Source organism: Aspergillus tubingensis, assembly GCF_013340325.1.
Source record: "Aspergillus tubingensis WU-2223L DNA, scaffold_8, whole genome shotgun sequence".
Taxonomy (NCBI): Eukaryota; Fungi; Ascomycota; class Eurotiomycetes; order Eurotiales; family Aspergillaceae; genus Aspergillus; species Aspergillus tubingensis.
This window is the reverse complement of record NW_023336282.1, coordinates 1,069,935-2,094,394: the sequence shown is the minus strand read 5'-3', so window position 1 is coordinate 2,094,394 and position 1,024,460 is coordinate 1,069,935. Positions and strand designations below refer to the sequence as shown.

Here is a 1,024,460-nt window from a genome sequence, read left to right as displayed (position 1 = left end):
AAGCTCACGTCCTCAAGCTCGAGACCGCAGAGCCACGCTATCACCGACAAGTACGGTGGGTCTTTGTCAAACTGACTTGCAGCAGACCAACAAATAATGAATTAATTAGAACCAAAAGGGAATCAAGGGGGGCTACGAATGGTGTGTCGTTAGCGTCTTGGATGGAATATTTATCGACTCGATGTTTAAGATCGCGTCACATAATGTTCTGAGACGTTCACCTTTCGAGCATGCTGCGGTGGCTTTTGCTCTTCGGGAAGATGAACAGCTCATTTTTATTTTGAATATGCTAAAATATCCAGTCTACTTAGATTAGATATACTCTCGATCCATGCGGCCCTTACCCAGCAATGCACGAAGGAGCTTGCGATAAGGCAAGTCAGTGCCAGGAAGACGAAATTACCACCATTGTTCTAATTCCAACGACTAAGGCAATCGTCTTGATTTGTTATCTGGACTTAATTCTGCTAACTTGAATATCAGTTACAACGTCCAAGAAGGGCGCGTTGTATTTGAAGAGGTCCTTGATGGAGAGCCTATAAAATGCATTCTCTCATCCATAATGCTGTTAACCAACTATCGCAATCACAGCCACATTTTCGACATCTTCACTTCGAAAATTTGTCATAACAAGTTAATTATTCTCGCTATGCTGACTGCGTACAGCAAGTCGAAAAGGCATTGGACGAACGTCTTTGAAATCTTCGCAGAATTGTTCCAACACTTAGAAAAGTGTGGTAAGAATTCGCCGCCTATTCATCAATGTGATCAGCCTTGCTCTTATTGCCCATGGTAATTGGTCTTGGTCCTACCAGTCGCAGGTACTGGTGGCTGTGCACCTTCTGAAGAACGTGTTCGCCTATCGGACGAATGATGGTCAACATATTCGTCCAAAAGATGTCATGCTTATTTTGCGGAATGCGGGTCTGCGAGCTTTGGTCGGAAGGCTCATTCGTGGGGGTGTGTGGCAATTTTACTAATTGTTGATATATCCTACCTAGAGTTAAGAAGCTCCCATGGTCATCTTCATGCTGACGAAGGTATCGGGAAATTCCAGCAGTGTTGGTTCAATTGCCGACTAGCAACGGCTCAATGTAGAGTTCAGCCGGGAACGTTAGATTCTGGTCTTTGTTGGGAACCTTACCGTTTAGGCCAAAGAAAAAGCACTTCGTACGATATTGGTAGGTCTGGTGATAATCGGGACAGATATTTGGTTTTATATTCTTTATGAAATGAGCCAAAGAAGTCACATCACGATGGGAAAGTCGTTGGCTTAACGGTCCAAGAGGATAAGATTACCTGTTTAGCGGAATGCTTGGGTGGATTGCACAATAAATCGATCCGATGACAACTGCACTCGGCCGCGCCCCCTAAGGGTCTGAAGGGTTTCTCCTAAGCTGATTATCTTCTCGATGATCCTTCTTACAGCGTCGTCCGGAGATCCTGTTAGTATCGTTTCTGACATTGGAACCAATCGGAACCATTGATCTCCACAGACACCACAGGTAAAGTTACCCCATCGTCCAGCTCATCAAATAACTGGCCATAGTGAGAGGATTCGCTCTACTTCCTAAGTCCACAAGCCAATCAAGGGACATCGAGGAAGACGTCAGCATGGTGGACGTTGAGAACTCCGAAGGTCGAAAACTCGTACAGCAAACCGGCTGGCCGCCCTCTCCTGTCCTCCCTCCTTGGCCTGCTCGCCAGCGATCCCGCTCTCCCTTTCATCGCGAAGCGACGTATCGCGAGCGGGCTCGCTTCCCTTCGAGCGCCATCGACAACTGGCTGCTCACACGGGGTGGTCTGCCTCAGCTTGATCTAATTCCTCGTGGCAACCTCGTCTTATTGCCAGTCGAGGAACTGGAGAACCAGTATAGGCTTGCCCGCGCCGCTGAAGAATTGGCTGCTGCAAGCGCCCGGCGTACGTGGGTTGAGGAGGAGCTCCGGCGTGTGCGTCGCGACAGGGATGGTCGCAACAGTGACAACCAACGAGATGGTCAGTAGGAAGGTAATATAATTTGCCTACCTAAAATAATGGGTGGGGGCTTGGGTATAGGGGATACAAGGTTGTATGTATCCTGGGGTTGGCGAGGAATTACGAGACATGGATGACTGTCTGTGAGCAGGAATTCTCGGGTGTGGTACATAGAACAGTTCGGAATCCGGGGGTTATTACTATGAGATTTTGCCGAGGTGCTGGAATACTCTCATAAAAGTGGATTGAAGAATAGTGAGGGCCTATCGGTGAAAAATTACAATGGAGGATAATATGCGGCCTAAAATGGTTATGAAATTAATCTAGGGACATATGAAGTTAGTCTTAATGAATAAGACTAGTGAAGTAGTCTGGTCTATTATATCCTGCTCTTATGATAAATATGCAGATAAGATAAAATCATGCACATAAGCACCGAACCACGCAGTCCCTGCGCTAGTGTCTAGTAGTTTCCAGATGCGTGGCGATTAAGCTTTTCTGGGGTAATAATTCAATATTATATGCTTTAATTCGATAAACTTTGTCCATTAGTATAAAAAGACTTCTAGTAACTTAGAATAATAATCGTAACTTAATGAAGGACATTAATGTGGAACGCGGTTGACATAGTATCCTTCGTAGGCTATAGTAACACCAGAATATATATTTAGTTAGTAGATAGACCACCTGTCTAGTTCATTACACCCAAAACAACACACGAGAATCCAACATGAATGAAAGGCAATATGATAGCTATCCTGGTATTTGATGATGACAGACCAGTTTGAAGTCTGAGACAAATAAATAAAAGACAAAGAAATCATGTCACAGTCACATGCGATGATCCGCAAACCACATGGTTGAGCGACGATTAACTAGCTAACTTGACTATCGATCGGGAGCTTAAATTGAAGCTCCCGTGAAACCGACCCGAGGTGGAGCCAGGAAAACACAAAAACAAAAAAACGTCAGCGACAGGACTCGAACCTGTGCGGGCGAACCCAATAGATTTCTAGTCTATCGCCTTAACCACTCGGCCACACTGACTATTTGATGAAAGATGCAGCATTTAGATGATAAATAATCCACAGCATTACTATCTACCACAGCAGAACTAACAGTTCACCGACTTCCCGCATTTAGACATCTAGATAAGGATAGCCTACATCTACTCATCTGACAGGGTGGTATCTGCTCGAAAGCAACGAAATTGATAGAATGTCCTGGTACTAGATGCTCCCATACTGAGGTAATCAACCAGCCAGACGCCGCGCTGTCAAAGTAACATTCATAAACCCGGCCCATCCCATTCCATCCTTTCGTCACCCGCACCAGGGGCGCCAGGGGAATCAAATCCAAATCGCATCAATCAGAACCCATCCGGCCCTCGCATGCCAATTTTTTCCCGAACCAGGTGTCCGAAGTTCGAAAACAAACAAAAAAGAAATTCCCGCGTTCCCTCAAACATCGCGTCAATCCCAGAAGTGTCGCGTGGTCTCGTCAGTCCGCCGAAGCGCGCATACATATTCATACAATACAGAAGCCGCACATAAGAAATAATGGTACAGACGAAGGATCGCTCAATCATCAGCAAAGAATGGAGGAAAGGAAAAAGAGATAATCAAGGCAAAGCAACAAAAGCAAAATGCAATGGTGGGGAGCATGTATCCACCCCATCAGCGGGCAAACTCGGTCCACACCGTGCTGAGCCACCCGACCGGAACACCGACCTCCGACGGCGTCGTCGCCGGCAGCTGGTCGTATTCACATCCCTCCAAAAATGCCAGCACATCATCTCCGCCCAGGCTGGTCGACCACAACCCGTTGGTGTTGACCGTGTCAAGCCCATCAAGTGTTACCGGTGGTGACGCTCCCGGGTGGCCGACAGAGCCAGGTGGGGGCAGCAATGGCAAGCTATGTGAAGTAGCCGCATTGATGGGCGGCAGCGACTGCGAATAAGGCGGAGGAGGCTGCTGACGATTGTTCAGCCACGAATTGAGAGGCTGCAAACGGTTGTTGGGTGGCGGTGCCCCATACTGTGAGGACCCTGTTGCCGTCGTTGTTGGCGGGGCACCGTACGGGCCAGGGGGTCCCAGAGATGGGAGATTGGGGGAAGAGGAGTTGTATAGTCCTGCGTCAGGATGGTGCTGGAGAGATGGTAGAGAGTACGGAGACTGGGACTGCAAGGAGCGGCCTGGGGGCAAAGGCAGACTAGGCCGTCGCTCCCCATCCGGGCCAGGGAGCGGCATCCCGGGGCTATTGATAGGAACCCAAGACTCACGGCGTCCGCCTGCACCATCCAGTGGAGGCTCGCCCGTGTCTCCAGTTTCGCTGCGAACAGCATTGCTGCCCGCATCGCTGAGGTTGGTAGCCCGATCGCTGACTGCTGCCAGGCCATCATCCTCCGCACTGTTATCAGGCAGTTGGTCTTCGATGATACCGAACTCCAAGAACAACTTCTCCAAGAGCTTGAATTCCTCAAGACCTCCACCAGCGCCACCTTCACGCACCGGACGAACCCCGTTCATATGCACATCAACGCCATCCATGTCCATCTTACGCGAGGAGCGGCGGAAATCGCGCTTGACCTTAGCGAAATAACTATGCAGCCGGTTGAGGGTGCGGAACCACCCCCGCGCCATCTTCAGACGCAGCCGCATATCGCGCAGGATGTCAAGGGCCTTACGGGCTTGAGCCTGGCCTTGAGTGTTACGGTCTCTGGGAGCTAAAGCGGCATCCGGATCCATGTGGGGGAAATGGGCCGCATACACGCCGATGAAAGCGGCGTTATAGACAGCAAACCCGACAAGAGGGTTTTCGACCAGGACGCCGCGGTCTTGGCAGGTGACCGCCAGATCAATCATCTGCCGGGCGGCATTGAAGAGCTCCCGAGCGCTCTCACGCCAGAAAGCCTCTGCCACACCGGGCTTCTCGACGGGGAACAGCGGTTCATCCAAGGGCCCAACCGGCTCCGAGCATCGTACGGGCAGGAATGGGATATACGCACGATGAAGGACAATGACCGACAGGAAATAGACCACATGCATGACCGTATACGGGGAGAGCGTGTTCTTATACATGATATGCGTATCCGTGTTCCGTGGAGAGTACTGCAAGTTGCGCGAGAGGCTATCCTGGAACTCGCCTAGCATCGCTCGAAGCTGGGAGAAACGCGAGTCTGGGTGCCATGGGGGCAACTGTTCGTTTCTGTGGCTGGGGTTAGACTTTCGATGGGGACAATTTTATAAAGCGGCAGCTTACCTTCGTCCCCCAGCGCAAGACCACTTGGCAATACTTCCCCAGATGCGGATGATACGAATCACCCGACTGAGCACGGATTCCTCGGCACCAACCTCCCATCGATCAATTTCATCCTCACTGGAATCCTTACGTCGCGAGACAGGCGACCACGAAGACTTGGGATCGGGAGCACCATTACTCGGTAACCGGTCGTCACCGAGAGCACCCAGACTTTGCCGGATGCTCGGAATCTGGACGCCCTGGGAGCCGAACGATTGCGGGCGGCGGGCAGCCGGCTCACTGAGACGGGACGTGCGGACCCGTTCTCCAAACGCAAAGGCGTTATCGCTGGGAAGTTGGATACCCAGCTCCTTAACACGGATCATACGCGGTCGATATTTGCCGCTGCTTAAGCAACGGTCCAGAATGAAGCATGCCCAGAAGGTGCGACGCTTCGTCTCTAGCGCGATGATATCATCCGAGGTCTGTTCTCTGGGCTCCACCGGCCGACGGGATAGACCGAACATCTCGGCCTCCGTCTTCAGTATGGGCGACCGGGGCCCGTCGCGAGACGCCAGCTCATTCTCCAGCTCGAAGGGAAGACCCATGGCTTGGGAGAGCCGGATGGCCATTCCGACATACAACCAGGCGCTCTTGCCGCGGCACATGCCCCATTCATGCAGCGCCAGCATGAGCAATGCTTGGACCCGGGTGAGGTCCGTGACCGCGAGACTGGCGCCGTCGACGCCGGCCAGCCGGCTACGCAACGCCGTCGCATAGAACTCCGAAGCGACAAGAGGATTGGAAGGATTTCCGGGAGATGGTGGAGAGTGGAAAGCGACCAGTTGGGGGTGGAAACGGGCCGTGAGGGCGAGAACACCGAGGGGAATGAGCGGGTTGAGATCCGGCTTGCTCGCAGGCGGGCTTTGCGCAGGGTCGCGCGAGTGCTCTGGATGGGTGGACGGATTGGTCGAGGGGGTGGAAAGTTGGCGCGTTTGACCGATGAAGGATGCAGGATGCAGGAAGGGGAGCATGGTCGCAAAGTGGGACTGGAAGAGATCGAAGACCGCATCCCAGACCTTGGTGGTCAGGACCGCCGAATCGAGCACGTCGAGTGCGGATCGGGCGCCATCCTTTGCGGCGGACGAGGAGATGCCCGGGGCCTTTCGAGACCGTTGTCGCTTGGGGCTATCCCAATCATTGTTCCGTTCCTCGCCCTCGGCCAGCGCGGCCAGGTCTCGCTTGGCCGCACCACCGCCCACTCCGATGGCGGGGGCGGGATATACACATTCTCGACCGGAGGATTCACAGGCGCGGCAGGTGGTATCGATGCCGGCGTTGACACATTTTATCTTGCTTCGACGGCAACGAGCGCAGGCGATACTGGATCGCATTGTGACGACAGAGGCGGGCGCGAGAGACGGGATGCCCGTCTCTCCGGCAGGGTAGGTGGGAAGGAGGTGAAGATCACAGGCGACGAGGTAAGGGAAGGACAAGGAGAGAAGGTGAGGAAGAGGAGGAAGAGAAGGAGGGACAAGGCCGTCCCCGGGACCACTGTTGACACGAGTGGATTGTCCTCACGTCCGCCGTATTTCTCCGGTAGTTTTTCCCCGGGATTCCGAACCAGACTCCAGACGGTCTGGGTCGCAAGGGGCGACAGCGATGACCGGCCGCGGCTGTCGTATTTTTGCCGTCAGTACTCTGTACCACCCCGACTAACAATGAACAGAGGGAGAGGGATTGTGTGTGTATGTGTGTCTGTATGTGTGCACGGGAGATCTACCCACGGTAGGAACTGACCTTGATTTTGGGAAAAATGCGCTTTGCTGGCGTCGGCTTCTCTTATGCCAAATAGAAAAAAAAGAAAATTGGACGAGGAAGCAAGGAGGGTAGTGCAGTCACAACACCGACTAGATACCGGGGATGATGTCGGGAGGAGGCAGACACAGGGCGCGCGCGCGCGGAGTAGCGGTAGTAGTACAGAAGTACTAACTAGTAGATCAGAGAGGATGGATGGGTAGGCGGCGGCAAACGGAAGGCAGAGGGAAAAACGAAAAGAGTGAGGGAGGGAGGGAGATGAGTGGAGCGAAGGGTGGGATAATGAATAAATCGACAGCCGGGGAACGGGAAAATGAAAGCCAGGGAAGCCGAATCGAAGAATGGAGAGAGAGGAAGGAGGAATAATTATTCAACCCACGATGTCACCAATAATGTGCGACGTGGGTAACGGGCAGAGAGAGAATGGAGTCCAGTCGGGTAAGAGGGTCAGGTTAGAGTGGGGACTGGAGAGATTTGGGGGGAAGAAGCAGAGAGAGAGAGCAGCAAGGTAGGGATAAAAGCCGCCAGCCGATGGTAGTTATCCACCAGACAGACAGGGTTGGTTGGTTCCGGGAAGAAGTACGAGTAGTGGTAGTAGTAGATATGTACTGGGTGTTGGGGGAATAAGTGTGCGTGTGAGTGTGTGTGTGTTCCTCCAGGCTTTGACTAAAACTCCCCTTGAACGGAATACGCGGAGTGTGGGGGAGGCCGAAGTAGCGTGAGGCCCAGGGTCGGGGCACCGGACCGGCAACGTGAAGTTTGGGGGAAGGTCAATCAGCCCAAAAGGATGTGTGTCGGGTGGATTAGGGAAGGGGAGGGATGGGGGATTTTCGGTTGTGGGGAAGAGGAGAGGGGAAAGTCCACAAGTTAATGGACGAGAAGAAAAAAGAAGAAGAAGAAGAAGAGGGGAAGGAGGAGAGAAAAAGTAGAAAAAGGAAGCAGAGGAAGCTCGTGAAGAAGGAAGAAGATGGGGGAAGGGGAAGAGCCAGAGCCAGAGCCAGAGGAGAATGGTGAGAGCCGCCCGTCGCCTCAGGTTTAGAACAGGATGACTCCGGCCGACGGCGAGACAACAGACTGACTTTGGGGGGAAAAAGAAAAAAAAAAAGAAAAAAAAAGGAAAAATCAGAAAAAGAAAAAAACAGCCAGCAGAACGGATCGACCCAAACAGGCAAGGCCCATCCGCATTTGCGGAGGCCCGACCCAAGTTAGTCCGGAGCGGGTTAGTGCGGCCTGAGGATGCAAGGACGCGACCGAGCGGCCGGAGAATGGTGGAGCCAGATTCCGACTGCCGAGAGATGGAGTAGTGGAAAGAGTACAGTAGTAGTTTGGAGAATGTGAGTTGAGAAAGTAGGAGAAAAGAAGAAAAGGTAAGTAAATGGAAGGGTAGTAGTAAATAACACTGCTTGATGGGATGCTGGATGATGAAATTCGATGGGTGGTCAGATGGGAAAATGGGGGAAGAGAACAACAGAGAGAGAGAGAGAGAGGTGAAGAGAGCAACACACAACACCTTCAGTTCCCCCAGGGACATGGAAAAAGTGTAGAAAATCAAATAAAAAATGAAATTAATTATTGTTTTGAGAAGAGGCGGCTTCGGGTAAATTACCTTACACGCCATGCCTGACTCCAATACTGGGGTTCCGTCCGGAGAAGGCCTGTCCCCGTGGCGCTGATGGGGTCACGCCTGCGTATCCAATCTTACCCAACGCGGACTCTCTCGCTCGGCTGCCAGTTGGCGCGGAGGGCCCGACCGAATGCCATTCGGTTCAAGTGGCTTGTGTTTCCATGCCCATTGCTCCATCCCCGTCATTACTCTTCCACATATATGGAGACACGGTTGTAAGCACATTTGAACGATGACGATGATGATGGTAATATCTACGTGGAGAGAGCTTTATCAATAAAGAACTGGGCATTCATCTCTAAAAAAATTGACCACATACGATGGCTCCGGGTTTACCTTTTCGTACCTGTACCGACCGACCGAGATGCCGGTTACCAGCAGCCGTGTTGTGGAACGTCACTTGACCGCCATCTGCCCATTCCATTACCTAACATGACGGCCCTTGAGTTCGCCCGGTGAGTAGTCAGTCAGTAGCTGTGTGTCATGGTCAGACACACTACTTTCCCTAGTATTTTAAAATCAGAATAATAATAAAAAAAAAAAGAAAGGGTCGGTCGAACATAAAGTAATCTTCCACCAAGTGTAGTACCCTCCCCGGATTTATATTAATAGGTCAGATCCCTTATACCTCGCATGGCATGGGAATGGAGTTCGCCCCGTAAACCGTTACAAAATCCGGGGATTGCATGACGCGACGCCCCAAAACGACAATACCCCCGAATCCGAGGAATCCAACCAGATTGCGGGAGGAGAATGAAAGGGAGGGAGAGAGAAGAATAGGGCTCAGCTCACTACTACTTGCTTACTCCTGCTGCCCATTCTTCCTTCTATGGTAAACAAGACACACCAAGTCATCCCACCCACATCTCCTAAACTCTTTTTCCCTTTTCCTTTACTTAATTAACTACTACTACAAAAGCAGACCACCGTACCCCGGAATTTTCAAAAGTCTAACCTCCCAGTCCACAGACCTTGTCCATTCCTTTTGCAGACTAATGAAAGGCCAAGACACCGACTACCTTCCAATTAAATCACAACACCACCCCCCAGTCAGGCCAAACGGAAGGGTTGAAAATGAGGGGAAAGACACGGACGGCAAATGATTCTAGCCCGATCGTGGGTTGACGAACCTCGGGTATCGACGCATCTGAAAGAAGCGAGGGCCAGGGTACAACGGGGAAGGGAAGAGAAAAGAGCTGCTGGTCCTGCCGGTTTTCGTGAGAGCGTCATCCCTCCCTCACTTTTTCTTTTCCCCCTGCATCGGATCTCCCCGCGGGGGAGAAGCGAGATGAGATCACGATCATCCGCCTGGGCTGGGCCATGGACCTTGGTCTTGCAGGACTTTGCTTCAGCAAAAGTGTCTGCGTCCCGTTTGGGCAAGATTGGCTGGGGCAGGGATACGATTCCCGATCGACACGGCAACTGGCTGCTGACCGACCGTGCTCTCTCTCCGACTGTACAGAGAAGTACTTACCTACAGTATGAATCATGCAGTTCTGAACAGACCTCTCCGATTGATGGGTCGATTACTTCTCTGATGATTTTCGATGGTCTCTCCGTCTACGGGTTATCCTGATTGGTATCTTGCTTTACTGGGTTAACCCCCGTTCCCCGTCACCTCACCTCACCTTACCCTACTTCAGTCCCCGTTCGTAGTTCCAACCAAACACCCACAGAACCAAGTAAGCCGACCGATCGGTGACCGCCGGCAAGTCCCCGCGTTGCATTTAACCGGTTGTCCCGTGGCCGCTGAGTCGGGCCAACCGGCGATGCTGATTGGTCTCCACCGCCACCCGAGGCAGAACAAGCGAACCGACCCCGCAATTACCCTCCGGACTCTTGCTTTTCTGGCCAGAGTTCACACCATCTTCCATTCCATTTTCTCTTCTCTCTTCTCGTTCCAGCAAGTCAGCCAAAATACCCATGACTAAACACTTCTTGGCGGTGCAACGGGTGAGTCGGACATCCCCGGAGCATTCTCCGACACTCTCACGGCACGAAAACCATCACCGACTTGTTCATCTCTGATGATGATGATCATCATCATCATCCTGATCAGACCGTGAGAGCTACCCTCATCCCTGCTTTACTATATCGAGTAAATTCACCCGCTGTCATCTCCAACTTTCGCATGCGCCTCGTCGGGGTTTCCCATGGGGTAAGGATGAGCTGAGCCTGTCAGCGTCTGCATCTCCTGCAGTGTTGTTGCGACCCCGAGTGTCGATCCTGTCACATTGGGGAGTCCGTGACAATTGTCACATGGACTATCGGGATGTTGGGTAGTATATATTCACCAAACGGGCCGCCGACCCGAGGAACAACAATGCTACTTCACCTCAGGTCCAGGGTCGTAGTAACTACGGGATTCACCCAGGGTGGAGGGACAAGCAACAAAGTCCTGTTCTCCCCCACGGACTTGTACCGAGCAACGATGTCATCCATGTGACCCCATGACATCTCGAAACCCTCCAGCGTGCCTTAGTTCGGCGACCCTAAGCCTCTGTGCCCAGCCAAACAAGACCCAAAAGCCAAAATGACCACCACGCGAAAGAAGCCGATCCACCGCGCCAAGGACAAGCCAACTCCCGTTGTAGTAATGGCGTCAATCCTACAGGTGGCCCTGTCAGCCCTCCCATTCGCTCATCCGGCGCCACTTATTTCCTTCCCGTCTCAGGATGCCACGCGCTGGCTTGACGCCCGGCTGGGGCTAGTTACGGAGTAGAGAAATAAAATAATCACACTAAAAGAAAAAATTGCCCGAGTCACCTCCGGCCCCGGGGTGGAGTGGGCTGGGCATAAGTCTTTTCCGGGGTTGCTACCAATTGCCTTTTTACCCTTTAGCCATCCCAACCCATCATCTGGCGCGGAGGCGGAGAATTATCCGCCGGACGGCCAGACACTGCTACCGCTGCCAATATTACTTTATTAGTGATAGTAAGTAGTATTAGTACCGGCGAAGTGATAATAATTTCCACCATTCCGATCGTGTTGGTAAGCAGCAGCAGCAGCAGCTACGATAACTAATGGAGATCCCGTTTTCGTCGCTTGCTTGACCTTATCGTCTTAAACTCAAACTTACTTTTTCCCATCGGGAAACTCACCAACGCCAGCCAGCCATGTGGAGTAAAAGAAGAAAAAACCAAAGTACCTTTCTTCTCTTTCCCCGGGGTTCAAGTCCTGGTTCCCAACTTCGCACGTGAACCGATACGAACCCTAATCGGGAGGTGTGTGGAGGAGTGAAAAAAAGGCATCGCCACCCATCCAATTCAAAGCAGGCGATTATCTGGCCTCGTCGGCTGTGAGGCAGTGAACGTCGGCAAAAGATACGTATCGCCATTCAGCCATAGACGACTCACCAAGCCACAACCCAGGTCGTGGAAATGATCTTACTCGGATTTCAGTCAACTGCGTTCATCCCATTTACGAATAAACAAACAAACAAGCACATCATACACATAACATAAACATAAACATAAACATAACTATTGATCCATCGAAATCATCGGAACTCCCGGATGACAGAACACAATCCCAACCCACTCACCCCCAGCTGTCAGAGATCCATACCCTCCCCCCCCGCCAGCCCGAAGTCCTCCAGAGTGATCTCCCGAGGTTATCATGGGCGAGCCCGTTTTCTAGCTCCGTCGGGAAAATAGGAGGGAGCTTACTGCGTAGGCACCAGCTGAGCTGTCGTGTCGTGTCGTCTTCGCCGATGTGAGATTATCGGGCTAGACTTACATCAGCTGGGAGCTTGAGCTTTCGCTCACTTACGGTCGAGGCCCCGGGTTTAGTCTGGTCTGGCCGGGTAGCATCGATCTCATCTCATCGGGTTATCTCCAATATTAGCAGGGAGGTAGACCACGCGGCCCTGTCTCGGGATGTAATGTGTACATGGAAGGAGTGGTTCTACGGTAAAGGACAGATGTTATCGTAGATGGTATTCTGAACTACCGATCAGATCTCGATACTGTGTGAGAGAGAGCATGTCATCTGCATATGTATAGCCGAGATGAGCATCCTCCCCCGCCGGAGATAGAAACCCCGAGGGAAGGATGAAGACACCCCGAAGAATTAGGTATTCGGGAAGTCAACGAGGGAACGGTTGTCACATCTACCTGCTTAGTCTTATAGTGTCGGTAGATATGTAGAAAGTCTAGTCTTCTACTGAAATCTTCCCAGCAGGACACATAGGTAGAGAAATCGGACTCCGTATCTGCCCGGGATATGAGTCCCGGAATCATTGTGTTTTCCGAGGGTAGTCGGCCTTATGGATGGGGAGTTGATCTCTCCACATCTTCCGAAATTGTAGCTTTTCGTATGGTATAATGCAGTCTAGGACTATCGTAGCTAATGAACCATGTAGGTTCACGCTCCTTGATCTGAATATTTGATTCTTTTAGCTACTTTAATAATCTACTTATTCTCCTTGTTCTACTGTTAATGAAGAGGATGTCTGAGGAAGATACATCCGCCGCACGTAAGCAGTTGCCAATATAGATGGTTGTCGATGTGCATACAACCTTCTATATCTTGTGAGAGTTCCTTTCAGAATTGACTTAGTAGAGTATTATCATCCTTCTAATGATGAAAATGGACAATTCTCCGCCTTATTCGAAACAGGATGTTACCATCCCGATGTGCGGATATAGCGGAAATATACCTAATTTGGTAAGCGGGCCGGTTTCTAAAACTGCAGTTGTAGCTTTTCACCTCCATGTCCGGTTTTATCATCGATAATGGAGTCGCTGAGTAGGTCTTACGAGAAATGAATGCTAATTATCGAATACTGATAGCCAGAAGCAATTAGTTTTTCATGTTTCCCTCTTGGAGAATAGAAGTTTGGTACCGTTGAATCTTGTGCTGAAGGACAGTTATAGCAACGTTATTAGTATTTGAGCCACTAACAACTATATAGCTGGAATGATACACCAATAGAAGCTATGAGTTGAAAGCTTAGCTCAATAGTGTATTTAGTCACAATCTATAAATGTCACATACATTTCTATGTATATTGAACGCATGATCCGTCCATAGTTACTACCTATCTTGTAGAACTATCATCCGGGAACGGAACAAACATCGATTTGGTCGCAAGGTACACGCCGTACGCATTTTATTTTGCAAGGCTATGAAATAATTAAATGTTATACGTCGTCATGCTTTCATCTTGTGCCATAATGCACCTAAATCAGCTTCCACTCCCTCGTTCAGCCTCACCGTCCCTCGCCGTCCGTACCATATCAATTCAGATCTAACCACCCCTAAATAGAAGAACTTGCCAAAGAAGCACCCCCCTCATACTCAACCGCCCTCCCCTCCCTAATCCACACCATCTCCCCCTCACTCCCAAACGGCGGCGGCACCAACGCATTAATCTTCCACAGCCGTCTATCCGTCTCATCAACATGATACTCGAAATCGTACCCCTTATCCAGAAGATGGGGTTTCATAACGCTATCCAAACGACTCGTTGTGCGTGCATACGCAGCATCTGAATCCGGCACATGCAGCGCAATATGCGTGATGACTATCCGGACAAAGGGTTTATCGTCGCTGGGGTGTTTGGGTGTGCCTCCGACGTAGACATCGTCGGGTTGTGTCTGGATGAATTTGACGACCACATAAAAGGCGGGGAGACCGAGATCGGTGTAGAATTTGGTGATGTCTTGTGCGAAGGAGTGCTTGGATGATGGGGAGGTGAATGTGGTTGGTGGGTGGTAGATTTGCCAGAGGGGCATTTTGAGATATTATTTTTGGTTGGGATTGGGTGTGATGGTAGACGGCTAGTTATTGTCTACGAAGCTGATGCTGGGGTCTGAGTGTATAGATATATCTTGCTTAATGATGCCAAAGCTGAGCGTTGAGTGATATTATAAGACTCGTATAATGTTGCCCCATGATTACTGATCAGAATATGATTAGTGATCGGGCCGATAACAAGGGTAAAGATATCGGTCAAGTTTAAAATTTCAGATCGTTGGGAATATAGATAAAGTTGCATGGAACGATCTAGATGGATGATAGGTGACAGCGATATAGCAGAAGGTAAGGGTCCCTGGTACAACTCTGATGGATTTGTCACCCGCTCTTCGGAGTGCTGCGCCATGCCGAAGCTTACTTCCGCAAAAGGCATCCGTGACTCGGGCTATACGAACGCCTCAAGATTTATAAGATTAGTGAACCATCCGGTTGCAGTCAGTTATATGTTTACACGTCTGTCGTCATCGCTGCTTATGGAGTTACAAAGCATGTGCTGGAATGCTCTTTGTTTACCGTTACCACTTGCGAGGGATATATTAGGAGCTGGACTCTGATAGTAGAAGATGGCCGCTAATTCAGAGAATCACGATCTACTGCAATACTCGAAATGACTACACCTCTTATATTCGTGACCGGTGCAACCGGCTTCATCGGTTCGCAGGTCGTCGCTACTACACTCAAAGCCGGCTACCGCGTGCGCCTGAGTATCCGTAGAGCAGAGCAGGAAGCCACCTTCAGAGAGCTCCACCCCGGCTATGGTGACAAGATTGAAACATGTATCATACCTGACATATCTCAGCGGGAATCATTCAAGGATGCCTTTCAAGGTGTAGATTATGTTTTCCACCTTGCCTCTCCGATCCCCGGCGGAGGAAACGACTTCAAGCAGGACTACGTCGAGCCGGCCGTCAGAGGCACTGAGGCGATTCTTTATGCTGCTTTGGAGTTTCCTCAGATTAAGAAAGTTATTGTCATGTCTTCTGTGCTTGCGCTGGCTCCTGTGACTGCGTTATTTACCAAGGATATCTCGATAAAGGGTGAGTACCATAAGAAATACCTTACTTGAATGATAACTAACGCATAGCAGACAACACCGGAGAGATTATCCCCGTCGACATGAACATGTCTTTCCCGGAAGATTCTCACGGCCACGCACTCAAATACGCTGCATCGAAGATCCTTGCGCACCAAGCGACACGGTCATTTTTGGAGAACAACAGTCCTCATTATAACCTGATTACACTCCACCCGACATTCGTCCTGGGACCTAGTATGGTTCAAAAGATCCCGGGCGAGCTTAGTGGCATGAACGCGCTCTTCTGGTTGTCGATTATTTCAGGCCAAACTCAAATCGCCAATGCCTGGGTGCATGTTCACGATGTCGCGGATGCACACATCAAAGCGCTGGAGAAAGATGTCCAGAGTGGAACAGAGTTCATCTTATCCAGACCGTCTGTGTCCTGGGAGCATGCGGCGAATTTCATTAAAGAAAAGTATCCAGATGTGGAGTGTAAGCTGGAACCGCCTTTCGAGGGGCATTGGGCGCTGGATACCACTGCTGCTGATCGCATACTGGGTATGAAGTGGAGGTCGGAGGAACAAATCATTAAAGATGTTATTGAGCAGCAGTTGGAGTTGAGGGAGAACGCTCGTAATTAGGCAAATGGCGTGGAAATCTTCTTTTCATGATGTTGTGTGGGTGTTCCTTTGGAAGCTGAGGATGAACATGAGGGTAAGGTAAGTTTCATGGCTGATAGCAATGCTGTAACTAATTCTGTGATTAATATGGATTCTTCTGGACCTGAGAAGTATCATCAGACTATCACAAGTTGCTTGACAAAGACTGTCAAGGTAGATAGAAGAATGCCGGATTCATGCCACGTCAGCACACATGAGGGGCTGCTCCCCCAACGAGCTGAGCACTAGTACAGTTCAAAGCTACCTGAGTTAGAGCTGTAGTACCGCTAGCTTCATATTTGCTTTTTTCCAGCCCACAGTGCACGATCGTCCTAATAATAACCGCCGACCTCAGATTTAACTTCCTCACATCTCTGCCGCCGTGACCATAAGCACTCTCAAGAGCACAAAGAACCTTCCCACTTCTATTACTGGAGTTCTTACAAACTGAGCTTCCAATACCACAAACTGGATCCAAACCAACGACAAATCCGACTGCTCTCTATTCATCCCTCAAGAAACAAAAGGAATCCGATCCAGTGTTCCCTCCATGCCGTGTCACTCAATGATTCTCCCAAGTTCGAAGCCCTTTCATATGTTTGGGGAACGCAAGATGCCACCGAGCAGATAGTTCTCGATGGTAAGGAGTTCTATGTAAAGCCCAACGTCGCCAACGCTCTTTACGAACTTCGACGTACATTCAGGCGTCGGGATATATGGGTCGATGCTATTTGCATCAACCAGTGCGACATTGACGAAAAGAATACCCAAGTACCCTTGATGGCCACGATTTACACCTCAGCGGCTCGCGTAGTCGCCATGCTGGGAGATGCCACCCCGGAGATAGAGCTGGCGGTAGCATGGACAGAAAGATACATAGAGAAGAGATTGACCAAACGGGCCTTACACTGGTGGCGGCTCGATGTAGCGAGAGCCTTTTCTGATAAGGCTAGAGTAAACAGGGTCCATGCGGAATGCGATACCTTACAAGGCATGATCCAGATCATGACTAGGCCTTACTGGTTTCGAATGTGGACATACCAAGAATATCTGCTGCCCATGAATACGCCACTTGCTGTCTGCGGAAGTCTGACGTTCAAAGTGTCGACAATGCTAGCAGATCCTGCCAAAGACTCGATAATGAAGCGCATGGACCCCAGAATATCGTGCGATGATAACATACCGTCAGACGAGGTGACAAGTTTGAAGTGGGTGTGGGATGCGGCCAGCGAAGCATTCAGCGAAATCTGCACCTACGAAGAAGTCTCCTCCCCTAGACAAAATAGGGGGTTCGAAAAGAAGGAAACCCCGGGGCATCATTTCAGGAAAACATATCATCGGAAATGTCAGAATCCAAAGGACAGAATTTACGCCCTTTATGGTGTCATCCCGGACCTCCAGAGGGCTTTCCCTCCAGATTATAATAAAACATATGAGCAAATTGCGCTGGAAACGACGATTTGGATGATCAGTCAGGAGGACTGCCTGCTTTTCACATTAGTTCCTTTTGCTGCACACAATGCATGGAATACTCAACTCCCTTCCTGGGTGCCTGATTATCGCCAAGGCCCCGCACAATTCATAACGTCTTACCGGAAAGTCCCTCTAATAGATGCAGTGCAAGAGCTTCGCGGGTATACAAAACTTGGGACATCTCTTAATGGGTCAGACCATATGGCAGTCAAAGTATCTGACAATGGTTCAATTTTACACCTCCGTGCTCAGCGATTCGGTAAATGCAAGGCCGTGCTGCAATTTTCAACGGATCCACGCACGGTTGCAAGTCAGCTTATTTGGGTCTTTTAAGAATCTAGAGCAGTGGTGGAGCCATCTCTGTGATAGACTTCTCATGCAAGACCACCTTATCAGCACATGGCTCGCTTTTCAAGTTACTTCGCAACACCAAGACGTCGATACGATACGGTCTTTTCTATGGAAAATAGCGAAGTTGGGTCCATCGGTTACCGAGGGGGAGGTGTGGGAGAGGGAAGGTGCCACGAAGTCTTATATTGAACATGTCCAAAATCTTGGAGGTCACAGGCTCTTTTTGGCGTATAATTCCAATCTCTACTTATTTGGAATCACCCCAGGAGCAGTGGAAGATGAGGACATTTTCACTATTCCACTCCAGTTGAACCGCCCACTCATACTTCGCCCTGATGACACTGTGGTCAGCAAGGGCGATGAATTGTACTATAAAGTAGTTGGCCAGGCCCTCGCGGGCCGTTCACTCCGAGAGTCCATCTCTGCTGCGCTTGAACATAAGTCTGTAGAGGAGTTTCTTGTGATTTGAGTAGAGAGTTTAAGTCTTGTATTCCAGTTTTGAACCTTTTCCCTAGCTTGTTGACCCTGCCTTAATTACTGCTGAAGTCTGACTTAATAAGAGTTGCACCTTTCATACTAGACCTCTTCCTATGGGAACGTTTAAGGACCATATAAGGGGGGAAAGGATTGGATCACGAGAAAAGAAAAAGCTTTTGAGTCTCAAGTGAGTTTTCAATTCCTAAGCGATGGCATAGTACTCGTGAGAAGTCTACACCTCCTTTAAACACACGTCCACGCCAATCAAGCGATCCTATTATGCATGGTTCAGGGCATGGCACAAGCTGGTGTATCGGTATAATCTAAATGGCTCCACTGAAATACTAAACAAGGGAGTTGCCAAAGAATAAGCCAACGACCCTGCCATATCTATGAAACGTATTAGCGCATGCAAGGAATAACTGAATTACCTTTGCACAAATCAACCGCATTGCAAACTGCTATCGACTCACCTATTATTATGCATGAGCCAGGCTTTTGTAGGACCCGCTTCGGAGAGTTCGGAAAAGCAAACAAGCCAAAGAAAGCAAAACAAGCCTCGGCTGCCGGCGGATACCCGCACCGCAATGACTTCATGGCCAAGCAGCAATTAATAATGGAGATTCTTCGGGCTAATGTTAAACATACAAAAGTCTCCGACCCATCCTTAAAATATAGGTATACGCGATGAACAACCTGAAAGTCCCCGAACTCTGATATAGTATTTATACCCCCATCTCCCCCAAACCACAACTACCGTAATTCCCGCACATAACCCTCGAATCCCTTGAATAATCGCACCCCGCATCATGGCCGAATTAACCTCACCCATCCGCATCGGTGACCTCGACCTACACCACCGAGTAGTAATGGCCCCATTAACCCGCAATCGCGCCGACGCCCAACACGTCCCGCTCCCCATATCCCGCGACTACTATGCACAGCGCGCCTCCGTCCCGGGCACACTAATCATCTCCGAGGGCACATTCATCTCCGCCCGCGCCGGCGGCATGGGCCACGTCCCCGGGATCTGGAGCGATGATCAAATCGCCCAATGGAAGACTATCACTTCCGCCGTCCACAGCCAGGGCAGCTTCATCTTCTGCCAAATCTGGGCGCTAGGCAGGGCCGCCAAGCCAGACGTCCTCCAGAAAGAAGGCGGATACCATGTAGTCTCAAGCGGAGACATCCCCATGAGCGAATCCAGTCCCACACCAACCCCATTAACAGAGGAAGAAATATCCGACTACATCGCCGACTACGTGCGCGCAGCGCAGAACGCCATTGCCGCTGGGTTCGACGGCGTCGAGATCCACGGTGCGAACGGCTACCTTCCCGACCAGTTCACACAATCCGTGAGCAACAACCGCACCGATCAATGGGGCGGTAGCGTCGAGAACCGCTCCAGGTTCGGTCTGGCTATCGCGAAAGCCGTGGCGGATGCTATTGGGCCCCAGAGAACAGGGTATCGCATTAGTCCTTGGAGTACCTTCCAGAGCATGCGGATGTCTGATCTCCGACCGCAGTTTACGCATCTTGTACGTGGCTTGGCGCAGTTGAACTTGGCTTATTTGCATGTGGTGATGCCACGAATTTCGGGGTCAACGACGGTGGAGCATGAGTCTGAAGAGGAGGATGAGTCGTTCCTGTTTGAGGAATTTGGGGATAGGGGGGCTATTATCCTCGCGGGCGGGTTTACGGCCCAGACGGCTACTGAGGCCCTTCGGGCGCATCCCGGGTATCGTGTCGCCATTGCCTTTGGGAGACATTTCTTGGCGAATCCGGACTTGCCGTTCAGATTGAAAGAGGGATTGCCGCTTAATCAGTATGATCGGCCGACGTTCTATACGCCTATGTCGCCGAAGGGGTATGTTGATTATCCGTTTAGTGAAGGGTTTAGTCCTTCTCAGGGGAAGTTGTAATAGACATATAAATGAAAGAAGATAGAAATTTCGTTCCAATTTCAACATCTCCACCATTGCCACTGCAAGATATACACAATCAAAACTTTCGCCGCAACAGCTTTCGTCAAGCCGGAATCTAGGCCCGAAGGTGGCGAGAAGCAGTCTAACCTCAGAGTTTGCGAGCACTTCTGTCGTTGCTTGCGGGTCTGCATCTATGGCAGATTCTGTTGTATCTAGGGCCTTGCCACCTGACAAGGTCGCGCAAACTTTGGCCAAGTGGGCCGATGAGGCTGATACTTGAAGGAGGCGACACCGTTGTCGCCGTTGTTATCGTAGGATATGGTAATTCCACAGTTGCTTTGTGGTAGTGTGGAAAACGACCCAAGGGGATGTATCTAACACATGTGAACCAAAAGTACATTAGGACAATATGACAGTGGGAATTAGGAACTAGATTACCGTCTATAAACGGCACATGGGGTATCTTCAAAGCCTCCCGCATTGGTGTATAGGGCGTTGGGTACTGCTCTCCTAACCCAAGAATGGTTACCACCCGACAGCGCGAGGCGTAATCTCGACCTGCCTTGCAGGTGTCATAACAAGAAGGTCTTTAGCATATGCAGCAGCGACCGCAGCGGCATAATTCTGCCAGGCCTTGTTTTTGTGTGAGTCTGCGTAGTCACAGATCCCGCGAATGACAAGACATGGGAAATTATCCATTAATCCTGCTGCCTCCATCTCGAAGCAAATGATTCCCGATTCTTGTGCAAGTCGATCTCTGGTAAGTCCATGTTTCATAACTTGGTCTCCAGACGCGATGAGTCCATAATGAACGACCGGTGTGTCGTTGGTTCGAGGTCTGCGAGGGATGCATTTACTGGGATCGCAAGCTTTGCAGGTGAGAGCAGCTTTTGGATGATCATAATCGGCTCCAAAGAGCCGGTCTTCTTCTTGGCTAGGATGCGTAAAGCCCTGCATTCGAGGATATTTCTTCGCCATATCAGCAAGATAACCGCTTAATCGGCATCCATTGACCATATACTCAGCGCTCATTCTGGCGACCATTGTCAAGAGCGCCTGCGGTGGTTTGTTCAGGGCTCCCGTTATGTGGAATTTGCCATCTGCACAGGTCTTGCCATAGTCATACTGGATTACTCCCCCAAGGGTTCCACTGGGCTTGCTGACAACGACATCGCCTAGCCGAATATCGGTGTCGCCTCCGGGTACTCCTCCCCCAATGCCCACCAACAAGCTAAATCGGATGGACTTGAATGTCGCTTGCATTTGAGACGCCACTATGGCTGCTGATATCGTACCATATACCCCACTAGGAAGGCAGGCGATAGCTATGTTATGCGCTCCAATGCTACCAAGTATGTAACTGTTCTGATCGTCCGAATGGGTCGGCAAAAGATCGTGAACGTCGTCGAGCATTGCGCTCGCTGCAGCCATCTCAAGAGGCAATGCGCAAATCCAACCGATCGTATAGTCACCATGGCTTCTCTTGGACTCTGGGCACACTTCATTCAAGCTCCCCGTCTTCCTGGGTCTCTTCCTGGGTTCTTCACGAGCCGGGCGATACGCATCTGATGATACTTTGTGGTGGGGAACTGCCTCTAGGGCACAATTATCGAAGATCATGTTTGTCATTTCATCGTTCAGCCGCTTCGCAATCTCTTCCAAGGATGTTTCCGAATTGGCAGGTGGCGACACGTGGACTGAAACACACCTGGTTGAATCGTCAACCGAGCGCCCAAACCGAAGCATTCCCCCGTAGGTCTCTTCAAGCTGTCCTTCAATGCGCACTGTGATGAAAAACGGCTCTGTATCATGAGAGACTACAAGGCCGACACGAATTTGGTCGCGATGGAGTATCGTCTGGTAGGGCGGTTTGGCCTCATTGATGATCCATTCCACCCGACGGTGCAGCCCACTCTCATCCCCATCTATTGGCCATGTATAAGCACGTAAGGACCATTTGCCATCAGGAGTATTTTTGCTTTCTTCGTCATCGGTTGATTGAAATTCAATAAAATCCTTATTTTTTCTCGATCCTTCCGTATCTCGAGAGCGGACATAGCCGGTGACACCTCTGGGGCCAAGATATTCAGTAAGAACCGGCCCAAGCTTTGATCTGCAAATGGACTGCGGTTTCTGAAAAGACAGTTCGATGTTCGCACTTTTGAGCGTGCAATCTGCAGGCTGGCTGAACTGTAGTTGAAGATAGAGCACCCAGGCGGGCTGACTGGGCTCATAGCCCAGGATCCCCCATTTCGAGTTCGGCATGAAAGAACAGTCTATTTTTATTTTCCCTAATTTTTTGAATCCCAGGCTCTGAGTATGGGTTCCATAGAGATGTCTAGAGCTCTGCTCTCGATACGGCGATGTCCCCTGAGAGAGGTATCTGGAGAAGAGGCTCCACATGGTAGTTGTTGGTCGCAATTATTCGACAAGCGACAAATATAGTTCAAAGATCGAATAGGTTTGCAGCTGTCTCTCTTTGTATGAATTAGAGAATGTACCTGGACGCCACGGATGACATTATTATGAGGGTGCAACTTGGTGGCGCCAAAGAATTCCACGTAGCCGTGAGGCTGACACAAACCCCGCGCTAAAATTCACTCAGCAACCAACCAGCATATGCCCTCAGGTAATCCTATCACATCAACTGCGGCTGACCAGTTGGACCTGATCTCACTCATTTCCTTCTCTTCTGATGTGGGACGGCATTTCAAGACACCATGTCACACCAACCACCTTCCAGAGATGAGCTCCATGAAGGAGGGACGAACTTGTCCTTCGAGTTAGAGCTAGAGGAAGATTTCGAAAGCGAGATACAGCATTTCTCTAAGCTCAGTCGAGAAAGGAACTACGCTAAAGCCCATGAGTTCTTTGACAGTGTTTTGAAAAAACATATTGGCTTTTTCCCAGTGGCTGTTGAATATGCGGATATGCTTTATGAGCAAGGATGCTATAGGCAACTATCAAAATTCCTGGAAGAGCGTATTGACGCTATACGTGACAAATGGCCAAAGGATGAGACGCAGCTTCTTCGACTGATGAACGCCTTGGCCGGTATACACTACCGAGGAAGCCTCGACACGGCTCTCGCTGAAGCGGCCGTAGCATGGAATTTCCTGGAAAGAAAACAGCAATTACGCGGGTTTCTGCAACTGGGCTTGCAAGACCTACAGAAAACTGACAACCTTCCTAGTGATGTCGATGTATGTGACACAGAACGACTTTCTTTTTCTTCTAGTAAGGGCTGACTAGAAGCCAGATATATATATTTGCGACCCACATAAGCATTATTGCATTTGCTATTCAGCGGGGCCGGAAAGTAAATGAATATCTGACAAGCTGTCCATTCTTTCCCCCAGAGCTACGAGACCTATCTGGGAGTTTCGCGTGGTATAGCAAATTGAAAGGTTTGGGCTTATTGTGGCAAGCGTCCAGAGTCTTACGAAGTCTTCTTCCTTTGCTGCCCTTCTGTCCCCAGGAGATCAGTAGGATGAATTTTGATAGTCCGGATGACTCCAAGAGACTTCCTGTGTTGAACTGGACAAGATATTCGGGCCCTGATATGTGGGCTTCAGTTGAAATATATATACTCCAGGCCGAATACTTGCTGAATGTGGCAATCCTTGCGAATGCTGCGGGAGCTGGCGACGACACAACTAAAGAGCTGTATGAAGGCGGCAGAAATCAGCTTAAAACCGCTCGAAAAATCTGGAGAGGAATCCCGCAAGTTGGGGACTCGCTGGCATCAATTCTACGGCTGTCCATGGAACAAATTTGTTACGAAACAGCGAAAGTCCTCTTATTTCCGGAACCCATTCCCAAAAGTGCTGACACGTCTTTGGCCCTCTCCAAAATCCTTTCGGTAGCAGAATCGCTGTGTGATTTCCGTACTCAGATGCGATGCCGGTTTCAGCTTCTCTTGGTCACTTTAAGGTCAACAGGAGACTGGCGTGACCTTTACAGTATGTCGAAACTGCAGGAGGGAGATTGCGGTGATCTTGTTGAATCGCTACATACTTGGAACTTGTTCGCTTCATGGACCCTCAGAGTACCAATCTCACACTTCAACCTATCAAATCTTAATCTTACAGGGGTAATGCTGAATCTGGACAGGGAGATTCTTTTCCTGTCTTTAATAAAGCCTCTGGGATGGCCAGACCAGAATTGGATAAGACTTTTGCGGTCGCACTTTTCAAAGGTGCAGTCGGTTGGCTCACTTTTGGCTTGGGATGCATCCGGTGATGGTACCAAGTTGCTTATTGACATAGCTAACTACGCTTTCTGGTCTCAAGAGAATAAGAATCAGCTTCTGTGGGATGCCAGCACTGAACGAGAAAACCGAGATCTTCTGGGTCTATCGGCTTCTATGAAATCACGAATACTCGTCTTCGTTCAGCATCATCGACGCCCGCCTTCTTTTTCCTTGCCACCCGACCTTTCGGGGCGAGTTTATGGGCCAGAGCTTACTGCTAAAGAGGACGACGAGAAGGAGACGGTGTTCAAGGGGAGTGCAACGGAAGCTCAACAACACGTTGAAGTGGCCAAGAAACAGGAGCACCACCTTCAGCGAGAGAGGATAGAAGATGAGGACGAAGAAAAGAAAGAGACTTTTAAGCACAAAATGCTCGATATCATCAGAGAATTTCCCCAAATAGCTAAAACCGCGAGACGTCCATCCTCCCCCGAAGTGCAAAATGCCTTAGCCTGCGCCAGAGCCTACGCCAGAGAGTTTGAACATGGGCCTGAATACGGGCCTGACGCTCATACGATGGCTGTACTCGAATTTTCCATGAACGGCCTATGGGAACGTATCAAGGCTGAGCCGGAATATGTGCTCAGTCCAAAGGAGTTCTCCTTGTTGAACTACTTTTTCTTACGCTATAAGAACGAGCCTGCATGTAAAAGAGCTGTGAAGCGGTTTTGGAACCACTATGGCGCAGAAAACTCTGCCACTGATGAGAGCAAGTCTTAGTGACTGCGGTGTGCGCGTCAAGTAGACGTATGAGCAAGTATTGATGGCTCCATTGGTTTAACCCACCAGCCGACGGCTACGCTATGTTGATCCCTGGTATAATAAGAGACAGAATTGATTCTGCTACGGTATCAGACGCGATGCTACATTAAGAGAAACCCAATAGCTAGAACGTCTTGTCCGTGTGTGTTCGCGCATAATCAAATAGCCTGGTATGTGAGTCAAAGCTTCCTGCATGTGTAGACATATGCGCAGGGTAGCAATTACTAGTATTGGATGGCTCGTTAGAGTGCAATATATTTTTGAACCAGCGGAACCGTAAATGGATGTATAGTCATCGGAGTTATTTTGGTTGATCGAGCGGAAAAAAGTTCAATACGCCAAAAGAGCATGCCATTTACCTGCTCCGAAGCAGGGGACCCACTATCTGATATACGATAATATATTTCAACCCGTCATTGGCCAACTAGCTCAGCCTTGGGGGTCTAGCGCAGCTCCTGGAGCTGGGTGAGATGACTCGTTTAAGGCTGTCAGACGTCCTTGGCGCCGTTAGTGAGTCATTTTCTAGCCAGTTCATAACTATCGGGGTGTAAATGAGGCTAGCTCGTCTGTTGGAACTGCTCCACAGTAGTTCGAGGCTGTATGCAGGGGCACAACTAAAAAGTTACTTAAGAAGCAATGAAGTGATTACTTTTGGGTTTGTAAAATTGATACTAAGGTCATACATAATTTTATGATTCCTTTTCGTTTTCTTTCTGGTACCTGACCGAATTTAGTATATAATATAATGGCTAGGGATGTTCAAGCGAGACTAACATACCTCCAATGGCAACCCAGTTACACCCATACACGCCCTTATAAAATTGGTGTATTTGCTGGACGAAGAAAGCGCAACATCGATCGCGACAAGACGACTAATCTAGTCTTTCATGTGGCCGATCGTCCCGAGACTATTCGAGATATTAGGGGACTGACTGAAACTCTTCCGTTCGATCTTGATACCAACGGTTTCGTCTACAAGAGATGCCTCGCACCGACTCTTACAAAGTCTTATGAGTACTCCAATCCTCAGAAGGTCAAAGATATCTTCTTGCCAGAATGCGAAGCCATTCTGAAGGAACACGTTAACGGGGCTGATGAAGTTATGATTTTTGACTGGAAAGTACGCTGCAACACAATCATCTTATGTGGCAACCGCTGAAGTCCTACTTTCGACAGATCAGGAAGAGAAAGAGCGCAAAGGAGAAAAGGACACGAAACCCTAATTTGCAGGGGTTTGCGCGACAGGTTCATATAGGTAAGCTACAGTATATCAGGCGGTGAGAGTCACAAAAATGTATGTGCTGACATGACAAGACACACTTCTAACTCGAGATGTGATTGGGACTCCTTTAATGGAGCGCATACGCAATCATCTTCCGGAAGAATCTCAGCACCTTCTTTCTGGGCGAGCCCAACTGATAATGTGAGTTCACGGGCTATCCTCCCCTCTTACAAGACCCACCCAGGCGATTAGACTATTAAGTGCAAATGTACCTGACATATAACTAGACTCTGGCGACCAATAAATGGGCCGATTGAAGATCACCCCATTGCTGTATGTGATGGACGAACTTTGGACGCATCCAAGTTTATTGAGACAGATATGATACGTGGGAACTATACCGGCACTATGCTCTATCCACAATCTGAGACAAATGATGCACGTAAATGGTATTATATGAGTGGCCAGGATGTAGAAGATGTGCTTCTGTTCAAAGGGTTCGACACGAAGGAAGATAGTGTGAAATGTGAGTGGTTAACCACCCTGATTGGCTATCTTTCAACAGTCCAAGTCCCTTTCAAACCGGTGGGTTTGGAAAGGCGTCGGGTGTACATTGGCTAACGCAACTTGCTGCAGATACTCCTCACACTTCATTCAGTCCTCTGAACACAGCGGAAAGCTCGTGTTCTAGGGTTAGCGTCGAGGTGAGGGCATTGGTGTTTTCGCGCTACTAGATAAAATCCCAACATGAGGGACAAAGAAGTGTAGGGTAGAACATAGAAGAACACAGATAAGCGAGCATACTAAACGAGATAAATGAAGTACTCAAAAGTTTAGAACTATACTACATGATCTCGAACATCGCTTGGCATCACACTCGCTTCGTATAACTATTATAGCTCATTTATCAGGATCCTGGGGGTTTAGAACTAGCTTTTTCGGGCTGCGCCCTTCCAAAACGTCGGTACAAGCCTCCTGAATGCTGTTCAACCCACCAGGTCGCTTCTCCAAGGGTGTGGGGGTCACATTTCCGCCCAGAGCCCCGGGAAGATACTCACGATACCACCATTCCGTAAAATCACCATATTTCTCCTTCTGGGTAGTCATGCTGAAGAAGTCGTAAATTAGATCCACATTTTGGGCCAGGTTTATTTCTTTACTTTGCGCACGGACAGATGCAAATCTCCCACCGTTTGGTTGCAGGATGTCGCTTATATCATTTGCACTTTTCGCGTCACCCGAAGCCGTGAAGATATAATCAAAGGGCCCGAGACTTTTTAATTTTGATACGATCTCATCGTCTTTGTAGTCGAGAACAGTGGAGGCTCCAAGGCCACGAACATAATCGAACTTTCGTGGGGAAGCCGTTGCTATGACTTCGCAGCCGACCTATAAAGCCATGTTAGCCCACCACCGAATAATACCATTGAGCTATTTGTGCTCACACTGGCAGCATATTGAACAGCATAGCCCCCCACAGATCCACTACCACTCCATATAAGTGCTTTCCCCTTGCTATTTGTTCCTGGCTTCCCCATACCCAGGTGCAAGTGCAACGCAGAAACAGCTGTTAAAAGCGCAAAAGGTATTGCGGCGGCATCCTCAAAAGTCGTGCTTGCTGGTATCTTAGCGGTGGTGGCTTCTCTAGTCACCACGTATTTCTGCCAGCCCCCGTACTTCGTTTCTTTGAGCTGGTAGGTAGGCGTGTCGGACACGACGCGGTCGCCTTTCTTAAATTTAGTGACTGACGATCCGACTTCATGAACAATGCCGGCAACTCCATTGCCCAAGATGAATGGGTAGGGCACATCGACGTATGCTTGGGCCCGGATATTGGCATCGAGGGGTTGTATGGCAACAGCATGGTTCTGTCACACTTTTTAATTACACGACTTCTCCAGTATGTTTTCAGGCACAGTGTTGGCGTACCTCGATCACAATCTCATCAAAGGATGGAACATTGTAGGCCGCGGTGAATCGCTTTAGATCACTTTTTGGCTTCAAAATCCAGGCGGCTTCGTTCAGTGGCGACATGGTGCCTTGATGATGGCAATTCGCAAGGTATAAGTTAGGGGTGGCGACAGAAACTGTCAATGTTCTCAGTATTTATTTTATCTATTTAGCTTACTACTTATAATGTTGCTCTGAGTAGCAAAGGTGCAAAATGACCTCAGAGGTCTGAGGGGAAAGAAAAGCCCCGCAGGAGCTTAATGGAGCCCAAGCTTGCAGATGACCAATGATGAGAAACATAAGCATTATTAATTTTTACGAGATCGACAATTAACCTTTTCAGTATTCGGGAATAAACTCAAAATTATATTTGTGGGCTTTCTCTTCACCTGGGATTGCGCGAAACTTTGTTCTAGAACAAATGTGCCAGAAGCATACATTTTTGAGTTTGCTTGGAAGGAGTGTTGTGGTCATCTAGACATCATCAACCAATCTTTTGCTCTCGTATTTCGCACCGACACTTCCGAGACCGGAACTGGCCGATATGTGTATATCTTCGGAAATTTTTGACAAAAGGCAATCGAATCGTCAGGCCCTTTATCATATTGTGTTATAGTGTACATGGTGTTCCTGGGCTACAGCACATGCATAAGGCAGGGTTGAAAAATGCGAAGCTCTGGACATTAGATTTAACGACGGGTAAGTTTCGCCACAAGTTACCCGTGGGTCTACTCTACATTGACAACATCCCTTTTTAAAGCTTTAAAAGAAGGAAGTGCCACTGAGCATTCGATGAGGTGGTGCAACTGTTCAGAATTCAGAAGCAACACCTAGCATGGAGCGGACTGCGGCAGACAACAGAGAGTTCGTTCTCTGTTTCGATGGAACTGGATATAAATTCCGCGGAGACGAATCAGACAGTAATGTCCTCAAGATTTACAGAGTGAGTAGTTAAATCATGAGCCACTTTTGTCAGGCTACACTCACATTAAACGAAGATGCTGAACCGCCATGACCCTCGTCAATGGCATTTTTATCAGCCGGGGTTTGGGACGCATACCACCTCGATCTGGCAAGCCAGTAAAGCCAGCACTAATCGCCTGAAGAGATGGTTTACGAATATGAAGGACTCCGCGGCAGGCACGACATTTGAAGAACATGTCATTGACGGTTATAGATTTCTCATGCGCTTTTACAGCCCCGGAGATGCTATATACATATTTGGTTTTAGCCGTGGAGCGTATGTTGCTCGCATGCTTGCGGAAATGATAGACCACGTTGGCCTGCTAGAGCCAGGAAATGAAGGGAAAGTGCGCTACGTCTGGACGACCTTCTCGAAATGGGCAAAATGTACCAACAGCATCGATACTGGCCAGACCGAAAAAGATGAGTTATATAAGTACATGAAAGCCTTACGAGAGACTTTCTGTCGTCCGGTATCGCAGATTCGCTTTCTCGGATTATTTGACACCGTCAACAGCATTCCACGGTTTGAGGTAAATCGCAATAAATTCCTGTTTCCGTTCACGGCCAAAACCTCGGCTAGGGTAATTCGGCATGCAGTTTCTATCGATGAGCATCGTGCCAAGTTTCGACAGGATCTGATTTCGGATTGCAATCCTAACAGGCCGTCGACGCGGCGCAAGAAGCAGGACCTGCCAGAACAACAGGGTCGTTGCACAGGCGAGGCGTTCTATCGACCAGCCCCCGCTAATGCGCCTTCCGAAGCTAAGGATGGTCTCCGTGACGAAAGCCAGAACATGTGTCAGGGTCAGGACATCGAGGAGGTGTGGTTCGCCGGATGCCATTCGGATATTGGTGGCGGATTAAAAATGGATGACGATGAAGTCATAGCACTGAGCCATGTGCCATTAGTGTGGATGGTACAGGAGGCGCAGCGTGCGGGGCTTCAATTCGATCGCGAAAAGATGAAGCTCTTTCATTGCCTCGATGACCCAGCTGGCTATAGAAATCTTCCGGGTCATCCGGAGTCAAGCACCGGGGTTCAAATAAATGGAGATTACGCAGGTGAGAAAGGGAACGAATTCGACTTCAAATCCGCACTCCGAAGGGCAACTACAACCGGACATGTACATGACTTCCTACATTATGGCCAAGGTGTGTCGTGGCCGACCGCTTTAACGTGGAAAGTAGTGGAGTATCTTCCGTTTCGAAGATTGGCATTGCAACCCGATGGATCTTGGAAACCCGTTCGGTGGCCTCTCCCTCTTGGGGAGAAACGTGACCTTCCAAAGGGAGCTAAAGTTCATGGCTCAGTCATTCGCCGCATGAAGGCCAATCAAGACTACAGGCCGGAAAATCTACTCAGAGACGGAAAGGGGAAGAATAAGCGACCTTTGGAGAGTGGAATCGGCGCGTGGGAGGTGCATGCCTATGAGGGCTGTCCAGTGCGAGAGACATACCGCCGAAAGTCGAGCGAAACTGTCTAGACTGGTTTCGCTTTCTATATTGCATAAGTTGCCAAATGACAAATAACACTGAGTCATGAGTTCTGCTATGGCGGCAGTGAGCCGATTGCAGGACAGGACAGACGAGGAAACAGCACAAGAATGGAAGAAGAGGGCCAGGTCCCAACACGCAGAATGTGCTTCAGATCCAGGCAGAGACTGAGTGGCTCGCATTCCAAATTCCACTGGCACAAAAGCGGATGAATGACACATCTTTCAACAAAGACCGGACCTACACTGTCACATTCCTCCTGCCCACGCGAGTAGTTGCATACTCTCACCATATCAAGGGTGCCTTCTTGAACCGGCATCTTCTTCAATGGTTCGCAAGTAGCATATAAGTCCATCAGTCCCTCGATAGTGTCCGGATCTTTTATGACGTGGTGTGTGGTTCCTTGTTATGGTCACTTGGCGCGACTGAATATTCGGAACTGTGTACTTTGAAGGAAACAAATAATGTCAAGACAGGGGCAGATGGATTTGATCTGTCTATATTTCAAGAGTTTGGCTTGGATGGTTGGAAAAGGTGGTGGAAGAAAGGGAAGAAGGAGTAGCCTACCCTGCCTTGCTGCAGTGAATGTCTCAACAGACAATCAAGTTGGACCTTGACCATGATCTGCTCCAATATATTCAGTATGCGACTCTCCTCCAGAGCTGTCATGATCTCTGATTAAAATTGGCAATATTAACTCTTACATGATAGACAATACAAATTATCAAATGTACCCACCCGACCAACTCCGTCTTCGAGGAACATAGCGTACAATTCTCTCGGCAATCTGGTCTGCTTTTGCGTCTACTACAAATCACAAGGAACTTCTTGCCCTGTAAATTGTCTAGTGGATGAAATAATAAACCGAAAAAAAAAATATATATATATATAAAACATACAAGAGCATTAGTATGGCTGTGATCACCCAAGGCCAGACGTGGGCGTCTTGCCACTCCTAGTGGCCATTCACGGCCTCCTTCAGGGACCTCAATATCTTCACCCGAAGGGCCAGAAAGCGCATTTTCGTTTATGCACAAAGGAAGGCTGCCCGTGTAATAAATAATATGAGGTCAATTCTGCTCTTATTATAAACGCTCTCCTAAGTTTTCTTCATCTTACCGGTTTGTGTCTTCAACGCGACAACTTCACAAGCAGTTCATATTATTCTTATCTGACAGGGAGATTCGGTAACCGCCATGAGCCCCCAAGGCTTTACGGCAATTAAACTCAAGAACCACAATAATTTCGAAATAAAAAGATTGATTCTTGATCATACTGAAAGAGAATATGACCAAGCTCTTCAGTACTTTGATATATACAGAGCATGTAGCCTAAATACACAACCGCTGCTAACTATACCAGGTTTATCACAAATCACACAGGTACTGTGTCGCCACCAAATATACATATCTATAAAGTCTTCATGGAATTCTTGGAAAGAAACCTTAAAGAACTGCTTAGTAAAGATAAAAATCCAGTTCTGAATACCCTTGACAGAATAAGAAAAGACCTGGATACTAGCCTTGCCTAACAGCAGAACTATCATGTCCCAGCCTATTCAAGTATAACAATTAGAGAAGTCGTATCCTTATCTTCAGCTCTCCTTTCTCGAATTAAAATTTAGTTATTAAAAGTACCCAATATCCAAATATCAAGACATGGCTTCTCTCAAAATAATCATAAAATTATCCAAAAGCATTTATGGTGCCACGACTCTTATCAATACCACAAAATATATCCAGAAAGATCTAGAGTAGAACTAAATATATTAATACTTCTCTACCGCTTTACATCAATAAGAACAGGTAAGGTATACAAATCTATAACTTATCAAAACTTAGCCCGTCAGCGTAAGATACAAAAGCAGAAAAGGATATGAATACTACTATTATAGCTGCATGCTATTGTTACGGACCCCTGCTAGTTAACCTACTAGTAAAGCGGACTCGCTAGGCAGAAGGTACTGATAAGAACAGTACTCAGGCAAAACTAAAATATTATTTAATAAAATTTCTGATAACTATAATACCTAGAATAATTATATATCATATAATTATAATATTCAAATTAGAGTGGTTATATAATGTGCTGTTAAATTAATAGGCTACTCTAGCGGGAATAAATTATCTGTCCAGCTGGTTTAACGGAAAGCGAGAGTTTGGGCTCGACGAAAAGAACATTTTCTATACGTCAAAATGCTACATTCTCTCTAATCATCTGAGTTTATTATATCCCATGAAAGTTTAAAAGCCAACAACTCAAAATAGGAGCCAAATAAGGGCTCGAAATATTCTTCCCCTTTTTGATAGCGGTGATCTTCTGAGAGTTTTCGATGAAGTTATACTTAATAGCGCCCGCAAAGCCGGGCTTCTAATCTAGTAGACATTCTGGAGATACTAGTACTACCGATATAACTTATTGTGAACAACTTGGACATAGTATTGGATATTCTATCCTTGCCTACAGTTTTCTCCTCAGCTTATACTTCCAATTATTGTTACTGGACTTATAGTTATTGTATTTGTTTCTTTGTTCCTGGCTAAATAATGTATTAATCTATTCCCTAGATGATCTTAAAACGATAGCTCCTATCTGTAATGCCAATGTTCTGACTGACATAGTAACTTATTTTGGTAGTGATCTCCGGTGTTAGATGATGATAAAAGCTCTGAGTCTACATGGCTAATTTCTGGGCTACCATTGTTTAGGCATCCACCTCCATAATGTTATGGTCAAGCTTTCATTCAGTATTGATCATAGCTCGATTGATCAATTATAATAACGATATAGAGAGTCTGAGACAATCCGTATTGTACCCGGTGATGGGAAACCTTGAATTAACCTAACGCTAGCTAGCTGCAGGCTTGAAATTTTACACGCAACCCAGACGCAGGGATCGGTCTAGATGGGGTTATAGATTAAAGGGTTATTTGTCTCTTAAAAGGCGTAGATTTTGCTTACAAGACTTTCGGTCATTTTGTGTCACCCTTAAGATTATACGAGCATATGCTCAGCAACCTATGGAAAGGACAGTGATGCACCAACTGCACAGTACATATATGACCTAAGGAAAGATACTTTCAAAAGAGGAACCTTTGATTTGTTTACTTTAAACTGTATGACCCACGAGTTATTCTATACACGTATTTTAGAATTGCTATTCTTCCCGTCAGATTCCCCATAGCTTTTTTAGATCCGCGGCACGATCGGAAGTCCTCCAACCTGTTTCATTCTCAATTCGAGTTAGTTGCTTCAGCAAGAGTATCTTCTCCGTGGCATATGCCTCTTCCATGTAAGTTCGACCCTGATGGAGGGGCATATTGCGCCTTGATATACTGAATATTGTTGAGGGATGGAAGTGTGCCTGATCACCAGACAGACCATGACAAGCCCATGACGATGATGACGATCCGCCGGCAAATACCACTCCTGCAATTGAAAGTGGTTGAAGTTGATTCACCCAGTTCGCACTATATCTATCAGTCAATGTTCCAATGCTCCCATCCTTCCAGAATAATGAACTATGGTTGTTCTTGGTTGAAACCTACTGAGATGGATTTGACATAGATATACCACAAAGCTCCCTCGCATGCCAAACAACGTCCATCTAAGAGAAGTTTGTTAAAATCTAGTACCCAATCACAATTTTCACATGGGTATAGTTTTTCACATGGGTATAGTTTTTCACATGGGTATAGTTTTTCACATGGGTATAGTAGAGATATTGGCCAATCTCAATAACTAGGGATACTTACTACGTCTTCAACGAGCAGAGACGGGATTTCCGATTCCGGTACGAGGCCAGTTTGTAAGAGGAGCATGCACCCAGTATGATAAAAGGTATTCCCACAAAATAAGAAAGTTCAGAATGAATTTTTCTAGACAGAGAAAGTGAGGTACTCACTAGCAGATGATGAGGTGTATATTATGTCCGGGAAAACCTTGGGAGGAGAGCATGTGGCCCGCAGCAACGGACACACTTCCCGGGGACGGAGCTGATACCATGCTTGGAGCTTTCCCCACAGCTTAGAAACAGAGACGGTATATGTATGCCTAGCTTCTCTTGTACCAAATTCGGGTTCAGCAAACATATTGATAATCTGGGCAAATATGAATATGGCAAGGTTACAGTAATCATCCACATCCTTTTTCATGGCTGACTCGATTGAGGTGTCATCTAACCAGAAATTCGCAGGTATCAGTGTCGTCTTGCCACTGATAAAGGCTGCCCATATATCTGACCCAGTTATTAGTGATTCGCAAGTACTGGGCCAATTAAGTGGTACCTATTCGAGCGAATGCCCAAAAACAAGATTTGACAATTCCCTGGCTAGATCCATTCCAATTCTTTGCTAGAAGAAGGCCAGCGCATCCCTATAAACGTAATCAGCATATATATAAAGGTCTGATACATAAGGGGCGGCACCAGCACACCTTCAAGTGCCGCCTCCAGTCATGGACACTCGAAGCCATCATTTCGTAAACGCACAGCAGAGTGCAGGCTGCGAGAATCGCCACCCCTGCTGTTGCAGGGTCCTGCTGTAGAAGGTGCTTGATTGTATATTGGTACAGTTCTAAAGTGACTGGGCGCTGTACTTTTGCGACGTGGTCCTGCTGACGAGAAGCAAGAGACATTGCAGCGGCTACAAAAGCTTCGGACTCAGCCATAGAATGCAAGGATCTCATTGTGAAATGCATATTTGAGTCGGTTGTCTCACACCATGTTCCCGTCTCCTTGATATACGAAGAAAGCAAACGGGCTTTTTCTGAGGAACTCAAAGGCAAAAATGGCTCAGGCGGCCGCGGTTTGTCCTGAGAAACACCTAGACCGAGCGAGAAAGGTGGAATATACGTCTCAGTTGTATGCGTGACTATACTGTGCGTGCCATGTGGTGGGTAATGGTGAGTATTGGATAATGGGGAGAACGTATACTCACGAACCACGGGCTGGAGTGGCCGCGCGAATTCTGTGCTGGACTGACATAGATCAGTGACACTTAGATATGAAGGCGTCAATTTGACCTCGGTTCCTGTGGCACGAGAGGTAGAAGACTCTTGTAAATGAAGGTAGGAAATATCCGGCGTGCTTGCGCCCCCATCAGAGCGACTGCTATACGTAGTCAACGTTGTCGGCGCGGCAGGACTGTCCATGATGGATTTTTCTTCGTTTAAGACATCCTCGTTGTCATTCTTCTTCTCCGATCCATCCACTGCGTCCGATTGGTCTGAATCAAACTCATAAGTTTCTCGAAGGACATGATATTGACTAGCAATTGACTTCGATTCATCGATTATCTGGATCCACGACGTTAGTAAAAGGTACATAGTACATATAAATCCGAATAGCGTACCGTCATAACACCTTGCGTCGGAACTGGTGAGAAATCCTGTTGCCTTCCGCCAGGGCACAAGGACGCAAATTCGCTATGAGATAAGATGAGGTTACGCGAATGGTGGAATAAAGCCCTGAGCCCCCATTGGCAAGTCGTTCCCCGAACTTGACAATTTCTGCAATGTGGGCGGGCTCCATCACCTGTATTGATATTGGTGAGGAAAGAGGCAATTCTATGGAGGTTTCATGATGCTCTTACACTTCCGGCGACGGCGACGGCACTTCAAGCTAAAAGCAGTTAACTGCAGCCACTTGGTTTATGTAGTTGCGAAAGGCTGTTTACCATCCTGACCTCGTCCTTTTCCACTTCACTTTGACCTGACTTGTTGCGGCTTCACTATCTGGCGCTTCCATTTTCCCTACAAGCTTCGCAGGGTCGATTTGTAATGAAAGGGGGGTTGTGCGGGAAAGAAAGTTGTGTGGGGGTTTGGGTTATCCTTCGGCTCCATTAGTCACATTGGATGGGCTGGGTCCTTCTACCATCCACGAAAGTGAACATAAGAAGCGCAGGCGCCGCTAATGGTGCGTGATTGCCACCATTGAGCGATAGTTTTGTGGAGACTTTCCCGATCAAAAGCTAATCACGTGTTGACTGACCTACAAAAAGAAAAGATGGCAACTGCAAGCACCGCCAAGCCATTAAAACGAAAGTATGCCGCTAGCAAGCTATACAAAGTTCCAAGTATTGGGCAGGTTCGATTCTACGCACTCACGAGTGACTTCAGCCTATTCGAGTAGTGTATCAGGTATTAGATCGTAGAGCACTCTATGCACCTCCGCAGCCGCTGTGGGAGTAGAATCATACAATTGGCATAACCCAGAACGCGAACCGTTGGCCACTTCAACTGGAGATTCTATGCAAACCGGGGACATTGCCTGAGAAAAATTTCTTTTGATGCAACCCCCCGACGGCTATCTCTGCCATTTAACAAGAGTGGATGGCAAAGCATTCGTATTGTGGCTTTCCGGAGTGAACTTTGGTGTGAGACAGACCTCTGTACAACACAAAAAGCGCTTATCGCCTTCATAGCAATCCGCTGCAAATAATCAACAAGTTGATGGAAGTCAACGAAAATTTACGCAGGTGAGGTGTAGCAGGTAGGATATACTCGCTATTTCTTGCATTCACGGGAATTCTCATTTTCGGATTTGGAATCCAGTTGAGAGCTTGTTGAGACCCGAATGTGTTGGGAGAGTAGGACGTTAATGTCATAGTTTCAAGCTAACTAATGTGCGTATTAAGATGTTCTACAGACATATGATATCGTCGGCATGTCTGTGAGACAGCATTGGCAGGAGCATCATATGAAACAGCGATACATCTCATGTTCTTAGACCCTGTACACAATCTTATAGTTGGAGATGGCCCCATCACGGTATTCCTGGAACCCTTTTTGCACAGAGTCGAGTCCCTCGAAGAGTTTCGGAGTATTTGGCGTGATGATTCCCGAGGAGAGCAACTCAGGAAGTTCTTTGAAGAACTTGGCAGAAAGCTCATGATCCTCCTTGTGAGGCTGGAAATCGGATTAATAGCCATTTCATATGTTCAATATCAAGCATGACCTACCGGCCAATAAAAATCCTTATACTTATGCTCCTTCAAGAAGGCTGTCCAGACAAGTACATCTGTCACCTTAGTTTGTTTCGTCACATTTTCAGTAAAAGCTTTGCCCGGACGAACAGTACACAAGCCGCCGCCTTGTTCAGAGATTGCCTGCGATGCAGTGACCGAGGATGAGCCGTTGCCGATAGTGTCGAAGACATACTTCAGGTTGGAGTTCGTAGCGGCCTTGATACTCGCCACCACCTCGGGATCGCGGTAGTCGAAAGCGTGACTAGCACCAAATGACTTGACAAGGTCATGGTGGCGGGGACTGCAGGTCGTCACAATGTCGAGGCCGTAGTGCTTGGCAATCTGGATGGCGTAAAGTCCGACGCTTGCTGCAATGCGTGAGCGCCTATCCTCTTGATACGCCACATCTCATTGGTTCAACTCACAGCTTCCGCCCCAGATGAGAACAGTCTCTCCAGACTTATGAGGGATGTTGAGACAGTCCTTAGAAAAGAGAGCAAGCAGTGCTGTGCACGCGGCGAGAGGTACTGTGGAGGCCTTCTCAGGAGGGACGCCTTTAGGCAAAGGGAAGCAAATTCGCTCATCTGCGACGGTGTACTCGCTATAGCCACCCAGTCCTTTGATCTCACCTGTTCAAAGGGTTTAGACTTTAATTAGGATCTAGATACCCGAGACGGTAACTGACCTCCCCAAATCAGACCAGCAATCACGGTGCCAGTCTTTAACCTGCTCACTTTATCCCCCGTCTTCTCGACAGTACCGACAAAATCACAACCCAGGACAGCGTCATCTCCGAAGGCATTGGTGTCGAGTGACTGGACTAACGGACTCAACTTTAATCATCACAGAGGCGCGCTTGAAAGCAAGACTTACCATCAGTAGGGTTCTGGGCGACATGGGAAATTTTCACCAGCACCTGATCTTCTCTCGGAGTCGGCACCGCAATGGTTTCTTTAGATAACTTGCCGCCTTTGGTGACGAGAGCTGTGGCAGTGGTAGGAACCATTTTTCGAAGTTTTCAAGTACTATTCCTGCTGAATGAGTTCTCAACTTGATGTCAATTGCTTTTCTTTTCCAGCAGCTGCAGGGTCTGTGTTCGATGCAGCGGGGTCCTTGTGCCTCTGTATATGAGTATTGTTCACCCACAGTGACCCAGACGACGAGATTTGTAATCAACCATAATGTCGTCAGTAGAGCGTCATTCAATTCACCGAACATTAAATTTGCCTAAAAATTACTTCAAGAGATGGTGTGTGTTGAGGTACGCATTTGGCTTCCACCATGACATTGGCGCTTGCAGATGCCAGAACAAAAAGTGGCAGCGGCTAGAATTTCCGTTTATGCTTGGGTGAGTCTTCAGTCACTGATACCCCAATAGTTTGGGAGGTCCCACATCTACCGTATGCAGAATTATTTTTATTTCTTGGCACCCTTATGAGCTGCACACACAAAATAAGAACATGTGGACATTTATAACCTAACAAAAGTTTTACTATATTAAATCTAGGTTCAAAAAAAAAATAAATAAATAAATAAATAAATAAATAAATAAAAAAAGAAAAATAAAAGGCAACAGGACCCTCTCAGGTGTCTTATCAGTAGGCTGCTCTTATGCTTTTAGCAATCGAGTTTCACTCTGCTTCCAATGACTGACAGCGCCACACAATTGTCTGTAGATCTCTCCATGGACCTTTAGTGGTAGAATGACAGCTTAAGGCCTCCAGCTGCAGACGATGTCACAGCCTGGCGGACGTAGCACACTTGAATCTGGCATAACTCCTGTGAAGTTACTTGCCTTGGACCATACCTTAATCCACTAAGTTCAATTAGAGTAATTTAAATGCCTCATGATCAAATTAGTTCTGTCATTTCTGACTGCAACGAAAAGCAATCGGTGAGTTCGGGTCGGTTCAGCAGGGTACCTGTACTGATTTGGCTAGACCCTGCTTAAAGAGACGATAGCTAACAAGAGAACACGAACCAGATGGCGAATAATATGAACCAATCGGAAGGCCTTTTGGCAGCTTGAGCTTGGGGAATAGCTTACCATGCTTGCCGCAAAGACGTAAGCGTTAGTCTTGAGCGCACATGGCTAACCTATTCCGCCTAGGAAGCTCAGATGAACTTTGTAACAGGTGGCAGGGTCCACAAAGGAGGCACAGCTTTCATTTTCTCAGCGCCAAGTCCACCACCACCACTACATGCCTACAGCAGGTCCAGGCGCCAGCCCGCTCAGAAAACCGCTACTGCATTTTAGTGATCATTAGGGGCCTGAGCACATTATACGCCGCAGCAAGCTCGGGAAACCCCGTGTAAGGCAGGGCCGTTCGCATGCTGCACCCCAGGTTCAGATGAAAGTTATTGACGATGCTGGATTTAGTATAGTCTTGTGAAGAAATGGCAACTCCAAGCTACGTCATATTTGTGCGAACGAAAGCGGAGCAGTCGTCTTGACAAATACTTTCATCTAGATATGATGGCATGGGAGCTTCATTGGATTAGAGGAGACTTTTAGGCCATGCTACTAAAAGCTGGACTTGTTAAAGACAGCTAGTAGGGTTCGCAACAGCCCTTCGGAGTACATAAAGATGAACTGTTCCGCCGGTCTCATTTTGCTCTCCTCTCCCAGGCAGGGTACCCTCGTTCCATCGAGCAGCTTCCTGACCACACCAGCCTGACCAACACTAGCAACAGCCATTCAAAGGATGAAGCTCTCAAAGACCCTGGCAAATATCTTCTTCGGCTTCGTCGTCCGGGCCGAAGTGCCTTCCAACAGGACTGCCGAGACCAAGTTGGTGCAGATCAAGAAATTGCTCATGCCTCAGCTCTCCGAGAATGCCACGATTATCTTTCCCGACTCCGAAAAATGGTATGATGTTACCCATCGTGCTGCTGCTCCCCGCGTGAACCCAGGCTATCTCGCCGTTGTTGACGTAGCTGCCGAAGACGATGTTGTGAATACAGTACATGACCAATTATTCATTGAATGACGGAACATTATCTAATTATTTACAGATCAAAGTTGCTAACGAGGTTGGAGTCCCATTCCTAGCTGTCACCGGCGCCCACGGCTGGACCGACGATATTAGCAAGATCCAGGACGGAGTTCAGATTCGTATGCGTGGCCTCAACCATGTAGGTCTGAGCCCTGACAATGACACTGCATATGCTGGTGGTGGTGTCCTTCAATACGAAGTCGTACAGGCTCTGTATCCGTATGGAAAGCAAGCTGGTAATCTCTTCTACCCTCTCATGTGGACCGCGCACAAGCCAAGAACCATCGACTGACAGGAATATTCTCCGTAGTCCACGGTCTCTGCGAGTGCGTCTCTATCCTAGGTCCTCTTTTGGGTGGTGGTCACAGCGTGCTTCAAGGTGATTACGGCTTCGCTGCTGACAGCTTGGTCTCAGCAAAGGTCGCTCTCCACAATGGTACTGTTGTCACTGCCTCAGCCACTGAAAACGAAGACCTCTTCTGGGGCCTTCGTGGTGCTGGTCACAACTTGGGTATTGTCCTTGAGTTCGAGGTCAATGCTTATGACATCCATCCAGATCCATGGACCTTTATGACCTTCGTCTATGAGGCCGATAGGATTGAAGAGTACTTCGAAGCTTGGAATGAGCTCGAAGACAGCATTGCCGACCCGGGTTTGGTTGTTTTGAACGGCTATTACCGCAACTTGCCCAAATTCAACGCTGAGAAGGTAATTAACCAGCCTCGTCTTTGTTGCCGCAAGTCACATATAGCAGCTCTTGCTAATAATACTCCAGCCTGTTGTGGTCATGGAGCTCATCTACCAGGGTTACAACACCGCTGCTCCCCAGTACATTGAAGCCTACCGTGCTATTGGTCCCATTCACGAGGAGACAATTACTGATATCTACTGGAACGAACTCTTCGATATCACTAACTTTGGTCGTGATGACCGGGTGTGTGTCCCGAGTCAGAATTGGGCCGGCTACTCCAATTCCATCGTCCGTTGGGATCCTGCGTCCATGCGCGAAAGCTACAACATCTTCGCTGACCTTGTTGCCACTGAAACCTACAACACGTCCACCTTCATATTCGAGTCCTATGGCCGCAAGGGTGTCCGCAACTTCCCCGATGACTTCAACGCTGTCCCACCAGAAGAGCGCAACAGGCATAACATGTTGGCTGCCTTCCTATTCTGGTCTGGTGATGACGAGACGGAGCTCGCTGTGGCTCGCGAGTTCGGAAAAAGGCTCCAAGTTGCCAGCCGCAACGGTGAGACTGCGCACTCTTATGTTAACTATGCCATGGGCGGCGAGGAGCTTCCGCAGGTGTACGGCCGTGAAAATGACCGCCTCGAAAAGCTTCAGACCATCAAGGCCAAATTCGATCCTCACAACAAGTTTGGATTCTATGCCTCCCTCGCAGATGCTTGATTGCAAAGATTAAATGATAGGAGCAGCTTAGGAGGATAGTGAAGAGAGCCGGGATATAGATATATAGGCTCAGCCTCTTATCCGGCCTTGGAGTCTGGTCTTGGTTGGCACTGCAGGCTTTTCGATGTTTCACGCTTCGACGAACGAAGTATCGCTCCTGGTCAGTGATCGACCCCTTAACTGGAGAGCTAGCGTAGACAGTATCCCCTCTGATGCTGTCTAATAGAGTTTATAGAATAGCGTAGGTCAACCTAAAATACATATATATGAGATGCTGGTTCTTGGTGGAGTACACGAAGCTAAGTACAGAGCCTACTAGTTCCGGCCCTAATCTATTGGCCAACTTACGGACTGATAATTGCTTAAGGTCATCCGAGGTTCTCACAAGCTCGGATGACCCGGATGCGCGACTGAGTTGTCATTTGAGCTGATTTGCTGCTACGACTGGTCGCGTTCCTTTATTCACTTGACGTGCTGGCGAGCAATGGGTACGTAAGGCTCGGTCTCGAGAGAGGTTATTTTGGCCTAGGCTGAGCTCGGTTGTGGGCCCACAACCAGGTATATATGCTATAAAGCTGCCAAAATGCACTTCGTAAGTCTCGTGTCTGGTCATGTATATCGGGCTGCGCGACACATTGCGCAGATTCTTAGAGTCCACCAGTGGTAAGGTAGATTTGCCATGAGGCATTCTGGCAGTAGCGATTCCTTATTATCTGAGAGAAAGTATTGCTACTGCACTTCCTGACATGCACGATCATAGTGTAGGTTCTAGAACACTGATAATTCTCTTCCACTCAGTCTGTACCTACCTTGCGAGTGTCATCTAGCCTTCCTTTTTGAGACTCATTTGAAAGGCCATGGGCTAAAATGACTCAGGAATTGTTCATTCACACCTAAGTAATCGCAAAGGACCGGAATGTGTCGAATATTTTGGTTTCTAAGGTCCCATAACGTTCGAAATCCGTCTTTAGCTTGTTCCATTTGTCACGAAGCGCTCTCGAAAAAATGTAAAATCGAATTCATATGTGTTTACTACTATAAACATAGGCCATATAATTAATACCAAACGCGTAATATTTCGGCTCGAATGTGTGTGCCAGAAAAAGACGAAGCTACAGAAACAATATTATAGTAGAGATCGTAAGAAACCGGGAAAGAGGAAAAAAAGATAGAAAGAAAGATGACCAGAAGAAAAAGAAATAAAGAGAAGATGTAATCCAGGACGATTGACGGCCGGAAATCACTGGATGAGAAGATTGCGTCCGAAAGGACGATTCAGACGGGCGGGGTTATAATGGCGTAATGGGTAAAATTTAAATGGCTTCAGGCAGCTTTAGGGGAAGGAGGGTGAGCCGCGTGAAGGTAAAGCGGCGAGGGCACTAAACCCAACAAATCCAAAAAAAAGAGGTGAACACGGACATACAACAGAAGGGATTCGCTGGTGGTCACCCACCCAACTACTAACCTCCCGGCGTGTGGCTTAAGTACGGCTGAGCGGACGGGAAGCCCTGTTTTCCACACCCTGTGGTCGTATGTGCTTCTTTCTTCACAGAATATAAATATGTAGTACTTGTAACGATCACTGATTTGCTTTGGGTGAATAAAGACTTCCGATCTCCTCCAGATGATGGATGTGAAGCGGATACATGTCATGGTATAGAGGCTCGGAAGAGTGACGAATACCATGGACTAGAATAAGACAGAGACCACAATAGAAATACGAGCAGTCTAATCGAGCGCTATGTAGACAAGTGGGTCTGGATTCTCTGTCCAAAACACTGTGCTTGACTTTGCTTAGATTCACATCCCATATATGAACTTTAAGTGTCCTCAGAGAACACAGCATGTGTGGGAGCATCCCCGATCCTCCAGGAGCATATCTAGCTTGGGTCTTCAGGTAACGATTGTACCAAGACTTTCCTGAACGGAATCTTTGCAGTTCGATATGAGTGAAATTCCATGATAATGTGGTCTTTGATGTGTAATCTATGGCATATGGACCCGTCCTGTTCTTAAGGCCATCCAAGGAGCGGCCGATATGCAACGGAAGATTAATAACCTTTCCACACGCTTGGCGGCGTTCGCAGACGAATTAACAATCTCGGCCCGTTCTTGATTGCTGAGGCCACCGTAAAGGAAGCAATGGCTCTCCATCCAAATGACAAAGCGGGCAAAAAGGTAGTGGAGGACGCCCTGCGCGCTGCAAAGCAAACTTAAATACATCTTCGCCTGTCTGCCATCCGACGATACTCACTCGCACGTCTTACTCTCCGTCGACGCTCACTCGCCTGTTTACCATACGTCTTACCACCCGTCGAGGCTAATCTGCATACTTAAAGACCTCCTATTTACGACGACACTATCGTTGAGGACAACGACTACGCGAGAGCGGGATCCCTGCAACGTGCCTTCCATATCGGAGGCAGCAAGCAGCCGTCGGACACCTCCTTTTAGCAAGCATTCTATGTAACTAGCAAGCATTCAACAAGCATCCTACTGAAACAACAAATTGAACCACCATCTGCTTTGACTTCGTTTTCTTCTTCTTCATTTGCTTAGAATTAGATTCGTTCGCTCCAGCACGGAGCACTAGGCTAGTCATAAAATTATGCCGTAACTCGTCTATTAGAATACGCTAAACTTTGATAGCGGAGTAAGTCAGGTACCGTGTTGTCAGAGGAACTCCATGCTCAGTCATTTTCCAGCAGCGACGTATTGTAATTCTCTGTAGATCCCCAACGGTCATTTGCTGCTTGAGGAATATCTGCTGATCGGCAATACAATACCATAGGCGGGTGAATGGCCTCACCTTAAGCCGCAGTAATGTGTTACTCATGCTATGTTGCTCTTTCCTGTTTAGCTTCTGTGAATGAAGCTAGTGAATCTACTTTGATGGGTATAGAAGCATCATAGTGACATGATCATGACCCGAAAATTACCCCCGAGTTTGTGACTCGAATACAACTATCCTCCCTCGCAACTTCCTCACTGGTCTACCATCTGATAGTCAAGCTGCACCCACGGAGAACATACCTCGGTTCAGCAAAGACCGTGAAAGATCAGTCTCTCCTCGGCGAAAGCAGATCGCTGGACTCTTTGACAACCTGTCCATCTCCCCGGCTGCAAGCATGACAACATCCGCCAGTATGCGAAGCGCCATCAGCAGTGCTTTTACGACTTGTGGCTGGCCCCCCTCTATATCAAAGATCTTCCGTGTGGCCGAAAGCCGTCTAATCTACACAATATCCATGGACTCATCTGCACGGGCGTACATTCCCCTCCATGACGATTCCCCGAAGGACTTGTTCAAGAAAGCTACAGATATCTATAAAATTATCCAAGAAAAGCTGGAAGAAAAGGGCAGTGTTGGTACTGCACTCATCAGTGATACTCTGACACGATATTTGGGTACCGTGATCTTCGGCAGCAACTACATCGAACGTGCTGGCCTCAACCTGGAAGAGACCAACAAAATCTGCGAACGTATCTTTCGAGGAGAATTCGTGGATCCAGAAAAAATACCTGAAAAGTAAGGATTTCAAAAGGTAGATACCTGTTGTGACGATAGCTAATCAAGATGTGCGCTTCTTCAGAGAAACACATTACGAGAAGAAACTGATCGAGGCGATCCACTCTAAGACCCCAGCATCTCATATCATCCGAAGCCGGCGAGAGGTAGTCCAACATGCGCTGGCACTGAACTTTTTGATAGATGAAGTGGTTGTCAAGGACAAACCGCTTTCCGAGAACCTGATTCTCCATACCCACCAGATTCTGACGGAGTGTATCGACACGGCTGGGGGCATCCCTTGGACAGAATACTCGGGCAGGTATAGAAAGGTACATGTTCATGCCGGGAATACGAATTTTGTTTCGCCTAGATATGTGCCCGCGAAGATGAAAGAGCTGGTTGCCGAGTTCGAGAGAGATATTCATAAGTTTGAATCTACCCATGTCCTTGATCCATTCACCTTGGCTGCCAAGTACTGCAACGACTTTGTGATGATTCATCCTTTTGCCGACGGTAATGGAAGAATGTGTCGATTGATCATGAACGCAATACTGTTAAAGTACGCCGGGATCGTGGTCTGTCTGGGTGAGCACGATGAAAGCCGCCGGCAATACATCGACATTCAAAAGCGAGCTGGAGAACGTATGGAAGGTTCAGGAGAGCTTGCTGCATTAATTTTGAGAAAGTCAGTTGCTCGATATCGAACCATTAAACAGAAAATCAGCGGAAAGAAGCAGGGTTGATGGTTTTCTTTTATTCTTCGCTTTTTTGCGGACTTTCGCTTTGCTGGGCACATTATGCAGTTTATTATCCGCGGTTAGGAATACTGAGGGATCCTGAGTGGGGATTGATGGCTTGCTTTAGCAGCCAGTAACTGGATTATACTTATGAAGAAACTACCTAATTCAAGCCGGCTGCCTACCACTTTTTTTACCCCATGTGGATTACCGCAAAATTCAAGGTAATATCCGCCAGCATTCATTTTCTGTGACTGACTGTGAGTGCCATGATTCTGAAACTATTCGATATGTGTAAACATTCACTGTAGGCAGACACTTCACCAAATCACTTTCCGTCTACGTGCCATGTCTGCAGCTTTCACTTCAGTAATCTTTCTCCTTTCGAGGGCTTATTCAAGGACCCAGGGCGCCAGCAATCCGACTCCACGTCTGAATATTCTGACAGTGGTATCCATCGCCACTCAATATGGGAGAAACTAACCACGCAAATGCAGTCATGAGAATATGACCATCTTTTACAGGTGAGGAATATGTTCATGTCACGATGTTTCGTCAAAAACAATTTAATCTTTGACCAAAACTAGGTACAGAAGATCGAAGATACTATATAAAGCTGAGTCTGAAATGGAGGCAAATTATCTAAGCCTATCGCGATCAAACTTGTTTCTTTTTCTCTACAGCTTATAATGATACCGTTCAATCTACGCCGAGACCCTAGCACCTCGAATATCGAAGATTCACCTTCCACCGCAGGGCGCACAGGCTTTCCGAATCACAATACACCCTCAAAGGCATATCGTGTACTCGACTCGTTAATTATAGTTTGTGCATCTCATCCATACCACTGCCTATGTTCTGCCTGGGCTGGGGAAGAGGGCTAAATATTCGAACTATATATACACTTTAAACCATTCCACAAGATGCTGTCCCTGGCGTGATGTTACAAGGATTTTCAAAATGGCCGAGGAAAGATGGTCATTCTTTTGTGGATTTCACATCATAACGACGCGGGTCTAGAATTCACAATATATAAGACCAGTGGATGGCTGAGAGCGACATTAACCTGCTGACTTTGTTACTGTCCGTGAGCCTTTCAACGACAAAGGCGAATTTGGTGACTTCAGTCTCGGCGCTACCAATGATGGTGTCCTCGTCATATTATATAAAAGGTCTCAGATCACTTCCCAAATGCTCTCAAGCCTTGTTCACGTACTATGTATGCTTGAAACAAAACATCTTCGGAATCTTATTCTCTAATAGATTTGGAAGCGTACGACAACCCTTCGAAATTTACCATTATTATGCCTGGTAAGCAATCAAGCCCACTACTCGTTTATTGGCAACACTAACACAATCCATTGTCTACAGATGTACCGAAATCTGCAGCTGCGGTAGGAGCACACAGGGATGGGGGAGGGGGGAAGAGAACGTCGAACGACCACCGAGACAAGGAGGAGCACAAAGTCCTGATCACAGGAAAGCCTTCGGCCGAGGAAGCAATTTTTTCGTAGTGAGGTCTCGATCTCTTTTATCGATACCCGCGAAGGCATATGCGAGGTTATCGAAGCCTTAATGGATACTCCAGCTACTCCCCCCTCTATATACATCGACCTAGAAGGTATGAACCTCGGTCGAGAGGGCCGGATCTCTATTATTCAAATATTCTTATACCCACATAATCATATCTACTTAGTAGACATTCGTACTCTCGGGGCCACAGCGTTTAATCATGCAGCAACTACGGGAACCACTCTGCGATCCATCCTGGAATCATTTATGATTCCCAAAGTCTTCCTTCGATGTCCGGAACGACTCTGCAGCCATGTTCCATCAGTATCAGGTGGAATTGGCAGGCGTCCATGACCTGAAGGTCATGGAGGTGGGCACCAGGGCACATCCCGGGAGGTACTTGTCCGGGCCGAAAAAGTGCATCTCTAGGGATGTGTCCATGACCCGAGCCGAGAAGGCTAGCTGTTCAGCTACAAAAGATATAGGGGAAAAGCTTTTCTGACCGCAGCGTGGAGGCTCGTTCGAAGTGTATGTAGTTCGGTCATTGCCAGAGGAGATAGTTCAATGTTGTGTACAGGATGTACTCCTTTTGCCTAATCGGTGGCAGATATACAACCAAGCACTTACCCAGGCCTCGAGAGAAGGTAGAAGCTGAAGTGAATAACAGAATTAGACATAGCCAATCATCGCGGTTTATTGGGAAGGGGAGCCATATGGTCTTAACTCCCCAACTCTGGGAGACTGTACCGGAGTATCCGAGTTCCTGGCTCTGACTGCATCCTCAACACATAATGATTCACGAATCGATGATGGACTTCTACATTATCAGGAGCAATAACTGGAGTTTATGTTGGTCTAACTATACCTGTGGGTTGTATAGTTACGTCATTTAAACATAACTTCAGGCTGCCAGACTCGTTGTTGAAAGCCTCTTGTGACGTGTCAGACCCAGAATACTCCGTAACTAGAGCTGTATGGGAATGTAAGTAATCGTTTGTGGAAAAGACTATATAATTTCCGGTCATACCAGTTCGTTCTTGAGCTGTAATCGATCAGCGGCCTCTCAGATGTCGGCCCTCCACGACTATTTACGCCATCCGCTCCAACTACAATATAGCCTTCGTAGATCTTCTCATTGGCCGTAGTGGCAGTAGCCCAGTCGTCGAAGCTCTAGGCAAGTATTACTTTCGCTGAAAACCGGGATACCCTTCGTAGAGGACTTGCAGGACATTTTGTCGATCGATGAATGCAATAGGATACCCCAACCTGTGTATTTCTTGATAAGCGGCTATATATTGTGTCTTGCAGCAAGTGACTCTAACGTTTTCGCATGACCTTTAAGTACGAGCCTTTCACCTCCAGGGTAGATGACAATCGGCGTTGTCAGGAGCATCGCGTAACTCTTGTTCTTCTCACAAATCCCGAGTTAATATAAAATTCGAGCTCTTTTGGGCATATTCCCATACTTGCGGCGCCGGGTCTGGGTTTTTTACTTGGACGATATGTGGGATGCTTGCAGGGTAAAGACAATGGGCAAGGGTGAGACCTGAGAATGACCCTCCGACAATTATCGAAGTCTGTCTGGTGTATGAAGAGATGATGAAAGAGAATAGCGAAGAGGTACAGATAATAATAACTACCCGGTGACTTCAATGGCTGTGCCCACGATAAACACAGCAGCAGGCCAGTCTGCCACCGTGCGTTACAGAAAGAACCACATATGCTATCAACTGTCCCGATTGTTGTCCAAGTACAATGAAGAGACCCAATGTTGTTTGCTTATGGTAGCCGGGCTGTCATTTCTTCCTGCATGACGTGGCAATCCTTGTATCCCCCGGCGATCCCAAATGTCGACTCAAAGTACTAGTGGATCACCAATCATTGAGACTTAGCAAGGTGTTCTTGTCTCAATGCCTCCTTCTTTTCGACTCTCAGGATGTACCAAGAGCAAAGGCCATATGACAAGTCTAGAAAGAGAAACATCCCCGCCGACCACAAAATCAGAGGATTGTCCAGCCAGGCAAATGCCTCAGGCCAGTACCTCCAACGTAACGCAGCCATACCCACTACGCTAAGAGAACCGATAAACCTCGATATCCTACAAGTAATAGGAAAGTCAGCTTCGCGCTGGGTTTAGACCATGTGAGGTGTTTTACCACAGAAGATTCGACGCCCCGCGACTACTTCCCCGACAGAGCAACTGACACAGACCACCGGTGCCGAGAAGCAATTGGCAAAACGCCGCACTCCATGTATATGAAACTGCAGGACCAATGTATGCCGCAAAAGCTATGTGTCCAGCCAGGAAGCCAAGAGTACACACGGCAAAGATGTACCGAAGGTTCCGTTGGACCAAGGGTGCGTGGGACCATTCATTGGGTGAGTGTCTCATGGCGCTGTACATGATCGCGACGTTGACTATAAGCGCAGTTACCGTAACGATCAGTTCCAATCGATTCTTTGGTGGGTATATTACTCCGTAAGAAAATTCCCAGGCAATGTTGCAACAGAGAGGCATAATGCCCATTGCGTATGTCTTCTCTTTGAAAGAAATATGAATCATGCCAGCGTAGTTGACTAGCCAGCCCAACGTCATGGTTAAAGTGAGAATATTAACAATGGGCTCAACGGCTCTGTAAGCCGCTGGAGCTTGAGTAGCGTCAAAGCCGTCCATAGTATTATTCCGATGATTGTGGCCGCAGTGTCATTAGTTCGCAGCGATACTTGCGACTGAAATATAGCCGTGGACTTGGTTCGTTCTTGAATAACGACAGCGCCCGAAAAGGCGATGCGCAATCTTATTAGCCTGGCAAACCGCGGGTTATGCAGCGTCAGGGGCAAACAAACATGTGCGGACAGCACTTCCGTAGTTCCCGCAAATGAAAAGCAGATTACTCGAGGATTGAGTACCGGACTGAGAATTAGCACATAGTAATGAACGAATCGCGGGCTACAGGGAGCAAACAGTCCACGTGTAGTGTGGTTGTTGTGTTTGTCACATACCCATGGCCTCCGCTTGGTTGGATGCTGCCTGGGCCATTTCTCAGTCCATATTAGGCAGGAGCAGTCTTATCACAGGAATTTGTCAGGGCCATGGATGGATTGAGGCACCTCCTTATCCAAGTCAGGGTAGGTTTGATTTCATGTTAGCCTGTGACAACCTTGAAAGCAGGAAGTTACATCACATCCTTCGCTTATCACGGCATGGAGCTGAGCTACGACCTGCGGCATATATGTGCATATCGAGTCTAAGTCTCTACCCATGGCGCAAAACTGTAAGTCACAATATCTGTGAGCATTCATGTGAAAGAATAATACCACACAATCCCACCACTCCTTGACGGACAGTAACATTGTTATGCTGTGTAGTTCACAATATCCTGGATCCAACATTGCATACTTCCAGAACACATCACATTGGCCCCCGAGATAGTCAGTCGGAGCCACAGATGTCAGTCGCTCTAAATTTGAATATCTTACAAGGCTGGCAATCCACAATAGAGTAGGTGCTACTGTCAAGATTATCAGGCTTTCTACACAGGCGTCTCCTCGCGTTACTATACATTATGCGCAACTTCACTTGCCAGTCTAAACGTTCATGACTAAATCATTCAGTTGTCAATGAATGGGAAGAGGCTTTTCACGCATGTCTGAAGCTGTGGGACGCTTACGTAGTAAGGTGGTCTACCGGTACCTACAGTTCCCTAGATTTCAGTGCAATTGCGTGTTTTTGCAGGTTCTAATGGCCGATGGCATGAAAAGATGCGGTGTGACCGGATCCCGACCAAATTGGCGGTAACTGCCTCCCGAACCTTGTCATCACCCGTCCGTGGCCGCTCCCTGCAAACAGCAAGACAGATGCAATAAAGATATACACCGCTTGTTCAACTCTTTCTTATAATTTGGAAGAGCACTGGCTTAGAGAATAGTCGACAAGGTATCCGATATTTTCCCACTATACCTTCATATAATGTATATCAGATATGAGAAACCTAATGATTAGGTTCGATAGAACAGAACGTGGAAGAGCCACTATAGAAGTGCGCATAACAGCATTCATTGCACCATGCATGGATTATTTCTGCTCCGTAGAATTCTAATATTATTGATATTGTTAGCTTCTTCCTAATACTTCCTCCTTCATTGGTGGTAAGAGACGATAATACCCTACTATTTCGCATGGATATACTCTCGTCCTTCGGGGACGAGTCTTTCTTGACTACGGCTGACATGCATAATAATCTGGGGGTAGAATGGGCTTTTTGATTTGTTTACTGTGTCTTTTTCTATTTCATTCTTTTGTTCTTGGGCAGGAGACAACTCCGCTTAAAGATAAAGTTTGCGCGGCAGGACATTCGAAGCAATTGCTCTGCATTGCAGAAAACGCCAGAGTATGGAGGGTAATGACACTTTGCCAAAAAGGCCAGGTTGGCTAGAGTTTCCTTCTTTCAATGTAAGCTGAACCTTGCAGCGTCGCTGGTGCTGGTAAGCCTATTGTCTGTCCATCGGCCGTGCCTGTTCCCTCCTCTCTTCTTTGGTGCTGGCGTCAGTCACGTCTTACTTTCTGCTCAGGTTGGTAATGGATGAGCTAAAATTAGTGCATGACGGACAAGGAAGCAGCTATTGAGAAATTCAGTGGCATATGCTAATGAAAGTACCACGTCGATATGTAACAAAAGTATTACTACGCACTATGATTAGTACTACCAGAGTATATTGAGCCGAGTTGTTGACCCCATTTTATCTGACCCCATGAGTAATTTGAAAAAAGTACAGGGCTAATTTTAATTCGAAAAAAAACAACTGATTTCAATGCATAAGAAAGAGGGTAGTATAATATACCTGGGCATGATAATCACCTTGGGGTGAATACTCTTGTGATTGCTTAATAGCATGGGTAAATTCAGAAAACCAAAGGGAAAGAACTATCGCCCTTGCCCATTGGCTTGATATATTTAGCAAAAGCTTTTATCAAAAATTCAACAATTGGCCTGCTGGCCCAATGGTAAGGCGCTTGACTACGGATCAAGAGATTGCAGGTTCGAGTCCTGCGTAGGTCATTCTTTTTTTCTTCAAACCGCACCTGCTGGCCTAGCTCGTGTCGCAAAATCGGACAATGCCAGACATTAGAAAAACAGTTACTTTTGTTTAACAATCACAACTTCCCCCCCCCCCCCCTCCCCCCCCAAAAAATCTCGACCATCGATGTTCCTAGACTTGAGTAAATATTTCAGGTTGTGAAAGCATTGTGTCTGTCAGTCACGCGGTCTGGACCGACCTGCAATATACTAGTATTCTGCAGGGACCCACCGAACGCCATTTTTGACATGCTCCCATTTCACCGGTAACTAATGAGCCTATTCAACGAGTCAAGAATTCGCACATTGGGCGCTGTATTAAGTATGTGTGCTTATCCAGCGTTCGTAAGATGCAGAATGTTTCAACCTTGTATTGGCCATATATCTCCGGGGGCTGAAGGTCGCATGAGAAGCTGAATCTCATGTTTCTATATTCCAAAACCACCTGTGCTTATACTATGCATTATAAGGCAAGTGTCAGGGAATAGTTGTTTTGACATGTCATAATTGCCCTCGTTCGTATTAGAGACCATATCTTTACCTAAAAATGATATATGCCATTTGGGACCCGGAAGCTACCCCATGATTCATCATTTTTCCTGTTTTTATCAAGCTCACCACATAACAAAAGGGTCGCTAACTACCATGGCTGTTATGGCGGTCGTGTCTGGTTCTAGCAACTATGTAGTTGTCGGTGTTGCGATTGTTATATACTGTCTATGGTATGCGATAAGACAGTGGAGTAGTCAACACGTTCATCGTCGAGAACCACCATTGATCCCTTACTGGATCCCAGGCAAGTAATTGGATTACAATTACCTTCACAATACCCTTTCCAAGACAAGGCTAAATATATACAGGTGTCGGCCACACGCTCTCATTCCTCAGAAACACCGATAAGACGATAGCAAATGCCATGTAAAGCCCCTCCCAGAGCAAGAACACCAATTCCAATCTTAACAGAGCCACAGCCCATATCTAGAAACCGAGGATGGTACTTTTCGCCTTCAAGTTGGCGGTCAATCACTATATGTGGTCCAAGATGTAAGACTGATTTCCGAGGTTCACAAGCAAAACAAGTCTATGGGCAACAACCATTTTCTTGATACCATGATGGCAGCATCTGGTATCCCAGGCCCAACAAGAGCTCGTTTGTGGTCCTCATTCACTGCCAAAAGAAAAGTGCCAATTCCTCGCTCAATCACCCAGAACGTACGAAGAGCTCTGCGAGCACGGCCACAGAGTAACCCTCTCACCCTAACTATACTTGCACAGATGGATAAGACTCTTACACCTTTGGCTGCCTCTGATCCACTGAGAAGATCTATTGCTGAGCCAGACGAGGTTTCATTATTCGAATGGATTGTGGATGCCTTTATCGTGACCATCAGTGATGGTGCAATGGGAAAAGTGTGTTTAGATATGTTTCCAGAGGTAGTGGACAACATGTTTCGCCTTCAGACGAACATATACGCCATCTTTACGAGGCGTCCTAGGATTCTTGCCCCGAAAGCTTACGCTGCCTGTGACAAGCTAGCTCAGATTCTTGCCAAATACTTTGCCCTCCCCAGAGAAGCGAAGATTGGTTGCGCAGAGTTCGTGACTATGGCTGAAGATGAGATTCGCTCAGCAGCTGTTTCAGAGGAAGAGTTGGCAAAGATGTTTGTTTGGATTTATTGGGGGTGAGTTTATGATTCCCTCATTATCGTTTGGAACAAGCGCTTGGAGGTTGTCACTAAACTAAATACAGCATGCTCGACAATCCATCAACTGTTGCATTTTGGCTCTTGTGCAGACTTCTTCATAATCCTGGTCTGCTATCAGTGATACGGGAAGAATGTGAAGAGTCATTTTTGAGAAACAGCCCCATTACGCCGGCCGACATCCCAGCACGGCTGGAGTGCTGTCCAATCCTCAAGGCCACCTTTGAGGAAACCATGCGCATCCACTCCGGTCCACACGTATTTCGCCATGTTTCCGAAGATACAGAAATTGGTCCCTATCTTCTAAGGAAGGGTTCTACTCTTCTCATCCCTTATAACCGCCTGCAGATGAGTAAATCCCACTGGGGTCTTGATGCGGAGGAGTTCAAATATCAACGCTTTCTTGATAATCCGGGACTAGCAAATTCAAGGTATTACAAACCCTTTAGTGATGGAATTCATCAGTGCGGTGGCGTGGCAATGGCACCTCAGCTTGTGATGTACTTTGTTGCTATTGTTTTGTGCCGCTATGACGTGGACGTGCTTGGCGGGATTGAAAACCATCCATTTCCTAGACTTGATACTTCAAAAGGAAGGGCAACGGTGCCAATGCCGGTGGCTGGTGATATGTTTCGCGTAACTATTACACCGCGCAAAAGCGCAGTTTGATGGTAGGGATTTACCATCCGATCCCAGGCTTCATGAATCGATATATAGAAATTGCACTGATTATGCCTTTGCCTATAACAAATCACAGTCTTACTGCTGTTCATCATATGATCATGCTTTATTTGGAGCGCTCTAGTGAGCCTAATGATAGTAAGCCCCACACTAGAATATGTTCATCGAAAACGCAAAGGCTAACAGGCGCCATAAAAAGAGGCTCTTTCCAAATGTAAGCTGCAGAGATACTGACTGAGTCTTCACTACTGAATCCAGCCCCGTCTGATATTTGACCAATAAGATGCAGTCTCGCACAGTTATGCATAAGTATCAGAGGTTATTAAGCGATTGATTTGTCAGGTTGGCACAGTAAGCACCAGATGCCCTCCACATCTTCTACCTCGATCGCGATTCCGCTGGCTCTTGCTATAAGATATCCTTAACAATACGTGCCTGAAGTTCCATCATATGTGGCGATTGGTGCCGACAGATCCGTCCGGCAGGGCTTGTGGTTACGCGCTGCGCATCGGACCGGCGTGGATCGTGATAGAAGAGAAATGTGACATTGCAGAAAAAGCAAAGAAATCAAGAGGGGTATCCTTGGTCAACGCCCGCGCCACTCCTGTCTTGCTAGTATTCAACACTAGTAATCTCATTACTGACAGGACAACGGCCTCATCTTTACTAACGAAAAGACTTACTCTCTTTCTGTCGGAGCGGCATGTGGTCTGCTTGTCCACCACAGGCTCTCCATCAAGGTTATGGTCATGTAAAAGCACCGAATATTCTGCTTGCTCATGTTTGTGCTTTGGGCTAGATTTATCTTCTTTCATGGATGCTGGTAGAGCCAGCCTAAGGTCCTTCAATCATGTCGTTTCTGATAACGATGCACCCGGTGGCTCTTGTCGGCAGCACCACTACATATCGATTAGTCTTTCAACGACTGAAAGGAGTTCCAGATTCTCTATGGGCACGGATAATCAAGCTCTGAAATGTATGGCAGGCGAGACGATCGAGGAATCATCTGGTATTCGATGAACTCCATGCTCAATATCCGGATTTTGTTCGAACAGGTAATTCCCCTCCACTTGGACTCATCACCGTTAGTCTCTCTTCGCAGGACTAGGCGAGACTACCAACTTCCACTCAGACGCCTTTTTGACTATTGACGGTCCTCCCAATTTTCAAGGTTAGAGCTGGTTTCAAGGCCTCTGGGAATCATAGTTACGAAGAAGATGAATGATTAAGCAACCGCTGTAGAAGAGCATATATTTCTAGAAAACCATTCATGTCACGAACTTTGTAAACGATCTCATCAAGGGTTTGACTTTGTCTTCACCAAGATGGTTCGCGGTCCATCTGCTTTTCTGGGAGCCGTATCGCCCCTGGCCGTTGTGGCTCACCCAACTTGCTCCTCGTGCTCCTCTTCCCCTTGTCGCTGATTTCCCAGTGATGCCTGCGGGTCCTCTAAAGCAAAATGGGACACTTTCAACGCGACCGTACCTTTACCTAGCGTTTGCCATATCAACAACGCCTTACCCTGAACGACGCCCAGGCCTGGTTGATCACTGAATCATTGTTTAAATATGTATATCTCATCGAATATTGAAATGGAAATTCTTAACGCATATACTGTTGATTTACCCTAGGATCAATCCAGTCCAATAAAGTCGGCTGCATCCTCGGGAAACACGGTTGAATGAGCGTCACACCTGTAGGATTAAATTGAACCAGTTCGACTCCGAAACGTAAATCTGACTTTTGTGAACACGTGTCTTTGTAGCTAAATACTTCTAAGTTTTTCGAGCTCAGTGCTACTCCTTCTGGTTAAAGATGTGGGTTAAATTCACACCAGCGTCAAATAGAAAGCATCCGAATACAAGGGCTTTGCTGCAGGTCTACCTTGATTCATTTCTTTAAGCTCGATTGCCACACTGCAAACCTGCTTGAATAGCTATTCTGCATACTTAACTGCACTCTTCAGCACGATCTTCACCGCTTGTCCAATCATTCGCCGCTGCTGGGCGCAGATCATAGCCAACTTATCAGATGATCTGCCTCGCATATGATCTGCGCGATCGATCTCAGGTTCCAACATGCTCATGGTGAGCTTTCATTGGCCGGCAATCAGTGGAGCTCGGCTTTGATAGTCCTATAGCTGTCCGTAGCTGCAGAATTATTGATCGGAGAAGCTGAAGAATACTATCATGTGTAACCACATCATGGCGACTATATCGGCTTTCTCAATAATTGCATATTTGCCTCTTCGGATTACTAAAAGGGTTATTTGAAAGCTAGGGATAAAAATCATGAGTCTTCTGTTCACCGGTTTTCTCGATCACGTATCCTCGCATCTAACATAAATGTCTCGCTCACAACAGAGCTTCAGTATCTGGGGTAGAAAGCCTTATTTTTCTTTCTTTGCAATGGAATCGAAGGAGTCTGGACGTTCCAGTCCCCAGCAAGACCAGCGCCATTCTGCTGCTGCTGCTAATGCTACTGCTCCGCCAAATGGAGGAGTCGCTGGGTGGTCAGCTGTGTTTGCTTCTTTTCTACTCTTCGCCACAACCTATGGTTACTCGTCTGCATATGGCGCCTTCCAGGCGTATTACGAGTCCGACTTATTGCGCTCCAGTTCCCCATCGCGCATCGCTTGGATAGGCACTATCCAAGGTTTTTTCATGGTCTCTACGGGCGTTTTTGCGGGGCCGCTTTTCGATCAGGGATACCTGCACTCCCTGATGACCGTCGGCTGTTTCCTGAACGTAATTGGATTCATGATGCTGAGCTTGTCTACAGAGTATTATCAAGTATTCTTATCGCAGGGCGTTTGTAGTGGCATAGGCTGTGGCCTGATCTACGTGCCCGCCTTGTCACTTGCTTCCACCCTTTTCACAACACGCCGCAGCATTGCCGTCGGTCTGTTGTCATCCGGGGCCACTATTGGTGCGTTGTCCTGATCTACGAATGTTTCGATTCTGATGCAGTCTCGCTCACTTTGCCGATACCCAGGCGGAACCGTCTTCCCGATTCTCTTCATCCGGCTGCAGCCGCGGATCGGCTTCCCCTGGACAGCACGCACCCTGGCTTTTATCCAGGTGGCTTGCTCATGTGTCGCCGTCCCGCTGTTGATAGCCACTACCAATCCAAAACCCAGTCCGCCACGCCGGCTCATCCACTGGCATGCACTGAAGGAGTCGAGTTTCGACGCCTATGCAGTAGTGAACTTCTTATTCTTCGTGTCCTACTTCGTCCCGCTATTCCTCCTGCCTTCCTTTGCCCAGTCCGTGCTGCACACTTCAATGGACCTGAGCGTCTATATAGTGTCGATATTCAACGCGAGCTCCAGTATCAGCCGTGTCGTTTGCCCTCTGCTAGTTTCTCGTTTTGGTCCCAGCAAGGTTCTGTATACCAGCATGGCTGCTTCGGCCGTTATTCTCTTTGGCTGGATGGGCGTTCACACCGTCGCCGGATGTGTTGTCTTTTCTGTCTTCCTCGGCGTTTTCACTGGCAGCTTCCTCGCCGTTACTCCGGTTCTGATGGCTCATCCGGTCATTTCGCCTACTCCATCGGTCATTGGGACCCGTATGGGCATGCAGTGGTTTGCTGTTAGTTTGGGTGCATTGATCGGTGCGCCTATCGGTGGTGCCTTGGAGGGGCATGGCGGAAGCAACGGATTCTTGGGGATGCAATTGTTTAGTGCGTTGGTGATGGCTCTGGCATCGGCAGTCCTGCTAGTACCCATGAGGGCGATTTGGCGATATGATCACGCCCAACGAGAAAGCGGCGTTGTCTAGTTCGTTTTTGATGACTGCAGGGGTCAAATGACAATCAACGGCGGTAGTAAATATTCTCTTCAGGGTTGAATGTATATTGGACTTGTTATTTTTCAGTAGAAATACATATATATTTATATATATATAATAATTTCGAAAAAAAAAAAAAAAAAGGAAAAAGGAAAAAGAAAAAAGAACCTGGTGCGATTCACTGGCAATAGGGGATATCGACTTGATTGCCTCTCGACAAACCCAGTAGTATATATTTTCCGTACCGGAACATTGAAGTGGAAACGGGCAAGAATGACAGGAATGAGTTACCACATTTAATCCACGACTACTATGACACAAGCTGACGACAGCAGGTGTATTCTATATTCGGGCTTCTTGGGACACAGAGCTATCAAAATCTTGGCTTTAACAATACGGACTACTTAGTTGGTATTATTTTTCTGCTTCTGATTGATCGTTTCGACGTAAGGAAGGAAATTTTGCCTCTTGAAGCTAAATACTGTGACAGTATTCAACAAGCATGGCCGGATGGTGTAGTTGGTTATCACGTATCGTTAACACCGATAAGGTCCTGGGATCGAGCCCCAGTCTGGTCATTCTTTTTCTTTCCAAATTTTTTTCCCCTTCCCGTCAAGTAGGACGTGATCGTCCTTGCTGGACCACTCAATCTTTTCGAATTTGAATAAATTCTACGTTCTACCACCACTTTGTGATCGCCACCTCACTTTGTAAAACTAGCCCAGCTATAATCATTTGAAGAGACAAAACATGTGATCCTCATCATCTTCTCTTTACAAACTCCCGGCAGAACCCCCACCATATACCCTTCACCGCCCGCCCACTTACAGAAAAACTGTCATTTTTATTTTTAGTACACCCTTACAAGCCCAGCTGAAATGCCCATCCCCTCATCATTACTCCGCATCTACACCCAAATATTCAAACCTACAAAGACCATAAATATGCCACTCATCTCCAACTTCCAGCTCCCCGCCTCGGCGAATCTCCTCGAGGTCCCCACCAACAAGAAAATATTCCTCGCCTTCGTGTCCTCCGCAGACCCGGCCACCGGACAAGCGTGGTGCCCGGATGTCCGTGCCGCATGGCCTAAAATTGAGGAGGCATTTTCCGGGAACGATGGACCACAGGTTGGTGTTGTTGAGGTTGGACAGAAGCCTGAGTACGTTATGCTCTACTCTATTCTCCACTATTTTCTTGTTTAGACTTCATGTCGGTCCGTTCTTGCTAACTCCACCCGCCTTACTTTCTCGGGGTATTGTAGATGGAAAGACCTACAGAACGCCTACCGGACAAGATGGAATGTGAACAACATTCCTGCGCTGGTGCGATATGAGTCTGTTAATGGAGAGGTTGTGGAGACGGGGAGGCTTGTTGAGGGGGAGATTCTTAACCAGGAGAAGTTGAGCGAGTTTATTGGGTCGAGGTGAGGGAGTTGCATGTGTATTACAGGATGATGATATGAAACGTTTTAGACAGCGACGATCTATTTGAATGTGTAGTGATGCATTTGTGTCTTGGTTGCGGTGAGGGTGTACGATTGTATGTCACGTGCCATGTATCGTCCTGGCTAGGGATACGAGTACCCAGGTACCTGACCGGAATAGCTCAATTGATAAGGTATGATGATAGCATTGGGTATAAGCTGTAGAGTAAAGGATTTTAATCTGGCGACTTCATGGATATTGAGTCTGGCATTGGTTTATGGAGGATAGCCTTGATGCGCCCTGCCGCGAACAACACAAATGGTAACTCACAACTTGATCGATCTGAATAATGCCAATATCAGGACTTAAATACAGAGGAATAAAATGGCTAATGAGAAGAAAATAAACAAACTCCTATTTGCGCCTACCTATGCATTGTGGTAAATGTTGCATGATTACCTCATCTGGGAAGTGTTCCACGGTACCATGAGACACATTGACGTAGGGTAGGTCAAGCCACTCCTATCTGAGGAAAGGACCGCAACCTTAATCCAGTTAAGATATGTGATTAAGGTTACATGCGCACGCGCCAGGAACTACGGGCATGTCCGAATAGTAGGACGTATTTAGGGCTAATTTGGGGGTCAGAAGGGTGGAACAAGGGATGTCAATATGCAGGAAGGGATGTCCTCGATAAGCATGATGCTGAAGACAGCTTAAAACAAGGAACATGGTCTTGACTGGCTTGAAGAGACCATGCATGCTGCGTTGATGACGCTGTGAGTGCACTGAGTGACATTCCAGTCTGGATGTTCTCCACATAAGAACAGGTTCCGGTCGGCAATGTTACATTCACCCTCAGCTTGACGACTTCCCTGCTCGACGCTGGCACTCAAATATGTTGGTTCATTATTCAGGAAAAGGAGAAGACTTCACACGAGAGGCTTAGGATTGGAATCGTGAAAACTGTCCTTATTGATTTGCTATACCTAAGGTCTTTTTACCAAACATGTCGGCCGGTACTCCTGAGCAGCGTGATCGCAATCACCAGATTATCAGCTCTTATTTCATAGGGCCTAAGGCGGGAAATCTCGAATACTTCCAGAAGAATATCGAAACTATACTGGAAGAACTGAAGAATGCTAGATTGGCTTACTTTCCTACTGATAAAGTAAGTAGCTAAGCATAGCCCACACGACTTGTCGAATGAGGAGCTAATCTTTGCTAAAGCCATTCATACCGGAAGATGTAAAGAACAAGGAACTGTACCAGTTGATTGTGAAGAACTTTAGCGAGGTGGTACAGAAGGTTGCGCACCTGATGGGTCAGCAGTCAGTCCCGTTCTGGTCACCTAGATACGAAGGACATATGTGCACCGACATGACCATGCCAGCTCTTCTGGGCTATTTCATGACTATGCTGTACAACCCGAACAATGTTGCTCTAGAAGCAAGTCCATTCACGACCTACGCGGAGATTAAAGCCGGAGAGCAGCTTTGCGAGATGTTTGGGTACGACGTTGCCCCCAATGCTTCGCCCCGGGGATGGGGTCACATTACTGCTGATGGGACAATCGCCAATTTGGAGTCTATCTGGGTGGGTAAGTATAGGCAGCCCGTGCGAATATCTAGATGGGAGCTTACTGAAGGACTTACCAGCCCGCAACCTGAAGTACTACCCACTATCGCTCTACCTTGCTATCAAGAAAGGAAAGCTACAATTCCTGACCGGCAAGTTCGAAATCGAGAACTGTCAGGGCGAGACCAAGATATTTGATGAGATGACCGCATGGGAGCTGCTAAATCTTCGGCCTGACACCGTGCTTGGCATTCCCCAGCATCTATATGATCACCATAATATTTCCAATGATTTCCTAGACAAGGTGATGGTGGATTACAATATCCAAAATATTAGTAAAAGCCAACTGGAAGAGGATTTCCTGGAAACTGATGTTACAAACGACGTGAAGTTCCCATTCAGGTACATGGTGGGAAAGACTCGTCATTACTCTTGGCCCAAGGGTGCCGGTAAGTGATTCCCCATTTCTGATCGCGCTGACGCTCACTGTGAATGGAATAGCAATCGCTGGTCTCGGCTCCGACTTCATGTATGGAATCAAAGTAGACCTAGAGGCGAGGCTCGACATTGAAGAACTACGAAAGGAACTTCAAACCTGTTACGACGAAAAGCGACCCGTGTATGGGGTTGTTGCTATCATGGGATCAACTGAAGAAGGTGCTGTTGACAACCTGAAGGAGATTGTGAAGATCAGGGATGATTTCGAGAAGATGGGAATGTCATTCTTGCTCCACGCCGATGCGGCATGGGGTGGGTATTTCGCCACCATGCTGCCGAGAGGTAAAGAGCTAGAGCAACAAGCTGAAGACCTTAAGAAACAAACGACCTCCAAAGGTTTTGTTCCAAGTTTGACCCTGAAAAGACAAACAGCTGAGGACCTCAAAGCCCTCAAACACGTGGACTCTATTACAGTTGACCCACACAAAGCCGGTTACGTTCCATACCCGGCAGGCAGCTTGGTGTACCGGGATGGCCGAATGAGGTTTTTGGTTACTTGGACCAGCCCTTACCTTTCTCAAGGAAATGTAGACTCCAGTATGGGAATCTTCGGCGTTGAGGGAAGGTGAGTAAAGCTTTGCAGCACCGAGTCGTGTCGGCTTTCCTACGAGACTAATATTCGCGCAGTAAGCCAGGAGCTGCAGCAATGTCGACGTGGCTCTCAAACAAAACCATCGGTCTCGATCAATACGGCTATGGAGCACTCCTTGGAGAGGCGGCATTTACCAGTGCTAGAGTAAGTAATTTAACCTCAAGTAGGGGCCAGGGCCACCGGCTAATAATCAAAATCTAGTTATCAGCGTACTGGGCCGCGATAGGAGATGAGAATGACACCCCTGATAGGATGTTCATCTGCGTTCCCTTAAATCGACCACCCGCAGAGAATGGAAACGGTTACTTCTCCACAGAAGCAAGAAAAGAAAGGGACCTCATTCGAGACAAGATTCTAAGAAAGTCAAATGACGATATTGCTGCAGCAGATGAGGATGGAAAGCTGATGGAATTGCTCCGCGAGTTGGGATCGGACTTGAACATCAACGCCTTTGCTCTAAACTGGTTCGATGAGCACGGAAACCTGAACGAGGATCTGGAAGAAGCAAACAATCTCATGAAGAGGGTTGTTAACAGATTCTCCGTTAACTCTTCAGACAGTAATCCGACAACGCGACCGCTGTACTTGACCTCGACGGAATTCGAGCCTGAGTTGTACGGCGAATGCGCACAAGAGTTCATGCACCGACTAGGCGTGAAGAAGATGCCGCAAAATCTATTTGTATTGAGAAATGTCGTCATGAGCCCATTTCCTACGGATATGAAATTTATCGATGAGTTGATGCGAGAGTTTAAGAAAGTGGTGATGCAGGAGGTGATTGTCAGTCGGGAACGCAACAAACAGGGCCGTCAGCAGGCATCGTTCCTTATGCAGGGTACGGATGAGGTGTTTTTGGTTTACCAGCCCTCCTTCCATGAAGCGACTAAGAAGGAACAAATCATCGTGACCGCCGATATTTGGCACAAAGACGATTACGTGAGCTTGAAAAGAAGTGGGAAATACAAGCAGATAACGTTGGAGTCACATCACAACATCAATCTTGAAAAGAAGTTGAAACTCTTGGCATGGAAGAGTTCAAGGCCACTAATGACAGAAAAGGGGAAGAAAGAAGGTCAGGATAAAGATGAGGATCACAATATAGGCGAAGCAGAACCGGAAGTTCCTGAAGAAGAAACTCTTTCCTATTTTCCACACTTCCACGACTGTCCGGAAAAGCTAGATCGCCGATTGTTCTTCCTAGGACATATTTACGCAGATGGCCACAGGTAGATCACCCCACTTGATTTTGCTGAGGATCGAAGAAGCTAACGGTAGGGTAGGAGGCTGTATACCGGCGTGACACTAAAAAGAATCGTGAAGAGCCGACCTCTCAACCTACAGCATCGAGATCAAGACTATCCCCAGAGCTTCACACCATTCTACCTTTACGGCACAGATAAACAAGCTCACATTAGCCACATGATGCTCCGTGCCCCCAACGCGTCGCTCACGGCGGACAGCGTACACTTTGATCAAGCAACTAAAGAAAAGATCAAAGACAAACTAGATCAGGGGCTTATTCTAGGTTTAATAGATTATCCTGAGGCAGCTATGCAGCCAATTCATGAGCCTCTGCCTGATAAATTCTTCTTCCGCAAAGGGTCGCAAAATCTGCGGGTGAAGGTGTGGGAAGATCCCTTTGATGCTTGGGCAGAGGGTCCAGGCTTACTGAACAACCTTGGCAACGCCATTGCTGAAGGTACGATGAGTCTGGGTAACGAAGTGCAGGTGGATGCAGAATCTGTTAATTATGACCCCAATGGATCGGTGCCGCCTGACCCTAGCGGCTGGCAGCAAGAGTTTGATGCAATCGGAAGTGTGTTGAACACAAATTGGCCGGCTGAGTTGACTGTGCGAGAAAAGGTGTTACCCAATTGATGCGTGACATTCACCTTTTATTCTCAGTGCCACTTAGACCAGATTTTAGCTTCTGTTTTGCGAGCTCCTACGCGCTGATGGTACATTTAGACAGGAGTGTCCATTGGGCCCTTCCTGGCCCAAATTCAGAGCCTACGCGCTAGTGATCAAAATAGACAAAATATCTGATTTACTTAGATTCTGGTATGATAGTCATGTCAAAGAACCTCATAGTCAAGTGTCAGTACTACAAAATCAACATTTTGTAAGGTAATTTGAAAGCGTACCTGTGGGGTAATTTAAGCCGAAGTACCACACTCTCCGCCACGCTCGGTAGTTACCGGCGCTGATAAGCACATGCTTATTCGTAATGTCAATTAACTTTTGAGTCTTCTGGTAGAATGCATGTTGAGTGGTGCATTAGAGTAGCTAGAAAGTACACTAGTCACCCATCGCCAAATCTTACCAGAAGCCCCCAGCCTTTGATGTCTCTTTTTACTTTCCCCTTACTCTGTTTGTGGGGGCCGGTTGGGAGGTCGTTTCTGAGACGCGAGCTAACCTAGAATCATCAGAAAGGGATCTCCAGATAAATGCAAAATTCACTGTGAACCAAATCGTCTTCTTGTTCAATTTTCCAAGTCGTTGCGTGTTAGTCTTTCCTAGTTGCAACACTGCTTTTCACTGGGCGTGATTGCTGCCCGATTACTCCTCCTCTCTAATGTCAAAATGCACTTTTCCATTTGCAGACCCTAGTTGATCTCTTTCATTGGACTTGAGAGTTGGTGGCGTGAACCACTTAGAGCTGAGGCTGACCAATTTGCTTTTTTGCGAACATCCGTTCTCCACTTGTGGTCAGATCATTTCAGTCGACCTTATCTTCGCAAAGCTATTGGCTAGATGCGATGAAGATTCTTTTCTATAGCAGAACATGTACGTTCGTTTCGAAGATTGTATACTAGTGTACCAGAGTCACTGATCATGATATACCAAAAGACAGATAGAGCGGCGAGCGGGGAAAAGTGAACTCATGGCGTTTGGAAAGCAAGGCTGTTAAACATTCATTATCCAACCTAAATGATTACTAAATGACCTTTATCGGAGCTGGGGGTCCGGAGCGATATTAAGTCTCTTAAAGGCAGGGATACAGGCCGTATCCAATAACGGGGCCAAAGGGGCTCTTGAACTGCACAAAGGAGAAGAATCTCCGCATATCTGACAGGCTTTGATCAAATGATACTAGGAAGATATTGGGCACCAAAATGGGGGCGACCGGACGGGTGGTCCAGAAGGAGTTTCGGCTGACGTAGCCAGAATAAGCAATGAGAAACGAGGCTTTCTGGGTTGATATTTTAGTAGGTGGTCACCCGTATCCACCGATGCGTGAAATGCTCCCGGGCGGCTATAGCAAATTATTTCAGAAGCACATTGGCCCTCACAAAGGACAAAGGTAATCTAACAAGGAACCAACCAGTCTCTTTCTCCACAGAAGGGGAAAATGAAAAGCGCGTCAGCCTTCCCCAAGTTAAGCGGGGATACAAAAGCCAAGAAAGATATCTTAGAAGAGAATACTGTCTTATCGGACTACCTCCCTCAGTTTTGGGACTCCGTTATTGCTAAACGATATGTGGGTAAATTCTTTCCCCCCGTTATCCATGCATCGCTCACCAGTATGGTACAGATTTGCGCACAGAAACCTTCGGGTTTCACGTTGTACGAGCCCCAGCCTGGGGAACTAACAGAGCATCATTCTGACAGGGACTGTGAGAAGAAAAACTCTAAGCCTATCCATCTGCCTTTTGGGGATGGAGGTACAACTGTGAGCTTGACATATAGGGGTGAGTGTATGCAGATATCGCGATATCTGGGCTGTGGCCAGTCGTCTATTTTTTCGATTGAGCATGAATCGCTCCCCGTGCCCTTCTTGGCTTACCGTCGCAATAAGTCGTTTACGCATATGCAGCGTATTGGATATGGCTTTGGTCTAGGCTTAGAAGCCCCGACACTAAACCATGACCTGCGAATACAGTGGCTACGCAGTCGTTGGCCTCGCCTGACAAGTGAGGCAGAGGGGTGGAAACTCGAACAGCAATGGGCTGTTAAAGAAGGTGTTGTGATAGCACACTCCCGAATGCATAATAAGAGCAACTGCGACTATATCAGCACATCTCTCGCAAAGGACCTTGGTTTTCGTATCAGAGAACTAGACTTCATTAGTCGAGACTGTCCGTTCAACGATGATGACAATGACGACCAGCGTTACGCAGAAGGTGCTGGACCTGGCGGATACGGTTTTGTCAAAATCCATGAGTTTCCATCGAAAGGTCTAGGAGCATATCGCCACAAAGCAAGACGCACAGAAGCAAATGACGCTGAACAGCCCTGCCAGCCTGACGGGGTGACCGTAGTGGTGGGATTCTTTGTGAACGGAGAGCCGTGGACAATAGACCGGATTGAAACAGAAGACATACAAATCAAACCAAGGGGCTATACAGACTTGGTGGTGGGTTACAGACTGGCTCTCATTTCGAAGCAAGCAGACAATCTCGCTCTTCTTACATTGACGGCTAAGGATTTGGACATCAACGAATACTTCAGCCGAACGATAGGGGAGGGAGTTAGCCTACCAAATGAATTTCCACTCGGAAAACGTCCACTATCTAAATTTTTTGTGGAAAGAAATGTGGAAAATATCCTTTCAGTTTGCATGGTTCCCGTATCTGACGACTACATATGGGACTACGAGGCAGCTAGAAAAGGAAGAGAGAAAGGACTCGCAAAGGATCAAATACTTGCTTTGACTTGCGGTGGTTTGTCGGGGCACCGGATTTGTCACTCGGCTAGCTAGTAAGTCTCGCGCTCGGGCATGAACATACCACAGCTGACAGATCACGAGCTTTGCTTTCAGGTTTCTGGTTGAGGTCGCTGAAAACATCCCGAAAGACCACGGACTCCGAAACCGCATACGAGATGCTTGCTTGGGCCATCTCCGATGGGTACTCTTAAAGGCAGAGGTACGTGAAGGAAAATATGCCCGCAACTACTGGATAAGTGGTAGAATCATGCCCCCATCAATACGTCTATTGAATGATGGGCCCACCGATACACCGTTTCAAATTCTTAAAGCTTATGAGTACCATCGTGTTTTTGATCAAACCAACAATGGTTCAGATGTTATTGACCTTCTGAGTGAAGCTGGTAGTGGCGAGGGTTTTGCCGTGGTGAAATGGCTTCAACAGCTTGAGCAGGAGGATGCGAGGAATGGATGCGTCTGGAGTCACGGGCGCCGAGTTGGAATGGACTATTACCGACTAGACGACCAAGCCTGGATTTGGGGCTCATTGAAAGCTCTGAGTACGATGCTCAAATGGAATGCGGAGACCAGAAAGGAAGGTATATACCGATTGGCAAGAAGGTATAGCCAAAATGGACGAATGGAATACAATCAGGAAGAGATGACAAGATTGCAACAGAAGTATGATCCGGAAAGGGTAAGACAGGAGGTTTTTAATAGATTCCCGGCCACGAACCCGAACATTAATGGTGGAAAAATGTTCGCATTGACAAGATCGCCACAGGAGAGTCGATTTGAATTCCACTCGCGCGACACAGCATTGTTCTACCAGTTGGGAGGACATTTGTTTTTGGACGACATGAACGCGCCTTGGGAAAGGACACTGAATGCCCAGAAGTTATTCCCCTCCAAACGCGACACTGAATCAGACAACTCATTACGCTACGGCCTGAGGCTTCTGATGGCTGTCAAAGGATTCTCAACCAACACTCTGCATCAACCAGCAGAAGCACTGGAGGAGGCGCAAAAGTTCATTAAAGCCGGGGTACTAACCAATGGCTTGTTTTCCAACAACATCAATGACAGCAGTGAAGCAGTCCCCCATGACTACTATCGGGATCGCAACCTACATATTCCATTCGAAATGTTGTACATCATATGGAGCACACGAGACAAGGTAACGCCACAGAAAATGCACGCCACGATGAAGGATATCACGACCCGACAGACAATCGTTATGAGCAGAACGCCATTCAATAACCGGCTTGACGAAAGGAGCCTAGTTCTATTGAAAGGCGAGTGGTTATATAATTATCCTATCTTCCTCTCCTGGCAACCTGACAGAGTCCGCCTTCGTTTTGACCCTTTATGGGAGCGGTATATATTACAGGGTCAACGACTCTCCAAGCAAGAGGACGAAGAAGTAATTGTAAGAGGATACAGGAGCTGGGAACAGCGGGCAGAAGCAAGCACTATTTATGAGCCACTAACACCCCCGGATCCAGAAATTCACCGGCATTGGTTAGTGGATATCAGCAGGAGAAGGCCCACGGAGAAGTCTTGGCATAGGAACCGGACTACTGAGGAGTCTAGCGATATCAAAGATCTTTGGAATCTACTCTGCAGGTTTCGTACTGCTGATAATGCTAAAAAAAGACTCCTTTGGTTTCTTTGTCCGTTGATAGACACCGCATTGATGTGCCATTTGTCGTCCCCTGAAGCCGAACAGTCGAGCATCAGATCATTTCTGGATCGTCACGCCAAGCGGACTTTGTACTTGCACGAAAAAACAAGCATATATTTGAACATGTGGGAGACTGAATTTCATTGCAGCTTTCTACAGTTTTCCAGGTCAGAGAAACAAAACAGAGCAAGATGCCCAATTCTTCATAACTCAATCAGGGGATGGTCGCCAAAGTACAACGATCAGGAACTTCTGCGGGCATCCGCTAGCTTTAGGTTTCTGGGAGACATCTTTGATCATTACTGGACTTGCCAGTTTTTTGAAAGCTATTTTAATGTTCACATCGAGCCGATGACGAAATATTTGTCTCCCTTAAGTCAAGATCTGAAAGCCTTCTTTCTCGACTGCGGGGACTCGATGTGGCAAAAGCGGAGAATCTTGGAGCAGTTGTTGTTCTATCGTGTCCTCACTGAGGTCAACATGAGCACCTCAGAAATCTGCGAAGCTATTCACACAGATCTTCAGCAAGCCATGCAGGATTTGGATAAGCTCACACCGAATGAGTATTTCAAATCACACAGAGTGTGGATATCATGGAACGAAGTACTTGACACTTTGACCGAAGATCTCAACAACATATACGAAATGATTAAAGAATGGAGAGTGCGGGAGGAGAACCGCAGAGGCAATCAGCCCAGGTGGACTAAAAGACATGAGATCAAGTATCGAGAAGCAGTCCAGAGGTCGTTGCTCCTCGGTGAAAGTGCGGTGCGGGACTTCAAAGTCTGTCAAACGCGGGTGGCCTCACTCAAAAAATCAGTCACTTCCCATCGAGAAATCACAACAGCCATTTACAACCAGCAAATGGACGATCGCAACTTCCGACAAAATGACAACATCAAGTACTTCACCTATTCGACCGTTTTCTTTCTTCCGCTGTCCTTCGCTACTAGCTTCTTTAGCATGCAAGCCAAGCCGACGGGAGATCTTATTCGGCAGATGATTGTGTGCACAATTGTCGCCTTCGTGATATTGTTGGTCATTTTGATTACTCTACCATCTGCAGTCAAAGAAATTCGGAATTCATCTCAATCGGCCCGCACTACTTGGAAAGCTCTTCGCAGACAGACCGGATCTAATAACGTACTCCACAGTTTGCACCGAAGTCTTACTAGATACACCGGGGGGTCCGATAATGGTCAGAATCTCTCAGAGGCACGGAGTGGGGTCTCAGATGAAGAATCAGGAGAAATGGTTTCTTCTGGTGAGACTTTCAATAACGACACTAAGTAGCGTTAGAGTAAGAAACTCACTTTTTTTGGGTTCCTATGTGCTTGAGACATCGAAGGGGTTCTGCTTCAATTTGGTTCTGGCGCAATCGATTCTGGAGTGGGTGCCATACGAACTTGGGTTTCTTATTCAGCTATTTGATTCATTCGTCTGTTCGTGGCTTTAATTTCTACTTTAATTGCGCAGAATTTGTTCTCTGCTTCCCTATTTAGTTTTAATGATTATTGTCTTACATCTCTCATGGCTTTACACAGTTCGTATCTCAAAAGAATGGAAGTCGCGAAGCTTTGCCTTCAGATTAATTATCTTGTCCTTATTTTCGTCTGGATAGGCATATGCAATGTTTGTGGACACCCTTTTGGGCTTTAGGAAGAAATTGATATCTAAACCCGAATCGGCATCTTCTACACAATATTCTTCCAAGTATACATTGCCACATAGTGTAGAGAAGCGGATTCATAGGTGTTAAGCAGTCCTCAAGCCCCAAAATATATTAAGGTTCCCCATGTAACCGTGGCCATGTACTAAGAAGTAGGTTGATTGATTGTACATGAAACACCACTCACTGAATCATGTCACAGCACTTGATGTCGCATCTATCATATCTCATCATCCATACTCACGTGAACGATAATGCACTCCTGGCATACATGGTCCACCCTAGCACTTCTTTCCCATGGAATTCCAAAACTACATTCCAGATTTAGATTCTCTCCGATCTTATCAGCTGGATCTCACATTGTTCCAAGCTGCCTCCCAGGAACCACACTCCTCTAGAAATATCATAAACAGTGGCCTGAAAGATATCTACCATGCCACCACCACCCACCAATGACCCCGCCCGGGTCGCCAGCATCATGCTGTCGTGGCACTCCCTCGATCTCGTCTCCTGTATCACCCTCCAGACCCTGTGGGCCGGGTACGGGCACATCTGCGCCCTCACCGCCCGAGCCACCACCGCCGAAGCGGCGGAGCATCTCGGGAAGCTCTGCGGAGTGGATTCGAGAGCTGCGGGGAGCACTTTTCCTCTGATTTTGAAGCTCATCTCACCGCCTCGCAAAGCAGCGGGTAAGGAAGACGAGGGACATCTCCGGAAGATGCTGAGTTATGAGGTGGAGCAATACTTTTACAGCGATGTAGTCCCCCGACTAGGGGACGATATTGCTGTTGCTAAATGTTTGGCGTCAACGCGAGATATGCATGAGAGGCAAGGTGAAGAGGAACTTCGTGGCTTGATGGCGACGATCATGGTTGATTTGCGGCCTGCGTTTCCGGTTGCGGGGGAGAAGAGGAGCGTGTTGAGTCGTGTTCAGGTCTGTGGGGCTCTGGACTGGTTGGCGCGGTTCCATAGTCGGTCGTGGGGGCTGTTGTCTGACGATAGGAGTCTGGATGGGTATGTCCTGTCGCCTCTTGAGGAAGCGAAGAGGAGGCGGGACCAGGGGAAGACGGAGACAGGGAATGCACTGTGGCTTAACGGAGGATACACCTATCTGGCGACTCGCCGGGAGGAGTACGCTTCGCTTTTGGAGGATACGGACTCGGAGTGGTCCGATATCTTGTGTACAGCCTCAGATGGGTCTTCTCAATCCGTGGCTGAGATGGCTGCATTGCTCTTGACACCCTGTGGAAGGCAGATGGAGTCACTTATCCATGGCGATGTCAAGTCGGAGAACCTCTTTACGACAATTAAGGGAGATGAAGTAGCGTTCTTTGACTTTCAATATGTCGGGTTAGGTCTGGGAGTTTGCGACCTGGCTAAACTCTTCACATGCTCAGTTCCACTGAAGATGCTTGTTGACGATGAGGACGACTTGCTACCAGAGCGACTGGAGATGTGTGAAGGTGAGCGAACTTTGCTAGAGCATTACCATAGGATGTTGCTCCAGGATAAAGGAGAGCGCTGGTATGATTGGGAAACCTTTGTACGACACTGGGAGACAGCTCTAGTGGACTGGTGCAGGTTTCAGGCTTCTTGGGGGTTCTGGGGAAATACCGAGTGGCTTGAGGCTCGTGTGAGGTTTATTGTCGAAGAACAGGGGTGGAGGGAATGGCTACTTCGGAGCCTTAGCTCCTGAATTTTGAAAGCGAGGTAGAAATAGACTTCCATAAATCAAGTGAAGATCCGGACCAGCAGGACTGGGGTTGCGATCACAATTATTCCTCGATTTTATTAGAATCATCTATTCTTCTTTCTTCCGTAATATCGACATGGTCCGGGCTCAGTAATCTTAATCATCACAACACGGGCTTACTCCTCTATAATGCCATATCGGTCGACAATATTTGTTGCTAGTTCTGCCTCATCACCACCCAAAACTTCCCTGTGGTGTATAGTTTTTCCCTCTTACTCAATGGGTCTCAAATCTTCCAACCGCCACCTTGCCGCCACAGCATCACCCGCAGAACAACGAAACAGATCGTCCCAGCAGCAACAAACATACCACTGAAGAGCTGAGCCTTCCAGAAAGAACCCTGCTCCAGATCCAACAGAAGGGAAGCAATGGGAGTACCAATGAGGAACCCGCACCCAGCAAACATGAAGATCATGCCCAGGCGCGTGCCCACAACGCCCAGGTTCGGAGACATGCGTGTCAAGATGGACGGTGGCAGGGAGACAATGGCCCCAGAAGCGTATCCATAGAGACAAGTGAAAACGACAGCCCCACCCACGTTGCGGACAGCAATCCACACGAATGCCAGAATAGTCGCAAGGAGACTAATAGGTACTAGTGTGTTCAGGCCACCGATACGGTCGGCCATGAGGCCTGGGGTGATGCGACCCAGCACAGAGGTAGCGTTGAGGACAGCGAAGATGTAGAAAGCCAGGCTGCTGTCATTGTGTAGATATGAGGTGAAGTAGCTTTGCAGGTAGAAGAAGGGAAAGTAGAGTCCCACGAAACAAAAGAAGAGGCCGAAGCTGAATATGAGGAAGGGTGGCTCTTTGAGGGCAGCGAGGTCCAGTAATGATCTGCTCTTTGTTGGCGGTGGTAACCGCCGTCTCAATACGAGCAATGAGATGGATAGTCCGGCTAGCGCTACAAAGCCGATGATGCGTGTTGTCCATCCAAACCCTACCTGGCTGATCAACTTGTGGAACATTATGGGGTAGATCACCGCCCCGATGCTACCTCCTGACGCTGTGATGCCGGTAGCGAGGGCGCGGCGTGAGGTGAAGTAGGTGGCGACGATAGCGATGCTGGGTAGGAAGAGAAATGCGCAGCCGATACCCACTGTGATGCCGTGGGCAAGGAAGAGCTGATAGTACTGGGTTGAGAGCGATGTCATCATCAGGCCGAAAACTACCATGAAGGTTCCGAAGGCGATCAAGCTGTGCAGGAAACCTTTGTCAAAGACAGGACCCACGATCACTCCAACCAGAAACAGGACGAAGCCTTGCACAGTGCCGATCCAGGTGATGGCGGAGGACGAGTATGTGGGGATCAAGTCGGACTGGTAGTAGCTCTGAAATACTCCGTAGGCGTTCAGAATGCCCCTACAACATGATTTGGTTGGCGTTATTGGCTATGCCTGAACACATCTCATCACTTACCAGGAGTTGAAGAATAGTAAAAAGGCTCCCACAACTTGCAACCACGCAGTCAAACCGCCATCAGGAGGCGGAGGGGGAACTGCGTCCACCGGCTTTGTCGTCGTCTGCTTTTCGGCCTCTGGAGAACCAGAATTGCCCATCATGATTCCTGGTGGAGGGCGGCTTTTGACATGCATATTGGTGATTTGGGATAGAGACATGACCTAATTTTGAGAGCCTTAAAACATGCATGAGAAGATGTAACATTATGCTTGCTACTTCAGCGTCAATTATAGAAGCCCATCCAAGCTATCATCAAGTACATTTGTCATCTCTGAGCTGTCTATCGGCCCTTCGGTCTTTGACCCAAGTCTTAACCCTGCTGGTTGGTAATCATCAATTATTGCGTGATAGGGTACCAGGTCTTCCAGGACCTATAGCCCATGCAATGCTATGAGGCCTGATACGAAACACCTACCAATGAGCAACAGGTCGCCCAAGAACTCACATAGTTTTGTGAATCTCGAATAGTCGATCTCACGGCCATCGGGTCAGAAGCGGGCGGCAGGATCACATCGTCGCCGTACTGGTGGAGCTTAGCGTCAAAGATGACCCTAGAGCGGCAGTTTTATTGGCTCTGATATGAGCGGACTGAATAGGCAGGCAGTGCCTTGGACAGTAATTGGTGCGTGTTAGAGATCGCCTTATTGTTCGATAAGCACTACCGCTAATTCTGAATCTTTAATTTCATAGTTAACGAACTGCCCTATCGGATTTCATTACTAGACCCATCGCCGTGTAGGTGGGTCAAAATGGTGCTTTCTGTTGGCTGATCTCGGCAAGGCTTAGATTCGACACCATGGAATCAACTGAAGAAGGCAGGAAAAGTGTAGTCAAGAGAAGTATTAACTGTCATTTGTGATACAGTAAAGCGTCGACGTTCTTGATATGCTTTTCTAGTCATGTTAACATCAGGATTACTACCAAAGTTATCCGCCTGGGTTTAGCAATTGCCACAAGTGAATCAGGCTAAATAACACACCCTATTGCTACACGAAATGCCTAGACTTAGTACATCAGTCTACCTCATCCACATGAACTGTCCGAATCCTACCCTTCATGAACAGTTCCTGTTTCAGCACTGGCGCTTGCACAAGTTTGTCTCCACTGTCCAGTACCCATTCTTGATCAGGAGTTAGGCGTTCAATTACTAGCGAGGGCCAAGATACAGCTCCAGCTATGGTTCCCTTCCCACTCAATACACGGTCCTCGATAGAAGCATGAATCACCTCATTGGTAGGCCGTGGATTTCCATCGCCAGTCTGCTTATACTGGAGAGGAGTCCTCTTTGACTTCCCGCCCAGAATGGTCTCCACCGTCCGAGCCAAGCTTCCCGTGTTTGTTTTGCCGAATGCCGTCGCCCATGGGGCTGTGTCTGCCTCTAACGGTCGTGGAGGACGGTCGAAGAGGTACTCCTCAATATCGAAGCTCAACTGATTATGCTTGGTGCATTGCGCGATCATCCAGGCCAGTGTGATATTCGCCAGTCGAGGGTCCTGCCCTCCTCCGCCCACATCTGTATGTACACCAGAGAACCACACCTGCAGCAGCTCTTGTCCGTCGGCATTCTCTGGCTGATGCCACAGTGTGGGCTGATAGGCGCTTCTCTCCTCGTCCAACGCAAGTGCATGAAACGCATACTTGACCTCTCTAGAGAGCAGCGTATTACGAAACTCGAGTTTCTCCCCTAACCAGTTTCCGAACAACCAGGGCTTATGGAACGCGACCGTATCCCAGACCCCGACAATCTCTACTGTGAACCGTGGGAGGGGGTCGCGGAAACCCAGCTGTCGGCGTTTTCCCTCATCGTACGCTGGTAATTTTCGGTCGTAGAAGTCATCGTATACCGTGGCAAAATTGTCCATGCCTCGGGGAGTCAACAGCCCTAGTTCGCAGACTATACCCGCGATCGCTCTGGCGGTATAGGCACCACGTGAGAATCCAAAAAAGTAGATCTTATCGCCCTCCTCATAGTTATCCACGAGGAAGCCGTAGGCGGCACGAACGTTCGCACTGATCCCGATCCCGGCGACACCTAGTATATCAGTCAGGAATATCCATGGAACACGGTCGGATTCAACGCCTAGACACCGTACCTCCGAAATACTTGTCGGCTAGACCGGTCCCAACGCCTTTCTGGTAGTAGACGATTTGAGGAATTTCTTTGTTCACTTCATTCTCTTCGACGACTGCCACGCGGCTTAAAGTGCGCGTCAACCGCGTAACATTGGACGGAGGTTCCTGAGAATCCGCTGTCGAGTCTTTCCAGGTTCCTGGAAGAACCGACCACGATTAGCACGGATTTAGCTTCCTCCAGTAGTTCAATCGAACATACCATCGCAGCAGACAATGAGACGTTTAGGTGACATTTTGCATGTGGATATTTGGGATTCTGTGGTTCGAGTGCACGTTTCACATGCTATTTCATACGCCCATCATGAAGTCCCTCGTAGAACCCCTATTCCATTTATTTGGAATTGACTAGACCTCAGCTGAGCCCCAGCCACCGTTGGGGCAGTCAGCCTCACATCATCTGCCCTCGAACACGAGGTCTTCCGCAGACTGGGCAAGTTTGGACGAAGCCAAGATTCGTTCGTATCCAGCAGATGCTGGTGTTCCGACGCGGCGTTCCTTGGCTACACCTGGTGCGGAGTGAACTCCATCCCTCATCACGAGGAAAGTCAAATGAAGAACAAGGTATTGGGCTCATAAAAATTATAGGTGGGTGTCTGCACAAACATGAATAGAAACTGAAAGGTTGGTTCGCGGAAGTCATTCCCACAAGGAGGGGGTGGCGTTGAAATACGGATAACTTTAAATAGTAGAGTTAGCGGATCGACGAATACGAGGTTGACAGCCCTTCTCGGGACGCTGCTTCTCAAATGAAACAGAAACGACATGAAGCGTCAGGTTATATATATAGATCATTTTGGTGGTGCTACAACGAGGCCTCTGAGAGCGCATTGAGGTGGACGGATCCCTGCATGCACAGCCATGAGGCTGCTGATGTGCGGAATATATTCTTAATCCAAAAGCTATTACCCCCTTGGGTATCTCCTACTCGTACTTCCATTTAGGTCAAAACACGGATGCTCTCTAAGAAACCGATTAATTGAAATGCATATACCTCTAAGATGGTAGAAGTGGTCTGATACGGTACAAGTGTCCACGTGAAATGCGTTGGCGTGATAATACACTACAACATAAGCTTATATTGGCTCACAGAAACCATGGAACGGGCTGGAGGCCGACCGAACACCAAAGATGCAACACGGTAGACCGTTCCAGACTAGAAGAGATCGAATCGTAGCGGCGATGAGGGCAAAAGCGTGGTTTGTTCCACATTCCCCTCCTCTAAATTCCCCAGAGATATATTAGATCCATTGCACTTGGACTAAGCTTTACCTCGTTTTAGCTTCCTAACGATACTAGCTCAATATATATTCTAACGCTGCTACATAACTCATAAACACCATGCCCGTCAGAGACTACGGAATCTGGAAGGGATTTCCAGCTCACTACGAGCTGGAAGATCGTTTCGAGGACCCAAAATCCCCCCATCTCTCGCTGTACTACCATGACAACAATGCAAAAATGCCACAATTCGACCGTGACTACCGACACAAACACAAGGGCAATCCACCAAACAAGCAGAAACCAAGGGAGATACCTGGATTATTCCGCGCCGCAATCAACATCAAGTCCACAGGCAAGGAGTCCCGGCTTGCCTATTGGGTGAACCATAACATTGTCGAGCATCCCATAGCCGAGAAGCTATCTAATTTGGACTTCGGCTTCCACCCAATTGAGGACCTCACCGATTTTGATGGTAAAGGTCTAGACTTCATTCGAGGGAACCTCTTCACTACACAGAGCGGCCGTGTTCTTCCCCATGACATCCCCGGCACAAATAACGATATAATCGACGTTCTGGAGCCGGAGGTAAAAAAGGCAATTCACCACAAAGCTACCATCTATCTATTTGGCTCTATGTTCAACACCAGAAATGGAATCCACAATGTTCACATGAACCAGGGCAATATTCCGCACTTTGTCAAGGATGATGGCGTATTTCAGGATGGCGGCCTTCTCATTGAGTACGACGATCATTGGACTGGCGTATTCCTTGCATTCGCATCACAAGCCGCTCACACCGATGACCGCAATGGACATGCTTTCGCAAAACACGTAGTTACCTGGGCGGACGTTCTACCCCAGGAGATCATTGAACACTCGGTAAATATCAAGGAAGCCCTCATCAATCCACGAGGCAGAGATGACCGGTCTGCCAAAGAAAAAGAGTTCGTTACGCTTGAGAACCTTACAAATCACAGAGTAGCCCTGGAATCATGGAGGTTTCATAATGCTGCTGGTCAAGTTCAAGCGCTCCCTCATAATGCAGCTTTGGACCCTCGAGCTATGAAGAGGTTTGAGATGTCAAACTGCCCTCTTTCCAACAATGGTGATACTATCACCCTACTCAATGAGGAGGGATTGAGGGTCGATGGGGTAAGCTATGGGGCTCGGCAGGGAGCGACAGAAGGCCGTCCGATTGTTTTTGCCCATTGAGTTTGAGGCGTTCTTCAGCCAAGTTCGGTACTTTTCTCTTGATAATGATGACAATGTCGAAAAATGTTGATTTGGAGAGCGATGGAAAATATTTGTGACGCACAATTACTCTTCCGTCTCGTTTTTGTTTTACAAAGTGCTGATCCAGACTGTCAGAAATGGCTAATCTGTGTGTATTACTTACTAAGCTAGCAATGATAATCGTGGAAGTACATTCAAGGACATGGGTTGAGTAGTAAACTTGGCGGAAGGTCAAACATTTGTAGACTCGGTTACTAGATGTTTGTAGCGAGGCATGGCAGATGCCATTCAGCAGTCACAGTGCGCCCTCCGTGGTATAGCGCTTGGATCGTTTAACAAAAGACTTAGTAATAGAAAGGATTCTTCGCAAAAAAGAGTGAAATATCCAAACTGTCAATGATCCATGGTTTATGTGGGCAAGGTTAGATTTCAATAATTGGCAGTGTGATAATCATTACGATACATGGTGTGTTCGGCAGCCTTATCCACTGGGGAGATAAAGTTTAAAGAAATAGGCCACGGCTAGAATTCAAGATCAAACCACACCATGGTTTCTTGCTTCGGATAAGCATAGAAATCTAAGCACGATTGAGCCATATTAAACCGTGGGTCCCTGTAGTTTGGCTGTGCGCGGGAGTAGATTTCGTATAGCTAGTTTTTCTTTGTTCATCTCCTTCCAATGATGAAATCTCAGTACATATTTCTCCGCACTTGACACAGTATCTACGGTGGAGTTGTATTACAAGAACCAATAATGTCATTGTGACAGCTCTTGGATGGTCATTGGTATGTAGTTAGTAGGCACCCGCTTGCTGTGCTCCTACAAAACTGGGCAATTAGCCGGAGCGATGTTATAAGAAGACGATGCCCTTGGCATCTTAGTGCTTGTACCTCAAAACCCACTGTTCATTTGTTTAGGGACCAGACTTACGACACGTACCATTACAATGCGGGCTTTCCTTCTTTTCACAATCTGTACGCTGTCAGTGCAACCAGCGATCGGTTGGGGAGATGTTGGGCACCGAGCTATCGCCTACTTGGCTGAGAAACACCTTACTACTACCGGCTCTAATCTCGTAAATGAGCTTCTCGCCAACGATAAAGGCTTTGATATCTCTGACGCCGCAACGTGGGCGGACACCATCAAGTGGAAACGACCGCTCACTAGACCCTTGCATTATATCAGTATGTTATACGAATAGTATATGGATCACTCACCATCTAATTTGGCTTCAGACCCAAATGACGAACCTCCAAATTCATGTTCCGTCTCATATCCGGATGATTGCCCTGCCGAAGGCTGTATCATTTCACTGATGGCAAATATGGTAAGTTGCCTGTATCCACAATATCGTTGACACGAAATATTTCTTACTTTTGTCCTTCTGCGTCCTCGGTCTCTAACACTCTCGGACTATAGACTCATCAAATCAATGACAAAAAAGCCAATATGACCCAGAAAAAGGAGGCCTTGATGTTTTTGATTCACCTTTTCGGGGACCTACACCAACCCCTGCACACCACGGGAGTGGCAAGAGGTGGAAATGATATTCGTGTCTGCTTCGATGCCAAGGCTCCGTGCGACGATGACAACAAGAAATGGAACCTACACGCAGTCTGGGATACTGCCATTCCACACAAAATCAATGGCATAAAGCACAGTCTCAAACACAATCCCGAAAGGCTAGCGTCAGCGAAGTGGGCCGATAGACTCCACCGGGAAAACAGGCCGCGACCAGTTGATACCGAGTGTGCAAATACTCGACAACCCTTGAAATGCATCAAGAAGTGGGCGACGGAATCAAATCAGCTAAATTGTGATTTCGTGATGGAAAGGGGGCTTGAGTGGCTTGAGGAGAACGACCTGGGTGGTGAGTATTACGAGGTAGCTGCGCCTATTGTTGATGAACAGATATTCAAGGCGGCTATACGTCTTGCCGGTTGGATCAATGCCCTCGCAGATAGGGCAGCGGCCGATGAATTCAGAGGCGTCCATCTTCAAGGTGATCTCTAATGTCCGGATATGGTCTGTTACATGGCTTCTGGAAAAGTGAATTTTGTTGTCATGCTCCAATGTGTTTAGGCTTGCCCTGTAATAATTTTGTCAATGAAAGGAGAGAAAAAAATATCCTCGGTATTGGTTGATTTGATGGACCAAAAGACGCAAATCTGATTTAGGTCGGGATTAACTGGCTGGATTTTCTGGCTGAGTCTCGCTACTAGCACCTATATTTACCTCCTTGCATACTCATCACATCAACCAGATATATTTGAGCTTCGCTCATAATCCGGCAAAGCCCACTTGACCATCCACTCCGACTGGAGCACATTTTCCGCTGTCGGTCGCGCTTCCGGTCGGAACAGCAACATCCTGCGGATCAGATCCAAAAAGGCGGCTCTCTCATCCTCTTCGACCACACCCCTCCACTTTCTCCTCCACTTCTGTATGTCTACGTCGAACGACTCTTCGAGGGGAGGCCATTTATTCTCCAGATATGCGTCTGTTGGATGCCCATCCTCCGTAAAAAACTTGCTTCTCCCCTCCCAACACAGCCACCACTCTCTTGGCAGTGGTCCCAGTACATCGATATTTTGTGCCACGATTTCATCGTCAGGAACTATCTCAATACTGAAGATAGCTTTCATTCCCATAATCTCCCATATCGCTGTAGCTAGGCTCCATATGTCCGAAGAATATGTGAGCGGTTTTTGCGGCTCGAATCTGGCTTCTGGGGCTCGGAAAGCCGGGGGCGTGTGGCAGTCTTGCCCAAGTCGGACTTCTGAGGTCGGGGCAAAGGCCTCTCCAAAGTCGCTTAGAAGTGGACGTACGTCGGCTAGCGTCATCGTTTCAGCATATTTTCCTAGGAATAGAGGTATCACCGTTTGAGTGTGGATATTAGGTGTAAGGGGCTTTCCATCGCAGCGCGTGATGGGAACAGTCTCGGGCTCTCCATATTTCTGGTACAATTCTTTGATTGAAAGATTGTCAAAGTTAGATGGAAGCTTGATCATGATGTTGTTCAGGTGAATATCTTGATTCGGTAGGTTCGATATTAGCTAAAGGGTCCACGTCGCGAGAGGGCCTTCTTGACAAACCTCCGTGTACATATTCGTGCGAATGCGTGTAAGCAACAGCCTGTGTAAGTCCATAGCACAGCGCTCGAGCCACGTCAAGGGGGAAAAGACGGCTGAATGAGATCTCCCTAAGATTGCATTGTGCGGGAGCTGTAGTATAGCATGCATGAGTTCCATTAGGGCCTTGTATTTCGAATTCGTCGAATACTACCGGTATCAGGCTGCGTCCGTGGGCTGGAGGTGATGAGGATGGCTTAGACAGTGCCCTAAGGACCATTGCTTCACGTGGATGTGCATCCGCTGTGTTGACTTTCAGCGCGACGTATCGCTTGAGGGCAGTATCTCGAGCGAGCCAGACGGTAGAGTAACCACCATGACCTAGTTTATCCACGATGCGGTATCGGTTATGAAGCATGTCACCAATCATAACCGGGTGGTAACCTCCAGGCTGATATTCTTCAAGTGTTTCCACCCCCTTGATCCAATTGTACTCTACGCGAGCCTGAAGCTTTGTGGAGTTAAGCCGTGCAAATAAGCCTGAGTGGGTCTTCTGGGAACAGCGGGGCGACCTGAAACTTGGTGGAGAGAAACATGGTTGGCTAATAGGTGTTGAGGAAAGAATAGAGCGCCCAAGTATTTGGGCATGACACTTCATGGTCAGTTGGTATGATGGATGCCGAATTTTGGTTCCGCAGCTCCCTCTATGCATCTGACTACTGGGAAGGAAGAAGCGTTCCGCAAGCACGAACTGTCTGTTGCCCTAGTGATCATATATCACGTGAAGATGTACAGTCATATCATTAGTAGCTTACTTGATCCTATAACTGAAAGTAACGCTATCAGAGAGTTTACTCGGTTACGGGTTCTTTGCTTGGGTATCAAGCAGACTCCGTATACAGATAACCCAAATTGCCTATTACGTCTATACTTGTTGCGTTGATAGCAGCAGCTTTAAATTTGAGATACCTGCTGAGTTGATTATCAAGTACTGATCCAGGCTTTCAATCTTGCCACATCAAAGCTAGTCACAAAACTACTGGAATAATGTCACCATTATAGAACCTGGAACTACTAAAGCGACTCGCGGCTGATCCTGTGCATTCCACTGAGTTGTAAGATCCCTTGTGTGTCCTTCCTCTTAGAAGAAAAAGGCTGTGGAAAAGCAGGCAACTAATTCAAATTCGAACAAATACAACCTAACAAGAGTGAAATTCCCAAACGAATGAAAGAACTGACTGTTGAAGCCAGTTAGGATTAGCGATGTTGCGACTCGCTCCATGCCTGCGGCATACTAAGCTTGCACTCAAACAGAACAGACTACTTTATTAGCTTGCCTCCTACCAGCCTGCTTGTTAATCAAAGTACGACCTGACGTGTTACAATTCCACTCCATGTACATGTCTCTTTGTAGAGGCAGGAAGTTAAGGGAGGAGAGTAAAGTCCCCAGACTCCGCGTAGATAGTATTGGGATCTGAACAGGAAGCAGCCCGGACGCGATAAGGACTAGAGAACGCAACCTCCATGTCAGCAAATATTGGACACGCACCCCACGAAAAGTACTCTATTAGAGTCTACCACATACGTTGTTCGAAGGGGGGATGGGCAACTTGGCGGAGGTATCGTCACACAGCCGCCACCATCAGTTGTGATGGGCGTCCGGCTGAGGAGATCGACGATCTGGGGAGGGAACTCCCTGAAGTTGGTGAGGTAGAGGCAGAACTGTGGCGGATCAGTGCTGGAAAATGTGGCTAAATTAGCTAGGGCCATTTTTCAGAATTCTGAGTCCTTGGCGATACTTACTCGACCGCGGTCCAGCAAACTTGCCATGGCTGGTTGCAGTGAACAGTGTCACCGGCAGCGGGCTTGATAATTCTGATAGCGCTGGCAGTTGTCAGAAGGGTGGCGATAGCAACAGGAATAAGATGCATGATGAGGACAAAGATTATCTTTTTTTGAAGAGTGTTTTAGGGGGTCTGATGGATGTTGCATTAGCTTGATTGAATCCGTGGAGAGCCACCCTTCTTATACCAGCCATGTCGACTCTGACGATGCTCTACTCGCTCATCCTGTAGGTTTCGCCGATGTTTGATCACGGCAGATCAAGGTATCTATGTCTAGTACTTGGCACGGCCACTCTCATTACGAGATGAGCATCTGTGTGGATGGAGCGGTGCTGGATTTCGAGTTCGTGATCCTGAATCAATGCCCCACGAATCAATGTTGCTAATTAATCAAAATCTAACGTTTCACATGTTGCCTACGATTGAACAAGGAGGTGAAGCCAATCCATGACAATAGGGTAGTTGATGTATCCCATGATACCTCGTGTGATCTTCAAGTGAAAGTATGATTCTACACTTGGCGAGTCTAAATCAGGCCTCCTACTTCAAACCTTCCTCGCAAGCGCATACGGACACGAGAGAATGGACTTTCTATCCGAGTTGCGTTCTTGGCGTTAACGGTTGATTCAAGTGAGCCGTACTGATGTTGCTAATAATCGTATTGTATATTCACGAGGTGTCCGAGAAATAAGCAGATTCATATTTTCCCAGAGCGCTGGGGATGTGTAACACAATGGAAATCTACACCATGGCCTACATTCACCCCTGCAAGCATACGTTATGTTTCACGTCCAGGTAATGATAGGTGTATCGAATCCTCGAACGACTACCCGTGGTCGTACAGACTTCGGCTATGCATTGTCACCTGCCATAACGCACCAATAACATTATATCCCGATGTAAGATTCCATATGACAAGATCGATCCATTTGAGTAATGGAGCTAATGCATCAGGCAGTGTTACAGGAGATCTTTGTGAAACAGTTGGCGTTGATATGCGTTGGTAATCGCCTCCAGAATTTCCACGTGTGTTTGACGAGTACTGGCAAAGGATCAAACAAAACTCAATTATTCTACGGATGATCTTAGCTTAGTTTGGCGCAAGGTGAAGAACTAAGTTTAATGTACAGTCACGGTTGGAATTTCACCTGCCGATCTAGCCCATGGCGCCCAAGATACTCTCGGCGGAATGGATATTACCAGATCAATTGCTGGCTACGGGGTCTTTCACAGTTGCACCGAGCACTGCGTCATCGGGGTCCATACGGGGCGCCGAATGATGAAGGCTGGGTGATATGCGATAAACTATCTGTAAGGCATGCAGCTATGACAGCTACGAACGAGATCATGGACAAGCCGTATGTTGTGGATATCACAAGTCTGAAATCAGTGCCCTTAGGTAGCTATCCTGAAGGTGCTAGAATACTCTACGGTGATGGTGTAGAATAGGATAAAAATGAGGTAATCAGTTAGACCGAATTGAGACAAGGATGATAGGACGACATTGCATTATCTATTCAGGGATTTCGCAGTGTTGTCATGTTCGGGATAAATTAGAGGCCATGGTCGAGGTCTATGATTCATCTTCTGACCGCGGTCTTGGAAATGGCTAATGAGTTTGTCCTTGTCATGTATGCCTAGTAGTACGCCGTATACCTCATGCTGGAGAATAGCTCAGTTTTACGGGTCGAGAGTGCAGTTCATACCTGCCACTCACATTAACCATCATTGACGAATCGATATCCCTCTGTTTCACCATAATGTCTGCATTTCTAGACCCTCGCCTAGCTAAAGATATAATCCCTAAAGAAAAGCACATGCAGAGCCATATCGGAACGGCAAGGTCAATTGTCCGGCATGTCCTTGTTTACTCCGTTCAGCGCCCGAGAAACGCTTGCTTCTTCATCTTCTGGAGGGCTTTGTTCTAAATGTGGCTTTCCCTATTGCCCCCAATCATGACTCCTGATTATACCAGGCCAGTACACACTGTTACTACAAACCAAAGAGTAACCCCAGTGTCCGCCGTACCAGGCGCCAATAGCAGATGGCTTTGGGGTAAAGCACATGGTTTCCTCTACCACTTCTCACGATGCTACTTCTACGTTTTCAGGACATATTTTGACCCGCACATCATCCAGCTGCAGTTTGGACTCGTTCTAGAATGGACCAATCGCACGAGCGTGGAGGAAGTTATTGTAATGCAAATGGCTCGAGCAGCTGGTATTCCAGTCCCAAGAGTCGTCAACTGCCGAGAGCACGTTACTCCTAACTTAAACCGAGAAGTCTCAATACTCATAACGAGACTGCCGGGGTTCATGTTGATGAACTCCGATGAACTCTTGGAGGTTGCTGGCGAGGGTCCGTGGCTCGAAGAAATGAAGACTTGCGCCCACACTATGCGCGAGTGGGAGCCACCAAGTCAGGATATTATCTACCCACCAGCTGGGACGGCCTAGCACAGCTCGCGCGTCCCTGACAATACCATGAACGCTTTCAAAGGCCACAAATTACTCTACCAACATAATTTCTCCAGTCCCTTCGCACGGTTTCAGATTTGTTCGTGAGTACAACGAGGCCCTCACTACCGCGTGGCAGTTATTACAATAATACCCTTACCGAGTCTGAGATTCACCCACGAAGATTTAAGTGCTAATAATCTACCAGTGATGATGGTCACTTGGGCGGACTTTCTCGATTGGGAGTACAAAATTGCAATGAGAATCGGCAGAGACAGCTGGTGATATCAGGTTGCTATGTGGATGGGTGGTGATGTGCATCGAGAAGAGCTAAACTCAGATAGAGCACCGAACATTTTAACGATGGAATCTTGAATCACATTTTGGATTTACTTGCCGTTGACTTGTTCCCTTTTCCCTACACTAATTGAGACGCAAGAAGGTCCATGAAGGATAGGGCGGGTGAGAGGCAAATTTCTATCTCCCACTGTTCTGGAAGGAATTGTGCCGCGGAGATGAAATAATTTTGTTGGCTAATCTCGCTAAGTAAACAGGGAGTCTGTCCGTAGATTTGTCATTGGGGCGCCATCTTATCCGCAATACAGAGTTGCCGAATTGGCCCATGAGAAATTGGAGGTGATGAGTCTGGCTTCGGCACCTCTTCATACAAATTGAAGAAAACAAACAAACCGAGTGCGGCTTTCCTAACAACACTAGGTAACTGAAACATTCCGATCCTCGATCTATTGCCGTAGCAATTCTCCCACAAACACCTGCTGGGAAAACAATGTCGTAAGTCCCTGCGATACTGGATATCTAGAGGCTTCCAAGTTGTTGAGAGATCATGGCGCCCAAGGTAAACCAAGGGGCAGCCCACAGACAACCCAATCCACCATAAGAGCGCACTTTGAAGTATCTCCATCCGGTCAATGTTCCAGCTACCACAGAAGTGCCAATGATTATTTTCTCCTCCCAAGTCCGCACACCGTATTTTGACCACTTGATATTGAGCAATACTAGATTGTGTGTTAATGCGACAGAGTTACTCACAAGATCATACCACAACAGGAACACTAGGAGAAGAAGAGGAACTAAAGCTCACCAGAGGCAGCCAACAGGGCATTCACCATATCCCAGGCAGTAGTTGCAGTTGCCTTCCCGAGGGCATGCTTTCTATCTTCGGGGATCTTAGCAATGGCCGGGTCAACTTCATTGATCCCAAAGCTGATATGGCCTGGAATAGAGATGGCATTGATGACCGCGGCAGCGTAGTATAGGGTTGTAGGAATAAGAGACATTTTGATGATGTTGAGGACAAACAGCTACTGAATAACTCTGCACTGGTGATCAAGGTACTTGCGAATTGTATACCTTTAAATATTGTACTATTCTAGTTTGACTTTTAGGCTAATGGGGTCAATCAAAGCCCCCTTTCATTACTACCAGACCCGTCAAGGCAATGATAAGATTCCCCGGGCGGGGAAATAAATCTCGCTTATCGATAAGCGCGGGTGAGCTCTTCATTGGCTGCTGGTCCGATCCTCTCATGTGACTCCCCGCTACCTAAACCACTCATCCCCGATAAGTAGAGTTATGGCGTCCCCACTCTTAATCACCGTATTCTTGCTTCATGATTCTGGTTTGATCTTATCAGACACCTTCAATCTGGCCTCAGAACTCTTCTTCGCCAATACCTAGACACATGCGCACAACTTCTTCCACCTTTGATTGCCCTACCAGCAGCCATGCCGCGGAGCAACGGTTGTATCACTTGTAAAATACGCCGGAAAAAATGTGATGAGCAGAAGCCTTCATGTGCGGCTTGCATGCGCAATGTTCTGATCTGCGCCTGGGGAGAAATGTCACGCCAGACGGCTAAGCTATCGTCGGCTAATACTATCCTTCCTAGACAGAGACGCCGCAAGAGCAGTTCTACGCAGGCCCTCTCTGCATTCCGATCTAGGCCCGATTCGCCATCGCCACCCAATACCGAGCTCCTGCTACGCTCCTTGCCCCGGTCGCGACATAGCCCAATGTTCCAGGAATTAAGGCAATCTCACCCGCAACTAAGTCGCAGTCAAGCTGCCTTTCTCTACACATTCTTCTTGCACAAGGCGGCGCAGGTCGTATGCATCCGCGACGAGCCCTCGAATCCATTCTTGCACGTATTGATTCCGGTGGCCATGCAGTCGGACATGATCCTTCATGCGCTGCTCGCCTTCAGTGGCGTAATCTATCTTCAAAATAACCGACGGGGACATTTTGCACATGCAGTCTGGGAGCAATATGCTCAGGTATTACGGAGTCTAAAGCATAGCCTGGTCATTTACTCCCAGGGTCAGAATGATCTGGCAGTTTTTCTTATGATTACATGTCTCATATTGTGTGCTATAGAGACCACCAATGCTGACACACACGAACATGCCTTCCTCCACCTTCGTGCTGCTCAAGACCTTTTCAGTGCCGCCGAAGCTCATTGCTCGAATACGCCTCTATTCTCCTTCGCTGCTGAATTTTATTTGTACATTGTTGCTCTTCTGCCAAGCTGTACTTCACCCAAAGATCATAGTGAAACTATGCTCAGATCAGAAGCGGATGTGCAGCTCTGTTCGCGCATCCTGATGCGCAATCAAACGCCATTGGTTGGAATGCTGTGCGGGAACGCATTCACGCTTTATCAGTGGATTCCACAGGTATATGAGATATCCATCGCGATTCATGATAATCTCATCCACGCAGGCGTGGGGGGATTGCCGATGCATATGTGTCTGTCAAGGTTGCGTGCCCATTCAGTCATTCAATCTTGGACACCGGAAATCCAAAATGATGGCGACGGATACCGATGTGGGTTGATTTATCAGCTGGCTCTTCTTTCACTCTTAGATATGTCCCCTCTCAATGAGCGAGGCACTGCTGAGGGCTCTGTCTCCTATAGACGCCAACTGATTCTCAATTTCATGCAACTACTTCGGGCTATCCCGCCAGAGTCGAACCACACAACAGTCCTCTGTTGGCCGCTGGCCGTCTTAGGCGCATACGCAGAGGAACCAGAAGATCGGGCATTCGTTCGGACCTATCTATTCCGCATGGTGAAGAAGTACAACCTAGGGAACATGTACCAGACTATTGCCCTGTTGGAGCTGGTATGGAAAAGCCAGCATCTCTTAGACTCTGGCCCGCGCTGTTTAACAACTGCTATGGAAATACAGGGCTTTCGCATCATGTTTACCTAGTTGTGGTGCTTTGGTTATATTAAGAGAGAGAGCGAAGAAAGAGTAAAGGAAATTGGTGGCTATGGTCTTCATTCAACTCTCACGGGGGGCTCAGCAATCGACATTTTATGTCTCTGCGAGGTCTCCATTATTCCAAATGAATTAACGTTTGCGCTTCTTGTGCGTGTTGCGTAAACTTGTAGAAAGCTTTGGTCGATATAGACGGGAGAGTTCATTTTGTTAAAAATACTGTAAGAGTGAGTATTCACAATAACTCGCCTGGCATCTAAATAGCTCGCAGGTGTTGCGGGACCAATCGAAACCACGACACGCATTTGGCCAAAAACCGCGACTTATTTCAGACTCAAATTTCCGTGGATGAAGTCGTGAAACCTAAAGTAGCATAATAGTTCCACCGGCTTTTTTCAATTACTTCCCCGGGTCGAAGGACGAAGCTACGACCTCAACAGGAACGTTATCATCGTGGTGCGTGCCCGCCATAGTGCAGTCAAAATTATTACCCCCTCCGGCGAACCAAAAGACGGTGGACATCACGACGAGCGCACCGACAACAGCCACAGCATAATCTAAATATGACTTCAGCACGCATTCTTACCCGAGAAATATAGGGAAGAAAAAAAGAAAAAGAAAAAGAAAAACCTACTCATATTCTCACCAGTGACTGGCAAGTTAGGCGGCAGGATAAAGAGGACTGTGGTAAAAGTGATATAAACAATTGCAACCTGGCCAGGAAAACCTCAAACGTCAGATGGCTCTTCACAGAGCGATTTGGAAGCACAAAGTAGACGAATAAAGGGTGTTTCGTACAATGTTTACAGTCCAACCCAGAGCAGGAGATAGGGAAAATGCTCTGTCGGGAAGCTGGTTTCGTCCGCGTAGGCAATGTATAAATATGGGTAAGAGGTAAGATAAATCGAAACAGATTACTGTGGCGGAGCTCAGGGCGTTAAATGCACTAAGGAGAGAAGCGATTAATTGGGAAACCATACCTGCGAAACAGTGGCGGGGCCAGGGGATTTGGAAAGTAAACACAGTGTGGTTCACTCACGTCGTCGATCCTAGGTAGATGCAACCACAGCATACGGCCAGTGTCCAACAAAGGCAGAGGGCATTGAATGGTACACCTAGATTTCGGTGAATCTTAGTCCATCTAGGAGAAAAAGGCAGGCCGTTATCTCTATATATGACTTTCACTGTTAGTCACGTCGGACAAAGCAAGAAAAGGTGGGAAAGAGAGGAAGGAAAACCACTTACCTTCCCAGAGCATAGACCATCCGGCTGGAAGTGGTCATAATGGCGCAAACCCCGAGTATGAGACACCCGATCGGAAATCTGAAGCAATTGTTTCATGAGTTCACCATGAAATACGACCAAGAATGGAAAAAAAAAAGACATCGTACACCAATAGGCAAATCGCCCCTGCTTTACTATGCGTCGCATCGAGAAGTAGTTGAAGTAGTGGCCCGTAAGCGGAGCTGATGACGGTATTGATATCCTGTGCAACGAAAAGAAGGATGATTATGAGCACGAAGCTGGTGAAGCTACCAACCGCTACGCATGCAACCATCACCCGAGGACCTTGAATTGATGGGTCGGGGATTTCTGTGTAAGCACTCTGTAAGTGAAACAGTATATAGGGAAAGCCAAGGACAAATAGCCACCTTCAATCATATGGGCGACGGCATCCTTGATCTTGTTAGGGCAGTGATACGAAAAGGAAGAGATGATGGAAGCACTTACAATTCCTGTCAAGCAGAGGCTTCCCTGCAAAAGCTATCGGTTGTCATCAGCTTCACTTTATACCTACGGATACTCTCCAGAAATGGTGCATACACCCAGAAGCCAAGCAATACCATCGTTCCCTAAGCACCAGTCGCTCAATGTCAGTTCCGCCACAAATGCTAAAGTGTCTGATGTAACTCAACAAGTAGGGCTGCAATGCGTACATCCAGTCTCGTTGATAAAATCGGTAAAGACAAAGCTTGCTTTGTGTTAGGTACCCGAGACGAAGAATATTCATTTGCCAGAATGCTCACCTCGGCGAGGTGTAATTAGGTGAAGAACACGATATTGTCACGATTGATATCACGACGAAGCCACAAATAGACCATAAAACTTGGCTGATTAGCATAACTGAAAGACACCATTTGATAATGTAAACGGGTCTTCGAGTACTCACGTGCGACTTTGTTTAGGAGTGCCAGAAAAGAATTCCAGAAAGCATTGACCAAGAAAGCAACAGTAATGAAGCCACAATAGACACAAAACAACTGCCACCTCTGAAGATCGAACCCCTGTGAAAATGACATTAGTGAAGCGCTTCAGTAGCTTGGTATGTGTTCGATATCTAGAGAGTTGATCCGCCTGAGGGGTAAGAGCCTGCATACCGGGTGCATGAGCGCCACAATGTTCATTACCAAAGAGGCGCCGAAAAGCGAGGCAGTCGCTGTAAGAAATACCTGGTGTCGAAAAGAATAAGCAAGTCATCACACACCGTGAGTCTTTAATTCATGGACAGTACCCAGGCGGCCACGTTGAGCCAGGCCGTTAACCAGGAGAGAAATAACACGTGCCTCTTCCATGAGACTAGACCTAATGAATATGCCAAGTTGCAAAGTAGGTCAATAGTAGTCACATACCGACTGTACGTCGAAGACCAAGAATCACATCAGCTGAGTTTCTAAGTGAGGAAAGTCATTGTAGCACCAAAAAAGGGGGATACGCCGCACCTGCCACCCAGTGGTATTGCCCTGCTGCTCTACAACAGGAAGATTATTAGCATATTGCCATGCCCTTAGCCCCAACCGCGTTCGTTATGAACCATACATCGGATAGGCTGACAGAAATTCTGCCAGGGAAAAGGCGATGCACAGTGTACAGATAGACGCAACGAGAAGCCCTTTCGTTCCTGATAGTCAGTTAAGTTTAAAGCAAGGCAGTTGCATTTCCTTTACCCCAAATGATGCTTAATGGGCCCCCGGATGTCAGACTAAGTGGGAGACTCGACGTAAATGCTGTCCATGACTAGGGAAAAGGTGTTTATGTGTCAGCGAGGGAAATCTTGTCTGGAAGAGACTGACATTAAGTATAGCAAAGGCAAGACCTAGCAGTGATCTAGAGCGTGTCAATCGTATGGATAATGAGCATTGATGATAGAAGCGCGGAGCGGTTTCATAACTAACACGAAAGAGAATTTCCGTGCAAGGGAGGCGGGGGCGCCTTCGACACGAGTCGGCGTGCTGTAAGACTCCATGTTGATACAATGAGGGAAAAAAAAAGAAAATGATCTTCTCTATAAAGCTGAACTGTTGCAAGATCCGAATGAAATGGCCTGTGAGATACCGGGGGATGTAAAGCAAATGAATGCGTCAACTCTCACTAAAAAGCACTTAGAACCCCTCTCTCGAGTACGCAATTGAGTGGGACATCTTGTGGCGATGTCAAGACGCTTATGGGGCGATCCCCTCATTTTGCCCCTAGCCCCCGGGATATTCACCCCAGATGGCGAGCCCTTAGAGTTAGCCAATTCCATCTCAGGCCGCGCTTATCATTCGTACTACTCGACCCACAGCGTAGAGATAACATATGGGCTTTTTCTTGGTCTACGCAAACCAACACTTGCGACTTACAAATCAGTTACATGCCTTTCGGCTGGTCTCTCGGCAATTGATGCTCTTCTGAACTGATGGACCCCTCCAGAATGGACCTAGGCTGCTTTTGTGGGGGTTGTATAATGTTGGGTTGGGTTAGGCAAGCAACCAGGCTATCAGGATTACTAAACCTCGGACTCCAGACCTTGCTACATTGCTTATCACTGCAAACTACCATGTCGTGTCACCCATGACGAAGGGAATCCTGACATCGAGATCAGCCCCATTTGCAAGCTTAGGCAAGCATTCGACTGATAAGTTCATAATGGTTTGCTGATCAATGTCGAAAAGAGGAGAACCGACACCGTAGATTCTGTATCCAATAAAATTCGATTAATAGTCGGGTTACCATAAGCAGAAGAAATTGAACACTAAAGCGAAAATAAATTTCTCGTAATGACCCTAGTGAACTGGTGAAAGGAAATAGAACTAGTACTAGGCACGCCCAGCCCCGCTTGGTGTTGTCTACATGTCAGGAACTACTCCCTTCATAGGTGGCCCGGTCTCAATAATCTCGTAGTCATCCAGTTGAGCCAGGGATTCCTCCATTATTGCAATACCTTTGCGTAAGTCTGACTCGGGTATGTTCAACGCAACACCCAATCTGACACGGTCCCCGTCAGGGTAAGTGAGAATGCCTTTATGCAATGCCAGCATACTTAATCGTCGAGTAGTGAGCCGCGGATTGTCTGAGCGCTTGAGGTAGATACCAATATCTGCACCTCTGTTGGTGACGTAGTCCAGCCAGGGGAAGTTCCAGCCGGCCGTCTCTTTCTTCCAGATGTTACCGATCCAAAGGGCTCTGTCAACCAGCTTTTCCTCATCAATGATCTTGAGGGCAGCCCGGGTCGCAGCAATTGCTGCAGGTGCCATACCAAATGTCGCCACTGACTCGTAACCCCCAACGAGGTTCATAACCTCATTGGGGCCCAGGACGTACGAAGCTGGGTAGGCTCCACCAGTAATAGACTTGCCCATCACTACCATGTCAGGCTTGTTCTCTGGGCCCATCCAATCCGAGCAGAGAAACTTTCCTGTCTTTCCAGAACCCTGCCGGACTTCGTCCGCAATGAATAGTACGTTGTATTTTTTACATAGTTTGCGGACGCCGATTGCGAACTGCAGTTCCTCTTCAAACACGCTGTTACAGTCAGCATCATGAGCCTGACAGCGACTGACAATGCAATGTACCAAAGGACCGGGAAACCTACGCTTTTTTGCCGTGGATGCACTCCATCATCACTGCTGCAAGACGATGATGAGTGGAAGCGATAACTTCCTCAAAGTCTGCAAGCATTCCATAGCGCAGCAACTTCCCCGTTTCAGGGTTTGTGTTTCTGAGGTTTGAATTGGTTACACCGTAGTCTGGAAATGCGTGTTAGCCAAGCTCATCATCTGCAAGACGTATTAAGCATCTACCTGCTGCCTGGCCCATATCATTCATAATGGGCCAGATCCCGGAGCCGACACCGTGGTAGTTGTCCGAGACACCGAGAACCAGAACCTCAGTAGGCTTGATTCCCTTGACCTTTATACCCCATTTACGCGCAAACTTGACAGCAGCATCAGCACCCTCAGTGCCAGATACCATCCCTACCATCTTATCGTATCCGAATCGTTCGCACATGTCCCTAGTAAACTCCGCCCAACCGCCGACCTTTGTTGCAATGTTGGTCAATGTTACTACAAATCGTACTATTAGTATTTGGACGATTCTATTTTTTTTAGGTGTATTTCAGCAAGCGAGGAAAAGAGTAGCATACTGGTATTCATGGAAGCTGTCACTGCCTCCACGAGCTTTGGATGACACTGGCCCAGGTTTGTCGCGCTGAGCATGCAAATAAAGTCAATGATTTCTCTTCCATCGGCATCCTACATCGACCCATATGGTTAGCATTCTGCTGACTGGATTCTGAGGTCTGATACTTCCAGCCAGTTACTCACCTTCAGAATAGATCCTCGGCCACTCTGGATGAATACAGGAAGAGGAAAGATGCCACCTGCGGAATACTTAGAATCGATGGCGAGAAGTTCCTTCGTGCGAGATGTCAGCCTGACGGCCTTGTTCGCCTCCTGTGGTGTCGAGTTCATGATGATAATTTCGTTGTAAAAAGCCTGGTCGTTCAAAAATCCTGTTCGTGGAAAGAAGACGATGAAATTACCAGAAATAATCGCGACTATTCTAGAAAGAATGATGGCATGTGTTTTATATGAGGCAGTGGCAAGTGATAGTGGAAAGGTGGGTACATCAACAGACGATAAGCGCGGATACTAACATCATTCGCTAACCTGTGCCTCAAAAGTAGCTTACGTCCATTAAGTCCAGTACCGGCTAATAGATGATCACAGATTTGCCGTTCCGGGGGCTGTAACGCAATCACCGGCATTTAGCCAGTGTTCACAAGCAAACTTGCCTGCTATGGTATAAAGGCTCCAGGGCTATATCACCCATAGTCACACACTCTGGGGTATGGGGTTAACCGCCGGAGGATCGGGGGTCTACATCCCGACATATGGCATACTACAGGAGCAAGAAGAATTAGTTTAGGAGATATGCCAAGTCTAGCTGCAACAGGACTAGCAAAGGTCGGCAAGGCACCACGGCACTGGGTGTGACCTGACAGACATGGCGAGCTCGACGTATACCAGTTACTCTTTTTTTTACCAATCTCCATATTGGTAATGCTGACTCAAGCGTTCCGACCAAAGATACTAGCGAGATCAACCAGAGAGGTCAAATCTCGGAGGGTACTCTGCCGAGCCAGGCCCACTGCTCCTTGGAAATTCCCGTCGGAGTTAATCATACGTAATTCTCCAAATTAGCGCCATGCTTCAGAGGAACGATAGGCGATCTAACACTGAAACCGCCAGTGCAAAGATTGCATGCCCAGGTTTCTGGCTCACTAGGGGAACATGGACCACAAAGTGGCGTTACTCCTTAGCGCCTCGGTATATTCTCTGGGAATATCTTGCCCTAGACGAAGATTCAATAAGCGGAATGGAGGTATGAATCATGCAGTATAGCCAATCATGTGTCACCCCGCGCTTATCAACGCTGATCTGTACGATAAGGATGGGGCCTCGTTTGGTTCCGCTTGACGGGTGGGGTTCTAAACCCTCCAAATGGACCTACTTCGGGGTGGCTCCGACATGGTCGAGATCAAGGTATGATCGCGGATGGGGCATAAATTGTGTGCATTTAAGCACAGCTGCAGCCGACTCCGGTATTTCCCCGTAGCTGGTGTCACACAGAAGGCATCCTTTAAGTCAACAATTAGATCTAGCACTCTCATGGCAAACCAATATTCACATCATAGGAAGACGGGTGACCACTTCGTAGCGGTAGATCCATTGTAATTCATATATGCCTGTTTTGGGCGTGATATACTAAGATCCGAAACTGGCTAATAGAGTATTGCCGCTTTGGAAGAGGAGTTCAGGTTACAAACTCCAGGCATACAAATTGTTTATATAACCCACGAGAAAAAAAGATGATGGTTAATATTCCTACAGAGGTGTGCGTACGCTCCATGGTAGAGGTGTACTCCAAGTTTCTTTGCGCTGAAACGCCTTAGACAGGGCGCATTGACTATCAGGTACACAATGGTACATCATCCTTTGTGGCCTTGTTTCACTTCATCTAAGGCGGTCATCAACAACCGTTCAAGAATGCAGCCACCCGATCATACAGATGATCTTTTGCCATTTCCTCCAGCGAGCCGCGCATGTATTCCCGGTCAAACCCATGTTCGCATCCAGAAAACCTGACTGTCTCCACATACTTATTTGTCTTGCCGATTCTTTCAGCCAGTTCTTCTGCTGCCGGGCAAAGACGATCTCTGGCCGCAGTAGCAATAAATAGACGATTGGGGAATTTCTCAACTGGGCTGAACGCAGGCGAGACAAAAACATTCCCGGGATCGCAATTCACAGGTAAATAAGCTTCGACGAAAAGCTCCATCATCTCAACGGGAAGTGCATCCGGGCCCGTGGTATCCGGTGCCAACTCCAGCCGGAAGTTACACGCCAAGTTGGTGACCGGATAGATAGCGACTACCTGGCTGACAGTGTGCGCACGAAGAACTTCCGTACTAAGCACCAAGGCCAGATTTGCACCAGCGCTAAAGCCACTAAGTGTAAGGCTGTACAGATCGAAACGCGCTGGTTGTGCCAGCACCCAGCGAACAACGTCTTCAGCATCCTGTAGAGCGGCTGGCCAGGGATGCTCAGGAGCTAGCCGGTAGGAGCAGTCCAATACCATGTAGCCAGTATTGCGCACCACAGACAATGCAAACTCGTCATCGCTGCCATGCAAGGGCATGATGAAACCACTCCCATGGAAGTTGATTAATACTGGCACAGGCCCTTGGACTTCCTTGCGCGTGTTGTAAACGTGGACTCGTATAGTGCGGTCATGCTCCCGCGATGGAACCTGATTAACTTCATCTGGGTGCGCTGTTAGCCAAGCCGGGTTGCTGAGACCAGAAGCTCGTGCTTCACGCACCCTGCTCATCAAATCGAGCTTGGGCATATGGGAGCAATAAAGCGAGTTTGGAAATTATATGTGAGTAGAGGACTGTGGGAAGGAGTATGTGAATATGCAGAAGAAGGGAGAATCAAATCAAACAGATATCCATTTCTGTGGTCTCAGAAAGGTGATGGCTAACATAGCCCGACTTCTATCCGCGCGGACCGAGAATGCTGCTACATGTTTTGTAGAGCTGAAAATGGATTCAATTTGGACTCGGAACCTTACAAACAAATCGAAATCTGAAGTTCATGGTGCCCTCAGGTCCACAAAGATGATTGTAGCCTGATTTACCTTTTAAGGAACATGTATCGGAGGATGAACACCCCGTAAATTAATATGACTAATCAGTGACGCAACGTCATCAGTGGCACTGCCCGAAACGAAGGATAGATTGACGAGATTCGGGTCAAGCATCTTTGCCCGCCACCAAGTGGATATTCTGCTGGCTTGGCGGAAAATATGTCCATAAGCGGAAGGATCCACAAGCTCTCACTGTCAGTGTCATTGACTTTGTAGCTCTACTAGCCACTAACCCCAATGCGCTCGTATCGAGAAAGGGGTATATAAGGCTAAACATACCATTACAGTACCTGAATTTCTTTGACTTTCATATCTCCCTTCAGTCCTAGTACACTTCGAATCGTGGCAGCCTTTCAAGAAACCTTCCTTGTTCCTCTTCCCGTTGACAGGCATAATCAAAATGGCCTCTTTCAAGAGTAGCCTTAGCATCACCCATATCGGTACAGCTACCGCGGTGCTTCATATCGACAACATTAACCTCCTCACCGACCCTTTCTTCTCTCCTGCAGGCGCCAAGTGGCCAATCACTGAGGATTTCGCCCTCGAGGTCACAGAGGACCCTGCCCTTCGCATGGACCAACTTCCCCCGATTGATGCTGTACTACTAAGCCACGAGGATCACCCCGACAACCTCGACCATCTAGGCCGCCAGCTCTTGGATGGTCGCCACGTTTTTACCACTGTGGATGGCGCCAAAAACCTAGCGCCTCGTCCAGCTGTGCGGGGAATGAAACCTTGGGAGACAACAACGGTTCTACTCGGCGGAGCAGAATACACCATCACAGCAACTCCGTGCCAGCATGTGCCTGGTGACGAGTGTGTTGGGTTTATTCTCACAACAGAGCGATTTGGTTGTCATGATGATGGACGACCCAATGCCATTTGGTTCACTGGTGACACAGTCAAGATTGATGATTTTGCGCGGATCCCCGAGCAATTTCATATCGTGGTGGCTATCATGAACCTTGGGTCTGCTTTCGGCCCTAGTCCGGATGGAAAGCCCCTACAGATCACCATGGACGGCAAACAAGCAGCCAGCTTGTTTCACTCGCTCGGCGCTGAGCATTTGGTGCCGATGCATTATGAATCCTGGGGTCACTTTACTCAGATGGGGAATGATTTGAAATCTGCCTTCAAAGAAGGAGGGGTGGAGGAGAAGGTCCGCTGGCTTACTCCGGGAGAGTCTGTTACAATTCTTTGAAGTAGGTATCTTAGAGAGCCACTGTTAGATGGCAGCAAGTTATGTTTTACTTAGGGGTACTTTTGACCAAACAGCAATGCTGTACCCGGCTCTAGCTATGATTTAATCAAATCTACTGGTAGGTTGACAGTCCATCCTTTTGAATAGGGGCGACCAGAACCTTCATTTCCTGAAAAGTTCATGAAGTTTGTGTTCAATACCGGAAGGAAGGCCATGTAGTAGGAAGCTCATATTGTGAGTATATGGAGGTAAATCAGTGGTCATCGGGTACTTTTGGTTATTCAGGTAAGAAAGAAAGAAATACCGCACGTATACTAGCATCCAAACCACTTTCTAGTTCTTACAGACGTACAATTTCAGGTGTTCACCGAAGGAGCAAGTCAATCAAGCAATGAAAGTGATAGAGATCAAATCTATACTCAAGCACCCCCTTGGCTTTCTTAAGACATCAAACGGAACTCAAGGGTAAGGATATTGCAGACCTTCTTTTCTTTGTTCGTTTGGAGGGGGAAGGGGGGAGCGTATATTCGAGCAGCGATTCAAGGCAAGAAGATCAATCAGATCAATCAAAGCAGTTCCCCATCAACAATGCTGCGGGCGATAAATGATTAATTATATTTCTCCTCCATTATAAGTTTAACCCGCGCGTCTCGTTTCATCAGTGCTGATAAGCCGGTTTTCTCGCCAATCGGTGTACCAATAGGCCGAAGGGTGGTTTTTGGCGTTAGCAGATGTGGAGTCATAGTTTCCAAAATTCGGAACACCGGATAGCTTCCGATTATTGGTCTAACAGGCAGAGGCAATGCTCCGAACCGAAACTTTTAAAGTACCCTAGTCGGTCCCGTCATGTGGCTCTTTTTGTGGATTAAACCATAAATGTGGAACGGCTCCGTCTACCGCGAGACAATTGTTTCCCATCTTCACATTTATCGATAACACCATGTCCATTCCGACTGTTACCGCTCCTACTTTCGAACACCATGCCAATGGACTTGGGCTAGATACTCCTACTCCTCGAGTCTCATGGCGTTTCGAATCAACTATGTCGACCGTCGGGGCATGGTTACAGTCTGCATATGAAATAGAAGTCTTCTTTGTGTCAGCACCCATTGCTCAAGTCTATCACGTCCATAGCGACCAGTCTCTTCTAGTACCATGGCCTGCCAAGCCATTAAGGTCTCGAGAATGCGCTCAAGTACGCGTGCGTGTATGGGGTAAAACAGACAGCTCAGATGTTGCGTACGCTCGTGAAATACCGAGCCCATGGTCTCCGTACAGTGAGGTAGAGGCAGCTCTTCTAGAAGACACAGATTTTCAAGCATGCTTCATTGGTCCTGCCAAGAATATCGAGACAGAGGGACCGCTCCGGCCTCTGCGTTTCAAAAAGGCATTCGACCTTCCACCCCACATCCATATCGGTGATCGTGCTCGCCTCTATGTGACCGCTTATGGTGTGTTCGAAGCTTGGATTAATGGTAACCGTGTCGGAGATGAGTGTCTTGCCCCAGGCTGGACAAGCTACAAGCATAGGCTTCCTTACCGAGTTCATGACGTGACCTCTCTCCTTGCTCCATGCCGAACGAATGTCTTGGCCATCGAGGTTGCCGAGGGTTGGTACGCAGGACGACTCGGGTTCGATCCTGGGCATTCTTTCATGTACGGCAACGAGTTGGGAGTCTATGCGCAACTCGAGGTGATGAGTAGCGGCAATGGCTTAGAGCCGTGGACGCTACTTTCAGATGACTCCTGGTCCTGCACTGATAGTGCCATTTTGGCCGCTGGCATCTACAACGGGGAGGTATATGACCACAACGAAGAAGTGGACGACTGGGCTACTATGGGCACCAATTGGCCAGCTTCGCGTGCTGTCGACGTTAAAGTTCTCCCATGGAAGACAGCTAAGCTGGTTGCAGTGGACGCGCCGCCTATCAGGGTTACAGAGACGGTACTCTGTAAGCAAGTTTTTCGAAGTGCATCGGGCAAGATTATACTTGACTTTGGACAAAACCTGGTCGGAAAATTGCAGATACCGTCAGTCAGCCTTGGTAAAGGCGAGAAGTTGCTGCTTCGTCATGCTGAGGTTTTGGAGGAAGGAGAACTGGGTACTCGACCACTGCAGGATGCGAAGGCGCGTGATATCATTATTGGTTCCGGCAAGACCATCTACAATTGGTCTCCAAGATACACATATCATGGCTTCCGGTATGTTGAAGTAACTGGTTGGCCTGGAAAAGGCCCTTCAATGCGAGATATTCAGGCGCTCGTCATTCACACCGACATGCGCCGGCGAGGCCACTTTCATTGCTCTAATTCATCGGTCAATCGGCTGCACGATAACATTGTCTGGTCTATGCGCGGCAATTTCATGTCTCTCCCCACAGACTGTCCACAGCGTGATGAGCGACTGGGATGGACCGGAGACATACAGATATTTGCTCCAACAGCGTGCTTTCTATACGATACAACCGGTATTCTTCTCAATTGGCTTCAGGACGTTGCTGCGGAGCAACTAGAGGACGGCAAAGGTGGCGTCCCTCCGCTCGTGGTTCCGAATGCTCTTGTCGACTGGCCACACTTTGCTCAGGCCATATGGGACGACGTTACAGTGCTTCTCCCAAGCGAACTTTATCAATACAGCTCTGATAAGCTCTTGCTAGAGAGGCAGTTTCATAGCATGCAAACCTGGCTAGATAATGGGGTTGATCGGGCAACGGATGGCCTCTGGCACCCAGACAAGTGGCAATTCGGTGACTGGCTTGATCCGAGTGCACCACCAGAGGACCCAGGGAATGGACGTACAGATAGTGTCCTAGTTGCCAACGCCTATCTCATTCACACTACTGAAGTCTTTTCACGTCTTTGCGAGGTGTTGGGGAAGGCAAACCTCGCGGACAGGTATTCTAAAGATGTCTACCGATTAAAGCTGGGGTTTCAACGACGGTATCTCACGCCTGAAGGCAATCTCATGTCGTCATCACAAACTAGCATTGCACTGGCCATACAATTTGCACTATACCAAGATGACACCGCTCGTCGCACTGCTGCTGAAACCCTGGAGCGACTCATTCGCAAGGCCGGCTTTAACATCAGCACAGGCTTTGTTGGAACCCCTGCAATCTGCCACGCCTTAACAGCTATAGGAAGGCCACAGCTGGCGTATCGGATGTTACTGGAAACTAAGTGCCCTAGCTGGCTCTGGCCTGTTGTGCACATGGATGCGACAACGATTTGGGAGCGTTGGGACAGCATGCTACCGGATAAGCGTATCAATCCAGGGTCCATGACCAGTTTCAATCACTACGCTCTCGGAGCAGTAGCAGATTGGTTACACGCTTCCGTCGGTGGCATTTCACCCATTCAGCCTGGATGGCGTGTTTTTCGAGTCCGTCCTGTCCCTGGGGGTAATTTGACACACGCGAAAGTGTCATTTGATGGACCATACGGTCAAATCGTGTGCGAGTGGACCCTTGACGGCAATGATTTTAAGATGGATCTTATTGTGCCACCCAATACGTCTGCCCTAGTCACTTTACCTTCCGACCTTAGGACAGACTATACTGTCAAAGAAGAGACTATGCATAATGTGAGTTCTGGCAGGCACAGTTTTAAGTGTGTGTTTAATGCAGCTCCATGGCCACCAAAGCCTATTATCCCTCCTTATATGAGCATGCCGCCGGATACTATTGCAGAGTGAAAGGATGAAAAGGGGGTTATAAGAGGCTATCCCAGATCCTGTGGAGTAGAACTTCAGACGACCCGTTGCTCTTTGTCACAGACCTATGCCAAGAAAAAAAGAAAGAAGAATGAAAATAGTTAGAAGAAAAAGAAATAAAAATAAAAATGAAAATAAAAATATCCCCGGACCACAAAACAGTTTAATACTAGGTACAGAGCTAAAAAGCTGTGTTTAGATACCTGTCCTTATGCTTTTGATACACCTTTGCTCCGTGCTGTCCATCACTTGTTGACCTCCCCTATAACGTTATTAATATATATGGATACTTTGACCCAGCGTGATTGAGGGTTTTTCGATATTCGGATTGATATGATATGGCCGAGGACGCGATGGCAAAGTTTGTTGAACGGGAATCCTAACGCCATAATACATTCGTAGCATTGGTCCGGAGGCACAACAAGTCTTCCGAGTTTTGCCCCATTTTGAAGACCGAAATGGTGGGTCCCGAGCAGCCTTGCCATCACAAGATCCAAGATACGGATGATCGGTCTTGGCGGAATTCTGAACCCAAAGGGGAATGATGCCGTACAGCCCTCAAGTGGAGCCCGACCCATGAAGGTATAACTAATGTTTACTCCGTCCGAAAAAAATTTCAATAATCGGGCATCCCACCCAGGCAAAAGGAGGGCTCCCAGAGTGGATGAAGAGCAAATTATGTGGTTGCAAACCGATTTCTCAACACTCCGGACCCGTCGTAGTAGGTCGGCGCAAGTGTGGCATAGTAGTATAAAAACATCTTATCGACCCTTTTCGCTGATTAGTACTTTGCGGTGATTTGGTCAAGTACGGCGCCATACTACTAGCTGTGTCTCCATTTGATAACTCTCCCAATCTTATATATTTACTTTCGTTCTCCGTTTCTGTCACTCTTTTGCATTTATAGCCATGGAAACTGTGTCCAAACGTCAATGCGACATTGAGCACCAGGCTGTCTCAGAAAACTCTAAGCCCAGCACTCTCATCGACGGCAATGAAACCGACACCAATTCGAACGATCACTTAGCCTATGAGGTGGTTTGGTCAAAGGATGACCCTGAAAATCCGAAAAATTGGTCTGCGTTACACAAGTGCCTTGCTATCTTCACCATGGGTTATGGTGCGACTGTTGTCAGTTTATTTAGTACCTCCTATACGGTTGGCATCACGGGACTACAAGAGGAATTCCATATATCCAAAACCGTCGGCCTCCTGGGTTTGACCACTTACCTAATAGGTATGGCAGTGGGAAGCATGATTCTTGCTCCCTTGAGCGAGATGTACGGGCGTCGGCCCATCTATATCTTTTCGATCACTCTGTTTACGATCTTTGTGTTGCCATCTGCATTGGCAACAAATATACAGACGATCCTGATCACACGTTTCTTCACCGCATTCTTTGGCAGTGCTATGATGTCCAACTCTCCTGGCTCTGTGAATGATATCGTCTCCGAGAAGCATCGGGCCTTCGCCTTCGGCTTTTGGTCTCTCGGGCCTACAAATGGACCTGTTATTGGACCCATTATTGGAGGATTCATCTTTGAATACCTTGGCTGGAGATGGCTTGACTGGATTATTATGATTCTCGGTGGTGTTGCCTTTCTACTAGTCCTGACTATCAAGGAGACCTATGCTCCATTTCTTCTGCGCAAACGGGCGCTTAGAATGAGGAAGGAGACAGGAAACCCCAAATGGTGGAGTCGCTATGATAATCAGTTGGACTTTGCAACCTATCTCCAAATTAATATAACTCGGCCGTTGACCATGATGGTAACGGAGCCCATCTGGTAATGAGATCCCTTTCCCCATAATTATCTCTTCTTGCATTCCTTCGTGAATGCTTGGCTAACAAGGTTACTTTGCAGCATTTTTTGGAATGTTTACGTCGCCTTGGTCTATGGTGTGCTATATCTCTGCTTTGTCGCCTACCCTCTCGCCTTTCAAAAGTACCGTGGCTGGACTCCTGGCATCGGAGGTCTGGCTTATCTAGGTATAGGATGCGGATCAGTACTTACCATCGCTTTTGAACCAATCCTGAGAAAGATCATCAACTCCCACAAGAAGGACGCCACTGGCAAGGTGCCCCCTGAAGCAATGGTCAGCGTTATCTGTGTTTCGGCTGTCCTGTTAGCGGCAGGCGAGATTTGGTTTGCTTGGACATCCACACCGAACGTACATTGGATTGTACCAATTCTCGCTGGTGTTCCATTTGGCGCTGGCAATGCGGGTGTCTTCATCTACATGAGCAACTACCTTGTACAGTCGTATAATGATTACGCCGCGTCAGCTTTGGCGGGGAATGCCGTGCTGCGCAGCATATTTGGAGCCTTGCTTCCCCTGGCAGGTCCTTCTATGTATGCTACTTTGGGGTTGCATTGGGCGGGATTTCTCCTCGGAATGGTCGAAGCCGTCTGCGTTGCGATTCCGGTGGTGTTCTACCTCTATGGCTACCGAATCCGTGAGCGTAGCGTCATGATTCGAAAAATGCAGGCGGATAGGGCCCTCTGATGTGTTGGATGCTTGGTGAGCCCTATGTAAGCGTTGTGCTCTCGATTTTGGTTTCATGCAAGGTATAGGTGGTTGTCAGGATACTGAGGAGATGCAGAAAAGTATATGTATGTTTATACAGTCAAAGGCGATAATATATGTCAACACGCTTGCTACTCTACCAGTATCTTTGAGATATAGGTCAAAATACAGTGAATGCGTTTTCCCAATGTTCTAAATCCCATCAGCCTGGCTAACGCATACGTCGCCTGCATAGGCTTTATCCAGACATGTTTATGTCTTTTTGAGGTCTGATCGCAGAACCTCTCCACGATCACGGGTATATCCGTCACTTGCTAGCGACAGGGACTGTTCTTATGGTGTTCGGCATGTCTCGTGACAAGCCTGTGCAAAGATTATTGGCAATTTGTGTTCGCATAAGGTATTACTATGTGATTAGGGTGAGGGAGTGTTTTCTTCCCAGTATTGTGCTATTGCCTACATACTATTCGACACATCTGGCATTGGCTATTGGGGTGTCTAGAAGCGGCAGCGGCATCGGTCTATATTTGGTAAAGTTGACCTGCTCAGATGTCTAACTCCCAATGTGAGCTTCCTAGGAGGTGTCCTTTACTCCATTATCTTTCAGCAGAGCGTTGAATTCGTCAGCTTCGGTGGCCCTACCTGGGTCATGGCACTCTTCATGTTTTGTACGCTTGTCTTGCCACTATCAGTTATGAAAACGAGATTCCAGCCTTCGGCTGCTCGCAAGTTGTTCGATGTCTCGGCGTGGAACGAGCCCTCTTTTTGTTTTTTCACACTCAGAGCCTCATTGGGCTTCCTTGGTATGTATATGCCTCTTTACAATGTGACAACACATATGCTATTAGTTATGCAATCTCCTACACGCTTGCTAGTTACTTTCTACCTATCCTCAACGCTGCATCAGTAGCAGGTCAGATTATACCTATTGTATGCAAGGATAACCCACTCCTTCATCCTTGCCACTGATACTTATCTCCGTGCCTTTTGAACAGTATGAAGCGGATAAGACAGGCCCAATGAGCCATGTTAATACCAAAGTGTTTTGCCTGGCGGTCCTATCCTTTGTGAGGGTTGGGATCCGAAAAGCCGCAGCCTTATAATTTTTACTTTACTATATAGCATATTTGCGGGGAGATTTATGACAGTCCCTTTTAGCATTTTCGTCAGACTCAGTCCCTCCGTTGACGTTGCTGGAGTCAGGATGGGTATCGTTAACGCAGTGAGTAGCCTGGGCATTCTTATTGGCACTCCGTTGGGCGGTGCTATTCTTCGTCATGGTTGTTGGATAGTACTTCAAATGTTTGATGGTGGAACCCTTCTAGTCTCGATATTCAGCGTCTTTGCGAGCCGAATTTCCAAGACTGGGTGGCGCTTTACTTCGGAGCTTTAATTTACATGGAGACGCTTCTTGTATAAATGATACAGTGCTTGGACGTCAATATGTGGATTTATTTCAGCTAATACAGAGGAACCTATGAAGTTCGAAAGTTTACTTCGAAAGCCAAAAGCCACTGTAAACGACCTCACAGGTCAATATCATCCATCCTATCGCTGCATACCGTAAGCATATATTGCTTTAGATTGATTTAATATTGTCTCACAATATTTTTAACACGGCTCCACCGTGGAATATGATCTGCAGATTGCGTTGGAGGATTCGACTCCCTCGATTATTAGACTAATGCAGACAAAAGATAAGACAGATTCTGGGTGGATTTGAAACAGTGATCCATCCTTGGCTATATCCTAACTGAACCTTACTGAAAGGAACAATGATGTTGATACCGAATGGGCGAAACAATGTTAGAGGCTCCAGACCGATCCACAGCCACATGTAAACAGAGCATCGTCGCATTGATACCCTGCTAGGTAGATTTCTGAGATCCACAGCTATCTAAATCTCGGGAATCCGCATCTTACGATCCCCAGCCAACTTTAACGTAAGAAACTTTCGTGAGGGGCTGTAGTAGGGCGGCAATTCCATACCCACCCACGACGGCTTGGATTTGGATATCGATCTTCGTATCTATTCTACATATGCTGTGTTTGACCAGGATTCCTCGGCGGGACTTCCTCAAAAACTTCTCTATTTTCAGAAAATGTCTGCATTTGCTCTATATGATTCCTTCCAATGTGTGTCATAGTACATACGACCACAGGGTGTGGAAAACAGGGCTTCCCGTCCGCTCAGCCGTACTTAAGCCACACGCCGGGAGGTTAGTAGTTGGGTGGGTGACCACCAGCGAATCCCTTCTGTTGTATGTTTTTGTGCTTTTTGCATACTTAAAATTTTGAAATTAGGTAGTAGGAAGTTGTATTTGCTATTCTGTTTGAATGCATATGAGTTGGAAGTGTACATCAGATGTGAGTCTGTGTACGTTGCTGCGCTTGTTATGAATCATGTCAATGACCTGTATTACGCCAGGGCAGCCCCCGTAACACTGACTACATAGTGCGGGCGGCGCTGTTCTTCATCATAGAGTCCAAATTAGGTGCAAATATATCACCAGGATTTACATTAGGTCCAGTAAACCATAGTTAGGGTTGGATTCATGACACCATGCGAAACACTATCGCGGGTAATCTAGAAGTATATACACCCGCACAAGGGTTGCATCTCCGCCTATTATGTAACTTTCCCTTACGATCAGTCCCAATACCAGTTATCGAGGAAAATGAAGCAAGATGGTTCCTGTACTCGACGATTTTGCGATCGCCTCATAGGCTGCTCAGTAGGAAAGCTCTCAATTTCTTGTAAAACATGGCAACGAGGCTCTAAGAACATAAATTGCGTTTATAGTTGTGGATTTGTACAAAATTGAGGTTGAAAGATGTGTGCTGTATTTTCGGTGCCTTCACAGCTGATCAGGACTGCAAAGAATTTTCTTAAATGCTATGTGGACTTTCAAGATGCTTTTAATGACAGCAACAGTTAAAATAAATCTGGATACAATTTGGGGTAGAAGTAACTATCAGCTGAAATATGTAGACAAAATAATGAGTGAATAATATACTATTCATGCACAGCACTGAATCATTTGCAGGTTTTCCATCCTTAAATTCATCCCACGTAATAATCATAGAGTACTCCCAAGATTCAATTGCGGCGAGCGAGATACTGTGTGCACTTGATATTGTAGATTTTGATTTTCTCAGCAATTTGTGAGATATATCAGCTTGCTGTATGCAGTCTCTATGTTCAAACCTGTTGAGAGGTCGTGGGAAATCAATGAGATACCCTTCCTTATAATACATCCGGCGGTCCGAGTCATTCCAGCAAACATCAGATCTAAATAATGGCCAGAGATACTTGTCCGATTGTAACTGAATCAAGGCCGTCGTCATTGGTAATCTTCGCGATATGGCCTACTCGCTATACACCCAGGGGTCATCAATTTGTGCCATGATCACTTTCATTCCTTTTACGTCTTTTGATTTCACCAAAAATAGATGTATAACTAGTTCATTAAACAAGAAAGATGTGAAGAGATATCTTTCTTTGGTTGTAGCCTACTCATTGATGACCCATCGCAATGGGTCAGGCAAAAACGAAGACAATTTTGATAATGAGGCTGAGTCAGACCGCATTGCATCCCGATCGCAGCTTTTCGATGGAAAGAACACACTAGTGCTGATACCAGATCTTAACCAGCTCAGAGAAGAGCCTATCATTACGATGAGATTTTCGCGATGCCTTCTCGATGGGGAAATCCTGACGTCCAGCCAATTATGACCGGCCAGGTCTCATTGCCTCAAACCCTGACAACATCAATTCCCTGCCACGAGGCTGAGCAGTTCATTGCATATAAGGGCCTCGAATTCCGCAAGAAGGGGATTCTTGTCTCAACCCAGACTTACCTCCAACAATGCATTTCTCTCTTTTCTCTCTTCTTTTCGGAGCACCGTGTACATTGGGCCTTGCCCGCCCTTTGTTCTCGAGCACAATCCCTACAGTGCATCTCCCTGATTCCAACGTCTCGTTCAAGGGGACGGCAAGCGATTTGACCGAATCCTTCCTCAACATCCGCTTTGGTGAAGACACGAGCGGGAGCAACCGTTTTGCTCACCCGAAACCTTACAACTATCCCTCCGGCTCTGTGGTGAATGCCACTCATTCCGGTGCAGCTTGTCCCCAGCAAAAGGACCCTATTGCTGACTTTCCGATCTTTGACAATGTCACCTCCATCTCTGAGGACTGTCTGACACTGCGTGTCGACCGGCCACTCAACACGTCTCCCTCAGACCGTCTACCAGTTCTCGTCTGGATCTACGGTGGCGGCGACACCATCGGCCAAATCTACGACTCTGCCTATGATCCAAGCCTCCTGGTCTACGGAGCCGCCCAAAAGGATGTCCCCGTCATCTACGTTGCGATGAACTACCGTCTCGGCATCTTCGGATTCGCCTCATCACCTGCGTTAAACGAATCTGACTCCTTGAACGCTGGTCTGCTGGACCAGCGCTTAGCCCTATGGTGGGTCCAAGACAACATTGCAGCCTTCGGCGGCGACCCAGACCAGGTCACCATCTTCGGCGAAAGTGACGGCGCAACAGGCGTTGGCCTGCAGCTGACAGCCTATGGCGGCAAGGTGCCCAAAGTGCCCTTCCGTCGCGCAATCATGGAATCAGGCGGCGCCAACGCCGACCCCGGAACTACCACCAACACCTCAAGCAAGCACACAGCCACCCTAACCAACCTGGTCAACTGCACCGCGTCCTCCAGCAGAGAGGAGTTGGAATGCCTGCGCCGTCTTCCAATGAAGACCCTCCTCAACACGGCCTACTCCTACGAACTCTCCCTCAACTCAATGGGCGGCATGGGCGTCTTCATCCCCACAGCCCCCTCATCGTTCATCCCTGATGCCCCCTCTAAGCTGCTCCGAACCGGCCAATTCGCCCGCAACATCGACCTCATCTCCGGATGGTGCGAAAACGATGGCGCTTTTTTCACTTCCACAACTCTAAACTCCTCATCCGACATCGCCGCCTCCCTCCAGGACAGCTACCCCAACCTCTCCAATGCTACCATCGCCAGAGCCCTGGACCTCTACCCCGTTTCAGACTTCTCCCCGGACCCATCCGCAAACATTTCCGCGCACTACTTCCGCGCTAGCCAGATGCATCGCGATTTTGACTTCACCTGTCCCAGTCTCCTGACCATCCAGACGAACATTCAGTACGCCACTAACCCCGCCAATGTCTCGAACTACCTCTACGCACTTAACCAAACGGCCTTTGCGGAGGTGTTTGAATTCTTGGGCATGACGTACTACGGTGTTCCGCACTTCAGTGATATAATGTATCTGTTTAACTCAGTTACGGGTGGTTTGTTCAAGGATATCTCTACGGCGTCGGACCGGAAGCTTGCGTCGGAGATGGGTGCTAGCTGGGCTTCATTTGCGTACTATGGCAATCCGAGCCGTGCTAGGGGTAGCGTTAAGGGGTGGGAGCAGGCGAATGCGGCGAATACTAGTTCCACTACGCTGGAGTTGCAGGTCTTGGGTGGTCCGAAGATGAGGTTCACTGGGAGTGGGAAGGGAGCTGCGTATGGTAAGGATTTGGTGAAGAGGTGCGCGTTTTGGAATGACCCTGTTGTGGCGAGTCAGTTGGGGATGTAGATTATGGTGGTGATGAGTATAAGCGTGGGTGCATGCTGCCCTTTCTTATTTATGAGATGGATATGAGTTATGCATTATGGACAAACAATTCGATAGACTCTTATGATAGTTATACAGTATAACATCCGTGGCTCAATGGTCATTTTGTGGGGCTCAGTCGTTTATTGGCCGTCTTATTATATACCATGGCTTGATCTGGATAGCTATATGGAACCATATATGGGCGTTGATGATTGCTTGCTTGGCACTATATGTTAGTGATATGAGAAAGAAGCTTAACAAAACAAACTAATCAAAAAGCAGTATCTTTTTCTGAGCGGTAGTACAGCCACGTAGCACATGTGAGAAAAGATAAGCAAGGAGATTCTATCACGTAATACAGGAATTGTTCATAGTTGAATATAGTAGTCGGGCCCGATACGCTCTTCCTTCGGCCATGGCGTCGTGACGATGAACAAGTCCCATCCACTATCCCACATTATCTCCCATGTATCTGGCTTCTCCAAAGCAATGCTGAAAGCAGACGCAGTATCCTTTTTTTATATAAAGCAGCATAATTGCATGTCAACAGACAACAATCAAAAATCTCGAACTTAATGTGTTGTTGCACTCCATGCCGTCGAAATCCCAAGAATTCAGAACAGAGTTCGCGATGAGGACATCGATATTCCTCCATCCTAAGAAGCAACTACCAAAACGATTAAAGTAAAATATGTCCGATTAGAATTCAAGTATTTCATGTCCAACTCCAATGCTCCAGGTTTTGCGCTGCTTTCCTCTCCGAGCCCATTTCCGGGCGGGTTTCCAGACTTTAAGAACCGGTTATCGGCATGCCGAAAACCAGGATATGCAGGGCACTAACGAAGTTTATTAGCCTCTTCTATTACTTTATGTAGCAAATTATCTAAAATATAATCAATATACATGAGTACATAATATCAACTAGCTAAGCCAGCAGCGAAGTGCTTCCAACGTCGACTGGATTTACAGACATAACTCACCATGACGCTCCACAAAGCCCACACACACCACCCTTCAAGACCAGTTACTGTACTCGGGGCGGGCATTCTAGGTCGTCGGATCGCGGCCGTCTTCCTCGCTGGCTCTTACACCGTGCATCTTTTTGATCCTGATCGAAATGCTCTCTCTGCTGCGGAGTCATTTATCAAATCCTCTGGCGAGGCATTCACTGTACTGACGCCTTTGCCACATCCTGAGCGGGGAAGGCTATCGCTTTTCTCTGATATGAAGAGTGCGGTTGAGAACGCGTGGCTAGTCATCGAGGCAATTCCAGAGCAGCTCCCTCTCAAGATCAAGGTTTTTGAGGAAATGGATAGACATACACCCGGGGATTGTATTCTCGGGTCGAATTCAAGTTCATTAAAGTCAAGGCTTATGGTTCCTGGTTTGAGTGAGGAGAGGAAGAAGAGAGTGATGAATGTGCATTTCATGATGCCGCCGGAGATGCGACCAGTAGAGGTGATGACCTGTGGTTCGACTGAAGAGGAGGTAATGGCTGAAATGATGGAGTTGTTGGAGAGTTGTGGGATGTGTCCGTTTATGGTGCGGAAGGAAAGTACAGGGTATGTTTCATTCTTTTGGCTCTAAGGTGACAATGCTAATCATGATGCAGGTTTGTATTTGGCCGTGTTTGGGCAGCCATCAAGCGAGAGATCCTGAGTGTTCTGGCTGAAGGAGTTAGCAACCCTGATGACATTGACCTACTATGGAAGGAAGTTTTTCAACGCCCAACGAGTGGCCAGCCGTGTCAGCTGATGGATCAGGTTGGCTTGGATACTGTTGCAGCAATCGAGGAGAACTACATCCGGGAAAGGGGGCTGGATGGGGACAAAACGGTTGATTGGTTACGTGAGAACTATATCAACAAAGGGCGATTGGGCGATAAGTGCGAGTCTGGTGGGTTGTATCCCGCCGAGCAGGAGAGCATGTCTGAGAAGCTTTATGTCTTGGATGTTGGTATCGGTGATAATAACGCAGTACGTGATGCGAGGACAGCAGGTCGTGTTCTCGCAGTGTCTCCGAAGAGTGGAAAAAGAACTACCCTTGTCAGTGGATTGTCCTATCCAGATGGAATTGATGTTTCTCCTTCTTGTGGACGGATGTTCTGGACGAGCATGGGGCACGCCCTCTCTGCCTGTGACGGGTCTGTGCAGTCGGCTAAGCTCGATGGGAGTGATGTTCGCACGCTCCTGAGACCTGGAACGGTTTATACACCCAAACAGCTCATTGTCGACGATGTGGATCGTAAATTGTATTTCTGCGATCGCGAGGGATTAAGTGTGCACCGGTGCAATTTTGATGGAACTGATCATCAGATACTGATTCAAACTGGGTCGTTGAAAGTCCCATCAGAAAGGAAAGATATGATGCGGTTTTGCGTGGGTGTGGCCCCTGATCGGGGGAATAGGCGTATTTACTGGACCCAGAAAGGGCCGAGCAAATCCGGAAAGGGAAGAATATTTCGTGCGGGGATCGATATTCCTGCTGGGCAAACAGCCAACAACAGAGCTGATGTTGAGTGTCTGCTTGAGGGACGTCCGGAACCGATTGATTTGGAGTACGATACGCAGACGCAAATGCTCTACTGGACGGATCGCGGTGAGCATCCTATGGGGTGCTCCCTGAATCGGGTTGATCTTAATGGCGATATTGATAAAGAGACAATAGGGGAGAAGGTTGAAATACTCGCGAGACAGTTCCATGAGCCTATTGGATTGAAGCTGACGAAGAATGGGGTTTATGTCACCGACTTGGGTGGATGTGTGTATCTGGTAAGCGGGACGAAGAAGACGGTGGTAACTCAGGGAGAAGGGTGTTTCTCGGGACTTGCTATACTGTAATGATGTCTGGAAATTCAGCGTGCAACCAACTTACTCGAGCTAAGACTGTTTATGTCTTTCTTCAAGAATAGATACTCGATAAACCCTGAAAACGCATCACGTCCTTCGAGTTAAGCAGAATTAACACTGCCAGACCATCAACAAGATCCATGTTTTTCCTAACCTGTTCCCTGTTTCTGATCGAGCCAGCGAACTTTAACATATAGTATCCAGGATTCCTGCCGCATTTATGGACTGCAATTGCCTGATGAACATCTTGTCAAGAATCACTGGCGAGTTCCATCTGCGACATTACCTGAGCATACTCGGTCTTCATAGCAAGCCCCAGTGCCAACTCATCGACATTTTTGCAAGTAGGTCAGCTTACCCCAAGATATGATAAAATTAGTGTTAATCGCGTCGATAGTATGGAAAGAGTACTCTCAATGCACAGTGAAATAACCACGCCTTTGACAGGTAGGGCATGTCCCTTCTCCAATTTGGAGAAATGCATTACTAACGAGGATCACGGATGCCTAGTTAGTCTCTAGTCTGTGGATGAGGTGAACAGTTTCCTGAACCTCGGCTTATTTTGAGGGGACTATTAACCCGGCCCTATATGTTAAATATCTAGACTGTCTTCATTTCTCTTGTTTACTTCTACGTCATATTCAAGATGTTGACCCAGCCAAAGGGCTTCCGATCAATCAGCCGACTTGTCATACTGCATAGTAAGAGATACATGTCCCACTTTCGCGTCGTGGAGCACACAGCTCGGTGTCAAAATGTCCGACAGCGACCGGGTGCCGTGAAAGCTGGCCATGAAAACGAGCTGCGACTTGCTGTTAAGCAGTACATCCCCCTCGATAATCCACACCCGAAAGAAGGGGATGTCACTATTATCGGGGCGCATGCAAATGCGTTTCCAAAGGTGACTCAACTCCTTACATTTTAATTTTCAATATGACTAACTTGTGCATAAGGAACTGTACGAACCCCTTTGGGATGACCTTTACAAGCAGCTCGCAAGTCAAAACAGACGCATCCGATCAATTTGGATTGCAGATGTTGCTCCACAGGGACAGAGTGGTGTTTTAAACGAAGCCATCTTAGGCCATGATCGTAAGCTCTCTCCCCGCACCGCACAAGCCGTTTGAAGATTTTTTGACGCCATTTTAGCTGATTGGCTCGATCACGGGCGTGATCTTCTGTTCATGATAAATCAATTTCAGGACCAGATCCCTCAACCACTTGTTGGCATCGGTCACAGTATGGGTGGAATGCAGCTGTGAGTATCCTCGGTCTGCTCAAAGCGCCCATTTCTCATGGATGATAATCCAGAGCCCACCTGTCTTTGTTGCATCCATCCCTATTCGAGGGTCTTATCCTGCTCGACCCGGTGATACAGCGCGAAAACCCAGGCCGCAAATTCGCCCAGACATCTACTTACAGACGAGACATATGGCCCTCACGCGAGCAAGCAGCAGCTAAATTCAAGTCAAATCCATTCTACCGGACGTGGGATCCCCGCGTTCTCGACAAATGGATCGAGTACGGGCTACGAGACCTTCCCACCCCATTACATCCCGTCACGGACGAAACTGGACCATCCGCCGTTACGTTGACTACAACCAAGGCACAAGAGCTATTCTACTTCGTACGGCCTTCATATGTCGATGAGCGATCCGGACTTCCCCGCGGTAACCCTGAGGAGGAAATGCATCCGGATGACCATGATGCTGATTATCCTTTTTACCGACCTGAGTCGGCATGGATGTTTCGTCGACTGCCCCATTTAAAACCACCTATTCTCTATCTGTTTGGGGAACAATCGGATCTGTCTTCTCCGATTGCTCGTCGGGACAAAGTGGTAACAACTGGTACGGGTCTGGGAGGTAGTGGGGGCGCAGCGCGGGGACTTGTTGAGGAAGTCGTGCTACCCAGTGGCCATATGTTTCCAATGGAGCTGGTAAAGGAGACTGCTGAAGCTAGCGCGGCGTTTATTGATAAGAGGTTATTGGATTGGGAGTCGAGGGTTGCGACGTTTCGCAGGGCGTGGGAGGGAGTACCTCATCATGAACGGCTGAGCATTGATGGGCAGTGGGAGAGGAATATTAATGGCTCTTCAAAGCTCTAATTGGTTGAATGGTTTTGTTTTGATCTATGGGAATCGGACTCTACGCCGGTGAGGTAGCGGTTAGTCGCGGGAAACGCAGGGCGTATACCAATGTCACTCATAAGGCGCGGAACCGTGGAACACTCCCGACAATCCAAGCTGATCAACAATGCCCAATAATCAACAATCAAGCCAGAAGTATAATCGAGTTATGGTCATTGATTCATTCGCCCTGAAATTTTTCCTGATTATTTCTGTAATTACAGTGGGTTGATATACTGCTCTACTATAACTTCATGGGGACAATGTTTTCCCCAGTTATGCCGAAATTCAGAGGGATATCTCTTTTGGCCTAGTTGGTAGCCTAACTGGCCAAGCGAACCAGACTGTCACGGGTTTATTTTACGGGCCTAGTCAACCCAATGACCACTTATGGCCTGCAGGCCTGAAAACAGACCACACACATCCTCCCCATGGCGGAGGCGGCGTTATGCCAATCCATCTTATGGAACAGACATTTACTGGAACGACTACTTTCTTCACTTCATTGTGTAGGATTTTTTACCCCTCTGACCTATCCTCTAGTCAAAGGGGGTATCCCTTTTCTTCTTTTTTTTTTATATGAATTTTCTATTATAAATATATATATATATATATATATATTTGGGTTGTCCCTATATTCTGCCAACTTTAGGAAATTGAATTTCTGACTCCACTCATCTGGAACGCAAGTATCTAGGATCACGGCTATACACATACAATATCTTCAATCTAGACCAAACACGCAGTCTATTCCTTCAAGTGCTAAAAACCAAGTAATCCCTCATGGATATCCCATCCTCCACCACATCCCACCATTCATCCTAATATCAATAAACCTACACCTTCCCAATTACCTTCCCAACAGCACTCATATCCTCCGCACCCAACCCCCCACAAACATCCATCACCGGACACTCCACCCCGACCTCCCTCGCAGCCGCCCTAATCAACTCCGTACTATTAAAACAATCCTTAATCGCCGCCTGAGCCTCCCAATCCCCCCTAAGCATCTTCTCGACCTTCACCCCCGAATACCTCGACGCCATCGGCCCCGCCGCAAGCACCTTTCCCCACGCCTCCAAATCCAACCCCTGCGCCCTCGCCAGATTCATCGACTCCGCCAATCCCACCGTCAACGTAATCAGCAACGTATTAACCGCATACTTCATCTTCAGCCCGGACCCGATCTCCTTCCCACAGTACACCGCGGCACAAGTCAACGGCTTAACAACAGGCTTCACGACCGTTTCCACGATGTCAGGATCCCCCGCTATCATGCCAACGAGCTGTCCTTGCTCTGCGGGGACCTTGCTCCCGCTGACGGGCATTTCGATGTATTTTCCGCCCGCGGAGTGGATGATGGTCGAGAGGTGTTGGCTGTATGAGACGGGGATGGAGCTGGTGTTGATGAGGATTTTGTCTCTGAGGGAGGAGAGGAAGGAGGTGGTGAGGATGGAGTCGATTGCGGGCGCGTTGAAGAGCATCGTGAAGATTATGTCGGAGTTGAGGGCTACGGCTGTTGGGGTGGGTGCGAAGCGGGCGGTTGGGCTGGAGGTCTTGAGAGCGTGGAATTTGCTGGCGCTGCGGTTCCAGGCTGTTAGGGGGTAGTGTTTTGATAGGTTTATTGCCATGGGTGTGCCCATCACGCCGAGGCCGAGGAAGCCGAGGCGCATGTTGGGGGTGGTGTGAGGTAGGTTGTTTCAATGTAGGTTGGCAGAGGTTTGGTCGGATATACAAGTAGGATAGAATGAGTGGTGTAGTGATTATAAGCGAGTCTGGTATCTGAGTACGGTGTGTAGAAGACGAAAGTTTATGAATATACTTGTCGGAGTATAGAGTAACGGACCGATTTCAACCGTGCCAGAACTGATACTGAGTGCTTGTCAAGTATAGGGCGTGGGCGGGGAGCGGAGCTTCAGGAGTAAAGTTTGATTGGTTTGGAGTATCAATGTTTCTTGTAGCAAAACATGCTCCACACCAGATTAGGGTTTTCTGGGAACCGGAGTTTAGACGCATGATATTGCAGGATCGCTATAACTGATTCTGGAGTATAAGAAGCAAAGAAAAGAAATAACACTCGGTCTAGGTGTAAATCCTATAGCTGCGGTTGTGGCGGATATCATATTCAAAGGGGAGGGTGCGGCACAATGAGTGAGAATAGGCCGTGTCTACTGAGTATTCATCATATGTTATGGGAGTTCCTCAATAGGCCACTAGTATATTAGGATAGAATTACCATTGAAACACCATTTCCAGTCTCATCATTCATTCATATACATGATATTACTAAGTAGTCCACCCAATACAGGCCTATTTCAAATAAAACGCCAAATCTGCCCCCTCTGTTCTCTCCCACTCCAGCTCGCCATTCGAAAGATAGGCAAAGGGGTTAGCGTTATTTTGGTAGCGGATATCAAAGTCTTCGCCGCGGATGGTAGAGATGGCCTCTGCAATTATCACACGTGTTAGCACACTTGATGGAATTCCTAGGGTATAGATCAAGGCTGGGTTACCTTTGAAGTGAAGAACACTGCCAGGATACATGGCCGTGACAGCCGAGCCATTGTTGTACCAGGCAGTGCAGCCTGAGCTCCAGACGGTATGTTTCAGGTTTGCCTGGACATGGCGGTTATACAGCTGGTTTGCGGAGTCGGTTACAACAACGGAGCTAGACATTGTTAGTGGTTGAGAACCTCTCATCATAGGTAAGGTCTAATCTCACTGAATATCTTCCCGGGAAATCTTCTTCACCCACTGCAGAATGTAGTCCGCAGTCCAGGCTAGCATCTGAGGGACGCTTCCATGACCAATAGGGCAGTTAGGCCCGGCGAACATGAAATAGTTGGGACTGCCAGGACAGCAGATGGAGAAATATGCCTCGGGTGTCGTCTTCCAGTCGTGAGCGAGCTGACGACCGTTCCGGCCTACCATCTCCCAACCAGGGATGAAGGTGGTGTCGAAACCTGTGGCGCAGACAATGAGGTCAAATTCCTCCTCACCTTGGGCGGTCTGGATGCCAGTCTTGGTGATGCTCTCAATGGGATCAAAGCACCACTCTGCGTTGGGCTCCTGCATGGCTTCTAGATATCCGTCTCCGGGGCTAAGACGACGACATCCGATAGCAGTGTCGGGGATGAGCTTCTTGATTAGGTGTGGATTCTTGCTAAGACGCTGCCTCATCAATTGCTCTGTCGCTGTGTATAGCATCTGATTGTACTCGGATCCCTTGAGCATCAGCTTGTAGACGGTATTGACTCTGCGATGTTGTTATTAGTAGATTACCTCAGTGGGTGGCGTTCAACGTACGAGCGCTCGATAAACTTCCTGTATTCCAGAAAACCCTCAGGGTCATCCCGAAATCGGGCCTTTTCTTCTTCGGTGTATACAAAGTTGGTACCCATTCCATCCCTGGTCGTGTCCGGGCACAAATTGACCGACACCCATGTTGGATGGCGGATGTAGTTGACGATCCGGGCAGCCTTAGGCTGCAGCGCAGGCACGATCTGGATCCCCGAGGAGCCATTACCGATGACAGCGATCTTTTTGTCGGACCAGTCGTAGGCCGGATCCCAACCCGCTGTGTGGAGGAGCTTGCCCTCAAACCGGTTCAGACCTTCAATCGTGGGCATCTTCCACCGATTGAGGATGCCTCCGGCATTGATGAGAATATCTGCTTCATCGTAGACAGTTGTATCGTTCTGGTTGAGCTCGAGGACCCATTTACCCCGTTCCTCGTTCCAAACAGACTTGACAAGTCGGGTGTTGAAGATGATCTTCTCCTTCAGCCCGTACTTCTCAGTTGTCGATCGGATGTATTCCTCGATTTCCGGGCCCTTGGCATAGCTTTGCGACCAGGACGGATTGGGCTCAAAGGGAAATACATAACTGTGAGCAGGCACGTCGCAGCCCACACCAGGGTAGATGTTCTCAAACCAAGTACCCCCTACCTCGGGATTCTTTTCATAGATGGTGAAGTCAACAAAATCAAGAGGCTGCTCGTGCTTGAGCTTGTGTGCAAGGATCAGTCCCGAAAAGCCCGCTCCAATGCAGACGACTCTGAGTTTTCGAGGAGTGAAAGCAAATCGCTTGGGATCTACAGCATATGCTGTGGATTCAGAAGGAACGGACTCTCTGGATGGCATGGTGATGGCAAAGAAATCCTCAAATTTGCGAGAGGAGTTGCAGACACGCAGGTTCGCTCTCACAATAGCCAAGATCTCGAAACAGGGGACATCGTTACTAATTATATGATATCCTCGCAGTCCTTTGTTTTCCGGTTTTCCCCCGGCCGTAGCCTTATAGTATCAGGAACTAAAGGCCGGTCTAAGTTAGTGGTTACCCTAATGGGTAAGTCTACAAGCCCGATTGATTCGCAGGATGATAAATTAGCGCCAAATCCATTTAGCGAGTCTACCAATACAGTGCGACGCAAAAGGTGATTGAAAGAAACTTGCGTTGGCGGTAGGATCCTGGACCTGTCAGACGTTAAATCTCGCAGGAATTTGATGTCAAAACGGCCAGATTGAACCTTCGAGATGGCAAGGGCACCGGGAGTGAAGCCACCCGCTGTCAAAGACACGGACCCGCCGGCCCGCCTGGTTTGGGGGCCGGGGCTGTCAGGAAAGGGGCTGGAAGGATCGCTAGAGCATCCTAGCGGCGTGCCACATCCAAGGACTTGAATGTGATTGACGGGTTCGGCTCACTAGATGCACTGCGGCCTATTACTGAACAGGGTCGTGTGTCAAAACTGGTTTCTATCTTAAGGGCCCGGTGGTACATTTCAGTCCACTCGATATGTCTTCCTCTGCAAGTGGCAACAGGCATGTCCAGCAGCGTCTTCGGGGATCCTCCACCAGGGACGGACTTGACAGCCAGCAGGCGTGGAGTGAACAATGCAGCTGTTAGTGTCACATACGTGCTGGCGGCCATCGCCATTGCCTTTCGATTTCTCGCGAGAACCCGGGTGCAACAAGCTTCCATCGCCGCGGATGATTGGATGATAGTTGCTGCTTTGGTACGTACTTGTGACCATTCCTCAGACACGGCATGGAGATACTGATGATCATAATGGCTACAGCTGTCTGTGACTGCGAATTTCGTCTCCACCATCATCGGTTCGTTCGCCAGACCAAACACCGAGAAAGCGTACTGACCAGCCATCTTCAGGAGGCTATTATGGCCTTGGAAAGCATGTATGGGCTATACCCCTAGACGATGTGATCAAGGTGGTGCAAATTCTGTTCGCATATGTCCTCATATACGTCGTTACCGTACCCTTGATCAAGCTCTCGGTCATCCTCTTCTACCGTCGCATTTTCGGAATGAACAAGGCGATGTGGTTCTGCGTCGCATTGACCATCGGATATTGGTTTTCTTGCACCGTCGCCTTCCTCGTCTGTTGCAGACCTGTCTCATACTATTGGACGCAGTATGCTGATCCCGCTGGCGGCCATTGCGTCTACAATCTTTATCCATTCTATATTGGGAACGCCGCTGCAAACGTGTCCACGGACGTGATCATTCTGCTGGTGCCCATGCCACTTATCTGGAGGCTTCAAATGCGAACCACCCAGAAGGTTTTGGTTTGCAGCATTTTTCTACTTGGCAGCTTGTATGTCGTGCTGAACCCCGCCTTTCCGTTCCCATGTCTCATCCTGTCTGATGACTGATACAAAAACGATGTTTGCAGTGTCTGCGTGGCGAGTCTCATTCGAATCTATTACATGACGTTTCTTAGTAGGTCTGTGGATATCACCTGGATCATGGGTAATGTCTTCATCTGGTCCAGTGTGGAGCCGTGCATCGGGATTGTCTGTGCCTGTCTGCCTACCTTGCAACCCCTACTGCGGTACACCATCCAACGTATATTCGGCTCGCGTGTGGGAAAATACCTGGGTAGCTCGGAGAATAAACTGTCCAGTCAAAATAAGAATGCCCCCGTGAGGAGGCCCAGGGATTGGGACGAAAGCCTGCTTGCAACACAGACTGTTCGAGTCGAGATGGACTCTATGCGCAGAGAAGACGACAGTGAAGAAGGCAGGATCATGGTTGAGACCGACTTCCAAGTGATCGAGGAGAGCAAAAGGGCGTTATAATAGCACTGGCGTAAATGGACGACAATTCCGTGGTGTCTCTCTAAATGTAGCTGGACGAGTGGTAGTTGATCATCGTCAGGGTTTCCAGCTAGACGGCACGCTACAAATAGAACAGGGATCCAAAAGTAGACATGAACATAAGTTACTACAATGACGCATCACATCATTAACGATGATGCGTCTGGATATCAAAATTTTATAATATGTACGACTGGCTCGCTTCACTAGATCTGACACCATAGCCCGTTAGCGATGTGACACACGGTAGGGACAGAAAAATAACAGAGTAAAGCCCATCCATCATTAGTCCTGCTAGTAGCCTTCCTCTTCGCCCTGCTGGTAGACGTGTCGTGAACGTCCAGGGTCTTTGCGCATCTGCTGGCCAGAGCCAGTAAAGCCCACTATTGCAGTCAGTCTCCAGTCGCGTGTGGTCTAACGGAAGAGTCCACTCACCTCGGGCATTTACTCCATCGCCCGTGCGGAACATGCTCTCCTTGCGACCCAATTTACCCTTGCTGGCAAAATCCTTCCACTTCATCTTGCCCGCCTCGAGCTCCCGCGTAGCCTTCACCTTCCGGGGCACCTTGGCCGGGCGCGCCGGCCCATCGCTCACCTTGCTCGGCTCCTTACGTGCCTGGTTGGCCAACGCGGGATTAATATCCGCGGCGGCGGAGATCACGCTCGAGTGGGGCGGCGGCGGCGCCGGAGATTGTGATGAGGAATTGCCTGAGCTTGCATCAGCCTTGCGCTTTCGCGAGTCATTGCCGGAGATGGGCCTGATGTCTTTGGAGGTTAGATTTTCCACCGTCCCATAGGACTTGAACGAGACGAGATACACGGGGTTGCTCGCAGAGCCGGTGATGGAGGTGATACGCGCTGGGTAAAACGAGTTGTCGCCCGACACCCACCGGGCGAGAACGTGCTCGTTGACGGAAAACGAGGTCTGAGTTGACGGTTCATCCGTTTGTTCGACCGTCGGTTTGCGGTATGTTGGTTGAGAAGCGTAAGAGTCCTTGGCCCTGTTGTCCTTGGCCGCGGACGCCGGCGGCTGAGACACGGGAGGCGCGGGAGGTTTGAGTTCGGCAATGGATGTTTCGGTGAGGTTTATAAGTTCTTCCAGCTCAGTTTTGAGACTCTGCAATTCCGTGTTTTCTGGGTCTACCTGCAAACTCGATTGGACGGTTTCAAGCTGGGAGAGTGACGGTTAGTCACGGACGGACGGTGATGGCTATGTAGGCGCGTACCTGGAGCTTGAACTCCTTGACTTCTGCCTCCAGGGCAGCGACGTCCGACATTGCTGTGTTATTAAAAAGCAGTAAAGAGAGAAGGTAATTAAGTCCTGCGGGAAACCAAAGGATGAAAGAATGGCGAGTGCGCAGGATGATGGCAGTCGTTGGGGTGGAGTGGCGGTCGGGCTGGAGCAAATCTGAGGTTTTGCAGATAAGAGAAGTCGCCTTTGGGGATAAGACTGGGCTGTGGCGGGGGCCCCGTTGCGGCTCGTGACTATCACGTGCATTCGCACCGCCACAGATGCATGGGCGCAAGTCACATGTTTAACTTATCCGTTATCTGCGTTCGCTCGCTCCTGCTGCTACAAAGTACCATTCATCACTAACTCACTAGTGGACGTTCTGGGTTGCTAACGTTTATGGCAAAGTAGCAATAAATTCCTGCAACTTCAGGCTTGGGCCGGTCACTATCTTGTCCCGGTTCGACTTCCCCACGGTTACATTAAAGACAGGCCGCCGAAGTCCAGAAAAGCTCCGATCTCAGGCCACGCCCGCATCCACTATCTAAGCTACGGGTCAACGGGTCAACACCTGGTTGGTGTCCGCTTCCACAGTCGATCCTCACGTCATTCGGCTGCGGAACAAAGGCCAACCGATGGGGGTGATAATTGGCCCGAGATCTGCCAGGTGTCCGTCCAACCCGCGTTATCAGGCTACATGCCACATGCTACAAGCTACAGGCTACAGCAACAGTTGATACTGATGGGGCAGCGGCGGCGGCAGTCCAGCAGTCAAAACAGGGCGGGGAGATCAATGGCCATCCAATCTTAGGACTCGTCAGCCGTGGCAGACTACTCGTCGCCATAGGCTAAACCTTAAGCATCGGAGATCCAGATCCCTTAGTGGGTTTCACACCGCTTGCCCCGGTTGTGATCGGTCGGGGTGGCCATGCATTCGACCGAGAGTAGGGGAGCTCTGGCCAAATAATCTAGGTTATCGCCGGCTTACGAGGTGCACTCGAGATAATGCCTAGCTGCTACAGTGCCTACAGTGCTCTCATGGAGAAACCATGCGGTTGACGGGCAACTATTTGGAATACAGTAATCCTTCCGAGGCATCCGAAATCGCAGAGTGATAGGCATCAGCATGAGCACCGAAAGTCGGAGGGTCTGTCTGGTCTTAACACTGAAGCTGGGGGGCGGTGAGGTGACGGCGAAGGAAAGAACCCGTGTCCGCGTCCGAGAAAAGTGGCGCCCCATGAGTCACTTTTCTTGGGTGAGACAGTCGATCGGTTCGTTTAGTACGGAGTAGCATCGTCCAGACAAAGGATGGTCCCGGTTTTGCCAGGGAGGGGGGCAGACATCTACCTATCTAACGATGGCGTAGATAGACTAGCTAGATAGAAGGCAGAGACTAAATACTAGTGCCTCGTACCAGTTTCAGGCTGAAGAGTGCTGCGAGAGTCAAATCCATCGTCAGGTTGATGATTGTAAAGAGGTGACCAACCAAGGAACCAAGCAATGCCGAAGTGGTAGAGAAGCAAATGGGCGAAGAGAGAAAAACCGCAGAGGCTTTTCGGGTTGGATTTCTAAGCAGGAGTCACTGGCTTCCCCACTTGCAGCCTGAGGTTTGCACCGGCAGAACACCTCAGGCTACACTTTTTGCCTTCTGCAGGGTTCTGTAACCAATCATCATCTTCCATTCTACCCACCGCCCCTCGAGGCCATCGCCCCCCTCTTACTAGTTCAGTCGAAGATTCCATTCCATCTGCCTCTCTCTTAGTACTACTCACTACTAGGCTTGTCTTGTTCCATCCACGGCCTCCTCTTCCTTCTCCTCTTCTCACGCTCTCTCCCCCCCCTCTTCCTTTCTTCCAACCCGCATCAAGAACCAATCTTCTCCCCCCTACCCGGTGCCACAATTTCGTTCCATTCGGCTAGACCCTTAACGACGGGTCTCGCATTCTTTCGCCCTACTGCATCCCCCTACCTCTCATCCATCTTGCATCATCCTCCTCTTCCCATCTTCCCTTTCACTTACCAGCCCCTCTCCCCTCCCTCTCGTCCTCTTTCACGACCTGTGATTCGTCTTTAGTCTGCCTCTCCTTAGCCCCGTTTTGGCTCGTCAGACAGACCTCTCTGCGGCTTGTGCGTCTCGCCTGCCTTGCGCCTCTCCTTCACGCATTGTCATCCTCAACTTCATCAGTCTTCCGAATCTCACTTCTCCCGCAACACCCCGTCTCCCCAACACCTTCTAGAGACTTCCAGCCTCAAATTGCTTCCCCCAACAACTCTACTTGCAGTTCACGGTGACGTGACAGCTGTAGGTGGTTCGTTTCAGTCTTCGAAAAAAATATTGTGCCCCTCCTCTGGTCTCTGCCGGTGTCATCGTACCGGAACCCCTCCTCCTCGACCCATCTCTGGGGGCCACCTATCGATACAACGAACGGGCGGGAAGCCCGGCCTGCTTTTCATCGAATCTACTATTACTTGGAGATCACTTTTGTTGAGCAACACTTGACACTTCCCCACAGTTTTAACACCTTCCCGCTCTAATCATCACTATCGACTGCGATATTCTGAATACAATGGCCGACTACAATTCCCTCTATCAGCACGGTCTTTACCTGTCGCCAGATCAGCAAGATCTCCTCCTCGCTGCTCTCTCTTCCAACAATCCGCCCGCAAAACAGCAAAATAATTCCCACCCCCCGGCTTCCAAGTCAGACCCCGAGTCTACCCCTGCAACCACAGGTAGTTACAATATGAGTCCTGCGTTCGACCCCTCTAACCCTCACTCGGGTGGCCTGGGTTATGGCGATGATGAAAGTCCCTTCCTGGACTTCAACCCCGAACTGGATTTTGACTTTCAAGGCTCCGAGAACTTGATTGGTGATCTTCCCGAGAGCCTGCCGCAATCGGAGGAACCCGAGCCGGGAGAGAAGAGGAAGGACATCGATGGCGATGCGGATGAGAATGAAGCTTCTGGCAAGAAGCGAAGAGAAAGCGATGAAAAGGCGGCAAAGAAGCCAGGAAGGAAGCCCTTGACTTCCGAGCCAACCTCGGTACGTATGCTCGGTTATCGCGATGTGGGCGCCGAGAGTCCCGTGACACTAACAAACTCGCAGAAGCGGAAGGCACAGAACCGGGCTGCGCAGCGAGCGTTCCGTGAACGCAAGGAGAAACACTTGAAGGATCTGGAAACGAAGGTAGATGAGCTGCAGAAGGCTTCTGACAACGCGAACCAGGAAAATGGGTTGCTCCGTGCTCAAATCGACCGCCTGCAAGTCGAATTGAAAGAGTATCGCAAGCGTCTCTCCTGGCTGACCACGGGAACTGGTGTCTCTGCCATGAATGCCATCCCCGGAGCCTATCCCAACAAGGGATCGTATGGCCTTCAGAACAATGATTTCATGTTTGACTTCCCCAAATTCGGGGATCTTCCGGGCTCCCACATTTTCAATAACGGCCAATTGTCCAAGGCGCAGCAGAGTGCTAAAGGAGAGCCATCAACAGCAACGTCGCGTAATGACTCCCGTGTGCCCGGTGTTGTGAGCCGTAACTCTCTGAGCAGTGCTCAGTCCAACGGTGCGCCCGCGGGCAGGACTCCCAGCTCCGTGTCCCACCAGGGTTCCACTCCTGCGTCCACGAGGAAGTCCACTCCGAAGGTGTCCTTATACAACGGCACGGCTCAATCCACCTCTACGCATGATTCCTCAACAACTGACTCGCCATCCTCCTCGTCCGATTCCCACCAGAGCCAGAGTCTTTCGTCCAACGGCACATCCCCAGAACCCACTATTAATTCTCCTGCTACTAAGGCTCATCACCACCACGGTGCTCATGATGGCTGCACTTATACCACCATCGATGGTGAGGAATCCTTCTGCGCGCAACTTGGCATGGCATGTGGCAATATCAATAACCCCATTCCAGCCGTCCGGCATAACAGCCAAAGCGCATCAAATACCCCTAATCAGGAGGCTCCCCACGAGGATGTTGCGGGTCTAGATACGCTCGCTCAGCAGAACGGTGGCCAGTTCGATCCCGTTCTCTTCGGAGACTGGCGTGAGCCTCAGGATGCAATCCTGTCTCAGGACTTTGGAACATTCTTTGACGATGCCTTCCCCCTGCCCGATCTGGGAAGCCCTTCACACAACCTCACGGAAGCGGCCACCCAACAACCGCCGAAGAAAGACTTGATCGCAGAGATCGACAGCAAGTTGGATGAAGAGGTTGTGCCTGGAGAAGATAAGTCTCAGATGCTGAGTTGCACGAAGATATGGTATGCTTATCCTGTTGGACCCCCCAATAATTACATTTGTACTAACATTTTCTTTTTCAAGGGATCGTCTGCAATCCATGGAGAGATTCCGCAACGGAGAGCTCGATGTCGATCATCTTTGCTCCGAACTACGCATGAAGGCGCGGTGTTCGGAGGGCGGTGTGGTCGTCAACCAGCAAGATGTTGACGACATCATGGGGCGGGCGAAATAGTCAAGCGAGGGGAAACAATAAGTTAGTTCGCACCTGCGCTGCCCGCCGCATACTGCCCTCGTTGCCATCATTCTGCGATTCAGATACCCATACATGTAATGCAAAGCTGTTGTTGACGCCGTTACGACAAAAGGGAATATTGGATATGGGAGGTTTTTCACACGAACCCAAAGTGAAAATCCACGGAGTACTCCAGGTTATTTACCGCAATCTTCGATTGGACAATTTTTCATGGAAAGACTTTTGGAGCAAGGCAATAACCTCCCCAACACATATTACATTTCTCCATCTACTTTTATGACTGTACTTTCTCTACTATCTTCTTCTTCTTTCTTTCACGAAGACCACTGCAGGCGAACAGGAGGCGTGGTTTGCACAGGAAAATTTTAATGCAATATAGGAAGCTTCGGGTTGGCAGACTGTACACCATCACCGTTGGAGTATTCTCTCGTTCATTTCATCTTACCACTTGGGTTTGCGTGCTTGTTCCTATGTATATGCACCGCTGGTTCCTTGATCTTTCAGCCCACCACACCACATGTACTCAAAAAAGCTGGGTGGCTGAGGGATTTCGAGTGATATATTGCTTTTTCAATCTATCTGTCTACCTACCTACCTACCCTTGGAAATATGCGAAAGGGTTGTTCATGTCTATTTGGGCGTAATCGGCGTATGTCTCTGGGTGAGGTAGTATCTCTGTATAGCCATGAAGTAATAAGACGCCAGTTCTCTCTTCTCCGGTACTCCTACATACGAGTAATTGATGCCCTCATTGATCCTTCAACTATCCATTTGTTGCTATTACAGTCATGGTAGTAAGTACTAGTACTAGTACTGCTTAGAGTTCAATCGGTTGTAGTGTCCCTTTCAAGACCGTCTTTAGTATGTATGTATGTATGTGGTGCCTGACCGCCGCACCCGCCCGGAATATATATCCTGGCAGTACTCACTCACCCCATTCATAAGTTCGTAGTACTACTACTAGCCTACTTTATGACTAGAGTACTATATAGTAATTAGTATCGATAATCTTTACGATATAGTTCACAGTTGCCAGGTTATGGTCACGAAATTGAGAATAACCTCGTACTACCAGGATTATAAGTCATGTTGTCCAGAATACCCTTGGCGATAGCTGTACGGTACTACCTACTACCGAACCAACCTGAGTCTACTATCGCTAGTACTTGTAGGATATTACCAGATGATAGAACGCTACTAAGTCAGTATGTAGTAGACAAACCGCATGAAGTTACAAGGGTATCGATATTGGTCCGTTCCAGGAGAATATAGAATACAAAAGAATCCTCGCCGTTGGCCGTTTTGTGGTTTTGTTTCTTCTTTTTTTCGTTTTTCGCAAAGTAACCTCAGATAAAATATCCCTTCGCTTTTTGTATTCCCGTTTCCCGCGGCCACCCACCCAACAAAATCAAAGACCATAATATCATACCAAGTTCGATAGCACACATACACAACCCACCTCTCCTCCTCCGCTTGCTTCTGCTTGCAACTCCGCTTGTGTCTCTCTGTCTCCGCCTCTGCTTCTGCCTTCGGATCCGCACCAACGACTCCTGGGGTCCTAAAGATCCGAGTGGGAAATGGAATTGAGCAGTTAAAGTAACCGATTCATCCCGTCGCCAGCGCGAAGTGTCTACTAGGAAAGAGGAAGATGAATGGGAAAACAAGTTTGACGCACATCTCGCTGAAAAAGGACAAGAACAAGGTGAAAAGAGGAAAAGACGTCATTTAGCAAGTATCACAACAATAGAAAATTAAAATACCGATCGAAAAGCGTGAGATTAATGAAAACATTGGACAGGAAGAAGAGATGGCTGAGGGTAGAAAATAACACTTTCGGAAAGAAAGATAGAATGGGGGAATTGGAGAAACAAAGGGGGACATGAAATCAGAACGGGGAATCAGGCGCAATCACACATATCAAGCGTCGCCTCCAGTTGCAGCGGGCTTGTCGCCTGGTCCCGAGTCTGAAGTCGGAGCACCTCCCTTGTTGAACCCACCGCGACCGCCACGTCCGCCACGTCCGCCCCGGTCGCCGCGGCCAGCACCACCTCGGCCACGGAATCCACGTCCGCGGTTAGTCTCGCTGTCACTGGCACCTCCGCTCTGGTACCCGCGCTGGGGGGCGTTGGCACCACGGTTGCTGCTCTGCCATGTACCGGCATTGCCGCGGTGGCTGCCCCGGTCTTCGAAGAACTTGATGTTGGGCTTACGGGGCTGACCGGCAGGGGTAGGCTTCTTGTGCTCGGCAGGCTGGCGATCGAGAGCAGCCTTGGCCTCCTCGACAGTCGCGAAGTGGACGACATGGTTGTTGTATTTGCCCCATTTCTCAATCTTTGTGATCTTGGCCTTGTCTTCCTCGGGGAAGAGATCACGCACAGCTTGTTCATTCTCAACGTTCGAGACGAAGAGGCCGTTGCTCTGCTTCTTCTCAATCTTGGGCAGCGGAGATTCGGAGGGCTTCTCAGGCTGAGCGGTACCATTGGCCTCGGCAGTCGTGGTTCTCTCCGGGGACGTCACGGCGGGCTGCGCAGCAGGGGCGGCGGCAGGCTGCGGCGTAGCAGGCTTAGGGATCACGGGAACGGGGGATGTACGAGCGGGAGCGGCGGCGGGAGCCTTGGCCTGAGCCGGGGCCTGCTGTTGGGGAAGGGGACCCGTGCGGGCGGGAACAGGTTGGGCCTGACCGAATTGGGGAGCAGCTCCGGGAACGCGAGGCGAGGCAATTCCAGCGGGGGCGCCAGCGGGGACGGGAGCGGGCTGGGCTGGGCCAGCGGGCTGGGGCTTGCCAGTACGGTGGGCAAAGTTGAATCCTTGAGCGCGCATTTCGGTAGCGATGCGGCCCGACTCGATCTCAAGCACCAAGAAGCCGAATGCTGCGTCCGCCAAGTTGAAGTTCCACATGTTCTTGAAGGCGCTTTCGTCGACCTGGCCAGCTGCGTTGCCGGGAGCAGCAGGTCCACCGAACGGGTTGCCACCGTTGGCAACGGTAGGCATCTTGGTGACCACCTCCAGGGCATTGTCGAGCAAAGTCTTCTGAGCCTCGTTCTGCGAAATGGCGGCCTCAACCTCGCCGCGGACAGTCTCCCACACATCATTGAAGGAAGCCTTGGAAGCGGCGAGCTTGCCCCGGTAGTGGTCGAGGGAGGGGTTGACGGAGAATTCGTTGTAGGACGAGCCGTAACGGAAGTGCAAGCCAGCGGAGACGGAGAAATCAGCCTTGAGCGTGACCGACAGCTGGTTCAGCATGCCCTCACGAGCCGGCGACGCGTGCGTGACGAAGATCCGGGTCTCTGAGGGGTCGTATACACGGTTTGCTGTGTCAATCAGCTCTCCCATTTGCAGCAGGGTTGTCCACATGGTGCCTTGACCACCAGCAATAGTAGTTTTGCCCTCGCCATTGTCGAACAGCTTGTGCATAACCACAGCTCCTCCCAGACCCAGGAGACGGAGCTTCACACCGCCAATGTCGAGTAGCCGCGAGTTGGCTTCATCGATGATGTGCAGCTTGTCAACCTTGTACTCTCCCGAACGGAACTTCTCCAACACGCGAACATCCTCGCAGGCACCCCAGACAGTGTAGACAGGAACATCGAGGGTGAGCCGCTTGTCGAGCAGCATGGGAAGCTCTGAGAGGGGTAGCTGATCGGGGGTGAATCGTTGCTTGATCGACTGCTGGGGAGGAGTCTGGGCGATCGTGCGCTTGACATTCTCGGGGAGCAGGGGAGAGTATTGGGCCACGTGCTTAAGAGTCCTAATCGTCGAGATGCAGATTGGTGTTAGTTCGATCGGGTCACATGTTTATCATGCATGAAAGCTCTCTAGCGGCTGAAAGCAGCTTCACGAATCGGGGGACGGGGAAGGTCACTGACTTGTCTGCAATGCGCTCGAGCGAAGTGTCATCGTAGAAACCGAAGTCACCAGTGTGGATGATATGGTCTGCACGGGCCTGCCTGGCCAACTCATTCAAGGACTTCAGATTACCTGCGCCGAGGAAAAAGCAAAACAGATTTCCCAAATCAGCTCAATCGGGTCTACCAATCCGGGATCGTTACCGGAGCTAGATCCGGAGCACATACCTCGCACGTCCGCAATGCACAGCACTCTGACGGGACCATTCTGAATGATTCGACCATTGTTGGGGAGGAGAGGGGCGGCGCCGGGGACGGGACCAGAAGGAACAGCACCGTTGGGGAGGGGATAGCCTTGAGGACCGAAGTTGTGTGGAGGACGGGGCTAGACAAGGAAAAAAGAGCATGAGGTCAGCACGGGGAAGGGCAAGATCTTATCTGAGCGCGTTGGAGGATCGCCAACGCGCGGATTCAGAGGGGGGCATGACGTTGGACAGCCATCACATCACAGCTTAGCTATACGGGGGCAGAAACCAGAGAGGGAGCACTTACAGAAGCCATGAGTAGGGACTGGAAGTAGAGGTCGGAAAAGCGAGAAAGAAAAGGTCAAGAGTAGTTGATGATGAGGCAGAAGGAGAAGGAAAAGAGACGGGGCGAGAGAAGAGGAAGAAGACGAAGAAAGACGACTGGGGGGGAGAAGGAAGCAAGCACGACGAGGCGGTTTGGAACACGGCGAAAGAGAGACTCAGAGTCGCTGCCAGCCGAAGTGATGCCTCTCCGCTTATGTAAGCCCCAGGGGCAAGCTTTCCAGCAAACGGGCGCAAGGGACAACAACAACAACAACACCCACAACCACTAGGAAAAAAGTAGCAGTAACTAATTGGGACCAGAAGTAACACCGATAGGTGAATGAGTTGAGATCTACGGAGTAACTCGAAAAATCTTTGTCGGGTGTTTCCTTAGCCTTCATTCACCACAGGGATGATCTATCTAGATCTCGCCCAATCTACACAATGCCCAAGTCACACTTCAAGTCGGGCCCAAACAGGAAAGTACCTGACAGCACTGGCACAGCAGGTAAGTCATGAGATGGTCGACATCACCCATTTCCCTGTAATCTACCTCATCATATATACTATATTCACAATTGATCTTGCGCTACACAAAGAGTCTCTGCCTAATCTACAGATTTTCTCCTTGGTTCAAAAGAATCTTCTGGCTGTTACTGCCTTCTTTGTTGCCTCCTTCACCCAACACCTGCCTCGACACAGCAGCCTGAAGAGACTTGGGTCCTTGTAGTGCCATCAAGGCGAAATGACCGCCCACTGTTGGGCGAGCTCGGCACAATACAGGTACCCCAGGGCTCCGTCCCTTGGCGGATGTGGCAACGTACCGATCGGAGAACGGCCAGTTGTGTTTTCCGTTGGTCATGAAACTCCAGAGATCATCCACAAACTCAGACCGAGTGTCGGCATCAAATGTGCCTGCCAACCACATGTTCCAGTCCGACTTGGCCCAGTCTTGCCGGTTATCTAACGGAACTCCATATTCGGCTCGAACAGACTTGAAGAAGGTATTTCCCATTTCGTATGCCGCTTTTGGGAAGGTCTGAAGATCCAACAGTACATCTGGGTAGAGGTTGTATGGAATTTTCCACGAGGCTGGCTTGTCGGGGTATTGCAGCACGAAATGTGTCTTATTCCCGTCTGTTCCACGGCCCTGGGTGAAGAACAGATCCGCGCGCGCTTCGCCGATTTCAGAGTATTCGGAAAGTCCCGTCAGTTCGCCGAATGCCTTGATACCGACGGCCGCCTTGATGGCAAGGTTCGTCTCATTGGCAAGTGCGCCAGCCGCGTCGTTGGAAGACAGCTGCTTGGTGATATCAACACCATTATCGACCAAGTAGTCCGCATAGCCCCTCAGGAGGTCGGTGTACTGGGCAGCCCATTCGGTGTCACCCGTTGCTCGCACGTAGGCCAGGATCAGTACCATTAGATTTCCACATTCCTCGATTGGCATTGGCTCGGCCTTCTGATTGTCATGTCCGATGGCATTGGGATAATGCTTGCCCATGTCGTGAATCACATACGGCTTTTGCCAGCGGCCAGCAGCCAGGTACCTCATCATCGGTTCCAACAGAAGTCGGATGTAGTCCGGGTCCAGAACGTAGTAGATCGGGAAGGCAGGCATGATAACGTCCACTGTGTTGAGGTTGCCATTGCTGGAAAGCTCCTTGATGAATGCCAGAACATCGGTGGTGTCAAGAGTGTCATTAGGAATGGTCACCTCTATCCCTCCGTACGCCTGGCGAGCCGACAGTGTGACAATATCGGCGTACTTCTGGCCAGCCGCTGCTTTGGCTTGCTTGGCCATCTCCGTATCCAGCACCCGGGACTCCTGCAGAGCGTCGTCATAGTCGTCAAGGAAGTAAGAGACCGCGTCGTGGCTATCCGGGTACTGCGATCGGTAATAACCGGTGTATGGCTTGCCCAGGTAATTAATGGACTCTTCGCGCACATGTCCAACGGCAAATGTCACCGATGCTCCATTGTCAACCCTTCCTAAGTCGTGTGAAAGGGCCACAATCCCTCCTGGAGCCCATGACTGGCGGTTGTCGACTAGCCTCCCGGTACTGACAAACTGAGAACGCACATCACCACGTTTACCGGATGAGAAGGAGAGTTTGGACCTGGAAGTAGGACGAGAGGCGAATATCGCCTCGCCCCAAGTGGCCATGTCATCTACTTCAGAGTAAGGGACGCCGTTCTTCAACCCCAAGGAAAAGACGGCCGTGGAACCTGTTTCGCGGAAACCACGTGTGGTTTGTTGTGGCTTGCCCGTCCATCTTCCGTCAATACTAGAGTAGATCTGAACGCTCTTGGAGGACCCCTCCGATACAGAAACAGTCAAGTAGCCTTTCCCACCAAACGGTCAGTTTACTGAGATACGATAAGCCCAGCTGAAGTCACGATATCTTACTGAAAGGAAGGGACTGTCGCAGATAGTTTGAGGGCGATATGGGCGAGAAAAAGTCCAAAGTGAAAACCACCGAACCAGCGGAAAGAGTAAACACTGAATGGGTCGCAGTATACTCGGCGCTTCGAACGATAGCAGGACGAATGTTCTCGCCCGGATTCTTGACGCTCATCAAACTGTACGCCTGGCCATCGACGCGAGCCATAACCGACCAGGTGAGACTCTGTCCCGCCCAGAACTGGGGCTCCGCATACGGCAATTTCTGAACCTGATCGCTGGGCATCCATGTCGAGAGATAGGGACTTCGGACGGCCAGCGGATAGGAAGGAGGCAGCGCTGGCTGATGATCAACGAGCGCACGCTCTCGTGGGGAGAATGCGGAGAGAAGCATGGTAGTGAGCGAGCCAATACCGAGGCTCTTGGTGAAGTCTAGATACATGTTGAACTAACTACGTCCCGGAGATCCAGCCGTGGAGGTAGTCAAATATAATGGGGAGTTTACTGTCCGCCAGCATGGAAGACAGCAATGGGATGATGATGAAGAAGATGATGAAGTGAAACGGAGAGTGGGGTTGGAGCGGAGTTCAGCGCTGAAGTTCAATGGGGAGAAAAGGCACCCCTGGCTGGCTGGATGGAGCTCTCTCGTCGATCGTGGGCGTCGTCAGCCGTGCATTTCGTCATTGGAGCTTGAGCTGGCGTGGCAGCCTGGCCAGACGCGCTCAGGAACCCGCTCGTCCCCTGGGACCTTTTGACGACGCAGTGGAGCCAGTCACACCATCGGTGATAAACATCATGTTGGTCGCGTTGCAGACTAATTACCATGGAAGCGCTGGGACGGACTGGTTGTCATGAGTCGATGATTCGATGATCTCCCTGGTTAAAAGGCCCGGAATGCGGGGATGCCGTTTTTGGAATAGTGCCATTTTCCCCAGCTTAATTGACCTAATCTACGTACAATACAGAGTGAGGAAGCAGTACGAGGTATTCTGAACACCTTAGATATTTTTTAAAATTCGAACAATATAAGTAAAAGTCAAAGCTTGCAGCAGATTGAATATTCAGTCCATCCATCCTACAACTGAGACTTCTCAATCCTTCTACCGATCTCATCGAAGTGGATCTGCTTCCCTGTCACCAACGCCTCCTGAAGGTATGCGCCAATCTCAACAGCCTTGACTGCGTTGGACAACTTAAGAGGTAGTGGCTTGTTATCCAAGCAAGAGGCAGTGAACTCATTCGCCTCGTTCACGAAAGCACCTCCGAAGCGCCCGTGGAAATTCGCGGGGACCTCGCGAGTGATGCCTCCATTGTGGTAGTAGTTGACGAAGTTGCGTTGTGGGTTGATGTTGACAGACAGCTTCCCCTCGGTGCCAATAACCTCCGTCGTATCTTCTTGTCCGTGGGGCATCATTCGAGAGCAGTAGTAGTAGGCGATCTTGCCATTGTGGAACTCAACAATTCCGACGGCGTTGTCGTAGTCCTTGTACTTCTTCAACTCCGGCTGGACAGCCGTGATGCCATGGGCGGAGATACTCTTGGGGACCGAGTCCTCTCCCATAAACCATAATGTCAAGTCAATGTCATGCACAGACATGTCCACAAACACACCACCCGACCACGCAGCGTAAGCCACATAGAACCCCGAGGGGTCGTACTTGTCACAGGTCTGGCTTCTCACGATGGAGGGACGCCCGATCATGCCCTGGCTGATCTTATCGTAGACCTCGCGATAGGAGTCATCGAATCTCCGAGAAAAGCCACACATCACCTTCAAGTGTGGCTTAGTCTTGGCCTTTTGCGCAACTGCTCTGCACTACCAAGGAGTTAGCCACATGCAAGGGTGGGAGGAGAAACTACAGCTGGGGTCCAATTTTATTAGATATTTGAGACATACCACTTCCACATCAATTGACAATGGCTTCTCACAAAGGACATGCAGGTCCCGATCGATAGCTTTCATTGTCTCCTCGGCATGTACCGAGGTTGCCGTCCCGATGACGACTGCTTGCAAGCCGGGGTGCTCCAGCATCTTGTCGTAGTTGTCATATAATGTAACTCCATACGGCTCCAGATGCTGTCTTCCCCATGTGATCTCAGCTGGGTCGGGGGAGAAGGCTGCGACAACTTCGGCCCGTGGGGTTTGGTGAAGGAAGTTATGGACATGGACCTTGCCTATCCGGCCCAGACCAGCCATACCAACTTTTAGCTTTTGAATAGGCATTGTGAGATGAAATTCTGTGTGTAAATAAAGAAGAAGAGTGAGATTGATTTTGATAATTCAATATAAGAATTGTTCACAAGATTTCTCGTTGATTGGAATGAAATGAAACCTGCTGGGCGAGATCCAGAGGCCTTATATGTTCTGGAGGCTTCAGAGTACATTGTACTGGGTCCAGCAAGGCTGATGGGGAAAATTTCCTTCTTCAAACCTCAAGTCCATATTTCCCCCTCTGTAGGTGGGCAGTAATTGGGTTTCTGCGTTGTTTATGCAATGGAGCGGAGAGAGATTCATGCACCGATAGACAGTTGTGTAGAACCAAGACGGGTGGAGTTGCTCACTCCAGACGGAAAGACTTGCCGTCATCCACGAAGCATGGAATTGGCGCGACTGATTGGATGATCCACTGCAGCACACCGCGGGGCGTCTCCACTCAACATTGTTTGGGCAAGGCTTTCCATGGCATCGACGCTCCCCTACAGACAGAAAGTGTGATTATCGGTGTGGTCATTCTCATCATTCCTCGATCCTGATGCTTCTACCCCATATAGGAGTCACTTTCACATTTACTGAGTGCGGGGTATTCTCCAAAGGTACATCAAGGGGTGGGGGGTGGGGGGATGATGGCACGACAAGAAAGAATATGAAAAAATACAATAACTGGAAAGAAAGCCATCACGCTGAGCTGCTCCATTAAATGTCTCTTGACTGGATCGCTCGAAATATCCGAGTTGAACCAAGTGATGTGGCTGTGAGATGGTTTTATGCGCGCCCGAAAGAAAAGTAGGATCCCCATCCTCTTTGCTTCATCCAAGCATTTCTGTGCGGTCGGCTTGGATCAACGCCAGCATTCTTCTCTATATCTGGTTGAATCTCTTCGTGTTTCAGAGTATCGGATCTAGATCCGTCCCTTTCAGTCGGTGTATTGCCACTCAACGATCTTTCCGTGATATCTGTGGCTGCTTCATCTGGTAAGGAGGATGTCTTTGGTGTCTTCGAGCTCCTCTTCTTTACAGTAATGAACACAACGGTGAATAATACTATGACAGCAGAATTGTCAGTGCCTGTTCGACCACTGAACGGACCCTTGAACCTCTTTCAATCCTCAGAGACATACCACCGATAACCAACACCAATGCCACGATGGTGCACAAAATAATCATTCCTTTAGAGGAAACATTTTGCGTCGTTGAAGATGACTCTGATTCGCCATCTCCATCTTGGCTGTCGACACTATTAAGTATACCTTGTGCGACCGCTGGTGAAGATAGCACACTTAACACCAACCACAAAGGCTGTATTGAGTACATGGAGACGCCGATCATTCTTGGGGTACAAAATGTGAGATACGCCGAGAGGTTTTTGGATCGATAAATAACACTTATGAATAAAAAGTTTAGTTGAGAATAGTCAGGCATGGGAAGAGTGCTCATCATATCATATATGGGAGTCGATGGGGTCACCAGGGGTGCGAGATTTGTGAAGAATTTGCTGGTGTACGCAGCACTATGACATCTTATTCCGTGATAGGCTTAACTGTGACAGCCTAAATCCTGAAGATGGGCTGGAGTGTTTGACTGTGTGGGAGGGCCCGGGATCATGCAGTTTCACTGGTTTGAGGGTGAAACGCAATCGTCAAATCGGAGACACGGAACTCGACTTAGTGGCATATCGGCGCCAACTGCAACCACCAACTCTGCATTGACTTTGGATAGTGTCCAATTGTAAAGGTGGCTTGGCCGCCGATGCACGAGGGCTCCATAAGTCTTCAAATGTTCTGCATCTGCTCGGGCGCAAGTGAGGCTGCGTCGGACCATTTGGACGAATGATCACAATTATACACCTGCGCTATAGAAAAAGCAAATGCGACATCACCAAATTTAGCTCTGCAGAATGTCCTATCTCTGGAGAGAAATATTGTGACCTTGATCTTTCAGGAAATGGCAGAGCTATAGGTTGGGTATCATTATATGGCAGTGATAATTGAGGTGTGGAACAGATGACAGTGCCATCTTTTCCAGCCCATAATTGGCCCGGTGAGGCGCCTTGTCTGCCTTGCTAGACAAGAGTCTTTTCTTTGACCTGACCCCGATCCAAATGTCAACGGTTGACATTCTGGATTTCTTAGAGGTCAAGGTAGCAAAAACGGTGATGTTACATGGCTACTAATATAGAAACCACGATGTCTAGTAGTTAACAGTATCAGTGACGGATTGACGAATATCAGTAGTTATGTTGTGCAGTCACAATTTAGCCTCAGTAGAATCAACAAAAAGGCATTATCATGCTCGATTCGGCAGCCAGTGGCTTCCGTTTGTGCATTTTCACTATTCAAGTCACGAGGAGCCATCTGTATTGGTCGCTCAGGATACTCCTTGTCCCGCTCTTCTCACTCCAGACGACTTGCAGATCACTTGAGAGAGACTACGCTGTGAAATAAGTATAACAAGCAATACAGAAGTGACAGTAGCGACTCACATTGTGATCTTCTGTGCTGTCATCCTCTAGGAACTCATATTCTTGCAAGTCGAGTCACTTTCTGTTCCACTTGGTATTCATATGCTTCTGTCTCTCACTATACACTGGAAGCCCAGGAACTGAAAATAAAACTTCTCAGTCGCCTCAAGATGCAGAACGAGCAAGAGCCGATGTCCGAGGCGGATTCTATAGAATGCCCTGATATTACGAATCTCGCCGATGGGACTACCTATGACGAGGTGGAAGAACTGCTACTCTTGCATTTGGCAGACCATAATGATTCCCTCCCACCAGAGCTCGAAGCAACTATGGTCTCAGAGGAGGACAGACCCGTGCCTAACAGACAGATTTCTCCACTACTCATGGAACGCCCTCAGAGTTCTGGTATTGACATGGCAGCTTTTTGCTTCCAGAGGCCTACCCAGGGTCCAAATTTGTTCTCCCTGCAGCCAGCAAGACGCTCCACACTGAATACCATGCCTCCTGGGGCTGATGCTCATCTCGATGGTGGCAAGGATGTGTCCTTAGTCACTCGAAAAGGACTGAGAAGAGAAAGGTAAGTAATATGTCTGACACTTGGTGCTAGGCTAACCTTCGTTTGAATGAGCAGTTCTTCATATCCAGCGAACTCGCATATCAGCACACGTAATGTAAACGTGATTCCAGGAAATGGATCTCTCGAATCACAAGTACCAGAGGACACCTCTCTAGAGACAACACGGGGCAAGGTGCATGCTGGGCATGGCTCGCACGCTTTGCTTTCTGCAGATGTTTCTGTACCACAAGTTGGCCAACGCTCGTCCGCTGATTTAGAGGCAGTCTCAGAACGTGCAGCGCCGGGTATGTGAAGCACGATGATATAGGAGATGCTCACTGACCTGTTAATAAAGACAGACGTACCACTTCCATGGAACACAGAAAGGTAGGCAGTGATTAAATCAAGTCTCTCCCTTTCCTGCTAACGAGAACCTAGAACACCCAAAGAAACGAGGTGACAGAGCATGGAAGCAAGGCACCCAACAGAAGTATCTCTGGTGAACATCAAAGCAAAGCGACCGAGCAAAGTTTGTTGGTTGCTAGAAACCAAACATCAAGAATCACAAAGCGTCGCCGTTCAAGCAAGAAAAGCGCCTTCAGTGCCAGGCTTCTATCGACTGGTGGTTCTGAAGATGAAGAACCCAAACTATCAGAAGAAGATCTATTCCAGTTGCTAATCAACCGTATCAGAGATCGCGAGAAAAGTGCAATGGTCGCCTCTAAGATCAAACAGCAAATGGAGGCCAAGATTACAAAGGTGGCAGAGGAAAACAATGTGCTGAAAGGCCAACTGGAAGAATCTTGCCAGCAGATCCAGAAGCAATCATCTCAGCTACAAGCCTACAAGTCCCGCATGGAAACATGGAGGTCGAAGTTTGCGAAGTTTAGAAGCTTCTTGAATGAACTTGGCTGCGACTTTCAGAATTTACGTGGCGAGGCTATTCAGCTCAAAGGAACAAGGAAAGAGTTGCTGTTAGAGCGAAACGAGATCAGCACCAGCATAAAAGAAGCAAAGGCACAGTTAGCCAATGCTTCAACCAACGCTGAACATAAGCGGGGTGAGCTTTTAAAGGTGGAGAGCCAAAACGACCTGCTCAAGCAAAGTCTGAAAGATGCTGAGGAGAGATCAAATTACCTTTTGACGCAGCTGTCGGATGAGAAGAAACGATCAAGTCTTCTTGAGGTCTACATTCAAAATTGTTCCAGAGCTCAGTCCATTCAATTGGACAAGATTATGTCTCATCAACGTGAGATCAGAGGAGGTTTCGATGCCGTTTTAAAAAGTCTGGGCGATCAACATGTTGCTTCCATAAAGTCTCTCCAAGAGGGTCTGAGCGGTGATTTCAGCGGTTGTCTAGCTTCACTCGGAGAGTTGCGGGAGGGTATCTCGTCAGGAAAGGCTGATGTAGCAGCATGCACAGACATTATCCACGCCTTCTCAGCGCGGTAAGCTTCATATTATAAGCAAAACCCCTTGCAATCAGCTAACAAGGCGCTTTAGCATGGACTCGGCGATGCACCAGCTGAATGCTGGTATCGGAAAGGGGACTGAGGCAACTGTAGGCCTGACCGAGAGCCTGAAAGCACAGACGGAGATTATCGAGAAGCATATTGTCAGCGACAATCAGCTAGTGGCAAATATTTCGAAAGATTCAGACACTAATGAGAGCTTGCGAAACACGCTTCGAGGATTGGCGGCCGCCAATGAGGGCATAAATGTCTCAATGAAGGGGCTAGAGGCGAGAGAAAGCGGTCTTCTGGATCAATTTACAGCTCTGGAAGCCAGTCTATCGGCGATGCAGCTACCAGACCAGAGACAAATTTTAAAAGAAGAGACTCAACGGTTTGAGCAGACACTTGCCGAAATGGAAAGAAAGATCCAAGGTTTGTCGGAACAGTCCAAGTTGGCCGAGGAAGCCTTGAGAAACAAGGATCTTGAAAATCAGACATTGAGAGGATCGCTGGAAATTGCATCAGCAAAGGTGGAAGATGATGATTCTCGCGTCCGGAGGTACGAAGCGGAAGTAGCAACACTGAAGGATGAGGTCAAGTCTGTGGAGGCAAGGGTTCGTAAAGAGCTCAGTAGAGCTAGTGTTATCTCCCGAGAACAGGATCGGGCAAGATACGACCAGCGAATCCATGAGCTCCTACGAGGGAAATCCGAGGTTGAGAGAAATTTCAGCAAGGTGTCCATGCAGTTGGCTGAGACACGACGAGACCGAGTAAGTTCCAATACGATTGAGGGTAGAAACCTATTGATGCAAGAAAGGTAGTGCGCGAAGACATGATGAAGCAGCGAGTGAACGAACTGGAACTCCTGGTAGGCAAGCGTGGAACTCTGTTACTGCCAAGATGCTGACTGGTATAGCTTGGGTTTAAAGAAAAGGAGAATGAGTGTCTCAAAAATGACATATCTGAGAAAACATCCAAGCTAGAAAAGGAGAAACACGAATCAGCAAGACTTACAGAGGCCGTGTCATTGAGCGCGGCGGAGCAGGCATCTCTTCAGCATCAGATTGAAGAAGCTGCTCACCGGATTTCAAGTCTTGAGGGTGAATGCTCCAGAATCAGCCAAGAGGGATCAAAGTCCATCGAGGATATTCAAAGCAAGCATGACATGCTCTGCAAGGTGTTGCAGGAAAAGGAAGACGAGTGTGTTCTCATCCAGTCACAGCTCAAGGCTAAGATGTCCGAAAAGGCGGATCTCGAAAACAGCAAAGGAAAGGCGGCAGAAGAGATAAAGTCACTACTTAGAAGGGTCCAAAATTCCGAGAAGTGGATGAACAAACTGAAAGCAACGCTTGGACAAGCGGGCCTTGTCACGCCTGACCAGCCAGCCTCGGAAGCATGGAGCAGCCTGGAAACTAGTTTGCGCACAGTTATTAGCAGAGATGCCGCCCGCAATTCCTTGAACTCATCTCCTGGTGGCAACCAAGATGTTGGTGGCTCGAAGGCGCGAAGTTCGACTCTAGGACAGGATGTCTACAAGGCTACAGAAGTGATCTACAAAGCAGAAAGCTTTCAAGCAAGCATTATCTCTTCGCCTTTCCCAGCAAAAGCTAACCCGACAGAAAACGACGCCGAAAAACAGCCTTTCTGCTCAGCGCAGAACCCCAATATTGTACCTTTTTCAAGCTTCCGCCAACGGTCACCGATAGATAGTTCTGTCTTCGGTAATGACCAGGATGATCTTGCAGCTATGCTACTTCTTACTTCAGAGCAACAGGTTCCGAATGAGGTCCATTCGGTTAACAAGCCCGTCGAAGCCCAATCGACAGGATCAGCCAGCGTCGCTGCACAAGAAGGAACACTTCCACGAATGAAAACCGCTGGTATGTCAGCCAAGAGCAAAGTGCTTCAGCCAGACCCTCAAGACATGAATGATGAGAAGGCACTCGAAACGAAGTGCAGCAGTAAAGAGAAAGAAACTAGATCAAAAGGCGTCACTTTCGAGGCACAAAGTACGACATCCCCAGCGCAGAAACGCAAATCATCGGCCGCGAGCAACTTCAGCCCCAGTCAGTGGCGGAGCCAGTCCATAGAGGACAGACCAGCCCGTCTAAATCGCCGCACATATGCCAGGGCTCGTCAACCCGTGTCTCGGACACTGGCGACCCTTGAAGAACAGCCGACCTGTCCCCCTAGTAATGAGCTTGCTGATGGAGCTGCGCATGCCACCGCATCTTGCTCCACTGGAAACAAACGAGCAAAGGTTTCTGTGGATCAGAAGCCACAAACAAAGCCCGTCAGCGAGTACTTCGAGCGCAAGCCAACCCCCAAGAAGCTTGCTTCCGGAAGCAGCAGGCCTTCTTCGATTAATGCCAGCCAGGGGACCAATCCAAAGCGAGCAGCTAGAGGCAGGGTAGCAGGGCGAAAGACACGAGGTAAGACGCAGCATAAGATGTATAACAAGCACACTAACCCCAATAGGTGATCATTACAATGCTCGCTTCAGCCGAGGAGCCTGAGGGGTACATAGACGAATACGTCAGACGGCAGTCGGGGGAAGAATGACTCTGTACCTGTTTTTCTTCAATTCGTGCACTTGCTAACTTATCCGGCGTGATAATCGAGAAGTGAGAAAAACATATCCCTATCTCAATTTCCGCAACACAGAATGCCTGAAGCTTTCGAAATAATGTTATATGCATCAACGCAAATAAATTGATAAATGAAGATTGATTCAACCCAGAATGTCTTGCTCTAAACGCCACAATATAACACCGAAAAAGATGCACAGCTCGAACGTCCACGGAAGCCTATCTTTATGATCCAGCCTCCACGACCATCCTCGCCACTGCACCGTCTAATATACATGATCGTCTCATATCGATAAAAAGATCCTGTGATGGCTCATCCCAAATCCAGCCGGAGGATACGGTATCGATATCGGTATCGGTATCTCGCAAGTCGTCTCGTAGCGGTTAACCGTAGAAAAGAAGCCGAAGCGAAGCGCAACTATCGTCAGAAGTTGCCTCTAACCACACACTCTCCCAGCGATCGAGATATATGGACACCGTCCACCCGTGCAGGTATTCGAAACGAACCACCGAATAAACAAAACAAAAAAAGTATCCGGACCGTAAGGTGGCTTATTTATTCCGACCACCCTTCGTAGCCTCCAAAAACAAGACCTTCTTCTTCACGACGGGGTCGTACTTGAGCATACTGAGCGGACGGTGCGTACGGGGACGGATCATCGTGCGATAGAAACCGGTCATGGCCATGGAGATGAGACGCACGGTGATAGTGCGCGACTTGACTGTATGATGCCATCTTTGTCAGCTATCATCCATCATCATAGGAATCTGGATTTGGGTTTCCCGCAGTGCTACTGCCGGTGAAGTCGAGCTTTGTGGGAATTCGGCGCGGGAGTAGAGTCATGGGGAATGGGTTAACGCACCTTTCTTGGCCATTTTGAGGGGCTTTTGGGGGAGATTAAGCTTGAGGGGGTGGATTGCCTGGGCGTCGAGTCGAGGGACTTGCGGAGTTGCGCCGGAGAAGTTTGGAGGATTGGCTTGGGATGCGGGCACGTGATGGGGATGCTTTCCTGATTGGGGATGGTGGGTTAGTGGTGGGTTATAGTTGGGGTGTGGGGTCATGTGACTGCACGTGCTTGGGGATACCTTGTATACTTGGAGAACTGCTGATTTATTTTTGCGCGATCAATGTCGCCTATACTTAGGGTCGACTTAAATTTCTGGTGGAATGTCATCAGACCAGTGAAAGGGATGAGATGGGACGGCAGCTATGATGGTGTGTTAACACCGGCTCTACTGACATTCAAACTAGATCACCTGGACATGTTTGAGAAATGGAAAGCTGGACCCGAGTGTGGACAGCAATGAGTGTATCCCAGGGTCTTATTTCAAAAGAAAGAAGCCTCTTTCACCGAACTAGCCCGGCTAGCTCAATCGGTAGAGCGTGAGACTCTTAATCTCAAGGCTGCGGGTTCGAGCCCCGCGTTGGGCTTTCTTTTTTGTTTTGTTCTTTTACTGTTGGCTTTCTTAGATCCACAGGCCATCCGCTGCCTGTGGGGCCTTCTTTTTGGCTGTCAATTGAGTGGGATTTGTGTGGATACGGATGGCCTCGATGAAAGTGCGACTACACTCCTGTAGAAATGTCGTTTACCCTTCACCCAATAACATTGATATGTAGGCATGATGATGGATCCGATACATAATTATATCATGCTCAACTCAGGCTGTACTCCGGAATTCTACAACATCAATGAGTCCCACAATTTATTTCCTGCAACACACTCCTCGTAATATTCTGCCGCATAAGCGCATTTCCTACTGAGAGACTCTTAGATGCAACAATCGGGAATTTCACTACATAGACCCTGATGCTCCTTGTTAACTGCCTAAGGCATCTATGAAATCCCAGTACCTTTTACCCATGTTACGCTACCACAGTGGTCAGTCACATAGTGCAGCCCTGAGATCATCTCGGAACCTGTCCGTCTGTCTCCAAGGTCACCAGCCACATCGCATATGCTATGTTCAATGCTACCTCAATACCATTGCTGGCTTCTCTCTCCACCCAATACACAGCATAAAGTATAACACAAGCGCCTCTCCAACCATTGACCCACAAGCAAGTGTCCAGACAAGTCTGACAGCATACTCCAAACTCACTTATGATGGTGTGATAATGTACTTGCTGTCCCAAATGCATATATCCTATTCCAACAAAATATACGTACATCCAAGTGGATCCCCATTCTTCAGCAACCTACCTATTCCGTCCATTATCAACTACTATTATGATCATCACCGACCACTCTAGACTAACGCACAGACACATCTCCCCATGAATAACATAGCTAAATCACCCGATAACAGACGTCGATCTCACCACTCCAGAGTCTGGACAGCAGTTACATCTCCACTCTAGCCAACTAGCCAGGTTTCAGGTTTCAGAATCAAACCAGCAATGTTGATGATGATGATGAGCTAGCTAGCCTAACCCCGAGCCGTGCTATAGCTCTTAGTAGGTTTCTTCGGAGAATTACCCCATCTCTATCCTTCCCCGATGGACATATACATTAGTACCTGCCAATGATCAATAGATGATGGGCTTGAAGCTATCCACAATAACCCAAAGGGGTATTAGCACACCCCGGTAATAGCTATCTCAACTGCCGATGGCACTACTATATTTAGTAGTTAGTTGTAGGTAGCTAGCTAGCTACGTACAGCACAGACACAGCAAGCTCTCACTAACTGACTAGTAAGTAGTAAGTAACTAGATAGTAGCAGTACCTGCCCAACAGCCCCATACTACTACCTCCGAAGTACCTAACTAACGACAGGAACAGCATCCCATCCCATCCCATCCGTATCAATGTGATCCACAACAGTTACTATACTAGCACCCGGGCTAGCACCCGCTGATCCGGCCGGAAGCAAAAGTACCACCACCACTATCTTACTCACTACGTATACGTACATAGTACCCACCCTCTACCACCCACTACACAGTACAGTCAAACAGTCACTCGCTGTCACTGTGGCATACACTACCTACCCACTAAGTATAGACACCGTCTCCACTATGTACCCAGAGTACCCAGACTTCGAGTCGAGGCCACAGCCGGTGGAGTACCCGCAGTGGGGACCATGATCCACAGGGTACAGTGACAGAGGAACCACGTAGCGTAGTGGGTTGGATTTAAACGGTGCGATACCTAGTAAATAACTAACTAACTCAATGGGTAATGATTACCAGCCTCCTGGCTTAGTACATATGTTGTGGAAGCATGGTCTTTTGTTTGTGTTGTGTTGTGTTGTGGTGGGAGTTTCATGTGCAGTGCTATTTTCAAGATTCAGAAGAGTAGTGGTAGTATGCATCTGGGGCAAGGATCAGTGCAGAGTCTACTAGTTGGTCGAGCCAATAGGGTATATTGACTGGCATGACTCACTCACTCACTCACTCGCAATGTATGTTCATGTACGGTGTACCGGGGTATAAGTGGTAAGAGGGAAGGAAGGAAATGCACGATGGGAAATAAACTTTGCGCGGGTGGATGTTAGAGGCTGGCTGGGTGGCTGCTAAGAGGGGAGGGGGAACAGGGATAGAGCCGCAGTGCCGAGGGAGGGTATAGTAGTTGGATAGTATAGGAGAGGATAGTACGGAGTAAATTATGTGGCTAACTGGCTAGGCACTAGGCAGACAAATGAGGCTGTCTATGCACATGCAATATGCAGAGTAACTACTAGTAGTAGTACTACTACTGGTGGGTTAAGAGTGGTTGGCTACGTTGCAGAAGAGTGAGACTTGCAGAAAGACCACTTGGCAATAGTCAAATTAATTTCATATTAAAATACAGCATCACTTATTGGACGCGTAAGAACGAATCATGGCAGAGACAAAGGAAATAGTGGGTGTAACTCGTTCGAGTTCCCGATGAAAAAGACCAAATGAGGGGAAGGGGATGATCCGGGTGGATCATCGGTCGGGGGACGGACTGCATGCAGGTGAGCTGCAGCCATCGGATGGTGGGTGTGTCCGTTGACCACTTGGAGTAGGAGTGAGTCAGAGCTGCAGTGTGCAGATTGAAGCCTGGTTGCTCAACAGTGAAGGAAATTCCTCCTTTGCTTTCGTTTCTTTTTTTGGTGGGTGATTTTTGTGTTTTCGCCTGTTTTTGTTCCTTTCGTTCGTTTCCTCGTCTTCACCCCAAACAGGATAGGATAGAATCAGACAGCAGGTCGGTAACAGAACAGTAAGCAAGGAATCCAGTTCCTCCAACAAGGATGTAGCCAATCTCTAGGCGGGGTATAAATATCCCCGAGGACCCATAGATAAGCTGGCTACCATCGGGTATGGGTCTGGCTCGTGCCAGTGTCGCAGGCTGGTCTAGCCTTTGCTGCGACGGGGCCGGGTCGGTGATAATAATGGTGACTTGTCTGCACCGCAGAATATCCACAATTGCGCATGCGTGAAACCTTAATGAATGCATCAGAAGCTCTGCTCATGTCCCTCAGCGGTAGTAGTCGTTCGGCCGGTAGATGCGCGAGGACCGGTTGACACGCGCAATGCGGTCAGCGGCGTCGGCCTCATACAGAGACCCACGGCTGGGAGAGCTCCGCGGAGAGGTGTAGACGATGACCCGGTGACGCCTCAGAGAGCGTGGCTCTCGCTCAATGATTGCAGTGCAGGCCACATCCTCCTGGGTGGTAGTCCGGCGGACAGGGGCTGGCTCATGGCTGATTATCGGCCGCTCGCGAGCGGTGACTTCCTCCTTGGTGTTCACACGCAGACCATTTTCGATTGCTAGGAGCAGCTGGCGAACAGCGACGCACCTCAGGGGTACCCTGACCAGGGTGGATCGGTTGCGCTCAAGGTCAACAACGGAGTAGATCTTTCCGTTCTTGCTGCGGAGGTATTCGGTCACGTCGCGGGCATACTGGGCACCACGCTTGCAGAGCGAGCGCTTCTCTTCGTACGCGGTCATCGGGTCTGCACAGCGAGTACAGTGATCGGCGTGGCCTTCGTAGGCAGAGATCACATAGCTCTCATCGTCCTCGGGGTCGCGCACGAGCACGACGGGCTCGGAGGGCTGCTCGATGGGAGCAGGCATGGTTGCTGTACGACGGAGGGGCGTTCGAGTGCGATAACGAGGTCTTTCAATTCGAAGAGTCTCCTGAATGGAGTAGTAGAAGGGGGGCCAGAAACGGAGAGACTTGAAGGGCGACAGCGTGACTGGCGGATGGATCACGAGGACTATAACAAGGTAGTTTGGGCTTGTTCAAGCGCGATGAAGTTGTGAGTAATAGAGATGTAGAAGTCTCTTGGTGGATTATATGTATGGATATTTAAGTGAAGTGTGTAGTGAATAAGTGAATGGGGGGGGAGGTTAATTGGGGGGGTGGGAGAGGGAAGTTATATAGTTGAGAAGGATGGAAGGCATCCATGATTGGCATACAGTGAATGCTAGAGCAGAGGGACAGTGGTCCCGGGGGCGCTAGAGCAGCCATGACGAATGGGTCACAGGCGGAGAGACTAAAAAAGTTTAGCAACAAGGAGATTTATTCTGAATTTCTTTTTTCGGAATTTAGCAAACAGTAAGAAACTGTAGTGGAGGGAATGGCAGCCTGCGGGTGACTGCTAAGGCTCAACGGGAGCCTGCCTCAGGACGACTTGGGACTAGTACGGGAGTAGTGTGTAGTGGTACTAGTAGTGGCACTAGACATGGGGAGTGTGGCTGGTGCAAAGCAGGCAGTGCTGATCCTCTTAACTTGTAGTTTGTTGTTGGTCCGGCGGCTGTTGCAACCCGTTCGCTCCTCACCCGCTTTCATGATTGGCCCTAACTTGGTCCCAAGCAACCCCCTCCTGTCAGACTAACCAGTCCCTGTGACTCCATTCGGGAACAGGATGGTCATGGCGAGTGGACACACTAGACACAATACAGTTAGTAATGACCGACTCAACCAGTCCAGGAGGGGAGTACTATACCTGTTTTAGGGTCGGGGAAGGGTCGAGTCATCGGGTTAAAGTTCGACGATGAAGTGCTCTTCAAGATGTGGCCAGCCCAACTGTGGCTTGACTCCTCGTGTCTAGAAACTAAGCCGCACGCCAGTAGAAGCCACCTTTCCTCCTCTCTGGTCTCTCAACACGAACTCCCCTAGTTCATGACACCATAATCCGCCCGTCTTTCAGGGACCGTCAGCATCCCCATCTCACCTCCGCCCATTGTTGGTCAGTATCCATCGTTGCGGTAGTCCGTTTCACGCGTTAACTCTCCCATGTCCATGCCAATGCTCATTAGCCATGCAGCCGCTCTCCCCTTTGACCCGCATTATCTGAGACGAGAGATGGCTCGGTTCCATTCTGTTGGTAACCTACGATATTGGCTTTCTCTCGATCGCTTCTATGCTATTTTTGCCTCGATCGCGACCGACTAAGAATAGGTGTTTCGAACCTGTTTCCCCAGCGATCCAATACGAGCAGCCCCATGATCGCCAACTTCGTGATAAGGAGATGTCTGAGCCCCAGACTACCCCTTACGCTAGCAGCCATGAAGTCATCGAGACCATGTGTCTCGATACCCTGCTGCGCCTCAGCCACAGGATGACTGGCCGAGGGCGTTCCTTTCTGCCACTCCGGCGCTACAGCCACAGTTCAACCCACGAGGTATCTGCGTGAGATCATGCATCCTGCAAGTGCTGATGGTTCTATGCCTTCCATCACTGATCGACCGTCCGATCGGTTCTATCTTTTCGTTTCGCTTGACGCGCGCGCAAGGAAATCGTCACCTCGTATCCTATCGCGGTAACGCCAGCTTTCCCAGAGGCTCGTTTCCGTTTCAGCTCTCCGTTTTTGCTGTACTACTGTCCACCAAATCCCTCGCTTTCTCAGGCTACAGCAACCGTACCAGTCCCTTGGGACTGCCTTGTGAGCGTCCGACCGATAATGGCGCAACGAGCATGCGCATGGTGTCCACCCTGCGGCTTTTTTGCATCCCAGACCACGGTCCCTCAGCCTACTAGGCTCCAGCGCGTCTATTCACTGGGTACGATTGTCAGTTGGAAAGGTCCGTGGGAGCCAATGCTTACAGCGGATATATATAACGAGTGTTGGTGAAGCCCGGGATAGCTTGTCCCATGATGGGCGTACCCACCATGCTCAATATGGAAGTCTGCCTTGCGATTGCCACTCATTAGGCGCCAACCCTCCCCATACCTTCTATTGATAACAGCGCAAAGAGGCTCAAAGACACCATCTAATAGTAATCGTAACAGGAATTGTAGCTGTTGTCGCCGTCTTATACCGTGTACAGAATGTTTCCTTCACCGAACTAGCCCGGCTAGCTCAATCGGTAGAGCGTGAGACTCTTAATCTCAAGGCTGCGGGTTCGAGCCCCGCGTTGGGCTTCTCTTTTTGCATTTAGAAGATTCGCATGTGGTGGGCGATGCCACTGGAAAATTTTTGGTTCGGAAGCTTCGGTGGCTCCACCGGATCCACTTACCCAATCATCGCAGCTTCTCAGCCTTACGCTGCAAACAGGGGTCGACTCGGAAATACCTAGATTATTGGGTATCCTTGCACTTTCACAGGTGTGCGACTAAATTGCGTTTTCTCTATCATCGGTATTGATATCAAGTGGTCGGAATTGACGCTGTGTGGCGTAGCAGTCCCTTTCCTCCCCATAAGGCTGCATACCTAGTCCAGCGGCTGAATGCATACCCACATCACCCACAGCTACTCGACAAGCTTCTCAAGGATACACAGCCCCAACAATGACGACATCAGCCAGTGTCACAATGAATTGTCAAAACAATGTCTCTGAAGGATATGATCATTTTTGGAGTTTGGACATACGTCACGCTTTTCGGTGATCAAGCTGTAGTCCGACTCAGTTACCTGCCAGCTCCCCCAAGTTACCGAATTGCGCAATAGCATGGCACCCATTGGTGTAACAAACCAGGATCAACATCTCTTGGATATCGAGGAAGCCTCCCCGACCATCCCGTGGTTGTACAGGATCTTCACCGGCAAGGCTTGTAGTCTCAACGGGGACAATGCTACAGCCGCAATGACCATCCGCGAGTGTCCAAGCTTGGAAAGTCCAGGGATCGAGTTGCCGTGCAAGAGCAACACAGACACAGATCCTCACAGGGCACGCAGATGTGAGTTACACATTCGTATCAGTGGTGCACACATCCCAGCCCCAGACTCAGCATCAGTACCCGCTCAACGTTGACCATCCCAGGGTGGAGGCTCAGACCTGTACCACGACCCAAGGTAGGCCACCGTCTATATCCTGGTCATTCAGACCGTCCCAACTAGTCAGCTACATTCATTGCTGGTCTGTGCCCCGGCTATGCCTTGTGAGTTGGTATCGAGGCATGCGTCACAACTTATCCATGGCGCCATCCGAATTCCTTGTTACTATCCGAATTAGAGACGGCTGGTGAGAGACCAACAACTACATAGATCCTTGAAGTCAGCCTGATGTTACCCGTCCTGCCGGGTGCAGCCTTTTACCGAGACGAGTATGTTGAACAAGTGTCTGCGATCGGTAGCCTGGATGAACGAGGCATATACGGGCTGCCAGCTCAGATATCCCGATCGTGTTGGTGAGCGCTCTTCAGCAAAACAGAGGAAGTGACACATTGAGACACTAAGATACATGCAAGTGCGCTACGTCGATAACCTTCTAGCGACATCTCGCACCGCATCACAACACTTCGACGAACTCGTACTGCTCTATTGACTGGCATTTACCGCGACATCTCAGCGCCCAAAACAGTCGCAAATATGGCACGAGCATTTGGCATTTGACTGACTCACAACCGTCAGGGAGATATAGCCAAGTGAATTGAAAGTACCATCTGTCGAACCAACGTTTCGATGAACGGATATATAATCCGCTCATACACAGCATCCATACCAGTCTAACGAATCAGAGACGAGCGAGAATGGTAGCCTGTTACCGATGGATAATGAAACGAATGTTTATGTTCCTCATAGCTGTTTCGCCTCCTCATCCGGTGGATTCGTTATCCAGCAAATTTTAAAGAGCCTCCTCTCGGACAATCCGATGCCAAACGGGGAAAAGCGGGACGACCCATTGTGCACGGACGTGGTCCCTTTTCAGGGATGTTGCCGTGTTCCTCTGCTCGCGTGCCTCCATGCCAACCCGAATCATAATTGGCTTCATGATCGTTCAAAGTGGGGCTTGGCTAGCCCAAATGAGTCGGCGAGTTGTAAGCTTAGATAACTGTGTCGTTGCAGAAAAAGATTTACTGCTCAACAAAGATCGGTCATTGCTCAATGGCAGCAATCAAAAGTAGACGAATTGCAAATGTCAAATTGCCTGCAGTACAGCAGCAGATGACTCTTCAGTTCCTCGAGTTACACAAACACCAGGGGATAAAATCATACGTTCTGTTTACCTGCTCTGCCGCTCCTCCGCAGCGTGCTGTCCATCAGACTCCTCATACGATGTCTACACTGACTTCCAACCCTCCACCTTCAGCATAATCCAGCAGTCGTCTAGTTTAGCTACCATGAATCATGCCGACCGGAGTTATTCATACACATGCGATTGACAGCAGCAGCCTCCGGTTATCTGATAAAGCAAAACTCTGCAAATTGGCGAAACAACACACACTCCATCCCGCACTGTGGACCCTGATCGGCACAGAAACATCCAAGCCCCGTGCCCGTTCGTGTCTCTACCCAAAATCAGATGATCCCAATCAAACTAGGGCAAGCCAAGAGCCCCCAGGAATCAGGATCGCTTTTTGGAGCTGAATAAGCGAAATGCGTCTGACAAGCAGGTCCGCGCGCATTCGACAAAATAATCAGCCTCGTCCCCTTACTTCCTCGAAGTTCTTCTCTCATCCTTTCGGCCCCGACAATGCGCCTTGCCTCGGCCCTTTACCGTCCCCTACGCAGATCCAGTGCCAGTGCCAGTGCCATTCATTAAACTTACTACCACCATGTCTACCTCAGACATCAAAGGCTACGCCATTCGCCGCAATAATTCATGTCTCAGCGACGAAGTCGGATGCGGACGAACATGGGAAACCTGGCACGCTTGCTGCCCATCCGGGTCCAAATGTCCCGGAAAAGAGTACTCGATTCAGAACAATGTCTGCTGTCCGACTTGGACGGACTGCACTTCCGAGATCAAACCTGCCACCTGCGCCAATAGCTCCTGGAATATGTACGACTACGATGGGTATTTCTGCTGCACCGAGGACGAAAGTGGATTCAGACTCAAGGGGACAGACTGGGTGGGCTGCTTGAGTCCCGACTCGCCGGGCAATGCCAGTTACAGCGCCTTGAGGTTGATCGCAACAAGTGAGTTGATTTACCCTACAAGACAGATAGATAGATACCTTCAGATCCAGTCCTAACATAACAACCTTTCCTTCTAGCCTCCTCATCCGCAACATCAGCCCCCACATCCACAGCCGCATCAACGGCCACAGCATCAGCAGCAACAACCACAGCAGCATCATCCACCGGTTCAGGCTCAAGCACCAACACGGGCGCAATAGCCGGAGGCGTCGTCGGCGGTGTCGCCGGCGTCGCAGCAATAGCCGGCCTTCTTTTCTACTTCCTGCGACGGCGCAATAAGCAACGACCAGAGTCACAGACACAGATGCATCTCCAACCACAGGACCCTAGTCCTCAGTACTCGGCATACGCCTACACTCAGACTCAGCAGCCATATTCCGCCCCAGCGAGCGAATTAGATGGCCAGTCTGCGCCTGTGGAATTACCCTCGAATAATGGCCCGAAAGCTGAGTTGGCGGGGTATCGGTGATGAACATTACGTTTCTAGGGATGGTAATATTGCATATAGCGGGCCTCCTAGAGGTACTGGTTGGTACTTTCTGTTAAGTAATTTTTTTTATGTGTCGGGATAGGGTGCCGCGGGTCGGCTATGAGTGGATGAAATATGCAGATAATTTCATACATTGTTAATCTGCACATATTATGGACTATTGAAGATGAAATTCTTCTTGGTTATATTCATCTTCGAATTGAAGATTTGGTCTGTCTTAATTGAAATTTTCGTGATGATGAAATGATTGATTATATATGTGTGTCTGTCTTCTATTTCTGGACGTCAAGGAAATAACTACCAGATTGATCTTCATTTTCATCACGGTATCTATACCCTTCACCGATAAACGGAGACCAATTCAACAAGATACTAACTAACTGAGGAATATATAATATAATCCCACCTCACCTTTCGATCTCCACAAGACCAAACAAACTTCTTCTTATTTAGGGGAATGCTACTTCCGATCAACTAACCTCAACCACCCATATAACTATATTCATTCATCAACACCCCCTAATGAAATTATGTACTACATACAAAAGACAGAGTAGAGTATGAACATCCACACCTTCCCCCTCCCCTCCATCTCCCCATTGCATCCCATCCCACCCCATCCAACCCCCTCTGGAAGAAGAAGGCATCCTAAGTAACAGGACACCAATCATAATTCCCATTAGAATTATTCCCCCACCAAGAGGGAAAATCATGCGCGACACCCGCAGCCCCAAACACCGCAAAAGACAAAATAAACACGATGGTCAAACTAGCGCCATCAAATGCACCCGTGATCAAATACGAGTAATCCTTGAAAATTTTCGGATGATAATTCCGCAGATAATACTGCACGAAGAGGCCTGAGAGGACCCAGCTGAAGAGCACGCATGTCTGCGATTGGTTGTAGGGGATGTAGCCTGCGTATTGGATGAATTGCGGCATGTTGACTTCGGAGACGTCGAAGTTGCGGATTTTGGGGACGAACTGTATACATTTATCAAATAGATGGGTTAGTTGGGGTGGTGGGATGGGGGTATTAGGGGAGGATGGCATGGGATGGGCATACGTAGTAGAAGAGACGGTGGGCGACGACAGCTGCGGCGCCGATGGCTAGACCGATGGGAACCATGGCGTAGGGAGTGCCGGAGCGGTAGAGGTAGGAGGCCAGGGCCCAGGAGGCGGCGTTGGTGTTGTAGGATTGCATGGTCGCGCCGCTCCAGGAGGAGTTGCCGTTGCCGTTGGAGAGAAGGGCTTTGTTGCCGGTCACGATGGAGATCATGATGGCGTAGTTGATGAAGCCGCCCAGGATGGTGCCGTAGATTTGGGTGAGGAACATGACTCGTGGGGGGATTTTTACTATTGGAATGGGTTAGATTTGATCATGGGGCGTGATAAGCTAGGCTTACGGTATTCGCCCATCTTCAGGTCGTTGGATAGGTTCACTGCGTTGGAGATCACGTTGTGGGACCACGCTGCAAAGTACATGTTTCCGACGGGGCGCCCGGGGAGCATCAGTCCTGCTAACATCTTCGAGAGGTTGTTGGTGGCAATTCCGTTGCCGTAGCGAGAGTAGAGGATGGTACTCTGCGAATACCTTTGTTAGTGGGAGTGGGAGTATTGGTTATGGGTTACTCACGAAAGGCGAGATGATGATTCCGACAATCAATGAGACAATGTACGCCCAGGCGGGAAGGGTAATGTTCTCCTTGAGAACCACCACCAGTCCGAGAACGAAGCTGATGACAAGCACCGCAACGTACCACCACCACGGGGTCTCCTTGTAATGCTTGGCCATGTGCTCGTGGTGACGATCGTCGTAGCGACCTTGTTTGGCGCTCTGGTAGGCCCGCTTGATATCGCCGCCCCAGAAGATGATACAGTGCATGATGAGGGCTCCGATCTAGATGAGGTTAGCTGGACTATCTTGCACAGGTTTCTGTCGTACTTACAGCAGCGTTGGCCATGAACATAGCATATGCAAATGTTCCAGTTAACCTGGGTACACCGTATGTAGCCAAGGCAGATTTGTCGAGCACGCCGTCAGGGAAGACGCTGGAGACTGGATACGAAGTACCATTCGCCATGAGAAGCTCCGTGGACATGAATGGAAGGGATCGGGCGTTCCAGCCGTTTCCATAGTATATGGCTACCATGATGATGAAGCAGAAGGCGATGCCAATGTCCTGATGAAGCTGGAGCTTGAGAGGAAGAGAGGTTTGGAAGGAGGTGATCTGCGACAAGTCAGCCTTGAGAATTGTTGATAGACTAATGATCCGTACATATTGCCAGTCGAAGCTGAGAGAGAATAAACCCAGTCCTTCATTCGTAGTGGATCCACCGAAAACATTGGTGAGTACAGCACCCTTTTTGCCGGTTGCTTTCTGGGAAGCTAGACACTAGAGCTATGTTAGTACCTCCTACACACCCAAGGTGGAATGAACAACGTACCGGAATAGAAACGGAGTTAAGCCACGGGAATATGTATGCAGGAATAATCTCATACAACGACATGCCAGTAAAGGCATACCAGAAGTACCGGAGCGGCTTGGAGTTCTTGACCTGTTGCCAATGCAACCCTTGAAGGGTCTTGACAGTAGGAAGAGTACTCCAGTAGACCGCCTCGACGTGCCAGACGGCAATGGGTCGCATAATTCCACAAAGACCATAACCGAACAGACCGATCGAAATGGTGCTGAAGATGACAGTGACGGCACTAAAGGGCATATTGTAGAAGAGGTTCTGCGCCGCAAACACCTGCGAGGATGCAGAGGCATTGGAAGCAGATGTGGCTGTGATAGCGCAAATAGCGTGCTCCTTCAGAGTCCACGGTCCAGGATTCACAAACTTTATCCACCTAATATGCCATGGAAGCTTTCCCTGACCACCCTTCTCCCTCCAACGAGCCTCAAACTTATCACCCCGGGGGAGGAACCTGGCCCAGGCATTGCCGACAAAGTAAGCGATCAGGACGATGAAAGTGCCTTGAATGGTGACGGCAGTAGGTTTAAACTGTGGACAGGTGTCAGCAGGGTGTCAACACATCTGCACGACGGCTAAGGTGTCTTGTGCTACCATGTAAATTTGGTTCATGACCGCCTGGAAGCACGCCAGACCGGAGGCGAGAATGATACTCCGAAATGTCAAGGCACTGTCGAAGTCATCCCTGAGTGGTAGGAGGTGAGCGGCAGCGTCTGCACCAGTGATAATGATGGCATCTTTGCTTTCGCGGTCCTCTTCGCCGCTCAGCTCATCACCAGTGATCCTGTGGTCTTCTTTGCCAGTGAGCACCGTGACAGCGGACTTCTCATCGACAGCGTCTGGGTGGGGGATTGAGACGCCGTCACCCTCTCGGGCTGCACCGGTCGTGATTGCAGACATGTTGGCAGGGGGCTCACTTTTCCAGAGGCACGGGGAGGAGAAATCATTGCCACAAGGTGGTCCCTAGGGGTCTTTTTATATTCTCACCCCGATAAGGGTGAATTGCCATGGGAGCCATGCCACGAGTGAATTGATGATACCACAAACCACGGCGATTAGCCATCTTGCTGAAAAGGGACTGGGAGGCGGCCCTGCGACAGGGCTAGGGGAATCTAGTGAGAGGGTCGTTGGATGCACAACGCTCCGGCCTCTGCGCCGGTGGATTCGCTTCTTCTCGAACGCCTTCGAGCCCTCCAATTGACGTTTGTTCCCCTCACCTAGCGAAGGACCGGGTTTAGATAACCGACCTGCTAGCCCACCCTCCTTCGGGTCACCATTGGTGCAGGAATGAACCGAAAGCATGTAATTCTACCGGGAAATCACCTGGCTATCCGGGTTACATCCGAATGAACTGTAGCGTGTGTTGTAAAATCTTTGAAGGGCTGCTGGAGATGCCATCGCGTGTGCTGCTGACGCCATTCCGTAGCGGCAATTTCGCCCCAAGCAATATGTGGCACTTTTGATTTTCGAGGGGTGCAGGGGTATCCAATACCTGGTACATCAATTGCTACCCTGAATTCCTTCACTCTAGTAGATTCATGCATATATTGAGGGGTCCGGTAGAACAGTTGATAAGGCTTAGGGCGTAACAGGCGCATCCAGATAGGCAGAGGGGATGTTAGTCCGCCCGTTCAGAGGAAGTTCGATGCTGGGCGCGATAAGAGAAAACAAGAGCCAAGGGGATCCGTTCCAGGCGTCGGAACTCCTACGGAGCTCCTGCAGCACACCTCAGCTCGCCATCCATGCATTCAACGAAGTGGCACGCCCCCGCGCTAGTGGCAACACCAGTGCGACCCAGGTCCCTGTTCTTTTCTCGCGCCGAGGATTGGTGCAACCCTTTGTCCTGTTCAAGGAAAAGGACGAAGGCACCCGAGCCAGGATTCATCGTGTGCTGGCCAATTTCAATCCCTGAAATAATATGGACTTGGTCAGGTGTGCTGTATCAGACCACCATTGACCCATTTGTCCATTGGGATAGGGTCTTGCGCCATTCGATAGTCCCATCTCGAGGAGAACGTCCATCCAGTGAAAAGCGATCCATTGAGCATCACACAGGGTTACTTCCGACCGAAACCTGGCCGTTCAGATGGAGACCCTAATTGCTGTGTCCCACGTGGTCGCTACTTCCTACCGTGCTGCTTTTGTCAAAGATTTTCACTCCCCACCTTTGTTGTCCACCTGGTGTCTGCCTGGCTAGTACTTCGGCTAATCCGACTTTGAGATAGAGCAAGCCAATCATGTTTCCCATACATAGAAATAGGCATAAGATGCCAAGCCAGATAGCAACGAGGGACGATCCTATCGATAGCCAATGCCTGCGGCAATCTGCCTGCCGATAAACACTTCCCCAACCGTTATCGCCAACACGAACAGAGTTCCAACCTGCACTTCTTGGCTGGATAAGAACCGATACCCTAAGCACCCCAGACAGCGGCGACACATTTGCCAAGGTTTGTTATCGGTCCAATAAAAGCTATCACATGAAACAATAACATAACCTAAACCTATGCTCTCTCCCAGGCTCGGTATAGCTGCCGGAAATTGCATTCCCGTCCCAGCAATGCATGCGGCACGTCGCATTCAAGCATCTCCCCATCCTTGAGGAACACTACCCGATCGAACCGATCGATGTAAGCGAAGCGATGAATGACAGCAATCACGGTTTGATGGCGAAAATTCTGCTCGATGATTTCTTGCATAAGGGCTTCTGTCTCTCGGTCGACGCTACTAGTGGCCTCGTCGAGGATGAGAATGGGCCGCGGGACCACAAGCGCCCGGGCGAGCGCAAGCAATTGCCTTTCGCCCAGTGACCAGGTTGAGATGCTGGACATTTCCATATCTAGCCCCCCGTCGGTACTGATTCGATTCCAAAGACCCACCTTCTGGAGCCCAGAAGTGATGCGTTCATCTGTGGCCATTCCGAACGGATCCAGATTGAAGCGAACAGTGCCAGAGAGCAGAAACGGGTCTTGCGGGATAACGTTGATAGCAGAGTGAATAGCTTGTCTCTCGAGCTCCGATATGTCGCAGCCGCCGATCGATATTTTTCCGGATTGGATCTCGCTCATACGAAGAAGCGACATTATTATAGATGACTTCCCACTACCCGATGCTCCGCAGATGGCTATCTTTTCGCCATGGTAAATAGTGAGCGACAGATTCTTCAGAACCGGCGGGCTGACTTGGCTATCCGTATGAGATATTAGCTTTGTGTGAATAGCAGGGGTGACATCGCGATTGGGATACAAGCAGAGACTGAGTGGCTAGAGGAATGGAAAGCTGACCTGTATCCTGCTGTTACGTTATCAAATGCGATCGTAAATTGAGATTGACCCAGTGCTCGAGGGACTACACTTCCCACCAGGTCATTGTTTGCCTCACGGGGAGTGTCTTGCACAAATTGTTGAACTCGCGAAACTGCCCCGATGGTTGTCTCAAGACTAGTCCATGACCGGAGAGTGCTCGAAATCGTGCTGTTGAAGGTGAGAATCAAGCTAAGGGCGACACCGACCGCTGCACCATTATACTGGTCGGCCAAAGAGGTTGTCATCGCAACGATAATGACTGCCAAAGCCGCAACAATCAAGCCCATTACAAGTGTCAGCCATTGTTGTATGCAGTACAGCATATAAAAGGGTCTTTGTGAATTGTTGAGGAGCATATGCATCTTCTCCTGGAACCAGTGTTCCATCCCAAAAGCCCGGAGAGTGGTGACTCCGTGCACTGCTTCCGTGAAATGCGTATAAAGAGGCGCCTTGGCTTCCAGATCCAGTAGTCGCACCTGTCGAGAAGTACGAAGGTAATATCTCTGGAGGATCACTATACTGGCCAGAAGCACAGGGACTGCAACTGCTAGGTATTTGCTGACGATGCAGAGAATGACCAGTTTGACCACGCAGCTTGCCAATCCTACGTTGATTGGCGTTAGCTTCTTAAACTCAGCCGTCCCCAAACCCCGCTTTTTCGATAGTTCAATAGAAGGCAAATATGGAAAAGGGGGAAGAACATTACCCGTCAAGAACATAGATGCCACTAATGGTAGCATCATGTCAATCAATTCCATATCTTGACTGAATCTGTTGGTTAAGGCACCGATTTCTGTGTCCTGGAAGAACTTGAACGGCGCACTGCCATAAATGGTCAGCAAAGACATGAAATTTGACGACATTATTTGAGCATACCTGAGCGTCGTAGACAGAAGATCTGTATGGAGATTTAACGCAGTGTTGTTGATCATATTGATTATCAGAAGCCTGTGACAGTCATGGTGCAAGTCAGTTATCCAGAAATCGACGACATTGACTTGAACAATTAGAATGTACATACCACAATCCACCCACGGTACTTACGAGCTGTATCACGAAGAGCAGAGCATATATCCCCAAATACATACCCACGTCCTTGTTAGGACTCCTTTCATTGGCCTCCACCCACCACTGGATCCATAGAGCTAAGAACGACCAGAGATTAGACTGTGAGATGTAACAGCAGGATCATAGATACTTTGGACGTACTTGTAAAGTCCCCACTCACTGCCTCCATAACAATGAAAGCTAGACAGGTTGCAAACGGAATGAACCCTGCACTCTGATAATAGTATCTGTACACCGACCAAGTCCCTTCGCGTCGCAGAGGGCTCGGAAATTCCGGAACTGAAGGCTTTGCAGCGGTGTCGTTCACCTCATCCTCTCGAGCCGTGGATTCCTCGTGATCAGCAATATCAACAGTGCTCTCTGGGGACCTGTCCGCGCTTGCGGGGTTTTGGATTTGCATCACGTTTTGAAACGACCCGTTTCTCACGATTCTGCCTCCTTCGAGAACGACGATCTCATCTGCATATTGGAGCAGGCGTTCTTTCCAATGTAAGAATACATGATCTTCGCATTCGAAAAGGAAGTCACGAACTTACCTGTATGAGTTGCTAGGAGAACCGTCACTCCGGATTTGGGAAAATATCCGCCTGGGCCAAACAAGCGTGTAGCAATCATGTTGGTATTATTTGGGTCGAGACCACTGAAGATGTCGTCCAGGACCACGAGTCGTTTCCTCGAGTAGATAGCACGGCACAGTGCAATTCGCTGCTTTTGACCGCCACTAAGTGAAAGGCCATCGGTACCTGCACGGTACAGATCTCCATCCGGCATATTCGACAGCTCTTCTTTGAGACCACAAGCCCATATAGCGACCTCATACCATTTGGGATCGAATGGTGACCCGAGGATGATGTTTTGGCGAACTGTATCATTGATGATCCAAGGGACTTGGGAGCAATATGCCAGTCGAGAATCTGCAATCCGCACGTCTCCAGAGTTTACTACCGTTTCCCCCAGTAGGCTAGAGAGCAAGGTGGATATTCCGGAGCCCACTGGCCCGGTCAGCATGGTAACTCCTGGCCCGACACGCAGTGTTATGTCGTGGAGCTTGTTTTCGCCGGATTTGGACCATGCAATGTTAGCTCGCTCGAAGGAGATTGAGGTGGTCCCGGATCTTGACTTCGGTTGGAGCGATTGCAACTCCACTGCAATATCAACATGAGTAGGTGGAGGTGTGGGCGACCCTGTACGCGTGCTGGGTAACTCCGACTGCTTTGCACAGTATTCCTCAATGCGGAGGTAACAAGCCATCGCTTGCCTTACAGCAGGAACAGACTGAATAAATGTAATGAGTGGGTTGGTCACGAGGGATATCAGCGAAAGCGATGTAAAAGCCTGACTGGAGAGCAGTGTCTTATTGTGCGTTGCGACCGCGATTATAGTATAGATGGCGAAGGTGGCAAACGGAGCAAAGTCGGTCGGCACATTAGCTGTGAAAGATCAGTATACCAACGATATCAAGTAGATGATTTTCTCTCCTACATATGACGATTTCCCATATGAGCAATTTCCGAAAGCGCTCAGAAGTCTCCAGCTCGATCTTCCGCAAGTTGGATATAGTTTGGAACATGACCTGAGAAAGACCGAGCATCTTGATGGACTTAATATCGCGTAGCATACTGAATGACTCTGTCACTCTTGTTTGGACGCATTCAACCCATTGCTTCTGAGCCTGACCTGACCTGTTAGAAATGGGCCCAATGGCCAACACCGAGGCTATACAAAGTTAGTTGAAGTTTATTAACGATTGACTCGCATAAAGGGAATTGTAGGTACCTATTGCAATAACCGCTGGAACGACACAGGCGATGAGAAGCTGCCGCTCTAGTAACCAGATTGCGATACCCACTTCAAGGACCGAGGCCAATGTCTCGTGGATTGTCTTCTGACTCTGTACAATCCTTTCTACATCGGTTCCCATGAGAGTGATCGCTGCGGAATCATTGATGTCGCTGGCCTTGAGATGTGATGTCTGATTGAAAAGCATGGCAATCAAACCAGAACGAACTTTTGTGTTGAACCGGTTGGTTTGGCGCCAATACACCGCGGTGGAGATCTTGAAGGGTATGTTATTCTCGGGTATGTCAATTATCATAACCGTAAACTACTCACAGCCCAGCCTAAGTAGACCAGAACATATGCCCCGACAATGGCTTGACCCCGATTCTTGCTATCTGACGTCCTGTAGTTTTGTATATAGTCAATTGTGACGGTAATGAGGAATGGCTGACAGAAGCTGAAGGCCGAGAGACATAGACGAGGCACGATTGCTGACAGGAATGTTCTCCGATAGGCATAGAAAGTAGAAAGAAGCAGCCGATTATTGCTACTCCTAGCTGCCCAAGCCTTCTCTAGCTGTTCCTGAGTAAATTGTGCTCGTTGATCGGCATCCAATTCTGGGATGTCGTCAATTCCCAGCACTTTTGAGTATCCATTTTGAAGAACCGGGAGCACCCAAATGAAGAAGCTTTGACCCCAGAATCCCAAAACACCTTCTTTAGTTGGTTTCTGATACATCGGCCGCAAGAACCGGAATTTATGTATGGACTCGGAAAAGAGTACTCCGACATTGAAAATGAGAATGGTGGTCCATAATGCCCGACAAGCTACACTGGCTGTAGGAATCTGCCACAACGAGCGGAGCTGGGGTAGTGAGAGCAGTACTTCTGCTGAGTAGTAGACTACTAAGAGATCGGATGGCTTTACCGAGCGCTGATCCTCGAAAAACGAGAGCAAAATTGCCGCCCCAGTCGCAATAACATTCACAATTCCCGAGGCAAGTCCTGCGCGGGTATGGAGATCCGGGTCTTCGACGCGCAAAGCCGTGTACAGGACATGTAGAACGAGAAGTACACCCAGCAGTGTCTAAATGCCAACATTCAGTCAAGTATCATTTTCAGTATTACTATAACCTACCAGCTTTACAACCGCCAATCGAAAAGAATTCAACTTGACTTGAGAATTACGAAGGACTTGCAGGCGCTGGGGGACCAGAACAAGGAAGAGTGCAGCTGGAAGCAGTCCAAAGAAACTATCCTCAAAAAGCAGGGTGAAATCGAATGGACGACACTCGGGGCTGACACCGGGACCAAAGAAATTGTCACTATCTGGGGCGCATGCCATGTTAGTTGACAGGTACAATGATAGGAAAGAAGGAGGAACAATGGGGATGTTGGGGTGAAAAAATACGTGCTATGGTTCCTTTTAAGTGCGCAATTAGTACACCATTAGTACACGACGGGAACAGACGCATTTCAGGTGACCCAATGAACCTCAGACGCCTTATCTTTGCAATTTATTTACCACCGTAGGCACAACACGACCCCCAGCTCGTTAGTCGCAGATAGCTGCCACTACCAAACTGTCTCCGACTAGCGAATTATAATTATCTGATTGGTTCCACTGTTACCGGCCTACGACTCTTGTGGTATGGACTAGTCAAAGATGACATGAATCCCTGCCATTAATGGACTTACAATCAATGGGCAAGACACTAAAAGCACAAGCATTGCCAAGCTTGAGCCATCTTATCTTGGGATGGGCACGCTGATGAGGCGGCTATGACCGACTACTCCTGAAATCATGTCCGGCTAACTTACGGACTCCGGCGCACGGAACACTGGTTCATTAAGATTGTATGTTATCTTATCACTTGATACTGGAAGAAGTTTTCAACCCACACTATGCTTGTTCCAAGGGAAAGGTTGGGCATCGGTGTGTTGATGATTTCAGAAAGGTGGAATTAGCTCTAGCTTGCCACCCATCCATCTTTCATACCTACGATCGAGGATAGACATCGTTCTCACCCATAATATGCATCCCAATCATAGTGTTCGAAAGACAAGCTCAGCTTCTAAGCCAGGGGAGCATCCGCCGGTAGTTCCAAACTGAGAATAGGGCTGCCACAAGGACTGTATCGTTCCACTGGCACCCACTCTTTCGCACCCCAGTCATACTCATCACTGAACTGCTCCAATTTATGACCCGCAGGATGCAAGAACTCCCTATAGGCTTGACACTTGAAACAGAGCCAGAAATTATCACATACCTGGCACTCCATAATGATACCAACGACGGGCAGAAAGCAACCGCCACAGAAGAAACTGCCCTTGAATTTAGTGCCAGGTAGCAGCTGATTCACTTCGAGATCATCCGGCACCAGGCGTTCTTTGACGTCCTGGTCAGCGTCGTGATATATCGCGACTTCCACTGGCATCCACTCCGTATCCCTTGCTTTACCTTTAGCGGCGAGATCGTAACCTAGTTCTACCAGGTACTCAATCATAGGAACCATATCTATCCAATGATCCGTCAAGGGAGAGACACATCTTGCCGCCCAATGCAACGGCGTCCATCCATCTTTATCGACCAACCCCAGATATGTGTCCTGGTAATCAGGATGCTGTTTGTGGCCCTCCAGGACCTCCTCCACCAGCTCCACGACCCCACTAATCACGGCATAGTGCAATGCCGTGCGACCCATCGAGTCTCGGGCCACGAGGGCATTCTCACTGGGGCTTAATGCGTGGTAGTGCTCTAGCCCCCGATAACATACGAGATGAGCAGGAGTCCTCTCAACCGAGTCCTTGCAGTCGGCATCAGCTCCTTCAGCCAAGAGAAGTTTTATGACCTCCGGCGCGCTACTCAAACACGCCTTATGCAAGGGCGATCGCAAGTTCCCGCCCCCATCATTGACACGGGCCCCATTATGAATCAAGTACCGGATAACCTCCAGGGTGTCGTTCAACTTGGAGCCATCGACTTCACGGCCGCAGGCCGCCTGCAACGGGGTCTCGCCACCCCCCGGTGCCGCAAAATTGACATCCGCCCCAGCCTCGGCCAGGATACGCACCATGTTCAGGCTCCCGTAACGACATGCAATATGGAAAACTGTGCCTTCCCCCACGACTTTATTCAGTTGTCCGATCAAAACTGACGCCAGATATTTGGTGACGAGCTCATTGTTAGCCCGCACGGCGACCCAGATCGCGCACTCCCCTTTTTTGTTAGCGTCTTTAGGATTGGCGCCACAACGGATTAGATGCTTGACAGTGGCCACTTTGGTTTTCTGGTTGATGAAGTGCAGGACACCTATCCCCGAGCTACATTTCCGGTCTAGCTTCGGCTGGTACTCCAGGATCAATGGTACGGCGCCTTCACAGTTGTGCTTTACGGCCCATTCCAGCGGAGTACAAGAGTCCTGGCACTCGCGGTTGATGTCCACACCGGCCTTCAACAGCAGGTCAACGATCTCGGTGTAGCCGTGATAGATTGCTATTGACAACGGCTGCTCTTGTTCTCCTAGATACAGATCCGGCTTAGGGGTATTGGCCAGGAGGACTCGAACCACCTCAACATGGTTACCTTTGCACGCGAAGTACAGAGGACAATGTATGTCCACGTCAGCCCCTCGTGAGAGAAGGAGTCGGGTGATTTCCAGGTGCCCAAGCCGTGTAGCAACGTGAAGGGGTGCCTCGTCATAAGCATACCTCTCCAGGTTGACATCAGCTTCAGATTCCAGCAAGCAGCGGACGATTTCAGTGTGGCCCAATTCTGTAGCAATAGATAGGGGTGTCATGCGGGTGCACAGGTCTAACTGGTCAACATCAGCTTTGAATTCGAGTAGGAGCTTCACCATCTCTAGGTTGCCCTTGTCCGTCGCGTAGTGAAGGGGTGAGGTCTCCCATGTTTCAACGTCCAATTTGGGGCTTGGATTTGCCCCTTCTTCGAGCGCGAGCCTAGCAATTTCAATCCGATTGTATCGCACGGCATATCCGAGGGCCTTCGTGGCGTCAGATACTGGGAACCTCTCACGATCTGCCAGGATTATCTGCACGCACTCCTTGTGCCCTTCGCGAACGGCAGCCAAAAGTGTTTTGGTCCCTTTTTTGCAACGGCGACAGAGCCCTCTCTTTAACTCGGACATGTTCATGTTGGCTGAGGGTGGTTATTTTGACTGAGGGATCTCTTAGTGCGCAGGGATATTAGTATGTAAGAGAACACTGAAACAAAAGGAAGATTCTGGTAATAATAGTCACAACCGAACAACACAAAGGTATTGTCTCCTTGATATAGGAAATACTAACTTCAGTGGGAGAACTTCCGGTGCTGCATAGGTATGACGAAGACGACTCTGAGCACCGAAACTGAAATACTGGAATCATTCACACAGACCCTTGTCCGACGAAATTCTGAGGTCATATAGGCTACCGTACAGCACAAACCTATGATGATGAATCTCTGACCGCTGCATTTCGCGCAAAGGTGATTTGAGGTCTGCCACGTATATAATAAAGAAAGGTTCAACAGTACACACGCAAAAGACAGAAGAATCTGTGGTCCACTGGACGAATCTTCCACATGTTCTGCTCATGAATACGTGATTAGGGAAGTTGTATGTAGTAGTTCATCTCCCTTACGAAAAGTCCTTGGAAGGGGACGGAGAGAATTTAATCTTGGATCGTTTCTAGTTTTCCCGAAGACCTTAGTTTTCAAGCAAAGCCTGGGTCAACCGTCGGCATTCGAGCATAATTCAAAGGGAATTATCAATTGTAGCGATATCAGATAGAGGCGATTTACCTCTTCCGATGCGATGAGGGATTTGAGCGTGTGTATCAGCTCGGAGATTGGGACGTCATTTCCCAATATTGAACATTAAACACTTGAATATATAAAGTACGGAGGTGAGTGATGCCCCAGGCACAGGTATATAAACCTAATGCCTGGCCTCGAATTTGCCCGCATGCTGGGCGTGCGTACGTTAGCCAAGCCTTCCATCAAGATTCCATCCCCAATTCTGAGTATTTCATTCGGCAAACCCTGAGTGGGTCCGTGAAAGGGTTCCAAATGCTAGCGGTCAGCATTTAGCGCCACCGGGACTCAAAACGTCCAGTGGGCCCGGAGTTATGAAACTCGACATGCTAAAGTCCGATTTAAACCTCAACCCTGTAGCCACCGGCTGGAACTTCAGCACCTAAGATTCTGTTAGCGGTCAGCATTCTACGTGCACTCATCTTTCCGCAATCTAACGTCCTCGATCACCTAGCTATCATTTGATCGTCCAATATGAGGGCCCGCGACGCTTCCCCGCAGTCAGCAAATCCACATGTCATCTATGTCGCTGAGAAACGTCCCGTTGATGACTGGTACGGTGTATCGGATGCGAAGGAACGTAGGAGGCGCCAGAATCGGCTGAATCAGAGAGTCCGCCGTAAGTCATCGTTTAGATACCAGTTTCATGATTGGTTCTGAGGGCACTCGCTGATGTATAACCAGGTTATAAGGCAAGACTCGCGCAAGCTCGTTCTATCCCTTCGAACGGACACTACCATCCAGTCACAACGCTTCAAACGCCCTTGAATATAGAATCAAATGGCCAGCTCCAAAGTTTACAACCTCATCCGCGACAAGATGTAGAACCGGAACTCACAACCCTCACCCGCTTCTATAGAGGCCATAATAGCAGCGAAGATAGCAAAGCAACAACAACCACCCGGAACACACCATCCATCCAATCGAAAATCGATGCACTATGTGCCAAGATGCCTAGCACAGACAAAGTCAACATCCTGCTACAACAAATCGCCAAGTTCCACTCCAGCTACCAGTTGAACTGCCCACAAGCAGACCATCTCCTCTCCCTCACGAGGATGAATGTGCATCGCGCATTCGTTACAAACATGGCTACTCTCGGCATTACATGGGAGTGGATGGAAGACGACTCGATATCTCCCTTCTCACTTGGGAGGCCTGGGCATGATGACCTTGTTGCTACCACTCTACCAGATAGTCTACGGCCCACGGAGCTTCAGCGCCGCAGTCCCCACCACACTTGGATTGATTTGTTTCCGTGTCCGATCATGAGGAATAATCTGATTCGGGTAGGTGATGACTGGGATGATGAGGAACTGTGTACGGATATCATGGGGTTCTGGGATGGGACTTCCACTGGACCCTATGGGTTGATTATCTGGGGAGAGCCTTCTGATCCTAGAAGCTGGGAGATTACAGAAGGGTTTTTGAAGAAATGGGGTTGGTTGGTACATGGGTGTGTGGATTTGATGTGGTCAACGAATCATTGGCGAGCGAAGAGAGGAGAGAGGCCGTTGTTTTCGATGACCAAGGTGTATCGTCAACTGGGTCAGACATAGTGGCAGAATTGGTCTAGGAGACAAATTAAATAAGGATCAAGAATCAAAGAAGACGTATTTATTATTATATCGTCGTTCATGACACCTGCTAGGCACCGTACATGTATAGCGGTCCGTTAAATTCCTGACTGCCACAAACTTATTCCAGGGTAATCATTATATATTGTAGAGAAGAGCTCGTCTTCATAAAAAGCTGGAGACACAAAGAAAACAACATCACACGCTTTACGTAGCCGGAGATCTACAAACACCACACCGTAGCTTTATACGGCCATCACTCACTTAGCACTCGTCCTGACCAAATCTCCGAACCGAGACCCCGGCTGCGCCGCCAATTCCGCAGGGTTCCCAATCTCCACAATCTCTCCCGTGTCCATCACAACCACCCGATCAAAATCCATGATCATATCCAGCCTATGGCTCACCGCAATAACGGTATAGTGTCTGAATTCCGTCCGGATGATATCCTGCATTACTCGCTCCGTCTCATGATCCACACTCGAGCTGACCTCATCCAGCAGCAGTATCCCATTGTCTGAGCCGTTCTGTGCCCGAACACGACGTCTCAGAAGTGCACGGCCAAGTGACAGGAGTTGGCGCTGGCCGGCACTGAATGTGCCTGCACTCATGCCAGCATTCAAGCCACCACGATCCTGAACAAAGTTCCATAGCCCCACAGTGGTAAGAATGGCTTGGCATTCTTCAGGCGTGGAAACGGAGGAGGTGTCTAGGTTTGCTTGTACGGTGGAACCGTCTGGCAGGAATACGGCTTCCTGGGGCACTGCGATGATACGCTGGCGTAGGGTAGGTCGGTTGATTCGGTGGAGCGGGATGTTGTCGATTGTTGCGTTCATGGCCGTTTCTGGGAGGGGGTCGAGAAGTTTGAGCAAGAGGGCAATGAGACTCGATTTTCCGCTGCCGGTCCGTCCGCAGATGGCAACTTTAGAGCCGGCGTTGATAGAAAGTTGGATGTTGCGGAGGGCGAGAGTGGACGTATCGTTGGATCCATTTTCAGCAGCGGGATTACTCCTGACGAGCATTAGCTTTGCGTGGTGGCGTTTGCATGGGAAAATAGCTCCTTTACCCGTAACTTGCGGATACGCCTTTCAGCTCGACTATGCCACTCTGGGGCCACTGTTCAGAAGGAATTATGTCCTCGCTGTCTGTATCCTCTGGCTTCACGGTTTCTTTGAAAGCCCTGAGTCTTGCAATTGCTCCAATGGACGTCTCTAGTTTTGTGTAAAAGATGACAATACCGGATATGCTATCGCCGAAGCTCATTAGAGAGACCAAAGAAGCGCCAGCGAAGGCAGAGTTTGAATGAAGATGAACGGCCAATGTCGTCAGTACCACTGCTATCACCATTACCACAAGGTTGAGAACAAGGTTCAACCACTCTTGGATCATAAGCAGAAGATAAGCAGGCTGCTGACTGCTATTGACCAAGAGAGCATTCTTCTCAACTTCGTTTGTGAGGAAGCCTGTACAGACTCTAGTTAGCAAGGTACTATATCATTGGAGAACCGATTATAGAAGCAGGCATGAGGAGGATACTGGGTTGGCCATAGGTCGGACATATATGCCATAGCTTACTCACCGAAGGCTCTGATAGTTGTAATGCCCTTGAGAGTGTCAAGGAAATGCGTGCTTTACGTCCCTGTCAGAACAATGAAGAACTCCCATGGTTGACAGAAAAAAGTACGAAATAATCAAACTCACTATAAGGGGCTTTTGGCTTCAAGATCCAGGAGCCTCAGTTGCCTAGATGTCCGAAGATAGAACTTCTGAACCACATAGAGCAGGGCAGCAAGGAAAGGATAACTGATGGCCAGGTACAAAGACGAAGTGAGCATGACAGCCGCTTGTCCGATCGCTTCGAAAACCTGTGAGACCCATGTCAGAATAAATGGAGACTTTCTCCCGGGAATTTCACAGTGTCCTGTCAGAAGGCATACTTACACAAGCAATGGTGTTGAGTGTGGCCTCAGGTAGCTCTGTGTCTATCAAATTCAGATCCTGCGAGAACAGATTTGTCACGATTCCAATATCCGTATTGGTAAAAAATTGAAGTGGCGCCTGGATCAATGTTCGCAAGGCTTCTTGATGGAGACCGGCCCCAGCTCGTTTCACTGCGATAATGAGGAGCGCAAAGCCCGTGACAAATAGGGATATCATGCAGCATATTTGGAACGTCGCGTAGATGCTAGCGTAGTATGCGGAAGAATGCGCCGGTCGTTCGGAGCCAATGTCATCGGACCAGTAGGTGAGCCCTGCACCGCGAGAATGAGTCAGAAAACCAATATATATGTCGTTCTGTAACCATAATATGAACTGCACTTACAAACAGTTGCAAAGTTCATGAAGAACCCCCACAGAGCGGCGAAGATCACACTGCATGCGGCTACAAGCAACCCCATCCTCTTGAAGTAATGCCTGTATACGGCTTTGTCGCCTACTTGCCGCGATTGCTGCATATTGGATCCCAATGATGAAGTGATAGATATAGTTCTATTCAAAACGTCGTTCTTAGAGCTCCGTATTTTCCTTGTTGATGGCGCTTTTTCGTGTGTGACATCGCTTTTGCGAGTCTCCGTTAACCCTAGACGTTGAACATATCCTTGCCTTGTTGCCAGCGTGGCATAACTACCTTGCTCAACGACAGAGCCGTTGTCAAGTGCTATTATATGATCCGCCGCAGGGAGATGTCTGATGCTGTGGGTACACAAGAGAACAGTCGAGCGTCGTCGTCGGAGCAGGCCATCCGGTCCAAAGACTTTTTTGAATACTTCCTCCTCTGTGTCTGCATCCAAGCCACTGAAGATATCATCCAGCACCAAAAGCTCGGAATGCAGGTACAGAGCTCGTGCGAGAGAAACACGCTGTTTCTGGCCTCCGGATAAAGCGATCCCGTCAGATCCAATATTAGTTTCGTCACCCTGAGGAAGCGTGGCAATATCATGATTCAGAGCTGTCGCGTCGATGACTTCTTCATACCTTGCTTCATTGAAAGGAGAAAAGCCGACAATATTCTCCTTTATGGTCCCATTTGAGAGGAATGCAGTTTGATCGCAAAACCCAACATGAGTAGCCACAGTGCTTATTATCACATTGCCCTTGCTAAAAGGAATTTCTCCAAGCAATGCTTTGCAAAGTGTAGATTTACCAGAGCCAACAGGTCCCACGACAATAGTAAGTGAGGCTGTAGGCAATCGGGTACTCACATCTCGCAAGACAAACTTGTCTACCTCCCAACCAAACCAACCGTTCTTGATTTCCACATGGTGGAGACCATCTAGACCCCCATCGGATGCCCTTTCATTGTTTCCTCTCACATTCTCCGTCTCACTCGTTATTTTAGCGAAGACTTGGCGAAAATCATGATGAGTCTCACACTCCAAAAAGGCCTGTATGCGGCCTAAACAAGCTATTGCTGAGACAAGACCAGGAATAGATTGGAAAACTTGCGAAAATGGGCTGGTCAAAAGAGTAAGAAAGGACAGGCTCGTAAACACCCTTGTCGCATCCAGAGTTCGTGTTGTGAAGGCAAAGGTCAGTGGCGGACTCATCAATTGTGGAATATAGGCAAGGAGGGCCGCAGTGATGGCTAGCTGGCGGAAGCGGGCACCCGCCGCTAATTCTTCAACGCGAAGCCTCTGCACGAAGTCACCAATGGCCGCAGATAGACCAGATATTTTCAAGTTCTTCATGCTGGAAATGACTGTAGCAGTGAGGCCCACGCGTTTCTGAACTCCTGCCATCCAGGCTCTTTGCGAGTCTCCAGTAAAGTTAGTCAAAATAGCCAAACCGGAGAAGCAAACAATAACAACACCCATAGGTGCGACGAACACGACACCAAGCCTTGTATACAACATCCACCCAGCCAGACCAGCTTGGATAATGCTTGCCCAAATCTCGTGCAACGATCTCAAGCCCATCTTGATCCGCTCCATATCTGTACTCATCAGTGTTAGAACAGCATTGTCATCACCAGCTCCGATACGCGCTGTTGTTGCTTTCTTGTAGATCTCTGTGACAAGCATGGACGTCGCCATAGTACGCATCCGGTGATGGAAATACCTACACCAATGTATGAGTAGTCCATTTTAGTGTCAGCATGTTTTCCGGGTCATCATACCATGTGAATGTCCACGAAATGGCCAGCCCCGAATAAATCAACAGGCTAGCACCGATGAATCCATATCCAGTGTTCGCATCGAGTCGGGGTTGGGACAAATAGTTCGACAGCCTTTCAAGAAAAAGTGGTTGACAAAAGGTGAAAGCGAGATAAGCCAGGCGTGGAATTACGGGCAAAAGAAGGGGGGCTTTCAATGTCCGCACCAGCACCTTTACAAGGCCAAACTTATCGCCCTTGAGCTTTGAATAGTCCAAGTTTCTGGAAAACTCCTCATTGAGCGACGTAGCATCAAAGGAGCTATCCAGGGGATAGAGATCCTCAGTTGCCAGGACTTTCCTGTACCCCCTCAAGAACATCCTGTTCAGCCAGAAAAAGACGCCAAGCGAGAAGATACCGCTTGTTTCTTCTGGGCTGTGCTTGTTTTCGTCCCAATCTATCCATCTGGACTTTTCTTGAGCTTCCAATAGTAAAATGCATACCTTAAGGGCTAGGGCAGCACTGAATATACTACTATAGCTGGTCTCGATTCTGTTGTCTGATGACAGGAACAACGTCCTTGCTTGTGTCGCGTCCAGGAGGAAAGTAAGAAACAAGTAGCTGTTCAGTAGTGTCGAAGGCCTCGGACTTCTGCTATGATCCAAGACACTAAGCATTATCATGAACAGGGCCGATACAAGGTTGAGAATTGAAGAAGCGATGAACATTGTGGTCACCTGGAATGACCCAACCGCGACCAGGACGAGCAGGGACAGTTCAAGACCCACATAGGTCGTGATGGCACCCTGCGATAGTCAATCAGTCAATCTCATGATCATCTGTGCTTTTACCTGTAGCGTATCGGGGAGGACCTACCAATTTTATTAGCTGGAATAAGGGAGCATTCACAACTACAGGCTTTCGAAATTGACATAACGTCCGCCATAATGACGTGACAATGAATAATGCAGACGGTATAATGGAGAAAAATAGCTGCTCAAATTGTAGGTTGAAGTCGAAGCTATTTCGATTTAGCTGGAGTAAGTTTTCTTTTCCGGTGGGGAATGGCATTTTGCGCAAAAAGAAAGCCCCTGCCCAGAGTGGTCTTTGCTAGGGGCTATAGGCACACAGTGTGTCAGTTCTGCGCTGTCAGGGTGCTAGCAACGAGTTCAGCTGAAAGAGTTGATTATGAGGCTTAGCCCTGAAGCTACGGGTGATGACCAGATCAAGGCCTTCCTCCTTGAAATATGGTCCATGTTATATGTTTAGAGTTTAGACAGCAAGATAACGATTTGCGGCTCTGTGATCGAGGGCGCCCGAGTCAAGGCACCAACGTTGAACTTCTCCACACCTAGGCTTAGTCAAAGACCTTCCGGGATAAGCTACCAGGCAGCCAGCTCCTTGTAACTTCCTGGTTGAACACTAGCATGTTAATGCCGCTTTGTCCGGCGTGTTCACCGACAGGACGCCATATTGTGACATGTTGGCGGGATCTTCCGCCATGCATTTAGGCAGACATACTACTCCTATGATAAGGTCGAATGCTTAGGGTTGATAAGCAATCTAGGCCATGGCCTATTAATTTACGTGTGTGGGTCATAGATGCATTGTGCCAATACCACCAAAAGACCCTTATCAGGCATATTCCACTTGCATTGTCCTCATTTTGTCAACCACTAAAAATGGACAAGGGCATAACTGACGGATAACAGCACTTTGATTGGCCTCCACATAACTATTAACTGCGCCCGATTAGCTAAGACAGCACTGTGACTTCCTTGCTCAATTTCTTGCAACCACCATGAGCCAAGAAATAAAGTCAGGAACATCTGGTCGGACATAGCATCTTCCTACTACAGTAGCTACAGGATATATTTCTTTTCGTCTGCGTGGTACCAGCCTTGGTGTCACCTGTTTATATTCTAGATATGATGCCCTACTGAATTAATATGGCCATCCAATCAGCTCCAAAAGTGCAGTGCCCCTTTGTTGGAAAGGGTGATTCCTATACGAAAATGTGAATATCCTCATAGGAAATGCAACAAAGAAAGGAAGAGACTCCCTTCGGAAACATATGTACTTGAAAGGTTCTGACTTCTATTGCGCATTGCAACAAAATATCCGAAAAAACACGAATGACCTCCCTGAATTTGTACAGGAGCGATTCGTGTACAGAAAAGAACGCACTCTCGACTATCTTATGTGGCTAACCCTCTCAGGGTGGTTCGAGGACGCCGTCACAGAATCCGTGCTATACAATTCGCCCAAGTTTCATGAATGGAAAGGCCATCATGGATGGAGAGACCATAATGAGCCCACGACCGACTATTGCACACCTTATGATGAGAGTGAAATCCTTTATGAAGCGCCTATCACTGTTTATCGGAAAACTCCCAGTTATGACAGCAGCGTTAGAAAACTATCTGATTACTTGAAAAAAGATGCCAAGCAGGTCTATCTTGACGGGATGCGTACTGTGCGGATTTGCGATCTGGATTTCAGTATGTTCCGTTCTGTCAACATGAGGAAGAAATACAAGGATGAGATTTTCTGGACCCCTCCTGGACCTTGCGGCATCCGGGAAGGTCTGCGTATGCCGTCAGACACGTTTGAAATAATGGAAGAGATATCATGCAGGCGGACATGCAAAGTCATTGACAGTATTACGTGGCAGCGGGCGTTGAAACACATGCAGCTGTCTCCATGGTCTGATAGCAAAAGAGTAGCACGTCGAGGAACGCGTACCGAGATTGAATTTTACCTTGAGGACGAAGTGGGAGAAGATATGGAAGAAGATTGGTTACAGGATTCAAGCATAGAGAGAAGTTGATCTACGCTTGGCACATTACAGCTTACTTCCACAAGTGATACTCAGCCCGCCAAATGGACGACCACAATACATTCCCACAAGCCGGAAGATGTTTTAGTATCCCGCTTCAAAAACAGAATGGGCTATACGGCCATCCGACATGGACTACTATAAGCTCAGTGATACTCTATGCGAGAATATGGGCTACGAACCTGACAAGGATAGCCTTTTCTAAATTTTTCGTGTTAAAGGGAGTTATCTGGACTGAGAGCTTGAACCAGAGACACATACTGATGTTGGAGATGAGCTTTCTGCCGGTGAGCCCTTGACAGTCACTGATCACGCTTCTTGGTTCGTGGCGATGGAGCAGAACCTGGTTGTCGCCTTCCGACCGCTAAATACCGCGCCACGAATGAATTCTAAGTCAGACGCGCTTCGGCAATTTGAGGGGATAATGGCATGTTAATCGGACACAGTCTATAAGAGTGATATTGTAGATCGAATGTGATATCGTAGATAGAGTGGATTGACAGAGTGACAAAGTAGGGTATTTCCACATTATTATGTTCTGCTCTAAATACTGCCAGCGTACAGGCATGTGAATGATAATGACCTTGAATGACAATCATCTTCCGTTGCAAAATATCCTCCGTCCAGTCGTCTTTGTACGAGATGCCCGATTATATAAAATTAGGCTGTATTCTAGTCACTGAACAAGATGATGACAGCAGCGGTCTTTGGGTTAGACTAATTGGCTAACCAGCTTCGCTACTATTGCCAATGACATATATTCATGCCGATCAAACCCCGGGAAATCAACGGAAAGGCCGGCATTACGATGCAGGCTTCCATGGTTCTTGTATCCCCGATAGCCGAGCTACTAAACTGGGGGGAGATAAGCATGAAGACAGAACCGCTGGGGGCGGGGTTCAATTGGAAACGGAGAACCAGCAGTGGCGCATTTAGCCGACGGGGTCCGAGAGCATCATCCTCCTACTTTGTTCGTTGTAGTCATCCGTCCCACTCCAATCATTCCGGCCACTTTACAATGACAATGGCTCGCTAGGTCACTCCTAACATGCTATCTTCGGCAATTGTGTGTCTCTCAAACTATGGGGCCAAATTCCCCTTGAGGCAAAGCACACTTTACCCCGCTTGCACCCGGTCAATTCCTCGGTGAATGCTCCGAAGGGCCAGCAGTCTTCCATAAGAGACGTCTGAAGGTTACCCAAAACTTCTATTCACAGACAATCAATCAATCTCAATCGAAGCAAATTTCTATTCAACATGCAGCTTCGGCACGCAGGTGAGTATACGCACTCAGTCTCCCAATGCGCGCAATTCCAGTCAATGGAGCTAATGATTGACGTCACAGCCTCCGAAACGGCCTTGAAGGACATACTCGAGGAAGCCCGTCCTGACTTGACGCCATTCGAGGACATCTATCGTGATATTCACAGCAATCCCGAATTATCCTTCTGTGAAGAACGCACTTCTGCCATTGCGGCCCAGCATCTGAAAGAACTCGGCTACGAGGTGTATACACACATTGGCGGCTACGGCGTCGCGGGCGTTTTGAAAAATGGTGCTGGTCCGACAATCCTACTTCGAGCCGACATGGATGCACTACCCGTGCAGGAGAAGACAGGACTTCCATATGCGAGCTCGAAAGTCGCCAAAAACAAGGACGGTGTCGAGGTCCCCGTAATGCACGCCTGCGGTCATGATACTCACGTCGTCAGCCTGATGGCTAGTGCTTCTCTCTTACAATCCGCCAGAACGCATTGGACGGGGACTCTAATTTGCCTATTTCAGCCAGCAGAGGAGCTCCTATCAGGATCCAGGGCTATGATAGATGACGGTCTCTATGACAAAATACCCGCTCCGGATGTGGTATTGGCAGCGCATGTTATGCCACTCAAGGCCGGCACAGTGAGCGTCCGTTCTGGTCGGCTACTAACCGCTGCAGATTCATTCAATGTGCGCATCTTTGGAAAGGGCGGTCATGGTTCGGCGCCCGAGGCATGCATTGACCCCGTTGTTACCGGAGCGGCCATCATCTTGAAGCTGCAGACCATAGTAGGGCGCGAGGTGCCTCCGGGACAACTGGCGGTGGTCACCTGTGGCTACATCCAAGCTGGTATAGCGGCGAACGTCATCCCGGATACCCTAGATTTCAAGCTTGATGTGAGGACATGCGACGACTCAATTCGCGAACGCGTAATACGTGCGATCAAGCGCATCATCCGCGCCGAATGCGAGGCGGCCGGCTGCGAGAAGGAACCGCAAATCGACCATGTCATGTCGACCCCGGCCACTATCAACGACCACGCTACCGTGCGAGCTTTATGCAATACATTCGGCTCTTACTTTGGAAAGCGACTCATCGAGTCTGACCCGGCAGGTGCCAGCGAGGATTTCTCCTTACTCGCTAGAGCTGTGAACGCGCCGTACGTGATGTGGACCTATGGCGGGATCGATCCAGAGACATGGGATAATGCAGTCAAGAATGACACTGTGAAAGATCTCCCGAGTAATCACTCGCCATTCTTCGCCCCAGTGATCCAGCCCACCCTCCAAACCGCCGTGGATGCCATGTCTCTCGGCGCGCTGACATTTTTGAAGCGAAATTGAATCTGTCACATAGCACCCACCCTTCCTAGATGAAATCAAACACGACGCCATGAACTGAATGCCAAACAACCCACACCATCCATCCCCACACTATCCCCACACCCCTCACGACCTCTCCACCACACGGACCACAACCTTCCCCCTTGCCCTTCCCCCGCGGAGTTTCTCAAACGCCTTCGGCGCATCCTCAAACCCAAACACACTATCCAACACCACCTTCACCTTCCCCTCGCCAATCAACTCCCCCACCTTGGTCAAATCCTTGTTATTACTCTTCCAGAAAATCGGCACATACTTCATCCTCCCCCCACCCAAAAACCCGGGTCGAATAAACCTCACCGCAAACGTAGGCATCCAATTCGCCCCAACCTGGGTAAACACACCCCCAGACACCATGAACTTGTCACTCTCGCGATACAACTCCCACGGCTCCCCCACATGATCCACCACCAACTTAAACACCCTCCCCTTCGCCTTCACCACCTCCACCACATTCTCCACCGTATAATCAATCACCTCATCAGCCCCCAACCCCTTCACAAACTCCACATTCTTCCCCGAACACACCGCCGTCACCTCACACCCCAGCGCCTTCGCGATCTGCACCCCGTAGATCCCACACCCACCCGACGCTCCCACAATCAATACCTTATCCCCTGCCCCCGGTGTCACATACGGCGCGATGGCCTGCCACGCCGTCTGCCCCGCTACTCCCACCGTCGCGGCATGATCGACCTCCACACCCTCGGGAACTATCTGTACGTGCTCGGCTTCAGCGAGAACGTATTCAGCCAGCGGACCGAATTGCGTTGGGAGGGGCAGCGTGCCGTAGACGAGTTTGCCCGGGGTGAGGGTGGAGGGGACGTTCGGGCCCGTGGAGACGATTTCGCCGGCGAAGTCGAGGCAGGGGCTAGCGGGTTTTCGGATCAGAAGGGTTGATATCACGGGCATGGCGGGGACTTTGTAGTCGGCTGGGTTCAGGGCGCAGGTGTGGACGCGGATGAGGAGTTGGGTGTTTTTGGGCGCTGGAGGGGTCGGGGCGCTGGGTGTGAGAGTGAGGTTTTGTTCCAGGGTTGGGTGCGTGGTGCTGTAGAGCCAGGCTTGCATTGTTTGGGGATGGGTAGATGGGGATGCCATTTTGGGTGGTTGTTGATGATGATAATGCTGGTTGTTTGTTGTTACTGTGGAGTGGTGATGGAGATGGAGATGGAGACGAAGCTGAAGCTGTCATGTTGCGTTGCATCGGCCGGATTAGGATTAGTGTGGTTGGATGGATGACTGGTTGCGAGCGATAAGATAAGACGTCATTGACTGCGATAGCTTCATCTGTTTATCCATTGCAATACTCGATGGATTTGGTGTATCTGTAGGTGTCAAGTGGTACCAGTCAAACTTGTGCTATGTGGTATTGTCATTAGAAGGGCCAAAATTATCCTGGGCTGACAGGTTACTGTACAAACACAACGAGTAACCGATATTCCACCTGACCGTGCGACAATAAGCCCACAATTCATGCACCACCATGTCAGTGTCCTTTAGACACAAAAGACTTCACTGTCTTCTTTCTCTAGTCTCTACAACCAGAACTGTAAGTTTCACAAAACACAACATATAATACACAGGCAATCCCCTCCGTCCCTATACCAAACTCCCAAACCCCAGCCAAGCCAACCCAAACCACCCCCATCTCACCGCGCGTCCACACCTCACCCCCAGCAAATACGAGCACAGCCCAACGACGCAGGTACCCAAACCCAAAAGCGATCATGATATTCAGGGGCCAGTGGGCCCCCACATACACGGCTGATAAACCGCTACCCGTCAATCATGGCCATTTGGCCCCAGATTTCGGATCCTTCAGAAACGTCTAGACCCCATTGTGTCGCGTGGACGTGCAACCAACAACTTTATGTTTTAACCTTGTTTGGGATGTTCATGTTTGGTCTGTGTGATGATGATACGAGGGGGGTGGGAGATTTGGCCCCTGTGTCAGTGAGGATTTCTGTGGGTGGTGTGACTTATTGTTGTAGGATGTGTAGTTTTGTTGGTTCTTTTGGGAGATTATTAGCCTGTAGGCTACTAAATTGTTTTTTTACAGCTGCTGCTTACTTATGATGTGCGGATGTGTTTCCATTCTAGTAGAGTGTTTTGTTGAATATATCAAACGCTGATAGATGGATTCTCTGAAGTGCTGCAGGTATGCCATTGATATAGAATAAGGCCCAGATCAAGCATGCATGTTTCGCCAATTAATGCCGCAGTTAGGGCAGTCGAAAAGCTCGTAGCCATCGTTTTTTCTGTTAGGGACCAGCTCGAGCTGCAATTCCACTTTGACCTCTTCAAAAGCCTGGCCAATAGACCTTTCATTGTCTCCAATCGACTGTTCCAATATCTCCCGTTCACACGACTTCACGATTTGGAAAGTGATTATTTCCAGGTTTGGCAAACTGCCCCGCGAGATCCAATTGTAGAGTATAATCAAGGTACGCCAATCCGGAAGACTCCTCGGGGTGTATAGGAACAGCACTAAGCGCTTGAGACTGGGAGGAAGCTGACATTTTAGTTCAGAACTTTTCCACAGACATATCTTGCTGTTATTCTTCGGGTCGTATTCTCCGGTGCCTCTCAATGCATCGGATTCAACGGTAAGTTCTTCCAGGCACTTGAGGGCAGTGAAGTCTACCGGAGGGTTATCGACAATCCCTGGATAGAAGTCAATGTCAAGACTCACAAGCGAATCCGCTTGATTCTTAATCATGTCGACGTATATTTGCCTGTCGGGCATAAGATTTGTGGGCCTGTAACACCATGGTGCCCCTTTATACGTCAAATGTTTCAAGGCACGCGGCAGTGACAACAACTCGCCCATCGCGGAGGGTGACACATCGCAGCCAAACATGTTTAGCCTTTCGAGTGGCGTCGATCGTGGTGAAGGCACATGATTCTTCAGGCTCTCAAGTTCGCCCCCGACTATGGTCAGGTCTTGGAGATGCGGATGGATCAGCACGGCGCCCCTCAGACTAAAGTCCCAAGCTGGTTCATTGGGCGCAATGTCATCCATGATCATCACACCTGAGGAACATTAGCATATGAGGTAAGATGATGATAAAGGGTTTGGCAGACATTTTGTAAGCGAAGGAAGGATCTGCGAGCCCGGCACAGCAGATTGCGCGAAGAGAGTGTCCCATTTCTCGGCTTCGGCAATGACTCTCTCATATCCCCCAATAATTTCGTCGTCTTCTTCTCGGTCTGCGTCGAACTCGAGCCCCTTGACGATAAGCGTTCGGAGATTCACGAGACGCCCGATCGTCGGAGCAAGGGTTTCCGCATACAATGGATAGTACTCCTCTTCATCTTCGACATCGACGTAGTGATAGTGAATTAGAAGCTCTCTAACATACTCGGCACGGGCTGGTACACAGTCCAGCGCGTAGGTGAACTTTTCTCCGTCGTGGTTACGCAAGTACACCGACTGGTACAAAATGCGCTCGACGAGCGGTCGGAAACGTTGGCAGACCCGCGCGAGGCTGGCGAGAGAGCCACGCGAGGTCTGTGCCAAGATGGCTTCCAGAAGCTCTTGTGGTAAGTCAAAGATATACATGTGGATCAATTGATTCAGGTTGTCTTGGGAGTCTTGGAGAGATGAAGTTCGGTGGGAAGCCGACAAGGAAGGGGTAATTATTAAGAAGCGGGTTAGGCTGGGGGCGGTGGCTGATCCTACCAATTCGTGCCCTAACCTTTCCTGTTCGGATCCTTGCTGAGCCTCGCGGTTTGGCCCCAACATTGAAACATAATAGCCCCCAAACGTTCGGCATTGTAAGGGTCAAGAGCCATATACGGACAGATGAGGAAGAACGTGATGTCGCCAGCGTAGGATAAATACCTGCTTGGTCCCTGTCTGTATTTGCTGTCACCATCACACAACCAACTCTTTTACAATCATTTAAATTCTTTTGTCACCATGGCTGGTTCAAAAGCTGTCGCTCTTTTGTTTCTGTTGGTTAATCTAACCACAGCCTCTGTTATCCCACGTGGAGAGGCCTCATCGTCGGCGGTTGCTGCTAGCGCGAGCGCGAGCGCTGAGGCTTCCTGCTGGCGATACACACTCCCTACCACTCTCACAGAGGATGATATCGAGCAGAATGAGGATGACACCACCTCATCGACCAGACGGCGGGGTCTGAATTACTTCGATCGCCGCGATCATACCAAGACTGAAAAGCTCGGCACCTGCGACTTGGGGCAGACTATCTACAAGCCCAAATACTTTCGTTCAAAGAATATCCAAACTAGCCAAAACAAAGTTAGCGGTTATAGCTTCCTCGGGTACTTCATTCCCAAGCTAGACACCTGCGATGCAGCCGTTACGTTCACGACGATTGCAAATGCAGCTGACGTTTCGAAAACAACGGCTGGGTACTGGGATGATGTTGAGGCAAGTGCCCAACAAAAGTACCTCGATCTGGGAGCCCAGATCAACAAGAACAACCAGGAGATGCCACACATTAATGTGGATCATGTTTGTGAGTGGTCACTTGTTTTAGAGTCTATGCATTATCTAACTATTTCTAGACGAGCTCCAAATCCTTGATGCCTTCTTGACGGCTATGATTGACGAGTACAAGTTCTGCGACAGTTTCAAAGAATGGTTCCTCACGATCGATTCAACCTTCAAGAACAAGCAAGGAGTGAATAAGCCCCGTCTTCAAAAGCTTTACAGTTATGTAAGTATCTATTCCCTGTTCAGTCACCACCATAATGTGATGCCGGCGGCTAATCAGACTGCTAGTTGCCTGGTGAGACGTATCCGGACTTGGTGGCCATGGACAGTCGCTTGAATTCGTACAAAGCACCTGTGAGTTCAATATACACTTTCCTCTTTATCAGTCCACTCCGCTCGACAAGTAATAGCTGACCATCGGCTCAGATGTTCGGAAGTGAAGAATTGAGCGGTATGGCTTCTGTCGACGGCACCGGAGACGCCCGCCAGGGCAGCGCGCTGAGCATCATGAACACTCTGGCAGTGGTTGTCTCAATGCTCCGCGACAACAGCGTCGCCACCTACTTCAAGAACGCCAACACCCGCATGTATAAAGCTTTCCTTGGGATTGATGACCTCATGAGCCAACAGAAATCCTGCAACCAAGACCTCGACCTCCCGCAACCCAAGAACGGCTGGGCCAGTGCATATGAAAGCTGGATGGATAAGTTTCTGAGCACCCAGGCGGCGGCTGTCTCGACCCGCATCTCATCGGTTTCAGCACAAGTCACTAGCACCGAGGCTGCGGGGGCCAAGAACGTCTATGGCAAGGCGCTGGATGCGTTCAATGAGAAGTACCCTACTGCATCATGGAAATGGGACAACGGCAAGCTGCTGGACTGGAGCGCAACTGACGGCACTGCCTTTGCCAAGCGCGATGCCTCGTCGGCGGCTGTCTGCACGCCTACTGCTACGCCGTCCTCCTCGGCAGTCAAGTCCCACTCTGCTTCTAGCAAGGCCACGCCGAGCCAGACTGGAACTGCAAACACGGCCTCGGAGACAGGTAAGCCCTTCTTATCAAATAGGAAGAGATCTCTCGCTCGATGCTGATATGTTCTAGCTTCGCACACGGTCAAGTCCACCGTGACATCGTCCTCGCAGAAGGCGACGATCACGCCTGCGACAAGCACTTCCACCAAAGCCGAGACCACAACCAAGAGCAAGCACGGCTCTGGGTCTTCCGAGGCAGCACAGACTACCAAGTCTACTAGCAGCAAGCCGAAGGATACCGAGACCGCAACGACCAAGTCTAGCTCGTCGTCGGCCAAGGATACCGCGACTATCACTAGCACCAAGACCACATCGACGGCTACTCCTGACTCGAAGGATACGAGCACCAAGGATACTTCGACTAAGGACACTTCGACTAAGGACACTTCGACCAAGGATACCACGACCACTACTTCCACTTCCACAAAGACCAAGGAAACCACCACCTCCACCAAGACTTCCACCACAACTAAGAGTACGAAGACGGCTACTAAGACTACTACCAAGTCTTCGAAGGAGACTGAGGTTTCCTCCTCTTCTTCTTCGTCTTGCAAGAAGAAGAAGTGCAAGAAGGGGTAAGTAGATAGTATCCAAACAGAAGAAAAGAATTTCGGCTAATCAGCGGTATAGCAAATGCACCTGCGTGTCCTAAATAAGGAGAAGTACTACCTAGGGGTAGGAGATGCTGTGGGATGCTGATGCGGAGACATTCATGTATTTTATTCTTTAGAAGCTGGGGTAATCTGTTCATTATCAAGACCTTGTCTGTTTATATTATCTGAGCATCTATACATCGGTAGGATTTCTAAGGTAGGATTATTTTTGAAGATCAAATGGTCTGCATAACAAGGGAGACGCTACATACCTCATTGGGGAAGCCTGGCTTTGAAGCCAGCACAGCCCCTATTTCTGCCTGGAACCAATATATACTACCTAAAGCAGAATCTTAATGCCTCGGGCATCAGGTACCTCAGAATGGATCTAACGATTCGTTTCTAATCCAGGAGCTTTGATTTATACGGGTAGTAATGCGAATATGTGATAAATTTACAAGCATTCGCTAAAGTAGAATTCAGCGCAATGTCCCCTCAGCGGCTCCCGACCCAATATCCTATCCTCCTCAGGCACACCAATCAGTCATAATTTCTCGGCTAATTGCTATGATGTTAGTCCACACACATAGTTGCTACTTTCTAATAGTGTGCGCGCTGTTGGTAGGACATCATGAAGCAAAGCTAGTTCCGGTCTCAAGGTGGTCTCAGATGCTTACAGCCCAGGGTGAAAGTTGGTGGAAGGTAATTGAAAAGATTGAAAAGATTCATAAGACTTATGTTATGATAAACATTAGTTACTTTTACGACGAACATGTTTTCATTCCCCAAGCTGCGCCCTTCAATGATATGGATCTCTCATCAGCCTTACCTCACGATTTGTACCCCAAGTTTGCGGACAACCAATCCAGAAAGCCACAACGGAGAGCTCAAGGCTAGGAGCATAAGAATAAAAAGTGCATCTGTGCTAACATTAGCTCCAAATGGTTCGCCAAATATCTTTCCGTGTTGGACTTTTAGGTCTCGCTCTTCATCTTTCGTCAGAAGCAGAATGCGATTGATCTTTTCCATTCTCTCCTGCCACCTTTGACGGTATGTTTGCTCCAATATTTGAAGCTTTCGAGCTTTAGCCTCCATGATCTGTGCTTTTTCTTTCTCAATTTTACCAATCCTACGTCTCAAGGACGCCTCGAGAGCTATCAAATGGGCCGCTCGGCTTTCTTCTGTCGCCTTTTTCTTCTGTTTCTTCTTTTTCTGTTTCTTTTCTTCCTGTTTCATCTTTGTCCGTTCCCTTTCTTCCTGTTTCTTCTGTTTCTTCTTTTTGTTCTTTTTCGGCATATCTGACGGCCCTGCTTCAAATGCAAGGATTCTCTGGCGCTGGTATAGTGGTGGCTCACTGCCCAAAGCGATGGCTTCAGTATGACGGTGTGATGGTCCGCTGAACTCAGTATCATCGGGATACCAAGTGACCTGACATTAGTCAGAGTGTAAAACTAAATAAGTTCATCGGATTCGATAGTAAGTATGGTTTCCAATCAAATATACCTGTTGAATGTTATATCTCGATGCAACTTGACTGATAGTAGACTGAAATTCCCGTTCAAGCTCCTCCTTTGTATTTCTCAAGGCCAATAATTTCTCATGAGTCAACGAAAGATGGTGAGCCATCACATTGCGAATTTGCTTCGACCTCAAGAGTAAGTTTCTGAAATGTCTCGAGGTTCGTTCGTCTAATACACATCGAAGCCTGCTGTTGGGCTGGAAACAAGCACACTCAAGGGTATCGACAATTGCCGGGAGGTCCGCTGCCTGGTGACAATAATATCCTCTTTCTTCGAGGCCATCTGGGTCAACTATTTCTGAGAGTATATAGCCTAAGAATTCCAACTCTTTGGTCCACTTAAGGACCTGTTTGTGAGACTCGAGGTATACATCGGGTTGCTGTTGCATGTTGATGCCTGATAAGCTTGAGGGTTTCATTTCTGGTGGGAGGTTCCAATGCATTTAATTCTTGAAGCGAGCAGTTGATGTAAATGCCCTTAATGTCGTCATGTTGAGATCATAAACTAAGGTTCAACCGGATGGATGCGGATGTTGTGGTTGGGGTAGAGAAACACGAGGGTATCACCAGAAAGGATACGAGCAGAGGGGTGGGTGTTGCCGTAAGCTCATAGTAGCTATACCTTTCTTTTTCCTTGGCCAGGTAATAAAACACTTAACCACCTCCTGATGCAGCAGGCTTTGGTCAAGGCTTTGACTGCTATATATTGATTTCTGAAGTCACCATTACTCCCTGAACATATAGGCTAGGCCCTTATCGGCAGCCTTGTCGTACTAGCTTCGTCTACTGTTATACAACCACTGTTTCTCATTCGCTGCACGCAGCGGAGTGTCCATTCTTATTTCCCCGAGTATATAACGAATCTCAGCTCCAGCCAATCATCATCATGTAGTATGAATGAAAAGTTTGAGACCGTCTGCTCAACGATGTAGTGTATCAAGTGGAAGCAATCCCTGATTACACCTTCCTTTTTGCCTTTTTATACTTTCCGGATATCCCTCGATTCCAGCTATCCCACTCCATCAATTCTTTCCTCGCACTATTGAGCTGGGTTACCTGTTCATGAAGATCTAGACTCAACTGATTTATCTGTAATTGAAGATCATCAATTTGTTCCACCAGAGTCTCGGCACCTATCCCACTCATGTTGAGCCGCCTGGCCAACTTGTGCGATAAGTCCACCATGAATTCACCACCCTCTGCCATAATTTGATCGAAGCTCTCACTTTCCAACTTAGTGTAATTCAATGCAACATACTGGGATAACAACTTCCGAGCAGGATTATCTTGTAAATTCGCTCCTGGTGTCGAATCGTAGACAACACGGATAGCATCTGCGAGATACGGAAACACTGCCTCTGTTTCTGCATCGATGATAATAAGAACCTTCGTGAGACGTTGGAGTGCGAAGTCTTCAAGTTCACGGATACAATAACGATGTGCGAAGCAATATACTTTCGCATGGATCAGTATTTCAGCGCCAAGGCGATCGTCAGGATTCGGAGATGCTCGGTAAGTGCAAGCGCCTGCAGCAGTATGGTTATTATCTGCCGGTAGGCCAGCCTTGAGGCACCGGCTCAAGGGTGTTAGTGGTCTGTTAAGTGTTTCATGATCATCGGGTACAGACTCGGGCGTAGACGGCTCGATTCCACTAGGAGCTATGAACAACATTAATAAATCACCGACATTAACTTCAGCAGACAACGCCCTACCTTTGCCGTCATCGTCGTCTTTGCAACTATCATCAGGAGGAACTTCCAACTGCGGAACGTAGTAATCTTGCGTATAAAGGTAGCTTAAGACGCATTCGACTGTCTGCTCATCGAAGTCGGACCAGTCAATTGGACTTTCATCTCCGTGCTGCCTCCATGGCCCTTCGATTTGCGCACTTAGTGCCGAGTTTTTGCACCATGACAAGGCGTCAGGATGGACAAAATAGGAGCTCTTAGCACTCCCTACAATCACCTGGATCGGTGGTTCTCGGAAAATCCTTCGTCTATATCAGTGATGTTCATCATAACGAGGAGAGATGTGTACTTTGCGTAGAGTGAGGTATTAGGTCGTGGCTCCATTTTCGACTAAAAACGAAACGTGGGTTCAGTTGACAGAATATTGAGGTTTTACATGAGTTTAGAGCATGAATTAGCCTGTCCTTTGATAGCACGAGGTGGTTTTATAACACAGACGTTACCCCGCTTCAAAAGAAGCAAGGCTGCATACTTTTGTGCTTGCCGCCGACAAGGGTGAGGAGGGGTAAAACAGTTGGCAAGCCTAATTCTTATTTGAGGGCGTGTGCCATCTCTTTCGCAGCCTCATGTTTATGCCCAACATTTTGTCATTCTGCTGCGACCTAGACTAATTTGGTTATCCATGTAAAATGGTATATCGTTTAGCATAGCCCCTACGAGAGAATTACCGCACGTACCCAACCAATAACAAATTTAGACCAGCCGAAGTTATCGAATTTCACTGTAAGGCTCCCTTGGAGACAAGGCTACCAAGCTGCAAGGCTGATACTCGACCAGAGATAACCCAACTGCGCAACTGAACATATTAATATTGCGAAATTAATCCATTCTCAGCATTTCAGCCTTGCAGCTGGAGCTACGAGGATTTAGCACTCCCTGGTACTGGATGTGGGTTGATTATTGTGTATATATTGTCCTTAGTATCTTCTGGCATTCAATAACCTCTTGTCAAAGTCTTGGGAATATTTCAATTCACTGCTACTCACCCTTTTCGCAGTCAAAATGCAAGATATCACCAAACCTAGTCGAGCTCTGCTTCGATCAACATACAATGATGAAGACATTCCCAGCAACTCAGCATATTATCTCGCCGTCAACGGAGATTTGACTCAGCGGTACCTCCGAATTCTTGATATGTCATGGATGCATGCACGCCTTCCGAGGATCTCACGAGGGCAATCTTTACTTCCGCTTGCCGATACTAGACGTAATCAAGCTCCCCCACCTATAGCAAGCATCTCGGTGCCTAATACTTCCCAAACGTCGGGCCGTAGGATTCGGCGCGTCCGAAGGTATGATCCATACTCGAGAAATCATGAAATCCGGAGAAAGGAATTGGGAGATTTCTTCAAGCCGATGTTTGAGAAAGACTCCCCCGTGATATTTATCTGTTGGGGCAGAAAAGAGCGCTGCCAGATTGTTCCGGTGGTGATCACTGACCCAACTGATGAGGTTACCGCGTGGCAAGCAATTTCCCGGGAGTTTTACGCACAGAGAGGCGTTTGGGCGAAATATTTGCCATGGTTTTGTGTGAATAAGGTGGAAATCGTTGATGTATGTGGCTTCTAAACATCAAAATCGAGGCGATTATTCTGATTGCAATACCAAAGATTTCTATTGCAGGGCCGAAACTAGCCAGTGGTCGTCGATCGACAGGCATTCAATATGTTGGAATATATAATAGTGAAGACATAGTTACCAGACGGAAGCATTTGGAACAAGTCGTCGCGGATTACGAGCCTCAGGATTGGCCTTGTCCGTATAACATTTCTACAGGGATCGTGGTCTGTCTCGATGATTGTGTAACAAGCTATGCGGATTATGCAGAATGCCCTGAGAAAACTAAATTCCGGGCGGAACGTGAGCTCTCGTTACTCCGTCTTCGGCCTATATTTACCCATTGCTTTCTGAAAGCTGATATTGCTGCACACAATCACCTCCTTAGCAGGGAGGGATTAATACATGGTCATCAGTAAGAGACTCCTCCGTCCGTCAATATCTATGATCGAAAGTACTGATCTTCATTCAATAGAGATATCCTGAGAAAACTCAATGTTTGGCATTGTCCGGAGTTGGGTGAAGTTCAATTTCGCGGCTTGATGATCGGCGACAATTGGGAAGGCAATTTGCGGCATATGGTGCTACTCATGGCAGTAGTACTAATATTGCTAAGCGTAGCCATTGCAAGGTTAGTTTTCGATGACTGGGCTATAGCATGGACCGTTGGTGCCTTCTTTGTAGCGTTGTTAAGCTTGTTGCAAAAGGGGAAGAGTTGATAGCTACTATGCAGTGGGAATTAACCACCGGTTACATTATATGATGATAAGATTATAAGCTTGAGTTGGTCTGTCTCCAGGGCTGTAACATATTCTGTTGCGGGAACATATAATTTTGTCAAAATAATGTGGTACTTCTCAAGACTCTTTCATAGTAGCTTCATGGGGGCTGGTTGCTCTACTAGTACTATGCTAGTATAATATAGATTTTTACTCAGCGCCACTGCCAGCGGACTGTGTAGGGGAGAGAATGGCAAGACTGAGGCTGAGAGAGCGAGTCCACCGTGCAGACTTGGCTTGCTGCAGCAACACGTGGCTCTTTACTGCACATCCGTTGGCAAAAGAAACAAATCATCAACAGGAGATTGAGTGGCGGGTGATTGATTGAATTGAATGGGGCTGCCAGGGACGGGGGGTCCCATGACATCCATCTTTATGTGGCCTGGATTTGGTATATTGCTTAGTATAGCCCCTACAAGAGAATCGCTGCACTTACCCAATTAATAACGAATTTAAACCAGCTGAAGCTATCAAATTTCACTGTAAAGCTTTTCTAGAGACAAGACTACAAAGCTGCAAGGCTAATAATTAATCAAGAATAATCTAACTGTGCAACTAAGTATATGATTATTATAAAATTAATTAATAATCAGTATTACAGTCTTGTAGCTGGAGCTGCGAGGCTTTGATACTCCTTTTATTTATATGTGGGTTGACTGTTGATAATGTATTCAAAGTAGGCCACTGGCATAAGTTGCCGGGAGGTATGGCTAGTTACACAACCATTCAAGATATTTACTAAAATGCATAGTAACTAAGCATTCATTTACATTTTATGTAATAGTAATACCAATATATTTAAGCTGTATAGAAGCTACATTTTAGGGCTACAACTAGTTAAGGCTTATATTATGGCTATTCACTACTGTAGAAAGCTCATTACTTTTCTTTCCTAAACTATCAGGTAAGAGCTACTGTGTCTGTTCCTTTATCATTTCAAGTAGGTTCTCCACATTTTGTTCACTATCACTTCAATCTTTCTTTACTATCACAATTTTATCATCTCTCTCCTCTACATATCTCTCTCTTCTACTCTCTCTTCCTTACCTCTCTTCTCACTAATCTATCTTCACCACATCTACCTGCACCCCCTTCATTTACATCCCTTGCGTTTATATCTGTTCTCTCCTCATCGCCTGTCACTAAATATCTGCTGCCTTGATGGATTCCTCTGCGGAAAACTAACCCGTCAATATGGAAGACGACGATATTGATGATATTATCGATTGGTCAGGCGGTGAGTGAAAAGCTTTTGCATATGACACAAGGACACAGTACTAATAGTATGGGCGGAACAGGCGCAGACAAGGGAAAGAGCCCAGACTTACCAATGTGATAATGAGGATGAAGCCTGTGCCAACCTCGGGATCAAGAAGGAGAACCCCCGACTCGGAGGCATGATCCGAGGAACTGCATTGATGTTTTGGCAGCCCGTTTGTATAAACCGTATCATGGAGATAATGACCCTGGGCCTAGTCCTGGTCGCAATAATCGCTGATGTTGTGGGCGTGGGTAAAACATGGGAGGCTGTTGGCTTCCTGCTACATGTGAATACCCTATCAGAACCCTCCGAAAGGCTTTCGCAGCTCATGCAAGAGTATAGAATTTGAACCAATGAAAGGAGAAACTTCACGCCGCCACAGAATATGGCACGGAGCCACCAATAGGCCGTCCGACTCTTATCGTTGTTCCGTCCCATCTCATAGATCAGTGGGTGGACGAGATCAGCTCCATCACAGACTGTTTCAACTCCTGCTGTATTACGAAGACGGCCGCCGACAAGGCGCAGAGTTTATCAAAGACAAGCTTACCCGCAAGCACTCGATATTCACAGGTGGAATTGAGAGTGCCCGGACCATCATCATCACATCGTACCAGACGCTCGACAAGCCGTCAAGGCATGATGCGCCAAGACAAAGCATGAATATGATCCATCGAATCCAAGAATGTCCATCAGCTTACTCCATCACCTGAGTGGCCTCTTTGCGATTGCTGTCTTTGACGAGGCACACATGCTGCGCAATCCCCTGTCAGGTTTGTCCCTGGCATGTGCTTGGCTGAACGCCGGATTCAGACCGCTACTCACCGCGACCCCGTTTTATTATGGTGTAAGAGGCTTTTTAGGATACAAAAACCTCTTGATCCGTTCTCGCACAGGCGTGCATATTTCAATGAGCAATGCACGGGCGACCGCAATTGCTCACGCCTCAGCCGGTTCTGAGGACGAAAAAAATGCTCTGCAGTCAGCAATTTCTGGCCAAGCATATCTTGAAGATCCTGAAAGGTTTCCACTACCTGATCTAGATCTACTTGATCTTCAGTGGACGTTACATCGGCTTGGTGCAATGTGAGCCGCGGCAGGCTGGCAACCAGCTGATCAAGCAGATTATGATGATGATGAGAATGACTTTCTTCATAAGAAACTTGTGGAAATGTGCACACCCATTTCACAACAGACTGGTACATCGCGGAAACAAGAGACCAAGCAGGCCTACTTCAAGGATGTGATCGAAGATGCAGTCAATCCTCGAAACCTCCACTGTGGGCATTAGTGTATTTGACCTTGATTCGCGTATTCATGTTTGTCACCATTTACAATATTCCAGTACCAATTTAAATAACATGTTGTCTTATTGTAGTTGTAAGATGCAACTGTAACTTAATCAGAAACTAGTAATACTAGTAGAGAACCCTGTGAAAGGCTTTTGCAGGACCTTCTTAGAAGCATTAAATAATAATACTAGGACCATCAATACTAAGATGATAAGATCGTATTCTTATTTTGGTCTGTCTCAATGTCTGTAACATAGTATCCGGTGCTAGGAATATGTAATTCAGCCAATATAGTACTAAGTACTAGTGATGATGTAGTACTCAAGACTTTTTTATAGCTTTCATGGGGATGGGCCTCTTTGCCAGTAGTACTATGATATATATATATTCTTAGTCAACGCCACTACCAGCAGGCTGCGCAGTGGAGAGGATGCGCAGACTGAGGCTGAGAGAAAATCCACAGTGCAGACTTGGCTTGCTGCTGCAACGCGTGGCGCTTGGCAGCAGCCAAAAGATGCACATCCGTTGGCAAAAGAAACAAGTCATCGACCGGCAGTTGAGTGGCGGGTGATTGATTGAATTGATTGGGGCTGCCAGGAACGGGGGGTCCCATGACATCACCGCCGACCGGTCGGGATCTTTTGAAGAGAGTTTGGATAACCCTCTCCACTTCTCTTCTTCTACTTACTTTGACTATCAATGCAATGACGATGCAGTGCCCAATGACATGTGGCAATCGCTTCGTGTTCCTGTCCCTTTCCTCTCCTTTATCTTTCTCTTAATCTCGCTCTCTCTCCTCCCTCTTTCGCTGCATGCACGCTCGTTCCACCTCCCACCCCTTTCTTCCCCCCCTTCATTCTTTTTGACCCGCTCGCGTCCTCCACTTTAAATCTTCATCTTTTATCCTTCTTTACTATTGTTGTCCTCTGCAATTTTCTTTCCTTCTCTTATACTTGGCTTTTCGAGCCATGTGTCCTGGTCGACTGTTCCCCCCTCTAGACTAGTACAATGCCACTCAACACCTTTGCCCTGAGTGTGGCCCTCACTCCGGCCGTCCTCCAGACCCTGATCTCGCATGTGGGTCGCCCTGCCGCTGTCACTTCACTGTTCTATCCCCATTTTGTTTGATCTCGGGTCATAGTTCATGGACCTTGACTCTGACATTGACCCTGATCCTCTATCTCCAGTATGTCCATCGCAAATCGCTTCGTCAGAAGCCCAACGTCCACGTCACCTACGATGAAGCCATCCGCATCCTGCGTGAATTCCTTGTCTATGCCTCCAAGCATCCCGTCGAGGATCTTCAGGCCTTTACCTGCCAAAAGGTGCCCGCGCCCCATTGGGTGAAACTACAAACCATAACCGTGTCGGAGGATTACCTCTCGTCAGCGGCTAAGGCCATCAACCAACAGTTGGGTCCCAAGGGCATCGCACGGGTTGGAGGGAGTGAGTGGTGGCAGTGGCGTGGACCAGCCGAGGACCTCAAGGGAGAGTGGATCGAGATGAAGGATGATTACAATGAGCGGAAGCAGACCAGTCGCGATCATCCGAGCCAAAAGCGGATCATGCTGTATATCCACGGTGGGGCGTACTTCTTCGCTAGTCTGGATACCCATCGCTATCAGATGCAGCGGCACGCTAGGAAGCTTAAGGGTCGGGTTTTTGCACGGTAAGCTTATCGCCTATCTCTCATTTGTATGCAATGCTAATTTAATGTAGTGAGTTCCGATCTACTGGGATGCGGCCCGTGGACCGTAAAAGCTAATTCTTAATCTCCAGCCAAATATCGTCTGGCACCGCAGTTTCCTTTCCCATGCAGTCTACAAGACTCGCTGGCCGCATACCTGTATCTCCTGGAGGATCATGATCCGAAAGAGATCATTTTCGCCGGTGACTCGGCCGGTGGAGGAATGGTGTTCTCGTAAGTAAATTGCAGCGGTGGAAGAGCAATGCTGACTCTGGTAGGATGCTTGTCATTTGTCGCGATCAAGGTCTGCCTTTGCCGGCGGGTGCTATCCTAATTTCCCCTTGGGTGGACCTCACGCATTCGTTCCCGAGCATTGTCGCGGACAACCCGGGCGACTACATTCCTCCCTATGGCTTCAGACATAAACCCTCCGCTGCATGGCCCCCGCCAAACGCGGACGAGCTGCGTGAGCTCAAGAAAGGTCTCAAGAAACACCCAGCCAGCCAGAGTGAGGCTCTCAAGGCCATCCCGAATGATAGCGAGGCCGAAGAAACAGCAGCAAAGGGGTATTCGAGCCGTAGGAACAGCACGACCAACGCGGAACGTGCCTTTGACATCGAGCACGAGACTGTCAAGGTGGTACTTGATGGGGAGACAGTGGAGGTCAAGGACCAGATTCACATGTACACTACTAACGAGCTTCTGTCTCATCCTCTCGTCTCCCCTGTCTTCCAGCCATCACTGGGAGGTCTACCTCCACTGCTAATCCAAAGCGGAGGTGGTGAAATGCTACGAGACGAGCAGTTCTACATTGCACATAAAGCCGCCAACCCCACAGCATACCCGCCCAGTGACAAGTTTCTCGACGAGCATGATCCATCACGCGAGATTCTTCACAAATACCCCGGTACCCATGTGCAGCTACAGGTCTGGGACGACCTCTGCCACGTCGCTCCCACTCTCAGCTTTACTCGTCCCGCGAAGTATATGTACCGGGCGATCGCTCAATTTGGGGCCTGGGCTCTGGCATGTGCGCAGAAAGAGGAGGTGGAAATCGAAGATCAGCAGTCTGGGTCGTCCAGCGAATCTGACAAACTAGGAGACGCTGCTAACGGTACCACCAACGGCACTGCAGTCGCATCGATTGGACGGGCGGGCGATCCATTGCCGGCCTTCAAAGACCGCATGATCCGTCAACGAGTCGACAAACGGGGCAATATCTACCCGCTTGATCCTCCGTCTCAGTGTCCCGTCCTCCAAATTCCCAGCTCCCAAGTCGGTACCTTCAACCCCAAACTTGTTCGTGGATGGCTTGCAGCTAAGGAGGAATGGGACGAGAAGTTCGCCAAAGACAAGCTCCGGGTTCAGCGACAGCGAATCAAGGAATTGGCGTATGGCCTTCAGACATTCAAGGACGAGTTGCCTCCCCCCAGTTCGCTCGCTGCGAGACGAAACGCCCCTGGCGTCTTGCCCTCCAAGACCGGACGCAAGAGTTACCCCATGACGATGTGGAGCAGACTGGCGAGCAAGCAAGACGAGAGATCAATCGCTAGAGAACAGCAGAAAGGCTGCGAGGTCAAGCGAAAGAGTGTCGACGCCGGGCGCGCTGGAGCGTCAATGGACGAGGCCAACAGGTCCAAAGCCGAGAGTTTACGGCCGTCCTCTCAACCGGCTACTCTTGCCTCGCAGCCTACGAATATCGTCATTGTTCCAACCCAATCAGAAAAAGACAGTGTAACCTCCCACAAGGCGTCAACTGATGGAGTTGATCAGCTGGGAACCTCTCCCCCGCAAGGTACAGCCCTGAGCAAATCCAGCAGCCGACTTATGTTACTCCCCGAATACGAAGGGAAAACGCTCCTCGACGAAAACGCCAGCACAAGGACGCTCTTCCGTGAAGCCGGCGCCATCCCTACCACATCAGATGGCGTATGGTCACGACTACGCCAGCGGCCACTATCCCATGCTGGGTCCGGCACCATCCGCAGCGAATTCACCTCCGAGCTCCCTGAAGATAGCAGCACGATCGGCGATGAGAAGTCCCTTGCGGTGACCACCACGAATGTGGACGAAGCCAGTACCCGCGCTGTACTGCGCGCCGGTGGTGTGGTGGGTCTGATGAGCGATGATGGCGACTCGGCTTATCGCTCGTTTGATGCGCTGTCGACGACGGATGCCGGTGATGCCGAATCTGTACCTGGTGGCGTGAATAGTGATGCTGGAGGTGTGAATGGCAGTGCTGAGGTTGACAAACACGCGCGTCCGACTATGCCGGATCGCGAGTTCTTCAAGACGGCCGAGGAGTATGTGGCTTACTGAGTTGGTAGCCAGTGGAGGTGTGCTGATGGTATATGCCTTTTGATTTTTGCGTCTTGTCTCGCGACATGACGGGTATATGCCACTGTTCTATCTACAGTTCTGATCTATCGTTTTCTTGTTTTGGAATACCCCGTTGTTGAATACTACAAAGACATACACCATCTAAAATACCTGCATGACTGTACATACCGCAATCACATAACCATTAACCATAACACATTTTGGGTATAATCATACACACATACTATACAAACAATCCTCATCTCCCCCTCCCCAAAAATACAAATCTACCACTCAATCCCCACCTTCTTCGCCACCTGCTCCGCAACATCCAAGAACGCCCTCCTCCTCACCCCCTCCTTCCCCTCCTTCCCTTCCTCAGCAACCACACTCGGCATCCCCCGATCCGCATCCTCACAAACCCTCGCATCCAGCGGCACATCGCCCAAAAACCCAACCCCAAGCCTCCTACACTCCGCCTCCACCCCCCAATCCGCCCCCTCATGTACATGCTTTCCCTGCGAAAAGATCTTCGTCTGCGTCCCGCACTCCGGGCACGCAAAGAACGCCATATTCCTCACCATCCCCAGCACCGGCACATCCATGCGCTGAAACATGCCGATTCCACGCACTGCATCCCGCAGCGCAATATCCTGTGGCGTGGTCACGATCACGGCCCCATCAAGAATGATCTCCTGGTTGATGGTGAGCTGCACGTCGCCGGTTCCCGGGGGAAGGTCAAGGAAGAGCACGTCCAACGGACCCCAGGATACGGAGTGCAGGAGTTGATGCATTGCTTTTGTGACCATTAGACCTCGCCACGAGATGGGGGTTGGGTCCATGGGGGGTCGTTCGGTCGGGTCGGTGGTCGGGGGTGCTTGGGTGCTGGGGAGGAGATAGCCCATTGACATGGATTTGAGGCCGTAGTTGGTTAGGGGGAGGAGGCAGTTTTCTATGATTCCAACCGGGTTATTCATTAGTTGAGGTTCCCGTATAATAGCCGTAGGTGTGATAACGCACTATCATCTAATCTAGGCTCGCCGGATAGGTTCAACAGAGTAGGAATGGATGGGCCGAAGATATCGGTATCGAGGATGCCGGTGCGGATGCCGCGGCGGGCGAAGGCGAGAGCGAGGTTGACTATTGATAGTAAACCCAAAACCCATTAGTATCCGGCTGGTTGTTGTGACTGGCATGAACAGGATGGTATGAAGACATACCCGCTATCGTCGACTTCCCCACCCCACCCTTCGCCGAAGACACAGCAATCACCTTCTTCACATCGCGGATCTTGCGCTTCTCGGGGAGCCCGCGACGACTTCGGAGAGACGGCGGCGTGCCGGAGCGAGGGAGGCCCTGATACCTTATTAGTACAATTTTATTGATGTTTCGGATGAGATGAGAAATACCAGAGGATTCTCATGCTGCAAGCTCCGAAACGTGGAGAAAAACCTCTTCCCCAACATCATGAACGAATGTGATCAATTACTTGTAAGTATGTAAGTTGAAGCTACTATGATTAAATGATGGAAGCTAATACTGCCAGAATAAACCTCACCGCCGGCAAAACCCACCCCATTCCACCTAACTTCTTCCCAATATGGTAAGTAACCCCGACACCGCATCCCGAAATCTCGGGCAGAAAAAAAAAGTTGCAAAGGGAAACTAAACTAGTCTGCGGTCTTGAATTTCTGCGCTCTAAATTATTTGCATCACTCTGCTTTGATTCTCCTTGAACCAAAAGCAATCACAGCCATGGCTCCGAAATCTCTGGCGGAACAGATGGCGGAGTTGGAGGATTTGACTCCGAGAGGTAATTTACTATTTCTAACCCTGTTAATGGTGATGTTGATGTTGTTGGGGGGAAATATGTTCTGACTATGGTGATGTTTCTAGACTACGACCCTGAGGATCTTGATCGCGGAAACCAGGATAGTGATGAGGAGGGTGCTGCTGGTGGTAAGGATGAGAATGCGGGGAGGGAGCATTATCAGGCTGTTGGGTAGGTTTTTCTTCATTTCTCGTTTTGTTTATGGGTTGGTGTCTAGTGTTCGTGGGACGTGTTCTAATTATTGTATCATTGCAGAAAAGCGAAGCTTCGCAAGCAGGATCCCATCACCCTCGGAAAACAGTATGCTGGGTCGAAAGTGAGTCGCGCGGCGTTGGAGGCTGATAGTGATGATGATCCGTTTGCGGCGCGGTCGGGTGATGAGGATGAGGATGAAGATGATGACGAGGACGAGGACGAGGATGAAGATGAGGATCTGGAACTGGGCAGCGACGAGGATGACGAGGACATCTCCGAGAGCGAGGAGGAGGAGCAGCAGCGCCCATCCAAGTCCGCAAAGAAGGGAAAGAAGCAGGTCGACCTGGACGACATGGATACCGACGAGTCGGACGACCTTGAAGGCAGCGAAGGATCTTTCGACGAGGACGAGATGCCCTCCGACGAAGCCGAGGAGGACGAAGACGGCGACGAAGATGACGACGAAGAATCAGAATCAGAATCCGACTCCGACTCCAAACCGCGCAAACCCACCAACGACCGCGACGAACTCCGGCGCCTGATGGCAACCGACCAAAAGACCATCGCGGCGAGCATCTCCCAAGCGGCCAAAGCCGACGCCGCGAAAGGCAAAGCCGTGAAGCAACAACGCGCGACCTTCGACGCCCTCCTCAACACCCGAATCAAGCTCCAAAAGGGCCTAACAGCCATCAACCAGCTCTCCCTCGCCGCCACATCCCCCGACGCCGACTCCGAAGAAGCCATCACCTCCGCCGAATCCGCAGCTCTGGCGCTCTGGTCCACGCTCGAAGACCTGCGCGTTGCGCTCGCCGACGCCCACAACACCAACGGTAGCACAGACGAACCCAAGAAGCGCAAGCGCGTCGACACCGACACCCCCACCGCGACGCTCTGGACACGCATGACCGATCTCGAATCCGCCGCGACCACCCACCGCCGCACCATCCTGGACAAATGGTCCGCCAAAGTCCGCGGTTCGACCGCCACGACCGCCGCCAACACCCGCGGCAAGCTCATCAACCCATCTGGCTCGGGTGCGCAATCCATCACCGCCGTCCTGGACGCCCAGGTCGCGACCGAGACAGGCGACCATTCCCGCGCTGCTAAGCGCGCCCGTCAAGACACCACCACCACTGCTGCCGAAGGCGCAGCAGCCACTACCCCCATCTACGACGACACCGTCTTCTACCAATCCCTACTCCGCGACCTCGTCGAGCAGCGCATGGCCTCCTCCGATGCGATCACCAACGGCCTCGATACCCTGCACATACAACTGCCGACGCGCGGCGGAGCAGCGATCCACCCTGTGACGGGGATGCGGAAGGACAAGGTCAAGCGGGATGTGGATACGCGGGCGTCGAAGGGTCGCAAGATGCGGTTCGATGTTCATGAGAAGTTGCAGAATTTCATGGCGCCGGAGGATCGTGGTAGTTGGACGAAGCATGCGCGCGAGGAGTTCTTTGCGTCGTTGTTGGGTAAGACGGCCAGTGGGCTGTTGAGGGAGGAGAGTGGGGATGAAGAGAGTGGTGCGGAGGAGAGTGAGGAGGATAGAGAGGAGGGTGGCTTGAGGTTGTTCAGGAGCTAAGTAGATCCTGCTTACTTTGGGTGTATAGTATTGGTTGCCTTTTTTTCTTATATCTAAGAGTTGTTCAGGGGGGGAAGAGTGTGGAGTGTATATAGCTTGGATTGATTACTATGTATGGTATGTGGGATTGGTACACAACAACACAACACAACACAACAACAAAAGTCACAGTTTGGTTCGACTTCCCCGACATTTGTCTGCCCTCTGTTCCTCTCCCTCTTGGGAATCGTCGTATCGGTCATAATTCATTAATCGTAATGCTTTGCTGCAGCGCAATAGGTAAGGTAGTGAGTATCCACAGCCTCGGATATATCCTCATCCACGAACTCTCCTATCGAGCGCAAAGCGCAAAGCAGCAGGTCGGCACGTATGCTTCTCGATCCATCAACAGACAGACCAACACCCAGCACAGAGACCAACCTTTAAATAAGCAATAGAATATAAGCGCAGTGGTTCAGTAGGTATAGATATCACCGCTGCGCTCCCCTCTTCGCAGGCGAGTACCTCGGCAACCACCCGGCCGCCGACCCAGCAGACAGGGGTCTTTCCCACTCGAAGCTGGTCTGTCTCGGCAAACCGAGCATCTTCTCCTGTACAGCACGCTGGAGCTTCATTTTCCGTTCCTCTTCTTCCTGGGGGGAAAGAAAATGCGGGAAGCCGTCGTAGTCGACGATGACGGCGCCGCTGACGTCGTTGTAGCCTGGGAGGGAGGAGACAGGGATGGATCTGGTGGTTGTGTCGATCATGGTTGGATCGCTTTCTTTGACTTGTGGTGGCGATTGTTGTTGTTGGTCTTGTTGGGAGTAAGTGTAGGTTGGGGGTGGTGAGGGTGGTGTTGATGTTGATTTGTCGGCGAGGTAGTACTCGGCTGGGGGGTTGATGTCTTCCCAGATGAAAGAGGCGGTTTTGTTTTCGGTGGGTGTTTCTGGTTCGGATAGTGGTGGTGAGTGGAGGAGTGGTTTGGAGATTTCGGATGCGAATAGGTCTGGTTGTTGTTGTTGTTGTGGTTGTGATGGTGAGTATGGTTGGTGGGTAGTAATAGTAGTAGTAGTAGTGGTAGTATTGTTTGTGGTGGTGTTGGGTAGTAGAGGCTCCGAAAGACTAGTCGGAGTAGTACAAGGCTTATCCATTTTACCGGCAGAAGTGAAAAGGGACCGGAAGGATGAGAAGGGGTGGCAGCCTATTACTGGCCAGGAGGAGGTAGTTTTGTTGTCAGGCATTGATTCGATCAATGGCTAAGTAGTAGATAGATAGAGAGATGTTATTGTTGGCAGCAGCAGCGGCAGCAGCAACAGCAGCAGGAGAGAAGGAATGGCATTAGCACTCTGCAAGATGCGGGGGAAGTGACAGTCCATTGGGCCGGGAGCGCGGGAATAGAGTTTCTTTAGTAGTTTTAGCAGTGGCCAAAAAAGATGGGGAAAAGGGAGAAGAGGGAGGGGGTGTGGAAATGGGATGTGCAAATGACCTTCAGGGGTATGGAGGGAACTAACTAGTCGCATTTTGCATCCAACAAGTGAATATGCGGAGCCGTGACTCGGAACCGAGGCGGGCAAATGGATGATCAATGACTTCACGTGCCTCCCCTGGCACCTCTCACTTCTGACTATTGATTTCGCCCCAGCCGATCAGGCGGAACTGGAAGGAGCTAGTGCTGTTGAAGGCGCTCCTGAATGATGAAAACGGAGGGGGATGCGATGCTCTCAATTCCGGCTTCCATGGTTGCATTTCCGCCTGGCTCCACGTCGAATACGCGTTGTTATCCACCCGGATTAGGGCTCTGCTTGGCTTATTACGGTGGAAATGGACGTTTTCGGGCTCCCGATAATACTCCTCCGAACGACCACCATAAGTCTTCTGGAAATCCTGAAATCTACCTCGAAGTTTCGGTCCAGGCTTCATGTTGCTTCTACTTGGACCCTATCGGAGCCGGCAATCTCCGTGGCGCGATAGTCTCTGCAGCATGCATGGAAATGGCGCCGCGTGATAGGCAAACCCATATGCAGGGTGTCCGGCGTGCACGATGTGCCATTTAGGTTCGCGATTTCAAGATCCGTTGCCATTTGTGTCATGTCTACACCGCTACAATGAGGCCCGATTGTGAGGTGCCCGATAGGATTCAGATCAAGTCTCAAGGTTGGAGCTGGATTCGACTGGTCCGCGAAACTGCATCGACTGGTTGTCGCATGTGTTGGTGCAGTAGAATCATGCCCAATGTGACGTCTACAGCCCAGCAGTCGTGAGCGCCAGTTATATCTACGGCCATTATCTGCCAATCGGCATGCATCACAGATCCCGGCGGTCATATCGTCCTTTCAAGCTTTTAGCCACTTGATCAGATGGTGCTAGTCCACCGGTGCATATGCCCGGACGAATAAGAGCTGATAGAGAAAGCGAGAGTCCAGCACAGAGACGCACTGCTAACGTTTCTGCATTGATTACCCTGGCAGGTATCCCAGCGTGGTTAGACTCATCACAGGGGCAATGCGGGCGACTGCTGCCTGGCCGAGATCCACAGTTGATTGGGCTCAGCACAAGGGCAATAGCTGGTGACGTGCTGGGACTGTCGGAGTCAACCTATCCTGAGATAGGTGGCACAGCGCATAGTGCCCAGTTTTGCCGAATGATACACCTGTCACTCTTTGAGTAACAACGCCTGGATCTCGGTATATGTTCGGGTCAGTTCAGCTGTCCGTCTCTTCGTCGGCCCATTGCTCTCGTAAGGACTGGATCGATGCCGTCACATCCCACCCCGTTCTCGTCCACATCTCTCTGAGGAGGATTTCTGCAGCCTGTTGGTCCGTCTTTTGCCGAATGACCCAGCCCCCTAGTTCCATTGTTAGTCGAGTAGAAAAAAGGTTTGCGCTCAGTCCATGCCACATGACTTGACTGCCATGTCACTTACACGCTACGAGGCTATGCCGTGCGGTGAAAAGCGTATTCTCCGCTTTGGGATTTGACTTGGCCAATCCCAGCACCATGAACAGGTGATAGCGTATCGTTTTCTGAGTACAGTCAGGAGAAAGTATCATATTACACACACTAACGTACCTCGATGTTTCGCGAATTTCTGAAACTCTCGTAAGCAAGTGGAGGACTTGGGTAACAAGCAAAGGCAAGAACTATCTTGGCGATATGGTAGTACTGAGTTCCGACCACTAAATTGGAAAGAAATTAGTCTAAATCAGGCAGATGTCGGAATACTCACCATGCACCGGTAGCAACATCCACATCTCTGGGAACCGACGCGAGACATCCTTTCCACGAGGAAGCTCACGCAGGGGTTGGAAGGACGGCGGCTTTCTGGCATTCCAGTCTTCAACTTCCTGCGCAATACTCTGTAGCGCAGTGTATTCTGGCGAAGACATCTGATTGAAAGCACATTTGAGGACTTTGGCTAATAGGAAGACCATCCGAGCTGCCCACGCAAAGTCATCATTTCTTAGGAAGATATCGGAACGATGGAAGCTTTCCAGATTCGTTCGTAGGGGCTTTTGTGAGATCAGCGACACATGAATGTCCTCACGGAGACAGAGCCAGGCTGCCGCTTCACCCAATCCCCCGGAGGATCCAAAAGAGGAGACAGTATTCATGATACGCGTTGCCCCTGTCAGATGGAATTGGTTGTCGTCATCTATATCAAGTCAGCGCCGTGAATGCTTCTGTTGCAGCACGGCATCACATACACTCCATTTCCTCGTGTTGGCGAAGGATAGCAACAGTAGCAAGAACAACATCAGTCAGATCACCACCAGTTCCGGACAATGTAGGTATCAGCAGCTGAAGGCAGTGGTTATGATATTGCAGCGCCTCAGCTTCGTTTCCCTTCCTCTGTCGCTCAACATGACGCGAGGAGAAAGCGAAGATCGCATATCGCAGAACCGGATCTTGCATTGCTCTCACAGGCACCTCTATCTCAAAGTGTCGATGAGGGTCGGTTATATCTGCCTTTGAAGGGTCAGCGGCAGAACAGAAACTTGGAAACGCCAATCATCCGCTCATACCCACAACGCCATATTCTCAACATAGTTCCGCATCAACTTCGCTTCTCTCTCGTTGAACGAGTGTCGCTGTTCCTGCACCAAACCACCAGCCTGTAACTCCCTCCCGTAATATTTGCCAGAAGGCTTAAGAGCGTTTCCCACTAACAATTCTAACTCAGAAGAACGATCATCATGGCACAGAGTCTGTATCGGAGGTGTATCATCCGTCAATGGCGACGTATACTGCTCGAGGCCATAGTACTCGACAACTCCGACTGGAGTTATAGGTGCATCATTGACTCCATGAGACTGCTCTGTCGGGCCATTATGCTCTGGTTCTTCCACCTCATACAATCGTTTGATGATGACCGTTTCGTCAACGAACCTCACTTCAAAAGTTGAGAAGGTCAGCTTGACACCACCAACCGCCAAAGAGACAGATAATCACTAACGTGGACCCATCAAGTATGGCCACAGATCCCTTTCCGGGAAGAGAGTATCATCATCACCGAATATGTCTAGACCGTTCCGGAAGCGCACGTTTACTCCTCTGTCGCAGTCTATACCTGCTCGGAGGCAATGGCTGCAAGCTGGAGAATTGGTGTCGCCTGTAGGATAGACGTGTCAGTTCTGTACAATAAACCTATTTGTGGGGGGGTACTAACACTTCAGATGACGGACTAAACAAATGAATAGTTAGTCCTCAAATGATGAATCTCTTCCATCGCCTTCGGTGAAAGTAAGAGGGCGGTCTAGGAACTTACTCCGACATCGTTGACTGAAGGGATAGGTTAGCGTAGCAATCTAGGAGCGATGATAGGTGGTTGGGTAATTACCAGCCAGCGATCAGACGATGTCGTGGTTTGCGTGATGGGGTCATGGGGCTCTGGTGCCATTGAGAGCGTGAGAAAGTGGATGAGGAAACACGGAAAGAGTTGCCTTGTAGAGGTGAGCGCGGGCTAGTCTGATTTCGGTCGGGGGCCATCCCCGCATCCCATACTAAATCCCCGCATTCGCTAAATGAAGGAATCCAAGCCGCGGTCGGGCCTATCCGTCACGTTTTGGAAGGGCCATTCTTGGCATTCAATACAGATATAAGAGGTCGGTTCAGTACTTAAATGAGCTTATTTAGGAATAATGAATTTATCATCTAGAGAACGAAAACCTATATGCAATGACAAACGCTCATAAAACCATGATACATGACTACCGACGCCAAAGCCCAAGATGAGACAACAAATGAAGTCTCAATAATATTCCGGCAGATTGCCAAAACTAGGGATGGCATCCCCGCACTTAAAGGCCGGGCTATAGGCCTTCTTCGGCATATAGCCGTTCTTCCACGCCGTCCGATAGCTCCACTGTGCTGCAGACTCCGTTGCCCAGGTCCAGTAGAACCACCCCATGGCGGTTTCAAAAGCCGACATCTGTGCTTCGGCGTAGGTTTGGAGGAACGTTTTGTATCCTTCCGAGTAGACGCCGGGGACAGCGTTCGCTTGCGTGCAGCTGCAGGTCCCCTCACTCGCTGTGGGACAGTATTGAGTCGAGTCGGTAAGAGAGAAGGTACCTTCCCAACGAGTACCGCGGCCGACATTGTTAACGTATTGAGCACAGTCGGTGTCGGCTTGGGACCATTCACCGCAAATGGTTGGGCCCCATCTAGATAAGGTCAGTAAGTTGTGTGGGTGGGATAGACCGTAAAGATACATACCCCGTGCTGGTAATGTTGATCTGCTGGATCATGGAGTACCAGCTTTCGCAGATGAGCTCCACTCTTCTGGTGTGGTTGAGGACAATCTCGCCCGTGTTGAAGACGGTATATTGGTGGGTATCAAGCATCATATTGTTCGGTCGAGTTTTGAGCATCTTATCCCATTTCGCTAGGTTGAGGAAGCCGTCATGGGCGGTGACCCAAGCTTTAATACCATTCTTCTGCACCAAGTTGGTGGCTTCTACTGTCCAGTTGAGAACTTTCTCGACAGGCAGGGAAAGCATGAGCGGCTCGTTTACGAGGCCGTAAATCGTCACGACGTTCTTGTATCGGTCCTGTGCGAAGAACTGCGAGAGTTGGTCATGCATCTCGAGAGATCGTTGTCGGTTTAGTTCCCCGTCGGTGCCATTCAACCAGCCGATCGTACCTTGTCGACCGCTGTGGTTCCAGCCGTTTTGACTCCCTGGGATTCCGTGGGGATCGAGGTTGACTCGGAGGCCGTATTTGCGGCAGTATTCAATGGCTCTGAGGAGGTAGCGCCATGCGATTTTTGGGACATACGGATCGCCATCGTATGTCTTGATGGCCCAGTATGAAAACTGGATCCGAACGTGATCGAGACCGGCATCTCTGATGTCAGCAAAGTCTTGCTCGGTGATGAATGTGGCATAGTGCTTTTCGATGACTGAGGCAGCCGAGTCGCCGAGTTTCTTGGATAGCGTCCACTCGTCGAGTATTCCTTCGCTTGAAGTGTAGGTATCGAAAAGCGAAGGGACAATGAAGGGCTCGATCGACAACCAGCCTCCAAGGTTGACACCGCGGATAGGTTGCGACCCGTACGGAAACTTCTCGTCCAGAGGTGGCACATTCTCGTTCGCTTGGGCTGAATCGTTCCACGTCGAGTTCAGACCCATAATAGACAAACCGCCAACGGTGGCATTTGTAAAGGTCACATTGAAATCAGTGGTATCGTACCATGTAAATGGATCGAGGTACGTCCCTCTAGCATAGGCCTGTTATGGTCAGTATCTCTCCAAGCATGGGAAAGTAGAGCAAACATACCGGAATGCTATCACGACTAATCCCTTTCAGATTAGAATTCGAAGTATTGTCGCCTCCATTCGTTCCATGAAGCCTTCTTGCCTCGATGATTCCCACAGGGATCGCTATAGCTGCCATGACGATTAATATTGCAAAGAAGATGAATGTTTTGTGATATCGCTTCCAGAACGACGGCCTCGCAGAGGCAGAAGAACCTTTCGTGCTGCCATCCCAGTCACCCTCTTTCTGGAGCAACGCCTCTGTAGGCGGCCCACCTCCACCACGATGTCGCATCTCGATACCGGGGCCTCCCTGTTCCAACTGCGCCCCAGACACCACCCTACCCTGCGTCTGTCCCGTCGGCGCTACCGCAGGAAACGGCCGAAGCATCATTGGCTCCTCACTCAGAACCGGAAGTTTCCTTTGCCTACCACCCTCCAAATTCTTTTGTGACATTGAGTCCGCACGCTCACTGCCCAGATGACTCAAGCAATCCTCATCGCCATCCTGTGACCCAAGCAGCTTTGCCAGGGCATCCCCACTGACCAATCCCGCCGATGCATCTCCGTTCTTATGTTTGAAGAACGCCGCAAGCCTCTCTTTCCTCCTCTGCCGTCGCGTCTCTCGATCCAATCGCTTCTTTCCCTTTCCCTTACCCAGAGACCCGGATGGCAATGGAGGTCCATCATCACCAAGCGCCCCGCTCATTTGGTACTGATACTCTTTCGCTTGAGTAACATCCTCTTCCTTGGGAATGGCAGTCTCAAATCCCTCTCTCCACTGATCACCTTCGACCTGAGCGCGTAACGGAACCCAAGGCTCCCCAAACTTATCATCGTATTCACGGTCGTGGTCATCCTCATGGACATTGTCATCATCGTCATCATCATCATCGTCATCGTGATATTCATCATGGGTCTCGTAACTATAGACATTTCGTGGTGCACGGGCGTAGTCTTCCTCAGTGGAGTCAAATAACGAATCGTTGTTATTATAATGTTCCCTCTGGTACACCGAGGGAGAGTAAACGGGATCGGCATCGTCCAGCTCGCTGCTGGGACTCAACCGGTCCCGACTGCGGGAGTGGCTCGGCATGCAGTGCAGCCGGGAACTTTATCGGAACGAATAAGAGGCGTAAAGGAATAAAGGAATGTGGGCGTCAGATAAAGTAAATTAATCAAATCCAATCGGCAGATCCGGGTGTGCCGGGGCGAGAACACTGTGTGGAATGTTGGGTTGCCCCGCCGGTCACAGTCTAGAACTGCCACCGTCCCACGCTGACGGAGTGCCCCTGAAGGAGAACAGTGGACGGAATGTACGGGAAATCGGGTGAGATGGGATACGATCTCCGGAGTATGGCAAATTAATTAGCTGAGCAGTCTCGGGGTAACCAAGACGGGATCGCCAGGAACCGGGAGCAATTGAATGAATGAAAGAGAGAAAAAGGACATGTCAGCTGGAGGCGGCGGCGCGTCTGGCGATAAACAGAAATTCGCCCGATTTGAAACCCTTTTTGTATTGGATTTGCTGTTTTGGGTCTAGTGCGGAGAGGGTCGTTTTTGGGGTGTGGCTGGATTGGGACTAGTGCGGGCTATTCAGGGACTGGACCCTGGGGAGTTATCACCTGACTGGCTACATTATAGACCTTCTGTACTTCGGAGGTGTTCTAGAACAGTATTATTCCATTGATATATATTTTGTTGCACATAATATTGTTGCTACAATCCCTCTTTTCACCCAAGCACTTAGTACTTGGTGTAACGCAGGTACGGCTTCAGCTCGCGCACCTCGCCAAACTTCTTCTTGGCATCCTCAGTCGACACCGAAGGAGGAACAATCACATCCTCGCCCACCTGCCAGTCAATGGGAGTGGCAATGCCCTTGCGGTCAGCAGTCTGCAGAGAGTCGATGACACGCAGGACCTCGGCCGAGTTGCGGCCAGTGGAGGCAGGGTACGACATGGTGAGACGGATCTTCTTCTCGGGGTCGATGATGAAGACGGAGCGGATAGTGAATGGGATGCCCTTCTCAGCAATGTTGTCCAAGTCGCGCTGATCAACCATGTCGTAAAGGAAGGCGACTTTGCGGTCGGCATCGGCGATGATAGGGAACTGAACGTTGGTGTTGGCAACCTCGTTGATGTCATCAATCCACTGGTCGTGGGAGCTGAGGTCGTTGGCGCTCTAGAGGTTCATTGACTGTTAGCGGCAGACCCGAAATTCTATTACCAGACCACTCACCAGACCGATCATCTTGACGCCTCTCTTCTCAAACTCATCCTTCATCTTGGCGAAAGCACCCAGCTCGGTGGTGCAGACGGGGGTGAAGTCGGCCGGGTGGGAGAAGAGAATGGCCCAGCTGTTGCCGATGAACTCGTGGAAGTCAATCTCGCCATGGGTGGTAAGGGCCTTGAAGTTGGGGGCTACGACGGTTAGTATGGGTGCGATTTGTGAAGGATAATTGGATAGGTAGACCTACCGGTCGATCCAAGACGCAGACGAGGCTGTTCCTGGGGAATGGTTGCAAGGAACCGGCGAGTGAGGGGCTGAACGCGGGGCTGCACGCGAGGGAGCTGTGTGAAAGACACCCGAGGCAGAGGGGTGGCTCTGGGCAGAGCAGTCAAGGCGCGGAAGCCAACACGGGGGAGAATTGATGCCATTGTGCTTGATCTGGAGCAATTGAGATGGGATGAGGAGAGAAGAAGCGTTCCGAGAGCTTCCACTGCTCCAACAAGCTGTTTGCGTGATTGCATCAGTGGGGGAACACTAACCGGATCCGGCTGCTAGCACGTGCTGATTCCTGAGGCAGACCCGGATATTTGGCATACTTTCTGCCTGAGGAATTCAAGCGCTTAAATGTTTAGCCCTCTCTACATTGTCTGCTCAGAAATCCACTCATCCTCTAGCAGCTCTTTAGCAGAGCTACGCTTGTTTAGATCTCATTGTAACGTCTTTCGCACCAAGCTTAAGGAACTGATCTTATCCATACCGTCAAGAGATGTTTCCCAATCCTCGAGTGGTATCCGACCTCCTAGCAGAAATTGGGCTAAAAGGTCACCTATGAAAGTCATATAGTGAGCGATTATCATAGTACGCAGCTAACATGGACACTAGCTTAGCATCATCCGAAAAAAGAAGTAGATCTGCTCGGATTTGGGTGGACAGCCAAGTCAGAACGCGTGGACAGGAATTGTTTAGATGGGCTTGTTTCCGAATGGTGTTTTGACTCCGAAGCCGAGAGCCGAGACTCAGATATATAACAACAATGATGCAGTCAAGCAGTCCAGATACCACATTGAGCAGCCTCAATCTCTTTCTTGTATTCGAGAATTGATAGTCGGAACAAATCATCATTATCATGGAAAAGCTTGAATCGCCCAAAGCGGCCAACGCGCAGATCAATGGGCAGAATACAGCCTATACTACGCCGCCGAATGGTGGTCTCCAAGCATGGCTGCAGGTGACAGGCTCGTTCTTCCTATTCTTCAACTCATGGTACTATTTTCATGCTACCACGCTATACTTCAAAGTACTCTTCTAATGACCACCTTCGCGAACCACAGGGGAACGGTCAACACATACGGTGCCTTCCAAGCCTACTATGAACTCGGCCTGCTTAAGGACCAGTCCAGCTCAGACATCTCCTGGATTGGTGCCATCCAAGCTTTTCTTCTCCTCCTAATAGGAGTCATTACCGGCCCCCTATACGACTCAGGATACTTTTACGTTCTCATCCTCACCGGCTCCGCCCTCGTCGTAGTCGGATTCATGACACTCAGCGCCTGCACCTCATACTGGCAAGTCCTCCTCGCTCAAGCGTTCTGTATCGGACTCGGGAACGGATGTCTCTATATTCCGTCTGTAGCCATGATTCCACAATACTTCTCCTCGCGGCGTCCAATTGCCACAGCCCTAGCCGCGTCGGGAAGCAGCCTCGGAGGTGTTCTCTATCCTCTAATATTCCGTCAACTCCAGCCTCGCATCGGCTTTGGTTGGGCCACACGAACCATCGGGTTTATAGCTCTCGCAACGACTGCCTTTTCCCTGTCTGTCATGCGCGTGCACCAAACCCCCAAGACCAGACGCGTCTTGACCGAATTCTCTGCCTTCAAAGAGATTCCTTACTCCTTATTCTGTGTGGCTATGTTCTTCGGTTACATTGGCTTCTTCAACCCTATCTTCTACATCGAAGCTTACGCCATTAAAGAGCATGTTATAGGCGAGCCCCTCGCTTTCTATCTTGTCTCAATCCTCAATGCTGCATCCGTTCCGGGGCGAATCGTTCCAGGGTTACTAGCCCTGAGACTCGGCCCATTGAACATACTTCTGGGAAGTGCTATCATCAGTGGCGTGTTGTCGCTATTCTGGATTGCTATCACGGACCCCGGCGGCTTAATTGCATTCGCAGTCCTCTATGGATTTTTCTCCGGGGCTTTTGTTGCACTTCCCGCTGTGGCTTTGACCTCCCTCACTCCGAACCTTGAAACCTTGGGAACGAGACTGGGTATGTGTTCGGTGTTGTGTGGGTTGGGTTCCCTATGTGGTTCACCTGTTGCAGGTGCCATTCTGGATAATACGGGGTCGTATCTGGGTGTCCAGCTATATTCAGGGCTTAGTATTGGAGCTACGGGTGTGCTGCTGCTTTTTGCAAAAATGTCGAAAAAGGACTGAAGGACCTAGTTAATGGGAATTAGTGTACTCCAGTAATGTTGATTCTTTGTCCTCTTTGGAAGGAGTATTCTTTTAGTTCACATTCAATCCATTCCAATGAGAGTTGTAGAGGTAGCACATTGGTCTTCGCGCAATTTATAGTATACTATATAGCTTGCTAAACATGAATATAAAAATATACTAGCCAACAACGATTCAATAGATTAGAACATCAAAAATACTGTAGTCATTGACTTCCCTCTCCCTGAAAATTTCTGGCCTACCCAAACTATATACTCGGGATTACATACCCGTAATCCATGCCACTAACATACAAACTTAAGTTCAGAGCATCTATCTGTTGCTCATCGTAACTACCAAGGGCAGAGTGGTCGTAATCCGACGTGGAAAGATCGATTCCCTTCCGACTTGATAGTATACTCGGACCTCAAGCTCGTAGCTCCGGCCCACCATACATGAATGAAAGGTGGGTACAAAAGGTGTGTCAGGGGAGAGACTGAAAGACATCGGAACAAGGGTGTCATACTTCATCTCAATCTGTGGATCCGTTTCTGTGAGGCATGGCGTAGCCTCCCATGTTGTATTGGACATGTCTTGGGTGGCGATTTGCAGAGTCTTCGTGTAAACGCTGGATTGGTGACTTCGGGTTTGATAAGCGATATCCGGGCTTGGAGACAGACTAAAAACTGTCGATGCACGTATAGAAATAGTCAGACGATGTAACCGAGGACAAATCCCCGAGGCTGAATAGTACCGGAGTCGAAGGGGAATAGTAGCCTCCGTAGGTCTTTGTCGGTGAAGGTGCATGGTAAGCGGTCCCGCATGCAGGATCTTACCGACGAGGCGGCCTTCCTTTCTCCGGAAGATGTTACGCACGATTTGGGCCTTCATTAGGGATTCATGATTTTCCAGAGCCAGTTGAGAAGGCTTATCCGAGTTATTGGTTGCAGGAGTGAAGGCTGGGGGTGGCCTCTCTGACGAAGGTGTGGGAATGATATAGATCTCCCTAATAGTGCTGAGCTCCGGTTCCTGGTATTGCTGACAAGCTTGCAGAGTTGCCTTGATGCAGTAGCGAATCTCTACCGCATTTGGGGTGAGGATGTCGGCTTTCTTGCTTCTTGGGGCACATGGAGTTTTGCCCCCAAGAGAAGGAGGCAGCGCTGTATGCGCATATCGCACGAGTGGATCGGACACGACATGGCTGCATGATTCAGTGGGCAGAGCCGATGGGATGAAGAATGTAAATGGGAAAGTCCCAGGAGAATCGACTCGCGTCTTCTGGCTGAGACGCAGAAAAGTCTGGGTGCTCTGAAGTTTGACTCCTACTTCATGCTGCATGAATACTGTGGTTGTTCCTGTATTAAGCGAAAAATTAGCAGTGTCTCTCCAATAGGCGATGTAAGGACTTTACCTTCAAGCATGATCACCAGATCGGAGTAGTGGTTAGTTTTCTCCACATGAATACTGATCTCGCCTGAGATCATATCCCCATTGGAGAACACGCATAATGCATCACCTGAATTGCCATGCATATGTACCTGGAGTTTGGATCTTGCCATTTTCCTGAATAGACCGTTGGGGATATTGGAATGGCATGTCGGTTTCGAGTCGTATACATGGATATATGCTGTTTAGCCGTAAGGTACGGATATCGGAATCGGCTTTCGGCTGTACGAAATAATTAATAGGAACCCAGAGACGAATGAAGCACCACCCAATGACCAGCTTAATTACCAGGATCTTGAGGCCTTACGGAGAGGCTTATCGGGGCAGAGCCAATCGGGAATGATTATGGTAATCCCGAACGCCGAGTGGCTTTCCGGCACTAACGACTAGCATTATCTACACCGACGCTGTGGAAGTTCTTTGATTTGTGTCGGTGCTATCTGGTAACCTTTGGTGCTATGCCTTCTCTGCGGCGGCGCAACGGTCGCAGGGCTGCCTGTGAGGCCTGTCGCAGACGGAAATTAGCTTGTGACCACAATCAGCCGACATGTCAACGATGCCAGAAGCATTCCCTTGAATGCATATACCTGTCACAGTCAAACAGCACGAGATGCGCGACCTCGGAGGAAACTCCGCAATCACTTGTAGGACCAGGTGTCCCCTTTCTTGAGGTGCATGTAGCATCCGCAGAGAACCACGGGGTTGAGGACCGGAGCACGCCCCTCATCGAAAGCTCGAACGAATACCTGGGGCCAACGAGCTTCACCTCGGTATTTGTGGAACACGGAGATTGCTTTGAGTTAGAGGATGCCAACAAAACTTCAGGAATACGACGAGACTCGGCTCCAGCTCCCCAAGTTGACACACCACTTGTGCAGCTCGGCGCTCGTATTTTGAGCCATATACCGGAAGAGCGCAACTGCTCCATGCTCTTCTCAAGCCACATCAATCCCAATGATGGCTGGGTCCGGCTGGCAGGGCATCACTCGTCAGACAGAATGTGGAATGCTTTTCGGCCGGCGCTACGACGACGGTCGGAAGAAGATATGCTGGGAACTGCTGCGATTCTCACCCGTAATAGCAAAACACCGCTACAAAATAAACAGGATCCGCAGGCTTGGCTGGCCTCCTTTACAGGGGCACAGATGCGATGGGAAACTCTTGGCATTTTGTATACCTACTGGGCTTGCGGAGCAATCTCCTCGTCGTCGGAGAGTCAAGCGGTCGCCGAATATTGTCAGGCACATTCATCTGTTACGAATGCCAAACAACTGATGACGCACTTCAAACGCTGTGCATCGTTATGTATTGATCTGTGCAAACAGCTTGGCTCCATCAATCTTCTTTTTGTGTATCTGTTGTACAAGCATAATATTCTGGAGGGCATTCTGAGCGGTGACAAGAGTAGGTGGCACTATAAATCAGATATGCCTCTTGTCTAACCCTAGTAAGGTTTCTCCCATTGGACACAGCATGGCGAGTTAGTGGCCGTGACTACTTCTCTCGGACTTCATCGCGAGCTTGCAACAGAGGCAGAAACTGTGAGTCTCCCATTCGAACTGAAAAGGAGGCTCTATGCCGCCGTTTTCAACATTGACAAGGTCATCTCAACTTTCACTGGACGACCCCCTCTCTTGAGTCTGGCATATTCATCTACCAGACTGCCACTAGATCTGAGTGATGATGCCCTACTATCTAGCGATCTTCCGTCTGCCGCTGCGCAGTTAGACTCCCGCGGATGGAACCAAGATAAGCAGATCTACTCTACAACAATCTTACGATCGCGCACGAGCTTCGCCCGTATCCGACATGAGGTCTTGGAGGTTTTAGACAGTTCAATGGATAATTTGGCTGAGGGTGCCGTCGATAGGGCTATGTACGTTACTCCAAGCCACGCACATACCTTCTAACATTAGTAATAGAAATTTGAAGCAACGGTCCCATGAAACATACATGCAACTTCCATCGGTGATTCAATTTTTGAAATCTGAGCTCGACAACACCAATGTTCCCGGATATGTCCTCTATGCACAGATCCTCACGCGTTTGGAATTTCTCTTGAACCTGTTTCTCTTGGAACGGCTGTTGAAGCGACACAATATCGTCACCGGGCAAGACCTTGTCGAAGTGAGCCATGAAATGCTGGACTTGACCTTGCTCTTCTGGAGGAAGAAAGAACGATTTGTTGGTCTGTATGCTGACTTTGAGTGGCTGGTACGTAATCGGGTTCCCTGTATCTATGATACAACTCGAAACATTTTTTTTTATCTCTAACACAACTATAAGACAATGTCGTACGCAATCCCAGCAAGTGGCATCCTCTGTCTGGAGCTCCTTCGACAGGCCACACACCCGCAAGGCTATCAAATGCACCTTCCACGATCACCAATCATTCAGAACCTTAGCCTACTGGTGGTATGCCTGGACTGGATCGAGACGGAGGCTTCCTGCAAGAGCATGGTATGTTCCATACGGAGGATCCTGAGTCGGTCTCTAGACCGGATATTGAATCCCGACCCCCCTGGAGCTGAGCAGTTGCAGTCAGTGGCACCGTTCTTGGATGATGAGCTCCCGCAATTTCCGCATTTGGAGCTGCTGAACACCTTTGATTGGGTTGATTGGGATGGAGGTATTGGTGGATAAAACTCAGAAGAAAGGGAGTAAGGTTATTCAGACCCAACTGGATTACTGTCCTAAGGTGAAGGGCTGTAGAACGAGTCTACTTGTCAGGCAAACGACATGATAAGCTCCAGCTTATAGTCAATTTCCTGAGTAAACTCGTAAAAATCAAATTCGAGCGGATGGTTAATGGGCCAGATCTGAAGGTCTAGGTCAGAGGCTGTATGAAGGGGGACGACCGCGAGGTGAGAGGCTTCTTCATATTATCAGGCGACTTTGATATTGTACAAATGAGTCAAATTAAGAACGTTGTATGCTCATGTCTCCTTCAATTTTCCCTTCATTAGCCATAGCTCTAATATCCAAACACTACTAAGGGCCCCGATATATCTGCCGTCGGTAGCTGTCATTGTTTGGAAGGGTACCCTAAAATTTCCTAGCAAACCGATCGCTACAGTCCTTGTCATTCCTAGCCGTATTCCATTCCATTTCTGGAATACCTGCAGGTGCGAGTCCGACCAACCATCCATTCTAAAGATCTGCTACGCAGGCTCTCTTAAGCCCTAAAAATTCTTACCACAGTGACATTATTGATAACTATACTGAGGCACCCCGCAACTGAAGACACTACTCCTACGGTTCATTTTTCATCAATTATTCTTGTTTCTTTTGTTGTGCTGATTTCCTTATCACAAACATTTTCGCCATCATACCATTGTGCTTCGCAAGCTTTAGCCTGGGCTCTACCATAACTGCGAGAGAATTTCTGGGTATTGTATTGCGCTGAGGATACGAGTCACCAGCATCTGCACGCGTCTACGAAAGGAATTTGAGCACATACTAACCTCGACCTCATTCCTACTGAATCAACCAATCGGCCGCATCGCCTCAGTTGGGTTATTCTCAGGCAGCTTAGAGTTGAAGACTAACTTACCGAGAAAGGCTCTCACCTCAAGCTCAGATTCCACAGCCGGGGGACAGACATAGCATCTCGATCAGGGTTCCTGCATATAAGGCAGGACCGAAGGAAAAGCAACTCAGGGTTTAGATATACGTCGACTTGGCAGTAGATTGGATGTGGTCCCCTTGATCGGGTTGAACTATCCTATCTCAATATTTAAACAGCAGACATACCTCACACGAGGCTCACAGCTCATTCCAAACTGATACAGACCCCAGGGCTAACTAAGCTGGACCTCTGTCTCTTTACTCTTCCCTCTTCTCTACCTACATATATCCTTCTGTAGCTTCTGCCCCTCTACTTTCTTAACCTGAAGTACTCTACTCCGCCACCCACCTCTCTCATAGGGTACCCTCTCATCTACAACTACTATCCACCAATCACTACCATCAACCAAGCACTACTTTCTACCAACGAACACACGACTACTCGACACTCTCAAGCTCACTCAAACCCTTACAACCAGCTTAATCACCGCTCAATCTTTACGTCACGTCGACATCGCACCCTGACCGATCAATCTTCACATCCTCCCAGAGCCAGTTTTTGAACATGTGCACCAATCTGCAAATTGCGTTCTCCTGCGGCTGTCAGAAAGAGATGGACTTCATTCAGTGTAAGGAACGCCAGGGAACGAATGTCAGGTGCAGCCCCTCCATAAAGGCGTTGGGAAAAACCTCGCCAAATTATTGCCGGCGCCATCTCGTACCTCCCGGTGCGCCGACGACCTACGTTGAGAACAAGGAAGTGCAGGAAGGCGACGAGATTATGGCTACTGAATAATGAGAAGTGGTATGTATATGGCTTCCTCATTTGTATTGCTTGGCTATCATGATATGTGCTGACTTCAAGTGTGTTCTAGGAATCTCCATCTACTTGGTTTTGGTTGGTCCGTTGAGGTTGGATATATCGGAAGGTTTGGAGAGTCCCAGGGCTATGCATAGTGCAAGGCTTTTAGTCTACTTTGGAAATTAGGAAAGAGTTATTGGAACGTTGATATGCTGCTCATTGTGATCTTTCCTCATCTAAGCATCGTATACGAATGCGCTGGAGGAACTATAGGGGAGGATAGCTTTCAGATTCCCCTCACCACCACCTTCATGATAAGTCAAACATCTTTTACGTGCTATCAATGGAATGGACTCAATTGAGCATTTAACTGAACTGGACCACGTGTCGTAGGACTATCCTCTCCTTCATTCTATCTTCTTCAACTTCCTCCTTCCTTTCCTCCTTCGTTTCCTCAAGAACCCAGACTGTGCCACATCTCAACAGAAAAAATCAACATGAACACCCCAAAAGTACAAACTTCCACTTCTCAACATGATCTCATCCCCGAAGATGAGATCATCGAGCTCACCACCTACCACCGCCGCGACTTCGACCTAGCAGTCATCCACATAAACCGCCGCGCCCACGAACCCGTCCGCAGCACTATAACCCAACCCCTCAAAGCACCCTCCACAAGCCTAGGCCAGCTAGATGTCCTACATCTAGAACTCATCCACGAAATCTGTCTCTACCTCGACATCGAATCCCTCATTCGATTCCGCCAAGTCAGCCGCCGCGCCCAACAAAGCGTCGGCACTAGCCGCTTCTACCGGGAGACAACAACACACGCACTCGACGCACTCTGCACACTTCTAAGAACCAAAGTAGGAAGCCAGTTCACCCTTACCGAGCTGTTCACTGCGCTCTGTACGCGCGACTGTCTCCTCTGCGGCAGCTCATTCGGAGGCTTCCTCTTCCTCCCGACCCTCCTCCGCTGCTGCTTTTCATGTATCCAGAAGGATCGTCTGCCCCGGCTCGTGCCTTACGCTGATGCGAAATGGTATATTTCGTCGAAGTGTAAGACAGCTTCGAAGACATATAGCTTACTCAAGTCTCTTCCGATTCTTCGGACCATCCCGGGGATCTACTCCATGCAGGAGTTATCGAGCAAGGGAAGGAGACAACTAGTGACTATGGACGATCTTATCCGGGTAGTTGGGTCTAAGCCTACTAGTGATGAAGAAGCTACTTGGACTGCGGCTAAATCATATTCCAACTTGCCATTCATGGCGACGACTACCTTACCTTATCTTGATCGGGTTAGTGGGCACATCGAGCACGGTGTTTGCTGCACTGGATGCCAGGTTTCTCTGGAAGAGGGTCTTACGAAGGGAATGCGTTTTGGGGCTGATGGCTTGGTTTTGCGTGATAGGATTTATTCGCATGAAGGGTTTATAGGGCATTTTAGAGAGTGTCTGAAGGCCCAGGAAATGTGGAAGTTGCGGAAGAATGGGACATCTGTTGCGAAGATTTCGGAGTTTGTGCGGCGCAGAGGGTATTTTAAGCAGAGGGACGTCGTTATGTCGTTTGATCAGGCCAAGTGAAGGCATAATTTATGTATTATGAAATATCTTTCGCTGGTCTGTTGGACCACTTAAATTACTATTTAAATACAGAGAAGTACCGAATCAAATGATAATTACAACGACATCACCTCGCTTGCCGTTGCTTCCCCTTCTCTAGGCCGACTGTTCCGAACAAAGAACTTCGATCTACTCCATCCCAGGATGGCATATCAAATTGGGGAACAATCCAATTGGTGCCAGTCTGTCTAGTAAAGAGGCAGGCTGTATGCATTAAAGTCATACTGCCAGGTGTCAATCGAGGCCTGGTCGTACACACATTCCATGACCGTGCCATTGTTCTTCCACAAGGGCCGGAGGGGCCAGGCGCAGATCTGGGCATTGCTACCCTTCTCCTCGCCCGAGAGGTAAGTCGCGTTCAAGGTAACGGGCACCACTCCGTTCTCAACCCAGTCAATCATCACCGCCATGTTATCCTGGGGCCAGGGTCCCGGCTCATAGGCGTTGGTCGCGCAGTGGCTGGCGCCAGGGACCAGGTACAGGCGGTAGAAGCTAGCCATGGCGTCCGTGCTCTGGTTGTAGCTAAGATCCGGATACATGATCTTGCGGACAGACTCGTGGTAATGAACGGAGGATCCGGTCGGGATACTGGGGTCCGACTCGCCGTGGTAGTGGATGATCTTACCACCGGCTTCTTTGAAGGTGCTCAGATCAGGGTAGGTAGTCTGTAGGGAATCACCATAACGGCGCCAGCCCAGCTCCATCCAATCGCGGAGGGTGTCGTATGTGACGTTATCCAGGCTCGAGAGGTTATCGGCTTCGACTAGTTCCAGGAAACGGGCGACCCACTCGCCGCTGAGCGCGTCGATGTCGAGCTCATAGCTGTCGGTATCGCTGTTGTACTGGGTCTCGGCGTCACTGAAGGCAGAGGTGATCTGGAACCAGATGTAGGCCCGCTTGCCATCTAAAGTGTGGAGACCCTTGAGCATCGTGGCGGCGGCCTCGGCGCCCTTAGCACTCACCGTGCCGTTCTGGGCCGGGGTGGTGTTGGAAACAGTCAGGCGCTTGGTGTGGGCGGATCGCTTCTTCAGATTCTCACTGGTGGTCTCGGCGGCGCAGTAGTAGGGCTCCCCGATGGTGGAGTTGAGGTCAAAGTGCAGCTGGCAGAGGTCAGTCCGCGCGACGACGCCGTCCTTTCTACCGTCCAGCTCGTCACAGGCAGCTATCGTCAGGTTCATGATCTTCTCCAGTTCACAGGGCGGGGGATAGTAGCCGAGCGTCTGTTCAACCACGTTGGGGAAGAGGTGGTTGACCTGCTGCTGGCCGTAGCGGATCGCCGGCGCTCCGATGATAGCACCATCCCACTCCTCGGGGAACCGTTGCACCTGGCTCCAGCCCTCGCGGCCGCCCTCGGAGCAGCCCATGTAGTAGGAGTAGAGCTTGCTACTGCTCGCGGTAGTGTTGAAGAAATTCTTGTTGAAGGCCTTGCCGATAACGCTGAGCTCATGGTGTGACTGGTAGCCGAAGTTGTAGATCGCATCCCAGTTGATCGTGCCGTTAGCGCTGGGGAATACAGCGTCAAGGTCGGTCGTGAAGGCTCCAAAACCTCCATCTGTGATACCGGCGGCAGCACCGTAGAGGAGACCGGCAGGCATCAAGTCCCCCTCCAAGTTGATGGCGAAGCCACCACCGCCCGTGGACAGCCACCGGTTCTGGTAGGCGTCTGGAGCGGGCAGCCAGATGCCGAGCAGAATCGAGTCGTCACGGCCGGCGTGCGAGTAGGCAAAGGTTACGTTGCAATAGTCGAAGGTGCCATCCGGGTAGAAGGTCTGGTCGCTCACGGAGACGTTGTAGACGGGGCTGGCGGTCACCGAGCTGGTCTTGATCTCTAGTCCAATGAAAGCATCCAGAGGCAGGGAGGACTGCACGTGCGAGACGGTGCAGACATCCGCAAGCGACATCGTCTGTGCGCCGGCAACAAGCCCGGCAGCAGCGATGCTGCCTGCCAGCTGAGTGGACTTCATGATTGTGAAAACGAGTGGCAGGAAAACGAGAGAAAACGACTGCGAGTGAGTCTGTGTGATCTGTCTGTGTGATAACATAAATCATTGTAGCAAGCCGATGTTTATATACCTGTCTCAAGATGTCCTCAGCATTGCACTGGCGAGTATAGAGGCCGGTCCTCCTAGAGTCTTCCCATTTCGATATCCGTGAGGAAGCATATCGTGCTCCTGTGATCTCGCAGTCCCGCCCAGGACTCCTCGCGGTCCCGCTCAGGACTTCCCACGGTTTGGCAGGTTATATTGGTGCAGGAAGGAAACGATATCTCATGATTGGCCTAAGATCCAGGTACAAGCTCACGCATGTGGTGCCACACGGTACTATCCGATTAGATAGAAGGTAGGGCTGACGCGGCAGCGAAGCTTGTTCGGCGAGCATACTTTTTAGGGTGAACGGAAACGATGATATACCGCTTTCCGAACGCCATTCAAGCATTGATCTGCAGATCAATCATGGTAAATCGGAGAGCTTTCTTCAGGCACGGGTGGTAAGGTGGCGGAGACTAGTCTCTTTGCAGGCAAGATTGACATAATGAGACCCGCAATATATTTTCGGGCGGTGGTTCGATTCACCTTAATATCAGATAAACTTGTTGTCAAATATGTATTAAGCTCTCTAGACCATGTCATGGGACGAACCTAGCGTCATCCGATTAAAGCTTTGCGAAATAGAGACGCTCATCAAGTGGGTCGAGTTGTCATAGGCTGACAGGCTTGCAATTAAGTGCGATAGTGGCAGATGAGATACCGCCTCAACGCGAGTCATTCTGATTGTTCATCAAGGCTCTATCGCCCATTGCATCTTGCATCCTCCTTTCATGAACATCAGCTCGCACGGGTAATTATTGCCGCGCCAAGTGCCTCCGACTTAAGAGCCGAGTTTCCTAATTGGTCGGTATATATATTGCTCTCCTACCTGTCCACTAGATATTGATCTGCTTCCCGCCATGTATAAGTCAGGACGAGAAAAGAAAAATGATAAATAGGAACAAAAATCACCTCACACGTTTGAGCTATTGATTATAATATTCCGGAACGAATCACCCCTCGCGAGTGAATTGCTGATCACTTTCCAGTCATCGAGGACTATGACTATTTCCGTCTAGCCTATCTTGTGCACATGCAAACTACTCCTGAAGTATATGTTCAATATACCCGTGCTGTCTGTCCCAGCCCGGTATCGACCCTTCTAGGTAAATGAAACCAAAGGTGACGCTGTAACAACATGTGCGCTCAACTTCAATATACTCATTGAAGTCAAATCTTCCAACGTAATCGTTGTGTCGAGTTCTCTTTCCAGCCAATTCCGGAACTCCATCTCAATCAATGAGTCGACCCCATTGGTCCGAATATCACGCAATTCGTTAATCTCGTCTTCGGTGACATTAAGAAGGTTCGACAGTTTCTGTCGAATCTCTCTCGACACGACAGCAGCTGCCTGTTCGGTGTTGTTGGTCTTGTTCAGGAGGTCGCCCACACTAGGTCTTCTTGCGGATTCTGTTGGCATGCTTGCCACTCGTGAACGGAAGCTAGGAAGTTGATGGAACAAGGGGGCGGACAAATATCTCATTACTGGCTTTTCTACTTCTTCGCATGATGCTGGGGTTGGGACATTGCAGACCATCTGACAGGAATCCACGGTTGGAGGGTTTCGAATATCCGTCATATAGTCGACTGCCGCTAAGATTTCCTCCTCTTTCATGTCCCGGACGTTGACACTCGCAGCGTGCAAGCCATGTGAGAGTCTATGACGAACCAATGCACCTTGGAATGTACCGGCTGCGCTAAAGTCGCTGTCATTAATACTTCCTGTAAGCTCCGACATCGATGAGATCATGATGAAGAAATCAACAGATGGGATGGCATTGTGCAGATTAAGCAACTCCATGATGACACTATTAGAGCTGCTTGTTGAATGCGTGGCAACAGTTTGATTAGAAGCACCCATGCAATATGTCGACTCAAGAATTCCATGGATAGGGGGAAGCTGACTGCGCCAGTCGGCAATCAGAGACTGTATTTCAGACGCCTCAGACATGTTGCAGTGGTATATATGTGCCTCGCATCCTTGCTCTCGCAAGGTATCAAGAATCTGCTGTTGTGGATCCTCCGTATCCAAGTCCCGTGCACGAGACAAGAGTATCAGGTTCTTAGCACTTCGATCTGCCATCCGAAGAGCGAGCTTGCAATGCAAGGCGTCGAGTGCACCGATGAGGAGGTAGGTTGCATGTTGTTCCAACGGAGATGGTCTCGGAATTTCAGGAACAACCTGAACAACATCCTCAGAAGGACGAAGAACAATTTTTCCAGCATTTGCTTCCTTCCGGAGCATCTCGATACCCTGATGTATTTGGCTATACGTCAGAACTCGTCTAGGAGGTTCAAAACGAATCTTATATTCCTCCATTAGCCGCATCGTCTCTCGGAAAATATTTTGGATAGTTGTCGGGCGGCTCCTGGCGATAGAACTGAGGTTCACTTTTGATATCGTGATGTTATCCATATTGCATGACGCAGAGATGTTGTGGACTGACTGCGGCCCGCCATTGCCGATGGCTATCAGTCTGCCAAAAGGTGCCAGACAATTCACTGAACCTTGAGTAGTCCCGGTGGTTATATCTGATATGATGACATCCATCCCACACGGTATTCGTCGCTTGATCTGGGCCGGGAAGGAAGTAGGACGGCTGGAGAAGATACGATCTCGCTGAACTCCATATTTCCGTGCGACATAATGTTTCTCGTCGACGTTGGAGACTGTCACGAATACATTTGCACCGAGAGACTGGGAATACTGGATTGCCGCCTGCCCAATACTACTCGCAGCAGAGTGAATCAGGATATTCTCGCCAGTGATCAACCTACCGGCGTAGCTGATAGAATAGATCGCTGTAAGCCAAGAGACAGGTAATCCAGCAGCAGCCTCGAAGGTAAGGCTGTCGGGGATACGGGTGACCAGAGAGGAGTTTATCCGTATCGTTGTCCTCAGCGTTCCTTCTCTCCCTGCTTGAGTGTCACTGATACACATGACGCGGTCGCCGGTCTGAAAATCCTTAACGGATGATCCGACCCTGATTATCACCCCAGAAGCTTCTTCTCCCAGGGTCATCTGAGGAAGCTTTCCTGTCGCTGCTCGGACGTCTCGAGAGCCAAGGCCGACGGCTTTAACGTCCACCTCCACGTCATTCTCACCCAGCATATTGTCGGAGAGAAGGTTATCGGTCTCCCAGACAAAACGGCCATGACCTATGAGTTTAATTGGCCGATCTATGTCGCCCCACGTAAGTGGAACTGGCCGTGGTGCCGATAGTCGACCCCCAATGGTGGAATTGGCATCGGCGTTGAGAGCAACACGGTTCGTAAGAATGACCCCCTGTGCAAGGCGATACTCGGCATTTCTGATCGTAGACACGGTACCTGACAGAAATTGGTGCTCGAAAACTCTGACCAAAAGTTCGGAATTTGTATTCCGGGTAACCTCTGTATCGGTCAACGAAACAGTAACAAGGTTCGAGTTGTCAGGGTCCTGCTGCAATCGTCTGTTTCGAATAAGTCCGATTGGAATATCGAATGCTGGGTTATTTGCTGAATCTCCAGTCACGAATAAAATGTTCTTGCTCTTGAAGAGGATGTTTTCTAGCTTGTTGTATGATTTAATGTTCGAATCTGTTGGGATAAGAGGATTGGACACCATGAAAAGCACACATGTCTTATCTAGCACATCCATAGCTTCCATTTCCGCCAGTGTGTGTATGGAGCAATGAGGCCCCAGATATTCTATCTGGCTCTGGAACTCATGGGCCAGAGTAGAGCTTTCATCATCCGCGATGATGATGATAACACTGTTCGCCTCGCTCCAAGAGATATTGGTTCCTTCTCTAGCAGTTGAGATCATAAGGCTAATTTTTGAAAACTCTGGATAATCAGAGCTCGGGAACTCCACGTCCAGCCCGGAAAAGCCAGACTCACGGAGATACCTATCCCATGTACTTGTTGGCACATAGGGACACCATCTTCTCTCAGGCTCGGTGCTCAGCCACCAGCCTGGCAGCGGACTGAACGATATGTTGGTCCACGAAGTATCTTGGCGGACACCTTCATGGAACACCAGCTTTCCACCGGGCTTGAGAAGACTGTGGATATTTTTCAATGTGCTATGTAGATTGGGAGTTGCATGGAGTACATTGCTTGCCACAATCAGATCAAATGTTCCTGGGTCAAACCCCTGGGATATGGGATTGTTCCCAACATCAAACTTCTTGTACGTCATGATATCGTCCCACCCATTCAGTGACTCCTTCGCTTTCGCGAAAAAGCCTGGAGAGAGATCAGTGAACACGTACTCCGACACTGACCTGTCCATACCCGGCGGACAGAGATTAGTGAGTGCATGCGCTGTGAATGATCCCGTTCCACCCCCAACTTCGAGTACGCGAAGATTGGACTTATGCCACCGGAAGAGATCCAAGTAGAGCGCTAGGTTCTCAGAAATAGATCCAATTTCGAAGTCATGTTTGTAGTACTGAGACATGAGATCATCTTGCCCGAACATGACGTAAAGTGGATCAGCTTCTTTGCGGAAGAAAGATGCAAGATTCGATCCAACCCGTATTAACAGTGCGCCATCGCTATCGCGAGCTTCCACTCTACGGTAGAGTTGTTCTCTAAGATCATGATCCTGAGCGTACTTCTGCCATGTTTTGAAAGGCACCCTTGGCATTGAGTCTGTCAGGACATCTGCAGCAATGCATTTGAGAAGGTCGTAGAACCGGAGGTAATGGGGTTCAAGTTGGGTCAGATCCACTCCCTTCAAGCTCACGAGCGCATCAGTCGAAAGAAGCGCCGAGGCCAGCTGGAGGTCGGTGAACCACTGGCATTCTACCTCGTATCTGGCGGATTCAGTCGTAGGCGGCTTGGTGACCTGGCCGAAGAATGAGTTTGTCAGAAGATGAATGTCAGGTTTCCATTCAACAGAGTAGAATTTAGGCAATAGATCTGTCTTTGAGGACTGGATCTTAGATTCATATAGATCAAAATGCGCCCCGCTGAAGGCTATCGTGGGTTCGGCAGACGAGGAGTCGATTGAAGCCTCAATATCGCAGCTATACTTGCCAAGACCCTTTGCTGTAGCTGTACCCACGCAATTGAATTTTGTGTGCAGGTCGTATGAAGTTTCGGTAGACACCCAGACATGCTCAATAAAGGAGGGCAGGAATGTTTTCATCGCCGTATTGTGTGGCTGCAAGTCGTGTATTGCAGCAGTAGCGGCTATTCCGAAATCGTTCAAAGTGACAGGGTGCAGTAGATGAGGATGCATGTAGTTCTTCGGCATGACAGAGGACACATCAGGTACTTGTATAGTTCCGATGCATCTTCCAGCCCTTTTACCGCTCACTCTTATGGACGATAGGTTCTGAAATATGGGCCCAAGTTCTAAGCCAGAGGATGAAAGACTTCTGCACATATCGTCAAACTTGACATGTCTCTCGCAACCATGTCTCTGGCCAGAGAGGTCTCCTTTGAGTTCCTCGGCTTTATTGGTATCTGCAAGGCCTGAATGAACCATGCCCTCATCGTCATAGCCAATACTAAAGTAGCCAGAGCAATGCTCAGTCCAGTCTTCTTGGCTTTCGTTGTATGAGCTGACTTGGAACCGGGTCAAGTCACTACCGTCGCCGTGAGGGTAATGTGATAAACTGATTTCGACTCCCTGGGCTTCATCCGGCAGTGCTAGCAAAGGACCCAGGGTAATTCCCTCCAAATGGAGACCCTTCATGGCCATTTCCCCACTGTTTACCTGCATTACAGATTCGATTGCCATGGCTATGTACCCAACAGGCGGGAACACGTATTGAACATCGAGCTAAATGAGATCAGAATAGAGAACAGATGTCATAAACGGGCTGCAAAGCTTATTCGCACCTTATACTGTCTGAGCCAAGGGTTCTCGCTGAGACGAAGGAAATGCCGCCACTTTGGATAACGCGGATTCCAGTCGGTAACTGGTGCTCCAAAGATATCATGTCGGGGATACTGTCGTAAGCGGAAATTCCTCGCAAATCGGCTTTCGTAAATGTCTTTTTTCTCGTGGTTGAAGGGGTAGGGCGGCAAGTCCACAAGTAAATCTGAGTCTCTATGCAGGTCGTCGGCATTATTCACACTCGGTATATCAACAGGGTATCCCTTAGAGGCAAGGTTTGCAACGGTCTGCAGAATGCCATCAGGGCCAGAAGCATTGCGATCTAAGGTTGAATGGTAGGTTATCCCTTGCGCCATGTCGATCGTTTCTGTGATGGCGCTTCGAAGTGCCCCGTGTGATCCAATCTCAATGAGCTCATCTATTTGCAGAGGGGTTTCGTGCTCCCCATTCGGCGAAGTTTGCTTTTCGGAAGAACTATAGCACAATGCCCGGAGAGCTTGTTCGAATTTGACGGGACTCACCATATTCGCACACCAATAAGAGGAATCCATAGATGGATCTAGAAGTATGTCACCTGTAAAGGTCGAGAACAAAGAGATAGGCTGGTCTCGAGAAACCGTGTTGCCCTGCTCCAATGAGCCCATGAAAGCCTGGTAGCTCTCGGTGAACACTTTCATATGCTCAGAATGGTAAGCCTTTCCCAGGTTTAGCTTTCGTGCAAATATTCGCTTTGCATCCAGCACGCTCTTGAGGGCATCGACCATGGCGCTGTCGCCGGATACTGTTTGGTTCTTCGGGCTATTAAAACATGCAATAGTCAATACCCCGTTCGGATCACTTTGCTGCACCTCTTCAAGATATGGTTGTAGGTCATCTGGGCTCAATCCCACAGCCATCATTGATCCTGGACGTGCTATTGAGCCATAGACAACCTGGCCACGGAAGAAAGCGACTTTCCATGCTGCCTGTCTGGAAATCTTGCCGGCACAGTACGCAGAAGCGATTTCTCCCGAAGAATGCCCCACGACACGAGTGGGGAAAATTCCCCAGCTTGTCAGTAGGTCAAGTAAAGCAATCTGGATTGCTGTTGACGCTGGATGTCCGATGGTGGGCTCATTTATTCTGGTGCTGTTCTTGTCCCGCCCAAGCTCCTCTGCAAACGAACGTAAGTACCCGAATATGGCAGATTCTGTTCGGTGTGCTACTAACCGAGTAAAGACCATTTACCGCCCAGGAACTGGAAATATCTTTCAGCAGCTTCGATTGATCTCCGAAATACCGGGTAAGCAAGGAGCTGTCGGCCCATCCCTGCATACTGAGCCCCTTGCCCAGTGAAGACGAAGCCAAGTCTGGGGGAGGCTCGCGCTTGTTGAGGCGTAAGCGAATCGTTGGCAAGCCGACTTTGTAATTGTGAAATGGAACTGGCTAGTAGGGATACTCTCCAATTGAATCGTGATCTCCGCGACAGCGTAAAGCTCAGATCATGCAGAAACTTCCTCTCATCCTCAGATGATAGTCGACCTTTCACATGTATGTATTCGGTTAAACCGGAAATAACCCGATTGAGCGAGTCTTTGTCAAATCCAGACAATATGAAGAGGGCCGTGGAAGACCGAGAGCCTCCAGCCGGATGAACACTCTCCTGGGATAGAGAAACCGGCATCGGCGATTTGGGGCTAAACGTAACTCTCTCCGGAGGACTGCCATCCCCTGTATGCGTCATATCTTTTATATAATCAAGTTCTTGCTGGAGAAATCGAAGCTCATCATGCGTTGGCACACCAATTCTTGTTCTATGTTTCGCAGATATCTTGTGTTTGCGGAGGAAATTGTATGCATCGTCAAGGATACAATGGAAATTGGTTCCACTCAACCCAAAGCAACTGACCGATGCACGTCGAAGCTTTGAGGTAGGCCATGCCTCACACTGAATGGGCAATCTGATCTTCCAATCATCCACTGGAATTTTGGGGTTTGGCTTCTCGAAGTTGGCGTTGGGCGGGATTATACCTGTCTCCAAGATCATAATGGTCTTGATGAGACCAGCAATCCCAGAGCCACCCTCCAGGTGGCCGATGTTTGTTTTCAGAGCACCAACGTAGAGCGGTAAGCCTCTTGTAGCTGTCTTAAAGCCACTGTTAATGGACGACGCTTCGACATAGTCCCCAGCCTGAGACAATCTCATCATTAGACGGTTATCAATTTCGCAGTCTCAAATTGTAAGTCTCACCTGCGTGCCGGTACCATGTGTCTCTATGTAACATGTGTCCTCCGTTTCTAGTCCTGCATTCTGATAAGTTGTCTCGATAAGTCTTACTTGCGCTCGTAAACTGGGGTATGTGATCCCCGGTGTGCGGCCATCCTGGTTTAAACCAGTACCGCGAATAACCGCTCTTATAGTATCACCATCCTCCAAAGCGCTTGGAAGACGTTTCAAAATCACCGTGCCTACTCCTTCACCGCGGGCATATCCATCGGCTCTGTGGTCAAAAGCGAAACATCTCCCTTCTGATCCCATGAAACCGGAATAGTCCATACCAACCATATGTGGGAGGAAACCAATAACATTCACACCGCTCACTATGGCCTAGAAAGAAGTTTGCATGATTAAAAAAGTTCCACAGAAGCTAACTTTACTACAATCTTGACATCTCCCGGAGGTGACTTACCATATCACTTTCATTTGTCTTCAAGCTTTGACAAGCTAGATGAAGACCAACGAGGCTGCCAGAACATGCTGTTTCGACCGTCAAACTAGGCCCACGAAAATCATAGAACCAACTGAGTCTCCCCGATATCATAGAGTTCTCGGTTCCGGTAGGTTTGTACTTGAGTATCGTCTCTGGGTCGGTGTTTAGGCTGTCCGCATGATCATGGTTGTAGCCATTCACAAATACCGAGGTGTTGGATGAAATGGCAGTCTCCATTGGAATTCCAGCTTCATAGTAATTCGTCAGCTGGGTCTAGCTATAGTTTCTCCATAATATGGCCTGATCTTTACTTACCATTCTCCAATGCGTGGTATACGTTCTCCATGACGAGACGATGTTGGGGGTCTAGGCTCAAGACCTCTGTTTTGCTCATCTTGAAGAACGCCGCATCAAAGCTAGCCGGGTCGTCTTTGAGAAAATGTGCCCTCTTGGCATGAATCTATAACGCCAGGAAACGAAACATTAGCCTCGCAGGCTCAAACAGCGTTTCCATACATACCGTTCCTCCATGGTCAGGATCAGGATGGTAAAATGCTTTCTGGTTGATTCTGTCTTCTGGAAATGCAGTGCTTGCTTCCCGGGCCTTCAACAGAAAATCCCAGAATCTCACAGAGTCACTGGCGTCTTGTGGGTACCGCACGGCATATCCTATAACAGCAAGAGAATCCATGATTTTTTCCTGGTGTTGGAAGCCTCTCAGTTTGATAGATTATTCTGTAAGTAGTGCGATTGAAGTCGATAGCGAGGTTGCATCTTTTTCTTACTTTTTTTTTTCAGAGATATTTGAGGACGTTTCTTTCAACATAGAGCATAGACGAGAGACTACTACGACACCTCCAGCACCCAATAGTTGTGGGTCAGGCGATTGCTGTTTAGGGTAGACAATGCAGAGAGTTAAATGCCTGCTAACCTTTTCAACCTCGCTCGCTGTGGACCCATGACGATAATAATACGATTATCCGGAAATACATCTGTTATACAGTTAATACAGACGATTCTGCCTTCTATGCATGACCTATGTTAACAAGCTTGATAGCATACTTTCAACTCTGGTGGTATACTTTACCCAGTCCTGCCGCGGAGGTACGGTGTGCCGAATTCGATGTGATCAGCTCCCTTGTTGAACCTTATTGGAATCGAGGGCCGATTTGACAGGTACGTAACATGCCGACACTCATATATTGGCATTATGCAGTGAACAGGACTTGATTGATAATCCCCCCGACCGAAGCAATGTTTGATAGATCTCCAAGCCAGGAAGCCATCAAGGCCTGCTTGTTTCAAGCACATTTCGCCACTGTTCGTCATGAAAACTTACCTTCTTCGGCCAGGCCAGCGGGAATAAGTACCTTTATACCTGACCTACCTGCAGGTCTCTACAAAGGGATATAGTGACCCCTTGCGGGAAGAGGATCCCTTAGGAGTGAGGAGATTTCCGTAAGTGGTAGCAGAGAAGCATGGTGTTCTTTTCATGAGTTCTGACATTCTCAACTCCACATGCTGTCAGGTGAAAAAATATGAGGACAAATTTTCAGAGTCAATCAATAGGATTGGCTGTTACTAGCCTCAGGAAACGGTCTTGACAAATATCATAGCTCAGCAATGTAACTATTGCGCCGATATCCGACGTTTCTCGATCAGGTCAATAACCCTAAAGACCTCTTTCACTCCATCGTCGTTCGAAGTCCTCGAATACCATCCCATAATGTGAGGGTAGGTATGACGCATCTCACGGTCGATAATAAACTTGAATCCCCAGTACAAGGTGCATGCCATGGATATATCCGCCAGGGTCAATCCAGAGTAGTTGTAAACCAAGTACGCCCCTTCAAACGGCTCTCCACAGCGTTAATCCCCCTTTCGAGCTTCTCCATGAATGTTACGATCTTCTAGTGAAGGTTCTTTCGGCGAAGTCGCCATAAAACCAACGGCTACATAGGCTCCACGTAATCATTGTTGGCCATGCAGATCGACTGACGTATAAGGGCCCGCTCAGTAGCACCGTGGCTAAGAAGCTGGTCCCGAAAGGGCCCAGATTCGGAAATATACCGAGTCAGTTCATCGGGCCCGAAGATATCAAGGCCGTCAGCTCCTCGAAATGCCGGAATGTTGCCCATGGCATCGTCAGCGAGAAACTTTGGAGCCTCCTTATCCCACGGAGTATAAAGCCTTTGATTTCTTCTTGCTCTATCCGAATGAGTTTTCTGCAGCGATGATCTGGGCGAGAAAGGGTTAGAGGGAGTTCAAAGGCAGTTTAATAGGTGCACACAGCTTAATAGCCCTATAAAAGGGCATGAAGACGAACATGCAGAGGAGATCACATGGTTCCATTTTTGGGTAGGGTTTGACTGTCTAGAGCTTGACGATAGGGCAGTAGCAGTGAGAATAATTACGAGGCGATGTGATGGTAGGTATAACCACTTCCATCCAATCAAGCTTCAGCCAGCTTCAATGCCTGCATACCACTGTAATATATGTGGGCCCTCTTGTGTATTCCCTGGTTTGTCATTGGTAGAGTCTATATTGCTCAGGATCATACCCCGATGCGAGACACTTTTCAGCTTGATTCTCGAAGGCTACTGAAGATTGCTTTATCCGTCTCTCTGCAGAAGTGGAGCTGCCTGGATAGTCAAACGGTGCATTACAGCTGACGCCAAAATATACTTTGTTGAAGGAGGACTGAATCAAATTGCTGGAACCTAAGTTTTCTAGATACAGCATTGTGCATTCCCGGAAACCAGACTTCTGATCACTCAATCTTTTGCCACCTCAGTACTATTCTTTGGGCAATTCCCTGTTTAGTTTTCCCGCGAAAGTCAGCTCCATTCGAATTCATACGTGACAAGAGGGCTTACCTCAACATTCAAAGGAGCTGGCGATGATAGCACGAGCTGATTCTCAAAGAGTTCCACCTTCCGTGACTGATACGAGCCATCTTCTTCAGGCCAGGAACTGAGCTCAAGGTGATGTTTCACCATGATGCTGCCGTCGGGCTGCGTCTCAACCGAGTATCGGCCAGTGTATGCCAAAAGGTCATTTACGGTTTCCTTGACTTTCTTGGTGACTGCGGGTTGCAGTTGGACGGACATGCGGCCGTTCGGGCTGTAGTTTATGATACCACGAGCGTCTTTTCCCATAGGAAAGATTTCGCCGCCATCCTGGAGCTGGGATCGAAAGTCAAGTAGGGACCAAGAACCAAGTAAAGCTTGCTCAATGTTATGTTGCGATCCCATACTGAACGTGAAGGGTCGATTTCCTGTATGGAGAAGGCGGTAGCAACTCCCTGCATTGACGATAAAATAACGTCTGGCAACAACGAGGAAGAAGATACTGAATTCCGGAACGCAAAGGCTCTTTGTATTGGCTCATGGATTCGATAGTGTCTTGTTCCCTAATTGGGTCATCTGCATAAATAGGAACCTTCATTCCTGATGTGCCGCTTTGCAACCAAAAGCACGGTACCCATATCCAGTAATTCATCTACCTCGAAATGCGCCAAGCCCACTTTACTGCAGCTCAACGGCATGGACTAGCCTCCGGAGAAGATCAACGATACGACTGGTTATCCCTTGCTCCCAAGGGATGCTGTGCCCCCCTTTATGCTCCAGCACCTCCCTGTCGGAGGACTGACACATTTCGACTAGGTTTCGGGATTGTGGATAGTACCCATCATTTCTACCATAGACGTGTACTGTTGGTAGTGGTATCTCAATCGAGCCGTCAGACGGGTATGGTCGGATCATAGACTTTCCTTGAGAGGGAAACTTTTTTCGATCCAAGAGATCAGGAATATTCGCTGCTATTTCCGCCGTGACATCTTCACCTGTGACTTCATCTCTGAAGGTTCCGTCATCCATCGATCGGAATGTGGCCGATTCCACGTTGAATGGCGCCGTAGCACAGAAAAAGACGGCGCACTTGAATGGTAGATGCGTGTCCTGATTCCTGAGAAGATAGGAAGCAGCCACAGCGGCTCCTTGTGAAAAGCCAAAGATGCCATCGAAAGGTCCATCATCTTCTAAGGCCTGATCAATGAGCTCAAAGGCGTCGTACATCTGAGACGCAATAGGGAGGTTGAAGAACGAAAAGTACGGCCCTTCGGCGAGTCCATACACGCCTGTGCAAAGATGAGCTTTGTTTGTGCTATACAGGCTTGTGAGCCTACCTGGTCCGGCCTCAGATGGGATATCGCCATCGACAAAGACAAACTCGTGCTGTGACCCTAGAGCCGCCTGGATCGCGGATAGTTGGGTGTTGAACACTTCGGCGTTTGAGCCGATTCCGTGGAGGCAGAGAAAGCGCATGTCTTCTTGAAAGGTCGCTCACTTTAGGGAGTGTGTAATCGGAGAAGGGAAATGCTGTTAAGATGGTATGGTGGACCAGTCTGAATCATCAAATGGAATATGCTGCTACGGTCTCCATACAGAGGAACGGGAATATGCTCCGATTGATATTCATGACGTGATGTCAGCTAGGGACACCTGAGAGTAAATGATGTGGAATGTTGACAAAGTTTCAAGGCAGATCATTAGTATCTCAACAATGCAATCATACCTTTGTGGCAAGGTGCATGAGGTGGGGCGCCAAATAGAGAGATATCGTTGACGATCCATGCAAGATGCCGTGCCCTTTCTTCAGATAGGTACATCAGTGGGCCGACCTAGAAACCTGACTCCTGAGCTAGATTTGCGTTCTGGCCATTCTTTAATACGTCAATCTGCATCGAGCGGAGATGTATGACTAGATCGTAGATTGATCTCTTGCTTATAGTCCAATGACTGCCACTGACGGTGTGGAGATCATACCTTTTTGTATTGTTCAGTAAGTTTCAATGACAAACTGCCCTGGAACAATACCAGGCTGGAACGCGTCTAGATAATTGTTGAAGGGTCAGGCTGCTCCCCGGGAGACTAATGTACATGAAAAGAAAAGAAATCTCAGCACTAAATCTACTTATACTCTATCTACCAACTCTCCAATAACTGTAGTAAGTTGGAATCTTTCAAGCTTATACCTGAAAAACGCAAACATCTGCATCATCCTTCCAGCACAAATCCACCATGCCAGGTACACAAGACAGTCCAGTTATGCCCATTGCCATTGTTGGCATTGGGGGCCGATTCCCAGGGGACGCATCGAATCCAGATCGGCTTTGGGAACTCCTCCTGAACGCGAAAAGCACGCTCTCGGAGACGCCTGAAGATCGATTCAGTGCAGATGCATTCTACCACCCGCAGCCTGATCGCCCAGGAACTTCAAACTCGTGTGGTGGCCACTTCATGAACCAAAATATCGAAGAATTTGATGCGCCGTTCTTCTCTATCACCCCTTCCGAGGCGAGAGCCATGGATCCCCAGCAGCGAATGTGCCTGGAAGTTGCATACGAGGCTATGGAAAATGGTTTGTTTTCTTCAGCCATAAAGCCTTTCCCCAATTCTGACTCTAAGCAGCGGGTATTACTATGGATCGTATCTCCGGATCTCGCACCTCTTGCTACGTCGGGTGCTTCAACCATGATTACCAGCTCCTCCAGAACTTGGATCTCGATAGCCTTCCATTTTATCACGCAACAGGGACCGAGTCATCATGTCTCTCAAATCGTGTCTCGTGGTTCTTCAATTTGGCTGGCCCAAGCATGACAGTTGATACAGCATGTTCTTCGTCTCTCATAGCACTCCATCTTGCCTGCCAGAGTATTCGGCTGGGTGAATCAGAGACGGTACGTAGTTTGGAGTTGAGATCCACAGAGGTTGTCGCTGACTGAACCAGGCGCTTGTGGGTGGTGTTAACATCATCTCGTTCCCAGAGATTTACATGAAGCTTTCCAACCTGCAGATGGTCTCCCCGGATAGCAAGTCGCAGACCTTCGATGAGAAGGCTAATGGCTACGGTCGTGGGGAGGGTACCTGTTTTGTGGTGCTCAAACCACTAGATAAAGCCATCGAAGACAACGATGTCATTCGTGCAGTGATCCGCAATACCGGAAGTAACGAGGATGGGAATACACCCGGCCTGACACTTCCATCAAAGAACATGCAGAAAGCCCTGATCGAAAAGGTGTACGAAGAGGCAGGATTGCAAATGAGAGACACAGGGTATTTTGAAGCACATGTAAGTTGCTACTATTTCTAAGCCTGCTCGAGAACACCGTGTTAATAATCGGCAGGGTACTGGAACAGTCGCAGGGGATTCAATCGAGACCCAAGCCTTGGGAGAGACCATTGGAAAATTGAGACCGCCAGGTCAGCCACTCTGGGTGGGATCGTTAAAGGCAAACATCGGTCATCTCGAAGGCGGCAGCGGTCTCGCATCGCTTATAAAGACTGTCTATGTTCTTGAAAAAGGCGTCATTCCGCCTCAAATCTGGCTGGACAAACTCAATCCCCGTATTCGCGCCGAAGAATGGAACTTAGCCGTGCCTACAGAAGTAATTCCGTGGCCGGACCAAGGCCCACGGAGAGCTAGTGTAAACTCGTTCGGGTTTGCTGGTGCGAATGCACACGTTATCTTGGAAGATGCTTGCTCCTATTTTGAGGCAAATGTTGGCAGGGGCCGTCACAATTCCAAAGTACCCGCGAAACTTGCCGAAAACCCTGACCTGTGTCGTGACAAGCATGATGCAAATAGCCTCACTTTATCGCGAGATACACATGGCCATGTGCAACCGTTTCCGAAGTTGATTTTGTGGTCGGCCCACGAGCAAGGCGGGCTGAAACGGATTTCGGAGTCATGGAAAGAATTTCTCGGTGAAAGGTCGGGCATGCTCACGCAAGTCGAGCGGGCGAAACTGCTGTCGGACTTGGCGTATACAGCAGTAAAGCGGCGCACCCAGTTTCCCTGGAGGTCGTTCACTGTTTGCTCGGATCCAGGAGAGATTGCGAGCGGTGAGGTTGATATAGCCCCTGCTGTCCGGTCATCGCAGCGGCCCAGGCTTGCCCTCGTTTTCACTGGTCAGGGCGCGCAGCACCATGCGATGGGTCGCCGATTAATGCACTACGATGTATATGCCAATAGTATGAGAACTGCCGACCAATATTTGAAGTCTCTGGGCTGCCCGTGGTCACTTGTGGAAGAGCTCTCTCGTGACGCAGAATCTTCCAGGATAAATCCTCCTGAATTCAGTCAACCTCTTTGCATTGCATTGCAAGTGGCGATGGTTGACCTCCTGAAAAGCTGGGACATATGGCCCCCTGAAGCGGTGATTGGTCATTCTGGTGGAGAAACAGCCGCTGCTTATGCAAAGGGTGCCCTAACCCGAGAGGCAGCCTGGACAGTGGCATATTATCGCGGTCAGGTGTGCTCGATGGCACCAGACGTTGACCCAGACCATCCCCTTGATGGTGATATGTTAGCAGCTGCTATTAGTGAGCAGGAGGCTCAGTCTTATATTCAACAGGTGTCCTCTGGAAAGCTTGTCGTTGCCTGTGTCAACAGTCCGAACAGTGTTACCCTGTCTGGTGACGTTCCTGCGATTATCGATGCTGCGAAGCTCATAAAATCCGATGGTCATCTAGCAAAGAAGCTTGGGGTAAATCGAGCTTATCATTCAGCACATATGAAGGTGGTCGAGGACATGTACCGAGACCTTCTGAAAGATGTGCATGGTCTTCCAGAGACACCGGATTCACCGAAGATGTTTTCGTGTGTGACAGGAGCATCAATTGACAACTGTGACTTGGGTGGAAATTACTGGGTGACAAACCTCATAAACCAGGTTAAATTCTCTCAAGCAATGCAAGCACTGATCAACCATTCGGACAGTCGGAGATCGAAGCGCCCGAAGGGGTACTCCTATGTCAACCTCATGCTTGAGATCGGCCCTCACGGTGCCCTCCAAGGCCCGGTGAAACAAAACTTAAAGGCAATGCAGGTAGATTGTACTAGCGTATCTGCCTTGGATCGGAACAAGGATGCAGCACAAAGTCTCCTAGAGGCGATTGGTGTTCTTTTCCAGCATGGGTACGATTCTAATATTATTGCCGCAAATACCCCTGATCCAAACGAAACAACTCAGCTTCTTGTCGACTTGCCACCCTATCCGTGGAATCATTCTAATCGATATTGGCACGAATCAGCTGTAGCCAGTGCATACCGGTTCAAGAAATTCCCTAGGAAGGACCTCCTTGGAATCAGGGACAATGAGGGTAACAACGCCCATGCACGCTGGCGTCATTTCCTCCGCCCTTCCGAAAATCCCTGGATTGAAGATCATCAGGTGCAGGGTAAAGTGATTTATCCCGCCGCCGGAATGCTTGTCATGGCATTGGAAGCCGCGAGAGAAACGGCAGACCCCGACAAGGCGATAAAGGCGTACGAGATACGTGATGTGTCTATCAAAAACGCCATTATTATTCCCAAGGGAGAAGATGAAGCAGAAACGATGGTACATTTTCACCGAAAATCCTCGGTCTGGCAAGAATTTTCGATATATTCCCGTGTTGGCCACAATCCCTGGTCACAAAACTGCACTGGCGTCCTGCGGGTACAGTATAAGGTCAATCAGGACATGGGGTCATTCACGAATGAAGAAGAGAAGATAACCATATTGTATCGGTCAGAATATGAGCAAGTACAAAAGAGATGCTCTCGGTCCATGTCCTCTGAGAACTTTTATGCAGAACAATCTGAACTAGATCTCCGGTTCGGCGAGACGTTTCAGAACGTCAGCAACATCCGATTGAACCAGGGAGAAATGGTTTTCGATGTTCAAACACCAGATGTAAGGAGCAAGATGCCGCAAAACTTCACTCATGACCACTTGGTGCATCCCTGTACTCTCGATCCGGTTATCCATGCTTCACTTGCCATATTAAATCACGGAGAAGGAGAAAAGGGACCAGCAATTCCCACATCCATCGGTAGACTGGTTATATCCGCGGGTATTTCGGCTGGCCCGGGCACGGTCCTCAAGGCACACTCTTCAGCGACACGACATGGCCTCAGAGATGCAGAATTGAACATTCGGGCGTTCTCTGAGGACAGGGAAAAGCCTCTTATAATCCTGGACAGAATCAAAGTCACTCGCCTAGGAGGCGGTGTCAGCTCTGAGGGTCAAGATGGTCTGGACACAGCCCAGAAGAGAATTGCAAGTGAGATACACTGGGAACAAGATGCTTTGCATCTGAAGAGCCAGGGACTTCGCAAACTGGATTTGCCAAACCCTGCAGCGGATGGTCCAGACAAAATGGGACCTTTGGAATCATTTATCAGACTTCTCGGACACAAATTTTCTGATTTGAAAATTCTAGAGATAGGTGCCGGAGATGGCAATGTAACAGAGAGGCTTCTTGATGCGCTTGAGGGGCACGACGGTGAATCAGTTCCGTTGCTGGAGCAGTACACTGCCACCGGATCAAATGATGAAGCAGCATTATTGAAGAAAAGGATGCACTCCCGTGGGCCATATCTTCATGCCACCCCATTAGCCCTGAGCCAAGATTGGCAGGAGCAAGGATTATCGTCCCAAACATACCACTGTATTATCATCAACGCTGGGGATGGACGGACGGCAGCCGGGAATGCAATTGAGCAATCCAAAGGCTTGTTAAAAGCCAACGGGGTTCTCATTGTACTTCTCGCGAAGGACTCGAGTGAGTCTCGAGAAACGTGGATACAAAACCTGGCAGAGAGAGGTCTGACGAACATCGAATACGTGGCTTCGGAAGATCATAACAGTGCCGCCTCTTCCATTCCATTCCTTAGCTCAGGGTTGGCGCTTTATTTGGACAGCGCCCTTCCCAAAGACATTCTGCTTGTCGGCCCTTGTTGCCCTGGTGAGCTGTCGAGGAGTCTGACAGAGCAGCTACAGTCTCATGGTATACGCCTACATCATGCCACTCTATGCGATACGGAGCGGATAGACCTCGGAGACAAATTCTGCCTATTTCTCCCCGAGTTGGAGCACCCGATACTGTTTGATCTTAACGCAAAGGATTTCTTGCTCCTCAAACGTCTACTTCTCGAATCAAAGGGCACACTCTGGGTAACGGCAGGTGCGACCTTTGAATGCAGTGACCCCAAAGCATCATTGGTCACGGGGCTTTTCCGAAGTGTTAGCCATGAGCACCCCGAACTATCACTGACGACACTTGACTTGGATACCGAAGACTCTCACAGCCATGTCGGTGCTAGCATCGTTATGGATGTTCTAAAACGCATTGCGAACGGGGATATCGACCACGAATTTACGGCGCGTGGTGGTCAAATTCTGATTCCGCGTATCAGAATGAATAAGAGGCTCAATGACTTTTATTCAGTTCTGCGCGACGGACCTCAGCCAGTGCTTGGACCATTGAAACAACCGGGAAGATCATTGGCTCTTTGCCTGGGTGCGCCAGGGGTCTTTAATTCAATTCATTTCCGGGATGACCTGAGCCACCAAGAATCCTTGTCCCCTGACACTGTCGAGATAGAAGTCAAGGCAACTGGGCTTAATTCGCATGATCTTCTGTCAGCGCTTGACCAAGTCGCCGACCCTACATTCGGCCATGAGTGCAGCGGTATCATCCGCAATGTGGGCGAAGCTGTCACCAAGTACCGAATAGGAGACCGAGTCATGGCCTGGAGTTCCGGGGCTTTTGCAAATTTCACTCGCGTTCCAGAAACCATGGTGCAGCCGATGCCATTTGGGATGCCTTTCCCAGTGGCAGCGTCATTGCCAATCAGCTACTGTGTTGCCTATCACTCCTTAGTTGAATGTGCGAGACTGCAACGTGGCGAGAGCGTTCTCATCCATATGGGGGCTGGGGGGGTAGGGCAAGCCGCCATCATGATCGCACTAAATTTGGGCGCAAAGGTGTATGTCACAGTAGGGTCAGAAGAGAAGAAGTTTCACCTCATGGATACATACGGCGTTCAGGATGATCATATCTTTTACAGCCGGGATCTCAGCTTCTCTCAAGGAGTGTCCAGGTTGACCAGAGGGAGTGGTGTTGATGTTGTGCTCAATTCGCTGTCAGGTGAACAGCTTCAACATTCACGATCATGCGTGGCTTCGTTTGGACGATTTGTGGACATACGATTGAATAGTACTGGTGAGTATCTTATCCTCGAATCATTGTCTCCTGCACTTGCTAAGACATGACAGCCGAGAATACCGGGCTTGACATGGGTCCTCTTCCCAAAAATGTGGCATCTTTTTCGGTCAATGTTCATGAACTACACGACAAATGTCTGCCGCGCGCATCGAAGCTGTTCGAGAATGCGATGAGATTTTATTTCGAGAATAATTGTTACCCGCCGTCCCCTTTGCATGTCATGGCCTTTCCGGAAATTCCTGATGGTCTCCGACTTCTGCACAGCGGCAAGCAGATGGGCAAGATAGTTTTCCAGGCCAATGATGAGGACCAAGTCTTGGCCATTCCACCCCCCATCAAGGCAACAAAGCTTGATGCAGATGCCACATACATCATAGCTGGAGGCTTCGGCGGGCTCGGCCAACATATTGCGAAGTGGATGGTGCAACGAGGTGCTCGAACTCTGGTATTTTTGTCACGCAGTGGTTCAGACCATCTTGATGCCCCAAGGGTACTCGAGGAAATTGCTACTGCAGGGGCAAACGGTGTAGCATACAAATGTGACATTTGTGATTTGGAGCAAGTCGAAACGGCAATGAAGCAGATGGCGACGGACGGGTTACCGGCTGTTCGAGGAATTGTGCAGGCTGCAATGGCCCTTGCTGTGAGCTTCCAGCGACTCTTGCAGCGGGATTTGACTGACGTCCCTCACAGGATTCAACATTTGAACAAATGACACCCGATCAATGGGAGCTAAGCACCAAAATCAAAGCGCTGGGCTCTTGGAATCTGCACCTCACTGCACCAGCAGAAATAGATTTCTTCGTTATGCTATCCTCGGCTTCTGGTATTGCCGGACTGCGTGGCCAGGGGAATTATGCAGCCGGTTCGTCTTGTATCCTTTGGCTTCATGTCTTCGGGTACTAATCAGGTATACAGGAAACACCTTTATCGATGCGCTTGCACATCATCGCCATGCACGGGGTCTACCTGCAGTGTCGATTGATGTCGGGCCAGTAACTGACATAGGATACATGGCCCAGAGAAGCGATATCACCGAACTTATCAGATCCCTCGGTTTTGTCGGCCTCAATGGTGACGAGCTTCTCGGTATTCTGCAAACAACAATGGGTAGTGACGAAAACACCCGCAAGTCCAGCGATCCGCAGATTATTCTGGGGTTGCCTACTGGTGGACATTTGGCCGCCGAGGGCCTTGATATGCCATATACCCTCTCCAATGCCCGGCTGGCCCGTCTAAGCCGAATCGGAGCGATAAGCCAAGACGACGGTGAATCCGGCCCGGCACTATCGGAGCAGATAAAGAAGGCGCCAAGCCGAATGTCTGCCACTGAGGCAGTGACGGACGCGCTCAGGGCTCGGCTAGCGAATCAGATGATGGTCGAAGTCGAGGACGTTGACGCATCGAAGCCTGTCAGTGGATACGGAGTGGACAGCTTGACTGCTGTTGATATTCGCGTATGGTGTTTGAAGGAGGCCCAAGCCGACGTCTCCATTCTGGACATTGTGAACTATTCTTCGATTATGGAATTGGCGCAGACCATTGTGGCGAACTCGCGGTTGGCTTCGAATGACAAGTGGGAGGATTAGTTTGAGTTGGCTTTGACTGTCTCGATCATTGCAATGAGTGCTTTTTATGGATTGTAAACGCCTCCACATCCCTGAGTCTTCCAACTAAAATTAATCGTTGGGGTATTCGTCAGTGAGTACCTGGGAGTTGGGCGGATAGGCTCTAAAATGTTGCAATACTTTAAAGACGGACGCATTAATATATATATATATGATATTATTGCCATAATACCTTCGTGTTCAGTCAATCGTTGCTTAGTTCGGATGGATAGGAGATCATCTACGAACGAAAACAAGCCTTTAGCCGCCTAAGGAATCTAAAATGTAGATCCTTATCTTACTTAAGCTCACAAACTTTGTATTGAAGATCATGAGATATTCACGTCCTTTCTAGGTATTGATGCCTAATTCAAATGACATGCTTATGACACGAAAAGGAAATCATATAAATGGTTATTTTCCATATCCTGGGATCTTAGAGAAGAATAAAGGAGGGCGTATTCAGGGGAGATTATGTTGAAGAATTATTTTTGCTTCACATTCATATACAGAACGCCGGATATGAACACCTCTGGCTCTGATATGATTGACCCATAGAATGAGCAGTTTCATAATGCGTACTTCGTTATTCACTTGTGCTAAACAAGCTCCTAAAGCATATCTGGATTGAGGTCTACACTGAAGAAGAGGTCAATAAGAAACAACCAGATAGAATCACAATTCACAGCGGTATCTTAAAACCCCCAGGTATCATATTTCGGAAGACACCCGTTGGATCTACCTCACGGCTGATGCGTTGCAATTTCTCAACACTCTCAGGGCCGTAACTAGCAATCGGGTCCTGCCATTGCGCCGCATAATTCAGATAAACAAAAGAGTTACATGCATTCAATGCATACGCATCCGATTCAATGCCTGAAAACAGTGCCTTGGCAGCTTCCTCAACCCGGGCATCATCAGCCGCGTCATCCCAGGTGGCGCTCAGTAAGGTCACCACTAGTGACTGCTCAGGCTGTTCGGAGGATGATAATCCCATAGCGTTATGACCGGGTGGTTCCCGCGCATAGATTGCCGGAGGTAGTGGCTCAAGAGAGATCGACCACACAATGCCTGGCACGTCCTGTACGGCTTCCAGGCTGGAGTTCCACCGGAGGTAGGTTGCATTCAACATAGAAAGGGTCACGCCATGCGTTGCGACTACACTTAGCTGTCTGTGTGATTGTCGTCAGCAATAAAAGATTAGAAGAAGAAAGATAATCTTACCGTTTCCCGCTCTGTGAAAACGACCCTTGCTCAATAGCCACCTCATGCATGGGTGCCACACGCACGGTACTGAACAACTGTGGGATGTCGAAAAGCGCTTTGTACACAGTTGGGGGCGGTGTTACTTCATCATCCTCTAGTTCCTCGAGATCCCCCGTATACACGACACTATTCACTATGGCAGCCCCCTGGCCTCCGGCAAACCCAAAACTGGTGATCAGCGAAGCATACTCATCATAGCTGCTCGCGCCGGCCTTTGGATCAGCCAGCTCGGCGAAGGCACGTAATTGGGCTTCAATAGTCTCAGTGCTGTGGTAGATGGACCCGCCGTAAATAAGACCCTGTGGGAAAGTCCGCAAATTGAAGCCTGTGACAACCCCAAAGTTAGCGCCGCCCCCGCGTAGCGCTGCCAGCCAATCCGGATGTTGGCCCTCATCCAAATATACAATTGTGCCGTTAGCCAAGACCACCTCTGCGCCGACCAAGCTGTCACACGTCCACCCGTAGCGCGGTGAGAAGTAGGAGATGCCGCCCCCGAGGGTCAGCCCGCCAACCCCGACTTGTGCAGCGCGGCCTCCTGCCACCGAGAGACCCAACGGATCGAGCAGGGCATAGACCTCGCCCCATGTAGCGCCTGCTCCGACAAGGACTGTGTGTTGTGGCTCCTTGTCTTGCGCACCTTCATCCTCATCTTTCTGTGATGGAGCATCCTGTATCCGGATAGAGTTGAGAGCGCGCAGATCAATGGTGACGCCATTATCGATGTTGGATGCGCCTCCGAAGGAATTATGGCCGCCAGAACGAATGGCAAACTGGCAGCCCGCTTTCTGATAATCAGGTACACCAGACGATATTGCTAATATGCTGGTGATGATAATGGATACCTCATCGGCTGAGTCTGGAAACACCACGCACGAGGGCTGAAGCTCGCTATTCTGCTGGGCAAAGTACGATCCCTGGGACGCTTCATAAGCAGCAGTGTCGGGAAAAGAAACTTTGTCCTGTCCTAAAACTGTAGCCAGGGCGAGGCACTGTGCACACAGCGGGATTAGTATTCCTTATTCTGCAGAGGGCTATGATCGCACTTACGCAGGCACCCGGGAAATCACAAGCTGTAGTAGAATTGTTGCCAATGAGCGGGACCTGCTCCATAATTGGGGACAAATTCAATCAGACAGATTCTGTGGATCGATCGGTGGTCTAGAATAAAAGATGGAAGGGAATACACTATGGAAGGAGCGCCGCAGGACTTTAATAGGCGGGGTGAGTGTCGTACGCGGTGGTCATGAGGCTAGAGACTTAGCGGCATTCACCCCTGCCACTTGTAGACAAGGATTATTTTTTCCCAAAGGTAACTGGAGATTCCCGCTCTTCCAGCTTTGCCATGGCAATCTTTCTCATTGACCCGCACCAGGTTCTTTCCGGACAGCATAATAAGTGCGGTTGTATTTATTACCACCAGGCTTTCCTAGTTGTTCATACCTGAGTTGGATAGTGCTGATATGTAGAGTGGGTAATACAGAGAGGTCTACCTGGAGATAGTAGAAACTGTAGTGTATACCAGCTCGTTAGTCTATTCATGTTTGCGTTGAATGAATCATCAAATTATATCCTCCCTGTTAGGACGGCGCTAGTTGTCCACAATTCCATTGCCCCGAAATCACCATGTCGCCAAGATTGACTTGGAGAACACATCGTTTGTGTAGTTTTTTATGACACACACACACACACACACACACACACACACTGCTTGGAAATCCAAGGGAGAAATATAGAGTCTCAATGACAGGATTAGGAGGTGAATCTTCGGCCGGAGTTGCCAGTGATCTCTTTAGCCTCATGGTAGACAGGGTCAGCAATCTTGTTAGAATCGCTCGATCTTTATACGTGATTTTCTTGAGTTGACAGAGATGCTACTTTAATTGCAGTTATCCATTTTTGCAATTCCAGTGCTACAGAACTATTCATTGTTCACGTAGCCCAAGTCGTACGGAGCAGACGAGAATTTCATCATTTTCGACTAGCCAACATCACCACGTGGTAATACACCCCAACTCGGGGCCCCGGTCGGAATAGATTAGACGGACGGGACAAATTGCCGCCTTATCAAAGTGAAATCGGTAGTTACATCAGACCGACCATCAAGCAGTAGTAAATGGAAGCGAGCGAGTCATTGTCAAGCCTGGTACCACTGTGAACTGGAAAATGAGTGTCACTCTCATCTCCCGTTTCTGTTTATGGCAGTGGGTCTGCCCCGCCGGTAGTGCCTTCTTTGATTGGTTGAGGAAAGCTTGTCTTTTGTTGGTGCCTGATCTCCCGCCTTGTGCAGCCTTGCTGCCTGGATACTGTTTTCCTTCCTATCAGCTGCGATATCACTTAGTATTAATCAATGCTTCGAGAACAGATATGAGTGGCATATTCGCCGATCTCAAATGATGGTTGATAGCACAAAGCACCTACTTGTACTATAATAATGGTCCTGGTACGAACATCGGGTGCATTTCGAGCATGATCATGACTGGATTGTACTGTTGTTTTCTTCCATGAACCACGAATCTCATATCAGAATGGTACTCCCTACTGAAGGCTACTTCTACAATATATGGGATCTTTTCCCAACAGCCTCTGACACTACCCATTTACACTTCGTTGTCACCTGTCCAAGGCGGTAGTAAACTGCCCGTCGTATGGCAAGGCGGACAGAACCCAGCCGCACCGCCCAACACGGCAAGAGGGGCGTCAGCAAACTGAGAAACAGCCATAATGGCCCCATGGAAGGATTGAAGCTGCTGCTTCGAATTGCATTCTGAAACGGACGAAACATGAAGCCCCCCAAGCATAAGCAGTTTTGACAGCGGCCATATGCCAAGTAGATGCATACCAATCTTCCCCAGTCAGTACCTAGGTGAACTCCCGGCCCCAAACGGCAAACCTATCCACGAATTAATCTCCCTTCGCCGCAAGCGGCCCCCACCAGGCCATCTATCTCAGGGAAATGAAACCCTCGTATTTATTGGCCCCCCACCAGGAATCTCCCGAACCAGACACTCGCCTTTTCTCAGTAACCCGTGCCCTGCGCGGTGGAAACTCTTGCCCGCTGATCACCGGATACAGTGGTTCTTAGCTACCGCTGTGATGGAGACATCATTTGTCTTGGACCAATCAGAGCAGAGTCATGTCAGACTGTCTTAGACTTTGGTTAGATCTACAGGGTCTGGGCTTTGCCTTGTGATGTGTGAATTGTACAAATTGCTTAAGGGGAAGGCAACAGACTCGTCATTGTGCTTGAAGAATTTCCGTCAAAATTCACACTCAGTCTGTAAGTCCTCAATAAAGGCACCGATAAACTACTGCAAGGAAGATTTCAGTAGTAAATGTGTAGTTTCTGTCACCCATCAGGCAACCCAACCCAACTCAAACTTAGCTAAAAATAGACTCCACCCAATCCGGCCGCGACTCTGAAGAGTAAGACAAGACACCGCACCAGACTAACTTATCTGACCTGACGCCCTCCATTTCTCGATACAGACTGGCTGGTTAGATTGGCAGATCAGCAGCTTATCATTCTACCCTCAATGTTGGTTGGATGTCCGGTCAATACTACAACAGGGTACAGCCGCAACGTGACTGCTGCTGTGTTACATGCGGATGTCACCGGCTGCCTGTCCTACCACTTATAACTACTTTGACATACATTAAAAGGGTAGAATTTAGGGAAATAGAAATCCTTTGTTTCTTCACATTCCAATATTGAGCAAATACATCACAACTAGTGAATTCCAAGACTTCCATCCGGACATGGTATTCATCAGCGAAAAAAGTAAAACCACACTATACCCACTAGTCCAAACCTGCTTTCCAGCCCCCAAACACAACCAACCTGAACAACCAAAACGCCCATTATTCATTTACTTGAAAGAGAAAAAGCGTGCAACAGGGTTCTGAGCAACGCGGTGAACTCAGCAATCTCATCAACACTGGACCCTAAGTCAGAGCGGGAAGCCAATCGGCTGGCATCGCCCCATCTCAGCGGAGAGGGTCCGGAGGGTCCATCCGTGGCGTCTGTAGGTCCATCTGACTGGCCATGTTTAGTCGGGGACAGGGCTAATTCTCCTTTCTTAGAATGCAGCTGGACGCCTTTAAGACGGGCGTGGACCCTGCAGATTTCAGGTGTAACTCACCTAGTCATTCATTATTCCTTCATTTTTTCCATCCATACAGTACTCTAGATTTCCGATATTGTTTTGTGCAGATTTCCTATTCGGTTTATTAACTATCCACATTCATTCATACATTCATTGAACGGCTATCCTGCGATGCATCAATAGACATTTACCACGATCACGACCAACCACTACCACAACCACAATTAAAGTAAACAACATTATAATGTCCACCATGTTAACCCGACCTACAGCCATCCTCATATTCTCCCTCGTCTTCCTAAACCTCTACCTCTTCCACCGACTCATCCGCCAACCCGTCGTACCAATCTCACCCACCATCGCACCAACCCCAAGCCCAGCGGCAGCAGAGATACAAATACACCTACCACCACAACAGTCACCCCAAATAACCACCACCACCACCACCGAAGACCCAACAACCCTATTCCCAACCACCACCCTCACAACAATAACCACCCACACCACCACATCCACATCCACAACCACATCCACCCACCCTCACAAAACCCACACGCACACCCACCCCCAACCAACCAGCCACTCCATCCCGCACAAACTATGGCAAAAAACCGGCACAAAAGGCCTCACCTCGCAAGCCGAATCCTGGATCTCAACCTGGACAACCCTAAACCCACACCTACGGCACGAAATCCTCACCGAAACATCCAGCCTCGCCTACGTGGAAACGAACTTCCGCCCCATCTGGCCCGAAATCGCCGACCTATACACCTCCCTCTCCGTGCCCATCCTCCGCGCCGACCTCCTCCGCCTGCTGATCCTCTACATCGACGGCGGGATCTGGTCCGACCTGGACGTATCCTGCGAAGTGCCCATATCGCAATGGCCGATCCCGCCCACAGCGAACGTAGTCGTGGGGATCGAGTTCGACGGGTGGCAGTTCGCGTCGTGGACGGTGATGTCTACACCCGGTAATGCACATATCTATCATGCGATTGAGTATGTGGCGGGACGGTTGGAGGGGCTTGCGAGGGAGAATAATGTCACTGTGGGCGAGGTGACGATGGAGATGATTCCGGATGTGGTGGATGTGACGGGGCCGCAGGCTATTACTGTTGCTTTGTTGGAGACGATTAGTGAGGAGGTGGGACGCGGGGTGGGTAAGGAGGAGATTGAGGGGATTGGGGAGGGCGGGGTGTTGTTGGGGGATGTGCTTGTGTTGCCGCAGGCGAGCTTTGCGGCGTTGCAGGGCGGGATGCCGCAGGGGCAGGGGGAGTATTTTGTTAGTCATCATTATGCGGGGAGTTGGAAGAATGAGGTGGGTGGGGAGGAGGGGGTTAAGGAGGATGATGGGCAGGAGCAGGATGGGGAGGAGGAGGTGGTGATTGTTGTGGAGGACGGAGATGAAGGTGCGGACGGGGAGGGTGATGGGGGGAAGGAGGAAGGGAGTGAGTGATTAGGGTTGTTACTTAGGAGTTGAGATGATGTATATAGTATTGTACGCTTTTTGTATATAGTTAGGGTATGGTATTCTATGCTGTGCATGATGAGTATTATTGTGTTGGACTGTAGATGGGTTTTGTAGTATCAATCGTGATACTGATGCATACTGCTTAGCACAGCTAGTAGGACAATGTTCATGTCTCACACGTGGCACTCCTTACTGTCACTTATGCAAGTCACATTTTTGTCAAATGACTGTGCAGTACATTCTAGCACTATAAGAGGGTCTAATAAATCATACATTGAGAAGGGTATCAACACGGCAGCGCACTTGGCTGCTGTTGCCAACATCACACCCATGGTCATCACAGATAATGTATCGGTCTTTATAGTAATCTGATCTTCGATAATGGGAATCCCATCCTGATACAGCAATTAAGCTGGAGATAAAGTAAGTTCTAGTATAAAATAGTTCAAGGCTAGTCTTAGGTTATTCTCTGAAGATTTACAAATATCTCATACATGTGTCCAGTTGGCATAGAAAGTAAGAACTGCTGAAGTCTATATCTGTATAAAAATGCTCATCTCAGCAAATACAATAACTTCTATTACGACTCCCAGTTAAGAATCCCGGCTAGCCATTCAATATTCCATCGTAGGACAAGACTACTGGGACTATCTACATAGAAAGAAGGCACATCGCCCCTAATATATATATCCAAGACTGATGTATAGTATATAATCATACATACACCAAACGAATCACCATATCCCCCTCCTACGAAATCCTCCCGCAGACTACTAACAATCCATATCCCCTGACCACCAATGTCCGAAGTACATCGTCCGCGCCACGGCCCAGGCCCCATCATCAACGATATACATGGTAAAGATATTCCCGTATATGGACCCTTGTTGTATGCGGTTGAGTAGCCAGCGATGGACACAGTGCTGGTCGTGGCTTTGCTGACAGTTTCGTTGGCTGACATTGCGTCTTGCCTAGCGATTGAGAGTGGAGTGAAACATCTCTAGTAGAGCTTTCATAGCTCCTGTTGTTGATGGGGCTCTTATGTAAAGGGGGGAATTGTCGGGCTAGTTAGCATGATCCTTTGGTCTTGGCTGATGTGATGGTTGGTGGATTGTTGATGTAGGTGTGTGGATGAATAGGAACTGGTTACACCGAGTTGAGATCAATAAATTTCAATGGTTTAAAAGGAGTTAATAAGCGAGAATAGGGTTTGACTTGGTGATAGTGGTGGTGGTGTTGTAGGTATTGGGGTGGACTGAATTGTGCATGTCGCAATGTCACTGCCAATGTTCTGACCGGAGAACAATGCAGAGCATCCGCAATTATAAGAGAAATAACAGTCTGCGAGGCCGAATTGAATATGGCAAAAGGAAATAGGGGCCCTTTCTATACCACATCTCCGACATGTTAAGGATGGTGGATGACTTGCCTGGAAAGTGTATTCTGCCTAAGGCATTAATATCCCAACCAGGCAAGTCAACATCTTCGGCGACGGGATACTCACTCACCAATGGACCTAAGTCATGATTCTGTCTCAGTAATATGTGTGGCAGGCTTAAACAGGGATGTCTGACAGTTTACAGCCTCAATTAGAGAATTATATTACTGAAAACTCCGAATGACATCATCACCAATAGCCAATATATAAATGTCCAATGCATAGTATAATCGCTGCGATCATGACAGGTCGAATCAATAACGTCTGCAGGTGCTCGGAGACTTGCACCCAATATCCGGATGATATAGAACCTAAAACTCAGGTCAGATCATATGTTCCGATGAAGAAGATGCCAGATATACTCCGTAGGCAGTAGGCAGTAGGCAGCCGAGGCAATGAAGGTACTAGATCGATCACACGCAACGAAGATCCAGTCTGCTAAACCCAAAGACAAACCTTCTTGCATATCTGAATGCAGTACGCTTAGCATCAAGATCCTACTGTCAACTCTGCACACTAACATCGAGGCTAATATCCAGGCACATCGCCGATCACAATGCTCCATTCAGGTCTATAGGTATAATGAAAGGAGAAACGTCATTAGTTACAAGGGTAATTCCCGGTCCGGCCCCGTCTCCATGATGCCTGGTACATTCCACGTTGGGGCCGCGACTATTCACCGGGTATGCAAAACGCCACAGAGATATCAAATGGGGTGAAATCAACACAATCAAACAATTAGAGAAGAAAACGGTACATCTCGACCATCGTTGGTATGTCACAAGGATAGATGAATTAGAAATCGTCATATGCCACTCCCATCTGTACAACTCCGGAGCCAACACCATCAAGGAAATAGAAGTGCAAAGAAAGAACCTGATCTGCGCTGGATCCAGGGAAACCAATGACAAAACCAGTCCCATAAAGAAGAATTCGGGACGGGTGAGAAACGACTGAGAATGATGGATATGCTGTCATACCAAGACGCCGTCAGATGTCGGCTTCGGCCTGCAACGCGGCTTCTCACGGTCAAGGCCGGTGCCAGCAGACAAAAACGAATGAACAAATCACTCTGGCATGGTTGGAATTTGCCTGATAATTATGGGTCTTCCCCAAAAGCAAGCTTTTGATCGGGGCTGCGTGTTGTCCGAGTCGAACCTCGGTGGCCCAGTCGTGTGCGATTCTCATGTCAACGCCCTGAATGAAAGGCGGCCAGATAGGCGACATGCTATCTCGTATTAAAAAGCGCGAGCTTCTCAACGGGCAAAGAATAAAAAATCTCTATCGAACTGTCCAACAGTGGTCAAGTCATAGCGATGCGTTCTTCCTCCGGGTATAATGCCAGCCCTTCAGCTGATAATCTGCCGGGCGCCTTCTTTACCTAGCACACCGGGCTCCTGGGGCTTGGGGCTCCTATCGCGCCCCTTCTTCCTGCTGAGGAAGGCGAGCATGCCGCTATTGGAGCCCTTCCCTTTGACTGACCCGGTATCGTAGCCTTCGGCAGGCAGGGTGGAACTATGATCCGCAAGCTCGCTCCAGCTACCCGCTTCTTCCAACACCATCTGTACCCCTCCGCCCTTGCTTTGTTTCCGGGTCGCGCCCCGCGGGCGCACGGCAGTCGGTGGCAAGGGACGGTGGAAGGGCGGGGCCGGCGGCGGGGGTGGAGGAGGTAGCGAGGCTTGCGAGGTGGGGGTTTCGCTGAGAGGGGACGGGGTGTCAGGCTGAGTCAAGTGACTGACAGAGCCATCGTTTCGGAGGGGAGGCGAGTTTCTGGAGAGGTCGGGCTGTGAGACTTGTCGGGAATGCGTTGACGACTGCGTTTGGTGGATCGGCAGGCATTCTTCCGGGTTTCTAGCCAGGGTCAGCTAAAGCCACAAGGCAAGATAGGCAAGGAGAACTTACGTTGATGCTGCAATCGCATCCGCAGCGTTGCTGATGTTGGTTAGCACGGCATCCCCATCTCCGTTTGCTTGGAGACCAACGTACCCTACGTAGTTCACCTTGGTATAATCGAAGGGCTCGAACATCGTCTCAATGAGACGGTGCAGTTCGTCCTCGCGGATTTCCTTGGCCGTCGCATCCTCCCGCAACTCGGCTCTCGGTTTTTGCCGGCGAGCTCTGGCCTCGAGCGGCGCCTCCTCCAAGAGTAGTTCCTCCAAGTCATATGTGGCGTCAAAGTTTGTCTTGTCGCTGGACGGCCGGAACACGGGCGGAATTTCCTTCGCCTCCAGGGCAACAAAGTCGAGGTCGGCGAAAAACATATGCGAGGTGAAGCTCTCAAAGCTGATCGCACCAATTCGCTTCGACCGATCTCTTTCCATAAACGCCGACATTGCTCGGAGGCAGGGAACGGAGACCGCGGGGTTGGTGACGTAGTACTTTGGTTGCGCCTTTTTGATGTTTTCGCTGAGTACGTCCTGGCTCCGACCTTCGAACGGGCGCTACAGGAGTCAGCAATGGACCAAACTGTCAAAAAATGAAGCGACATACCTTGTTGTAGATACACTCGTAGAATGTAACTCCAAGTGACCACCAATCAACTTCGCAATAGTATCCGCCTCCTTCATACACTTCCGGGGCGAGATACGCCAGTGTTCCTGATTTACTTGTGAGAGGTTTGCCGGGTCGAAAGTCAGAGGCGACGTTCTGTCCCGCGGAGGTCAGTTTCGAATCATCAGATCGCATGCGACCGGCAGACTTACAAAATCGGCCAAATGAACATGCCCCTCCGAGTCAAGCAGAATATTGTCCGGCTTGACGTCACGATGGATAATTCCCTGCGAGTGAATGTACCTCAGAGCGCAGCCCAGCTCAGCTATCCAGAACCTCACTGCCTCCTCCGTGAAACATTTCCGCGAGATGTGGAAACGGAGGTCACCGCCATTCATCAAATCCACCACAATGTAACTTCTCAATTATCAGTGACTGCGGACGGATGATGGGGATGTCGTGTTGGGAGAGCTATTGCAGGACGCACATATATTCAATGTCTTGGAAGCTGTATCTCAAGTTGCAAAGGAAGGCATGGTTGAGGTGCTCGAGCATCCGCCGTTCACGGATGATATTTCGTACGCTTTCCGACCGGACAACTACCCAAGAAACGAGCATCTAATGTCAGCGTGCATTGAGGCCCTCGATCGGCAGCCACATACCTTCTTCCTTCCGAATATATTTCAGCGCGAACGTCAACCCGGTGTCTTTCTTCTCCACGATGCGAACCTTGCCGAACGCACCCTTGCCAACCACCCGCAACAAACGAAACTGATTCAAGTTCACTGCGCCACTGTCAGCCCCTCCGCCGCCTATTATTGTCTGCCAACCCGATACGTACACTCATCGGTGGCGGCCACCTGTTTCCCTTGCGAGTTTCCCATTTAGACAGTTGTGTAACCACAGACGTTGGAGATCTTGTTCTCGGTCACCAATAGCAACATCCCACTGAAACCACAATACTCTCGACGTTAGGAGATGGAATGCGGGGGGTGGGAGTCGAGAGAAATATCGCAGAGGCGAATCGAGAGAGGAGAGGAAGTGGTCGAGGGGGAGTAGGGGATGGGGGGCGAATTGATTGAGGGAGGTCGTAGGAGAGAAGGATAGAAACTTTATAGGCGATGAAGATGAGGTATGAACATGCAGACCTAGACAGGATGAGACAGGTGTTAGTTAGGAGGAAATAATTGCGGAAGAGTGCAGAGGTCTATTGAGACGGGGGGAACGTGGGCGGAGGGGCTCATTTTCCCGATTCGCAAAGGAGATAGATAGCAGACTTTTGGAGGAGTGAAACATACCCCAATGAAGAGCGATGATGGCAGGAAGTAAAAGGGAAGAAAGAGGTAGAGAGAGTTTTGGATGGAAGACAAGTACGAAAAGTCCCGACGAGGACAACCAAACGGAGGCCTGGTCGGGGGGAAGCGAGAGAGAGAGCGCGAGAGCGTGAGAGGGAGAAGGGGGGCGGAAAAGAGCAAATAGAATATGGGATGGAATTCCGAGTAGTAAGTAGCAAGCAGCGGCAGCACAGCAGCAGCAGCAGCAGTAGCCAAAAGGTAAGAGAGGAACGGGGGCAGCCCCTAAGACGGAGAAGATGATGAGTTAAGTTAGTTACTTTTCTGACCAGCAAGGCGGGCCGAAAGTAGTCGGTCGCCTGTACACTAAAACTACCGCGCAGAAAGTTCCCTTACTCGCCCAGTTGGCCCTGCTGACGAAACCAACCAGGATGGGGCCCAGGGACTGTGCAAATAAGGATGATGGTGATGGAGATTGAGGTCTGATGTTTTCTTTTCTTTTTTTTTTTTTTTTTTTGCCCTTTAATTCTTGGGTTTTTCTCTACTTTTTTATTTTATTTTTTGTTCTTTTTGAGTTTGGTCTTGTTTTGCTTCTTCACGGTATTAACTTTCGTTCTGGAACCCAGCCAGAAGGAATACGATAATGCAGAAACCTCCAATGCAAACAGAAACAAGAGGAGGGAAAGGGGGAAAGAAAAATGTATGGAAGAGGAGAGGGAAAGCGAGACGAAGCGATAGAGGGAAGATGAGCTGTCCCCAATACGAGGCGTAATGGCCCAGGTGACTGGATTAAACTATGGGGTTCACCAAGAGGGGTTCTTGGGTCGGCACTGGGTAAGCGAAGTCGAAAGTCTGGAGAAATCCAAGATGAAGCGATGGATGGAAAACCTTCGTGGCTTGGAACCGGCTACACGGTAAGACACGGGTGTATATTTACAAGCTCTGACCAGCTTGAAAACTCTACAAAATAGACTTATCTTGAATAGCAAGAAGAGATGTGGAAAGGAATAATATGAAACAAAAAGAGAGAGAAATAGCGGCGGTGAGGAAATGGATTAGGGTATACGGAGTGGAGGATAATAAATACTACCAAATAATAGAAAAAGAAAATAATAGTTTATAAAAAAAAAAAAAAAAAAAGTAAAAATAAGAACTACTCAAAAAAATTTACCCAAGTGAAGATATTTACTACTCCTTCACTTAGTTAATGAGATGGAGTTATTTTGATGGAGACTACAGAAAAGGGGATGGTTTAAACCCAGGAGAAGTGCCGCTTGGGCCCACGAGGGAAAGGCGCGCCGGCAAGTGGAAAGAGAGATACGGAGTAGACTACGGAGTCGCAAGGGTGAAATGCGAATGGGAGACGAGACGGCCTGGATGGAGCAAGTCAAACAGAAAAGACTGGGCCTGCGGTGGAGAGCAGCAGCTTCACTAACTAAGTTAAAAGTGGTGGACGCCGTGGGTGACATTCGCGAGAAGGGATGATGCGCCGAAGAGGTCTGGAAAATCTGCACCTGCAGGCAAGCAGATGGACTGCTGTAAGCCTGTACTATCTATCTCCCCTGATGCAGCAATAGTTTGCGTTTGCCAGCCTTGCCGGTCGTACTTTTTTTTTCTTCTTAATTTTTTTTAAATTTTACCAGCATACCAGAACTCTACTAAACCTGCACCAGGCAAGGAACATCCATCGAAGCACCTTGTTTCCTTCCCCACTGCTGCCGACCGAGAGTTTGCTTTTCCCTTAAATCCCCTGTGCGCCTCTTTGCTTCTTCCTTTGCTTGTTCTTTGTCTCTTCTCCGCCTCTTCCAAACTTTCTTCCCGTCAATACCATCTGTCTGGTATTTGGTCTTTTTTCTCTAATTTCTTTCTCTCCCACCGCCATCCTTTCCGCCTCGTGCTTCAACTCCCCCATCCCAATCTGAATGGCCCCTACATGCCAGCCGAGTGGCCCCAGAACTAGTATTCCTCTGACTACATAGTACATAGTACCTCTGGCCTGGCCCATGTCAGACCTCCTTGAAACCCTTTTCTGAGGTTGTGCGTGGCTATAGCTCGTGGCCGCCACGTTTTTGATTGACCGACCGCGCGACCACTTGGCCAGTCATACCAATGGGAATGCGCTGCCCAGCCTTGGTGCTGATGAAGTGGCGGTTGGGGCCAGAATCACCACACACTTCCTGCACCATCCAAATTGCCCATACGGGTTTCGCCCGGGAGGGGTTCTATCTGGTCTGGACAGGCCTCTCAAGCCTCTCTCTGTCTTATCCTCTCGCCCGCCATAAGTCAGATGTCCCCTATATTTCACACGAACTACGAATAATTCGCAGATCATCTGGGCTGGTTTGACTCTCACGCTAGTTGCATCTTCATCCCGGTCACCAACCTGGTCTGGCGTTTCAGGTCGCCGTGGCCTGGGCGCCTGCATCAATATGATCCCGGTCAACGTAAAAGCAACCAGGGTGCTGCACTCTATCTGCTTGTGCCACGCAGCCCACGCTGGCCAATCTACTCTCCCTTCTTCCCCCCATGTCTGCACCAAGGTTCTGCAGCAACTATAACGACTGCCACCATCACCTCGTATCCTTCGGAAAACAACTTGATGCATCAAAAAGCTTCACTTCCTCCCCAGGAGCAGGAGTCCCAATATACTGGCTTCCCAACCTGCTGATGCTTATTGATTAATCCCACCGCACGATCATCCACTTAGCGGGGCGGGTCCGACCCCCAAATCCTTTTTAGCCCAGAGATTTGGTGGACCCGGCCGCCCATCCCATCCAGCTTCGTCTCGCCAACGGTGCTGATCTTCTGGATCTAGACAATTTTGAGCTTAGACTTGGCTGCGTAGGCTCCCCGACACCAAACTTAGCTTTCCCCCTACTCCGTCTCGGCATGGTGCATCCTCACCCGTAGTCCGCTTTCAGGATGCCACGGTCATATTCGGTATGTTCAAAGCTAGGACAGCTGCCGGATGTCTTCCCCGGTGCTATAGTTAGATTTGCTATGGCCCTAGCCGATGTTTTTCCCTGCACGCGCTCGATACGGAGTACATGTGGATGCAAAAATAGGAGCAAAAAGATATGACAAGAGTGGGACTCGAACCCACGCCTCTTTCGAGACTGCAATTCATCCAGTTGAACTGGACAAGCTATTCACTTGAGTGCAGCGCCTTAGACCACTCGGCCATCTTGCCTTGATGACTAACTGTCCACTTTTGTGGCATATACTGCAGGGAAGTAGAATCAAGACAATTGGACCTGTCATATCTCGGAAGTCAAGATACAGTTTTGTTATCTCGACCTGTCAGTTCCGTGAGGTCTCTCAGTAATGATAATTTTCTCCGCGATCAGCCTCAACGGAAAGCGGCATCATTCTTCAGAGAAAAGCACGAGGTTATTTGTGTACGCGGGACTGGAATGTAACAGTCGCCCTGCTTTTGCCCGTGAAGATGAGTAGTTACCCACCCACATTTCATCTACAACTGCACTGGATACACAACATCACTTTGACCTCTGCCCGCAGTATAGTGAGTGTTATTTGATAGTCAAACTAATAAGACATTCTTTTACCGCATGCGCTAATCATCCACTCAAGCGCTGTGGTGATGGATATGAAAATGTGTCTTTCTACGGTAGCCCACATATAATAAACTACAGGCATGTATATTAGTTTGTTCAAATTCAGCATACTATCCATCTAACTGCACCATCGTATGATCGAGTGGAAATAAAAGAAATAATCGATAAATTGAACGAATACGACTGTTGTTAGATTCCATACTCCCCAAAATATCCTCCAAACCCATAGCATAGACCAACACAGCATATTTCCATCCACAACTAACACCCCTCCACCCCCACCCCCAATAAAATACCAACAGTGCATCCCAAACCACATGAACAGGCAAGATGGCCGAGTGGTCTAAGGCGCTGCACTCAAGTGAAATATCTTGTCCAGCAACAGCTGGATAGCATTGCAGTCTCGAAAGAGGCGTGGGTTCGAGTCCCACTCTTGTCATATCTTTTTTATTGATTTTCATTCACATCGATCACATGTCATTTATCCCCGCAACCAGCCCCACCCCAACCCTCTCTTGATCCGAACTTTCGGAAAAACAAGGTACTGAATAGGCAAGATGGCCGAGTGGTTTAAGGCGTCGCACTTAAGTCGTTGGAACTCTTCCTGGTTTGGTTTATTAGAACTGGACTGGTAATCGTCTGGCGGAAATGCGATCTCGTAAGAGGCGCGGGTTCGAACCCCGTTCTTGCCATTTCTTTTTTAACCTCCTCCCTTCCCCTCTTCCTTGATTGAAAGGGTTGGTTGACTGTTTAATTGTGATTCATTCATTTTTATATGCTCACTTGTTCCTTTTCTTCTTTCCCTTTTATTTTTTTATCATTATCATTGTAACATGCCCGATCTACCACCCCCAAAGCCTCTAACGAGATGTCAATAAGATATTATCTATCGGCCATTCATCTATTAATGAACAACACTACCTCCCAGTCCAGCTGGTACTAGGAAACCATCTAGAAAAGAATAGATGATCAGGCTATATATATCATTCCTAATACCGCCTATTCCTATCCCTTTTCCCCAACTGGAGGTGGACCATCCGGATGGATTTAGTTTAAGGTAGTGGGGGATGTCATGCAGGGATCGATCGGGGTTGAATGGATAGGGGTCATAATATGCAGTATTATTGATCCATTGTCTTATTTTTGATGATCTTTGTCTTTGCGTTTTAGTATTGGTGTTTGTGGTTAGGTCTGTGAGGTGTGCTTAAGTTGGATCATAATAAGGGATGTATGGGTGGGGCGGGTGTCGATAATATATATTCAGTTGCTCCGCGGTTGGGGACTGCATGGCATTTCCACCACTAGGCTGAGAAATGATAGAAAATTATATAACCCCGATGTATTTCAGAGATATAGAGTGAAGCTTTGATATAAGGACTGATATATGTTAATGAGAAATAGAATTGTAGGCCTTGTAGAGACCAAGGTAGGATGTTTGTTTATGACCCCTATATAGCTATAATATAACTAATCATAACTTATCATAACTGTAGATAACTTCGAAATTCTATTAGCTGTCTTTATTATACCCTCCTCACGCAGCATCTGGAGCTTCGATCCAAAGTTGATGTACTCGAATCAATACTACTATTATATTAATAGATGCTCATTGCATGCCCAAGGAGACAATCTCAAACATGTTATCACTACAAACAAAACAATTGCCTATTTACAATCAAAGAATCAGACAACCAACTCCCCACCCATAACCCGCACCGCACTTCCCCTCAACTCCACCGTCTCAATCTTCTTCTCACCACCAGTACTCTTCGTACTAACAGCAACACTAATATCCGATCTCCTTCCCATCTCCACACCCTGCACAATATCGTACTCGACCTTCCCCTCACCAGCATTAATCAGTGCCAAATAACTCGACAATCCACTCGCCGCACTGCCCGTCGCCGGGTCCTCAAAGTTCCTCAACAACATCCTCGACCGGATGACCTTCTTCCCTGTCGCCTCATCATGAACCCCAGGAACATAGAAGTAAACGACAATAAGACCAGCACCTTCCCACCCCTCATCGAGGTATCCGCCTTGGGAGACAGATTTGCAGGGAATGACTTCCCCGCTCACGGGGGCCTCCGTGGCAGCCAGCGCCTCCAAGCTGGGCAATTCAACCAAGACCTGGCTCATGCCTTTGACGATGGAGAAGACGGGGAAGCTAGCATTCTTCTCCTTGGAGAGGAAAGGGGTCAGAGAAGGATGCAATCTTAGCATCTCTGACAGCGGGAACCGCGAGGAGTGAATGTGCACATTGTGTGCGATCTGAGCAGCTACTACACCGCCATCTGATGAAGGCGACACACGGGAAATGGCGAATGGACCGGCTTTCGTGAGAAGAGTCGTGACATCTTTCCTGTCGGACTCTTCTGGAGAATGCTGCAGGAACCAGGAGACTGCGCCGATGGTGGGGTGGCCGGCGAAGGGGAGTTCTTCATCTGTAGTGAAGATGTCGATTTTGCGGACGGAGGGGGTGGCGGGGTCTGTGGGGTGGATGAAGATGGTTTCAGAGAGGTTGAATTCACGAGCGATGGTTTGTTTTTGGGATTGTGTGATGGTGTTGTTGGTAGGGAGGAAGACCACGCCCAGCGGGTTGCCGGAGTAGGGGGTGGTGGTGAAGACGTCGAGGGTGAGGAAGCGGAGGGATTGAGACATTTTGATTGTTGATACTAGTTATTCAATAGCGGTAGATGTGATTATATTTAAGGGTTGAGAAATGGATGGGATCATGGACGTATAGATATAGCTGGGAGGAGAAAAGTGTATGAGTCATGACGTGAAGGGATTGGATCAGGCGATGGTGGGGAATCTCCACGCCCTCCGAATAGCACGCGGATATCCCAGGAACCATATTTCTCCAGCTCGGTTAGAAGTGTATGGCTCCACTAGAGGCTGCAAAATGCCGGCACTTGTGGATGGGGTTTGATTTGACAGTTTGGATGCCAGAAAGTTCTTTCGGTGTGCGGCATGTTCTCCCCGGTGCTTGCACGTGGAATGCTAACCACAACGTCGGTGGTCGGGACTTTTAGTTTACTGGTGCGATGCATGTTATGCTTGGAATGCGGTAGCAGCTGATCGCATCTCAATTGTATCTTCAGTACCGACTTGGATAGATCCGGTGTCAATCAGCAAGTTATATTGCAACCCCTAATTCCATTAGGAATGCTGCAATGTGCCCCACGAAATTGTAGACAGGAATCTCTGATTGTCCAGTAAGCATCTAAACTCATGATCTAGTTTGCCTAAAGACTACCGCAAATTGGAGTCCCTTGCTTTTCGCAGGTCCAGCGAATTGCGTGACCACGTGTCTGTTGAACCATTGTTCGTCCTAAGCAAGGGGAAATCTGTATGGATGGCATACGCTAAAGACCCGGCACCATCGATTGACCCACCAGACGAGCTTATTCCAGTAGTCTGATCTTGCCGGATCAGCTGTAGAAGAGTGAAACCAGGCTAGTAACTGAATTTGGGATTGGATGGCTGCCTACTCCAACATTGAACTTCTTAAGCATTGAGGGAAATGCATCATAGCAAAGGGCCATATAGCGCCGCCTAGCATAATTAGTGCCCAGGAATGCATAATTGCTTCTGTTGCGCCCGAGTAGCACAGGGGAACAACACAGAATTTAGTGCTCACATGGTTCGGGCAAGGGCAAATGTTGGCTAAGAAGGGATGGTGAAGTGATTTGCGGACTACCATGCCTATATTTCAACCAAACAATCGAGACTTTCCACAAAAAACAGTATCATATAGTAAGAGTTACTGATATTTGCTGAGATTCACGGGCTGTTCGGTAAGAAGAATGTGGAAGCGCAGTTAATTTCCTGTCTAAGTAGGCGAGAGGTAGATTGACTATGTAAATGCTCTGACACCACGTAGGCAAACTGGCCTGTCTAGGTGGCTCTTTAGTAAGAAAACTGCCTAGCTAGTTGGTTTCAGAAGCGCAAACCTCATGCTTAGTTGCCTGTTGTGCATGAGTCAGCATCACAGCCCCATGCCTAGATAGCGTTGATGACGGTATATCGTCGAAGAGGCATAAAGGCAGGCTGTGCAATAGTACACTGCTAAGGAAGACGTCAAAAGAAGAAAGGTACACTTGTTTCATGTCTAGGTTTGCCACGAATACACGTAAGGAGGCGAGAGAGGATCCTGCATAACTCTGATAAGCTGAGCCACGGCTGTTGTCGAACCTGAGCGGGACCGACACGTTGTTCGATCGCATTTCTGATGTCATTCGCGACATGATCTACAGAATAACCGGCCACTCTCCACAAAGTATGTTATCTCGAGACTTTCACATCAGATCCCAAACAAGTAGGCACTGGGATGATGTTGGTTGGACAGTCAAGACTCCACTTCATTTGCAGATAACGTAAGGGATGATATAAGTAGGTGCGGCTCGTATTGGTCGTCAAAGGCTCAAAAAGATGTTCACTGAAGCAGAGCCAAGTGTAACCAACAAGGCTTGTCCAATGCTTTGTGGTGACCAAGCAAGCCGTGGGGATCGACGCGGCTCCTGGCCCATCTTATGTACATATACGAGAGGGAGTTTGTGGTCTGACGGCCTGCAGTGGCTCAGTTGTATCAGAATGCCGCAGGGGATAATTCTACTTGCGGGCCAGAGAGGAATGTGTTTCGCGTGGGAGACAGTGCGATCTGTTTGTTGTGAGGGGAGTCTGATCGGCACCGTGATATCTAACTGGCTTTGTCATATTCTGCAGGCTACACTGCTCGCTTAGCTCAGAATACGGGTCAGGGCGTTGATCCCGTCTGGGTTACGACCAGCAAAGTTAGGTTAGAGGGTGGGATGAACGTGAAGAATAGTGAGAGAAAGGGTTAGCCCCAAGAAGGGAGACGGGTGGGTTACCGGGAGAATCCTCCAGTAGCCCTGAACTGCTGGACACGAGGAAAGTATATCGAGATACTGTGATGCTAAACAGAAGTAGAAGGTGGCAAGGTGCTGATCGTTCGATCTGACACGCTCCCCCCACCCAACAGGCTCGGATTTCGTCCCATCGCTGTTGCGGGTAGGGATCATCAAGGCTCCACTTGGTTAGCAGGAGGTGGAAAATAGCCACGGATTCTGGCATTCCTTCGTCGGAGAGTGATAACCTCCGATGCCTCGGGATAGATTCCGCGTAATATAACATCGGCGTTAAATTCCGAAAAACGCCATCGTAGAAGCTTTGAAATGTCTGAAGTGATTCTTTATCTAGCAATTAGTCGAAGTGGATGGAGAAGTGTTATTTACCGTCTCCATAAGAGGGAGTTTCTAGGGATAGCGACCGACCACGCAGTACTATGGTGGTAGGAGAATCGATCGAGATCGTCCGGTCACACGTGGTCGCAGCGCCACGAGCAAACCGATAAGATCGTGGTCTGGTGGAGGAACCTAGTAGGTAACAGTTTCGTCAACCTCTAACCGGGCTGGTAGGGCGACCACTCAGGCCGATCTTGCCTGTGCTTGGTCTGCCCACGCGAACGTTGTAGATGACTACTAAATTAGGGTGGGACTGAACCACACCAGGAATTGCTGACTGAGGGATGGAGAAAGAGGGGAAGAAGGAAGGGGGTGGGGACTTGCAGCCGAGCAATAACCGAATCATATTTGTTGCAAGGGGAGGAAGGTATCTTGAGTTCAAATCTGACCACAATAGCGGGCAAAAAGGTTTAGAGTGTTTCAGCGGGATGCGGGAGCAAGAAGCACCGCGACCAGCACAAGGCCGATGGAAGCAGGATTGCGATGGGGGCCAGAATGGGTGCATATGCCCGGGTGGGCTTAGCATGCACCAGCCATGACCAGCAGGCTTGCTGACGTCCTGTGCGGAGATCCCTCCATCGTCGTTTCGTATTCCTTCTGATTCATCGCAACAGGAATTAGAAGGATCTGGCCTGCCTGGGAGGATTGCGTCGAATGCTGCAGCATGCTAGTACTTACTAACTTACTGTCCACAACCCCTGTCGTTCGTTTCCTTGCGTCTAGCGGATGACCGGATCCAGCTTATTATTATCTCTTGCCGCCGAACAATCAAGAGATACTTCTTCCATCGTCATCGCATTCCTTTAGACGTCGAAGATTCAACATCACCATCTATCTACAAAGGGAAACGAGAAACAATAAAAAGAGTGAAAAAGCGACAAACACATACAGAAAAAGAAAGAAAGAGAGAGAAATACAGAGTCAGCTCTATCATCGTGATGGAACAACACAGTTCCCCGGCCAGATCGCTACCCCCGCGAAAAACCACCACGACTCCCCAACTCAGTTGCGAACTCTGCCGCAAGCGCAAGGTCAAGTGCGACAAGCTCACCCCCTGTACCAATTGTGCTGCCTCGGGCACGGTCTGTGTTCCCATCTATCGCACGCGACTGCCCCGAGGCCGACATGCTACTCGTCCGCGTCGAGTGTCATCGCCTCCGCCCACATCAGCTCCCGGGGACACCGATCGGATGATCCAGCCCACGGTCCCCGTCAATGAGGATCTCCAGGAACGAATACACCGATTAGAAGCTCTCATCCAGGGGATGAGCTCCCACACCCATACTCGAACTCCATCCGCAACTTCGCGGGAACAGGTGCGCTATACACCCCTGCTCTTTCAGCCTCGCGGAATGCTGACCTCGGCAATGACCAGTCCGTCCAATTATCCGACACTTCCACATTCCAAACGGCTCCTAATCCTAATACTTCCCCCATCCTAAATAGTTCTATTGTTTCTAAGCGTCTCATGTTGCAACGGCCCGATCAGTTCTGGGCCGACTTGGTGGATGAAGTAGGTCTGCCAACCTGGACCAGGAAGGAAAGAATGCTGACGCGGACACATGCAGATTCACGGACTCCGCGATGTGGTCGAATCATCGCTGGCCGGAGGACAAGAGGGCCCGATCCCTTCCTCCGACTCAGCCAAGGCCGAGCCACCCAATGATGACGGAATCCAGGTTCTTGGCCTCGGGGCTAGCAATCCTTCTGCAGCCCTACGGTCCATGAGTCCGCTGCATAATCCGGTGGTCGCTCGTCAGCTCTGTGAAGTGTACCTCCAACAAGTCGACCCGGTGATCAAGATCCTCCATCGCCCGTCGCTGAACCGATGGATGGTGCAGGGTGAAACCTACCTGGCGTACGCCGATGGTCACCCCTCGGTAGAAGCACTGGGTTCCGCCGTCTGCTACTCGGCTATTAGCAGCATGACGGAAAACCAGTGTTCAGTAATGTTTCATGCCAGCAAGGCAGATTTGTTGGCTGAGTCTCGTGTGGCCTGTGAGACGGCCATTGGCCGTGCGGGTTTGCTCACCAGCCGCGATATTACCGTTCTGCAAGCGTTTATTTTGTATCTGGTATGAATTGGACTTGACCAAAAAGAAGCGACATCAGACTGACTTTCTCTAGGTAGCTAGGAGATCGGAAGATCGCACCCCAGCTGTCTGGACTCTGATCGCTCTGGCTGTACGAATCGGAAAAGGCCTCGGTCTTTATTTAGATCCTGAGACAGAGACCTTTTTTGATCAGCAGATGCGGAGGCGTCTGTGGTATACCATTTGCCTGATGGATTTGCAGGCCTCATTCGGTCAGGCATCCGAGCCACTTATCAGCGTCGACGAGTCGGCATCCACAGCTCTTCCTCACCACATCAATGACTCGGACTTTGATTCAACCACGGCTGCACCTTGTGACCCCAACCGGGAGGGTCTGACAGACACGACCTTTGCGCTGGTTACCTACCATGCACAGCGGACGGGTCGTCTTCTCAACTTTGCTCAACACGATCGCAAGGTCGACGGGGGCATTTCAACTCCCGCATACTCTACCTCCGGCACTTCAACATCCCGCACTCGCACATGCGACCCCAATTGGCCGCAGCAGCAAGCCCGGCACTTCGAACAAGAAGCACTGCGACTTCTCCATTTCTGCGACCCCGGCACCTCTGCGTACGCGTGGTTCACCTGGCACGGCACGCAGAGTTTAATCGCGACGGTACGACTGGCAGCCGCGCGACCGCTTCAGTGGCACGGACGAGCACCACCGCCTCGCCGCGAGGGAAACACCGAACTGCTGCGTCTCTGCCTTCCCGTGCTGGAGAAAGCGCAGCTCATGCACACGGATCCCCGCGCCGAGGGCTTCCGCTGGTACGTGACAATTCCCTGGTACGCGCTGGCGATGGCTTTAGCGGAGTGCTATGTGAGCAGCGACACTGCCCTGGTGCGGTACGCCTGGCCGCTGCTCGAGTCGTCGTACCTGCAGCATGAGGCGACGCTGGGACGGTCTCTCGGCGGCCCGTTCGGGCAACTCATGCGGCGTATGAGAGAGAAACTGGCGGCACCAGCCGCACTCCCACCGAGCAGTCTCCCTAGCACCAACTGGAGCCCAGCCACTCCGCCAACCTTCCCGGGCGTGCCTCGGCCGCAGAGCAGTAATGATGATCGACATATGTCCGGTTGCTCTTGGCCGGTGCCCACCGGATCCACCCCGCCCGCGGATCTGGGGTTGCCGTCCCTCCTTCCGGTATCCACCTGGGAGGCGCTCTCGCCGCCGTCGTTGGACAACCCTTCTCTCTTCGGGGTACCTCCAACGACGACGGCGGTGGCGGACGGGATGGATCCGGGGGCGGATATGATGTGGGAGGAGCTGTTCTCGGGGATTCCGTTCAATGAGATCGCGGGGCCGGATATGTTCTTTTTCGATATGAACTGGGGGAGTTAATAGTGGCTGGTGGCTTTTGCTAGTAACGATGATATGATCGTAATCGAAGCGAGAATCTGAATCTAGACACACTTGGCGATTCCTTTCGGACAAGACATCAACCTGTTTAGTAGTTCTGGGTGGAGGGGTTAAAACCCGCAAAAGACGATTAAAAGCCGATGCCAGTGCTTAACTACTTATAGTTCTCCCTGGGGTTGATGATAAAGTAAGCAAATCATTCAATTACGAAACAGAACCAAGTACTAGATAATCTTCTAAGCCTAACACAGCAATAGATTCCCATGTATCTACCACCAATGTCCCGAAACACCCACCGCTCCCTCTATACCCCTCTACCACATCCCCACCCTTAGCACTAAACCAGTAGCTACTCCTCAAACCCCCCTAAGCATCAAAAATCGGCCTCTTAGCCCTAAAAACAAAAACACTCCCAACCACCCAAGTCTGGACCTCCCAAAAATTCTCCCTAAGGGCCTTCTCAAACTCAAACGCATTATCCTCGTCATTATGAAACACCCCATGATTCAAACACCCACGACGAATAATCGCCGCAAACCAATTATCCTTCCTGACCCCCTTACCCAGCACATTCGCACCATGGACCACCCCGTCCTCCGTCATGTATTTCTTGATGTGCGTGAAGATCTTGCATTTGCTGGCCATGGGGACGGGCAAGCAGTGCAGGAGGTAGTACATTGAGACGGAGTCGAATTTTTGGTTCTTTTCGTTGGTGGAGTAGGATTCTGGGAAGGGGGAGGGTTGCAGGATGTCGGTGACTATGCCGTGGGTTTTGGTGGAGGGGTGTTTGCACCGCGCGAGGGCGACGTTGAGCGCGTGCGTTTCGTTGTCCACGATTGTGAGCGTCGTGCTGGATGGGATCTGCGCTTGGTTGAGGTAGTAGCCGGTGCCGGCGCCGATGTCGAGGTGGTTTTTGCCCACGTTGGACCGGAATAAGGGGATTAGGTAGGTGCTGATTCGGCAGCCCCAGGCGAGGGTGCTTACGATGCCGAGGACCCAGATGTCGTAGATGAAGAGGCGCCAGGGGGTGTAGATTTGTTCTTGTTCCTGGGGTTGGGGTTTGGGTGGGGTGGAGGAGGTTGTTGTGGTGGTGGTAGTTGAGGACATTTTGGATTGATTGATTGAAGTGATGAGTTATGCTTGTTGCTTTAAGTGTTTGTGTTGTTATGATGGTGAGGTTGTTCGTGGCGGAGAGACATTTTATACTTCACCCTCGGAGAGTATACAGTGTCAGATCGGACAGGACTTCGGAAAATGTCAAAGACGCATTGCATGCCACATGGACATGAAACAGTTGCAGAATCAGGAATAAAGTTAGAATCCGACGCAAAATTGAACGGACTACTTAGGATTCACTCCGACCGGCTTTTGATAATGTCATGATCGGATTCCCATCGTGGGGGCCAAACACATTTAGTCAGACTATACACCGAGCGAATACTAATCCGTCCGGCAGAGGTTAAGAGACATTGATAAAATGGAGCAAGTCATGAAGAAGAGGAGGACCATTATAACTCACCATCTATATTATACTGATCGAAGAAAATGACCCCTCCCATCCTAATCATCGGCGCCGGCCTCTCCGGCCTCACTGTCTCCCGCATTCTCACCAACGCCTCCATCCCCAACATCGTCTTCGAAGCCTCCACCCCCGACCGTACCCAAGGCTACGCCATCAGCCTCCGCGAGTGGGGATACACCTCCCTTCTCACAGCCCTGGGCGACCTGCCCCTCCGCAGTCTCACCCGGGGCGTCGCCCCGGACCGCATCCTCGGCGGAACCGGCTGGATTGACCAAGCCCTCCGGGACAACCATACCGGAAACCTGCTAGTCGCTCCAGACCCCGAAGCGAAGCAATGTATTGTGCGGGCAAACCGCAATGCCCTCCGCACCTGGATCGCCGATAGCGGCGACGAGGAAGTGGACATCCGCTACGGCCACCGTCTCCGCAGCGTGCAGGGCTCAATGGGCAACGTGACGGCCACTTTCGAGAACGGCGCAAAGTATCAGGGCTCACTTGTCATCGCAGCTGATGGCGTGCACTCCACCGTGCGCTCGCAGATCCTACCCCATGTGAGCCCGGATATTGTGCCCGTGGTGGTGTACCATGGGGAATTGGAACTCCCCCGCAAGGAATTCGATAATCTTATCCGTCCGCATTCTGGACCGTCGAATATTCTAGCTGGTGTGGGCGATGGGTTTAATACCCCTATTACTGTGTGTAATATCACCCCGACACATGTCCATCTCGATTGGTCGTATTCGAGACCGAGTATAGCCGATAAGGATACCGAGGATCCCCTCTATCGGCCGCATGTCTCTGCTGCGGAGGCCAAGCAGATTCCTCCGGCTCTGTTGGAGGAAATTGCCTCCCGGGATCTGGCAAGACCGTGGTCCCAGCTACTTAATGCTGAGGCGTTGCCGACTCATCGGGTGTTCAACTGGGTGAGTCGGTGTGTGTCGGTGACAAGGGAGGATGTAAATGCTGCGCAGAAGCAGGGGGTGGTGTTTATTGGGGACTCGTGGCATGCGATGCCGATTTTCGGAGGTGAAGGTGGTAATCATGCCCTGGTTGATGCGGTGGAGCTGGCTGAGGCCTTGACGGGTAAGGAAGGGGAGTTGGATGCTGCTGTGACGGGATACTATGATCGCGCGTGGAGACGCTGTCAGGAGGCTGTCAGACGCTCCAGACAGAGGTTCTTCCAGTTGCATCGGCCTATGAGGGAATGGATGGAGATTGCGGAGAAGAAGAAAATGATGGCTGCTATGAAGGAAGTGGAGGCTCATTGATTAGCAGCTGTAACTGGTGTGCTGGGAGTTATGTCTTAATGTTGAGATAGTCTTATTTAGTTATTCGCTGAATCTGGAGTTGATTGTATGAAGTGAATTCTTAGTTTGTGGGGTAACTCAGTAAATGTTTGCTACGTTTTAATACAAAATAAGGGTCCTCAATACTAAGTTCGGTTCATCAACTGATATAGTAGGAACAACTGTTCTAGCAACGATCATGCGCGTATACACCTAATATAATAGTTAATGTCATTGACAGCGATTAAGAGCATAGCTTGCGACATACCGGTCATGCAATGAGAGTGAGCCACTGGTTCTATTATCACTATTTAATTTGAAGGTCGGTATTCAGCAAAACTGGTATGAACAAGAATAGCAACTAAATACAAAACCAGATTTTGGAAATGAATCTACAGCCTCACTGGAGATGCAGCCGGCGGCCCAACCGCAAACCAGCGTCTCTGACTAGGCTCTCCCTCAAATCCAACCTTCCGATCCTCCGCCAACTTCCATAAAACCTGACTCAAGAATGGAGTCAAAGCCTGTTCAACATCATCCGGAATCCCTCCATACATAGAGTTAATGAGCTCCGGAAACGTTAGAGAGCCGGCACGACGCCCGCCCCCGGACGCTGCCATCCTCGCCCGACTTCTCTCCAACGCGGCCAGTACCTGCCGCATTCTCGACTCTTTATGCTGAATATATTCTTTCATTTTAGCGGGAAGATCCTCGATGCGTGTTCCATGCGCTGGATACCCGAGCGCGCAATTGAGATCCGCCATGCGTGACAGGCTGGTCATGTACGTGCCTAAATCTTCCACGACGGAGTATCCGTGTCCCAACACATTGTCCCCGGTGAAGAGGGCATTCTCTTCCTCCAGCAAAAAGCACATATGATCGAAGGCATGTCCGGGAGTAAAGACAGCGCGGATAGTTGCGCCCTCTACGTGAAACTTCTGGCCATCGTGGATGGCTTGTTGGCCGAGATCGGGGGTGTTTTTGTACACCCGAGAGGACAGTTCGGAGTCGTAGCTGATGAGGTCGGGGACTCCACCGGTGTGATCGCCGTGCCAATGAGTGAGCAGGACGTGGGAGATTTCTAGACCGTTGGATTCCAGTTGTTCCGTGAGAGCTTCAATCCAGCTTGCTTCACCCTGTTCGGCGTTAGAAGTATTCATGGCAGGAAGGTATAGGTGGACTACCTGGCCGGTGTCAATGAGAATTCGGAATTTGCCCGTCCCCACGAGGTATGTGTTGGTTCCTTGCAGCTGCATGCGCCCGGGATTGCCTCCGAGAATGCGCATCACTCTCTCGGTGACTTGCTCGACTTCGGGAAGACGAGGCAGGTTGGCCTCCTGGCCGGACAAATATTCCTGCCAGAAGGACTGAGCAAAGGGGATACAGAACGCCATGTTGAATACTAGTTCGTAGTCACCATTCACTCATTCAGTCAATTCTTGATATGCATGAACTGGGCCAGATTAATGTTCTATACCATTTTCAATGCTTCTATTTTGGTTCTGGAACGGAATTTAATCGGACACACGTGGAGGCCATGCCATCCGAGCAAATCTGACATCAGCCCCATTTGTCCGTCCGATCCTGCCACTTTTTTTCACTATCCAATCCCACGAATCCTATCATTCCTCTCAGAGTACCTGAAACAAAGTTTAAAATCCGACTTTTATCTGCCGAGGGATTCTGCAGGATTCAGAATCAAAACCCGAGCGATGTCATTACGCCGTCCGACAATGGCCCCATTATGCATCGCGATGATGATGAGATGATGATGCTGAATCGACTCAGCTTCATTGTCCGAAACGGACATGGAGGAATTCACGAAATTCGGTCGCAGGTTCAGACTCATTTTGCTGAGATGACGAAGGGTATATAGAGAGCATCAAACCTCGCCGTTGTTGAAAATCTCATCTCAGTCCAACACAGCACAGCACAGCACAGCAGAGCGAAGCAAAGCAAAGCAATTACCTCTCCCCAAAACAACAAACTCTCTCACTCAAACCAATCTAATTCAATCGACCAATAAATCACCATGTCTGCCCCTACGAAGCTGGTCTTCTTCGGAAACGAATTCCCCAATGACGATCTCAAGACCCTCTTCCGCGGTCTGCACCGACACAGCAAGGACCGGCGCTTTCGCCAGCTGGCAACCTTCCTGGAGGAGTCCACTCGCGTGCTCCAGAATGAAGTTGCCCAACTTCCCGAGCCACTGAAGAAGCTGGTTCCTCATTTCGAAAACCTGATGCCTCTAACCGAGGTTGATTTCCGTCAGGGCCCTCTGGGAGCTGCCATGGAAAGCGCCCTGCTGACGATCTTGGAACTGGGAATGTTTATTGGCCACTACGAGGCCGAGGAGCGTGCCTGGGACCTCTCCGCAGACCGAACCACCTTGGCTGGTCTTAGTATTGGCCTGCTCGCCGCCGCTGGTGTTGCATTGTCCACTCACTTGGCTGAGGTGGTCCAGAACGGTGCTGAGTGTGTGCGCGTCTCCTTCCGCTTGGGAGTCTACGTCCACGACATCTCCCGCAAGCTGGAAGCTCCCCAGGCAGACGGCAGCTTGCTCAGCTGGGCTCATGTTGTCACCGGCGAGTCCGCATCAGACCTCCAAGAGGAACTGTCGCGATACAACACGGAAACGGGCACTCCCGAGCTGCTCAAGGTGTTCATCAGTGCAGCCGACAAGACCTCTGTGAGTGTCAGCGGCCCTCCCTCGCGCATCCGTGCCGCCTTTCGGGCCTCTCAGCGCCTGCGCTACTCCAAGTCTCTTGCCCTTCCTGTGTATGATGGTCTCTGCCATGCGGCCCACCTCTATGACGAGGAGACCATCCATCGTGTTCTTCACCCCGATGGATCCGTCATCCCCACCTCTCGGCCAGTGCAGCTGGCACTACTCTCGTCGCGGTCTGGACAGCCCTTCGAGGCCACCACGGCCGCTGAGCTGTTCCGCGCTATCAGCACAGAGCTTCTGACTGGCACCATCTTCCTGGATAACATCACAGCCGGCATTCTCGACCGTACTGAACGCTGTGCCGACACCACAAAGTGTCAGATCGAGACTTACCGCACTTCGCTGGTGTTTAAGGGTCTGTTAAAAGCCCTGGAGGCTTGCTTCCCTGACCGGACCATCAGCACGACCGACCTTATTCCCTGGGTGTTCCAGGACTACGGCGCGCGTCAGCCCAAGTCGTGCGCAGACTCGAAGCTGGCCATTGTTGGCATGGCCTGCCGCATGCCCGGCGGCGCTAATGATCTCGACCTCTTCTGGGAGCTGCTTGCACAGGGTCGCGATACCCACACGACGGTGCCTGCGGATCGCTTTGACCTCGAAACGCACTACGACCCGACTGGCGAGACCGAAAACGCAACGCGCACTCCCTTTGGCAACTTCATCGATCACCCCGGACTCTTCGATGCCGGATTCTTCAACATGTCCCCTCGGGAGGCTGAGCAGACCGACCCCATGCACCGTCTCGCCCTTGTCACCGCTTACGAAGCCCTGGAGATGGCAGGTGTTGTCTCTGGCCGCACGCCCTCGTCCAACCCCAAGCGCATTGCCACCTTCTACGGACAGGCCAGTGATGACTGGCGTGAGCTGAACGCGTCTCAGAACATCGGCACCTACGCCGTGCCTGGTGGTGAGCGTGCCTTTGCCAACGGTCGCATCAACTACTTCTTCAAGTTCGGCGGCCCGTCCTTTAACCTGGACACGGCCTGCTCCAGCGGCTTAGCTGCCGTTCAGGCGGCTTGCTCGGCCCTGTGGGCCGGTGAAGCCGATACTGTTCTGGCCGGCGGACTGAACATCATCACTGACCCCGATAACTACGCTGGTCTGGGCAACGGCCACTTCCTGTCACGCACCGGCCAGTGCAAGGTCTGGGATCAGTCTGCTGACGGCTACTGCCGTGCCGACGGTGTTGGCTCCGTTGTGATCAAGCGCCTTGAGGATGCGGAAGCAGACAATGACAACATCCTGGCTGTCGTGCTATCCGCTGCCACCAACCATTCGGCGGAGGCTATCTCCATTACCCACCCCCATGCTGGCGCCCAGAAGGAGAACTATACCCAGGTGCTGCACCAAGCGGCTGTCAACCCGCTGGATGTGAGCTATGTTGAGCTGCACGGCACCGGTACCCAGGCAGGTGACGCTCAGGAGGCTGAATCGGTGTTGGATGTCTTCGCTCCCCGGACTCATCGTCGTCGGGCCGACCAGCCGCTGTACTTGGGCGCGGTGAAAAGTAATATCGGACATGGTGAGGCGGCCGCTGGTATTGCCTCCCTGCTCAAGGTGCTGCTTATGTACCAGAAGAACGAGATCCCTGCTCACATCGGTATCCCAACTGTCATCAACCCGGCTATTCCCACGGATCTCGAGCAGCGCCAGGTTCATTTGCCTCGAAGCAAGACTGCCTGGCCCCGGGCTGCAGGCCAGATTCGCCGCGCCATTGTGAACTCTTTCGGTGCGCACGGTGGTAACACAACCCTGGTATTGGAAGATGCCCCTGAGAAGCAGGTGACTGTGGCCCGCGAGGAGCGCTCGACGCACCCGGTAGTCATCTCTGCCAAGTCGAAGAAGTCCTTGGCTGCCAACTTGGAGACTCTCCTTGCCTACCTCGACGACAAGCCGGAAACCGATCTTGGTGACCTATCTTACACAACCTGTGCGCGGCGCATGCACCACAGCTGGCGCGTGGCCACTGCTGTCAGCGATATTCCCGCCCTGCAAAAGTTCCTGCGCAACGCCGTGAACAACGACGCCGTGTCTCAAATCCGGCCTATTCCCACCGAAGCTCCCCCTGTGGTGTTCACTTTCACCGGCCAGGGTGCATACTACGCTGGACTGGCACAGGGTCTCTTCCAGGCTCTGCCTTCCTTCCGCGCTGAAGTGCGCCAGCTTGACCACCTGTCCCAGCGACTGGGATTTCCCTCTATTGTGCCGGTCATCCTCGGCGAGGTCGAAGAGGGAACTGCTACGGCCATGGTCACGCAGCTCAGCATTGTGATCGTGGAGATTGCCCTGGCTCGGCTCTGGCTCCTCCTCCTGGGAATTCCTGCTCCTCACGCCGTAATCGGCCACAGTCTGGGCGAATATGCCGCCCTGGCTATCGCCGGCGTGCTCTCCACAGCAGATGCTCTCTACCTGGTTGGCCACCGGGCTCAGCTCATCGAGGAACATTGCACCCCCGGCAGCCACGCCATGCTCTCGGTGCGCGCGACCATGGCTGACATTGAGCGTCTGGTTGGAACCGGCCCTGATGCACCCACTTACGAGCTGTCCTGCCAGAACACGCACCAGGACACCGTCATCGGCGGCTCGATCCCGGACCTCAATGCCATCCGCGAAAAGCTCGAGCCTGAAGGCATCAAGTGTGTCAACGTCGATGTTCCCTTTGCCTTCCACACCGCGCAGATGGACGCCGTTCGGGAACGCCTCGCCAAGGCCGTCGCCTCCGTGCCCTTCAAGACCCCCAGCGTCCCTGTCCTCTCTCCCCTGTTGGGCAGCGTCGTCTTCGACGGCAAGTCCATCAACCCAGAGTACATCGTGCGGGCTACCCGCGAGTCCGTCCAGTTTGCGACTGCCATCGACGCTGCCCAGGAGCTCGGCATCGTCAACAACCAGACCCTCTGGGTTGACATCGGCCCGCACCCCATCTGCGCCAGCTTCGTGCGCAGCCTGGTGCCTGGCGCACGTATCGTCTCCTCCTGCCGCCGAAACGAGGACAACTTTGCCACCATGGCGAAGAGTCTCTGCACTCTGCACCTGGCTGGCCGCACTCCCTCCTGGGCCGAGTACTTCCGTCCCGACGAGCAGGCCTACTCTCTTCTCCGCTTGCCCAAGTACCGCTGGAACGAGGTCAACTACTGGATCCAGTACCTAGGCACCTGGACCCTAGATAAGGCGCATATCAAGAACGGCGGCAGCCAGAAGCGCGCCATCACCGATGTACCATCCGTGTCTTCCCTGCGCACCTCCCTCATTCACCAGGTCACCGAAGAAACAGTCGACAAGACCACCGCGACCCTCAAAGCCATCTCCGACATCCAGCACCCCGACTTCCTCGAAGCCGTGCACGGCCACACCATGAACAACTGCGGCGTCGCCACTTCCTCCATCTGGACTGACATGGCCATGACCGTTGGCGAGCACCTCTACCGTCGCCTGGTTCCAGGTACCGACAACGTCCTCATGGATCTCTGCGACTTCGAAGTCCAGCACGCCCAAGTCGCGAACACCAACTCCAACACCCCACAACCTCTGGCCCTCGAAGCCCATCTCGACCTCCCCACCCGTCACATGTCCCTCGCCTGGTACGACGTCGATGCCACCACCAACCAGCGCGCCGCAGCACCCTTCGCCACCGGCAGCATCAAGTACCCGGCCGACCCAACCGGCGCAGCCTGGTCCACGGAATGGTCTCGCATCACCCACCTCATCCAGGGCCGCATCGACGCCCTACAGCACATGGCCGCGGAGAACAAAGCCAGCACACTCTCCAAGCCGCTCGCTTACGCCCTCTTCAAGAACGTCGTCGACTACGCCCCCCGCTATCGCGGCATGGACCGCGTCGTCATCCACGACTACGAGGCCTTCTCCGACATCACCCTTACCACCGACCGCCACGGCACCTGGCACACCCCGCCCCACTGGATCGACAGCGTCTCGCATCTGGCCGGCCTGGTCATGAACGGCAGCGATGCCTCCAACACTAGGGACTTCTTCTACGTCACCCCTGGATGCGGTAGCTGCCGCATGACTGAACCTTTGATTGCTGGTGGCAAATACCGGAACTATGTCCGCATGTTCCCCATGCCGGACGAGGCCCACATGTACGCGGGGGACTTGTACATCCTCCGCGAGGACAAGATCATCGGTGTCGTGGAACAGCTCAAGTTCCGTAGAGTGCCCCGCTTATTGATGGATCGGTTCTTCTCGCCGAACAAGAACGCCGCTGCGCATGCTGCTCCTGCTCCTGCTCCTGCCGCTGCTCCGGTGGTGAAGAAGCAATCTCCCACCCCTACACCCACGGAGACTGTCCCTTCCCAGCCGGCCAAGACAGAGCAGAAGCAAGTTCAGCTCCAACTTCCTAATCTTACCTCCGCTGCACCCTCGACAGCTAGCAGCTCATCCTCTCCCTCATCCAGCGGCGTCGCAACCCCCACCACTGAACAGGATGCCCCCGTCGCCGATGCATCAACAGTGACTGGTGTGGCCGGCAAGTGTCTGGAATTGATTGCCAATGAGACAGGCCTGGGTGTGGCAGAGCTTACTGCGGACGCGACATTCGTGCAGCTTGGCGTGGATTCGCTGATGTCGCTGGTGCTGTCGGAGAAGTTGAGGAGTGAGATGGGATTGGAGATTAAGAGTTCGTTGTTCTTGGAGTGTCCTACTGTGGGGGATTTGACGGGATGGTTGGAGCAGTATTGCTGATGGGGATGCTTCTGTATCTTTGCTTCTTGTTTTGGGGAAATAGTTGGGCTTGTATTTAGAGGAGTAGAGAGTAATTGCATTGCTGTGATATATCTTTGCTTCTGGAGTAGAGGTCGTAGGGTAAAAAGAAAATGGAAACGAGCGGGTGTTGAGCCTAGGATGTATTTCTGAGAACTGCAACCCGAGGTGAAAAGAGATGTCAGCTAGTCAGGACATCTACGTGACAATGAAGTTGGTCCTAATCTAACACTTCTACTACTGTATTACGAATGAACCATATTTGTCAACACTGCCATGCCCGGCCCACCTGCAAAACGTGGCAATCCAGCTCCCCTCTAATCCTCTCCAAAAACTCAGCAACCTGCTTGTCACTACGATATGCCTCATTGTAACTCAACCGTACAGCCAACCGGCCCTGAAATGTCTGCACGACCAGGTACATCATTGCCGTCATGGGGATAAGCGCAATCCAAGCCTCTTCCACCCGCAATGACCCGTACGACGATTCCCAAAGTGGGGTAATGTCCCCGATAAAGCTGGCAAAGAACGGAGGCTCATCCTGTAGCAGAGACGGAAGAAACTCATTCAGGCAAGAAATAGATTCCGTAATCAACCGGTCCTTATTCTGGGCCAGATTGCGATACTCGCCTTTGAGCGCCGCCGCCGTATCGCAGTAGTCACCGACCCGAACCTGGTAAGGCCATAGACTGACACGCGAGGCAAATGCTTCCTCCCCGACAGAGTCTAGAAGAGAAGGGTCACAGCGATCGCGGAGATTAAAGCCCGTCACGGAAGTGTGGATGTCCTGCGACGGACATTCTCTCATATCCTTGCAGGCCTGAAGCAGCGCGGCATGGACCAGTGCTGTGAGACCGAGACCGGTTTCTCGCCCGCCATGCAGGATCTGCGTGGTTTCGCAGTCGGAGAACTGCAGTACCTGAACTCGGCCGGGCTTGGGGGTCAACGGGTTACCCAGGGTAGGCATCTTCATCTCTTGGCCGGTGAAATGGACCGGAGAGTGACTGACGTCCGTGGCCGTCGGCTGCTGGATTTTTGCAGCATCGACGGCACCCAAGGGGAGATTGCGCACCTCATCACCGAACGATTTTCTTGGCGGCTCCTGGCCCTCGCTGATGCGGGCTAGCTCGGCCAGAAATCCGTTGAGAAGAAAACAAGTGCTCCTTCCATCCGTGTAAACATGAGGGCACCGGAGTACGAACCGATGTTCTTCGCGGAAGCAATACAGGACAGGTATACCTGATACTGGCACGTTGCTGTAGTCGTTGTAGACGCTGTCGGGACTGTGGAAACGGCCTGGGGAGACGAGGAAGCTCCGATTGAGCCATTCGTCAACTTCTTGTCTGTTGACAGGAGACTGGTAGGTGTACTGCTGTCCATCGCACTCTGCGGCGATCATAGGGTGGATATGGCGCATCTGCTCCCATGCGCTCCTGGCATGTTGAAGAAAATCACCAGTGGATGTAGACGCCTTCAGGCGAACACTGGTAATCATATCATGTGTGGGAAATCCAGGATGTTGTGGATTGGAGTATACACTGTTGAGAGTGGTCTCCAGCGCGTCCAGTGGCCGAGAATACCGGTTTTGGCCGATCTGCCGCCAGCTTGTGGTGGGATGGGGGATAGTCATTGCTGATCGATGGCAAGGGATTGTGAAGAGGGAACTAAAGGTAGATAGTAGCACGTAGTTGCAGAGGTTTGTGGGGGGGGGGGGAGGAAGGAGATCTCAAAGGGAGAACAAAGTCAGTCTTCTCATTATCTGGGAAAGGTGCTGAAGCACAGCACATTTAGCCTGCAGAAAATGTGGCGCCCACCCTCTATACGCAGCGTACACAGCGTTCTCTCTTCTTGCGTGCAAGCTCTCATGCATGACAGCGGCATAACGCGGCAGTCAGTGTGCAGAGTGTTGTCAAAGCAAGGGATATGAAGCACGGACTCGACACGTCGACTTCGCTTGCCGTTCCACTCACACCGCCGAAGTATATTTACCTCAATGTATACATCATCACACTATATAAATTCATCTCCTACGGAGTCACCGGTTCCATTTTGCGTCACACAAAACATACGATCTTCGAATGCACGATGCCTATCCCAAGAACGACGTCCCAATGGGTCTACGACCAATCCACCGGCCTAGAGCTGGAAGAACGAGTACCAATTCCAGATTTGAAAGAGGGCGACTGCCTGCTCCAAATCCACGCCGTATCCCTCAACTACGGAGAGATCGCCCGCATGAAAGGCAAATATCCACAGGAGGGCCCCCAGCGCCGAGTAGCAGGTGGTGACGGAGTGGCCACCGTCATTGCTACCGGGTCAGGAGTCACGGAGTTCCAGGCAGGTGACTGCGTGTGCCCGATCTGGCAACAGACCTACCAAACAGGTCCATTGACTCCCGAGATTGAGAACACGGCGCTCGGTTTGACGATTGATGGGACTTTGCGTGAGTATGCTGTTTTGGCGGCATCGGGGCTGGTAAAGGCCCCGACCCATTTGACTCATCGAGAGGCGGCAACTTTGACTTGCGCAGCGGTTACTGCGTGGAACGGCCTGTGTGGGTTGTCAGATCGCAGACTCAAGGCTGGGGACTGGGTGTTGACCCAGGGTACCGGCGCGGTAAGCCTAGCTGCGGTCCAATTTGCAGTGGCGGCTGGAGCTCACGTCGTGGTCACGACATCAACGACGGAGAAGGCGAAGTTCTTGAAGTCACTTGGGGTGGAGCATGTCTTGAACTACAGGGAGAATCCGAGTTGGGGTGAGTCTGCGAAGGCCTTGACGCCTGGTGGCAGAGGGTTTCACCACATCATCGAGCTTGGGGGTCAACGTTCACTACGGGAAAGCCTCCAGGCTATCCGATTCGAAGGTGTTGTGAGTCTCATTGGGCTCATGGAGGAGTTGGAGACCATTCAGAATACCCCGGGCATCACCTTCCCGGAATTGTTCCTCAGATACGCCACTGTTCGAAGTCTTCATGTGGGATCTCGGCAACAGTTCCAGGAGATGGTCGACTTCATGGAGCAGCACGCCATTAGACCCGTTGTCAACGAAGAGGAATTCAAGTTCGAAGACTGTATTCAGGCGTATGAGAAAGTATGGGAAGGTGGTCATACTGGCAAAATTGTGGTTAATGTATCTAGTGCTTAGAACAGACTACATCTTGCGGTCATGGAAAAACAGAGGTAACGGTGGTACAGTATAGGTTACCGTGTCTTTTCCTTGAGTAATGAACGCCTTAGCTGCTTTTTCGTCGGCGAATTCTAGATCAAAGTTCAATGCAATATGCGCCAGAATAATACGCAGCTCGACCATAGCCAGTCGCTTCCCGACACAAGCACGAGGACCTAGGGTGTACTTAGCTTTGGAATTGGCATTTAGTGGTTTTTGCAAGACACTTACCGGAGCCAAATGGGAAGAAGGCGTCCCTGGAAACGTCACCATCAACCCATCGCTGCGGTAGAAATTCCTCACCACGAGGGAAGAAGCGCTCGTCTCGGTGAAGGACGTGCTGGGGGACCACCACATTGACATTTCCTGGGACCCAGACCTCATCGATCTGGATTCCTTCGGGAGGCGTCACGCGTGGTTGGCCACTCGGAGCTGCTGGTCTCAGGCGCAAGGTTTCCTGTATGATTGCATCCAGGTAGCTTATGCTACCCAAGGTGCTCCATTCGGTGGTGCCATTGGCCCTTGTCAGGTGATTATATAGCGCTTGCTGGAGCTTTTTGTATTCATTCGGATAAGCTGTGAGATAGTACAATGCATGGGCGAGGGTACTACTAAGAGTATCGCTACGAGACGAATCAGAACTATGCCCAGATGTCAGTCAGGGAGTAGATCATACCTTCCCGCAATGACTACCAACCGGCCATCCTCGTGCAATGCTTCGATGGTGGGTGGCTTCCCTGGGTCATTATCTTTCATCGCCGATATTAGCCAGGACAATATGTCCTGTGAAGGTTGCCCATCATTGTTTTGCCAGGCCTAAACCTCGGGTAAGCGCGCCAAGAATTATACGTGATCGTGGAACCCACCTTTAATTTCGCTTCAACCAATCTTGAAGTGTGTTTGAGGAATGACGAGTGTTTCTTTGCAGCCCCGGGGAGGGACGCGAGAAGGCCGATAACCCACGGGGTAGGAGTCCAACGTCCCAGAAATTCCATTGACTGATGAAGGTTGGCAATTGCAGGGTGCTCCTGGCCACAGTCAACCTGATGGAAATTGTCGCCAAACCCAACAATGCCCATGACGTCCGAAGCAAACAGGCTAGACCAGTGCGCAGCATCGACTGACCCATCCTTTCGCATGAGACGCCGGATCTGTTGGACCATACTGGCGGCTTTCTGCACGATAGCAGATTCGTAGGCTAGCTTGGCTGTGTCGTCTCCTGCAACCGATGAGCTGGATTGCCAAGGAGAAAAAATTGTCAGTGGCTCACCTTTCATGTTCAGCGCCTTATCCCAGATTTTACGCCGAAGGTGATGTATTTCGGGATCCCGACCCATATGCAAAGATACTTGGCGTGGATTGTCCGACACATGAGCGTACCAGAGGGACTTGCGGCATCGGGAATTTCGGCTGTAAATGGCCGGAATTGCAGATGGTCGGAGAATTGAGACCTCTCGAGGCCCTAGACTTGGGTTAGCAACATGTTGCATGTCAGGGTTGCATAAATAACGACAGGTACCTACCTGTTCGCACGAAATCCCCATATCTCTGATGAAGTCTCTCAAGCTCCACATGTAGTTGAAGCGAACGATATGTTCTTGCAACCAGATATAGTCGACTTAGGCGAGCTTGCAGGGGTCCTGGGAAATTGTGGAGGCGGTGGAAGAATAGACGGTAAACGATGAGACTCGTGGTGAATGCAAGTGTAAAGACGGAGTTTAAGATGCCAGCGTGTAACAGAGCAGACAATATGGATGGGGCGAACTGTTTCAAAATCCAGACAAGGACCCCCCAACCCCCAAAATAAACCAGCAGAAGTGGTAATAGGTGGAAGTCTGGATTAAACGTCTGAAAGATCAAGTGGGCGCCAACTCCAAGTGCCACTGCTGTCAGATACGAACTGGAGTCCATATTCCCCAGTTGTCTAACACCGTCTAATCAATAGAACTGTAATTAGTGGTAGAGTTCCTTGGCTTCTGCCTTGGAAAGCCCTGGGTGTTGGCTCTTAGTGTACAATTATACTTGGATGTTGTCGCCAAGAACACACCTGCGGCAGTAGATGCAAGGGATCAGAAGACTACACCCCTTACATGAGTTTAAAGTTAAACATAGGAGCATGGCGCTAGCTGCAACTGGTAGGACGGGAATATCATGTAATAGGCTCAGGATTCCCGCTTACTTTCTTTCCGGAATATTTTTGATTGTTTTCCCACCATGGCAGGACTGAGACTTGCTTCTATTTGCAAGGCCCCACAAGCCTATAGCCTTCATCTCCCGTGGAGGACATTATGTCCAGTGCATAATAGCCATAGACGCCTGTCTTCAGTCGTCTTGCGTGTCTGGTAGTTCTTGTAGATGAGACCCTGACGGACAAGAGCCAGAAGAAACGGTAAGCTTCCCATCCCGCACGTTGTTCAGACAGGCGAGTAAATGGGGAGTATCAGACTTCAGGTGCGTGCAGGGATGTTTCTTCAAACATTCGACATTGAATAGACATCGAGCTTCTCCATTGGTTTTGACCGGCTGATCTTGGGCACCACTGCACACCGCCAAAGCAATTGATCTCACATTGATCCATACTTGAGGTTCTTCAGTCCCCGCGTTGGAGCACCGACCCACCAGTGCATGTGAAGCTGGTTCTGAAAAGCAGAGAAGGCGCCGAAGCTGAGGATATCGGATCCATCAAATTTGTCGCCAGTAGTTAGCCGTTATCCCCGCAAACGTCAATGTCGCCTACAAAGACATAATCACGGAGGTGAGACTACCACCAGGAATTGACAGATCCCTGTACATCATTAACAGACATGGAGGATCTGTCGTGCAAAAGTCAAATCGACAGCGATCTTCAAGACTTCTGAAGATAAATTGCGTGACGAAGAAGCTAAATGGCAAAACCTAACTATTCCTCAGAGATTATCAAGTAGAAGTTCAGTTCACCACCTGCTACACCCCGAACTTATTCTAGCATATGCCTTGTGTCCTTGATGTTGACATTACTCAAGAGACCCCGAAAAATCGACTCCCCATCATCCTCGTCTCGAATGTAATAGGCCGAGTCCACATCCTCCTTCGCTTCGGTCTGGCTAATTCCATTGCCCAAGTACGCAAAGCGGTTGCCGCCGGCATACGTAATGTGAAAGTCTTCGTAGCGGGGCTGCGCCAACGCTTCCATATAGTGCAGAGAGCTCCCGGGCCACTGAGCAATCACCTTACCAGACTTGTTTTTGTACCATGAGTGGCAGGAAGAACCCCACACGCTCCCTTGCATGAACAAGTCCTTGTGAGCAATGAAGTCATCCACCGCATGCGCGGTAGGATCGTAGGTGCGTATTCCTTCCTTTTGCCAGCGATTGAGGAAGTGCAACATGTAGGAACCTTGCAGTTCAATGGTGAAGAGTGCTGAAGTTAGGCCGAAAGGGGAGTTAGGCCCTAGAAAGGTGAAGTAGTTGGGGAAGTTATTCACTGCCACACCTAGGTATGATCGAGGCTCATGCATCCATTGCTCAGCAAGGAGGGTGCAACTTCGTCCCACAATAGGTAACCGAGGGCAATATGACGTTTCGAAACCGGTCGCACATACGAGTACGTCAGCTTTATACTCGTGCTCTGCCGTGGTGCAGTGATGCTGATCAACCGCCGTAATGTTGCCAATGACAAGGGACACATTGGGTGCATTCAACGCTCTTAGACACTGCGCTCCTGGCTGACGAGCTTGTACATTAGCCAAAGGCTACTGACGGACCTGGAAAAGGAGTTAGGCTCACAGTTATGCGGCGGCACCCGAGAGGGAAGTTAGGGATCAGCTTTGACGCGACTGCCTCGTCTTTGATGCTCCCTTCCATCTGTTCCCTCGCGAGATAACACAGATCTCGCTGTGTCTTCGTTCCCTGAATCAGAGCCGGAAAAAGAGCGTGTAGGCCTCTCTCCGTCGTTTGGCGAAACTCGCGGAGAGCATGTGGACTGTCTCGAAAGGTCTTCCGTTCTTCTTCGCTAAACTCATGGTACTCCATTCCACCACCAGAAGAGAGGAGCCACGTCGGACTACGAGCAAATACAGTGACATGAGCGGCCTTCCTATTACAACTGTCAGTATGCTCTTGAAAATGGACTGGGCGCCGTACTCTTGAAGATATGGCAGAATCTGGACACCCGAGGAGCTAGTAATCTCTGTTAGCATATGACACGCGCGAGACGCTCCAGCACTACGACTAACCCCATCCCAATAAGACCCACTCGCTTTCCAGTCAAATCAACTCTCTCGTCCCACAAGGCCGTATGTATGACGGCCCCGTTGAACAACCGCAGACCGGGAATGTCGGGCCAGCGTGGCGAGTTCAAGATCCCAGACCCATTGATCAAGAAGTCACATCGCCGTATCAAGACACCCCCAGTGTATTGCACCTGAACCACCCATTCTGCACTTTGCTCATCCCAGTGCGCCCCGACAACTGAGTGGTCACAGTGAATGTATCTCCGAAGGTCGTGCCGGTCCACAAAACTCTTGAAGTATTGTTGAATCTCGCCTGCTGCTGCATAGGTGGCAGAGAAGTCAGGTTTCGGCTCGAACGAGTACGTGTAATTGTGACTGTAGACACCAATTAGCATCAACAGATCTGAACGGAGCGTTCTTCATACGCTGGAATATCGCAAGCACCTTAAACAAGGTCAGCAATGGTCTCGACTGTGCGTTTTACAGACTCATACAGCCTGGATAGCGATTCTCAAACCATGTTCCGCCCACCTCAGGGTTCTTTTCGTAGACGTCCAGCGTGAAATCCACCAAACAAGTCTTCAATTTGTAAGCCAAGTAGATTCCAGATGGGCCTGCTCCGATGCAGACTACGCGCAAATGCCGATTTGCATGGATTGGTCGGGTGTTGCCACTGAAGTGCATTTTTCGTACGAAATAGCGGACCTGCTCACAAAAAACTGCACAGAAATTAAATAGGCAATCGTTACGTTGATGGGTTCTTACCTACCTTGCTTTTGTCAGTGGCCATGGCAAGTTCGCAGCGCAGATGGATCAATCAGCTGATAGTATGAGACCTATGCATACATCTGCAAGAGGCTGGCCGTACATGTGATAGCTCAGTTCTTCAGGACATGCAGGCCGTGCAGAAGGCTTTAATAGCCGAACTATTTTCATGGGTCCAGGCATTCGATCAATGTGGCATAAATGGAGCTAACAACCAGGACAGGTCCAAAGCCACTCCAACTCAGATCAAGTAGCATATTCGCTACCGAAGATACCAAGGTCCCACCTCAACAAAAGGGAAGGTTTGTTAGCCATGGCGCCCCTACAACAATGCTGTTTGGTCCAATCCGGCAATGGAGAGGGTCCGATCGAGCTCCAAACTTCGCAGTCTATACCCAAGATCGAACATCCGCATGAGGTACTGATCCGCATTACTGCCGTCGCTCTGAACCCCTCCGACTACAAGTTCCCGAGGTATCTCCCGTGTGTTGGAGCAGTGTTGGGGTGCGACTTCTGCGGTACTATCGCGGAGACCCGTGCGCAAGCTACGGGTCTGAAACAAGGCGATCGGGTCTGTGGGGCCGTCCAAGGTTGCAATCGAGCCCGACAAGACAATGGTGCATTTTCTGAATACGTAGTGGCGGACTCCAGGTTGCTCTTGCGTGTACCACAACACTGGAGTGATCTGCAAGCGGCGGCGCTTGGTGGCGTCGGCTGGTACACCGCCGGCCTCGTCATGTATGACGCTTCGGGGCTGATCGGTCGTCCATCTCGCCCGCTCCCTGCAAGGGAAGATGGATCGCGTGTGCCGGTGTTGGTATACGGCGGAGCAACTGCTACGGGCACAATGCTCTGTCAGTTACTGTCGCTGTACGTATGCGAAGATCAATCAGAGTACTGAGCGGGCAGCTAATTGAACGCGTTAAGATCCGGCTACGCGACTATTGCTACTGCGTCGCCCTCATCCTCTGCCATGGTGCAGTCCTTCGGTGCGCGGTCTACCGTCCCCTATGCTGATTCGAAATGTGCGGAGAGAGTTCGCGCAGTAACCAGAGGAGAGCTGCGTCACGCAGTCGATTGCATCGCCAGCTTCGAGTCTATGAGCGTCTGTGCCGCTTCATTGTGCCGTGCTGGGGGCCGCCTTGCATGTCTCGAGGCATATCAGCCTGGGTGGGTCACGAAAAGATCCGTGGGAGTCTCATTTGTTATGGGGCCCGAGGCACTTGGAATGGGAGTGGATGCCGAAGGTGAATATTATCGGAACCCGGATCCAAAAAAACTTCAGATTACTCTGGACTTGAAGCGGGAAATGCAAAGCATGATAGATGCAGGTCGAATCACAAGCCACCCCCCGCTGGAGTTGCAAGGCGGATGGGACGGCATTCGCAATGGACTCCGAATGCTCCAACGGCACGAAGTCCACGGACAGAAGTTAGTCGTACGACTGAAGGATTAGAGAGCTTTCGGAGCGCGGAAGTATCGAAAGGGTGATACTAGTGATTCTGTGCATACATCTCTCAATGGTCGGCTGCAAGCCTGTCTCAGTCATTGTTCTGCTCAGTAATAACTCTCAAGCTGAAGTAGAAAGTGTGCCCAGACCAGGATACTACATTCAACAGAGAAATATCGAATGGAACCTATTCGAACTTTATACTGCACTAGAAGGTAGAGATATATGAAAGAACCTTTACCTTCCTATGCTACTCCTGGCATAAGGACATATGAAAACAACAGATACCAGCGATTTACGACACTCACGGATAAAACGATGGGTTCCACGCTTGATAGGCTCGAGCCAGTTGCCATAATCGGCAGCGCCTGTCGATTTCCAGGAGGAGTGGCATCGCCAAGCCAGCTGTGGGAGCTCTTAGAGAATCCCATAGAGTTGGTTCGCGAGCTTCCCGACGATCGTTTCTCTGCGGATACCTTTTATCACCCTAAAGCCCAGTCTCCGGGTCATACCAACGTGAAAAAAGCGTATACGTTGACGCAGGATGTTCGCAAGTTTGACGCGTCCTTCTTCAACATCAGCCCGGCAGAGGCCAAGGCGATGGATCCCCAGCAACGCATGCTTCTGGAAGTGACCTACGAGGGCTTGGAAAGAGCCGGTGTTACCATTGAGTCCTTGAAGGGGTCTGATACGGGAGTGTTCGTGGGGATGATGTGGAATGATTACCTTACGATGCAGGCCCAAGATAATTTCAACAGTCCAACGTATATCGGCACAGGAACTGCCAGGAGTATTGTGGCTAATCGCCTATCCTACTTTTTTGACTGGCATGGACCTTCATTTACGCTGGACACCGCTTGCTCGTCGAGCCTTGTCGCAGTGCATCAAGCAGTGCGAGCCATCCGTGAGGGAGACTGCGAGGTGGCAGTTGTGGCCGGTGTGAATCTCATCCTGGGCCCCGAAAATTTCGTTCAGGAGAGCCAGTTGAAAATGCTGTCGTCTGATGGGCGTTGCAAGATGTGGGATCGAGACGCTGACGGCTATGGCCGGGGAGAAGGTGTCGCTGTGCTGGTCCTCAAAAGGCTCGGGGCTGCGACGATGCATAGAGATCCTATTGAGTGTAAAATCAGAAATATCGAGATCAACCATGACGGCAGCAAGGCGGGCCTGACCAAACCAAACAGCGCAGCGCAAGCGGATCTGATCAGGAAAACATATCACAAGGCAGGGCTCGATATACATAATCCTCAGGATAGATGTCAATTCTTCGAGGCACATGGCACAGGCACCGCCGCTGGTGACCCCGCAGAAGCAGAAGCTATATACCAAGCATTTAGCCTAGAGAAACAAGCTTGGTCCGACAATCATATGTATGTGGGCTCGATCAAAACGGTTATAGGTCATACTGAGAGCACTGCCGGAATCGCTGGCATCATGAAAGCGTCTCTTTCTATGCAAAATGGCCGTATTGCTCCTAACCTCCACCTGCACAATATAAATCCAGCCATTTCGCCTATCTCCGGGGCCCTCGAGGTCCCGACCCGCCTGGTTGACTGGCCACAACAGTCTCGGAGAGCTAGTGTCAACTCCTTTGGTTTCGGCGGTGCCAATGCTCATGTCATTTTGGAAGGTGTCGAAGTTTGGAGGGACCCGGTGGTGAAGAAAGCAGCAGCTCAGACCTTTACACCATTGGTCTTCTCCGCCCAATCTAAAGCCTCACTCGTTGCAACACTGAGAGTGTTTTCAGAATACCTTGATCGAGAACCAAATGTAAATCTCGTTGACCTTTCCTGGACGTTGCGAAACCGTCGATCAAAGTTCCGCTGGCGAGTGGCGTACACAGCGACCAACGTCAGCTCGCTGCAGGAACAGATCAATGAGACCATCGCAAAATCCCACCATCATCCTGGAGCACTCATGGAAATTTCGAGTACTCAAAGGAGAGTGTTGGGTGTATTCACCGGCCAGGGCGCTCAGTATGCCCGCATGGGGGCAGCTTTGCTGGAAAAGTCGGGGTATTGTGCTGAGATCGTCGGAGAGTTGGAGCGGGAAATGGCCTCTTTACCACCGGATGATCGCCCATCGTGGTCAATCCGCGAGGAATTACTCAAAGATGGCTCGAATACTCGCATTAATGACCCTGAAATCTCTCAGACCCTCTGTGCAGTAGTGCAGATCGTGCTCGTTCGTCTTCTTGCTCGGCTTGGAATTGAGTTCTCCGCCGTCGTCGGCCACTCGTCCGGAGAGATAGGTGCTGCCTTTGCCGCTGGATGCCTTTCCATGCGAGACTCTTTGCTATTAGCATACTTCCGAGGACGGTACGCCAAACATGCGTGCGGTCTCTCTGGCGGTCCAGGGGCGATGCTGGCCGTTGGAACATCCCAACAGGACGCCGCAGAGCTGTGCGATATGGAGGAATTCCGTGGGAGAGTCGTCGTTGCAGCTTCAAACTCAACATCAAGTGTGACATTGGCCGGTGATGAAGAGCAGATTGAGCAAATCCGAATCATTTTCGAAGACGAGGGCAAATTCTGCCGGAGGTTAAAGGTGGACGTGGCATACCATTCCCACCACATGCTCCCTTGCTCCAAGATATATAGAGAGGCCATTGAACGCCATGGAATAGCGGGCAAAGGGAGTAGAATGGGCCCCCGGTGGTACTCAAGTGTGCTACCAACGTCAGGCATCCCGCACCTATGTTCAGACTACTGGATACAGAACATGCTGCAGCCAGTACTATTCCACCAGGCAGTTTCTCGGGCGGTGTCTGAGATGGGGTGCGACATGGTTGTTGAGATTGGGCCTCATCCCTCACTAGAGAGTCCAACTATGAAAACCATTCAATTCATAAAGTCTCCACGGGATTTCCAGGATGTCGTGCATTTAGGAACGCTTCAACGAGAGAAATGCGCAACAGATGCCATATCTGAGACCCTTGCCTCTCTGTGGGTACACAACACACAGTGCAATATTGACTTGGATTGGTATGAGAAGCAAATGACCGAGGACCATGAATTTGCTGTTGTTGTGGATCTTCCCTCCTATCAGTGGAACCACGAGCATCCTCTTCCGGACGAAAAGAGTCGCTATTTGCGCGCACTTTATCACCGAATGGGCAAATATCATCCGCTTCTCGGTCGCCTGTGTCCAACAAGCTCTGACACCCACCTCCTTTGGCGTAACATCGTTCGGCTGTCTCAAATCCCATGGTTGAAAGGTCATCAGCTCCAAGGCCAGGTGATATTTCCGGCTACGGGATATCTGGTGACTGCCATCGAAGCTGTTGCATGTATACTGAGCGAAAACGAGCAAGCGCGGCTAATCGAACTTCATGATGTCCAGTTCCATCAGGCAATGGTATTCTCTGAAACAGATGAGGGGGTGGAGGTGCTTTTCCAGCTCGACAAGCTATCCAGAGAAAGCGGCTCAATCGTCAGCGCTCGATTTATTTATTCCGCCGCTATAGGGGCACAGGGCAACATGAAGGCCACCGCCAGTGGCTTGGCGACGGTCGAGGTGGGCCGGGCAGAGAGTGAGATACTTCCTCCTCGACAAACCCCCTCCACTAGTATGTCCATGGTCGATCTAGACATGTTCTATCGCTATCTGCAGAACCTTGGATATGATTATTCGGACCAATTTCGCTCACTCGATGACCTCGAACGGTGTTCTGGGTTTGCAGCAGGAAAGGTCTACCCTCCAGACAGCGAAGAAGCCATGGAAGCACCATATCGAGTTCATCCCGCTGTACTAGATGCGGGAATTCAGGTTCTACTATTAGCCTACAGCTACCCGTGGGATGGCAGACTGCGCTCGATTCATGTTCCCACCACCGTTGACATTGTGCGGATTAATCCTGCGGCGTGCGATGCGATAACACAACCTGAGGTACCCTTTTCTATTGACTCTCGACTCGCACCACCTGATCATGGGCTAGCTGCTCATATCACGGGCGACGTAGAGATTTACCGGGGCAGCAGTAAATGTGCGGCAATCCAGCTAGGGGGAGTAACCGCTAAACCTCTGACGGCGGCCACTGCAGCTGATGATCGGCAGTTGGTCTTCTCAGAGACCTGGTGGCCGCAAGAGCCGGATGCAACAGGCGTCGATACTGACGAACCTAGTGAAAGGGTAGACGATATGGCGCGATGTCTGGAACGAGCGTCGATTTTCTACCTACGCCGGTTGCGTGACGAAATTACCTACCGACCTTTGGAGGCTCCCAGCAGTCTTGCAACATCATATCTGAACTATGCAGACTATATAGTCTCCTTGGTGGGCGCTGGGCTTCATCCGTGGGTTACAATCGACGATAAAATTGACAGACTCGAAGACATCCTTGCGGCTACTGCACCGTAAGTTTATATATACTGTACAGATGTGCTGAATGCCTCATGCCGCTAACGCATGACAGATACTCCGAGTACCCCGAAGTAAAGCTGGTGCACGCCATCGGAGATAACATCGACAGGGTATTGCGAGGGGAAGTACACAGCCTCGAGATCTTAGCAGCAGATGGCATGCTTGATAAGTACTACGAGCACGGAGAGCCAATGCGAACAACGAACCAATGGCTCAGCCGCGTCGTTGAACAGGTCAGTCGCAAGTATCCGCATATGAATGTCTTAGAAGTTGGTGCGTATCGATTCACCCCTCAGAAACATAGATGTTAACGGTCACAAACAGGAGCTGGTACCGGAAGCGCAACAAAGGCCGTTCTGAGCCGGATTGAAGAACGATTTGCATCGTATACCTTCACGGATGTATCCTCAGGCTACTTTGGTGGAGCCGAAGGCCTCTTCAGCACCTGCCAGAAGAAGGCGAGCATGAAGGTGCTTGATATTTCACGAGATATTGAAGCACAAGGGTTCGCTCCCCATTCCTACGACCTCGTCATTGCTTGCCACGTTTTGCATGTAACTCCATGCCTGGAAGACACCCTACGGAACATACGTTCTCTGATCAAGCCAGGCGGGTATCTGATCTTGTCCGAGTTGACTTCGAACGACATAAGTCGGGTGGCCTTCATATTCGGTGCGTTGTCTAGCTGGTGGGCAGGGCGTGATGAGGGTCGCGTACTGGGACCTAATGTGTCTGCTGTTCAATGGGATAGTTTACTTCGAAAAACTGGATTCTCAGGAGTGGATTCGATAGCTGGGGAGAGACACAACAGTGCCTATGCATGCACTGTGATGGTGGCGCAGGCGATTGACGAGCAAGTGGAATTCCTGCGTCATCCACTCTGGGCGCCCAGCCGACCTATATCCGGACTCCCTATACCACAGTTGATTCTACTTGGAGGTGCATCGTTGACAACAGCGAGCCTCGTCGGCAATCTGTGCCAGATAGTATCGCCATTAAGCCAGAGCGTACTAACCTTCCAGACTCTACAGGACGTACAGTATGATGCCCTCCATCCCGAGGCCGTAATCCTGTGCATGATCGAGCTTGATGCTCCGCTTTTTGCGAACGTCAAGGACGGGTGTTTTCAGAGCCTTAAGAATATGTTATTAGAGCCGAGGAGGCTTCTCTGGGTGGTAGAGGGTAGTGGGAAGGCCGACAAGTATAGCGCCATGACTTTAGCGTTTATTCGGTCTGCCTGTTGGGAAATACCTGACATGCGCTTCCAATTCCTTCGATGGGACCACGCTCGCCTGGCGAATTCAAGCAACATCGCCGAGTATTTACTGAAGTTCGCTTGCTTGACATCTCGAACTCAGAAAGCAAAAAATAAGTTACTTTGGTCCTGCGAGACCGAAGTGAGGATCAATGTGCGGCTCCAAGCGCATATCCCTCGACTGGAGCCGGCAAAGCCGGCAAATGAACGGTATAATTCTTCGGTGCGGAAAATTACTCGCCATGTCTCCTCCAGCCCAGTCCAGCGGGTCGGTCTGCATCTTCAGCATGGCAGGCATGTCTTCGCAGTTTGCGGCGATCAGTCCTTGATTCACCGAGATAGTGAGAAGGTGGAACTGGTCGTCGAGCTCAGCACTATGTGGCCGCTCAGATATGCCGACGGCCAACTCTTCCTGGTCCTAGGCTGTTTAACAGGGAAAGCCACCACGTATCTGGCGCTGACGCCGTCTGTTGCATCTCACCTAGTCATTCCTCAACATCAGCTGGTCGAGTACAAAATCCCAGAAGGACACACTAAAGTCAGCGCACTGGGATGTATTGTTGCTCATCTGCTCGCTGCGGCAATTTTGGATGGCATTGAATGTGGCAAATCAGTGCTGGTTCACAACTCGCCTAGACCTTTGGGAGAAATTCTCCAGAGGATTGCGGCTGAGCGGAAGGTTACTTTGACTCTTACCACCTCAGAAGCTGAAAAAGATATACCAGAGTCCTGGATACACATACCGCCCTACTCACGCCCACTGCAAATCAAAACAACCCTGCCTCCAAACGTCGACAGAATTGTGGACCTGACAGTGGACAAGGAGGTGGCGCAGAAGGGTATCCTGGGGTGCATTCACAAGCAATGCACCGTTTGGGATCTCGGCACCCTATTAGGTGACGATACTAGCAATTGGATAAAAACCAAGGCGTACGCAAATCCGGATGTTCTGAGGCTGGCTACACATCAGGCATGCTCCTCTGACTCTCCATTCGACATATCTCTGATTAGTTCCGCTGTTATCACCCCCAAACAGCTTGTGGATAAGCCACAGCCTCTCGCGCCCTTTACTTTACTTGACTGGATTGCGGACAAAATCATCCCTGTGGGCGTCACCACTGCAGGTTCGCAAGTCACATTTCGAGGAGACAGGACCTATTGGTTGGCCGGTATTTCAGGAAGCCTTTCCGCGTCACTATGTGAGTGGATGATCAGCCGTGGAGCACGGTACATCGTGATCAGTAGTCGTCAACCGCGAATCAATCCGTTGTGGTTGGATCGGATGAAGCGGCTGGGAGCGACTGTCCTTCCATTCGCCAAGTACGTATTGCACGACCCGATGACACCATAAGGTAGCAATAATACTGATAAATTACAGTGACATCACCGATTATGATCGAGTCCAGGAGTTATACCAAACCATATGTAAGGAGCTCCCTCCGGTGGCTGGAGTCGCCCATGGCGCCATGGTTCTCCGGGACAGACCATTGCGGGACATGACCCACGATGACCTCTATACTGTTCTGGCACCAAAGGTTACAGGAAGTCAAAATTTGGATAGTCTATTCTGGGATAAGCCATTGGAGTTTTTCATACTTCTATCTTCTGTGGTCAGCGTCGTTGGACATGCAAGCCAGGCCAATTACGCTGCTGCAAACGGCTTTTTGGACGCATTGGCTAGCTATCGCAGACAAAGGGGCCTATGTGCATCAACAATCAACCTTGGAGTTATTGCCGGCTCTGATGTGGTATCTGGGCGCTCTGGGGCCTCTTTATTGACCGCGCTTCTCAGTCGGCGTTTTATGGGCCTCTCTGAGTCAGACTTCCATGAGGCCTTTGCAGAGGCTATTGCCCTTGGGAAGGCGGATAGTTCTTCGGGGTCTTCCGTTATCACCGGAATTTCACTTGTCAAAGAAGGAGACAAGAACAATACATTCGTGCCTGTGTGGACTAAAGAGCCAAAGTTCAGTTCACTCGTCATTAACGGAGGCTCTTCTCATGCAGGGACCGCCAAGAGGCGAGATGGGAACTCCATCGAGTCTCAACTACGTAAGGCAAAGACGGACGAGGATGTTCGTGCGGTTATGATGGGTAGGCATCCCTTTCACGCAATGAGAAAAATGATTGATATTGACGTACACAAGGTACTATATGCAGCAGACTTCGGCAGATTCTTCAGGTTTCATCGGACATGGATATTACGTCTTCAACGCGCACTGATCAACTAGGACTGGACTCTCTAATTGCGGTTGATCTGAAATCATGGTTGTCGAAGACATACCGGGTTGACATTCCGACGCTTAAGATCATGGCTGGAATGGAGATCGGGGAGCTTGTGCGATTGACAATGGATAGCATCGAACATAGAAGTGAGGAATCATTGGAAGGAGATACCATTTCTTCTAGTGCCGAAGACCTAGTAGAAGAAACACCCCCGGGGTCGTCGTTGCTAGGCAACTCAGATGATCGAACAAGCATGACTCCTGACCTATTTCCAGAGACTATGTGTACTACGGAGGGGGTGTCAAAAGCGTCTTCAGGCGAGCAGTTCATTCAGTCTCGCATGAATAACAACGGATCAGCATTGGCAAGCATCACTCATGTATCGACTGCTCATGCACAACGGGAAGAAGGTCTAACGGGAGTCTGCTCCATCTCTACTGATGATCAATATGAAGTAGTACGGTCTGGGGGCCTCTCTTCATCACAGTCAATGTTCTGGTTTATAGATTCATTGATGGAGGAGAAGACCACACTCAATCACACCCTCCTATACCGCATTCAAGGACCACTTGACGCGGCAAATCTGGAGCGGGCACTTAACGTTGTCGCGATGCGCCACGAAGTTCTGCACTCACGGATACGGTATGACGAAAAAACGCAAGAGATGATTCAGGAGGTACTTCGAAAACAACTTGTGTTTTTGGAGAAAAGACAGGTTCAGGATACATGTGAAGTGGACACCATGTACAACGAGCTTCACAGATATGTATACGATCCCGAATCGGGTCACGCGTTCCGCATGATATATATCTCTTCCTGCTCGGAGGACAGCTTCCTACTGATCGGTTATCATCATCTCATTGTAGACGGCTCAAGTCATGCCATCATCATGCGCGACCTCCAGGACGCATATCGAGGACGACCACTTACAACGAAGCCTGTACAATTCCTGGATTACGTACAGGAAGAGCAGGAGAAGCGTGCTTCGCGTGTATGGAGTGAAGATATCATATACTGGAAAGGCGTACTCGATCCCGTGCCTGAACCTCTTCCCGTTTTTCGCAGTCGAGTCTCCACACGTCCACTCCTAAAGCAATACGATATGCACCGAGTTGAGTACACTTTGCCCGGCGATTTGCACAGCGAACTTAGCCGCCTGGCGGTAGCAAATCGAGCCACGCCCTTTCATGTCTACCTTGCCGCATTTGAAGTTCTTCTCTTTCGCTTTCTCGGTGTACATGACCTTTGCATCGGGACAGGGGATGCGAATCGTTGGGATGCTGGGAAAACTGACTGCGTTGGTCCATATATTAACCTTGTACCTCTTCGTTTTCAGGTCGATAAGGACATGACATTCGCCTCTGTCTTGAAAGCAACACGAAACACGACCTATGACTGCCTCCAACATGCCCAGGTGCCATTTCAAGTGTTACTTAATGAACTGCGAATTTCACGGTCAGCAGCTCACAGTCCCGTGTTCCAGGCGTTCTTGGATTACCGACTTGCTCCCGAGACCGACGGCTTGTTTGGAGACCGCCACATCGACCTGGAGAGATGGGATATTGCACAGCTGGGCTACGACTTCATGATTGATGTCGTCCCTCATCCGACTCGTGGAATGTCCATTGCGATCCATGTGCAGAAGTCAGTCTATGGGGAGGTAGAGGCCAGAATGCTCGCGAAGGGTTACGAGGATATCATCAAAGAAATCGTTGCGGCGCCTGGCCGCTCAATAGAACGCCAATGGAAGTTCCGAGCAGATGACATAAATGAAGCTTGCGAGCTTGGACGGGGTGAGTGTAATACAGAGCGTTAAATTCATGACGTCGTCGCTAACTCAACGCTGAAGGACCCTCTGCTGCTTCAAGCTGGCCAACAACCATCCCGCATCGCATTGACACCATTGCCAAGTACCATGGCTCTCGAACGGCTGTAAGAGAAGCCAGCGGTGGGACGGTCACGTACAGTGAGCTGCTTGCCCGAGTAGACAGCATCGCATTGGCCATGGTAAACAGTGGCTTGATGCGAGGAGCGCCGGTTGCGGTGTATCAGGAACCATCAATCGAGTCTATCGCTTCCACACTGGCCATTCTCAAAGTTGGTGGAGTATATCTACCGCTAGATCTATCGGTTCCACCGGGGAGATTAGCCACAATGGTGCAGTCCGTTAATCCTAGGATTGTATTGGTACACGATGCAACCTTAGGCCGCGAGAGAAATCTTTTCCTAGCACAGAGTGTCCCCACGATAAACGTGTCTAACGTGCGTCAACTTGGTCAAACGTGTGGTAGTCGCGCTTTTAGCAATGGCCCTGCGGTAATTCTCCACACCAGTGGAACAACAGGAGTGCCCAAGGGAGTGCTTCTCACGCACGCCAACCTGCGAAATCACATGGAATTCTCCATGCCACTTGCAGATATCAGGCCAGAGCATGTCTTTCTCAACCAGAGTGCTTGCTCATTTGATCTGTCCCTGGCACAAATCCTCGGGCCTCTGTGCTATGGGGCTACTGTGTGCGTTGCACAGCGCGAGGTGCGATATGACCCTGCAGAAATGACGCATTTAATACGTCGTGAGAGAATTACGCATACTTTGGCTACACCTAGCGAATATAGAAGCTGGCTGAAATGCGCGGGACTTGAGGACCTTCAAGAAAGCACCTGGGTTACGGCTTTAGTCGCGGGTGAGCCAGTGACGCAAGATTTGCTAGAGAACTTCCGACTGCTCGCAAAGGACAACCTACGGCTCTACAATTTGTACGGCCCGTGCGAGACCACTATTTGGTCTACCGCTACTGAGCTAGAATACTCCATACCCGGCCAATATGCACAGGGAGTCCCAGTTGGACGGCCTGGCTATAATGAGTGGATATACATTGTAGATGAGTTGCTTCAACTCCAGCCTGTCGGACTTCCCGGTGAGGTCATCATTAGCGGCGCCGGTGTTGCGGAGGGATATGTCATTTTGGATGATGAGAACAAGGCCAAGTTTGTGGAGGACACTTTTCACTCTTCAAAGGTGGAGAACCAGATGATGTACCGAACTGGTGACCGAGGAAGACTACTAGAAAATGGTCAGCTCGTCCTCGAGGGTCGCGTGGCGGGTGATACTATGGTGAAGCTTCATGGCGTACGGATCGACCTCCAGGATGTTGAGAAGAGCGTACTGCGTGTCGGCGGGGGGTCTTTGGTGGACGTCGCGGCCTCGATAAGACAAGGCTCTGGGCCTGGCTCTGCACACCTCGTTGCTCACGTTGTCTTCTGCAAAAGTGACCCGATGTCACAAGGACCGCATCAATTTCTACGACAGCTTAGGCATCGCCTTGACCTACCATCTACGATGTGCCCCACGATGATCCCTATTGAGCAATTGCCACGAACGGTGTCAGGGAAGCTTGACCGGGCTGCTGTGAAAAACCTTCTCGTGCAATCCTCGAGTCCCTCTGAGAATGATGTCGGGGATCTGTCGAAGTTGCAAGCAAGAATGAAACAACTTTGGCTGTCTGTTATACCCGCCGAGCTTGTCAGAGCTGAGGACATCGATCAAGAGACGGACTTTTTCCACGTTGGAGGAGATTCAATGTTGCTCATTGACCTGCATCGATCGGTCACAAATGAGTTTCATTCTTCTATCTCTCTTTTACAACTCTTCCAGCATAGCACTCTGGAGGGAATGTCGTCGCTTTTGTCACCCAACGGAATTGGATCATCGACTTCCGACACCATTGAACGAGGACCTGATACCATCGATTGGAACAAAGAAACTGCTCCGTTAGTTCGTGATGTGCCCTGGAGGGAGATGGCTGTTAACCCGCCAAGCCCGTTGCCACGAACCATTGTTCTCACTGGTGCGACGGGGTTGCTCGGTGAGCGCTTGTTAGAAGTTCTTGATCGGCACCCGCAGGTTGGCACAATCATCTGCGTTGCTGTCCGCACACTGAAGGCTCGACAGGAGCAGCTAAAGAGGTTTCGAAAGGTGGAATATATTGAAGGAGATCTGGCCCTGCCTTTACTAGGGCTCGATGAACCCACAGCGTGCCGCGTTTTTAGGGACGCCGATGCCGTCATCCACAACGGCGCAGACACCTCTCAGGCCAAATCATACACTACTATACGGCCAGTCAACCTTCAGTCAACCAAAGAACTGGCAAGTCTTTGTGCCAGGCGTCGGATTCCTCTTCATTACGTCTCCACGGCGAGTGTATTACTTCTAGGTGGCCAAGACGGGCAAGATAAGCATGTAACGCACTTCACCCCGCCCACTTCCGGTGCATTCGGATACGTTTCGTCAAAGTGGGCTAGTGAATGTTATCTGCACAAAGTCAATCAAGAGTTTGATCTACCAGTCTTTATCTACCGGCCCACCCAACTGGTCCCAAGCAATGAGAGTAACCGGGGGCAAACCAGCTTCGGGCAGATGCTGCTTGACTATGTGCAGCGTTTGCAGAAAGTCCCTGATATACCTAGCATTTTGGAAACATTAAGTTTTGTTCCGACTGACCGGGTGGCTAGGGCAGTTGTGAGGTCTGTCCTAGGCAATAATCGGGGTAAGAGCCTTGTTTTCCCTCTGGAAAGTGATGATAAGCCGATCAAGATTCTATCAAATAAGGAGAAAAACCTACCGACCATTGCCTTATCGGAGTGGATTCAGCACGCAGAGAATATTGGGATGCCGTCTGCAGTTGTTGCGATGTTTCGACAAATAGAGGAGCATATGGATCTGCTGGGTGCGTGAAGGGAGATTGCCTGCATTGCGCGGACGCTTAACATAGGGTTTCGGGAGGAAACAGTCCTCAGGATGAGACAATATCTGCAAACAACTATATACATCCCCCCCCCCTATTGTCCAGTAGATCGTGTTTAGCTACAAATAGTTGTCAACGTATTGAAATATATGACTGCGAGATTATAGCAGCTTTAACATCTATCATATCAGTAACCATACACTTTTCATCCAACCATGACATATGAGAGTAAAAGAGAGAGGAGATCTAACATAAAAGTCCAGTCAAACAATAACAAACAAAACCCAACGCAGTCTAACCAACCATTAACAAAGCAACAATTTATACCCAAACAAATCAACCCAAGTCAACCAGCAGACAAAAATGAAAGAAAAAGCTCAACCAGAAGCATACCTCGACATGCCCCTCAACTTCGCACCCCAAAACCAAAACACCCAAGGCGCCGGCACCCCAATCCCAATACTCAAAAAGCCCAGCAAACTATTCCCCCACCCATACTGCAACTTGTTATACATATACGGTGCAAACAGCGGAAAACTAAACCCCGCCAGACTCCTCAACACCACCGCAGCAGCCAACCCACTCGCCGCAAACCTCGTATAACTATCAATCACATACGTCTGCATACACTGCAGACACACAATGCTCCCAATACTAAACAGCACGATACCAATATTAGGCATAATCCAATGGATATGTGCTTGCACACTCCACCCATACCAGAACAACCCGACAGGGATGAACAACGAGCCCACAAACATAGCAGGTATCCGGAACTCAGGGAGGCCGGTGTTATTCCGCTTCGCCTTAAGCTGTTTATAGATGCGGTCGCTAGCGCGCGCGTTGACCTGAGCACCAAGCACGAATCCAATACCCAGGGAAATATAGTTTAGGCCGCCGATGCCAACGCTCTCGCCGTAGACGTTCTCCCACACTTGGGGGAAGGTTGAGAGGAGGAGGTAGAATAGGCCGAAGAGGTACGCCATGTACAGCGCAATGACCTGCACGATGGGCTGCGTGGTAAGGAGGATGAATGGTCGAACGAGGGCGCGTTGCAGCGTCGACATCAGACTTGTGTTCTGGGTGTCTGCCTCGGTGTGGTATGCTTCGTCACCGGTCTTTTGGCGTAGGGTTCGGGCGCGTCGCTTTAGCAGTGTCGGCGCGTAGGTCTCGGGCAGGAAGGCCAGCCCGATTAGTTGGATCACGGCGCCCGCGATACTCGTGGCCCAGAAGACCCACCGCCAGGTGGTTGTTTCAGCGATGAAGCCGCCCGCGATGGGACCCACGACGGGGCCGAGGAGGGGGGCGAGGCTGTAGATGCCAACGGCTTTGCCACGTTGGTCGGCGTTCCAACAGTCACTTTCACAATGTTAGTTGTTTGCTTAAAGAAGGGGATGGGTAGAGAGAGAGAAGGGAAGTGGAAGGCCATACCTGAGAACACCACCGCCAATTGCCAGCGGGGCACTGCCCGCAATACCACTCATGAAGCGAAACGCGATCAACTGCCCCGATGTCTGCGCGAACCCGCACCCCAGGTTCCACGCCACATAGCACAAGTTACTACATTGCAGGACGTAGGCGCGGCCGAAGAGTTCGGATAGCGGGCCGAAGCATAGCGGGCCGACAGCGTAGGCGAGAACAAAGACGGAGAGACTTAGTTCGGATTCCACTTCTGAGGTGATGTTGAGTTCTTTCGCGATTTTGGTCAAGGCCGGGGAGATCATGGAGGATGAGACAGGAGAGATGAAGGTAAAGAGCGAGACGGTGATGGTCACCGCCCATTTCTTGCTCATGCTCCAGTTTTTGGGGTTTTCGCGGTCGTCCATTGCCCATGTTACCTATAGTAGTATTTCACTGTTAGTATGTTGATGATCTTGGTACGGGGAGCAGACTGACTAGGTGGGCATCTTGGTCTGGGACGAGTCGTCTTGTGTCGTTGAGGGATAATTGGGATGGAGCGGCCTCCGATGGGACTGATTCTGTGGATGGTTGAGTGATGGTTAGTTAGGGTCTTGGCTGGTGTTGATGTTCCATAGGGCTGGCGTGGAGATGGATGGATCCGCATCACGGAAGGGAGCATACCTCCTTCTTTGGCTGCCATCTTGCAGCAATTAATTCCAGAGCACAAAACAAACGGTTGAAGAATGTCTGATCCTAGTAGAATGGAATCGATATTATAGTAAATGAAAAGAAAGAAGGGAATCCTGCTCAAGTGCAGACTCTCTTATACCTGATTCCTGTCGGCTTTTAAGACGGCTTAAAACCCGAGTAGCCATAATCCTCAGGCAGCGAATTGCCGTTAGCGGCCACAAGCTTAGGCCTTGCCTCATTCTGGCTAGTGGCCAGCACGTGTTGGGTGCAACGTGAACTAGTCCCATTCCAGACAGACGCGTGTTTGATTGCGGCTCATTGCTTAACCGTATCCCTTCATATTAACTAAGCCTTCTCAATATGACTCGCGTCCATCTTGACATCATCCCCATCCACCTCCCCCATATCCATTCCCATCATCTCCCTCGAATATACAGTAACCTTCCACCAATGTTCCGGATTCTCAAATAACCGATCCATCTCCTCCAGCGAGCGACCCTTTGTTTCCGGAAAGACGAAATACACCATGAGAGCAACACCGAACCCAATCACTGCATACACAATATAGTACCTCCACCTAATCGTGGCAAACGCAACGGGCGTAATCTCCGCAATGACAAAATTGAACAACCAGTGGGTTGCCGTTCCAATCGCCGCCAAATGAATCCTCAGCTCTTGTGGTGCGATCTCCGCGGCATACAAGAAATTAGCAGCCAAGAACCCAAGCGGGAAGAAAGACATGTAGAAGAAGAGAAAAAACGTCGCTGCGATACTAGCACCGTACGTGTGCCGGTTATCAATAGCCCAGACTGTTCCAGTGAGACCAGCCATGGATGTACCCATTCCCAATGCGGAGACGATGAAGAGTGGTTTGCGGCCGAAGCGGTCGACAGAGAAGTAGGCTGAGAGAGCAGCGAAAATCTTCCATGTTAGTACGCCGGCACTGAGGATAGCTGCTTTCTCTGCTTCGAGGCCGAGGGATTCTTGGAAGATGGTTTTTCCGTAGTAGGTTATCACGTTGGCACCGGTCATTTGAGCGCTGAAGTTGACGGCAACGGCGAGGAAGAGACGGTAGAAGAGGCGTTGAGGCCCCCGTTTGAAGAAGTTGACGAAGCCGTATTCTGATGTAGAGGACTCTCGGAGGGCGAGAGCGATGGTTTCGATTTCGGCGTCAATTGCTTCGTAGCTGACTGTGTCCTTGTTGGCTAGTGCGTGCATGGCGGCGCGGGCTTCTGCCTTGAGGCCTTTGCTGATGAGCCAGCGGGGGGATTCAGGAAACCACATAGTAAATATCATGAGTAGCAGGGTGAAGACGATTGGTAGCGCCAGAGGGAGGCGCCAGGATACCTGACTCCCTTCTACAAACGAGAGACCCACGTTCACCCAACTGGCTATGGCAACTCCTGAGGCGATAAATACTCCGATAACCACAACATTCTTCCCTCGACTCTTGGGCTTTGTGCACTCGCTCTGCCAAACTGGGATGACGGCGTTCACACCACCAATTCCTATCCCGGAAACTATACGTCCAACGACAAGTTGAGCTATATGGTAGGACGTAGCCTGTATGACTAGACCGACGGTAGCTACTGCAGCAACGGTCAGGAGGGATTTGCGTCGTCCGATGCGGTTCCCGAGCTGGGTGATCGAGAGGGCGCCGATGAGGCATCCGATGGTGTATATGGCGACGACAGTTCCTATGAAATCCATGGTTAGGAACATTGTTGGGGAGTATGGATGTGTGAACATGCCCTGGATGGTTGCATTGTGGTTCTTGATGGAACCAGTGGTGTTACTCGTATCTATCGGTGGAAAATACTTGATGAATGATGGGTAATCGAGCACTCCGCCTATATTGGATTGGTTGTAGCCGTATAGGAGGAATGCAGGGGCAACTATAAGACAAATACGGGCTCTAGCTAACGATGGGCCAGTGAGACTTGCGAGAATCATATTGGCGAGGAAGTGGTGGTAGACACGATGGGTGCAATATATATTTTGATAAAACTGTGCACATAAACAAGTAGCCTCTCAGGATCAGAAACAGCGAGTCTCCTGGAAGAAGAGAACGTTAAGATAAAACGATCTAAACGGAGTTCTTAAATAACATAGCGTATAGTACCTCATATACTCCTATGACAGTCAACAAAGACACGCACTATCAAGCATTATGCGGAAGCAGACGCTACGAAGCTCAAAAACTTGGCTATACCCCGCAAAATTACCCCAGATTGCCCCATAAACATGCAGTCAGAATTCACAAAGTAATACATAGCATATACTATCAGCATCGGATGTTGTGAGGATGAGCCTAAACGTTTTGCCATGGCACCGAAATCTGAACCATGGGTGGAGGAGGTTTAGCCGTAACCTACTCCGACGGCAAATGCCCTGCTCGGGACAGACAACCGTCATGGTTAATCTTTTCTTGAAAGACCAAACTTTAGATAAACGTAATACGTTGGTTGCCAACAAAGCCATAAAACATGAGGCTCGGACAGAAAGCAGCGTGGACTCTCTTCCCTCGCAGCACCATCAGAACCATGTCGTCGGCTAAACCCCGCATTCTCTTCTTCAATCCCGTGAGGCACGCAGTGCCGTTCTACGAGAAGCTCCAGGAGCATGCTCACACAGAGGTCGTGACAAGTAAAAGTCGGGAGGAGTTCTTTAAAGATGTGACAGAAAAATATAAAGATATCTTTGCCATTTATCGGACATCCGCTAGTGGTGCAGTAAGTAATACCCTCACCCATTGTACAGACTTCTGGTCTCAGTAAACTAATATGGTACTAAAGGTAGCCGGCAAGTTCGATGCCGAACTAATCAACCACCTCCCATCGAGCTGCAAATATATCTTCCACAACGGTGCAGGTACGGAGCCGTGTACAACCCTATAAGTACCCCACTGACAAACAAGTACAGGCTACGACCCCATCGACACCGAAGCCTGCGCCAAACGAGGCATCATCGTCACCAACGCCCCGGACCCAGTCACAGATGCAACCGCTGACCTAGCTATCCTCCTACTCCTGGGCGCTCTGCGAAACGTTAACCCAGCACTTCGCTCCCTCCACGCCGGGACCTTCAAACAAGGTGTAGGTTTCGGCCACGACCCCCAAGGAAAGACGCTAGGTATCCTTGGTATGGGCCGAATCGGCCGTGCTATCAAACAGCGCTGTGAACCTTTCGGCATCAAGACTGTCTATCATAACCGTCGTCCTTTGTCTGCTGATCTGTCTGCCGGGGCCAAGTACGTCTCGTTTGAGAAGCTGCTCACTGAGAGTGATATCATCAGTATTAACGTGCCCTTGAATGCGAATACGAAGCATCTGATTGGCGCAGCGGAGATCGCGAAGATGAAGCGCGGAGTTGTTATTATCAATACTGCTCGTGGTGCTATTGTTGATGAGGCTGCTATGGCTGATGCCCTGGAGAGTGGGCATATTGGTGCTGTTGGCCTGGATGTGTATGAGAGGGAGCCGGAGATCAATGAAAGGCTCGTGAAGAATGAACGTGCGCTTTTGGTGCCGCATATTGGGACGCATACGTTCGAAACGTTGGCGAAGATGGAGGAGTGGGCGATGGAGAATGCGAGACGTGCGATCGTGGGTGAGGTGTTGCTGTCCCCGGTTCTGGAGCATTGGGGGTTGGTGAATGGGAATGCTTAGAGCAGTGAATAACTTGATTTGTCTGTCAAACGAAACTTTGTGTTTGTGTTTACATTTTAAACAATACAATTGTGCATTGGGCTGTTTGCATTAGCGGCTGTCTCAAGATGATCTAATCATCTACCAGAATATATAGAGTGATTCTTCTAAAAATGCTTGCACTATGCATTCACATATAAATCATGATTCAGACATACATCACTCGATCATTGCATCACGACCAACTCTGCTGGCCGAATCGCACATTGTCAATTGTGCCAGCGTTATGTCCCATCTGGATTCCAAAGTTTTCCCCTGTGAAGATAACACAGTTATTCTAGGTAATTGTAAGCTTAGTGGCCTTGACAACGATTTCACTCGAAAAGCCATCCTGGCTAGCATAAGTCTCTTTAAGGAGTGACAGACCAATCTTGACCTTGTCCATCCTTGAAGCTTCATTCTTATAGATCCCGCAGTGCTTATTTTCCGCTGGGAACAATTCAGTCAAATCGTCGACCAGACCACCTATGTCTTGGATCAACCGCGAGAAATCCTTCATCTCGTAAATGGCCAGGGCCCTATCCTGATTGACAATAAATTTACCCTCCTGCCCCTTGATGATATCATTGACTGACTGATGAGACGATTCAGAGGTTCTGGCCAGCTCCTTACTGGGTTCCATGTTCGGAGATGCGGGATTTTTTATTCCTGAAGCAGCCCGAAAGCTTATCAGCTTCCCTGATCAGCTCCAGTATTTCACCGAGGAGATCTTGCATTTCTGGAATGCCTTCACGAGCGAGATTTATTTCGTGAGCAGACCCCACATCGTTTAGATCAGTCAAACCCACAGACCTCCCCAACCTAGTTAGGCGCAACTTAACCACGTCAGGTTTCAATAGACTCGTCCGGGCTTCCTTGCCAAAGCTATTTCCGATCTAAAGTGACTCCAAAAATCTTAGCGCTTGGCTGAATAAGTTGGACTGCTCGGACAATTAGTCCATGATTACTCGCTGCATACCCAGCATCTCAGGAGAGCTGTGCTGCCCACAGCAGCCGGTTGCCAACTACCACTAATACATGACCATCAGGATATAGTCAATCGTACCGACAACGAAATTAGGCTTCCACGTATTACGTATGCCCAGTATGTCAGCCCAAAATTAACAGCCAGGTAGCAAAGGAAGGCCATTACTGAGGAGCTTTGTGAAAGGCTTCGGAAAACCATGAAGAACCCAGGATAATGTGAGTTTTTCAAATCTGACGTAGTTTCTCAATACCGGTAGAACATTGGAATCCGCCCGCATCTCAAGCCAAGCTCAGGAACTATGACCTAATTTTATGGGGTTGAAATTGAAGAACAATCAGCCAGACATGCTGTGTCGAATTCCCCTTGCCAGCCGGCTATACTTGGACCGTGCGGGTGAACGTTCACCCCCCAAGCTCGCAGCATGTCTCAGGAAGTGTACTACCGGGAGAATCACCAGTAATAAGAACAGAATATCGTCTACTCCGTTGCTAATGCAGAAACTCGGACATTATTATCAACTCAATACATCTGCAAATTCGATCGTAATACAACGACCATACAAATCATCAATATGGTGAAGATCGCACTTCTTGGCGCCGCGGGCCAGATAGGCACGCCCCTCAGTCTTTTATGCAAAACAGTATGACCAACAAAGAGCTTACATGAATGAAAATGTGACAGAATATGCTAGCTGACACAGTTCAGAGTGATTTATTTGATGAGATTGCCTTGTACGATATTGTTCATGTACCGGGCATTGCTACGGACTTGATGCACATCGACACCAAAGCCAAGGTTACTGGTTACCTTCCCGCTGATGATGGACTGAAAAAAGCCCTTACCGGCGCTGATGTCATCGTTGTTACTGCTGGCATTGCGCGGAAACCGGGGATGACTAGAGATGGTGAGTGACGACTACTATCTACACTTATAGGTATATATCGCCAGTCACTGACTGGTGCCCGCGTCTAGATTTATTCAAGGTGAGACAACAACTACCCAACATAACAAGAATATATAATAGCTATGTTCTCGCCAGAATAACTATCATCTGACTAAAAGTAGACAAATGCTCACATCATCCGCTCAATCTTCACCGAAGTCGCAGCAACATGCCCCAAGGCATTCTGCTGCGTCGTCACCAACCCCGTCAACTCCACCGTCCCCGTCGCCGCCGAGACCCTCAAAAGAGCAGGTGTCTTCGATCCGACTCGTCTCTTTGGCGTCACTACCCTAGACGTCGTACGGGCATCTACTTTCGCCGCACATGCCACAAACACCAACCCCAAAGCCTACAAAGTCCCTGTCATCGGCGGCCACAGCGGAGCTACCATATTGCCGCTTTACAGTCAGGCCCAACCACCAGTCACTCTTGATGAGGAAACCTTGGCGGCTGTTATTAACCGTATGTTTCCCACTATACAAGTATTCATTCCCTTCAGGAAGTAGATGCTAATGTATTGGAATTGAAGGGGTGCAATTCGGCGGTGACGAGATCGTGAAGAGTAAGCAGGGCGCGGGAAGTGCTACTACATGCATGGCGTATGCGGGATTCCGCTTCGTCAAGGCTATTTTGGCAGCCATGGTTGGAGAAACCGTTACCGAGGAAGCTTATGTATATCTTCCAGGCGTTCCTGGTGGTGAGCAGATTGCGGCTAAGCTTGGGGTGGATTATTTTGCTGTTAAGATTGAGATTGGAAAGACGGGCGCTTCGAAGGCGTTGTCATTTGGTGAGATTTCCGAGAATGAGAGGAAGCTTCTCGGAGTTGCTATCGAGGGGTTGAAGAAGGGTATTGCTGCAGGGTTGGCTTTGGAGTAGGAGTAGCTTTCCTTCTTGGGAGTCTACTAGATATGAACTTATGGGGTGTATGTATTTTAGGTTGCTTTGTAGAGCTGGATACAGTTCCTTAAAACTATGGATTACGCTCCATCTCATCAACTGCTCCCCAGCGTAAATAAATGGCATTGTTGGAAGACGTGATGACGCATAAATAGGTTTACTTCGCTATATACAAACAACAGATCATGGTAAGAACATGTAGAGAATTTGCCAAGAGAATTTGCCAAAATACGCACAAATCTTGAGATCGAACCGGTGGTGAAGTAGAGCCATCCAGGTAATTCTTTGCTCATGACTGAATTCTACTGGAAGACCTTCAAGGAGGTGGCCACATGCCATCGACATGTTCCGGCTTTCTGGGTATCGGGTATTCCTCAACGACCTTACTGCCTTCCCACCTGGCACTAACATCGAGCTTCTGGTTCAACGCAAAGAACGTGTCCCAATTCTTGCAGGTATGGTATGTATTGAAATTCGGGAACGGGATGTCCAAGCCTTGCACCCAGTTGTAGGTCACCAAGGAGAGGTCATCGTTGCACATTAGGGTCTGACGAAGTATATCAACGCAGTGGTCTGGGAAAGCTGTTAGCTGTGTGCTGTACTCCGCAGCTCGAAAACGAAAGAGATTGATTGTAAGACCCACCTAAGTGAAAGAAGATACGCTCATCTGTTTGATTCACGAAATGCTCATCTTTGTCTTTGTAGTAATCCATGTGGATACCTTTCCGCAGGAGGTCCTAAGAACAAAAAGCGACATGATCAGCTATATAGCTCAACGCGCACATGGTCACAATACTCACAACACAGTGTAATTGGTGAAGAACGTCAAAGGTCGCCATATACTCTTGGTCAGGGCCAGCGTTTTCGATTCGTACTGCAACATCGGGATGATTGTTCAGTGCTGTCAGCTGCTGGCGACTGATGCCCATTGCACCTCCTACCAATGGCTGTTAGAAAATTGACAATGAAAGATTGTCTGGATTCTAACTTGTCAAGTCATGCCATTTGGCATCTACCTCCGGTCCCACACCCGCGTAATCCGAATGAGCGCTATAGAATTGTCGTTTCTCGTAAACGATTCCACTTTCAAAGCCTGGCACTGTACAGGACCTGTCAAATTCTGCGTAGAGAAGTCAAAGCAGAGGATGTACCTACACCAGTAATCTGTAGGCTTCTGAATGAAGCCTTCTTTGCGGGAATGGGGCGTGGTTGTCCAGAGGTTGAAAACAAGCATCACAGTGTTCAACATCAGTAGGACCACACAGAACAATCCGAATAGCAAATGCTTTCGGCTCATAGGTGGGCTGGAATGGACCCCATGGTCCTCAAACGGCTTGCTAAGAAGCACTCGTCTGGCTTCGTCTTTGTCAAGACTGCTGCTCCCGCGGCAGTCACTGCCATCGTCAACTGGACAATATGCGGCATCCTTCATTTCTGGATTTTTTATTGTTTACAGAACGGCCTCGGAATGCCTCTGAGGAAGAATGGCTCGAGTGTCTCGCAATACTCCCTGACTCGGGTTATGTTTTCGGTCATATAAACCCTCCTGTTATCTCAAATCGCGAGGGGCTATGTCTTCATTCGTTGAAGTGGTATTTGTCAGTTTTCATTAGGTCACTAGAAACATGCGTGTCGTCATATCGATAATCTTTTCCCGATTCTCTGAAGTGTAAGCGACATGAACACATAATATCGATTTATAGTCGCAGATCACAAGGCTAATCGTGGAAGGAGGGTTCACGAGCGCCACGGCGTACATAATAGATGTTGATACTAGCATCGTATCCAATTCGGTTTCGAACTTAGTACGCGAGGCTACCTCTTTTACAATTTCTAGAGATTGATCATCAGTTGCCCTTCTGGCTTACCTGTACTCTATTTGAGATTCAAGATTACTACTACGTCTAATCACTGTTTCGTGGCACTTGTTCATGCTGATCATTGAGCTGTCACACACTGTATCTGCAGCCAGGACAAAGCAATATCGGGAATTATAAGAACTGTTTCCTTCACCGGCAGATGTTAGGAACCGCATGAAAAAGTAATATACAAACTTACCATAACTCTCTCTTCACCCGCATGTCTTGGAAATAACAGGAAAAAGCAATATAGGAGCCTACAATGTCTGTTGCCTTCACCGATGGGCCTTGCAATTTGTAAAAAGACTTTACAGACGTAGTACAGCAGAGGCCGAGGCCAAGTTTCCATATGGTAATAACTACTCTATTCTCATTGTCGTTCAATGTGTGCTTTTCCATACAGAGCAAACATGTAGTACCTCACCCCAGAAAAAGCATAAAAGGCACCCAATCTTAGTCAGATATGGTACTATGCATGATAATTAGTTAACTAGCGCAACATTTATGTATCTCGCCACAGCCCAATTTGCTTATTGAGATCAATATTGCATGGATCTTCCCCCGCTGCCTCACAATATACATGATGTCGGAACATATTTCTCCATCTATCTGATCATATCGATACAATATATCATTATTAGTGCAACAGTCAGTGCGTTGACACATGACAGTAAATCCAGTCCACGCACGGACATGATAGAGACAAGCATTGTTGTCAGATAATTCAAACGAAAAAGCACATTTCAAGTGGTGAGGGGCGTAAATGCCTCATAGGAATGGTCTACGGTGGGGAAAAGCCTACAATATATAATGTAGACCAAAGCCAGGAATCCAGGATGCAATCTGAATATCTCAAGAACAACAACAAGCCTCACAAGCACAATAGCAATCATCAAGCACACTACCACCACCAATAAGAAAAAGTTGAACAAAATGCGTTCGTTTATCTGGCTGAGTGCACTTATCGGGCTTGCCATCGCGGCACCCGGGGCTTCTATTCCGGAGGAGAACGACAAGCGGGAATGGCTTGATGGCTACGGCCGTGGCGGTGGAGACGGCTACGGCGGCGGTGATGGTTACGGACTGGTAAGTAGCAATTCAGCTCATGAAAGCAAGCAATTAATTCAATATTACCAGGCTAAGCGAGAGTGGATGGACGGCTATGGTCGTGGTGGTGGTGATGGATATGGCGGTGGTGATGGTTACGGTCTAGTAAGTGGCAATCCAGCTCGTGGAAAGGAAGAAATACTGAAGTTATACCAGGCTAAGCGGGAATGGCTCGACGGTTACGGCCGTGGCGGTGGTGATGGATATGGTGGAGGCGATGGCTACGGCAGAGTGAGTGACTGCCACATTGTGAACGGGGAAAGGGTACTGACATTATACCAGGCTAAGCGGGAATGGCTCGACGGCTATGGTCGTGGCGGTGGAGACGGCTACGGCGGCGGTGATGGTTACGGTCTAGTAGGTGGCTATCCAGCCCATGAAAAGAAGCGAGTACTTACAATTTACCAGGCTAAGCGAGAGTGGCTTGACGGCTACGGTCGTGGCGGCGGCGGCGATGGATATGGTCGTGGTGGTGACGGATATGGTCGTGGAGGTGGCTTTTGGAAGGTAACACCCCTGCCCTCTGGAGCAGTGAACATGCTAATAAAACTATATAGGCGTAGGTATAGCGCGTTAGCTGGTGACAAAGTCTGTAGGAAGCTGTACTTGATGTACGCTTCACTGTGCGGTTCATTTACCAAAGCCGGACTCTTTCACCATTTACGCTTTTGACGGATGTATCCTGTTGCCTGGTGCAGCATTCAACATGCAAGGTACTGTATCCGTGCGACTTCCGACAAGGCTTTGCCTTTATTTGTCACTTATTCTTGAGGCTCAGTGCTTAAAAGGACACAAGTCATAACGTTTTTGATTCATAGCGAGGAGGTACCTGTAAAAAGTCTCCTCAATGTTCCATTGTAGCGTGCATCGTTAGTAAGGTATTTTTCGAGTACGTAATCACCATTTAGCTCACTATGAACAGGTAAGATCCAGTGACAACTTTCGGAACTATGGTTTAGTAGATGGACGCTAGTATAAAATGATATGGTTAACTTTGTTCAAAAGAAGATGATAAAAAGGATAAGTCCAAAAGTATTCTTTTGAAGAGTAATTATATCAACCCGGTGAGGAAAACTTTATCTTTAGTGAATGATACTTCCCTGTTTAATGACTTTATATATCGATATTGGACCAGCTTCCCAAGACAGGAAAAAATCATCACACACATTACCAACTGTTCATCTCGGCAAAGATGTCCCCCCCTCCATGCAACTGCCTCCCAGGTCCTGCTAAAGCCATGCGAGAAACATCTATTCGCTCATCCACCATCATGGCCGGCAACAGGGTATGACTGTTTCCATCAGTCGTAAAGCATACCTTGGAAAGCCGCAACCTCTCCTGCTCACGCAGTATGGCCACAAAGTCGTCCAGAATGTTAATAGTACCGCAGCTCTCTGCCATATGAAGTCCATCAATGACCCAGATAATTGATGGTGGTGCATCCACCAGGAGGCCTTCGATTATCCTCAACGCAGTAGAGGTAGATCCTATCGTTCCATCAAGATTTTCAAAATGTGCCAGGAGCTCTGGGGCACCGTGGAAGTCTGCGGGGAGCAGACGCGCAAGTTGTGCGATTATGGAGTACATAAGCGCGACGGCACAGGCTTCTTGGCTCGAGACATCCGTGTCCCAATTGTACCTTGGCTTACAGAAGAATGAGATACAGGGAATTTGTGCCCTTGTGCTCAGAGCGCACAGCTGCATGGCTGCCAGGGAGAGATTGGACCTATGATTAAATGACGGGACCCCCTCGAGCCAGATCATTTTCGACCGTGGGCTCCTGATCCAGTCCTGGATCTCACTCAATACTTCCTGTGGAAGTAGAGAAGATGGAATTCCTCGGAGTGCATGGGAAAGCTCTTCTCTCCCATCGTCAGTGTACTTCATGAGGGCTGTCGTGGCTTTCTGAATGTCGTAGCGCGTGCATGTCTCATCTGCGTCTTGGATGGTTTGTTAGGAAGGTAGAATAAAACAGATAAATGCAACAATATTTACCAGAGTCCGACTCAGTCTTCCATGTCTCGACCTCAGTAGCTTGAACATCTGTCGGCTTAACATCTGCCAGGCTCTCCCTCTTCTCACGTATCTTTAGCGACTGTGGATCTAGCTCACAGATTAGATTACCATTCTTAAGTTGGCTTAAGTTATGGTCAGCTAGTTGTCCTACCGTGTTTAGCATTCCTCTCAACCTCTTGCAGCGTTTCAAGTGAGCATGCTCCCACGAGCTGACCCAAGTGGTGAAACTTCGCCTGCGTTGCATTTCGGTCGTCGTCTCGACTCTCACTTCCCACAACGTGAAGATATAAGAATTTTCCAGAGACGTCAATTGGCCGTGGGCTGACAATATCGAGCACTTGGCCAAGCTTGCTGCTGATTCCCAGGACCTGCTTCTCTGCCAGATGTGCCGCTTCGTCACGGATCCGTGCAATCGCCGATTTCATGCGATCAACCAAGTCCTTAACTTCATGGTCATAAGAACTCCTATCAATGATCGTCCGATATCGATGGCGCGGTCGACTAAACCATGACATTGCGTTGCAGAGGAACTCAAAGACCATCACGTAGTAGTCCACGACGAGCGTCCTCATGTCTGCGCTGTCCCAGATATCCGTCTTTTTTTGGACGAGCCTCAAATCACTGCTAAGATCGACCAAGGCGGAAAAGAACCCCTCAGCAATTCGCTTATAATTGGCACATATCTAAGTACGCGCAGATATTTTGAGCTCATGGCCAACTCGTGCTCTCCAGATGTGATCGCATACCTTGACGACTGACGAGATAACACCCGTAATCAGACTGATGTACTTGTCACCGGTCGGGATGAACTTGAACAGAAAAGAATGGTCGTCCATCATCTCCAGAAAGTCGACAACATAACTTTTGACCTTTCCCAGTCCTTTATTTCTCTTAGCCTGCCAGTCCATCTGGGCGTCCTGGACGATATTTCTCAACGTGGCAATATTCGGTATCTCCGGGACTAGTTGATCAGAGCCCACTCTAGAATCTTCATGATGATGCTCCCGAAATCGCTGCCAAATTTCTACAATGCTCTTGCGCCCGTCTTCTAGCCGCCTCAAATCTGCATCACTGGTGAATTAGTCAGTCTCAGCATAATGCTACTACTTGAAAAGGCATGCCTGGTTGCATGATGGGCCTTACTCTGTGGTATCCCCGAATTTGAGCCATTTGCTCCATTGTTCCGCCTGCACCCGAGACTGTTTCTCGATCTCGTCCCGCTGTTTTATCGTGGTACTCAGGGCCTGGGTGAGCGGATTGTTGGGCGTCTCCTGCTCTGCCTTCATACTATATCGCCTAATCAGAAAGGATATCGGTGGTTGTTGCATTGCTTACTCGTCTACCTGGAGCCACAAAATCCAAGTGTTGTCGAGTTTTAGTTGTATGTGGCGGGTTATATATTGGAGACGGAATAGTGATGGAGTCGTCTAGTGGGGCGGAGAGGGCTTGGGTATTGGGCACTGAGAGATATCCCATGTCTTTACGCCCCCACCCAGCCTCTTCCGTGGCCGTTTGAGAGCCAGCAGACCAGTCGCCAAGGCCAAAAAATCAGGGAAGCTTCGTATTGGCGTGAGTGGTATGGCCGCCGGACACGGGGTCTATAAGCGCTGAGCCTGAGAATGGAGCGCTAAGTGGAGTGCTAAGCCTCTCAGCCTCCACAAAATGGTGGAATCAGAAGATAAGCCATGCAGTAATCTTAAGCCAAATTTTATACGCTTAGTGGTATAAAGACTGATCGACATCGCGTCCTGAAGGCCCCAGAGTTGACACTTCCAGGATCAATTATTAGAACTTGAATCTAGGGCCCTGTTTCAGGATTTGGCAAACAGAACCATGAACCACGGCGACGCAGGAGAGATGAGTGCCATCACCTTGGGCACTACTTTGGTTTCAACTCCCCCTAACAACATAAGCATAAGTGTGAGTACAGAATCAGACCCTGCCTCGTCAAATGTCGAGACACATAAACATGCAGGAGCAGACCACTCCCCGAGTTCCGATTTGGAGGAGGATGCTGCAAAGGAAAAAGTGACCGAAACTGGTGGAGAGGGAGGTGTTTCCAGTGACCAAGCCAAGGACCAGTATGAGGATAATCAGGTGTCATGGGCAACCTTATATTGTCCGGAGAATGGGCGATCCCATGCGACCCTGCTAGATTTTGGATTTGGCGAATGCCCCAAGTGCGGCCAGAATTTGACGGTCATGTGGACGCAGCCCACATGGGTTCAGCAAGAGTTCAATAATCCACAAGAACACAGCAAAGAACAGGATGACAACCAACCAGGACCACATTTGCCTATGAAGAGCGATGCAGAACAATTGGCTCCAGCGCCTGAGGTCCACGAGGACTCCACCACTGATCCTTCTTCCATTGTGACCTATTGCCTGGAATATCTAGACGCCGGGAGCAACATTATCACCACAGTGCCGTGGTCAGGTCCTTTCAACAGCTCAGTCATTCAAAAAAGCGTCGAGGTCAAGCAGCGCGTTATCTTCAATGTCACTACGGTTTTGGAGACGTCTGTGCCCCCGGACCCGCACAGATACTCACATGAAGTCGAAGGCCTTCTACGAGATGGCATCATAACGAACCCGACCATCGAGGTTGGGGTCCGTTCGACCCGCATGACCATCTTTTCCAAGACGCTTCTCAATGCCCTCGCCCATGTGGTATCCTATTACCCGGCTGAAAGACTGGGAGGGGAATATCTCGAACTCAATGAGCCATTTTCGTTGATTGGCCATCATCTTGGGGAGCTCGAAGCTTACCGAGCGACATATCGAGAAGATGATGTTGGCTCCCCACAGCCAGATGCCGCAGACCATGATCCTGCCGTTCCGATGTGCGAGAAGGAGACATTTGATCAGCTAGGCCTGCTACTTGATTTTGTAAAAGACTCATTCTATAAAGATCGTCTCCCTGATGAACTAGCCCGACACACTCAGAACCGTTGCACATTCCGAATGCTGTGGTTACTCTTCAAGCCCGGAGAAACTGTGTATATGGAGTCTGGGGGTCAACTGTCAGCCTACGTGGTCCAATATCTGCAAGTTGATAAGACGTTGCTTTCATCCACTGGTCGCAAGTTTACTCATCCCTATATTGTCCAGCTGTGGAATCTTGACTTTAATGGAACATATGTCGGGAGGCGTTCCAAAACCGTGACTATCGCACACTTCGATGGCGAGCGACAAGTCACCTCGCTCAAGATATTTCCGTGCCACTTCATCGATAGACAGGACAATGGAAAGACTCGGAGGCACTTGGAGGATCTTGGGCGGAAATGGTATGAGCTTCTCCAGGGAAAGCAGGTGTTCTACTCGGGCGAGTTCCTGGGTCCATCTAAGCGACAGGTAAGCATGCGTTTATTACCCGTATGAGCTATACTGACATCTCGTGACAGTACCAAGGTCGCGTCTATGTCGACTCGGCTTCTTATTTTGCACAGCACGAATACACAGCCCCAGTCATTTGTGAAGTCGAGGACATGGGTGACGGACTAGCTAAATGCCTCTGCGAAGAGTGTCGTGGCTGGAAACCTCACCCGTTGCCTGGCTTCCGGTGGGCCACTTATGATCTTTTGGACCCAAGAGTGGATATCGATCTTGAGCTTCCCGAGTCCCCCGAAGGTGCTCGTCATCGTTACTTACTCTGCAGCCGAGTACTTTATGGACTTGTGTTGAAATCCAGGACATGGGGTGGGTGCTACCATGTCGAATCTACTTTCTCAATGACTCGCTAACGGGCGCAGAGGAATTGAACGTCTCGTACTGTAGGGAGCCGAAAGTGAACAAAAGGGCTATTGATAGCTTGGTTATGCCGGAAGCGAGGAAAGAGATGATCCGCGCGCTTGTGCAGAAATACACAGATTCTAGAAGCGACGAACACAATAGATCTTGGGGAGCCGATTTCATTGAGAACAAAGGTGAAGGGCAGATATTCCTCCTTCATGGCAGTCCGGGCGTGGGGAAAACCTTTGTAAGTTGTATCCTCTCCAGATATAACCTGAACCCTACTGACTGCCACAGACTGCTGGTAAGTCGTACACACGATCAAATGACAGCACGTCGCTATCATCACTGACCCAACCCAGAATGTATAGCCGAATACACCGGACGGGCACTACTATCGCTGACCGTTGGAGACATCGGTACGGACGAAGTAGTAATGGAGAGACAATTGTCCAAATGGTTCAGGCTAGCCGAACAATGGGGCGCAGTCATGCTCATCGATGAGGCGGATGTCTATCTCGAGAGGCGACAGATCACAGATCTTAAGCGCAATAGTCTGGTATCCGGTAAGTTTGATACAGTAATACCCAGATAACTCCAACTCATACTTGACTCCACAAAAGTGTTTCTCCGATGCATCGAGTACTATCGAGGAATCCTATTCCTGACGACTAACCGAGTCGGCCACTTCGACGATGCCTTCATCTCTCGAATCCACGTCGTCATTCGGTATGACAATCTGAGTGAAGAAAACCGGAGAACGATATGGGAACAATTCTTCGACAAGTTGACCGACGAGCGGCATGACTTTGTTGTGACTCGACGTGCAAAGTCCTATGTTTTGGAGGATGAAGTGATTAGCAAAATGCAATGGAATGGACGGGAAATTCGTAATGGTATGGTCTTTACCCATCCCGGCTCTTCGTACAAATAAAGAAACTGACATAGTTTTTCTTTCTAGCGTTTCAAACAGCCGTTGCCCTCGCCGAGTACCGTTTCTCTCAAAAGCAAGACAAGTCCAAAGACGACGGCCCGACATTGGATCAGCGAGACTTTGAGCAAGTGTGCAACATGACGAGGGACTTCAAGCAGTACTTGACCACTGTGCATGGTATTGATGAAGAGGATCGCGCGTTTCATGCTAAGGCTAGAGCCGGTAATATTCGCCGGGCTTGATGCTGTCGAAATCGTCTGCCCATAAAGGGAACCTGGAGTCTCGTACGAAGCCAAAACAATACAAACATGCCACATAGACTCATACCAACTAGGTCATTCACTCATTACCTCCCTTCCCATGACTCACCCCTTACCATATCATTCACCAATACTTAGGTCATCATTCTGCAACTTATTAGTCTACAATAGGGTACCCAATCAGCTCCCCCTATTCTCCGAGAAGTCGAAACAATCGCGAAAATCCACTTTACCTGACAGCCCAATCATTCGACGCGCTGGTGACGCGTGAACGTAATTATAGAATTAGATCATATCAGATTAGATTGTCTTCCACCCTGGGGTATGGGGCATATGGTTGTCTACCGTAATGAATGATTATCTTATACTGATAGCCATATACGCTCTATCCAATAAATGAGGTCAAAGTTTCAACGTTTATTTCATCTCGTGTTGTGCTTTTAGCTTGTTTCAGGTCTTCGAATATACTCCCAGCATCACTAATAGATTTGGGGTAGCGACCCCCCGAGGTAAGAAGCCATCATCATAAACTATTGTTAATCTGCCAGACTATGGCACTGCATTATCTGCAATTTTACTTTATATCTCGCTAATATGCTCCAGTATCAAGAGAACCATTTCCAACTACCAGCGATAATGGAATGCGTCTCACGAAGTAACACTCGAGAATCATATTAAGGAAATAGTGGCCAGGGTTCTTAAAACTCTATATGAGTGTTTATTCTACTAGTGCGGCCGAGTTCCCCGCCCCAAGCCCCAGATCTTGAACACTTTTTCCTCCCTGTATGATCAAAATTAAAGTTCCCCATTGTCCACGGTTAGTATTAGCGACCCTTCAGAGCCGATTGTGGGCCTTACAAAAACGAAATGGTCTCTATAATAATGGGGGTGGGTTGATGATTTTAAAGCCCATATAATCGAGAAGATGCTTATGGTGAGTCAAATGATGGGAAAGTATGTGCTGAGTCAGAGGAGTAAAGGTCACTGGAAAACAGAAACGGGCGGTATGAGTAACTACTTGCGGAAGTAGAAGAAGCGCCCGCGCCGCCACATGCTTCTCTAACACCATGACCTTGTTCTCAGTATAGCCGGAGGATCCGCCGCTATACCTAGATTCTCCATAAAAGCTCAGCAAAGGAAAGCCAGATGCATTGGATGTCAATTTTATCCATATATTTTAGGATAGACCCAAGGTGGGTGGGTCCCGGCTTGGCCCGACCAATTGTTCGAAGGCCCGGATAAGGCCCTTCGGGTCGTTGTCGCTCAGTCATTCAATTTGTGAGGGGCCAATACATCCGGCTGGGGTATAACAAACACAGTCTACTCTGCGAGCAAGGACTTTGGTATGTAACGTTTAAAAAAAGTTGTGATTTGCGGGGAATTGTCATCAGGTGGGTTTTCCGCAGGAAATCTTGGGATAGAAGGAAGTCAGTATCTATATACTTTACTGAGTAATGGACAATGCCCTATATTGCCAGTGTTGTCATCGCTCCTTCTAGTGCCCGCAAGCCGTTGAGACTGTATGATTAAAGTCCACAATCAGATTCCCTTCATTCTACTTCATATCTCGTGAACGACTTTTCCCACACAAAGTTAATAATACAGATACAGAGGACAGAATACATCCGCGCCAGACTCTCTCCGTCATCCATCTCACTTGCTGCCCTGTGCTTTCTGATAGCTGTGGCCATCATAAGTATAAGCATACTCACCAACATCAAATCCCCACTTGCCCTTGCCATTGGAACCCGGTTTGCAGATGGCATCATTTTTGTTAGGCTTAGAGTTGTTGTTGTTGAGTGCCTTGCAGTAGGGACTGATTGATATATGAAATCAGCAGTTGCCAGAAGAATAGTAAAGAAAGCTTAGGTGTTCCCTTACCCTAGCTCTCCTGTCCATCCTGTAATTTCGAACCAGCTATTCTTACCCTGGTGTGCGGATTTGATATCATACCTATTGTAGAAGCTGTTGATAGAACCGCCTTGCGAGCGCTGAGATTCTGTGGTTACTGGGAACAAGATTGCCCTGCTTGGTGATCAGTACGCTAAATATCTGTTACCGCCAATTTACCTACTGGTAACCACCCTGAGTAGTTGATGCGTATGGAAACTCCTCTGGAGACACGTATTCACTGCCAGGTATCTTGACCTTGGCCGCTGTCGGGTTTCGGAAGGGACCGGCCCCCTTGCCTCCTGGAAAATACTTCTTCACGCCGGCGTCCTTTCGGTTCTCATTGCTCTCTGTTCCATCTCTCTGGCTGAGCGATGAAACCGAAACTGTTTGTTAGATGGATGCCGAATCTGGGTTGGTGCAATGAGTTGCCGTCAGAGGCTCACAATATTGGTTCTTTCCCCAGACACAGAATAGCATAACAGTCGCCATCAAAAGGCAAAGCGTTATCTCGCTTAACCTCCATTACCCCCGAAATAGGGTTGCTTTTGCTTGAACCGGCAACAGGGGGAGCACGGCTCGCCAAGTTGTTAGTAGCAACATCTTCGGTGGCATAAATCGGCGCTGCGTAGGTTATATTTATGATCGTCGTATAGAAGACAAGTACAATGAGAAGACTGTAACCCCACATGGTGAAAGAGTATATAGATTGTGTAAATTAAAGAAAGCCCTGGATAGAAACTTGGTTGTCTTTCTCGTCTATTTCTTGATGCTTGACATGCTCTCGACAGCTACGTACACGAGCTAGCTGGCTCTTATATGTCTGATTTGATCTCTCAAGGTGCCACATTATGGCTGTATTCAGGGGCAAGCCTGAAGCACCTCACTGGGGCTAAACTGGATGGCTTTGCCTTGCATATGTGAAGGCGAGCGGTATAGCAGTGAGGAAACTGCGGTTCAAAATGGGAAACTAGGGACCAGGAAAGATCAAACATGATTGATGAAACATGGTGTCACTGTGATTGGGACATTTGTTACGATTGAAGGGGAATAAGCTGATCAAACCCTTTGCAGGCGATACTCATCATGGAAGAGCATTGTTTGAAACTAGCTCATGGAATAGAAACGTACGGGGAAAGTAGTAGGATGAGAGAACAGGAAAATAGAAGGCAACCATTGTCAGGGGTTTGAGTCTGGATATTTTAACGGCCCGTCGCTGTCAGGTCGGCTGCATTGGGGCCTTGATTGCTAGGTATGAGTAAGTTGTTGGCAAACCCTGGGAGATTATTGGTTCCACAAGTACCTGAAGCCTCAGAATACCGACTTTGCGAGAACCTAATGTTGCATCGGCCATCAATGGCAAGCATTGCCAATTTAGGGGCTGATATCCCCCAGATAATCATAGAAGTTATTTATTGTGATTGTGCTGAAGTATGACTATTCTCGGGGTGACTGTCATCCAATGCTGGTCGCACAGTATGTTTTGGAAGATGCCTCTACACTTGATCTCTGCCTGCTCAGCATCATAGCAAATAGGGTAGATATACCAATGCCTTGGTATGTGCCTGTTGGGTGCCCAGAGACAAAACCGCACTCGACCGGCTTAGGCTTCCAGTTGCAATGGTTTCAGAATCAGTACAACAATGTCAGACCGGAGCTCTCCTCTGAGCCTCAGCGAGATGTATTTCAAGTTCCGGCTTCACACTGTTGGACAAAGAAATTTGTGAACCCATCGCGTCTGAGAATGGTAGCCGGATCTTCCCCTCCTTGGCGCGTTGGCTTATGTGAGACTCACACATAAGACTCCCTGATAATCCCTGCATTCCCTGTTCACATTGGCTGACTGTGTTACTACTGGGCGGTTAACTTACATGACAGCTTTTAGCCCCAGAACTGCAGCACCTCACAGGTAGTAAGCCGAATAGTCAAAGGCGGTGAGTCTTACGTGTAGCTTATCTTCGGATATTCACCATGTACGCGCCTTACCCAACCTGGCCATCTGGCAGATGCAGGAATTATAAAGCCTCTATTGCGGCCGCGTCTTCCATATTCGAAACTCATTCCACTGATGAGAAGCTGTTCACTGATTCCTTCTGAGATTGAAACTACAACACCTGTTACTCCAATCACAATGTCCGACATCATGACATTTTTCACGGCGAATATGCTCGCAAGTGTATGATTATATAAGAGTCCATGTCCATGGCCACGGCCGGGGCAACCTAGCTAACCCTTCGTCCCAGGTATTCAATCAACTCTTTGAAGAGAGCCAGACGGCTGAGAACGCGTGTCCTTTTCTTACACTTATCCGTTATCCAGAGCAGGAAGAGGTGGATGACTGGGGAACGAAAGCACCCATCCAGGATTTTGAGACGGGATTCCTGGGCAAAAGCGACGATGAGCTTCGTCAATACTTCCGCCGCTTCTTGTCCGAAAGACCAGGATACAAACAGGGGAATATTGGTGGACACTGGATGGCAGAGCTCGACGAGCATTCTGCCATTGAGTCAACAATCGTGCTACACTACGGGATGAAGAAATCGACGTGGGATTATATGCATGAATATGAGCCCGAGGCAGAGATCTTTGCGGATGGGAAGCTTTGTGATGACGGGTATATCTGGTGGAAGTGGAGAGTCCCGTTCAAATACTCCTATAGCTTCTACATATCCATCGAATGCTGCGACTTTGAGGTCATGCAATTGTTCTGCCGTCCAGAGTATCGGGACTCGCGGGGACTCATCGATTATGAGACCTGCGACAAGATCATTCGCAGGGAGATTCCAGACCCTTTGCAGACTGTGGGAGGAGAAAGGGATGAGTCGCCTGACCCGTGATGTTGAGGGCCACTATTGTCGATCACGGAACTGCATGGTTAGCGGTGGTTAGGGGACGCCTGGTAGCCTGAATAAAACCTGGTCATGCGAGAACTCGATCTGACTCAGTCTTCATTTGTAGCCATATTCCTTAGCTGGATTTACTCTGTTAGAGAATCACAACGGGAGGATCGACTTGAAAAGAATATGGTTTAGTCACACTGTGAACAATGTACTACCTGTTAAGCATGGTCAGCTCTATTCAGCAGGCGGTCTGAGTACAAGTACGTGTTGAAAGGCTGTTAACCTACAATCTGTGATAATATTGGCTTCGCTAGGTTATTCACGAGGTATAATGATACAGATCATAATTATTAACACTGTCATGTAATCAAGTGCTCTAACAGGTTTACCTCTCCGATAGCTATCCCGGCGGGAATATTCTTAGAGACTCACCTCAGTAACTTGGGTGCGTAGTGGATAGCAACCCTCCCCATTAGTGCTTCGACAAAAGACGAGACCAGCAGAATGAAGGGCAGCATCGCCTAGGGCACCGCAGCATATCGGAAATTCCAGACAGACTTGTAACCCAACTGATCCATGGAACCGTGATCCATAATCTCCGGTACATCCGGAGATAGCATTCGGCATTCGGCTTCCCCCCCCCCTCCAGGAGTTCCCCAAAATTGCTGCTGCAATGGCCGAAGAGGCAAAGCGGAGCTTCCCTGTAGTGAGCACAATTGCCAATTAACTTCGAGGTCGGTATTCGGGGTATACGGTTTATACGCCACATCCCGATTCTATCCTTCCCAATGCAGGCAACACAAACTACTACTAACCCTGTCGGAAAGCCTGTGCGGGGTAAGTATGATGACAATGTATACTATGAAAAGCTCATGGACTGCCGTAATGATATATTAACCTACCAACGCACCCTGTTTCCATGTTTACTGACAATATCATCCCCAGCTCGTACTTTAGATAGATTCTTATTTCTATCATTTCAATTAGTCATAAAGCCTCATCATGTTTCCACACCCCAGAAGAATCGTTACCGGACATAATCCCGACGGCGCAGCCATTGTAGTGGACGATCGTGAGATTCCTTGCGTGCCAACAGCAATAAATGCCAATTTTGCAGTCCTTTACGAGACGCACCAATTCCCCGAATCCAACGATAAATGGATTGATCCAATCGAAACCCGCACCGCGGATTTGTCGAACAACAAGGGCATAGTGCTCCGCGTTGTAGACATTCCACCCAACACCCGAACGGTAAGTGTGGCTACATACAGGATGCCTCAAGTGGGGCTAAGGATCGATCGCAAATTAATTTATTGTTAGATGTTCCATCGAACGGAGTCCTTGGATTTTGGTATCCTGCATAGCGGTGAAATCACCTGGTGTATTAGCATATGCATTCCCGTAGCGTTATAAATGTGATTTCTGGAGGCTAAATCCGCGTTCCAGTTACCTTGATGACGGAGTTTATGTGGGCATGAAAGCTGGTGACGTTTGTGTTCAGCGAGGTACAATCCATAGCTGGACCAATCATTCCGGTCAGCTTGCAAGAATATATTTCATACTCTCTGGTATGTCGGTCTTCATCATATGGTGGAAATAATCTTAAACTGACTCTGTGTGCTGCAGCCGCTCATCCTGTCACTGTCGGAGGGAAGGTTCTCGGGGCGACAGGTTACTCCAAGCATGAGGTCGCTACTGGTGGAGGGTCAGACAAGGAATGAAGAACAGAATTCGATTCAAGTATTGACATCATTTCTTGTTCGTTTGGTGACCTGCTGTATCTGATATTAATTGTATCGGAGTTCCACCTTGTCTTCTGATGTAACTCTCTTTAGTAGTGTAGAGTTCGATTAGCGAGCTATTGCAACAGGTAGAGTCTCAGCGGTAATGTAGCTTTTATTTTTGAGGCTTCGATTATCCAAGTGCGACTGGGATGAAAGCTACATTTCAATGAACGTCATTGGTTACTTTTATATAATGATTGTATTCGAGATTATCAGACGGTTGAACGCTATATTACGCATTCACCTTGTTGCAGGTGTGAATAAGAGAGGCAAATTCATCTCATTCACTTGAATATACATACCAACATGCCTCGTGCTGTTGTCACTAAAAGGTAGGGGTAATTCCTGTACATATCCCATACCGACTTAACTCCCGTCCGAGAAGATATAGCCAACATGTCGGACTAGACCATATAATTCAATCATAAACCCCCAAGTCCGAGATTACCTCTTTTCTATTTTCCGACGTGGGTACAGTCGAAACAACTATAACTTCTCATGCACATGATCATACACGTGTTATACTCCCTGCTGCAACAGTTCTCCTTGGCGCAGCAAATCCATAATATAGTCGTCAATATGCCCAATCTGTCCCATGCCTAGTCCCAGCATAGACCCGTCAAGACTGCTGTTCACCACACCACCGTTTATAGTTTCTGCGGTTATGAACGGATTGATCGTAATGGGCAACTGGCTAGTCGCAGCACCGACACCACGCGATATCTGGGAGATACACCCAGCAATACTCTCTTCTGCCGACACGGGTCCCCGAGAATCTGCATCTTCCAGACCAAGGTCTTCAATATCATCTGCGGCCTGCACAGTGGAACCGTGCTCGTTGATAAGGATGGAATTGTGAGTCAGGATAGAAAGTCGCGCTCTGGAATTAGCTGGTTTAAATTCTCGTAGGGTCTCCGGAGGCATATTTTTCAGCTCGTCTGTCAGCGGGAATGGGGCGCTCGCATGCACCTTGTAAAGACCACAAGCAAACTTGCCCTGTAGACAATGCGTCAGTATGCGTCACAGGCAGAGAAGTATATAATAAGGCTTGAGGTCCAAAAGAGCAAATTATCGTACCAAAACATCTGAAAAGGCCCAGTGCTTTCCCAGTATTTGTAGCGTCTTCAGGTTGGCCAAAACATTGCGCACGGCGCACTGCTTCACAATTGGCTGTGAGCACCACAAGAAGGGAGCCTGGATCGCGCGAGCCGAATAGGCAGCATATCCAATAAAGCTCGGCATCCTTCGAGCATCCCAGTCCAGCTCCAAGGCTGCATGTAGCAGTTTAGATACAGAATTTGCGTGCTCAAAAGCTGTCTGTGCAGACAATTGCTGCGCATACGCAAAGACACCTTCACAACGACTCTAGGAGAACAGTGGCATGATGGACGAGTGCAAGGAACACAGGCATTGATTATAGATCACGTGCAACAAGAGTAACTTCGGCAGATCTTGCACGGGTACTGCAGCCATCTTTGAGGAATCCAATTGAAACGAAGAGTTCAGCTTTGACCAAGCCACTTAATGCGACTGTCTAGTGTTTGTATCTCGATCAGACGGCTTGCGAGGTTTAGTCCTGTCTGCTTGATGAAGAAGACAACCGACGAACATAGGGACATAGCCCTGACCAGCTCAGCATAGATGCTCTGCGTGCTTTCTGTATCATTCAAAGTGATACTAGATCGAGGACTCTCTAATTAGAATTCGGACTCCCCGCATGGCAGTATAGTGTGCAACATGCCCTTGGTGGGTACTTTTGGGAAGGGACTATCAGCCTGAAATGTACTTTGTAAGTAAGAGGCCCAGAATCGGCGTCGCTGCATCTGAGAGTCCACATGGCTCTTATTCCGCCCATCTCCACCAGAAGCTTCTAGAACCCAAGTGGTACTCGACGCACAGCCTGATTGCAAAATTAAATTAGTAGGCGAATACAATTGATGTAGAGGCGGACAGAATCGACATTGATGTGTCAGTGAAGTTACTCCGTAAGTAACAACGATGCCACGGTATTGATGATGGGGAGTCTGATAAACGCGATCTTCTCGAACAGGAGATGGTAAGTCATACAAACTTTGTGAGAGCAATCTCAATACACTTTACTTGACGCCGATCCAGCAGTTGACCACACTTGGCTTCTGCCGGAGGGGAATTGTCAGTGTAGTCAGGGCGACCAATCGTATCATCTATGAACACCGACGAATATTCTATTTCCAAGAGATGTTCATATTGCACAGGGCAGCTGAGTGCACATAGCCTTTGTCATCTCTCATTTATTCTCTCGTCCCCACTAAAACAGATTTCACCTCCCCTACACTGTCAAAATTCACCTCGCCAACCAAATTTCGAACTTGCCTTATCATCCTCGCCAATGCCGCGTTGGATGCGTCCGTGACCATCTGCACCGTGGCCCACGAGCACTGCACCGCCTCTTTATCTCTAGTCTGGGCGGACGGCGGCGGCGACTGAGCACGTAGCTCTTCATTCCACAAAGGAGAAAAGTCGACTGCGGTCGGTGCTTGGTAGTACGGTGGCAACGGGGTGCCATGTTTGATGGAGGCGGAGAGGAACAACAGGGCAGATGTCATTTGGCGCGAATGAGTCGATACGGATGCAAGGACCGTCGTTGATGTGGAGGAGTGCGAAAGCGACGGCCACGAACGGGTAAAGTAAATGAGGAGGTTGATATAGTTCATGATACTTTGGGGCGGGGGATTAGATGGGGTTAGCTCCAGTTTCTATTACTACAAGGGACTAGCAGAGCTAAACGCAAACAGACAGGAAGTGAAGAAACGCGAACAAAGGGGAAGGGCTTTCAACTCACCTCATTGCTTCTTGCATGATAGACATATAACTTCCCACGGGGAAGCGTCCCCCAACCGGCACATCAAATCTCTGGAATAATGCATGCATCCTCGACGGGGGAATCAAGGTCATGATCCGCTGGAACAGTCGCTCTTGGGTCCTGGCGAGTCTTCCAACGATTCCTCCACCGGTATTAGTACGAGAATCCAGTGTCATCATTCTCTCACCTTGCACAAGCCCCCTTAGCTTAAGGCTCGAGATTGAATGCCCACAATCATGGAATTGCGCGAGCAGAACTAGGATATCCCCGAGTTTGTCACCCAGGAGCCCGCGGTCCGTAATGGGGTAGGGGAACAGCGTCCACACGTACGCAATGAAAGCGCCCGCAAGGACGCTGAGAAGCCGGTACGGGGCGCTCAGGTAGACTGGATAGTCTTCCTGTCCTGTCGCTACTATGGTGTCATGGCCCAACTTCTTTGACTGCAGGGCGATGCCAATGATGGCAACAATCGGGACCAGGATGCAGAGCCAGACGGCGAATAATTTGGGAATCTTGATGAATCCATATGAAAGGAAAAAGAATGCGAGCCAAGTCAAGACTAGGACTCCTCTGTCATGGGAGGTTAGCTTTTATTTGGTGCAGTGAAGAACGGCTGTTGTCGACTTACGTGGGCTTGCCGTCAACAATGTACCAGCAGAGATAGCAGGTCCCCATTGCTGCAGTCGCGCCCATAATTTGGGCTGCAAGCTTGAAGGTGCTTTCTCCGGAGGCAACATTCATAGCGACCAGGATTACGATCAGGGGCCAAATGAGCCTCTGCTGATAGTAGAAGGTCCAGGTCTTCTCCAGATATGCCAGGATCCCCACGGTAGACGCCGCCAGGGCCATTCGAAGCCCAAAGGCAGATTCCTTCGATCTGAGCAGCCTGGATACCGCTCGTAGATGGTCCGTGTAGCGCTCCCATGTGTTCTGAGGAGGGAGATGATGATGGTCATGTAGTTTGATCCGAGTGGTCTTCTTTCCTTGACACCCAGTCTCGGTGAGGTCTGCAGCCTGACTAGCATGAATATCTGGTTGTTCGCTTGTGAGGTGTTGCAAATGGGAGGTGAAATGATGGGTGTGGGGAAACACCAGTCGCTCTCTCTGCATTGTGCCATCTTCCCTTTTCGAATCCGCAAAAAGAACCAGTTCATAAACCGCCGCGGCGACAGTGGACATGAGATTCTTGGCCTGGAGAAAGACGTATGCATACTTGAGATTCGATGCGCTGGTCACCCCCTCATTTTCTTCAATACAGGTACTAAGAAGCTCACTTTGTCGACCGCGGAACGCCCGACTTTTACGGCCCATATAGTCTGCAAAGGTGGGAGAACCGGGCCTCTGGCACTCGACGTCGGGCTTTTTGTTCTGGTTTGGCAAGTATTCGAGGACGGTCGCCGCGTGCTGCAATCCTTCATCGATGACCTGTTCGATTTCTCTGAAAGGCTCGCCCATTTCCGACATGACATGGCTCCAAAAGTGTCGCAATTCACGCTGGCGAGCTACTCTTGGGTCACTTCTTACTCCTTTCTCTCGCTGAACAGTTGGCTTCTCGGGATCAACTCCATCAAACAGATGAATGATGGTTTTAATACCAGCCATTGGAGTGAGAATGGTTCGAAAGGCCCGAAATAGTTGATGTAGGTCGTCCGCATTCAGCTTGCCATGGGCAACCTCTCGCTTAGCGCTGATTGTATCTGTATATAATTCCATATGAAGAGCGATCAGTTGGTTGAGACTCTCGAGTAGAGCTTCTCGCTCGGGGAACGGCCGTTCTTCGACAACATCCCCCTCTCCCGCTCTCTGCCCACTTACTGGAGGCTCTAATGTCCCCAAAGCTTGATAGTAGGCAGATTGCCTCGCAACAAAGTCCCGTAGCGCTGCAAAGTAGGCAGTCTGCTTCCTAAACAAGACCATTCTTGTCGTCATTGGAAATATGAGCAAGGAGACACCGGTCGCAATACCAAACGCGATGAAGAAAATCTCCAGTAACTCCACCACCAAGGAGATAGCTTGACCCATGGTATGAAAACGAGGGGCGTAGGTCATAGTGATCATCGTCATGACGCTGAACATGTAGACGCAATTCTGAAGGATTGGAACCTTGGCCCGCAGGGTTCCTGCAGCCCACTGCGTGCAGAAGAACCAGATCGCACAGACTGCCGCTTGTGGGCCATTGTAGGAGGCCGTCAAATCCGGCGTGGTTGTGTGCTGGCGAGCTTGAATTCCCCAATACATGGTAAGGAGAGATAGGGCCGAGCCAAGGCAAGTGGCGAGGATGTTCAAGACAAGCCCTTCGAGATATTTGGCGCGCGGGAGCATAGCCATACTGAAGAATGCAATCATAGCCATAATATATCCGACCGTGGTAAAGCGTTGGGCAATGTGGTCGGATTGGTAGATGGCGAGCGAGATGGTCATCGGCAGCGAGCCCCTTCACGGTAAAGGGTTCTGCATTAGCCTACTAAATATCCACCATCCGAATTGGAACTTACTTGACCATCATGATGACCAACGGGATGTTGGGCATAATTCTTTTCCATAGGCTGGGCTTTGCAGCCTTGCGCGCCTCCAACCCCCCGTCTGTATTATCATTGGTAACTTCACTCGCAGACTGTAGAGGTATTGAGTCGCTCATCGCGGCGTGGCTAAGGAGCCTTTGAGGTTGTCTGAGGAGGGAAGGAGGATGAATAATATACAGCTATATTGGTGTCATAGAAGCACTACTGCTGGAGGGGCAGGTATAAGAGAGGATTTACTAGTAGCGGGACTGCAACATACATGCAAAGGGGTTCAGGGTTCGGATGGGGAACAACAAGAACGCAATTCAGACTCATTCGCTTACAGTTTACTGGATAGCTCCTGAATAGTCTCGGGTTTTGCAACGGACTTTGAGTTCAATTTTTATCGTTCTAGTCCTACGTCTTGGCTCCGCCTGCCCGCACATAGAAATATCCACTCTCCCTGGAAATGATCATGTTCTATATATTCACAAACGGGGTGGTTTTGTAGGACTTCCTCATGGCAAAGGTTTGCTCACTACACAGTAGATGGAACCACATCACCAGGATTCTGAGGAAGTCTTCCTCAAGCACTCCAGGTCCCAATATTTAGGCATAATATCTCCTATCAGCTTGTTTCGCACATGTTGAGATTGACCACATCTATTCGAAAATGAATGATTCTCCTGTGGGTCCTCGACATACGACGGAGATCCGAACCACCGAACGCCCGATTCCGATGCGCCCCATAGGAGATCTGCCTGCAGGCCTAACTTCAGGCCTTGGGACTGTGGGTACACTGGATTGTCAAAGCCAGGGGGGGTTACCATGCGTACAATCCCAGAGTGTCTTATCAAGAGCCTTTCGCGGGTCTTCAACCACTTTTTTTGGGTCTCATAGGTAGATGTAGATACCCACGCACTCACCTTTAAGTGCTTGGCCAGCTCGTTGTAGATAGTCCACGATATTCAGAATGGGTTGATTTAGAAAGTCGCGCGCTAATATCACTCGAGATCTAATTAACAACACCTGCAGGAAACGAATACCCCACTCTCAATGGGACACCTACGGTGGCTGGATTCGTCCTTTTTCTATACGTCTAACAGATTGCATTCGGATTTGCCTCTTAAAACTCAATGGCCAAGTAAGGCCAGGTTCTAGATTACGATATCATAAAAGGTGGGTTTCAGAATTAACAATGCCATCACTGCTGTGATGATATCCAAGAGTTCTCGTCCATCCTGCGTGCCTCGCTAGCCCTCCTCAGATATGCACGCTGTTCCAATCCGCCCCAACATGCAGCAGGGAGATCTTGAATTACTGTAGAAGGCACAACCATAAAAGCCCACGCCACGAGAAGACTCCCATCCTATCTTCATGTCGAGAGAAAAGCCGCCGTAATGGCCACCACCCCGCCAACGAGCGGCAGGAGACTTCGAATACCGTTTAAAACCATCCATCGGCCAAGAAGGCCATTGCTCTGAAGTACATCAGCGGCAGTCAGGTCGGCTTGGGATTTCGCCAGTTTGATAAGAGCATTGTTCGTCGGACGCATCGTGACGATAGTGTACGGCACGATGCTCACTGTCAGAATAGCAGCTGCGGTATATAGCCCAGCCGGGTTGTACGTCGTGCGAATGCCAGGGCGGGCCGACCAGGCAAGGTAAAGAAATGCGGCCGCCGTAGTGGCCGCAACCGGTGGATTTTGAGACTTTCCGGCATCGTAGATTTTTTTCCACAACTTGACGGCCGTGCCTGGTGACACTTCCTTCTCCTCCTGGGCATTGGTCAATGCAGGCACCGCGATTAAACTGAGAGCAGCAATATTGCCTGTACGAGGTTTTAGAAGTCGGTTGAAACAGTATGGAAGGTGGAGGGGTTGGGCGCTATCTACCAGACAGCCATGCTGCGCCACTAAGGCCGACAGCCTGCGCAATTCGGTATCCAGATGGATATGTACTCATTGTCTAAGAAGAAGACTAGTCACTGGGAGGATAGTGGATTCAATGTCAAAGAAACAAGAAAATCATATCAGCAACAGGTAAGTTCGAATTACTAGAATACTTGAGCCATAGAAAAGGGAGCTATGACGAAACGATGAGTGAGGCCACATTCCAACCTAATAGTAAATGACATGGCCAAAGTGGGCCCCCAATCAACGAATAGCAAAGCTTTCCAAAGGCCGTCCAAAGTCCGAGCCAGTTGAAGTCGTTCCACCGGTTAGTGCTCTTGGCGGATCCCAAATTATATGTTCCCGGGGCCCACAGAATCCATGTAACACCTTCGTCCGAAGTGGGCTTTGCGTTGATATAATGGATATTAAAATCAGGAGGTGGGCGTATGAATAAAGCCTTAGTTTTGGAGCATATTGTCTAATACAGCTTGAAATTATAGCTTCTTACGGCTAATAGAGTACATATGCAACAAACCAACGCAGTTAGACCTCCTATTCCATGGAGTGCACCATTCTTCGAAATAGGTATCGTGTAGAGCAAGTTATTGAATACTAGACACACCAAGTCAGCGTTTAGCACGAGGAGTGTTCTGCGCCTTCCACAGCATCAACCCCCTTGCTTTCTATATCGCCAAGCTATAGCAAAACTGCTTCACAGTCTCAGAGATACATGCCCACAGCCAACAATCCTCCCATCAGTGGAAAACCCGTTCGAACCATATTCCAAACTCCCCAGCTGGTCATTGCCGCTTCAACCTGATCGCTTTCACTATTGGACTCAGCTGCTGCCGCATACAATATTATCTCCGATCTTTTCAGTACTATAATTGTGAAGGGGACGATGCTCAGGCATGCAGTGGCTGCAGCGAGAAAGCGGTTCCCCTGGGTTTTCACTCCCAACCACCCGAAGCAAGCCGCCGAGAACAATACCAATGGCGTACAAAGCTTGTGGCAACGACGATGCACTTGGACCCACCGCTGTGCAGCCAGGGCGGGGGATTCTCGAACGTCAATAAGGGCAGTGCTAACACCAGCAAATGAGGAGGTAAAGATTGCACCTATCCAAGGGGGGTGGTTGTGAGTAAGTCTCAGATTAATTAAATATTATGTAGTTGGAGTTCAAAGCTCAGTCAACTTACCGGCCACAAACGACGAGGAGATTACTCCTGTTGCGTGGATGAGGGACGAATTACTCGTCATCTTTGGGTACGCATTCAAGTTCAAGTGAACTAGATCGGCGACCGAGTGAAAATTCAGCAAGGTTGGTCAGTTCTTATACTGTCACTTTGAAATCGGCATAGTACACCGGGTACAGGGTAGTGCCTACGCAGGTCAACTGCAAAACCCGAGGGGCGGACTTAGGGCTAATTGAATGCCCGCTTACAAACCATTAAGACAAAATATCGTCGGTCGAATGACGTGGTTATCTCCTGAGTATATAGACAGATCAAGATCCTGTAAACAAAGCTGCGATGAGCGCTATCAGATCCAATTTTGCCACTTCAACTGCTGCCTCATCATGCTGAAGTATAACAACATCATCATCTTTGGTGCTACGGGGGATGTGGGCTCCGCAGCCGCTCTGCAAGCCCACCATGAGGGAGCCACGGTTTCGCTGGCGACGCGCAACCTGTCCAAATCCATCCCCCAACTCGCTCATATACCGTTCAAGAGATACCAGGCCGACCTGACCCGGCCCAGTACCCTAGCTGCGGCCGTTTGCGACGCTGGTGCCAAGGCGGCTTTTATCTATGGTGTGTTCGACGACCAGGACTTTATGAGAGGCGCTCTCCGTACTCTCAAAGCAGCCGGAGTTGAGTTTGTGGTCTTTCTAAGCAGCTTTCTCATCCTCACCGATATTCACAACGTGGACCCCTCTGATATCGTTCCCTGGGAGCACGCCCAGGTGGAAATTGCACTTGAAGAAGTCTATGGACGTGATTCGTACGTGACTGTGCGACCGGCCTTTTACGCCAGCAATCTATTCCACCAAAAGCAGGCCATCCAGCAAGGCGAGGTGAGGCTTCCCAACCCGGAGGCGAAGTTTGACTTCATCTCCTCGAAGGATATTGGTCAGGTTGCTGGGACGATTCTAGCCCACGGTGCCCAGGAACATATTGTGCGACTGTTGGGACCCGAGAGGATGACTTTGAGGGAGGCTGTGGGAATCATTGGGGAGGCTCTAAGTCAAATAGTCCGGGTGACCGCAGTCTCCCGCGAGGAAGGTGCTGCGCAATTGGAAGCCGCCGGTGTCCCGCCCCCAATGGTTCAATGGCACCTTCATAACGTTATCGACCGTGCTTCCTTGTATCTTGAAAGCTCCGAGGCTCTCATAACTGGCGACAATATTTCAAAATATGCCCATCACCCTCCACAACGCTTTCGCGACTGGGTGGAGGAACACAAGGCACGGTTTCTGGGCTGATTTAGACTTGTACTGGAGACAAAGAATCCGAATCGGGAGCTATTAACTTAATCGGTCAGTCGTGGGTCAGTTAAAAACGAGGGCTTTTCATATTTACCAGCAATTATGAATCTTGTATAGATGAGATGAGACCTGGTGGTACCTATATTGGTACTACTTAAGAAGCATTTAACCCTTGTTTCAACACGTCCAGTGGCTGACAACGGAGTCATGTGATTTTCCATTTCCGGCTTTATTAACATATCCAACACTCCCTTTCTGCCATACTTGGAGACCCTTAATGTCTCACTATTCGCAGTGCTCATTACTACTTCCCCATTTATAATCTTGTTAGATCATCTCTACTCATCACCACGCCCTTCCCATTCCAAGCTTCCAGCCCTATCGACATGCAAGTAATTCTCCCCCACCTTATGCATCGCGATGTTCTCGCCGCCACTCATCAGCAATTGGGTTCATTGTAGGGCGAGACTCCAGCGCAAACCGTCAGCTCACTAGGTCAAGCGCTGCGAACCGTCGGTGGCCTGACCAAGCCAAGTGGCAGAGGGCTGTTTATGTTCCAATGCCTGCTGGCGGGGAGCTCGTCCGCTGCGATTATCGGCATGCTTGGGGCCACGGTCATGGTCTATGCCTTTACGGCGGGCGCTGTGGGATTCCTTGGCGGTTCCTGTGTTGGCTTTGTTTTGGGAAGCATCGGCTACTACCGTACTTGTGCGCGGCAAAGCTTGATTGCCTTCCTCAGGTACCCCGATTTACTCCGGCATCATATCGCCATTGACTTCGGCATGCATGGAGTGGACAAAGCCTCGCAGTTTTGGGGCACCGACGTGCAAGGGACTATGTCAGAAATTCAGAGTGACTTTTCCCTGCAAGGGATGTTGGTTGCTGCTTGGCATTCGGCGGTGCCGGCCATCGAGGTTGGTTTCGTCCCGGATTTCGGTGTAAGGATGTTGATAGTGAGCGAAGAAGAGCTGACCAGAATAATCGAACCAGGAGATTCAGAATATGGAAGAGGCCCGTCTGGTGGCTAATAGTGCCTAGGCTTTGGTATACCAGGAGGCAGCATGATGCAGAGCCATTCAGACTATCGGTGCGACTAAAGAATGGATTTAGATTGTTGTAGATACCTACTACTTAGGTTTAGCAACAATAATCTACTAACGCAGTCTATGGGGTACATATACAGTGGATCATTGACTTGAAGGATTTTGATTGCTGATTTCAATTGTGCGGCCTAGATATAGTTGTTCTTTTATAATGGTATTTCTACTGAGATCCCGCATATTCCCGTCATACCTCCATGAAAAGTTTGGCGTTCTTGTTGCTTTTCCGGACTCGGGCGAAATCCCGGAGGTGTACCATTGATCGGAATATCGTTAATCGCATCATCAAAAGACGGGGCGGCCATGGTGATGACCCAATGGTATTTAGTCCCTGTGAACAGGAAACAACTTATTTTTTATAGGCAAACTTTATTTACCTCGACTTCTGATTTTTTTTTCTTTTTCTTTTTTTTTTTTTTTTTTTCTATCTTTAATAACCACTTGACTGATATTTTAGATCTCACCGTATGGCTCTTGAAACTCACCAACTCAAACAGGTATTTCAGCGGACTATCATGCGGGGAATACCCGTCGCACCAAGCAAGGGCGGGCAAAATGCCGGAGAAGGAGCCGAGCTTTCATGCTTTATCTGCCACCAAAATGCTCCAATGCTGATTGTGGACAAAATCTTGAGCGGTAATCAATAGATATGAAGTGGTCGCACTTGTTACCCTTGACCCTGCATCTGAGCTCCACGGCGGCAGTAATTAGCGATTCTGTTGAAAGTAAGTAAAGATAACCAATGCATGTATATCCTGACTGATACATAGTAACAACCTAATTAAGGTATGAGAAAGGTGCTCGAACCGTTCAAGTATAACTCATTTCCCTTGGGTACTATCACCGCGACGGGCTGGTTACAGGATCAGCTGGAGCTCGAAGCAAATGGGCTGGCTGGCCATCTAAACGACTTCTATCGCTTTGTGGCTGGATCGACATGGGTCGGGGGTGATTGGGAGTACAGCACGCTAGATGAAGCAGCGCCCTACTGGTTCAACTACGTTGTTCCTCTCGCCTGGACCATTGACGACACGCGCCTGAAAGCTCAGGCGAAGCAATTTCTCGATTACGTGCTTGACAATCAAGCTGAAGATGGATGGCTGGGGCCCGAGAAAACACACCAAACTCGAGGAATATGGGCACGTAGTCTGCTCTTCTTTGGCTTAGTGGTGAGTGCAGACGCCTGGGATGTGTACATGTGGTGCTTGTTCTGATCCAGCGGTCCAGCAATATGCACAAGCAGATCCATCGGAGACAGAGAGGATTGTAACAGCGATGCATAAGTTCACCATTCTGGCCCATTCCATGCTCAAGGACAATTTCACCGGCCTGATCCAGAACACAACGCTTGGAGACGAGTTTGATCCCTACGGCTTTGGACTAGCCCGGACGCATGAGTTGCCCATGTCGTTACAGTGGTTGTATGAGAACTATCCACGAAATAACTCAGAAGTGATCTGGGAGACTATAGAGCTTATGTTTGCCGGTGGTGTCGCGGGTGGGAAGGACTGGACAACCTTCTTCGTGGAGGGTGTTTTCCCTACCTTGGGAACGCCGTATATCACGACCAGCTCATTCACCCATGGTGTCAATTTAGCGGAAGGTATGAAAATAAGCCCTAGGGCAGTGGAAGGCAGTGCTGACCGAAACAGGCTTACGGTATCCGACGGTGCTCTACCGAATGAATGGAAATTCTTCCCTGCTGGACCAGACCGCGTTAGCGGTAAAGTTGCTCACCACCTACCAGTCCACACTTGCTGGGAGCATCACGGCCGATGAGCATCTGGGCGGACTCAGTCCCGAGCGAGGGTATGCGTGTCTTCGCCCCTCTTTTAAATTCACCATTTCTGGCACTGACATGGAACAGCTCGGAGACTTGCATATCGGTTGAAATGATGTTTTCCATGGCCTATCTGTATCGGTTCTATGGCACCAACGCATACGCAGACCGAGCCGAGCGCGTCGCATTCAACTCCTTGCCTGCAGCGCTATCGCCGAATTGTAAGTCTATGAGCATTTAGTACGAATACCCCGGCTAAGACTCTTTTAGGGTGGTCACATCAATATGTCCAGCAGGTTAATCAGCCTTGGTCCCGCAACTTGAGTGCCGTCCCTTTCGGGAACGTGAACTCCTACGCCAACAGCTATGGCCTCGAGCCCAACTTTCCTTGCTGCACCGTCAACCACGGCCAGGGTTATCCCAAGTATGTGGCCGCTTCTTATGTGCTTGAGGGAGACAGCCATGTGATTCACGCACTACTGGGGCCCGAAACATTGAGCACGAAGCTGGCTACAGGCAGCGTGACCATAGCATGCACAACCAACTACCCCTTCTCCGGCCGACTGGAGTATGCAATCACAGCCACCACCGACCTATCATTCTCCGTCCGTATCCCTGACTGGGTGAACAAGACGAGCTCTCAGTACTCACTCGCGGGTGGATCCTCCAAACCCCTCTCCTCGGACTCCAATAACCTGCAAACCTTCAACCTCACCAAAGGAACTACCCAGATAGCTGTGGAGCTAGAAATGGGCATCCAGGTCACAAATTCACCAGCCAACGGCACCGCAGCCATCTACTACGGCCCATTATTATACGCGCTAGACATAGACTACAACTCCACCTACCACAGCCCCCTCAACTACTCATCCTTGGAGCCACTGCCAGCAGACCAGATCGTGGCGCAGACACATGACTATGTGCTCGACCCAACCTCTGCTTGGAGGTATGCTATCGACCCGACCTCGGTGACTGTTCAGCAGGTCTACGATCGCGATGGACAACTTCAAAATCCCATCTGGGCGAAAAATGCCACCCCCGTTGCCTTGTTCGCGGATGCATGGCTGGTCCCCTGGGAGGAGGACTCGGGGACCGCTGCGGTGCCCCCTAAGTATCCAAATGTCACTGGGACGCCGAGTAAGATCCGCTTGGTCCCTTACGGCTCGGCAAAGGTGCATATTGCCGATTTTCCTATTGCGGTTCAGTCGTCGTAGGGGGTTGTCGATGATGTTATGGAATATATAACTGAAAAAATCGGGACTTGGTGATCTGATGTTTAATTCATGACCACGACCTCAGAGGCCTTCGCTATGTGGCTCTTAGAAGCTGTCTACAAGGTAGCATGTGTGGTAGGACTATCAAAAACCATTGAAGTTACAACAGAACGTCACGTATGGGTAGGTTCTCGATTGTAAACCAAAAACATGAGGAAGAGCATAGATACAGATTTCCTATCTTCATTGTTTTTCCACAATCCCAGCCATTAATAAATAATACTTGAAGATATATAATTAGATCATATATGATAATTCAATTTATTTTATCAATTTATTTTATTTACTTACTTTTATTATTCATATGATATATATACTTCTTTATATATTCTTTTTTTCCTTTCTTATGTTCAATATTCTAGTCTAGTATGCTGAATGAAACATGGCTCTCAAACGGACAGTCCTCCCAAGACACGCAGCTTCCATCGGCCTGACTCGAATTAGTTTCAACCGTTAAATTGATTATCGAAATCCTTCCCCTGATTATTGATCGATGTTACTCACCGTATTCCTATAAGTGTTCCCCTTGCAGTAACAACCTCCCTCCTCTGTTACTACCTCGCAGAGAGTGCCCTTGAGAAAGTCAGAATCTATCCCCTTCGACCTGTAAATAGCCACGCCATGACAAGTAAGATCGCAGTCATATCCATGTCTTTGGATTTCCTGTAAATGTTCCCGAATTCTCATCGTAAGCCTTTTCGCATATACTGATCAGGGGAGCTTGAGAAAGGCTATCTCACGTCGTCGCGACAGCCATTTGCGCTGTTTCGGCCAGCTTGTGGAGTTGCAGCCAAGGTGCTGCCAATAAAGGAGGCAACCAGAGCGACGCGAAGCTTCATTTTCTGAAATATACCTGCTATGAACTTCGATCTCTGGTTCTGCGAATCCAGTATGCTGGTATGATTCGTGACTTAAATCTTATATGAGGAGAAGTATAAGGATCCGAAATATCTCAATAACTTTCAAATAGATACACAGGGATCTTCATCGAGGTGCTGACAACGCTATTTATACTGCGATCGCATATAGCACGAGGCCCTGCACGGTGACCAGGAACTAGTTATGTTGACTAGGGAGATCTTCACTAAACCTCACCAATGATATGCTCAGTGACGTCATTTGTAAGCAGATAATTGGATTATTTCAAATAGTTTGTGTTACAATGGCTGCAGAAATTAGTGAGACTAATCCAGAGGAGAATGTAATCTCTTGTTACCTGAGTGACCTGGTAGGTAGCCTTGACACCAAATCAGCTTATCTTGGCTTAAACCTGCTTCCACGGACCTTGATCAGTTAGTCTTGTCTTTAGCATGATGTCCCAAGTTTTACAACTTCTAAGCGTTCTTATGGGTAGTTTACTTTGAAATATTAGAGGTTCAAATCTCTAGGAGGACGCTACTGCCAACCGGTCTCCGCTCATGCTACACCCTGCCGCCTGCCTGAGAAGGTAAAGCACGCTCCTAAAAAGGTACGGCCCTACTTAGTGCAGGTAGAACCATTACCGCCTGCCACTCTGAGCTTTCTCCGCCTGAGGCAGCAGTTCATTACCTTAGCCAATAAATACCCACAGCAAGGTGGTAAGGGTTCTGCCTGTACTAGAAGCAAGCCTTACTCTTTAGGGATCAGACTTTGCCTTCTGATGGCAGTAACGTCCCTCAATCCTTATTCGTTCAATTCTTTTCCTGATCTTTCGCCATGTGAGTGAGAAATACATCTGAACGCACATACCAACATGCCATCCTCAAATGAGTTGTTCATCGACAATGAGCAATTTCCTACCTGCATCATATGAAGAAGTGTATGATAATCTTATTTTTTACTCGACTAACCATTGAATTCATATTAACAACAATCCATGCTTGTCGATGTCAGAATATCCAACCCCGTAAAAGATGCACGAACTCATTTTCAACATGACGATAACTTCAAGGTTGTGTATAGGTTTCTGACCCTCTAATCAGTAGACTACAAATATTATATCGCATCTCCCTGCGGATTTAGACGATGATTTATTTCCCAACGTCACTGTTAAGGCACAGACCGGGATCTGCATCTACCCGCATTCCACCGCTCCCGCCAAGAGTATTCACACCGGGGGTGAATCATCTTGAGTAGTGCGACAGTAGGATCTTCCCGTGAACATCATGATCATGAGAGGATTGTCGTTAACATCAATTCGATCAATGCGGCCGCTGACCCTGTGTTCTCATGTCATTTCTCCTATCCACATAACGCGCATGCCAACCCGTCGCGTCTTTGCTAGCACCGCGTCCAGATCAACACCCACAGGTGACGATCCCAATCCCAACTTCTTATATGAACCCCTCGAAGGTGTGGAGAGAATTGAATACTATTGTCCAGGAGGCTATCACCCAATACAACTTGGTGATCACTTTCATGGCCGATACCGGATAATACATAAGCTAGGACACGGCTCCTACTCCACCATATGGCTAGCCCGTGATGAGCAGAATAATGAGTATGTTGCAGTGAAAGTCTGCACAGCCGACTCAAATCCCAAAGAGGCGGGTATTTTAGCCAGTCTCACGCATCCGCATCATCTTGCGACCAATCATCTGGGCAAAACAATGCTTCCGTCGATTCTAGATACATTCACCATCCATGGTCCAAACGGAGAGCACACTTGCTATGTTACCTCTCCGGCAAGGGCTAGCCTCTCCGACTTGAAAGATGGATCATGGGTCCGCTTATTTCAGATTAATGTAGCCCGGGCTTTGACTGCACAACTAGTTCTGGCGGTGGACTATGTGCATGCCCGAGGGTTCATCCATGGAGACCTTCACATGGGCAATGTCCTGCTCAAAACGCCACCCAGCTTTGATCAGCTCTCACCCGAAAAACTATATGAAAAGTATGGAGCGCCCGAGCTCGATCCGGTGATTCATCTGGATGGCAAACCGCTTCCTCCTGGTGTTCCATACCACGGCATTGCACCCATCTGGCTTGGAGAACCAAGCGAGAAAATCACACTTCCAGAGGCAAGAATCCTACTTACAGACTTTGGCGAGGCCTTTTCCTCCAAAGAAGCAAAGTATGAATCTCACACTCCGCTCGTCAGTCGTCCTCCTGAAGCTCGCTTTGAACCAAATAAACCACTGTCATTTTCATCAGACATATGGTCTCTTGCCTGCACCATTTGGACTATTATTGCTCAGAGGCCACTTTTCGAAGGATTTCTCTCAACGGAAGACTACATGACCCGTGAGCATGTAGACACTCTAGGTATCTTGCCTCCCGAATGGTGGAACAGATGGGACGCGCGACCAGACAATTTTACCGAGGATGGGAGGCCAACTAAGCGGAATCCATATCGCTCTTGGGGCGATCGATTTGAGGATAGTGTGCAGCTGCCTAGACAGGAAGTAGGAATGCCTTTGTTTGATGCAGAAGAGAGGGATGCTATCTTTGCGATGCTGCGGCCAATGTTTGCTTTTAGACCGGAACATCGAAGCACGACGAAGCAAATTCTTGAATCGGAGTGGATGGTGAAGTGGGCTTTGCCGGAGTATGAGAAGATTCGGAAAGGGGAGTAGAAGTCAGCATGGGTAGTTAGTTAAAACTGTAAGATCATTGTGTCAATTAAAGTGGCTCTGGAGCTTGAATGGACTCCGTGTTGTGTTCAATATATATTATATGACCAATGTGCTCCGCCGTGATTGACTTGGCTAGAAGATTGTATGATGTTACTATATGGACACAGCACGGTCGATACACCCTCCACTAACCAGTAGTTCTCGACATCTTGCTAAGACGATTCACCGAGATATATATATTTTGTCATTCTTCACGAGCTAGGACCTTATTAGGAGTAAGCCTCCATTGTGTGGTTCTGCCAAGACTTGGTGCACACGAATGCATAGGTCCTTGTGCAATGCATGTCAGAACCCACATACCATTGGTCCGACTAGAGCAGATGCTATCCTAACTTGGGAACATAATTACGCGGTACTAGACAAGTTACTACCTTCAATTGTTCTACTTATGCATAAGCACTAGTGTGTGACGGCGTACAGCTACCAATATAAAGCAGGGAGCAATCCTCGCTGTCCCAAGTTGCCTTTGCATCTCTTCGATCTCTTCTTTCTCCAACAACAGAAGCCTACCGGCCTTAAATCACTTTGTACTACTCTCTTCACTATGCCTTCCACTGTGGAGTCCGAAGACCGGACATACGTCCTCTCCCACCGTTCCAAGCAAACAGAAGAACACGAGCGTCTGAACCGACAGCACAATCTCATCCAGCAGACCTTTCTCAACAATCAGCTCATTCACCCTTCTATCCGTTTGTCATCACTAAAGGGTGGGGTTGCAGATATTGGCTGCGGAACAGGTATCTGGCTGCGGGAAGTAGCTCAGACTCTACCATCTCCAGCTGTTGAAAACACCCCAACCACAAACCCCCTCCCGTCTCTTGTTGGCTTTGACTTGAACGCAGCCGCATTCCCCGAAAACCCCACCCCCGGAATCCAACTTGTACAGCACGACTGCACTAAACCTTTTGACCCCCGCTATCATGGACAATTCGACTTGGTCAATATTCGTGGCCTTGCTTACGCTATCACGGAGGAGAAGCTGTCTCGAGCGCTCGAGAATGCATTGCTACTCCTGAGTAAGTTATGCCTCTCCTTATAGTGACCACCTTTGTATACCCTGTACGGCTGGATATTAATCTCGACCTTCTACAGAGCCAGGAGGCTATCTCCAGTGGACGGAAAGCGAAGCCCGACTCTTCAAACTGTTCCCAGAAACACCCGACATGCTCAAAGCACTGGAGATCATTGATCTGGAGAGACGGGCTCGTGATCTAGTACCTTAGTGAGTGTTTACCCACTCAGTGTCTTTCTAACACTCCTGCCGTCGCCTAACCACATTGACTGACTTGTGTCCTTCTTGGTTTTTCTTCAGTCTGCCGCATTTCATGCTGCAAAGAATTCTCTCACTCAAAAGTGCCAATCAAGAAGATGCTCTAAGTATTCTTCATTTCAATCTACGTCCCGGAGGCTTCTGTCAGGGAGATGCCGATCCAGAGATCTGCCTCCAATTTTCAGACCTTCTCACAGACTCTGTCAACCTTTTTCTGCACTCTGCGCTCATGAGAATGGAGCAGCAACAGTCTCAGAACGGAACTGCAGTTGAAAACGGCAATGTCGGGAAAATAGATCTGGATCAACTTCGTAAACTAAAGACATCTGTTAGTGAGACTATCGAGGGTAAACATGTCAGAATGGGTGGGATCTTTCCTCATCTTGTGGCGCAGAAGAGATAATCTGGCGGTGTTAGAGTTGAATCTAAACTTGTAATTACATATTGCACCAAATATCCTCTGAAACATGCTCGTTTGATAGATGTAGCGAAAATTCAGTATGTAGAAGGTATATTGACAAAGCCTGCATTCGAAATAATACGCGCCGTGGCTTTGCCCTTTATCTGTGGAAATAAAAGTCCGAAATTATATTCGTAGCAGATAGTAGTCTGTGAAACTTTCAAGTATCTACGGTGGGCTAGGCATCTCCTTTGCTCCAGGAAGGCGCTCAATGCCATGTTCGGGTGTTGTATAGAGCTGATGCTGCCCGACCCATTGTTTCACTGCGCGGAAATCGCGACATTTATGGTGCCTGCGAATGCCATTGAATGTTAGCCTTGTGTCTGCATATTTCCGCTCTTTCGGGAACGCTATATGTATCGGAGGATTGATTCGAAAACGCTATATGTATCGGAGGGTTGATGGGCGAAAAGAGGGGCGGGAAGGGGTGACGTTTCTTACACATTGAAGTCTGGAAATGGGTCCTTATGCCCCTTCACCCACACATATGTCAAAATACCAACGTCCGCATCACACATCAACTATTTGGCAAGTAACAACAATTAGCCATTTCTGCCTTTGAGTGATAATGATGGATATGCTACACAGGACACCCTTCTGGCTTACCTTTTGTCGTAAAATATCAATGCAATGATCTATTTCGGGTATTTGTCAACATTTGTTCAATCATCCATTGTGTTCGAACGTCTTCCAAGTCATGACTTACCAAGATGATGCCGTAGAATCTGCGGGCTATCCTCCCACGGGCCCGGCTTGTCCCTATAATAATCCTCGTAACTAGCTTGACGGAGCATATTCAAACAGTGTAGCTGATGCAGAACCTCCACCGAGCCCATGTAGCCGCCGCCGAGCTCCTCAGCCAAACCGACCGAATACTCGGACGCATTGATATGTTGAAGTGTTTGCTCATCAACATTGATGACCCCACCTATTTTGGACAGATTGTAAGCCTCGTGTTCTTGTAACTGGGTTCATTCGGGATATATTACCAGAAGCATAAGTTATGTCATCCCAGGCAGCATCAATAGCAGGGCTTGGTGGTCCTTTGAAAGCATTGGGCTTTGCAAAGCTGCCGTCGAACTTTTCAATATGACCTGTGTTCTCGAGGGCCTCTAAGGCTGGAGAATCGATAGGTAGGTAGTCATCGCATTGACATGCGGCAGCTGTCTTTCGATGACGAGCTATTGTTGACCAAAGGTAGATAGAAGCTATAAACAGAAACAAAGTCCACGAAGATAAAATCAAAGTCCCATTTGGGTGATACCGGCACCTTCGTGGTCTTCTCGTGGAAGGACTTCGACTGTCTTTGAGGAAGTTTTCCTCGTCAAAACTTGATATGAGGCGTTCTTCGCTCTGTCTGTCTTCGATCCTGGCTCCGGCCATGATGATATCAAGGGTTGATGAATGGCCGTGTGGGGTGGAGGTAGGAAGGAGTAGGAAGATGCAAAACGCAGAGATTGTTGATAGAGGGAGAAGGCAGAGCACCGGAGGGGATAACTCGGCACAAAATGTTCCGTAGATTACACACGAAATCGTGGGGAATTGCCTTGGAGAGAAGGCAATGCAGAGGAACAGGGAGGTGGAGGGGGAGTGTCCACAAACTAGCCAAGACTGTGATTCTCCTCGGAGCGAGCTCGACCTTCATCCGCCCTACCATTCCATACTCACATCAATGTACCTCATCATTGATCTTAATATCACCATTGGGGGCCAAATGGTGCCGAATTTCCGCGCGTTGCAACAACAGAGTGCCTGGAAGTACTTGGCGAGAGTTAATCATGCATGATTAAATTGACTACTCGACATTTGGCGTGATCATTAGCCTTTGACCAACCGCTCCTGCCGCATCAGCAACGAAGTGGAAGGCCCTGTACATCTTCATTTGCGAGATCCTTGAACAGTGAGATTTTAAGTAGATACTACGCCAACCCGCTTTGGAGTGAATGCCCGAACACGTCTACGATGGGCTGATGTGAGGATGGAGGGATTCGATGCAGCCGCTCACTATTCCCTTGGCCCGGCGCCAACACAGAGGATTTCAGATCCGACGAGGTTAGTATGGAACTGTCTTGGCAAGCAGTCGTACACCAAGAACCCTAGAATACAGCAGAGTGTACGAAATACATATAAGGCTCGAGGTCAGGTTCGTGGTGTCGTTATGTGCTGGCGGATGCAATCAACTGCTCTACTCATCTCTTGCTCTTTCCCCCAAGCTCGTTGAAGTTCAAATCACCATCCTTCTTACTCCTTGACTTCCCACTTTATTTCAATATGCGTACTGCGTTGAGCGCACTCGCGGCCCTTCTCACCCTTGCCAGCTCTGTCAGAGCGGTACCTGTCGCAGCTCCATCCGAAGTTGAGGAGCGTGATGCATCTGCCGTGCTAAACACGCGGTTCATTACTTACGAGGATGGGATCAATAAGAGAGATGGGGTTGAGGAACGCGATCCCTCGGCAGTGCTTAACTCACGATTCATCACCTATGAGGACACCATCAACAAGAGAGATGACGTCGAGGAACGTGACGCTTCCGCTGTGCTGAACACCCGTTTCATCACCTACGAAGACGCCATCAGCAAAAGAGATGAAGTGGAAGAGCGTGATCCCTCTGCTGTGCTGAACAGTCGGTTCATTACGTACGAGGACTCCGTCAGCAAGAGAGACGAAGTCGAGGAACGTGATCCTTCGGCTGTCCTGAACAGTCGCTTCATCACTTACGAGGATACGTAAGTCCCTCTATCCCCTTCTTGGCACGGCCAATAGGTGTACTGACATGGAAACAGTGCTTAAGCGAGGTAGTAAGCAGGCTTCGCCCTCCGGGCTGCAGACACGCAAGCTAAAGCCACTGGTTTGCGCCATAAAGAGGGGTTGTTGTGGAAACTGGCTAGTGTGCGGGGGAAGCTGAATCGGTCGATAGTACTTTTAGTTCAGGGTCTATAAACAGATCGATTTGAAGAATTCCCACTACTTAATCTGACACGGTGTTCTAGTGCGTAGTCAGACTATCGAATAAGGTGAAATCGCCGCTGTACTAGACCCATCCTTTCCCCGGAGTAATGAGAAACTAAGAAGCGTGGACTTCCCTCGGGCCGCCTGACAAATGCTGTTCGAGAAAACGCTTCAATTAGTAGCTTTCTTGGCACTTTCTATTGGAGACCCAGAGACACCATGACCCTTCGTATTTCTCTTCGAGTACCCTAAGCCGTACGGGCAGTGCAATACACTAGCTTCGCTGCCTTGAAGGAGCTGTAACCCTGCAGCGCAGCCCTCCCTCCCTCCCTCCACATTCCTTCTTCCTAGCCTGACAAGGTCATTGTGATTTCTGCAGCCTTTCTCACAGGCCATTGTCAAGTATTTGCAGGCGAATCCTTCGGTCCCCACCATTAGTATGATTTACCTGACGATGTCGACAGCCCTGTTGCAGACGTGGTGTGCCTCTGATCCTGGCGCATGGGGGCTATACAGTCGCTACAGTCAGACTGACGGTGGCAGACGAATGATGGGCTAACTTTACATTCATTCAGCCCGGCTGTCTCCTGCCCCCTCACGTCTCAGCCAAAAAACATGCATCATTCTCTTCCAGGTATTATAAGGGAATGACTTTTGGCAGTCGCGCCTCTGCCATCATCATTGCTTGTTCCCCTCTTTCTCCCTACCGCTCGTCTGCAAGTTGATCCGTCAAGATGTTGTACTATGAAGGTCATGGTATTACCAGTACGGCCAAGGCGATCATCATTGTGACCACAATTCTAGGCGTTCTAGCCATTCTGGCGGTTGCACTCCGTGTCTACGCCCGGATATATTCCAAGCTCTACTTGGGTGCCGATGACTGGACAATTATCCTCGCCCTGGTAAGTCCTATCACCATCCCATCCCATCATTCATGATGTTAACATTCAATGTTCGCCACTAGATTCTTTCTTGTGGGATTAGCATTATCATCGACTACACCGATGCTGTTACCGGCATCGGAGACCCTGAGTATCAGCCAACCATGGAGGCGATCATCTTCGCATTGAAGGTAAACTTCGCTTGCGAAAATGCTCAGATCGCCACAATGGGAGTCATCAAAGTTTCTTTGCTCTTCTTCTACCGGCGGATCTTCGGCATCTCCCGTCCGTTTGTCATGGCGAGCAATGTGCTCATTGCTTTGATCTCCAGCTTCACCTTGGCTATTGTACTGGCGGTTATCTTCTCAAAATGGCCGGTCTACCTGCAATGGGACCCGACCGCCCCCTACGATATCAACGCGTCGGCGATCCTTATTTGTTATGTTGCAGGCAATAGCTTATTCGATCTTCTGACGCTGGCTCTTCCAATCGCTGCCGTACAGAAATTGCAGATGGATCAATCAAAGAAGCTGTTTATGTCTGTGATCTTTGTCTTGGGAAGCACGTAAGTCATCCTAATCTCTCCCATCGATCCCTGTGATAATTTATTAATTGTCGGGTGTGGAATAGCTGCATGGCGGCATCACTTGTTCGACTGTACTATGCCGTTCAGTGGACTAAGGAGCCTGCGACTATCAGTAGCATGTTTGAGGGTAGGTTTTCCCGGGTTTCATCCCATTCTCAGTTCTTGGAGTACGCGTTTGCTAACGTGATGTATGGTATTTCTGTAGTGCCCTTCATTTATAATATTCTTTGGGCGCTTCTCGAGCCACCCATCTTCATTGTCGTGGGCTCCATGCTTACCCTGGGTCCTCTGCTCCGTAACTGGCGAGGGCCTAAGCAATGGATTCGGCTTCTCAGCAGCAAGAAGGAGGGATCAACCAAGTTCCACGACTCGCGTTACCTTCCCCAGTCACATATGCAGTCGGCAAACTCTCATCAGCGTGGGCACGAGAAGAAATTGACACCAAGTACCTCAAGCGAAGTGGAACTATTGGAAGTGTGAAGAGTACTGCCGGGTTGCAAAGGCCGTGTCAATCATTATCATCCTCCTCAATATATGTAGTGTTAGTGTATGTTATCAAATCTTCTGGATTGAATTGTAGTCACATCGCCTCAGGGCAAGGTGTTCAGTATTACTGGAGCAACAATGGTCTCGTTTCGAAGACGTGCTTAGTTGCAATAAATCCCCGCTGAAAAGCAGTAGTCTCAATCAAGAAGAGGAGTGACTGTGCCAGCCATCCCTTCTTCTAGCCATTTGAGGGAACATACAGGGGTGGTTGCGGACAGTGGGTCATTCGCGTCAGACTACTCGACTGGCTTCGAGCTACCCATTCCCGTTCTAGCAATAGACAGACTCACCCTGGCTGACTTCATTCAACAAACGAGTTTTTATTCCACCCACTGAGCCGATGAACAAAGAACATCTTACAACACTAAAGTAGACTGTAAGCGTCGGCCTTCGGAAGACAAGTAGGGCTCCCCTCCTCTACAGACATAAATACTTCTCCCAATCCCCCTCTTCCCAGCACCCGAACTAATCTCCCCTACTACTACTTACTCACCTCAATAACCCCCTTTCCAATACCTCATATATTTACTTCACTCAACATCATGACCATCCCCACCGACAAGAAGAAGCCCGCCCTCGTCGTCGTGCCCGGCGCCTCCCAAAACCCAGCCCACTACGCCCACCTCCTACACCTCCTCCAATCCGCCGGCTACGGAGCCTTCACTGGCCTCCTCCCCAGCATTGGCGCCCAAGGACAGGTCACGGCGGCTGACGACACCGACTACGTGCGCAACCGACTGATCCTCCCTCTCCTGGACGTCGGCAACCAAGATGTGATCCTGATCAGCCACTCGTACAGTGGAATGCCTGCTAGCGCGGCGGCGCGCGGACTCGGACCCGCCGACCGTGCCGCTCAGGGCAAGTCCACTTCTGTGCTTGGCCAGATCTTCATCGCGACCATTCTGCCTCGTGGTGGTGATGGTTTGAGTGTTATTGATTCTTTTGGAGGAAATCTGCCCCCGCATATGTATATGGATGTATGTGCTCCTTCCTTTCCTACTTACTATTTCCAGTTTTAACGAGAAGCAATGAATGAATAGAAAGAACAAAACCTCCTCAAATGCGACGAGCCCAAGCCCCCTCTCTTCTACGACGTTGAGCCCACCCTTGCCGACGCGGCTTGCCAGACTTCCCTTAGTCAGGGTTTGACTTCTTTCTCGAGTCCCTGTCCCGAGGCGAGCTGGGGCTCTGAGGCCTTCAAGGATAGAATTGCTTATATCCACACCACTGAGGATCGCGCGGTGCCGTACCCGGCCCAGACGGCCATGGTTCAGGCTACGGGTGCTAAGTGGATTACTAGGGAATTGGCTACGGGTCACAGTGCGCAATTGTCTGCTCCGGAGGAGCTGACGAAGACTATTTTGGAGTTGGTGAAGCAGTGGGAGTAGATAGATGTATTTTGATGAATTGGGTGTGTATTTAGCTGCTTGCAATGTTGTTTCAGAATGTAAGAAAAGTCGCCAAGCTTACTTAGTAGAATATGTGGCTTTGATATGGGGTGATGTTCAATCACATTGGCAAATAGAATTATTTGTTCTTGTTGTCCTCTTGCTTATCCATCCTCCCGCTTCCTACAGGCACAACTTGAAGGCATGTGCCCCAAATGAGGGGCAGTGGGTCGATGAAAGGAAGAGGAGGGTAGTGGAGGACGCCGCGACAAGCACAAGGCACATAAGAGAGGGAAGGGGGTGGATACTCCTGCTTGGTGCGCTGGCCAGTCGAGAAAGAGAGGGGCATGGGAAGGAGACAAGGCTGAGGCTCGTTAGGGCCAACTGGAACGGACACTCCCAAGCAACCTAGACTCCGCGGATAAACACTTCAGGAAGCTAGCTTAGCTCCGAGTGCTCCGTACTTTTCCCTTCTGTTCGGTTATCTGTCCATCGCTAAGGATGAACTAAGGATGTCCCCGAGCGTCCAATCTAAGTGGGCCTGACAGATTTAGGGCAGGCGGGGGAGGCTGTGGGCGGAGAGGGCCGACGGGGCGAGATGACATCCAGGCAGCCAGCATAGTATACCAAAATATTACAGACATGCCAATGTCTCCGTTATCCTGTGATCAAATTAATGCAGTCATCATTAGTATTGGGTGTGTTACATTGACTTACCATTGACTGGTAGATTCACAATGGAGGGGAATTGAAGTGGCCGTCAAGCGCTAAATTAGGTCAATGTACCATGCCGCAGGACACACACTAACTGGCCAATGAGCCACTGGCTAGTCAGACTAGCTAGTTAGCACCCAATCTATGATAAACGAGGAGAGGCTTACATGGTTACATCTTTCTCCCCTCTTCCGATCTACCCGGTTTTAGCGACACATGCATCAGTTTCAAGTAGCGTTGTTGAGGTAAGCATCGGTGACGGTTCTCTCTGTTGTCGATGGGAGATCATCACAGCCAGGGGCATACTGAACGGAACGTGCTAAGACCTAATCTCCACGCCTCTCCCTCGTTGATCGTATGGCCTGCCAGTTGTCTAGCTAACCCCTCATATTCTGCGAGGTGTCAGAATTTAGTGCGATTGGTCTACCACAATGAGGAGTGGGGAGAAATACGCTAACGTCCGGCATAAGCGCTAATTTATATCGTTGCAGTCATATTAGTTTCTATTACTATCAGTAAAGCTAGATTTATGCTTCGCTAAAGTAGATGCACATCAACGAGGAGTTTAGAGTAAGACGGCGATAAGCACCGTGACTATGGGGCCAGATCTATTCCTCTTCAGACGCGGAACCTGCATGCGTCTTCTTACTGCATATCTCATCTTATTACTATCCAGTTAGATCAATGTCTATGTCATGGAATCAGCCCAACCCTCGCCCCATTCCTCGAACAGAGCGTCAACCCCAATCCCTCCACCCATGGTCCAGGGTCCCGACTCTCCAGGCCGCGGAACTCCTGCACCATCCGCACAAGAACATAGCTGACCTCCGTCAAGGCATAGCGCTGACCAATACAGATCCGTGGTCCGCCATTGAACGGCAAATAGCCCCAGCGCGGCTGCAGCTTCCCATCCTCCCAGCGTTCAGGGCGAAATACCTCTGCATCTGGACCGTAGATGTCCGGTCGACGATGCATGGCGTAGACGTTGTAGGCGACGATCGTTCCTTTGGAGACGAAGACAGGGGAAAGGCCGTCTTTGCCTCCGCCCACAGGGAGGACTGTATCTTTCTCTGCTTCGCGTTCGTTGCGTGGGACGACGGGGTGAAGGCGCAGAGCTATTAGTTCAAGTCAGTGACATCCAGCATAATAGAGAGGTAATGGGTATACATACATTCATTAACGCAGCACTGAACATACTTCAGACCGCGCAGCTCCTCATACGTCGGTGGCCGGTTCTGCAGCGTTTCAACTTCCGCGCGCAATTTCGCCCAAATAGCTGGGTTCTTCGCCAGCACGAAGAACATATTCCCAAGAAGACTGGCCGTCGTGTCTCGCCCCGCTAGAAGCACATTCATCAACTCGTCCAGAATGCGCTGCTTATCAGAAGTCCGTGACGCCAGCTCATGCGAGAAAATATACCTCCGCTTCGTCTCCGGCGATTCATCTTCTTTCCTCGTCGCAGCCGTATAGACCGCCTCATCAACAAACCTTTGCACAAAGTCTCGACAAATGCGATTACACTCCTCAGCCTTCCGATCACAAAAGATGACACCAAGCGGACCCAGCATTCCCCGCATCGGGATCGCCATCTGAGCATAATGAAACGCCTCCGCGAACCCAGCCTCCGAGTGACCCTCTTTCAACGCGCCCACCGACTGTCCGAACAGGAACTCTGTCGCGGAGTCAATCGTATACCGGAAGAATAGTTCCTGCAGGTCCACCGTGCTCCCATCTCTTGGAAGCGACGCGAATAGATCCTGGATCAACTCTTCTAGCAAACGCAGATCAGTCACCTGCTCGCGGGCGAAGCTCGGCCTGATAAGCGCGCGAGAGGTGGCCCAATGGTGACCATCCGTATTGAAAATGCCTTCGCCGAGAAGAGGCTTCATTGCCTCGTAGCGGTGCTTGAGACTATAGTCGTTGAAGTTGAGGGACAGGACTGTCTTAATGTTTTCGGGCTCGATGGTGACGATGGCACTACGGCCTAGTTCTTTGACGGTGAATGTGTTGCCGAGTGTGCGGAATAGATTGCAGCCTCGCTCGAGGATACGGTGCTCTTTCCTTGTGCGCATTGTGCCCAGGATGGTGTCGAGGCCTAGGAAGGGGTCTTTGCTGAAGGATCGTGCGACTGGTTGGCATCCATGCTGGCGGGCGAATTGGCGGCGCTTGAGATAGCGTCGGAAGAATTCGCTGGCAAATACTAGGGCGGCGAGCAGGAGGATGATGAGTTTGGGTTGAAAATCCATGATGGTTATTATAGATTAAGGCATTGAAGCTGGAAAGTGAACGATGATCGCTTTCTGGGTTTTTTATGTATGCTGTTCAGGCAGCAGTAGTGAGGTTGAATCACGTGGGCGTATATAGAAGGATTGGAGGTGAGAATTTAGCGTGACGATGAGGAAGAATCAGGCAGCCGGTAATATGTGAGGTCAATGTTGAATGAAGTTTGATCTGCGAGAGTGAATATGGAAAAATGACATCAAACTCATACTTCAACTGACAGTGACAATGTAATGAGGGGAAACCAAGCGTAATGGCGAATTCCGATACTTGGTTGTGGCGTTGATCCTTTAGCGTCCCCATATTTTTGAGCTTATCATCTCTAACATTCTGTCAAGCTCCAGGGCAGTCAGCTAGCCTCGAATGTATAATGAGTTCCGAGCCATCGAGATAACATTTCCCTTTAATCATCATGTTCTTTGGCATCCAGACCAATAACTACTCTTGTGTCTGTAGTGATATCGGACTCCGGCGGAGCTAACCCTATATCCCTGGCATTTCTATATGCGAAAGACTGGCGCAAAGATAAGCAGACAATGCCAATATCCCCCATTGCTCTTAGAGCATCCATAAAACTACGTCTATAGATAACCCAGTTAGAATATCACTATCCCAACCAGCACAGCACATCCCATCCCAACCAACCATCACCAAAATCACCAACCCCCACAATGTCCGACATCAACCACCAAACCTACCACACGCGCCTCGAGCAGATCAAGCGCATCGCGCACCACCACTCCCTCCAAATCACCACGATCACCCCGGTAGCATACCAAGAACTCGGCCCCTGTCCCTACAACAACTTCATCTACAAGCTCGAACTATCCCAACCCCCTTCAAGCACCTCACTCCACACCCCAAATGACGCCCCAAACCCCCACACCACCTCCCCTCCAGACGGAACAACAACCACCTACATCCTCCGAATGAGCAACCCCCTAGCAATGGGCATCAACCCACACGTCTCCCGCATCGAGAACGAACTCGCCGCCATGTCTCTCGCCCGTCAAGGACTCGAATCACATCGTCCCGGATTAGGCTCTCTCATCCCCAGAATATATACCTTCTGCTCGAAACCTACTCATCCAGATGACCTACCCTGGACACTAATGGAATACAAGTCCGGTGTACCACTGGACGAGTTCTTCCCTTCTCAGTCCACGACAATCAAGGAATCAATCATCGAGCAGGTCGCAGATATACTCGCCGGACTCCGGAAATGTCCTCTCCCGGAGGGAATCACCTACGGTGGACTCGCTCTATCAACCGACGGCGGAATCATCAGTGCGGAGATGACCACCACGAATGGAGGACCGTGGTCTACATATGAAGAGCTCCTCAGGGCACGCCTACGGCACGAGCTGCACGATGCTGATTCCAGCCCTATCATTAACGGATGGCGAAGCAATGGAAATGGAATCCGAGACCGCCTCGACTCCCTCATCGACAAATTCTCCCTCTCTGGCCTTCTTTCGGACCCTGATACCAGAGTTCTCATCCACGGTGACCTCAGTATTCCTCCCACTCCACAGACCACCCCATCTACCCATTAAGATACTAACTAACATGATATCCAACAAGCAATGAACAACATCCTCATCGACCCCACCACCTGCAAACTCACCGCCCTCATCGACTTCGACTTCGCCTGCATTGCCCATCCCGCTCACGAGTTCCTCGTCTCGCTTCAGGATCTAGGCGGTAATGTAATGGGTCCTTACGGGGAGGATCCGACGGAGGGGAAGCTATCGCAGGCTCTTCTTTCTGGGGACTTTAGTGGTGAGAATGTTCCTGGTGAGCTATGGTGGATCGGGAAGACGTTTAATGCTTGTTTGGCGGAGCGGGGGGTGGCGCGGCCTAGTGATATCGGTGGAATTGGGGTGCTGTGTCAGTGGCGTGGGCTGGAGCAGTGCGTGTGTCCGTTTCATTTGGCTGCGGAGTTTATTGTGGGGAGGATGAGTGAGGGGGCACGGGCAGGGGCGAGGGAGGGGGCGGAGGGGGAGGTTGTGGAGAGGATTGGGGGGTTAGAAGGGCTTTTATAGTGGGGTTTAGTGGATTAGGGAGTGTATGGGTGGTGTTGTGGATTCTTTGGAAGTATGCTGTGTTTCGTTGAAGTGTTGGCAGACACAAGGCACTGTGGTGTAGATATCTACAATCTAGGTCAAGCTTACTGCATATCGTTTTCATATCTCAATGCGGTAGACAACCCGGCAGCTAACACTTAACGTGATAGAGATCATATGAATTCTAGACGCCCGAAAGCCCTATACATCTGTGAAGTAGTAAACCCCGAAATTAGAACAATGTCCCTGATAGCTTGTCCTCCCAGCCTAACGCCCAATTGTACTCATTCCGAATCATGCTACACCGATAATCCATGCTACCACCGTCTACCATACACCGAGTCTTCACCGCGAGAATTACGTTTCGCCTGTTGACGGCTTCGATCACGAGAGCCAGAGGTCTGCGTCTCACTGGCGTATGTTGAGCCCGAGACGCTGTCAGCGCCAGAATTCAACAGTTTCGTTGTCTGGTTCAGGTCGAGATCGGGGTCGCCGTTGTAACGCGCTTCGGCGTCCTTGCCAAATAGAGCCATCATATCCTTCATCGTCAGCTTGGCCGCTGCGGTCTTGCCTTCTATGGTCACGTTGGCCAGCTCGCGCTTGCGATCTTGCAGATCGATAATTCGTTCCTCCACGGTACCCTTGATGATCATCTTGTAGATCTTGACGTCTACTGTCTGATTCAGACGATGGACTCGGTCAATGGCCTGCTCTTCAACGAACTAGAAGGGATTAGCATGTGTATTTTCGAGGGACAGTGGTAAACTTACAGGATTCCAGAAGGGCTCTAGAATAACCACACGACTTGCGGCAGTCAGGTTCAGTCCCAATGCACCAGCGCGTAAACTGCAGAGGAGAACCCTAGTGCCACTATTATTCCGCAGCTTGTTGAGACTGGCTTCTCTATGGTCGTTCCGCATGCCTCCGTCATATCGTGCGTATCCAATTCCGGTGCGCTTCAGGAATGGCTCGATCTTATCAAGCATGGAGGTGAAGACCGAGAAGACGATGAACTTGTGGTCTGACGACTCGCGCCTGAGAATCTTCATAAGGCGTCGGATTTTCGTCGAAGGCAAGATCTTGTTATCATCGTCTCCGGCATAAATGTCGTCATCGTCAGACTCCACCTCGGGGCTACGGCGACTGATGCCCGTTGGCTTGCGAGAGGGAGACTCAGGCCCATCGTCGTCACTGTCAGAATCGTCCGAGTTCAGCCATTCACCACCGCCTTCTGCGTCTTCATCATCGGTGCCTCCAGCTGTTCCAAGGCTCGACTTTCCGCGCTGATCTTCTGGAACAAGCCACTCGCCATCGTCCTCATCTTCATCATCGCTGTCTAGTACTACTCGTCTGTTTCTCCGCCGGATGACCTGCGGCTCTCCGCGGTGGGCCGATGGTGATTCTGTTAGATCAATAATCGACCTCCGACCGCTCTTCTTCTTCTTGCCGGTATTAGTCAGGTCGGCATTCAACGCGACCTCGCACTCTTTACACCTGCTATTACCGCCAGATGCCTCCTCTTTCTTCAAATCCATTTGGCATATATCACACTTCTTGGACACAACACTCAGTGCCCCAAAAAGGTCTGCCATGCTGTCCAGCTCATCATTTTTGGCGGGTTTCTGGCTGCCGGACTGTCCGTTTTGCAGGAGAACGTCCTTATCCTGAGCAAGGTCGCTCTTAACAAGGTCGGGGTGATTGCAAGATTGCCGAAGACGCAACAGCAACACCAAAGCGCCAGCATAGTCAACCTTCTCACCGCCCATCATCTTCTCGAGACTGTTTTCTGTTCTCTGCTCTAGGCGCTGGTAGAAGTTCATCTCACCAGGCATAAAGTCCGCTTCGACCTTGATAACCTCTCGCTTGACGATGTGGAAGCCAGATGACTTCTTCTCCCCATCCTTGCCAGGCTTGAGGTTGTCATTCTGCTTCAGAATATCCTTCGTGCGCCGCTTCATGAAGATCTTGAGATAGATCTGCAAACGCTCAATGGCTAGACCTCCACGGCCGTTCGCTATTGGCTTCATAATTTGCTCTTTCCATGCCGCCAGGTCATTGAACGGCTTGATACGTAGGAATTTGATCAAGCTCTGCAGTTCGTCAAGGTTGTTCTGCATTGGCGTTCCCGAAAGGCACCAGCGGTACTCTGCATCCAAAGAGTAGGCAGCTTGTGTTGCTTTCGCGTTGCGGTTCTTGATTGTGTGGGCTTCGTCCAGAATGATCCGGTACCAGTAGACAGAGAAGATGGGAGATTTCTTGTTGTTCTTATCCTTAGCACCATGCTCCGAGGTCAAGGTACCATACGTGGTAATAACCACATCATAATCCTCAAGCTTATCCGTGCCCTTAGTCCGTGCGTTTCCGTGGTATACCAGAACCCGCATTCTGTGCGAGTGTTCAACCTTATCGCTGATCTCAGACTCCCACTGCTTGATCAGGGCTAGGGGAGCGACGACCAGAGTCGTCTTGCTCAGTCCAGCCGGTAGTTTGCGGTTTTCTTTCTCTTCTTCATCGTCACTGCTCGCATCATCGTCCTCGTCATCAGCCAAGGGCCGCCTGAGACCATCGGCGGGCTTTCTGTTGGATAGCATCAGAGCAATAGCTTGAACAGTTTTACCGAGACCCATGTCGTCTGCCAATATTCCACCCTTGGGAAGCACTCCCTTGGTCTTCTTCCGGCCAGTCTCTTTGTCGCACATCCAATTGACTCCTTCCCGCTGATGAGGCAGTAACTTGACCTTCAAGCCTTCCACTGTCCCATCATCTTCCTCTTCCTCCTCTTCTTCTTCCTCTTCATCGTCATCTTCCTCATTCTCCGATTCAACTTCACTAACATCTTTCCCTGCCACCTCCTTGACTTCCACGACTTCCTTGACCTTCTGCTTTACAGGGGACTTGTTGGACTCGGTTTCCGATTCATCAGTGCTCTCATCCGCAGTATTGGATTCCTGTACAGTTACAGTTCCCAACTGGGCAGCAAGATCATCAATGTCGGCGTCCGACTCCTTCTCCTGGGACTTCTTCTCGGACTTCTCTTGCTTCTTTTCCTTGTTCTTCTTCTTCTTATTCTTCTTGTCCTTCTTCTTCTTGCTCTTCGACTTGGGTTCCTTCTCCTCTTCATCCTCAAAAGCACCCTCCAACAGAGCCTTGATATTCTCATTCGCCTTGGCCGTATCCACATAACCGTTGACATCCATAGAGCCAAATCCCGGGCCTCGAGATCGCGCACTTGGCGTAAAACCACCCTCACCAGTCAAGTCGACAAAGTTCCTCAGGTTCTTCGATGCGTTCGTCATCTTAACGGCAGAGGGCTTCGAGGCGAAGAATGTCTTAGGGGCACGGGGTGTATTGAACGTGAAGTTCTCTGGGCGTCGAATCTCAACAGCTCCACTGTCGACCGGGCGGGAGAAGCGGTTGTTGTTGTACGCGGACGGTCTAACGGGCTTGAATGGGTCAAACCCTTCCCTTCTGGGGGTTGAGAAGTTATTAGGTCCCGGAGTAGTGGGGGGACGGTATTGCGGGGCACCATTGTGGGCAGGATTTTGAGGCCGAGGCTGTTGTCTGTGGTGCTCCGGACGTTGGTGGTTCGGTTTGGGGATGTTGAAGGGGTTGCTAGAGTGGTGACTCTGATGATGCACTGGGCGAATAGGAGATGGCTTTCCGAACTCAGGATGGTGTGACATAGGACGATGGGGTTGTTCTTGCGGCCTTCTAGGCGTGAAGGGGTCCGCAGGGGCGTCACTTTCTTTGGCCATGGCGTATTATTCTGGTGAACTTCCTGCTGAAGCTAGATGGTGGCGGCTAATCGTCGTGTGCCGAGGGACACAGTGGGGGGGTATCAGAGGCTGTATTATCGAGATCTAGGTTGCATAGATATAGTGAGTCTATCGTAAATATGGCGAGTAAGATCTTTTCTGTTCTTGTGGGGGAGGCAGAATGTCAGCACATCACGTAACGCGGGGTTGCAACGAGACTCTCGCTATCGATATTTATCTCCGTATGGAAGGATAGAGGGGATGTGAGATGCCTACCTACTTGAATCAGGTCATGACATTGCAAAAGAGGCTAGGAAGGGCGAAATCCGGAGTAGTGGGAGGGGCTTTGGACGTGTTGACGGAGATCGGCTCTGTTTAGCGCTGGCATGCCACATTTTATCGATAGCGCTATCGCTCGGTTTGGCCGCATTGCCCCAGCAACCACCGCCCACCCAGCGGGGTGACAGGTCACACAACAGCTTCAGGTACACACAGCAAGTACGAATCCACCTCCACGAATTACATTGGATTCATCCTGAAGCTTATGTGCGGGAATTATTGATCTAGGTCCGCAGTCCGATTTAGTTAGCTCAGGCAGGAAGTCTGAGTCACAGTAGCGATTAACTAACTGAGGTTGCCTGTTTGTATTCCTTCCCGCTGCCATGAATACACATTCTTCGTCAAACATAACACTACTAATGCTGAGCTATTTGTAACATTACTCCTTATATGTTACTAGCCCTTCCAGATCTGCGCAGTAACAGGTATCTGAAGCTATTATAAGATATTTCGGATTTCTCTATACTCTGTTCACCTATAGAAGAAATAGTAGCAAAGATGATTATATATCGCCAATCACCCCCTTCAAAATCTCCGGGACAATAATACCTGCATCGCCCTCAAAAAACCAATCTCCAGGCTTCAACCCGGAAGAGCCAACATCGTTGCGGTCCATATTTACCACTGCCACTCGAGCTCCTCTACTGCGAGCCTTATCCACATATCCTGCCGCAGGGTATACCCTCGAACTCGTACCTACCACCAGTATCAAGTCAACATTTCCTTTGTTCAACCAGTCGTCCACATAATCAATTGTATGTAATGGTAGACTCTCTCCGAACCACACCACCCCAGGGCGTAGAAGCCCGTCTTTGCACTCCGGGCAGTGGGGGAGCTCTTCGTAAGGCACTGCGGAAAGAGGAACACGCTCGTCCGACACATCCGGCTCCACATCCTCATTGTTCCCTAGTGCACTAGAAACGGATCGAGAAGCCTCTTCGCCCGTTTTATCTGTTGCGGATGGTTCTAGCTTCTTTGGCAAAGCGAGAGCGGGGACAATTGGGTCGGTGAAGTCTTCGCGGGAGTAGCTGCAATAGAAAGACGTGCATTTCACTGTGAAGAGGGAGCCATGAAGAAGGTGAAGTTGATGCGGCGGGTGCCTAGCTCGTTGCGAAAGACCTGAGTATATCAAGCAACTGATTAGTGAAGTGCCACTTCAGGGCAAGGACACGAGTACAACTCACCATCCACGTTCTGGCTCAATGTGATGAAGTCCTTGTTCTTTCGGGCAAGCTCAGCCAGAGCATGATGCGCACGATTGGGCTGTGCCTTTAGGGCCATGTGCCTCCGATAACTGTAAAACTGCCATACTAAGTCTGGGTTGGCATCGAACGCCTCGGGCGTTGCGAGGTCTGTCGCGTCGTAGGATCGCCATAGACCACCGGCTCCTCGAAAAGTGGGAAGACCTGATGATGCAGAAATACCGGCTCCTAGTAACGCAATTACTCGCCTGCAGCCTTTCAGGTAGGTGGTGAATGAGCTGAGGTCTGCTGCGGGGATAGCCGGAGGAGCCATGGCGGGCTAGATATCGAAGAGAGACTCTAGACTGGGCACGGCACTCGATATAGGATAATCATGTGTTATCGCAGTGTTAATCTGGTGTGTATTTGTGGGAAAGAATGTCTGTTTCCCTCTGAAGGGAGCGGCTGTGTGTCGAGTCAGTCATTTGGAGAAGTTGTAGCTAAGTTGAAGTTCTGCGGAGTCGGCCTTACGCTAATGGTACCGATGACGTGGGGTCGCCTTGAAACTATGCAATCGTGCCTTATACTTTGTATAATTATTTCGTCAAGTGAACCAAAACAATAAGTTTAACTAATCAATATATCTTCTTGTGTTTACTAAGAACCCAGATACTGGACAAACGGATTATATATATTAGTACCATCCCTGCGTTGTGCAGATCAAAGGTGGCAATGGCACAGCAGCAAGGCTACAATACCCCGCAGGGTCCAAAGCTGGGCGATTTATACTTTCTCCCCACAATAGAGTAGCAGAAGTTAACTATATGAAGCAGAAAATGCCAGAGAATTATAAGTATACCACCCGCACATTATTCCTTTCAACAATCAATGTTGCTCTTCTTGTGGCAGCTCAATCCCCACAGCCTTCTCCGCATAAGCACGATTTCCCTCGTTCTTCGCAGCAACAAATGACTTCACATAGCTTGGTACTTCAGGAACCTTGTTCCCCGTACTAGGAATAGGCTCGCCAAACGTCTCCCAAACAGGGACAACACCAGTCCAAACTCGATTCGTGATCTCTTCACTGCCTGTATCTTTCTTCTCATCCGAGACGCTACCATCTCGAATCTTACCACTGCCGCTCATGATTTTGACCTTAAGGATAACCGTCGAGGACATCTCAGCGCGGTCTGGTGGAACACGCGTATGCGCCCAGCGATCCGAGAGTACCGAGTTGGTGATTAGCTCCATGGCGTAGAGCTTCTCGGCTTCGTCAGTGACTAACTTAGCATAGCCTTGAAGGATCGCAGATCGATAGTTGTAGCTATGGGAGTTCGGTGTCAGAGACAAGATCAACCCGTCGACCTTGCTAGCAGCCACGCAGATGGGTAGTCCTTCTCCTTCGGCATCTCGAGCCAGGTTCATGATGCGGGAGCTGACATAGCCATGAAGATAACAGTCAAGAGGTTCGTCGATGCTTGCTGAAGGGTAGTCGAATGATCCCATTTGTCCGATCATAGGCAGGATTGCAGGGAAGGGCTCCGATGGTCCGGGGCTGAAGGATACATGGAGAACTTGGGTGGAGTTGATGATTTCATGAATGGCGCCCAGGTCATAAGTTGCTGTGGTACTCTTAGTAAATTCCTTCGACGCAAAGTTAGGGAGTGAAGTGAAGTATACCTCGATGCTTGTAGCGGTTGACCGTGTTCGAGGGCCGCTTGGGGTATTTTAAGGTCCTTCCCATTTTTGAATTTGACGAATCGAACAATATATACAATGAATAACTGACTACTAAATTCCGTCTAGCATAAAAGTAATGGAGCACTCGAGTGAGTAACGAATTGTGCTTAGATCTTTAATGAAGTTTGCTTCTACTATATATATTTTGTACTCCACCTTGGCATCTCATTGACGTGACTCAAAGACCAACTTGAGTCATCGAGTAATCCCATCGAAAAACAACCCAACCCTTGGGATCGTACTGTACTGGCCCAAACTCCTCCGACATCTCGTGGTTGTGGTACGCTGTACAAGACCGAGATAAGAAAGAAGGTGGGAAGGAATCGCAGTTTCCAGCCTATCCAGACAAGCGGAGTATGCGAGTCTATCGCAAACCCCTCAGCGTTGATTGGTCACTGCCGCCGACCGGGGCTGCCAGCCTGAGGCATCCAGCGAACGGGCTAAACCAAGGGACGCTCGGAGGTCTCGCAATCACCGCCGACCTTCCGAACCAAACGCGGGCCAGATAGCCAGTCTTTATTTCGACAAAGCTTGCCAACACCTTCAATGGTGCTGCTATAACGATGTCGACATGCAAAGCAGCCATTCGCCAATGGCCTCGTTACCTTCGTCGCCAGGCACCTCGAATCCCCCTCTCGCATCTTAGTCGGCCGGTGCTCCAACAGCCTGCTCTTCGCCGTACTTACGCTTCGATCTCCGCCGCGGAGCTCAAATTCGGCCAGCCGCTACACGAGACACACCCCCATATATTGGAGCCGGGAGAGCGTGCGTAACATCACTTCAGTCCCCGCGGATTCCAATGACGCATATTATATACGGTATTAACGCATCTTAAAGTGACACCCGGAATAACGGCTCTCGAGTACGCCCAGCGCCGATCTCGTCTCGCGAACAAACTACCCAAGTATGCCGTCGCGGTGCTGGCTGCTGCTGAGGTTACGTACCGGGCTTCGGGCATCTTCAATGAATATCGACAGGACTCGAATTTCTTCTACTTGACCGGTAGGTGGTACCTGGTGTCCTTGTTTACAGGCAACATATCGCTGACATAGCTCTGTATGGATAGGGTTTAACGAACCTAATGCGCTGGCTGTCATCGGTGAGCTCTAACTACGACATTCGGCTTGGGAATTGGCGCTCATAAAAAGCAGCGAACGACGGATCCGGGAACAACCACCTCTTCCACCTTTATTGCAGGGAGAAGGATGCGAAAGCCGAACTTTGGGACGGTGCCCGCTCAGGTACCCGCGCGGCGATTGATGTCTTCAATGCGGATGAAGTGAGATATTACTTTGTGACTCTTCATTGATCGCAACTGACACTGCGCTGGTAGTCCGGTGACATCGAACGCATTGGGGACCTTCTTCCTAAGATCCTTGCGGATGCGACAGAAATCTACACCGACATTCCCGCTTTCAACCCCGGAAGGTCATCTCTGCATCGGTACCTCTACGGTCCTACGGGAGCTTCCGAAAAGCTCAAGAAGATTGTCGACCACCGCAAGGTCAAGCCTTTGCGCTCCATCCTTAATGAAATGAGAGTCTTCAAGAGTGAGGACGAGGTCGTGCAATTGCGTCGTGTTGGACAGGCATCTGGAAGAGCGTTCACAGAGTCTATGAGGCAGACCTTCTCCATGGAAAAGGACCTGACTGCTTTCTTGGAGTATAACTTTAAGCGCAATGGCTGCGATAACAGTGCTTTTGTTCCAGTCGTCGCAGGTGGTTCCGTAAGTAATTATTCGGAAGGTATTGAATGCCCGTGACTAACGTGTGTAGAACGCCCTGAGCATCCACTACACGAGAAACGATGACGTTTTGAGGTATGCGCCACAAGAGCCATTGTCATTGCAGTACTCACACATTACAGGGACGGGGATATGGTTCTAGTTGACGGAGGTGGTGTACGTGTATTTTATTCGTTCACCAATTACCGAGACTAACTGAAGCACAGGAGGCAGGCACTTACATCTCCGACATCACGAGAACCTGGCCAGTGAACGGCAAATTCTCTGACCCTCAGCGCGACTTGTACAATGCCGTGCTGAATGTGCATCGCAGCTGTGTCTCGCTGTGTCGCGAAGATGCTGGACTCAGCCTGGACCGGCTGCATAGCGTTGCGGAGACCGGCCTGCGAGACCAGCTGATACAACTTGGATTCGATGTTTCCGGAGGCGTAGGTTTTCCAGTTTCTCACAAGGTCTTTTCAATACTAACCAGAAATAGGCCATGGGTATTCTCTTCCCTCACCACCTGGGCCATTATATTGGTCTGGACGTGCACGACTGCTCCGGGTATTCCCGGGGATATAATCTCAAGGCAGGCCAATGTATCACTGTGGAGCCGTATGTATCGACGCCCTTCTGTGAGGTTGAGCATGCTAACAATCAGCGCAGTGGCATCTACGTTCCAGATGATGAGCGGTGGCCGGCACGGTTCCGGGGCATTGGCATCCGGATTGAAGACAGTGTTTGTGTTGGAGATGACAGTCCCATTGTATTGACCACGGAGGCAGTTAAAGAGGTAAGCGAGCTTTCCCAGTAGTGAAAGACGTGTTACCGTGGTTGTGGTGACGAACTATTGGGCTGACTGACGAATCTGCTATCTAGGTCGATGATATCGAGGCTCTTCGTGATTAAGATGGACGAGGGCCGAATTTGTGTAAAGCTAGATACCCTTGCATAAGATTGTAACATATATAACATAGTGAACCGAAAATTGAGGTATAGCAAACAAACTGGCCGAGTTGAGCAAGAAGTAAACAGAAACAAGCCGGTTTTGGTGGTTCGTGTGGCTCGTGTAGACGTCACCAGTCAGCAGTCAGCACTTAAGCGTGGACGCGTGGGGCGTGGATAGAGGTACTACTACTACAGTATAGAGGAAGCAGAGGAGGTTGGAATAGACGTGCCAATTATTACAAAGGCACAATCAGTAAACTCAATCATTTAGAGAACAGAACTCCCTCACTTAAGAAAAGGGATATCTGTGCAGATTGTTTCTGAAGGGTAACCCCAGCAAGCCCCAGAGAGGAATGAATGAAAGGAAAAGAAAGAATGGTTCATGCTGCGCGCCGGGCGGTGGTTGTCCGGCGCACATCCCGGAGCCAAAACAAACCCGCCGGGGCTCCACCGACCTTCCCTGACACGCTTAGTCGTTTCTCTACTAGTCTAGTCGGGCTTGGTCTCTCTTCTCTTTCCATCATCACCACCACCCATTCAATCTGTGTCTCCCTTAGACCCTTCTCTGTTGTCTTCCCTCCCCCACACACTCTCGCGGGTTTTGCTGCATTGCTTCCCCTTCTCCTAGGGCATGGCTTTCTGCTTCTCTCACTAACTCCCACTGCCGCTCTTTATTTGCTCATCTATCGCGTCGACAATGGCCTTTTTCTAACCGAGTAATCACCCCCCGTCGAGACGTGTAACGCATCGCGTGCTCGCCTCCAACTGCCCCTCCTTTTTCTCTTGCTGGTGTCCAACTCACAGCAACTCACGCTCATATAGTGCCTTGTATTCTGTTACCACATGGCAGCTGTATTCGTACCACCTTCGCCTCGGTCTTCGCTTAATATGTCGACTCGCCGACCACTTGCCAACGTGCCGAATGCTACCAATTCCCCTCACAGGTCAGGCCTCGTGCCTGCCAAACGTCTACGTCCAACGAGTAACCAGATCGACATCCCTTACGGCCAGCCTCCCCCGAAGAAGCAGGTAGTGGACGGTCAGGAGGCGGACGCTCGTTCCCCATCCCGGACCAGGGCGTCCGCATACCAAAATACCGACTCCAAGTTGTTCTTGCGGCGCACGAATAATGCTCAGCCGAGTGCATTCGAAAGGAAACTGGTCGCTGTGAGAGATAAAGAACGACAGGCACAAATGAAAGGCACGAGGCACGAGAGGCCGTCCGCGGAGACTCTCGATTCCATCCGGCAGTGGCAGAGGCATTACCGCAAGGCGTTTCCTCAATTTGTTTTCTACTTTGATAGCATCCCGGAAGATGTTCGCAGCAAGAGCTCTAGACAGGTGCTTGCATTGGGAGCGGTAAGTTTGCGTCTGGCTGACATCTCCAGCGCTTCATGATCCCCTAAAGGAGCTGCGTGCGGAGGGTCAACGGTGCCCCACCGGTCCATGGTGGCGGCAGTTCCTATACGACTGCGTGACGTTACTGACTTCATCCCTCACAGCGTGAAGAAAAATTCTTCTCGCGTCTAGTGACCCACGTCGTCACGTCTCGTCCTATCCCTCCGGAGAACGGTCCCACGAATGCACCTGAATACAATGCGGAGTCGGCGGAGCAAGCGGCGGCGGACGGTTCGCTGCAGACAGTAAACCCATCCCTGCTCGAGAAGTGCGCCGATACACACCTTCATATGACCTTGAAAAACGACGCACGGCGGGAGCAGAAGGGCATGGACGTTTTACACAGAGCCCGCCAAATGGGAATGAAGATCTGGGCGATTGAGAAACTGCAGCGCATGATCACGGCGATCAATGATGGCGATGTCGGAGGACATGATGGCCACGCGACGCGAAACAGCAATGTTGCTGGTGGTCATGCTAGGGCTCGGGGTGAAAACGATCTTTCGCAAGTGCTTCAGAATGAGCTGAATGGCCCGTCGGATCGCAATCCCCTCTCGGTCCTGAAGGAGCTGGTTATGTTCAAGGGTCCTTTCATATATGTCCACGACATGGACGAAAAGACGCGCCCTGTGATGGTGCGAGAATACCCCAAAGTTGCAAGGCGGCAGGATGGTATATGGCCGCAATTCCGAAGTGCACGCCTAGGAAAGTGCCCGTTCATTGAGGATCCCCCTACACAGAAAGACATCGACCGCCAACGGGCCCGTATAAAAGAGAGGACGGAGAGACAGGAAAGGGACGAAAGAGCTGTTGCTAATGCTGCTCCTGTACAAGACATTCCAGACGCGAAACTAAATGCACCAGAAACTCATAGGAAGGGTACAAAGCCCGAGGATAAGACTCTCGAATTGGGCCAAACAGAAGAGGCGCCCCTTGAGCCCCAGCTTGAACTCCAGGATACTCAGTCCACGAAGCAACTATCGCCCAGGAAAAGCTCCGAGAGCTTCGTGCCTCCGCCTCCGCAACGGAAGGGGCCATTTTTCCATGGCCGTGAACCTGCCGCATCAGGTGTACAGCCCTCGAATATTACGTCCGCCATTCGTTCGCAAATGGTTTCATCGACTGCTGCGGCACCCGGTGCCAAGGCTGGCCTGAGCAAGGAAGTTCATGAACTCAAGAGAAAGGTGCTCGAAAAAGGAAACGGAGGGCTTGCAACGGGCACTATGCCTCCATCACACCACGCCGTAGATGGATCCGCACCGCTGAAGACGAAACCATTGGAGAACAGCCTCGGCAATATGCAACCGCCTAAAAAGCTTGTAAACGTCCCGGAAGAGGAATCAACGCAATTGGAGAACAGTGGCGCTCCTAAGCGGCGGATCGGTGATCGAAAAACCATAATAATACCGAAAAAGAAGGAGAGACGGAGAGACCCTAAGCCAGGCTACTGTGAGAACTGCAGGGACAAGTTCGACGACTTTGAAGAGGTTAGTCTGGAAGCTCTAGATTTAGAAACGACAATGCTAACCTTTGGCAGCACATTGTGACCCGAAAACACCGCCGCTTTGCGACCAACCGAGCGAACTGGGCCGAGCTCGATGCCTTACTTTATCAGCTGGAGAGGCCTGTGAAATCTGGTGCGGAAGGAGTCCCAGGGTTATAAGCAGGCCGTACGTTCGAGAATGAAAGGAAAGGATATGAAAATCGTTGCGGCTCGTCTATTTCCCTGGACTGAACTGGCTGCAGCGTTGCCTGCGGAGATGATCTGCTAGCCGCTCAGCCGTGTTAATATGTGAAGATATTCAGCTCGTCTTTTCATAACACTGGCATATACACCCGTCATCCAATCATTGTCCAAGCCTACGTACAACTGTCGACAGACGATGCGATTAATACTGCATCTCTATTGCTTCATCCTCCCCTTTCCTTATTTGCTATCACCACTTCCATTTACAACTCGGTCCCCCCTGTAATTGGTGCACAACCGGCGTCCTTGGATTCTGCATGCCATATCTCTGCATACTGTTGACTGATGAATGAAAAGCATCTAACGGCCTCGCCAGCGACGAATTTTTGAGAAGATTTTGAAAACCCCACATCAGTACAGAAAAAAGAAAAAGAAAGAAACAGAATCAGATTGGAAATGAGAAACGGGAACTGGAAAAAACAAAAACAAAAAACAAAACGAACCAATGAACGAAAGCAGGTGACATATGGGACTCATCAACAGCCAGGACATACATACATTCATGCATGCATCCATACACACACACCGCGCGCATTGGGAAGACAAGCTTATACTTCAATGGTGTCGAGGATTGCATACATTTTTCTTCTCTCCCTTACTTTCTTTTCTCTCTTTTTCCTATATAGTATTTCTTTTTTGCATTTTGCTCCTTGTTCCTACTATACCTTCATGGGCAGACGGATGGATGGATGGATGTACTCGAATAAACCGAGGGGTGGTTGGTTGCATACAAAAGACATGGCGGTACATGTCTGGACTGGTGTTGATGTTGAGAATTTTTATGTTTGCTGGCTGCTTACGAGCTTGGTGGTTATTTTCTTTTCTTCTCTACCTTTTTGTTTCTTTCTGATGTCGTGTGTCACTATACTACTACTAGCCTTGTAGCTATTACTGTAGCTACAACACAGGCTGTAGGCATAGAAATGGAACCTCCTACTACTACACACACCCACACATCATCCAATTTAATTCTATTCTATCAGCAAGAAAAAAAAATCCACCTAAAATCTCCCAGTTCTTCAATCTACACAGTAACTTGTATCACTACTAAATCACACCAACCTCGGCCCACTCCCCAAGTCCTCGGTCCGGGAAAACAGAAAAGAATGGAAGAAACCTAGCAGTGGAATCACCTGCATGTAAGTATCCGCCCTAAGACGGGCATAAGTCATCCCTATCGGGTAAAGCGTGAAATAATGCCGACGAAATGTTGGGGGATTGGCACTAAATTATTAACTAAGCTAAGGTTTTTTGGAACTTTGATGGTTTTCTGGGTGGATGATCCGGACTACGCGGCATCATCTATACCAGCATGGGTTATATAAGGAAGACGGGTCGTGGGGGTGGCGGGTAGGTAGGAAGGAAACTTTTATTGTGATGTTATTGTACTGAACTCCTCTTGTGAACCTTTTTGTTGTTATTCTTCTGGTGTCAACCATTGTGCCTGTGTCAGGGTTTATGTGGGGTATTGAATAAGTTTCTTTTTTGATAACGATCCAGAACCTGAAGGAACTTCTTTTCCCCTTCCCTTTTATTTTTTTTAGTTTGCTGCCCACGGGTAGTGACGACATTAGCCCTTTTTTTCTTTGGCCCGTCGCTCCGTTTTCCGACTCGGTCTTTCCACGCCCATCGGTGCTTGTGCGTACCTGCGTGTTTGCTGCTTTCGGCTTCTTGCGGTTTGCCTCCAGCTTTCCCTAGATTTGCCTCTTCAGGGGCGACTAGTGTTGTCGCTCTTCCTACTTCTTTTTTGAAGACGAATTTTGCTTCGTTTCATATCTATACTTCGCTTTTTGCTATCATCATGGCTTCGAGAATCTCGACGCAATTGCTAGTGCCTTTGGCGAGGTCGTCCGTTCGTTGTCGGGCTGCATCCGCTCCCGTCTTCTCGGTTCTCGCCGGCCGACATGCCATCGCCACTCCTGCTCCAACGGAGCTTCAGAAACGGTATAGCTCTCATTCTCCGCTGGGGGCCACCTCGGCCAGTTCCCGGAAGAAGGTGACCATGCAGACGTTACGGAACCTCTACAAGAAGGGTGAACCAATTACGGTGCTTACGGCGCATGACTTCCCCAGTGGTCATGTCGCGGAGATGGCGGGCATGGACGTGGTCCTGGTCGGTGACAGCTTGGCTATGGTCGCCCTCGGCATGGAGGATACAAGTGAGATCCTCATGGACGAGATGTTGTTGCACTGTCGGAGTGTCGCACGTGCTGTCAAGAGTGCATTCACGGTTCGTATCCATACCATTCTGCTTGAGAGAAGGTTCATACTAACGTGCGGTTTCGGTGCAGATCGCCGATCTCCCCATGGGATCTTATGAAGTTTCCCCCGAGCAGGCTGTTCAGTCTGCCATCCGCATCGTGAAGGAGGGTCGCGTCCAGGCTATAAAGCTCGAGGGTGGTGCTGAGATGGCTCCGTCCATCAAACGTATCACGCAAGCTGGTATCCCTGTGTGCGGTCACATCGGGCTTACGCCTCAACGTCAACATGCTCTTGGAGGATTCCGGGTTCAGGGCAAAACGACGGCCAGCGCAGTGAGGCTTCTGAAGGATGCTCTAGCTGTCCAAGAGGCTGGCGCATTCATGATGGTTCTGGAGGCGGTGCCCGCTGAGATTGCCGCCCTCATCACGAAGAAGTTGCGTGTCCCCACGATTGGCATCGGTGCTGGAAACGGATGTTCCGGACAAGTTCTGGTCCAGATCGATATGACCGGAAACTATCCCCCGGGCCGGTTCCTTCCCAAATTTGTCAAGAAGTATGGCGACGTCTGGGGAGAGGCTATTAAGGGTATCCAACAATACCGTGACGAAGTCAAGAGCCGGGCGTATCCTTCCGAAGAATACACCTACCCCATTGCGAAGGAGGAATTGGCCGAATTTGAAAAGGCCATTGAGCATTTTCACAAAGAATAAATGCTCAGGAACCCACCCTGAGTCGTAGTGTCTCATGCTGCGAGCGTTGTTTGATTCAAATTCTGAAGCTGCATATCATGCATATCATGTCCAGCAAGTCGTTTCAGTGATACCTTGGTATTTCATGTTCATGTTCATAATTCTCATACAGTGTCAAATTACCTTTGACAGTTTTGCGCACACTTGCCTTCCTAATCACATTCGTTGTTAGCTTGTTGAGATGTATCTGGTTCAGCCAAACTACCTTTAAATAGTCAAGACAGCTGTTGCAATAACACACATCAACCTTTGCTCATCATTAGCCGAAAGCGGGCGTCATAGAGTAAGCAACAATAAGTTGCTCATCAGTCTTGAAACACTGAATGTTGTAAGTAAACGAGTGGCTTAGATCCACGTATCAAGACGACCTACCCTCCATAAACCACCCACACCTTCGTCTAAGCCAGGAGCAAACACACTGTTGACATAACAGAAAACCGAGTCGGATTCTTTACAGTCCAGCTTCTTCCTGAGAAACTTCACGACTGTTTCGAACTTTTGTGAGGCACTGATTTTGAACACACGGTTCTTCAGGATGGGAGCTGAAGGCAGTGGCTGAAAGCGAACGGTAACTGGTGCACCGTTAGTCTTCTGTCAACATATGGCTTATCCTGATAAGCCGCATGACGTTAATAGATATGGGCGCTAGCAGTGAGGGGCCAGTCTGGAGCCCGAAACAAGCTCATTATTGTAATCGAGGGAACATTTGAAACATTTTGAGGCAATAAAGATGTGGTAGTGCGGGTAGCAGGTTCACTTGCCTTTCCCCGTATCGACAGCCTCAGCGTCCGCCAATGCTTGATGGGCATCGCGGGGTAAGCTGGTTAGCACCACCGAGGCGGACATGGTCATTGGCAAATCGGCACCGTGTTTGTCATCTGGTATAGGTGCATTTTGGGTATTCGAGGAAGAATCAGAAGATTGTTTACGATTGGCTGGTCTGTGAGCGAGTTTGGCCTGGTCGGGTTTGGGTGAGTTTTGGGCCGAGGGGCCCTGGGGAGATGGGGAATCCATGTTTGGCGATAGGGGTTAACGCTGGGTAGCGCAAGTTGTGCTCGAGGTTAGATGAGTTAATAAAGCAGCAGACAGTATAGTATGAGTAGAAACAGCGAGAGATGATAAGGAATGTGAAGAAAGAAAGTGCAGAAGATGTTGGTGTTGATGGTAAGGTTGATGCGAGTTGTTGATGTTCCATTCCCTGGGCTAGGCGCCGATGGACACCTGAGGCAGGGGAGTGGTCCAATCAAAGTGGCAGGCACCATCATCCTTCCATCAACGCTTTCTCTACCATGGTCAGTTCGAATATGAAGAACAAAGCGATCTTCAGGGCTGCCAAGATCCAGATACCACCGGTACATTCTAAGCAGGGGTGGACTGTCAGCCAATCCAGATACTTCATCGCTTAAGAGGTATGCTCCCATTCAACCAAGCAACACCTATACTATCTTTACTATCTGTTTAGCACTACAATAGCTCAATATCAGTACCCCGAAATGCGAGTTTAAGACTTTTTCGGGCAGAGTTACATCTGTCAAGCGCCAACCGAGAAAGACCCACTGCGAATTTCGACTTTAGTGCCATGAGGTAGCGATGATGCATGCATATCATCGGGCCCTTGTCACTATTTGGAACACTCGCGTTATCTTGACTCTTGGTCAATCTGCACCGAACAAGGCTTATCCGACTTTCATACGAATACAGTAGATGCAGAAATGGGTGTAAATCTGGAGAAACGAAGCAATACTGTTCCTGAATCAGATAACTAGCAGGTTCACTATTGAGATCAGGATTGTTCCCCGGCGTTCCGCTAGGGGACCCATTAGCGACGATCATCCATTCCCGGCTGGCTAGATTGAATTTTGGGCATCGGGTAGCCCTGTCAATGCGTAGACAAGAGGACTATTGGTAGTCGGAGAGTGCCTTGACTGTTCATACGAGCAGAGAGATGAATGTCGGGATCTCTAGTAACATGACAACAGAATATTTCACGTACAGAAACTATAAATACATCGCGAACGTGACTCCGGGGCCAGCTGACTGGAACATTGATTGATACGCGCCGAATGACTGGGTGGAAGCGCTGCCAGTGACCACTTGTTACCGGTCATTACCAGCGCCCGTCACCTCATCCCCCCCGTCCCCGCTATCAGTCATACTACGTACTACCACCACCACAACCCATTCTTAAGTTCCCTCTCTTCCCTTTCTCTTCCAATTCTCCCGCCTCAACAACTCGCCCACTTCCTTCTGATCAAGCGACTCCGTCTCTCGTCCCAGCCTTGCTCACTTCTTCTCTCTTTCCCCCGTCTTATTATACCCTCCTTACTGCGATCCCTCTCGCCCGCACTTTTACCGCTTCCTTTGATCTGCCCTATCTCTACCCAGAGTCGCCCCGCTCATTGCTTCCCCGCTTCGACCTTGGGGATAGTTTCGATTCCACCCACTTGCGCAATTCGCCTTTGAATCCAGATATCTCGGTGTCGACGGACTCGAGGACTACTTATACCTTCATACCTGCTTTATCTGCAAATCATTCAAAATGAGTAGCCCTAAGCGGAGAATTGAGACAGATGTGAGTACCCCTCGGTACCCCTCATGCCCTTGCGGCGAAAGTGGTGGCAGAAGGAGACTAACGCTTGAGATTCTTCCACTTATAGGTCATGAAGTATGCACTCGCACCGCTATTGCGCTCATATCTTATCGATGACTGACTGACGTTCTGGCAGGATGTACGCACCCTTCCCCGTATCCGGCACCTACCATATTCCCTTCGACTGGGGTTGGAATGAGAACGCGATTACGGATATGGGACAAATCAACAGATATCAGGGGGGCTTGTGCTGATGTTTCGCATAGGTTGATGAGTGATTATGAGGTGACTCTGGTCAATGATAACAGTGAGTGCCCACGGCCTTTTGCCACCGACTTTTGGATACTGACTCTGAATTGTAGTGTATGCAGACCCGGCTTGCCCTGCCATCGTTGAATGCACGAGTGATATTGACTGTTCTCCTTGTTAGGCAAGAGTTCTACGTGCGTTTCAAGGGACCGGAAGAGAGTAAGATCCATACAAGGTCTAACTATTGCAAACCGGACACCTGCTGACATAGCCAGCACCCTTCGCCGGTGGCCACTGGAAGATCCACGTCGAACTACCCGATCAATACCCATACAAGAGCCCGAGTATCGGGTTTGTGAACCGGATTTTCCACCCGAACATCGATGAGCTGTAAGACCGTTTCGACAACTCTCATGTCCTCCGACTGACGCCAGCTGCCTAGGTCGGGTTCCGTTTGTTTGGATGTAATAAACCAAACATGGTCGCCCATGTACGATATGATCAACATCTTCGAAGTCTTCCTTCCTCAGCTCCTGCGCTACCCCAACCCTTCGGACCCTCTGAACGGTGAAGCAGCTGCTATGCTCATGCGGGAGCCGAAAAGCTACGAGGCAAAGGTCAAGGGTACGTCATCACACCACTTGCAACATGCTCTCAACCAAGCTGACCTGTAATTAGAATACGTAGCCAAGTACGCCAGCAAAGAGGCCGTCGACGAAGCCGGAGAAGACACAGAGTCGGAAGACGAACTGAGCTCGGCAGGCAGTTACGAGTCCGGCGGCGAAGAGCCGGCCGGTACAATGGACGACGTCTAGTCCTACCGCAGTTCAGTCAGTCTTAGACCATTTGCGTCTTGGTTTGGACATTTCACACCAGTATATTGCATAGGCATCGTTGTCTATTATCTGTTTTCGGTGTTATTTACTATTGCTGCTTTATCTCTTGGGTGTCAGGCGGGAAGGCGTTTCTGGCGGAGTTCTGTCGTTTCAAGGTGCAGCAATCGTCTACGACGGTCGCAAGAGAAGGTAGCTAATGGGCGATCGGATCATGTAACGTGGGGGGTGTACAAGTGTAGGAAGTCGACCGGCTGATCAGTATATCCTCGACAGCAGCGTGACTTCTGCAGTGTCTGTTGTACTTTCCACCTCTCGCAGATGTTCCAACATAAAGACTGTATATCGCTAATGGAGCATTATTGTTATATTCTCATCCTACTATGGTAGTAGCATAGAATAGAATAGCATATGGTCTTCTCTATATCGTATTGTATGCTTTCATATCATACAGCAAGCGTTTATTTTTCAGCTGTTTAGTACTAGCGTTGAGCACGATCTGCGATCTAACTCAACCCAACTAGACAACACAGGAACGAACAAAGGAGATGAATGCACAATGAAAGATCTGGAGAAAAGTAGTAAGTAAAGCCTCAGCAGCAGCCTAGGCACAGAACAAGGGTATAGAATAGAAGAAGAAAAAGCTGAGAAGAGGAATGTAATGAAAAGCGCCGATGGCAAAAGGGAGAGAAAAACAACAACATAGTTGACCCCCGTCGTCGCCGGCGACCCATCGCGATGCGCGAAGAAAAGAAAAGGGGTATTAAGGGGAGAGATGTGTAAAAAAGGAGCAGGCAAGAAAGAGGAAACGAGTAAAAAGCAGGAATGAAAAAAAAAGAGAAGGGGGTAACAAAAACATTAATCAAACACGTCAAGTCAAGTCAAGTGCGATAAGTGCTGTCACGTCCGTTCCGTCACGTTCGTCCATCTATCCATCCATCCATCCACAGCCGTGTTTCATCTAGTAGCCAGCCCCCTCGATAACACACAACACCTCATGGCACCTATCACATTTGACCTGCCGTCATCTGTCACTTTTCCCCTCATTTTAAATAGTTACAGTTAATCATGTAACCTTCAACACTCCGAATACATCCCTTTTAGCAGCACCGTCTTCATCCGTACTCGACCCCGGCCGCGACCGATTCTTGCGCGTATTTATCACCACTTCCCCCCAGTGTTTCGGGACCGTGCCGCCTGCCTTTGCAGCCGGCGAGGAGGGTTTCTTTGAGCGAGCCGGTGGCGAGTCAGTTGTTATTACTTTGACGGGTGGCGCATCGCCATCGGAGGATGAAGGAGGGGGAACGGTGCTGGGGAGGGTGGCGCGAGGTTGGAGGTGCGGTTGAGGTTGGAGGGACCAGATGTCGATGACGGAGCTGTTGCACATTATCAGTCTTGAGTTCGATATCTGCCATACTGGTGAAGAGAGGCTCACTCTGATGTTCGTTGACAGATTGCTTCGAGGGCTTCTCGTTCGCGCTTCAGGTAGCTAGGGTCTGGGTGGTTGCCTTGGGCACTTTGGTTGAGAGCGCCGTAGCCGTAGCCGGGTTGGTAGATGTCTTCATCGAGGAGGCGAGAGGATTCGGGGTGGTTGGGCTGTAGGGAAGGAGATTGGTTAGTTTTGGGGTTCTAGATGATGGATGCGAAGAGGGTTGGTGGAGTCGGGCGCAAAGGGAGGGAGGAGTGTTGGCTGCGTGCGCTTGTCTTTATTTCGGCAAAGGGATATAGTATTGGACTTACATCGTGGGGTTCCCGACGATTACGTCCTAGACATGAGGCGCAGATACCCATTTGTGCTGATCAGATCGGCGGATTAGAGGTGGAGGCGCAGGAGAGATGTTCAATGACGGTAGTGGTGGTAGTGGTGGTTGGAACGGCTTGATTATAAACGCAGATGTTGGGGTATGGTGAAGAAAGAGCAAGGCGAATGAATGACTGGAATGAGCGTCTGGATGTTGAATTGGATAGTAGAAACGCGCCGGGCGGTGGTGCTCAAGCGAAGATGATTTGCGAAGGTGGAATGCGTGGTTGGTTGGTTAGGTGATTGAGATCTTGGGTGACTTGAAGGGAGTGACGGTTTGGATAATTCGGTGGGTTGGGAGTGGCCCGTGCGAGCCGATGTCATCGGAATCGGGTGGATGTAGTATGAGTGCCTTGAATGGCATCCATTGAAGTCACTGGAGGTTCTTTATCAGCCAACTTGAACTTCTAAATAGTTACAATGGTCTCAAGTGTTGGATTTATGCTCCGTTGAATGTCACGCCAGGAGGTGCTGTGGTTACTAGAGGGTTATACTGTCACATGCCTGGTGGAACAATCATGCCGTCGTATGATCTTTGACATTCAAAGTCTACAGCTTATACTAGGTATCCTGGCTTAATCGTCATTTCTTCCATAGTTTAACCTAGACATATACCAATGGCTACTGGTCGCATGCATTCATTTGCGCCTTTAACCCGGAACTGTTTCACAATAGAACAGAAAACCCAATGGCATGATTCGCAAGCAGGTCCTACAGAACAACAAAGATACTCTTACTGGTATGATAACTCGAATCTCTCTTTTGCATATTACATATACTAAATGTTGAACACAAAAGCAATAAAGTGTCAAGTCTAATATCAATCCACTCTATACCATACTTCATACTCCATAGGGCACAGAGACACCATCAATCCTCCGAACGCGTGGCCGCACCACACCCGCCCGTGGAAATAACCACTCACCAACATCCGCCGACATTTTTCACTCCACACCATCAACCCTCAACTGTCATCACCACTCTCCTCTACCAACACCAAACCTCACACAAAATCACTGCAGACAGACATGTTCGACCTTCCCAGCGCAAAGCGGTACGCCACTACACCACCCACCCACCTACCAACCCCAATCCCAATCCCAACTTCAAGCCCACTAACCAACCCCCAACAACAGCGTCCGTCGCGAAGAACTCCTATCCCGAACATCCACCTCACCCTCACCCTCCCCACCCCCGGAATCCTCCCTCACAGACGTACACCAACGTCTCGGCGCCCTCCTAAACATCGACTCCCTCCTCGCGCCTCAATCCGACGACCCAACACCACAACCCACCACCAACGCGGACGAAGAAGAAGAAGAACAAGAATTCGAATTCCGACTGTTCAGCGCCCCCGCCAAATCCTCATCCAAAAACGAAGAGCCAGCAGCTGTTGTCGAGTCATCTAGCACAACCCAAGCCCAGAAATTACGTATTCGGGTACGTTCGCCGACGCCTGGCGCAGTGGGCGTGGAAGATGGACGCTTTGTGAATCCGTTTCGGGGATGGGGGTATTATTTCTCTGCGCCGGGGATGATGGCCGGGGAGAAGGAGAAGGTGCAGGAGGAGGAAGAGAGGTTGAGGGAGAAGAGGAGACAGTTTGAGGATGTGGCTGTTTCGGGGGTGCAGGTTGTGGGGTTTTCGGGGGTTTCGTGGGTAGGTTATTCTATTCTTTATAATTGTTCTTGGGTTGTTTTTCATGGGGGTGGGTTTTGCTGACTCGGTTTACTTTATCTAGCCTGGGTGCCATTTGCCCTGGAGGGTTGTTACGTTGAAGAGTGAGAAGAAGAGTAAAGGTGCGGCGGTGACGTGCGCGAAGGATCCCGCGGAACGGGCGCCGACGTCGTTGAAGAAGCCTGGCAAGAAGCGCCGGATTCAGTTGCGGAAGCGGGTTTCGGCTGCGGAGGAGAGGAAGAAGAAAGAGGAGGAGAAGAAGTTGTTGGAGGCGGAGAAGCGGAATCGGAAGAATCGTGAGAAGAAGATTAAGCGCAGGCAGAAGGCGAGAGAGGAGAAGGCGGCTAAGGCTGCTGCTGCTGGTGCTGCTGGTGAGGCTCCGGCTGGTCAGATGGATGTGGATGTGTCTTCGGATGAGGGTAGTGATTGAGGGAGTTGGTTATCTTATTGAGTGTATGTATGTTCTTCTAGCTCAGTTTCGGCTTATGATACCCAGGTTGATATCGAATCATTGATTTGATTAATCAGATTTTTCTAGTTTTTGCTACACAATACACTACGAGTGAACTGAGATACTTGCTTGACGCGGACAGACTGAATTATTAGACTATGCGAATACGCATGGCTATTGAAAGCAGTACAGGGTATATGAAAAAAAAAGGTGGATATCAACAAGAGAAGAACAACAACAACAACAACAACAAAATGAAATCAGCGCAGTCTATGCTGGGGTATGAGAAGATGATGCAAAGGGTAGGAAAATGATGCCACGGGCGAAGGAGTGGATGATGCACGCAGTGAGAGCTGCATCAGCTTGAAGCCTAAGGGCAATTATTTGGTTTCTTTGTCTGCGCATGGTCAGTCAGTCAGTCATTCTTCGTTACATTTGACGACGGTGGGCTATTTGACTTACCAGCTGCGTCTCCAGCAGTCTCGGCGGGCTTAGCAGCGGCATCAGATGCACCGGCAGCGGCTTCCGCATGAGCTTCCGTCTCAGGCTTTGCCTCGCCAGCCGGGGACTCCGTCACCTCAAGGGTCGGGGGAGCGGCGGAAACACCACCTTCGGTCTGAGCCTGCTCAGCGGGCTTGTCGGCGGCTGCATTATGACATGGTCAGTAAGTGGTCGCGGCGAATGTTATGAGAGTGGAGAACGTACCAGGAGTGTTCTCAGCAGGAGCAGCAGCACCTTCGGGGTTCTCCTCGGCAGTCTTCTTCTTCTTGAAGATAGCCTTGAGCTTGTTCTTGATGTTCTTGAGGAAGGCTGGGATGGGAGGTCAGTTGAGAAGTCCATACGCGCGTACGCAAGACGATCTGCGGGGTTTTACTCACCAGGCATGTTGGCTGTTGGAGGGGTAGTAAGAGTAGTAGATAAGGAGGGGAAGTTCGGTATACTCGAGAGATGATGAAAGGATCAACAACCACAACGGTGAGATGTAGCAGGAAAGTGTAGTATAGAGAACAAAGAAAAGTTCAAAACACAGAAGACAAGGACAAGAAAGAAATAAAAAAAAATAGAAGGCTTCGTATGGCCGTAGTTATGTGTCCTCCACGTGACGGGGGGCACGGTCCTGATGTTGATCGCCAGCGCCCTTAATCTGTTTCTGCTCTTCGATGCCTCCTATTCTTTTCGCTTCAGGGACCCTTTTTTCTACTAGCTACCGAGTAACATCCTGCCTCATCTCCCACCCCCCCTCTTTCATGTCCCCGCCGACCACTGCTGCTGATCCACTGGCGCCGTCATCTAAAGGTTTACCTATTAGTCATGACAACTTAGCTAGTTCTCTAGCTTGCTAACCCCTGGGTCTATCCAAACAACTACTCTATCTAGGGAGTTAATATACGAGGGATGGGCAAGTGCATCGGCACCCCGCCGCGTTAGTAACCCTCGGTTCGCGCATCTATTGCCAACGGAGCAGTTGATCCCGGCTCGACTATCCTGTTCTTGCAGTGGTGGCTGCTGCTGCTCAAGAATAGCAACTTAGCAACTCGAATTATGGAGACCATCGTACTTTCTGTCCAAGCGCCAGGGGGTGGTGCATGAAGAAGTGCGAGTCAGGAGTAGACTGTGACTGACTGGCTGTATCTTCTGCTTCCCTTCCTCCTGGAAGCGACTTTTTTTTTTCTTTTTCCCCCTCATGGCCCTTCTTTTCAGGGGCAACCCTTATCGTGAGATTGACCAAGCGCTGTCAATAAAACCCCGACAGAGAAAATGTACGAGGATCTAGTAGTCCATCACGGGCCCCACTTTTACTTTCGCGAACAATCCTTATTCTGCGCTTATTTGGGACTATTAGATGAATTAGGTTGCCGTGAGTGGAGACCTTGATATAGGGCACGGAAATTGCCCTACTTCAGGTCAATGGACTCACATCGCCGTGGTGGTTTTTTTTGTTTTGAGAGTTGGAAATTGCTGGAGCACTCTATCTTAGAAGGTCCGGTTGACTCCGTCAAATCTTTGTATATTGTTAGTTTGTTTCATCTCTGCATGCACGATGCGCCCGTTAGCCAGTGACAATCTTGGCGGCGCGCCGTTTGCCAGTCCATAGGTACTAGGCTTTTGTTCAACAGTCGGCCGACATGGTGTGTGCAGCACTCGTTAAGGCTATGGTCCTGACTTTCAGCTGTATCTAATATTCCAGGTCACGTCCATTGGTGCTTCATTCATGCTTGCAGTCGATGTCCAGTGACGAATAGGTGGTTGTCTACTCCGTACTGGGTGACATGACTTACGAGGCCAGAATTAGAATGATAGGTCGAGTGCAAAAATAGGACTTGCCTGTTTGCCTTAAGTGATTGTGAGATTCAGACCTGTTCATCGGATCAGGGGGGAGGAAAGGAACTAGACCAAGCGTCTGTTCATGTCTGTTCAAGTCTGATCCATCGTAAATACGACCGGGTCTGAAGAGCCATGGTTAGAAACCCGCGAAAGTCGAAGATAGCTCACATCAAGGTTCAGCAATAACCGTGGAAGGGCAAGTGTCCGACCGCCCCATTCTCAGTGCCCTGGGATTCGTCGAGAGCTTCAGTCTGCCGAAAGTTACGAAGGGGAGACGAGCCGTCATGGTGGATTTGGATAAGCTTGGAAGCGGCAAATGATCGGTCGCGTTATCGCCCGCTCTTTATCGGAGCGCCGCCCGAATTACCGCCGCTCCGCCAAGTTGCGTTGCACACCAACCTAAACCCAACCCACCGGTCCACCGCTGTATATCCGACCAGAATATTGGTGGTACAGGTATGCGTGTTGATCAATCCAGAACAGCGGCTTCGAATGGACCTCAAGGAGAGCCGGTGTCCGAACAGACGCCCCTCCTTGGGGATCACTCGCCGAATGAACAAGCAGTGCCTTCGGGAGACTCCGAGGTCCCCTTGGCCGATGAACCCAGCTCGAAAGAGCTCATCCTCGTCCTGGGAAGTATCTGGGTAGGAGTCTTCCTGGCTGCCTTGGGTATGACCTGTCCTACTACAGGTGCCTCTTCCGCTGGAGCTGACCGTGTTAGACACTACAATTGTCGCTACTCTCACTGCTCCCATCTCGTCTTCCTTCCAGTCCTTCACTTTACTGTCCTGGCTCGCAACCTCCTACCTGATATCTAATGCTGCCTTTCAGCCGCTGAGTGGACGTCTTACTGATATCTTCTCTCGGCGCACTGGGCTGGTCTTTTCGAATATCTTCTTTGCAGCGGGAAACTTGATCTGTGGCCTGGCAAAAACCGAGGGGACTATTGTACTGGGGCGCGTCATCGCCGGTATCGGTGGCGGCGGGTTGACTGCAATTTCGACCTTCGTCACCTCCGACTTGGTGCCCTTACGGAAACGAGGAGTTTGGCAAGGCATTGGTAACATTTGCTATGGAGCCGGAAGTGGACTGGGTGGTGTATTTGGAGGATGGATCAATGACACTTTGGGTTGGCGATGGGCCTTCTTAATCCAGGTACCTTTCGTCGTGGTGTCCGGCATCCTCGTAGCGGCCACAGTACGAGTGCCGGTCAAGGCCACTGACAACGCCAAATTGAAACGGGTTGATTTCCTCGGAGCTCTCACTCTTGTTGCCAGTCTCGTTCTGCTCCTGCTGGGGTTGAACACTGGAGGCAACCAGGTGCCGTGGACTCACCCTCTCATTCTTGTCTCGTTGCCGCTTTCCGCGGTCTTCTTTGGCCTCTTCATCTACGTCGAGGCCAACATCGCGTCCGAACCGGTCATTCCTGTCCGGTTGCTTCTGGACCGCACGGTGTTCTCAGCCTGCCTGACCAACTGGTTCAGCACGATGGCGGTCTTTGGGCTTTTGTTCTACCTGCCGTTGTTCTTCCAGGTCCAAGGCTTGTCCGCCACAAGTGCGGGTGTGAGACTGATTCCCCAAGCCATTGGCACCTCTCTCGGCTCACTGGGATCGGGCATCCTGATGCGGTCAACCGGACGATATAAGCTTTTCAGCTATGTGTCCATGTCTCTGATGGTTCTCTCCAATGTGCTGATCTGCACACTGTCACTCACGACCCCGTCGTGGCTACCCTTCATCTACTTCTTCCTGATGGGCACTGCCTATGGGAGTATGCTGACCATTACGTTGGTGGCACTTATTTCTGCTGTGGACCATGAGCACCATGCAGTCATCACATCTGCATCATACGCATTTCGCAGCACGGGAAGCACCATTGGCATCACCGTTGCCTCTGCCGTGTTCCAAAATATCCTCAAAACCGGACTATGGTCTCGGTTTGGAGATCGCGAGCATGCTGGCGAGCTGATTGGACGGATCCGCGATAGCCTCGAGGAGATCAAGAAGCTCCCTGCAGACTGGATCCCGGGGGTATTGGATTCATACATGGACTCATTGCGCGCCGTGTTTCTGACATTGCTGGGACTCAGCGTACTGGGGGCGATAGTCAGTATGGGAATGCGCGAGCACAAGCTGCACTCGAACTTGGCGCGGAGAGAAGAGTAGCGGGGAGTATAGAAGAAGAGATTGACGATTGATTGTGGGCGATATGTAAAATTGGAGACAGCGTAAGAAATAGAGAACATACTACTACTTGTACCGACCATTCCTACCGAACAGAACAGTAATAGCGACATCATCATCGGGTCAAGGCTGCAGGGTCCACCGCCCACCCGCCAATAAGCGCCGGTCTCTTCCGCAGACGAACCAGGAGTTCCTCTCCAGCGCAGCCTCTGGATCTTCCATTAGTTGAAAGACGAAACATATTCCTCTCCACTGAGGTAGCAGTGGCACGACTCTCCTCCTCCTTCCTCTTCGCTTCTTTTTTCCCTCTCCTCCAATTTTTCCCCCGTCTCTCCTTAATCTCCTCCATTCCGATCATCCCCGAAATCCCCTCAAATCGATACTTGGACGATAACCTGGGTGGCGTTGAAAGTTGCGCTGCAGACGTGGCGACGGCAGACATCTTGGACATTTGACGCCCAAGCTCCGTTGCTAACTGGATTTCATTAACAACTAATTAATTCGCCCTGCAAGTCCCGCTGTTGCTTCAAACCCGGCACACCGCTTCCTCCCTAGCCTGTCCGATCAGCCCACCCGTCACTCAACACGTACTGCTTCCAGATCCGCAGTGCGGTCCGGTTCCTGCCCTCGTCTTGCTGTGCATGGCTTGGGCTTCCTAATTACTGGTCTGGCCTGGAGGGAGAAAGAGACAGAGAGAGCTTTACATTGGGTTGCAATTGATCGACCGCTAGCCCCGGCTGGCCGACTTATATTCATACAATCGTCACCAGCTTGTATTTACTTTTTCTGTTGCAGGGCATTTCCTTCGCCGTTCTTGCGCACTGGCTGCGATTTCTTCCTTTCGACGGTACACCAAAAGACTAATCCGGGGTTTGCTGGCTGCACAATCCCTGCAGGCGACAGGTTCTGGGCGCTCTCCCTTTCCTCTCCAACGAATCGAATCGTGACGTGACTGGACTATATTACCGCGGGATCTGCGTCTTAGATCGTTCTCTTACGACATATTTCTTTTTCCGTTCTTTCCTCACTGTGATGGCTGTCGGTTTTGGCGCAAGTTTCCCCTCGACCTCGACTGGTGTCGCAACGGTGGTTTCAAAGGGTGTCTGGTCGTCGGAAATGGAGGTCACTACAGAAATGGGAGGAAAGTTGACGGAAAATACCACTACGACCCCCATGCAAATAGATAATCAAATACAAGAAGCCCCGGGCTCTTCTCCTCCTCGTCGGAAACGCTTACTCCTCTCCACCGAGAGTGCTTTTGTCGACAACATACTTCCTTCGCTGGTTCAGAATCCCGAAATTGAAATACGGTTGATCACAGACGAACCCTCCGCCCTTCTGTCGGGCGCAAGCAAGGTTCCTCATTATATGGACACGGTGGATAGTCAAACATTCGAAAAGAAGACTGGGGCTCGGAAATGGCTCAAGGCCAAGGCGGCGGAATTGTGCGAGTGGGCTGACATGCTGCTGGTTGCGCCGATAGATGCTGGAGCGTTGGGGTCGATGCTATATGGGCTGACCAACACGTTGACGTTGGCGCTCCTGCGGGGTTGGATCTCGTCGAAGCCGGTGGTGCTGATCCCTGGAATGACGGTTTCAGAATGGCACCATCCACTGAGTAAAAGGCAACTTCGTGAGGTGGCAGAGTTCTGGCCATGGATCAGTGTGGTGTCACCGGTGCTGTGGGAATCGGTCAGTCCGGAGGAGCTGGTTCAGTTACCATGGGAAGGCTTAAAAGAACTACATGAAGTTCTCGAACGAACTTTGGGTCTATCGTTCTCTCAGGTCTCCACTAAGCCTGGCCAGCTTACAGATTCTACATACCCGACCGGCATTTCGGAGCAGATGCCTGGTGATGCGGCGTCCACGATATCGCGACACCTCCTGCATCGAAGCAATAAAACGGAAAGTGGCCCGCGCTCACTACCCATGGAGCTATGGCTCAATATCTTCGAAGACCAATTACACGACTGGGAAATCGCAAAGGCAGTTGGCATCCCAACCAATCTGCCCGTGCCGAAGGAATGGCAAAATCACCTGCTAAAGATGTCGACCCCAGCTTCCTTGGAATACACCATTCTCAGAGGATCCTTCGCCGCAATCAAAAAGCGTATTGATAGCCTGCCGCGATGGAAGCCCCTCTCCGACCTTGTATGCCACCTCATCTTCAAGTTCTCTCGAACCGATATCCTCTCCTACCTCACCGAAAACCATCTCGATTTACTCTGGACCACCTCCCGACTCACCAACCTGCCATACCGCGCATCCGCCATCTACGGAAACCCCAACATCCTTACCTGGTGGCGCGATGCCCCCGCCCTCCCCAACAAAGAATACATCGCCGACGCAATGGACGGAGCCTCCCGCGCCGGCTTTGTCAACGTCCTAGAATGGTGGCGAACCTCCGGCCTCGAACTTCGGTATACCGAGCGCGCCCTTGAAGCCGCCAGTGCCGAAGGCCGAGTAGCCGTCCTCGCCTGGTGGAAAGCCGCCTCGGCCAACGCACCCCCTTCCAACCCCATCCCCCTCAAAGTCGGCAAATCCGTCCTCCTTGCTGCCCAATCCGGCCGCACCGCTTCCCTAGCCTGGTGGGACGCCTCTGGCATTCCCTACACCCATGGTGAATCCGTTGCCCGCATCGCCAGCACACACGGCCACGTCCACGTCCTCGACTTCTGGTACCGTCTGAAAGGCGCTAAGATGATTTTCGACAGCCAAGTTCTCGTCGGGCCCACCAAGAATGGTCACGACAACGTCCTAGAATGGTGGCGTCGCAGCGGACTCCGCGTCGAGTTCAAAACCTGCGACATTGAAGAAGCTCTCGAGGACGCGGACCCGGTCTCGGGTGCTGAAGAGCGTGTCCGCAAATGGTGGGCCCGGAACGGGCTTAACCTGGGTGTTGGAACGAGTGAGTGGATGAAGACGAAAGTGTTGTGATTGATAAGGTTTAATTGCTCTTATTACTTGTTAAGATACCTCTTTCTTTGTTTCCCTTTCCGCCTTATTCCTTCTTGTCTATTCACACCAACATGATCGAAAGTTACTTCTAATACCCCGTTATTATCTTCGTTTCTTCTCCGCTGGCGTCTTTTCTACCATTCCATCGTCCTTCTGTTCATACTTATTTTTCTTCTATTACTTTGCATGGAGGGCCTGGGCTGGTATATATTATCGCATTGCATGCATGCTATCGTGCATGGGGAAGAATATGAACTCGGTATTTAGCGTTGCTTTTATTGTTGTACCTTTTTGTAGGTTAGGGTAAAAGGCAAACTTTTTATCACATTCATCCTTCATTTGAAAACTCTTGGAATTAAACTTGAGTTCATTACATACCTCGGAATAATGTGACCAAGTGTCTGTATTGAGGTATACTACCTAAGTATTAGTACTTTGTATGTGAGAAGTATAGTATCATTGATTTGTAATATATGTATATATACTACCCAGAGGGAACCGAACGTATAATACTCAATCGAAGTTGATAACATAGAATCATAGTACGATGAAATGAACCAGTCAAAATATCCATGACGGGTATTAATCTATGTATAACCTTTAATAGTAACCATACAAGACTGTAAATAAATCGTAGCAACAATAAACTAGTAACTATCTATCTAACCCTCTTCGCGTAAACCCCCCTGGGGCCCCGAGTCATAGTAGTGTCACAATAGTATCGTAATTGCATTAATTCTACCCAGGCAATTCTTGTTATATAATTTGCTTCGACTTCGATGACATATGAATGTAGAGATGAGAATACTACTGTGTAAGTGCAGCCGGGTACACGTTTAGTACTGATTTACTGGAGGTTCTCCTGGCCCCTTCTTAACTGATTCCTTTCGGTGACATTGGTATAGCAGAATAAATCATAGGGTGCTACTTCATACAGAAAACTCATCTAACAACTACCCCGTGCGCCTCATGCCATGCGGACACCAGCCGGACAAAGGTCAATGAAGAAAAGGGAAATGGAGTGACGTCAAACGTTTAGGCCGTCCTTGCGGAGTTCATACTTCTTTCTCTTGTCGTAAATGAAATGTGCAGGCCGTTTCAGAATGGATTGTGTGCTTGAGTTGGGTTGATGTGATATCAAGTGATGCGATAAAAGGCGGGGTAGGGAAGTGTTCGTCTAAACTTCTCTCCTGCTGGGGTATTAGGCGTAGATCTAGTTAATTTAGTAGGAGACAAACCTACCAGGTAGGTTCATGCTTCTCAATGCCCGGAGTGCGAATGGCGTTGCGGTCGCCAAATGGATTGTCCTCATCGTCATCGTCTTCCGTCTCTGACTCGCTGTCATTATAGACTTTCCTTGATGAGGATGGTACAGATATGCTCAAGGGGCGAGGGGGACGAGGTGGCTTCGGGGGGTTGACAACCAGCCCTGCGAATGAGTCGGGCAGGTCGTCGCGGTCAGGGGTCCATCCCGTCTCCAGGACATCCTGGTCGCTGTCACTGTCGTAGTCTACACTCTTGTCTAAGACTTCGAATGCCATAAGTGAGGTGACTAGCTCTTCGTTTGCGTGAATCAAACTACCCAGAAACTCCTCGCTTTCCACGTGCTGGATGTATCGCAGAATTTGGCGCCGTAATGTTTTGCAAGTCTCAAACCGGTTGAGGACTTCGGCATCTTCGCTAACCCGGTGCGTTTCGCGGTTGACTAGCTTGAGGGCATTGAGGAGGTTTGTGCTGGCGACGGAGGCTGATGCGAGGGTCTGTAGTATTTCCGGCTTCTCTTTCTCGAGGTTGAAAGACCTGCTTAGTGTCTTCTTTTCCTTCTTCTCCTTCCTGAAAGATGAGAGGGACGATTTGCTGGATGTGTGCTTGTGCTTGGGGCCACTGAGAACTGTAGCAGGTCCATTTCCGGCTGACACAGACACCGTATGGCCCATCGTAGGTTCGTCGGATTGCCCCGCATCTCGCAAAACTTTGGCTTTTGCCTGAGTAGCCGGCTGCTTACGCTTTGGTAGTTGTCTGTAAAGACCTGTAACCCGCTCCATGCCGGGAGTGTTCTTGTATGAGGCAGCCCATTGCCCGAAAAGCTGTTTGCATTTCTCTTTCACCAAGGGATCGGAAACCGGGTCGGTCGCAGCGATTCGTAGTCGTTCCAGTAAGGGCTCATCTGCAAATTCCCGCAGAAAGCGGTCGCCGGTGTTCTGGATTAGGAAGTCGAGAATTGTAAGGGCTCGCAATTGGCGGTGAAGATTGCCATACTTGCTGGGAGGGCGTTAGAGCGCTGTCGAGCAGAGGGAGTGAAGACACTGACAGCTTCTTACGCAAAGCGCGACTCGCTTCAGTAGGACCACTGGCCTGGATGCGAATGGCCTCGATAAGGTCCACGATACCACTGGAATCTTCCACCTCATATTGTTCGCTGGTGAGGACCTCGATCTGGACCGTCACAGCCGAATACGGCTTCTATAAATGAGCACATATATTAGTCCGTGAACAAGGGAGTGATGGAACCACATTTATATCTGTGAGTTTGCAGATAGATGTGAGTGTTGTGTAATTGACACTGTCCTCAATGCCAATTGGGCTAGGCCGCGGGAAGTTGCCAAATCGACTTACCGACGAGTGAAACATGGTGAAAGCACCGGACGAGGTGTATAGAGTCAATATTCAATGACAACGAACGAAAGAGACAGCTCCGCAAGTATTCAAATATGTGAAAACGATATTTGGAACTCTCACATGCGTATCGAATTATCTCCAATACATACAGGAGGATCGACCCGGTTAAGGAGAGGTGGGTCGCGAGACGAGACGCAGTGGATTGAACCCCCTTTGTCCTCTTTGTGCTCACAATTATATCCCGCCGACAAGCAAGAGAGTGAGCCCACAATGGTCTTACCCAACAGGGACCCTTCCCGGTGCCTAGAGAGATAGATATCTATCCAGCGCGCAGCGGGGATGAAGCAGAACGGTGACGTGTTAGGCCAACTGGATAGCCGCTGTGCTGCCTTGGCGGGGGGTACAGAAGGACCTGGTACACTAACAGGAGTAGCTTTGCATTGGCAGACTACTCGGCAGTGAATTGATCTCGCAGACCAGCAGCGTTGGAGCCGTTTGAGCTGCAGCAACTGCAAGAGACGAAGGATTGGACCGGCGCCTCCAACGTCATGCGGTGTTGATTCCATCCCGATCTCGTGACTGCCCCTCTTGCCTGTCCCAATTGGGACAAGTGCGGGGGAACTTTCCGACTCAGTGCCTGATTTGCCTGATGTGCGCCTGGGGCACACTCCAATGGCCCACGCCGATCCCGGGCTTCTTCATTCCTGCGAATTTGAACGGACAAGCATAATCCCACGAGCATTTCTGACCCCCAGTAATTGGACCTCGTTTGACGCAGGAACTGCTCGAATAATTAACACGAACAGTTCGTATCCTGTTGCTCAACTATTCGCCACCGTTAGCATCCCAATTCCATGGGTCTCTGGTCAACGAATGCGGCAGATCCTTGCTCCATTCGCAGGCCGCGTACTATCTCCATCTTCTCCCGTCTGGTCCTCTGCTCCACTCTGCTACTGGGTGTCAGCTTCATCTTAAAAACCCGCCCTCATCTGCTTCCATCCCTCCCCCACCTATCCCCCTCCTACTCCTCCTATACCCAACCCACCATCATGTCCTACCAACAAGAACGCTACATTGCCGAGCTGGCCGTCCAGCGTGCCACCCTCCTCACCCAGAAGGTCTTCAACGAAAAGGCCAAGGGCACCGTCTCCAAAGATGACAAGTCACCCGTTACCATTGGCGACTTCGGCGCCCAGGCTCTGATCATCCAAGCCATCCGCAAGAACTTCCCCAATGACGAGATCGTCGCCGAAGAGGAGGCCAGCAGCCTCCGCGAGGACAAGGCGCTGAGCGCCGAGATCTGGAGACTCGTTCAGGATATCAAGTTGGTGGACACCGAGAGTGACAACCTTCTGGGAGGCCCTCTGCCTAGCGAAGAAGCGATGCTGGACATCATCGACCAGGGCAAGAGTGCTGGTGGTGCCAAGGGACGTATCTGGGCTCTGGACCCCATTGACGGCACCAAGGGTTTCCTGCGCGGTGGTCAGTACGCCGTCTGTCTCGGTCTGATCGAAGACGGTGATGTCAAGGTGGGCGCCATTGGCTGCCCTAACCTGCCTATCAATGATGCCGAGACCATGTCCGCGGGCATCGGCGCCGAGCAGTCCAGCGGCACCGGCAAGGGTGTCCTCTTCTCCGCCATCCAGGGTGTTGGTTCCATCAGCCGGCCCCTCACCAACGGTGCTCTCGCGGAGAGCAAGTCCATCTCCATGCGCCCCGTCCCCGATATCGCTCAGGCCGTGTTCTGTGAGGGTGTCGAGGCTGGTCACTCCGCTCAGGACGACAACGCCGCCGTTGCTAAGCTTCTCGGTATCACCTCCCCCAGTGTGCGTCTGGACTCGCAGGCCAAGTACTGCTCGATTGCCCGCGGTGCTGGTGACATCTACTTGCGTCTGCCGGTGCGGAAGGACTACCAGGAGAAGATCTGGGACCACGCTGCGGGTGACCTGATCGTGCGCGAGGCTGGTGGTCAAGTGACGGATATCTACGGCCAGAGACTGGATTTCAGCAAGGGCAGGACCCTGGCGGCCAACAAGGGAGTTGTCGCGGCCCCCAAGGCCCTTCAGGACCAGGTCATCGGTGCGGTGAAGACTGTCCTGAAGTTGTAAGGGCTAGGTGACGATGATAAAGGGATTTTTTATCATGAATGTAATAGATTCTCGATCAGTTCTGTCAGACCGTGCACGCTAGATGCGTCTCTAAAAGTACATAAAAAGAAAGGATACCAATTGCGAACCAAAAGAACCGTGCTCGGATATACATGTACAGAAATAATAAACACAGTTTCGTTCCCCCAAAATATAGACGCCAATTTCAACGAATCTTCTTGTCCTTGAGCTTGATCGTCTCGCCATTGACGAAAATACCCTTGCCCTTGTAAGGTTCCGGCTTGCGCCATTCACGGATCTCCGCCGCGAACTTGGTCACAAGCTGCTTGTCCACACTCTCCAGCAGGATACGAGTCGGCTGAGGTGTGCTGGCCTTGACGCCCTTGGGAATACCCAGCTCAATGGGGTGCGAGTATCCGACCTTCAGGGACACGAACTGCTGACCGGGGTATTGGGGCTCCACGGTGGTCGCCGTGGGTTCAATGGTAGCTCTGTAACCGACACCAACGAAACTCAGAATGCAAATGTGACCTTCCGACACTCCGAGGATGTGGTTCTGTAGATGGGCGCGCATGGTTCCTAGAAAAACAATCCCTCGTCAATTATGATCCAGCAATGAATTCATTTCCAACGGAGTAACGCACCCCACATAGCACGCTGGTGAGTGATCTCTGAGTCTTGAACGGCAAGAGTAGCTTTGCGAAGGGCTTCATCGTAGTCGATTTTAACGTAGGAAGGGACGTTCAGCGACAATTCACCTAGCGCTCAAATGTCAGTTTCGCTCCGCTTTTCAGACGCCACTGTTATGAAGTGTAGCCATTGTTCCTTACCCAGGGGTCCTTTGACCTCAACGGCCATGTTAGGGAAGTCAACAGACTTGGCCTTGGTCTTGGGCTGAGGGAGGTCGATGAACTTCAGGGACACCTCCGGGGGCACCGTGATCGCGGCGCCGCCAACTCGCGATTGTACCGGGGACGTGGTCGAGAAAGGTTGTGTCCGGAGAGGGTGAGAGAAGGCAGGGACGAGGAAGTTGGGCAGAGGTCCTTGTCTCAAAGGACTCCGCGCAAGCTGCCTAAAGCAGCTCTGAGACAAGTAACATGACATGGCGACGGTAATTGTGGATTTGAGGTCTGTATGAGTGCTTGGGAACTCCGATGCCGACTGATTTTGTCCGGAGATCTTGCACTCCCGATGTGGTTAGTGTGGGGTCACGTGATGGGCTGTATAGATGGCACGCTCTCACTTCCCTTTTACTTCCTCCACATCGCAGAATGTTGTTTGAATAGCTGTGGATTTGTTTTCTTTGAACCCTAGTTTGAGTTGATTTGTTATTCTGCTGATTGTTCTGATGTGATTACCGGGTGTCTCATCACTGTACTACAGCTTCGGATGTGCTGTTGCTTTGACTGTTGCTAAGATCTTGCTGCTTCGTACTTTTAGCTCGCAGCTTGTATACCATCCAATTGCTATTCTTTTCTCTTCTCTGCTTGATAATATCTGCTATTTTAATTAACATAATCTCTGCGCTTTTCTACCGCTAACATCCCCAGGGTTGTGACATATCACCACAGCCGAAATGCCGGGAAGCTCAGGCATTAGAATGTCCTTCACTTTGTTACGCTACCTAATACTAATACTAAACATCTGCAATGCCACAATTTCTGCTAGTTCAATGGATGGTACGTCTGCTTACACCCTTGGTTTGGCTTACGCTAACCTACTAGCAAGTGCTTTCGGCCGAAGACCGAAATTCGAACATGGACGCCGATCTAGCCTCTTTATTGACTTCCAAAAGCCACCAGCGTGAAGTGCTATTTTCAGATGCACTCGGACTTCTGCAGTCAATACAGACTCTTCCATCTTGTCATCAAATGGCAGTTTCAAAACTCGTTACTTCCTGCCAGTCGATCGGGGGCAGATCTGAAAAGCCGGACCCACACACATTTACGACGCTGGAGCACATCCGCTCAATTTACGCGGCAAGACTTGCCATATGCGAGCTCAATGAAGCGGGTGCTGCAGTTCCCACTTCATGTCATCCTATAACTATGCGGCTGCCGCAGAAGAAAGGGCTCTTCGGGCTGTCCACCGGTTATAAGACCCACTTTAATGCTGCAGAAACCGTTACCAAAGGACAATTGGAGTCCTGTCTCCGTTCTCTAGAGTCACGGCCGCAGTGGTGGACATCATATAGTAACAGTAGGCAAAATGCCGTGGTCATATGCCAAGCAGCCAGATTTGAGAATGAACGGGAGGAAATCATTGAACTCCACCGGTCTATTATTGAAGGCACGATAAAGCTTGATCATGGGCTTCAGAAAGCATTGAAAGTGGCCGCAACTGGGCTCTCTCAATATAAGGACTTCCTGCAATCAGTGGAAGACATGAGAAGCAAGCTGGTCGTCAGCATGGAGGAGACGGAGATACACTTCAAAACTAGGTTCGAGAATTTGATCCTCGACATGGGTGTCCACGTTGGCTCGATCCTAGAGCCTGTGGTTTCCACTATAAGGAATCTACATAGCAGCACGGCGTCTCTTGACAAAGTCAGTAAATCACAGCTTGCTAGAGCTATGACTGACGTATAGCAGGATATAGCGAACGCAGCGGAAGGTGTCAACAGCTTACGGGACATCTTGAAGCTCGTTGAGGATGAAGGCATAGCATGGGGTCAGCAGCAAGCAGTAACTCGACAGCAGGATGCTCTCACAATGAGTGACCTAGTTTCAGACATTCAAAGCGACATAGAAAAGCTGTCTGGCACAGTAGCAAACTTCGACTCTGCCCTAGTAAGCCCTGCCCTCCCATATAACTTCTAGAGATTGACTATGTCAGGAATGGCTTGCTGGCAGGTTTGTCCAGATACTTCAGCAAGAGCAAGACATATCTAAGGTTAGCAGTAACCTGTGAGCATGAGTATTCAGCTAACCTCTTTAGCGCCTAAGTAATCTTGAAAATGCCCTAAGTGGATCTCAAATGATCGCTGAGGACCTGCGCAGCGCTCAACTAGGGCAGAATGAACTCCAAGAGCATATCCTCACAAATATGCGGATCTCTCAAGCGCTTTTCGATAAAACAACGGCCGCAGCTGCGAACCTGCAGACAGTTGTCGACGACACTGTGAAACGACTTGAAGATGTGCCTGCTTCAAGCCGTCTCTTAGGCTCATACCCTACACCCGTGTATAGCCTTTTAATCGGCTTTGTTGGTGCACAAAGCCCCAGGGCAGCCATAGTTCTACTCGTTGTTTCCATATGTACGTATTTTATAGTCTATGCATGACCTAGGCTTGTTTCTGACAGTGTTGATCATAGATCATTTCCTCCTTGATTCATGACATCATGGTCACCAGCATAATGTGATGTTTTATATTATTGCTGTCTTATATCGATAACATGGTACTCAGTGATCAAAATGATACACTATACGATGGTCTGGCTTTCAGTATATTTGCAATGAGCGATAGCACCTTAATGTAGCACGAAGGGACTGTCAGGACCGCCCCCTAAACCGGTGTAAGAGAACAGTAAAGCTCTGAGTAAAGAGATAATTATAGCAGATCCTGTAGAAATAAATGTCATTGACCCAGATGTCAGCTACCTAAGATTAGAGATATTGACTAGCTAGAGTACAGGCTCTAGGCATAGTATGAACAAGGGATGAGAAGTTAGTCCAGATGGACTGCCTGAGCCTTTAGGGTTAAACTGGGCAGAAAACAGCGGTATGATGCGGCAGAAAAGCGCCCGCCGATCAGCAGTCAGTCTCCCTCCACCCTTCGCCGTTCCCTCCCAGCCTCGCTGATCTCGATCTCGACCTCAATTGTCTGAAGAAACTCTGTGACCAGGCGAATAAATATTCATACTGTACGTGCTTCATTCCTACACTGTCATTTATATCCATTCTTCCCGGAGACATCAATCGCAACCCCCGCAGCAAACGTCTCCGATCCACACGCAGACCGCCTTCGCAGCTGGAGCGGGCATCTGGGGTTGCGGTGTTCTCCCCCAGAGCGCCACCTTCGAAGCAAGGTTAGCTGGCTTGATCTCCCCGAGACATTGCTGTGGATGGCGCAGGGGGTGGTTGCACGCTCTGAAGGTGGTGTGAGCTCCTGCCCGGTGGAAGATCGAACACGATGCGTTTCCTTTCTGCCTGGCGATAAGCTGACTTGCTCCCCGCGACTAGCGTTGAGCCTTGATCGCTGGTTCACCACTCGAGCTACCACGGATCGTTTTTATTGGTCGTATCGTCCGGCATCGTGAGCGCGTACAGTCGCATTAAACCCGCGATCGGAGCGCACCCAGCTTTTTCACTACAACGTCACACAAGATAATGACCGATCCCACCTCCGACGCACCTGCTATGGACGAGTTCGCGCAGACTCGAGGTGGCGACGACCTCTTCGACGATGAGATCGTCCCCGTTCCCGCCGTTGAACAGCAACCTGAACCCGAAGTCCATACGGAACCTGCCCCCGCTCCTGTTGTTGAAAGCGATGCGCCGCCACCTGCTCGAACTGACACCCCATCATCACGGTCGCGTGGAGGCGAAAGGCGAGGACGGGGTCGAGGCAGAGGACGTGGTGGGCGGGGATCGCATAACGGAGGCCGTCGTGGGGATGGGGCTGTGAAGAACAAGCCCGTTGAAAGTGCTCCTGAGCCTGAGAATAAGAACGGGGAGGGTTCGACTCCGGAGTCGCCGGCTGAGGGAGATCAGAATGGCAAGGAGGAGACAACGGCGTCGGATCCTAAGCAGGCTGCGGCCGCAGAGGGACCGCGCGTGCCTGCGGTTCGCGGAGACAGAAGTGCTACGGGTGGTTTAAAGAAGGTAGGAGCATCTGCGATATCTATATGTATGCTTGCTAACTCGCTCCTAGCCGAAACTTACGGAAGAAGAACTGTCCCGTCGTATTGCTGCCGCCAAAGAAAACGCTGCCAAAGTTGCCGCTGCACATGCTCGGGCTGAGGCAGACCAAGCGTCGTTCCTGGAGCGCGAGAAGGTTGCCGAGGAGAAGCGACGCCAGGAACGCCAGCATCGCAAGGCCATGGACAATGAGCGGGAGCGTAACCGACTGCGCAAACTGGGTGCCTTGAACGGAAGGGAGTGGGACGCCGAGAAGAAGGAGGAACATTACAATCCCCGTGGTGGCAGGGGTGGCTTCCGGCGAGGTATGCACGGTGGTGTCTCTGGATATGTCCGGCGAGACTTTGATTCCCAGCCCAGTGAAGAAGCCAGTGAAGACGCCCGTCCTCCTCATCATCGGGGTCGCGGACGTGGTGGTCGAGGTGGACGTGGCCGCGGTGGACATCGCGGGCCTCGAGGAGATATTGCAGCGTCCGACGGTGCTGCTGATCAGCCTGCTTCGGGTGAAACCAAACCTAAAGCATCTGCTCCAGTCATCAATAACGAGTCTGAGTTCCCATCTCTACCTGGAAGTGAGAAGAAAGAGAAGGAGAAGGCTGGTGAGGAAGCGCCCCCTACCCCTGATCTGCTCAAGTCGGACTCCTTGTCACCAGTGGCGGGAGCTTCCTGGGCCGATCAAGTCGAGTCTCAGTAATCATACATTTACGAATCTGCCCGGTTTCCTGATCATTGTGATATGATTTCAGCTCTAATCTGCGCCAAAGACACATGAATTCTTGCACTCATATTCCCCTAAACAGTACTTGTTGCTTGCTTTGATACGATATCATTCGAATGGCCTACGAAAGCCTTGCCCATCACTATGCGTTTTTTCCAATATCCTTATCCTCCAGAGATGAAAGCTTTGCTTATACCTGCTTGGTTAGCTATGACGTTATGTACATACCTATACCGCACCGCAATAGAGGCGAGTCTCATCCCACTGTCTTAAGGTATGCGAATTAGCCGTACTAGATAAGGACATCACCTGCATGAACTATGCGATCATCATTCATCCAATGCCCATCAATACAGTCAGTCCAGAACGCCTTAAGTCGTGGCATTCTTCTGCGTAGCTTCCATGGATATAACATCCTGACTAAGCCGAGTGGCAATAACCGGCCAATCAAGCAGACCCCTATGACGTTTGTTCATGATGAGATCACTCCCCTTCATGAGAGATTCTCGACTATAAATTGCCTAGAATCTATCATAGACAGAGATTGATTTATCACTGTTATCTCTATAACTCAGGCCAAACATCTAGGTAAGTTAATGGCGATTTGCTTATACGAAAATCAAAATATATCATCACCCCAACTATCTACCCGAACTATATATATATATACAACGTCACCAACATCGCCCCTAAAAACCAAGTTTAACCAAACTAACAAATCTGGCGCCTCTAGAGCAATACAACAACTCTATTTTTTTCCCCCAATAACACACATCACAATATACATACAAAATGTCCCAAAACCGTCTCCCAGGCTCCACCCGCGGCGGCGCCAGCGCTCAACCCACACCAGCCAACAACTCCGGCGGAGGCAGTGGCTGGGGCGACGAGGGCTATCCCAAGGGAGGAGGTCTAGGAACAGCGAACCAGACGTCGTCGGACGATGGGGTTCCTGTACGTACTACCCATCACTACCCTCTTCTTGGAAAGCAATGCTAATAAATCTATGTGATTAGTCCGACATCCTCACCACGCCCGCCCTGCAAGGCATCTCGCAGCAAAAGCAGGCCGCAGAGCAAAAGTTCATGAGTCGGTGGGATGAAGGACATGATCAGCGAGAGGGAACTTGTGCTACGGAGGATCATAGCTTCATGGGCACGAAGCCTGGTGGGTCGGATGCGTTGCCCGGTTGGAATGTGCTGAAGGATAAGTTGGGATTGTAAGCTTGCCTGCCTGCCGCTCCTTCCTTCCTTCCTGATGCTCTGGCTGTTCCGTTTTTGGGATGCGGGCTGATGGGGTGGGGTTGGGTTTTTAGTCTTTATCCGGAGTAATTGGGATTTTTCTTCTGGGGTTGGTAGGGTTAATGAATGATATGAATGGATGGTATCAAATGAAATATGGTTTTGGGAATTGAGAATATGTTATGTATTTATTGGGGAGGGATGTTAAGAGGGGTTGAACAGGCGTTGATAGTAAGGTTGATGTGATGTGGTTGGTTTATTGTATTAGTATAGCATGTATGTAACATTGAAGATGGATGCATGGTTTATGATAGCTTTTCCGTCTCGTCTATTCTTTCTTGGCTGTCTTGCCCTTGATTCGGTCCCGTAGGGCAACTATCTTGCCACCCAGGCGTCCCTTGAGAGTTTGCGCGGTCAACGCGGAGGCTTCTTCGGCCGTAACGAAGCGACGGACAAGAAGGTTAAAGATGCTGCCGAAGGCGAGCGCAACTACGGTGCTGGTCAGGATGATCACGTTGTATGGCATGCTGAAGTCGGGGGTGGGAAGCGGGAGGAGAAGGCTGGTGGTGCGGATATAGATCGGGTGGTTTTGGCCGTTCGCTGCGTCGAGCTTAATTACGGCGGGAGCGACGTTGAAGCCGCGGTTCGCGTCCGGGGGATATTCTGTGTACCGCAGGATCGCTTTCTCAAAGTCGTATGTGAGAGTCACAGTCGACGCAGGCGGTATCGTCATTGCCAGCTCCAGCTGTGTTCCTCGCTCTCGGTCGATGGCCGGTCGGTAGAAGGATTCACGGATAAATTGGGAGGCGGGTACTTGTTGGCGTAGTCCATCGCGGCCTGTGATAGAAGCCTGCAGTGTGTGGACATATGGTCGGAGAAACCATGGTAGTGTCTCAAAGTAAATGAAGTCGACAGAGTTGGAGTCAGACGGGTTGTCGAAGATGATCCGCATGCCACCGCGCTCTTGGCCGTGACCAACAATCGTTCTCTCCGCGCTCAAGACAGGCTCATCAAGTGGCACATGAGTGGTAACTTCTTGTTCAGGGATGGTGATGTCGAACGGAGTAGAAGGCTCCAAAGTGAAACAGCGAGTGAAGCCATCCGGCCTCTTGGTCTCCACTGCACCTGGAGTAACAATTACCTCGCGCTCAGGCGGCACCCGTAGGCAGACCGGCTCTTGAGAAGCATTATCCGTGAGAGGACAAGCGCCACTGAGGGTGCGTCCGAAGATTTCCGTCAAGCTCCAGCCCTTTTCCGATGTGCTTTCCAAAGGATAGCAGGTATCATCGGAATGGTAGGGCTTGAATGTATCGCATGCAAGCTGATCAGAAGGTACAGGTCGCGGAATGGGATTGCCTGCATAGTAATTAGTATATGAATCAGACTTCAAGTGCCAATAAACGAACCGCGGGGTCGCTTCGACCGGTCAATATCAAGGACAATGTCCACGGTCTGATCGACATGCACGTAACACTCTCCTGGCTGAGGACAGACAGGACTGACATCCACAGACATGCTCTGCCAAGACGCATCAAACAGCTTATGTCCATCTAGAAGGCTAGAAACGCCTGCCTTGCCCTTGCACGGAAGTAACTTCAGGAATGGCGTAAGATTTTCAGTGCAGACCACCTCGCCAGGAAGTGTCCCGTGCAGCAGATGCAGATTGCTGGAAGCTGGATGGTCTCCCATCAGTTCAAATGAAGCAACAGGGCGAGTGGTTCGGGTTGAGTCGATGAAATTCAGCGAGGCGCAAAACAATCCCGACAGAGACTGAGTCAGGGTAATCCATTTCGCAGAGGCCCTAATGCCCATCAGTATCGTTGCACATGCTACGTCGTCCTCTCCTTCCCGGTCACACATACGCTTCATCATCAGGTGCATCTATCCATGCCCATAGCTCAACACCAGTACCACCCTCTTTGCTCCCATTCCAAGGACGGGGACCCCAGCTCTCAGCATCCCATCGTCCAGTAGTGAACCGTAGATGAAGCTCCTTCGTGTTGGCGTGCTGTAGGATCTGACCTAGCGCTCTCGGAAGATAGCGGAAATGGCGCTCATCGAAGGACTCTTGGGACTCATTGCCACGAAAGTTGAAAGATGCTAACAGAGATGACTGCGGGAGTGGTTGGAGGTATAGGCTCTCGTGGTAGTCGGAAGTCGCTGATGTGAACGAAGAGAGCGCGACAACGAAAAGTAAAGTAAGGAGAGAGAGGACCGTCATCACGTCATGCTTGCCGATGCAGAAAGTTCTAGATACTGTGTAGTGATTCTATCGCGTACCTCACTACCACTAGCAAGCCATACACGGAGTGTAAGTTCAGTCCTCCGAGCGGCGGAGAAGAACGGTCGATTGCGCTTTTTCAAGCAAAGCTGAATAACAGGCTGACCGGGCCGCGCGACAGTATCAAGCCTGCATAAGATGTATCAAGCGTCAAAGTGTCCAGATCATGGCACCGATGTCGCCAACTAGTAAGGTGGAAAGGCCGAGCTGCACTCCGCAAATCAGCGGGAATCGACAGGGGGACTCCGGTTCAACTTATATAAGCGCCAACCGCGGTTAGCGCCACGCCCGCAGAATCTCGACTCTCCATCGCAATCTCCATTCAATCTCTCAGTTACGCTCTGACCATTCGTGCTCTCCCCACCCTTCATTCTCCCTCTGGCATCATCCCATCATGGCGGCGGAACAGAGAAAGCTGCTTGAGCAGCTTATGGGAGGTAAGTTGCTCATCTTCAGCTTCTACCAAGCTCTAAACAACAGCTAATCCAATTCTTTTTTTCCAGCGGACCAGCTCATAGGTACCGGCGCTCCCTCTCGCAATGCGCAGCTCCAAATCACCGATCCGAAAGTCTGTCGCTCATATCTTGTCGGCACTTGTCCACATGACCTCTTCACCAATACCAAGCAAGATCTGGGCCCATGCCAGAAAGTTCACAGCGAAGGATTGAAGACGGAGTATGAGACCGCCTCGGCGGCCGAGAAGGCCAAATGGGGATTCGATTACGACTATATGCGCGACATGCAGAAATACATCGATGATTGTGACCGACGTATTGATACCGCTCAGCGACGATTGGAAAAGACTCCGGATGAGATCAGACAGACCAACAACTTGGTAAGGCATACACTCACTCCCATCTACAGGATACTTCAAGCAGCCAAGAGAAGACATGGAGCTAACTACATCTCTAACGATATAGCTGAAACAAATCTCCGACCTAACGAAAACCATCAACACGGGCCTCCTCGAGATCTCGGTGTTGGGCGAAACCGGCTCCGTCGCACAGGCCCTGAACGAACTGCACAAGATCCGCACCGCGAAGCACCAAAAGGAAACATGTGAACGCGAATTGAAGAACCTCCAAGATACCTCCGGTCCGTCAGGTCATCAGAAGCTGCAAGTGTGCGATGTCTGCGGCGCGTACCTGAGTCGTCTCGATAACGACCGTCGGTTGGCGGACCATTTCTTCGGAAAGATGCACATGGGATACTCGGACATGCGCAAGGGGTTTAAGAAGCTCAGTGAGGAGCTTAAGGGACGGCCCCCGCCGGTTCGTCACCACGATGACGATGATGGTGGCTGGGGTGGACGCTCCGGTGGTGGACGTGGTCCTCGGTATGGCGGTGGTGGTTACAAGAAGCGCGGTCCTCGCTGGTAAAATATTGATGAAGCGTCTTGTTTTCTGTTCCTTTTCTTGGAGTTTATTCTGCAATGCTGTTGTAATTTGTCTGGATTTGCATAGCGCAGGCGTTTTTGTTACTACTACGTCTGGGATGTTACGGATTAAATAAAAATATAATAAACATGTACAGGCCGACTGCATTGCTTTCAACTTTCATCTCCGGATCCCCTGTGTGGACGTGTGGCAATGAGGACTGAGTAGTAGTAATAGTATTACGATAATATCATATTCGAGTTGTTTACTGAGTATATGAAGTCATCATAGAGAAAAATGGTATAAAATAGTAGAATAGTGTTCATTTTGACATACAAATTCAACGCATGTAAAACAGCATGCGGATAAGAACAAGATGAGATGAGGGGAAATTCCATAGTAAAGGAAGAAGGAAAAAAAAAGGAGAAGGGATAAAAATAACAAACCCAGTGTTGAAACAAACCTCGCTGGGGGTACATAAAGTCCATTGTTCATGGCAAGCACAAAAAAAAAAAAAGCAAAGAGAACAGATCAAATAGATAAGCAGCCCGTAAAGTCGCCCAAATACCCGTTTTGGAAAGAAAAACCCTACCCCAGCACATGGGAATAGCAGTGCGGAAAAAAAGAAATTACACCAAGCCCCCGGAGATAACCCTGCAAAGAAAATTTGGAAAGCGAAGATATGGGAGAAGAAAGACGTTACTGTACAATAGGCAGTGTTGAAACACCCTTTCCCCCCCTTTCTCTCTTTTTATTTTTTTTGTATTTGTCTCTCTACCGTGCATTCTGCTGTGGACCGTGTCCGTTGGTCCTGGTCGCCGTTGCTAACTCTTCTATCAACATCGTGTAGTTTGAGCTGACTTCTGGTCGACGTAGGAGGATATCCCGGACCACGCTTAGCTGGGAGGCATCTGCGTTCGGGGCATGAGATAGAAGTTGCTGGATAGCGGGTGTATTGGCTTGCGCACCGAGTACCTGTATTGCGGCGGCGAGCCCGGTGAGGGGTGGTTGGTTGGGCTGTGGAGGCTGGTAGGGGGTGAATTGTGGAGCTGCAGGTGGTGGCTGTTGTTGGTGTTGTGACTGAGCTTGATGCCCGTAGGGTATTTGCGTTTGAGGCGTTCCGTCGTAAGATGATACAGGAGTGGGTGTGAACTGGGACGCAAGCGGCGGTCCAGGAGTCAGGAAATGCGCTTGCTGAGGCGTCCCCGCTGCCACGGTCAATGGGCTGGCAGAAGCACCGGGCTCCTGGCTAGGGAAGTGCGAAGGAGGCTGCACAGATGGCGGATTGGAATCGCCAGTCTTGACGGCAAAGACCACGAGCATGACGCGCTCCGGTGTCGGATCTTCAAGAGCGTTGTTCTCCAGAAGCTCGATGAACTCCGGCTTCTTGGTGGAGCCTGCTTCAATAGGGATAAGGTAGGTATCCTTGACAGCTGGCAAGGGATGTTTGCCAACAACACCATATCTCGAACGATCTTGGAAGTAGCTGAATAGCTTGTCAAACCCTGCACGGTCCTTAGGGGAGTCGGGGCGGCTGATCGAGATAACAGTCACATCAGTCGAGGAGCTGAAACGTAGACCGCAGAGGTATTCGCTGGCGAGAGCAATCTCAATCCTTCCATCAATGGACAATGTCGGTGGAGCAAGCTGACTCCATGGTATGCGTCCGCTCAAGTCAGCTCCTCCGACATGCTTCGCGGAGGAAGTAAACTCGGTAATCGGATTCATGACGACCTTGCCATGCCAGATGGACCCTTCGTCATGAAAGTCCTTTGGTGAGTAGGGGGGTGAGTCGGGCTCATCGTCTCCCAATAGTTGATCGATCTCAGCATCAGCCTGAGCCTTGGCTGCTGGCAGCTGCTCACGAATATGAGCAGACACTTCGGGGAAGACCTGCTCATGGCTGGTGCCACCGGGAGAATGAGCCCGCGCGGGGAAGTGGTCCTGGTGAGTGGTGACACCATCAGTCATCTTGGTGTCAACATCCTGTGATTTCGATGCCTTCCGGGTGTCATCAGTTTGAGCCTGGGGGCCAGGGGTCGTTGGGCTCTGGCCAGCGGAGCTGCCATCAGGATCAGCCAAACTGCGTCGAGCGGCAGCAGTAGAGAACACAGGCTCGCTGGCGACATTGTGGTTATCATCTTCAATAAACTCTTCACCCTTATGGGTCCGTCTAATGCGAGGCCCTTGTTCTTGCACGATGATGTGCTGCCGTTCAGCTTCCCGCTTGATTTCGGCATCCTTCTGCTGCAGTTCCTCACTTGCCATGTCTTGGGTGCTCATCTTAGAGAGGGCATCGGGAGATAAACTACCTACGAGCAGACGGTCCCGTAGAGAAGGGTTCTTCTTTACGTTGAACATGATCGTCCGCAATTGTGACCTATACGGCTCTGTGGGCTCCCCAGTTCCTCCGCATATATTCTCATACATAGCGCTCTCGAGTGAGAGAGAAAGCTGCCGGGCAAATTCCTCCACCGATTTCACCCCGGACCCTTCGGGGATTTGGAACGATCCTCGTTCCTGGGCCTGAGTAATCTGCTCTACAAATAACTTGACCAGAGCTTTGGCAACACTCTTGCGAGATGGATGCGTCAGCTGGTCCGCGGATTTCGAGCTATCAGTCACTGCTGTCCCTGCAGCAGAGCTTTTCCGGGAAGAAGGCGCACTGGGCTCCTCCTTCACTTGAGCCGGTTTGGCAGCGGGAGCTGGCACAGGCGTGGCAGGTGCTGGCGGTGACATCTTCTGCTGCTTCGGTTTCGGTCCCTGGTGTGTCAGTGTTAGCAGAACCGTCCTCTCCCTATGATACTATATTAACGAGAACTTACCGGTTCAGGCACTTGCGCCTCTTGGTGTTCATCGAATTTGCGCTTCTGGGCGCTTGTCGACTGGGTTTCAGGAACATGTCCATTCTTCTCAGGAGCTGGCGTCTCGGCTTCAGGAACTGGTGCAGCCGGCGCAGGAGGCGCATCAGGCGCATCAGGGGCAGCAGTAGAGGCTGGAGCGGGAGTTGAAGAGGTTGCAGCGCGCGCAGGTGTGCTGGTCTCTGTCTTGGGCTCGCTAGCCTTGCGCTCGCTGGTCTGACGCTCACTGGCCTGAGACTCACTCGTTTTGCGCTCGGCCGTCGGAGGTTCGCTGGCCTTGGGCTCGACTGATTTAGATTCGCTTGTCTTAGGCTCAGACGCCTTGGGTTCACTTGGTCTGCCTCTTCGGCCGCCCTTCTTGCCCTTTCTGCGTCGAGATGCCTTCTTCTCCTCAGCTTCCTTGCGCCTCTTTTCGGCAGCTTCCTCCCAAGGCTTTTCACCACGCGCGATCTTTTCGAGAAGAACTTTGTGATTCTCTGGCTTGCATTGCTCACAGAAGTATTCGTCCGGCTCTTCCCCCTTCGCGTATGTCAAGCCCATACAGTCATTGTGTTGCCAGGCCGAGCATCGATCGCAGCAGATCATATCGCGTTCAACATCTTCCTCCTCTTCATATTCGCCACAAATGCATCGAATGATTTCTTCTTCTTCGCTGGGAGCAGGTGTCGGTTCGGCGGAGGGTTTGGGAGGTTTGTCTTTCGGCTGGGCTTTCGCCTTGGACTTCTTCGCGGGCGTTTCGGTGATCATGTCGAGGTTCTTGTGCTGGCCCTTGGTCGAGCGACCGGAGCGTCGTGGTTCATCTGGCTTAGTAGTTAGCTTTCTGTCCCGACGAGAAGTGGAGTGTGCTGCCAGTCGCCACCCATCGGGAAGGCCGACAATGGTCGCACGACTTTCGGTATACAATAGCTTACCGGCCATGATAGAAGTATATAAAGTATTCAAATTTCTACGGCGCGAAGCTTTGCGGGTTGTAAAAGGTCTGAGATAGAGTGAAGAAAAAAAGGATTGCGCACGCCACCCAAATCTCGTTCTACGGCATCAGAAGGGCTAAAGTAATACACAGAGGAAGGCTCTGGAAAGTGGCACTTTTTGTTTGTTTGCCCGGTCCACGCAGGTATTACTTTGTCCTTGCACTTCCAGCAGCGATTTTTAGTCTAGAGACAACGCGTGGGCGCCGGTGGGTGGTGTCACACCAAGCGGTTGGGTGGTGCTGAGTCTCGTTTGAATGCTGTCGCGCGCAGCGTGAATGCTTGGCGTGAGCGGGGTCGCGTGTAGACTGCGCAGCGCCTGAGGCGGCTTATCCCCGAGTGAATCGAGAGATGACGATGGAAGTTTCGCAGAATAGCCTCGCAGGAGTGTCTGGTGATGAAATGAACGTCCAGCGACGAGCAGCGGGGGATGCTGGGAGATGGAAGAAGACAGATGGTGGGAAGAGAGGAGATGCTGTCGCGGTTGGATCGGGATGCTGAGTCATGCACACGTGACTGAGGCTCCGCGGAGAATGGCTTGGCAGGCGCCAGTCCGGCTCCTTCTCGTCGCGTCTATTTTTCGGCGCCCTCGAAAGCTTCTCCAGATCCCCACATAGACTGTCTTTTACTTTTCACGATCTTCTTGCCCGTGCTACTTTCCCCCTCTCCGAAGTTGACGTGTTGTTTAGAGCTCATCTTAAATCAAATCAATACCTATAATCTTTTACTATCCCACCTTTACTCAGTACAGATCATGGCAGATGTTCGATCATTACTTCGGAATGAGCTCGCCGCCCGCAAGGGCTCATCCCAGGCAGGGAGCAGCGCAACGAACCGTGTGACCAAAAAGCGCAAGGTAGACCCAGCAGATGATTTGAGGCGCAAGAGGATGAGGGCAAGTGTGCCATCTGGTCCGTCGACCGCGCATACCGTACAACCGCCCAGTGCACGAGCTATCGAGGAGGAAGAGATGGAGGGATCAGAGCAAGACATCGCCGGACCGCAGCCGCCATCTGACATCGCACTTGAGCAGCCAACTGCTCAACCCGATGTACAGCCATCAGATACGTCTCTTGTAGCCGCCGAACCGCCTGCACCGACCACTCAAACCATCGATGAGGATGAATGGGCCGCTTTCGAGCGCGAAGTTGTCGCCCCCACCCGCATGCCGCATAGGCCGGCTGCGCTCGCCGCAGAGGCGACCATATCAGCAGCGCCAGTATCTGCAGACGAGCTCGCCGCCCAGCAGCAGAAGGAGACCGAAGCGATCAAGAAAAGCCGTGAGGCCGAGGTTGAAGGAGAAAGGGAGGATGCAGCGCGGTTTATGGAAGACGAATTTGATGAAATGGAGCAACTAGAAGAGCGTGTCAGACGTCTGAAGCACAAGCGTGAAGAGCTGAGGAAATTAAGGACCATGGAAGATGCAGAAATGCAGAGAATGGACGAACCTCCTTCCGCTGCTAGCCCGTCAGGGGACCAACAAAATCCACCTGCAGGCGACGCAAATGAAGATGAAGACGATGAAGACGACGATGATGATTATGACGATGACTGGGACAATTGGAGATTCAAATGAATTTAACGCGGCTAAGGGTCGGGTGTGGGAAATACAGGCGTCATTTCATACGAGGGAGGTCCCGGACTTTTCTTACTTACAGTGATACCCAATAAGCTATGTGAAATCACAGGCCATTGCTCTTAATTTTCTTAATGGGCCACAGTACACTTTTTATCGGTGTGGGCGGTATCCCGTGTTTCATGATGGGGCAGCGACATATTGTACTCTTAACATATTATCTACGATGAAACTCCTATATGCGAGAGAATGTATACTGGATCAGCCAGAAAGGATGGAAATGTATTTTTACAGTCATTTGCAATCATAAGTATGCTTTATATATCACATAGGTTACCACTCTAACTCTTTAGGGGTGTTGACTGGCGTTCTCGCCTTGGTCCTTTGAAGACTGATCTTCGGCTTCTATGTAGCTTCGAAGTCCACCCCTGTTGATCCTCATAGCTTCCTCGATCTCCGCTTCCCCTTCTCTCAGAAGATGTTTACCGCGAACAAGCTCGCCCTTTTGCTTTCTTTTCTCCTCTTGTACCTGCTTCTCTCGTTCAGCCAGCGCTTTCTCGCGTCTGTCACGTTCAACCTTCTTCCGTTCTAGCTCTTCTCTTTCCTCGGCGGTCATGTCGCTTTCTGGAGCAGCCGGCAAGGTAGAGATGTAAGCCTCAATAAGCGGATTCCGCGCTTTAGGCGTGAGGGCGATGTATCTGAGATCGGTGATGATGGACGGAGGGAGAGCCTCCAGATTAGATGACCGATTTAGTTCGTGTAGTGGCACAGATTTTAGTAGCGCTGAAAGATCAGACTTGCGCGTGCTTTCTGACTGTTTCAGTCGAGAAACCAAATCGCGATAGTACTTCTCTCGATCTTTGTCTGACATTTGCGTATCCTTCATCTCTGGTTCCTTTTTGTATTTGCGCTTGAACTCGGGCCAATACAACTTTGGTGTGGCGTGTTCCTGGAGGAAAGCCAGGTACTTGATGCGCGGGTCCTTCTTTTCTTCCTTCTCTTTGCGTTCTTTAAGTTCTTGAATCCGGTCACGACTCCAGTTGGACCAGACCTCACGGCGCGTTTTCATGTTTGGTAGCACAGTGTAGCGGGTATCATCAATGATCCGGCCTTCTTCGATGATCTTCTCCCACGTGGAGAATGGGTTAATGCGATAGTCGTCAAGAAGATCACGGAATAAAGCTGTGGCATCCTCCTCCGTGAGCGGAAGCCCCTCTGCGCCTTCTTCCCATACTTCTTCTCCGGGTTCGCCGTATTCGCCAGGGTCAAGGCCATATTCTTCTCCCATTGCCGCCAGTTGGTATTCCATATCCTCTTCTGTGAACTCCAACGGCTGTTGGTCGTCCCCTTCTTCGGTTCTCGGTCGCTTGAAAGGTTGCTCTTCCTCACCCTCGCTGTCAGTAACTTCGACCTCCTCATATTCATCGCTCTCTTCCCCGGCCGCTGGAGCAGCACCAGCTTTTGCTTCTTCCAACTGTGGTTGCTCGGAGACCTTAGCTTCCGGTTCTTCTTTGGCGACAACTTCCATCTCCTCGCCCCGCTCCTTCCTCTCTTTTGCCTCTCTCTCCAAGCGATCGTATTCGAGGACCCCTATCAGGACCTCCGGGGGGATCTTCCAAAAACTTTCGTTTGTTTCGGGGTTGTGTACAAATCTCCTTCCCAGCTTCGTCTTCACGAGCACCCATGGCGCGCAGCCAGGAATGTCATGTTTGGTTTTCGGCCTATCCTGTGGCCCACGGGGCTTGCGGTCATGGTAGCCTCTACCACCACGAAAGCCTCCGCGTGACTGACTATCGAACGGTGCTCCGTGTGGTGCAGCGCCATGCCCGAAGCCATGAGGAGCATAAGGAGTCGAAGAGAAAGGAGGAAGTGTATCCGGAGTTAGGAATGGCGCTTTATTTGAGGGTTCTGGTGCTGCGGCGGGCGGAGGCTGTACGGGAGCGGCCTGAGGTCTCGTATATGTGGATTGCTTTGTCTGCGAGTTGTAGTAATACAGATGACCTAGGTTTGATTAGAGCGACTGTAAGAGGAATCCGGGTAACTGGTAATCAAACCTGAAGGAGCTTTATGTTCGGTCCATCCTGGAGGTAACGGAGGGGGCGGGGTATACGTAGATTTAAGCATTGCGACCACAGAAGATCCAAGAGAGTGCGCGAAAAGGTATCAATTAAGTGACAATAGTATAACAAGACATTCGGTTGCAGTTTAAGGCGCGAAGGAAAGATTTCCGGAGCGGGATCGCGCAGGCCGAGAGCTTTCGCAATGAGAGTTCGGGTGGTCCGAGCTTGGCGGACTGATGGTCAGCCCGGACGCTCAGAGGTGGACGCGCCAGGGCGAAGTTGCCTGGTCACCACTCTGCGGGAGCTCATCCGACCTTCCTGCACAGCTCGCCCGTCACTCATTCCTCATCTCCAATCCTCCCTTTTCTCTGTCTGTTTTCTTCCACAAACAATATTCTCCCATAATCTACTCAAGTTGACGTCCATTTCAAGATGTCACGGAGATACGATTCCAGAGTATGCCTGATTCCCAATTCCGTCGTTCCTTGGGAGCTTTAGCTGACCCGATGACGTCCGTCTACAGACTACCATCTTCTCCCCCGAAGGTCGACTCTACCAGGTTGAATATGCGTTAGAAGCCATCTCGCATGCCGGTACCGCCCTAGGAATTTTGGCCAAAGATGGAATCGTCCTCGCAGCGGAGAAGAAGGTCACCAGCAAGCTACTGGAGCAGGACACATCTGCGGAGAAGCTATACACGCTGAACGAGTATGCATCGCAGCCCCATCGAATTGCAGGTCTTTTTGTGAGATGGAAATCTAATGTTTGGGCAGCAACATGATCTGTGCTGTTGCTGGTATGACGGCAGACGCAAACATCCTTATCAACTATGCCCGACAAGCTGCCCAGCGGTATCTTCTCACCTACAACGAAGAAATTCCTTGCGAGCAACTTGTCCGTCGTCTGTGCGACTTGAAGCAAGGATACACCCAGCACGGTGGTCTCCGTCCCTTCGGTGTTTCGTTCATCTATGCCGGCTACGACCCTCTCCGGGAGTTCCAACTGTACCAGAGCAACCCCAGCGGTAACTACGGTGGCTGGAAAGCAACTAGCGTGGGAGCAAACAATGCTAGTGCTCAGAGTCTGCTGAAGCAAGATTACAAGGAGGACTGCGACCTGAAGGAAGCTTGCGCTATGGCCGTTAAGGTTCTTAGCAAGACGATGGACTCGACCAAGCTGAGCAGTGAGAAGAGTAAGTCATGACCGATCCTTGTCCGTGATTACCCGTACATGGGTACCACGCTATCACGGTACCGTGACCTATGCTAATGCGTTGGCCCCTACAGTTGAATTTGCTACGGTGGGAAGGACGCCGGAAGGCAAGATCTACCACCACCTGTGGAATGCTGATGAGATCAATGCCCTTCTGAAAGAACACGGGCTGGCCAAGGTTGATGACGAGCCCGAGGCTGGCGAGATTAAATAAATGAGAAGACGACCCGATTTTGCTACTTGACCAGATAATCCCACATGTTTCCTGTGCAATAATCGCGCACTTTTCTGCCCAACGTTTACGATGTAGATTCTCTACAGTCTCGTATATGTAGACTCGTATGACAGGTCGCTCCAAATCACTCACGGCACGGGTGAGGCCTATAGCTGCATCTGAAGCGCAACTGACGTCGGCCACGGGTGACGTGGCAAGCCTTGATGTCGAATTAAGCATCGGGCAATTCATTGCAGGTCTACACTCGCGTCTGTCGACCGGAAATGCCCAAAGCCATCACTGATCTTGGGACATGAATGGTCCACGTAGTCTTCAAGCCCTCGAGCACCCTGGGCGCTTGAACAATGCTGAATGTTTCGGAACTTTAATGAGATGTGAGGCCCCATATATATAAGAATCCCCGGGATCCAAGCTGGTATCTTGTTTGCATCACGACCACATCAACACCAAGCGAATTCACCGGCTGTGAATGTGTTTCGATGTCAACCTGTCCGGTCTTCTTGCGAATTTGACGGCCGTGTCATGGAAGCATCGTAGGCGCGGGGTTATTGAGAGAGTCTCTATGCATACCCCCAGGATCACTCAAAGATGAGTCAAGCCCACCGAATTTGCCATAATGAGATATCAGTGTTAGCTTTCTTTCCGGATTCTAATGAGAAGATTGAAGACCGCAGAAGGCAATCACTAACTCAGTAGCGTGGATGGGGAGAGGAGGCCATCACGTGCTATATACCGCCCAAACGCGGGGTACACAACTCCATGTTCAGCTCCGTATCTCCCTTCCCAATCTCGCCAGCCTCTGCTATCAACAATCATGATACAACCATGGTAAAAAGTAAGCAGTTCGTACAGTTGGACTACTTGATTTGGTCTTTGGGTTGACGGCTTTCCGACTCTAACCCGACTTCTCACAATGGCCCCTACTTCTGTTCCAATTGTCATGGGAGTCTGGTTACCTTGGTCTGGCGAGCCGCTCGTTAAGGACATGGGCGCTTATGATGTGGAACACCTCCTCGTGAACGCTGCACGAAGGTACCAGATTTGCACAAATGAAACCTTTTCATTGGATGTTATGAATTCTCGACAGCAGATTGCTTGATTCACACTTTTCCCGCCAACCATTGCATGGGCCTGGCGTGAAGAACCAACCTCCATTCGATCATCAGAAACAAAAAGGAAAAAAGAAATATTAGGAAAAGAAGATGTCAAGTGACACAGCCCCTGTGAGGCACAGAATTTACAAACAGGAATATGGTCTGAAACCGAAAGACAGTACCAAAGAGGGAATCCTAAGCACAAACGAAAGCAACAGCAAGTGGCCCAACGCATGGCCCCTGAAAAGTTTCCATCCTTCTTTCATGAAAGTGCCTTTCTTCTCTCGTCACGCTCCCGCTGCAGTTGGCGAATTTCTTTTTCGAGCTCCATGACGAGTTTCTGTGACCTGTCCATGGACGCTACGAGATTGCTTCCCTCCCGTTTCCATCGATTCAAGCGTTCCACCTCGGCGCTTCGCCGCCGGTACTTGGTTTCGATCTTCTCGCACAAGCGGCATAGTGTTGTTTCAAACTCAGTCATATTGACGAGCCTCATGCCGCAGGTCTCCCCAGTGCGGTACTCATAGTTGCAGCGGTGAGCGAAACTTGTCCAGCTCCAGTCTCCGCATGCAAATCTCTTCTGGTTGTAGAAACACATCCCTATCATTCAATCGTCAGCTAAAATACTAATCAAGCCGTGGTCAAACTCACTTGTTGCTGATACAGTTTGTTGTTTCACGTCGCTACTTTGAGTTCTATTGGCTCTGCCAAATGCTCCTGCCGCGCTGCAGAGGTTTGATAGGCTAAGCTTGCACGAGGCCTATGGAAGGTTGCCGGTTGTTTTAAAACGAAACACCTTATTCTGAATAACAACGATTTAGATCTCACGATAGCTCTTGAAGAAGCTGAGTCTGAAACGGATAATGATCCAGATTCAGTCGACTGGTAGGCCCCGGGTCCTATTTATGTTTCGCAGGAAGCTTCTATGTTACGGCCCAGCCAGTTCTCGTACTCTACCAGTCAACCGTCGATCAACCCCTCAACATACGATGGCTTATCGACTACGGCATTCTGCTATCACTTTCACATCACATCCAGTGCTTTTCCGGTTGGCTATGCTGGGGTCTTCCAGCTGTGGAGACACAAGTTATCCACAACCTTCCTAATCAGGTCAGTTGTAGTCAGTGGATGCTTCACGGATGCATGCGTGTTGCTGTCGTGGCGGTATCATTTCTCCTGAATCAGGTTGACCCCTCGAAAATCCCTCATTTGATATGGACGGTTTTCGTCCTCCTGGCTGGGATTGCCATTGCAGCCTTGGTTGTTCCAACGATCATCCCCGCTTCCTTTCTGCGTCTCCGTTGCGTATGGAGTCGTCCTTCGAGAAGAAGACATGCCTCACCCTTACTGAATCAAAGCTCCTGCATGAAAAAAATAAACCGTTTCTTTATTTTGTGCCAGCTGTCAGGCCGTCCGTCTCACCGTCCAAACCTTTTTTGCCCCTTCTGCATCCAAGAAAATAAACCTAGTGTTCCGTCTTGAGTGGATGGAAAAAGCACAGTTTCGCTTTGCAGGACCAGTGTGGTTACGGCTATGATCATTTAGTCTGGTTTGTTAGATGCCTTACCACCATAACCTTGTGGCTAGTCACTCACAACCAATTAGTCCGCTCGCGAACTGGCCTAGTGTCATAACCTCTGATACGGACTTTGGGCCGAGGGCAGGGTGACTCCGAGACATCTGCCCAGTTGGACTTTACTTTTTTTACTTTTTCCCCTCTCAACTCTTTACCTGACACCTAGTATGCCCAAAGGGTCAGGGTTCTGTCACCTGGTTGCAACCCTACCAAGTTCCTTCTACCATGTATCCCGAACACTGGTCCACACAGGAATCTGGCCCCCGTGCCAATGGTCATCTCGTGTACTCCGCATGTTTCCGTCTGGCTGATATCAACCAGATGTTTCTGCATCTAGTGGCGAAAGACGCGTCACTAGAAGCCCTTCATTGGCGTCCATTGCTTCCTTGGATTTTACCTCGGGAGTCAACATGACATGCAGTTGCATGATGAGCTCAATATTCCATTAGGGACTGATTCTCTTCAGCTGATCTCCCACATCTGCAGACGAATAATCCCGCATTTGTCCCCGCTCGGGTGCAGGGTTTATCTTCATTTGCCTGCCTTCCTCGGCCAATATGATAGGATGTCGGCTCTGTACATCAGCCATGGCAGATACTGACTGTGGTACGGTGCACCTACTGTCGAACCCGTGCAGCTGCACTAAAGCTCGGAGACTCACTGACGTGGCACGCTTCGTCTGGTCGAGGTGCTCGAAATTTCGGCCTTTCGTGGTGAAGAGGGGGGTTTTCGACGAGAAGATGGTGTACAGAATCCATAGCAACTCGAGCAAGGCAGCCTTCAGTTCCTCAGCATTGGCCTATAGGGGGTCAATGTACCCGAATTTCCGCTTGTCCGGACATCCTTCGAGATGATTGCATGAAACTCTCTCATGCGTCTGTACATCCATCACAGCATTGGATCGTCGGTCAACCCGCCTAGATTCCCTGTGTGCTGAGAATCCGAGCATGGAATGATGTCGGTTGCCAACTCAGCGACTATCGGTTCTGGCTTACAGCCGCAACCTGGAGGCAACACCGGTTACCAACTGTTCTGCCACTCACGAGCTGCTCAATCTCAGTACTCGCGATGCGATTTGCCACCCCTCTGCCTTCTCTTGCGAGCTGTCTTACTTCGGATGTTTCTAGTCCAGCCTTGCCTGTGGCAATTGTACTTCCGTAACCAGGATTTGGCTCGATAGTTCCGGTAAATCGTCCTTGCCCAACCTGCCAGGATTTTCGATTTACGCCTGATGGTTATAAGTTTCTTTTGGGCTGCAACTGTCCGGAAACTCTACGTTTTTTCTACTCTGAAGCCGAGTGATCTATCCACGACGTTGAAATTGGATTTTGTGACCCACATAATTGCACCGAAATACTGGGATTTTTCAATCCCGTGACTGTAACGTGACCGCAGCCCTCTGCGCATCTACGCATACATGTTTTTCTTGCAGTCAACAAATGGAATATGTCAAACGACCTTTCGAAAATTTAAGGTAAGGAAGCGTTTCCCTCTGTTTCCGGCTTACGAGTTTGGATTGGCCAGCGGATGAAAGCATATTCGACGGCGTCAGCACGCCGTAGCCAATGAAGTGGTTCAGCTGGACGGGAGATATATGCAGCTAAAAGGACCCCTGTCATTGCTTTCTAGCCCGCAAACGCCTAGACTAGACAAGTCCGATTGACTTGAGCAGGGAAGAATCATAGCGGGTCCTCGCATCTGCACGTTGGCACCTGCAATTATTTCTCTGCGGCCTCAAGTTTGAGGCATTCAGCCTTGCATGTTGCACAAGTCGGTTTGTGGCTTTGACCCAGTGCTCTTCATCCTGTCCATCGATCCGCCTCGACCGGCGTAAGCTCCCTGCGTTTCCCAATCGGGTATGATCTTTATGCGTGAGGCCATGACCCAGCCCATAAACATCCCCGCCTTAGGGACTATCAACGTCCAGCACAGAAGCCTGAACCATGAGGCAACCTCAATTAGCCCGGGATCTTTGCATGATCATGGTGATTACATACTTGAGTCTTGCGTCAGGCGGTCTCTACCGAATGCACGGAGACTGTGCCATCGCATTTCCATAGTCTGGGCTTAATTGAGGCGGCATCCGCGTGTAGCATGATTGACGTGTCAAGTCTATCACTCCGATGGACAGACTTTATTCATTTTGCTTTTCCCGGTTGTGGCGACCTGATGAGTACAGCACCGTACTTCTTCCCGGCACGATGAGAAGCACAAGACATCCACTTTGACCAGGAAGGCTGCCTACGATCGGAGGGGGGGGAACATGAATTCTGCCTTGCTCTATGTCTTTGAGGCGAGGCGATCACGCCGCTACTCTAGAAACGTTCCCCAGGTGGTAGGTGATGGGATGATGCCACTTTCCCCCTGTAGTTCACGTAATCCAGACATTGAGACGCGTTTCTCTTTCACCAGACTATCGGGAAGGACCTTATCACTTATCGTCTTTGCTGCCCTCGTAGATCAGAAGCCCGTTCTTTGTGAACAGTAGGTATACAACCGGATATACACCGGTGATCACGTGGCCGCATGCACCCTGGCAAAGTAGATGACGTCAAGATGATAGTAGTCCAGCCAAGTTCCCTCTAGAGTCCTAACACAACCCCCAAGTATTTCTCTTCAATAACACTTCTCCTAGAATTTATTTTCAGAATACTACTACTCTTAAAAATGTACGCGAAGACACTTAACGCAATTCCCCAAAGCCCAATTAATCACCGGCTAACCATTGCTCCCAGAACTAAATACATCCGCCACTACTACTACACCACCACTATTAGAGCCAACATTTGAAACACATTCCATCCCAATCCCCCCAAACCAAACCAATTCCACCAACCTACACACCACCATGCTCAACCGCATCACCCCAATCGGCCGCCTGGCCCAACGCACCACTCAAACTCAAACCCGAACCCGAACCCTCCAACCCGCCACCCGCACCTTCCGCACCATCGCACCGCTGCGCACAACTCACCAGCAAAAGAACGAAACAAAATCCGGAGACCGCAACGTCCTCGACCCTCAGCGATCGGAGAGCTCCTACACCGGCACGGACAGCGAAGTCGCGGGCCACGACGCAGCCTTTGACCCTAGCAACACATCACCCGAAGGCCAGGTCGAGCAGGCGCAGAAGGAGTCCGAGCAGCAGGGTAAAGTGAGTAACCCTCTGGATATGAGCCCTGGAAACTCGGAAGTCAGTCATGCGAGGCCGCCCCAGGAGGGAGGTCCTGATCATAATGCTGAGAAGGAGGGGCCGAGCTCGAGGGGGTGGACGAAGAAGAATCGTGAGGTGAGGGGTGGGAATAGGAAGTATTGAAGGATTGAGGTTGTTGTATAGACTTTGCATTTGGTTTTTTAAATTGTGTCGTGTTTGAAAGTGCTTGTTTGTTGGGTTGGGTTGTGTATGGTATTGGATATAATAAGAAGCAGGCTGTTTGATCTTCAATGGGATATATATATTTTGTAGGATTGAGAGAGTAGTAATTGTTTTCTACATCGACTTCAAGTCGTAGTCAACTTCAATAGAGTGAAATCAAAAAATAAATATCATTAAAGCGGATAGCATATACTATAAACACTACTGCATAGTACAATAACCCTTCTCAAACAAGCCCCGGCCCTTTAGTATTATTACTCCTTCCCATACTGTATAATATCCTTCCCATACATAACCCACACCTTCTCACTCCCAGCCGGAACCTCGCCATTCAAAGCCTTAACTCCCGCATTAACCGCCGCCTTCGCAATAACATCCGCATCCTGCGCCCATCCATCCTTCAATCCGGAATGAATCTTGCCAACAAGACCCGCAAAGCCCCGCATCACCGCCTCAGCAGGCCTACTCTCCTGCCTCTCTCCGGAAATAAGCCCAGGGCGCAAGATAACAGTCCTCTCAAATCCCATCGCCTTCACCTCTTCCTCAATCTCACCCTTCATCCGGGGATATCCAAAGGATGAGTTCTTGTCAGCGCCGGTCGACGAGATCAGCACGTAGACCTTGGTGCCGGCGTCGCGCGCCGCACGGGCCAGCTCAACATTCAAACCATGTTCGATCTTGTATTGGTTCTCGAAGCCGCCAGCTGCGCCGCGGGTGGTTCCGAATGCGGAGATGAAGATGTCTGGCGTTGGGCTCAGGGAGGAGAGCTGCGAAGCCCACTTGGAGGAGTCGTCGGACACGAAGGTGGTGAGCTTTTCTTGGGGCGCGGCAGTGGCGGGTTGAGGGGTACGACGGGAGATAGTGTCAATGCGTGCCACGGAAGAGTTGCCCAGGAGGTGGGTGAGGATGTGGCTCCCCTGTTGATAAGTATATTAGATGGTTTTGCTTTTTGGTTGGGGACTGCATGGCGGATTTGAAGGGATGACTTGTGCTGGAGGGGACTAGGTTTGACTAGGGTAGATATAAGATGGATTACTTACCACCATGCCGGTGCAGCCGATCAGTGCGACGTTGGCCATGTTAAACTAGCAGCTGTTATATACAAAATAGGATTGGTGCAGGAAGGGATAACTACATGTAAGGATGATGAGATGACGTTTTCTACCGACTTATCGTGGATGAGTAATCAGCACTTATCGGCGGGTCCAGATTGCTGATGCCTCAGGATACCTTAACTGACTAATGCGGGGAAGGCCGAAAGCGGAGATATTCTGCCACCGGATCCCGCCTCCAGGATCTATCGATAAGAAATTGCGTGATTGCCACTAGCCGGATGGGGTAAGATCCCCTGGGATTTTCTATAGAGCGGCGGCGGCGACGGGCTTTTTATCCCCCCATCGCCCCTCCCAATCCGGCGCTGCTGATTCCTCTCCTCTTGTCTTTCTTGTCTTCATCCTGGTGGTATCGGCTGGCTGATTCCCCCATCTTCAGACAAGAATCCCCCGCCATGGGCTCTCCTTCTCCAGCCTTGTCGACCCTCGGCGGTCCGACTTATGTCACTGCCCAGACCCTCATCCAGCAAGTCGCTTATGTTTTGAGCGACAAGATCTTCTCCTACTCTCCGGAGTCCTTCGACTTGGATGCTGCTCTCCGGGAATGGTCCTCGAAGCAGGAGATCAACGCCAATGGCGAGTCTCCTGAGATCAAGGCCATGGAGACTCGCCAGGGTGCTGGTAACATCGCCCTCGGTTACATCTTCTCCCAGGACTTCGACCTGAAGAAGCGCCACATCCCTCAGGGTATTGTTGCTTCCTCGGCCACTCTCCCTTATATGCGTGCCGCCCTGGAGCAGCTGTCTCTCCTGTACTCCGTTGCCAGCCCCGTTGCTGCTCATGTCGCCGCTGTCGACTATGCCGGTGAGGACGGCCTTGTCTCCGACTATGCCTCCGCCCTCTCCCTCGCCGAAGAGCTTGGCCTGGGTCTGGTGTCGAGTGCCTCTGTCCATGAGTCTCAGCACATGGCTCTGCTCACCACCCTTCTGTCCTCCGTTCTGCCCTCCGTCCACATCTATGACGGTGTCCGCGTCGGCCGGGAAGAGACTCGCGTCATTGACGTCCTCGACCAGGCTGGTCTGTCTCGCACCTACGAGGCCGTCCGCAAGACCCTTGAAGACTCCCGCAGTCGTCATCTCGACACTCAGGGCAAGCTCCTCGAGCTCCTCCAGTCCCTGAACGGTGAGCTCGGAACCGACTATGGCCTCTTCGAGTACCACGGCCACGCTGAGCCCGTCTCTGTTCTGGTTGCTTTCGGTACCGTCGAGGCATCCCTCACTGCTCAGATTGCCCGTTCTTTGGCTAAGGACGGTGTTCGCGTTGGTGTCATCAACGTCCGTGTCTACCGTCCTTTTGTGGAGGAGGAATTCCTGCGCGTTCTGCCCAAGTCTGTCAAGACCGTTGGTGTCCTTGGCCAGGTCTCTGACGAACAGGCTGTGCAGGAGCAGGGTGTTCGCTCTGCTCTGTACGAGGATGTCCTTGCTGCTTTGACTTTCGCCACCGATCGGGAGCAGACCCCGGCTTGCATTGATATCAAGTACGCCCGCTCTCAGCGCTGGGATCTGATCAACACCGCTGCCGCTTTCCAGCTGGTTCACGAGAAGCCTATTGTCCAGGCTGGTGCCGAGTCCGAGCCTCTGCAGTTGCTCGACCCTGCCACCGTCCAGGAGTACACTTTCTGGGATGTTGACACCTCCGTTGGTGGCGACGTCGCCACGACTCTTTCCCAGGCCTTGGCTGCCGATTCAGCAAGCAATGTCACCACCAACAAGGTCCACGATAACCTCGTCCAGGGAGGTGTCGTTCGTGTTGACATCCGCAAGAGCTCCAAGATTGTCGATGCCCCCTACTCTATCACTGCTGCCGACACTGCCTATGTTGGAGACGTTAAGCTGCTTGGCGACGTCGACATTGCCGCATCTGTCAAGGACAACGGCAAGGTCATCGTGAACGCCCCTGGCGTGAAGGACGATGAGCTCGAGAAGAAGCTGCCTGTCGCTTTCCGCCAGGCTGTCGCTGAGCGGGGCATCTCCCTTTACTTCGTCGACCCATCTGTTGCCGGTGAGACCGCCTCTGAGTCCTCGGTCCTCCAGGTTGCTTTCTTGCGTGTGGCTCTGCCTTCTCAGGAGAGCGTGGGCATCAAGAAGCTGGCTTCTATTGGCGGTAATGCCGAGGCCCTGGAGAATGTTAGCAAGGAACTTGAGAAGGTTCTCCGCCAGATCGAGGTTCCCGAGGCCTGGAAGACTCCTGAGGAGGGAGCCCAGGTTGCTCAGCTCCCCAAGGACATCTCCCAAAACAGCTTCGTGTCCTTCGACAAGGAAGAGACCGAGCCTGCCTCCTACCTTAAGGACTGGCAGACCGCTGCCAAGGGTCTCGCTTTCAAGGAGGCCTACGGCACCAAGAATGCTCTGCGTCCTGAGACGGCTACCAAGACCTTCACTGTCCACGTCAAGGAGAACAGACGCCTTACTCCTGTCACCTACGATCGTAACATCTTCCACATCGAGTTCGACTTGGGTGACTCTGGCCTCAAGTATGACATCGGTGAAGCCCTGGGCGTGCACGCTGAGAACGACCCGAAGGATGTCATGGACTTCATCGCCTTCTATGGCCTGAACGCCGACGATGTCGTCGAGGTGCCCAGCCGCGAGGACCCAGCCGTGCTGGAGAACCGTACCGTCTACCAGGCCCTTGTCCAGAACGTCGACATCTTCGGTCGCCCGCCCAAGCGCTTCTACGAAGCTCTGGCCGAATTCGCCGACGACGAGAAGGAGAAGACCGATCTTCTTACCCTCGGTGGCCCCGACGGAGCTGTGGAATTCAAGCGCCGTTCCGAGGTGGACACCGTTACCTTCGCGGATATTCTGCTCCAGTACCCCTCGGCCAAGCCTGACTTCCACGACCTGATCCGTATCGTCGGTCCCCTGAAGCGTCGTGAGTACTCCATCGCTTCTTGCCAGAAGGTGACCCCCACCACCGTTGCTCTTATGATCGTTGCGGTTACCTGGACGGACCCCACTGGCCGTGACCGTTTCGGTCAGGCTACCCGCTACCTCAGCCGCCTCCAGCCCGGTACCCCCGTCACCGTCAGCGTCAAGTCCAGTGTGATGAAGCTGCCCCCCAAGTCCACCCAGCCCCTCATCATGGCTGGTCTCGGTACTGGTCTGGCTCCCTTCCGTGCCTTCGTCCAGCACCGTGCTCTTGAGAAGGCTCAGGGCAAGGAGATTGGTGCCGTCTTGCTGTACATGGGCTCCCGCCACCAGCGCGAGGAGTACTGCTACGGTGAGGAGTGGGAGGCCTACCAGGAGGCCGGTGTCATCACTGTCCTGGGTCGTGCCTTCTCTCGTGACCAGCCTGAGAAGATTTACATCCAGGATCGCATGCGCCAGACTCTGCCTGAAATCATCCAGGCCTACATCCGCGAGGAGGGTGCTTTCTACCTCTGCGGTCCCACATGGCCCGTGCCCGATGTCACTGCCGTGCTGGAGGAGGCCATCGCCACTGAGGCCAAGAACCTCGGCAAGAAGGTCGACTCTCGCAAGGAGATCGAGAAGTTGAAGGATGAGGAGAGATACGTCCTTGAGGTGTACTAAGCGGAGGTTGAAAAAAGGTTATGACCATAGAAGGGTGGGGATATCTAGCGCCGCGCGTTGTACATGATGTGATGTGATGATCTGTCCGTCCTGTTTGAGTTTAGCGCATACCAGCATAGAGACACCTGATCTACCAATTCAAAATAGACTTTTGCATTTTCTCTATGAATCTATTCCTCTTCTCATAATCATCATCTATCGTAAATTTTAGATCTATGGGTATCTGCTATATCCATCCGCCCTTGTCCATCTAGCAGCCAAGTAGTTGTTAGTCTAAGCACATCCAACTTTTTTTTTTCACCCCGCCAAAACGGAAAAGGAAAAATTCGTAACCATAACTATAAACAAGAAGATAGCGTTAAAAGCGGCCGCATTAATATCCACTTCTAATTTCAAGCCCGTCCCAGACTACCCAACTTCGTCTTTCCATACGCACCACCCTTCTCCTTCCTCAACTCCAAGGCCCGCCGATAAGGCGGGGCCGTAGGCGGCTGCACCGGATCCAAACTGACATGATCCGGCGGCAGCGTGTACGAGGCATCCGAATCCCAAGCCGAGAGATCACCGCATGCAATGAACCTAGGAATCCACCTGTTCTCGACAGCGAACTTCTCACCGGCAGACTTATACGCCAACGGCGTAGGCGTCACCGACGCCAACGAGTCATCGTGAAGCAGTCGCGCCTCCGTCTGGCTAGACTCCGCTGAAGCAGCGCCTAGGGTCGCCTCGGCCGGAGCATAGCGGGCCAGCTTGACGGGGCGTGCCTCGTCCTCGCTCTCGACCACCTCCACTCCGACGTTTCCGTCCGTTGAGACAGGAGGCGGGACAGCCACACCCCCGAAGATAGGGTTCTTCAGCGCCTCTGTTCCGGCGTGGATGGAAGGCGGGATGAATCCCTCGCACACGACGAACGCCTCCAGACTACTAGCGCGACTACTCCGCGGCTTCGCAACGCTGACTTTCTCGAACACAGTGCGGAGTTGCGCGTAGAGGAGATCGACGTCGCGGCCGCGGAAGATCTTGGCGACGAATTTGCCGCCGGGGCGGAGGACGCCCAGGGCGAGGTTGAGTGCCGAGTAAAGTAGTTGCGATTGGATGTAGATGTCGAGGTCGTGCAGGCCTGTTACGTCCGGAGCGCCGTCAGAGATGACCAGGTCGACGGGGTGAGGGGGACGAATGGCGGAGGGGGTGGTAGAGGTGGAGGTGGAGTCGTAGGCTTCAGGGTCCAAGGCGCGCAGGAGGAGGGGGATGGTGGAGGGGTGGGTGATGTCTGCTTTGAGGGTGGTGATGCCTTCGAGAGGCGCCATGGGTTGGAGATCGATGGAGACGATTTTGACGTTCTTGCGGGGTTTCAGTTCGGTCATGTCGGTATCTTCTGATGAGGTGGTTGTGGTGTTTGAGCCATTGCGGACTCGTTCGAGGGCTTCCTTTTCCTTGCGCTTCTTCTCGACCCAGGCGCGACGACCAAAACTCTCGCCCTTGATCAGAACGCGACTCAGCACTTGACTCCAGCTGCCCGGGGCGGCGCACAGATCGACGACTCGGGTGACTTTGTCTGGGTTCTCGTGCTCGAATAGATCGAATTGCTCGTCGATTTGGATCAGTTTGAAGGCGGATCGGGCGCGCCAGTTTTGTTCCTTGGCGAGACGGTAGTAGGCATCGCGCTTGTCTTTGGAGGATTTACCCATTGTGGCGGTGGGGGTGGGTGTTTTGTGGTGGAGGGAATTGAGGTTTTGGATGGCCCGGAGGAGGGATTTGAGGGGGATTTTCTCGTGGGGCGGCGATAAGATTAACTGGCGCTGGGCGGTATGGCGGCTTTCTGCCGCTTTTTTTTCTTCCCTTCGGCGGCTGCAACTTACGCTGCGGACGTTTGTTTCTCCTCGCATCTTACATTTTGTGTATTCGGTCGGGGTTAATTCTTGCAATTATGGGCCAGAAGAGACAGCGCGGCTCGAAAGGAGCTGATTTGCAGGCGAAAAAGAGGAAGAAGGATGTCACCGCGGCTGAGGAGAGTGAGGATCCGCTTGTCACCGTCAATGATCTTAACTGGAAAGAGGTCGCGCTGCCTGATCGGCTTGGGGATGCAGGTGGTTTCTTTGGATTGGAAGAAATTGACGGAGTAGAGGTTATCAAGGGTGGAAGTGAAGGACTTAGGTTCAAGGTATGTGGTGTTAGCTGGCGGTGTTCGGAGAGTGCTAATGGATCTTCCAGGCCGCACATGGCAAACCGAAGAAATCGATCCTGAAGAAGAAGGCGCCAGAGGAGGAAGAACCGAAGTTCGACGACGACGAGTGGTCCGGTTTCAGCGACAACGAAGCGACCGAGAAGAAGGACGCTGCACCGAAGGAAGACCAGAAAGACGAGCAGGAAGCCGGCAAACCCACGGCTGAGGAGAAGAAGAAGGCCAAGAAGGAAAGGCAGGCGGAGCAGAAGAAAGCCAAGAAAGAAGCAAAGCAGAAGACTACACCAAACCAGGAAGACAAGAGCATCAAGGCTGGACTCTCGTTTGCTGCACTCCAAGATGAAGAGGACGACGATGGCGTGGATGTTTCTGCTTGGGAGTCACTTGGGTTGTCTCCTGAGATCCTCACCGGTCTGTCGAAGATGAAGTTCACCACACCGACTCTTGTTCAAAAGTCCTGCATTCCCCAGATCTTAGATGGCCACGATGTGATCGGCAAGGCGTCGACAGGTTCCGGAAAGACATTGGCGTTCGGCATCCCCATCCTCGAGCACTATCTTGAGAAGAAACGGGAGGACTTGCGCGCTGGCAAGGAAGAGAAGAAGAAGGACTCCGCCCCTATTGCTCTTATTATGTCTCCCACCCGTGAATTGGCACATCAATTGGCTAAGCATATTGGCGAGCTTGCTCTCCACGCCCCCGGCTCCAGTGCCCGCATTGCACTCCTTACGGGTGGTCTGTCCGTGCAGAAGCAGCAGCGAGTGCTAGCTGGTGCTGACATCGTCATTGGTACCCCTGGTCGAGTATGGGAGGTGCTTAGCAGTGGTCAGGGTTTGATCCGCAAGATGAGTGACATCAAGTTCCTTGTCATTGATGAGGCGGACAGACTTCTGAGCGAGGGTCACTTTAAGGAAGCTGAGGAGATCCTCGGTGCTCTCGATCGCGTTGAGGATGGCGATTTTGGTGGCGACGATAGCGAAGACGAAGAGAAGGAGGATGCTCGCGCCCAGAGGCAGACGTTGGTCTTCTCCGCTACATTCCACCGCGACTTGCAGCAGAAGCTAGCCGGCAAAGCGCGTTGGACGGGAGGCGACATCATGAGCAACAAGGAGTCCATGGAATATCTCCTCCAGAAACTGAAGTTCCGCGAAGAAAAGCCCAAGTTCATTGACGTCAACCCGGTCTCGCAGATGGCTGAAGGCCTAAAGGAAGGCATTGTCGAATGTGGAGCTATGGAGAAGGTATGTGCAGTCGCTGCAGAAAGTTATTCATATGCTAATCGAACCTAGGATCTTTATCTCTACACTCTTTTGCTCTACAACCCCAAGCACCGGACACTTGTGTTCACCAACTCGATCTCCGCCGTCCGCCGTCTCACCCAATTGCTCCAGAACCTCGGCCTTCCCGCTCTCGCACTCCACTCCTCTATGGCCCAGAAAGCGCGTCTACGTTCAGTAGAGCGATTCTCCTCGCCCACATCCAATCCTAGCAGCATCCTCGTCGCCACAGACGTTGCTGCACGTGGTCTCGATATCAAGGGCATTGACTTCGTCATCCACTACCACGCTCCCCGCGCAGCCGACACCTACGTCCACCGTTCCGGACGTACCGCCCGTGCGGGTGCATCCGGAAAGAGTGTGATCATCTGCGCTCCGGAGGAAATGGTCGGAGTGGTTCGTCTGGCCGCCAAAGTCCACGCCAACATGGCCAATGGCAAGAAATTGCCGCTTGAGTCGCTGGAGCTCGACCGTCGGGTCGTCCTCCGGGTCCGTGACCGCGTGAACTTGGCCGCCAAGATCACCGATTTTAACATCGCCAAGGAGAAGATCTCCGCGGAAGATAACTGGCTCCAAAAGGCAGCAGAGGACCTTGGGGTTGAGTATGATAGCGAGGAGTTTGAGAGCGCCCAGGGCCGTGGTCGCGGCCGCGGACGTGGGCGCCAGGAACGGCAGCGCAAGGCTGGTGAGGTTACGAAGAATGAGTTGGCGGCCATGCGGGCAGAGTTGAAGCATCTGCTGTCTCAGCGAGTGAACGTAGGTGTGAGTGAGCGGTACCTCACGTCCGGACGGGTGGACATTGAGGCGTTGCTGCGTGGAGAGGGCAACAATTCATTCCTGGGCCAGGTGGATCCATTGGATTTCTAATGCTTGTATCTATTACGTTGTACAGAGTTGTTCATATACCACATGCAGAGAGAATCAGTCAATCGATTAGTAGATTGCTCATACACTTAAGCTCGACAAAAGTAAGATTATGTTGTCGCTTCTTGAACTTTCTAGAGCCCACCATGTGGATAAACATGTGGTAAAGTTGTAAAAGTATTACTACTACTAGTAGTAATTATGGGCTTGAAATGCACGGAGTCAGTTGAGTATGACTTCATCAAAGCGGTATATCACCAATAGCCTAATAAACTCCGTTCGACCGAGCAAAGAAGTGGAGATAGAACAGTAGGTATAAATCCACCTACTATTATCCCCTATTCACCGCTATGATGCTATCGACTCCATCACGGCATACAATTAACATTATAATGTAGTAACAAACCTAAAAATACCTCACCCCTAATAACCATACCCACCAGACACCTCCCCAACCAGGAAACCACCTAGAACCGGCAACACCTTCTATGCTCGTCTCAGCAACAGGTGTTCCTCAAATAAAACACACCGGCGCGTCAAAACTCTACCAATCCCAACACACCGGGTCTGCCCCACCCGCCCGATCCCTGCAAGTTGGGCGCCTCATCCCTGCAAGCCATCCCAACTAGCGCCATACCATAGCCTCCTATTGGCCAGACTAGTCCACGTTGATGAAATTCCACGTGGGCGGGGGCCCACTTTCCCGGATAGGCCAGGGTTTTTTTCATCTTTTTTTCCCTGTTCTGCCCGAAGGCAATTAGGCCTTTGCCTGTTGCATATTGCAGAAGCTGAGTTTCTGTCATTCGAGCAATAGCAGGTATCCTCAGGTTATTATATATATGTGAGTTGAACTAAGGAAAAGGTATGCAACAACCACAGACATCATCCCGTCTATGAAACCTACACATACATACAAACTACTACTAGTCTGAATCAATGATCAACACTAACCACCACCAAGACACACTAAGATCAAGACCACCATACCAACAGCATTGACTACTACATCAATCAATCAAAAAATGTCCCTCCCACGCACCACCACCACCATCACCCGCCTCCTCACCAAACGCCCACCCACCCACCTCATCATCCCTCACACCCAAATCCGCACCATCAAAGCTGGCGCCGCCTCCTCAGCCATCGAATCCCCCTCCACGCTCCCCTCCTACCATGACCGACTCGACCAGCCCCCAACCCCAACCCCAACCCCCCAATCGACGCTCTCAGCAGCCGAACACCTCATAACCACGCACCCACTCGTGCAATCCCTGCGCTCAAACCCCTCATACAAAGAATCCCGTCCCCATCTGCACATGAAATCCTCGCACCGGCCGAACCACTTCGTCGCGGGGACGCTCTCCGGCGCGAACAAGGTGACCGTGCCGCCGTATATGTTCACTTCTATTGTCAACCGCAAACCTTCCTCCTCCCAGGAGGGTACAACACCAAAAGAAGGAAAGGAATCTCCGCGCGCGCGCCTCATCTCAGTCTTTCATATCGGGCCGCAACTCTGCGGACATCCTGGGTATGTGCACGGAGGCTTGCTGAGCGTGATGTTCGATGAGGCGTTTGCGAGATGCGTCTCGGATTCGTTTAAGAGTGGGTTGGGCATGACGGCGAATTTGAATGTCGATTTTAGGAAGCCGGCGTTGCCGGAGCGGGTGTATGTGCTGAAGGCGGAGACGGTTAAGGTGGAGGGGAGGAAGGCGTGGGTGGAGGGTGAGATGAGGAGTATGCCTGCTCCTGGTAGTGGGGAGGGTGAGGAAGGGGAGACGGTCGTGGCGGAGGCCAGGGCGTTGTTTGTGGAGCCGAAGTTTGCGGAGGTAAGTTCTTTCATCCTTTTTTCCCCCCCTTTGGAGTTGAGTTTGATGGAGGGATGGGATGATGGCTGACTGATTGGTGTTGTGTAGTCCATGGTGCCGCTGTATCGGAATTGAAGTGTGAAAAATGCGGAGACAGGAGATAACAATACCCTTTCATTTTTTTGTGCGATAGACTATAGACCTATGTAATCAACAGATAGATACATCAGCAGACTAATAGACTCACTGGCCTCGGATACGAGTGGCATTTCTATCTAAATGGAATCATGAAGCAACACCCCCGGACGCCCTTCCCACAAAGGCACAGAAAGCAGACAAATGTGGCCCGAACGCAGATTCCCCCCCAAAAAGACAAGTGCCCTAGGCATTGCATGAATACCCCCTTTTGCAACCATCAGGGTATGTAGTTAGCTATCGTTCCGACGCACCATCAGTGCTCATTCGTGTTCTTTTTGCGTCATTCGAGATCCTCCATAGCATACTTTGAGTAGATCAACAGATCTTATGTGCAACAATCAGGACAAGTGGAAGGCTCCCTGGCCTTCTTTAATGGCAACTGACAGCCGCTCGCGGAGTACATCCAGGCTGCTGTAGTCTGGAAGCTTCAAGTAGTTGACACAGGTCATGACACTCGGCAGGTAATCATCTGGCGTGTAAGGCGGCTCGCTGGGACGGCACACCACCGTGAAGATGGGGGTGAGACTCTTGAAACCTGTATATTCATTAGTATATAATTCCCATACAATCACAACACAAAGTACGTACCGCCAATTGGGAGTTTGGGACTGCCAGTAACAAATTGTAAAAAGTCTCGCCGTTGTTGAGGGTTCAATTCACTCATCGTCTGAAGCAGATTCCGCACGCTTCGGCTGTCCATGTTGAAACCGTGATCGGCCTTGATCGAGTCCATCAGAGCTGCAGCAAAGCCGTTAGCTATCTCCAGAAATACATGTACAAGCGGATCCTTACTTTCAATAGTCCAGTCCTCCTCAGCCCGGCCAAACAGCATGACAAGCTCCTGTGGCGTGAACGTCCGAAGCGCGGAGTAGGGGAACACCTGAGAGAATCCGGCCCGGAAGGCCTCTACCTGTCGCTGGACACCGCTACCCAGAGTCATGTCTATCACCCTTTCGACATACTGATCAACGTTCTCGTTTGTTACGGGGATGTTGTAACCGTTCTTGATCAATTCGATGGCCGGGTAGCCGGGCAGGGTGAAATCCAAGCTCAGGTCTTCGACCTTGACTCCACCCACCTCGATCTGCTGCAGCGCTTGAGCCTTCTGGGCTTTCGACAGTGTCCGGTTGTCGTCCACGGCCTTCTTAGCGTCGGCAAACGACTTCAACAGAAGCAATGATTTTGCCAGATCATGGTCAACTGCCTTGACCGTGCCAAGAGAGGGGGCAACAGAAGATGAGCTGGCAGCGATTCGGAAGAAGGCCGGGTTGAAAGAAATGTCAATGATTCTCGAATCAAGCATGGACCGAGCAACAAACTTGCCCAGACACTTGAATAGCTGAAGCTGTTTTTTGCCAGATTCCGAAGCGGCTTGCTCCTCACTCATGGGTGCCGGGAAAAGGCCACGCTTGCCAAAGGCATACTCATCGCCGTGGACGGACTCATTCTCACGCCAAAGCTTGAGCTTCTTCTTTGAGAACTCCTTCGATACGGTAGAGTAGAACTCTAGTGTGGGACCAAGACCGGTACCGACTTCTTCGAAGTACTCAACTTCCAACACGCTGGGCGACGAACCGTACAACTCCATTACCTTCATAGCAGAGTCGAGAATACGGCTTCTCGAGATCCGTACTTTTTGTCGCTGTAGCCGCCCCAGAATAGGCCGATCATCGCGCCGGTGATCGTTGCGGTTGTCGTCGTTCTGAGAGTTGTGCCATCTCATCATCGCGCGAGAGTAGCCAAACGCCGTCGACTGAAGGAACAGATGCCGTGTCTCGAACGGGAAGAGGAACGGAAAGAGGCGGGCGAGATCTTCACTCCAGCTGGGAAGGCAGCTGCTTGCTACGATGAGTGGCTCTTCCAGTTGTCGATTGAGCTTGGCTGTAAGTTTCGTATTGATGAACTGTGCCAATGGCTCTGGCGTGAGAGCGACCAAGTCTTTGGTCTCTGCAAGTATATCATCAAGGGTGGTGTTCATCTCATGCAAGACACGAAGCAACTGGAGGATGGATGCCGTCGTTTGGTCTTGACTGAGCGACGCAGGCATATCACTGCTATCGTCCTTCGGTGTAGAACCGGATGCACCTTGAGTGAGCGTGGAAGGTTCCGGTGGGGGCGGACCTGGTGCCCGTCTGAACTTGACCGTATGAACGGCAGACCAAACATTCCGGGCATTGGGCTCAGCGTGCTGGCGGTTGTGATGAACAGCACGATAGATGGTGGTCTCGTTCGAGACCGGTTCACCGTCCACGCTGAACTCAATATGCCAGTCAGTCGGAATCGATGCCATAGCAGCCGCATATGAGGCGAAAGGCCGCCCGGCCATTGCCAGCGAACTGCCACCTGGAGGATTCTGCGCAGAACTGGAAGCAGACGCGGATGATTTGGATGCTGGCGTCGTTTGCGAGGGAGTAGCCACGCGAGTGCCGTCTTCCTTCCGAGCAGTGACCTTACCCGAAGATGCTAACTCCATGTTGACGGCAGTGGGGTCATGGACGTTATCATCCGAGAGATCGTCCTCTAAGTCATCAACGATGGCGTTCAGTTCTTCGTCCTCGCCGTCATCTTCTGGATCTTCATCATCACTCATTTGACGTTCATCGGCACACTCCAGGGGTTCATTCTCGTGCTCATTTTCACCTGAAGCTTGATGCCGACCGGACCGCCGAGACCGGGAGCTGTGGTCACGTCCCTCAGCTGGCGAATCGTTGGAACCTGAGCGTGTCTCTCCTGGGCGCTGTGGTCGCCCAGTGTTTGATGATGCTCGAGGCGTGGCGGCGGCATCGCTAGTAGGGAACTCTCCACCGGCCAGCTGATCTCGGAGGCGCGCCGCATTAGCGATTTGGTTGAGGATTGTTTCACGCGTGCGTGATGGTCTGGGCCGATCTGTAAGACTGATTCTAGGGTGAAGGAAATCATCCAGAGCCTTAAAGGTCGCTATCGCGTGGATGGAAACCATGATGTTTCGATACGTGCGAGGGATATCCGAATCTTCGTCCGCCACAAGCTTGAGTCTGAGTTGCTTGCCAAGCATGTAGGCGGCATTGCTACGCGTATTCTCCAATGAATTATGGCTGACGGTGGAGACCTCGAAATGCTCAGTCCGGCTGAGTAGATCCTGTAGCTTGTGAATGAGAACACTGAAGGGCGTGGTTGCTGTGCTTTGACTCTGGGCCTTTTCTGAAATGGTAGATCCCATGAAAGCTTGTAGGAAAGCCGCCCGAGCCTCACGCATGGAAGTGGCTAATAGACTGGTTAGCAAGGAGCCTCTAATGAGGTTGGCACAAAACTTACCTTGAAAATCTCCGAATACATCGAGCAGCACCTTGATGATACCGGAGTTGAGTAGTTCCGAGCTCGTGATGCTTTCCAGTGCATCGCCATCAAAATAGGTTGCAAGCTTTTTGAAAAGCGCAAGGCCGTCTTCATCACCTTCGCCAGCATAGAACGCCTCAATCTGCGCTGCAAGGGTCTTAAGTTCGTTCAAAGTCTCCAAAGCCTTGTCCCGCATATCTCTTCCTTGGCTGGCTTCGTAGATATCAACGAAGGCACGAGCATCGCGGATAACAATATCTCGCATAGCGTTCTCGATTCTGGCAGAAAGGGCATGACTGGAGAAGGATGAGGAGCTTGCAGACTCAGACATATCGTCGTTGTCTTCGTCGTCCTGCTCATCATAATCATCTCCTCCCTCGGCATCGTCGCCACCATTGTCTTCCGCGCTGCCAACCGCATCGTTTCCACCGTGGGATGGCTTAGCGTCCACAGCAGCATCCTGGGCAGGCGATGAATCGCTCGCTGGCTTCCCCTGCTTTTCTGTGGATAGTGGTCCCTCGGCAAGCTTGAATATCTCGGAAATGACACCTTCACGGTGGAATTGGTGTCGATAAACATGCTCCAAGCGCTGAAACAAGATCTCTGCACAGCGCAGCGCAGAGGACACCAGACTCGGGTGGTCCTTCTGTGAGAGGATGGCCGCTAAGAACGACGCATACGGGACCGTCCGCAATGCCTCTTCAATCAGGCTGGCATCTAGGTTATGCAGCATCTTGTGCTGAGCGGTCAGGACCTTTTGGCGCACCTCTAGGTTAACAGTACTAGAGTAAGCATCGGTCAAGGTTGGCAGCAAGATCATAGCGAAGCGCTTCAATTCCGTCTTGCAGTCCACAAGCAAGGAGCGCCGTTTCTCCTCAGATTCCTTGGCCTTGGGTGATTTTGGTTGGCGAGCAGCATCGCCCTCAGCAGGCAAGCCAGCCAAACCATCCGCCGAGAGAAAGAACCGGTTCGGGGCACCCGGTAAGAGCTCACAAATAACATTGAGAGTTTCGAACACCTGTTCGCGGGGCCGATGAATAAGCGCTTGCATAACAAGAACACTGTCCATCTTGACAGCAGTGCCCTCTAGGTTTGCCGGCGGCGATACTCCCGTCAGAATCTGATAAAGAGTGTCGACCACATCCATCTTGAGCAATTCAACGGACAGTCTCGGACTCGCTTTTGACGTGATGGCCAACACGCGGAGGAACTGTGTATGAATGTGCGGCCCGATGAGATTGGTAGTGCCGGGCAACAGCAGCCGAAGCACAGCCTTGAGCATGGCAGGTTCGATGAGCTCTTCCAGCTTCTCTGGCTTATGCTTAAAGCTCTCAACAATGCGAGAGACACATAGACAGCCCTGCTCGACAACCTTGGGATCGTTGCTTGCGAGAACATTGAGCAGAGTGGGCATGACGTCTCTAACCACGGGGAACGAATCGTGAGGAAGGTTACGGCAGCAATTAGCGGCTGTTGTGACTGCCGTACGCTGTGTGCTAGTTGGGAAGAAATCAAGATACGTCAAGCAAGCCGTTAAGCCCCCTTCGCGAACGATAGACGCGGGAAAATCCACGGATATCTTCGCCAGAGTCTGCAGCAACTAGTTAGCCTGCCAACCCAAACAGGGGCATACGGATAACAAAGATCCAGGAATGACTTACGCTGAGAGCTTGCTCAGCCAAATCGATGAATTGAATGTCCAGCAACTTCTGACAAAGGACGGGGACAGCTCCTCCGTAAACAACATTGGCCACGGAGCCACGTAAGGCCTCCATCAAATTGGCCAGGCAGCGACATGCGAGAAGCATGATCTCCGGGTTTTCCTCACCGAAGTCGTTTGGCTGCATCAAGGCGACCAATTCCTTTACATACGGATCTGGGGAAAACTGGCCGGAAAGATTATCCTCATTTGATACAAGTAGTAGATCAGAGAGCTCCTGCAGAGCGATCAGCTGAATGGACGGGTCATCCTTCATCCTCAGGTTGCATAGAATATCTCGCAAACGCGAAGACATGCCCGACATCATGCCGCTCAAAGCACGGAGGGTGCTTTGCAGACCCAAGGGGCTCCGCGACCCAAACAGACTGTTGTGGAAAAGGTCCCCATCATCCTCGTCGTCATCGTCATCCAGACCAGAGGGGATGGTTCCCTCGTGGCTATCACTTGGGGGAGAAGAATCCCGTTCTTCGCTTAGTTCTTGATCCTCCATCTCCTCTTCCGCCTCCTTCATAATAGTGTCGGGACTGGCTCTGGAAGGGCGCTTCTTTTGTCGACGAGGCGATGACTGAGCTGCTGAGGCATTATCTATCACAAGAGTCAGGTCGTTCTATCCACAGAGGCGCAGACATGTGCCTCCCAGGGTTGGAGAACTTCTCCACCGGGCCGTTCCATTCTCACCTTGTGACACCTTCCCGCTCCTGCTTGACTTCCGTCTAGACGCCGGAGGGGAGGTCTGATTCCTTGATGAATCCTCGGCGGGATGTGATGAAGGACTGAAAACATGGTACAGTCAGCCCGCATACTCTCAAGATCCCCATCGTAACTTACCCAGATTGGGACATCGCTGGACGATTGCGAGTACCGCGGCGGGTGGTTGCAGGAGACTGCGCCGCTCGAGGGGGAGTTGCGCGTCGCTGTCGCTTGGCTTTTCGGGGAGGGGAGGAGGGATTTGATTGTTCCGGGGCGTCTACCGATCGATCACGTCGCGCAGGGGCCTTTCGCTTCCGGTTTGAAGCCGAACCAGCGGCCGCGTTCGCAGGAGAGGGACCGGAGCCGGTAGACGGAAGAGAGTCTGCAGCTACTCTCGCGGCGGAGCGAGTGATTCTGGAGGACATGAGAAAACGTTCACTTCCAGGATGTGGGTGGGACAGAGGTGGAGAGTGTCGTGTGTGCGATCAGGATGAAGATGAAAACAGCTTGTAGTGTGATGAGGGGAATTCCCACCCGACCCAGATAGCAAACGATTATGACGGTGATGGTTCCCGTCAAGTACGCAGCTGGTGGGTAGAGCTCTCCATCCACCCAAACAGTTGGACAGGCCTGTAGGGAACGGGCTCTTGCGGGGGTACCACGAAAGAGGGGAAAGAATCCAAGATCAGGTCACAGGGCACAGGGCCAAAGAGTGAAGGGCAAAGAGATCAGGTATGTACCTAGCGGCAGTGGCGGAAGGTCCAGCAGAGGTTGGCTGAGTGGAAGAGTCCTCAAGAGGGTCCTGGCGGTGAGCACTGGGCCTTTGTCTGGCCATATGTCGATTGCTAACGAGAGCTAGATAAGGAGGGCTCGCTCGTCACTTGTCACCGTTAACCCGCCATCCGTTACCCTAGGGAAGTTGACCAAGCGTGGGTAGAATGGCGAATTGGGTTCCGTCGACGATCCGGGGGAGGGTTGTAGCTGAGGGACGGCCGATCGGGGGAGGACGTGAAGGGGGCGATACTTGAGAGAACAAAGGTGTTCACTGGTAACAAAGGAGTGATCAATTAATAATATATACCAGAAAGTGCAGATGATCGTTAAGGGTCGTTGTTGAGAACAGAGGAACGTGAATCGGGGTGAAATGGAAGTGGTGGTGGATGAGGTGATGGTGAAGGACGGAGTTTGGGGGGGAAGATGATTGACGTGGTTGGCGGTGGTGAGTGACGCCGGCCTGAGGAAGCCAGTCCGGAAGGCGTCAGACAGCCAAAGTGCAGCCTCAACCACTATCTACCACCACTAGAGAGGTTACGGCATTTTCCTATATAAAGCCCCAAACTGTTGGGGTTTTCGGTGCGGAATAAACCACAATTTTGGGCTGGATAATTTATCTAACTAGTTCACCTGGACCAACGCGGTCAACAGGGTTTGACCTCTTCATGTACTCTTGTGTGTCCAGTAGTTAGTTATCTGCCGTAGAAGCTGATTAATAACATGACCCATCCCAGTAGCCAAGGACCAAAGGGCTAGAATGGCTGTATATATCATTAATCCTCATATTAATCTGCTGCAGCCCCGCTAAATGTATATGGTTTCTTCAGTAGCCATCAACCATGTCCGTTCCTGATGTAGCCTGTGGTCGGACTTGAACGCGCAAATGCATATCCCGCTTTGGGCTATTTCCTAGCACTAGTAATAGTAATGTTGCAATCCACAGACATCGGGAGGTTACCACTAAGGTGCCATCACCAAATCTTCAGTAATACCTACTATCACTACATTCACATGAAATCCATACTGTAAATGGGTAGCGTGACAGGCCCCTTGCTGATACTCCTTGACACTATTTATAAGTTATAATTGGCTACCTGGGGGGCAGTGATAATCATAATAAACATACCCATATGGTACTTTATGTATTATATGAGAAAACTGCACATAGGCGAACAGACCACTTGGCTTGCCTCCTCCTGATCGATGCAGAGAGCTGGCAAATTTTCTCGGTAAGTACCTTGGTGTTGCGCCATACTGCCATGATCTGCATTTTTTTCCCTATCAGAGCATCACATCTGTGACATTCCACCCAGTGCAGAACTGCAGATGACTGCATTGCATCTGCGCGGGGGGTTCATTGAATCTTATCGCGTGCGTGCCTCGGATTCATTACCCGGTCGGATGTGTGAACAGCTTTGATTCTGTTAATCCACGGTTAATTCACGATGCATGCAAGAGTTGAGGAGGATGATAGTTATGCCTAATGGAGCCATAGACAGCACCGTAACGGCTATAGCGTCGGGCTGGTCTCCACCTTGATGACCTAGATTCTTTTGGGAAAATCTTGCGGCAAGACAGGGTAATTCTGCCCGTGTATGGAGTAGATAGGCGAAGCAGTTCTTCCCGAACCATGCGGAGTGAGTGGACTGTCGCCAGGGGGATGGTGACTCACTCCAATCTAATCAATTGGGGGATGTCTGCCAACAACTGTTATAGGAAGTGTGGATTGGAGATGACTGGCTTGGGAGAGAAGAATCCTGTAGGGAGATTAATTCAAGGGATGCCTTCCAGACCGGCCCTTGAGGGGTTAAACATGAAATAGGATGGATGACAGACATCAAGTACCCCCTCACAGGGCTGTTGTGCTGGGCCCGATCGATGGAGAGATAGATAGCCGGTTACCGGGTATGTGGGTATGTGACGGACATATACCACTTTGGGGTGCCATTCTCGTTATTATGTCGAGTCAAACACTCCAGGTGAGCTAGGTGGGAGAATGACAGCCTGCTAGGCACACCATGATTGCCTGCGCGTCCAGGATGCGGGACAATACTATAAGAGTAAGTAAGATGGGGCTCGGTGGTAAATGCTCAATACGGTGAAATTGATGATGTGATCGCGCCCCGAGGCACACCGAACGTCCGTCTTGGTCGTTTTTTCTTCCCCGCCCGCCTCTTGCATTTCCCCCACGCTGACTAACCCCCCTGCGCCCGCATCCCATCCTTTTACCGGCGAACTCAAATCTCATCCATCGTCCATATCATCTCTCTTCGCCATTCCATCCCTCCTGATCTCTCTTCCGTCTGTCTCCGACTCATTCTCCCAACCAATTTCCATCGATTTTGGGCCAGATTTGGTCCCTCCCAGCCTCTCCCACCACTCTGGGACACCATTCTGCCTCTCATCTGCAACCATGACCGACGCAATCAGTGACGATGTCCACCGGCGATCCTCGCCTTTGCCTCCGGCTCCGATGGACGACTACACCTTCCCGGAGCTTCGTCTGAAGCGCACAATGGACGACCCCGAAAAGACCCCGCTTCTCTTGGTGGCCTGTGGCTCCTTCTCACCCATCACCTACCTGCACCTGCGCATGTTCGAAATGGCCGCCGATTACGTCAAATTCAGCACGGACTTTGAGCTGGTCGGGGGTTACCTATCCCCCGTGTCTGACGCCTATCGTAAGGCCGGTCTGGCTAGCGCTGAACATCGGTAAGACACTCATGTCCCACCCTACCATCCTACCAAACGTACTTTCCGCACCATCCGCCTTCGTTCATGCGCTAACTGCAATGAATTCAACAGTGTCGCTATGTGCCAACTCGCCGTGGATCAGACCTCTGACTGGCTGATGGTTGATACGTGGGAACCGATGCAGAAGGAGTACCAACCGACAGCCGTGGTGTTGGACCATTTCGATCATGAGATCAACACTGTACGACAGGGCATCGAGGCCGGCAATGGTACTCGCAAGCCCATCCAGATTGCTCTGCTGGCAGGTGCAGATCTGGTCCATACCATGTCAACTCCTGGAGTCTGGAGCGAAAAGGATCTTGACCACATTCTCGGAAAATACGGCGTATGTTTCTTGCCCCTTTGCATCCTTTTTTCGGGATCTCCGCTAATACTCTTCCCAGACTTTCATCGTGGAACGCACCGGAACCGACATTGACGAAGCGCTCGCTGCCCTGCAAACGTGGAAGAAAAACATCCATGTCATTCAACAACTCATCCAAAATGACGTCAGCAGCACCAAGATCCGTCTGTTCCTGAGACGTGACATGAGCGTCCGGTACCTGATTCCCGTCCCTGTAATCCATTATATCGAACAACACAACCTCTACAAGGACGACAGCACAGCATCAACCGACAAGGGCAAAGGCCGACAAGAACCCGGATCGTCGGGGTGAATCGCCTTCCGGTGATTTCCACTCCCCGCTTTGAAACGAACTATCCGAGTCGTTCCGCTTTCACCACCACAGGAAGACTCGAGCACAGGCGGAAGAGAGAGAAAGAGAACAAATGGGCATCCATTGTAACAGAGTCAGCCCCGGTCGTCTCATGAACTCATTGAGATACCTAGTCCAAAGACCGCGCGGGATATCTCGGCCTGGTGCCGGAGACATCATCACATCTCCCGCTGTATCATAGACCTCTTCTCTCTCTCTTCGTTCATCATTTTGTTACCCTGCCTCTTTCAAAATGTGCTTGATAAACCACTCCAGTGACATCCGCGCCCCTTTGATTCCGACCGGGCACGGATACCACGGTGAAACGGGACATGAACCACCCCCTTCCATATTCCCCACCTATAATGGTGGACGTCGGTTTCCAAAAGAAAAGAACTCAGGTCATGTTTTGATGCTATGTCCTTTTGATTATATCAGGCGTTCCGCACTGTTACGAGTAATGCGTTGAAGATACCATAGATTAATATTCTGCCTCCCTCCTTTTTTTATCGGCCTGCTTTTTGTGTGCTGCTATCATGTCCCAACGATGATGTTTATACCCTGTTTATCTTGCTTCTGGCTCTTTTGAGATATGTGTACCGATACGTTAGATGATTACCTACAAAGATGATGGTAGAATTAGACTTGAGATCGGACAAACAAACAAAACAAGTACCATTTTCCTTTCCTGCTGTCATGATCGTGAGAGATCGGGTATCTAGTGCTAAATAGTAAGAATGATAAGTCTTCTATACTGAATCCACAAAGAACGCGGAGTGATTGAAGTTGTATGTATGAAGGTGGGTATGGACAGCAACAGGGATCCCACAAGAATAGTAGTAATATGTAAGTGAGAAATATAGACAACCCGAAAAGTCGAAGATTGAAACCTGCTGAGGTTGCAACATAATGACATACCCCACCAGCAGACAAACCTATTCCAGGTATGGGATACATGTCCCCAAAGCTATCTATTGCGGTTGAAACGGAAAATTTATAAGACAAAAGGCAAAAGGACACAACAAAAATCAGGCATGAGTTCATATTCATATACATCATCAGGAGGTTCAGAGTGGGGAGGGGATATAAATATTTTTTAGTCATCACAATCATTCCATAGATCCTCAGCTTCTATGACCCCGAGACAGTGGTCGGGGTTGGTATCGTCCATGACGGCTACCACGGTCACGGGGGTGCCTGAGGATGCACCGGCCTCGGAGACCAGCCGGCGCGCGTCATCGATGGTGCTCGAGCTCGTAAGGCGGAACCAGTCTTTGCGGGAGACCCCAAAAGGTAGACCCAGTTCAGTGAAGGCAGCAACGTGCATATCTACATAGTTGCTCTGGGAGACGAAGCGGAGATGCCGTGGGGGCACGATTTCGGACGGTGAGAGATGAACCCATGACTTGGCGTTGGGGTGCTGGATTGCAGTGAGGAGAATGTCCAGAAGACGGACTTTACCCGAGACAGACACCCTGGGAATTTGATCGAGTGACACGAGCATGTCACGGACGAGTGGACGCTGATTGGGTTTGCCCTCTGACTGCGGGAATGAGTTCGTGGTCTGTTGGGCTGGAATATAGTCTGATGGGGCGGCAGAACTTGATGCGGACGACATGCTCATAGGCGTCAAAGCCATGGATGCAGCGCCGATAGCACCGCCAGGGTGGAAGCCCTTGAAGATCTCCGCCGGTCCTCTGCCAGGAGCTGTATGTAGCCGCCGAGCCGTAGCGATAGCCAGTGCATCTCCCAGCGATAAGGCTACCGTGGTGGACGAGGTCGGGGCACATACGCCGATCGAGGTCTCTTCATCCTCATGGATCGGTGCCGGCAAGAGGATCCCCATGTTTGACGGGTGGAAAGAAAGGAGAGGACAAGTCGACGAGACCATATGGGAAGTGATAGCAATAACCGTAACGGTTGAAGGAATATGAGGAAGCATGAGCAAAAGCTCCGGAGTGCGGCCCGAGAAAGATATTAACAATAGTGTATCATGCTGGTGCATTCAATTCCAGTCAGTGTGTGGTTCTCCCTCAAACATAGGCCAGGCCAGGACATCCTTACCGGTCGTATCATGCCCAGGTCGCCGTGCAAGGCTTCCGTGGGGTGCAGAAAGGCACTGTAGATTCCCATACTATTCATGGTGGCTTCCAGTTTCTGAGCGATCTTGCCACTCTTGCCGACACCGCAGCAGACCAATTTCCCGCCATGCTTGATGGTGCGTACGATCTGAGCCACCGCGCGCGCGAGGTTATCTTGAGCCAACGGATCGGTCTGGTAGATGTGCTCCAGATGCGCCAGAGCGGCGCGCTCCGCCGCGATAACCTGCAGGGCTGAAGCCACGGGCGCAGTGTCCTTGGCTCCCATTAGCGGGACTTCGGAGGGATCTGGAGGAGTCATCGGAAGGAGGAAATCATCGTGGATGGAGGGGTTGGACTCCGGGAGGGGCATGGCGGGCGACAGCGGGATCGCGAATGGCTGCTTCAGGTGCCCCATGGTCATGAAACCATTCTGTGGTGGGGAAGAGAAAGAGAGGGAAAGAGAGTGAGACGGCGCCTTTCTCCCAGGAGGTAAGCCTGGGAAGAAAGATCCCGGACGCGAACCTGGAGACGCAGTTGAAGAGGGGAAAGGAGGAGAAATCCGATGGTGGGGGGCAAAACAGAAACAAAAAAAGTGGAGGGGGGAAAAGAAGAGAGGAGGGAAGGGAAAGCCCGGGTGGCTGATTTTGGTGATGGGATTATCTAGACTACTACTACGGATATTAGAGATAAAGAAAAGTTGCCTCGGATCGGATGTCCTTCTCCAATCCGCTTGCTAGAGCTGACCACCTCCCCGAACGATTAGAAATGAAATCTGGTCTTCCTTTTGCACCACCTTCTAGATCCCGACGCATGCATCCTTCTACGCTCTTCTAAGTTCTAAACCCCTACTTAGTCGGTCTCCGCCCGGCCATTCGGAATCCGCCATCACACCATCCGCAACGCTGCTGATGTCTTGCAGATCCATTCCCCGCTGCCGTTCCGGACACGCTCAATTGTCTTCCATGTCAATATTTGACTATCAATATTATTACAGTGGCGAAAAGATAATGCTAGTGTACACTGTCTGAAACAATTCATCCATCCATCCATCCTTTCAGTTGCCCCTCTTAAGCCCGGTTAAGCGGCTTGATACCCTTGTGGATAGCGGCAATTCCCCCAGTCAGATTCTCGAAGCCACGTCCCGGGATCATGAAGCCAGCCTTCTGGATCATGCCGCGGAACTCCTCCTGGCTAGGGAACTGCTCAATACTCTCCACCAAGTACTGGTAGCTGTCCCGATCACCGGCCACCAGCTGACCAATCATGGGAATGGCGCTGAAACTCCACTGCTTGTAGACCGCATTGAACAGGGCATTGTCGACCTTGCTGAACTCCATGCAGGCAAACACACCACCGGGCTTCAGCACACGGAACGCTTCGTTCAGGGCTGCCTGCTTATCCGTGAAGTTGCGGATACCGAAAACAACAGTGTAGAGGTCCACCGAGTTATCCGGAATGGAAGGCATAGACTGCGCATTGCCCTGCATGAACGACAGTCTGTTTGTGTTGTAGTAAGGCGTCTGCACGCTGCGCTTCTGACCCTCCGCCAGCATGTCCGGGTTGATATCGGCGATCGTTACGCGGGTCTCGTGGTCATTGTTGATGTTCGTCGCGTGGTCCAGCATGCGAAACGCGATGTCGCCCGTCCCGCCGGCGATATCGAGAATGTTCCAACCACGGCCGGCCGTATCGTGTTCGCGAGAGGGAAGTGCGGATCCGGGGTTGAGAGAGCGGACAAAGTGATCTTTCCACAGACGGTGGATGCCCAGCGACATCATGTCGTTCATCACATCGTAGGACGAGGCAACGGAGCTGAAGACGGCTCCCACTAAACATTGAGACAAACGTTAGTAAAATCTTTCTTTATCCAATTCTATAGATGCAAATGTTCCTAGATAAACCTACCCAAAGACTCCTTCTGCGCTTCAGGAACATTTTGGAAGCCGAAATGGGTCATGCGATCATCCTGGTTGACCTTGGGCGGATCCTGGGCATGTCGTGTGCAGGAGAAACAGCGGTATGATGTCTCCGGGACGATAAATCGTCTCCGGGCTTGCAATTGGAGGCTCCTCCAGACGGTGCGGGACGACATGATGGCTGGACTGATGTGAGGTTGGATGAACGGTTGGTCGGCGGAAAGAAGAACGAGAATCCCAAATGCGGAAGCCGTTCTGGATTCCGAATCCTCAGGCACCAGCCCGGTCTTTTTTTCCCCAACTCTTCCGCCGGCTCCACTTTCACTTAAGCACCTACTACCTAAATGCCCAACTACGCCTTCAAGGCTACAAATAGGAAGAGTTCCTCTGGTGCGCTATAAGAGGTATGATTCGCCAATTTCGACACTTTACAATTAAACTAGCAAAATAAATCGCATCACAACTTTTTAGGTGTCCTTCGACAGATGAGCAGGGAGCTGCAATCCCTTCATAAGCCACTCATCAAATATCAGTTCTCCGGCAGCTGGCCTGTCCTTCGGGTCCCATGTTAATGCCCTTCGCATAAGTTTTAAGAATGCTTCCTTGTCAGGTCCTTGGATATCAGCCGCCCGTTCCTCAAGTGTCATCTTCGGCACCGGTGCAAGGTCCTTCCATTTGCCTGAATGTAAGATTTTAGCCGAGCTTCATGTCAAACAGCTGGTTCAGTTGGCAACATACCATTCTCATCCCAAAATACCGAGCCTACTTTGCTTCGCTTAATGAAGTCAGTGGGAGGTGGTCCCATAATCGCAACCATTTCCGCAAGATGGACTCGATCATCAAAAATACCATCACTGTTTCTACCATCAAATAGTGTTCGGGCACAAACCATGTCCCAGGCCTGGATGAAAGTAAGTATAAGCTACATGAAGGGTGCACTCGATAAGCATAATCTCTCACCATCAAGGCAATGCTCCACACATCAACCTTGCTATCCCAGTTCATCTTTAGCACCACTTCGGGAGCCCTGTAAATATTTGGCATGATATCCTCGTCATGCTCTTCATCACTGAATCGAGCTTCTCCAAAGTCACTGAGCAATGGTAACCCATTGCCGGGGATCACGATATGGCTGGTGTAGATTGTGCGCTCAGGGCCGACTATTTTCCTAGGCGAAGGCGCCTCAATCTCCGAGTCTTCGAGACCCGAGAAATTCTTAGGATCTCCGGGAAGTAGGAGATTCTTCAATTGTAGATCTGCATAATGGTCAGAAATAGAAGAAAAAGGTTCTGCATGTTTAATAGTGTAGCACTTTACCGGTGTGTATGACCCTAGCCTCAGTGTGCAGAAAATCAACTATACCCAATACCTGCCGCAGGCAAGGCTTCAAAGCGTCGAGGTTCATCACCCTTCCCGGAAAGAAGTACAAGAATTGGTCGACACTAAGTCCGAGCGGTTGATGCACGAGACACATGTGACGGCCATGGGGACCTTCTAGGAAGAAGTAATCCCATAGTTGACGGATGAGATTCTTTCCGGCATGGTCTGTTTCAACTGCGTTTATGCGTTCGTATACGGCGAGTTCGTTGCTATTTTTCATAGTACCAGAAACATAGATCTTCAAAGCGACATGCTTGGAGTCACTGAGGTCACACTTTCAGCAAAGGACCCCGAAGCTGGAAATATCCACTAGACTGAATGTACCTTAGATCGCGACCGAGCCAGACTGTAGATGTGACACCATAGCCCAATTTGGCAACGACTTGATATCGGCCATCCAGAACTTCCCCGAGGCGGACTGGGTAGTATTTCTCGACATCGTAAGTCGGTAGAGTCTCTTCCTCAACCTCTTCTGTTGGATCAATGGCCTCAAATTCCGATGTAAGAAATACGCGTTGGATAGCTGGATTGGTAGACGCGATCGTGGATGTTGATTTGCATGCGACTCGATGAGACGTACTAGGTAAGACTCTATGGCGCAAGAGTAGATTACGTGAGGATATGAAAAGATTTGCACGTATACTGGATCGTAGACAAGTACGTGACTGAAGCCGAAACATTTCTGGTTGTTGTTGATAAAGGCAGAGATAAATGATGCCAAGGGCTCAGGGATGAGGCGGCCAGTCATGCAGCCAGGACGTCCATATGCTTGGCGTCTGCCAATCATCTTCTCTATCGGCCAATCTTCCATCTCACTGCCACAGATGCCGATAATGGCTTATCATCTGATACTATCAACTGAGATGGACTTGCTTGTTATTGAGATGGTTCTGGGCACCGCTGCAGTTATTGGAGGCATCCCTAGTTTATTAGTCTCTTAGGAGGATTTCAGATTGCTCCCATAGTTTTGCCCTTATTAAGCCTCATGGCGACCACGACTGAGACCAGTCATTGAAATATGCTATATCTCGAGCAGACAGAATGAAGCAGTCAATACCCTGCCTGTAACTAGATACAAACAATTACGCTGGCACATTAAATCAGCCACCAACGTTGCTATTAGCTTCAAGGAGGGACATCATGTCAAGGACAAGATAAACAACACCAGTCTCAAACTCCTGTAGCCAGTTAAGATGACTTAGTCCCAAACAGTTGGAGGAAATCAGATGGGTACATCATTCTCTGAAAGAAAATAGAACTTGTAAGTAGACGACAAGCGGGCAGATGAGCTAGAGATGTTCAATGAAAGACCGGACTCACTTCAAAGATAGGTCTTTGGAGATAATTGCCTTTGAGGTGCCTCATCGTGACACCACCTTCAGAACATTAGGTGGCATATTATTGGCATGCAGAGAAGAAGTGTTGACCTACCTTCCCACTCCGAGAATACGGATACCATAGGAAAGAGATCAGGATCATCCTTAAGGCGTCGTACAAATTGCGAAGTCATTTCGCTTGTTCCGACTTGATAGATCATAAACATCACAGCTGCAGGTTCATCAATTAGGAATATGGGAAAGAGAGGGTGTGCAGAACATTACGTACTGCGGCGGGGGTATCCAGCGAATTCTAGCTTCCTGCCGCATTCGTTGATAGCGTTCACAAATTCAGATTCAGCTCTAAACCCCGGATAACGACCAATAGTAATGATTATGAGCAGCGGCCTATCAAGTCTCTGGGAACTGAATTTGCTGTAGACTAGCGGCTGGAGAATTCTAGATCTTAGGTTTGTGCCAATTGCAGTGTTGCCACCGGGACTCAATGGCGTGGAATCCAATATCTTCTTCACCTGGTCAACTGCGAGGTTAGGGAATATATCAACCTCACGATTAACAAAACGTAGCCCAACGCCTTTGCCCGCAGGGAGCAGTTGGGTGGTGACATTGGCCAACTCCTTGACGAGTTCTCTCTGGACATTCCAACGATATTCATGTATCATCTCTGAGCTATCATCTATAAATGGCCCCCAGAGTTAAGCCAGCTATATAAGCGATCGAATTTGGCAAAACTTACCGCAGTAGAACACTTGCTGGTATATGGACGTCGCGACTGCCAGGGCCATACGCTTTTCGCAGTGGGCCTTCAACCCGTCGCCAGAATACATATCCTCGGCCTTCTTCCATATATATATCAGGAAACCCTTTTTCCGTTTGTCAGAGAAAAATCGTCGAAGAAATGCATCACACTCTAAAAGATTATCAATGTGTTTCACCAAAGCAATATTAGTTTCCACCAATTCCTCAAATTCGGCCTCAGCTTCTGCCGCCCTGTCTCCAGTCTGATACAGAAGTAAACCATATCCAGTCTCCAACACTGTTTGATGCCTACCGTCCATTTCCCTTTCAAGTGACCGTCTCCGTTCTGACAACATGGCTCTCCGTTGCCTGATTTCCTCCGCCCGGGTACTGGCATTCGCTGTATTTTCTGACGCTCTGCTGATCGTGTCGAGTAGTCGGGTTTTCAGCGCATTGAGCTTCTCTATTTGTCTTTCTACGTCAATCAAGTCTGCCTTGGCAGTTTTTGAGGAGAAATTTATCTCCCATTCATACTGGTCGAGAATGTCTGTTTCATGGCGCAAATCATCTTCCTCCTTCATGACGTCCTCCACTTCAAGCTTGAAAGTCAGTACTTCTAACTCGAACGTGACATTAATGGTGACACTGGGCGGACTCGCTGTGGCGGCTAATGTCACCACAAATAATTTCTGCATGCTGTCTCGTTCCACACTTCCCTGGATATTGAGCGTGCCGTCACTGGCACTTTGTTTACCGAATGCTTCATTTCTTATAGAGCCGGATCTCTGAGCCAGATCTTGGAGGGATGTGGCCCTGGAAGATATCATCATGTGATATCGAGCCTGCGCTTGGGGGCCCTGCGTATCATACTCGAGCAACACCAAGAAGTCGCTGGAGTCTTCCCCTCCGGAGCGGAACCGGATCCAGAGCTTTTGGACAGCATGATCAGCCGGCTCACTCGATGTCGTAATAATAGACCGATCTTGCAACCAGCGATCTGACGGTTCGACTTCAATAAGTTCCAATCCTGCTTCGATAGGGTCCTCGACAAAGAAATCATTGTTATAGCTAACTGCTCTCTGTGTTTTCATATGCCGTTTGATCAGAATATGGACCGGCTGAGCCGGTGTCTTGGTCGCAATTGAGTCGTAAATAACTGCACAATGATCTTGTGGCCTAAGGTAGTATTCACCGGACTGGATTTTCAAAAGCGGGATTGCTACCAAAGTTTCCGGATTTAACAGACCGCAGTTGAGCAAGCCGAAAAGCCCATTTTTGTCTTCGTGTAGAGACAGATTGACTCGAACCAAGCCCCCTTCAATCTGGAACGTGCATGGAGACCTGGTCCCGTTCGTACGTGGAACAATATCCTCACAACCTCGAAAGTCAGCGGGGGACGCGGCAAGTACACCGGCTGACAAGGTCTTATTATCATTTGGATTATATAGATAATGCTCCGGGCTGGAAAGACCCCACGCCAGAATCGACTCATCTCTCGAATTTTTCATGATCTCTTGCTGGAGACGAGTGAACGCTCGATCGGCCCCTTCACCATAGATCATAGGCATAGTCACATCAAAAATTCCAAGAAGGCAATAGGCAATGTCTTCCTCCCGTTTTGTGACTCTGTTGGAGGCCCAGGACATACGTTGAGCGATGCTTGCCTCACTTAATGGAGTTCCTTGCAAGAACCGACGCGGTATTCCAAATTTGCGGTCAATAATACCTGATCTAATTGCCTTCGTTCCGAGGTAGTGCCACCCTGAATCGAAGAAGCGAAGATTATCAGGAGCCAAAAGCTCCTGTAAAGTCCAGCCTCGTTGGAACCAGCGGCATGAACTGAACTGAGTCAGTGGGAAATGGTTATTATCCTCAATGGTGACATCGGCTAGGTAGGCATAGCAAACGGCAGCTTCATTATACCATCGGAACATGGAGTTAATGGCTTCGCCGAGTTCGACCGAGTTGGTCTTGTCAATGCAGCAGGTGTCAACCCATGCATACTGGATGCCGTCTTTTTTGGCCTGTTCGCAGCATTTCGCGACCTTGAATGGTAAACTCTTTCTTTTGATACTGTTCTCGGTGATGTCGCGGAATGACAGTTCCTCATGATCGGCCCCCCATGTATGTGATAATATAGCATAAGAGGGCGCTGATCCATAGAATTCCTCGAGATTGAGTGTATCAACATTGATCAGGCGCATAATGGTACCTGAGCTGTTGACTAGCCGGCAGAAGGCGTTCCTACAGGCATATGGAAGTCAACATGAATTAACTGCAATCGACGATTGATGAGAGGTAACTCGAATCTGACTATACAGCTAAGCTTTCGTGAGGATATGTTGTGCCGGCCGTAGTCAGCAACTAGATTGGAGGGTATTGTTAGAAAGTGGGTTTAGGAATAAGCTGAGATCTTCGTCTTCGTTGGGCTGGATTAGCGGCCGAGCCACGTGAGGTTGAACAACTGGCGTACAGCTGTCATATGCAAGTGCCCCGACACAGAAACCGAAAGAATCTTTTCTGATGTATCAAGTAAGTTACATGTTTCCCCGGTCGCTAGTCAAGCCATACTGTCATGCTCATTCACTGCAGCATTACTTCAGATCGTCGTGGATTCGAATTCTTTTGAATCATGCGCTGGGGTATAGACTACGAGGTAAGCTGCCTTGTCTTCAGGCTCATGTTTCTGGAATGTACAGTATGATAGCATTTTGCAACATCAAGGTAGTACCGTCATAAGCTGGCTTCCCACAAGGCTTCAGGGACTTCATTTGGAGGTTGGCGAGGAGAAAGAAGAAGCAAGTTGCGAAGGTGGGATCGAAGGGATTGAATACCGAATTGGGAGGGGAGAATTTTATAGACTGCAAATGAATAGTGCAGTGTAGAAGGTTGGAGATTCATCTCCAATATTTTCTTCCACAGGTAAGGCTCGCCCTTCTCTCGCACCTCGCCGAATTCTTCATGGTATGGCCACATTCCTGTAAGTGTATTCTCAGCATTCCGGGAAGCCAAGCACGCCGAAACTAAATGATTAGTCGCCAAAAAGGGATACACTATATTGCCCCTGGATAGAATTCAATTATTTATATTGCGGCAGCAAGAGGCTTAGTGCTTATTCTGCGTCCTTGCTTTTCCAATCAAGAAGTGCTTTGGTCCGACCTTGACCATTGCGCTGAACACGCCAGCCCGCTGTTGGGACTTGGGAGGCATTCAGGGTTGCCCGGGTGGAGACCTGAGCAAAGGCCGATGCGGAGATAGTCCGACCCGGCCAAACCCTGCGGGTTGTGCCATCGGCCTCTTGAGCCGACAATGTAAGATCTGGTAAATAGAAAACGCGAAGATTCATCACACTGAGGGGTTTTTTTTTTTTTCTCCCCAAAAATACAGAATGTAAGCAAGTGTCACTGATGCAGCGCTCGCTGGGTAATTACTTTCCTCATCGTTCCTCTTCCACGGCTGTCCGCGGCATCCCGTTCGTTCCTGAGCCAGAACCCTAGCTTGAGCCAAGATGTAACAATCTATGCCACTCCGGTTTAGCTAGTAATTGTCTACCCCTCCTTTGCTGCAGATCAGTACTCCCGTCGACCACTCGCCATCCTCAGGCCTTTAGCTTAATTAATCTTGCCTTGAAATTAGCCGATTAATTCCCTCTCTCCCCGCATAGCGTGAGACATAATTTGCTCTGCGCCTGTTGCCTGAACCCGGTTACCGTGGTGCCATAAGATCGTCTTCTTTCCTCTTTCATCACGGACTTATCCCCGTCTATGCGTCCCACACTCCTGCTCCACTGACTAAGTATTTGCTTCGGTGTGTCACTGCAAAGATTGCGCACGTAGGACTGAACTCGCGTTCAGCTCCTGCTGTCGCATTTATATGCTTCAATGATCCCTCGCTGAGTAGGTATTCAGGCCTTGCTTTTCCATAGCAAATCCCATCTCTTCCAGCTGCACGCCATGCGCCAAGGCATCGGATTAGCAGCGGCCCTACTAGCGCCAACCCTACCTGTTGCGCTGGGTCAATATATTCAAGATTTGAGCAGTGTGCAATGGACTCTCAGCAGTCGAGCCTTGAATCGAACAGTTCCTGCTGAATTCCCATCGCAGGTTCACTTGGATCTACTAAGGGCCGGAGTAATTGGTAAGTACTGTTGGTAGTCAAGTCCCTCTATTATACAACTGCTGACTACCCAATAGATGAACCGTAAATGATTTGATCTGCCATGAACCCGGATGAGACACTAAATACTGTTGCAGATACCATGGATTAAACGATTTCAATCTTCGCTGGATCGCCGCCGCCAACTGGACTTATACCAGTCAACCCATCAAAGGCCTGTGAGTAGCAATTAATTCTATGCATTAAAGGCGTCAACACTAATACTCAGTAGCCTGGATGATTACGACTCAACTTGGCTGGTTTTCGACGGACTCGACACTTTTGCAACCATCTCGTTTTGTGGACAGCAGATTGCGTCCACCGACAATCAATTTCGCCAGTATGCGTTCGATGTTTCCACAGCTCTAGGGTCATGCAAAGGAGATCCTGTTCTAAGCATCAACTTTGGGAGCGCGCCGAACATTGTCGATGCTATCGCCCAAGATCCCAATTCGCAAAGTAAGTTAAAATTGGGAGACTAGCAAAGCCAGGCCATGCTAATTGTTCGTAGAATGGCCTGATGATGTCCAGCTCACTTATGAATATCCAAACCGGTGGTTTATGCGCAAAGAGCAGTCCGACTTTGGATGGGACTGGGGTCCAGCATTTGCGCCCGCAGGCCCGTGGAAACCTGCATATATCGTTCAGCTAGACAAGGAGCAAAGCACCTATGTCCTGAACACAGACCTAGATATATACAGAAAGGGACAAATTAACTACCTCCCGCCAGACCAAAGCCAACCTTGGGTTGTCAACGCTAGCATCGACATTTTGGGTCCACTTCCTGCAAAACCGACCATGTCGATTGAAGTTCGCGATGCTCGCTCTGGCACGATCCTTACGTCACGTACTTTAAACAATGTCACTGTGGCTGGCAACTCTATAACCGGTGTCACCGTTCTCGATGGGCTCACTCCAAAGTTGTGGTGGCCGCAAGGTCTCGGCGATCAGAACCTCTACAACGTGTCCATTACCGTCAATAGTAGCGGAAACCAGACTCTGGCCAATGTAACCAAACGGACGGGCTTCCGCACCATTTTCCTCAACCAGCGCAATATTACCGAGACACAGCGCGCACAAGGAATTGCTCCTGGAGCAAACTGGCACTTCGAAGTTAACGGTCACGAGTTCTACGCAAAGGGATCGAATCTCATCCCACCAGACAGTTTCTGGACTCGTGTCACAGAGGAGAAGATGTCACGGCTGTTTGATGCCGTCGTGATAGGAAACCAGAATATGCTCCGTGTGTGGTCCTCCGGCGCATATCTTCATGACTACATCTATGACCTGGCCGATGAAAAGGGCATCCTCTTGTGGAGTGAGTTCGAGTTTAGTGACGCCTTATATCCCTCCGACGACGCCTTTCTCGAGAACGTTGCTGCTGAGATAGTGTACAATGTTCGACGAGTGAACCACCATCCCTCCCTGGCTCTATGGGCTGGCGGGAATGAAATCGAATCTTTAATGCTCCCACGTGTCAAGGATGCAGCCCCATCTTCATATTCCTACTATGTGGGAGAGTACGAGAAGATGTACATCAGTCTCTTCTTACCTCTCGTCTATGAGAATACCCGCTCCATCTCGTACTCCCCTAGCAGCACAACTGAAGGGTACCTCTACATTGATCTTTCTGCCCCTGTCCCTATGGCTGAACGTTACGACAACACTACCTCTGGCTCATACTACGGCGACACCGACCACTACGACTACGACACTAGTGTGGCTTTCGACTATGGTTCTTATCCGGTAGGCCGCTTTGCGAACGAATTCGGCTTCCACAGCATGCCCAGCCTCCAGACATGGCAGCAAGCTATTGACACTGAGGATCTTTACTTCAACAGCAGTGTAGTAATGCTCCGCAACCACCACGACCCCGCGGGCGGCCTCATGACAGACAACTACGCGAACTCGGCCACTGGCATGGGCGAAATGACCATGGGCGTGGTAAGCTACTACCCGATCCCGAGTAAATCCGACCATATCTCCAACTTTAGCGCCTGGTGCCACGCCACCCAGCTCTTCCAGGCAGATATGTACAAGAGCCAGATTCAGTTCTACCGTCGAGGAAGTGGCTTGCCTGAGCGCCAGCTTGGCTCCCTGTATTGGCAGCTCGAAGACATCTGGCAAGCGCCCTCATGGGCAGGCATTGAGTACGGGGGCAGATGGAAGGTTCTGCACCACGTTATGAGAGATATCTATCAGCCTGTTATTGTCTCGCCTTTTTGGAACTATACTACAGGATCACTGGATGTCTATGTTACTTCCGACCTGTGGAGCCCTGCAGCAGGTACTGTGGACTTGACCTGGTTGGACCTGTCAGGCCGCCCTATTGAGAATAACGCAGGCACGCCTAAATCGGTTCCATTTACCGTAGGAGGACTGAATACCACTCGTGTCTATGGCACAAACGTTTCTTCTTTGGGCTTGCCGGATACCAAGGATGCCGTTCTTCTGCTCTCGCTCTCGGCTCACGGACGTCTTCCGAACTCAGACCAGGCCACCAACTTCACTCATGAGAATTACGCTACACTTTCCTGGCCAAAGGATTTGAGGATTGTTGACCCTGGACTGAAGCTGGGTTATAATTCGAACAAGACAACTGTCACGGTGGAAGCTACATCTGGCGTCTCACTATACACGTGGCTCGACTACCCGGAGGGTGTGGTGGGATACTTCGAGGAGAACGCGTTCGTCTTAGTACCAGGGGAGAAGAAAGAGATTGAGTTCAACATTCTGGAAGACACGACCAACGGGGCATGGGCTCGTAACATCACTGTACAGAGTCTTTGGGATCAAAAGGTTCACAGTTGATTATCAACAACATCCACATAGTCTCAATACCAAGCTTGTTTATGTCATCTCACTACTTGTTCTCTTTTCTCAAATATCTTCCGACCCGCATGATTGACTGTTTTACTCCCAGGAAAAAGATACTCCCTCGACTCACCAAGCCTGATCACCTTCGTCAACATAGAGTAAGCCAAGTCAGCAACAAGTCTAAGTCAATCATCTGCATATCTATGAATTAATCAAGCTACGCATCCACCTAGTACACAATGGGCCCCCTCCCCCTTTTCCACGGAGATCCTTTCGCTTGCGGGTCTGGATTTCCTATGGAACCCTGCGGTATACGTGTTCTATCGCAAGAGTTGTAGTCAATTGCTTGAGCCCATCGGGACTTCGTTGTCGACTGAAAATCCGATTCCTTGAAAGAAGTGAGAGCATATCATCTACATTGGGGTGTGTTTAAGCATGCCAATGGCAGGATGTCTGTTTGAGTACATGCAATGGGGATCCTAGAGCCCCACAGCGCATGGACACTGCCAGATAGTCCGTAAAAATATTCGCTCGGAGGTAATATCTCATTGAAGAGTAGTTTATGTGTTGTATTAGACGACCCTTTATGCTGCTTATCAGTTCTTCCAGCCTGTCTAATCTGTATTTACCATTCGTTCTTCACAAATGTGCAGAAAGTTAATCAGTGCTGAGTTGTCCTAGGGAGGATAAGTATATCGAAAGACTTTCCTCGTTCTTTTTTGGGGGTCCATTCTGCTAGGTTAGACGCAAAACGACGAAAGTAGTAAGACACGGCGCCAATCATATACAGCTACATGGCCACCTGACCCGAACCTTGCATAAGCCGTCCAAGGCAGCAACACATGGCTTATACATAGCGGTACTGCGGTTTTCAGTAAATTTTGAGAAATCAGCCCTTTTTCTATATAACTATTTAGTAGCGTTGACATGGGAGAATGTCGATGTAAAAGTTAAAAATAAAACGCTTCTCAGACGGTCTAACCCTATATATTGAAAACATAGCTTAACAGTACATCCCAAAGGTCCACAGAAAGACAAGCGTAATTTCACATAACGAACACACCGCATGAATCCTTAAGATAGGTATACGCTCCCACAATTAGACAGACAACAAAGGTGGGTAGTACGGTGCGCAGACACAGAGCAAATGCCGAGTTCTGGGACATCTTTTTTGTCTGGGGAAACTATGCATGCGCATTGTGTTAAACACCCATATGCTTAACTCTGATAAGATCAGCACACTCACCTCATAGACCCACCCGTCTAGACCTGCAACATGCGTCGTCCACCACATGTAGAAGGAGCTCCAGGGGTATATCATCCAGTTATATCCGGTTTTAGGATCGATAAACCACTACATAGATCATGATTAGCTAATGCTCGGAAACGCAATGGGAGAGTGGCGGAATCAACAGCGATGGACAACCAGTTGGGGTAGGAGTTCCTTACACTGCGGCATGTGTTGTTAAACACTGTGTTTTTCAACGCGGCCTGCAACCGCTCGTTGTATGCCTTTTCGCTCGACATATCGGGTTCTACAGACACAGCTGATCCGGTTATTATCGGTTTAATGATACGGATGATGAGGTCGGTGTAGCTGTTTCACGGTTAGCAAGCTTTGCTCTCCATTTCCCATTTCTGGTAGGCCAGAGCTTTGGTCCGGAGGAACGACTTACTTCTCTATTGAGAAAATTGCAGATGTATGTCCGCGACCTGAATTGGGACCCAAAATGTAGAAGAAGTTAGGGAACTCAGACATGCCGATACTTTCGTAAGCCTTGATGTGCCCGGATTCCTTCCAATATTCTTGTCGACTGCGACCATGGCGACCGCACAGCTCGGTGTCATATTGGGTTAGAGAGAATCCGTTGGCTAACATGATAACATCTGCAGGGTATGTTGCTCCTGCCTTGGTTGATACTGAGCGTTCGTTAAGAGCGATGACCTCATCGTCGGTAAGGCGGACATTATCTCGGTTTAATGTTGAGATGTAGCCGTCGTGGTCGAATACCCTTCGCTGTATAGGAGTATCATCAGTCTGGATGCCATGTAGTACGTAGTTACTCGAGGTACGTACCTTGCAACCGACTTGATAGTCGGCCAGTAGGAGTGGCCAGTACTTTTCTTCAAGTTTGGGTCAGGATAGCTCAGACAGCTTTCAGGACTCGGCTCACCTGGTGCGTTTTCTTTGATGTAACGCTCGCTTAATTCGGCAGTTTCTCTTCGCATCTTCGCCCCAGTTTTGGTTAGGTTGAACTGGGGTGTCGATGTTTCGAGGTATAGAAAGATTAGAAATCTGACAGCGAGAAGCACACCGGGTACGTAGCGGAATATAGTCTGCCAGAAAGGGCTAATGGTGGTGTTACACCCTCCTGGGAGGAAATATTGTTTTGACTAAATTTGCATCATATATTAGCGAAGTCACCCTACAAGGGTATAGAAATAGGGAACTAACCCTCATAAATTGAGTGATTGACCGAACATCTTCTGCTACGGCTGGTACTAGCTGTGTTGCTGAGGCTGGACAGGGTCAGTTGAGCAATCTACAATCACAAATAGAAAGGAAGCTTACCGCCATTCCCAAGCACGATTACATTCTTATCCCGCAGAGACACGTTTTGATCCCACCTGGCTGTGTGAATAATATCTCCCTGGAAGCGATCGATGCCGGGAATATTCAGCGAATTCGGATTTATCAGTGCCCCAACTGCTGATATCAACACGTTACACCGTTGTGCATATTCCTGTCCAGTAGTAGTACTCCTCAACCTGACCATCCAGGTCTTGTCGTCTTCCTGCCAGGATGCCCCTACCCATTCTGTACTTCCCACCAGGTGACGGGACAGCTCGTACTCTAATACAACATTGTTGATGTATTGCAGAACCTCATCGCGCTTCGGAACGAAGTTCGAGAAATTTGGGTTGGGCGCAAAGGAGAGGCTGTAGAACGCGGCTGGGATATCAACTCCACACCCTGGGTCTGAGAAGCTCATGTCAGCGACCGCGTTTTCGGCTGGTAAAAAACGAGCGTATATTTGATAGTACATTTGTTTGCTAGCCACGTCCCACCAAATCCAGCTTCTCGGTCATAAATAACAAAGTCATCGCACTTTAACTCTCGTTTAAGTTGGCATGCCATCGCCATACCGGAAAAGCCAGCCCCGATAATGATGGCCTTGGGGGAAGAACGAAAGGCACTGGAAGCCATGGTAAGGAGAATCTTCCTCTGCTGAAGGGGTAAGAAAGGACCAGTTGAGCGGGTTTAGGGCTTGGGACCTTTCTAGAAGAAGATTACGGGAGGTATGGTACATCAAAGCCTTTGGGGATTTGGCTCTATGGAATCATGGTGGTACTGGCAGTCAAACATTGATCTATATAGGAGAATTATAAGATTATCTCAGCAACTGCACAACACCGCTCATCACTGTTCGCAATACGCCTTCTTCTTTGGGAATAACTCGAAGTTTCTTGGAGCCGTATCTACTATCTTATTGCTTACAGCTGGCCCATCAAGTTGGGCTGGCTGGGACCACTGCTTAGCGCGCCACGACATCACACCGCAGTTGGCCCCCAAAACGTGATAGTTGAAGTTAATTCGTTTGTCCACTCAGGTACCATTTACGAAACTGATACCTTATGATAAATTGATTAGAATAATGTCTTATCTGTAAGATGTCGACAAGGGCACGAACAGTGGATGGTGTGTAAGACGGTGTCCAAGCACTATTGATCTACACCCACTCTTACCCCATTCAGTTACTTCCACATATCGATCGTGAATCAGAAATGCTTTACTTTTGATCGAAGATTTTTAGCATGGCGGGGCAGCTGAAGCGACAAGACCATATCTCCGATGCAGCCTCCATCCTAACCCACGATCGGGCTCTGCTGCGGGCATCAAGTAGATCGGCACAGACGCTCCCTCGCTCCACTACACATCATCCCGATGACACTATTCCGTAAGGAGACAACAATATATTGACTATGGGTCCATCCCCACGTCATCTGCCAATTATAAACTCATGTATCAGAGTTGCGGTTGTGATTGAGGGGGAAGATATTCCGGTGACACAGATTGGGTGCGTGCTGTTGATAGGACCAATGCCAAGCAAGGGACACCATCAGGACGGAGTGTCCGGTCGAAATCTTGTGCACATTATCAACCAAGTTGTTATTGTAATGGCTTGGACAGCTGTCAACCCGAGTGTAAATTTTGATTTGTGACTTCTTGGTTAATGATCTACCAGTGGAGATCAAAGTCGTTGTTGCCACCAGAATAAGCTCAGTGGGGTGAGACCAATCCACTCTGTTGACTCCATCCACAAATCATACTCTACTCTTTTCGACTCAGCACGCACCAAGGGTTTACGTCTTCGGCAAATACCGAAGTACATACTCGGATACTATGCCGTCGCGTCGGGGCTTTCATCCTCCGCGGAGCCCAGATGCTGACTGCATAGGGCCGATTCGCAAGGACTTTCCTTTTATGAATCCGCGTGTTTTGACAGGGCTTTGTTTCAGTCTATATCACCACGCCTGTCAATAATGTGTCATGAATCAGTGGGCTGCGTGATGCACTCTGTTTACGCTGTGTGCATTGCCCCGACACCCTACATATTTCATATTTCCCATCATATGCCAGCTACTTTGGACATTCGAGATCGATGTCCGTAGCACGTGCTTTTCGTCATCCGTAATGTTCAGTCGCTTTCATGGATCTCTTGTGAAATAACCGTAAAGTAATATTGCATCAGCACGCAAGGTTCTGCGTAAGGCACTGTGGTTGATATGAGCTAGTCGAGATTCGCAAACAGCCAAAATAGGTACGAGGTAGGATATCTCCCTCACCATTTTGGACTTCTCTACTGACCTTAGTTTTTGATATTAGTACAATGACTCCAGCTGCTCACAGTTACTGATCGCTCATTTCGTATTGACAATGAGATGTTTTGCAGCCCCCTTCATCGGAGAGGAATGGCATTTCTGGCCATACTGAACTATCCAACCTCCTCGGAGATACATCTTTGCAGCCATGAATGTGGAAATTGCTTACCCATCCACACGTTCGGAGTTGCCGTCGTGCGTACATTCCTTGTTAGGTGGATGCAGCTGTCATACCCCAGTAGCAAATGGGATGAGACGAATCATTGCCGACTGCCCAGTAGCGGTACTACTTCACCCTTCTGCCAGCCGAATGACATGAATATGCCAGCTGCGAGGCAGTGACATTCTCGACTGCAAAACTTCCGACTTTCTTTTTGGACATTGTATGCATATTGATGTTTCTGGAAGTCAGGAGGCGGGCTAAGGCTGGTAAAATGATTCAGTTTCGTGATCTATAGGTGGCTTTGAGGGGAGGGGTTTAAGTACATCCGGCGTTTATACCAAGTTATCATCAGGACCCTTGTGACTATCACAATCTTTTCAATCAAGATCTCATCGGTAGCTTTTCTGGCATCATGCTTTTCAAGAATTTTGTGTACTTGGTGTTCGTTGCAGCGCATCTGATGTTGAAGATGACAGACGCTGGATTGCGAGGAATCTTAGGCCTGTTAATCTTCCTCGCGGTGTCTAGCATTCTATTCATATTGGTTAGACTGGTTATTGCCGCCTTATGGACACAGCGCTTGATTGTGCACAACCTTCATGTGAGACCAGATTTCCTAGGCAGGCCTCTTCTGTTTCCAGCCAAGCTGTCTCATGCACGCAGATTTCCTGCAACTGAACGATACAACTACTGGTATGACTACTTCATGATAGGTATTCCAGTGGGGTTTCGCGGTCGGATTGGAAATCTCATCTCTATTGACAATCAGCCTACGTCGGAGAGCATTCTGGAGAAATGCTGGTTTACAATCGACCCGGCTTACTATCTTGAACCTGGGAGTGGTGACCGAACACTTGAAGAGAAGTTACATATCTTCCTGCATAATCTAGTACCATTTTAGTCCTTCCAGCACCTTTTTTGGATCTCAAAACTAACTTTCTCAGGGCGAGAACCCTCAGGAATTTCCATACGCTTACATGGTCAGCGTCCCGCGATTTTTATGGTGGCAGAAAAGTGCAATCAGTTACTGGTACCTCTATACACCAACGAGAGTGTTGACTGCAATGATTATGGAGATCAACAACTCTTTTTACGAGAAGAGGAACATTTTTTTCCGCTTGACTGAAGATGGCATGTCTGTTGATGAGACGCCACATCCTCCATTGACGATTATAGCCTCGGCCAAGGAGACCGGCGAACCGGTATCTCTCTGCTCTCTCTCCCCTGCTTCGAAGAGAAAGTACTACAAAGGGTATTGGGATAAGGTAATTTTTGGTTCTCCTTTCGAAAAGGTTGGAGGATATATGCTTGCAAAGACTGTGGACATTCTCCGAGGGCCATCTCTCCAGTCCACCTTGAGCTCCAACAACCCAGATGGGCAGGTGAAAGTCACAAGTCGTCTCGCCTCTTGGGGTGATCCCGTCGACCCATTGACGACTAGTGGTTGGGATATTGCTCGCTTCATTACTCGTTGGACGCATGTTGGAGCATTGTCTGCGCCTCGGATTGTCAAGGAAGCTTTGCGGGTCCGCTTTCGTGGCAATCTGAGATATTTACAGAGACCTGAGGTCCACCCTGGGACAAATCCACGAAAGGAAACTAATGTTGAGAGGTCAGCCAGAATCTCCCTCTATTCTGCGTATATGTTTCTAAAGCCTTCCACATGTGGCAGATCATTGGAATTATTCTTTCGAGAATACCTGTCTCAACTCGCGGCTCATTGCACATTTCCATTGTGCATTGAGTACATACCCCCAAGATCGATAAACTTCGATCGCCATACGTTCTACTCTCCTAATCCTCCCACATCCCACCCTAGACCCATCCTGAAAATTGAGACCTTGACTCCACGGTTCTATACCTCATTAACAGATCACCCAGACGCCAAAACCGCCTTCGATAGAGAAACAGCAGTGCGTCCCACAAACTCGGACCCAGACTCCCGCTACCTTTACGTATCCGATCGCTCCCTCCTGGATAAACTTCTTGCTTCTTCAGGCTCCTCCATAGAGGCGAGCTTTAATAAAGCCAGCAAGCCCGTATCAAACCACCATGCAGACCAATATGGGATAGCAACAGCGCTTCTCAGATTCATTATCTCGAAACTGCGCAGATCTCCTCAAGAAACACTCATCGATCGATTCGTCTTTCACGACCATGGTCGTTTTTCACCATCCCAACAATTGACTTACCTGGTTAGTGTTTTGCATTATCAATTGTCGCTTCGCCTTCCCATCGAGTCCCAAGCCATTGTAATGCTGGGCTTCATCACTGCCCGTGCAATAATAGTTGACGGTCTATTGAACGCTTTCTACCCTCTCTGGGCACGGGAAGGTCTCGCAAACTGGGTTCGTGATGAGGCGCGCATAACTCCTGTTACGGGCGCCTTGGCGTTTGCGGGTTGGGACATGATTAACAACTATATTGGGCATTATTATACCAATCCATTCGCATGGGGGGAGGGTCTGTAAGATGCCAATGCCGGTAGGCAGGATGAACTCGGATGGGTGTGGTTCGATGTTTTACTTGTGGCGTCATTTGACAAAGTAATGTTATAAGACCATGGTAGGCTATTAAAGGGTCTGGAGTATATAATGGTTCAGCTAGGTCTCAGTCAAAGTTGGTAGTAACACAGAATGTACGAGCTCATGCAAATATCCTAAATACTAGTAACACAACTCGCAATGATGTACCGGCCATAGAATCTAGATGACATGCACAATATGATGAATATACTACAGGTAAAATGACAGTTTTGGGACGAGGGATACTAGGGCAGAAGCAATCCAAAAGTCTCATGGCCACCATATCCGACCTGCTTGAAAGCACCAGATCCAAAAATACCCGCTTACAGGAGTCTTAGGGATACCCTACTAACTGTCAACCAAAGAGGCATTGTGATTCCCAAAGGTTACCTTGGGCTACACAGCATCAGAGTCGTTCTAGGTGAAACAGTCATGATTCTTTAATTCCCCTGTTCCAAGTGAAGTAAATGCGGTCGGGCAGTTGGACACTGTTACCCTTCAAGGGCTGGTCTCGGTCCTTCCGCTTCTGGAATCCCGGCCACGCCAGTTCTTTCTTGGTCTCTAAATTTTGCAGATTCTTGGTTCTGCAACTTACTTTAAGCGGCGGTACCAGTTGGAACGCTCTCTTGATTTCTGCTGATACCACTTTACTTGGTCTGGAACATGCACTAGTTCTTTGTCGGCAAGTAATCCTTGAGATCTGAACGCTCACCTGAACAAGGACAGGCAAGGATGCCGAGCGAGGCTTATTGTGTGAGTAAGGATTGAGAGAAGTATTCGGATAGGACCGCCTTAATAAGGTTGAGACTTGGAGAACACCGAGGAATATCATTTCCTCTGCTGGAAGAACGGAACATCCCGCAAGTGCATTTGGCACTAAGCTTTAGGGGATTTTTGTAGGGCGGGACTCCACGGCCGCCAGGCACGGAGGTATAAATTGACTGGGCGATGTCATACATAGATTCAGCGTTGACGGGTCTCTACCTCCAAGTTGGTCGCCGTGAGAAAGGGACTGTTCCCAGAATGTCCTACACATCCATGCTTAATTCATCACTCTTGTCTTCTCCCGTTCGTTCCGTCAACATGCTTCATTTGCTGGTTCTCTTGGTCCTCGTTGCTACAACTACCGGGTACCGTCTAACTGAGTACACAGGCAATCGCTGTACAAAAGCTGAAGCTGGATTCCATCGGCTTGCAGGAGCTACTGCGTGCAGCAAACTCAATGCTACTGATGCAAAGTCAATACTAGTGAAGGTTGACAATGTCTACGATGACCGACATTCAGTTATAGTGTACGAGAATGACGACTGCACTGGATCCATCCTCGGAGTCATCGAGAACATGAACGGCTGCTTGAACCTCCATGGTCTTAACAATGTCGTCGGCAGATCCGTAAAGGCTATACCCGGTACCGTGGAATCTACAGTATTTGCAAATGAAGGGTTTGAGACCAATTACCTATACAATCTCCCTGCGCAGGATAGAAGCCATGTTATGGTCCCTATTGCCCATGCTTTCTTCCGCACGGTTGACATAACCAATCACGCGGACGACGGTACCTACGACGACGAAGCCTTTGACATATTCATCACCACTGAGCTTGATCATGTCCTCCGCTTGGAGAGTAACGTAGTAATGCCTCTCGCAGAATCCGAGATCGCAGAATCCGACAGCTCAAAATCTACCCATCTCGAAAGGGCCGATCTACTCGAGCGGATATCAGGAGGGATGGAAGGGCTCGAGGCCATAGCAAATTCATTCGCGATGCAAGTGTCAGAGACAATGAGGGTCATCTATAACTCGTCAGCCCACCTTGCACAGGAAGTGGAGAATACATTCAAACGTGCCGCCGAGCGAGCATCGAGCAGGGGAGATTTTGACTTCTTGCACTCCCAAAAGAATCAGGGACGTCTGGTCAGGAAATTGATTGACTCGGATCAGTCGCAGGGCCTTACCAACGCGCAATGGAATTTGAAAGATAAGTGTGGCAGAACGTGGGAGGTAACACTCAAGATGAGAGAGCATAATGAGAATGAGGGCGGGTCATTATGGGGCTGGTAGTACCATTCGTCTCATTTGGATGTTCTATTCTGTGTATTTACTCCCCAGACATGGTGTCTCTCAAGAATCTGCATTTCAGCATCATCACAATCCACCAGTTATGCCTCTACTCAGCATTGGCAAACCAAACTTACTACATACAAACAGACTTCTTTGCCAACAGTCAGAAGAACAAGCGACACATTTAAATAGAAAACAAAAGCGACATCTATCAGTTGTCTTCCCTCCCCCAAGCGAACTTGTTTACATCAATTAGTAATCTTAGAGTATAATGCTACTAAACCGCTTGACCCACATAACAAGTCCGATGTGGTGTAACGGCTAACATCGCCGTCTTTCACACGGCAGCTCGGGGTTCGATTCCCCGCATCGGAGTTTCTTCTTTTATTTTTCTTTTTCCGCGGTAAACAATAACACTAATTTCCACGATGGAAATTCCTTTTCGAGATAATTTCCTTTTCTCTCAGCTACAATGACATTCTGATTTTGTCTTTTTTTTGCGCTCACTGATATACTCCACAGTTTCCGGCTACACTACAAACTAGTACTCACGCTACGTTGGGTCAGAATTGATCTCGCCTTGGTACTTGAGCGGTAACAATCATCAGGGCGCCGTTATATATAACGAAAGCTACCCATAACAAGCACTCAAACCAGGCAACCATAGGGGAACCAATATTACTGCCAAAAAATAATGACTTAGACTATTCAACTGAAATCGTGGCTCCTGCAAAGAGTATCAATAATCAACCAGAAAAAAACCTAGAAAAATATGGGGGAAATTAACATGCTATCTACAAGGCAAACCCCTAATAACCACTCAATCCACCTCCCAGTAACGGCAAAAAGAACAAGTCCCTAGAGCCACCATTATCTCCCTTTAAACCCTCCAAATAAGCAGCAACCCCATCATCAATCCCATACTCAGCTGCCATATCCAACCACTCTTTCCATCCCAGCTGTTGGAATTCTACCCCTTCCTCTTTCTCCAAGAACATCCTCAAATCACTCGCTTTGAACCGCTTCTCCCCACAAACATGCGAATATTGTACTTCAACCCCACTAGTATCATCACCACCAACAACCTTCCTCACCACCATCTCAGCCGCTTTCTTCACCCCGATCAAATCAATATATCCCCTCCAGGACCCAGTCTCAGGGATAGCTCTCATCCGTTTACTCAGATCTAACACAGATTCAATAACACCGCCACTCGTCGCTGCGATGGCCATGTCTTTGTCTCCAGTTATCGCCGTAGGACGATGGATACACACCGGTACATTAGTGTACCTCGTACTAGCCTTCTCAAGAAATACCTCGCTGGCCCATTTACTAGCCGTGTAGCCCACCGTATGTCCACTAGGTGATCCGTCCATGGGTGGGGAATAACTGGCTACCGAGGACTCAAGGAACTCGTCTTTCCCAGATAAGGATGTGACACTGGCGGTGGAAATATAGTGGAAGGGGATGCCGCGGGATGTGCATAGGCTGAAGAGAAATTTCGTGGACTCGACGTTCGCGGCACGCAGCGCAGAGTACGGCTTCAGGAATGATACGTCGGCACCGTTGTGGATGATGCAGTCGACAGTGGAGGAGAGGTGAGTGATTTCGGCTTCTTTGAGGCCGAGAGTCGGATGGGAGAGGTCGCCGCTGTAGAGATGGACTTTGGGGGATGTAAGGTGCTCAAGCCGTCGGGGGGATCCGTCTGCGTTGGGGCGGATTGCTAGGCAGTGGATGCGGGTTATGGAGGGTAATGAGAGGAGGTGAGTAAGAAGAGCAGTGCCGTAGAAGCCCGTTGCACCGGTGAGTATGACCTCTCGGGGTGGATTGGATGGTTGGTGAATGTGAGGATCTAGGATGGTGATGAGGTTGTCAAAGGAGCTGGGAATGGCGGTTTCGGCCTCCCAGTCAATGGTGATGGAAAGTGCTGGGGCTGGTGGAGTCGGGGCTGATGCTCGGTGCGCGCTTGTGGCCGCTCCAATCAACTGGGCCATCTCATTCAGGGTTGAGCATTGGAAGAGATGCACCACGGGTACGCTGACCTTCGTGATTGCTCGAATACGTCCCTGTAGCCTTAGGATCTGCAGCGAGTTGCCTCCCAGGTCGAAGAAGTTCGACTGCGGTGTGATGGGAAGCCCCGTCGCTGGGAGAAGTTCCTGCCATAATTCTTTCAATTTCATTTCAATAATGTTTAGCGCTCCGGAAGTAGGCGATACGCTTTGCTGTTGATGGATCTCGAGTCTAGCCAGGGCTGTACGATCAACCTTGCCGCTGGTGGTCAGCGGGATGCGGTCGATAGCCGTGATAACTGTAGGTTTGGCGTATGCGGGAAGTGGAAGGCCACTACGCAGCGTATTGAGGAAAGAGCCAACACTGGCTGGAGACTCAGAGGTGGAGAAGACCACAAATGCTACGAGGTATGGCTCAGGATGGCCCTTGACGATAACCGCAGCCTCGCGTAGAACACCCTGGGACGCCTGGACAAGCACACTGGAAATTTCCTCAAGTTCCAGACGCATTCCTCGCAACTTAATTTGGGAGTCCCCTTTCAGTCGCCCGCGGTACTCTAGGTCACCGTTCGGTAGGATGCGGCCGTAATCTCCAGTCCGATAGATTCGGATGCCGTTGAAGACGCGGAAACGGGCAGAAGTCTCGTCTTCACGATTCCAATAACCAGATGATGACACGGCGCCCCCGCTGATACAAATCTCGCCTGGCCATCCAGCGGCTACCGGCTGCATCTGATTGTCCAAGATGTGGATCGCATAAGTTGGCAGCGTTTGCCCAACTGGGATTGGATCGTGACTGCCATAAAGATCATTTCTCTTGTAGTCAATTTCTCCCATCGTGCAGGCGACAGATGTCTCGCAAGGTCCATACGCGTTGATGAGTCTCAACCCAGCGATATCGAGTCCCGAGAAGCCTTGAAGTGTGCCAGAACTCATTTTCTCCCCACCACATAAGGCATACTGCCAAGATGTGCACTTTCTGAGCACGGAGGCAGCTTCACCAAGCCACAGGGCATACTCGGACGTGACGCCAAGAGTAAGACTGACCTTCTCACGTACCATCAACTCGGCAAGCTCTATCGGATCCTGACGATTGCTGGTCATGACAAGGGTGCCTCCGTGTAGCAGACTAACGCAGACCTGGAACAAGGATGCATCGAAGTTGTGCGAGCTCTGCTGCAAGACGACCGGCTGATCAACGGGGAATACTTGTTGCACTGCTGCAAAATGGCACAATAAATTATCGTGGCTGAGCAAGACTCCCTTGGGCACCCCGGTTGTTCCGCTAGTATAGATCAAGATGGCCGGGTCCTGCCCGGTAGATCGATCGTAGTCCAGCGTGGTAGGAGATGGAGGCGGCAAATGCATCTTGAGTTCCACAACTTGGGGCCCGTGATCGGCCATGAAATGCTCCAGCCCCGCTTTCGAGCGGCACAGTAGAGCTGCGGGACTACAGTCTTTCAGGATGAGGGACAGCCGCTCGACACCATGCTCGAGGTCTGCAGGAACATAGACTGCCCCAAGCCGCCAGATAGCCAACAGGGCGCAGACGGTGTCGACGGACGGCCCGCAGGCTACCACCACGAATGCTCGAGGTTGAACTCCGACTGCGAGGAAAATGTCCATAATGGAGCGCACTCTGCTCTCCATTCCAGCGTAGGTGAGTTCTCTCCCGTTAGTATCCTTCAGTGCGACTGTGTCCGGATAAGTTGCTGCGATTCTGGCAATCCACTGGGTAAGCCGATCAGGCTCTTTCTGGATGGCGCTCAACTCCGCCTGGCTCGTGGGCGGCTGACTCGGGGCCTTCAGACACAACGGCTCCAGGCATCGGTACTGCTCTAATTTGAGGTCCGAGTTCAGGGACACGGAACCTAGTAGTCGCACATAGAGGTCCAACAGGAGCCGAACATCATGCGCGTGGTACAGGTACTCAAGAGCCCCGAAGGTAATGACCGTCGTGCCGTCAGGGTTGTCTCGGACGGTGATGACCAAGTCATGCGGCTGACGAGCATCCTCAGATGTCGCGTACTTCAACACGGCCTCATCAAACATGATGTCGTGCGTGACACCAGCGATGTAGTTGACGACAATATCACAGGGACGGGATGATTTTCCACTACCGTGAGCCTGGCTCAATGCTCCCAGCACGCGAGACCGGGTATCCTTGACTAGGTCTTTGAACCCTTGCGCCTGTTGTGGTTCGAACATCAGCGGCACGACCTCCACCATTAACCCAACGACCCGTTCAAAGCGCGGATCATTGCGATTAGCGTGGGCAATTCCGAGATAGAATCGGTCTACCTCGAGGGTCTGTTGAAGGAGGAGCTGAATGGCAGCTAGGTGGATGTGGAAGGAAGTAGCACCGGTGCGGGAACTGATGGAGCGCACTCGACTAGCGTCGTCTTTGCCTAGGTACGAGCTGACGCGGATGGTCTCATAGCTCGTGCGCGTTCGGGTACGGAATCCTGTTCGAGCAAATGGGAATAAGGGTAGATCGTCGGGCAATTGACCATCTGTGTCTGTTGAAGATGGCCCTTTATTCCATGCAGGTGTAGTAGCTTCGCTGGTCGAATCCTCCTGGTTGCAGAACGCGCTGTATTGAGCGACCACTGGCGACAGACTCTGACGATCCTGGTAGGCGGCAGCAAACTCGCGGAGCACCATTTGCCAGCTCACGCCGTCCATTATAAGATGGTGATAGCCAAAGATGATGGCATGGCGTGCAGATCCGTGGCTGAGGATAGTGATTGCCATGGTCTGGCCCTTAGCGAGGTCGAACGCTCGGGTTTGCAGGGCTTTGAACTCTGTTGCAATCAGGTCCTTATCATCACTCTTCATATCGACCTCCCTCCATGTAATCTGGGGCTGGCCCAAAATCAGGCGCCGGGGAACTTGATCGTGGAGATCAGTGACATAGGCGGTTCGCAGCGACTCGTGCCTCTGCGCGACCTCGGTGACTGCTACTTGGAAGCGGACCCGGTCCAGTTGGCCATGAAGCTCATACTGGATTGTACAGTTGTACATGGCGGGATCATCCACGGATTGCAACATGAACCAGATCTTTTCCTGCTCAGTGGACATTGCCACCATAGTCGGAATGGACAGGCCAGCGGCTGGCAAAATTTGGGAAGAAGTAGGGGTCTCAACGGCGTGGCTTGTCTGCGATGATGTGTCACTGAAAGGGGTTTCCTGCGTGCGAGCGACCGTTGAGACCGTTTCAGTCGCTTCATCCTCTTGCAGCCGAGGAGTTGGAGCCTCTAGTGTTTTCAGAACCTTCACACTTTCGACGGTTGAAGCCCCTTCATCGCTCTCTGCTGCTCTAGCCCTGAAGACGTGCTCGGCTGCCTCACGACATACACCACGGACAGAGATGCCATTGAGGATCTTCATCACAGAAACCTGGAATCCCAGCTCTTGGAAGAACCAAGTCTTAATTTCGATAGCGAGCAGTGAGTCGATTCCAAGCTCTGAAAGGGCACGCGTCACATCATCGATCGGTCCGGTAAGCTGGAGTAAACTTTGTAGTCTCACAACGAAAGCCTCTTGAATCAGGCCCTCTGCAGCTGTTAATTCAGAGGTACACCGGAGCTGTTCCTCGAGGGTCACCGCAGCGTCTTTTCCGGCGCCTGCACTCCGGTTGATATCCTCTTCGGGAACTTGGAAGTGTGAAAACCGGGGATCGTGGTACCATGCCGGCCGCATTGTGCCCGGGGGAACATGGAGCCCGGTGGAAAAGCAAGGGGAAGAATCGGCAGACATGCCGGGGCGACCCAACCACATGGCTTCGGTAAACATGCAATGGAAATCGGGCTCAGCGATGGGCATTAATCCTGCTTTGCGCAGTGGCTCCTCGTAAACCCGCTCCCGCGAGACTACACCGACGCCAAGGATCATGCCGATGTCGAAGCAAGATCCCGCAAGGCCGCGCTGGCGGCGCTGTTCGGCGAGTGCTTTCATATACTGTAGTGTGTTAGATAAAGTGAAAACAAGTGGAAGTCCTGCAAAGAAATATTCACTCACCATATTAGCAGCAGAATAATTACTCTGCCCGGCATTCCCAATAAGGGATGCCGTGGAAGATAGCATGATGAAGAAATCGAGCTCATTCCCGGAGAATAATTCGTCCAAGTTTTTGCTTCCCCTAACTTTGGGTTCCAGTACGCGAGTGAAGTCTTCATACGCCATGTTGACAAATATTGCATCAGCCAGGACCATGGCCCCGTTCACAACGCCGGCAATCGGCGGCATGGATTGCAAAATGTTCTGATGTGCAAGGCGCAGAGCCTGCATATCGCAAACATCTAAAGGTAAAGTCATCAACTGGCAGCCAGATGATTGTTGTAGTTCTTCATGCCACGGCACGGGCTTCACAGACCGGCTCGCGATGACTAGATGTTTTGCACCGTTGGCTACCAGCCACCGACAGAGAGATTGGCCTAATTCTCCGGTCATTCCGACTAGGAGATATGTTGCGTCGCGGCGGAGGATTGTGCTGGGATCTAGTCGATGGACGGTCACATGGGGGTTCTCTTGGGGGTTGTAAGACTTGACAGCGCAGGCTGAGAGACCATGAGGAACGACAGTGTCGGGCTGCATAATACTCTGCAGGGCTGCTGAAGATATCAGCCACTGGGTCCAGAGCATGTCCAACGCATCTCTAGATGACTGGGATGGTGAGAGAACATGGCCAGTTGACGCTCGCTCCAAGAGATAATCCTTGGCGGATTGGCTAGCACTTGTCCTCGGGATCACGGCTAGCAGACGGTCATGCAAAGGTTGGAACTCGGTGTCTAGGTTGATGAATTTGCTCACGCCTTGTGGCACCAAAGACAGGAGATCCCGTGTTGGTGTATGCGGATGCACATATATGATCGATTTGTCCCAATCCATGGCCCCCTCATCGGACGTGGCCAGTATGAGTGCTCGTTGGTCGGATTCCCTGGACATGGCGAGGACTCTTAGTAGCCATGGATCATTCGTGAAGACAAGTGTAGTGGAATAGCAAAGAAATGCCTGAACGCGCTCAGATATGTGCAATGCAACCAGAATGCTTAATATTTTAGGGGCACTGATTGTGTGGGTTTGCCGGGGACCAATGTCAAGGATGTCGTCTCGTTTGCATACCACAACTGTCTCTTCAGCTGACGAGGAGACAACCAATCCCAGACGATCGCTCCCTGTACTGTTGACATTCACGATACAGAGATACGCGTTAACTTCATTGGTGAGCTTAAGAGCATAGGCGGAACGCGCAAGAACACTGGCCACAACCTCCAGCTCTGAAGCAGTATCGGACTGCTTTGACAATGATGCATCAAGCCCCAAAGGTTGTTCGATCACTCGGAAGGCTGAATTAAACCGAGCATTCATGTCTTGGGCATGCTTCACGCGGGGGATATAGGGCAGGCCATTTTCAAGGGAGACCTCCCGCTCTTGGCACCACAGGCTAGTTTCAGCGCTGACAGCATGACTGTGTTGGCCATGACTAACAAACTGGGCAAACCGAGTTGCAATCTGGGTGATTCCATTCTCATCCACCACGTCAATGTCAAGAAAGCCCAGATTCAGACCCTGCAATTCTGTTTGCACGACTCGCCCCAGACCAACGGTCATGGCACTATAAGGATCACCTTGTTTGAATCCTCGCGTCACCCAGTACACATTGTGAGCCTCCTGAAAGAGCCTCTGGAGCGCCGCAAATTGTTCGGCACTGAGGTTCCGGAACAGGGGAGCGTCGACATCGGTCAGGCATAGAACGTGGCTCGGAATATTCTGCGATTTGTAACTGCCAAGATCCTCAAGAGAGGCGACGTTGGTCAATCCCCGCTTCCACTTGGACAAATGGCTTCGAAGTGCTTGCAATCCTTGGCTCCCAATGCCAGTGTGGCCTCCAATGATGAGGACGTGGTCCTTATCTGCGGCCTCGTTTGTTTGGTCCGGATAAGCAAGCGGGTGCTGGAGAGACTGTAAGGAGGCATCCATGGCCCGAGACAGAATTAGGGAGTGGCAGTGTAACTGGGGGTTTCCGGTGTCATAGGCAACACTTTCTAAGCCGGAAAATCCGGACTGCTGAAGCAGCGCTTCCCAAATACGTTCTGGTTCAGAATTGATTCTGTGTTCGTCCACGAGGCGCCCTTGGAGACAACCAGCGAAGTTGCCACGCCCTGTGATAGAACCGAATAGCAGGAAGCCACCGGTCTTCAAGACGCGACGGCAATATTCTAGGGGAATCGAAGCAGACCCCTCACCCAACACGCCAATTTGAACAATGACCATATCGTATAACATCTCAGGTGGTGACGTACCCAAGTCCAGAGTTTCCACTTGCACGGAATCACCGTAAGGCTTCAGGCGCTCCTTTGCAGTCTTCAATGTTTCTAAAGACGAGCCGGTGAGTATGAGAGACGTGTAGTTACCATTGATAGCGTGCAGTATGCGTCGTGAAACGGATACATCATCATTTCCACCGAGGAGTAAGAGGATTCGCATGCGAGGATACTTGTGCGTCACCTGCTTCACAGTGCGCACGACATACTCTTGCATTCGTTGGGCCCCGGCGCTCGTCTTCCAGTACTGGCTCTGCGCCGCTTTGAATGTCGCTTGGGCCTCGGGTACCTCACTAGGAGGTGCAAAATGAAGAGATATGGCATTTTGAATCAACTGCAGTTCCGGAGAGACTATGTCGCCAATTGCCGGGGGTGTGCCATCAATAGCCTGACGGGCGACCGCCTCAAATTGCTCCAGGATCGTTGAGTACTCCGTGTTTGGCTTATCGAAGGAGACGACCATCCCTGCATCGATGTCAATCTCCCAGTGAGTGCGGTGAAACATAGCACGGTCGTCCTTCTCAGTAGTGACTGCTAGCGCAACACACCGCAGCGACTCAATTTGCAATACACAATCACCAGCTGCAGTATAGACATCGATGTCACCCACCATGTCTGACGGGATTTTCCGAGTGGGAGGCGTAGCCTTTGTGACATAAGATTCGACCTGGAACGGAGAGCCCCTAGGATGATCCGGGTGGGCTATGGCTGCTGGGTTGAATCGTATAGATCGGATCTCCCTTGGCAGATGAGGTGTCCGAAGGCTCCTACAAGATGTATAAGTAAGTGCAATAGGAGGGTAACGTAGGTTTGGTAGTACATACTCATCATCCGGAGATGCAAAGGCTACAAAAAGGGTTTGAAAACATGTATCCAAGACACCCGGGTGCATGAAGGAGGAAGAAGATGGCACATGGGCCACGGTTGCCGACGCTTGGAACAGCCGCCGCTTGCTGGCTAGCAGAGAATGAAATGGCCCAGTATAATTCAAGCCCAGCTGGGACATGGACCCATAAAACCGTTCGATGTCTACAGGGGAGTTACCCGAAGACTGTTGCTGCTTTCTGGGCAGAACAGTGAGGTCAGGACTTCCCATTTCTAGTCGGACGCGGGTGCTAAATCTGGTTGTTAATGCATCGGAGCCATCGACGTGACCAGCGGTACAGGTAAAGATGAGATTGACAACTTTCAAGGCTGACGACTTCTCTGACTCTCGTGTAGAATTCGGGCCGAGGTGGCAATGGAGTTCTATGCCGTCGGCGCTTCCATCGATGCTGATACCGCGACGGATATCCAGATCATGCAGCTCCAGGAGACGTACGGGCTGTGGGTAGGAGAAGCGCAAAGCTGCTTCCATGGCCATTATGCAATATCCTGCAGCTGGGAATAGCATCTCACCTTGGAATTCGTGGCCTTGCAGCCATGGGATTTCCCGGGGATGCAGGATATTTCGCCACCGCCAGAATTGCTCGGATTGCTCCACGCAGACGCCGAGCAGCTCATGAGAAGGTGCCCGGGTGCGATATTCTTTCGAAGAGCGCGACTCCCGCCAGTACGGTCGCTCGTGGTCCCACGGATAGCTTGGAAGGATCTTGGGGAGCATCGCTGGCAGGGTGCCGGCTTCTCCATTGATGAGGCTTTGGAATACCCGGAGATTGACAGAGGATGGACCGCAGAGCTTCCATACCTCACCAAGACACCTACTCAGACGAAGAACATCATTTTCTCCACGAGTCAGCGCACCTAGGTAGGTAGGTACGTTCTGCTGGAGTGCCTTGAAGGTCTGTCCGGCTGGACCAGCCAACGCTGGATGAGGACCAACCTCAATCACGCAATTAAAGGGACCATGGTCCCGGATGGCCTGTGATAAAGCATCCGAAAACAGGACCGGTTGAAGAAGATTCTTCAGCCAGTAGCTGTCGTTCACGCAATCCGAGCTGCAATCCATTTCAAAGCCATGGACAGAGGATATCCAGGTACAAGACGGGCCAGAGGTGCGGTATGCAAAGTTGCGCGCCTGGAGAGCTTGCATGTAAGGCTCTGCACACGGCTCCATGAAAGGCGAATGGTAGGCCTTATCGACCCGAAGTATGCGAGCGAACTTCTGTTGGCGGGTTAGCTCGTCTCTGGCAAATTCCAAAGTGAACAAGTCTCCCGCCAGCGTGGTCGAGGAGGGCGCGTTGCTCGCAGCCGGAAAGATCTTCCCAGCATACTCGGGTTGGGTGCAGAAGCGGGTGGCTTCATTAAATCCCATCCCCACGGCCATCATTGACCGCTTAGGCCCGCCCTCCCCGGGGTCTGCACGCGGTGAGTAGAGGCCGCGATAGTAGGCAATTGTAATAGCAGCTTCCGCCGTGATGCAGCCTGCTGCGTAGGCCTACAAGGCGGTTAAGTTAGTTTAGATCTAGGATTTTCACGATGGCAGTGGACCAACTTACGGCACCTATTTCACCACTGCTATGTCCAACTACCACAGAGAAACGAATGCCAACACTGTAGAGCAGGTCGACCAGGGCTACTTGAACAGCGGTAGTTAGTGGCTGGGCATACGTTGACTGCTGACACCTAGATGTGTCCGGATCGGCGAGGATCTCTTCCCGTAGAGACCATGTAGGAGGCTCTGGCAGCTGCCTGAGTATATCATCGAGGCGATCAATGGTCGCCGTGAACGGACCGGGCCGAAGCAGCAGCTCACGACCCATGGTGGGCCATTGCGCCCCCTGACCCGTAAAGACTCCGAGGATCGCGGAATTGTGGGCCTCAGCACCTCCACCGGAAGGCCCGAGCTTCCACTGAGGGTCTTGTAACTGCTGTAAAATTGAGTTGTGGGAAAGACCAGTCACATAGTGCTTGAAAGGGAGATTCGAGCGTTTCTGTAGAGCCAAGGATACTGCTTGCATGTCGACCGATGGGTGGGTGGCGATGAAGCCAGCATATTGCTGTATTAAGCGGGCCAAGGACGATTGGGATGAGGCGGAGAATGGCAAGCTAATCAGCGGGCTTTCAACCGCCGGCTCATTCACTGGTTTCTCAGAGCCTTCTTTTGCCCCCCCATGAACGGAAGGTGCGTAATGTTCGAGAATCTGTTACTGGAATTAGCGACCAGATCATAGGAAGAGACATGGTAGCTTACACAGTGTGCATTAGTCCCCCCAAAACCGAAGCTGTTGACTGAAGCACGGCGAACCTGCGCCGGTGGCCATGGAATCGGTTTGATGGGGACATGAAGACCGTCGTAGAAGGGTACAATGTTGGGGTTCAGCCGCTTGAAATGTAGGTTCGGTGGGATGATCTCATGCTGCAGGGCCAAGGATGCCTTGAGCAAGCCTGCAATTCCAGCTGCCCCCTCTGTGTGGCCGACAATTGTCTTAATGGACCCCACATACAGCTGGCTCTCTTGCACCTGACAGCCATCATGGGATTCGGGGAAGAACGCTGAATGGATGGCCTCGGCTTCAAGGGGGTCGCCGACGGGCGTCCCCGTTCCGTGAGCCTCAAAGTACTGGCATCTGGACAGGATAAATCAGCAAGTGGGAGACAAGTGATGAGTGTGTAACATACCGATCAGATGCCTGGGTAGGGTCAAGTCCAGCACGTCGGTAGGTCTGACGAATCAAATCAGCCTGACTGGCCGAGGATGGCATGGTAAGTCCGTTCGTGCGTCCATCTGAATTCACTGCCGTTTCCCGGATCACAGACTCGATGGGATCCCCGTCGCGGAGGGCATCACCGAGCCTCTTGAGGATCACTACCCCGACACCTTCACCACGAGCATACCCATCGGCACTGGCATCCCACATGCGGGACTTGCCTGTTGGCGACAGCATGCGCAGATTCGACTCGGCAATGTACATCTCAGGACCAAAAATAAGATTAACACCCGCTGCCATAGCCGTGGAGCACTCTCCTTGGCGCAGGGCTTGCACTGCTTGGTGGACAGCCACGAGACTAGAAGAACACGCGGTGTCGACAGTTACCGAGGGCCCTTTCCAGTCGTAGAAGTAAGACACCCGATTGGACAGAATGCTGCGTGCTGTACCTGTGGCATGATACTGCGCGAGGGCCTCCGGATCCCTTAACTGGACGTCGAGATAATCGGCACACATAAGGCCCACGTACACCCCTGTGGGAGTCCCTCGGAGAATGTCAATCGAGAGACCTGCACTCTCTAGAGCCTCATAGGTGACTTCGAGCAGTAGGCGATGCTGAGGATCGATGGCCGCCGCTTCTCTGGGATTGATATTAAAGAAGTTTGCATCAAAATGACGGGTATCGTCTTCGATGAAGTAGGATTGTGTGACATTGGACGTGCCATGATGAGACCCGTCTGCGTTCCAGAACCCATCCACAGAGAATCGGTCCCCAGGAATTACCTTTCCCACGTTTCTGGGATGTATGAGAAGATCCCAGAGCTTCTGTGGGCTGGTAGCGTTGCCGGGAAAGCGTGATGCGCTCCCAATGATGGCAATAGGCTCTCTTTCTGGTGCCATGATGTCCCCGGTTGCAAAGTCAATCAATCACTTGGAACCAGCGAGAAAGATAATGTACAAAACGCGCAGGCTACACAACTCCAAGCCCCTCACACCTCTAAACACTGTAAGCGGGGGTATGTGGAGGAACCCATTCTACCCTTGTAGTGTCGACGGACTCCGGAGCCAATGTAGCTCGCCTGTGATAATCCGTGGAGCCTCCCCCAACAAGGCATGTTCCGACTTGTCCGCCGATATTGGTAGGCAGTGCAATTTGATATTATCTACCAGGCTAACCTCGCTAATAGCCTGATTCGGGGAGATAGCTCCAAGCACTCCGTACAGGCGGCTAGCACAGGGCGATTGAGGCAGTATACTGAGCGAAATAATGACCCACTGAGACGAACATTTAGTTCAGACCAATCATACTATCACCTTACAGCCCCAATTCTGTCATGTTTCGTACCTGTTATGACCATGTCCATCTTTCCTTGCCCCGGACCGTTACGCCTCGTCGGATACACATAGAAGCAGAGAGGAGCGTAGTATTGGCATTCAGCCCCACCCTGTCACTCGACCATCTAGGCAGTGAGACCGATGAGACTACTGTAGATAAGATTTTAGCACTGGCATAGGTAAGACTTTAGTTGTGACGATGATCAACACGAGGGATATCGGGAATTTCTCTGATGTTCCTCACCAGGTCCCCGACGTTACTATGAACGCGGTGGTTAGGCAACACGGAGCTCATGTCTGGAATTGGCCCCAAAATCTCCAAATGGGTACATTGGCATGTCAGACCATGATTGCTTCGAGCCAAGTGGTGGCTTCACGGAAGATAACCCCTCAGGTGGGATGATACTGCCCTATCCTTTGTTTTGGGGGCTGTAAACCAGAGGACAGAAATATATATATAGTTGCGAAGGCGCCCTCACAACAATTTCATTTACACAACAACAACACTTCTATCTGTTCCATTACATTCTTCTTAATTGAACCACTTCATTACTCCACTTCTTCCCTCGTCATCATGGCTCCCAAGAAGCAAATGGTCCTCAAGTTGACCTCCTTCCGCTACAAGAAGGAGGGGATCTCTGAGAAAGAATTCCACGAATACGCCAGCAAGTCGCATGCTCCTAAGGCAGCCATCGTACAGGCTCGCCATGGCGCTATCAAAGTGTGCCAGGTTTGTTATACTGCCCATTGCCAAGCCCCCGCCGGGGTCCTATTTCCAAAGATGTTTATTGAAGCAGATAAGCTGACCAAGGAAATTCCGAGCAGTACCACACTCCTAGCGCCAGCAAGAGGCTTATCACTGAGAAGATCCCTTGGGCCGTACGTCCAGGCTGGGAGATCGAAGATCACGACATCATGGTGTGTGTGTACGTGCCGAATGCGGAGACAGCACAGGCGATTGTGACAGACCCAGACTTCCAGAGCCTCGTGGCTGGCGAGGACGAGATCTGTGACCAGACCCGCGCCAAGTTGACTGCGGGGTGGGAGGAGGTGTTCGTGGAGGATGGCAAGGTGGTCGAGGCCGATTATGGTACATTTGAGGAGCTCACTAGCCTTGGCCATGATAGCAAGCCCACTTCGGCTCCCGAGGGCATCCGCATCTAAAAGGGAAATAGAGAAGATAGCATCAAATACCTAGTTAGCTCCACCAATAAGATACGTATGTGATTTGTACTATTTGTGGGACTAGCTGGTCCATAGACTGCGTGAAGTGAGGACCTGGGGTTGCAGCTTATCCTGCTCGGAAAATACATCAGTGTGGAGTAAGTGGTCCCTGTCTATAACTCAATGGAATTAATATGCATTTTATCCCTTTTCTATCGCCTTCTGCTGTACTAATTAACCGAATCATCGTTGGTGATAAGAATGCACTCATTGGGCTCCTCTTTTGGGTTTAGCGCTGACACGATGCATCATGCTAATTTAGAGAGTTTTAGACACCTTTCAACCACGCGGAGTTGGGCCCTTATTAATGCCGAACTGTCAGTCAGCATCCAAATGGAGACTTCATGGGATGATGATTGAATGTAATTGGAAGAAGAAGACCGAGTGGATCCATCACTGCGCGTTGAAGACATGTCTCTGTGATTAACAGAAGCCTAGACTTACGAAGCCACCAGAACTTGCAGCCCTAGCTCGATAATGCCGCCAAAGAGGTAAGCACTAGCACTTAGCTCGGGGCATGATTCGCTATTCTCGCTCTGCGGAATCCTTGTGAAAATCTAACTAACCAGTCATAAACCAAGTAAACAGTTACCATAAGTGATAATGTTAGAGGAACAGATTAAGGCACAAATCAAACCGCCCTGATCAGTCACGCGTGTCGTCCAACAGCAAACCACAATGCCTCTTTCACGCCTTCTTTGCCAGCCAAGACAGAAACGTGCTCAACAAACATTACTGGACATTGGTGACCACTCGTATTCTTCGGTCGAACTTCCACTCCTGCCCTGGTGTGCTTCGACGGAGTATTTACCGCCGTATTGCCTAAGCGCTTCCCACAGGATAGACCAATTTGCGGCCCGAAATCTGCTTACTCCGGAGCAGAGGCAAATCGCCAACAATTCGGGGCAAACCCCCTTTCTGCACTTGCAGTGGATGGGTCTGCAATTCCCCCCGTGCCAAAATGTGGGTGCAATGACGTGCCCACTCAATAGCAAATTGGCGATCTTCAGGCCGTGCAGTGCGATGATAAGACCCTGCTAGCTGGACATCCTCCCCAAAAATAGTGGCGCTGTGAATCCACTCTGGTTGGATATCCTGCCGGCGACCCTCCAGCCGAGGGGGATATCGGTCTAATGCGCAATATCGGCCCCCATCCCCACCAATAGCGCCGTAGCACACCGTTGTGGCATGAGAGTCGGCAATACAGTCCATAGCAAACGCCAGTGTACCCTTCGTGTAAGCACGGATGTCTTCCTTGCAAGTGCGTGAGGCGTAGTCAAAGGCTGCCGTGGCCCCCCGCTGCTTTACGAGCGGGAAATGCCGCGGTGAGCACGTCGTGATCGGCTGGTAGCCATGGAGTCGAAGCATCTGAATGGCCAGCGTGCCGGTCGCTGTTGAGCCTCCGTATACGAGGACAAATGGCTTGTTTGTGTTCGTTGAATCAGGGTTGAGGCTTATCTCTGTTTGCAAGCCAAGCGAACGAAAGAGTAGTCCTACAGTCATGAGACCCATACCCACAGATGCAGCCTCTTCAAAAGTCATGGTCGGAGGCACTCGAAAGCAGAGACTCGGGTGAGCGACGATATAATCTGCAAAGGCACCATTGTTCGGGCTTGTAGGACTGGCCCCAAAGACAAAGCCGCAGACACGTTCGCCGATTGACATGTTCTGCACTTCTTCTCCACATGCAACGATGACTCCAGCAAAGTCGCTGCCACTAATTGCGCCCGGGGTGGCCGCTGCTGCATCGAGCATCTTCCAATCAGACGGGTTGAGTGCAACGGCCCTAGTCTGCACCAGGATCTGGTCCCCTGCGAGGGACGGCACAGGGGTGTCGGTCACACATCGGAGGGAGTTGGGCCCCTGCACCACCAATGCACTCTGCGTTGTAGGTATGGCGGGCATTATGGTGAATGTTTGGCACCTAATGATGCAGCAATAGTGTCGGAACTTGGCTGGGTTATATACACTCCAATTTTACTGCGTATTCCTGCAATCCTGACGGGTCCTCGTCACGCCTCCTAATTCCCCCAGAGAACTGTCAAATGCATCTGGTCGTCTTCCATTAGTGGAGAATGGAACATTACTTTGCAACATTGCAGCTATCTAGCACTGAGCCCCTCCGGGCCTGCCCCGACGTCATCAAGCAATGAAGTCGCTGACAACCCCTCACATTCCTCAAGCGGCGCATTCAGCCCCCACGGGTATATTGCATGTTATGGGCGAAAACCTACCGGCTCTTGGGGCAGAAGGCCAGCCACATACAACACGACTCTGCCGCCTGCTGCTCTCTTAGAGGTACATACCTGTTCCGAGCCGGTGGCCCCCATGCAGTAGCATGCATGTAAGACGCAGTCTTACTCAAGCGGGATGAGGGGAAGGAAAGAAGGCTGATAGGTAATCTATCAAGGACCTCGAAAGAGGTCGTTTTATTTCCCAAAGTTTCTCACAACCACGTTTCTTTCTCCAAAGGATTCTTTGGCGTGTACTTTGTACAGGAGCCTTGCTTTCCACCAGTATGGCGAACAATACCAGCGCCATGGATGCGCTCCTGAGCAATCATTCCCGTGAGAATCGGGGACCCGAGGTTCTGGCAGCATGCATCATTAGCATGTTCTTCTGTGTGCTTGCTACTGTGGTCCGCCTCGTGGCCCAGGCCACCATCCGCCGCCTCTTCACACCAGATAGTATCCTTATCATATTTGCATCCATACTAGCCCTGGCAGTGTCCAGTTGCACTATTGCTGCTGTGAAGAATGGACTAGGTCGTCATGAGGTTAGCAATACCCGAGAACCAAATGGACTTACGCAGGAGAGTAGGGCTGACGAGTCCATGCAGTACTGGGTTATGAAGGAGGATCCCCATCCCCCCGAGAGAACGGCGTTCATCTTCGAGGTGAGTTTCAAAAACATACTCTCCCTCTCTAGGGTCCTAGGTGGGATGTCCAATCATGTAACTAAATGTTCTCTTCATACATAGATGGGTTATGTGGTGACCGTGTTGCAAGCCGCAGCCCTCATGTTCAACAAGCTTTCCATCCTCTTCTTCTACCAGCGCGCCTTCAACTCCATCATAAGATCTCTACGCTACACCATCTGGGCCCTCTTTGTCTTCTGCACGGGGCTAGGTGTCGGATCTACGGTAGCCTTTATTTGCGCCTGCGTACCACCACAAATGTTCTGGTTGCGCGTATATCCGATCTTCGGCTTTGAACCCCCGGAGCCCTTGCACGGACACTGCGAGCCCCAACGCTTGCATTTGGGCGTTCCCCTACTTCTCGATCTGTTCTCCGAAGTAGTTATGCTCTTGGTCCCGGTATTTGTTCTTTGGAATCTCCAGATGCCGTGCCGCAAGAAGGCTGCGGTGATCTTCACGTTTTCGTTGGGTGCGTTCGTGACAGCCATCTCGGCGGTGCGTTTCTATTATTCATGGAAGCTAGAGAATGGGGGAGATTTGTCTTGGGATGACACGGACAGTTATATGTGGAATAGTGTGCAGCTCTGCTGGGGTGTGGTGACAGCGTGTATCCCTGCATCAGCGCCGTTGCTGCGCGTGGTCCAGAAATCAACCACGGTATCTAAATCCCGCCGTCCGTTCAAACCACATGGGTATATGATGTCGACGAACGGTCGGGTCGCTCAAGGCAAAGGGCAAAGACATGCGCAGCGCCTCGATAGTGTGACTGAGCTGACTAACAGTTCTTGGGATGAGGGGGAATCGGGTCCATGGACGAACTCTGCTGATCCATCGCTGGAGCTTGAGGAGGGCAGGAGGGATAAGCATCAGCCATGATTATCGTGCAATTTCGCTTGAGAGAGCTCTTCGTTTTCATGAACTCCGTGTACTAAATGTAAATAAATTAGCCTTATCGATAGCCTGTCTCTGATCTTTCTCAGTGCACTCCCATTGGTCTATCATAACACTACCAACTGCTACTAACTACTAGACCGGAAGAGCAATGCCGATGCTACTGGGGTCCGAAGTAGGAAGGTGAGATGTTCCAACAGTTCAACAAAGCGAAGGAATGTGAACCATGATTATTCTTTGAAATTGTCCAGGGATTCTCTTTGTTCACTGCATATTCCACGCTAGTAAATGGCCCGAGTAACGGACAATTGGCCCATTGGGCAGTTGTCATCCTTCGCATCCCCTGCGCATCCCCACCTATCAGCCGGGGTCTGTAGGGTTAGCGTCCTGCGAGTGTCGCTGGCACCATTTTCCAGACCAACACATTAATATCGACTGATAGCCTTTCTCCTTCTGATAAAACCTGTATGGTACCAGTGCATACCAGACGGTATAATACACACGTCGCATCGAGGCAGAATCTGGACCGAGTAACCGGAGCCCAGAGCCCCTTTCCCGTTCAACCTTTCAGCTGAAACCTCAACTCCCATCTCTACTCATCCTGGTTCAGCCTTCTTCTTCCTGCGCGCTTTAAAGGTTCACGGTTTGCCTGCGCCTCCCAATCCTTCCCTCATCCTCCCGCAGCCATGGAAGCACAACCCTCATCCTCCTCCTCGAGGGGCTGGCGCTTCTGGCTGATTATTGCGGGTTGCGCCGTTACCTCGCTCCTGACGGCCGTTGAGTCCACTGTCACCTCGACGGCCCTTCCCACCATTTCTCGGGACCTGAACGCCGGAGAGTCGTATATCTGGTTTGTCAATGCTTTCTTCCTCTCCAGCACGGCCTTCCAGCCTCTCTATGGCCAACTCGCCGATGTCTGGGGCCGACGATGGCCGCTGATTTCCGCCGTCGCCTTTTTTGCCCTTGGGAGTGGAATCAGCGGGGGCGCTTCATCCTCCGGCATGCTTATTGCCGGACGCACTGTGCAAGGAGTGGGCCTGGGAGGAGTCAACATGCTGGTGGATATTGTACGATTCCTGAAGCTTGAATTCCCCTTATTTGCTTGTTTGCTCTTGTTCTGATTCGCTGCAGGTTGTCTGTGACCTCGTACCGCTGCGCGAGCGGGGTCAGATCATGGCGCTCATCTTCGTCGTCTTCGCGGTGGGCTCCTCTCTAGGCCCGTTTATTGGAGGCGCTTTCACTGAGAATGTCACTTGGCGCTGGTCTTTCTATATCAGTCTGCCGATCGCAGGGGCAGCCATCGGCCTCATGCTTCTCTTCCTTCAGGTGAAGTATCAGAAGAACACTACACTGGTCCAGAAGCTGAAGCGCATTGACTGGCTTGGCAACGGACTGCTCATCGCTTCGGTCGTGGCCATCCTGATCGCCCTCAGCTTTGGCGGTACCACCTACTCCTGGTCAAGCTGGCATGTAGTTGTACCATTAGTCCTCGGCCTCCTCGGCCTTCTGGTCGCTTTCCCGGCTATTCAAGCAACCCCTAAGCTATGCCCCGAACCCACTATGCCACTCCGCCTTTTCGCCAATAGGACCTCTCTGGCGGCCTTCACTCTCACCTTTCTCCATGGCATGCTCCTTTACTGGACGATCTACTTCCTGCCTGTCTACTTCCAAGGCGTAAAGAGCAGCTCTCCCATCCGCTCTGGCGTGCAACTCCTCCCCACCGTCATCGTCACAGTACCCGCGGCCATTGTCGCAGGCGTAGTCCTCACGAAGACCGGACGCTACAAGCCCATCCAAATCGCCGGCTTTGTTTTTATGGCCCTTGGCATGGGCCTGTTTAGTCTCCTTGACAAAAACTCCAGCACCGGTGCCTGGACTGGCTTCCAACTCCTTGCAGGCATCGGATCCGGCTTTGTTATCACTTCCACTCTCCCTGCCGCTCAGGCTGAACTAGCTGAGACAGATGTCGCCGCCTCCACTGCCACTTGGGCCTTTCTGCGCTCTTTGGGGTCCGTGTGGGGAGTCGCTATCCCCGCTGCGATCTTCAATAATCAGTTCGCCTCGCGTGTAGCGGCTGCCGGACTGGATAAGGATTCGCGTATTGCGGCTATACTGAACTCTAGTGGGGCGTACGAGCAGGCATCCGGGGACTTCGTGTCCACATTCCCTATGGATGTGCAGCCTGCTATTATCGAGGCGTATACCGGAGCGATGCAGCGCGTGTGGCAGATCTCGGTCGTATTTGCGGGGTTGGGGTTCATTATTGCTTGGTTGGAGAAAGAGGTCGAGTTGCGCACGACGCTGGAGTCGGAATTTGGCTTGAAGGAGAAGGACCAGTTGGAGGAGAAGGATGATTTACGGGTCGTGGAGGAGGGGCCGAATAAGTAGTTACGTCGTAGCTATAGTATTCTACGATGGCCATAATGTATGAGAGCAACACTGATAGATGACATGCGAATAATACTATATATAATATCCTCTATCCCGGAAGGCAAAATCGTTCTAAATACGGAAGATGACATGATGGAACCACATCGTTTCAGGGGTGGACACCTGAAGCACAAGACAGATACCCCAAAGCGATGCGAGAGTACAATAATTATTTGCTTGCCCTGTGGCCCAACCTGCTTATCTTCCATATCCATCCATTGCTTCTTACTCTTTAATGACATGGAAGCTTTCTCCATACCCAACAAGACCAATGAAACCCGGCCATCCTGTGCTTTCCTAATTACTTGAGATATTTCCATGCGTTCTATATCATCCGAATGCAATATTTTGCTAGTACATACGACCACAGGGTGTGGAAAACAGGGCTTCCCGTCCGCTCAGCCGTACTTAAGCCACACGCCGGGAGGTTAGTAGTTGGGTGGGTGACCACCAGCGAATCCCTTCTGTTGTATGTTTTTTTTTGTGTATGTTATTTTTTATTTTTGGTACTCTTTTCAATCAGCATTGTTGATTAGAATAATCACATGTAAGTGAACTAGTGGTCAAGGTTTTTTTTTTTTTTGGGTGGGGGGGGGGGGAATTGTCATAGCCCTGGATCGAAGTCGCCTAGTAACGAGAATTATTAAATGATTGATCGACCAGGAAGGATCACGTAGTTTGTTGTCTTCGACACTGTTATATATCTTTTCCACAATTTCAAAGTATAGCATTTCGACAGCTCACAAAAGAGCTCTGTACGGTACCCATGCTACTAAGAACCGCATTGGCTTGACCACACTACACTAGTACAATATGTATCACAGATGCCCACACTTCTTCCCGGATTAGGAGGCAAGGGATGTGGGGAAGGAAGGAGACAGAACTTTCATGATTACGCACACTGAAAGAGAAGCATAACACATATGACCAACCAGCTTATCGAAGGTATTTATCCATCCGTTCATGGCCAGTACAGTCGCCTGAAGCCGTAAAGGTTCCCGGGTAAAAACCCGGGTGGAGTGACGCAAACGGGGTTGAGTCAGAAGGAGAGTAAATCAGCAAAGGGACATAGAGCTACAACTTAGTCGCATAATGTATTTGGGAGCGGTAATGACGCATATTTCGTGAATGATAAACGGGATACAACCATTTTGTATCCATATCTTAAAGTAAATGTGTTGGGTCATGTGTCTTCCGGTGGAGATTGCATGACCACTCACAGATAGTTCATCTTCTCATTCATAGATAGACAGCCCACTGATAACCAGCGCATCCGCATTCACTAAGACATGCGAGCTGATCGTGTATCTCAAATTCCCTTATAGATGCATCGTGTCCGGCTGTACGGTCATACCTCCGCGCTGGAGTGCCAGAGTCACCCCAACATTTAGAACCAGCTTAATGTTTCCCTCCACATTGACACCGTAGTCTACTGTGTATGAGCAATCACATACCTCCAGTATATACTAGTGCAAGGCCAATGATGTTGGACGACTATGGCGGAAAGTTCAGAATAGCTCCTCTCCTGATGATTGTGATTGCAGTAACCAACTAATCATAGTCGTAAGTACTAGAGCCAATGCTTGCGATAACTATACATATTGCATTGCATCTAATTACCTTAGACAGCAGAAGAATATCGTCAGTACTCTATAAGTGTAATGCATCACGTTCCCCACGTTGGCGGACATTGAGACTGCCATGGAACACAGCCCGGGGTCGAGATGAGGAAACAAGGGGCCGTCTCTGTTTCTAAACCTGAGTGGAGTACCACGAGGGGCATAGGCCTATCCACAGAAGCTCATGGTGGACTTGATGAATTAGTATGCTGCGGAAGAACCGGTCGAGGGGCTGGTCGGATTGTGGGTGAAGAAAACTATGGTGATCGTGGAGCACACCTCTGGAACGAGCTGGGACACAACCGGGATTATCTGTGAGTATTGATATTAAATCGCAAGGGTCGGTCGGATAAGAGATAGGAGAATCGGGCCTTTTGTCTTTTATTTTCATTGCCTTTTCTTTTAGAAAAGAAAATTATATATATATTGAACCGCGGTAGTATCAGCCAGAAGATAAAAAAGGCAGATCTTGTCTTCCTCATCCGAATGGCATAATTCGGAAGTGATGCATTCCTGTTCTAATTCGTCCCTCTAAGCACAAAGGCCCCCTGGATACTCCGAGATGGTAGTTAGTTAAACTCAATTCTGGGCTTGAGCAAATGTGGCTCATACACATACATGACAGGAAACAATGCTTTGATGTCGCGTGGCTAGGGGTGAGCAGGCGTTGAGTGTGGCATAATCCCTTCCTCTCCGCGCCCCAAAAGTGCAGCTTTCGGTCTCAGTAAAGTTATCATATACCACCTTTCTAAGGCCATCGTGTAGAGATCGAAAAATATCAGCCGTTATGAATTTTACGTAAATCACAACATGCGCTTTAGTGGCAACCCATCTCAGTCTCGACGTAGGCCACTGAGATATCATCACATGCGAGGGCCATTGATGACTTGCACCGTGTTGACAGCCACCAAGTACTGGGCTTTGGATGTTGCTCTGCTCAGAACACGAAAAATGGTTCTTGGTGCGGGCGGGGAGTATGTGATCTGTGTAACTAGTCCTTGCCTAAGTCACCGTGGTACAAACATTCTTTAGCTTAGGTGTCGGTGTCCCATGTCACGGTATTCATACTCCGTGCCAATCATGCTTGGTTCGCATCAGAATTTACCTCCAAGGTGCCTTAGATCCTTGCATATATGTTTCGGTCTTCACGAGTACAATAGCGCTGGATGATACCTACCATTTCCATCAGCTAGCGTCAACGACAACAACCACTACACACTTCACCCTTAACCTTCAGCATATTTCGACCAACCATCATGCCCTTCACCGGCAAACTAATTGCCGTAACGGGCGCAGCCTCTGGGATCGGCCTAGCCACCGCTCGATTACTCGCCCAGCGTGGTGCAGCCCTATCAATAGCAGATATCAACGCCGAAGGACTTGGAAAAGCAAGGACACTTATTGAATCAGAGAACAGCCCTAAGTCACACATTCTAACAACAGCGTTGGATGTCCGCGATTCCGCACAGGTCGACTCGTGGATCAAAAGGAGCACAGACAAACTGGGCCCTATATACGGAGCAGCTAATGTTGCAAGAGTCACTGAAAAGCAATTATCGGGCAATCCTCTCGATGCTGCAGAGTGGGACCATATAATCGGGACTAATTTGACGGGGGTAATGCATTGTGTCCGGGCGCAGGCCAGGAACGCATCTTCTGAGGGCGCATCTATTGTGAATGTCTCGAGTATAGTAGGGTTAACAGCCGTTCCAGGGGTCGGGCTGGCATAGACTGTCAGTAAACATGGGGCTGTGGGATTGACGCAGAGAATTGCTCAGCATTTGGCACCGAAGGGTATCAGGGTGAACTGCGTGGCACCGTAAGTTGTCCTCTTTTGCCAATTGTGGTGTCTCACTGACCTCCCCAGTGCGGTGGTCTCTACACCACTTACCGAGAAGGCATTCAAAGACTTCAAATCCCCATGATTTTGATGTCGGATATGCAGAGGCTTGCGAAACCAGAAGAAGTAGCGAACGTTATCGCCTTTCTTCTCAGCCAGGAAGCTTCCTTTGTGACGGGGTCCACATACCCTGTGGATGGGGGCTACTTGTACTGAACTGCAGTAATTGGTGCGGTAATTATTGACTGTATCATATTTGTGGCTTGTATGGGCATGTGAGATCGTTGAGAGTCTGCTGCACAATTTTATTTGTTTATCTAAAGCCTGCCTAGACCGAACTCGCCAGTCTCGAAATGCAATTGCAGCAGCCTTATGTCTCGAACCGGTATGGAATTTTTGTACGATATGAACCGGGACATTTTAAAATCGCAACTTCGTCAAGTACTAATAACGAAGGATTTTGTTTTCACGATGGGTTTTTACACACTTCTTCAGAAGAACCCTCGCTTTCCAGCCAAATTTGCCCGATTAATTTTCAAAGCAGCAAGCACATGCGCATCATGCACATACGATATGCCATGCATGACCTTCCCCGTCCAGATCCTGTCCGGCTTCTGGCCCATGGTCCAGGTCTCTAACAGAAATTGCTTTCCCCTAGCAATAGCCAGGTCGGCTTTACTGTAGTCACTAGCAATTGCAGCATGCGACGCTAGTTGGGCAAGAGCAATGATTGCGTATGCTGTCTCCTCGGCCCCGTGCATGTTGCCCCAGGAGCCATCGTCGTTCTGTCCGCATATCACACGGTTCAATACCTCTTGCAGACATTGAAGAATACGATCTTGAATGATATCTTCTGTGAGACCCGGTAGGCATCCCTGATCCCAAAGGACCCTGACCGGGACCAATGATTGGGCCATAATCATGATCCCGTAGTACTCGGAGAAGTTCTAAAGTACGACTGATCAGTGCTATGCCAGACAAAATTGATATCCAGATCAGTGCACATACCCAGTGATCATTAAGCATCTTCTCCTTGCTCCATTTGGTGCACATAAACTTGGCAATCTTCTCTATCTGTGGGGTGTAGGCACTGGGATCGGGTGACGAAAGCAGACAGTTTAGAACGTTGCCGTTGACGCTCACGCTCGTCACACGTTGGGGCATTCGGTCATCAAAAGTCTCGAAGCAGTCATTCCCCTCGAAGTTCTTGATTAGGTTTGCGCAGCTAACTTCATAGCCGTTGTTATTGAGGACCATCAAAGCACGTGCTGTGTCGTCCGCGTCGGGAAGGAAGGTATTCGCTGAAGGATTACGAGTTAATCACCGCAATGGATATACTGTCTGAGTTATACCTACTAGCACCAGCCAGACCATTGGGCATAGACCTATGAGTCAAGTCAATCAGATCGCCCACATATTCTGTTCCTATATTGTCGACCGTAAAGCCGCTTTCTAGCAACGTTGATAAAACCTATAGCAACATGTGTTAGCAGCACTTCCGATGGTTCGTTTGACTCGCCTCGGTAAATGTAACTTACCCAGCAGGGCTCGAATACCTCTAGGGGATATACTCCCCCGACTCCACCATTTCCCTTCCCGTGGCCGTGCGCCACAATGTGACGAAGATATGCCTCACACTCATCACTCCACGTAGGAGAGAATATCAAATACGCAGCGGCAGAAGCCGGGGAGGCGGTAATACCTGCAGAAGTAACGAGACATCCCAGCTTGCTCCAATCAAGCTGCCTCGCGAACCCTTCCAGCGAAAACAACGGGATACTGCAAGGTCCCTGATATAGCCAGCCAATGTCAATGCTAGAGGCTGCAGCATACTTGCTCAGCAAGTCATTCTTCGCAGGAAATTTAAAATCTACACCCTCTTCACTCAGAAGATGGAGTAGAACCGGAACAATCAGTTCAACCGTGAAATGGATGGTTTCGTCTGGTTGCCATTTCTGCAATTTGGCATCGAGAAACGACTTTGCGCGGAACAGTCTGAACAGAATATCATCGGGCAGCGGTTCTTTGTAATGAGATGAAGAACGCCGGACATGTCTACATAGGGCGAGTAGGGCAGCCAACGAATGGACGACACAATCTTGGATCCAGATATTCTCGGGGTATTCATTGTGTCGTCTGGTAACACCTTCGAGGGGATCCCAGCCACCATCATCCGTTTGTTCGCGGAGGAGATACTCGAAGCTGGTTGAGAAGACCCATTCGTACCCTTGGTGTTTCTTCTTCTCGACCATAGCTAGCCATGCAGTATCATAGATAGATGGAACCATAGAGGAAAATCCATATTGTGACTTTGACTCAGAGGCGACCTTGGCAACGAGGTCTTTGGCACATTGAACTAGTATAGAGGTGCTCATATTGGGCTTCAGTCAGAAGCTTGTTAGAAAGGCTAACAGTAAGGGATACACCGAAATCGGCAAAGATAAGGGTTAAAAGACTAGTATTTTTTGTCAATGAACTTTCACGGAATGTTGTATTTTTGGATGATATGATATGGCTTCACTCAGATCTTGAATCTTGCACCCATTTATTGTCCTTCTACGGCAGTCACGCTCGAAGCAACCCCTATCAATGCGTTGTGGACTCCTGACCTCTCTAATTTTATCTGCAAGGTATGAAGCCTCACGGTCACACGACTCCGAATTGAACTGCGGGCTATTATGAAAGATGACGTATATAAGTTCTCTGGCTTACGATACGAGCGTTCTGCATAGCTAGATTGGCTGGGCGCCGAACTCACGGAAACAAGGGGTAGATGCATCTACGCTGTGTAACCGCGTTGTGGAACGTGTGGACAGTCATGATAATATCTTTCATCTGAGATTGTTAAGTGGTATCTCAGAGCGCAGATCTGAAAGCTTAAGTTCAAGGGACATGTGTTAAATTAATACACATAGCAAAATAAGTGCTTTCAAAAGCGCGAAATGCTGTTGGCTGATGCATCAATCCCGCCAGAGCCGCGACTTTCGCGGTATGTAGGTGGGTGCGCGGTCCCTTGATACCACGAATACATAACATCGGCAGTTAAGCATAATATTCGAAATTATAAGTACTACACTTATCTCGTATAAATAATCATTATATTGTTAGTCAAATAGGATAAGCAGTCCACCATGGAGCGACGCCAAGAGCTTTGTCAATCACTCAAAGGACAACGTGCTGTTCTACCAAATCTTTACTCCTTATTCCCGGACTGGACTCCTCAGTTGCACCCTGAATATGCGAGATCTCGAGATGAATCTACTAATCCGTGGATTAAACGGTACGTCAGTGCTTCATTGATTCTGAGAACAAGCAAATTCCAAGCTTACACCAATAAAAAAAAGCGTTGTTGAGAACCCAGATATTCGTCGGAAGCTCCAGGAAGCAGATTGCACAACATTTGCGGCGATTATGTGCGCAAAGTCATCCTTCGAAAGACTCTGTACGGTGGCGAAGTGGTTTACTTGGGTAAGTGTGCCTTCCAAACGTTTCGATACTGGACTGACTATAATTCAAGTACTTTATATGGGATGATTGTATGGGTTCCCGTCTGCTATGCCCCCAGCACTATACTGAGCTGAAACACCTATAAAGTATTTGACTGTGGTACTCTTACCCACGACCCAGAGACTATCACGAGGTACAAGCATACTAGTATCGAGTATTTCAAGCATGTCCTCTGCCATGAGGCAGAGTATCCAGACCTATCTGAATACTCTGAAGAACTCCAACATGCGCTTAACTGCTGGGACGAGATAGCAGAACATGTCCGCCAAGTCTGCTCAAAAAGAACGTCTTGATCCCCTCCCCAATTCGTTTCGTCGTATACTGACTGTCACTAAATCAGTGACGCGCAAAGTTCTGTTAGCAGCGATGATAGACTATGTGTCGAGTGTTGATTACGTGGATTCGATCTATTCGGATAATAAAATCCCCTCGTTACAACAGTACTGGTGTCGACGAGATTGCACGGCTGGTGTTCATCCTGTCATTGCTACTATTCCGTGGGTCTACCTAAATATCGCGTCGAGTAGGGGCTGACATTTGCGTGGTTTTATCTATGGCTTTGATATCTCGGAGCGAGATCTAGACGACACGAACATGAGATTACTCCGAAAACATACTTCGTACCTTGTCCACACGTGAGTTCAGGCAAATATCACACAAGTCCTTTGCTAAGTTTCAACAGTCAAAATGATATGTTTTCAATGAGAAAGGAAGCGGTACACGAGGGTACCTGTCAACACGTGGTGTTATAAACAGCTAATATTGTGTAACAGAAAGATGGACAGGTCGAGAACCTCGTTCCAGTACTCATGCTGAACGAAAACCTGACAGCCAGCCAGGCAATGAAAATGGCCTTCATGCTGGCTCAGGAATCAGCAAGGGGCTTCTATGAAGTGGCTGATGATATGCGGCAGACTGCTAAGGGAAGACACCGCGCTGTCGCGGATATTTTTATTGAAGGATGCAGAAACATTGTCATGGGGCTCACTCATTGGAGGTAATTCATCTATCTTTGCTGATAAATCTTGCATCCTACTGATTACCGCTAGCTACACCGGAGAGCGGTACTTCAGAGCCGGTGAGGCGAGTGAGGATAATACCATACATTTTGAACTATAGGAGGGAAACACCTTTCTTGTTTGTAAATGAATTTCCTTAGTATTCAAAAATTGGGCCTCTTCTTTATTTGGTATTTCGCGAACTCAAATAAGGCGTCAGGCTCTTGTCAAACATTGCCTGAGTCAATATGCATGTCATTCTTTAGGGCATATTTTTGAATTAGAAATCTACATAGAGTTTATCTGCAGTAAGATGACAACATCCTTTTCGGACACACCGAAGCATGGGAAAAGTCAGTTCTGTCTAAGCTACAGTTCATGATCTGGAGTGTCCTTTTCATAGTGATTGATTAGATCATCTTCATATAATTTCCACGCACACTGCCCAACTTCCAACGCGCAAGGGATGACAATTTCCGCGGAGGTGTGTGGGTATTGTGGCGCAGTCTGATCAACATCAATCCGACGAATGACCGTTTTGGGACGCACATGCATTATGCAGCACTGTCACGCATCACTCATCACACATGCATACATTGCCGTCACACAAGAAAAGTTCAGCCGGAGGACAGTTCCACAATCCCAACAACACTTGCGGCTACATGAAGGGTCAATCGGGCATAACCTTGAATTGACAGCAGACTGCGAGCGATGGCATTATACTAAATGTGCTCCCTACATTAAGATGTGTAACAGGCGCGATTGTTAGTTTTCAAAAGGCTGACAGTCCAGTGGTCTAGTGGTGCAGATCTATCTGTCGGATGTAGCATCCCTTGCAAGCTGATTCGTGGATCTGAGTCATGTCATGGTTAAGGCCTCCAGCCGGAATGAACGAATTCGAAGGGACTCCGGTGAAATAATGCCCTATATTTAATTTACGTATGATACAATTTTGCTTATGTTAATGAAACGAAGTAGACTTTTACGGTGGAGAAGTACGAGCTGATACTATAGGTATTTGATAAGGAGGGTGTACAATGCGGCAGTGTACACGAGGAAGAGCTAAGAATAAATATGCTAAGATTGTCCTTCGACTTGACTTGAACAACGGTATAACAAAGAAAACAAGAGCTAATACAATAGCTGCCTTTAATCGTGATGCATAAAAGTTCGTGACTCTTGAGAAAAGTTCCTATGATTTGGACAAAAGAGAGGTGCGTGAGGTTGTATGCCTGTGTGGTTCGTTGAGTTCTAGAGCTTGATTAGTCGACTCAACTTGCCGGGCTGTATGTAGTACACGGATGATACAACTAAGGGAAGCAAATTACGTACCAGTTAAGAAACTTGAGTAGCCACCTAAACCCCTCATGAAGCCCAGCTAGTGTGATTGGCGTGTCCGTAGCGAATACGTCGCCTGCTCATTATGGCATCGTTGGGAATGTTTTCGACTTTTTCCAATCTGAGAACAAAACGAAGAAAGAGCGGCATCAGAATTATGATCAAAAGACCGGTTAAGCAAAGGATTGGTGTAGGCGCCAGAAAGCAGAACGCCGAGGAGCATACGTATGCTGAAAACATGATTGCAAGTAGGATGAGTGTATCGTAAAGACCACCAAAGTTGTGAGCTAGACTGATTTGTATCTCGCCCGGACACAGAGACCGGGCGTACTTAGTCTGCGGTTAGGGCGGTTACAAACCCGTCCACTTGGCTACATGAGGAGTATTCACTATATATGGTGGGGATTGCATATCAGCTGAGGTTTTGGCACGATTATATGCCTCAACGTTTTCAAGGGTGGGCTGTATGGGGACAGGTCCAAGAAAAGTCCGAAAGGGGGGAGGGGGTAAGAAATGCCATATGTCCAAGCGTTGCAAGGCTTGCGTACACTAAATCGTAGTTCTTTTCAGCTGGTGGATCTTCTTCGGCTTCGGTTTTGAGCGGGGTGACCGAGACACCTGTGACAGGCTATCTAGACGGCCAGATAATCTCCTACGATGCTCAGCAGAGGTTTCATTTGCAGAAGGGCCTGGACCATGCTGTGTAGAAGGGGGGCACTTTAGAGACAACTGCAAATACTGCCGATCTACTCAAGGAGGGTGGAATTGGGAACCTGCCCTGCAGAGCGATGAGAAGGGAAGGAGCCTGTGCCAAATGGCCGATACAAACAAAATAGCTGCGTGACTAGGCGAGATTATGGACGAAGTCCAATCAAGATCCAAGTCTCTTAGTGGTTTGATGAGCGGAGCACAAGGACTTGCTCATACCCACTATAGGCGGCTTCGTTCTAGGAATTAGGGACTGTGGGGGCGATCAGGGATAAAATCATGACAGCCTGCAGAAGAGGGGCAAAGACTGTAGAGTGGCGTTGCGGTTTCAAGTGTTGGAACGCTATGCTCAGTCTGTCAAAGCGGGTGGGGATTGCAACATGCCAGCACATTACGGATGGAGTTATGCACTTGTCAGTCTTTTGGATGCAGCTCCCCGAATCGAGGAAGAAGTTCCCGAGGTATTTTGTTCGATCGGAAACACCGAGAAGGGTTACACGCGGTGCCCCATACATTTCTTGTAGGGAGATAATGTTGACAGGAATTTTGTATATCTTCCTTTTTTTATTTTGGTTTATCTATTTATTTATTTCTTTTTTTTTTTTTTTTTTTTTTTATCTGTAGAGGTAGAGTGGCCAGTCAATAGCACAATGTTTAGTATATGGAACCCCACCAGAACGACCGATGGAGTCTGTCATTAATTAAAGTTCACACTTATGCTTGACCTGCTTGTCTTAGGGTACTGGTGGCTGGCTGAAGCGGTTCTTGAATCACGGCTCACGGGCTGGCCCGTGTCTGGGCTGAACGGCTGGCTGGACGGAAGGATGGGCTGAACGGTTGAATCGGCTGTGGCCTGTGTTTGGCGAGCCTCCTTCGATCTATAAATGAGTCCAACCATCGGTGTAGCCATGAAAGTAATCAACCCAGACATCTCAGGGATATCTAGCTTCAAGAAAAGTCATTATCTTGAAAATCTTTGAGGGGACAATATCTCCGTCTTCTTTTTTTCTGTGATCTCTTTTTCCATCTTTCCTTGCCCTACCCTTGCTGCCAAGGTACCATTTCATCTCTCAAGCATTCCTTTCCCAAGATGGGATACATTGCGCGAACAAATGACCTCCCCGACATTGCTCGTAAGGGTGGTCTCGTCGACCCTCGAGCTGAGGACCAACCTCTCTTCTTCGAGCGCATGTCCTGTCGGGATGTCAACGAGTTCGTCTCCAACCTTGCCAATACCTCTCCCTTGAGACCAGGAACCCAAAGCGTTGCCATTAAGCCCACTAGCTTGGGCATGCGGTTGCGCGAGCCTGCCATCCAGAGCCAGGCCAATATCGACGAGTTCCGCGCACGGTCTGAGGAGATCAAGCAGCGTATGCCAGTCAGGAACCCCAAGCAGCCCATTTCTGACCTGGTACCGGACCTGGTTGTCACCGGTGGTCTCAGTCGCTCGCCTGCTTTTGATTGTCTTCCTGTCTTCTCCCACTGGGCTGACCGCACGGGCGAGCTCTCAGCTACTGACCCTGATGCTACCGTCCGGCTTACCTCTACCTGGGGTACAGCCCAGGTCGCGGCCGAGGGAGTAAACATGGACTCCCCTCGGGGAGCTCACGCCTGGTCACTCAAATCTCACGGCGTTGGCCCTGCCGAGCCCGGAGCAAGCAAGTTCTCTCAGCAGTACGACGCTGAAACCGACACCCTCACGACAACCGTTAACGTGGCACGCCGCCAGGATACGCCTCGACTCTTTTGGAGGCCCGCGACAGAATGATCGCGACTGGCGCCCCTGAGCGCGTCAAGTTTGCCGAGGTGCGTCCAGTCGACATGCCCAGTTGGTGCTCTGCCCGCAAGCCTCTCGCACCCAAGCTGAGTGGCGTAGCTGTCGCATCTGATCCAACCGCAGTCAACCTGTTCACCGGGGAGGACTGCCAGGGCCCCATCCTCAACACCAGTGTGTTTGCCATGACAAGTGGTTACAACCGTGGTGTCTACGGCGGTTCCATCTCTGGTTTGTGGTCAACCATGGACGCATCTTTTGTCATGGATTACTCCATTGGTGTCCACAGCGCTGCCATGGCAGACAAACTCACTATTGCTTTTGCCGATGCAGCAGCTGCTGCTGAAAAGTCCGCCTATGCCGGCCCGCACATTACCGATATCAGCCTCGTCAAGGGCTGCAATTACTCCTGTCTGCGCCAGAAGACCGTCATTGAGGACTCCCATCCAATTCCTTCCCGTCCTACCATGGTTGTGTGGAATGATCTTGCCCGTCTCGCCCGGTACAAGTTGGCTGACGCAGTGTTCTGTCACGTCTACTACGATGGAGGTGGTAGCGAGCACATGGCCGCCATCGCCGGTCTGGGTTGCGTTGCACACGACTGGATCGATCTCGGAGCCGATGTAGCATGCGGTGAAGTCAGCAACATTATCCCGTCGCTGACACGAGGATCCCTGGAGGAAGCCCCCTTGGCCGAGGTTTACGCTCGCATAATAGGCGCTATGATCTGGTACCGGGAGAACGACCCCTACAACCCAGCAGCCAATTGCCTTCTCTTCACCCACTGGTGGCAGCTCTCCAACTGCCGCCACCGCCCTGTCACTCTCCTCGGTCGCACTGATCTCCCTGTCGATGCAGGCATCGTCCCGATCGTCCCTGACGAGCGACCTCCCTTGGAGCACTTCCGAGCAAATGGCACCAAGGTCGAGCGCGGTGAGCGTGCCCTTGCCAGCGCTGAAGCCCGTCTTGAGGCCCTCATCGCCTCTGACCCCTTGCCGGAGACTCGTGCTGTCATTGACCTTCTCGTCAAGCCTGTTCTCGCCTACGTCAGGGGAGGTGATACGTTACCCTCCGAGAATGAATATGTCGGAGCTACCCTCGCTGCCCAGGTAGCTTACCCCCAGGATCAGAAGATCCTCGAGATGTGGGATCTGGCTATCGTTATGTGGGAGTGTGGTGCGCTGTGGGCTTCGGGAGTGGCTGGTCTCTGCTATACTCATGCTGGACTGTCCAACTGCGATAGGGCTCGCAAGGACTTGTCAGACAGTACTTGGAGTTAAACTTGTTGCAACAGGGCGATACACTAGGACAGGACGTTCCCATACACCATTAGTTATAGGAATGATTACTTCAGATTCCCTTAATAATCCTTACGAGATTCACGCGCTTACCTTGTATCTACATTTTCTCGAAATATGGTCGTAAAATTGGGTTCTCTCTAGATTTACACGAAATGTGCGACCTGTACACTTGAAATACAAACCCCCCTAACCGCAGTATTCCACATGTAGTACCTATTTTTCAAGTGCTCACTTTGTCATCCCCTACCTTCTTAATATTACATTGTACGTCTATCTATCACACCAAGAAACACTTCCTTTTCGCTACTATAGCCTGAATCGGCATGTCCGCACTGCAGCTAGCCTCAAGGAATACTTAGGGCCTATATTCCAAATCGGGTTAAGCGGTAAGCATATGACACGTTGTACTGTAAATTTCCTCAAATTCTGCTTGTTACCTACTACCTAAGCTTCCATGTCAAGCCACACCTGCAAGAGAGGAATCGGCCGAGAAAGCTTGTCGAAGATCGATTTGTATTCCATATCATAAGTACTATTTCGATCCTATTGACACCTTTTTCTACAGAAACCGCTAATAAGGTTTTCCTACTATTACAATCTTTTTAGAGTTAGACTACAGACTATTTTGCAAAGGTACCGGCTGAATGCTAAGTAGACATCATGCGATGCCGGTAGAACTATATATTTCAATGCTGCTGGTAATACTGACCAACGTGCAATGAGGGATCGTCTAACTTCAGAATCTACTACAGCCACACTCTCAAGCAGATTGAACATAAAATTTCACCTATTGAACTCGATTAGTATCAGTTACTAAGAACCTGAGAAATATGATGACATTATGCTACTGTTACATTGACCATGTTGAGCTGCATCATATATATGCGAAGTCTAAAACGGAAGGGGAAAGACGCTATCTTGACTGCAGATGCGTGCCGTAGATCCCGACGCAAGACTAGAACACCCCGGCACAGGCGTCACTCACCACTTAGCAAGAGATCCGTACATGATGGAAAGTACTAGAAATGTATTGCTAGAATGGCTGTCAGAATGATTGCATGCATTGAACGCTCATTCCAACGTGTTAGTTACTCTACGGCTCAAAATTGTTGCAATTCAGCAGTCATGACACTGAGTTCTACAAAATGTACACGACACATTTGCATTTTGTGGCATGCAGATATGCTCATGCGCCCTACAGCCTCCTCTTGGCCACCAGCTCAATGACACTACACTTCTATCCATAACATCCACTGCATAACAATGCGCACCCAGATACAACAATTTGCAGTGGAGTCGATGACTAATGTCCATGACCTCATTACAAATCAGACATTGGATCCTTATATAACATCATCATCTAGTAAATAAAGTACCCCTAACCCTACCCCTCACGACCTATAATCTGACCTTCATATCACTGACGCCCGTCAGCACTCTATTTCCCATCCCACCAACCACAACAATTCCACCACCACCATCAACAACAACAGCAACCAACGAACTACACCACCACCACAATCACAACCAATATGTCCCTCCCCTCCACCTACCTCGCGGCCACCGTGCCCACCCCCCAATCACCCACGACCCTAACCACCAAACCCCTCCCAACCCCCTCGACCAACCAAGTCCTAATCAAAATCACCGCCACGGCCGTGAACCCCGTCGACTGGAAAATGCGCGACTACAACTTCTTCCTAACCGAATACCCGGCGATCCTCGGCTCCGACGCCTCGGGCACCATCGCGGCCGTAGGTCCCAACGTCTCGACCTTCACACCCGGCGACCGGGTCTTCTTCCAAGGCATAATCGGCAACTACGCCGCGTCGACCTTCCAACAATACTGCGTGATGCCAGCCGAACTCGTCTCCAAGACCCCCTCCAACATCTCCGACGAGCAAGCCGCGGGAATCAGTCTAGCCAGTGTGGCCGTTGTGACGGGTATGTATGACACCACGGGGCATGGGATTACGCCTGCGCCTTGGGCTGAGGGCGGATCCGAGGCAGGCAAGGGCAAGGCGATTGCTATTCTGGGCGGAGCGTCGAGTGTGGGACAGTACGCGATTCAGTTTGCGAGGTTGAGCGGGTTCACAAAGATTATTACGAATGCGAGTGTGGTGCATAAGGAGCATTTGGAGGGGTTGGGGGCGCATGTCGTGCTGGATCGGAAGGTGGCTAAGGCGCAGGACTTTGTGGATGCTGCTGGGGAGGAGCCCATTTGTTATGTGTATGATGCGATTTCGATGAAGGAGACGCAGGTGTTGGGTGTGGAGATTGCGAAGAAGAGTAAGGGGAATGCGAAGGCGGTGGTTACGGTGTTGGGTGCGGAGAAGGAGGCGGAGGAGTTGGGTAAGGAGGGGGAGCATCAGGTGGAGATTCGGCCGATTTTGGGTATTGGGGCTTCGCCTAAGCTGAGGCATATTAGTGAGCCTATGGTCAAGGCGCTCGGGGGTGAGGATGGGTGGATTGCGAAGGGCTTGTTTGTGCCGAATCGTGTGCGGGTGGTGCCGGGTGGGTTGGAGGCTGTTGAGGAGGCGTTGAAGACGAATAAGGAGGGTGTTTCCGGAGAGAAGGTGGTCTTCCGGCCTAACGAGGGTGCTTAGAGAGGACTACTAGTACATAATATTGTAGATATGTATAGTCTAATGTATTATCATTGATTCGTGAGTATTCCCCTGTAAAGTCTAATAACGAAGAAAAGCATCATACAGCAGGAACAGAAGCCAGGTTCAGAATACAGGGGTAGTAGTAAGCCAGCATAAGAAGAAAGCAGGAAACATGCTGAAAATGAGATCTACTAAAATACAGTTGTCATAGGGACAGAACGGGGGTTCACGCGTCAACGGTAGTCGCAAGAGCCTGCTGTGCAAGCTTGCGGTTCCGCTTCACTAGGGCGTTGAGCTTCTTGTCGATCGTGTCTAGCTCCTTGCGAGACGATTCGAGATCCTTCTGCGACTTGACGGCAAACGAACGCAGCTCCTCATTGGTCATTCCAACCACATCGTCCAAGTCTGGGATGTTGCCCATGACCACCCCCGCGGCACCGAGCATGTGCTTGGCAGTAGCGGCAGCGAAGGATCGCACAGAGGTGGCAGTGGCATTGACCAGCTCGGCGGTGTTGGCAATGGCCCAGTTATGGCTGCGAGTGCTGTCCGCCTCCATGGCCGACAGAACGTTGGGAGGCGCGGGAATAGTGGAGCCACTCGCGTCAGAGAGGGACATCCCGGCAGTAGGAGAGCCAGAGGTGAGGCCAGCCGAGGTCTCGTCGACCCAGCAGATGTTGAAGTTCTCAGGGGTAGCAAACAGTGCGTCCAAGCCACCAGCGCGGTTGGTCACATCTGGTTCCGTGATTGGCACGTTCGAGTACTCCTGGAAGGTATCAATTGCCCAGGCAATGTTCTTCTCAAGCGCGAGGTACCGCTCTTCTTCCTCTGGCGACAGATGGTGTAGGACGCACCCACGTGGACTGATCAAGCATCGGTCTTTCAGCATGTTCGAGTCCGAGTTAACACGGATGGCTTCTCCGCGCATCAATGCTTTGCGATGCTCGTCGGTCAACTCGATGGGCTGCTTGAGAATGTCGTAATCATCCGCATTGCACTTCATGTCGAAGCGCTGGTTTAGGTTGGCTGGGTTGAAAAGGGGATGATTGTTCAGATCCAATTCAGCAGACTTGTGAAGCTGAGCAAGAAGCACCTGCAACGGAGACGTGCGTTCCGCGAAGAGCTCCTTGACTGGGACCCCGCTGGATTCGGCGTCCTTCATCAGCTGCTCAACTGTGTTCTTAGAACGCCATGCTTCAGCAGGTGCCTTCTGTTCAACAGTGGCCTTTTCCTCGGTAACAGTTGCCTTGGAGTCCTTCGTAGCCTTCTCATTCGATTTGTTCTTCTTGGCCGCTTCTGTCCGCTGGCCAGCCTTCTCATTGCTATCGGAGCCTGCGGAGTTGGCAGACTTCCCAGTCTCAGTATTATCCGGAGCTGCAGCTGGCGAGTCGTTCGAGCTAACAGGAGTCTTCTTAGTCTTGCGCTTTCGACCGATGATCGGGGCCTGCACTGGTTCCTCAACCACAGCAGTGGCCTCTTGTTTCTTGGCTTCCAGTTCCTTGGCCTTCTGTCGCCGTTCCTTCTTAGCCTGGCTCTTGGTCATCGCCCGGACAGGTGCAGAGCCAATTCTGGACGAAGCGGGAGGAGAGTTAGCACGGGACACGGACGCTGAAGTGTAAAGATCGGCTTCCGAACCCAGGTCGCCGGGCGTATCGGGCCTGCTGAGCGACGAGATACTTGGCCGTCTGGAACGCGCTTTTGTTGCTGCAGGTATGGACGCGACAGACTGGGTGGCAGATGGGGGCGGCGGAGTTTCAGTCTTCGGCGTGTCAACCACACGGAGAACTCGAGGTTGGCGGGGAGCGGACGAGTCGGAAACACGGGAGACCCCAGTCAAAGGTGTATTCGGACGGGAACCAATCGTCGAAGTGGGCACCGGGCCATGAGCATGGGATTGGCTTGGTGTATCGGGCTTTGGAGCATCATGAGACTGAGAAGTACCCAAGGGAAGCTCCAGCTTTATGGGCTTGACTTTGCCCGTAGGCGCCGAGGTTTTCTCATTGTTGTCTCCAGCCTTCGAAGGGCCAGCTTTCCTATCAGCAGCGACCGTCAAATCTCCTTTCTGCTGAGCGCGAGCCTTGTTGGCTGACTTTGGCACAGGAGAACCGAGTGATATTTCGGACGCATTCTTGACGCGACTTGAGGTAGGGGCATTGTCAGGAGTGTCCTTCAAGTCCGGAGAGGCCTGGCGAGAGCCTTCCTGTAGTCCTTGGCCCGGCGTGCCTAGCCTATGGAAAGGCGGATTAAGACCTGGCGGCACAGATGGCGACGAGACCGGACTGGATGGATTGAGCGGACTTTGAAACAAGGCAGATGCGGGATGAGCGTGTGGTAGAGGAAGTCCCGGAGGCAGGGTAGGGGTTCCAGCACGGGCCGAGCTTTGCGAGTCACTGGAGAAATGCGAGCGCACGAGATAGCCAAAGCTGTCAACCGGACGCTTGTCCTTTGGCTGAGCTCCAAGAGGAGGAAATTCTTCGTCCACTAGAAGCGCTGTTAGCTTCTTAACGTCTGCAAGACGATGTGTGAGTGAGGCGGATGACAAGAATAACGCAAAGGAACCCCTCCCAAGACACAAGCAGAAACGGATAGAAAAAGGGCGTGCCACTAGACTCCTAGAAACAAAACGAGACGACAAAGGTACGGAAGGGCAGGCATATTAATTACACAAATGTCCCGGCCGATGCAACCAGACGGACACACAAGGCATATTGTCTATAGAACAATAATTGTGAGAAATTGGTTTCGCATAGAGGGCCCTGCTCGTGTTTATCGAAAGCCAGGGCAGGGAGGTTAACGTACATAAAGCCATGACCAGACCGAATGGGCCACCAAGATGCTGATAGATCAACCCAGCTTGGATGCAAAAGAACAAAGTATACGACAGCCACCAAAGCGCAGTGGACCTAGAAGACACGATGTGCCCATAAAGTGCAAGGACGCCTCCCATCCACACGGAAGCCGGAGACAACACGCAAAAAAGAAACATGACGTGGCACAACAAAGAAACATGAAATCAAAAAAGAACAATCATGAAGATAACGCCAAAGGCACGCCTAGCCCGAATTCTTGTTGTTTTCAAGAGCCGTTTGCTTAATGCTTTCGTTGCAGAGCGGAAATATGTCGCAAAGTTTTCAACATCGAATCAATGAGTCCGGAAAACTGAAACATAAGAATCATATCCCACGCCCATCTAGAGAAATATGATATCATGTCATCAAATAAAGAGGGAGACAGAAAAAGAAGCATGGGCAAAAAGAAACAAAATGCAGAAAGGGTAGTCATCATAAACAACAGGGATAGAAGTGAAGGGCGAGGGAGGGTTATTAATGAATTATGAGAAAGGGGGGCAAACAATCACCAGCGGTTGAAGCCGCTACCATACATCATGGCCTGATTGTACCCACCTTGACCCTGACTCCCGTACAACGCCTGCCCAGCAGCAGCGGCGGCGGCAGCATTCGCACCAACCTGGTGCATCCTCGCCTGTAGGATGCTCGGGTCCGCAAGATCTACTACACCGCCTCCACCGGAGGAAGTGTTAGCGTGTCTGTGCTTCTTCCCCTTCTTCTTCTGCTTCTGTGGACCAGACTCGGAATAATTTCCCGCCTGAGCACCATAGAAAGAGCTGAGAAGGCCATTGCCGGGAGTCAGGGGAGGGGGAGTTTGGTGCTGTTGGAGGAAAGGAAACATGAACTCACGCTTAGCGGCCTCTTGACCCTGCAAACCACCGGCATTTGCGCTACTGCGGCCTCTCAGCAGCTCACGCATCAACTCTGGATTGGCTTCTTGCTTTCCGAGGTTGGATCCCAAACCGACATTGGCATTCGTTGTGAAACCGTGACCCTGTGCAAACATGCCGCCGCCGCTGATAGGCGGAGTACCCGCCGTCTTCAACCCGGGGGGTGGACCCTGCACGCCACTAGTGAAGTAGTTGCCAGCAAGACCATGTTGAGGACTAGGGGCTGCGAGCGGGTTAGGAGTACCAGCCTGCATTTGGCTCAACATGCGCACATTAGGAATGTTCTTGGCATTGGCCTCATTGGCGAAGGTGAAACGAGAGTTCTGGCGACTTTGAGCCTGTAGAGCATTGAACTGTGCCATCTGGCTCTGGAGTAGACCCTGACGGACCTGAGCTGCTTGGTCAAGAGCAGCGGAGTTGAGTCCACCCTGCAGCTGATCAACCAGGCCAGCCTGTTGGTTGCCGGCAGACTTCAAGAGAAGCAACTGCTGTTGCTGCAGAGGGGTCAAGCTACGGCCTGCCAGGTTAAGTTGCTGGAACTGGTGACTGGTTGCCGAGACGGGGGAGCCAACCGCGGAGTTTGTCGTCGTGCCCTGCTGAGAGGGAGGTTGAATAGCACCATGAGATTCGCGACCACTACGGCCTCTCGGAGGCACTGCGTCATCCGGCTCGCCACCGAGCTGCAGGCTTCCGCTCTCACGGCTCTCTTCTTCCGCAGCAGCTGACTGCAGTAGCTCCTGCTCCCGCCGGACACGCTCCTGCTCCGCCTTCTCACGCATAGCTCGGCGTTTCACACCACCATAAGGATCGATGAATGAAGGGTGGTTCTCAATAAGGGCAACCTCCTCCGCAGGCAGACCAGCCGCCGAGAAAATGAACTTGAAGTCTGGAGAGTTGACAGCCTTGACCAAGTTATCCAACAGAGGCGTCTCCGGCTTGGGTGGCGTCTGAACAGTCGGCGGGGAACTGGACGGCGAGGATCGTGCTTCAGGAGAGGGGGACGGTTGTGCTTGCACCTGCGCCTGTGCCTGAGCTTGAGCTTGAGCTTGAGCTTGGGCCTGGGCCTGGGCCTGGGCTTGGGCTTGGGCTTGGGCTTGGGCCTGTACCTGAGCCTGTGCCTGAGCACGCTCTTGCGCATTCGTAGACTGCTTCTCCACGCGTTTCGCCTCCTCCACCGCGGGCGACACCGTGGCGATGGCGGGTCGGGGACTTTGCGAGGCCTGGCTGCCGGTCAAACTTGCTCGTCTCGTCCTGCTGAGCACGGCGTCCTTGTTCGCCCAACTTGCCGACGATGGCAGGGCAGACCCATCAGGTGGCCGGCTACCAGCAGCGTCATCCCTACTAGGCTGACGGCGCATTGGTTGCGAAATCGGTTGAGCGGAAGACCGGGCAACGTGCGGAGGAATCGAGTGGGTGGGACCGCTGGGGACACCGTTGATACGCTGACTCGACAAGGTGTTCATCGAAGAAAGATCCTGCCGGCTGTAACTGTCGCTGTCCTCACCAGTCTCATGCAGGAAGGTGCAGTTTCGATTATGACATTGCTCGTTACGCAGGAAGGAAGAACAATACTTAGTCGTACCATATTGGGCACTAGAACGGTCAGTACGTTGCTTTGTGAACAGAACATCAGAAGGTAGACGATTCGACCTACCGTAGCACCCTGTCACCGTTGGCTGACCCATCCACAGCTGCTATGCAAGTGGCTGCGTCGGCCTTCCTTGCGTAAGTGACGTAGACACCAATGCCCTGGTTCGGGTTGCCACCAGGCTTTGCCTTGCTCACGACGATCTTTTCGATATCACCGTATTGGCCGAAGTAGTCTCGACCGCGCAAAGTCAGGAGGAGTTGATTCTCGTCACGTATTGTGGGGTTGAGACCGATCACGTAAACCAGGTTCTTCTGCACGACGCGGACACCGGCAAGATTCTTGCGACTGGAAGCCTCGATCTCACGTTTCTCGGCCTCCTTCTTCTTCGCGGCGGCAGCCTTGCGGTGTTTCAAGGCCAGGTCGGCTTTGAATCTAAAATTGCGGGTTGCGATGTTAGCGCCAAGACGCGGGAAGGGACAGTGGGAACAGGAGCGAGGAGTGACTACATACTCGTCGGCATCGGGAACCTTGTATTGTATGGTGCTCTCATCGTAGACCCGTCGGCAGTTGGGGCACCGGCCTTCTTCGCTGTGGGTTTTGATGTTGTTGTAGCAGAATTGACAAATCTGGAGGGGTCTGTTAGCGACGGTCCGGATCGCATACGACGCGAGCGATCTCCTGATCGGGCCGTTGATTCGCGAGGGAGTACAAGGCGAGAAGGATGCGTACCTGATACCCACAGGGGCAAGGCTTGAAGTTCTTATCCGAAAGATCGAATTCTTCGATGCAAAGGGGGCTAAAGAAGACGAAGATGTCAGCCCAACGGACCAGTCATAGGACAACCCGACGGGTAGGAAAAGTGGGAAGCGGACGCACCAGAACTCGTCGTCATCATCGATGACGGAGTCAATCTGTTGGCGACTTGACATTGTGAGTGACGAAGCTGTGCAACGGTACGACGACTGGACAAGACGGCGATCACAGTCCAAGACTAACACCCATCAACCAAACCCGGGCGGAAGGGGGGGAGCAGGTAGAGGGCGAGGAAAAGCGGGTAGAAAAAAAAGAACGTCAAACGAGACAGGAGAGGAAGATAGGAAAAGGGACGTAAAGAAGAGTCCGAGGGAGGTAGAAGATGGTAGATCGACGAAACGTGGGGTAAAGGTGAGGAGGACGAGAAGAAGGAGCACGGAGGGACACAGACGCAAAGGAAGAGGGAGAGTTGGAGGCGAAGAGCGAGAAAGAGAAGTGAAGCTTTGATTGATGGGGTTTGCGCGGGTTTGCACTGTTTGACTGCCCTTGCAGCCTGAGGCGTACATGTGTTGCTGTCCGCGCCGCTTATGTCATCTCCGGCAGCCAAACTTGCAGTTCTCACGTGACCGAGACAACTTCGCCTGGACCGGCAAAAGCTCCTTGGATGAGGAACCTCCGCTGCTCTCCCCTCCCTCCACCTTCCCCGTCGTCTCACACCCGCAATTGTCCGTCATCATGGCCTCTGCTCGCTCCTTGATGCGGCTGGGATCTGGCCGCTCCCTGGCCACCGCCGTCCGGTCGACCCGTACCTTCACTACGACCGCTCTGAAGGCCACTCAGGCCTCGACCGCGCCTATCTCAGAGGATGTTCCCAACATGCGCCAGGCCCAGCGTCCCCGTATGTCCAATGGCACCCGGATTCGACCACTGATACCGCAGGATGTGCACCACTAACACAATTCTTTAGCCTCTGGTCCTCTCCGCGCCCCCGTCATCAACCCGGCCGACAAGTACCAGGATAAGGCGGACAGCCTGCACAAGTACGGCCAGTACATCATGTCGTGCCTGCCCAAGCACGTCCAGCAGTTTTCCGTCTGGAAGGATGAGCTCTGCATCTACGTCCCTCCCTCCGGCCTGATCCCCACCATGACCTTCCTGAAATACCACACCGCGGCCGAATACACTCAGATCTCGGACATCACCGGTGTCGATTTCCCCACCCGCGACCAGCGCTTCGAGGTCGTCTACAACATGCTCAGCGTTCGCTACAACTCGCGTATCCGTGTCAAGACCTACGCCGACGAGGCCAGCCCCGTGCCCAGTGTTACCGGTCTATTCGAGGGTGCTCTGTGGTACGAGCGTGAGGTGTACGACATGTTCGGTGTCTTCTTCACCGGCCACCCCGATTTGCGCCGTATCATGACCGACTACGGTTTCGATGGTCACCCGCTGCGCAAGGACTTCCCCTTGACTGGATACACGGAGCTGCGCTACTGCGAGGAGAAGAAGCGCATTGTCATTGAGCCTCTGGAGCTTACGCAGGCGTTCCGGAACTTCGAGGGTGGTACTGCTGCCTGGGAGCCTGTCAGTGCGGGTACTGACAGAACTCCTGAGTCGGTATGTTGATATCAAGTTGTGCGATAACGAGGATGATACTAATTGATGAAATAGTTCAAGCTGCCCACCCCCAAGCCGGAGCCGAAGGAGGAGGAAAAGAAATAGAGGAGATGTAATCGTATTATCTTTCCTTACTGGTTCTGTATGTACATACCGTGTGTTGAATTTGACGTTGGTTTCGCGCAAACTTCTAACGTGGGTCGCCATTTCTCAAAGTAGGTTGACTCGCGCTATGATATCGTAGATTATGAAATTATATCCTTACATTGCACACAATTCGAAAACTTTCTCATCAAAAATTTGTAGAGTACTATATCCACACCCAATTGACCCAATTACACCCAATATCAAAAGATAAAATCAACAAACCCCCCATGAAATCATCCACCATGAAACGGACCAATAACCATCCCCCAAAAATAAGACGCCCAAAACGGCAAAACGCCCCGTCCACGTCCCAAAACTAAGCCAAAAGGCGGCGAGCAATCCCATTCCATCGCTTGGCACCGCCCTCCCTCCGACCGGCAGAAAAAGTTCCCTGACCAGACAGAAAAACTACTCTAATCTTCGAATCAACATTGGAAGCCATAAACCGGAATTTATCCCCGCACCTTGCCCTCATCACAAATCCAAACAAATTACACCATTCAAAGGCACATACGCACCCCATCAACCCGAAAGCGAAATAGTATCAGAGGAAAATGGGGAAGCGCAACTTCGCAGACTTCTCCGAATCGCCATACACACCGCACGACCGGAGCCAGTCTTTGCAAGTAACCCGACTATTCCAGAAATTCGAATATGGTGTGATGACGCTATCCAAGTCGCTCAAGGTAGCGCGGGGGTTCGAGCGACAGAAGCTCGGACGAAGGGAGAAGACGGCGCAGAAGGAAGAGGGAGAGAAGAAGGAGGGGACGTTGAGTCGGATTGCGGAGGAGATTCAGGTCGTTAAGGTACATCCATCACGTCTCTCCCTTCTCAGGGCCTTTACTTTACTAAACATCTGAATTAAAAATGATAACAGACACTGGACCCCCACGCCACCGCCGAAAAATACCTCTTCAAGCAACTCCTCAAGACGAAACGCATCGCTGAGTCGCCGCTCTTCATCCAATTCAAAGACAAGAAGAAGTTATCCGCGGAGGGACCGAAAAGTACGGCTGAAGCGAACGTCACGGCACGGTTGTACAAGTCCACGCCGGTGAAGAATGTCTTTCCGGGGATTATGGAGGGGATACGGAAGCTACTGGGCATTGAGGATAAGCCAGCGGATGGGAAGAAGAAGAAGGATGCAAAGAAATCCTCCAAGGAGGAGAAGAGCAGCAGCAACAAGAAGAAGGCCGATGCCGAGACCGCGCGGACAAGCGCATCCGCTGACCCCTCCCCAAGCGGCGACGAAGACATCAACATGTCCGACGCCGCCGGCTCCGACGCAGAGAGCATCGACTACGCACAATTCGACGCGCGACTGGCGCCCGATTCCGGCGACGAGAACGAAGACGGATCCGAAGGCGGCGAAGATCTCGATCCCAATGAGATCAGCGACGTAGAAGAAGAAGAGGAGGAGGAGGAGGAGGAGGAGGAGGAGGAGGAGGAGGAGGAGGAAGAGTCAGACGACGATCAACACATCTCCATCTCGCGCTCCCCGTCCCCCTCCTCCCCACCGACCAAAAAGCCCAAAGCAACCAGCAAAGCCTCCTCGACGCCCGCGACCAGCACGACATTCCTCCCATCACTCACAATGGGCGGATACTGGTCCGGATCCGAAGATGAGGCAGAAGACGGCGCGGCGGCGAACGAGCCCCCGCGACGCAAGAACCGCATGGGCCAGCAGGCGCGTCGGGCGCTGTGGGAGAAGAAGTACGGATCTGGAGCGAATCATGTTAAGCAGGAGAAGAATAAGCGGAAGGGAGGGGGACGCGATAGTGGGTGGGATGTGAGACGGGGAGCGACGGATGGGGGTGAGCGGTGGGGACGCGGTGGACAGTATGGAAGTAGGGGTAGACCGCAGCAGCAAAACCAGCAGTTTGGACGGCCGCAGCGTGGTGGACCGCCAGCGAAGAAGCCCGAGGATGATAAGCCGTTGCATCCGTCGTGGGAGGCGGCGAGGAAGGCGAAGGAGCAGAAGGCTACTGCTGCTTTCCAGGGTAAGAAGGTTACGTTTGATTAGTAGTAGGGAGAGGAGATATCCTATTTCTGTATGTAGAGCATTTGTAGATATTATATCATCATGATGTTTGAAAATTATTTTGGGATATTTATTGTCCTGCTATTTCCACTAATAGTTGTGAAACAATATATACATACTGTCTAGGTATCTTGAAACTGAAATCCGGTTCTTACAGACGGATCAACATATAAACAACGCAACACATCACAACAGCCTTGAAAAGCCAAACCGAAACGCTGAAATCAATCACAACGAAAGTCGACTTGCCTTAAGGCAATTAATCATTCATGAAGTTCATCCACCGCGTATCCGCCGATTTCATCTCCCCAGAAAGGCTCGGCTGGCCGTCAGGTTCAAAACAAGGGATGGCAGTAAACTCTCCCAACTCCTGGGGCAGATTAGAAACAAAGTGATCGAGGCCAAAGTGCGGCATCTGCGATAAAGGATGTGAAACAGAAAACTCCGATGAGTCGGGAAGACTCGCGCTGCCCACATCGGCTTCCACGGGCTCGTTCGCAGTGGATGCACCACCCGTCATAGGGGTCATAACCGGGGCGAGTCCGTTGCTAGTATGATGATATTGCTGCTCTTGGAATGGGACGATTTCCGGGGAGATGGGCCCGGTCTTCCACAGCATTTCCCAGTTCTTGAACCGGTCGTATGCTGATTCGATGACACCGGTACTGCCTTGGGGTTGGGTCTGGCTGTATTCTTCGAGACGACGGATCGCTCGCTCTAGCGTTTCGATGACGCTCACTGCAGCGCGGGCAGAGCCGACTCCCATGGACATGATCTTGATCAGTGCCATGCCCTTGTCTAATGCTTCGCGTAGGCGCTCGGTGCGTTTGGTCAAGCTTTGAGCTAGAATGACGAGTAAAGCAGCGCGACACGAGCTAAACTCGGTAAATGATGCACGGGCAAGACCGCGCTCGTCACGAAGGAGCCGACATAGGTCGATGATCTCGAGAGCGGCTTCTACACAATCCGTAATCAATGTGGAACGGTTCTTCGCGGGACCTGATGGTGTCTTGACCGGAGCACCCGGTAATGTGGCTGAGCTGACTGCCCGGTTGGTGCTGAAGAGGAACGGCCGGCCCAGGAAGATACGCGTCAGACAATAGTCGAGCTTCAAGTGCACGTTGGAGCGGAATAGTGGCCCTGCTGGGTTGAGATCCCTGCAGTTGGTTTCCTCGGGCAGCGTTCCCCACCAGTCGACTAGGTTCTTCCGCAGATTCAGGAGCCTCTCCAAGCAATCTTGTTGCTGGTTCTTTCGGGACTTGCGAAGGACGGATCTACTGGCGTTAGCAATATTCAAGTACCCTCTGGAGTTAGAACATACATTTCATTCGCGACTTCTCCGAGTTTGAGGGTTAGCTTGATGAGTGTCACCATGTTCGTATCGTTCGAAACATGTCCCGATGGCGTCAAGCCCTGAAAGTCAGTGGGAAAAGGGGCATCGACGTCTGCGTCTAACAAGGACACTGGTCTTCCGTGAAGAATGCTGACACGCCTAAAAATCGTAAGCACGGATGAAATCAAGGGGGCTGCCATATAACCTACTTCTCTATCGTGTACGCAGTCCAAAACACACGGTTTCGAATCTCAATCATACGCGGCGATAGTCCTTCCCCCGTATACTTCCGGTGCATACCATTCTGGATCGCCATCTTCAGCGCCAGACCAAAGTAGGTATAGCATAGTCCAGATGTATCGAGTGGCAACAAATAAGTTCCAATCAGTAGGCAGGCCTGCACGCTTCGGACATTTGCCGTGGCGATAATATCTGGCAACAGCTTCGATGCGAACTGGTAGAAAGTAAGACCGACATCGTCCTCGGAGAAGTGATGGTCATCATCGAATGCCGAGTTGGAAGAGAGACGATTAACGGGAATGGACGATTCCATATGCGCAAATTGTGTTCCGACAGCCAAGACCATCAGGATGGCGCAAACCGAGCCGGCATCCTTCGACGACAAACAAGACGGATCTGTATAACAGGTGTTGAGCTTATCTCGCAGCCAATCTTCTTCGACGTAGAAATTGTTGGTCTGTGCATATTTGAAGAATATTTGGACAAGGAAGTCGGCGACAAAACGGGGTGGAAGACAGGTGACTGATGTCGATACCAAAGTTGAACCCGACTGTAGCTGAGTCGCTCGCCATCGCTCTTCAAACGGTTCTGTTTCGGTCGATGCCTATCACCCATCAGCGAAATAGAATAAGAGTGCTGAGAAGGATTGTGATTACCTCCGGAGCTGCCGTCTTCATCCACTCGTCAATCTTCTGTCTAATCTTCATGGAGAAGTTCAGATACGAGAACTCTCCCGAGTATTCTGCAGACCAGTCAGATAGCCCGAACCACTAAAACGAAATTCAAAACAAGTCGAAGAATCATACGGGTAGTATTATCCGGCAAAGCCTTGATGGTAAAGTCCTCATCATCGATGGCCAAATCCTCGAGCTCCTCGCCATCCAACTGCATGGAAGGCGGCCCACCCTCCATTCCAGCGGGACGATGCTTATGTTTCAGCTCCTCCGCCATCTTCCGAAGAGAATGTATATCGAACGAGATGTTTGGGACATAGTGTTGAAGAATGCGTTCCATGTAGCGGACACGTTCCGACTCGAGCATTTCATGTTGGTTGAAAGCAACGGTGCGGTCCAGGAGACTAATCCCATCGCATATTGTCTATCAGCCTCCACAGCTCACGGTACAGTTTCATAACCCTTGAAAAGTAGGTATCAGGCGACTTACGAGACGGACGATGAGCGAGCGAGCTTCTCGGCCTGATCGGGGTGAGTGAAGATGCATTGCCGACGATACCGGAGACATCGGCGACAGGGGACGCCTCCTTCGCATTTCTCCTTTACGCGACGACATCCATCGCAGCTATACTGGTCAGTAATACATTCCAAGAGATCTCAACAATCCCCAGGTATCCCGACGGGGCATTTTGCAGATAAAATCAAGGATTGGAGGAAGCTTACGCTCGCACCGCTCTTTTGCGGTTTTCCTCGGAAACGCGGGGTCGTTTCTGCTGGCCCAGACCAGCAGGGGTAGCAGGGCCCACATCCATGGCAGTTTCGAGTTCAGGGAGGCCGATGGAGAGGCAGGCGCATTGTAGAATTATAGGAAAAGCATAAGGCAAGAGGGGAGAGGGTCAAGTTGGGGTTGCGTGGGTTGCGGAGGACAAGAAAATTTCCCCGGGGTTCGAAGGAGGAGGAGAAGGGGATTCTCTGGCCCTTCCCAATCTTTCTTCTTACTGATAAGATCAGAAAGGGCGGCACACTCTCACTCAGCCATGCCTTCGCCGATCTACCGCCGAGACCTCCGGGGAATGCTTTCCATCTGCGATTATTCTTTTTTTGATTTTACAATTTTCGGATTTATGAAGCTAGTGCATTCCGGATAGTTGCTTGTGATTGGATGATGGGTTAAGCTATCATTCATACCTAAATAGGGTGCTCGCGTGACTCAAACTGGCCGCTGCAGGGCTGCCCGGCCAGCCATCACAGCTGGGGGGCGCGGATATAGATGGATCATCACTATAGTAACCATGATCGAACCCATTAGGCGGAGCTATTTTTCCCTAGTAGCAGAGCTAGTATGATTCTTAAAACCCATCCACTTCCATACCAATGTTTCTGGCCCGTCCAACTTCCAACAACTTATTCCCGATCACCAAATCCATGATTCCCATCCCTACGCACTTGAACACCACATTACATCCCTCCGGCACATCAATAGACTCATCCTTGCCCATCTTACCATACAGCTCTCCAATCTCAATCAGTTGATCCTCTTTCGCCTCCGCCAGAATCAACTCGCCCGACTCTTCCAAACACGCCTCCTTCGAGTCCACGTAGACCTTCCCTCCGCCCGACAGCAGCGTCTCGGTGTCAATCTCCCGCATATGCGGCTTGTACGAGCCGATAAGAGAGATAAACCGCCCCTTGGACGGCTGGAGATAGGTGTAGGGGAAGTTGGGCTCGGTCGCCGGCGTACAACTGAAGATCACATCGGAAGCACCCAACTCAGCCCGTAGCTGTTCCTCGTAATCTGGAGTATCTTCTTTGACCAGCGTAGCAAAGGTCTTGTCGGGATGAGCAGCCCGTAGATCAGCAATCGCATCTCGCTCCAGCTCCTCCAGTCGCCGGCGACCGCGGTTAATAAATGTAATTCTTTTAATCTGGTCCGGAACCAGAAGCAGGGCTAGTCGAGCGTGCCACTCCGCTTGGCGTCCGGAGCCAAAGATCAAGATGTGCTCTCTCTCGATGGTTGTGCAGCGAATGAACAGCGACATCACCGCCAAGGCGGTGCGGAAGGCTGTGATCTCCGCAGCACTGAGGAGACCTTGCAGTTTACCTTCCGGGGAGAAGATGTTGATGACGCCAATGATGCCGTTGGCTTGGGAGGCGGTTACAACTTTGAAGCCGGTGTGGACAGTGTTGGACACGGGCATGAAGAGAGAGAGGTTCTGGTCTTTGGTGACGATGGTGCTGCGCAGCGGTTGGTGGACGAGTCGCTCATGGCTGGGTGTGGAGGACTCTGAAGATACAGTCGTAAGACCCTCACAGATGGCATCAAGAAGGTCATGGCATTGTGTAGGGGTTAACTGTCGCAGGATCTGGGCGACCGCTGGCTCAGGAAGAAGACGCATTGTAGATGAAAATGTTGGCGATGTAACAACCCTATACAGTAGAGTTCAAAAGAGTTGAGAGATATAGAGTATAGTAAATGGGAGGCCAATAGTTATATTGGTTGTGAGTAGTGTGCCTGATGGATGGTCAGCAGCCTTTATAGACAGATAGCCCCTCGGCATCCGGGGGAGCGATGTCGGAGATAGACCAACTTAAGTGCCTGGGCGTCTAAGGGACACGGATATCATCGGACATCAGTACCGAGAAGAAAGGTCTAGTTCGCAGGAACTAACGTCGGGTGGCCTTCCGTTGCGATCGAGAGTTGCAATCGAGAATACGTTGTAGATGCGAGGAACGCGGGGTCGGGAATGGATCGACTGTCCGTCCCTCTTGACATCACCGCCGCGCGCTACGTGGATTAGCGGCTATCTATGCCGCACTATGATAGCACCAAGTAACTAGTTCAAGTTAAGCTTCGTTATCATGAAAAAGTAAATCAAATTTCTAACGCCATCTACATGCATGCTCACGCTTAGGGAATCAGCCAACAAAACCACACAATGCGCCAAACAGGCTAAAAGCCAAAACAAATATGCGAGTCAAGAGGTATCATAGAACAACATCAGTTACCCAAGCCAAACACGCGACGAGCGCGGCGCTTGAGCTCTCCAAGCATAGCCTCCTGCGACTGCTTGGTACGGCCAACCGCCTCGGTGTTCTCCACAGCACGTCTCATCAGGAAGCCCATGCATTCCTTGACAGTACCCCAGGTCAGAAGCTTGTACACGTTCGGGGTCTCCTGGGAAGCGGGGCCATCGGCGCTGGAGAAGCCTTGCAAGAGCTCGCAGCTGACCTCGTCGGCCATACCCTGAAGTTGGGCATAGCTGAGATCAACTCCCTGCTTCTCGGCACGAGCAGCCTGCTGGAGACGGATAGCGTGGGCCTTGCGAACGGAGTCCCGGTTGTGAGTGGCGATGATAACGTTGACAGGGGGCAGCTCGGTCTTGTGCTCCTCGGAGGCGGGCTGCAGCATCGAGTTGTAGCGGCGAGTCAGGAGAGCCTCGACGACACCGTCGTAACAGGCGTCAGTCTCCTCCTTCTCAGCCCAGATCAGGTGGCGAGGCTCGGTCTTCAGGTAAGCACCACGGACCAGCTTCACACCAGCAGTGTAACCCTCCTGGCGAGCAACCTCAAGGTGTTTGGCAATGGTGGCCGGGGTCGAGCGGAGGTAGGCCTGGTAAGTGTTGTAGAAAATGGCGTGGCCGGGGGTCTTCGCATTGCAGTACTTCTGGTACTTCAGAGCCCACTTCTCGATACCCAGCTGCACAGCCTGCTCCTCGGCATCGACGAGTAGGCGCACGTTGCGCGAGATGGCCAGGTCGCAGACCTTTGTGATAGCGTAATCCATGAATTCGGAGGGAGCAGCCTGCTTCTGCAGGAACTCAAGCACTTGAGTACCCATACCGGTGAACCTGTAAAGATTAGTACATGATCCAATTCGAGTAAGATGTGGGGAAAACCTACTTCAGGGCCACAAAGTCGCCTTCCTGGGCCATGTCGACGGTTTGCAGGGTACCATCCAGCCAGGTCTGGATCTCCGCGCGCGCGGCCTTCTCATCACGAGGGTCGACATTGCCCTCACCCACCAGGACCTCGCGAGCGTAACCCAGCAAAACACCCCGGTAGCCCAACTGCTTGATGGCCTGGATCGACTGCTGCACCTCGAGCTTGTTCTCACCGGCGTTGAACTGCTTGTACAAGGTGTGCTTGACGAGCGCGTTCAACAGAGGGTTCTTGGCGACGTCCAGAACGGGGGTCTTGGGGTGCGCGAGGGTCGAGAGCGCAAAGATGCACGGCTTCAACAGGAGGGTGGAAGAGGAGACGGAGAGGATCACCAGCGACCGCAGGACGGAGGAGATGGGGAGCTTAGCCAGGGGAGATCCCGAGGCATCGTTGGAGGGAACGGCAGCCTGCTGCTGCAACAGGTTGTTGGTGGGGGTAGACGCAGCGGCGGAAGATTTGGGGTTGCTGGTGCGGCTAACGTATCTGGCGGACGAGTATGTAGAGGGGACGCTCGAGAGCACCCGCATAGGACGGCGGGCAGCCTTCATGATGATGGTAGATTAAGTGGCGAGTATAGAAGAAGGTGGCAAGGGGGGGAGGGGAGGATGAGTGTGGAAGACAGAAGAGTCACGCAGCGGTGATAGAAATAAGTAGTTCTTCGGTCTGGAGACAAAGGAGGGGAATTTGTAGTGGTATGAAATGCATCGCAAGGGAATGGAAGTATGGCAAGTGGAGGATCTTTCTTTAGTGTAACTAGTAGATGGGGGATGGAAAGAAGCGGTTCCCGTACCGGTGGAAACCGGGCAGGAAGTGGACTGAAAGCCGGTCAGCATTGGCTTTCTTTCTCCTGGTCAGATACAACCCGGACAGCCATTACTATCATTTTCCTTTTTCTTTTTTTTCGGGGCTGCTCATCCCCGTGACGTTAGATAATGCAAACTGGCTAGCCGTGACTGGGAGATGATGCGGGTGGCGTTGCAGTGAAAGGGTGGCCAACTATAACATTGTTGCACCTGACCCGGCCAGTTGTGTCTAGATCTACGCCTGATCGCCCGCTACTGTAGGCTTCGCTCGAGCTTACCGATGAACTGGAGTTGGGGTGGTGTGTGTCACTACTCGATAGGAGGGTTTTGACTGGATCTTGACTACGCCTTATGCTTCCTAGCAAATGAGAAAGTATCTCGAACTATAGACAAAAGCACCAAGGGTCCCGTGCCCAAAACCCTAACCATCCTTGTTTCCCGTACTTTTTGGAGGGGTCAAAAAAAGTCCAGGTTATCGATCTGGCGATAACCCTGATAAGTGGTCGATAAGAGATTGGCGATGACCGGCAGGCGGGCCGGTGGGTTCATCCCCACCGGAGCTGTCGCCGCTTGACCGGCCCGGTCGTGCTGCTGGGCTACAGATTCACTAGAGACGATTACTATGCCAGCATGGAAAAGAATAATGTGTACCCCTGGCAGGACGTACAAGCAGGCCGATCTCGCTGATAGAAAAATACTATATTTTTCGATCATATCTGTAGTCAGGTCAAGGTATCACCCTCTCCTAGCTCTTGAACAACATCGCTGTTGCTGGCTATACTGTGTACTCGGTACAAAGTAGAAACAGCCACGGAATCTGCCTTTAAAGGTCGCCACCAGGCACCATATCTCCTGATGCCTGTATAATCAGGCATTAAAATATTACAAGCCGTATTTGGCTTAGTGCTGGAAGGTTCCATTCAAGCTCCACCGGGAGGCATCCGACTCACCAATAATGGCAACGGATGGCCAGCATGGATGGGTCAAGCTTTCCAAAGGAGCAAAGATGAACCATGCCATTAGGTAACAGAATGACTCCATCAACAGGTTTGGCAATGTTGGAGTTTCTCTTAGTCACAGCAACCTCGCGGTGGATTCAGCTCTCTTCACGCTCTAGAATACGCCCACAGTGGTGCGGAGAACAACCCCGGATTTGCAGCAGTCTAATACTACTCTAATGCCACGAGGAACGCCGCCGGTTTCTAACAGCTTTACAGAAGCTTAAATCGTCAATGAAAACCCGATCCATATCAAACAATGAGCAAGCCAGATAACCTGATATCGCATCCATGTCCCTGCCGCGTCGGACGATCCCCGCCCGCCAGCCAGGCAGATAAGGGAACCTGTGGCAGCCACCAAACCTTCCCATCTTCTAACGAGAAACACTGCTCGTATGTAAACCCAAACTAGAGATAAGATGCTAAACCCCCGCATATCGCCTCCCCAGAGCCCTTGGGAGCCAATGATGGCGTCCTTCTGGAAGACTTTGCGCCATCGGCCCGTAGCTCAAAGTCATCTCGTGTTGGTCCTGATAAGCATGTTTGCTGAGACAGGCCAGCTGGTCGCCTCTGCGACACCCATATAAGACGTCCGTAGCCAATTCCCATCTTCGACTGTTCTAGTCATTCGCATCAGTACATTATTCGTTCTTGTACACACCAGAATGGGTGCACCGACGTTCAAGGACTCTGAGAAGTCCGCAAATGAAGTGACATCTCCTCCCGTATATGTTGATGAAGACCCCGAGGCACTCAAGGGCGAGATCCACCATGGGCCAAACACAGACACCCAGCGTGGACTTTCCTCTCGACAGCTGCAGCTGCTTGCTCTCGGTGGTTGTATTGGCACCGGTCTCTTCGTAGGTTCGGGATCCACGCTGTCGACGGTGGGCCCAGCACCACTGTTCATGGGCTATTTTGCCATGTCCACGGTGGTGTGGTTTGTGATGAACGTGCTGGGCGAGATGACCACCTATCTGCCCATCAAGGGCATTTCGGTCCCTTATGTAATTGGCCGCTACACGGAGCCTAGTATCGGATTCGCTGCTGGTATGTTTTACATTGTACCTGACATGTTTATTTTAATTTTGCATTGCAGTAATAAGCTAATTCTGATTTAGGATACAACTATTGGTGGGCTGACATTATTCTCCGTTCACCAACACAATCTAATCTTTATGCCTCTTAGGTACTCGTTTGCCATGTTACTGGCAAGTGAAGTGACGGCTGCCGGGATTATCATCCAGTACTGGACCACCTCCATAAATGTTGGGGTGTGGATCACCATCATCCTCCTCGGTATGTTCCTCCTTCTATTTAGCAGTTCTTGATTAATTCTGACAATCACAGTGATTCTGCTCCTCAATATCGTCGCGGTGTCATGGTATGGAGAAGCTGAGTTCTGGTTCGCAACGTTAAAGATCCTTGCCATCATTGGTCTGATTATCCTGGGCGTGGTGCTTTTCTTTGGTGGTGGCCCTAACCATGATCGACTCGGCTTTCGCTACTGGGACAACCCGGGCGCGTTCAATCCCTACTTGGTGGGCGGTAACACCGGTCGCTTCCTCGACTTCTGGACCGCCTTTATCAAGTCTGGCTTCTCCTTTATCTTCTCCCCCGAGCTTATCACCACTGCCGCTGGTGAAGTTGAAGCGCCCCGTCGCAACATCCCGAAAGCCACCAACCGGTTCATCTACCGAGTCTTCGCCTTCTACATCCTGGGAACTCTGGTAATTGGTGTGACTGTGGCTTACAATGATCCTAAACTCATGTCCGCCGTTGCTAGTGGTAGCTCTAGTGCCAGTGCCAGTCCTTTTGTCATTGCCATTCAGAATGCTGGTATCTCAGGGCTAAACCATGTCGTCAACGCTGCTATTCTAATCTCAGCCTGGTCCTCGGGTAATGCATGGCTGTTTGCTGGTTCCCGAACACTGTATTCGCTCGCCTGTGGCGGCCAGGCCCCCAAGATCTTCACCCGATGCAACCGCAACGGCGTGCCCTACGTGGCCGTTCTCATCACCTGGGTAGTCGGCTTGCTGTCCTACCTGAACCTGTCGGATTCGGGAGAGAACGTCTTCTACTGGTTCACGAACATCACCACGGTGGGAGGATTTATCAACTGGGTGCTGATTGGTATTACCTATTTGGTAAGTTGTTTCCTTCGATCTCTTTGACAGACCCGGCTGACCAAATTTAGCGTTTCCGCAAAGCATTGACCTACCACGGCCTGATGGACACGCTCACTTTCAAGACCCCTCTGCAGCCCTACGGCACATACTACGTAATTTTGATCGTATCTCTCCTGACCATCACCAACGGATACGCGGTTTTCTTTCCCGGTAACTTCACTGCGGCCGACTTTCTGGTGTCGTATATCGTGGTAGCTATTTTCCTGGCACTCTATGTGGGCCACAAAGTGTGGTATCGGACCCCATGGATGACCAAGGTGTCGGAGATTGACGTGTTCACGGGCAAGGAGGAGATTGACCGGCTCTGCGAGAACGACTTTGAGCGGAAGCCGCGTAATTGGCTGGAGAGGGTGTGGTGGTGGATTGCTTGAGCAGGATTCACCACTTGAGTCAGAAGTATATATTTGCAACTTCTCTGGGCACGACACATGTACATAGATTGAATGTTATAGCCAAGAATGGAAGCCCAATGGCTTGGATATTTGTCATTGCCCACAATAACCGAGAAGAGTAGCAGCTGCATTGATCATTACTAGTAGTTTTGCAGAGAGGTCAGGTGGTCAAGTCACGCGTCGGTTTGCTGCGGTGTTCATCTCCGCCTCTTTTTGCCGCTCCACGTATTTTGTCATTTAGTCGGTATGCAGCCATCATGCATGGATCAAACTCGGCATTCGTCATCAATTCTAGAGCTGCTTTGAGCTCTCAATTGACTCCATGTAAGGTCATTGGTGTCTCATATCTGGGTATACCAACTTCCAGCTTAATGAAGACGAGTCAGACAGCGGAGGATCCAAAGCGATCGCTCGTAATGCGGGGGATCAATGCGGAGGCGGAGAGACTATCACTGGCATCACAAAACACAACACCATTCAATTCTGATTCACATAATCTACTTAGCATTAAATGATGCTAGAAATCCAACAAAGACGTGTTCCTGTTAGTCATGATTTTCGTGCGTGTCCAGCACTATCTGCCTCCTAATAAAAAGCAGCGGAAGACCAGCAGCCGGTGGAGGTGTCCGGGCCGGTAGGCAGCTCCACCCGGAATCCAGCCGGCGGTACTGATTAGCGCGACAGCAGAGTACTATCAGATCTGCCTGCATTTCCTGCCCGGCCCATTGGTTGCCGGTTCGCTGCAAGGACAATCACTTGTTGGTTCGCTGGATAGGACTTTGTCTCTCTTCCTGAACTGCAGTGTACTTTGTGCCACCCAGGGATCCTGCGCGCTGACTAACCACGGCCGGCAGTAACCGGGCCTCTTATATCACCGGAGCTTCCCCGCGTCTGCTTCACTTTCTCCTCATCTCTCCTACTTTTCATCCCCTCGGATTCAGTCCTCGTCCAGTTGCTACAACTCGGAAGAGCACAATCCATCATGCAGTCCTCTTTGCTCCTGCGTTCTCGGGGCCTTTCCCTCGCCAAATGCCCCTCCCTCTCCCTTGCCCGCACGAGCGCTCGTGCTATGGGCTCTTACGCCACCTTCAAGGTTCCTCGCATTGACAACGAGCCTAACGTGAGTAACCATGAAATCGCGCTCATCGTCAAGTTTACTGACTCAATTGCAGAAACACTACGCCCCCGGATCTCCTGACCGCCGTGGTCTCGAGGAGGCCCTCGCCAGAACCAAGCAGAGCGGTCCCCTCAACGTGCCTTTGGTGATTGCCGGCAAGGAGGTTAGTAGCATATATGCGAATAGGAGCAGCGATTGGGATAATCTAACTCCCCGCAGATCAAGAGCTCCCAGGTCGAGACCCAGAGCAACCCCGCCTCCCATGCGCCCGTGGCTACCTACTCCAATGCCTCCGTCGCCGAGGTCCAGGCTGCTATTGACGCTGCCCTCGAGGCTCGCAAGTCGTGGGCTGCTACCTCTTTCGCCGATCGTGCCAGCATCTTCCTCAAGGCCGCTGACCTGATCTCGACCAAATACCGCTATGACATCATGGCTCTGACCATGCACGGCCAGGGCAAGAATGCCTGGCAGGCCGAGATCGACTCTGCTGCTGAGCTGTGCGATTTCTTCCGCTTCGGTGTCAAGTACGCTGAGGACCTGTACGCTCAGCAGCCCGTTCACCACGCCCCTGGCGTGTGGAAGTAAGTCATGCACGAAACCAAGTAGCAGTTAATGGATCAAACTAACTTGACTAGCCGTGTGGAATACCGTCCCCTGGAGGGATTCGTCTACGCCATCAGTCCCTTCAACTTCACTGCCATTGGCGGTAACCTGGCTGGTGCTCCCGCCCTGATGGGTAACGTCGTCGTTTGGAAGCCTTCTCCTTCCGCCATCGCCTCCAACTGGCTCGTCCACCAGATCCTTCTCGAGGCCGGTCTGCCCAAGAACGTCATCCAGTTCGTTCCCGGTGATGCCGCCGAGGTCACCAACACCGTCCTCAACCACCCCGACTTTGCTGCCCTCCACTTCACCGGTAGCACCGCTGTGTTCCGTAGCCTCTACGGCCAGATCGCCAACGGCGTTGCCGAGGGCAAGTACCGCAGCTACCCCCGCATTGTTGGTGAGACCGGTGGCAAAAACTTCCACCTGGTCCACAAGTCGGCCGATGTCCGCAACGCTGCCGTCCAGACTGTCCGTGGAGCTTTCGAGTTCCAGGGCCAGAAGTGCAGTGCCACCTCCCGCGCCTACGTGGCCGCCTCCATTGCCGACGAGTTCATCAAGAACGTTGTGGCCGAGACCAAGAACATCAAGGTCGGCGAGCCTTCTGACTTCACCAACTTCTGCGGTCCCGTCATCCACGAGGCCTCCTTCAACAAGCTGGCCAATGTGATCGACGAGGCCAAGAACGACCCCGAGCTCGAGCTGCTGGCCGGCGGTAGCTACGACTCCTCCAAGGGATGGTACATCCAGCCCACCGTCTACCACACCACCAACCCCGACCACCCCCTCCTCTCCCGCGAGCTCTTCGGTCCCGTCCTGGTCATCCACACCTACGCTGATGCCACCGAGGCCGACTTTGCCAAGATCTGCGAGAAGGTTGACCAGACCGGCGACTACGGTCTGACCGGTTCCATCTTCGCCCAGGACCGCGAGGTTCTCCGCACCGCCGACGATGCCCTCCGCAACACCGCCGGTAACTTCTACATCAACTGCAAGAGCACTGGTGCTGTTGTCGGCCAGCAGCCTTTCGGCGGTGCCCGTGCCAGTGGTACCAACGACAAGGCCGGCAGTGGCAACCTGCTGTCCCGCTTCGTCAGTCTGCGGTCGATCAAGGAGGAGTTTGTCCCTACCTACAAGGTCCCCTACCCCAGCAACGATGCTTAAGGGGTGAGTAGGATGGTGATGAGAGATGGTTATTTGGCATATTCCATATTCCCCACGAGTTTTGCATATGTGGCGTTCGGTAAAATTGTTGTATGAATATTTTAGTTATTAAATATATCCAGTCCACCGGAACATCCTTATACTTGTAAACCTACACTAGACCCTAGATACCATCCGCACACCTCTCCAAAAACCTCCTCATACTCCCCATCGCCTCCCTCGCAAACCCCTCCACATCCCCAATCTCCTCCTCTCCCGTCTTCCCCCCATCAAAAATCTCCATACTAAACCACCCCCTAAACCCCGTCCTCAACACCGCCCTCCCCACCTCCTCAATAGGCAAATACCCCCCATGATACGGCATCGGCCTGAAATCATGACTCCACCGCGCCCTAGGCCTCGCCCCATCCACCACCTCATCCTCAAACGGAGATAGTGGCTTATACGCATCCGACACCTGCAACAGGAAGATCTTCTCCGCAGGAACCGTCCTCGCCAACTCCTCCAAACTATCTTCATACCTCTTCCTCACATCCTCACCACCACCACTAACCACCCCCCCAGGGGCCGTCGGATCCCCCCACTCCCCCCCAGCCGTCTGAAACGTATCCAAACACAACCCAACATTCTCCCTCCCCACATCCCTAACTATCTCCCATACATCCTTCCAATTCGGTGCATGCGTACTCCAGCACCAGTTCTCGTACGCGATGCGCTGGCCCTTGCTCGCTAATATATCTGCTAGTTCACGTAGATCCTCCACCACTGCATCCCTGTCCACCTCCCCATTCTTTATACATAATTTCTCCTCCGGGGTATCCGTCGATCCGATCTGTAATAGATCCGTTCCCAACGCCTCCATAATCTCACTCCACCCTTTTGCACGGGAGAACGCGTCCTCTCGTTCTGCGGAACCGCGAGGCCATCCCTCGAAGTTGGCGAAGGGCTGGAGCATCATAATCCGCAGATTGTGGGATTCGCATATTGAGCGGATTTCGGTTGCGGAGCGGATGAGCGCGGGGTAGTCGGTTGGTAGGATCTGGGTGGTGCCGGGGTTGTGGGTGTTGGCGTAGGCGAGGAGGTCCGGGAAGACGAGCTCGATGCCCGTGAAGGAGGCGGAGTGGAGGGTGGTGAGTTTGGTTTCTAGGGGGGTTGTGCTGGGGGGGCCTAGGGAGCAGGTTGCGTAGCTGAGGGGGATATTGTTGATTTCTGTTGTGGGGGACATTGTTGTTGTTGTAGATGCTGTGATAATATTTTTATATGTAGGGGTGATGATGATTGTGTGGTTGGGGGTTTCGTGGTGAGTTGAATTGATGTGTCAAAGGTGATTGAGTTCCAATTATAGTCAGTAGAATGTTGAATTGAAGGGAATGGTGGTTGGGTGTAGAGGTATTGCAATTGAGTTGGTTTTGGGTTCGTTCAGGATGATGTAACCGGCCGTTGTTAGGGCTTCCGGTGCTTCCAGACAGATACTTTGTATATTGTAGTTGATTCTGCAGCAGGTTTTGATCGGATCAGTGGAATCTATTATTTATCCAATCAATCATGCCATGCTTATAAAGTATTAGGATGGGTTGTATAGCATGATAATAATGAGTGAGTGGTATCTTCCATGACGTCTGCACATGATGTAACGGGTGCGTAGTAGTAGTAGTGCCTGGCCTATCCGCGCCACGGCAGCTCTTAAAAATGCTTCATTTCACAACCCCTCAACAATGTTCCACTGTAAACCCAATTAATATACTATCAATAAAATCAGTAATATGCCGCCTCACTCCTTCAAAAGAATCGGCATCGTCGGAGCCGGCAACATGGGCTCGATGATGAGCTTCGCCTTCACCGAGCTCGGGCTGGACGTCTCCATCTGGGACGTGAAGCGCGAAAATGTCGACGGGATCAAGAAATGGTACGACGAAGGGAAATTCAGCGGCAAGGGGAAAGTGGAAGGATTCTACGAGATCGATAAATTCACCAAGAGTCTGGAAGGTCAAGGGGAACGGAAACTATTTATCTTCTCTATCACCCATGGCGATCCTGCAGACTCCGTCTTGGATATGATTCAGAATGATCTGAAAAAGGGAGATATTATCCTCGACGGTGGAAATGAGAACTATCGACGAACTGAGCAGCGACAGCAACGATGCAAGGAACTCGGCGTCAGTTGGATCGGCATGGGTGTCTCGGGCGGGTATCAATCGGCCCGCCATGGCCCGAGTTTATCGCCTGGGGGTGATCCGGAAGCGATTGAGCTTGTCTTGCCGTTGTTGGAGCAGTATGCTGCCAAGGATGAAAAGACCGGCAAGCCTTGTGTGACGAATGTGGGACCTGCTGGTTCGGGTCATTTCGTCAAGATGGTCCATAATGGTATCGAAGGGGGGATGTTGTCTACCACGGCGGAGGCGTGGGCTTTGCTTCATTGGGGATTGGGGTTGGAGTATCAGGAGATCTCTGATATATTTGAAGACTGGAATACGAAAGGAGAGTTGCGGAAGAACTTTCTGCTCGACATCGGTGTGCAAATCCTGCGCACGAAGAAGACTCCCCAGGGCGACTACCAAGGCGAAGGCGCCAGTCAAAACGGCGGTTACGTGCTGGATGACGTGCTCGACAAAGTGGTACAGGACGACGATGACACCGAAGGAACGCCCTACTGGTCGGTTATGGAGACTGCCAACCGACATGTGGCCGGTCCTACGCTTGCTACGGCGCACTATATGCGCATCGCGAGTGGAAACCGTGCCGAAAGACTGGAGGTTGCGAAGAAGCTCAACATCCCTGGTCCCAAGGCCATCGACACCAAAGACCGCAAAGACTTCATCGAGAAACTGCGTCGCGCCGTCTACTGCTCCTTCTTGGCTTCATTCTGCCAGGGACTGGAGTTGATCGCGCGCGCATCCAAGGATGAGGGATGGAACGTCGATCTCGGCAAGTGTATCCAGATCTGGCGTGGGGGATGCATCATTCAATCCGAAGCTATCGCAGATCTTCTGCAACCGCTCATGCGTCCGGACCTGACTAACATGAAGTTCCTGGATGAGGTCGCCCGGGAGCTGCACAAGCATTTTGATGCGCTGAAGGAGGTGGTGTTGGCGGCCACAGTGGCAGATCAGTACATTCCCGCGTTGTCTGCGACGTTAGAGTACCTGAAGTATGAAGGAGGGACGATGCTCCCCACGAAGTTCATGGAGGCGCAGATGGATTTGTTTGGCGCCCATGCCTACTACAAACCGGGCGTGCCTGGAGAGGATCCGGGGCCGGTGAAGAAGGGACCTCACCACTACGAGTGGCGTCCAGCCTAATGCAGAGATGTAATCGTTGTATAGGGAAGAAGATAATGTTGTAATGAGACACATTCAATGACATGTCATGATACTTCCACAATATATAGACCCGCGGGTTTCTGAGTCCTCTTTTTGTATCCGTAACATCGGTCAGATGCAGACTGTAGATGGTTTGTGATAAGTCCTATATCCTAGAGTTATGTAACAGAAAGTACTGTAGCACGTGAAGAATAGAAGTTTTGGAGCGACAGGAGTAAAGCCAGTCAAGTAAAAGAGATAGTCGACGAATGGTGCCTGAGGAAGCGGCACGTGGGGCGCCATAAAAGATTGCCGCCTCAGGCGGAAACGGATTACCCGATTGGGTGATGACCCCGCCATGGAAGATTTGCGATTGTCTCCAACTTCAAATCACTCCGTCTCCTCCCCTCCTTCTCTCCTCTTATTGTATGCCCTTGCTTGCCCTGCGCCGTCTCTTGTCCACTCTTCCATCCCGCCCCCTCAGGAGAATCGAGTCCGCAAAGCAACTCGCCCAAAGAATGGCCGCCCTTCCCTCCACCTACGACGGTAAGTCCGATCCCCGCCCGGCGCATCGTGCTCCTCACAAATCCATACTGATCGCTCTTACTCTACATAGAGCCCGTCCGTATCGCCGTTATTGGCGGTACTGGTCTGCGTGAGCTCCCCGGCTTCACCCAGGTTGCGTCGTTGAACATCTCGACTCCTTGGGGCACCCCCTCTTCCCCCATCACCATCCTGCACCACAAGTGCTCCCACAACAACCAGACGGTCGCCATCGCCTTCCTGAGCCGTCACGGTCTGCACCACCAGATCGCTCCCCACGAGGTTCCCGCCCGCGCTAACATCGCCGCTCTGCGCTCCATCGGTGTCCGCACCATCATCGCCTTCTCCGCCGTCGGTAGCTTGCAGGAGGAGATCAAGCCCCGCGATTTCGTTGTTCCCGACCAGGTCATCGACCGCACCAAGGGTATCCGTCCGTTCACCTTCTTCGAGGGCGGCGTTGTCGCTCACGTTCCTTTCGGTGACCCCTTCGATGAGGGTGTCGCCAAGGTCGTCCGGGCCTGTGGACACAGCTTGGAGGGTGAGGGTGTTGTCCTGCACGACCGCGGTACCCTGATCTGCATGGGTATGTGATAATTGTCTAATGGAATAAGGGTCGCATTTACTGATTACCAAATAGAGGGACCTCAGTTCTCCACCCGCGCTGAGAGCAAGCTGTACCGCTCCTGGGGTGGCAGCGTCATCAACATGTCCTGCCTGCCCGAGGCCAAGCTGGCCCGCGAGGCCGAGATCGCCTACCAGATGATTTGCATGTCCACTGACTACGACTGCTGGCACGAGTCGACCGCCGATGTGACCGTGGAGATGGTCATGGGCAACATGAAGGCCAACGCCGTCAACGCCAAGCGCTTCGTGACTGCTGTGCTCGACGAGCTGGCCGCTGAACAGAACTCTCAGCTGGTGCAGGCCAAGCACATCGAGGGATCCGTCAAGTTCGGCATGAGCACTGCCCAGCCCAACTGGAGCCCCGAGGCTCGCGAGCGGATGAACTGGCTGTTCCCTGGCTACTTCAACTAGGGCCACCGATGACCGGCGGGCTGGCATACGAGTGGATATCTATGAATAGATAGATTATGGTCATCATGACTTACGAAATGCATGATGCGAGGCATATAGAAGATACAAAGAATACAATACCATGTCACGAAGAAGTATAGATTTCGTATTGTGTAATGATGGTCGACTGCGTAATGACTGAAGTGTGCTCTTATTCACTGGCAAGTCATTCACTAGATCACCGACAACTCGCTAAGTCCGGCGCCTCTCCTGCATTTTAGTTCAGTGTTCTGCTCGCCCCGGCGATCTTGATGTTTACCTGCATCTTCATCATCCCATACTCACACGGTGGCACCAGAGTCCGGATCACCATGGATCTGAACTATACGACCATCGACGCCCGCGGGGACATGCTCCTTGTGGTCGAAACGGATGGTGAGCAGATGTATACGCGCCTGACACGATTCAGTGAGTGCACATCATTCAGCCGTCACTACCGGTGCTCTTAATCTCTACACGTGCATGTCCATGCTAACATCCACATTTCACTGTTTAGATCCCACCCACCGCACAACCCGGTCCGTTCCAACCTACTTTCAGGGAATTGTCGACACCATCAGCAAATTCCCACGCCGGAGCAGTGCTCCAGCTCCACCAGAACATGAACTAATTGGCTCCAACCCTGGACAGCAAGCCACCAACAGTGTCTCTCAGAACCGCACCGTGCAGGCCAGAATCAGAGTATCTTCGGATCAACTCGCCCATACCTGCCCTTACTTCCAAGTGAAGATCAACAGTGAGGACAAGATCAAGGAAGCCGATGCTCTGCCTTCTCGATTCAATAATCTCGGTGCTTTGCTCGTCTTGCTTAATGCCGTTCACGGTCGCGCCCCAAATGTCCCACGCCACGTTACCCCAGACACCCTGTGCATGATTGCTCTCCTGACTGAGCACTTCGGATGTTACAATAACATGATGGCTTACAGTGAAATTTGGGTCATAAATATGTCTGATTCGATTCCTAAGGCATATGACAATGATGTGGTCAAGTGGATTTATATCGCCTGGGTGTTCCGTCATCGTAGTCTCTTTTGGCACATCACTCGCGTCGCTATTCGAGGAAGTACCGGCGAGATCTTGAAACAAGGACTGCCGATTCCTGATCTGTTGCTGGGTGCGTATCATTCTATCTTTCTTTACTTCAATGATTGCAATTGTGAGACACTGACCTATGACACGGACAGAGCACATTGATAGTCTTCGCCAGAAGCACGTCGACGCCCTCGTCATCTCGCTCTACCAGCGCATGGAATCTATCCTCGAGGAAGGCGGCTGCTGTGCGGCCTGCGACGCGATGGTCGTTGGACAGCTGATGACAGAGATGAAGCCCAAGGATCTTTTCCCGCCACCCGAGGCCCCGTATGAGGGATGGAGCATCGATTATCTACTGCGAATTCTTTCGGATGTGGCCGAGCCTCAATGCACCCGCCTGTTTCATAAAGACTTGGGTTGTCGGCGGGGCCCCTGTGCATTGTTCCCGGAGACTAGTGATCTCATGAAGCAGGTTGATGTGGAAGCGACCGGCCTGGACTACGACTGGGTGGTTAGCGGCCTTTGACGAGCGCTGCTTTGGTTTAGGCTCATGATTGGGCATTAACATGGAGTTTTCATTTTTCTTTTATGGCATATTGCTGCTGGTTGGTTTCACGACGGAGTTGGGTGCATGGATAGGCCAGGCGTTGATAGAAACGGCGAATAGTTCTTGCTGGTTGGTAGTTAATTGAATATCAGTGGCTCCTTTTTCCTTTTGAATCGAAACATGGATGGCTGTCTGCCACTGCCCCTGAAGATCCCAACGGACCGTAACTCTCCATTCACAATGCTCTCATGAAGATAGTGGACGATGATCATCTCCCAAACGGCGCAAGCGAAGTCATGCATATGTCTAACAATAGCCTCGGCTGATCGTCACACGCCAGCTGCAACCTGCAACATCCCCCGTGCAACCAACTTGCAGCAATCCTGCAGATTCCCCGCGCTGTCATAGCCCTGTTTCTCCTTCGGCTAATGTGTATCCAGGATGATCCTTTCCCTGGCTCGGCTGAATGAAGGCAATAATGAACCGTTCCTCATCATCTGCTCCGCCCCCAAACACGGATCTTCCCTCCGACATTCCATCCCCGGGTTGGCCCTCCTCGCCATCCCCGCTGATCACTTGCTCTTTTTACCCCAGTCCCTGCGTTTTCCCGTCCCAATGCCTCTATCTTGTTTGCGACCGAGCAGTACTATGCTTCCTTGGCACGCGCACATGGCGTCGCTATTACACCCCTTGGCCTTGCTGTCATTGGGCCTGACCCAATCGTGCTGTGGCATGACCACGATTTTGTATTTATCCAGCTGGGACCCCATGATCCACGGCAGGTAGACCCGGTCTAGTCTGGAACCTTGTAGGCAGAAAGGAACTGAGCTCGTCGGCGTATATCTCCTGCCTGGTATCCGCACTGACGTCTCCGGGTACGTCCCAGCCCTTGAACGTCTCCGTCGTCGCATGCATAGTCAACCATGGGCGCGAATTCACCTCTATATCTAGCCTTGTTGGCAGGTATTATACCCTGGTCGACTGCCTCCTCTGCTCCCCTACAATCTCGAGACGATGGCGCCTTCTCACCCCCCTACTACCCAGCCCCCAACGGCGGTTGGCTTTCCGACTGGGCCAGTGCGTACGAAAAGGCGCAAAAGGTCGTGAGCAACATGACTCTGGCAGAGAAGGTGAATCTGACTACCGGAACCGGCATGTTCATGGGCCCTTGTGCGGGCCAAACAGGAAGCGCGCTTCGATTCGGTATCCCGAATCTCTGTCTTCATGACTCCCCGCTGGGAATCCGCAACTCGGACCATAACACGGCTTTTCCTCCTGGCGTTACGGTGGGCGCGACATTCGATAAAGAGCTTATGTACCAGCGCGGCGTCGAGCTCGGAGAAGAGGCTCGTGGCAAGGGTGTTAATGTACTCTTGGGCCCTGTTGTCGGTCCGACATTTCGCAAGCCGAGAGGCGGCCGTAACTGGGAGGGATTTGGCGCGGATCCAAGTCTTCAGGCTATCGGCGGTGCCCTGACCATTCAGGGCATGCAGAGTACGGGAGCGATCGCGAGTCTTAAACATTTCATTGGAAATGAGCAGGAGATGCATCGCATGAGTAGTGTTATCACGCAGGGGTATTCTTCGAATATTGATGATCGGACACTCCATGAACTGTATCTGTGGCCGTTTGCGGAGGGTGTTCGTGCTGGGACGGGCTCGGTGATGATGGCGTATAATGATGTAGGTGTACTGTTTTCCGAGTCGATGGTCGCCTCGCTAATCTGTCTTTTAGGTCAACCGTTCCGCTTGTAGTCAAAATAGTATGCTCATCAATGGCATCCTCAAAGATGAGCTCGGCTTCCAGGGCTTCGTCGTGACGGACTGGCTCGCTCAGCTCGGCGGTGTATCGTCCGCATTGGCTGGTTTGGATATGAGTATGCCGGGAGACGGTAGCATTCCACTGCTTGGTGATAGTTATTGGGGTTCGGAGCTCTCTCGGTCTATTCTCAACGGTACCGTTCCAGTCGAACGTCTCAATGACATGGTGAGTACCATCACTTCTCCTACAGAGACATTTCTCACACTTCCAGGTCACGCGCATCGTTGCGACCTGGTATAAAATGGGCCAGGACGAGGACTATCCTCTCCCCAACTTCTCCAGTAACACCCTCGACGAGACTGGCCCACTTTATCCCGGTGCCCTCTTCTCCCCCAGCGGCGTAGTCAACCAATATGTAAACGTTCAAGGAAACCACAACATCACCGCTCATGCCATCGCTCGCGACGCCATCACCCTTCTCAAGAACGAGAATAACACGCTGCCTCTCTCAACCACCGATTCCCTCAAGATCTTCGGCACCGACGCCGGCCCCAACTCCAACGGGCTCAACTCCTGCACCGACCAGGGCTGCGACAACGGGGTCCTGACCATGGGCTGGGGCAGCGGCACATCTCGTCTCCCATACCTCGTAACCCCCCAACAAGCCATCGCCAACCTGTCTTCCTCCGCAGAATTCTACATCACAGACTCCTTCCCCTCCAACCTCAAACCCAACGCCTCCGAAATCGCCCTCGTCTTCATCAACGCCGATTCCGGCGAAAACTACATCACCGTCGAAAACAACCCGGGCGACCGCACCAGTGCCGACCTCTACGCCTGGCACAACGGCGACGACCTCGTCAAAGCCGCCGCGGACGTCTTCTCCACCGTCATCGTAATTGTCCACACCGTCGGCCCCATCCTGCTCGAGAATTGGATTGACCTCGACCCCGTCAAAGCCGTGCTCATCGCCCACCTCCCCGGCCAAGAAGCCGGCTACTCCCTAACCGACATCCTCTTCGGCTCATCCTCTCCCAGCGGCCATCTCCCCTACACCATCCCCTACAAGGAATCCGACTACCCCTCCAGCGTCGGCCTCCTCGACCAAGCCTTCGGACAAATCCAAGACGACTTCACCGAAGGTCTCTATATCGACTACCGCCACTTCCTCAAAGCCAACATCACCCCCCGCTACCCTTTCGGCCACGGCCTCTCCTACACCACCTTCACCTACTCCACTCCCTCCCTCACAACCGTCACTGAGCTAGATACAGCCTACCCCCCAGCCCGCCCATCCAAAGGCCCAACTCCATCTTACTCCACCGCCATCCCCAACCCCTCCGAAGTCGCCTGGCCCTCCTCCTTCTCTCGCATCTGGCGCTACCTGTACCCCTACCTCGACAACCCACAATCCGTCTCGAACTCCTCCTCATCCTCATACCCCTACCCATCCGGCTACTCCACCACTCCGAAACCCGCACCCCGAGCTGGAGGCGGTGCCGGCGGCAATCCCGCTCTTTGGGACGTTGCCTTCGCGGTGGAAGTCACTATCACGAACAGTGGGAACTATAGTGGTCGTGCTGTAGCGCAGTTATATGTAGAGTTACCGACAGATATATTGGGGGTCGATGCGCCGTCAAGGCAGCTGAGACAGTTCGAGAAGACGGGTATTTTGAAGCCCGGGGAGAGTGAGACGGTGGTGATGAATGTTACCAGGAAGGATGTGAGTATTTGGGATGTTGGGGTGCAGGATTGGAGGGTTCCGGTTGGTGGAGAGGGGGTGAGGTTCCGGGTTGGAGAGAGTTTGGGGGATTTGAGGGGGAGTTGTTTGGTGGGGGGTGGGTGTGAGGGGGTGTAAGCGGGTGCAGTGTTTAATTTGTGTCATTGAAGTAGGATCTTTGGTGTGATGTTCTTAAATCGCATTCGCAAAATAGTCCATGAGCTTAAAAGTGTTCAACTTCATGGCGATTGGATACGGTTGCGTATGTCCGCTATTTATTAGTATTATAGTAGCCACTAGGGTTGATTGGTCCGGAGACAACTTACTGGAAGCCAACACGAGGGACGCCCCATCCATGGCACTGATTCGTATGTTTAACCTTAATCAAGATTACCATATGCCGAAAATTCGTGTTCAAGGTCAGAATTAAATCTACGAAATTGCGGGGTAATAATGAAAGTCGATCTAACGACGCTCATTAGCTCGTGTTCAGGGTTGAGCACCATGGTAGGGATGAAGCATGCCCCTCTTAACAGCTTGCATGCGGCTGTAGTCTCCGCTAAGCCAGATACACCCTTTGAGAAAATCGATAAACAAGACTTTATAGTTAAAGCTTTACAAGATAAGCTTTGTGACCTCGCAGTCTAGCAGGGCAATATCCGTTAACGTCGAAGCCTTGCCAGGGAACCCGAAAGTATATAACGCGGCTACTCCGGATAAATATACTATTTGAATAACCGCAACACTACTAGCATAACACTGAGATCACTCAGGTGACTAGAGAGCCTGCAAGTATTGATTTCTCAATCTCCCTCAAACCTTCACTTTAAACCTTCCTCCATCCAACCTCACTTGCTCTGCCTTGGAATAACTAAACCCTTAAGCACCTTTACCCCCCTCTTCCCCCCCCTCATCCCTCATTCCCATTCCTCGTAACAGAAAGTAAAGACGAGTCAAATATCCTCAGCATCAAAGGTCACCCGCAAATGGGCAGTAGTCCAACCATGCCAACCATGTCTGCCGGTATCAGAACCATCGGGACCAAAGGTGAGTTCCTCGTGCGACGGATTCTCGTAAAGCTTGCCATGCTCTTTGACTTTTCGGATTCTGCCTTCGTAGTTGATGTAGGCCGTGCGAGGGTCTTCAGCGACTTCATTAGCAAGTTTGTCTTTGACTTGCACGGTAAGGCGGTTCTTGAGATCGCCATGGACGGATGACGGCCGCTGTGGTCGCCGTAGAGGTCTGTGGAGAAGGTTTTGGACATAGTGTTGGTTCTTTTGTTGTAACAGTAGTATGAGTCGAGGGTGGGGACGTTTGAAGATGGATCGTTGAGGGGGAGGGGACTGGGGTAGTAGATGGCATTTATATATCAAGAAGGCTTCTTTCATATGGATTACCCTGTATGACGTGAGGAGGGTTGGAAACTCAAACAAGTCTACCCCGGGTTTATGAAGTAGCAAGAATTAGCATGGAGAATAACATCGATCAGAGGAATAGTGGAAGCATTATACGGTTATTTCATACATTGATGGCGACCGCCTCTCTGCTGCATATGAAGCAAGCTAGGTCAGTGATTCCTGCAGTTTAGACGCCCATAATGTCAGTGCGTTGATACGCGTTTGCGATATTATAGGGTTTCAAGTATCCAATCATCCCCACACGATAATATATTTGACAAGTAGATCAAGATATAAGGGTAGTATTGTGTTTTGTTTACATTTGGCAAGCACAAGCCATCGTTTATTTAGGACATGTCTCTGACCTGTTGTATGAACTACTTCACTACTCAGGTGTCTAGGCCGTCATAAGCTACGCCTCCAAAGATGAGACTATTCCGTGTTAGGGTGTGGTAAGATGGAATCGCAGGATTAGGCCACCCACATTGGATCCGAGCGGCATCGGACACCATCGGGCGAGGCTCTCCTTCCAAATGTGACTGTCAGCCTGCATGCACTGCCTCACCCCTCCTCACATTTATTATGTGCCACGCTCATTCCTCCCCGCCTGTCTCTCAACAAATGTGACACAACGTTTCTACTTGCTGTGGTTGTGACACAGTGAGCTTAATTTTGATGGTGAGCGCTCGAGAGTACGAGTTTCGCAATGACCATCTCTGCAAACCCAACGCCCTCACTCTGGGCCATCGCATTATCCTCTCTCTCAGAAAAGGACCGGCGGATTCTAAAGACCCCAAGTCCATCATCGCCGCATACTAAACAGATCTTGACCGAAATACTGGCAGCTCTCGAGACCCAACGCGACCGGTGTAAAAGAGACAAATGGACCACTATCAGCATCGGGGGCAAAGAGCTCGTCATTCGAGATGTATGCGCCAAAATTGCTGCCCACGTCAAGAAATTTATGCAGGTGGTGGACGCGGCTGTCCAATATGATCCTGTCCATGCCGCACTGCCATGGGCGGGTGTGCGCTTACTGCTGCAGTTAACTTTCACTGCATTCGAGACCTTTGGTGCCATCGTCGAGGGCCTCGAAAAAGCAACCCGACTGATAGCCCGATGTGGGATTATTGAAGCCCTGGTCATCCGGCATAGTAGTGGAACGACTGGTGCGACAGTGGGGTTAGAAGAGGAACTGGTGAAGCTGTATTCGGCGGTCCTGGGATTCCTTTGCAAGGCTAAGAAACACTATGATGGGTCTCGCATGAGTAGGTGGATTCATTCCGTGAGGTAGATCCCAGGTCTCGTCTGTTGACAATACAATTATAGAACGTGTGTTGAACCTGACTTCCCGGCAGTCTCTCCAAGAGTCGGTCAAAGAAATGGAGGCTGCGGAGCAGAAGGTACTAGTTATGAAGGGTCTAGTTGACAGCGAAAGTGAGTCCTTACAAGATGACCTCGCATCAACCTGCTAACTCTTCTTCAGGGATCCAAAACATCGATCATAGCATTTCGACAATGCTCTTTACTGTGCCCTCTGTCGCGAACGGGGTCGACAATATGCAGACGCGACTGGATGAAGCACTGGCTGACCTCGATAAACCTATGATTAGGATTGCGGATGAGATGTCTGATTTGCATATTGCGCTCAAAGGTACCATGGCTACGAAACCATATGATTTACCGGAATTGACGCCAAGCAGAGAACGAGAGGAGCGAGCTCCTACAGTGGCTTTCTACTATCTCCGTACAACAGCACTACAGGGAAACATTGGCATCTGTTCTCCCGGGTTCCGGGGAGTGGCTTTTAAAGCAGCCATGCTTCTTGAATTGGAAGGATTCGAGTAGTTCTGAATCTTTCTGGCTTCATGGAATCCGTAAGTCCCACCCAAGCATACATTGTATATTTACAGTTATAAGCTGACAGAGAGTAAAGCGGGTTGTGGGAAAACCAAGTTGGCGTAAGCTTCCAATGCAGTGAGAATAATCATGCCTACTGATGTCTTATGATCTCAGCGCGATTGTAGTCAAATATCTACACCGGCAGAGCAGTGGTATATCCAAACCAGCACCGATTGCTCATTTCTTCTGTTCGCGAAGCCCCGCAGAGCCGGAACGCAGCGACGCACGTGAAATACTTCGATCTTTGCTCAAGCAGGTCTCGCTGATCGAAGGCGAAAGGACAATAAGGCTCCCATCAGTCGAAGCCTATCAAGTACGGCGAGCAGAAGCAAGCCACACTGGAGAAAAGCCGGCACCACTAACAGTCGAAGAATGCGTTGAGCTGATATGCGAGATTGGCCGAGGAACGCCGCTTACTATTGTCATAGATGCACTGGATGAGTGCAGCTCTCAGCAACGTGGCATTATTATTGAAGCTCTCAAAGAAATTCGACGACAGTGTCGAGATATTGTTAAGATATTTGTGTCTAGTCGCCATGAAACGGACATAGCAGCTCACTTTGAGGGAGGAGAGATCTTTGAGATCACACCTACCGTTACTGAAGAAGATATAAGCCAATTTATTCGGGCCGAAGTCCATTCCTTTATAAACAAATGGTCGAAATTGCACGAAGAGCCTATACCGTTGTTGCAGCGGCTCGAGGAAGAGATTATAGACAAGCTCGTGGCAGGTGCACAAGGAATGTGAGAAGAGCTAGATTGCCATCGTCATAACAGCGCTTTGATGCTAATTATGACAGGTTTCTCTGGGTGAGGCTCCAGCTCGAAAGTATCAGTGACACTGATCGAATCAAAGATGTTGAGAGTATCCGTCGAGCAATAACATCTTTCCCCCCAACCTTGAATAAATCCTACGAAGTCATCTACGAACGGATCCAAGGCTTAGGTAAAGGTCCGAGGACGGTCGCACTGCAAAGCCTTCGGTGGCTGTTATGCGCAAAACGAAAACTTTCCGTCTCTGAATTTATTGCGGCTGTCAGCAAGTCCCCTATGGGCTCTACATCAGTGTCAGCGGGATCCATCATAGATTACTGCTGCAATCTGATTGTCATCGACCATGTGGCAGACACATTCCGCTTTGCCCATATCACGGTCCGAGAGTAAGATTCTGGACTAGACGAGTGGAACAGATATTGTGCTGACAGCTTATACACAGGTTCCTCGAATCATTGTTCGATAACTCTATCGTTGAAGCTGACTCAATAATAGCCCAGAGGTGCTTAGGCACTTACCTTTGGGGCGACTTCAGCGAGGACGGCCTTTTAGAATATGCAACCCAGTACTGGCCCGCCCACGTGGAGAAGCTCAGCGGATCATCCCAAAGACTTGGGATTCAGAATCTCATCATCGAATTTCTCACTGAAGAAGAGCACTTCGAAGACTGGATTGAATGTCTTGATGAACGTCCAGTCGAGCAGGATTATAAATGGAGTGGCGCGCTCGGGAGGAAGCTTGAAGCGTGCCTGGCTTCGCCACCGTCAACTCTGTTCACAGTTTGCTGTTTTGGCCTTTCCGAAGTTCTAGAGTGTCCAGAGGTCATCGAGATGATTGATGTGAACCAGACCAATATACATGGAACTTCAGGCGTGTATCTGGCTGCTCGCTGGGGCTACACTGAAGTAGTCCGGAAACTACTTCAACTGGGCGCTGATGCCAACGGACCCGGTTATCAATATGGAAGTCCACTCCAAGCAGCGTCATTTGGTGGCCATAAAGACATTGTCAAAATTCTGCTTGACCGCGGTGTCACTGCCCCTCCGACTGAGCAAGGCGAGTACTCAAGTCCACTCCAAGCAGCTCTAGCAAGTGGCCATGATGATATTGCCGAGATCCTGATTGACAGTGGTCTCCATCTTGCCACACAAAACCAGTTCACTGATGCGCTAGAAACCGCCAGCTTCAAAGGATCTACTGAGATAGTAAAGCAACTTTTAGCCGGCAAGGCTGGCAGCTTCACCCCTGATATTCGCCCTGACCCTCTCCAGGTTGCCCTCTTCGGTGGCAAAGCAAGGCAAGCAAAGCGGTTGCTACAGAGCTGCACTGATGTCAATGAAGAAAAAGGCTACTTCGTGAATGCCCTCGCTGCCGCCATCGCTGGTCGTAAACTTGCCCTCGTGCAGTTGGTTGTTGACGCCGGAGCAGATCTTAACGCTCGCGGACGTTTTGGCTTCCCGTTGCGGGCGGCCACGATAGCTAATCAGCCTGATATTGCGAGATACTTCCTGGATAGAGGAATTGACCCCAATCTCAGAGATGAAGAGTTAGGTGACCCACTTCAAGCTGCCGCCTCTTGTGGGAACCTAGACATGATGCTTTTGCTTCTGTCCCACAATGCATCTGTAGATGGTTGTGGAGGGCACTTCAGCAATGCACTGCAAGCTGCCTGCTTCAATGGTCATGAGCAGGCCGTTCGACTTCTAATCGATCATCGTGCTTCATTGAATCACAAGGGCCGGTATCGAGACGCATTGCAAGCTGCCGTGTACGGTGGCCATGAAAGGATTGTCGAGATCCTTCTCGTAGCTGGTGCTAGGCTCAACCCAGGACGACGTGGTAGGGTATATCCATGCGCCCTCCAGGACTGGACGGAGAGAATTGCGTTACCAGGCACAAGAAGAGGGTGTGGGGAGCTGGACATTCCTAAGGATCTAGGTCCACTAGAGGTCGCTGCTAGACGAGGCGACGTCAAACTAGTCGAACTGCTCCTAGCTAAAGGGGCAACTATCGACGCTCGTGACGCGAATCGTCGAGACAATGAGTATAACAAAGGGTGTGCGTACACCGCGCTACAGATTGCGGCTTTTTGGGGACATCTCGCAGTGGTGGAGTGTCTTTTGGATCGTGGAGCCGATATTGATGCGGTACGACAGACACTTGGAACTCCATTGCAGGCGGCTTTGGAAGGGGGTCACTTCGATATTGCAGATGTGCTCTTGTCCAGGGGTGCAAGAATAGATAGTCATTGGGCCATGTTTGGATCCTGCTTACAGGTCTTTTCCGAGCGAGGGCATATTGAGACAGTCAGGTTTTTACTGGGGCGCGGAGCGAATATTGAAGATCGTGGAGGCGAGAACGGAAATGCACTCCAGGTAGCTTGCAACGCAGGACACATTGACATTGTGAAGTTGTTACTTGACAGCGGAGCCGATGTAAGGTCGCCTGGACGGAAAATAGGCAACGCTCTGCAAGCTGCATCAATGGCCGGACATCTTGACATAGTCAAGCTGCTAGTTCACAATGGTATAGGAGTGGACGAAGCAGATGGCATTCCTCAAACGGCGCTTTGCCTGGCTGCAGAGAAAGGGGACGAGGACATGATGAACTTTCTGCTCCAACAAGGAGCTAAAGTTGATGGCAATTCCGTTTTGTCGTCCGGTGAAAGACTCGGAGATCGAGACTCGGAATCAGGCGGCAAGGATGAGCTTGACGACGACGTTATTGCAATACCATTGCATCTTGCCTCCTTTCGTGGACAAGAGTCTGCCGTCGCAATTCTTCTCCGCAATGGAGCAACTGTTCATGCTAAAGGAAAGCTGCGGAAGAAGAGATCGGGCCCATCTGATGAATGCAAATTCAGCAGACTACATTGCACCCCTTTGTTCGCGGCATGCTTTTGGGGCCATGAGTCGATTGCGAGGCGACTATTTCTATGCGACCCGTGGGGATATGTTTCTCGTGACACATTCACGGTTGCCGTAGAGACGAGTCTTGCCCGTAAGAAGGAGTCCATTTCAACAATGTTGGTTCAAGAAGCATTTCATGCAGGATTCAAAGCGGAACAACTTGACGGTGTGTTCAAGTATGCTTGTGCAGGAGGATACGCTGCGGTTGTGACACAGATACTGGAGCATTGTAGTCTGGAACATTGGCCAGATGCAATGTTGGTAGCTACGAAGCATGGCAGGTCTGCCGTTGTCGAAGTTTTACTTCAACATGGGGCTAACATGAACTCCTGTGACGAACATGGCAATCTCTGTCTTGACATTGCAATCGAGATGGTCAGAAACCCTCGTTATACCTGGCTCAGTTTCGACCGTCACATCTTGCGGAGTTTCAACCCACCACATTGGATAGATGTAGTCCGGATCTTGCTTTGTGCAGGGGCAGACTCAAATGATTTGCCCAACAAGATCAGAGAAATCGTCCCCGACGTTGTACAAAGAGGGAGCCTTGATGCTTGGAAGGCATTGGACCAACATCAATATGAGGTGCTGAACGACCTTGAACTGTATCCGCAGTTCCTGAGTTGGGCATCGGAAACTGGCGACCTCAATAAGATCAATTATGTGGCTGACAAGTATGACCCTTCAACCGAGGATATTAAGTCTGCCATTTTTGCTGCGATCAAAAAAGTACGGAACAACGTATCCACTGTCGAGGCACTGATGAGACTCAAGACGCCACTATTCTTCGGCAAAGACGTCGATGGAGATGACGATAATGAGCCCTTAGTCATCGCGTCGAGAGAAGAATATACTGAGATTGTCTTTGTCTTGCTCCAGTACGCGACACACGGTTCTTCAACCGTTGAAGCAGCGTTAAAAGCCGCCATCGGACGCAAAAATGTCGCCTGCGCTCGACTAATACTTGACTCGCAATTCAACAATCCATCCGACCGAATAGATATATGCTCTCGCCTTATCAAATACTGTTTCCCCTTCAGCTCGAAACCTATTATCGAGTATTTGCTACAGCAAGGTGTATCCCCAAACACTAGGGACCCCGAAACGGGAGAAACGCTATTGTACATTGCCGCCATGAAGGAGGACAGCAAAGGAGCCGACGTTCTTATCTCACATGGTGCTGATGTTCATCCCATCGGAGGAGAGCATGGAACAGCGTTACATGCAGCAGCCGTCTCTGGGTCCTGGATAACAGTGCAGCTGTTGCTTTCTGCAGGTGCAGACATCAATGCTCAGGGTGGGAGTTATGGTACGCCACTTATAGCGGTGATGGCACAGAAGTGGAATGGAACTTGCTGGCTGGCTAGGTTCAAAAATCCCTGCAGATGGAAATGTCATCGCTGCGTTGCGAGAGTGCTCTTAGAGTGGGATGCGGATGTTGATGCCGAGGGCGGAGAGTTTGGGACGGCCTTACAGGCTGCGGAGAGGATTGGTAATGAGGAGGGCATAAAGATGCTCATGGGGGATAGTGAGGTGATTTTGGGAGATTATCTTGAGGCATTCATGTAGGCTAGTCACGTGCTGCGCTCAGGCCGCCTATATAAAGTGTCTCTTCGCGTTGCTTTGTTTTGCTTTCTTAGATAATTTAATTTACTTTTTTGCTTCGTGTTTGTTCTGTTTATTTGTTTATTTTGCTGCTTTTGTTGCTGTAGAGCGCTCCTCAAGAGATTATAATGCCCAGGCTGCTTACACGGACGATAGTGATTCGCAGGGTTCAGTTTGAGAATTTTTTTCAGAGTTATAGTTATTTTACCTCATATCTTTAGAACATGTCTATTTAGGTAGTTCGCCTGTGCTATACACCAGGTACTTGTTGGTAGCCACGGTAATGGTACTGGAGTTTATGATGGTCTTGTTATCAGTATGGGTATGTTAAGACCAAGAGACGTTGATTCGCAGCCAAAGGAACAACGAGGCGTGCTCTGCCATCAGGTGAAGGCACGCATCCATCCTGAATTATCAGACGACATCGGGGTTCATTTATAATACTTGCAATCACTGCACCATGAACTCTGACGATGTGCCTTTCCAGAGGAATTCCTGCGAGTGCGATTCCTAGTTACCCAGCCAAGTAATGGTAACGGACCTAGATAACAGGCAATATTGCCAGTTCCATTCCTTTCTGAGACCTCTACAAGCTACCTCCACTCTGATAATTACACCCGCCAAGAACCTATAAACTATGTGATTACCAACCCATGCTGTACAACGCTGCGTCGAATCGGCCGAAAGAAGCAGACATGCAGTTCCCTGTCCAAGTGAGGGGCCATGCGGGGAATCTGAATACATAAGGTCCCCTGCACACCCTATGTAAATCACAACTACAATAATCACACCTCCACAGCCAGCACTATCACAGACTACCAAATTTCTCTACTAGACGCCTCCGAGCAGCAGTCCCAGCAAAATGCCATTATATGAAATCGAGCACAGCATCCCCCTGGACAAGTCACAGCGCGATGAGCTTGCCCAGGCCATCACCCACATTCACACTCGCAAGTTTGCCACTCCTAGCTTGTTTGTGAACATTCGCTTCATAGATGCCAACAGCCAGCATAATTATGTGGCGGGCAAGGAGGTGAGTAATTAGCAGTTCTTCTTTACTAGAGAAGTAGGGTCACTTAACATCTCTACTTCAATGCAGCGTGCCATCAACCGCATCATGGCATATGTTCGGGCAGGCGGAACACGAACAACGGCCGATTTCGATGACCTTTCCCAGCGTGTCTCGGATGCTTGGGGTAAAGTCGTCAATAAGAACGGGGAGGATTCCAAGGAGAGACAACTGAATGCTGTGTTTGTCTTGGGCGCAATTACTACAGGCACAGAGAATGGGTTTCTGTTACCGCGGGTAAGAGAAACAATTGTTTGATCATGCACACTTTGGTTTTCGTGTGGAAAGCTGTGTGTGCTGGGGTTAGGCTAATCGGATGTTGATTACAGGCTGGGGAAGATGCTAGTTGGCTCAAGGCTAATGCTCCGAAGTTCGAGGAGTTAGCGAAGCAAGGGGATGGTGATTTTTCTGAATTGGTTGAGGATCTGCGGAGTAGAGATGATCTAGCTGTTTGAGTGCAAAGGAACACGCATGCTGAGTAGCTTTACGTGAATGGTAAGTAGTTAGAAAACTAAGCCATACCTCCTCTGTTGGAGATGTCTAGTATTACATATGACTGCTGATATATAAGAGGATTTGGGCATGAATCAACACTCGGCCTATCTAGAACAAGGAGGTCTCCAAATTAATGGCCAGTAGTAAAGAGGTAAGACTGCCATATGTGTCTGATTTGTAATGCAGACTTGGGTGGGCTGTTCGCTTTCAATCGGCCATGTGGGACGTACGCCCTGCAGTTGACACTCGCATGACGCCGCGGGATAGAACAATCTACAAGTCACACACAAGGGCGTATTGTCATTAGGATTTCAGTGGGCTTGGTGTAGACGCCTAAAGCGGCCGCCAAGTAAAACCTCAGTATCACGCACTAGCATACACTGTTCAGCGTCCCAACCCGAGCTTCGCATATTGGTCGGTGAACTCCCTATAAAGCTTGTCCAGCGACCGGAGATTCAACGGATCTTTGTCATTGTCCTGATCCATGAAGCAGAGCATATTGTGGATTTCGAATGTGATAGCCAGCATATACCCGAGCTCGGCCTCCGCGAGTATCTGCTCTGCTGTATCCGAGTCACCTGTTTTCTCGTTCCACTGCGCCGCATATTGGTCGCAAAAATGCCGCTTTTCCTCGTCTGAATAAGGTCGACAGTTGGCGATTTGGCTCTCCTCGTTGAACCACTGGAACATCTTTTGCAGAAAGTGTGCACCGATATCAAACGCCCGGTAGTTGCGAAAGACGAATTCGAAGTCGATAAGAACAACTCTGCCTTCTCCCACTTCTGGACTATTCCTCACCAAGACGTTCATGAATTGGAAATCATGGATGCACCATCCCTCTTTCGCTCCGATGGATTCCAGTTTATCTATAACCCGTCGAAGTCTAGACACAAAGTCATAATCCACGAGATGATCCAAGCAGACGCCCCCTTCATGAGCCAGTCTCCTCAGCTTGTCCTTTCCATGATACTTGTCAAGCTCCTTAGTGACAGTATCATAGTATGTCTGGACTGAATTCTTCCTCAATAAGGTCGTATCCATAGCATGGAACGTAGCAAGAGCTCTCGCAACATCGGCTCGGATCTCGGGATTTTCAACGTCCTGTGGTACCAAGGTACGTGCATCCAAGTACTCATCGACCCTGCCGAAGATTCCATTCTCACTTTGGAAAAAGCCAAGCACTTTTGCGCCATGGCCAGATTGGCCGTACTCGTAGGTCAACTGCGCTTCTTCGGACTTGCTAGGAACTAGATGCTCGAATACTTCGATCTCCCCGTCAAGTTCACCGTGGATCTTGAGAAATACCTTCAATGGCTCCAAGTGGGATGTTTCGCCCGTTGTGTTCGGTCGCTCCACTATACAGTTGGTATTTGCGTATCCGGTAGTGCGTGTCACTGTGAGGGTGTCTGAGTCCACATGCGGCCATTCACGGGGTAGAAATGTGCTGATGATGGTTTTTGCTGTCGCCTTTGGTAATAGGCTATCATGGCTATTTTTTGGGATTGTCACAGGGATGGTTGTGCAGGATGCCATTCTGTTGGGGGGAGAAAAGCAGTGTAGTTATGAAATTATGGTAGCAAGGTCTGAAAGATATATCTATTCTCTAAAGAGGCTTAATCTTAGATAAGACGATCTGCTACTATCTTTGATCATCCAGTCATGGTGACATTGTGTCATGCCATTATTGGCTGAGAACGTGGCAGTGAGGATAAGGCTGTGCACATGGTGAGTCATCAGCGCGAGCCTAGGCAACAACCGTTTTTGCTTCTTATTGTCGCCCTGCTTATGCTTGAAAATAATCATATGATTCTCGATTTCACATATGCATCACATATATATATCATTAGAACTATCATAAGTGCTACTGTGATAGTAATAAATGCTGGGTCTCCCTAACACGTGTAAGGGCGGCTTATTGAGGGCGTGACATTGCAGGGAAAACTGTACTCCATATGAAGATTGTTGCTGTTCTTAGATGGTAGGTTGAGTAATTTTGGCTAATCATCGGCGCGGGCGCGGGAAGGTGCCTCGAGTGAGAATGGGGCTGGGTGACCATTCTTGTGTGTAAGATATTAATATATAGGTCGCTCCGCTCAAACCGTTTAGTACTTATGAGGTCGGTTTGGCCGGGGAAACAGTCAGCCTCTGGGTGAGAGGATAAGAAAATATAAGGATAGCCAGTGTCCAGGCTCATTGGAAGATGAAGTATAGTACATGCTCGCAAAGCATCAACTGAGCCTTCCAAAGTAAGAATGGCAGGAGTTGCCAATATCTAAGAGGTAAATACCAGCCCCTGCATGTAAGTGATTCCCATATGTAGGAGACACTGCCTCTAACGCATTCACTTCGTCATTGCATAATCAACATAACCTCGTCTTGGTAGTATTTTACTGCCGTAGGCACCCCCTCACCCACCAACAAGATCTCCAAATAGGCGATTTACACCCAAATAGCTATCTTTTCCGGTTAATGCAAGATAGGGGTTGAGGGACTCAAGGCCTATCGCAACTTTTATTTTCACACACAACGAGGGATAAATGGGATATCAGATCCTAAGAGCCTGGGCTCAAGATAGTATTAAATTTTCTTCGAGACAAGCGATTCACTACATTTACGGCCATACTATGTTAATGCAGACCGACAATAGGCTATTGTCCGCTGAAATAGTATATAATCAGAGATATAGTCCAGCGGCCTGGGTATGGCGATGGACCGTCACCTTAGACAGACACAGAGAGAAGCTAAAGTTTTTTTGCGACCGTAGGCGGGGGGGTTCGATTCTCGGTTTTTTTCTTCATGCTTTTCTTTCCTGTAGGAATGGCTCACCTGCGTCATATGTGTGAATCATGATTTGTACTGCCATACGTTGCGGTTACCGCCTGCATGTTCCCGTATCTTAAGTCTGGTCATTCAAACTATGATGCTGGAATGACAGACTACGCTTGCAAAGCTGATAGTAAATACCAAATTGTCTTCTACTATATTTCTCGCAATATCTCCTAGGCGATAAACAAATGCACACAAAATCACATAGCCCCCGGGTTGCGCCTACCTTATAAGGAACAATCCCAGCTGTCGGAGTATGTGGTATGCCATTAACACCTATGCCAAGCAAGGTTTAGCCAACACTAGAACATCATGACGTGGTGCAAGCTCCGGCTATCGTGATAAGAAAATTAAGAAATTGTATAAAGAAATATCAAGGCATGTCCTGGCAACGGGCTGAACCCGCCATGGTCTCGGAATCAGCATGAAAGGCGACATTCGACATTCATTTGTTATACCCACTTTCCACCAACATACCTTGGCAGCTCTCTGTACATCCAAATATGTTAGCTGCATTTGAGATACACATACGTCTGAGCTGGAGAAAGGGATCTAAGAACCCGCCTACACGAAATCATAGTGAGTGCACCATGACCGAAATGGATGGTTTCAAGATTAACTGCTCGCTGCCCAGTCCATCCTGGGGTAAGCTTTACGATCGTTCCCTTTATGACGTAACTGCCTGGAATATGACTGTCTTCATTTTAAGATGAGCTGCTCTGACAGCACTTTCCGTTAGAAGTAGACAGGGTTGGAGTCTGCGGCCTAGAATTGGAGGTTGGAGACCCCGACTTGGCATGAGGATGATACCTACGTGAACCTGTGTAGCAATCCACAACCTTCAACTTCCCACATTGTTCACTGACTAGAAGCAGAAGATTAGATGTCTACACAAAATACCATGTCACCTGTATCACAAAGCCAATTCCCAACATCCACCAGCGGCTGGACCCTCGTTGGCACTGCTCCCGACGACGGCTCTGGGGCTCTAGTGTGGAAAGATGAGCTCGAGCTTCCCGAGCTTGGCCCAACTGATGTCCTGGTAATGGATATCCGAGTATTGCTTGATGCAAGGTAGATTGGGAATATTATTCTCCTATCCCGTGTCTGCATATGCCAAGATACATGAGATTCATGCCTTTTGGAAGGTGCCTCCTCCGCTACCCGCGCGATATCTGAGCCCTGGAGAAGGCGCTGCACCTGAATGCAACCGGGCAATTTCCGAACTGCCCGTTCCGGATTGTTCCTGTCGTGCGTGCTATAAAAGATCAGCATATCGTGTATTTAGTCGTGGTGGGGCTCGTGAGAGTAATCAGGAGCAGCTATCGGAGCCGGTCCAAGTCTTGAGATTTGATCTTGGAGAGTATTTGGAGACCAGTTCACTTGGGGTTGGGGCGACCTGGTGATGAGCACACTCTCTTCTCCCCTTTTACAATAAACAAAACGGACCAGAGGAAACAACATCTTGTTGTTTGATTCAATAAACCAAGAGTAGAAGTATATATAAACCACTTCCACTATTCACGAAATCCAAAAGAAATCGAGAAGTCCACACCTCATTACTGTGATCCGCCATGTCTTGAACAAAATACTGGCTCCCTTAAGCAGATACATGACTCAAAGAGCAAAGTTGATAACAGGCCGATACCTTATCGTCCTCTCATTCATGTCCTCGAACGCCCTTTCAATATCTCCCAGTGCGTACTGCTTCGTTAGGCACTTGACGTCCTGGATATGCGCGAAGTCAATCGCTTCACTCGTCTCAGCAGCAAAGCCAGATGACCAGGTACGGACTTGCTTTCCATAGACGATGAGTGGGGTGAAGTCAATTGTCACGCCGTTGACAGCTAGACGAACCCTCGGTTAGTAGGAACTAAGAGAAGGCCGTGGGGTACAGGGATGTAGCGTACGAGCAATGAGGAGGATAGATCCACCAGGCGCCAACGCTCTGGTCATATTCTTTACCCTGCCGACATCAATAAGTTAGCCATTTGGAACAGGAAAAATGAAGGGAAAAAACAAAAAGAAAAAAAAAAAAAAAAAAAGAGTACTCACAACTCAGGGCTGGGACAAAGAACAACCACCAAGCTCGCCCGTCCCTCCCTCTGCAGCACCTCCACCGCATCCTCCCTCTTCGAATTTACGAATAAATGCGCCCCCAGATTTATCGCATCGTCCCTTTTCTCCTCACTCTCGGATACCGCCACAGTTCGGTACCCCATCTTCCGCGCATACTGAATGGCAAGGTGTCCCAGCCCGCCGATGCCGCAGATGGCAACTGTGTCCCCTTGCGGCACGTTGCTTTTGCGAATCGCATTGAATGCCGTGATACCGGCGCACAGAAGCGGCGCTGTTGACACGGGGTCCCAGCTTGAGGAGATGCGGATTGCGGCTGAGGCGACCAAGGTGCAGTATTCCGAGACTTGACACATGTTAGCAACACGTGCTACATTTTGAGTCGGTTGAAGTCACGCACATCCGCCATTCCTCGTCACTCCATTGACTTCGAGATTCGCGCACACCTGTGGCATACCCCGCGCGCAGGCCTTGCATGTGCCATCATTGCCCCCGTGCCAACCGCCGCCGGCGCGGTCGCCGAGCGCCCAGTCCTTGATATCTGTACCAAGGGCGACGACTTCACCAACGACTTCATGGCCGGCTACGAGGGGGTACTCTGTGCTGGGACATGGTAAGCAATGGGTTGGCCAAGCTCAAAGCATAGGGTGGAACGGGCTGCGGACTTACATGAAGTCGAACTCTCCATTTTGGGTTGCGACGTCCTGCACGGTTGGAAGTAGCAAGTTAGTAGTGCAACCCCCAGGCTGCCTCATTGTTCGTTCAAGATAGTGTTCAAGGAAAGGACGCATACACTGTGGCACACACCGCACGCCAAGGAGCGAATGAGAAGCTCGTTCGGTTTTGGCTTCGGCACGTCGACTTCTCGCAGTGCCCAGGAAGCTCCAGGGCCGTCGAGAACAACTGCTCTGCATCTAGCGGGGATGGGTTGAGGAATGGACATGGTGGTTGTTCCCCTTCGACGGTGTAAATATAATTGGACTGTTGAATACAATGCGTCTGAACACTGATGGGCTCACAGAACAATTGATGCTCTCTCGACTCTAGGCCTTGCTCATGACATTTCTTGTCTTTATGTAGCTGTTTACTATACCTCATCTGGCTCTATGACATCAGGGTTGGACATGCGGTGCATGCGGCCCGCATGGGCCGTAGGGACAAGGATGCCAGGGAAGGCTTTATATCCTGCCTTGGCTAGAGGATTCATAGCTGCATATGAAATCATCCGATGATTGCGCGTGACGTGTTTTTTGTGGGATTATCGTTCACATTATTGGCTCTACTACAATATCAATGTTGTCTGCCGATGTAGGGAAGGTGACTAGCTTATCATTGCAATTGGATAAATTGGTTTCTACCGTTCTGGAAAAGCCTATCCGGCCAGTAGCGCGCCCAGCGGTCAGAAAGCGCTTATCTGTAATGTTGGAGACCACAATTCTATCCAGCCTTCCATCCGGGTAAACTCTCAACAAGAACTACGATGTCCATAACAGCACCGACTGTTCACATGACTCCTTGGCCACCTACATGATGTAGCGACCGATAAAGGTGCCTTTGGCTATAGCCAGATACTCTTTTGTCTCTGAGAACAACCCTTACCACAGTTGCAGCGGTTGTCTCCATCATACCGCTAGAACAATATCGGCATACACCTCTCCATTGTTCCCCATTTGGTGACATGGTCGCTAAAAGTCTGAAGCAATGGATGTTAATCGGCATTACTGGACAGTAATAACTTTCCGTCTAGTTTTAAAATGGCAATCTGAAAGGGGATAGGACACATGCCTCCTTTCAGATCGTAAACCTCTGTGTCAATTACCCATATGTGTCGGGGCCTACTCTCATTATGCTACTTCAAAGCTTTCAGCTCGCCCGCGGCATCGGATACAAACTTCGGTATGCATTATGAGAGTACAATATTTGTAAGGTTCGATTCTAGAACGAGGTGATCTATAGATTCAGAGTTGTAGATGCAATATCTCGAGCCAGGTTTGTCTCTTAAAGGACATACGGGAATACCGCACTTTCTGACGCCAACTACTAAGTCGAATTCTCAGTATGTAGCTTTCAGGAGGCTCGTTTGCTGCTTGAGCAATTCTTGCTTTGGATTAATTATCCAATTCTTGCACTGTACGGGCGGCTTCTCTTAGCACCGAGTCAGCGCTTATAATACCCTTGCTGGAGTTTCGATTGCACTCGTCTATATCGGATTCTCCACATTATTGGCCAGTGCTTTTGTAAGATAACAACTCTTACAATTCAATAAGAATTGGACCAATTGGCCTAGTGGTTATGGCGTCTGTCTTACATAAGCAACATAATTGTTACATAAATGTGAACACAGAAGGTCGCAGGTTCGATCCCTGCATTGGTCAATCCTTTTTTCCCTTCCAGAAACTTTTTTTGTCCTCGACCTTCTTACAAGGACTATTAGAGGACGGCAAGGCGTGGTAATAATGGCTCTGTCACAACAGCCGCTCGCTCTTTATATATTCTGTATGGTATCATCAAGCTTTTGAGAGCATAAATCAGAAGACGTTGCCCTCATCATTGGATACCTTCCCAGCGGTCCAAAGATACATTGAGTACGACAGCCTGAAGAATATGCTGCCTAAACAGGCCAAATAACTAAAAGTCCGTGTCTTTCACATATAATAACAGGTTTAGAGAAAGAAAGGAAAACTATCTACTCCCCTGGGTTTGAGCCACTTTATATATCTTTGGGACTCAATACCTGTTCGGCAGGTTCCTCCTAATTCTGTTACTTGCCTCGCTAACTTTCTTTCTAGTAATCCGGTTCTTCCCGTGGGGCTCTCGGCCTGTCCCGTCTTACCTCCTGCTAAGTTCTGTTTCTTGATTTATCTCTCAGGAAGTTGCCATCAGCAATGCTTGGAGATTGGTGGGTCACGTGATATGGCATGGGATGACCCGGGTCTCACATTAAGTAGATTGTGGCCAGATGTGCTTCATGGTTCAGAAAAAACATATATTCTAAGCCAAGGGCCGACTCAAGTGACTACTGTCTACTTTGCTGGCTATGATGACGTAGGCAAAAATCAGGAAGCGAGATTTATTAATGGAGACTACCAAGATAAGCCACCTCAACAAACTACACAAACCGGCCTTATATATATGTAATTGACACTGAATCTTTTCAACTCTGAATGGGTGACTAACTTAGCTCCTCTTAACTATTAGAGCTTCGTAACAGCTAACTCAAAGTATAGATATTACAAAGATAATAAATGAACCAATAATCAGCTTTTTGGTATCTTGAAGCAAGTTGAACATATTGAGAATAATATACAAGTTAACTCAATAACAGACTATAATCCTACTGTGATCAAAGATTCTATAAAAATGCTGTTAAGTATTTTATAATTTTCTACATCCAGGTATGAGCCTCTAGAGTAATACTATCACACTGGTTAGTATATAGTGATTTGGAAATGATCTCTCCTTGTATAGAACTTGGGCCGGTCGCTGGCGCGGTAGGGAACTATTTTATTGGTAGTAATGCGACAAAGAGCCCACTGTAGAGAATAACAGATGGACTCTCAGGCTACAAATAATATAGTACTACATCACAGATTCATACAAGAGCATGTAGCCTAAGTATGGCTAAACAGACAGGAGGTCCCGTTTTTCACACCCCGTAATCATATGTGCTCGACATCGTCCGATGGATAGATGTCCCGTACTTCCGTGAAAATGATAGGCTGGACAATGTGCGGCTTATCGCTTAAGACTTGGAGACCCCAACATATTTTTGTTTTTCCCCAATCAATGTGACTTCTTTAAGGATTAAAATATGTAGATTAGATCGTATGGGGGATTGATAAGAAATGATCGCAAAGATACGGACTCTGTTGTCTGCTTGATTACTCACATCGTTAAAGCATTCTTTTTCTGCAAGATACTATTTGATACCAATTGCCGCTGTGCCATAATTCTGCATAAGCTGTGTTTATACCTCGCCGGTAAGATATTTTGTCGGCTTAAATGATGTTACTCAATTCTACTCATTTGCAACTTTGTGGCTAAGAACCTGTACACCTTGACCTGGACAGTCAATGGGTGGGAAGTTTATTGAACGACGTAAAACCAACAAGTTCATATACAATACAATCACTAGGCCTTTGTACAATTATCCATTGACAAATTGATATCAACGAGCTTGACAGCCTAATGCTATCATGATTTGTACTATCATTGATACCGCAGAGAAGGGTTTTTATCCCGTCTCAGGTCTCAGGAAACCAAGGGGTGAGAGATAACCAGCATGAGCCATGATTGACGAAAAACTCTTCACGTTATTGAATGACCAGCCTATCAATGCTCCGATTGGCAGATAGGTGAAGTTAGAAAACTTGGGTACCTGGAGGACGGAATTGGAGATCTCCAACCTCCACCCCACTATCTCTCCAAGTTCAGGCGGCCACACAATAGTGTGTGGGCACCGGGCCGTCGTCAGGTCTTCTTCAACGCTTCACTACGGCACAGAGAGCATGAATATGATGTACTATAATCCTTTTATCTATCTATCCCGCTACCTAGCCGGTATCGGGTGCCATGTGGCCTCCACCACTGAAGCGTGAACGGAAATTTTAGCGGAAAGTTTAACGGGATCAGCAAAAGAAGTAACTATGCGACGAATTGTATTCCAGTGCCTTATCACTTTTACTGGAGTATACCTGCACGTTGCGGTTTTGTATTTATGCGGGCGGTATATATTATGGTTTGGAAACGGTATAAAAAGCGCCCTGCTACACCCATTCCTCTCTGCTATACACACCTTTCCGCCTGACAATCATGCTCCTGGTATCCGTTGCTACTCTCCTGGCCACCGTTGCAGTCACGGCTCAGGCCGCGGCTGTCGCGCCAATTGCCTCGAACTCTCGTATAAAGCGTGACTAATGCGACTGGCTTTGAATGGGATCCCGAGAACTTCAAGGTTGCTGCCGTCCGGAAACCCCCGGTTGGATTTGTTTACCATGCCCTCTCCGACGAATCGACTTGGTGGAACTACGACCTCAACGCAACCATCGCTCAGTCGGTTGAAATGATACACCAGGCCGCGGCCGAGGGCACCAAATTTATCGCCTTCCCGGAACTCTACTTCCCTGGGTATGTCCCATCCCGCATTCATGCAGACATGCATAGGGCCCACAGCTGAACCCTGATGCACTCTAGCTACCCTGCCTTCCGCACTCCCAACGGCCCCAAGGACTTCGAGCAATATGTGTCGCAGACCATGGAACCCGACAGCCCGGAATGGAACACGCTCATGCAGGCCTTTGCCGACACCAAAATGTACGGCGTTGTTGGCTGGGCCCAGAGGGCCAATGACTCGCTTTTCATGACCCAGAGTCTGGTTGGCCCCTTGGCCAAAGGTTCCGCCGGAACAATTTGGAAACATGAGAAGTTCCGTCCCTCTGGCACAGAGCGCTCCCTCTATTCCGATGGCCTCCTCGACACAATCCGCGCGCAAAAGCTCCCCTTCGGCACCGTCTCCATGCTTCAATGCTGGGAGGTGTGTTGGCCCACCCACAGTGGATAGTTTAATGAAGAGACTGACAATCGCTTTGCAGCACGTATATCCCGAATCCCACTTTGTCGGTTCTGCCCAGCCTGCCAACCTTCACGTTGCCTCCTTCCCGTACGTACCCATGCCTTATGCTGTTAGACATCGACTAATACCCACAGATTCGGCAATGACGTCCCCGAAGCAGACGGTGCAGCTACTCCCTATGCTTACTGGCGTGCCGCGGCGATCGGATACAAAGCCGGCGCTGCTGGGTCGCCCGTCATGATTCTTCCCACCGCCGGTGCCGCGACGATCTTTGCCGCCCAGGGCTCCCCGATCAATGAGTCGCTTTCTAATTCCAAAGAATCGACCGATTCAATGCCGTACATTACCGCTGTCTATAACACGACTGCGTTGTGGCAAGATACCTCGTACAGCGTCAACGCGTGGTACAGTTATGGCGCTCTGAAGCACATCATCGAGGGTCTGCCTGATGGAATGCCGCGTCGTAGCGGCCCCTTCTTTGGACGCATTCTCTTTACCATCCAGCAGTTTACCAGTGGCTATATCTGGCCCCCAACCCTGTCCTGCACTCCCACCTCGAGGTGGCCGTGCATCCAGATCTGGCCGGAGCGCGTGGAGAAGGACTTTATGGCTTGAGTTAGTTCAAGTTCGTCACATAACTTTGAAGTGTTCAGAACTATTATTGACGGTTGTAGTTGCCTAAAAATAATAACATGACAATACGTAGGCATGATAACACGCTGTGAAAATCTGGCAGTGGGTCGGGCTTTAGTTAGACGATCCTTCAATCAACATACTATGTTTTTGCCAGATGTGCGATGCTGTGTTTTAGCTTAGGAGTATGTACCATCCTCTTAGTCCGATCCGGAATTCGTTCTCAAATGATCGGAAAATTAGTTATAAAGTTATGATATCTATCAAGGTAAACATAGTTCGCGTCGACTTGAATAGTCTTTGTCAAATAACGAAGGAGTGGGTATAGTACACAAGAGGAATATAACTTAAAAGACAAATCTGCTGAGTATGGGGGTTGTAATTGTCAAATGACCACTTGAATGTATATACAATATCCTTGATTCTGATTTAGATTGAGTTTCTATCGCATCAGAATATCCACATCCCAAGCCCAATGCTTTCATCCATAAAGGATGAATCATAAAGTGATAAAGTGTTCGACAAATTAGCTCGTAGGTGTAATCCAAATCTACTGACATCTCCCTTCCGGAACCAACGGCTTCGATAGGTGACGATAAAAGGGACCATGCTTGGCTTCATGACTCCGACCGAAGTTGACACTATATCATTCCACTACTTGTTCATTCACGTAATGATCAATAATGTTACAATTGACTTCGAGGTACCCGGTCATGCGAGGCACCCATAAGCTCAATGCTTTCGCCCAATCAAAATATCCCGCCTATAGTCAGAACAGGATGGTTAGCACGACAAGCCCACAACCTTACTGATAGAGTGAAACACTACCCCAAAGATAATAGGCAAGTATAGAGACCGCATTACTACACTTGCCCATGCAGTTACATGGATGGGATGAAGTGTTCTGTCTAGTGTAATCATGAATGTATGATTGTGGATGCTGTAAGTGAAGCCAGCCTGTATTAGCATTGCTGGTATATCCCGAATGACCAGCTCAACACAGTTCCTATCTTACTACCAAATATGTGTTTCCGCAGGCCAAAGAGCAATGCACTATGACTACTGATCATGTTTCTGATTCGAATTTTCCACTTCTCCCTTTTCACTATTGCTCACAAACTACAATACAGGCTGGGCAGTAAATATATATGCTCAGATGTACGAGCCGGTCGATAACTTCTGATTCAAAAGAAGGGGATAGAAAAGGAAAAAAAAAAAAAAAAAAAAAATCCTAAAGAATTCAAGACCTTCTGGCGGAGTGGAATCGTTGGAGATAATGCCAAGAACCTTGGAAATTGGTCGGGGTTGAGCGGAAATGACGTTCGCTTGGCAAACTGTATTACCAAGTGGGTCAGACCAAGAATAAGCTTGAGGGGAAAACAATCCCCACATAGCATGAGCATTGACGGATTAACGCCTAATTTAGCTCCATTCAGGAGCATATTCCTCCTAACGCTTGTTATTAGCCCTAACGGGAAAGGCATGCTGCGATTTTCAACCATGGATCCGCAAAGCATCCACCATTTATTAATGACCTTAATTAAACCGGCCGAAGAACCAAGCTTGTAAATTAATATTAATGATAACCCTAATGTTTCCTGCTGGTCCTTACATATAGCTTTCTAAGCAAAAGGGATAGGTCTATCAAGAATGGACACTTATGATGGCCACAGTTATGAAAGATCACAGGACGATAGCAAGGACTAGCGTGTCTGCTAAAACAAAGTTGGACCATAATGGTACACGAAAGTCCCAACCATCCGCCATGTTCGCATTCTCATAAAACACCAGCCTAATATTTTCATTATGCCTCCTATTAGAACTTTTAACATGCTGCAGGACGTCGAAGGGCTTGAAGTGTGCAGTGCGGCGACAGTTACCCAGGTGCTTGGCTGGACTAGTGAGAAAGTGAAGCGATTTCTGGAAGAGGTGCGCCGGGATGCGATGAAGAACGGGGTGCATTTGATGCATAACTTGTATTTCTTTCCTGTCTATTCTTCTTTGTCTTCTTTTACTTTTGGGCAGGCTGGAACTGGTCGGCGTCTATGTGTTGACTAAGATGCTGCAGCCAGGTCGTGTATGCGCAAGGCTATAGCATGCTTCGCTCTGGGGATTTTGGGAAGAAGTGGAACACAATTCCTTATTCTGAAGTGACCCAAACGATAATCTAGGGATGAGTAGGTGTTATGTCTGTTCTATGATTAGTCCGTTTATGCCAAGCACAGTTATTGTTAGAAACTTTAGCACCGACAAGGAATGGTCGTAAAGAAAATAATTTGATAGACCGCAGTGCTGCAATCGCGTGATCTTACTAGTGTATAGATTTTTAGTGACTGTAGGGATTTGGTGGGATCCATGTGGCATTTACTACTACATGATCGAATATATATATAATCTTGCTGCGCGCGTCAAATGTTTTGTAGCAACTTAAACAGGCTGAATTTGTTCTGATACTTTTCAAGCCACATGATGCTAGAGGATCCTATATATTTAGGGAGTATTCGAAACACTTGCACTTAATTGAATACCCCGTGGCTTGTAGTAGGCAGGGGAGTAGGAGAAGGTCTCAGAGAAGCAGAAGTTTCCACATCCTCATCCGGACCATCGTTTACAGCAGGCTGGAAGATGCCATCGGTATTTTGGCAATGGCTCACATAATTCACTGTCACCTTGCAGCCATTAGATAGCAGAGCGTGACCACATATCTTGCAACCACCACCGGAGGATTGCATGATATGGTCGTAGTGCCTAAAGTCAAAGTAAGTTCCAGTTTATTATCCGGGATTAACATTGAAGAGGAAGTGACTCACGCTGCCAGCTCAGCCCCTGTCATTTCGCAGTTATCTCCCTCGACAAACACACCGCATCCAAATCCTGCGTTCATGCCGTCGGTATAACATGTTCCAGAGTTTGTGTCTTTCTTAGTGGTGCTGAAAATAAATTAGAGGGACATGAATTATTCTGGTGTGGATCATGATCTTACCCGTAGGTCACCGTGCCTAATAGGTCATCCTTTGCCTTGTCGCAGAAACTCCGTAGGTTCGAAAAGGTACCGCAGCGCGAAGATCCCTTACAGTTATAGCCTGTTTCCGACGCGAAGGCAGTAGTGGAGGTCGTCGTTGAGGTCGTCGAATGAGTCGTAGATGTACTCATGGTGCTGAACGTGCTGCTGGTGCTTGTCGACGAGTTAGTGTCATAAGCCATGGAATAGTAACTGCTAAGGTCGTCCAGTATCATTGTCCAGAGGGCGGGGTCTTCAGACACGGTTGAGTCCACTGCAGTAATCGTGCCCTCCGTCAGGCCATCTCCGGTTATTGTGCTGGTGATTGTGGAAGGATTCGCTGAGCATGCAGTGATAGTGGAGCATTGGCTGGTAACGGTAGTTATGGAGTATGTAGAGGCTGGAGTAACGAGAGTGCTGGAGATATACTCGGTACATCTGTCTGCCTCCCTTGAATCACAGTCAGTGTCCTCTGAATTGCACTTGTCTCCGTTGCATATGCCGTTCGTGCAGCCCGGACCACTGCAGCTAACTACACGGCAATTCGGACCTGTGCAGGTATGCGTTGAGGAAGAACAATCGACGCCGATACAACCCCAAGAGAGGCATTCAAAGCCAAAGCATGCCCCCTCAGCGTCACTTCCACTATCATCATCCCCACTATCGTCTCCATCATCTCCGCTGTCGTCACCACTATCATCTCCATCATCACCACTGTCATCCCCATCATCTCCGCTGTCGTCTCCGTCATCCCCATCATCTCCGCTGTCGTCTCCGTCATCCCCATCATCTCCGCTGTCGTCTCCGTCATCCCCATCATCTCCGCTGTCGTCTCCGTCATCCCCACTATCATCTCCGCTATCATGTCCGCTATCATTCTCATCGTCATAACCATTGCAATCAGTGCCAATACAGCCATGATCCTTGCACTTGCTTCCAGTGCAGTGCCCATCCTTGCAGTCTCGCCCACTACATGCAGTAGGAGTGCAGTTCTCTCCCACGCACACCCGATGTTGACAATCAGAGCCAGTACAACCACGCTCAATACAGAGCCCCTGTCCTGTGCATTTTCCATTGACACATCCTGGGCCCGAGCACTTGTTTACCGATGGTGGGTCAGTATCCAAGGGATCGATAAATCCCGAAGAGCTATTTTTACCGCAATCCGTTAGGCAGGGTCCATCGCAAAAGTTGCTGCACTTGTGACCACAGTTGGCAGTACATGTTGGACCAGGAGGGCTGCCTTGATTGAAAGTGACATTCGGATATACTGTGCCCCCAGTCGACCACGGCCAAGGAGGGATGTGGATCACCCGCGTACCCAGTGGGGAGTGAGAAATGCCTGTTTCATTTAGTGGATTCGGGTCATCGATGACTGTCACGGGGGGTAGGTCGATGCTGGGGATTAAGGTTCCATGTGCAGAGGTTATGTGTGGATTGGTGATGTTCCAATTATAATAGCTGATGGTTCCGATCGTCACTGGGGGCACGGCGATGTTGGTGGGCATGATATAGCGGGTTGTTCCCGTGCTGACGCCAGTGGATGTACCCGAGGTGACGGTCGTCGTGGTATTCCAGACAACCTCCAAGCTTGTTGGGTACGACTCGGGCGAAATCACTGTCGGGCTGCCAAGGATATCCTGAGGAAATATAATGTCGACAGGGGCTATTGCAGTTACAGTTGGCGAGGTAAACACCTCCGGCCCCACATAGACGATACCAGTGCCATCACTTCCTCCTTCAGTATTGGCACCACCCATGCCGGTGTCGCTAGAAGACATTTCGTTCGGATTCTTGAGAGACCCAGGCCCACCCATATCGAGAGCCCAGCTGAATAAACCTCCTAGACATTTGCTATTGGCAAAGTCTGCCTTTTGCTTCAAAGTGCGAGCATTGTCAAATGAGACCCTGTTGCAATGTTACGGTCAGACCAAGCCACGCGGGTGAGTGATGCAGACAGAAATTACTCACCATTGATTTCCGCTCCATGTCATCCAGTTCACTCCAGATGTCTCATCATACTTAATATTGACTGAATAGTCTTGAATGATGCGATTGATCTCGTAGTCTGATAGGATTCCACTAGTCTGGGTGCATTCTCCAGCAACTCCCCCACCAGTGCTGTTGTTTGCAGTATTGAAGGGACACCCCGGAGTATTGCATGAAGGATCAGCCAACGTGAATGACCGTCCATAGAACCCCAGGCCGAGCAGAACTTTGCCAGGGTCAATTCCATTGCGCCACAAGAGATCAAGTCCAGAAGAGATCTCTGTGAATGAAGTTAGCTTGTTCAAGATCAGTATTACATTACTACATTCGTATAGGATACCCTACCGGTAAGGTTGGTGTGGGGGTTCACGTCAGAACTCGTCCACTTGCTTTTGCCGTCCCAAGTACCATGAATATCATATGACATGAAGTTGAAATAGTCAACGTAGGGCTCCATCCCCGTAACATTGAAGCCTTTCAGATACCCTTGTTGACTGTTAGCTGAAAGTACGTATATATCGCGATGACACGATAGATTATCTGTACTCACAGTAGGAAGATGGTATAGTGCAAGTAAGACCGTACTCTGTTCCCAAAGCGGCTCTCATTTCGGAGAGAAAAGTCACGAAGTTATCGGTATCGGTCGATGCGCCACCACGATCCTCGGCAGCGGGATATTCCCAGTCGATGTCAATTCCGTCAAACCCATACTCGGACATCATCGAGAGCGCTGAACTAATGAAAGCCTTGCGTGCCCCTGGAAATTGTACCATGTGGGAAAATACCTCTCCTCCCAGGTCCCATCCCCCGACAGAAATGTACGTTTTTAACGACGGCTTCTTCTTCTTGAGGGCAGTGAACCTTGGCCAGTATTCCTTATCCTTGTCATGGGTCGTGGTGATGGTAAAGTCAGACGTACTGATGCCGGCGAAAGAATAGTAGAGGTGCTATGTGTGGGTGATGCTTAGGTAAATGTCAAGACAGGAGGGGCTGAATGAATGCGTACGGTCCACGGATCAACATTGATATTTTCAGGCAAGACAACATCACAAGGGTGGGTTGGGTTCCAGCCTTCATAGTAGCCAATGTAGACGGCCTCGCTAGATGATGCAGAACATGTACTAACATGCGGTGTAATCAGTAGATGCCATGGTAATAGATTTGGCCAATACCTACGGTTCTTTGATGGCGTCGCAGCCATTCTGGCATCCGCTGCCGCAGAAGTCATCAGTGGTACCGCAAAAGCTATAGTGAGTCAGCAGAAGGCAAAACTTCTAGCAAGCGAGTGAGAATACCCATATTTGGAACAGCAGACATTAAGAGGACAACTTGCTCCAGGCGTTGCAGCATATTCTGGGATACATGTTAATGGACCCCAGGGGCACATTCCAAACAGCGCGACATACCTCCGCATTCAGCTACTGCATGGCAGTTGGAGATACAAACATCAACTCCACAAAAATTTTTTCCAAAGCCACAGGATCCATATTTTGAACAACACCCAGTGTCGCATGGACTAGTTGCTGAGCAGGAGCCTACGGCTGCTTGCACCGAAGGAAGCACACTCAAGGCGCTCAGGAACAGCCACCACGCGTTTGTTAGTCGTTGCATTGCAAAAGTCCGCACAGAGATTTAATCTGCTCTCTGGTCGGAGAAAGCTGACTATGGCTTGATCCCTATTATTTCGAGCGGCTTTTATACTAAGCTAAGACGACAATTTCTATTCATGGGTGTCCACTTTCATTGTCGCCGTTCATCTTTACGGGTGCAGTAAAGACACCAACTGAAAGCCGTGACCTAACCCATTAATTCAAGTATTTACTTATTTGATTAATGTTCTCGATTTTGCGATATCGGACTGTCTCCATTCGATGTCCGATCACTTCGGCTAACGGTAACCGTCGGCCACCGATGGAAATTGGCTGCTTGGCATAAGCACTAAGCCCTAATGTATTGAGGGTCCGGGTCCTTCCGATTCTATTGAGGACCCTGAGCGAGCTAAGCTTCTAGTGTCAACTTCTGAGAGCGGGTGTACGCCAAATCATCACCAGGTGGGGCCACTAATTGAACGGTTCTTGTTTTCATCTCCACAAGGAGCTGTTAGCAATGCAACATAAGACTTTCAAGATAAGAGCACTATGCAGGGGCACAGCCATTTAATCAATATGGCCAGAAAATGGCGCACCGGACCTTTATCCGTACCTGACTCTTTTTTCAGCTTTAATTTATACCCTGTCTCCTCCTGACCCTGCGTCGGCATAGTCCACATTGATTCAATGGTTGGTTACCCCACCCCCAGTACTGCTCTTGCATTAGGAGTGAAACCTTCCCAATGAGATATGGTGGTACCTGTACAATAATCCCTTCCTTCCATATTAGCGGATGTCCGTCTTCCGCGAGACATCAGGAGCAATATGCATGTTCTGGCCCTAGTGAGGGAGATGTGGAGACATATCGGAAATTTGATGCACTTGGGAGCCGTAACAAACCGAGCACCTACCAGGAAGGCCGGAAGGCGAAAGGCGTACCCGGAAAAAGCGTACTTGAGATTCTCAGTAGTGTATCGCACTATGGGAATAGCAAGACCATGCCCCTCATACCATAGAAAGGGGGGCATCATCCGGTTCGTTTATCAAGCCAGCCTCCTTCCCTATCTGAGTGTAGATGTGACTTTTTTTAACAATTTTGTCGGTCATTAATCCAGTAGCTCATTCGGAAAGAAGACTATCCGCTCACTCAGACAAGCTTTCATTCTACTACGTTCGTTCGTCCATTTATTCATTCATTATATCAAAGTAATTTTAGGGTTCACTACTACTATGTTTAAACGCGCTGCCACTGCAATGGGCCTTTTCTGGGCGCTATTGTTTTGCCATTCCCTAGCCTTCCCATTTGAGCCGTTTCCTACAGATACTGATGTTGTCCCATCCGCCAATGTATCCGACCTCCTCCCGAAGCATCTGGTCAAAAGAGCATCACGGTATCCCAGAGTCAAGTATGGCCCCACCTGCAGTGCTGAGGAGCAGGCCTATATAGATACTGAGTTAGATGAGCTCCAGCCAGTGGTACGGATATTATATGTCTTTCCCACTCGGTGCAATGATAGACTACTCACCGCTGGCAGATGATCCGTGTCATGCGTCAACTCCGAGATATCCGAGCAGTTATTAGAGAAAAAGAACAGCCAGCCAACTGGGGAACTCGATTCGCTGATAATGACCGGATCTTAACCTCCTGGGCTTCAATGATGGGAAGAACTAGATTTAATTATGAGGTTGAATTGAAAGAAAATCAAGATAACCTGGCTTCATGGACGATGACTTCACGGAATATGCAATTCATGATAAGTCAGTTGATCTCACGACCCTCCAAACATCGCGCCCTGAAGGAGAAAGTCTGACCATTGGAGGTTCCATGATAGGTGTCTACAGCCGTATCTACAACGCCTTACGGGATAGAACGCTGGCACTTACCATCCACTGTGGTGATGAATTCTATGTCTTTGATAAAGACGTCAGTACCAAGAACACCCGTTAGCGTTCCCCCTTCAGTGCCACATTTCCCTTTCCCTGCCTGACGTACAAATCCAAACCAGGTGTATATCGAGATACCAGATCGACAGAGTTCCAGCCTTATATGATATTGCCGGAGCCCGGAAGACTATGCCACGAGAATGGGGGTGGCAACGGATGGCAGATGTGGAACAAGCTCACTGTAGAAGACGAAATTTGCATCTGCCCGAGGGTTTTCGACAATGCAAAGACGTCGCAGACTCTGAGCAGTTTAGACAATACTGTTGACAGCCTTAAAGGGCGACATGTCGATTATATCAAGAAATTCACCGCAGCAGGCAGTTTACTACACGAGCTATCCCATTGCCGTGGCATCCTTGGGGACGACCAGACCAGTAAGCTGTCCCGGTTCTCACGAGAAAAAGGTTTTTTTTTCCCGGACGAACTAACCGGGAGGATAAAATCTCAGAGGACCTAAGGCTTCGACCTTTCCCACTAGGTCCGTTCATCGATGGGTATCAACGAAACGGCGTCTGGGCCGTGTCAAAAATTGATCCAGCTGGGGCTCATCGCAACGCAGGTAATACAGTCTCCGCCCAACCACCGTTATCTATGTAAGGATTCCCGGACTTTGCTGACAGCTGGGCCAGACAGTATCACGTATTTCGCCCTAGCCATGTATTACTCCGCCTGTAACTGGTCGCGGGGAATTTGCGGGGAAAAACCCTTTTGGGACTTTTGGAGTCAAGATAAACAAGAGTATATGGATATAGATTATTCTACGTGAAGTAGTCGGGTTAATCGTATCGTTAACTAGGTAGTTAGCTGGTCAGGGCCACATGGCCCGGCTGGGTAAATATATTCTGTGCTAGTTAGTTCATTAGGGAGCTATCTACGTACTAATTAGTTAGTTAGTGGATTAGTGGGCAGCAACTAGTCCATCGGTCGGGCGCTTCTTTAAATGACTGTTGGCCCTTCCTCACCATCCGCCACCCCAGTTTCTTGCAAAACAACTTGTTACTACGATGGCGTCCCTTAGCAACCTCCCTTTAGAACTTTTACGCTGGGTGGCTGAATACCTAACCACCCAACGCGATATCAGTCATCTGATGCAGACGAATACGCGCCTGTATCACGCGATGCACCCTATTCTCTGCGAATACAATGTTCAACATGATGAGAGCTCCGCCTTACCTTGGGCTGCCCAAAAGGGAGAGACTCGCTTGGTGACCAAGCTCCTAACTGCCGGGGCCAACATTTCTGCCTATTCTCCCTCTCCCCGGTATGTGGAAAGGAAGGTTCACAACAGTAGGGACATCGATCCGTGGGCCAAGAATAATTCTTTGTTATACGCAGCCCAGGGGGGCCACACCGCAATCCTCAAAACACTTCTTGGGGAGACCCGGTCGGGCCAAACGGCATCGCCGGCACAGTTGCGGTCGGTCCTGCATTGGGCGCTGCGCCAGCACGATGAACAGCTAGTCGAGCTGATGTTTGCTCACAAGGCCCCCTTGGATCCTGCAACAGAATCAAGCGGCGCCCCATCTGCCCTCGGAGTCGCCGTGGCCGCCAGCTACAACGCCATCCTCCCCCGACTTCTGGCTCTTGGCGCACGTCCGGGGCCTCATGAGTGCCCGTGCCCAACCGAGCGGGCCATTTTCACCAAGCAGCCGGAAGTTATACGGCTGCTGCTAGATCATGGCCTTGGCCTATACGGTGATAATGCGGTTTGTCACCTTGCCCATGAAGACGATCGCGATACGCTTCGGCTCTTGCTCGCATACGGCATGGATCTGGTGAATTACGGTTCGGCAGCCCTATTCACAGCTATTCGAGACGGCCACTACGAAATGACTGAATTGCTGATCGATAATGGGGCCATCAAGGATGTATGTTGTGAGCTGTATCCGCCGTCTGGTCTCTTTCTCGGTACTGCGTATAGCGCGGTTGCTATGGCTATATTGTATGAGCGGCTTGACATCCTGAGGCTCCTCCTCGACAAAGGCTTCCTTCCCGGCCCACGAGACTTGGAACTTGCCACTGAAAGGAGTTTTACTGAGGCTGTGTCGCTTTTGACACCTTTCGCAGAACGCGACCTACATGACGGAAACGTTATCAACATGTGGCACGCCTTTGGATGGGACCCTAATAATCCCAGGCCCCGGGATGGATCCATGTGGGATATTAAATCTCGCAGTCAGGGAATTATTGATACTTCTGGAACTAGAGAGCCAGAGCCGGAGAGCTTGTGGGCTACGGCTGTATCTAATGATGATTACAACGACTCTGACGGTGACTACGATTCGGAACTCGAACGAGAGTATTGGAGAAACAGCGAGTATGGTAGAATCAACGTGTCCTATTAACCGCAAGACAACTCAGCAGCAAAGGCAAGGAGGGTTCAATTCTATATTTACAGAACTTTGCTAGATTCTCATAATGGTTGATGAGAAGTAGAGAAATTTTGTAGAAAGGCCACATAATGGGAAAAGATCTAGTGATTACCTGATTAATTTTTAAGGAATAAAGGTAGATAATTTCTTGGTGCTAAGCCCCCTATTCAAGTGCTTACTTCGGAAAACTTATAGTATCGTATGATTATTGAGCCCTATCCGTAGATGAAGGACACGGTGGCCACGGGGTAGATTCGGCTCTGCGGGAGCTGCCGGAAAGCCGAGCAAGGCAGCGAGGTAGTAGCACTAAGCGAACTAATGCAGGTAATGCAGGTGGGCAATATGTAGCAATTAAACACTTTTCCAGGTTATCTTGATAATTGTCAGCCACGGAAAGCCGGCATCGGAGTAAGACTGAGATATATATGTAACACCGCTAGCCATGGCCCCTAGGTCTATAATTCGGTTCCCATTCCTACTCTTACAAACGAAAGACAAGTAATCGAGTAGCTTCAATTGTTTGGACAGAATGATTTCCACTCCTTTTTTCACCCTCGCCATATTCGCATCCGTCCATGGTTTTGCCATCAACAAGAGATTTGACAATGGTGACTTCCCAACTGGTAATACTGACCCCAATGTGGCCAGTGCATGTACATACTGGGCGAATTCTATTGGCTCAACAGATACTTGTGCGGACCTTGAGAGCTACTATGGAATCACGGCTACACAGCTAACTTTCTGGGTAAGATGAGCTCCTTCCTATCATGAAGATGGCCAAGGCTAATGGATTACAGAACCCTTCTCTCTCAATCACTAACTGTGCCCTCAAAGAAGGCTGGAGCTACTGTGTTAGTGCACCAGCTATATCAACCACACCCCCGTTCACCAGCACTATGTCTACAACATCTTCCACGCTCCTGCCTACTACCACGGCGACATCTGCGTCAAACATAACCAGCAGTGCGAGTAGCCCTTCCCCGGCTCAAAGCGGCCTGAGCTCGAGCTGTGATGCATTCTATTACGTCAAAACGGGCGATTCTTGCTGGGCAATTGTCAACTCGTACGGCAATTTTACGCTCAACCAGTTTTACTCCTGGAACCCGTAAGAGCGTACCACTTGATTGAGACTTTTTCAATAGCTAAAACTATACACAGGGCCGTCAAGTCCGACTGCTCCGGCCTACAGCCAGACTATTACGTCTGTATCGGTGTCACTGGGTCCACCACTGTGGCGTCGCAGACTACACTTCCTGCTACCAATACTGCTTCAGCGGTTACTACTACTGGGTCATACCTACCCGAGCAGACGGGAATCGCATCAAACTGTATAATCCCCTTCCATCATCATCGCCGCCCGACTTCAACTAATTCACGGCAGGCAATAAACACTACTATGTTAAACACGGCGATACTTGCTCTGACATTGCTATCAATTACGACATCAGCCTAAGCGATTTCTACTCCTGGAATCCAGCTGTAGGAACAACGTGTAGTAACCTGGAAGCTGATTACTGGGTATGCGTCGGTATATCTGGTGAGTATACTCCCCGCCCCGGTAGCCTGCTCTCTGCAAGGCAAACTAATTAACTCCAGGTGGTACCTCCGCAACCACCACAACATCTACCTCCACATCCACATCAACAGCTAGCAGTACCACACCCACCAGCAGCGCTCCATATCCCACCCAGTCGGGCCTAGTAGATGACTGTTCCACCTACTACCAAGCCAAATCCGGAGACAGCTGCTGGTCTATCGTCAACAACGAATACACCTACCTGACGACCTCCCTCTTCGAAGAATGGAATCCCGCCGTCGGATCAGACTGTAGCAACCTGCAACCTAGTTACTATTACTGTGTTGCCACGCAGAAGCAGGCGCCGATGCCCGACACGATCGATACCTGTGAGAAGTGGCATTTGGTAGCTGAAGGGGACAATTGTTGGTCGATTGAGCAGGACGCAGGTATTACTGCGGATCAGTTTAATACGTGGAATCCGTACGTGGGTTCATCCTGTGCGAACCTGTGGTTGGAGTATTGGGTTTGTGTTGGTGTTTAATTGAGCTATACGTGCACGGGGGAATGGCGGAACCCTAGCAGATAGACGGCCAAGAGCAGCGTAAACTGCAGCCAATTTCGGCGGCCCATGTGCCGACTCCTGGTTTGACGTAGTTATCTTTACCACCCGTGAATATGATATAATTGAGCTGTTGTACTTAGTGACGATGGTGAGTACTGTGGTGTCTACTGTTTGGTATTGCTCTCAAAGAACCCCAATTTACGAAAGAATCACCCGGTATCTTAGTGGAAGCAATATCTTCCTATCACCGTAATTTAATATAAGATAAGAGAGTTTGTAAATAGTGTAGGTAGCAGAAGCTTCAGGAGCTCACAAGTCCAATATTGTGATTCAATTCTACTTTGTTATTACTTCTCTTCACGGATTCCCGGGCGTGTTTGGTATGCATCCGGAGGCTTCGCCTAATCCCGTCACCCTCTTATAGCCTGTGTATGCTTTGCGCATTCTTCCCTGAGTTGCCAGGTCTTTTCCGGAGAATCAGTCTTTGGTTGTAGATGCATATAATAATCCAATCGATCATAGTGGAGAGATAATATATTGTGAATGGCTTCGGTCAGTCATAATCATGCAAGCTAGAACCCATTAGAAAATACTGTCCCCTGTTCTGTAGAGGCTGCCTATTGACCAATTCATGCTCGTCATCGAAACAAGCCGCTCCCCACTTTTTGCATTCCACACAGAGATCGAAATCTCCATCATTGCAAATTGTACAGTTTAGGGCAGCTTCGCGCGGAGTGCGTGCTCCACAAACATCGCAACACACGCCGCGGTCAGAATTATCCACCATCATGATAAACGCATCCCTGATTCCTGAGCACCATGGGTCCTCAAATCTTAGCTCCGTGTGGATATCTACTGTCCCAGGAGGTGTGTCGTAGAGACTATTTCCCTCTCTTTGTTGATAAATCACCAGTTTTCCATCACTGGGGATCTCTTTTCCATTGACCCTCACCATAGACCTATACCGCTGAGGATCCAAGAGCAGTAGAAACCACGGTTTTTCCCTCGAAATAGCCTCTTTTATGGCCGTGCGACCGAAGCTATCGGTTGCCTCGCGATCAAGACTCGGATCTTCAAACAACGCACTCGCAAACTCGAGCATATCTCGCACGACAGCCCCCATCAATGGAGTCCTACCATAGCGATCTTTCACGTTAGGATTGCAACCCGCTCCAAGCAGCGACTCCACTATGTTCCTCGAATTGACGTCACGATCTATCAATAATGATATAAGTGGGCGCCCTTTCTCATCCACGATGTTGGGATCTGCACCGCGCTGAAGCAATACTTCTACCACCGCTGACATGTCTCCGACCCCAAAATTGGGCCATGATCCCGAGCCTCTGCCCCTGCTGATCTTCTGCGAAAGAGATTCTTCGTGAAGTTTCAAAGCCCAAAAAATAGGGGATTGAGAAGGGTTATCCGGCTGATTGGGATTTGCGCCCTTGTCAAGTAGTATTTTCACAATAGCCTCGTATCCTTTCCCAGCTGCCCAGCAGATTGGCTTTTCACCAAACTGGTCTTGTGGATCCACCTGAGCTTTGTAATCAAGTAGTAACTCTACCATGCTATCGTTCCCGTCACCGGCGGCATAGAATAGGGGCGTTGTATCTCCAAAGCAGTTTGCAGTGTTCCGAGCCTCCAGATCTTTCAGCGGCACTGAGACGACTTTGTCCCTGTACCGTAATGGCTCAAGATATCCTGCCTCGGTGGTGTTAGGATTAGCACCTGCTTCAAGTAAAGTGCGTGCAATATTGAGCTCTCGTCGCTGGACCGCATAAAACAACGGCGTGCGACCATGTTTGTCTTTGACATCAATCTTCATCCCTTCTTTTGTCAGTAGATTAACCAAACCCAGGTCTCCACAAAACACAGCAAGGTGAAGGGCAGATTGAGCCTTGCCAGTGAGCAGAGTTGCCTTTACTCCGTGGTGTAAGAGGAAGCGTGCAGTCTCAACTTCTTTGTTAGACATTGCAAATAGTATCGTCGTGCTTTTTGTTTCTGGAGAGACTGAATGCTCCACCATCAGGTATTCCAATATATCCTTCTTTCCTGATTTTGCTGCCACAATCACGAGTGCTGGGATATCTGCACGTTCCCTTAATGTGATGGGTCCCTCTTTTATCATCATCTCTAGCATATTGCGGTGTCCCAAGCAAATGGCCTGTTCAAGGATTATCTGCACCTGCCTTGGAGAAAGGTAGACCTGTGTCCCCTTCTTCAAGAAGGCCTTAATCAAGTCAGAGTATCCTCCTTTGACTGCATAAAACAACGGCGCCAGAACCTGATTTTCTGAGGTAGAACTTATACTGTCCAAAGAACGCTGAGGGTTAGCATCGGCATCGGCATCAAGAAGAAGTGATACAGCCCTGCTATTTTCTGCAACGTCCCAGTCTTCACGTCGTGGGGAATAAGGGCATAGACCCTTTGCAGCGCATAGCAGTGGTATCTCCATATCGATATTTTTTGGGTCTGGATCAACGTTGTTTTCCAACATGAGCTTGACAATTGAAATCCGCCCGAATCGAGCTGCAGAGAAGAAAGCTGTCTATTTCGACGCTGAATATCTGCTCCTTTTGCCAAGAGGGCTTGTACTGCATATTCCTTACCACTCTCAGGAGCGTAAAAGAGCGGCGTGTTGCCCTTATCATCTGTTTTATCGACATCCAGGCCCATGTCGATCAATTCGTCGATGACTGAACAGTTTCCATTTCTTGCCGCAGGGAACAAAGGGCTTTGCATGTGCTTGTTCTCGATTCTCGGGTCTGCCTTGAAGCGTCGAAGGCACTTCAGAATTTCCGTGTCAGTTCGGCCTGCTGCGAGAAAGAGAGGAGACTGGTGTTCTTTATTCAAAGGATTCGGGTCCGCCCCATGCTCCAATAATGCAACGACCATCTGTACATTGCATTTCCTGGTGGCATGGAAGAGAGCGACCTCTGCATTTCTATCTTTAAGATTCGGATCTGCACCACATCTGAGTAGATGCAGTGCAGCTTCGTTGAAGTCATGCATGATCGCATACGCCAGCGGGCTATTTAGACCGCTATCTTGAGCATTCAAATACGCACCAGCATTTATGAGCGCCCTGACTATATTGACAGAACCTCCCTTGGCAGCATAGTGGAGAGGCGTAAAACCTGAACTACCCGTGATATTGACTCGAACGCCTCTTCGAAGTAACTCATTGACTATGTCTTCGTCGCCAGATACCGCTGCGTCGCAAAGAAGTGTGTCTCCCATTTCATCTTGCACGTCGGGATCAGCGCCTTGCGATAATAGAAATTGTACTGCCTCAATCTTTCCAGACCTGAATGCATGCGCGAGAGAAGTCTGGCTATCGTTATCGCATGAGCAGAGATTGTCAATCCTTACTCCCAGGTCAATCGAAAATTGCATTAACTCGATGTCTCCAGTCTCCGCTGCACCACAAAGTGCCGAACACCCCGAGTCATCTTTGGCATGTGGGTTGGCACCATGCTGAATCAGAAGCCGAGCTATTTCCCCGTGGCCTCGAAAGGCTGCGATCAATAGTGGTGTTTCGCCATACTGGTCTGCAGGACCTGGAAAGCTTGAACGGGAATCCAAAAGAAGTTTCACGACTTCAAGGTGACCATATTTAGCAGCGTATGCAAGTGGTGTCATGCCATCAGAGTCTCTGGCATTTATATCGTTGCCTGATCTGATATACTTAGCTATCATTGGAGCTAGGCCACCGTACGCAACAAGATGAATCTTGGTCAGCCGGCGTGGAATGAAATCCAACCAGTTTGCAAACTGCGGCTCCTCGTCACCATGAACGGAATGCGCCAGCATTGCCTGACCAGCTGCATACACATTGTATTCCTTCTCTAAGAACTGAGAAAAGAATTTTAATGTGTCTTCAGAGCTAGAGCTATCCAAGGCGGCTGATGCGTGAGTTGCCCAATTTTGAGCAGAATAATGATGAAGGGGGTATTGTTTTTGTCGAAGCGTGTATTGCTCTGGTCCAGAAGAGCGTCCAGAGGAGAAACAACCGAAAGGAAGATATGTTATACATGCCTTCGCAATTTTCATTTCTGCTTCCTGAAGTATGGGATGTCCAACCAGGTACTGCTTTGTGGTGTAATGAACCAAGCGAATGATACCGGTATATACATCATACTCTACCAATCCAGCACACAATGACCCAAGTGTTTTGAGATGCGGTAGAAAGTCTTCATCCAAGTTAAAGTGCTCTGGTCTCGAGGCGAGTGCATGTTGAAGTTCTTTAGCATATAGTGCTCTTTTACTGTAGGTTAACCATGAGAGGATTTCTATGACCAACTCGTATCGGTCCCCGACCCCCCGATCAGCTTCAATCTTGGCAATAGTCCGATCATAGGTCACCGTCAATTTATTGGCACCCTGTGGCAAATTATTTAAAGCCCTCCTGAGGCTTGCTTTGGTAATTAGAGGCATCAGATCATCCATGTGCAGTCTAGCAAGTAAGAACCTAAGAATTCCAATCCCATTTAGCTGACCCATCCGCGAGTTGTCTCCCGAAATCATAGACAACGACACCTCCACTTTCCTTACTGGAGCTGACCACGACATCACCCAAATGAATATCAGGACTGTCGCCGACGCCTGGAATGCCGGCTCCAATGCCAACAAGAAGTCCACGGATCTTTGGGAAAGTGAAAAGCATTTCTTTTGCACAGATAGCATCAGAGGCGGCACCCAGTTGGTCAAGGGGCAGCCAAGCAACAACAACTTTGAATTTACCGATAGACCCCAGCAAGTACGAGTTACAGTCAGCTTTGGATGGTGGCATTTGCGGATTGCCGTGCTCCTCGTCAAGCATTTCTTTCGCCGCGGCGAACTCCACTGGCAGCGCACATATCCATCCCACAGTATACTCTTCGTTCGAATAAGGGGACTGATCTTCATTGGCCATGATCTGTGAGGGAGCAGTAATAAGGATAGAACCAGATTGTTGCATTAAGGTATAGCAAGCAGGGCGCATAGGCGTGTTCAAAGACTTTGGGGGTAGAAACGAAGTTTGCGGGCTTATGTAGCAAGCCCCAGGAAAACTTCTTCACTAAAAGAACAAGGCTTCAGCCGCAAACCCCAATTTCTTGCGGTGTGGTTCACTATCAAGTATATTGGGTTTTTTGGGGCAAAGCGACGCTAGTGCTGCTACCTACTAAGATCGCAGCCTTGCAAAAAGCGGGATAATTTGGAAACATGGACTGGGTTAGCATTCAAGGCTAGCTTCCAAGTCATCGATAATTTCACTTGCTAAAGTCTTACATGTACTTCAACATGTCTAAGCCGGATGAAGTAAAGAAGGGCTCTGCTGTGAACCGCCACCAAATAACATCTTGCATTGCTTTGGGGGGCCTCGAAACAAAGATAAGCCTCGTTGCAGCTCATGTAATATGAAGAAAAAGTAACACCAAAAGGGTAGACAAGGCTACGCGTGAGATATGTGTTATCCCTGTAGTATTATTGGTTGATTCGGTTGTGATTTCCTGAGAAACTGCAGGCGGTCACCTGGCCGTTGACGTACACTGGCAGGGATCTAGGGAGTAATTCTTAGCCATAGTTGCCCGTAATGAGGGATATTTCTCCCACTGCAAGTTCTGTGCCTATAGATGGAAGCTCCGGGAACAATCAGTTGAGCAGCGATTATCGAATCCTGACCGAAATGTGAACATCGGAGCAAAGTAGCCGCGGATAAAAGACCAATCCTCCCAAAAAAGCGAGCTTTATAACTAACAGTATGGAGACACAACAACAACTAGCATACTGCATACACTGCATGCTCGCAGTCTTCAGCTACTTATTTATCAGTCTATCTTTATAATTTAGTTCAAAAGATAGTAAATCTTATGCATAGATTGATGTTAGTAAATATTCGAATAAGTAACCATGTTAGATAGATAGTATCAGTCTACCGTGTAAGACTACCCAATTCACACAGTCTTATTTAAGACTAGTAAGATTACTTTTATATTACTTCTTGTTCTGTTAACCTATGTTTTCTTACTATTCATCGTTATTATATTATTGACCAAATGTTATTTCAATCTTATTTCCTATTTCATATTATTCCAGTACCTATTATAACTCATTTTGCCATTTTTCTAATGAATATTCTTTAGAAAAAAGAAGCTCTAACTTCTCAGGCCCAACCTTGTATAACAAGATATATATTCCCAGATCTTTCCAGAGTGATTACATGTCTATCTATAATACATCTGGAAAGCCTGCCGCTTGTTGTCGAAACAGCTTAGGCAAACACTGTACATGAAAAACCTTTCGTTCTAGACAGTAATGATGACCGGGTGTGGAAGAACCTCTCCAACCGAGACGAAACCTCGACAATATCTTCCCAGCCTTGTCCTCTATAATCCCCAGTCAAAGAGATTTCGAAAACGTACCGGTATCTTCTTAACCCCTCCACTAGGCCCAGGGTCGCGATAATCTTCAAGCGTGGAGTGGAAAATATACACGCCCAGGGGTCTTCGCGTGTTGTGAACGGGATTCTAGAAGCCATCGAGAGCTATGGCAGTTTTCGACCACCAACCACAACCGATCTTACCCCCTGCTCCCCCCGCTCTACTAATAACAACCCACCCCATCCGCATCCCAGGCCACTGCAATCTATCCCAAGGCACCCACCCACCCCGTCTAGGTCACCGATTGAGGATTGAATAACCCCGAATCCGTAATCTTATATTTCTGGGTACAAGATCCAGCACGAACTAAACCAGTTCTTCCGTCGAGAAGACGATCACTTCGGATTCTACACCTTCTTCCAGCTCGATCGGACGAGCGCAACTCCATCCAACCGTATATTCATCGTCGGCATAGGGAGACATTTGGTGAGCTTCCATAATTTTGGAAAATGAGCAAACAAAGTATAAATGTAGCTTTTTATGCATTCAGCAAGGAGCTTGGGGAAAGGATATTAGTGGATGACATTTGTAGTCATTAAGGAATATATACATAATATACTATATACACATATATTAGTTGGGCGAGACCCTCATTCTATGGTAAGTGGTCCGCGTCACTACCTTCAGGCATCAATACACAATGTAGACTCTTTAGTAAATAAACTGTCGGAACGCTAACCGCTAGACCAAAAACGATATATCGCGCCTAGTCAGACTAGCGACGGAAAGATTACTGTCCCAACATAAACTACCTGCGTTCAGACCACATTGGAATGTTTGCGGCGACAGCAAAGATGCTTGTAAATCAAGGCCTCAGTGGTGGTCGGCCGTCGGACACTAGGATGATTGGCGTAGAGCACGCTTATGCATGCTGCCAAGGCAGACTCACATCCGGGCGGACAAGGCTGTATGTAAGACAATTTGCCAGGCTTCCACCACTAAAGCCCTGCTGCCTAAATTCGCGGGGTAGGTGAAGGGGTTTGGGACAGCGCACGATCAATGTCGACATTCCGAAGGCGCAATGAGGCTCTCTTGTTGCTTGTGATTGCAGTCCAAACAAACCCCGAAGACTGGCGCATGTCACATCAGTCCATCCTGTCGGGCTCCAAAGGGACAAAATGGGTAGCAAAAAGAATGAGGCTCAAAATACTTTTCATTAGAGCACTTCATAATATACTGCATATAAGTCACCTCCGGCAGATACACCAATATTGCATGGCATCCTCCTCATTTGTCATTCCTTGAATCAAACCTTCCTATGAACTTCAAAATGCCGAGTAGCTCAACGAGTAAGTCAGGTTTTATTGAAGTTTATGCAAAATGAGGCTCACTGAGTATATTCTCTTCAGTCCAAAACGTCTCTCCAGGCTCTCTTTGCGATATATTTAACCTCTATCAAACAAAGCCGGATAATAGGGGTCGCGCATCGTGGACTAAAGAACTCCCTGAAAATCTGGTCGAACCTGCCGAGGGCGCTGAATCAAGCTCTTACGCGATCATTGTGAGAAACATCAAATGTTACGATGGTCGCAAGAGTCTTACAATTCATTCAATTGTACTGCAAAGTGAACCGCTCAAGAAGTTGCTCACTCCTGTAATGGCGGGATATCCAGGACTTACGATGAGCCTGGACCGAATCGAGTTCAGCAAGCCATTCAAACCTTTCGTTCATCGCTGGGAAAAATTCACAGCCGCTCGAGAGAGTGAACAAGATTCGACGACCAAGGCACATGTCGACCTGCTGTATGGGCTTCTAGAAAGCGAACTACATGATACTATCTCCAGGAAGTCCGATCTTATCTCAAACGGTGTCGTGACTCACGCCTTGCTTTGGACCCTTTTCCAGCCAGGTGACATCGTTTTTAGTGTCTTGGATAATCGACCCCGTGCTTTCATTTGTGGAACAGGTGATATAAATTCTCAAAGCGGTACGTTTGAACTGAACGGAAAGTACATCGACTTTGATGGTGACAAATTTGGGTTTTCAACATATGAGTTCCAACTGGAGGCATTCGAAGGAACATGCCCTATCACGGATTTGTCTGTAGCACCCCTGGCATATCACGAAAACAGGGATGCGATTGAGAAAGAATTATTATTGCGTGGAAGCCTCTGGGAGAGCCTGAGAGGATACCATTACAAGCAATATGATGGAGTCGGCAAGGGATACCTTTTCGGTCGTGAGGTAAAACTCAACATCACAAGTCGCATCGTAATTGACACGGCGGCATATATCACGTTTAATCCCCACGAAGAATTTCATTTGTCAAATACCATCGCGGCAGAGCTTTCCGAGGTTCAAAGGATGATAGCCACACCAATGTTGCGTGGTTATGCTCTCAAAGACAAGAAATGGCTCGAGTTCTTTGTCGACAATGTCACAGACATTACCTGGAACGCGCAAGCGTTTCAATCCTTAGTCCTGCCAGACAATCAGCAACATTTGAAGAAACTCATCCTTGCCGTTGCCAAGTCGAAGTCGAATGGCCTTGAAGTTTTTGATGATGTCGTCCAGGGCAAAGGACGTGGCGTTATTATGCTTCTCCGTGGTCCGCCCGGAGTGGGCAAAACTTTGACGGCTGAGGGTGTTGCAGAGGTCATGAAAGTACCTTTATACGTTTTGAGTGCGGCAGACCTTGGTACAAGTCCTTCAAGAGTTGAAGAAAGATTGAAGGACGTTCTCTCTATTGTTCCCAAATGGGGAGCTGTCCTTCTTCTTGACGAGGCAGATGTTTTTATGGAGGCCCGCAATTCAACTGATCTCGCGAGAAATGAGTTAGTTTCCATATTCCTGAGGGTTTTGGAATACTATGAGGTAAGATATGAAAGTCCCCTCGCTCTCCTGCTCGCACAGTATCTCACAGTCTCCAGGGGATTCTATTTCTTACCAGTAACCGTGCCGAAAACATGGACCCGGCATTTGAATCCCGAATTCACGTGTCGATTTGCTACCCGGAACTTACTGAGAAAACGAGACGTCAGATTTGGATGCAGTTCCTGGCTGCTCCAAACGTGGAAAAATTCTCCAACGAACAGCTTGACGAAATTGCGAAGTTGGAGTTGAATGGCCGACAGATCAAGAATGTGCTCCGAACCGCCCATCTGCTTGCCCAAGAGGAAAACACCAGCGTCGGCTATGAAGATGTTCAAACGATCCTGAGTTTGAGATCCGTTTAGCACCACCATGGTCAATTGAGTATCTGCTTTCTTTCGTTGTGATATTTCGAACTTGCAGCTCTAAGTCTCTCACATACTGTAGTGCGACAATTTTGAAATTCTATTCTTCTTTGTTTTTTTTCGTTTTCACTTATTTTCCTTTGGTTTTCTTCGGGAGACAGTGCAACTGATGGCACGCAGCTTGCGCATGTATTTCCTCAAGAGCTCACTTTACGAAAGCTTGCTACGTACTTCGCAATAATATATGTTTAGGTGATGAACTAAATAACAATCCCCAAGCTTGCACACCTAAATCTTCCGTTGAATTTTAGTTAAATCACCAGACTAGACATCTAATCCTGCATTTTCATACTAATTGCTCGGAGACTTAAATATATAGGACTATCTAAAGCTTCTTAGATATTATAGAATTTATGGAAATATTCCTGAAATTATCTGTGTCGTTCTTGAGATAAATTCACTTCTTAGTTTAAGTAATATATGGAGATATCAGAGGAGTTTATGTATAAGTACTAGCTGTGAATTCTATAATCATATTTTACTAGAAGAGGAATAATAAAGAATTACACTATAGGATTAGATAAATGTGATGCTCTGGCTGGAGAAATCCAGGTGTCGTCGGATCGGAAACAGAAATATGCAACAGTGACTGCAGGACGCAGTTCCTTAAGCAGTGCTGGTGGCTTGTTAGTCAGTCTTCTTCGACAGTCGCTCATGCCATGGTACCATTAATAGGAATGTAGGAAAATCCTGGTTCACTTCCTGTTGCAAACGACATAGGTGTGCTTCCAAGTATCATTGAAAGTATTCCGGATGATGTGCATATGTAGTTATATGTGGGGATTATGAGTATCTAAAGCTCTGTTTTCCTATAACCATTCATTAATTCCCACTTCAACAGAATGCGGTACAGAGACAATCTTCTACAGTAGACCGGCAGTAGTAGATCTACATATATCGACAAATTACAATAAACACACCAAGGCATTACCCTGGGAACCACTACCTATCCACGTCCCTAACACCCAATGCCACCGTTCAACTTACCAGGCTATGCCTAATGTAATACTCCATATTATCTATCTTTGACCTATATGAGAAGGAATAGAAGCAAGTCCAGCTTCTTCTATGTTACTTAGCAGCAGTGACTCACTCCGCCGGCTGTCTTTGGGGGTTTCAGTTGCTGTCTCCTGCCGGCTAGCTCAAGTACTGATGTTATTTGGCTCCATGAAAATAAAATTTCAACAGCGTAGGAAATATATAAACTTAATAGCTGATGTGTCAGGGTACTAGACCAATCAGAAGATTAGAAGGGTATTCATGGTCTCTCTTTGTGCATGATTGGAGAAGAAATATCCAGCAATCATGAAGACCCCGTCCGCCTGCGGAAGAAAGAGGTAGGCTCATGTGATAGGATCTACTTGTCATGGTAAAAGCCCTGTTGACTAGGTAAGGAATCAACTATGAAATACTCTAGATTTAAGGTATTTAAGATATATGTCCATAGTAAGGTCCAGTGCATGTGTTACCTGCCGGAGGCTATGAGCTTTATTATTACTGCTGCTATTTTAATATAGTTTATCACTGTCTGGACGAGCCTGGTATATATTAGATAACTAATTTAAACAAGAAAGTACTGATTTATACTGGTACTAATAGTACTAATTCGTGAGTTCGCCGCTAAGTAAACGAAAGGGGTGGCAACTGTACAACGATCGCAACCGCCAACGGGACCTCCACCTCCGATCTCGTAGACTGGAACCCATCTTTGGGATCAAATTGCACGGGACTCGCGGTGAATACGTATATCTGCGTGGGAGTGTCCAGTAATGACACAACCACTATCTCCTCTTCTACGAGCATCAACAGCATGACCAGTACAAGTACAGGTGCAACCACGACCACAACCGCTGGAGCAACACCCTCGCCTATCCAGGTATGTCCCATCACCCAGACATCCATCTTTCTAGAGAAAATCAACACTAACAAACCAGACCGGCATGACAACCTGCTGCATCCGCTTCTACGAAGTCCAAGCAAACAATGACTGCTAAGACATTGCCCTAGACGCCGGTGTCGCCCTCTCCGAATTGTACGTCTGGAACCCGGCCACCGGGTCTGATTGTTCGGGGCTGCAGGTCATCGTCTTTGTGTGTGTTGGGACCTCGGGATACGCGACGACGATCACCTCGGGGGATCCGGTTCCTGTGACGCCTACGCCTACGCAAGTATGATTTCCCGGCTCATAGTTTTGCAATGTACTAACGTGATGGGATGTGACCTCTAGACAGGGATGGTATCCGGGTGTCTCCGAATTTATGATGTGCAGAGCATCGATGATTGCTATGATCTTGCACGTGAGGCGGGGGTTCAGCTTAGGTATGTTACCTGATCTTTTTGGTTGGGATTGTATGGTGGGTTTTCACAGAGCTAATGACTTTTGTCTCTTGTTTTGGTAGCGACTTCTACTCATGGAATCCCGCATTGGGGACAGACTGCGCTGGCCTTGAGGCTTCGACGTACGTGTGCATTGGAACCACTGGGCCCATCACCACAATCAACAGTGGAACGCCTGTGTCTGCGACGGGGACGGCGACGGCGACAGCTTAAAAAAGGGAGGGGGGAAGCAAACAGGTAGACCTTCTACACAGTCTACCATTTGAATTGATCTAAATTTCTCTCACTCATTCATCTATTATCTGTACATCAATAAACGAGCAAAACAATACACTCCCACCTAAAACCTAGAAACAACTTCCCACCACCAGCGGCCTAACGCTCGTCCTCTTCAACGCCCACCTCCTCTCAGTCTGCCTCTCCAGCTGCGTCTCAAACCTCCCCCTCAGAAGCTCAAACCAATCCCCCGGCACAAAAAAACATAACTCTGTCCACTCACGACTTGCCTCAAGTTCTTTCCATGGCGCTAAGAACCCCTCTAGCGACTCCTCAGTAACAGGCTTCTTGCTCTTTTCCCATGGGTTAAGGTAAATAGTCAAATGCAGGCGACGCAAACCGGAAAACGAATGCTGCAGCAGATCGAAGAACGCGGGATAAACCGTCGTCCAGTTTCTAGGAAGATCCGGAGGCGCAGTGTAGGGCATGGCCATTGTGATTGCGATGTCCATGCCGGTGATGAGGGCTGTGTAGGGGGGCGCAAGAAGGCGCCGGATGATGAAGGGGGTGTCCATGCTGGGGCCTGTGACGAAGGTATTTGTGGTGTAGAGGATGGGCAGGGATTCAGTGTATCTTTTTTGTCTATGGTTAGAGAGGGCCTCATACAGGATTACCAAAGGGAATAGGAAATAATGGGTAAAAAAAAAGGAAGAAAAAAAGCCACACACACCCCATCCGACAAACCGTCAGCATCGCCGCCACGCCTTGCAACTTGGTTCCCGGGGGTGCTGCTTTCTCCCAGCCCCAAGCCAGCGTCTCGTCCCGCTCATCGAGCGCATCCACACATCGCTCCTCGAATCGATCATCCACCCACTCATCGCTGACCGCGCAGACCCGATGCCACCATTGCCAATGAGCATCGGTCTTCTCCCCCTTGTCTTTTCCCGTCGGCGGCCGCGCGACAACAGCAGACGGTCTCTTCCAGAGATAATCAATGTGCACTCTCCTCCCACCAAATAGCTCCCTGTAAATAATATTACGGACCTCAAGTGGTAGCTTGGAAAAAAATGCGCTTTGAGACTGTGGGTTATGAGGTCTGGCAGATGATGTGGCAAGGGTTTGGAGTTGGCGCTGGCGGTGCTCGGGGTCCGGGATAGGAAGTTTATACCGTCTTTGCTTTTGGTTTTGGGTAATAATGGTGCAGCTGGTGTCAAGGATTCCGGGGGCTTCCGGGGAGGTGCGGCGGGGTGGATGGTTGGGAGCTGGGTCTGCGTCCTTTTTGCGGGGACGGAGAAGCTTGGAGAATATATTGGGGGGCATCCTCCTTCTTTCTTCTTGTGGTATTGGGGTGAAACGGGGACAGATGGAGTTATATGTTAGATATACAAAGTGTTGAGGGAAAAGGATGGTTTGAGATAGGGAGGGGGACGGGGGGCTAAGGCTAGTAAGGCTTGTTTGGTTGGTTAGCTCATAACTTCAAAATTATATAAATACAGGTGCGGGGAACTTTCCGTACTGTGATAAGCAGCCCTAGATGTTCGATCTACGGAACGGCGAAAACAGTTTCATTATAAAAATATGATTTTCTGGAAAAGATAATTTCTTTTGTTCCTTCTCCTTGGTCAAAGTATCTTTGGCTGCTATGGCAATTGCTAGCGACCATGTTTGACTGCACTCTTATCTGTTCCCTAGATCCACAAGCCACTGATCCAGTACTTCTTAGTATGGCGGACCCGCCCCAACGGTGCTCCAAATCTAGAGCCTTTTCAATAACTGTAGCGGAAGAGCCGATCTTCAATATCTGTTACGTCCTCAGTATGCAAGACGACCTCTCCAGAAGTGCTGGTTTCCCGGTCCCGCCTCAGATTTTCAGCCCTGCACAAGTACAAATAAAGAACCATAACTAGTACCAGCACACACCAGGTTACAATTGCAGTAACGACCCCTTCAAAGAATCTGGGCGCCGATTTCGTCTGCCACAGCTGGGGACCGGCAATGCAGCCAACACAATAGCCAATGAAATACATCGTGTTGGCCATCGCCCGCTTCGTATTTCCTTTCACGTTCGATGCGCTCAGACTAAGAAGAATAACCATCACATCGGAGATGCAGGACGCCTAGCATCACGGGTGAGCGCACGCTCCATATTAGACACAGGGGACAAACGTACTAGCCAGGAGGACACTATCAATCCCCATCCTGTCGTAAGTGGAAGCTTTAGGAGAAGTATGTTGCCAATCAAGGGAGGGATGGAGAGTAGAATGACCACCAGGCTACGGTTGTTGGGAAGGAGTTGGCAGCCGAGTACACCGATCCAGATCGCTACAATCTGAACTGCTCCTGATGGGGAGGTATACAACATCGTTTCATATTTGTCGTAGTTGAGGTTCTTGATAATCAAGGAAGCAAACTGGCATGCGTGAGCTTTATTCATCGAAGAAACGGTTAGATAGTAAATAAAGGCATACCGTTAGAACCGGCGACTGCATCGTGACGAGGATGCCGAAAGCGAAGATAAACCAAGCTCGGACATCCAATAAAGCCTCCTTCACCTGTGACTTTGAGAAATTGGTCTTATCACCTCCTTCTCTGTCTTGCGCCATTCTCGCCAGTAGGACCTCTCGCTCCCTGTCCGATAAGAACCATGCTTTCTGAGGACCAGTAGGCACTAGAAAGTAGAAGACGACACCAAAGGCGGCTGTAAGTGCACCGCAGACGAGGAAGAGAACCCTCCATGGTTCCAGCCGCGGGTAGTGTTGTTTCCCTATTCCGTACATAAGCAGGCTTCCAAGGACTTGGGCAAGGCCATTCATCGTCACCCAGATTCTACATTTGGTTTGTGAAGTAAGTCAACTGTATCGGTCAACAGAGCTTTTTGAGATTTGATTTCTTACCCTACTCGTGAAGCATGTTCCTGTTTTCTGTACCACATGCTAGTGAGGGTCACAAATGCTGGAGAGACAGCCCCTTCCGTAACTCCGAGGAGGAACCTTACAGCCCCGAACCCTGCAAAGTTTGTTGGCGCCGCAAGGCACATGCACACGGCACCCCAGAAAACGCTGTCGGTGAACCTGAATAAGAATTCAACGAATCTGTCAATTCTAGCCGCGGACTTACATTGTTGCACCGACGAACTTTGTAAGAGGAAGCCGGCTCATCAAGTATATGAACGGATACTCTGCAACTAGCTGACCTGGAGAGAGCATCACGCATCAGTTTCTTGCTTCTAAAACAGAATACCCGTATATCTTACCAAGATAAAATAATGATGAGCACCAAGAATACTCAGACCCCTCCAGAGACAGATCATCAATAAGCCCGAATACCGACGCGTAGCTAAGACTCTGCTTGTCGAGGTCTGGGATGTCAGCCAGGGCAGACCTCAAATCTTCAGCCGGCTACGTACATTGAAAGAAAAACACCAAGCACATCTTAGAAGTCGCAGTTAGCATCGAATCGAGATTACAGGAAAGGATCACGAACCAATGGTAGAATGAAACAATCGATCTTCCTCACTACGCGTTTTTCTTCCTCCGCTGTAAAATGTAACTGGATTGTCCCGACATCGATGTTAACATCTTTCGTTGCATCCGGGTCTGCCGTCTTAAGTTCGAATTCCATCATTAGTGTCGAAGGTAACTCTTGTAGTAATGTAGTGAGCGTGGTATGACCGTTGAAGTGGAAATTACCTTCCCGGTTATGCAGGGCCAGTGCAGTTTTGTTGTCACCCAGTGCGTTGTACATTCCTTGTTCGTGGCATGCGGGGTAAATCTCCGAGCACTGAGATATGATAACTTCTCGGCAAATGAGAGTTCGTGTCGAGTTTCTGCAACTGCATGACAGAGTTGGCGCTCGGATATTCTCCGCGGTACCTTAATGGGGTATCTGCAGTTGATAAAGATATTGCTAGCTTGCAGGTCTGGTGAAGACCGAGAGCACAGCTTTTGTGATGAAGATTCTGACTCAGAACCCGCCTAAGCAAATGCTGCTCCAAAGGTTACACCGTCATGATAGTAGCTGACACTATGCAAGAGCTACTAGTTGAGAAGATCACAGCGTGAAAGGCTATATCATGCCAAAGCCCAGATATCAATGTGTGACTGTACAAGTCTAGAGCATTTCATTTCTTTCTTAGAAACTGAGCAATATATTATTCTTATCATGCACATCTGATCAATTCTTTTCCGGCTATGTAAAACCACAGCCTATCATGTTTTGGGGTGAATGGCAATCGGAGTAAGGTAGTATTGAATTCCACTTGCATTGCTTTTTAACACGGCGTATATGCCTCTACAACACCATTCGGGATTCCGCCGTGTCATACTGAGGATACTAATTGGCATTACTATCGATATTCACGAGTTATGGCTTGACATATTCGTGCATATAGGAAGTAAAATTAAGGGCCACTAAAATGATATGACTTGGCTCGACATGAGGAGGGACACCCCATCTACAGTTGCCAGACTTATGCGTTATCAAAACGCCAAGAATGTCAGTAGCTACGCCGTCTCATATCGCTTACTGTTGTTATCCTCGGCCGACTATAAGTCGAGCTAGCCTCGGTTGGCAGTATCAATTCCGCTATCAGTGTTTCCCCGCACACAGATGAGGGGTATGATTCAACATTCCCGTCGTCGTAACCGAGAGATTAAGTGATTCAATACACAGTCGGGATAGAAATCCGCGATTCAGTAACGAGGAAGTAAAAGGCTGAATCAAGCCGTCCAGAATTCCATGAACCAGGTTGCAATTTATCCGTTGCGTCTCATTCCTGAATTCAAACATATCTCAGCATGCAGTTACCCACCGACTCAATGAGTAAGAACAACAATCCGAGCAAGCCATGGTTGCCTCGAGCCGCAGCCCCTGAAATTATCTTCTACAACGCCAATGTTGTGGATGTGGAAGCCGGCGACATTATTCCTGATGCCGTCGTTCATATCCAAAATGGGCGTATCGTGGAGGTATCGACTGGCAATGTAGCGACTCCTCCCGATGCGGTGGATCTAAACGGACAGTATATTTGCCCCGGCTTAATCGACTGTCATGTGCACATTACGGCAACTCCGGGCTCTTCATCTCTTAAGGATATGTTTTCTGCAAGTCCAAATACCATCGCCTATCGATCCACGTTTGTTGCACGCGAGATGCTTCTCCGAGGATTCACCACGGTCCGCGATACCGGTGGTGCCGACTACTCCCTCCGCGAAGCCATCGAAGAAGGCTTGGTTGCAGGTCCACGGCTATTCATTGCTGGCAAAGCACTCTCGCAAACAGGTGGACACGGCGATTTGCGAGCCAATTATCAGGGGTCCGAGTATAAGTGCTGTGGCGGGCACAGCCCGGCACTGGCACGGGTATGCAATGGTGTCCCTGAGTGCTTGGAGGCTGCCCGCGACGAGCTCAGACAAGGAGCCAACTTCTTGAAGATCATGTGTGGTGGTGGTGTAGCAACACCGTCGGATGCGCTTGATATGCTGCAGTTTACTGCGGAAGAGATTCGCGCGATCACAACAACAGCGAGGCAGTCCAAGACCTATGTCACGGCACATGCCTACACTGTGGATGCTATTCGTCATGCTGTTGATAATGGTGTTCGAGGTATCGAGCATGGTAATTTCATCGACGAGGAAACCGCGGCGTATTGTGCAAAGTTGGGCGTTGTTTTCACCCCAACGCTGGTTACCTATTATGGCATGTCCAAGCCACCCTTTGACAAGTTCCTGGATGATTTCAGCCAGGCGAAGAATCGACAGGTTCTGGATAGTGGTCTAGAAGCTTTGTCAATCTTGCACAAGGCAGGGGCAATGATATGCTATGGTTCCGACCTCTTGGCTGGCCTGCATCCTCTACAAAACCAGGAGTTCTCAATTAGGTCCAGTGTTCTAAGCGCGAAGGAGATTTTAAAATCTGCGACTGTGAATGCAGCGCGGTATCTGGGAATGGAAGGCAAACTCGGGTGCATTAAAGACGGGAGCATTGCCGACATGCTAATCCTGACGTCTAATCCTTTGGAAGACATTACTATCCTTGATCGCATACAGCATCATCTAGTGGCTATTCTTAAGGATGGGCGTATTGTTTCCAAGAACGCAGACTGGCTGTCAGTTGATCCTCTGTACAATACCTGCCATAGTTATAATCGGTGAACCAACCTTGCTTCACATCGAGTGGCTATTTATGATTGCTCAAAACCATATACAATGGCGCCCCGTATCATATTTCCATTTCTCTTCCCGGCTAATACTGTGCATGTGACATGAGACCTAGGCGCAAAGGGGAGCTGGTATACAACAAAGCATTTCTCTGGGGTGCCCAAAAAGGCTGCTTAATATTATCTCATATATTCATCAAATTGTATTTTCCCGGGGATAATGCTTGTTTTACTTGCGCTTTTACCGTTTCAGAGCTCTGTGGATATAGTCTGCGTAGATGCCCCGTCCGATGATTGACCTGGCTGTTGAAGTAGTTCTGAATATCGCGAGGCGCTTGGGGTCCTCTTGTAACTCTTAGTCACGGCAGTCATATTTGGACAGAGATAAGTTATAATGGTTTCAGATTGACTATAGTTAAATTACGACTCTCTTTTCACCCTCCTTCACTCCTCTGTAACCCTCAAGACATACTTCACAGCACTAGCCTTCCCAGCCTTCAGGTTATTAAGAGCGGTTTCTACACCCTCCAGGCCACCCGGGGTTACTTCATGGGGATGAGGCTTGAGCCAACCCTCACTAAGGCCCCTGCCCACCATGCGCGACCACACATAAGCAAAATCCTTGTCATCCACGTGGCTACTTCCAACGTTGCTGAACTCAACCCGTATCGTGCTGAATAAATGTTCAGGTGCCTCCGGCGTAACGAGTGACACTGCGCCCGATGTCTGGTCCAGAACCTTCTCAACCACCTGGAAGCTCGATGCTTCGCTGACCGCGTCTAGTGCATATTGAAGACTTTCACCAGCGGGGATAGCATCTCGGATTCCCCGTACGATCGCAGATTCACCGTCCCGGTAGTCAATGACGACATCACCCTTTTCACTGTTCATCAAACTCCTAGCATAACCCATGCCCCTTCCAGCGACGCCGATGATAGGATGGATGTCTGCTTTCTGTAACAGTTTGATCGCGAATGATCCGACAGCTGTCGCAGCACCGTAGACAAGAACTCCTCCTGCAGGCTTGGTGGCCCAAGATTTGTTTCCGAGCCATGGTTCAGGTAGGCCCAAGCGTGCAAACAGTGCGATCGAGGCGGTCAATGCAGCCAAGGGCACTGTAGCTGCTTCCTCGAATGAAATATGTGGTGGGATGTGGAATGTGGCGTGCACTTTCCCAATGGCGTATTCTGCGAAGCTCCCATGCGGTGTCATATAATCGTGGAAGGCAGCCACACGGTCTCCGACTCTGAACTCGGAGACGTTTTGGCCAACCTCGTGTACATAGCCAGCGATATCGTCGCCCGTGTTTTTCCCGTCAAATGCGTCCATCCAGTCAGGGAATTTCCAGTCCTTGGGGTTTGTGCCGCTAACGACGACTTTGATCAGAACCTCGTCCGGTCCGGGTTTGGGAATAGGCACGGAGTGAATCTTAACCTCCATGGGCCCATTCTTGCGAAATACAAGTGCTTCCTTCATTTTGATAGTTGCTAGTAGCAGAAATGAACAGTGGGATGGATGAACGAGGTGATAGAGAAAATAGTAATTGGAAAAGTTAGGGATTGATGAGGGGTTTTCAGTGGGACATCGCGCAATTTATATATCTTTGGTCTACAACTAAACCGGAACTGCCGCTGTGATATCTGCGAGCAAAATGGCTCCTGATGTATGCTTGGTCATCATTTCCATCATCTCAATTCAAAATTATCTTCTTTCGAATTCTTTTGAGCGGAAATGGGCCATGTTGTCGAATGATAATGGAGAGAAGGGCAGGCGATTCTTCGACCGAGCTGCCGAGATCCACAGACCCACACTACACGCTAACCATAAGAAGAAGCATTCGGTGCCAAGACTTGCTAATCCTGGGGATTCGCCGAATCTCAACTCACAACCACATGACCCGCGGCTCGGCTTCTCTGCCTGGTTCTGTCACTCCCGCCATGCTGGCTCCTCCGCCTTTCCCCCGTACTGCAGTAGATGCAAAATGAAAGTAAAGAGCCGCTCAGTGTGTCAGAACTGTCGGCAAAGGAAATATTCGGTGAGTCGCCGACGCCGACCCAGTCAAAGCTCTTCTGCTACTTAAATCAGAAATTATGCGACAAGGATTCGCTAATGTGTAATCCTTAGTGCGACGGAAAACGTCCTTCCTGTTCTCAATGCATAGCAACCAAGAGAGACTGCCCGGGCTATGAAGCGGTGACTTTCCTTCCACCCAAGACTTCTGGGCAACAGATCATCTCTTCTGGGCCACTGGAAAGCCCCATATCACGTGAGGCGTCGCTATCACTTTCCGGATCGTCCACCGGGTGTCTCATACTAAATCTTTCGGCTTTTCGATGGTCGACAGATGAAGAATTCTTCGCTTTAGTGACGGAGTATTTTACTCCCTACTTTAATGGTCAGGAGCAATATGGCCGCCCCAAAAAGCACTTCTCAACCCTGTGTAGCCCCTGGTTGGAGACTGTCCCTCTGCTTCTGGACACAAGCAGAAGTACAACCCTTCTGTCAGTGTCGCTCCGCACTTTAGGCTACTCAATTATAGCCAAAGGAAATAGAGACCGTAGACGCAGTCAATGGGACCTCTGTCGTGCCGAGTCATACACGAAAGCTGTGCATTCTTTGAGCAATAAAATCGCTGAAGATGACGGTGGCTGCAATGAATCCGCTGCTGCTATTATGTGCTTATGTCTAGCCGAGGTAGGAAAAACTTTCGTTTTGTTCAACCAGAGTAAGATTGGCCTCTGACATCTGCAAGTGGTTAGTACCTACATCCCGTGAGGGCTGGATCGCTCATATCAGAGGGATTGGCCGGATGATGGAAATGTGTGGACCAGAGTCATTTACTGGACCGATCGCGCACCAGCTCTTTATCGGGTTCCGGCCCCTAGTTGTACGCATGCTACATCCTTCCCAAACTCGTATTCTATCCATCAAGACTAATATACAAGTAGATACTGGAGGCGTGCATCTCCCGCCAAGACACTTTCCTTTCTTCGGTCGAGTGGCAGACAATACCTTTCGCATTTCATGAACCATCGCCATTGCAAACGCTATTGAGTCACGGTTCTATCCTACCATCTGTCTTACGAAGAGTCCAGACTACAGATTCCCTCCCCCTCAACGAGAGGGGACCCCTGTGTGAAGGAGTCATTGCGGAGTTGATAAATACTCTGCAGGAGCTTGACAAGTGGGAACGGTCTCTGCAAGCTACGATAAATGGCCCTCTGTGTTGGCCAATAACGTCATGCCCATCCTCGCCAAGGTCTAGTAGCGCGGTAGCGGGGTCTTTGTGGTTCTACAGCCTCCCAGTCGCCACAGCAATGACACATTTGTGGGCCTTTCGTGCAGTGTCCTTCAGTCAGATAGCACACCTGTTGTCATCAAATCCGGCGCTTTTTACGGACACAATACGTATCTGCCTTAACGTATCTGGAATTGAGAATTGTCACCAGCAAACAGTTGCCTTCCATAGAATGGTTTGCCAAAGCATGCTCTATTTCAAGCAGGGCACGTTGAGATATTACGGTGCAGCTTCTGTCACGCTGCCGCTTAGAGTGACACAGATGGCCATATGCCTGCTTCATGTGGGAGTGTGATATTCGACTATCATGCTGGGATCATGGAATCCGTTTGTGTCTGGAAACGAATATTCCGGCTCAAAACGGTTCGAGTACCACATTCGCGGAGGTGACAACGATGGCCTCGCTCCTATGGCGTGCCTGCAAATTAACTGCCATGCTTATGTGTGCACGAAACAGCAGCAAGATAGGTCACAAAGTCAGAGAGCTTCACACCAGTCTCATTCGAAAGCTGATGCCCTCCAAAACCATGTTGGAGCGGTGCTCCGACTTCGGTCATAATGTCTAGAAAGGCCGACATCGGCGAGAGATTCGTCAATGACAGGAAAAGCTCACATCAGTGTGAGTCGTTAAAAGCGAAAACGTCAACCATTATGATGGCGGCAATGCCTGCAGTCGAGCGGCGGAGACGAGGAAGAGGGCCGCCAGCCATAAGGAAGGTGGTAGCTCAGCCTCGCGATTTACCCGATTCGGGAGACCGGAGGTAAGCGGAATTACTGTCTTGTGTCTCAAAAGTTCGTAATGATTAACATGAACGGCCCATTAGTCTTGGTCCGTTGGAATTGACCTATTATTGGTCACTAGACTAATGTCAGTACAATCACGTGGATTACCCAATGAGCTGTTGGCTCGAGGACGATCAAGATAGATGTGGAGTACTGTGCAAAGCTGATAGGTGGCCCGTGTCAGGGGTGAAGGAACTACTAAGGCTTTGGGAGCGGGGTTAAGAGCAGTCGGTCGATTCATGGCGGTAGAATGGTTGGTAGTTCGTGTCAAGGTACATAAGTGCCCTCTAGTCCCAGATCTGGGAATTAACCCCCCTCCCCCAGTACCGAGCCGTGTATCAGACCCTCAACCGAAATCGTGTCCATTTGAGGGCAATCGCTGAATGCAGAGCTTAACTGTTCGAACATAATCCATCGTACCAGACTTTGTGAACAATGGAATCCCGCGAAAGCGCCCGTGAGCTCGTTAGGAGCATTGCTAGAGGCCGTGGTTATCTGAGTGAGGAAATACTGGGACGGATGGACCAGGATACCCGTCGAGAGGTCGAGGAAGCAATGCTGAAGAAAGACGAGATAATAGGGTCTTCTGTGTTGACGTATGAATTTTGATTCCTGACCCCCGAGACTCTCATAATGGAAAAACCGCTCATATGACTTGCATCCAAGATTAGCCAAAGACGTCTATAATAGTAGCGCTCGGTTTGTGTTCGAGCTGTTACAGAATGCCGATGATAACAGTTACTCTAAGGCCAAATCCCGTTCGGAAGCACCCTACGTTTCATTTCGCGTCTACCCGCGACAGATTGTTCTCGAATGTAATGAGGATGGCTTCACGCCAGAGGATCTGATCGCGATCTGCAATATCGGAAACAGCTCAAAAACTAGCGTCCAAGGATATATTGGAGACAAAGACATTGGCTTTAAGTCGGTATTCATGGTCGCGTGGAAAGTTCTCATCCAGTCGGGAAAACTTTCATTCTATTTACAGCACAGGATTGGCGACTCGGGAATGGGGATGATTTCACCCATCTGGCAGGAAAGGGAAGAGGAGGTACCAAATGACATAACTCGATTTACGTTGTTCTTGCACGAGACGGGCCCAGAAGAAATCCTTGCCAAACAACGCGAGACGACCCGCCAGCAGTTCCAAGAGCTTCAGGCGACCTTTCTTCTGTTTTTGAAAAACATTGAAAGAATCAACGTTGCCTTTTATGATGACGAAAGCAAGGAAGTGTGTACTACGCTCTATTCACTGGAATACCTGTCCAAGTCTCGGGGTAAACTCGTGGATGAAAAAAGGGAGAACGGTCATATCCATGTGGATACTCGACACTACCATGTTACCAAAATCACGTTCGACAATCTTCCCGTAAGCGAGTACAGAAAGTGCCCAGAGGCTTCTACAAAGTCCGACGTCATTCTCGCATTCCCATTGACTGGAACCTCTATTCCCATCATTGAAGAACAGCTACTTTATGCTTTTCTCCCGATACGAAAAATGGGGCTTCCAGTGAGACACTCCGGCTAAACATCCAAGGGCATCACTAATTTGCTCCAGTTTTTGATCCATGCAGATTTTTATACCGACGCCAGCAGACAGGAAATACCTCTGTCCTCAACCCGGAATACCACTTTACTCAGTTATGTAGGCCTGGTGCTTGCTACAGCAGTGCAGGAATTTTGCCAACACCCAACCTTACAGTATCAATGGATGAAATACCTCCCAAGACGCGATGAGCTCTCCAGTGGTTCATTTTCGCAAGAACTGAGTGCCCATATCCATGCTCACCTAAATATGTCTGATGTTCTTTGGACAAGAACTCATAGCGCACTGCACCCTATCATACGTACGCGAAGACTACCTTCTAGTATGCTCGATAGTAATGGAGATCCTCTGTTGCCAGACTTGAAGCCCGAACAGTGTCTCTCCGCTAAGTATCGTCCAAGAGACTTGAAATTGTTGATGGGGTACGGCCTTGTTTATTTGAGCAATTATGGGTTCCTGGAAAGGGTTCGCCAGGATCTTAGCCGCGACGACTCACTGATAAGATCATTCAGTGTTGATGATGATTGGCATTCGCGTGTGGCTAAGCTCCTGATGTCAGCCTACCAGGAGAGGCCCAAATCGGTGTCTGCGCTTGCTATTATCCCCCTGACTAACGGCGAATGGAGATCTTCAACCTCCATAAAGACCCATCGCATCTACCATTCTCACTGTAACGGTTACCTCATCCCCGAAGTGAACATGCCTTTGGTAGACCCGCGAGCTGAGAAGAACCCCGACCGAGAAAGACTGTTCAGTCAACTTGGTGTTAAGAATCCGAAGGTATCTCGGGTTCGAGACGCTGTTATCCGTACCAGTTACAACAAAACGGTTGACCTCGACGAGTCTCGAGCACAGCTGGAATTTCTCTACCTTACGGCCCATCTTGACCGCCGAATTGATTCTGCGCATTTCTACAGCGACATGGATCTCATAGACCAGCAGAACAGATACCGGGAGCCGGATTCACATACCTTTTACTTTCCTGGAAAGGACCTGTACAGTGCCGAGCAACTACTCACGCCGACGAAACCTTACGGGTCCGGGAAGAGTTCAAGGCCGGGCGTTTACATCCTACATAGCCGCTATATGGAACCCCTCCCTATAAAGCCAATTGGGGAACGCCGGACATGGATGACGTGGTTGTCAGAGTCACTGCAAGTCCGCAACACCATTCCAATTACAGATTCCAACCGGTTGAGCCCAGAGTGTACCTTCATAGCCGAGCATCATCCTGAGAAATTTGTAGGGTTCTTGGTCAAGAACTGGAAATTCGATTCTGCTCTCCTGGGAAAACGCAAACTGATTGATGAGTTGTTGAAACTTAAGGTTGTCTGTGAGAGTGGATCAAGCTATTCTTTGGGCGAGACATATATCCCGATTCCTGAGATTTCATACCTCAGAAAATTTCTTCGGGATGAAGATGATTTCCCATGGCTTAAAACTGATAGTTCCTGGCTTCCTGAACTGAACGATATGGCTAAAGCATTGGGTTTCGGCTATCCAAAATCTGAGTTGGAAGCCTACCTGCGAGCTCTACAGTCTATCAAGGAATCTAGTGATGGTAACCATACAACACCCGATGAGATCGAGCGTGTCTACGATCTGTATGCACGCATCCAGGCTCAGTACAGTGAGTCCTCAACACCAGACTCTTATCGTTCAATTCTTCGGTATAGTATAAGTGCATTCGAGGGGTTTTCGATATGTTGATTGTCTACTTAGGACTGCTTTCGCTTCTAAAAACCTCATTCACGTACCAAACATGGATGATGAAGGAGGGCCGTATTGGGAGTCCTCAGACAATTGCTTGTGGGAAGCGCCCCAATCCATGGAATGCAAAATCCCTCTAAGACGGAAGTACAACGACGTGAAGCATGGAAATTGTCTTGCCAAGCTCTTTCAAAACACGCTAGGTATACCAAACGTTGGGTTGAAGGACTTACTGAACGAGCTGCAATCCTTATCTGTAGAGGGCTGCGACAATATCGACAGAATCCTAATCATGTACAGAGAAATAGATAAGTGCCGCCCGAAGATGAACAAGGAGACTACAGAAAAAGTCCGGTAAGTCATCTATATCGCGGCCCGATGGCAGTGAAACTTACAGCTTCTAGGCGGCGCTTCGAACTAAGGAAACTTATTTATAGTAACGGGAAAGCCACGGGTGGTTGGCATAGTCCATCGCAATGTTTGTGCTCGACTGTCACCAATACCAGAGGGATCGTAACGCTCAAAGACCTCTACAAAGACCTACAAGACTTCTTTGTCGAGCTACTAGGTGTTCAGACATTGACAGCGGAAATGGTGTACAGCAAGCTTCTTGAGCAGGGACGCGCGATGACACCTATCAACGAGGTCAAAGATACTATCTGGCTTCTGAACTCGTACCTACAGAGTGAGGAAGATCCTCCTAGCTCAACAAGCCTACTCGAAAGTAGAGTGTTCCCAGTGAGGTATCCCAACGGTGTCGTAGAGCTGCGCAGCTCTACAGTTGACTTCACCATATCTGACCGAAAACATCTGTCACAATATTTCTTCGACAAAGCCCTGTTTCTTGACTTTAGTACTGAAGAGGTATTGCAGCTAGAGTCTTTCATCGAATGGGCTAAAATTGAGACACGCTATATCTCGTCTTGTGTGAAGGAGATTTCCTCTTATACGGGCGACTCTTACAGGTCGCTGACGTCTCCAGATCGAAAGATATCTCAGAAGGCTTACGGGCTACTGCGGTGAGCTCCATCGATGGGATTGCAAGGATGTGTAAACTCATTAAGATCGATACCAGAATTGCCGTACATTATAAGAGCCCACGACTGGTGGACGGAGAACGAGCGTTTTACGACTTACTGAAGAACGTCGATGTTCGCGAAACCGATGGAATCACCTCTGAACTACATCTACAGCAGGATGGGAAGGACCTCAAAGTCAAGGTCGCGGACGGCGAGATAAATATCGAAGAAATAACGGATGGGCTTCACATCTATGTGCCACGGGATCGGAAAGCCCAGTACATCTGCTTCCTGGACAGAATACACAAAGATCTCTTGGAGTGGATTCTGACGGAGCCATCTACGGCATTATTTGAACCGTACAGCGAGAAGGCACTAACTCTAATGAAAACTATTCTACAGGCGCCGGTGGAGTTCGTTTCTGTTATCCTAGATAGGGCTGGTATGGTCTCCATTGAGACACCAGAGGACTTGTCCGGTGTCGACGTTGACGCTTCCAATCCTACCGACCAGACCTCTGTTGAGAACAGCCATGCTATACGAGGGTCAAGTTGCCGCAGCGACAGCATATCAGCCTGCGATGCAAATGATACAATTGCGAATGAGCTATCTGATGATGGACATGAGGCCCAAGACCTGGGTGAGCAATAATTCACAGAATCACGCACCTACCCGCTTCAGATGGACCCTGATCTCAAGGAATCCTTCGCTGCCGACTTCGACCTCCAGAAACGGAGTAGGTCCGGCACATTGCATGCAGACACCGCATACTTCGATTTCCTTGACTCGTCGTGAACGCCGCCAGGGGAAATACATTCCCAATTCAGGGTCCATTTAACAGGGAATCCCTCAGTCGGGCACTGACTGTTCGGCTGGTTGACGACGATAACCCCGTCTGTTTTCGCACCTTCCACATTGCGAACGAGACATTGAAATCGCCGCGACAGGAGAGCTATCTGTAAATGGCTATATATAGACTTCGAAAAATCGTCTCGCCTAGATTTAGACCTTGCCGCTTTCACTAATGAAGCTCCATATGATAAATATCAGCAGCGGCCAAACGTTTGCGAAGATAAACTCTTTCGTAGTAAAGAAATTCTCATTGTATTCTCTGCTTCTATTGCATGAGAATCCTATCGTTTTGCTTACGCCTTTGTTTCAAATATCATCCACACCGTCGCCTCCACGAATCCATTTGTCGGCTATGCTACCTTTGAGATGGACAACCCAGGCTTAAGACCCCAATACCTCACGACTAGGTATACACCGTTGACTCCCTGTCTGAGAATTGATTATATTACCATTCCCAACCCTCTGTGTTCCCATTGAAACCTGAATATGAGTACCGAAAGTCTTGAGTACCAGTATCAGGAAGTTTAGCAAGTCCAGAACCAGCATAACGGAGGTCAGTCCAGGCCTGGGGTGTGATTAATTTAACTGCCTGGAACCAATTGACGAAGAAGCTAAGATAGAACTTGTTAGCTTGAATAAACGTAGCATGAGTTAGGAACTGATTTAACTTACACAGTCGAGGAGTTTTCGTCCCAGACAAGATTACTACAGCGATCATATAAGGGAATCCACCCCCATTCATGCAATTACCTTGAGAGATCTGTTAGTGGTTGTCTTGGAATAGATGTAGTAGTTGATAGAATATTAAAATATTAAGAGAAGAGCTTACAAATAGGCCTCTTTGAAAGAAAGACGGATTTCATCACGCACACACGGTTTCATAACCCAGAAGGTCTCATTGCCGATACTATTTCCCAAACGAATGCCTGGGACCTCTTCCGTAACAATCCATACCACATAACCCCCCAGCACAAAGCTATAAATGCCTTGCTTCTGTTCCATCGAATCTAACAGCCGTGGTGTAAAGGTTGAGTCCTTGTCCATTAGCTGGCGGTAAGCTCGAAGTTCAGGTGGAACAACAATTTTAGCTTGCTGTGCCCGGATTTCGGGCCGGTCAGCTACTGTCTCCTCCGTAGGAATTTGCTTGTAGATTCTCATGTATCCATTTACTGGCGGAGTGATCCTAGAGCCCACTTGTTTTACCTTGAGCTGAATGCAAGCGTACGATGGCCCACTCCACCGAGGATCGTCTTGTTCGCTGCCCTGAAACTGATGCTCCTCCTTCTGGCTAAGAACGCGCCATCGCTTTTCGAGTTCAATGACGATGCCTGGGCTGACTTCTTCCTGTCCGAACCAGCGAGGTGACATGATGGGCTTCACATTAAGGAACTTATCTTAAGAATAATAAAAGGGATGATAGAGGTATATTCACCGTTGTGATAATAACAGGCGGGGCTTTAGAGTTTATAGTCGTCATTATTACATTACACGGTGCCGCTTGAATGCCGATTTAGAACAATGCTTCTTTGAGGATAGGTCAAGCTTCACTACCATGAATTAACAAGTATTGATTGACTGTCTGGTTATGCTGGCAGGTGAATGGTCCTTCCTTGTATGTGCTGCGAAAACCAGCCTGCAATTCCGGGTCCGTCATGTATGCCGCGAGATGACCTATACTCCTGTTAAGCTGCACTACCTGTATTGACATATGAATAGTAACCACTCACCTCAATCATGTAACGCCATATCGCTTTTTAACGGAGATTACAATATAGTTGTCGGTTGATGTTGAGGCAGTACCGCCACAACAAGCACCTCATCGCGTTCGTGATCTTTACCTTCTAAGGTCGGTAGTAGGATGTGGCATGAGCAGGGGCCGGTGCGGACGAGGCCTGGTTAGTGTGGCGGTAGCGCCTCCCTTATTATCAGGCCTGTCCTAAAAATGGATGCCCTGGAGTAGATTTCTGCGCCCATAAAAGAAGTTGCATTCGTAACCTTCATACTGCGATGCTGGTCCCTAATATTCTAATTCTGTACAGCGTTGCCTGATGACTTTCCACCACTGAACTACCTGCAGGTTTTGTCAGGGACATGGCATGGGGAATCACGGACCATGGTCAACACCATGGTTTGCCATATTTTAACGTTTTGTACATAGACTGATCTCGAGCGGCCTAGAGAATAAATAACCTGCAGATCGAGGCCACTAGTCGAGCCCCGTTATGCTACTACTACTTATCCTATCATCTTTCTCATTGGAAAGCATTTGGAACAATTATCTACACGTGTATCGCAAAGCACCTTGACTTTCACTCTACGAAGGCATCCGCGTAGAATGGGTCGAATTTGGCTGTCATCATGTATCAACCAGGCCTTCAATATTGAATTGAGAAGATAGGTGTGCTGTAATGAAGATGATGGAAAGAGGAATATTCAATGAAAATACATGGAGATGAAGTGAATACTTTTCCAGTGAAGCTATCGTTTAGAATGAATAGTTACATATGAATAGCACTGTCTATATAAAAGCACGGGCAAATGATCCTTCTTCTTGCAGTCCTTTGATCATTTCTTTTGTTCCAATAGCTACTGCGCCTCGTGCTTCCGTAAGCTAAGTCTCTCGAACTCAGAACCGAAACGGAGATTTCCTCAGTCGAGGAAGAACGACACGATGACCAATAACATGCTGCCATGCGGCCATCTTGAGCGAATTTGGGCGTCTGTACCTCACCTACGCAACGGAGAGAAGTACCGCATGTTGAAACCCGGCGGCTCACAATTTAGACTCCACAGAGACCAACTCCTGGATTGGGAGAACTTCACCCAAGAGGTAAAGGTTCTGTCTAATCCCTATTGTGGGAACCATTATCCCCTTTATGCCCGTTGTACCAAACGAGACCTTTGGTGTGGCAAATGAGATAGGGGTGTTGTGCGAGGTGAAGACGCACTGAGCGTTCGAGCCAGGCAAGGAAGAAACTTGGAAGAGTTTCACAGCTCGAAAGTTTGGTGAGTCTCCATTATTTTTAACTGGGTAGTTTAAGTCAGTATTCTGACCCAGGTTCTTGAATGAATAGGCCAGCTCTCTCGATACATGGATGATCATCACTGCAGGTATGGCATCTACACGATCTATGAGCATACTTGGTTCTTGAAAAGGGTCGATGACACCCACTTTGCCGTGTCTCAGCCAATAAGTGCCAGTTCTGTCTCAACATCTAGTGCCCTATCGCTCCGGGAATGCCTACTGGCTCTTGTCATCGCGGTCGCTGATGAAGAAAGAAGCTACTACCCTGCCAGATATGGCAAACGTTTAGTGGGTAATAGTTTGTTTGTGCCTCGAAATTGTTCTAACGGCATAACCAGACTACTCGAAGGCAGACCATGATCCGAGGATCGAGAAGCCCACCTAATCTGAGAGGGAGGTCCTCTTAACTTCAATGTCATAGAACCTCGGAATGACAGAAATCAGCAAGAGCTGATCCCTCGAAATACCTTTCCTGAATTTGAGGTTTTGCATTGTGAGCTAATCTTTGGGTTGCCTGCGTTGAATTCAGAAGTTCATTGATTTAGTTGATCATTTCTGCTTTCAGAAGATAATCTAGTACGAGGAAGGGGGAGTACTTGGAGTTAGATAGGCATGCACCTTAGCCAGAAACGATTTTCAGATTTCTCAGAGTTTACGTACCCCAACTTTTGATAGTAACCATCAAATTTACCAACCAGTTGCATAGCAACGACAAGATCAGTAAGAGGCCGACCTTCATCCAATTGTTTGACCCTAGGCAGACTGGGGATGATAAGCGATACACTCTAATCCGTATTATCTAGCTATAGTCTGATTAACTGATTGAGACAATACCATGCTCATCAAAAGGACAGGCCATATATCACGTTTTCGGAGGTAGCAGTAACAGGTCGTTTTGCGTCCCCTAAGGAGTAATGACCGAAGATGCACCATGTAATGTCAATGAGGCCTGTTTGAAGGAGATCATGCTCCGAGAAACGATTCTGTGGCAGAGCCTTGGTGGTGGTAACTCTCGATTTCACATATGTTCAGGCAAGTTTGGTTGTTCTCCATGCAAAGAGCCGTACCTGAATTATAACTGGGACGACTGGCTCGTGCGTAACGACCGACAGTGCTCCCCATATCTGGTTCAAGACCTCAATCTCCTGGACACTGGATATTTCATTGACTGTGTCTAGTGCCAAGAAAGGGCTTCTGTCGGGAGGAATGGCATTCAGGATGCCTTGCAGAACCGCACTTTTTCCGCGTGGGTAGTCAATGACAAAATCGGCCATTTCACTGTTCATTAAATCCATAGCATAATCCATGCCTCTTCTAGCGATTGCAATGGGTGGATGAATATGGCTTTTATTTATTTTTTTTTTTTTTTGATTTCTTTTTTTTTATTTCCTGGAAACATAGTTAGTATCATGGCTTGTCGGGAAGTATATATGCGTTGCATGAAGGCCGGCAGAGCGCGAAATGAGTCAAGTTGGACAACAATGGCCAGCCTGATTGGGCGTAAAGGTTACAGTCACGTAATGAAAGAATTCTCAAAATGTCAGCTGACATCATACGAATCGAAATAAGTAATGGTAAATATGAAGCAACCTATGGTTAGTGACGTACCTATAATGACCTTGGTAGAGTGTCATAGTGAATGAAGGCGGGTGGTGACACACATACGAACACCGAAGAGTTTCCACCCCGTCGCTCCCCCGTCTCCAACTTCCATACTTCAATCCCACACCCCCGTCCCACACCTCCATGTGCCTAGGGCATAAATGCTTACCTTTCTCTTGAAACAAGTACCGTATCATACAGTGGTTCAATCATGTGGAGTTTCAGTTTCAGTGACCGAATTTTCGATATCGAGGGGGAAGATTTCAAAGTGGTGAGGCAGCTGACCGAGGATGACAATGCGGAAGTTGGTGAGCGCAAGGTTCTAGCAATAGCCACGCGACAGGACAAAAGGTACCTGCTCAAAATACGCTATCAACTTGACCCGGAAGACTGTGACATAGAAGATCTGGACAAGACCTTGAAGGTTGCTGAACAGCACTACTGCCATGAAGTGGAGGCTATAGACCTTCTGTCTACACACGGATATGGGCCGAAGTATCATAAACACGAGACCCACGAACAACCTCATTGGATGCCTTTTCCTGGAGGGTACCTTGAGTTCATCGTTATGGAGTTTCCTCCTGGGAAGAACGTTGATGATATCCTAGAGGAGCTTACCGACACCCAGCGCAGGAGTATCAGAAAGCAACTAGCGCATTTATTGGAGTAAGTTGGTTTCGCATCCTGCCACAGAAAAGAAAGGGCGTTCTCCATTCTGAGCTAACGTATACTGACTATCTGGCAGGCTCATGCGCCAGAATGACTACAAACTGACTGAGCAACACCCAAGCTACCTTCATTACGATGCTCGGGCAGACAGGCTCTATTTAGTGGATCTTGCGGGCCTTGGATATACCAACTCAGCCACATCCTATCCGATCGATGAGGAGAGTCCGTATGTGACAGCATTCAACATCTGCCGGAAGGAGTACTCGAAGCCTAAGCGAACCCCGAAGTCCGGCGACATTCCATTGTCCCATCAGCCTATTAAGAAGGAGAACCAGCCCCCAAGGAAGACTTGATTTAGCAATGCTGCATCGAAAACGACTGGAGTCTACAGACCTCAGTCTGACTAGTTAGAACATTGCCTTCTTTTTGCACGGGATGCCTGTCGTAAATATTAGGCGAAGGAATCCCTCAGCGTCGCTATATTAGCAGGTGATACTAGCCAGGTCTATCAAGTTTACGCAGGATGCAATGGCTCTATGTACAAGTTATTCGTATCTAAATCTCAAGTTTGGATGGCATTTTATATTGGTATCACTAAGATCAATTACTGTTATCCAGAAATAAATTGCCATTAGATACCTCGATACTGGGTCTCATCTGCGACAGAGAATTTATGCATTTAGCCAGACAGATATTGTCATTGTGCTCAAGGCAGGATATATTTTCATTCGTACACATTCCCCTTTTATTCCCAACAGCTTTCAGGAGACTGCGAAGAGCCTTTCCACGCCACCGTTCTCCGTCCGATAACAAGCCTCACTGGACATTGGTGCCACGCCGAAATGGACAAAGTGGTTGGTGTTGGCTTCCTCAGTCATCCTGTGAAGCTGGCACTTTATTTGATATTAGCTCAAAAGACTCCAGAGAGTTGAAGCCTCATGGCAATTCAGAGAAAATATAAGACCTCGCATCAGCGGAATATATATCAATCTGTCCATACTCTCCTTGAACATCGATATTCGAAAAGTGGATACTACAATACCAGATTATAAATAACGCCTCATTCAATCTACACAACCTAGAAGAGCGACCTAAAGTATTTAGCTAACTGAAACTACTATTACACACCTGGAATAATCACAATTCGAGCGTCGGACATGAGCGAAAACCGACAAAATTGTCAAAGGCCACTCGGTATCTATCTAGAGAATGCGCTGCCCAGTTCTCTATTCCGAACTCTTTACGATTTTGTTGGCTTAAGGCCCCTCAAGGCGTGGAGGAATATGAACATAAATACGACGTGGAATAGTATTAAGCCAAATTTGGAAGGACCCTGATTTTCCACGTTCAGCCACGGCTTGGATTCAAGGAAGCGGCTCGGCCCGTGGCGGGTCTACAGATGGGGCGGCCCTGGGATCTGCGACTGTGTTTCCGGTTTTGTTTTCATAGTGCGGAGGAAGCAGTCAATCATTTGGTTAATTCATGTAAATCCTATACTATACTAAGAGCAGTCAAACTTATGGGTAGACAAACCCTTTTTCAAATGTGGACGCCAGGGCGTAATCAAACACCAACGCAGACATAGTATCCCAACCACAAATTATCGCATGCTGCATTAAGCTCCGTGTTCCACTCGCGCAGTTGCGCAAGTGTGATTCCCGCTTCATTAGAGATGGACCAACAGTTCTCTCCATCCTTGATCAGATGAAAGGATCTGCAGTTCTCGACTATGTCCGGCAGCTGAGGCGTCGGGCTTGAGGGGTCGTTCGTGGGGTCTGGGGCTGCCGTCGTTGTGGTGGTTGTACCGGGGATGTGTACGCAGACGTAGTAGTCAAGCCAAAGGTTCGAGCAGTCTGGGGTTTAAGATATAATTTGTTAGATTACTGCAATGTGAGCGTAGAACGAATGTGAGAGGCATGAATACCATCGTTGACCTTGGTATTCCAGCTCTTGAACTGGGCCATGGAAATGCCATAGGATTTAGAGATAGTTTCGCAATTGTCGCCAGATGCTACCTTATAATACTCGTCGCAGTTGTTGACAATGCCGGGCATTTGGGGAGTCGGACTGAAACCCGGGTCTTCGGTCGGCTCGGGCGTTTCAGGAGTGGTTGTGGTAGATCCCGGGACGTGTATACAGATATAGTAGTCTAACCAGAGGTTTGAACAGCCTAATTAGATGAGTTGCATGTCAGTAACAAAATATCACAGTCCCTCCCGTCGTCAATGAAAAAAATGGGCGGGTAGGGCTTTCTTACTATCATTAATCTCACTGTTCCAACTCAACAACTGAGCCGTGGTAATACCATATGTCTCGGCGATAGTGTCACAATGATCGCCAGAAGCGACCTTGTAGAACCCATCGCAGTTATCGACAATGCCTGGCATAGTAGGCGAATTGGTAGGCACAGCTGCGGTGGTGGTTGTGATGGTGCTGGGAGTTGGGACTGAAAACTTAGACGTCGTAGTTGAAGATATCGTTGTCGTAGACATGGTGCTTGGTGCATCGTCACTGACGGTTCCGATGACACAGTACGACTTGGTCGTATCAAGATCTGGGCAGGTAATACCAGGGTTTAGCTGCTGAAGGCCCTCAACAGATAGCCCCCAAACATCAGCAAAGCTATCGCAGGTATCACCTTTGCTAGCATCCGTAGTAAAGGAGCACTCAATTGTACGTTTGGAGAGCGCACAGGCTACGCCTTGAGCAAGTCCGGCGACAGTGAGGTACTTGAGTTGCATTTCTCTTCGTATGAATACGGCGTCTTTGGGCTAGTTTTAGGGCGATATGAGCCTCCTATACAGGGTTGTTGAAGAGAATGAGGTAATGATCAGCGACATCTGAAGGGTATACACTGGCTTATATACTCATCTGGACACAACTAACCATTCCACTACCATTGGCTTGACTCCAGTCGACCTGTTCCACCACGTCGAATGTGTCATTTTTCATTGTCAATCAGCGAGCCGAAGACCGGGATTGTTAGACTGGGTCTTTATCATCTGTACCCTGTACTTGCGCTGTAGACCGCAGACTATATGACTAAATGGACGGCTATCTGTCATGGTGGAGCGTCGGTGATGGTTCCTGCGCTAAATGGACTGGTGGGGGCAACGTCTACGAAACCAGCCATTCAATCAAGACATTCAATTTATAACGGCTCAGTCAATGGTTGAGACCATAGTGCGCATGATCAGAATTTGATACGGGGATGACCTTGATCAAGAGCATGTAGGGTACATGTGATGTGTATGCTACATTAGCGTAGTAACCACTCCTTGGCTAGGGATCAGTTGTCCAATCGATATTATCGTGAGGCAGGAGGCGAAAATTCATAATGAACTAACCAAGCACCATTGTAAGCGAGATTAGCAATAGCGACCTTCCCAATGTGGTAAGGAAGGAGCGGAAGCAGCCGGCAAGGCTGGGATCATGGCTTTCCTTTAGCGCCTTGTCCACATTGGCTACGACTACCTTATAAGGCTAGACCAGTGCAAAAGACTAGCCAGGGACCATTTGGCGCACTTTATGGAAAACGAATGTAACGTTGCCCGCAGCGCCAAGGCTTGGCCCAGAAAACAGAGGCTTGAATGGTTCCTCGCTCCGCTCCGATGTTTCTTTAGATCGTCTTGGCGCGCCATGTCACCTTGACGGAGGCGATGACCTGACCCAAATCCAAGAACGGACCTGCGCTATCTCCTGTTAGTTCGGGCGGAGGAATCGCTCGTGCTCTTTCAAGACCTACAGTTAGTCTCGGGCGACAGGGGTCGGGAGATTACCTGCCAAGGACCCCTATTCCACTCCCTCCCCCGACACACATATTTTACAAATATTCTCAATATTCCCTGCCTCATTGCTAGTAGTCACCGGAAGTCCGTAAGAGCTGGACGGTACTATTGAGCAAGGTCAACGTGTTTCTCCCGGTTCTAGCTTCGCTATTCCAGTCTCTCAACGTCCGCTTTTGGCTCGGCCCGTCAAATCCCTCAGCCATGCCTTTTCTCCAACCAAAATGGCTCATAGTACTCGGAGCCTTGATCACTTCCTCGCCTGCGGTCGAGTTTGACTTGGTGTTTCCTCGAAGCGATGCCTCATACTCACCAGCCGAGTCGTTCCCATTCGTCTTTGCTGTGCAGAACACGGAAAGGGCAGAGCTTCTCAACCTCCAATTATCCTACTACATTTACAAAAGCAATGACGGGCTGAATTTTGATAACCAATTATCTATGGTCCATGATTTCTCGTGGACAAATTGGTCGGGCAGCGCAGACCCTTACTTCGTCTACGACTACTTCGACAACAGCTTTAACACATCCGGTCGTTGGTTGGTTCAATGGAAGCTGAGCTGGGAAAGCTGCAATGTGGAAGCGCTGACCCACCGCCATGATAGTGATGGAGTCTCTGAACACTACTACCATTGGACGGCGGGCTTCTATATCAACAATTCCAGTCTCAAGGAGGTGGACCTTGTCGCAGCTACCGCAAATAAAAGCTGCCCCGGAAGCCCCAACGGAATCGTCATCAATGTGACCGATACAGTCATGAGTTCTCCTTCGTGGCTCAACTGGGCACACCGGGACACATGTGTCGTTACTGAAAACACAACTGCCAGTCCTACAACCTCTACCCCGGACCCATGTCGTATTGCGATAGACGAGGATACGGCCGAGAGCATGGCTGCCGCTCAGCAACAGCGCTTCTGCTACCTTCCGGTTCCCCCTGATAACTGTCCTAAAGAGGAGAATGGGGCTACACAATCGGCTATACTCGGTGTATGTGGAATGCTAACTGTAATTGGAGCTTTGGGCCTTGCCATCTTGTAAATAGATATTTTGCTGATGTGTAGCTCGGGCCAACATGGATAAACTTTCTTCGTGCTTACGCCTATCGTCTTTCAAAAGCACCAAGGAATCGATAGTCAGCAGCATATCTTTGGTGAAAATTACATGATTCTCTTGAAACTCACCGCAACTATTCAATAACGATAGTACATAAAGGGTATCTTCTTAACACAATGTGCGATATCCAACCTACGTAAATCACAAGTGATCTCTCTAAGGCTACTTTCACTAAACGGTTTAACACTAGCTTATACTACTGTCTTGGCCTCCACCACACACCCACTACCTGCAAATCACATTCATTTTGAGTCCTACCTCCGCTACCTGGCCTTAGTGTGGGCTGATATCACGGAGGCCGGTGCGCACCGATCATTCCCATCTTTTCCAAGCCGGACCGTGCCTACAAATTTAATGCAACCTTTAGAGTTTACGGTCAAGATAAGTACCCACAGCTTACAGAACATAGGAGATTTGACGGTAGAGGGGGAAATATCAGACCCTTTCATGCCTGCCAAGTCCTCTCAAGTGGGTTGGAACACTACTGGACCTCCTTTCATCGATAAACGTCAATCTTGGGAGTTTCACTATAGCGAGACACAGAACAGATCCTTCATCAACTTTGATCCATACACATCTATTCTCCTCTCTCTCACAAGGGTAGTCTCCTTCGCGATTCTGACTGCTTTCCAGCTCGATATATTCTACCCGCCCTTTTCCCTCTCTCCGGTCTATCTAGGGATCGCCCTACCCTGCGCTAATATCGGATTAGGAAGTTCGCCCCCCACAGTTGTGGGGAATTTCCCGCGCTACTGCCACCCGTCATACCGCCGCTCTACCCCCAACAATTTCGACTTACGAGCTGACAGAGAAATTGCGCCAAGGATAACTAAGGTGTCGGTTCGCGAGAAGCCACCACTCATATACAGTTGCAAGATAGATACTTACCCAATCAGCAATCATGGTATGTCTTAGATTGCTATGTGTCCCTGCCGCAAGATGAACACCGTGGGGGGTCGCGTGCAACGCCCGGTCGAGAATGATCGTGAAATCCGCTTTCGGAGCTTTGGAAACAAGAGACTTGCATGTGCTCGATGTTGGAATCCTGGTTATTGTTTCTTATATAAATGGTAATACTTTTCCTTGTCAATATCCTTTCTCCTTCTCATGATTCAACTCCTACCTCAGTCACGCTCTTTCCTTCCGGCACAGCCCACACAGTCTTTCCTTAAATTCTCTTTTCATTCACACACGGTCTTTGCCTTGAGACATCTCCTTTTCTTTCCTATCTATTCCTCTTTTTCCTTCCTATTTCCCTTTTTTTTTTTTTTTTTTTTTTTTTCCTTTCATCAAGGTTCTCTCTATCTTTTATTCCTTTTCCATGGTGGCCCTCGCTTGGCTCGGTGTGGCAGCAGCCTTCGTGCTGACCGCATGGCCACCTTCAGCTATCGCAAGCCCTGGCTTCCGTAGCTTTTCCAGCCAGAGCTACAATAGCGGTGCTTCCGCTTGTCCTGAGCGCTGCCGTGATGCTGGGCCCAATACGGGGAACTGGTCGGTGTACTCGGGCTTCAAGCAGATCCGGAAGTGCAAGGAAACGATCTTCTATGACTTCTCCCTGTTTGACGATGTTGATGATTGGGAGAGAACCCACCGCATTCAGGCCTGCTCTTCATACGGGCCGGACTTTGCCACTTTTCCAGCGACTACAACTCATGTTACTTCTAGCAAGCCCGTTGATGTTCAGTTTGAACTTGGGTGGTGGCAGGAGGGTTTCGGTCTGGCGGGTGCTGGGCTGCGGTCAATTGTTAGGCAGATGCGCCACTATGCCGATGGAGAGCATGGCAAGTCCGATAGGCCATTTATCATATACGGTCAGTCTGGTCAAGCTACAATCGGGTTGTATATTGGCCAGGGTCTGCTGAAACAAGGGCTCGGCGAGTCTGCGCTCAAGCTCTTCCAGGACAATCTTGGCAATCTTGCCATCTCCACCCCTAGCTTAGCTATGCAGCTCTGTGAGGAAGGCTATGATAGCACACATGTATTCGGTATTATGGCGACGAGCAATGGAACCTTTGCTCCCATACAAAGTGCAATCAAGTCTTGGGCTAATGCGACGTGCTTATCGTTCCCCGGATCTGTCAAGCTTGCGGGCTCGGTGAAATTCACTACGCCGCTCCTGAATGACAACCACACTACCGCGGCCAATTCCACTTACTTAGGGCGCAATCTGGTTCAGAAAAGGGGGAGTGGCGAGTGTACAACTGTACAGGTTGACGCTGGGAACGGCTGTGCAGACCTGGCAGTGAAATGCGGCATCTCGGGCGCTGACTTCACGAAGTACAACCCCGGCAATGATTTCTGCTCCACGTTGAAGCCTAAGCAGCATGTTTGCTGCTCTGATGGAATTCTTCCTGATTTTCGTCCCCAGCCCAACGAAGACGGCTCATGTAGGGCATACCAGGTCCAGGCCGATGACAATTGCGACAGCCTCGCTGCGGAATACAGTTTGAGCAGCGATGATCTTGAGAATTTTAACAAGGACACCTGGGGTTGGAATGGCTGCGAGCTTCTGTTCAAAGATACAGTTATGTGTTTGAGTGAAGGAACTCCGCCCTTCCCCGCAGAGATCTCCAACGCTCAGTGTGGTCCCCAAAAGCCAGGCACAATCCCGCCATCGAATGGCTCGAATATTGCCGATCTCAACCCTTGTCCGCTCAACGCATGCTGTAATATATGGGGCCAATGCGGCATAACTGCGGACTTCTGTGTTGATACAAACACTGGGGCCCCGGGAACGGCTGAGCCAGGAACCTACGGCTGTATATCGAATTGTGGGATGAATGTTGTGAAAGGATCTGGGTCTGGGGATGTCAAAATCGCCTACTATGAAGGCTACTGCCTCAGCAGGAAGTGCCTCTTTCAGGATGCTTCGCAGATTGATACCTCGCAATACACGCACCTTCATTTCGGCTTCGGAACACTGACCGACTCTTGGGAGGTTGAGACAGGGAATACACTGTCCACCTACAATTTTTGGCGAGTTCAAGAGACTCTCAGGAGCTAAGAGAATTCTTTCGATTGGTGGGTGGGACTTCTCAACCATGCCTGAAACATACAAGATTTTCCGTAATGGTGTCAAACCGGCGAACAGGCTAACGATGGCGACGAATATTGCCAACTTTATCAAGGACAATGACCTTGATGGTGTCGATATCGACTGGGAATATCCAGGGGCGCCTGACCTCCCTGAAAATGACCCTGGGACGGAGGAAGACGGTCCCAACTACCTGGCATTTCTTGTCGTTCTCAAAAATCTCTTGCCGGGAAAGTCTGTCTCCATTGCCGCACCGGCATCCTACTGGTACCTGAAGCAGTTCCCCATAAAGGAGATGGCTAGGATCGTCGACTACATTGTCTATATGACCTATGACCTTCACGGCCAGTGGGATGCGCATAACAGCAACTCACAGGAAGGCTGTGATACGGGTAATTGTCTGCGCAGCCAGGTGAATTTGACAGAAACTAAACAGTCTTTGGCAATGATTACCAAGGCAGGTGTCCCTGGCGCAAAGGTTATTGTTGGTGTGACAAGCTACGGTCGTTCTTTTAAGATGGCAGACCCAAATTGCTGGGGGCCGGACTGCCTTTACACTGGCGACCGCTTGAATTCTGACGCGAAGAAGGGCGAATGTACTAATACAGCAGGTTACCTTGCTGGCGCGGAAATTGATAATATCATAAAAGATTCCTCTCGGGTCGTCAAAAGCTATGTCGACACGACCAGCAATAGCGACATTCTCATTTACGATAAGGATGAATGGGTCGGTTACATGAGCACCGCCACAAAAAGGGCCCGCACCACCCTGTATAGCGCTTGGGGCTTGGGTGGAACCTCTGACTGGGCCAGCGACCTGCAAACCTATCATGATGTTCCCAAGCCGGCGACAAGCTGGGCCAACTTCATCCAGCTTGCCAAAGCAGGGGAGGACCCTAAGACTGACCAAACGCGTACCGGAAACTGGACCTCGTATAACTGCAGTAACGATAATGTTGCAAATCTATTCGACTTCACACCCTCAGAGCGGTGGAAGAACATGGACACAGATACAGCGTGGCGTGACATTATCCGAATCTGGAAGGACACCGATCGCCCGCGCCATATGACTTTCATGGAATCTGTTGAGAGTACCACCTATTTCAAGGCTCAGGCCTGCGATAATATAAAGTCCTCGAGCTGCAATTCCATTGGTTGCGAAGACGCTGCAAATGGAGACCACTCTGGCCCCGCAGCCTTTCTCATCCTGTACTCAATGGCCCAAATTCACGAGATGTACAAGGAATACTATACTGGCTTATTCCACTCTCTTACCCTTGTCGGTACAGCACTGGATGATATGGAAAACAAATTTGCGCCTATCCCACCAGAAGAAGATACCACCTGGCTCAATATCCTTATTGACATGATCACTCTTGGTGCCCTGGGCACTGCAGGGCCGCTGTTCAACACAATGCTTAAGGACAACGCTTGGTTTTCTGGCAGCGCCCTGGACAATACAAAGGACACAACCATGACCCTCCTTGGACAAGGTACAACTACCGCCAAGGATGTACTACCTCCGGCTAGTAAGCCCAAATGGTCGCCGGAGGGACAAGATGAATTTTCTGCCTACCTAGGGCAAGTGGTGTGGGGCTGGTCTAATGTCACATCGCTAGCGTTGGATGACCTCTTCGGTGGAAACGACACGAGCATCGATACCCTCTGGGAACTCATATCAGATGGCAAGCTCATCGAGGGTAAGAGGGATACTGACCCCCCTGATACTGGAAATACCCAAAATGAGCTGCTTGCCAATATTAATAAATGCGTCGTCGGCTTTGCATTGCCCGCATTGTGGCGCCAAGCTGGATCTTATACTTTTATCATTGATTCAGGCCAGTCTTGCGACGATGACCCGGACATCAGCGAGTACTTGGACGACGACACCATTGATGCCACGGCTGTCTGCGTTGACAATCGGCAATACTACCTCGCATATCCGGATGGCGATGCGACTGACTGTACTTGCAAAATCATCAACGATTCCGGCCCCTGTCAAACGGTCTGCAAAGACAACAAATTCTCTGCTCCCAATGGAATCGAATACATCTCCGGCGACAATAGCTACTACGGCATCACGACCAACGAGCTAGTCAAGGGCTCTGTCCGGACCTGGATAGCTAACGGGAGGGAGAACGGCGCTAACATAGCAGATCCAACGAACCACGGCACCATGTCCGATCTGATAGACGTGGATGTTACAACTCCCGGCTTCATGCGGATTCCTGTTTGTAGCCCCGCCCGCGCCTTTCAATCCTGGGACACGGCCGACAAGGACTCAAGCCCGAACTGGCCCTGCGACATCCCGCCTGGTAAAGATGAGTGCGGTGAGTCAACCTTTGTGGACCAAACTAGCGATGCATCACCAAAGGTAGAAGACTGCCGCCAGATCATCAAGAACATTGAGGGCGATGCATCCACTAGCTGGACGACCCAGGTTGTCGGCCATAACCAGCGCGAGATTGCCAGTCACGCATCCTGTCATTTCGGCATTGAGGCTACTAAAACCAACGGGAATGTCAATTTCAAGGTTGGCGGGCAGGATGTCATTGATATTATCAACGATGCTATCGACAAATTTGCTAGGGATGGGCTGATCGGCGCAAAGGGAAACATGGATTGCAATGGTAATGTCAAGAGTGAGCCGGTGCTGTGGGGGATATACTAGGAATGTGTAAGCGCTATATTGCTGGCCGAAGATGACAGGTCGGTTTATCTTGCGAAGGAGATGGACGTGTTTGTTTGACTAGAATGTGATGTTATATACTATCTGTGGAGGCATTCATGTAGGCTTGGTCACGTGCTTGGCGCGCGGGCCGCCCACGCAAAGCATCGTTTCGCGTTGTTTCGCTGCGCGCACCGAGATAGCCAATAGAAGCACTCTTTTGCCGCATCTTTGCGTTCGTTTTGTCTGCATTTTTGCTGTTTCATTGCTTCACACGTAAAATCGCGCCTCAACACTATCTGTAGTAGACGGTACTGCACACGGAGTTTAATGCCCAGAACCTTCAGTAACGCAATCACGCTTCAAGTACTGCCACCCCCTTGAGCCCAGAAGGGAGCTTTACATACTTCAGACACACTGGCACTAGCAGCTCTCTATTACGTCTCGCACTCTGCATGGAACAGCGATTCCACTCAAATGTCACTGCGTCTTTGCCGGAAACGCAAGGGAGTAGACACTTTTCTACTTGGTAGCAGCACGAATCCAAGCTGTTGGGGTTGTGCGCGATTGTAGTGTTTTTAGAGAACATATGGTTTGTTCGTCATCCGTCGCATATATCAGATACATCAACTTCTGCAGTTCACTGTCTTTATTTACAAAATGTTGTTACTTTAAGCTAGAGGTTGCGTGGGGGCCCCATTCGTATACGCTAGTGTTACAATACGCCCCACGGGCGTTCGACTTTCAGTGTGGGGCCGGCCAGAAGTCAATCCTGTTGTCATGCATATCCCGCTAAGATAAGATGGTGGGGGCTGTCTGAGACCCACTGATCTGCAGGGTCTGCTGTGCATACTAATGCCGGGGATTTTATACGCATGACTAAGAGACGGGTTATGCTAGTTAGTGCTTATGCTTAACTCTCAGGGTCCCGATATCGCAATGAAAGGTATACCCATACTGTGGTCTCAGGACAGTGACTAACTATATTACTACTGATTCTGACAACCCTGATTAAAGACTTACTGCAGACTAAAAAAACCACGACTTGCCATTAGCTTCTGTTGCTCAAGCGAATCATGGGTCTTTTTTTTTTGTTTTCCTTTACTCGTTTTCTCCATTCCCTTCCCCTTTTGTCGTCATATGTGTCCAATAACATACTGGACTAATGAATTATGTATGAGAGTGAGTAACTGCCCCCTTAAATTTGCCTAGCGGGTCATATCTTCTTCTCAAATCCTGCAACTGGGAGAAATGTGGACCCCAAATCTAGTTCACGAATGAGCAGCAGGTCAGATGATAATTGAGTCTTCAGACTTACCTTTTTCTCATCATAGAACTTTTCGAAACCATTAGGAAGGTAATGCAGATCTGCGTTTTCTCCCAAGACTCTGGAGCCTGCCTTGATAGCAAGATCTCGTACCAGATCTTCGTGGTCACGTCCTGCATCAGCCGGACATCCGGGACCCATAAGCAAGATGTGCTTGGCCCCTTGAGGTCGTGGCCAGGCGCAGCTGGTTACTCCTCCCTCAGGGTCGCGCTGCAGCATTCAGTATGTAAGAATGAAGTACTTTTCTGCGGGTTTATCGGTTCCTGCGACTTACCGAACACAGCAGCTCAAAGATCAAATAGGTGCAGTCACTGAGCGATTCGTCCAGTTTTCCGATATCTTCAGACCACTGAACAGCATTGATGATGATGTCCTTTGAAAGTTCTCGTAGAAGCAACGGTGACCAGAACTGCTTCATGGTGCCTTTGGCAATATGCACCTTATCTTGTCTAATGATGAGCATACATTTACCAGCACTTGCAAGCTTGTGGCCTTACCCTGTAAATCTGCAACACCAGCAAACGTAGTGACCTTAGTTTGGTCAATAGCTCCGGGGATGCTTAGTGCCCACTGGAAGTTGACCCGACCGTGCGCTTCTCCGCAGGCGTCAAAAGCATGCAGTACCAACATATCTGAGTCCGCCCCAATTGACTTTAGCAGCCGCTTCTTCACGACGTATAGAAACATGGAGACCTTTGGATCAAGAGGTCGAGAAACAAATTTTGCAATTTCGTCTGCTGTCACCTCGAGCTTCTCCCGCGGTATCAGAATCGGGCCAGCCCAAATATTCTGCGGATAAGGGAACACTCGCAGCACAACCTCAACGACGACTAAAGTTTGCGCGTTAGTAACTATTCATTCCAAATTTAGAACGTTTCATATTGCCTACCGCCAAAGCCACCTCCGCCGCCACGTAATGCCCACAGAAGATCTGGCTCCGAGGATGCCCAAACAACCGAGCCATCATACTTCACGACTCTCGCATCTAGCATATTCGCTGGGTCTGAGATACACCCGTACTCTCTGGAAAGCCATGAAAAGCCACCGCTGATGATAGTGCCTGCAACGCCCACACAAGGGGTGCGGGCTCCCACGACTGCATTAGTTTTGTGTCAGTATCCGCCCACAGAATACGTGATCTGGAAGATTGAAGATAGAATCCTTACTTCCATATTCCGGTGCGACTTCACTCAGCTTCTGATAGACATCTGACCATGTCTGTCCAGCTCCGATCGTGGCGAGTTCCGAATCTCTATCGAGGTGAAAGCCATCGAACGCCGACATATTCACCAACACATCGCTTGCGGATGCGGACATGAACCCATGGCCGTAAATAGTGAAGTCCAGTTCTGTGGAGTAGAGGTAGGCAATTGTCTTGCTCAAAGAGTCAACAGATGTGGGTCGAAGAACAATATGAGGGTTCAGTTGTTTTTGGGCAGCCCAGGTCTCAATTCTCGATTGGTAATCTGGAGAAGTAGTACGAATTATTTCACCCGGACGCAGGAATGATTCCAGCATCTTGAGATGATCCTCCACGGTGCAGGATTCGGCCATATTGAGGGTGTGTTAGGTTTCAATAAGTTAGTGAATCGTTGAACTTCTGTGAAACGGAACCCTGTAGTAAGCAGTTCAAACCCCGCTGTGGCGGTTATATATCTATGGGAGGTTCGCGGCCGAAAGAACATTGTTCCTTGAATCTGCGTCATACTAGAGCGCTGAAGATCTGCATTCACCTTCTGGACCGGCCTGTTCTTTTCGTCTGATTCTACATTTCAGGTCTTGCAATAACAGGCTTGTTCGGCCAAACCGCGGTGGTTCGACGTTGTTGTCGCATATGGCACATCTGTGAGGGGAAGACCGACTACATCGGGAAAGTGGGCCCGCGGATCAATTACCAATTACCCTTCCAGTTCGGAAGGCCGGACCGTTGGCGACGGAGAAAATCTCCCAAGGCGAGGGGGCAAAACACTTCGCTGTACAAACATACTTAGTTCCTTGAAATCTGCGATATTATTTGATGCCTTGCACTTCTTAGAATACGTTTCACCGATCAAACGTCTTACAGAGTCTACCTCCCAAGATGTCGAACTTTCTCGTTACTGGCAGTTCCCGCGGCTTAGGCTTAGATTTAGTGAGGCAGCTAGCTGCCCGAGCCTGCCTCGAAGGAGGGTTGGTTATTGCAACGGCGCGGAAATGCAGCCCGAAGCTTACGGAACTTATCGCCCAGTCCAATGGATGCATTGTCTTCGTCGCTTTGGATATTTCCGAGGAGTCAAGAATCGCTGAATCAGCCGAGCAAGTCAGATCAGCATTAAACGAAAACAGTCTGGACATGTTGATCAATTGCGCTGGAGTTCATAGTGAGACACATGGAAAACTAGCGTCAATGTAAGTAGCCTAGCGGATCCATTCTTTTTTTTGGAGCATCACCGAGACTGACCTCAAACTAATAGGTCCGACCTCGACTACCAGTTGTCAGTGAATGTAACTGGAACACATAACGTTCTTCGCCACTATCTTCCCTTGATGCAGAATAGCAAGGTCAAGAAGATCATCAATATGTAAGCATCAAATGCAATAAGATAGGTAGATCCTCGATCAGGGACTTACAGCTTTCAATCACAGTTCGAGTGCATATGGCTCGATGACCAATGCACGCGAAGTATCGTACGCTCCTTGCCCGGCATACAAGATCAGCAAAGCAGCACTAAACGCCTTAACGGTCCAGTATGCGCTTTCCTACCAAGAGGAAGGATTTATTTTCCTCGCAGTCAGCCCTGGAGTAAGTTCTCACTTCCCGATCTACTGGTTAGTTAATATCAGAGCATCTAACGAAACTTATCAGTGGCTCCAAAGTGACATGGGTGGGAAGTATGCCGACCTGACCGTGCCTCAAGGTGCAGAGGCGGTATTGAACATTGCTATGTCTGCAGACCGTGCGGACAATGGCCGGTTTAAGAATATCCATGTCCCAGGGTGGGAAGCCTATAAAGGCCAGGACGTCCCCTGGTAGTCCGGGAGCGCAGATCATATTTCCCTATGTACTATTAGCACTATATGTCCAGATAGAATAGACCAGAGATCAGATTATTGCGCAACTACACAGTATGGAATAAAACATGGCATTGAAACATCTTGTTACCATGTTGGAAGAAGTAACAGCACAAAACTGCTTTTAAATTTGCTTATCATTACGTACTTGTTAGTAGTTGGATTGAAAAAAGGTGAACTCTTATGATATAGGCATGTGGCCAGGAGTTGCCTTTTTGGTGGTTGCGATTGGAATGCTCAGTCAGCAAGCCAGCCGGGTGGTTGATTTTCCCTTCCCTTCCCGCTCCGCACGCTTGACACTCAGCGTACCTTGCAACTATAGCTTCCTGTCAGAGATATTTGCAGTCGGTCGTGAAAACATCAGAACTTCCGATAAAGTTTGCTGCCAATGCCGGAAGATCTCACAGACACTGGGGATATTCTGCCCGCGGTATGTTCTGCTCATCCCCATAGGCCGGAATTATCAGGGAAAGCTGTGGACGCTAATCAGAGCAAACAGTGTGACCTATGTCATGCGAAGAAGGTTGCAATACCATAAATACCAGGCTTAAACCACATTTTGAATCTGACAACAATACAATGTAATAGATAAAGTGTGATCGTCGAGCGCACTGTGCCAATTGCGCAGATGCCGGTGTGGAATGCGAACGCCGGCGGCGCGGACGGCCAGCTAAGAAGAGAAACCAAAGGTTTGCTGTCATTCATGTCATACTGAAGAGTAATCTATACATATGAAGTAACTGATAATGAACGGCAGCACCCTAAGGCCCCAAGAAAATATAGTAACGTTTGAAAAACAGCCGTCACAGACACAAAGGTAAAGTGTGAGAGCTTGTCGGAGTCGTCTTTCTAGGCTCGGTGCGCTGAACAACTACAGAAGCAACCGGCAATCAGGCCGTAGGGCAGCGGAAAGAAACGTGAATAGAAGTACCGCTATAGAGCACAGCCAGCCTAACGACCAAGTTCTGGACTCAAGGGAGAGATCCTTAACCACGCCTACGCACTCGACACCTAGCGTCGAGGGCCCCAATTATCATGCAATACAGGCAAAAAACATAATCCAACTGGAATTGAATGACTCAAGGCATGTCAACCGCGGGAGACAATCCATACTTCGCTCTGCTCTCCAACTCGTGAACCAAATTGCAGAGAGTGAGCCTCAGCATTCGGACGAAATCATGGAAGAGTTTCAGCCTAACGATCCCGCCCTTTCGATTCCGGATGCACCCCCTCGAGAGCTGTTGTTTATGCTCCTACAAGGTATGAGATTTTTACATTGTTATGTCTTGGTCATGGTTGATGAAATTAGGGCCGCCCGAATCGATGTGCATTCAGTGGCCGGATCACATCTCGCGCAAAACATATGAAGAAATGGCTACAGCCTTGTTACGAAGTGAACCTCGGCTACAAGGTCAACTCCTCCATCAGTATAGCATTTGCATATATGTGAAAGCAATATTTCATATATATCAGGTGTCACGAACCGTGCGCAGCCCGCTCCTGAAAACACAGCTGTCCCAATCTAGGTCGACTTACATCGCAGCAACGATTCGGAGCATTGAGAACCTGAGCATACTCAAACAGCCAGACATCTCATCCATACAAGCTCTACTCTCAAGTGTAAGTCCCTGAGTCGCAGACATCTTTGGTGACGACTGCCTTATTCACATCGTGTCCGTAGGCATTGCTTATGCAGCACCTGGGGAGGCTGAACCAATGTTGGGTCCTTACCTCTTATGCTGCTCGACAGATTGCATCTCTTAATTACCACAAGATCCGCAGGGTACCAGCGCGCTCAGACTCGGAGTTAGAGGTATATAGTGCGGTATACTGGTGCTACTATCTTGATCGGACGTTAAGTTCCCTCCTCAGTCGCCCTCCGTCATTGCCTGATCTCGAGGTATCCCCGACGGATCTCATTGTCCTAGACCCATGTTCGCCATATGATACGCTTTTGCGTGTCCTTCTTGACCTCGCACAGGTTCAGGGGAAATTACATGCAGTATCCTCCGACCCGAAGAATGCTTCGAATAGCCAGGCTTTGGAGACTTGTCAGCTCCTTGAGTCCAGGATGCAGAGCATTCTTCGACAAATGCCGTCGGTACGTGTACCAGGACCACATATAGTTGCTTCTACCCCTAACAACGCTTCATTTAGAATCGCGCATCCCTCCCGAAAATGGTACAATATGATTGGGTTGCGGTCGACTTCTGCTACTACGCGATTTTCGTCGAGATCGACCGAACACGCTTGAAAAGCTCATTTAGTCCAGTAATACACAGGGAATGTCTCGTACATGCCCGACAGTCACTTGGAGCATTTCACTTTATCCAGCAGCATGCGGAGGAAATGCCGGGGTTTGAAGAGCCATATCCATCATTTCTTACATGGTTCGCTGATATTCCTGGACATATTTGATTTCATTTATTGACATTGACTATCGAACAGGACTTTGTTTTTCTACCCACTAAGCGCCTTCTTCGTGGTCATCTGCAACATCATCGGAACTTTGGATCATGGCGATTTTAAACTGCTTCAACAAATAACGCAGAGTTTGTCACAGTTCAAGCAAGATCCACATCTTGGAAAACTTTTAAACCTTCTCCAGTCGCTGGAAGATCTCTGCGAGCCGCTGTTCCAAGAGGCGGGTTCTGGTCCAGAAAATATATCATCAAACCTCCGTGCATCCGCCCCGAATCAAGCAATGGCACCTGTCACTACGGATGGCATTCCTCCGAGCGCCTCCTTCGATAGCAATTTCGGGCTAAGTGATGAACCGATACCGAACTCGGAGTTGGATGCCTCGGCCGACTGGCTGATGTGGCAGCTTTTCAATAGCCAGATTCCAGCGGGTTGGCTCAGCAGTGGTATGGACCCTTTTGAAATATGAACGAATGTTATCATTTCTTCTTTTTTGCGGGGGTAGGGGGGCGGGGCGGAATCAGTCAGCCGGGATCACAGCGGACGGTCTCGACGGGCGCTCGGAGTCTTTCTTCTTTCGTTCGGGATTCCGGTGGCTCGGGTAGTCGGCTATTCTATATTAAGTTTAGCTCCACTTTACCTTGTCCATCGTCCCAAATCTATATCTCACATTCAAGATAATCAACGAAAATTTGTAAAAGAATACCTGGACACAATACTCCCATTCAAAACCTTCATGTACGCATCCAATACTCCCCAATCCTCACATACAAGCAGCTAAACAATCCCAAAGCCGAAGCAAGCCAACATCACCACCCTACAAACGTGAACAGCCGATCATCGCCAAACATGCACTCAGAGCACGACGCAGGGTTCACAGTCCACTGCGACAGCTTGGAATGGCTTCCTCTTGCCCCGGGTGTATTTATCAAGATAGTCAAGCTAGTCCCAGAGACCGGAGAATACACAATCATGGTCCGCGCCGAACCCGGCGGTCTGCTTCCTCGCCATCGGCATGTTGAAAGTGCGGAGATTTACGTTCTCAAAGGAAGCGGTGCACACCCTCAAACTGGCGCATTTGTTCAGGGAGATTACGTTTCAGAAAGTAAGGGAGCCGTGCATGATCCTCTTCCGTTTGAGCATGAAACGGAGCTTTTGATGGTTAGCAGAGGACCTTCGGTGTTTTTGGCTGATGATGGGTCGGATTTGTATACGATGGATGTGGCGATGTTGCAGGGTATGGTGGAGAGAGCGAGATAAGTTGAGGTATTGGGGTTGGTCTTTATCCTCAGAAGAATATCAGGTTTAGACGTGAAAGATATGAATGTATCTTTGGCCATCCTAATGTGGAAGGTTCGGTTCATCGGCAGTATTAATATCCGTACATTGCTATGTATTATTGATTCACTTGTCTCTTACAACACTCTCACTACAATCTCACTATGCTTTCATTTCTCCCGCTTCATTCCATTGCTTTGTAATCGCGGTTCAGATAAACTTAAATACCATACTTGGTAGATGGTACTGAGAACCTTCGATTCTTGGAAAGAAGAGTGTTATACACACCTGAAGGATCCAGGAAAACTGTCCGAGATATGATTTACAACCGTATCAGTGTCGGCTCGTAGTATCAATGTGGTAAACGGGGTTTGAGTCAGGCAGCTCCATTGCGGTCCAATGCAGTAAGAAAAAGCTCAATGAGCTGTTCACAGTTAGTACTGACACATAGAAGGCTTGAAATGGTGCAGATGTACTCACCTTGCCTGTATACTTGTTTTCATTGCCAATCTTCTGACAGTCTGCCAACCACTTATCCAAACTATCCGGAGAACAGTGTAGCATATCATTGATTGAACTGTCCTTTTCCAGTTGACTGACAAATTCCTTCCCTCGTTTGTTATTGCCCACTCGAGAGAGGACAAAGAGCGCTGCTTTGTCACCGTACTTCTCCAAGTCAGGTGCATTCTTACAGGAGCGGATGCCTGATTTGAGTGTTTCCCGACCTTGGGGAGGTATCTAATTTTATTCAGTCCGGATTTTGTCAGCTTCAAATTCCATAAACTCTTCGAATAATTTCAGTGTTCGGGATTACTAACGTCCGCGTCAGTCAGCATAATAGTAATCACGGGCCGTTTAAGCTCCCCTGCACGGGCCTTTCTGAAGATCATAGGGTGGATAATATCTTGATTGACAATATCCCCCAGCTCTGGACCGTTCCAGAGCCGTTTAATACCAAGGAATCTGGCATCCTGGAATATCTTGTCCACTTCATAGCCCTCAGTGATATTCTCGTACAGATCCTTTCCGTCGTTGTTGGTGTTGAGAAATCGGATTGTGATACCCTTTGGTAAAAGAAGGGAAGAGACTGTCACAAGATGCCGTAACGTCTTCTTCATGGCATCCGAGTATATCCACATGGAGTTACTGTTATCTAGAATATGCAAAATGAATGTTAGTTTAACGGAGGACATATATCAATCTCCATCTGCAACAACGCACCACAGACAATGACCATATCGAATAATGCCAGTTCTACCATGGCTTTTTCATTGCCAGCAGGCACATGGTATCGTTGCGTGATGTTCGGCATTTCAGCTGCAGCCGTTTGCACCAGCGTCTTGATGGTTTCCTTATCCAGTGAAAACCCGGAGTAGTTGTTTGTGATGACAGTATGGTATTTGCGAGCCATCTGGGCGCGACGTCAACACTAGTAACTTTGATAAATGGTGATTGCCAGTTGACAGTATACGTACCATGCGCTGCACACGGATATTGTGCGAGGTACGATTGTTCGTCGTGGTGTTTCCACAATTTTTGTTCACAGTATTGCCGTAATTCGTGTTTGTTGTGTTCCCGCTGTTCTCTGTAATGGTCGAGTTGAAAACAGGGTTGATGTTACTCCCTGGTACAGACTTTGGTTCCGAGAAGTCGGTTGTGGGGGTTGAGTCAGGCTTCCCTGGGGGGTATGATACTTTGGCGGCATCATCTCGATCCTCAGAGTGTCCGCCAGATTCCACGTTGCCGTTAGCTTCCTCGGTTATTAAGTCTTGCCCTTGGGATATGTCCCCAAGCGAGGTATCCGATGGTCCGGAGGTCAACTCTGGTGTGCCCCGTACTGGCGCGTCATCTTGAGATGACTTTTCGATGGGAATGACCGCAACGGCATCGCCAGAAATATCCATTCCATCCGGTGCTCTATTATGCACCATTATGAGAGAGCTTCCAGTGCCCAACCCATTGGCAGACTGTTGCAGTCTGTCAGTTACCAAGCGTGGTGGGAGATGTCCATCACTTTTCAGCAAAAGGTGTTTGTGATGTTGGCAATAGGAACCGGAGCTCGTGGCGAGCTTCTTGCACCTGCCACCATGTTTTGCTCGTGCTTTACATTTCCTGAAGCGATGCTTTCCAAACTTCTTTTTCATACGGTAGTTCATAATTTAAGAGTTCAGACAAGCAGTGGAAGGAGTGGAAGCGTAACGATAAGTCCGTGTCGTGGTATGTGAACTGGTGAAAAACGGGGAAGGCCATAATGGAGAGAAGGTCAGCCCTGACACATGTTGGGAGAGTTGCCAACTTTAATATTCCATTTTTTTTAACACTGAACCACACATTTCTTAATTTAGTTTCGAGCGGGGAGGCCTATGCTTATGCGCGATTCAGCTTTTGCCCAGGGGAATTTGGGAGGGGACATGACGGAAGCGAGTAAATCCTGTCTGAAAAGTGAAGGAGGACCAGGAGGTGTCAGCTTAGCCACACGTACAGTAACGATCACCCGTCAAAGTAACACTTCAATTTACTCGGGGACATTGCAATCACCCTCGGGGTTAGCAGCTCCCCGATGTTGATGACGACATCTGATAGGAGGTCACATATTGCGAATGGGAAGACGCTGTCTGTTCTGCCGCAGACGCAGGAGTTGAGAATCAGCTGAGTCCCGGCTAGCACCTGTCACATCATATGTCACCGAATTTTTCAGCTAATCCTGCACGAATATGCTATATTTGTAGTTATTGCATCCTCTTATTAGTTTTGGTTCGCATTAAATGCAAGTCTGTGGATTTACCGCTGTACATAAGTCAGGCAGCCATGAGGGGTCTGCTCATTGCAAATTTTGCAACTGTCTCGCTGTAGACCAGCCGAGCCTGGTTCGCCTCAGCGTTCTATACTGCTGATTTCTGCGTCCCGAAACGAAAATCTATACATAACCATAGGTACTTACCACTACGCTAACATTGTAGCCTACAATACAAAGCACTAGTCTCTAGCTTTTGTCGCACTCTCACGAATTTACTTCACAATATTGATATGTGATTTTGTCATAACCACCAGAACCTGGATCAGAGATAGATGCAGCTATACGAATCCCGTGTTTTTCACGCTTCGCCACACGGTTCCTTGACTGGTGAGGGTACTCAGAGTTCAAACGTGCCACCACCTCCACCTTTGACATTGTCCGAAGTCTGCACATGATGGAAACGTCTGACGAAATACCCGGTCTGATTGGCATTCTAATTGCTTAAGCGAAAGAGGCAAAGTAGGTGAGAGTGAAGAGCGAGTTAATATAGAGAGCGGGTGGATAATAAGACCCTGTGGCTCGACTCGATATGGCTCAAGGGCTACTAGATAATTTGAAGAATTTGAAGCTCGACCGAAATGAAGAGGCAATCGCCCAACTAGTCTAAGTTATTTTTTATTCTTCTATTTTGTCATCTTTCTCCGCGGGGTTTCAATCCAATTCAATTCAATTCAATTCGTATTTTTATACCCTTCTCCGCGGGGTATACCTGGCCAGATCGAAGAGCTTGTCCTAATTTAGTGAGAGATTGCGGGCATTGTTGGACAGCTTTCGAGCAGCAATGTTTAGTGCATACATGTTTAGAATGTGTCTACGGGGTGGCCGTGGAATAGGAGTTGTCCAATCGTCCCAGCGATCGGCGTGTCGGACAGACATATCCGATCCACTTCCACCGCCATATTGGTGTTATGACATGCAACACTACCCAAGCCTTCAAATCTGTCGTAGCCCACATATAGACGCATATTAGCTAAATGGTCCTTTTGCCCATTCGGTAGGGATCAACAGGGCATGACTCGAAATATGCGGCTAGCCAGCACAGCCTTGTCAATGGGGACCAGTTCGCCTTTGCTACGATGTGCCTTGGCTTCATCAGACTTGCTGTAGACGGAAAGTGTGTAATCAAAAGAGAGCAACGAAGGAATAGGTTTCTTTCAGTCATAGATACACGGCCATTGTTCTAATTCGTCAATTGCACTATACTTGAGAGGTTCGTGTGCTTTGCGGCACTGCCATAAGACTTAATAAGTTTAGGGCCAAATCAAGCTCAAAGTGCAGGGCAGTGCAGTTCATTTCCGAACTGCTATTGCATCATTTGGTACGATTTCTGTTCTCCCAGGATACATTCGTTGTGGCTGTGCATACAGCACGCCGAATTCCCTGCGGCATCTGCGCCCCTACTTCGGAGTTACCTGAACGCCTCGTACCCAACTCCTCAGCTCCTTGCCACCAAAGTAGCCACTCAGGTACCTGTGCAGCCAGGCCTTTGCAATGATGTAATGAGATATATGGTTGTAAATCAAGCCAAAACACACGGATGGCAGGCATTGATCATTCTTCAAATAAAGCTCACCCTCTCTCTCACTTACTACTTCTTGCTTACTTGAACACTAAATTGATTTATCCCAATCCCAATACTCAGATCCCTCAGCACATCATGTGTCACAGAAGCTGGAAGCGAGGCAAATATGACACTCCAAACCCATGGGCCTGGAGCGGCGGCTTCCCCTACGGTGGAAGCCACAACAGCTTCTCTTGGAACAACAACACCGGAAATACCACCTCGACAAACTGTGGCAACACGACGTCGGAGAACTGCGGTAATACGACCACCAACTACAACAGCAGTAGGAATGTGACAACATGGACCGATACTGCGACCGCCTACCACTACAATAACAATGGGAACAAGACTACCCGGACCGGTGATATCTCGGCGAATGGAGGAAATGCGAGTAAGGGTGGCGCCACGGGTGGCAGGTCCGGTTTGGATTCATTTTTCGGTTACTCGCCGGAAAATGTTGTGGTTGGTAGTGGTGAGCGTAATTATTTTGGTTGATAAACTTACTTTTCCAAAGGGTGAGTGCGATTAGGCTATATTGTATTGCGACCGCATGCTGACATGGTTGATAGGGCTGAGAGGTTTTGGCTGCTCCGCACATCGATCTGCATTCTATGATATCGAGTCATGAATTGGTCGAGCGATCGGTTGAATAAGTGGTGTCTGGTTCCGGGAGCCAGCGAATTAAGTTCGTCACTCTGGTATTCTTTTCGACAATTCATTGGCTTTTGGTGTTGTTATTTGTATTACTTGGGCTATTATACGCATCTTTTTCAGCATCGTTTGTATGGTGTTTGCTGGTTTGCCGTTCTTGATGTTTGACACAGGACTGTCCGAAGTTCTCCACACTTGTCTATAAGCAGAGTCTGATTGATATGTTTCATTACCATGTTGAGTTGCTTGTGCTCATTCGATAATGCACTTCCATTGACCAGTGTCGCACATCTCCTGTAAATGTACTACATATTGGTTAATATGACTTATTCATTTGGCCATTGTTCGATAATAGCAAATAACACGAGGCCGTTAGGGTCTACGACTACCCTTGATAACTAGCGGTCATGCCGGAAAGGTGTTGAGCTCATTCCATTGAACTCCAAAATTGATAGCAAGATCGCAGAGTACTGATTCATACTTAGCACACGACAAGTTGCTTTCCTCCGTCGGTACCTATCTGTCCAACAATACAGGTCCAGCAAATGTCTCTATCTAGAGGTAAACAGAAGCATTTGTATCCCTTGGAAGATGCCATGCTTATTGCAGCTAATCGAACCATCCATTGCCAATTTCTAGAATCATTAGACGTTACCGGTGTCGAACGGAGCACGAGAACACCTTCAGGGGGATCTAGAATCTCCTCCCAACAATCGATAGATACCATTCCAGCCGATTTTAATAGGGCTGTCTGGAAGCTAGAATCGTGATTGCATAATCCTCTTGAGAAAGAAGGATACGCTGGGAACTGAACATCAGTCAGTCCTTTGAGAATATCCACATCTCCCACCCACTCCCCGCCATCATTGACGGAGATGGTTGTTTGAAGATAGTAGGCTTCCATGGTTCTGTAGCTGGTAGAATCCAAGCTCACAGGCCCATCCCATCCAGTAAATGACAAATGCAACGATGTACCGTCAAACCTTCCACCCACTGGGTTTCCATCAAATGGATGATGGTTGACAAGGCGCCACCGCTCAAGCGTGTGTTCTCGTATCTCCAGTTCGGGCGGGGAAACAAGAAGAGCAATGCCCGGCTTCCCCACGTTTCCGATGGCATGAGAAACGGCATAGGGCGCGAATCTATCTGCTGGAGTAGGATCGTATAGTAGTTGCTTGGCAATGAAAAGGGAGTTGCCACTGGAAATTGCAAACACCGCTTCAAGGTCTGGGGTATCCAGACTGATTGTACCGGACTCAAACTGGAGGATAGCTGCAAATGCATGTTCTCGAGATAGTAGACTTAAATAAACGGAGCTAGGAATAGATCCTTCGCGAGCTTGCTGCGTGGCGAGAGAGGCTGATAGATCAAGCGGGTGCAACAATGATGGGACCCATTTCCACGAGGTCATAGGGCTCTTTATGACGCTCATAGATACCGTAGCCTGAGGCAAGTAGTGTTTGTAGTAGTCTATTACCCGTCCAAGAGCGAGAAGTGAGTTCTCATGAAGAGCTTGTGTCGACCCGAACCGGTCCAATATATATTCGGCCACTTTCTCGGGCATCAAAGCATTTCTATCAAGCAGATCTTGGACCATTGACAGTGGAACTGTGTTCGGAAGTGGCTTATTACTGGGTGGTGACTGGATGGTTCGCCTTCTGTAAACGGCTGCGAGGTTATGATCCCCAAACACAAAGTCAAATAGAACAGATTCTCTGGTCTGCGGACTATCTTCCATAAGCTCTGCAAATATGTCTTCGAAGGCACCAGGTGCGCTGGTTGGAACAGCATGTTCCCTCGATGTCGCTGGCGTAGCAATGCAAATCCAGTCCTCTCCTGGTGGGACTTCGACGCACTCAATAATGTCTGCATCTGATGTCTCATATTCATCTCGCTTCCTTTTCATGCCACCATGAACACCTACTGGATGGTTGTGTAATATAGGCGAGAATGCCCACGAGTTGTGCCGAGTTCGGAAGCGAATCACATATTCAGACGGTTTGAGCTGATACTTGGAGCATAGCGTGCGAAGAATATTGATTCGTCCACCAGAGTATCGAATCATTCCGAGCAGGGCTTGCAGATTGGTTAGACAAAGGAACACCGACAATGAGCTTGCATCGTTTCCAAGCCAGGATCTTCCATAGTTGGTGCCGTATCGCAAGAGTTGCATTGCGATCTGTCTCTCTCCAGAATCATCCGAGAGCAGCAATTCAATGCCATCTCTGAGGGGGAACATCAGTTGTAGCAGTTTCATGATTGACTCAAGCGACTCCCGATCGTCGATAAGGTCAACCACACTATACCGTGATAAGTCCTCGGGAAGCTCCAGTGGTTTCTCGGCAATCTGATGCAATTTGAGTTGGTATATATAATGAAAGAGCCTCCAGAGTGACCCTATGAATTTTGCAGCAGAAACTGCATTGTCATAGGAGCCCAAAGAAGCACCAAGTGCTAAGGCCTGTAGTTGCTCCACTGAGATTCTGGAGTCATGCATAGTCGATCGTTCTCGTCTAACAGTGCCGTAGTAACGAAGACTCGCCAGTGGCAAAGACCAATATACTCCATCTGCACGCGGGCCAGTTTCAGGGGCGATTGCAATAGTGACGATTCCGCCTTCCTTCACCAGTCGATCTTTCTGGGATATCTCCTTTGTACTTGATGTAAGTACTACCAAATCCGGATAGAGATGCCACGAGGTTAAGCCGAGCATGATTCCCGCGTCTGTTATTCTTTGTGGCTCCCCCTTGATCAAGCTTTCCATCGCAGTCAAGGCGCGGTTAAAGTTAGACATAACACTGTCATAGCTGTTTGGCTTTGGAGATGGCTGGTCATCGGAATTTTCTTGGTCCTTTACTGCCACTGAACGGTTGTTGACAATTAACTGCACCTGGATCTGCTCTTTCTTCTTCGCTTGGTCTGCGATTTGTAACCAGGCTCGAGCACTGGAATCCCAGCTTGCTAATAGCGCTTCATCGATTTCATGGGCGGCAGCTAGTTGCGCCAAGTAGTTATCCATAATTTCAGATGATTGAGCTTGTCTTCTAATCATTGCCTGGCGATGTTCTACAATATCCTTCCAAACCCCCGTTGCTTCCTGATGAGTCCAGATGCGGGCCAAAAAACATGCGAGAAGATGAATGCGAAGCACCGACCTGCCACTAGTTGCACTAGCCCATATTGTCGTGCTATCAATGCCCCTAGATGGGTTCCAAAGAATCCATCCACGATGTTTCTCGGTTGGTGTAATTTCTGGGAAGTCTCTTGGGCTATTTCACTAGCACGTGTCCCATACGCCTCCAATAATAGTGGTACCTCCGGCAGAACATCATCAAATAGCACACCTAGGCGCCGAGCCAGAATGTGAAATGAACCGTCTTCCGCAGACTGTCGCCGGGCTTGAGAAAGCTGTCTTCCCACGGGTTGAAGTTCGGCAGGCGCCTCGACTTTGACCAGTGAGAAATCAAAGTTCACATGGGCAAGAGCAATGTTCGACTCGGCAACAGCATGTAGCGGAGTTGCCACTATGTTCTGGATGGAACCTGCCATTCTAGCAGTGTATTTGAATCAAAGAAGTGGAGTGGGAGGCGGGCCTTCATATTCTCTCGTGAAGCGCCTGTCAGCCTTGTCGTTTACTCTTTCGGGCTGGAGAGAGGGCGGAGGCGGGGCTTAGCGCGCCGATCCCTCATTGCGCTGCTCATGAAGCCACAAGTTGAGCCACGAGGCACATTATTAACAGGATCAACCTATACAGAAGACTTGAATATCACTCGTGGTCCACACAGCTTCAAGTGGCGACATACAATGTAATGTTGAGACAAGTCGTTTAAGCTTGGTCACATGGTTGGCGCTCAGCCCGCCACAACAAAGCACCTCATCGCGCTCGTTTCGCTGCGTGCTATATATAGTCAATACAACAACTCTATTGCTCCATTCGTTTTCTTCGTATTGCTTGCATTTTGCTGTTTCGCTTGTTCTTCCCTGTAGTTCGCGCCTGGGCATGTAATGATGACGACTACAAACCATAAAACCCAGCCTGTTATTCTCACAGCTACCAGTATACCTTTACTATCCCTTTTAGTGCGGAAACATGATCATCCATAGTGACAATCATGTCTCCTCGCTGGTTTGGTCGGGAGGAGTTCAGCCCAAGCGTCGTCGTTGAGATGGCAAAGCGATGGCGCATTCTGAGTCACGAAGAGGAGGTAGTTATGCAGGGCAGCGAGCAAAGAACTGCCAAGCAATGTCGTCCATATGCCTGCATCTTGCTGAAGGTACGACAAGTGGGCTCTAAGCCGCCAGTTTACGGAAACATGAGGATCTACAAGCAGATCCCTACAGAGGAGACAGTCGGCGACCGCCCCGAAGTACGAGCCAAGCAAGCGAAAGTTTGGGTTCCCCGTGAGCTCAGAGCATACCGCCAGCTCATGCTTAAGGTTTCGACCTTTACCCCTAAACTCCTGGACAGCTTGGAGGGAAAACAAGATGCCGATAGCCTAGTGCCTGGGGGTTTCATAGTCTGGGTGGTCTCAGAGGTGATCTCAGGTATTCGCTTGGGAGACGAAGAGAGTGATGATATCTTCTGGTCGATGGAGTACTGTGTCCGTGACCAAATTCGCAATTCCTTCAAGGAGAACTACCTGTAAGCTGACCTCCATATGCCTGACTACCATCCGATTAGTTGTTAGATAACCCAAAGACAATCACTAACTGCTCTCTCAAGAAAGATGGCTAGCTGGGGATGGCTTCCTTTTCCTCGTACCTGTGAAGATCTGGTCTGGGTTCCCGAATCATCTACCCTGTAAGTTATACCAGTGTACTCCTAAACAATTCCCTCAAGTTGACCAAGTCCGCCTAGGTTTTTCGTGAACTGGTTTATGCCCACCGAAGTAGTCGCGCCGCGCAATTGGGAGGAGGGAATCTTGTACGGCGCTGGCCTCCTCAAGCCTCCCGCATCCCCGACTTTCTCTATTCAGCTTTGGAATCATAGTGTTGAAGGTTGGCAGGGTTGAGGAATTTGATCTCTGTATAAGAGAAGATGTCCGGTGGGTCTGGAGACGTTTCTCAGGTGGCGATATCAAGTCGGCGTTGAGCGTGGGTTACTTTTCTGTCTTAATACTAGCTACATTCAAAAAATTATATGATTTGATTGATCGTTTGCGAGTCATGGGTACTATCTTGAGTACTAATAACATAAATTCCAAAGCCTGCAAGATAGCAAGGGTGTACTGATGAATTTGGACACAGATACTGTACTATTAGTATTAGTGTAGTCTGGACAAACCAGTTTTAATCAAGCTGTAGTTCCAGCTTATTACTCAATATCTCTCACTCTGACTATTCTTGTGAGCCATCATTCTTCGGTGCTCAAACCCGAGAAATGACGTTGAGACGGAGCAAGTTATGCTCACATAATATGCAGCTGACTCATCAGCACAACACCACCTCGGAAGAAGGCAGCGGCATCGCATGCGCATCGCATCGCATCAACCTTATCGTCACGTCCAACGCCCCAAACCACCGCCGCCGCGCTGGCTCGCCGAGCACTATCTCTATACCTATACCCTCCCTACCACCACATACTACATCCTACACACCCACCCGCCCACCATGCAAGGCTTCAGTACGTCCTATACACCCCCTCCCCTTACCATCCACATCACCCACTAACAAACCCCAGATATGGGACGCTACGTCCCCCCAGACCTAGAAGGCCTCACGACAGGCAACAAGCTGCACAACAAACACCCCCTCGGCTCACGCGCCCGCAACTTACAATCCACCGGCGCCCTAACCGTGCGCTTCGAGATGCCGTTCGCGATCTGGTGCACGACATGCCAACCGCACGAGACCATCATCGGACAAGGAGTCCGCTTCAACGCCGAGAAAAAGAAAATCGGGAATTACTACAGCACACCGGTATACAGTTTCCGAATGAAGCACGGGGCTTGTGGCGGGTGGATCGAGATACACACGGACCCGAAGAACACGGAGTATGTGGTCATTTCCGGTGCGAGGAGGAGGGATTATGGGGTTGATGAGGAGGGGAGGAAGGTGGGGGAGATAGTTACTGGGGTGGATAGTAAGGGGAAGATGGATGCGTTGGAGAGGTTAGAGGGGAAGGTGGTGGATAAGAAGCGCGGGGATGAGGAACGGGATCGGATCTTGGAGTTGCAGGAGAGACAGAAAAGGGATTGGGAGGATCCGTATGAGAAGAGTCGCAGGATTAGGAAGGTTTTTCGGGCGGAGAGGAAGGGGTTGGAGAGGAAGGAGGAGGAGAGGGAGAAGTTGAAGGATAAGTTGAGTTTGGGGATTGAGGTTGTTGATGAGATTGAGAGTGATCGGGTTAGGGCCGGGTTGGTGGATTTTGGGGAGGGTGCGGCGGATGGACGGAGGGCGAGGATGAAGCCGTTGTTTGGGGTGGAAGAGGTGCGGGCTGGTGGGGGGAAGAAGGAGGGGAAGAGGATGAAGGCTAAGGAGGTGCTCGAGGATCGGAAGGCTGCGTTTCGGAGTGAGTTGAGGGGGAATACGAGGGCTGCGGTGGATCCGTTTTTGAGTGGTGATTCCGATGCGTGGAGGCCTGAGGTTAAGAGGAGGAAGGTTGTCTCTGGGAGTAAGGCTGATGGGAAGGAGAGTGCTGAGAATGGCTCGGAGATGGAGAAGAGTGCTGGGGAGGTGGGAGAGACACCCCGCCCGAACCTTGCGTTGGTGAACTATGCGTCGGATTCGGAGTGAATGTGTGTCTGATGGTTCTTGCATCTCTACGAGGCGTTGCGTTGGTTTCAAAAACGATGATACCCCGGGTTTGGAGTTATGGTATAAACGGCATGTCAACTTTTTACGATTCACTTATGTATGCAAATGATATCATGCAAGGGTATAAGTACAGGAAATGCTCGATCAAGCAGAAGTAGCGGTTACTTAGCCCAGGGTGCCTTGGTCGTTACGTCCCCTTGAGGGTCGGCAGCACCAGGAGCCGGCCCTGGGGCTGCATTTGCCCATGGGGCCCTCGTCGGGGCCATCGGGCCGGGCGGTAGCCGGGACGTGTCGGGCAGAGTTGGTCCTCTAGCCGGACCTCGTGCTGTTGCCCAGGGTGCGGCAGTTCCGCTGGCTGGAGGGACAGCTTGAGATGTAGCCCATGGGGCTTTAGTTCCTGGACCAGATGCCTGGGGAGCTTCGGTTTGTCGAGGTTGTGGCGCGGAAGACGTGTGGACGGTAGAGGGCTGAGGTATGGCGTTTGGATCGCGGTCCCAGCTGAACAGAGAGCCGAACGGGAAGTGCTGTACCACGGGAAACTTGGACAGCACTTCGGCGTTGTACATCTTAATCATCCCCTGTCGCGAGTTAGTGTATGAATGTACAGCTCCACCTGCACGCAAATACCTTGTTAATCTTGGCCCAGCCGGTCTTGATGCCAGAAATATCGTAGAGCATTGGACTATGCTCCCAGAACGGGCCCTTCTTGACGTCGTAGATAAAGCCGATGGCAGAAAAGTAGAGGTTTCCACGACGTTCCCGTTCCACCACGTTCACCTTGGCAACACCGGTCGGGTCAGGTGCATCGGGCAAAGAACCTTCTTCTGGGACTCGATCCGTCTCCGATATAGCTGGAGCAAACTGCGCTGAGCCGAAGATATAGGGAATGAAAGAGTGATCATCGAGTCCCCACACGCCGTGGGAACCGGCGGGTTCCAAGGTATAGGTTTTGATAATTGATCGCACTAGCTCAAGGTATCTAGCAATAATCAGTGTCGTTCAATCAGAGACTAGCGATATACCCACGGCTGAATGACACCCAAAACAATGGCTCTCTCTTCGACACCAGGAGTGCTCTGTGGAAATCCATGCAACTTCCAGAGCCCAGCCAGGAAGGCCAGGAAGCTCAGTTCATGGCCAGTACCATAGTCTAGACGTTGAGGGCTTCCCCAGCTTCCCAGAAAGTATGCCTTGAGCTCTACTGCCGCCGTAGGCCCCTCGGGGTCCGCTGACTTGCGATTGAGGATCTCCGGAGAGAGACACTCCTCGAGGAGGCTGGAAACACGGCTTTCAACAATCTCGTACCACCTCCGAAAGCTGATGTTTCCGAATCTACGGGGGCCCTTATCGGGGGGAGCTTCCTCGAGAATAGCTTCTAGCTTGGAGAGCAGCTGCTGGAGTTGGCGAACCGGCGCGGAGTACTCCACAGCATCAGAATTCAAGGGCCAAGTCTGAACGCGTCCATCCTCAAGCTTAGCTGGAAACATTGACCGGTTAAGCTGGAGGAGGAATGTCATGATGTCCACATAAGCTTTAGAACACAAGAATTCGGAGACATCGCTGTGCTCGTGGATGCGTTTGGTGGGCTGGGCGAATGTGTGCCCCACCGCGGGGTCGAGGGTGGGCAACACACGGACTGAAGGGAGGTCCGCGGCCATGATGTAGCTAAGCGCGGGGGAAATGAATTGGATAGATGGTATCCAAACGAGTGTGGAAGTAGGTGGAGAGAAAAGGGGAATGAAGGATGGTGGGGGGGGAGGATGGAGGAAGGTTGGCTCGCAATCTGGCAGGGGGGCGGGGCCTTATCGATAAGGCGGCCAAGTGATGACGCCCGCCGATCACGGGAAGCACCTCGCGATCCAAGCTTCCCACCAACCAGCTCCTTCGCCGCCGTCCCTGATCCCCGACGGGCTTGACAGGTCCACTTAGGTCCAGTTATTGATTTCCAGGGGGGCTGGTATGCTTTGCTTTGCTTTGCTGTTGTCTCTGCATTTCATGGATGTTCAATATGTCGGACTCGCCGCGTCCTGTGCAGCGGAGGAAGAAGCGCGATTCCACCCTTCAGGCGGTCGACCTTTTGAATGGCCTCATGGATACTAACACGCAGAGGACTGCGTCCCGGGCGAATCGACCCGGTCCCGCCACCCCGCATCCCTCGCGTCGGCTCACGTACTCTGTCAGGAGAGATGCTACAGATATGATTGATGGATTTGGTCCGGTTTCTCAAACTGTCCCCCAAAGGCCAAGACATGCCCACCCCATCGAAGTCACTCCCCGTCGGTCATTAAGGTTCTCGGAACCCGTGCCTGATGAATCCACTCGGGATGGGAGCGATCAAATATTGCAGCCTCCCAAAAGCCCAGAATCCGAGCACGAGTCTGGCGATCAGTCAGATGAGCCAAGTGAGGTGCAGTCTTTAGAAAAGGCAGAAGAGGGTTTCGGGGATGACACTCATATAATTTCCCCACGCCCAAGTGCTGAGACTCCAGCCGAAGATTACTCGTTAAGCGACGCTGAACGTGATAATGAAGGCGGTCATATATCGTCCAAGAGTGACGAAGAGATGCTTGATGGCGAAGATCTGGCATCAGAAGTGGAACTTTTCTCAAATAATGATGGAGACGCCCAGCAGTCTACCGGCCAGCCTACCCCATCACCATCTTCCAGCCAGGAGACTCCTGGTCGTAAACCCAAGACACTGTCTGGCAGCGACATAGCTTCAGAACCAACATTGGTAGAAACAAATGAAGATACGAGCAACAATCCGTGGAGAGATGCACCCGAACAGCCGGCCGATAGGCGAGACTCCAGCCGCAGTGATGCTTCATCGACACAGCGATTTTCCACAATTGCGGTTGAGATAAGTACAACAACGCCTTTATCATCTAATATCTCAAAAACGGTGGACCACCAAGCGGGTGGACCATCGAGGGATAATGAAACGCGAACACCAAACCAAGAAGCCAATATTGTCAGCACCACACAGGACGAAGACCCACCATACCAACCATCAGAGGCATCCTCATCATCGGTGCCTTCGCCTGAACCTAGCTCATCCGAGGATGACCTTCAGCATCATTCTGCGGAAGCAAGTCCGCGGTCCTCAGACCCACCACGGCAATCCACGAAACGGAGACACTCGACTACGAGCTCACAGGGTACGGCCGGAGAAAATAACATACAGCCCGAACACCCAACCTCCACTGCTCGTCAGCAGACCAGCTCCTTTGTTCCCAGAGAGAGTCCCGCCGATAATCCCCAGCCCTCCCGTGACGCTAACCACCGTGGGGAACAACATGCTACGGAATTTGCTTCCCAGGGAGCCATAGCCAGGTCTGCCACCCAGGATGGACCTACCCAAGAGAACCCGGATCAGCAGAGTCATGGGGCTGAACGCCCGGAAGATAGCGCGTGGTTCAAGGAAGCCTATGAACTTGATGGCCAGGGCTCCAATTGGAAAAAGCTTGTCCAGAGCATGTGCCCTCGGAACATAGCTTCCAATGACGAAAAAGTTGATTTTGATTTTGAGCCTCTAAAGCATAAAATATCTTCCCTAATTCAGGTCTACAAAGGTATTATCGAGTACCTGGTATCTGATATTGGACCTCCAGAGTATGACGTGCGCAACTGCAGCGCGACGCTTGACGCGGTTGACAAACAAGGACGCCGTCACCTGGAGAAGGCTTACACGCTTTCGACTCAAGGGGATGAGGTCGGAGGTAGGACATTGGTGGAAGAATTCGAGATCCAAATCTTCCCGCTGTTAGTGAGGCTTGTTCTCGTCTGTTTTGAAGCTTACTACGTGGATCATCGACTCTTCCCGGAAGCATACGGCCATTTTCAGCATGCCATGAGAGTACTGCTAGGGCGATGCAATCAGATTGGTGGTCTTGTTCGGGGAAAATATGTGGCGTACCGGGCCGTCAGCCCGGGCTTGCGTCTGCCCCTGAAGCGACTCCTTGAATCGCTTGAAAACGGGCGCCTGCAAAAGGGCCACCGACGGAAAGATGTGGAGGTTGATAGGCATGCGAAGGTGCCGACAAAAACTGCTAAGCAGGGCCAGTCTAAGCCGACGAAGCCGACCACTCCGGCACAGGCTTGGACAGATGAAGAGGGCTACGCTCTTGTGGAGGGTTTGCAACGATTCCAGGGTAAGTTTCAAGCTCGTCTGCTTGGCAGGAAGGAAGGTGCATCGCGACATGCTCACAAGATGCATCTAGGTCCGGACCGCTACCATCGAATCTGTGAGTTCTACCACGATGGCATCGGTCAACGCGGGGAGAGAGAAGTGCGTAAACAAAGCGAAAGACTGTATCACCAAATTCTCCCGCAAATCCGGGAAATGGCGCGGAGGGGAGAAGACCACTGGGATTGGGGGTGGTTGTTGAAGGTGGTGGAGTGAGGATGAAAAGATATTTATTTTGGCTGCGGTAATGATAGTTTTGAGCGCAGTCGTGTCATATACCCCGGGTGTTTTGTTTGTTTTCTCCCGTTTTAGTATTAGTTGTTACTGTCTTAGCGATTCCTTGCCAGGGTACTCTCATTGTGAGAATGAAATTGGGATGTGATTGTCAGTCTACGTGGACGGAACCATGGAACCAACAACGGGCATTGTTTATTTTACGGCCGGTTTAGGGGGGACAACATGCGGAGCCCCCAGCAATGGCAACCATGGGATCCAACCAGCTGGGAGACGCCAACCGTGGCCAGCAGCAGAAGTAGCAGCAATAATTGGTAGTGAAAAGGAGCGCAGTGGTCTGAACGCGAGACGAACAATCGATGGTAGATCGCTAGACAAGCGATAGTGAGGATAGTGAGTGGGAATCATATTGAGGTGACAGGCAATAGATCAGTTGACCTCCTGACTGACCGCCCATTCCATGCCTGAGGCCAAAGCGGTGGGTTCTTCTCCATTCTTCCCTTCCGTCTTTCCGCCTTTCCCCCCTCTCTCTCCCTCCTCCGGTTCGACTATTCCTACCCTTTTCCCTCCCCAAAATTTACTAGAGACACTAAACTTACTCCCCTTTCTCCTCTTCCTCTCTCCTCTTCTTTTTCTCCCTCTCCTCCCCATCTTCTTGTGTCTTTCTTACTCTCTTACCTCTCTGTATTTGTTTCCCCTCCTGCTTCTTTTTCTTGTTTACTTAACTTTTTGTAATTCTTTAATCCCCCCTCTCTCCCCGCTACCCCCTTTTCTAATCCCGCCCGTTGTTGGTTTTCTGGTTCCCTCCCGGCAGTTCCTGGTGAGTTAACTACTACTACTGCTACTACTACTACTACTACGGACCCCAACTGTTTTGATCTGCACGCCTTCCGGGGTCCTGCAAGAACCATGCCACCGTGCCTCTTTGCTCCCCCTCAAACCCTCTACTCTTGTCGTCCACCCCCCAAGCTGCCTGCAATTATCCTCTGCACTTTCCTCTGCCATTGAGACTCCCCAAAAGTCCTGTGTTGCGTGATCCTCTCCGTTGCGCTGTGGTCTGCGGAGTTGCCAGAAAAAAAGGAGACCCGCCTCGGCTATTCCGTCGCAGCTTCCCTCCACGAGGCCAACTTTCTGAAAAGTGCTTTTTTTTGCCTCCCCAGGAGACCTTCTTCACATAGTCTTGCCCCCTTTACCTGTTGCTCTTTCTTTTGGTTGCATCATTCCAATATCTATTGATCTCGCACCAACGCTTCCCCGCCCCCTCCATCTTGGGGATCTTGCATACGTCTTTGCTTCTGCTCGTCGGATCAGCTAACGTGGACGCTCCCAATTCGTTAGACTGCCTCGTTAAAGTTAAACCACGTCGAACGCTGCGAACCTTCCTCCCCCCTGCACACCAATCTCAGACGAACTCCTTCTCCACAACATGGCGTCCACAGAGGAACCTGTCACCCCAGTTGCTCCTGCGGAGGTGGAGCCGGAAATCGCGCCCCCTGCGACTCCGGTCGATTCGACCATCCTCTCGGGCAGCGAGGAGCCCGTCACGAGCCCGGATGTCTCCAAGGACAAGGAGAACGTCAAGGCCTCTCCGGTCAAGAAGAGTCCCTCCTCCACGACCAGCACTAGGCGTCCCTTGTCCGGAACGACAACCACCAAGCGTCCTACTTCCATGTCCGGTCCCTCCAGAACTACAACTTCGACCACACGCCCCGCCGCGACCAACGGCAGCACCCTGAACAGGCCTCCGACCCGGCCCGCGACCACCACCACCACGGTCCGCAAGCCCTTGAGCTCTACCACCACCACCACAGCCGGCCATCGGTCCCGCGCCTCCGTCAGCAGTTCTGCAGACGAAAAGTCCCACCGGTCGGTGGCCAGCTCCGGAGATGAGAAGCGTGGCATCTCCAGCACAGCCGCCAAGCGCATGTCGCTGGTTGGTACATCGGCCACGAGAGCACCCGTCAAGTCCACTACTTCCACTCTGGACCGGCGTTCCAGCATTGCGGGCTCGACTACGGCGGAGAAGAGAACATCTACCACTCGCCCTAGCACGGCCTCCACGGTGCGGCCCCTGACCAAGCCGGCTACCACCACCTCGACTTCTCGTCCGACTACTTCCTCCTCCGCTACTACTCGTACCACCACCAGACCCACGTCTACGGTGACGAGGCCAGCGACGACCGCCTCCAAGAGGTTGAGCACCGCCCCCAAGGGTGCCGAGGAAGACTCGGAGAAGTTGCAGTCACTTCAGACCAAGCTGGCCGAGAGCGAAGCCACGGTGACTAGCCTGAAGGCGGATTTGGATGCAGTCAACCTCAAACTGACCGAGCTGTCTCTGGCCCCGAACGATTCCTCCGAGAATGCCGATGAGGCCACCAAGGCGCTCCGTGAGCAGCATACTGCCGAAATCGAACAGCTGACCGCTGTCCATCAGGAGCAGCTGCAGGCGTTGCGTGCCCAGTTGGAAGATGTCGAGGCGAAGCACAAGGAGCTGGAGGAGAAGTCGGTCAAGGAGTTGGATGACGCCGCCAAGTCCGCCGCGGCTCAGGGTGATGACCAGACTGCTGCGGCCCTGGAGGAACTGAAGCAGTCGCACCAAGCCCAACTGGAAGCGCTGGAGAAGGATCTTGCCGAGCAGAAGGCAGCAGCTGCCGGATATGCCGAGCAAGTCGACTCTTTGAAGGCCGAGCTTGACCTGCAGAAAGGCCAGCTGACCGAGGCGAGTGCCAACCTGGACAAGACCCTTGCGAAACTGGAAGATCTCCAGCGCGAGCTCAATGGACGTGACCAGGTGGTCGAAAACCTGCACATGGAAATGGACCGGCTGGACCAAGCCAAGCAGCAGGAGATTCGGGCCGCCGAGGAGGCTGCCAAACATGCCATTCTAGCCCTGGAGGACAAGGTGACATCGCTCGAAAGCCAGCTTGCCGCTGCGGGTTCTGCGACCAGCGAAGGCAACGAGGAGACGGCCGCCCGCATGGCCGAGAAAGACCAGGAGATTGCCGACCTCAAGGACGCGTTGGAGAAGGCGCACGTAGAACTGGAGCAGGGCCGCCAGGATGCGGAAGCCCAGATCGCAGAAAAGACCAAGGAGCTGGAGGTCGCTCATGAGGCCGCCGTTGCTCAGCTCAAGGCCGAACATGAGGAGGCCCTGGCTGCCGCTGTTGAGAGCAAGGTTGGCGACAAGGTCAAGGAGCTTGAAGCTGCCCATGAGGCTGCAATTGCGGAACTGAAAGCCACTCATGAGCAAGCCCTCTCCGCGGCCGCTGAAAGTGGACTGGGCGACAAGGTCAAGGAGTTGGAAGGCACCCACGAGGCCGCCATTTCCCAACTCAAGGCTGAACATGAACAGGCCTTGACTGCGGCGATCGAGAGCAAGGTTGGCGAGAAGCAGAAGGAGCTCGAAGCCGCTCACGAGGCCACGATTGCGGATCTCAAGGCTAGTCACGAACAGGCACTTTCTGCGGCTGCTGAGAACGGGCTTGGCGACAAGGTCAAGGAGCTGGAAGCATCCCACGAGGCCGCCGTTGCCCAGTTGAAGGCTGCCCATGAGGAGGCGTTGGCTGCTGCCGCTGCAGCTCACGCGCAGGAACTTGCCGCTGCGAAGGAGGCCGCTGAGTCCGCTGGAACCTCTCACGCCCAGCAACTCGAGGAACTCCGTGCGAAGCTCGAAGAGGCCGAGTCTGCTGCTGCCGAGGACAAGGAGGAGCTGATTGCCGAGCTTGATGCTGCCCACCAAGCCGAGATGCATGCTCTGAACCAGAGACTGGAGGCTACCGAGCAAAACCTTGCCGAGGCCCGCCAAGCTCTCGAGAACGGCAACAGCTCTGCCCAGGACGTAGCCATCCAGGAGATCGAGTCCCTCAAGGAGAAGGTCGGTGCTCTGGAGTCCCAGCTCTCCACCGGACAGGGCGAGATCAAGTCTCTTCAGGACGAAATCCAGAGCAAGCAAGGGCAGGCGGAGGCGCTGCAGCAGAGCCTGGATGCCTTCGAGGACAAGACCAAGGCCAAGGATGCTGAGCAGGAAAGCCAACTCAAATCTTTGGAAGAGAAGGCCGCCGTTGCGGGCCGGGAGCTGGAGGAGAAGGTCAAGGAAGCCGCTGTTGTTGCCGAGCAGCACGCACAGGCGCTCGAGTCTCTGAAGGCCGAGCACGCCGTCGCACTCGAGAATGTCAAGACCAATGCTAGCGGTTCCCACGAGCAGGCGCTTAGCGAGCTGCAGGCCAAATACGAGGTGTCCATGTCCACCCTCCGTGACATGGAGTCCAAGCACGCTGAGCATATCGAGTCTCTTGAGGCCGAGCTCCGGTCCGCTCTTCAGCGCCATGCCCAGGAGATCGCGGAGCATACCGAGACCCGTGCTAAGGAGGTTGCCGAGCTTCAGCAGCAGCATGAAGAGGCCAAGGCCCAGTTCCAGGCTGAACTGCAATCCCTCCAGACGTCTCGGTCCGCTGAAACTGATGCTGAGCACAGCAAAGCGATCGAACAGCTCCTAACCATTCAGGATGAGAAGCTTTCCGGCCTTCGGGCTGATCTAGAGGCTACCAACCAGGCCAAGATCGAGGAGCTTCAGAAGACTCACGACGCCGCCCTTGCGGAGGTCCACGCCCAGCTGGCCGAAGCTCACGCCGCCGCTCAGGATGTTTCGGTCCTTGAGAGTTTGAAGCTGACCATTGCTGATCTGGAGAAGAAGCTGAACGAAGCCGAGCAGTCTGCTGCCGAATCCAAGGAGCTCGCGGGCAAGCACAACGCCGATCTCTCTTCCATCCTTACCGAGAAGAACGAGTTGGAGCAGCAACACCAGGCCGTGAGCAGCCGGGTGGCGGAGCTCGAGCAGTCCCTTGCTGCTTCGGAGAGCGCCAAGTCGGAGCTGGAAGCTGTCCTGCAACAACTTGCCGCATCCAAGGACGAATTGTCCAACCTGAAGAGCCAGCACGAGACCCTGTCGAGTGAACTCCAGGCGTGCAAGACGGAGAACCGGGCCATGGAGGAGAAGTTGGAGCAAGGCGAGCGCGATCTGAACAGCCAGATTGACAAGAACATGTCCCTCCTCAACCAGCTGGGCGAGGTGGACTCGTCGATTGCGGCCAACCGCAAGCGGGTGCGCGAATTGGAGGCCGAGGTGGCGGCATTGAAGGCCGAGAAGGATACGCAGGGCGGATCGGTCGGGCTGGAGGGTAGCCGCTGGGCGGGCGAGAAGGAGGAGGCCGCGGAAGGTGAGGATCTTGGCTCATCCATCCAGGGAACGGTGGGACTGCCCCGTTTAACTTCGTCCTCTACCACAGGACTTCCCCACTTTCATCCCTTTACCTGACAACGGCCCGTTCCCTGACCCGGCATGGTTACTGACTGGCATGGTTTTGGTAGATGGCAAGCATTCAGGAACAGCTTAAGCACATCCGGACGTCCAACGATGACTGGTATGACGAACATCGACGGTAAGACCCCTCCTTCTGACATCTCTGGAGGGCTTCGATTACTGACTATGTCTTAGAATCCTAGGCGAACTGGCGGAAATGTCGCGCCGGGCCACGCCTAACCCACCCAGCCAGTCTACGACGCCGCAGCCGGAGAAGGCAGGCAGTGCGTCGGAGCAGGGTGCGGACGAGGGATCCTCGTGAAGGAATGTTGCATGACCAGTGGGGAGGCTATGAATAGAGGGGACGAAGATTTCCTTTGTCGCGGCATTTTTCCTTTGTTGTATCGGCATAGGCTGTATGTAATAAGATGCTCGGGATACCCCTGTGTGCGCGTTTCTTGTGATTGCAACCGACGGGTGCATCGACATCCCTTGCGGCCATTTCTGGGGATCCCATTGGGCTAGCGACGTTGCACGAATTTATTGATTGATTCTTGTCTTATGCAGTGCAGCGTGGAATTAGTCTAATTGTAGTCGGGGTTGGCAGCCTTGCTGGTTCGGCGGCGCATGCGCGTCCACCCCACCCGGAGTGCAGTCCACCACGCATGTCGCTGATCCTCGTGGTGCTCCTGCTGCTTCCCATGCTGAGGTTGTCTCGCTGCCCGACGCGATTGTTCATATCGAGCAGGCGTGAGGATCCTCGCGGGGGGAGACACCCGCAGCGGTACATCTTCAGCATTGCTGCCACTATCCTGCTCCTCCTCATCCGACTCCCGCATCCAATGTAGAATCTCCCTCTGATCATCACTGCTCGGAATAGCCCTGTCACCATCCCCATTTCCCTTTCCCTTTCCTTCTTCCTCCCTTGTATCCTCCACACATTGTCCCCCACCACCACCTCCTCCTCCTCCCTCTTTCCCCAAACACCTCTCCTCCAAACACCCCTTCTCCTCCTTAATCACAATCTCCTTCACCGGCCGAACACCCTTATTTCCATCTTCCTCCTTCTCTTCCTCCTGATACAGAAAACTCTCCTCCGTCCTTCCCTCCGTAAACGCCTCACAATACTCCGCATACGAACTCGTCAGCTGCTCATGCGAGACAGTCGGCGGGGGGATATGTATCTCCGATACCGAGGATGAATATGTCGATGACGATGATTCCTCGATGGTTTTCGACCGTGGGGATAGGTTGAATAGTGTGCTGAAGTTGAGACTTAGGGGTGAGAGGGGGGAGAGGGGAGAGCGGGAGCGGATTTTGTTGTTGGTGCTTGAGGGGGAGGTAGGGCTGGTGGGTGGGGGTGTGATTGGATTCGTAGTATCTCTTGTTATTGTTGTTGTGGGGGCTGTGGGTGTGCCTGTGTTGGTAGTGGTGTTTATGGATGTAAGTAGCGATGTAGGTGTATGTGTATGTGTGTCATCAGGATGGATTGTTCTCGTCTTGGTTTTGGATTTGGAGGAGCGGCGCGGGAGGGTTACTCTTCTGTAGAGACGGGTTGTTGTGCTGTTGCTTGTGGTATTGGTGTTGGTGTTGATGTTAATGGTGGGTTTTGGGGTAGGTCTGCGGGTTGGTTTTGGGCGTGGGGAGGAGGAGCGGCGATGGGATGATGAAGTTGAGGTCGAGAAGGTGAGCCAGCGGCGGAGGGTGGTTGTTTTGTTCTTTGGAGTTGTGGTGGTGGTGGTGGTGTTGGGGAGGTCGTCTTTGAAGGTGACGGTTGCCATTGTGATTGATAGTATGAATGTATCAATAGGATTGAGTAGTGTAGAGAATAGCTATGTGTTATGGTGAGCGAACGAAGGTAGGTAAAGAAAGAAAGAAGAAAGAAGTTATCAAGGGATAAAGAAAGAAAGAAAATATAGTGGTAGTTGAGATTCCATCCAAGGAGTCAGAAGCCAGTCAGCCACCAAGCAAACAAAGCAATCATGTATCCTAGCCAAGCATCAAGGGTGTTAATTCACCTCGTGATAGTCGCCAATATTAGCATAGCAGCACTACAGTATTCTCAGTGGCTAGGGTTAGGAGGGAGTTGGTGCGAGTCTAGACTGGTTGATCTCCCGACAGGGATAAGAACAGATGCCTAAATCAAGGGCAAAAACCGGGTTATCATATACCTTAATAGAAAGTCAGCAGCACCACCTTGCTTTCTATCCCGCCAATCGCAGGGGCTGGCATGCTGCAGTTTGTCTTGGTAGGTTTCATCCCGCCTCCCCTCTTTCATTAATGGGGGTGCAGTATGCATCTCACATGCAGAAAGCATTAACGGTGCGATCAAGGTCGTACTGGCGCTGCGTTTGTGCCACGGCGGCATAGTTACCGGCATATTGTAGATTAGGCTCGCGTGGCATACTATTGTATGTATGGTGTAGTGCGGTGAGATAAACTAGGTTTGTAAACTGGAATGTTAAAGTAGGATGGAATATCATTACAGGGATATCTATTGCCTATGTCACTTGTATCTGAATAATATACATACACATGACCAATGAAATTACTCAGAGACACCATCGCGTCCCAGTCCCCAGCGACCCACCTCACGCATGGCTTCGTCGCCGCCTTCGACGAGTCGGCCATCCGCGTTGGCGGGATGGGCGCTGCCCAGCACGCCCGCCACGCAGTTCCAGCCGTTGCGGCCACCGCCCCAGCGCAGCACTTCATTCTTGTACCGCTCTCCGGCCCGACGATCCACCGCCGCCTTGCCCTGCTGGAACACATCCTCCCACAGCTTGTTGGCGATCGCCCGGTCGAAGATGTAGCTGTAGTAGGTGGCGCCGTAGCCGTGCAGGTGGCCGAAGAAGCCCTGCCACGAGGTCGGGGGCTTAGTATCGGCCGGATCGGGGAGGGTGCAGTGTTCCGCAGAGACCTGGTGGAAGACTGCCGTGCTGTCGATGGAGGCGGCTTGGCCGGCAGGGAGGGAGTGGTATGCCTGGTCGACCAGCGCCATCAGGATCTGCGACTCGTTCTCCATCGCGCCGTAGATCGACCCGTGCGCAGTGCGGTCCTTCTCCATGTGCTGCATCATGCTCTCCGACAGAGGGGCATCTGTCTCCCAGTGACGGGCGTACAATGCCAGCACTTCGGGAGCGGTTGCGAACCGTTCCATCAGCACCGACGGAAGCTCGGCAAAGTCGGTCGCGCATCTCGTTCCCGAGATGGACTGCAGGCGCGTTTGTCCCAGAATCGAGTGCAGCGCGTGTCCCATTTCGTGGAACAGTGTACGCACGCTGTGCTCGCTGAGCAGGGACGGGCGACCCGTTCCTGTCGCAGGCGGCTCCGGGAAGTCACACACCAGCGCGATCGTCGGCAGCTGGCGGAGCGTCTTGGCGTCGCGGTCAACGGCTGTGGCCATGCCATCGTTGGGGTGGGCGGAAGCATCCATCGTCGTGGCGCACTCGGCCACCTCCTCCGCGGAGATCTCACGTGCACACCGCAGCGTGTAGTGGGCCGGGTTGGGGTGCTTGTTGGGGCGGGAGAACAGGTCACAGTAGATGACAGCAATGTGGCGGTCCGCCTCATCGACCACGTCCAATCGGCGCACATCCGAGTTCCAGGTCTCCCCGGCAGCCGTTTCCTGGGGCACCAGCCGAACGCCGTAGAGTCGATCGAACAGCCGAGAGAGACCCTGCATGACCGTGCCCAGGGAGAAGAACTCGGGCACCGCACTGAGCTCCCGCGACCGGCGCGACTGCGAGTACTGCAGTACCCGTTGATGGACATAGTAGGCGTGATCCCATGGTTGCAACCGACCAGCGGATCCCTTCATGCTCTGCAGCTGCGCCAGCTCCTCCTGCACGTAGGGTCGGTTACTGCCCACCAGCGAGGTCAAAAAGTTAGACACAGCCTCAGGGGACTTGGCCATCTTGTCGCTCAGCGTCATGTGGGCGAAGCTGTCGTAGCCCGAGAGCTGAGCCAGCTCGGCGCGCTTGGCCAGCAGCTGCTCGAGCCGCTGGATCTGGCGGGCGCTCGACGTGCGTGTAGCCAAGTAGACCTCCCGCCGCACGCCCTCGTCGTGGACGGACCGCAGCGCCAGGCGCGGAATCAGGCCCATGCTGGGCACGGAGGCCGTCCGGTTCCACCGCTTGATCTGCTGCACGAGGATGGGGTCGAGGCCGCGCAGGCTGTTGGCGCTCACGGTCACGTGCGACTTGGCCGGCTCGGCGGCGTTGACAAAAGTATTTCCCAGTTGGCTGATATCATTGGACAAGTTGACGAAACGCTGTCGCGCATGCGGGGGCATGTGGATGGCCGAGTTGGAAAAGTCCTTGATGAGGATCTGGGCGACGATCTTCTCCTCGTCGGACCAACGGGCCGTAACCTCGGGATTGGCGGCGGCCTTCTTCAGCTGGTCGTTGAGGCCGGTAGTCGTATTCAAGACGTTCATGTACTCGAACATGAGGGCGTACGCCTGCGTCGCGGCCTCCTGCACGCGCGGATCGGGATGGATGACTCGGATAAAGTCCGATAGGTCGATGACTCGACACAGCAAGTCACTGAGGCGGTCGAGATCGCGGGCCATACTCCGGTAATCCTCCAGCGTTGTACCGGCCAGCACCTTGGCCACGATGGCCTGGCACTTCTGCAGGGTGGTGGTCGCAAAGACGCGGAAACCATCGGGACTGGTCAGGTACTGATTTTGGACCAGACCGGTAGGTTTGAGGTGGGCAGCACTGCGCTGGCTGAATTCGCGCCAGAACGGCTGCGAGTCGAAGACGCGGCGCAGAGTGTCGTCATCGGACTTCTTTTGGGCATCGTTCTTACTCGGAAGGTAATCGAAGGCTGTGCGATGAGTCGCCGGCGAGGCGGCCGTCTCGAGCGAGCGACGGGCCTGCAGCAGACAGGTCCTGCAAGTCCACGGCCGACGCCGGAGTGGGAGCAGCAGAGGAGCTCCCATGATGGCGTTCAGGGGGAGACAACGGGAAAGGAATTCGACATGGAGATTATACCATGGGTAGAATAATAAGGGTAGAAGTTAAACCACACGAAACGGTGGTGGAATAATAAAAGGAGAGTGAGGGGGAAGTCAAGAGAAAGAGGGAGGAGAGAAAGAGAAGCGGACGATGACGGAGGCTCGAGCCGCAAAGCCGCCAAACTCACGAAAAAAAAGGCTTGGCGGCCGACCTCAGGCCGTCATTCCATCTTGAACCTCCAACTTAGCCTCTCTCTCTTCCACCTCCCTCCCTCACTTCTTCCCTCCATTGGCCTCCCCCATCATGTCTTTCCGGCCAATGCTGAAGCAGGTAAATCCCTCAGCTCCTGTTTCTTCCGTCTGCAACTTGAAGTTTCCGCTAACTCCTTCCAGCGGGCTGTGGCCCCCATCGCGGCCACCCTTCTGGCTGGCGGTATCGCCCTCTACCCCCGGCAGACGGCTTTTGCAGAGGAGCCTCGCGATGCTGTGCGTGCTCGGAATATCCCTGCTTGCTTTCGCTCGAATTCGCTTCTGACTTGATATCACGTCCAGAAAAAACCCATCTACGATGACTTCCCGACCGAGATCCCGGCCGTCTCCAAGCCCGTCGTCTCTCCGGCCCCGACCACCACCACCCCGGCAGCTCCGGTGTCCACTCCCTTCTCCTCTCCCTCTTCCCCTACTCCCACCGACATCCTGACCGCTCAGGTCCGTCAGGCCCGTCTCTTCCTGTACGAGAACTCCCTGGCCGTCGAGACCAAGTTCAACAACTTCCTGTCGCGTGCTCTGCACATCGAGAACGCCTTCACCAACACTGTCGCCTCCCTGGCCCCGTCGCCCGAGTCCGGCGAGCGCCTGCTCCCCGGCGGAGTTTACGTCGTTGTGGCCGCCATGGCCGGTTCCATCGTGTCGCGGAACCGCGGTATCCTCCTGCGCACGGCGTCCCCGCTGGCCTTCGGTACCGTTGCTGCCTGGACCCTGCTGCCCGTGACCATGCGCAACGTGTCGGATCTGGTCTGGGAGTACGAGAAGCAGGTGCCGGCTGTGGCGGACACGCATCTGCAGGTGCGCGAGAAGGCTGAGCACTTGTGGTACACGGGGATTGCACACAGCGGTATGGCGCGGGCCATGATGGAGGAGAAGATCGGAGATGTGCGGAAGAAGCTGGAGGAGGTGGTGAGCAAGGGTCATTAAGTTGGCCTCTGTGTCAGTGTTTTAGAATGGGTTGATTTGATCTAGTTCTTGCATATGTACTTTAAGTAGACGAATGAGCGTTTACTATGCAGTTTTAGGAGACAGAGTAAGGTAAAGCACTGTTTACGCTGCACTACATTCATTGTTCCTTATTTCATATCAAAGTCAGTATTATGAGTGATATTTACCGAGTGCAGCGTTAGATATGTTCGATTTAGTACTAGTATTAGTAGTAGTACTCCAACCGAACAATATGCCAAGAAACAGCTAAGTATACTAGTAGTGCTATATTGATCGACATAATATATTTTGATACCATCATACTAGACATAGAACATCACTCATAACCCATCACCTCATTACAGTATCATACCACACCCACACAAAACCATCCTCCAAACCCTTAACATCCACCAAACACACACTTACACACTCTCCGCCCTACTACTCTCCTCCACCTCCCCCTTCTCCACCCACATCCCATCTCCCTTCTTCTCTTCCTTCCCTCCAACAAACATCATTCCACACCTAAAGTAACAAAATTAGCCAATCCCCAACCACCCACCCACATCTCAGAATTGCAAACTTACAAAACCACTACACCAAACCAACCCACCCACCCGACCACCAACCCGGCAACCCCCCTCCCATCATCCCTATAAAGCAAACTCTCCTCGCCCAAACTCTCATCTAAATAGACAGTAACACGCGGGCCCACGTCCCCAAAGGACATCTTTCTGGTAGCCAGGATGACCGTGAAGGCGAGGAGACTTGTCGTGAGAAGGAGGGTTGCGAGGGATGTCAGTGCTTTTTGGATCCATGAGGGGTTGCTGTTTCCACTTGACTTTGTGATGAATCTAGGGAAGAGAAAGTAGAACGTGATGAGTGTGAGGCAGGTCAGGATCGTCGTGAAGATATGGTAGGATGTTGTGGCGATGATGGCGGTGTCGTGGGTGATGACCTTCGGCACGAGGGATGTTGCGGTGTGCGCGAGGTGGAGGTAGGTCGTTAGGGTGTAGGTTGTTAGGGAGAAGGAGGTGAGGAGGAGGAGGGTGGTGAGGAGGGCTGTGAGTGTGGTTAGGAGGTGGGGAGGGGACATTGTGGTTATGTGTGTATGTGTGTGTGGGTTGATGCTGTGGATGGGTGGTTGGGTGTAGTTGAGGGGGATGATGGGCTGATATTTATCCTATGGTGTTGTTTCTACTGGGAAGGGGGGATGGTTTAAGCTACAAACATCGGGAATTTTATCAGTGGTTGATCAGGGTCTTGTTAGGACCGGTGCACCAGATTGAGCTTACGGTGGTGATGGTGGATGAAGATGGGAGAGGAGAGAGGAGAGAGTCAAAGAGACTAGTATGTTTTGAGGGGGAGTTTGCGAGTATTCGGGATGCTCGGGTGTGTGATTGGTCCATGCTCGTCTAGAGACATAAGGCCGAACCCATGAACGGGATGAAATGGTGGGTGATTGCTATCTTATCGATCTTATTCGTTTAGGGTATGATCAATTGTTTGTGGTGGATTGGCTTAATGGTAGATATCGACATATTCATTTGTCAAGATATTCAAGCTGGCACCCACCGCAACTGCACCTCCCGGAGCTCCCTCACCTGCAGCGTCAACTTTGATATCGAGTCCTCCATCTGCTGCTGCAGTTTTCCTTCCTGCATTGGCTCGCACCGCGCGTGTCGGAACAGCGTCGCCATCGTCCCCACAAATTCCACCTCCGACATTTTCATGCCCGGACATATTCTGGGCCCTCCCGACCACGGAATGAAGGTGCCCTTCGCTGGGGTCACCACTTGACCGGCGTCGTTGATCCACCGCGTGGGCCGGAACTCATCCACGTCCGCTCCCCAGACATTCGGGTCCCGGTGGATGCTCTGCTGCGAGACAAACACGTCCATCGGGGGCGTCAGCACGTGTGTGCCGTCAGCATCGGCGATCTGCTGCGTCGTGACCACGCAGCGTGTGGAGTGGAGGACAGGTGTGAAGAGACGGAGGGTTTCATACTGTCAGGGTTAGCAGTCATTCCTTACTGCTTTATATTGAATCACATACCATGACAGCCAGCATTCGTGGGCATTGAGCAAACACATCGTATCCCCAAGACGAAACATCGGCGTCCAACTCAAACAACTCCTCCCGCACCCAGTCCTGCCACTGGGGATACTGTGCGAGGAACATCACAGCGTATCCCATTGTGTTGGCTGTCGTGTCGAAGCCAGCGGCGGTAAAGAGAAAGAGATTGCCGCTGATTTCTGCCTCTGACAGAAACAGCTTCGCAGAGCTCTCCGTTCCATGTTGCGCATATCGCACAAGCATATCTAGCAGATTGTGGCGCTTCTTAGACACCTCACTTGATTTAGTGTTTCGCTCCTCGCCCAAAATCTCTCTGACATATTCCGGCACCTTTAACATCTGGCGACCCAGTCGACGAATCGACTCGGGCATAAATGGCATCACCTTCAGCGAGTTTGGGATTAAGACCGCCTCCACGAACCGGTCCGTGACCATAGCAATCGTCTTAAAGTACGAGACTCTGGCGTCTTGCCAGTCCTGCCCCAGAGTCTCGACAAAGTCAGGTGACCATGGCTGGTTCTGTCCGTACCCAGCTTGGCCGAGAACGTTGATGGCGATACTGCGAAGGCCGGTCAAGGTCTCGCCGCCAGGATTCTGCAGGAGATACTCAAGCATAGCACGGGCCTGGAGACAGGCCTCTTCCCACACCTCACCCATGATGGCTTCGTTAAGCTGGGGAGCGATGATGCGTCTCTGGCGGGTCCAGTCTTCACCATTGGATTGAATTAAGGTTGGTCCGAAAAAGCCCATGAATTTGGCTACAACGTCGGGCTGGTCAAAGTCTTTGCGTCGCTGCAAGACGGTTGCGCCGACGGTCGGGTCGGCGATCCTTTAAGGGGTCAGAACGATATCAGATTGAATGGACGAGGGTCGATGGACTACCATAAAGAGCACTCATCAGGCGAGACAATGGCAAAAATCTTGCCATAACGACGATGCATAGCATTCTTGTGGCGAAACTCCCACCCGTGGATGTGGATATCCAGATGTTCGTAGAGCCATGTGGGAAGATAGCGCTTCAGCTGTACCTGAAAGGTCGGACCCACGATCTGCCAGAGTGTATGGCGCGTGAACAGAGGGGTCACGACTAGGGGATAGCCGCTGCGACGACCGATGATGTAGAAGCGGATAAAGCAGAGGAGTTTGTAGAGGAGATAGATTCCGGCCAAGATGGCCAGGGCGGTGCGTAAGCTGATTTCAGCCATTGCCGACCGGGCTGACGGCGTTGGGAGCTGCAGGGGGGAAGGAGAATGCAATAGTGAGACACAAAACGGTGGTTCTGAAAAGTGTCAAGCGACAATGACAGCTAAGCTACTTATATGTGCATGAATCAGAGGCGGTAAAATTAACTCCAAGGAAAGCGTGTCAGCACTAAGCTTGACTGGTGGGAATCCTGGTGTGGTTCCTGCTTTGGGATGGGTCAGATCTTAGTACCTGATGGGTGTTTTCTTTGTCCAGATCACTATCTTTCCAGGAGAGCCCAATTACTGGCTTATACCTACAGGATCAGGGTTGCGATAGTTGGAGCAGCGGTGGGTTGGCCAATCGAAGGATGCGCATTATTATCAGGGCTCAGGCTGGTTCCGCGATCGGGTTACTTTACCATCTTTCGATCCACATACTACTTTAAGTAGTACTCTTCTTCTATTCTCCATTCATCGAGGGGATTACTTATCATCAATTGATCGTACCCAACATCTTCTCGATTAGTACTTACTTACTTACTACTACTTAACCCTAGTAGTACTTGCTATTCCCATGATGAACAGCCGGGATGTGTTGTGATTGGCCATTGTTAGTGGCGGCACAAAGCACTGCCTTCCTTCTTCATCTCCCCCACACACACCACAGCCTTGTCACTGTGTTGTTGTTTCCTCCCTTTTCTGATTCTGCATCCTTTTCATCTCCCCTGAAGTGGTCGATGTATTGCTACTTGTTCCGCAGCTCGGGTCCACGATGACCACCGCTCTTACCAAAGCTGCGAGACTGAAACCCGAAGTCCGTCTGGGGCAGGCTATTTCCGAATTTCAAGCCGATTGCTCATCGCGGGAGAAGGCGACGCTGCGGTCATACCAAGCCGCTGGCATCCCTCCAAGTGTCCGGGATGTGATGCAATTGACTGCAGAAATCAACCGATCGGCTGGCCTTCGAGGACAATGTTTCGGCTCACGGCTCACGAGCATTCTTCAGGCGGTGCAGGAGTTCGCTGCACTCGGGGACATCGTTCTGGGCGCATCGCAGAGCCTCCTAGCCTGTGGCATCTGGGCTGTGGTACGAATGTCGCTTCTGGTAAGTATTCTGCAGCATGTATGTCGGTCGGTGGAAAGCCTCTCTGATAGGGTCTTCAGTCCATTGTCAAATACTCGACCTACTTTGAACAACTATCGTCCATGCTCATGGCCGTGGGCCGCTCTGCACCTCGCTATCAACTAATGGGCGCCGTCTATCCTACATCGCAACGTCTCAGAACATCAATGCTGGAATATTTCATTGTTGTCGTGCAATTGTGCCATCACGCTATGAAACTGAGTCGGAAGACGGCTATAGGCCAGTGGGTTTCTACGTTCACGTCTGCTCTGAAAGGCTACCAATCTGACCTGGAGATCTGGGCTACTGCCATCAAAGAAGAAGTGAACCTACAGATGGTTCAGCAACTATCCCTGGTGGCCGAAGACAATTCATGGTTTAGATCTCGGGTCGCGAGACGCTTTGAATCTCAATCCCACGCAAGGAGGCTTAGAGCGCGCCAGCGCGTACTGGATGCGTGCTCCACCTACGACTACGAACAGGACTGGAAGCGGATCCGCAAGCTCGGTGCTACCACTCTCTTGGAGACCTCAATGGTCTACAAGCAGTGGAAGGCCCCACGAGGTTCTGAAGGGCTGCAGTCGCGTACACTCGTATGTACAGGCAAGCTGGGATCGGGAAAATCCGTGATTCTCGCCAATATGGTGGATGACTTGAACTTGGATTTGGAAAGGAAAGCAGTGGTGGCGTATTTCTTCTGCCAACACGATTCGACGCAGAGCTTAACGCCGAAAACAGTTATAGGCTCTCTAGCGCGACAGCTGCTGCAATCAGAAAGCGATCTCGACTCCGCACGGGATGTCCTGGGAGACAAACAATCACTCGAGGTTGACGGAATTCTTACTTTACTAAGACATCTGCTACCGCCGCACTTCGAGGCCCTTTTCGTACTTGATGGTCTTATGCATTGCGACGGAAAAGTGCGACAGGTTATTCTGGAGTCTTTACAGGAGATCCAAAAATTGATCAAGCTTGCATTGTGCGTGTCTGTCAGGCCGGAGCCTGCCGATTCTCTGCAAGAACTCAAACAACTTCAAAATCAGCGATGTTGGTCCGTGACAGCCAACAAATCTGACATTGATGCCTTCATCAACGCCGAACTAGAGAGATGTCTTGAATGTGGGAAGCTCGTAATAAACGACCCTGCCCTTGTCCTCGACGTTCGAGATAGCCTCTCCCAAGGAGCGGAGGGCATGTTCCTGTGGGTGGCTCTGCAGATAGAAGCTCTGTGTCTTGAGAGGACAGACGCAGATATACGAGAGGCCATTGCCAATCTGCCTAGAGATCTTTCAGCGTTATACACGATGATACTGGAAAGGTCTAGCCTTTCCGGGAGCACGTATCAATCCAAGATTTTGGATCTGGTTGTGACCGCGTGCAGGCCACTGACCACAGAGGAAATGAGAGAAGCCCTCAGTGTCATCCCCTGGAAGACCTTCTGGGACCCTGCAAGGATACTCAATGACATACATTCCACGTTGGCTTGTTGTGGGGGTCTACTTACTGTAGATGAAGAAAACTCGAGTATTCGCATGGTACATCATAGTGTGAGAACATTTCTTTGTGACCACCGTGAAAACCATCACGACTTGATGCCTGCAAATCAAACCATGGCAGAGACTATTGCGACATACCTGAGCTACGAAAATTTCTACAAGCAATTGTCAGCGGTTAAGACACCTAAAATCAGCTCTATCTCGGTGACAACGGCAGTGATCCATTCAGCAGTTTCCTCTCGTGGCCAATCACAAGGAATTGCGTTGAAGCTGCTGAAAATGAAGAGGAGTAAGGATTCGGATGTCGGTTATAGTCTATTGCAACGCCTGCAAGCCTCCAGGGCAAGTGACGCCGTGCCCTGGGCCTTTTACCAATATGCAGTGGCCTGGTGGCAGGAGCATATCTGGTATCTAGACCTCAACACGCCACACCTGAATAAACTCCTGATGACCATATTAGACACCCATGGCTATGACAAACCCGACTCCTCTGGACGGACACCGTTGTCACATGCCTGTCAGCGCGGGAGTCTGGCGCTTGTTGACTGGCTCCTCGCCCGTGGTGCTCGGCATACCGACGACCTTTTCGGACAGTCACCACTATCTTGGGCCATCAATGGGAGACACATCGCTGTAATTGAGTCCTTGTTGAAGAGTGAAGTTGTGATGCCGAATGCAGTAGGCCCGTCAGGAAAAACACATCTGACGTCTGCAATAATCCGAAAAGATGTCGAGCTGACCAAATGCTTTCTTGCTTGCGACCGGGTGAATCTGAACCAAGCAGATTCTGACGGCTATACTCCCCTTATGACAGCTACGCTTCACAACTTTGTGGAAGCAATACCTTTGTTTCTGTCAGGCCAGCACACAGACATCTTGGCTGTGACGCCATCCGGAGACTCGGCCCTTCATCTTGCCGCCAGCGTCAAGGGCCCTCCAATTATTTTCAATCTTCTTCTCGAACACGCGCGGCTAAAGGAGAAGGGCTCCCAAGCGGCATCGATGGCTAACAAAAAGGGGGAGACGCCGTTGTGGTTAGCAACCGCAAATGGGCACTTGGAGGTCGTCCAGTCAATATGCCAACATCAGGACTATGACCTGGACGTACCTGACGCTCGTGGGGAAACGCCATTCTGTGTTGCTGCTTCGAAAGGCTATACAGACATTGTCAAATACCTGGGGAGCTCGGGCCGAGTGAATATCAATCATCTCAACAAAGCTGGCCTTTCGGCACTGTGGGAAGCGGTATTGAACGGTCACGAAGACGCCATCCAAGCTATGATAACAATGGAGGATCTAGACCCGAACCACAGCGGAGTTGGAGCAGGCACCCCGTTGGAAGCAGCCATCCATCTCGGCAACGATAGTATTGTCAGGTTACTGGTTGCCATCGCAAGAACTGACGTCGACCGGCAAAGCCACGATGGCACGACTCCTCTGCAGCGAGCTGTCGAGGAAGGATATGACGAGATAGTGGCAATACTCGTCTCTACCGGTCGGGTCCTTCTTAATCGGAGGGATCATCAAGGCGTAACACCACTCTGGGCGGCTGCGGACTGTGGCAACAGTGGTATTGTCAAGGTTTTAGCTAATACGAAAGGGGTCGATCTGAACTTCCTAGGCAGTCACGGCAGGACAGCGCTCTGGGTAGCGGCATCCAAGGGGCACGTGGAAATAGTCCAGATCCTGGTCTCCGCTGATCAGGTGAATCTCAATAGCAAGGGCCATAACGGCACAACGCCGCTGTGGGCCGCTGTGAACAATGGCCATACTGAGGTTGTCAGTATCCTGGCAAGCACTCATGGGGTTGATGTGGAGTGCCCCGATTATACGGGATATACGCCGCTCTTAAAGGCTGCAGCGAATGGTCACAGCGATATCGTTCAAGCTCTACTGGCTACTGGACGAGTGACTGTCAACATGGGACATCCTAATGCTGCAACACCGCTGTGGACAGCCGCTGAGCACGGACATGACGCCGTTGTCAGGATCCTGATCGACAGCGGCGCGGCTGCGAATCATACCGAGATTGCATCCTATTCCCGCGGAACTCCTCTTTGGATTGCCTCCTGCAATGGCCATGCAGGAGTTGTGAAGGTGTTGGTCGCATGTCCTGGCATCGAGCTCAACCGGCGCGATATATTGGGGCATACCCCGCTAGGGATAGCGGCGAAGAGGGGCCACGCGAGTGTTGTTGCCATTCTGGCCGGCACCCCGGGCGTGGAGCTGTGTCAACTGGATAAAAATGGCCAAAGCGCCTTGGAGATTGCACGGCAGTACGGCCATGAAGACGTGATCAATGTGCTCGAGGCAATAGACCCTTTCTATATGGCCAATCTGCAAGACTACCGGTGGATCACCATGACTGAATATCAAGATGAACGCCGTCAATTATAATTAGTTCAACAAGTGGTCATAGTAGTAGCTGTTCGTTACTATGATGGGCGTTGGGTTAGATATATAGTATTCAGTGCTGGGGTCCGATTCACGACAGCTGGCTGCTATTACTACTACTACTACTACTACTACTACTACTACTACTACTACTACTACTACTACTAGGCATGTAATCAAGAAACCAATGACCGGCTTTATGTTTCCCCTCCAAAAGATGCTTAGCAACTGCCATTGCAAATCCCGTCCTCTTACCTTCCTTTACTCATTGCCCTTGGCCTCCCAGTAAGCCTAAAGCGGCGCCAAGTCACGCCTTAATCGGAATGTAAAATTTAATTAGATATCGCTTCCGTGATGCAGCAGTGCAATAGTGGCCTAGTTACTGGGAAAGAATGCATGACAAGACCTATTAGGCCATCATAATAACCGATCTTCATGACTACTGTACACAATTGATCTCTTAGCCCTAGTCTATTGGGCAGCCGCTGGCGCCGGACTGACCGAGCTAGGCGGTGACCGCACCCCAGCCTTGGGCGGAGGCGGTAGCGGCGTTCCCCTGCGGGACGGCGCAAAGTCCTGCTCCTTGCTCTTCTGCTCGCCCTCCGCAAAGTAGTCATCAAACGATACTGCCGCAGCTGACCCGGTATGACGCGTCTTATGCCGACGACCCGCAGACGAGTGACTAGCGGGCGACGCCGCCATATTCCTCGGAGGTCCCGACAACGGCGGAGGGGAGGTCATATTAGCCGGGACGAGGAAATGCCCAGACGGCGGGGGTCCCTGACCCAGAGCTTCCACTACTGGCGCGGACGAGCCGTCATCCCGTGTCTCGAAGACCACCTCGCCGGGTCCCTCGACTTCCTCGCCCAACCCTACCGGCAACCGATGTAGTGCACCGAATCCCAGTTCCGCACCTAGCGCTCCTTCTCCTCCCCAGCCCCGTGTCGGCACCAGCTCAACCTCGCGCACCACGTCAAACTCGCTGTTGTATACCCATAGGACTAGTGTGCGGTTCAAGTGGTCTTCGACGAGTTCCCCGAGTGCTGATTCCCCGCGTAATGTCCCGCTCGGAGTGCCGATGATGTAGTCGGAGTGTGGAAGGAGACCTGCGCGGTAGGCGGGGCTGAGTGGAGATGGAATCGAGAGGACGTGCCAGATGTTTTGGGTGGAGGAGAGGGGGGCTAGTTGGAGGGCCAGGCCCAGGTCGGGGTTGGATGCGGGGACGGGGATGGAGACGGTGTGTGTTTTTTGACCCTATATGATGGGATTAGTCGAGTACAGAGGAGGTTATTGGGTTTGTTTGTACCTTGGCACTCCAGACTTCAAAGGTCACGCTGGATCCGGCGCAGTTGCGCACTTCCGTAGCGAAGAGGTTGGGGTCGGGGTCCTCCTGATAGGTAGTTAGTCCAGCCCGCGCATAGAGACAGCTTTGTCTGAGGAGTCGTGTCTACTCACTATTAACCGCCCATTAATCCCGACAATGAAATCGAACCACGGCTCCAGAGGGAGCTCCGCATCCTTGTTGCGGAGGACCTGGAACCCAAAGGAGTTGTCGCTGGTGCTTTGAGCCCGCGCCTGTCGGGTAGGCTCAGCATCCAAGCCAATAAATCGATTAAGAGCCCCGAACATGTCTGCTTCGAGGAAGGGGGGTATATGTTTGTGGGGAGAAAGGATGGGAGCATTGGGCAGTGCGGAGGAAAGCCAGATGCGCAACGTGGAGAGCTGCCCGGCGCTGCAAACATTGCAAACACCGGTTATCGCTTATCGCAATGGCCGATAATCGTCGCGATGCGATTGCGCTCCGCCTTTAGCTTCAGTCCTTGATCAACTCTCATTTATACTGCGATCATGGCTCGAGACCCTACCGTGGAGGTTCCCCCGGAGGAAGTACATCATTATAATGATCTTGGCGAGGTGCCGTGGGATATTCAAAAGTAAGACCATCATCCCTCGTCCTTACGTTGCGGAACCGAAATCGACTAACACTGCGGAACAGTTATTGGGCGCAGCGCTACAAGATCTTCTCCAAGTACGATGAGGGTGTTTGGCTGACAGATGATGCCTGGTTTGGTGTCACGCCCGAGCCCGTGGCAAAGTATGTGTTCTCTTGTCCACTATCAGGAGCCAAGCAACTAATTCATTAATTCAGCAAAATAGCAGAACACATGGCTCAGTCCGCCCCCGCAGGACGCAGCATCCTGGTAGATGCATTCGCGGGTGCGGGTGGCAACTCCATCGCTTTCGCACTGTCCGGTAGATGGAAGCGCGTCTACGCTATCGAGAAAAATCCCGCTGTCCTGCAGTGCGCTAAACACAACGCCAAGATCTACGGCGTGGCGGACAAGATCACCTGGTTTGAGGGTGATTGTTTCGAAATTATCAAGAATCAGCTGAAGGATCTGGCACCGTATAGTGTCTTGTTTGCTAGTCCGCCGTGGGGTGGTATGTGCCCATTTTTTCCCCTTACACCCTTTAGGTTTTTGAGAAGCCAGCTGATCCGTTATAGGCCCCGGGTATCGCTCCGACGCGGTGTTCAACCTGAGTACTATGGAGCCGTACTCCCTCGCAAAGCTTTACAAGGAGTATTCTATGTTTACGGAACACATGGTACTCTATCTTCCTCGGACATCGGACGTCAAGCAGATGGCCAAGGTTGTCAAGGAGGGTCAAAAGTCAGTGGTGATGCATTACTGCATGGAAGGTGCTAGCAAGGCGTTGTGTGTTTATTATGGTGGATTTAACCTTGAATGACGCTTTTCAAATAATCTTCTTTTCTTTCGACTTTTTTTTCCTTATATTCCTGTCTCGTTACATTCTTCTACTGGACAACCTTTCGAACATTGCCTGGAGTCCTCGGATGCCGTTTAGTGTACTACTACCATTCCCAGTATCACTGTCATAACCAATCTTTTCTGATTTTGCCACCTTGGCTATGCTAATGCAGTACCATCTGTATGCTACATGCGTCTCGGATCTCATGGCTCCAGGCTATGGGATAATGTATTCGCCCCCTGCACAAGCAGTCCCTCTTCCATTGCCCCACTTTCATCACCACCAGAGCTGACACGTATGTTCCATTGCGCTTGGACTGCCATAAGCCGAAGTTCATGGAGTAGAAATTCTGCGTGTTGTGCGTATCGTCTCCGATGCTTCTCGCTGATATCGTTATCATTCAAAACCTCACTCAGCCGCTCTGCTGCCTTGTGCGTGTAAAGTTCCAGGTGGTCCTGACTCCTCTTCCAATGCCGAGCTGCTAGATGCACCAGACGATGCAGAGTTATGCACCTATCACTTGGTCGGATAGTAATGAATGAATAGGCTTTTAGAAGCCCAAGGGCTTCAACCATCTTTCTTTTCGACACTGGTCGTGGAAGAAACGATTCCGGTATACTTTGCTGGCCGAGACAGGCCAAAAGTGAGAGGTACTCGGTAGCCAGCGAATCAAGCTTCTCGATTTGACGAAACGAGGCGAACAATGTCAGGACTACTGGGTTGTTGGAGCCCTCGTAGCGCCCATCAGCTTCGAAATGCTCACTGAGAAGCTCCACGACATCTTCCTCCTGCTCGTGGAGAAGCATCAGATAATCATACACTCCTATCCCATTTTCGTTCATATATGCGGCAGCTTGTGTAATAACCTTTGGATGGAAGGCTAACTGCTTCACAAGATTTGCCACAGCATCCCTATCTTGAGCCAGATCTTGTTGAATCAAGGATTTCTCCAGTAGTTCCACTCCGACCACTTCATCAAGATCTCCCACACGTATCACATCACGCGATGCAAGCTTCACAGCTAATTTCCGGTTGCGAGTAGTGTAGATAATGCGGCCGTGGCTACTAGAAGGAAGGAACTCCTTGAGAGGCGCAGTCGTACCGCTGCCGTTCATCCACATATCCATGTCATCGGCGCCATCGAAGATCAATACCCACTCCTCGCTCGCCTGGCATAGGTATTCTTTGAGTCGTTCCTTCACCTCATCTGGCTTGGTATACTGGAACCCCAGCTGTTGCGCAATGGCTATACAAGCTTGCTCGATAGCTTCGTCACTGGTGCTTGGTATCCAGAATACTGAGCATTCAGCATCATGTTCCCGCATAAGATAGGCCAGTTCCAGCGCTATTTGCGTCTTACCAATACCTCCTAATCCAGTAATAGCGAGTCTTCTTGGTCCTTCCGGTGCCGAAAGTAAGCTCCATAAATGTTTGATTTCGTCTTTGCGACCCAGAAAGCGTGGATTTCTCGAAAACGGGACCATGAAGTGATAAGTATTACTGGTGTCCAAGAGGGCTATGGAACGAGACAGTCAGTAAGTACGAAGCACAACCAGGAGATTCTCAGTGTACTCACTTTCCTGTGCCTGAGGTGTCCAGTGTTCTAAGAAAGCCTTTGCGGTGGAGGCGGCAGTCGCTGCAGCGTAGGCTTGCCATAACTTGTTTTTATGGCTATCCGCATAATCACACACACCTTTAATTATAAGTGATGGCAGACATTCCCACACCCCTGCTCCCTCCATCTCGAAGCCAATGACCTTGTATCGTTTGATGATGTTATCACGGTGCTTGCCAGACTTCATGACTGTATTGCCAGAGGCGACTGGCCCGACATGAATAGAAACTTTGTTCGCTGTAGAAGGATTGCGAAAACGCATTACAGTGCTCTTGCCACAGCCGAGAGAATCACAATCACTCTCCAGTGCATTTTCGCAGATCTCATCTGGCGAGCTGCCTTTCAAGCAGCAGCAATCTAGATCAGGGTAATGCTCGCGATGTTTATGAAGATGAGAACTCTCAAAAAGGACATCTTCAATGCCTGGGTGGTCCCACCTTTTCTCATTCTGGTTGAGAACCTCAAGATAGTGTAACAAATGAGACTGAAGACCGGTCTGGGCAGAGGGTGTTCCCAATCGACCAAGCAGGGTTCGAATCTCGCGACTGGGCCTTCCGGGCCTGTCATGAACAGACTGCTCTCCACCAAACTCGTATGTAACGACACTGTCACTGACGACAACGTCACCAAGAAAGATATCCTGGCTTTTCGAAGAGTTCGGAGCGCCTCCGCATATACCAACAAGCAAAGCAAGTTGAACGCTCGTGTAGCTTATTTTCAGGCTCGAGGCGACACTCGCCGCGCTAATTTTGCCCATTCCGGGCATATAGCAGAGTACGACATTGTGCTTGCCGACTCGTCCGTTAACGTACCAATTTGCATCTCCCTGCTGCTTTCCGTAATACTTGCAGAGACGATCATACGTTTCGTCAAAAAGCGCTTCGACGGCGTCTGCCTCTAAGGGAAGAGCGCAAATGATCGCGATTGTAAAATCGTCACGGCTTTTGGGGCGCATTTGTCCTCAGGGCTAAAGTCCAAGCAAGCCCGCTCTATATCGAATACTCAAAGCATGATATACTATTCGTGTGCGGCCGACAGTCATCCATTTTGATTGTGGGGGTTATGAGACTGTGATCTGAGCCTCGTCGTTCCATCCGCCAACCACATGGCTGCAATACGCGCCGCAGCAGAGGGGTCCTCATGCATGATAGTGGCATCGCAATAGCCTCCCGTAAGCTAGTGGCTCCTCATTTAATAGGCAATTTTGAACCTCTATAGGAGTTGAACAATTGTGGGATGCCGCGCCTTCATCTCCCCCTTCCCCTCTTACTCACCAGTATCGTAAAGGTCACAGGGCAGATAACAGATGTCGCAGTACCTACACAACATACTCATCAGCCTACCTAAGTACAGACGCAGCAGACAAGAAAGATGAAGCACCAGCGGTGATAGTATGGGTTATAGGGGAAAGACAGGAATACGTGTCCTGACTTCCAGTCTTCCATGGGTTGATTCCCACGTAATTCAGAGGCTGTTATGTGCCAAAGAATATCCCTGTGAGGCATACGCTGGTTCAGATGTGTGCAAAGCTTATAGCCTCTTTTAGGCCCATTTCTTAGGAGTCGAGCTTTCGCTTTGATAGTCTGCATATGAAATTCAACTGACCTCCAGATTATTTTACGTACGTCGACAATTGTAACACCGAATTTACGAATCCCGGACAGGCCTTGAGGCCATATTCGTTTACTTACACGGTTGCTTGGGGAAGGGTAATGATTCGTACGAAAGGCCAGGACGGGGAATGAATAGTTGATCTCATATAGCTAGCCTCGCGGGAAGCTGCAGTTGGCCGGATGATCGACGGCGTTCGTTCCTAGCTGGCATGGCGTACGCTCTGCTGTTGGGATAAGCCTTTTCGATAATTGGGGGTAACGCTTATTAGGTCTCATCTTGTGACAAGAAAAAGCACCTGTAAGTCTTGGCCAATCCGAAGTAACATGGCTTTTTGACTGCCCTGTGTTAATGCATGCTAGTGCAAAAGCCCGGTCTCCATAAGCGGTGATAGGGTATAGCATTCAGGGTTCAATAAGTGCTACTGCAGGCTAATGCGCCTTGCTTAGAGCTGGTGGGATCGCGTTTCTTTGTCTATTCCTTGTAAATTGTTTGTTGACTGCCAACTAAGAGGGGCTTACCGCAGTACGAAAACCAATCAATTCTCTGGGTCTATTTTGGGATTTTACTGCCATCAAGAATGGACGGAATCTCCTCTTACGACCTTCCGTAGCTGTCTTGGCTTGGCTGGTCTGGTCAGCCTTGAGTGAGATGAACAGTTAAATACCCCCAGTAGCCCTACCCCCTCCTCTCGATTGTCAACAGCTTCACCACTTTGACATAGTCCTACTCTCTCTTTTGCAAATCCACATCTTCTTCAATTTCCGGTTACTACTCATAAAAGTCAAGTCATACTAGCCATGCCTGACTCTTACGATTATATCATTGTCGGTGGAGGCCTGACGGGCTGTGCACTGGCTGGTCGGCTGGCTGAGAAAGACGAGTCACTGAGGATCTTGATCATTGAAGCCGGACCTAGCGTGGTCGATCATCCTCTCACTAGCACTCCATTGGCATGCTTCGGTGCTCATCACTCGCCTCTGGACTGGGACTACACTACGGTGCCACAGAAGCATCTCAACAATCGCGAATGCTACAACGCGGCAGGAAAGGCACTGGGTGGAGGCACAGCAACAAACTACGGGACCTGGACCCGCGGAAACGCTGCCGACTACAACCTCTGGGCAAAGCTTGTCGGGGACTCTAGCTGGAGCTACGAAGGTCTACTTCCTTACTTCAGGCGCGTCGAGACACACTACGATCCCAATGTTGACCAGGCTGTTCACGGCACCAGCGGCCCCATCACCAATACTATTGTCGAGCTCACCAGCCCGGACCGAAAATATCCCCTTAAGGAGCCTGTTCGCTCTGCATGGGAACGACTTGGCGTGAAGTTCAACCCTGATGCCAACGCTGGAAGCCCGCTGGGCCTAGCTCACTTTGGAGAGAACTGGCGTGAAGGACAGCGTCAGCTTGCTAGTGAGGCGTACGGATTGTCCGGGCGTCAAGGCATTACCATTGTTACCGATACTCTGGTCGCAAAGGTGGTTCTCAAAGACCTAAACGGTGAGCAGGTCGCGACAGGAGTTCAAGTCGTCGATGGACAAGAATACCATGCCACAAGAGAAGTGGTTATCTCTGCTGGAGCGTACCGTACCCCACAGGTTCTAATGCTCTCTGGAATTGGACCTGCAGAAGAGTTGGCAAAACACAACATCCTACAGCTTGTGAATGCCCCAGAAGTGGGTCGTAACTTCCATGATCACATGTGCTTCCCCCAATGGTGGAAATTGCGTCACCCTGAACAGGGTCTCTCTATGGGAACGCCCCTTTGGCATAGTCCAGCGTATGGCATGGGGGTACCTTATGATTGGAACGTGACGCTACAGACTCCTGCGAAGGAGTTGATCAAGGCGTTCAAAGCAGACGACGGGCACAACCCACCCAAAGATCACCCATACTTTGAGGCGGGCTTTGCGCACACTGAGGTTCTGGTCATTTACGCACCGATGAGTCGCGCCGTAACTGGCTTTGAGACCGCAATGGATGGCACCCACATCAGCACGGCTGTCCTCTTGATGGCCCCTACAGCAAGAGGCCAGATCACTCTGGCTAATGCAAATCCGGAAAGTGCACCCGTCATTGATCCCAACTATTGTTCTAAGGAAGTGGACCGAGCGATTTTCCGCGACGGAATCCGGAGAGTGGCCAGGCTCATCCTAGACACGCCGGAGGGTCAAGATATGGTGGAGCACGAAGTACCCAGACCGGGCAGTGAACCCATTACACTCGAGTCCACCGATGAGGAAATTGACAGCAACATCAACAATGGTGCGATCACATTCTTTCACCCAGGTGGCTCGGCGTCTATGGGCAAGGTCGTGGATACTCAACTGCGGGTGAAGGGCGTGAAAGGACTGCGAGTTGCGGATGCTAGTGTGCTGCCTATGCCTCTCGCGGCGCATTATCAGGCTATCCTTTATGCAGTAGCAGAAAAGGCGGCGGATCTACTATTGAACTAGCCTGTAGGACGTTTATGGTCTTAGTCGAAAAATTGACGAGGATAAAGCTGTTGTCTTTCTCTCTCTATCCAATACGATCCCCAATTCATTGTAGAAGTAGTCATGGCTGACAAAGAGGCTATAATGATAGCAATTACCGGCGTTGCTTCAGCCACCGGAGTACGAAAGGCACGCTTACATTGAACTAATTTAACTTTGAACTTCCTCCTTTCATGGACCGTTGTAAGAACGGATAAATCCCTAAAGTATTCCTTGGCGGAGAATATAGCGGAAGCAAACCGCAAGACATTTCATGGTGCACGAAGTGGACCGACAGGTGCTCTCTGATCGGAATTGCCGCCTACGCTGCCGCAATATGTAATCGGGATGCCGCTTCGGAATGCCGGATATAGATTCGGTCTCACTCCGGCACTAGCGCTATGAAATCGGTTTGCCGTACATGCAAACAAACGCCCCATTTCGGTCTGCGACATGTCTGAGGAGCGGAATTAAGAGAACCAGGATTATAATTCTAGGTTAAGGATTAATCAGTCTATTACAAATCCGTATTCCAGGACCCCGTCCTTCGGGGTTGGCTGGTTATAACCAAAGTATCCACTTTGATATGGAGCTTCCCGCGTGGCGAGACTCAAAGACCCTTGAATCCCGCTGTTTGATAATCATGACCGATCACTGACATTTGCTGAAGCGAAGAAACTTTGGCTTTGACTAGCACTTCAAGAGTTTAACGGCATTACAGTGGGTGGGTCAATGTTTTAGCATTAGGATTCTTTGAGGGCTTTTTCTAGAAGCCTCTCTATGGGTGGTAGACATGTTGCCCTCTTCAATGCCTGTATAAAGAGACAGGGTCTGTCTCTGATCGTAATGTTGCTCATCATTGGGATACATTCAATAACTTCCAAACCCTCCTGCATCTATCACCAAGATGCTTCTTTCCTCACTTGCTCTCGCGGCCTTCTCGTTAGGCGCAGCAGCCCAAAGTCACACCGACTTACCCCCTCACTATGATTTCGTCATCGTCGGCGGAGGCACCAGTGGTTTGGTTGTTGCAAACAGACTCTCAGAATTGAAGAATGTCACTGTAGCCGTCATTGAGGCTGGTGAATCCGCATTGAATAACTTCAATGTGTCTAATGTCATGGGCTACAGCACGGCATTCGGAACGGAGGTCGACTGGGCCTACCAAACCGAGAACCAGACATATGCGGGAGGCCTACGGCAGACGATTCGTGCTGGAAAGGCACTTGGTGGTACGAGCACGATCAATGGTAAGTCATTCTTTCTTTTCCTTACAAGCATATGATAGATACTATGATACTGACTAAATCTTTTACAACAGGAATGTCCTATACTCGGGCCGAAGACGTACAAATTGACAATTGGGAAGTGCTCGGAAACAAGGGTTGGAACTGGAAGAACCTGTTTCAATATTATAAGAAGTCGGAAGGCTTCCAGGTGCCGACCAAGGACCAGATCGCTCATGGTGCCAACTACAACGCTAGCTATCATGGTTTGAACGGCCCTCTGAAGGTCGGTTGGCCTACTTCCATGACCAACAGCAGCGTCTTCCCTGTTCTTGAACAAACCTTTGAGAAACTGGGCGTTCAGTATAACCCCGATTCTGAAGGCGGCAAGATGGTCGGGTTCACTGTTCACCCTGACACGCTGGACCGGGAGATGAATGTCCGCGAAGATGCTGCCAGGGCTTACTACTGGCCTTATGAAGCCCGCTCAAACCTGAAGATCATTTCCAATACTCGTGCGAACAAGGTCATCTGGGCCAACTCCACCCAAGGAGAGGCTGTTGCCGTCGGCATTGAAGTTACTAACGCTTACGGCACGGAAACCATCTACGCTGACAAGGAGATCATCCTGTCGGCCGGCGCGCTTAGATCCCCTGCCCTGCTTGAGTTGTCTGGTATTGGAAACCCTGACATCCTCAATAAGCACAATATCCCCGTCAAGGTCAACATCACCACCGTCGGGGAGAACCTACAGGATCAGACCAACAACGCTCTTTCCTGGGAAGGCGTCGACACCCTCACTGGTTTGGCAACCTTCTCCGTCCTGCCATCTGTGAACCAGCTCTACGGCGATAACGTCACTGCCTTGGCTTCCTACGTCAAGTCCCAACTTGCTAGCTATGCTAAGACCGTTGCTGATGCCTCCAATGGCGCTGTGAAGGAGGCCAATCTCATTGAGGCTTTCGAGCGCCAGTACGACCTGATCTTCAACTCCCAGGTCCCCTATGCAGAAGTCGTTTTCGCTCCGAGCGGACAATCGTTCGCGGTCGAATACTGGCCTCTTCTTCCCTTCTCCCGCGGCAGCGTTCATATCCAGTCTGCGAATGCTTCAGATTACCCTGCCATCAATCCCAACTACTTCATGTTCAGACAGGATGCCGATGCTCAAATCACGGTGGCACAGTACATTCGGAAGGCTTTGGGAACTGCACCTCTGAACAGTCTTGTGGGCGAGGAAGTCTCACCCAGTCTTGAAGTGCTCCCTGCGAATGCGTCCAGCTCCACTTGGACTAAGTGGGTTCAAGAAAACTGTAAGTTTTTTTCACCTTTCTAAACGACTCATTCTCAACATGATTGCTCATTTTTCTCATCACAGACCGAACCAACTACCACCCTGTTGGCACCAACAGCATGCTTCCCCGCGAAAAGGGTGGTGTTGTCAGCCCCGAGCTCAGGGTTTACGGTACCAAGAATCTTCGCGTCGTCGATGCATCAGTCCTGCCATTCCAGCTCTGCGGCCATCTGACCAGCACTCTGTATGCTGTCGCTGAAAGGGCTTCCGATCTGATTAAGGAAAGTTACTAGCTTACAGATGATAAGCAGTGTGCCAGTTAGACATTTCGGTCACAACAACAAATATATATAGACAAGATATAGGCACCAGTTCACAGCTGCGATCGGAAACTATTTCCATTCTTGAGCGAGTTTCAGTCCCGGGGATACGGTCTGGGATGGGAAGATGATCCGACTCAGGCGGCTAAGTTAAATGAATGTAGTGAACTAGCAACTGCAGCTGAAGGGCGTCAAAGGATGAAATGTCAATGCCTCCCGCGGCACATTCATAGAGAAATACAACAAGTCCGGTCTTCTAATAGTGGTGTGCATTAATAACGTAACCGGAAGCGGCAATAAGGCCCGTAAAAATGCATATCATTAGATGCCTTCGGTGGCTAAGAACTAGGACCAAGAGTACAGATGTTTCGTTGCGTGTTTTCTCCTCAGTAGATGGAAAAGCATTAAAATTTGATTATTTCGAAATATGGCTTCAGATAGATCGCAGGGAACTGTAGAAGCTATTCAGATACGAAATACCAGCATCAGTTCCCTGATGGTAGGCCCAATGTGCTGCATCTCAGCCAGCCAAATTTTCTGAGAAATGTGTATATGATCATCATCCTATCCACGAGAGTATTCAATGACTCAACCCTGCATTCTCATCTACATAGAATCATGTCTCGGCTATCCTTATAGTACAGAGTAATGGTGTAAACTTGTATTTGAATGTTAGGGCACTCAACCTTTGCTATTTTCGTAGTCGGCTCGCTCTTTTCCAACTTCTACCTAATTATTGTCTTTGGATTCCTTCATTCATTTGAGCTTCGATAAATGCATAATGTGAGTTACAACCTAATTGGCAGAGTATACTACTTCTACACACAGTAGTAATGGCTCGAAGTTAAGTATCATGCTTTCATTTTATTACAGCTTCCTCCGAGTCTCCTACTAGAAGAACAATTCCTAGTACCATTAGCACATGAATCGAAAGGTTATCGGGCACTACAGCGAGAAAGATAATGACATTGAAATTACTAGCTCAAAGCTATGTATATTTGTAACGTGCAAAATATATTCAAACCCTTCAATGGGTTTAGTTTGGTGAATCAATAGATGATAGGCCAATTTTTGTCAAACTTGAAGTGTAAAGAGACTTTGATCCAAGTTCTGCTTACTGACAGAATTGTGCGTAGTAGCAGAACTCCAGATTGAGGGAAGTAGAGGGCGAGAATCATTGATGTTGAGGAGCTGTCTCGAACCGCTGATCGCACTAACCGAATCCAGCTAGTGCCCCTCGTGACACGAACCGTTCTCAAAACAGCCGGAGTGTTGCGTGACTGGTCTTAGCAGCCAGCCGGAATCTCCGACGGGAGCGAAGGAGAGACGGTATTATTGCTTGTCCGGGTCTCGGCCAGTCGAGGTTGGGCTCATCGAGCTATCCTTTTCATCGCCTTTAACCCGTCCAGGTCTCTGGTAGACAGGGTCGTCTCGATGCCATCTCGCAAGCGCGCCCTTTCTATCTCACCTCACATTCACCACTCGATGCCCCGCGTCTTCACCACCTTGTCTCCCGGGCGCTGATATCTACTCTCTTTCCCAGCTATCTCTCACCTCACCATCTTCCATCTCAGATTTCAACATAATGCCTCACGCAACAGAGCCCCCCGCGCCCGACGCGGAGGATACCGCCTTCGAGAATGTGATGCGACAGATGAACGGTCCCTTCGGGGAAGGCGACATGTCGTTTGATTTCCTCTCCCGCGACTTGGAACCCGGCGAAAAGGCAGACGACGCGGTGGACTACGAAGATTTCGATGACGACGAGCTACCCGAAGAAGAAGAGCGAACCGGACCGCCCGCCGAAAATGGACTCGGGGAACAAGAAGACGACGCAGATAAAGGCTTGTTTGAAGCGGAGGAGGATGATCTCTTCGGTGGCCAGGAGGACGAAAATCAACAACCACCGCGCGATGAACTGGACGACCTATTCGGAGATGGCCCTTCTTCTCCCCCAGCAGAACATGCCGACGCAACACGAGATTTGTTCTTCGAGGAGGAAGGAGAGAGTGAGAAGCCAGCAGAGGCTCCGGAGCCTGTCGAATCCGCGCCCGCGCAGCCCGAACCCGTGCCGATGGACGAAGACGAGGACGAACCTATGCAGGAAGATGAGGCGTTGAGTCCAACAGCGGAGGATATGGACCCGGCTTCTCTTCGCGCCTGGAAGCTCCAACAGGCTCTGTTTGCTATGTCGTCTTATGGCCCGGAAAACGTGCCTGCGCCGCCAGAGAATGTCGAGGAGCTGTTGCAGTCGCTGTTCCCAATGTTCGATAAGAATGCTCTTCCGCGTTTCCTTGAGCTGATTCCCCACAAGAAGGCCTTCTTTGTTGGAAAGCAGCCTCTGAAGCCCCCGAAGCCGGTCATCCCTAACAAGGTGAATATCGAATTGGCCCATGACCAAGAGCGATCGTTCAAGTCTGGAGGCCAGTCGCTCAAACGTTCGCTGGAGTCGGAGCATTCCGGCGTGGTCCCCGTCTTGGAGGCGGCCCAGGAGGAGGAACAGGAGATCAAGGAAGAGTTTGATCAGGACACAGATACGGAGGAAGTGCTCCCTGGGGGTATAACTCATCATGACCTTCGTGTTGTCTGCGCGGACTGGGATGTGAGGGATGACTTCTCCATCATGGACGTTGAGGAGGCGGAGGTTAAAGAGGCCGATGTTGATATGGAAGACGACTGGCTTCTAGAAACCACCCGCCCCGCGAAGAAACGGAAAATTGGAAGAGATCCGCTTGAAATCGTCGCCTTGTCCCATATTGATGTACCGGTGATTGACGACCCGCAACAAGCCACTTCCCGCATTGCTCAAAAGGTCACAGTCGACATGAACGATCCTCATATTCTCCTTGACGAGCGAGGAGCGGAGGCTGCTGCGCAGAAGCCAAAGGCGCTGGGTGCTCTCAAGCGGGACGAGCTGGATGCCAGTGTCACCAAACGTCTGACCTCACGTTACAACATTTCGAACGACCAGGCATACGATATGCTGAAACAAAACCATCAGAACAAGGTTCGCAGTACCCTGGGTAACGTTACCTTGGAGCACAGTATGCCTGCTCTGCGTCTGCAATGGCCTTACTACAAGACCGAGCTGTCCAAGGCCGAAGCGCGTTCTTACCATCGCCCTGCTCTCTCTTTCCGGCCTGGACAGACCTGTTGGTTCAAAAACCCGGCTCATATTAAACGAAAGCACCAAAAGGGCAAGGACGTCAAGCAACTTTACGATTCTACAAAGTCGCTCTCTTTGGCTGACAACTCCAACGTTCTACTGGTGGAATACTCCGAAGAGGTTCCACTCGTGCTGTCGAATTTCGGTATGTCAAATCGGATTATCAATTACTATCGGAGAAAGAGCATGGAAGACCCCACTCGCCCCAAGGCCGAAATTGGCGAAACCGCAGTTCTCCTCCCCCAGGATAAAAGCCCCTTCTCCATCTTCGGACACGTGGATCCTGGCGAGGTGACGCCGGCCATCTCGAATTCTATGTATCGTGCCCCATTGTTCGTGCACGAAGCGAAGAAGACCGACTTCTTGATCGTGCGTAGCAGTACTGGCTCTGGTGGCAGCGATTATTACATCCGTAACATCGAGAACCTCTATGTTGCCGGTCAACAGTTCCCGTCGGTAGACATTCCTGGACCCCATTCACGAAAGGTCACAACGGTGGCCAAGAACCGGATGAAGATGCTGGTATACCGCCTGTTGAAAAAGAGCCCAGACCTTCGGCTCTCTATCAGCGATGTCACCGCGCACATCCCAGGAACTAGCGATATGCAAAATCGACAAAAAGTCAAGGATTTCCTCCAGCACGACAAAGACTCCAAGTACTGGGTGCCGATGGAACCTGTGCCAGAGCAGGACGTGATTCGGTCATGGGTCCAGCCCGAGGACGTTTGTCTGCTTGAATCCATGCAGGTCGGTCAGCAACATCTGCACGATACTGGTTTTGGCAATGATGCTGAGAAAACCGGCAATGAAGGCGAGAAGAAGGAACGGGAAGACGAAGACAGAGATGGCGACGAGGAAGGGGAGAGCTTCGAGCAACAGATGGCACCTTGGAAGGCAACCCGCAATTTCCTCCTAGCATCGCAGGGCAAAGCAATGCTCAAGCTACACGGTGAAGGTGATCCTACGGGGCGCGGCGAAGGCTTCAGTTTCATCAAGACTTCAATGAAGGGCGGCTTCAAGGCGGTTGGCGAGAGTGTGGAAGATAAACTCGATGCCCAGCGGCTCAAGGAGCTCGGAGGCCACAGCTACAATGTTGCCCGGCAGCAGAAGTCATATGAAACGTCCATCCGACGCATCTGGGATTCCCAAAAGGCCAGTCTGTCTTCAACAGTCGAACATTCGGACGAGGAAAGCGACATTGACCGCGAGGAAGAGGAGGAGTTCGGCAAGCCGACCCCAAGATCAGAGGCTCCCACTCCTGCTCCTTTCCGCCGTGACGACGAGACGATGAGTCAGTTCAGCAGGATGAGTATGCCCGCCGACCAAAAGGGCAAGGTTTTGCGCATTATGCGGACGCTCAGAGACGAAAAGGGCCAGCTCTATCAGAAAGAACAAACGATCTGGGATCCCCGGGTTATTCGCCACTACATCCAGCATCGGCATCGGGTGGAGGCACTGACCACCAAGTAAGCACACCCCATCGACCTCTAACATCTATCAGACTAACCGACCTTCTTAGACTTGAGTCCCTTCAGCCAACGGGCGACAAGGAGATCGACGCTCGTAACAAGAAGCTGTACGTTCAGAGAACACCAAACACTAACAACCTCCCCCACCCCCTATCCCCTCCAAAGACCAACTCACAATCTAATCCCCCACAGTCTGGAAGCCGAACTCAGCCGTCTCAACCGCAACAAAGAACGACGCTTCGCTCGCGAGAAGCAAAAGGGCGCAGCCCGCGCATCCGCAGGCGACTCACCGGCCGATGGCGGCAAATCCGCCGGTACACAACGGAAGTGTGCTAACTGCGGCCAAGTCGGCCACATCAAGACAAATAAAAAGTGCGTATGCCATAAATCAGGCCCCTCCTTTGGATTTCCAAACAACCCCTCAGATTTCGACCTCCCCTTCTTTACCAAGAACCCGTAATCCTTTCCAGGGATCCCGTACTGTCAGGTTCGGCTTCATAATTTCCTGGTGCTAGCCCTTCTCAGCCCAGGTCGAGGTCCCGCCGACTACTATGGCCCAAGAGACAGAGGACTATCCCCTTTACCCTACCCTACACTTCCCCCATCTAGCATGCCCCCTTCTGCCAACTTACCAGCAGTTCCTCCCACCCCACACTGCAAGGATTGATCTTTTCTTGCAACACATGCATTTGACACAAAAGCGCAAACAAAATCACAAACCATGCACAACAGCAACAGAAACAAAAGGGAAAATACACAAACAAGCAGCGCGCTAACCAATATCCACCTATTTCTTCTCGCCTACAGACTTTGCCCTCTTCTCAACGGTACCATGAAACCCGAAGACCGCGTCACCGATTCCGCCTTCGCGATGGGTGCTCCACCCGCGTTGTGATTCTTTCACAACATACACCATTCCGCCTCCTTCCTCCACGATATACCTATTTCAATCTTCTCTCTCCCTCCCCTTCTTCTCCCTCTCCGGCCGTCGCCGTACACGTACGCAGAAAGACAACCTCTCGTGCCGCTAATTCATATCTTACTCTCCCTCCCTGCCTCTCTCGTGATACCCTACCTTTTTCTCGACTCCAACATGCCTACATACCGACTCGAACCTGCGTCTGTTTTCGCTAGTATACCTAATTCTTGCCATTCAAGGTAAAGCGACACTTCGATACATGTGGGTGCTAGAATACAGCTTTTTTCAAGTTCATACTTTGCTTACTTTATTCGCCTTGCAATATTGCATTGGGTGGGTTATTGAGGGTCGCTTTTGTCAGACTGACACTTACACCTGGAGTTTCAAGGCGACGGGGATGGTTGGTTGGATGTGTTCTATGATGTCTGAGTTATGAAAAATGGAAGATACCTTTCCTTTTCCTTGATAAAAATTTTCGTTGGCACTGGACATTGCAGTGAAAGATAACATGTGCAGCTGTCATGCAAGATAGTCAATAGTACGTCATAGCCAGACAAGTGTGTTCCGTATGGATAGGACATTTAGGCCAAAGTAACAAATGAGAGGCAAGAATACGTTTCGAAGAATACTTCGTGGTTTATGACAAGGTGGTGAATGAATATCAGAGCAAGACAGCAGCTCTCTAACCGTACAACTCCGACAGATGGCCTCGTGCCAGTAGTCCTCGCCCGCGGTCTGGGGCCAATGCCATCGCAACGGCATGGGGTCGGCGATAGGTATATCCCAAGAATGCTCCCCTCTTGCGCATCTCCAAGACCGTCATGCGTAGTTTGCGGTCTCGCAGCAACTTGTCCCGAGGTCGCTTCTTGTCCCTTCCCTTGCGGCGGTTTTTCTGAGGCGGCTTGCTTGCGACGGGACTCAGCAGGCTGTCAATATCCTGATATTGGGGTGGGTCTCCCCTATTTTGGTGGCGCTCGTCTCGCTCGTCTGCCTCGCTGGAGGGCTCGGCATGCTCTGCGTCTGAGGCTGCAGAGGCCTCATCGTGACCATGCTCATATCCTGCGTCATCGAAGTACCGGGTATCTTCCCAACCTTTGACCTTGGGGATGAACGGAGGCATTGACTGGTGGATTTCATTCCAGTTGATACAGCAAAAAAATGGATGGCTCTTGATGTCTGTTGCGTCATTGGGGTATACATAGAACCCGCGATAGTTTTTATTGCGAGGGTCCATACTGTAAAGGGGATGCTTGGCTGCCAGGCGAAAGGTGACGGAGTCATTCACGCGATACTTGTTGGAGGACAAGCGATGTTCTTTCTCCTGCAGGAGATTGTTTATCAAGTCGATTGCTTCAGCAGAGACGAGCTTATCGGATGGTCGATTTGGGAAATGTAGGGTTTGGAGATGATGCTTCGAGCACTCAGTCATCCCTCACCTGCACACCAGCGAAGGGGTGCTTACATGGATTTTTAACTTCGTCTTCTGGCGATCATCCGAAGCAAAGGGAGTAAAGCCATACAGGCACTGGTGCCGATGTCAACGTCTGCAGCCTCCTTAGCGACAGGGTATGTCTTACCTCGTATAGGATGATGCCAATACTCCACCAGTCACATCGCCCGTCGTACAGCTCTCCACGAACCACCTCGGGGGCCATGTACTGGTTGGTCCCTACGATGCTTCCAGCTAACCGCCGTTTCTGTGTGCGATCGCGCCATCCTAGGAGACCAGCAGTAGGGGGGGTCCATCCGGAGTCATCAACCGGTCCCGGATCCAGCCCACTGGAGGACTCCGCCATCTTTTTCGCCTCGGTCTGGTCAAGGTCATCACCGTCTACCCGGATCCCGAGCCGCTTGAGGAGGGTGTGGCGGTGGTCATTGTAGTAGACCTGATCGTGTGCCCAATGCCCGTCAAAGGCCAGACCAAAGTCCGATATCTTCAAGTGGCCCGAGGCCGAGATCAGAAAGTTGTCTGGCTTGACATCGCGGTGGATCCAGCACAGTCGATGAGCCTCTTCAATGCAGAGAATCATCTCCGCAATGTACCATCGGGCAACTGTTTCGGGCAACATGTTTCGACGCATCAGCAAGCCGAGGAAATCCCCACCCACCATGTAGTCCATGATGAGGTAAAGGTGGTTCTGATCCTGGAAGCTAGCTATCAAGGGTACAATCCAGCGAGATTTGGCCGACGCCACCAGGAAGTCTCTTTCGGCTCGCAAGTGACCTTCCTGGCTGTTACGGATCATCGCCGACTTACGAATAACCTTCATCGCGAAGACATCCTTCTTCACGGCAGTCATGATTCTGCGTCGGCTGCTCTTGGTTCCATCATTTGCAGACCGAAGGGAATCAAGCCCATATGCTCGAGACTTTGTACCTTCATTTCTCCAGCGCAAGAGCTTGTCTTCCGAGTCGCCGTCATGGTTTGTGTCCTCTGTTTTCTCTTCCTTCACGAGGCGCACGACCCCAAAGCTACCCCGTCCAAGCACTTTGATAACCTCAAACCCAGCGAGAGACACAGTCGTATCATGGCTACCGCCGCCATGCGACCGACTCTTGAGGACGCGGCATTGGCGGAGGTAGTGGCGCTCCTGGGTAATCCAGTTGTCCCAGATGCGTGCTCGTTCTTCGGGGCTCAGTGGCAGTCCATACATGTATTGTTCCAGCTCCTGGCGACGCTGTGAACGAGGGTCTGTCCCGCAGAAGACATTGTTAAAGTAGGTCTCGAAGAAAACCTTGGCATTGGCAGCAGCTTCGACTGTAACAATCGACGGCGACGTCCCTGAAACTTCGGTCGAGCTCAAAGCTTCTTCCACCGAATGGGCTGAAGGAGAAGAATGTGGTAAAGCTTTGGCTGGACCGCCAAGGGCCTGTTTCGAACCCCGTGATGGGTCCTCAGAAGTGGGAGGAGTGGACTGTGTACCCAACGGAGACACACTGCTTATGGGAGATGTCGACGGACTCGAGCTGTCATTGGGGCTCTCCTCCAGTCTGCTTGGACCTGGTGAGGAAGCTGGATAATGCACTGGCATTATGTTAAGCGGCGAACGAAGATGCGAGCGACGAATGACAGTGGGATTACCGAATGTCGTGGACAGTTTTGTAGACACCATACTAGTCAGAACAGCGGGCGTTGACTTGCTTCGTTTGACCGCGGCTACTGAACCGCTCTGTAGCTCAGGCATCTCCGACTTCCGTGCTCTTGCTGTATCGCCTGATTGTTCTGGATAGACTGCCTCCCTCGGAGTGGCAGATGTCATAAATGTCTCAGGCAATGGAGTCGTGCAGCTGTGGGTGATGCAAGTCAGCAGGCCCTCACGGCCTTCCTCTTCCTCCATGGCGGTGCTGCTAGATGGGGCTCGGATGTCAGCTGGAAGAGAATGAAAAGACTGTGATGGGTTGCTCTCGCTCGAAGGTTTCTGCGGGGCAGTAGTTTCACGCGTGGTCACTGTTTTCAATACTATGTCCCACGTCAGCCTTCAGATGTTTGTTTCACCAAAATCCACAGCCCTACCACCGCTGGGGCCTCGAAGCCCCAATAAAGAGAGGATTCTAGAGCTCCGTTGCTTGATGCGATCCCGGATTCCGTTGCTTTTGTGTTGGGCTACCTGATACTCCGCATCGGCTGAGATGGTTGAGGCGCTGCCGGAGAGTTCCACAGTGGCCTCCATGGTGAGGTCTGGGTGTGCTGGGCTGCCACGGGGAGTGGAAGGGATGGTGTCGGGCGTGAGATGGACGATCATCACGATGTACGATCCATGGACTGAGTGTGTCAGGCCAGTGAATAAATCATGCGCTTCCTGAAGAGGGTTGATATAGTATCTTAGCGAAAGAGAGTGGTATGAATGGAAAAGATTGGGGATATTTGCGGTAATGGTAATTCCCCAGAGAGCAATGTTGGAGTCAGATGCTGCATGTGTCAGTCTAACATCTTTATGGACAGATGAGAGTGATAGTGAAAGGTATTACAAGGCAGGGTGTGGTACAGAGGGCTTCATCCACGGCAGGCACAACGGGACGAAGACAACGCACATTTAGGGCAGGAACAGAGTAACGTCTACATGAACATCTACAGATCCACTACGATAGCAAGAACGGCACCAAATGAATCAAACCAAACACTTTTTATTAGACAAAGATAGTTGGATGGCTTGCAATATCCTCATCCCTGCCAATATGCATCGGAAGGCTGTGCAAGAGAAAAACAAGTCGGATATCACAGGACTGATGTCAGATTGAACAAACCCCCAAACACCGGTGAAGCAAACCCAAATGGAGTAACAGACAGAGACAGCTAGATGTTAGTAGGGGAACTCAGATCTATTTGATCTCGAGAAGCTTGACGTCGAAGATCAGCTTGGAGTTGGCGGGGATGCCGGGAAGAGCACGCTTGCCGTAGGCGAGGTGAGGGGGGATGCTGATGCGGCGCTCACCACCGACAGCCATGCCGGCGACACCGATGTCCCAACCCTTGATGACCTCGCCCTTGCCGAGCTTGAAGGTGAAAGGCTTGCCCTTCTTGTTGGCTACACAAACAGTTAGCACCAGAACTTTCTGCTCTTATTATAGGACTTGTGACTTACCATCGAAGACCTTGCCGTCCTCGAGCTTGCCGATGTAGCGCATGGCAACGGTGTTACCAGCCTTGGCGGCGACACCCTGACCCAGCTTCTTGTCGTCGATCTTGACGCCCTTGACCTCCTTGACACCCAGGGTGCCGGTGGACTTCTCGGCAGGCTTCTGCTGGGTGGAGCCAGTCGGGCCCTGCTCAAGGTTCTTGGCGAACTGGACCTTCTTGGCCTCCTTGCCCTCCTTGGCTTCCTTCTTCTCCTCAACGGGGGCGGCCTCGCCGTTGTTCTTCTTCAGCTTCTTCTGCTGCTTCTTGCTGAGGGCGGGCTCAGGCTTGGCCTCTTCGGGCTCAGCAGCGCGCTTGCCCTTACCCTTGGTCTGCTTGGACTCAACGAGCTTGGGGGCTTCCTCCTCCTCGCTGTCGACCTCGGTGATACGGGGGTTCTCCAGGTCATCGAGGTCATCGCTCTCGTCATCCTCGCCGATCAGGTCCTCCATGTCGAGCTCATCCTCATCGGGAGAAAGGTCGTAGTCCTCCTCATCGGACTCCTCGTCATCATGGTCATGGTGGTGGTCGTCGGTGGGCATGACATAGTTACCGGTCAGGTAGATGGTGTGGGTACCGGTAACCTTGAAGAAGACGGGCTCCTCCTCGTTGACAACGATGTCGAGAGGCTGCTGGCAGTTCTACATGGGGGGTTAGCGCGCATACTCGCATTAGAAGATTCTGAAGTTTCGCATACCTTCTCGGGGTCCAGGGTACAGATGACAGTCTCGTCAAGCTCAAGACCCTCATCGGACTCGGCATCAGACTCCTCGTCATCGTTGGCGGGGGCCTTGCCCTTGATCAGCTTGGAGATGGCGGCCTTGAGGTCGAACTCGCCCTCCTCGTCGTCCTCATCCTCGTCATCATCCTCATCCATGGCATCCTCGAGCTCCTTGCGAGCGGCAGCCAGCTTGAGCTTGCGAGCCTTCTCCTTGTCGCTGGGACCACCGTTGACCTCCTCGTCGTCCTCGGAATCCTCATCCTCGTCATCCTCCCAGTCCTCGTCATCATCGTCCTCGCCCTCGAGGTCGAGACCAGGGGGAGCGCGCACGAGCTTCAGGGTAGCACGGGGGCGCTTGTTGGAGTCGAAACCGTCCTCGTACTCGGGAGCCTCATCGGGGTCAATGGCAGCCATGCTGACACGGAACTGTCGCAAACGGTTAGAAACGGGGATACAATGGGCTCAATGGCTGCAAATTTGGCTACTGACCATGGCAGAGAACTCCGGAACGGCGGGGATCAGAGCGCCATTGGCGGGGACGCGCAGGGCGTAGACAGCAACGGGCGTAACACCGGACATCTTGACAAGAGATTATACAGATGCGAACAAGATAATAATAGTAAAGAAAAAAGAAGAGGAAGAAAAATCAGACCAAAGAATGGATGGTCAAGAAATGATGCAAGGGAAAGAAAGAAAGATCGTCTACCCGGAAAAGCGTGTTAAGGACGAGGAAAAGCAAGTGAAGGGGAGAGGAAGAAGAGGAAGAAGGGAAAAGTTTTGATGCTGGCAGACCTCCCGCCGCTTCGATGGCAACCGTTTCCCGCTGCTCTTATTTTTTTTCTGCTACTGACTTTTTCCCGCAGCCAATCAGAGACATCAAGAAGGCGGATCTGCCGCGGCTCACCGCTGTGGATCCTGCCACGTCACGTGGTAGAGGCTCACCGCTTTCTACATCACATGATGAGCTGATTTCCTGTTTGGGATAAGAACATTCCAGTCACTTGAAATAATCGATCGATCACCACAAGAACGTGTGCCAGACCCCATTGGTTCATGCACACTGCTGATCCACTCAATCCAATGCCTCTTTTACTCGCAGTCAAATATTGCCAGTGGTGACCGCTCCATGCCGGGGTTGCGGTCATATGGCACTCCTAGTTATTCCTATCACGCGTACATGCATACTGTGTATGAGAACATGGCTCTCTATCTCTTCTCGAAATAAGATGAGATCATTCAGTGTCTATCAAATTGGTATATTGTGGGAACATCTTGTACTGGACGTATAGTGATCGAACCTTGAGTTCAAAGACTAGTCGACTATATATAACCTACTAGGTCCACCCCTAGTCTTTATATATATCTACGCCAGCACCAGCCCGTGGCGGATCATGGGATTACTACCGTGATAATATTTTGACTAATATTATTGGCATAGTCTACTCCACGCAGTATCTGAGCAGCAAGGAACTGTAGCAATGAAAGCATACGATAATCCGAAGTGACTGTGCAAATAAAATTCAACCCTAACCAGCATACTGTGCATTCACTGATGTCCGATCCTACTACCAAGTAAATAGTCTAGATCTTGCATCTACTTCGCACTTGAGTCACATATCCATAACATGATCATCACAAAACAGGCAATTCCAGCAAATCCAACTGAAAAGCACATTTACCACTGACTGATACCATATATCATACTACTACCTCAAACCCACGCAACCTCCCTAAACCACTCCACCATCCTGCCCACCAACCCCTCCTCCAACCCATCCACACTCAACCCCCTCAACCCCTCCGCCCTCTCCCTCGCCTTGTCCGTCACAAACTCCAACCCCCTAAACGGCTTCTGACTCCCATACTTCCCCTCCCAGAACCCGACCAACTTGACCGGCGGATTCCTCTCCGGATCCGCCACATCCCTGACCCGCCGAATCCACTCCCCGAACTCCACATCCTCAAACTTCAACCCGGCAGCCCTCAAAGCAGGAAGTAGATCCTCTGTCCAATGGAAGCTGTACGGGTTCAGAATATTATACACCTCCACATCATCCACCCCCTTCTTCCTCCCCTCTCTTTCCCCTTGGTGAAGCGTAATATCCATCACTGCCCCAGCAACAACATCAACCGGCACCCACCGCATCCTCTCATCCAATTTCGGCAACGCCCCCACCGTAACTGCAGCCCTCAGCATCAGCGGAATCGCCTCCGTGGCATTCCACACCCCGTGCTTAGTGTCACCGATGATCTGCCCGATACGAAGCACACGGGCATCGAGGTAGGGCGTGGCGTTGGCGCAGATGTGTTCTGCGATGAGCTTGGACTGCGCATAGCCCATGGACTGCGCGGCGGTGAGGGAGTCCGGGAGGGATTCCGGGATGGGGGAGACGGTGCTGTTGACGACGCTGCTGACGGAGGAGCAGAAGTTGAAGGTGGCGGGTTCGGGGCGCTGGGCTTTTAGGGCTAGAGTGAGGAGGTTGTGTAAGGTGGGGAGAGTGTCGTGTGCTAGACTGCTGAGTTGGAGGTTGAAGTTGACGGGCCAGGCACAGTGGATGATGTCAGTGGTTTCGGTGAGGAGAGTGTTGTAAGTTTCTTCCGGGAGGGAGAGAGTTGGGTTCGATAGTGCTGGGGCGGGGAGGGCGATGAGCTTGGCTTTGGAGGAAGATGAGAGGGGGTTGTAGAGGTGGCGTGCGTGAAGAGCGTCGTGGAGGCGCTTGTAGGCTTCGATGGGAGAGGAGGCGCGGATAAGGCAGTAGACTTTGTTCACAGAGGGGTTCTGCGCGAGTTGATGTGCAACGTGGCTGCCGAGGGAGCCGGTGGCGCCGGTGAGGACCTGTGGTTGTTAGGAGGGTGGGCGGGTTAGGATGGTGAAGGTGACTTACGACATAACGACCGGAAAGGTCATTGGGATGTGGAACGTGGGGTTCAAAGTGGCTGAATTGCGAGATGAGTGCACGCATCTGTTCAGGGATCGGCTGAGAATCTGGAAGGGCTTCTCCGGACTGTACAGCGGCCAGGAAACGGGCGAGCACGGCAATAGTGGGCTGCTCGAAGGCAATGTTGAGCCCAAGTTTTTGGCCCTTGGTGTCCAAGTTCTGGACCAGCACAGTGCGTAGTTGGCTGGCTTGTAGGGAGTCCATGCCCAGTGAGAAGAAATCGGCGTCATCTGTCAACAGGCTGGTGTCCTTGAGGGGCAGAATTTGCAGAATTTGCTTCTTAAGGAAGTCCCTCAGTTCAGACTCAGACAGAACTAGCGTGCCAGTCATGGCGTCCACAGCGGCATAAACCTCTTCAATCAGAGGCTGGAAGTTCTTGTAGAAGGCTTGACGGATGATGGTGCCCTTGTCAGTCCGAGGGTAGGGAGTGTCTGCAGGCAACACTCGGACCATGTTCTTCGAGAGCTGTCCGAACGCAGGTAGCGCCTCATGAGCCTTCTCAACAGCTGGCCAAATACTGTCAATGACCGCCTCATCAGAAAGTGACTCGGTGCCAGGTGCACGGACGACAGCCAGTCCAATCTGAGCTTTGCCTGCTCCGAACGCAATGGCTTCGGCAACAGTGCTGCGCTGCCGGACTCGTCCTTCCAGGTCAAGTGGGTTGACCTTTTCTCCATTATATAGGATGATTGTATCGTCCAGACGAGCATAGTACTTGTATGCCTCCATGGTGGGATGCTTGACAAACAGGTCCTTGGTGGCGTACGAGCCATCAGGTCGGTTGGTCATGACCTTAGAGGGCCAGCCATCTAGACATACTAGCTCGAATACTCCCGGAAAGCGCTCTTCAAATCTCAAGAATTTCTTGACATAGTCAGAGGGGCGGAGCCAGTCCCATCCCTTGTCTTCGCGAGGCCTGGTGGACATCATGAGCTGACCGGTCTCAGTTCTGCATGTGTGTTAGTCAAATATTCCAATGCGTTTGAGAAGCACTCACGATCCATAGTGACTGATGAGATGAACACCATTTTCGACCAGCAAGTTGCCCAGAGAGTCTGGGCATGCCGACCCTCCGAACATGACGGCCTTAAGCTTAGCCAAAGCGGAGATTCCCTCCTGTGTCTCAGCCAACAACTTCAGCGCATAAGGGACACCGTAGAATATTTCAAATTCATTCGATCCCATAATCTCGAGCAGATACTGCCTGGTCAATGGAAGATTGGCATTATAGAGATGCAGCTGTTTCTTAGCGTGAATTGTCCGGAAGAGACAGCTAATTCCATGGTTGTGGTACAGCGGCAAAGTAACGAACCCGGACATGTTCATATGTCCCGAGTAATTCTTCAGTGCAGCAGATTGGGTGTGGAAAATAGGCTTCGGAAGTCCAGTCGAGCCACTGGAATGAATAATCCATGCGATATGCTTGGACTCGATTTTCGGGTCAAGGTGCGGGACCAGGTTCGTGTCAACATCCTCTGTAATGGGATAATGATAGTTTTCCTCAGTCGGAATCTCATCAATGACAAGCTCAGGTACCCGCTTCTTGATATCTGCAGCGGTGTCTCGGAATGAGCTGTGAATGAAAATATGTCTCGACCCGGTCTTCTCCAGTAGCGAGACGTATGCGTCCACGGATATTCTGGTTGATAGGAGCAGTCCACTGTGACTCAGCTTAGCCAGGGAAAGCAGCATCACCAGGTAGTTGAGGTCAGATGGTCCCAGTAGAGCGATGACTTTGGGAGTTTCAGCTGATGATTTCCGAGGCGGAATTCGATCTGATAGCACCTTGGAGACACGAAATGCGAAGACATCCAGTTGCTGCAGTGGATAGTCCACATATTCGATGCCGGTGCTCGGATAGGAGATGATGGGTTGTGCGGCTCCGAGTGATGCACGCTGGCGAACAAGTTCGTCAATTGTCGAAGGCTCTTGGGATTCCAAAGGCAAAGTGACATCGCCTTTAGACAGAGGCTCCTGTAGTGTGGGTGGTTGTGGTGCGATTGTAGAGAGCATCTTGAGTTTTGGGTTTTTGTTGTTACATAGACAAGATATTTAGTAAGCAGATTCAACCTTGAGCAACTTAGATCGATCATTGAAGAAATGTCAGTAATTAAATAAGTCCCAGATACTCTATTGTTCAATGAAGACGATGTCCGATGCCGTGATGGAGGGCTCGGAAATGCTAGCGCTGTTCGGATATTTATCCGACCACTGCTTCCGCGCGAACATTGCCGGAGACAGTACACTCACTCATCGAACGCAGCAGTATATAGAGATTTGAATGTTATTTATACTAATACACGGGGTAGTTAGAGTGTGATAAGATGGCATATTGCTGTTCTCAACTTTCAGGACCATGGTCACAACTCGAGTGACTTCAGTTTGTTTTCCCGGTAGGGTTTGCACGATTGCATACTTGAGCTACAAAACAACTTTTCCGAGCAATGAATACCGAGTAGTCCTGAAACTGTGAGAGACATATGGAATATCAAGATGGGGACAGATGAGGCAAAAAAGGAGAAGTTTCCGAGTGGACAAAATTGCATAGAAGTAAGAACGTTTCCAAGGCGAATGCGGGGTGTGAGCCGATCATGAAGATCCACTGCGGATTCCTCTCCGGGGGTCATTTGCCACTATCCCACTGGTTACGGATGCATGTCCTGCCCTGGCAGGATATGTGGAGGTGATATCCGCTATATACTAACCACGTGCAAGAAAATTTCACGGAAAAGTTCTGTCAGGCTCGGAATGGCGCAGGCACTCTCATGTTATCTTTTTCTGACGTTAGCATATCTCATCGGGGCTGGAATCAATTTCTCAATTCTGTGCTATTGTTGCGAAAGGCTTCTGGCATCTTTTCAGTGACAATAGCAGTTCAGAAGACCGCATTCTCTACCAGCTCTCTTGGTGAGTGTTAGTAAATATGAAAGCAAGTGGAATCGGCCATATTCTTGCGAGAAGATGCTAGGTAAGAAAGGCAACTGAGAGCTTTTAACCGCATGGGAAGACCACACTGGTGGTCATCAATGACGACTTCAAATTTAGCATGGTGTTAACTGCTATGGTGCGCAGAAAGTAACATGAAGTCTTTGGCATGTTAGCAATACAGATACAGGCCATTGATTGACACAGAAGGCTTTATAGGAATTGGGTAGAAGGAAAACATGAAAGATGGTGGAAGGCCTAGAACAGGAATTTCTTAACGTATAGAAAAGCGTATGGTATGGAAGATGTCGCGAAGTGAATCAAAGCCCTTGTTTAGCCTCGAGGTATCACCCCTCCAATGAATTTTCTCTCACTCCCAGACTATCGGAGCTGTTAACATGTCTGGGGTTCTATCTCTGGTCGGAGTTCTCGAAGGTTTGGTAGCGACCGGCTGCAAAATAAGCGGATTCCTCGAACTACGAGCCGCGAGGACTCAGATCTTCACGTACTATGATTCTATAGTGGCGAGTGTGGGAGTCTCGGGCATACTGAGAGATGTGCAGGTTATTCGCCGATGTACTGTGACACAGAAATTATTCATGTGTTGCGTTCACACATTCCGAAACTGGAGGAGAGCTCATCAGATTGACAAGGAACCCTTTGCATCCATTGTTACACAGTGGGGTAATCAGATCCATATTAAGCATATAGATCCTTGCTGGAACGAGCTCTGGGAAGCAAAAGGTTTTATATCTGAAGCTTAGATAGCCGAACGCTTTATCCTCCAGCAAATTGTGTAAGCGGCGATGAGCTTCTGGATGGACCTAATATGCATCTTGCAGACGCCCTCCCATAGAACGTACGTCCTGGTTCGACATCTCATCTATTCATGTACTGGAAGGAGAGCGCCATGGGCATTGCTTGGGCCTCTGTAACGCAAGTTGCAACCATAGGATGCCGTGAAATGCTCGTATCGGCATCTCTCAGGCAGCATCTACACCTTGTTGCGCATCTCCGCTCGCCTAGGCAGCCTCTGATGGACATCTACATCATGTTTTACCTCACTGTTTAACAGACCAACAGTTGAATAACTATACTGACTGCAATTGTAGTCATATATCGTCGTCACCTTCGGTCAAAGCACTTCTGGATCCCTGCCTCTGTCGAAGGCATTGTGCACACCCGCGGGTATATAATTGAGCAATTCCTCTTGGCCATTTCTACTCTCAATACCATGCCATCGTTCTGACCTGTGTCCGAACTCAACATATTTCACATTTTTCGTTTATCATTCTCAATCTATCAACATGCTTTGGGAAAAGCCAGGTGGCGGTGAACCAGCCCAGACTACTTGGGACCTCAAGGAGCCCTTGACGGTCAAATGGTCCCACGTCTCGTGAGCTTTTGCCCTCAGAACTATTTCCTTACAATTGCTGACTGAAGCAGTGGAGAGGAGAACAAGACCTTCTGCATCTACCTCACCAACCGCGTTGACTATCCTCCAGTGACCGAGCTGGTCCTGCGCTACGCCGTCATGGGCCGAGATGAGGTTACTATTCCTCCACCCGGCCCGATGGATGTCCCTCTTAAGTATGTTATGCCTGATATACTAAAAAGTAGACATAGTGTTAATTATCATTTCCAGTTGCAACTACCGCCTTTGGGCTAGTGCTTGTGGAGACCCTGAGACTATCTATGCTGAGACGGAGCTGTTCTGCATTGACGTTAGAGACAATGCTGATCTCTAGTTGATGCCCGGCTATTAAACTTGCTGCAGTGCACAGGGTATCTTCGATTGTGATTTAGCTTGAATTGTTGAGAAAGTTGATGTCTACGATACGCCAATCACCGTTGCATGTCCAGTAGTGTTGACCTTTAAGCAGAAAACTGCTACTATGTAGTGATTTTATCTCCGATATTCGACCGAATCTTCCTTGTAGATGCTTTATTAATCATCAAATGAAGTAAATTTGTCTTACAAAGGATGGCAGTGATTCGAGACTCGTTCTTTGATGGTGCCATAACTTCGGCCGAACTCTCGGTCCAAGCCAGTATATAGACCAGCTGTCTTCGGCAGTGTTCACTCCAGAACTACAACTTCAGTTCACACGAACCATAAGAGTATTTTACTTTTACACTTTAGCGTTTCTTCCTCATCCCAACTACGAAAATGGTCAAGGTTGCAATTGCTGGAGGCTCTGGAGGTACACTCTTCCATCGTTCCTGGTCTCACCAGTTATATCACTGACACTCGAACAGGTGTTGGCCGAGAGGTTATCGACGCTCTTATTGCTGCGAAGAAGCATACAATCATTGTTCTGACCAGAAAGGTTCGTCATGTCCGATAACCGTAGTCAATGGAAGTGTTGTAACATTAACCAGTCTATGCAGGATACTGAAGCCCAAGAACCTACACAAGGCATCACTTGGGCCAAAGTCGACTACAACGACACCACTCAACTAACCAAGGTTCTTCAAGGAGTGCACACCATTCTCTCCTTCATCACCACGCAGGATGATCCCAAAAGCACCGCTCAGAAGAACCTCATCGATGCGGCTGCTCAGGCCGGAGTGAAACGGTTTGCGCCGAGCGAATGGGCTTCGTGAGAACTTTATCCCACTTCTACTATCATCCAAACACTAACTTAGTATAGCTCCCGCTTGGACTACCTGGACTGGTATGCCTACAAAGGCGAAACGCGCCGGTATCTCCAAGAGCTGAACAAGGATAAGAAGGTACGATCGTACAACGTTCTACCAGGCGGAACATCTAACACAACCCAATCAGGTCCTCGAGTATACCCTCTTCCAACCCGGCGTGTTCGTCAACTATCTGACCCATCCACATCAATCGGCCCGCCACCTGCCCTCAATCGCAACCCCCTTCGACTTTGCTAACCGCCGAATGATCCTGGTGGACGGGGACGATGGAACCCGTATCACCTTGACGGCTGTTCAGGATATTGCTAGAGTTGTGGCCAGAGCCGTTGACTATGAAGGCGAGTGGCCAGTTGTTGGGGGTATCCAGGGTTCCAACATCTCCATCGGTGAATTTATTGCTCTAGGGGAGAGAGCTCGCGGTAAGTTTGTTCTCTACAACATCACATAGATACAATCATGTCCTGATTCATTATCTCCAGGTGGGCTCCCATTTACCATTGAGCGAGTGAAGGCAGAAGATTTGGAAGCTGGGAAGTGGGAGACGTCGTGGACACCAACAGTGGATCATCCTTCTATTCCGCCCGAGCAGGCGGCAGTGGCCTCGAAATATATGAGCAGTCGGATTCTTTTGGCGGTTAATGCTGGATCCTATGCCGTTTCGGATGAATGGAATAGTCTGCTGCCCGACTTCGAGTTTACTCCCGTCGAGAAGTTCTTGACTGAGGCGTGGAAAGGAAAGGCTTGAGTATGCGGTTGAGAAGGTTGTTACGGATAAGCAGGTAGAAGATTTTATCTAGCTTAGTAAATATAACACGTCTTTCGAGACGTTATCCAGCCATAGCGTATTGTACTAGGGCTGATGTGAGCATGGCGTTATTCCGCCGAGCTCGGGCGAATCCAACACCTTAGCCCGAGATCCTTCCGCAGAGCATCTCATTATTCCCTGCCCCCTCACATTTTGACCGAGAGACACTGAAGCCTGGCTGATAGTGACTGGAACGAATATGGATAAACACTCCCAAGAGAAACGGAGAAAGGTCCGCAAGGGCACAAGGAGCTGCTGGGAATGCAAGCGGCGCAAGGTTCGCTGTATCTTCAGCTCCTCCTCCAATACCATCTGCAATAACTGCAGGCGACGGGGATCTACATGCATCAGTCAGGAGCTCCCAGACAGCCCTATACCTACAAGCAAAGACTTGGTCGATGCTCGACTCGACCGAGTAGAGAGGATACTCGAACAGCTGGTTAACCCGGGAAGCCGAGCGCTATCTTCTGAGAATTATACCGAAACCCCTCCCAGTTTGGGGACATTGGACAGTTATGTGGACTCTAGTCGAGAAGAACAAGTGAGTCCAGTCCTCATGTGCTTATTTCAATTTTCCCATGCTGATACTTCCAGGAATCGTCCCCAGAGAACAACATCCCCACAGGCCCATATGAGAGCATAAAGCGCGACCTTCTCGCGGCCTGGCCCAGCCAGAGGGAGCTCAACCATATCTACAATCTCCCTGTTGGCATAACAGTATATATGAACTATGAAATCTGTGTCCCTAATTCCACCTTCACAGATGACAGCCTACCATCTCCCCAGGATATGCTCCAATTACCAGAACCACACTCCCACCCCGTCCTAATCGCACGCAAACTCCTTATCCTGGCCATTTTCCTCCAAGGCATCTCTCCACCGTCCATCAAAAGCTTATCTGACCTATCCATCTCCCACCACGACATCATGACCCGCGCCGTCACCCGCGCCACCAGACTAGTAACCACAAACGACGAGCTCACTACCTCCATCGAAGGCCTGCAATGCATCATGCTGGAAGCCCAATACCAAAATTACGCCGGAAACCTCCATCAAGCATGGCTAGCCACCCGCCGAGCCACAGCCATCGCACAAATGCTGTCGCTCCACCGAGGGCTTCCCCCATCATCCCTAAAGGTTTTCGATCCAGCAACCCGCAACACTCTGAATCCAGATTACCTGTGTTTCCGCCTCGTCGAAATGGACCACTACCTCTCCCTGATGCTCGGCCTACCACCTACCAATCTCGAAGCACGGTGCCTCTGTCCTAAAGCCCTAGAAACATGCACACCTCAAGACCGCATGCACCGCATGCACAGCATTATAGCAGGCCGTATCCTCCACCGTACCGAAGCGGACATCAACAATATCTCCCTTACGAACGACATCGACCAGATGCTCCAAAATGCAGCTGCCCAAATGCCTCCCCAGTGGTGGCTCACCCCAGACCTAACACCCAACCAGACCCAAACCACCATCATTCAGAAAACCCTCCGTCTGAACGCCCATTTCACGCACTACCAACTCCTCCTCCGTCTGCATCTTCCTTACATGCTCCGCTCATCCCGAGATACTGCAGTGTACGACCGAAGCAAACTCACCATCATAACCGTAAGCCGGGAGATCCTGGCGCGGTATACCGCTTTCCGTGCCTCGAATCCGGCGCATTACTACTGCCGCGGGGTGGATTTCATTGCTTTTGTGGCGATGACGGTGTTGTGTATTGCGCATATCGACTCTTCAAATCATCTCCAACGCGAAAAGCAGGGAGGAATAGGAACAGTTGTCAGTTTCCTCGCGCATAGTCGACCTAGTGATCGCGGGATTATGGAGCGGACACTCTCTATTATTGAGGATATGGTGGAGTCAGGGTCAGGGACGGATGAGATTGCGGGGAAATTGGCGGGTATAATGAGGCATTTGTTGGGGGTGGAGGAGAGTGCTGCTGGGGGTGTTGGATATGTGGCTAGGGAGAAAATGGGTGGGGATGGGAAGGGAGAAGGGGAGTATGATGGGAGGCTTGGGGATGGGGGGAGGAGTTTACATGTATATATCCCGTATCATGGGACGATTGGGTTTGAGAGGAATGAAGGTGTGGATATTGGGGTGGGAGGGAGTAGTGGTGAGGAGTGGGATTTGCAGGGGGTGGATGTGGCTCTCTTTAATAGTTTGTTTGGGGATATGGTGGTTCCCGATCTTGGGGAAGAGAGGTGGGAAGAGTGGGTGGGCGTATAGAGACGAAGAACAAATAGGTAGATACTGAATTATTTAGATATTCGAATATCACACGTGTTCCTGATCTATATCTACCAAGACCTTAAGATCTCTATAGCCTCCATAATCTTCTCCGAAGGTTTAAACAGCATTCCACATATCCCATCCCGAAACAAAGGTACTAACCACCATCCCAACCCCGACCCCCAACTGACCCATTTCAATCAACCCCAAAAAGGTACCGGGAATGAGCAGATCACAAGCATCAACGCAGAGCATCTTCTTCAGTAGCGAGAAGCGGTTAATAGAAGGAGCTTGTTTCTTGTTGTCCTTCTCATCCTTCGTCTTAGATGCAGAAGACGCGGAAGAAAAAAGTATATCAAAAGCAGCACCCAAAATAGAAAACCCCAGCGCATAGAACCAGAATTTGTTCGCTTCTGTTAATATGGCTTTGTTGTAGGGGTTTGGGTAGATGGATGTTGCGTGTAACTTGCATGTTACTTTAGTATTATATCATGGGTTGGATGGTAAGGGAAGGGAGTACACACCAGGGTTAAGTCTTCCAAGAGAAAGTAGCATCCAAAGCACGACCATTTACTTATCTCAATGACTGTCTTGATGACATTGTTCTGAGCGGAAGAAGGGTTGCCTAGCAAGGCAAATGCCCGGTTGAAGCAGTCGATAAAGTTGAAGAAGCGGAGGAAGCGTCGTGCTGTTTAATTCTCAATACTGGTTTATTCTCATGGTGGATGTGGACATTTAGTAGGATTATTGGAGAAAACTAACTCAAAGCAAACTGTGTCTTGGCGACGTTGAACCGCGAAATGGACTCATTTTCCAGAGTGGGTATTTGCAGGGCGAGCACGCAGAGGGATTGGACCAGACGAAGGGTCTTTTCGAGGCCTGGCGTCGTGCGTGTAAAGCGGTATAAGTGGTCTAACATTCTGCTTTCTTTCTATTGCTCTGGGGGTATATGTGCGGGGGTATGCAGTCTATTGTAGATGTGTTATTTGGCGGCGGTGGGTAACGACGCGCTTTAAGTACTAGAGATTAATTAGGCTATTTGCCAAGGGGCTGGTATGGCGGGTACGCGATATCGGCTCGGTATCCGCTTATCTATCATATTCACCCCATCAGGATCATAACGAGGATGATGTACGTGATATGTCACTTTCAATTACACACAATTGTTCAACGCTAATCTATACATCTACAGCAATCACCGACCTCCAGCAATATCCTGTCCCAGCCGGTATCCTCCGACCTTCTCCCACTCAACCTTCTGCCGTGTGATCGGCAACTGTCTCCGCAGCCCCTTGAATACTCCCTCTGCCGTACTAACAAACGCCCGGTTCAACTCCTCCTGGTAATCCCGCTCCGCAGCCGCGATCCGCGAAATGATGGCACTGGCATCCACGGATTGCACCGACAGGTTCACCGGCTTGTTAGTGTTGAGGGCCACGTTGCCGTCTTCATAGTAGTGCACGTCGACCTTGATTTGGCCGGAGATGGTGGTCGAAGAGGAGTTCACGGGGAGGGTGTAGATGGCGCGGAAGCGACCGTTCCTGTCAACAATTAGTATTTCCATCATCCTGAACCTGAAATGGGAGTGTACCAGAAGTTATTAGGCGAGTAGCGGTTCGCAACGAGAACAATGGCCACGGCGGTGTCGTCCTCGATCGGGTACACGCCGTAGCTGCAGGTGCGGTAGTGTTCGGTGGCGTGCGCGGAGAGGGACTTGAGGAGGGATTTGCTGCAATCCTGTTAGATCCACATCGGGTGATTGACTCAGATACAAGGGAGAAGAGCGTACATCAAATCCGCATTCTGCGACTCCAGAACGTATGACTGTGCTGCCGATGCTTCCTATTCCCTGTCAATTCCTTATCTTCCCAATGGCTTGTGTCTACCCACCTGCGTGACATGGTCCACCTCAAACGACGTCTGACTTTCCACATCGAAGTACCGGTTTCCCTCGAGCTTGTTGTATTCGCTGATCAGGACCTAGAGGTTGTCAGGACGGTCGGTCGACCCCACTATCAGGAATGTAGCTGCGTACCTCCTGGCTCGCTCCAGGAAGCTTCACAGTCGCCAGTTGTGTCTCATTGTAGCGCTCAAAGGCCGGTGCGAGGGAGGGGATGATGTCGGGACCGTCGGAGGTGAGAGCCTTAACATCTGTGAACCTGCTTAGTATGGGCTCGAGGCGGGGTACGATGCGGGTGGCACCGATCGAAATGAAGGGTCTGGGTTGCATTGCATACCTGCGACAACGTCCGCGAGCTAATAGATGCTGTCAGCTATGTTCGGGTTCATGCAGGTATAGGAGCATGAGGGGGTAGCTGCCTACCTCGCCGGGCGGGGCACCCTCGATAAAGGAGGATGCGAGTTCGGTAGTGGATGCCATGGATGATTATGGAACGTACTCAGCTGCCAGAGTTGAGTATGTTAAAGGGTAAAGGTAAGCTAGTAAGGGATTAAGCACGAAGGATAGAGGGGCAGTGGATGCTGGGTGAGCAGATGGAGCTCCGATGTCAACACGGAGTTAGCGCGAGTCCCGCCGAGCCCGCACGTGGCCCCTGACCTGCCGCTATCCGTATAGCATTTCTACAACACTACTTACTATATCACTAAGGTCTAACAAGCAACTCTGATGCATTCACTTCAGTATGCACTATAATGTTTATTATAATTAGATATGATGCAGTTAAGCTATGTCCCAAGTATAGCACCAATAAATGCAAAGATAACGCCAAACTCAACCGATCCCGCTAACAGCATTGAATCCTTAGTCGATACCGAAGAATGTTGTAATAGTTATAATGATGTAGACAGGCTCAGCCAACCTACTCAATGCTCATGTTCATGAAGCCATCGCTGGTTTCATTCATCCCATGCAGTCCTACTCGTTTCAGGGTTCCGGTATGGTTGTTACCATTGCGAGGTCCATTTTCGGTGACAGGCCGGTCGGGGAACAGCGAGCCAAGGTTCGATCTTGGTGGGCCCCAGATGCTGGGACTCGTGTCTTTGACCACCGGTGAATTAGGCATGACCGGGCTACTCTGTGCGCTCATGCTTGGCGATACCGCTCGCCGCTTGAAGAGGTTTGGATCGAAATCATCATCCCGACGGCGTTTCCTCCTGAACTCGCCGACAAACCCAGCCGGGGCGCCTTGAGATGCTTCACTGCGCGAGCCGGGTCGTTCGCTCGGTTTAGCAAATTCTGTAGTCGATCCTACAGTGGTAGATGGTGTGATGTCCATAGCGAGGTCATCTTCAGAGACCGATGAAGCTCCATGTCGGCGTTGGGGTGGGGGCGGCGTGCGGTAGCGCTCGTCGAACGAATTCCAGAACTCGACTCCTCCCGAATTTCGGTTTGCCTGATCGATGAATTTTGGTTCGTCCGGTGTCGTCAATCCGGCTTTTGGAGGGATTTCCTCTGGGGTTTGCCCGTGAGCAACAGGAGTGGACGTGTCAAGAGCCGACAAATCACCCAGCGGCGATTTCGCTTCAACGTCAGGTTCGTTCTCTTTGACTTGTCGAATAACTTCCGCTTCTCGCTTGGCCTCGCTATCAATTGGAGCAGACTCCTCCATCAATGCCGCCCGAATACGCGCAAAGGTTTTCGTTTTTGGCTAACAGAGTTAGATGCATCCTATGTTGTGATCGGAATATTGTACTTACGAGTAAGCTCCCACGACGGGTAACGGCCCGTCGAATTACCCCCAAAGGCCCGCCCTCGGAGTTCGACGTGCTTGGGCTCTGCCCACGCGCACCGCGGTTCTCACCCTCGTCGCTGACATCTGAAAGGCGCAAATCCCTCGTGCCCATGCTGAGACTAGCCCGTCGGGCACCTGCGCCAAAATAGCCCCCATTCTGACCTTCGATACTCTTCATCACGGGTGGTGAGAGAGGACCCGGACTCTGCTTGGAACTGCCACTAGCACTGCTGGAGCTGTGCCTGCTTCGTCCCTTACGAAAACGAGCCCGCTGGAAGCTCATGAGACTCGCGGCTGCCTGCGAATAGCCGCCCATCCACTCATTTCCCGGGCTGGACACGTTCCCCACAGCAAATGGACTCATTCCACCTCCCAACCGCTTCGCCTGAGGTGTATTGGTAATCATCATGTCGTCACGGTCGCCAATCATGGGTTCATCATCCTCCTCACTACTGCTTGTATCGGATTCCATCATGTTGACGCTGGATACGGAGCTCGAAATTGTGGCCTTGTCGGCGGGGTTCGAGGTGGAGAACTGGAGGCCAGAGACTGAAGCTGGCGAGCCGCGCCGTTGCGGGATATTTACACCGCGCCCGCCAACCGTCGGGGAGGAGTCCGGGGACGCTTCTGCAAGGGTCGAGTGATGGAGATTGGTGCAAGCTCGCGAAAAGTCCAGGCCTCGGGAACGACGGGGCAGCACGGAGCCCGGCGAGCCGTAGATGGCCGAGGAATCGAGCTTCGGGGAAAGCGGGGCGCGATTGGATAAGGATAAAGGTCCGGAGGATCTGGCAGAGAGGTTCAACGAGAGACTCTGCATGGACGGCCGCTGGGGCGTTTCGGGGGTCGAGGAGAGGGAGGAGTCATCTTTGCTGGGCGGGCGGGAATCATCGTGATTGATCGGCATGGCGGAAACTGGTTTTCCCGCATCGCTCAGCGAGCGAGTATTCGGTGAAGGACGCAATGGAGGCCCAAGTGTAGGTGTGTTTCTGTCGCCGGCATGGTCGGGATCGGTGCCTGAACTGGTTTGCCCGGTCCGCTGCGACAGTTGTTCGCTGAGCCGACTCGCGAATGGGATAGCCCGGCTATGGGATAGAGTTGAAGGGTTGCTGGACGACGTCATGTTTGCAACTGAGACCACTTTTTACACGTGTCACGGTGGCAGTTGTGCGTATCAGACCGCATGGGACATGGTGAGGTTCTCACGAATTTCTCCCGGGGCGGTTAGTTCAGGTGGTAGGCTTCACGATAAGGAGAGGGTTCGAATGGTTGAGACAGTGTGGCGTGGATAAGACGTGGGATGGCAGTTATTGTTATGGTCCGGATGGATGAGAGACAAAGATAAACATCAGCACATGATGGAGAGGTCAAGCAAAGCGCCAGACGCGGTTGAGGCCATCCGCACGCCCATGCCTGCCTCAGGTTGGCCAATCCTCCGCCAGTCCGGTGACGCCCTTGACGTCCTGCCCGCCATTTCCGGCCAATCAGACGTCATCTGCCCCGCCTCTAGGCTCGCCCTATGATTGGCGCGCGGACCCTGATCGTCTTGGTGCCTTAGGCATTAAATATAATCGTCATACTTAGTAGTGGTAGTAGTCTGTCTACCTTCGGTCTAAGTAGTTTAGTGTAGAGCTAGCATCGGCACTTGATCTCATATTCATGATTGGATCCTCCGGTATCTTCGCCATAGTGAAGATCCTATGGCCGCAATGGCTCACATGCACATGGCATCATATTCTGCCGCGGCCTGGAGCGGTCAAACAGGGCGGTCACAATTTATACAGAATGCAGCTCGCCTCTTCCGGAACTGTTCAAACATATATCCGCTCATATCCGCTTATATCCGTACTTTTTCCTGCGAGGTCGACTAGGTTCTGCCGCTTTCGGCGGTCAGAGAAGCGGTCATGATTGGCATTATGGTCTACCAGCCAGCCATCTTACATGCTAGTTCCTAGGACTCTATCCTTACAATTAACGAGGAGTCTAGATCCCAAGGCTTTAATCTGTGATACACTTTAGACCTCTTGTCTGATTGGAGGATTTTCATAAGAAGATCTCATTGTGTGTTTACATCAGGTGGTAACTTTGATCTTATACTACGAGTCTCGGTATTTGCAAACCACCTTCTGCAGGCATCAACCAATGTAGGCTAGCGCCAACAGATCTCTCTGTGGGCGTAATATCCATCCATGATGAAAAGTACAATACTGCTGTTCTAGACCTGTAAATTGCATTCTCATCTGACACCCGGACGCCGTGGATGTTTCTTTTCAACTACTTGCAGTAGCTAACCTCGGCTCTGATAAGGCATGTTTGCTTACCTTCCAACCCCGCTATTTAGTACAACTTGGTATTTTCAATTGGAATTTCCATTTCCCACCCCCGCCTTCTCTGACGCAGAATACCTTATGAGAGGTCCTTCTTTGAGATGATTAGCTACATTGCTACTCTCTCTTATTCGTACATTTGGCTCCCAGTTATATCATACTTATAACGCCTTTCTCAATCAATTCGCTCATACAAATCACTCCCATCATGAACCCCCGAGTAGGCGTAGGTGTTTTCGTCACCAATCACAAGGGACAAATAGTTCTCGGTCAGCGCAAAAGCAGTCACGGTGCTGGTAGGTAATACCCCAACTAGAGTTGATTGATCTGTTTTGATCATATAACGGTACTATTAAGCTCAATTCTGTTTCTAATGCCTCTACACAGGTACCTGGGCCCTACCCGGCGGCCATCTCGAGTTTAACGAATCGTTCGAAGACTGCGCAGCACGTGAAGTACTAGAAGAGACAGGCCTCAAAGTCCGCGACACACAGTTCCTTACAGCGACCAACGATATTATGAAAGAAGAGGGGAAGCACTATGTCACTGTTTTTGTGGGATGCACGGTTGTTGGAGATGATGCGCAGCCGGAGGTTAGTGATATTGCCTCCTAGCCCACGTGTGACCTGGTTCTCCAGAAAGACCTCCGGCTAAACATTCCTTCTAGTTATTGGAACCCCACAAATGTGAGCAGTGGAAGTGGGTGACCTGGGAAGAAGTCACCTCGTATCATGGCGATCCAAACTCCAGCCACAGGCTGTTCATACCTTTGATCAATCTTCTCGAGCAGAGACCGGGGTTTCATCCGGTTAGACGGTGATGAAATCGTTTCTCTAGATGACTTAGGAAGACTTACTGTTGTTTCTATATTACCTAGAGGCTATCAAATACAAGAATTTAATAAATCGCGGCCAGCAAGTTGGTTTTCTCTGTGACTGACTGGTCTTGGCTTCTGGTTGACCTTTCCGGCAATCAAAGCCATGATGAAGCCCAACTCCCATTTCAAGATCCCCATGAAAGCTCTGAAATAAGGTCATGCATTTGGGCTTTCCAAGTTTAACAAGGTTCAAGCATATGCGACTGGTCTCATCATCTATCTGTCACGTATACGGTGTCATTGGTGCATATGCATGACTGGCAGTTTGGGTTACTGTGTATCCCACTTATCTGCCTCAAAACAGCCCAATTTATGGTTTTCTTATATCTGAAACACAGAGAAAGAGAAGCAAGCAGGAGCAATGATACGAACGAACATATAGCTAAATGACAAGCTCATGGGGCTTCCAAAAGGATCTTGCATATTGAATCCATAAAAGACCTAATCTGTGACGGATCATGGTAAGCGTTGTTATAAGAAATCCTTATTTCCAGCTGACCAAGCCGAGACTCTATGGCGAAGACGATCGAAGGATTTGCCGGAAGAGTGATCGCCCAGTAATCCTCTAGTTCGATCTCACCATACGAAGACTGGATGTAGGGCGATGCGTCGCCCATATTGCTGATGATCAGTGTGGACAACACATCATTCGAGACATCGGCGCCCATATCGGCCAAGACATGGGTCATGATCGGTATGTAGGACGACATATTACTTTTGAATGAAGAATAGCATTCCTTCAAAGCTTTGAATGTTTTCGGAAAATCGTGGACGCCGACTTGAATGGGCCACAGTCCAAAGCGCGGTGCCATTGCACGACTACCCAGTTCAGGTGGCCCTTTGCACTGCCCTCGAAGGCTTGAAATCAGAAATGTATTATGCTGGACACCGTCCGGCAGATTGGCTTGGTCCTTGGCAGCCAAGGCAATGGCAGTGTGAGCAAGCGGAGTAAGTGTGAGGCCTAGATTCCGCGCTTTGGCAAAGATAATTTCTGTCTCGTTAACCGAAAATCGGCGTCTTTCAAACCTAAAGGCTAGCTGCCGCTGCGATGCGTCGGGCTCAATTTCTAGGCCTAAGGTTTTTGACGCTTTGGGCTGATTCTTTGGGAAGAACCCTCGGTGATCCTCAACCCATGGTTGTGTGAGCCGGGGGATCGCAGCAGCATCCCGCGTCTCCAGAGGCAGGTTTTTGACCTCATCTCCTGGTGCCCATCGAAGAGTGTCCGTCTTAGGACACGATAGCTCAGTCAGAAAATCGTGGAACCATATAGCGATCCCCTGGCCATCTGCATGATAATGTGAAATATTCAACAGGAACTCGTTGCGGTCCTTGAGATGGAACATATTGGGGAGCTCTACTGGACCCAAGCGATTAAGCACATCTTCAATCCGTTTGGGGGTTTTATTCACGGAGAGGAAAGTTTTCTGGGTCCAGGATTCCAATCCTTTGCTACATGGCACATTGTATATCCAGTTACCGTCGACCACAGAGCTTGCCATCAGAGGATGCTTGTATCGAAGATTCTGCCAGGCCAGTCGCCCCTTCTTGGTCAGCTCCTCCGCTGTGAGAGTAGTCCGGACTTTGGCAACGGCAGCAATGTCGTATGTTCGACGACCAGGCGGGTTGCTGATGACCATTTGTCTCATTACAGCCTCGATGCCGTCCACGGGCCTGGTGTATTGTTTTTCGGATACTCTTCCCCAAGTTTTAGGCATTGATGTAGTGCAGACAGATCGATGAATTTTTGACGGTGTCAATAATCCTCTGCAATTCCATATATCCATTAGCTAATCATGGTCCTAATCCCAAGACAGAGAGCCGCGCTGGCCAGGACAATATCGGGATAGATTGAGAATTACTAGGACAGTAGATTGTACCTCGAATTTATACATGATGAGAGCATCTTTGGGTAGCGGATGTTCCCGTACCAAGAGGGAGGCAACATTTTGCAGGCTCGGTAACAACGCAGTGCAAGGCCTGAAGTGTAGAGTGTTGCTAAGCCAATTCAGCTTTCTTGGGAGTGAGAAATGAACGCAAGATCTGGGTTCGCACTAGGAATCTAATATAGCAATAGGTTTTTTTCCAATATCGATATACGAACCATAGACTAGAATGAACTTGAAGATAGATAGATAGGTCAGCGATGGCGGACCGCACTTAAGAATGGAGCACATTATGATGCCTAGAGCCGATGATGTATCTGTAGGCAATGAGACTACGTATAGTGTACTGGAAGTCAGGCTTAAAGACACATGACCAATCTGCATGCATCTACACCAGGTAAGAAGTCAGCCATTGGAGCCAATAAGATCAACATCGGTCATCATCGACTTTCTCTATTCATCTCACATTCCGAAGATGGTGACACAGCATTGCAGGATTTTGCTTCCCCCTTCCTAAAACACTCAAAAGTCTAATTCAGAACCAACCAATCATACATTAAATCGTGCAGGTCTGCAGCACAATTCAGAGAAGCGAATCCTTTGATGCGAGGTGGAATTTTCTTCAACATTCCTGGAGGCAAAGATAGACTTCTTCAGACATGGAGAGATTTGTGGCCATATAAGGCAAGGCATTACGTAATTTGACTAAACCCAGTATATTGAGTATAGTGAACTCGCCTCCTTACTCTATGATGTCATGCGATGCCAGCCTGGACAACGATACCCTTGCATGAAGCTCACCTACAGTGTCTACCGTGGTACCGATGAGGAAGCTGTATGATAATGTGTTAGATTGATAGGGCAACAAGGCTTTGTTCGGCAAACTGCTGTCCCGCAATCCGCATGCGAGGATATTATTTCCCTCTCAATAAGATCGAATGGTTCTAACAGCTCGTCCGGAACCTTTCTCTGCAATGGTTCTCGCCTGCTACCTCAAACCTATGAGTTGTGCGCAGCCCAGGCATCGTTTCACTGAGAGAATCAAGTATCACTTGGCTGGAGATAGCACTCCCTGACCCTTGGCCAGGCATCCCACAGCAATATCCGGCTCGTGCGAAGACTCTCCGCCTCATTCAAAACATGTACAGGTCTCTACCGTGCGGCCAATAATGCAACAGAAAGGCTTTAGCTATTGTCAAAGTCCAGGCTCTGACATATGTTGTACGCAAACTTTCAGCATCAAGGCAGAAGCTCTGTTTTCCTGGCCACGTCTAGAACCCCCTAATAAACCCACCCTTGCTGTTTCATCCGCGACTACCCGCAAAAGCAACAAGATAAAAGTCTCGAGACTTACTCTCTGTTCAATATCCTGTTGAGCACCCCAAACGGGCATGCTACAGATAGAAAATTCGACTAATGATGTCATGATCATTTTTCTGCAGGATCTGTGAGTCAAAGAGCGCTCAAGCATTGATGTATTCGTCTGGTCAGCCTGGGTACTTTTCGGTGATGGAGAAGATGGTGCTATTGGCTCTTTCATAGATCACATATATTTTACTTTTGAGCTCAAGTTGTACGAGTTTGCCTGAGTCACTGCATGTGAGGCTGACAGCATGTCGCCCGAACATATTTAACCCGACGCTTGTTGGGGCGATCTTCCGCAGTCAAGGCAGCAAGCACCAAAGCTTCATTGTTTTGGTTTCTTTTCAGCCTGTTTTCCGGTCTTCCTCCAAATATTTTCATTGCTTTTTCTCGCAATTCTCTATACTAGAACTGTGGACATGAATTTTCCGGTGATAGATGAGTTTCGGATTAATGAGGATGTTGCTAGCTCAACCGTAGTGGGTAGCAAGGACGAACCATTTGTCAATTCAAAATGTAAGATAACAAAGAATAAAATTATAGGAAGTTGGACATAAGAAACTAAGGAAGCTGCATCTTTGGTCAAACTCGACATAATCAAGCTGATGACGGGAACAGAGCCACCCTGCAGGTCGCTGACTCCAGTCGTACGGCAATCTAGGGCTAAACAAGCAAATAGCCACACGCTTCCACAGCCCGGAATCCGTTCATGGCTTCAGGTTGCGGCGGGCGGAGCCGGTACGCGCTCATCCGCAGATGAACCAGTTCTGTACATCTTGTTGATCATACTACTGCTGATGGTCGCGGTGTGTGTTTCTCCAATCCGTCTGTCTATCTCGACCCACTTATCCAGAGCGGCTTTTCTTGTTGGGTCCCATGTATCAGTGGAGATGACTTTATCTCGAAGTTAAGCCGCGTGTTCGAATTCCAATCTCGCGCTATAAGGGTATCCCAGGACTTCATGCGATAGACCAAGAAGAAGAAAGGTGGTAGCAGCATCATGGTTAAGTTGCTTGTTTTGAGTATAATCAAACTCTGTCCCAAGCTGATTGATGCGTTTGGATAAATGTGCGCAAATGTAGCTCATTTCTGTGTATCTTCTCCTACTCCAGAGGTACTCGATTGCGGTGTGCCATAGCAGCATGTTCTCATGGCTGTATGGCTCTAACTCGGCGTCCACCTGAGCTAGAGAGTTTTGAATACTCCCGAGCGCCATTCCCTCGTACAGGCTGTAGAATCCACCCTCGTCTGTTCTTGGAAATCGGGCTTGGTTGTACGAGATATATGCTTTGATAATGCTGCCAGATGCTCGTTCCATCCATAATGAACGGCAATAAGCATCGAATGCTAAGTAAAGAGGGCGTATTTGGTCCAAGTCCAGCCTTCCGAGGCTTTCAAGCATCAATCTGCGCGGATCATTCTGCGGGAGGCTCTGTGCTGCCAAAGCAACCAGATCATCCCTAATTTTATGTTGTAGCTTCTTGTTTCCCGATCTCCAGACCATAACAAGAATTCCAAGAATGTCTGGAATTTGTCGGTGATGAGAGCACCTCACAACTGATCTGTGTAGAGGGAAGGCCTCTTGTAATAATTCCTGAGCTTGGTCATTTTGTCCCTCTCTAAAGTGTTTCAACGCATGGAATATCCGATTATGTAGCTTACTGAGCTCCATCACCTGAGCTTGGAAATCCGGGCTCCTAGCATAAAGACCCTGATGGTTTGGCGCCCATTTACCAGTGTCAAAAGAGGACTCAAAATGAATTCGAGTAGCGAAAAGAAGGTACTGGAAGTCTCTGAAAGTGGACGGGTTGCTGAGAGCGGTGATATTGAAAGGTAGACTGATTCTTGTAGTCTTTGAAGAAGTAGCCTTCTTCTTTTTCTTCGGCTCTTTCTGTTTTCTGCGACTATGCTGGGTAATGTCATGATTATCTTGAAGCACACCATTCTCAAAAATCAGACAGTGTCCATCATCAGGCGTTTGACTGAGGATAGTTTGAGCGTCAGCGGCGCTCTCGCTGCGGATGTTTTTATAGATTCTCAAATTACGTAGCAAGGTTTTCCATTGGTTCATCCTGGCAGGATGAATTGATAAGTATAAGCGTATAGTTAACATCTGTCCACTTACGTCAACCGGGGTTCCAGTTCCAATTTCTCAAACTCGAGCTTGGCCTGTTCGTGCGTCAAGCCTTCGGTGACAAAGAGTCGAAAGATGAGCGAGCGGTGTTTTTCGTAGGCCTTTGCGCGTTCCATACTCGACACCGAGAACACAATTTGTTCCACCTGTGCTCGTGGGTAATTAGATTGTGTTATATGCTCTGGTAATACACGGAATGTTGCTGGAAGCGGTAGAGAAAGGAATTATTGACTATATTGTTGGATCAAGATGTAGGAGGGACATCATTTGAGTCATCTGATTCAGATAGCTCCTTGTTCAACTGATTATGAGGCTTCAACTTTCTGGCTTCTTGCGAGCTAACACCAAATGAGCGCCAGCCTCATAGGATGACTGAGGAAGCCAACACCAAACACTTTGTCCATTTTGACGTGGCACCAATGTCCAGTGAGGCTTGCTATCGGACGGAGAACGGTGGCGTGGCAAGGCTCGATTGGCCGACTGGAGAATAGCATGGCGCTAATGCACGACACTTTTGTTCGCTTGTTTCGCAAGCTAGTCCGTATGAAGCAGTGGCCTGTCTGATCAGCTCAACTTATTTCTTGGCGGCATCAGTTGCTCGAGTATACAGCAAAGAGGGGTTACATTCACCTTGGGTATTGAAGGTTATAAAATGTCTAGAAGGCTGTATCTTCCTGACGTGTTCCTCTTCTCAATCATCTTCCTTTCTGCTCTCAAAATCACAAAGCAAGCCGACATTTCTATCATCTTAAATCTTATCCTTACCTTGACCTTCCTATTATATCTATCCAAGACCATATCACCATACAATTCCGCCGACAATATGTCTACCAGTACCTCTGAAAGTGCTTCAAACCTGCCTGTGCCTCCGCGTCAGAATGTAGACGCACACCACCAGGCATGGACCGACTGGGCGAGAAGAGCCCCAGGACAAAAGCTCACCTCGGAGAAAGAGAGACACGCCTTAGCATGCGCGACCGAGATACAGCAAGCTGTGAGAGCTGGCCATATCAAACCCGAACACGCCCGCAAGGCCTACGAAATAGTGATACTGACCGCACATCGCGAGTCGGATTTCAACCCGGGAGCTAAAAACCCCAAAAGCTCGGCCACCGGCATTCTGCAACAAACCAAGCAATTTCATCAGCGGAGTCCGCTGAATCCCGCGAGTGTCCGAAATGTGCCACTCACAACGGAACAGCGCATGAATGTAAAGACGTCTGTTGGGTTCTTCCTCAGGCAGCTCGCACACACCCCCAACTGGCATGAGATGAAGATACAGGATGCGGCGCATCAGGTGCAGAAGTTCCCTCTCAAGGACATGCACCGCTATGCCGACCCCGAGATCACTAGGGAGGCTGTCTGCTTGGGTGGTGCTTTATTTCCCGGACAACCTTCGATGATCAATAACGCGGCTTACTCGGATCAGGAGAAGGCTAAACTCAGTTGTCCCGATCCCAGTCGCTTCGGTTGTCCTGTCGGCACCCCCGATGAGGGCACCCCCGAGCCATCGGAGCAAACAACTGGCGACGGGATCCGGTTCCCCGAGGTTCATTTGCCCTCGGATGTTCCACCTATCGACTTGGGACCAAAAGATCCCATGCCAAAGGAGGCACGCCAAAAATGGGATCACGCGGTAAAGACGGGCAGTATAGATCCCGGGACTGCGATACTCGGAATGGGGGGAGGGGCGGCCCTGGGAGCAGCCACGGCAGGAGGTGTTACTGTCGTCCCAAGTGGTGCAGGACTAGCTCTTTCATTCAACCTCCTTCATCCTGCAGGTCAAATCGGTGCCTTGGTAGGGCTCGGCGTTGCTGGGACGTGGTGGGCATATGATTATTTCACTCGTGACGACGTTGAAACCCAGGGGCCCTCTGAACACCAGAAGAAATGATAGTTTCACTTATCAGTCGTTCATCATCTTTGTGATGTCGTGATGTCAAGGCTGGATTGTTAGGGAGTATGACAGGCAAACGTGGACTAGAAGTGGAGGAACGGGACAGGGAAACATCACTAGTTAGTTAGGGTGCAATTTATTCAGGTTTTTCGCTCAGAGCATTTATTTTCCGCTCACTCCATGCTTAGCGATCCCTTCAGGCCGTTCAAGGTGTGCTCAGGTGTACTCATTTAGCAAAAAGTGGCGAGAGACGAGCACTAAAACAGAAAGCGAAAGTCATCGTCATGGCTTGAAGATCAGTGCATATGCAGCAGCAAATATAGGCTGAAGACCTGAACAAGGTGAGAATAGAGTATGAGGTAGAAAACAGAGTACAGCTAGACTATAATAGTTGAAACATTCAATAAAGATTTCTAGCTGAATACTAGACAGCATGGCCTTGACTATCTGGTTAACAAGGCCTAATAGTGAAATAATATATTGACGTAGTCAACATACCGGTGTAGACTCAGAGTTTGAGAATTATCAGTACCATTCTGGACAATTAGGAAAAAGGTGATAGTCTAAATCCTTGTAGTAAAGATTATGAGGAGAGTTGGGACTTTTCCCGGTGTCTAATGTGAGGGCCTCATGTACTTGCTGATTAGGAGCACGTCTTTAGATGGGTAACTACTCGAGAAAGCTATAATCGAATCTTTCTACAAAACATAGCGCGAGGGAAACAAAAGTTTGCACATCTAACTGGCTTGTCTTCCAGTCAGCTTACGCGTCTAAGGCCCACTATCTCTGTAGATAAGGACCGGTGGGGTGGAAACCACCAGGTTGCCATTTTACGCGCCTGAATATCCGTCACTCATACATACAATTGCTACAAACAAAAATCGGTCTCACCATCATTAACACTGTCTTGCCTGATATGTTTGATCTAGTCACCGCATTCGCAATCTTCGCCCTTGTGCTAGGGGGCCGAGCAGCCTTGGCTTCGCAACGGTCCTTTGGTTTCAGTAGAGGACAGAAGATTGCTTCTTTCTTTTCTCTTATCCTCTATCTCTGCGGTGTCAGTCTTTTTGTGTGGGCACTTCTATGGCGAGGTGTGATGATCTAATATGGTCTCTCCGTATCTGGCTCAACGACTCATCTTGTGGCAGGTCCCATATGCTTGAAGCAAGAACATTTGGGGCACATCTTGGCGCAGATCAAGAAGCTCTATGCTAGCCTTGGTAGAGCTTCTAGTATTCTTTTGTTGGTTTCTGCAGGCCTTTTTGTTCTCGGACTTTGCTTGAAAGTGGCAGTCTTCATTAAGCGATGTACAGTGACTGCCTTCCACCATGACAAGAATTACCATTGACTTTTGGCCACAGATAGCATGGCCCGGAAGGTGTCAGACAGCCGCAAACCGGTCAGGAACTCTAGTGACAAGCAATGAATGAATTCGATGTCCATGCAAAGATGAAGATAAGATATGGAGATAAGGACACTGGGCTTTGGCGGAACTGGGGTTTTCTCAATTGTAGGCAAAGAAATGTGGAAACACACTCAATCGAAGTGGAATAGAAGTAAAGTTCCAATATCCTGGATATTGTAAAATTATAGAAGCACTGATGTCCAACGCAGCTGTCTCGGTCGATAGGGATAGACTGTCAGCTCGGCAGCCAACTGCTAGGATAGTAAGACTAATTAACCCCTAGCAAGAAGACAAAAGCCCGCCAAAATTCTGGTGCCCTCTGGCCATTGCCATGGTTCTTTTGGGAAAGATTTCCAACAATATCGGGTTAACAAAGTCTGACAATGCTTGGTGCTGTTCTCATGACCCCTACCAGCCTTTCCATGTTCTGGCAATCCTCCATGCTGCGTAGGTCTTCGGCATTTGGGTAAAGAGCCGGTATCCAGACCGGCGGAACAAGTATGATTTTGTTCTTGGGGCTTCTTTGACTACCGGTGTTGCAATGGCCAGACTTGTACAGTTCTTTGCCATCACAAACGTGAATTTCATGGTAAGCAAACACGATTCTAATATCTTTCATAATACTATCTCTTTCCATCCTCACCGTGTTTCCCGTGACGAGAGGAAATGCCGGAAAAAGAAAAACAGTCCAAAATCATGAGCCATGATCATGAGCCATGATCAACTGCACTTTAGTACTAAATATCTAGTACAGTTGTTTGTTCCATCTATAGTTATATAATCCCATACTAGAAGCCTCTTGTCGCAGTTCTACCAATATAGTATGTTATACAACGTAGTTCTCTACACTTTTCAGATCACATAACCATCGAAGAATTCAATCATTCGCATTCATCCACTAAAGGAGTATCCACTAAATTAAGGCTCTGATGGTGAGCCATAAAGAGGTCACAAGATATAGCATAGGGTCAGGTGATTAGAAAATTCTTCAGACTGGAGTGAATATCCAGTGTTAATTCACTTCTCACAATCCGCTGTGATAGAAATTTTCCCCAAACTTGATCAGTCTTATACGTCTCAAGAAATCTCATAATATTTCGGCTACGCGTTCTCACCTTGTGTTTCGAAACCTGCGCAGCCTTAGAGACTCAGATACTGCACCTCAATTATTAGTTACCAACCCCTCTTGTCCTGACTTCACCCAATCTGACAAGAACAAGTTCACGCTAAGAAGAGCGCTATTTATCATCAATGTCAATATGCTCGACAGACTACCCCCCGAGGTTCTTCTCATAGCACTGGAAGTAAGTGAATATCTGCGTCTAATGGCCTTAATAGGTCTTTTTTCGAAGCAGGCTGACTTGTCACAGTACATAACACGCCACGATCTCAACAACATATGCCGTGTTTCCAAGCACCTCTACGCTATTGCAGTTCCACTTCTATACAAGTCTGTAACTTTAAGTTCCAATAGACCTGGAATCAGCGAGACATGGCACCATGTTGACTCCCTACTCCGAGCACCTGCTTTCCCAGTTGATTCGCTAGTGCACATGAGAGATATCAAGATTCAGGAAAACCGCTTCTGGCCTTGGTGGGGGTGTCACCACAGCTATACGATATTGGACCAAGACGATCCGGACGATTACAAAGAAGCTAGAATAAGAAGGGATGAAATACGCTATCTGTCTTCCAAGCTACTGCATATGTTTTCAAGATGTGCGGCGGATAGGCTCCAGAAATTCAGGTAAGCTTGTGGTATAGCGCTTGCGCAAAGCAAGACCAGCTAAGAAAGGAAAATTATATTGCAGCTGGGATGTAGGAACATGCTTGCCTAGCGACATTCTTGGTAACTCTGGATATCTTATTCAGAAACAGTGCAAACTTAAAGCTATCCATCTACGAACAGGTAGCTATTGTGCCGCTGGCGGCAGTGATATCTTGCTATCAAAGTTTGCGTGTTTAAGAAGCATCTCATGGCCTGACCTATCTTATAAACATCATGCTCGTGAACTGTGTCTAGCACTGAAGCTGAATGCGTTCCACCTTACTCAAATTGACTTGGGAGTCACGGATGTATCTGGTGATGAAGTAACGCAATCCATACAATCAATGCTTGCCAAAGAGATCTTGGACATGCACGACGGGAGAACAACCTTTCAGTTTCCCGTTCTTCAATAAATTTCATTGTATTACATGGATTTGACACCGATTTCCCATGCACTTTCATCTATCCTCAACATCACCTCACTTCTATCCTTGAGTCTGCGTCTATGCAAATCCTGGGAGTATGCCTTACTCAATTTCCTCAACTCTGGAACCAGAATCGCCTTGAAGTCTTTGCCGCTGGAGACGCATATGAGCCGAGCTGAAGAAGAAAGTGTTCTTGCACTACCAGCTTTTCTTAAGTCATTCGAGGGACTAGAAGAGTTATACATCTCGGTCTGTTGTTTCATAAGCCCAGTCCCTGTGTGGCGTTCTGTCCTTACTCACAAGAAAACATTAAGAAAACTCGTATGCCAGCAATTACACATTGACGGATGCTTTTACGAAGAATATGGTCTGTACTTGGGTGCAACCGGTTTTCTTGAGCAATTGACGGGTGCTGACCAAACTCCATTCGTCGGTCCCAAGCTTGAGTTTTTAGGCATCTCCAGCAATGTTTTCAATACCCTGGTACGCGTCAACTTTATTCGAATTCTTAACTGCTTTTGCAATAATAACTAATACATTGATCATGTTTTAGAAGTCTATTCTGACCTCGCCAGGTCTCAAAGCTAATATTCGTGTTCTCCATCTGAGGCGGTGCGAAGGATATTACGATCAGTCATACTTGATAAACTTAGACTGTTGGGATGATATCAGCGATAAGAAGCTGCCATTGTTTCATCAGTTCCTGACATGGGCCTTTGGACCCGAAGGCCCCCCTGAACTTCAAGCGGTGGGGCATTACGCCTTCGAATTCATGCAGTCTATGAGCGATGTGTTCTACTTTAGAGATGCACAGAACGAGTATGGATTTCGTTGCGTCATTCGGCGCCGCAGGCAACGATTCGATTATAATCGGCAGTATGGTGATGCTTTAGATGCATGTCGGCACGAGGATAGCTTATGGATTGACGGACCGACGGACTGACGGGCTGACGGGCTGATTCGGTAATTTACTTGATGCCTACGGTGTAAAGCCTTTGAGAGGCAGACTCAGATCTGACAATAGTCCTTCTTTTTCTTATCTGGCACAGAAGCTTAGTTGCAGCATCAATACCATTGAGGGTTGAATAAAGCAGAGGGTGTGCAACACAAAACAAATTTCAAATAGTGATCAATATCAGAAACTTTGCTCAGATGCGTTTAGTGGCTATCTATATCTTCTTATTGAGGAACCCTCGGTGGTATCCCACCTGGCGTATTATTTATATTGATGTATACTACAGTTACTACCTCATTTCCCTCTACAAAGGGGTCAATAATTCTATTGTCCGCACATATTCCTGTATTGGATGGAAATTGATCAAGCTTGGGAATAGTGTATGTATCTCATAGCTCTGCTCTATATTGAGTCAAAATGCAACCAATGAAGAGCCAATTATTACCAGTTAGACTTCCATAACTCACAAGGCTATGCGTACGCCTTGCGGGATTTATCCTCCATCCACACAATGGTAAGTGGTGTCTCAGTACAGTACGTGGGGCGTCCAATAAGGTGGCCGCTATTTGAGGATCCCTGTCAGTACCAGGTTGATTCCTGAGAAGACTAGGCTGAGAGGAACGCTTATGGACATCCAGCCGACAGGCAAATCCCCCCTTTCCCCAGGGCTCTTTTCTTCCTCTCCCAAAAGCTCACCAACCTACTACTCAGCGCCAGCTCCAACCTTTGACCTGTGCCTTGTACGATCAATCAAACCGTCGGGTCTCCATCAACCATGACATCTCCTCCTGAGAGCTATAGAAATTTCCATCCACACGGCAGCCGATCAGAGATTCTACTCCTACCCCCGCGCAATGAATTCATGACTTCTCACCCCTGGACAGCAATGTACCTCATCTCGCCACCCCTTCCACGCGGAGTCTCCGCAGTCCAATTCAACATCACGAGCCACGACCAAGGATGGTGCAGCGATAGAAGCCAGGGCATCTGGTCATGGTTCGATGTATCCATCTTGGGCTGCTCTGAGCGAGGTGGTGGTGAAGACTATCCTTCTTCCTTTTTTTCTGACTTGTCGAATCCTTCATATCTCAAGTCTAGACCCGAAGATTTCCGCCAAGTTCTGCAGGACCGGGGGTTGCGTTTCAAGCATATCCCCAAACAAGACCCAGATGCAGATCCAGCCAAGCCGAGGAGTATTGTGAAGCGGGTAGCTTCGAATAAGATCCAGAGGTCCTGGCAACAGCATGTTATATTTTGGAGATTGGAAGATGGTGGTGAGGAAGCTGGGTTCCTGTCTCGTCTTGAAGAAGGGGATCGGTTGGTCGTTTGGGCTCGCACACAGGTATATATATCTATAGTAGTCTTTTGATTGATAGACGATTACGGGTGGTGCTGATTATCATGCTCTGATAGTTTTCTGGATGGATTAACTGTGTGAAAAGTGTGGAGATAAAGGTCTCGGTTGATGAGGTGAGTTGTTTTCAGATCAGATGTGTGGGCATAGTTACGCTATCTGCTGACACTGGTTAATGTATGTAGACGACTCTTAATACCCTTCCTGCAAGCGGTGGTGATTCTGAAACGCGTCAAGGGGACACATTCAATGGTGGTTTGTGAGGGTTAGCTTTGGGCTTCGGGTTCGTATATACCTATGTGCTTATGTTTGTACATCTTGATGATCGCTATATCTACTGGTAAGAATACAATCTACGCGAGATTTGGAATGTTATTTTATGGGGCGCTTTTTTCCGATATTGAAAGTCAGCTGGGCATCATTATGCCGTTACGGATAAGGCGGTAAAGTAGTTAATATGTCCAATTTATCAGTCTGAGTCATTCACTATACATTGAAGCCAAACACAATCCCAAAACCAGTATCCCTAATTCTACAAAAGCCTTCCAAGTCATATAGTCATTCAATGGATCAAAACAAAGCGCTATGTCCTCCTTTTTCTGTCCACCGCAGCTGCATAGCATATGTCAGGGGTGTTCCGTACATCCGACACTTCCTCGATTCTCCAGCAAGGCGTCTCAAGCCAAACTCATCGCCGTACTAATCGGTGCAACATACCACTCCCAATCATTACAACCCGAACCACCATCCTCCGCCGCATCCACCGGCGAGCCCTTCAGCATATCACTATCCCTGGCCTGCCATATCTTCACGATGACAGCTCTCGTCCTTGCCACGTTCGAAACACTCGACTCAGCCATAGCCGCCAACGCACGCAACACCAACGGCCGGCCATATACCACGCTCTCGCCAGTGTCATCGCGCCAGACCTCATCATGAAGCGGGTCCAGCTCAACGGCCGCTACGAAGACAGGCCAGGTCATGCTGACGAGGGAGCCAGAGTCAAGCAGGTGAGATACGAGGCGCAGGATGCGTCGGACGTAGCCGATTACCAGTGGTGTGGAGGGTGATGCGCCGTATAGTGCGCAGTGAAGGTATAGCACGGCTGCTAGGCGTTTCAGTTCAGCGGCGGAGCGGAGGCTTCCGTCGTCGCTATTTTCGTCATCGTCGGTTGTTTCCTGGACGAGTTTCTCGAGTCTGCGGCCTAGGGAGGCGGCGCGGTGGGAGAATGCTTTGCGTGCGGCGTCAGATGTCAGTTGGCGTCTTGTTCGGCTCAATTCTGTGATTGAGGAGAGGATGGAGACTAGCTCCGGGCTACAGCCCATCCAGAGGTCAATGTGGCGGTTGTTTTCTTGCCAGTAATCTGTTCCGAAGAGGACTTCTTCGCCGCAGGCAGTGCGGCCCATGACGTCTTGGAAGGCGAAGAATAGCTCGGCAAAGGCGGAGACGGGGTCGAGGGATTGGCGAGGTCGAGAGGGGATTAGTTGCTGTTGTTGTCGGCGGATGCGAATCAGTTCTTTGGCGCCTTTTAGGTGGATTGTCCAGCGTTGGTCGCAGTTGTCCACAATCTCATAGAGACATAGCATCATCATGATTGCTAGGACCTCAGGGTCTGCGGAGCAGAGGAGTGAGCCTTCGGTTGAGAGGCGATAGCGGAGGCCCCGTAGGGCTTCGGACTTGAGGCGGAGCCCAATCACGCTGTAGGTTGAGTCGAAGCGGGACCAGTGACATGCCCCGAGAGCTTGAATGGCTTTGAAAAGAATGGGAGATGCGGACATGCAGAAGGGAAGGATGATCGAGGCGAAAGGGGAAGATAGCTTCGAGCTAGCGGTGGTCCGGGGACACACTTGTTGGAGATAGTAATCAAAGAGGCGACCCTGATTGGAGTCCGATAGACTGGGGAACATCGACAAAGGCGGGGCCAGGTGCGGGGAGACAAGTGGGACAGGCGAGCAGTAGTCGGAGAGCTCACGTATCGAGGATGGAGACGACAACGACGATGGTGATAAAGACCAGTCTGCATTCTCATCCAACAGGTCATCCAGCGCCGGGCTCTTCCCCTTGTCCCGGACAACAAGGGCATTCAACTCATCACAAGCAACATTAACCTCATAAGGCTGTTCAAAAGTCGACACCCCACTATTGACAAACCCCCACGACTCGATAAGCGGAATAGGACACCATTCCTGATCGCGAAGGAGGAACGCAGCCGAAGACTTTCCAGGAGGAGGAGGAAGTCCGCCGGCAGCCCGAGCCTTACTCCAAACGCCGGCTCTACCAAAAGCCAAGCCGCGGCTAACGAACTCGGACTCCCACTTGAGAACGAGTTGGGTCGAGCATACTAAGCCCTTCTCAAGACATCTGGTGCAGATCGGCTTCTTCAGATCGCAGCGGACTCGACTGGCGCGGCATTCTTTACAGCCACTGCGGCTTCGGGTCTTGACCGGACCCACGCGGTCTGCAGCCTTCTTGCGCGGCATCCGACTAAGGGGAGGGGCGTCTTTACATGGCCGGGCAAAGGTCCAGAGTAATAGAAGGAGGGGGAAACCTTCTGGCTCCGGGTTGCAGGAGCGAAAGAGCAACGACACTCTTCGCTCGGAGGGAGAGGTGCACTCTCGGCGTCGAGGCCACCACCAGCCGTGGCGAGATCACAGCGGACAGCCCCGAACGGTGAACCCAAGAGGGGCAACGGTGGGCTTGAGATGATCCCTGTAATGAGCACTCGGATTGGCCTGGCAAGCTGACCGGATAAGAGCTGCCGTGGCTTAATCTGAAGAAGCTGCGAGGCTTATCGAGACTATGACTAGTGACTTAGTTGGTTATCACAATCCCCGAGGGGATCATGGCGCTGATAGTTAGTTATGACTAATGCCTGACTACACATGGGGTATTTCCGATAACAGGAATTATGCATTATTCCGCTCCGAAGGAGCCTTGATCTATAGGGCAGACCAGCTTTCTGCTAGCTCTTAATGCCGTAAAGTGCGCCCATTTTCCATCAAATGGCCTGCTGGCCCAATGGTAAGGCGCTTGACTACGGATCAAGAGATTGCAGGTTCGAGTCCTGCGTAGGTCATTGGTTATTCTTTCCATCAAGCCCGGGTGGTCTAGTGGTATGATTCTCGCTTAGGGATTTAACCCAAGCATATCTGCGAGAGGTCCCGCGTTCGATCCGCGGCTCGGGCCTTGAAAAAGATAACCTTCATTTTTTTGCTTTATTTCTTTTGTTTTGCTCTTTTTTGTGGAGGGTGAAGGAGGGAGGGGTGGTGTAGGAATGGTTGATTAAGTGGTATTAGCCACTCTGACTAGAATTGCAGAGACATCTAATGACGTAAAAACACATTTCAAATGTTTAGTACAGGATAATAGGTGGGAGTCAGCGGCTACCATAACCAATATCGAAGAATGAATGAGAGCTGGATAAATATATATATATTCTGTACTACCAAGGAGTGGGACAAACTAGCTCAGAACCCAAAGGTGAAAAAATGCTAGCGAGTGCTAGGAGACAGTCTTTGATAATATCTCTGGCCGTCAGTGACTCAGTAAAAGTGCCAATAGACGCGCTATAATTAATAATAATAATAATAATAATAATATATCCTGTACCAGATGGGAGCTTAGGAAGTTTCTGTACAGGACATAGATAGTTCTTCGTGATCGCAAGATTTTCTAAAGTTATGGGACAGACATATCTTGCAGACTATATTTCCTTATACTATGCACGCTTAATCATGATTTTCCATAAGTATCTGCGTCAAGGGTATATATTACCTATATCTTGCTCAATAAATATCTGCATTGCCTCTGGCAGTCTTTCTAGAGGCTCAAACAAAGTTTAACAGAATCAATAAATCAACCCAACGCTTGAAAAAAACCATGTATCGCTTCATAAGTACGGTATACATCCCACACGAGCTTAGCTAACCTTTTCCATCCACCGAATAACCTCTTGTCGTGGCATGATTTGCTTTTATACTCCTCACGACCATGTCGCCGGCCCAAAAGTCTCATTCCCCTTCAACTCCAGCCATGGAGTGCCCTTGCTATCCACCGTCCCATTATTGACTGTGTTACCCCACCAGTTGAAGGTAATCCCCGGGAATGTCAGCGCGAAGAAGATCACAATTGCTCCAACGGCAACTCCTGAATCCAATGCTGCAGACAACACGTAGTTGTACTTGGCCCACCAGTGAGGCTTACGGCCTTTAATGATCTATAGGCGGTCAGAATGTCGCACTTCATCATAACGTGAAGATAGATGATTCACCTTGTTGAAAATCAGACTGACTACAAACGCCGTGGAGTAGTTGATACCCGTCTACCGTCGCAGTTAGCATAGAGAAGCACTCTTGACAAGGGGGTTTTCCATACAGCAGGAGGCAAGTTACCCGTGCCGGCAAAGAAAATCGGCCAGTGGATGGCATCCAGGAATCGGGACTTGGGGTACTTCTTGCGCAAGGCATAGGTGATGATAGGAAGCAGTGCTCCGATCCAGAAAAAGTGCAGAAGACCGGAATAAATCTTTCCGATATTGTATAGCCTGGTAGGTCCAATAGCTGTAGCATTGTCAGTGAACTCCTGCGCAAGCCGATGAGAGCGACAGAGTGGCCATACCTCCCCATAGAACGGCACTGTTGTAGTTGACCCGACCCTGCGGACAGGTAAAGTTGTCCGCTTGGTCCTCCGAGCACACGTCTTGCACATTTCCAAGCATCCAGAGCAGGACTCCGTCTTTTCGAGTCAGCGGTCTGCAGTCAGAAAGTGGATGTATAGAATTCACTCACTCTGCGTCAAAGTTCCCAGAATGCAAGCAACCAGCTGGGCAACGAAAAGAGTTCGCCGCGGGATCTTCATGTACATTCCAAGCTACAGATATTCATCAACAGGAGACACTTATCAAATAGATCCGGAGGCCCAACCAACCTTCATGTCTGCGCCGTAATACATGGCTTGGCTCAGCCCAGTGTACGCATAAAACTATCATTTGTCAGTCATAACTTCGCAGATGAGATGTCCTGACCTGAGATCTCACCTTGAATATCAAAAGAACGAGCGGTTTCCCTTTCAGCAGATAGCCGGATACGATCTCTCCCAGAACGGTCAGACAATTGCTGTTAAGGTTTGCCACGGCATATACTGTTCCGACTGGTATCACATAAATCGCTGCCAGAGCCAACGTGATAAACAAGCCCCAGAAGGGAAGCCCCGTATGCCAGACATACTGCGTCATGATCGCAAGGGCAACGATAACAACCTTTACTGTTAGCTTGTTCAAATCAGAGGGAAGTAAGACTTACAGTCAAGGCACCGTACCACCACCATGGTACATCGGGGTACTGGGAAAGTAGCCTGGCGTGGATGTCCTTTTTATTCTCTCCCCGGAAAGTCTGAATTATATCTTTCGTATGATAGAGAAGTACGTGCGTGATCAAACACGTCAGGACTGCAAAACCGACTCCGTAACTCAAGGAGAAGGTCACTGGTAAGAAAAGGGGGCTATACGCTTTGTACTTGTCTTCATCAAAGACTCCTTCGCTGTTCAGGATACGACTCGAGTCGTAAATACCTCCCGTATTGTCATATGCATCAGAGCTCGTGAGAGGGAGGTACGCTGTATACCACGTGTTGGCGTAGTAAAGGATTGGGGCCGCCACGGCGTATATCAGAAACCATCCCGCAAAGACATTGGCCTGCGCCCAGTACGGAATGGTCAAGGGAGATGTGTTATACGCAATTTGGCTCCAATCAAATGTTGTTGGCATATATCCCAGACCCGTGGTCATACCGAAGAGATTGTTGACGACCTTATTGTCTAGATATCATGTTAGCTGTGAATAATCTTTTGTGGGCCAGGAATTATCCCAACATACTAGGAGCTGCCCAGCAAATAAACGCAAAGGTACTCAGTCCAGTAAAAATATATCCAGGGAACCAATACCAGCAGAAACTTCCAATGCAGACAATAAGGAAGAACCGGTATCGCGAGATTTTCCAGCCGTCGGCGATTGGGTTTGCTCCACTGTGCAGTGTTTGAAAGAGGGCTGCGTTTGCCAGTGTCGAAGGCCAAATCTGAGCGGATCTGGTTAGTGTAGATCTTCCCAAAGTTTGTCCTCCCCACACTTACCATTTGAGGCGGCTCAATGATGTATCTGTATGACAGCCCAGCAAGCCCAAGACCAAATAACTGCATCGACAGCGATAGCAAGATCTGATATCCTACGGGCGTTGACATCTTGAGATACACCTTTTGTGCTTGGATAATCGCGCTCGCCTATCACATGTGTCAGTGTCTCTAATCTATTCTGGCCACTCTGTGACTTGATACAACTCACCCAAGATTGGTTGAAACTGAGGTTAGACATGATCGTAATCACTGCGTGCTCCTTGATATTGAAGTGGTGGTCCGGATTGATGTCCAAGTCCCAGCGCCCAAACAAGCGCACCTTCATGATAGGCAGGGCTTTGGCAAAGAAACATCCCACGGGGTAACTAAGCAGCTGCGCTACCAATGAAGTAATTGTCACACTAGGATATCGCATAGAGAAGAATTGATTGACGCCTGTACCAAGCTTTGAATAGAGTCAGTGTGCTAGATACAATTATATGTCTCTTGGGTACCTACGAGGGTGAAGACAACCCCCAAAAACCACATCCGAAATGTGTTAACTGGTAACGTAGGGTCATCGGTGTTTGGAACATTGGCTCGCACTTCCAGGTATGGAGAGTTGTCCGAGTCGATAGTATATTCGACATTGCTGCTGTCGCCAAGGGCAATATCTAGGGCATCTGCACTGGCCACGGGCTTCTTGGAAATGCCGTCGTCGCGCAATGTAGGGTCCCCCGCATATTCCTCAACGTCTGCATCGTGCGAGGTCTCTGACATATAGCGAGCCATGACACTGCTATCAGGCACTCAGAGGTTGCCTGGTCCCTTGAAGAATGAGATTTGAAAGGGTTCAAGAGACTGTTCCCGATGCCACGGGGAAGCATGGCAAGAAAACCATAGTGGCCATTCCTCCCTTTTTATAACGGGATACTGCCGGCTTGGCTTCTTCCGGCATATCATATCAACGGACTTTCATGTCGCTGTGTTGATAGGGCCCGAGGGCAGCGACGAGATAGAGTATACAATGTACGGTAGGTTATCCCAATAGAACATTCTGTCTGGTTGCAAAGGCTGGAGACCAAGAACACGGCGAATGAAGAAGTAGATATGCGGCAACGACTGCTATTGGACCCATGACAAGCTCAAGGCAAGCCACAAGACGATTGTACGGGTGGGGGAATAATAAGGTAAGGTCCAAGCGAACGAATAGCCGGTATGCACCTAGTGGCTAAGACTATGTTGCGACCAGCCCAAAGTCTGGTCATTCTGGTGCTATCTCGCATTTAGGCTAATGCAGCCCTCTGTTCCATCCGCCAGTATCTAGCATAATTTCGTGGCGATGATTCGACATGCCAACTACCGGCAGGGAGGGGGCTCTCGGTCTTGCTCCGCAGACACTTCGGATTGGTTGGCCGACGTCGGCGGAGTGGCGGGCCATTCAAGCACGCAAAGATAAAGCTAGGATTGAGCTTTGGTGGGCCAGGATAAGACGCGTTGGACAGTGCACGCGGGGGGAGATTTTGTATTTGTCGGTCCCATAGGGTAACCGGGCGGTCGCTACCGCTCGATAACCACCGCGTGGACCTTCCTGCCTATCGGTGGGTAAGACAAGCCCGACATCTGATGATTCATTGCCCTGGTCGTCGCCATTGTAGTACTGTAGTATAAAGGCCACGTCTCATATATCCTTCATAGGATCCTCTTATCCCGTCAACGAGTTGCTTCACTTGGAAAGCTGTGCAGGTCAAAAGTCATCCAATTGGTGCGGCATAGCGATCTCTTTTTCAACACCCTATCCAACATCGTTGACCGCGCCCAAAATACATCGCAATGGCAATCACCAAATCTTCCTCCATTTTGATTGTTGGTGCGGGCACCTGGGGCTGCTCTACTGCCCTACACCTGGCTCGCAGGGGCTACACCAATGTGACTGTCCTGGATCCTTACCCTGTCCCCTCCGCTATTTCTGCAGGAAACGACGTCAACAAAGTCATTTCTTCCGGCCAATACAGCAACAGAAAAGATGAGATTGAGGTGAACGAACTCCTGGGAGAACAAGCGTTCCAAGGATGGAAGAACGACCCTCTCTTCCAGCCCTACTACCACGATGTCGGCCTCCTCATGTCGGCGTGCACATCAGCTGGCCTGGACCGCCTTGGTGTCCGAGTAAGGCCCGAAGCCGACCCGAACTTGGTGGAGATGTCGCGGCCAGAACAATTTCGTGATCTTGCTCCTGCTGTGCTCAAGGGAGATTTCCCTGGGTGGAAGGGTTACTTTCTTCGCTCCGGTGCCGGCTGGGCTCATGCCCGGAATGCTCTCGTCGCTGCCGCCAGGGAAGCACAGAGACTTGGTGTCAAGTTCGTTGCTGGTTCACCGGCAGGCAGAGTCATCACCCTTATTTTCGAGAACAATGATGTGAAAGGTGCCGTTACTGCCGATGGCAAAATCTGGCGTGCGGAGCAGACGATCCTGTGTGCTGGTGCAAGTGCCGGGCAGTTCTTGGACTTCAAGGACCAGCTGCGCCCAACTGCTTGGACGCTTGTACATATCGCTCTGAAGCCTGAGGAGCGCGCACAATACAAGAACATGCCCGTCATCTTCAATATTGAAAAGGGCTTCTTCTTTGAGCCGGATGAGGAGCGCGGGGAGATCAAGATCTGCGATGAGCATCCCGGATATACAAACATGGTCCGATCACAAGATGGGAAGCTGCAAAGTCTTCCCTTCGAGAAGACACAAGTGCCCCTGGAGTCCGAGAAGAGAGTTCGCGCTCTTCTCAGAGAAACTGTGCCTCAATTGGCAGACCGTCCGTTCAGCTTCGCGAGAATCTGCTGGTGTGCAGACACCGCGAACCGCGAATTCATCATTGACCGTCACCCACAGCACAAATCACTGATTCTGGGATGTGGTGCTTCTGGCAGAGGTAAGACGCCACGCCATGGCCCCAAACAAGATGCGTTCTCATTACTAACGCGCACCTTTAATAGGCTACAAATACCTACCGTCCATCGGGAGTCTGATTGTCGATGCCATGGAGGGTAAAGTTCCTCAGAAGGTCCACGATCTCATCAAATGGAGCCCAGAGATTGCTTCGGATAGAAACTGGAGCGACACTCTGGGACGATTTGGAGGCCCCAACAAGGTGATGGACTTCCACGATGTCAAGGAATGGACCAGTGTACAGCATAGGGACATTTCCAAATTGTAAGAATAGGTATGAGTAATGAATATCCAAAATTGACAACATTGAGCGCACAATACAATAAAATCTCTACTATAAGGGCGAGCGTCCAAAGTAACGGTACATCAACAACACAAAAATCTAGGGTATCACAGAAAGAAACAGGATGGTGAAAATGTGGCAAATGACATCTACCTCTAGGAGGATGTAGATTCTGCAAGTTGATATGACTCTCGAGCATCCCACTGACGCGCAACAGATGCTGAGCCCGGAAGCTGCTGTTCCTCATCACCAGGCAGTTTGGAGAATCCATCTGGTCCGATGATATCGTCTCTCCCATATGGGCAGTCGCAGGTTACTGACCGAAGCGCTGGATAATAGCGTCGGTACGAGAAATAGGCTACCATCATCCCAAGTAGCGATCCACAAGTAACATCATATACATCGTGGCGGTAGTCGTCCAGGCGAGAGATAGCAACTAACAAAGCGCAGAGAAGGGGAGCAAATGCCACGAGGCAGCGACAGAGGTCGGTCCTCGGTCTGAACACGTGCATTTGACCGGAAAGGAACCTGGGTAAGCGATTAGCGTTGTTCTATGTGTTGTCGCGACATACAAGCTTACAGTGACATATAACCGAGCCCACCAAATGAGAAGCTACTGTGGCCACTGGGGAAACTCCTCCATCCTTCTTGGAGGATGTGCTCGTTGGTTTGAGTGCACACCGTCCATGAGACCAGCAAGTCCTTGGGGGTCCCTTTTCTTGGTAGACAGCGAGAAATTAGATCAGGGCGAGGTCGGCCAGCGGCATTCTTGATAATGTCGGTAATAAGGCTCGTTAGCATAAGCGCGATGAGGAAGCCCAGCAAGGTCACTTGGACCTTGTGAGGATAGGGACGGAACACGGCTGCCCAGGCGAGGAGGACGAGGAACGGAATGACGCCAGCATAAATGATAGACCAAACTGTAAATCGATAGTAAGCATCGAGGTAAATTCGGCGTTGCTGGGGCAGGGTGCAGTATCTCACCGACTGGAACTCTCTCCACAACAGCGAAGGGATACTGGATACTTTTATTATCGAGGGAGAACATGCGATGAAATGGGGTCGCAAATATCTGAATCTGCAAGGAACGTTCTTATTAGTGCATTAACCACACGAGAGGCAGGTCTGAAGGCGTACCAGTATCCAAGCAGCTACAATGCACGCCAGCGCGACAGCGTCGACGACCGGGTACGAGCGCTGATACAAGCGGGACATTGTGCTAGTTGCTTCTCTCACAGGAGAGCGGGGGCTTGCTGAGCCAGCAGCAAGTCCACTGCGAGGCATTTTGTGGCGCTCAGTTCGAATCTACAGCACTCATGAGAAACCAGCGAAGAGTCAGCGCCTGGCTGGATAGAGAGGTGGGAAGTTGCGCAACGGAGGCCGTAGTTGGTGGATGGTGAACAAGAGCAAGTGGCCGCCTGGCATGAGCACGGGCCAACAACACCGGACTTCTCCGCATTGCGCCGACTCGACTGTCCACATTCTTTCCTGCATTCACCTCTTGATCTCGTGTCCGTCGCGTGCTACCAACTACCAACTACCCCGACTTAATTATCGCACCATAGCTGTCAATTCCACGAGAATATCATGGCCGACGCCGCACAACAACGGACGCTCGCGACTGCCTTTGCCCCGCCGCCTCCGCTATGGAAACACTTCACGCCCGATAATCTGAAGAGGCTCGAGGAGGTCAAGAAAGAGGCATCCAAAGGCGAGGACGGAAAACCGCAGAAAAAGAAGTGGTCACCTGCCCAATTGCGCGCTCTCGATCTGCCACCAGAGCTTCGGCTTCTCGTCCCACCAGCGATCCCTGACTCCGGTCATTACAGCGTGTTCGGAGAGCTTCAGAACGTAAGTTTTTGATCATTGCCTCGCTGTAACTTTGCTAATTACACATCACCACAGCTTTCAACTGCTTTACCGTCCCTGAAAGATCAAGGCATCACCCAGCTGTACCCGTCCTCGTCTCCGGCAGATACCGACCGTCAATCGCCCTCGGAGCCATCCCGGCCGCTCAACCACGCATACTACCTCCTCAAAATAAGCAAATCTCTCCTTCTAAACTTTCTCGAATTTGTCGGCGTTCTATCCGTATCTCCGGAGCAGTTTGAATCCAAAGTGGAGGACCTGCGCAACCTCTTCATCAACGCACACCATCTCCTGAACTTGTACAGACCACACCAAGCTAGGGAATCCCTAATCATGATGATGGAAGAGCAATTGAGTCGAACCAAGGAAGAAATTCAGCAGATGGACAAACTGAAAGCCGAGATCACGGGTGTTCTAGAACGGTTGGAAGCAGATGGCAACGCTGCGCAGTCACATCCCCAGCAGACCGATGAGGACGGTGAAAAGGATTCGGAAACAAGTCAAAAGACCATCGAAGACGCACGGTTAATATGGGATCTCCTGGACGGGAAGATTGAGGGTTGAAGGTCGCGAGTGCCGATAACCTCATGCTCATCCGGAAACCACCAACAAGAGAGCCATTAGCTTCTGCTACATCACCTGCCAATCTACAGCCAAGTTGCAGATCAGGACCATGTCAGTACTCGTGGAAATATGACCGAATTGCGAAATTTACGAGCTATACGTCTATACTGTCGCGACCAAGTCTGGACTGAGTCCGCTCAACAAAGATCGGCAATCAAGCCAAATACAGGCAAACACAGTCCACAGTGACCAATGCCCAAGCATCCAAACATTACATACGCGCTTCACGGGCACCACAGACCGGAAAGCATCCACTTTTCGATACCCATAAATTCCACAATGCGGTCGGGAACAACATGGTTCCGTGAAGATCACGTGTGGCGCTAACGGCACGCGTTTAAATTCTCACCAAATTTTCTCCCGCAACTTTTCTTCACGCATTCAACAACGAAGATTCGACAATGGCCAAGCAAGTTCTTTGAGGACTGAGCGGTATTGGAAAGCTTAATGATGCTTCACATGCTACTCAACCTTTAGGTCCAGCTTATGGCTCAATTGACATTCACAAGAGTATTGGTAAGTCGAGCAATATGTCTCCTGCTTTGGCTTATATGATGATTTGCGTATTATCTTTGTTTCAACCCCATCTGAAAGTACAAATTTGTACTCTTTGATTATAACTGCGCATATAATATCTGAAATAAGCTTTACTGCTTTTTGTTGCTTTGCTTGCAATCACAAAAGAATGTTTGAACTGTCTTGCTGACTTTGTTCAAGATCTAGGTTTCTACTCTGTTACTATTATGATAGTTTACATCAATATATTATTTCTTGAAACCAAAATCCTTCTCGTAAACAAGTGTAAAAATCCTCTATGTTTTAGCCAATCGCATCCGTTTACCGATAATCCATAGCACCCCCAATGTTGAATCCCTCGTTGGGCGCTCTGAAAATTCATCCCTTCCAAAACAATATAACCAAACGCCAATTCTTCTAGTACCTGTATATACCCTGTAACCCAATAAATAAACCCCCAATGTAGATCCATGCTTAACCAGAACGCTCATGCCACGCTTTCTCAATCGCACAACTAGCCAGTCTATACAACTCAGCCACAAAATCCGCAATCATCTTGATATGCACGATTTCATTGACCGAGGACGGTTGGCGCAGGAATATCCTTTCCAACATACTCATCGCTGTTTTGAGTAGGCCGAGATCTTTGGTGGCCTGGGGGTCGGAGGGGTTTTGGAGGATGTTGCAAAAGATGGCTAGCAGGGCGGACATGGGGTAGAAGATGAGGGTCCTGAATACATCGTTGTTAGTAAAGGGTATTGGTGAAGAGGTTTGGTGGGGGGAAGAGGAACGTACCAGAATATACCATCAATCAGAACATGTTCTGATGCTTGCAGGTAGAGTAGTGTTGAACGACTGGCTTCAACGGACAGAGCTAAGCTGGAGTTGACGCCGTGCATGATTCCACCTTCTTCCTTAGACCAGTCCCTGCATCGGCCACTGGCTTGGTGGATGATTGTCATGCAAAGATGGTAGTTTAGTCGCAGTATGACGGAATGCATGTTGGCGTTTGGGTCGGGGGTTTCTTTAACAAAGGATAATGTAGGTCGCCATGCTAGAGGTATCGACAGTCTCCATTTTTCGAGCTCGTCGTCCAGTTCGCGGATTTCCTTCAGGATCTCGGCGTCCGTTTTCTTCAGACCTTTGAAGGAGTACAGGGCGTTGTAGGCTCGAGCCTTGATTATACTCAGGCGGATGTCCACTGGGAAGACTGGATCTTCGGGCATGTCTTCTGGAGGTATTTGCCGGCAGTCGAGCGGAAATTTGAACAGATTCTCACTGTAACTGGCGGGTATTGTTAAGTCACAGTTATCTTCCGTAAATAGCTGGGGCTGTCCAGTCCGAAGGGACACATCTTTTTCAATGGTGTAACCAAGCCAGAAGAGATATCGGATTTGTCTCTGTGACCTCATGGCGATCTCGTTTTGCGGCGTCTCCGGATCTTCTGGCATTGAACTAGTAGTGTGTCCACCCAATATGAAAACCATGCGTGCTGCAATTGAACCGTAGTAGCTGGCTGACTGTAAGTTGCCGGTTACAAGCTCGAAGAGTGCCTATCAATGAAGTCAGCGAATGAGAAAGTATGTTTAGAGACTTGGGATATGTGGTCTTTGTATAAGAATAGCGCAACCGACATCGATGGGCACAGAGGCCAAGCGGGATTAAAGGATTAGGACTCACCATCATTGATATCACCTGTAGCCCCTCCACCGAAGCAGACTCTTGCAAAACCTGAGGCACTAAGCATTGTGCTCTCGTGAAGTAGGTCTCACTGTTAAGAGGGGCAAGCTTTCGGAACTCATGCTCGAATTCAAGAGGTGGTACTAGAGAGGTAAAGGCAGCAAAGGCAAGCACACATGCCTTGGTGCTCACTTTTCCATACGGAAGCCTGGTTCGTGGTTGCTGATAAGCATTCTCAATAGTCTCCTTGAAAAGGACAGGATCCACAACTGGAAATATACGCCTTACGAAGGACATACAAAACAGCCTGAAGTAAGTGTCTATAACGTTTCGATCAGGCAGCTCGAATGCGCTTTCGGGATGGGGATTCATCGCCAGCGCATTGGATGTTAATGCCCGTTGTCTTTCCCACGGCGGCTTGTTGGAACTGACTAACTTGCTGAGCGCAATATTCTGTCCAGTCCGTGATTGAACCCATTGTTTGCCCTCTGGGAGCAGTAACGGAATGCCTGTGAACAGGTTGATGCATCCCAACTCGCGACCTGCGAAATGTAGAGGTACCGAAGAAGAACCCGACTTCTCATTGAAAGTCGAAGATTCTCTCGAAAAGTCGTGGGTGTATTCAGAAGAACGCGACCCTATAGGAGACTCATGAAAATCGATACTAGGTGGTGTTGCAGAAGGAGCTGTGTATGTTAGTAGATGGAGATTAGACGTTGACTCGGCATACTGACTAGGCTCCTTGAGAAGGTTCTCCGTAAGGAACTTTTCTATGCGCTCAATACGCTCGGCCAGCCCGGGCGTTTCTTTCTCTCTAGATCAAAATACACTGTCAGATGAGGCTCCAGCTACTATATTCTTTAGTAGGAGACAAGAGTTATACCCTTTTGCATCACTCTTGGCTTTCCGCTTCCGAGTAATGACCCGGTTAAAGGTACATGGAATGTCATGATGACTGCACCAATTACACTGAGGCACAGCTGCATCACATTTGATCTACAGATGGTCAAAAAGTTACTCTGAAGCACGCTCAGAGAGCAAAACCGACCTTTCTTTTGTAGCATGAATCGCAGGCCCTCGATATACGCTTCCTATGCTTCTGGGAGTCATCTTCCGACCTTTCAGCAGGTGCCGGAGAGTGATACATGTTATGTGACGTCCGCAAGGAACATATATGCCGTAGTAGATCAGTAGTCTTCAAAGGAGAAGGCAATAGCAAGGAGATAGGAAGCTGACGGATGTGCCGAAGGCGAAAAGCTTCCGACCCGCTGACAAACACGCAACTGTGGGCCGGAATTATCTGGTTAGTAAGCGGACGTAAGGATGGTCTAGACCCAAATCTTCCGACAAGAATAGCAACCAGTAATCTACTCAACGTTGCAAATTTCATTTCACGTCACTCATAAATTCGTAAGTCCTAACTAAATAGTCATGTTATACACAAAGAATAGAACTGCACTGGATCTACCAGTAGATCAGTGCAACCGTCTTCACAGGCAACATTAGGCCTCTATCACCGCCTGCTCCTCCTCACGCAACAGGTCTGCCTCGATAGCACGTCTACGAGCCTGTTCTGCTTCGCTCGAGTTATCCTTGAAGACCTGATCCATCTCTTCCAGAGACCTGCCCTTAGTCTCAGGGACGAAGAAGAGTGTCCATACGAAGGCCAGCGAACAGAAGACTGCAAAGAATACGTAGGCGCCGTATCCGGTATCTTCAACAAGCGGCGGTGTGATCAAGCCCTATTAGACATTCTTATTAGTGCTGCGCTGTATATTGCTGTTAATTCAGGGTTAACTCACAATAATAAAGTTGTTCAGCCAGTTAGAGCAGGTCGAAAGGGCCACACCCTTGGCACGGAGAGAAGAAGGAAACACCTCTGCGATGAGTTAGACAAGAGTGGCATTCCAACATTCAATGGGGGCAGATACTTACCAGCTGGCAGCGCCCATCCTACTGGACCCCATGAGCCACCAAAAGCAACCATATACAAAAGTAGAAGAGCGACACTGGCCCAACCCGGTGCGCGGTGTGCGGGCCAGTTGTCGGAGTAGAGGCTAACCAAGACGGCCACGATGATATGGCAGATTGCCATGATAGCTACACCCCAAAGTAGAAGAGCCCGGCGACCGAATTTATCCATGGTGGAAATACTGGTGATCACACCCACCAGCTGTCCCACGTTCACGATACCCGCCATCAGAAGTTGCATGCTGTAGTCCAACCCCATAGTCTCGAACAGTGTGGGTGCGTAGTATATGAGGGCATTGATTCCAACGAACTATCACCAGACTGTTAGTTGCTTTCTGGGATGATTTTCTGAGACATCTTGTTGCTCACCTGTTGGAAGAACATCATCATGACACCAATGTGCGTCCTCCGCCAGCAACCCTTTTTGAAGCAATCGGCCCAGCATGCCAGATCGAGCAAGATTGCGTTCTTGATTCCACCACCCTGCAGATTTGGGTGCTTTTCTGCGTTGAGTTCCTGATGAAAGCGAACCTCGGCTTTGATGTCCAGAAGCTCCTGTCTGACGCGCTTATCGGATGGAGGCAACTGACGCAGCTTCGACAGACTCTGCAGAGCCTCCTGGACCCTTCCTTTGGCAACAAGCCATCTTGGAGAGAAAGGCAGTACAATAACACCCGCCGATAAGATGAAACCCGGGATCAACTGCAGCAGGAAGGGAAGGCGCCATGCCCACTCTCCAGACATGTATCTAGTGCCATAGGTAATCCAGTATGCAATGACGATTCCAAGAACGATGAACAGCTCTTCCATAACCAGAAGCGTACCACGGCACTCGGGAGGACCTATTGAAAATACAGGTCAGCTGACGCTCATTGTACAAGTCATGTAACCAGCCCGGTATAGAACAGTCATAATACTCACTAATTTCGGAGATATACAGGGGAGCCACCATTGACAGCATACCAATCCCCACACCACCAATCAGTCGTGCGACAGTCAACATGGCATAGTCGACCGCTGCTGTCTGCAATACTGATCCAACCGTGAAAATGCAAACTGCGACGATGATCGAATAACGGCGAGAGATTTTGTCCGCGATCCAACCCTGGTTCATGGCACCAAGGAATGCTCCTAGCTCGATCATCGCTGTCATCAAACCTTTCCAAAAGCCGGAGTTCACCTCGGGGAAACGCTCCAAGAATTGGTCCATGACCAGGATGACCGAGACTACACCTTGATCATACCCAAATGTGAGACCTCCCAGCGTCGAGCAAGCGGCACACATAAGGACGAACGGGTTTGCTATGAGTCCCCTAATACCTGGGGGGCCATAAGGTTCCCTTTCGGGGAGAGGGTCCTCTGCATGGTGAGCAATGCCCCCTTGGATGGAAGAACGACCATCCGGGGACAGCTCCTTTGCGGGATCTATAGGCTTCTTATCCATCATGCAATGGGAAAGAGGGATAGAAAAAAGGAGGAGAGATAATTGATTCAAGGAGAAGGGATGGGTGTAGGCCCAGCTTGATCGCAAAAGCGACGCCTGTTGTCGCTATTGAGATAGCACGTGAGTTGATTTACAATTGATTTACCAAGAAAGCAAAGAGGAGACGCGAGTTACACCGCAGCTTATATAGATACATCAATTGACTACAGTTAATCCAGCCAGCCAACCAGAAGGAACCAGATGCCCAAGGAAATCCAGAGGCCGGGAAGCGACATGATTCGCAGCAGACAGCACGGTAGGATTCGGACGATTCCATAGCCATGAAGCAGAAGGGGGGAGAAGAAAAGAACCCTAAGCTGCGATCTGCAGGCCAATGTCGAATCGTAGTGTCTGGGTGAAAGTGGGCCGGCGGGCGGAGACCGTCAGGGAAGTGTGAGAAGTGGAGGTGGTGAGGCCAAACTGTGGTCCGCTTTAGCGTATCGCAGTCACCCTGGTTCGAATCCACTAGAAAAGCGCAGGCATGGGATGGAACTACATGGAAAACCGGTTTGGTCTTTAGAGAGCGAACAGCTTCTAATTCAGAGGATATATAGCCAATTTGACAAGCCCACCAAGAATATAACCTTGCTTGTCATTCCTGATACTCTGTGTCTCTAGATATTCGTTTGGTTTCCCAATTGAGGAAAGCAGGACATCCCGTGACGGCAACACGTGCGGACATCACCATCTCGCATTCCGGCCAGATGAGCGAATTGACGAAAGTCTCACTCTGTCTCACCCAGTTTTAGTGTCGGAGTAAAGCCGTCCTGTCTGGGACGCGGTTGTCTCCCAGCTACTACTTACTACTGTGGTACGGAGTACAAACCCCAGGATTACCTTTAGGATGGCTCCGCATCCGCATGGCTACAGGCCCGCTATTAAACGCATGGTCGAATGAGCTGAACGCATGAGACTGCCCCAATATATGCTCGATAAGACACCCCATGTCCTCGTCATCATACTTCAACAGCCGTGGATCATATACTGACATCTTCATGGATGATGCCTCTTCAGTCTGCCAATCACAAGGTTTTCTGGGATGTCCGAAAGCGGGTGCAGGAGGTGCCGCAGGAGCTACTTACTACTTTACTCAGTACTACATCATCTTGAACGGCGGAATGCGGCAATCGAAGCGGAAGCCATCAGGTCGAAAGCCGATCAGCGGTATTTGATAGATGGGCCAAACCAAGGGAAGTTTAACCAAAGTAGCCGTGTAGGTTACCGGAAGAAGATACATCCAGTTGTAGCTTGACTTGGCTTGGGGATGTTCGGGCCTAAAAACCCAAAATGCGCGCTTTCTTAGTTAGCAGGATAGGTATAATGGAGTAACATTATCACTGCATATCCGTCGTGAGTTGGGGATCGGTCATTCCGACCATCCAGCGGTCATGATCATGAGAGATCGATGCCTGAAGGGAGAGTCCCGTGATGATAAACCGGGTATTTCACACCCATCGCTGCCTTAAGTAGTAACTTAAGTAACTTAGTAGTAACGTTACGGCGAAAAGAAAGGGCAGCTGCCCCTCCGTCGGGCGGGCGTGACGTGACGCTCTCTAAACTCACCCCCAGAAGAGTCACTCCCCTTCAATATCTTCATTCCTTCTTTTCCTCCTCTCGATAGCCCACCAGCTTCTCATTTTTACCTCCCGTGTCTTTCTCTCGATAATCAGCAGCTGTATCTCTCCCCACGGGGATTTAAACTTCACCATTAGCTCCTGGCAAATCGGCCTAGGATCCAGTTCCCGTTCTCCTCTTTTTTCCCCACCTTGAACCTCGACTCAAACGCCGACCGTCTGCTTCGGTCGACTACCGGTCGTCTCGTCCTATCTTCCCATCTGCATCCTCTCTTCTCCCCTCCGAACGGCATTTTGTTTTGGCCACCGGTCCGCAGTTGCGACTGAGATCCCGGTTTGCTGCATAGTTTGTCATCCTCGATCCCCGACATCCCGGCGTTGCTAACAGGTTGTTGCACTATCCGTCCACAGGGAAAGAAGAAAAACTCAACAACAACAACGGATTCCAGTTTCCGACATCAACGTCATTCCACAGTTCCCCTACCCCAGAGCCGCTTTCTGTGACCCCAAGTCTCCAGCCGTTCCCCGCAACTAGCCGCAATCGCGCGTAATCCGAAATTATGGGCTCGTTTATGGAGGACCTCTGGTCTAGCATCTTTACCCCGGGTCCCACCCCCTCCCTCCTCATCGCGACCAACGTCACCTTCGCTGCCCTCCAGGCTCTCCTGTTCGCCCTCCTCCTCGCCACGTATAGCATCCACTTTTTCGTCCTGTCTGTCTTGTCTGGCGCCCTATGGTGGTCCATCAACTGGTTCGCTCAGGAGCTTAGGCAGGTGCAAGCTGAGGAGGCGGAGAAAAAGCAACAATCGGAAGAGCCTGCAGAGAGCCAAGCCAAGTCAGACGGCAGTCGGAAAACCCCGGCGACTCTCGACAGTGCCGGGAGCGATACGGAAACAGAACTTTTAACGGAGCACAAGGGTGCTGCTGCCACCGCTTCCGCTCCTCGGTCTCTTGCTGCTTCGGCAACACTTCGGCCACCGGAGGAACAAGGCGAAGTTCGGAAGCGCCTGAGCGTCAGCGGTGAGAGCTCCGGTTACCAAAGCACCGATAGCGAGTGGGAGAAGGTAGATGACGGTAAGGCGGCCTAGGCGTGCACGGGATTGGATCATTGTCAGGGATTGTTAGTACATCAACCTAGGGGCCCGTGTGGTGTCCCGACTTATTTCTTGACCATCCTGCGTCGGACATGGGCCGATACGGCCTCGTTGCCATCCACCATTTCCGTCTGTGTCCCATATAGATACCAGAGAGGCATTCTGTTTGCTGCACCGGCAAGATACCCTATAGATGACTGATACATGCCGGGCAATGGAATGAAATGTAGACCTGTTACTTGATACTTTGATGGTCCAGCAATACAGGATAGTATGACCAGGTTGGTGGCCGCGATACTTTCTTGCTTCCACTATAGCTTCTAGCAACTAAGTCCCGCGGCAAAGCTATATGCCCGGTCTTGCATGTAGTCCGGTTATCCCTTTGCCCGCTCACATGAAGAGGGTAGGTGTTGTTGATATCTCATGCAGAGTTTTGACCCCCGCTTTCAAGCTGCATGGAAACCCCGCCAGAGCACGATGGGATTGACCAATCTAGACATGCCTGTAGATATGAGAGAGAGTTGAGTAAGCTGTGCTACTGAGCAAAGGTCTCGACTCATAAATTGTGTCTCATCTGACTAGGAGGATGTACGCCATGGCCTTCTCTCCACCCACACTTAGAACGAGGTTATGGACATGCAGAAGGTGCTGTATTTGCCTGGTTGGTGTTTTGGGCATTCTCAGTTCTTTGCTTCCTTAGTTCCCAACTTGGACAGGAGAGCATTATTGACTCAGTTCAGTAAAATGCTTGATGCTGAATTCATAGTAGCACCTCGTTATATATATTTCAACTACAGATGTTTGATTGAGTTTGAAAACTGGTGGTGTCAACAATTTTTACAAAATGCGAGACACCGACAAATTTAAAACTATGTAATACTAGAATTGATAGAAGCAGCAGCTATGCTTACAGAAATCAAGGCTAAAGCTAGCTAGCTCTACATACTGAAGCTCTTTGATTGCACATTTCCTCTTTCGGAACTCTTATCGATAAGAATGTTGATCATATGACTAAGCGCATCATCCATGATGGTGCCAAACACCGGCATCAACAAACACCCCTCAAGCCATGGCATCCTGGTGAAGGAGTGCTCTCAGACGCGACTCATCCAGATCAATGATGGAGTGAGCCATTGCTGAACCGCCAAAATGCCATCGACAACCACAACCATCCACACCAGTCGCCGACGCGTTTTCAACTCCGTCCTCCCCTCCGCGTCCCTAGAAGATTTCCCATCCGCGGGCCTCGCAATCGGACCTACAACCTCTACTCTCTTTCCGAATTTCTCCTCCAGCACGAAAACCCGCGATAGCAGCTCCCAGTTTCGATCGTCAATAACATCAGATAAAACCGATATCGACGAACCATGGATGGACCAAGCGACATTGGACCGCGCCTGGCAGGTTGCGACAAAGTTCCTTGCCATCCCGGATTGCGGGTTCGATATAATCTACCGATATGAGGATATAGGAGAGGCGAAGTTTCTGCGCTTGACGAATCGCGATAAGAAACCTACACGGGAGGTTATGGACGCCCTCGAGTACTTGATGAAGCCTTTTACAATGGGATTGGATGTGACGGAGGATATGGCGCAAAGGAATATTCTGGATTGGTATGCGTATGAGATGCGGAGGCACTTTTTGAAGAATTTCAGGGGTGGACTGTACAAGGTAGGACTCACATTGATGGTGTCTCCAGCTATATGTGGTACTGATCGTGGGGCGTACAGCTTCTGAATTATCCCCAGAAAGAAAGGTTGCTACATAAGATCGTGGACTGCTTGCAGCTGGCAAGGAGGATATACTTTTCGCACTTGATGGAATACTTGCTGCCGCTTCTCGATACTTCCGATCAAGAGCCTATGTTCGTCAAGCTCCGGACGTCGTTCCACATGATGGTCGCTTATGCGTTGCCGTGGTCGTTGAGGTCTACCTTGCTGACTCATGTTATTACTACGGAGGCCTTGGTTATCCTGGGGATCGATACTTTGGGTGAGGAGAGAGATGATGAGTCAGGGAGCGTTGATGACATGGAAGTCGATCGGCAATTCTCGGTCTCGTATCAGGACTGGCGAAATGAGCCCTCTGTCGAGGCCAGGATGAGCCTGATGGCGGGAGAGGATGCGCGTGTTAGTGCGTCTCGAGAGGTCCTTCTGGTGCTCTTCGATGGGCTACAGATGGTTGGCATGGGTGGCGACAAGGCGCAGAAGGTCTTTGCTAGCGTCATGGATACCATGCTGAGCGAGTTCATTCGAGCGGCATACACCGGGCAGTGGGAAGGGCCTTCACTGGTCGTCCAGCATTTACGGCACTGGATTGAGAACGTTTTCGCGCGGCTGGTCGTGCAAGTCCTAGCAATAATCAACACTCCCGAGTCTGGGATCAGGGAACCGGATAGTCTCGATGTGAATCTGAGTGATGTGGAGAAGTGGCAGGAAATTGGTATTTCTCGCCTTGGGGCTCTCCGTGCAGGCGAACTCTTTGATATCATTGTTGAGTGGCCTGCGAGCAGTGGAGCTATCGAAGATTTACGGCACTTTACTACGTATCCGGCAGCACGATCCCATCTAACGCACTCTTTCATTGCCGTTCTCAACCAGCGATTGCTGCACCCAGGTGCATCTACTGTCGAGATTCTGCAGGTGTATATCTCCATTATACGGGCATTCAACCTGCTAGATCCCAAAGGAGTGCTTCTGGACCGGATTGCTAGGCCCATTCGCAGATACCTTCGCGACCGCGATGACACCGTCAAGGTCATCGTTGGCGGGCTCTTGTCTGACCCGGCCGATGCTGATGGACAAACTGCTTCTCACACGGACACACTAGTGGAATTGTCAGCCGAACTGACCAAAGCACACCAGAACTCGCTGCGAGCTGATAGCGGAGAACTCGACTGGGATGATATGAACTGGGTTCCCGACCCGGTCGACGCGGCACCAGACTATCGGAAGTCGAAGACGTCCGACGTAATTGGAAGCCTTATCAGTCTCTTCGAGTCCAAGGAGATGTTCGTCAAGGAGATGCAGAACATGCTGGGCGAGCGGCTACTACAGAAGCGCGCCGACTTTGACCAGGAGATGTCCGTTCTGGAGCTTCTCAAGGTACGCTTTGGTGATAATGCTTTGCAGGCCTGCGAAGTCATGCTGCGGGATATCTTCGACTCCCGCCGTGTTGACGCCGTTATACGCAATGACCAAGGATTGAGCGGAAAGCGCAAGGCTCAACTGCCAGTTACTCCTGACGGCAGACGAGCAACTGAGGATGACGAAGACATGCCAGAGCTTCACGCCAAGATCCTCTCGCACTTCTTCTGGCCTGAGATTCAAGGGTTGGAGTTTAATGTTCCAGAGGAGATTTCCTCGCTCCAGCAGCGGTACGCGCAAGGGTTCGGATCGCTCAAGCAGTCGCGCAAGCTCACCTGGTTGAATGGACTCGGACAGGTCACTGTGGAGCTGGATCTCGAGGACCGCGTGTTCATGGACGAGGTTACTACCTGGCAAGCCACAGTGATCTACGCCTTCAATTCTCCGTCGGATGAGGCCGTGACCAAGACAACGGATGGACTCGCCAGCGAACTCGGTATGTCGACTGCACTCGCGCGCAGCGCATGTCTCTTCTGGGTAAGCAAGCGTATTCTCGTGGAAACACAGCGGGATACATTCCGAGTCCTGGAGGTCCTTCCGAGCGAAGAGGGCGATGCATCAGGCGGAGAGCCTGGGCTACCTGGTGCAGGCGATGCGGAGGACCAGTCAGCAGAATCAGCACAAGCAGCAGCCGAGGCAGATGCAGCGGCGGCAGCGGCAGCGAAGGAAACGGCCGAAGCGGCGGCAATGGAGAAGATGAATCTGTATTGGCAGTTTATTGTGGGCATGTTGACCAACCAGGGCGCAATGCCACTGCAACGGATTGTGATGATGCTGAAAATAGCCGTTCCGGGAGGATTCCCATACAGCAACGAGGAGCTACGAGAGTTCCTAGCCGGGATGGTGTCGAAAGGAAAGCTGGAGATCATCAGCGGAGGCAGCTACAAGATTGTGCAGTGATTGCATATTATATCCATCCCATAGAAGAGGCAAGCTTGTATGAATTACGAATAATGAGGTACATGAGGTATAGCAAAACTCTCATAACTAATTTAACATGGTATTGAAGCTAAACGTACACATTACAGACATGAATATCATCGAGTCATTTTGACCCGTTACTCAGCATCCAAAGGAGCCACCGGGGCCTGGTCATCGACCTGGATACCACCTCTCTTCTTCTCATTGCTATCCCAGAACGGCAGCTTCCATCCGCCCTCGCTCTCCGGCGTGGCCAACCACAATCGCATGAGATGGCGTCTGGGCGTAGGCGGGGCGTGATCAACATAGGCCGTGCGTGCATGCAGCACATGGGAGTTGGCCAGGAACTGAATATCGCCGACTTCGAGGATCATGTGTAGTTTGACGCGGTTGCAAGTCGCCTCAAGGACCTCCAGAGCTTCAACCTGAGCAGCCGAAAGCGGAGGGATGATTCCAGCGTCCGAGAAGCGAGTGAGAGAGCGCACATAGTAGGGGTCCCACCTACAAAAGTATCAGCACAGTCCTTCACTCATCAAACCGTCGAAGGCAATGAATACATACTTGGTATAAACCCGAGGGTTCTCGCCACGCTCCAGATAAACAACACTCGTCTTGATATACTCCTCCTGTCCTGTGCTCGTCTCGCCCTTCCGATCGAAATACCAGATGGGCTCTGTGAGAGTCTTGAGCACATCCGGGCGCTCCTTTGCCAGGACATTATAGACGTTGTGCGAGGAGCACAGGTCAGATTCACCTCCCTCCCTGGCACGGTGGATGCAAAGCAAGCCAACGATATCGGAGTCGTCTGCGTGGAAGAATTGTCTACACAATTAGCTACCCTCTCCATAGATGGCACAGAAGCATCAGCTGGAATGGATGATACACACCTAGCATTCGTGCGATAAATCCGCACAGAATCAATCTGCGTCGGATCCTCGCCCAGATCCTTCACATGACCGAGCACATGGCCCCGACTGTTCTGGCTAACAAAGTACCCGAGGTACGTGCCGAGACCCATGTACGCGACAGCAGACTTGTGGTTTCCCCACTTCTCAACAGGGAAGCCCTTGAAGAGGATGAATCCCTTGCCGTCGAGGAGGTCGGCGCGAAGTTCGTGCAGGCGGGCAGCTAGATTAGGGAGGGGGAAGTTGCTCTACCATCGTCGTCAACACATTCCCTTGATACCACAGAAGAACCAACAAGGGTAGTAAACAGGTGGCTTACCTTGCTAATACCAGTCATGGGAATCTTCGCGTCCAAAAACCCATCCGCAGCAGCCGACAACTCCTCGATCTCCTCCTCCGTGAACCGATGCGTCCATTTCTCCGGGCTATTGCTGTAATCCTCAGGCTTCCAGACCGTGGGGCCAGTAATCTCCTTGGGGAATTTATCGAAGGGGTGAATATGTTCGTAGAGGGGAGGGTGTTGACCAGTGGTTTTGAGTCCGTCAGGGAAGACGTCTAGGGGGATATTGGCGGGTTGTTGTTGGGTTAGGGCCATGATGGAGTCGGAATTCAATAGAGTAGAATAAATAAATAAATAAATGAGATCTTATCAATCAGATGAGATTGATATCAACGCCAGTAGTAGTGGTAGTAGTAGTGCAGTAATTAATAAAAGAAAGTAGCTGCAAGGAAAGGATACACCAGTAGTATTTATATACCCCTCATTCCAGAAACCTTTCCCCCCCTCCTCACATCCTCATCATCCCACTTTACAATGCAGACTAACCAACCAACCCCTGGCCTTTGAACTCGCCGAGCATATTCGGAACGATAAGCGATGTAACCATCAGTGGAGGGGAATTGCGTGCGCCGTGACTATACGTTGAAACCATCTGCGACTTCTCATAGGAGGAGTGCGCCGCGGGTGTTGAGTCGGCGATCACGAATGTTGATTTGCCGATGGCGCAATCTCGGCTGTGGTTGTTGTGATGTCCGCGGGAAAGGCTTGTGATTGATTATTGTTATGCTGCGGATTGTCTGATTAGTTTGTGAGATGGATGTGAATAGTGTTAGTTCTTATATTGTAGTATATAGTTTGTTTAGTTAGTTGGTGGATGAAGATGTATTAATCTTAGTATCTACTTACTATTAGAAAGACGATGGCTGGTGGATGGATGGATGGTGGATGGATGGCTAGACCATGGAGGGTCGGGTATATGAGGGGGATGATCAGCGGAGAATGTGCCGGTTGATCGGTAGTAAGTAGTAATTACTATTAAAGATGAATTTCTCGGGCGAGAGATGGGATAAGTATGATGCTTATGTTTCTCATTTATTGGTGGTGTTTTGAGATGATGGGGTCGTTATGAAAGTGGATGGGATGAGGGCATGTGTTTCCTGATCGGGTAGTAGGTTCTTTGGTTGGTTGCGGAGGGATGGTACCTGATTATGATTAATTGCATATAAGTTGCATAAATTCGACTAATCTGTGATTTAAATACATCTGAGATAATAATGAGAAATGGTGCTTTCAATAAATTTAGTCCATTCCCATGCAGATTGAAGAAGGTGATTGATTTATTTTTGTCTACTACAGTGCCGGTTGCTCCGCAGTAGTATCAGGCAAGACAACAGGATTTTTTGTATCATTATAAAACAGGGGCTAGTCAAATACAGGTTTAGTGTGATTTGAAAAGAAATATAGGACAAAAAGTATATACAGTTAGTCGCAATCCTGATATGGAAACTATGCTAAAGCAAAGGCAGACAAGCTGTTTCCATACAATTATTTTATCTATCCTATTACAGTGACATCTATCACAACAACAGGTTGTGTAGTGTAATGGTTATCACTCTGGATTCTGATTCCAGCAATCCCGGTTCGATCCCGGGCACGACCTTTTTGACTTCCTTCAAGTCGAGATGTCCCGACAGTCTCTTCTTTTTGCTCTTCACCTTCTACTACTTTCCTCTACCGAATCTACTGTATCATTCATAATAGTCAACAAGGAACAAACCAAGCAATTGAACCACAGTCTACCACCTAACCTACTGTATACCTACTGTATCCGCGAAGTATATGGCGGGGCGGCCGCTGACAACAGATTCTGCCACCCTTTGAAGGCGGTCAAAAAGTATACAGAATCGCAGCTCACTTTTTCGGAGCTGTTAAAAAATTTAACCGTCTATATCCGCTTATTTCCGCACTGTTCTCTGCGAGGTCGACGAGGTTCTGCCGCTTTTGGCGGTAAAACGAGCGGTCAGATCAGGCAGTACATTGCTCCGCATGACGTTGAGGGGCCATCCATGCCACTGTGTACCACTCCGTACATCAAAGCAATCCAGGAAATAATCCTGTCTAAATGAAATGCCTTTGATGTCCTTTGTATATATCGTGCACACTCCGTGTCTACATCCCAAATAACCAGATACCTACCCTCTAAATGAACCATCTACCTCTCCTCGAATGAGCAACTCAACCACAACTACCTAGTAGCTATACTACCCGATGGCTGACGTCCTGCGACGAAGAGGAATATACAAAACTACTCATTGGATACATCCGCTCTCGCAGGGTTAGTATCACCCATTGATTCTTTGACTTCCATCTCGTAAAACAGGCACTCTAAACCGCAATAGCCCTAGGAATAGCATACAGACAAACCTCCCTGGAGACGCTGTCCGCAAAGGCCGGAGTAGCGTATAGTTATACAGTAGATTTTGCGGGTACGTCTATTAAGAGAAGGGTGAGTTTATTCCTCTCCCCTTCCTTGCTATCAAAGGTAATGCTGAGGAACGATGTTATTTGGCTATTAGTATCCCCGTGTCGTTGAGGGGAGGATTCAGTGAGTATACCTAAGTACTACCATGATTATCCAGACCACTCTAATTGGTATATATTACCTTGTACTAATGTACATATAGAGGAACAACACCCCACCTCTCAAGCAAAGACAAAGCCGACGGCCAGAAAGTCGTTACGGTTGGATTCCATGCCCGGAATGGAACAAGATATCTCTCCATCCATGCTCATGGCGACGGTACTTGGAAGGAGTTTCTTTCAAGGGCGGGAAAGGCTGTTTTGCGTAAGGAGAGGGATGGATCTCAAAGGAGGGCGATGCAGGGGAGATTGAGTAGGTCTTCCTGCTAGTGGTTGTGTTTGTGTGGGGTTATTGATTTAGCGGTTGTATTTGGCGTTGGCATAGCTTCTTGTTTGTTTCACTTGTCTTCTTTCTGACACACGTCCGTTTATGTTGTGTGGGTATTTAGACTTGCTTATGTGTGTAGGAAGGTGAATGAACCCATGAGAATCATTTTACTGTGTATGATACTTTCTTATCACAATGGATCTAACATAGCGCACGTCAATAGATGTCATCCGCAGTAGTAGTGACTACTACACAGCAGCGCGTCCCATGTATAACAGTACGATCCAAGCAACATCCATTGCAACTCACCGTGCAACATCTCTAAAAGTAGACTTTGCCAGAATCTCCATTCACTAAGCTCCGGGCTATAGCCTCGGACCAGAGAGAACGCCAGTAGTATTGGTTTGCGTAGCGTACTATATCCGCAGCAGGAGATAATCCGACTAGGAACAAGTTCGAAAACCTGGTCAAGGTTATAATTTTGACTTTCTATATCTTGGACGGTGGCTGGGATGAGGCGTTAAGGTTATCGATGCGTGGGTTACTTTGATCAGGATGATGCTTATGACATGCTTATCGCTTAATGCTGATGGAAGAATGACTTGTGTTGCCTCTTTATCCATATCGATCATTCTTTGGTTCAGAAAAGTAGTTCCTAGTCTGGTCCGCTGAGTACATGGATGTCTATAGTGAACACCTCCAACTCGGATACAAACCTGGTAGCTCCCAATGTATATTTCACCCATGGAGTCATGGACCCTTTGAATAAATCCTATGGGCATGATATAATGACAAGCAGTAATTAAATGTCATCCCAACCCAAATCGCAATAACCTCCCCGAACCAGCGAGCTTCAACCCTAAAGCGGCGCGCCCGCATCTCGATCACCTACCGAAAGAGGCAACTCGATCCCCAGGGGTCCGCGGTTCCACACTTTCTTTCTCGCCTTATCAAAGTACCAACTGTTTAGATAATGGTTTTGTATCAGACGCATCTACCCCTCACCACTCTCCGAAACCCCTCAATAATCCCATAACGCACGCACGCACGCACGCAGAACACTATGAGAACCCAGAAACATCTCCACATCGCCGTCCTGGACGTCGACGTCCCGGTTCCGAACGTCTACTACGCTCGCGGTCTTTATAGTACCCAATTTCGCAAGCTGCTTCGGGCTGCTGCGGGGCGAATTGCAGAAGGTGAAGGAAGAGATGAAGATATTGAGATCCACACCACTGCGTTCGATACTCTTGGTGGTAACTTGCCGTCGCTAGCTAGTTTGAGCACGCAGCCTACTGCCACGGTCACCAAGGCTGGGGAGGTTATTAACCCTCTGGCTTTGCCTATCACCGGTATCTTGATTACGGGATCAGTGGCGTCCACGTATGGTGCTGAGTACCAGTCATGGGTTGCACCGTTGCTGGAGTTCATTACCACTGTGTATGAGCAGTATCCGCATGTGCGGATCTTTGGAAGTTGTTTTGGCCATCAGGCGCTTGCAGAGGCTTTGCTTGCTGGATCTGCTTCGGCCAATGAGGTTAAGGTGGGATGTTGTCCCGATGGAAAAGAAGCTGGACTGGCGCAGGTTGAACTCACAAAGGGGTTTGTGGACGCATTTCCCTGCTTGAGGGGAAAGCGCGCGTTGAGACTGCAGATGATTCATGGGGATTGGGTGACGGTTGAGTCGTCACCTGAGAAAGCGCTTCCCTCGCCTTGGATGAACATTGGGGGATCAAAGCCTTGTCCTATTCAAGGCTTGTATTGTCCAGGACGTGTTCTGTCCTATCAAGGTCATTTTGAGTTCGACTCATTCGTTAACCGTGAGACATGTGTCGACTTTGGAGGGAGATTGGGGTGGGCGAAAGAGCTCGTCGAGCAGTATGTGACGGCAATTGGAGACGTGGACGGAAACGGTGATGACTCCAAACTAGCCGCGGAGGTGCTGGTAAGATTCTTTGCGGGTGAAGATGGTGCGCATGACAAGCAACGCATGATCAAGGCACAGGATGAGAAGAGCATGGGCGTAACCAGATTAATTGGAAGTCTGGTGGGCCAGTTGATGGGTGGGAGCTGGTGGTCCAGCAAGAGAGTGGAATAGAAACTCTGGAAGTATTGGAAAAGGATGACGACACCATCTATTCAAATCAAACTACATCAATGTTCAATATATTCGTAAATGCGACCCATGTAAATCATCCAAACATAAACCAAAATTGTCATGATCAAAACACCAATGCCACCATGTAGTATATATACCCGCCCAGCGTTGTTGTATACCTACCAAACACCCAAAATCCCGGATTTTCAAAAGATTTCCTTATCATGGCATGTGAGAATCATGGTCGGGCCAGCCCTTCAATAACTCGTTCCGAGATATAAACAGTCAAGGGCGACATCATATACTCATCGACCACTGGGTGATTCACGTGCCTGGCTCATGTCATTGCTCCATAATTTTGAGTAACCGTGCACCCTCAAAGCCATTAATCGTAACATCCGTAAAACATAAAATTCGATCAGAAGCTCACCAGAGTGCGCTTCACTCTGGAGACATCAAGAATAAGGGTGTATTCACCTGAAGTCGAGCTGGAAAGCTTTCCATTTTCCACCCACAGTGCGGCAGCGAGGGCAGCCTCGGGGACTGGGATAGCTTGTTGGTCCATGCGACATTGCGCTGCCTGGACTCGACGTCACATTCCTAAAGGAGGCAGGCGGACTGCTGATGAACAATCCGACACACTCTCGACACACGCCACAGATGCACTCCGTACAGGCGTAGCATTCATTCAAAGCCCACGGGCGTTTGCAACTGGCACAATAGATTTGGATCTCTCTGTTGCGGTATGACGCCGGTGTGGGGTTTGAGAACCGATGATGCTGGCGCTGAGATGCAGAAGAAGGATACATGTTCAATACCGGGCTAGACTCGTTGTTGGAGGTGCTCATGTGACTTGAGAAAGCGTAGGTTTTCCCTGACGCCGTCGATGCCGAATCTAGCGAGGATTCAATGGAGGGAAATGGTTCCAAATCACTATCACGACTGCGTGCGGTGTCAAACGGCGGCGGCGTTAAAGACTTGTGTAGCGGTGACGCCGCATAGGCGTGAGGAGGGAAAGGCCGATGAGAGGTCGGTGGCGGCAGTCCAGGTGAGGGTTGAAAAGCCGGTGGTAGCGATGACCGGTGATTGCCGACCGAAGGCGCCGAAGTGATATTGGAGATCAACGGGGGCATTGTAGGCGACCGACCAACCTGTGGCTGAGATTAGCACATGTCTGAGCTTGTTCTGCGGAAAAAGCAGGCACATACATCCGAGTTGTGATCGTCATCCGCTTCCGTGGCCGAGGTAGCTGCCTCAATCAAATCTTCCCAGCGCTTGCCTTGAGCCCATGCGGCAGTCTGTGGTTCCGCAGAAAGCGCCTTGCGATCGCCCAGACTAGGGCGTCGGCCGTATTCCTTGGATCTAGTCCGCTCATGCTTCGGTTTTCTAGCTCTAGAAATGGACGACTTGCGAGGACGAGGAAGCTTGTCTCGATGCTGGATGGGAGGCAGAGTGGAAGAGCGACCGGGCGGGGAGTGCGTCAGAATGGACGGGAGAAGCTCGCGAGGACGAGGGGATGAGAATGGAGGCAGCGAAGCCTCCTGCTTGAAGTGCTCCCTCAGGGAAGGCAGTTCAACGGATCGCAAGCGGTCTCGGTCATTGTCCGAGTGAGTCTCCTAGCGCACCAGTTAGGCAAACTTGCTTTTCTACTGCTCACAAAGTAGTCTAGCATACCATGTCCGTATCCCAGTCGGAAGCTAGACGGTTGTGGTGCAATTGCGCCAATGCGACGGCGGCGGTCGCTGCCGCGGGGTGAGTCTCGTCAATGCCCCGCGGGGTTGCCGGAGAGCTAGCGTCAGCAACGTAGATATCCCGATCAGCGATTTCTATAGCCAGTCAGTTGACGTTCTTTGAGCCACACATTCCAGCATGATGACCGACCATTGCGTCGCCGAGATGGAGCTTGAGTCGAGGGAGATAGATGAGCCCGTTGGTCTGGAGGGGTGGTCACCATCAAGATGAAGCTCTCCTCGGTCGCCGGGAGCTTCGGAATGTAGTGGTTCGGGTGGGCTCTCCGGATATGCTCCTGCATGGAGCGATAGCGCTTCTCCTGAAGGGCAGAACAACATGTTAACCACAAGCTTCAGGCTTGGATAGTAATGCGACAGATCATATTATTTTTTTTTTTCTCTCTTGCGCCGCACTGGTCCTCGCAGAGGCGCAGGCTGCTTGCTGACCATTGCATGAAAGTGGGGCTCGGATCGATAGCGGGCGGGAAGAAGGAGCAGGAGGGAAAGCTGAGAGGGGGGAAAAGGCGAGCTGAAGGAGTACTACTCACACCCAGACATCTCTTCCGGCAATTGGAGCCATCGTTATTCTTCAACGGACACACCACTTCATTATTGACGTCGGTGACCGAGAAGGAGCTCGTTAGCGATGCTCGCGGCGGCATGGTCTGCATGGATCCGTCCTGGCGGGGTGGGTTGGAGGGTCAAGCCAGCGAGCCAGCACAAGCACACAAGCAAGCTTGAATGGAAGCACTGAACTAGATAGTAATAGATCAAGATCAATTCGTTAGGGCACCGTCAACCCTCCCAACGCATGCTCCAATGTACAGCGCAAGAAGGAGAAGGTAAAGAAACGATGAGTATGTCAAGCAAGTAATTTGGAGAGGCGAAAAGATGAAGGAGAAAAAGGATCGGGGAAGAGGTGGAATCCGTGGTCGAGAAAGCTAGACGGCAAAGTAATAGAGTGTATGAGTAATATGGAGATAAATTCGCCCTAGTTGTTGCTGTCCAGGCTGAGCTATTCTTTTTCGGAGCCAGTTGCGGTAGTTACTATCAATGTAGTAAGATTGTAATGTACTCCGAAGCAGCAGCAGCAGCAGCAGTACTAGTAGTAAGTAGTAGTCAAAAGCACGTCCGGCGTAGTGGCAGGAAACTAAAGCATCACAATCGAGGAATCGGTCAGGTCCAGGAAGGGGGAGGGGGGGGGGAAGGTCAAGGTCAAGGAGCTAGGCCGAGTACAGGTCTTGTCCAGCCAAGCTAGTCTACGAATAGGCTAGTGACCTCGAAAAAAAGAAAATTGACAGCCAAAGGATTGGGGGATGGCAAAGACCCACTAGGCAAAAAACAGAAATCTGACCTAAAAAATAAAAAAAGGAAGGAAAAACGAGAGAAAAAGTGAAAAAAGGCGACCAGCAGGCGACTTGTCTGGAGGGGAAAAACGAAAAAAGGAGGGTGGGAATGGTAATCCACTTACAAATTACATGATTTTACATACAATACCAAGGAAAAAGTCAAAGAATGATTGAAAAGAAAGACAAGAAAAAAAAAGAAAAAAAAATTGGAAGATTTAGTCCGAAGCACTCCGACCGCGTGGCTTGTCCCATGTAGCTTGGACTGGCTAGGATGATCGGAGGATCCAGGATTAGTGAACAATCCAGAAAACGTCCTCGTGCATCAGTAACTGGACTTGTAGGTCTCGAGGCGCTGGGATAAGGTATCACGGAGCACTGGATCGGGTGACACGATAAGCATACCTACTACAGCCCGTACCGCGGATGAGAGGCGAAAGAAAGAGGGAAGCTCACGGGCAAGATAACGGACATCCGAAGGGAGCTCTTGAGGGAGATTGTAGATATTGGTTGGCTTGTTAGCTACGCAGGTATCCAGAAGTTATTACTAGACTGCTTGCTACATGGAGCTACGACGATAGCTTGTTAGCCAAGCAGCAGGAGAAAAGTCTTTCAAGCCATTCTCATCCGATCAATCCCTATGAGGCATTATCATCCTGGTGGTGATACAGCATGTGCTCGTTCTTGGTATTACGATTTCGTACCGCAGCGGTATCTGATGCCGATTGCGCCTATCGATAAAGTGTGGGACAGCGCGATATCCGCACACATGAATTTCGATCCTCGCTTCGTCGCGAACATTACTCTTTTTGTAGAGTATATTTTTGCTGAAAAGATACTAATTAGTATTTCAGACTTTACTGCTTTTATAGCAGTATAAATATGTATCACTAGACAGTCCATTTTGTACAGTGAGGCACTGTAGAAGGCTTCGGATCCGGATCTACTCTGCTGATAAGTCTCTGACACTTACACTCCACTGGAGCTTAGAGCCGGGTCAAGCTTACATTACATTACCGGAGCCAAAGGAGGGGTGACATGGGGAAGGGGGCACTGCCTTCCTAGTTGGGATGGCGGACACCTCCGTAGCTCAGTCAAGGGTATAAGTTAAGGACATGGCTACTCGGCAAGGACTTCCAGCAGCAATCATCCTATATGATCCGTGCGATTCATGTCCGCGTTTGAAAAGGGCAAACAGCTGAACTTTGACTGACGGGGTCTTTGGTCGACCGAGACTTCCGTCCCTCAGACAGATGCAGGTTGGCTGGCTAAGCTGGTCAAATACCATACCATACATGCATACATACGGTATGGTAACGATGACCAGCACTTCGGGAATGCCGGTGGAACCCCTCCATTCTTGAGGGGGTTGCGACAGCTGCAGCATCAGCATAATTAGTATTGACTACGGATGAATGGGGGTTGGCCTTGATGGATGATGACCGATACAACACAATGGTCACATTGCTCGCAGGTAGTCAGTTTAGGCAATTCTAATGGGTTATTGTAGAATCACGTGGTGAGTGAACAAGCTGGGCATCCGGCCATGTGCGACCTACCCCTCATTGTTCTGGTTCATTTTCCACCACCACCACAACCACCAGCTCTCCCCAGCTCTAGGTTGAGCTTCCATGCAACCCAAGCACAAGAGCTCCCAGCTGGAGCTTTCCAGTGGAAAGGGCCTAAGACCAAAGCAGTTAGGCCACTAGTGGCGAGTCCAATTTAGTTTAGCGCGACGCCACTCCAGTTCCTTATTCCCGTCTGAGTGGGGCTCTCGAAACGGGTGTACCTTAGCAGGCGATGGGCGAGAGGAAATTTTTCCATCTTCTCGAAACAAGTGGCCACCGCTGATTCCATGGGAGGCTGGGGCAAATCGCTGGCTAACTGTGTCTGGACTCTGGAAAATCCCCCCGATGCTGATGGCTATGCGGAATTCCGCTTTCCGGGAGAGGAAAGAAAAAAAAAGGGGTAAAATAGTTACTACTACCCTGAGACCTGGGAAAGACAACACCCATGACCCGGTGATTTCAAGGGACCAGTCCAACGGCCGAGAAGAGTGGTGCCTCGGAATCACACTATCGCAGGTCACCGGTGTGGAGGGGTTGATGCCCAAGTTGCCCTTAAGCGAAACTGGTTGCCGTGAATTCCCGCGCTTAGCTGGAGTGCACACAAGGGAGGGGAAAGCTCCGTCCTTGTTTAAATCCTGATCCGTTGGCCGTGCTGTCTTTGACCCTCTCTGCCACTATGGATACTAAGTCAATGGTCAAAGTAGTGGTACTTTGTCGGGGCAAAGAAAGTCTATGCACCTGCACACGCGGCTAAGAGGTTCTAGCTCGGCGACATGAGGGGACGGCCCTGCTGTAGCCTGCTTAGCTTCGGTTCGACACCTACGGACTTCAGCCGATATGGTTGATTGTTCCCCCCAGCCGCTAGTCTTGCAGAGGAATGTTCACGACAATCCACGGCTCTAATTCGATATGCAAGGAATAATGCCTGTTCTCTGACCTGGTCTATAATCCACATGGTTGCCATTGGTCTTTCAGTTGCTTTACCAAAATCCTCACCGACACAGAGTTGGCCTGGAAAAGGTTTCGCATTCCGTGCGGAGAAAATTCTATTCTTGGAAAAATGAACCTCCAATTGCCCGCCAGTCAGAGCGTGCGGTTGACCCTTGGGTTTTACCATAGCACGAGTCAAGGCTTACTGCGATGTACGGCCGTACTTGGTAATTAGTGTGTCGCTGACCATGACCGTGGCTTATGGCCGAGCGGGACTTATACTAACACTGGATACTACATAACTGACTACTGTAGGACAGGTAGAGCTGACAATAACATTGACAGTGCTATTGTTTCTCTGATCCCTTGCATTCATTCAGCCAATACCACAGCCGATGCTCATGCAGGACGATAGGTACATCGTACTCCTCGCAGGGGACCATGCATCGTGCCAACAGGAAGAGGTTCCCAAGCCGCGGTCTCTGGGGGAGCCGCCTGCATTGGTGGCGCCAAAAATTGCACATCGAAGCAGCAGCAGTTCTGCCGGCAGCTGGTCACTTTCCTTAATGGGCATATTGCAGTGCGCAAAGCATCATGATTGGATGGTTTGCCAGCAGGGGATGATGCACGGTACCCAATTAGAAGCCGGCTGATGGGCAATGGATCGTCCAATCAGACCTTGATACCCTTCTGCTTACTCACCCCCCACTTCGGCACGTTTTTGTTTCCATTCCCGTTACAATTATTACCATACCGTAACTAAGCATTGCCCCCCACGGATGTTTGCCTGGTCTGGTTCGCTTTGCTAGCCACAATCCAGCCTCCCATACTTCCTCTCGTGGGATGCCCCCTTTTCATCAAAATTTTCAAAAAGATGCATATCGATCCATGGAAATCGAAGTGCCACCATCGAGATTCAACTCGGGGAGTATCTGGGGAATTTACGGAGTAGGAACCCGTATGTCTGGTCATTAAACCGATGAAGGTCAACAACGGCTATCGGCAAACCGTGATATGTGCTATCCCACAGACGATATCTTCATCGTGGATATTATCAATCATAGTCGCACTGCATCACGGCCAACTGCAGCGTATACATTGGCAGTTGCAAGACTGCCGATCGCACTTCTAGAAACACTGGCGTATCTGCCGAATGGCAGTGCCTTATACTTTCCATATCCGACCATACTATACCAAGACAATGACAGCATCACATCGCACAATCGCACGTATACCGGGCTGACCTGCCTCATTCCTCCATCCGAGACAGACAAAGAAGAAGAAAAGTGTGCCAGCCTTGCCGCAAAGCTTGTATAGCGGTGGCCGTTGAATTGCGGGAGCGCACCTACCATCGGATATGGCACGTCACACAACCACCGACTGTAGTCCGCAAATGAGGTGTAGCACCCTTACAACATTCCTATAATCCTCCATATAAGCTACCAACTAGCTCCGATCACTTGCAAGCTTGTTTGCCGTTGCCGCTTATAACATCACCCATCAGCACCACTCGACAGCATCATGGAATAGTCCATCGGCTACGGCGCCAGCAGTGCCGTATATCCGTGTCCGATGCCCCACGGGGATCAGCCAGACAGCATCCGATGGACTCTGAGGTCACTGTCTCCCTGGTACCGACGTGCCTCATCAGCATCCGACTCTCCGCGCCACGCATCTCAGCAATGACATCGTTCAAAACAAGCTATCTGTAGCCTCTAGCCTTAGTAGATAAAAGACCTAAAGAGCCCTGGCCGCTGCTAACTCCCCATCACTTCACCTCCCACCTCAAACCAACACCCTTTCCAATTCATCTACACCACACCACACCATGTCCCCCACAAAGAAAGACTTCCACGTCGCCATCATCGGCGGCGGCATAGCAGGCATCACACTAGCTATCGCACTCCACCACCGCAACATCCCCGTAACCATCTACGAGCAAGCGCACGAATTCGGCGAAGTAGGCGCCGGCGTCTCCTTCAGCCCCAACGCCGTCCAAGCCATGAAATACTGCCACGATGGCATCTACAACGCCTTCGAGAAAGTCTGCACGCGGAACCTCTGGCCCACCAAGCAAAATGTGTGGTTCGACTATCTGGACGGATACAACAGCAAGAACACTAGTCAAGAAGAAAACGGCCACCAAAAAATCGAATTCACCATCTCCAACAGCCTCGGCCAGAACGGCGTTCACCGCGCGCATTTCCTTGACGAGATGATCAAGCTCGTCCCCAAGGAAATCTCTCGCTTTAACAAGCACCTGGATGATATTCACGAGCGCATTAGCGATGGCAAGCTGATTATGAAGTTTGCCGATGGATCCGAGGATGAAGCTGATTTGGTCATCGGATGTGATGGAATCAAGTCCCAGGTGCGCCAGATTATCGTCGGTGCGGACCATCCTTCTGCGAAGCCGTCGTATACTCACAAGTATGCGTACCGTGGTCTCGTGCCGATGGATAAGGCGGTTGAGGCGATTGGGGAGGAATTGGCTTCGAATTCTTGCATGCATGTGAGTAACCCATTCCTTTGAGTTCTAATTGACTGGAAAGGTCATACTGACGGTGACAATAGATGGGCCCCGGTGGCCACATGCTCACCTTCCCCGTGAACGCCGGCAACACACTCAACATCGTCGCCTTCCACACCACTACCGACGAATGGGCCGAGTACCCCAGACTCACCCGCCAGGGTACCCGCGATGAAGTGCTCCGCGACTTTGCCGGCTACGGACCTAACGTAACCAACTTGCTCAAGTTGACCGATCCTCAGCTCAGCGTGGTATGCATTACCCCCTTCCCCCATTTACCTTAGACAATCAAATCTGATGAGTATACAGTGGGCCATCTTCGACCTAGGCGACCACCCGGTCCCAACCTTCTACAAAGGCCGCGTCGGCATCTCCGGCGACGCCGCGCACGCTACCTCACCGCACCACGGCGCCGGCGCGGGCTTCTGTATCGAGGATACAGCCGTGCTGGCGACACTACTGGAAGACGAGCGCGTGCAGACGCACAAGGATCTTCAGGCGGTGTTGGCGGCGTTTGATGAGAACCGGCGCGAGCGGTCTCAGTGGTTGGTGCAGAGCAGTCGGTTCATTGGCGATTGCTATGAGTGGAGGGCTGATGGGGTAGGAAGCGATTTCAAGAAGATCGAGGAGGCGATTAACTATCGGAATGGGATTATTGCCAATGTGGATGTTGGCAAGATGTGTGAGGAGGCTAGGGGGGCGTTGGGGAGGAGGATTGAGAAGGCTTCGTTGTGAGTATGAATACTACTAGACTTTTGGAAGGAGGGGTTTGTACGATGATAGAGGGTCTGTTTGTGTTCTTTGTGGTTTCTAGCGAGATATATCGTTTGTTTAGCATGTGCTTGTTGGATAGATTAATTCATTCTTAGCATGTTATTCTGAGGTCTTCGTTTGCTCAGCGGTATTACACTGAATTAGCATTGATAATGAATGGTCCTAGGAGATTATGATGATAGATAGCTATGTAGCACTAAGCCTGTATTTGTTCCACAGCATACATGCCTTATGCGGCATTGTTCAGTATTAACATATGTGATAAATCGTAGTAGTAGGCTCACTTAAAAAAGAAGCCACTAGGACAGCTCAAGCAACAAGTATGGTCCATCCACAGACTTCAATCTCTCACCATGAAATATTAACCAGCACCGAATTCACTAATGACATCATCCTCTGTTTCGTACACAATCGATCGGGGTATCATAGAATAAATATAGATTGTTGGAGTCGTCTGGGTGGTATCTGAGAAATGAACTGTGTGAAGTTAGCATGATTCTGTCCATGAGTATAAAGTCCAGGACCTTCCCTCTGGGGACATACCTGCGTTCAGTTATACACCCTGCAACGTTCCATAAATCAGTTACATCATGTTTCTTTGCAGAGAACATCATTCTCCGTTCTCAAATTCTCCCCCACTTGCTCACTCTGAGACCTCAACGAGACCAACCACTCCCAAACAAACGACAGGGGATTCATGAGGCTCTCAATGGGACTGTAGGGCGATAATGCGGGGTCGTAGAAATGCGTCGCCATGATTATTCCTTGATTCAACAATCATTCACACGCGTCACTTTCAAGAAACTAATCCTCTCAGAAGAAAGAAATATTGAAAATAGAACCAGAACAGATCCCTATCCCTGAAGATGGAATGAGATGAAGGGAATGCCCTCAGCAACAAACAATGCAAATGATTCGCATAATGGCGTGCCGTGCCTCCACCGCTCATTCATTCATTGGTTCCCCGCATTTCTCATCGCTGGGCGGTGGGAAACTGGCATGTTTGTTCTCCAATTATATTTTGATTGCAAACAGTGCAATTAATTATTACTAATGTTTGGTGTGTTTGGACTGTTTGGATTGTTGGTATGTGTTCTTCGGTTCGGGCTTACGGCCGAGAGACCCCCGAACTTGGGGGGAACTCGAATTTGGGATTTCGGATGTGATCACTGACCGCCTTGAGAGCTTCCGATGGAGGGTTCTTGGGTTGTGGGTGGGTGTTGGTTCCGATGGTTGGCTGGGGCTGGGGGGAGGGGTAGGAAGGAATCGGGGGTTGATTGGGGATGTAGTGAGTACATTTTCGTCTCATTTATTTCTTGGTTGATGTGTCTAGTGGCGTAATGTTCTTATGATGAGATAGAGCGATGCTCTGCATTGTTGGGGGCTATCGGATATTGGTCTAGGGGACGGTATCCGGATGGGAGACAGCTACGCCGCTTGACAATTACAGTATTATAGTTAGAGCCATATCCCATTTTCTGGATATTTTCAGTGGAAAGGTCATTTTCATCTTTCACTCAGTAAAGCAGATTTAACATGCTTTCATGGGTGATATCACCCTCATCTCACTGGCAGTTTCGTGATGAGCATAGCCGACATACAGAATGTGGAGACGGCCGATATAGTGGGTCTATGGCTATCATCTACTTACCCCAGGTCTTGGCTCCGTGGGTTATCTTGACTAGATAACTGTCAGCTTAGGATGACTTTGGATCTATAAGATTACAGTTGAGCTGAGTGAGTGGAAAGAGTTGAGAATCTACAGAATTGCGGAAGTTATTTACTGGTGATGTTGTACGGGAGGGTTAAATTAGAGCAGGTTGATTTGATGTTGCTTACACTGCTGTCATGCCCATCACAAGTGACACTTCAGAGTGAAGATGAAGTGAAGGGAAAGAATTGAAGGAAAAGTAATACCTGAGGTAATTACTAGAGCTTCAACGAGATGCGCAGCCTGGGAGTTGGGGAGGCTACGGGGATGGGGAATCTAGTCCACGAGATGATGAGAACTATAGTGAATTACAGGTGCTATAGATGATCGGATGGCCTCACTTCTCAATTGATCTTACACTCTTTCACAAATGAGAAATGAGCAAGTCAACTAAGTCGCAGTGATTCTCTCCTGAGAGGTGCAGGCCATTGCAGCCACTACTCGCTGTTCATCTACTTACCATCTGGACCATCTATCTACTTACAAAAGCTACGATCAGCATTGATGTGAATCGTGGCTTGGGACTGACACCTCACCTCATGAGACTGTATGGTCTCATAAACGTTGGCTGCGATAGAATTCCTCTGTTTTACCATACCTAATTTCTCATTGCCATTTGGGCCATATCTTTACTTACTTCTTGAGTATGAGGGCGGATCTCAGTTCCTTTACGTCCAGTGACTGAGGCACCTACAAACGCTGAAACTTTGTTTGTTTTTCCTACTTCCCACGGAAACTCCCCATTTCCATTTCCTCCAACACATTCGCCTCCTAACAAACGCCATCTGGAAATGAAGACTATCACCTACTCATCCAAGAAATCTTATCACTATCTCTGAGCTTTCCTCATCAGTCACTTTGACAGTAAGGTATCCCTCATCATGTGTAAAAGGCATGGCCAGCCATCCATGTCATTTCTGACGGTTGTCTTGCTGCTACAGTCTCTCAAAGTTGCCTTACACAATGGAACTCCACTACCAATCAAGCAGTCAGATGGACGACGAAATCTACGTTGTCACCCAGCAACTTCAGGAGTTACAAGAGTATCTTGACTCTCAAAAAGGGAAGGGTCGGGCCGATGACAGTGAAGACTATCTACAAGCATATCGCCAAGAGTTGGGAGCACATCTAAGGTCACTGCAGGACAACAAGCTCGCCTGGAGCATTGCTGTGGCAGTACGTTCCGACAGTCGTGTTATTGCTGCTATTACACGGGAAGAAGCTCAGGCAAGCGATGATCGACGTCTGGCAATCAGAATAAATGAAAGAAACGATGACTCGGACTCTTCAACCACTGATGATGATGTGGAACAGCCTCAAGCAGCCACAGAGCCCCAGTCCAGTGACGATGAGTGCGTCGCGGGTCCCTCGATGACATACACAGAAAGACAGGCCTTGGAATTGGAGAAGCCCGCCGCCACGGAAACTCGGTGCTGCGTGTGCTACGAGAGTTACTTCGCTCACAAGGTGAAGCAGTTGGACTGCAACCACATTTACTGTGACGATTGTCTCAAAGATCTTTTTCTAAGAGCGACGAAGGACTCAACTCTATTCCCCCCACGATGCTGCCGTATGCCGATTCATCTAGAAGCTGTCCAGGAGCATATGTCAGAGTCTGAATTATCTGATTTCAAGAGCGCGGAGATTGAGTTCTCCACCGCTGACCGCACTTATTGCAGCAATACCAGCTGCGGCAAGTTCATACTACCTCAAAACGTCACAGCCGGCCGTGCTGAGTGTCCTCACTGCAACCTGAATACCTGTGCCATGTGCAAAAAGGCTTTTCACATCGATGACTGTGTGGAGGATACTGATCTGCAAGCTACACTGGCGCTAGCTAGTACCCAAGGATGGCAACGGTGCTTTCGTTGCAGGGCTCTCGTCGACCTGGGGTTCGGCTGTTACCACATAACGTATGCATATACTTCTTCCGCATTCCCCACTTCCACTTACTTACCTGTTCACAAACAGGTGCAAATGTCGCGCTGAGTTTTGCTACCTCTGCGGTCTTCAATGGAAGACATGCGAATGCGTGATTTGGGACGAGAGAAGACTCGTCGCCAGAGCGGCAGAAGTTGTAGACCGTCAGGCACTAGCGCCCTTGGAACCTCAGATCCGCCATATGCTAGTTCAGAGAATGCGGGCAAATCTGGTTGAGAATCACGAGTGCGAACACCAAGGCAGATTCCGGCGTGTTGAAGGTTCAAGAAGGCGAGCATTTGATTGCGAGATCTGTGGAGAACGCCACCGGAAGTACATCCTGGACTGTCGCCAATGCCAGATTGTAGTTTGTGAGAGCTGCCGACGGAATCGAATTTGATGCAGTGTAGGAAGGGTACGCAATTTGTTGACTGATAGGAAGAATCGATTGATGGAGAACTGCAGTGTTTGATGAGCAGATGATTGTCCATGTTTACCAGAAATGCTTTTTCACGAGTGGTTGGGCAGATCAGTGTGAAGTGTGGTACTTACTTGACGAGCTTCATAGGTAGCAGAGTACTTATGTTTACCTGAATGTTGTTTCGTTCCATGTTCAGATCAAGTAATAGTTATGTCCTAGGATTTGTGCATGTCTGCTTTGTCGGGATATCATTATTCTTGTGTCATTACGCTACGGCATAGAGAACAACATATACAAAGGCCTCCTTTGAACCTCACTAGCTCACTCCCATAAGAATTAAGAGCTTGTATACTACCGTTTGACCATGCTGGCAATTCTTCAATCCAGATAACGATACGGCGACGATGTATCTACCTAATCCCATTCCCAACTCAATACTGCCTAGAAACATAGGTTTTGTTTGTAGAACACGTTTTCTCATTCCATGATTATAGTATACCTTGATTTAAATTCATGCAACCTGCTCGAAATACTTCAAAAACTCCGCATCCCTCACCAAAGCCTCATACTCCTTCTCCGGCGCTTGCACGAAAACCTCAAACACCCTCGTATCACTCCTGGAGATATCCGGCAATATTATCGCGCACGCCCCCGGCACCCCCGCCTGCACCCGAAACGCCACGGGCCTTGTCGCCGCTCCCAAATCATACTTGGCTGCGCTCCCTGCATGCCAGGTGTTCATGAAAAAATCCATGCCTGCAAAGTCCGCGTTCGGAATAAGCATCTCGGTGTCCGCGAGTGAGGTCTGCAGTGCTGTGAGATGTCCAATCTTCGATATGTCAACGGCGTGGATGGATTGGCGGATCTTGGTGGCTGTTGCGGCAAGGCCGCGGTCCCCTTCGGAGATGAGGGTGGTGGCAGACACTGGTCCAGCCAGGGTACCTATTACGGCGTTGCCGAAATACTGGAGAGATGATTTGTGCTCTGGGTCGCGGGATCGGACGTCGATGGGGTGGACGAAGCGGGATGGGGCGTTGGCTTGGTCGGGGTGAATGTGTAGGCGGGCCCGGGTGAGTGCCCTCCATAGGAGGGCGGAAATGCAGTCGTAGGATGTTATGTACTCGACCTGGTCCAGATATGGGGCGCATCGAGCTTTGAGCTGCTGAATGGTGGGTTCTGTGATGCGGTAGATGCCGGCGCGGGTTGGGGGTGGTGGCTTGAATTGGAACTTGGTTTTCTCGATGATGTGGAACAGGGGGAGTTGAGCGAGTCGATCTTGTAGCGAGATCGTGGAGTCCAGGGCGGGAGCATTATAAGGATCTCTTTTGAGGTCTGGAGTGTAGGTGGGCATGTCCAGGCCTTCCTGATGTGCCTTGCTGCTTTGACAGACGAGCGAGATGAAAGTGCTGAGAGATACCCAGTCCCCGGCTGCGTGGTCCACTCGAAACCCTACGGTCAGGCCCCCTTCAATGAGATTGATTTGCATTAGGCATACCGGGTGCTTCGCGATTGGATCTTTCGGTAGAAATTGAGTCAGATCGAGCTTTCTGGGAGAAAACGAGTCCTGGGCCAAGACATGGAAGGGCTTGCACTCGGTGCCTGTGTATCGGCGTACGCTGACTTCCACCGCGCTGTCAGGGGAGGTCACGATGCAAAGCCTTCCGGATTTGTTGAATTCAAGAAGACCTGCCATGAATGGTAGCTGGCGAGTTGTGTGCTTTACTCCCTCCAATAAGGAGGAAACCACACTCTCTGTGTCAACAGTGGCATGGAGATCATAGAAGAGGACGGCTTTCACAGTCTTGGTGAAGCCTCCTTTGTCAAGATCTGACAATTCATACATCTTTGTGCCCTGCATGGTCTCATTCGTGGATCGTAATGGTCGTGTTTAGTCTGATTGAAAGCTTGTTGCTCTGAACACAATCCAAGGTTGTTAAGTATGGATGTCGTCGCCGTCGGGAACCCGAAGTGGTCAAGCCCCGGGACGCCTAAACAGGCCCGATTGGGAGCCCGACCGGGCGGTTACTCGCTCAGTGTTTCACCTTTGCCTCTACACGATTCCTTCGATACTCCATTACTTATATCAACTCTGACACTGCTCACAGAAATTGAACCAGCCACAGTCAGTGTAATAGCCACGACCATGACGATAAAATGGGATATGATCAGATGAGAACAACAGGCTGCCGGGTTGATCCAAACAATGTATCAGGATCAAAGTCACCCCAGAGCTTTAACAACGGGATATCAAACCTGCCCACCCGGCGGAAGCACTGGCTTTCATGATCCCCTTGACATGGCACAACTATTAAGCCGTGGATAACATGGTATGTCTTCCTGGAAGACCGCAGCGGAATAGCATAAGCCTGCTGCATTCCTTCCGACTCAATTTCTTGCAAACTATCTGGATAGCATTTACCCAGTAATGTGCCCGGGCGCAGTTCCTCCGACTTGTCTGTTTCTTCCTGGCTGGTAGCATAAAACTTCCCCTGTGAGGGGTGCCAAAATATACTCTTCATCGAGACGTTCAGTTGCAACCGCCCGTCCGTAACTTCACCGTACGGCATCTTCTCGTTCGCTAGAGTCACTTGGCAATCAACAATCTCACATTCCGGCACATCTTCTCTCCAGAAGTGCATTGTATTCGCTCGCAGCACCTTGCCGTTTACTGCAGCCCAGGACCAAGACGGGGCGCGGTAGCTCTCGGGTCGAGCATGTAGTGGTGGATCAGCTTCCCAAAGGAGGTCTTCGAGGAGGTTATGCTTCCATAATCCAGCGAGGTACTGGCTATGAGTCCAAGTGCGATAGAAAGTTTCTGCGATGCCGTAGAATGCGATGAGACGATCGCGAAACTGTGTGATATCGCGCGCCGTGTATTCTGCGAGGACCGAGGCCCACGTATTTTCAATCGTAAGGGCAGAACTCTCTTCGTACGTGAGGGGAGCCCAGTCCCCCTCTTCTGGCTCCATCATTGTGCTCGGTAGGCGCGTGTCTGCATTCCATGCTGCAATGTTGGAGTTTCCGATGTTAAGGTAGTGCGACTGACATTGAAACCGCACGGTTCGAGTTGTGAAGATCAAAGCTCGCTGGGTAAGAAGCTTCTCCTCGTAGCACCAAGCTCTAGTATCTATTGGCTCGCGGGGATCAATTGTGCCCTCCCTGATCCACATAGTGCCGATGCGGTTGTCGTCGCAGCGGAACGGTAGCGAAACTGCTGGGGGTGGGGGATCGCGGTCTTGCAAGAAGCCTTGACCGACTTGAGATGCGCTGGCTGCAACAATGGTGACAAATGCGTTTTGGAAGGTTTTGCGGATTTGTGGGATCTCGCGACTTTTATCCTCCTTGGAGTCTTGGATGATGCACAGGCTGTCGACCCATAGAAAGCGGATCCCGAGTTGATGAGTGCAGTGGATCGCATCTTTGATTGTCTGAGGGAGTGAATGAAATGGGATCTCTTCACAGTATGACTTGAGATTGTGAGTTTGCATCCGATGTGGCTGGGCCTCTCCCCAGCGATAACTCAGAGCTGTGTATCTTCCCGATGCTCCCCCTTGGGTGATATGAAGTTTTGGATGCTCCGGATCCAAACAATCGACCACTCGAGTCGGCAGGTAAAGGGCCTTTCGATGATGGCACTGGTCATGTCCCCCAGTTGTGCACTCACTAATAAGCTTAGCTGCATGAGAATATGTAGCAGGAGAGTTGACCTGCCAGATGATTTCGCGTGTGGGGATATACTCCGCAGCATTATCACCTGCCAGAATTAGCTACACTACTCCGGTATAAATACTGATAATCAAACAAACCATCCACTGTATGTACCTCGAAGGTTTGACTCCAGATGTCATTCAGCGAGAGGGCCAGAAGGGTACGTTGTTCTTGCCCCGACCTCATGCGGAATCTCACAGCTATTGTATACTCTGCCTCGGCATGAAGAGGGCCATCCGTCCCAACCTGAGCTGAAATCTGCTCGTTGAGGAATTGACACCATTTACAGCCTTGTTTGGCAGAGATGGCGATTTCTCCCAGGCTCACCTTGTAGGAGAAGCCTGAATCGTGGGGTCGAAATTGAGCCTGCCAGGCAGTCTGAAATCCATTCCGGGAGAATAGGCTATCCCAGCAACGCTGGCAGACAGAAGGATGCGACGTCATGCCACGAAAGGAGTTGAAGAAACGGGCTATTGACGGGGGTATGAGTCCACACATTGATTGTAACTGGATATGCTTGTTGCGGAAAAAGGATGTCACAGCCAAGATGTAATCTAGAATTGGTGATATTAAAGTGCACACGGTTCAAAAATAATGTTTCCTGGGTATCATCTATATTGATGGCAAGTAAGCCACAGCAAGGTTACAAAGATGTGGTTGTAATTGCCCAACTCTTGACCTAGAGGCCTGAATGTCACGTGAAATCGGTCTCCTTTCGTGTCCAGGCAGGAAGAATACGACCATAATGCAGAGCAAGGGTTATTTTCAGCCTTGTATGGGATGACCAAAAAGAATATGTCCAGATCCCTGGGTTGTTACAGTCGGGACAATGTCATTTGGCTAAGTGCTTAGCAGTGGGAAATGCAGAACCTTGTGCTGGGAAGCATACATCGGACACAGAAAAGTGGGCCTCCGCCTCGTTTACCCGATGTTGACATGAACTCTACATTTTATTGGAGAGAATGACTGTACTATCTGCCGTCCGATGCATGAAAACGGGTCACCTCAAAAAGCTGTGACGTGTTGAGAGTGGAGCAACTCAACAAGCCTTCTGCTCGAATGCCTCAAAGGAAATCTAAGATCACTGGGGAAAAATGTCAAATAAAATAATCTATTATCACAGGAACAAGTACTTTATCATTCAAACGCCAAGATTCAACACATGGGAGAAAACCAATACACATCATCGTTGCAAACCTCTTTTCTTCTCATCCAATATCACTCGCCTCTCTTCATTGTCCGTAAGCGCCCACCATTTCTCCTCCCAATCCCTCAGCTTGCCAGGAAAGAACTCCGCCAGGAGTGCTCTTCCGAATCCCTTATACCCCAATTCCAGCTCCATAAGCGAGTACATCACTTTGTACTCGGCGAAGACTGAAGGCGTACCCTGCGAGCTTTCGCTCAACTCGATTGGAATGCCCAGCATCTCAGGGAAGCGCGGTGCCCCTGCAACTATAAGATTCTGAATCATGCCCAGCCCCCCAACGCCGACCAGATACCAGGTGTGACTCTCGATGGCTTGGCTGGTAATTAAGAGAACGAGCCAGAGGATGGCAAGAAGTGTAATGAGAAACCGTGTCGTGTTACATGACTCGATCATCCGGGATATAGATCGACGATTCGAGTTCGCTGCTCCTGAATGTCGAACCTGAGCCCCCGCCAGATCCTCCAAATCCAGTCCATCGGGATGGCCTCCATGCACAATCACCACATGGGTGGATCCGTTCCCCAACGTCAATGCCACGTCTTTCCCTGACCCTCTCCGGCACGCCCATTTCTCTTTTCGCCAGCCCGGCAATGCCCCCGCGGCATACGCCAGGACGGTCCCGCTAACCGTCACCAGAAAGACTCGCCAGTCCCCGTAAATCCCGAACGGGACAGCACTGATGGCAATCTGAATGAGTGAGACCAGCAGTCCTGTCCACCAAACCCAGTCATGGCCAGGACGCGCTAAAGAGTTCCCCTTAGTAGACCAGTGATAGACAGCCACACATAGAGCCACCTCTGGCTGCCGACCTCCCGGAAGCAAGCCCGGAACCTTCTTCTCTTCGTCACTGTTCTGACTCGGATGCTCTTCCAACCGCTCACGCACCGCACTCGGCATCCAATGCTCATAGTCCTGAAACACCCGACCGAGCACCCATGATCGATTCCAGCGACAGTAGCCAGACTTGAGATTAATCACCCGTAAATTAGTGATAGGAGTCTCAGGCATGAGCCGGCCATCGCCAGTGGCAGAGAGAAGGGCCGACACGGCGTATGCAACCCATCCGTAGGAGAATGCGACCGGGGTAAGAAATCCTCCCGATACGGCCCCCAAGGCTTGCTGAACAATGTCTCCACCGATAATTAGAAGGACTGTGAAAATGTCGGATGGCTCCTTCCACTGGTCCCGAAGGCTTTGAGCGGGGGACACCATGGTCGTTTGTTGTGGATGTAAGATGTATAATAAACTTTGAGACAAATTTCCGGGGCCATGGAGGCTATGGCCCGAGAGTTATGATAAACGGAACTAGAGCGCGCGCCGGTTCATGTTGGGCTTCGGGCCATCATGCAGGGCATCGGACTAGCTGGCGGTGGCTAATGGCTATGTACTTAGGTACGGGTTGGGAGCGGGACTATCACACACCGCAGATCGACACAGCGGTGATACTGCTTCCTTGTTGAAGGCGTTTTCGCTTTTGAGCGGGTGATCTCTTTTAAGGCAAAGAAGGTGAAAAATTATTGTGATCCACGGATACGCAGACCTCACGATAGTGGAAAAAGCAAGCATGATGGCCGAAGCTAAAGGATGTTAAGCGAGGCTGAATTGGGCGGGGAGGACAACGCGCCGACAACAGCACGTCTAATTCACAGCCCGATCATGCAGTAAACACCAGGCTGTCAATGATATCATATTGTATCTTAGAGCTTTTAGATCTCAGCTGAACTAAAACTGACTTAAATATCGACCTCTGCATCCCAGTAACGCACCTACCAGGGATTAGGATGCGGGGCATCGGTCGGATATGCGCTTGGACCGGGTTGTGGATATCGATGAAGAATGGGGGATAAGCTTTGACGGCTTAGTGTGACTGAATGTCAAGAACGATGAAAGCCAAGGGTGCGCAAGAAGGAATGAAGGGTAGGATGATGTAGATCTTGTTGATTCTCGGTATGGCCCTTCGTATTCCCTCAACAGGCCAAGACATTTAATTTCCTATGAGTTAATCCCATTAGCATTGATCGTGCTACTAACCTCATTGTCATTCTTCTCCTTCACCAACCATCCTCCACAACCATCAACCAAGTCCTCGACCCACTGGGTTCTTTGTGTCCCCTGCTATTTTCATCTCATACTATTGGAGCCTACATGCCTTTTCGTCAAAATTAGTGAATTCTTGTACATCACCATGCTAGACAAACTCCCCACGGAAATATTGAGTATAATGCTGAGCTATGTGAGGATTAGAACTGTTCTTTGGAAACCCTTTGACTTCACATGCTAATAGTTGAAGGTAACTAGTCATAAAGACCTAAAGCAAGTATGTGAGGTGTGCACCCGCCTGCGGGACTGTGCTATACCCCGCCTTTATCAGTGCCTGGTCTTCAATGATCCGGAAGCGACATTGAAAGAGTTGGCTGCGGCTGTAAACTCAATTCCAAGAAGATATGCGTCGCATATACGAGACCTTGAATTGAGGGTTCTGATCCATCATCGAACATGCTATCACGAAATACATGATGACGCATTCGACCCCGAGGACTCGCTATCTGACTACTCTGAATATATGGAACATGAACTAGAACGTGATATCAGAGATGGAATAGAATTAACTATGCAGATGGTGGGGTAAGCAAAATAATGCCATGATCCACTCTTTCAGTGGTCTGAACGCATACTAAATTCTATAGACACCCCATGATAGTGAATCACTTGTTGATTTGATACATGCGTTGAACGATTTGCAGTTCCTCGATGATCAATTAGAAAGTTTTCGGTGGAATCTTGGAATGTGCATTCCAAATATGATACTATCTTCTAATGAGTTCTCCCTTCTCAGAAAGCAGAAGAAGGTCAAATCTCTCATACTCCACACGGATGTTTATTGCAATAAAGGTGTAGGCTCTGTTAATCTTGCGCAGTTCCAAGACCTGAAAAGCCTTTGCTGGAAGGGCCTGAACAAGTATAGAGACTTCGAGTGCCTCAAAGACTGTATCAAAGCTCATGGTCATCAACTACTTTCGCTCACCCTAGATCTTGACAATTGAGATCGTGCAAAAGATCTTTGGACTGACGAGTTTCGCCGACAGTGCGACGAAGAAATGCCAGACAACTTTTTTGTTCACAGGATTATGAACGCTAAAGTCGGAAATGAACGAACAATCATGCAGTCGCTCGAATACCTTGACTTGTCGGCTATCTCGTTTGAGTATGCCGACGTCGAGATGCCGTTTTTTTTCGGTACTGAGAACCTGAAAACCTTGAAACTGCGGAAATGTAAAGGATCACTTAAGTGGCTAGAACTGGTATCAAGCTCTGGGAAGTTGACGGAGCTTAAATACTTCGAGCTTGTTCTTACCAACAGCGGGCCTATAACTACAACCAAGGCAATCTGCAACTTTATTCATAGAGCTCCGAAATTACAGACTCTCTGTCTCATGGTCTGCAAACCTATCAGTTGGGAAACTCTTATAAGCACAGTTCGCCGTTGTAGCTCTTTGACACGTCTCGTCATGCATAGTTTAGCGGACGAACGTGTCCCAATACTCGGTGGCGAAGGCATGCCTTGGCCTTCGGGTCTGGAACAATTATTACAGGACAAACAGTTGGCCTGTTTTGGATCCTCTACACCACCTACTGAACTAGTATGTGCATACTGTGATCGAATGTCCTGTAGCTACCACTAACCAGAGCACAAGGCCAATCAGTTACAAGGCTTGCAGACTCGACCTTCATGCAAGCTTCTACACATCAGAGCTACGGGAACGGCTATGGTGAATATGCATTTTTTGACTTACTGTAGTAAGTGCACTTCAAAAACCCATGTCAATGGTTGCAAAGGGACAAAGACTTACACCGAGACAGACCCATTGTACCACCCCTTTGACATACACAAGTTTGCGGAGTGGGCATTCAGTGCTGACGGTCTGCCCGACCTTACCGTACTTGCTTGGGGGGATTTCTCTCACGAAGGCCACTTTTCACAGTACAATCGCCTCTACTGTAGATCCAAGACTGGCTATCGACGGTTGAACGCATCTGACATATCGCTTTCGGATCTCGTCAATGATAACATGGACATGCTAGCCGCCTGCCCATATACGGATACCAATGATCTGACAAGCTACGACTTCATGTAGCTATTTTTCGTTTCAGGTGCTCGTCAAATAACATATGACTTGACCTCGTTCTATTGCATGACCTACAGTTCAACTAAAGCTCCTTCAACCCTAGCTACAGAATGGAACTTGTCCCCCTTTTCTTACATCATCAGCCCAATACAATTATTTGACCTACACTAGTACAACAAACCGACAATCACTATTGATACAACATTCATAAAACAGATCTTCTCAACCTAAACAGCAAATAATACGGCAGCGAAGTCCCATCGGCTGACTGCTCCCTGCGGATATATCCGAGCCCAATAACCAGGTGTGCTACAAAGCAAATAAGATATATCCGTAGACAATGCTGGTAAGATGGCCGAGTGGTTAAGGCGAGCGGCTTAAGAGAGTTGTTTCCGAATTTTACTTATTCGGTTACGATTTAAAACTCCGCTTGACGAAAGTCAGCCTGGGTTCGAACCCCAGTCTTACCATTTATTTTTTCTGATTTATCTTTTTTCCTGGCCTAGGGTTTATTCCTTTCTTCTACAGATTTACATCCATGAATTATTTTGGAGGTTATTTATGTATTGTATGAAAGGACTTTACGTTATTAATACTTTGTTATCTTTACCACCCAGCTGGCTGTTGGGTGACTGCTTGCTACTTACTTACTAACCGCCTTCTGTTCTGACGCAATGAAAGAGAGCGACTAAGTGATACAGAAGGAAGGCAATGTGGTGGTGTTTTTGTCCCTTAGTCCAGAGACCTGCTCGATGCTAACAGGACTCGCTTGAGCCAAGATTGAGTAGATCTATACGGTACTATATATGCTACTAGTATGTGTAAAGAGACTGTGCATGGAGCAAGTGCCAGTGGCTGAAGATTATAACAAGTGTCCGGACTTGTCTAGTCCAGCTATCTATTATTATATAGTGGATTACTGCCAGCAGTATATGGGGCTTCTAAGCCGAAGGGGTATCATTAACTCAGGATTCTTGACCAGGTATATCTTCTCTCTTTTCCTCATTTGCCTGTCGGGAGCAGTACTTGATAATCCAAGGATGTTGTCGGACCTGTTCGAGAGTGATTCTTTTATCCGCATCAGTCACAAGAAGCTTAGAATTTGTTAGCATACTGCTGAACCATAGAAGAGAGGACGGTTGCTTTACCTTCCTGATAAGGTCCTTCGCTTCACGACTCACAAAAGAGGGGATTATCATGTCCGCTTTCATGATTCTTCTCTGCGTCATGACTGGCGTATCTTCGAACGGCGCGCTCCCAACCAAGAACTCATACAGTAGAACCCCGAGGGACCATAAGTCCACCTTCTGATCATACGGCTTATCGCACTTCTTCGGGTCAACCATTTCAGGAGGCAAGTAATCAAGCGTCCCGCATTTCGTAAGCCTGCGACCACTTGGCGCGTGCACACTCCAGCCAAAATCTGACATCTTGAGCTCTCCATGAATCCCCACAAGAATATTCTCAGGCTTGATGTCCCGATGAATCACAAGCTTCCGATGTAAGTACTGCAAAGCATTCGTCATCTGCGCAATGTACTGCGCAGCCTTCCACTCCGGAAATTGATTCTCCTTCTGCAAATGCTTGTATAGCTCGCCCTTGCCAGCAAACTCCAATATCAGGATTATCCGTTTGCTGTCGTGGAAGTGTCCGAAAAGCCGAAGAATATTCGGATGTCGCAGATTACTCTGAATCTCGATCTCACGAGCCACCTGTTTCTCCACCCTCCCTTGTTGGATCTCATTCTTGTGAAGTACCTTCAAAGCACAAACGAATCCGCTGTCTCGCTCCCGAGCGAGATAGACTCGTCCGAACTTTCCCTTTCCCAGCGCTTTGCCGATTTCGAACATGCCTAGATGTACTAATCTGGGCATTGGTTGTTTTGTGAGCTTGGTGGAGTGTTGTTCACGCTTTACTGCGGCGTTTGGTGCTTGGGATAGAACGGAGAGGGGATGGCGAGCTTGTGATGTAGATGATTGTCTTTCTTTTTGTCGGGGAGGTTGTGAGGGTGCGGAGCTTTGACGCGCGGGTTGGGTTTTGGAGTCGGTAGTGGCATGTTGGTCATCTTGATTTGCAGCATCGTCTGTGTCTTGCGATACAACCGAGGCGAGAGGATGTCTGGTCTTCGAGGGAGTTCGTTGGATGTTTGTTGACGCGGTCTCGGTAGAATTCGTGGTTGTAGTATTATGAGGAACAGCGTCGGACTTTTTGGGTCGTAGAACTCGGTTTACCGGCCGTGTATTCGCAGTTGCGCTCTGCTTTCTGTCGTCAATTGTGGACTCATATTTGGCTAATGGTTGATTAGATGGAACGTACTTTGGCTTTCTGTTGAAGCTTCGCATTATCGTGAGCATTCTCATCGACAATGGCCATATGCTTGAACCGAGTCTCAAGCGCGACGGTCACCATGGTTAGATCCTTTGTGGTGACTGTGCTTCTTTGTTGGACAAAACCGACAAGAATTGATAGATTTGAGGCTCTTTGTTCTGTGTGAGAGCTATGCTGAGGAACTGGTAGAGAGCCGATGTGTAAGCATGTCATGCGAGCTGCATCACGTTGCCGCGGTAACTAGTGAATCCATGTACCAGCAGCTTCTTTGTCAAGTACGCAGTTAATGCAGACATTAAAAGTTTGTATCATGAATAACTTAGAATTTTACGAGGTATAGACAGCTCTTCTAGGTCTTGATCTGCTATATAGAGTGTGGGACGGACTAATTATTTAGTAGCGCCGTGCCCAAACCTGTTCTGATCTGCTACCCCACAGCTCCACTCAGCCCGTCCAAATGAAAATGCATGACCCCAAACATTGCAAAATGCAGTGTAGAGGGGCATAAAATTACCATAACAACATAACAGACGTCCTTCATCAACGAGCTATATGTCTCATCCTGAGTATCTCTTCACATACTGCAACGCCGCTCTATTGACCACAACAACCAAAGCGTCAACCTCGCCACTCTCTATCCCAACAGAGATGCGCAAGAAGGGATCCGAGTCCTCTGCCATGGTCGAACTGGCCGATATTCGAGAAGCAGAGTACCCAAATCCAGCACCTTCCATGATAGGAAAGCCTTCCCTCCTTGATAATTATAAAACAAACTCATTGCATGCGTCCAGCCCTTCCTTGTTGTTCAACATCCCGTCGATGAAATCAGTTGTCACCAAAGCTCCACCATGGCCCCAGCCGTAATGTCTATTGGGTGGGATAAGCAACATCAGCAACATGAGATAGTGCGGATCTAAGATCATCCCTAGCATCTTAGTGGCTCAACAGATACCTAATGCGTGGTTCCCTGCGGATGCTGTTACCACAGACTGTGCCTTCGTCACCTCTGTAGCATTCAAAGCGCCCCGAAATTTGAAGGAGCCAGTATTTTGATGACACTCTAGTTTGGCATAGACACGCCTTGATGGATTGCTCATCCAGTGCAGAGAGACCTTTGTAGTGTTCTCTTACGCATCAATCGGGATTGGTGCAGGGCCGTAACCCTGTTTTTATGTTGTCAGTCCCCGTGACACATAATCACATATACTTGAGCTCCATGTGATGTACTAGTATGTAATCTCAGCTGCGATCCAGAGTGTGATTCGGCGTTCTTGCAGGCGCATAGAAATAAAACGCGAGTAAGCAGCCAAGAGTGAGTGATTAAGCTTGAGGCTACGGCGGTGTGTTGAGATTGAGAAAGCAATAGAAATATTGTGGCCGTTAGCTGCGGAGTAGTTTGTAGGAAGCAGGGAAGCTGGTTTCAATTCTTATGGGATGGACAAGGCTAACGGTTGCACAATGGATGGGAAGAGCATGAGCCGTCAGCCCTTGCTTCGGGTAGTGACTGAATGCAATAATCATCGATGGCCTCGATAAGATGGACATTTTTCAGGTATGTATATTCTAGGATTGGGTGATCCAGTAATGTTCAACACAGGTGCGATGCGGCCAGGACAGTTCGATTAACAGCCTACTAGTATGGACATGGACACAGGCCGATAGGGCGCAGTCGCCTAGGCCGTTCTAGTTGATCTGCTGTTTCAGGTAGTAGTGCTTTAAGCGAACCTTATCGGAGCTTCGGGACGGTGATGACATGTCACAGTCATTATGTTAATAGTAGCCATTGCCAAATGGACGGTCCTCCCTTGCTGAGAGGGCAGCAGAGAAGACAACTTGGTCAACCTGGCCACGTATCATCATCCGAGTTATTTAGTAGTGTGACCATCTTTCGGTCAGGTGAGTGTCGCATGACGAGTACTTAGTAGTTGATGGTTTAGTGAGTCTTAAGTCCGATCAAGTCGGCAATATATACTATAGTACACATAAGCACACAACTCCGTGTCAGGGATCATGCAAATTACTCGGATTAATTGTAGAATAAGTAAATTAGCTCAGCCGATCAAACCTACTCGTATAAGGCCCGCATTATGCCCTGGTAAACTCTGGTCCGTTTGATAGTCCCTGACAGAGTTCCTGGATGATCGCGGGGAGTGCCTGACGTTAGCGCCCGACAGGTGAGGCCAACCACCGCCGCTTACGTACATCGCCGCTTATCGTCATCCCGGAAGCTCCCTGCCGACCTGCGCCTCCTCTATTTACTTCCTTTCCTCTCCAACTCCGACTCATTCATTCCCATCCCTCAACTCTTTCACGCCTTATCTCATCATTGTTGAATGTAATCGATCGTCCTGTTTGCTTCTTTGACCGGCTACGCCCCCAATCATGCGGGGACTCCGCTTAATCCCCTTCATCGCAAGTCTTGGCGTTCTCCCTCAGTCGTGGGCCCGGGACGAACCGAGCTTAGGCTTCACCAACATCCATGAACCTGGTCGCTGTGCGATCCGAGGCCATTGCGGAAAGAAGTCATTCTTCGGTGGAGAGCTTCCTTGTCCGGACAATGGCCTGGCACAGGAGCCCGAAGCAGCGGTGAGAAAGAAGCTGGTAGACCTCTGTGGCAGCAAGTGGGAAGAAGGTCCTGTTTGCTGTCTGGATGAGCAAGTAAGCTCCATGGACGCCCCACATCCTCGGATCATTGGACGCTGCTGACTTGTCGTGCTACAGATCGATGCTCTTTCCAAAAATCTAAAACTCGCCGAAGGTATCATCGCGTCCTGTCCTGCGTGCAAGGATAATTTCTTCAACATCTTCTGCACGTTCACCTGCTCCCCAGACCAGTCCTTGTTCGTCAACGTCACCGATATCGACGAGGCCCGGGGCGGAAAACAACTTGTCACCGAAATTGATAACATTTGGTCGGAAGAGTATCAAAGCGGATTCTATAACAGCTGCAAGAATGTCAAGAATGGCGCTTCAGGTGGTAAAGCCATCGACTTCATCGGTGGCGGTGCCAAGAACTACACTCAGTTTTTGAAGTTCTTGGGTGACAAAAAGCTCCTAGGGAGCCCATTTCAGATTAACTTCAAGACCGAGCCTGCTGGCCCTGATCCTGAAGGAATGAAGCCACTGCCGATCAAGCCGAAGGCGTGCAACGACGCGGATGAGGCATTCCGTTGTTCTTGCGTTGACTGCCCCGATGTATGCCCGGAGCTACCTGCCTTGGAAACGGACAAGTACTGCCATGTTGGCCTATTGCCTTGTCTGTCGTTTGCTGTCATCCTCATTTACTCGGTCTTCTTACTGGTTATCGTCGCTTTCTCCAGCTACTTCACCTACCGAGAACGCCGCTACCGGAAACCCGAACGCGTCAGACTGTTGCAGGATCCCGCCCCCAGTGACGATGAGGACGAAGGTGATATTGTTCGCGCAGGTGGTTATATTGAGCAGCCCAATGGTGTGTATAAGTTGAACTCTGTGCTGGACAGGATATTCAACAGCATTGGTGGTGCCTGTGCTCGACTTCCCGGCATTACAATTGCGTGCAGTATTCTCATGGTCGGTTTGTTGAGTCTTGGTTGGTTCCGATTCGCCGTGGAGACCGACCCAGTTCGTCTCTGGGTCAGTCCAACATCAGCAGCGGCACAAGAAAAGGCCTACTTCGATGCCAATTTTGGACCGTTCTACAGGGCAGAACAAGCGTTTCTCGTTAATGACACATCGTCAGGGGATGGGAGCGTTTTGAGCTATGACACTTTGAGTTGGTGGTTTGATGTGGAGTCTCGTGTGCACCGCATGATCTCTCTTGACAGAGGGTTAATTCTCGATGACATTTGCACTAAGCCAACCGGTGAAGCCTGTGTCATCCAGTCTCTGACGGGCTACTTTGGAGGATCGGTGGCAAACCTAGACCCAGACACGTGGGAAGCTCGACTTAAGCATTGCGCGGATTCACCAGGTGACGTGAGCTGTCTCCCAGACTTCGGACAACCACTAAGGCCAGAAATGATCCTGGGTGGCTATGGAGAATCAAGAGATGTCTTAGACGCCCAAGCCCTGATCACAACATGGGTTGTGGACAACCACGCGCAGGGGACAGAAGGTGAAGCTAATGCCATTGACTGGGAAAATAGCCTCAGGCGCATCCTGGAAGTGGTACAAGAAGAAGCTAAGGAGCGTGGACTACGTGTCTCGTTCAATACCGAGATCAGCGTTGAGCAAGAGTTGAACAAGTCCACGAACACCGACGCAAAAATCGTGGTCATCAGCTATATCATCATGTTCTTATACGCATCCATGGCTTTAGGTTCGGTCACAGTTACGTGGAAATCCTTGTTTACTAATCCTGCAAACGCATTGGTCCAGTCCAAGTTCACCCTGGGCATCGTCGGTATCCTTATCGTTCTCATGTCGGTTTCAGCGTCAGTTGGGCTGTTTTCTGCAGCTGGCATAAAGGTCACCCTAATCATTGCCGAGGTCATTCCATTCCTCGTTCTGGCAGTGGGTGTAGACAATATTTTCTTGATTGTTCACGAGTTTGAAAGGATCAACGTGAGTCATCCGGATGAAGAGATTGATGAGAGGATCGCCCGTGCTGTGGGCCGAATTGGTCCCAGTATCTTCCTATCTTCACTTACAGAGACTGTCGCTTTCGTCATGGGAGCCTTTGTAGGAATGCCTGCTGTGAGGAATTTTGCCGTTTATGCCGCTGGTGCAGTCTTCATCAACGCAGTCTTGCAAATCACCATGTTCATTTCGGTTCTGGCATTGAACCAGAGACGCGTTGAAAGCCTCCGTGCCGATTGCATCCCGTGCCTGACCGTTCGCAAAGCGCATTCCGGCATGTCTGAAGACCAGCTTCTCGATCACCAGGAGGGCGAAAGCGCTTTGCAGGTCTTTATACGCAAGGTGTATGCATCTTCACTCCTTGCACGTAGGGTCAAAGTCATCGTCGTGATTACCTTTCTTGGCCTCCTGACTGCGGGACTTGCTTTGATCCCAAAGGTGGCTCTTGGACTGGATCAACGCATCGCTCTTCCAAGCGACTCTTATCTCATCCAATACTTCGACGACTTGAACGCTTACTTTGGAAGTGGCCCCCCGGTTTACTTCGTGACACGCAACGTAAATGTCACTCAACGTCACCACCAGCAACAGCTATGCGGACGTTTTACAACATGCGAGGAATTCTCTTTGCCCTTTGTGCTCGAACAGGAGTCGAAGCGGTCCAATGTTTCGTATATCTCAGGATCAACGGCTAGCTGGATAGATGATTTCTTCTACTGGCTTAACCCACAACAAGATTGCTGCAAAGAGGATGGCGAGATCTGTTTCGAAGACAGGACACCTGCCTGGAATATCTCGCTCTACGGCATGCCTGAAGGACATGAATTTATTCACTACGTGGAGAAGTGGATCGAATCTCCTACCGATGCGTCCTGTCCTCTGGGAGGCAAGGCTCCGTACAGCAATGCCCTTGTTATCGATCAGAAACGCGTCATGACCAACGCCAGCCATTTCCGGACCACACACACCCCCCTGAGGACGCAAGATGACTTCATTAAGTCGTACATTTCGGCTCGTCGTATAGCTGATGGCATCTCTAAGGAGCATGGAATCGATGTATTCCCATATTCCAAAACCTACATTTTCTTCGACCAATATGTCTCCATCATACGGCTCACGGGTACACTACTGGGCTTCGCTGTTGCAATTATCTTCGCATTAACTTCCACGATCCTTGGATCCGTGGCAACTGGCGCTGTAGTCACTACAACCGTTGTCATGATCCTGGTTGACATTATGGGTGCCATGGCCGTAGCTGGCGTGTCGCTTAACGCAGTTTCACTGGTGAATCTGATTATCTGCGTGGGTATCGCAGTAGAGTTTTGCGCACACATTGCTCGCGCGTTCATGTTCCCTTCCCGTGCTATTATGGAGAGGGTGCCGACTAAATTCCGGGGCAAAGACGCGCGGGCGTGGACAGCTTTGGTCAATGTAGGCGGCAGCGTCTTTAGTGGCATCACTGTGACCAAACTCCTGGGAGTATGCGTGTTGGCCTTCACTCGCAGCAAGATTTTTGAGATCTATTACTTCCGAGTGTGGCTGGCTTTGATTTTATTTGCTGCCACCCATGCTCTCATCTTCTTGCCAGTAGCACTCAGCTATTTTGGTGGCGAAGGTATGTTTACATTTAACACTTTCTTCTAGTTTGAGACCGCTTACTGACTATCTCCACGCAGGATATGCCGACCCAGGGGCTGATGGCGGCCTTGAAGAGAATCTTGCGTCCAGGGGCTACCGTTCCCTGCTGGGCGACGACGATTACGACTCTGACGAATATTAGACGCTCGTAGCGCCGGAACGCACCGTCTTATACAGCAGTACACGAAATCACGTCTTACGGAACCGTTGATAATTCTACCATCATCAACGGATGCGACCTGAAACTGGATTCGTCAAATGAAGCTGTACACCACATCAATATATTGTTGAAAGTTATACCAAGATGATCGGGAGTTAGCACGGTTAAATCGGAGTTTGGTCAATGCAACTTGGTTACTCGGTGTACACTGGATAGTAGTAGTAGTATCCACACGCGTAGGACATACTCGGATAAACAATCATAGGGGGCTTCGTGCTGGGACGCGTGATCTATCGTGAAGGTTGTACCGAATATCCCGGACTTACTATTGTTCCGCCTGTGTAACAGAGAAAAGCAGGCGCGGCAGTCCCGCCCTTTTGGTAATTATGAGGTCGGCGTTGCATACGCAGACGCGAACTCTTGTTGTGGTTTACATATGCACGCGGTGAATGATTCCTGAACCGTTGCAGGCCACAAATAAAAAAAATTCAATAATACAATAATAAAGTCAAAAAAGGACCGAGTGGATACAAACGGTGGCCGATCTCAGTTGGGCACCGAGTCAGAGCAGTATGGTATGTTACCAGTCGTGTGAATCGGCCCCTGATTGGCATCCCGAGCAAACCAGAATTACCGCTAAACCACAGTAGGCAAAATGAGTATCTCCGTAAAACAGCCCACCCGAACATAATTTTTTTTTCGGTTCCCTTTTTCTTCCCCTCCATTCGCTTTTTTTCTTCTCCTTCTTCTCTCTCCTTTTCTCACTCCTCCCCCTCTTCCTCTTCTCACACCTTTCTTTTCCTTTGTGTTTATCTCTTTCTTGTTCTATATTTGTGTTTTTTTGATACCCTGTGGGCTGTCTGTTTGTGTGCAGTCAGCTCATTCACTCCTAGGACCTTCTGAAACGAAGGTGCTGGTCTTGTCTTGCACAAGGCTATTTTTCTCAAAACATTGCAAAGAAAAAGTAGAGTTGCTCAGTCCGTCATGGATCAACAACGCTTTTTGCAGCAGCTTCAGATCGTCCTGAACCGTGAGTATTGCACCCTGCCTTTTGATTATCTTACGGAGAAGGCATTGCTGACTCTTTATTTCAGCTTCCCAGGGCAATGTCAAGGAAGCGACGGGCGTTCTCCAGCGCGAGTTCTACAAGAGCCCCGAATCTCTCGTTTTCCTCATCCAAATCGCCACCGGCCATGAGGATCCGAACCTGCGGCAGCTGGCGGCCGTCGAAAGTCGGACGCTGGTTGTCAAGCACTGGGTTTCCGTTCAGGCAAGCCAGAAGCCCCAGATTCGTGAACAGCTTCTGCGTGCTGCAGTTGGCGAGAGCTCTTCTCTCGTCCGCCACTCGGTTGCTCGTGTCATCTCTGCCATTGCTAAGATCGACCTGAACGATGGCGAGTGGGCTGATCTGCCCAACTTCTTGCTCCAGGCCGCTAGCACCGGTAACAAGGAAGAGCGTGCCGTGAGCATCTACATCCTGCTCACCATCCTGGAGACTCTGGGCGATGCCTTTGAGGAGAAGTTTGATGAGCTCTTCCAGCTTTTCAGCAAGACCATCAGTGATCCCGAGAGCGAGGAGGTGCGCATGAACACCCTCATGGCCTTGAGCAAGCTCGCCATGTACCTCGACTCGGAGGAGAGCGTCGAGCCTGTGAAGGCTTTCCAGAACCTGATCCCCTCTATGGTTGCCGTCCTTAAGGATGTTATCACTCGTGAGCAGGACGATGGCATCATGCAGGGTTTCGAGGTCTTCCAGACTCTTCTGGGCTGTGACCCCGCTTTGTTGACCGTCCACCTCAAGGACCTCGTTATCTTCATGAATGAGCTGGCCGGAAACGTGGAGCAGGAGGAGGATGTCCGTACCCAGGCCATCAGCTTCCTCATGCAGTGCGTTCAGTACCGCAAGCTCAAGATCCAGGGTATGCGCATCGGTGAGCAGTTGACCCGCACGGCGCTGCAGGTCGTCACCGAGCTCGGAGATGCTTCCCCTGCCGATGATGACATTACTCCTGCTCGTTCTGCTCTTGGTCTCCTTGACATCCTCGCACAGAGCCTGCCTCCCAGCCAGGTTGTTGTGCCTCTGCTTCAGACCCTGGGACAGTACTTCAACAACGGTAACCCCGACTACCGCCGCGCTGGTATCATGGCTCTGGGCATGTGTGTCGAGGGTGCTCCCGACTTCATCAGCACTCAGATGCAGGAGATCTTCCCCATGGTCCTGCAGCTGCTGGCTGACCCCGAGCCCAAGGTTCGCCAGGCCTCTCTGCACGCCGTCGCTCGTTTGGCCGACGACTTGGCCGAGGACCTCAGCCAGGAGCACGAGAGACTCATGCCCCTCCTCTTCAAGAACTTGGCCAGCGCCATGCAGGAGTACAAGGGTGAGGAGGATGGTCCTACCGTTGACATCATGAAGGCCGGTATCAGTGCGATTGACGCTGTTGTCGATGGTCTTGATGAGAAGGACGTTGCCCCTTACCAGGGTGAATTGGTCCCGATCCTTCACAACCTGTTCAAGCACCCCGACTTCCGTATCAAGGGCTTGGCTGCTGGAGCTCTGGGATCTCTCGCCTCCTCCGCTGGTGACTCTTTCCTCCCCTTCTTCGACGACTCCATGCACCTCCTCCAGGAATTCGCTACCGTCAAGGACAGCGAGGAAGAGCTCGACCTTCGTGCCAGCGTCACTGACGCCATGGGTGAGATGGCCGCTGCTGCCGGTCCTGAGCGCTACCAACCTTATGTTGAGCCCCTCATGCGCGCCACTGAGGAAGCTCTTCACCTCGGTCACTCCCGCCTCAAGGAGAGCACCTACATCTTCTGGGGTGCCATGTCCAAGGTTTACGTTGAGCACTTCTCTCCCTTCCTTGATGGAGTTGTCAAGGGTCTTTTTGCTTGCATTGAGCAGGATGAGACTGATCTGGATGTCTCGCTTGGTGCCGCTGCCAAGGATCTCATCGGTCAGGAAGTGACCATTGGTGGCCGCAAGGTCCGTGTTGCCGATGCCGATGATGATGATGACGAGCCCACCGGAGAGGATGGTGATATCGAGGATGTTGATGTTGACGATGAGGACGCTTGGGATGACATCACTGCCACCACCCCTCTGTCCTTGGAGAAGGAAATCGCCGTCGAGGTGATCGGTGATCTTGTCACTCACACCAAGTCTGCTTACCTTCCCTACTTTGAGAAGACCATTGAGATGGTTCTTCCCTTGGCTGAGCACCCCTACGAGGGTGTCCGCAAGAGCACCATCAGCACTCTGCACCGCTCCTACGCCATGCTGTACTGCATTGCTGAGGAGAGCGGCCAGATGGCCAAGTGGCAGCCTGGTCTGCCCCTTCAGGTCCAGCCTGCCAAGGAGGTCCAGAAGTTTGGTGAGATTCTCATGACCGCCACTGTCAAGATGTGGACTGAGGAAGACGATCGGTATGTATTCCAAAATTTTCTTTCTTCAATGCCTATTCATGCCCGCCCTCGGGCTATCTTAAATGATGATCACCACGTTTACCCAGCTCACTCCGACACGCAAAAGTCGTGCATGATGTGAAACACGTTTACTCACAACCTTCTGATATTTATCTACACATTCGTTCTGCTGTATGATTTCATCATGGTTACAAAAGCTAACCAGAAGACAACTAGTGCTACTGTCGCCGACATCAACCGCAACATGGCTGAGAACCTGCGTTACTGCGGTCCTTCCTTGATCTCGAACGAGACCACCCTCCACAACGTGATCACCATGATCACTGACATCATCACCAAGAAGCACCCTTGCCAGCTCGAGTTCGGCCCTGAAGAGGAGACCCTCGAAGCCGGTGAGGAGACTTCTGAATTCGACTGGGTTGTTGTTGACACTGGTCTTGATGTTGTCTCTGGTATGGCTGCCGCTCTTGGCGCCAGCTTTGCCGAGCTGTGGAAGGTCTTCGAGAAGACTGTCATGCGCTATGCTGGCAGCACCGAGGCTCTTGAGCGCGCCACTGCTGTCGGTGTCATTGCCGAGTGCATCAACGGCATGGGTTCTGCTGTCACCCCCTACACCGCTAGCTTCCTGAAGCTCCTTGTCCACCGCCTTGGTGATGAGGATACTCAGACTCGCTCCAACGCTGCCTACGCCGTTGGCCGTCTCGTCGAGCACTCCGAGGCCAAGGACCAGATCGTTAAGGAGTTCCCCACCATCCTGTCTCGTCTGGAGCAGTGCCTTCACATGAACGTCTCCCGTCTTCAGGACAATGCCACTGGCTGCCTGAGCCGCATGATCCTCCGCCATCGCGAGAACGTTCCCATCAAGGATGTCCTTCCTGTCCTTCTCACCATCCTTCCCCTCAAGAACGACTATGAGGAGAATGATCCCCTGTACCACATGATCTGCCAGCTTTACAAGTGGGAGGACCCCACTGTCCGTGAGCTCACCCCTCAGCTCGTCCCCATCTTCCAGGCTGTTCTCAGCGACGAGGACCAGCTGGAGGAGGAGCGTCGGGCCGAGCTCGTTGAGCTTGTCAAGTGGCTGAACCAGATGCAGCCTGGTGCTGCCCCTTGGGCTGACCAGCTGTAAAGGCAATGAAAAAACAAAGGATGGATGACGACAGTTTGATGACCAAATACTACTTAATGGATAGATCGGGTCTCTCTACGAGGACTCTTATGGACGACGTTAGAAGATACCCCTGGGGAGCCAATGAGCGATGAACCCACAACTTATAGAATATGGCTGGACATGCTATGAATTATGAACAAAAGTGGTGTATATATTTTATGAGTTAAATCGAATTCCGATTCGTATGTTCAATTTGCCTTCTGTAATATCGCCTTCGTAGTTTCTAAATGATAAAAGACTGCCTCACTTTCGGTGGCGTATTCGAGTCTATTCCCCTGATACGCTATGTGCTATGTCTTATGCTCCACGATGCTGGTTGGTGTTCTCTTTTTCAAATTGTTCTAAATTTCTCAGAAGAGCCAAACATCGAACTCCTTTTCATGGCCTTACTGCTTTTCTTCCCATTTGAAGTCAAGTACTGACACCTCTCTGTGCGATGAAAGTGATCTTTAAAATAGTAGGTCATACAACTCCTTGTTTCTCTTTGTGAGAGTTTCGATATATCTTGGTGGTAATGGGGAGTTGGCCACACGCATCTTCGCACTTTATTTTCCGCATTGTCGATGCGCCCCATGTTCATGGCAAAGCCCTATCACTGCCTACAATAAAGAACGATGCATTTATTTTCCATGAATGTCTAGGTATTCATGACGCCTCTCGCATGACCTACCCGATCCTGTCGACGTCATGTACACATATCGCTCACACTTGAAGCCATATCATTACGTAGAGATGTTATATAGCTACTCCAGCTATGGATGATAGTGTAAGTCAACCGATCAAATACTTCCCTTTCCAACGCAACTATTCCCACCATTAGTTAACACTTCCTACTAGTTATGCCCCTAGAAGGCAAGAAAAATGTCCACTACTTTTATATCATTCCCACCCATACCCGAAGCCATTCAAGGGCCCCCAAAACCCACAAGAATGAAACATCTAACAATGGACCTCCTAGCCAAGCTCGAGATACTAGCTGTTACAGCCAACAACGAAGACAACGGCATCATCCTCGAAACTGCCTCGAACGACCAGTTCTACAACTACACAACCCAACCCCCCACCACCCCCACCCCCAGGGACAAGAACTCAACCTTCCTCGTCAAGCTCGAAGGACCTTTAAGCACCCCATCTCAAGTCCAAGAGCTGTCCAAGTCCCTCACAATCCTCATACTTAAAGAAGGAGTAGGCGAAACCTCCACTGCCAACTTCTGCCTCATCACCGGCGCCATGAAGCTCAATATTGTCTCCGCTCTCGCAGAGAGTACATTCTCCGCAACATTTGTTCGAATCAACCTCTCCCCGAAAGATCTCTATGCACATAGCATCGCCCCAACCCTGGGTAGTGATATCGACCCTACCCTTCCGCAGAACCGGGCTACTGATGCGGGTGAGGTGTTTCTTCCGAAGCAGGGCGAGTACCCCGTGTGGTAATTCTTTTATGGGAATCTGGCTGTGCCGGAGATTCTAGCTGAAAGGCTGGGGTTGGATGAGAGCCCGATGTATCGGAAGGCAGTGATTAAGGGAGGGATTTTGAGGACTTGGGGAAGAGGGAAGTTTAAGGCTTTGGTTGATGGAGATGCGTCGGCGAGAGTAGAGGGGTGAGCGTATGAAGTGGGATCTGAGGAGAATGAGGAGATATTGAGGTATTATGAGACGGACTGCTATGAGGTGGTGAGGTGTGAGATTTGTATGGTGGATGTTGGAGAGGTGGTTAAGGGGTTGGTGTTTAGGTTTGTTGGGGAAGTTAATTAGGATTTGCTTGGGTTTTTGGTTACTTGTATTTTTTCTCTCTCGAAGTAAATATTACCACCACTACTACTCTCCTTCTACTCGACTGATTGAAAATCTTGTTACTTGTATTCTTGGGGTATGATTTCTCCACGTGTTTGTGACGGATTTGACCCTGCCTACTTGCCCGTCTAGGTATGCGGTGTTGGAAGGTTTGATATAACCAAGCAGGGAAGGAATCCCTTAGTGTTAACAAGAACGATAAATAGCGCCCATGTGTCTAGCCCGTCCTACATATCACGCTGAGGTCACGACGTCACTATTAGAGGCTCATTACTTGTCCTATCAGGTACAATTTACACATAATCACATCATTGTGACTGTCGACTGCCCAGAGAATACTTCCCTCTGGCGCACAATCGTTCGCTTCCATCCGACTTCTCATTCCGCAGTTATCTCCTATCAGCTTTGTGAGAAGATTCGGAGCCAAGTACTTCGTCATAGTCTCCACCATCTCTGCTGTCCGTGGCACTGTCTACATTCTTTCTCCGTCCCTTGATTCTCTTCTTCGGATATTGAAGATTCAGATTGTCTTGTCACCCTGGAAGGACATCTTACCTTTGACCAAGCCGAGGCGGCTACAATGGCCTCTGCAGACAATTCCAGTCAACGTAAAGCAGCTATTCCAAGCCCTGCGCGCGAGCTTTTTGAACCAAAGCGGCATGGCCTGATCGCACAGCTGGTATGTGCTGCAAAGCTTACCAAGCTTGATTCAATCACCTGGGCTTGTTTGTGGTTTGCCGACCTCTCGAAATTAGAAAGTTTCGTGCCATCCTGTGAATGGAATCACCGTACGGTTATATAGTGCACCACGATCTCTCGAAGAGTGAGGATAAAACACAAGTAATTGATGCCTGTCAGTGGGTTGTGATATAATGCAAACAGACTCAGGCTAATACACTATCAGGGGCGGTTTCACGGCCCAAAGAAGAATTGGAAAAGGCCTATGAAGACGAAGAATCAGATACCGAGGGGCCTCCGATCAAGAAGCGTCGGTTGATTCTGAACACAGAAGAGAGTCCCAGTTCTGCAGACGAAGCAGCCACTCATTTAGCCAATAAACTAGTAAGGAAACTTCACATGTGATTTGACTCGCTCGATTTCCAACTAATTTTTCCCATCAAGTGCACCGAGCGAGATAATGCCACTTGTGTGGTCACCGGCTGCCGTGATCCGGTCGAAATCGCACATATCCTCCCCAACGGTCTTGCAAGAAAGGAGACTCAAGCTATCCGGGAATTTTGGGTTCCTCTGCACCGATTCTGGAGCCAAGAGAGGGTCATGGCATGGATGAATCAGGCTGCAGGCCCAGAAGGGACAGAGACCTGCTCGAACTTTCTGTGCATGACGGATATGGCCCATAAACTATGGAAAAAAGCACGCTTTGCCTTGAAACCGCTGTCCTTGAGTGAGGATCGGAGGTCGCTTCAGGTGCAATTCTACTGGCTCCCGGTTTATAACTACCGTTCGAGGATTCCAGCAACCGAAGTCCCCCGTCGTATGTCTCGCAAGCTCTCCGGAACAGCTGTTGATGGAAAAGAAACCATGCTGTTTAATATTGCCACAAATAAGAAACTATGCTCCGGAGAGATTCTTACCTTCAAAACAAACGACCCTAACAGTCACCCCCTTCCATCCATGGAGTTGCTAGACATGCAGTGGGTCCTAAATCGAGTTCTTGCCCTCAGTGGTGCCACTTACGCCACAGACGAAGAGCTTTATCCTGATTTCTCGTCGAATGAGGGCTCATTTTGGGATAACGAGGAAGGTTTCTGATGTGCACAAGTGGAAGACTCAGGGGAAACTCTGCGGGAGAGAATAGGAAGCCATTTCAGATAACCCAACACATTGTTGTTGCTGACCACTTGAAGCAGACGCAGAAAATATTTGCATCAACAGCATAACCAGAAGCACCAATATTCCTAGCTCCAATAGTAGTTTGCACATATTGACTTCCCTACGAATTCTAGCCAGGTGGGTGTCTGCCCCGTCTACATTCCCTCATAAGTAGATTTTACCATTCAGACGACATGCCGGAGAGTGTATAGGGTGATCTTCACTCTCTGGAAGAGGCTCTGATGACAATATCTTCCGGCAGATACCGCATCGGCCACGTAGACCAGGAGGTATCCGTCACGTAAACGGACTTTGCCGTCCACATTATGAGAGACGTAGCGGCAAAAACCCTATAAAGACCTTCCAGTCTGCTACAGCTAAGGTAACTTTTCAGACAAGCAAATGCTTGACAAACAAATCTTCTCCTTTGTATCCACCACATTAATTACGAGAGATAAATAATAAGATTGGCATAGCCTGCTGCTAATTTCCTCCAGATGTCGGCAACCTAAGCACTTGTTACAATGAATATCCCAAACCTTCACTGCAGATTTCACTTATCGCCTCTATCACTCTACAAGCGTTGAATATTGCCCCCTTCAATCTGTGCCTCTTCCCTGGGCATGATATACCTTCACAGGGAACCCAAAGTTGAATACCTGATTCACCGACCTATTAACAGCTGTTCTTATAAATTGCCCCAACTTTCCCCTTCAGAGCAACCAATTCCTTTCCTACAATCTGCCAGACAGCCACAGGCCTGCCTTCTTACTATTTCTTCTAGACAACCATCAACGGATTCATTATATTATCTTGGATTTCCACATATACCATGGGAATATTAATCTACCCAGAAAGAAGTAGAAATACTTTATGAAGATGAATGCTACAGCCAACATATACAGAGGGGGAAATGGAACGTTCTTTCTCCAAAACAAACGATCCGGGGGCATTCAATACCACAGAACTAGGTAAAAGAAGAAGGGAAAAAGAAGAATATTTGCTCATCTTGAATCTAGCCAGGTACATAGCCGTCTCTGTTACCCTCTATCGCGCGTGCCAAATTGACTAGATCAAGCAGATTTTCACTGGCACAGCGCAGGCCTTAATCAATGCGATGCTGGAGATCAGCGGTGGCCCCCATACGAACGTCAAGTTCAAGACTGTGTCCTCGCTTCCGATGATCCCGACGTCCCAGTTGCTGTCGGACAGCCAATCCCGGTCCATTAGATCCCATATAGCTTATTCGGGATCGTTCTCCGCGAGAATTGTGGCCATGAACCAAATCCAGAGAATGACTTTTATGGAATGGGATGGTCCTCCTACTAGAGTAATCACTACCATTCAATGACATCAGCTGGCCGTCCTTGAGTGCAAGACAAGGCTCAATTTTACAGTCAGACTGCATCCACTATAGTCCCCACGACGCTGCTGCTGCTGCTGAAATAAACACCCAACTGTTGTACTTTACCACAGGGCCAAATACATTAAACAATTAGAAAATAAAGAAATTATAATGCCTGCAGCTTGCCTGTCCCTTTATGGTGGAGGATACAACCCTCGAACTAAGCTTGTGAGTGACCCGATTTGGCCAGATGATCTAAATCCAAGCTAATATGCATTAGGGGCTGTGCGCGCTAGAAATTCTACACGACCTGATAAAGACTCGACGGGGTCGTGTAATAGGTCATGAAGGCCCAGCACCCTCATCGATATATAAATAAAAACTTTTCTCTGATACTTGGTGGCCCGGTGAAGGTTCCACCAAGTTCTAAGCGCCTTGGAAAGACCAAGTGGGGTGTTGTACCACACTTTTCAGGTAAAAAAAACGCCTTGCTCAGTATAAGCATTGCATTGTGAGATTTAGTGTCGCAGTTTGCCCTGTCTCAGAATCAAAGGGCCTATGTCTGAGCCAAATATGGAGCTTACACAGAGAAAGGCCTATGAAACAATTCTATCATCTTCCTAAACATTACTCTGCCGCTGTATAGCACTATATACAGTATAGCAAAACAAATGGTTCCTCGGTCTTTTCTTCCAGATGGACAGGTGACGGCTAGACAGCTTCGAAAATCAGCGATGCAGTTACCGATGCATTCGAGTGCGCGGTTACGGCTTTGATAAAGTCCTCATGGAATATATCAACCATTGAGATTAGCCGGGTACAGTTTTTCTGCCAAAATCGAACCTGAAGCTGAGGGCTTACAGCTTCAGCACTAGAGTATGTTGGTCCTGAACTCATCAGATAGTACACCTGAGAATACTGTGCTCCCTGGGATTAGGGGAAAAAGTAAATACTAGTTATACTAGTAATTACCAATATGTTCCAATTTTACTCGGTCCAGGATCTGAATTGGAACACTATTCCAAGCATACCTTCTTTATCTCTAGAAGCTTGAGGGTTTATTTGAGATACCCATAATGGCCAGTGGAGTGTACGACTTGAAAGATACGGACTTACTGTCAATACTCATGCATATGATGCAAGAAGCGGCGGAGATGTCTATAATGAGTCGGAGGAGGTATAGGTGTCTATGTACAGGAGGATGATGATTTCGAATCCAGATGTCTACGGTTGCAGACGTGATTCTCCTCGGGATATGCTCATAAAATACCATCAGCTTTGATGATTCGGGAGGCACTGCAACGCGGTTCGCTCGACACTAAGCATCTATCACCTTCAAGAGCCCACCGTGAGTTTCAACCGCATCCTGGTGAAGACGATCGATTCATTCCAGGGCGGCAAGGCCGCGGTTGTAATTTTTGACACAACTACCACTGACAGACCCGGCTTTCTCAAGCAGCGTGGTCGTCTGAACATGAAGCTCAGCCAGGCACGAGCGGCAATATATGTCATCATAAATATGAAGCGGAACAAAGCGAAGCAGGAGCAGTGCAGTGTTTATACCTCTGCGAGGATAGGCCATGTCACCGTAGAAGAGGCCGACGCATGCACAACTGACCCTGCGATCTTCTTGGGTGTGAGCAATGCTATGGCCTCGTCACTCGCCGCCGATACCCGCCGCGCCATTCAAATGCAGCCTAAACACTCCAGAAAGTCAAATCGGTCATCCTGCGAGAGTTCAGGTCCCGAGTGAGAGACAAAATGCCAGCCCTTTGAAAGTGGTGTACCGATGGAAGACAATTATAGACATCTGCCAGCAGGAGCGAGTCCACAACGAAGACCATAGAGGTGATATGATACTGATACATTCAGTTCAGCACTATAACGAGGACTCCTATGGCTGTTGAACAACTTTGATGTCAAAGCCCTCCCGGTTCAAGCCCTCTCAGCAAGCTAGCGATGCTACAGTTGGCTGGAAAGATCTCTGAGGGTTGAGGGGAACACAAGCTTGACAAGATATGTCAGAAGTCCAAGACCAATTGTGGTGGAGAGGCGAATCTTCCGTTCACTTGAATGCTTCATACATCGCCTACGCAGGGCAGTTGAAGCCCTCGATCCCTTGACCCCTTCCGTGCGTGTGACCTTGCTCTCGAATTGTGTGTCCTGCTTGGCTCGAGCTATTCCTGGTCTCTCAAACTCGCGAAAATAATCTTGCAATGTATAGTGAGATTAGGGTTCCAGCCATGCAACAGCAAGAAGTCATTCTACGTAACTCATCTCGCCAAGACCTCCCAGGCACCAGATGGTCGCTCAATCCATTCCATGGTACTCCTTGAATAGGTCAAGACCATGTGGCTATGATACATTCGCATTGATAACGAGTACTATCATCAGCGGTTCCATTTCCCTTGGTTAATTCATACAGGAATCCCAATGGAGATGCCTTGCGTCAACACCCGCGAGTCTCAATACACTCAATGCATACTGTTATCTGAAATATGCGACAGGCACCGCTTTTTGTGTGTTGATCAGCGTCAATACAACAATTACAGTCTCAAGCACCACTTGGTTGCTTGCCGACACACTCTTGAAAGCCTTGGATAAACGAGGCTTTTAGTGAGACTAAGAGTGTTGCTCTCAGTGAAAGAGCAGTACTTCCAATTTTGCTGAGCCGATTTGGAGATTTGTCAAGATCACCGCAGCACTAATAGCATCCAAACCGGGCACAGGCAAACCGAAGAATTAGTTTTGGCAAAGCCAATGCTCATTCCGCAAATTCTGCGTCGTAAGAAGAGAAAGACATTTCTACTTCCACTTCTTCTAAGCTAAAGAAAGCCAACCCTACCTGTGCTAGTACCAACTCACGCAGCAGGTTTTGCTGTAATGAAGCTTTAGACTGGAACTTTCAGTTCAAGTTCTTCAAGACTGGAAACGAAGAGCTTACGTCCCTACGAAGTGTAGCCGTTCTATTGCACGCCCGTTTGACGACTACGTTCCGATGCTACATCCGGCTATTCGACCAGTCCAACCCCGACTGTGTCTGTGGACAATGAAAATGAAGAACCATAGTTATCTTTTTTCTGAATATATGGAATATGAACTGGAACATGATATCAGAGATAGAATAGAAGTTAAATATGCAGATAGCGGGGTAAGCAAAATAATACCATGACCTACTCTTTCAGTGGTCTGAAAGCATACTAAATTCTATAGACGCCCGATGATAGTGACTCACTTGTTAATTTAATATATGCCTTGAACGATTTGCAGTTCCTCAATGATCAATTACAAAGTTTCAGTGGAATCTTGGAATGTGCATTCGCATTCGACCCCGCGGACTCGCTATCTGACTACTCTCAGAATCAATGTACATGGGACTCATGCATCATACATATCCGCTGTTATATACTACTGTGACGCTCACTGATATAACCCGTGTATCTGTGCCTATTGTTGCAGATGACAATACTACTATTAATAATATCTGGCTAATCATACCGGATATTCAGATATTTGCTGTTAGACATGTTTTGAATGCACTGAATTATTTGTTTATTCTCTGGTCTTTGTACTGTCAATATAGAGAATCTCCAGATGATAATAACTAAGTAGTCTCAGACAAGTTAATGTTACTTAATTTAGGCTATAATATCAGCGAGTTGCATACTGAGTGGACTGAAAAGGAGGATGATAATAATTACAGAATTGAGTATTATCATATTGTTTTCCACTGCCTGAAAACCTGGAATCTACCAGCTCTGAATTATCAATATATAACACTACATGGTGTCTACTTGTCTAGCTTACTGTCGTCGGTACTTAATCTTTGGTATATTTAGCTAGAACTGCTAATAGATACTACAATAATGAACAGAAGTCTGAAGTTATAGGTATAATTCAGCTCTAGCGTTGCTTATGTGCCTTCTTCGCCTCATTGATGAGGCGCTTGATGAGGGTGTTGCCGACACGTAAGTATGTCAAGACGAAGGGGCAAATTCTATCTAGTTCTCTAGAAGATGGTTTGTGGTTGGGTTGGTTGGAAGAGGTGGTAGTCAGAGGCCACGCAGGAAGAAGAGGCGAAGGATCAGCTGACAGCTGCCTGGCTGCAGTGAATGTCTCAACAAATAATCATAAAAGACAGCACCCTAGGTCAGCTGTGGTAGGCCTAACTTGGGCTCAGACTAATGTGGATATCAGAGTTTGGACGGACGAAAATCCGGTGTCAGAGCTTAAGCAGCTCGGAAGCTCGGCCTAATTTCTTGTTGTATACGCGGAGGCCCAGCGGTAGAAACTCTAAGCCAAGTTGCTGTCCGATCTGCACTTGGTTTGCACAAGCCGCTGGTTTTTACATTGCATGGGTCTGAGGGAGTGCCAATTTAACTGAACGCTTGGAACGATAAAAGTATGCCAGTTCAGCTTGCAGTGCGACATATTCGATACTTAAAGCCGACTGGCACGTCGTGTTGAGGCACAAAGCTCATGGAGTTATATTTAATTCTTTGCTGTCAAAGTCGGATCCGCAACTCTCTGATCATATTGTCCAGTCATGCAATCATCTACAGTTGACCTGCTGTCTACAGACCTGTTCAAGCATCATTATGAGGATGGCCCTCGGGATGCTCATCTGGAACGCTCGTATCTCCGGGCCAAGGCCTTTGCTCGATTCTGGCGTAGGTCTTTAGTTTGCATTTCGCTTATCCATGCAATCTGACGATCAATCTCTCAGGATTGGCCCCGGACGATGTTCTCCAATTCACACCAAAATTTCGACAGGCACACACTGACGGCATTATACTTCGGGATATAGCCGCTCAGTCTGCATTCAGTGTTCACTACAATCCGGTGGGAGGAACCATTGCCTCACTGGCCCCGAAGCGCCCGGACCTTCAGCCGTTGTTGAAACAAATCTTCGACTTTGATGTTGTGTATGTGACCTCTCAGTAGGCTACAAAGACATTGCTGATATGATTTTGAGCAGTGCTAGTTATATGATGACGGAGGCTGGGCACGGTTGCGATGCGAGAAATCTCGAAACAGTTGCCATATGGCAGTCCGATGGTAGCTTTATTCTTGACACACCAACACCTGCCGCAAGAAAGTATGGTATCATGTTCCATGTTTGAGCATAAGAATGCTAAGATGAAGAGGCTCATGCCGCCCTCTGCACCTTTTGCAGGGATACCACGTATAGCGCTTGTGCTTGCGCGCTTGATAGTCGAAGGAGAGGACCGAGGCACCCGACAGTTCATTGTTCCGCTCAACGATGGGCGACAGATGTATCGGGGAATTAAAGCATGGTTGGTACTCGTTGCGTGCACCAAAAACGATTAGTATAACAATGTTAGGGGTCTTCCAGCTCCTGGGGCCGGAAGGCTACTAGATTTCGTCCTTACCTCCTTCGATCATGTCCATCTCCCGTCGACCGCCATATTGGGAGACCTTGCAAGGCCTTCCAACATGCGTGATCAGTACCTCACTGCTGTCGATCGGCTGAGCACAGGAACACTAACTGTCAGTCTATGGACTATTCCCTTTCTAAAGGGTGCCGCTTTCACCGTGGGCAAGTACAGCCAGCGTCGCACAGTTCAGGAAGGACTTCATGGCAAAAGAGTCCCAATCATCTCTTATACAACTCAGCAGCTACCTATTGCACATGCTTTGGCTGAGGTTGCTGTACTAGACCCATTTGCGGATTGGGTCATCGAGCAACGTAGAAGCCCTTCCATTAGCCCTGGACTCAAACATGCGCTTAGTATCATCTTGAAGGTCGTCTTCGTTCAGCATGGAAGTGAAAGTCTCAAGCAGTTGAACGAAAGAAGTGGTTCCAGGGGAATGTTTCCTACCAACGGTCTCATGGAAATGGAGGTATGGTCAGGTCTTCGTATGTCTCGTACTTTGACAGGCGGCTGACACGGTCCTTCTAGACTTATGTCCGAGCTAGCGCTTCAGCAGAAGGGGAAATACTGGTCAATTCCATTCGTGTGTGATTATCCAGCTTTCATATTTTACAGTTATACTGAATGCCTTATAGGCTCTGCTACTGAGTTGCTTCTTGGCCGGTTCAGGATACCCGATGCCAAGACGCCAGACTCCCTTTTGGGACGACACGAGGCAGGGTTCATTGCGGAGATGGAAGAGTCCTTGAAGAGAGCCAAAGGTCACAGGACTCCTGAATATAACAGTCTAGTACTACCCCGTTGTCGCCCCATGCTTCTGGCTATAGGCCAACGGATGGCGTATGAGGCAGCCGTTGATGCGGGTGTTGATCCCAATTTTCTGGCGCTATATGAAGCCGGAGCGGTGAGGAATGACTCAAGTTGGTATGTGGAGCAGCTGAGGCTCAGTAGGGCATCTCAATATGATATGGAGTGCCAAGCGTGCGATAGTGTGATGTCGCAGCTAGATAGGCATTTGGACGAATTGGGTATCGAGCCATACTGCACCGCCCCGATGCTGTCACCGGCTAGATGGGAGACTTTCATCAATACCTGCCCTATATATACGGGAGACGCAGTCCCTAGCCTGGATTATGGAGGTAGCCGAGAGCACAGACTTTGAGAGTATATAGCATCCCACAATCTGACTGATTACTGCGGGTGAAGCTGAGAGAACAGTGGACGGAAGTAGACGGATGAAGGAGTCAAAGTGGAAGTGGAGAAGAAATGGGCGGTGGATCTTTGCTGCCTGAGCTGATCGGCTCGGCTAACCCCAGAAGGGTCTAGTGGGTCCTGAGCTGGTCAGTGACGTTGATGGCGTCTCTCTCTTCTGCCTCGACTTTTGGCTCATCTCTGGTTCTTGGTCGGGCTTCGTTCCTGATCCTTTCTTCTTCTCAAGTGAAATACAAGAGTCGACTCTCATCCTAATATTCTACAACTACAAATCCTCAAAACTCAAACGCACTTCACGATGGCTGCCTCGTCCGTTTCCTCCGCTGTCAACTTCACCCTTCCTTCCTCCAGTTCTGGCTCTTCCATTAAGCGACCTATCAAGACAGTCTCTAAGCCTTGTTTTGGCTGCGACTGCGGAGATGAGGAATGCGATTGTTGCGTTTGCACTGTGATGTGGTATGTCAATCAAAAACCCGAGTTTACAACAAGCATCATTAGTAACTCCCATTTTTGCAGAACCAACGCTCGCTATTTTTCTGGCCATGTCTATAGCGTCCAAATGGCCCGTGGGCTATTTGCCCAATTTGATGATACATACGACTTTCATTGGGCGCACTCGGGAGTTTGTCATGGGCTGTCGGAGGCAGGACGTACATCCATCACTGATGCCACCCCCTGCCATCCACGTTGATACATTTTGATTTGGCTATAGCAAAAGTCTTAGCACAGAATAATTGATCTGCTTCGAAATTCCATCTTCCAAGCCGGGCTATCCAGAACTTGCTCTCATCCCCTTATTAGTGGTTGTAAGGTTTACGGCGAGCCTCACGGTCAAGGCCCTGGATACTTTGATGCATATCTTACAATATTTTTGAATACAGGCTGAATATGAATGGAATTTTCATATATTTTCCTGCCGTATGATTCCTTGAGATGTGATACCAACTAGACAACAGCAGGGGACCCTAGACTAGCGCCGTCCGGATGGTCTAAGGCTAAGCAACGATGGGTTTAGCATGCCTGTCCAGCCACAATAGGCTGCATACGCGAGTCAGTATTAGACATCTTGTGAGGGGAAACAGTTTGACCCCAGTTCTGACAACCATAACACCCTTGGGGCAGCATCCGCCTCAGTTGCTTGCGCTCCACGTATCCGGAGCTACATCTTCCACGCAAGGATGCTACCTTCACGCATCGGATTTTCGCATAGTCAGATAGCAAATCAGCCATAGAGTACTTGAGCTTCTCAAGCATACATGTGATCAGGTTTAAGCGGGAAATACTTCCGCCCCGTTGTCTCGAGATAAGCCACATTCCCAAGCGCCGACGGATCTAAATTTGGGTGGTCCGAACGAACTAAGCAATGCGCTAACACTACCGCCGTCTCAACTACTGCATGATATAACGAAGCAATGCACTTTTTGGGTAAAGCACGTTACACTGGTGCAAGGCTATAGGAGGGGAGGTGGCTATTCTGACTGGTTTGGGTGAGGGGAAAAATATGGACAGAGCACAGCCGCAGAATAACAGTTTCTTGATTTGCATAATCATACTCAGTGGCCTACCTCTGAATCTGCCTTGCTTATCCCTGCCATGGCTGGTCTATATGAATCACCCACAGTCCCTCTTTGTCGATCTGCCCATTCGCGAAGATTCAACGCTATTTTCCGACACAGAGACAACTATGACATCTCCCTTCTCCACTCCTTCGTTCCCTCGAAACATTCCATTATTTTCACACCTGACATCAGACGACAATGACGAGACTTCCGACTCCCCTTCACCTAACGATGTGGCTACTATCTCGAGTGACCCTGCTCGACCTACAAGCCCCGGGGATCGAAGCCCTTCAATTCAGTTTGCAGCGAGGCGGGAATTCAGACGAAGAGTGGCCTCTGTAACTTCAGCTGATCATATAGAACGCTCAGGAAACTCTACGTCACCGAAGTCTAAGACAGTACAGCAATACATGTTAGATACCGATCCAGCTGACCCGAATTTAAATGCTCTGCGGCAACTAATGGCCGGCTCTCCCTCTTCACCACCACGATCACGTGAGACACCAAGAATCAGCAGTAGCATTGTGAGTGCTGCCGTATCACCAGGAATGAATGATGTATTTCAGGATGCTGTAGAGGAGCAGATTCCGGGTCCTGCAGAGGGTGACAAACCAAAGGTTACGACAGAGGCTATTCTTTCTCACATGCACAACATCATTCGGGGTCATTACAACGAAAATAACAAGGGATATGCTTACGTCTACCGAGACAGTAAGGATGAATGTCAGCGCTTCAAGATTGGATCGACGGATCGGCCAGAAGACCGCAAAAAAGAGCTCGACAAGCAATGCAAACTCAAGAACTGGGAGTTGGTACAGGATCCTAAAATGCCTATTTGGGAGTATAAACGACTCGAAAGGCTCGCCCACAGTGAGCTGAAGAACTTCAGATGTGATGATATATGCCCCGGTGATGGTATGAAACATCGGGAGTACTTCTATGGCTCAAACGCTACTGCCTCTGAGGTCTTAGGGCGCTGGTCGCGGTGGCTAGTAGATCACGAGCCATATGACAAGAAAAGCGAGCTGAAGCCTTTCTGGTCCGATCGCCTTGAATGTTTCATGGCTAACAAAATGGCCTCGTTCTATTTCAACTGCAGGAAGGCTACATGCTCACAGCGAGTTTCCAGTCCCGTTGCTTGCCAGGAATGTCTTCAGATAGGGTGGAAAGTGTGGACAGAACCAACGACGTTAGACAAGGCTAGGTACTACTGTCCTTATTATGCCAAGGCCGTATGGGAGCGCACACCCACACTGTCAACCTGTTTTCTCCTTATCTTGTGGGGCAGATTGATTGCGCCGATGATCCTTGCTCTTTTGCATAGTTCCGAACGTCGTGGAGGGTTAATCGTGACTGACATTATTATATGCATATGCGCCCTATTCTGTCACCTTTCCCAAAACAAGGCACCACAGGGCGAATTTAAGAGGAAGTACGCCGGTAGGAGAGCTACGTCAGCTTCGGGACAATCCATTATAACGCCAGGGGTGTCCTCAACCAGACATGACCAAGAAGATAGTCCTGCTAAAAAGAGAAAGCGATTATAGCAATTTCGAACGATTCGGGAACCTCGGTCTGTCGCTGCACCAAAAGAAACAAAGTCATTCTGTCGCATATGGAATGCTCTTGGTCAGCGCATCCTGTCGGAATATTCTATGCCATGGGAAACAAGCAACTTGAGATGCGCTCGGGTCAATAACAGGGCAAGTCGGAAAACAAGGTCCGTTCGTCTTCGTAATAGGCACGATGTTGTATATGGTGATCTACGCGACACACCACTATCATCCATCCACCGTTGCAGCGACTGTTCTATGCGAAACTAGGTTGTCAAACGAACATTGGGCGACAATCATTGCGGGCTGGTGTGTAGCTCCGAGGTTATGCTGGGATACCCACCCGCGATGATGTCAATAGGGATATCCGGCCCACCCGGATGCTTGCAAGGCACGGCTGAGGAGGCTCGACCTCGCACTGTATCTGCAGATCGGGATTTGTGATATCGGATCTCACTCAGGAGCCAGGAACAGCGAGTCCCAAAAGAAACTTCCAGTTATTGTGGAGAGACCCAAGACCCTGGGTGTTGACGTAGGCGGTCCGTCACCTGACAGCCAACCCAATTGCAGCTATCTCAACTTGGGTTCCACCGGAAGGTTCGTCACAATCCTCGTCTTCTTATTCTTTTCGACTTATGAGGCGGTGGTAGCTTGTCTTTCGTCGTGGTAGGCACTCAGAATTGCGTTGTGCCGAGCAATACCACTACCTCTTTCCACGTCACCCAAAAGCGACTGGCCGAGCGACTCAAGTTGACCTTGGTTTTACTAGAAATGCAGCAACTGCGCCATAGTAGCAAACTAGCATACTTCACAATTATCAGTCAATGAGCGACGAGCATCCAAATGGCTTTGGACGGCCATTCTTCATTGTAACATGGGTCGAATTTGGTTTGGCGATCATCTTCATGATCGCTCGATGCGTTGCTGCGTCCAAACTAATTCATAATGTGGCAAAAGACCTTTATTTGGCAATAGCTACATTTGTGAGTCCTCTTCCTGAACTCACTATATTGCTGCTAACATCAGTCAATGCAACAGATTCTGGGAGCTGCAAGCATGGCGATGATCACTGTCGGGGCTACATACGGGCTTGGCCTTCCGCAGGACATGCTAAGTTTCAACGAGAGCAAGATGGCACTACTCTATGGCTGGGTTAACCAATTAATTGCCCTCGTTGCGATTGGGTTGGGGAAGCTTACCATTGTCGCGTTTCTCGAACAAGTCCAAGGCTATCAAACCAAAGCCAGAAGCATATTTCTCTGGTCTTTGGCAGGCAGCAACCTCGTCGTGAACTGTGTCGCTGCCATCCTCATGATGCTTCAATGCTCGCCGAGGAGGATGCTGTGGGAGGCATATACCAAGGAGTACTGTCCTTATCGCAGCCGTATACAGATATTCGGTTATATTCAAGGGCGTGAGTGTATTTCTCGCTTCTGTGGTTCCATGTCTAACATTGACAGCTTGGTCTGCTGTTTGCGACTTTGTGCTCGCGTTATACCCAATTTCGTTCCTTGCACGGGTCCACGCTTTCTCGATAGCGACCCGGATTGGCCTCTGCGTACTAATGGGATTTGGCGTCGTGTACTGCACCTCCCCTCTTATCAAATGAGTCAACGCTGACGCAGAATAGGGCAGGGGCATGTACAATAGTAAAAACCGTTCAATTGACTGTTCTGACGAAAATCGAAGATCCGAGCCGTGAGTGGATACTGATCGCTCACGGCGACATGAGAGCTAACAGACATAATAGAACAGATCGGAACAGTCATTGTTTGGAATCAGTGAGTAGCACTCATCTTCTCTATCTCGCCATAGATATAGCTCTAACGACAAAATACAGAACCGAAATGTGGGTCGTATTCATTGTCAGCTGTATACCACCTACGAAAGTGTTCTTCAAGCATGTATATCGCCGAAGTTCTATCCGGCTAGGCTCATTTGTGGACCATATGCGGCCCCGGGAACATGAGACGAAGCAGAATGAGTCGTTGCAATCTAGCTGTTAAGGCACGGTAAATACGAGATTTGGGACTTGGCAATCAGTCGATAGGGAGGACGCTTATTGTACTATATGTATTTGTTATATGAGTATATGATACCATGGCGTTATGGATACATTTAAGAGACCAATTCAACCGAACTATAGTAGCGTGCAGTATAGTTTGGAGTAAAAGTATGTATAAGATTCAAGACTACCTATCAAAAGCATGTTACTCCATGCCTATTGTGTCAGAGATAATCATATGATAGTTCATCAGCACCACACCTCATGCGCAAGCCCATACATATATTTATACTAAATCCACCCTCCTCAGAATAATAAGTCACACCATCCAATCAGTACATACTACAGAAGCGAGCGTCAAATATTTCCCAATCAGTAACTACCACTCCCTCCATCAACACCCGTGACTCAATCCCTACCTATCCAGGTAACATTCACAACATTGAGAATCCGCCCCCAAAATCAAACATCCAGCATACCCAATCAGTCCTAAATCCCCCCAGACCAAACAACTAACTAGTGAAGATCGGAGCCACTCGTGTCTTACTCAGCTCACCTCAGCCATCACACCAAACTAACCAGTTACCTACCTAGCGAACCAGCTAGCTAGCTAGCTAGCTAGCTAACTACGTAGTCAACCCATCTCCCTCTCCCCGTTTCACACTAATTATTGCATTATCCACAAGAACACGATCATAATCCACATTCCACAGAAAGTAAAAGACAAAAATCTATTCGACGGCTCGGCAATTACGTCTAGTAGTACCTACTTTCCATTTTCTCTCATGATTGACATGGCTAGTTAGTTAGTAGTCTACTTACCCGCCTGGCACATGGTTTCTATTTTCGGGGTTATTTCGGCGAAACAAAACAAAACAAAACAAAACATCTTCTAGATTGGGTACCTAACCTACGTATGTATCTTAATTCCATATGAGTTTAAAAACTTACTTATTATAGTCGATCCAGGGGTAAATAGAAGCGGAACGTACGGAATTTGGCTGGGGCTTGGTTGGATCTGCAAAGCATCTTCTTGGCGCGGCGAGGGTCGATAGGGTCGTTATTCGTTGATCGTTTATTATTATTATTTGATTTGATTTTATTTTTTTGGTTGTGATTTTTAATTAGTATTTGGATTGTTTGTTATTGGTACTATTTACTAGTAAATGTAGGGATTTGATATGTTTGATTGAGTACTAGTGGGTTGAACTAGAACTAGGGAGTTTTATTAGTTAGTTGGTTGACCCCTGGTTTAGTTATCGGTATGGAAGTGCGATCATAGTGGTTGTCACTTTAGTAAGTCGTACATAGTAAGTAGTAACTGATAGATCAAGTTCGGTTTAGGATTGTGATGTGGCTAATAAGTAGTAATCCCTACTAGTAACACTCCTTAGAGTAAAGTTGAAGTGCCAGATCGAAATGACATGCGTTGCGTTGTGGCACAGTAGGAATGTGACCAGCATTAGCAGTAGCTCAAAATATATATCCCGCGCACGCATAACTACTACTTAATGGGTGCGAGATGACTAACTTACTCCATAGTATTATTACTCAGGTACACTTACACTGACACCGGAGAATTAAATTCGTATCTTTTTATTCATCACTAAAATCTATGTACGAAATACACACACGAAAAAACTACAACTAATCAATCAAACTTTGTACTAAAGTATCAGATCAGCCAAGGCAGTCGGTCCAATGTCTCACTCCAAACCGTTCGCAGTGGAACTTTGGAAATGCAGTCCCGGCCGGAGAAACACACAAGTCGGAAAAAGAGCGAAAGATCGAATGGAATGAATTGGCTGTGCGGCATATCTAGTCTAGTCTACTAAACTTACCCCACCACGCAATCGTCCAGAAACCCAACCACACATCCCCACAATAGTAGAGAGGGGACCAAAGGGCAGGAAAGAAGAAAAATGAAAACATTATGATGATGATGAAATCGTGCGTATGTTAGATTGGATCACTAATTGGTTAGTTAGTTTTAGTTTAGTTGGTTATCTACGTACGTAGTAGTCTCTACCAAGTAACTAGGCGTTTAAAGTAATCAAGCCGAGGTGGAGGGAGAAACAGACAGACAGACAGAGAGGGGTTATTTTGCATCTTGTCCAGTTAAACTAATCGATTGGAAAACGCGCGACGCTTGGACATTTTACATTTTGCATTTGACATTTCATGGTCCGGTGAGTTTTTTCATTTCATTACACACATCAATGATCTCTTTGGTTGGAGCCTGGCGCATCTCTCGCATCTTTCCTCTTTCCAGTCATATCGGTGCATGCTGTGTGGTGGTGGGCTTTGACCATGTTCCAGACACGTCAAAAGTCTAGACTTACGTATCTTTGCTGGCTGGCTAACTAGCTACTATCTACTAGTATGGGTTCTATACATCACATCAACCGAGCGCTTGGTCGCTCCAGTTGGGTGGTCCGTGATGCAGGGTAGATTGGATGGGTTGGTCGGTCATGCATGTTGGTACCTACAGGCTGGTTCATACGTGCGTCGCTGATCTTGGAGGGCACGGTTTGCCGCCGTTGTCTGCTTGGCATTAGTGCTTTGCTCTGGTTGGGTTGGCTGGGATTGCCTTTCTGGTCGTGGTGGAAAACAGCCTTTTATTTTTATTAGTTTTGATCGAGTCTAGTCTCTGCCTGCAGGTGGTAGGACCCAAACGAGGCAAGGCTGGCTGCGATAAGGCGCACGATGTGGTGGTGGCGGGTCAGGACTGTCTGCTGATAGGGAAACCGAGCAATTTGGAATGGGATTGGCGATGTCATGATCGTACGGCGCTTCTTGCTGGAGGCTCATTAGCACCCCGAAAGTGGATGGCGTAACTCTCTCAGCCGCTCATTCCTGGCGCTTAAAGCTCGCGTACGTCCAAGACATGTGGGTTGGCGTGGAGAGCAGCTTTAGTCCAGGAGACAAAGAGGGGTCGAATGGGTAGGTCAGTTGGAGCTGAACGGCGGCCGGCAAAAGGTGGTCATTCGATTGGAGGGGGTTTGGTATGAGTCGAGAGGAAAAGGCTTCTTACTCTAATAAAAAAAAAAGGAAACTAGTGAAGCCCGGTCAGGGAGCCAGCAGATCATGCGATCGTGGAAGTGTGTTTCTCACCCCCCTCCCATCCCTTCCTTCCTTCGCTTCCCTTCTTATCCCGGTAGACTATGACCACCCCTGCAAGCCTTAGTAGTTAGTTAATGGTGAGAAATCCCGATCAGATTGGTAGTAATTTGGGAGGCAAGGTAGCAGTGCTAACTTGGTTTAAGGTGTTACCTCAACCATGTGGCCGGCTACCCACCTCGAACGGCTCCCATCTCGGCCACATGCGGAATCCTAGCAGGATCAATAAAAGTGCCACAGCACGTGGAGTTTATGACCCGATCGCCGGATCCTGGCTAGCCTGGCAGTCAAAAAGAGCGTTTAAAAGCAGTAATTGTAATTGAGAGCCTCCCTGATGCTGGTGATGGGATGCAGGCGTATCGCCGGGTGCTCCCCAACGGGGAGCGCTGCGTGGTCCCCGGCCAGGAGGGAGCAAATTCCCCAACGACAGCTGGCTGCGGCGGTACGTCGAAGCGCTGGACTGTGCACAGTTCCCTCCCTGTCTCCGCACGACATCCACGAGGGGATCAGGCACCGTGAAGAGCGGAAAAGATCCCAGGCGCTTCGGATGGCGGTCGCCGAGAACGGGCCCCATAATTCAATGACGCTGTTGCCGGCCTGCCAACCAACCAGTCCAAGTGTCAACCGCCAGTGCCCATGGCTTTCCTCCGGTGGAGCAAGGCAGCGAAGCTAAACGGACGGAGGAAATTGGTCAATAGGATTCATGTCCTTGGTCGTAAACGGAGATTCCTCGTGACAACTAGGGGATTTTATTGGACTTTTTTTCTTTTTCTATTTATTTTAATTTTTTTTGTCTTAATTTTTCTGTCTCCTCCCTTCTGGTTCTCCATCAGCGCGATATTTGGAGGGGCGAGTTAATTTATTTGACCTTGGGTTTAGACTCATTTCAGCAAATATTGCTCATTTGCTCAGCCCTTCTCCCCATAAGGAGGACGGGAATTTGGCAAGGTGGATCAATGGCAGTGCCTTCGAGGAGGATTTGTTCGGTTACTCGAGCGTCTGGCGAGCGGGCGGTTAATCCAATTTACATCCACTGCCTCCCGTGAGAGAGCGAGGTTCTTGATCCTGGCCGATCATTTCCGTGGCGGTCAAGGCAATCACAGGATCGGACAATCGGGCGCTCGCCATGCTCCGGACTCTGAGGGGCGCAAATAAACGTGTCACGTAACTGGTAATTGGTAGCCTGCTTAGGGCCGGTCCACGGGTCTGAGTCTGACCGTGTCGGCCAAAGCGCCTCCCTTAGCAGTTAGCAGCAACCTTGACCTCATTGTGAGCGGCCTAGCACCTTCGGACCACCGTTTCACCGTTGGCTGCTTTCAGGACAGGCAATATTTGCGATCCTCCGGATCTTACAGCCCCGGCCACATTCGAAGAATAAATGGTGAGCTTTCTGGTCCTTCTGTGTCCCTGCATCTGCTCGCACCCAATCTGCTGGTCCCTCTCGCTCCTCGATCATTCCAACCCACATCAGGGAAGAATGATGGGGAAAAAGAAACAGGCCCGTAGTAAGAAAGGCTGATACCTGGGGTCTAGAATACCGCATGGATGTGATAATAGCCAGAGAGTATTTATGGGGATTACAGCGATCCTCTGGAGTTGACAGGAGGATCCGTGAGCTTGCAGCGATGCGCCAAGCTGTCGTCACAGAAAGTAACCTTTCGAAACGAAACCTGTCGATCTCCCCAGCGCATTGCGTTTGAGCATTGTCAGAATATAGTACGAAGGATGTATCCAATCATCCCTTCCACGGCGTATGGGAAAAACGGTAAGTGGGCATATGCTCTGCTGGGGGGGCGGCGCATCACTGTGTCTAAGGGGGGGCCATCTGGCGGAATAATCCAGAAAGACCCTTTTTCTTTTCTTCCGCCTGATTCTAGTTAGGTCTGCAAAGCCGGGCCATGAAAGGGGAGACGAAGCCAGAAACACGCGATGGCCCATTGTAAGCCCGAAGCGGTAAGAATCGGGATCCATAGCGTGGCTGGCGGCCGCTAAGGCAGTGGGGGCCAAAAAAGAACAGGACAAAAGTTCTGAGCCTGATGCATTCGCCAGAGGCTAGGCACGCTAGACAAAACAATGATCGGGTCTTATTGCTCAGCGTGGTGCGCGCGGGAAAGCCTCCCAGTGATCGTGGGAGGGAAGGGAATCCTCAAGGGGACGGTTGGTGGTATGGGTCCCGGCTCCCCCTGCTCCCCTACATTGCAATCCCTGGTAGGAGGATGAGGGAAGGAAGCATGCATCGCCCCGGGGAAGGAATTAATTGAACCGCCCATTGCTTATCGCCATGTGGTTCCGGATCTAAAAGGCCATGCCTCGCTATCATGACGATCTCGCACGACTCCACGTATGTCAGACGGCGTCGTTCGCAACTAGCTACCCAGCCAGGACTGCCTTTAGCCCCGGCGGCCACTTTTCAGACCCGCCTGGATATACGAATCAGGGAATTGAAGGTCCTTCGCATCCTGAAATTGGCCCCCAAACCATGCGGATTCGACAAATCCATCGACGCCGCCTCTGAAGGAAGATGAGCCGAAACAAACCAGAGCATCATCGGGCGGGGGGCTTGTTAATCATTCACTCGGTTCCTGTTACTGGCGGTGACGCTCAACGCCCACAAGCCTTTTGGGGCTGGAGTTGTGTTCCCCCCCTAAAACTTTCCACAACCGATGGTGACTGGGGAAGAGAGAGAGGGGAGGCGAGAGGGGGTTAGGGTCGAGTAAACTAGTTTCAGCCGGTCCTTCCACTATGATAGGAGCTTGTTTCTGCTTTCCCAGGCGGCTCTCAGCCCAAACCCGCCATCTCCGAGTCTATTCCTCTCGTGGCTCGCGAAAAGAAGTTGTTGGTATCGATCGACGGGCCGGTTAGGGCGATACGATTGCTGATGTCAATTGCTAAGGTCTCCTTTAACCCCGTCATTATTCCCAGAGTGGAGTAGCGAGGGGACAGGGGGGGCGCTTGCATCCCAAACTAATTCGAGGCTACTGAAGCTGACCAGGCCGGGTGCGATTGAGCTGTTGGGACCTTCACGTGGCGATGGTGCAGGACTATCCCCTATTGAGTACCCTGACTCAGAGCCGGAGGGAAGCATAATCCGACTGGCGTGGCCCATCTTGTCCGGAATAAATAAACTCAGAAAATGAACCGGGTTCGATCCTACTAGTAAGTATTCAGTAGTCGTAGTGGTGACGGTGTGGTGGGTGGTAGAGGCCGACGGCGTTGGGTCACCGTTTAAACGACTAATATTAGCTCAACAACAGGAACGTTCTTCAATGACGGACCCGCTTAACACGATGATGGAGATGGATGGTTCTCCATGCTCTACAATCATCAGACCACAAATGGGGGAAACCTGTGGCTACCAACAATGCGACCGATGGACATGATCAGATGAAGGGAAGTTTCGTAGATGGGATCGTCCCCACGTCCAAGAACTATCCAAGGAGGTAACGCGCAGGTCAGTGGTGATTGTTGGGTTGGAGATCACAGGGAAAGGTAAAACAATAAAATAAAACAAAATAAAAATAAAAAGAGGGCCCTCTAGTTAGATGGAAGCGTCCGATGTGTGGCAGTGAAAAAGAGCACACACAGACACACACATACGCCTTTCATCGAGTGCGCGGGAGAGGATTTGAAATAATAATAATAAAAATAATACTAACCACAATAATATCCCGACCTGTCAGGAAAACCCCATAATCAAAACGGGGGGAACCATTTTTTCAATTTTCAGCAATTTTCAGCTACAAATTAAAAATAGCGAGAGAAAAATCCACGGTAATTCGTATACGAAAAAATCCAGGATAAGCGTAATTACTATTCCGATCTAGTGGCATAAGCCCAGGTAAAATACATACACACAGCACCCACCCTCGTTCTCACTCACGCATTGCCCACCCGCCATAAGCTGCCAGTCTCCAAAAGACGAACCACCAGGTAATCTTCGGCCCCCGTTCGTTGCGCTTATTCGGTCTCTCGCTCGTCTGGCTATCACTAGGCCACCAGGCGTTAAATACTCTCTTCTAGCCGGGCTTCTGGAACACAAAAAACGGGTTATCGAATTGATTTACTACTACCTACTACCTACTATCCATCTACCCGTCCACCGTCCTGGCCAACCTACTACTACTTACCACACTACTTACTTTCGCTGTCTCCCGTGGTGGATATAGTTGCTGTCAATCCGGAAGGATTCTCTGCCTAAGCCTACTACCTAACTAACTGTATGTTCCGTACCCTGATTTGTTTTCCTTCGATCTACTTAGCACCTGTTGGTTTTTGTACTTCTTTCCTCATTTCCCTTTTCTTCCTTCATCTCTCCAACGTCTTAATAAAACCCACCCCCCCATCTTTGATCTTCTGCAATTTTTATTTCTTCTTGATATCACCTCCCTAAAATATTCATGTTCTTGATCCTCGTTATTCTCTCAGTTGTTGATCGCCTCTCTTGTTCTTGTGGTTTTGGCGTACCTCAATCGAGCACCCATGTTTTCCAGTGAATTCTATCACTCACCAGGCGACTCGTTCGTTCGTCACAGACAGCTGGGCGATTCTATCCCGCGAAGTTGGAGAGTACCATCACCAGCCTCGGCACCTTTCGTCGTTGATCTTACTCACTCTGATGGTGGTTCGGTTCCGCTAAAGTCTGAGACAACCCCATCGGATACCGCTCTTGCGTCTACTCTTCCAGGCTGGCTTCCTGGTTTACCGAGTCCTGCTTCGGTCTACAGCTCTCCTCGGAGCGAAATATCCAGCATTAGTTCAGGAGAAGGACGGAGTCATCTATCGCCTCTTCCTCCGAATCAGTACCTAGGCAGGGCGCCTTTTCCATCCGAGTTCATCTCTCGGGATCTTGAACCAGCAGACTCACCTTCAAGACTGGCCCAAAGGAGTCCCTCGCAAGCCTTTTCACAAATATCACAGTATGTATTGAAAGAAACAACCTCCTCTTCTGAGTGTTACTTACTGAAGACGTTTCCCTCCAGGGCATCAGATTCTTCATTATTATCTCAGTCGATGCATCCCGGATCAGTGGCATTTCTGACGACCAACATGGCACACAACTCTCAGAGTATGTTTGCAAGCGTGGCTTCCAAGCTCTTTGAATTATTGGCGCTGACGAGGAGCAGATTACGGCTGGCAAAACAGGCCACCCCAGCCTCTTCATCCGACTTCAATGCCTATGGATCAACAATCATATCCCCAGGCACACACACTTCCACCCCAATCTGGTTACCCAGCAGCATATCCACCTCAGCATGCGACCTCACAGAGTTACTATCAGCCAGGACTTCCGTCTACACATTACCTCACCTCACAGCCGGGTGTGCCCCAGAGCCGACACCAGCCTCGAAGGTACCAATATCCGTACTACCTGAGTTAACTGGGATGAAAATTGATCGATTTCATAGTTCTTCCATTCCATATCCTTATCCCAGCGCTTCCGTATCTGGCAGCCCACCCACCATGCCAGATCCCTCTTTTACATCAACGTGAGGACACCGACTGCATCAGGAGACGAATCTTATGGCTAACTTGTTCCTAGGCCTCCTTCATACCTAGTCAACCAGCCAGACTACTACCTAACGCCGAACTCTTCACTCTCGTGAGTGGCCACGTTAGCCATCAAGTCTTCGTTCCACCTACTAACCATATTGCATTACCAGGCAAACCCCCAACTCTATTCCCCAACCACATAACCTGATGCCATCAGGGACAGTGTATTCCTCTCCCGAGTCCGCTCCCAGTTCCTCAGATCCAGACCAAGTTCGCGTTCTCAGTTTCCGGCCAAAACCTCAATGTTGGGACCACGGATGCAACGGGCGTGAATTTTCTACCTTCAGCAACCTGCTCCGCCACCAACGAGAGAAGTCGGGAGTGGTTGCCAAAGCAGAGTGTCCCATTTGTGGTGCTGTGTTCACACGCACCACGGCCAGAAACATCCATGTTGCTCAGGGGAAGTGCAAGGGGGTAGCAAGGGAGCCGTCTGCCGAATAAACCCCCACACAGAAGCTAGCGTCAGGGGCCATGGACATGGCATGAGCGTCTGGTACATGGGCTAGGACATCGCCGAACCTCGTGAATGCGGGCTTACTGTCGGGCTTCGGGCAGCAGCGTATTCTAACATTACACCGTCTAGGCGACGGACCCAGAACAGAGCACAGATCTGTACAGTGTACAGATGATGGGTGGATCAGAAGAGGGAAAGCCCCACACCACGGACTTGGGCCGATGGACACTTCGAGGAGTGTCCACTTTTTGCATATCAACTTCTCGGAACGAATATTCTTGCATGTGTCGTATTATTTAGTTGCATTTGTTTAATACCCTGTGAGATATCTTACACTGGATAGCCATTTGATCACTTTGGATGGGAGTTTCAATTCATCTACATCGGACTGTCCGTTTGCCGAAAGCATACTGCCGTAAGGACGGTCGCCATTTACATTTCCGGCTGTCTCTTAGCACAGTGGAGAACGAAGAAACCGAGTTAATGACACATATTGGCGAAAGACAGATAGCGCACAAGCGGGCTTCAAACACGGACCCCAAATACATTCCATTAATCACCGTGCAGTAGTGGACGCATCATTGCCGTGTTAGGCTGGGTCAAAGACCATAAGCACTAAAAGAGACCAGGCTTCCTAGTTCCCCTCGACAACTATTGTTCTGCTCGTTTTATCTGAAACCAAAGCCCCTGCAGCCGAAATACGATGCGGCTTAGCCACACTGTGGGCCTCAGGCAGTAACCCCTCACGTCTAGCACGTGTGGATGACTGGGCCCGTGACCTGACCCAGTCATGTCGTAAGGCGGGTACTCGATCGGGGCACCGTGTATTTACTCCGATGGATAGTCGCATCCCAAGGACAGGTGACTCACCATCAGCCTCCCCTCCAAGATGTCGCGTCATTGCTAACCGCCAGCTGCTGCAATTCGCCTCAAAACTGTCTAACTGTTTTTCTGGTTCCTTCTTTGGAGAATACATCCACTTTCCGACGGCTTTATCCGCGCCCTTCATCAATCTTTGACATGATACAATTCAAACTCAAAATGACTCTAACAGCATCAACCAACTACACACGAGGAAAAGTACATTTATTGAGCACAAAACAATTACGAGCACACCGAATATACCGAGGGGTCTTAATGATAGCCCACTGTTAGATATCAGCCATTCTTTGTCTATAAACCTACATTTGCCGGCCTTTGATTGCCGTCGAGCTTGTATTTACCATCATGGCATCTGTGTTCACATACGATCCTGACCCTCCGCGGGTCTCTTCTCCGTGGTCCACATCAGGGTCCTCGACCCCTCAATTCTCAGCAACTGGCAATCGCACGGTGCCTCGAGCACGTTCAAGTACGAACTTGGACCGCGCGGATCCTGATTCACTCTCCGATTATGGGATCACCAAACTGGACCCTGAACCCCAAGAGGGCCCCACAGAGTACAAGCTTCATTTGCTCCTACGCCCTCGACGACCCTATGTTTCCATGTCTACTAGCCACCTCGTGGGAGGCTCATATCACTCCCGAGCAAGCTTGTCAGCCGATAGTCCCACGCCTTCCAGCTACGAGTCAAACCCGAAACCGCAGCAGACTCGCTCGACTGAAAGCCGTCAGCAAAGGCTGCAGCATCTCACAACGCAGCTTCTGTGGCGATTACAGCAGTCTTCGCCCTTTCATTCATCTACGGCTGCAAATCTTGTACTACCAGTACTTCCAGAAGCAACAACCCAGCTAGGGGAGGCACAGAAACCTGCTCGTTTACTTCCCGGGCTAGAGGAGAGCCAGGGAGCTCTGTATGAGGTCGGCGTTGCTGATGATGGAACGTTTGTTGGACTCACTCAAGATGAGTTGGAGGAGAGCTTGTCCACTTTGCAGGTTATGGCCGCCAGCTTAGGCTGCAAGATAGATGTCTTACGCAGAGTAAATGTTGGCAGTTGCGAATGGGCTGAGGATCCCTACTCCGAGAACGTGGATACCGGTAAGGTCCATGCAGAACGCCTTTGGGTTGCAGAAGCGTTGGTAAGCCCTGACTGGGACTTTTATCGCGTCAAGTCTCCCAATAAAGGCCAGACGCAGGATGATTCATCTCCTGACAATGCGAAGGGAGAAGACTCGCTAGGCAGTTCCTCCAGTACTGAGCAGATCCGTATCTCCATTGCTGGCCCCAGCGCGGCCGGCAAGTCTTCTCTATTAGGTACTTTGACCTCATCTGTGCTAGACAATGGAAGAGGAACAAGCAGATTAGGTCTGTTGAAACATCGGCACGAAATCTCGTCAGGGATCACCAGCTCTGTTGCTCATGAATTGATCGGATATGCCGCAGATGAACCACAGGCACAAACTGTGGAGGTAATCAACTATGCCTGTGGCAACGTTGCAGCTTGGGATGATATCCACGCCGCCTCGGAGGGTGGGCGTCTAGCGTTTGTCTCTGATCTACCAGGTTCAGTACGCTATATGAAGTCCACGTTACGAGGACTGGTCGGTTGGGCCCCTCATTATGTCCTTCTTTGCATCCCAGCAACTTGCGATGATGAGGCTACTGCGGAATCTGGCCAATCTGCTGAGCAATCTGCAGACATGACACTTGCGTTATCACACCTGGAGCTCTGTGCTAAGATGGAGATTCCTACTGTTGTTGTTATTACCAAGATGGACATGGCATCCCGCTCAGGCCTGCGGAACAATCTTGCGAAAGTACTATCGGCTCTCAAGTCATCTGGCAAAAAGCCAGCGATGATGTCCGTTCCAACCGCCCAGGCAGTGGACCTACAGCGTACAGAGCCGAAGGATGCGGCAGAGGTGCGGAAGCTGATTTCCAATACAGAAAGCTGGGAATCGACTGTCCCGATCGTTCTTACAAGTGCGGTGGATGGCTCAGGCATAGGAAAACTTCATGCACTTCTTCGATACCTCCCCATTCCCGCGAAGCCGCCATCACGGGACATCTCATTGTCGAAGACACAAGCTGCTTACACCCTCCCTGAAGATATCTTTGATATTGACGAAGTATTCGCTATTCCGCCCTCCAAGGTATACTCAGTAGCTGCGGAGCAAGAAAGGAAGGAAGCTCATGGCGTGGTTCTTTGTGGTCTGGTGCGCTACGGATCTATTTCAGCAGGAGACGAGCTACTCGTCGGACCTTTGATGCCTAGCACATCTGACTCGGGAAATTGCTTACAGAGGCAGAGGAGTCGATCAGAGAAACGGCTGGACAGCATTCAGCATTCTAGCGCGAATCGCAGACCCGTTTCTGGGGATTTTTCAACCTCTTTTGTTCATGGCTCACTACCTGGGAAGTCATCTTTCCCACCGCAGGCATACTGGCAACGTGTCCGCGCAGTTAGTGTGCGGAATCTGCGACTTCCAGTTCAAAAACTGACACAAGACCAAGTGGGAACGATCGGAATAGAACCGTTGCCCTTGACTGCGAATGGGGAGGCGCCACGACTGGGAAGAATACGAAAGGGTTCCATCTTGCTCAAACTGGCAGCACCATCTGCTTCTATACCAAGAACCGTTCCGTTTCACACTGGCTTCGTAGCCAGCTTCCCGTCTAGCGAGTTCGCGTCTCCGCTGTCCCCGCCGGTGCTGCTGGGAGGTAATGCCACAGTATATGTGGCCAATGTTCGCACGACAGTGAAGTTGTCGAGCATGTCTCTTGCAGAGGATGAGGTCTTCTCCCGGCCATCGTCACCAACCGAACCGGAGTTCTTCAGTTTTGACGGCGACACTTCAGGCCACGAACGTGGTCACGAACCAGGGGTACAAGAGATGGTACAGTCGTCTATCAACCCAGGACAAGGCGATATCAAGATCACATTCGAATTTGTATCGTCAGTTGAGTGGATCGAGATTGGATCGAAGGTCCTTCTGATGCCCGGAACATCAGCAGCGCTGGCATCTGCGCAGGGGTCTAGCCAGTCTTCGGGACTAGAAGGCTTTCATGGTCGGGTGTGCGATGTTCTTTGTCTTGAAAATACTACTAGCATATGAGCCGTTTGGGGTGCTTGTTTTGTTTCGCTTTCTGTGAATGGCTTTTTAATTTTCTTTGTTGTCAGCAATTGTTATTGGAAAATATGCTTGTTTCATAGGGTATTATTTCTATCTCATAATGGATCGGATATATGCAGTACTTGTGGTAGAGTAAGCAACTTTAGTTGTGAGCGAGTCAGTATTGTAGATCATAGATATGACGACTATAGCAACCGTAAGCGTAAATCTAGCAAATGTCTAGTCACCGGTCCGGGGCCGCTGTCACGGGGAGGGGCGCTAGGCCCGGAAGGGAGGCCCCAACCACCGTCTCGCCGCCACCAAGTGGACAGCGTCCCACCGAGGATACGGATCTCCCAAGCTCTACTCTGTACTCCGTGCTCCTCTGTTTCCTTGCTCGGGCTCTCTTCAGACTTCAGACGGTACGAGAGTGGATTCCTTGCCGTGCTGATGTGTGGCATGCAGATCTGAGGCAAGTAGCATGCATCTGACCGCCGGTCCATGATTGGCGGTTTCTTCGTTGCGGTGCCATCTGGTCGATCTGCCCGTGTTCCCACCGGCGCCCCGTCCTCGACTGCTTCGTTTACCCCGGATCCGATCCCGTCACTTCCGCTCCTAGCATCCTTATTATCACTCCGGACCCTCAGACCTATTCAATACCGTCACTCCGAACGAGAGCTCTTGATTCGCAATTGCGCCACCACTCAGCGCCAGTGGCTGGTTTCCGTCTGGTGCTCGGAGCCCCTCCTCAGTCGGCATGGATAGCTACCATACATTATCCGCCAGCAGTAACATGGCTGGTCCCAGCAGCTTGTTTTTAGGATCGAGAGTCAGCTCCGATGTGGAAAATTTAACAGATGATGAAGAAGAGTTCATGTCCAGCGCCAGCACCACTTCTCATGGGTCCGAGGAATGGACAGAAAATCGATCTGAGCACGACATGAAGACAGAGGATACTTCGGTCGATATTCCGGTGACTCCACCCCGCAATAGCATTCAAAAGGATGTAGACTCGGGACCATGTCAAGGCAGTCATTCGGAGAGGGATGCGACACCTCTCTCAACAGCGAAGCGGCCTCTTCGGTTACTCGATATGCCCATCGATATATTACAGGTGATTATCAAAGAGGTACGGGCTATACTTGATCAACTGGCTGCGACAAGTCATAACTACCAACTAACACTTGGATGACTGCAGGTAACGCATACGAATGACCTCACATCTCTCGCTCTGACTTGCTCTGCCCTCCATTCATTAGCGATCCCCCAGATGTATTCTCGCTTTGATATCGTATGGCCGGAAACACTGTCATCCTCCGACCACCCGGCTGGCGTGGACGCTCTCTCTTACGGTCTTGCAACACTAGTGATGGGACAAGATATATTCCGCGAGCTACCCCCAAGGCGAGCGCAAACTTGTCCCCATTGCGGTTGCAATAGCCCTGCGCCGAGTCAAGATGACCCTACAGACACACTCTTGAAGATCCGTCGAGGCAACTACTATGCACAATATACTCGCAAATTCTCAGTCGGTAACGGTCCCCTTGTCTGGGTCCAAGAGTACTCTGTAACGAAGGAGACTGGCAAAATGTTGGGGACGCTAGTTGCTCTGGCTGTGGCTCGGATGGTCAACCTGGAGACGTTCGTTTGGGACATGCCAACCGGCGTTTTGAGAGATGTGTGGATAGCGCTTTCATCGCTAGCAAATCGACCCGGCCATGATTGTCGTCTGCAGCGCGTTTGGGTCCGTTGGCACGACAACTCTGAGAATACCATGCGTCCGTTGGCCGGGCCCTCTACTGCATCTTCCGTGACGCTTCCAGACACACAAGCATTAGCAGGGTCAGCTAGTAATTCCTCGCTACTACAGAGATATGGGCATGTAGAATACCCTTCTCTGTCGATACTCCCGCCGCTAAAGAGCTTGAGTGTCCTTGATATAGATGAACCGTCGTATCTCGAAGAAATGGCTGTACTTGTTGAGCGATCCAGAGACCGTCTGAAAGAATTACGTATTGGCATTTCTAGCAAGGTCTACCAAGCGTCTTGGTTGAAGCCGGCAGGAAGCTGGCAGGCTGAGCAGCCAACACCATCCCGCGGCCATTCCGGATGGCCGAAGTCTGGCGGCGTACTTGGGGTTGTTCTTGGAAGATCTGAGGAGCCCACACACCCCAGTCGGATTCAGGCAGATTCAGTGCCAAAGCAGGAGGCAGCTGAAAGTCATGCGGAGACTAATCAGCCGGAAAATCAGGCACTTTCTTTATTATATAGCACTCCAGGGTCTCCGTTGCCCGCGGACGACGTCGCTTCCATTGCCTTGAATATGCAGAATACGCACATAGCACAACAACAGCCGCCTATCGCGTCGGAGACTAAGTTGTCACGAGAGATTCCGAACTCATGCTCGGAAAAGCCTTTGGCTGTGCCGGGGTCCCGTCACCAGATATTGAAGCTCGATACCCTAGAACTCGAGCGCGTTCCTCTGTCGATTCCAGTTGCGTTGCACGCGCTGGACTGGGCACAACTGACAACCTTGACAATCTTTCGTTGTGAGAGCCACGAAAAGCTTTGGAGAGCGCTGCGCCGGCAATTTTCCCCGTCTGTGTCGTCACGCTCGAAACATAGTAGACGCGAAGGTGATCAGAGTGCCTCTGAGTATCGCTTGAACCTCAGGCATATCCACACGGATGCTGTGTCGCCATATCTGCTGCTGTTTATCAAGGATACACTCGCGCCCAACACGCTGCAAACCCTATTCCTACATGAGGCACCGATGTATGACTCGATCGTCCATATCGATGCCATCTACAAGAACGCTATTAAGACCCATCATCTCAGCCTGCAAAAGATATTGGTCGATAGCACCCAGCGGGCACCGGGGGGAAGCGAAATGCCCAGTGTGCGGTGGTACAAGTGGATGTTCACTCGCCAGATGCTCACATTTCTCAGCAGCGGACGTATGCCACGGCTGCGGGAGCTCTCTATAGCTCTGCACTCAAAGGACTGGGTAAGTACCAAGCGACCTCGTTATTTCTTGTACTAACGTCAGCAGCACTATTTCCTTCAAAGGCTACCGTATATGCCTCAGCTTCGCGCGCTCCATATCCCACATATCGCTCGGCAGGCTCACCGAGACCCGAAAGAACTGGCGATGATGATCCTGGATATTGTGACCATCCGTCCGGAGGTGGGCATCACCTATGTAGGCATACAAAACAAATGTTACGAGATCTTGGAGGCAAAAGAAGGCGACGCGGGAGAGTTCTATGACACAGACGACAGCCATAGCGAGGGGTTCGTGCCTGGGGGCGAGGAGTGGGCAGGATCAGACACAAACGAGGATGAATCTGACGACGACGGCGGGGTCAGCGCGATGGACTCGCACTCGGACCTGTCGTCAGACGACAGGATATCGTCAGACGGGGAGGGTTCTGAAATGGATTACAACAAGTCTCGAGTATCGTATCGGCTGCGAGAGATCTTGTTCTACGATGACAAGATCGCCATCTTCAAGGCGCGACATGGCGTTTTGTAACTTCCGGTTCCTTGGCAGGCGTTGGTGACATGTTCGGACTTTCTACAAGATACCATGAAGCGATTTCGGTTGGAACATTGTTAGCTAATCTAGGCATGTTAGCGATATTGGCTAGTCTTGTGCAATTAAGCATACTGGGACGACATAACCATCCTGCCTTGTATTTCGTAGACGGTCACGTGCCCGGGCGGTCAACCAAGCTCAGCCTCTGAGAGCCGCGATGTCGACAAGCGACCTCAACTCGACCCTGACGAAGCCGGCTAGTATTCGACTCGCCCAACCTATTTTCCCCATCTCTATACCCTGATTGAGTGCCTTTGCGCGTAAATCCACAATCATGAAGCTCGTCCGGTAAGCCAGCAGCTCCAGAGCGCCCGACGCAGCTCGTGCCCGCGAAGATTGCACAGCGACTAATTCCAATCCTCTGCACAGGTTTCTGATGAAGTGCGCCAACGAGACGGTGACGATTGAGCTGAAGAATGGTGAGTTTGACCCTCTAATTCTTCAGCGCTTGAAGATCCATCCACTCCAATACATGTGAACCATCAATTCTGACCGAAATAGGCACCATCCTCCACGGCACCATCACCTCCGTCTCCCCCCAGATGAACACCTCCCTCCGCACGGTCAAAATGACCCCCAAAGGCCGCGACCCTATTTCTCTCGATACCATCAACATCCGTGGCTCCACAATCCGCTACTACATCCTGCCCGATAGTCTGCCCCTCGACACGCTGCTGATCGACGACACGCCCAAGCCCAAGAACAAGGCGCGCAAGGAAGCCGACCGCGGCGGCCGTGGTGGTCGTGGTGGTCCTCGTGGAAGAGGGCGCGGTCGTGGCCGTGGTCGTGGCCGTGGATTCTAAGCCGGATGGGATTGGTATTAGACATTGCGATTTCATTTTTACTACTACAACTACTTGAGGATCGGAGTTTTTTTTTGTTTCTTTATGTGACTCTTTTTATCTCTTGTCTATCCTATGGCTGGGTGATTGATTTGCGCTGAATGGGTTCGACATGATACTGGTCTGGTCTGGTTCTGGGTGTGAGGGGATAAGCTGGACCAGGAAAATGGGTGAGAAAAGCGGCGGTGATTTACGAGGTCTCCTGGGTTGGGTTGGGTTGCGCGGTGGATTGTCGGGTCTAATTTATTTCATTAGACTCGAGACGAAACTGCAAGGCAGGTCGGTCGTGTCGGTGAATGACCGAGTCGAGTCGAATCGAATCTACTCGAGATCAAGAAGAGAAGAGTAGTAGTTTACTCTGCTGTATATCTATCTAATCAGTGGCCGCGACACAAACACACACGAAGAAGAACAGAAATATACACACTTCTTATGAAGTGTTGTCAGAAATCAATCATACCCTCGTCTATCATCTCGTCATCACTCATTAGTCTATCATCTATTTTCCCAGTAGTATATAACCCCCACCTATACACAACCTAAACCCCTAAGAAGAAGAAGAAGAAGAGGAAGAAGTGAACTCCCTCCAAACCCTCACAATAACCAACTTCTCCCACCCCGCCTGCACCCCACTACTCCCAACCAACTCAGCACACCACCTCGCACCCTCCAAATCCCCATCCCAACCCACAATCCTCTCCACCACCTCCCTCGGCCGATTCTGCGCACAAAGCAACACATACGCCACGCCCCTCTGACTCAACACCCTCGGAATATCCGCCAACAACCTCTCCGTGATCTCCATCCCATCTTTACCCCCCGCATACGTCAACGAGAGAAAATACGACTCTCTCTCGAACTTTTCACTCCTCGACATGCCCCCTTCCTTATCTCCTTCATCATTATCCTCCTTACTAGGTAACCGCGGCAAGTCCGGCGTCGGCACATACGGCGGATTAAACAGCAGGATATCGATCGAGTGAGGACGAATCGGGGAGGCGAGGTCGGAGGTAAGTGTTGAGGAGATGAGGGATTTGATTTGAGAGGTTTTAGAATCATCTGTAGAGGCTGATTGGGTATTCTGGGATTGTTGTTGCTGCTCCTCAATCGCCTTCAAAACCGTCTGTCTCGTCGCAAGACATGCATTGCGGTTAACGTCCGTGCCGAGGGCAAGGACATCAGTGCGGCCGAGAATGTGGTGGGAATTTGCGGTGAGGAAGGCGAGGACGACGCCGGAGCCGGTACCGACTTCGAGGAGGAGTGGGGAGGGCGAGGATGTTGATGGGGAGAAGTGGTTCGTGAGCCAGGCGGATTCGCTGGATGAGGAGAGGGTGTCCAGGAAGAGGTAGGAGTCTTCGGAGGGTTCGTAGATGGTGTCGAAGGAGACGTGGGAGGTGCAGGGGGTGGGGAGCATTTTTGTCCCTTTTCTCACTTTTTCTTATTGCTGTTTCTTTATTGGTGGATTGGAAGGAATCAGGGAATTGGTATATAGTGGGATGATAATGGACAGTTGAAAAGAATATTGTAAGTATCGATTGAAACTCCGATGAACGAACCAATCATGGCCTCCCAAAAACGGAGTGCTGGTTGCTTTGGTTTCTCCGCCTTGGAGGGATCCGCGGCAGTAATCGCATTTCATCATTCATTCATTCCCCGACTTCGTCTACTTACAATTGTCACTTTACCTCCCACCTAACAGACCAGGAAAAAAAGAAAGAAAGAAGATCAACATGTCCCAATTCCTCCGCTTCACCCCCACGGCCGCCCGCCGTCTCGCCACGCCGTCCACCTTCGGCTCCAAATCCAGCCTCTCGGAGACCTTGGCCCTGCTCCCGCCGCTGCAGCTCTACCGTCGCATTCTCCGCGTGCACCGCAAGAAACTTGACCCCGAGATGCGGATTCTAGGTGATGGCTATGTGAAGAGTGAATTCCGGGCTCATCGGAATGTGGATAATCCGTTGCATATTGTACATCCCATCCCCTCTTACTTTGATGCATATTGAGTGTGTGGATTGCTAATGATATGGTGATGTGGTGGTAGATTGGTTTCCTCACGGAATGGCAATTATATGCGCAGAAATTGGAGGGTGATGCGTGGATTGGGGAGAAGTTGGATAAGGGTAAATTGGATAAGATGAGTGGTGAGTTACTACTTCCTTTTAGCTGGAGTTACTGCCTATCAGGTGGTGTGGTCTGGGATAGTGGTATATGCTAATTTGGAGATAGATCAGCAGATTGGGCAGTTGTATGAGCTTATGCAGGCGATTCAGAATAAGGATGGGGAGGGAGAGGGGGAGGGGGAGAAGCAATGATTGATGAGGTTATTGCAGGGGAGGTAGGTCTAGAAAGTATGGGGAGAGGTAGAGTTGGGATACCCGGATTGTATGATATGGTATAAGTTGATGGATTGTGTAGATTATGTATATAGAGGTTAATCAGATGGTTGTAGAGTACAACTGCCAGATGACTATCAGGTCTTTATATAGTAGAAATCGATATGAATTAGATAGAATGATAACTGCAACTATGGAATTCACAGAAAAAACCAGCTCTAGAATGTCAAATATACTCAAGTTACTACATAACCCATATCAAATGTCATCAACCTACCAAAAAAGGTGCAATAAAAAAGCTGCTATAAGAGACCATACAATCTACCGAACAACCGGAAACCACCCGAAATATCCGATATCCGAGATCGGGACTGATAAGCCCAAACTGACATGCAGGAAGCAGATATGCATGTCCATCCCTCATAAGTCATAACATGCTTGATCATAACACCAGAATATAGTAAAGTAGACATCAGTTGATAGCCATTCCCAATGACAATCAACAATCTATTCTACACTACATAGTACTACCACTCGCCACACCCACTCACTCTCCAACCAAAGAAATCCCATGGCAATATATGGTACAAACCCCCCATCCCACTGCCCCACCGTACCTGAAAAGAAAGAATAAAACCAGTCAATCCTATTCCAATGCCATACTAAAAATCTTACTTATGCACGCCCTACCGTCGACATCTATCTCCATTCCCCACATCAAACCCATACATATAACCCCAACTGATCCCCTCACCATCCCACTCCCTCTCCAACTCCAACTCCCTTCTTCCCTTCCACCTCATCTCACCACACACACCCTTATACAATACACCACCACCACCTCTCCCATATCCCAACAAAGAAAAAGAACCAACAAAATGCCCTCCCTCCTCGAAGACCCCACCACCCACATCCCCCCACCAACCCCCAACCCATCATCCCTCCCCCCCATCTCCCGCACCCTCCGCGACAACACCCGCATCACACTCTACCCCATAACCACAGGGCCCGACTCCCTCCCCTCCTCTCTCCTCCACTACCTACACAAGGAATTCTCCGAAGAGATTCTCAAAGGATGTACCTATCCCATGGAATCGCCCCTCGAGTATGACCTGTACCGGACGTATTGGTTTGGGACGTTTGCAGTGGTTGCTGTTGTCGATGACGGCGAAGGGGATGGGTTGAGGGAGGGTAGGGATTGGGAGAGGGTTTGTCTGGGGACGTTTTATGTGAAGCCGAATTATCCGGGTATTTCTCTCTCTCTCACTCTCTCACATTTTTTTGATTTGATTGATATGATATATGTGGATTTGGGGATAGGATAATATGTATGTATGTATGTATGCTAACTGGTATTGGGTTTGGATAGGACGCTGCTCGCATGTTTGTAATGCCGGGTTCTTTACGACTCCCGCGGCGAGAAATCGTGGTGTTGGGAGGGTTATGGGTGAGGTTTATTTGGAGGTGGCGCCGAAGTTGGTATGTTTTTTCTTTATTTTTCTACATTTGAGGTGGTTGGGGGATGGATGGTTGGGTGGTGCTAACTCTGGGTAGGGATATAAATACTCCGTGTTTAACCTCGTCTTTGAGAATAATGTTGCTTCCGTCAAAATCTGGGAGAATCTGGGATTCCAGGTCATCGGTCGTGTGCCGGGTGCTGCGCGTCTGGCGAATAGTCCTGATCTCGTTGATGCGCTTATCATTGGGAAATCCTTGGTATAATCGAAACGAAAATAAAATAATATACATATATAATATAAAGTGTATTGCAATTAAAACATACCCCAATACATGAAGTCGCTCCCTTCAATCAATGAAATACTCCTAAATCAATGCGAGTGGGGAATCAATCTAACAACCGGCTTCAAGCAATCTGGTATCTGACACCACTGGCTCCCGAACCGCAATGCCAATATGCATAGTACATGAGTGTGTGTGAAGTTAATGCGAGATCGAACAACGGAAATGCTAGAAATCAAAGACCCCCGGAAATGCTATGTCACATAGTATGGTATCTTCCCGATCACCGCCATGGCGGCCGCTCTCCGAGCTTGCTGCGAGGCGTCGGGTTGTTCTTCGGCAATGGGATCAAGCTGATCCGCCGGTTCGCGGAATGCCCCAGCGCGGTGCCTGGCCGCGGCGTCTTCGTCGGACTGGCAATGTTTCGTTCGTGGTCATGCGACACACTGCGGCTGAACGACAGCCCCGCAAAGCTCTGTCGGCTGCGCGGCGCGTTCGACATGCCGTCGGGCCGCCGGAGCTTGCTGTAAGGAGGAGGGTCGAGGATAGATCGATTAGGTGTAGGAGAGCCCATGCGCTCCGGGCTGCGATTCGTCAGGCGGCTGGAAACACGACTCATAGAGCGCGCCGTCATCGGTGCCGGAGAGACGGACATGTCGCGCCGGAACGGTCCCATGGGTATAGTCGACGAGGGCCGCGATGTGCGGCCAGAAGCAGAGGGCTTGCGGGGAGTAGGATTGGGTTTGTACACGTGGCCGACATATAGGTCGTTCGTGTTGGTGCTGTTGGTCCAGCGCGGACGATTGGGAATGGGGGACGGCGCCGGCTTGACAGGCTTACGCGCAGCAGGGGTGGGTGTGGCGGCGCCCATCCGACTTGGTGACGGCGCAGTGAGCGAAGGCTTGGGGAGAGACGACTTCTTGCTGGTCAGCGCGGCCGTCGCCTGCGGGATGCCCGAGTACCGTCGCATCTTGGACATTGTCGTCCGCGCTGCTGAGCTGACCGAGCTGCCACGTCGACTAGACGTTCCCATAGGCGTGGCAGAGCCCTTGAGGGGGTTGGCGGGCGTCATCACCACTGACGATGCCGGAGAACTTCCTGGAGTATCGGCGACACTGCCGGTCAGAGGACTGTCCATCGTCATGATACTGGAGATCGAGTCCCGGAGATGCTGTGATCGGACAAAGTTAATGTCCTCTAGCCACTCATCCATCACCCGGACACTCGCCTTCAGGGCGTCGATCCTCGAAGTCATGTCCGACAGCAGTCGCAGGATCTCTCCGTTCACCGTCAGTCGGTCATCGACACCCTTGCGAATAATCGACACTACCCGCTCAATTGCTGCCACATAGTGCTGCTTCTTGGCCTCGTAGCTCTCAATACGTTTCGTAAACAACGTTGCATCATGCAGATGGGCGCATGTCTCGATGGCCTCCTGCAGTTTTGCGATGCTTCGTTCCACCGAGTCGAACATTTTCTGCGCTTGTCCACCCGCGTTACGGAACACAAGGATCCACCGGTCCTCGTTAAGCTCCTTCTGCAGCGCATCTGCATCCTGCTCCAGCTTTTGAAAGCTCTGTTCAAGATGGCCCCGCCGCTCCTCGAGCTCCTCACAAGCGCTGGGAAAGATCCTCTCAGCCCGCGCTTGGAACATGGACATTCTCATCGGCAAGAAATCAAGCGACGCTCGCAACGGTTGTATTCGTGCAAACAGCGCGATGAGGTTCGAGTGATTCGTGTCGTCATGTGGCGTCTGAATAACCGGCATGTCCATCGTCGGTGGCCCGGTAAGGATGGGATCTATACTGAGTCGTTTGCTGGACAGCAGTTGCGCCTGGGATGGGGTCTCTTCCACGATGGTCTCCAGCTCATTGATGTCGAGCCCAGAGGCGCTAGAGTCCTGCTCGCCTGCCAGCGTCCAGTGCCGTTTTTCTTCCATCTCGAAGATTAGCCCGGTGAGACTCTCTACCTCCACTGTCACATCGCCCAAGACGTTTCCCCACAGCTCTTCCCACTCCATTGCCAGCTCAACCTGTCCTTTGACTCCCCGGAGGCGATTCTTGATGTTGGCCCAGCTTTGTATGATCGTGTCCATCTGCACGACGATCGTCTGGAGGCTATCGGTACTCACGTCGCCAATATCCTCGCGCAGCTGCACTTCCTCGATCGCTCTGACGTAGACGTTGATCAGGCTCTCGAATCGGATGATCGCCTTGTCCACCCCCTCCAGACCTTCTCGTCCGGCCGCAGCTGCCCACTCCACGTCATCCTCTGCATCCAACCCCCCTAGCACATCCGAGGCCTTCTTGACCCATATTTGAATTTGCTCTGCCGCTCCGGTGAGCGCCCGAACCGCCGCAGGGGCGGTTGCAATGGATGAGATACTAGCCTCGAGGGACGACGGTTGCGGAAGGGGAATGGACGTGAGCTGGGAGAGTTGGTTGCTAAACGAGGCGCGAGAAAATGAGTAGATGGACTCTGTGCGCTGCAACCCCTGGGGGTTGAAGTAGGATTGTGAGCTTAGTGAAGTGGTCGATCGTGGGCGCGGAGAGTCTTTTGGCGGTGGCGGGGGTGGATTCGAATCGTCTTCATTGGTGCTCTGTATGTACTTCTCAAAGTCTGTCTGCTCGGGGACGTCAGGTAAGGGCGCTGGCCTATGCTCTAATGGCGCTGGAGCATGCTGAACGACAGACATGTCGGTTCGGGGCTCTTCCAGAGTAGCCTCTACCTCAACGGCCTCGTCAGCAACGTCTTCTGCACTTTCTTCCACAAGTTCTTCTGCAACGCCTTGCTCCGCAACAGCGTCTTCTTCGATAGGGTCTTCTTCGATAGGGTCTTCCTCGATAACGTCTTCCCCAGCAGCCTCAACCTTCACAGCCTCTTCAGGCTCTTCGGCCTCTTCCGACAGCGGGACCTCTTCTTCCAGCCCTTGATCCAGAGGCAGATCCAGGGGACGATCCGAGTCGGGCGTGGGTAACTCCTCCAACTCCTCTGGGGTTTCTTCCGGTAGCTGCGGTTCGGGGACCTCTAAGTGGTTGGAATCACTTCCGTGAGATTTCTTATCCTTGTGTAGCCGAGGTAGAGCATTCCATGAGCGACCCTTCCTTTCGATCTTAATGGATTTGGATAAATCCTGATGCGACTTGTCGAGTTCTTTGATTTGTTCCTCGGGGATCCGACCGACGGCACCGGGGTTGCGAGAGGGACTGTTGTGTTTGTTACTACCGTCTAGTAACTTGACGCGGGCAGCCAGGCCGGGGGACAAGCGACGGAGAATTGACGGGCGGACAAGAGTCTTGTCGAAACCGAGGTCGTGTTGTTGGTGGTGTTGTTGGTTATCGTCGGGTTCACTGCTACTGCCCAAGCTGCGGAGGCTTCGTAGGGACGACTTGGACTTGATTCGTCGCGGTAATGACTGGTCGACATGGGAGATAGACAGGGCGGGTGGAGGAGGAGGAGGAGGGGAGGAGAAGAACTGCGACGTGGACAGGTTGGCCCCGGCATCCGGGGGGTGGGTGGTCGCAGTGGTAGCCGTTGACGCGGTGGACATGGCACGCATGGATGCGATCCACGAGGGGGATGGGCGCTGGCCTGTAGGATGCCAGGAACTAGTGTGTTTAGTGAAGAACGACGGTGGGTAGAGGAATGTGGTTGATGGGCTGAGGATGCGCCAACGCTGCGGCCGGGCTATGTCAGCTAGTATGTGCTTGGGTAGTAGTAAGTAGAAAGTAGTGTAGTTTGCCTTCCGTTCCCTGTCCGTCTGCTGCTGCCCCTATCCGGTTTCAGCCTGTCAGATAATAAGAATGGAGTAATCGGGCTGTGAATGTGTAGGCGGTCGGGCTACACCGTCTGTGCTCTTTGCTTGTCTTTCTTGCTTTGCTTTGCTTCTTTGTCTTTTTTTTTTCTCCAACACCAAGGTAAGAAGAACTGCTTTTTGACAAGAATGACTGACTACATGATAGACGATTGGGCAGCAGAGGGGCGGACATAGCAAGGGAAAGAAGAGGGAGGGAGAGAGAGAGAGAAGAAGGAGGTCAAGCCAGTTGGAATGAAGGATAAGCGGCAACCTGTCCCTTTCGGGCTCTCAGGCGGGCAGCCGATCACCCGTTTGGGGGGAGGAAATAGTAAGGAATAACCGGGGGATAATCCCCTCAAGTCTCCCTTTCAGTCGTCAGTAAACTCTATCCTCGAGGGAATGGTAAATAACCAAATTGACTTTGGCCTGACCGTTACACCAGTCCGGTTTCTTGGGTATTTTTCCCTGTCTTCCATCTCCTTGGATCTTTCTTCCTCCCGTCTGAGTGGCGTTCGGTTGGTTGGTTTACTTTGTTTGTATGGTTCTCGTCTCGAAACATGGCATTCTCGCTACCAGCCAGCCATTCCTATGTACACTTCCATCCATGGATCCCTCCCGCGACCCCGTGCAGGATAGATTAAGTAAAATGATCGGACAAGATAAGAAAGAAAAAAAGGAAAAAAGAAACAGAAAGGTGTGCTCTGCACCGAACACAACAGTCCCATGGACTGTAGATGACCAAAAGTTGAATTTATACGCTTCTCCCAGCTTGACGTGGCTGGGAGGACAGCAGAAGAAATGAGGAGTGACACCAAAAAATATTCAAATCCGACTGCACTCCGACAAGTAAGGGGTATCAATGGGCGTCGGAGTAGACAGCAAACAAACGCAATAACCAGTCGCCATACGTGGTCCCAATCAGTTCCAACCAGTCCCAATCATTACAACTCTCCTTTCCTCCCTCTCCAGCGAAGTTGTTAGTTACTCATGTAGACCCTTTCTTTTCCCAAGTTCCCCCTCACATAGGCCGTACCACCAGATCGTCGGGTGGAAGGCTCGCTGCTGAAGCTCGCCTCTCGCGCCAGTCTCGAACGAGCTCCTCGCGCACCACTTTACACCAGGCCAGAAGAGCCTGATCGAACTGTTTCCAGGCCTCTTCACTGTTGCCATGCACAATCCCCATCACATCCATCTCCAACTTCGTCTCCCACCGGAGCTCGGCCGCCTTCACCCAGAAGCGAAGGTTTTCGGCCCGTCGGTAGGGCTTGGCCACATCCTGATGGTAGGTTTTGATATCGAGGAACGGCCGCTTCGAGTTCTTGACGGCAAAATTATGGGCGCGCACCAGGTCGCGTCCATCCCGCAGCCGTTCCAGCATGGCGGGTGGCGGTGAGCCATCCTCCGGCGCAGTCCATGTCGGCAGCTGCGCGTCGGAGCCGATCAGACTACGCAGGAACAAAGTCTCGCGCTCGCGCTCCTTACCGATCCATTCACCCTCGGTCCAGATCCAGGCGGCTCGCTCTTTGGCTTCAAATGATTCCAGTTGAGCTTCCCGGGCCAACATATCACGCACGTTGGCCATCCATCCGACAATGCCAGAGCGTTCATCCTCGCGAAGGCCGTCTGCAAAGTTTCGGGAGGCCCACCGCTTCAGGACCTCCAGCACATTGAACAGCTCTTGTCGTATTTCGCGCTCGCTTTTGATCTTCGCCAGTCGATCGGGCCGCTCATGCGCAGTGTAGTAGATCTTAGCGGCTCGGATCGCAAAAGTGACAGTGTCTAGGACCCGCATGCCCTGGATCTCTTGCCAGGTCTGCGGGGTTGCTTCTGCAGGCGCCTGACGCGAGGGGTCTTCCGCAGCGTCGGGCATATCGTCACTCGAAAGACTAATTCGCGGGGGGATCATCTCCGCCGGTGGTTCCTTTTGAGCATCGATCGACTCGATACTGTGTTCTGCTTTCTCCAATGCGTCCCGCAGATCCTTCCGCAGAGCCTTGAGTTTAGGTGGGGGCGGGATGTGATGCGTTTTGATGCTGTAGGTACTGACCGTGGGAGGAAGCATGACTTCAACATCCTCGTCATACACCTCCTCCCTAGGATCTATGCTTTCACTTTCGTCATCGGTGGGACTGGCACTGGTCGGACTGAGGGTCAAGTCATCGATAAACCGAGCGTTGGGGGTCAAGAGCAGTCGTGGCATATCCTCCGGCTTCTTTTTCTTTTTGAATTCCCTAGCCTGGGCACCTTTGCCGTCCAGTAGACCGGTTCGTGCAAAGTAGTATTGCAGATGAGCGATGCTACCCAGACTCATGACACTCTCCCGGTTTTTGGCGGACTCCGCAAACTCGACCCCCTGAGGGCGAATGTATCCTCGTCGCTTGGAGGAGATGGAGACGGAAGACCTGGCATCGGCGGAAGTGGCGGAAGAAGTCGACAGAGAGGAGATGGTCGAAAAGGTACGATCTGGTGAGGGACAGGACGAGATAGCCGGCGTCGCTGGGATGGAGGGGGAGGGCGACGAGGCTCGGACAGGGGCCATGAATTCGGGCTCGACAGATTCATCCATATTGGGTGTATGCTAAGCTTTGGACGATGCGTTTGATGGGAAGGGTTGGCACTTTCGCAGACGATAGATCTCAACGGTACGGCGTTGGAGGGCACAGATCCGGTTTGGGCGAGAGATGGGATATGCCTCACACTAAAGCAGGAAAGGACAGGTGGTCGTCGGGGGGGAACAGGAACCGTTTTGACGTGATTAAAAATAGGGATAGGGCCTCGGATGAGTGACTGGTGATGGTGATCGATCGGCCGACGAATTTAATTTGGGCGTGACTCGAAAGGGGGATTTTTACCACTAAAAGGGGAAGCGGGTCGATGGCCGCGGTGCCAACTCGTCGGCCACCGGGAGTTGTCGTGGTACTTTCTAGATAAGTAGTCCTGCACTGTTATTTATAGTAGTACCGATTGCTTTCTTTTCTTTTTTTGTTCTTTGCGCTCTGCTTCATTCAGCTCTCCCCCTGAGGTAGGGCTGTTCGCCTCATCACTCGAGTCAGGTTCATAAATCCGAACATCCAGATATCCACCTCCTTTTGGGAAGTGCTAAGAGGGAATCATGCAAAGCAGTCCCAAGAAAGTCATCCGGCCGGGCGGCCCTTGTCCTGCCTGGGCTTAGCGTCCCCCCGGTGCCTGGAAGCCCCGCATCCAAACTTCGGCACGGTTTTCCATCCATCTTTGCGCTCAGGAACACCCGCTCCCATCACTACTGGTGGGATATATCACTCCTGATCATCTCGGAGCGGAAACTTGAAACATTATCCATGTTCATAACATCCATTGTCGTCATCATTGAGAGGAGATCTATTCGCTGAATTGAATGTGCTAATCTAAAATTTTTGAAACATCAACACCAGGTCGATAAGCCAGATGTTGCACTGACAATAATATGCTGACGCTCAAGCCGCATTGTAGACCCGGTCCAGCCGGTTGTCTATGAAAGAAACCAAATATCTGGCATGTGAACTCAGATCACTTCCTCCCGCTCCCATCCAGTGGGTTTCAGGTCTGCAATCCCCTTGTTCGGATGCGCCTTTGTCGGATCTTTGTACTTGGCGGCATATGGGTTGGGGTCGATCGCCTGGTTTAGGTTTCCCAGTGTATGGTTCACCTCCCGGTGTTTGGCTTCATCTGCCCGAACATACAGCAGAAGATCCTTCATGCTGCGCTGACCCTCTGGCATCTTCCAATACTGCACAGCGATCTCGGGGGCCTCCGTCTTCTCCCATGCGGGAAGACTTCCCGCTTCAATCTCCTTGATTGCGCGTGTATACGTGATCACCGCTTCCTCCTCGAGGTATCCGACGAACCGATGGCAGATGCGTGGCGACATGAGGTAAGACAGGAAGAATCCGTTGAAGAAAACTCCCTGTGCTCCAAGGACCATCAGGCGCATGAACCATCCGGGCTCTGCGAGCTTAAGGAAGGTCAGCAAATGCATACGCTCGTTGTATGCTTCCTCCAGCAGTGTTTCAATCCTAGACGTGGTCAGTGTCTGTCATCTTTGACAATCACGAGATGTAGCATACCATCCATTATCTCTCTTCATGCGCCGCAAACTTCTCAGATGTCTCAGCATGCCTCCCACCATGCCTGGTACGCCAGCCACGCTTTCCAGGAAGATAAAGCGCGTAAGCCACTTCTGCTCTGTCATTTTGAACCTGGCCTCGTGTTCCCTGCCTGGTGGAGGGTGCCGATATCCAGTCACAAGATCCATGCCCCATCTCAGCATCCGCACCGTTCCCAACGCAACCCAGTCGGCCCAATTCTTTGCGTCTCGGTGCGCGATTGCGACTTGTTTCATCTGCTCTTCCGTATAGCTGGTATTGTCAGCTCCACTCACCATCATGCACGCGCGAAATGAACTTACACAGGATGGACCCAAGCTGTCTCCACCTCTTTCACATGAGGAGCAGTCGGGGGAGGAAAGAACTCCTTGATCTGCGACTTCGGCGTGGTTGATATGAATCGCTTCCCAGCTGTCTGATGTCTATTTGCCACCAACGACCCGCTACAGCGCAGACCGCTCATAGCAATGACACCGGAGTAATTTCGAGTAGCGATATGCATATATGACTTTGGAATGGCAGCCCGAATGGGCGCCGTGGCTGTTAACGAGTTCATTGGGTATGAAAGCAGTCGGTATGCTCGTAGTAGAAGGTAATATGAAAAGCTCAGTAGTAAAGTATTCACTTATTGCTTGATCGATATCCTATGTATCAGACTGATTACATGTACCACCCCCTCTAACCCCCCATCCCTATTTATACTCTTCAGCCCCAGCAAAAATTTTCAACATCTATCCATTCATTGTCTCGTATCCAGGGTATGACTCTACAGGGCAGAAAGGGTCGGCAAAAGCCGGGAGTGGCACTGGCGCCCGGAACCATACATACAAAACGGCAGGAGTGAGAAAAAGTCACGCGGATCGAGAAAACCCGGATCCATCTACTATACCAAGACATCAGGACCCAGTGGAGGCTTTTGACCCTGAGATTTTTTATCTTAGCATTAACAACTCAAATTTGCTCAGCCACGTCTGCTGTAGAGATTTCCAAGCAATTTTCGTATCCATGGATAATGGGTGTTGATTTTGACAAGGGGGTATGTTTTCTTTACAAGGTCTGGATTAGTTGCAGGATTGCCGCTGTTGTCGCCACGTCAGGGACGGTATTTGAGGTTTGACCTTAATGACATTCTATGTTTATCGCTATCGCTGTTGAGTTGATCGTAGGCCTGATATCTTCTCTTTTGAGAATAATCAGGTTTGCACGGTAGTAGCTAAATTACGTCGTAAAATACAAAGTGTCAGATATGCTGTAAGAATGGAATGCAGGAATTCGAAGATACTACTAGTTACCAGTGGTCAGGCCTACTTCGAAACTTCCTTTCCGATCTTACAGTGCAATCGTCCTGCATAGTCTGCCTGCCTGCCTGCCTGCCTGCCTGCCTTGATCACCACCACAGGGATACACAAGACGTAAACTAGCGTTAACAATAGCCCAAATACTACAGGCTCGGCATCGAACTCCCCCAATCCAAGTATGTTCACCGCAGATCCTCTATCGAGAACCATTGAATTTCCAGGTCCCAATAGCCTACCTCAGCAACTATTACTAGCGGTTACAATCACTAGGTAGACCGACTCCCTCGCATTGATTTGACATTTGTAACCAAGTTAAGCTTCCAAGCGCCTGCATATCCCGGTGGGTCATCCAGCGCAGCCTAGAACTTACATAGAAGGTACGGGATGTATGGATTGCCTTATCTTAGAGCTGCTCGATGACCACACCTGAAAGTTGTATCTTAATTATGAGTATATGGGTAGTTGGTGTGCTCTGTCTACTCTCGAAGTGGAAGCAAATTTGAAATCCTTCCCATTATCTCTCTACCTGAAGATGAAGGGGAAGATATTTCGGCGTAAGTTCGCTGCTGTTATCTGATTACGGGCGACTCCTTGTAATCTTGGAGATCTGGGCTGGTCCCCGTGACCCGGGGTCCCCTTGTTTTACGTAGTTCTTTCGGCATTATGTATGCTCGGCGTCTGTTGAACGCGAATTCCGTGACTTACTTCTTAGTTAGTATCTTGCTCGGGGTGGGTAATTTTTAATCGGCGACTCGGGGGTGGTGTATGGGGGTATGGGTTGTGGTTGATTGGTGGTATCTGAATGGGGATACTAGATCGACTGTTATGAAAGGTTGCTTGAAAACCTCTCTTTTTGCTGTACTGCTTTGGATAACTGTATACACATTGTGATAGAGCTTGGTAGTCAGGACGTAAGTTGAATATGATCTTTACAATAAATAGTAATTTACATTCAAGATACCCAAGTAAGTTGTGACCCCCTGTGTTCTATGGCAGGTCGCCTTACCGGGAGAACCCGGAACGCCGTTTGAGTCAAGGCATGCCGAAGATAGTTCGGGATTGCGCCGGGGTCTGCTCGCTCCATTCATTCCTGGCCTTCGACGTCAGACAGGGGCCGGTGAACATATTAGAAATAGACTATTTGTTGTTGCTCCTGCATTTTCCGTTTCATGTTGTCATCGAATATGAAGATGTTGGCTTGGCTTTCAGATGACTTTTCAATACGAGGGTTGTCGGAAGGGCTAGGATCAATAATACATCATCGTCTACTATAAGTAGTTCGTGTCAGAAGGACAAACAAGAATTTGTTTCAAAGCGGTACACTATAAACAGAAAGAGATGTATTTGGAAAGAAATTATATCACTGCATAGCCTCATACCCCGACTCGGAAGTCTTCATGAAGCCGAATTCTACCTCGCCATCCTTTGGTGCGATTTCCTTCTTCTCTAGCTTGACGACATGTGCATGGCGGGGACCGTTGTTGATGTCTTTCAGGAACTTCTGTAGAGAGTCTTCGGTTCCTTGGGCTTCTCCTTCTACCTGCATGGTATTAGTATAAGTATCTCACCTGATATTAACATGACAGGAGGCTCAAAGAAAGAAAAGAGAAAAGTATCAGATACGAAGTAAAAAGGGACAGCACACACCCTTCCACAATGTGTGTTCTTCACCCAGCCTTTTACATCATATGCAGTGGCTCTCTTTTGAGTAAAGTCCCTATAGATCGCAGCGTGCTTAGCGAGAAGTGCATCTATAGCGTGCAGAAGGCAGGGTATAGTCACCGGAATCCCACTCCTGCCAGTTTATGTGTTAGATTTTTCTGCTACGGAAAAAATGGTCTCACTGATATTGCTTAGGAGTATTGACGTGAACTTGCCTTGGACCGTGCCAGATACTTTGAATGCGATCTGGGGTAGTTGTGTTAGTCCATCTGTTATAGATGACGTAGCGACCCCGGGGAAGGGTGTATTGTGTGTTGGGCTAGGGTCTTGGGGGAAAGCCTTACACGTTGCGATGCCATCTTGATAGATGTATATGACCTTTTCCAAAGCATAAAGAAGATATCACCGACTTTTGATGTCTATGGACTGGTTATTGTTCTCTTGAACCTGGTGAGGCAGGCTATGGCTTAGTCATCTGATATCATGAGGGGGTGCGACTGTGTACGCTAGTCTCGATTTGGTCAGATATTGTTCGTGGCCAATCAATGCCTGTTTATCTGGATTAGTCACTTGTCGAGCCAGTTCAAGTGCACGATAACTACTAGTAATAAGTTGTAATTAGACCCAATCTATGGCTATTAGATGAATTCTGAAGAAGATGTTACTTTATGTAATGAATGTTATTTCAAGTGGTATCAGTGCTTCCTGTTTTGGTATGCAGTGCTGACAGCGGCATAACCAGCAGCCCGTGACCCCAGCGGAGATCCGCCCCTGAGCCAAAAATGGAATCCGCGATGATCTCCCCAACATCCGTCCCTGTTGCTCTCCGCACTCAGTCCTTACGGTGTCTCCCCTCTTCCTTTGTCTTTGAGGGGTTGCACTACGCAATGCTAGTGCTAAGATGCCTCTTTCAGTACTCTCGTGGCTTCGGAGATTATACTCCCTTGATACTCTAGATACCCGCCTTACTACCTCTTCTACTACTCCGCCCAAAGCTGCCGCGGGTCACACGCGAGCTCCCTCCGCCAGAGATGCCCGTGCCATTGCGATTGCGCGCAATGCTCCTCCTCCGAAGTGGCGAACTTTTGAGTTCTACATCTACTATGTGATCTTCTTGATCGCTGTGCCGTTGATGTTTATTACGGCCATTGGGGTATCGCAGAGTAAGCCCGAACCACTTTCTGCTGCAAGAGGAGCAGCTATGCTGACTTGATTATGTAGAGAGCCACCCTTCATATCCAACTTACGCTCATCTGCTGTCGCCTGGCTGGATACCCGGACGTCAAGTTGTAAGTAACTCGTGTAATTATTCAATGTCAGACGCTGACTTCTTGGTTCTGCTAGGACAACTCCGATGACCAGTATTCCTCGTTCCGCGATAACATACCCTACCTGTTGCTGCTATTAGTCGGTCACCCATTGCTTCGACGTCTATACAACAGCTATGTACGCCCAGTCGCCGGAGACACCGGGTCCTCTAAGGCTTCTCCGGCAGTCCTTGCTGCGGATGCTCGTCTCACCCAGCGGATAAGCTTCGACTTCTGTTTCGCGCTCGTCTTCATCACAGCCCTTCACGGTGTTTCCGCGCTGAAGGTCCTCGCAATTCTTTATGTGAATTACAAGATCTCCAAGAATCTCCCCAGGAAGTACATCCCTGCGGCAACTTGGATGTTCAATATCGGAACGCTGCTTGCGAATGAACTCTGTTCCGGCTACCATTTGGAATGGGTGGCCTCTTTGTTCGTGTCTCCGAGTAGTGCAGACAAGGAAGCGCCCTTGATACTCTGGGGTCGCTACCTTGATGGTTTTGGTGGTATTATGCCCCGATGGGAGATTCTCTTCAACATTACGATCCTTCGATTGATTAGTTTCAATATGGATTACTATTGGAGCCTCGACTACCCAGCTGCCAGTCCCATTGAAGTAAGTCCATTTCCCCTGCGGTACGGGACCCAAGCTGACAGAGATAAGAAGAAACAAGTCGATCCTGCAGCACTGTCAGAGCGTGACCGTGTCAGTATCCCCGCGGAGCCAGCTGCGTTCAATGGGCGCTATTACCTTGCCTATGTTCTCTACGCTCCGCTGTACTTGACAGGCCCTATTTTGACCTTCAACGACTACATCTCCCAGCAAAGATACGCACCTCCATCTCTTACGCGGACCCGGACAGTACTCTACGGTGTCCGTTTCTTCCTGACACTACTCGCCATGGAGCTCATACTTCATTTCATCTACGCCGTGGCTATCTCGAAGGCGTCTCCCGACTGGTCCCTGTACACAGCTGGCGAACTCAGCATGTTGGCATACTTCAATCTGCACATCATCTGGCTCAAACTTCTAATTCCATGGCGGTTCTTCCGTTTCTGGGCATTGGTCGACGGAATTGACCCGACCGAAAACATGATACGCTGCGTGTCGAACAACTACTCTCCCTCCTCCTTCTGGCGCGCATGGCACCGCTCCTTCAATCGTTGGATCGTGCGCTATCTCTACGTGCCCCTAGGTGGAGGCAGCAGAGGAAGTGCCGACCGCGGCAAATCTTCCGGAATCTACGCCAAGGCCCGCCAGATCTTCAACACGCTTATTGTCTTCACCTTTGTTGCTCTCTGGCATGACATCAACCCTCGTCTCCTCATGTGGGGCTGGCTTATAACCCTCTTCGTACTGCCCGAAGTCATCGGCAGACTACTGTTCCCAGCCAGCAAATGGCGTTCGCGCCCGACAACGTACCGTGTCCTTTGTGGAGTTGGAGCAGTCGGCAACGTTCTCATGATGATGATCGCGAACTTGGTCGGATTCGCGTTAGGGTTGGATGGATTGGAGGGCCTTTTGGCTGGTATATTGGGATCCTGGGCCGGCATCATCTACCTCATCTCAGCGTGCTGTGCTCTATTCGTCGGAGTGCAGGTTATGTTTGAGATTCGTGAAGAGGAAGCACGGGCTGGTATTGACTTGAAATATTGATTCTATCTGTGAATATTATACAGCAGTTGCTTAGACGCATTGCTAGATTTGGAATAGCATAATTAGTTGCATCTAATAGGGTATCAAAATGTTCATAGAGCCCGCATCAACGCGGGCTTCCACTAGTAGGGATATGCACCATGCCCTGGGGAGCGGCTCGAAAGCTTCAGCCAGAAGATCCAGTAGTGGTGTCCTGAGTATAGACTCAAAGGCTGATAGTGCAGTACTGTCTGAACACTACCACCTTCCTAACTCCCTAGTCATCTTATCTCTCCACCCCCCTCCCCAAACCAACTCATCCCGACTAGAAAAATGCCCCGCACCTCGAATCCTCATGCACCTTATAACACCCCAACCCACAAGTCCTCAAATGACAATTCTTGCACCGAATCTTCCCCCAATACCCACACATACAGCAGAAATACCGCGGCGACTTCCTCGCGATCGGCGGGCCAGCGCGCGATGCATGATACGTCAACGGCGGTTCAGCGAGCAAAGCCTGCATGATACGTTCCGACGGCGCGGACGGAATATATGATTTCAGAAGGGGGTCGTTGTCGTGTTCGGATTTGATCAGTTCGTGGGGGTTTTGCTCCTCCTTCTCCGCTTCCTTCTCCTCCTTCGATTCGGCGTGGTCTTTGTCTTGGGGTTGGTCTTTGTCGGGTGCTGGTGTTTCTGTTTCTGTTTCGGCGGCGGTGGTTACTGTTGAGGCGCGGGAGGAGGTCGGGGCGGTGGAGGGGCGTTGTTGTGCTTTGCGATTACTGCGCGAGGAGGTATCGGGCTTTGGTGTTGGTGCTGCTGTTAGGGGTGTTGAGCTGCGCCGAGAGGAAGAGCCCGGTTTGGTGATTTTGTTGATGGAGGGGCGGTGCGAGGAGGCGGTGGAGGAGGTTTGTTGTTGGGTTTGTTGGGTGGATGCTTGCTGCGCTAGAGCGGCTTCTTCGTCGTCGAGGTAGTTGCGGAAGGTCTTTTGGGATTGGAGGATTCGGCGGACGTTGGAGGTCACTTTGCCTCTTGTGCCTGGGGTTGTAGGTTAGCATGTCGTTCCGTGAACCGGGTGTGTATATGGCATACCTCGACCAGACGCATCCTTCTGTTTTACTGGAATTGAGATCTGCACGTCCCGGTGATTCTCGCGATCCAGCTCCGCGAGATGTCGAACGATAGCATTGTTCTGTCGTGAGGAGAGGTCCGCTCGGCCTGGATCGCGGATTCCGCGTTTGCGGCCGATGGCGGGCGTGATGGCGGCTTTGGCTGGGTCGAAACCGCGATCGGGAACGTAGGTCCACCCCGGAGTGGCGTGGGTGGTTGTGCTGTTGGGGATGAGTTCGACGTGATACATGTTTAGGAGAAGATGGAGGGCATGGTTCGGTTCAGGGTGTTTAAAGGCGATGATGGACTTGGATGGGATGGATTTGAATCTCCGCGAAAATGGATGGATGGTTCGAGAGACCGGAGATGGTCCCGTGCCAGAGTTTGTCTTGTTTGCAGGGAGCTTTGGCTCGATGACGCCAGCGACTCGCCGCCAACTGGTTGATATACTACTAGATGATTGAAGAAGACATACATGGCTGGTAATAGTGTACATATAGGTAGATACTGTTCGTATACAGGGCTGTTGGTTCATTACGCGATCCTCCATCGCTGTTTTACTCCTGGCGCTCAGCTGTGCCAGACCCTGCAATTGCAACTAAACAACATGATTGATGCTGGGAACCGAAGATGAAATTGCGCGGTAGAACAGTAAAAGGGAATATGAATGTCGCAGAGCAAAAACAAATGGAAGAATTGAATGAACGGGGTAATAAGTTCAGCATTAATGAGAATGTTCAAGCTTATTTCTTCTTCTGCAACTGGTCCACCTTCCTTTCTAATTCACCAATGTACGTCTGCAGCTTTTGTGTAGCTCCTTGAAGAGCCTGATTACCTTATTAGTAGCTCTTATAGAACTATCTTGGGGGATAATAGTATACGTACGATAATATCTTCTGTCAGCATCTCGTTCGCGATCCTGTACTCGCCCAGGACATAGAAGTAGACTCCGGCGCTGGCAGCAATCGCGCCAGTAAGGAATCCGAACAGACTAGTTCATGATCAGTTAGCGACTAAATCTTTTGAATAAAGCGCAGTTCAGGATAAACCAACCCTCCGCGAAACGCGCCCACGGGCTTCTTCGTAGGCAGAGTGTGCGCCGCTTCCTTCATGAAGGGAGAGACCGAAAAGCTCCGCGCCGGGACAAATGCCGACTTGGTTGCGACGGAGCGCAGGCCGGGCAACATTCTCTTGCACGCGTTCATGGTCATAAATTATTTGATGATCTGCAGTTGCAATCAGCACAGAGCATCGCTAGGCAAAATGATCAGGTTTCTTCTCACGTTGAAAGGAGATGAAGTTGGGGGCGCCGGGGAGAGCTTGGGATGAGTGACGTTGGCGGTGCTGTTTTGGGCGGAGACTGCGGCTGCTGCCGGCCCAATTATCCACGGCGCGTTTTCCGATCTCCTTCACCCCAACTATGCTGCTGGTTATTGTATTTGCCGCCTACGATTGATCACAAGTACTATTGGTGGCTGAGCTACGTGCGGAGATGCTACTGGATTGTTCCATGGATACGACCTGCTTGATACATACCATTATGCGTCCAATGGCAAATACTGGAAAAGACAGTTCTATCTACTATAGTAAGGCAGAGATCGTAGACCTCGGTTGTTACGGACAGCGCGGGGTCTGGCATACAGGCATTGGGTATAATACAAGAGAGGCTCGCTAGGTAACAGGAACTGGAAATAAATGAATGACGCTGTTAGTTGGCCATCGTACTTTCGTTGAACAAATCCGCTAACAGGTCGTCTCGGCAGACGTCCAACCGCGGATGGCCCATGCTATACGTGCTCTCGAATGCATGAATGCTGAGCTGATCAAAGAACGGCCGAAGGACTCGCTCAACAATCTCATCCTTTGCCGTTTCGCGAATCCAGTCAGCAGTTAGGCTTGGCTGTTTCACCCCCTGGCTGAGATCGCCCGTCTCCCCGAGTCCATCCGACGAGGCCGATCCGCGCGCTCCCAAACTCTGCGAGATTTCGTCCGCGAGTGCCATGGGTTCAAAGCGCTCCGGAGGGTAGACCGCATCTATGGTGTCGGTCACGTAAAGCCATTCGAGAAGTTGAAAGTCATCAGGCGCGAGGATGAGCAAAGTATCCAGTAGCTTGCACGCCTGTAGTAGCGCATATGGGTTGTACACCTCCTGCTGCTGGCCTACTGAAACCGCCGAGATGGCCTCCTGGAGCTCAGAATTCATCAACGGCCAAAAGGGGGCCAGAGTAGTGGCTGTGCACTTAAGGGCAAGGGCGCGCAAAACCATGAAAACCTCGGACCTGGTCGTAGAAGATGGGGACGAGGAACTAGTCGCGCCCAAGAGATCTTCCAACTTCTGAAGGAGTGCAGGTAGCTCTGCAACGAAGTAGTCAGTGTTGGCTGACAGGATGAGGAGGCTTATCCTGCGGAGATTCAATTGTGCCTTTCGATCCGCTTCTAGACGGGCAGCAGAAGCTCCAACGCCAAACATGATGCCTGCAGTACTTGGCGGAGTGAGTCGGGACATCAACTCAGACATTCGATCTTTGTCGGCGAGCACCCATTGCCGTAAAAGGTTTACCCAGCCGTCTTTCACCAAATCAAGCTGCATTCCGAAGAATTTCGGGTCGTTGAAGGCATCAGAGATATCCTTCTTCCAAATCTTGGAAGCAGCGGGGATTTTTGCTATGTGCTGGAGGAGCGCCATAAAATTCCGACTAACGTTATTCGGAAAGAGGCGTGCGCGAAAGAGTGGCCCGATTATATGAGTAGATATCCCAGACACCGCGGTAGTAATACGATCCGAATCGCCCAAGGTTGTTGTAAACGCCGGCATAGAGGCAGCAAGAATGCTAAGCAGGTCATCGGGCCCAACATGTGGCAGCGATCCACTGTCATAGTCAATAGACGCCCGGCCGAGAAGTGCTGACTCTTGGGAGAGACCCATAGGCTTGCTGGTGAATATTGCCGTCAGGAGACGAAGGAGTACATCCTAAAGTTGTCAGCATAGCCACGTCAAAGTCAAAATTAGATGAAACATACTCCTAACTCCTTCCTCATCCGTCGATCTTCTCCGAAGTTCGTATTCTCCAACTTCGCCCCAAGGATCGCTGCGAATTCCACTAATCGCGGAAGGATCTGCCTATGCGGAAAAGGATTGCTCAAAACATCTCGTAAGAAGGTGGTGCAATCTGCCCAAATCTCATCCAAAACATCATCGTCAAGTGACCTGGCGTAGGTTACTAGGAAACCTGCTAGCTCAGACTCCGTAAGGCTTGCGGTCAAGGTGGACTTGCGGTTGGGTTCCAATGCGGCAGGGTTAGTTCGCGTGTAGATAGAGTTGAATACAGCTGGTATTGTGATCTTTGGACGAGATCCATCCAGCGTGTGGAGCAAACTGATGATCAAAGACGAAGTGTCGCTGTCTGACTTCGTCCATACCTCTACCGCAGTTTCAAGACATTCAAGTGCCTCGGCCGTAAACAAGTGTTCCAATATCCGACGCGATCTATTCCTCATGCGCAAGGATGTATATTGGAAAGATGCCAACGACTCTGGGTCTTGAGGGAGTGTGCTTCGTTCTACTGCGCCCCACGACCATATCGAAAAACAAAGTCGCACAGCGTCCTGGAAGCAAAGCAAAACGGTGAGGCGGTTATTGGCCGCGCTGGACCGAGCATGACTCTGTTCAGACGCGAAGACTCCTGAGACCATGTTTCCAAAGAACCCATGATTCTGGTCCGGGCTCTTGGCAGCCGGTACATTTGCTTCTTCCGACAGCAGACGCTCGTGGGCAGTTGCGATGCAAGTCTCGAGACCGGTGAGTAGAGCGATCGTAGCGTGTTCAGAGCGATCTTCGGGCCAACCCTCGGTGCGCTTGAAAGATAGCTGAAGACTTGCATATGCCAATTGAATTTCCTTACAAAAGCATTCCACTAACATCAGGATTATCTGGAAGATGGATCCTGCATAAAGCGGAAGTACTTCGCAAAGCAGTATTGTCCACCTCTCCACTATTTCCCTGGAGTTTGGAGAGCTTATGCCTTTTAGAAGGCACTCCAATAGTTGCTGAGGGGGCTGGGGTAGAGGTGGCAATGCAAGAGACTTATCAGGTTTGTCGCTTGTGAAGGATAAGATAGAAGGACTTGTTAGACGTTCTCGAGAGGCAGTCCTTTGATGCTTTGGGCGTGGTGGGGGTGGTGGCAGGTACGCTTGAGCAAATCGAACCTTCAGCGCTGCGAGAAGAGTGTCGATAAGTGCTGCTTGAATACCGACACTACCACCGTTATCGAGCACGCTGGACAGCCTATCGACAAGGAAGGAGTCAATTCCAGATTCGGCCACCTCCTCGGCCCCGGGGCCAAGAAGAAGTTGACGCATCACAAGCAGCGCAGTTTGTTGCAGTTTGATCTCATCCACGCCCTGATGAGCAGCCGTCGTATGTCCGCTTACCACTCTGAGAGAGGCCTGGAAAATGACCGCATGTAGGCTCTGGGCTCCAGAGTTATCTGCAACTATCATCAGAAATTTGGTCACAGGAATGCTTGTTAGAACCGACCTTCAGATGTTGGAGTATCCTTGTGCTTCTCTGTTTGTACCAACGTCTGGGTGAGCAAGCTGATCCACCCATTATGTGAAAGCGTTGATATGAGATTGGATATTGTCTGTAGTAGATAGCTGCACTCTCTGTAGTCGTCTGGAGATACAGTGGGATTCGCAGTGTCTGGCTCTGCGTTCTCTGACTGCTGGAATAGACGATCAAGCCTCGAAACTACCATGCGGAAAACTCTATAGGACATAAACACTTGTTCAAAGCAGACTTTTCAATCCAATATCAAACAGTAAAGTAATATGGGAGAGACTGGGAGTGGGGTGCAAACGTACTTATGTATGGAAGACAGGTCTTCAAGCCAGCGGTGTACGACCTGAGAGGCTTCATTTACGCCCTGATTGAGCAAGTCCAAGACGATAAAGAGAGGGCGCTCGAGCATCGATGACTGGTAAGAGATTCCCAGCTGTGACACATTATGCAACTGCTTCGGAGGGAGCTCGTATGTACCGTGGTGACTGTGAGACCAGAGAACAAAGTACCTCCCTGCTTGTTCTGCCGACGATGATTGACGATGCCCGTTCGACTTGTCCACCATCAGAGAAGTGATCGCAGCCTCGACCAGATGATCGGTCCATGAAACAGAATGCAAATGCCACAATGAGCGAACTGCCTCGACATGAAACTTAGGGTTCAGCGGCGAAAGATATTGCCATAGCCGGTTGACAAGGGTGGGAATCAAGTCAGATACATCCTCGTATCTGATGTAGTACCCGGGGCTATGGATAAAATACATGCTCGTAATGGCGGATGCAATCGAGGAGATGGCTGCGAAGGAGGCGGTGGATGTCTCCACTTGATCAGCGCGAACACGATCACATAGTGCCAAGTAAAGGCGTCTATCGCGCAGAATCTTTGTTTTTGGAAGCTTCTTCAACATGACAATAAGAAGGCTTATACGTTCATGCATCTGTGTCGCATCGCCGCGGCCATCGAGAGCCTCAATAGCTTGTTCGTAGGCATTCCTGATGATGAGTTCCCCAAGGAGCTTGGGGGCGAATGGAAGCGGCTGAGGATCAAGACTCTGTTTGCTCTGTTCATAAAAGGCATGTATCCTACTCAAAATTTGTGAGCCAGGTACATCGGACTTGGAGCCATCTGCCTTATGGGTATCAGACTTCTTCGCGAACGCCCTCTCAGTGAGTAAGCCCGATAAGGAAGTCATAACACGGGACAGCCCAGTTGCTACGGCACGCAGCCGCTCTTGGTCCAAGTTAGGACTCTTTTCCGGAGAGAGTTCGCTCGTTTTGATGATTGTGGCGAGAGTCAGCAAGGGTACATGTGCAAGTACCATGTCCTCTTCGCGCACATTGAAGTTCTCGAGAATGAAATGCGCAAGATCCAGATTTTTCAGCACCTTATCATGCCCAGAGGTCAGGTCCTTGGACTTCCAGTCAATCAGATACAAAAGTTCGGAGAAAATGACGCCACTTTCTACGCCATCGAAGAAAGAACTGGCACTGCGAAAAACTTCCTCGAAATGAGTTTTTGACGCTTTCGATTCGAAAGCCTGGACACTTCGCATGATCGGCAGGAATACTTCCGGTACAATATAGCCGCCAACCTCCCATCGATCCATCAGCGACAGCGAGATGCGAAAAGGCCTCGTTTTCTCTGCGGGTACTTCGGTATCTTTCTCGATCATGCCAAGAAGACCGTTCACCAGCGGAGTCAATCCGAATCGACTAAAGTATTCGGAATGTGAAATTTCTTGGGCATCAGGGACCGGTTGAGAAGCGTTATCCGATATAGAATTGCGCGCCTCGAAGGATGGCCGATCGTTTGCAGGCTCAGGACCAAGGAGCCAGGCCCATAACCTTCTGTTCAGACTCATGTCTCGTCGAGACACAACCCCCACAGCTGCGAGAATCAGTTTCTGAAGATCATCCTTGGTGATTCTAGCTTGCAAAATAGGTGAGCTCAGGGGTATATGTGTCACTAGCAAATCAAGGAAATTCCGCTGGACAAGGACTTGTTCGTCTGCTAGTCCAGTTGCGAAACACCGTATCAACAAACCGGGTTCCGGCAGGATTACTGAGTCCGCTGCCACAGAGATCTCATGAGGTAGATCCTTGGCTTCGCTCACTTCACTTTTGCTAGGCCTGCGATCTGTGATGCCCAGCTTAGGTAGGTAACGGTTCAAGTAGGCAAGTACACCCGAACGTCGGCTAGGGCTAGTTATGGACGCCAGGAACAAGCACTGCCAAAAGTAGTGACCGCTTGGACTAGACTCTGCTTCCTGTTTATATGTATCCATCTTACTCGCAATGTCGCGGAATTTGTTGACGAGTCGCATGGTAGGGTCAAAGTCATCGCTTGTTTCTTCTTCTAACCCTGGCAGGAGGGCCAAAAGGATGGCCTTGAGGGCCGGCCGGATTGCCCATGGTTCGAGATTGCAAATATATGTTTCCACAAGAGACAGAAAGAGGGGCCGGACAGTGAGCGAGGCGAACGTCAAAGTGGGCGCGATACCAGGGAGGTATAAGGGCAGGTCGTGCGACAATCCTTCCGGCTGAGGCACCAAAGACATACGTTAGCAAGAAGCAAGTAATCAAATTATGTAGAAATCTGAGTAATAAATGCGAACCTTGATCAGATTGAAAATGTACGTATAGACTTCAAGAGCCTTCTGGTGGACACCGGACGGCAAGGAAGGGTTAAGGCATTGGGAAAGTCGTTTCGCAACCAGTAGTTTGTGAGGCACAATGGGCATGTCCGCGGGATGGGATTGAAGTGCCTATGAAGATAGCCATCAGTAAAGTGCATTACCGCCCCTGATATATTATGCATCGTACCTTGAGCAACCGGCTCAGGAAGGAGATGTAATCCGCCCATTCCTGCAAAGCAGTATCGAATAGTGACAGTGCACGTTCAACGGTAGACGCATAACGGCGATAATTCTTATCCTTCTTCAGCGGCTCTAACAATATCACATATATCAGTATGCAGTACAATAAAATTTGTACGACCAAGAGTGGCCAACCTTCTTTCCCCCGTAGTCGGGAGCGCGTGAGAGAGCTTTCGGAGCTTGCGGGGGAATTCGACCTCGGAAACGAGCTCGGATCAAGGCTCATGGTGCGATTGTCGGATGGTTGATTCAGTCGTGCAAATGTGACTGCAGATCGCGCCTCATCATATCTTGTGCATCGGGCCAAAATGGGGTGGGAGGGCTAGTTTGGTCTGGCTGGTTGGAGCTGATGTTGCGAAAGGGCCAGGCGGCCATGTTTCCGTCTATCTGGCGTTGACCCGCCCGCCTTTGGGGAGCTCCGCCGGGAGGCTCCATCTTCTTCCTTCCCTTCGGTCGCTCAATCTAAACTATGCTTGTTTCCTCCTCCCGCCCGCCGCTGTCGCAATCGCGGCCTTGCAATCCCCACCATGCGACATATTCATCTTCATTTCTATGGCGTCTGTGGACTTATTCTCCAGAGCTAGGATATTCGTCTTTGCTACGAACTCGATTTCTAAATGATCCCAGCTAGAACGCGGCTGAGGCAACTCCCGGTGCGCGCGAGCTGAGAGTACTATGGATTCGACGGACCCCGGTCCGTCGCAGGACACCCCCGATCATGGCATTACGCAAGCGCCGACTCCCCGAGACGACGACAACACCCCATTGTCCGAACAAGCGACTACGGGATCTACATCTTCTACTGGCGGTGACCACAGCACCGTTCTCGATGAACGGCCACCGCCTCTTCCCCCGCGCCCAGGCACATTGAATCTGTTGGACGAAGGAGGGGCATCTCTTCGGGTACCACGGCAGCCTGCACAACCAGCTCTCCAGTCCAGGGCTACAACGGCGGTATCTCTCCCAGATGTTGCTTCGCAAGATACAGGAAAGGATACTTTGGCTGTGCGCAATTTACAAGGCGCACTGAAGGCTAAGGCCAGCCTCAGCCACTTAGCCAGCCCAAGAGGAAGCGAAGCTGGCGATACTGCTAGTATCAGGAGCACAATACCTCAAGGAGATCTAGGCGATGTCGATAATGTCTTCGGTGACTTTCTGGCAACGGAGCCTGGGCTTATCCGCCAGCCTAACACGGGACTCTTGCAATTCCCGGAGTTTCAAGCTGACGACGTAGAAGACGATTTTGCCTCGGAGTTTGAGCCAGTTGGAGACGTTGGCGAAGAAGGGGAGAACGAAGGTATGCATAGCTGGCAGATAACGGTCCTTACGTTCGCTAACCAACAAAACCGTGCAGAACTGGTTCTGGAAAATTGGAAGTCGAAACGCAAACACTACATTATCCTCTCAGCTGCTGGCAAACCGATATGGACGCGACATGGTGACGGTGGTCTGATATCGACCTATGTTGGCGTCATCCAGACTATCATCTCGTTCTATGAAGATTCCAAAGACCGCCTAAGCAGTTTCTCTGCCGGTGATACCAAGTTCGTGGTGGTCAACAAGGGGCCTTTGTACCTGGCTGCGATCAGTCGCATGCTGGAGAGTGAAACGCAGCTCAAACTTCAGTTGGAAGCCCTGTACATGCAAATCTTGTCTACTTTAACCCTTCCATCCTTAACCCACCTCTTCTCTATCCGCCCTTCTACCGACCTCAAGCGGCCCCTTCAAGGCTCTGAGACGCTTCTTTCTACGTTAGCCGACAGCTTTACGAAAGGCTCCCCATCCACACTACTTTCCGCATTAGAATGTCTCAAGATCCGCAAATCTCATAGGCAAGCGATCAATAACACTCTCCTAAAGACCAAGGTCAACGGCCTTCTCTATGGCTTGGTCGTCGCAGGTGGTCGGCTTGTCAGTGTTGTCCGGCCTAAGAAGCATTCTCTGCATCCGGGCGATCTGCAGCTGCTTTTCAACATGATCTTCGAAGCCGAAGCTGTTAAAGCTGGTGGTGGCGAGAGCTGGATTCCCGTGTGCCTGCCAGGCTTCAACAGCAGTGGGTACCTCTACATGTATGTCAGCTTCCTCGATCTCCGAGAGGACTCTGGCAATACTGCCGACGACACAACCACGAAAGAGGAGTCTGTTGCTATCATCCTGATAAGCGCCAATAAGGAAAGCTTCTTCGAGTTGCAAGGCATGCGCGATGCATTCGTCGAGGTTTGTGACCATGCCTCTTATGAAAACATGCCAGCAAGCTAACCAACTACCTTAACTCACAGCAACTAGAGAAGAATGGCAGTCTCAAAATCATCAGAGAAGCCGTTGACAAGGGCCGCCCCAGCACAACAGACATAGTTCCAGGGACCGTCCTGCACCACTTCCTTTACAAGTCACGGGCCAACGTACAATTCACAATGTCCGCGTATGACCCCGAATTTGCCTCCGTATCCCGACGTCGCAGGTACGCACAACCCTTTATTCTCGCTTCCACCGACTATGTCATTATATCTCATATACTGATGATGGCAATGTCTCCAGGCTGATGTCCACCTATAATAACCTACATGCAAGCATCCATGCCAAGCACACCCATGTCAAGATCCACCACTGTGTCTCGCAATCCTCGAGCTCATTTGCATGGGTAACACCCATATTCGAATTCTATTGCGTGGCAAATGCAAATGCAAACCGCAATGCATTAGCACAGAGCGCAAGCAAGATAATAGAATGGGTGCATCAAGAAGAGGAGAGACTCTTCATTATAGGCGGTGCGGTGAGTTATGCAACGGCTCCTTATACCAGTTGAGGACAGTGACTAACAGTCGGTTACCAGGTATTCTAATCATTTCTGGCCCTGCATTGATAGAGGTATATACAGCTTTCCTTGAAATATGTTCTGGTCAAAGACCCCTAGTACAAACAAGCCAAAGTACATCAGATATCATCTCAAGCTAAGGCTACACAATACTTTCTACTATGACCAAGGTACACCTAATGCATTTATACACAATACCATGCATATCATGATCCAGAAACCAAGATCCATCCCTCTAATCGATGGTATCCTCCCTCAGAGCAAACAGCTGCTGAATAAGCTCATCCGACTTGCTGCGAATGGCATTATGATACATAACATTCGTGATGAACTGCTTGGCACCCTTGATCTTGGCCGCGGTATTCTGCGCATGATCAAAGTGGACATACATATCATCTATGTATGTGGCTGCGTAGACAGGAACCTCGTTCCGTGCTAGCTGGGCTTCATCATAAAGCGCCGGCCAGTCATCCGTCGAGGCGAGGATGTCGGCCGCATCTCGAACCTGGCTGAGTTCCGTGTAGGAGTCGAACATGTCTTTGTAGACCTGTAATCATGAGAGTTAGTATTGTTGATTTGGTTGACGTTCAGAAGAAGAAGGTTGGGGTACATGCCATTTCACCAGTGAAGAGGATCTCAGACTTGTTGGCGTCGATTTGGAAGTCCGGGTTAGAGGCGCGTAGTCTATCTGCGGACCAGTTGGAAGGTTTACTGTCATGGCGATGTTGTTAGCTCGTGAGAATATAAGTGGGGTAATGTTGGTAGTGACTTACCCCTGGCAGTAGATAGCCTCATGCAGAATAGCGTAGATGATGTTGTTGTCCATGCCGCCGAAACTATCAATAGAAGTGAGAGTGGGATGGGTGAGAAAGCCGAAGACGTCTAGGTCGTTCCAGGCACGTAGCACGAGATCTATGTCGTGTTAATGAGGGTTAAAGATATCGGTTCCGGGACCCATTACCATGGATGCTATCAAGACCACCTGTGGGATGTTAGTAAGAAGGATCGGAGAACAATCGCTTCAGAAGTCCTTACCGTGCATGCCAAACAGGATACCCATTTGCTGGAATCGCTCCGGGGTCAATGTTCCTGTTGGCAGAGCGACCTCGTTGTCTTTCAGGTATTGGATAATTTGCTTGACTCTTTCGACGTCTTCGGGGAACTTGGCGTAGTATGCCTTGTTCCTTTCGATGACCTTTTCTGTACGGGTTTAGCTCACCATGCACTAAATGTGTCAAAGTAGATTGCTTACCGTATGTACGTGCATACACAGGGTCGGGGTTATCAACGAGAGGAGGAAGTCCACCGCAGATGAAAGCCTCAGCGAGACCTTCCGGGCTTGTGGTAGAATAGCTAGATTAGTATACGGCTGAGACCATCTTAAGACGAGGCTAGACATACAACATGGAAAGATAGGTCACGGCGCAGAAACCACCAAAGCTTTGGCCAATGATGCTCCATTTCCGCTTGTCCTCGGGGTAATCGGTCATCAGACAACGGCGAACAGCCTCGCAGTCACGCACAATGTTGTCTGCGCGGAAGTTCTTCATGTACTCTGCTTGTTTGATGGCATTGCCTTGCCGAGCAAGGGTGCCCGCTGTGACGGTGGAACTAAGACCGGTGCCACGTTGATCGAGGAACAAGACCTATTTGGTGAGAAAGGAACCCTTAAAATATACTACTGTTCAGTGGGTTTATTTACCTGATAACCCTTTTCGAGGACTGTTCCAATCCAGCCATACTCTTGCGGGGGGCGGCATCCCATTCCAGGGCCACCCTGCAAGTACACCAGGAACGGCAACTGCTTGTCGTCCTTGGGGGTCTCGCTTGGCTCAGCAGGCGTTACCAGACGACGTACACTGCGGGCAAACAGTCTCAGAGTGCCATCATTGGGCTTGTTGTAATTGAGAGGCACATCGAAGAACAATTCAGCCACCCGGAGCCTGCCTGGATAACCCCACCTGTCATTAGCGTGACATTTTTCCCTAACCCGGGAAGCCATACGCACCGGGAACATTATGGAAGCGCCGATCGATCAACTTGGCAGCCATTGTCGTGGCACTCTTAGCTATGGGGTCTATGGGATTGCGGATGTCTTGAATTCCCTACGAAGCGAATTGAGGTGGTGTGACGGGCAGATGGGCAGATGGGTCCAACTGCCGCCGGCGGAGGTCTGCCAGCCATTTACTAGCCTCCGCTTTGGGAGAAGCTGTAAACTGTAACGGTATCTTCTCCTCACAATACGGTATGCTGAGCCGCGATTAAGCTTCCCGTCAAAATCACTCCTTTTAGTACTAGGATTTGTTTGTTCTCCACCATTTCTTATGCAGTTTCGCGCTTCGGAGATAACCGCACCTATCATTCGCTCCCTGCATAATTGAAGTCAGAAACTACTAGCGCTGAGCCGACGCACTGCAATAGTGCTGCCTGTTTTACTGCCTTAGCTGCCCCATAACGCTGTTTTAGTGACTAGCACTGTCATACCCAGTCTTGGAGATCCTTGCAGCATATTTGACGACTCTGCTCCATACAGCAAGTCCAGCCGGTACTGTATTCTGAGTCACGTACACCAATCCGGGTACTACTTGCAACCACAAGACGATTTTCTTACAAGTATAAGACTGGAGCTGGATATATCTCATTCAATCACTGTATCAGCCAAGTCCATCGCTTTTATCTTTGATTGTATACCCAATTCGTTCATTGACTGATTTTAAGACACAACTCACGCAATGGACCTAAGAGATATCAAAGGGACCTCCCAGGAGCAGGGCCAATTACATCAGAAGCTATGGGAACTTAACCAAACATATACACCAGGGAACGTATTGCCTAGTGCTAGTGACTTATCGCGAGCCAGAGCATCCCTACCAGAATTTCTCCCTGCTGAAGGAACGGGATTCGAAAGTGCCACCCAGCATATCCTTAATGACTTGGTCCCAGCCTTCAATCGCAGCAGCATAAGTCCTAATTATTACGGATTTGTCACCGGAGGCGTTACCCCGGCAGCCCTATTTGCAGACAACCTGGTCACAGCTTACGATCAGAATGTTCAAGTGCACCTTGCAGAGCATTCTATATCTACAGACGTTGAAGCCACTGCTCTCGGTCTGCTTTCCGATCTCCTGAAACTGGATCGGCGCAGCTGGAATAACGGGACGTTTACCACTGGGGCCACAGCCAGCAATGTTCATGGATTGGCTTGCGGGAGAGAGTTTGTCCTCCGCGCTGCTGCCAAGAAGAGTGGAATCGATATTGAAAGCGTTGGTGAATATGGCTTGTTCGAAGTCATCCAAGCTACTGGACTCTCTGGTATCCAAATTCTCTCGACTATGCCTCACTCTTCGTTGGCAAAGGCCGCTGGAATCCTTGGCATAGGCCGTGCCAACGTTAAGAGCATTTGTCGGGATAATCATTACCTTCAGATCGACTTTGGACGACTTGAAGCGGAACTGAAAGCCAATAAGGCGAGTATCGTCGCTGTCTCCTGTGGAGAGGTCAATACTGGACATTTTGCGACGTCAAGCTTGGCTGAAATGAAAAGCCTGCGTAGCCTCTGTGACAAGTACGGGGCCTGGCTTCATGTCGATGGTGCTTTTGGAATCTTTGGCCGGATTTTGAACGGTGCCGAATTCTCTGCTATATCAAAGGGGTGCGAAGGTATGGAGCTAGCAGATTCGATCGCAGGTGACGCTCACAAATTTCTGAACGTGCCATATGACTGTGGCTTTGTCCTTTGTCGCCATCCTGGTGAGGCTGAGAAGGTTTTCCAAAATGCAAATGCGGCCTACCTGTCTGGGGGCCAGTCTGGAGCGCTCTCAATACCTTCTCCACTAAACATCGGTATGGAGAATTCGAGACGATTCAGAGCGCTGCCGGTGTATGCCTCACTATTGGCATATGGCCAGGTTGGGTATCAGGAGATGCTACAGAAGCAAGTCCGGCTTAGTCGAATGATTGCAGGCTGGATATTCGATCATCCCAAGTACAATGCTTTGCCAGAGTTGGCAAGCAAGGATGAGTTGCTAGACCAGACCTACATCATAGTGCTGTTCAGCGCAAAGGACGACGAGTTGAACGGCAACTTAACCAAGGAGATAAATGCGACTTCTAAGCTTTTTGTGTCTGGAACCTCCTGGCAAGGAAGACCGGCTTGTCGCATCGCAATCTCAAACTGGAGGGTGGAAGAAGAAAGGGACTTTGCACTTGTGACAGATGTCTTGGACAACGTGGCTGGAAAAGTATAGAGATATGACACGGTTGGACTTATGCTTGATGTCTGCTTTCATTGTACAATTTAATCTTAATATATACTAGCTATGCTTGTAATTGGAGGTTGAGGTTGTTCCACTTCATCGCTTTTGCAGACTTAGTGACATTTACCAGATATCACTAAACACCCCAGTTGTGCAATGAGTACTTTGTTTACCATTACCCGATGGAAGACCAATTAGAATTTCGCCACATAGTAGTTCGTACGTACTATTCGTCTTTGCTCTCCAATGTCTTTTTGCCCATTGTTAGATTCCATGGATGGCGATGCGATGACTAATCTGACATGATCATCTGCGAGACAAATGCTCCGGCTCTTCTCTCCTTCATAAGCCTGCTGGTAACCCGGCAGCCTGGTGCCGTAATGATAAGGTTTTCTTTGCATCAGTCATAATGGTATATCGCGGGAGGCCTTCCAAATCGTGCCGGGAGTGCCGCAAACGAGATATCAAAGTATGATGATTCCTACTCTTCGACTTCATGACTGAGCCAGGCTCACACCTCTCACTAGTGCGATAAAAAAGAAGATGGCTGCTCCCAGTGTTCCCGCGCTGGCCTAACATGCTCTGGTTACCAGAAGTCAACAGATTTCTTGATACTTGATGAGACCTCTGCTACGGCTGGGAGAGTACTGAGGAAGCGCTCTTTAGATCATCCAGTTTCTTCAGGGCCTCTATCAACGAACCTTCTCCCGACAGTATTACAACGCCCAAAACACCTTTATATCTCGCAATATGTGCAAGGCACACCTGCAACGGGCATATACTCATATATGCAGGTCTTTTACCCATCCAAGTCAGACGACTATCCTCTTCTCGAAACCATGATCAATGCGCTTTTCATGGCCACGTTCTCGTCGCTGCAGGGATATCCCCCAGCTCTCTATCATGCTCGAAACAGCTATGGATCAGCTTTGTCTCTGACTCGAAAGGCGATCCAGTCACGAAAAGAGGCTTTGTTGGATAGGACTCTGTTTTCGGTGTTGCTCATGAGTATATTTGAACGCCTCGCCGAAGTAGAACAACGAGGGTTATACATTCGCAACGGACATCTAAAAGGTGCCATTGAGCTGATGGCCTTGAGGGGGAATGGCCAATTTACAGACGATGGGGGCGCTAAGATGTTTTTGCATCTAACCGAGCTTGTTGTTCTTGATTGCCTTGCCAATGAAGCTGATATTCCACTTCAATTCTTGGCATTGCGACAGCAAGCTCTTGAAGCCGGTGCAGACACATCGTCACCAAGGTGGACATTCTTGGAAATCATGATGCGTTATGCACAGTTGGAGCGTTCCGCAATATCTTCCATCTCTGCGGAAGACGTCATTCATCAAGCTAAAGCACTTGACGAAGATCTTGATCGATTGTCCAACTGTCTGCCTTCTTTCTTCTCGAGGAGGCAGAGCCCTGAACCCCCAAGCATTCCGTCAGCCAAGCCGGACATATATCCTGACTATAATACACAGAGGTGCTGGAACAACATCCGGGTTCTCCGTATTCAGCTACTGAAACTTATACGCGAGCAATATGCTCGGGTGTTGGGAAATTCGGCCAATGACGCCTGGGCCATGGCCGGACTTCATGAGTCTAACCGCCGAGTGCATTCCCTTGCTACAGACATATGTCTCTCCATACCTGGTACAGGGGCTAACAGCAGGCTTCCTTATGAGGTCTCCAATATCCAATCGGTAACACTCTTATTTCATCTATATGTGGCCAAAGAGGTTTTAGTAAAGCCAGCTCAATCAAGGCTGTATATTCATGAGCGATTACAATTCGTGAAAGAGAAGCAAGCTCCTTCACAGCATAAGACACTGGATTATTTGCTACATGATGGTTATCAAATGCCGCGAAACACTTGGAAGATGTGGCTTTCAATAGGAAGAGAGGATTTTTCTATCTGATTCCGGGGTCGTTCCACCTGCATTTGCCCGGCCTAGTACTCGTTCAGCTTCATTGCCGCAGGTGGAAACCTCTCCCCTGCGACTGGATACTTCTCCTGAAGGACTGCAATCTGTGCAAGGTCATCATCAGTCAAGTCGACATCCTCCACGTTCTCAATAACCCTGGATTCAGATCTCGCACCCGCAACCGGGACAAAAAGCGGCATGCCAGGCTTTCTGCTCTGCGCTTTAACCCACGACAAAGCCAACTGAGCCGGAGTGCACCCCTTCGCAACCGCAATCTTCTCCAGCTCATCAACAAGCAGACGGTTCTTCGCAAGATTTTCGGACTGGAATCGAGGAAAGAACCGATGATGATCGTGCGCCGGCAAGTCATCAGGGCTTTTAATCGTGCCAGTCAACATCCCCGCTCCCAGTGGTGTGTGCGCTATGATGGGGATACCAAGCTCTGCGCACGTCTCTGCGACCCCATTACGGAAAACATCCATAGCCCATAGGCTCACCTCCGCCTCCAGCATATCAATCTTCGCAACGCTCGCCGCACGGCGAATAGTCTCGGCTCTCACCTCCGACAGTTGAATACCCCCAATCTTACCCTCCTCCTTTAACTCAGCTAGTGCCTTGATGCTCTCTTCAACTGGAACATTGGGATCAACTCTTGCACAGCCGAAAATGTCGATTTTCTTCTTGCCGTCCAGGACCTTGAGAGCGTTGTCCACGAAGCCGCGAAGTCCGGCAGGAGAGCAGTCCATAGCGAAGGTCTTCATGCTCGCAACGCCGGACTTGATCGAAAGGACTACCTTGTCTGCGTCTTCAGGATAAGCTGTGAAGTAGCGATTCATGAGGTGCAATGAGTTGTTTTCGGGTGTCCCGTAGAAGTCTGCTCCATTCCATACATTGACGCCGGCTGCCAGTGCTGCCTTGAGAACCTTGAATGCTTGTTTATCTGGTGTCACGTCGTCTGACAAGGTGAAACCTGCGATATGCTTTCATCAACATATAACCTTCTATAATGATATTTCAAGTACCAGACAAGCCCCTGGACCAAAACAAACACACAAAGCAAAGAGAAGGGAACGAGGGAGAACTCACGCATAAGCCCCAACCCATTCTGGGTGATTTCCTTTCCAGCGAGGAACGGCATCGCTAGTAACTAGTAATGAAGAATAAAATTCGGCCAGATGTATCAACAAGAAGCCGAATAGTATGTCTGACGCTTGAAAGCAAAGCAAAGCAGGCTGGCAGGTGTATAGTATAGTATAGTATCCAGAAAAGGAAAACCTCGCAGCTAAACTACTCAGTATTCTCCCTGGTGCTATCGTAACAACCAAACCCCTCATTATTAAAGATTCACCACCCTTTATATACTCCTGATCCTCAGCCATCATATTCTACGACTTCCGGAGATAATTTGCGTGTAAGTCCCTCCATCCCCGGCGTTTACGAGTAAAGTCCGGGAGTATGCCGTCATGACCAGTTGGTTACCTGATTAGGTTTAGTGGATTGGAGAGCCGTCCTTGATGAGGGTTGGGCATGTATTTTCTTATTGAGATGCAGATGCGGAGAGAGGTTTGTCTAAGTTGGATTAGATATATAATCTAGGTGCTTCATTATGGTGTCAAGAGTCTGGCGTTGATTTTGGACTGGGTGCTTGGGTTAGGCCCAGGTTCAGGAAATAAGTTGTTGCCGTACCTCGGATGTATATTTCTGTCCATCTAGATACTTACTACTCAAACTGTGTTAGATAACTTCGCATTGCTAACACTGAAAGGGCTAGACCCAAGCACATGTCCAGTAAAAGTCAACTCAGATGAAGGGTACTAGATCGTGAGAATTCGTGAAAGCGATACGAAAAAGCCAAAAACGTTTTAATCTAACTATCCAAGGTATATGTTTATCACCTGCGTCTTCCAGCCCCGCCAACATTGTCACCCCGATCAGCAATGCTAACAACCTCTCCAATACCAGCTTCTTCCTGCTCATCCTCCAAAGCCATGACCTCTTCTCTGCTATCCCACCACTTCTCTTCCGCCATGTTAAACGCATCCTTTCGCAGCTCCTTGATGTTCTTCTCCGTGGCGATGCCCTTCTCTTTCAATGTATCCAACAGGATACGCTGCCAGTCCTCGCCTGTACGGCTGAAGTAGTCACGCAAACTTTCAAACGGACGAGGCAGAGGTCTACTGTCCTGCACAGATGGCTCTCCCTCTTGCTCCTCCACTTCCAGGTTCTCCATCTCCTGGGTGACAGAAGGCACGGTTACTTCCGTGGGGGCGGGGGAACCAGTGTCCAGCGACATCGCGTCCTCCTCTTCCTCCTCGTCTTCGAGATCCTCCTCTTCATCGTCATCCATCTCTTCGTCGCTGTCTGCTTCGTTGAGAAGGTGCCAGTTAGCGGGCTCGTTGTAGAAGATCTCCTTGACGCCATCGAGCTTGACGAGATCAATCGAGTACATGTCGTTGAAAGTGAATTCCCGATCTCCCTTCTCGAAAGTGCCGCCGAAAATGTACAGGGTATCATCCTGAACGGCCAATTGCGCGTTGAATCGCTGGTGAGGCATCTCGAAGCGCACGATCGTAGGCTTCGCTGGCTCCTCAGGCTCTTCTTCCTTGGGTGTCTCAGGCTGCAAGTCATCGTCCTCCTCGCTGCGAATGCCCTTCTTAGCCTCGAGAGCCTTCAGGTTCTGCAGGAGTTCCTCCTCGTCAGCCTTGCTGCGGTCCTTAGACTTCATCTGGTTAGCGAGCTGCTTCTTGCCTGGCGCTCTGGGCCGGCGGAGCGTCAAGGGGAAGAAACGGTTCCGGTCGGTGTTCCAGGCGAACATGGTGTCGAAGAATTCACTGTCAATGCCTTCCTCACTCAATTCAACATCATGGACACCACCGAACATGATGCCACGTCCCTTGTGGTATGCCATCGTGGCACCGGCACGGGGAGGGTTGGGAGAGTTGGCGGGCTTCTTCCGGCGCTCCCAGCGGACGGTGGGCGCAGCATTGGCAGGAGCTTCAGGGCCCGGGGGAGTAACCCGGAGGAACCAGGTGTCCTGATGCACCATGGGCTTCATGGTCATGCGTTGAGGACCACCCTTGACGGGCTTGCCGTTGATTCCCGTGGCCGCTTTCACACGGGAATATCCACCGTAGAGAACGGCACCGCTTTCGTGCGGCAGGAAGGAGAAAGAAGACCGGGGATCGGGCTTCTGGGATGCGGTTGGAAGCGTGGGGTTGAACCAAGTGTACTTGGAGCAGTCGTAGATCCACAGGTCTTGGAGATACTTGGTTTGTTGCGAGGTGTCCTGGAATCCACCGAAGAGGATAATGTAGTTCTGCCTTTTGGTCAGTTTCAATTTAGATTTCCTGGACAGGATAAAGTACAGACCTTGTAGTAAGTCATTCTGTGACCACTTCTGGCCGGGGGACCCTTGCCCTTAGAGTCCAGACGGGTCCATTCCCTTGTCGAGGGATCAAGGTGCCAGAAGTCGTTGTAGTGGTAGAACGTGCCCTGCTTGGGCGAAGAAAACTCTCCTATTGCGAACATCAGTACTCTGGAAATTCTGATAGGCTTGGTCTGAGCTATATACTTACCACCGAACAGATAGACACCTCCTGTATTGCCACCACGGCACCAAGCATGTCCACTGCGAGGGAGCGGACTATTAGGACTGGTGACTTCTCTCCACTCCGCGCGGTCGATATTGTAGACGAAGAGGTTGTTGAAGAAAGTGGCAAGATTTCCATCAAAGTACTCTCCACCAAAGACCAGCAATTCATTGCGATTAGAAGGAGAAGCCAGAACAGTTGCAGACGATCGAGGTGTCGGCGGTCCTCCCACAACCTCAGTGACCTTCATGAACTTGGCTTGTTCCTCAGCATATTGTGCAAGGATGGCGTCCAAGTCGGCATCTTCGACATCACTGTCGGCATCCTTGTTCTTGCCCTTGCCCTTCTTCTCCTTCTGAGCAGCCTTCTTGTTCTGCTTTGCCGCTACACGCTCCTTGTGCTCGGCGGACTTCTTGTTCTTCTTGCCCATGGTGGACGAGCTTGAGAGATACGGTGTGGACTTTTGGCCTTTTTGGTGGTTTCTATGAGACCGAGGGGATGATGTGGAGCTTGGATGCTCTTTTCAATTATCACCCTCTTATCGGTGGAGTTATGGAGTTGATATTCTATTTACTACAGATTCTCTCCATTCAGCGCGGGGTTTTTCTGGGCCCAGAAAAAAAATGTCGGCATGAAGCCCCTCTTATTTTACCGTGTAAAACGGATACCATAGTCTATGAGTGACCAGGCTCTCATGTATAATTGGGAGTACAGGAGGCCAAATAAGGCACATACACACATAGCATATATGTCATAAGTGCCTATTGAACCAATTTATTGACTCCAGCGTCGCCTGTGTGTGTGAGATGCCCATATGCTATGGTGTTATGCGAAGTTGATGTTTCCATGGTCTGGTATTGAAACATATTATCAAAGAAGATCACAGAGCATCATAATTCACACTGACAACAGCCAATGCTGTATAGTATCCTCTGAGACTATGCGACTATTGCAAATATTGCAGCAATTCTGTAAAGCGTCTCGTCGCATGCCACTGCCTGGACACCAACGATGCTACTCAACTTCGAAGAGGGTAAGTAATACCGAGTATCATAATTGGGAGTGGCATGGATTATCTATGTCCTCACCGCCCACGTGATGACGCGCCGAAACGCGTCCAGACAAGGCCGTGGATTAACCGGACTGAAAGCAATTGAATAGAACTAGTAGTTGCTCGGCAGCTAGTCTAGACGCCCTTTGTGATTGTTATGTTGCGACTCGTCAATGAAAATCATGCTCACAAGCATACGGCCTTATGACTAAAAACAATCTAGCAGCCCACCTCAAATGGCTGTTGCAGCAGGGCCCTGCGCTATACCCCTCCTTATCTCCGTCCGCGCACGAGTATCACAATAACACTGCCGACCGAAATCAACCTACTGCGCCGGTGCCACCAGCGGGGGCCTTAGCGCACCAGCCAGAGGATATCACCATCGCGATCGATGATTTACAACCAGAAGCCAAACCAGCAGAGACGGGCCATGTGGACGGAAAAGCGGAGGTAGATTCGGACGAAGAAATGGCGCGATTGCTTCTTACTCCGGCCTCCGCACGCAAGCCGCGGATGCTGAGTCTATCAAAGGACGCTGGCGCACCCACTCCGAAGCCTCTCAAAAGTAGTCAGTCTGTCAATTCGCCTTCGAAGGGAAGAGAGAATGGCCTGGGCAGAGTTACCAAAGGTACAGTGAAACGGCGCGCCTGTCGTTTTTGAAATCTTCTAACGACTTACTCCAATAGACAAGCAAAGTCCCCGGTCTCCATTGCGCAGCCCTAAGGCGTCCTTCTTGACACCATTTGGATTGAAGCGGCCATTGAACGCAAAGTCACCACTCTTCGATTCCGACATTGATACGATTGACTTGACTGGCGACTTGAATCAGACCACGCTTTCGTCTGATACTTTCGATGGGTTCGAGGAACCGCAACGATTGTGGACCGAAGACGCTGCATCCCGGAGAGAGCCTCTCGAAAAGCGTGGAAAGAAGCGAAAGAGCGACGAATATGTGTCAGACCTTGTTTCGCCCCGAAAGAACGGCTTGAAATCGCGCTCGCCATTGAAGGCTGCTGAGCCTACGAAGACTCCCCGTTCTACCTCGACGCGTCTTCAGCCCGAAAAATCACCTCGCACGACCAGAAAGGACACTATACCCCGAGCTGATGATCCATCGGGCCTTCCTTCGTTTTCACAGAGTTCTCGCTTGGGTCATGTTATCGCTGACTCCGATGACGACGACGGAGATGAGAATCTGTTCGATGACTGGGTTCCTGATAGAGACGGCCCAACATTGAACTCCAATGAATCACTCTACCCGATCCTACCTAATCAAGATAGCTCGGATGAGCACGCAGCTCCTAGCCCTGCGAGAAAGAAGAGTCGTGCTTCCCCACGGGCGTCGGATGCTATGGATATCGTCCCCTCCAGTGTTCGTCCATCTAGGAAGGACACCCGCATCAGTCCTAGTCCAGTCACTCATGTGCCTTCTACTACCGATTCTCCCAGCTCTCAGCCTCAGAACGAAGATGTGGCCAAGTTCTTGAGTCTTTCAGCAGACTCTCTTGAAGGAGCCATTGCAACCCTGAAGAGCACTCTTACGAAGAATTCTGAAATAGTGTATGAGCGAGCAATGAAGGGAGAACTTGCACCTGACTTGATCGCTGAAAACAAGACCCTTACGGATAGGATCGAAGCGATTGGTTTCCTCAAGCAGCAAAGGACTACCTATCAGACATATGATACGAAGAGGAACATGCTCAAGAAAAGACTCATGCAGGTTATAACACAGGGCGGCGATCCGTCCGATATGCCAGAACTTGTGGAAAGTCGAGAAGCAACAACTCAGCTGCAAAGGGCTGAATCAGATATACAACATCTGCTAGCACGATCTAGGTTGCTGTCTATTCCATCACTGGATGTCCGCCCACTTCGTTACAAGCCAGACCATCCGACCCCTTTGTCGCGCCCATCGTCTTTGTCAATCAGTGCAATGGATGACACAGTAATTTCAGGCGCCTCCTCGCGATCGAATGCACGGTCAACAGTAGACTACAACCACTCTCGTTCCGACATATCCACTCGGGTATCAGATCTGTCTTTCAAAAACACGAATGGGACCTCGAGTCTTAGGGCTTTTAACTACGATGACCCGACGACACTGGATGACGATGATGCTTTTACTCGAACTATGGGCTCCCCCACGCTACCTGCAGAAGAAGCGGATGAATTCGACTTAGATGACGAAGACATGCTGGAAGCTGCCGGGTTCCTTGATGAAGATCATGCATTCGCAACCGACAACCACGGGCTTCAGAACCGCAAGGTGTTTGCTGAAACTTCCGGAAATGTTTCGCGCACTCCCCTATCGCAACCAAAGTCCCAGGGCCATAACGCCCTCTGGAACCAGCATCCATGGTCCAAGGACGTCAGAAATGCGCTGAAAGATCGGTTTCATCTTCGTGGTTTCCGCCTCAATCAACTGGAGGCCATTGATGCGACGCTGAGCGGAAAAGACACATTCGTTCTGATGCCTACTGGAGGAGGCAAGTCTCTATGCTATCAACTACCCTCTGTTGTCACTTCAGGCTCCACAAGAGGAGTAACAATCGTGATATCCCCCTTGCTCAGTCTGATGCAGGATCAAGTCTCGCATCTGAACAAATTGAATATCAAGGCTTACTTGTTAAACGGGGAGACTCCGAAGGAGCAACGGCAATGGATTCTCAGTACGCTATCAGGCTTCTCGGCGGAGGAAGATATCGAATTGTTATACATCACCCCGGAAATGGTCAACAAAAGCCAGGCGATTACGAAAAGCTTGGATAAGCTCAATCGCAGTCGGAAGCTTGCTCGCATAGTGATCGATGAGGCGCATTGTGTCAGTCAGTGGGGACATGATTTTCGCCCTGATTATAAAGAACTGGGAGAACTCAGGAATCAGTTACCCGGAGTACCAATGATGGCGCTAACTGCGACAGCCACCGAGAACGTCAAAGTGGATGTTATCCACAACTTAAAGATGGAAGGTTGTGAAGTGTTCTCTCAGAGTTTCAACAGGCCAAACTTGACGTACGAAGTACGGATCAAAAAGAAGGGAACGGAGGTCCTGGCCAGCATAGCCGATACTATAAAGACCTCCTACGCAAACAAATCCGGCATAGTCTATTGCTTGTCGCGCAAGACATGCGAAAAGGTCGCGAGCGGTCTCCGGGATGACTATCGCATTAAAGCAGAACACTACCACGCCGGCATGGATTCAGGAGAACGTGCGAAAATTCAACAGGCTTGGCAAGCTGGAAGGACTCACGTTATAGTGGCGACGATCGCGTTCGGAATGGGCATCGACAAACCTGATGTGCGTTTTGTGATCCATCACAGCATCCCCAAGAGTCTGGAGGGATATTATCAGGAGACAGGACGGGCTGGCCGAGATGGCAAGCGGTCTGGCTGCTACCTCTATTACTGCTACAAGGACTCGAGTACTATATCTAGCATGATCGACAAGGGCGAGGGCAGCAAGCAACAGAAGAATCGGCAGCGGCAGATGCTCCACAACGTCGTACAATACTGTGAAAACAGAAGCGACTGTAGGCGAGTACAAATTCTTGCCTACTTCAACGAATATTTCCGCCGGCAAGACTGCAATGCCTCATGTGATAATTGCAAGTCCGACTCTGTCTTCGAGCTCCATGACTTTTCACAGTACGCTGCCTCTGCAATCAAGGTTGTTCGGCACTTCCAAAGCATCGAAGACAAGGTTACCTTGTCGTACTGTGTGAACATCTTCCGGGGAAGTGTGAAGAGATTCAGGTCTCCACAACACCGGCAGGCCCCTGGCTATGGCGACGGTTCGGACCTAGAGCTGGGTGAAGCAGAACGGTTGTTCCATAGACTTTTGGGCGAGGGAGCTCTTGTTGAAGAGAATGTTGTCAACGGTAGTAAATTTGCCATTCAATATATCAAGGTGGGACGGCGTGCCGCTGACTTCGAGAGTGGGCGGTGCAAACTGAAGCTTGACGTGCGAGTCTCGCCGAATGGAAAGGCCAAGAAGTCCAATTCGGGATCACGAGCTGATGGCGGCAACAAAGAGTATCAACCGCAATCTACAAACGTCTCGTCCCCTGTACAAGCGGCAAACCAACGCCGCCTATCTCGGTTCCGTTACCAAGGTGGTGCAGGCGACACCACGGATGATGACGCAGACAGTGATGGGTTCGAAAGAATCCGAATCGCCGGCAAGCCAGCACAAGAGAAGAGGCGTACTCCTGGACCGCCAATCACCCAAGATCGCCGATTTGAGCAGTTGGACCCTCTACACAAAGCGGTTGCGGAGGATTTCATGGTCTATGCCAAGAACTATTGCCAGGATGTAAGTGAACGTTCATATCGATGGTTCCATATAAGTCTCTAATAGCCAAACAGCTGGTCATGCAGAAAGGCCTCCGCAACCAACCGTTTACTGACAGCGTCCTGCGCGAGATGGTCATCGTTTTCCCCAAAGGTGAGAACCCTTTCATGATAAGTGTGAGCAGAACTAACTCATGTTCAGATATGGCGGAACTTGCCACAATTCCTGGTATCGATCGGGATAAGGTGAACCGATACGGAGGCCAGATCCTGAAGCTCGTGCGCGACACGCAGCGCCGTTATGCAGAGTTGAAGAAAGAGCAAGATGACGCTGATGGGGTGGTTCCGGATCCCAACCACCACAACGTTATTAACCTTACCAGCACCGAGGACGAGTTCAGCGATGGCGGAATCTTTACTGATCATCCTTCTACCTTCAATGTGGACGAGACTTTGTCTAGTCGCTATTTCTCTACCCAGCACACCGCTGACCTCGACTCTGACGAGGAGGATGAGGGCCCTGGAAAGTCTAGTAGACCCCGGGCTCGGAAGCGTCAAACAACCAAACGCCCTCGCCGTCAAAATGCCGCCCCTAGGTCCAGGGCAAAATCGACGGGAGCCCGCAGAAAATCCGGTGATCGTGCTGACAACCGCTCTTCTGCCCCTCGGAAAGCGACCAAAGCGAAACCCTCAACTAGTCGAATAGGGATGATGCCCATCTAATGGCTATCGGAGTGCCGAAAATTTCGGCTTTGTGATGAATTTTATGGTATATGCAGTGGCACTTACGGGCGTTGATTCCTTAATGCATGTATAGGCGTTATGCTAATGGGGATATCAAATGCTGGCATGATGACTCCATTAGGCGCTTGGCTTTTTTTTGACAGAATATATACAGCCTTCTTTCTTTTCATTATACTCTAATAAGCTATGTAACATACGGTGAATCATCATGCAATCATTCAATCGTCTAATGAGCGTCCAAAATCAATCAGTCTCAACCGTCGCGCATCACGAGGATGAAACTGGGCGACTTTAGCTCTGACCAAAAACCGCGAGGCGGCCGATTCTCGGGGCAGATCGATATAGGAGGATCCTGCCTCCAACAAAGCATTAAGTAGATTGCGCATTTCCAGAGCTGCAGCCTCTCTGCGATTAGCTGGTTGATTGTCCCCTTGCCCAGACTGGCGCGGGAGAATCTCGTCGATTCGGCGCTGTCCAGCATCTGGATTTGCTGCCTCTGGATTTTTAGGCTTCTTCGGTTTTCCATGGCTCGTATAGCCTAGTTGCAAGGTCGCATCCGAGACCTGGGCGGTGTCACCCACCGTGGGGCCGCCGAGGGCTTCAGCAGCAAGCATGGACGCGAGGGTTTCGTCCACAAAATTATACAGGGCGGTCTTCATCTCCTCTGTTGCTTGGTCAAGCTCTTTCTGCTTTTCTTCTTCTTGCGCCGCTAGTTCACGCGCTAGCTGGGAAGCGGTCTTCTTCTCCTTGGTCGTCTTCTCGCTGCTTATGGTCTGGATCCGCTTTCGCAGACCATCCCGGATCACTTGAGCGTCTCGGAGATTCGCCTCCTCTGCTTTCAAACGCTGGCGGCTGGATGAGATATTCTCTGCTGTCATGGAGACAGAAACCTTGGTTTCTTTGACTAGACGCGATGTCTCTTCGAGTGCTAGCAAAGAAGGTAGGGGTGAGCCTGAGGCTGGGAACTCGGTCTCTGATTTCAGAAGCGAGTCGTAGGCTCTCTTGGCTCTCTGTACTTGGGCTACGCGCGACCAAGTATCTGTGCCTATTTTGGAGAGATCGAAGGAGTTGACCTCGCGCAGCTGGGCGATGTGTTAGGAGTTGGGTTACATGTTTGGGATGTATACGGGGGAGAGTTCTCCAGGGGTGGGTACATACCCTACGCAGGTCATCTTCTTGGCGTTTGACTTGATCCTGAAGTTCTTTTAGAGTCTCGTCCAATTTTCTATTGTACGCCTGTAGAACTGCTGGATTGATTTCTTGGTTCTCGTAGAAGTCCTCGGCGCGTTGACGCTTCTCTGCGAAACGCTGGACTTTTTCGACGGTTTCCTGTGACACGTCCATTGCAAATGGGTTTGAGTAAATTAAATAAATGTGCCTCTAATTTTAGTCCTCGCTATGCATCCAGTTGTCTCACAAGCCAACTAAACGAGGGGATTTGTATAGACGAATGAGGGATTGGCAGGTGTTTTGCAGGCCGGGAACACGTGAGGGATGTTCCGGAAAGGGGATAGCGCGGGAAGAGCGAGGATGCGCGACTGAACCTCAACTCAACCTTAACGTCGCTTCTCCCTCTTCGTCCTTCACCGCGACAAGCTCGACTTCCTTCACCCATCCACTTCCCCTCTTATCCCCCTTTTGATCATCGCGCGTTTACTCGCCACCTCTATTTTTAACCTGTCGCTGTCGTCTCATCGACCTCTCGTCTCTCCCACGTCTGCTATTTCAGCGTACCTGGGGTGATCGTGTAGAAGACCCGCCCGTCCTCAACGTCTCTCGACCCACGTCGCGTCTTCCAAAGGCAAGAAAAAGGATAGTTTGGGCGTCGGATACTGCTAAAAAGGCCTCGTTTTTACTTCTCGTTTTCTTTTTACTCCTCTCCCTTCCACGCTTCCCTCCGCCTTCCAACCCATTCGGACCCTGAGCACATCTTCGTCCACCGTCCAGCACCCAATCTCTCCTGCCCTCGTGCCCGACCCGATTGGTTTCCATTTTTCCTTCTTCCCTCTACCTTGCACTGCTTCACTCTGAAGCTTTCTCGCTCCAAGTCCAACCTTCAAGGCCTCGTGGCAACCCCAGACCTTTTCACACTTTCCTCGTCGGCTCTCCTTTCACAGCATCACTTCCCGCACTGTGCACGAGTTCACCAATCTTCCCACATCCTTCCAAGCACCAGAATTCCCTCTCCATCCGATCGCCAGCACCAGCAAGTTTTATTGGGAACTCCTGGTGTACATAGTCGATCAAATAAAGCTGCAGTGAAAAGAAAAGAAGAGCTGTTCTGAAAAAGAAGTGAAATCTCACTTGGACACGTCCTGCGTAAGTGAAGCAAGCACAGAAATACACGCACAGTTTAGGCAAGCAAATCATCATGTCTGCCTCTCCGTCTGCGTTGCAATCGACCAAGCGTCCCTTGGAGGACCCTTCCTCTCCCTCCGGTCCTAATGACCAGCCGGAAGCCAAGCGTCCTGCGTTGGACAAAGTAGTAAAGGGCGATGAGTCCGAGGCGTATGCCGATGTGAAGACGGATGCGCCGGCTGCGACTGCTGATGGCCAGGGCGACACCGTGGTCCCCGATGCTCCTAACTCCAAGGGCGCTCAGGAGACACAACCCATCCAGTCGACGGCCTCTCACGCCGAGTCGACCGGTGCCCAATCTGAGCAACACCGTCCCCAGGATGAGTCTAGCTGGATTCACATCCGGGCTGTAATCTCCAGCCAGGAGGCTGCCACCGTCATCGGTAAGGGTGGGGAGAACGTATCCCAGATCCGTCGTCTGTCCGGCGCCAAGTGCACCGTCAGCGACTACTCCCGTGGTGCCGTTGAGCGTATCTTGACCGTTAGCGGCCCCCAGGATGCTGCTGCGAAGGTGAGTTTGAACACGATACAGTTCGATTTCTTTTTATGTCTGCTAACCCGGATGCTAGGCCTTCGGTCTTATCATTCGTACCTTGAACAACGAGCCCCTTGATGCCCCTTCTACTGCCCAATCCAAGACATACCCCTTGCGTTTGTTGATTCCCCATATTCTCATTGGCTCGATCATTGGCAAGGGTGGGAGCCGTATTCGAGAGATCCAGGACGCCTCTGGTGCACGTCTCAACGCTTCTGATGCCTGCCTTCCCCTGTCCACTGAACGGTCCCTTGTTATCCTCGGTGTTGCTGACGCAGTGCACATCGCTACTTACTACGTTGCCGTGACCCTCGTCGAGCAGCTGACAGAACGCTTCGGCGGCCCCGCCGCCTCGGCCTATGCCACTCGCAGCGGCGGTCCGGCTGGCGCTGTGCCCGGCGGCATGCAGGTTGTGCCGTACGTGCCTCAGCCCGCTGGTGGGCAGTACGGCCATCCCGACACCTTCAAGCGTCACCACCCTCACCCCAACCGTGGCGCAGCTGGCGGCTATGGTGTTCCCTACCTCCAGGGCCCCGCCGCGCAAACTCCTGTAGCTCAGCCCTCGATGCCCTACGGTGCTACTCCCCACACCCCGTATGCCGGCGCTGGTCCCCACCAGCCCGCGCCCTACGGTGCGCCTCAGGCGGCCGCCGCACAGGCTCGTGGTGGGCCGACACCTGCCGCTCCCGTCGGCGGTGTCATGCCCGGCCAGCCACTGACTCAGCAGATCTACATCCCCAACGACATGGTTGGCGCCATCATTGGAAAGGGAGGAGCCAAGATCAACGAGATCCGGCACCTGAGTGGCAGTGTTATTAAGATCAACGAGCCCCAGGAGAACAGCAACGAGCGTCTGGTCACGATCACCGGTACCCAGGAGTGCAACCAGATGGCGCTCTACATGCTCTACTCGAGACTTGGTTAGTATCCCTCCATTGCATCTCACCCCATATATGACAAGTGACCCATTCTAACGATCCCATAGAAAGCGAGAAGCATCGGATCTAGGCTAAGTGAATTCATTCTGTTTCTGTTCCCACCGACGAATCGGTTTGCTTGCTGTCTTTTTGCTTTGCGACAACTCCCAAAAGTCGTCGTCCGTTCTTATCCCGGTGGCTCTGATGGTTTGGTTTGGGTCTTTCGTCACTATATTCTTTTGTTTCTTTCGGGGGTCTGCGCGTTTTGCTTTTTATTTCCCTCAATTTCTTTTGTGTGTACTGTATTTATTTGGAAAAGCGCTGTCCAACTAATAATACCTTTCCCCATAACCCGTCCCCAACCTCCACACTACATTACACATACACAACCTATACACCCTATATATGACCCATTAAAATCACTCCACCTTCTGAAACCTCACATGCCTCATAATCCCAAACCCTCCCTCCCCCTTCTCCACATCCCCTCCATCCCCCTTCAACATCCACTCCCTAATCGGCCCAATCCCCCTCCCAAACGCCTCCGTCCCCTTAATCTCCATATGCGCCTCCACGCTCTCCCACCCCGCCAACACCACCATCCCAAACGCCTCCCCGCTCGGACTATCCCCATGCTTCCGCGTCCCAGGCCGTTCCACCTGCCCCATGACCAACCCTCGAGGCCGTTTCCCTTCCTCGAGATTCTCCACCAGCTCGGTCCGGAACGCCACGAGGCTCTCGTGCAGTTTCTTCTTCTCGTCCGCGGACATGGAGGTCGGGAACCACGGCGTGAAGATCTCGGTTACGGGCGAGGCGGATAGATCGTGGGTTTTGTGCGCTGGAGGGGGAGGGGAGAGGGTTGCGTAGAAGGTGGTTAATGGGGTGGATGGGGAAAGGTAGGGTGTTAGGGAGGGAGTGAGGGTTGGGGAGGTTTGGGCGTCTTTCCAGTCTGTTTTATTATTTCATTTCCGTGTTAGTTGGGTTGGGTTGGGTTGGGGTATGTGGTCATGTATGGATGTCGTTATAGATAGAGATATATAGAGGAGTAGAAAGGGAAAGGTATAGAGCTTGTGTCTTTGGGGGACCAGGGAGGGAAACGCACAAATAACCCAAACAACCACATTCTCATCTTCAATTGAGCGACCCCAAGAGGACCCTAGGTATCCGTTCTGGTGTTTGGTGTTTTTGAAGAGCTCTAGGAGCGAAGCGCCGGCTTCATTGTTGGTGGGGTCTTCGGGTTTGATGGCGGGGTTGAGGTGGAAAAAGATGAATTCGGTGACGCCGGACATTTTTCTCTTTCTCTTTCCTCGTTTGTTTAGCCTTGCTATTACTGGTTTGTGTTGGATTTTTTAGAGGGTAAGCTAGAAGGAGGGATTTGTAGCTGGTGGTGCTGGAGAAGAGAGGGGGTTTATAGTAAGCAGTAGTAGGCAAGCTTGAGCTCGGGGAAAGAAAGTTTAAAATGATAAGAAACAAAGAAAGAAAGAGGAGTTGGGTTGATGTCACTGCCGCATGATGTCAGTGGTTGGTTGGTTTATTTGATGCCTTAGGCATGATATACGAACTATACAGTAACATGTGCTAGTATGCAGTGGCAGTGAACATCACTCATTAGTTTAAGGATGAATCGGATCTATGTACATAATAACGCTACCAACATCCAATGGCCGGACCCGCTGTTTTTTCATGGTTCAAGAACTCATAGTCAAGGGAAAAACAGAATAGTAATAGAAAAGCAGCTAATCCTACAGATCATCCACTCCGCGCACCTTGGACTTCTTCTCTCCAATTGCCTTCTTCAGACTGCCCACAATATGCTGCCGGCGTTGCCGCTTCGTCTTCCACTGCGCACTCTCCTCCCGCGTGACGAGCTCTCCGACTCCTTCCACTTCGCGAAGCCGACTAGCCCGCGCTGAGCCGTTGATGCTGGATCGGAAGCCTCGTGTAGCAGAGTCCGGTGTATGGTATGCGCTGTTGGGTCCGTCGGATCCGGGGGTGGTTGGGAATCGCCCCATGCCCTTTCGCGGGGTTGTGAAGGGTGAGCCTTCCCGGCTGGCTGCTGCCGGGGCTGAGGCGTCGATGCCTAGTTTCTTCAGCTGCATCTCTAGGACATCAATGTCGCTGCGTTTGCTTTCGGCCATGTTGGTCATCGTAGCAATCGTAGACGTGACGGCTTCCACGGTCGGCCGCCTCATAGCTTGCCGGGAGCCAGTGCCATCGGGACGAGGAGCGTCAGCTATCTTGGCGCGAAGGAGGGACACTGCCGACTCGAGATCCGCCAGCTTGGCCTGAATGTCAGTCGAGGCAGTGCGGAGATCTTGCTGCAGGTTCGCCTGCTCTGCTGAAAGAGGCGCAGAGATGATAGCTGCTGCATCGGTGTGGGCATCAAGAGTCTTCCGGATGCTCGCGCACTGGCCCCGAAGCGTCAGAATATCCTTGCTCAGGAGCTCTTGGCAGGCCTTCAGCTTGTCCTCGACCCCTTGCACCCGCTGCTGTTCGAGAGAGCCGGCAAGCATGACAACAGCATCGTCCAGTTTCTCGATATCGCAGAGCAGTAGCTTCTCGTCAAGGATAGCAGCTGGGTGTTCCTTGTTCAATAGCTCGACCCAATCACCACTTTGCGATTGCTTCTGGTACAAAACAAACGAGGCCAGTGACCGAGCATTGATGCCCAGTGTGTCAACCATGGAGTTGATGTCCCGGTATAGTCGCTCGATCTGGCCAGGAATACCAGGCTTGCTGGTCTCTCCGGCATAATCCTGGTGAGGCAGGAAAGGATCCAGCGTCGGAACAGGCTCCAGAGGTCGGGCGAGATCTGCACGCAGCCTCTCGTCCTCATCGTCGTCCGAAAGAGCCTGAGCTTCCTCTTCCATTTGCTTGGCCTTGAGGTCCACGGGAGACTTCTCCTTCTGAACAACCTGCGGTTTCAGGAGATTCTCACGCTTGACGGCCTCGGTGAGGGAAGCCTTGCGTGCAGCAAGAGTGCTTCCTGGAGCCTGTGCAGCATTGGGCTTCTGCCCCCCTATCTTGAATCGGTTCTTCTGAAGACCACTCCGTACGGGACTGGGCGACCTTGGAGGCTCCCGAGTTTGGAATGTCGGGAACTTTCCAATCTCCCCAAACAAGGACCGCTGTGCCGGGGGTTGAGAGGGTGCAGGTTTAGCAGCTTGCGAGAACAAGCCACCCTTAGTCCCGAACTTGAAGGCACCGTCGGGAGTGGCCTCTGGACTCGCCTCTGCCGACTCTGGTTCGCTGATATCTCGGGAGACTTCTTCACCGCTATCTCCAAAATCAGACTCGTCGCCCTCCTCTTCTTCCTCTTCCGCTTCTTCCTCGCCTTCCTCACTCTCCTCTCTTCCAGACTCATCGGCATCGGATTCGTCAGGTACTGGACCAGGCTCTTCCTGCGATGCTGGTGGCTTCCACGTAGCTGGATCTGGAGGCAACGGCGCCTCTTCAGCTTCAGCCTCGTCCACTTCTTCTTCTTCGTCTACCTCTTCAGGAAGCTTCTTCGCGAAATCCGGGGGTAAAGGTGGCTCTCCTCCGACATCTGCCGCGGCAGGTTTCGCCTTGACAGTGAAGTCGGGAGGAAGAGGAGCGTCATCAACGGAACTCTTAGACACATTGGACGATGCCGAAGTATCGCCCGGCCCGTACGAAGCCTTGCTGGTGGGGTCAGGGGGGAGAGGGGTTTGGATACTGGAGGCAAGGGGGGTGCGATGGGCGTCTTCAGAAGGCGTCTTAGCTGAGGGTGGTGTAGCAGCTGTGGTCTTTTCAGAGGGGGTAGCTAGCGGGCTTGATGTGGGCTTAGCAGGTGAAGCATTGCCGAACAACGAGAATGGAGACTTGGTAGTAGCCTGGGGCTGGCCGAAAGGATTGGCCGGCTGCTGACCAAAGGGATTAGGAGGCTGCGGCTTGGAGCCGAAAAGGGAGGTCGGTGCAGCGATTTCGGTCTTGGAGGGCGCTCCGAAAATAGATGGCGCCGGTCCCTTGGATTCAGGCTCTTTGGACTCAGGCTTCTGCGGAGGCGCAGGTTCGTCGTCCATATCATCCATTGACTCGGTTGGTGGGCTAGTCTTGTTGCTGCTAGATACCATGTCGTCCATGGATTCGCCAAATGAGAATAGTCCTGAAGGCTTATCTGGCTTAGGCCCATCGTTGACCGCAGTACCGTCGCCCTTGAACGTAGATCCTAACACGAAGCCACTAGAGCTTTGTCCAAAAGCGCTCTTTGTCTCGCCCGAGGTTGGGGGAGGAAACGCAGTGTCAGTTTCGGTCTTAGCACCAAACGGCGACGGCACAGACGATTTCGCAAACGCGCTCTCTCCAGACATTTTAGCGAAGGGTGATTCGGTGGTGGTTTTTGACGCCGCAAAGCCAGCAAACCCTCCTCCAGAAGAGTTTGCGAAGGAGCCAAATCCTCCTCCTGTACTAGTAGTCGAGGCTCCAAACAGACTCTTACCCGGTGTTGACGGTTGTCCAAAACCTGACCCGCCGCCCAGTGCGCCGAAGCCGGACTTACCGAATTGGGGTGATGCAGTTCCCAAGGCACTAGGAGCGCCAAAGGAGGCCCCCGGCTGTGATGGGGTGCCGAAAGAAGGTGCGCCAAACGATGTCTTTCCGAAGGCCGGCGGCTGCTGGCTGGCACCCAAAGTGGAAGTACTACCAAATGCCGGTGCAGCTGACGGTTTGCCAAAAGGGGATGCTCCTAGCGGAGATGGGCTACCGAAAGCTGATTGTCCGAACGCAGGCTGCGCAGGGGGCTGAGATTGTACTGACTGTGCTGGCGGTGCCGGCTGCTGCTGTTGAGCCTCTGATGCCAGACCGTGGTAAGGAATTTTTTGACGGACTGATTCGTTGTAGACGAACCACCAAGAGGACAGGATACCCTCGTTATTGAGGAGTAGCAGGTTCGGCAGCGGCGTTGAACTCTCAGCAATATCCTCGCCAGCGATCGGAGCCACGACATTCTCAGTGCTCGATAGGTCAAAGCCTAAACCGATCACAGAGGTTTCTTCCGTGGAGTCTTTTAGCGGGAGGGAAGCTCTCTTGGTGTCATCGTTCACTTCGGTCGTAACAAAGAGCCCGGTAGTAGCCTTGGCGGCATCATCACTGGCCAGCGGTTGATCCGCTCTCGTGATCAAGCATACGTCGGTCGAAGCGGTGGAGGATACAACAAGGACATCCTTCAAATGCGGTTTGTAGTCTCGGAGACGCGCGAGGAACTGGTAGGCAGGGGCGCGCTTGAAGCCAAATGGCATGCACAATTCCGGCAATTTCTGGATCAAGAAAGGCGCATTCTTCCTCCTGGTGATAATATAGTAAGGCGAAGATGGTGTCTGGCCCATATCATCCTCCACAGCATTCGATGTGTAGACCATCAAGAAGACGTCATTCTCAAGCCAGGCGATAGAGGACACTGCACAGGTTAGAATTTGGGGAAACTTTGAAAACGCGAACGCGGTACGCACCGTGATGGTTATCCTCCAGATCAGGAGGACGCGGAATGATATCCTTCTGGGCACCATCTGGAGCCATTTGGAATCCAGTGCCATCCGCCAGTCCTGCCACGAGCTGCTTGCCCTTGTTACTCCAGCAAACTGTGCTGACCCCCGATTTCAACACCTGGCCATTGGGACCCGAGAGCAGGTTTCCGGCTTTCAGATCGGCTATGAGGAGGTCGCCCCCGGTTGTGACAAGCGCAACAAGGGATGAGTGCGAGTCGTCCGACTGTGCGGGATTGGGGGCAAGGAAGCGAAAGGTGGCTCCGTTCGTCGGGATAGACAAAGCCGGTTGCGCATTCCCTTGCAAGAGACTTGCCGTCTCAAACACCGAGAGCTGTGTACCATTCTCTGTCGCCAGTACTAGGGCGCTATCGCCTGAGGCAAAAGTGATATGGGTGGGCCGAGCGGGAAGAGGTATCGTTGCGCGCGGCTGGAAGGGCTTGGTCTTGACCTTCTCATCTCCTGTGGGCGCGGAGATAGCGGTTCTTATGTCGTTAGAGGAGGCAATATAAAGGGCGTCTGGCCCAGCACCGACAACAACGCCTTTTGTTGCTGCGACAGCGAGAAGGGAGCTCGTAGGGCTAGGAAGGGAATCTTCGGGCCAGGGAGTATTCAGTAATCGAACGTTGCTATCGCTGGACACGCCTTTGAACCCGACTTCCTACAATGATTGTCCATCATGTCAGCTCAAAATCGATTCAAACCCTTAGCGCCATTGCGACATACATCTGCAAAAACATCGGGAAGCTCGGGGCCCAATTCAGCGGCACCCCCAGCGGGGTTGGAAGCTCCAAAGCTGAAAGCCATTCTGAGTCTGTCGAGATCGGCCGAGATTGAACGAGGACGGTCGCCTAGAGATAACCGAGTCTTTGGAGCATGGGGAGAAGGTGGACTTTGCGGCGAAGATGAAAAGGAGCGACGCTGGAGTGCTTGAGGACTCCGATTGAAGAGCTTCCAGGTGCGCGCAAAAATCTTGACCACCTCCCCTCGAGGGAAGGAAGTGGGATGAAAGGGACGGGGTTCACAACGACCCTAAGGAAAAGAGAAATAACAGCACAGTCAATGACTGCCGATAATGCAGGAGCAACGCAACAAGAATGGAGATGGAGTTCGGCGCCAGATTCCCAGCCGGACAAAAACAGCGGAATTGCTCGCTCATTAGCTAATCCGTGACGTGCCTGAGGCCGCCGCGATCAGGCGCCCGGAGCTTCGTCACTCCATCAACTCGCAGCTCCTCCTCCGCCATCTCTCTCCGTCCTGCTATAGCTTCCTGCTCTTCCCCCGTCATCTGTGCCGATATCTCATCTTTCTTCGTCAATCCTCAGCTTCTCTTCATCTCAACTGAGCTTCAATTCTCCCAGCTCCTGCTGTTCCTCGCCCCTCTCACAGTACATCACCTCTCCACGCCGTCACCATGACAGGCTTCGATTTCTCCAACTACAACCGTAACGCGGCGCTCCACGCGAAGGGAGTTCCTCTCCCCAAGGCCACCAGTACCGGTACCACCATTGTGGGATGTATATACGACAATGGCGTTGTGGTATGTACCTCCGGAGCAGCCCAACAAGCTCCCTAGTACCCACGACGACGATCACGAACTCACCACATCTGGCATAACCACAGATTGCAGCAGATACCAGAGCCACCAGCGGCCCGATAGTAGCAGACAAGGTAAACACCCGTTCCCCCTCCTCCCCGGGCACTCACAACCACCCCAACTCAACAAACAACTAACACACATATCCCCACACCTCCAGAACTGCGAGAAACTACACTACATCGCGCCCAAGATCTGGTGCGCGGGAGCCGGAACGGCCGCGGACACCGAGTTCACGACGGCGTTGATCAGCTCGAACATCGAACTGCACTCACTTTCGACGGGCCGGCCCCCACGCGTAATCACCTGCATGACGATGCTGAAGCAGCACCTATTCCGATACCAAGGCCACATCGGCGCCTACCTAGTCGTGGCAGGTGTCGACCCCACCGGCATTGGTCTTTTCACCGTCCACGCCCACGGTTCCACCGACAAGCTTCCCTACGTGACCATGGGATCTGGTTCCCTGGCCGCGATGTCCGTGTTCGAGTCGACATGGAAGCCGAACCTGGACCGTGAGGGTGCGATCGCCCTGTGCGCGGAGGCCATCAAGGCTGGTATCTTTAACGATCTGGGATCTGGTAGCAATGTCGATGTTTGTGTCATTGAGAAGGACAAGCCTACGCAGTTGCTGCGCAACTACATCAAGCCTAATGAGCGTGGCGAGAAGGAGCGCAATTACCGCTTCCCTAAGGGTACCACGGCTTATTTGAACCAGAAGATCATCAGCAAGGAGGATATGCGGAAGTATATCTCTGTTGAGGAGGCGTCGGGTGATCCTAACTTGATGGAGGTGGATGTCTAAGTGATGTGTTGTTATTTGTTGTTGTAACGACTAGAGCAAAGAAAGGTTCTTATTTACTACTACTGGTTTTGTCGGGCTCGCTTTATCTTATCCTAAATATGGGCCCACGCATGAATAATTGCCATTATGATTGTTGGAATTGAGAACGATTCGAAAAGTTATACTCACGTAGAGCTGTAGTAGATACGCCAGAGGCAATGATATTTCCTCTTCAGTCGCTATAATTTATACTAGTAGTATACAATCCTGGTGTATCAGACCAGGCTAGGTATCTAAAATACACCTCATCGCACTTCTTCGTACTCAGAACAACCCTCCCCTTCTTCTTCCCCAGAAAACCGATGTCCAATCCTCGGCGGCTCCATAAGCGCCTCAACGACATCCGCACCCTCGACCTCCTCCACAACATCATAGATATATGCATACTGCGTAAGCGAAACACGTAACCCCTCGCGCCGAAAGCGTTCAACACCCGCATGATACAAAGCACGTGCAATCGCCGGCTTGACAGGCGCATTATGCTTCACCAGGAAGACATACAGCCAATGCACGAGACTGTAGGACCGGCGCGGACTCAAGCGCTTCGAGCACGCGAGTGACACCGCCAGAAGGTGGATCATCTCTAGAGCAGCGTGCGGGTCTGGACAGTCGCTGGTCCTGGGGTCGGGGTAGTAGCGCACGAGGGCTTTTTCGGAGGGATCGGGTATAGGGATCCAGGATTTGGAAAGGGCGATTTTGAGAGGGGTGTGGGAGCGGAGGAGGCGGATGAGTGTCCATACGCTGCGGGAGTCGCCGGTTCGGGCGAGGTCGAGGCCATGGGAGATGAAGTCCGGTGAGGTGATGTCGATTTGACGGGTCATTTGTTCGAATTTGGAGAAGAAGTGGGGAGTGGTTGCGTTGTAGGCGTCGAGGCTGGCGAAGATGTTGGCGAAGGAGGCGTTGGATGCGGATGTTTCCATGTTGGTTAGGGTGCGTCGGGTAGATTTGGTGAGGGCGTTGCGGGCTTTCAGGTCGACGACTAGTATGAGGAGGCCGTTGGCTGGTAGCCCAAGGTCATGGATGCCTTGCATTAGGCTGCTTAGCAAGTCTTCGCTGGACTCAGTCTTGTTGATGGACTCGTAGAGGCCGAAGAGGCGCCTTATGGGCACATCTGTGGCTCGTACATTCTTCCTCCATAGAGGCCCGTCGGAAAGGCCTTTGCTGAGAGTGCGTAAAGCCCATATGCGTAAGATGATCTGATGTTGCAGCGGGATATTTGGCTCTGTTACATCGCGCTGCGATCGAACATCAAGCCATGCTTTCGATGAAACAAGTTGCGGGATCTCTTGAGCCTGCAACAAGCGATCATGCCACCGGCTAAGCAGGTCTTTCTTGTTCAACGCCAGAAATTCGGTTGTCGATATGACAGCAGCTGTTGCAAGATCCGGCTTGAAACTGCTCAGTATGTCACTCGCGTAGACTTCACCAGCGCCAGCTCGCAGCTTTCTGGGAAGTTCCAGCCAGCGCGTGATAAACAACGTAGCCCACGAGCAACATGCCGACTCCAGTTCCTGAGCAGCAACGAGCATGCTCTTCGCCAAGGGCAAGTCCTCGCAGACATCCCTCTCCCATAAAGCGCCAAGCCACGCATCAATGATCCCCTCATCGAGATCACCGTGCCCATAGATATCACACCGTCCAATTGCATCCCACATCGCCCGGTACATTGCCGTGACCGTATCCGGGGACTGTCTCTTCTTCTCACCCTTCGCCGGTACTGCTTTCGCAACAGCCTCTATAACAGCGCACAGCTCCTCAGGCGGAACAAGCCCAAGCTCCAGAGCCTGGACGAAATTGTCGAAAAGCGGGTGCCGCTTACCCTGCCTTATTCCACGCGAAGCGATATGCTCGACCGCGGTCAAATAATTCCTCGCTCCGCGGATATTAAGCTGCGGATCATCCAGAAACGACACCAGCTCATCAACAGCCACCTCCCCCCTCCTCGAGCACGACAACAAGTGGTCGAATATAAACCGACTATACCCCGGCTCTCGCAAAAGATCAACATCCAGTTGCCGAATAACCCTCTTAACAGACTCAACGGTATGACACTCCCTCAACCGTCTCCTGACATATTGATCGCGCGACACCTCATCAGACCCCTCCGGCGGCATATCCGGCCTCCCAAACTCAAACTCATCACCGGCAACGTTACCACCCTCATTATACACCGGCGCAGACTGTGTCGGAATCGGAGGCGGCGGCGGCGGTGACGGCGACGGGGTACTCAATTGATAAAAGTGCGAACCTACAAACACAATCACCACCGTTAGAATCCTCCACCAACATAAAGCCAACAGCTTCGATCACTCACCCTTCGCCTTCCTCCCCTCCGTCGTGGTCGTCCATTTCATATGCTCCCTCCCATTGCGCCCAAACAAACACGCAATATCATCCAAAGGCCCTGTCCCCGCAATCCCAGCGAGTGCAGTATTCCTCCTCTTAGCGAGTCGTCGTCGAGCCTCCAATGGACCCGGGACGCGGCTCTCGTAGCGTCGTTGGCCGTTAGCGAAACGTCGGAACGCGGAGGCTAGGAAGTCCTCGCTGATCCAGACGTGATCGAGGAGGTTATTCGATGATGGTGCATGCCTGTAGGCATGTCTGCCGAGAGACATGAGGTAGCGGGGCGCATGCGACGGCGGTGGAGGGAATTGAAGCAATTCGCGATGTCTGGGCCTGTCGGATGTGGTCGATTAGCAAAGGCGGGATTGGTTGCATCGAGCTTGGAAAGTTTGGAGAGGGTTGGATGGATGATGAGTAAGCGGGTCGCCCCGAATTGGGGAACCGTGCTTTGGGCTTAATAGTTACTAGGCTAGTTGCTAGTGGTGATTTGGGAGGTTCGTGCAGTGGTTTGGTTTGCAGGTAGTAGAGATTTTCTGAATTTTATTTTCTTTTATTTATGTTTGTTTGGGTAAGATACTGGATGAGAGGAATATTGTCGTGAGGCTGATTGCTCGTGTTCCTGGTCTATTCTGGTATACTAAATGTCTAAATCACCGGCCTGTTCTATTCTTTGTAGGCCAAACCAAGTAAAATCATGCATGATTTGACAGCACATGTCGGTTAATTCATATACTATGTGCAAGAAGAGAAAGCGAAATAGAATGTAGGAAATGAAAAGGGGGCCCCTGCACGCCTTCCATGCATATATGATGTTACTCTGTAGTCGATGGTATCTTATGCCAATGCTCGCCAACACACAAGGAAAACGCGAAGTATGAAATTGAGGACAGGCCCGATGATGATGAAAAAGAAGATATAAAGTGAAGGCCAAAAGGCAGGTATGGACGCTAAGGAACGATAATCCAACAGGAACATTATCTGTTGTGTGATGCTTTTCTTTCGAAGCCGTAAACTTCGTGGTGAAACCCTTCAAGGGCTCCCTCACTAAACAGAACGTGGTTTTCTTCCTGTTACCACATAATAGTCCAAATAAGCATGGACATCACGGTTTTGGATGGATTTTCGAACATCGACCAGGAAGACTTCGATCTCGGGCTTCGACCAGCCAAGAATCGTGAGTGGCTTGTAAGACCAACCAGCTGCGGCTTCCAGCAGGTTTGTCTCGTTCCACGAACCAATCGTTCTCAGATGAGAGTCGGTAGACCAAGGATTCACGGGTACTTTTTGAACCCGTTCCTGAACGTCCTCGAATCCCACTTCTCTCATCCAGCGTGCCAATCGATGGGCCACTCGAAACTGCCGGGGCGGGTCTGAGGCCTGGCCGGCACGATGGTGTAGATCCATAAGGTCTTGAAGGGCATATTCACTGAACTTGTCGGGATCCTCTTCTGGCATGGTTCCGTCATCGCATTTCGGCTTCGGGTCAAACTCGTCGCACTGAACACTGCCACCAGGCTGGAGATGCTTGAAGACTTTCCGTAACAAGTCTTTATATGATGGCAAGGCACCTGAAAGGTGTCCGGCATGAATGACGTCGAAGTGGTTGGGCCCCCATAGCCATTCGTCCTCTGTAACGTCATCGACAAGAAAATGGACGTTCTCGGGGACTTCGTTCGGTTGTACAGGCGAGAGGTCGGTTCCTATAATCTCGGCTGCTGGAAATTCAGACGCTACATGTGATGGAGACACGATGAGAAACTGTCCGGTAGGATGAGTTGGAGAGGTTGGGGGGGGTGGTTTTCTTTTCTTTCGCTTACCTAGTTCTATAGGCCATATACCAGAGCCTGTGCCAACATCTAGGATTTTCTTTGGGCTTTGGGGAGAAGCGAAGAGCAGCCGCCCGCGGTTGACCAATTTGAGCATGTGGTGTTGCATGTCCATCCGGTCTAGCTCTTGCTCGTCGTTGGGATATAAATATGCTAGATAAAATAAAAGAAATTCAGTCAGAGACGAGGCTGGCTCCGAGAGCGTCAAAGAGGCCTGCACATACAGCCCTCATGATATTTGTGGTATCGTCTTCCATATTCCATGGGGTAATCCGTTACACTGGCAGTCAAAGACTGCGTGTCACTATTGTCACATTTAGCACCCACCAACACCACCAATAGAAGCGAAGATGCGAGTAACCAAGCAGTTCTTGCACCTCTAGCTCAATTTTCGGGGTGTAGTTGAGAGAGTCAGTACTTACTCTTCACGACTAGATCCCTGCGACATGGTGTGTTAGTTATTACTAGAGGGAACGGATCGAAAGAAACAATGTAGACGGCGACCAAGAGCAAAAGCAAAGAGTTGGAGGAAGAGCACTACCACCACAACCAACAAAAAAGAGTGGTCCTTGTCAGGGTCTCAAGTAGGAGGGAAGAGCTCACAGTTGATCTACCAGTAGGCATTATGCGTACCAGAGGACTTGGGAAACTGGGGCTTAAGAGGCCAGCGTCTGAGTGGGGGTGGGAATGGTAGTACGTAGGTAGTATCCAGGCCCAGGGCTCGGTAAGGCGACTTAGTCAGTGGATGCTCGACGAGGGTGTAAGTTAGATTGGTTTAAAAATAAAAACGATATCTCATAAGGAAATAGTATGAGAAATTCAATCCCAGCACGGACTTGATGGCCTGGAACTGATAAAAAGAAGGGTTTGTATTTACGGGGAAGTATGCAGAGATGGTAGTAGTAGTAGGTGGTGGCAGAGTATTGTAGAGACAGTCGTGGCGAAGAAGGGTTACAAATTCTCCGTTACTGTACAGGGTGGAGGGAAAGGGCATAGGATTTGAAAAATCTCGGAGATGTCATTCCAAAGTTGGAGAGCATCTGGGCCAGCCATATAGTATTTAAGATTGACAGGTTCTCCTCAGCACTACGGAGTCTATAATTGTTGCTGGACAGGGGGGGTGGTTGACATTTGTGGGTAGGTAGCATTAGAAGTGGGTGGCAGAGGAGGGCCGTCGGCTGTCTTCTCCCAATCTCCTTCCCTGAACCCGACAGGTTGGATTAAGTTTGACTTTAGCAGGATGGGGGAGGGGAGGGAAGATACCTAATCCTCCTCAAAGCTAAATAGAAGTAAGAAAATTAGAAAGATACCAGAAACTCTTGGCCCTGACTGGGCCAGACAATTACCATAATTAAGGGGCTTTTTTATTTGCGAGACAGCCATTGTACACCATTGGACAGGGAGAAAAAAGATATTATTTCAGAATAAGAATGATAAAAAAAATGATAAAAATGGAGAGAAGAAAAGACAGAAAAATAAAAAAATTTAAAAACTAAATGCAAAATCAAAAATAAAGATTGGTAGGCCACAGTAGCTGGCCAACCCAGTTAGGGTAGTACACTATCCCTATCTACTTGCAGTAAGACTTTTCGGTCCTTAGGCGGCGGTTTCTACTGTAAAGTAATAGATACTCGCTATAAGGTACTGGGTACTAGGGGATCGGGGGGTACCCACGGGCGCGAAGGGGGGAAAACAATCAAAATTCATAGACTAAGAGAGGTGGAATACTCCAACTTTGCACCCAAACTACTACTCGTGTGAACCGAGTGGGTGGTTCTGTTCGGGTGGTGGGAATCCCAAGCCCATCCAATGTCTGATCCTAATCTTTTTTGACTTACTTGGGAACACTTGGACACTATACCTACCTCGTCCACACCTACCTACTGGCTGGCCCAATGTCCGCAGAGCTGGGCTTCCCGCATGTTGCTTGCTGCATGTAGTCCATGTATGTAGGTGCTTAATTTCCCGTTTGTCTCTGAATTGTTGCCTTCCGATACGAAGTACGGTGGACGCAGGAAGACGCAAGTAGGTCATGCTAGTGGTGGCCATTCTTCCTGCCGAGCGTCACCGAGAAAAACCCCCCCCTCAATTAACTTTTCTTGTCTCCAACACAAAGCTAATCAAATTCATCTTGACCCCCTTCGGAAAGTTCTCTCTTCTTCTACAGCTTCCGCTCGGAAACAACGGGTACTACCGCAGACGAATGGCCCTCCGATCCTTTGGGTTCCCGGCAGGGGTTCCATGATCACCTGAACCTGAAGCGACTTGAGGATCGTCTCCCATTCCTTCAGGTCGGAGTTGACCGTGGTTTCAAATCAGGTAGCCTTTTTTTTTCCTCAGTATGAGGGGAAGACATACACTAGCGTTCAATTATTGCGGCCAGGCCGGGGGAGATTGACAACGCATTCATCAGTAGGTCATTAAGATCTGCCTATTTTTTTTTTCCTTCCGGCCCGTCTTGTTTCTTCCTTTTTCTGCTTTTCTTTTTATAATGGCCCCTCCCGCTGGGTATTGGTGCCAGATTACTGGGTAGCTGCCGGACTAATCAGAATCCATAGCGACAGGAATAAAGGGAGAAAAAAGGAAAAGGGTAAGGAAAAAAAGCACGGGCGTCCCAGGCTGCCGGGAGCAGCCAGCGACGGGGGGCGAAACACTATTACTAAATTGATAGTCCTGTGCATATCGGACTAAAAGACGCTCGCTAATCAGGGGCCCAGATGGTCGAGATGGTAAAGGTCGGTTAATAACTTAATGTTGGTCGGCATACCCAGGGTGGCGGCCCGAATGGTCCGGACATTTTCTTCGAGAAAAGCATTTGGAATCCTGACATGTCTCACAGATTGCTGTAGCTGCTGCCTTTCTTCCCCTGTAAAGAAGACGAAGATGAAGGGGAATTGCATGATTTCCGTGCAACAAGGTGCAAGAGTAAGACTTCCACGGTACCTCCGGGATGGCACAGTGATACATCATCCAAGAGGGGAAGCAGATTGGGTGATCTTCAACCGAAATTGGGATCCAATGGTTGTTGGTGCCGCACCGCCGGAAAGTCGCATCCATGGACTACGACCCCCAATATCCGACTGGGCTGAATTTAGACGGGTGTTGCGGCGCATGCATTTGCATGATCCTAGTACACAGTAAGATAAGCCTGCGTAATTTATCTTTGACTCTAGGAAAGTTAAATAGACTAACTGGAAGACAGCCAGTTAAGGATGCATGTCTCAGCATTTTCCCGGCCTTTTTCGGCCATGGATTTCAGTTCATCCACCAGCTTTGTGGCTCTGGGATGAGAAATAACGAAAAGAGAAAAAATAGAAAAAGGAAAAAAAAGGGAAGAAAAAGAGAAGCGATAATCAATCAAGAGCAGACGGAGGTACCGCAGTATCCAGTCTGTCGGGATACTTTTGACCCACCTTTTCGTCGGCGGAATTCCCCTCCACTTTTGTCCCACTCGACCTCGACAGCTTCTGGTTGCTCCCCTTGGTTTGATTCCAAATTCATGAGGCCCACACTCCACTTCCAGCGATGCCGGGAAGCTCCCGTCTCTGAAGGGTGAAAGTTTCTTGTTGAGTCAAATGTCCTTTTTTTTTGGGGGAATATTGGCAGGTGTGTGTAAGTACTGTATATTGTAGATGTTTGGTGTAGTTACAGCAAGCAAAATATCCAGTTAGTTAGTAGTAGCTCCAGGCCTGACTACATAGTAGCATAATCAAGCAACTCACCCGAACAATTGTAGTCACATGGTCACTCCGCATAGGGAAACCGGTTCTTCAACCACCGACAAGTATGAATGATGATGCAGACTACTAAGCTTGGACTGGCAGTCACCACTTTCCATCCCAACTCATTCCCGGCTTTCGTACCCAAAGGAGGGATGAATACCCCTCCCCAACATCGTACGACAGTCGCAGATGTCTCATTGTTAATTTGAATTTGGTCGCTTGCACGGGTTTGACTCTGACTGGATCGTCGCCCCGCAGAAGCATTGTTGGTCGCGAGGTTCCTGCTTAGCTACTAGCCTGACGAAGGTAATAATCAAAATATATTGGGCAAATGCCAAATGGTCCTAACAATCCCGAGAACATACTAGCCTATCGGTAGCTTAGCATAGTAGTCCCTTCCAAGAGAGTGCATTGTCTGCAGTTGGACTGATTCCGCCCACTTCGGTGTCGGAAAGGATTCCCATCATCCAAGTTTACTGCATGCCATACCTGAAGGTACTAGTCGATCAAGACTCGGCGCAGTTGAAAGTTTTCATCATTCCTGCGATAACTTCAGGTACCTCAGCTCAAGCTGGGATATGTATGATGAAAGTTGAAATTTGATCCTCTCCGTCATCCGAGATTGGCATAGACTTGGTGTTGTAGGAAGTGAGATACCAACTTCGTGCCTGGCATTCGATGAATTGTAAAGTCTCTGTTCAGCGCTCACACTCATCTGGGCAATCTTACGGATACGGAAGGACTACTTAGATGAGTTGCCTCCCGAGTAATTTGGGTAGGAAATGATACGTGTATGGTATCAAGAGCTGTCCTTCCGTCGGGATCTTAGAAATGACCATAAACAATGCTCTTCTCATCAATTGCCGGCTAAATTTTAGAAGTCCAAGCCATCACACACCTCTCCACCCAGTCGCTATTGTAAGAGAAGTGCCTGACTGGTACCTTGATGGATTTTTTTGCCGGGTCATACATGAGATGATCGCCCTGTTCTTACAATACCGCTGGTGTCAGGGTAATACTTCGCTTTCCTCCCCGTCGAATAATCAGTTCACGTCAAACGAAGCCAGCATAGGAATGTCCCTCCATCGCCAATATCAGTTTTTCGGTCGTGTATACATGGAGCAGGGTTTACAGTGCCGAGCTTATCGTGCGATGCCATGTTTAATCTATTTAGGTTTTCCTTGAATGATGTCGTTGAGGCCCATCATACCATCACACCCACGATGGCCTCTCGCTTTCCCTGGTCTGAGAAGCGTAATGCTGGGAAAATCTTGAGCTCAGCAGTGATGTGTCCTTTTCCATTTTCTTGCACATAGGGATCTGTCTTCTTCAGATCCCGCGCTGCATGATGCATATTCCCATTGATACGAGCAAACAGGAGACAAGTGTCCCCAGTCATCATTCGCTAGTCTGGGTTTGCATGTCCCACCCGCAGGAAAGGATAGCGAGTCATCTTGAGTCCCTGCTGCTCGGAGATTGGGTGATTTGTCCCAGTTTTTCGGAATAGCGCTATTCAATGTTATACCTCGTATATTATACATTAGGTAAAGAACCCTGTTGACCCATTACAGGGATTTCAGTGGAATGGATGATGGAGCCGAGCGAAACGGAAGACTATCGGAGAGGCCGATGGAGGCCGTCCAAAAGAGATACGTACCTAGAGGTTTAGCCTAGCGGGGTGGAAAGGGAGGCAAGAGGGGGGCCACCATCGAAGAAAAGGAAGGACTCCAAGTGAGACTAAGCCTGCTCCGATCATTTGGGGGTCGAGCTTTTTAGCGGAGGCGCGGACTTTGCTAAGAGAAAAAAGAAAAAGAAAAAGAAAAAAGCCCCATCTCCTGGAGTGGCAGGACCAGACCGTCTCACTTCCATACACTAGAGGACGTAAGAGCCTAGCAAGTGCCACTCACTAATTCTCAGAGAGAATAGTGACGGCTAGGCTACTGCATGCTGAGATTGTCCGTCAATCACCATGGTGGACTATCAGACTGATCACTCCAACGGCTTTTTCGATCCCTGTCACTGGAGTGGCTCCCTTCTCTTACCAAGCCAAGTCAGATCTGCTAACTACCTAAGTAAGTAATTGCTATCACCGTGATGCTCTGGCTCAAGACCCGGCGTTGTCCGGCTCTTCTTGAGTATTACTGCCAGCTAGTAGCTCTGTCTCCGTGGTCGCTGGCCTTGTTTGGCCCTTGCAGCCGACCCTCCTTCCAATGGCCTTGACAACCGAGCCGGTGCCGAAAATAAATTCAAGATAGCAGCTAGGCTGGAACGACCTTCCCCAATTCCTCCCAACTAGTAGCTAGCATGCGTCCTACTACTAGATTCCACTGGGTGAGATCTCGGCTTACTTGTGGTCTTTCACATCATGGACCGGTGCAAATGTCTGAAGGTCTTCGGCACCTCTAACTTTCAGACTATGGAATTACTGCTGGAACAGCGTGTACACAAAAAAAAATTTAGTGGACTATCACGTATCCATCCTACATTACTGCTACTGTCTTTGTAGCGGTGTATGGACGGCGGTGGGGGCCCCAAAATGGTGGTGATGATACTTCAGTCAAGGAATTTTTCAAATGGCATGACGACGACAAATCCAAAATGTTATTGTGGGTTGTTACCCAGAACAAAGCTTAGCAACAGCAACAGTCTATGTAGGTACAACAGGTACAACAGGATCACAGAGTGCGACAGTGTCAGGATCGCGGTGTGCTTTGCAATGAGCTCCCAAGTAGTGACGCGAGACAAAAGGGATCCCAAACGGGGCTGCGGCGCGCATGCCCCGTAGCTCGGGTGGGCATGGTTTACGCATTCTTGGCTCTGATAGGGGAAGACTCGTCTGCGCCAGGTAAGAACGAGGAAGAGAACGACATGCCAAGTCCTGCGAGCTTCCTAGACTAGATCCCATAATTACTGGTTTCTGATGTCCTCGACACCCTCAAGGACGCTCTCACCCGCCACAAGGCGTCGACAGGGCGGACTTCCGCATGCGGATACTTTCCCTTCATGTATACCCAATTATACTCCCCTGTTCCCACCAGATCCTCCGTTTCACTCAGCTACAGTCGGGTCATTGTTCATTCAACGCCTTCGTAACTGTCTCGCTCTTTAACCAACAGGTATTCTGCTGCTTTCTTTCAGGCTATACCATGTTTCCGAGGAGGCGACATTCCCGCGCTAAGCTGGGAATTACTTGCATGCCTGGAAATAAGTGGGTGTAACCATGTCACGGCGCTCCCAGCGTACTGGATCTGGGACTCACCAAGGCGACCATGCAGAAGAAAACGCCTTGGTCTCTTGTTTTAGTCTCCGGATCTCAAAGCAGGCCGGACATTTTTCTGTCCCGTACCCAGTCACAAATTGAGCCTGAGACGCAGCATCCCTCCCCTCTGAATTGATGAGCACCGCAGATACCGTTTCGTGCTGGGTGCATTGATGAACTAACCAACCAGGTTCCATGGAATGGCCCTCCTTTCCTATCACTGCAGCGTTAAAGAGATTTCTGCCGTCCTCAAATCAGGTCTCTGCACGCATGAGCAGAGATCTTCAATACGTTTTACAGTCCCCAATCCTCCGTAGTACTGCGGTCCAAGACCGGCAAGGCATGTCCTAGGTACAAGCTGCATATTGGTGCTAACACATCGTTGTGGAGATTTGGTTCCAGTTGACTACATGTGCCTTTGCCTAAAGCAAGAAGCAATGATGTTACATTGCAGACAGCTTGCATGATTAATTCTGGCACGTATAGGCCGGGATAGTAAGAGCCAGCTTAGCGGAATTTCTTCATCTCGAGTCCGTGTGGATGGTAAGAGGGGATGGGATGGTGTGCTGGCCTGGCGGACGATCTGTTTCGGGCCAGCTCAGCTCGTGCCATGCTCCCTGGATAGTACTACTCAATTACTAGCACTATGGGCCGTCAATACCAAACGATAAACGAATCATCGGCTTGCTTTCTAGTGTCTAGAGTCCAGATTGCTTTTCTTGGGACATGATCGGGTGCATTAGCCAGCTGTCTCGCGCATGACAGACAGAACCCAAGGCCGTGGTCGTGTCATCGTTGCAGAGGCCAAAGGTAAGACTTTGGGGGGAAGGAGAGAGACCTTTTTGGACCGGAGAGTTTGGTTTCGGGCGTCCGGGATTACTATCCCCAGCAGCCATTCATGCCCGGACATCTCTAAGAAATTGAACGCTTACGCTGCAGATCTTGCCTCCCCCAGGAATATGAAGACCAGTGTAAGAGAAGTCTCTATCTGGATGGTAAAATCCTTCCTTCTTGACAGCGTTCTGTCATCATGGTAAATTCTTCCTGCTCCGTACTTTTGATTTGGTCCCCTACAATCGAAAGGGCTAGCTCAAAACTCTCACCATGCTTCATTTTTATAATGCAATACTATTTTTTTTTTTCAGGCTTGGGTCTTCAAGCCCTTGGACTTAATACCATCAACCTTTCTCTATTCTGCATATATACAAAGTATTTATCCTCCTGGGGATAGTAGCATCAGGGCAATGGGTGGCTCCATTATTCTGGGTGGACTGGTTGGAGGACGAGAGACGGCACTAAGTAAGCAACAGATTGAACTCCAGCGTCGCCCAGGCGTCGAATCGCAGCGAGTCCCGAACAGGCAAGAGGCATGACTGGCCAGCAAGTCAATAATTTGTCCCCATTTTCCCAATTTCCAATTCCCAATTCCCAATTTCCACCTCTTTTCCAGCCATGGAAGGATCCGCCAGATGAACTTCTCCACCCCCAAACTCATCCTTCATTCGATGCGCTCGTCCAGGCTAAGCCCCGTCCTGGCAACCGTGCCTTATCCCTGGCTTTCTTCGTCCATGGCCCTGGGACGGCTATCTATTCATCTCTCTCTGCCAACGAGATCTGTTGGTCCCTTCCCCAAGATCTATCGTGGCTGGGCCCTCTTTCATCCTCTCTGTTCTCAACGCCTCCCAGAGAGTTGTGGCTGACCAACAACACCAATCTTGTGAAGTCGATATGCGTGGCTGCATGCCTCCCACTTTGCCAGGCAACAAATTCCCCTCCTTCCGTATCCACCGGGATGCAGGAGCTCCCAGCTAGTTGCATTTGGTTTTCTTGCCAATTACCGCAGGAATCTTGCTTTGATGTTCGGGAAACCTCGGGTTAGATGATACTAACGCAAGAAAAAGGCTCACTTCGACCATGTGAATGAATCCAGACTCAATTTACCCCGCCATCATCGCGATGATAGGACACCTGCCTGTGGCCGGTACGCTCTAAAATAGATCTAGCGAATGCCGCTAATACGCGGTCTGCATCTAGATACGCACGCCCGAACTTGATCGTTCTCACCGGAGCACGACGATGAGATGCACCTCTCACTGTAGTGCAGTGGGCCAAAACGGTGATGGGCAAGGATACAGCAGGAGACGCTGTCACAGGTTAATTAGCCTCCTCCCCTCTTGCGTCTCGTTCACTTTCCTCCTCCGTCGATCCCACAGGAGCGGCATCCTGGTCTATGATCAGTTGGGCTCTCGGACCATAACAGGGATCCTAGGATACATACAAGGTTTCTGGGACAGAGTCGTCCAGTTCATTACATACCTTTACGTATCTCCTCGCTAGAACAAATTGGGGGAGAGGGGGTGGCTACATATCAACAATTGAGTATGGTGCTAGTTAGGTGTGGATTTGAGGAGTTTCTGTAAACAACGTTCATCATTCACTTGGCATCCTAGATTACTGACTTGTACCGAAACTTAGGCTTTCAAAACACAACAAGACGCACATCTTCCTATAAGCGCCCAAACGGTTGGCTCACGGCCATCTCAAGTCGCGAGAGCCCTCTGCACAGAGGCTATATTGGCCTCCATAGGCTGCACCTTGTCGGTCCTATACACTAGTGTGAGATAACAGCCAGGGAAGTGGGTAAAACTCCAAGGACCAAAACCCACCTAGTCGTGATGCGAATATCCGTCTGAATCCTAGCGATCCCTTCCTGGTGGATCAGCGTATGGGCGTACCCGATGATTTGGGATACCTAATCCCACGATCCCTCTTTAAGCCAAATATATTAGCTTTGCAGTAGCAAACGTGGGATGGCATATGATCCCCGAATCATAACGCTACATGGAAGGTCGTACACCGTGCTCCATGCAGAGTTTGGGCCCATATACGAGAATTTCTATCCAATATCAAGGGGATTTGAATGAGCGGAAACATACCAACAATAGTTCCAGTGGCGTGCATCTGAAACTTGAGACCAGAGTTCTGCATCAGACGCTGGATATCCGCGACCTGCTTCGAGAAGGATGCGCTTTGAGAGCCGATCTGAGCCACGGGTGTTAGAGCTTGGTATCGACCGAGCCAATTTCTGCCCTCGTCAAGCTAACTGGAACGAAAGGTGACATACTGGAATGAGAGAGAAGTCTGCGGTGCAGTTCTCTGGAGTCTTCAAGGTAGCCATTTGGACGATGCTGTTATGATACCTGTCTGCAGCAAATACGTGTCGTTGTCTGGTTAGGGTCTACTAGCTATAAACTCCCTAAGTGCCGCATGCCCTTTATTTACTATGTGAGACGTTGCTAATCATGATGACGTTCAATTAGACTAGAACTATACCGAAGTATGTTATGCGAGGCACATGCCTATGAGCTCACTACTATGAAAGCGCAACACCCCCCTCGAGATTAGAGTTTCGGTGGCTTCACCTTATCAGCCCAGGTAGTATGTCTCATCAACGGTTCTCCCGCGCCGCTGGGCTGGCTCGCTTCCACGAACATAAACATCCTCGAACAATACGTCCGAAGTTAAGGGTGGTTCCGCCATCTTCTCCGCTTCCTGAGCTTCATGATCAACTTTGCGTCGGATCTCCTTATCCATCGTCTTCGCCTCATCGTCGCTGAACACGCCCCATTTAATCAACTTTTCTCGATAAGTCGTGATGGGATCATGCGCCCGCTCGGCCTGCACCTCGTCTTTGGTCCGGTACGCCGTCCCCGGATCAGATACCGAGTGTCCCGCATACCGGTATGTTTGGAATTCATACAGCAAAGGTCCATTCCCACCCAACACGTAGTCTTTGCCGTACTTCATTGCAGCTATCACCGCCAGAACATCCATTCCGTTGATGCGGAGACCTGGAATGTAGTATCCTCGTTTGTAGTATTCGGTCATGGCGGAAGCGCGCTCCACGGATGTGCCCATTCCGTATTTATTGTCTGCAACAAGGCACGAAATTAGAAACTGAGATCCAGGGTGATCCAACACAACACAAGAACAACCATGAAAACCAATAAGGATAAAGAATATCATGCGAACTCACTCTCACAACCAAAAATAACCGGCAACTCCCACAACTTAGCCATGTTATACGCCTCATGTACCTGACCCTGATTCGCAGCCCCATCCCCATACAGATTCACCGTCACCTTCTTAGTATCATCATACTGCTGCGCGAACGCAATCCCCGTCCCAAGGGGCACATTCGACCCCACAATGCCATTCCCACCAAAGAAATTCTTAGTGAACATGTGCACCGAACCGCCCTTCCCATGACAAATACCGTCTCGACGACCAAGCAACTCTCCAATGATAGATTTGACACTCCCACCCCGCATCAACGTGAATCCGTGGGCGCGGTACGCAGTAATAACCTTATCTTCGGGGCTGATGCCGTGTTCCACCCCCACCGCGACGGCCTCCTGGCCTGTGGAGAGGTGGCAAAAGCCACGGACCTTTTGTTCCTTGTATAACTTGTCGGCTGCGAGTTCCAGGCGTCTGGGAAAGTTAATTTGGGGGTCCAGAACGATTGTGATTGGAAGGGAGGGGAAGGGGAATGAGAGAGAGACCTTATTAGCGACATGTCATGGTAGAGTTGTTTAAGTTGGCCTTTGGTGGTTTCTAGGCTGTAGGGAGGTGGATCAAGGTTGTATGTTTCGAAGCTGTCGTCTGCTATGGGGACACTGAAGGGTTTGGTATCCTCCTATAGGGGAGGGGTTAGTTCTGTTGTATCCTGGCATAGGGGTGAACTGGGCATGGGGCTGAGCAACGCACTGTAGGGAGATCTGAGATGTTCGAGACATGGGCCATGCACCGCCGGTATGGCAGGCCTGGACGTGTCCAGCGGAGAGGTCCCTTGGGTTTCAAGGATCTCGTGAGCATGGTTCCTGTGATCTGGGGCTCGTGGTGGCGGAGTGTGTGAGGCGTGCGCTTTTCGGCGGGCTTTCTGGGAGGAGGGAATGGGGTTGAATTCAACTGGAGATTCTTGATGAGTAGAGGTTAGTAGAGGTGATCCTGCCACCGCTGATAGTGCTTGTAAGGATGGAAGAGTTCATCATTCTAGATAGGTGGATGGGTTGGTGCACCCCCAAGTCCTTGTAGTGACGCAATACTGAACTCAATCGGCAGCATGGGTAAGTTGAACAAGCATGGATGGCTGGTCTGCCAATGAGAGTCGGCCATTATGTGTCAAATGGCCAAGCTGCATTCACGGTTCCTTTTCCTGCTCTTCCGCTGGTTCGTTCCCCTGTTGCTCTGGCTCTCTGTTTAGCTGAGATTTGGTTGCTATGCAGTCTCTGCTAGTAGCGCAGCAAGATCATGGGCTTTAGGGCTGGTACAGGCCGGGTAGGCCATGGTAGCTGGTTGGTATCTTTTCGGTATTAATAGAGGGCTTCTCGGGTCCTGTTGAACGACAACAGAAGGAAATTCCAAATCCGTCAGAAACCGCGTGCGAAGTATAAACCAGAAAGTAATATGGCGGAGTATGAGCAACAGCCATGTGGTTGCCTTGTTGCCTAAACGCACGGACCAGGCGATGGCGGGCTCGACGCGTGACGCGAATTGGCTGACTGAGGAATCAATCCATTAACGCGGTCCGCATTGATCTAATCGGCCACGAGCTTGCGTCCGAGGCCATCGACTCGTGCAACGCCTATGGCTCTCCGCAGACTCACCTACGACACTGACCATTCTGAGTTGCGATGAGACAAGGTGAGAGTACGGGTATAACCGGCACCACGACTAGTCAGGGACAATTTCAGACACCAGACAAGCCTCCTAGAGTACGTCCGGCAACAGAGACCAACGCGGCCAAGGCAGCATTAGCCAGGACAGAGCTCCCTGCGTCTTCTGCATCGACGTCGAGATCCTGGAAGAGAAACTCTTTTCCCGGTCTGCCGGATCAGCCCACACTTACGCAGATTGGCTTCGTCACGCCAAAGTCCCAGTACACGGGGTCTGATGGCGATGACGATGATCTCGACTACATCGACAGCAAATCACGCAGCAGGCGACGGGCAGATCCTGAGGTGATCCAGATTGATGATGATTCCGACAATGACGCCGATTACCAACCGCCATCGCATTTGAAGCCGAAGCCGGCTGACATTCGTGGAGTCAAGTTCGAACGAGGTGCAAAGAATGCCGCTCCCAAGCCGAAAAAGAGGAGCTCCCAGGGTGGCGGCGACTTGAAACAAAAGCGCAGAAAAAGCGGCGAGGGCAGCAATATCAGCAAGAAAGACAAGGAAAAGGCGAAAGGACATAAGACTCTAACTCAAATGGACTACGTGCGACGTTATCTGAAGATCGAACCGGACGATGACGTGAAGTTGGACTATACTTACATTACTTCTAAAAAGAGCGATGGCCAGGATAGCCAGCAAATGCGCTCTCGGGATCCCGAGAGTTTCCAACAACAGGATGACCGTCAATCCAACTCAAATGGACGCGAGGCACGGAAAATCAAGGATGAAGAAGGTGCGACGCTGACTGCGGAAGCTACGGATGATCGGGGAGCGACCGAAGCTCCAGTGACACCAAAGAAACGCTTCAAACAGGAGATACCCTCGTCCCAGTCTCCCGAGAGCCCTGGTATTGCAATAATTACATCTTCTCAGTTCCGCGGCGCCACTCGTTCTCCTCAAAAGCATGTACCTGTCAGCATTCCCGATCGGCGTATCAAGGAAGAATCACCTACGATGATGCATCGCATCAAAGAAGAACCTCACCAAGATTCAGAGCCGATGTTGCTGTTTCCTAACGATATATTGCCGGAATCTGGCAATCTAAACTCGCCAATTTCCTGTCGAGAAGGTACACCTCATCAAACATCGGCCGATCAAGCAGAGACGCCCACGAAACCAGCTCGTCTACATCGCAGTCCTGGGCTTCTAGACTCCAAAGAAGGAGCGATGCCTTCACAGAGGACGGTAATATACGAGACAGATGCGGAGAGCGACTACGGCGACCTTGAAGACGATTTACCCGACGCTCCTGCTTCTCCCAAAAGCCCAGAGCCCGTCGAAGGAGACCCTGATGCAACTGATGACCTTGACTTTGATCCCTCGAAAGACGATTCGCAAGACCAAGACCTTCCGCCCATGGATTCATCCGGACTGGACGTTGAAACAGAACTCCCGCTTCCGGAACCAAACCCCACCTCCGAAGCATCGATATATTACCAGAGGCTGCAGCCAGCTACCCAATTTCCCCTTGGTACAATCCCGACGTTAAGCTCCCAGAAGTTGGCTGAGCTGTTTCCAGAAGATTCAAATGACCAGCAAACCCTCCGGACCATGTCACCCCTGCCGTCATCTCCTAGAACGGACAGTCGTGCAATGTCCAAACCTGGCATACCAGCAGTTAGCCAGACCCAGGCACAAAATGCCGCCAAGGCTCCAATGGAGATGGTCCCGGAATCCTCACCTATCGCGCGGCAAGGAAACGGCATCCGAGCAAAGGAGTTCATTCCCCCTGAGCCCCTTGCGCGAAGGGACGTGGTACAAGTGGAGTCTTCACAGCCAGCAGACCGACTCCACAAGAAGAATCAGGAGGAAAGTTCCGGTCCTCGTGGAATTCTGACTGGCAGCCAGATCCTCACATCAAGTGTGATGGAAAGCGTGCCACTTCCGGCCTTCTTAATGGATAGCCAAGATAGCGTTGGAGAACCCTACAGCTTACCAGACTCGTAGACTCTACATGATGGGACAGCCCGATATATCACGACACTAATGAGACACGGCATCGAAATACCCCATGAGACTAGATCATATATAGCAAACAATCATATATTATATCCCTCGCTCACAAGTGTTTCAAGTCCCTAGTTGTAGTAGTTCTTCACCACGTGGGAGGTGTCAGTGAGTAGGCGGTCGGGCCGTCGTAGCCCCGGGAACGAAACCGCCCAGTTGACTGACCAGAACATCCTCCGCATCCCTCATTCCAATCCACGATATGCCCTTCAACTTCATCTGATATCCCTCTCTGATTCTGTCCAACTCTCCCGCAGTCATGGATGTAGCCTACGACCACATCCAGGAGGAGATCTTCTCCTCCAACGACCCCACCAAGAAAGAAAACAACAGCAAGAACAATAACAACCCCTCCGATGCACCCGCCACCAACTCAGACCGCCCCAACGTCGACCTGAACGCCGAACTGCAGGAAACCTTCCGCGCTTTCTCCGCAAGTCCCTGGGGTGCACGCATCGGTGGACTCTGGGACAATGTTCGCAAACAAGGCGAAAGCTACTACGAAGGAGCTCGCCAGGAATACGCCGCCGCCAGCGAAGAAGCCGCCAAGGGGTTCTCGGATCTGAAGAGTAGTATCGTCGGGCGCACGCGGGGGTTGTCCCTGAGCACGGCTTTCAACAATAATATCATCGGCGCTGGTACCAGTACTACGACTGAACAGGAGACGGAAACATCGTCATCTACGCCTAAGAATGAGACCGGAGAGAAGGAGAAGGCTGGACCTTCTGCCAGCTCGGATAACAATAATGAGGGGTTCCTCTCGCGGTTCAAGGCCGAGGCCGCCCGCCGACTCAAAGAGATCGAGAAGGCTGAGGAAGCAGCCGACGAAGCTATCCTGCGCTTTGGGATGAATATCGGACAGAAGTTGAAGGATGCGGTCAGCATTGTGCCGCCGTCTACGGACTCGTCGTCGGACAAGCTTCTATTTGAGAGTAAGGATGCAGACGGGAAGCGGGTTATTCATGCTACGCGGTTCGAGGCGCAGCTTCATGTCATTCATTCGAACTTGGAGAGTTTCTCGAAAGACCCCGTGAGTGAGGAGTGGCCTACTTTCAAGCAGTCTTTCAACGTGGACAATAAGACGGATGCTATTGCCGCCGACTTGGAGAAGTATCCGGAGCTGCGCTCCGCTATGGAGAAGCTTGTCCCGGAGAAGGTGGAATACGCGGTCTTCTGGTGTCGTTACTACTTCTTGCGTTTGGTTATTGAAACCGAGGAGCAGAAGCGGAAGGAGCTTCTCAAGGGTATGTTTTTCTCTTTTTCTTCATCTCCCCTCTACCATATATATACCATGGCTCTTATCTCTAACTTGCCTTATAGATGTCAACGTCGACGAGGAAGAAGTCAAGTGGGACGATGATTCCGATGACGACACCGACTCTCCCTCTACGCCTCAAGTCCAGCAGTCTACGGCGACCACCAAGGCTACCACTGCCACCCCTACTGCCACTTCTACCGAGAAGGATACCCTGAAGCCCACGGAACCCCGCCGGTCCAACGACCAACAGTCCCAGCCCGACAGCGAATCCAGCTACGACCTCGTCAGCGGTGCGACCAGCCGCACTCCTGCCAGCCCCAAGGAGAAGGCCAAGGATGAGGAAAGCGATGACGACTGGGAGTAAATGGTGGGATGATTGCTTGGAGTAAAGCACAAGTTTTGACTGCGTCGTATAGTTGCTAGAGTTTCTCCAAATTATTGACTGACCACTGGCTGGTCCGAAAGAGAGAAAGGATTCCCTGTTTCCCTTACATATGAGTTGATCGCGGTGCGAGGAGTTGCGGTGTCGTTTGTTTGATATCTTCAGGCGTTAGGATTGCCACTCTGTTCCTTTCTTCTTTTCTAGTATCGTCGTTCGTTCCACCTTTTCCATCCCCCCTACGCGATATGTTCTTGGTATTAGCAGTTGCGTGTTGCCTTGGCTTTCTTGTTTTATTTTCTCCCCTGACAGTGCCAAATACACCTACCTCCCACCCTCACCCCCTTTTCTCTATTGGTATATGGTACAAGCGTTTCTGAAAGATATTCCTGTTTTGGGACTGGATTGCAGAACGTGTAATCTATTGATATGCAAGTCTATTCACAGAGTCTTCATAATGTTCCCATGTATAACCCCTTTTTATCGCATCGGTGTCGTAGTCGTAACGTTCGTCACTTGATATTGATATTCATATTGATAATGTGGTCAACCCACCTATCCTTCCGACGGACCATCAGCATCAGCATCCACGCCTTCCACAACAGGACCCGGCGTGGACTTCCTAGAAAGAGGAGACCCTCCCCTCGACCTCTCACTAGCAAGAACAGCCGACGATGGTCCTCCGCGCCGAGCACCACGGGATTTCAGATCCGACGACTGTACAGAGGCGGAGCGTCCGTACCGTAGCGGTGTCTCGGGGGTGTTTTCTCGGGACCGTAGATGGAATCCTTTGGTTCTGCTATCGCCAGGCGAGTAGGGCATTTCGCTTGTCTCGCGCGAGAATCTGAGCGGAGTGCCCTCCGAGGTCCATGCGTACTGATAGTCCTCGCCTCTTCGTTTGACGGGGCTCTCGTCATACGGATCCCAGCCGACTCTGCGTCTTGCGTCAGCGCGGAGCCGTTGGCGGTGTTGTTCGTCGCCTCCGGCGCCGGTGGTTGAGGATTCCTCAAGGAAGAAGTTGAGAAGTTCGTCGCTGATGGATAGGTGGGATTGTTGCTGAAATTGTTGAAGGGAGGTGAGGCGGAGAAGGGTCTCTAAGAGGGATAGGGATGTCCGGATGTTGTTGAAGTGGGGGTTTGAGACGGTGGCTGTGGATATGCGCTGCGTTGAAGAAGGGGTGCTGCGGCGAGATGGCGTAGCTGTGTTGTCGTGGAGAGAAAGCTTCGCCATCCTTTCGGGGTCGATGGATCCTGCTCTGGACGGCGAGGTATGGTCTTCTTCTGCTTCGGATTCGGAATCTGATGATTCTTCTTCGTTGTAGACTTCGAATGCAATCCATTCGGGGTCGAGGTCTTTGGGGAGTCGCCATTCCTCGGGGATGGAGCTTTTATGGAAACTAGGTAGTCCGGGGTTGGTGTTTGCCTCGTTGAGTTGGGCGTCTAGCTGGGCTTGAATCTCGTCGAACTCCTCCTCGTCGTCCTCTTGGGGATCCTCGGGGGTAAGGCCGGACAAGCTTTCGTCCCGTTCGACCATCCGTCGGGGTGGGATGGCATTGATGTCTCTCTTCAGAAGGAGAACAGGGTTGTTGGTCTCTCCCTCAGTGTTTATATTTAAAATCTTGCCGGTGTCTGCATAGAAGATCTTGGAAATCTCGTGGATTGGGAGAATTTCGCGTAGTCCTGCGGTGCTGACACCTTCGTAGCTGTGAGGTTGCGGTTCACTTTCGTCAAACGAATGGACTCTGCCATCATCCAAATCTTCGATAATCAACACCTGGTAGGCAAATTCGTCCATCCTTGCTTCGGCAGGAAGTTTGAAATGTGGTGTTTCGGACTGAGGAATTGCAGCTAGGTCCATAGGCACCCTGCGGAGCTTCAAACGCGCCTTGTGCATAACTTCCTTCCAGGTTGCTTCGCGGATACCTTCTTCATCATGCGGCCGAAGGTGGCTGGAAAAGAGCATGTACATAGACAGAGTAAATGTGGGGCCGATCTGGACCGCTTGAGACGGGTACATAGAGTATTGCGTATCGCCAGCAGTCAGGAAGGTGCTTGCCTGCAGCAGTCGGGATGGAGACACACTCGATGGCAGGTTTGTCGATAGCTTAGCACCCGACGTCGTGATAGCCAAGTTCATCAGCGGTACTGCATCCTCGATACGAACAAGAAGTCTTTTGATATCTTTGATGATAAGCCTGATCTCCGCCTTGTGTTGGGAACGGTCTCTTTTGGGGTTTGCCCCTCTAAGATACAGTTCTTCAGATGCAGCAGTCTTTGCTAGTCGCTGCCCAAGGGATTGTATATCCCAGCGAAGAGATTTTGTGAGAAACACGGCTGACTCTAGTGACGTATTGCCTCTTGCAGCACTAGAAGCTGTTAGATTTCAGACATCGTGGGGTCCCTCCATAACCGACTTCACTTACATGAGTTCAATCATATCAATGGCAGGTGAAATGACCTGTATCTTGCTTTCCAGTCGGTGCTGAAGCGTGAGTAGCTCTTCCCTCTCTTCACCATCGTCAACGTTCTGAAGGATTGAAGCGCAAATGGTCAGCTATGATCTTTCGCGAAATTCCGTAGAAGCAGACCAATCTTGACTTACTTTGAGTAAGCGAGACGATTGACTGATGGCATATTTTGCAGTGATAGCTATGCCTGAGCTGATTACAGAGTTAGAAAATGCTGTAACAGATAAAGTAGGTAAGATAGAGGAGCTGATCCTTACCGAATGGCATAGTTCATCGCCTGCTGCGTGAGCTAATGCACGATTAGACTCAGGACATTAAGAATGGGGCTATAAGCACGAACACACCCTCGTAAGAAAAGCATCCATTGTGCCTAGAATTCAGGCCTCCCTCAGTCTTTTCCTCTGGGTGATTCTGCTGAGGGGAGTGTACCCAGCAAGATGGAGCTTGGTGACTGCTGATGTGATCTAGTAATAGTAGTGATCTGTAGCGCCCCTGAGGCGGTTTGCAGAGCTTATCGATAACGGACCACCCACTGTGGCTGCCACCAGCAACGGGGATCCCAACATATAGATAAAAAAGGGCGTAATTCAGCAGACCTTCCACACTTTTCTCTCTCACACACGACCCGTTTCAGACCCGCGAGGTCATTGTTGGAGTCATTCTTCGCAGCGGAGAAACAGTACGAGACAAACAATGCAAAACACAACACGTGCTGGTTCCTTGACGCGCCAGACGCCACAGCCGCGGGGGCGGGGAGGCGCAGCTGAGTCAGCGGGGTGCAAAATCAACTCAAAGGCGGACAAGAGAAAATGAGAGCCTCCGCAAAGAAAAACGCCCCTCACTTGCCGCTGCGTTGCTCTCTGCCTTTCATTGTTCGCTCTCCTCCTCTTCTTCTTCCTCCCCCCCACCCTCTTATTCTTCTTCTTTTAGACCAGTCCCTTTTTTATATACCGGGGACTTTGCTTGGTGTTTGTCTTGTTGTCGTTCTCTTAGCGTCTTCCCCACATACACCATGGCCGACCAGACCCCCGATTCCTGGGAGGATGAGCTCTCCAGACAGACTGAGGGCGTTCGTTTGAACCCCAACGCACAAGGTCGCCCTCAGCCCCAGGCTCCTTCTTTCCACCCTGGTGCTGCCACTTTCACCCCCGGTGCTGCTTCCTTCGTTCCTGGACAGACCTACCAGCCCTACGGTGGCGGTTACCCGCAGTATGGCCAGTACGGCCAGCAGGCCTACGGTGGATACCCTTATGACCAGCAACAGCAGGCCTACGCTCAATACGGCGCCTACGCTCAACAGCCTGGTGGCTTTAACAACAACCAGGTCTACAACCAGCAGTACGGTGGCTACCAGCAGCAGCAGCAGCAGCCCCGTCAAGCTGCCGCCGCCCCCGCTGCCGCCCAGCCCGCTCAGCCCGCCCCGAAGCCCGCCGCATCCAACGCTGCTCCCCCCAAGGCTAAGGTCCTGTCTATTGGCGGTGCCAGCAACTCCCCCGCCGCTCCCAAGACCAAGGTTCTTTCCATCGGCACCCCCTCCCCCGCCCCCACCTCGAGCACGCCTTCTTCGACCTCCGGTGCCGCTACACCTGGAGATACCAAGGGTGCTGCCGCTGTTGAGGCGGCCGCTAAGGTGACGGCTTCCAAGGCTATCGAGAAGACTGAGAAGAAGGCCGATGCGAAGGCTGCCGCCAGCGGCAAGTCGTCCCCTACCCCCTCGGGTCGCTCTAGCCCTGGAAGATCCAGCCCTGCTCGCGGCGAGGCTGCCAAGGCTGCTCGTAACGCCGACGCTGTCGCCATGGAGCAACAAGCCGATGTCGATGAGGCTACTCTGAAGGAAATCTATGGTGAGAAGAAGGAGCACGTCAACATTGTCTTCATCGGCCACGTCGATGCCGGAAAGTCTACCCTGGGTGGATCCATCCTTTACGTGACCGGTATGGTGGACGAGCGTACCTTGGAGAAGTACAAGAGGGACGCCAAGGAGGCTGGTCGTGAGACCTGGTACCTCTCTTGGGCCCTGGATTTGACCAACGAGGAACGTGCCAAGGGTAAGACTGTTGAGGTTGGCCGTGCTCACTTCCAGCTTCCCGTCAAGGCCGCCGACGGCAGCACCATCACGAGACACTTCTCCATTTTGGATGCTCCCGGTCACAAGTCTTACGTCCACCACATGATTGGTGGTGCTTCCCAGGCCGATGTCGGTGTCCTCGTTATTTCCGCGCGTAAGGGTGAATACGAAACCGGTTTCGAAAAGGGTGGTCAGACTCGTGAGCACGCGCTGCTTGCACGAAACACCGGTGTGAAGACCCTTATCGTCGCTGTTAACAAGATGGACGACCCTACCGTTGAGTGGAGCAAGGCTCGTTTCGACGAATGTACCGTCAAGGTGGGCAAGTTCTTGGAGAACCTCGGCTACAAGAAGAGCGATCTCTTCTTCATGCCCATCTCTGCCCAGAGGACCACGGGTATCAAGGACCGCGTCCCCACGGACCTTGCTCCCTGGTATGGCGGCCCGTCCCTTTTGGAGTTCCTGTCGGACATGAAGGTGCCCGAGCGCAAGATCAACGCACCTTTCATGATGCCCATCAGTGCCAAGTACCGTGACATGGGTACCATGGTCGAGGGTCGCATTGAGTCCGGTGTGCTTAAGAAGAACGGCAGCTGTATCATGATGCCCAACCGCACCAAGGTCGAAATTGCCGCGCTCTATGGTGAGACTGAGGACGAAATCCCCACCGGTACCTGCGGTGACCAGGTCCGTCTTCGTCTCCGTGGTGTGGAAGAGGAAGATATCCTGCCCGGATTCGTGCTCTGCTCTCCCAAGCGTCTGGTGAACTGTGTCAAGACTTTCGAGGCCAAGATCAGAATTCTTGACCTGAAGAGCATTCTCACGGCTGGTTACAACTGCGTGATGCACGTGCACTCTGCTGTCGAAGAAGTTACTGTTGCGGCACTGCTGCACAAGTGCGAGCCCGGCACTGGACGTCGCAGCAAGCGTCCCCCTCCTTTCGCTGCCAAGGGTCAGACCATCATTGCTCGTATCGAGGTGACGAGCACTGCTGGTGCCGTTTGTGTCGAGCGCTTCGAGGACTACAACCAGATGGGTCGGTTCACTCTGCGTGATCAGGTAAGCAGTCATTATCAAAATACCATTCATATAACAATGCTAACATACAAAATCAGGGTCAAACCGTTGCCATTGGTATGATTACCAAGCTCATCTCTGCCGAAGAGGCGGCGGCGACGCAGGCGTAAAGTGTGAATGTCTTTTCATTATAAATAGCAGTCCCTACGGTGGTCAACGGCGATGTTTAACGAGCTACGACTGTCGGCCGGGAGGAATGGGTGGGAAAAGGCTCGGTGATGATATCCCAATAGCAGCCTGGTTTGGTTGTTGCTGATGATGATGAATTTTGATGTTCCGTTTTATTCTTTTTTGCTCCTTTGCTCCTTTCCTATAGATTTTGCATTCCCTTGCTTGTTGGTTTTGCAATAAAATTCTCATTGCTATCATTTCACGCATTCTACTGCTTTTCATGATTTGGATAGTCAAAAAGATTCACTGCGCGCATGAATCACACAGCTGTAGCATAGACAAACAGCCAGAATACATGAAATAAGGCGTCTATTCTATGGGGAATCAACCAGCACCAGCACCAACAAACAACTTCTAACAATACCAATGAAGAACAAACATTCCCATCATTAAAAGAAGAAAAGAAGATAAAAAACAGAGATTTACCTCCTCTTCTTCGAAACAACAGTCATAAACCCATCCTCATCCACCTCAGGCTCAACCTTCTCCCTCGGCGCCCTCACCAACGCCGGCGCCGGCGCATCATCCATCTCCATATCCTCATCCTCATCCTCCTCACTATCATCATCATCCTCCTGATCCTCCCCTCTCTTGAATCCCTCAATTCCCGAAGCAGCACCCTTCTTACTCTGCCACTTCTCCCACATCTCCTGAATAGCCCCGAACTCGCCCTTCTCCGTCTGCCCCTTCATCTCCATAATCTGCACAGCAACCATGCCCGCACTCTCATCATCCACCACTACATCGAACTCATCGTTCATCACCTGAATAAGCACGTCCTCGAGATCCTCGGCGTCCGTTTCGGGTCGCTCCTGGATCATCTCCGAGATAGCGCCGCAGAGCCAGTCGCGCTTGTCGGAGGAGGTCGGGCCGCCCCAGTTGGATTGCACGGCCAATGTGAGGGCGGGCCAGGCGTTGATCGCGAGGGTTATCCCCAGGTCGAGGTATTGGGTTGCTGTTTGGGGGGGTTGTTGGGTGGTGGCCATTTTGGTTGTGATATGGTGGGGCGGGGTCGGAGGTGGGTGTGGTGGTGGTTGTGTGGTTGGTGGGGAGGAATTGGAGGGATTTGTTATTGAGGGGTTTGTTGGAAGTTGTTTCTCGTTATACGTATGTGTAGATTGAGGTGATATTTATGTTGGAGGGAAGGAAGATTGCTGCTGGTGCTGGTCTGCGCCTGAAATTTTTTTGGATTTGGATGATGGTGGTTATCGGGGTGTTGATTAGATAGATAAGAGGTCATGTGATTGTGTGTTTCTATGGTGGGGAATTGGATTGATTGATTCATGGATTGCAAGGTACTTGGGGATTGGGGACCTTGTAGGTTTGGTCTACGTGGATTGGGGATACATAGCTGTGGATCAATGACAGGCATGGGATAGGAATAATGATACTTGTTGAGTGATGCATGTAGCTGGTTGATCTGAAGCGGAAGATGATGTGGTAGGTGGAGGGGGGCAAAAAACAAAAAGAAATGTTTAAGCTCCGATAGGGGGAATCGAACCCCCGGCTGCCGTGTGAGAGACGGCGATGTTAGCCACTACACCATATCGGATTCTTGTTGAAGAAAGCGTGTTTATTTTCCGTTATATCCCTTGGGCAATAAGCCAGGAGCCTTGTGCGACAGCAGCGAATGTTTGAAGGCACAATTGATGGATACATTATATGTTGATGTTGAATATTGTTGAAGTTATTGCATAGCACTCTACCAGTTTATGCATTATCTTCATACACAGCAGTATGTTTCGTGGGGTTTGGTTCTGTAAGGCTATACTATACCCGCATGATGGGGCTTGTGTTCACGATAAATAGGAACTCGAGATGCATAGTGTCGGACATATGGGTTATTGGCCTATTAAGATGTGTATGTAGATGCTATCGGGGATCTTGTCGATATGGACGCATGTACTCGCCCTACTGGTCATAGCTCAGGACGTGCAATTATCATGATCCTACTACCACCCGAGCTGAAATATATATCGGCACCGGGGAGCAGTTCGAAATGGAACGATTCCAGAGGGTGAACTAAGATCATACAGTTGAATTGACCCAATATATCAATAATATAGCACATTGCCATATGGTATTACATTGCTAGATATCGCCATAAATATGTAAAGATGTATGCCCCGGCCTCTATTCCAAACCCATACTCAACATTCCCGCCCGGTCCGAATCCAAAACAAACCTGCGTAGTGGTATAACCTATTCTGCCTGAGAAAAAAAACAAACTATGTACATAAGTGAAGAGAAATAGGGTAGAACACATGAAGCAAGAAGCCAGCCGTGTTCCCCTAAACGCCACATGATCGCTCGACCCGCAGACATGGTATAATGCCAACAACATGAAAAAAAAGATCACAATGCATAGCTGAGAAGAGTCTGGGCTTTGATTGCCGTAGCCACATGCCACGGTAATGTGCCTTGCTGCACAGTGCGCGTACCCCTGGCTCTGGCCAGGGTTGCGAGGTCGCGATACATACCCAGAATCTCCCGTAGGAGAGTATCATATGAAGATGGGGAACGCCGTGCAAAGAGTATATTGACACTCATAGTATATAGGCCATCTCCATCAGTAGAGCCCTTCCTGCGAAGAAGGTACCCGCTTGCCAATGCGGGACGATACTCCGTCTGATGCAGAGAGCTGTTGAGACGATGTGATAACACTACCCCCCATGTCTCATCGTAGATATCCGTAAGGAGGGACTCGGATTCAACTTCCGGGAGGGCATCCGTTGGGGTGGAGGCATTCGCGGGTGCACCCCAGCCACCCGGGGGTGTGGGCGCGGTACCGAACTGGTCCGGCGAAGAGACACCGGCGCCGAGGTTCGGTGTAGCAACAGGTGTGGATGAAGGCTGCTGATTGAACATGCTCAAGGGAATGGGGAGATAAGGCGGCTCGAGATGTAGGTCAGGAGGAGTGGTCGCGCCCAAGATCACCAGATCCAGCGTCATGGATCTAGCCTTGCCGTACTGATCTGCAAAATTTGTCCACGCTTTTTATCTGTTAGCTCTGAACCGGCAAAATATGGGGCGTGCGCTTACTGTCAACCTCCTCCTGGTCCACAGGGTCAGTGCTGACAATGATGACCTTCCAGCGCGTCTGTATCGTATCCATGATATCCCTTGTTGCCTTCCATACTTCACCCCGTACCTCCGGGAGAGGCCGAGCTGCAACAGAGTTACGATAGCGAAGGCAATATGACATGTTCCGTTGAAGTGCCCCAAAGTTATCAGACCAAGCCACACTCATCCAACGTTGATCCAGACTTCGGGAACAAGCAATATGGAGATGCTTGCCTTCCTGCAGCGGCGACGAACCCTCCGATGACAGTTTAAAGCCAATAGATCTAGGAATAGGCTCTGCAAGCAACACCGGCGGTGCGCAATTCACCGGGCCCACATCGGACGATTTAGGCGGACATCGACTGTACACTTCGAGGGCCAGGTTCAAATATTCGGCCTGGGGAGGAACAACGAGAGATTCGGCCGAAGTGACAAAATCCATGGGGATTATCTGAAGAACCAGCTCGTTCAGCTGACGTGTCTGTTGCTTGTCAGCTTCCGCGATGTATTGCTGGAAAAGAGACCAGAATGCAGCGCAGATATCCACCAATGATGCGGCGTGAGTAAAAGGATTCACTATGTAAACTACAATGTTGCTATCCTTGCTTGGCGGAGTACTCAAAAACGCAGACCCTGTCTCAGTCAGAATAAGCAAATTCAACATTGTCGGATATGGCTTACCGAGCACTCCACAAATAGTCTTTAGTGACTGTATGACCTCGGAGTAACGTGGGTCTGCTGACGGACTGATGTTCCAGGAGCCCAGTCCACGGTCGAAGACATTGGAACTTTCGCCTCGACGATGCTCGCCAAGGTTGCAGCCCGAGTAGACCAGTCCAAGCCGCTCTAAGAATGTGTCGGCTGCTCGAGCAGCAAAATGAGGATGTATGCAATATGCGAGAACGTCCTTTTGCCCATGCGCAGGTTCCAGCCCGAAAGTCTCCCAAAAGGATATCGCCGGAGGTAGTGTCTCCAGGAAATCCTTCCCCCGACGCACGCGCAAGTGCGGTGGGGGTAATTTCACTATGGTGCCCTTTCCAGTCTCTCTACGTTGAGAGGACTGACGCGGGTTGGCACCGTTGGATGACGAAGGCGAAAGCGCATTGGAATCTTGCAACGAAACAAAACTGTTCAAGTCCAGTCGCTCCATCCCACTCACCAAAGCTGCATCACCCTGAAGAGTCTCGAGAGGGCACACCTCATCAGCATAATCAAGCAGACTAAGGGTTCCATCTATCTTATGGTCCAGAGATGATTGCGTCACTTGGTCAACCAATAACTGAGCAATTTGAACCTGTATGTCCTTGCGAATAAGCACCGGCGAGACCTGGTTCTGTGCCAGGGAGAAATAGCCCGCCATTGACCAGTCAGAAAAGGTAGACAGGAAATTTCCCAGGAATACCGAGTCTTCCGGTCTCTGGGCTGTAGTTTCCTGACCAGTTCGGATAGTTGACTTGTCCTGGGATAAAGCTAACGAGGTTCCCGAATTGGAGCGAGTACGTTTCCTTTTTCTGGTTGAAAACGTGGCAGGCGAGAGGCCACTTTCAGAGGCACTCTCATCACTGTCGGCACTTACACTGCTGCTCATGTCCGAATCCGATGAAGATTCTTGCATCTCCTCACTATAAGGAGATCCGTAATTGTCGGGATCCTTTGACGTGCCGCTTTTCATCTTTCCGCTGTGACGTGGAAGGCCAACAGTTGGGATATCGCTTGTGACGGTGTCTGGCCCCTTGTTCCTTTCAATCCCACGAAGATTGAATCCAAACTTTCCATCAGCGCCGTATTTCTGGTCCCAGAGGGACATGTTTTGTTTGAAAGCAACTGCATTGTAGTAACCTGGCCCCTGCCCTTTCTTGGCAGGCCGTTGACTTTCAGGTTGCGACTCCGCGAACAGGATCTTCTTGACCTCCACCGGACTCAAGGGAGGACTTATTGTTCGGGGTTTGTCCTCCTGAGGCGTTAATACAGGTGCCTTGGCCTCCTGGGGCGTTTTCTCGGGCTGCAGGTCTGCTGTAGCGGCCACGGGACTCAACTGAGCACTTGCAATATTCATGGCTGGTGTCTGTTCAGGTGAAGCCTGGCCGTCCACAGTTGGTTGGATCTCGGGCTCATCGGTATCCATGAACCCAGACAATTCTTGAATTGCTTCAGCCTGTTCGCCAACACCTCCACGGTCGAAGTCTGGGTCGTCAAAGAAGCTGAAATCAGCATCGGTGATTCCTTTGGTGCCAAAGTCTTTCTCATTGATATCTCCGAATAAATCATCGTCGTCGTTCGTATCGTATAGGCCCGAACCAACCACAAGTCCTGCCGACGGGCCAAAGCTTATCACATCCGTTCCAGTTCTCTCTTTACTGAGTTGACGATGATGATTTTGCCTGTCCTGTTGCATAAAGGTCGAGCTTTGCTCAATGTCGTCCGCGAAGGCATCGGAAGTAACCATGGGATTTAGGCCTGTTGCGGCGGCCCCATCAGGCGGTGTTGGGTATACAAGACTAGCAGTTTGAAGGTCAGGATACTGCGACGCTCGAGAAAGGCTTTCGATCCCCTCGGGCAGGTTAAGTAGATCGGGAGATGATGCGTCCTGATCCCTAGTCGGCGCTTCTTGATGGACGGACGGAGGCTTAGGGCTCGCCTCGGCAAAGCTAAGTTTCTCTGTTACACGCCATTTCTCTGCGAAATCTAGAGGGTCACCAGCAATGGATGAGACACCTTCCATTTCACCATAGAACACTGAAGATGCTGATTTCGTTCTCCTGAAGCAGTAAATAGCTGGCCAAAGAATCCGCTTTAGGGGAAGCATGGAAGCGCCTTCCTCGCTGGGCCGCCAAACTTCCCCGGCGAGTCTAGAGTAAAATGGTTCCCAAACTTCAACTTCAACCCAAGCTTCATCATCGATGCCATCCACAGGAAGACCAAAATTGGAAAGCCACCAGAGCACATTGACCTTCCACTGTTTGCGAGTTGCCGGGCTGGACTTCTCATTCCCTGAGCCCCCAACATTAGACGGATACGGGGATCCTGCGTTCAGCTGGGGCGGATTAGCGGCGACAAGTCTGGCAATCGACCCACTTGGAGATAGCCAGAGGTCAGTGCCCGGTGGAGTGTCGTGTATGCTCGCAGGGACTTCTTCCGGTGTGAGCAACCGCGTTAAGCCAGCCTGCGATACAGTCTGTAGAGCTACTGTTAGCTTTCCGGGAGATGTCAGCTGGATCTGAAGCGTAGTTAAAGACGGTGCCAAAGCAAGGTCGTTCTTGGAAACGTGAGAGTTGTCGCAGCCATCTTTTTCAACAACGGTAAAGAGAGTACGTGAGCCGAGGGGAATTGCGTTGCGTTGCCGGACTAGTTGGAGGCTAACTGCTCCACTGACGGCCGAAATGAATGATGCGTAAATAGTAGCGAAAGGTGTCATGGCGTTCGGCCTCTGTGATCCCGCGGTCCCCGACGCATTTTGTGTTTCTGTCGAGAGATTCTTGACTAGATCCAACGCAGAAACGTTGCCAGAAGAGGAGACTGTGGTATATTGTTAAAAACCAACATCAATGTGTAGAGTTGAGGAGTATATTGATAAAGCGCAAACACACCTTTCAGAGTAGCCGAGCCAATGGCGAGGCGACCTGAATCGTCTCTGCCATCATTCGGAGATAGCGGTAATAGGCTTTCAAAGCCAGGAGTAGCAGAAAAGACCCATAAACATAATCGTCTGGGGTAGCTTGAAACCAAGCAATTTCGGTCCCTTAGCTGGAGCTCCAGGTCCTTGAGACGGCTGAGATGCTTAAGGATGGCGTAGCCATTACTTGGCGACTCGCCAGGATCGTCGGTGTAAATTCTCCAGTAAATATGGGAGAATCCATCCTAAGATACCAAGTTAGGGGCTTTACCGGTATCTTTCTGGGGAGGGAAAAGGAACCTACAATGGCGCGTATGTTGGTGATGGACCCTCCGGGAAAGTCCATGATTTAGTTATAGTCCCCAAGGAGACACCGGCTGTTTTGTATTTCTAGCCAGGAAAGATAGTACAACTGAAAGAGGATTCATTTCCAGCAAGATGCGCGAAAAGGATCATGTCTCAACAAGCCGCCCATAGTACTATTTGTAGACTTTGGGGATAATGCAACAGGTGTCAGTAGATAGATAGGCTCGGAGATGCCATCGCTGTTTTGGGGTGGGAGAAGGGGGGAAAGCTCGCGGGTTTCAAGGAATACCGGGAGGAAAGAGGCGCATTTAAGTATCAGACTAGAGGCGCCATAGACCCAGCGATATGCTCCGAGCTCTGATAAACGACCGAATGGCAGCCGGGCGAGGCGAGGCAGATGCAGAACAGCAGAAGATGCGATGCCATCGAGACCCAACGGAGGTTGCTTCGGCCCGCGAGAGCCAATCATGCGTGATCGACACCCGCAGCGTCACGTGGACCCAGCTATCGCTATCGGCGAACTTTTTTTCGTATCGCCTTTTTTTCCCTTTGGTTCAGCTTCTGCGCTTCAAGCTGGTCTTTTCTCTCTCAGCCCTTCGCCATGAAGCTCTCCAATCAGTCGGAGGTCCCCGTCTATACCATCTCCGGCTCCAACACCGCGCGCCCTCTGCCGGAGTGGCTTGCGCGTCGGAGAAAGCGCAGCTTGAAAAATGACCCGGAGTATGCGAACCGCATCGAACTACTCCAGGACTTTGAGTTCGAAGAAGCAAGTCAATGCGTCCGTGTCAGTGAAGATGGCGAATGGGTCATGAGCACAGGTAGGAACATCTTCCAGACTACCATTTCATTTTTGTAATATTGACATTTTTTTCGTGCAGGAACATACAAGCCCCAGATTCATACCCACTATCTGCCGCAACTTTCCCTCTCATGGGCTCGCCATACAGTAGCCCTGAACACTACTTTCATTCTGTTGTCCTCTGATTACTCCAAATCTCTTCACCTACAGTCCGACCGATCGCTCGAATTTCACACCCCGCAAGGCTGCCACTACACCACGAGACTCCCCAGATACGGCCGTGACTTGGTGTACGATCGGCAATCAACTGAAGCCTTGGTTCCCTCGGTCGGTGTTAAATCGGATGGCATGGGAGAGGTTTTCCGCCTGAACCTGGAACTTGGTCGGTACATGCGCAGTTTCGAAGTCGATGTTGGTGGAGACGATTTCACTTCCAGCGGTGGTGGTACCTTGCAGGGTGGTATCAACACCGGCGCGGTCAACACCGGTGCGATTGCCGAGGAAAGTCACAACCTTCTTGCGTTCGGTACTACATTGGGTACGGTAGAGCTTTGGGATCCCAGAGCAAAGGGCAGAGCCGGAATCTTGCTGCCACCCACTCAGTCTGGCCCTGATGAGCCCCGGCACGAGATCACGGCCTTGGAATTCCACCGTTCTGGCCTGACCCTCGGAACCGGTTCTTCGAACGGTCTCATTCACCTCTACGATCTTCGGTCCCCCGTACCACTACTCAAGAAGGACCAGGGATACGGCTTCCCTATCCACACCTTGAAGTTCCTACAGCCATCAACACACACCCGCGAACAGACTCTGGACCCGAAGATCATGTCCGCAGATAAGAAAATCATCAAGATCTGGGACCCCCGTGATGGAAAGCCCTGGACATCCGTTGAACCGGCCGTCGACATCAACTCGGTCGCATGGTGCAAGGATAGCGGTATGCTCTTGACTGCTAACGAAGGTCGCCAACAGCACTCGTTCTTCATCCCGCAACTGGGTCCCGCTCCCAGATGGTGTTCGTTCCTGGACAACCTCGTTGAGGAGATGGCTGAAGACCCCAACGATCCTAACGCTTTCAGCAGCGGCCAGACCGGCGCTGTTTACGACAACTTCAAGTTCTTGACGGTTCCTCAGCTGAAGACCCTGAATCTGGACCACCTGATCGGCCGAACCAGCCTCCTCCGCCCCTACATGCACGGTTACTTTGTGGCGCAGCAGCTATACGAAGAAGCCCGCCTCATCACCAACCCCTACATCTGGGAAGAAGAGCGTGCCAAGCGTGTTAAGGAGAAGATCGACAAGGAGCGTGAGAGCCGTATCCGCGGCAAGAAGAAGGCCGCCGTCAAGGTCAACAAGAAACTGGCCGAGAAGCTCCTCACCATGGAAGAGAAGAACGAGCGTCGCAGAGCCCAGCGTGTCCTACAAAAGGGTGGAGATGACGACATGGTCGACGCCCCTGCACCAGCCGCAGCAGAAGCAGCACCCACCGAAGAGCCCGGCAAGAACCTCCTGGGCGACAGCCGTTTCGCCAAACTGTTCGAAGACGAAGACTTCGCCATCGACGAGAACTCCCACGAGTTCAGACTCCTCAACCCCAGCACATCCGTTGACCAGCCCCCGAGAAAAGAGCGCGGTCTCACCGCCGCCGAGCAGGAAGCGATTGACGACGTCCCCGGCTCCAGCTCCGACGACTCCGAGTCCGAAAGCGAGCCCGAAAGATTCACCAAGCCAGCAACCTCCGGCAAGATCTCCACGGCCTCCTACAAGCGCACTAACGGCCGCCAACCCCGTATGGAAGTCACTTCTTCGTCCGGCGTCGGCGCTACTCGCGATCGTTCGTTCGCTGCGCGCGCCCAGAACATGCAGTCTCGTCAGAAACCCACCCGTCGCAGAGGTGTCGTCGGTGAGAGAGAAGTCACCTTCCAGCCTGCAGGCAAGTCCCGGCAGCAGCAGAACAGGGCTCCGGCTCCCACTGCTCCCGCCAACAACACCAGCTTCAAGGCTAAGGAGCGCCGAAGCGCCTCGGGTAACACTTTCCGGAAGATGTGATTTGGCAACAAGTCGAGAATCCCCTTCTGAGCACTGGCAGTTCATATATACCATACATATATACTCCCCAGAGCTCTCCTACAGCCGGCAGAGACAGGCACAATCTGTCTTGCTCCCCCCATCCATCATCTCCTTATTACCTACCTACATGGCCGGTTCCCGAAAATATGCACGCCCACCACCCACTTCACTTCTCTCCTCCTGCTGGGCGATACTAGACTCATCTCATGTCTATTTTTATCAACAATCAGAGATATGACATGACATGCAGAAGACGGTGTAACAGGCCACGTGGACCCTGCTACCATCCATCATCATCATCTGCATGTCCACCCGCCTCTCCTTAGGAGGCCTCCGACGAAAAATCATCGGGATAAGTCGGGAAAGAAAAACGAATCACACTATTCAAGGAAATCCTGGCAACGAGATTCCTTGGATCAGCATGTGATAAGCAGATACCCACCCTCAACTTCAAAATAATTGTTGTCCCTTGTACTGTACATAGATCTAAAATTTGAAGGAAATGAGAGAGATACAAAAGCATTGTGTGCATGATTGGAGTAAATTAAAGGCGTTAGTCAGGTTTTGAGAATTGTAATGAAGCTTGAGGTATTATGTGGTTTTGGTAGCATGCCATAAATTCGTCATTTGTTAAATCATGATAGATTGCGTTCCGATTCATTGATAGCTATCCACAATGAGCACAACAAAGCAAGCAACTTCAGGCCTTCCTCTGGGCCTGTATACCTCTGATTACAGATCACTCAATGACGCTAACCAAAGACAAAGAAAAGTCGAGTCATCAGGAAGAAGTGTAAACCCAGACGGCGCGAGTGTAAGAAGAATAGTAAAATGAGAAAAAGAACGAGGGATAGATCAATATCCCCATCTTCAAAAAGGCAGACAAAAACAATTGGATACAACGGAACCCAAAAACACTATTCACTCCAGAATGCAGACGGCCGTTTAAGCAAATTTTGACACCAGAAATTAAAAAACAATAGAACCTTGAGAAAAAGCCCCTTATATCATCCTCTATTCGCCTTTCCGGGTCGCACATGGCCGTATCGCTTGCAGATCAGTCTATAAAAGTAGATCACTGTGAGTAGGGGAAAAGAAAAAAAAAGTAAGGCATGGCCTCATAAAAAGACAGCATCAGAAGAGTGAAGTTTAAGAAAAAGCAGAAATATAGAGTTTGAGAAAAAAGCCCTCAAAATGGCAGCTTCCAACAGAGCCTTCAAATGCACGCACGCATATTAAAGGAGTCCGACAACATGATAGGGGAATAAGCGAATGAGGACTAAATTTGGCGTCTCCATTAGAGTCGCCTACCTTGGTTGCCATGTCTGCCTTCTTCGAAGCTTCGCCGGGAGGCCCCGAAATCGCTCATAGCAAACAATAGCGGCTCGTCCTCTTCAGCTTGTGATGGTGGCGGAGGAATGTTTCGGCCCGAACTTGGTCGTCGCCCAGCTCCCCTACGATCTTCAACAGCCGAGGTGCCGCTGTTACTGCCACTTGCATTGCCATCACGATCGTGATCGCGCTCAGCGAGATCAGAAGGAGCGCCGCGCGCAAGACTACTCGATCCGGAGCTGAGGGAGTGCGGCCCACCAGACAGCCCTCGCCCCCGAGAAAGGCCGAAGCGTGGTTGGTAGATATGATTGTTCGACGGCGACGGTGTCGCTGTTGGCCCTGACAGTGATGTCCGCTTGTGGGGGCTTGTTCGGTGCCCCGTTGAACTCGACCTTCGGCTCGGATCTTCGCTGACCGAAGGGGGACGCTGTTCCCTGCGCGTTGGCTGGGTGGTTGATGTAGCCCCTTCCAGGTCATGCTGTCTCTGTAGGGCGCTTAAGCTATTGTGTGATCTCTCCTCAGCCCCGAGGCTTACACTGCGCAGATTGAAGGGGAATATCTCATCATCATCGGCCGCAACTGGTGGAGGGGGTGGAGCAGCAGAGCTGGGCCGACGATAAGGTGGGAATGGCAACCCTGGTGACGTAGGAATGTCAATGGCATTCACCGTTGCGACGGACGGGCGATGGGGTATGGTCGGGCCCTCGGGAGTGTAATCTCCGACCGAGGAGGGTTGCTCGCGACCTCTATCGTTGCCATAATCAACGATGCTGTTAGAACTGAGGCGAGACGGAATGGCCGGAGTATGTGGGGTATGGGGTGAAATGGGTTTTCCCGGAGAAGAGGCCGTCGAAATCGAAGTACCTGCCACCATGGGAGGCACTCCCGAGAGCTGCTTGCTCGAAGAGGTGGACGAGCGCTGCAAGAGCATAGACGATGACATTGACTCCGACAGTTGTGCGTTCGAATCTCTCATTCGCTGGAACCGGGTCAACGCAGCCGAAGTAGCCGTTGTCCGGCGTGCAGTCACATCAGCAGAAGCCGAGTTTGATGTTTTCAAGAGATCTTTCCTCAAATCCAGCATCTTCAGGAACTCCGTGATGTTCTCATCGTCTGCATGAATGGAATCTGCACTTGTCCCCGTGGCTTCAGCAAGTAAGCCTGACCCAGGTTGAGGGTTGGAAGACGTTGCACTGGTCTTGCCACTCGAATTTTCGTCGTCTATTTTGTTGATGTTGCCCGAAGAAGGCCTACCCCGTCGATGAGTGAAGGCGCTACTGTACCTTGCGGTTGGCGTAGGCCGAGGTGATGCCGAATTGGAAGAAGTAGCTGTAGTCTCAGAAGCCCCGGGCAATGGTAAGGATTTGCGAGCGGAAGCTGCCATGGACGGCGGTGGCATGTTCTTTGGTTCTGGGAACGAAGGGCGAGCCATTGTCCCTGACCGGGGCGACATACCCAGTGGAGGATCAACAAGAGATGGCGACGCAGACAATGGTGGTGCTTTGAACGGAGGGAAAGAGATAGACGATCGTCTAGCAACGCCCGGGCTACTTTCATTTGCCAAAACAGCAGCACGGCCCAGAGGACTTGCTTTCACAACTTCTACAGGCTTCCGGGAAGAGGAACTTGGAGGGGATGGCGAGGCAGCTCCTGATTCGCGGGCGGCACGAAGAGCTGAAATTGGACTCGCACTGGTCGTAGGGCCGACGTGGTGGAACGTCGAAAGACTCCCATAAGCTCGACTTGGGTCAGGGTCTTCGACAGTTCGTTTCTCGACAGGAGCCGATCCGACCCCGGAATTGGCGGCCTTGAGGTTGGAATCCCTGCTAGGAAGTGAAGGGCGGAAGACTTCATCGTCGGCTCCCATGAATCGGGAACTCAAAAGAGCTTCCGAGTCGTCCACTCGAAACTCACAGCTTGTTCGATAGGTCACTTGGATGGAAAGGTGTCCAACCGGCGACTCCGTGGTCCCAAAGGTGTACGTATCGACCACCCTATTAGGGCTGTCGAATAGCGGCGTAGTCAATCGATCCGGCTTGGAGTCATCCGGATTGGGCTTCCCAACCAAGATACGATACCTGATTTTAAGCGCCGGGTGCGTATGAAGCCTCCCGTTGCGCTTTGCGAGTTTCCATGCGGGTAACAACTTGGAGTAGGTGAATAACGTTCTGAACGTCACAATACTCTGCTTATATATTTTTGGCAGATTTGAGCCAAGATCTGCCGGTAGCGCCTTGTTAGGCGTATTCCCCAGTTCCACCCTCCATCGCTCTAGAATAACATCCTCGGACCTAGACGATAACGGCCCCTTGGCATGTGCCTCTGAAGACCTAGAAAGAGATTCCAGAACATCAAATCGTTTCCCTTGCTCATCCAAGGCAACGAGACTTTGGTTATTCGTCAGATCCTTTGTATCCAGATACGTCTCGATGATCAACGGTGGAGGCGATTGTTCGCTAACGTCGTTCGTTCGCCAAAATCGGAGCTCCTCTCGGAGGGCATCGATGTCTTCTAAATCGATGGCGAACTGGAAGATGGAGCAGATTAATTAGCAAAGTACATGGATACTAGGTATAATTGATGGGAAGCAGAGGCTCAGCATGTTTGGGGACGTAGCATACCCATCGATTGACTTTGGGATTTAATTTCGGTGTATCTTCTGAGCGAGAGAAGTCGATCCGAGAGGCCAGTATTACTAGAGCAGCTTTTGTGTGGTAATTCTAGACGCAATATACAATTAACCAATGGGCCCTTTGTTACATAGATAAGGGGACTAGAAGCCGGGTTCAATCCATACCGATACGAGCTGATTGAGCTTCGTTATTGCTTCTTTCGCTGGGCGTGAACTGGACGTCTGTCCAGATGACCTAGCCTCCGTCTCTATTCCCAATCCCCGTGTAAGTTGTACCCTGGGGTCGAAAGCTGGAGAGTTCGGACGGAGATCTTGATCTCTGCGGTCATCGGAGCGGTTTGCGCCCGGCCTGGATGCGGAGGGAGGCGCCGCAGGCGCCGGAGATCGGGGGTGTTGATGCATAATGTGAACTGCGGATAATTTAGGGAAATGGATATGAATCGTAACTGAGTCGTCCTCGAGTGGAGACAGCGTCCAGAACGACCGCTGCGTGTATGTCTGTAGATCAAGGAAACGGGGAGGTGACGGTCCCACTGCGGAAGGCCATGCTAACAAGCCCAACAGCCCGAGTTAAGGTCGACAAAGGGAGAAAGATGGAAGAAGGAGAGAAAGGCTGAGCGCTAAGTAACAGGCACTGATTGAGATAAAACGAGGGACGCCGATATCATCGTTTGCTGTGCTCAGGCAACAATAAGATGTTGGAGTATTTGGAGCATGCGGTCTAGACAACCTTGGGAGCTTCTCCGCACTGACGACTTTGGGCGGATCCAGGCGTCCGGGGGTGCACGGCGTTCTCACCGTAATGGGGAGAACCAAGGGGTTTTAGGAACGCATGGTTGAGAACTACAGATGAGGGAAGTAGGAGTGGATCGCCAAAGGGGAGGGGAGGAGGTTGTAGTAGGAGAGTAAGATCCACAGAGAAAGGACGATATGTAGGAAGTGGAAGAATGGAGAGGAAAAGGAAAAGAGAGAGAGAGAGGGAGAGGGAAGAGAGAGAGACAGGCGTTATGGTAATGAAAGTCAGTCAGTTCAGTCAAGCGTACGGGCGCAGAAGGTCTGTGACGCACACCCGGTGACTCGGTGGTTTGAAAGGAAGCAGGTCAAGTGCGAGCGGTCAGTCAGTCAGGCTGACGGGTGCCACAGCAGGTTCCCCCAAATGAAATAACCCATGCGATCTGGGACAATACAATCAATGGCTACGAGAAGATCAGACTAATCAGTAAGGGAGGGAGTCTTCCACTTGATCGAGGGAATGCTCTTGTGCTCTGTCTGTATTTTTGGGCGGACCAAGATTATGGTGCAGGAGGTTAGCAGTTGCAGCTGGAAAGATTAAAACGGGCGATTCGAAGGCGGTCAAGCCGCGAAGCTGCGGCTGCAGTTCTGTATGAACCAGTATCAACCAGGTACGGCCCAGTCTAGTGTCTGCGTCACAGAACGGTATTGGCCGAGAGATAAGGAAAGGCTGATCAAGCGGTGATAACATGAAGTCATAGCCTGATAGGCGTGGCTGGCTGCCAACTGGCACGGGGGCCTGCCAGGCAGTCCGTAATTACCCCGTTAGATGCGTGGTATCTTACCCGAATTCGAAAAGAAAAGGGGGGCTCTTGTCATCTGGAACGGTACTACTAAATTCAGACTATCCCCGAATGGGTTAGCCCTCCTAAAGTTACCGCTTGCGCCTGGGCGATCAATCAACTTGCATGATAATCCCTATCCATGACAACATTCCATGCTTTCTAACTTTAGCCATCTCAGTCTTTCCTGTGGTGCCCGCGAAACCTTCGACACAGCAATGTCGTGCTTTTGGCCCGCCGTCGTCGGTAGACGGCAATTTCTTTGAAGCCAAACAGACTTCAGAGCCAGCTCAACTGACAGTCAACTTGGGATGTCTGCGACGCAGACCGACGAAATGGGGGAGGATTGCAGAGCGCCGACAGCCTCCGAGCACCGAGAGCATGGACCACACACCACCAACTGTCCTGGGACTGGCTGCCTCACCTGCAACGGCCTGCAGGTTAGGTGGAGAGCAGACGCCAGTTGCCCGGTCTACAAGGCACTGTACCTTAGTCTGTAGCTATACCTTTCAGCTCGAGCCAATGCAATCTAGTCTACTGTACAACACACTGCCGGCATGATGCACCGGAACTGCGAGGTTTGCAGCCTAGGCGGCTGGCTAAGACCCCTTCAAACAACCTAGACTCCTAACTCATCGCAGACCCCGAATCGGGGGGAAATGATAGGTGATGCATCATCCCCAGGAAAAGCGTGGGACTCTATCGGGGAAAAAAAATAGTATGTTTAAATTTGGAAGTAAAGCAAGCAAGCAAGCCAATGGGAATCGGCTCTGGCGCATCTCTCAAAAGACTTGGATGTGGTTGTTTGGAGCCAGTTGGTGGTACAGCTGTATGCGCTAATCTAGATCAAAATAATAGGGCCTCGACACTTCATCTTTCGTACCTTTGTTTGGGCTGTTTCTTTTTGGTGGCTTTGTAGCCTTGTGGCCGATTGTTGCCTACATGATGATAGATAGAATCCAGTAGTATGTGAAGACCCGTGATTCCTGAGATTACTACAGGCAGCCACAAGCATAGCTTACACACCGCCTTCAATCTCAAGGCACATCTAGCAGTAGCTTTCGTCATGCCTGGGGCATGAAGGTCTACTCTTAGATAGGGCTTGTTGATATTCATTATCGTATCCTATTAAAATACTGCTAGAAATATTTATGTTACCTGATAATAGGTTTCACAAATACTGAGTGCGTTCTCTAATGTAGCTAATCTAGAACTACGGAACAGCTGTGAATATTCTAAATACGACGTAGAAGAAACATCATTGGCAAAAGAGACAGCGAAGCCAAAATATTTAGGAGTCCAGACCCACTGCTCATCGAGAAGTCAGCAAAGCCCTGAAAATTAATTTCCAGTAATTTGAATACGCCTTCAAGCATTATCCATTAGAACATCCGCCCGGGGGCCCTGCAACAATGTGGAGACACTGACATTTCCAGCAAAGGCCTACGCAAGATGTGAGGGACAACGAATGCTTGCTAGTAATTAAAGCAGAGCATGAGAACATGATGTATCCGATCATTGTATGCATCCCTGTAAACTTATCTTGATAAGATGGATGGATATAGGGTCCACCTGACAGCAGGCACAGGGACAAGGAAGTAGGGTCATGTCAGGGTGTTCTTAGTCAGTTGGGATAGACAAAGTAATGCGTCGAGGGATAAAGGAGGATAGAAAGGGGTAATTTTAGCACAACCACTGACTGATATGGATGATGTGACAAAGAAGGATGGTACGGATGGCTATCAATGGTGCAAGGGTTTGAGTCTTGAGTAAAGACAACGAGGATGGCGACAGCATAGAATACATTTCGAGAGAGGTAGTAGTCATGGGCGCATGTACAACAAAAAGGAAGCAGGCAAGCGCCTAACCATACACGCTGAAGAGTAGCGAGTCTGATAAGACTGTGTGCAACAGCTTGATTGTATGTCCACCATCACAAATGATGGGCGATACTAGACAAGATTTTGAGATGGTGGTTGATTGGTGTTGGCTGTAGAGGGAGGATATTGCCTCTTCAAAATGAGCAGGGCAGGGACGAAAAATAAAAAAGATCGCCCGATGCGAGGGTCGAACTCGCAGCCTTCGGATTACGAATCATCATAAAAGTCCGACGCTCTGACCAATTGAGCTAACCGGGCAACTTTTGATAACGTGACAGCCTATCTATCTGATTTGAATGCATTGGAACGGTAGTGGGCTACGTTGGCCAATGTTCGACGGGTGGAGAAGTGTGCAGATCCACCTGTCAACCGCTTTTACATAGAAAGCGACAGAAGATGGCAAAAATATTATATAATTCGAGTTATCATGTTCTCCACCTTTTTAAATGGTAGCCCAACCGTGGCTGTTATCATAATGTCGGCAAAAATGGGAGACAACCATGGTCAAGGTGCGAAAAAGAAATCGCCCGATGCGAGGGTCGAACTCGCAGCCTTCGGATCACATGTGATCGTAAAAGTCCGACGCTCTGACCAATTGAGCTAACCGGGCAATTGTTGGCGGATCTCCGGATGATTTGATACCTAAACCAGCAGACTAACTTAGGGCATAGCAATGGATAGATATGTAGCCAATTTTCTTATGCGATACGCCAGGCTTATGGTAATAGTGTCCAGATGAGGTCTTGTGGGATCGCCCCAATCAGAGTTAACACTGTCGGGGAGGATGAGATTAAAGATGAGTTACTACTAAATATGTAGTATGCCTATCAAGCTGCAGGCGATAGTCCTGGTGCTGTTGAGCATTAAGTGTAACCGACCGAACGACGGGGATCTACAACAGATATACTTACGGTAGTAGCACGGGGCTGTAGGGCATGAGATATGCTAGTACCCCTGTTCAGTACCTGGATGTAATACCAATGATCTCACATACCAGTATCAATAACAGAGATATTAAATCATGTACCAGATGATGGTTACACATTTACCTCACGGCTGTAGTACTTCTTAAAAAGTTTCATTAATGAAATGCTCCTCGCCGTACCGTCGGGGAACATGGAGGGGAGCGCTGCTGCGATTGGCCACCGCCCGGAGAGTATTATCCACGGATCAGAAGGAAAGGCATAATCAGTCTGTGCTTCCCTGCGAACACCCTCCAGTCCATCTTACTTCCTGTCCGGCTAATGGCCTCCATCCCTCCTTGAACCCGGTCATCCGACTTGATTTCGCGGTCGCGTACCTTCCCTCCAGCTTACCCGACGCGCTGAGCCCTTCCCTCCCCCGCTGTTCACCAAGACTCCGAGTCCAATATTCGTCCCCCGGTATAGCTACTTATCATCGCCACCGCATTTCCGCGTTCGATTGGCTTCAACTATTCTCATCGGCAAAGAGCCATCACCTACAGCGTCCCAAACTTCCATCTACGGCCCTGACGTATCCCTCTCGAAAAACCTCCGATAAATTGCACCCCCGCGTTGACCATCGTCAACCCCTCCTTTTCTGTCCGGTCAGAATACTCTTGTCACCCACACTCTTGCTGGTGCGCCGCCAACCCTCTGCGGTTACAGCGACGCTCTGGTTCTGGGTTGATAAGAGTTTCTGACATACTACAACTTTGAGCACATGAGTAGCAAGCTCTGGGGTTTCTTCTTTTACGATGACGTTGAGAGCTTTCGGCGGTTCCTGGCAACGGCCACCTATACAACGGGTGGCAGCCAGCGGACGGGAACCGGAGGGGCTTCTCCCTTCAAGCCGGGAAGCCCCGGGTCCGTGATAGCCTCCTCGCCAGGTACGTCGACGAAGAGCAGGAAATTGACGGGGACCTCCCCAGGTACTCCCATACCGGATCGAGGTGGTAGCCTGCGCCCTGGCAAGACGCTATCTCGGGAGGAGCTGAATGCCCGAGATCATCATGGTCGAACCCTCCTTCATCATGTGGCGTCTTCGCCAAAAGATACTGCAATCGAATTTGCCATAGCCCTGCTCGAGATTCCCGCTCTTGATATCTATGCGCAAGACTGGGAAAGTGGTTGGACGGCTTTGCATCGAGCTCTATACGCAGGAAACGCAACGATCGCTCAGGCGTTGATGGCTCGAGACATGCGCGACGCTACAGATTTCAGCAAAGCAAGCAACCCCGGGCACCCAAGTGGAGGGTTGATCAGGATCAAGGACCGAGAAGGTTATAGTCCATTCGATGTGTATGGGGCGACGATTGCGACTCGCGATATCAAACGTATCAGCCCCCGGACGACAGCTCACGCCACTCTTCTTGCAGATATGGACAACAGCGATGCTGCTTCTGATGTGTCATCCCATGGAGAAGGCTTTGACGAGGACTCACGTAGTATGAGGAGTATTGTGAAGCCCAGAACCAACTTGTCTGGTGACGAAGTGTTCACCTTTGGGAGTAACAAGAACTTGAACCTTGGAGTTGGCGATCAAGATGATCGTCAATATCCTGAAAGAATCACTCTCAAACGACCCGAGCACCTCCTACAACGCTTTTACCGTGAATTTCTGGAGCAACGGTCGAATGACGACACATTTGACCCCGATCAAGAACCCGGCTACTCAACGGACTTACCAGCGTTGGTAAAGAATAAGCCCATAAAAATCCAGAACATTGTCATGTCGAAGCTTCACACAGCTATTCTCACTACTGACCCCGAGTCTAACCTCTTCCTCTGTGGTTTCGGGCCCGGCGGGCGCCTTGGTACAGGGGATGAGTCAACTCGATTTAGTTTTGTCTGCATAGACACGGGTGGACTCGCAAATAGGAGGGTGGTTTCTGTTGCCCTAGGCCAAGACCATACGTTAGCGATCACTGACCGCGGCGAAATTTTCAGCTGGGGCAGCAACAAGTTTGGCCAACTTGGCTACAGTCTCCCAAGGAGCAACAATCGGGACGACGTGCCTATACAAAATTCGCCTCGACAAATTTTCAATCCCTTCAAGAAAGAGGTTATTCTTGGAGCAGCAGCATCGGCAATTCATTCGGTCGTCTTTAGCACTTCTGGTCTGTACACATTCGGTAAAAACGAAGGACAATTGGGGTTGGTGGACTCTGATGCTCGTTCACTCGAAATCCAAACGACGCCCCGACGGGTAGGAGCATCTCTTTTCAGCGCCCCGATACAAAGTGTATCTGCTATCGATCAGGCGACAGCAGTTCTCCTCCAGAATCATGAAGTCTGGGTATTTTCGCAATACGGCTATTCGAAGCTCTTGTTTCCTTTGGATGTCAGTTCGAGGTTCATAAAGGACAGTTTTATGGCTACACGATATGGTTCATCTGTCAATGAGATCGTTCAGGTCAAGTCGGGTGGAAATACCATCTGTGCGCTGTCCAGCTTTGGTGAAGTATATACAGTTCAGGTCAACAAGACAGAACATCCGCCAGTATCAACTTCAACGACCAACCCATCCAAAACCCGCAATTCTCTGTCCCAGCCGACTCGCGTTTGGTCCATCAAGAAAGCCCATATGGCCGCTGCAGATGTAGACGTGGGGCAGGATGGTTCGATCGTCATTTGTACCGTTTCCGGTTCGGCCTGGAGGAAGGAGAAGCGAGGGAAGACGAAGGATGGCGCATCGAAGGATTACAAGTTTGCTCGCGTACCCGGTTTATCTCGGGTTATTGGCGTATCCAGCAATGCCTTTGGGGCGTATGCAGCCGTGCAACGCGACTCAGAGGTCACGAAAGAGCAAATCAGCGTCGACCAATCTACCTTGTGGAAAGACCTCCTTCCCCTGTCTCCATTCAACTCGCTACAGGAAACTATAGACCCGCGGAGTCAGACTGATGAGAAGGATGTTCATACGGACATGGAGCCTGCCATGGCTATCAGAAGAGCCGTCATGTCGTCTTCAGAGATCGAGCCATTGTTTCAAACCTCACAGTCCCAGCTGGTGCCCGGGACTGTGTGGCTCAGAACGAGCCAATCTGACATACAAGTACCGGTGCATGAATTCATCCTAACAGGACGCAGCTTGGTGCTGCGAAAAGCATTCCAGGACTTCCGCGGTACGGACCACGCCTCTGTTCCTGACACTGTGACAATTCAGCGTGATGATCGGGGCCAGACGCACGTCATTATGCATGGCGTCGATGTACTTACTGTCCTAAACATTGCTTTCTTTGTATACACAGACAGCATCTTGGACGTCTGGCAGCAGGTGCGGTACTCGCCGGAGAGTGCCTCCAGATATCGCCAAGTCCGGAGCGAGGTGATGCGTATTGCTAGCCATTTGGGACTCTCAACCTTGGAGAGAGCTGCTAGGCTTATGATTGAGCCTACCAAATCTCTCAAAGTTGACATGGAGCGAGCTATCAGGGACCCGGCGTTCTTTGACAGTGCCGATGTGGTCATCGAGCTGAATGGGAGCGAAGTGAAGGCTCACAGCCAAATCATTTGTCAGAGATGTCCCTTCTTCAATGCCCTCTTCTTTGGCCGCTCAGAGGGCATGTGGCTATTGTCACGTCGTGCAGACCCGGAATACATGGTTCACATTGACCTCAGGCACTTCGAGCCGAATGTTTTCAACTTTGTTCTTCGCTACATGTATGCCGACACGGAAGCTGAGCTCTTCGATGATGTCCGATCGAGGGATCTGGAAGATTTTATCGACTTGGTTCTCGATGTTGCATTCGTGGCCAATGAATTGATGATCGACAGATTGGCCCAGATATGTCAGAAGATGCTTGGGATGTTTGGTAAGTTAATCCTCTCTATCTCTTGATTCTTGTCACTCATTAACGTACTCTAGTGAACACACGCAGTGTGTGCCATCTACTCAATGCCATTGCTCCGTGTTTTGTGACAGAGTTCAAGGATGCTGCTTTGGAGTACATATGCTTGAATCTAGAGGACTTGCTGGCGAACAGGTAAGAGGACCCCCATTGCACAACAATGTTTGTGATTCTTACATCTTGTGCAGGCTACTGGAAGACCTCGACGACATATTACTCGGTGCTCTTGACACTGTCTGCCGCGACAACCAGATGGCTAGCTTCCCAGTTTCGCGGGGACGAAACACAGAAGAATACGTTCTCGAGAAATACCCCGAAGTAGTGTCTTTAATAGAGGAAGACAGGAAGCGGAGGATTGACTCCATGAGAATCAGGTCTCGCCTCAATCGCATTGACGCCTCCGAGGGCAAGCCACGTATGATGAGCAATGAAAAGGCAGCTGTCTCGCCATTAGCGCAGAGAGTGAAGGCTACCCCAGCGAAGGATAGCTCGACTCCAGCTAGTAGCAGCCCCTTGCTCAAATCGAGGCAGTCTGTGGGCGACTTGATGTTCCAGATGGATGATGAATATCTACTTTCTCCTGGAGAGTCTGGGAAAGGGAAGGGTGTTGTGCGAGAGGATAAATCACCCGCTGCAAATAAGCACAAACCGTCTTTCGACTCGCCCGCTCTTGGGTCTAGCTTAGTCGACGGTGATTCGTTCGGGGGTCGAAGTTACCTGGATGATCAGATGGCCTCCTCGCGAGATCTTGCAGTTCCGGAGTCACCGAGCGAAACTCGCGCTGCCTCGCTTTACAAGAAGAGGAACGGGTCCCTGACCCCGCCAGATGCTCAACCTCCCTGGAGCTCCTCAGCTTTATCCTCGTCCAAGAAGAGTCTCAAAGATATCATGAGCGAAGCTTCGGAAAACCGAGTATCGAACCTCAGCTTGGGAATGGGGGCTCGCCGTGAGAACAACAATGCTACTTCCAAGCTATCCCAGAAGGAACGGAAGAAGATCCAGCAGCAGCAGATGCAAGACATGCTTGCTGCTCAACAAAAGGCGAAGGAAGGACCCCAGAACCCCTGGAAGCTTCCGAGCACGAGCAGTCCCGCCCCCGTCAACGAGCAGCAAGCAAGTCCGTCCGAAGGATCCGCCAGGTCTACTCCAAAGCCCTCGATGACTCTCCGTCAAACGGTTGCTGGCACCCCGCCACCTGGTGCAAAACCAAAGACCACACCTATTCAAGGCCAAGGTCGCAGTACCCCCAACAAGGTCCAAACACCGTCTAAGCCCTCACTTCCAGTGCCATCAACCGCTGCACCATCTACTTCCAACCCCTCAGCAAATCCTCAACCCCCCATCCAATCCATCCGTCACATACCACGACCAGAACCCTACCAAACGAGCTTCCATACTCCATCAGCCAACTCACTTTCACTAGCCACCATCCTCATGCAACAACAAACCGAGAAAGAAGAACTGCACGAAGCTGCCACAGCGAAGCACAATCTCGAAGATATTCAACTGGAGCAACAGTTCCAAGAATGGTGGGACAAAGAAAGCAGACGTGTCCAAGGACTCCCAGAGCCAGGCTCTGCCCCAGACACTACTGCCCAAGAAGCCAGAGACGGCCGAGGTAACCGTGGCCGCGGCAAAGGCCAGGGTCACCAGCAGCGTAAGAGGCGCGGAAAAGGCGACGGCCCCAACGGTACTATTGACACTTCTACTCCACAATCATCACAATCACAACAACCACCACCTTCACAACCTCCGCGGAAGGACCAGCGGCAACAGCAGCAGCAGCAGAAGAAGACACCTTCCGCTCCTCGGCGCGAGCAACAACAACAGCGGCCACAAGCTAATGGCAACCACCCAGACCCAACTAGTGGCAGCTCCCGTCGCGGCGGTAGAGGCGCTGCTCGCGGCCGAGGCAACCGAGAACGCGGGAAAGTTGCTTGAGCATACACACGCTCCTACTTGAATCTTTCTACGACTCTATTTGCCATTTGAAGTAGGGATATGTTTGCATACCCCCTGCTAATATACTTTTATGTGGATCAATGATATATTAGGGTTTTCTTATAGACAGGAAGAGCGATGAGAAGAACGAACGAAAGAGATTTAACGAGCGGGATAGACTTGGACTTTTTTATTTTCTTATGATTTTGGGTAACTGTATGTATGTGTGTGTATTGTATGGTCTATCTGAGAGACGAATAATATTACCCTTACCTCTATTTTCTCTACTCAAGATTAACTGGTTATTCTCTGTAAGTCAGTTGCTGGTTGAGAAATCATGAAACATAGCCGACGTAAGGCGATATAAGCACAGAAGAGGTGGTTGTCACTAAATTGATTACACTATTACGTAAAGAGTATCTATAATCGTAGCACACAAGATAGACAGAGAATGAGGCTGGTAGAGGGAGGCTGAAGGGTAGGAGCGAGAAGAAAAAGCAATTAGAAGAAAAAAGGCATAAGCAACAGCATAAAACATCCCAGGGTGATATCTCATCATGACGCCGTTTACGCAAAAGAAACAATTGACTCCCAAACGACCTTTAGCGCTACATCGAGTAGAACCGAACGCCATGGTTGCTAATAAAGAATAACCGGGAACATGAATAAATGACAGCGGTAAATAGTGAACAGAGGGTGGTGGAGGGGAGTTGTTGTACAACTAGCCGGCGGTGGCCACTTCGCGACTATCCCACATGCGACGGATCATCATCTCCGCTTCATTGGCACGAAGGGTGTCTTCGGTGATGTCCTCCGGGGCTGAACTGCCATGGATGGCTTCGTCAGATGTGGAGAGTATGCGATGGGACGGGTGTTGAGACTTGTGTCCCTGAGCCGCGTCAGATTCGTTCACAAGATCATCTGGTTCTTGGAGATAGGCCTGGGAGACTGAGGTGTGCATGTCGTGATCCCTCTTGCCGATGAGCTGCCTGGGCTCTGGGCTAGCGCTATGGCGACCTGTGCCTTCTTGTAGGAGGGTCAGTGCTGGTGCTGACTTGATCGGCTTGCCAAGTGATGCGCGTTGTGTCACGCTGGAGCTGGCAGCACCACCTTTGAGATCAGTAAGGATCATGTTCAACCGGTTGAAGCTGTCACCCGTGGGAGACTGGAACCTTCGAACGACTGTGAGTTCCAACGTTGTCTTCTCGTACGCTTTGCGGATATGCTTGACTTCATTGTCGTGCACGGCCCCACCTGTGCGGGAAAGCCCGTTGACAAGGGCCCTGCCGGGTTCAAATGGGCCAGCGCCCGGCCGAGCGTGGGTCACAGCAATGAATGCGGGATCTATGGCTGATGGGGAGACCGTTGCAGTTACGCCATGACCGTCAGGCGGCGACGTGTTGAGTGCCGCCGTGCGTTGCAACCAAAGTTTTTGCTGCGTACGGGAATGCGGCTCAGCACCGAGAGGCCTTGAAGGTGGAGAGGCTCGTGGCTTTCTGGAGCTGGTACCGCGAGGGGATGGTGGTGTCTGTGGGTGATAATGTGGTAGAAAGGACGATGGAGTATTCGGGTCGGAGTCGGTACGAGAAAAGGCATGCGGTCCAGTCTTGTTATTAATGATGAACTTCGACACGCCGCCTTCAATTGAAGACGAGGTCGCCTGGGCCTGAGTACCCGGAGTATGCGCCAATGTATTGTGGGACGAAGACAGGGGACGTCGTGCACCATCAGGCCCGGAGGCCAAGTTGGTCAGAGATGCATTGCGCGAGAGCGATTCCACGGCGGTCGGCTTCACCGTGGCGGAGATGGAAGACATGGCGGGCGGTGCTTTGGCGGAATGGGACGGGCTGAGCAGGCGAGCGGCAATATCGGGATGGTCGAGAGCGCGGCCCGCTTCTTCGTGTCTTTCCTCAGAATCAGAACGCTGTTGTGGAGTGTTGTTGTCGTCGTCGTCTTGATCGTCGTCGTCGGATAGGTGGTCTTCGCCGAAACTCTTGCTGGTTGACTCTGGAAGACTGGTTGCTCGAGGGAATTGTGGGTAGGAGCGTTTGACGAAAGTAAGGGGGTCCACCAGCACGGCAGGATTCTCCACACTCTCCTTCGACTGTGCGACCGAGCTGCGCCGGGTACTTTCAGGTGACTGAGTGGTATCTTCCCAGTCAGCGTCGTCGTCGTTGTCGGAATCTGCCAGCTCAAAGCCCACGGTCTTCTTCTTTCCAGAGCTCGAGTGAGGACGGTCGGTGACCAAAGCTTTCTTCCCCAAAACACCCGAAGTATTGCGTCGGAGAGCCGGGCTCGAGTAATTCTTTTTCATCGAACCGGTGCTGCGGTGTGGTTCGTCCAACACCCCATCCCAGCGGACGTGATGCCCCCGGGGGCTTGCAGCGGGTGTTGCGGGTGCGGACTTCTTGCGCTGATGCACGCGAGCGGGACCTTCCGTCGTCGTTGTAGTAGTACCGATCTGGTGGGAGGACTGGTGTCTTTGTAGCTTATTCAGGTTCTTTCCGAAGGAAGGATTGCGGTGATGATTGCGATGACCACCGCCGACCAAATGGGGGCGATGAGGGCGATGAGGAAGCTTCTGAGGGTTCGAGGAGTGAGAGTGAGAGAGCTCGCCTTGGGAGATGGTGGTAGTTGAAGAGGAAGAGCGCGTGACGACCGCATGAGAGGAAACAGCGCGGCGGCCCAGCCCCGGGCGCTTAACTGGGGAGGAAGTGTTGGAGGTCGGCATGGCGGGAATAAGAAATCACAGGCAAGGCGAGTAATACCAAAAAAGCAAGGGCGTCCCGACGACTGAGAGGGGAAAGGGCACACCGGCGAGAGAGGAGAGAGAGGGGGGGTAATCAGCGCCGGATCGGGCGAGGAGCAGCACGTCGGAGGAATAGCGATCAAAGCGATTGGTAGGACTTTCTGCAGTATTAGAGGACCAGCCCAGGAAAGGCAGTATAAGTAAGTAACTTAGAGTCACTGGGTCTCACAACAGCAGAATCCAGAAAGAGAGCTGCAGATAATTAAGTAGGGAAAAGCAAAGAGCGATTGTCTTTCCAGCAGAGATGTGAGGATGCTGGGAAAGCGTGGGGGAAGAAGCAATTGGTGGCTGACGCGAGATGCGTTACACCAGTAAAAGTAACGTAGTAGTTCCGGGAACAAGGAAGCTGAAAAAAAGACGGAGATGTGGAGGGGAGGGAGTTTCGGGTAAAATCAGAGAGAGGGAGAGAAAGTGTTAAGTTAGGGGAGATCGTGAGGGAGAAAGGAGAGAGAAGAGAGAGGTAGTGGATGTAGACTATGTATATAAAGTATGGATGGAAACGAGCAAAGGAAAGACACAACTGGCAAGTAGTAGTAGTCTATGACATTGAGGAGTAGTGGCAGGAGACAATCAAATTTCCCCCCAGATCGAGGAGAAGGAAGAGGGAAAGATGATGGAAGATTGAAGATTGAAGATCGAAGATGGAATCCGGAATGGAAAACGAATGAATGACTGAATAATACCTTTCCCCGTTCCCGTTTCCATACCGAGTCCAGACCGAGTATCCATTATTGCTGTATTTTTCCATTTCCATTTGCCACTGAGACCGGCGATCGCCAGCAACTTACTCCACGAGGCATTTCCCCATCCCCATCTAGCTCTTTTGGGTTCTTATCTTCCTTCCATTGAATCTTCCGGATAATCCCCCCCTACGCGATATACGTACTTTTACCACCTCTACAACTAACATTACACTAATGGTCTCCGAAAGTAGTCTTCCATCCACAGGATTTGTGACATCTGTACATACAATTTCGTGGCTTGCAAACAACCAATGTTTTGGTATCACGGTGACAAAAGACTAGAGAGTATAAGCAACAAAAACAAGCATCGGAATGCGCCCCTCTCCCCCTCATCTCCACAACCCCCGCTGCATACCCCCTTGCTTCTACAGCTCAATCAGACTTTCTTCGACCGGCGGCCGAGACGGCGTGGGCTGTTGATACGGTGCATGAGCCGGCGTTACACCCACAGGAGAGACATCCCCCACAGCCTGGCCAGGATGTACCGGCGCGCCTTGAGGGTATGCCGGGTAGGGGTTCCCCTGAGGAGGCTGCGGCGCATAAAATAATGCAGCAGACGGGTCCGTTGGCTGCCGCTGAAGCCCGTAGCCTGATGCCGGTCCTTGGTCGGTCGGGAGATCTGGGGCTGACGGTGCCGACGGTGCCGACGGTTGATACAGTGTCTCCCGCTGCATCACCGGTGAGCCCTGATAAGGCATGTCTGGCTCCATTGGTCGGGCATGCTGTGCCGGTTTGACATCGGGTTCCACGTGTGGTGGAGAGGTGTAGAACTGCGTCGCACCGGCCGGCCCCGCATAAGCCGAAGGGTTGCTGGGGTAAGCCATACTGGCGCTCGACGGTTGTGGAGAGGCAACAGCATGAGCACTGCCGTTCCAGGGCACGCTGGGTGAGATGGGCTGTGATGGATGCGCGTAGACACTAGGGCTCATGGTACCACTACGTGTCCCAACTCTCTCATGCAGCTCCCTTTCGGGTTGAGGCTGCGGGTAAGGCGCTGCCGGAGCCTGGTGGCTCTCGGCGATCGGATTTCCATAGTAGAAGCTTTCGGTTCCAGTCTTCCCATCAGGCGCCTGGGCGGGCATGGGCGGGTAGATGTTGGGGTATGGCGATCCGCCGGGGACCGGGCTGTACCCTAGAGAATGTTGTGCGTAAGCGCTGGATAGACGTTCCTCAAGCATGCGATCATAGTATCGGACCACCGTCGAGAGTTTGGCGTGTAGGTCAAGGAGAGTGTCTGTATCTCATATGTTAGCCATCAAGACTTTTTCACCCAGTAACGAATGAAAACCATGGTAATGGCTTACCATGTTTGCTCATGGTCTCCCCATAGCTCCGTGCCAATTTGGGGCGGAGCGCGCCAATACTTTCGTAGAGTTCCTGGATCTGAGGTTCGCGGAGTATGGTGCCCGGAGGCTGGTGTTGTAGTCGGTCGACCAGAGCGGCGAAAAGATGAATGTTCTCTACCTCGACTGGGCTGAGTTCGTAGGAGTTCTTTGGCAACGGGGTTGCACTTGGTGTCTGGCGGGACTGTGTGTCTGCAGACGATGTGTTCTTCAAAGCGGCCGCATGCTTCTGCTTGTGCTCCTCCATGTCACGCAGAGACGCTTCGATGGCAGCCTTCAGATCCGCATCCTCCTCCTCTTCTATGGCAGGTTGAGCAGGTGCTCTGGGTGGCTGTTGGATCGTACTTTGTGGAACATAACCACCTGAGCCTTTGTTCTGCGCCTCCTCTAAACTCATCTGTAGCGCCCGGCGCAGATCATCATCGAACCCCCCTTCAGCTCTACCTCCACGAGGCTCCATCACACTGGATTTGGTTATAGAGTTGTTCTTGAATGATGCTCGGTCTGAAAGACCGCTGGGCGCAAGGGCTTTGGAAGTCAACTTGGCATAACAGCCGTCGTCCACTCGAACAGGCTGCAGGATTCCGAGATGAGGTAGGGGGAGGGTTTTGCTGGAACATTGCGCATCGAAGACACTTCCGCAGTTGCGACAGTGGTGTTTGCGGTTCATGAAGCTGAAGGGAGTACGGCAGCGCATGCAGACATCGGAGTCGATCCACTCAGGAGGCTTGCGCAATTCGAATGTTAGCATCCAGGAAGGGAAAGGTACTGCAGCATAAGCAACTCACCGCACTGCTTTCCAACATGCTTCCGCTAATCTGGGTCTTGGGAGGGAATCGGAAGCCTTCGTCTTGCAGCCTGCGGTATGTTTCGCCGACGTAGCTCAGGTCCATACGGCCCTGGGCTGCCATCGCCCAGTCCTGAATCAATTCTAGCATCTTGGCCTTCACGTCGGAATTTAGCGGAGCACCCTCGGTCTTGAGAAGCGAAACAAGATTATCCATGAACTCGCGCGACGCAATCTCCGCCAAGAAGTGAGTACCGCCATTCTTCACGCATGTGTCTGTTAACTGCATGGTGAACCACCCGTCAGCATGGAATTATCGTTGCAACGAAGTCGGGTAGTCAACCTTCAATGTCGCCAGCTGTATGTTCGGGTTTTTGTTTTCTAACCGGCGTTTCAAGCATCTCATAGCATCTTTGGGCTGGACACCCTTCGATCGGATAAGGTCGGAGATCTCTAAGTTGAGCGCAATGTCCTCTCTGCGCCAGTTGTTAGAAGTCAGTTGGTGGTTGACTGGATGGGGGCCGTCCACAGGCCGATCACCGTCGAAATAAGACATGGGAAGAGAAGGAGACATACAGGGAAGATGCGGTGGCCTTCTCCACCTGATCCTCGATCGGTGATGTTGAAGAGAACCACCCCGCCATGTTGACAGTGCGCAATGGATGATAATCTGACGATGGCGGAGCCCAGGATCGCTATGACGTTGGGTAGCAGCGACAAGGGGAAGGGAGGGGCTGCTGGGTACAGTCCTAGTCGGTAGAGTAGAGGGAGAGGTGAAACTGAAGAGATGACCAGAACACGACCCGGGTTGCTTCAGGAACAGACCAGAGTTGGAAAGTCAAGGGCGAAAGAAGGGGAGTCGACAGCAAGCTCCAGGCAGATCGAAGCGATAACAGTAACGAGCAATGATGGCGGGAGGTACCATCTTACCTAATGCAGTAGGCAACAATGTGGCCCCGCCATTGGTCGGGCGCCATGAGTCAGCGGGCGGCCCCAGGCAGCCAGGGTCAAGCAGTGGCGTCATAGGCCCGGGCGGTGAGTAACACCACCATGACGATACCGGCGCATTACATACCGACTTACCCCAGAAACATTCATCCCAATTCATCCAGTTCCATCCCGCAACGTTGGCTGCCTACTTGGCCTGGCAGTTGTTCGATTCTCTACTCGTTGAGGTCCTGCGCTCTCTCTTTCTTGCATGTTTCTTCCAAATCTCTCTGCTCGGGCCTGTCTGTCATTGCGGTCGCCATCGGTCTTTTTCTCTCCGACTTCCCCGTTATCCTTTCAGCCAGTCCCCTTCGATTTCCGATCCCCGAGTTTGACCAGATTGCCCCTCGCCGCGTGTCCTACGAAGCCGTCCTCCAGGTCATGTGCTGGAATTCGGCTTTCCTCGCTGTGATATAATGTCCCCAGATGCAGCGGCCCTACCCTCTCCTCCAGACTTTGCACCGTGGGATAACGCTCCCCGCCGCCCTCAGTCCCTCGGTGGTATGCAGCCGGGCGGGAAGTCAATCGCCGCCGGACTAGGATCGTATCAGGCCAACAACAGTTATGCGTCCCCCGCCGGGTCTCAACCAGCTCGATTCCCCAATATCAAGGATCTCCAAGATGAAGCAGCAGCGCTTGATCTGAACGACAATACATCGGTTGGTTCCCGTTCCCTATGCGCTTAACGGGTGACGTTGCGGATGACTGACCCGCTTTCCGTACAGCTAAGCGTTCTGCTGGAGCGAGCGCAAGTGGCCATAGATCGAGCCCGTGAGCTTGCCGACACCGATCAACTGGATCGGGCTTATGTGCATTACCTGCGAGCGTCGGAGATTACAATAAATCTAATACCTAATCACCCTGACTACCGAGCCACTGCCAGCCAACGTCCAGGATGGTACAAACGATTCGGGGAGTTGATGATGGTATGCCGTGGCTTCCCAAAGCACATCGAGTGCTGTGACAAGTCGTGATGTCTAAAATTCGTACAATGTGGCTAATCTGATGGTGACAGGCTGTGCGGATGAAGCAAGGGACAATGGATGATATCAAACAACAAATACTGGAGAACAATTTGCTGAGCAACGTGCAGCCTGGTGGGGTGTCTCGGTCGAACCCTCCACGACCAAGATCACAAGTGGTGTCTCCTGAACTTGGGCAGAGTCCGGACCCAAGAGGTCGCCCTGTTGACGCTGGCAACAACTCTTTGCGGATGCCTAGCCCCACGCAATTCCAACGATCAGCCCAAGCAAATGCAAAGATGAATCGTTTTTCGAGTCCTGCTGGGGATGCACTTGCTGAGAGATTCGCAAAACTAAAAATGTCGCCGCCTACTCCATCTGATGTAGGTTCTATGTCCAATGGCCAAAACGGTACTACCTCAACACCCCCGATTCAGGATCTCCCTACTCGACCATCGTCCCAAATGTCCCAAGGGGTACCTCCGCGGCGGCCTCTAGGGCCCCGTAGTATGGGCTCCTCCCATAGCGTACCTACTATACCTCCGAAAGTGCCCCTTAATACATCTCTTCCTCGCGCCCCCGATCCAACTTACAGCCCGATCTGGACAGTGCCTTCACAAGGACCCTCAAACCCACCCAGGACCTCAGTTGAAAGCTCTCGTCCCGTCAACCCACGGTATTCTCAAATTACGTCATCTTCTCGCAGCAGTCTTAGCCATGATGGCTTCGACGACAATCCTTACAGGTCGCAAACCCCGAACGGTGTGCATCAAGCGAAGGAGGTTAAAAGCAGTAGTGCAGATCTCCCCCACAGCACCACAATTGAGCCCCAGAAGCTGCTGGAGTATATGCGCAAATACAATATTCTATTGATTGACGTGCGTTTCCGGGACCAGTACGATAGTGGCCACATCTATGCCTCCTCGATCCTTTGCATTGAGCCGGTGGCATTAAAGGAGAATGTGTCAGCGGAGGAGCTCGAAGAGCGCCTGGTGGTGTCGCCGGAACATGAGCAGTCATTATTCGAGCGGCGCAACGAGTATGACATGGTCGTTTATTATGACCAGGGAACGGCATCAGTCAGTTATCTAGCCGGATCTCCTGTAGGCACTACGGCTCCTCATCTTCGAGCCCTGTATGACACGCTTTACGAGTTCAACGCATATAAGCCATTGAAAGATGGACGACCTCCTGCACTACTGCTTGGCGGCCTTGACGCATGGATCGATCTAGTTGGCCAGCAATCTCTTGCTACATCCTCCACTGCTGCTGTTATGGGATCTTTGCAAGCAAAGAGGCCTGTCAGAAGGCCAGGGCGACCGCTAGGAAGAGTGCCTACTATCGTCAGTGCCAATTCTAGCTTGGAAGTGAGGAAGAGAAGATTGCGCGAATATAAGCCACTGAATCCTCAAGAGCTCACAGAGTGGATGGAAAAGTCTAAGACGGAAGAAATTGACCCCGGGACCTATGTCGAGGAGGAAGCACTCACGGAAGAACCGGAAGGTGCTGAAGAGCCACCTGTCTCTCCCTTTGTGCACACATATGAGGATTTCCTGCGGCGCTTCCCGGAACCACATGCAATCCAGCAGTCAATGGTGACGCCGCATGTTCGGCCAGCGGGGACACCCGCACCCAACTATGCTGCGCCTGTTCCTGTTGCCCCATCAAGGCCTCCGCCTGCAGTCCCACGGCCCAGTTATAGTGGCGTTTCAGACGGCCGGCAAATACAACCTACGTTGGAGAGACAGAACTCTGCCACCAAAACAGCTCTCTACACACCAAGCTCGATGCTTAACCGCCTGAAGCTCCCACGGACTGGCTTGACTAATTTTGGCGTGACCTGTTACATGAACTCTACCCTTCAGTGTTTGAACGCTACAGTGGTGTTGAGTAAGTTCTTCATCGACAATCGGTTTCGGTACTATGTACAAAAGAACTGGAAGGGCTCCCAAGGCGTTATGCCGGGGCTTTTCGCGAATCTGATCCGATCGCTCTGGAAGAACGACGTGGAAGTGATCATGCCGACCTCCTTTCGGAATTTTTGCGGACGACTGAATCAAGAATGGGCTATCGATCGCCAGCAGGATGCCAAGGAATTCTTCGACTTTGTCGTCGACTGTTTGCACGAGGACCTAAACATTAATTGGCAGCGGACGCCTCTCAGACCCTTGACATTCGAGGAAGAGATGCAGCGCGAGAGAATGCCCGTTCCCAAGGTTTCCAAGATTGAGTGGGATCGCTATTGTCATCGCGAAGAGTCGTTCATTTCATCGCTCTTTGCAGGCCAGCACGCGAGCCGGCTACGCTGCACCACCTGTAAGCGGACATCAACCACGTATGAGGCATTCTACAGCATCAGTGTCGAAATTCCACCGTCGGGCACGGGCGACATTTACCAATGCCTTCGCAGTTATTGCCAAGAGGAGATGCTGAGTGGGGATGAGGTGTGGAAATGTCCGTACTGCAAGTGCGAACGAGTGGCCACCAAACAGATCATTATCACGCGAGCGCCGCAGATCTTGGTCGTCCACTTCAAGCGGTTCTCGGCGTCGAAGACCCAGACTGCACGGAAGATCCATACGCCTATCGACTTCCCTTTGCACGGACTCCGGATGGATGACTTTGTCTTCTCGGCATATAATCAGGGGCAGACCAACGGTTTACCCCACGACCCGATCGCGGCCACGGTGCCTCCGTTCACGTACGATGCGTACGGAGTCTTGCGGCATATCGGGTCCTCGATGGGCAGCGGACATTACATCTCTCTGGTGCGAGATGCGCAGCGACAATGCTGGCGACGGTTCGATGACGAGCGGGTGACCGATTTCAACCCGCGGGATCTGCGATCGAAAGACCGGCTGCAGAACGAACAAGCCTATATTGTCTTCTACGAGCGGGTGCCCGCCAAGTAAAGGGGCCGAGAGACGGGGTGGACGTCTTCCTTATATAACAGTCTCATTTTCTTTTCCTTTTTCTTTGTTCATCCCCTCACGGCCCGCCTCTGTCTGGTGGTCAGGGAACGGACTATGATGTAGCGTTGATTCCGCTTTGGCATGGGTAAGAGTTGCACTGGGACAGGTGACGTCTTCTCATATACCCGGGGTTTCTTTTCTTTCTGATCATATTTTGCGATTGCAATGGGAGACGATGACACGGACTTTGCATGAGGGATGAATTTGATTTCCAGCATGGAACGAACTTACTTATATATACTTTGCTATTTTGTTTCTTTATTTGCATCATCAACCATACCTATTTGAGCAAGACATGTTGACATGGAATGGGCTGGCTGGCTGGGCCATTGATTTATTTCCCTCATTGATTACCTGTTTCACTTAGGTTTCCTAAAGCGATATGGGATGTATAGATATTTAGTTTTCAACTACTTGCAGAAGATAGACAGCATTGGATACTTCTTGGCCACTAAGTGATGATGAACATTCTAGAACCCCACAATATAGCCGAATCATATAGATAGAAGTTCCCTATTTAGTAGATATCCACTACGGAGGACACGGAAGATAACTCTAGTATGAATATTCTCCCAAGGAGGAGTAACATTCCGCGCGGGAAGGAAAGGCGGGGAAAGAATGAGTGACCAACTGGGGCAGTTAATCCCGACGGCGCTACCCGACCAGATCCCCTCCCCGAGGTTACGGCTATCGAGGGATCGCAGGGTCGGGATTTACGTAGATACATAGTAGATGGGCGGAATTACGGAATTCGGTTTCAGAGTACGATATTATTGAATTTTATGATCATTACATAGCAGATTAGTTACTATCATGTATTTACTACACCATGTAGAGCTTGATTGTATATACTATGGATGATATTATTCTGGAAATATGTATGAAGTAATAAATAGCGGATTATCAAAATATCGCGGAATTGTAAAATACCATCTAGAAATGTGAATATTACTGGGAATGGCTGTCACACCACAATAAGGTGGTGGAGGGTGGTGGAGCAAACGGTAGGCAAAGTCAGTCACCGAAAAAGGTCAACCAAATTACACTGGTTGTGTAACTTCTTTCCCCCCGCGGAGGTTATTCCGAGGTTTTGATTTTCAGTGGAGCGAGATAGGCTAATCTTCTTTTTTTCTAGAATGATTGGAAAAGAATCATGACAACCATCTGATAACGGAGGAGGGGGGGAAAGACAACTACTGTAGTAGTATAGGCAGTTACAACACATACCCCAAATCAGGTAAAAAGATCCTGAAGACCAAGACAACATCTAAAACCCATATGCAACATCTAGACAACATCGTCAATTCACTAATCCACCAGCATAATTTTTTGATTATTGATCGACGGCCCGTTCTAGTCACTCTTCCCCATCAGGACTAGTGCATAAGATACACTGACTAAGCTGGGAATAAGCCTGCTGTGATTGGCGGAGAAGAGGCCATCCCTATCAGGCCACTTTTCAGGATTGCCTGATTGGGAACAGGTTGAGAATTGAGTGCAGTGAGTCCGATCGGAGTACGTAGTGTAGAAGATAGTATTGACAGTAGGCAGTAGTAGTGATAAATCGGTGAAATGTGAATACTAGTAGGGAGCAGGCTGCCGGCAACCCGGTAAATCCCCAGGTGGCCGGATGGCAGCCACGGCTCCTGTGTTTGGGATTGGAATAATGTTCCTGGAGGTCCATCCAGTTGGAAGGCGGAGTCACTGTCGAATCACAGGCGCCAGGGGGGCTGCCTAAGGAACCGACAGTCTTTCCCATCTGCTCGGCTTCCTTCTCGCTCCTCCTCCTCTTCCTTCTCCTCTTCTCTCTTTCTCTTTCTCTCCCTCTTTCTTTCCTTCCTCGGGTTCATCTCTAGTCTCTCTATTCTTCTCTCGTCTAGATCGTCTTCTGTGATCTGCCTCTTTTGAGCCTTTGTACCTCCGTACCTTTAATCTCATTCTTGTTGAATCTTCGGTGAGTCTCCGCCCTATCGCATTTCTTCTCCCTTGCGATCTGGTGTTTTCTACATTCCGAGGTACAAACCCTCCAGTCAGGCTGGACTCGGGGGTGGCTTACGCTGCTGGCATTGTTACTCGCGCATTGTCACTTCGCTCTATACCATATCGCATGAAGTCAAGATCCATAGACAGTATTCCGATCATGGAACTGTCCTGGGACTGTCCCGAATTCCCCTGCTTATCACCTAAGCCCTTCCTCTGCTCTCACCGATCAATCTCCTTGGCTTTGTCAGTCGCTGACATTCACATTCTTTATTCACACAGCTACAACACTTTACAACCATGGCCGACGCAAAGGAATTCACCTTCCAGGAGGTTAGCGCTCACAACACCAAGAAGGACCTTTACATGGTCATCCACGACAAGGTCTACGACTGCACCTCCTTCGTCGATGAGCACCCGTACGTTCATCACCGTCCATTTTCCACATGCATATCCCTTCCCAATTGAGCCTCTCACCCCCCCCTCGCCTCCAGAGGTCATGCTCTCTACCCCTCAAAAAAGCAATGAGACAAATCGCGCAAGGAAACACTCTGTCGGATCAAAGGAACAAAACAAACTAACATAATCTGCCCTCAACAACAGTGGTGGTGAGGAAGTCCTCCTCGACGTCGGTGGCCAGGACGGCACCGAGGCCTTCGAAGATGTCGGACACAGTGACGAGGCCCGTGAGATCCTGGACGGTCTCCTGGTCGGCAAGCTGAAGCGCATGGTACGTCAGACGACGAAAAAGCAACTCGCAAGACAAGTCGTTCACTCACACTAACACAATTCCATCAGCCCGGCGACCCTGCTCCTCGCTCTCAACCCCAGTCTTCCTCCGGTCCCTCGGGCTCCGGCGACAGCGCCGGCATGGGTGTCGGTCTCTACGGCATCGTCTTGGTCGGTGGTCTGATCGCCTACTTCGCCTACCAATACCTCCAGAATGCTTCCGCCGCTGAGACGCAGTAAACGATATCCCTTTTTATTTTTTTTTTTTTCTCTTATTATAATTAATAAACTTAAACAAAAAAGAGATGAATCCCATATGAACTGAAAGCCTGTCCCATTTCCCCCTCTTCTTTTGATCCGTGATCCACATTTTGGCCCCCTGTTCTGGAAAACAGTCATTTTTTCTTGGACCGGTTGATTTCGGCTAGTTACCTGTTGCTACTTTTTTCGTCAGCATTAGGGGGCTGTTGGGTGACTCCCAATGCAGATACCCTTTCTTATTGATTTGTCCCCCTGTTCTCGTTCCAAATAGAGTGCAATGTCACGGATGCTTATGCTGTGTACTTTTTCGTGATTCGGTAGCCGAGAAAGAGCTGTCATAGAGAAGCATGTTTAAATCAAACCCCCAAACATAAATATGCTAGCTGTTTGGCTTCTGGTCAATTCATTATTGACTTCTGCATATACAATTGTTTCTACAATGACAATAAATCTAGTAGTATACCCAGTGATATTCTAAGCTTCTTATATTCGGACAATTATGTAATGCATATAATAATATTTATAAGAGGAGTGAGGCCTAATCACAGGATATTCCAGGCAGGTTATGCAATTCGTCAACCGCCCAGCAAATGCATGTAGTAAATGTATAACACAATCTTCTTTTGGTGAGAGAGAGCACATAAGACAAAGATAGAAGGAAAGGAAATTATAAAAAAAAGAAAAGATATCATGGTCGCTTGACGATTCTCAAATATCACTCTGGAGATATGTGGAATCACCTAACGGCCTCCCCCCCTTATGACCGAGAGTTGCCGCTCAAACCAGCGCGGACAGCCTCCAGGATCATATCCTTGGCCTCTTCCAGGCCCTCCTTGCTTCCCTTGATCTCGATCGCCTCACCCTTGGCCTGGTCCTTGGGCACATTGATCCGGCAGCCAGTCTGCTTGCGGATCGCGTTGATCTGGCTACCACCCTGACCGACGACGAAGCGGTAAGTCTTCGGGTCAGGCAGGATGAGGTAGCCAGTAGCGGACTGCTGGGAAGCATTGGCGATAGCCTTCTCCAGGGCCGACTTGGCCTTGGCGACGTTGTCGCTGGTTCCCGACAGCACCCACGGGATGGTCGCCGGTTCGGAGGGATCGGCAGCGGCCGGGCTGTTGTCCACGATCTTCCATGAGTGAGCCTCCACGGCTTCGCTAGGCTCATCTGTGATCAAGGGAAGAGAAGAGGAACCGTTGACTGCACCGCGGGAGTCCTCGGAGGCAGGCTTGGGAGGCACCTGCTGTCCGGCATGGTCCACGGTAACGCGGTAGTCGTTGCGCAGGCGACGGAAGAAAGAGCCATTCTCAGAAATAGCATGGTGCAGGTTCCGGGGAACTTCCACCGTCTCACCCTGCTGATCCTTGAGCATGGACTCAATGTGCTCCTTCGCCTCCGCGACTGCGTTGCTGGGGCCCTTCAGCTTGATGTCCGAGCGTCCGGACCCCTGCTTGGGAATGTCGAGCGTGATGTTGAACTTGGACTCAATGCCGCGCCGGGTCTCACCTCCACGGCCAATGAGCAGACGATGCTGAGACGGGGGAACCTCAACAGTCGTGGTCACCTGATCCTCACGCTCCTTGACAAAGTCCTGGATCGCAGCAATGATCTTTTCAACCACCTGGCCATTTCCTTCAAGTTTGATGGCCGAGTCACTGCTCTCTGGACGAGGGAACTTGACCATGCGGGAAGCACTGCCATCGGTGGGGCCACCAGCCTCGGCGACGATCTTGCGGATGTTGGCACCTGCACAACTGTTAGTTACTCATGCTACCTTGTAACAATGGGCACAGATTACTCACCACCACCGCCAATGAGCGACTTGTGGTACTTCTTGTCCACGTCAATCGTCTTCGTAACGATGGAGTCGAATTCCTTAGACCGCTGCTCCAGGATCTTCTTTGCCTCCTCAACCTGCTTCTTGGTGCCTCTGATCTTGATCTGCACACGGCCCGACTCATCCGGCGCATCGTTGACTCCCGGAACATCAATCTGGGCCTCGGTGTCGGCGCGGAGCTTGTCCATCTCACGACCGCGCTGGCCAATCAAGGAGGGGATTTGCGCTTGAGCGACAGACACTGTGGCCGTGTAGGAGTGGTCAATCACCCACTGGAGCAAGCTAAGGATTTCATCGCGTGCAGCATCAGCACCCTTGCTGGGACCCTTGACGATAACCTCATCCAGCGCCTGCTGAGGGCGGTTGGGGCGAGAGCCACCTGCGTCGCTAGAAGTCTCGGCGACGGACTGGTCATCGCTGGTCGTAGCAGCCACGGCAGCACGTGGGAACTGCACACGGACAGAGTAGCGGTCCTGCAGTTTGTTGACCTGATTTCCCTTCTGGCCAATCAATTCCCGATGATACTGGGCAGGGACCTTCAGAACATGAGTGGTCTCATCCTCCAATTTCTTGCCCAGGTTGATGATTCTAGCCTTGGCGGCATCGGCCTTGGCCTTGGGTCCTTTGACCTCAACCTTACCCCCCTCGACCTTAATGTCGACATCAAACTCGTCACGGAGCTTGTTGATGTTCTCACCGCGCTTGCCAATCAGGAAGTTGGCATACTTCTGGGGGAAGTCGAAAGATGTGGTGTATCCTCTTTCGAGGTCATCCTTCTCCTGCTCCACAACAAACGCCTGAATCTTCGAAGCAAGATCCTCCACCAGACGGGAGGGTCCACGAAGTGCAACCTCGGACTCGTTGCGGTTACGTCCATCTCCGACAATGGCGCGAACAGGGATCTCGTCCTCACTCTTCGCTTCCTGTTGACGGGAGATGAACTTGCGAACCTTGTCCTGGTACTTGCTGGGCACGCTCACAGACGTCGCCACGACATCGTTCTGGTCACCGAGGGTGCTCAGAAGATACTCTTGAGCTTCCTGGAGGGTCTTTTCGAAGGTAGCAAGTTCAGCGGCAGAAGGTCTCTGACGAGGAATCTCGACCTGAGCAGCAGAAGCGGAAGGACCTTCATACACCAAGACCACGTCGGAGCTATCAAGCTCATCAGGCACAAGAAGGTGAACGCCATAGTCACTCCGCAACTTGGGAATGCTCCGAGAGCGCAGGTAAGGGTGGAAGTAGGGGTCGACCGCGAGGCTACGAAGTCTCGTAGGAGGGTGAGCCTGGACCAAGTTCATGATATCGGATCTTGCGCGAATGGTGTTCTTGCCATCTCTAGAGTAGACCTCCCAGGTCACAGGGCCGTCCGAGCTGGGCGGAAGGGCGATCCGTGCGTCATACATTCTCTCCAGCTCCTTGATGATTTGACGCTGTCTCAGGTACTGGGTCAGGGCACGAGCATGGGCGTGGGGTCCCATGGGAGCACCGGGGTGCTGACGAGAGAGGTCAATGCTTGCCATCTGCATGCTGGTGGCAAGATCCATGGCCCGATTGATACCATTCTCGATGCAGTCAAGCGGACCCGTGATGGTGAGGAATTCGCTCTCGTCGGATGCAGGAGGCAGGACAATGGCACAGCCAGTGTCAGCAAGGAATTCGTGCAGAGCATCGGCATTGTCGCCAAGGATGAACTGATGCTGGCCACGGTTGATGGCGAGCTGGCGAAGCGTGAGCTGGCGTTGCAGGTCGGCGGCAAGTCTCTCAATTTCTGCGCGAGCTTCTTGAGCGGCCGCACGCTCACCAGAGATGTGGATGTGCTTCTCGGGGACCGGCACGAACTGGACGTGACCCGGATCAGCCTCCTGAGGCGGAGGCTGACTCTGCCAGGTGTCGTATCTGGGGATATGCACTTGCGCCTTGGTACGCTCCTCGATTTCCTTGAGGTTGGCATTGTGAGCACCGGCGATGAAGGGGAAGAACTCCGGCGGGACGGATTTGAGACGCAGGCTCATGTTGGAGGCGCGCTCCTTGACGATCGCTTCAATCTCCCGACGAGCCATCTCGGCCGCAACAGCATCACCCTCAATCAGGACATCGATAGTGTCACTGTCGTCATCGTCCGCTCCAGGAGCAGATTCCTCGGCGCGAGGTACCTGCACACGAGCGCCTGTCCGTTGCTGAATGTCTTGAACGACGGCACCCTGGCGTCCGATGATGTGAGGCCGAGCGGATGTAGGAATCGGAACGCGAACCGATTGCTATGGGAGAGACGTTAGTCGACAGCTCACCCCAAACCTCGACAACGGAAATACATGCCTTGGATCCGACCTGCTGGGCGACTTCCTTCAGGGCCTGCCTGACCGCATCAACGGAGCCCTTACCCTCGAAGATGATGGAGCCACCGGGTCCGCCGCGCATGTCGACATTGGCCTTGGATCGCTTAGAGATATCGCGCAGGATATCGCGCAGAGGCTTCTTGAGCTGGCCTCGAGGGAGCATCTGCGAGGGCGCCAACCGGAGCTGTTCCATGTGCTTTCCGGGCAGACTCATGATCCTGGGAACCTCAGAACCGAAACCACCGGGGGCTGGTTCAGGTATAAATCAGCATAACGATGCGATTTTCAAACAACGGAGCGGGTAAAACATACCAGCCTGTGCGCCGCTGGCAGCGCCGTTGGCGACGGCAGCAGCGGCGGAACCGCGGGCACCCCAAGCAGAGGCGGCGGGGACCTTGGGCTTCGGGCCACTTCCAAGGGCCGGGAAGAGTTCCTCGGACTGGACATCAAGAGCAGGTGACTTCTTGGGAGCTGGTTTGGGGACTGGAGAGGCGGTTGGGGCCGGGGTCTGCGCCGGAGTGGAGGACTCGGCCTCGGTCACCGAAGTAGACGGAGGGGGGTGCTTCACATCCTCTTCATCGACAACATCTTCCACGGTAACCTTGTGCGCCTCGTCACGGGCATGCTGCTCTTCCAGCATGGCAGCCCGAGACTTGGCACCGCCGTTGACATTGACACTCGACACTTCGGAAGCCATGGTAGCGGGACGATCGGTGGATTCGGAAAGATCTCGAACGGAGAGGGACGGCGGGGGAGACTAATGCTGAGTGCCGGTGACGTTAGAAGAGACCAATTGATAGTCTGGAAGGTGCTCCGACATACCGACAAGTAATGCGAGTTGATGGAGATTATAGCTGGCTGTTAACAGACGTCCAACAGTACCCAATGTTTTGTTGAGCTAGTGATCCAAAAAGAATAAATGGCCTGGGGCCGCAAAAGTGTAGTCAAGAAGGGAAAAGCTCAATTGCTACCAGCAGAGGCTAAATGCGAAGAAAGTATTTATGGTGAAGGTGTGTCCCAAGATTAAGCCGAGAAAATGAGGGGGGAAAGTGGGAGAGAGAGAAGAGGAAACAAAAGACTAAAAGTGGAAAGGCGGAGAAGGAGGATGGAAAAGGATGAGCGGAGGGGGAGAGAGAGAAGAGGCGAATGGAGAGGAAGAAGGAGGAGGAGGAGGGGGTCAATGTAATTGACACAATCCAGAGGGGGGAACGATAGCCACGGAGGAGATCTGGAGATGGGGAAGGGAAAGAGAAAGAGAGAAGAGAGAGGGAAGAAGAGGAAGAGGAAGAAGAGGACAGACAACAAGCCCGAGTGGTCGGAGAGGAAAGTTGGAAAGGCCGGGGGAGGAAGTCATTCCCTTTCGGGCTGATGGGCGGAGCCGCCGTCTCTCTTTCTCTCTCTGTCAACCTTATGGACTTTCTGGAAAATCCACTCCCACCGTCAACTTGCTTTGCTTTTATTTCCCTTCACGGGTGCCTGTTGGTGCTTTTTTTATTTATGGATTACAACTGCAAGACATCAATCTGACCCGCCATGACTTGACCGATCATTACCCAAAACAACACAAGATTGCCAGCAACGTTTTGGTCGCCGTTGCGGAGAGTGCGTCAATTCCGTCACCTAGTATGGCCATGCCATCATGAGCTCTACCACCAACGAGCACCATTTACCTGACAATCCCGATTCCCCAATGGGCATGGCTCGACTTGAGGTGATTGGTGTGTTGGGATAGTGCGCCCGGCTTGCAGGTTGAGGCTGAGTTCTGCCTGTCCGATCCACCAGCGGAGACGCCTCCAATGCACGCATGGGTAGTGAATCCATGTCCTTTGGTCGATTCTCCCACAATAGTCTAGGTTGATCATCTGCAATTTTGGTAGCTGGTCCGTATACTGGAAGAGTCACCGCATGCTTGGAAGTCGACGGACCACTGAATTTGCATCATTATGGACGCACTCTATTGAGCTGACATTATTATGGACGATGGTGACTAAACTTCAAGGAGGTAGCTAGCTTATAATGAGAGACAATATGGGGTTCAATGTCTCTTTGAATGAGTACAATGCACCCGTTTGGTTCCGCACCTAAAACCCCTGTGTACGGCGCTTGCTTCTAGAACAACCCAAGAACAACCCCAATGTATGAATATACTGGGTTTACTGGACAAGGGCACCAGCATGAGATCTTTACCTGGGCCTGGCTGAGCACTAACAGAGCCATTCCTGTCGGAGAAAGTGCCGTTTACCCAGTCAGATAGACATCGAAGTAGCCTAAGCCAAATATCTTAAGGCTTGATCGATACAATCCTTTTCGTAGAAGAGCCTAGAGCAGCACAAGGATTGGTCCAGGCTTGTCTTGGCCCTCAAGCAGTGACAGCTGGCGGGTGGCAAAACAAGCACCTAGGAAGTTAGGGCGGTTACACATTTCACTTCATGTTCTCCAGCAAGGATGTTGAAGTTCGAGTAGTATTTTGTTGTTGCCTTGGCATATACTTGTGGTCTCCATCTGTAGGCTTGGCCACCATACGGTGTGGGCTGATACCAATTTCGCCCACACAATTCCAGAAATCATAGTATATCAAAAATCAAGATGATAACACCATCTACCACTGCGAGAAATTCCTAATATATCGAGTAGGGAGTAAACATATCACAGTAGTAGTGGTTGACTGCTGCTCTCACCCGAATCCCCTGACCCACTCACTGCAATACAAGCACGCGCGACTAAAGGCTGGGCCGAAGTGGACCAGAAACCTTAACGGAGATATGCTGCTTCGATGGCAACTGTTCGCATGGAGAGAGAATCCCGAGGCTTTTCTATGCTTCTCTGGTATGGAAATATAACCCTGAAATCTAGTGGTAACCCTGTTATCAAACCCGAATAGCACTGGAGCAATATAATCACTTCGGACTTGGCCGAACTCGCCCAGCAATAATCGTCGAGCACCGCGACTTGCGGGAAAAGGTTTTCAAGTGTTATCTGACCATGTCTCGCCCGGTTGGCACTAAAAAGACACGGACTGGGGCAATCTGTGATAAGAAAACCCTGTTCCACAAATAATAGGCCGACCTTCTGTGAGGGCCAAAGATAAAAAACGACTAATCTGGCACGACTAGCGAGGCCTGCGATACCCCATTCGTCGCCGACTTCAAGCGCAATGGCAATTTTTGCCTACAAATATATTGCAGCCTCGAACACCTGTTTTCTGGGGAAGACGTTGAGCAGAAGAGGTGTCTCGTGAGCCCTTATTTTCTCTCCTTCTTCTCCCTTGCTCTTCTGCCGCGCTTCTTTCTCCCTCCCCGCAATTTCTCCCCCTCCCCCCTTCCCCCCCATTGCCCCTCCTCCTCTTCAGGATGGATTTCAAAACCGTTGAGGATGGCAACCCCATCGAACCGAAGCAGGCCACGGCTTCGGTGGAGGAACATGCCCTGGTCAAACCTAGCGGTTTCTTCGCCCGCATCCGCTACTATGAAGAGCTGTTGGATCGGAAAATGGGCGTCGAGTCCCACAGTCTCGACCGAGTCTTGCCCGAAGATCGCAAACCGCCCAACACTCTGGCCATGGCCTTCATCTGGGCCTCAGCCACTATGAACCTCAGTTGTTTCAGTACGGGCTTTATGGGGAAGGAGTTTGGCTTGACCTTAGGGCAGACGATCGCCATTATGATATGCGCGACGTTTCTGGGCGCTGCTCTCACGGTTCGCATACCACTTTCTCTACTCTATCTCTTTTTCCGCTGCGACGCAATGCTGCGCATTCAGCTTCTGGTCTGTCTTAAGGCTTACATGTCGGTTCACTAGGGTTGGTGTGCCACAATGGGCCCCGGCACTGGCCTTCGTCAGGTCGCCATCTCTAGATACTCCTTTGGCTTCTACCCTTCGTCCATCATCGCGGCGCTGAATGTCGTCGAACAGCTGGGTTGGGCCTCTGTCAGTTGCATCACCGGTGGTCAAGCTCTTCGCGCTGTTTCGGACAATCACATCTCCATGGTCGTGGGTGTTGTCATCGTTGCATGCGTCAGTCTGTGTTTCAGCTTTTTCGGTCTAAAGGCTGTCATGACGATTGAGCAATACATCTGGATGGTTTCCTTTGTCGTCTTCATCATTGTCTATGGTGAAGCAGCGCACCATGCCAGCCTTTCAGATCCCGGGACCGTGTCCGGGTTGACCAAGTCTGGAAACGTTCTGAGCCTGATCAGCGTTATCTACGGCTCCAGTGCATCGTGGTGCTCGATCGTGTCCGACTTTTATGTGCACTACCCGGTCAACACTTCAAAGGTCAAGGTTTTCATCTACACCACCTTGGGTATCTCACTCCCCACTTGTGTCGGAATGTTGCTCGGTGCGTGCATTGCATCTGCTCTGGATGGGAACCCAGAATGGGCTGCTGCCTATGACGAAGGAACCGGAGAGATTTTGCAGACCATCATCTATCCCCGCAAATTTGCTAAATTCCTCTTGGTGCTTTTGGTACTGTGTGGTAGTAAGTACACCCACTTATCTCATGCCGTAACCGCCGCTAATCAAACTATAGTCGGTATGAACTGCATTGCCATCTACGCCGGATCTCTCTCTGCGCAACTATTCGCCAAGCCGTTCCAGAAGATCCCTCGAATCATCTGGACGCTCCTCGTTTTCGCCTGCATTCTTGTCATTGGTATCGCAGGCCGGGACCACCTGCTGACTGTCCTGGATAACTTCCTCTCCCTTTTGGGTTACTGGAACACCTCCTTCTTTGTCATTCTGTTCTGCGAGCATTACTTCTTCCGCAACGGCAACCTGGCCAACTACGACCTCGACGCCTGGAACACGCCGTCGAAACTGCCCGTCGGGTACGCCGGTCTCACGGCGTTCCTGTGCGGTGCGGCCGGATGGATCGTCGGCATGGACGAAACATATTATGTTGGAGCGCTGGCGCGCAAGATCGGTACCGATGGTGGAGACATTGCCAATGAGCTGGCGTTTGTCTTTACCAGCCTATCGTATATCCCCTTGCGGAAGTTGGAGTTGAAGTATGTTGGACGGTAGATTGGCATCACCCACAGAGTACAGAGTACAAACTATGTATACTATAATCGTATTTATCATGACGATGAACGGCAGGCACGATATATATGCAGTGAAATGCTTAACGCATCATAATAAAATTCTATGATCCCTGTTACATTACCAGTAACCACAAGACCATAAAGAAAGCGAAGTTAACAAGCACCAGAACATCTGCATTTTCTCAACACTCCACTAGCAACTTCCTTTTCCATGGAACCAATTAGATGAACAGCTATTTGCACCTTGTCTTGGGTACAAGCAAGCATGTAGTAACATCCACAGCAGCAAAGCAGATCAGTAGTACGCCCTGCCAGTATGCACACACCTCCAACAACACATCCATCCCCTCCCACCCCACCTTCTCACCTCGAGTCCTACAAAGTATATCATGATGCAACACGAACAACAACAACAACAACCGTAGAATAAATGACAAATCCGTCCGTAACTACACTATGATTCCAATTGAAGACTTACCGAGAAGCGAAGCAAGTATCATATTTATACAGCCAATGCCACAAAACCTCCTCACTCTAGTAAAAACAGCGACTATCCAGTACTACTCAATCACCGTTCATGACGCAATGAAAGTCATCTTTATATCCCATCCAAGCACATACTAATAATTTAACTTCAACCCTGAAACAATCCCCCTCAGCCTCCCCCCTTTGCTGGGCAGTTCTCATGCCCCCACGTGTTTGTTGTAACGTTTTGTCTTCCTTCTCGTTTCTGGGAAGTTTCAGAGCTTAACCTAACTACTAACTACTAACCACAAACAACTAACTACTTTGTAGTGCTAAGCTACTGTATCCAGTAACTTCGCCCCGGCTAGTAGTCAGAAAAGTAAGTGGGGGGATGAAGTAGGGTAGGGTAGCTACGTAGGGTAGGGTAAGTTTGATCGTCAGTCTGGTTTTTGAGACTGACGATGAAACAACAACAACAACCACCATCACCGCCCACTAAACTATCTGGCTTACCTTGGTTTCATTCATAGCTACGGTTTATACTTTGGTATTCTTTTTTGGGGATGGTTTAGAATGATGATTTTTAGGCACTGGTTAAAATTTAGACATTGGGGAGGGGTAGGGGTAAGGTTCAGGATATCGCTCTTCTTTGGGGAGTGTGGATTACTTTGTAGCTATTCCATAAGCAGTAGTACAGTATGGGCTTCAGGTTTCAATCGCAGACTGGATGGATCCCGTGACGTCAGCGATGGTCAAAGGGTGGATTGTTGATTTTGGATTGTTGATTTGGCAGGGCGAACGAAGTTTGGCTTCTAGCTTGCTTGAATCATGTTTGAGTGTCCCCACGCTAATGAGTTCCTACGAGTCATTGGATGGATCTGATGGTGTCAATGGCTGAACATGAGGTCTTGAGCAGACTGCCTAGTAGACACTGTACTCCGTAGGAGATCTGGCTATGCCACTGACTTAAGTAAGTGAACCAGTGAACCTCAAGAATGTTACTATTGATTGATGAATGGAGCAGTCATACTGATTATCATACCAACCACCACACAATGATCGAAAATGGCAGGATAGTAAGCTAAATAGTATGGTATACTGGTGGCGCAGGAAATGGATGTGATGCATCTGGATGGGGGAATAAATTTCTAGAACATAATCAACTATCATCTGATTCGATCGATTTCCGCACACAAAGGGCCGCCATGACATCAGACCACTCACACTCACACACACAAACCTGCAACCTCAAGTAACCACTGCACCTTTTTGTCATTTTGAACGGGCGATTCATTATTCCAAGCCAAGGTAAAGGAAAAAGACTCAAGGTTCTAGAACTAGGCCTCGACTCATCCCGAGGAACGGAAAATGACGGGCTTTTGTGCCGATCCCGCGCGCGCGCGCCATGGGGGGCAGTTTTGAGTAGACTGGTCAATCAATCAATCAATCAATCAATCAATTACCATCTATCTTATTTATCTGGGTGTTTTATTCAATTGGGATGTGCAGAATATATATTGTATATTTCTTCATTCAAAATAAAAAGGCCAGGTTTCATATATAAATAAGTGATATGTCGAAGTGATATATATCTACTATCTTAGTAGAGTTGTTCGGGCAGATACATCTTTCTTTTTTTATCGTATTCATATTGTGGAAGTACTACTATGCAAAGTGCGGAGTCACTCCGTCTTGACTTCCTTCCTCCCCGCTGCAATGGATGAATGATGAATGGAAGGAATGGAATCCGTTCCGTCAGTTAATTAATTAATTATGTCACTTTTTTTCTTGTCCTGTAGGTGATTAGTTATTGCATTGCTTACGGTGCAAATTACTTGGTAGGTGAAAGAAGAGCTCTTCTAGAACTTAATTCCATCCGGGTTCTCTGCCCCTGGTGACGATTACCAGTCATATAGTAAGTAGTACTGCTGTGATGATATGAGATCAGATTCGGATCCTACCATTCCATCAGAAGTCTGTCCGAATTCTCAAATTAAGGGGGCGATATAGGATAGAAGAGTTAGGCAACACATGTGTGACTACCATTCTCCCAATTCATCTGCAGGTGCAGGTGCAGGGGTATGTGTGTGTGCGAGTGTCATGTCATGTCATGTCATGATTGAGGAGAGGAGAGGAGAGAATAATAATAGTTAATGCCTGTCAGTAATAACTTAAGTAAGTCCTTGGCTAATTCCCGTACTTCTCCGTACCCGGTTCCGGGTCTGAGGGGGGATACACAATAAGCCCTTTCCGCGGTAAGAAGGAGCTGATGTATAGAACGAAATTGAACTAAACTACACCGTACCTGCAGAGATTTCAACGGGATCATCAGAGGCTAAAAATGAAAAAGGGAAAGCAACACTTGATCCATGATGATCAGTTGGAAAGTTACTCCATAATTCATATCCAAAGGTATACTTGTTAAGTAAGTACTTACTACTTGTAGATAGGTCCGAGTGTAGATTTAGCTTTTGTTTTTTTTTTGTTTTGTTTTGATTTCTTTTAGACCCTTTTTTTTATTTATTTATTTATTATCGTTAATTGTTGCTGATGCTTTTTGACCCGGGAATTCATTTACAAGCGCAGCTCTGGATTACGACTACTAAATCCCACTCAGACGGAGAGAGAGATAAGTCGATACTCGATAGATAGACTAGCTCCGGGAAGCGAAAAGAAGACAGATACGAGGAGATAATACGTAGGAGGCAACTGTAGCGGAATTCGAATCTCTAAAAGAGAAAGCAAGCGATGACGCTACACGGACTCCAGATCAATAATGAAGCTAAATATTGGTGGCTTGCCCTGGACCATGGAAACGTATCCACCGTGTTATGGAATAATTAAAATTGAGGGAGGATTAATTCCTATTAATTCCATTATGGAAGAAGGAAAAGAAAAAAAGAAGGAAGAAAGAAAAAAGAAGAGGGTTGGGTGCGGCACAAGTCGGTTGGAACCTAGTCTTTTCTTCGCCCGCCCCGCTCGGCCTAGCGTGGCACTAAGGCCGCCCTCCCAGGTGTCTAACCAAAGTTGCTGTTCTGCTGGGTGCTGATGCTTTTTGGCTTGCTCAGAGAAAAACACCCGGCTGTCTCCATCAGTGAAAAAGCGAGTAAGTGAAGTAAGTACTAAGGTAAATGAAGTACTGTGTTCACAGCAGTTCGTGAGTTGATTGACCACGTCACCCCCTAATAGGATATTTCCCTACTATTTTTGTCTCTTCTCCTAATTCACAGTTTGGGGAATGTGGAATTTCCCTCCTTAAATTTTTTTTTTTTTTTTTTTTTTCCCTGCTTCCTACTTCCTGTACACCCATCCTTTCTTTTTCATATCTCTGAACTCGGTCATCTCCTTGGAATCTGTCTCAAATCCGAGGTGTCGAAAGAGAATTGAAGAAGGAAAGCGGAAGACCGGTGGAACCCATCCTCCCGAGAAAGGAAAGGTATCTGTTCGCGATCCACCCGCCAACGGGACGCAAACTGGGGTCAAGGACGTGTCTAGAATTTTTCTCTTTGCCTAATCGGACCTACGGTATCTGAGACAGATGATGGACGCGCGCTGAGCTGCCAGAAAAGTATTTCCATCTTCGGGTTGGAGGAGGGGGGAACACAAACAAAAAAGTACGGGAACAATCTCCTCCAATGAGCCCCATCCCCGGAAGAATAATACAATGTACGTACAGTAAATCGAATCCATCAGGGAATGTTTGGAAGATTCTTGTGATTATCCATCTATCATCTATCTATCTACACAGCTATTAACTTGGGGGGTTTTCGTCTTTAATTATTGTTGGACAATTGGGGGAAAACGGAAAGGCAGAAAATAGGCACCCGAAACATTTCTCTTCTAGGATTTTTGCTTGCTTTGGTAATTGGACTGGGATGGTGTTGACCGCCCGATTGACAACCTCCCAATTCTAGTAGTTATCTCTCTTTCCTCTTGTCACCTCGAGTGTATCTAATCTGTATCTAGATGCTTACTGTAAGTTAATACTTTTTTAGGGAGTATACTTACGTATTAGACCAGTAGTAGCAGTAAGTACTCAATGACTGCAGCTCAAGGCCTGGCTTTACCATACCCAAACCAATTTAACAGTAAATTACTCACTGCTAAGCCCAAACGATATTAAATGGTCCCCATCACACACACTCTCTGTGAGGCCAAGTAAGTCAGTTCAGTGGCTGGGCCCCGTTATTCTAATGGTAGTACCCAGTGTAATAATTGTCGGACTGACTCTCAAAGACGGGCCGTTGTCGAACTGCTGCCACTGGTTCGACCCTCCCAAGTTCCCAGTCCCAATTCTCCAAAACTAAAAAGCACCTGGCTGGGTCCTTCCCTTCTCCCACCTCCTCTTTACTAACTACTAACTAGTTACTACTTACTTACTGTACACCGTACTAGTAACAACCTCTCTTCCACACCCCCATGGCAATTCTCCGTGCCTTTTCCCACTTCTTTCTCCATCATCGTTGGTTTCCCAGTGACTGTTGCATTATTGCTTTTTTGGCGCCGCAGATCTGTGTGCTGAGCTGTCGGTTATCTGCAGTTTTTCCTGCATCTCAGTGAATCATCATCCTCTCATCTGCTGTCTTGCTTTTTTTTCCCTATTATTTTCCCTCTCAAGTATTATTCCCCCCCCCCCTTCTCCCCTCTTTTTTTTTATTTTATTTTATTTTTCCTTTTTTATTCTGTCACTCCCCCCAAAATTATCCTTCAGAAGAGCCAGTCACCGCCTCTGTTGGTTGAACTCCGTCTCTCAGTTCTGATCCATCCAGTGGCTCTCCACGTGCTAACCACTGGTTGACGGTAGTCCGCGGCTGCTACTTTCGCGCCCTCCCTTGCGTCGCTCAGGCATTCTGGGTCCCTCTCTCACATCTCCGATTCCTCCGTTCATCCATCAATACTCACCCGGTTGGGGCTATCGATCTGACCGTGCAGCATCACCACCACACCATCAATCCCTCCCCCCCCCTCCTCCCTCCCTCCCCATCCCCGCCTAGTGGCCTTGTTCGTCCACCCTATCGTCGAAACGGACGGTAGGGACTACTGCTGCATTGCGCACCGCCTCACCCGGTGGCTTTCTTTCCCCCCTCCCTCCAATCAAACCATTCATCCGCCAGTCGCTCAACCCTGCTGGTGCTGCTGCGCTGCTGCTGCTGCTGCTGCCAGTCGGCCGACCTGTCCCTCCACGCACCCCCCAAAACCCACTCTCCCCCTAAATCTTGCACGTCATGAATCACGATAGTTTCTCTTCCCTAAAATTTCGACGGTCGTCTAGCAAGCTTCACAAGGATCCTCCGAGTTTCAGCTCCCGCATCCTCAAGAGCCAGCAGAGCAACACGTCACTAAAGCGGCACCCTTCAGCGCCCGTCTACCCCCGTTCCTCCACCGGTGGGAGTCGTGAGCACTCGAGGACAAGATCCAACGCCTACGGATCTTCTTCATCCTCCCTCGAGCAGAATAGCGGCGGCCCGTCTCCGGTGATCGCTGGCAACCAACCTGGATACTTCTCGAACACCAACAACCCCTCCAAATCCCGCCCTCCCCACTCGGGTCGTTTCTCTCTCACCGAGCAAAGCTCAGATGAATTGATCGGACCCCCGTTTGACAGCCGGGGCATGCTCAGTTCATTGCAAGAAAATACCACCGAGACCGTCCCCCAAAAACCCCCCAACCTCCGATCGGCCACCAGCCCGGACTCCCGAGGATTGAGACAGTCTGCCAGCTTCACGGCTCTACAGAACCGGATGGAGACATTCGTGCACAGGAATACTGACAATGATCGCCCGGCGAATCCCAAACGTTTATCCGATGACGGGGGAGGTGGTGTTGGCTCGCGCCCATTTGGCGGAGGCAGGAGCAAGAAGAGCAGTTTCTCCAGCTTCGTCAATAGCATGCTAGGCTCCCCCCGAGGCATCAAGATCTCCGCCCCAGAGAATCCGGTGCACGTTACGCACGTTGGCTATGACAACCAGACCGGTCAGTTCACTGGCCTCCCGAAGGAATGGCAACGGCTGCTGCAGGAAAACGGTATCTCGAAACAGGAGCAGGAGGAACATCCGCAGACGATGGTCGATATCATGAGGTTCTACGAGAAGAATGCTCAAGGCGATGACGAAGTGTGGCACAAGTTTGACCACGCTTATCCTCAGCCGCAGTCGATGTCCAGCCCCATCTCCGGAGGACAGACTCCTGCTGTCGGTGCCGGGTCCTATGGCCCTACTTCAGCTCGGACGTCCCCTCCGACGAGTCCTCGCTTTCCACAGAACCATGAGGGTAGCTTCGAAAACCCACGTGCGCCACCTCCTATTCCTCGTGGGCCGTCGGCGGCAACCCCAGCGGTGGGTGGCTTTGTCCCCAATCGAGCACCGCCAAAACCTCCGACCCCTGCCAATATTACACCGGCTCGGCCTGCACCTCAGCCACCAACCGCGGGATCATACAGTGCTGCGCCCGCACGTCCACCTCAGGAGGCCTATTCTCCTCCGCAGTTCGACACGCCTCCCATTCCGGAAACGGAGCCCTTGCAGTCCGAACCTAAGCCTCAGTTGAGCAGGTCGAACTCCAGAGCCAATGGTACGCCCGTACCATGGCCGACACACAATGTGCCCACGCCGGCTCAATACCAGCAGAAGCAGGAGCAAGCCATGGCCGCGGCCCAGCAGGCGATTGCTACTATCCAACTCGACCGTAGCCGCAGTCAGCGTCAACAACCGCCTACTCGTCAGGAACAGAAGCAAGCTCCGGTCCAGAGCCCACCCCAGCATGTCTCCCCGGTGGACGAGGCTGCACGTGCCGCACCCGCAGCTCGTCCCCGACAGCGACCTCGCCAGAGTAATGCGATGGATATCAGGTCACGACTCCTTGCCATCTGTACGCCCGGGGACCCTACTAGACTGTACCACCATCTCAATAAAATCGGCCAGGGTGCGTCGGGTGGTGTTTTTACTGCCTACGAGAACAACACCAACAAGTGTGTTGCTATCAAGCAAATGAACCTGGACTTGCAACCCAAGAAGGATCTGATCATCAATGAGATTCTGGTTATGAAGGACAGCAAGCACAAGAATATTGTCAACTTTTTGGACAGTTACCTCCATGGTCTGGACCTCTGGGTGGTGATGGAATACATGGAGGGTGGCAGTTTGACTGATGTGGTTACTTTCAACATTATGAGCGAGGGGCAAATTGCGGCTGTCTGCAGAGAGGTAAGCTTTCTTGCTTCGTCGCATCTATATCGCATTCACTAACCTTTACTAGACTTTGAGTGGTTTACAGCACCTTCACTCGAAGGGTGTCATTCACCGTGATATCAAGTCGGACAACATTCTTCTCTCAATGGAGGGAAATATCAAACTAAGTAAGCTGCCTTCGCGATGCCCCGAGTGTTCATTTTCTGACGTGAAATAGCCGATTTCGGTTTCTGTGCCCAAATCAATGACTCGCACAATAAGCGAAACACCATGGTCGGTACACCGTATTGGATGGCCCCTGAAGTCGTTACTCGAAAGGAGTATGGCCGTAAGGTTGATATCTGGAGTCTGGGTATCATGGCCATCGAGATGATCGAGGGTGAGCCTCCTTATCTTACGGAATCGCCCCTAAGGGCCCTGTATTTGATTGCCACCAACGGCACGCCTACCATCAAAGACGAGCACAACTTGTCGCCCGTCTTCCGTGATTTCCTGCACCTTGCTCTGAAGGTGGATCCTGAGAAGCGAGCTTCGGCGCATGACTTGCTCAAGGTATGTCACATCGACGAATTCCATCATAAATCATTACTGACTGCTCGATCAGCATCCTTTTATGTCTCTTTGCGCGCCCTTGAACCATCTCTCGCCCCTCGTCAAGGCTGCGCGGGCCAGCAGAGCCCAGGAAAAAGCTCAAAAGGGAGGCGCCTAAGTGCCGTCACTTTGAACTGTTACTATATACTTCGATGTCTTCTGTCTTCTCTCTCTCAGATACCCATTACCCCTGATATTTCATATTTGCTGGACAAAGACGCTGGCATTGCATATGGCAGACCCTTGTTCGCAATTTCTCGTGTTGGCGGTTTCGCATCTCCTGTGAATGTCTAGAAGGCGATGACCTCATCCGGATAATGATTTGTCTATCCGTTTTCCATTTCTTCGCTTGGCTTGATCTTGAGTCGCTGGCCACTTATCACCTGCGGAAAATATCCTTCCTTTTTGACGAGTTTTCTCTGCAAGATTCTTTCTTTCGACGTTGGCTTTTGAGCGAGTGAAGAAGCCTGTACAATCTCCTGGGGCCCTCCGTCCAGCTATTGTCAATATTGTCGTTTGTGAGTGCTTATTGTTGCCATGGAGCTGAAGCTCAAGAGGAAGCTTGAAGCTTCATATAATGAACGGGCGCCGGTGACCGGCGTGGTGACCGGCCCCCCATCTTATTGTTACATGTCTTGCAGCTGTTGGGTTGTTTCCCATCTCCATCTCTTCCAGCGACCGATATTCTTGATGATTTATGAGGCATTTTCCCGACTGTTTTGACGACAAAAAAAGAACAAAAGTGTGGAGCTTTTGTCTGTCTTGTTCTTGAGTTGACGATTATTATTTGAGCGGTTACATTGATATAGAGGGATCTTTTAAGTGCCATGGGGCTATTGCTTATGTGTGAGGGATGGTCATGATTCATATTCTTTGTTATTTTTATCGTGAAGACCACGATGTGACTTTTTATTTTATTACCTTTCGATCAATCATCAGGAATCACCCGGGGTATATTTTTATCAATCACAGTAGAAACTACAAAGTAGAATATCAAGAATATCGTCATTGCCTGCCAACTTCAATAAAGGCAGTGCCCCACTAGTCCAGAAAGGGGCGGGTCTCGCTTAATCGGGCGTAGCGCGGCCAGTCAGCGTCAGAGGCGCTGCTCTCCGTCGCCGCGATCACCTGCTGAGCATCAGGTGGCAGCCTGTCTTTCCCTTTCCCCTTGACTATCCAGTTGCTATCTCTTCCTCCCTGTCCTTCGTTGTGGTTCGATACCTAGTCCTGGTGGAATACCCCGTCTTCAAGGGATCTTGACCCGCAAGCGCCTCAATTGATCCCGACCTCGTTTACTTCGGCTCCCGCTGACCGCAGTGTCCCCCCGCATCGGGTGTCATCTCGCGGCCTGGAAACAGTGTACCATCGATCCTACAACAAGGACAACCGGACTTGCATTACTCGAGCAGTTTCCTTGAACATACCATATCTTGTGCTGTCTGCCATACAGCAGTATCTGAATCAACTCGTTCGCGTGAAATAATAGTCCGAGTTGCAACGCAGTGATTGTCCCGGGCGCTCGGAGACATAACCCCGTGATGTTTCGCGCACAGCAAAACGCCTTTGACGATGCAGTCGGTATGAGATGGCCCCCTCTCTATTGCACATTGTGCAGCTCTACCATCCTCTACGTGCTGCTAATCTGAGTGTTCTGGTATAGCCAAGGCGACCGACGAGAACCTGACCTCCGAGAATTGGGAATACATCCTGGTACGCAAACCCACGATCGATTAACCTACCGTTCACTGGCCGAAGGATATATATCTGACTGGTGTGCTTGGTATTTAGGACGTCTGTGATAAAGTTGGTGCCGAGGAGTCAGGGTATGCTTCGCCGTTGGTTGTCCTTTCCGGTGCACGTCATTCTGACAATGGATTTGTTTCTAGAGCGAAAGATGCCGTCGCCGCTATGATAAAGAGACTTGCGCACAGAAACGCCAATGTGCAACTTTATACTTTGGAGGTTCGTGCTGGATACTGTGGCATCTCCGGGCTTGGGGGCTTACGTGTACTGATACGGCTATAGTTGGCGAACGCCCTCGCTCAGAATTGCGGTCCCAAGATTCATCGCGAGCTTGCATCTAGGAGCTTCACTGATGCTCTGCTGCGTCTAGCGAATGATAGAGTGAGTTGGGCTTCTACCGACGAAGAGCATCGCACTTATACCGAGCAGAACACCCATCAACAGGTCAAGTCGAAGATCCTAGAACGCATGCAGGAATGGACGGAGATGTTCGCCAGTAACCCGGATTTCGGAATCATGGAACAAGCATACATGAAGCTTAAGACCCAGAGTAAGATCTTTAGCAGTTATGGATAGTGGAGAGAAGCTCACTATTTCAGACCCGAACCTGCAGCCTCCGTCGAAGCCCGGAAAGCGGGAAATCACCGATTCAGATCGCCAAAAGGAAGAGGAGGAGCTGCAAATGGCCCTTGCACTGTCGATAAGAGAAAAGGCCACGATTGCCCCTGCTCCACAGCCCGAAGCCAGCTCCAGTGCTGCTCCAGTCAACCAGAACCAGACACCTGCTGCCACGTCCCAGGCCGTCCCCTCGGGTACTTCTGCCGCCACAGTTTCGCGCGTTAGAGCCTTGTTCGACTTTCAGCCCTCAGAACCCGGTGAACTGCAGTTCCGCAAGGGAGATGTCATTGCTGTCCTCGAGTCTGTCTACAAGGATTGGTGGAAGGGTTCCTTGAGAGGCCAGACCGGCATCTTTCCTCTCAACTACGTCGAGAAACTCCCTGACCCGACGGTGGAGGAGTTGCAGCGGGAAGCTCAGATGGAAGCCGATGTGTTTGGTCAGATCAAGAACGTTGAGAAGTTGTTGACCCTTTTGAGCACTCGCAGCTCCGAGCTGAATGTGCAGGACAATGAGGAGATCACGGCATTGTACCACTCCACATTGGCCATTCGCCCCAAGCTGATTGAGCTCATTGGGAAGTACTCGCAGAAGAAGGGTAAGATTCCGACACTCTAACTCTTTTTCTATCCTTCCTCTCCGCTAATACTATGCAGACGAGTTCACACAGCTCAATGAAAAGTTTATTAAGGCGCGGAGGGATTACGAGTCTCTGCTGGAGGCGTCCATGGCGCACCCCGCACAACCCCAATATGGCCGACCGGCTCAACCTCCTTACGGCTATCCTGGTGCCGCCCCTGTGGGATATCCTCAAGGTCCGCCACAAGCTGATCCTCAACGCTACTTCAGTCCCCGTCCTCAAGGTGAGTACCGCATGGACACCCTCACAGCTTGTCTAACATCTAGCAGAATCACAAGCGCCTCCGGCCAACGCGTCAGCATTCTACGGCGCAGACCAAGCACACGCATATCCTCCCCCTTCACAATCGCCCGATCCCCGTCAGACACCACCCGCTGGCGCCCCGTATCAGCAGCCACAGCAGCCGCCGCCGCAGCAGCGCCAGCCCTCCTCGGAGTCCTACCAGCCCGTGTACCACCGTCCGGAGTCCACATACGAGAACCCCCAAGAACTTGGCACATCCGTCTACGATTCCCCGGTTGAGCATCCCGCCAGCCAGAGACCACCATACCCCGGCGCCGTGCAGGTCCCCGCCGCAGTGCAGCAGCACTTCCAACAGCAACAGCAGCCGCAGCCGCAGCAACAACAACAACCGCACCCGGAATACCCTGCTTCAGGCTACGCTCCTGAAGACGCCTCCAGACCCCCTCCTGCCCACCAAGCACAGCCTCCTTACCCTTCACACCAACCTCCGCCTATGCACCAGCCCCCGCCTGTCCCAGGTACATCCACAACGCCAACACCCTATCCTGCTCTGAACGCCGGAGGAGGATACCAGGCGTATAACCCGTCTCAAACGGACGTATCTAACCCCGCGTCATTCTACCGGTGATTTTGTACCATTTTTTAGGCGTGATGTAGTAGTTAGTGGTCTTAGGCAGATGTTGTTGAATTGATATCCTTTACGCATTTCATTGATTGAGGTGTGTGGATTGATGTATGCTTCTTTTTTCTCTCTATTTTACCCTGGCCTGATAGTATTACGTTTGTTGTAGGTGTACTTAGCGAGCTAGCTATTGTCCGCGAGTTGCTGCTGCCTTCATTGAATCGAACTGAATCCGAAACAACTAGCAAATAGTTCCAATATGAAATGCAGATGAAGATGAAAATGAAGACAGAGTCCCGGAACCTCGTACATCCGGACTGGCAGGTTATGCAAACGCACCAATTTCTCAATTCAATGAATTGCATTAACTGTCACTAAGTAAGTAAAGTCGGTGACCACTATCTGAGATACCTATCATACATTTCGATTTTCTTCCCTCCCCATCGATTTATCGCATCTCATCTTATCCCGTTAGTTTGAAAAGAAATCAGCCATCTCACCCACCTTCCTCTTAGTCAACACCGAGGCTTTTCATCATGGCTCGTACATTCGTTAAAAAGAAAAAGAAAAAAAAGAAGTAACTCCATCCCGGGGTATACTCGCACATGAAAAATGAAAAGAAAGAAACAAGACCCAAACACCGCCGACGCCATCCATCAGCTCACTTTTTTTTTATCTTTTCCGCGACTTTTTATAATAAAAGCAGAACAGACACACAAACATTAAAAGGAACAGGGAAAAAACACTTGAATACACAATGAAAGAACAAACAAACGGGGAAATACAGGAAAAAAGCGAAAACAGATTAAACGCACAAAATCAGAAAACAAGGTAAGAGAGATCTCACATCATCACAATCACCGTGAGAGAAAGAAAGAGGCAGCTAAAGCTCATACCCCTTGGTCATAGTCATAGCTCTCTCACAAACTCTGAAACGAGCCTCAAATCCACCCCAGAAGTTGAACGCATTCCAAGGGGCCGCCACTCTCACGGTTTCGCCAGTCCACTTGAAGACCTCGATGGGGAGCATCTCACCCTTCTCGCTCCTGCGCGAAGTCATATAATTCGGTCCGACGATATAACCGCGTCCGTAGGCAAGACCATACCCCACGGCTTTCTCATCGTCGTCGCTTCGCTCAGGGTCGACGTTGAAGTCAATGTATCCGACCTGCTCGTTGTGTTCGTCGACCTGGTTCAGGCCGTTGCAGGTACCGGCGTACTGGAGGTAGACGCGCCACTTGACATTGTCGTTTCTGAATCGGTGGACGGTCAGGCGTGGAACCTTCTCCCAATTATCGTCATCATCGGACTCGGGAGTGTCATGCTGAGTAAGACCTTTCTTGTCCAGCATTTTGCGCATCTGGTCGACTTTGTCGCAGTCCAGAGCGAGGATCATAGCTCCCTGCAGTTTTCCGAGAGAGAAGGTGGCGCGCGCGGCGGGATCGTTGCGACGGGGTGCGTTGATGTCGAGGGAGAAGTCCTCGTAGCCCCAGGGGTCGATGACGTTGCAGCGGATGACATATTGGCCTTGGAGGTTGCCCAATCTCAATGGTGTGATGTTATTGGGGTTCACGAGCTGCTTGAACAGGTTGTGGCGACTGAGCTTGGTCTGCCACACCTGAGCGATGATAGTATCGTCGTACAACTTCTCGTTCATACCGGCGGCGTGGATCTTGGCGACTACTCCGGTGAGTTTCTCGGCGTGCTCGCTCCAGGTCAGAAGTGTCCAGGTACCGCCGCGGCCCGGGGTAGTGGCGATCAAGAGACCGTTGATATTGGCCACGGCTTTTCTGAGTTTCTCACGCACGTCGAAATACAGCTGTGGCATGAGCTGCACGGGCTCCAGGGTTCTGTCGTGAGCGGGGACACCCATCTCAAAGGGGTAGTCAAGTGAGAGGAAGTACTTCTTCAGGAAGCGGCGGTGGTCAAAGTTCGCTTCGAAGGTCGGCACATATTCCTTGATGTGGTTGTCTGCCAGACTGGCGAAACCTGCATCCAAGCCTTCTTCGAAGGAGTCAGCCCATCCGATGACGGTGGCTGGGTGACTGATCTGGAAGCTCAGACCGGAAATGGAAAGAGCAATGCTCACAAACTGCTGGTTGTACACGTTGTGCAGGACAATGGCCTTTGACTGCTTGCTCTTGTCGGGCACACCGTCTTCCTTGTCGAGGAAGTACTTGGCCATGAAGAGAGAAGGGTCGAACAGAGCTTCGTCGGAGGGGGTGACCTGACGAGCGAACTTCTTCACCCGCCAGTCAGCCTTTTGCTGCTGATAGTCCTCCTGCACGGCTTGGTACATGTCGTACAGGGTTTTCTCGAGGAGGAGGACCGAAGGCGAGTCATATTTGCACTGATTCGTCTTTGGTCAGCTTTTGATTTCTAAGATTGAGGATGAAGATGAAGTGGAGTGTTTACGTGTCCGTCTCTGTATTCTTTCTCAAGCAGAGCCAACAGCTGAGCAACAGTATTAGAAGGCTCATAGGGGATGCCGAAATGCTGAAGCTGGGCAGCTATCCAACGCTTCACAGGCCGTCTGCTGGGTGCAGTGACCGGTTTCACGGGGAACAGCGTGTCCAAGATCAACGATGAGGCTCTGGGAATGCTGGCTACGGTGACTCCATAGTCATCGTAGGTGTATGGGCCGTATTTCACGAAGGAGGGACGTTGAGGGAATGCACTATCCATGATGATTGACTATCTGTATGCCAATGATGGGTAGGGAGATAGATTATGATGGAAGTGTATGCGAGAAGCGAGATGAGAAACGAGATGAAAGATGAGATGATTCGGGATTTCACCTTGTAGAAGAAGATGATGATGAAGAGGTAGAAGGTGCTGTGTTTGTGCGAGAAAGATAAGGCCCTCACTACCTGTTGTATACAACGCGTTGACAAGCGAGACGCGTTGCCTCTTCTGGGACATCAGTGGATATTTTATTCACGCAGCTGGCACTACGCCACGTGATGGCTACTGTTTCTTAGAAGGGGGGTTTGGCTACTGGGTTAATGTGCTGTGTTAGTAGTTGTGTGAGATTGACCATTCTATAAAGACTCTAGTGAAGCAGAGGACTTTAGTAGTGTAGAGTGTGCTGGGATGAACATCCTATAACTGAGTCTCGGCGTAGGGCTACTTGAAGTATAACTGCAGTTCTGTATACAAATTAATGGTGTTGACAGTAGCAGTGATCACATCTTGCGCACAACATGCGCAAACTAGAATAATAGTATAAATCCGTAGAGTCCTATATCTCCGTCATCAGTCAAATTAATACTCGATCTCCGACCACTCCAGATGAGGCTATCCAGAAATCCGACGAAGTCCGTCCATCCCGGCTTTAAGTCCGGAACCCGACAGCCACACATACACTCTAATCTGAATCCCCGGAGATCAAGCTTCGGCCCACCAACTCCGCTGTCCGGTTCTACTAATCACTACTACTCGATCTACTGAAGTATATAAGTTATGATGATGCAGTTCAGAATCTACTACTCAATCCAAGCACTAGTGATCTCAGTTCAAGATCTCCGATACAAACCCAACTCAACTCGATTCAATCCACTCCAAAGCACAATGTCCTTCCCATACAAGCACATCCTCATCATCGGCGCCACCGCCGGCATCGGACGAGCTCTGGCATCACGCCTCGTGCAATCCGGAGCCAAAGTCACAGTCGTCGGAAGACGCAAAGAGCGCCTTGATGAGTTCGTGCAAGAGCACGGCGAAGACAAGGCCAATGCGGTGCAGTTTGATATCGGTGATTTGGATAAGATTCCTGGATTTGCTGCTGAGTATGTACCTTCTATATATAAACCACGTTTATATATAAGAATGACTACTAATCAACCCATCTTCAACAGAATAATGACCAAATCCCCCACAATCGACAGCATCTTCCTCAACGCCGGCATCATGCTCCCCACCGACATGACCGACCCCGAGAAATTCGACCTATCCAGCTTCTACAAGCAAATGCACGTAAACTTTACCAGCTATGTTGCGCTGACGCATGCGTTTTTGCCGTATCTTACCAGGAAAAGGGGAGAAACAAGCTTGATATAGTGCGTGCCCTTCCACAATCTACAAACATATACTATCAGAGAGGACAGTATATACTGATCAATAATCATCATGTATAGCACCACATCCAACATCGCCATCGTCCCTGCAACCTGGATGCCCGCATACTCTTCCTCCAAGGCCGCCCTGGGCGCCTTCATTATCTGTCTGCGGGATCAACTGCGCAAGACTGAAGTGAAGGTTATTGAGGTGTCGCCGCCGGCGGTGCAATGTGAGTTTGTCCATATCCATTTCATAGTAGTACTTCTACTGTCTTCTTCATCTATTCGTCCAAAGATATATGTTTGTTTGACTAAATATCTCTGCAGCCGAACTCCACGATTTCATGGGTGAAGAAGGGCGTAAAGTCGGTATGCCCCTGGAGAAATTCACGGATGAGGCATTCCAGGACCTAGTGGAAGGCAAGGACGAGATCATCGTGGGAGGTATCGGGCCTAGGGATGTGTTCTTGGATATTGCAAATAAGCGCAGGGCCGCGGCTACGCAGTTTGCGAGGATGTTGTTGGGGGATAATTAGATGATGTACCGTTTGAATGGATTTGCTTCGATAGACTTGGACATATATATAGTAGTGGCAATCAGCATTTGGGTTTATTGTGGTGTTTTATAGCAATCATTTGTTGACATTCTATCCTATCTAGCCTTCTGCAACTTCAATATCGAACAAAAAGCCATTCTACATAACCTACGTAACAGTAACAAACGAACTCAACGTGGCAATCTTCTCCGCCAACACCCTCACCGGCTGTGCCCCAATAAATTCAAACGAGGACAACTCCGCGCCCATTTCACGACTAACCCAGTTCTGCACCTCCGCGGCCTTAAGCGAGTCAACTAAAACCCCTACCGTCAGTAAAAGCCTATAACGAAATATATCATCAAGGTATGATACTCACCACCCAATGCCGAAAAAGGCAACTCCAAATCGATAGCCTCCGCCGACGACGCCATCGCCCTGGCCAAATACTCCTGCAGTGCCTGATTCACGACGCGCACCGCCTCATCCATCGACTCCGCCTTCTTCAACAACATGCTGGTCTTGACCACACCAGTTCCTGCCTCCTCATCAGCAACAACTTGAATGCGGTGATCGAATTTGCGATCGAATTGCCACGAAGCTGCCCCGTCGGTGCGCGGTAGCGTGTCTGTTAGCCCGGCGATGACCTGTGCCGGGACTGGGGTGATTTTCTGGACGATCACGCGAAGCAGAGTTTGCACCTCATGTTGCAGAATCTCGGTACCCTCTAGGTGTCGGTATCGCTGGCGTCGCTGCTCGGGTGTTTCGGCTACGTCGCCCAGTCCGCTGGCGTCTGGGACTAAGCCGATGTTGATGCTGTGTCCTGGTAGATGGTGCTTGCGTCGCCAGGTCATCAGCGCGTCCATGTACCCGTTTCCGGCTGCGTAGTTGGCCTGGCCCATGTTTCCGGTTATACTGGCTATGGATGACAGTGTCACGAAGAAGTCTAGCGGGGTGGAGGAGAACGCCTCGTGGAGGTTCCATGTCCCCTGGATCTTGGGCTCGGTGGAATGCTTCCACGCGTCGAAATCCATGTGCTCAAACATACCGTCCTGGTAAGAGATGAAATTTAGCTTTGAGGAAATATTGTTTGTCGTGATCTGACTCACCTTGAGAACAGTTGCACATTGTACGATACCACGGATGCGCCAGTGACATTCTTCAGCTCGGGTCAACAAACCTTGCACCTCATCCCTGCTGGCAGCGTTGCATTGCACGATATCGGTTTGCACACCTCGGTCTTGAAGCTCTTTCAGTGTAATCTGCTGTGTCTCCCGAACAGCCCCAGAGCGGCTCAAGAAGACAAGATGACGGGCGCCGCAGTTGACAAGCGTATTGGCTATTGCAATCCCGAGAGTGCCCAGTCCACCGACTAGAATGTAGGTATTTTCCGCAGGCAGAGGGGCAGGATCTGGGAGAGCTGGCACAATTGGCACCTTGCCTGGAGCCTGAAGATCGATAACCACACGGGTACCGCTGTCACGCGCATGCGCAACAGCATCTGCGATCTGGGAAACCGGGAAGAAAGGATAAGATTGGACCCTGGCGAGGGCGTCTGATCCAAGAAGATCAACTGCACGATGGAAGTTGGCCTGCAGCTGGCGGGGAGCTTCGCGGAGCATCCTCGATAACCTTACAGAGCTGACAGTGCATCCACGGTCAACGAATGTCTGAGGCAGAGCAGCTAGGTTCAGCTCCTCGCTAAGATCCACCAGCCTGCCGCTGTAAGACAAGCAACGCGCCGCAAGTCGACTGACAGAACCTCCCAGGCAACAAACGCTGAGCTCTACCCCCTTGCCCCCAGTCAGACGTTTGACGGTTGTATCAAGCTCCCTATGAATGGGAATAATTCTTTCATGCAAACCAGAAAACTTGGAGCGCATCTCATTGAGACTATTCTCGCCATTGACCGCCACGTACACCTGCATACCAGCAGCCAGAGCACAGTCAACTGTGGCGCGCAAGGTCTGGCTAATTGAACCAACTATGAGAACCGACGAAGCAGAAGCCCCGAAGCTGCCAAACAGGCTGGTATAGGCAGCTGCAAACGCCACTGGCATGGAAACCGACTTTGCCTGATCCTGACGTGATGGCGAATGCCAGATGGCACTTGCTGGAAGGCGAACATGGGTGGCTAAAGCACTGGACCACGCATCACTGGGGATGGCACACAAGACTTCATCTCCCACTTGGAATGCTGAGCCGATAGATGCCCCAACCTGGCGGACCACTCCGACTGCTTCGATGGCCGCTGTACGTGCCTCTGGGGAGATGCCACCTTTGCCGGTGGGCTCACAGATGGAGACCTTGTGTAGTTGAACCTCAACTAGATCATCGGCTAAAGCTGTATTCAACCGGTCGTCCAGCTCCCACTGGAAATCACTGATATCCTGCGACTTATTACAGAATTGCAGCGGTCTCGAGTCCTGTGCGAGCTCTGCCATGATAGGACGCGGTCCATGTAAGAGCGTATCCATGCATTCATCCACTGGAGCAGTCGCGACGGCTCGCGGAACAAGCAGACGATTGTCTTGCACATAGAATTCCCAGTCATGCGGCCGTGATTGGGGCTGCAATGTTAGCTGCAACACGTGTGCGATACTGCGCGCCAGGCTGTGAAGATCCTTGTTCTTCTCAGAGACAAGTAATTGAGGCAGCACGATACGGGGGTTTTCATTGCGTACGGTGCGCAAAAGTCCCGTCGTAGCCCCGAAGCCTGCATAGCCAGACGCCTCGTGCTCCGGGCACTGTGACACCCAGAGGAGACACTTCGCTTCCAACAAGGACCGAAAGCGTGAAATCTCATTTGACGTCCAGTTCATTGTCCACGGACGCTGCAGCTCGAGCAGTGAGATGATGGTTTTATCTTTCAGCTCTGAAGCCTTATCGATATCTACCAGCTCAATCTTAGAGCCGAGGTTGCTCATGACGCCATCCAGTTCATGCAAAAGAGAGCCAACCGACTCATCTTCTGCGCTGCTCAAGATGTAGACTGTAGGATCCAGCCTCACCGAAGCATGTTGACGCCGAAGGAGAAGATAGTCAGTATCATCAATCAAGCTTTGCACTTCCCAGTCTGCATGGCCCGCATTGCCTATTACTGCATCGTGCTTTTCATCAGTTGCTCGAGCGGCAATCCAAGATTCCGGCCCGGTAACAGGAAGGAGAGAGTCGAGCAGGGATTTAGCAGTATCACCCTTCCAGACATTAGGATGATCAACAATGACCGCATCATAGGCACTTTCTCCCAGCAATTCCGTGTCTAGATCTTGCAGGGATGCAACTGGCAGAACCTGACATCCTTCCAGAGACTCCTGAATGGCCTTGACCTGGTCAGTTGATCCCTCAATGTCAGGGTCAGATAGAACGATGGTGAGCTGCTGTAGTCGAGGTCGATGACTGCATTTTGGCGCATATGGCTCGAGAGCTTCTAAGACCTGATCCGTGCTTTTGGTAGTCACCGCCAGGACGCGAGCATCTCCATGAGTGTGGCAGACCCGGCCAATCCAGCTCTTCAGTCCACCGGATAGACGGACTTCTGAACCGCGGAAAGAATCTACGTGCTCAGCCCATTGAAGCGTCGAGAACCGGCTTTGCTGGATTTCCTCTTTGGTCGAGTTACCGGACCGCTTAGGCACGCGACCTAATCGCACCCCTTGCAGAACCACTCCCGGCTGCTGCCAGGATGGGTTGGATGCGATCGATTCCGAAAGTGACACACCATTCTCGTATCGTGTCTCGACATGCACATCATATCGGTCACCAGCCTGCAAGGAGAAGTCTGTCGAGAGATAAAGACGCTCTACTCCCACGGGAATATTGGCGTTGTGGTTGGTCAGGGCATCTGAGCAGGACAACACGGCAGCCTGAAAGAGGGCATCCAGCGCGGTGGGATGGATAAGGCATGGAGATTCACGCTCATATGGCATCATCTGCTTGGTATTTGGTGCGACTCCAGTGACGTACAGACGAGACCCTGAGTCAAAGGCTACGCCAGCTATAGACCGGAAGGTCGATCCCAGACTGACGCCCCCGGTTTCTGAGAGCCATTCATAGACGGCCTCGATCTCAGCCTTCTTTGCCACAGCTTGCGTCTGTCGCACTCGTTGTACGGTGCTCTGCCAGTCTGCAGCACACCCCACCCCATCTTCATCAGCATACTGTGGAGCAAAGGTACCTTTCGCATGTTGGACCCAGGATGAATTCTCAGGCAAGGAGAAAATGCCGAATTCATACCATCCATTCATGCCGCGATGCGGTGCCACATGAAGAACCACTTCCAGGCCCCGTTCGTCTGGGGGAATTACAACTCCCCGGAAAAAGTCAAGATCATAAAATTCAATCCCCTCTAACCACTTCGTAGTGTCTGCAAGCTGACGGGCTGCCTCTGCAACCATGGACACTATGCCAGCTGCTGGATATACTATAGAGCCAGCCACCACATGATCTGCAAGCCAAGGCAATTCCGAAACCCGCAGGAAATTACGCCACCGCGGCTCCAGATCATTCTGGTAGTCCCAAGGCATACCGAGGAGGTCGTGACGGGGTTCTGTGCGCTGTCGCAGCCGGGCTGACTCCAATGGCTCATGCCAGAAGCTGGATCGATGGTTCCAGGCGTAAGATGGAAGGTCTCGGCTCACTTGTGGCCTTATGCCGTCCAGAAAGCTTTGGTTTGCTGTATCTAGGTCGATCGCATAGCCCAAGCACCACAAGAGACCGGCAGCTTGAAGGGCGGTTTGCCGAGAGTTCTGCTTGCGCAGCACTAGACTTCTGTAAGGAATGGAAGCCAAATCAGCATTGGCTTCCTGCAGTGTCTGATTGAAAGGCCCTTTTAGTGCTTCATGTGGTCCGATTTCCAAGAAGCCTGCCCACTTGACTGGAACTACTCGCCGTCTCCCTCGTCCTTTACCGGCCTCGGCCATGGTAACAACTTTGGTGACTGCCGCAGCAAACTCAACTGGGCTGACCAGGTTGCGCACCCAGTATGCCGCGTCTAGATCTGCTGGCTGCAAGAGCTCTTTTGTGACAGACGAGAACATAGCTATGGAACCATTGTACCTATCGACTGGCTGAATAGATTCAATGGCCGCTTTATAGTCATCAGCCAACGCTCTCATATGCGGTGAGTGGTATGCAGTGTCTACGCGCAGCTTGCGCGCAAAACGACCATCTGCTTGCAGGCGCCCCTCAAGCAGGTCTATTTCGTCTATGTTGCCGGAAAGAGTGACACTCGATGGGCTGTTTACACAAGCCACTACCACGGACTCTGAGGGTAGGGTCTGCAAATATCTCTGCGCATCAGCGGCAGAGATACCGGCAGCGAGCATACCACCGCGGCTTCCACTTTCAGCAATCCGTTGTGATAGCACACCGCGGAAATACGTCACTCGAATGGCATCCTCATGAGTCAAGTAGCCGGCCGCATAGGCAGCACCTAAAGCACAGGTCAGTTATTTCGTGGAGAGTAATCGGACAAAGTGAGAGACATACCAACTTCACCACTGGAATGGCCTACCACTGCCTTAGGAGCTACTCCCCAGCTGCGAAGCATATCTACCAAGGCGATCTGTAAAGCACAACAAGAGGGCTGACTGCGATCAGGTCGGTTAATGAGGCTAGTAGTTGCATCTGCACGGATCTCCGCGAGCAAATCCCACGGGCAGTCAAAACTCCGCAGCACCTGCTGACTGCGTTTTATACTGGCCGCAAACACAGGGTTTGTCAATAGCTGGACGCCCATGCGTGGCCATTGGGCACCTTGGCCCGTGAAAACGAACGCGAGGTGCGTCTGGTTCTTACGGCTTGCCCGAGGAAAAGTAGGCAAGCCCGCGGCCATCACATCTTGTAGCTCTGCTAGCGAATCAACTACGGCGAAGCTGCGAAACGGGAGCTGGGATCGCCGTGTAGCCATAGTGTGTGCTACATCTGGCAATGAAATGCCTTTTCTTTTGCCATATGCGGTTGAATCAAGGAATTTCTTCCACTTGTCCGCCGTACGGTCTAACCCAGATTGATCATGCGTAGAGACCACAACGACTTGGGTTATCCCTTCTGTGGTGTCGGACGAAGTTTGCGTCTTACCAAGATACTGCGCTGTGCTCTCAAGAATAGCATGAGCGTTCGCACCCCCGAAGCCAAAAGAGTTGATGCTTGCACGCTGCGGCAGATGAGGTGGCCACGGTGTGGTGGTGTTGCTTAAGCGCAAGCCCCATTCCTCCAGTCGGATCTTAGGGTTCAAGTTCGAGAAGCCTGCGTTAGGAACGAGCATCCCTTTTTCTAAGCAAAGAACCACCTTGATAATGCTGGCTACGCCGGCAGCACCCTCGGTATGTCCTAGGTTGCTTTTGACAGATCCGATGTAAACAGGCTCATCGCCTGGCTTTCGTTCGGCACCAAAGCTTGCTCCGATGGCAGATAATTCAGTAGGATCCTAATGACGCTTTTAGTACCTTGATTCACAACATTGAACTTCATACTAACACCAATTGCTATCCCAGTTCCATGGGCTTCAAAATAAGACGTATCTCCCATCGATAATCGAGCTTGAGAATAGGTTGATCTGATCAAATCAGCCTGGGCGGTTGCATTCGGCATGGTGATTCCTGGAGTACGTCCATCCTGATTAGAGCCAGTAGCACGAACGATTGCTCTTATCGCGTCACCGTCTGCCATGGCCTTGGACAAGGGTTTCAGCAAGATTGCACCGAACCCCTCACCCCTACCATACCCATTAGCTTTACTATCAAAAGAGTGACTGATACCATCGGCGCTGAGCATATGCATGTACGACAGCCGCTGGGTAAAATTCGGATGCAATATCAGGCTTGCTCCGGTCACCAGTGCCTTCGATCATCAGTTCCTATCTTCAATTTGATATAGCAGCTCGCTTACCTGGCTACATTCGCCTGCCCGTAGTGCCTGGGTAGCCAGATGCAGCGCCGTCAAGCTGGACGAACAGGCCGTGTCCAGCATGATGCTGGGCCCACGAAGGTCAAAGAACCATGAAAGACGGTTAGCCAACATAGTTCTCCCATTACCCGTGGCCGAGTTATGTGGCATGTCCATGATATCTCGTGTTGACAGCAGCTCGTAGTCATTGGTCATGCATCCGCTATAGACACCGGTAGCACTACCGGGTAGTGATTCCATTGGCACGCCTCCTAGGATCATATCTCAGTTAATCACTTCTTGAGGCTTTTTTAAGGATCTAAATACCATTTTCAAAAGCTTCATACGCCACTTCGAGCAGGATGCGCTGAACAGGATCCATGCCTGCAGCTTCCTTGGACGTGATGGAAAAGAAGGGTGCATCGAAGTGGGATGGATCCTCGGCTAGAAAGAAGCCACTGTCGTGATTGATCTAATGACAGATCATAAGTCCGTGGTTAGTTTCAGCAGTAATTGATTGCCATGAATGGTGAACATACAGCCCCTTTGCGCTCGTGACTGGGATGTTCCCAGGCTGAGGCTTGATAACGACTAGACGGAACACGCCCATGCTCCTTTCGACCTAGGCGAAGCATGTCCCAAAATCCTTCAACAGAAGACGCTTCGCCGGCAAAGCGACATCCCATACCAATGATTGCAATTGGCTCTGGGCCAGATGTGTCTTTGGCTTGCTCTTCCATTGTGGCTGATGTTACAAGATAGTTTCTTCAATCTGATCTCAAGTGAGTCAATATGGTCTCCCGGCCTTCCTTTTAACAGCTTAGCCTTCCACTACCAGCTTGATTTGTTCATTGATCTGATTCGTGATATACTTCATCCTGAAATTTGGCTTTGAAATGTGACGTTATGGCTAGCTGCTGTTAGGATGGCCGCGGAATCTAGAAACATTCAGGCATGTAATGCAAGATCCCAAGAAAGGTAACCGAACGACAAATGACGCAAGGACTGCTAGTTATAGCCCTGTATCCATCCTTTAGGTCATAAACTATGTTTGATCTTCGTTACTCCATCAAGGCAGGGCACAGTCATCGTTATTGTGTGGATTTCTTGGTAGGGGACTTCCTTATCGGGCCAAGAAGATCCATGGAATCGGTTGCTATATAGAAGGGATAAGACTGTAGGCTGATATGCTCACTTGATAGTTCTCGAATCTAGATCAGGGTCTCGAATCCATTCCAAGCCGCTCTTACGTTAATATTTGAGTTTGCCATTGCTAGTGGACGCCTACCAGGATCGATTACCATGGCTGTTCAGCGCGCTGTCATTGTCCGAGAGCGCGGTCAAGTTACTTTGGCCGATGATGTGCCGATACCCGCTCTGCCTGATGATTATATCCTGGTGAAGACACAAGCAGGTAAGTGTGGCTTTGATCTCATGTACCCGGGCGCAAGTTGTTAACGAAGTGAATATAGTGGCTTTGAACCCAACGGACTGGAAGCACGTTGACTTCGACACCTGCACAGGAACCATCGTCGGCTGTGACTACGCTGGTGTCGTGGAGGCTATCGGGCCACGAGTCAGGAAGCCTTGGAAGAAAGGGGACCGTGTTGCCGGCTTTGTCCACGGGTGTAACGTGAAGCAGCCTCATGGAGGTGCATTTGCGCAGTATGTCATCGCGAAAGGGGACATACAATTCAGGGTGCCGGAATGGATGAGCATTGACGGAGCCGCTTGCTTGGGTGTTGGCATGATGACTATCGGCCAGAATCTGTATCAGTCCATGCAGCTCCCTGGCCCTGGAATGGCATGTGATGATGAGATCACGGATATGCAGAGAGACGAGAAGGGAAATGACGAGGATATCCCTAGCATCCTGATCTACGGTGGTGCAACGTCAACAGGTTCTCTCGCGATCCAATTCGCAAAGCTATCGGGGCTGCGCGTCGTCACAACGTGCTCAGAACCTAATCGTGCCTGGATGCATGAACTGGGTGCGGATGCCGTCTTTGACTATCACGATCCTCACGTAGGTGACCGCATCCGTGAGTTTACCGATGATACCGTCGAGCTAGCTTTCGATACAATCTCCACTAATCAAACGGCTGCTATCTGTGCAGCTGCCATTTCATCTTCTGGGGGCTGTTACAATGCACTGCTAGACGTACGCTGCCCCCGAGGCGATGTCGATACGCATGTTTCCATGGCATACGATATTATTGGAGAGCCATATGTGATGGGAGGCAAAGAAGTCCAGGCCCAGCCAGAAAATCTCTCATTTGGAGCGCAATGGGCGAATACCGTCGAAGTCCTTTTGCAGAGCCGTCAGGTCACCTCCCAACGGTTCCAGGTCAAGCCAGGAGGCCTAGCCGGGATTGCTTCGGGGTTGGATTGGCTGCGGCAAGGCAAGGTGCGGGCCTCAAAGCTGGTGTATAAGGTCGATGAAACTGCTTGAAACTACGAGGCTGGAAATATTTGTTAAGCCATGAGGTCAACCACCTGCCATTTTAGTGATTGATGTTGTACAAGGGGGGTTGAGGAATGGATTAAGCCGTGCGGAACGACAACAGCGGGTCCGTCCATCAGACAGGAATAGTATTTCCCGATGTTCACCTGCATCCATATCTTTCACGATCGTCATGTAGATGGACATACCGCAATTTCATTGGATAAATAGCGATGCTCAGTAGACTATACGGACAATGGACCAATAAGAGCCACCGGAGCTTTTCATCAGAATTCCAACTAGTGGAGACCACACGCAAGGGTCAAGTACCCGTGAGCGCCATGTCAGGAAGATGATTGAACTTATATGGATCAATGCATTGGCTTCCTGTACCGGCAACATCCTAGATTATCGCGCAGAACAGCGAGATAAAGTTCGTCTCGTGATAACATACCGGATCACTTGCCTCGGCCTTTACCATCATCAGTAGGTCGTGTGGAATGCCACTAATTCAGTCGATATTTTACGTGGTGGGTTCAAGTCATACCGCTGGGATCGACAACGTTCGTGTCACCTTATGGCGTCGTGAAACGATAACCAGCGTCGCTGTTAACTTCCTCCAAGTATGGTTTGCCTGTTACTTGTGAACAGTATGGGAATCCTGCATACCTCCAATGAAAGTGGATCACGCATCTCCCTGCCGACCCCGCTACCCACATCATAGATAACGTCAGCCTCTGCATGGACATCTTTGATAGGTAAGATAGCTTACTATGGATGCTAGTTTCTGCCATTGTACTGGTTGCTTGGAGCCATTTAAAGTCCATTGGTAGGGCGAACGGCATGATGCGACTCGAAACAGCCTTCCTGAGCTTTGTCCAACCGTATCCAACCGCAACCTATACTGTGAGAATACCAAACCAAAAGCAGTAAACAGAATGAAAATCCTTTGCCTTCATGGCTACGGCACGGGGCCGGATATTCTGCGATTTCAACTTTCGGGGTTGATGCGAGATGCTGACCCGAGCTGGGAGTTTCATTTTCTCTCAGGTGAAGTTGAATGCCCGCCTGCGCCAGGTATGGTTGTCGGCCATTTAACGCACGCCACTATTTGCTAACAATGAGCTTCACCAACTGAAATTAGGCATTGGGAGCACCTTCCCACCTCCGTACTACTGCTGGGCGCGATCGTTTGATGCAGGGGAAATCGATGCAGCCCATGCCTTGATCGAAGAGGCCATTGACGAGCATGGTCCTTTTGACGGGGTCTTGGGATTCAGTCAAGGCGCTGCAATCTCGATTTCGTTCCTGCTCGAGCATATAACGGCGTATCCAGACGAGCCCCTGCCTTTTCGCTTCGCAATATTCTATTCGCCCACGATTCCATGCGCTGCGGATGAAGCTTATTGTCAGTCTGTTATCGGTTCTCTTTCAACAGCCGATCAGCAACGTCTCCGCTCTGGGCAGGACGAGCAGATTGCGCAGCTTCCGGAACCAGTCCGTTCTGTGACGGAGAGTTTTGTGAAGGTGATTAAGGGAACCCAATCTATAACACGCGAGCCGGTGTCATTCTTCCTCGATCGCCCGCTTGATCTCGTCCCATGTGTTCTGCATCCAGACGTAGTACCAACACATATATCACTTCCGTCTGTGCATTTGCGTGGAAAGGAAGATCTGCCGGGGTTGGACGATTGTGGCTTTCTTGTCGAGTCTCTCTGCGACTCCAAAACTCGGAAGTCAATCAAACATTCGGCTGGTCATGACATCCCGCGATCAGGACCAGAGATAAGGCAAATGCTGTCTGCCGTGGAATGGGTTGTGGCGCAGAGCCAGTTGTCAACACACTAATGCATCGCTCGCCCATCTATCTGCCGCCTTGTAGTCGCATAAAGGTAAACAAGAATGCGACTACGCTGCTCTTCTGGTGACGTAGTCCTATGAATTCTAGTTCTAGTTAGTCACGTTTTCACCATTGGGCTCTTCAAAGTTGCCATAGTGACACCAACTTGCGTGCATGTATGCTACGCCAGCGTTGCCTGTTATAGAAGCCTGGAGCAAGTCGCAAGAATTCGAGAAAGGAAAGTCTTGACGTCAGTCATACCTCTCATATGCAGGTCTGAAGGATCATCATTGTGACTAAAGGATAGGGACGATTGGCAGATCGTAGAAAGAACGTTTCTCGTACAGCAAGGGATGTAGGCTGCCGCCATCTGGACTTTGTGATCGTCAAGCCTATACCACGGGCGATTAACTTACGTATTTATGGTCTCCTTCTCCGGAATGATGGAGTGGGGTGTTCAAATGTATAAAGAAGCCTAAGATTCTCTCTCACAACGACCGCACTACCAGCAATATAGGATCGAGTGTTGAGTGCAATATGGGGTCCGCTGATGTTTCAGGACGGCTTTTAACTCAGCTGCTAGACCAGCAAGCGAAGGATCAGCCTGATCGCTTGTACTGTCTGCACCCCAGCTCCCAGGAGGCGGATTGTGAATGGCGTTGTATAACGTTCCAGCAGGTGTCTGCTGCTGTGAACCGTGTAGCGTGGTGGATTGACAGCAGGCTCCCTGGAAAAAAGCAGCAGATTCTTGCCTATATTGGAACCAATGACTTGCGATACTTGGTTTTTGAGCTAGCTTGCATGAAGACAGGCCATGCGGTATGACCATCTCACATTCCTGGCTGGAGGTTCCTGTCCCACAATATCGATGCTTATTTCTGACTGATTGGCTTAGGCGCTACTTCTATCCACTCGCAACTCACAGGCAGCCTTTCATCATTTGCTGTCGAAGACGGATTGCTCGGTGCTTGTGGACGGTAGCGAGCGACCCCAGCTAAAGAAAGTTGTCGACCAGGTTGAAGTCGCTTGCTCTGATCTCGGGTTAGAACGATGGCGTATGGATCCCGTCTGGGATGTCTTCGCAGCATCTCCTGTCGAGCCGTATCCCCACCAAGAGAATTTTGCAGACATAGAAGACCGCCCAGCTAGCATCATCCACAGCTCGGGGACTACGGGTCTTCCCAAACCGGTAACTCTGACCCATGGATATCTGGCAACGATGGATCAGATGCAAACGCTTCCCGTGCCTCAGGGTCGTGAAACCGCCCAGTTGTTTCTGCGACACAAGGGTGAGATGCGATTCTGCCACGGACCATTATTCCACTTTATTGGAATAGTATGCGTTTTTGAGTGCATATTCTACGAGACACCTTTTCTACTATCCCCAGATCGACCTCTGACCCCAGATCTCTTCTCGCGGATTATGGCAACTCCCGATCCGCCTCGTTGGTGTCTAATCGCTCCGTTTGCGTTGCAGGATCTTTGGTCGTCTGAGAAGGGACGACGGGCGATACAGGGCTTTTCCGCAGTGAACTTTGGCGGCGCACCACTGTCAAGTGCCACGGGAAATGCAATTTCTTCCCACTTTCGCCTGCAAACATTGATGGGTAGCAGTGAGACCGGTTACACACCGACACTTTTGTGTGAAGACCCCGCGGACTGGGATTGCTTCGAATGGAATCCCGCCTTCGAACATCGCATGGAGGAAGTCGGTGATGGACTGTGGGAGTTAGTTATCCCTCGACCTTCCTCCCGTCGGTATCATGCCATTTTTCACGCCTTTCCAAATCTTAGCGAATATCGTACGGGTGATCTTTTTGAACCTCATCCAACAAAACCGCACCTGTGGCGATCAAAGGGGAGGGCAGATGACATCATAGTTCTAAACAACGGCGAAAAGCTGAACCCTATTGATGCCGAGCACCTCCTTGAATCCCATTCCTTCATTCATCGTGCTGCTATTTTCGGCCAGAATCGATTCCAAGTGGCCTTGCTAGTTCAACCTCTATGGGATGAGCTCCCGGAGACATGGACCCCACAATGGCTGAAGCAGGCTCTGGAGCCCCTCGTGAGAAATGCCAACGGCTTGTTGCCTGCCCATGGACAAATCCATCACAACCGTATCGCTGTTGCTTCTCGCGATCGGCTATTTGCGCTGGCCCCCAAGGGGTCACTTCGCCGGCGAGAAACGGCTCAGCTCTATGAGGATGTTATCAATAAATTATACAGTGATGCAACAGGTAACGAAGGCTCTATTAATGACGTGGAAAAACTGCAAGAGACGACTATGGAAGGCATCGAGCTGTGGCTACAAGAGGCTGTTTCTCGGATCTTGGGTGGGATCTCTGTGGATCTAGATGCCGATATTGTCACTCTAGGGATGGATTCTCTTCAGGTAGTTCGACTCGCGCAGGCACTGCAAGATGCGGCCGATCGCATGCGTCAATCTAAGCAAATAGCTGCCTTGTGGACCAGTGCCGTCATCTATGAGCAAGCCACGGTCCGGCGTCTCGCAAGTACGCTTTTCCAACAACTACATGGTCATCTTGAAGCGGAAGGCGAGAAGCACACATCGAGCTTCTGGCCACGAGAGCATCAATTGACGCATGCAATCTGGCAGCAGGCACAGAACCTCCAGCTTAGCGGAAAGACGGTCCTTCTGACTGGTTCGACTGGCGAGCTTGGCAGCTTTCTTCTAGAGGAGCTGCTGCAGGATCCGACTATTGCACAGGTATATTGCCTCAATCGTTCGGGAAATGCGGAAAGCCGACAGCTCGCTAGATTTCGTGAGAAGCGGTTAGCTGATGGCTGGCTTGTGGATACTTCTCGAGTCAAATTCTGGCAGGCTGACTTGAGCCAAGAGAGACTCGGGCTAACTGCGGATGAATACAGTTACTTGCGAGAGCGAGTGGATATTGTATTCCATAATGCTTGGATGGTGAATTTCAATCTGCCACTGTCCAGTTTTCGTTCTCAGCTGGAAGGGACGGGACGGCTTCTCAACCTAATCAAGGGCTCACCTCGCCAGGCCGCATTCCATTTCATTTCTTCCATCGCGGCCGTTAGTGGTCGCCCTACCATTGTGCCTGAAATTGATCACATTGCAGAAACACTGCATGGGCCGTCAACAGTACTTAGTCAAGGCTATGCAGAATCGAAGTACGCGGCAGAAGTTCTCTGTGACCTCGTCGCGAGGGAAACCAAACAGAGAATTGTCGTTCACCGTGTTGGTCAACTGGGAGGACCTACAGATGCTGAGGCAGGTATGTGGACGACACGAGACTGGTTTCCGGCACTGGTACGAACGTCTCAGACGATGAAAGAGTTGCCTGACAGCATTGGGTCAATTCCAGTGGATTGGGTGCCCATTGTAAGTGAACCACTTGCTTATATGTCTTTTTTTGATAAAGCCCTAGTGTACTAACCTCGTAGGATGTCGCTGCTCGGAGTATTGTTCAGATCGCCTGCGGGAGACATAATGATCGGTTAGCTTCCACCGGGTCGAACAACGCCGAGGTCTATCATATCACAAACCCACATCTTGGTAACTGGGGGCCATTAGCACAGATTATAAGCCAAGCCTGTTCCTCCAGAATAATTCCGCTAAAGGAATGGGTGCAAAACCTGACGGACCGTGTATCTGACCTGAAACTCAACGAAGAGATCTTGCAGGATATCCCTGCGGCGTCACTCCTAGATTTTTTCAGGTCACTGGCTGATTCTGACGGTTGGATTCGTCCTCCTGCGGACACCACTAACTCTCAGAAGCATAGTGAGGCTTTGCGTGCGTTGGGTCCGGTGGATGCATCGCTGATGAAAGTGTGGTTGCGACAGTGGAGCGACTGGATTCCGGAGCTGCGAGTTTAGCATTATTTCGTGGCTAAGTTTCTCTCATTTGGGCCGGGTACCCAGAGCAGCATGTCACGAAGACGATTTTGGTAATTGTTTTGATGCAGCCAGCGTGACAAGTCTACTAGAAACAATAGAGTGAGGGGGTGAAGCGTAGAACGAGACTACAAAGGCTGGATGTCAGGTGATAGTATGCTTACTTAGCGAGACTTCTCAACATAACGTAATCATAGATCAGGCTTTGTTTCCAGGAGTTAGGATCAGTAAGAACAAGTTTAGTAAAAACGATAGCGATGCCCGATCAGATTTTCTCCGATGATTAGCCGCCGGGCTTACCAAGTGGTACAGCAGGAACGAATCAAAGCGCGTATAGTGGTCTACTGAAGGGGGATTTTGGTCCGGGTTAGTAGTTCCATGGCACTAATGTGTTCCCTCTTTGCATTAGAGTCAGAAATGTTTTATTGATAAAGTAATAATCCTTTCATGTTTGGCTCCTATAAGTCTACCTTTCTCTAGCGGTTTATAAATGCAGGCAGCCCAAGATTCCATCCATTATCCAGTGTAAGTATCTCCCTATTCTACAACAGATTCTCGAGATTTAGTATGATTTTCTATGGTATAATATTGCTCCTTAGCAGATGTACTCCACCCACAGAAGGAGTAGGAACTACGAAGATCAATAGGGGCTGTGGCGCTGAGCTTAGCAGTGGGGCCCAGGAGCCCGGGCATAGCCGGACCCTTGAACTAATACGCAATAGTTACTTATCTCCGATGTTGCCTAGATTAACTTCGAACTTCATATACAGGGAACTACCGACCGGAAGATGAGCAGTGAGAAGATAAGGAAATGAAGGAAGACCCAGCAACCACCTGACCCCCACAACATCTGTCTCAGCTAGGAAGGTCCAACACTGCAAGTTTTTTCAGCTGCCCGTTCGACGCAAAGTCATTTCACAGTACTCTTTGACTCCATTGAGCCAATTTTCATAGCACGCTAGCTACTATATATACTCCGCCTTCGGAAGCAGGAGTATGGCTGTAAAGGAAGTAGTACGATCATCTGTGACTTGTTGGTACAAATGAAAAGAAATGATACAAAGCCGAAAATATATAGCATAGTTACCAAAGACTAACACTGAGTCCTGTCTACAAGTGTGCTCAAGAATATATGTAGATCATCTTTGGGTTGGTGACTACTTAGCAAGTATCGCAGCCACTTTAACCTGGACTACATGTGCATGCGGCATCTTATCTCCAACGAAGCCGTATGAAGCCGGAGCACTCGAGCAGTAGAAATATCTGCCATACCACTTTATCGCTCTAAACTATTTCCTATGTCACACTCCGACCGTATCACTTGAGCAGACACAGTCGATAACTCACTCAAACTACTAGGTACTCAATCATCCCTGGCATATCTATCAATACAAATTAAACACAATCCTCCCATTCTGGAAAGATTATCCTCCAGCTGCTGTCCATGCTCAAGCCCCTTTTTAGCAGCGACGAAGCTGCCAGAGGCATAGCTATCATCTAGAAAAGTCCTATCATTACTGTCAATGCAATGATAGTGGCAGAAACCGCTCTTCCCTCTGAAAAACTGTTTGCTGTACTAGTGTACCCAACGTTCAAGGAATTATTTTGAAACCCCACAGTGCGTAGCCAAGTGGGCGTAGCGGTGTTATTGGCCAGGACATCTGAATGATAGGCATCCAAGACGCCCAAGAACCTTAGTTTAATCTCGCCCACTGCAAGCATCGAACTGCTAATAGTTTTTGTACCTTCCTTAAATACCTCATAGCCGATGAAATAGCTATTCAAGGAGAGGTTGGCGGTTTTGCCGTCGAAATGAAGATCAAGGGCCGCGCCTGGCAGGTAACCTCCGGCAGCATTGATATCCCAAGGGGCGAGGAAAAAGTCCCACGCGACGGTGTCACTGTCATTACAACTGGTGAAGTTGGAGATAAATTCCCCTTGTCCTTCATAACCGGCGAGGTTACTGGATAGACTATATGGTGGGCCATTGGTTGCGTTGAGTGTCCAGTTGAAGTTGTTGTCTACTTTGCCGTCCACTTGGTACGTAGGCCTAAGGAGTGTCAGCCGAGATTTCCCTGGTTCTGGTATGATCACTCACTCAGATGAGAACAGGCCAAACTCTAGCTCCGCATCAAGTTGTAATGTCCCACCCGAGTACGTTGGTAATGTCGAAAAATTGAAGTTGTTGGGCCACAAGGTGAGGAAAGCATTCACTGGATCATAACCAACATTGTAAGTACTGGGCTCTGTAAGAGCCAGCACGGTATCATACTGTTTGGTGACCGTTGTGTTAGCGAGATTGGGGCATAACGAGCTGTAAGTGGAAGCTAATCCGGCATATGGCAATATTTCCACGTCGGTAGTGCCGTTATAGTACCTGTATAATCAGCATAATATTCAACTTCCAATTTACCATAGGCTGATAACATACGACCCAACCCAGTAATAAAGGTTGCTGAGAGTAACATTGTCGGGTCGAAAATTGAGAGATGGGTTATAGTCAGGGTCGTCCTTCGCCGCAATTCCGACCGCGAAGGTCAAGCTGCAGAGAATGGCTTGGATCATTGCAGGACCTCGCATATTGCTTTTAGGACGTTGGCTAAAATCTGAGATTTGCGATGCCAGGTTCTGAATAGCCATTATATTACCCCTAGAGGTCCTTAAATTGGTCTGTCCTCCGACAAACAACCGTCGGGCCACCGGCTGACAATTCACCCGCCAGAAACGGAATGCAGTGCCCTATAGTGGTCTAAGTTATTTTTCTTATCCATTCGGGGCGCAAGAGCTTTGCTTTTTGCGACCTAGTTTTATGGACGGATTCTTGAACCAAGCTTTCTAGGGCCAAAGCTTAGCGCCATGAGGCCCCGGCCAGCTTGGTTGACTTCGGGGGTAAGAAAGTACCAAGTCTTGGGGTGTTCCTGGCCAGGAGTGGGCATTGAAGATTGCCTACTTTTGCTTTATTTTCTACCATTCTCACACGCTCTCTCCCTTTATACATTTGTTTATTGATTTATCTTCATTCTTATATCTACCTTTGGGCTTCATCTTTTCGAATAGAATTACTGACTTACTATTATAATCCTTTCAAAAAAAAAAAGTTTTACCGGAGTTAAAGCTTGAGAGACCTTCTTCCACCTGGAATTGTTCTAAGCGCGGAGCTATCCTATACCCTACGGGAGTGGGCCCTGAGATCGCGGTCGTAGCCGGTCGCCTGGCTTGTATTGAGATTAGGATCCGTTTTCCGAGACTTATTTCCGATGTTGCCCATACGGGCGTGAGGTCAATGCCAGCGTTACGGATGTCACTGCAGGCATATCATATGTACCACCTAACCTCTACGAGATCTTCAACCAGGAGTATTGCACATGCGGCTATGCCACCGTCTGCAAGCGGACGCATGGGTGCTAATCCTGATGATTGCTCGGGTACCAGGTGGTCCTTCAGACTCCCGTTCATTCTTTTGTTTCCTATTTTCCCTTTTTCCTTTTCCTTCTTTCCTTCGTTCAGAAACACTCCTTTTCCTATGTAGTAACAGCCTAACACATCGGTTGTGATATTGGACGAGGATCCTGTCTTTCTTATGGAGTTAACATGTACTATATCTTTGCGCCTGTATGAGGGTCGTATCATTTTACAATACCATCTGTGTTCCTGTGGATGCCTCATCCCCAAAACAAACTCTTGTTAGGATTTTGTGGCAGGTTTTCCTATCATCCTAGCGTTGATCTTCGCCTATAATCTGATTCGCGCCCTGTCCCCGAATCATCTTACAGATGCAACGACAGCGTAGGTGGGGAGGGTCATATATGAGTACTTTAGAGCTTGAAGACTCAGTACTTGATTTTGGGATCCTTCAATTTCACCTGTATTGCATTCAAGCAAGCCAAATGGCCTTTCTCAGCTCAACGGCACCCATCCTCATTGTGGGAACGTTGATGTGCGCGCTTGCCTACAGATTCATTACCCTGCAACGAGAACTGCGAGTATGAGTCGCTCTCCAGCAACGCTGTCAGCATTGGATTCTCTTCCCTCTAACCCGTATTTCAGGCTAACAACCGAATCGCCGCCGCAAATGGATGTCTGTCACTCAGACAATGGAACTCGACGTGGCCGCTGGGCCTGGATCTGCTTGTTCAAGTATTTCGCCATGACCGTAGGCAGCAGATTCTCAAGTTCTTCCTTGAGGTCGTTTCTGAGTCTGGTACAACGTTCGAACAAAATCTCCTTTTCTCCCGAGGAGTTGACACTATCGACCCTCAGAACATACAGGCTCTTTTGTCGAACCAATTTGCTGGTCAGTGCTATACCTCTGACACCGAACCTCCTTGCTACTACTGACCAATTGCACTTCAGATTTTGGTCTCGGATTGCGACCCCCAACTTTCTGCCCCTTGTTGGGGAGTGGAATATTCACTCAGGATGGCGCACAGTGGCGGCACTCACGCGAGCTGCTACGCCCACAAATTATGAAGAACAGGTTCACCAACTTTGAGCAAATATGCAGTGCCGTAGACAATCTCATCTCCAGCATTCCTGATGACAACACCGTCGATCTACAACCGCTGTTCTTTCGCCTCACTTTTGAGACTACCCTCTTTCTCTTGTTTGGACAACACCTGTCATCTCTCCAATCAGAGGGCATCACAGACCAGGAATCGGACTTTGCGAACGCTTTCAATCTTGGACAGGAGTACTTGGCCAAACGCGGGCGATTGGGTAACTTCTACTGGCTTCTGGGCGGGAGGAAGTTTCGTAAAGCTTGTAAGATTTGCCATGGATTTATGGACCGTGCTGTGCAGAAGGCCTTGATCTCAACCACAAACAAGGCTCCGGGCAACAAGGCAGAGCCATACATCTTCATTGATGCCTTGATTGAAGAAACATGGAACCCGCAAGTGCTTCGGGATCAGTGCCTGAATGTCCTGTTAGCTGGGAGGGACACTACAGCTTGTTGTCTCACTTGGACTCTGTAAGGGCCAATGCATCAATATGTGTTTTCCGGGAAAGCTGACTTATAAAACAAATCAAGACGTCTACTTGTCCAGCATCCTCACGTCCTCTTCAAGTTGCGGGCCGAGATCAGTGATACAGTTGGGGTTGGACTTAGGTCGCCGACACCTACTATAACCCAGGTCAAGTCACTTGCGTATCTCTCCCTCGTCATCAAGGAAGGTACTTCAACCTCAGATTACCCAAACCAATCGCATTACTCCAATACTCATTAGCGTCCCAGTCCTTCGCCTTTACCCCTCCGTCCCTGTAAACTCGCGCGCCGCCACCAAAACCACAACCCTCCCCACAGGGGGCGGACCAACAGGCACCGCACCAATCCTCGTCAGAAAAGGCGAGGCCGTAGGATACTGTGTCTATGCGATGCACCGACGTAGGGATATCTACGGCGCCGACGCAGACGAATTTCGACCCGAGCGGTGGGAGAATGATGCGCTGAAGGATGTAGGCTGGGGGTATTTGCCGTTTAACGGTGGACCAAGAGTTTGCTTGGGACAGGAATTTGAGTTGCTGGAGGTTGGTTACACCATCGTGCGATTGCTGCAGACTTTTGAAGCTATCGAGCAGGCGGAGGGGTATAGGATGGAGAAGAGAGTCGGCGAGGAGATGCAGGTTCTTACATTGGTTGTTTCATGCGGAGAAGGGTGTGTAGTCAAGATGAGGAGGTATGGGGATGAGGTGTAGACAGCCGTTTGGTTATAGGCTGGGCAAGTAGTTATAGTGGACTTTTTGTTATCATGGCGATCCCAGTACTTACCCTACTGAACACTTGCGGTAGGTAAAGTAACGAGCAGAGTCATGATGTATCCTGAGGGTAGAGTTCGGTCACCTGATTAGTAGTATGACGAGTGTTATATAGTTCTTCTTCTGCATTCGATTTATAAGTGTCCATACTACTTAGCACTTTCACTTCAAATCGGCGATCTGTATCATTTGATATCATCAGTCGAGCCAACATATATCAAATGTTAGCTATACAGGTACTTCGCTTTTTGAAGGAAGAGCATAATCCCCACTACTGTCACATCCCTAGAAACTAATGGATTTATATGATAAGCAGCGGCATCTGTAAAAAAAAAAAAAAAAAAAAATAGAAGACTAAAGAAAGAAAGAACTACATGTGTATGAGAATCATAGTACGTAGTTATGCAGTAGGCGGTGACGAAGAACGGCGTGATGTGCTGGATGTTTGTCCCGCTCGGGCTGAAGTCACGTGAAATTATGCGTCGGTACCTCATCAGCCATTGCCGGCAGCTCTGACTGGAAGGTACCCCTTCCCAGGAGACCATTTGTCTCGTCTGCTGTTGCTCCCAGAAACGAGAGCCAAGAGCCTGGGACTGTTCTTGTGGGTGCCAGCTTGTGAATCTTGCCCCTGTGCTTGGTGGTCCGCAGTTCGAAGACCACGCCTTTTCCAGCCAGACCTTCTCCCCGCACTCGCGCTTTCGCCGAACGATGCCCGCTTTCGCCCTGACCCCCAATGGACAAACCCAACGCTTTGCCTGAAACTTCTTGACACCGCGATAATCCGAAGACCGTACCTATCTTGAGCTCGACACCCTTGCCGGGTGCGATGTCAAGGCCATGGAGGCCGATTGGGATGAACTGTCGCGCATTCCGGTGCCTGCACCGAGCGTGCATGCCCTGCCGACAATCGCAACCGCAATAGCTTTTGATGATGTGATGGAGTTGTTGTGGGTGGGAAATGAATTTGTCGGTTTTTCCGTTGTTTGCAGCTATCACCAAAGGCTGTGCTGACCAGCGTTCGTGTACTCCATTAGGGACGAATCACCTCCTTCTTCGGCCCTGAGCTCCAGCGATATACCTCTGTCCGGGCACATCCTGCGACGGAGCCGGTACGGCAGATTATTTTTCACGATAGAGGCGTCATCTCGCTCTCCCCGAAAAGTGTGCACATGATAACACGGCGCGGCTTGACACAATGGCATATCGCTCATGAAGAGATGACCGATCTCCGCTGCATGAGCTTCACAGCCCAAACCAACCGAATTATAGTGGCAGGATGTCAGAAATCGATGTTTACGATTGATATTGATAAGGGAATCATAATAGACAAGCTACACACAGACTATAACTACACAATCATGAAGAAGAGCCGATATCTTTGCGGAGCGACAGATACGGGCTCCGTCAACGCGCTGAGCCTGAATGACTTCAGTGTGGTGAAGACGTGGAAAGCACACGGAACTGCAGTTAATGATATGGATGCTCGGAACGATCTTTTGGTTACCTGCGGCTTCTCTGTCAGGCATCTGGGTTCTCCGATCGTCGATCCGTTGGCCAATGTATACGACCTAAAGACCCTCTCGCCGTTACCCCCTATACCATTCCACGCCGGAGCTGCGTATGTACGAATGCACCCAAAGCTGCATACAACAAGTTTTATTGCATCTCAGACAGGCCAGCTTCAAGTTGTGGATCTGATGAACCCGAATGCCATCAATCTTCGCCAGGCGAACGTTTCCTTCATGCTTGGTATCGACTTGTCACCATCCGGAGAAGCACTGGCTATAAATGACGCTGAATGTGCAATTCATCTATGGGGATCACCAGCAAAGGTTCATTTCAATGAGATGAGCAAAGAGGCGGAATTCGGGGATGTAGCCCCTCGTCCCCCTACCTTGGATTGGTCTCCAGAAACGCCCCTGAATATGATCGGCATGCCATATTATCACGACCGTCTTTTCTCTGCGTGGCCGAGCCATCTGATCTTCGAAGTCGGCAGCCCCCCTCCTCAAGTAGATCAGGCTCTGATTCCTTATCTCCGCCCGGCAGAGCTCGGGCACCATGCGCCGAATCCGAAGAAGACACGGCGGTATCAAGTCGAGAACACACGCGCTTTGTCGTCTGCAGAGCCTGCCCTTATTGCTCCCAAGTTCCTGAGTGAGAAAGCACGAGAGCAGAGTAAGGCGCAATCAGAAGGGGCTATCAGTGATGCTGCCGAGGCTCTGGCGGGTGCCAAAATCAATGGAGAAACGGACGATGATCCTCTCCTTAAATACAGCAATGTTGAGATCAAGTACAGTAGGTTTGGTGTCGATGATTTCGACTTCAGGTAAGTGTCCCTGTATGCTGAGGAGTGATATGCAGCATCTAATATTCTGGATAGATTCTACAACCAAACGACGTTCTCTGGATTGGAAACACATATTGCCAATTCCTTTACCAACGCTCTCCTTCAGCTTTTCAAATTCATCCCTTATATCCGCAACGTGGCTCTCCATCACGCAGCAAGTTCTTGTATTTTCGAGACATGTCTGCTCTGCGAGATGGGCTACCTATTCGATATGCTCGAGAAAGCGAGCGGCCAGAACTGCCAAGCAACGAACCTTTTGAAAACCTTCAGTAGTTACCGTGAAGCATCCAACTTGGGTCTGTTTGAAGAAAACCTGACAAACAAGTCACTTTCGGCTGCGATCCAGGCTGTCAACAGATTCTTCCTGGGTCAAATTTCGCACGACTTCCGAATGATCTCACCGAGCTCGGACGACCTAGACCACAGATTAGCGACAGTCGCGTCCGAGTCCATTCGCTGTATGTTCTGCCAGAACGAGATTGTGAGACCGGGCAACTCCCTTGTCAACGAGCTGAACTATCCTGCCATCGATATCAAGCAAGCTCGCAGGAATCCTGCCTTCCGGTTCTCGAATATCTTACGGGCCAGCATTGAGCGAGAAACCCAAAATAGAGGATGGTGCAACTACTGCCGTCGATACCAGCAAGTTGCTATCCGGAAATCAGTTCACCGCATGCCTCAGGTCTTGATGCTTAATGCGGCTCTCACCAACCCCATCTGCCGGCGGCTGTGGGCGATTCCTGGGTGGTTGCCGGAAGAAGTTGGAATCGTTATCGACGGTGGTCAAATTCTATGCTTCGAAGGTGAAGACCTAAAAGTACGAGTCCAAGCCAAGATGCCAGGTCTCGTGGTATATGACCTGGTGGGTTTGGTTTGTGAGATTGATATTCCGGAGCACCAAAAGGCACATCTAGTCTCTTTTATCAACGTTTCCATCTCATCTCGTGAACCGGAAGCCAAAAACAAGTGGCATCTTTTCAACGACTTTCTTGTCACAGAAGTCGACAAAGACGAAGCCCTCCGCTTCAATCAACCATGGAAAATACCGTGCGTGCTAGCCTACCAGGTGCAAGATGGTCGACATGCTATGGATGATACTTGGAAAGACACGCTCGACACCACTCTTCTCTTCCGTGACTGGTCGCTAAAGTAAGTTGACTCCCTTCCAGTAGCACGTGGTTTGCGCTAATCTTCCCTCTTCCAGTGGTGGCCGTCCGGTAGAATCTCGCGTCACGCTCTCCGAAGAGGAGAAGCCAACCCCTGGTACGCCTGTTGCTCTCGATACCGAGTTTGTCGATCTCGAGAAAGCAGAAATCGATGTGAAAGCGGATGGCTCTCAGGAAATTGTACGCCCCAACAAGAGCGGACTTGCTAGGGTATCTGTTCTCCGAGGCTCAGGAATTCGAGAAGGTGTGCCCTTCATCGACGACTATATTACCATCAAAGAGAATATTGTCGACTATGTCACTCAGTACTCAGGCATCAAGCCCGGGGATCTGGACCCTAGGGTCAGTCAGCACAACCTTGTCCCGCTGAAGGTGGCATACAAGAAACTCTGGCTGCTCCTCAACTTAGGCTGCGTGTTTGTCGGACATGGCTTAGCCTCTGATTTCCGCAAAGTCAACATTCAAGTTCCCAAGAGTCAGACGGTAGATACCCAATACTTGTTCTTCCACCCCGGAAAGAACCGCCGTCTCAGTCTTCGGTATCTGGCCTGGGCCGTATTCAAAGAATACATCCAAGAGGAACCGGCCGATGACAACCAAGGACACGACTCCATCGAGGACGCACGCATGGCCCTACGTCTATGGAAGAAATTCAAAGAATACGAAGATGCAGGTATTGTGTCTCAAATATTGGAAGAGATTTTCCGCGAAGGTTCCAAGCTTGGATTCCGACCCCCTCCCAGAAACGGTGTCCCAACAGTGCTCTCCCGTCCTGGAACGGCGGTTACGATGCAGAACAACAGCGGTCGCAACACTCCTAGCACGTCTGATGTTGTCGGCGCCGCTGCTAGTGCTCCAGCCACACCCAGACAGGCTTTCCGACGCTCCATCGCTCTGACGCCCAGCAACGGCAGCTTTGCTGGCCCTGGAGCGGGTGACTTCTTCAGTGGAAGTCCCCTGAAGTGAACATCTCCGCCCGAATCCGGGTATAGATCTTTGACGACGTTTCCTCATGATATTATCGATTTGCTATATCGACCAGTTCTGGAGGTCTTAGGAAGATAGAGGCGACATTTGGATGTCCGGTCATAGTTGGCTATACATGAAGTAAATTTGGGAGTGACATCAGAGTCGCTCGATAGATAGAAAATACCACAATTTATCTGTTCAAAAGGTGATCTCAAAATGCTGTGCATTGAATGTAGCTTGGAAATAAGGCGCTGTAGATTGCTTTGAGGGATATTCGTGATGGAAGAACCATCCGCAGTAGTTGAGCGGCCTGAGGCCACCGAGCGGGGAATGACGTGGTGGGATTCGATCAGCTCCTCCACAACGACAGCCTCCGACTCGGCTCTCTGTTTTGCCAACTTCTTGACTCTACCCTCTTGGCCCATTCACATTCGGGCATTCACCAAAGCACGTAGCGTGCTGTTTACTTATATCTTTCTTTCTCGTATTTGTTTCTTTGGGAATTCCTCAATCCCTCGTTAAACCTACCGTCTCCCGGAAAACCCCTCCCTAGCAACCTGCCCCGCTCCCAACAACAACACACCACCACCACCACCACCACCACCATGTCGCGCCATCGCGTTAAGGCTGTGAGCTACGACGAAGATGACTTTGACGATGACTATGATTCCCCGGATCCCGAGGAGGAGGAATTCCTTGAGCAGTGCACTGCAGAAGTGTTGAACCAGCTCCGTGCAGGGGACCCTCCTGTCACCGCGACTCGCGATGAGGTGCAAGAGGCGCTATGGCACTATTACAATGATGTTGAGAAGTCTGTGAATTACCTGAGAGGTGCGTCATAACTATTTTCTGGAAGAGGAGATTTGGACTGCGTTCCAGCAGAATTGCGACCTGCTTCTATGGATGCTAATAAGAACCATCGGATGCAGGTAAAAAGACGAAGGAGGTCAAGAAGAAACAGGCTCCGGCTCCGGTTCCGGCTGTCAAAACAAAAACAAGCACAGGTAAGCGCATCTGCTCGTCTATACTATGGTGGTTGGGCTTGGATTGTCTGCAAGTCGGCGTATACGTACTGTCGGTCAGGATTTCATAAACCGTGAGCATTACCCTTACCCCTCGTGATTGATTGCTTTGAACTGACGCCGTTACGGAAGTTGAAGTATGTTCTAACAGACTTCCTAGTGCCTGTATATCCTGTTCCATTGTCTCCTCCGGCCTCTTCGACTGCACATTTCTCGGCAGCCGACTTCTTTCGTGATGCACCATGGCTCAACATACCTGCACACCGTAAGGCGGACATACTCGTTGAGCCTCTATATCCACGGTTGGGTCTGCTAGGAGGAGCTCCTGAGAATTCCGGAAAGGTATCCAAGTTGGCTGCTCTGGCTGCTGCGCGCAAGAAGAAAGAGGGAGAGAAGTCTGCTGCACCGACCCCTACACCTCCGTCTGAAGTTGAAAGTTCCCGGCCATCTTCCACTGAGCGAAAGAGCCCCGCCCTTTCTCTCCGTGAGAGACTCGCTAGCAATGGCAAGCCGCAGAAATCGTCTGAGGGCCTGCAATCGCTTCGGTCACTCAATAAAGGATCGCGGCTGGGAAGCCCTTCGCCCCAGAAAATGCCGTCCCCAGAGCCGAGAAAACAAAGCAGTCCGGAGGTCACTGGGCAGGCAGATATCGAACCACCCGTTTCAACCGACAAGAAGCAGGAAGAACAAGCCGCTCTCAACATCCGTGCACCACCGTCTACATTTGCCAGCACGATCGTTGGAGAAGCGATACGCCCAAAGATGGCCGAGCCCAGCCACCTATCTGCCAGCACATTAGATCTGATCAAGATATATGGTCAAGAACTTGCTGAACCCTTTGATTTTGCAGGCCCAAGCCCCGACGACGTTGTCTTGAATGCTCAGAGCTCTGCAAAAGGTTTGGCTATTCGGCGCAAGATATAGATCCTCCCTAATGGACATGCAGGCTTCAAATCGAAACAACCTGCTTCTAAGTCAGCAGGTGACAAGAAATCCCAGGCTGGTTTGGCTGAAGGCATGAACAGCCTGAGTGTGGAGGAGAAGGTGAATGTGAAGAGCAAGAACCTAGATGTGCTGTCTGAGTACCAGAAAACGCAACGGAAGAAAGCAATGAATTTCGCCGTTATCGGTTCGTACTACCCGTTTCTCTGGACGGACGCCACTGACAAGCGATTAGGTCATGTCGACGCAGGAAAGAGTACGTTGATGGGACGCCTGCTGGCCGACCTCAAAGCTGTCGATCAGCGCACATTAGAAAAATATCGTAAAGAGGCAGAGAAGATTGGGAAGGGATCCTTTGCCCTTGCCTGGGTATTGGATCAAGGCTCCGAGGAGAGAGCTCGGGGTGTTACTATTGATATTGCAACAAACAAGTTTGAGACGGAGAGTACGGTGTTTACGATTGTGGATGCTCCGGGTCATCGGGACTTTGTACCCAATATGATTGCGGGCGCCAGTCAAGCCGATTTTGCCGTTCTCGTCATCGACTCTAGCATAGGCAATTTCGAGTCTGGACTTAAGGGTCAAACGAAGGAGCATGCTCTCCTCGTGCGGAGTATGGGTGTGCAGAGGATCATCATTGCTGTGAACAAGATGGACTCTGTCCAATGGGACCAAGGTCGCTTTGAAGAGATCGAACAGCAGGTTTCTTCTTTCCTGACAACTGCTGGATTCCAGGCCAAAAACATCGCTTTCGTGCCCTGCTCGGGTATTAGCGGCGATAACGTAACTAGACGCAGTGAAGACCCGAATGTCTCATGGTACAAGGGTCATACGTTGATCGAGGAGCTTGAGGCTACGGAACCTTACGCTCATGCTATTGAGAAGCCATTGAGAATGACCATTGGGGACGTCTTCCGGGGCAGCGTTCAGAATCCTCTATCCATTTCTGGCCGCATCGACGCCGGTAGTCTCCAAGTTGGCGATCAGATCCTCACGATGCCAAGTGGCGAAAAGGCCACGATACGCAGCTTGGAAGTGGACGGGGAGCCCAACGACTGGGCGGTGGCGGGTCAGAACGTCACGCTCAACCTGGTCAATATTGATCCCATCCATCTCCGATCTGGCGATGTAATCTGCCGTGCCTCGGCACCCATCGCCAATGTCACGTCGTTTACATGCAAGGTGTTGGCCTTCGACCATCTGTTGCCCAGCATGGTGGACATCCACCGGGGCCGCCTGCACGTACCCGGCCGGATCAGCCAGCTGGTCGCAACCTTGGACAAGGTGACTGGCGCAAGCATCAAGAAAAAGCCCAAGATTGTTGCACCCGGCACTGTGGCACGGATAGTGGTTGAGATGGACCAGGCTGTACCTCTCGAGGCACCTACACGTATTGTACTACGAGCTGGAGGTGAAACAGTGGCTGCTGGGTTGCTAGAGTAGATTATGACTTGATTGCATTGTCAGGACAATATATATTTCTGATGTAGATAGTATGTCCCAGTATTTACATGGTCGCCTTCAAACATATATATATATTTCTTTCCGCACCACTTCAGTGCACCAACTTGGACTACTACTTAGTAGTACTACTGATACTAATAGTACTTGATCGTGATCAGCAAATATCAACCAATTTCAATATAGTTACTCTACTACTACAAGTGAAATATTTTCATCACTGTAACACTATTGGAACAGGCTACTCCTACTTGTACCATATGAGTATGTTTGTCTCATACACTACTACGAGTGCTGCTAGAAAGGGTCCCTTCAGCCCACATCCACTGAAACAGAGATCAAACGATCTGGCCAGGCTGGCAGAAACCTCATGCCTTGGCTGGATCAATAATTCAGGAATCAGGCCAAGCTGGGATGCGCCTCCTGAGTGGGGAGGGATGTATCCACTTTCACAGCGGAAGACCCTTGGGTGATCTTTTGGTGACTCAAAAAGGAGTAATGACTTGACTCAATGATGGTCAATAGTGGAATCTGGCCATGTGGTGATTGACGAGTTGTTGACAAGCTGGCCCCTTTTCTCATCTTTTCTTCAATCTTCAGCGTCAACCCCCGGACTTCAGTAAGAGTAGGGTCAATCTCCCGGGAAATGGCGCCGAAGGAACGGAACGGCCAGTTGTTCAAGTGCCGAAAGAGGCAAAGTGCCCCTGGAGGAGTGAAGAACGCCTAGCCGAAGCGAGCGAATCACGCGACGATTCTAGCAAGTTCGGTGGACCGCCTTTCCCCATTTGGACGAACGCCTTCCATTTTTCCGCCGGCAGAACCACCGGGCGGTGGCCGTGCACGCTGACTCAGCCCTGCCCTGGACGCGTCGCGGACCAATGACAGCCCGAGGAGTAACCTTAAAGTCAGATACCCGCGAAAAGGCCAGCATGGCCGCTGCGCTTTCTTTGCCGCTGGCAAGCCATACAAGAAGCTGGCCGGAGCTTCTCGAGACACTCTTTCTTCTCTCCGTCGTCGCCTTCTTTCACCCAACTCTCTTCTCCCCCCCTTCCCCCCTTCGCTCTTTCTTTCCTTCCCGTTCTCATCTGGGTTGGACTGTATCTATTTTTTCCTTCTTTCTTCGTGCCGGGAAATAAAAACCGTGTACGAGCAATAGGAGGATTCTTTCACATTCATTCGCTGCTGTCTCCAATTGAGCAGCTCGTCGATTAAAAAGAAGTCTACTACGTGTCCTGTGGTGAAAGGACATTTCACATAATGGCGCGCATCTCGCATCAGGGTGCGGCCAAGCCCTTCACGGCTTGGACCACCATCTTCTACTTGTTGCTTGTTTTCATTGCCCCCCTCGCCTTCTTCGGCACTGCACACGCTCAGGATGAGACTTCGCCTCAAGATAGCTACGGAACTGGTAAGCAGAGTGTCTCCCAGGGAGAGTGAAAGAATTATGCTAACGCTATCTGTTCTCAACAGTCATTGGTATCGATCTGGGAACCACCTACTCCTGTGTCGGTGTTATGCAGAATGGAAAGGTTGAAATTCTCGTCAACGACCAAGGAAACCGTATCACCCCTTCATACGTCGCTTTCACCGATGAGGAACGCCTGGTCGGTGACGCCGCTAAGAACCAATACGCCGCCAACCCCAGACGGACCATCTTTGACATTAAGTGAGTTTTTCTGCTCCTCGCGAGTTTCGTGGCAATCTGTTGCTAACGCTCTCTAGGCGCCTGATCGGTCGCAAGTTCGATGACAAGGATGTCCAGAAGGACGCCAAGCACTTCCCCTACAAGGTCGTCAACAAGGACGGCAAGCCCCACGTCAAGGTCGATGTCAACCAGAGCCCCAAGACCCTGACCCCCGAGGAGGTCTCCGCCATGGTTCTTGGTAAGATGAAGGAGATCGCCGAGGGCTACCTTGGAAAGAAGGTCACCCACGCCGTCGTCACCGTTCCCGCCTACTTCAACGACGCCCAGAGACAGGCCACCAAGGACGCTGGTACCATTGCCGGCCTGAACGTTCTCCGTGTCGTCAACGAGCCCACCGCCGCCGCTATCGCCTACGGATTGGACAAGACTGGTGATGAGCGCCAGGTCATCGTCTACGATCTTGGTGGTGGTACTTTCGATGTCTCCCTCCTGTCCATCGACAACGGTGTCTTCGAGGTCTTGGCTACCGCTGGTGACACTCACTTGGGTGGTGAGGACTTTGACCAGCGTGTCATGGACCACTTCGTCAAGCTCTACAACAAGAAGAACAACGTTGATGTCACCAAGGATCTCAAGGCCATGGGTAAGCTGAAGCGCGAGGTTGAGAAGGCCAAGCGTACTCTGTCTTCCCAGATGTCCACCCGTATTGAGATTGAGGCCTTCCACAACGGCGAGGACTTCTCCGAGACCCTCACCCGCGCCAAGTTCGAGGAGCTGAACATGGATTTGTTCAAGAAGACCCTGAAGCCTGTCGAGCAGGTTCTCAAGGACGCCAAGGTTAAGAAGTCCGAGGTTGACGACATTGTCCTCGTCGGTGGTTCTACCCGTATCCCCAAGGTCCAGGCTCTTCTCGAGGAGTTCTTCGGTGGCAAGAAGGCCAGCAAGGGTATCAATCCTGATGAGGCTGTTGCTTTCGGTGCTGCCGTCCAGGGTGGTGTCCTTTCCGGTGAGGAGGGTACCGGCGACGTTGTTCTGATGGATGTCAACCCCCTGACCCTGGGTATTGAGACCACTGGTGGTGTCATGACCAAGCTCATCCCCCGCAACACTGTCATCCCCACCCGCAAGTCCCAGATCTTCTCTACCGCCGCTGATAACCAGCCCACCGTCCTCATCCAAGTTTGTAAGTATCTCATGCTTTGATTGAATATCCCGGAATGTCTGCTAACTGACTGTCACAGACGAGGGTGAGCGTTCCCTGACTAAGGACAACAACCTGCTCGGCAAGTTCGAGCTTACCGGCATTCCTCCGGCTCCCCGTGGTGTTCCTCAGATCGAGGTCTCCTTCGACCTGGATGCCAACGGTATCCTGAAGGTTCACGCCAGCGACAAGGGCACCGGCAAGGCCGAGTCCATCACCATCACCAACGACAAGGGTCGTCTGTCCCAGGAGGAGATTGACCGCATGGTCGCCGAGGCTGAGGAGTTCGCCGAGGAGGACAAGGCCATCAAGGCCAAGATCGAGGCCCGCAACACCCTGGAGAACTACGCGTTCAGCCTGAAGAACCAGGTTAACGACGAGAACGGCCTGGGTGGCCAGATCGACGAGGACGACAAGCAGACCATCCTGGACGCCGTCAAGGAGGTGACTGAGTGGCTCGAGGACAACGCTGCCACCGCCACCACCGAGGACTTCGAGGAGCAGAAGGAGCAGCTCTCGAACGTGGCGTACCCGATCACCAGCAAGCTGTATGGCTCTGCGCCGGCGGACGAGGATGACGAGCCCAGCGGGCATGATGAATTGTAAAATTACCATACCATTAGAGGGATCTTTATGGAGTTAGCATTTTGATTGTTGTGTGTTTTTGTTGAGACCATTGTTTTGGCCCGGTTTTTGCTGACCAGTCGTCCAACCGAGTATGATACCTGACCTGACCTTGACATTATTAGAGGCAGCAATTGCATGATACCTTTTATCCAACCTTGACTCTCTAATTTTGTAGACTATACGTAACACAACTACCATATAACACAACATAAACAATCCACTCTAATACAATTTCTCTATAGAATATAATACATTGATGAATCCATTTACATCTTCGCAATAACCTCCCTCACCGTCTCCACCACAACCTGATGATCATCCTCCTGCTTCAACCCACTCACCACCACAACACCCACAATGCCATCCACGCCCCTCACACGGATCGGAAACGCACCCCCATGGATCGCAAACTCATCCGCCGCGCCTCCCCCGCCAGTACTCGTCAACGCAAACTTCCTCACAAACGCCGCCTCCACCTCGCTCGCTTCCGCCCCCGACGAACTCAACATCTTCTGTCTCATCAACCAACTCGACACGCCCCATCGCAACACCGTGTTGCGCTTCCGTCGCACCCACACCTCGTTGTCTGCTACCGTGCCGGGCTCGGTCGCGCATTGGAAGATGACGTGTGGTTCGGAGCCGCCCGTCAAGGTGATGGAGATTAAGGCTGGTTTGCGTTGTGTGGGTGGGAGGGATAGGATGCGCTCGCGGAGAGCGAGGCCGAGGGTCCACGCGGTGCTGGAGGTGAAGGTGGGGAAGAGGACGGAGGGGTTGGATTCGAGGGCTGCGAGGTCGCGGGGCTGTTTGGGAGGGAAAAGTAGTGGTTAGTTGGGGGTTTGGAGAGGAGGGATGGGGATTGTGGGGTAGACGTACGTCGGTGCTTGCGGGGGGGAGGGGAGTGTCTTCCATGTTTGGTGGTTGGTGGGAGGGTTAAGATGGGTTCTTTGTAGATGATGGGGGTGTTTGTTGGCTTTGTGAAGAGATTCAACCAAGTAAGGAGGAGGAATAGTAGGTAGTAGAGAAGAAAGGAAAGAAGTAGGTAGAAGATCTGGAGTAAATGACAGGAGGGGTCCTGATTGCTAAGCTCGGTTGGGGGTGTGGGGGTAGTCTGTTACATAAATGATTACATGATCATCTACTTACTACTCCCTCTATACTTGGGATGCTGTTGTCATGCCACATCATAACATGTCCATGTAACTATGGTTCACATCATAATACTGACTTTGTTAAGTTATTGAACAATTGGAATGGAATTATGGCTGTGGAGAAAATGGTGGAATCTGCATGCAATCGGGATTCTGATGAATGGCCGGTCTTCTGACTCCGCAATTGCTTTGCTTCCCCTCATCTGCAGCTAATCATTCATCTCATCCCTCTCTTCGGATACTCCCTTCATTTTTCACTCTTCCTATCTACCCATCCATCCTTCCATCCATCTCCTTCGTTAGCTATCTGATTGGGACTCAGTGATTATCATCCCCTACCCATGCGCCATCGACTCACAAAGCGTGCATGCGATGAGTGTATCTCCCGCAAGGTCAAGTGCAGCGGCGCCTGGCCCTGCGATACCTGCCAGAGTGCTCCTAAGCAAGTCAACTGCACTTACCTGAAGCCTGCACAGAGAAGGGGACCGAAGGTAAGGAGGTATACTGGTGAGCAGGGAGAAGATCGCTTGACAACCGGTCCTCTGATTGCTCCGCATGTCGACCCTCGTGACGAGGGGATATCCCGTGGGGAAGCAGAGAGACATGCATCGAGTTATATCCCAACAGAAGAACTAGTCTCAGTTGTGCGTTCGTATCAGCAGGCCTCTTATAGTGTTTGGCCGGTTGTCGACGCTGAAGTGCTATTGGAGAAGCTTGAACATGGCACACCAGATGTCGGGACCTTGTGTCTGGCTATGGCTCTCTGTGCAGCCACCATGGCGCAGCTGCAGCTTGCTCCGACAAGTATTGATAGCAAGATGATGGCAGCGGAGTGTATGAGGATGCGTGAAGCTCACCTCGATTTGAGAAGCGTCTTGGTTTCCTTCTTCCTGCATGTTTATCATGCCAAGATCAATAAGAGAGACTCGGCCATGTTGTTCATACGAGAGGCTGTGTATGGAGCTAGGCTGTTGAAGCTGGATGAGGGTGTGGGTGGACACGACACTGAGTTGGATGCGGATGTTGTTGCTAATAAGGAGATCGTGTTTCTATTGCTGTGGGTTTCTGAAAGGTAGGAACTGCCTCCACACTTAGATTGTAGCTCACTTTAGCTGACACGGTTTAGGGGCTATTCTTTGCATCTTGGTCTCGAACCCTCGTATACCACTCCGATTCGCCTACCAGATGAGGTTGATGTCGGCAATAATGCGGATGTGAAAGGCTTGCTGGAGCTTGGCAGACTCTTTGCCACGTTTGACAGATTTTCGGCTACGAGAAGCAACAACGCTAGAGATAAACCGGTAATGACTGCAGATAGTCTGGCAGAGACGGAGACAGTCTTGTCGATGCTTTCGTTCGGCAAAGGTGACAGACCTTCTACCCGTATTGCTGATTACTGCATCACGAAAGAATGGATGAGGACGATCATCTGGCAAGAAGCTCTGTCTCGGCATCTGCTCTCGTCGAAATCGGGTGCCCGACTTATGACGTTCAGGTTCCCGGCCGTGGTCAGCCGTGACCTCCTGATGTCGTTGCAAAGCTTTACTGAGTCTGACCTTTTACCATTAGGACGCGACCAGGTTTGTCTTCTGCATTGATTGAAATTGTGCATACTAATGGAATCTGGCATTAGCTGTTGAAGTGTTTCGAAATTGCCAACTCACTCGCGGATACTGTCCTGCTCACGCCATGTGTCCCGACATGCTCTGACTTTCAATTGCGGCCGCATGATTTCCTGCACGCGTTGTACCAGAAGCTGCTGCCTTTCCTGGAGCAAGATTTCATGCTCAAGTCGATACTGCATAGTAAAACGGCCGAGGCTTTGGTTAAAGCCCCTGCGCGCTTGCTGAGATTGAACTATGACCCTTGGTCATTCGATAACGATAAGGATGACGCTTACAACACCGGAGAAGAGGTGGACTCTCCCGAGGAGGACGCTGATTCGCACTGGAATCTTTATGGATAGAAAGTGGGTGAACTGCAGAACTGCTATTCTCTGAACTATACAGCAAGTGTAAGCTACTGCGAAACTTGAAGGACAATTCTACCTGCAATATCACCCTTCTCCATCTCCTCGTACACCTCAGGCAACTCCTTGAACGTGCGAACTTTGATTTCCGGTTTGACAACCCCACGCCGGACCAACTCTACTGCCTCCATGCACTCTTTCAGTGAGCCGATAAGGTTTCCGGTAACCCGGAGGCCTTTGATTACGATCGTGCAAATAGGAGTTTCCAGTACTGGACGGCCCGGCGGGATTCCAACGCAGCTTAGAGTGCCTCCAACCCGCAGCATGTCACAGGCATGGGCGAACGCTTTGGCGCTTCCCGGAGTCACAACAACAGCATGCGCACCAAGGCCGGTAATCTCATGGACTCGCTGCACCGGATCCGTTGAAGTGAAGTCAATGAACTCTGTAGCTCCCAATCCAAGGACAAAATCTCGCTTGTCAGCAGCGTCAACGCCGATCACCAGTGCTCCCTGTGCCTTCGCATATTGTACTGTCTGGTCAGTATGTGGTAGCCTCGCGATAATGCGCCACACTTACCAGCCAGATGTCCGAGGCCACCTCCGGCACCTACAACGACGAGCCAGTTGCCTGCCCGGATGTTTGTATTGAGAACAGCCTACGGATAGTCAACAATTAGATCTCTTTCCGTGCTTAGAACTGATTATTACCTTGTACGCTGTGACACCAGCACACAGCACCGGCCCGATAACCTTTGGATCTATATCGTCAGGAAGGATAGTGAGATTGTCGGCATCCAAAGCGATATACTGCTGGAAGCTGCCGTCTTCATGGTGGAGGTGGTTCGTGCCCTTGACACAGTACTGTTCCGTGCCGGCTAAGCAGAATTCGCATCTTCTACAAATCCGACTAGCGAAGCGAATGCCGACCAGTCCGCCGACCTTCAGGTCCGGGTCACAGTTGGGGCCCAGAGCCACAATTTGCCCGACGCCTTCATGGCCTCCAACATGCGGCAGTTTAATCTTGGTGATTGGGTTGCCATCAGCACCAGCGGCGGTGCCGTTTTTCGTATGTAGATCTTCCCGAACGTGTTAGCCATCTAGATGACTTGTATGATCGATGTTCTAAGACTGACCACTTTGACAGACACCTGTGTAGAGCACCTTCGCTAATACCTCATTCGACCCTGGGGTAGGAACGGGATAGCCTTCACGAAATTCCACACTGCCACCCAGTTCTCGAACGAGAGCCACCGTCTGAGTCTGGGGGATCTCGTCTGAAGGAAGGGACATAGCACCCATGTTGAATTCTCTGAAACTCCGAGTACTAATTTTCTTCTCTCTGGGACAAGTGCTCCAACAGAAAGTGATGCCTGGGGAGTAAAGCCATATAAATAGTCTAGCATCTAGCTTCTAGTATCCAACACATCTATCAATCAAACCTCCAAATTAACGCCCCCAATTGCAATAGTGTAGATACCTATCCCTCAATAGACGAAATTCACACCCCCCTAACCAGGCTAATTCTCCAATTGGTCCAGACGCCCTGCAGCCGCGGGACCGAACCACAGCAGCAAGACTCGCCCTAATCTTATTTCTCCGAGCCAAACAACGTCGAACAAAGAACCCCCTCGCACGGACCATAGGTGAATGATAGCCACTTACTTCTACTCATACCTACATGATCGTCCTACATTCACCATCGTCTAGACCCCTCGTGTCGCTGCTGAGGTGGTGTCTTGATGTTTAACACCCCCTCACTTCGTGATAGTAGAGGTGTGGCAGATTTGCATTGCATGGCTCCGCAATTTCTCCGCGCGATAGGATGAGTGTGTATTGGATGGGATGGGTGGTAGCTCGTATCGCTTTTTCTCCGAGGGGTGGAGGTGTCATGCGCTGCGTATTTGGGGATGGATGGAGAGATAGAGGGGTGAGGGAGGAGGAATGTAAGAGATAAGGAAGAGTTGGGGAAAGCATCTTCCCGAAAGGTGGAGGTAAGGAAAATGTCAAGGAGGGTTAGTATCGCTGTTCGATAGTGTAAGCGGATGATCGTCCGAACCTTCCAGTTGCGATGCGCCATTCTTGATAATGATGATACGGTCAAGCATTAATTATTGAGGATGCGAGATGTATGTCAATCTAAATAGGGGGAAGTGGTTAGATTTTTTGATCTTGCAGCCAGATTGGTAGCTTGACTTATCTTGGGTGAGTCAATAGCAGTTCTGTTATAGTTAGAAAACCATCATCGCTTGTCCAGTCTCTGTCTAATGTAGTTCCCGTCGCAGTCAGTTTGTATGTCTGCAGTAATCATGGCTGTACTAAGAGAGATCTACAGTCATCATCCATATAAGGCAAGTGATGAGCTCTTCCCTCAGATATCGCGGGCCTAATCCTTAATCTCATGAACCCTAGCTGAAAATTCACTATCGGGTGGCAAGTATGGTACTAGTCAACAAACATTTATCTAAAAGTGGTCTACTTCATGCTAACTTAGAAGAAAATCCTTTATACAGATCGGATCTCCCAGACCTGGATAACATAAAGCTGCTATTGGTCTGCATGTACGGGGTTCTCTGAAGCAGAGATGCCGAGGCGGATCAATGAAATGTCAAGGGTGGACAGAGTCGGACGAGTTACTACTAGTCATGTAGTTAGTTTAGTTCCATCTGTGTATCTCCAGTGATGTATTTATCTGCTGATGCTTTTACTGGTACTAATACTTGACAGGCCGACCTATTCTCATTCTGTATCAGGCTTACGTCTACATCTCTATACTAAGCAGATACAAACACACTCCATATATCGCGTTCTAATTTCTTGGAGAGTCGGCATCATATCAACTTAGTGAAGTGGAATGAGAAAAAATCCTATGCATAGCCATGGCTTGAAACTGACAGGTTACTACTGTACTCGAAAACCTATTTGTAAGGAAATTAAGCAGATGTTCCAAGTAGGTATATACCTATCCCGCTTGAATACAGGCGCTCCGGGGCAATTCCTCAAACAACCAGGCGGCCAAGGCGGCCAGTAATAAGACATCCAAGAGCAAGTTATCCAACAAGATCACCTACATGGACCACTATTGGTTGCAATCTAGGTACCGAGACCCTGAGCAGTTGCTGCGGCCTCGGACGATGGATTGAGAACCAGAGTACTAGATACTATATAAGTAGCCCATGGTCAGAGATATCTCCCGAATATTTTGCAAAGACATTCATTCTATCACAAACACAAAAGGCATTGTATCTCACATAAAACCCAAGACACTTCCTACACTCGAGACCTTACTCTATCACTCATTAATATGGTCGCATACAGTTCGAAAGCTCTGGCCACAGCTGCTTTGATTCTAGGCTGTTCACCTTCCGCCTTTGGGTGACTGGTCATCACTGGATCAACTTGGAATGTGAATGACTTCTGGCACCATCACCACAACTGATAGCGGCGTTCAAACCTGCGACGGTAACGGAGGTACTGGAGACAACAACGTTGGTATGTTTGTGGTTTTGTCTATTCCACTTGTATTGGTTTAGTATACTAAATCTAAGAAAAGACTGCATTTCCGGTTACTCGCTAAAACATGACTATACCGACAACAATAGCAACGGCTAAATTGAAATGATAGATCTATAACAAACAAACCCCAGCTCCGGTACCAGATCGAGGCCACAAAATGAAGGCCCCAAGGAAGAAGGTCTGATAAGCACAAAGGGTAACAAATACCCACCCATATGATGTGACTGTGGAACTGCGGACGGAAGGGACCAAGATAAGTGGTAGACCAGGGTGCTCTTACCTTTTCCATATGCCAGTATCTCACAATATCTCTGGAGAATATGGCCTTGTTGTGGTGCACTGCACCACGTCTGTCGTTCTCGTTTACCAGTACCAACTACAGAAATATCCGTTACGATCGACCGCATATTTAGGTAAGGACAATTTCAACTATCTTCTCAGACTAATTATGAGATATCTGGATTCTCACGATGAAGACAGAACACTCATTACTCTCAACTTTGTCGACTGCCATCTTCCATTCAGTGCTAGGCCCTCTCTCTCACAATGACGCTGCGAACGATTCCTCCAATTTTCCGAAAAGAGTTTATCAGAAAGACATTCCAAGAACAAGAGCTCGGCAAAGTTGATACGTGGGCGGACCTGAGACAACTGAACACTATTCCCTCTGAACTCTACTCCCGAATTATGTGCTGCCTTGATGAGCCCACCCGTAAGACACTCGAGCTTGCGTCAAAAGGGATACGCAACAGGACTCAGGAGGCCTCGTTGAAAGCGAAATGGATCGAAATCAGAGTTACCAATGACATGACAGGGTTCTATCATCTATTGGAGGTGGCATACAATAATTTTATCTGCTCATACCCTGAGACTCTTTGGTTTGAGCCCAGAAGGCTCACAAACGCGGGGCAGATGGCGTCCACTTTACCTCCTTGGCTAGATACTTCTATAAGTGACTCGTTCCCGGCGACCAGCCAGATTTCCGACGCGGTGAAGAAGATTTCGAACATCAAGACCATAGTTATCGAATATTGTCGGTCCCCACGAAGTGCAAACGGCACCAGCGGCAAGTTTCTTCAAATCATATTCTCAGCCCTTACGGATGCCGGGACTCAGCCTGAGTATCTATATCTGTTCACGAAGGATTCAATTCAACCCACGACAGAGTTACTGACGGTTGTACCTTGTGAATACTACACTCCCCCCAGCAATGTTCGTATTGTATGGTATAAGCTGGTCTTCTTGGCGGTGGGTGAGCCCTCTGATGGGCCAAGCAGGGAGTATATTGCCCATATGTTCGCCTCGTTGTTTTTAGACGCTTGGAAGCTAAAGTATCTGCTGTGGCATGGCTCCCCGGTACATCCTATGTGTCAATGGTGGAGAAGGCTAATGAGGCTGGCTATCGATCCCTTTGACGGGAAGGACTCCAAAGAAGGGACCGGCGTGGATCTCTGGAGATTGTCGATCGAATATGTGGACATCAGCACTGAAGACCTCATTCGATTTCTCGAGCTGCATGGAAAATACCTAACAACACTCACCCTTTATCGGGTTTATGCTCCCGAAGGGGGCTGGCGTAAAGTCCTCGAACTGCTCAAGGATAAAACAATCTGTCCCAAGGTGCAGCGCGTGAGGCTTGTCGTCGGACGTATTCTGGTGAATACCCAGCAAATCCAAATGCATTCAGATAAGCTGGAATATGATACGGACAACCCCCAGTTGAATAATATAGATCAGGCAATCACTCGGTGCGAGGAATTGGGGTACTAGGTGGTCTTTCACCCTCCTTGTCGTATCTGCGTTCCTGCGAAGTTATGCCGGGTTTATTATTGTTTTCTTGTTCGCGGACTGAACTACTCTTTCCGAACAGGAAGGGGGCATTAGAATAGAATAGCTTAGCTTGAATCACAACATATATACTTACACTTTGACATAAGATATTCATCATTCGTGGAAGAAGATCAAACGTTCGCATAATGAGTCGAATAGAAGTAGGTTGAAGCAATCCATACTGAATCCATCTAACCTCCTCCCCCAACCCCAACCATTACAATGGAAAATAATCATAATAATAAGAAACCGTCCGACTCAGCTTCCCATCCCTATGATCCTCACCCTATCGACCTAGTCAGCATACAACCACATACACACACACCATCAAATCACCGAAACTCACCAAAGCCACAATAAAATAATCCAACAATTCATCTTCCATCTCCACCCAATCCTTCTGCCTCGAATGACTCCCATCCTCCGGAAACGTCTGCGCAGAATCAAAGTCCACCCAAAGCACCCTGTCCTCATTCCCGGAAACCGAAACCATCATATTCCTCGGCATCGGATCACCATGTAGAACATTCGCCTCGTGGATATCGTCCAGGATCTGACGGAACTTGGTAATGCGTTGCTCAGAATAGTTTTCTAGACCTATCATCTGCATATTGGGGATATATTCGATGAGAATCGCGTTGGGTGGTAATTTATCATCAAGGAACATGTTGAGATTTGGCCAACGAGCAGGTTGAATGTTCCTGATTGTCTCGTAGAAGTCGGGGATGACGCCTCTACTGCAGAAACCTTTTGCTTGTAGGCGCTGGTAGGCTGTTGATTCAGCGATGAAGAGGTTGACTTCCCGGTTTGGGGGGTCATGCTCTGAGGGGCCGCGGTCGTGGTACTGGTGTTATTAGGGGGTGGGATAGCAGTGGGTTTGGGGGTAGGGGAGGGGAGGGGAAGTTCATACTACTTTTAGCACGCAGGGGTTTTCTTGGTAGAGGACTTTGAAGACTACGGAGTTCTTGGATTCTTGAAGTGTTGAGAGGAAGGTTATGTCGGATGGGGTTATGGTTAGTTCGGTGGACATGGTTGGTATACCAAGTTTGATGTTAGATAGAATGTAATCTCGGGCTTCCAGCTCGGCGTGGTCTAGCGCTAAATACGGAATAACCCTTTTCTATCTCAGCTCCACTGCCCGGCCACTTTCGACCTGCCGCCACACCGGCCTTATTATGAGGCAGTCCCCAGCTCGTCCACCTACTTTTCTCCAACAACTCTTCCCGCTCTGTATCATCCACCCAGACATTTCGCATCCATGATTGCAAGATGTGTTCTCCGCCGCCGCCCGTACTTCAGCAACAAACCAAGCTTTCTTCGCCTGCGCTTTCTTATTCGTCCTCCCGCTCCCCGTCTTGTACATATCACGCCGCCTTTCATCCCAACACAAATGGCTTCGCGGCGACAGGACCCCTCTAAACGCACTCCAGAGATTGAGAGCGGGATGAACGGTGCCGATGAGCTAGAGAGACTTCTAGACAAAGATAACTTTAAAATATGGGGTTTTATTATCTATCGATGCACATATCAAAGTGACTCTGACTGGGAGAAACTAATGATCCGATTCTACAAGCGTGTTGAAAAATATCTTCAGTATTATAATGGTCTAGATCTTCTTGCCAGATTTACTCCAACAGTCTTGGAAGATCGATCTTTTGAGGGTATGACAGTGGCCTCATTACGTGATAAATTTAATAAGTGGGCTGTGACTGCAGTGAAAGAGGAACAGGAACAAGAAATTGATCCCAGGCACTTATGGCATTTGAAAAACGGTAGATACCGCTTTTTTATTATGGTAGATCAAGAAGCGTTGGATTCAATCCTGAGTACGCCAGATAATGATATACATGGAGGATTTGTTCGTCTGGTCAATGCTGAATGGAAACCAGAAGAATTGGATGAGGAAGAGCTGGCAGAACGCGGGGGACCTGATCCAGAAGAGGAGCCACTAGAAGGATGTACAGAGCAGGATGTTGGCTGGATGAAAGTATACTGGAGGGACTCACAGACGCCTGGATACGTGACTCTTGATGACTCCCTTCAATGGGATAGATCTTATTCGCGGCCACCTGTGATTCAACGTCTTAGCTAAGAACACGGCTTGACCATATTATCTTCACGAGTCAATCAATCGAACACAAAGCTTTCCACTATAAGACTCATGTATATACACCCGAACAAACTCATGAACAACACTGCGACCCCTGCACACTCAACCGACAAAAGCACGAAGACTTAATGTCCACATCAGCCACACTCAAAGCAACATCCAACTGCTGCTTAATGATAAGCGCCTCTGCTCCACGTCCCAACCTCACCAAACACTCATGATACCCATGCAGCGCCCACACATTATTCGGATGCTGATGCGCCCGAGTAATTTCCGCATCTAGACCCAAATCCTCCGCATACGCCTTCGCAGCCTCCTCCACATGGCCTTGCTCCAGCGATAAGGCCGCATACGCATGACGCGTAGGTAACATCCAGCCCCAAGGCTCGGTATACATCAGCGCATCGTCATGACGAATTGCCTCGCGAAGGCTTTCAAACGCCTGCGTAAAGTTCCCACGACGGTACTCGATCTCACCGTCTAGCATGGCCGTCGCAACCTTCAGAATATCAATGATGAGGTTCGGGTAGTCTTTCCGACTAGGGGGAACCCTTTTAGCAGCCGCTTCGTAGAGGGTGCGCTCTTCCAGAGCTTCGGGGACGTTGTTTGTGGCTGCTAACGCAATTGCCTTGCCGTAGTGCGTCATGGCTGTGGTGACGCAGTAGAGGTCCTGATCTTCAGGGATTGGAAGTGCTTTGAGCTCTTCCCAGAGTCCGAAGCGGACGTAAACGTGAACGCGTACTGATTTGAAGAACTCAAGCCAGTCTGCTAGCGGTGGGGAGTCGACCCGGAGGACATCGTCTGTGATTGAGGCTTCCATCTGGTCTACGGCTTTCAGCGCGATTTTGGACTGACCGGAGAGCATCGCCGCGTAGATGAGCGAGTGGTAATTGTGAAGACGGTAGAAGCTGTACATGTTTTTCGCACCTTCGCGGGCGAGGAATTTCTCGTCCGCTTGGACTGCTGCGGTATTCGAGTCGACTGAGCGACGGTAGTCGCCAACCAGAACATCGAGATGAGTAGGCATGTGGTGCAAGTGACCAGCGTCAGGGACGAGATGGCGTAGAGCATCCGCTGGAGGGAGCGCAACGGCAGGAGTGGCGGACATTTCCCAGAAATGAATACAGAAATGAAGCAGACCCGGATGGGTATCCGCGCCAGGAAGGGCCAAGCCATCTTTGAAGAGCTTCTGCACGTCGTAAACGGGGGATGTCTCGATAGGGAGACCAGTCTTGATGTGGAACATCTTGCGCTGGGCCGTATGCATCTTTGCGTCTACATAGAGAGCCAAGACGTCGAGATCAGTCGGAAACTGGTCATGCACTTTCTTCATTGCTGCGTCGTAGGCGTGGTTGATGTGATCGTAGTCTTCGGCGGGGTGGTCAACGGGGAAGCGAGTTTGCATGGCTTCAATGAGTGCGCGCTCAACCGGAGTGACAGAAGCTGCTTTACATAGCTCTTGAGCCTTGCGTGCAGCTTCGTGGCATAGCTTCATGCTCTTTTTGAGGTCAACTGAATCGAATAGACGCCAGGCCTTGTTGTAATTTGGCCCCATTGCGTAGGCCAGGCCCCAGTAGGCAATGGCGCAGTTGCGGTCGTGGGCTATGGCCTGCTCAAAGCATCGGTAGCCTTCGGCATGGTTGAAGGCGTAGCACCAGATGAGGCCGCGGTCAAACCAGATCTGCGCATCTTGGCTTGTAGTGCTGATGGGTCGAGTGTATGTGCCCAGGTTGTAGTAGTCGTCTGTGGCAGGGCGTGGGATCATGAAGTCGGGGACTAGGGACATCTTTGATTGGTCTGACTTAAAGTCTGTCTAAATGGTACAGATGCAAGTCTTCAAGCAATATAAGATCTGAATCATGGCAAAGCTGGGTTTCTGGCAAAGACTATTGAACAATATATACTATTGTATGATGGTCACGTGAGACGCAGTTGCTCCACTGAAATGCTTAGTCCCCGGTTTCAAACACCGAGTTTCAGACGCCGATTGGCCTACAGCTGCCCTACCAGTCAGTCGAGTGGGATCGCCATGTTGATGCGTGATAATGAGTTGATATTAGTCATTCCTGGACGACTATAAATATCATATTAGACGACTTCAGTCCTCCAGTAAGCACATAATTACTATACTGGGATAGATAGATTGGCGATGCCAGCGTCGGTCCTCCGTAATCTTGGATATATTTTAGTTGCTCCCTTTGGGAGGCATACTGCTTATGGAGGCTTCGAACGTTTTACTAGCAGTAAAAATATGTACCAAGGACATCTGGGCACGGTATACTACTTACTGGAAGGTACAGTAATGCGAAAGACATGCATGCGCTTGTTTGCCTGTGTAAGGGCGAGTCTACAATGTCTACAACTACTAATAATTAGATCGATTTGTCATGAAGCTTATGTACTACTTACCCCATCTGTAGGGGCAGAACAAGCGACTACGGAAGATTCAAAAGCCGGATGAGCGCCCCACCCATATGGTTTCCGTTTCAAAGGCCGGAGCTGCTGCCTGAGGAGGTAAGCATTCTTGACACCTAAATAGCACCGTTCTCTCTTGGCGCTGAGTCGGGACACATCGATATAAAAATTGAAAGTCTCTATCACAAGTTCTTCCAATATACTCTATAATCTTAGAAGTTTGATTCATGCTTCACACGTCAAGCTCATTGGAAGGGATTGTACGATGGATCAGTCGTAGCCTCCGCGGCAGAGAACTGTGCCTGACTCAAGTCGAGCTGCATGGAACCTAAATCATCATGCATCGCCAGGTCGGCCGAAGGGTCAGGGTTGTTCAACGGCGATCCAGTAAAAGAAGCCCAGAACCAAGGTGTTGAAGTACCCTTAGGGTCCAAGGTATACACAGAACTGGGATTGCTCGGAGGTGCAGCGGGAGTTGGCCAGGCGGAGAGACAGTTATCACAGCGGATGTTGGAGGTCATCACGCCGTTGTTAATCCCCGAGCCGGCGAGGAGAGTAACGTTTGCAAGGGAGTTGTATTGAGGTTCACTCATGCCACCGTCCAAGCTGGAACGCGGTGACAGTGTGACTTCCGTGGAAGAGGCGGCCCAAAGAATGAAGAGGTTCGCAGAGGCCATTTGGGCGCCTTCGCCTAAGGAGACCCATTGTAGAGTTGTGGGGGCAGATATTTGTAGGTAGATGGGGCCGGAGCCAGCGGCGGCAGTGGTATCTGGGATGGTGATGCTGTAGGATAGGCCCGGTTCGGTTGGAGGGGAGTAGGTGACGATATCTGCGGTGGCTAGGACTGCGTGACTGTTAGTTCTGGAATGATTAGAATTTCTTGAGGCACTCGTACCTGAGCTTAGGGCCACAGCCGTGAGGAAACGGGACAAGTACATTTTGAATGTGGGGTCTGAGGCTTAGGTTCGAAAGGGAAGAACCTTGGATCCAACGCGATTATATAGTATAAACTATGTGGCTGGCTGGATCCACAGCATTTAAGGACCAAGATACGGTATGTCTTAGAGTAGATTCGTGAGACATCTAAGCCAAAGATTCCATAGCACTGGCTCTCACAAGGATCGCATTCCTCGGGAAATCTGGCCCCTTGCATCTCGCCCGACCGAAAGATTACCGCGAACGCAGGAAAACTCGGACGCAGAAGAATTCATCATTGTAGAGAACGGTTACGACAAACAAGAAGGCACAAAACCTTACAGATGGTATATTGACCACGAGAATAAGGGCAAAATCTGTATTTTGTGCTGTTCTGACTTTGACTTCTATTTTGACCATCCAATGTCAATACTCTGTTTTATTTTTGGTTACCTTTTTATATCGTAATAGCAAAATCTGCGCGCATTCAGAGCGTTACTTTGCTTCTAGTCTTCACTGGCTGCATCAGAGAATAGTATGGTTGCCGAAAAAAAGAACCTGTAAGTTCGACCGTAGGGTTCGAGATCAACAACGCCCACTACACGTGATGTAGACACGGAAAATAGTACCGGCATCACACCGGACAGGAGGAACTTCGCAGAGATCGATTAGAAGCTCTTTCAGCCTCACATTTCCAATCTTCGTTTTCTTTCAGTTTAGACCCTAGCCCAGTCAAGCAACCGGGCTGTGCCAGCTGGACAAAAGATGTACGGTGAGTGAGATTGACTTCCTAAAAAGGAGGGAGGGTCCAAGTAAGATGAGAGCCAAGACACTTAAGAAAGTGGCTCATATAAGATGGTAAGATCCATCAAGAGGGTCTGAAGCACTGTAGCTGTTCATTCGCTGACAGTGTTGAGGGATCGACTAGTGCGTGGCAGGGAAATAAGCGCTAAGCCCTCCGGCTGAGGAGGGTCTGCAAGGCTGTCCCATATAGTACTCTCACTCCCCGCAGATTATTAGGGAGGTACAACAACGACCTCATCCTGTGGTCTGAGAAGACAAAGAATAATTGGGCTCGAACATGGTCTCCCGCCCTCCAAGTCCAGTCCGTCCATCGGAAGAATCTAACGGGTCTCTGGAGCGCTGCCTTCGTGGACCAGAATCCGATCGCGAACATTCCCGCTCCGACTCAAGAGAAACATATCCTTGCCAGAGAAACCCAATCACCGACTATGGGTCGTCCAAGAAATATTTACTTCGTGAAGTTGAGGGTCCCCCAGAGATTCATGGGTCGGCTATGAAGAAGAGCAAAGCCCCTACCGGCTTGTTATCCTGGGGATGGGAAATTGGTGCATCCGTATTGAGCGTTGCATGTGTGGTCATTCTGATCGTGCTGCTAAACCACCTGGATGGGATGCCCTATGCCGACTGGGCGTACAGAGTCTCTCCAAACGCAGTGGTCGCGGTGATAGCAACCGCCAATAGAGCTACACTGCTATTCCCGGTCGGAGTTTGTCTCAGTCAACTCAAATGGAATTATTATCGCAGCCAAAGACGGCTATACGATCTATACGCTCTTGATCAGGCCAGCCAAGGCATCTGGGGTTCTTTGCAACTGATCACCACCAACCGTCCCAGCCTGGCTACTCTCGGCGCAGTTACATTAATTCTTTCGGCCGCACTCGATCCCTTGACCCAGCAGATTCTCACCTTTCCTTCTCGTATTGTTCCCGCTTTGAATGAGACGGCTTCACTACAAACCGCTCAGGCCTACGTACCGGGTAACGCAAACAGTGACAATACTATGAGTCTCCTTATCCTCCAAAGCATCTATGGGTCAGACAATACCCAGGAGCCGACCTGCAGTACAGGCTCGTGCAAGTTTCCCACTTTTGACACTCTGGGGGCATGCAGCAAATGCCAGGATGTTACCTTGCAATCGGTGCAGAGTTGCACGTCTCTCTCCTCAAATAGCTCGTACGCGAGCTTTTTCAATGGCACGGCTTATCAAGGGGCCAAACCAAACTGCACATATACCACGCCGGGAGACTTACAGATAACGCCAGACATCTTTGAAGCGGCCACGGTAGACATTGGATCCGAAGCTGCAGTTGATCTCGAGAAGGAAACCTGGACATTCGCCAATACGGACACAGATCGCCTAAATCTCAGCAGTTCCCAAGGACCCCGGGTTGCTGGAATCTTGAACCCGATAGTTGGCCTGGCAGCGGCGATATACGACAATCCGAACATAATCTATACCGCCGAAAACCACACTGCCTTGGAACCAAAGCCACGAATCACTGAATGCGCCCTGTATTTCTGCGCCCAGAGATACACCAACAACAGTTACACCTCTGATTACCAATCACTCGAAGCATCCGAGACGGAGCAGCTCTTTACGAAAAACAAATACTTCCAAATGTTCTACCCCAACGAGCTGGCTCCACTAAACAGCTCAACCCCAAACTTCGCAACCAATGGTAACTACACCATCTCAGGAAATACCGTGCTACAGATCCTCAACTCTTTCACATCTACCATATCCCTCTCAGACCAAATTGAAGCTGGGTGGACGTATTCTGTGCAGGAGGGGAAAGACGCCAGCCCCGTTATGAAGAACGTTGCCGTCGGCATTACGAAGGGGATTCGTGCTGGGCCGAATAGCACCACGATCACAGGGGAGGCATTTACCACGGAGACGTATATATCTGTGCGCTGGTATTGGGCCGCGGCTCCGATCGTGATCACGATCTTGTCGATTTTGTTTTTGATATTGATTGTCGCTCATACTGCGAGGGCTAAAGGAGTGGGGATGTGGAAGTCATCAGCGCTGGCGCTGTTAGCTTGTCGGGTGACGCAGGGGCCTGAGCATCTGGACCTGCAGACACTTGGGGAAGCTGAGATGGAAAAGGTCTCAAAGAGTATGCTTGTGTCGTGGGATAGGGAGGGCGAGCCGTTAACTTTGAGGGTTGATGGGATTAAAAAGAAATAAGGTTAGCATATAGTTATAGTAATCAGCAGATGTATAAATGTTTTGGCTTAGCACCTCACATCTCACATATTAATCATTGGAGTAGTAAGAAAAGAATATGCTGTTGGAGTACAGCCCATCAGACATATAATCAGGATATACACAAACCAGACACAGGGCTCGTTAGCAATTTCGTTGATAATTTTTACAGCAATTTACCTCCGAAAGAGACTACGCGACCACTACTGCTATCTTTTAAGTTACTGCACAATTCATAATTCAAGAATCCGATTCCTAGGCATTACAACAATTTAGTACCCTAGCCTAAAAACCAAAACCACTATAAAGCACCACACACGCAAGCCACACATTGCCCCCCCAAGTCATCCTCATTCATACCATCAGAAACCAAGGTCCTCTCTCTCACGACGATCAATAGTGCCCCTCACCATGGTAGCCCCGACTGCAATATCCACGTGATTGTTTGGGTCAGTTCCTGGCCCCTTCCAAACAAAGGAGACAGCATTTTGAGCATCCCTCACTTCCTGTTCTTTTATTCTCTGATTTCCCCCAAGTTCCTCAATAAGCTTCTTGAACCAATGCCTGTTATGCAGATAAAAACGATCACTGGTATAGTTATATCTATCAAGGTCATTAGCAACGATCAGATTACAAAGACCCCCGACAGTATATTCGACTTCATGGAGGCGCACGCGCTTCATGATTTGTCTTTCATCGGCATAAGCGGGGCCGCGGGGCTCGTCAGTGATTGTGACATGCATGCGGCAGGGACTGCTGTGTCCGAGGGGTGAGAGGTCAAGGATGAGACTGATAGCGCCGGTGTTAGTGTCCGGGTCATTTTTGGTTTGGATTTTGAGTGTCCAGATGTTGGTGAGGAGCTGGAGGTTGGTGCCGGGAATGTAATCTGGCGTTGCTTCGGGCTTAGTTCCGCATAGCTCCAGGTATTCAATTTTGAGGTGGCTGGTCGAGTGCAGGAGGGTGCTGGGGACATAATTGATTTCGGGGACAACTATAGGCATGGTGATGGGTGTACGTCTTGGGCGTTGTTGGAATGGTGGATGAGAGGATCGTTTGGCTGTAGTCGTTGAGGAAGATGAGAGTGAACGATCTGTTCTAATTCCCAAAGTGCAGGGTGAAGAGGGGCTTCTTATATCTTTTTAAAGTGATGATATCGCCTTCTGATATGTTATGTAGGTAGCACTTGCTTGGCAATATATCAATTTGATGTGGCAGTTTCCGCAACATTCGTCTCACTACAGGCAGGTAAACCTGAATTATGCCTGGAAATTTCCTGTCGGATAGCGGATTATGTTGGAGAGATTGCCTGATTTGCAAAGCCTTAGCATTAGGAAAGTGCCAACTTGGGTTGAATATTCTTACTTTTAAGAGTAGGTCATACTGGATGACCTCTGTTTCTTTCGGCTATCGGCTACAGACTGAGAAAGGTCCTCCAATGACGGGAATTTACTCACGAAGAAATTCTCAACTTCTCAATGGAAGTCTGACCGTTTTCTCAAATGTCCTCTAACTTCATAATAGAGATAATGGCGGAAAGAAGATCATATTTGGATTGTTCAGCCGGTTGCTGCGGCTATTAGTCCCAAACCATTGTTCATGGTCTGCTTAGTGAGATCTATTGACCAAGTTTCTTGGAGGGCCAAGGTGAAATACAATTGGCTTTGATAGTAAGAAGCTTCTTTGGTTTTGAATACAGATGTTATACATTATGCCATTTTAATCTCACCCTGTTGATGTCGAGAGGAAGGTGTAGCAAGTGCTGACTGCCGCATAACGGGTCGTTCTATGGGCGTAAGCTGCAAGTTGAGAATGTTATTCATTCATTGGTATTACCAAGATTGTTCCTAAGATATGTTGTCTGCTTACTGGCAATGCGGTGATCTACCGTTGGAAGGCCAGATGTTGACTGGAGTGGAAAGCGGTGGAAGTCTTACGATCTAGGAGCATTCGGAGATTACAATGATGAAAACGGTACGTATAGTTCATGGGCTCAACTGAAAACAGAAGAAAACTACACATCCTACTGAAGTGTGCTATTTGGACTCGGCTATCGCCTCTTCCTATCCGATTTTCGTGGGATGCAGATCTTTATTCTCCCGTAATATCATATCTATTTAGAAATTTAACTATCGTCGACAAAAATAAACCCAAAAACATACAACAGAAGGGATTCGCTGGTGGTCACCCACCCAACTACTAACCTCCCGGCGTGTGGCTTGAGTACGGCTGAGCGGACGGGAAGCCCTATTTTCCACACCCTGTGGTCGTATGTGCTTATCCTTTACAAAAGCAGGAATAAATGTTCAACTATAAAGGTTTTTGATTACATATGTCGATGTGCTCGAGTTCCACAGCGTAACTGGCATTGACCTTGTTGACTCCAACTGTCAAGAAGTATGGGAAAACTTTGCGCACGAGAGCAGCTGGCACGTCCCGCGAATTTTATAATCATGAATTCAATAATCCTTCTGGTTATTGATCACCAGCCTCATTGATTTTGCCGTTTAGGAAATTTTCCTTTCAGAAAAGCATCTCAATCTCTGGACAACCGAGGCATTACAATATTCGTTCCAGATTGCGAGTCGGTTCTGGCGATTTCTAGCCGATAACGTGAACATCTATGGCAATGGAAAGGGGGTGGTTCATGGTGAAGAATTCCTCTTCTATCATTGAACTCATTGTGATTAGCTTATTGATCTTGATGTCCTACTCTAAGAGCCGTTTGGTTCTGGTGGTGCGATTGCTCAGGATTCCAGTGTCATCCTCCCTGCCTTCTGGGCACGAACGGACTGCATCATGCCACCATTTCCGAGCTCACGATGCTCAACTCTCCAAATTGTTTCAATCTCACTGCGAATTTCATGGACACCTCATTTTTGTACGACAATGCTGGCGGGAAGTGGACATTCAGGTGCACCTGCCAACGTGCGACCTTTTATATCATCAGTGGTCTTCATCTGCTAGAGTCTACTGCTAACCGATCCTCACACCTACTGTAACTAGAACACGGATGCCTGGAACATACACCCTCAATTCGAACGTGATGATCCAAGACTCGAGGACGGCCGAGAACTGAAAGTTAGCTATGCTATCCCTTGACCGTCTTCTCTACATTTTCACCCACTGGTTCGCCAAATTAAGTGTAAAACATGTGACAGGGGCCACAAAAGCTGACATCCTCGGCCTGAGCTCGTAGAGTGCCCTCTTCTAGATCTTCATAGATTGGTTATAAGGAAAGGATTGAGCTACTCGGAAAATTTCCAGTTTTTGCGTGTAATATCACCGACTGGGTCCGAGTATTCCCCGCGATGTAGCCCCCATAAATAGGTTCGTTAGTATGAGAAGGATCGGTAGTAGAGATACCTGAGACATTGAGCGGTTCGGTTGTAGCGCTTCCATAACCTGGATACGCATCCTTGCAATGAAATGTGATTATAAGGAATTCTGAAATGAAGGAGCTATATGTAGAGTTGTGACATATATGCATGGTCTGTTTGTTCTGAGCCATGACGGGTTACATCCCGTTCGGCTGTTGAGCGGAAAGCCGCGTGGCTGTCTCGGGAGGGTGGGTCAGGGTTCTCCAGGAATTCACTTCTTCAAGTTAGTTCTTACAGGGTCTTGCAGACCCACCCCATGTCAGTTGGTTATGGCGTCAGTGTCAACCAAACAAGCCAGCAAATTGTTGTGAAAAAAAGCCACCGTCTAAGAAATATGTTCAGGTTGTTTCCAAGACTTGTAATTCAAGGTTGATTTGACAGCTTACTCAGGGGAAACAACCGACACAAACCAATGAATGTGTACGGTGAGTCTTCAGTGTCTGACTTACCACAGAATATGGCGAAGCCTGTGATCCTTTCCAAGTATCTTAAAAATGGTCACTACATTGAGTCCTTGTAATGATATGAGACAAACTCCATTCAGAGGATTGTGTGATATGGACAACATATACCTGAAACAACTGTCACTGCAGGCCTTCCCTACTTGTGCATTCGGTTGCATTACAGTGGGGCAGAATAGTTCTTGGCTGGAGGAACTATGATCACTTTGTAACAACAGTGGCCCCTGTACCTACTGGGGTTCTTTTCTTCGGCAAAACTCAATCCTTGGCTTTGATATATTGCTAGGTGACCTGAAGTACATAAGGATGAAGGTTTGGACCTCTGGACAATACTCCTGTTTTTCAAACCAATCTCTACTTTTTCAATCCATATTACCATGAAGATCTCATTCCTACATCTTCTCTGTCTTAATGCCGCCTTGGCCAGCGCAAGTGTGGTCAAAGGTGCCGCACAGGGTTTCGCAGCCGGCGTGACTGGCGGTGGCGATACAACCCCCAGCTACCCCAAAACCAACGAGGAGCTTGTCTCCCTACTCGAGAGTGACGAACCCCAAGTCGTCGTTCTCACCAAGACCTTCGACTTCATCGGAACCGAGGGAACCACGACCGAAGATGGATGCGCGCCTTGGGGTATGGGGAAGGCCTGCCAGCTGGCCATCAACTCCAATGGATGGTGTGGTAAAAATCCCGCTGTAACCGTTACGTATGATAAGGCTGCCAAGAATGGCATTCATATCAAGTCCAACAAGACTCTTGTTGGTGAGGGAGACAAAGGCGTGCTCAGTGGAAAAGGGCTCTACTTTGAGGGTGGTGTCTCCAATATCATTGTTCAGAACATTAAGATTACGGATCTCAACCCTGGGTATGTATCATCCCAAGACTACAAGCTGTCGCATGCTTTATAACACACCAATTCTCTAATGTCTTTAAATACAGTTTTGTCTGGGGTGGCGACGCGTTTACTTTCTTCGGCGCTGACCTGATCTGGATCGACCACTGCGAGGTAAGACAGATATCTCCGTTTCCTGATATTCATAGCCGAGTTACTAATTTGACTGATGAATTAGACTTCTCTCATCGGACGCCAACACTACGTTACCGGCTTCCACCCCAACACCCGCATGACTTGGTCGAACAACTTCCTGAACGGCAAGACCACCCACTCTGCGGGCTGTGATGACCACCACTACTGGACATTGGAGCTAGTTGGCAAAGGAGACGAGATTACCTTCCAGAGTATGTATTAACGAGAAACCTAATGATACATACATTTAACTGAGTTAACTCTTCATCAGACAACTACGTTTACCACACCACCGGCCGTGGCCCCGCCCTCTCCGGCACAACCCTCTTCCACGCAGTCAACAGCGTCTGGTCCTCCATCCCTGGACACGCCATCGAGGGCGGTGAAAAGGGCCGTGGTATCTTTGAGGGATGCTTCTTCGAAGATGTTGTCGAGGTGGCCCCCGCCAAGCCCGAGAACCAGCTCTTCAGCGCTAGCGAAGCCAACGCCGCGTTCTGTAAGTCTGCCTTGGGCCGCGCTTGCCAGCCGAATGGCTACAGCAAGTCTGGTGCTTTTAGCAGCTCCGAAACTGGTTTTTTCAGTGACTTTGCTGGACTGACTATTGCACCGGCTGGCTCTGCGACGGATGCTCGCGGTTATGTTCCTAAGAATTGTGGAATTGGGCACATTTAATCCTGTGATGCGTTGGAGGGATTCTTTCCGATGTGTGTCGAGGTGTAGCTCACCTGGGATGGAATTGGCTGATATGCCTGATATATTTGAATTTCTTGCGCACCAAAGCCTTTCTTTCCTGTTTCCATTATGCTTCGTCAAACATACTCAACCCTCATCTATAGATAGTATTATATTAATATAAACAAGGCACACAAGAGCACCTAACAGAAATTGAGACTCAATCTCATCTCCCCTGAAGCAGCTAAAACAGGTCACATTTTACATGAAAGATCTTCTTCCTATCTGGTTGAATTACCCATCAGCAGCGGAAAACACACCATAAACAATAAAAACCCTCATTTTGAGGAACAGCTACACCGCGACAAGCATGTAACTCAAGAACTCTAGTAAAAGCAACAACAATTGTGAGATACATATGGTGAAGAAGAGAACGAAAATACACCAGCCTAGTACGGTAGCGGTCGCCAGGCACCATCTAGGTAGCTTGCTGCTCTATTCAAGCCCCTATTTACCCACCGAATACTACATGTGTGAACTTATAAATCCGTCTGCTATCCATATAGACCCGATACATCATTTCAAGTCTGGCGGGTAGTTAATTGTTCCGTACCTACAGATCAAATATTGAAGGAGCACGTTTCTGGCCTTCAGTAGAATCTTAAATACTCAGTCTAACCAGGATCTAACAATGTCTTGAATCGCATCCCATAACCAATCATCATGTAATTTGGCAAGATGGTCAAACCCATGCTCTCCATCCCGCACAACAAGTCGAAAGTTGAGGTCGGGGTCAACCTGGGCAAGTTTTCCCTGTAATGCATAGCTCTCTTTGACAGGGGCCACGCTGTCATCTCGTCCATGAAGTATCAAGACTCCACCACGTGGAAAGCGTGCTCCGGCATCGAGCCTTTCAAGCAGATAGGGGGTAATGGGGGCTTCTGGGAAGATTTGCCCTAGCTGGCTGTGCTGGCATGCCGCAAACATTAGGCGGAATCGATCAGCGTCAGCAGCAGCAGATACAATCACAGGCTTCTGCGTGACTGCCTCCTGTCTCCTAACACGGTCTAGGTGCAATCTCAGCGTATCAGGATGATAAGTCGGGAGGTTGAACACAGGTCGCTCCTGGCCACTGCTGAAGTAGGATGCTTTCGGGTTAACCATAGGATAAACGGCATTGACCGACCGAATCTCGTCTGGGTGATTTAAAGCCATTTGCAAACTGAGGTATCCGCCGGCACTGTCGCCTACGGTCATAATACGCCTCAAGTCTGCCTCCACGGTACCTTTTGTTTCCCGCTGCAGTAGTGCGGGAAGCGATTGATGCATCCAATGCCAGTGGTCTTCCACATCCTCAAGCACATCCAGTACAGAAGATTCTGGCAACAGTCGGTAATTTGGAGAAACAATGATGGCTGAATACTCCTGCGCTAATTCGAGATACCAAGGGCTAAAGAATGGAGGAAAGAGACTGTAGCCCGCAATAAGGCCACCACCGTGGTAGCGAAGTAGGACTGGTCGGGGGCCGGAGGGTGACTTGTGTTGCTGCGTTGAGTCGTTCAAGGTCTTGGGATAGAGCACATCCACAGTGATTGTATGGTCGCCAACTGTTTTATAGCCGACGGAGATGATGAAAAATGCGTCGAACCGTGACATGTCGGTCGCATCCGAGGCCAAATTCTCCATCTTGTGGTTAGTCTTGATAGTCAGCAGAAGTCTGCGTCTTGGGAATTTCAGAGGCCGCGCGTGACGATTGCTTACTAGCAGGTGTATTTTGACTATCAGGGTATCACAGACTTCAAGTACGTCGGAGGTGCCATAAGCTAGCCGAAACCTTCTCCAATGCGCCGATTCAACCTCGCATTCTCGACAGAAGAGGAAGGTAAAGTGGGTCCAAGCGGCGATTTGTATGTACTTTGTATAACGAAATATTGTGGACAACCATTCTTGGCAGCTACTGCCTGGCGCAGAGATATGAAGACCTCCCCAGAATAGAGTTAGCCATATGCCTCTTAGTTCCTGTCCAGGGTTTTTACTACTAGGTTTCGTGGCACTTTAGTCCCCGAATGATTGGGATAATCCTCGGGATATGTCCAGAAAAGGAAAAGGTTATAGTGGGGAGGTCTCACAGTTTCCATGGACACAGCCACTGATGACCCGAATGTATGTTAACATGAAGTCGTGCCATGATATATTTCGAGCCAATACCAATGCTGGGTGGCCAAATGGCGAAATAACGCCGTGATAATTGGTTTACCATCTAACTCCCAAACAGCTAGCCAAACCAGTCTTTCTCCCCTGCCCTTGAAAAACGAAAATCCCTCTATGATAAATGTTGGGTGGTCTGTCGAAGACTGCTTGCGGTAGATCATACGGCACCTCTCATTATACACTGGAGACTGGCACTAGCAAGACTGTCTCGAACTATATAACCGCGCTGAAAATGAACCATTGGTCTGCGCCCGGTGGCAGACAGAAGGAGAAGAGGCCTCACACCTGGTCAATTTTTGCACCTGTAGGAAGATTCCCTGTGCTGCTAATTCAGGTGATCATGGCTCCTTTGGCCGCTCGGTACATCACGAGGGCTTTCAGGCTTTCTCAGAGACATGCGCATGACATGGACACAGTCAACGCCGGGGCAAAATGATCGCAGCCGCGTCGTTGATACAAACAAGAAATCAGGACGGATCGGATATGGTACCGTAAGCTAACGGGTTTGGTGTCGCGGATGAGATTAGTAATCCAGTGGTGATACGATAACCCTCGTGGCGATTCTTCAGATTCTACCCAAATTCTCGTCTCGAATGCAACAGTCTATCCAACCAGATATGGAAGTCCGCGGATTACGTTTCAAACAAGTGATAGTCAGCGAGTCTGCAAATTTGACTACGGATCGAGAGTACAAGGGTTTACCGGTTCGAGCGCGAAACAAAAGCAAATTCGGCTGTCGAGAATGCAAGGCGAAGCGGGTCAAATGCGATGAAGGCTACCCGACGTGCAAGCGGTGCCAGCGTCGAGGTCTGGTCTGTACGTCGGTCCCGCGGCTAACACAATGGCAAGTTGAGGCACCGTGGCTCTCACTTCAGCCTAAAACGCATGTCAATCGACGGTTACTACAGTATTACCTGGAGAAAGTCAGCCAAGCGTTCGTTATAGATCCTGAGAACAATCCGTTCTCTTTCCCTATTCTGAAAGACCTAGCCCAATCCCCCGCACTTCTCCACGCTATTCACTCAATCAGTGCCAACCATGAACAATACTTCCCGGCAGAGGCCCCTATCCTGGCCCTTGAGGAACATGGCAAAGCCATAGCTTGCCTTCGAAGAGAGATAGATCAAGTCCAACATGCTCACTACACGCACTTCTTGACCATAATGCTATTGTCTTTTATGCAGGTTGCTGGTCCTGACCCGAAGGACTATGGCAAACAGCACTTATTTGGTGCCCGTGCCTTGATCAACAGTATGCTTCAAGATACATCTGTGTCGACGACTAATGACCCTGTGGTTCGACTCTGTCTGGGAGTGTATCTTTACTGGGACATGTGCAGTTCGTTCTTAGTAGAACCCGGTGAACCACAGAGTACCAACTCATTCATAATATCTCTCGCGGTGCATAGGATGGGTGACTGGCACCATCCAATGTACGGAACATGTAGCAGCCTACTCCTTACAATAGCCAATGTCGGACGGTATTGCCGAAAGGTACATGATTTGCCGCAGAATCGGAACTTCACTCAAGAAGCCATACTGGAGGCCCAGCTTATTGAATGGACGACGAGCGCCCAAAATCCCGACCTCGTCCACTTATACGAAGCGTTCCGCTATCAAGGTCTCGTTCTACTTTATCAATCTCGTGTTCATGCACAGAGGAGTTGTTCTACGGATCAGGATATAACTCAAGCGCAAGAGCCGTTGATACTAAAATACGCCGAAGAGGCAGTACGCCATTTGATGCTGATTCCTTCATCCTCGTACTATCTGAACTTCCAATCTCTCGCTCTCCTATCAGCCGGGTCCGAATTGACCGAGTCGAATAACATCCTGCGCGATAAAGTGCGTGAAAGACTGCGAGCCATCTATTCATTGAATCGCATTCCCACAAATCTAATGGCTGTTCAACTCGTTGAAGAACTTTGGAATGACCGAGATAATGGTAACCGTTCCTTCTGGCTAGAGCGCATGCTCCAGAAAGACTGGCTGTTGCTTCTAGGATAGGGTTTGATTTGCTCAACCCCAGATATTGAACTATAAGAATGGTTAAATGCTTCGCGAAAACATTCGATGCTGTTCGAAATCCCGAGACCTTCTAAATAATTATGGTTGGAGGATGACGGCAGCCAGCCAACCACCGCGTCGATCAGCACTTGATTTCAACCCGAATACGTGTCAGTCGGATACGGGGCAGCGGCTTTCGAACATAATACCCCACAAATCTTGTCAAGGGCAAGGCTCTATTAGCACTTTATAGTGCAGACACTACCAAATCCGCCATGCATAAGGCGTCAGCACAAGCAAAAGAGACTCATCCGGTTCAGACACACACTCGGTCGGTAGAAATGGCACATGGCAACACAGCGAGCCTAAGGACTCTAGTATGGTAAGCCATGCTGGCAAGTCCCGATTTTCTGCGAGAAATTGCGGCGTCCAGATCTCGAAGCTATGAATCAGATTCAGCGCTGCAGTTTACGGTTGGTATGGTGGATTATCGGCTGCCGTGGCAAGGACAAAAGACTCTGTGAACTTATTAAGTACCCAGTACGACAGATTTGTCCCTTAGTCAAAAGAAGATGGCCGCAAAATCCAAGTTGGCTTGTATCAGAATCACATGCCTGATTATGGAGCTGTAGTCTGCCGTACCAGACATGTATGTACGCTAGGTGTGAGGTCATCATCACTTATCACTTATCTATTCCATACACTTTTCAGAGGGAATATATATGCATGACTTATGAAAAGGGAAACAGTCCACTACTTTCTGATTGTCACTAAATTAAAAGCAAGGACAGTATCCACAAACAACGTGGCATGAATATATTATATCAAAAAATATAATAGTATGGAAGTTCCAGTTCGGAAACCGACAACTTTGTTCTTAGTACGGCGATATTCAAGCCGTGGCGGCCTTTGGCGGTCACCCATAACTCAAGTCGGGATCTCGTTTGAACAAAAAATCAGAATCTTCCAAGAACTTCCGTCCCTCGAGAGCACGTGGAAGAAACCTCTGAGTGGATTCATGCCCTTCCTGGGTTTGTTTAGAGTGAGTGGACATGAGCCGAGCAGCCTCCTTCAAAAGCTCAGGCCTGCGATCCAAAGCGTGGAAAGGCACTGGAACGTCAGCCATCCCCGGCTCCTTCACTGCAGCAAGAGCGTTATTCAAGCCACGATAAGATCGAGTACTCTTCTTTGACAAGCACATTGTTATTACCAGTTGAGCCAGCGCAGACTGTGCGTCCTTGATCCCTAGCTTCTCAATCATCAGGTAGACCGAGGTTGCGTATGTTTGCAAGACATCATTTGCCAGACCAATGTCCTCCGATGTCGCCACAATAAGCCGACGAGCGATGAATAAAGGGTTCTCGCCTGACTGGAGCATTCGTGCGAGGTAATATAGGGCAGCATCGGGGTCACTGCCTCGAATTGACTTGTGGAGTGCCGAAATAGTGTCATAGTGCTGGTCGCCCGATCGGTCGTAGAGTAATCTCTTAGTCAATGATTGCTTCAAATTCTCCTTGGTCATGCCTGGGCGTGTGCATAGATCCGTAGCTATCTCCAGGACGTTCAGTGCGATTCTACTGTCGCCATCAGCAAATCCGGCTATGTATTGAAGGAATTCGTCGTCCAGAAGTGGTGATGACTTCACGTGAGTCTGTGATTCCATTGAACGACGAAGGATAGTGACCAAATCATTGGTAGTTGGCTTCGTGACAGTGAATACCCTGCATTTGTAGACAAGGGTATGGTGAATATTCAATGATGGGTTCTCAGTGGTGGCGCCAATAAGAGCAATTTTACTTCTTTGAACGGCATCGAGGAATATATCTTGTTGTGGCCGTGTGAGTCAATGTATCTCATCACAAAACACGATGGATGTTTTTCGGTCCTTGTGCACATGCTGTGTGGCCTTCGTGACGATGTCTCTGTACTCTGTCGTTGTTGTAGTCAAGCTACTGATCTCGTAGACCTTTCTCCTCATCATAGGCCCGATGATCCTGGCAATTGTAGTTTTACCGCTTCCTGGAGGCCCCCATAAGATCATATGCGGAAGCTCATCCTGTTCAATCAATTGTCTGAGTGTACCATTTGGGCCGATCAGGGAATCTTGACCGACAATGTCGTCGAAGCATCGTGGCCGGACTTGCTCGGCTAAAGGTGCATTTTGAAGACGTGGTTGCTCCGTTGCTGATCCTGTGTATGACTTCTTTCGTGCGGTAGTAGACTGTGGCTGATGGAATGCTCTTTTCACACCTCCGGTGCCACTAGCAAAAGATCCCGTTGAATCGTAGCCGTCTTTCAGTTGAAGTTGCTTCGTTGGTTTTTGTGAATTGCTGCCACTTTCGATACGAGAAGACGATATCGTATTTTGTAGGTGGGTGGTTGCGATAAATATTTGACACCTAGAATCGAGATGCTCGTTGATTTTGGATAAAAAACCTCTTTCTGGCATATAGGACATCTGATCATGTTGAGATAGGGTCAGCAAACTCCTTCGGAAATCAAAATGCAATGAAGAAAGAGGAAGTATGGCATTTACATGGGTTATGTTGCTACATGCCTTGAGTTTTGGAAAAGTGGCTAGTCAGGTCATTTGGCTGATTCATTTTTCTGTTTTTGTCTGCGCTTCTAAAAGATAATAGATAATGTCTCTATCACCGACCACAGGGGGGCTGGATTCATGTAAAGAAAGTCAAAACCTCGCGTTCTGCTCTAAAATGGTAATTCGGCGGACCCGATGTGGGTCAGAGCCATTGGTCTTATGCAAATAACCTCCGTTGGGTGGGGCGAGCGGGTCGTCCTCTCGTTATACACAGTATGCGGACTCGAGGTTGACGCTGAAGTGGCTAACTTCGTGCTCAAGGGAGGTGGACCCCGAATATTACGAGAGAAACTCGTCTGATAGTGAGGTAATATCAATCTGAATATTTAATCTAATTAAATACTCCATGCTCTCACTTTTCACCCATTCGCTCATTCTCATGTAAGTTTCAGGTCCATGATTCGATTTGTATGTACTCCTCGATCGATGCCGTTATATAGTAAATTGTGCCTAGGAGTCTGCATCACAGTGCCAGATACATGCCTTACTTCCTCAGATCTGGTTCATCCATGACCCAACCGTCGATGGCTCGATATCTGTAAAAATCATGTCTCGTAAGCCGTCTACGCGTGCATCCATGATCCCTTCGACCACCATAAGACCAGACTCAGTCGTTGCGATTCGTAAGTCCTTCAAATCTTGAGGAGCAGTATTAATTGGTGACGGCGTTGTCCAGCAAAGCCCCAGTGGATCTGATCAACGGAATAACTCCAGCCAGAAATACACACAGATCCGGGTCTCGCGACACCGGAAAACATAAAACTGGAGAGGGGGGGGTGGAAGGCGGCCAGTTTCCGTCTAGTATGAAGTCGCCAGGTATAATTACAAAAGACAACGGGTAGATATACAAGGAGTTTCTGCAATTTACCAGACTCATTCTGCGACTCTATGGACTGGAAAACACAGCTTCAAAGTCAGTGCCAGTAAATCAGACTATTTCCGCGGATAATCTCGTAGCCTTTGTTTAGGGCATCGATGATCTCCTGCGGAAGTGGTCCCCCAGCCAAGGCCTTGAGATTCTCCTCCAGCTGCTCCGCACTGCTCGACCCAATGACAACCCCATCGCCGTATTTCTCCTTGAGCTCCAAGTGGTGTGATAACCACCGAAGGGCACACTCTACTTCCGAAAGCCCGTGCTGCTTGGCCACAGGTCTGAGGATCTCCAGGGCATCGAAGTACACATCATGGTAGTAACGCCGGCGCGTGTGGATTCCTGATGCCGAGCTGGGGTCGAAACGGCCCCTAGAAACCGCATCCGGCGTGTCGCGGGAGTACCGAGCAGTCAACATGCCTGCGGCTAGGGGGTTGAAGCAGTAGAACGAGATACCATGATACCGTAGGCATCGCAGGAGCTCGGGTTCGACCGCCCGATGGAACGCATTGTATATGCCCTGACAAACACTTGGTTTAATCCAGCCATTGTGGTCACAGATGTCACAGATCATAGCCACCTCCCATGCCTGGTAGTTACTGATGCCCAGCTTGTCGAAGTATCCTTCTTGGTGCAACTTATTCACTTCCCTTAGAGTCTCTTCAAACGGGACAGTTCGGTCAGGGCTGTGCAGATACCAGATGTGGACTTTAGAGACTTTGAGGGCTTCAAGGCTCTCCATCAGGCCTCTCCGTAGGTCTTCGGGGGTGTGATGGTAAGACGTCGTCGCTGAGGCCATGGACGGGTTGGCAGCCGATGGAAATAATTTGGTATCCAACGCGAGTGAAGATAGCCCCATCCGACCGAGAAATGCCTCCGATGATCCGTTCCCATAGATCCGAGCTGTGTCTATGTCTCTATGGCCATAACTCTTAAAGAGATCAACCATCCGACGAGCTTGCTCGATATCGTGGACCCGGGTTCGGCCGTCGCCTGTACATCAAATAGATCGTGTTAGTTAGTGCATCGATGAGTTTATTGATCTGCGTCAGCGAGCGGGATGGGATAACTTTACCGGGTTCGCCGATATTCATAGCTCCAAAGATGACTTTCATTGTAGGCGGATGCAGATGATCCTTCGAATTACTGACACAAGTAGCAACGTTTATCTCTATGTCTACAAAATAGAACTTAGGAGTGTTGACAAATAAACAGCTCCAGCGTGCTTGTCTGACCATTTTATATTCCGGAGAATATTGAACTCATCCCGCTCTGTCAGTTGATTACGCGCTTGCGGTGGGTCTAACCCTCATGCGGAGTTATGACGTCCTCCTAATAGTGCCTCGATTATGCACGACTGTCGTGACCTTACATATAGTACCAGCGTGTCCCGTGGCCTGTGGTTGAGACAGCCAAAGATGATTTGCCACCTTGAAATCCACCGTCCAGAAGCCCATACGTGCGCCGTAACCCCACAGCTTCTGCTTACACTCACATCACTCACATTTCCGATATCGAGACCAGAAATACCAGGCCAAACTTGCCAGAAAATGCCACTTTCAGACTATGAGGTCCAAACCATTACACCACTCCTATTGTGGGTACATCAAGGGTGGCCCTCCTGTTCAGGCGCTTCTCTCCCCGTAGCTGCCGCCAATAGTTGGTGGACCAGAAGATCTCGGGACATCCCTCTAAGAGCCACCCCCACTTGCGCAGAAATGCTTCGGTGATTTCCCAGTTCATCGGATTCCATGGATCGCCCCAGACAAACACGCACGTATCCTCCTGGGGCATCGTCCAGAAGCCCATAAGATCGCGACAGAATTGAGAATCATCCATGTCATTCTCATTCTGAATGAGATTATCCCTTAGTCGCGCGAAGGGAAAGAAGTCTAACCAAGGATGATGAGGCTGGCTGTGTTGTAGTTGTGTCGGGCGCAGACTGAAGGGCAGATTCTGCTCCGGCAGGACCTGCGAGGGAGAGGGCCCACTAATACTAAAGCGCGAGATAGCATCGTCCGTCATCCATTCCCGACTGTATACCAGCACCGCGATGTTACGTACAAAGGCACGAAATACATTCAACTTGCCCAATGTGAGAAGGTGATCGGCCTGGGGGTTGCCGGCATAGCTCTGATAGGCCGCTGCCTCGAAGACAGCTAACAGGCGATAGATATGAGGATGGGGTAGCACACAACAAGAACGATTTGACTCTATTAGTCCGCGGAGTCTTAAAGCCTCCTCAGTCGAAAGCATGGATATTAATCTTGTGAGGTCGGCCGGTGGAAGAGGCTGCTGCGTCTGCATCGGGTTAATTGGCGCCAGGGTCAGACCCGCTACCACTTGATCTTCGTGCTCCTGCAAGGCGCGCTTCTCTGCTAGAAGAGCAGCCTCTTTCTTTATCCGCTGCCGTTCGCCTGAAGTAGAAAATGTCGCGTAAGTATAGTCGGCTTATTGTAGAATTGTGGATACCCATGTGCTTTGTGATTGAGACTTACGCCATGTTTGTTGATTCAGTCGGTTTTGGCGCCTACGTCGCTCCTTCCGGTCCTTCTCTTCGTATTGGATGGAACCGTTATCACCGATACTTTCAATACGTCCTTCCGGGCTTTTCACAGTGACGTTGGACATTGGGAAGTACTAAATTGATGTCTCCGATGAGGGGAACTGGACCTAAAGACCGAAGTCGTTGAGTGGAAGGTGCTTTGGCTGAGGTCAGAATTGGGTGGCGGCTTGCCCTCGGAAGAAATTTGAGATAAATGGTGTAGATTTACTTCACTAGATAATTGCTTCTACCCTCGCCTGACACATAATCAAGTCCCTTAAATCCGAAGAAACTGACGAACCCGTTGGCCTGTGGCAATGAATCGGTCTAGCGCCATGCCGGGTTTAGCGGTTCAATTAGACGGCCCGCTGTGAAAATTTAAACTGGGGTTTATAAAGTGATGACTAAGAATAACCTGGGGCAGAAGACCCACCATTAGCGCGTAATCAATTACTCCACTCTCCGGCACCGAATTATCCACTAGATCAGACATGCTGTGTGATCTTTACCTGCTGCTGCCCGACTCATTCCGAGACCCTCTCACAATCAATCAAGATCTTCTAAAGATTTGATGATGCAATGAAGCCCCACCAGAATTACGGAGCTAAGTCTATTTCTCGGAAAACTGGTGAGGTAGACCACTAGGCCGTGGAACTACGGTTCGACTTGCCGTTCTTCTGTCAATGTCACGTGATATAGTCCTGCAGGCTGAGATATAAAAGTCCATGAACCTGTTTATTTGACGAGCTTTGGTCATTTAGCCTTCGCGGTCGCCAGCTTTGCAAGAGCAGTTTGGTAGTCTCTCTCTTTTTTTACCACAGAATAAGGGAATCAATCGTTTAGTAGAGCTATACATGATCCACTGAGATGGTCGCGACCCTCCCGTTTGGCGACCTGCAGGTCCCTGTTCCCGGCTATGGTGCCATGGGCCTCAACAGCAGCTTAGGGACTGATTTTAACTACGAGCAATCCGAGCCAGTTCTTCTCAAAGCCATCGAGCTTGGCTGTACATTCTGGGATACCGCAGTAAGGCGTTTCTTCCCCATGCAAATCAAGGACAATGGTCTCTGACTGCGTCTGCTGCCCTAGGTAGCCTACAAAAATGGCGAAAACGAAAAGCTTCTTGGAGAGTTCATCAGAAAGCACAATGTTCGCGATAAGCTTTTTGGTAAGCACCAACCACATTGCCCAATTTCCGTCTATCTATCATCACTGGCTCACAATCCTGTTCATGCAGTTGCTTCTAAGTGTGGATTTGACGTCTTTGGACCTGAGCGCAGAGTGAACAACTCCGCTGCGCATATCAAGCAATACATTGACGGAACGATCGACAGGCTTGGTTTCACGCCTGATCTCTACTATCTCCACCGAATTGATCCCAGTGCGTTCAATCATGATCACCCCTCGAAAGTGATTCTGTTTGGTTGGTGATTGGTATACTAACATGACTCGAAATCCACCGAAGACACGCCCCTTGAGGAGTCCATCGGTGCTCTAGATGAGCTTCGCCGCGCCGGTAAAACAAAATACATTGGTCTATCCGAATGCTCGGCTGAAACCCTGCGCAAGGCAAACGCAAGTTCGTACTGCCCACTACGGTTATTTACAGCAAATGGAAGTACAAGCTAACAGAACACACCCAATCCTCAAGTCGCCAAGATTGACGCCGTTCAAGCCGAGTACTCCGCATTTGAAACCTGCCACGAGAGCAGCGGCCTGATCAAGGCGGCTAAGGAATTAGGAGTGGCCTTTGTCGCTTTCAGCCCTCTGGGTCATGGCTGGCTTGTGGATGACTTCAAGTTCAAGTCACCTGATGACTTCGCACCAACTGACTTCCGACGCACTGGTATGTCACACTCAGTTACCCATTGGGAATCATGGACTCTACATCTCTCTATCTCGTACCAAAACCGGGAAACTGATCGTCTCACTCGCAAAAAAATCTTTAGTCCCAAAGTTTCAGGGCGAGAATTTTTACAAGAACAAGGCAATCGTCGACTTGATCAGAAAGCTGGCAACTCGCAAGGGCTGCTCGGTCGCGCAGATCGCTCTAGCTTGGGTGGCAGCGCAAGGGTTAATCTCTATTCCAGGAACAACCCGTGCCTCCCGCTTGGAAGAGAACTGGGCATCACGTAACGTTGAACTAACGGCAGACGAGCTGAACGAGATGCGGCAGATTGTGGATGCAGCCAAGCCGGTTGGAGAGAGATTCAATGAATTCTTTCAAGCGATGGTTGGTCATTAGAGGTTGATGGAAAGGTCCGATAGTTATGTGGAAGGTGACTGTTGTTGGGGTTTATAATAGTCTTGTGCCATTGACTGTTCTATCTAAACCACAAGGATAAGGCTGTAATAAATCTATGGGGTCTCAAGGCAAGGGCTGCTCTTTCATAGTCGCTTTACCATCTGTTGTTGGCTTGAAACTCCGTCAGATCGAGTCAGTTTTTTCTCGCCTTGGCGGTCTTAAGCATATCACTGACTGTTACGTGGTACCTCATGTGCGGTCAAGTCGCTACTCGAGAAGTATAGTCTTATGAACCTTTCTCTTATACTATGAGAGCGATGTCTCATGTGGTAAAATTGGCGTTGTCGGCTTGAATCAAGCACCTCGTAACCGAAATGTTGAGCAGAGTAGAAGGATGGAGGAAAGAAACACAGCAACCTAGGACGAGGGCACAACAAAAGTTTTGAAGCCTTCTTTCGCCCAAAAGCCCCGACGCATGGATACATAACTTGACTCATATGCATTACATTCTCCACACACTATTTTGATCTCTGTTGATGGCCACTTAGTTTACGGGCTTATAATATTATACTTGCTTGGTCAGCACTCAGCAAGCTTAGCAGAGTACGCAAACAGGGTTTTTTTGCTTCTCGTTACAATGTAAATTTCTGGCGTAGCAATAATCACATTCTATCCACAAGGGAAAAAGAGAGAGACCATCCGCAAAGAGGACAAACACGTCCAGCACTGACTGCCATACGTTACAATCTGCAGTCATCTAAGCACTCATAGACTCCATTTTCAGTAAGGATCGTGCAGCATCAACGATTGTTTCCTCCAAAGAACGATACTTCAAACCCAGGATTCTTTGCGATTTGGATGTGTCGACAGTGTAAACATCAGAAGGGACTTCTCCCGCGCCTGGATTTCCGATGGGCACTCGGTCTTTGATTTCAGGAAGGTTGGCCCGCAGAGCATCCACAAATTGCTGGTAGGTAAAGTTGCCCTTACAAACGAAGAAACGCTCACCGCCAGCTTCAGGCACCTGGTAGGCACGCAGGTGTGCCTCAGCCACGTCACGCACGTCCACAAATGACCAGAACATATTCTCTGGCACTGGATCGCTAAATTTGGACTGTGGCGACATTAGGCGGTAAAGGTCCATAGAAGAGGTATTTAACTTGGAAAGGTCGGCAGTGGCATTGATGTTAGGACCATATATCATTGGCGGCATGATTGTTGTGATATCAAAGTTAACTTTGTTGCTCTTAATAAAGTCCCAGGCGTGACGCTCAGCCAACGATTTCGCAGTTGAGTAGGCCAATGCGGCTGGAGCACCTTCGGCCGCGGCAGCTTCGTAGGGCGTTGGATTCCAGTCAAGCTCGGAGTAAACATGGCCAGTCCACCTGCCCTTGGTATGGTCCGCCATAGCAGCAAACGAGGAAGTTAGAACAACGCGTTTGACTTGGGGAGCAAATGCATGGACAGATTTGAGAATGTTGAGTGTCCCATCGATGGCCGGCTTGAGTAGGTCCCGCTCATTATCCTCAACTCCAAAAACCTGGAATGGAGCAGCTGTATGGATCACTCCATGAACACCTTTAACTGCGTTGTCAAAGGCCCCTGGCCTAGCAACATCCTCAACGACGGCGAAGGTTAATTGAGACGCATAGTTTGAAAAGGTTTGTCGAACCTTTTCGGCAGTTGCAGAAGACCGAACAGTTCCTCGGACTTGGTAACCAGCACGGAGAAAAGATTCGACTACATGAGAAGCCAAGAAACCGGATGCTCCAGTGATAAGGATAATTTGGTCTTCAGGGGCCATCGTTGAATTGTGTTGTGGAGAGACTCGAGAGGTAAAGCAGGAGTAGGGTTAGAGACAATTATGAGATTGGGGGTGCTCATTTATGGACTCTTGAACATGACGACGACTTTAACGTATTTATGTACTTCAACTTCGAAAGTGAGCTTAATGGTGACATCGCGCCTCCTGTTAACCTTCTACCATTTCCCTTGCCACCCGTATCTATTTCCCCGTTAAGTCCGGGCTTACGGTCAGTCTACAGCTCAGGGTTCTATACGAGCACCGAGATCCGAGAACCGAGCCCCCGAAGTTAAAGTTTCAACTGTTCCCTTTGAGTTTAAGCTAGTCGATACAGCTGCTCCTCGAAAAACACTGGAACCCACTCACTTCACGGAGATAAGTTCGAAAAGTCCGTAACAAGTTAATCTTTAAAGCAACCAAAGCAGTTTTAGATAACACACATGCTAGTCCGCACTGCCGCGGCTAACATCCCGGCAGTAGCCACAAAGTTTGACTGGTCAAAGCGAAACTTCGGCAATGATTTCGGCTTTGTACTGATCTTGGTGTCAAGAGAGAAAGCGCGAGGGTTGTTCTCGACAAGCAAAATTTCTTGATTATAGAAATTCCAAGAACGCTAACCATTAATCAACCAAAAGCAGTATTCTCCTTGTGCATTGTTGAAATTCTGTATCACTTGATTCTGACCAAACGAATGTCTTTCTTGATATGAAGTTGGAATGAAGCGCATGCCATACCAATATCATCCGTTTCCAACTGCCTGCGCGTTTCTCCAGGCAGCAACTCCATGTGCGGTAAATTGCTATCAACGTGTAAGCCCTGCAAGCATAATCCAACCCAGTTCTGGCAGTTCTTCAAAGAGTCAACCGCAATGTTTGGCACATTCGGTTTTTGTGGGTCTATAAAGTAAGTATCCCCGCTAGAGGATCCTTGCCCAACCCCGATATTACATTTCTTTCCCAAAGCTTTTTAATGAGCTCGAAGCACACCCTGGTAGGTATCCAGATTTATATGTTTGAAGATCTGCGGCCTGCGACTTGAACTGCATGCAAGACGTTCAAGTCTTACACATTCAGTCAATTCTGTACAGTCAGATGCTAGTACCGAGATGGGTTCCGATGCGGGGCCAAGATGCATACACCGTGAGTAGTAGAAGTCTGAATACTACAAAGGCTTAGTGGCAAAGGGCGGGCGCAATGTGTGTATGAAGTGGTATGTCAGTAAGCGGTTCAGAATAAAACTTTCTGTTGCCTACTTGGCTGGTCTATCCGCTATAGGTTTCCTAGACCCTCACAATGGCGGGTATCCAGTAGAACCGAGAGTATGATCTTCCTTGGCTCGCCCTGGGCCTAGTTGCTGCCTGCAGCAGGGCCCGATTCCCATCATCCTTGATTTCTTTTGTTCCTTCCTTTCTGAAACCTTGGGCTTTCAGAGAGAGGACGCACTATCGCAGAAATTCCACTTACGTGGCGTCAATTCGTTTTGAGAATTGGTGGCGCTAGGCTACTCACATGTCTACGGAGTGGACTGGCCTCTGCTATGTTGGCCCGAATTTTATCTGTCGATAATGAACAACCTC

At 50.0% G+C, this 1,024,460-nt stretch overlaps 350 protein-coding genes and 21 non-coding genes across 371 annotated transcripts; 206 read left to right on the top strand and 165 right to left on the bottom strand.

Annotated features, from left to right (window-relative positions):
* Positions 1–1,614: 1,614 nt before the first annotated feature.
* AtWU_07056 (P-loop containing nucleoside triphosphate hydrolase protein) lies at positions 1,615–2,004 on the top strand (the record flags this gene model as incomplete). The annotated part of the gene is made up of 1 exon (XM_035502165.1): positions 1,615–2,004. The coding sequence occupies one exon, from the start codon at positions 1,615–1,617 to the stop codon at positions 2,002–2,004; it is 390 nt and encodes a 129-aa protein (XP_035358058.1).
* A 937-nt stretch (positions 2,005–2,941) lies between these two features.
* AtWU_t189 lies at positions 2,942–3,022 on the bottom strand. Its single transcript has one exon. It is a non-coding gene; the product is annotated as a tRNA-Ser (tRNA).
* Positions 3,023–3,651: 629 nt separating this feature from the next.
* Positions 3,652–6,609, bottom strand: AtWU_07055 (putative C6 transcription factor; the record flags this gene model as incomplete). Its single annotated transcript, XM_035502164.1, has 2 exons — positions 3,652–5,182; positions 5,237–6,609. 2 exons carry the CDS (start codon positions 6,607–6,609, stop codon positions 3,652–3,654), a joined length of 2,904 nt encoding a protein of 967 aa, XP_035358057.1.
* Positions 6,610–13,918: 7,309 nt separating this feature from the next.
* Positions 13,919–14,395, bottom strand: AtWU_07054 (tautomerase family protein; the record flags this gene model as incomplete). The annotated part of the gene is made up of 1 exon (XM_035502163.1): positions 13,919–14,395. The coding sequence occupies one exon, from the start codon at positions 14,393–14,395 to the stop codon at positions 13,919–13,921; it is 477 nt and encodes a 158-aa protein (XP_035358056.1).
* A 629-nt stretch (positions 14,396–15,024) lies between these two features.
* AtWU_07053 (NAD(P)-binding protein) lies at positions 15,025–16,076 on the top strand (the record flags this gene model as incomplete). The annotated part of the gene is made up of 2 exons (XM_035502162.1): positions 15,025–15,454; positions 15,505–16,076. 2 exons carry the CDS (start codon positions 15,025–15,027, stop codon positions 16,074–16,076), a joined length of 1,002 nt encoding a protein of 333 aa, XP_035358055.1.
* An 837-nt stretch (positions 16,077–16,913) lies between these two features.
* AtWU_07052 (HET-domain-containing protein) lies at positions 16,914–17,900 on the top strand (the record flags this gene model as incomplete). Its single annotated transcript, XM_035502161.1, has 1 exon — positions 16,914–17,900. One exon carries the CDS (start codon positions 16,914–16,916, stop codon positions 17,898–17,900), a length of 987 nt encoding a protein of 328 aa, XP_035358054.1.
* A 1,304-nt stretch (positions 17,901–19,204) lies between these two features.
* On the top strand, positions 19,205–20,317 carry AtWU_07051 (alkene reductase; the record flags this gene model as incomplete). The annotated part of the gene is made up of 1 exon (XM_035502160.1): positions 19,205–20,317. The coding sequence occupies one exon, from the start codon at positions 19,205–19,207 to the stop codon at positions 20,315–20,317; it is 1,113 nt and encodes a 370-aa protein (XP_035358053.1).
* A 528-nt stretch (positions 20,318–20,845) lies between these two features.
* On the bottom strand, positions 20,846–22,585 carry AtWU_07050 (Pfs domain protein; the record flags this gene model as incomplete). Its single annotated transcript, XM_035502159.1, has 1 exon — positions 20,846–22,585. The coding sequence occupies one exon, from the start codon at positions 22,583–22,585 to the stop codon at positions 20,846–20,848; it is 1,740 nt and encodes a 579-aa protein (XP_035358052.1).
* A 455-nt stretch (positions 22,586–23,040) lies between these two features.
* Positions 23,041–25,292, top strand: AtWU_07049 (WD40 repeat-like protein; the record flags this gene model as incomplete). Its single annotated transcript, XM_035502158.1, has 2 exons — positions 23,041–23,523; positions 23,916–25,292. 2 exons carry the CDS (start codon positions 23,041–23,043, stop codon positions 25,290–25,292), a joined length of 1,860 nt encoding a protein of 619 aa, XP_035358051.1.
* A 787-nt stretch (positions 25,293–26,079) lies between these two features.
* AtWU_07048 (putative transcriptional regulatory protein C530.05) lies at positions 26,080–27,222 on the top strand (the record flags this gene model as incomplete). The annotated part of the gene is made up of 5 exons (XM_035502157.1): positions 26,080–26,454; positions 26,511–26,589; positions 26,649–26,757; positions 26,844–27,141; positions 27,193–27,222. 5 exons carry the CDS (start codon positions 26,080–26,082, stop codon positions 27,220–27,222), a joined length of 891 nt encoding a protein of 296 aa, XP_035358050.1.
* Positions 27,223–27,456: 234 nt separating this feature from the next.
* On the bottom strand, positions 27,457–28,590 carry AtWU_07047 (zinc-binding alcohol dehydrogenase family protein; the record flags this gene model as incomplete). Its single annotated transcript, XM_035502156.1, has 3 exons — positions 27,457–27,945; positions 28,002–28,424; positions 28,486–28,590. The coding sequence occupies 3 exons, from the start codon at positions 28,588–28,590 to the stop codon at positions 27,457–27,459; spliced, it is 1,017 nt and encodes a 338-aa protein (XP_035358049.1).
* Positions 28,591–29,504: 914 nt separating this feature from the next.
* Positions 29,505–30,956, top strand: AtWU_07046 (T6SS phospholipase effector Tle1-like catalytic domain-containing protein; the record flags this gene model as incomplete). The annotated part of the gene is made up of 1 exon (XM_035502155.1): positions 29,505–30,956. The coding sequence occupies one exon, from the start codon at positions 29,505–29,507 to the stop codon at positions 30,954–30,956; it is 1,452 nt and encodes a 483-aa protein (XP_035358048.1).
* Positions 30,957–37,689: 6,733 nt separating this feature from the next.
* Positions 37,690–38,937, bottom strand: AtWU_07045 (zinc-binding alcohol dehydrogenase family protein; the record flags this gene model as incomplete). The annotated part of the gene is made up of 5 exons (XM_035502154.1): positions 37,690–37,872; positions 37,926–38,299; positions 38,357–38,560; positions 38,617–38,751; positions 38,805–38,937. The coding sequence occupies 5 exons, from the start codon at positions 38,935–38,937 to the stop codon at positions 37,690–37,692; spliced, it is 1,029 nt and encodes a 342-aa protein (XP_035358047.1).
* A 1,699-nt stretch (positions 38,938–40,636) lies between these two features.
* AtWU_07044 (FAD-binding oxidoreductase) lies at positions 40,637–42,338 on the top strand (the record flags this gene model as incomplete). The annotated part of the gene is made up of 4 exons (XM_035502153.1): positions 40,637–40,894; positions 40,947–41,163; positions 41,238–41,635; positions 41,703–42,338. 4 exons carry the CDS (start codon positions 40,637–40,639, stop codon positions 42,336–42,338), a joined length of 1,509 nt encoding a protein of 502 aa, XP_035358046.1.
* Positions 42,339–43,754: 1,416 nt separating this feature from the next.
* On the bottom strand, positions 43,755–43,870 carry AtWU_r41. The gene has a single exon (XR_004775223.1). It is a non-coding gene; the product is annotated as a 5S ribosomal RNA (ribosomal RNA).
* A 1,614-nt stretch (positions 43,871–45,484) lies between these two features.
* Positions 45,485–46,592, top strand: AtWU_07043 (Fic family protein; the record flags this gene model as incomplete). The annotated part of the gene is made up of 2 exons (XM_035502152.1): positions 45,485–45,867; positions 45,932–46,592. The coding sequence occupies 2 exons, from the start codon at positions 45,485–45,487 to the stop codon at positions 46,590–46,592; spliced, it is 1,044 nt and encodes a 347-aa protein (XP_035358045.1).
* A 6,494-nt stretch (positions 46,593–53,086) lies between these two features.
* On the top strand, positions 53,087–53,158 carry AtWU_t188. Its single transcript has one exon. It is a non-coding gene; the product is annotated as a tRNA-Arg (tRNA).
* Positions 53,159–54,451: 1,293 nt separating this feature from the next.
* Positions 54,452–55,548, top strand: AtWU_07042 (cytochrome P450; the record flags this gene model as incomplete). The annotated part of the gene is made up of 2 exons (XM_035502151.1): positions 54,452–54,858; positions 54,927–55,548. 2 exons carry the CDS (start codon positions 54,452–54,454, stop codon positions 55,546–55,548), a joined length of 1,029 nt encoding a protein of 342 aa, XP_035358044.1.
* A 2,420-nt stretch (positions 55,549–57,968) lies between these two features.
* AtWU_07041 (putative MFS monocarboxylate transporter) lies at positions 57,969–59,339 on the top strand (the record flags this gene model as incomplete). The annotated part of the gene is made up of 2 exons (XM_035502150.1): positions 57,969–58,488; positions 58,555–59,339. The coding sequence occupies 2 exons, from the start codon at positions 57,969–57,971 to the stop codon at positions 59,337–59,339; spliced, it is 1,305 nt and encodes a 434-aa protein (XP_035358043.1).
* Positions 59,340–59,852: 513 nt separating this feature from the next.
* On the top strand, positions 59,853–59,926 carry AtWU_t187. The gene has a single exon. It is a non-coding gene; the product is annotated as a tRNA-Val (tRNA).
* A 300-nt stretch (positions 59,927–60,226) lies between these two features.
* Positions 60,227–60,778, top strand: AtWU_07040 (thioredoxin-like protein; the record flags this gene model as incomplete). Its single annotated transcript, XM_035502149.1, has 2 exons — positions 60,227–60,510; positions 60,613–60,778. 2 exons carry the CDS (start codon positions 60,227–60,229, stop codon positions 60,776–60,778), a joined length of 450 nt encoding a protein of 149 aa, XP_035358042.1.
* A 1,006-nt stretch (positions 60,779–61,784) lies between these two features.
* AtWU_07039 (pyridoxal phosphate-dependent decarboxylase family protein) lies at positions 61,785–65,321 on the top strand (the record flags this gene model as incomplete). The annotated part of the gene is made up of 7 exons (XM_035502148.1): positions 61,785–61,946; positions 62,006–62,375; positions 62,434–62,802; positions 62,855–63,416; positions 63,479–63,587; positions 63,645–64,669; positions 64,724–65,321. 7 exons carry the CDS (start codon positions 61,785–61,787, stop codon positions 65,319–65,321), a joined length of 3,195 nt encoding a protein of 1,064 aa, XP_035358041.1.
* A 1,474-nt stretch (positions 65,322–66,795) lies between these two features.
* Positions 66,796–69,617, top strand: AtWU_07038 (pyridoxal-dependent decarboxylase domain protein; the record flags this gene model as incomplete). The annotated part of the gene is made up of 4 exons (XM_035502147.1): positions 66,796–66,924; positions 66,979–68,144; positions 68,194–69,520; positions 69,597–69,617. The coding sequence occupies 4 exons, from the start codon at positions 66,796–66,798 to the stop codon at positions 69,615–69,617; spliced, it is 2,643 nt and encodes an 880-aa protein (XP_035358040.1).
* A 638-nt stretch (positions 69,618–70,255) lies between these two features.
* On the top strand, positions 70,256–71,068 carry AtWU_07037 (Mg2+ transporter zinc transport protein; the record flags this gene model as incomplete). Its single annotated transcript, XM_035502146.1, has 1 exon — positions 70,256–71,068. The coding sequence occupies one exon, from the start codon at positions 70,256–70,258 to the stop codon at positions 71,066–71,068; it is 813 nt and encodes a 270-aa protein (XP_035358039.1).
* An 809-nt stretch (positions 71,069–71,877) lies between these two features.
* AtWU_07036 (phosphotransferase enzyme family protein) lies at positions 71,878–73,140 on the top strand (the record flags this gene model as incomplete). Its single annotated transcript, XM_035502145.1, has 1 exon — positions 71,878–73,140. The coding sequence occupies one exon, from the start codon at positions 71,878–71,880 to the stop codon at positions 73,138–73,140; it is 1,263 nt and encodes a 420-aa protein (XP_035358038.1).
* Positions 73,141–73,423: 283 nt separating this feature from the next.
* AtWU_07035 (MFS monocarboxylate transporter) lies at positions 73,424–74,791 on the bottom strand (the record flags this gene model as incomplete). The annotated part of the gene is made up of 2 exons (XM_035502144.1): positions 73,424–74,558; positions 74,616–74,791. The coding sequence occupies 2 exons, from the start codon at positions 74,789–74,791 to the stop codon at positions 73,424–73,426; spliced, it is 1,311 nt and encodes a 436-aa protein (XP_035358037.1).
* Positions 74,792–75,670: 879 nt separating this feature from the next.
* Positions 75,671–77,023, bottom strand: AtWU_07034 (T6SS phospholipase effector Tle1-like catalytic domain-containing protein; the record flags this gene model as incomplete). The annotated part of the gene is made up of 3 exons (XM_035502143.1): positions 75,671–76,689; positions 76,751–76,927; positions 76,990–77,023. The coding sequence occupies 3 exons, from the start codon at positions 77,021–77,023 to the stop codon at positions 75,671–75,673; spliced, it is 1,230 nt and encodes a 409-aa protein (XP_035358036.1).
* A 1,105-nt stretch (positions 77,024–78,128) lies between these two features.
* AtWU_07033 (O-methyltransferase) lies at positions 78,129–79,223 on the top strand (the record flags this gene model as incomplete). Its single annotated transcript, XM_035502142.1, has 1 exon — positions 78,129–79,223. One exon carries the CDS (start codon positions 78,129–78,131, stop codon positions 79,221–79,223), a length of 1,095 nt encoding a protein of 364 aa, XP_035358035.1.
* A 968-nt stretch (positions 79,224–80,191) lies between these two features.
* On the top strand, positions 80,192–81,258 carry AtWU_07032 (S1/P1 nuclease; the record flags this gene model as incomplete). The annotated part of the gene is made up of 3 exons (XM_035502141.1): positions 80,192–80,429; positions 80,481–80,572; positions 80,665–81,258. The coding sequence occupies 3 exons, from the start codon at positions 80,192–80,194 to the stop codon at positions 81,256–81,258; spliced, it is 924 nt and encodes a 307-aa protein (XP_035358034.1).
* A 242-nt stretch (positions 81,259–81,500) lies between these two features.
* On the bottom strand, positions 81,501–82,256 carry AtWU_07031 (kinase-like protein; the record flags this gene model as incomplete). Its single annotated transcript, XM_035502140.1, has 1 exon — positions 81,501–82,256. One exon carries the CDS (start codon positions 82,254–82,256, stop codon positions 81,501–81,503), a length of 756 nt encoding a protein of 251 aa, XP_035358033.1.
* Positions 82,257–83,740: 1,484 nt separating this feature from the next.
* AtWU_07030 (FRG domain family protein) lies at positions 83,741–84,247 on the bottom strand (the record flags this gene model as incomplete). Its single annotated transcript, XM_035502139.1, has 3 exons — positions 83,741–83,822; positions 83,902–84,054; positions 84,120–84,247. 3 exons carry the CDS (start codon positions 84,245–84,247, stop codon positions 83,741–83,743), a joined length of 363 nt encoding a protein of 120 aa, XP_035358032.1.
* A 1,868-nt stretch (positions 84,248–86,115) lies between these two features.
* AtWU_07029 (phosphotransferase family protein) lies at positions 86,116–86,616 on the top strand (the record flags this gene model as incomplete). Its single annotated transcript, XM_035502138.1, has 1 exon — positions 86,116–86,616. One exon carries the CDS (start codon positions 86,116–86,118, stop codon positions 86,614–86,616), a length of 501 nt encoding a protein of 166 aa, XP_035358031.1.
* An 816-nt stretch (positions 86,617–87,432) lies between these two features.
* On the bottom strand, positions 87,433–87,914 carry AtWU_07028 (uncharacterized protein; the record flags this gene model as incomplete). Its single annotated transcript, XM_035502137.1, has 2 exons — positions 87,433–87,632; positions 87,719–87,914. The coding sequence occupies 2 exons, from the start codon at positions 87,912–87,914 to the stop codon at positions 87,433–87,435; spliced, it is 396 nt and encodes a 131-aa protein (XP_035358030.1).
* A 447-nt stretch (positions 87,915–88,361) lies between these two features.
* Positions 88,362–89,849, top strand: AtWU_07027 (Zn(II)2Cys6 transcription factor; the record flags this gene model as incomplete). Its single annotated transcript, XM_035502136.1, has 1 exon — positions 88,362–89,849. The coding sequence occupies one exon, from the start codon at positions 88,362–88,364 to the stop codon at positions 89,847–89,849; it is 1,488 nt and encodes a 495-aa protein (XP_035358029.1).
* A 4,115-nt stretch (positions 89,850–93,964) lies between these two features.
* On the bottom strand, positions 93,965–95,590 carry AtWU_07026 (putative acetylornithine aminotransferase; the record flags this gene model as incomplete). The annotated part of the gene is made up of 5 exons (XM_035502135.1): positions 93,965–94,640; positions 94,711–94,864; positions 94,919–95,182; positions 95,263–95,371; positions 95,444–95,590. The coding sequence occupies 5 exons, from the start codon at positions 95,588–95,590 to the stop codon at positions 93,965–93,967; spliced, it is 1,350 nt and encodes a 449-aa protein (XP_035358028.1).
* A 1,561-nt stretch (positions 95,591–97,151) lies between these two features.
* Positions 97,152–98,030, bottom strand: AtWU_07025 (AB hydrolase superfamily protein C1039.03; the record flags this gene model as incomplete). The annotated part of the gene is made up of 1 exon (XM_035502134.1): positions 97,152–98,030. One exon carries the CDS (start codon positions 98,028–98,030, stop codon positions 97,152–97,154), a length of 879 nt encoding a protein of 292 aa, XP_035358027.1.
* Positions 98,031–98,730: 700 nt separating this feature from the next.
* Positions 98,731–99,531, top strand: AtWU_07024 (MBL fold metallo-hydrolase; the record flags this gene model as incomplete). Its single annotated transcript, XM_035502133.1, has 1 exon — positions 98,731–99,531. The coding sequence occupies one exon, from the start codon at positions 98,731–98,733 to the stop codon at positions 99,529–99,531; it is 801 nt and encodes a 266-aa protein (XP_035358026.1).
* Positions 99,532–100,471: 940 nt separating this feature from the next.
* AtWU_07023 (glycoside hydrolase family 78 protein) lies at positions 100,472–103,225 on the top strand (the record flags this gene model as incomplete). The annotated part of the gene is made up of 1 exon (XM_035502132.1): positions 100,472–103,225. One exon carries the CDS (start codon positions 100,472–100,474, stop codon positions 103,223–103,225), a length of 2,754 nt encoding a protein of 917 aa, XP_035358025.1.
* Positions 103,226–104,152: 927 nt separating this feature from the next.
* Positions 104,153–105,751, top strand: AtWU_07022 (MFS transporter; the record flags this gene model as incomplete). The annotated part of the gene is made up of 2 exons (XM_035502131.1): positions 104,153–105,030; positions 105,109–105,751. 2 exons carry the CDS (start codon positions 104,153–104,155, stop codon positions 105,749–105,751), a joined length of 1,521 nt encoding a protein of 506 aa, XP_035358024.1.
* Positions 105,752–107,924: 2,173 nt separating this feature from the next.
* On the top strand, positions 107,925–108,040 carry AtWU_r40. The gene has a single exon (XR_004775222.1). It is a non-coding gene; the product is annotated as a 5S ribosomal RNA (ribosomal RNA).
* Positions 108,041–109,641: 1,601 nt separating this feature from the next.
* AtWU_07021 (carboxylesterase) lies at positions 109,642–111,393 on the top strand (the record flags this gene model as incomplete). The annotated part of the gene is made up of 1 exon (XM_035502130.1): positions 109,642–111,393. One exon carries the CDS (start codon positions 109,642–109,644, stop codon positions 111,391–111,393), a length of 1,752 nt encoding a protein of 583 aa, XP_035358023.1.
* Positions 111,394–112,395: 1,002 nt separating this feature from the next.
* AtWU_07020 (NAD(P)-binding protein) lies at positions 112,396–114,254 on the top strand (the record flags this gene model as incomplete). The annotated part of the gene is made up of 2 exons (XM_035502129.1): positions 112,396–112,976; positions 113,027–114,254. 2 exons carry the CDS (start codon positions 112,396–112,398, stop codon positions 114,252–114,254), a joined length of 1,809 nt encoding a protein of 602 aa, XP_035358022.1.
* A 655-nt stretch (positions 114,255–114,909) lies between these two features.
* On the top strand, positions 114,910–116,370 carry AtWU_07019 (alpha/beta hydrolase; the record flags this gene model as incomplete). Its single annotated transcript, XM_035502128.1, has 4 exons — positions 114,910–115,164; positions 115,217–115,355; positions 115,413–115,521; positions 115,575–116,370. The coding sequence occupies 4 exons, from the start codon at positions 114,910–114,912 to the stop codon at positions 116,368–116,370; spliced, it is 1,299 nt and encodes a 432-aa protein (XP_035358021.1).
* Positions 116,371–117,227: 857 nt separating this feature from the next.
* AtWU_07018 (NAD(P)-dependent oxidoreductase) lies at positions 117,228–118,064 on the bottom strand (the record flags this gene model as incomplete). Its single annotated transcript, XM_035502127.1, has 1 exon — positions 117,228–118,064. The coding sequence occupies one exon, from the start codon at positions 118,062–118,064 to the stop codon at positions 117,228–117,230; it is 837 nt and encodes a 278-aa protein (XP_035358020.1).
* Positions 118,065–118,701: 637 nt separating this feature from the next.
* Positions 118,702–120,533, bottom strand: AtWU_07017 (flavin-containing monooxygenase; the record flags this gene model as incomplete). The annotated part of the gene is made up of 4 exons (XM_035502126.1): positions 118,702–118,838; positions 118,905–119,059; positions 119,114–119,647; positions 119,698–120,533. The coding sequence occupies 4 exons, from the start codon at positions 120,531–120,533 to the stop codon at positions 118,702–118,704; spliced, it is 1,662 nt and encodes a 553-aa protein (XP_035358019.1).
* Positions 120,534–120,926: 393 nt separating this feature from the next.
* Positions 120,927–122,486, top strand: AtWU_07016 (integral membrane protein Pth11-like protein; the record flags this gene model as incomplete). The annotated part of the gene is made up of 5 exons (XM_035502125.1): positions 120,927–120,989; positions 121,046–121,405; positions 121,469–121,505; positions 121,558–122,002; positions 122,081–122,486. 5 exons carry the CDS (start codon positions 120,927–120,929, stop codon positions 122,484–122,486), a joined length of 1,311 nt encoding a protein of 436 aa, XP_035358018.1.
* Positions 122,487–122,798: 312 nt separating this feature from the next.
* AtWU_07015 (splicing factor spf30) lies at positions 122,799–123,781 on the bottom strand (the record flags this gene model as incomplete). The annotated part of the gene is made up of 3 exons (XM_035502124.1): positions 122,799–122,887; positions 122,940–123,675; positions 123,731–123,781. The coding sequence occupies 3 exons, from the start codon at positions 123,779–123,781 to the stop codon at positions 122,799–122,801; spliced, it is 876 nt and encodes a 291-aa protein (XP_035358017.1).
* A 2,521-nt stretch (positions 123,782–126,302) lies between these two features.
* yap1 (putative bZIP transcription factor AP-1/Yap1) lies at positions 126,303–128,211 on the top strand (the record flags this gene model as incomplete). Its single annotated transcript, XM_035502123.1, has 4 exons — positions 126,303–126,779; positions 126,843–127,587; positions 127,651–127,999; positions 128,061–128,211. 4 exons carry the CDS (start codon positions 126,303–126,305, stop codon positions 128,209–128,211), a joined length of 1,722 nt encoding a protein of 573 aa, XP_035358016.1.
* Positions 128,212–130,149: 1,938 nt separating this feature from the next.
* AtWU_07013 (uncharacterized protein) lies at positions 130,150–132,638 on the bottom strand (the record flags this gene model as incomplete). The annotated part of the gene is made up of 4 exons (XM_035502122.1): positions 130,150–131,980; positions 132,099–132,210; positions 132,306–132,462; positions 132,630–132,638. 4 exons carry the CDS (start codon positions 132,636–132,638, stop codon positions 130,150–130,152), a joined length of 2,109 nt encoding a protein of 702 aa, XP_035358015.1.
* Positions 132,639–133,259: 621 nt separating this feature from the next.
* AtWU_07012 (putative glutaminase) lies at positions 133,260–135,492 on the bottom strand (the record flags this gene model as incomplete). The annotated part of the gene is made up of 2 exons (XM_035502121.1): positions 133,260–134,992; positions 135,057–135,492. 2 exons carry the CDS (start codon positions 135,490–135,492, stop codon positions 133,260–133,262), a joined length of 2,169 nt encoding a protein of 722 aa, XP_035358014.1.
* Positions 135,493–136,125: 633 nt separating this feature from the next.
* Positions 136,126–137,274, bottom strand: AtWU_07011 (putative NAD binding Rossmann fold oxidoreductase; the record flags this gene model as incomplete). The annotated part of the gene is made up of 2 exons (XM_035502120.1): positions 136,126–136,866; positions 136,948–137,274. The coding sequence occupies 2 exons, from the start codon at positions 137,272–137,274 to the stop codon at positions 136,126–136,128; spliced, it is 1,068 nt and encodes a 355-aa protein (XP_035358013.1).
* A 2,624-nt stretch (positions 137,275–139,898) lies between these two features.
* Positions 139,899–144,254, top strand: AtWU_07010 (uncharacterized protein; the record flags this gene model as incomplete). The annotated part of the gene is made up of 8 exons (XM_035502119.1): positions 139,899–140,305; positions 140,360–140,589; positions 140,640–140,671; positions 140,723–141,732; positions 141,788–142,508; positions 142,556–142,606; positions 142,655–144,170; positions 144,217–144,254. The coding sequence occupies 8 exons, from the start codon at positions 139,899–139,901 to the stop codon at positions 144,252–144,254; spliced, it is 4,005 nt and encodes a 1,334-aa protein (XP_035358012.1).
* Positions 144,255–145,685: 1,431 nt separating this feature from the next.
* AtWU_t186 lies at positions 145,686–145,758 on the top strand. The gene has a single exon. It is a non-coding gene; the product is annotated as a tRNA-Lys (tRNA).
* Positions 145,759–148,771: 3,013 nt separating this feature from the next.
* Positions 148,772–149,371, bottom strand: AtWU_07009 (similar to An11g07875; the record flags this gene model as incomplete). Its single annotated transcript, XM_035502118.1, has 1 exon — positions 148,772–149,371. One exon carries the CDS (start codon positions 149,369–149,371, stop codon positions 148,772–148,774), a length of 600 nt encoding a protein of 199 aa, XP_035358011.1.
* A 2,220-nt stretch (positions 149,372–151,591) lies between these two features.
* AtWU_t185 lies at positions 151,592–151,664 on the top strand. Its single transcript has one exon. It is a non-coding gene; the product is annotated as a tRNA-Lys (tRNA).
* Positions 151,665–154,238: 2,574 nt separating this feature from the next.
* On the top strand, positions 154,239–155,071 carry AtWU_07008 (protein kinase domain family protein; the record flags this gene model as incomplete). The annotated part of the gene is made up of 2 exons (XM_035502117.1): positions 154,239–154,602; positions 154,680–155,071. 2 exons carry the CDS (start codon positions 154,239–154,241, stop codon positions 155,069–155,071), a joined length of 756 nt encoding a protein of 251 aa, XP_035358010.1.
* Positions 155,072–155,740: 669 nt separating this feature from the next.
* On the bottom strand, positions 155,741–158,470 carry AtWU_07007 (OPT family oligopeptide transporter; the record flags this gene model as incomplete). The annotated part of the gene is made up of 8 exons (XM_035502116.1): positions 155,741–156,076; positions 156,159–156,448; positions 156,499–156,676; positions 156,729–156,992; positions 157,042–157,323; positions 157,372–157,488; positions 157,541–158,101; positions 158,165–158,470. 8 exons carry the CDS (start codon positions 158,468–158,470, stop codon positions 155,741–155,743), a joined length of 2,334 nt encoding a protein of 777 aa, XP_035358009.1.
* A 1,604-nt stretch (positions 158,471–160,074) lies between these two features.
* On the bottom strand, positions 160,075–165,066 carry AtWU_07006 (putative ABC multidrug transporter; the record flags this gene model as incomplete). The annotated part of the gene is made up of 11 exons (XM_035502115.1): positions 160,075–160,756; positions 160,855–161,479; positions 161,582–161,697; positions 161,752–161,823; positions 161,897–162,042; positions 162,104–162,423; positions 162,480–163,373; positions 163,426–163,659; positions 163,720–163,999; positions 164,056–164,808; positions 164,860–165,066. The coding sequence occupies 11 exons, from the start codon at positions 165,064–165,066 to the stop codon at positions 160,075–160,077; spliced, it is 4,329 nt and encodes a 1,442-aa protein (XP_035358008.1).
* Positions 165,067–165,796: 730 nt separating this feature from the next.
* AtWU_07005 (ankyrin repeat-containing domain protein) lies at positions 165,797–167,875 on the bottom strand (the record flags this gene model as incomplete). Its single annotated transcript, XM_035502114.1, has 1 exon — positions 165,797–167,875. One exon carries the CDS (start codon positions 167,873–167,875, stop codon positions 165,797–165,799), a length of 2,079 nt encoding a protein of 692 aa, XP_035358007.1.
* Positions 167,876–169,008: 1,133 nt separating this feature from the next.
* On the top strand, positions 169,009–170,093 carry AtWU_07004 (DUF3425 domain-containing protein; the record flags this gene model as incomplete). Its single annotated transcript, XM_035502113.1, has 2 exons — positions 169,009–169,153; positions 169,219–170,093. The coding sequence occupies 2 exons, from the start codon at positions 169,009–169,011 to the stop codon at positions 170,091–170,093; spliced, it is 1,020 nt and encodes a 339-aa protein (XP_035358006.1).
* Positions 170,094–170,371: 278 nt separating this feature from the next.
* Positions 170,372–175,275, bottom strand: AtWU_07003 (ABC multidrug transporter; the record flags this gene model as incomplete). The annotated part of the gene is made up of 8 exons (XM_035502112.1): positions 170,372–171,122; positions 171,178–171,574; positions 171,691–171,740; positions 171,813–171,976; positions 172,053–172,363; positions 172,435–174,170; positions 174,229–175,010; positions 175,081–175,275. 8 exons carry the CDS (start codon positions 175,273–175,275, stop codon positions 170,372–170,374), a joined length of 4,386 nt encoding a protein of 1,461 aa, XP_035358005.1.
* Positions 175,276–176,404: 1,129 nt separating this feature from the next.
* On the top strand, positions 176,405–177,034 carry AtWU_07002 (uncharacterized protein; the record flags this gene model as incomplete). The annotated part of the gene is made up of 1 exon (XM_035502111.1): positions 176,405–177,034. The coding sequence occupies one exon, from the start codon at positions 176,405–176,407 to the stop codon at positions 177,032–177,034; it is 630 nt and encodes a 209-aa protein (XP_035358004.1).
* Positions 177,035–178,300: 1,266 nt separating this feature from the next.
* Positions 178,301–179,647, top strand: AtWU_07001 (putative zinc metallopeptidase; the record flags this gene model as incomplete). The annotated part of the gene is made up of 2 exons (XM_035502110.1): positions 178,301–178,319; positions 178,389–179,647. 2 exons carry the CDS (start codon positions 178,301–178,303, stop codon positions 179,645–179,647), a joined length of 1,278 nt encoding a protein of 425 aa, XP_035358003.1.
* Positions 179,648–179,752: 105 nt separating this feature from the next.
* On the bottom strand, positions 179,753–180,784 carry AtWU_07000 (NAD(P)-dependent alcohol dehydrogenase; the record flags this gene model as incomplete). Its single annotated transcript, XM_035502109.1, has 1 exon — positions 179,753–180,784. The coding sequence occupies one exon, from the start codon at positions 180,782–180,784 to the stop codon at positions 179,753–179,755; it is 1,032 nt and encodes a 343-aa protein (XP_035358002.1).
* Positions 180,785–181,874: 1,090 nt separating this feature from the next.
* On the bottom strand, positions 181,875–183,248 carry AtWU_06999 (uncharacterized protein; the record flags this gene model as incomplete). Its single annotated transcript, XM_035502108.1, has 2 exons — positions 181,875–182,719; positions 182,771–183,248. The coding sequence occupies 2 exons, from the start codon at positions 183,246–183,248 to the stop codon at positions 181,875–181,877; spliced, it is 1,323 nt and encodes a 440-aa protein (XP_035358001.1).
* Positions 183,249–183,608: 360 nt separating this feature from the next.
* On the top strand, positions 183,609–185,829 carry AtWU_06998 (similar to An11g07730; the record flags this gene model as incomplete). The annotated part of the gene is made up of 6 exons (XM_035502107.1): positions 183,609–184,170; positions 184,220–184,371; positions 184,437–184,502; positions 184,575–185,190; positions 185,248–185,752; positions 185,808–185,829. The coding sequence occupies 6 exons, from the start codon at positions 183,609–183,611 to the stop codon at positions 185,827–185,829; spliced, it is 1,923 nt and encodes a 640-aa protein (XP_035358000.1).
* A 2,417-nt stretch (positions 185,830–188,246) lies between these two features.
* On the bottom strand, positions 188,247–189,361 carry AtWU_06997 (oxidoreductase family, NAD-binding Rossmann fold protein; the record flags this gene model as incomplete). Its single annotated transcript, XM_035502106.1, has 3 exons — positions 188,247–188,947; positions 189,002–189,279; positions 189,327–189,361. The coding sequence occupies 3 exons, from the start codon at positions 189,359–189,361 to the stop codon at positions 188,247–188,249; spliced, it is 1,014 nt and encodes a 337-aa protein (XP_035357999.1).
* Positions 189,362–192,567: 3,206 nt separating this feature from the next.
* Positions 192,568–192,983, top strand: AtWU_06996 (P-loop containing nucleoside triphosphate hydrolase protein; the record flags this gene model as incomplete). The annotated part of the gene is made up of 2 exons (XM_035502105.1): positions 192,568–192,610; positions 192,658–192,983. The coding sequence occupies 2 exons, from the start codon at positions 192,568–192,570 to the stop codon at positions 192,981–192,983; spliced, it is 369 nt and encodes a 122-aa protein (XP_035357998.1).
* Positions 192,984–194,934: 1,951 nt separating this feature from the next.
* On the top strand, positions 194,935–197,932 carry AtWU_06995 (lipase/esterase family protein; the record flags this gene model as incomplete). The annotated part of the gene is made up of 4 exons (XM_035502104.1): positions 194,935–195,048; positions 195,114–195,595; positions 195,746–195,847; positions 195,892–197,932. The coding sequence occupies 4 exons, from the start codon at positions 194,935–194,937 to the stop codon at positions 197,930–197,932; spliced, it is 2,739 nt and encodes a 912-aa protein (XP_035357997.1).
* A 287-nt stretch (positions 197,933–198,219) lies between these two features.
* Positions 198,220–199,398, bottom strand: AtWU_06994 (Mrp/NBP35 family ATP-binding protein; the record flags this gene model as incomplete). Its single annotated transcript, XM_035502103.1, has 4 exons — positions 198,220–198,884; positions 198,953–199,072; positions 199,153–199,288; positions 199,342–199,398. 4 exons carry the CDS (start codon positions 199,396–199,398, stop codon positions 198,220–198,222), a joined length of 978 nt encoding a protein of 325 aa, XP_035357996.1.
* Positions 199,399–199,687: 289 nt separating this feature from the next.
* On the top strand, positions 199,688–201,543 carry AtWU_06993 (AATF family protein; the record flags this gene model as incomplete). Its single annotated transcript, XM_035502102.1, has 3 exons — positions 199,688–199,745; positions 199,829–199,934; positions 200,019–201,543. The coding sequence occupies 3 exons, from the start codon at positions 199,688–199,690 to the stop codon at positions 201,541–201,543; spliced, it is 1,689 nt and encodes a 562-aa protein (XP_035357995.1).
* Positions 201,544–201,791: 248 nt separating this feature from the next.
* On the bottom strand, positions 201,792–203,442 carry AtWU_06992 (uncharacterized protein; the record flags this gene model as incomplete). The annotated part of the gene is made up of 3 exons (XM_035502101.1): positions 201,792–201,963; positions 202,018–202,528; positions 203,148–203,442. 3 exons carry the CDS (start codon positions 203,440–203,442, stop codon positions 201,792–201,794), a joined length of 978 nt encoding a protein of 325 aa, XP_035357994.1.
* A 782-nt stretch (positions 203,443–204,224) lies between these two features.
* AtWU_06991 (uncharacterized protein) lies at positions 204,225–206,403 on the bottom strand (the record flags this gene model as incomplete). The annotated part of the gene is made up of 10 exons (XM_035502100.1): positions 204,225–204,367; positions 204,446–204,545; positions 204,592–204,698; positions 204,749–205,174; positions 205,227–205,488; positions 205,545–205,912; positions 205,976–206,131; positions 206,189–206,203; positions 206,288–206,301; positions 206,360–206,403. The coding sequence occupies 10 exons, from the start codon at positions 206,401–206,403 to the stop codon at positions 204,225–204,227; spliced, it is 1,635 nt and encodes a 544-aa protein (XP_035357993.1).
* A 367-nt stretch (positions 206,404–206,770) lies between these two features.
* exg2 (putative exo-beta-1,3-glucanase) lies at positions 206,771–209,370 on the bottom strand (the record flags this gene model as incomplete). The annotated part of the gene is made up of 3 exons (XM_035502099.1): positions 206,771–207,182; positions 207,235–208,247; positions 208,297–209,370. The coding sequence occupies 3 exons, from the start codon at positions 209,368–209,370 to the stop codon at positions 206,771–206,773; spliced, it is 2,499 nt and encodes an 832-aa protein (XP_035357992.1).
* Positions 209,371–210,020: 650 nt separating this feature from the next.
* AtWU_06989 (peroxiredoxin) lies at positions 210,021–210,934 on the bottom strand (the record flags this gene model as incomplete). The annotated part of the gene is made up of 3 exons (XM_035502098.1): positions 210,021–210,458; positions 210,516–210,697; positions 210,754–210,934. The coding sequence occupies 3 exons, from the start codon at positions 210,932–210,934 to the stop codon at positions 210,021–210,023; spliced, it is 801 nt and encodes a 266-aa protein (XP_035357991.1).
* Positions 210,935–211,632: 698 nt separating this feature from the next.
* Positions 211,633–212,945, top strand: AtWU_06988 (putative MFS monocarboxylate transporter; the record flags this gene model as incomplete). The annotated part of the gene is made up of 3 exons (XM_035502097.1): positions 211,633–211,769; positions 211,838–212,778; positions 212,833–212,945. 3 exons carry the CDS (start codon positions 211,633–211,635, stop codon positions 212,943–212,945), a joined length of 1,191 nt encoding a protein of 396 aa, XP_035357990.1.
* A 333-nt stretch (positions 212,946–213,278) lies between these two features.
* AtWU_06987 (arrestin (or S-antigen), N-terminal domain protein) lies at positions 213,279–214,504 on the bottom strand (the record flags this gene model as incomplete). Its single annotated transcript, XM_035502096.1, has 2 exons — positions 213,279–214,300; positions 214,357–214,504. 2 exons carry the CDS (start codon positions 214,502–214,504, stop codon positions 213,279–213,281), a joined length of 1,170 nt encoding a protein of 389 aa, XP_035357989.1.
* Positions 214,505–214,849: 345 nt separating this feature from the next.
* Positions 214,850–217,034, top strand: AtWU_06986 (transcription factor; the record flags this gene model as incomplete). Its single annotated transcript, XM_035502095.1, has 5 exons — positions 214,850–215,795; positions 215,844–216,267; positions 216,314–216,605; positions 216,678–216,851; positions 216,933–217,034. The coding sequence occupies 5 exons, from the start codon at positions 214,850–214,852 to the stop codon at positions 217,032–217,034; spliced, it is 1,938 nt and encodes a 645-aa protein (XP_035357988.1).
* Positions 217,035–219,257: 2,223 nt separating this feature from the next.
* Positions 219,258–220,346, top strand: AtWU_06985 (F-box protein; the record flags this gene model as incomplete). Its single annotated transcript, XM_035502094.1, has 1 exon — positions 219,258–220,346. The coding sequence occupies one exon, from the start codon at positions 219,258–219,260 to the stop codon at positions 220,344–220,346; it is 1,089 nt and encodes a 362-aa protein (XP_035357987.1).
* A 227-nt stretch (positions 220,347–220,573) lies between these two features.
* Positions 220,574–222,349, bottom strand: AtWU_06984 (tannase and feruloyl esterase; the record flags this gene model as incomplete). The annotated part of the gene is made up of 1 exon (XM_035502093.1): positions 220,574–222,349. One exon carries the CDS (start codon positions 222,347–222,349, stop codon positions 220,574–220,576), a length of 1,776 nt encoding a protein of 591 aa, XP_035357986.1.
* A 1,225-nt stretch (positions 222,350–223,574) lies between these two features.
* On the bottom strand, positions 223,575–231,686 carry AtWU_06983 (polyketide synthase; the record flags this gene model as incomplete). Its single annotated transcript, XM_035502092.1, has 7 exons — positions 223,575–228,248; positions 228,308–229,458; positions 229,515–230,475; positions 230,536–230,892; positions 230,975–231,243; positions 231,311–231,455; positions 231,516–231,686. The coding sequence occupies 7 exons, from the start codon at positions 231,684–231,686 to the stop codon at positions 223,575–223,577; spliced, it is 7,728 nt and encodes a 2,575-aa protein (XP_035357985.1).
* Positions 231,687–233,765: 2,079 nt separating this feature from the next.
* Positions 233,766–234,249, bottom strand: AtWU_06982 (uncharacterized protein; the record flags this gene model as incomplete). The annotated part of the gene is made up of 2 exons (XM_035502091.1): positions 233,766–233,810; positions 233,872–234,249. The coding sequence occupies 2 exons, from the start codon at positions 234,247–234,249 to the stop codon at positions 233,766–233,768; spliced, it is 423 nt and encodes a 140-aa protein (XP_035357984.1).
* Positions 234,250–234,522: 273 nt separating this feature from the next.
* On the bottom strand, positions 234,523–235,320 carry AtWU_06981 (uncharacterized protein; the record flags this gene model as incomplete). Its single annotated transcript, XM_035502090.1, has 2 exons — positions 234,523–235,133; positions 235,182–235,320. 2 exons carry the CDS (start codon positions 235,318–235,320, stop codon positions 234,523–234,525), a joined length of 750 nt encoding a protein of 249 aa, XP_035357983.1.
* A 756-nt stretch (positions 235,321–236,076) lies between these two features.
* Positions 236,077–243,641, top strand: AtWU_06980 (type I polyketide synthase; the record flags this gene model as incomplete). Its single annotated transcript, XM_035502089.1, has 7 exons — positions 236,077–236,416; positions 236,467–236,735; positions 236,786–237,127; positions 237,183–242,049; positions 242,103–242,695; positions 242,746–242,917; positions 242,971–243,641. 7 exons carry the CDS (start codon positions 236,077–236,079, stop codon positions 243,639–243,641), a joined length of 7,254 nt encoding a protein of 2,417 aa, XP_035357982.1.
* A 700-nt stretch (positions 243,642–244,341) lies between these two features.
* AtWU_06979 (FAD-binding oxidoreductase) lies at positions 244,342–246,035 on the bottom strand (the record flags this gene model as incomplete). Its single annotated transcript, XM_035502088.1, has 3 exons — positions 244,342–244,831; positions 244,884–245,914; positions 245,973–246,035. The coding sequence occupies 3 exons, from the start codon at positions 246,033–246,035 to the stop codon at positions 244,342–244,344; spliced, it is 1,584 nt and encodes a 527-aa protein (XP_035357981.1).
* A 3,246-nt stretch (positions 246,036–249,281) lies between these two features.
* AtWU_06978 (glycosyltransferase family 32 protein) lies at positions 249,282–250,484 on the top strand (the record flags this gene model as incomplete). Its single annotated transcript, XM_035502087.1, has 1 exon — positions 249,282–250,484. One exon carries the CDS (start codon positions 249,282–249,284, stop codon positions 250,482–250,484), a length of 1,203 nt encoding a protein of 400 aa, XP_035357980.1.
* Positions 250,485–253,286: 2,802 nt separating this feature from the next.
* On the bottom strand, positions 253,287–255,311 carry AtWU_06977 (serine/threonine-protein kinase; the record flags this gene model as incomplete). Its single annotated transcript, XM_035502086.1, has 8 exons — positions 253,287–253,788; positions 253,840–253,869; positions 253,924–254,378; positions 254,428–254,583; positions 254,640–254,844; positions 254,915–255,026; positions 255,090–255,212; positions 255,269–255,311. The coding sequence occupies 8 exons, from the start codon at positions 255,309–255,311 to the stop codon at positions 253,287–253,289; spliced, it is 1,626 nt and encodes a 541-aa protein (XP_035357979.1).
* Positions 255,312–258,797: 3,486 nt separating this feature from the next.
* AtWU_t184 lies at positions 258,798–258,909 on the bottom strand. The gene is made up of 2 exons: positions 258,872–258,909; positions 258,798–258,841 (listed from the first exon to the last, which is right to left on the bottom strand). It is a non-coding gene; the product is annotated as a tRNA-Leu (tRNA).
* Positions 258,910–259,618: 709 nt separating this feature from the next.
* Positions 259,619–259,733, top strand: AtWU_t183. The gene is made up of 2 exons: positions 259,619–259,656; positions 259,690–259,733. It is a non-coding gene; the product is annotated as a tRNA-Leu (tRNA).
* Positions 259,734–259,845: 112 nt separating this feature from the next.
* AtWU_t182 lies at positions 259,846–259,986 on the top strand. The gene is made up of 2 exons: positions 259,846–259,883; positions 259,943–259,986. It is a non-coding gene; the product is annotated as a tRNA-Leu (tRNA).
* Positions 259,987–260,977: 991 nt separating this feature from the next.
* AtWU_06976 (PhzF family phenazine biosynthesis protein) lies at positions 260,978–261,955 on the bottom strand (the record flags this gene model as incomplete). Its single annotated transcript, XM_035502085.1, has 1 exon — positions 260,978–261,955. One exon carries the CDS (start codon positions 261,953–261,955, stop codon positions 260,978–260,980), a length of 978 nt encoding a protein of 325 aa, XP_035357978.1.
* A 3,544-nt stretch (positions 261,956–265,499) lies between these two features.
* On the top strand, positions 265,500–267,999 carry nscR (Zn(II)2Cys6 domain-containing transcription factor nscR; the record flags this gene model as incomplete). The annotated part of the gene is made up of 4 exons (XM_035502084.1): positions 265,500–265,877; positions 265,937–266,074; positions 266,130–266,636; positions 266,689–267,999. 4 exons carry the CDS (start codon positions 265,500–265,502, stop codon positions 267,997–267,999), a joined length of 2,334 nt encoding a protein of 777 aa, XP_035357977.1.
* Positions 268,000–268,383: 384 nt separating this feature from the next.
* On the bottom strand, positions 268,384–269,124 carry AtWU_06974 (S-adenosyl-L-methionine dependent methyltransferase; the record flags this gene model as incomplete). Its single annotated transcript, XM_035502083.1, has 1 exon — positions 268,384–269,124. One exon carries the CDS (start codon positions 269,122–269,124, stop codon positions 268,384–268,386), a length of 741 nt encoding a protein of 246 aa, XP_035357976.1.
* Positions 269,125–269,562: 438 nt separating this feature from the next.
* Positions 269,563–270,807, top strand: nscC (FAD-dependent monooxygenase nscC; the record flags this gene model as incomplete). Its single annotated transcript, XM_035502082.1, has 1 exon — positions 269,563–270,807. The coding sequence occupies one exon, from the start codon at positions 269,563–269,565 to the stop codon at positions 270,805–270,807; it is 1,245 nt and encodes a 414-aa protein (XP_035357975.1).
* Positions 270,808–271,217: 410 nt separating this feature from the next.
* On the bottom strand, positions 271,218–272,219 carry AtWU_06972 (metallo-beta-lactamase domain protein; the record flags this gene model as incomplete). The annotated part of the gene is made up of 1 exon (XM_035502081.1): positions 271,218–272,219. One exon carries the CDS (start codon positions 272,217–272,219, stop codon positions 271,218–271,220), a length of 1,002 nt encoding a protein of 333 aa, XP_035357974.1.
* A 638-nt stretch (positions 272,220–272,857) lies between these two features.
* nscA (non-reducing polyketide synthase nscA) lies at positions 272,858–278,251 on the top strand (the record flags this gene model as incomplete). Its single annotated transcript, XM_035502080.1, has 1 exon — positions 272,858–278,251. The coding sequence occupies one exon, from the start codon at positions 272,858–272,860 to the stop codon at positions 278,249–278,251; it is 5,394 nt and encodes a 1,797-aa protein (XP_035357973.1).
* Positions 278,252–278,534: 283 nt separating this feature from the next.
* AtWU_06970 (uncharacterized protein) lies at positions 278,535–279,899 on the bottom strand (the record flags this gene model as incomplete). The annotated part of the gene is made up of 1 exon (XM_035502079.1): positions 278,535–279,899. One exon carries the CDS (start codon positions 279,897–279,899, stop codon positions 278,535–278,537), a length of 1,365 nt encoding a protein of 454 aa, XP_035357972.1.
* A 455-nt stretch (positions 279,900–280,354) lies between these two features.
* On the top strand, positions 280,355–281,413 carry AtWU_06969 (zinc-dependent alcohol dehydrogenase family protein; the record flags this gene model as incomplete). Its single annotated transcript, XM_035502078.1, has 1 exon — positions 280,355–281,413. The coding sequence occupies one exon, from the start codon at positions 280,355–280,357 to the stop codon at positions 281,411–281,413; it is 1,059 nt and encodes a 352-aa protein (XP_035357971.1).
* A 6-nt stretch (positions 281,414–281,419) lies between these two features.
* AtWU_06968 (cytochrome P450) lies at positions 281,420–283,345 on the bottom strand (the record flags this gene model as incomplete). Its single annotated transcript, XM_035502077.1, has 6 exons — positions 281,420–281,610; positions 281,666–282,057; positions 282,111–282,250; positions 282,301–282,653; positions 282,705–282,896; positions 282,958–283,345. 6 exons carry the CDS (start codon positions 283,343–283,345, stop codon positions 281,420–281,422), a joined length of 1,656 nt encoding a protein of 551 aa, XP_035357970.1.
* Positions 283,346–284,390: 1,045 nt separating this feature from the next.
* Positions 284,391–286,328, bottom strand: AtWU_06967 (flavin-containing monooxygenase; the record flags this gene model as incomplete). The annotated part of the gene is made up of 6 exons (XM_035502076.1): positions 284,391–285,137; positions 285,199–285,508; positions 285,556–285,591; positions 285,648–286,019; positions 286,070–286,088; positions 286,139–286,328. The coding sequence occupies 6 exons, from the start codon at positions 286,326–286,328 to the stop codon at positions 284,391–284,393; spliced, it is 1,674 nt and encodes a 557-aa protein (XP_035357969.1).
* Positions 286,329–286,722: 394 nt separating this feature from the next.
* AtWU_06966 (zinc-binding alcohol dehydrogenase family protein) lies at positions 286,723–287,865 on the top strand (the record flags this gene model as incomplete). Its single annotated transcript, XM_035502075.1, has 2 exons — positions 286,723–287,279; positions 287,337–287,865. The coding sequence occupies 2 exons, from the start codon at positions 286,723–286,725 to the stop codon at positions 287,863–287,865; spliced, it is 1,086 nt and encodes a 361-aa protein (XP_035357968.1).
* Positions 287,866–288,177: 312 nt separating this feature from the next.
* AtWU_06965 (beta-ketoacyl synthase domain-containing protein) lies at positions 288,178–300,433 on the top strand (the record flags this gene model as incomplete). The annotated part of the gene is made up of 6 exons (XM_035502074.1): positions 288,178–292,214; positions 292,274–292,494; positions 292,546–294,796; positions 294,855–295,567; positions 295,621–297,492; positions 297,549–300,433. 6 exons carry the CDS (start codon positions 288,178–288,180, stop codon positions 300,431–300,433), a joined length of 11,979 nt encoding a protein of 3,992 aa, XP_035357967.1.
* A 387-nt stretch (positions 300,434–300,820) lies between these two features.
* Positions 300,821–302,544, bottom strand: AtWU_06964 (MFS transporter; the record flags this gene model as incomplete). Its single annotated transcript, XM_035502073.1, has 4 exons — positions 300,821–301,802; positions 301,875–302,281; positions 302,340–302,422; positions 302,526–302,544. The coding sequence occupies 4 exons, from the start codon at positions 302,542–302,544 to the stop codon at positions 300,821–300,823; spliced, it is 1,491 nt and encodes a 496-aa protein (XP_035357966.1).
* Positions 302,545–302,879: 335 nt separating this feature from the next.
* AtWU_06963 (sugar transporter) lies at positions 302,880–304,487 on the bottom strand (the record flags this gene model as incomplete). Its single annotated transcript, XM_035502072.1, has 1 exon — positions 302,880–304,487. One exon carries the CDS (start codon positions 304,485–304,487, stop codon positions 302,880–302,882), a length of 1,608 nt encoding a protein of 535 aa, XP_035357965.1.
* Positions 304,488–305,077: 590 nt separating this feature from the next.
* AtWU_06962 (D-mandelate dehydrogenase-like dehydrogenase) lies at positions 305,078–306,202 on the top strand (the record flags this gene model as incomplete). The annotated part of the gene is made up of 3 exons (XM_035502071.1): positions 305,078–305,266; positions 305,330–305,405; positions 305,457–306,202. 3 exons carry the CDS (start codon positions 305,078–305,080, stop codon positions 306,200–306,202), a joined length of 1,011 nt encoding a protein of 336 aa, XP_035357964.1.
* A 316-nt stretch (positions 306,203–306,518) lies between these two features.
* On the bottom strand, positions 306,519–306,863 carry AtWU_06961 (prion-inhibition and propagation-domain-containing protein; the record flags this gene model as incomplete). Its single annotated transcript, XM_035502070.1, has 1 exon — positions 306,519–306,863. One exon carries the CDS (start codon positions 306,861–306,863, stop codon positions 306,519–306,521), a length of 345 nt encoding a protein of 114 aa, XP_035357963.1.
* Positions 306,864–307,779: 916 nt separating this feature from the next.
* Positions 307,780–309,027, top strand: AtWU_06960 (malate dehydrogenase; the record flags this gene model as incomplete). Its single annotated transcript, XM_035502069.1, has 5 exons — positions 307,780–307,848; positions 307,914–308,112; positions 308,181–308,191; positions 308,274–308,613; positions 308,681–309,027. 5 exons carry the CDS (start codon positions 307,780–307,782, stop codon positions 309,025–309,027), a joined length of 966 nt encoding a protein of 321 aa, XP_035357962.1.
* A 337-nt stretch (positions 309,028–309,364) lies between these two features.
* On the bottom strand, positions 309,365–310,480 carry AtWU_06959 (oxidase ustYa family protein; the record flags this gene model as incomplete). Its single annotated transcript, XM_035502068.1, has 5 exons — positions 309,365–309,621; positions 309,692–309,785; positions 309,849–309,985; positions 310,037–310,147; positions 310,204–310,480. The coding sequence occupies 5 exons, from the start codon at positions 310,478–310,480 to the stop codon at positions 309,365–309,367; spliced, it is 876 nt and encodes a 291-aa protein (XP_035357961.1).
* A 1,360-nt stretch (positions 310,481–311,840) lies between these two features.
* AtWU_06958 (protein kinase domain family protein) lies at positions 311,841–312,577 on the top strand (the record flags this gene model as incomplete). Its single annotated transcript, XM_035502067.1, has 5 exons — positions 311,841–311,993; positions 312,045–312,119; positions 312,171–312,245; positions 312,297–312,521; positions 312,572–312,577. The coding sequence occupies 5 exons, from the start codon at positions 311,841–311,843 to the stop codon at positions 312,575–312,577; spliced, it is 534 nt and encodes a 177-aa protein (XP_035357960.1).
* A 604-nt stretch (positions 312,578–313,181) lies between these two features.
* AtWU_06957 (phenazine biosynthesis-like family protein) lies at positions 313,182–315,316 on the bottom strand (the record flags this gene model as incomplete). Its single annotated transcript, XM_035502066.1, has 5 exons — positions 313,182–313,954; positions 314,010–314,117; positions 314,182–314,713; positions 314,777–315,101; positions 315,174–315,316. 5 exons carry the CDS (start codon positions 315,314–315,316, stop codon positions 313,182–313,184), a joined length of 1,881 nt encoding a protein of 626 aa, XP_035357959.1.
* Positions 315,317–315,863: 547 nt separating this feature from the next.
* AtWU_06956 (P-loop containing nucleoside triphosphate hydrolase protein) lies at positions 315,864–318,938 on the top strand (the record flags this gene model as incomplete). The annotated part of the gene is made up of 7 exons (XM_035502065.1): positions 315,864–317,384; positions 317,435–317,729; positions 317,783–318,009; positions 318,060–318,066; positions 318,125–318,328; positions 318,386–318,658; positions 318,724–318,938. 7 exons carry the CDS (start codon positions 315,864–315,866, stop codon positions 318,936–318,938), a joined length of 2,742 nt encoding a protein of 913 aa, XP_035357958.1.
* Positions 318,939–320,609: 1,671 nt separating this feature from the next.
* AtWU_06955 (deoxyribonuclease NucA/NucB) lies at positions 320,610–321,537 on the bottom strand (the record flags this gene model as incomplete). Its single annotated transcript, XM_035502064.1, has 4 exons — positions 320,610–320,772; positions 320,838–320,981; positions 321,031–321,213; positions 321,293–321,537. 4 exons carry the CDS (start codon positions 321,535–321,537, stop codon positions 320,610–320,612), a joined length of 735 nt encoding a protein of 244 aa, XP_035357957.1.
* Positions 321,538–322,977: 1,440 nt separating this feature from the next.
* Positions 322,978–323,683, top strand: AtWU_06954 (lactamase-like protein aptB; the record flags this gene model as incomplete). Its single annotated transcript, XM_035502063.1, has 2 exons — positions 322,978–323,022; positions 323,090–323,683. 2 exons carry the CDS (start codon positions 322,978–322,980, stop codon positions 323,681–323,683), a joined length of 639 nt encoding a protein of 212 aa, XP_035357956.1.
* Positions 323,684–325,989: 2,306 nt separating this feature from the next.
* Positions 325,990–326,712, bottom strand: AtWU_06953 (MFS transporter; the record flags this gene model as incomplete). Its single annotated transcript, XM_035502062.1, has 2 exons — positions 325,990–326,466; positions 326,548–326,712. 2 exons carry the CDS (start codon positions 326,710–326,712, stop codon positions 325,990–325,992), a joined length of 642 nt encoding a protein of 213 aa, XP_035357955.1.
* Positions 326,713–327,740: 1,028 nt separating this feature from the next.
* AtWU_06952 (MFS transporter) lies at positions 327,741–330,950 on the bottom strand (the record flags this gene model as incomplete). The annotated part of the gene is made up of 4 exons (XM_035502061.1): positions 327,741–328,167; positions 328,292–328,882; positions 328,941–330,746; positions 330,808–330,950. 4 exons carry the CDS (start codon positions 330,948–330,950, stop codon positions 327,741–327,743), a joined length of 2,967 nt encoding a protein of 988 aa, XP_035357954.1.
* Positions 330,951–332,188: 1,238 nt separating this feature from the next.
* On the bottom strand, positions 332,189–332,777 carry AtWU_06951 (DUF1772 domain-containing protein; the record flags this gene model as incomplete). Its single annotated transcript, XM_035502060.1, has 2 exons — positions 332,189–332,643; positions 332,708–332,777. 2 exons carry the CDS (start codon positions 332,775–332,777, stop codon positions 332,189–332,191), a joined length of 525 nt encoding a protein of 174 aa, XP_035357953.1.
* Positions 332,778–334,286: 1,509 nt separating this feature from the next.
* Positions 334,287–335,192, top strand: AtWU_06950 (NAD(P)-binding protein; the record flags this gene model as incomplete). Its single annotated transcript, XM_035502059.1, has 1 exon — positions 334,287–335,192. The coding sequence occupies one exon, from the start codon at positions 334,287–334,289 to the stop codon at positions 335,190–335,192; it is 906 nt and encodes a 301-aa protein (XP_035357952.1).
* A 389-nt stretch (positions 335,193–335,581) lies between these two features.
* AtWU_06949 (uncharacterized protein) lies at positions 335,582–336,233 on the top strand (the record flags this gene model as incomplete). The annotated part of the gene is made up of 3 exons (XM_035502058.1): positions 335,582–335,587; positions 335,657–336,109; positions 336,186–336,233. 3 exons carry the CDS (start codon positions 335,582–335,584, stop codon positions 336,231–336,233), a joined length of 507 nt encoding a protein of 168 aa, XP_035357951.1.
* Positions 336,234–337,083: 850 nt separating this feature from the next.
* On the top strand, positions 337,084–339,289 carry AtWU_06948 (serine/threonine-protein kinase SRPK; the record flags this gene model as incomplete). The annotated part of the gene is made up of 5 exons (XM_035502057.1): positions 337,084–337,464; positions 337,523–337,898; positions 337,948–338,104; positions 338,163–338,296; positions 338,346–339,289. The coding sequence occupies 5 exons, from the start codon at positions 337,084–337,086 to the stop codon at positions 339,287–339,289; spliced, it is 1,992 nt and encodes a 663-aa protein (XP_035357950.1).
* A 2,204-nt stretch (positions 339,290–341,493) lies between these two features.
* On the top strand, positions 341,494–342,903 carry AtWU_06947 (kinase-like protein; the record flags this gene model as incomplete). The annotated part of the gene is made up of 1 exon (XM_035502056.1): positions 341,494–342,903. The coding sequence occupies one exon, from the start codon at positions 341,494–341,496 to the stop codon at positions 342,901–342,903; it is 1,410 nt and encodes a 469-aa protein (XP_035357949.1).
* A 604-nt stretch (positions 342,904–343,507) lies between these two features.
* AtWU_06946 (class I SAM-dependent methyltransferase) lies at positions 343,508–344,636 on the top strand (the record flags this gene model as incomplete). Its single annotated transcript, XM_035502055.1, has 3 exons — positions 343,508–343,979; positions 344,056–344,185; positions 344,276–344,636. The coding sequence occupies 3 exons, from the start codon at positions 343,508–343,510 to the stop codon at positions 344,634–344,636; spliced, it is 963 nt and encodes a 320-aa protein (XP_035357948.1).
* Positions 344,637–344,861: 225 nt separating this feature from the next.
* On the bottom strand, positions 344,862–346,076 carry AtWU_06945 (oxidase ustYa family protein; the record flags this gene model as incomplete). The annotated part of the gene is made up of 5 exons (XM_035502054.1): positions 344,862–344,985; positions 345,135–345,214; positions 345,300–345,328; positions 345,400–345,621; positions 345,683–346,076. 5 exons carry the CDS (start codon positions 346,074–346,076, stop codon positions 344,862–344,864), a joined length of 849 nt encoding a protein of 282 aa, XP_035357947.1.
* An 888-nt stretch (positions 346,077–346,964) lies between these two features.
* AtWU_06944 (periostin-like) lies at positions 346,965–347,483 on the top strand (the record flags this gene model as incomplete). Its single annotated transcript, XM_035502053.1, has 2 exons — positions 346,965–347,419; positions 347,477–347,483. The coding sequence occupies 2 exons, from the start codon at positions 346,965–346,967 to the stop codon at positions 347,481–347,483; spliced, it is 462 nt and encodes a 153-aa protein (XP_035357946.1).
* Positions 347,484–348,376: 893 nt separating this feature from the next.
* Positions 348,377–349,589, top strand: AtWU_06943 (lactate/malate dehydrogenase, alpha/beta C-terminal domain family protein; the record flags this gene model as incomplete). Its single annotated transcript, XM_035502052.1, has 4 exons — positions 348,377–348,544; positions 348,607–349,088; positions 349,154–349,236; positions 349,315–349,589. The coding sequence occupies 4 exons, from the start codon at positions 348,377–348,379 to the stop codon at positions 349,587–349,589; spliced, it is 1,008 nt and encodes a 335-aa protein (XP_035357945.1).
* A 608-nt stretch (positions 349,590–350,197) lies between these two features.
* On the top strand, positions 350,198–351,043 carry AtWU_06942 (alpha/beta hydrolase; the record flags this gene model as incomplete). Its single annotated transcript, XM_035502051.1, has 2 exons — positions 350,198–350,632; positions 350,696–351,043. The coding sequence occupies 2 exons, from the start codon at positions 350,198–350,200 to the stop codon at positions 351,041–351,043; spliced, it is 783 nt and encodes a 260-aa protein (XP_035357944.1).
* A 1,407-nt stretch (positions 351,044–352,450) lies between these two features.
* Positions 352,451–354,003, bottom strand: AtWU_06941 (cytochrome P450; the record flags this gene model as incomplete). The annotated part of the gene is made up of 2 exons (XM_035502050.1): positions 352,451–352,872; positions 352,929–354,003. 2 exons carry the CDS (start codon positions 354,001–354,003, stop codon positions 352,451–352,453), a joined length of 1,497 nt encoding a protein of 498 aa, XP_035357943.1.
* Positions 354,004–354,708: 705 nt separating this feature from the next.
* Positions 354,709–356,082, top strand: AtWU_06940 (phosphotransferase family protein; the record flags this gene model as incomplete). The annotated part of the gene is made up of 2 exons (XM_035502049.1): positions 354,709–355,552; positions 355,622–356,082. 2 exons carry the CDS (start codon positions 354,709–354,711, stop codon positions 356,080–356,082), a joined length of 1,305 nt encoding a protein of 434 aa, XP_035357942.1.
* A 338-nt stretch (positions 356,083–356,420) lies between these two features.
* On the bottom strand, positions 356,421–359,858 carry AtWU_06939 (putative SNF2 family helicase/ATPase; the record flags this gene model as incomplete). The annotated part of the gene is made up of 2 exons (XM_035502048.1): positions 356,421–356,825; positions 356,874–359,858. 2 exons carry the CDS (start codon positions 359,856–359,858, stop codon positions 356,421–356,423), a joined length of 3,390 nt encoding a protein of 1,129 aa, XP_035357941.1.
* An 841-nt stretch (positions 359,859–360,699) lies between these two features.
* On the bottom strand, positions 360,700–361,712 carry AtWU_06938 (SIR2 family NAD-dependent protein deacylase; the record flags this gene model as incomplete). Its single annotated transcript, XM_035502047.1, has 2 exons — positions 360,700–361,316; positions 361,382–361,712. 2 exons carry the CDS (start codon positions 361,710–361,712, stop codon positions 360,700–360,702), a joined length of 948 nt encoding a protein of 315 aa, XP_035357940.1.
* Positions 361,713–362,263: 551 nt separating this feature from the next.
* AtWU_06937 (pyridoxamine 5'-phosphate oxidase family protein) lies at positions 362,264–363,122 on the bottom strand (the record flags this gene model as incomplete). Its single annotated transcript, XM_035502046.1, has 2 exons — positions 362,264–363,000; positions 363,059–363,122. 2 exons carry the CDS (start codon positions 363,120–363,122, stop codon positions 362,264–362,266), a joined length of 801 nt encoding a protein of 266 aa, XP_035357939.1.
* A 559-nt stretch (positions 363,123–363,681) lies between these two features.
* AtWU_06936 (aminopeptidase P family protein) lies at positions 363,682–365,753 on the top strand (the record flags this gene model as incomplete). The annotated part of the gene is made up of 11 exons (XM_035502045.1): positions 363,682–363,883; positions 363,956–364,120; positions 364,185–364,217; positions 364,270–364,397; positions 364,452–364,844; positions 364,894–364,937; positions 364,985–365,018; positions 365,069–365,290; positions 365,341–365,459; positions 365,511–365,637; positions 365,724–365,753. The coding sequence occupies 11 exons, from the start codon at positions 363,682–363,684 to the stop codon at positions 365,751–365,753; spliced, it is 1,497 nt and encodes a 498-aa protein (XP_035357938.1).
* A 927-nt stretch (positions 365,754–366,680) lies between these two features.
* Positions 366,681–368,853, top strand: AtWU_06935 (protein serine/threonine kinase activating protein nimO; the record flags this gene model as incomplete). Its single annotated transcript, XM_035502044.1, has 3 exons — positions 366,681–367,151; positions 367,295–368,677; positions 368,728–368,853. The coding sequence occupies 3 exons, from the start codon at positions 366,681–366,683 to the stop codon at positions 368,851–368,853; spliced, it is 1,980 nt and encodes a 659-aa protein (XP_035357937.1).
* Positions 368,854–370,738: 1,885 nt separating this feature from the next.
* Positions 370,739–371,849, top strand: AtWU_06934 (3-methyl-2-oxobutanoate hydroxymethyltransferase ECM31; the record flags this gene model as incomplete). The annotated part of the gene is made up of 2 exons (XM_035502043.1): positions 370,739–371,167; positions 371,229–371,849. The coding sequence occupies 2 exons, from the start codon at positions 370,739–370,741 to the stop codon at positions 371,847–371,849; spliced, it is 1,050 nt and encodes a 349-aa protein (XP_035357936.1).
* Positions 371,850–372,147: 298 nt separating this feature from the next.
* Positions 372,148–372,902, bottom strand: AtWU_06933 (ubiquitin-like protein ATG12; the record flags this gene model as incomplete). The annotated part of the gene is made up of 3 exons (XM_035502042.1): positions 372,148–372,207; positions 372,261–372,460; positions 372,650–372,902. The coding sequence occupies 3 exons, from the start codon at positions 372,900–372,902 to the stop codon at positions 372,148–372,150; spliced, it is 513 nt and encodes a 170-aa protein (XP_035357935.1).
* Positions 372,903–374,776: 1,874 nt separating this feature from the next.
* AtWU_06932 (E2 ubiquitin-conjugating protein UBC8) lies at positions 374,777–375,542 on the top strand (the record flags this gene model as incomplete). Its single annotated transcript, XM_035502041.1, has 5 exons — positions 374,777–374,785; positions 374,841–374,946; positions 375,003–375,117; positions 375,170–375,351; positions 375,406–375,542. 5 exons carry the CDS (start codon positions 374,777–374,779, stop codon positions 375,540–375,542), a joined length of 549 nt encoding a protein of 182 aa, XP_035357934.1.
* Positions 375,543–376,626: 1,084 nt separating this feature from the next.
* On the bottom strand, positions 376,627–377,351 carry AtWU_06931 (LAMTOR1/MEH1 family protein; the record flags this gene model as incomplete). Its single annotated transcript, XM_035502040.1, has 3 exons — positions 376,627–376,936; positions 376,996–377,156; positions 377,301–377,351. 3 exons carry the CDS (start codon positions 377,349–377,351, stop codon positions 376,627–376,629), a joined length of 522 nt encoding a protein of 173 aa, XP_035357933.1.
* A 1,038-nt stretch (positions 377,352–378,389) lies between these two features.
* AtWU_06930 (DUF2011 domain-containing protein) lies at positions 378,390–379,465 on the top strand (the record flags this gene model as incomplete). The annotated part of the gene is made up of 3 exons (XM_035502039.1): positions 378,390–378,415; positions 378,498–379,017; positions 379,100–379,465. 3 exons carry the CDS (start codon positions 378,390–378,392, stop codon positions 379,463–379,465), a joined length of 912 nt encoding a protein of 303 aa, XP_035357932.1.
* A 401-nt stretch (positions 379,466–379,866) lies between these two features.
* AtWU_06929 (uncharacterized protein) lies at positions 379,867–380,371 on the bottom strand (the record flags this gene model as incomplete). Its single annotated transcript, XM_035502038.1, has 4 exons — positions 379,867–379,883; positions 379,949–380,131; positions 380,192–380,296; positions 380,365–380,371. 4 exons carry the CDS (start codon positions 380,369–380,371, stop codon positions 379,867–379,869), a joined length of 312 nt encoding a protein of 103 aa, XP_035357931.1.
* Positions 380,372–382,269: 1,898 nt separating this feature from the next.
* Positions 382,270–383,977, top strand: AtWU_06928 (MDR family MFS transporter; the record flags this gene model as incomplete). The annotated part of the gene is made up of 2 exons (XM_035502037.1): positions 382,270–382,480; positions 382,533–383,977. 2 exons carry the CDS (start codon positions 382,270–382,272, stop codon positions 383,975–383,977), a joined length of 1,656 nt encoding a protein of 551 aa, XP_035357930.1.
* Positions 383,978–385,027: 1,050 nt separating this feature from the next.
* On the top strand, positions 385,028–386,932 carry AtWU_06927 (uncharacterized protein; the record flags this gene model as incomplete). The annotated part of the gene is made up of 1 exon (XM_035502036.1): positions 385,028–386,932. The coding sequence occupies one exon, from the start codon at positions 385,028–385,030 to the stop codon at positions 386,930–386,932; it is 1,905 nt and encodes a 634-aa protein (XP_035357929.1).
* Positions 386,933–388,130: 1,198 nt separating this feature from the next.
* On the bottom strand, positions 388,131–389,584 carry AtWU_06926 (LSB5 family protein; the record flags this gene model as incomplete). Its single annotated transcript, XM_035502035.1, has 4 exons — positions 388,131–388,143; positions 388,196–389,215; positions 389,265–389,416; positions 389,570–389,584. The coding sequence occupies 4 exons, from the start codon at positions 389,582–389,584 to the stop codon at positions 388,131–388,133; spliced, it is 1,200 nt and encodes a 399-aa protein (XP_035357928.1).
* Positions 389,585–390,621: 1,037 nt separating this feature from the next.
* AtWU_06925 (3'(2'),5'-bisphosphate nucleotidase) lies at positions 390,622–391,680 on the top strand (the record flags this gene model as incomplete). The annotated part of the gene is made up of 1 exon (XM_035502034.1): positions 390,622–391,680. One exon carries the CDS (start codon positions 390,622–390,624, stop codon positions 391,678–391,680), a length of 1,059 nt encoding a protein of 352 aa, XP_035357927.1.
* A 205-nt stretch (positions 391,681–391,885) lies between these two features.
* On the bottom strand, positions 391,886–392,784 carry AtWU_06924 (mitochondrial 54S ribosomal protein uL6m; the record flags this gene model as incomplete). The annotated part of the gene is made up of 3 exons (XM_035502033.1): positions 391,886–392,259; positions 392,325–392,438; positions 392,511–392,784. The coding sequence occupies 3 exons, from the start codon at positions 392,782–392,784 to the stop codon at positions 391,886–391,888; spliced, it is 762 nt and encodes a 253-aa protein (XP_035357926.1).
* Positions 392,785–393,352: 568 nt separating this feature from the next.
* AtWU_06923 (putative nuclear membrane fusion protein Kar5) lies at positions 393,353–395,017 on the top strand (the record flags this gene model as incomplete). The annotated part of the gene is made up of 5 exons (XM_035502032.1): positions 393,353–393,359; positions 393,409–394,226; positions 394,272–394,469; positions 394,618–394,936; positions 394,995–395,017. The coding sequence occupies 5 exons, from the start codon at positions 393,353–393,355 to the stop codon at positions 395,015–395,017; spliced, it is 1,365 nt and encodes a 454-aa protein (XP_035357925.1).
* Positions 395,018–396,009: 992 nt separating this feature from the next.
* Positions 396,010–397,234, top strand: AtWU_06922 (uncharacterized protein; the record flags this gene model as incomplete). Its single annotated transcript, XM_035502031.1, has 2 exons — positions 396,010–396,504; positions 396,554–397,234. 2 exons carry the CDS (start codon positions 396,010–396,012, stop codon positions 397,232–397,234), a joined length of 1,176 nt encoding a protein of 391 aa, XP_035357924.1.
* An 816-nt stretch (positions 397,235–398,050) lies between these two features.
* Positions 398,051–398,481, top strand: AtWU_06921 (metallopeptidase M24 family protein; the record flags this gene model as incomplete). Its single annotated transcript, XM_035502030.1, has 2 exons — positions 398,051–398,212; positions 398,275–398,481. The coding sequence occupies 2 exons, from the start codon at positions 398,051–398,053 to the stop codon at positions 398,479–398,481; spliced, it is 369 nt and encodes a 122-aa protein (XP_035357923.1).
* A 346-nt stretch (positions 398,482–398,827) lies between these two features.
* On the bottom strand, positions 398,828–400,720 carry gpi16 (GPI-anchor transamidase subunit GPI16; the record flags this gene model as incomplete). The annotated part of the gene is made up of 3 exons (XM_035502029.1): positions 398,828–399,855; positions 399,906–400,300; positions 400,362–400,720. 3 exons carry the CDS (start codon positions 400,718–400,720, stop codon positions 398,828–398,830), a joined length of 1,782 nt encoding a protein of 593 aa, XP_035357922.1.
* A 454-nt stretch (positions 400,721–401,174) lies between these two features.
* AtWU_06919 (LUC7 domain-containing protein) lies at positions 401,175–402,159 on the top strand (the record flags this gene model as incomplete). Its single annotated transcript, XM_035502028.1, has 3 exons — positions 401,175–401,217; positions 401,284–401,615; positions 401,701–402,159. The coding sequence occupies 3 exons, from the start codon at positions 401,175–401,177 to the stop codon at positions 402,157–402,159; spliced, it is 834 nt and encodes a 277-aa protein (XP_035357921.1).
* A 771-nt stretch (positions 402,160–402,930) lies between these two features.
* AtWU_06918 (putative PHD finger domain protein) lies at positions 402,931–405,935 on the bottom strand (the record flags this gene model as incomplete). Its single annotated transcript, XM_035502027.1, has 2 exons — positions 402,931–404,919; positions 404,982–405,935. The coding sequence occupies 2 exons, from the start codon at positions 405,933–405,935 to the stop codon at positions 402,931–402,933; spliced, it is 2,943 nt and encodes a 980-aa protein (XP_035357920.1).
* Positions 405,936–406,739: 804 nt separating this feature from the next.
* AtWU_06917 (uncharacterized protein) lies at positions 406,740–407,561 on the top strand (the record flags this gene model as incomplete). Its single annotated transcript, XM_035502026.1, has 1 exon — positions 406,740–407,561. The coding sequence occupies one exon, from the start codon at positions 406,740–406,742 to the stop codon at positions 407,559–407,561; it is 822 nt and encodes a 273-aa protein (XP_035357919.1).
* A 349-nt stretch (positions 407,562–407,910) lies between these two features.
* Positions 407,911–409,685, bottom strand: AtWU_06916 (FF domain protein; the record flags this gene model as incomplete). Its single annotated transcript, XM_035502025.1, has 2 exons — positions 407,911–409,562; positions 409,616–409,685. The coding sequence occupies 2 exons, from the start codon at positions 409,683–409,685 to the stop codon at positions 407,911–407,913; spliced, it is 1,722 nt and encodes a 573-aa protein (XP_035357918.1).
* A 368-nt stretch (positions 409,686–410,053) lies between these two features.
* pre9 (proteasome core particle subunit alpha 3) lies at positions 410,054–411,047 on the top strand (the record flags this gene model as incomplete). The annotated part of the gene is made up of 4 exons (XM_035502024.1): positions 410,054–410,077; positions 410,145–410,329; positions 410,395–410,813; positions 410,908–411,047. 4 exons carry the CDS (start codon positions 410,054–410,056, stop codon positions 411,045–411,047), a joined length of 768 nt encoding a protein of 255 aa, XP_035357917.1.
* Positions 411,048–416,586: 5,539 nt separating this feature from the next.
* AtWU_06914 (uncharacterized protein) lies at positions 416,587–417,054 on the top strand (the record flags this gene model as incomplete). Its single annotated transcript, XM_035502023.1, has 1 exon — positions 416,587–417,054. The coding sequence occupies one exon, from the start codon at positions 416,587–416,589 to the stop codon at positions 417,052–417,054; it is 468 nt and encodes a 155-aa protein (XP_035357916.1).
* A 314-nt stretch (positions 417,055–417,368) lies between these two features.
* AtWU_06913 (uncharacterized protein) lies at positions 417,369–418,193 on the bottom strand (the record flags this gene model as incomplete). Its single annotated transcript, XM_035502022.1, has 2 exons — positions 417,369–418,031; positions 418,155–418,193. The coding sequence occupies 2 exons, from the start codon at positions 418,191–418,193 to the stop codon at positions 417,369–417,371; spliced, it is 702 nt and encodes a 233-aa protein (XP_035357915.1).
* A 428-nt stretch (positions 418,194–418,621) lies between these two features.
* AtWU_06912 (sulfite reductase subunit alpha) lies at positions 418,622–421,759 on the top strand (the record flags this gene model as incomplete). Its single annotated transcript, XM_035502021.1, has 1 exon — positions 418,622–421,759. The coding sequence occupies one exon, from the start codon at positions 418,622–418,624 to the stop codon at positions 421,757–421,759; it is 3,138 nt and encodes a 1,045-aa protein (XP_035357914.1).
* Positions 421,760–422,151: 392 nt separating this feature from the next.
* AtWU_06911 (tRNA methyltransferase TRM7) lies at positions 422,152–423,447 on the bottom strand (the record flags this gene model as incomplete). The annotated part of the gene is made up of 1 exon (XM_035502020.1): positions 422,152–423,447. The coding sequence occupies one exon, from the start codon at positions 423,445–423,447 to the stop codon at positions 422,152–422,154; it is 1,296 nt and encodes a 431-aa protein (XP_035357913.1).
* Positions 423,448–423,686: 239 nt separating this feature from the next.
* On the top strand, positions 423,687–426,085 carry mak5 (ATP-dependent RNA helicase MAK5; the record flags this gene model as incomplete). Its single annotated transcript, XM_035502019.1, has 3 exons — positions 423,687–423,920; positions 423,971–425,182; positions 425,231–426,085. 3 exons carry the CDS (start codon positions 423,687–423,689, stop codon positions 426,083–426,085), a joined length of 2,301 nt encoding a protein of 766 aa, XP_035357912.1.
* A 1,019-nt stretch (positions 426,086–427,104) lies between these two features.
* AtWU_06909 (PaaI family thioesterase) lies at positions 427,105–428,022 on the top strand (the record flags this gene model as incomplete). Its single annotated transcript, XM_035502018.1, has 2 exons — positions 427,105–427,908; positions 427,996–428,022. 2 exons carry the CDS (start codon positions 427,105–427,107, stop codon positions 428,020–428,022), a joined length of 831 nt encoding a protein of 276 aa, XP_035357911.1.
* Positions 428,023–428,423: 401 nt separating this feature from the next.
* On the bottom strand, positions 428,424–434,645 carry AtWU_06908 (HECT-type E3 ubiquitin transferase UFD4; the record flags this gene model as incomplete). The annotated part of the gene is made up of 8 exons (XM_035502017.1): positions 428,424–428,620; positions 428,674–428,823; positions 428,878–431,328; positions 431,380–432,991; positions 433,062–433,705; positions 433,799–433,893; positions 433,949–434,224; positions 434,551–434,645. 8 exons carry the CDS (start codon positions 434,643–434,645, stop codon positions 428,424–428,426), a joined length of 5,520 nt encoding a protein of 1,839 aa, XP_035357910.1.
* Positions 434,646–436,997: 2,352 nt separating this feature from the next.
* AtWU_06907 (nicotinamide/nicotinic acid mononucleotide adenylyltransferase) lies at positions 436,998–437,994 on the top strand (the record flags this gene model as incomplete). Its single annotated transcript, XM_035502016.1, has 3 exons — positions 436,998–437,296; positions 437,390–437,663; positions 437,722–437,994. The coding sequence occupies 3 exons, from the start codon at positions 436,998–437,000 to the stop codon at positions 437,992–437,994; spliced, it is 846 nt and encodes a 281-aa protein (XP_035357909.1).
* A 1,135-nt stretch (positions 437,995–439,129) lies between these two features.
* On the bottom strand, positions 439,130–440,484 carry AtWU_06906 (SIS domain-containing protein; the record flags this gene model as incomplete). Its single annotated transcript, XM_035502015.1, has 2 exons — positions 439,130–440,029; positions 440,098–440,484. The coding sequence occupies 2 exons, from the start codon at positions 440,482–440,484 to the stop codon at positions 439,130–439,132; spliced, it is 1,287 nt and encodes a 428-aa protein (XP_035357908.1).
* A 697-nt stretch (positions 440,485–441,181) lies between these two features.
* Positions 441,182–442,206, bottom strand: AtWU_06905 (class I SAM-dependent methyltransferase; the record flags this gene model as incomplete). Its single annotated transcript, XM_035502014.1, has 2 exons — positions 441,182–441,942; positions 442,020–442,206. 2 exons carry the CDS (start codon positions 442,204–442,206, stop codon positions 441,182–441,184), a joined length of 948 nt encoding a protein of 315 aa, XP_035357907.1.
* A 291-nt stretch (positions 442,207–442,497) lies between these two features.
* AtWU_06904 (CMGC protein kinase) lies at positions 442,498–447,689 on the bottom strand (the record flags this gene model as incomplete). The annotated part of the gene is made up of 8 exons (XM_035502013.1): positions 442,498–442,709; positions 442,769–442,931; positions 442,991–443,286; positions 443,348–443,673; positions 443,735–443,933; positions 444,842–444,958; positions 445,016–445,423; positions 445,484–447,689. The coding sequence occupies 8 exons, from the start codon at positions 447,687–447,689 to the stop codon at positions 442,498–442,500; spliced, it is 3,927 nt and encodes a 1,308-aa protein (XP_035357906.1).
* Positions 447,690–449,438: 1,749 nt separating this feature from the next.
* AtWU_06903 (beta-mannosidase mndA) lies at positions 449,439–452,451 on the top strand (the record flags this gene model as incomplete). The annotated part of the gene is made up of 5 exons (XM_035502012.1): positions 449,439–449,622; positions 449,679–449,685; positions 449,739–449,819; positions 449,873–450,099; positions 450,152–452,451. The coding sequence occupies 5 exons, from the start codon at positions 449,439–449,441 to the stop codon at positions 452,449–452,451; spliced, it is 2,799 nt and encodes a 932-aa protein (XP_035357905.1).
* A 1,052-nt stretch (positions 452,452–453,503) lies between these two features.
* Positions 453,504–455,665, bottom strand: AtWU_06902 (flavin-containing monooxygenase; the record flags this gene model as incomplete). The annotated part of the gene is made up of 9 exons (XM_035502011.1): positions 453,504–453,641; positions 453,704–453,811; positions 453,907–454,054; positions 454,134–454,474; positions 454,535–454,581; positions 454,632–454,851; positions 454,913–454,977; positions 455,030–455,470; positions 455,527–455,665. 9 exons carry the CDS (start codon positions 455,663–455,665, stop codon positions 453,504–453,506), a joined length of 1,647 nt encoding a protein of 548 aa, XP_035357904.1.
* Positions 455,666–457,916: 2,251 nt separating this feature from the next.
* AtWU_06901 (uncharacterized protein) lies at positions 457,917–459,975 on the top strand (the record flags this gene model as incomplete). The annotated part of the gene is made up of 3 exons (XM_035502010.1): positions 457,917–458,393; positions 458,449–459,116; positions 459,324–459,975. 3 exons carry the CDS (start codon positions 457,917–457,919, stop codon positions 459,973–459,975), a joined length of 1,797 nt encoding a protein of 598 aa, XP_035357903.1.
* A 1,137-nt stretch (positions 459,976–461,112) lies between these two features.
* On the top strand, positions 461,113–462,090 carry AtWU_06900 (similar to An11g06480; the record flags this gene model as incomplete). The annotated part of the gene is made up of 1 exon (XM_035502009.1): positions 461,113–462,090. The coding sequence occupies one exon, from the start codon at positions 461,113–461,115 to the stop codon at positions 462,088–462,090; it is 978 nt and encodes a 325-aa protein (XP_035357902.1).
* Positions 462,091–462,393: 303 nt separating this feature from the next.
* Positions 462,394–462,465, top strand: AtWU_t181. The gene has a single exon. It is a non-coding gene; the product is annotated as a tRNA-Glu (tRNA).
* A 434-nt stretch (positions 462,466–462,899) lies between these two features.
* Positions 462,900–474,915, bottom strand: AtWU_06899 (polyketide synthase; the record flags this gene model as incomplete). The annotated part of the gene is made up of 5 exons (XM_035502008.1): positions 462,900–471,192; positions 471,250–472,802; positions 472,864–473,508; positions 473,559–473,934; positions 473,987–474,915. The coding sequence occupies 5 exons, from the start codon at positions 474,913–474,915 to the stop codon at positions 462,900–462,902; spliced, it is 11,796 nt and encodes a 3,931-aa protein (XP_035357901.1).
* Positions 474,916–475,924: 1,009 nt separating this feature from the next.
* Positions 475,925–476,514, top strand: AtWU_06898 (EthD domain-containing protein; the record flags this gene model as incomplete). The annotated part of the gene is made up of 2 exons (XM_035502007.1): positions 475,925–476,080; positions 476,176–476,514. 2 exons carry the CDS (start codon positions 475,925–475,927, stop codon positions 476,512–476,514), a joined length of 495 nt encoding a protein of 164 aa, XP_035357900.1.
* An 882-nt stretch (positions 476,515–477,396) lies between these two features.
* On the bottom strand, positions 477,397–478,479 carry AtWU_06897 (zinc-binding alcohol dehydrogenase family protein; the record flags this gene model as incomplete). The annotated part of the gene is made up of 1 exon (XM_035502006.1): positions 477,397–478,479. The coding sequence occupies one exon, from the start codon at positions 478,477–478,479 to the stop codon at positions 477,397–477,399; it is 1,083 nt and encodes a 360-aa protein (XP_035357899.1).
* A 613-nt stretch (positions 478,480–479,092) lies between these two features.
* AtWU_06896 (thioesterase family protein) lies at positions 479,093–480,367 on the top strand (the record flags this gene model as incomplete). The annotated part of the gene is made up of 3 exons (XM_035502005.1): positions 479,093–479,350; positions 479,414–479,470; positions 479,555–480,367. The coding sequence occupies 3 exons, from the start codon at positions 479,093–479,095 to the stop codon at positions 480,365–480,367; spliced, it is 1,128 nt and encodes a 375-aa protein (XP_035357898.1).
* A 701-nt stretch (positions 480,368–481,068) lies between these two features.
* AtWU_06895 (MDR family MFS transporter) lies at positions 481,069–482,770 on the top strand (the record flags this gene model as incomplete). The annotated part of the gene is made up of 2 exons (XM_035502004.1): positions 481,069–481,449; positions 481,514–482,770. The coding sequence occupies 2 exons, from the start codon at positions 481,069–481,071 to the stop codon at positions 482,768–482,770; spliced, it is 1,638 nt and encodes a 545-aa protein (XP_035357897.1).
* A 402-nt stretch (positions 482,771–483,172) lies between these two features.
* AtWU_r39 lies at positions 483,173–483,288 on the top strand. Its single transcript, XR_004775220.1, has one exon. It is a non-coding gene; the product is annotated as a 5S ribosomal RNA (ribosomal RNA).
* Positions 483,289–485,687: 2,399 nt separating this feature from the next.
* AtWU_06894 (SDR family NAD(P)-dependent oxidoreductase) lies at positions 485,688–486,487 on the top strand (the record flags this gene model as incomplete). The annotated part of the gene is made up of 3 exons (XM_035502003.1): positions 485,688–486,117; positions 486,198–486,250; positions 486,299–486,487. The coding sequence occupies 3 exons, from the start codon at positions 485,688–485,690 to the stop codon at positions 486,485–486,487; spliced, it is 672 nt and encodes a 223-aa protein (XP_035357896.1).
* Positions 486,488–486,762: 275 nt separating this feature from the next.
* AtWU_06893 (ent-kaurene synthase) lies at positions 486,763–488,646 on the bottom strand (the record flags this gene model as incomplete). The annotated part of the gene is made up of 4 exons (XM_035502002.1): positions 486,763–487,218; positions 487,280–487,572; positions 487,628–487,742; positions 487,810–488,646. The coding sequence occupies 4 exons, from the start codon at positions 488,644–488,646 to the stop codon at positions 486,763–486,765; spliced, it is 1,701 nt and encodes a 566-aa protein (XP_035357895.1).
* A 756-nt stretch (positions 488,647–489,402) lies between these two features.
* On the top strand, positions 489,403–490,071 carry AtWU_06892 (terpenoid synthase; the record flags this gene model as incomplete). The annotated part of the gene is made up of 4 exons (XM_035502001.1): positions 489,403–489,551; positions 489,616–489,739; positions 489,789–489,807; positions 489,866–490,071. 4 exons carry the CDS (start codon positions 489,403–489,405, stop codon positions 490,069–490,071), a joined length of 498 nt encoding a protein of 165 aa, XP_035357894.1.
* Positions 490,072–490,372: 301 nt separating this feature from the next.
* On the top strand, positions 490,373–490,897 carry AtWU_06891 (bifunctional terpene synthase/polyprenyl synthetase family protein; the record flags this gene model as incomplete). The annotated part of the gene is made up of 4 exons (XM_035502000.1): positions 490,373–490,413; positions 490,461–490,494; positions 490,552–490,775; positions 490,828–490,897. The coding sequence occupies 4 exons, from the start codon at positions 490,373–490,375 to the stop codon at positions 490,895–490,897; spliced, it is 369 nt and encodes a 122-aa protein (XP_035357893.1).
* A 3,015-nt stretch (positions 490,898–493,912) lies between these two features.
* Positions 493,913–494,590, top strand: AtWU_06890 (similar to An11g06240; the record flags this gene model as incomplete). The annotated part of the gene is made up of 1 exon (XM_035501999.1): positions 493,913–494,590. The coding sequence occupies one exon, from the start codon at positions 493,913–493,915 to the stop codon at positions 494,588–494,590; it is 678 nt and encodes a 225-aa protein (XP_035357892.1).
* A 53-nt stretch (positions 494,591–494,643) lies between these two features.
* AtWU_06889 (uncharacterized protein) lies at positions 494,644–495,876 on the top strand (the record flags this gene model as incomplete). Its single annotated transcript, XM_035501998.1, has 1 exon — positions 494,644–495,876. The coding sequence occupies one exon, from the start codon at positions 494,644–494,646 to the stop codon at positions 495,874–495,876; it is 1,233 nt and encodes a 410-aa protein (XP_035357891.1).
* A 1,553-nt stretch (positions 495,877–497,429) lies between these two features.
* AtWU_06888 (zinc-binding alcohol dehydrogenase family protein) lies at positions 497,430–498,503 on the top strand (the record flags this gene model as incomplete). Its single annotated transcript, XM_035501997.1, has 1 exon — positions 497,430–498,503. One exon carries the CDS (start codon positions 497,430–497,432, stop codon positions 498,501–498,503), a length of 1,074 nt encoding a protein of 357 aa, XP_035357890.1.
* A 3,354-nt stretch (positions 498,504–501,857) lies between these two features.
* AtWU_06887 (CCR4-NOT core ubiquitin-protein ligase subunit MOT2) lies at positions 501,858–504,762 on the bottom strand (the record flags this gene model as incomplete). The annotated part of the gene is made up of 6 exons (XM_035501996.1): positions 501,858–503,306; positions 503,349–503,835; positions 503,897–504,265; positions 504,344–504,459; positions 504,563–504,629; positions 504,710–504,762. The coding sequence occupies 6 exons, from the start codon at positions 504,760–504,762 to the stop codon at positions 501,858–501,860; spliced, it is 2,541 nt and encodes an 846-aa protein (XP_035357889.1).
* Positions 504,763–505,321: 559 nt separating this feature from the next.
* AtWU_06886 (complex I 30 kDa subunit family protein) lies at positions 505,322–506,308 on the top strand (the record flags this gene model as incomplete). The annotated part of the gene is made up of 3 exons (XM_035501995.1): positions 505,322–505,484; positions 505,554–506,203; positions 506,258–506,308. The coding sequence occupies 3 exons, from the start codon at positions 505,322–505,324 to the stop codon at positions 506,306–506,308; spliced, it is 864 nt and encodes a 287-aa protein (XP_035357888.1).
* A 596-nt stretch (positions 506,309–506,904) lies between these two features.
* Positions 506,905–508,373, top strand: AtWU_06885 (BUD22 family protein; the record flags this gene model as incomplete). Its single annotated transcript, XM_035501994.1, has 2 exons — positions 506,905–507,156; positions 507,228–508,373. 2 exons carry the CDS (start codon positions 506,905–506,907, stop codon positions 508,371–508,373), a joined length of 1,398 nt encoding a protein of 465 aa, XP_035357887.1.
* A 277-nt stretch (positions 508,374–508,650) lies between these two features.
* AtWU_06884 (Zn(II)2Cys6 transcription factor) lies at positions 508,651–511,450 on the bottom strand (the record flags this gene model as incomplete). The annotated part of the gene is made up of 7 exons (XM_035501993.1): positions 508,651–509,665; positions 509,713–509,883; positions 509,934–510,568; positions 510,621–510,706; positions 510,771–511,042; positions 511,129–511,263; positions 511,362–511,450. 7 exons carry the CDS (start codon positions 511,448–511,450, stop codon positions 508,651–508,653), a joined length of 2,403 nt encoding a protein of 800 aa, XP_035357886.1.
* A 537-nt stretch (positions 511,451–511,987) lies between these two features.
* AtWU_06883 (putative proline utilization protein PrnX) lies at positions 511,988–513,034 on the bottom strand (the record flags this gene model as incomplete). Its single annotated transcript, XM_035501992.1, has 1 exon — positions 511,988–513,034. The coding sequence occupies one exon, from the start codon at positions 513,032–513,034 to the stop codon at positions 511,988–511,990; it is 1,047 nt and encodes a 348-aa protein (XP_035357885.1).
* A 602-nt stretch (positions 513,035–513,636) lies between these two features.
* AtWU_06882 (proline dehydrogenase family protein) lies at positions 513,637–515,125 on the bottom strand (the record flags this gene model as incomplete). The annotated part of the gene is made up of 2 exons (XM_035501991.1): positions 513,637–514,486; positions 514,539–515,125. The coding sequence occupies 2 exons, from the start codon at positions 515,123–515,125 to the stop codon at positions 513,637–513,639; spliced, it is 1,437 nt and encodes a 478-aa protein (XP_035357884.1).
* Positions 515,126–517,043: 1,918 nt separating this feature from the next.
* Positions 517,044–518,938, top strand: AtWU_06881 (proline-specific permease; the record flags this gene model as incomplete). Its single annotated transcript, XM_035501990.1, has 5 exons — positions 517,044–517,428; positions 517,500–517,512; positions 517,568–517,677; positions 517,729–518,525; positions 518,576–518,938. The coding sequence occupies 5 exons, from the start codon at positions 517,044–517,046 to the stop codon at positions 518,936–518,938; spliced, it is 1,668 nt and encodes a 555-aa protein (XP_035357883.1).
* Positions 518,939–519,941: 1,003 nt separating this feature from the next.
* On the top strand, positions 519,942–521,840 carry prnC (delta-1-pyrroline-5-carboxylate dehydrogenase prnC; the record flags this gene model as incomplete). Its single annotated transcript, XM_035501989.1, has 4 exons — positions 519,942–520,079; positions 520,132–520,239; positions 520,296–520,657; positions 520,712–521,840. The coding sequence occupies 4 exons, from the start codon at positions 519,942–519,944 to the stop codon at positions 521,838–521,840; spliced, it is 1,737 nt and encodes a 578-aa protein (XP_035357882.1).
* A 163-nt stretch (positions 521,841–522,003) lies between these two features.
* On the bottom strand, positions 522,004–523,065 carry AtWU_06879 (sugar phosphate isomerase/epimerase family protein; the record flags this gene model as incomplete). Its single annotated transcript, XM_035501988.1, has 1 exon — positions 522,004–523,065. The coding sequence occupies one exon, from the start codon at positions 523,063–523,065 to the stop codon at positions 522,004–522,006; it is 1,062 nt and encodes a 353-aa protein (XP_035357881.1).
* Positions 523,066–523,603: 538 nt separating this feature from the next.
* On the top strand, positions 523,604–525,139 carry AtWU_06878 (6-phosphogluconate dehydrogenase, decarboxylating; the record flags this gene model as incomplete). The annotated part of the gene is made up of 1 exon (XM_035501987.1): positions 523,604–525,139. The coding sequence occupies one exon, from the start codon at positions 523,604–523,606 to the stop codon at positions 525,137–525,139; it is 1,536 nt and encodes a 511-aa protein (XP_035357880.1).
* A 518-nt stretch (positions 525,140–525,657) lies between these two features.
* AtWU_06877 (S-methyl-5-thioadenosine phosphorylase) lies at positions 525,658–526,717 on the top strand (the record flags this gene model as incomplete). Its single annotated transcript, XM_035501986.1, has 3 exons — positions 525,658–525,685; positions 525,756–526,265; positions 526,320–526,717. 3 exons carry the CDS (start codon positions 525,658–525,660, stop codon positions 526,715–526,717), a joined length of 936 nt encoding a protein of 311 aa, XP_035357879.1.
* A 350-nt stretch (positions 526,718–527,067) lies between these two features.
* AtWU_06876 (beta glucosidase) lies at positions 527,068–528,314 on the top strand (the record flags this gene model as incomplete). The annotated part of the gene is made up of 3 exons (XM_035501985.1): positions 527,068–527,164; positions 527,253–527,870; positions 527,941–528,314. The coding sequence occupies 3 exons, from the start codon at positions 527,068–527,070 to the stop codon at positions 528,312–528,314; spliced, it is 1,089 nt and encodes a 362-aa protein (XP_035357878.1).
* A 944-nt stretch (positions 528,315–529,258) lies between these two features.
* On the top strand, positions 529,259–531,954 carry AtWU_06875 (beta-glucosidase; the record flags this gene model as incomplete). The annotated part of the gene is made up of 3 exons (XM_035501984.1): positions 529,259–530,017; positions 530,070–530,321; positions 530,368–531,954. The coding sequence occupies 3 exons, from the start codon at positions 529,259–529,261 to the stop codon at positions 531,952–531,954; spliced, it is 2,598 nt and encodes an 865-aa protein (XP_035357877.1).
* A 1,965-nt stretch (positions 531,955–533,919) lies between these two features.
* Positions 533,920–540,367, top strand: AtWU_06874 (ankyrin repeat-containing domain protein; the record flags this gene model as incomplete). Its single annotated transcript, XM_035501983.1, has 8 exons — positions 533,920–534,481; positions 534,543–534,650; positions 534,700–534,867; positions 534,917–535,090; positions 535,150–535,174; positions 535,230–535,859; positions 535,916–536,275; positions 536,332–540,367. 8 exons carry the CDS (start codon positions 533,920–533,922, stop codon positions 540,365–540,367), a joined length of 6,063 nt encoding a protein of 2,020 aa, XP_035357876.1.
* An 898-nt stretch (positions 540,368–541,265) lies between these two features.
* Positions 541,266–541,927, top strand: AtWU_06873 (RING/Ubox like zinc-binding domain family protein; the record flags this gene model as incomplete). The annotated part of the gene is made up of 3 exons (XM_035501982.1): positions 541,266–541,436; positions 541,503–541,709; positions 541,802–541,927. The coding sequence occupies 3 exons, from the start codon at positions 541,266–541,268 to the stop codon at positions 541,925–541,927; spliced, it is 504 nt and encodes a 167-aa protein (XP_035357875.1).
* Positions 541,928–542,351: 424 nt separating this feature from the next.
* On the bottom strand, positions 542,352–543,500 carry AtWU_06872 (putative choline kinase; the record flags this gene model as incomplete). Its single annotated transcript, XM_035501981.1, has 1 exon — positions 542,352–543,500. The coding sequence occupies one exon, from the start codon at positions 543,498–543,500 to the stop codon at positions 542,352–542,354; it is 1,149 nt and encodes a 382-aa protein (XP_035357874.1).
* Positions 543,501–546,410: 2,910 nt separating this feature from the next.
* Positions 546,411–547,812, bottom strand: AtWU_06871 (alcohol dehydrogenase; the record flags this gene model as incomplete). The annotated part of the gene is made up of 6 exons (XM_035501980.1): positions 546,411–546,640; positions 546,704–546,759; positions 546,849–547,215; positions 547,270–547,472; positions 547,539–547,573; positions 547,663–547,812. The coding sequence occupies 6 exons, from the start codon at positions 547,810–547,812 to the stop codon at positions 546,411–546,413; spliced, it is 1,041 nt and encodes a 346-aa protein (XP_035357873.1).
* A 903-nt stretch (positions 547,813–548,715) lies between these two features.
* AtWU_06870 (carbon-nitrogen hydrolase) lies at positions 548,716–553,056 on the top strand (the record flags this gene model as incomplete). The annotated part of the gene is made up of 5 exons (XM_035501979.1): positions 548,716–548,765; positions 551,778–551,996; positions 552,063–552,402; positions 552,461–552,528; positions 552,576–553,056. 5 exons carry the CDS (start codon positions 548,716–548,718, stop codon positions 553,054–553,056), a joined length of 1,158 nt encoding a protein of 385 aa, XP_035357872.1.
* On the top strand, positions 549,142–549,244 carry AtWU_t180. Its single transcript has 2 exons — positions 549,142–549,178; positions 549,209–549,244. It is a non-coding gene; the product is annotated as a tRNA-Val (tRNA).
* A 2,534-nt stretch (positions 553,057–555,590) lies between the features above and the next one.
* Positions 555,591–559,414, bottom strand: AtWU_06869 (bacteriodes thetaiotaomicron symbiotic chitinase; the record flags this gene model as incomplete). Its single annotated transcript, XM_035501978.1, has 9 exons — positions 555,591–555,822; positions 555,885–556,004; positions 556,058–557,983; positions 558,047–558,344; positions 558,410–558,550; positions 558,615–559,011; positions 559,071–559,185; positions 559,241–559,309; positions 559,380–559,414. The coding sequence occupies 9 exons, from the start codon at positions 559,412–559,414 to the stop codon at positions 555,591–555,593; spliced, it is 3,333 nt and encodes a 1,110-aa protein (XP_035357871.1).
* Positions 559,415–560,883: 1,469 nt separating this feature from the next.
* AtWU_06868 (uncharacterized protein) lies at positions 560,884–562,194 on the top strand (the record flags this gene model as incomplete). The annotated part of the gene is made up of 5 exons (XM_035501977.1): positions 560,884–561,129; positions 561,189–561,411; positions 561,486–561,596; positions 561,660–561,971; positions 562,076–562,194. 5 exons carry the CDS (start codon positions 560,884–560,886, stop codon positions 562,192–562,194), a joined length of 1,011 nt encoding a protein of 336 aa, XP_035357870.1.
* A 407-nt stretch (positions 562,195–562,601) lies between these two features.
* AtWU_06867 (ankyrin repeat protein) lies at positions 562,602–563,942 on the top strand (the record flags this gene model as incomplete). Its single annotated transcript, XM_035501976.1, has 1 exon — positions 562,602–563,942. The coding sequence occupies one exon, from the start codon at positions 562,602–562,604 to the stop codon at positions 563,940–563,942; it is 1,341 nt and encodes a 446-aa protein (XP_035357869.1).
* A 556-nt stretch (positions 563,943–564,498) lies between these two features.
* On the top strand, positions 564,499–566,029 carry AtWU_06866 (putative LysM domain protein; the record flags this gene model as incomplete). The annotated part of the gene is made up of 5 exons (XM_035501975.1): positions 564,499–564,714; positions 564,767–565,074; positions 565,128–565,297; positions 565,351–565,506; positions 565,566–566,029. 5 exons carry the CDS (start codon positions 564,499–564,501, stop codon positions 566,027–566,029), a joined length of 1,314 nt encoding a protein of 437 aa, XP_035357868.1.
* Positions 566,030–566,603: 574 nt separating this feature from the next.
* On the bottom strand, positions 566,604–570,965 carry AtWU_06865 (ankyrin repeat-containing domain protein; the record flags this gene model as incomplete). The annotated part of the gene is made up of 3 exons (XM_035501974.1): positions 566,604–568,579; positions 568,660–570,506; positions 570,550–570,965. 3 exons carry the CDS (start codon positions 570,963–570,965, stop codon positions 566,604–566,606), a joined length of 4,239 nt encoding a protein of 1,412 aa, XP_035357867.1.
* Positions 570,966–573,742: 2,777 nt separating this feature from the next.
* Positions 573,743–575,649, top strand: AtWU_06864 (ATP-binding protein; the record flags this gene model as incomplete). Its single annotated transcript, XM_035501973.1, has 3 exons — positions 573,743–573,761; positions 573,822–575,287; positions 575,344–575,649. The coding sequence occupies 3 exons, from the start codon at positions 573,743–573,745 to the stop codon at positions 575,647–575,649; spliced, it is 1,791 nt and encodes a 596-aa protein (XP_035357866.1).
* Positions 575,650–577,014: 1,365 nt separating this feature from the next.
* AtWU_06863 (LysM peptidoglycan-binding domain-containing protein) lies at positions 577,015–578,259 on the top strand (the record flags this gene model as incomplete). The annotated part of the gene is made up of 5 exons (XM_035501972.1): positions 577,015–577,046; positions 577,539–577,585; positions 577,717–577,877; positions 577,937–578,028; positions 578,109–578,259. 5 exons carry the CDS (start codon positions 577,015–577,017, stop codon positions 578,257–578,259), a joined length of 483 nt encoding a protein of 160 aa, XP_035357865.1.
* Positions 578,260–578,393: 134 nt separating this feature from the next.
* On the bottom strand, positions 578,394–579,582 carry AtWU_06862 (uncharacterized protein; the record flags this gene model as incomplete). The annotated part of the gene is made up of 2 exons (XM_035501971.1): positions 578,394–578,895; positions 578,993–579,582. 2 exons carry the CDS (start codon positions 579,580–579,582, stop codon positions 578,394–578,396), a joined length of 1,092 nt encoding a protein of 363 aa, XP_035357864.1.
* Positions 579,583–580,028: 446 nt separating this feature from the next.
* Positions 580,029–581,883, bottom strand: AtWU_06861 (pantothenate transporter; the record flags this gene model as incomplete). Its single annotated transcript, XM_035501970.1, has 8 exons — positions 580,029–580,379; positions 580,433–580,672; positions 580,731–581,088; positions 581,157–581,321; positions 581,380–581,455; positions 581,516–581,620; positions 581,669–581,693; positions 581,746–581,883. 8 exons carry the CDS (start codon positions 581,881–581,883, stop codon positions 580,029–580,031), a joined length of 1,458 nt encoding a protein of 485 aa, XP_035357863.1.
* Positions 581,884–583,058: 1,175 nt separating this feature from the next.
* Positions 583,059–584,414, top strand: AtWU_06860 (amidohydrolase; the record flags this gene model as incomplete). Its single annotated transcript, XM_035501969.1, has 1 exon — positions 583,059–584,414. The coding sequence occupies one exon, from the start codon at positions 583,059–583,061 to the stop codon at positions 584,412–584,414; it is 1,356 nt and encodes a 451-aa protein (XP_035357862.1).
* Positions 584,415–584,863: 449 nt separating this feature from the next.
* Positions 584,864–585,895, bottom strand: AtWU_06859 (zinc-binding alcohol dehydrogenase family protein; the record flags this gene model as incomplete). The annotated part of the gene is made up of 1 exon (XM_035501968.1): positions 584,864–585,895. The coding sequence occupies one exon, from the start codon at positions 585,893–585,895 to the stop codon at positions 584,864–584,866; it is 1,032 nt and encodes a 343-aa protein (XP_035357861.1).
* Positions 585,896–586,070: 175 nt separating this feature from the next.
* Positions 586,071–588,896, top strand: AtWU_06858 (Zn(II)2Cys6 transcription factor domain-containing protein; the record flags this gene model as incomplete). Its single annotated transcript, XM_035501967.1, has 8 exons — positions 586,071–586,454; positions 586,544–587,113; positions 587,172–587,306; positions 587,368–587,603; positions 588,352–588,478; positions 588,542–588,585; positions 588,685–588,772; positions 588,825–588,896. 8 exons carry the CDS (start codon positions 586,071–586,073, stop codon positions 588,894–588,896), a joined length of 1,656 nt encoding a protein of 551 aa, XP_035357860.1.
* A 39-nt stretch (positions 588,897–588,935) lies between these two features.
* On the top strand, positions 588,936–593,426 carry AtWU_06857 (uncharacterized protein; the record flags this gene model as incomplete). The annotated part of the gene is made up of 6 exons (XM_035501966.1): positions 588,936–589,096; positions 589,167–590,010; positions 590,059–591,716; positions 591,769–592,110; positions 592,161–592,775; positions 592,832–593,426. 6 exons carry the CDS (start codon positions 588,936–588,938, stop codon positions 593,424–593,426), a joined length of 4,215 nt encoding a protein of 1,404 aa, XP_035357859.1.
* A 1,026-nt stretch (positions 593,427–594,452) lies between these two features.
* On the bottom strand, positions 594,453–594,995 carry AtWU_06856 (ankyrin repeats (3 copies) family protein; the record flags this gene model as incomplete). The annotated part of the gene is made up of 1 exon (XM_035501965.1): positions 594,453–594,995. One exon carries the CDS (start codon positions 594,993–594,995, stop codon positions 594,453–594,455), a length of 543 nt encoding a protein of 180 aa, XP_035357858.1.
* Positions 594,996–596,298: 1,303 nt separating this feature from the next.
* Positions 596,299–597,059, top strand: AtWU_06855 (ankyrin repeats (3 copies) family protein; the record flags this gene model as incomplete). Its single annotated transcript, XM_035501964.1, has 4 exons — positions 596,299–596,482; positions 596,592–596,633; positions 596,702–596,940; positions 596,991–597,059. 4 exons carry the CDS (start codon positions 596,299–596,301, stop codon positions 597,057–597,059), a joined length of 534 nt encoding a protein of 177 aa, XP_035357857.1.
* Positions 597,060–598,465: 1,406 nt separating this feature from the next.
* Positions 598,466–599,276, top strand: AtWU_06854 (uncharacterized protein; the record flags this gene model as incomplete). Its single annotated transcript, XM_035501963.1, has 2 exons — positions 598,466–598,920; positions 599,000–599,276. The coding sequence occupies 2 exons, from the start codon at positions 598,466–598,468 to the stop codon at positions 599,274–599,276; spliced, it is 732 nt and encodes a 243-aa protein (XP_035357856.1).
* Positions 599,277–600,486: 1,210 nt separating this feature from the next.
* Positions 600,487–601,664, bottom strand: AtWU_06853 (LysM domain-containing protein; the record flags this gene model as incomplete). The annotated part of the gene is made up of 3 exons (XM_035501962.1): positions 600,487–600,776; positions 600,848–601,093; positions 601,181–601,664. The coding sequence occupies 3 exons, from the start codon at positions 601,662–601,664 to the stop codon at positions 600,487–600,489; spliced, it is 1,020 nt and encodes a 339-aa protein (XP_035357855.1).
* Positions 601,665–602,912: 1,248 nt separating this feature from the next.
* AtWU_06852 (ankyrin repeats (3 copies) family protein) lies at positions 602,913–603,743 on the top strand (the record flags this gene model as incomplete). The annotated part of the gene is made up of 1 exon (XM_035501961.1): positions 602,913–603,743. The coding sequence occupies one exon, from the start codon at positions 602,913–602,915 to the stop codon at positions 603,741–603,743; it is 831 nt and encodes a 276-aa protein (XP_035357854.1).
* A 1,396-nt stretch (positions 603,744–605,139) lies between these two features.
* AtWU_06851 (chitinase) lies at positions 605,140–606,822 on the top strand (the record flags this gene model as incomplete). Its single annotated transcript, XM_035501960.1, has 1 exon — positions 605,140–606,822. The coding sequence occupies one exon, from the start codon at positions 605,140–605,142 to the stop codon at positions 606,820–606,822; it is 1,683 nt and encodes a 560-aa protein (XP_035357853.1).
* Positions 606,823–606,859: 37 nt separating this feature from the next.
* Positions 606,860–609,523, top strand: AtWU_06850 (chitinase; the record flags this gene model as incomplete). Its single annotated transcript, XM_035501959.1, has 1 exon — positions 606,860–609,523. One exon carries the CDS (start codon positions 606,860–606,862, stop codon positions 609,521–609,523), a length of 2,664 nt encoding a protein of 887 aa, XP_035357852.1.
* A 1,167-nt stretch (positions 609,524–610,690) lies between these two features.
* On the bottom strand, positions 610,691–612,401 carry AtWU_06849 (FAD-binding oxidoreductase; the record flags this gene model as incomplete). The annotated part of the gene is made up of 6 exons (XM_035501958.1): positions 610,691–610,786; positions 610,839–611,057; positions 611,122–611,291; positions 611,345–611,677; positions 611,737–611,943; positions 612,014–612,401. 6 exons carry the CDS (start codon positions 612,399–612,401, stop codon positions 610,691–610,693), a joined length of 1,413 nt encoding a protein of 470 aa, XP_035357851.1.
* Positions 612,402–612,927: 526 nt separating this feature from the next.
* On the top strand, positions 612,928–613,860 carry AtWU_06848 (SDR family oxidoreductase; the record flags this gene model as incomplete). Its single annotated transcript, XM_035501957.1, has 4 exons — positions 612,928–613,235; positions 613,301–613,408; positions 613,473–613,629; positions 613,693–613,860. 4 exons carry the CDS (start codon positions 612,928–612,930, stop codon positions 613,858–613,860), a joined length of 741 nt encoding a protein of 246 aa, XP_035357850.1.
* Positions 613,861–614,286: 426 nt separating this feature from the next.
* Positions 614,287–616,788, top strand: AtWU_06847 (Zn(II)2Cys6 transcription factor; the record flags this gene model as incomplete). Its single annotated transcript, XM_035501956.1, has 9 exons — positions 614,287–614,328; positions 614,398–614,421; positions 614,487–614,587; positions 614,656–614,715; positions 614,776–615,158; positions 615,208–615,518; positions 615,580–615,999; positions 616,056–616,288; positions 616,347–616,788. The coding sequence occupies 9 exons, from the start codon at positions 614,287–614,289 to the stop codon at positions 616,786–616,788; spliced, it is 2,016 nt and encodes a 671-aa protein (XP_035357849.1).
* A 380-nt stretch (positions 616,789–617,168) lies between these two features.
* On the top strand, positions 617,169–617,579 carry AtWU_06846 (RmlC-like cupin domain-containing protein; the record flags this gene model as incomplete). The annotated part of the gene is made up of 1 exon (XM_035501955.1): positions 617,169–617,579. One exon carries the CDS (start codon positions 617,169–617,171, stop codon positions 617,577–617,579), a length of 411 nt encoding a protein of 136 aa, XP_035357848.1.
* A 394-nt stretch (positions 617,580–617,973) lies between these two features.
* On the bottom strand, positions 617,974–619,528 carry AtWU_06845 (uncharacterized protein; the record flags this gene model as incomplete). Its single annotated transcript, XM_035501954.1, has 5 exons — positions 617,974–618,021; positions 618,078–618,335; positions 618,416–618,750; positions 618,819–619,008; positions 619,073–619,528. 5 exons carry the CDS (start codon positions 619,526–619,528, stop codon positions 617,974–617,976), a joined length of 1,287 nt encoding a protein of 428 aa, XP_035357847.1.
* A 2,523-nt stretch (positions 619,529–622,051) lies between these two features.
* Positions 622,052–622,453, top strand: AtWU_06844 (uncharacterized protein; the record flags this gene model as incomplete). Its single annotated transcript, XM_035501953.1, has 1 exon — positions 622,052–622,453. One exon carries the CDS (start codon positions 622,052–622,054, stop codon positions 622,451–622,453), a length of 402 nt encoding a protein of 133 aa, XP_035357846.1.
* Positions 622,454–623,347: 894 nt separating this feature from the next.
* On the bottom strand, positions 623,348–626,158 carry AtWU_06843 (similar to An11g05770; the record flags this gene model as incomplete). Its single annotated transcript, XM_035501952.1, has 3 exons — positions 623,348–623,410; positions 623,460–625,809; positions 625,905–626,158. The coding sequence occupies 3 exons, from the start codon at positions 626,156–626,158 to the stop codon at positions 623,348–623,350; spliced, it is 2,667 nt and encodes an 888-aa protein (XP_035357845.1).
* A 563-nt stretch (positions 626,159–626,721) lies between these two features.
* Positions 626,722–629,344, top strand: AtWU_06842 (Saf4/Yju2 family protein; the record flags this gene model as incomplete). Its single annotated transcript, XM_035501951.1, has 5 exons — positions 626,722–627,251; positions 627,333–627,410; positions 627,468–627,607; positions 628,032–628,232; positions 628,290–629,344. 5 exons carry the CDS (start codon positions 626,722–626,724, stop codon positions 629,342–629,344), a joined length of 2,004 nt encoding a protein of 667 aa, XP_035357844.1.
* Positions 629,345–629,526: 182 nt separating this feature from the next.
* AtWU_06841 (phosphotyrosyl phosphatase activator) lies at positions 629,527–631,023 on the bottom strand (the record flags this gene model as incomplete). Its single annotated transcript, XM_035501950.1, has 3 exons — positions 629,527–629,943; positions 629,993–630,344; positions 630,392–631,023. The coding sequence occupies 3 exons, from the start codon at positions 631,021–631,023 to the stop codon at positions 629,527–629,529; spliced, it is 1,401 nt and encodes a 466-aa protein (XP_035357843.1).
* A 350-nt stretch (positions 631,024–631,373) lies between these two features.
* AtWU_06840 (uncharacterized protein) lies at positions 631,374–633,767 on the top strand (the record flags this gene model as incomplete). The annotated part of the gene is made up of 1 exon (XM_035501949.1): positions 631,374–633,767. One exon carries the CDS (start codon positions 631,374–631,376, stop codon positions 633,765–633,767), a length of 2,394 nt encoding a protein of 797 aa, XP_035357842.1.
* Positions 633,768–635,211: 1,444 nt separating this feature from the next.
* Positions 635,212–639,406, top strand: AtWU_06839 (M protein repeat protein; the record flags this gene model as incomplete). Its single annotated transcript, XM_035501948.1, has 3 exons — positions 635,212–639,033; positions 639,153–639,223; positions 639,280–639,406. The coding sequence occupies 3 exons, from the start codon at positions 635,212–635,214 to the stop codon at positions 639,404–639,406; spliced, it is 4,020 nt and encodes a 1,339-aa protein (XP_035357841.1).
* A 262-nt stretch (positions 639,407–639,668) lies between these two features.
* AtWU_06838 (similar to An11g05720) lies at positions 639,669–640,865 on the bottom strand (the record flags this gene model as incomplete). The annotated part of the gene is made up of 1 exon (XM_035501947.1): positions 639,669–640,865. One exon carries the CDS (start codon positions 640,863–640,865, stop codon positions 639,669–639,671), a length of 1,197 nt encoding a protein of 398 aa, XP_035357840.1.
* Positions 640,866–641,632: 767 nt separating this feature from the next.
* AtWU_06837 (mitochondrial intermediate peptidase) lies at positions 641,633–644,032 on the bottom strand (the record flags this gene model as incomplete). Its single annotated transcript, XM_035501946.1, has 1 exon — positions 641,633–644,032. One exon carries the CDS (start codon positions 644,030–644,032, stop codon positions 641,633–641,635), a length of 2,400 nt encoding a protein of 799 aa, XP_035357839.1.
* Positions 644,033–644,351: 319 nt separating this feature from the next.
* Positions 644,352–645,241, top strand: AtWU_06836 (MICOS complex subunit MIC26/MIC27; the record flags this gene model as incomplete). Its single annotated transcript, XM_035501945.1, has 3 exons — positions 644,352–644,378; positions 644,441–644,533; positions 644,600–645,241. The coding sequence occupies 3 exons, from the start codon at positions 644,352–644,354 to the stop codon at positions 645,239–645,241; spliced, it is 762 nt and encodes a 253-aa protein (XP_035357838.1).
* A 425-nt stretch (positions 645,242–645,666) lies between these two features.
* AtWU_06835 (uncharacterized protein) lies at positions 645,667–646,340 on the bottom strand (the record flags this gene model as incomplete). Its single annotated transcript, XM_035501944.1, has 2 exons — positions 645,667–645,769; positions 645,832–646,340. 2 exons carry the CDS (start codon positions 646,338–646,340, stop codon positions 645,667–645,669), a joined length of 612 nt encoding a protein of 203 aa, XP_035357837.1.
* A 463-nt stretch (positions 646,341–646,803) lies between these two features.
* On the bottom strand, positions 646,804–648,525 carry AtWU_06834 (cytochrome P450; the record flags this gene model as incomplete). Its single annotated transcript, XM_035501943.1, has 3 exons — positions 646,804–647,250; positions 647,300–648,149; positions 648,203–648,525. 3 exons carry the CDS (start codon positions 648,523–648,525, stop codon positions 646,804–646,806), a joined length of 1,620 nt encoding a protein of 539 aa, XP_035357836.1.
* Positions 648,526–649,276: 751 nt separating this feature from the next.
* Positions 649,277–653,520, top strand: AtWU_06833 (NACHT domain protein; the record flags this gene model as incomplete). Its single annotated transcript, XM_035501942.1, has 2 exons — positions 649,277–649,609; positions 649,669–653,520. The coding sequence occupies 2 exons, from the start codon at positions 649,277–649,279 to the stop codon at positions 653,518–653,520; spliced, it is 4,185 nt and encodes a 1,394-aa protein (XP_035357835.1).
* A 468-nt stretch (positions 653,521–653,988) lies between these two features.
* On the bottom strand, positions 653,989–655,146 carry AtWU_06832 (putative Golgi reassembly stacking protein; the record flags this gene model as incomplete). Its single annotated transcript, XM_035501941.1, has 3 exons — positions 653,989–654,771; positions 654,824–654,907; positions 654,973–655,146. The coding sequence occupies 3 exons, from the start codon at positions 655,144–655,146 to the stop codon at positions 653,989–653,991; spliced, it is 1,041 nt and encodes a 346-aa protein (XP_035357834.1).
* A 219-nt stretch (positions 655,147–655,365) lies between these two features.
* On the top strand, positions 655,366–656,268 carry AtWU_06831 (RNA methyltransferase; the record flags this gene model as incomplete). Its single annotated transcript, XM_035501940.1, has 4 exons — positions 655,366–655,451; positions 655,514–655,612; positions 655,667–655,959; positions 656,024–656,268. The coding sequence occupies 4 exons, from the start codon at positions 655,366–655,368 to the stop codon at positions 656,266–656,268; spliced, it is 723 nt and encodes a 240-aa protein (XP_035357833.1).
* A 224-nt stretch (positions 656,269–656,492) lies between these two features.
* On the bottom strand, positions 656,493–658,859 carry AtWU_06830 (Pfs, NB-ARC and TPR domain protein; the record flags this gene model as incomplete). The annotated part of the gene is made up of 2 exons (XM_035501939.1): positions 656,493–657,805; positions 657,866–658,859. 2 exons carry the CDS (start codon positions 658,857–658,859, stop codon positions 656,493–656,495), a joined length of 2,307 nt encoding a protein of 768 aa, XP_035357832.1.
* Positions 658,860–660,315: 1,456 nt separating this feature from the next.
* AtWU_06829 (GMC family oxidoreductase) lies at positions 660,316–661,977 on the top strand (the record flags this gene model as incomplete). Its single annotated transcript, XM_035501938.1, has 1 exon — positions 660,316–661,977. The coding sequence occupies one exon, from the start codon at positions 660,316–660,318 to the stop codon at positions 661,975–661,977; it is 1,662 nt and encodes a 553-aa protein (XP_035357831.1).
* A 925-nt stretch (positions 661,978–662,902) lies between these two features.
* On the top strand, positions 662,903–664,805 carry AtWU_06828 (GMC family oxidoreductase; the record flags this gene model as incomplete). Its single annotated transcript, XM_035501937.1, has 3 exons — positions 662,903–663,245; positions 663,317–664,531; positions 664,597–664,805. The coding sequence occupies 3 exons, from the start codon at positions 662,903–662,905 to the stop codon at positions 664,803–664,805; spliced, it is 1,767 nt and encodes a 588-aa protein (XP_035357830.1).
* Positions 664,806–666,417: 1,612 nt separating this feature from the next.
* Positions 666,418–669,927, top strand: AtWU_06827 (transcription factor TFIID complex 145 kDa subunit; the record flags this gene model as incomplete). Its single annotated transcript, XM_035501936.1, has 3 exons — positions 666,418–669,464; positions 669,518–669,574; positions 669,660–669,927. The coding sequence occupies 3 exons, from the start codon at positions 666,418–666,420 to the stop codon at positions 669,925–669,927; spliced, it is 3,372 nt and encodes a 1,123-aa protein (XP_035357829.1).
* A 1,141-nt stretch (positions 669,928–671,068) lies between these two features.
* Positions 671,069–674,129, bottom strand: AtWU_06826 (serine/threonine-protein kinase; the record flags this gene model as incomplete). The annotated part of the gene is made up of 4 exons (XM_035501935.1): positions 671,069–671,797; positions 671,849–671,911; positions 671,964–673,846; positions 673,901–674,129. 4 exons carry the CDS (start codon positions 674,127–674,129, stop codon positions 671,069–671,071), a joined length of 2,904 nt encoding a protein of 967 aa, XP_035357828.1.
* A 577-nt stretch (positions 674,130–674,706) lies between these two features.
* On the bottom strand, positions 674,707–676,301 carry AtWU_06825 (FKBP-type peptidyl-prolyl cis-trans isomerase; the record flags this gene model as incomplete). The annotated part of the gene is made up of 4 exons (XM_035501934.1): positions 674,707–674,912; positions 674,970–675,642; positions 675,699–676,148; positions 676,212–676,301. 4 exons carry the CDS (start codon positions 676,299–676,301, stop codon positions 674,707–674,709), a joined length of 1,419 nt encoding a protein of 472 aa, XP_035357827.1.
* A 1,132-nt stretch (positions 676,302–677,433) lies between these two features.
* Positions 677,434–680,674, bottom strand: AtWU_06824 (putative NRPS-like enzyme; the record flags this gene model as incomplete). Its single annotated transcript, XM_035501933.1, has 3 exons — positions 677,434–678,558; positions 678,608–679,610; positions 679,659–680,674. The coding sequence occupies 3 exons, from the start codon at positions 680,672–680,674 to the stop codon at positions 677,434–677,436; spliced, it is 3,144 nt and encodes a 1,047-aa protein (XP_035357826.1).
* A 2,219-nt stretch (positions 680,675–682,893) lies between these two features.
* AtWU_06823 (cytochrome P450 family protein) lies at positions 682,894–683,334 on the top strand (the record flags this gene model as incomplete). Its single annotated transcript, XM_035501932.1, has 3 exons — positions 682,894–682,982; positions 683,033–683,176; positions 683,232–683,334. 3 exons carry the CDS (start codon positions 682,894–682,896, stop codon positions 683,332–683,334), a joined length of 336 nt encoding a protein of 111 aa, XP_035357825.1.
* A 422-nt stretch (positions 683,335–683,756) lies between these two features.
* Positions 683,757–684,992, top strand: AtWU_06822 (NmrA-like family protein; the record flags this gene model as incomplete). The annotated part of the gene is made up of 6 exons (XM_035501931.1): positions 683,757–683,790; positions 683,846–683,916; positions 683,978–684,189; positions 684,241–684,322; positions 684,375–684,666; positions 684,727–684,992. The coding sequence occupies 6 exons, from the start codon at positions 683,757–683,759 to the stop codon at positions 684,990–684,992; spliced, it is 957 nt and encodes a 318-aa protein (XP_035357824.1).
* A 259-nt stretch (positions 684,993–685,251) lies between these two features.
* On the top strand, positions 685,252–687,287 carry AtWU_06821 (Zn(II)2Cys6 transcription factor; the record flags this gene model as incomplete). The annotated part of the gene is made up of 2 exons (XM_035501930.1): positions 685,252–685,593; positions 685,647–687,287. The coding sequence occupies 2 exons, from the start codon at positions 685,252–685,254 to the stop codon at positions 687,285–687,287; spliced, it is 1,983 nt and encodes a 660-aa protein (XP_035357823.1).
* A 120-nt stretch (positions 687,288–687,407) lies between these two features.
* On the bottom strand, positions 687,408–688,209 carry AtWU_06820 (PEX11 domain protein; the record flags this gene model as incomplete). The annotated part of the gene is made up of 3 exons (XM_035501929.1): positions 687,408–687,755; positions 687,815–687,978; positions 688,053–688,209. The coding sequence occupies 3 exons, from the start codon at positions 688,207–688,209 to the stop codon at positions 687,408–687,410; spliced, it is 669 nt and encodes a 222-aa protein (XP_035357822.1).
* Positions 688,210–688,485: 276 nt separating this feature from the next.
* Positions 688,486–689,670, bottom strand: AtWU_06819 (F-actin-capping protein subunit alpha; the record flags this gene model as incomplete). Its single annotated transcript, XM_035501928.1, has 7 exons — positions 688,486–688,831; positions 688,882–689,019; positions 689,080–689,132; positions 689,181–689,270; positions 689,326–689,441; positions 689,528–689,546; positions 689,614–689,670. The coding sequence occupies 7 exons, from the start codon at positions 689,668–689,670 to the stop codon at positions 688,486–688,488; spliced, it is 819 nt and encodes a 272-aa protein (XP_035357821.1).
* A 439-nt stretch (positions 689,671–690,109) lies between these two features.
* Positions 690,110–692,102, bottom strand: AtWU_06818 (GMC oxidoreductase family protein; the record flags this gene model as incomplete). The annotated part of the gene is made up of 2 exons (XM_035501927.1): positions 690,110–690,898; positions 690,948–692,102. 2 exons carry the CDS (start codon positions 692,100–692,102, stop codon positions 690,110–690,112), a joined length of 1,944 nt encoding a protein of 647 aa, XP_035357820.1.
* A 1,412-nt stretch (positions 692,103–693,514) lies between these two features.
* AtWU_06817 (nucleotide triphosphate diphosphatase NUDT15) lies at positions 693,515–693,920 on the top strand (the record flags this gene model as incomplete). Its single annotated transcript, XM_035501926.1, has 2 exons — positions 693,515–693,602; positions 693,694–693,920. 2 exons carry the CDS (start codon positions 693,515–693,517, stop codon positions 693,918–693,920), a joined length of 315 nt encoding a protein of 104 aa, XP_035357819.1.
* Positions 693,921–694,578: 658 nt separating this feature from the next.
* Positions 694,579–695,898, bottom strand: AtWU_06816 (polyketide synthase dehydratase family protein; the record flags this gene model as incomplete). The annotated part of the gene is made up of 1 exon (XM_035501925.1): positions 694,579–695,898. One exon carries the CDS (start codon positions 695,896–695,898, stop codon positions 694,579–694,581), a length of 1,320 nt encoding a protein of 439 aa, XP_035357818.1.
* Positions 695,899–698,335: 2,437 nt separating this feature from the next.
* AtWU_06815 (uncharacterized protein) lies at positions 698,336–699,966 on the bottom strand (the record flags this gene model as incomplete). The annotated part of the gene is made up of 3 exons (XM_035501924.1): positions 698,336–699,500; positions 699,554–699,713; positions 699,906–699,966. The coding sequence occupies 3 exons, from the start codon at positions 699,964–699,966 to the stop codon at positions 698,336–698,338; spliced, it is 1,386 nt and encodes a 461-aa protein (XP_035357817.1).
* Positions 699,967–700,385: 419 nt separating this feature from the next.
* AtWU_06814 (uncharacterized protein) lies at positions 700,386–701,456 on the top strand (the record flags this gene model as incomplete). The annotated part of the gene is made up of 1 exon (XM_035501923.1): positions 700,386–701,456. The coding sequence occupies one exon, from the start codon at positions 700,386–700,388 to the stop codon at positions 701,454–701,456; it is 1,071 nt and encodes a 356-aa protein (XP_035357816.1).
* A 5,442-nt stretch (positions 701,457–706,898) lies between these two features.
* Positions 706,899–707,629, top strand: AtWU_06813 (CHAT domain-containing protein; the record flags this gene model as incomplete). Its single annotated transcript, XM_035501922.1, has 3 exons — positions 706,899–707,354; positions 707,426–707,482; positions 707,552–707,629. 3 exons carry the CDS (start codon positions 706,899–706,901, stop codon positions 707,627–707,629), a joined length of 591 nt encoding a protein of 196 aa, XP_035357815.1.
* Positions 707,630–708,043: 414 nt separating this feature from the next.
* On the bottom strand, positions 708,044–709,846 carry AtWU_06812 (Zn(II)2Cys6 transcription factor; the record flags this gene model as incomplete). The annotated part of the gene is made up of 1 exon (XM_035501921.1): positions 708,044–709,846. One exon carries the CDS (start codon positions 709,844–709,846, stop codon positions 708,044–708,046), a length of 1,803 nt encoding a protein of 600 aa, XP_035357814.1.
* A 524-nt stretch (positions 709,847–710,370) lies between these two features.
* Positions 710,371–710,442, top strand: AtWU_t179. Its single transcript has one exon. It is a non-coding gene; the product is annotated as a tRNA-Arg (tRNA).
* Positions 710,443–710,462: 20 nt separating this feature from the next.
* Positions 710,463–710,552, top strand: AtWU_t178. Its single transcript is given in 2 exon segments — positions 710,463–710,498; positions 710,517–710,552. It is a non-coding gene; the product is annotated as a tRNA-Pro (tRNA).
* Positions 710,553–711,348: 796 nt separating this feature from the next.
* On the bottom strand, positions 711,349–714,264 carry optE (small oligopeptide transporter, OPT family; the record flags this gene model as incomplete). Its single annotated transcript, XM_035501920.1, has 12 exons — positions 711,349–711,582; positions 711,637–711,687; positions 711,741–711,925; positions 711,984–712,100; positions 712,154–712,235; positions 712,293–712,346; positions 712,402–712,623; positions 712,667–713,181; positions 713,240–713,438; positions 713,494–713,640; positions 713,702–713,938; positions 713,992–714,264. 12 exons carry the CDS (start codon positions 714,262–714,264, stop codon positions 711,349–711,351), a joined length of 2,316 nt encoding a protein of 771 aa, XP_035357813.1.
* Positions 714,265–715,305: 1,041 nt separating this feature from the next.
* Positions 715,306–716,683, top strand: AtWU_06810 (NAD(P)/FAD-dependent oxidoreductase; the record flags this gene model as incomplete). The annotated part of the gene is made up of 2 exons (XM_035501919.1): positions 715,306–716,398; positions 716,463–716,683. 2 exons carry the CDS (start codon positions 715,306–715,308, stop codon positions 716,681–716,683), a joined length of 1,314 nt encoding a protein of 437 aa, XP_035357812.1.
* A 170-nt stretch (positions 716,684–716,853) lies between these two features.
* Positions 716,854–717,982, bottom strand: AtWU_06809 (phosphatase PAP2 family protein; the record flags this gene model as incomplete). The annotated part of the gene is made up of 4 exons (XM_035501918.1): positions 716,854–717,226; positions 717,279–717,618; positions 717,683–717,776; positions 717,836–717,982. 4 exons carry the CDS (start codon positions 717,980–717,982, stop codon positions 716,854–716,856), a joined length of 954 nt encoding a protein of 317 aa, XP_035357811.1.
* A 303-nt stretch (positions 717,983–718,285) lies between these two features.
* Positions 718,286–719,131, top strand: med7 (mediator complex subunit MED7; the record flags this gene model as incomplete). The annotated part of the gene is made up of 2 exons (XM_035501917.1): positions 718,286–718,549; positions 718,604–719,131. 2 exons carry the CDS (start codon positions 718,286–718,288, stop codon positions 719,129–719,131), a joined length of 792 nt encoding a protein of 263 aa, XP_035357810.1.
* A 1,050-nt stretch (positions 719,132–720,181) lies between these two features.
* On the bottom strand, positions 720,182–722,534 carry AtWU_06807 (putative C6 transcription factor; the record flags this gene model as incomplete). Its single annotated transcript, XM_035501916.1, has 6 exons — positions 720,182–720,437; positions 720,503–721,260; positions 721,388–722,073; positions 722,122–722,201; positions 722,271–722,383; positions 722,436–722,534. 6 exons carry the CDS (start codon positions 722,532–722,534, stop codon positions 720,182–720,184), a joined length of 1,992 nt encoding a protein of 663 aa, XP_035357809.1.
* Positions 722,535–722,889: 355 nt separating this feature from the next.
* AtWU_06806 (sugar porter family MFS transporter) lies at positions 722,890–724,802 on the bottom strand (the record flags this gene model as incomplete). Its single annotated transcript, XM_035501915.1, has 5 exons — positions 722,890–723,129; positions 723,190–723,266; positions 723,323–723,668; positions 723,728–724,200; positions 724,280–724,802. The coding sequence occupies 5 exons, from the start codon at positions 724,800–724,802 to the stop codon at positions 722,890–722,892; spliced, it is 1,659 nt and encodes a 552-aa protein (XP_035357808.1).
* Positions 724,803–726,975: 2,173 nt separating this feature from the next.
* On the top strand, positions 726,976–727,503 carry AtWU_06805 (V-type ATPase assembly factor PKR1; the record flags this gene model as incomplete). The annotated part of the gene is made up of 1 exon (XM_035501914.1): positions 726,976–727,503. One exon carries the CDS (start codon positions 726,976–726,978, stop codon positions 727,501–727,503), a length of 528 nt encoding a protein of 175 aa, XP_035357807.1.
* Positions 727,504–728,658: 1,155 nt separating this feature from the next.
* On the top strand, positions 728,659–731,555 carry AtWU_06804 (anaphase promoting complex subunit 2; the record flags this gene model as incomplete). The annotated part of the gene is made up of 2 exons (XM_035501913.1): positions 728,659–729,180; positions 729,240–731,555. 2 exons carry the CDS (start codon positions 728,659–728,661, stop codon positions 731,553–731,555), a joined length of 2,838 nt encoding a protein of 945 aa, XP_035357806.1.
* Positions 731,556–731,713: 158 nt separating this feature from the next.
* Positions 731,714–733,076, bottom strand: AtWU_06803 (TauD/TfdA family dioxygenase; the record flags this gene model as incomplete). Its single annotated transcript, XM_035501912.1, has 4 exons — positions 731,714–732,077; positions 732,138–732,398; positions 732,464–732,729; positions 732,801–733,076. 4 exons carry the CDS (start codon positions 733,074–733,076, stop codon positions 731,714–731,716), a joined length of 1,167 nt encoding a protein of 388 aa, XP_035357805.1.
* Positions 733,077–734,349: 1,273 nt separating this feature from the next.
* Positions 734,350–734,421, top strand: AtWU_t177. The gene has a single exon. It is a non-coding gene; the product is annotated as a tRNA-Gln (tRNA).
* A 608-nt stretch (positions 734,422–735,029) lies between these two features.
* AtWU_06802 (uncharacterized protein) lies at positions 735,030–735,671 on the top strand (the record flags this gene model as incomplete). The annotated part of the gene is made up of 4 exons (XM_035501911.1): positions 735,030–735,096; positions 735,161–735,267; positions 735,338–735,366; positions 735,446–735,671. The coding sequence occupies 4 exons, from the start codon at positions 735,030–735,032 to the stop codon at positions 735,669–735,671; spliced, it is 429 nt and encodes a 142-aa protein (XP_035357804.1).
* Positions 735,672–736,732: 1,061 nt separating this feature from the next.
* AtWU_06801 (class I glutamine amidotransferase-like protein) lies at positions 736,733–737,767 on the top strand (the record flags this gene model as incomplete). Its single annotated transcript, XM_035501910.1, has 1 exon — positions 736,733–737,767. The coding sequence occupies one exon, from the start codon at positions 736,733–736,735 to the stop codon at positions 737,765–737,767; it is 1,035 nt and encodes a 344-aa protein (XP_035357803.1).
* A 418-nt stretch (positions 737,768–738,185) lies between these two features.
* Positions 738,186–740,159, bottom strand: rfeD (putative transcription factor RfeD; the record flags this gene model as incomplete). Its single annotated transcript, XM_035501909.1, has 6 exons — positions 738,186–738,343; positions 738,441–738,918; positions 738,976–739,383; positions 739,442–739,593; positions 739,649–739,817; positions 740,046–740,159. The coding sequence occupies 6 exons, from the start codon at positions 740,157–740,159 to the stop codon at positions 738,186–738,188; spliced, it is 1,479 nt and encodes a 492-aa protein (XP_035357802.1).
* Positions 740,160–745,169: 5,010 nt separating this feature from the next.
* Positions 745,170–746,606, top strand: AtWU_06799 (salicylate hydroxylase; the record flags this gene model as incomplete). The annotated part of the gene is made up of 3 exons (XM_035501908.1): positions 745,170–745,853; positions 745,916–746,122; positions 746,181–746,606. The coding sequence occupies 3 exons, from the start codon at positions 745,170–745,172 to the stop codon at positions 746,604–746,606; spliced, it is 1,317 nt and encodes a 438-aa protein (XP_035357801.1).
* Positions 746,607–749,319: 2,713 nt separating this feature from the next.
* Positions 749,320–750,676, top strand: AtWU_06798 (E3 ubiquitin-protein ligase; the record flags this gene model as incomplete). Its single annotated transcript, XM_035501907.1, has 2 exons — positions 749,320–750,269; positions 750,328–750,676. 2 exons carry the CDS (start codon positions 749,320–749,322, stop codon positions 750,674–750,676), a joined length of 1,299 nt encoding a protein of 432 aa, XP_035357800.1.
* A 532-nt stretch (positions 750,677–751,208) lies between these two features.
* AtWU_06797 (transferase family protein) lies at positions 751,209–752,540 on the bottom strand (the record flags this gene model as incomplete). Its single annotated transcript, XM_035501906.1, has 1 exon — positions 751,209–752,540. One exon carries the CDS (start codon positions 752,538–752,540, stop codon positions 751,209–751,211), a length of 1,332 nt encoding a protein of 443 aa, XP_035357799.1.
* Positions 752,541–752,862: 322 nt separating this feature from the next.
* Positions 752,863–754,849, bottom strand: AtWU_06796 (HET domain-containing protein; the record flags this gene model as incomplete). The annotated part of the gene is made up of 2 exons (XM_035501905.1): positions 752,863–754,451; positions 754,504–754,849. 2 exons carry the CDS (start codon positions 754,847–754,849, stop codon positions 752,863–752,865), a joined length of 1,935 nt encoding a protein of 644 aa, XP_035357798.1.
* A 739-nt stretch (positions 754,850–755,588) lies between these two features.
* On the bottom strand, positions 755,589–756,824 carry AtWU_06795 (uncharacterized protein; the record flags this gene model as incomplete). Its single annotated transcript, XM_035501904.1, has 1 exon — positions 755,589–756,824. One exon carries the CDS (start codon positions 756,822–756,824, stop codon positions 755,589–755,591), a length of 1,236 nt encoding a protein of 411 aa, XP_035357797.1.
* Positions 756,825–757,797: 973 nt separating this feature from the next.
* On the top strand, positions 757,798–758,333 carry AtWU_06794 (aurora kinase A; the record flags this gene model as incomplete). Its single annotated transcript, XM_035501903.1, has 3 exons — positions 757,798–757,845; positions 757,903–758,237; positions 758,300–758,333. The coding sequence occupies 3 exons, from the start codon at positions 757,798–757,800 to the stop codon at positions 758,331–758,333; spliced, it is 417 nt and encodes a 138-aa protein (XP_035357796.1).
* Positions 758,334–758,773: 440 nt separating this feature from the next.
* AtWU_06793 (uncharacterized protein) lies at positions 758,774–759,748 on the top strand (the record flags this gene model as incomplete). Its single annotated transcript, XM_035501902.1, has 3 exons — positions 758,774–759,253; positions 759,308–759,410; positions 759,474–759,748. 3 exons carry the CDS (start codon positions 758,774–758,776, stop codon positions 759,746–759,748), a joined length of 858 nt encoding a protein of 285 aa, XP_035357795.1.
* Positions 759,749–760,084: 336 nt separating this feature from the next.
* Positions 760,085–760,209, top strand: AtWU_t176. The gene is made up of 2 exons: positions 760,085–760,121; positions 760,165–760,209. It is a non-coding gene; the product is annotated as a tRNA-Leu (tRNA).
* Positions 760,210–760,704: 495 nt separating this feature from the next.
* AtWU_06792 (aurora family serine/threonine-protein kinase) lies at positions 760,705–762,148 on the bottom strand (the record flags this gene model as incomplete). Its single annotated transcript, XM_035501901.1, has 3 exons — positions 760,705–760,833; positions 760,888–761,994; positions 762,056–762,148. The coding sequence occupies 3 exons, from the start codon at positions 762,146–762,148 to the stop codon at positions 760,705–760,707; spliced, it is 1,329 nt and encodes a 442-aa protein (XP_035357794.1).
* Positions 762,149–764,449: 2,301 nt separating this feature from the next.
* Positions 764,450–768,407, top strand: ncr1 (sphingolipid transporter NCR1; the record flags this gene model as incomplete). The annotated part of the gene is made up of 3 exons (XM_035501900.1): positions 764,450–764,725; positions 764,789–768,242; positions 768,304–768,407. The coding sequence occupies 3 exons, from the start codon at positions 764,450–764,452 to the stop codon at positions 768,405–768,407; spliced, it is 3,834 nt and encodes a 1,277-aa protein (XP_035357793.1).
* A 1,002-nt stretch (positions 768,408–769,409) lies between these two features.
* Positions 769,410–772,977, top strand: AtWU_06790 (putative importin beta-4 subunit; the record flags this gene model as incomplete). The annotated part of the gene is made up of 3 exons (XM_035501899.1): positions 769,410–769,455; positions 769,520–771,848; positions 772,065–772,977. 3 exons carry the CDS (start codon positions 769,410–769,412, stop codon positions 772,975–772,977), a joined length of 3,288 nt encoding a protein of 1,095 aa, XP_035357792.1.
* Positions 772,978–773,964: 987 nt separating this feature from the next.
* Positions 773,965–774,453, top strand: AtWU_06789 (AIG2 family protein; the record flags this gene model as incomplete). Its single annotated transcript, XM_035501898.1, has 1 exon — positions 773,965–774,453. One exon carries the CDS (start codon positions 773,965–773,967, stop codon positions 774,451–774,453), a length of 489 nt encoding a protein of 162 aa, XP_035357791.1.
* A 940-nt stretch (positions 774,454–775,393) lies between these two features.
* AtWU_06788 (HNH endonuclease signature motif containing protein) lies at positions 775,394–776,586 on the top strand (the record flags this gene model as incomplete). Its single annotated transcript, XM_035501897.1, has 3 exons — positions 775,394–775,601; positions 775,718–775,875; positions 775,936–776,586. 3 exons carry the CDS (start codon positions 775,394–775,396, stop codon positions 776,584–776,586), a joined length of 1,017 nt encoding a protein of 338 aa, XP_035357790.1.
* A 2,481-nt stretch (positions 776,587–779,067) lies between these two features.
* AtWU_06787 (putative NF-X1 finger and helicase domain protein) lies at positions 779,068–779,744 on the top strand (the record flags this gene model as incomplete). The annotated part of the gene is made up of 2 exons (XM_035501896.1): positions 779,068–779,168; positions 779,285–779,744. 2 exons carry the CDS (start codon positions 779,068–779,070, stop codon positions 779,742–779,744), a joined length of 561 nt encoding a protein of 186 aa, XP_035357789.1.
* Positions 779,745–782,537: 2,793 nt separating this feature from the next.
* Positions 782,538–784,549, top strand: AtWU_06786 (acyl-CoA oxidase; the record flags this gene model as incomplete). Its single annotated transcript, XM_035501895.1, has 7 exons — positions 782,538–782,661; positions 782,718–782,916; positions 782,970–783,089; positions 783,139–783,288; positions 783,337–783,856; positions 783,916–783,970; positions 784,023–784,549. 7 exons carry the CDS (start codon positions 782,538–782,540, stop codon positions 784,547–784,549), a joined length of 1,695 nt encoding a protein of 564 aa, XP_035357788.1.
* A 1,734-nt stretch (positions 784,550–786,283) lies between these two features.
* Positions 786,284–789,717, top strand: AtWU_06785 (cullin family protein; the record flags this gene model as incomplete). Its single annotated transcript, XM_035501894.1, has 7 exons — positions 786,284–787,390; positions 788,533–788,694; positions 788,750–789,125; positions 789,172–789,292; positions 789,342–789,409; positions 789,462–789,492; positions 789,552–789,717. The coding sequence occupies 7 exons, from the start codon at positions 786,284–786,286 to the stop codon at positions 789,715–789,717; spliced, it is 2,031 nt and encodes a 676-aa protein (XP_035357787.1).
* A 7,598-nt stretch (positions 789,718–797,315) lies between these two features.
* On the top strand, positions 797,316–798,827 carry AtWU_06784 (taurine catabolism dioxygenase TauD, TfdA family protein; the record flags this gene model as incomplete). Its single annotated transcript, XM_035501893.1, has 6 exons — positions 797,316–797,752; positions 797,816–797,901; positions 797,960–798,185; positions 798,242–798,322; positions 798,376–798,435; positions 798,497–798,827. 6 exons carry the CDS (start codon positions 797,316–797,318, stop codon positions 798,825–798,827), a joined length of 1,221 nt encoding a protein of 406 aa, XP_035357786.1.
* A 1,240-nt stretch (positions 798,828–800,067) lies between these two features.
* AtWU_06783 (uncharacterized protein) lies at positions 800,068–802,836 on the top strand (the record flags this gene model as incomplete). The annotated part of the gene is made up of 1 exon (XM_035501892.1): positions 800,068–802,836. One exon carries the CDS (start codon positions 800,068–800,070, stop codon positions 802,834–802,836), a length of 2,769 nt encoding a protein of 922 aa, XP_035357785.1.
* A 754-nt stretch (positions 802,837–803,590) lies between these two features.
* On the top strand, positions 803,591–806,368 carry AtWU_06782 (F-box domain protein; the record flags this gene model as incomplete). The annotated part of the gene is made up of 3 exons (XM_035501891.1): positions 803,591–803,962; positions 804,032–805,840; positions 805,886–806,368. 3 exons carry the CDS (start codon positions 803,591–803,593, stop codon positions 806,366–806,368), a joined length of 2,664 nt encoding a protein of 887 aa, XP_035357784.1.
* A 337-nt stretch (positions 806,369–806,705) lies between these two features.
* AtWU_06781 (mRNA splicing protein SMD1) lies at positions 806,706–807,234 on the top strand (the record flags this gene model as incomplete). Its single annotated transcript, XM_035501890.1, has 3 exons — positions 806,706–806,719; positions 806,801–806,850; positions 806,933–807,234. The coding sequence occupies 3 exons, from the start codon at positions 806,706–806,708 to the stop codon at positions 807,232–807,234; spliced, it is 366 nt and encodes a 121-aa protein (XP_035357783.1).
* A 586-nt stretch (positions 807,235–807,820) lies between these two features.
* Positions 807,821–808,687, bottom strand: AtWU_06780 (S-adenosylmethionine-dependent methyltransferase; the record flags this gene model as incomplete). The annotated part of the gene is made up of 1 exon (XM_035501889.1): positions 807,821–808,687. One exon carries the CDS (start codon positions 808,685–808,687, stop codon positions 807,821–807,823), a length of 867 nt encoding a protein of 288 aa, XP_035357782.1.
* Positions 808,688–809,003: 316 nt separating this feature from the next.
* Positions 809,004–809,585, top strand: AtWU_06779 (succinate dehydrogenase assembly factor 3; the record flags this gene model as incomplete). Its single annotated transcript, XM_035501888.1, has 3 exons — positions 809,004–809,240; positions 809,315–809,414; positions 809,500–809,585. The coding sequence occupies 3 exons, from the start codon at positions 809,004–809,006 to the stop codon at positions 809,583–809,585; spliced, it is 423 nt and encodes a 140-aa protein (XP_035357781.1).
* Positions 809,586–810,484: 899 nt separating this feature from the next.
* Positions 810,485–811,328, top strand: AtWU_06778 (GNAT family N-acetyltransferase; the record flags this gene model as incomplete). Its single annotated transcript, XM_035501887.1, has 3 exons — positions 810,485–810,854; positions 810,976–811,085; positions 811,161–811,328. 3 exons carry the CDS (start codon positions 810,485–810,487, stop codon positions 811,326–811,328), a joined length of 648 nt encoding a protein of 215 aa, XP_035357780.1.
* A 301-nt stretch (positions 811,329–811,629) lies between these two features.
* AtWU_06777 (KAR9-domain-containing protein) lies at positions 811,630–814,905 on the bottom strand (the record flags this gene model as incomplete). Its single annotated transcript, XM_035501886.1, has 1 exon — positions 811,630–814,905. The coding sequence occupies one exon, from the start codon at positions 814,903–814,905 to the stop codon at positions 811,630–811,632; it is 3,276 nt and encodes a 1,091-aa protein (XP_035357779.1).
* Positions 814,906–816,160: 1,255 nt separating this feature from the next.
* On the bottom strand, positions 816,161–817,708 carry AtWU_06776 (uncharacterized protein; the record flags this gene model as incomplete). Its single annotated transcript, XM_035501885.1, has 1 exon — positions 816,161–817,708. The coding sequence occupies one exon, from the start codon at positions 817,706–817,708 to the stop codon at positions 816,161–816,163; it is 1,548 nt and encodes a 515-aa protein (XP_035357778.1).
* A 954-nt stretch (positions 817,709–818,662) lies between these two features.
* Positions 818,663–819,819, bottom strand: aoxA (alternative oxidase; the record flags this gene model as incomplete). The annotated part of the gene is made up of 3 exons (XM_035501884.1): positions 818,663–819,173; positions 819,225–819,515; positions 819,566–819,819. The coding sequence occupies 3 exons, from the start codon at positions 819,817–819,819 to the stop codon at positions 818,663–818,665; spliced, it is 1,056 nt and encodes a 351-aa protein (XP_035357777.1).
* Positions 819,820–821,921: 2,102 nt separating this feature from the next.
* AtWU_06774 (acylphosphatase) lies at positions 821,922–822,582 on the bottom strand (the record flags this gene model as incomplete). The annotated part of the gene is made up of 5 exons (XM_035501883.1): positions 821,922–822,101; positions 822,209–822,278; positions 822,344–822,356; positions 822,406–822,469; positions 822,568–822,582. The coding sequence occupies 5 exons, from the start codon at positions 822,580–822,582 to the stop codon at positions 821,922–821,924; spliced, it is 342 nt and encodes a 113-aa protein (XP_035357776.1).
* Positions 822,583–823,124: 542 nt separating this feature from the next.
* AtWU_06773 (putative glycerol:H+ symporter (Gup1)) lies at positions 823,125–825,187 on the top strand (the record flags this gene model as incomplete). Its single annotated transcript, XM_035501882.1, has 4 exons — positions 823,125–823,386; positions 823,445–823,512; positions 823,568–824,146; positions 824,198–825,187. The coding sequence occupies 4 exons, from the start codon at positions 823,125–823,127 to the stop codon at positions 825,185–825,187; spliced, it is 1,899 nt and encodes a 632-aa protein (XP_035357775.1).
* Positions 825,188–825,519: 332 nt separating this feature from the next.
* Positions 825,520–826,526, bottom strand: AtWU_06772 (putative HIT finger domain protein; the record flags this gene model as incomplete). Its single annotated transcript, XM_035501881.1, has 3 exons — positions 825,520–825,527; positions 825,602–826,204; positions 826,259–826,526. 3 exons carry the CDS (start codon positions 826,524–826,526, stop codon positions 825,520–825,522), a joined length of 879 nt encoding a protein of 292 aa, XP_035357774.1.
* A 493-nt stretch (positions 826,527–827,019) lies between these two features.
* Positions 827,020–827,463, bottom strand: AtWU_06771 (HEAT-like repeat family protein; the record flags this gene model as incomplete). The annotated part of the gene is made up of 3 exons (XM_035501880.1): positions 827,020–827,103; positions 827,162–827,267; positions 827,330–827,463. The coding sequence occupies 3 exons, from the start codon at positions 827,461–827,463 to the stop codon at positions 827,020–827,022; spliced, it is 324 nt and encodes a 107-aa protein (XP_035357773.1).
* A 521-nt stretch (positions 827,464–827,984) lies between these two features.
* Positions 827,985–833,938, bottom strand: AtWU_06770 (cellular morphogenesis regulator DopA; the record flags this gene model as incomplete). Its single annotated transcript, XM_035501879.1, has 7 exons — positions 827,985–829,247; positions 829,298–830,763; positions 830,814–831,043; positions 831,140–833,376; positions 833,452–833,601; positions 833,660–833,784; positions 833,848–833,938. 7 exons carry the CDS (start codon positions 833,936–833,938, stop codon positions 827,985–827,987), a joined length of 5,562 nt encoding a protein of 1,853 aa, XP_035357772.1.
* A 449-nt stretch (positions 833,939–834,387) lies between these two features.
* On the top strand, positions 834,388–836,554 carry AtWU_06769 (guanine nucleotide exchange factor MON1; the record flags this gene model as incomplete). The annotated part of the gene is made up of 5 exons (XM_035501878.1): positions 834,388–835,009; positions 835,067–835,929; positions 835,992–836,173; positions 836,251–836,485; positions 836,546–836,554. 5 exons carry the CDS (start codon positions 834,388–834,390, stop codon positions 836,552–836,554), a joined length of 1,911 nt encoding a protein of 636 aa, XP_035357771.1.
* Positions 836,555–836,762: 208 nt separating this feature from the next.
* On the bottom strand, positions 836,763–838,578 carry AtWU_06768 (proline iminopeptidase; the record flags this gene model as incomplete). Its single annotated transcript, XM_035501877.1, has 9 exons — positions 836,763–837,074; positions 837,142–837,238; positions 837,301–837,439; positions 837,489–837,509; positions 837,563–837,727; positions 837,780–837,865; positions 837,929–838,173; positions 838,230–838,474; positions 838,536–838,578. The coding sequence occupies 9 exons, from the start codon at positions 838,576–838,578 to the stop codon at positions 836,763–836,765; spliced, it is 1,353 nt and encodes a 450-aa protein (XP_035357770.1).
* Positions 838,579–839,259: 681 nt separating this feature from the next.
* AtWU_06767 (pyridoxal phosphate-dependent decarboxylase family protein) lies at positions 839,260–840,774 on the top strand (the record flags this gene model as incomplete). Its single annotated transcript, XM_035501876.1, has 1 exon — positions 839,260–840,774. One exon carries the CDS (start codon positions 839,260–839,262, stop codon positions 840,772–840,774), a length of 1,515 nt encoding a protein of 504 aa, XP_035357769.1.
* An 848-nt stretch (positions 840,775–841,622) lies between these two features.
* AtWU_06766 (C6 transcription factor) lies at positions 841,623–842,702 on the top strand (the record flags this gene model as incomplete). The annotated part of the gene is made up of 1 exon (XM_035501875.1): positions 841,623–842,702. The coding sequence occupies one exon, from the start codon at positions 841,623–841,625 to the stop codon at positions 842,700–842,702; it is 1,080 nt and encodes a 359-aa protein (XP_035357768.1).
* A 32-nt stretch (positions 842,703–842,734) lies between these two features.
* On the bottom strand, positions 842,735–843,846 carry AtWU_06765 (aldo/keto reductase family protein; the record flags this gene model as incomplete). Its single annotated transcript, XM_035501874.1, has 2 exons — positions 842,735–843,678; positions 843,795–843,846. 2 exons carry the CDS (start codon positions 843,844–843,846, stop codon positions 842,735–842,737), a joined length of 996 nt encoding a protein of 331 aa, XP_035357767.1.
* Positions 843,847–844,599: 753 nt separating this feature from the next.
* On the bottom strand, positions 844,600–846,728 carry AtWU_06764 (putative Kelch repeats protein; the record flags this gene model as incomplete). Its single annotated transcript, XM_035501873.1, has 3 exons — positions 844,600–846,024; positions 846,078–846,223; positions 846,284–846,728. The coding sequence occupies 3 exons, from the start codon at positions 846,726–846,728 to the stop codon at positions 844,600–844,602; spliced, it is 2,016 nt and encodes a 671-aa protein (XP_035357766.1).
* A 581-nt stretch (positions 846,729–847,309) lies between these two features.
* On the top strand, positions 847,310–849,422 carry AtWU_06763 (RecQ family helicase MusN; the record flags this gene model as incomplete). The annotated part of the gene is made up of 4 exons (XM_035501872.1): positions 847,310–847,331; positions 847,576–847,977; positions 848,036–849,329; positions 849,383–849,422. 4 exons carry the CDS (start codon positions 847,310–847,312, stop codon positions 849,420–849,422), a joined length of 1,758 nt encoding a protein of 585 aa, XP_035357765.1.
* A 397-nt stretch (positions 849,423–849,819) lies between these two features.
* Positions 849,820–852,362, top strand: AtWU_06762 (RecQ family helicase MusN; the record flags this gene model as incomplete). The annotated part of the gene is made up of 3 exons (XM_035501871.1): positions 849,820–851,661; positions 851,715–851,793; positions 851,842–852,362. The coding sequence occupies 3 exons, from the start codon at positions 849,820–849,822 to the stop codon at positions 852,360–852,362; spliced, it is 2,442 nt and encodes an 813-aa protein (XP_035357764.1).
* Positions 852,363–852,601: 239 nt separating this feature from the next.
* AtWU_06761 (uncharacterized protein) lies at positions 852,602–853,727 on the bottom strand (the record flags this gene model as incomplete). Its single annotated transcript, XM_035501870.1, has 2 exons — positions 852,602–853,465; positions 853,542–853,727. 2 exons carry the CDS (start codon positions 853,725–853,727, stop codon positions 852,602–852,604), a joined length of 1,050 nt encoding a protein of 349 aa, XP_035357763.1.
* Positions 853,728–854,754: 1,027 nt separating this feature from the next.
* On the top strand, positions 854,755–856,284 carry AtWU_06760 (telomere maintenance protein PBP2; the record flags this gene model as incomplete). The annotated part of the gene is made up of 3 exons (XM_035501869.1): positions 854,755–855,252; positions 855,311–856,196; positions 856,262–856,284. The coding sequence occupies 3 exons, from the start codon at positions 854,755–854,757 to the stop codon at positions 856,282–856,284; spliced, it is 1,407 nt and encodes a 468-aa protein (XP_035357762.1).
* A 328-nt stretch (positions 856,285–856,612) lies between these two features.
* Positions 856,613–857,482, bottom strand: AtWU_06759 (uncharacterized protein; the record flags this gene model as incomplete). The annotated part of the gene is made up of 2 exons (XM_035501868.1): positions 856,613–857,142; positions 857,296–857,482. The coding sequence occupies 2 exons, from the start codon at positions 857,480–857,482 to the stop codon at positions 856,613–856,615; spliced, it is 717 nt and encodes a 238-aa protein (XP_035357761.1).
* A 453-nt stretch (positions 857,483–857,935) lies between these two features.
* Positions 857,936–862,501, bottom strand: AtWU_06758 (FG-nucleoporin NUP159; the record flags this gene model as incomplete). The annotated part of the gene is made up of 3 exons (XM_035501867.1): positions 857,936–861,609; positions 861,662–862,355; positions 862,421–862,501. The coding sequence occupies 3 exons, from the start codon at positions 862,499–862,501 to the stop codon at positions 857,936–857,938; spliced, it is 4,449 nt and encodes a 1,482-aa protein (XP_035357760.1).
* Positions 862,502–863,108: 607 nt separating this feature from the next.
* Positions 863,109–864,096, top strand: pup1 (proteasome core particle subunit beta 2; the record flags this gene model as incomplete). Its single annotated transcript, XM_035501866.1, has 3 exons — positions 863,109–863,234; positions 863,318–863,365; positions 863,452–864,096. The coding sequence occupies 3 exons, from the start codon at positions 863,109–863,111 to the stop codon at positions 864,094–864,096; spliced, it is 819 nt and encodes a 272-aa protein (XP_035357759.1).
* Positions 864,097–864,380: 284 nt separating this feature from the next.
* On the bottom strand, positions 864,381–866,750 carry AtWU_06756 (uncharacterized protein; the record flags this gene model as incomplete). Its single annotated transcript, XM_035501865.1, has 2 exons — positions 864,381–866,383; positions 866,450–866,750. The coding sequence occupies 2 exons, from the start codon at positions 866,748–866,750 to the stop codon at positions 864,381–864,383; spliced, it is 2,304 nt and encodes a 767-aa protein (XP_035357758.1).
* A 772-nt stretch (positions 866,751–867,522) lies between these two features.
* AtWU_06755 (class I SAM-dependent methyltransferase) lies at positions 867,523–868,928 on the bottom strand (the record flags this gene model as incomplete). The annotated part of the gene is made up of 5 exons (XM_035501864.1): positions 867,523–868,208; positions 868,296–868,457; positions 868,529–868,608; positions 868,727–868,743; positions 868,908–868,928. The coding sequence occupies 5 exons, from the start codon at positions 868,926–868,928 to the stop codon at positions 867,523–867,525; spliced, it is 966 nt and encodes a 321-aa protein (XP_035357757.1).
* Positions 868,929–877,825: 8,897 nt separating this feature from the next.
* Positions 877,826–878,463, bottom strand: AtWU_06754 (thiamine-binding protein; the record flags this gene model as incomplete). The annotated part of the gene is made up of 5 exons (XM_035501863.1): positions 877,826–877,889; positions 877,952–877,981; positions 878,048–878,054; positions 878,222–878,327; positions 878,410–878,463. 5 exons carry the CDS (start codon positions 878,461–878,463, stop codon positions 877,826–877,828), a joined length of 261 nt encoding a protein of 86 aa, XP_035357756.1.
* Positions 878,464–878,711: 248 nt separating this feature from the next.
* Positions 878,712–880,160, bottom strand: AtWU_06753 (putative pyruvate dehydrogenase E1 component alpha subunit; the record flags this gene model as incomplete). The annotated part of the gene is made up of 4 exons (XM_035501862.1): positions 878,712–879,217; positions 879,322–879,776; positions 879,848–879,981; positions 880,053–880,160. The coding sequence occupies 4 exons, from the start codon at positions 880,158–880,160 to the stop codon at positions 878,712–878,714; spliced, it is 1,203 nt and encodes a 400-aa protein (XP_035357755.1).
* Positions 880,161–880,978: 818 nt separating this feature from the next.
* AtWU_06752 (uncharacterized protein) lies at positions 880,979–882,967 on the top strand (the record flags this gene model as incomplete). Its single annotated transcript, XM_035501861.1, has 1 exon — positions 880,979–882,967. One exon carries the CDS (start codon positions 880,979–880,981, stop codon positions 882,965–882,967), a length of 1,989 nt encoding a protein of 662 aa, XP_035357754.1.
* Positions 882,968–883,286: 319 nt separating this feature from the next.
* Positions 883,287–884,649, top strand: AtWU_06751 (BSD domain-containing protein; the record flags this gene model as incomplete). The annotated part of the gene is made up of 2 exons (XM_035501860.1): positions 883,287–884,271; positions 884,348–884,649. 2 exons carry the CDS (start codon positions 883,287–883,289, stop codon positions 884,647–884,649), a joined length of 1,287 nt encoding a protein of 428 aa, XP_035357753.1.
* A 570-nt stretch (positions 884,650–885,219) lies between these two features.
* Positions 885,220–887,496, bottom strand: AtWU_06750 (RanGTP-binding protein; the record flags this gene model as incomplete). Its single annotated transcript, XM_035501859.1, has 5 exons — positions 885,220–887,029; positions 887,087–887,190; positions 887,266–887,323; positions 887,389–887,420; positions 887,476–887,496. 5 exons carry the CDS (start codon positions 887,494–887,496, stop codon positions 885,220–885,222), a joined length of 2,025 nt encoding a protein of 674 aa, XP_035357752.1.
* Positions 887,497–888,143: 647 nt separating this feature from the next.
* On the top strand, positions 888,144–890,386 carry AtWU_06749 (translation termination factor GTPase eRF3; the record flags this gene model as incomplete). The annotated part of the gene is made up of 2 exons (XM_035501858.1): positions 888,144–890,258; positions 890,315–890,386. 2 exons carry the CDS (start codon positions 888,144–888,146, stop codon positions 890,384–890,386), a joined length of 2,187 nt encoding a protein of 728 aa, XP_035357751.1.
* A 483-nt stretch (positions 890,387–890,869) lies between these two features.
* Positions 890,870–891,433, bottom strand: AtWU_06748 (pre-rRNA-processing TSR2 family protein; the record flags this gene model as incomplete). The annotated part of the gene is made up of 1 exon (XM_035501857.1): positions 890,870–891,433. One exon carries the CDS (start codon positions 891,431–891,433, stop codon positions 890,870–890,872), a length of 564 nt encoding a protein of 187 aa, XP_035357750.1.
* Positions 891,434–891,927: 494 nt separating this feature from the next.
* AtWU_t175 lies at positions 891,928–891,999 on the bottom strand. Its single transcript has one exon. It is a non-coding gene; the product is annotated as a tRNA-Glu (tRNA).
* An 803-nt stretch (positions 892,000–892,802) lies between these two features.
* On the bottom strand, positions 892,803–897,469 carry AtWU_06747 (uncharacterized protein; the record flags this gene model as incomplete). The annotated part of the gene is made up of 5 exons (XM_035501856.1): positions 892,803–893,440; positions 893,490–894,143; positions 894,192–897,026; positions 897,098–897,368; positions 897,428–897,469. The coding sequence occupies 5 exons, from the start codon at positions 897,467–897,469 to the stop codon at positions 892,803–892,805; spliced, it is 4,440 nt and encodes a 1,479-aa protein (XP_035357749.1).
* Positions 897,470–898,030: 561 nt separating this feature from the next.
* Positions 898,031–900,277, top strand: AtWU_06746 (WD repeat NOL10/ENP2 family protein; the record flags this gene model as incomplete). The annotated part of the gene is made up of 2 exons (XM_035501855.1): positions 898,031–898,247; positions 898,308–900,277. The coding sequence occupies 2 exons, from the start codon at positions 898,031–898,033 to the stop codon at positions 900,275–900,277; spliced, it is 2,187 nt and encodes a 728-aa protein (XP_035357748.1).
* A 1,318-nt stretch (positions 900,278–901,595) lies between these two features.
* Positions 901,596–904,664, bottom strand: AtWU_06745 (putative autophagy protein Atg13; the record flags this gene model as incomplete). Its single annotated transcript, XM_035501854.1, has 3 exons — positions 901,596–904,157; positions 904,252–904,350; positions 904,428–904,664. The coding sequence occupies 3 exons, from the start codon at positions 904,662–904,664 to the stop codon at positions 901,596–901,598; spliced, it is 2,898 nt and encodes a 965-aa protein (XP_035357747.1).
* A 3,224-nt stretch (positions 904,665–907,888) lies between these two features.
* AtWU_t174 lies at positions 907,889–907,974 on the bottom strand. The gene is given in 2 exon segments: positions 907,889–907,924; positions 907,937–907,974. It is a non-coding gene; the product is annotated as a tRNA-Lys (tRNA).
* A 266-nt stretch (positions 907,975–908,240) lies between these two features.
* Positions 908,241–908,326, bottom strand: AtWU_t173. The gene is given in 2 exon segments: positions 908,241–908,276; positions 908,289–908,326. It is a non-coding gene; the product is annotated as a tRNA-Lys (tRNA).
* A 1,073-nt stretch (positions 908,327–909,399) lies between these two features.
* Positions 909,400–914,470, top strand: AtWU_06744 (BTB domain and ankyrin repeat protein; the record flags this gene model as incomplete). The annotated part of the gene is made up of 3 exons (XM_035501853.1): positions 909,400–912,493; positions 912,547–912,664; positions 912,718–914,470. 3 exons carry the CDS (start codon positions 909,400–909,402, stop codon positions 914,468–914,470), a joined length of 4,965 nt encoding a protein of 1,654 aa, XP_035357746.1.
* A 721-nt stretch (positions 914,471–915,191) lies between these two features.
* On the bottom strand, positions 915,192–917,201 carry AtWU_06743 (uncharacterized protein; the record flags this gene model as incomplete). Its single annotated transcript, XM_035501852.1, has 1 exon — positions 915,192–917,201. One exon carries the CDS (start codon positions 917,199–917,201, stop codon positions 915,192–915,194), a length of 2,010 nt encoding a protein of 669 aa, XP_035357745.1.
* A 1,186-nt stretch (positions 917,202–918,387) lies between these two features.
* On the bottom strand, positions 918,388–920,796 carry vps27 (ESCRT-0 subunit protein VPS27; the record flags this gene model as incomplete). The annotated part of the gene is made up of 5 exons (XM_035501851.1): positions 918,388–919,256; positions 919,327–920,092; positions 920,154–920,435; positions 920,496–920,628; positions 920,729–920,796. 5 exons carry the CDS (start codon positions 920,794–920,796, stop codon positions 918,388–918,390), a joined length of 2,118 nt encoding a protein of 705 aa, XP_035357744.1.
* A 759-nt stretch (positions 920,797–921,555) lies between these two features.
* On the top strand, positions 921,556–925,013 carry AtWU_06741 (putative ubiquitin C-terminal hydrolase; the record flags this gene model as incomplete). Its single annotated transcript, XM_035501850.1, has 3 exons — positions 921,556–921,798; positions 921,865–922,065; positions 922,155–925,013. The coding sequence occupies 3 exons, from the start codon at positions 921,556–921,558 to the stop codon at positions 925,011–925,013; spliced, it is 3,303 nt and encodes a 1,100-aa protein (XP_035357743.1).
* Positions 925,014–927,353: 2,340 nt separating this feature from the next.
* Positions 927,354–928,022, top strand: AtWU_06740 (cytochrome b5-like heme/steroid binding domain-containing protein; the record flags this gene model as incomplete). The annotated part of the gene is made up of 3 exons (XM_035501849.1): positions 927,354–927,472; positions 927,657–927,783; positions 927,852–928,022. The coding sequence occupies 3 exons, from the start codon at positions 927,354–927,356 to the stop codon at positions 928,020–928,022; spliced, it is 417 nt and encodes a 138-aa protein (XP_035357742.1).
* Positions 928,023–928,800: 778 nt separating this feature from the next.
* AtWU_06739 (putative RNA binding effector protein Scp160) lies at positions 928,801–932,913 on the bottom strand (the record flags this gene model as incomplete). Its single annotated transcript, XM_035501848.1, has 4 exons — positions 928,801–929,789; positions 929,846–932,138; positions 932,197–932,465; positions 932,529–932,913. 4 exons carry the CDS (start codon positions 932,911–932,913, stop codon positions 928,801–928,803), a joined length of 3,936 nt encoding a protein of 1,311 aa, XP_035357741.1.
* Positions 932,914–935,566: 2,653 nt separating this feature from the next.
* Positions 935,567–937,240, top strand: AtWU_06738 (putative nucleoside transporter; the record flags this gene model as incomplete). Its single annotated transcript, XM_035501847.1, has 3 exons — positions 935,567–935,911; positions 936,014–936,695; positions 936,747–937,240. 3 exons carry the CDS (start codon positions 935,567–935,569, stop codon positions 937,238–937,240), a joined length of 1,521 nt encoding a protein of 506 aa, XP_035357740.1.
* A 5,710-nt stretch (positions 937,241–942,950) lies between these two features.
* On the top strand, positions 942,951–945,621 carry pakA (mitogen-activated protein kinase kinase kinase kinase STE20; the record flags this gene model as incomplete). Its single annotated transcript, XM_035501846.1, has 4 exons — positions 942,951–944,927; positions 944,980–945,079; positions 945,130–945,464; positions 945,517–945,621. The coding sequence occupies 4 exons, from the start codon at positions 942,951–942,953 to the stop codon at positions 945,619–945,621; spliced, it is 2,517 nt and encodes an 838-aa protein (XP_035357739.1).
* A 1,420-nt stretch (positions 945,622–947,041) lies between these two features.
* AtWU_06736 (ESCRT-0 subunit protein HSE1) lies at positions 947,042–949,373 on the top strand (the record flags this gene model as incomplete). Its single annotated transcript, XM_035501845.1, has 8 exons — positions 947,042–947,081; positions 947,164–947,213; positions 947,292–947,326; positions 947,390–947,465; positions 947,529–947,796; positions 947,846–948,460; positions 948,519–948,725; positions 948,772–949,373. 8 exons carry the CDS (start codon positions 947,042–947,044, stop codon positions 949,371–949,373), a joined length of 1,893 nt encoding a protein of 630 aa, XP_035357738.1.
* Positions 949,374–950,250: 877 nt separating this feature from the next.
* On the bottom strand, positions 950,251–952,052 carry AtWU_06735 (mediator complex subunit 13 N-terminal family protein; the record flags this gene model as incomplete). Its single annotated transcript, XM_035501844.1, has 2 exons — positions 950,251–951,717; positions 951,783–952,052. The coding sequence occupies 2 exons, from the start codon at positions 952,050–952,052 to the stop codon at positions 950,251–950,253; spliced, it is 1,737 nt and encodes a 578-aa protein (XP_035357737.1).
* An 885-nt stretch (positions 952,053–952,937) lies between these two features.
* Positions 952,938–953,961, top strand: AtWU_06734 (oxidoreductase, short-chain dehydrogenase/reductase family; the record flags this gene model as incomplete). The annotated part of the gene is made up of 4 exons (XM_035501843.1): positions 952,938–953,155; positions 953,225–953,425; positions 953,504–953,655; positions 953,753–953,961. The coding sequence occupies 4 exons, from the start codon at positions 952,938–952,940 to the stop codon at positions 953,959–953,961; spliced, it is 780 nt and encodes a 259-aa protein (XP_035357736.1).
* A 168-nt stretch (positions 953,962–954,129) lies between these two features.
* AtWU_06733 (type I polyketide synthase) lies at positions 954,130–961,589 on the bottom strand (the record flags this gene model as incomplete). The annotated part of the gene is made up of 8 exons (XM_035501842.1): positions 954,130–954,278; positions 954,341–955,013; positions 955,071–959,395; positions 959,452–960,391; positions 960,442–960,804; positions 960,853–961,121; positions 961,177–961,321; positions 961,389–961,589. 8 exons carry the CDS (start codon positions 961,587–961,589, stop codon positions 954,130–954,132), a joined length of 7,065 nt encoding a protein of 2,354 aa, XP_035357735.1.
* A 562-nt stretch (positions 961,590–962,151) lies between these two features.
* AtWU_06732 (zinc-binding alcohol dehydrogenase family protein) lies at positions 962,152–963,301 on the top strand (the record flags this gene model as incomplete). The annotated part of the gene is made up of 2 exons (XM_035501841.1): positions 962,152–962,263; positions 962,322–963,301. The coding sequence occupies 2 exons, from the start codon at positions 962,152–962,154 to the stop codon at positions 963,299–963,301; spliced, it is 1,092 nt and encodes a 363-aa protein (XP_035357734.1).
* A 929-nt stretch (positions 963,302–964,230) lies between these two features.
* AtWU_06731 (serine hydrolase FSH) lies at positions 964,231–965,140 on the top strand (the record flags this gene model as incomplete). Its single annotated transcript, XM_035501840.1, has 2 exons — positions 964,231–964,369; positions 964,437–965,140. 2 exons carry the CDS (start codon positions 964,231–964,233, stop codon positions 965,138–965,140), a joined length of 843 nt encoding a protein of 280 aa, XP_035357733.1.
* A 529-nt stretch (positions 965,141–965,669) lies between these two features.
* On the top strand, positions 965,670–968,999 carry AtWU_06730 (NRPS-like enzyme; the record flags this gene model as incomplete). The annotated part of the gene is made up of 3 exons (XM_035501839.1): positions 965,670–965,951; positions 966,028–968,502; positions 968,565–968,999. The coding sequence occupies 3 exons, from the start codon at positions 965,670–965,672 to the stop codon at positions 968,997–968,999; spliced, it is 3,192 nt and encodes a 1,063-aa protein (XP_035357732.1).
* Positions 969,000–970,380: 1,381 nt separating this feature from the next.
* On the bottom strand, positions 970,381–971,597 carry AtWU_06729 (VHS domain family protein; the record flags this gene model as incomplete). The annotated part of the gene is made up of 4 exons (XM_035501838.1): positions 970,381–970,525; positions 970,603–971,067; positions 971,116–971,394; positions 971,449–971,597. 4 exons carry the CDS (start codon positions 971,595–971,597, stop codon positions 970,381–970,383), a joined length of 1,038 nt encoding a protein of 345 aa, XP_035357731.1.
* A 1,307-nt stretch (positions 971,598–972,904) lies between these two features.
* AtWU_06728 (cytochrome P450) lies at positions 972,905–974,711 on the top strand (the record flags this gene model as incomplete). Its single annotated transcript, XM_035501837.1, has 5 exons — positions 972,905–973,000; positions 973,065–973,311; positions 973,371–973,986; positions 974,047–974,189; positions 974,251–974,711. The coding sequence occupies 5 exons, from the start codon at positions 972,905–972,907 to the stop codon at positions 974,709–974,711; spliced, it is 1,563 nt and encodes a 520-aa protein (XP_035357730.1).
* Positions 974,712–975,608: 897 nt separating this feature from the next.
* On the top strand, positions 975,609–979,253 carry pan2n2 (poly(A)-specific ribonuclease; the record flags this gene model as incomplete). Its single annotated transcript, XM_035501836.1, has 4 exons — positions 975,609–975,737; positions 975,806–977,100; positions 977,155–978,270; positions 978,326–979,253. The coding sequence occupies 4 exons, from the start codon at positions 975,609–975,611 to the stop codon at positions 979,251–979,253; spliced, it is 3,468 nt and encodes a 1,155-aa protein (XP_035357729.1).
* Positions 979,254–979,861: 608 nt separating this feature from the next.
* Positions 979,862–982,663, top strand: AtWU_06726 (putative translation elongation factor EF-1 subunit; the record flags this gene model as incomplete). The annotated part of the gene is made up of 5 exons (XM_035501835.1): positions 979,862–980,087; positions 980,186–980,260; positions 980,439–981,176; positions 981,225–981,407; positions 981,456–982,663. The coding sequence occupies 5 exons, from the start codon at positions 979,862–979,864 to the stop codon at positions 982,661–982,663; spliced, it is 2,430 nt and encodes an 809-aa protein (XP_035357728.1).
* A 1,275-nt stretch (positions 982,664–983,938) lies between these two features.
* On the top strand, positions 983,939–986,133 carry bipA (Hsp70 family ATPase KAR2; the record flags this gene model as incomplete). The annotated part of the gene is made up of 4 exons (XM_035501834.1): positions 983,939–984,089; positions 984,152–984,347; positions 984,404–985,509; positions 985,568–986,133. The coding sequence occupies 4 exons, from the start codon at positions 983,939–983,941 to the stop codon at positions 986,131–986,133; spliced, it is 2,019 nt and encodes a 672-aa protein (XP_035357727.1).
* A 287-nt stretch (positions 986,134–986,420) lies between these two features.
* AtWU_06724 (DUF967 domain protein) lies at positions 986,421–987,063 on the bottom strand (the record flags this gene model as incomplete). Its single annotated transcript, XM_035501833.1, has 2 exons — positions 986,421–986,954; positions 987,028–987,063. 2 exons carry the CDS (start codon positions 987,061–987,063, stop codon positions 986,421–986,423), a joined length of 570 nt encoding a protein of 189 aa, XP_035357726.1.
* A 580-nt stretch (positions 987,064–987,643) lies between these two features.
* Positions 987,644–989,268, top strand: AtWU_06723 (putative C6 transcription factor; the record flags this gene model as incomplete). The annotated part of the gene is made up of 3 exons (XM_035501832.1): positions 987,644–988,374; positions 988,429–988,882; positions 988,936–989,268. The coding sequence occupies 3 exons, from the start codon at positions 987,644–987,646 to the stop codon at positions 989,266–989,268; spliced, it is 1,518 nt and encodes a 505-aa protein (XP_035357725.1).
* A 53-nt stretch (positions 989,269–989,321) lies between these two features.
* On the bottom strand, positions 989,322–990,572 carry AtWU_06722 (zinc-dependent alcohol dehydrogenase; the record flags this gene model as incomplete). The annotated part of the gene is made up of 4 exons (XM_035501831.1): positions 989,322–989,803; positions 989,851–989,929; positions 989,982–990,349; positions 990,407–990,572. The coding sequence occupies 4 exons, from the start codon at positions 990,570–990,572 to the stop codon at positions 989,322–989,324; spliced, it is 1,095 nt and encodes a 364-aa protein (XP_035357724.1).
* Positions 990,573–993,332: 2,760 nt separating this feature from the next.
* On the top strand, positions 993,333–994,556 carry AtWU_06721 (beta-ketoacyl synthase, N-terminal domain family protein; the record flags this gene model as incomplete). The annotated part of the gene is made up of 1 exon (XM_035501830.1): positions 993,333–994,556. The coding sequence occupies one exon, from the start codon at positions 993,333–993,335 to the stop codon at positions 994,554–994,556; it is 1,224 nt and encodes a 407-aa protein (XP_035357723.1).
* Positions 994,557–994,833: 277 nt separating this feature from the next.
* AtWU_06720 (zinc-binding dehydrogenase family protein) lies at positions 994,834–995,646 on the bottom strand (the record flags this gene model as incomplete). The annotated part of the gene is made up of 3 exons (XM_035501829.1): positions 994,834–994,902; positions 994,963–995,460; positions 995,527–995,646. The coding sequence occupies 3 exons, from the start codon at positions 995,644–995,646 to the stop codon at positions 994,834–994,836; spliced, it is 687 nt and encodes a 228-aa protein (XP_035357722.1).
* A 228-nt stretch (positions 995,647–995,874) lies between these two features.
* AtWU_06719 (muramidase) lies at positions 995,875–996,708 on the top strand (the record flags this gene model as incomplete). Its single annotated transcript, XM_035501828.1, has 1 exon — positions 995,875–996,708. One exon carries the CDS (start codon positions 995,875–995,877, stop codon positions 996,706–996,708), a length of 834 nt encoding a protein of 277 aa, XP_035357721.1.
* A 91-nt stretch (positions 996,709–996,799) lies between these two features.
* Positions 996,800–998,512, bottom strand: AtWU_06718 (TPR domain protein; the record flags this gene model as incomplete). Its single annotated transcript, XM_035501827.1, has 1 exon — positions 996,800–998,512. One exon carries the CDS (start codon positions 998,510–998,512, stop codon positions 996,800–996,802), a length of 1,713 nt encoding a protein of 570 aa, XP_035357720.1.
* Positions 998,513–999,386: 874 nt separating this feature from the next.
* On the bottom strand, positions 999,387–1,000,079 carry AtWU_06717 (CBD9-like protein; the record flags this gene model as incomplete). Its single annotated transcript, XM_035501826.1, has 2 exons — positions 999,387–999,985; positions 1,000,037–1,000,079. 2 exons carry the CDS (start codon positions 1,000,077–1,000,079, stop codon positions 999,387–999,389), a joined length of 642 nt encoding a protein of 213 aa, XP_035357719.1.
* A 1,058-nt stretch (positions 1,000,080–1,001,137) lies between these two features.
* Positions 1,001,138–1,003,051, top strand: AtWU_06716 (DUF3176 domain-containing protein; the record flags this gene model as incomplete). The annotated part of the gene is made up of 1 exon (XM_035501825.1): positions 1,001,138–1,003,051. The coding sequence occupies one exon, from the start codon at positions 1,001,138–1,001,140 to the stop codon at positions 1,003,049–1,003,051; it is 1,914 nt and encodes a 637-aa protein (XP_035357718.1).
* A 380-nt stretch (positions 1,003,052–1,003,431) lies between these two features.
* On the bottom strand, positions 1,003,432–1,004,070 carry AtWU_06715 (ubiquitin carboxyl-terminal hydrolase family protein; the record flags this gene model as incomplete). The annotated part of the gene is made up of 1 exon (XM_035501824.1): positions 1,003,432–1,004,070. The coding sequence occupies one exon, from the start codon at positions 1,004,068–1,004,070 to the stop codon at positions 1,003,432–1,003,434; it is 639 nt and encodes a 212-aa protein (XP_035357717.1).
* Positions 1,004,071–1,005,221: 1,151 nt separating this feature from the next.
* Positions 1,005,222–1,005,337, bottom strand: AtWU_r38. The gene has a single exon (XR_004775219.1). It is a non-coding gene; the product is annotated as a 5S ribosomal RNA (ribosomal RNA).
* Positions 1,005,338–1,007,284: 1,947 nt separating this feature from the next.
* AtWU_06714 (polysaccharide lyase family 1 protein) lies at positions 1,007,285–1,008,603 on the top strand (the record flags this gene model as incomplete). Its single annotated transcript, XM_035501823.1, has 4 exons — positions 1,007,285–1,007,769; positions 1,007,844–1,007,910; positions 1,007,975–1,008,143; positions 1,008,203–1,008,603. The coding sequence occupies 4 exons, from the start codon at positions 1,007,285–1,007,287 to the stop codon at positions 1,008,601–1,008,603; spliced, it is 1,122 nt and encodes a 373-aa protein (XP_035357716.1).
* A 669-nt stretch (positions 1,008,604–1,009,272) lies between these two features.
* Positions 1,009,273–1,010,289, bottom strand: AtWU_06713 (alpha/beta hydrolase; the record flags this gene model as incomplete). The annotated part of the gene is made up of 1 exon (XM_035501822.1): positions 1,009,273–1,010,289. The coding sequence occupies one exon, from the start codon at positions 1,010,287–1,010,289 to the stop codon at positions 1,009,273–1,009,275; it is 1,017 nt and encodes a 338-aa protein (XP_035357715.1).
* A 1,118-nt stretch (positions 1,010,290–1,011,407) lies between these two features.
* On the top strand, positions 1,011,408–1,012,820 carry AtWU_06712 (uncharacterized protein; the record flags this gene model as incomplete). Its single annotated transcript, XM_035501821.1, has 1 exon — positions 1,011,408–1,012,820. The coding sequence occupies one exon, from the start codon at positions 1,011,408–1,011,410 to the stop codon at positions 1,012,818–1,012,820; it is 1,413 nt and encodes a 470-aa protein (XP_035357714.1).
* Positions 1,012,821–1,013,736: 916 nt separating this feature from the next.
* AtWU_06711 (werner helicase interacting protein) lies at positions 1,013,737–1,014,483 on the bottom strand (the record flags this gene model as incomplete). Its single annotated transcript, XM_035501820.1, has 1 exon — positions 1,013,737–1,014,483. One exon carries the CDS (start codon positions 1,014,481–1,014,483, stop codon positions 1,013,737–1,013,739), a length of 747 nt encoding a protein of 248 aa, XP_035357713.1.
* Positions 1,014,484–1,016,333: 1,850 nt separating this feature from the next.
* On the bottom strand, positions 1,016,334–1,017,405 carry AtWU_06710 (aldo/keto reductase family protein; the record flags this gene model as incomplete). Its single annotated transcript, XM_035501819.1, has 2 exons — positions 1,016,334–1,017,283; positions 1,017,366–1,017,405. 2 exons carry the CDS (start codon positions 1,017,403–1,017,405, stop codon positions 1,016,334–1,016,336), a joined length of 990 nt encoding a protein of 329 aa, XP_035357712.1.
* A 466-nt stretch (positions 1,017,406–1,017,871) lies between these two features.
* AtWU_06709 (DUF3425 domain-containing protein) lies at positions 1,017,872–1,018,921 on the bottom strand (the record flags this gene model as incomplete). Its single annotated transcript, XM_035501818.1, has 2 exons — positions 1,017,872–1,018,707; positions 1,018,789–1,018,921. 2 exons carry the CDS (start codon positions 1,018,919–1,018,921, stop codon positions 1,017,872–1,017,874), a joined length of 969 nt encoding a protein of 322 aa, XP_035357711.1.
* Positions 1,018,922–1,019,702: 781 nt separating this feature from the next.
* On the top strand, positions 1,019,703–1,021,080 carry AtWU_06708 (aldo/keto reductase; the record flags this gene model as incomplete). Its single annotated transcript, XM_035501817.1, has 6 exons — positions 1,019,703–1,019,861; positions 1,019,925–1,020,003; positions 1,020,073–1,020,216; positions 1,020,301–1,020,414; positions 1,020,487–1,020,681; positions 1,020,785–1,021,080. The coding sequence occupies 6 exons, from the start codon at positions 1,019,703–1,019,705 to the stop codon at positions 1,021,078–1,021,080; spliced, it is 987 nt and encodes a 328-aa protein (XP_035357710.1).
* A 757-nt stretch (positions 1,021,081–1,021,837) lies between these two features.
* Positions 1,021,838–1,022,884, bottom strand: AtWU_06707 (SDR family oxidoreductase; the record flags this gene model as incomplete). The annotated part of the gene is made up of 1 exon (XM_035501816.1): positions 1,021,838–1,022,884. One exon carries the CDS (start codon positions 1,022,882–1,022,884, stop codon positions 1,021,838–1,021,840), a length of 1,047 nt encoding a protein of 348 aa, XP_035357709.1.
* Between the last annotated feature and the right edge of the window lie 1,576 nt (positions 1,022,885–1,024,460).